The sequence below is a fragment of the Dermacentor variabilis genome, chromosome 4, assembly GCF_050947875.1.
Source record: "Dermacentor variabilis isolate Ectoservices chromosome 4, ASM5094787v1, whole genome shotgun sequence".
NCBI classification, from domain to species: domain Eukaryota; kingdom Metazoa; phylum Arthropoda; class Arachnida; order Ixodida; family Ixodidae; genus Dermacentor; species Dermacentor variabilis.
The window spans coordinates 227,255,750-228,315,463 of record NC_134571.1 but is presented as its reverse complement, the minus strand read 5'-3'; the positions used below and the strand labels follow the sequence as shown (position 1 = coordinate 228,315,463).

The window sequence follows — 1,059,714 nt, the reverse complement described above, 5'->3', positions numbered from 1 at the left end:
AGTCCGCAGCATGGGCAGCATCAAGCGCGCAGCAGAGGCTCGAGCTCGGGAACTGCTCAGTGCATCCTAGAACCGGCGGTCACTACGAACCCTAATAAATCTCCTTTATAAGTGGTGGAGGTGCTGGGTAACGTTCCATTCTACCATCCTGGAACTCCGTTCTCGGACGCTACCCTCCGCTATGCCGGACGCCGACCAGCAGACTCTTCCATCGCCACCCGTCTCTTGCGCTGGCACCGTTCGCCAACGGGAGCCTCCTATCTTCAGCGGAACCGACGACAACGACGTTGAAGAGTGGCTGTCGTCCTACGAACGGGTGAGCGTTCACAACAAATGGAATGACTCGGACATACTGGCTTAGGTATCATTCTGCCTCGCAGGCGTCGATTATAGAAGTATTTTACCGACCCGCCGTCAGGAAACTCCGAGCCGAGCAGCGTTTGCGTACACATGCACAGGACACGGGTGAGGCATTCACCAGCTATATAGAATACGTTCTAGATTTGTACAGGCCCGTGAACGCTGCCATGACGGAAGCGGAAAAAATGAAGCACGTCATGAAGGGAATCGATGATGACGTGTTCCCGATGCTTCTGGCCAAGGACCCGCGCACTGTTGGCGACGTCATCAGCTTGTGCCAGAGCTACGATGAATTACGCAAGCAGCGAGCTCTGACAAGGCGACATCCCACACCAAATGCGGCGTCACTCTGCAGCCTGACCACCGGCCCAGAGCAAGTCTCCCTGATAACACAAATCAAGGATTTAGTGCGCGAAGAAGTCGCACGACAGCTATCTCTGGTGCCCGTCACTCAGGAGTCTGCCAGCACTTTGCAATCTCATCTGCGTAACGTTATCCATGAAGAGGTCGCGGAAGCGCTGCCAGCTGTTCACCAGCAGGATGTCGTGACTACACCATTCACTTATGCTACGGTTGCTGCAATGGCCCCTCGCACTGTGCCTGTGCGTCGCTTCCAGCAGCCTGTGCACCGCTCTCCCCCTCCCGTCCCCTGGACCACCACTGCCGTCGCTAACCCGTGGCGTACGCCGGACAATCGCCCTATATGCTTCGTATGTAGGTATCCCGGTCATGTCGCAAGGTTCTGCCGCCGCCGATCGCGGGCGTGCGATGACGATAGCCCAACGCCCTATGTGCCGCCTGATTCAAATGCGCCTTACGGACCCTTCGACCCACCAGCAGCTCGCTCCCAGACTGATTGCCATCCTCGGTTGGAATGCCTCCGATCACCCTCCCCACGTCGCCGATCGCTGTCCCCTATGCGTCGACGACCCGTCTCTAACGAAGAGGGAAACTAGACGATGCATTTCCTGAGGCAAGAACTGCGAAAGTGTCGCCATGCCGAAGTCCTCCTCCTTTACCTGCCAATGTCATTTATATGTTTATCGAAGATGTCGCTACAGTCGCCCTCGTCGATACCGGTGCCGCTATTTCAGTTATGAATGCCAGTTTTTGCAGTTCACTTCGTAAATTGACGACGTCTCTGTCTGGATTGTCGCTTCGAACGGCGAGTGCTCAAGCCATTTGCCCTACCACTGCTTGTACTGCCCGTGTGACCAACAGGACATTTTGTACACGATTGAATTCATAGTTCTTTCATCGTGCTCCCACGCCGTTATTCTAGAATGGGATTTTCTCTCACGCCACGATATCATCATCAATTGGGCTCGGGCTGAGATTGAACTTTTCCACCTTGGTGACCTGGCCTCCATCGATGCTCATCCTGCCGCTAAAATTGCCGCGAAAGAAGACACCTGTATTCCCCCGTGCTCTTCAACATTCGTATCAGTCTTCTGTTGTACCATATCCGACGGGACGGTCTTCTTCATGCCCTCTCATCACTTTTTTACCCGGAAAGCGCTTCCTTTGCCCTTTGCAGCTCTTGACCTTGCCACCGGTGTCAGCACGATGCCCATTTACAATCATATTTCTTCGCCGCTATCACTGCTCCGCCGCGAATGCCTTGGTTACGTCGAGTCGGTCGATTCAACACGAATTGTCTCCGTCCTCGACGAAGTGCCTCCTATTGCTGTCCCTGAACTGAGTGCCCTCTCCGTACCCGACTCAACGCGGACTGGTGTGTTCAGCCAATTCATCGCCGAAGATCTGATGCATTCGCAGCGATCTCAACTTCTTGCAATCCTCCAGCACTTCCGCCGTTCTTTCGACGTTGAGCAAACATCTCTCGGCCGTGCATCGACGGTAGAGCATTACATCCACACTGGCTCTCACTCACCGCTGCGATAAAGACTATTGGCCTCGAGCTCCACCACTGGAAAAGCTGGCGCCACCGTCGGCGTGACGTGCTAGGAGGGATCACGTGGACATAGCGGCCGCATCGGCTGCTTCGGGCGCGCCGAAGCGAGCTGAAAACGAGAGTTTAAATTCCCTCGTACGCTGCGGTCCTCATTTAGTGGCGAGATTTGCCCGTTTCGAGTGTCTCCTTTACAACGCTTGAAAGCACTACAATAGGTAGTGGCTGCCTTTGAAGGCGCACAACATGGTAGGCTACTGCTCGGTGCCGCAATGCCGGACGCATGCAACGGAGCACGGTGTCAGCCTTATTCACACGTAGCCGCAGGACAAGAAGCTGTGTGAAGCTTGGCTCACGAAACATAAAACCGGCAAACAGTCATCGGCTACAACTCGGGTATGCAGCAAGCACAGACGCGAGGAAGATTTCTGCGACGGCGCCCCGTCTGCGATGTCCTGAAAACGCGCACTGAGACGCTCGCCCGAGTCCGCTGCCCGACTAATGTCATGACGGTTTGGTGTATGAACTTGTCGATGCTATAGATGCTCGCAAGTTCAGTGGAGTAGAAAGGCAGCGGTAAGAAGCACATTTAAAGAAAGCATGGCATATGGTCATGTTTGTGTTATGAATTAATGCACTGGATTACAAAAAAGGAGCAGCGGGAAATTGCACGCTGAGAACACCGATAAACATACAGTGCGACGCAACTCGAGAAATAATATTGAAAGGTCAAAGAATTTAGTAGAAAAAAAGATTGAATCGTCGCGACGGCACATCACAGTCCCCGTAGGCGTAGAAGTCTCTACAATGAAATTAGTTTTGAACAGCTCTGATAGCACCCACGCAACAATGGTTGCTTGTATACTGTCAAATGCTCATATTCTGCGGCCTAAAGCTCATAGCACGGTGCGAAAACGCGCGCGCGGAGAAAGCGAAACAGTGCGCGGACAAGCATGCAGACGCGCAGTCGGTCGCTGCGAATCTGCGCGATCGCTTCATCGAGGCTTCATTCTATTACGCTCCATTTAGTTATAGAAACACTATAAGAACATATTTAAGATAGTTTGCTCTCAGCGTTTACCTACCTTTCACGCAAGAAGCCGGTTCGGGAGACTCCATCGCGGCGACCGCGCGCAGTGGCGTTCACTGTACGTATTCGGTAAAGAGATAGCGTCTGTAAACGATTGTGTGCTTTCAGTTTGCCCAAGATTATTATTTAAACAGTAAGAAACTTCTCTCGTTTCGAAAGTACTTACAGAAATGTCCGGGAGAGCTCGCGCGTGGTGTTTTCAGTGAGCGCTGACAGCAAAACCTATGAGGAGCGCGCCACGTGATCCCTCATACTACGCCAGCGAGGCGCTTCCGATAGATGGCGACTCCGTAACTCCTCGACGCCAATATCGCGAGTCCGCTACGGAACGTCGCGTCATTGCAGACCATGCCGATGACATGCTCCGCCGAGGCGTCATTCAACCTTCCCAAAACCCATGGGCCTCTCCCGTGGTCCTCGTCGCAAAAAAAGACAGTTCCATCCGCTTCTATGTTGATTTTCGACGGTTGAACAAGATTACGCTGAAGGACGTCTACCCATTACCACGCGTCGATGATGCTCTGGACTGTTTGCGGGAAGCCGAGTTCTTTTCTTCGCTGGATTTGTGGTCAATCTACTGGCAGGTTCCGATGGCGGAGGCTGATCGCCTGAAAACTGCCTTTGTTACACCAGACGGCTTGTATGAATTCACCGTCATGCCTTTCGGTCTTTGCAACGCACCTGCTACGTACGAAATAATGATGGATAATGTTCTGCATGGCCTCAAATGGAAAATCTGCCTTTGCTATCTTGACGACATTGTGGTGTTGGCCCCTGATTTTGCAACGCACCCGCTCCGCCTCCAGCACGCACTCACTTGCTTGGCCAACGCCAGGTTGCAACTTAACCTGAAGAAGTGTCGATTTGCAGTTCGTCAGCTCACAATTTTAGGCCATGTCCTGTCAAAGGAGGGCATTCGCCCGGATCCCGAGAAGCTACGTGCTGTTACTGCGTTCCCAAAACCTACCACTATGAAACAGCTACGCAGTTTTATCGGCCTCTGCTCTCACTTCCGGCGATTCGTTCGAAACTTTGCGTCAATTATATCGCCTCTCACGCATCTCCTTGGTGGCGCTAGAGATCTCTGATCGTGGCCTGCAGCGTGTGACGACGTCTTCACAACCTTGCGCCGTCTTCTCACGACACCACCCATTCTTCGTCATTTTGACCCTCAAGCGCCAACCGAAATGCGTACCGATGCAAGTAGTATAGGCGTTGGCGCTGTGTTGGCACAGCGTCAACCTGGTCACACAGAATACGTCGTCGCATACGCGAGGCGCACGTTAACCAAGGGGGACACCAATTACAGCGTTATAGAAAAGGAGTGTTTGGCCATTGTGTGGGCACTTGGCAAGTTTCGCCAATATTTATACGGCCGATCGTTTGACGTAGTGACCGACCACCACGCACTATGGTGGCTGTCGGCGCTCAAAGATCCATCAGGCCGCCTTGCCCGCTGGGCATTGCGAACCCAAGAATATGACATCCGTGTGGTTTACTGTTCAGGGCGAAAGCACTCCGACGCTAACGCGCTATCCCGATCGCCGCTTCCCCCGAAAGCCAGTCACGACTCCTCCTGCGAGTGCACATTATCCTCTCTGGACGTTGACACTCTCGCTTCTGCACAGTGTAATGATCCCTGGAGTGCACCTCTGTTCGACCTTCTCTCGGATACGTCGAAACTTCCGGCTTCACGTACGCTTCGGCGCCGAGTTCCTCATGTTGCGATTCGAAACCAGCTACTATATCGACGCAACTATGCTCCAGAGGGACGCACTTGGTTACTCGGCATTCCGAGAATCTTGCGGTCAGAGCTCTGCTCCTCGTTCCACGTCGACTCTCAGTGTGGCCACGCGGGAGTCCTCAAGACCTACGAAAGACTTCGACACCGCTATTACTGGCGGGGAATGTACGATTTCGTTCGAAAGTTCGTCCGCTCTTGTCATGAGTGCCAACGCCGCAAAGCGCCACCGCACAACTCCGCCGGTGAACTCCAGCCTTTACAATGCCCATCCCAACCCTTTGATCGCGTGGGCATAGATCTCCACGGGCCACTTGCGTTGACTCCTACCGGCAACAGGTGTATAATCGTTGCGGTAGACAACTTAACCCATCATGCGGAGACTGTTGCTCTACCAAATGCTACAGCGCAGGAGGTCGCCAATTTCAAACTTCGCCGTTTTCTCCTTCGTCATGGAGGGCCACGTGAACTTTTAAGCGACAGAGGCCGCGCCTTCTTATCTGAAGTCATTGAACAACTGCTTGCTGAATGCACTATTGTTCATTGTAAATGCACTGCTTATCGCGCGCAGACTAACGGTATCACAGAACGCTTTATTTGAACTCTTGGTGACATGCTCGCCATGTATGTCTCACCTGATCACTAATTGGGACCTAGTTCTTCCGTTTGTCACCTACGCCTACAACACCGCGACTCAGGCCACTACCGGATTCTCACCCTTTTACTTTATTTACGACCGTCATCATTCGCACACAATCGATGCCATTCTGCCCTACCGTGCGGACCCATCCGAATGCCTGCCGATCTCGGAAGCTGCCAGACACGCCGAGGAATGTCGCCAGCTGGCCCGCCGATTCACCTCGGATGACCACAACCGTCAAAAAGCCGTTCACGAAGCCCAGAACTCGACTTCCACTTTTCTCCCGGGCGCTCTCTTCTGGTTGTTAGTGCCACACCACACGCCTGGGCTCGCTTCAAAACTCCTTCCGAAGTACGACGGGCCATACCGCATTGTCGAGAGACTATCACCCGTTAATTACCTGGTAAAGCCGCTAACGCCGCCGTCCGACATGCGAGGACGTAACCGCGAAGTCGTTCACGTTCAGCGTCTCAAGCCGTATCCCCATTCTACCGTCCTTCCAGAAAACTAAGTCGCCAGGATGGGTTCTTTATTTCCGCGGGGCCATTGTAAGGAAGAGAATGAACGTGCGCACAGAGTCAGCAGCAACGGCAGCATCAAGCGCGCAGCAGAGGCTCGAGCTCGGGAACTGCTCGGTGCATCCTAGAACCGGCGGTCGCTACGAACCCCAATAAATCTCCTTTATAATATAAAGTATGTCATTAACAATGCTAACCACGTGCTCAAGTACATATGGCGCAACTTTTCCAAAGCACCATCTACTTTAAAGCTACAGCTTTACAAGACTCTAATACGTTCGAAACTTGAATATACATCTGCTATAAGGGGTACCAGTATTGTTAATCTTATTACTTGCACTAGTGCAAAATAACTCTACTTGTTTTATTCTCTCTCATTAAAACTCTATCGCCAGTATAACCTCTATTAAAACTAACCGAGCACTTATTCCACTAACCACTAACCGAACACTTATTCCAAGTCGCATTTATTTCGCTATTTCATAAATGTTTCCATCACACCACTCTTCACGAAGACTTCATACTGCGGCCTCAGTAATTTTCAAACCGGATCGATCATCGCAATAAAGTAGGAATTCATTCATGTTACACGAAGTGTTTCTTTGAATCTTTCATCCCCGTACATCTCGGGAATGGAACCACCTTCCCTCAAGTGTGGTATTCATCACCAATACGAAACTTTTTTGCAAAACATTAGCAAACATTGTATACTTAGGAGGATCATTATGTTACCAGAACTCACTGCACTTGTTTGTGTGTTTGCCTTACTCTACTTCTTTGTAACCACACCCCCTTTAATGCCATATGGCCCTGAGGGTACTTTAAATAAAAAAAAATTGAATAATAAACTGAAAAGCGACTGCCAGGGTTTCAGTTTACATGGAGCATAATTTCCACAAAGTTGCATGAACTGTTTTTGAAGGTTTTAAAATTAGTTGCATTTTACCGGTGTGAGGGAGCATGTGATATTTGGTGGTTATGCCGGTCAAGCTGATTTCCAAAAAGCAAGTGACAGAGCTTGTGCATTAGCAAGTAGGAACTTGCTACATTGTTTCTGTTCTGATCGTCATGGCTCTAATGACTTGAAAAGAAACAAGTTGGCGCTCAACATGTTACTTGTCTGGTGTTTATAAAACGCCCTCAAACGCAAGTAAGCTTGCACGTAAAATTTGGCATTCCTGCTCGGTACGATACAACACTGTAGACTGGCGCTTTCCCGGTAGGGCTCCGACCTCTCTACTGGTGAACTTCAAAACATGTCATGGTGAGGCACATAGTTCAAGAAGACCTGTTGTCATTAAGTGACCGTTGAGATTCTTATGGCTTGGCGTGGACAGCTCGCAAACCAATAATCTCTCTTTTGTCCGCTTTTCTAAAAAGTGAAATGACCAAACAATGACAAACGTGCAAGCAAGAAATGGTGGAACAAAAGTTAGTCAAATCAATGAACACATCACGTTTCTAGGTGCAGTGTTAAGAAACATTCCTTGCGAGTATCCTGGCCCAGTGGTGACATATTTGCTGTTGACTTCTACGTCCTGAGGCAATAGAGTCCAAAAGGCTGAACAAATATGAGCAGCTTCTTGGAGGTTGTAGTCGAAAGGACGAGCTTCAATTACCATGGCGGCAGTGTAGGTGAGTTAGTGATTCATGTAGGACAAAGAACAGAGAACAAAACGCAGAAAAGCACACACACACACACACACACAACACTGTTTTAGTAGAACTTGTTGCTGGGCGAGTTGGTTGGGATCTAATGAATACATTCTTGTGCCAAAAAAGGAAAATAAAGACATGGGAGGGAGAGTACGAAAGGATTCGCCCAGCAACAAGTTCTACTCAACTACATTCAGCGCTCAATCTGTCGTTTCGTACTCTCCCTTCCAAGTCTTTATTTTCCTTTTTTGGCACAACAAAGTATTTATTAGACACTGTCTTGAGTGTGCATTTCTTTCAATCATGTCCTTGTGTGTGCTGTGCTTAGTGAAGCCTCGATTAGATTAAACTTTTGGCCAGATACTAGGTAATAAACACAGTAATTTTGTTATGTATCAACTGCAATTATTCTATCTGTATCACCGGAAGTACATTAACACTAATATGCAGTGAAATTACCGCAGCGTATCCTTTATGTAGAAACAGCCAAAACTATGTATTATTTATGCTGTACTTCGTGTCGGGAATTTCAGCAACGTGGCAAAATAAGAAGAGCCTTGTTTGAATTCCGTTTAAGAGCAACAACTTTATAATTATTATTTTCCACTTTTCACAGAGTACCACCGGAATCTATTTTATCCGCTTCCCACGGAAAGAAATTCAAAGTTGAAAATGCGAAGCAGCCCTTTTTTACTCACCGGTGCACACACCCTGAGGCTGCAAGGTTAATCCGTTTTCATGGGTAGTTTCCAAATGGATTGTGCTCAGTTCCAGCGGCGAATTTTCATGCTAGATACCACATTGTTTCAAAGCAACATGTCATTACGCGGCAAGCCGCAGCAGATCACTAACGACGGAAGCCGTGCATGCAGCCGTTATGGCAGTGAGACACCGCAGCTGATAAAATTCACCCTTTTAAAACACGTTCGCTTGGTCGCGGCTGCCAAATGTTGGACGCATAAACCGACTGAGATATTATTGTTATCTAAATAAAACAAACCTGCCTGATGCTGATCAGAGGAAACGACCAGCCCGTTCGTAAACATTACCGCCGTACAATTTGAAACGCTAAACGGCACGTACTGCAATCGATACCAGTGCCCTGCTGCATATCACACGTCACTGATGTCTCAAACCCTTTATTGAAGTAATAAAATACAGACTTTAATAACAGAGGTCAACTAAAGCGAACCCTCCGCTTATTTTGTAACAAAAGGACATGTTAACCATGTTTGTCTGTTATTATATGCACATTTATGGATCAAATATTTAGCCGCGTTGAGCGCCCTTAGCAGAAAAAATACAAAGTAAAGTATGCGATCAAATTCGCGTAGCTGCACTCACGCGCTTCATGCTGGAACGCGGATGGATGGATGGATGGATGGATGGATGGATGGATGGATGGATGGATGGATGGATAGATGGATGGATGGATGGATGGATGGATGGATTATCGACGTGGCTCTGGGACAAGAAAGAAGGTTGGAGCACGAGCTTTGTACTGGCGACGGGACCCATAGAGGTTCGGACAGGCTCGTGACGCTGGCGAACCAGGGTGCAGCCGTCGACCTCGGCGACGTTCGAGCGAGGCTCCCTGGACCTGCTGCTGCCTCCAACGGCGCTGCTCGGGACTCCAGGAATTGGATTCCCCTTCTTCAGCAGACCAGCACGGACGATAGTCCCCGTAGCTTCTCGTCGGCACTCGGAGAGGCAGCAGCGGAGCCCGGTGTTAGGCCTAGCCAGGCAGGCCTGGGTGCCACGTCACGAACACATAGTTCGGGACGCTGGCATCCGAGACGGAGGAGCTTGCCGGCCGATACCAAGGAAGCAAAACTTGCGTAGTCGGCGGGAGCCCCGACTGGGATCAAGAGGCGACGCACATCGGACTTGGAGATGCGCACCACGACTGAACTTTGTAAGAACGTTCCTTTTGTAAGCATGTGGCCATAGGCCAGGGTTGCCGGACTTTCGCGCGGAACGCGCAAAAGACGAAAGTAGGAAAGAATAAGGACATATTTAGGCTACAGAAGTGTGGAGTTTTGTGTTTCTCAGTTGAGCTTTGAGTTACATTTTGAGTGTGTTTTATTTTTAGTTTGCTCTTAGTAAAATCTGTTTCCTGTGCTCGCCTGCGTCTCCCGACCCCATCGCTCCCCGCAACAACCGCGTGACACAAATTGGCGAGCCTGCCAGAACAGAATCCTTACTAGGATGCGTCCCAGGATAGAATCGTTACTAGGATACGTCCCAGAATAGGATCCGTCCCAGGATATTCTAGGATGCTATTTCCGCCCTGTCACAAATCTTGCTGGTTTAGAGATTGAGCGGGAACGTTCGGCGGCGACAGCAAAAGATTTAAACCTGTTGAAGGAAGAGACCATGAAGTTCTTTAAGTTCTTCGACTGTGCTCAACAAGAAAAAGAAAAGGAACCCGAACGAACGTGTGAAGAGCAGAAACGAGAAAAAGAAATTTTAGAATTGAAGATAAGGTTAGCAGAGAGGGGCACGGGCTCTCGTGAAGGCGCGAGTACTCCCGGATCGGCGTCATGCGGCTCACCTTCTTCCAGGCCAAAACAGATTTGCCCTAGGAAATTGATGACAACTTTCGATGAGCGGAGGGATGACCTAGATGCGTATTTGCATCGGTTTGAAAGAATAGCAATTGGGCAAGGCTGGGAGAGGAGCGAGTGGGCTAGCGCCTTGAGTCTAGCTTTAGTGGGCGAGGCTGTGAGTGTCTTTGGGCGTACGCCGGCAGATGAGTCACTAGACTACGACAAGGTAAAGAAACCTTTACTGCAAAGATTTAGGTTGACCCCAGAAGGGATCCGAGAGGAGTTCAGGCCTTGTAAACCTGAAGATTCAGAAACAGGCAAGCAGTTCGTGTGTCGGCTCACAAATTATTTTGAGAGGTGGATAGAGCTGTCCGAGACGGACAAAACGAACGAGGGGGTTCGTGACAAGGTCGTGGGTGAACAGTTTCTTGCCAGGTGTAGCAGCAGTTTGGCAATATTCCTTAAGGCAAGAAAACTTCAAACTGTGGAACAGATGGCAGAACAAACAGATCAGTTCGTAGAGGCACATGGATGAAAAAATTTAGGAAAGGGCGATAATGATGCGCACACGCCAGCAAATGGAGAGATGAAGAACCAGGGGCAAATCAGTAGACGAAGGGAACCCCAGTGATGTTTCCTACGCAACTGATTAGGTCATGTAGCGAAGAACTGCCGAGTGAGAAGTAGTCGTCCCGAAATACTGGTGGTTTGCCAGTTGTGCCAAAAGAAAGGCCACAAGGCAGACGAATGCATGACTGGAGCCGTGGATAAGATGGCATGTATCATGACGACAAGAGAGGATGGGCAGATAGAGCAGGACATGCCTGTAGTAGAAGGTGAGGTACAAGGGCACAAGGCTAGGGTCTTGAGAGACACCGAGCCAATACCATTTTAGTGAGGAGCCTAGTACCACCAGAAAGCGTGACCGGTACTTGAAACCAGTAATCCTGGTAGATAAGTCCGTTAAATATCTGCCACAGGCTCGGGTTCAAATATCGACACCCTTTTTTACCGGACTAGTCAAAGCTAGATGTGTGGAGGGCCTTCTTTATGATTTCATTGTGGGAAATGTACCTGGGGTAAGGAGAGCAGACGACCCAGATCTAGGTTGGAAGAGAAAAGGGAAGGACGTGGAAGAGAAAGAACGCTCAGAAGCCCAAAAACAGTGGATGCAAGAGACAGGTGTAGCGGCTGTAGGAAACACACGAGCAAGCAACAGTAGTACCAAACCCCCGATAGCTTTGCAGGTTACAACCATTAAGGGATTAAATGTAACGGCTGCAGAATTTCAAGAACATCAGAGCAAGGATGAATCAATAGGAAAGTGTGAATTCAAGATAAGGAAGCTGGTGTGAAGGTAAAGGAGTAGGACAGTGGTGGAGTTTATGAAGAAGAATAACCTATTATACCGGAAGTGTACGTTTAGTTCAGGTCGTGAAGTACTACAGTTGATGATCCCGAAGGAGCTGAAGGACACAGTACTGAAGATAGGCCATGGTAGTGTAAACGTAGGTCACGAAGGAGTAAAGGATGTATTAGAAAGGATCACAGAAGAGTTCATTTGGATAGGGGTGCAGAGTGATGTGAAACGGTATGTGAAGGCATGCGACGTATGCCAAAATACAGTGGCTAAGGGACGTGTAAAAAAGTATGAACAGAGGAAGGAGATCGCAAGGGGGACGAACGAGCAGAAGACTTGAGTTTGCATGGTGACTGCAGAAGAGAAAGACCGCGGGGAAGTGCACAGTTATATTGGTGAGATGTCCTTAGAGGTAGATAGGGTTAGGGTGAACCGAGCCATAGCGGCAATACAAGTGAAGAAGCTAAGAGAGTTGATTCCTAAGTTCAAGGAAGTGTTGGCAGACCTCCCAGGGCGGACAGAAATAGTGCCGTGTGAGCTATAGTAGTAGTAGGGCGGTTTTCATGAGTAGGGTGCTAGAGTGATGAAGTGTCAAGAGTGTAACGTGGACATGTGTTCAGTGGTGAGGACAATGAACTCGCAAACGTGGTGAACTGTGCATGTGGTGACATGCGCGTGACAGTGTGGTGATGTGTTGTGAGCCACGACGACGCGAGGAAAAGCACCCAAGTCACAGCGGGGGAGAAATTCGCCACCACGAAGACCGACAAGGCAGTATTTTGGAAAAACTCTTGAAAAGGGGGCCTACGTCATATGTAAGAGGCATGGGGCACAAAAAGGAAAAGAAGAGGATGATGTGCGCTGACCGGTCCGAACGGCACGAGCCCACGAGGCGCGTGACCCGAGGTGTGGTCAGAGGAGAAGCAGCGCCAAGCTGGGATTATCGACGTAGCTCTGGGCAAAGAAGGTTCAAGCGTCAGCTTCGTACTGGTGACGGTACCCATGGAGGTCCGGTCAGGCCCGTGACGCTGGCGACCCAGGGTGTGACCGTCAACTTCGGCGACGTTCGAGCGAGACTCCCTGGACCTGCTGCCGCCTCCCACGGCAGTGCTGGACACTCCAGGAATTGGATCCCCCTTCTACAGCAGACCTGCACGGACGATAGTCCCCGGGGCCTCTCGTCGGCACTCGGAGTGGCAGCGGCGGAACCCAGTGTTAGGCCTAGCCAGGCAGGCCTGACTACATGTCACCGGCATCGTTCGGGACGCCGGCATCCGAGATGGAGGAGCTGGCCGGTCGATACCAAGGAAGCAAAACTTGCGGAGTCGGCGGGAGCACTGACGGTGACCAAGAGCCCACGCACATCGCCCCGCGACTGAACTTTGCAAGAGCGTTCCTTCTTGCTAGCGTGCAGCCATAGGCCAGGGTTGCCGGACTTTCACGCGAAACGCGCTAAGGACGCACGTAGGCGAAGATAAGGATGTTCGTTTGGTTAAGCAAGTGTGGAGTTCCATCTTTGTCAGTTGAGTTTTGAGTTACATTTCGAGTGTGTTTTATTTTGGGGTTGTTATTAGTAAAGTCTGTCTGCTGTTCTTGCCAGCGCCTCCCGACTCCATCGCTCTCCACAACATCCGCGTGACAGATGGATGGATGGATGCTATGAGCGGCCCCTTAGGAACGGGGCGGTGGGTTGCCCCACCAAGCTCTTGTTACTATACTCACTATTGTCCTACCTAGGTTATACAATAAAAAAACACTATGAACTTCCACACCCAAATTTTCTGATCCCCTATTCCGAACTTGCCAAAGACTTGAAAAACTATAGACCAATCGGCTTACTGTCCGTTGCCTACAAAGTATTTACTAAGGTAATTGCAAATAGAATCAGGAACACCTTAGGCTTCCGTCAACCAAAGGACCAGGCAGGATTCCGTAAAGGCTACTGAACTATAGACGGTATTCACACTATCAATCAGGTGATAGAGAAATGTGCGGAATATAACCAATCCTTATATATAGCTTTCATTGATTACAAGAACGCATTTGATTCTGTCAAAACCCCAAGTCATGGAGGCATTACGGAATCAGGGTGTAGACAAGCCGTATGTAAAAATAAAGAAAAACATCTATACCGGCTCCAGAGCCACCATAGTCCTCCATAAAGAAAGCAACAAAATCCCTATAAAGAAACGCCTCAGACAGGGAGATACGATCTCTCCAATGCTATTGACAGCGTGTTTACAGAAGGTATTCAGAGACCTGCATAGGCAAGAATTAGGGATAAGAGTTAATGGAGAATACCTTAGTAACTGGCGATTCGCTGATGATATTGCCTTGCTTAGTAACTCACGGGACCAACTGCAATGCATGCTCACTGACATGGAGGAGCAAAGCAGGAGGGTGGGTCTAAACATTAATCTGCAGAAAAGTAAAGTGATGTTTAACAGTCTCGGAAGAGAACAGCAGTTTACGATAGGTAGCGAGGCATTGGAAGTGGTACGGGAATACATCTAGTTAGGATAGGTAGTGACTGCGGATCCGGATCATGAGACTGAAATAATCAGAAGAATAAGAATGGGCTGGGGTGTGTTTGGCATTCATTCTCAGATCATGAACAGCAGGTTACCATTATCCCTCAAGAGAAAAGTGTATAACAGCTGTGCCTTACCATTACTCACGTACGAGGCAGAAACCTGGAGGCTTACGAAAAGGGTTCTACATAAATTGAGGACGACGCAACGAGCTATGGAAAGAATAATGATCGGTGTAACGTTAAGGGATAAGAAAAGAGCAGATTGGGTGAGGGAACAAACGCGAGCTAATGACATCTTAGTTGAAATCAAGAAGAAATTGGCATGGGCAGGACATATAATGAGGGGGGAAGATAACCGATGGTCATTAAGGGCTACGGACTGAATTCCAAGGGAAGGGAAGCGTACAGGGGGCGGCAGGAAGTTAGGGGGACGGATGAGATTAAGATGTTTGCGGGGACAATATGGCCACAGTTAGCACATGACCAGGTTAGTTGGAGAAGTATGGGAGAGGCCTTTGCCCTGTAGTGGGCGTAACCAGGCTGCTGCTGATGATGATTGCGAACTGTGCTTTTGTACGTCTCCGTTTTTCGTCGTTTCCCTACTTTTCTTCCACCAATCCTCCAATCGCCTCTTACTAATGCCTACTGCGGACATGTTTACTTTTCCACTGCTCCCGCTGAACCCAAGGGCTTCAAGGAGGCCAGTGGTGCCTAAATCGACCGCTGGGTAGACGTCTTCACATTCTAATAAAATATGCTCCGTCGTTTCCCTAGCTTTACCGCAGCGAGCACATGCTTCTTCTTCCTTTTTATATCTAGCTTTATAGGTGCGTGTTTTAAGGCATCCCGATCTTAATTCGAAAAATAATGAGCTTCCCTTTGAGTTATCATGAATTGTTTCTTTCCTGATTTAGTTTTTTTTATTAAGTAGTTACTCCTGTCAGGTTTCTTTTCCATTGCCGCCACCCATGAGATTATTTCAGCCTCTCTGACTTTCCACTTGCCCTTATTTGTTGCTGTGTTGCCCCCCGCATCCTACAGACCGCATACTTGGTGGTAAGCTTCCTAGTTCTTTTCCTCCACTGTGAATCAATGTTTTCCTATACAGATACCTGAACACTCTCCCAGCTCATTTACTTTCTTCCATATTGCTTAAGCCGTACTTCATACTCAACTTTACTGCGAGCTTCCCTCACTTCAAAACTAGGCTAGCCCATCTCATCCTGCACAGCTTCATTTGTAGTCTTCCCGTGAGCGCCCAATGCAAGGCGACCCATTGACCTTTGATTCCCATTGAGTCTTTATTGTACCCTGATTTCAAGCAAACAACCGCGTTTCCAAGGATAAGTCCTAAAACCATTGCACCTTTCCACATGCCCCTGAGCACCTCATACCTATCATATCCCCATAGCGCTTTGTGATTCATTATGGCTGCATTTCTATTCCCCTTTACTGTTATTTTTTTCCTATGTTTCCATATATCTATTGCCCTCGTTTATCCATATACCAGAGTATTTTATACCCTGTACCTCCACTGTCTGTTCACTGCATGTTTTCATTGAATACGATAACACCTAATTTTTAACACTAAATTTCAAACCTAAATTGTCGACTTCCTGTCCACAGATATTAGCCAGACGTTGCAAATCACTTTGCTTGTTAGCTAGCTACACAATGTTGTCCGTGTAAAATAAACCTGGGAGCGGCTGCTCTACTACTGTACCCGCCTGTTTGTATGAGAGATTAAACCCGATATTACTTCCTTCTAGCGCACTATCAATTCTCACCAGAGACCTTGTTATCCAGCCCCGCCCTACCGATTCAGCGCGCACTGACGGATAGGGGCCAGGAGCTGCTGGGAACATATGGGTTCCGTAACTAGGGAACCACCCCGTCTGGTGCCTGCGTGCACCACCGATTTATTTCGGGCCCAGTAAATGTTGCTTCCTCACCATCATCCATCCTCACCATGTACATCATAAACAGCAGCGGGGATAAAGGGCAACCCTGCCTCAGCCCCTTGTTCATATCAACTTTCTCCTCGCTCCTCATCCCTTCCCATTCAACGCGAACGGTATTTTCTAGGTAAATCTCTCTCAAAAGCTGTAGGCAATCGTCACCTAAGCCTTCCCTTTCCAGGATATCCCACAAGATGTTACTGTCTACGTTGTCATAGGCTCCTGTAATGTCTAAAAAGGCCACATATAACGGGCATGTGTTGGTGGGCTAGTTGGTTAAGCATGATTACAAAGACGGCGCCGAATAAAACAACACATCATTAGTATTGACAGAGTTTAAAACAGCCTTGCATCCTCTAACCCTGACCCATGAGCTTCCGGCTGGTAACTGTTTAAGATTTTTAGATTTAGAGTTCACTTTTTCATCGTGTCATGTGCGCTGGCAGTTAAAGCCAATGGCTAGCAAACCCATCCTCTCCTACCATTCAGCTCATTCAAAAGTAATAAAACGAGGCATCATTCAATCATGTTCAACCAACGCACTTAACAAGTCATGCGTGCATCAGCTGCAAAGCATTTCTCATTGTGAGGTCAGCCGCCTCAATGGGGCAAATTATCCTAACCATGTGATCGTATCTGTTGCGGAAAAATGCTCAAACAGTTCAAGCAACCTAGCGTTGTAAACCAGGGTCGAGCAGGCCCTTCTGAAACCAGGTGTGCCATTATACCATATGTTCACGGCATATTTCACAATCTCAAGAATGTAGGTAAACGAGCTGATGTTCGTGTTATATTTTCCGCTCCGAAACGTCTTGGTTTGATGTGTGCCAACGTGAACGCAGGAAATCGGGAAAACAAACAGGTGTGCGCAAAAAAACATGGGCAGAAACATGTCGGATGTGTACAGAAAGTAGTTTATTCTGTTCCCTTGTCATGCGGTTCATCATATATAGGCCAAACGGGCAGATGTCTGAATTACAGATTACATGAGCATAGATATAAGATGGAAAACCAGCTCTCCGGTCATATAAGTGCGCATTGTAAGGCTCACAAGTGCATCCCTGATTTTGATAGAACCAGTGTTCTGTACAGAGCTGATCATCAACTGACAAGGGAGATATTGGAAGCGCTTGAGATAAAAAAGCGTGGTGTTGATTGTATCAGCGAAGCCTCAGTTTCTCTTTCGACAAAGGAACTGGCGTATCTTGAGAGCGACACTTAGAAGTTATTCTGTACCTTGGCTTCCTTGTGCGATGCAGATGACTGCCCTGTTTTTTCTTGTTGTTTTGTTTCTTGACAGCAGCTATATATTACTATGTCAAGAAATAAAACACTCAATTGTTAGTGCGCCTACGTGCTGTCTCGTGTCCCCCTTCTTCGTGTGTTGTTTTATTCGGCGCCGTCTTTGTAATCACATATAACGGTCTCTTTTCTGCTTTTGATATTTCAATACACTGAATAAGAACAAACAAGTTATCATCTAAACGCCTGCCTATTCTGATGCCATTCGGAAGTTCTCCCAAAATGCAGTTATTCTCTGCCCATGCTTGAAGTTTTAATTTGATTACCTGCGTTTCTAGCCTGTATATTACCGATGTAATGGTCAACGGTCTATACGAGTGGATTCTATCTTTCTCCCCCTTACCTTTATGAATTAAATTCATTCTACTTTGTCGCCAACTGTCTGGTATTAGTCTCTTATAAAGTTTTTTCCACTGCTTTGACCAGAGCTTCCTTACTTTTTTGTCCTAGTTCATTAATCAGCCATACGGGTGCACCCACCCGTGTGGCAGCGACCTCTGCTGGCCACCGCGGGCATTCATTGGAAGTGGAGCCACGCTCGTTCATTGAAAAGAGCGGGTGCGCGGCACACTAGCCAGTATTTTTAGGCACTATACTCGAGGGTTTCAAGGCATGGGAGTTAATATAACCAACTCTAGAGGAAAAGCTGGCCCAGAAAAGTGGGAACCGCTAGGGCGCCGCCCTGTTGCTACTGGTCAACGTGGCCAGAGCAGTTACTGTTGAAAGAGCTGAAATCAAGTACAGGTCACCTTAGGCTTTGTCATTTAAAAACACATACCTGATTGCTTTATGAAGGCGATGCAATAATATTGTTGCGTGTGGAAAGACACACACAGAAGAGGCTATTTACAGGCTATTTACAGGCTATTTACAGTGGAGCCAGGTAGCCAGGCCGACACTCGCTCGCGCCAAGTGCTCCGACTAACTTCGTCGTTATCGCGGCGGCTCGTCTCTTGAGCATCGCTCGATGATATCGTAATACTACCCTCCCCCCTCCCTCCCCGGCGGCAAAAGCACCGTCACGGTGCTGCTAAATATCCAAGGTGCGTGGAGAGTTGTAGAGCTTGAGTCAAGCGACGTGGACAATGTCACTGGTTGTCACAGCAGAGGACGTAGTGGGCGTGGCTAGAACGATTTCAGAGGTGACATCGGTCACTTTGCGGAGCACGCGATATGGGCCTGCGGAACAAGAAAACAGTTTTTCACAAAGGCCAACTTTACGCGATGGGGACCAAAGCAACACGAGGCGGCCGGGCACAAGATGGACATCACGGTGACGGAGGTCGTAGCGTTGCTTCTGCTTGTCTTGAGACACTTGTAGACGAGCGCGCACAAGTTGGCGAGCATGGTTAGTATGGGCGATTGCATCACGGGCATAATCGCTAGTTCAAGCTGTGGCGGACAGAAGCACAGTGTCTAGTATTAGCGTTGGTTCGCCGCCATACAAGAGGTAAAACGGGGAAAAGCCAGTAGTTTTGAGACGGGAAGAGTTGTATGCAAAGGTAATATAAGGTAGAGCCAGGTTCCAGTCACGGTGGTCGTCGGAAACGTATTTGGATAGCATGTCTGTAGGGTGCGGATCAAGCGATCAGTGAGGCCGTTCGTTTGGGGGTGGTAGGAAGTGGTAAATTTATGCCGTATTGAGCAGGCACGCATGATGTCGTCGATGACTTTGGACAAAAACGTACGGCCATGGTCTGTTAGCAGTTGAAGTGGAGCACCATGCATCAAAGTTATATCGTGTAGGAGGAAGTCCGCCGTGACTGCAACCCCTTTGTTTCCTGATGTAGATTCCGGAAATGGGCCGAGAAGGTCTAAGCCGACGCGATGAAAGGGCTCGGCAGGGACGTCGAGCGGCTGCAGGTAACCAGCGGGGAGTTGGGAAGGCTTCTTGCGTCGTTGGCAAAGTTCACAAGCGGCGACCTAACGTCGTGCGGAATGGGCAAGGCCCGGCCAGAAAAAACGGCAACGTACACGGTCATAGGTTCGAGCTACGCCGAGGTGTCCTGCCGTTGGTGCGTCGTGAAGCTCTTCTAGAACGGTGGAGCGGAGGTGTTTAGGTATTACAAGCACGAACTCAGAGCCGTCCGGATGAATGTTACGACGGTACAGAGTACCGTCGCGGAGGACGCAGAGGCGTAGAGCAGCGTCGGCCGGAGAGTTTTCAAAACGGTCGATGAGTGCTCTGATGTAGGCGTCACGACGTTGCTCGTCGGCGAAATGAAGCAGCTGAGATACAGCCAATACGCAAGAAGCACTGGCAACATTGGAGGAGTCAGACTCGTCCACAGGGTAACGCGACAAGCTGTCAGCGTCTTGGTGCAGGCGGCCAGACTGGTACGCCACGGAATATGAAAATTCTTGTAGCCTCAAAGCCCATCCACCAAGCCGGCCTGTAGGATCTTTTAGCGATGAGAGCCAGCAGAGAGCATGATGGTCAGTGACTACGGAAAAAGGGCGACCGTAAAGGTAAGGACGGAACTTCGCAACCGCCCAGACAACAGCAAGGCATTCTCGTTCCGTAATGGAATAGTTGCGCTCCGATGGTGCTACGAGGCGGCTCGCATAAGCAATAATGCGATCCTGGCCACGTTGACGCTGGGCTAAGATGGCACCTACGCCGTGACCGCTGGCTTCTGTACGCAATTCTGAAGGGGCATCAGGGTCGAAGTGGGCGAGAATGGGTGGTGAGGAGAGAAGAGTGACGAGACCAGAGAAGGCGGCGGCTTCTCCAGTGCCCCACGAGAATTGCACGCCTTTCTTCAAACGATTTGTTAGGGGTCTAGCAATTGTCGCAAAATCTGGAGCAAAACGACGAAAGTACGAGCATAGCCCTACAAAACTTCGATCTTCTGCGGCTGTCTTCGGAACAAGAATCTCTCTGACAGCGCGAGTTTTGTCGGAATCAGGCGGAAGCGTCAGGAAGCGTCTACGAGATGGCCCATAAGAGTAATTTGTCGGTGGCCAAAACAACATTTGGACGAGTTAAGTTGCAGCTTCGCCTTTCGAAATACATCAAGTATAGTTGTGATACGTTCAAGGTGAGTGTCGAACGTTGGCGAGAAGACGACGACTTCGTCGAGGTAGCAGAGGCATGTGGACCATCTGAAACCTAGGAGCAAGAAGTCCATCATACGCTCAAAGGTGGCAGGGGCGTTGCATAATCGAAACGGCATCACATTAAATTGGTATAGGCCATCAGGTGTGATGAACGCGGTTTTTTCTCTGTCCATATCGTCCACAGCAATCTGCCAGTATCAGATCAGATCAATCAGGATCAGTATCAGATCAATAGACAAGAAATAGCTGGAACCGTGCAGGCAGTCAAGGGCGTCGTGTATACGTGGGAGCGGGTAGATGTCCTTCTTAGTAATGCTGTTCGGATGGCGGTAGTCTACGCAGAAGCACCACGTGCCGTCCTTCTTGTTAACCAACACCACAGGTGACGCCCAGGGGCTCGAAGAAGGCTCAATGATGTTTTTATCTCGCATTTTGTTGACTTCGTTTTGAATTACTCAGCGTTCCGACACGGAAACTCGATATGGTCGTCGGTGAATAGGCGTAGCATCGCCAGTAAGAATCCGATGCTTGACCGCGAGCGTCTGGCCTAAAGGGCGATCGTCGAAGTCGAAAATATTTCGGTAGGACGATAATACTTGGCAGAGGTCTTCAGCCTCACAGAGGACAGGTCCGTCGCAACCATTTTCTTTATGTTGAGATCGGCACCCGAGGCTGACGCGAGGGGCATGCTAAGCTCGCGAGAACCATCGGTCGATAACGCTGTCACGTATTGGTTGTCAAGACAATCAACGGTGGCAAGGCATATACCTTGCGGTAGAATTTGCTTTACCAATCCAAAGTTACATACAGGCATGCGAGTGCGGTTCCCAGTGATATTAAGTATACTGTGAGGCACTGTAACGTCCTACCTTATTAGAATTTCGGGCAGAGGAGTAACAAGCAGGGGCGTAGCCAGGGGGGGTGCTTATGGGGCTTCAGCCCCCCCCCCCCGAAATTTTTTTGTGCTGTCATGCGTCGCCGACCAAAACAACCCCTCGGCGCCGGAGATCATGCTCTATTTTGTGTAGAATGTCCTTTTCACGCTCGAAAACACATTTTAGCACGAACATTGCAAACTCGCGCTGGATTTCGCGGCAACGCCCATGCACCGGGAGTCGCTTATTGTAACGCAAGGAGCCCCATCCTAGCACAAAGTCTCAAAGGCGTTTTGATGGCGAGCGGGCTGGTCGCGGCATCTCGCGGAGGCCGTGGTAGTTAAGGAGCGCTTGGATTTCAATTCTGAAACTTTATGTGCATAATGCTCTCGCAAACGTTTGATGCGAAAAGTGCATCGACACTTCCAAAGTCGTGCTTTAGATTTTCAATTCCAGAATCTTGTGGGTTTAATGCTGTTATAAACATTTGAGGCCAAAGGTGCATTGACTTTTCTAAAGTCGTAGATCGGACCATACAACGAGAGAAGCCAAATCAACACACTGTCAGACAAGTTGACAAAACACACAGCGAGGTCCGATGAGACGAAGCATTGTGGGGATTCATTTGTGCCATCATTTTTTTCACCTGCGCCAAGGAAACCATGTCGAGGCACTGATTTCAGCAAAGGCAACTACGTTCTTCTTTATTTTTTGCTTTGGCTTTTAATGGCGAGCATGCATTGAGCTTCCTCAGTTTTCTTGTTCTCCCACCCACGGGCTGCCAGAGCCAGCCATAGCGCACGCGTTTTTCTCGTTTTGCCCCAACCAACGCTCGGTGCACTTCGGCGCGCATTCGTTTTTCTCTGGGCGAGTGGATTTTTGCCTGCCAGTGTTTTGGACTCCTTCTGGCTAGCAGACGAGGAAACGAAAGAATGGTCGCTCGCCGCCATCACTGTGGGGACTCGATGTGTTGCAACGCGTTCGCTTGAGCGCAACCTATTTTGTAGGAATGCCTTGACTCGCCGGTGTAGGATACCAAGCAGTATGAGTATGGTTCTCTTTGGACCAAGCTTCTCACGTTTTTTTTTCGATATTACTTCGGTAGCCCCACTAGGTGCCCAAAGTAGGCATTCGATTGTAGCCAACATGGTTTCCATTCCGTTAGTTCATTTCGGTGGCCCCCGTAGCCCGAAAGAAAAAAAAACACTGTTGCGGCGCAGCGAGTTGTCGCATGGTGAAAGTTTGATTTTGTCACTTCTTTTGCGCAAAGTAATGGGCCACGGTACGCTTCAGTGGCCGGATATTCTTATTACATTATTGCGATAGCAATTATACGGACACTCCAGGCGCATTCCTGCCGTCGTCTTCATGTTCCGTATAAAGTCCAAGGGCGGTAACATCGTGACTACGTGCCGTATGCTGTATGTGCGAGTGAAAGGGGGTGGGTGGGGGTGGCATGGGTGAGCCATTTAGTGAGCCGGTGGTGGTCGCTCATTTCTGTGTGCGCAAGGAAGAAAAGCGGGGAGCAAACGTGCCGCCTTCCGTCGCACGCGGTACTTCGGATGGAGACGAGGGAGGGGGGGAGAGGGGGCTGCTATGGTTGCGCAACATGTTTATTTGCGTTGTTTGACGCATTTTTCTTTACTTTTTCTTAGATACGTAGATTTATCAGCGATTTATACGTATATTTAAATATCTTGTTGCGAGGTTTTGTGTATATGTGCAGGGAAATTTGTTTTCGGTGGCACTTTTGTGCCCTTTATCAAGCTGTGTCTTCGAATTTGTGTGTTCCATTGTATCTTCGCATTTCTAATATATGATGGTAAGTCAAATGAAACTGAGCCAATCCCACCCCCCTCCCTGCGCAATAATGGTTCGGTTCATTATCTGCGAGGCACGCGCGTGGCACAGAGGCATCTCGCCTTTACAAAGGGACACGTGGGTGTGAGGATGAAAGTATTTTAATGCTTTCATACGCTGGGGTTGAACATGCTTGCGTGACATAATGGACACTCCAAAATTTGAACAGCGTGGTGCCGTGAGGTTTTTGACACATGAAGATGTTTCTGAAAAAGAAATTATTCGCCGTATGGCTGCCGTGTACATTGAACATTGCATTTCATTTATCACTGTGAAGCGTTGAAACAAACGGTTCAAAGAAGGACGTGAAAATTGCATACACGGTTCAAGACCGGGCCAAAGCCACCGTGCAATCACCCCCAACACAATTGCATAGACCGATTAGAAAAGAACGGATGATAAGCATCGATGAATTGCCAGGGCGTGTCAACATCAGTCACGGTTCGGCTCACACCATAATTCATGAACATTTCGGTTATCGGCTCTTGTGTGCGCAATGGATGCTAAGATTTTGAACCACCGCCAGAAGACGGAGAGGTTCGGCGCTGCCTTGACTCATCTAGTCCGGTATCATGAGGAGGGTGACTACTTTTTGTCTGCAATTGTGACCCGGGACGAATCATGGTGCCACTACTACGAGCCTGAAACACGATGGCAAAGCTTACAGCGGAAACATTTAAATTCAACAAGCCGAAGCAATGCAAAGGCCGTCATTTCTGCCAGAAAGGTGTTGTTGACTTTCTTTTTCGATCGTCAGGGGCCATTATTGACCGAATTTGCTAAGCCTGGAGAAACTCTCAATCGTTTCCGATATTGTGAAACGTCAGATCGGCTGCGTGTCGCAGTCAAGAACAAATGACGTGGAAAATTGCAGAATGGGATCATCTTGCTCCATGATAATTCCCGTTCCCACGTCGCTGATAGGGTTAATAAGAAACTGGCAACTGGCAGAAACTGGCAGAAACTGGCATGATCAAGTGGGAAACACTGCAACATCCGCCATACAGCCCAGACCTGTCGCCTTGCGACTTCCACATTTTGGAGCATTTGAAAAAACAGCCCAAGTGAACCAGATTCTTGTCGGACAGTGATGTGAAAGATTCAGTTACAGACTTTTTGAAGCAGCAACCCAAGGAGTTTTATGAGACGGGAATCACGCGACTCGTTAGTCAGTGGGACAAATGTCTGAATGTTCATGGAGACTACTTTTAAATAAAGTACCCCATTTGTAATATATTCGCATTGGCTTACTTTCATTTGACTCCCCCTCGTATATATTTTGCAGAACTCCTATTTTGCTCTCTGTTTCGACTTTTTGGAATTTCGGAGCAATTACTCATAATATACGGCCAGTGACGGCTGTTCCTACGCAATACATTCTAACGAAGGACAGCGTCATTGAGACTGGTGGGAAAGACAACAGTTCAATGTAGGCTATTGACTTTGCCGGCAGGCGAAGAAAGCCGGTGGGACGTAAGCGGCAGTAAGCGGCAGCATCGGTAACTCAAGATGAAGGGTACTGGAAGAGCAGTCAATAAGAGCAGAATGTGCGGAGAGAAAATCGAGGCCGAGAGTGAGGTCGTGGGGGCAATGAGCGATTATGGTGAAGACGACAGGAGTGTGGCGGCCGGCGATGCTGACACGTGCCGTACACATACCAATGATAGGCACAGTACCGCCATCCGCAACGTGGCCGACGCGTGCCGACGCGGGGTGAGGAGCTTGTTCAGTTGTCGTCGGAAGGCAGCACTCATAATAGAAAGATGTGCTCCTGAGGTATCGATGAGTGCTGTGAACAGGATGGCCGTCAACGTCAACGTCAAGAAGGTTTCGGTTCGTGGGTAACGTGAGCAGAGGATTTGAGGGCAGGGTCGACAACGCAGCTTCACCTCCAGAAGCTCCAGTGCCTAGTTTTCAGGCTGGATCCGGGAGGCGATAGGCGGCGAAGAGAAGCGAAGGGGTTGGGGCGAACGAGACTGATGGCGTCGAGGTGAGGGCGAGTGGCTGTAGCGAAAGTTCGGAGCAGGAGCACCAGCCACAGTGGGTTCATGGCGGATGGTATAGGGAACGGAAGGTCCAAAGGTGCGGGAATAAGCGGCGGCGTATGTCCGAGGAGGTGGTGGCCATCGGTTGTGGCAGTCACGAGCGACGTGGCCGATGCGACAGCAGTGGAAGCAGATCGGGCTGTCATCAGGGGTACGTCAATCGGACGGATTGCGGCGAGATGTGGCGGAAAAGGACTGCCGAGGACGAGGAGGCCCGTTAGAAAACTGGGGAACGCTGGGTTGACACGTGGAACACACGGAGTTCAGACCCATGTTCTCAAATTCCAGTCGCACGACGGCCTGAATCATCGCAATGGTGGTTGCTGGCGGATCGGGATGCGTCGTGGAGAAAGCTGGCGAACAGGCGGCCTCGAGCTCGCGGCGAACAATACGGGTGACGTCGTCACAGGTGGTGGTCTGACGTGTTCGACCCTCACATGTCGACGTAGGAGCAGTGTTGGGTAGCCGCGTGATGTGGTGTTTGATACGGCGGCTCTTAGCTTGTTCAGAGTGACGGCATTTTTGTATGATAGCATCGATAGTCGAGACGTTGCCGAAAACAAGCTAATTGAAAGCGTCGTTTGCGATGCCTTTTAGAACATGTGACACTTTATCTGCTTCGGACATAGCATCGTCAGCTTTGCGGCATAGAGCCAAGACGTCGAGGATGTAGGAAACGTACGGCTCCGTAGATGACTGAACACGAGACGCAAGGGCCTTTCTCGCGGCAGCCTTGCGCCCAATGGGGTCGCCGAACAGTTTCCGTAGCTTCTCTTTGAAACTGTCCCATCTGGTTTTCTCGTCGTCATGCGTTTGGTGCCACACGCGTGGGGTGCCGCCGATATAAAAGATGACGTTGGGGAGCATAATCGTTGGGCCCCACCTGTTATTAGCACTGGCGTGTTCATAGAGCTTGATCACATCTTCCTGTCCCTCCAGGCCAGAGAACACACCTGGGTCGCGATGTGGGGCAACTGTGACGATTGGAGCAGTGGGGCAAGCCGAAGCCGTTGCAGAGGCGGGCGTGTCATCGGGAGGCATAGTGACAAGCTCGGTGTGCCGACCACTTCGGAGTTCCATAGTGAGGACGGGGATCGTTGACCTCCACCAGAACGTTGCGTGTGGAAAGACACAGACAGAAGAGGCTGTTTACAGGCTATTTACACTGGAGCCAGGCAGCAAGGCCTACACTCGCTCGTGCCAAGCGCATCGACCAACTTCATCGTCGTTCTCGCAGCGGCTCGTCGTTTGAGCATCGCTCGATGATATCGTAATAATATGAAGTTTACTGAAAGGGCTTGCTGAGTGCTCATCTAAATCACGATGCACGCATTCATGCCATAAAGCATGGCGCAAATTTCGGTTTCGAATCTCTGTTTTTTGGATGCGAATTAGTTTCGTACAGTGCAGGTTTGACATGCGATTGCGCGTCGACATCGGACGCTATGGCACATTCGTGCCTTTTGTGCCACCCAAAGCCTCGAAGTGCTCAGGCATATACCTTCACATGTAAGTAAACGAATGTATCTTCTTCTTCAGAACATCACGCGAGCAGACTGCTCCTGTCATGCATCACAATCGTTTGAGAAGCATCACAGTAGAGCATTTTTTTACATGCGGAGCGGGGTTTTCATTTGCGGGTTTCCCTTCAGTAGGAAATTTCTAGACAGGCGGACCAGCGCACCGGAATTGTACTGGCGAATCAAGCAAGTCATAGAAACTGTTTAATTCTTCCACTTTGAACAATCATGCTTCTACAAAAGCCACAGCAGAAAAAGAGCCTGTTGCCGAGTATTCCTGTGCGTGAAAACATTTATTCGAATGAGGTCCGGAGGCTCGACTTCTTAAGTCAAGGCGGGCCGCTCCCACGTTGGCACTGTCAGGCCAAGCCTTTCAGCGACATCATGGGCCCTCTGGACGGCCCTTAGTTGGTCCTGAAACAATGGGCTTTGAATCGTTTTCTCCCACTGTGTCCATTCTTCAACGAAGTTGGGGAGAGTCGCGGGGCACCCCGGCAGCATATGTCTGATTCCAATGATGCCAGCCACGAAGCAATCAAGAGGCCAGGGCCTAATGCGGACGAACTCGATTGCATGAACCCACATAATAATAGCATAGGCGTTTTATTACCTATGCAATATTTTCAACACTTCCTTGCATGCTGTGTCATGTATATCTTTTATGGTCACAAATGTGTGCAGCGAATCTATATGCGTGATCGACTCCGGACCCGTGTGACCGTCCACTTGCACTTGATGCTGAGCCTTTTACATGTATCTATATACTGTAGTTATGCACATCAGATCCCTACGAGCATTTTCAAAATTCAGTTGTTTTAGAAAACAGGCACATTGCTCAATACTGACAATCTCAAATACGACTAAGCAGCTGGGACACAAATTTTTGTTGAGTATACTCACAGGTCATACTCACTAGATCATGTGAAAAGCTCCGACTCCTTTTCCTTAAATCAGTGTCTTCAAGGGGTATGCAAAAATAATTTTTTCTCTCCCATCGATTATCTTGCTGTATAAGCAAGTGAACCCACCACATTAGTGTAATATATGTTGTACATCACACTAATATGTGCTTTCATTTACCAAGTGAGGTGAATTACTGTTATGGCTGATTCAGACAAATCACACTGTAAGCTGCATTCACCAATCTTCTATTGGTATTTGCAGATATTCAATGAAACATGTTTCCCTGGTCATTAAGGGTTACGGACTGGATCCCAAGGGAAGGGAAGCGTAGCAGGGGGCGGCAGAAAGTTAGGTGGGCGGATGAGATTAAGAAGTTTGCAGGGACGGCATGGCCACAATTAGTACATGACCGGGGTTGTTGGAGAAGTATGGGAGAGGCCTTTGCCCTGCAGTGGGCGTAACCAGGCTGATGATGATGATGATGTTTCCCTGTTATGCAGATATGCAATGAGAAGCGCTTCTGTGTTCCAAAAGCAAAATTTAAACTCTAAATTGAATAAAGAATTTATAGTCAGGAATAACAATGAAAAATAGTGAGGGCATAGTATCAGAAGCCCACGGTACAGAAATCGAGACGTGTCAAATGATTTTAAGGAAGGAATGGTATTTGAAAATGCAAGACTCCTTAGTGAAGGTAAAGCAAGTCAATATAGGTAGACTACTCTGCGAAATTATGCGAGTAATGGGATAGCAAACAATGGGTCAGGAAACGTGTTGTTTTTCTACAAAACGATAGCTGGTGATTGTCATTACATGAGTTGTCATCATGAGACTGCTGTTTGATAAATTCAGAGACAAACCAAAAAACAAGACACGCAAAAAAAGTAATTTAATGATGCTCTCGCGACACTGGGGTCAACAAAAATGAAACGGATCACATCTAATCTTTACGTATCAGCCACCTTGTCAAATAATAAAGGAAAAAATTCAATTTATAGCTATGGCACTCACCGCATAGATGTGGGGCCTTGCACCACTAGTGACAGTGGTAAACAACCTCGTCATTGCCTTAAAAAGATTCGGCTCTTATATTTCGGATGTAGTTTAATGCCGCTCCCCCTTTCAATTTGTTTCCATGTTCGTCTAGGATATGCTGTTTTATTATTGTTGACTTCCTGCCTAATAATTTAATGTGGTTTCAAAATATTCTTTGTGCGGCCTTCTTTTTCTTACGTATTTCTGAAAACTCATGTTCACTTTCACCTTTTATCTTGGCTTGCACCAGTATTTGAAACGGAGATTTTTTCTCCCGGTACATTTCCCATTTACTGGCTACTTCATCCTGCGGTAACCGCGCCTTCTTTGCCTGCCTTTGCTCTCGGGATGCTCTCTCTCGTTCGGCGATCGCTTCTCTTATCTCCCTGTTCCAGCAGCCTTTCGGTTTCCTTTTTCCTTTTCAAGGAACATGTTTGTCTTTCCGCATTTCTGTCGTTATTACCCTCAGAAGCTCACTGTATTCCCACTCTTGGCCATTTGCCCAGTTCTTCCTCGACTCTAGTGACTATATTTGTTATTTGTTCAGCGTTCAAATCTGAACTGGCCATATTGCACTCCTTGCTCCCTTTCCCAACCACATATGCCATTTTCAAGATGACGCGTTTGTGGTCACTCCCTATGCTGCTATGCCCTTCCTCATCAATGACCATTTCTCTCAGCTTATTAATTACTTCTATCATGAAACAGTAATCAATGGTTGATTGCCGGTTTCCCACTTCCAACATAATCCGCCCTTCACAATTAGGCTCTATATTCACGATAACGAGATCATGTTGCTCACAAAGGTCTAGCATTTACTTACCGTTGTTGTCGGTATAGCCATCTAAATCCTGTATGTGGATTTAGATGTCACCTAATAGTACAATTTCAGCATCATTCTTGAAACCTTTAATATCACCACTTTTGCATTCCACTAACTCTTCATTCTTCTCTGCGCAATTATTTCCGCTCCGCAAATGCGGAATGCCCAGTGAAGTTTTTTCTCACTCCTTGTACCCGATAACCAAAGACGCTCTTGACATTTTCAATTTACTCTTTTCCATTTGGCTCCATGATGGATCAGCATTTCGACTCCCCCTCCCTTTCTTTCCGATTTAGTTCAGTTGCACCCTTCCCAAACATAATTCTCAATCACTGTCGGCTCTTCAGAGTCTCTAAGGAGCGTTTCTGTAACCGCATACACCCCTATTTGTTCTCTACTCTGCTCCTCAATCTCTGCCCACTTTACCTTTCTTCTGCCGCCCTGCATGTTTATGTAGCCTATTGCATGGCGAGCTGTCTTTCTAGCTTTCCTCTTTTTTCTGTTATTGACGGCGATGCTATTCTGAGGTTTCCTTAGGAGACCTTCTTCTTTACTACCTACTTTGGCCTCCCGTGGAACCCCTAAAAAACAACAGCGCGACCAGCAAGTTGCCAGCCCACTTTTCGTCTCAGCCTGTAATTGAAGTGGATCCCGTCTCGTTGAAAACCACCACATCTTTTCACTTCCCTGTGTACTTCGACAACCTCTAAGCCTTTCTCTCGGCTCATTTTCCATATTGCCTGATTAGCAGCCACTACGGCTCTTTGTACGTGACCTTCACGTACAGGCACCTCCGGCATCGTGCACACCCCGATCTGCACCTGACGTGATATCTCGCTCAAGTCGTCCACCCCCTTCGCCAAGCGCTGGACTGGTCTTGTCCCTTTCCTGTTTAGGACGTCATTTAGCCCACCTGCCACTGTGACAAGATGGCGCACATGGGCATTTTCCGTGAGCTTTAATTTTGATCGCTCCCTGACAGAATCCAGGGTCCGCCCTGGAAATGTCCCTACGGCCACTCTTTTATCACCTTTCACCCTGTCCGCAATTGCTTCTGAGCACCTAGCCAATTTTGAGTCGCCGGCGTTAATCACCATTTCATTCTCTCCCACCTCTCACTGCTTGCTTGAAGGAAAGAGCGCTACGTAGACGCGGACTAAAAGAGGAACATCTACTATGGACAAGGCGCTACTTCCAACTAAATGTTTTTTGAAGAAACATGTTTTTGTGTAGATACAACCTAGAATAGCACCACCATGTCCTCTTGACCTCCCTATCTCGTCAAAGAAGCTAGCTCTTTTTTGGTAAGCGTCACTAACGGGCAGCCAATGCACGTGCCCTCGGCCTTTGTGACGTAGAAAGCTTAGAATATCTCCTGTTCTAGTCTATCTCTAGAATGTGCCAGAAACCTGGTGTCACGAAGATACGGAAGGCAATTTCGACGTTTACAGTGTTCAGCCAGATGCCCCCCCCCCCATTATTTACGGCCCAATTGTACTCACGCGCGCCCTTTCATGGAAACTCCGCCCGCTTTGGCCGATATAAACCTGTTGGCAACTTAGGGGTACCTCATATACCCCTAGGTGGCCAACAGCTCATATGCCCCTAAGTTACCGCTGCTTCCCTTTGTCCTTTTCCGCGTGATTCGGACTCTACAAGGGGCATTGACCCCTGCGCTCCTGCTTTTTCCGTGTGGTGGTCTCAATGTAGGTGCCACTCTTTCCAGCTAACCATTCACCACGCTGCACACATTCCACGTACTTTGCTGGCACTCCCTCTCCTGTCCCTTCAGGGGTCTGCGTTCCATTGTCACGACCATTCTCGCTCACAATGGCGGCCCTGTTCAGCTCTTCCTCGGCTGCTTCGTCTTTTTTCCGCTACTTACCACGCATCACGCTCCCTATTTAGCTCATTTTTGAGCTCCTCACCATGTTTGACAAGCTCTTCCTGGAAAGCCTCCCTTTTCTTCAGCCTAGTATCGTCATCACAGTGTGTGCCGATTGACTCGATTCCTTTTCCATTCTCATCCATCCCCTCATCTGCCTTGAGGGACCCCCCGTACCCCGCCCGCTTTCGAGGCTTTTTTGACATGTACTGCACGGCTTTTTCTAATGCAAATACTATCATACTGTTACACACGAGGTGTTTAATGCAGAACCAGATGAATCTGGTTTATAGGCGCGGTTATTGAAGAGCGGTCTCGCGGCAGCTTGGCCAACGGCGTTCGCTTCTTTCTTTCATCTGGTTGTCTGCGCTGCAGGCGTGGTTCATGACAGCTTGTGACAATACTATAATAATGCAGAGCACGTGCCTTTTAGAAAAAACCGATACGCACAGGATCCAAATCCCTAAAATGTCACAAAGCAACTCTCACGATTGTTTCAAAAGCAATCAATGCCGCAGATACCCAAGGTATGACTCACTCTCGCACGCGCTCTACCACGCGGTCACGCCCTCACTTTCCTACAAAAACACACACAGTAAAACCACTAATAGCTATTAGTCTTGCCACCTCCATGCTACCATTTAGAGGCTACAAAGACCCACCCGGCTGCACGTCCCACCCGGCTGCACGTGTTGAAGCACGTGGCACGAAAGGACGCATAACCTGCCTGCACAATACGAAACACAGCCGCGCACAAGAAAAAAGAGAGAGACGAAAAAAATAAAACCACCCAATTGCTATTGAAAGGCTGAAAAATCAGCAAATCAAAAGGAGAAGCAAGTAAGTGCCGCGGTTGGTTTTTCTTCCCTCTGTGGCAATTGCTGGAATTTGAGAGTGTGCGAGGCCTACCTGCACATCAAAATTGGATTTAACCGCCCTTTCTGCGCATGCGTGAGGAGCCGAGGTTGCCAGAGAGAAAATGTGGGTGCTTGCGGTCCTTGAAATTTGTCTTCGCCTAGGTACTACGGAGAAGAACGTTATTTGCTCCAGTTATTCGTCCGTAGCCAAACTGGAGTCAGAGTATCTGCAGAAGCTTCGCTGGTACGGCGAAGAAGCCGTGTCCGAGGTGAGTTTATTGCGTTTTGTTGCAACGGTAGGTTATTAAGTTCTGATAGTCGCAGGGAGATACGTTTGGAAGTGAGATGTCTTCTCGGATGACTTTAATGCCGAAGTATTACATCGTACCGATGTATCGTCCGCGAGTGTCGTTGAGCGTATCGCACACTTCAGGAGATTCGCGCGTGAACGGAAACTGAGTCGAAAACTCGTTGTACTTTGTATATGAAAGTAAGGAAACGGAACGTCATAAGCACTTTAATAGCCCTAGATAATTCTGACAGCTGTACAGCAACACTGGCAAAGCATTAAGCCATGCTGACGCTTCGATGATTTGAAACACATTTCGTACGTATCCTGTACGTTAAAGTGTGAAATATGGACGTCACCATGCAATGTTTCATAGCTCCATGTGTACACTTCCCAAAGCTTTACAGCCACACTGATCAGCTGCGCGGTACAGATTCCTAGTTACTATGAGGTGCGTGCATGCTTGTAGGAGTACATAATTAAGGAGCGCGTACCACATTCCCGTTACAATCTTGTATACAAAGCGTGCTAGGTAGGCGAAACAAGCGCTCAAATCCCCACAGGTAAGTCCCAAATATCTCTCAAAGCCTGCCACTACATTTATCAGGCGTCTATGTGTTTGTACTGTGACAGGAGACGTGACGGCGAGCGCCGCGAGTATCGCACTATATCCAGCAACTGTGGCCCCTTTACACTATTAGTATGCTTCACCGCAATACACTGCGTATGCTTCACCGCGTAAGGTTGGTGCATTACGGCAAAGCTAACAATAGAAAACCGGCATGGTACAGTGCTCGAGCCTTCTCAGTGACTGCGGATCAAAACACAAACACGTTCAATAACTTTTCATCGATCTTTACACCTCTTTATTGAATGAGAAGGATAACGTATGTCTGTGTCCGTGAGTAAAAGACTTATAAAAGCTCTGGGCACTTGCAGTGTGTGAAAATGAGAAACTCTATCCTGAAGGGGCAGCGCAATTAGACGAAGACAGAAGGCAGGAACACACAGGACAGCGCTGTTCCTGCCTTCTGTCTTGGTCTTATTGCGCTGCCCCTTCAATATGTTCAACCAGTACGAACTCGCCCAAATGTCGATCCTTCTACAGATACTTTATTTATGCAGACGTCCATGCCCCTGTAAGAAACTGCTGTTCAGTGGTGACCTTGTGGAGCTGGATCCGGCTCTATGGAAACATACCCGGTTCATGAGTCTTAAAAGTAGGAGCTGAAAAGAACACTCTAATGCTGGTATATATACCGCTTTATTAGTTAGCTAATGGCAAAGGCATTGCACTAAACATTGAGACGATACCTAAACACGCAGCGCTTATGTGGCAAACAGGGTAACAAACGGTGAGAACGATATGAGGCAGCACTGCCATCACCGATTTATTGAAATTGTATTTACTTGTATAATTTTAGCGCACTCACTTATTTAAGTTAAAATTTTCCTCTGCTCCTTCACTCTTTTTGGAATCTGGAACATCTGCCTGAATGCATGTGTATCAGTTTGTCCCCCATCAGATTTCATGGTACATTTAACTTCGAGATAACCGAAACACTTCCCAAACCACAGGATACTACACGTTGTTTAGTGCAAATGAGCACTGCGAATTCAACTCTTTTATGAATCAGCTTGCTCTTGGTGCTAGCACCAAGCAAAGTGATTGAGTCGTTCATTTGTGGAGCATTCTTTTGGCACATGCTGTATAGTGTCGAGGCCTGTGCAAACAGTTGCAGAAATCACAACCTCTTGCCTGGCATGCATGATGCGCATGATCGTGTGTCCATCATGTTTTTCTCTTTTTTTTACCCTATGCCACCACACCCATCATTTCTTGATTTGTTTTTTTTTGTTTATGTAAATACCTGACAATACTGTTTCCTGTGCTTTCTCCTTTTCTCTGGTAGTCACTGGCATGAAGGCTTTCTTGCCTAGGTTTAAGTCACGATGACTTGATAGAGCTTCCATAGACAAATTAATCACAGGGTATTGACTCTCGAGCATATCAAAATTAAGGGAATTATCATTTAGTTTTTCTTTGCTTTTAGGAAGGCCTCTAACTCTGTGTGATGAAATTTCACTTTGGTACCAAATAACTGATCATACTTGACAAGTTGTTGCCAATGACTACATTTTTTGTACATCAAAAGTTCACACAGTTGCCACATGCTTCAAAGAACTTCACGGAAGGTTTTATTTCTTTATTTATTTATTTACAATACATCACACAGAGAGACAGGGGGGGACATAAGGAAGGCAGGGATGTTAACCAGTCAAGAGTATGGTGGGCTGCCCTACGCTGGGGGAAAGAGAAGGGAGAGAGAGAGGCTATAGAGTCGTGCACGGACAGTGATTGAGTCAAAGACGCCAGGGCTAACCAGACGTAATCAGAAAGCACAAACGTGCCTTAACTGCCTTCTGAGCCGATGATTGGTGAAGACGGTGCTCTAGTACTGTCTGTTCACTCAGAGGACAATCATCTAGATTTCTCACTGCGTTGGAAAAGATTGTATTTGTGCTTGAAATTGAGGACAATGGCACAATAAGTGGCCAATTGTCTCCTCGCATCTGCAAACATCACATGCACAACTGTCAGCCATTCCAATTAGTGCTGAGTAAGCTTTCATGAAGGCAATTTCCAGCCAAAACTGACACAAAAGAGACGCTTCGCGTCGGTGCTGTCGGACCGGAGGTCGGAGTTGCAGTGAATGGTTTAGTCTGTGCAGTCTGGTGCGCACGGTATGTCTGGTATTCCACACTGCTAAGGAGAGCGTGTGTGCTAGAATGCGAAGGTGTCTCGCAGCGTCGTTCCTTGCCAGAGGAATGGGGAAGCAGTGGTCTTCTTTGTTTTAGGGCTAAGCTGCCTTATCCGCATCATCATTTCCAATGATACCGCAATGACCTGGTATCCATTGAAATAACATATCATGGCCTTGAATCGCAGAAGAAGCATTGAGTGAAGAGGCACAGAGTAATAAACATAGTTATGTCAGCAGACAACAAATCAAAGCACTGGAGTGTCATCAGTGTACTATACAGATATATTCGGTATACAAGGGTATATTTGTAATCCTTAAACAATTTTAAGATGCCTGCCCAGTTGCTCACGAAAGTGGTTACGGTCAGTGGTTGTGACGATGACCTCGGGAAGATAATTCCAAAGTGTAAGGGTGCTTGGTAGTGCAGATGAATGAAAAGCTTGAGTCCTTCCAGAAATACGTTTGATGCTAGGTTATTATGCAGACGTCGTGCTGTGCGCGTGGGACCGCGAATTGGTAAGCGATGAGACTGTAGGTGATGAACGTATTTATACAGTAGACATAAAAGTGAAACAGAGCGATGGGTATCCAACGGCTCGAGGTCAAGTTCTTGTTTAAGGTTAGTAACGCTGAAATGGCGGTCATAGCTGGGTTATATAAATCGAGTGGGCCTATTTTGGATTGACTCTATCTTCTTAATAGGAACTTCTGATGAGGAGACCAGGCTACTGAAGCGAATTCAAGCTGCGGGCAAACGAAAGTTATATAGGCTAATTTACGTACATATAAGTTAGATAACCAAGTGTTTAAATGCCTTAGCGCAAATGGTAGTTATGTGTTCCTTCCTGGAGAAGACAGAAGACAGGAGTTGCCCTAGGTAGGTGTACGAAAAGCATGAGGTATCATTGCATTATTTCTGGAATAAGGGAGTCTAAATGTAGAGTACTTACGACTGAACGAAACTGCCTTGCTTTTAGTTAAGGACCATTAGCCATTTATCACACCAGGAGTTAATAGCATTAAGGTCTTTTTGAAGGGTAAGATGGTGATTCGCTTTTTTTAATGACCTGGTAGACAATGCGTCCATAAGCAAAAAGCCTTGTACTAGAAGTTATGTTAGTGCTGTAGTGAACAGGAATGCCAGGCGCCACAGACACATCGCCAGTCGCCCGGGAGGCGCGAGCTCGAGATTACCTGAGCAGCTCTGGTTGAGACACGCTGCCTGCTGCTCACTTGTGCAGTATTCATATTAGATTCTGGCGGAGGTGCTACGGTTTTCCTCAACCTGGAATTACGCACCGGACCTCTGCCATCTGTCATGCCTGACGACCCCTGCCCGACATCCCCACCGGTTACTCCAGTCATCGTATGTGCCGGTGCACAGCGTCAGCGGGATCCTGATATCTTCAGCGGCACCGATGAGAAAGGCGTTGCAGATTGGCTGGAATCGTATGAACGCGCCAGCAACACCAACAAATGGGACGATCCCATAAATCTTGGCAACGTGATCTATATATCCGGCGTCGCCAAGCTGTGGCTCAAAAACCACGAAGCCAATCTCCGCACGTGGGCTCGCTTCAAAACCGGCATCGTTGAAGTTTTCGGCCGGCCAGTCGTGCGCAAGCTTCGCGCTGAACAACGCCTATGAAGCCGATCCCAGCAAATTGGTGAAACGTTCACCAGCTACATAGAGGACATTGTCGACCTCTACCGACGTGTCAACCCGACGATGACGGAGGCGGACAAGGTACATCACATCATGAAGGGCATTTCCGACGATGTCTTTCATATGCTCCTCTCCAAAAACCTAGGCCCTGCCTGTCAGGTCATTGAGCTTTGCCAGAGTTTCGACGAGTTCTGCAGACAGCGCCTTCTCACGCGGCGCCCCCCTGCGTCCGACGAAACCCTCGCGAGCATGACCGCGGCTCCTGAGATGGACTCCACGCTTGGCCAGATAGAAGAGTTCGTCCGTGCTGAGGTCGCTCATCAGCTTTCGCTGCTGTCGTCAGCCACGCCACCACCTTCGCCTTTGCTGGCCAACCTTCGCCAGGTCATCCAGGAGCAAGTGTGCGCAGCTCTCCCTTTTGCCCGTGAGACTCCGCCTGTGCCGACTCCCGTTGCTTTTCCTAAGGTTACGCCGAGCTATGCCGAAGCTCTCGTGCGGCCACCACCTCCGACCTTTGCGCCATCCCTATCAGTCGTGCCACTGCGTCCACCTCCTCACTTCGTTCAGCCACGGCACAGCAGTGCACAATGGCGCACTCCTGACAACCGGTTAATATGTTTTGCGTGTGGTGTACCTGGCCACGTTGCGCGATTTTGTCGTCGCCGCGCAACGTCCTACCGCCGTAGCTTCGACGCCGCACCATACGTTGCCTCATGCCCGTCATGCTCCGCGTCTCAGAACGCCGGCCAGATGTCTTCCTACTCGGACCACCGCCCTCTTGTTGACCGCCATTCGCCGTCGCCTCGACGCCGCTCGCTTTCATCGATGCGCCGTCGTCCTTCTTCGCCGGAACGGGAAAACTAATCGTCACAGTTCCAGAGGCAAGAACTGCGTCACCCACGAACAGACCAAGGCCTCACCCTTCTCCGACTAATGTTATTGACGTATATGTGGACGGCGTCGCTGCACTCGCCCTTGTTGAAACTGGTGCCGCAGTTTCAGTTATTAGTGCTAAACTTTGCCGTTCGCTCAGAAAAGTCACGACGCGCCGACCGCATCACGCCTGCAGCTGCTGTACTGCTCGCGTTGTGATCAACGGTCTCCTCTACGTCGTCGAATTTTTAGTGCTGTGTTCTTGTTCCCACGATCTTATTTTGGGCTGGGACTTCTTTTCCGTTAATAAGGCCGTCATCGACTGTTCGTGCTGAAGTGGAATTTCAAACGCTGTGTAATGCCCCACTCCTTGACGCTCGTGAACCTGAAGATAAAGTATTTGTTGACGAAGACGTTACAATTCCACCGCACTCATCTGCCCTTGCCACAGTGTCATGCAACATTGTTGCTAATGCCAGCGCACTTTTTACACCATCTGCAATTTTCGCTTGTCGCAAATGTTCGCCACTGCCTTTCGCTCTTTTGGACGTTCATGCCGGCGTCAGCAGATTGCTCATCGCCAACCGATTATCCTGTCCTCTCATTTTGCTTCGTGGGGAGTGCGTTGGCCGTGCCCAGTCTGTCGACCCTGCTGCCGTGATTGACATGCCAACTAGTCCCATCGGCACTCATGAGGTCGCCGGAGTGACCTGTAACCCCACGCAGGAGCCGACTTTGCCCGATGTCTTACATAGCTCCATCGCCGACACGTTGACTGTTGCTCAACACTCCCAGCTTCTACGCCTTCTCGACAAGTTCCGTTCGTCTTTCGACTGCCAGCGTGTTCCATTGGGCCGCATGTCAACTGTTTGTCATCGCATCGACACGGGTACCAGTGCGCCACTGCGACAAAGACCATATCGCGTATCGGCGAGAGAGCGCCGTGTTATCGACAACCAAGTAGCTGACATGCTCAAGCGCGGCGTCATTCAGCCTTCGGACAGCCCCTGGGCATCTCCCGTTGTTCATGTTAAGAAGAAGGATGGATCGATACGATTCTGTGTCGATTACTGTCGTCCAGGCAGGTACCCAAGGGGGGGTCCGGGGGGGCCCGCCCTCCCCCCCGAAATTAACAGGCATACCCCCCCCCCCCCGCACCACGCCACTACTTCTCACAGATTCCTAAAGCGCCGCCAAATCAATGTTGAGACTTGACAGCTATTCGGCGGTCAACATATTGCTGCCTTTTTCACTCCGTTTGGATGACGGTAGTTATCGGCGTCTCCTGGGATATGAAAGCCAGTTTCCTCATCAATTCAGTGCCCGCGCGATTAACTCGAGATGCATTCAGTTGTCACCGTCTATTCAACGGTCACGCGCATCGTTGTTGCTTCTCTAGTTCAACCTTCTTCGTTCAGACTGATCCAGGGACCAGGAAAGGGATTCAATTCGTGGTCAGCTGGTCTGTATGCACGTGGAACGAATTGCGGCCAGAGAAAATGTCAATTGCGTTTAACTCTTCTTTTTGTTTAATTATTTCCTCGAGTGACTGCTCGACGAGACGTTGACAGATTCTCGGAACCATATACCTGTGATACGGGTTAGACAAGGTGAAAAATAAAATAATGCGAGACAGCGTTTATCATCAAACCATGCAATAACTCTTAAACTCATGGGCAGTATGACTGTCACCCGTTAACTCGTCTGGTTTTTCCCTAATTGTACAGCTCTTTTCGTGCGAAATTGCTAACTGGACACAAGAGAAGCAAGGATTTGAGGAATTAAGCGATCTGCTAAGGGAGAGAGCCAAGGCAAACAGCCAAACAGGAAGGAAACGCGAAAATTAACAAATTTACGCGTTGTTTAAGAAAATATTTCTGGATAAACATCGTTTTATTTAAAAAGAAAGTAGAGAAAATGCCACCCGAAGTGGAGGACAACTCCGTGCGTCTGAATGACTCTTCTACAGTTATCATTCGAGCCGCCTAACGTAGCCACTTCTCTGCTGTGCTTATGTAGGTGTTTTTCGAACCTTCCGTGGTGGATGCAGTACATGTAGAATCGCAGCTTCTTGCGCCATACGCGGTTGTACGCGACTGGCGCCCACGCATCGTTACGTAACTTCCCAAATAACAATACGAGTCGGTTGTGGCACTTAACTTGCTAGAGCAGTAAAGGAGGGATCGAAAAGAACCCCCCCCCCCCCCCGTGATTGCTCCAGAAATGTATATTTCTCGATATTGCTTCCAGAGTTAATTAAAAAAAACACTACTATAGTCGGATACAACTTAAGTCTGCAATGAAGCCCTGCCCACGCCCTTATAACCGCTAGCGACTGTTCCTCCGCGAGGCTGCAAATCATTCGTACTTCAAATTTTTCTGTTACCCAAATAGGGTGGTAACTACAAAAATAATATTATTAGCGCGTAATTTTATACCTTTCCCCTCGCCCATTATAGCGCAATGGCGAATGCCTAATTTCTTATTGAACTGAAATAACATGCTTGCTTCGCTACAACTCTTTGTTGTGCAATTTCCCTTCAGTTGGCAGTGAAGTTTCATGAGGAAAATGGGTTCGGCAGTGAAATGAACTGCACTGCAGACTTTTGAGGAGTGAAATGCTCAGACTCCATACATTTTGTCCATGTCTGCTGCACACCTCCTTGCTTCCGCTGATGAACAAACTCTTCAAGAACAGCAGACGCTCCGGAGGTATCAAGTACGACGCCATTTTGAAAAGGCTGCATGACGACGATTTTCTTTGCTTCTGTGATTGGCTGGCGCAGTAACACAACTCCGCGCAGTCCGTGTGCCTTTGTTGCCGACTGCTGTTTTTTAAAGTTCTATTCTACTAAAGTAATCTTTATTCTACACTTTCGCTTGTTTGCTTGTTCTTGGCAGTGCTCTTCCTGCGCTTCTTTCCTGTGCGAGTCCATTTGACGTGGTTCTTTGTTCGCCAACTAAAGGAGAGGTGTATCGCACAGGCGTACTTGTAAAATACACCATATTTCATTTCTCTTTTGCGGGTTTACGCGTTTTGATGGCGAATGGTGGGCGTTATTCACATTTGTACTAGTAGAGGCACACCCCCCCCCCAACATTTGCATAGAAAAGTTACCTTGGGTTGCCCCCCCCCCCCCGAAAAAAATTCTGGGTACGTGCCTGCTGTCGTCTTAACAAAATAACTCGTAAGAATGTTTACCCTCTTCCGAGAATTGACGACTCCCTTGACTGTCTCCAAGGCGCGGAGTTCTTCTCTTCTATCGACTTACGCAGCGGCTATTGGCAAGACCCCATGGCATCCGAAGACCAACCTAAAACGGCCTTTATAACGCCAGATGGCCTATATGAATTTCGTGTCATGCCTTGCGGGCTTTGCGACGCCTCCGCAACATTTGAGCGCATGATGGCCAATCTTTTGCGTGGCCTCAAGTGGAAAACGTGCCTGTACTACTTAGATGATGTGGTTATTTTTTCGCCCGATTTTCCCAACCATCTCTGTCGGCTGGAGGAAGTGTTGCAGTGCCTAACTGCCGCCGGCCTTCAGCTCAACCTGAAGAAATGCCACTTTCGCGCCAGTTAGCTCACGATCCTTGGCCATGTAGTATCTAAATACGGTATTCTTCCTGACGCCGCCAAGCTCCGTGCAGTTGCTGATTTTCCCAAACCTTCCTCCGTAAGAGAACTTCGCAGCTTTCTTGGCCTGTGTTCTTACTTTCCCCGCTACATTCGGAATTTTGCGTCCATTAACGCTCCCTTGAATCAGCCTCTACGGAGCGACTTGAATGACTACGTCTGGTCGTCCTCTTGTGACGATGCCTTACAGGAGTTGCGTCGTCTACTGACCTCGCCTCCTATACTGCGTCACTTCGACCCGACAGCTCCCACCGAAGTACACACCGACGCCAGCGGTGTTGAACTCGGCGCTGTGCTCGCACAGCCCAAATCTAGATTCGACGAGTACGTCGTCGCATACGCAAGCCGCACCCTTACCAAAGCCGAGAAGAATTATTCCGTTACGGAGAAGGAATGTTTGGCCATAATCTGGGCACTTGGTAAATTTCGAGCCTACCTCTATGGCCGCCCCTTCGAGGTGATTACAGACCGCCATGCTCTTTGTTGGCTGTCCACGTTGAAGGACTCCTCAGGTCGATTAGCTCGCTGGGCTTTGCGGTTGCAAGATTTCAACGTGCACGTTGTCTACAGGTCTGGCCGCCGCCACACCGATGCCAACGCGCTTCCTCGTTCGCCCGTGTCAACCGAAAGCGATGCCTGCCTCTCTGCCGTTGACCAAGTAACTTCGTTCCCAGTAGGCTGCGACATGGCTTCGGAGCAACGCAAGGAGGCCTGGATTAGTACTCTTATCAGCTTCCTTTCAGACCCGTCGACTGTTCCTTCACCTTTTCGCGCTTTGCGCCGTCAAGCATCTCACTTCGAAATTCGGGATGGACTTCTCTATCGCCGGGATTACGTCTCTGACGTCCGCAAGTGGTTGCTCGTCATGCCTCGACATCTTCGAGATGAAATATTGTTACGGGCGGAAAGACACAGCCTTCCACACTGTCCAGCAGTGTGCACATGCGGGTGTCTCCTAGACGTACACCCGGCTTCGCTCCGGGTTTTATTGGCGTGGCATGTACACCTTTGTGTGCAAGTACATTCGGTCGTGCCCTTAGTGCCAACGCCATAAGGCTCCTGCTCAGCATGTACCTGGTCCACTGCAACCAATCCCCTGTCCTGCCAGGCCTTTCAATCGCATTGACATGGACCTGTATGGACCCCTTCCGAGCACGGCTTCCGGGAACCACTGGATAGTCGTTGCACTCGACCATTTGACGCGATACGCAGAAACAGCCTGCTGCCACCGCTCGCGATATAGCATCCTTCCTCCTGAAAAACTTTTATTCTCCGTCACGGTGCACCTCGCGAACATTTAAGTGATAGAGGACGTGTCTTCCTCTCCGAAGTCGCGAACGCGCTCCTTGCTGCATGTCGCATCGTTAATCGCACCACCACCACCTACCATCCTCAATCTAATGGCCTGACGGAAACATTTAACTGCACCCTTGGCGACATGTTCTAGAAATACGTCGCCTCTGATCACACTGATTGGGACCTCATTTTGCCATTCATCATGCTCGCCTACAACACTGCACCACAGGCGACCACAAACTTCTCCCCATTCTTCCTCTTGTATGGCCGCGAACCTTCGACTACCCGCGAGACCATTCTTCCGTACAGACCCGACTCCTCCGAATGTACGCCCCTCTCTGAAGCTGCCCGCCGCGCAGAGGAATGCCGTCAGCTCGCACGTTCCTTTACAGCCGTCGACCAATGGAAACAAAAATCTAGACTTCACGATGATCACCCGCATTGTCACTTTCTTCCGGACTCCCTTGTATGGCTTTGGGTTCCCGCCGTTCCTGCTGGACGCTCATCCAAGCTTGTCTCCAAATATCAAGGACCCTACCGTGTTGTAGCGCAGACATAGCCTGTGAACTATATTGTCGAACCTGTCCCGCCACCGACGGACTAACGCTGTCGTGGTCGTGAAACCGTGCACGTACAACGCCTGAAGCCGTATTACGACCCCATGGTTCTATGTTCACCATGTGTCGCCAGGATGGCTCCTTTTCCTGTGGGAGGCAATTGTAGTGAAGAGGAATACCCGGCGCCGCAGCCACATCGCCAGTCGCCAGGGAGGCGCGAGCTCGAGATTACCTGAGCTGCTCTGGTTGAGACACGCTGCCTGCTGCTCTCTTGTGCTGTATTCATATTAGAGTGCTAATGTCATTGATGTAAATTAAATATAGCAAGGGGCCCCGGACACTACCCTGTAGTACACCAGATATTACGTCACAGAGGGAAGAAGATACATTATTTGCGACTGTAAATTGAAGGCTACAAGATAAAAAGTTTCTAATCTACGACAGAGTTAAACTGTCAATGCTAAGGAGTGATAATTTTGCAGTAATGTGGCAATGTGCTACACAGTCAAATGCTTTAGTCTAGAAAGATAGCTAGTTTGAAGGTTATCATCCATGTTATATTGTAGATCTGTGGTAATTCAAGTATTTGTGTTTTTCATGATAAAGTTTTCCAAAATCCATGCTGGTTAGTGAAAAAGAAATTGTTGGACTCAAGATGGTTATGAAGGTATGATAAAACAATATGTTTGAGAAGTTTGCAGCAGATACACGTCAGCAAAATGGGACAGTAGATTTTAGCTGCCTGTCGGCTTCCATATTTAAATATTGGTATGACCATAGCAATCTTACTCGGCCGGTAGCTGTCCAGATGTTAATGACTGCTTAAATAGCTGGAACAATATCTGACCTGAAATGTAAGAGGTGTTTTTCAGTATCTTAGATTTTATGTTATCAATGTCACTACGTGTACATAGCTTAAGGTTAGAAGTCGGAGACATTATGCCTTCCAGGAAGATTTCAATCAGCTCTATAAATTGAAAGTCCGCTTCGAGAACAGGCGGTACACTGGAATGATTTACTCGAGTGAAAACACATGAAAAGAAACCATTAAGTTCTCATGCACGCTCTTGATCAGAAAGTCTTGTTAGGTCATCGCGTTGTAAAGGAACACCGCTGCATACGCCATTGGGAGCAATCGTTCTCCAGAACTTTTCAGGGTCACACTTCAAGAGAGAAGGCACATCATGCGAGTAGTAGTATTTCTAGCTGTTTTATAGCCTTACCATATGATTTTACGTATTCTTCGCATTTTGCCCAAGAGGACAGAGTTTGAAGATGTTTTGCTCAGTCGTCAAGAGGTTTCTTTTTATTTCCCAAATGTCTCAGTTTTTGATTAAACCTTGGGTTTGCTTTATGATTACTTAAAATTATTATTGGAACATACTTGTCCACCAGAACCGAGATATTGTATTTCAAGAGAATCCAGTTTTCATTTACAGAGCGAGACGAAGAAAATTACAGAAAGGTCTCATTAAAAATACCTCAACTCAGCGTTTATTTCATTAAAGTTGACCTTGTTACAGTCAGGAATGTTTTTAACTAACTCCTGAAAAAGCAAGCGGCATGTTAAGTTGCACCTGTAACATATTATGATGACTAAAGCCATTAATATGTGAAATTGGCCTTACGGAATCAGGATAATTATTTAATAGGAGATCGAGGATGTTGGAACCATGAGTGGGTTGGTCAACGACTTCAAACAAACTGTAATCCCAAACTTAGATTCATAAAATCTTTCGCAGCATGGCAAGAGGATGACAAGAGGTGCCAGTCAAAATGCGGAAAGTCAAAATCACTGAAAAGATAAATATTATTGGCAAGACAGTGTTTAGCAGCCAGAGATATGCTTTCCCTGCGGTGATCTGGTGGACGATACCACTAGAAAGTGATACCAAAGTTACTACTTCGTACTCAGCATGAAACCATGCTTTAAAACCACAGTGGTGTCTGTCCACTTCCATTATCATGCCACTGTTTCATTTTGACCTGGAATCTCTATCGGAAGTACAATGTTCACCCAGTACAAACTTAGATATGATGAGGACATAACCACACACGCAAGCCATGCGAAGTTGAAAGCTCATTCACTTGTTCAAAAGAACTGCTTCTGCGTCCACCTTTTTTGTTTAAAAGCCTTACCTGTTACCACCTGTTTAAAAGCTTTACCGAATACCGTAGTTGCTAATATGTTGGAAAACTTTCGTTGTCAGGTGACGTGAATTGTTGATGTCAGACAGTGTAAGTGAAAGACAGCGTACTAGCTTGAAACTGCCACAATGGTCTTGTCCTGACCTCTTGAATTGCCGCGAAAGCCTATTTTCCAGGAAACCATAGTGTTAGTCAGAAGAATGACAGAGTCAGAATGTCATTTATGAAAGCTCCATCGAAATGCTGCAAGACATTTTTGATGCTCCGAGCTAGTTCAATGTCATCTTTTCATTGCATTTTTCTTCATTGCTGTTTCTTGATTATTTGGGTAGTGGCACAGGCTTTCTTAGAAGCCATTGCTTCAATCGGTGTTTCCTAGGAAGAGGAATGTTGGTTGTCTATATCTGCTTGACACTCAGAAAAACCCTTATGTGATGTTTTGCCAGCTGGCCTACATGAGACATTGTGATCCAGACGCTTATAATTGAAAGACATTGTTTTTGGTACTTTGTGCAGAAACCTCAGTCATTTTTATATTGAACTTCGCTGAAGATCTCTCTTCCTGGTGTCCTATCATTTGTGTGAGCCTGAGGCATTTGGCAGGCACTCTTGTTGTGTAGTTGTGCTTGTATCTGCTATAACATCAGACTAATTAGTTCATTTGCCTTGCACAATTCAGCCAAACATCATCAAACAAACCTTCACTTAGGTACTTAGCTCTCCCTGTGATTGCACTAGTGCAGAGGTATGTACCAATAACATAATGCTTGTTGATTGGGATGACAGTACATTAAGAGGTACAACTGTCAAAAAGGTTGAGCATACATATTGAGAATGTCAGCACTTATACTGATGAACACACAAGAATCTCATAAGTATTATAAGCTTTCCGGATCTTCCTGTGTTCTTCGCTTGAACAGTTGGATGTCATTAATTTATTTAGGAGGGGGAATGAGATCCATTAGTCAAGTTTATTTTCATTCTGTCAGATAAAGCAAGAACTGTGACAAAAAGTTGTTTGTCAGAACAGCTTGACTAGGTCACAGCCCCATAAAAATTGTGGAGTGGTATGAGCACTACCGTAAAATAAATCAAAAATTGAAATTTAACAGACAGCGTAGTACTATAGGGCACACACTAAGGTATGGAAATGTAAAGTTAATACAGAAAAGTTAAAGCAGTTTTTACAATCGTCATAAAATGAAATACAAAACAGTTGCTCAGAAAAAGTTAATATCTGAAATGCTATCACATTAGAAATATCCAGAATAAATACATTGAAAATGCAGGAGAAAACAGTATAGAAATCAACTTGTTACGAACAGTTAGATACAAACAGATGAAACAATTCAATGCGATTATAAATTTGATAAATGAGACAAGGTTTGTAATAAAAGAAGTATTAAGTAGCAGAAATCTCAGGGCTATACATCACTGTATATATCCTGATATGAACAATAAAACAATTCAAAATTGTTAAGGTCATAGCGATTCAGAAGGGAGTGAAGAGTGCAAGACAACCGCTCTTTTCCAGAGTTTAATCGTACTGGGTCTACGTCCCAATTTTCTCCATGGTGCGTGGGATAAGTTAAATGCCTAGTTCTTAATTTGCCCAAAACGCGCAAATTTTTTTATGTTCTCACGAGTTTGTAATTTGAATTTTCTGCTTAACGTATAATTGTATGTCAGGTGTACTTTAACTATTCCTGAACTGAAAAATAAAACATTAGTAGATGCCGCAAAACGCGCATTGAAAATATGCCTAATACATTTTTTGAACCAAGTATATTTTATTTAGATTAGTGACCGTCGTTATATTCCATACTAGTTGATAATAATTTAAGCGAGAGCTAAAAAGCGATTGATGGAACAGAAGCTTGATTCCTTTGTTGAGTATTTGCCGATTATTGTTGAGATGTTAAAAATTAAACTAGCAGCTTTTCTCTGGATATTTGCAGCTGCTTTCTCTGAAATGAGGTGATGAATCAAAGTAATATGGTATAAAGTAGCACTGATTTCTTGCATGTGAACTAATATGCTTTTATTAGCGTTAAGCGTCATTCTACAGCACCATGCAACAATAATAAGCGGCTACACAGGTTAGTTTCAAACGTGTTGAATGTGGTTTGAATGAATGAATGAATGAATGAATGAAATTATTTCCATAAATATACAAGTTTATGGGGGATATAAGGAAAAAAGTTACAAAAGAGCAACTTGACTAGTCCTTAAACCTGCTCGTGACAGCAGCAGCAGAAAACAAACACATGGCAAAAAGGGAGGGTAAGAGACAAATAACAAAACAAAAACAATAAACATTCTCATACAAGTGTTCATACAGGAGATAGTAATAAAAGAATACATAACTCAATAAAAAGAAGCCTACTTATACAGAGATTAAAGGCTAATAGGCACCAAAGTAATTTATTAACTTGTTTTTACTGCAAGAAAAAAACATCAATAACATCGTTCATTAACCTATTTAATACATGCGGTAAAGTGTATGAAAACTTTTCTTTCGACCAGTTGGTACGTGGGTATGGCACAAACCAATGTTCCGGAAATCTTGTAGCATAATAGCTACTATTTCGTGTCAAGTTGGCTATAGACCTGGCGTGGTTAATGTTTTTCTGGCACTCCTTACCGTATGTATACGCTAAGCTAAAGTTGAAGAGATCAGGAGCTTTAAGTATCTTTAGATCTTTAAATAATGAATTAGTTGGACAGTCAAATGGCACTTTGCACGCAACATGAATAGCTCTCTTTTGTAGAAAAATACGATTACTATTAGTGGCAGATGTTATGCCCCAAACCAGGCAGCCGTAATCTAGGTGGCAAAAAAATAAAGAGTTATAGAGCAGGAGTTTTACCTTCTGTGGAATCTGTCTAATAGTGAAAAGAAGACCTGAAACTTGAGAAAGCTTGTTTGTTAAAAAATTAGTATGACAGTTTCAAGACACGTCATGATCAAAGAAAACACCTAAGGTTTTAATGGAATTCACGAGCATGATTTTTGAATAGCCAAGTTTAATGTCATCCTTCAGGAGAGCATTCTTATTCTTGGCTTGAAACAAAATTGCTTTAGTTTTTGCTATGTTGATTTTGAACCCATTTTCGACAGACCAAGTATATAATTTTTTACGCACATAATTCGCAACTGTAAGCAGTGTTACAGCATTACTTGACTAAAACAACGCGGTTGCATCATCAGCATATAAAATCAACTTGGTGTGGAAATCTACATTAACAATATCATTAATAAAGATATTAAAGAGAAGAGGGCCTAAAATGCTACCCTGCTGAACGCCAATATAAACTGGTTTAACTTGGGATGAAATGTTATTAATCTGCACAAAATTGGCATCTATGACACAGATATAACCTAATCAGGTCTAAAGCGATGCTGCGAATACTATAGCGATTCATATTATGTAAGAGAAGCTCGTGGTTAATACAATCAAAGGCCTTGCTAAAGTCTATAAAAATGCCTAGAGTAGGAAGGCCTTTATCAAAATTATCCAAAATGGATTCTTTTTGCTGAAGCAGGGCAAGTTGAGTAAACCTATTTTTACGAAAGGCAAACTGACAATTGGTTAAAAAGTTTTTGCTTTCGAGGAAATCAGACATGCGTTGAAAAATAATTTTTTCTAAACATATTGAAAATACGGGGAGAATAGAAATTGGTCTATAATTCGTCAACAATTTCTTATCTCCTTTCTTGAATAAAGCCAAAACTTTTGCAGTTTGCATCTGACGTGGGAATACACCGGAAGAAAGGTAGACATTGTAGACGAGCATTAATACAGGCGCAAATAAATCTAAGACGTATTTCACAGGCTTAATCTGAATATCATTGACATCACAAACGCTGCTGTTATTGAGTTCAGTGAACTTGCATATTATTTCAGATACGTTCGTTGGGTGCAAAAAAAAACTGAATCGGAGCAATTAACGGATAAGTAACGACTAGCATTCATGTTGATAGGTGCACTTGCAACGCTGGTAAAGTAATTGTCAAACGTGTCAGGCAAAAACACGTCTGGAACTACATTGCCATTTTCCTAAATATCTGTTGGAGGCTGATAATCAGGCACACAATTCAACTAAACGTTGGCCCGCTTCCACAATTCCAGCAGGATTGAAGGCACTCGAGATGATGGCGGTCTTTAGCGCGGCGCAGCTCGTTTGTTAATGAGTTCCGAAATGATCTAAAAACCTGCAGGTCATGTGGATTCCGGATTTTAATGAACTTAGTATATAATTTTATTTTAACCTCAATTTTACGCAGCAATTCTGTCGTGATCCAGGGTTTGCGGATTTTCGAAGAATGCGAGGGTTTGGTACGAAGTGGGAAATCTTTTTTGTAGCAAGTCCGAAAAGTGTGCAGGAATGTTTCATAGACAGCATCTGCATTATCTGGAATTTAATGTTACCCCCCACTTTTTTTTACTTCTTTCCCAGAAAAGTATTAGAGGTATAGGCTTTGTATTTACGAGTGCTGCGTGGGGCCAAGACAGTAAGCGACAAGTCTATTTTGTGCCTGCCTAAGTCATTTTGTGCATGCCTTAATGTCATCTGGCATGTGCATGCCAGATGACATTAACCACCTGCCTGCTGACATCATGTGCATTCGTCACTTATACGTGGTTATGTACTTAAAGAAGCGATCAATAAAGAAATATACCTCAGTATCGCATGTGGCCCCGTTGTCTTTTTTTACTCGTAGCTTCTCGGCAGTGAAGCTTGGCTAGTCCGAGCATATCAGATTGCCGGCATCGTCCCCTGCTCGGATGTCCGGATGTCTCTGCTCGGATGACCAGATGTCCGGAATGTCAATCTAGAATTCCTGGACAACCTACAATCGCAACATGTCTGCCGAACCGTGTGACGCCACCTCACTACTCGCCTTGGTAAAGTCGGTACGCTGGTGCTGGCATGGTTGGGCTCGGTCGTACTGGTTACCATTTTGTAGGAGGACTGGGCTCAGTCATCCGTATCATCAATTTGTGGGAGGTGGAGCGATGAGGTAGCCGCCAAAGCCACGGTTTGTTTAAGCCAGCCAGCCATGGTGTCACGGGATCTCGGGGATGGCTGACACCGCGGCCGCTTTGGTCAAGCTCGTTAGCCTGTCCTATTCTAGCACTACCTGCACGTGAGCCCATGTTTTTCGCCTGCGTTAGAGGTGACTGTTGTGCCGCTACGAAGTATTAAACATGTTTAATGTTTGAAGATCTCTGAATTGCATGAGCTGTTAAATACGCCCATCACGAAAGTGCTGAGCCTTTCCGCTAAGTCTATCTGGCAGAAGTCCTTTGTCTTGTAAATGTTCATCTTTTCCCAGTCCATTGTACAGCTGTATGGGGGAGCCCCTGCTACGTCTACTTGTTTAGATGCCGACGCCAAACTTGGAGGAAGAAACAAAGAAGCTAGATCCACATTAAGTGACTGTAATGTGGTAGCATTGTTAGGATTATCAGCATTCAGGATTGGCTCTCCTTACAAACCCCATTTAAACTCTTGTGGGAAACACTCACTAAAAGACAAAGCCCATACTTTCTGATGAGCCTACCCTGTGCATTTCCATTCTTTAAAAAATTGTCTACTTTTTCTTCTTGATTTTATCTTCATCATTAGGTGAACGGAGTTTCTCAGCTCATGGTGAAACTACATTTACATAAGAACTAAAATTAATGCTAGTTTGTGCTGTCTAGGCCAAATTTCGGCTTTTCTGTGTTGTATGTCATCTTGTTTGTGTGTTCTACTTGGTGCTTAAGATACTCCGATAGACAATTTACACACAAACAAACCATTTGTATTACAGACTCTTATAATAATCATAATCATAATCTTTATTTCTTTCTTTCCACAGGATACAGAATGAGAGCGGACGTAAGGGTAAAAGCCGCATACAGCGGCTTGAAAAAGACCCCATTACGCCCCACATGATAGTATGACGAGAAACAGCTTAATCATGACGAACGCAGAGAGATACTAGAAAGATTGGAATACATTGCGAAATTTGTGAACGTACAAGGGCAAAAATACAGTAGGGGGTAAGAAAATATACGTACGAAATTGACAACAGCCTTAGTGCATTTGTTAACATTGTGTGATGTAAGAAACAATAGCGCGACATACAAAAACAGAATGAAACACCATACATTAGTGCAGGAGCGGCAAAACACTAATTAACTTATTTTTCGATATTTCTTCCAGTGAGATGTTATTACGTTCAAGTGTGTTAAGGTAACAGGGAAGTTTATAGGCGCTTCATTGAAATCGGTACACAGTCCGACAAAACTGTGTAGACCAAGCGGTGCAACGGCGTACATTGTACATGGGCACATTGCTTTGAAGGTTGAATAGTGTCAACATATCTGCGTTGTTTGTTCTAATAGCATTCTTGTACATAAGAATTAATCTGAAGGCATAAAGATTAGGCACTAGAATGATGTTAAACTCGGAATAATAGCTTCCTGTGTGGGCATACCATGGTATGTTAGCAATTAATCTTATCGCACGTTTCTGGGTAACAGTAATCTTGGATAAATTATGCTTCGTACTTGTGCCTCAGACAGTGTGGCAATAGTTAAGTATTGGAACTGAGAAAGCGTTGTAGATTAATAGTTTAATTCTTGTTGATAGCACATACCGTTGACGACATAGCACCCCATTCACTTTATTCATTTTTGATCTTATGTTATTAATTTGGGCATCCCAATTAAGCGATTCCGAGAAGGTTACTCCCAGACACTTGATAGTACGCACGATTTCAATATAGTTGTTCCCAAACCTAAGCATAATATCTTTTACAACTTTGTTTTTCGCTCGAAATACTATGGCTTTAGTTTTGCTTGTGTTCACCTTTAGGTAATTTTCCTGCGACCACTGACACCTGTATTGCAAAAACTCATTACCTCTAGAGGATAAGTCATTTTCTCTACTACCCGTAATGAGCACCGTAAGGTCATCAGCGTAGGCAGTAAGGTTCACCGGTAGCTTAGTGTAAAATATATCATTTAAGTAAACTAAAAACAACAAAGGGCCTAAGATGCTGCCTTGCGGCACGCCCGATTTTATGTATTGGCCATCAGACAGAGCATCATTGTGTGCTGCAATTTGTTTACGATGTTGAAGGTATGACCGTATCAAAGAATTCGGAATCCCTCTTATACCGTAGTGGTTTAGTTTATTTACTAACAAGTCATCATTGATTAAATCAAAGGCTTTCGAAAAGTCAATATAAATTCCGAGGACAAGGAGCTTGTCTTCAAATGCATTTATGATGAGTTCCTTTTGCTTGAACATTGCCTTTTGCTTCAACATTAAATCCAAAAAGTACTACCATCGCAGACATAAAATACTAAAATATGGTAAGAAATTCTGGGAATTGTTTTCTGCGCAAGAAATTCCGTTGACTTTGGGCAAGGGTCCAAAAATGTTGCGTAATTCGGTTTCCTAAATTCAGTTTTTCCGTAATACAGCTGTGTTGCGTGGTGAAGCATGTCAAAAGTGAAAAGAGGCCGTTGTCACAGGACATGCGTGTTCCTTAATTACACACGCACGTACCTGCTGTCTTTCGACATTGTACAAATACCGAGACCTGTAATAACTGTACAGGCAGCCATTCAAAGCTGTTTCTGTGGATATTTAAGGCCCACGTTCTGGAGTGAAAAGTGCGGCCTTAGCTGTAAGAAAGTAATATTTTGTTTATCAAGCCAAAGTTTATGGTGTTCATGTTTTTCTAAGTGTTCATTATTTCTGGAATATTAGCTACATCCTTGCAAGGTGGTTGAAGCAAGAGCTCACATTGCCACAGCCATGTCCAAAGTAGCTCTGATGGCCTGCTAGTACACTTAATAGGCGTATTGGTGCTTTTACTGACAGGAGACGGTGGGTGAAGGCATGTATAATTAAGGAACACATTATATGTTCCGTTACAGTGGCCCCTTTCCACTTTTATATGCTTCGCCGCCGTACATTGCATATGCTTCACTGCGTAACAAAACTGTACTGCGGCGAAACTAATTTTAGGAAACTGAATTATGCAACGCTTTTGGGACCCTTACCTGGATCCATTCTATAGAGGCGCTATGAAAAGGCATGCTGCCCTATATTCGCAGCAAACATAATCGCATCACAGAAAAGCAAATGTTTGTGATACTTATTCAGAAAGTATTCATGTAACGTCAGGCAAACCTTCACTTGCCATTTTAATTGTGGCACTGCTGCTAGTAAGTCTGAATAACCGAGTGGATCTGAGTAGTCGGGCTCGCCCATTGCCCATTGACAATATTTGCATTCAGCTAAGATCAGTTTTCGCCCTTAATAGGATGCGATGAAAAAATCTTATTGTGATGTAGCAGTTAGCATTACGCCCCGAAAACGTGGTGGACCAACCACACTGAAGGTGCAGATCAATATTAGGACGAGTGCCCGCATGATGATGATGATGATCATCATCATATGCACATGATGATCATGTGCATATGATGAAGGAGTGCCTAAGAAATTCCCAGATTATAGGTATTTGTGTTAATACAACAATTATATCAACCTCTAGAAATCTGACATTTTGTGATAATATTGTAAAAGTTGGCAGCTATGTATTATGACATCGAAGCAGGAAACATTAGTTTTGTCATTAAAAAGTGAAGTAGGCATTCACTTTTTCATTTTCCCTCTTGTGCTTCGGCCTTCATTAGTCTACATTGTGCAACATATAAAATTATAATGTAAAAGATAAGTGAAGACAAAGAAAATCCTAGCCTGCTAACATACGCCTACTCAGTATACTATTGACACGTCCTGATTTTATAAGCGTGCTCATCTGTCCTGTCGGGCACAGAAGCACGTAACTATAACTTCGTTATAAAAACATACACATGCTGAAACATACACAACCATGCTTACATTGGAAACAACTTTCAGGAAGCCAATTGTTGACACGCATTGCAGATATTACTATGCATCAAGCATGGAGCTGCCCACAATGCCCTTGAACTCTTCCCAACATGCGTCTATTGTCTAGCATCCTGGGCCAACCTCCTAACTATGCTTTGAAGCTGCTGTCAGGTTTCGAACCAGGCCCAATTGCTTTCTGGCTTTGTTCTCCTCCTCGTCTTCCCACTTCCGGCCTCATTTATGCTTGTCATATTGACACAAATATTTTATGCTTTTTCATTTCCGTGTAGTTTGGGTAAATAAATTTCGAATAAAACAAGTCACTGAGCTATTTCTATAGGCAAATTTTTTTCACTCATTCATTATGCAGACCTACCTGCACGGCTGCGACATCAACTGATAGGACCAATGTGTATGGCAACTGAGTTCTCGTCAGATGTTACGTAAATATTTAAAAACTTCAGATACATTTCTGCACGTCTACAGCACAGATCCATTGCGGCTGCGACTATATAGAGATGCGTGGCTGTTCACATCATCATTACGGAATAAAACCTGCCAGTGTTTACTTAATAAACAGTCGACATAATGAATAACCAATTATTTTTGGTATATTTTTCTAAATTTCAGTACTTTCTGGCTTGCACTGGCGTGTTCCTATAGTTTGGCAGGCCTAAAAATTGCAACGGACCATCTAACTACTTGGAGTGATTTTTTAGCCATTACATATTCACTGCACCGCATTTGCCTGTTTTCCACATGGCTACCTATATTCAGTGGATATGATGCAGGTTCTTTATATTTGCAATCGGTGACTTAGCCAAAACCTCTTAGCACCCAAAAGAAAGTAAAGCCATTGCATACATGCAATATAAGTTTAACGCACACATAGAAGGGGAAGTAAATCGTAAAGATTTAAGTTAGAAGCTAAGAGTAACATGACATTTTGACATGACGTGAACTGCAGACTACAACAAATAAAGTACTGGCACAAAAACAACGAACGAAACAATATTGTTCAGCCAAAGAAAACATTTCACCGCTGCAGAAAGGTGAGACTATGAGGTAAGCAGCAATGTACTCACCCCAGCAACTACAAGCTTAACCAAGGGGTCGAAGACATCATGAACATAATGTCTACACTTGGCCTAAGAAGCGGGGACAATATCAAGAACCTTGAACAAGAACACCTGGAGAACATGTCTTGGCCAGGCACCTGTCTTGCGAGTTCGGACCTAAAGGTTGTAAGCTCGTGTTCTGGCCACAGAAGCGGAAGCTCACAGGCCTTGTGCTTGAATTCTGTGGGCAGGTGAAGTTCCAAAGTGTACTCTAGTAGCGATGTGTTGGCCAGGCCTTTACTGGTTGCCCTGGTCCAGTGAAATCTTGACGGCATGTTCTCAACACAATCCACGGGGCGACCTTTCTACGTGGTTTTCCTCCATGTTCCAGCTATTCCCTTCATTTTTCTTGTCCGGGGAAAAAAGGACACAAATAGGTCCTTTTTTCCTGTTTTCTTGCCTTGAATGCCATTATACCTATTGCAAACAGAAGAGGAAGATAGCATGACTCTCCAATCATCATCGTTCTCAGAGTGGGAGTGGAAGCACTGCCGCCGCCAACATGCTTCAAACACATTTTCGTGTTCGGGTGCAGATCATTATCGGATTCGCTGCGTGGGACGACCTGACCGGCGCTGCCCATGCGCAAGTGCTGGCTAATCCGGCAGCGAATAGTGGAGGTACCAGCTCGCCCGACCGGTTGAGCGTGGACCCGTTCCACTGTGAGGCAGCCGAAACCTTCTTTCATGCAAGCAAACCATGCCTCACCGAAGCGCTGCCATTTCCGGCTGCCAAATTGATAGCTGCATCAACGCCGGCACGTCTTAAAAGTAGCTGGAATAAAAGACATGTTTTTTGCCGCAATTGAACACTCACAAAGGGAAGACACATAAAGACAACACAGGCGGCACTTCCAACTGATATATTTTGGGCTGTGACCCAAGAATATATATATACATACACGCATGCGCTGGCTGTTCACAAATCTACGTAACCCAGTGGTCAAAGAATCTAGTTTCCGATTTATAGAGCACGATAGATGTATCAGCAATGCAATTTGTGCCTTTCTTTTTTATATAGTAGGCTTCCATCAGCTCACGTGCTGTTTGAAAACTACTTCTGCCAAGAATCCTAATCTCAGAAAACCGTGGTTTGCACATGCAGGCCTTGTAGTGCGCAGGCAAATGTGCCACGCCATGTTTCATTAGATTTAGTTCGTGTTCCCTGGCTCGTTCACTTATGCAGCGCCCAGTCTGTCCTATATAGGACTTGCCGCAATCAAAGGGAATTTCATACACCACGCCTGTAGGACGTGCTATGCTTCTTGCCACAGCCTAGCGAACCGGTCTCCAAGTGTGTGGTTTTGGAACAGAGTCGACCCAGTTTGACGGGGGCAGAAAAGGCAATGGGTACACCATACCGGCCTGCCACCTTCTTGAGGTTATGGGAAACCTTATGAACATAAGGAATCACTGCATGTCTTACGGTGTCTCTATCTTCCTCCCTTGGGGCGCTGGTACCTTTAACCTTCCGTGAAAGGCTTTCGGTGACTGAGGTCACCAACGAGTCAGGTCACCAACGATCACCGACGGTCACCAATCAAGTCACCAACGAGTCAGTCAGAGGCAATGGAAGCACTGCAGCCGCCAACATGCTTCAAACAAATTTTTGTTTTTGGATGCAGGTGAGCGCAGCACCTTAACTTTTCTGTAAAAAGTCAAACAATGTTTGGCAGCTAGTGCTTCCAGGCCCACAAGTATTGTTCCAATTATCATGTGACTGTGTTCTTGTTTCCAAGTTGTTATTTATGCCCGGCAACGTAGAGCTAAACCCTGGACCCCCAAAGAATATCCTAACCTGGTTAACAAGAGTTGATACAGCTTGTTAAATCACTGCACGACAAATTTGATTCTAAACACGAAGTGATGACTGCCTTGAGTAAAGTCAAAGATGCTCAATATTCAATGGAGCAACAAATAGCCAATATCGACAACAGGCTCTCGGCCGTTGAACAATGCATTCCATCGTCCGAAGTGCAACAGGGTGAAAGCCTCGTGCCGCAAATAGCCGCATTGAACCAACGGCTCAATGGATTTGAAAACCGTTCTCGTGGTTAAAATTTAAGATTTCATGGCTCTCCGCTATCAAGAGCCCCGATGCCGGGGCGCAACTATGGGCTGTCCAGAGGGCCCACGATGCGGCGGTCGGGCAAGGCCTGACTGTCCCAACGTGGGAGCGGCCCGCAGCGCGCTGAGTCGCGTACCTCAGGACCTTATTAAAGTTTTGCTTCCATCCATCCATCCATGGGGTAGCAGATAGCGCTGCGCTAACTTGTGCGCAGTCAAAAGAGAAAATGTACTCGGTTTTAAATTCGACATTAAGCATTAACCTAAATAAGAGCGGTGACCGCATTTCCAGGGCACACAGACTAGGCCATTTTGTCTCTAACAAGTCCAGGCCCGTTATTGTCACATTTTTTATCGTCTAATCTAAGGGAAACGATTATTCTAAAAATACGTTATAAAGACAACTGGTGTTTCCGTAAGTGAAGTTTTTTGTAAGGGAACTAGAGCTGTCAGAACTAAACTGTACGAATTTGGCAATGAAATTGGCATATCTTTAACTGTGAAGAACAAGCTGTATATCAACAAAAAATTTATATTTACTCCCCTGATAACGACAGTGTCTGGGAATTGCCATTGGGCTATGTTTCCTGCACTGCTGAATTATCGTCCACTGCTACCAACCGCCATTCTGACGCGTCTTTTCTTAACGGAAATTAGGCACCGGCAACGCAGCCAACCTTGTCGCGATTTCTCTTTTCTAATGTCGAATGTGCCAAGTGCAGTTAATAAACGTGAAGTTCTAGAATCTATTTTTGATTCGTGTGCCGCTGACGTAGTTTTATTGACGCAGACTTGGTTGACCGATAAAATTCTTAGCGAAGAGCTGTTCCACTGTGACAAGAATTACGTTGTTCACCGTCACGACCGCGACCTAAAATTAGGCGGTGGTGTTTTAAATGCCGTCGCCGGCAATATAGTGTCTTATAGGATTTCATTAGCGTCGTCTTTAGAATTGTTTTGTGCTCGTATTGTTATAAACAAGCAAAACACATTGCTTTGTACGCGTTATCGGTCGCAAAGGGCAACATCTACCTTTTTGCGATGAACTGCATGACACTCTGAATTTTCTCGTCTCAGAATTTCCACACTCACCTTTATTCCTTTTAGGTAATTTTTATTCCCCTAAAATAAGGTGGACTCCGCTATTGCCCTTCGTTGTCGCTACGTCCAAAAAAGTCAATCTTTTTTTAACTTGTGCCTAAATTTGAATCTTACGCAACTTGTTTCTAGGCCTGTTACAGCTGGCACTACTTCATCTAACGCTCTCGACTTGATCGTTGTCACTGAACCAAACTTAGTGCATTCTTTTTCCTTCCCCGGACTAAGCAATCACTGTTTTTTGCATTCTTTTTAACAGGCCCCGTCAGATGTGAGAAGAACAATGAAAATTTATCAGAAATTATGCGAGCGGTGATTACACTGTAATTAATAATGAGTTCGCCGTATTCATTGATGACTATACAAGAATTTTTCAGCCGTGCTGTGGAAGAAAATTGGAACTTGTTTAAAAACAAAGCCACGTCACTTGTCGCTGAATATGTGCCATTACGCAGACTCTCCAGAAAGAAACACTCTCCTTGGTTTCCCACGACATTAAAAAGACTGTCAATAAATAAAACGCCTTTTCCGTCTTGCAAAATGCAGTCGAACATCTACTCGTTCGAATGATTATTCTAATACGCTACATGCTTATCGCACCGCGATAAAAGAAGCAAAGGACGCTTTTTTAATACCCATCTAGCCTCACTTCTTTTTACATAATGCATCAAAATTTTGGAGCACTGTTAAAAAAAAATAGAAAAATAACATATTTCTTACAGATACGGATGGTAACACCAAGAGCAATGCAGAATGTCGTGATGTCCTAAATGATATTTTCGCGAAATTATTTTCTCTTTGCTGTGTTGATACAGTGCCACACATGCGTAAAGAAGATTTCTTATACCATGGATCCGCTTGTCAATTTTGCGGGGATATTGAAGTTAATTCAAGATTTAAAACAATCGTGTTCTTGTGGTGCTGACGAAATTACTTCGAAATGTTTGAGGAATACTGCTGTCTACTCTAATTTTTTTATGTACCTTTTCACCCAAACTATTCAGTGCTTAACTTTTCCCGCAGACTGGAAGGTGGGGAAGGTGGTCCCTCTGTTGAAATCAGGTAACCCGCATTCTCCTCTCAATTACAGACCCATTATACTTACCAGCGTGTCTTGCAAAATCCTTGAACACGTCATATTTTCCAATCTTGTCTCATTTCTGGAATCCAAGTCTTTCTTCATTTCAATTCAGCATGGGTTTCGCAAAAACTACTCCTGGGAAACACAACTAATATCGTTTATACACAACATTTCTTCCTCTTTAGAAAAAGGCGGAGTCATTGACTGTATCTTTCTAGATTTTGCTAAAGCGTTTGAGAAGGTGTCTCATCACTTACTGCTTGTTAAGCTTAGTAGTCTTAATATTGACCCTAATATTCTGAAATGGATAGAATGCTTTCTAAACAGCCGTACCCAGTTTTTAACAGCTAACGATTCTGCATTCCCGCACTGCACCGTGAAGTCAGGTGCTCGTCAATGTTCCCAAGATTACTATTACTATTACTAGACCATTACTATCCCTTATTTATATAAACGACTAACCTGCCGTAATTATTAGTTCTATTAAAAATTTTGCCGACGATTGCCTTCTATACCATGAAATAACTAATCAGCATGATAACTTTATGCTTCAGTCAGATCTAGATAACATTTCAAGGTGGTGCTCACAATGGCTAATGTTCTTAAATCCGACTAAATGCTAAATTATGTCTGTCTCGCGTCACTCAAGCTCACCAACTCATTTCGGCTATATTATCAATGAGACCAACCTTGAGCACTTGACTTCCTATAAATGTGAGCACGCGACTTCCTATAAAGAGTGGACACGGCAACTCGGACATGACTCTGTTGACTGACATGCCGTTGTTCGTGCAGGTCTCTTCGGCCTGCGTGGTCTTCACTGCAGCTGATCATCTACATCGCACGGACCATGGCTCCTACCCGCAGGAGTTTGCGTCCGTTCATGCACCGTGTTTCCTGCTTTGCAAAGCGAAGACGGCACATTCCGTCTAGCACGTGATATCTGTATGGTACGGCCGCTGTCGAACTTGTACCTCAGCTACCGCACAACATTTGGGCGCACGATGACATCAATGGACTGTGATGTGGGCACATGCCCACCGCTTATAAAAGTGAACTTCGCCGGCCTCTTCCTTCAGTGGACCCGGCAACTCGGCCGTGACTATGTCGACTGACCTACCGTTGTTCGTGCAGGTTAGTAAAAAATATTTTCCGTAGCAATTACCTGTGCTTGGTCGTGTTGCCGTGTCCACATATCCTTTGGAATTACTTATGTGATTGTTTGTCAGTAGTGAGGATGTTGCTGTTGATATCGGCAGACGTTGAAGAAAAGCCGGGTCCTCTGACTGACGACATGCTTAAGGAACTACTTCAGACGCCGAAGGCAATCCTGCATGAGCTTAAGGAAATACAAAAAAGCAAGCTTCCTCTGATACTAGTTTGGAACTTGTTGAAAACAGGCTGTCAACGATAGAAAATAAATTGTTGTCTCTGAATGAAGCACGCGACATGCTCATTAAAATTGAGAATTTAGTTTTCAGGAATGATGCTAATTTGCCTGTGCTCGGCCATAAAGTTGATGATTTAGAGAACCGATCTCGACAAAACAACATAATTGTTCGCGGAGTTGTGGAAGACGAGCAGGAAAGTGAGGAAGTGCTAATGAAAAAAGCATACGAGGACATATTCGAAGGTACACACAAACTAAAGTTAAGCTTCAGTGAGAGGATTCACAAGCTGGAAGGAGGATTCCTGGTTTGAACCGGCCAAACTTAAGATAAACCTCTGTTGGGATGACAAGTAATGACCGAAGACGCGATAAGGTAAGAAGGTCGTGGTGAAGAACCTAGTGTAGCAAGGCTACTTTTTCACCAGGGAGACATCAAGACTAAGTACCCAGAGCTTACATGCATAGGTAGCTACCCTTCAGCAATGAAATCACACGTCGTTTCTTTCGAGCTCGCGGCAAAAACAGTGGTTCGCAGAACCCCCTGTAATATGTCCAGAGATAAAAACGTGAGGCCGAAAAATGAGTAGCAAGAAATGTTGGATGCAGGTATCAACCGGCCTTCTGTATCCCCATTTGCTTCTCCTATAACTATTGCACCAAAAGAAGACGGGACATTCCGCCTCTGCACAAACTACCGGGCTCTCAATCGTCAAACTGAATTGATACCTTATCCAATGCCGAGAATCGACAACATCATTGAGGGAACTGGTGGTTGTCATTGTTTTTCACAAATAGACCTCTGCAAGGGCTTTTGACAGATTCCACTAAGTGAAGAAAAGGAGAAGTACACCGCGTTCATAACCCCATTTGAATTGTTTCAGTACAACCGCCTACCATTTGGTTGGAGAAGCTCACCTGCGTGGTTTCAGAAGATTATGACGGACATTCTAAAATCTCACCTGGGCATATTTTGCAATGTGTACATCGACGACATCATCTACTCAAAGACGAAGGAACAACACCGTAGTCATCCTTCAAAAGTTCTTCACGCTCTCAGTCTTGCCCAACTCAAAGTCAACTTCAAGAAAAGTGCGTTCTTTCAAGACACCGTAGTATTTCTTGGCAGGGTGTTTGATGGACACACTAAAAGCACTAAGCAAGAATCGGTAGAGCGAATCTCCAATCTGGTAAAGCGTTATGACGTGCACTCCCTGCTCGTTTCTTTTTTTACCTAGCAGGACACTTCCGGGCGTTTATCAAAAACAATGCACCGCGAAAGACGTGCCTTTTCAATGGGACGAGAAGTGCGAAGCTGTCTATTGTGAGCTTGTAAAACTAATACCGTCGGACCCCATCTTGCGAATACCAGATTTCTCTCTGCCTTTCGTGCTGAACACGCACGCATCACATTATGCTACCGGTGCAGTTCTATACCAGAAACCCTCCAAACAAGCTGATCAAACCAAACACTACGTTGTGGTGTACTACAGCTATACCCTGAAACCCACCGAAATAAATTACACTACCACAGAAAAGGAAGCTCCGGCCGTCTTAAAAGCTGTGCAATACTTTTGTACTTACCTGGAAGTTGCCAAATTCACACTTTTCACTGACCATCAAGCACTGACTCAACTTCTGAGCATGATCCAGCCAAGAGGCCGCATTGCTAGATGGGTGAACTATTTGCAACATAACTGCGGGTCGGCCTAGTTGGAACAGATTCATCTTAACACTTTTTGTGCGCAAACAAACAGGGACGAAGAAAAGGGGCAACACAAAAAAAAAACAAAAAGAAAAATGCATCATACAAGATGGCAAGATGGAAAATGGCATCATACAAGATGTAGACGTGCTCGGCAAGGTACGCTGCAGTGACCATAGGATGGTAAGAACTCGAATTAGCCTAGACTTGAGGAGGGAACGGAAGAAACTGGTACACAAGAAGCCAATCAATGAGTTAGCGGTAAGAGGGAAACTAGAGGAATTCCGGATCAAGCTACAGAACAGGTACTCGGCTTTAACTCAGGAAGAGGACCTTAGTGTTGCAGCAATGAAAGACAATCTCATGGGCATCATTAAGGAGTGCGCAATAGAAGTCGGTGGTAACGCCGTTATACAGGAAACCAGTAAGCTATCGCAGGAGACGAAAGATCTGATCAAGAAACACCAATGTATGAAAGCCTCTAACCCTACAGCTAGAATAGAACTGGCAGAACTTTCTAAGTTAATCAACAAGCGTAAGACAGCGGACATCAGAAACTATAATATGGATAGAATTGAACAGGCTCTCAGGAACGGAGGAAGCCTAAAAACAGTGAAGAAGAAACTAGGAATAGGCAAGAATTAGATGTGTGCGTTAAGAGACAAAGCCGGCAAATATCGTTACTAATATGGATGAGATAGTTCAAGTGGCTGAGGAGTTCTATAGAGATTTATACAGTACCAGTGGCACCCACGACGATAGTGGAAGAGAGAATAGCCTAGAGGAATTCGAAATCCCACAGGTAACGCCAGAAGAAGTAAAGAAAGCCTTAGGAGCTATGCAAAGGGGGAAGGCAGCTGGGGAGGATCAGGTAACAGCAGATTTGTTGAAGGATGGTGGTCAGATTGTTCTAGAGAAACTGGCCACCCTGTATACGCAATGCCTCATAACCTCGAGCGTACCGGAATCTTAGAAGAACGCTAACATAATCCTAATCCATAAGAAAGGGGACGCCAAAGACTTGAAAAATTATAGACCGATCAGCTTACTGTCCGTTGCCTACCATCTATTTACTAAGGTAATCGCAAATAGAATCAGGAACACCTTAGACTTCTGTCAACCAAAGGACCAGGCAGGATTCCATAAAGGCTACTCAACAATAGACCATATTCACACTGTGAATCAAGTGATACAGAAATGTGCAGAATATAACCAACCCTTATATATAGCTTTCATTGATTACGAGAAAGCGTTTGATTCAGTCGAAACCTCAGCAGTCATGGAGGCATTACGGAATCAGGGTGTAGATGAGCCATATTTAAAAATACTGGAAGATATCAATAGCGGCTCCACAGCCACCGTAGTGCTCCACAAAGAAAGCAACAAAATCCCTATAAAGAAAGGCGTCAGACAGGGAGATACGATATCTCCAATGCTATTCACAACATGTTTACAGGAGGTATTCAGAGGCCTGGATTGGGAAGAATTGGGGATAAAAGTTAATGGAGAATACCTTAGTAACTTGCGATTCGCTGATGATATTGCCTCGCTTAGTAACTCAGGGGACCAATTGCAATGCATGCTCACTGACCTGGAGAGGCAAAGCACAAGGGTGGGTCTGAAAATTAATCTGCAGAAAACTAAAGTATTGTTTAACAGTCTCGGAAGAGAACAGCAGTTTACGATAGGTAGCGAAGCACTGGAAGTGGTAAGGGAATACATCTACTTAGGGCAGGTAGTGACCACGGATCCGGATCATGAGACTGAAATTACCAGAAGAATAAGGATGGGCTGGGGTGCGTTTGGCAGGCATTCTCAAATCATGAACAGCAGGTTGCCACTATCCCTCAAAAGGAAAGTGTATAACAGCTGTGTATTACCAGTACTCACATATGGGGCAGAAACCTGGAGGCTTACGAAAAGGGTTCTGCTGAAATTGAGGACGACGCAACGAGCTATGGAAAGAAGAATGATGGGTGTAACGTTAAGGGATAAGAAAAGAGCAGATTGGGTGAGGCAACAAACGCGGGTAAACGACATCTTAGTTGAAATCAAGAAAAAGAAATGGGCATGGGCAGGACATGTAATGAGGAGGGAAGATAACCGATGGTCATTAAGGGTTACGGACTGGATTCCAAGGGAAGGGAAGCGTAGCAGGGGGCGGCAGAAAGTTAGGTGGGCGGATGAAATTAAGACGTTTGCAGGGACAACATGGCCACAATTAGTACATGACCGGGGTAGTTTGAGAAGTATGGGAGAGGCCTTTGCCCTGCAGTGGGCGTAACTAGGCTGATGATGATGATGATGATGATGATGATGATGATGATGATGATGATGATTGTAAGTGGTTGTTTTTATGCACTTTGCTGTTTTTAGTATGACCGGGTGGCTTTTGTCCACGTCTTTTTATCGCAAGTGTTATATGTAATATTGACGTTGCTCTTTTGACTTGATCGCGCAGATCAGCGGGTATCATGTGCGCTACAGGCGTGCTCTGTTGACTAGATCGCGCAGATCTGTGGGTATTTAAGCAGGTAGTTCTTCAAAAATAAAACCTGTTGTTAGAAAGCGCTCGTCCTTGTGTTGCCCCTTTTCTTCGTCCTTGTTTGTTTGCGCACAAAAAGTGTTAAGATGAATCTATTTGCAACAGTTTGATTTCGCAATTTCGCACCGTCCTGGCCCTCTCCTCACTGACGCTGACGCACTATCAAGATTACTTGTACACGAATCAAGCAAGAATCCAGAGGCAATCAATCATATTAAGGTGTGAGAAGGTACAGAAGAGCTGCAGTTTATCAATGTAAGGTATCACGTACCACCAACTATGATTCCAAGGATTCTTCATCTATACCACGATACTCCTGGATCGGGCGGACATGATGGCTTCTGGCGCGCTTATAAGAAATTGATCATGAGATTCACATGGCCTGGCATGAAAAACGACATCAGCCATTAGATCCGCACGTGCCACCTCTGCCAGGTGAAGATAGTTACATTCAAGCAATCGACAGACGTTATGCTAAACCCTGAATATTCAAGCGTCCCATTCGAAGTAATTCATTTGGACTTCGCGGAGCTTAAAAAGAAGGGGGATGGAGTCAAGCGAATGCAAGCTTTCTTGATCTCCATAGATGAGTGCACAAGGACGATTGCGGCTAAAGCTGGCAAAGAAGAAGGGCTGAATGTTTTAAACACACGAAGACGCTCGTCTGCGACAACGGGCCGGCTTTCCGGAGTGCCAAATTATCAAAGTGGGCACAGGAGCACGGCATAACGATCAAGTATTCTTCTCCATACCACCCGGCAGCAAGCGGCCTAGCAAAACGTGCCATACGATACATCAAACAGTATCTGAAGATGTATCCAGACTTTGCCGGTGGCTGGAAGTGTTGTTTCGAGGCCACTGTGAAACATCTCAACAGATCGTACACCACTGGTTTAGGCTGCAGCGCTCATTTTGAAACTACGGGTACAGCGCCCATGCTTCCTGCAGATCGTGAGCTAGGCCTCCTACACAACCTAGAACCCGCGGAAGTAAGGAAAACTATCAAAGAACAGGAGGTCTACAAGCGCCGCATGAAGCGAAACTTTGATAATAGGCACAGTAGCGAGATACCGGACGTACAACCTGCAGACTATGTCCTTGTAAGGAAACGAGCTGTGCCTTCAAATTCAAAATTTTGGGGACCATTTCAAATGATTAAGGCTGCATGCCTGCATGGAATATTGGAGAATGTCTGGTACGCCGGTGCCTAGGGTCGAACGGATTGCGCCTCTATTGGAAACATATTCAAGTATTACCCCAGGAGGTGTAATTAAAAGAAGTCCGGAAGAGTGAAGCGGTCTGCGCTGGACGCATGAAAGAAGAAGAAATGGCCTAGGGGAGAAGTGAGAAAGAAGTTGGAATAAAATGGCGGATGACCCCCCGTTTCACTGCGATTATGTCATTTTTGCTGCTGTTCTAGTTAGTTCTCTACAATGACTCCTTTATCATCACGTTTATATTATTGCCCTTTTTGTACGTATATATTTATAGAAAGAAGCTGCAGATCGGCTTCGCACAAATCAGGTAGCAATGTCTTTTGACAAATAAGCTTAATAGCATCAGCATTAGGCCTATTTCCACAATCCTGTTCATTAAGTGGTTCTTACAACATATAACCAGGAAAGGTCGCTTATATTGATATCCATTACAGCTCCACAGTTCTCAGAAATTTCAAGCAATGCTGTAATGTCTCCCTAGTTGTATTAGTACGTATGGAAGACAGATTTAGCCATATATTGTCACAAGCTGTCATGAACCACGCCTGCCGTGCAGACAACCACATGAAAGAAAGAAGAGAACGACGTTAGCCAAGCTGCCGCGAGACCGCTATTCAACCGCGCCTATCAACCAGACTCATCTGGTTCTGCATTGAACACCTCGTGTGTAACATTTGGTGGAGGTGCGGGGTAACTCCCACGACCAACAACGGAGCCACCAGCACAAGAGCTACGCCGAAGGCGTCGCCTCGCCGGACTTTCGCCGTCGCGGTCAATCATGGCCACAGAGCAAAATACCCTCACCAGCAGTGCCTCGGCGAGCCCAGTCCCTATCCAGCATTACCGAGAGCCACGCACGTTCTCAGCGAAGGCAGAGGAAGATGTGGATGAGTGGCTAACCCAATACGAAAGGGTAAGCCAATAAAATAACTGGAACGCTACCAGTCAGCTTACGAACGTTGTTTTCTTTCGGCACAGCGTTGGTATGGTATGACAACCACGCGGACATGCTAACTACATGGACACGCTTCGTTGAGGAGATCAAGAAGTGTTTCGATGACTCGGACGCAAAGTGGAAACGTGCGGAACTCACATTAGCCCAGAGAGCTCAGGTACCCGGCGAGACTTGCACTACCTATATCGAAGAAATTTTGAAGCTGTGCCGAACCGTCAACCCTCAAATGACAGAGGAAGATAAAGTGGGGCACGTGGTAAAAGGAATAGCGGAAGACGTGTACAACTTTCTCATTAGTAAAGAGAACTTGCATACTGTATCAGAATTGATACGGCACTGCCGTACGTTCGAGGCGCTGAAGACTCGCCGAATTACACCAAAGTTTGGACGGCTGGCCAATGTAACGACTGTAGCAAGTGTTGACACGAGTCCTCCGCTCCCAGACCTTTCGTCCGCCATTCGCCAGACAGTCCGCGAGGAGCTCCAGCGACATGATGAACAGGCACGTTATGCGGCAGGCGTGGTTCATGACAGCTTGTCGACACGGGAGCAACTGTCTCGGTCATGAGTGTGGGGTTTAAAGGCCTTCTGGGACGCAAGGTTATGTTTCGTTGAGACCAGTGCACAAGTTTCCGTGGAGTCAGTGGTGAATCATTATACCCGGTTGGTGTGTGTAACGTGGATGTGTCTTTGGGTGGGAAAGTTTTTAATGCAGAGTTTACTGTTCTTCCTCACTCCTCGCATGACGTGATTCTGGGGATTGACTTTTTGCAATTGTGTGGTGCGAATGTTGACTGCCGGACGGGAGAACTCAGTGTCGACACCAGTGTTTCACCTGTGCTTTTTGAAGGTGAAGCTTGCCCGGAGAGTGTGCTGTGCGTGTCTGAGGATACAGTTGTGCCCGCCTTACCGCGATGCGTGTTGCCATCACCTGTTCATCTCCGACTCCTATCTCGTTTGATGCTGCAGTGGAGCCTGTACATCAGAACTGCCTCAAGAAAAACGTGTTAGTTCCGCACTGCGTGGTCTCAGTGACCAATGGATGCGCGGGGCTGTGGACGCTAAACTGTTCCACTGAAGCGGCAGTGCTACCTCAAGGCCTAAAGATTGCCACGTTTCAGGAAGACTCGCCCGTATCGGTGGCAGTACTTACAGAGCTCCCCGATGGAGGAGCAACCAGTGTCTCGAGCCCCGGGAGCTCGAAGATACTTTCCATGATTGATAAGTCACTCAGCGATCAGGAGCGTCGAGTTTTGATGGTCCTGCTTACGAAACATACCTCGGTATTCGACTTTGCGCAGCACGATGGCCGGCCATCAATTCCTGCGTCCAGAACTCGTCACCGCATCAACACAGGAGCCACTCAGCCAATCCGACAAAAACCCTATCGTGTATCCCCGTCAGAACGCAAGATAATCAGCGATCATGTCCAAGAAATGCTATTGAAAGGCGTCATTCGCGAATCATCTAGTCCTTGGGCAGCCCCCGTGATATTGGTGAAGAAGAAAGAGGGTACGTGGCGGTTCTGTGTTGATTACCGTCGCCTAAACGCCGTTACTAAGAAAGATGTATATCCGCTCCCACGAATTGACAACGCCATCGACTGTCTTTTTGCGGCATCTTACTTTTCCTCAATCGATTTACGGTCAGGTTACTGGCAAATACCTATACACAAGGACGACAGAGAAAAGACAGCGTTTGTAACACCCGACGAACTATTCGAGTTTAACGTGATGCCTTTCGGGTTGTGTAACGCGCCCGCAACGTTCGAAAGGTTCATGGACACGATATTACGCGGCTAAAAATGGGAAGTTTGCATGTGCTACTTAGACGACGTTGTGATCTTCAGGCGAACGTTTAGTGAGCACAACAAACGTTTGGACTTGGTCTTCAACTGCTTGGAGAAAGCGGTTCTTCTGCTCAATTCAGAAAATGCCGTTTTGGGGGAACGACAAACTCTTGTGCTAGGCCATCTGGTCGCTAAAGAAGGCATCCGACCAGATCCACAAAAGACTGCGGCCGTAGAAGCATTTAGAGTACCCAACTCTGTCAAGCAGTTAAGAAGTTTCTTGGGCTTGTGCTCCTATTTTCGCCGATTCATTCCCCAGTTTGCTGACATGGCTCATCCCCTTACACGCCTTCTCCAAAAAGGCGTTCCCTTTGAGTGGACTGCAGATTGCGACTCATCGTTTCGCCAGCTCAAGTTCCTGTTGACATCCCAACCAATTCTACGGCACTTTGATCCTTCATCACCAACTGAGATTCACACCGATGCCAGCGGCGTAGGCATCGGTGCTGTGCTAGATCAGCGTGTTAACGACAGTGAGCACGTGATCTCTTACGCTAGCCGGTCCTTGAGCCGCTCCGAGCGCAACTACACAGTCACCGAACAAGAGTGTCTGGCGGTCATCCTCGCCGTGCAACGGTTTCGTTCGTATCTCTATGGGTGCCCCTTCACTGTGATAACAGATCATCATTCGCTATGCTGGCTTGTGAATCTGCGGGATCCCTCAGGACGACTAGCGCGCTGGGCCCTCCGTCTACAGGAATACGATTTCGTTATTTGCTACAAAAGTGGCCGGCGGCATGCTGACGCTGACTGTCTCTCTCGGATGCCACTTCAAACAACTGAATGTGATGCGGACAATTTTGATGAATACATCGCTTTTGTGTCCCCGGAATTTCCGGATATGGGTACAGTCATATCCGAGCAGCACAAGGACGAGAGCTTACAACCGCTCTTCGCGGCAGCACAGGAGTCACCTGCAGGCAGTCGCTTTCACCTACAGGATGGTGGCGCGCTGTATAAGAAGAGCTACTCGACCACCGGTGCACGCTACCTTTTAGTTGTCCCCAAGAACCTTCGCCACCGAGTATTACACGCCTTGCGCGATGACCCAACTTCCGGTCATCTTGGTTCCACACGTACACTCTACCGGGCTCAAGAACGTTTTTACTGGCCTAAGATGCGGAAAGATATCGAACGGTACGTCGCCAGCTGCTCTCAATGCCAGCGCTGCTCAATGCTGCTCTCAATGCCAGCAGGCCATGCGGCGCCACAGGCGCCGCATGGCCTGCTTCAACCAGTTCCCCCTTCTAGCGTCCCCTTTGAGCAAGTTGGTATAGATCTTCTGGGCCCTTTCTCGCGATCCTCCAAGGGTAATCGTTGGGTTATCGTTTGCGTAGATCACCTTACCCGCTATTGTGAGACCGCCGCATTGCCATCGGCCACAGCTACAGAAGTTTCTATCTTCTTGCTGGCTAACGTTATACTCCGACATGGACCTCCTCGCATAGTAATCAGCGATCGTGGGCGACAGTTTACCGCGGACGTGGTTGAAGAAACCCTTCGTCTGTGTTCATGTAGCTTCCGCCATTCTACGCCCTACCATCCACAAACTAATGGACTGGTCGAGCGCACAAACAGAACGCTTGCCAACATGCTGTCCATGTACCTCGATTCAGCACACAAGAATTGGGACAGTATCTTGCCTTTCATTACCCATGCCTTCAATACCGCGAGACACGAGACCACTGGTTACTCACCATTTTTCCTTCTGTATGCTCGTCCGCCGCGCTACATCCTCGACACCATATTTCCCTACTTCGCTCATGACAACGAATCAACTGATAAGATCCTATGTCGTACAGAAGAAGCGCGACGCCTCGCTAGGCTACGCACCCTAGCATCGCAGGACCGGTCCAAGATACGCTATGACGGGCGTCACCACCACGTTTACTTCGATCCTGGTGACCTTGTGTGGCTCTGAACGCCGTTGCGGAAGCGTGGCTTCTGCCAGAAATTTCTCGCCCACTACGTCGGCCCTTACGTTATTCTGGAACGCCTCAGCGAAGTAAACTACCGCATTGCGCGCCTCACGAGCAATGGACGACGCTCGGCCAAGACTGAAGTGACACACGTCGCGCGTCTGAGGCGTTACAACCCACGATATGACTGACTCGCCCGGCGGGCTTCGTCTGCCAGCGGGGAAATGCCACAAGCTGTCATGAACCACGCCTGCTGCGCAGACAACCAGATTAAAGGAAGAAGAGAACGACGTTAGCCAAGGTGCCGCGAGACCGCTCTTCAACAACCGCGCCTATCAACCAGATTCATCTGGTTCTGCATTAAACACCTCGTGTGTAACAATATGTACACTAAATGCAAAACATTTTCATTGGTGTGCATGGTTCTTTCTTTTCTGTTTTTTCTTCAACTTGGAAGTAGCGAAATGAGGGCAAGAAGATTGTTGTTGGTACATTTAGATTGCCACAACGTACTGATTATTAAAAATAGAGTTGCCGTGGAGCCGTAAAACGCATATCAACTATGCAAAGTGAACCTTATCAAAGCTGCACAAACATAAGTACAAGCCAGTTCACGTAAATATAGTTAAAAAACAAGCTTAAAATATTGTTACATACTGCATATTAATTTAGCCGTCATATATACCACTCCTAGGTGCTAGCGTGGCTGAGTTAGTCATCAGAAATCATCCTACAAAAAACCTTTGTTGTCGAAAAAACAAAATCTGTGTTCCTGTTATGGTTTGAGTTCATAACTGTTTATTTATGAGCCAGGTGTTCCATACTCGATACTGCAGCAGTTTCATTCTTTTCTTTCTAATGCAGGCACAATCCAATATTAATTGTAACCCAGTTTATTTGACCAAATTTGAATGTTTCAACAATTCAAATGCTGAACTCTCAAGAGTACTAAAAGTGAGACATTTTCATGTGGCTAGTTCCATCACTCAATACAGTCATCCTAATGCATTATAACTGCTGTTGTCTTAAATATTAAACGCTGTGTGTAAGGAGGTTTATTGGACGAGTCCAACAAACAGGCGGTAGCTCAGAACAGTAGGTCGGGAGGGCCAGATGGTGGTGTTCGAGCGCCGATCTCGTGCCCTCCGCTCTTGATGATGATGGGGATGTCATTTCTGCCTTTCTTCATTACAATTGCCCCCGTCGAGAAAGGTGGAGCCATCCTGGCGATCTAACAGATGAGGACAAGAGGGTCGAAGTACGGTTTGAGGCGGTCTACGTGAACAACATCACGTCCACGTCGACGACGCTCGCCTTGCAGCGTAAGAGGTTCAATGACGTAGTTTACGGGCGAAGTACGCTCGACGACGCGGTAGGGACCATGATAATTCGGGAGAAGTTTGGAGGACAAGCCAGGGGCGCAGGGTGGTACAAGCAGCCACACAAGTGCTCCAGGAGCGAATGTTGCGGCAGGAGAGTGGTCATCATCGCGGGCGTTTTTCTGGCGTTGTTGGTCGACTGTAGTAAAGCGCTTGGCTAGCTGTCGGCAATCTTCAGCGTAACGGGCGGCTTCCGACACGGGCGTGCACTCTGAGGCATCTGGTGCATATATGGCAGCAACATGTCGATAGTGTGCGTCGGCTGGCGACCGTACAGAAGGAAGAAGGGGGAATACCCGGTTGTGACTTGCGTAGCGGTGTTGTACGCGTATGTCGCAAATGGAAGAACCAGGTCCCAGTTGGACTGATCAGATGCAACATGTGTCGCAAGCATGTCGCCGAGTGTCCGATTAAACCGCCCAGTGAGACCGTTCGTCTGAGGGTGGTAGGCAGTACACGTCCGATGCACAATGTTGCACTGGTGGAGAAGTGCTTGGATTACATCAGAGAGAAATACGCGGCCACGGTCACTGAGGAGTTCGCGAGGAGGACCGTGTCGAAGCACAAAACGCTTGAGAATGAAAGAGGCGACGTCCTGTGCTGTCGCGGTGGGGAGAGCAGTGGTTTCGGCGTATCGTGTAAGGTGGTCGACAGCAATGATAGCCCATCGGTTTCCCGCCGTGGTCAAAGGTAAAGGTCAATAAAGGTCGATTCCAACGCGGTCGAATGGGCGGTCGAGGCATGGAAGGGGCTGTAATGAAGCTGCGGCAGGACGCGGTGGTTTTTTTCGTCGCTGACACTCCTGGCAGCCGCGAATGAACTAGCGGACAAAGCGAAACATTCCGCGCCAGTAGTACTTTTGGCGTAAGCGTTCATAGGTCTTGAAGACACCGCCGTGAGCACACTGCGGGTCAGAGTGAAAGGACGCGCAGATTGTAGAGCGCAGCGTTCTGGGGATAACTAGGAGCCAATTGCTACCATCCGGCGAGTAGTTGCGCCGGTACAGGAGGCCATCACGGATGCTGAAGTGCAAAGCTTGGCGTCGCAGTGTTCGAGTGGTCGAAAGGGTGGGTGCCTCGGATAAAACGTCAAGAAGCGAAGCGATCCAGGGATCGTGGCGCTGTGCAGAGGAGACGGTGGCGACGTCAAGAGCTGACAATGGGTGGTCTATAATGGATATGGACGCAGTTTCGGTGGATAGTGGTGACCGCGACAGTGCATCAGCATCGGCATGCTTGCTTCCGGAACGATATATAACGCGGATGTCGAACTCTTGAAGCCGAAGAGCCCAGCGGGCAAGGCGACCTGACGGATCCTTCAACGAAGACAACCAACATAATGCATGACGATCCGTCACTACATCAAACGTCCGGCCATATAAGTAAGGGCGGAACTTGGCAAGCGCCCAGACTATTGCCAAGCATTCTTTCTCGGTGACGCTATAGTTTGACTCAGCCTTGGTGAGCGTTCTGCTGGCGTATGTGACGACATACTCTGCGAACCCAGGCCTTCGTTGTGCGAGAATAGCACCGAGGCCGACACCACTGGCGTCTGTGTGCACCTCAGTTGCGGCCGTAGGATCGTAGTGGCGCAGTATAGGTGGCGAGGTCAGGAGACGGCGAAGGATGGAGAAGGCTTGGTCACACTCAGAAGACTATGACGAAAGATTTGAGGCGCTGCTTAAAAGTTTGGTCAAAGGCGCAATTATAGAGGCGAAGTTGCGCACAAACCGACGAAAGTAGGAGCATAACCCTATGAAGCTTCGTAACTGCTTTAGAGTCGTCGGTTTGGGGAAGTCGGTCACGGCTCGGTAGTTTAGCCGGGTCCGGAAGCACACCGTCTTTTGATACGACGTGACCGAGAATCGTAAGTTTTCGCGCTGCGAAGCGGCACTTCTTGAGATTTAGTTGCAGCTGAGCGGTCTTCAGACACGTCAGGACATGGTTGAGGCGTTCCAGATGGGTTGCAAAATCTGGCGAAAAGACAACAATGTCGTCGAGGTAGCAGAGACATATGTGCCACTTCAAACCCCGCAGAACAGAGTCCATCATGCGCTCGAAGGTGGCAGGCGCATTGCAGAGGCCGAAGGGCATGACATTGAATTCATATAGACCGTCAGGCGTGACGAAGGCTGTCTTTGAACGGTCGGCCTCTGCTAAAGGCACCTGCCAATACCCGGAACGCAAATCTAACGATGAAAAAAACTAGGCACCTTGTAGGCAATCAAGGGCATCGTCAATTCTGGGTAACGGGTACACGTCTTTTCGAGTGACCTTGTTTAGGCGCCGGTAATCCACGCAGAAGCGAATTGATCCATCCTTTTTTTAACGAAAACCACAGGTGATGCCCATGGACTTTGTGAAGGGCGAATAACGTCGCGTTTAAGCATGTCGTCAACCTGGTCGGTAATAACTTGACGTTCCGCGGTGGAGACACGGTAAGGGCGTTGTCGCACTGGCGAGTTGGAGCCGGTGTCGATGTAGTGAACAATGGTAGAAGTTCGGCCAAGGGCACGTTGGGAAACATCGAAAGAGTCGCGGAACTGGTAGAGCAGCTGGAGAAGGACAGAGCGTTCAAATGATTACAGTCCGTCTGCGATCGACGAATCGAATAGGTCGGCAGCTGGTACATCAGAAGGATTAAGGGCACTGACGACTTCGAGATCGCGTCGAGCTGAATCTTGCTGCACGGAAAAAATTTGGCCGATATCGATGGGTTGCACGCATCCAAGGGATTCACCTTTAAGCAGTTTGATGGGATACGGAAGAGAATTTGTGAGGCAGAGAGCGCTTGTTCCATTCGAAATAGAGAGGGTCGAATACGGCAGAAGAAGTGGCTTCCGACTTAGAAGGAGGCGTGATGGTTCAAAGAATGCAGCTTCATCACATATGCTGTTGCAGAACACGGGGAGCAAAACAGCTGCTGTCGGCGGAATTTCTGTGTCTTCCGTTACGACTAGTTTGTGTGCGGCTTGATGAACGGGGTTGTAGGACTGGTCACACAACGGAAAGAGCTCAAGTTCATAGCTGGCACAATCAATAACGGCGTGAATATGCGATAGAAAGTCCCAGCCAAGTATGATGTCGTGCGAGCAGGATGAAAGGACGATAAATTCAACAGTGTAGTGCTCTTTAGCGATAATAAGTCGAGCAGTGCAGGCAGCTATAGGCCGAATAGGGTCTCCATTCGCTGTACGTAAGGGCATCATCTCAAGAGGCGTGGTCACCCTCCGAAGCTTGCGGCAAAGTGTGGCGTCTATAACAGAAACGGCAGCACCGGTATCGACAAGAGCATATGCACGGGTGCCTTCTACAGAAACTTCGACAATATTCGACGGCAAAGTTCGAGGACTTCAGCATTTCGACAGCGCAGTTCTTGCCTCACGAACTGCGGGGGCTAGTTTCCCTCATATTCAGGGGCTGGTCGACGACGCATGGGCGACAAGGATCGGCGACGGGGTGAAGGTGAGCGACGAGACGTGGGTTGCGGATAGTCACGTGAAGACGTGCTTGTTTGCGGACCCGGACTCTCATAACGAGAGCGGGGACGATCCATGTAGTTCTGCGAACTGGCGTCTGAGTATCCTGGCGCGCGATGGCGGCAGAATCGGGCGATATGACCAGGGCCACCACATGCAAAACAGATCGGCCGGTTGTCGCGCGTTCGCCAGGGATTCGCAGTGATGGGAGCAGCCCATGTCACGGACGGCTGAATCGGGGGTGCAGCATACGACACACCATGGGACGGTGAGGGCTGTTGAAGCTGCTGGCGCTTTACTACGTCAGCGTAACTAAGAGGCGCGGCGACAGGTTGCTGCTGAATGGGCACAAGCATGGCCTCGGAAATCTGTTCTTGGATGACGTGTCGAAGCACGGGAGCCAACGGGATTGGTCGCTGCAGTTGCTGCTGCTGTGGGAGCTCCTGACGCTGAGCAAACGGCAGGAGAGACGACTGACGGGCTACCTCCTCACGCACAAATTCTTTCATTTGTGCGAGAAGGTGGGACTGGCCAGGCACGATGTCCAGTGCAGCGAGTGGTTGAGTGTGTGTGTAAGATGAACGTCGAGTGAGAGCCCGCTGCCTTCTCAATTCGTCATCGCTGTGGCACAGAGTTACCACTTCAGACACTGTGCCAGGAGACTTCGCGAGAAGCATTTGAAAGATATCGTCGTCGACACCCTTCATTATATGTTGTATTTTGGCACTTTTGCTCATTGAAGCATCAGCGCGCCTGCAAAGATCGATTATGTCCTCAATATAGGCGGTAAAAGTTTCGTTTGGTTCCTGTGCCCGCGTGCGCAGCCGTTGCTCGGCGCGTAACTTCCGCACGGCAGGGCGACCGAAAACGGCAGATATTGCCTCTTTAAAAGCGGACCAGTTCTCAAATTCCGATTCATGGTTCGTATACCAAAGCTTCGCCACGCCAGCCAGATAAAAGTTCGCGGTACTCAGCTTAGCAGCGTCATCCCACTTGTTGGGTCCACTAACTTTTTCGTAGGCCGACAGCCAGTCCTCGACGTCCTGGACTTCCATACCCGAAAATACCGGGGGGTCTCGCTGGCGAACCGGGCCGGGGCGAACGGCGGCCGGGAGAGATGGCGGCGGTTGGGCAGCGTCAGCTTGCATGGTCGAGTGCAACGTACGGGATCGGAGTTCCAGGGTGTCGGCGATGTGCGTATCCAGCACGACCCACCAAATGCAAGGAGGTTTATTGGACGAGTCCAACAAACAGGCGGTAGCTCAGAACAGTAGGTCGGGGGAGCCAGATGGTGGTGTTCGAGCGCCGCTCTTGATGATGATCGAGATGTCATTTCTGCCTTTCTTCATTACATGTGTAATATTGGGAGATGTTGCACAAGTAAACACCATCGGAAGATAAATAAATTTTGTTCACCACAGATCTTAGGACAGTTACCCATTGACAAAAAGCTCTTAAAATTGACATACTTAAAAAGCCCGAGTATGTTAAAGTAAGCAAAGACCTTGCGAGTTTAAAAGCTGCCCATCAAGAAAGATGTGTTTTCAGGTAACACTACATCATAGTAAATACAAAGGGACAGTGGGAGCTCCAGATTTTATTTGGTCATTCCGAGGACATTACGTGAAATGATTATGAGATACTTTCAGCTGTCCACAGAGTTGACTGTGCAAGCCTTAACTTAATTAGAAGGTTTTGTCCTAAAGGGTTGCCACAGTAGATTGACGCCTACTTGTATGCAATGGTTCATTTGAAGTTCTGTGGGTGTTTTTCATCCCCCCACTTGGGAGAACCCTTAGAACATGCCTTTTACTATCGCTAACTAACCCTTGCCTTCAAAACTTTCCACTTCCCCTATCCATAGTCTACTCTTACGCACCATTTTATCCTCCTCGACCTTTGCAAGGAATGATTTATGTGGCAATCAGTCGTTACCCTAATGAAGGCAAGTCTCTTTGTCCAAATGTTGATTCCAGGCAGAGGATTCTCTTGTTCAGTGACTGTCGGTCACTTAATTAATTGTGTGGTGCTGTATTTTTTACAGTATTGCACTTATTTAAAGATCTGTTTACAAAACTATTAAATGCATGCGTTTTGAAGTCTTTCTATGTTTCGAATAACTTGCTCTACACAAAATCTTGTACAATAAGGTGTAATTTAAAACCACAGTTAATTTCTGGCCAAGTGCTAATACCTTAGTTGGCCAGGCCATTGCCTGACCAAGTATGCTAACCAACTAGCTATCCCTGATTAAGCGATAAGTACAAGGGCATCTCAGAGTCGTTCAAATGGGTATGGAAAAGACCATTTCGACAATAACTTTGGTTTATTCTAAAATAAGAATAAGTTTTTCTGACAGAGCGGCCTTTGTGAGCTCGATGGATTGAAAAAGCGCACATGCATGAATCACTGCATGCTTTCATAAGAAAAACTGACATTTTTACTGCGTCATTGTTTCACGTTACAAGTAAATAATCTATTTCATTAAGGTGGAAAGCTGGGCTAGTTGGTGATTAATCATCATACCTTGCTGTCGTGCATTCTTGTGTGCCTTGTCCTTGCGCTCCTTCGCCACCAAGGTATGATCATCTATTTCATATTCCACAACGGCGAACCACGAAGCTTTCGATGACAGTACATAAAGAACTATAAACTGACAACTCTGACTACCTAAAACATAAATGTTCAAAACACTGACATGATCGAGTAAAAAGAAAGCAGAGCAGTTCCTCACTGCCACCTTTATTTCCTATACTAGCAAACGTGTCATAAATGTTTGACACATAAAGTGGGCAGCCACAGCACTACGGCTCCTGAATTTCACAGGTGCAAACACCCCATCAAAAATTGTAACGTGTAGTGTGGAAAGATATTCAAACAGTGCATTTTGTATGTAATGATAGTGCGCTATCAAAGAACTGCGGCACGGAAAAATCGTGAAGCAATTAAAAAATCAGCTATATTTATACATCCTTCGCTGCAACCAAGAATGTTACCAGAAAGCAGTTTCTGCCTTTTACAGATGTAACCGAAGCTAGATTCAAAACCATGCATGTTTAGAGTGTTGAAAAAACAGCGCTATCTTTTACAAGTGCCGCATCGTTAACCTACATGATGCCTCATATTGCATTGGAAATAGGAAGGCAGCAAATAATAAAAATGTAAATAGAAAACATAAAATGAGTAAATAATTGCACATTGTCTAGGTTTCTAAATACTAGCACATACAGCTTTAACGGATGTACGACTGCAAACAGCAGACAGAATGAATTACTTATTGGTAGCGCACACCAAAGGATGGTCAGTATGAGCCGTATGAGTACTGATTTGCTGGGATGGTGAGATAACTGTGACCACTTTGACTATGGACAGCAGTTGAAGTTGAAATTTCTTTGCATCATCACAATGCGGGAACGCTCGGGCAAAAAGTGAAAATCAATTCACTTGAGAAGCGCCCGAGCCCCCATATACACGGCATACAAAAAGGCCTACAATATACATTAACAAGGCATTTTAACTGTTTATCACTGCAGGTCAACCTGTAGGGTTATACAATGTAATATAATACTAACAGCTTCACAGTAATTATACATACATAAGAATAATAACAGCAATGAAAAAAGAGTACTGACATCATGGAATGAGAAATTCTCGTATGTTACGTATGCTGCACATTTCCACATGAATGTCTTGCTCTGTTCAACAGAACTGCAAGTGCATGACGTAACATTTGTCGCTTATGCTCAGTATGGCTAAATGGCACGTGCCAATATTCTTTACTGCGTAATGTATATACAATGGTATTCGTTTTCAGCGATGATATATGCTAAGAAATGCATGCTCGTAGCTATATACAGATTTTTTTGTATCTTATGCATAGGAAATACTCGTAAAGTTCGGGCACGGGAACAATTTTAAACTAACGAAACAGTTCAGCAGTGTGTGCATTGCAATCAGCACTAGCGATATGACGTTATGCCTTCTTTTGTAGCACATGCAGTTAGCTAATGTTAGACGATGTGGTATTTCCCTAAACCAGGAAACAATATTTAAGATGTGATAAGAAGAGTGTGTTATAAATTTACAATTTTACGGATACGGGAACGTATGAGCGAAATTTCGCTTGAACACCAACACACCTATTTAGGCGAGACATAACTGAGCTAACGTGAGGATCCCAGCTCACGTTTTCTTGAAAAGTATTCCTAGCGTTTTTACAATATCAATTATTTCAATGTTGCAGTGATCGAAGTTTATCCCTAGATTTACAATAAGCAAACTTTGGCGCGCATGTAACAACACAGCTTTCGTTTTTTGTTTTATTTATTAACAGGTAATTTGCAGCGCTCCGTGTACTAAGCTTTTCTATAGTTTTGTTAATAACCAAGATCAGGTGTTGCATGTCGCTGCTTTTAAATAACAGGCTTGTGTCATCTGCATACAAAATATAACTTCGATCGTTGCTAACAGCTCTTATATGATTAATATATAGCAAAAACAATAATGAGCCCAGGATACTTCCCTGAGGGACTCCTGGGGTGATATTCTGGCAAGTAGACACATGGTTTCCAATCGCCACGCATTGGCATCTATATTGTAGGGAAGCTTTTAGGAAAGTCGCTGCGATTCCACGAATACCATATAATTACCGTTTTTCCAAAAGTATTTCATGGTTGATCCGATCGAACGCCTTCGAGTAGTCTACAAGTACACCGATGCACAATTCATTGTTTTCAATGGACTCAAGAATTAATTCTTTTTGATTTAGAAGAGCTGTTTCTGTATACCTGTTAGGTGGGAAGCCATACTGCGATAAAGTAATGAAGTAATCAAGTTAAATTTCATACAAAACTTAATTACTCATTTAAAAATTATCTTCTCCAAGGCCATGGAAAAAACGCGTAGAATCGAAATCGCCCTTCAATTAGTTATGTTATTTCTGTCACCACTTTTAAAAAGCATTCTCACTTTAGCTACTTGCATCAGTTTTCGAAAGCAACCTGAAGATATTGATAAGTTATATACATAAGCCAATATTAGGGCTATTATTTCAGCCACGTGTTTAACTGGAGCTATCTCTATACCATCAACATCACGTGCTTTGCTGTTTTTAAATGAGTTAAATATGGCGCATATTTCGGCCTCATGAGTTGGTTCGAGATACATGCTAGAAGGGTTGCTATTTATGACATGTTTAGGCCTACACGACCTTTGCGGACCTGACACAACATCTCTGAGAAACGGATTAAATTGTTCAGCAAGCTCAAAGCCCTCAATACGACGTCCTTGATGGTTTAGCTCTGTGTCTGTTGCCGAGACTAGTGTGCGATTTATGAGACTGTTGAGCTTATTCTACATCTGCGCACTGTAATTGCATTGATCTTTAATAAACTGATCATGCAGAAAAGAACGCTTTTCATATTTTAAATAAGGTGTAGAGCTTATTACGAATTTTTTTTATAAATATCTAGATCCGCTGGTGATCTGGCCTTAAAAAATTTTTGCAACAATCTTGCTTTCTTTTTTACTTTGCGCAGGTACTCACGGTTGACCCATGGTTTCCGGTTTTTGTTACATTTTCGCAATATTTTTTCTTTAGGATATTCGAAATAAATACGTTTGAAACAGTAATGAAAGACTCGTATGCGGAGTCGGCCGTTAAAGAATGGTAAACGACAGTCCAGGTTTAAAGCTGTAGGTACGATATTTTGAAGAGTCTTTACATCGGTCATTTGCGCACATGTAAGTTTGTCTTCAGCCCTGATAAACACATAAATCGGTAAGTGGTCGCTGATATCTCGATTCAGGATAACAGTTGTCAAACATTTGACATGTATATTTGTCATAAAGAGGTCGATGAGTGTCTCTGTGTGGGATGTAACGGGCATTGCCGTATCCGTTATGATAGCGTGACCAGATGACTCTACTGCTGAAAAGAGTGTTTCTTCGTTGCGGCAAGATTTTAAGATATCAATATTTAGGTCTTCGCCAAGAATTAGTTTCGCGTTTTTCGAATTAACACAATTTAGAAGCTTTTCAAGGTATTCAGTGAAATGTTGGATTTGTGCCTTCGGTAGCCGATACATGATCGTGAAAATATATTCGCGGGATAATAATGTGAAACATTCTATGTCCTCGGATTTAATGGGAAACTCGCTATCTATTTCCCATTCTAGCTCACGTTTCACGAGATCTTCTGAACCGCAACCTTGCTCATGTTGCCTATTAAGAAAGAAGCTTTGATAACCTCCGTAAATTTCAGTATTTCCAGAGCACCATGTCTCTGTAAACATTGTCACGTCGAAATTAAAAACAAATCCATCTAAGAAAACTGACAGTTCATGCTCCTTGTTACTCAGGGACCGCACATTCAAGTGAAAACACGTGAAAGGGTTTTTAGAAAGGTGAAACGCATTGTTAACGTATTCTGGGGACACGGCCATTGCAAAATCACTGAATAACAGAAAAAATATGTGCAGTCAACGCATTCTAGTTAATCCTTTCTAGATCACGCTCACTGCGAAAGTGCACACTCGGTGACGTTTCATCTTTCCTAGCCAAAATCTTGCCGCCGCTTGACCAAACAGTTCATGGCCAGAACCACTAATTTGTTAGTCACTGCACAACTAGTAAAAGATATGTACTTCTGACGTGCAGCTTCTCCGCAGTACAACGTAATAATGAACCTCACGGACAAAAAACTAGCAAGGTTGAAGCATCTCACTCGCACAAAGACACTAAAACCACGAAACTCAAGCTAAACAGTTATTGGTTTAATTTTGCGGATGATTTATCGTAGTACCAATACAGTCAGATAAGTACACAGTACACTTCGACACATCTTCGCTGCAGTACCAATTTTATGCGATGAAGCCGATAGCTTTTTGTGTAAACGTTTATCGGAGCCACCGAAGCTGACGACAACTTATCATAACCCTGATTTGCACATATATATATATATATATATATATATATATACATACTGGCTACCCGTGAGCTACCGAACATCGGGAAAACACGAGGAAGTGCACAATGTGTTTCTCCATGTTTCAAAGTTTTTCTGATAATGCTTCACTGCATAATACTTAATGCTACTGGGAAGCTCTTTTGCAGGCAATTATGCATTGCAACGAATAGCTGGTTTGCTAGTCGGTTTTATTGTTGTCCACGAGTGGGTGTGTGAAGATGGCACGAACAGAGAGGAATCATGAGGGCAAAACAACGGCTTGAAACACCACACCAGAAACACATCTGAACTGAACGCCTGTCTTATTAAATGGTTCAGTGCTCGTACTCTGACCGCAGACGACATGCACGCGCGTGTCTCTTACTGTACTCAACCACGTGAGTCAAGGGAGAGTAGAAGAGAGCCCCCGTTCAATCTCAGTATGCTTCACTGCACGTCAGTTACGCTTCACGGCAATGTATTTTGTATAATTCACCGCATAACGTGTCTGTATTGACACGTATACTTGTTTGTCTTTATCGGGCGACACGTTTCACCGCCTAACAAATGTTATAGCAAAGCGCAGGGCGCACCTGCATGTATCGGAAGTTTCTGGAACGTTATCGATGCTTCCATCCGCTGTCTGTGACCGAACCTTGTGTAATCTCATTGCATGTGTGCGCGACGCAAACAATGTAGAACTTTGTGGAAGGCACGCGGGTCGTAGCGATTGCTCTGGAACATTCGACGACTGATGTATAAAAGCCGACGCGCTTGATCCGCTGATCAGATTTTCGACGATCGCCGACTGTGTTCGCCGTTGTCGCCGTTCTTTGAGTGTAGCCTGTTTTTGAGGGCACAAGTTCGCCCAATAAATCACTAGTTTCGTCTTTCACAGTTTGGCTGCTTTCTTCACCGTCAGTACCACGTGACAGTATTGTGGGGAAGATAAAGCAAATCTGTCGACAACCATTAAGAAACATATAGAAGACCCTTGCCCACATGTTTATTTATTTATTTATTCATTTATTTATTTATTTGTTACCCTCAGTGCCAAAGGCCATAAAGAGGAGAGTAGGTTAATTTACAGCAAATTAGAAAAGAAACAAATATAAGAAGTCAGAACGTGGAAGTACAAAGGCTTCTGATTATACCGTTGTAGCTAGGGTTAACAACGTCATGATAAATTGGTAGTAAACTAAGATAGCAAAGCGGTTAATACAAAAGCACTTAGGTTACAACCATACAGTAACCAATAACAACAAAATGTTTCATTTACACAATGTTAGCCAGAGCTGCTCAAAATCTTTGGTTATCATAAATGGACACGACTTCACCAGGAAGATGGTACCGTTCCGTGGATGACCGCAGAAAAAATGACTGCAAGAAAGTTTTAATGTGACATGATTCAAGACCAACTTTATAATCGTGATCGATTCGAGACTATACGTATTGTGGCTGAAAATGAATTCATTGCAGAGTGTTGAATGATGGTATAATTTATGAAAAAGGATAAACGTGTCATTTTACGATGAGAATAAAGTATGGTAAGTGCAAGGTTGGTTTTCATGACAGACACACTTTCAGTTCTGTTGTTTATGTAAGATGGAACGAACTGAATTATTTTGCGCGAATTCTAATGAATTAATTAGTTTGTCAATGGCAGGATCCGAAACAGCGCATGCATATTCAAGTTTCGGACGTATAAGGGTAGTATAAAGAATTTTTAGGGAAGAAGTGGCAGTTGAAAAGTCACGGTGTAGGTATCCACGCATGAGGTTAGCATTGCTGATTGCATAGTGGGTATGTACATTGCAGGATAAATTAGCAGAGATATGCACATCTAGGTATTTATAAGAGTGAACTAATCCCAAGGGAGCAATATTTAGGTAATATGTATGCATGCAATTAGTTTTGCGGGATACACGCATCACTTTACATTTGCCAACGTTTAGTTTTATTAGTCAATGTGTCCACCAGTTAGCTACACTAATTAAATCAGACTGAAGGTTGTTAGCATCCCCTGCATTAGTTATTTCACGAAAGACAATAAAATCATCATCAAATAAGTGAATGTTAGATGATAGGGAAGAAGGGAGGTCGTTAATATAAATGAGAAACAAAAGAGGCTCGAGTACTCAACCTTGAGGTACACCGGAAGTTACGCCAGTTTGCATTGACAAATTGAGAGCGAGCGATTAGATGGGAAGCATTCAATTCACTTCAGGATGTTAGCGTCCAAGTGCTTAATTTATAAAGTAGAAGTTTATGACAGATCTTATCAAATGCTTTAGCGAAGTCTAAATAATGAAACCTCCAAATGACGAACGATCGAGAATAAGATGCAATTTATGCGTAAAGATTGCAAGCTGAGTTTCACATGAAAATGTTTTTCTAAATCCATGCAGAGCTGGTGTGAAAAATGCATTGGATTTCAGCAAGTTAACAAAATGTTTGAAAATTATATGTTTGTGCAGTTTACAGCAAGTGCTTGAGAGTGAGATGGCGAGATAATTCGCTGTTAAATTCTTGTTACTTGATTTATGCAGTAGAAGCACCTTCCAGATTTTCCATTGGCTAGGTTGTGTAAATGTATCCAGTGATCCCTGAAAAACTTTTGTTAGTATAACTGAACTAACGACGTTGGTATTTTTAAGAAATTTTGAGTTAATAGAGTCGTAACCAGGCGGTGAGTGTTGGTTCAGGGAATCAATTAGTTTCGCAACGCCAGCTATATCCACGATCACCGGAGGCACAAATACATAATCGTACTGGTGAGTAGGAGGTAGGCAATCATTGTAGGGGACACAAAAATTTTGCACAAATGCGTCATTAAGGGCGGTAGTGCAGTGTGCCTTTGGTATAAGGATGCCTAGTGAGTCTTCCATAGTTAGGTGCTCAACATGTAAGGGGTTGATCACACCCCAAAACTTTTTAATGTTAGGCTTTAACTTGATGGAAGTACGTTAGATATAAATTCAGATTTAGCATTTTTAATGCTGTTACATACGTGTCGAATGCGGACTTATAAGCAGACCAGCGCGTGGCAGTTGACGAGTATTGTGTGGAGCGATGTGGCATTTTTTTTTGCGCTTTCATTAGGCGCGTGAGATGGGATTTGTGCCGAGGTGCATCAGAATTGGAGGCAATGATGCAGCGTGAAATATGTGTTTCCGTTACTTCCTGAACTGTAGAAGTGAACACGACCCAATTGTGCTGCAGCGCACAATTTTCAAAATTTGGTAGGAAAGTGTCGAGAAATGCAGTTAACTTGTTATTTATGATTGTGGAAGTTACCATTTTTGTAGATACGTATAGTTTTTCTCATTTTATTTGGTTTGGGGGTTGAAGCGTTAACTGAAAATGCAAGTAGGCAGTGATCACTTATACCAGATAGGTATGAAATCTCCGAGATTGTATCAAGGTGGGATGTCAAAACCAGGTCAAGGGTGCTTGCGGCATTAGAATCTACACGTGTAACTGTGTTACTAGTTTTGACAATTAAAAAAAAACTGAGCACAAATCTAGAAATTCCTTAGCTTGTTCAAAAACGGGAGAGAGTGAAGAAGGTTGATCATTCCAGGTAATGTTTAGAAGATTAAAATCGCCCAGAAGTACAATGGGAGCTGAAGCAAATCGGATGCGAACAAGGTTTGTACTGTCGTGTAGGTCGTGACATTGGATAAACGTAGGTTGTGCAGAGGATGAGTACTATCACACACCTATGCTGATTTTTTTGTGACCGAGACAGCCTCCAGATCGTCGCTAGTACAGACAAGAGAAGATGGAATGTCATTTGAGATTGCCGAAAGGACGTCATCTCCTCTGTGTGCAGTATGATCGCAGCAGTAAGCACGAAATTGCACAGCACCGTGAAACACTTCTGTGTCAATGACATGCGCAGGCAACCATGTTTCAGTGTGTGCAATAATTTTGAAGAACATAAGTCAATTGCAGAAACTAAAGAATCGTATTTGTTAGAGGTGCTTCTGACGTTAGAATATAAAACTGAAACTTGAGTAAATGAAGAAAATGAACCACTGCCCCTCGTGCTTTCCAAGATAGGAGGACGTGGCCGAACAGAATGTGTACGCGCTACGTTATCACTATGTTGCTTGAGTGTTTCAATGGGATCTGAATTGGCGTTGTACATGTGTGATTTTCCGTTCGGGATTAACTTATCTTACCGCAATTTCAAAGGTTCAGACGAGGCTTGGCTCTTATCGAATACTATCAGTTTTCTTAGTACGGTTCGTGTAGCAACGAAAAAACCCTGACTTCGATCGATGTTTTTATGCTTGAATTGGCTGCGCAGAGACGGTAGATTTTTCTTTGGTTTTGAAGTATGCGAAGCTCACAACAACATCACGGGATTTATTAGCCGTATACGAACCTAGGCAGTGCGCACGTTGGGTTGCGTCTACAGGAAGTGGGTCGGTAATACTACTCATTAATGTGGTTATATTCGATTCTGTTTGTTGCCATGTCTTATTGTTATCAGGGAGACCGTGGAAAATTACAATGTCGTAGCGCGATCGATCTTCAGATTTCTTTAAACGAGACTCAAAAAGATTGCTGCAACTGCTAACTTCTTCAATTGTTTCATTAAGCTGGAAACTTTCAGGCTGACATTATCAAGGTTTTGAGACTTTTCCACTAGTGCGTCTAGCCGTTTCATAATACCAGAAACGTTTGATTCAAATGATTTTGTCCACTTCTTATGACCTTAACGACAACAGTAATCTCGTCCTGGAACTTCGACGTTTGTAAGGAACGCATATGCACTATATATATATATATTACAAAATAGCTTTCACCGCACTGCATTTTCTGCAATTCAGCCCATAAAATGCCTGTGTTGCGGTGACGCCAACTAAAGCAAATTTGTCGACTATTATGAGATGCGTACAAGGCCTTGCCCACGTGTGGATTTATGTGAGCTATGACTAAGGTGGACTGTCAGTGGCTGCGACATTTTCGACATCTAGCTCCTCTCTCTCTCTCTTCCGAGAGAAAATTTAAATGCATCTAGAGAAGTCCCAATCCCAGGTTTGTAAAACGTGATGTTTCATGTTAGATGGCAAGGGAGTAAAGAAAGGAAGTGAGAAAAAAAGAAAAAAGCACTCCGGCGTACACATACATGCGCATGAAATGCACGACCACAAAGGATATTTTCTCGCTGCCTTTGTGGAGCATAGCTCAGATCTGTATTTTTTAGTGATACGACAAATCGTGTATTGTGTGGCTACTGAATTTCTAAGGACAGCTCTCGCTGTTACAAAGCATCGGCAGATTCAAATGAATGGTCCCTGTCCAGGCCAACACATCAGGGGGATACATGTGTGGCAAGCTGGACAAATAATTCTCAATAAATACATCTTGAGTGCAAAGCCGTTAACCAGACATTTAGCATTTTGAAGTGTGTGTTTTGCAGCAAAATCGCTAGAATTGAAACACTATAATAATAATAATATTTGGGGTTTTACGTGCCAAAACCACTTTCTGATTATGAGGCACGCCGTAGTGGAGGACTCCGGAAATTTTGACCGCCTGGGGTTCTTTAACGTGCACCTAAATCTAAGCACACGGGTGTTTTCGCATTTCGCCCCCATCGAAATGCGGCCGCCGTGGCCGGGATTCGATCCCGCGACCTCGTGCTCAGCAGCCCAACACCATAGCCACTGAGCAACCACGGCGGGTTTGAAACACCATATATATATATATATATATATATATATATATATATATATATATATATATATATATATATAAAGGCGAAGCAGGGGAGTTTAACCGAGGGGCCTGATTTTTATTAGTCATATCATAAGACGCCAACCAACACTGACACGAAGGACAACATAGAGACAACATTGTGGGTTCGGTTCCCACCTACGGCAAGTTGGTCTTTTCATCCACTTTAATTTCCATTAATTTATCGTTTCTTTACTTAATTTATTAAGCACAAGTAATTTCCCCTATGTTCTCCTTGGTGTCAGTGTTTGTTGGCTTCTTAAGATATGACTAATAAAAATCGAGCCCCTCACTTAAACCCCCTTTCTTCTCGTTTATTACATAACGAGGGTCTCGAATCCGGCAGACATTGATGCCTTCAGGTAGCATGTGTGAGCTTATTGACCAGTTGCCTCAAGGTTCAACCACTGACTTTTGTTCACTGCACCATATAGACGCTCAAGGTTCAATTCTAGCAACAATTTCTTTGCTTGATCTTTGACTTTCTTAGGTTGAACGTGCACCTTCTTGAAGTTCTTTATTAAAGCGGCTGAGGCTTTCTCAGAAAGCTGCCCCTCCGTTAGGAGGACGAAGTACCCTTCTTAATCAGCGGTCAGTACTTTCACTTTGTTTTCCCTTAAAAATTGCACAAGGGGTTGAATTTTCCGCGCCCTGCCATTCTGGTTTCCTTGATGTCTGACTAACACGTCAACGCACTCAGAAATGCACCTGAATTTTTCATCTTCTTCTACATCTTTAGACACTGATATAACGGTGGCTATCTTATTGACAGAGTCTACGCACGGCTCTAGGCAGAACTTTGGGCCTAATTCAAGAATGCTCATGTGCTTATCTGGAACGGCGATATCGGTTAGGTTCAGCACTTTGGTCAGTCCTTTCTCGAACTCTTGATTTTCTATTTAAATTCCACGTTCGTTATCTGGGATGATCAAATAATGATTCAGAAGCGGGGTGTCTGCATCGGCTCTCAGGTCGCACCCATTCTTATCGAGATCTTTCTCGGCACTGTTGACCGGGCACTCGAGAGCGTCATGGCAGGAACTTTGATGAAGTGCTTCAGGTTCGTTGACGACTACCTGGTAGGTATCCGCTCCCAAAACAGTTCCAAAATTATTGTAGATATTCTCGCCGCCTTTGATAAAGAAGGAATGGATCTCAGATTTACTCATGAACTACCCAGTAATAATGAAATTCAATTTTTGGATTTGCAGTTAAGATTAACAGCGCAACATATTTGTTGGCATTATAACCCCAGGACTAGCAAACCAATTCTAAACTACGCCTCGGCACATTCAAAACTTGTGGAAAGAGGAATTGCTATGACGTGTTTGGGTTCCGCACTTAGAAAGTCATGCCACCACCTCGCCAATCTGAGCCTTTCGCAACAACTCAATCGTCTAGAGAAGGCCGGATTTCCTAAATCCATTATTGTGTCAATATGTGAAGGGCTAGTGAAGAAAATAAAGAAAGGGGATGCACCCCAAAGACAGATCGAAAAAGTTAAAAAGTACGCAGTCATCCCTTATGCACATCAGATGCGGCATGGGTTAAAAAAGACAGCCATGAAATATGGTGTTCAAGTAATCTTTTCAGCAAAGAACTCCTTAAACAAGATTTCCAATCTTGTCAATATACCTAAACAGGCGTCCAAAGCTACATGCCGCGTTAAACACTCGGGGCAGCTTGAGGCATGCTCGGTGGGAGTGGTCTACGTCATCCCACTTTCGTGCGGCAAAATGTACTTTGGGCAGACGGGACGCTGCCTTAACATCCGCCTTAGGGAGCACCAAGGTGCGATCAGGAATGAAACAGGTTCGAATCTGGCCGCGCATTGTAGAGTTTGCTCATGCAAACCCATGTTTGAACAAACGGAAAAACTGTATAAAAATATGCATCAAACTAACCGCGAGATTGTAGAGGCCTACTTCATGCATGTGAACTCAGGCGCATGCGTCAGCCAGCCTTCTATCACTCTGCAGGATAAAGAAGCTGATTTTTTAATCTCAAGATAGGCTAACACCCTTGTAAACGTCATTTTACACGTGTTTACATTTTCTGTATATTATAGTCCGTTGCTTGAAATAATAAACCAGTTGTTAGTCTGCGCCCGTGTTGTGTACTTCCTCTCGTCCTTCGTCCGGGTTGCGCTGCCCACCCATAGGAACATGTTCTACTAGGGCACATCAATGACCAAGAAAGTGGATGGAAAAACGGTGCCGCGGTAGCTCAATGGGTAGATCATCGCACGCGAAATGCGAAGGTTGTGGCTTCGGTTCCCACCTGCGGCAAATAGTTTTTTCATCCACTTTAATTTTCATTAATTTATGGTTTCCTTATTTCATCCATTAGGCACAAGTAATTTCCCCTATGTTGTCCTTGGTGTCAGTGCTTCTTGGCTTCTTATGATCTGACTATATATATATATATATATATATATATATATATATATATATATATATATATATATATATATATATATATATATATATATATATATATATAGTCACCATAGGATGGTAAGAACTCGAATTACCCTAGACTTGAGGAGGGAACGGAAGAAACTGGTACATAAGAAGCCGATCAATGAGTTAGCGGTAAGAGGGAAAATAGAGTAATTCCGGAGCAAGCTACAGAACAGGTATTCGCTTTAACTCAGGAAGAGGAACTTAGTGTTGAAGCAATGAACGACAATCTTGTCGGCATCATTAAGTAGTGTGCAATAGAAGTCGGTGGTAACTCCGTTAGACAGGCTACCAGTAAGCTATCACAGGCGATCAAAGATACGATCAAGAAACGCCAATGTATGAAAGCCTCTAACCCAACAGCCAGAATAGAACTGGCAGAACTTTCAAAGTTAATCAACAAGCGCAAGACAGCTAACATAAGGAAGTATAATATGGACAGAATTCAACATGCTCTTAGGAACGGAAGAAGCCTAAAAGAAGTGAAGAAGACACTAGGAATTGGCAAGAATCAGATGTATGCGTTAAGAGACAAAGCAGGCAATATCATTACTAATATGGATGAGATATTTAAGTGGCTGAGTAGTTCTATAGAGATTTATACAGCACCAGTGGCACCGACGACGATAATGGAAGAGAAGATAGTCTAGAGGAATTTGAAATCCCACAAGTAACGCAGGAAGAAGTAAAGAAAGCCCCTTGAGCTATGCAAAGGGGGAAGGCAGCTGGACGGTATCAGGTAAGAGGAGATTTGTTGAAGGATGGTGGGCAGATTGTTCTAGGAAAACTGGCCACCCTGTATACGCAATGCCTCATGACCTCGAGCGTACCGGAATGTTGGAAGAACGCCAACATCATCTTATTCCATAAGAAAGGGGACGCCAAAGATTTGAAAAATTATAGACCGATCAGCTTACTGTCCGTTGCCTGCAAAGTATTTACCACGGTAATCTGAAATAGAATCAGGAACAGCTTAGACTTCTTTCAACCAAAGGACCAGGCAGGAATTTGTAAAGTCTACTCAACAATAGAACATATTCCCACTATCAATCATGTGATAGAGAAATGCGCGGAATATAACCAACCTTTATATATATATATGTATGTATCTTTCATTGATTACGCAAACGCGTTTGATTCAGTCGAAACCTCAGCAGTCATGCAGGCATTACGAAATCAGAGTGTAGACGAGCCGTATGTAAAAATACTGAAAGATATCTATAGCGGCTCCACAGCAACCGTAGTCCTCCATAAAGAAGGCAACAAAATCCCAATAAAGAAAGGTGTCAGACAGGGAGACTATTTCCCCAATGCTTTTCGCAGCATGTTTACAGACGGTATTCAGAGACCTGGATTGGGAAGAATTGAGGATAAGAGTTAATGGAGAATACCTTAGTAACTGGTGATTAGGTGACGATATTGCCTTGCTTAGTAACTAAGGGGACCAATTGCAATGCATGCTCACTGACCTGGATAGGCAGAGCAGAAAGGTGGGTCTAAAAATTTATCTGCAGGAAACTAAAGTAATGTTTAAAAGTCTCCGAAGAGAACAGTAGTTTACGATAGGTAGCGAGGCACTGGAAGTCGTAACGGAATACATCTACTTAGGGCAGGTAGTGACCGCAGATCCGGATTATGAGACTGAAATAATCAGAAGAATAAGAATAGGCTGGGGTGCGTTTGGCAGGCATTCTCAGATCATGAACAGCCAGGTTACCATTATCCCTCAAAAGAAAAGTGTATAACAGCTGTGCCTTACCATTACACACGTACGGGGCAGAAACCTGGGGGCTTACAAAAAGGGTTCTGCTTAAATTGAGGACGACGCAACGAGCTATGGAAATAATAATGATGGGTGTAACGTTAAGGGATAAGAAAAGAGTAGATTGGGCGAGGGAACAAACGCGAGGTCGAAACATCTTAGTTGAAATCATGAAGACGAACATCTGGAACATCTTTTTTGAAATCAAAAAGAAGAAATGGGCATGGGCAGGACATGTAATAAGGAGGGAAGCTAACTGATGGTCATTAAGGGTTACGAACTGGATTCCAAGGGAAGGGAAGCGTAGCAGGGGGCGGCAGAAAGTTAGGTGGGCGGATGAGATTAAGAAGTTTCCAAGGACAACATGGCCACATTAGTACATGACCGGGGTAGTTGGAAAAGTATGGGAGAGGCCTTTTCCCTGCAGTGAGCGTAACCAGGCTGATGATATATATAAATATATATATATATATATGTGTGTGTGTGTGTGTGTCTGCGCGCTCGCGCACGCGCGTGTGTGTGCGTGCGTGCGTGCGTGCGTGTGTGTGCGTGTGTGCGTGTGCGTGTGTGCGTGTGTGCGTGTGCGCGTGTGTGTGCGTGTGTGTGTGTGTGTGTGTGTGTGTGTGTGTGTGTGTGTGTGTGTGTGTGTGTGTGTGTGTGTGTGTGTGTGTGTGTGTGTGTGTGTGTGTGTGTGTGTATGTATGTAAAACACACTCACGATTGTTGATAGTTGAATCGTTACTACTGCAATCAGCAGAGGGACCTAATCTCGGCCTATATAGCTATATATACTAAAGTGCTCAGAGTACATATTCAACATTCCACGAACTCACTAGAGTACCATCTCGTTTGCTTGAAAGTGGTGAGCTCTCGGGCTACATGTTCAAGAACCATTGGTACTCACCAGCCTTCGCTTTCATCATCATCATCATCATTTATTATTCCCTTAAGGGCCCCATGTGGGGTATTACATAAGGGGGAGGCAAAACAATAATACAAACATCGAATTAATGGTCATGTACAAAGCAAGAAAAAAGGCAACAACTGAAAAGACACTAAAAAGAACAGGTTTTTGCATAATTAGCTGCAAATATGGGTGGTTAGTAACTCTCAAAATTTCGAAGGGTTTCGCTCTACAACAATGGATTCCGGGAGCGAGTTCCATTGATCTATTGCCGAGGGAAGGAAGGATTTGTTAAAAGCGTTTGTAGAACCATGAAGGCGTTGGATACATAAAGAATTGAATAGACGATGTGATGAGTGAATGGGTGGAAATAAAAGTGAGGAACGAAGGTCAGGAAAGTTATAGTACAATTTATGGAATAGGCAGAGTTGCGAAATTATGCGTCTTGATGCTAAAAGAGGTAGACCAACGGATAACTTTAAGTTAGTAACGCTGATAGTGTTGTCATAATTCGATAAGATAAAGCAGGAGGCACGATTTTGAGTAGCTTCTAAAGTGTCAGTCAATGTGGATTCCAAATTGTAGACGCGTATTCTAATTTGGTACGGATGAAAATTTCATATGCTAGTTTACGAATCGACGGAGGAGACAAGGATAGGGATCTTTTAATATAGTTAAGGGATCTTGAAGCATCGGCTGTTATTTGTTGGATGTGGTTCGACCAATTTAGTTTGTTAGTGATGATAACGCCAAGGTAGCGGTAACTGCCGACCTCGGATAAATTCACAGAGCCCAGAGAGTATAGAAATTTGGATGTAGAGCGTTTACGTGATACATGCATTAACTTGCATTTGGAGACATTTAGTTCCATCATCCAGCGTGAGCACCACTTGTCAATATGTCAACATGTCAATATGTCAATATGTCAAATATGTCACTTGTCAATATGTCAACTTGTCAAAGATGTTTGCACCTGCTGCATCAGCACCATCTCCCTTTCGTGGTAAAAGAAAGCTCCATTATAACTGTTGATGACATCTGGACCATCTTTGTAACCCTTGGCATTTAGAAGCATACTTGATCAAGTATGCTTCTAAATGCAAGAGGTTACAAAGAAGGCCCAGATGTCATCAACAGTTCTAATGGAGCTTTTTTTATCACTTTTACAGGAACTGCATGCGAACCTCGTTCACATATAGATGGATGATTTGGTCACGTCCAGTGATTAACGGTCACTGTCGTTGTTGTCGCCCGATCAGAGCTAAATTCTAAAGTCTGCATATAACTATGTCTACAAGATCAGAACTTCCCGCCCTTCATGCTGCTGTTGAATACATTAAACAGAAATCCCCCATTTAAATGCACAGAGCTCATCAATTCCAAAACAACGTTTGAAAGCCTGCAAGTTGGCACTTCACCATGGAAATTATCGACAGTTTATTATACCCGAAATCTATGATCACAGTGTTGGAAAAGGATGTGATGTTATTATCCAGTGGATGTCATGGTCTTCGCAGCATTTTTGGCAAGCCTTTTATTGATGAAGCTGCCAGGCCATCCCACACGATAACACACAGACCATGCTGATTCCACTATCAAGAATGGAGACAGTCAGGGAACATTAATGAATTGCTAGTATCGTATATGTAGGCTCTTTGGAAGACTCAGGAGTATTCAACCATAGTTTGTGCGAGCTTAATCTGTTACTGCAGCTGTGATTACCATATCGAACCTCTCCTGGTGTGAAAATACACTGCTATGCCACGTATGACTAGGTGTATCCTTTACAAATTCACTGTCCTTCCTTATTAAATGTAACCACTGTAACTGCGAAAAGACCTTGAGCACTTCCCCTGTTAGTGGACCCACTTTGATGACCAATGTCACTTCTTTAAGAGTGCACCCAGCCCACTGGATAGTTGACCTTTCACAAAGGCTAGAATCCTGGATGCTTGGCCATATCAACAAAGAAGCTATACATCTTCTAATAACTTTCTAAAATAAACGAATCTGAAAAGACACTTATAGACACCCTCCGTCTTCTGTGAGAGTGAACGCTCTCCACTTGCCTCCTTTTTTTTTCCTTTTAACCCTCACAACTTCATCCCATGCAGGGTAGCCAACTGCATATGCCTGGTTAACCTACCCGGTTTTCCTTTTTCCTTTCTCTCTTTTTCAAATATAAACCCCCGTGCAGCAAAACTGAAAACCACACGAAATCTAGTCAGCCATACCTGTTAATGAAGTCAAAGTTTTGACGGAAGCCCGTCTGGTCGGGAGGCATCATGAAGAGAGGTAAAAAGAAGGTCACCGACCACTTCAAGAATACAAGAAAAGACGTTCCGGCTCCCCTAACGGCAGCCTTGTTCACAATGAAATCAAGGACGTGCGATACTATGTTTAAATGGCTTCAAAATATGACGTAAGCAGCGCGTGTAGATGCGGGGAGGGTTCCGTCATTGCGGTTGAGAGTGCTATCTGTCATTTGCATTAGGAGGGATTCCAAGTGGTGTCTTGGACTCAAGTTTACTTTTTCTAATATCTTGGCGTTATCCCAATCAATCCTGTGGCCCAAGTCACCTGCATGTTCTGCCAAGGGGTTTTGATGCGACTTTCTTTTTTTCTTTTTCACATCGTTGACATGCTGCTTCAACCGCTGTTCAAAATTGCCTGTCTCGCCGATATATACACATCGCAGTGTTCATGTGGAATCCCGTAGATGATGCGAGGAAACTGTCTTCGGAAGCTTGTCTTACACGCTTACCAGCCGATGGCGTAATTTTTGGGATGGCACTTGAGCTACCTGGATGCCATAGCCGCGTAGAACGCGGGCTAAGCCTTCGCTCACACCGGGCCCATACGGTATGGGGGCGCGTTTACTTGGGAGCACACAGTCAGGCCTTGGGGGCTGAGACAGATGGCGTTCCACCGAGTTCACAAACTTCCTCGGGTAGCCACATGCCGTGAGATTTTGGTGCACTTCTTGTAGGTCAGCACCCCGGCTTTTTGGCGTTGTGCAGATACGCTTGGCACTGCCGACAAGAGAGGCTACTACCGATCTCTTCAGGTTTGTCGCGTGCACGGAATTAAAATGCATGTGCCTGCCTGCGTGTGTGCTCTTTCTGTACACAGAAAATGCCAGACTGTGCCGGTCACATTTCACGAGGTCGTCCAGAATAGGAAGCTCACCGTCTTTTTCTACCTCGTATGTGAATCAGATAAACGCTTCAATACTATTCAAATGAGACAAAAATGAAGAAATTTCTTCTTGCTGACTTATGCAGAACACATCGTCAACGTAACATAGGAAAACTCTGGGCAGCGAGTTGACAGAGGCGAGTGCTCGACGCTCAAGCCATCCCATTGTTAAATTTGCAGCACTTACCGAAACGGATGCGCCCACCGGTGTCCCGTGCACTTGACCGTAGAAGGTGCCTTCAAAAGTGAAGTAGGTGTTCTCCAGGCAGAAGGAGCCTCTTCAAGTCAGGAACGTCGATGGGTGTCCTTTCTGGTAGGGTAGGGTCATCGTCCAGAGTGGCTGTGCAAGTTTCCACGGTGAGCCGAATAGAAACGCTTGTAAAACGCGACACGATGTTGAACGAAGCAAGCGCTTCCTGATCGTCGGAAGTAAAATGACGAATCTTGCTTATGAAGTCTTCAGAATGGTGAACGTGAGTAGCGCCTCAACTAACGAGATGGGAAAGCACTTTACGAAGGTATTTGGACAGTTTATGAAGCGGCGAGCGAGTAAAGTCAACAATTGCTCGCATCGAGTCGTAAGGTTTATGTATTTTTGGCAAACCGTAGAGCGCCGGCGCCGAACCGTTAGTGCGTATTAGCCATACCTGTTGAAACTAAGATGCGACATGCCTAAACCTTTTCAGACGTGTAAATGCACCTAAAATACAAGGACGAAGGAAAGCACAAGACACACGTAGCACATACACTACTAATCCTTGTCCTTTCTTTTCTCCTTGTATCTTTGTGATTTTACTAGACTGCAATGCTGAACCAACTCGCCCAACTAGCTACATTGCTTAAACCAATTCAATTAATCTTTTGGTTAATGTATACTAAGAAATTCGTGTGAAGATTAGGCAGATTCTTCTCTTGCAGAATTTCATACAAGCAAACGCCAGAGAAAGGAGTGATGCTGATATGGATCGGCACACAAGCTTTGTTAGCAGTGGAATACGTTAGCTGGACAAACTGCTCCAAGCGTTGCATACCAACATGCATCAAAGCTGGCGAGCAAGCTGAAGTGCATGACCTGCAAATTTTCTGCCAATAATTTGCATTGTCAAACATCTGTTGAAGAAAGGACTGCTGTCATCTGGACCAGGTTCTTGCTAAGTTCGTAGCAACTGCTATTACATTGGTGCACAAAATAAAGCAACCACTGTACCGCCTGAAGCAGTGTCCTCCCTTGTTGCCTTATCCTGGAATTAGGCACAGAAAAAGAGTGGAGAATTCTGCCTTCCAAGCTAACTACAAGCAATGCAAAAGCAACATTGGAAATCGAATCAACTGTATCATTTTGGACAGAAATGGGAGAAGTAAAAACATATCATGACAGGCAAGAGTGCAGAAAAGTCTCTACATCGGCCCAGCACATATTGACACGTGTACTTGTTAGTCTTCATCGGGCGACACGTTTCACCGCCTAAGAATGTCATCGCACAGGTCAGGACGCGCCTGCATGTATCGGAAATTTCTGGAATGTTATCGATGCTTCCATCCGCTGTCTGTGACGAACCTTGTGTAATCTGATTGCATGTGTGCTCGACGCGAATAATGTAGAACTAATGTAGTAATCGCGGGTCTCAGCGATTACTCTGGAACATTCGACGACTGATGTATAAAAGCCGACGCGCTTGACCTGCTGATCAGATTTTGACAATCGTCGACTGTGTTCGCCGTTGTCGCCGTTCTTTAAGTGTAGTCTGTTTTTGTGGGCACAGGTTCGCCCAATAAAAGCTAGTTTCGTTTTTCACAGTATTGCTACTGTGTTCTTCATACGTCACTCCACGTGACATCTGGTGGAGTGCTTTTCGTTCTTGTACCGGACGCCCCCCACGAGCCGTGATCCAAGCCCGGACCGCAAAGAGAACACCAACGTAGTCCCGGACCATCGAGTAAGCCGCCGTCTTCAACAGCTGCCCCCGGAGGACGGACTTTTACCTGAGACGACCAAGAAGATACTGGCCAAGGCAACCACAATGGCAGCCCCAGTGTCACCCATCGTATTTCAACAGCTCAGAGAGCCCCCTACCTTCCGTGGAACTACGTTGCAGGATCCGGAAACCTGTCTCGAAAGCTTCGAAAGGATCTCGACCTTCAACAACTGAACCTCTGAGGATAAGCTACGACATGTGTACTACTCCTTGGAAGATGCCGCGAGGACTTGGTTCGAGAACCGGGAGTCCTCCCTTACGACATGGAAACTGTTTCGCAGTAACTTCCTGAGGACGTTCACGAGCGTTGTTCGTAAAGAAAGGGCCGAAGTTCAGCTGGAAACCCGAGGCCAACTACCCAATGAGACCATCGCCATCTTCACGGAAGAGATGACCCGTCTTTTCCGGCACGCTGACCCGGAAATGTCCGAAGAGAAAAAAGTGTGTTTCTCGATGCGAGGCGTAAAGCAAGAACCTTTCGCCGCACTGATCCGAAACCCACCGCAGACCGTAGCCGAGTTCTTAACAGGCAACGACGATTGAGAAAACTATAGAAATGCGCACTAGGCAATATATCCGCCAAGTGCTCGCGCCTCACTGCGCCATCCAAGCACTGGGCTCCAGTGATCTCCAAGAGACCATCAGTGCCATTGTGCGCGAAGAACTGCGCAAGGTCTTGCCTTCGTCGCAGCCCCAAGTGGCCTCGATCGCTGACATCGTGAAAGATGAGGTTCAGCGATCGCTTCGAGTTCCTTAGGTGCAACCTCAATTGCCGCAGCTCCAGCCAGAAGCGATGACTTACGCCGCCGTCGCACGCCGTCAAGGTCCCCCTCCGGGACCGCGCCAGGGCCCTGTAACGCCGCCGCCGCCGCGCCAGCATGCCCACCCGTCGCCCGGCGCACCTACGCGAGGAAGGCAAACATTTGGCGCGCCCCCGACTACCGCCCGTTCTGCTACCATTGCGGTGAAGCCGGCCATGTGTACCGCCGATGCCCATACCGCGATCTGGTATTGCGAGGCTTCGCCCTCAACGCAGCGTGCCCGAGGGAAAGTGAACGCCCTCGTGACATCGCGGACTACCTCGCCGCTACTCAGTGGAGCCCTCGACGACCATCCCGTTTGCCGTCACCAGGCCGCTACCTGTCGCCGCAGCGCCGTTGATACACTGGCCCAGCCCGGGGCCGGTCCGTGAGCCCATATCCGGAAAACTAAAAGCGGCAACCAATGGAGGTGCGGTTGCTGTTCGTCGAACTGACGAAGATTCTCCGCCGCCTACGAAGAGACTACCTCAAATACATAACAATGACACGCTGCCGTCCCGACGAAGTCCGGAAGCAAAGAATACGCCGACCAAAGGCAACCTGACGTCGCCACGTACCAACCACAGGACAACGCGACGCAGCCGTGATCCGACGCCAAGACCTAACTGTACCGCAAGACAAAGGAACACCGACCTTGACGTGCTTCTCGACGGCCACGCAGTCAGCGCCTTAGTAGACACAGGAGCTGATTACTCCGTCATGAGTGAACCCATTGCCACCCAGTTGAAAAAAGTTTAGACTGTATGGAAAGGCCCTGAAATTCGGACTGCTAGAGGACGCCTAATCACGCCGACTGGAATCTGTACGGCAAGAATTACCGTTCATCACCGGACTTACCCTGCCACCTTCGTTATCCTTCTACAATGTTGACGCGACGTCATTCTCGGCATGGACTTCCTAAACCAACACGGCGCAGTCAAATACCTGAAGTCGAAGTCGATAACCCTGTCGGAAGATCAAGCGATACCTCCGGAGAGCTCTCGTAGCCACCATGCCTTGAGCGTGCTCGAAAGTCAAGTCAGCATCCCGCCCCGCTCCAGCATTGTCATTTCCGTCGGCACCAATACACCTGCCGACGTAGAAAGCGTCAACGAGGGTGACCAACGCCTACTGCTAGACCGTGAAATTTGCGTCGCAAGAGGGATCGCTCGACTGCAAGGAGGAAAAACGAAAGTGTTGCTAACAAACTTGAGCCAGGAATTCAAGCACATCAACAAGGGCACGACGATCGTGTACATCGAGGCGATGGCAATGGATGGCAAGAAAGCCGTCAGCGGCCACGTTGTTAACTTTGTTACGGTGTTCTCGTAGCCTGTCATTTATGTATCTGCCTGTTTGAGCGATGTAGGATTGTCCGAACTCGAGAGGAAACAACGTGGCCGAGAGGAAACAACGTGGCCGCTGACGGCTTTCTTGCCATCCATTGCCAGAGATGCAAATGCAAACCAAGATTTAAAGAAACAGTCATCATGAGTAGAAGCAGGTGGGAAATGACGCGCTTGATAATAGAAGCCAGACACATATTAACATTCGGCGACGCATGCGTCAGAAAACCTTCCATTTCATTATCTTCAATGAGCTGAATTATGTTTGTTCGCGTTGAACGTCTACATGTCTGTGAATATGTGGGTCAAGAAACTTCCTACGTGTGGTTCCCAGTTTTTATTTTTTTGTATATTTTTCCAAAAATGTTACACGTGCTGTATGACGGGTCGAGGGTGTATATATAGCGACGAGAACGAAAAATAAGTGTGTTCTTGAAAGTAGCGCTGGTGTGTGTCAGATGTGCCTTCTGTTGTCCGTGTCAAGCTTGCGCTATAACAAAATAAGATATGCCGTACCAAAAGCCCCTATTGCTATCCTCATCGAGTATTTGGAAGGGTGTTGACGTTGTCCCTAGGGCATTTAAGCGCGGATTGTCTTCGTTCACGCTACAAAACAATCTGCTCATGAGAAGAACTTCTCACCAGTCCGCGCCAACTACCTCCTTGTTGTTCCGTTAGCGCTGCGTCCAGAAGTACTGCACGCCCTATGCGACGATCCAACCGCTGGGCACCTCGGATTCTCCCGGACGCTGTCGAGGATACAGGAAAGGTATTACTGGCCGCGTCTGACCGCCGACGTCGCCCGTTACATCAAGGCGTACCAAGACTGTCCGCGACGCAAGACACCACCGACGAAGCCAGCAGGATTACTACAGCCGATCGAACCTCCTTGCCGACCATTTCAGCAGAGCGGGATGAATTTGTTGGGACCGTTTCAGACGTCAACATCCGAAAATAAGTGAATCATCGTGGCGACGAACTATCTCACCCGCTTCGCTGAAACTAAAGCTCTACCGAAAGGAAGCGCAGCCGAAGTGGCGAAATTTTTCGTCGAGAACATCCTGCTGCGACATGGTGCCCCAGAAGTCCTCATCACCGACAGAGGAGCGTCGTTTACAGCAGAGCTCACCCAAGCCATTCTGCAATACAGCCAGACATGCCACAGGAGGACAACTGCCTACCACCCGCAGACGAGTGGTCTCACGGAGCGCCTGAACAAAACCCTCTCAGACATGCTAGCAATGTACGTCGATGTCGAGCACAAGACGTGGCACACGGTCCTGCCGTACGTAACCTTTGCTTACAACACGGCGTGCAAGAAACAACACAGATCACGCCATTTAAGCTGGTTTACGGCAGGAACCCGACGACGACGCTCGACGCCATGCTGCCGCACGTCACTGATGAAGATAATCTTTACGTCGCTACCTATCTCCAGCGCGCCGAAGAAGCCCGACAGCTTGCTGGACAACGAATCGAGAACAAGCAGCGTACCAACAGCCGACACTACAACCTCCGACGACGCATCGTCGAGTACCAGCCCGGCGACCATGTTTGGGTTTGGACCCCGATACACCGACGAGGGCTGAGTAAGAAACTTTTGCGACACTATTTCGGACCCTACAAGGTCATTCGACGTATTGGCGCACTGGACTATGAGGTCGTGCCAGACGGAATTTCGCATTCACAGCGGCGCCGCGCATGATCTGAAGTGGTCCTCGCGATGCGTCTTAAACCATTTTACGGACACTGACGAACTTCGTTATTTTGTTGTTCTCTTTGCTACAGGTGTTTTTCTTTAATACTTTCGTTTGCAGCATCGGGTCGATGCCTTTTAAAAGGGGGGTATTGACACGTGTACTTGTTAGTCTTTATCGGGCGACAGGTTTCACCGCCTAACAAATTTATCGCACAGGGCAGGACGCGCCTACACGTATCGGAAGTTTCTGGAATGTTATTGTTGCTTCCATCCGCTGTCTTTGACGAACCTTGTGTAATCTGATTGCATGCGTGCGCGACGCGAATAATATAGAACTTTGTGGAAGGCAGGCGGGTCCCAGCGATTATTCCGGAACATTCACCGACAATGTATAAAAGCCGACACCGCTTGACCCACTGATCATATTTTGACGATCGCCGACCGTGTTCGCCGTTGTCGCCGTTCTTTGAGTGTCGCCTGTTTTTGTGGGCACATGTTCGCCCAATAAAAGTTAGTTTTGTCTTTCACAGTATTGATACTGCGTTCTTCATACGTCCCTCCACGTGACAATATCAACTTTATATTATTGCTGCAACTGAAGGAAGCTATGTTAAAGGAAATTTAAAAGCAGCAAGGCTTTGAGCTCAGAAACTGCCTGCCATAATCATAATGAAATCAGCTTTTGCTGTGACTGGCAGGAGCTATGTCAACATATACAAGCATCAATGACCAGCAAATTAAACTTCACAAAAAGGAAATGGAATAAACGAGGCATTTGCTTCAGCTTTGCCAAAGTGTTATCATGCATTTCTGCTTTCATCGCCTCAGCAATAAAATAAAATCGCATAAGTAATGAAATATTGCTTGTGGCGTAATGGGCTTTTTATTGTGTATTTGCTTGTGTTAGTATGTGCTTTTTGTAGTTTGATAGGTGCAACAAAGCACTAAGCTTTTTGTTATCATTTGTTTTGAAAGATTTCTCTAATGGGGTTGTCACTCTTATCCTATCTGTATTGTGCGTGCCACGTTACCAGGGAATCCTGCCAACCTTTAATTCACCTTTCCGATGCAACATGTCCTAATAAAGCCATATGTTTACATTGGGTTAATATATGTAGCTATGCGTTGTCACCTTCATATCAGCTTAGTTTTGTCAACAGCAAATGCACTAAAGCTGCACTCTCTTGCTGCCTACTTTCCATCTTCCAACTGATAAAAAAAAAGGAAACACAGGTCTTAACAGAAAACTTTTAAAGAGTGTATTTAAATACTAGTCTTGTGCATCCTTCTTTTTGGAAAGACCATGTGGTGCCTACTGGTGTAGAGATGTAGCTTGGCAAGTAGGAAACTGGTGTGCTTTTACCTAAAAGATAGAATTGATTCATGCTTTAGGGGAGAAGGTGCCTCATGTCTCAATGAGCACCCTTTATGGCTGAGAATATCGTTGCCAGTGCGTCAGCTTTGAAAACTTGTCAGAATCTTTCATCTTGGGGTGTTCGAAAACACCTTGACACAAAATGAATGTAACGCGTAATGTCATTGCAAGAAAGGTAATGAAAATAATTCGGTGAATACAGCAGAATGAAATACAAGCACTTAGATGGGAAATGAGGTAAGCAATTTACCAACCATCTTATGAACGCAAGCAGCTAACACTGAGTAGAATAAGAAAGCTCTGGAGCAAGTCTCTGGCTTGCAGTATAAGACCTGTGCACACCTATGATAATATTGTAGTATTCGTGACACAGACAGGGCCGTTCAACCTTGTGCACTGTCGCACTCTGTATATTTCTCAAATCTTGCACCAACATGCACAAACTGCATGTTGCAAACAGTAAAATCATTGTTATGGTCCTGCAGACAGTTTTCACGTTTATTGGATTCTCATTTTAACAGTAGACTTTAAACTTCCACACTGAGAGCTGGCCGAGTTAGTGCATTTTTGAGACTAGAAACAGTGCACAATGCATGAAGGACAATGAAAACGCAACAGGAGCACTGACTTGCAACTGAATTTTTTATTCAGGTTTATAAACAAGAACAATACCCACACACCAGACAATGTAAAAAAAGCAACCAAATGAAGTGCACGCTATTAATCATGACTGACATTGCAAGAAATACTAGAAAACATAAGCATGACTGACGTCGTCAGTGAATTCCATAAACTGCGACATGGTATTAAATCCATGCAGAAAGCCTTGTTAAAATGTAGATGGTCATTATGCGATTCAATGAATTCAACTATTTGCTTACAAACTATGTATTCTAACATTTTACTTGAATAAGGTGCTAAGAAGAGCAATCTATTTATAGCTGCAAATGCCTTTATCACCAGATTTAAGAAGAGGGAGGACTTTCGTTTGTTTCATAGATGAAGGAACAATACCTGTTGTGAGAGAATGCTGAGAAATAACAGCGATACTGAGGAGTCCATTGGCAATAATATAATGTACCAAAATGCATTAGAAATTACGTCAGAGACTCTACATTTCTTAAATTTGCAGACATACTTCTATATTTTAACAACATAATTAAGAAATACAACTTAAAAAGAACGCCGCTACGTTATTATTTGCCACAGGAAATGCACAATGGCCCCCAACGGAAAATTGTACCAGTAAAGCTCTACCACATGTGTTTGACCCTGTTGATTGCTTCAAGTCCAGCTAAGTCACACAAGCCTGTTCCCTTAGTGAGCGACACTCAGAAAAACTTCGCCTTCTTTGTAGAGCAAAGACAGTTGTCAAAAATGAAGCCCACAAAGGTAGAGAGGTTTCGGTACAGCCTATACAGTGGGAGATCCACTGAAGATCCAGGTGCTGTACCATATTGGCACGCGCTAGTTGCGCTACAAGCCGAGGATAAAGCGTGCGTGGTAGCTGCTGCAGAAACGAACAGTAAACGGCCGTTCCCTTGGAGCTGACTGCTTGCCTTTTCCTCTTGCGACAAACTGGTGGAGGCGCCGGGTACGCATCCACAGTATGCCTACTGGTCCTGAACCAAAAGCTACCGACGCCTGTACCTCGGGGACGGCAGAAATTCATCGAAGCGCAGCCGTCGCCTACAAGGTCTTCCACCGCAATATGCAATACAGCCCCTGGCAAGCTCCGTGAGGAAGATGTCAAAAACAACCGCTAGCCAAACCGAGGGGATCCCAAATGCTGTTGTGCCATACATTGTCAACGCGCCTCGCACGCCTAACCCGTTCCACGGTGACGCATTTGAGGACGTTGAAGACTGGTTGGACCAACGTTACTATACTTGGACCATTTCGACCGAGTCGCGGCCTTTAACGCCTGGGACGATCGCCGTACGTTGAAGAACGTCTACTTTTCTCTTTTAGGCGCGGCAAGAGTGTGGCACGAGAACCACGAAGCCTCATTTACCAGCTGGCAGGAGTTTCACCGACTGCTTCGCGACGCCTTCAGCACCCCCGAAAGGAAAGGAAGAGCAGAACAGGCAATGTATTCAAGGTTCCAAATGCCGAACGAAACCGTCGCCATGTTCGTCGAAGACATGACGCGATTGTTCCGTCGAGCTGACCCACTAATGCCAGAAGACAAGAAGGTGCGTCTGTTAATGCGAGGCGTAAAAGAACAGCTTTTCGCGGGCCTCGTGCGCAATCCTCACACAACAGTGTTTCAGTTCGTTCGTGAGGCAACAGTCATGGAACGTATGCTTCGGCAGCGGCTCTCGCAGTGTGAACGCCAGACTACCATGACTGCTGCATGCTCTCTCGTGCCTGCAAATGATGAGAGAGAGTCCCTTACCGAACTAATCCGGCAAATTGTTCGAGATGAACTGCAGAAGTCCTATGCATCGGCGCCGGCACCTCCGAGTGCCGCGGCTCTTACGGATGTCATTCGGGAGGAAATCGGCATAGTGGTTCATCCCTTGATCGCCACCAACACGTACAGAACCCCTCACGTTCTCGTACGCGGATGCTCTTCGGTTTGCGCCATCGACGGGCCGTTTCTCGCAGCCGCCTGCTGGGATTCCTCGATGCTTCCCAAGTCCAATACACCGCACGAATCTGCAAGCAGCCTTTCATCCTGGTCCACGTAAGTCTACAGTATGGCGCGCTCCCGACAACAGTCTGTTGTGCTACCACTGTGGCGAGGCTGGTCACATGTATCGCGACTGTCAGTACCGATGATTTGGTCTGAGGGGATACCATCCGAACGCCCGTTGCCCGCGCTATGGCGAACGCCCGCACGAAATCGAGGAATACTAAGAAAGTAACCGGCTTCCTCCTGCCCCGCAGCGAAGACAGTCACGGTCGCCATCACCTCGTCGGTACGCGTCACCAAACCGCGCTCGACCCGCCTTTGATTTCGCTGGAGTCAACGGTGGAAGCCCGCTCCGGGGAAACTGAAAACGGCGACCTCCAGGGAAGAGGCCGCTGTCATGAGAACCGTCAAACATCCTCCGCCGATGCCACCCCCTCGCAACGTACAGATGACGCCTTCATTCGAAACTGCCAAAAGTACTTCCGCTGTTATTACTGCTTCCATGGACGGTTATCTGGTAACTGCACTTGTCGATACGGAGCTCATTACTCGGTTATGAGTGTCTCAGTGGCCACTCAGCTACGCAAGGTGCTGACAGCGTGGGACGGCCTACATCTGATTACGGTTGGAGGACACCTCGTGTCACCCATTGAACGATACACCGCCAGACTTGCAGCTTCTACTTCGACTTTCGTAGCGTCTTTCCTTGTACTACCCAATTGTTCTCGGCTGGTTATACCGGGAATAGATTTTCTCTAGGAATATGAGGCGATCATTAACCTGCGTGACTTGTTCGTGACTTTTTCTGCCTATGTTTCTTCGGATTCGAGTGTGGAGGATGAACATCAACGCGCGGCTTTACGCGTGGTCGATGACTACGTGACGTTACCGCCTCGAAGCAGCATCTTCGTCCTCGTTGAATGCCCCCAAGACCAACTAGGAATAGGCATGGCCGAAGTTAACCACACCATTTTGCTGGATCGAGAAGTCGGCGTCGCACGAGGTCTCGCAGAGCTCCAAAATAGGCAAACCACGATCCTAGTTACCAAACCAACTTCAGTTGCGAATACAAGCACTTTGCGAGGCATACCACCTTGGCCTACTTTGAAACGGTGGCCGAGTATAACGCCTGTGCTTCGGTAACGACAATCTCGATTCCGGAACCCTGCGATGTGGACTTGACCAGTCACATCAACGTCAACCCACAGCTAGACCAAAACGAGAAGGAGATGCTCCTCACTCTGCTATCGTCATTTAGCGACTGTTTCGCCACCACGTCGAAGGTCAAACAGACTCCTTTAACCAAACACAGAATGATCACTGAACCGACCATCCAACCTGTTCGCCAGCACGCTTATCGCGTGTCGCGGGGAGAACAGGGTGCTATTCGTCATCAAGTTAAACAAATGCTCGACGATGATGTCATTCAACCATCGACAAGTTCTTGGGCTTTGCCTGTTGTATTAGTTAAGAATAAAGATGTTTCATTACGATTCTGTGTCGATTATCGCAAAGTGAACAAGATCGTGAAAAAAGACGCTTACCCACTTCCTCGGATTGACGACTCTTTGGTTCACCTGCGACGTGCCCGTTACTTTTCTTCAATGGATATGCGTAGTGGGTACTGGCCAATTGAAGTTGACGAACGGGACCAGGAAAAAACGGCGTTTATAACACTCGACGGTCTCTATCAATTTAAAGTCTTCCGCTTTGGATTGTGTTCCGCTCCGGCCACATTTCAACGTAAGATGGACACAGTTTTATCTGACCTCAAGTGGCACTCGTGTTTAGTCTACTTAGACGATGTAGCTGTTTTTTCCACCGCGTTTGATTAACACATCCAGCGGCTTGAGGCGTTTCTTCAAGCCATCCGCACCACCGGCCTGTCTCTGAAGCCCGAAAAATTTCACTCTGGCTACGACGAGCTTAAAGTTCATATATCATAATGATATGATATATGAACTTGGCAATATGGTCCTATTGTCAACAGCACCGGTGTGCGCCCTGACCCTGACAAAGCCATGGCAGTTGCTCTGTTCCCAATACCAAAAACAAATCACGATGTCCGCCGATTTTTAGGGCTTTGTGCGTGTTACCGCTGTTTTGTGCCCAATTTTTGTGAGATTGCCGCACCTTTGCAACGACTCATCAAGAACGACGTCACATTTGTTTGGGGCCCGGCACAATCCAACGCCTTCCATGACCTGCAGTGACGTCTACAGACACCACCGATCCTTGGTCACTTTCACACCGAGGCCGACATAGAAGTGCATACTGATGCTAGTAACGTTGCTCTCGGAGCGACGCTCGTACAGTTTCAAGTTGGCGTTGAACGCGTTATTGCGTATGCCAGCCGAACGTTGTCTGCTGCTGAAAAAAACTACTCAGCAACTGAAAAGGAATGTCTGGCAGTCATATGGGCTATCCAGAAGTTGCGGCCATACTTGTACGGACGCCCCTTGCGCGTCGTCAGCGACCAGCCCTCTCTCTGCTAGCTGGCGAATTTCAAGGATCATTCAGGCCGTCTGGCAAGATGGAGCCTTCAGTTGCAGGAATTTGATGTGACAATCGTCTACAAGTCTGTCCAGAAACACACGGACGCCGACTGTCGCTCCCGCGCCTCCGTCGAACCCGCACCACTAGATAGTGACGACGACTCAGGTTTTCTTTGTATTCTTCCGTCTTTAAACCTAGCTCAACAGCAACACCAAGATTCCGAGCTGCAGCCCTTGCTTCAATACCTTGAAAAAAGCCGCCCACAACCCCCGCGGCAGTTCACGCGTCACTTGTCCTCTTTCGGCCTACGCGGCGACATCATATACAAGCGGAACGTTCACCCTATGGCAACCGTTTTCCTGCTCGTTGTTCCCGCTCCTCTCCGCGACGACGTTCTACGTGCATGCCACGACGAACCAACGTACGGGCATCTTGGTTTCACGCGCACTCTGGCAAGGATCAAGCGGAAGTACTACTAGCGAAAACTCACAAAAACCGTGAAGCAGTACGTCTGAAGTTGTCGATATTGCCAGCGTCGCAAAGTTCCACCACTGAAGCCATGCAGCTGGTCTGCTTCAGCCTCTACGACCTCCTTTCTCACCTATTGAACAAGTAGGGATGGATCTACTTGGCTCGCTTCCCAACTCTTCGGTTGATAACCGCTGGTTCGTTGTCGCCACTGATTACCTCACTCGATGCTGCGAAACACAAGCCGTTCAGCGAGCTACTGCTTCAGATGTAGCCAACTTCTTTGTCAAAAATATCGTCCTTCGACATGGTGCTCCAGGTGTCGTCATCACAGACCGCGGCACAGCAGCTTTTGCCGCCCAGTTTGTTCGAGATATTCTGCAGCTGAGTGGAACAACGCATCGTACGGCAACTGCGTATCGCCCGCAGACTAACGGGTTAACTGAGCGTCTCAACAAAACGATTGCGGATATGCTTTCTATGTATGTCACCATGGATCATAAAAATTTGGACGAACTGCTCCCTATATGAGATTCGCGTATAACACTGTGCTTCAAGAAACCACCGGGTTTCCTCCTTTTCGTCTGATCTACGGACGCGGCGTCGCCACTATGCTCGACGTGACGCTCCTACCAACTTCGTCTCAACCTACCACACCAGACACAGACGTCTTTGTTCAGCGTGTGGAACAGCGCGGCACCTTACACGGCAACGAATTCTATCCCGACAAAGTCAAGATGGTCGTCGATACAACAAACGCCAGCCATCGAGACGTCACATACAACCCGGGAAATCTTGTATGGGTTGGGACCTCTGTGCGTCAACGAGGCCGCTCAGTAAAATTATTTCGCCGATAGTTTGGACCCTACATAGTTTTGCATCGTCTAAGTCCTATCAACTATGAAGTTATTCCAGGCGAAACTTCGCACCACTCCCGTAAGCCACGTTCCTCTGACATTGCTCACGTTACCAGGATGAAGTCCGACCACTCGCGCTGACTCTCATCCACAAGTTTCAAGTTTTGTGGTTCTGCCCCGGTGGTCACATCCGCTGTCTTTCTCATTTCATTTATTTTCTCCTTGTGGCCTTTAACATCTCCCCAACTTTTCTTTCTTTTTTTGAGGGGGGATGGCTAACTTTCGTCTAGTCGAATAGAGAAGTAGTCTCTCTCCTTTTTTTGAGGGAAGGGTAATGGCACGCGCTAATTACGCTAGAAGCCGAGGATGAAGAAGTGTACGTGGTAGCTGCTGCAGAAACGAACAGTAAACGGCCGTTTACTTACAACTGCCTGCTTGCCTCTTCCTCTCCTGACAATATTATCAGAAGATAAACTGTTTATCTAAACACGTGCACAGGGTGGAAATCATTGCATTCCCATGCATGTGCTACATGACAACAATGACCACAAAAAGCCATCGCGTTGCTATTACTTCCTCAGGTAATTTTCATGGCTGCTATGGAATGGCTGTCTCGCTGCACCACAATATATAGTAACTAATACGCTGGGCATTTCAACTGGTTCATGAAAGCGGGTTGGGCACTAGCCAGACTGAAGCAGCGGCACTCCACACATTGTTCAGCGCACAGCCTCGTGAGTCATTTAAAATTCGTCACGGACACTTGCTGGCATTGCCTTCCGGCGGAAAGAGGCCTTCCTGTTAGATACATGCTTCATGTCCAGGTTTTCGCTACTAGGCTTCTGCGTACGCAAGGCGACGCGAAACGCGTGAACGCGCTTTGTTCGTCGACAAAAGGTGCCTTTGCTTTGCAAAGTGATTTGGAAATGTCTATGCACCCTACATCGATTGTAAGCAAAGCATTTTGTAAGCAAAGGTTTCAAATCCCTTACGTCGTACGACTTCGTCGAAGAGAGCGCAACAGGACTCGGTCGTCAACAAGAGTGCAGTCGCAAGCGCAACAGCTGGCGCCCAACCATCGCCCCGAGGACAGGGAGCACTCACGCTCCAGGAGTCGCACCAGGTCCAGGCATCGTTCACTATCCAGGGAGAGAAGGCGCTCCAAGTCAAGGAAAGCGCAGGTGCGCTTCGCGCAAAGGGACTCAATACCTGGCGAGAAGAAGATGCCAGGAACCACTTGGGCTGACAAAGTAAAAGGTATGGCGAGAGTTGCTGGGGACGCCTCGGCTGCTGTGGGTGATGACAATGATGCCAGAATAGAGCAATTAATTAAAGAAGTAACTTCTTTAAGAAAAGCTAATGAAGAATTGACCAGGCAGGTAGCAGAGCTTTGTAAAAAAGAGCAGTCGAGCCCTGCTAGAGTAGAGTTAGATAGACCTGTAAGCAAAACCAGCGATCCAGAAGAATCCAGCTCTCCTGCCCCTAAAAAGACGGCGGTGAGTTCCGAGGATGAGTCAGTCTTCTCAGCCCTCAGTGAAATAAAAGATGCAATTAAAGCGATAAGAGAGACAGTCGAAACGACCAACTTTGAAGTGGACAAATTGTGAAAATGGAGGCTAATGACGGAGAAAAGACTTAGGAAAATTGAGACGCGAGGGGGTGACGACGATGAGTATCGGCCATGGGAGGCGGATAGTATAAAGTCCATTCCTGGATTGTCGGGGGCCATCACAAAGAGGAAAGTAGCGGGTAATAGAAAGGCAGCCTCACCTAATAACAATGGACAGTAATCATGGATTTAACGTGTGGCAATAGATAGATAGAATAAACTTTAATGTCCAACGGATAAGGTGATCTACCCACCCCTCGACACGCAGGTCAGGGGGCGAGTACCGCCGCCTCAGATGCAGGCTGGGAGGTCTTGGGTCCCAGCAGCCTCTTCAACCAGTTGGACGAGCCGGAGCTGGAGCTCAGAGTCCGAGCGGCGCAGCAGGGTCTCCCAGGTGTCTCTACGACCTATTTTGTGCGTTCCCCCGGAAGAGTACGGACATTCCCATATTATGTGGTCGAGGGTCCATCTCGCCCCACAAAGATTACATCTATCGCTCCTGGCCTCGGGGAACATGTGGTTCGCCATAACCGGGTGCGGATATGTACAAGTTTGTAGTCGTCTCCACGCGACTGCTTGTCTGTTGTTTAATTTTGGGTCTGGCGGGGATACCAGCCTACGAGCCAATCTATAATGCTGCGTGATCTCCCCATATTTTAGCAGCATGCGCTCTCCGCTCCCTCGGTCATCGAGGGGCCCCGTAGCGGCTCGGCGGTAGAGATCTCGAGCCAGCTCGTGGGCCGCCTCGTCGCCGGGGACGGCTGCGTGCGCCAGAGTCCAAATTATTTGAATTTTTCTATCTAGCTTTCTCTGGCCTAGGATTCTGACCGCTAAGGGCGAGATCCTTCCCTTGCTAAAATTTTGTATGGCAGTTTTGCTGTCACTGATCACAAATTTCGCGTCCGTTCCAGCGCAAGCTAATGCGATCGCAATTTCCTCGTCAACTTCTATGTTGGGTCCGCGCAGAGTGACAGCGGTCACGGGAATACCCCGGCCGCTGACGGCCATTGCCACCGCAAAACTGCCGCTACCTCCCGCCGCGTCTACATAGGCCACCTCAAGTTCCGAGATATTACCGAATCTAATTTTTAATGCTTCGGCTCGTTTATGCCTCCTGTCTTTGCTATGTTCCAGGTGCATGTTATTTGGCGGGGGGGGGGATAATCAGATTTTTTCTAACTTCCCTATCTACTTCCATCTTTTGGGTGGGGCCTCTGTCCGGATTTATTCCAACTTTGGCCAATATGGCTCTTCCTGTCCTCGTAGTGCTAAGTCTCTCAATTTGAGAGGTTCGCACCGCTTCCGCCAGTTCTGCCCATGTGTTGTGCACTCCTATAGCCATCAGTCTCTCTGTTGATGTACACATGGGCAGTCCCAGCGCAGTGCATAGCTCACCCGGCTGAATATGTACGCCTGTATTAGTTTAATTAAATTTTTCTCCTTTCGCCGTGTGACTGGAGAATCAGGCCCAAGATTCTAATTTGTTCGACTATTGGTACCTCTTTACCCGCCACTTTAATTTTGATCTCCGTGTGGCAATGGAATCGTCGCGGGTTCCAACACAAAAAAGCAGCACTGCGACAGGTGATCAGGTCATCTGAGGCCAGGCCAAAAGTAATTATGCTGCAGGAAACCTTAGCGGACGAAATTATGCTTACTGGGTACAAAGTTATATGTATAGACAAAAAAATTGGAGGGCGCTTAAGCTTCGCCTTCAAGAGTGGAACGCGACAGCGTTCCTGTCGACCCGCCAAGGGGTGTAAGACAATGGGCTACAGGGCAGCCATCACTTACGAGGCGCCCCGCATCGGACGCGGTGAGCGTCGAGCCATATGGTCGAGCAACGCAGCGTTCGGCCCAGCAACGAAACGTGCGCCTGAGCAAGCGGAACGAACCAAAGAACTCGGTATCTCGGAGGGAGAAATGATCCACGCCAGCCAAACGTCGTGATCGGCATGGGCCGAAAGATAGACAGATAGTGATCTAAAGAAAGGAAGGCCGCATGATTCTGCAGAGGGAGCAAGGCGAAGCGTTGTCAGGGGATTCCATGCCGCGACCCGCCTCGCACCGGTCCTTGTACAGCTCCAATGCGCGCGTGGCGCGCCATCTGTCGGGCAGCGCCGTACATGGAGAGGAGGGGGTCTTCTATGTTTGCCGCAAGATGGCTCTGCGTGTGCGGAAAGCCCAGAAGAAATGCAGCGGAAACGCACTTCGCTACTCGTGTAATTGCGACTTCTGTAAGTTATATGTTCATAATTACCGATATACACCGCAGTATAACTTTGCACGGCTCGTTTCGAAGGCAACACCGCATTCACTAGAGGCGCGTTTGTACCGCATGGAAGCATCCAACTCGTGGCTGAGTGGTAGCGTCTCCGTCTCACACTCCGGAGACCCTGGTTCGATTCCCACCCAGCCCATCTTGGAAGTTGCTTTTTATTTATGAAGTGCCTGCCGTGATTTATCGCTCACGGCCAACGCCGCGGACGCCGACACCGACGCCGACGACACCGGCTTTTCTGCGACACGAGCTCCTTAACGCTATCGCGTTAAAACGGGGACGGGGTTGGCGACCCTCATTGACAAAATGTTGCCATACATTCTTCCCTATTGCAGAAAATCAGGTAATCATCAACGTAATGAAATAACTTGATAACGCTATCACCTAAGGCTTCCTCTAAGAAGTTGTCAACCTTACTCAGGTAAATATGTTGCTTCTTAGAGAAAGCCTTAGGTGATAGCGTTATCAAGATATTTCGTTACGTTGATGATTGCCATACATTGAGCATGATATTCATCTTAGAAATTCCAGGTTTGAATTTATTCTATTTAAGATAATAGTTAAAAGGAACAGAGGTAAGACGTAAAGCATTTTCTGTTTGAATATTTACAGCAGTCCTAACGACATGACACAGAGGTTTAGAGCACTCTTCAACAAGGTGCTTTCGGTTGCCAAAAACTCCCCGCTCATTATTGGAGGGGACTTTAATGCTCCCTATCGCACATGGGGATACACTTGGAACACAAAGAAGGGAGAGGAGCTATGGAGTCTTGCGATGGATCTGGGGTTATGCTTGATTACTGATTCGGCGTATCCCACCCGTTGTGGCCCGTCCACAAGCAGGGACTCCACACCCAATCTTACTCTTGTAAACAACTCAAGAGGAGCCAATTGGGAAAATTCAAACATGGATCTCGGGAGCGATCATTTTATCATACACATAACTATACGCATACCGAGACAGGAAACTATAATCTTCAAATTCACTGATTGGGATCAGTTGAGAAAAATCAGGGCGAACAGAAGGAAAGTGGGTCAGACGCTCAGAGATCCCCTTCAGATCCCCTTCAGACGTGGATCATCCAGCTCAGAGAGGATGTCAAAGAGGCCACTAAAGAAATCAGGACAGAGAAAAATGTTGAGGCTATGGACAGCAGGCTGGCGCATCTGATTGAGGCCAAACAGTCTATATTACAGAGATGGAAAACGCAGAGACTTAACAGAAGGCTAAGGAAAAAAATAGCGCAATTAAACAGAGAAATTGATGATCACTCGAAGACCCTCGTGAAGTAACAGTGGGATGAGATCTGTAATTCGGCTGATGGTAGACTCAAACATGGAGGTAGCTGGAGCCTCCTCAAGCACTCGCTCAACGAGAATGAAACAAGGACAAGCAAGAGAACAGCTATATCTAAGTTGTTTCATCAGGAAAGCCAAGATAAAACACCGAAGGATATCATGGATAGTCTCGCAGCCAAATATCTCCCACTTAAACAACCAAACGAAGAAGACGAGAGCCCCGAATATACGGGAGCCATATGTGAAGAACTTGACCGCGACTTCACTGAGAGTGAAGTGAGGGCGGCTCTTCACAGTCTTAATAGTAGATCGGCGGCTGGACCTGACGGAATAACTAACAAGATAATAAGAAATCTGGATGATGAATCAATTTCTTATCTAACTGAACATTTCAATGGAAAACAGCTCACTCTGGACAACCTCCGTCCTATTTCCTTAACGCCATGTCTAGGCAAAGCTATGGAACATGTCATCCTAAATCGACTCACTAAATACGTTGAGCAGAACGACATCCTCCCATACAACTTGATCGGCTTTCGTCCCGGGCTGTAAACTCAGGATGCTATGCTGCTGATCAAACACCAACACAGGCCAGCCCAGCGCATACGAAAGCTCTTTTGGGATTGGATGTGGAAAAAGCTTTTGATCGTATAAAGCATAAGGCAATACTTGGCGTCCTCTCGGAGATGGGGTTAGGTAAGAGACTTAACATGATTAAGGACTTTCTTAGAAATCGAACTGCCCAACTCATGCTGGGTGAGCTTAAATCAGAAGCTAAGAATTTGGGAAATAGGGGCACTCCACAAGGGGCTGTGCTCTCACCCATGTTATTTAATTTAGCAATGTCCAACGTTGCAAGAAATCTGGAGAAAATTGAGGGTATACATTATGTGGTATATGCCGACGACATAACCATATGGAGTGCCAAGGGTAATGCAGGACAGACAGAGACCAGATTACAGGAAAGTTTATATGTTGTAGAGAACACATTGAAAGACATGGGGTTGAAATGTTCGGCAGCCAAATCAGAACTCTTGGTAATTAAACATCGCAGAAAAGGTCGCAAACGAAGAGGTTACATTCCGGAAGATGAGCCAAGAGTGTGCTTATACACTCATGAAGGATCCGCAGTCAGGCTAGTTGAAACAATCAAGGTTCTTGGGTATCATATAGACGGAAACAATGCTAAATATAGAACAATACAACATATCTCGAATAAAACAGATGAAGTCATTAGGTTACTAAGGAGAATTACCGATAGACACAGAGGCTTAGGAGAAGACAGCGCTTTGAGGCTAATACGCGTCTTTGCTCTTTGTCACGTCACTTATGTGGCTGGATTATTCAAATGGAAGCAGGCAGAACTTAACAAACTTCATGTGATGCTCAGGAAGCCCGTTAAAGTAGCCCTAGGGATACCCAGTAACGCTGCAACTGACAAACTCATGAGTCTATGGGTGCACAACACAATGCAAGAAATCGCGGAGGCCCAATAGCTAGCGCAACACGAAAGATTGACAAAATCACGAGCTGGCAGGAACATATTACAGGCAATAGGTGCAGAACTGAATACATCAAGGAGCCCAATAGAGGCTGAAGTAGAATTAAGGACTGACGTTAGGAACAAGATCAGAACCAACCCTCTCCCCAGAAACATGCATCCAGAATATAATGTGGAAAGGAGAAAGGCAAGAACTAAAGCACTCTTGCAGGAAATAGAACAGCAGAACCAATTGGCAGCTATAGTTGATGCAGCCTGGGTGAAAGGTAAAGAAGCATATACGGCCATTGTCTCAAATTGTCAAGGGAAGATGCAAGATGCTATCACTATTTTTACCAAGGACCCCATGGTGGCGGAACAAGTGGCAATTGCTCTAGCCATCAGGAGTAATAAGTGGGCCTGCATTTACAGTGATTCGAAATCCGCTATAAAGTGTTTTGATAAAGGCTACGTATTTATACTTTTTGTGCGCAAACAAACAGGGACGAAGAATAGGGGCAACACAAGGACGAGCGCTTATTCCCCTATTCTTCGTCCCTGTTTGTTTGCGCACAAAAAGTATAAATATGAATATGTTCCAACTAGGCCGACTCGCAGTTAAGGCTACGTAGCTGGTGTTGCAGCTAAACTTTTTGAAAACATTGGGATTATGAGAACTGAAATCCGATGGTTTCCTGCGCATATGGGGAAAGTGGACGAGACTCGGATAAACTTCAATGCTCATGACTTGACACGAGGACTTGCTAACCGTGACAGCCGCAACCGAGCCGTTCACCATCAAGCCATGGAATCTAGAGATCATTTAATAACATACAATGACATTACCAAACACTACTATTTAGGACGCAGGCAATTCCCATTGCCACATTCAAAACTGAACAGGGCTCAAGCAGTCTCACTGCGCTTATTGCAAACAGGTACATATCCCACACCGTACACCATTAATAAAATATATCCAGAGACGGAGATTAAGGTGGACTGCAACGATTGTAATGGCATCATTGGAATCAGACATATGCTGGCGGGGTGTCCCGCGACTCTCCCCAACCTCGTTGAAGAATGGACACAGTGGGAGAAAAGGATTCTAAGTCTATTGTTTCAGGACCAATTAAGGGCCGTCCAGAGGGCCCATGATGTCGCTGAAAGGCTTAGCCTGACAGTGTCAACGTGGGAGCGGCCCGCCTTGGCTTAAGAAGCCGAGCCTCCGGACCTCATTACAATAAATGTTTTCACACACACACACCCTACATCGATCGTCAATGCCGGTGAGCATCACTTCTGCGTTTTCGAGCTCGTGAGCAGTGTGTCGACGTGGTGTCCAAGGCCAAACGGGCATCCGGCTTTCCAAGAAGGCGTAAACACAACTAAATAAAGCGCTACATATTACACACCCTGTAATATACATTAGCCTTCTCGGCACTATATGCAGTCGGTGCAGTGTTACGACGACTCTTCGAAACAGACAGTCCAAGAGCGTAGGTTAGGGCGCGTTGGTTCATACGTGAGGTTTTTTAGCGCACGAAAAGGGACGTAGGACAGTGGCAAGACGCGGACACAGCGCTAACTTCCAACAATTGTTTTATTCCACGAAGCGGTACACACATATATAGGGAACAGACACCACCGTACGCATGCGCATATGATAGGTTGATGATAGGTAAATGATAGGTTGCGTGAACACGCAAATAATGTGCGAACTGTAGGAGTGGGGCATTTGGCTTTTCACTTCAGAAAACATGGATGCAGCCCCATTTATAAACAGTGCACGGTGATAGGAAGAAGCCCGACGCAAACAACACGTGAGATAATTGAAGCGGCGAAGATCGCTAGTTTGGGGAGCGCTTGTGTTAGCGCGCCTTCAATTGATCTTTCAAAAAAAGAATTCGATTTTTTCAACGTGACACAAAGGTTGGCCTGATGGAGATGACATTTTAATCTTGCAATTACAAAAAAAAAATTTGGCTATGCATGGTCGTTTTTCATCTTCGATATCTTCCTACACGTGTCTCGTTGCTGTCTCATCTTACTAAAAATCAGTACATATGCGCATGCGTACGGTGGTGTCTGTTCCCTATATATATATGTGTGTACCGCTTCGTGGAATAAATTGTTGGAAGTTAGCGCTGTGTCCGCGTCTTGCCACTGTCCTGCGTCCCTTTTCGTGCGCTAAAAAACCTCAGACAGTCCAAATCAGGCAACAAGTGGTGCTGTTTCGTGGATGCAATACAGTTCGTTCGAAGCTTCTGTAGTTCGCAACGGCAACGTTATTCGTACTCTCAGATTCGTAGAGTGCTCCAGTACTACAGTAAGCACCACACAGCCACAAGGAACCACAGCGATCCTCCCACTGCGTGCACGCGCGACGCGTGTAGGCGCCGGCAGTCACTTGCGATATTAAAATGCAGCATCAAACAAATGCTTTATCTATTTAGGCGTATTATATTCAACAACAAAAGGATAATGTTAGCATTTTATGTATTTCTATTAAACTTTTTTTGTGTGACGTCATGATGCGTGGCAGCAGAGGGCTCCTTTTGGAGTCGTCTGCTACCACGTGCGTGCAGGCAGCGCTGGCTTTGTATTGATCTTTTATGCACAACTAGCAATTCAACTTGTTTTCCTTGCGACTCTATTGCAGAATCTTGCGTTTTGTGCAGTTTTAGGCATTGAAATGCAACAATCATAGCGCTGCTGCATGAACATCTTGCTTTGAATATTTCGGTTCGAGTTAAACGATTGGGAGCCCTTGCTTTAATGCTTGTCCCTTAAATTTCCAAGATTTATTGCACCTGTTGTATGAAACAACTGATAAATTATATTCAGTCGTCAATCACGCAGACTTCACTAACTACAGTGAAAATTTTACTTTATACATTAGCATACATTAAATGGCCCACCATTTACACCTTTGAGATTGGAGTAGCAATTTTCCAGAACTTTAGTAATGAACACAGCCTTCGAGCTTCGAGACATCTCTGCTCATGGAAGCATGACATTGAGCATGTGTGTGCAATAGTTAGTGACAGAGTGAGCAAATAGAAAGAGACAATACATTTGACGGTCAGCGTCGCTCTATTCCAAAAGTAGGTGACAAGAGAGTGTTGGATTTGTAATTTCTGTTCCCCAGATGCTTTTGTTTACCATGACCAGCCCAGGGTGACGTCATTTTTCAGTGGCAATGCTGATGTCACTCTTATTGATTTTCAGTGTTGTAAACTATAATGGCCAGCCCAACACAATACAGAAAAGTTAAATGGACAAGATATGCATATTGGGAAGAGTGGTTGCTTACAATGGAGCAAGGGGGACGTCTCCTACACAAGTTGCACTCTTGGCCTATTAAAATTTTTCTTATGAATTCCAACAAATGTAAAGCCACATTTTTCAGAGCTAAAAATCCCGCTGTATCTTTCAGTACTATTCTTACCTTACGAGGAAATACCATATAAATTACAAACACAGTCACAATGAAGGGAGCACATTTCAATGAATTTATGTTATGGGATGCTCACATTGAACATCTGCAATGTAAGCTTGCCCGTGTAATTGAAATCATGAAAAAATTTCAGTATTTATTACCTTGAAAAGCAAAGCTTGCGTTATACCATGCATTATTTGAATTGCGATTCAAATACTGCTTTTCGGTGTGAGGCAGTACAACACAGACAAGCATCATGAAGCTCTCGGTTATACAGTAGAGTGCGCTTAGGGAAATTTGTGCTATGCCTTACAGAACACATTCTGAACCACTGTTTATCACCTATGACATTGTGCGCTTATCCGACATGTACTGTTACTATATGTTACAGTTACACAAATCACAGATTGAACACGGCATATTATTTTTATCCGAAGTTGCTAACCTCCACACCAGTATTCACTACTACCCTACACGAGACCATGAATACTGGTCTGTGTATCACCCACTTATGAACTATGATTTTCATACTCTGAAATATACTTTGCTTTCTTTACTAAAACAGGCTTGACTTATCATACCACCTCGATCTATCAAATTTCCTATAATTCCCTTTGAGACACCTTTTCTTAATTTCTTTCTCTTGTGTATTGCCCTGCCACTATTTCTCTCTTATTTGGATTAAATGTCTACAATGATATGATATTGTATCTGTTGTATGGTTCACATTATGCTGCACCACGTGTTCTTTGTTTTTGAGTCTTCCTTGTAAATTGATTCGCCCTGTGTTGTACGTTTTTGTGCATACTGCTGCCTCAATCTACACATGGGGGAAGAGGACACTGTCAAGCTGCCAATCAGTGGCTTTTTTCCCCTTCTCCTCAGCCAAGTACATATATGTATGCCTGTCTGGAATAAAGACTCAGACTCTGAGGAAATGACGCCTGAAACAATGCAATAAATATTTTCGTTTTCAAGCTTTGTGAGTGGTTGCAACAGCATTCTAGCTACATTATCACCAGGATCAGCAGGTCATCAGCGGTAAATGATAAACAAATCCTGACATTATACCAGCTAATAACTGCCTTGCTCAAGTGGAACAACTGAACTGTTTCGTGATTGGAGTGATTGGTAGTTTCAAAACTGACTGAACCAAATGCTATTTTGTTTCAGAGGCCTAGAAAGAGCTAGCATTAGTAGGCTTTGTCTTTTGGTAAAAATGCGTGTTTTCTGATAAATGACTGGAGATGCATTTGCCCATTTAGAATCAAAACAGCAGAAACTAACCGGACATTGAAAAGATACTTCACCATTAGTATGATTGTTCCACTTATGACAGGCACAGCAGCTTCCCTAGCATTCCTGTTCTGTTTATTGTTTCAAAGTTAGCTTGCTGCCTTGGTTTAAACATTTCACTCCTCATATTCGACCTCACATTATGTGTTCTTGTTGCCCCTATCTTGAACCCCATCGTTTCCGTGAGTATATTTTGCCACACATAAAATAAATATTAAGTCACAAGTCAGTGCCGTATCTGTCTCATTTCCTTTACCATTAAGTTTGCACTGCTTTCGTTCTAGGACACCTTCTAGACTGACAAACTGGGCAGAGCCCAGTTTGTCAGTCTAGAAGGTATTCTAGAACGAAAGCAGCCCGGTTTGTCACTCCACTTAAATGTATCATCTTTTGAACATTCTGCTTAAATTCTTCAATAATTACGGTATTGTGTACTCTTCTACAGGTCAGCACCCCTACATATTGGTACATGCATATTTCGTGTTTCTTGTGGGCGATGCATGCGGGTGCCCCAACGAAGATGATGAATACTCTCTGGCTCTCGAGCAGTCGGTCGAACTGGCCAGCCCTGCAGTTATCCTTTGTTAATATATTTCGTAAATAGTCTCCAGTTCTTGATCCTTCATTCGCGTAACATTTTGGCGGAGGGTGCCGTTCCCCGTCCTCGCCACGGAGCTCCGCAGCGGCCGCACCATCCTGCTTTCCACCATGGCTCCCGGTGACACCTGGTCTGCTTCTCCTCCTGCGACCCCGACAACCACGTACGTGACGGTTACCAATCCCCGCGATCCTGGCATATTCTCCGGCCATGATAATGTCGACGTTGAAGACTGGTTCAGCCTTTATGGGCGTGTTAGCTGAAACAACCGCTGGGACTGTACCATTATGCTAGCGAATGACTTCTACTTGGGCGGAACTCCTAGTGCCTAGTTCCGGAAACACGAGGACGAGTTCTCTAGCTGTGATTCTTTCAAGAAGCTCAGCGACCTCTTTGGAAATCCCACCGGTCGGCAGCCGGCTACAAGAAAAGAGCTTGCTATTCGAGTTCAGTCTTCTACTGAATCGTATGTCTCAAACATAGAAGACGTGTTCACTCTTTGCCGGAATGTCGACGAGAAAATGGCCGAGGTTGACAAAGTCGGCCACGTACACAAAGAGATCGCGGACGACGCGTTCAACTTGTTGGTCTTCAACAATGTGTCCACCATCAACATAACTGTCAAGGAATGCCGCCGTTTTGAGATCGCCAAAAGCCACCGCGTCATTCCACAGTTCTCCCGGATCCCTAACATGGCTGCGACCTCGTCTTGCGTTGACCTTAGCGCTTAACCACCTTTATATGAGCACGTTCGTCATATTGTTCGCCGCAAGCTCGAGGGTGCAAGTTCTGCGCCGTTCCATCCATGCCCACTTGACCCCACCATTGGCCAACCAGCCCAAGAGATATCTCATTCAGGCAGTTGTGCGGCAAGAACTCGCAAAGCTAGGTTTTCCTGCTGCCTGCTCCGTCTCCCAACCTGACGCCCGACCGGTGCCGACAGCTATGCCTCACAGCGATCTGTATTCCCCTCCAAGATACCGCAACCCTGCCGAGTGGAGAACTCCGGACGACAAGTCCATTTGCTTCCGTTGCCCCCGCATTGGCTAAGTAACTCGCCACCACCGCACCTCCTGGATGTCACCGTATGTCGAGCTACTTTTCTCCGTCTCCTCGCCCATACGCTGACCCGCACCGTTGCTCGCTTCGCCGTATGCCTCCTACGTCTGACGTATCAGTAGATGACAGTCGTCCTGCTCGCTCGCCATCTCCTCAGCGTCGTTGGTCCCCGTCACCCCAACCACGCCGCTATTCGTCGCCGACCAATTATGGACCCCCCCCCTCCCCCCCGTATGGGAAACTAGTCCATGCAGCTCCTGGGGGTAGTGTTGTATTATCTTCGTGTCGAAATCCTCCATCGACGCTCCCAACGAACCAGAACTTACTTGATGTTCCCGACGACGGGGGGTCTCTTTGACGGTGTTAATAGATACTGTAACACAGGGGTGCGATCTTGTACGCGTTCCAAAATAGAACGGAGGCGGTTCGTTCTTTACGTCACGAAATAGGTGGTATGTTCCGTTCCGTTCGTCGGATAGCAGACGACACGGAATGATTGACAGCAGATATCACGTCACAATTGACGTCATGGCGTTCGGCACGGTTCAAATTGACGAATCGTATTTGGCTCGGTGGAACGAACCGCCTCCGTTCTATTTTGGAAGGCGTACAAGATCGCACCCCAGGTGTCCATAATGAGTTGTAACCTCCGTCGTCGACACAGGAAGGTTCTCACGCCTGCTACTACACGAGCCGTATGCGTGGCTGATGGCAGCACTGTCGACGTCACTGGAATGTGTACTTCCCGTATAAGTATTGCCAACCGTCACGTTCCCGTTCTTTTTACAGTGCTGACCAATTGTCCCCATGACCTAATCCTCGGAATCGACTTTCTTACGGCGCATTCAGCTTTGATCGAATGTTCTGCCGGTACCCTTTGCCTCGAAGTTTCGTGCCGAACTGGCGAACAGGACTGCCTTCGTAGGGCTGCCTTCGTCCGCCTGCCTCCTAAAGCCTTGACTTTCGCCGATTTGCTATCTTCTCTTCCGGTGCCCGATGGTGATTATGTCGCCACACCTGTTCTTGATGTCATTTTTATACGCAATATGACTGTTCCCCACTTCATCATCACCGTCGCCGATAACCGGACATGCCTAAACGTGCCTAAAAAGTGACTAAACATTTTTCAAAAGTTATATGCACGCACAATATCCCACAGGTAATAACTACATCAATCTGCATGCCACTACTATAGGTCCCATGACCAATGTGACTTGCCTGTTCAAGCAGTACAGGCTATGTAGAGCTGTAAAATTAGCCATCCTTTAGTCTGTCCAGTTTGCGTTCCTGTTGATTTTATGCGTGCAAACCAGAAAGCTTTCCCCAGTTTTATGCTGAAGATTATGAAAGGTTTCCCGACACTGCCTTGCAATGTTCACAGACGTCTGGCTTACCAGAAGACACCATTTCTGTTAGCAAAAGTAGGCGAAAGGTAAATAAAAACCCAAATGCAGACATTGCTTTAGAGGCGTTCACCTTCGCAACATTGTGCAATATAAAGATGTCTTCCCAAAGGTACGAAGCCAGTGCCATGCCCATACACATTGCTTACCAACTGCAGTGGCTTCATATCGACACAGGCGATGTGCAAAGGCATCTGTGTGCTTGAAGACAGGTGCATGTAAAGCACGACAGTCCAATAAAACAGCTCTTCCTGTATACAAGAATATTATCATCGCTGCCACTACAAGGGTGGTATGATGAGCCCCGATGCCATCATCCATGCCATACATAAAATATCCATATTCGTATAGCACGAAACTCGACATAACTATGATGTGCTAGCCATTTTCTTGTTTGAATATGTTGTTCAGTTTGTGCATGTTATAGTAGAAGTATACCACCAATGGGTAGAGCATTTTAAAAATAAAGTGCACTGCATTGCCTCTTTAAGCATGCTAACATTTGTGCGATTTTTTTGGCTCAAGGGCTTTTGCTTTATATGGTGACCTACAGTGTCAAAGTAAAGGTCTAGGATTATTTTACTACGTGAAGAAATTCACTCTTCTACAGTAATGAAGATTACTAAAAAATTTCACATCACTCAGAAGGTTACACTTGGTATAGCAGACAAAGAGACTGTGCTCGCACATTTATTGGTGCGCAAGGGGAGGCCTGACTTTGATGCCAGGAGCGACTAAAACCAGGAACTCGCATACCAACTTCACTGCTTTGTCTAAGTGCATAGATTTATACAGGGGAAATATGTCATGCCTGCCTGGCACAGTGCTATATGGCATGAAAGGAAGCAATTGCCATCATGTCCTTTTGCTCAAACGAATCTGTGACGCACCAAGTGTTGTGCCAACTGTGAGCCTCAAATGAATTCTTCTGGCGCTTCCCAATGCACGGGGACACATGTGCTCAGAAACAAGTGCTGTAGCTGCTGGAGAATGCACTAGTAGCAAGGATGAGCAGAAGGAGAAGTTAAGTATCTCTTAAAAATAGTTGAATTTGCAGTCCTCACCTGCACTGAACCACGTGTATTATCCTGTGATTCTGGATGTCGGCTACCTCGAGGTGAAATGTACCATTAAATCTGATAGCAGACAAACGCTGACACACATGCATTCTGCCAGATATTCCAGATTCAGAAAAGACTAAAAGACCAGAGAAATACTTTTAAAACTACAAAATGCCAACTTTATTGAAAAATCAAACGTTGTTTCCAGTAAGGAAGCACCTACATCAACAAAAGGTGTAAACTGCAGTAAACCTTAGACTAAAGAAAATGAGTACAAGTGCACTGACGTTGCACAAATAATAAAGACGATTTCACTACACAGATGAAAGCAGTGCTGCCTCATCTCAAATAATCGCTCTCACCTTTTGCTTTGCTATTCGCCACATAAGCGCTACGTATTAAGGCGTCGTCTCAATGTTTAGTGCAATGCCTTTGTCACCGGCTAAGTAATAAAGAGGTATATATACCAACATTAGAGTGTTATTTTCAGCTCCTACTTTTAAGACTAATGAGCCGGCTCTGTTTGCATAGGGCCGGATCCAGCTCCACAGGGTCACCACGGAGCAGCAGTTTCTTACAGGAGCATGGACGTCTGCATAAATAAAGCTTCCCATTTTTCACACGCTGCAAGTGCCCATTTTTTATCAATCTTTTAATCACGGACACAGGCGTACGTTATCCGTTTCATTGAATAAGGAGGTGTAAAGATCGATGAAAAGTTATTGAACGTGTTTGTGTTTTCCATCCGCAGTCACTGAGAAAGCTCCAGCGCTGCACCATGCTGGTTTCCTACTATTAGCTTCGCCGTAGCGCACTGTTGTTAAACCGTCAAACATACTCAATGTATTGCGGTGAAGCATGCCAAGAGCGTAAAGGGGCCACAGTTGCTGGATATACTCGTGGCGTCTGCCGTCACGTCCCCTGTCACAGCACAAGCATAGAGACGCCTGATGAATGCACTGGCAGGCTTTGAGAGATATTTCGGACCTAGCTGTGGTGATTTGAACACTTGTTTCGCCAACCTGGCATGCTCTGTACACAAGATTGTAAAGGGAATGCGGTGCGCGCTCCTTAATTATACAAGCACGCACGCGCCTCAGAGTAACTACGAATCTGTACCGCGTAGCCGATCAGTGTTGCTGTACAGCTTTGGCAGTAGTCTATATAGAGCTATGAAACACTGCATGGTGACGTTCATTTTTACACTTTAACGTACAGGATACGTGCGAAATGTGTTTCGATTCATCGAAGCGTCAGCGCGGCTTAATGCTTTGCCACTGTTGCTGTACAGCTGTCAGAATTATCTAGAGCTATTAAAGTGCTTAGCGACGTTCAGTTTTCTTGCCTTCACACACAAACAGTTGAATTCATAAACCATTTCCGTTCCCGCGAATCCACTCAAGTGTGCTATATGCTCAGCTACATTAAGAAGTAGTGCATCGGCGGCGTTTGCTGCCTGATATTTCATGTAACTGGTGATAATTTTTATGCATGCCTTAAAAATGTTTTTTTCTGTTTTTGATGTGCTTGTGTGTTGCATTCATCCCCTGTATTGATCCCCCTACGCTTGTACCGAATGTCTATTGTATTTCGCATATCCTGACTACATTCTTAAGCAAAAGTACACCCTTTTGCCACACAACAATAATCGTCATCTGTCTTGTCCGGATTTCCTTTCTTCAACGCGGCGAGCCCGTTACTTTCCAGTAACGAATGGCATGCGCGTTATCAGCATGGCATAGCATTCCCGACAGGAAAGCAGCGGGCTCGGCGTTTTCAAGAAAGGAAACGCAAGCAAGGCAGATGACGATTATCGTTGTGTGGCAGTATACACCCGAAAGGGTGCACCTTTGTCTCAGAGTGTATGATGATAAGAAAGAAAGAAAGAAAGGAAGGAAGAAAGAAAGTGCACTAGAATGGAAAGGGAACGGTAAAAAGCACATATAGAAAAAGGCGTGGCATATGCTCATGCTTGTGTAGCACCAGAGAATGAATATGGGACTGGATTAAGAAAAAGAAGCAGCCGGCAATTGCTCGCTTAGAAGACCGATAAATATACAGTGCAATGCAACTTGAGAAATAATTATATTGAAGCTTCCAAACTTTAGAGGGAAAAGAAAATGAAAAGACTGAATCGTCGCGACGGCACATCACAAGTCGCCGTAGGCGTCGAAGCCTAAATGAATGAATGAATGAATGAATGAATGAATGAATGAATGAATGAATGAATGAATGAATGAATGAATGAATGAATGTTTGATGTTTAATGGCGCAAGGGCCAAATTTGACCAAAGAGCGCCATGTCTGCGATAATGAGTTTGCTGTGTAATTAAGTTGGTGTGACGTGGCTATAAAGGGGCCTTAAAAATACTCGCTCTAAAGTGCGTAAAATCTATGTGATAATATATGGCGATGGCGTATGACTTGTACTATGAACATTGAGATGCATTTCAAAAGAATGATACGATATATAAAATATCTCTGATTCTAAAAAATTTACTAGAGCACTACTGCCTCCTTAGAACCCATGAAACACAAGGGCCTGGAGACATGTGCTATACGAAACAGCTATCACAGCCGCATCCTCTGAAGAGAGGAGGCGCTACGAACGTGTGGGGCTAATAAAATGCAACACAACATCTTTCAAAAACCCTAGGACTGCGTTGGTGTCGAAGAGTGGTTCTGGACCGAGTAACATTACAGGATGAAGGGGGATGTGCTGCCGGTATGCTAGGGGAAAATCTTTCTTTCTCTCAGATTCGGCTGCCCGACACTCCAGGAGGACGTGGGGGATGGTCAGCCTCTCCCTACATCTACCACAGGTTGGAGGATCATTTTCAGTGAGTAAAAAGTTATGCGTACCAAATGTGTGTCCTATTCTGAGACGACAGAATAGGACGTCTGTTGGCCGTGATTTTGTTGCGGAGGGCCAAGAACCTAACTGTGGCTTTATCACGTGCAGTTTGTTATTTATTTCTTCGTCCCACATGCGTTGCCTGTGGTTTCGTAGTTTCCTTCTTAAGAAAGGCTTTAGATCTGAGACAGGAACCGAAGCAGTAGGATTAGCAGCAGAAGATGCAATTGACGTGGCCATCTGGTCTGCCAGTACGTTACCTTCGATTCCCCTATGGCCAGGTACCCAGCATATAATGATATGATGGTTAGATAGATTAGCTTTGCACAGGTCGGTATAGACCTCAGTGAGTACGGGATTTTTATATTTGCAGAGTGACATATATGTGCCTGTATACATATGTATATATAGTCTGTATATATGCAAAGGGGGAAGGAAGCTGGGGAGGATCTGGTAACAGCAGATTTGTTGAAGGATTGTGGGCAGATTGTTCTAGAAAAACTGGCCACCATATATACGCAGTGCCTCATGACCTCGAGCGTACCGGAATCTTGGAGGAACGCTAACATAATCCTATTCCATAAGAAAGGGGACGCCAAAGACTTGAAAAATTATAGACCGATCAGCTTACTGTCCGTTGCCTACAAAGTATTTTCTAATGTAATCGCAAATAGAATCAGGAACACCTTAGACTTCTGTCAACCAAAGGACCAGGCAGGATTCCGTAAAGGCTACTCAACAATAGACCATATTCATACTATCAATCAGGTGATAGAGAAATGCGCGGAATATAACCAACCCTTATATATAGCTTTCGTTGATTACGAGAAAGCGTTTGATTCAGTCGAAACCTCAGCAGTCATGGAGGCATTACGGAATCAGGGTGTAGATGAGCCATATTTAAAAATACTGGAAGATATCAATAGCGGCTCCACAGCCACCGTAGTGCTCCACAAAGAAAGCAACAAAATCCCTATAAAGAAAGGCGTCAGACAGGGAGATACGATATCTCCAATGCTATTCACAACATGTTTACAGGAGGTATTCAGAGGCCTGGATTGGGAAGAATTGGGGATAAAAGTTAATGGAGAATACCTTAGTAACTTGCGATTCGCTGATGATATTGCCTCGCTTAGTAACTCAGGGGACCAACTGCAATTATTGCTCACTGACCTGGAGAGGCAAAGCCGAAGGGTGGGTCTAAAAATTATTCTGCAGAAAACTAAAGTAATGTTTAACAGTCTCGGAAGAGAACAGCAGTTTACGATAGGTAGTGAGACACTGGAAGTGGTAAGGGAATACATCTACTAAGGGCAGGTAGTGACCGCAGATCCGGATCATGAGACGGAAATAATCAGAAGAATAAGAATGGGCTAAGAATGATCTGAGAATCGCAGGCATTCTCAGATCATGAACAGCAGCTTGCCATTATCCCTCAAGAGAAAAGTGCATAACAGCTGTGTCTTACCAGTAATCACGTACGGGGCAGAAACCTGGCGGCTTACAAAAAGGGTTCTACTTATACTGAGGATGACGCAACGAGCTATGGAAAGAAGAATGATGGTAACGTTAAGGGATAAGAAAAGAGCAGATTGGGTGAGGGAACAAACGCGAGTTAATGACATCTTAGTTGAAATGAAGAAAAATAAATGGGGGGCATGGGCAGGACATGTACTGAGGAGGGAAGGTAACCGATGGTCATTAAGGGTTACGGACTGGATTCCAAGGGAAGGGAAGCGTAGCAGAGGGCAGCAGAAAGTTAGGTGGGCGGATGAGATTAAGAAGTTTGGAGGGACGACATGGCCACAATTTGTACATGACCGGGGTAGTTGGAGAAGTATGGGAGAGGCCTTTGCCCTGCAGTGTGCTTAACCAGGCTGCTGCTGCTGGTGCTGCTGCTGATGATGATGATTATATGTAACGGCTTTTTGGAGTTTTGATTTGCTTATATGCTTTACAGCCGACCATAATGCGTAGGCCTCGGCCGTAGAGATACTTGTTTCTGGATGTAGTACATCGGATTCCGAGAAGGATGGACCGACGGCTGCATAGGACCCTCGAGCATGTGACTTGGAAGCGTCTGTGTACAACTCTGTGCACGAGTGCTTGTACTGAAGTTCTAGGAAATGCATTCTGATTTCGACCTCTGGAGCGTGCTTTGTAATATTTAGAAAGGATACGTCACATTCTATCACCTGCCACTCCCAAGGAGGTAAGAGCTTGGTTAGGTGCATTAAGCGAAGCGCGAGGAGTGGGACATGCATTTCATCGCTAAGCTCCTTCACACGCAGCGAGAAAGGCTGTCTTATGGAGGGACGATTGCGGAAAAGTGTAGCACGCGTCATATCGGTTACGCTATTAAAACACGGATGTTCACGATTCGAGTGCACTTTAAGGAAATAGGTAAAGCAGACGTATGATCTCTGCAGGTGGAGCGACCACTCATTCGATTCGGCATATAAGCTTTCAATCGGGCTTGTTCTGAAAGCACCAGTGGCTAGGCGGATACCTAGGACAGGATCCAGCATTCTTAGCGCGCTCGGGGCGGCAGAGTTATACACTACGGCTCCATAATCCAATCGTGACCGTATTAGGCTCTTGTAGAGATTCATTAGACACTTTCTGTCACTGCCCCACGTAGTCTTAGATAGAAGTTTCATTAAGTTCATTGTTTTTAGACATTTTTCTTTCAGATATTTGATGTGTGGAATGAAAGTGAGTCTATCGTCAAGTATAATACCTAGGAATTTGTGCTCTTTGTTGACAGGAATTTGTTGTCCGCATAGTTCTAAGTAAGGATCCGGGACCAGGCCTCTCTTTCTTTTAAAAAGAACACAAGAACTTTTGTTAGGATTGATCTTAAATCCATTTTTCTCTGCTCACATTGATACTTTGTTCAAGCCATGCTGTACCTGTCTCTCGCACACTGCGAAGTTGCAGGATTTCAAACTATTTGAATATCGTCCACGTAGACAGAATAAAAGATGGCCGGTGGTAATGAAGCACGAAGCGTGTTCATCTTCCCGATAAAGAGCGTGCAGCTTAGCACGCCTCCTTGGGGTACACCCGTTTTGTGCGTGAAAGGACGTGACAATACATTGCCGACTTTTACCCTTAAGGTACGATTGGACAGATAGCTTTCTATTAGGTTTAGCATATTACCATGGATGCCCATTTCTGACAAGTCTCTTAAGATTCCGTAACGCCACGTTGTGTCGTACGCCTTCTCCATATCGAGGAATATGGATAACAAAACTGTTTGTGTACAAATGCGTCCCGGATAGTTCCTTCAATACGTACAAGATGATCACTTGTGGAGCGCCCTTCTCTAAAGCCACACTGATAGGGATCAAGCATTTTGCTCAGTCCAAGGAAGTGAATGAGTCGCCGATTAATCATTTTTTCAAATACCTTACAAAGGCAACTTGTGAGGGCTATCGGGGGTAGCTTGCCACTGAGGGAGGATATTTGCCTTGTTTCAAAACAGGGACCACAATGGTTTCTTCCCATGCAGTTGGAAGGTATCCTGCAGCCCAAATGGTGTTGAAAAGTGCGAGGAGTGCAACTTGGGTGTCATTGTGTAAGTTTTTGATCATTTCATTCATGATTCTGTCAGATCCCGGTGCAGAGCTCTTGCATGCGCTCAAGGCAGCTCTCAACTCGGCAATACTGAAAGGCCGGTTATAGGGTTCATTCTGTCTGGGTTTTCGTTTTAATGGCTTACGTTCTTCTATTTGTTTATATTTGAGAAAAGATTGCGAATAATTGGTTGAACTTGACACTCTCTCAAACTGCTCCCCAAGTGAATCTGCATGATCTTGCAGGGTATCGCCTTGTGTGTTTACCAAAGGGAGGGAGTATGTTTGTCGCCCTCTTATCCTATTAACCCTGTTCCCGACTTTCGCCTCATCTGTGTACGAGTTGATGCCCGATAAAAACGTTTGCCAACTCTCTCTCCTGGCCTGTAGGCGCGTTCTCCTGCCTTGGGACTTTCCTTTCTTAAAGTTAACACGATTCTCCGCAGTGAGAGAGGCGCGTAGCAACCCTCACGCTTTGTTCTGTTTTTTACGAGTGATCCTACATTCGTCGTTCCACCACGGGACACGCCATTTGCACGCCAAGCCATTTACTTCTGATATGCATTTAGATGCGGCTTCTATTATGAAGGCTGTAAGAAACTCCACTGCAGCATCAATTCCTAACGAAGACATGTCAGCCCATGAGATACTAGTAAGAGTTCGAAATTTCTCCCAATCAGCGGTCTCAATCTTCCACCTAGGAGCTTGTGGTGGATATTCGTTTTCTTTAGGTGATCTTAGTAGTGTGGGGAAGTATTTGCTCCCGTAAGGTTTGTTGGTAACTTCCCATTCGAGTTCAGGCAGTACACACGGGGAAACTAGGCTGAGGTCAATTGAAGAAAATGTTCTGCTTGCGAGAGAATAATATGTGGGTGACTTCTTATTCAGCAGACAAGCACTGGAGGAAAAAAGGAACTGTTCAACGAGACGACCTCGCGCATCGATACGAGAGTCTCCCCACAGGCTGCTGTGTGCATTGAAATTGCCAAGGACAACATAAGGTTCTGGCATTTGGTCTATAAAGGACTGAAAGTCATGTTTATTTAGTTGGTAATGTGGGGGTATGCAAAGCGAGGAAATGGTGGTGAGTTTGTTTAGTAGAACAGCACGAACCCCCACAGCTTCAAGGGGCGTTTGTTGCCGCAAACATTGACACGCTATGCCTTTATGAATAACAATGGCGATGATGCTATCGCATCATCGCGATCTCTGCGAAAAGTAACATAGTCTAGGAGGAAATTTGTGTGTTTCGATTTTAAGTGTGTTTCCTGTAGACATAGAACTTTTGCATTGTGTTTGTGGATGAGTTCTTGCACATCATCAAGGTTTCTAAGAAGACCTCTGACGTTCCATTGAAATATTTGTGTATCCATATTGGAAGCAAATATGTGCTGTGTGTACAGAAACATAAGTATTAATTAGAGAGATTTTAGGAATTACATTACAGAGCTCTTTCGAGGCCATGTAACTGGGGTTTTGCCCTTTCTGAAGCGTTCGAGGGAGCCTCGCGGCTCCTTAGGCGCTTGGCGTGCCGTGAGGATAGGTGTAGTGTCCATTGCCTCTTGTGAGGCGCCGGACACGTGCTCTTGCGAGCGAGAAGTTACCTGAGAGAGTCCCGCCTCGGAGGGCAACACCCCTGCGCCCATAGCGGAGGTCGATGGCGCTCCCTGAGGGATTTGGCTGCGCCGGCTGTTGTCAGCGCTGGAAGGGGCCGGGGAGGTTGGGGCCGCCTCGGCTGCGCCCACCTTCGGGGTCGATGGCCCCGTCTGCTGGGTTGGCGTAGCAGCGCTAACTGCAGCCGCCGGGGACGCGGATGGCGTCACTGCCGCCTCACTGGGTGTGGGTCGGACAGCCACCGGAGACCGTTGTGGCGCTGCCCCCTGACGCGCCACATCGGCAAAGGTTTTCTTGGGCAGGTAGGATACCCGCCTGCGTGCCTCCTTGAAACTTATATTTTCCTTTACTTTTATTGTTAAAATTTCCTTTTCGTTTTTCCAGGATGGGCACGACCGCGAGTACGCGGCATGCTCCCCATCACACTTTACACAGTGGAGAGCGTTGTTACAAGCTTCAGTGGCGTTTTCATGGGCACTACATTTCACACATGTTTGGCGGCCCCGGCAGCTCTGCGAACTGTGGCCGAAACGCTGGCATTTAAAACATCTTAGGGGATTTGGCACATATGGTCTGACACGGAGCTTGATGTACCCAGCCTCTACAGACTCGGGCAGAATACTTGAACCGAATGTGAGTATTAGGTGCTTCGTTGGAATTTCTTTACCATCCCTTCTCATCTTAATTTTTCTGACATTGACAACATTCTGCTCACTGAAGCCCTCCAAGAGCTCAGCCTCTGTCAGCTGGAGCAAATCGTCATCCGAGACAATGCCGCGGGTGGTTTTCAGAGTGCGGTGTGGAGTTACTGTCAATGGAACATCTCCAAATGACGCTAGACTGGGCAATTTTTCATATCGTTTCTGATCATGCAGCTCTAAGAGGAGATCAACACTTGCCATCCTTGATACCTTGTAGCCTGGACCAAGGACATCAGTTAGGGACTTGGAAACTAGAAAAGGGGAGGTATTTCGTACTTGCTTATCGGATTTTTCTAAGTGCACAACAAAATATCGCGGAAAGTTCAGCTTTTGACGTCCAAAGAACTGGAACACATCTTCGGTGCGCCCTCTTTTTTGAGGACGATCAGGAAGTGGAGGAAAGGAACTTGCCATAGAAGAATGTAGTTTTCGACAATAACGCCAGCCACCCACCGTGGCGTCCTACGAGGAGACGCTACAGGAGCTGTAAAACAGGTCCTGCAAACGCCAGCTGTACGTAATCACTATAACCAATTATGAAATAACCCAGGTTGGCTATTCACACAGAGTTAACCCTTGCTGCCTGGAAACTTGGAAGTAAAGGGAAGCTAGGAGAAGACAGGAAATATGGAAAGTGAGAAAAAGACGAAGGTTGGAGGGAGAGAGAGACAGGAAAAGGCAACTACCGATTTCCCCCGGGTGGGTCAGTCCGGGGGTGCCGTCTACGTGAAGCCGAGGCCAAAGGGGTGTGTTGCCGCCACCGAGGGGCCGTAAAGGTCCAATCACCCGGCATTGGCTCAACCCCCAGGGTCCACTTTTCCCCGGACACGGATAAGCCGCGCACGGTAAGACGCGGGGGAGTCTAACCCTCGTGTGCTCGGGTACGTGGTGTCGCAACACACCAAACGCCTGCTGACGCAAACGCCCTTGCGGGGGTCGAAGCCTAGCTATAACGAAATTATTTTTGAACAGCTCTGATAGTGTCCATGTAACAATGGTTGCTTGCGTACTGTCTAATTCTCAATACTAAGGCATAAGACTCACGGCACGGTGCGAAAACGCGCTCGCAGCGAAAGTGAAACATTGTGCACAGACATACATGCAGACGCTCAGTCGGTCACCGCGAACCCGTGTGATCGCCGCAATGAAGTTCCATTCTGGTTTGCTCCAATTGGTTATACAGACAGCTCACTATAAGAACATATTTCACATAGTTTTCTCTCAGCGATTGCCTACCTCTCACGCAAGAAACCGGCTCGGGGGGATCGATTGCGGAGACCGCGCACAGTGTGCCAGCTTACTGCACGTAGTAGGTAAAGAGATAGTGTTTGTAAACCATTATGCGCTTTCTGTTTGTCCAAGTCTACTATTTTAAAGGTAAAATACTTCTGTTATTTCGAAAGTACTTGTGAAAATGTCCAGGAGGGCTCCCGCGCTTAGTATCATTATTTAGCGCCGATAGCCAAACCTATGCGGAGCGCGCCGCGTTTTCCCACGAGACGTTCATTTCAGGAATCGCCAGCCGTTTGTGCGCAGGCGCAAGTAAGAGCGGGCGCGAGAGAGAACATCTGAGCGCTTTTTCTCCTTGAATATATGACTCTGCCTAGGCAATACCGAGGAGGTTTCCTAGCGCGTGTTGCAGGCGTTTGTCCTTAGGCGTGCAGGCAAGCGTATAGTGGGCTCGCGTTTGTTTACTCTCGGAGACTGGCGCCGGCGCTACAAAATAGATGAAACAGCCGGCATTGACGCCCGATTTGGCGACCGCTGTGTCGGACAGACTGTCTCTCACCTGCGGCGTTCGTACTAAGTCAGTCGTGGCGGATCATAGCTTCCTCGCGCCTTACGTGGATGTACCTTTTAAGTAACATCACAGATGTTTCTGCGGGAGCAGTAGCGACCATAAAAGAGCCCGGGCCGCATATATTGAAAAAAGTCACGGTAGTGCTGAACTTAGCGTCACAGGTTGACGGCTGGACGTAATTATATTTAATCTATCGTGTTTTTTACTAATTGTAACAACGTGTCATTATTTCACATTATTGACGGTGACAGGGACACCAAAGCTAGAACCCGAACTGCTCCGTGGGCTGGAGCTCGCCAAGGCCTGCCCGTGCCAGGGTTGTATAAGATCGGCTGTCCGCTGACGCGGACAGCCAATTTTTTTTATGCGAACAACCCCTGTTGCTGCGAGGGTCTATGTCGTCCCTGTTGCTGCGTGGGTCATATCGTGAGGCACCATCGCTACAAGGCGTATCGACAATAACCTTTTACTGCCGTCACGAAACAAACAAAGAATCGGAGAACTTGATAACAACTGGAATATATACACTCTTGCGGCAGGAAAAGGACGCTCTTGAACACCAGGGTTGACTGGCGAAGATACGTCATCCGCTGAACTCAGCGGCCAGGATCGGTACACAACACTCCTTCCCCCTTAGTTCGGACTCAACAGTCAGCCAATGCCAGCAGAAAGTCCCGAAGATGTTGGGGTGTCTTCCGGGAACGCTGCGAACGGCGTGGGCCCGGCAATTCTACACTTTGTCCTGTTGGTACTGGCTGAGGTGCTGCTATGTCGTCCGAAAGTAGCATAACTGTTGGTCGCTCCTAAAGTGGTAGCATGACTGTTGGTTGCACCTCTAGTTCACAGCGATACGGTGTCTTGCTGCTGCTCACTCCGCCAGGTGAAGGGCTTGACGCAGGCAGGACCTCAGGCTGTGCTCCTTCAGGTACGGTTTCGGCTAACCTCATGGGAATGCTGCTCCGACGACGAAGCTGGTCCACGTGCCGGCAACACACACGGCCGTCCGGAAGAGCAACCTCATAAGAGATCGCTCCGGAAATCACAGCAGATACCCATGGGGGGCCCTGGCTGTAGTTATGTAGAAATACAGGGTCGTCGGGCTGGAATGTGCGTGGTGTAGGCAGAGCTTCTGCCAACTGGGAGGACTTGTCAGGGGCCCGGTGTGGGTGCAGCCGATCCACCATGGTAGACAGTCGGCGGCCCATCAACAACTCGCACGGAGAGCGTCCCGTGACTATGTGCGGAGTTACATGCAGCTGTAGAGTGAAGTCTGCCAGGTGCTGTGCCCAGCTTCCTCGGATTATCCAAGAAAATGCCTCTTTGGTTGTCCGTACCATCCTTTCAGCCTGCCCGTTCGTGGATGGATGGAACGGTGCAGATGTCACTTGGCGGATGAGGTTGGCATCCAGCAACCCTCGAAATTCTATGGACGTGAATGGCGGGCCATTGTCTGAGACAAGGGTATCTGGCAGGCCATGAATTGCGAACAATCTTCGTAATTAAGGTAGTGATAACAGCACTCGATGTCAATGACGACATTGGTATGACCTCCAGCCATTTGGAATACGAATCCACCACAATTAAGAAGGTCTGTCCTTGGAATGGACCAGCGAAATCAATGTGCAGGCGTCACCATGGAGACCGGGTGGTCTCCCATGGGTGCGCAGGTGCCGGAGGCATTTCGGGCCGTGTTTCCTGCAAGGAAAGCATCGCCGGGCCCATTCTTCAATGACCACATCCATGCTGGGCCACCATACGTAACTGCGGGCAAGCGCTATCATTCTGACAATGCCGGGATGTCCGATATGCAGAGCTTCGATGACGCGGAAACGCAAGTTCTGTGAAATCACCACACGGTCACCCCACAGAAAGCATCCCTTGTGGGCGGACAGTTCATGTTGCCTGGACACGAATGGCACGAATTCGGAACTGGGAGCGCACCTTGGCCACCCCTTCCACACCCAGTTGAGGACACGGGAGAGGATAGCATCCTTGGCGGAGTACTTAGCCACATCGTCTGCATGGACGGGAGATTCTGGAAGTACGTCTAGAATCATGACGACCTCTGCTGGGGAAGGGTCGTCCTGGCACTGGTCCGCTTGAGGCAGTCTGCTGAGGCCATCCGCGTGGCCCAGCTGTTTTCCTGGTCGGTGGTGGAGAGTATGCTGGTATCCATTCAGAAAAATGCACCAACGCAACATTCGCGGTGAAAGCATCTGTGGCTTTTGCCGATCTAATGTGAAGAGCCTCAGGAGCGCCTTGTGGTCTGTATGGATCTGAAATGGGTGGCCGAATACGTAGTCAAGGAACTTCTTTACTCCGGCAACCACGGGGAGTGCCTGATCAATCTGGGCGTAATTCCGCTCCGTAGAGGACAAGGTTCTTGAATAGAAAGCGATTGGTGCTTCCGTGTCATCCGGCACTCAACACCGCTCCTATTTCGTACGGGGACGCATCACAGGCAAGGATTACCGGCTTCTTCTCGTCGAAGTGTGTCAGCACCTGGTTGGACGCCAGTAGCTTCTTCACATTGTCGAACGCAATATGTTGTAGGTTTCCTCACAGCCAGGGGACCTTCTTGTCCTACAAACGGTGCAGAGGTTCAGCGACAGTGACCTTATATGGAAGGAATGCATAATAGGAATTGAGAAGACTCAGGAAGGCCTGCAGCTCGGCTCTGTTCAACGGCCGCGGTGCATTAAGGATGACTTGCGTCTTGGCCAGTGTGAGGTGGATTCCCTCAGCATCGACTCGGAAACCCAAAAATTCCGCTTGAGTTACTCCTAGCTGGCATTTCTCCTTCCTGACCTTAAGCCCTGCATCTTGGAACCGCTGAAGCACTTCTCAAAGGCGACTAAGTAATTCCTGGTGCGGTGCACCTGAAATGAGGACATCATCAAAATATGGAATGACGCCTAGTAATCCGCGCAGTAAGTTCTCCATTACACTCTGGAAGATTCCAGGTGCGACGCTGACACCGAATTGTAATCGTCGAACGCGGAAAGCACCCCGATGCGTCAGAATGGTCTGCGCCTCTACAGATTCATCAGTCACTGGGGGCTGTTGGTAGGTCTGTGCTAAGTCTAGCTTCGCAAAGACATTTCCACCAGAGAGGGACGCCAGTAGGTGGTTGACAGCTGGTACCGGATACGAATGCTGCTGCAAGGCTTTTTTGATGGTGCACTTTTAGTCTGCACAGATGCGGACGTCCCCATTTGCCTTCAGTGGCGTAACAATAGGGGTTTCTTAACGAGCGTGGTCAACCGGCTCTAGGATTCCTTGTTGTATCAGTTTGTCCAGTTTGGCGTCGATGTTTGGTCGCAGTGCAAAAGGAACCCTTCTTGCTTTCAGGCGGATGGTCACAACCTCAGGGTTAAGTGCAAACTGCACGGGCGGTCCCTTGTAGCAGCCCTGCGTCCCATCGGACACAGAGGCAAGGTCCCGGAATATGTTATCAAGTGAGGATGGTTGCTGGTCGATGCGTTGCACTCCCGTGATATTGATACCAAGTGACCGAAACCAATCCAGCCCGAGAAGACTTGGGCGCTCACCCTTGACAATGCCCAGCCGCAATGGGCCGTCAAAATCTTTGAATTGCACTCGGACGGTACCAACTCCACGTACAGCGATATGGTTGGCTTGATAGTCCCTCATGATAATGTCAAGTGGCTGTAGGTTTTGGACACACCACTTTGGAAAAAATGCGCCTGACTGTGGCGTCGGAGATAACGAAAAAAGTTGATCCCGAATCCACCTCCATCTGACATGTGTGCCTTCGATTTTTACACTCACACGTATCTTCCTCTTAGCGGGTTTACACTTCGTCGATAGCAGTAACTGCCAAGTCGCCGCCAGTATGAAATGTTTGTACGAGGAGTGGTCTTGAATTGTTGCGTCCGGGCTTGGTCTTTGGCATTTCGACGTGGGCTAAGCTGCCTGCGCGACCGGCAGACTTTAGCAATGTGCCCGGTTTTTCCACATTCCCTGCACTGGGCACCACGGAACCGACACAGGCGGCGTTCGTGCGGGCCTCCACAGCGGGCGCAGGGGCCGCCCACCAATCTCGGTCTGTCGTCGCTGAGTGGGGCTCGCACGTAATCAAAGAACATCTTCGGCGGTGTCTTGCTAGCGATCATCGCCAGTCGTCGCCCCTTGATGCACGGGCTCAAAACGCGGCGTGTTGGTGGTTTAAAACCAGGCTAGGCTGGCTTCCTGGGCGATGGCCTCAGCGGCGACTGCTTCCTCGACAGCACTGGTTAAAGACACCTCTTTTTTCGCCAGTAGTCGCCGCTTCACCGTGTCGTTCTGCAGTCCGAACACAAATCGATCCCGTTACACGGTGCCAAAGTCGTTGAAGTAGGAGTGCTGTGCCGTCGTTCGAAGAGCAGCGAGGTAGGCGGTGGCAGACTCACTTGGTGCCTGGTCACGGCGATGGAATTCATATCGTCTGGCAAGCTCCGGTGGTTTCGGCGCTAGGTGGTCGCGCAGAACGGCAAGGATTGTTTCGAACGGTGTATCCTTCAGCTGGGCCGGTGCCACGAGTGCCCTGGCTAACTGAAAAGTAGCGGGACCGCAGCGGCTGAGGAATGTCGATCTCTTCTTGCTGGCGTCCGTGACGTCCTGCGCCTCGAGGAAGAACTGGAAACGCACTGTGTAGTCCTCCCACTCTTCAGGGTGAGTGATGTTGAAAGGCTCGAGCCCCTCCGTTGTGGCGGCCGTCATTGTGAACGAGTACGTACTGGACGGAGCTAGCTTCGCGTTGCGGTCGTCTCATTCAATTTCGGTCTCATTCTCACTCGTCGCCAGTGTTATGTTGCTGCGTGGGTCATACCGCGAGGCACCATCGCTACGAGGGGTACCGGCAATAACCTTTTATTGCCGTCACGAAATAAACACAGAAGAGCGGAACTTGATAAGAACTGGAATATATACACTCTTGGGGCACGAAGAGGGCGCTCTTCAACACTAGGGTTGACTGACGAAGATACGTCATCCGCTGAACTCAGCGGCCAGAATCGGTGCACGACACTTCGGCCTCCGCGGCCCCTACCCACGGGCCGCCCTGCTTCCAGCTTTCATCTCCCCACTACCCGTTGGGTGCCCTGCAGATCCTGCACCACCTGCTTTATTATAACATCAGGTGCTCTCCTGAGGCCTCCGTTTGCCGGTTACATGTGCGCTTCTGGAGCAGTGCTTGTAAAAATCTAATCTATCGTGGCGACGAAAAAAGTGACCGGCGACTTACACAACACATTATTACACAATATTACACTATTATGTATTATATATTACACAATATTACACAACAATATTATTAAGAATATTGAAATGAAACAGTACACTCTTTGTGTTTTCTTAGATTTCCGAAACGCATTCGGTGGTGTTCATCACAACACCCTGCTACGCAAGCTTAACAGTTATGGCATACGTGGTATGCCAGCTGACTTGCAACGCATTCGGTGGTGTTCATCACAACACCCTGCTACGCAAGCTTAACAGTTATGGCATACGTGGTATGCCACCTGACTTGCTAAAGAACTATTTAAATAACAGAACGCAGTATATTCAAGTTAATGGCATACCCTTAGAGAAATTGGTACTTCAGCATGGTGTTCCTTAAGGATCAATGTTAGGACCGTTATTGTTTTTAGTATACAAAAATGATATCGCTAGCATATCCGAATCGCCTAATCTGGGGCGCTATAACCTAAAACTATTCCAATTCTGCAATCAGTCCTACGCGATTGGTTAAAAACATTTTTAGGCCACCCCCACTTCGCCTGGCTGTCACGGGACGTCACGAAAACCGCGATAGCTCCCCATCTGATATGACGTGTGCACACTGATTATGCATAATTTGTCCGAACAAAAGCAAAATTGTTATTTCTGATTCGACGTCTTTTCGCCACTAGCCCTCGGCTATTGGTCAAAGGCTTTCGGGCTGCACCCACTTCACCTGCCTGTCACGCGACGTCACAAAACCACAAAAACTCACCACGTCAAAGTGACGTGTAAGCGTTAAAGATGCATTAATATCCCGAACAAAATTTCTTCTGAATGGCCGCTGGCTGCCCCGTTCCGAAAGTAATAAAAGATGGCTGCCGCCGATCACTCAGGCACTGGCTACTCGCACCTGCCGGAGAGCATGGGTTGATTTGCGTATAATAAATCTTTGTGCGTGGCCGTGTAACGTTTTCAAGCACTTTCGGCGAGTTCAGGACCTCGTTCTGCCAACTCTTCTTTGCTGTGGATCTATTTTAGCGTCATTCTTAAGCTTCCTTTGCATGCCGCCGTGATTTTCGACCAGCCGCCGTGAGTTAAATATAGGAAAGCGGACCAATCGCAGACGCCGGCACCACCCTTTTCGTCCGGTTATCGATTTTCAGTGCAGTGGCTCGTCCCCATCAAATCCCTCTCCACTTTAGCGTGCTCCTCGCCTCTTGTCAGCCAATTAGATAAGACAAGCCGCTCAGTTTAGGCAATGTTATTTGTTTTTGAAGCAAACAAAAGTATCAGCCTATGAACGAGGAGAGCGTTTGATTGGTGTGTTCAGACAACCCTGCGGGTGACCTCCCTATGCTTGCGTCGGCGGTTACGCAAATTTGACGTCAGGAGATTGGAATAAAAACATTTTGGAATAGTTTTACGTTATGGGGCCCCTGGTCATGTACGCTCACGATACGAATATATTTTTTCATCCCACTCCTTGTCCCAAATGGAGGCTACGGCAAATTCATATTTAAGAAAGCTACATAACTGGTTATTGACAAATAGGCTAAGCCTTAGTTTATCAAAGACAAACTACATAATTTTTCATCCTATTAATACAATAAAGAGTATTACTCTGAAAATTTTCTACGAGCATGCTGAATTAAAGCGTGTTTCAAACCAGAAATTTCTTGGCGTTTAGATCAATGAGAAACTTTTTTGGAATTTTCACACCACCAAATTAATGTCTGATCTAAGTAAAACAGTCGGCTGTTTGTATAAGATATCTCATTCGTTGCCCCCCTGGTTAAAGATATCCATGCATTACGCGCTTCTGTACTCAAAGTTATAATACTGTACCCTTGTTTGGGGAACTACGATGTCCAGCAATTACCTTGAGCTAATTTTAATTCAGAAACGCGCTATGCGTGCTATTCAGGGGTTTCATGGCAGACCTTCAGAGTTACCGATGTCACCACTATTTCAGACAAATGGCATCCTAAAAGTGAAAGAAGTATATAATTTCTGTCTACTTAAGTACATCCATCATCATCAATTGTTCTTTTCTTGCCCAAATAATTCCAGCAGCCGTTATGCTTTTCGGACTAAACGTAAGCTTGTTCCAATCACACGCACCAATTATGGCAAGCAAACACTAAGCAACCGAATTCCCACGGTAATAAATCAATTTCCCTTTGAAACTGAATATTACCTTCCACAAAAACGTTTTAAATCTACAATTAAAAACACCTGTCGGAACAAACGGAATGAGATATTTATTTAGTCGACAGACTTTGTATTTATTTGTATTTATTTTACTACCTTTCAAATGTTTTTTCTATAACGCACATGTTGTAAGCTTTGTGATACTGTTTCTGTGTTTTAAGACTGATATATTTATGTTTGTAAAAAAATTATGTATCTTGATACCGCTCATACGATAAGTTGCGTATTCGATTTATTCTTTTCTAGTCCAAATTTGATGCATGTTAACTTACCGCTTCATGCTTTTTTACAACGCTTGAGAAATTCATTGTGAATTTGTTGTGAAGTGCTCGTGCACAATGCCAGCTGTTCTACGGGTAACCAGGACCTTGTCCGGCTCTTGCATTTTGTCTTCGCACCCTCGTTTCGTTGAAAAGAAAATAAACTTTCACTTTCACATTCAGAATATTGCCCATTCAGACACAGCTATCACCAAGTGGCGTTGGCGCCCACTTTATCACCGCACGGGCAGCCAGCGGCTGAGCGTAAACAAACTCGACCGCACTCCGCAATGCCAGCATGTCTGGAGACAAACGATTACAACGTGCGCTAAGGAACCTCCTCCGTAGTGCCTGTGCAGAGTATGGGGATGAGGAGTTACGGTGTCGCCATCTGTCGGAAGCGCCTCCCTTGCGTAGTATGAGAGATCACGCGGCGCGCTCCTCATAGGTTTCGCTTACGGTGCTCAATAAAAACACCACGCGGCAGCCCTCCTGGCCATTTATGTAGGTACTCTCAAAACGAAGGAAGTCTTTGGCTGTTGATATAATAATCTTGGGCAAACTGAAAGCACATAATCGTTTGTAGACGCTATCTCTTTGCCGAATACGTACAGTAAATGCCACTCCCGTACAGTCTCCCGAACCGGCTTCTTGCGTGAAAGGTAGGCAAACGCTGAGAGTAAACAATGTGAAATATGTTCTTATAGTGCGCTGTCTGTATAACCAATTGGGGCATAACATAATGAAGCCTCAATGCAGCGATCGCATGGGTTCGCAGCGACCGACTGCGCGTCTGCATGCATGTCCGCGCACAATGTTTTGCTTTCGCTGTGAGCGCGTTTTCGCACCATGCCGTGAGCTTTAGGCCGACAAAAGGAGCATTCGACTGTACACTAGCGACTATTGTTGCGTGGACGCTATCAGATCTGTTCAAAAATAATTTATGGTTATATATGTTATAGAGACTGCGACGCCTACGGCGACTGTGATGTGTGGTCGCGACGATTAAATCTTTCTTTTCTCTTCTAAATTCTTGGACATTTCAATATTATTTCGCAACTTGCGTCTCACTGTCTGTTTATCGGTCTTCACAGCGTGCGATTTCCCTCTGCTTCGTTTTCGTAATCCAGTGCATTAATTCGTAGCACAAACAGGACCATATGCCATGTTTTTTTTTAATTAGTCATATTTATTTATTTATTTATTTATTCAGTTTACCCTACAGGCTCGGATGAGCATTGAGTAGGGGGGGTTACAGAAAAATGACAAATAATTAACGCAAAGAAAGGAACTGCATATTAAGAGAAACAAATAAATTTGTACATTGGAAAAAAAGGAACACTGTTAAACATTGGAAAAAGTACATACAAATTCAAGGAAATACAATGGAAAACAAAGTCCAAAAACAATACAAAGGCGAATACAATACAAAGTCGTACTACAAAGTCAAGCGAACATGAGAAGTTCCAAATGTTCACAAAATTTCGCAGGATCTTTTACTGAGACAATATTATTTGGAAGGTTATTCCATAGTGCGATGGCGCGCGGTAATGCAGAGTTATTGAATGACTGTGTGCGGCCAAAAATGCGCCTGAAACTGAGATGATTATGAAGTCGAGTAGTTGTGCGAGAAGGAGTTTCAAGCGACAAGCGGCTAGACCATGAGTTATAGTAGTATTTATGAAAGAGGCATAGGAGAGCAACAGAGCGGCGGGAATCCAAGTCCGGCAGGAGAACATCGCGTTTAATTTGGGTAATGCTAGATTGACGACTGTAGTTAGAAGTTATAAAGCGGGCAGCACGATTTTGGATGGATTCCAATTTATCTATTAGGTATTGTTGATGAGGAGACCAGATCGAAGAAGCGTATTCAAGTTGAGGGCGTACAAAAGTTTGGTAGGCCTGTTGACGGATGGTAGATGGCGAGAGGTGCAGATGACGACGTAAAAACCCTAAAGTTCTGTTAGCTTTAGCGCATATTTTCTCGATATGAAAGCTCCAGGCTAGGTTAGTAGAAAAATGAACGCCAAGATATTTGTAAGTAGAGTCACGGGGAACTTCCGACGAGCAGATTTTGTAAGGAAACTTAGGATATGATTTCGTACGAGTGAAGGAAAGAACGCAGCACTTAGATGTGTTAAGTGTCATTTGCCAACGGTCGCACCACTGATTAACTAGGTGAAGGTCATTTTGCAAAGTTAGGTGATCATTATGACAGTTAATCGTTCTGTAAATGACGCAATCATCCGCAAAAAGTCGTATGCAGGAGGAAATGTTGCTAGGTAAATCATTTATAAAGATTAGGAAAAGAAGAGGGCCTAGCACACTACCCTGGGGTACACCTGATGTTACGACAGACGTGGAGGAGTTGAAGTTATTCACAAATACAAACTGGTGCCGATTAGATAAGAAATTGCGAAGCCAAGATAATGTTAATGAGTCAATCTTAAGAGCAGTTAATTTAGCTATTAGACGACAGTGAGCCACTCTGTCAAATGCTTTTGCATAGTCGAGAAAGATGCAATCAATCATTTTGCTGTTATTCATGCCATAATGTAAATCTGATGTAAATTCCAATAGTTGGGTGTCACAAGACAACGCTTTACGGAAACCATGTTGATTTTGAAAGAAAAAGTTATTAGATTCAAGATGGTGGGATAAATGGGAGGCAATGATGTGCTCGAGAAGCTTACAACAAATGCATGTTAGTGAAATGGGGCGGTAGTTACCAGGTGAGTGTCTGTTTCCATCTTTGAATATAGGAATAACTTTGGCTATCTTCCAGTCAGCAGGTAGAAGACCTGTTGATAAAGACTGCTGAAAGATGTAGTACAATATCTGACTGGATGTAGCTGACGTGTTCTTTAGAATTTTGGAATTAATATTGTCAATGCCACATGATGTAGACACCTTTAAATCGCGTATTAGTTTTGAAATGCCTTCAACACTAATATTTATAGGGGACATGAAGCGATAATGAAGGTCGGAGACACAGGGAATGGAAGAGCAGTCTTCATTGGTGAACACAGAGCTAAAGAACGAATCGAAAGTTGAAGCACACTCAGATGCAGGGACAGGAACATTGTCAGCGTCATGTAATGTTACTGTATTACTGCCACGATCAGTAGAGATAGCTTGCCAAAACTTTCTAGGGTTAGTGTGTAGAAGTGAGGACAGATCTTTGGAAAAATACTTCTTTTTGGCTTCACAAATTGCTAGGCAGTAAGATTTTAAACAATCCTTATATTTAGACCATGCCGAGGGACATGATAGCCGTTTAGCAGAAGCGTATAACCTTTTCTTTTTATTTCGGAGTGATCTAAGTGATTTATTAAACCATGGGTTACGTTTGTCATTAGATATAGTGAGTAGTGGCACACATTTGTCTACTAGGAGTGACATAATATTTCTAAATGAATTCCAATTCACTTCAACAGAATTATTTGTAAATGATGGAAGAAACGTTTTCTGAAGGAAAACCTCAAGTTCATTGTTCATTTGTTCATAATTTGCTTTGCTATAATCCCTTATAATCTTACGTTCAGCACCAGCGAATTTCAGTGGAATATAAATTGAGAACTGCAGTAGGTTATGGTCACTAAAGCCGTCAAGTTGCATGACAGGGCTTATGCTATGTGGCTCTGTTGCGAGAATAAGATCTAATATGTTAGTACCGCGGGTAGGCTCAGAAACAATTTGCGTAAGATTGAACTCTAAACACAGCTCAATAAAATCACCTGAATCAGTGCTTTATGAAGACAAGAGAGACCAATTAATATCAGGGAAATTAAAATCCCCAAATAGGTATATTTTATTAGTGGGAAACTGTTCAAGGCCCCTGGTAATACTTTTATGAAGATCAGACACGAGCAAGCGGTCAGTGGCAGGTGGGCGATAACAAACGCCCATCAGTAACTTCCCGTACAATGTAGGACAAGCCACCCAAACTACCTCAAGGGCAGTGTCAGTGTCAACGAGAAAAGAAGGAATAGTTTTATTGATGGCCACCAACACGCCGCCCCCCTTCTTATGTGAACGATCATGGCGATAAATGGCGTACTGATTAGAAGTATGAAATAACTCGGAGTCACGTACATCTGCATTAAGCCAGGTCTCGGTTAACAATACAACATCAGACATGCTATCTTCAAGATATGATTCAAGCATGACACGTTTTGGCAACAGACTGCGGATGTTGGTAAATGATACTGAAAGTGAAGGTGCGCGTGTAGTTGATAGCCGCTGGACTTTAGCACCGCGCACATCGGCAACTAGCTATCGAGCAGGTACTACGGAATCAGAACAACTATCGTAAATATACGTGGTATTATCGATACGAAGTTTGTCAACATTCAGTTTGTAGGGACAATTACGTTCTCTGGCAAATTGAAGCAATTTCTTACGTGCCTGTCGAGTAGCTAGCGAAAAATCTTCTCTAATAGAGATCCCAGTATTTTTTAGCTTATGTGCGCTAGTGAGAATTTCCTGCTTATCCTTAAATAACGTAAACTTCGCAATTATTGGTCTTGATTTATTTGAAGCAAATTTTCCCAGCCGGTGCACACGTTCAAACTGGGAACCGGCAGTTGTGATATCCAACTTATCTGAGCATAGGGCAATAATTTTTCTTTCTGTAGCCGACCAGCTCTCTTTATCCTCGTCGGGGATTCCAAAGAACAACAGATTGCACCGTCGCATTCTGTTCTCAGCTTCGTCACACCTTGACATTACTGCCTGAAGTTGACTGGCAAATGAGCCACTAGCATGATCAGAGCTGTTAGACAGTGAGGTGGCATGTGAAACAAGCTTTGCCTCCAAAGTGACCACTCTCTCGGTCAAGCTTTTAATTTCTTTATCGGTAGCATCTTGCTTTTCGTTCAGCCTCTTAATTTCACCGATTAATGTATTCTGACCAGCTTCTAGCCTACGCACAGTTTCAAGGACAATGTTAAGTGTTTGTTCGACGGTAGGGCCGGGATTTGATTCAATATCACCTGACAGCAACAACAACAGACATGCAGAATGTTTGCGCAAGAATGAAAAGAACAGCAGCAAACGCCGCATCTTATCATACAATTCGGTCGGGCACGACACCGCAACAAGGCAGTAATGGCTGCATTTTATACAGGATGCATCTTTGAAGTAACCAACCTGGAAAAACAGCAACGGTAAGCGTCCCATCCTTTCAGCGGCGTCGTGCCCAACCGAAGTGGTGCCTTGCTGGCCTTTATATCCCGCTTCATAGCTTGCGAGGGCGTCAGTGAAGGGACCATGTTGCCAGCCACCAGTAGAAGAAGGAACCAAACTTGGCCATCCTTGCACTTTTGGAAACCGGGACAGGAGTGCTTGATCAGCCCAGCGCGACCAAGGTTCGAGAACCCACGGAGATAAGGCACCGATGAACGTAATCTGGAAAAACAGCAACGGTAAGCGTCCCATCCTTTCAGCGGCGTCGTGCCCCCATAAGAATATCATAAGAAGCCAACAAACACTGACACCATGCAAGGACAACAGAGGGGAAATGACTTGTGCATAATATGTGACTTATATATACTAATAAAAAAATCGGGCCCCCCGGGTAATCCCCTTCCTTCTCACCTTTCTTTAATGTACGTCTTACCGCTCCCTTTCCGTTCCAGTGAACTTGCCAGTATCTATCATCAACAAGTTCATAGCCTAAACCGTCGTGACATTAGCCGGGTAGCGGACGCGGACGAGCGTCTCAGTGAACATTTTCTGCTACTCACCGAACATCGCGCAGTCCCGGAGTCGTAACAGGAATCTTCCTCGCGTCTGTGCTTGCTGCATACCCGAGTTGTAGCCGATGGCTGTCTGCCGATTCTAAGTTTCGACACCAAGCTTCACTCAGCTCCTTGCCCTGCCGCTACGTGTGAATAAGGCTGACACCGGGCTTCGTTGCGTACGTCTGGCACTGTGGCACCGAGTAGTAGCCTGCCACGCTGTACGCCTGCAAAGGCAGCCACTACTTATTATAGTGCTTTCATATATTGTCAAGCAGACAACCACGGCGGTAAACCCTCACCATTTAATCAGAACCGCGGCGCAGGTTTCAGCTCGTTTCGGCGCTTCCGAAGCAGCCGACGTGGCCGCTGTGTCCACGTGATCCCTCATGCCACGTCACACCGACGGAGGCGCCAGCTTTTCCGATGGTGGAGCTCGCCCTCAATATTCAAGGAACAAAAGCATCCAGATTTTCTCTCTCGCGACAACTCTTACTAGCGCCTGCGCACAAACGGCTGGCGATCCCTATAATGAACGTCTCGTGGGTTCGTTGCTCTGCTCACTCGCTAGGTTTGGGCGTTTTGCTACCGCTTTCGGAGCGGTGTTCATGTGTGCAATACTTTGAAATGACTACCGATACCTTTATTATATCACCAGGTGACCGAGAGGCCACAACTGGCAAAAAAAAACACGTCAGACAAGTGAGCTTACATTGTTTATCGTCAATGGTGAATGAAGCAGTACATGCCCTCAATTTTCGTACAGGTCAGGTGGAGCTAATGCCGTCAATCACTGAGTTTACAACATACAGAAACACAGATAGCAATCTATTTAACGGAATTAAAAACTGAAATCGAGCAAAGTTTTCTCATCGTGTATGACGTGCCGCTAAAGCAAGGACAACGAAATTGTGCTCGGCTGCACTGGTACTTGCGTTGCCGAGCACGATATTAGTGTTTCATATTATACGTATGTTGTCTGCCTTCGACAATTTCACCTAGATTAAAAGAAGAAACATAAGAAGTGCTTGGCAAAGATGTACTGTCAGTAAGGTAAGCTCGAGTTGCAATGTCGCATTGTTTTCGTAACACATTGGCGATAGGAACAAAGTGTAGAGGGGAAAAAACTTTATGCTATATTTTAGATCCAATATTGTGTTTTCTTGATATTTCTACTGCACATTTAGTGTTCAGGTGCAGCCGTAAAGGCTTTGACACAAGTGGAGTACTCGCAGGAAGGCGAAGAACGTTAAAGAGACGACAGTGCTTACAAAGACCTCTGCAAATATTGTGTATAAACAAGGACACTAAATAAACATGTAAGTATGCCCAGCTAATTCCACGGATCCTTGTAAAATGCCATTTACGGCTTCATGTCGCAAAAACATCTTGGTTTGCATGTTCAAACAATGGAAAAAGGTTTACAACGAGATGAACACTTCAGTTGAGTAACAGAGGTGAGCACTGGAAGCCTCAGACTGTAGCCAACGTTTCAACAATCAAGCATATTTGTGAGATCCGTGACGAAGATAAGTTCCCATGCTGAGGCTTTCTTTGCTCGTCCACTGCTGATTGGCTTAATGTTAAGCCACACTTCGAGTATATTCCAAAAACCTTTCGTGAACACATTGTCCTCAGGTATGTCATCTGGTGTTTGAAGAGAAAGAAAAATTGATTTTATTGGTTTGTCATGTTTGAGAAGTGTGGAGTAGGCCAGTTGTGTGAAGTCGCCTGTTCTAGCCATCTCTTACAGTGCAGGTCTAGCCAAGTTGTTGATTTCATGCAATCTGTACATGAGCCTTTTGTAGTTAACAAATGAAAAACGCAATATCAAGATCTAATTCTAATCCTGTCATTTACCATATTAACAATGCTCCTTTAGATTTCGTCATGTCCTATAAATATATTGGTGTACAGGTTACAAATAACTTAAATTGGACCAATATGGCGTATGTTATTAGCAATGCTATTCACCTGCTCGGGTACTTACAGTGCAACTTTTCCAAAGCACTGTCCACTTTAAAACTACACGTTTACAAGATGCTAATGCGCTAAAAACTTGAATATGCATCTGCAATATGGGATCCCAGTCGGGTTATTCTTATTACTTCCCTTGAACTAGTAAAACATAACTCTACTCCTTTTATTCTTTCTAATTATAACCGTATCGCAACTATAACCTTAGTGAAACTAACTAGCACTAACTAGCTAATCGCTGCAGTCACCATGTTTCGATATTTCATAAAATTTTCTTTCATACCACACTTCACGACAACTTCATACCGAAGCCTCAAGAACATTCCAAACTGCATCGATCAGCGCAGTAACACAGGGATTGATTCTTGCTACACGAAGTCTTTCTTTCAATCTTTCATACCCCGTACATCTCAGTAATGGAACCACTTTCCCTGAAGTATCGCAGCCTTCACTGACAACAATTTTTTTTGCAATACATTAGCTAATATTGTATAATCAGGAGAATCATTGTATTACCACAACAAACTCCGCTTGTTTGTTTGTTTTACTCAACTGCTTTGTACCCACTCCCATTTTAATGTCATATGGCCCTGAGGGTACTTTAAATAAAAAATAGAATAATAAAGTGAAGAGTGACTGCCAGAGTTTCAGTGAACATGAAGCACAATTTCCTCAAAATTGCACTGAGTGATTTTGAAGGCTTTAAAATTCTTTGCAGTTTCATGTAACAAATTAACGCTATGAGGGAGCATGGGATACTTGGTGGTAATGCCCGTCAATCTAATTTGCAAATAGCAGATGACAGAGTTTGTCCATTACCAAGTAGGAGGTTGCTAAATGACGAGAAAAGAAAAAGTTGGGACTCAACTTGTTACTTCTCCGATTGTCATAAAATGCCCTTAAAATCAAGTAAGTTGTAAGTCAAATTTTGGCATTCCCGATCGGTACGACGCCAAACTGTAGACTGCTGCTTTCCTGATAGCGCTCACAGCCCTCTACCTGGTAAACTTGCAAACATTTCATGGTGAGGCACATAGTTCAAGAGGTCCTGTTGTCATTATGGCGACCGTTGAGATTCTTATAGCTTGGCGTGGGCAGCGTGCAAACCAACAATCTCTGTTGTGCCCTTCTTCCTGAAAAGAGAAATCAGGAAGTCATGACAAACATGCAAGCAAAGAATGGTGAAACAAAAGTTTGTCCAATTAATGAACAAATCACAGCTCTAGTTGAAGTGTTCAGAATCATACCTTGCGAGGATTCTGGCTCTGTGGTAACACATTCACTGTTGACTTGTACGTCCAGAGACAATAGAGTCCAAAGCGTTGATCAAGTAGGAGCAGCATCTTGGAAGCTTGACGTAAAAGAAGAAAGCCTCAATTACTATGGTGGAAGCGTGGGTGAGTTTGTGATTCATGTATAACTAATAACAGTGCACAAAACGCTCCATGACAGAAAAGCACACACACACACAATTGTTTTGAGTGTGCATTTCTTTCATTCTTGTCCTTGTGTAGGCTGTACTTAGTGAAGCCTCGATTAATTTTTTTGCCAGCTACTAGGTAATTAACACGGTAATTTAATTATGTATCAAACGATATTAATCCAAATGTATAACCGGAAGTACACTTGCACTAATGTGCTGTGAATTTATCGTAGCGCATCATTCATGCTGTGAGCTTCAGCTCTAAACATAGCTGTATTCAGAAACCAGGTCAAGCAACCCTGAGCGCTGTTGAACGCCAAACCATTCCTAAGCCTACCCAGCCCGGCGTGTCAACAACGATATCGTTCATCAATTAGCGTGTTGCCACCGCAGAAGACTTTGTCATCTTAAATGCACAGTTGATTAAAACTGAGCTGCAGCGCTGAAGCCTCTCCACAACCGGCAACAAGGAGGAATTAATCGACCGACTTTCGGTTATTACCGCGAAAGACCCACCGCCAATCCACGAACCCGTGCCATGCGTGCCAGCAATTTCAACGTGGTTCCCGACCATGCCAGAGCCTACGATGTCTTTCCCAGCAATGCCAACCTACACGTCAGGCCCAGCAGAGAGCATCCAGCGCATGGCCGCTTTTCTTCACCAGAACGTGGCCATTATGATGACCACGATAGCAAGTCACGCGAACCCAGTGCACGTAACAAGGCTACCAGACCTCTCAGCTTCGCTGCCTACCTTCAACGGAAGTGGCACCCCTACTTTCAAGCACTGGATAGAAGAGCTCTAGCGCATTCAACGACTTGCACCATGGGAAGACCCAACTCTCCTCGCCATCACGCAAGGAAAGCTACGTGGAGTCGCAGCAGACTGGCATGCCTCAACAGGGCGACAGCTTACCACATGGACCATCAGGAAGGCCGGACTCCAAAAACAATTCGGCGAGCAACTTTTGATCATACAGTGGCGACAGAAAGTCACAGCCCTCACACAAAAAGCCGAAGAGAGCCTGCCGCAGTACACCTTTGCAAAGCTCAAGATCATGTCACGCTGTCCAGTTTCCATTACTGACAAGGAACGCATTGAATACCTCGTTCAATGCATTCATGACGACCAGGTAGCCACAACCATTGCTGTTCAGCGACCCCGTACCATGGACGATTTCCTCAGCATTGTATCCAAAGTGGATAAAGCATTGGACACCGCCCGCCTGATCCGATCTCCGCAGTCAGCTGAGCACTTCGCAAGACAGCCGGGACGCCCCCAGCTCCAAAGCGCTACTGCCATAACTGACAGTACGGGACGCCCCCAGCTCCAAAGTGCTACTGCCATAACTGACAGTACCCTGAACTCCTCACAGACTGCTCGACCATCTACGTTCCAGTACACCACACGCATGACGCAGCCTCCTCGTATTAACAGCCTACCACCTGCGGACCAAGATTCGAGGTACGAAGCCATTTCAGCTAAGTATGGTGCCCTGGCATACAGAAGAGGGCAAGACTTGAAAGATTCGGTCTGCTACAACTGCCAAGAGAAGGGTCACCTTGCAAGTAAATGTACTACACCAAAGCAACCTTCTGGTGACAACAAGCCGACAGTCCCCAAAGCAATGTTTGAGGATCACCATTGGACCTCTATCTGCAGTTGTCGAAGCAGCCATCCTTGAATGGAACTCCCTTCCCCTCATTCTAGGAGAGGATTGGTATTACGCAGCTCAAGCTGAACTCCACTTCAAACCTCCGAAGCTGCCTGTGATCTGCCAGTCATCTACCAACGTTGTCGTGCAGTGTAATGAGGAACTATTGCCAAGAATGTCAAATGCAGTAATTTTGACATCTGAATTGTCACGTTTTGATCCCTCGTAGCCCACGGCAGAGCCACTTCAATTCGAGTATGAGCCAGACGAGTATGAACCCTTGTGGAGCCAGCTCAATAAGGCGGCCCTAGTTCAACTGGGAACAAATTCCCCACAAGCCCACTCCAGATAAGCTCCTCCAGCCTGTTGCCTTCAGACCCACTTGATAACATCCCTGACAATCCCCTGACTGACATCTGCCTCGGAACTCAGTTCAATCCTGAAGAACAAGGAGCCGTGAAGTGCATTGTGCAACGTCATGCTGGTCTTTTCAGCACCAGCCCCGAAGACATGGGTCTCTATGAAGGTGCCTGACGCCAAGCCCTACGGTCGACATCCGTACCCTTACACAGCCAGCGATAGACAATTTCTTGAGCGTCAGACAGCGACTCTCCTTGAGAGTGATATCATCCGACCATCCTATGGCCCATGGGGCTTCCCAGCAGTGGTAGTGACGCAAACCGACAAAAAAGGCTGTGCGTGAATTACATACTCTGAACCATATGGCAGTGAATGTCCTGCAGCCACTTCCCCGGGCTGATGACATTTTTCACGACTTTGCTGGAAGCTCTCCGTTTGCGGTCTTGGATTTGTGCTGTGCATACTGGCAAATCAGAGGGAAAAAGTCAGCGTCACTGACTTCAGAACCAGATACATCGTCCCAGCAGCGGTGCCCACAAACTCAACCAAAGATGCGCTGAAGCACTTGCATTCGTTGTTCAACAGATTTGGAGCCCCTGATGACTTTCTCTCCGATCATGCCAAGTCATTTGAGTCTCACCACTTCAAGAATTTCATGCGCATGCATGGTGTGAACATGCATTTTTCAGTAGCATACCGTGCTGCCAGCAACGGACTTGGTGAGCGTGCCAATGGAACATTTGTGAAGGTAGTTCGGAAACTGTGCCATGGTGATCAGTCACTTTGGGTCATGAAACTAGTAGAAGCCACTTTCGCTGTCAATACAACCCACCATCGAAGCACTGGCTTTTCGCCCTTCGAACTTTTGTTTGGGTTCATACCAAAGCTGCCACAGCAAAAAGTCTGCCCACATCAAGCCTCTAACCTCAGCGAAAGGCTCCTGACACTGCCAGACAGGCAAAGTGAAGCAGTCAGTAACTCGGAACAAGCGCAAGAAACTCGGAAAACAATATATGACTGGACCCATTGCGATGCATCATTTGACATTGGCGAATTTGCATGGTTACGACGACAAAAGCCTATCGTACAGGGATCTGAAAAGCTTCCTCCCAAGTTGAAAGGCTTATACCAAGTCACACGCAAGCGAACTCCAGTCACCTACGACGTTCGACTGGTAACCAACTCCACAATGTCTAGACAACACACTCGAGTTGTTCATGTAAGCCAGGTAAAGAGGTAACATCCACCATACTTCGACCCAATCCTGGCCAAGCCGACTGAAGGAGCTGAACCCCCTACTCCAGACTCCACTGAGTCGCCGCCCGAGAACCACGTCCCTTCTCATGCCTCCGCTGAACTTGTAGACGCACATATCTCACCTTCACCCGTAGATGAAGCCTCGACCGACCCTCCAAGTCGACGACCCCTACGTCATCGCACACAACCCCGACATCTACAAGACTATGACCTGTCAATGCAAGAGTAGTTCTTTTTCTTTTCCATGTGGACTTGGACTGCTAGATGGGGTGGCAGGCACGTACCCAGGAGGGGAGGGCGCCTCCCCCCCCCCGATGTTAAGCGACATATCCCTCCCCACCCACGCCACCACTCCTCACCCACAGTCCTAAAGCGCCACCAAATCAGTGTTTAGATTGACAGCCATTCGGCGGTCAACATTTTGCTGCCTTTTTCACTCCTTTTGGATGGCGGTAGTTATCGGCATCTCCTTGGGTGTGAAGGCCAGTTTTCTCATCGATACACTAACCGCGCGAATAACTCGATGCATTCAGTTGTCACCTGTCATTCAACAGTTGATCCCTGTCATTCAACGGTCACGTGAATCATGTTGCTTCGTTAGTTCAACCTTCTTTGTTTAGACTGATCCAGGAACCAGGAAAGGGATTCGGTTCGTAGTCAGCTGGTCTGTATGCTTGAGGAACAAGTTGCGGCCGAAGAAAACACCAGTTGCGTTTTACTTTTACTTTTGTTTCATTATTTCCCCGAGTGACGGCTCGCCGGGACGCTGGAAGATCCTCGGAACCACATATCGGCGATATGGGTTAGATAAGGTGGAAAATAAGAAAAATGCGAAGCCGCATCCATCATCAAAACCTGCAATAAACCTTAAACCCATAAGCAATATGAATGTCACCCGTTACCTCGTCTGATCTTTTCCTAATTTTACAGCACTTTTCGTGCAAAATTGGCAACCGGAAACAAGAGTCGCAAGGAGTTGAGAAATTAAGTGATATACTAGCGAGAGAGCCAAGGCAACAACCAAACAGGAAAGAAAACCGAAAGTTAACAAGTTAAACCATTGTTTATGAAAATATTTATCGATCAACATCTTTTTTATTTAAAAAGGAAGTAGAGAAAATGCCGCCGGACGCGGAGGACAATTCCGTGTGTTTTGATTGACGCTTTTACAGTTATCAGTCGAGCCGCCTGACGTAGCAACTTCTCTGCTGTGCTTATGTAGGTGTTTTTCTAACCTTGGATGGTGGGCGCAGTACGCCTAGAACCGCAGCGTCCTGCGCTCTACGCGGTTGCCCGAGACTGGCGGCCAAGCATCGTTACGCAACTTCCCAAATAACAATACGAGCCGGTTTTGGCACTTGGTAGAGCAGTCAACGGGGGATCCAAAAGAACCTCTGATTGTACCACATATGTATATTTCTCTATAATTCTTCTAGAGCTAATTGAAAAAACGTTACTATAGTCGGATACAACTTAAGTCTGCAGTGAAGACCCGCCTACGCCCTCATAACCGCTAGCCACTCTGTTCCTCCGCGAGGCTGCAAATCATTCGTACTTCCAACTTTTCCTGTTACCCAAATAAGGCGGTAACCACAAACATATAACTATTAGCTAGTAATTTTATACGTTTTTCCTCGCCTATTATAGTGGAATGGCGAAAGCCTAATTCTTTATTGAACCGCAATAAAATGCTTGCTTCGCTGCAACTATTTATTGTCAAGTTTCGCATCAGTTGGCAGTGAAGTTTCATGAGTAAAACGGGCTCAGCAGTGAAATGAACTGTACCGCAGACTATTGAAGATTTCATTATTTATTATGGAGTTTTACGTGCCAAAACCGCGATCTGAGCACGAGGCACGCCGTAGTGAGGGACTCCGGAAATTTGGACCACCTGGGGTTCTTTAACGTGCACCTAAATGTAAGTACACCCACGGGTATTTTCGCATTTCGCCACCATAGAAAACGCGGCCGCCGTAGCCGGAATTCGATGCCGCGGCCTCATGCTTACCAGGCCAGCACCATAGCCACTAAGCAACCACGGTAGGTAGACTTTTGAAGAGGGAAATGCTCAGACTCCCTACACTTTATCCCTGTCTGTTTCACACCTCATTGCTTCCATCGTTGAAAAGACTCTTCAAGAACAGCAGACGCTCCGGAGGTATCAAGTACGACGCCATTTTGAAAAGACCGCATGACGACGATTTTGTTTGCTTCTGTGTTTGGCTGGCGGAGTAACACAACAACGCGTGGTCCGTGTGCCTTGGTTGCCAACTGCTGTCTTTTTTAACGTTGTATGCTACTATAGAAATGTTTATTTTGCACTATCGCTTTTTCTTTGCAGTGTTCTTCCTGCCTTTCTTTTCTGTGCGAGACCATTTGATGTGGTTCCTTGTTTGCCAAGTAAAGCAGAGGCGTATCTCACAGGCTTACCTGTGATATAGACCTTATTTCATTTCTCTTTTGCGGGTTTACGCGTATTGTTGGCGAATGGCGGGCGTTATTCACATTTGTACTAGTAAAGGTACCCCCTCCCCTCATTTGCATAGAAAAGTTACCTTGGGTTGCCCCCCTCCCCCCGAAAAAAAATCCTGGGTAGGTGCCTGTGGGGTGGGATGTGAGCTTCAGCTCTAAACATAGCTGTATTCAGAAACCAGGTCAAGCAACCCTGAGAGCAGTTGGACGTTTTCCGGACAAGAGCGGGGGGCCGGAGTTTTTCAGCCTCGTACCATGTAACCGTACTTTGTAATTCTGCTCAATTAAACGTTTTCCAACCTTTCCGCCCGCTTCTTTCGGAGGAAGCAAACATAATTCTTGAAAAATTGCATGAATGGACACGTAAAAATTGTCTCAAAATAAACACAAACAAAACAAAAGGAATAATTTTTCGAAGCAAAAATAAAAGCGTACTAATTAATACGCCTATATTGCTAAATTCAACTCCTATCGATATAGTTCCGTACTTTAAAACTTTAGGTGTTATCTTTCAAGAAAACTTATCTTGATATATGCATGTAAATTCCTTGGCGACAAAATTATCTCAAATAATCGGGCTTGTTTACCGTAACCGTCATATACTGCCAACAAAAATAATGATGCTGATTTTCAACACACTGTTTCTTTCTAGTCTAAACTACTGTCACTTAGTTTGGGCTACTACCACACAGGGAAATTTGGAAAAACTTTATGTACTGCAAAAAAAATTCCTACGAGTCGTAGAAAATGTTCCAAAATATGTTCATACACGTGAATTTTTTATAAAATACAATGTAATGCCAATTACCAGTATGTACGATTATCGACTCTGTAGAGCGTACAAACAAGAAATAAAAAATGGAGCCAGCTTTCTAAGAACACTAGCGGATTTAAAAATCAACATTACAGCATATGCGACAAGGTCCAGAGAGTTTTGGAAAGTAGAAACCGTCAGAACGACATACGGACAACAAACTATTCGTAACAACTTGCCAAGGCTACTGAATAAATTACACAACGAAACCACTGGATTGGAAAATACCTCTTTTAAAGCTCTGTATAGTTATTTCTGCCTGCACTAGATTGTTTCCCTGGCGTTCGCAAATTTTTCCTTATCGAAAACAACTAGTCCCATTGTATAGCTTATATTCTTGGTTTTTTTCATTTGTTTAGTTTGTATGAGAAATGTTATTGTTACACCTTGTGTTATGATTATATCTTTCTCACCCTTGTGTTTTTTTTTTTTTGAACAGTTGCGATACCGTTGTGCCTATCATTGTTTTTATCCTTATTGGTTAGAGATGATTTTTACTATGACCTGTTAGAGCACATCTTTCTTTTTTCTTCATTTGCTTCGCATGGTTCGCGATGCTCAATATTGTGTAAAGGACATTTCTAAACAATGATGTACTACCTTTGTGCTCGCTAACGCCGCGCAAACGCCAATGCGGGGGCCTGCGGCTTCGTCAAGCTGTCCATGTGGCAGCTTTTTCTGCATGCTCCTCGCGTCATGTACTGATGCAAATAAACATCATTGTCATTGTCATTGTCATTGTCACCATGCAAACACAGCCAAGGCCATTTATTTCTGATACTGTTCTCCGTGTTAGGAATTTTAGCAACGTGGCAAAATAACAAGAGCCTTGTTTGAATTCCCTATGAAGAACAATAACTTTATTGTGATTTTCCAATTTGAAAAAAAAATGACTACAGGAATCTGTTTCATCCGCGTCGCACCCGAAGAAATTGAAAGTTGAAAATGCGAAGCAGTCCTTTTTCACTCACCGGCGCACACATCCAGAGGCTAACCCGCTTTCTCGAGTGGCTTCCAGACAGACTGTGCTCGGTTCCAGCGACAAGTTTTCATGCTAGCTAGTACATTTTTTTTTCAAGCAACCCGTCATTACGCAGCCAGACGAGACAGATCACTGATGACGGAAGCAGTGTATGTAGCCATTACGCCAGTGAAACACCGCAGCTGATAAAAGAAAGGCGGTTTATATTCGGAAAATATAGAAGGACGGATTCACCATCGTCACTGATGAATCGTAATAAGATTACAACATTAGAGATACGTATAAAATTAAACCGACTTTTGTTACTTTACAGTGTTATGTCCGAAAAAATCCCCCTATCTCAACTAATTTATGCTCAACCTGCTGCTACTAGGAAAACAAGGCACACAGAGGAACATTCACTGAGGCCTATATATTGCGAAAACTAATTTCTACAAATAAAGTTTTTTTCTCTAGAACAGTTAAAGAGTGGAATGTGTTGCCGTCAAGTGTTATTAAGGCCGAAGACATTTCGGCAGACCTGGAACATTTCTTTTGTGAGCAATAGATACTTGCAATTGTATAAATGTACGTATTAGCTGCTGGTTTAGTTCTGTTCTGTCTGTTTTGGTTCCTTTTGTTTTGTTGAAAATTGCTTCTCCATTGTCTTAGCGTTGTTACTTTTGCCCCTTTTGCTGTTTCCGAGTTTATTGCTGTTATTTATTGTTCGTCATTCCGAAGATGCCCCTCCTGCTACGGCCAAGGAATTGTCCTGCAGTATGGTTAAAAAAATAAAAAAATAAATTCACCGTCTTTAAACACGTTCGCCTGGTAGCGGCTATCGAATGTCGGACGCACAAACTTGCTGAGATACTGTTGTCTAATTAAAAAGAACCTGCGTGATGCTGCACAAAAGAAACAACCACCCCGTTCGCAAATATAGCCGCCATACAGTTTGAATCGAAAACGCACAGAGTTACTATACTGACTGTAGAGGACAAGCCACCCATAGGGCCCATGCATTGAAAACGGGAACCGCAAGAGCGCCGCCATGTTGCTACGCGCAGAAGTTGCCAGCTCCTGAGACGCTTCTTAGACTTGATGACAGTAGTCAGTTTTAATCTGGCAACCGTAGCAGCGTAGCAGCATGGCATCTCGCTTTTAGTGTCACGGCCGCTCGATGAAAAGGCACAGGTGCGTTTGCATCGAGCGGCCGTGGTAGTGTGGTGTGCGTGCAGCCATGTGTTTGGGCTGTTTATTCTATGTAGCGGGATGGTGTGGGTGTGGTCGATGTTGGCCGTGCAGGTGGCAGTTATGCAACCGAAGGATGGTTCTGTTGAAGTTTCCGGCGGTATGCGGTAAATTTTCAGCGGTCACGCCTGTTGCAGGAGTGTCACTCTAGGAGGTTACGAGTTTGCAGCTCGAAGCAGTGGTCAGATTCCGCGTTGGCGTTCCGTAATTCTCTCCGCACTGGCGCGGTATGTTGCAGAAGCCGCTGTCGCGATCTTTCGTCGCGACGATAGATTGCGTTTTTTTTATTACAAGTACTGATCCAGCTGAAGGGCACATGTAACCGACAAACGGAAGTCTCAGGAGAGCACCTGAGATGATAATAAAGCAGGCGGCGCAGGAACTTCAGGGCACCCAAGGGACAGTGGGGGGATGAAAGCTCTAAGCAGAACGGTACGTAGGTTGGGGCCGCCAAGGCAGGTGTGTGCCAGGGAGTGTTCGCACGGACAGCTCCCCTGGCACGCGCAGCGGTGCCTCGCAACGTCGAGATACTTTAAAGGCACCTGCCCCCATGATCGTTATTTTGCCTCCGTGCAGTAAGCAAGACTAACCAGAATAATATGGAGGGCATCCTGTGCAATCGCGAATGTGAGTCATAGCAAATGTAGCTCTCGGCGCCTGGCGTGTGTAGTAATATCAGAGTTAGTTGTATGAACTTCATACAACTAACTCATACACTAAGTGCAGGAACAAATACTAGAAATTAGCCGAGCGATAGAAGGGTAAGGGAATGGAAAAGAGGAGGGATTGAAATTGGGTACTTGCATTATGCCTTGTTGAAGGCAAATACAGTGGTCCGCATAAAAGCATCGGTGCTTTCGCGGACTACTGGTTACTGTTTGTGGCACATACAAGAAATTTATTTTGCTGTTGCACTTTCAATTTTCTCTCTTCCTGTTGCTTCCCCTGTTCTTGGAGCGCAAGACTGTGCCATTTGGGCCAGAGCACTGCCCAGTCCCGCTCAAAAGCATCATTGCTCTGGCGGGCTGACAAAATATTTGACTGTATGTTTTATGTTCTAACAAAGAACTAAAGAGGCATAATACGCTTTGTTACGGTACCTTAAAGGGGCCCTGAACCACCCCTCGGGCTTGGTGAAATAACACAGTCCGCGGGTAGCACACGTTGTTGTGAACATCTCAGCCAAGTTCTGCTGTCGTACGCGGTCCGTGGAGCTCGCAAGCGGAGCGCGAAGTCACCTTTTTCTCAAACGCTCTCGTTTCAAAAGCCCCCATGATCCTCGCTCTTTTCTGTGTGCTTTATTTTGTCATAAAGCACACTCCAATACGCGTCTGCTATTGGCCGCTGTGCTCGGCTACACCGCGGCCGCCGCGAGGTGCCGTCACGAGTCGAGTGGCTAAGCGCATAGAGTTTCCAACAAAAATTACTAGAGGGAACTCTGGCGCTAGTGTCTACGGGAGCTGCAATGGGAGCGGTTGTCCCAGCATGATAATTATGGGAAGTACATGGATTTGCCTAAACTTCCTCCTTTTGGCTTCAAACGGCTTTGTGGCTTTCTAGACTCGTCGTTTTCAACAATGTATTGCGTAATAAATAATTAAACATCATTAAAGTTGTTCGACGACAGCATTCGAACACAGGAACTCTAGCACACAAGCCTGATATTGAAAACATAAAGCCACGGATGCATGTATCGACAGGCGAATGAAACGTCCTTATGAATTTATCGCGGGCATGCCAGTGCCGTGAAACGCTTGGCGGCGCGTTTCGATTTGGCCACCTGTACATGCTCAATCGTTGCAATTATTAGCAATTGTGCGTGTTCCCGGCGTCTTCTGCACTTCGAAGAGCATAGATTGTGCTGAAATTTACGACAATAAGATTGATATAGCGCAATATGCAAAGCCACGAGAACGTTTGAATCCACAAGCACGAAGATCAGGTAAATCCATATACTTTCCGTAATTCCCATGGTGGTGCAACGATTGCAGCGCCAGAGTTCCCTCTAATAATTTTTGTAGGAAACTCCATGGCTAAGCGCACTGCGGCTTTCTGAGGACAGCCACGTTTGGCTTACGTTTAGCGCGGCATAGGCACCAAATCGAAAATTTTAACTGCGCGCCGCGGTGACGTCTCCGCCGTAGCCTTCGCAGTGCAAGGCATTGGAGGAAGAAGGGGAGCACAGCTGAGGCCGTGTTTGATTGCCGATAACTCCGCGTCTGCTGAACGCGTTGAAGTACTTTTTGCGGCAAAGGGGTCCTCAAATAGTATATCTTCACTTCAGATGTATTTCTGCACTTCGGTAAAAAGTGGTTCATGGCCCCTTTAAACCAATGGGTCTTGAGGACGGTGTTGGTACGTTTTTTCGTACCGCACTAATCCTATACCCCCCTACAAATACACACATACCCCCTGTTTTTCTGTGTATGCATAATTTCCTTCCCATGACGGATTGACCAGAACAAGTTGTCAACTTGTCAATAACTGTCATAGGAATTACTGTGATAAACACAATTCCACGATCGGATTGTTTACATTTATTTTTATTGTAACACTGAGAACTACATAAAACCTTATTTTGTATATGTGAGAGAAGTATAGGCCTTTTGCACATGTGGATATCAAAAGCTTAATCCCAATGTGCAATGCACAGACAAAGCAGCTGCTACAACATGAACTGCATTGAGGGCCACACAACACACAGGTAACTACTTGTGCAAAATATAGAGGGAACATTAAAATACGGTTTGTAGCACTGCAAAGTATAGCATGCATGTGTACACTAAATGTTAAAAAAGGCAATGCGTCAATGTCCCATTTGCCTTCAAGTTTCTTAGCAAGTTCAAGTTTACTGAAGTTTATTATGAGCCTATGTACAACAGGAATCTACTGACACAGCCGCAGTCAAGGTGGCTGTTCGAGGTGTGCTGGCTACCTCAGTGTAAGAAAAAGAAATTGGGTGAATGTCAACACCAGTGCCACTGCTTCTTGCCTCTGACCTGCACGTGCCTCCGCGGCATCTTTGTGCACCAGTGTGCTGGCGTGGCGAGGCGTAGGAGTCATCCGAGAGAAAGAGTATCGTTTACATGGAGAAGTGGCTGTTCACATTGCCTGCCGCTTTCCCTCAAATGCTTCCTTGGCGACTAGGGAGACACATTCGCAGTCAAGGTTCGGGGTGTTCGTTGTGTGCTGGCTGCCTAAACGTAAGAAAAAGAAAGAAATTAGATGAATGTCAATATCAGCGCTGTTGCTTCTTGACTCTTACCTGCATTTGCCTCCACAGCCTTTTGGCTTGCGGAGTGTGCATGAGGGAGCTGCTGTGGCTAGGCGTAGGCATTATCTAAGCAAAAAGAAAACGCCATTCAAATGGGGAATTATGGAAATAAATGCAGTTCTTATGCCTGCTTCTTGCACACTTCTTGCCTAAAAGTTTTCAAACATGGTGTCCAGTACACACGAGCACTTTGACTGCTTCTGCTTTTTACGTGCAGGTGTTGCTACGAGATCCTTAGTATGGCTGCGTGCAGTATTGTAACACTTGGTGGAGGCATTTGAAGTGGTAGCCAAAAATATAAAGAATCATCCTTGTCTGCATGAATGTTTCAATCTCTAAATGCAGTGGTAACTATCACTATTGGTGCAAGGCCCCCACATCTATGCGGCAAGTGCCATAGCTCGAAACTGAATATTTTCCTTAGTGTTTCACAAGGCGTCTGATATGTCCACGTTAGATGTGATCCGTTTCTTTTTATTTATCCCAGTGTGGAGAGAGCATCATTAAATATATTTTTTTTATTTTTGCGTGTCTTGTTTTTTGGTTGTTTCTGAATTTATCAAGCAACAGTCTCATGATGCTTAAGTGACTTATGTAATGACAATCATCAGACTTTTTTGCAGAAAAACAACGCATTTACTGACCCATTGTTTGCCATCCCATCACTCGCATAATTTTGCACAGTATTGTACCTATATTGACTTGCTTGACCTCCAGTAAAGAGTCTTGCTTTTCAAACACCATTCTTTCCTTAAATCATTCGACACTTCTCATAATTTCTGTACCTTAGGCTTCTGATACTCTGCATTCACCATTTTTGCTTGTTGTTTCTAACTAGAAATGTCTTCTTTAATTTAGAGCTTAAATTTTATCTTTGGAACACACAGAAGGCCTTGCCATTGCATATCTGCATAACAGGGGAACATTCTTCATCAAACATTTGCAAAATCCAATAGAAGATTGATGAATGCAGCTTGCAGTGTGATTTGACTGAATGAACCAAAAAAGTAATTCACTTGGTAAATTAAAGCACATGTTAGTTCGATGTACAACATATGTTACACTAAAGTAGCTAGTTCTCTAGCTTATGCAGAAAAATAATCGGTGCGCGAAAAAAAATTATTTTTGCATTGCCCTCGTACACACTGATTTAAGGAAAACGAGCTGGAGCTGTCCACATGACCTACTTATTTACCTGCTAGTATACTCAACGAAAATGTGTCCCAGCTGCTTAGTGGTACTTGAGATTATGTCAGTATTGCATATGTGCCTGTTGTCTAAAACAACTGAATTTTGAAAATGCTCGTAGGGATCTGATGTGCATATCTGCAGTTTATGGACACATGTAAAAGACTCAGCATCAAGTGCAAGTGGACGGTCCCACAGGTCCGGAGTCGATCACGCATATAGATTCGCTGCACATATTTGTGACCAGAAAAGATATACATGATATAGCATGCAAGGAAGTGTTGAAAATATTGCATAGTTAATAGAACGCCTACGCTATTATTATGTGGGTTCATGCACTCGATTTCGTCCGCATTAGGCCCTCGCCTCTTCATTGCTTCGTGGCACAGGAATACTCGGCATCAGGCTGTTTTTCTCCTGTGGCTTTTGTAGAAGCATGATTGTTCAAAGTGCAACAATTAAACTGTTTCTATGACTTGCTTGTGGATTCGCCAATACAATTCCGGTGCGCTGGTCCGCCTGTCCAGCAATTTCCTTCTGAAGGGAAACCTGCAAATAAGAACACCACTCCGCATGCAAAAAAAATGCCCTACCGTGACGCTTCTCAAACTATTGTGATGCATGACAGGAGCTGTCTGCTCGCGTGATGTTCTGAACAAGAAGATACATTCGTTTACTTATATGTGAAGGTATATGCCTGAGCACTTCGGGGAAGCGGAAGTTTTGCAAAATGCAATTTTGCGTTTTCATCAAGATGACGAAACGTGACGTGCAGCCACAAATTTTATGGACTAATACCTTTTTTTTGTCTTTGGCAGCTATATTGCGACGTTAGCGCTTCAAAAAAATGTGAGCGGTAGCATACTGAAGCCAGGGCAATGCATCTGCAATTTCGCGAGTATGTGGTGGCGATCCAAGATATGCGCCATGCCAGCTTGCTGATTGGCTGAAGGAATATCCTGTGAGGAGCGTCACAGAAAGGGCTGTTTCGTAAACGTCATTTTGATGACGCGTGACTTTGCGCTGGGCCGCCATTGCTGAAATTTTCCGCCATAATTTGTGGTGAGACGAGCCGCGCGAATTATGCTAGGGCGCTATTCTGGACATTCCGCCTTTTCTTCGATGCGTGATGTAGACGCGACGCGAATAAAATGGCGCCGATGGCCCCATTTTCCTTTCGTAACGTGACGCCAACTTGATGTTTTGCCTAAGAAACTGAAATGAAGGCGCTGAACGTAAGGTTCTCGGTAAAGCAAAATAGTTTTCCTCCGCTGTAAAAGTAAAGCAGCTAGCTCAAAGCGCATGATTATTCCGTCCAAAACGCTACTCGCTTCCGTCGTCTGCTGCGTACAAGCCGTCGTCTGCTTCATTAGGTAAGATGCATGTCCCCGGGAAGTGAAATGAATCATCGTATGTTGGCACCAACGCGCTTGTTTTCTACCTTGAGACAACTAACGCGACCTACCAGTGGTGATGCGCTCGCGTTCTAGGCCATGTAATCGCTATTTCGTGAAACGCAAGTGACTCAGGCCGACTCGGGTGGCTCAGAAATGACCGAAGATCACCGATAGCGTTGCGCGCGCCAGAGATAACCACTAGCGCAACGGAAGCGCCGGCGCAGCCATCTCTTGTTCACTTCGCTGGTTACTCGCACCGCGGGAGGAAACTTCCAGGCGCCCCTTGCGTACATTTCTTTTTATAATTTAGAAAGACGCCGCTGTCATAACTTTTGATTGTGCGAAAAGGCATTAATCTTGACTGCAATACAAATGCAGCAGTGAAAAGTGGACAACATTGCCGAAAGTTTGCTATGTTCCATCAATATTATTTCGTGTAAACGCGTTCTCTTAAAAAATGATGGGCTCAAACGCAAATTCCAACACATAATCAAAACATAAGCAGTTTTGGCACGTAAAACCCAATATTTTTTTAATTATAGTTGTGTGGCAAATATACACCCCAAAGGGTGCAACTGTTTTTAGAGTGTATCTCTGGCGCGCGCCACGGTACCGGTGATATTCGGCCGTTTTTCAGCCAGTCGCATCGGGCTGAGTCACTTGCGTTTCGCGAAACAGCGATAACCTGGCTTAGAACGTGCGCTCATCACCACTGTTGTCTCAAGTTAGAAAACAAGGGTGTTGGCGCTAACGTACGATGACTCATTCCATTTCCCGGGGACACGCATCCTAGCTATTGAAGCAGACGACGGCTTGTAAGCAGCCGACGACGGAAGCAAGCAGCGTTTTCGACGGAATAATCATGCGCTTTAAGCTAGCTGCTTTATTTTTACTGCGAGGGAAAACTGTTTTGCTTTACAAAGAACCTTACGTTCAGCGCCTTCATATCAGTTTCTTCGACAAAACGTCAAGTTGGCGTCTCGTTATGAAAGCAAAATGGGGCCATCAGCGCCATTTCATTCGCGTCGCGCCCACGTCACGCACCGAAGAAAATGGTGGAATGTCCAGAATAGCGCCCCTAGCCACGGGCCGGATCTTATAACGGTTAGGTTGGGGAACCATTCGTTCGACATATATATGCATGCGGCACCCATTTCGTAACTTTAATGCTCCAATATATACATTATATATATATATATATATATATATATATATATATATATATATATATATATATATATATATATATCAATGCATTAATGATAGACTGTGCGAACTCACTAGACTTATAATAGAAGCCGAGCAGATTGATGCCCTAGGGGATTCATGTATCAGCAAACCATCATTGGCTCTCTCTGAAAAAGAACTGAAATTTTTGCGCATGGCTTAACATATCACAAAATGTATCGTTCTGATTGTTAATCTGTTCACGTGGCTGTGACTCATGTTGTCTGAGTGTATAAGTACGACCTGGTTTACGACAATAAAGAGTGTTGGAAGTTAGCGCTGTGTGTGTCCCTTTGTGTCTTCTCTTGTCCCGTCTTTGAATCGCGCTACCATACTGCCCTTGAAGATGCATTACCAACAAGCCCACATTGCAACCCTCGTGAAGTGTAGCCTGTTTTTGTGGGCACAGGTTCGCCCAATAAAAGCTAGTTTTGTATTCCACCATATTGTTGCTTTCTTCACCGTCACTACCACTTGACATCTGGTGGAGGTGCTTGTGCGTTCATGTACCGAACGCCCCCGCAAAGCCGCGATCCAAGCCCGAAGCCCGAGGACAGAACCAAAATCGCCCAAGACCAGCGTGCTAGCCGCAGACTGCAAGGACTGCCCCCAGAGCACGGACTTCTACCTCAGACGACAAATAAGATCGTAGTCAAGACAACCTAAATGGCTGCCCCAGCATCCCCCGTTATCCTACAACAACCTCGGGACCCACCAGCCTTCAATGGAGCAGCGACTGAAGACCCGGAATCATCGCTGGAGACCTACGAACGAAACGCGACATTCAACAACTGGGGACTCCGACGACAAGCTGCGGCATGTCCACTTCGCCTTAGAAGACGCCGCCACAACGGGGTTTGAGAACAGGGAGTCGACCTTGACAACGTGGGACCTGATCCGTAGCGGCTTCCTGCGCACCTTTGCAAGCGTCGTGCGCAAGGAAAGGGCCGAAGCTATGCTGGACTCCCGAGTGCAGCTACCAAACGAGAACGTTGCCATCTTCACGGAGGAAATGAGCCGTCTATTCCGCCACGACGACCCTGAAATGCCCGAGGAGAAGAAAGTCCGTCTACTCATGCGTGGTGTGAAGGAGGAACTTTTTGCCGGAATGGTACGAAGTGCACCGAAGACCGTCGACGAGTTTCTTCGTGAGGCCACCAGCATCGAGAAGACACTCGAGATGCGAAACAGGCAATTCGACCGCCGCATCAACTCTACAAACTATGCCGTAGTTCAATTACTGGCCTCCAACAACCTGCGCGAGGCTATCAGGCCAGTCGTACGAGAGGGGCTTCAGAAGATCTTCCCGTCGTCGCAGCCTCAAGTGGCCTCGATCGCTGACACCGTCAAAGATGAGGTTCAGCGGTCGCTTGGAATTCCGGAGGTGCAACCTCAATTACCGCTACCCCAGCCAGAAGCGATGACATACGCCGCTGTCGCCCGCCGCCAAGGCCCCCCTGCAAAACCGCGCCAGGGACCTTTAACGCCACAGTTCCGTCGTCGACCGCCGCTGCCGCCGCCAGCACGCCCGCCCCTCGCACAGCACCGCTACGCCAGGAAGACGGACATTTGGCGCGCTCCTGACCACCGCCCGCTCTGCTACCACTGCGGAGAAGCGGGTCACGTCTACCGACGATGTCCATACCGGGAGATGGGACAGCGAGGTTTCGCCGTGAACGCTCCGCGCCCGCAGCAAGGTGAACGCCCCCGGGATATCGCCGACTACCTCGCCGCTACTCAGTGGAGCTCTCGACGACCGTCGCGTTCGCCATCTCCAGGCCGCTACCTGTTGCCGCAGCGCCGACCATACACTGGCCAGCCCGGGGCCGGTCAGCGAGCCCATATCCGGAAAACTAAAAGCAGCAACCGATGGAGGTGTGGTTGCTGTTCGTCGATTTCACGAAGATCCTCCGCCGCCGACGAAGACGATGAAGAGACCATCTCGACGACATAATAACGACACGCCACCGTCCCGACGAAGTCAGGAAGCCAAGACTACACCGACGAAAGACGACTTGACGACGCGACGTTCCAGCTTCAGTTCAACTCTACGCAGCCGTGATCCGACGCCAAGACCTAATTGCAATGCCAGACAAAGAACCACCGACCTCGACCTGCTTCTCGACGGCCACGCAGTCACCGCTTTAATGGACACAGTAGCCGATTACTCCGTCATGAGTGGACCCATCGCCGCGCAGTTGAAGAAAGTTAAAAGTGCATGGGAAGGCCCTCAAATTCGGACCGCTGGAAGACACCTCATAACGCCGACTGGAATCTGCACGGCAAGAATAACCATTCATGACCGGACTTACCCTGCCACCTTCGTTATCCTCCAACAGTGTTCACAAGACGTCATTCTCGGTATGGACTTCCTGGACCAACACGGCGCAATCATCGACCTGAAGTCGAAGTCAATAACGCTGTCGGAAGATAAAGCGATGCCGCCGAAGAGCCCTCGTAGTCACCACGCCTTGAGTGTGCTCGAAGATCAAGTGAGCATCCCGCCTCGCTCCAGCATTGTTATTTCGGTCAGCACCGAAACAGCCGCTGACGTAGAAGGCGCCATCGAAGGCGACCAACGTCTGCTGCTAGACCGTGAAATTTGCGTCGCAAGAGGGATCGCTCGACTGCATGGAGGGAAAACCGAAGTGTTGCTGACAAACTTCAGCCGGGAGTTCAAGCACATCAACAAGGGAACGACGATCGCGTACATCGAGGAAATTCTGGAAACCAGTAACGCGTTTGTCCTCTCGGATTCCGCCGCATCTACCCCGACGACCATGGTTCCCGAACCAGACCACGATATTAATCCAAGTCTTCCCGTGATTAAACGGCAACAGCTCAGAAGTCTGCTTCGACGATACAAAGGCTGCTTTTCGACGTCATCGAGGATTCGACAAACACCGGTCGCCAAGCATCGCATAATCACCGAGGAGTGCGCTCGACCACTCCGCCAGAGCCCTTACCGAGTTTCGCCGCGAGAACGTAAAGCTATAAGAGAACAAGTCGACTTAATGCTGCGCGACGACATCATCCAGCCGTCGAAAAGCCCGTGGGCATCCCCTGTTGTCCTGGTGAAGAAAAATGACGGAACCCTACGTTCCTGCGTCGATTATCGTCGTCTGAACAAGATCACGAAGAAGGACGTATACCCCCTCCCACGGATAGACGACGCACTGGATCGGCTCCGCAACGCTAAATACTTCTCGTCGATGGACCTGAAGTCTGGCTATTGGCAAATAGAAGTCGACGAAAGAGATCGCGAAAAGACCGCCTTCATCACCCCAGACGGCCTCTACGAGTTCAAGGTTATGCCACTTGGACTGTGCTCGGCGCCTGTAACGTTCCAACGCGTGATGGACACGGTGTTAGCAGGATTGAAGTGGCAGACCTGTCTCGTTTACTTGGATGACGTCGTCGTCATCGCCGGAAATTTCGACGATCACCTTAGGCGGCTTGCAACAGTACTAGAGGCCATCAAGTCATCAGGGCTTACTCTGAAGCCAGAAAAGTGCCGCTTCGTTTACGATGAGCTGCTGTTCCTAGGCCACGTCATCAGCAAATCTGGAGTCCGCCCCTACCCGCAGAAGGCAGCTGCCATTGCAATGTTTCCGCAGCCCATCGACAAGAAGGCAGTGCGTAGATTTCTTGGCATGTGTGCCTACTACAGGCGATTTGTCATGGTCTTTTCACGCATCGCTGAGCCGCTGACTCAGCTAACTAAATGTGACGTCGAGTTCAAGTGGGAAACGCCGCAGGCCGACGCTTTTCAAGAACTCAAACGACGCATGCACTCGCCGCCCGTACTTGCGCACTTCGGCGAGCACGCCGATACCGAAATCCACACTGACGCCAGTAGCCTAGGCCTCGGTGCCGTCCTAGTCCAGAGAAAAGATGGACATGAACACGTGAAAGATTACGCTAGCCGGTCGTTGTCAAACGCGGAAGGCAATTATTCTACAACCGAAAAGGAATGCCTCGCCATCGTTTGGGCTACAGCGAAATCTCGTCCTTAACTATATGGCAGGCCATTCAAAGTCGTCAGCGACCAGCACGCCTTGTGTTAGCTAGCTAACTTAAAGGACCCTTCAGGACGGCTGGCACGGTGGAGCCTCAGACTACAAGAATACGACATCACTGTAACATACAAGTCCGGACGAAAACACTCCGATGCCGACTGCCTATCACGCGCCCCCATTGACCTGCCGCCGCAAGATGACGAGGATGACGACGCCTTCCTTGAAATTATAAGCGCGGAAAACTTCGCCGAACAACAACGAGCGGACCCGGAGCTTAAAGGCCTCGTCGATTATTTGGATGGGCACACCAACGCTGTCGCTAGGGTATTTAAGCGTGGACTGTCTTCGTTCACGCTTCAAAACAACCTACTCGTGAAGAAGAACTTCTCACAGGTCCGCGCCGACTACCTTCTTGTTGTTCCGTCAGCGCTGCGTCCAGAAGTACTGCACGCCCTATGCGACGATCCAACCGCTGGGCACCTCGGATTCTCCCGGACGCTGTCGAAGATACAGGAAAGGTATTACTGGCCGCGTCTGACCGCCGACGTCGCCCGTTACATCAAGGCGTGCCCAGACTGTCCGCGACGCAAGACACCACCGACGAAGCCAGCAGGATTACTACAGCCGATCGAACCTCCTTGCCGACCATTTCAGCAGATCGGGATGGATTTGTTGGGACCATTTCCGACATCAACATCCGGAAATAAGTGGGTCGTCGTGGAGACGGACTGTCTCACCCGCTTCGCTGAAACTAAAGCTCTACCGAAAAGCAGCGCAGCCGAAGTGGCGAAATTTTTCGTCGAGAACATCCTGCTGCGACATGGTGCTCCAGAAGTCCTCATCACCGACAGAGGAACGGCTTTTAGAGCAGAGCTCACGCAAGCCATTCTGCAATACAGCCAGACAAGTCACAGGAGGATAACTGCGTACCATCCGCAGACGAATGGTCTCACGGAGCGCCTGAACAAGACCCTCGCCGACATGCTAGCAATGTACGTCGACGTCGAGCACAAGACGTGGGATGTGGTCCTGCCGTGCGTAACATTCGCTTACAACACGGCGGTGCAAGAAAGAACACAGATCACGCCATTTAAGCTGGTTTACGGCAGGAATCCGACGACGACGCTCGATGCCATGCTGCCGCACGTCCCTGACGAGGAAAATCTTGACGTCGCTACCTATCTCGAGCGCGCCGAAGAAGACCGACAGCTCGCCCGCCTGCGAATCAAGAACCAGCAGAAGACCGACAGCCGACGCTACAACCTCCGACGACGCTTCGTCGAGTACCAGCCCGGTGACCGTGTTTGGGCTTGGGCCCCTATACGCCGACGAGGACTGAGCGAGAAGCTTTTGCGTCGCTATCTCGGACCGTACAAGATCATCCGACGTATTGGCGCACTGGACTATGAGGTCGTTCCAGACGGCATTTCGCTGTCACAGCGGCGCCGCTCACGACCTGAAAGAGTCCACGTTGTGCGATTCAAGCCGTACTACCAGCGTTAATGAACTTTCGGGTTTTGTGTAACTGACCTTTGGACTGTTTCTTTTCGTTGTTTTGTTACTTATGTTTAATAAGTGTCCTTTTGTGTTTCGCTCTCTTATAATTGTAGCACCGGGACGATGCTTTTCAAAAGGGGGGTAGTTACACGTGTACTTATCGTTATCGGGCAACCACGTTTCGCCGCCCAACAAATGTAATCGCACAGCGTGGGACGCGCCTGCATTTATCCGAAGTTTCTGGAAAGTTATCGATGCTTCTATCCGCTGTCTGTTGTCGCCGAACCTTATGTTATCTGATTTCATCCCCTGACGCGAATGGTCTAGAACTTTGTGGAAGGCACGCGGGTCCGAACGATTAGTCTGGAACGTTCGATGACTACTGTATAAAAAACGACGCGCTCGACCCGCTGATCAGATTTCGGACGATCGCCGACCGTGTTCGCCGCTATCGTTGTGCTATAAGTGTAGCCTGTTTTTGTGGGCACAGGTTCGCCCAATAAAAGCTAGTTTTGTATTCCACCGTATTGCTTTCTTCACCGTCACTACCACGTGACAATATATATATATATATATATATATATATATATATATATATATATATATATATATATATATATATATATATATATATATATATATGTATATATATATATATATATATATATATAACGGTCAAATGGTGGTAAGGTGGTGAAAGTAAAATGAAGAGATTTTCACATTATAACTAGCCCTTTGAACACATTTACCTACAAACTTAGACACTCTGTTCTCATTGAACACCTTGTACATAAGCATTCATATTAGTAATAGTCTTTCAGTGCAAATGCATATCAACTTTTTCACTAATGCTTGTAACTGGACACATGGCTCTTTGTGCTACAAGTTTTCTTGGACTCCTGCTTCCCTTAAGCTTATACTGGATAGTATGTTTGCAATATCAAAACTGCAGTATGCCTCATCAATTCGTGACATACCTGCAAAAACACAACTCTCATATTTAGTTGAAGCCAAGCAAAACCAACCTTTACATTCTATTTTAGCTGCTTATTCCCGTACCGCAAGCATATCAAAAATTAAGACTTGCCTTGATTGGCCAGGCTTGTCAACAAAAGAACTTACCCGTTTATTTCACAGATTCTCAATTGAAACATGTTTTTATTACCTCCTTGTAGCTCATTGGTGTGTGCGTGTGTGTGTGCGTGTGTGTGTGCGTGCGTGTGTGCGTGCGTGTGTGCGTGCGTGTGTGTGTGTGTGTGCGTGTGTCTGTGCGTGTGTCTGTGCGTGTGTGCGTGTGTGTGTGCGTGTGTCTGTGCGTGTGTCTGTGCGTGTGTCTGTGCGTGTGTCTGTGCGTGCGTGCGTGCGTGCATGTTCTGCCTTTGACAGGAATAGTAAAGATTGGTTGAGATACAAGCAGGTAATAAAGGCATATGTTTCAATTGAGAATTTGGGAAATATACGGGTAAGTTTTTTTGTTGACAAGCCTGGCCAATCAAGGCAAGTTTTAATTGTTTATATGCTTGCGGTATGGGAATAAGCAGCTAGAATAAAATTTACAGGTTGGTTTTGTATGGCTTCAACTAAATATCAGAGTTGTGTTTTTTGTAGGCATATCCCTGATTGATGAAGTATACCATAGTTTTGATCTTGCAAAAATATTATACAGTATAAGTTTGAGGGAAGCAGGAGTCTAAGAAAGCTTGCAGCACAAAAAGCCATGTGTTCAGTTATTAGCATTAGTCAAAAAGTTGATATGCATTTGCATTGAACGATCCCTAGCAAAATATCTGATAGGATAAACTAATAAAAATTCTATAAGTTTTTTCTATTGCATTGTGAAACGATACAACTGATACACTGATAAAATTCCTTTTAGTTCTATCCTGGATGTATCTGTGCTATTCTGCTTGTTCAAGTCCACTAGTGTATTCTTTTTATTAGTGTAATAGTGTATTCGTATTAGTTTGCCAGATCTGTTGTCTATCAGTATCTATGTGTGTTGTATAGGTGCAATGTGCTTCAAGGAGAAGCAAGTTTCCTCGTTTGCCCAAAAATGAGTCAGAAATAATGTATTTATATTATCACAAAAGACAATACATATAGATCAAATATGAAGCCAAGGATTTGCAAAGGAAAACATATTGGAACAAATATACCCCATACAACAGCTTAAAATGAATAAAAATGGGATCACATTTAAAAGAGAAAAGATGTTTACATTGTTTCACGAAAAAGTTTGTCCTATTTAAACAGAAGGTTATTGGCAATCAAGCCACAGAATTGGTTCACACGTACACTACAAAGATTATCAGACTTCACAATCTGAAAAGCTAGTGAATGGAAGTGGTGGGTTCTTCATTATTCATTACCATGCCTTCATGGCTTTTTGCCGGATAAGTATGTCAGACATTCCAGTTTGCTTGTGGAAGGTGCCTATATACTTCTACTGGACACCGTCACTTCAGATGACCATAATGTGATCATCCGATCTTCTCTAGGAGTTTGTTGTGAGAACACAGTCTTTGTGCAGATTGGGTCCGATGACATACAATATACACCAAATTCTGCATATTCCTAAAAATATGGTTAAACTAGGACCTTCTGGTCGCATTCTTCATTTGTATTTGAAGGCGGAAATGGACTTTTTGTGAAATTGGTCAGCGGAGCTAATGGTGTTCCTTTACAAATATTGGAATGTTATGTACTTGCTCAAAAGTTACAGGCAGCTAAAGCTAGTTTAAATCTTTCACCAGAAGCAGTCAGTTTTTTTGGTGTACAGGAGAGGAGAGCTGGTCAGCAGACAGTTTTGTTAGACACTGGAAAGCTGTGCCTGAACTTGGATGAAAGTGAAAAATAGGCTGTAGTCCACAACCATGGCTGTGACTCAACAAGTGTCACTGAATATTACCGAATGGTCATCAAACAACGAACATTCCACTCTCTCCAGTACACTTGGACTACAAAGACTAAATACAGTGCATTTGTGAGCTTCTGAGGTGCGTTTTTTCTCGTTTGTAGAATTCTTACTGGAGCGATTTCTTGTATAATTCTGCAATGCCAAAAACTATTTCCTGTTGAAATTCTCCATCAAAAGCACCTTTCAGTCTGCGTCAGAAGAGAAGAGCCACCAGTTTATGTTACACTCAGTGAAGTAATGGGCCTTTGTGTGTTTATGGAAATCGACCACAATATTTTTGTATGGACAATAGCAAACCTTTATGAAAGAGACTAATTCCCGTGCTCAAGACAAGGTAACGATGAACAGTAAGTATTCAGCCATGGTGCATGAATGTCTGGTAATAACAGGTTATAGCTTTAAAAATAGCAGTTGGTAACAGTGCAGCACGCTTTATGGCGTTCTGTATGAATCAGCTTTTGATGTTTGAAATATTAAGCAATCCAGAGCCATCAAAATTCTAGAGCGTTTATTTTTTCTTGCGATAGCTTCTTGTTTTCCTAATGAACCAGCTAGCCCCATTGGCCGCTCTTCATTATTGCACTCTTGTTGAGCAAGTGATTGGGGAATTGCATGGTCGGCATGTTGGCAGTAGAGATGCAGCTGCTTATGAACAGTTGCAGTATCCAAAACATGACAGTATTTTACAAGACTTATGCATGGTTTCAGCTCGGTGTCCTTACATGTGGCGAAGGACCCTACTTAACCAAGTGACTACCTTGAGTGGGTGGTCACAGTGAACAAACAGTGCTTCACCAGCAGATGGTGAAGAGGTAAAGCTTCTCAGTCTGTATGCAGATGCATGTAAAGCAGCTGAATGATGCCTGAAGTGAGCAGTTGTGCTACTTGATACAACAGCATCAGTTTCACACCATGGATCTGGCTTCCTCACTTTATTTTCTCCTTGGACTCAATGTAGCTGTTGCAAGTTTATCTGTTAACTGTGGCGGCATGACTAAGACACTGTCTTTTTTCTGAATGAAACAAGCAAACTCTGAAATTTTATTTTAACTGCGTATTACGGTTTCAATCAAAGACTCCAAACACTGTATATGAAGCCTGCTGCTGACAGTCTTCTATGCTGTCGCGTGATGAAGGCTACACAGGTTAAACTGCTTTCACACATTTCGATGTGCGGTGGTTGAACTAGTAGCCGGTGAAGAATTGTGTCTTCTGATTTTACAATATGTGCACTTGATGTTTTGATGTTTTTGTTCATGAATATTGGTGTTTATTGGTGGGAGAATATGGTGTTTTAAAAATGGTAAATCCTTGTTCTTACATGAATAAGTTCTCAGATCTGTACTCACTTTTGCTTAAATAATATTGCTGTATTGTCATGTTCTGATGTATTGCTGTAGATCTTGTACCAATAGCGATGCTTGTCCTGTTTCCTTGCTTCCTATCAGTGTGCCACGCCAGTTTGTTCTTTTTGCACAAGCTCACTTGTGTTCTGTCACATAGCACAACACTTTTGGGACAAACGCAAAAGTGCATAGTTTCGAGAAAATAGTGTCTTATGAAGTTGGAGTATGAATAAAACACGTGCCAATCAGACCTCGCTTCCTATCCAGCATCTGTGAGCACAAATGGGCATGGTGAAGTTGGTACTTCAGTCCGTGTACTTCCTCATATGTGTTTGTTTAAATGTGGCTAAGGTTGCTTGCTTATTCTTTTGATAATGGAGTGTAAAATGAACCCTAGTCATGTTGGTAGTCATGTCGCTTGTGTCTTGTCCTTGTTCCTTGGTGGATAGAGGCATTAGCGTTGTTATAATTTTCAAATCAAGTATGCACCAACTAGCCCTGAAAACAGCTTTAATGTAATCACGTTGGTAGTGTCTAATTTATGGCGATCACTAACTCATCCTGGCATGTTGGAGCTGCAGTTAGTATCCACAGTCTTGAAAGTGCTTTGTTTTGCTTTTGTAAATAAACTTTATTACAACAGTAGGAAGATACCTATTAAAAGCGGGGGCTAAGGGCACCTCAAGCTGCCTCATTGCGGCTTTTATCTTAGCCCCCGCAATTGTACTTTAGCAATGGAAACAAATAAATAAATAAATAAATAAATAAATAAAGAAAGAAAGAAAGAAAGAAAGAAAGAAAGAAAGAAAGAAAGAAAGAAAGAAAAGAAGAGAAAAGAAAAGAAAAGTAGGAAGATACCTATAAAGAAAGGGGTCACACAAGGAGACAGAATCTCTCCAATGCTAATATCTGCGAGCTTGGATGAAGCATTCAAGCTATTAAACTGGGAAGGGTTAGGAGTAAGGATCGACCGTGAATACCTCAGCAACGTTCGGTTTTCCGATTACTCTATTCAGCAACACTGCAGACGAGTTACAACAAATGATTGAGGACCTTAACAGGGAGAGTGTAAGAGTGGGGCTGAAGATTAATATGCAGAAGACAAGGATAAGGATAAATAACCGGGCAAAGGAACAAGAGTTCAAGATCGCTAGTCAGTGTCTAGAGTCTGTGAAGGAGTACGTTTACCTAGGTCAACTAATCACAAGGAACCCTGACAATGAGAAGGAAAGTCACAGAAGAATAAAAATGGGTTAAATCGCATATGGCAGACATCGTGAGCTCCTGACTGGGAGCTTACCATTATCATTGGAAAGGAAAGTATACAATCAGTGCATTTTACCGGTGCTGACATATGGCACGGAGACTTGGAGACTGACAAAGCAGTTTGAGAACAAGTTAAGGACCACGCAAAGAGTGATGGAACGAAGAATGATAAGTATAACTTTAAGAGACAGAAAGAGAGCGGTTTGGATAAGAGAGCAAACGGATATAGACGATATTCTAATAGACATTAAGAGAAAAAAGGCGCTGGGCAGGTCATGTAATGCGCAGATTAGACAACCGTTGGATCATTAGGGTGACAGAATGGCTACCAAGAGAAGGGAAGTGCAGTAGAGTATGGCAAGATTATGTGGTGCGCCGAAATGAGGAAATTTGCGGATGCTAGTTGCAATCGGTTGTCGCAGGGCAGGGGTAATTGGAGATCGCAGGGAAAGGCCTTCGTCCTGCAGTGGACATAAATAGGCTGATGATGATGATGATTACGACGACAGCGACAGTAATTCTGTTTTGGATATGCATTAAATGTTGCACATCCGTCTCGCAAAATTTGTAAATGTAATTTTGTATTAAAAGAACTGGAGCACACCTGCTACAAAAAAAGACTGATACTTTTCTCATGCAACTTCCCCAATGTAGTTCCACAGACTAAGTAACGCTGCTATGCTTTGAAAGCATGTGTGCTTTAATTTATTTTGAAACATGTTTAGGATAATATATCTGCATACAAGCTGTAAAAAGATTTGATAATTGCACAGTTTACACCAGTTCATTTTTATTTGATACTCTAATATTCCAACTGGGTTTGTTAATCTGTTCACGTGGCAGGCAATGCATTTGGGGTTGTATATTCAGTTCATTTTAAAAACATCTCTTCAGACGTGCGGGCACCGCTGTGTGTGCTATTTATTACATGCTTTATCAGTGCCTCAATTAGATTTCTGTATGTCGTATTATGATCTCTATCTGTGTTTAAAAGACTGATACATCATGCTATTTGGTCTTGTATCTTGTAGGCAGCACAGTAAGATCTATCTGCTGCCTACTAGTCTGGTAAAGAGTTCTATGGGTCAGGTAGGAATATGTATCACTCTTAGAAGGACCCGTACAACCTATATGTCTCTTGGTTATGTAACAATGTAAATTCATTCCTGCTTGGGCCAAGCAATGGCCTGCAGTATTCTGAAATAAATAAATGAATACATATTCCTAAGAGACTTGTAGAAATTTCTATCACTTTTTTTATCAGGGTGCTGATGTTAGGTGTTTAACTAGTGGTGGCACTCCAAAGAGACATTAGTGGAGACATTGCCCCACTGGGCACGTGTAGCAGCTAAGCTCATTGGGGGGTGGGTGGGAGAGATATGGACCGGGCGCCGGCTTGCAAGAGCAAGGATGACGTGGCGTTGCGGTGACGCCCTCTCCCCTCACGCAACACCTGGCGCGCTAGAGCGACGGCAGGTGTGCCCTTTCACCCGCTCTGCTCCATCGAGGCGCGCTCGCGACGTGGTCACAACCAATGGGATTTGAGGTGCCATTTCGCTGAGACGACAGACGCGCTGGCTTTCTTGCTCAGTGGGCCATTTGTTTAGTCTGTTCAAACAGAAATGGATCTGCCAGAGTTTGGTTGTTTCACGACAAAACACACAGTCATCAACAGAAAGTTTAATTTTATACGTTAGGTTCTTTGCGAGATCTAAAATAAGAAAAATCAAGGGCCTAAACGCTCAGCATTGTGGCATGCCAGAAGTGACAAAAGACAGATTTGTGAATTGGAGTTGTTAACATACAAATTGTACTTGGTCATGAAGAAAGCAATCATTGAATTTTAGTAATTGCATCTGCATCAATATTAGGTTCACTTATTCAGGAGGAGGCAGTAGCACAAAGTAGCAGAACATAAAACGCTAAAAGCTTCCATTCAACGCAAGAACCAAGTTTATTAGAGGAGATCAAGCAAGTGAACATGACAATAGTGGTGTTTTTTATGAGAGAGAAGGTCTCATGGCAACCATGTTGGCATTTGTTGTAGAAGTTTTGTGACACAATTTAGGATTGTTGTGGAGATTGAAATAAATGATGTGCCAGGGAGGCTTGGCGATTGAGGCCAGCAACTGTTCCGCTCAAGTGTCTCTCATAATATTACTGCGGTAGATCACCACGTGCATTCTGTTCAAAAGCTTAAAAGGGAATGCTAATCTGTATAATGCGTCTGTCAAATACCGACAATAGTATGATGCTAATGTGGTGTCAACGATGGCGTGATCGACGATGGGATGGCAATTCTAGAGTCATCACGATTGAGGCATAACGACTGTGGGATGATGAGTGCATGCATGGCAATGACTGCATATCTACTACACAGCGTGAAGGTGGCGGCATCTGACGGCGTGATATTACAACTAATTTGAAATGACAATGCAATGATGATGACAGATTGAAGACTGTGAACTGTGAACAATGATGCGTCCGCTTGGCCACTAAATAAAAACATTTGAGGACAGCTAAGCATGTTTCACCTGAGTTGTGATTGCGAAAGCTATAATGCACAATTGAGTGCCGCTGAGCAGTCCAAGTTTTGTGCTGCGAGTAATGTACCCTAGAGCTACGTTGTGCCCGAGCCAGCAAGCAGCAGCAGCCTAAGGTGCCAAAACACCGCATGCCACCGACGTGCTGTACGGCCAGAGACCAGGAAACAGCAGTAGCCACCAAGGCCGGTAGGCACGCGCAGCCGCTAAGCCCAGTGGGGGGGGAGGGAGATACGGACCGGGGGCCGGCTTGTGAGAGCAAGGATGACGTGGCGTCGCAGCGACGCCCTCTCCCCTCACGCAACACCTGGAGCGCTAGAGCGACAGCAGCTGTACCCTTTCACCCGCTCTGCTCTGTCGAGGCGCGCTTGTGACGTGGTCTCAGCCAATGGGATTTGAGCTGCCGGTTCGCTGAGACAACAGACGCCGGCTTTTTTGCTCAATGGGCCATTTGACGCTTTCGCATAAATAATCGCTACAGAATAACAACGACGACGTGGTTATGTTGAGCTCACGTTCACGTTTCGTCTGCACGGACCGCCCTACCTGTGTACTTTTGGTACTGGGTCCAATTCTGTACCATGCAAGACACTCAGCCATGAAGCACTCGCAAATATCAGGCGATAAGCAAAAAACGCTGTGCTTTAAACATGCACCTATAGAGTGCCCCAATATTGCAACCAGCCCATCCGTGCACAGCGAAGCGTCCGCATGGCCGCGTTTGCCACGTGGCTGTATCGTGTTTTATAAAGACATGCGCTTCATGTTCAACTCCGCATTACTACGCATGCCCACTAGCGATGGAATCAACGAACATGCCCTCGAAAGCTACCTTAAACGTGTTCCCTCTCCTACCCACAACGCATAAATAGTTGAGCAAATAAAGCAACGGGGTTCTGTGCTGACTGACACTTGGCTCGATCGTTTTCTTTGCGAGAACGGCACGAAACATGGTGTCAGAAGTGCGTGGCCGCCCGTGATGGAATGTTTATAGCCTCCTGAACCGTTACGCCTGAGTGGCGACATTGCCAAACAATGTAAGCTTTTTAAGCAAAAATTCGAGCTTTTCCCTGCAGCCTCGGTGCCAAGAGACAAGCCTCGGCATGATAGCACGAAGACTGCCCTACTGCTCAGGTTGGGAGGCGAAGATGTGTTGGAAATCTACAACTTCCCTTTCACTGAAGACGCCGAAAGGACGGACTTTGCGACTGTTATCAAGAAATTCGATGAGTACTGCGAAGCACAGGTGAATGAAATACATGAGCGGTACCTATTTCGACGACGAGTCAAAGCAGAAGGTGAGCCCTTTGAACCATTGAACCAAGGGACCTAAGCCACCTGGTGAAATCATGCAACTTCGGTGTAATGGAAAATTCAATGATCCGTGACCAAATTGTATTTGGAACGAGCGACGACAAATTGCGCCAGAAGCTGCTAAGAGACAAGGAATCGACACTGGCGAAAGCTGAGCAGGTGTGCAAATCCGCCGAGTTGTCAGATGCACAAAATCAAGTTTGGGCACGCGAACAGCGCCAAGTTGATCGTATCAAGGCAAGGCCAAAGGAAACTGTTGCATCCGCAGTATTTAAATGCAGTAGGTGTGGTTGGGAGCATGGCTCGAGGAATTGTCCGGTGTTTGGACGCACCTGTAGACGATGTGGAGGGAAGAACCGTTTTGCTGTGCAATGCAAGAGCAACAGGCAAGTGGCAGAAGTCAATGCTGACGAAGACTTCACGATTCTCGACCTATCGGTAGATACTGTCGAAAGCCATCGTGACTGGGTAGCAGAAGCACTAGTCGGCAGCAAGCACATCAACTTGAAAGTGGACACCGGTGCACAAGCCAACCTTCTGCCGTATGGTATGTACCGCGCACTACAGCCCGCGGCACAAATAAGAGAAAGTAATTCAGTGCTACGCTCCTATGGGGGAGGAATCATCAAGCAGTTCGGGGTAGCCAGATTGAAGGTCACAGTCGGCAAGACGGCGACTGAAGTCGACTTCTTCCTACGTTTACTAAAATACAATTTCACTCTGCACTTTGTTCCAAGAAAGCATTTCGTGTTGCCAGACCTGCTGTCACGTGCCTCTGTAGGAAAACCGCAAAAGGATGAAGCAGAAGACGACGTCGAGATTCACACCATAGGTGTTGTATCGTCACTTGTAAGCGATGCCACGTTAGAGCGCCTATCAAAAGAAACTCGAAATGACAGCTACTTGCATAGTGTCGTCACGTGCCTTTAGAAGACCCAACTTGTGCAGGGACGGCTTAAGCATTTCGAAAGTGAACTGTGAACAGTAAGCGGGGTGCTGCTAAAAGGGTGCAAGGTCGTGTTGCGAACCAGCATGCGCCAAGAAATGTTGAGAAGAATCCCTGAAGGCCACATGGGACTAAATAAGTGCAAAGAACGTGCGCGTCGTTTGGTTTTTTGGCCCGGTATAAACACTGGTGTTGAAAATCTGATTAAAAAATGCTCAGTGTGCCAGAAGCCCGCTTACAAGGGACACAGCGAACCCCTTCTTATCCGCCCAGTGCCTGCGCATGCCTGGTGTAGGATTGGTGTTGACATCTTCCAGTGCGCTGGGGAAATCGTATCTTTCTGCATATGATGCATTGTCTAATTTTCCCGAGGTTGAGCAGTTGCAGGATACGTCAGCATCCGGTGTGATTGATAAACTAAGTGCAATATTTGCTAGACACGGCATACCAAAAAAAGTGTGCACTGACAACAAACCACAATTCTCTGGCCGCGAGTTTCTACTCTTCTCAAAAAGATACGATTTCCAGCATGTCACTTCACTTCATTTGGTGCCGTGCAAACATTGTCACACTATTCTAGAAATCCATACAATAGTCTTTCTTTCATGCTGCTTCCAATATCACTGCCACAATGTTAGAAACATCTATTTCTTAGCCAAACTATTGTTTTTGTATTTCATTACTTGTTTCGCATTGTATTTCCAACATTCATTGCTTCATGTCCAATTTACGTTTGTAAAGTGTTTACATTTTCTTACGCTATGTGCAAACCAGCTGTACCCACCCTGTTACGGCCAAGACGGCCAACAGTATTTGAAAATAAAAAAATAAAAATAAATAAATCCCGCGTTTTCCACGCTACACGATGGCAGGAACAAGAAGCAACGAAGGGTTTATTGGCACGCACTTAAATAGTCAGACGCACGCGCGATATCAGTGCTGTCCTGATAAGGTAGCGCAGACAGCGCATGCCCGATACATCCTCTGATGGGTAACGAAGAAGCACAACAGTTCAGGTTACTTGATTAAAGGCCGCGTCGTACCGAAGCCACTGCGGTGGCCTACTGGTGCGACCCGACCTTCTTGGGACTGGCGTCGGCCTAAAAGGAGATAGCACGTGGTGCGCTGTAGTTGGTGCTGGGCCATCGGCGGACGACTCTTGAGGATGCGGGTGTGTAGGCTGGCACGGTGCAACATCAACGGAGCTACTTGCACTAGAGCCAGTGCACAAGCTGTAAGATGAACCGCAGTCATCATCATCACTCTCGTCTGCTGTCCACTGTTCGCGAGTCTGAAGGAGATGCCGTCTGTTACGTCTAAACACCCTACCACCTTCTGTTTCCACATTGTAGGACCTTGGAGACGTTCTACCCATCACAATACCTTTCGGGGACCATGTTGTGTCCCTGAGCCTTACGATCGACCCTTTGTCCAAGGGTGACAAATGCTTTCCGCCGTTGGTCTGACGATGTTTTTTGACTGGCGTAGGCTGCACGTCGCCAAAATCGGGCACATTCGACCTGAGACGCCTGCCTTGAAGAAGTTCTCCAGGTGATCGGCCGTCCACAAGCGGTGTAGAGCGGTAGGCCAACAAGCCTAGCCAAAAGTCTTCGCGTGAGTCTTCACTTTTCTTCAAGAGGCGTTTTACGATCTGTACCCCTTTCTCTGCCAGACCGTTGGACTGTGGGAAGCGGGGACTGGATGTGACATGAGCAAAGTCATATTTTCTTGCGAATTCTGCAAATTCATAACTTGAAAACTGCGGCCCGTTGTCGGTGCACACCTCCAGAGGTACGCCATACCTGGCAAACATTGCGCTAAGTTCGGAAATTGTTACTCTTGCAGTGGTGTCCTGGAGCTTCTGCACTTCCGGGAAGTTTTAATGCGCGTCAAACGCTACGACGTACGAACTTTCCCCAAAAGAAAAAATGTCTACACCAACTCGAACCCATGCGCATAATGGGATTGGGCTCATGAGTAACGGTTCTTTCGGTTGCTTGTATGAAAACTTCCGACAAGTCGAGCAACTCTGAATCAGCAGGGATAAGTCGCTGCTGAGCCCAGGCCAAAAAACCAAACGTCGTGCTCTTTCTTTGCATTTCTGTAATCCTAGGTGCCCAGTATGAATTCGTCCTAGGATTTCACGTCGCATGCTTTTAGGTATGACCACTTTTGTTCCTTTCAGCAGTATACCGTCCACGACGGAAAGCTCTGACGAAAACGGCTTGACTTCACCCTGCAGGCTCTCACCGCTTGACAAATTGGAGATGACAGTGCTCAAGTAACCGTCACGCGCTGTTTCTTGCACCAGCTTCTGTCGCGTAGCGCCCGTGACCAAATAGCCCAGGACTTGCACTGCGTGCACTTCCACGTCGTCAGCGGCGCCAGCGATGTCCTCGTGACTAGCCGGAGCCGATCTTGACAGCATGTCGGCCAAGACGAGGTGTTTTCCTGGCACCTACTGCAAAACGACATCACATTTCAGAAGTCTTAAAAAAACCTCTGAAGGCGGGGAGGCATGTCGCAGATCCCTTTCGCAGGAATAGATAGCAACGGTTTATGGTCAGTTTCAATAAAAACTTTGTGCCCGTACACGAAGTGGTGAAACTTCTCGCAGCCGAACGAAATGCTGAGAGTCTCCTTTTCAATCTGCGCGTAACGCTGCTCAGCTTGTGTTAGCGCAGGGGATGCATATGCCACTGGGTGCCACTTATCGCCATCGTGACACTGCAAGAGCGCTGCACCCATGCCATCTTTTGATGCATCCCATGTTATTTCAGACTGCTTTTGGGGATCAAAGATGGCGAGTACGGGTTTCATGGTTAGAATTTGAGTGATACCTTTCCACTCTTTTCTGTGGTTTTCAATCTACTCAAATACTGCGTGCGTTTTGATAAGCGCTCGGAGAAGCGCAGTCCGCTCAGAAAGCCGTGGCACGTACTTTGCAAAGTAGTTGATTACACCGAGCATGCGCTGAACATCACATTTGGTTTTGGGTTCCGGCGTTTCAAGCAAGCTTTTGATAAGTTTTGGGTCTGGCGAGATGCCGTCACGTCCAATGATATCGCCCAGGAATTGTATTTCCGTAACACCAAACCTGCATTTTTTTGCGTTGAACGTTAAGCCGGCTTTTTCGGCCGCTTTCAAGACCGCAACCAGTCTCTGGTCATGCTGCTGTTTGTTTGCTCCCCATACCAAAATATCGTCAATGTACACATGTACACCGGGAAGGCCCTCAAATACTTGAGTCATCGTCCTTTGAAAGATTTCAGGTGCTGAGGCGATGCCGAAGGGCAATCGGAGGTAGCGGTACCTGCCGAAAGGAGTAGCAAAAGTGCACATTTTCGACGTCTGCTCGTCAAGTGCGATCTGGTGGAAGCCGGAGTTTGCGTCCAAGCAACTAAATACAGTTGCGCCGGCCAATTCCCCTTCCATATCCTCGTGCCTTGGGAGCGGGAAGTGTTCTCTTTTTATGTTCTCATGAATTTTCCGGGGGTCCATGCAAATTCTAATTCTGCCGTCCTTTTTCTTGACGGTAACCAAAGGGCTTACCCAGTCCGTGGGGTCGTTCTCTTTTACGATGATAGCCTCGCGCTCCAGTCTTCGCAGCTCTTCCTGAAGAGGGCCCCGCAGGGACAGGGGAATACGCCGCGCTGGTTGAACAACAGGAACCGCTGTTGGTTGCAGGACCATGCTGTATGGTTGCTTCAAGCAGCCTAATCCCTGGAAGAGGTGCTGGAAATTCGTCACTGCTTCGTAGTCTGCTGAGACGCTTACAGTGGCCACTGTGCGTTGAAAAAGGCCCAAGGCTTCACTCGCTTCCAGTCCTAGTATGGCTTGACTGCCGTGCTTTACGACAAAGAACTGGACTGTGGCGGAAGTATTTCCTACCGTCACCTCCTGCGACGTTGCTCCGAAGTGTGTTATGATGCCTCCGTTGTAGGCCCGTAGTACCGACGTAGCAGCAGTCAATGGTCCCACCGCACGCATTTTCCGGTATGCCGAAAACGGCAGTAAGCTGGCCTGTGACCCGGTGTCTACCTTGAAGGAGACCTTCTTGCCCTTGACCTCAGCTTCCACTATCCAGTCTTTGGCATTTCTGTTCCCAACACCAACTTCTAGGATGTCGAAGTTATCGTCAAAGTAGTCTTTGCTGACTTCGGCAATTTTGGACGTTTCTCGACAGCACACCACAAAATGATTGGGCAAGTGATATACGTTGCATTTCTTTCCGTATGCAGGACACTGCCTTGGTCTGTGCCGGCGGTCGCACTTTGTGCAGCGGTACTGCTTGTTGCCATCTTGGGCGTTTCTGCTTTTCGGTGCAGTTGCAGGCCCCGCAATAGCGTCAATGTGGCTGTCCGTGGCCCTCCAGACCTCGTTTCGTTGCGCCACAGATTCGGCGACCTTGCAAAACTCTTCCGCCTTCACTAGAGTCAACTGTTGTTCGCGAAGCATTTTTTCGCGCAACCTTGAATTATTCTTACCGAACACTATTTGATCCCGGATCATTGAATCACGCTGTTCTCCGAAATTGCACTGCCCAGCTTGCTTTCTTAGGTCACGAAGAAATTTTTCGAACGGTTCCCCATCTGCCTGCTTCCTCGAGCGAAACAGATATCGCTCATGCACTTCGTTGCTTACCTCAGAGCAGTAAGACTCGAACTTTTCCACGATTGTTGCGTAGTCTTCCTTGGATTCTTGTGCTTCAAACTCGAACGTGTTGAACACGTCAAGTGCTTCGTCACCAGCCACACTCAGAAGGAGTGCCGCTTTTGCAGCTTCCGTGCGGGGTTGCTCCTTCGTCGTGGTTGCCACTATGAACAAGTCAAACTTCTGCTTGAACCGCTTCCATTGCTCAGAGAGATTGCCGGTAAGTTGCAAGGGTGGCGGTGCCTTCAGTAGTTCCATCGTTGGGGCTCTGCCGGATCCACGCTTCGACCCGAAGTGCCCACTTCTGACACCATGTAACATGCGCGACGTGTGTCTGGTAAAGATCGAGGCAACTAAACGATGGCAGGAACAAGAAGCAGCGAAGGGTTTATTGGCACGCACTTAAATAGTCAGACGCACGCGTGATATCAGCGCTGTCCTGATAAGGTAGCGCAGACAGCGCATGCCCGATACACTCTGTAATAATAAGAACTCACTAAACAATGCGGAAAGGATATTCCTGCGATCTCTGCACCCTTTCAAGAGAGTCTCCAGCTCTGTGGAGTAAACTTATTTGACTTCAACACATTTATTGACAGTGTACCCTAATTCATGTGCAAAGGGACTGTGTACTTTACTGAGTGAGATTGCAACATTTAAGTCATGTAATATTGCCAGTATATCACTGCAGCAATAAAGTCCTCATCGACAAGTTCGACAACTAATCATTCATATAAACAATTGCAGTATGTAGGTTTGTGGGAAGCATTCTCGTGCTCTATTTAACCACGAACAATTAAGTTACTGCACGATGCTCTTTCGCAAATATCAGTGCATTATATGTGTGCAAAAAAGAAAGACTTTGTTACTAATTATAAGCAGCAGACAGCTACATTACCATATTCTGGATATACATTTAGTTGTGCAGATTTACTTTCTATCTGCCAGTTGACAACTGCTATATTAAATTATTATATTACTATTAATTATTATTATTATTATATTATATTATATTATATTATAAATTATATTATATTTCCCTAAGTTTAAAGGGAAACACAATATGAAAAGGATGTAGTACTTTATGCCTATCACTCCGGATTATATATCTACCATTTTGCCTACACCATTGGCAGATTCAGGTTGAGGGCCCTGGAAGTTTGTCTCTTCCCCCGAGCCATGCTGGCTATAATTCTGACTCGTATGACTCTGTATCAGTTGCGCAGAAAACCTCTCTCGCCCCGTTTCCCTCCTGTTCTCCTTTTGGAGGAGGCTCCCTCTTGATGTTATCCTTGTTGTTCCACTGTTGGCCCACATCATTTCATGATCGAGGCATGTAAGGCCACAGTTCCTTGTGCGATGCAGCTCTGACATCATGCATACCATACAGAATTGTACATGAGCCTGAGCCCATGCTTAACCATTCTTCTGATCAACTGTTAATTTTTAGACTAACATTCTTTCCTCTTGCATGACAGTTATATCTGCTTTATTGTCTCTGCATACCATTTATCTTAACCAATTTCTTCTTGAACATTGAGTCCAATCTTTGCCAACTTAAGTATGTGCTGGATGTTAATTTTCACGACCTGTCTTCACAATCTACCTCTGCCTCATCCACCTTAGCATCCTCGATTCTAGGTGACTTTATTAAAATTGCTTAGGTTCCATACAGCATTGCTGGTCATGTATTGTCTTATAAGTTTACTAGACAGTAAAAATCTTTCAACTTGACTGGGACCTGTGTAACATAAATATCATAATGCATCTTTTCAGTTTTTCCAAACTGTCAATTCTGCTGATTCTGTGGACCGTCCAATTTTTCCATGTTGGCGTTTTCAGTTATCATTGAACCAAGGTATCCATCTTCTCTATGGTTTACCTTCGAGGCTTCCCTTTCATCTGCTCTGAGAAATTGGAATATGTGGCTACCAGATGTGAGCAGCCTGCCTCACAACACGTGCACATGCTCAGCTACTTTTGCCAACCTTTGTGCTAGATGTCAATCAGCATGATCAAAGCAGCGAGAACGGGGAATTATGAAATTAAGGCAGTCGTTCGAGCATTAAGGGAAGTCTACTTATGAGTTGAGTACATGTGAAGAAAAGTATTCAGAAATGTTGGTAATATGCAGTTCCTGTTTATTGGTCAATTAAACTCTCCCTAGCTATTTCATTTATTTTATCATGTGCTGCAATGTTTAGTTGCAATATGTTTTTCTTAAGTGCTGCCACACTTACTACTAGAAGTTTGAGAACCTATATTTCTTATTCACTTGGTTCATTCATACCTACAAGCAGCAGTCTTTTCACTTTACATCAGCTATTGAATGCAATGCCCAGATATGTTGTCAGTCTACTTCAGCGGGAGTCACTTAGTAACACAGTCAATGATCATGAATCATGCGTGTTCGTAGAAAGTGCCTTCATGTTATGCAGCTGTAAGTTAAGGTAGGGGATGGTTTGGAAAGCATGTTACGTGGCTTACATGAGAATTCTCTTATGCCAGAAAGCACACAAATATTTACGTTTATTTCTGGTGTTCATCTTCCTTAATTACTTTCTTGATTCAGCGCATATATATGAAGGAAGAGATGCTGGCTTGTTCTTTCTTTACATTAGCAAGTTACATTAATCATGTAATAGCACACTTTACATAATTGAGCACACTAAAAGTCACTTGGCCAGCAAAACATGTACTTGTCTCTTTGAATATCCCAGCTTAATGTTTTAGTGTGTGCACTTCGGAAGTGATTTTTGAGAAGCACGACATCTGTTACAAGTATATGAGGTATAATAGCACAGCAGGTAGATCCAAGGTGTTGCAGACTGGTATTACCACACAATGGAAATCTAATCATGTCTTAGGATATTTTGTTTTTTTTATTCGCTTTGTTTGCCACAGGGCATCACTTCAGTATGCTTCAGGATTGTATAGGTGGAAGCTGAGTACATATAAGGGGGGGGGGGGGGGGGGGGCTTTGGCATGAGCACTGGTAAAGGAAGTATTATTTGTAGGGGTGGATGAATATTTTAACTTTTGAATATGAATCGAATATTACAGGCTAACTATTCAGATTCTAAGATATTTACTATTTGGCTTTTTTGATCACACAAAACTAGCCAAATATATTGCAATAACCGAATGTTAAAGTTGTCACTATTGTCCGTCTGCTAACAAAGTATCACAAATTATCACAAGTGGAGCAACATAGGTTTTCCAAGCAATTCAGAAACAATGTGGGTTATGCAAGCTTTGTTCTTGGTTTCATGGTGGAAGGCTACATGACAACCCCTGATTTTTGCTTGTCTATCATTTAAAGTTATTGTCAGTCTAGTCATGTAAATATTTTTATAACCAGTGATTTTTTGCATGCAACGTGTCCTTTTACATGTCTTTACAGCAAACAAGTCCTTGAGCAGCTCTTATTTTCTATTTTCACCATTTCTGATTTTTTTTGGCGGCCATTTATTTAGGACTTTTTTGCAGCTAGTCATAGAGCAGTTGTTAATTCTTAGAAATCTTGTTTGCCACCAGGCTCTAAAGGTTTTGAGAGGCTGCTTGTGCAGTTTTTGAATGACAAATAGTAAACTTGTGTTTAAAAATATTCCTAATCTTCCTTGATAGCTGTTTTTTTACTAGACAATACAAGCATGGTGCTTACTTCCAAGAAAAATATGCCTGCTGTAACTGTATGCATCAGTGTTCGGCTATTCAATACCTACTATTCCTATTAGAAAAATGTGATATTTGCCAACCTCCAATTATTTACATTGAAGTAGTGAAGAGTTTGACGGCAGCCTGTCTGGTTTGGTCAAAAGAGGCACGGTAAGTAGATTAACATTACATACCAACCATAAAAATGAAAAATAAAAGCTGGTTAAACTGGAGTTTTGTTCACAATCATTGTGTACAAGGCTTTCATGTGGGAGCCGAAACATCTCATTTTTTGTCCAATCTTCATTTGCTTATTATTATTATTTGAATTCATCTACCCCTAAAGAGGAGGCAATATATTTGGAGTACTACGCTTTGGATTTTGTCTCCATTGCCGAGTTTTTTTTTTAAGTAACTTCATGCACCACACAAGTACAACTCAAACATTTTCATTATTTCAAGGACCTCACAAATAGTGGAAGTATTCTGCGCTAACATAATTGTTTTGATATTTCCAGTAAGTATTCAGTCTTCATAAGAAGTATCTAAATAATTTTGGCCTAAGCGGTTATATATTAACCATGTAGGCTTCATCAACTTCTGACATCACTTGGTCTTGGAAAACTTGTGAGCTGACAAGCTTGAGCATGCAATCACTTCCCTCCATATTTGTTTCGATGAAGGCTTGAACTTTGGTGCTGCTCTAGATCCACCCCCGTTTCCTGTGATTACCACTACGGGCTTCAAGGCAGGAAACGCTCAGGAAATGTTTTCATGCACAAACCTGGTTCCTTCACACATTTACTAAAACAGACATTGAAAGCAAGGATGGCATAGCAGGCATGTTGGTTACAGAAGTACTCTATTAAATATCTCTGTAAGTATTCACCTAGTGGACGTGTCCATATCCTCTTCTGTTGAAGTGCAAATTAGCTGGGGGAGCTTGTCTCCTTCTCATGCATACCGCAGCCCAGCCAATCAGAAGTTCAGCAGCAGATGAAATGGAAATTTCCACTAGGTGGACACGGAATACCCCCCATGTGCTCTGTCCTATCTTTCCACCCTTCTCCATTGTATTTTACTCAGTAAACTACTGGTTCAGCATGTTGATCCCCTTAATATTTCCAATAGCTCAGCACTTAAAAGGTATACAATACAAATAAGGCACTGTAAATCCAAGGAGTTAGGCTGGCGATTGCTGCTGTTATGTACTATACAGGCTCAAGCAGTGGCTTCACCGTAGCTTTCTAAGTTAACTTTACAGAACTTCGAATGCAGAGCAGGCAGAATATAAAAACAGACTAGCATTTTTTAATGTGCTTCACCCCCTCTGCTTTTTTGTGTTACTACAATCAGTATATTCAACCTAAATGAAGTAAAAAGAAAAGGAAATTGTGACGCTAATTTCATTTCACTGTCTTTTTAAAGGTATAGCAAGATTTTTTGTTGCATTACGAGTTGTTACTTATGTTTCGATCTTAATGTTCATTTCTCATGCTCCAAATAGGGCTACAACTGTTCCTTCATGCGCAGCTATCAAGGCCTTGTGGCAACTTTGGAAGCTCTCTGAACTGAGTGAATAATATGCACTGCATGATTTTCATGGCTACTTTAACGTCTATAGTTTCTTATTAAAGCCAGAATCTCTCTTGGGACCACCTTTAAAGAGCTTGTGGTAATGTATACCTAACAAGAAAGATGGGTGCTTTGTAGTGCTAGTATGCTCTAAGTATATTGCTTCATGCAAAAATTGCTGGCATACATGTCTGACAAATACCACGTCAAGCATTGGTGTTTGCTATTTTGCCTTCTGTTTCAATTTCGCTGCATCTATACATTTTACCAGTACACCAGTAGGGTTCAAGGCTGTTCTTTAAAATGCTCATGAGAACTTATTATGATCAGTTCCCCATATAAATGATTTTGCCGAAGAGAATACCGGAATACAATCATAATTAGACAACGAGGAATGTGGGTAGGAACACTTTATTTTCAGCACAGATGTTTTTAATGAACTGCTGTTATACTTCTAAAATCTGTGCATTTAATAAAAGTACACCGCTCTGCTTCATCACTCCATGCTAAGTGCAAGTATCCTGTACCAGGAAGTCAAACCAAGACGTGGGATGTTCAGTCTGTGAAAATAAAAACGAGTATGAAACATTAACGTGCAAAAACTAAAGCACACTCAAGAAAATAAACACAGCACAGGAACAAATCCAATGAATCAAAATTACCTTTGAGAGCTAACATATAGTTTCTACGACACAGTGAAGAAACCTTATTCCTCCGGCTTTTTTGGTGCGCGAGAAAATATGAAAGTGCATGTGTTCTCCCCATTTTGTGTATCTGTCACCTTTTCACACACAACAAAGATGTCTGAATGCGCCCAACTGTCTTTGCATATCCATTATTCTGCTTTCATACCATGATACCTACAGTTAAAGGCTGTAGTAATGCTTAGCTTAAATGAATCAACACCAGCTACATGCACTGTGCTGTTGAACATGGTATTGTAAGTAACTTGCCAAGGTTGAGTAAGTAAGATGCATGCACAGCACGTTCATGTGCTATAAACATTTGATCATGATTTAGGCGAGATAAATAAAAATAAGGTATGTAAATAAGAACGTTTCCTAATAAGCTATGCAGAAGCGCTCTTCCATTTGGACAGAAGCTGAGCGCAACTGCAGTGAACAAGAAGACAACTTATACAGCATTTAAAATCTAGGTTCTAAATGTGCTACAGATTTTTCTGAATTCATGGTCGAAAATCTAGGTGTTAAAGGTGACACACATTCAAACAGGTCTCTGTTTGGACTAGTAATGCTATGTGTCGCCTAGTTTGATAAAATATGCCATACCACTAGTATCCCAAGCTAAGGCTGCTGTTCAGTTGCAAGGGCAAATCACTCAATTATGTCTAGGGCACGCTTGAGCAAAACGCAGCCAAGATCACTGTGCCACTGAGGTCTATTTCCAGACATCTGATTTCTTCTTAGAAAGCTACCTCTCTAAAAAACCCTTCACAACAAAATAACCCTAGCCTTTCTTGAGAAAAGCCATGACACAGGTCCTTGAACACTAATTATGCAGTGGCTCCTTGCGATGTAATGTTATGTACATCAGCACCTTACAAAGTACAGAAAAATTTAATGGCAGCAAGACAGGTAGAAAAAAAGTAAAGCGATAAAACATCACACAGGCTGCCATCAGTGTTCATGTCTCCATTTCAATGTGGATGTTTTAGCAGTGAATATATGTTCTAATTAAACTGAGTGTCATAATATTGTCACGAGAGGAAAAGCCAGTCAGTCAGTTCTAAGCGAACAGCCGTTTACAGTTCATTTTTCCAGCAGCTACCACGCACACTTCTTCTTCCTCGACTTCTAGAGTAACTATAGATATATAGTGCGTGCCATTACCCCTCCCTCCAAAATAAATAAATAAATAAATAAATAAAGTTGGGGAGATGTTAAATACCACAAGGAGAAAATAAAAGAAATGAGAAAGACAACGGACGTGACGACAGGGGCCGCATCACAAAGTTTGTGGATGAGAGTCAGCGCAAATGGTAGGACTTCATCCTGGTAACGGGAACAATGTCAGAAGAACGTGGTCTACGGGAGTGGTGCGAAGTGTCGGCTGGAATAACTTCGTAGTTGACAGGACTTAGACGACGCAAAACTATGTAGGGTCCAAAGTATCGGCGCAATAATTTTTCTGACCAGCCTCGTTGACGTATAGGGGTCCAAACCCATACAAGATCTCCCGGGTTGTATGTGACGTCTCGGTGGTATATGTTGTATCGACGAGCATCTTGACTTTGTCGGGATAGAATTCGTTGCCGCGCAAGGTGCCGCGCTGCTTTGGCACGCTGAACAAAGGCGTCTGTATCTGGTGCCGTAGGTTGAGACGAAGTTGGTAGGAGCATCACGTCGAGCATAGTGGTGACGTCGCGTCCGTAGACCAGACGAAAGGGAGGAAACCCGGCGGTTTCTTGTAGGGCAGTGTTGTACGCGAATGTCACATACGGGAGTAGTTCGCCCCAATTTTTATGATCCGTGGCAACATACGAGGAAAGCATATCCGCAATCGTTTTGTTGAGACGGTCAGTTAAACCGTTAGTCTGCGGGTGATACGCAGTTGCCGTACGGTGCGTTGTTCCGCTCAGCTGCAGAATGTCTCGGACCAACTGGGCAGTGAAGGCTGTACCACGGTCTGTGATGACGACAGCGGGAGCACCATGTCGAAGGACGATATTTTTGATAAAGAAGTTAGCAACACCTGAAGCAGTAGCTCGCTGAACGGCTTGTGTTTCGCAGTATCGAGTGATGTAATCGGTGGCGACAACGATCCAGCGGTTATCAGCCGAAGACTTGGGAAATGGGCCGAGTAAATCCATTCCGACTTCTTGAAAAGGCGAACAAGGAGGTCGGACAAGCTGAAGCAGACCGGCTGGTTTTAGTGGTGGAACTTTTCGACGCTGGCAATCTCGACAACTTCTGACGTACTGCTTCACGGTTTTTGTGAGTTTTCGCCAATAGTATTTCTACTTGATCCTCGCGAGAGTACGCGTGAAACCAAGATGCCCGGACGTTGGTTCGTCGTGGCATGCACGTAGAACGTCGTCGCAGAGAGTAGCGGGAACAACGAGCAGGAAAATGGTTGCCGTAGGGTGAAAGTTCCGCTTGTATAGGATGTCGCCACGTAGGAAGAAAGAGGACAAGTGACGCGCGAACTGCCGTGGGGGTTGTGGGCGGCTTCCTTCAAGGTATTCAATCAAGGGCTGGAGCTCGGAATCTTGGCGTTGCTGTTGAGCAAGGTTTAAAGACGGAAGTGTACAAAGAAAAGCAGAATCGTCGTCAGTATCTAGTGGCGCGGGTTCGATGGGGGCGCGGGAGAGACAGTCGGCGTCAGCGGTACGTCGCGAGGGGATGGCGTCGGCGGAGGATATTTGACAGTTCGCATGACAGCGGCCTCACCCCCAGAGGTCGCCGTTTTCAGTTTCCCCGGCGTGGGCTTCCACCGTTGACTCCAGTGGAATCAAAGGCGGGTCGAGCACGGTTTGGTGACGCGTACCGACGAGGTGAAGGCGACCGTGACTGTCTGCGCTGTGGGGCAGGAGGAAGCCGGTTACTTTCTAAGTATTGCTCGATTTCGTGCGGGCGTTCGCCATAGCTCGGGCAACGGGCGTCCGGATGGTATCCCCTCAGACCAATCCGTCGGTACTGGCAGTCGCGATACATGTGTCCAGCCTCCCCGCAGTGATAGAACAACGGACTGTTGTCGGGGGCGCGCCATACTGTAGATTTGCGCGGACCAGGATGAAAGGGTGCTTGCGGATTCGTGCGGTGGATCGGACTTGGGGAGCGTCGAGAAATCCCAGCAGGCGGCTGCGAAAAACGGCCCGTCGACGGCGCGCAAGCCCGAAGAGCATCCGCGTACGAGAACGTGGGAGGTTCGGGTCGTGTTGGTGGCGAGGGATGAACCACTTTGCCGATTTCTTCCCGAATCACATCCGTAAGAACCGCGGCACTGGGAGGTGCGGGAGCCGATGCATAGGACTTCTGCAGTTCTTCTCGAACAATTTGTCGTATTAGCTCGGTAAGGGACTCCCTGTCATCATTTGCAGGTACAAGAGAGCATGCAGCAGTCATGGTGGTCTGGCGTTCATACTGCGAGAGCCGCTGCCGAAGCATACGTTCCAGGGCTGTTGCCTCAAGAACGAACTGAGAGACTGTTGTAGGAGGATTGCGCACGAGGCCCGCGAAAAGCTGTTCCTTTACGCCTCGCATTAACAGACGCACCTTCTTGTCTTCTGGCATTAGTGGATCGGCCCGACGGAACAATCGCGTCATGTCTTCGACGAACATGGCGACGGTTTCGTTTGGCATTTGGAACCTGGAAGACAGTGCCTGTTCGGCTCTTTCTTTCCTTTCGGGAGTGCTGAAGGCTTCGCAAAGCAGTCGGTAAAACTCCTGCCAGCTGGTAAATGAGGCTTCGTGGTTCTCGTACCATACTCTCGCCGCGTCTAAAACGGAAAAGTAGACGTTCTTCAACTTACGGCGATCGTCCCAGTCGTTAAAGGCGGCGACCCGGTCGAAATGGTCCAACCAGTCTTCAACGTCCTCAAAGGCGTCGCCATGGAACGGGTTAGGCGTGCGAGGCGCGTTGAGAATGCATGGTACGGCAGCATTTGGGATCCCCTCGGTTTGGCTAGCGGTTGTTGTTGACATCTTCCTCACAGAGCTTGCCAGAGGGCTGTATTGCTGTGGAAGACCTTGGAGGCGACGGCTGCTTCGATAGATTTCTGACGTCCCCGAGGTACTGGCGTCGGTAGCTACTGGTTCAGGACCCGTAGGCATACGACAGATGCGTACCCAGCACTTCCACCAGTTTGTCACGAGAGGAAAAGCCAGTCAGTCAGTTCTAAGGGAAAGGCCGTTTACAGTTCGTTTATGCAGCAGCTGATGGTGATGGGGGGGATTGGCCAAGATGGGGGACACTGGGGGATTGGCCAAGAATTGCGTGCTGAAACGTTCACCTATTCTTTTGAAGTGCTACTTATTCGATGAGAAAAAATATAATGATAGAGAGATAAGAAGACATAAAAAAATACAAGACAAAAGTTAAAAAGTTATTCGTTTTGTTGACTGTATACCACGCACACTTCTTCTTTCTCGACTTCTAGCGTAACTAGTGCGTGCCAATATCACAAAAGCGCAGTGCAAGGGTCTTTACATTCTAAACTGACAAATGTGCTTTATTACGATTCACCGCAATACAGCATGTGTTTTGCAGTGAACGGTCACCTAAGGTTTTGGCTAACTACAGGGGGCGTGTCCTGCAGTGAGGCCTCTTCTGTATTGCAGTAAACATATTGTGCCAAGAGCTAACCTGGCATGTATGGCTTTAGCCAACGAAAGTTCTCAAGAAATCATGCATCCTGCCGCGAAAATCTGCTTTGTTGAGAGTAAAACATTAGGTTCGTCGCTGACTGAAACCATACATTCCAGATTCGCGAAAATCCTTCCCAATATCGGCATGCTTCACCGCAACACACAAATATGTTGCGGTGATAACGGTGGTCGAACAGGCTGGTGCAACTGTTTCGACAGGGGAGCTTGCCTTCATCAGGGCAACTACTTTCCTTGGCAGTTTTCATATACCTGAGTCTCCCGCACTCCAAACAGGGGAGATTTAGCTGGACCTTTTCCAAGAGACGTATCGACAAGTGTTTGGTAGTGGCTGGTCGAGATGCAGGAGTCCAAAAAGCGTTGCGAAATTCGGTTCCGTAAGGTTAGCTTCACCGCAGTACAAATATGTTAAGTGGTTAGACATACAAAATGTTTTCCGGTGAAGCATAGCATGGGTACCTGGCCTATGATTCAAAGCAGCTTCCGAAGAGGCACGCTGATCTCATGGCTAGTTATGTAGTTCCTCGTGGTTTCCCAGTGACATACAAAATGACACCGATTGACTGTGTTGTAAATGGGCGACGGCACTATATCCCGGTGCAAAAGCGTCATTTCGCTTTCGAAAACTGCGCTCGGCTAAAGAGAACACCTTGACTCGCATATGACCAAAGCAGTTGGACAGGAAACTACGAAATTATGTAGCTATTATGAAAGAAATCAACAGTTCACAAATAAGATGGCCGTGTAAACATTAACTGGCTTACGAAGTCGACAAACCAACGGTTCAAAGCATCACAGCTACGTCCGAAAAAGCTCTGAAGGCCGGCCAGTATACTTACTAGGTGCCTCGGCGCCCGTAATGTAACAGGAGATGGCGGATGCACGCGTACATTATTAAGGAACGCATATTATATTGTCGCGTGAAAGCGGTCACTCTTCACTTTTCACATGCTTCACTGCAATACTGTTGGGTGCGCTCCACCGCGTAACACCAGTCTACTGGGGCGAAGCTGACTTCAGGACGCCAATTCAACTTATCTAGCGAGGCAGGTCCGTTTATCACGCTTGGCAACGTTTGACCACATTTCCTGCATTAATTTCGTTTGTTCTTCTTAATTTTCTTATCATAGTGACCCTGTATCACGCAGTAGCAGAGCTGGTGCGGCGTCTTAACTACGTTAGGAAAAGTAAGCGTGTATGCAGCAGGCAAGGCGGCATTGGCCAACACCACCTAGATTTTACAAGGGCTCCGCATCACCTCCTCGCCCAGCACTACGTCACTGCTAAGAGATGGTCTAGCTACGGCGACGGCTACCACCGCAGCGTATTGGCATGGCGCCACCTAGGAGCAGGCTGACTAACCAGCAGAACGTAGTAGCAGTTCCCATAGAGTTACTATACTGACTCTAGAGTACAAGCTACCCATAGGGCCCATGCATTGAAATCGGGAACCGCAAGAGCGCCGCCATGTTGCTACGCGCCGAGGTTGCCAGCTCCTGAGACGCTTGCTAGACTTGGTGACAGTAGTCAATTTTAATCCGGCAACGGTAGCAGCGTAGCAGCAGGCCCCGCACACTCTCAAGTTCAACAAATGGCTTAAAGAAGGGAATTGCGCTAAAAAAAGACACGGACGAGTAAGGACATGGACGGGCGCACTCGTCCGTGTCTTTTTTTAGCGCAATTCCCTTCTTTAAGTATGTACGACCGCCTCGCCCAACAACGTGCTCTCCTGAATCAACAAATGGCCACAGAGGGCGAAAAATCAATCGAGGCGCGTTTCAGCGTAAGCGCGCAAGTGGAGCTACTGTAATTTGGTCGAATACTTTAATTGGTGCTCTCTGCTAGGGGCGCTGAACATGCTGAATTTTTTAATTTACACAAACCATTGACATGAACAATCGAGGTGTCTAAGGATGTTTTTTTACCTCAGGCAAATAGGCAGTTGATTTTTTTTTTAATTTGATTGTTGAAGCTGCTTTTTAGTCATAGCGTCAAGGTTTCTGTACTTGATTAACCACCGACAGCCGACAGCCTATTGGTATCGATGGCCGTTGGCCGTTGGCGTTCGAATACTACGGCGGTAAAACATTTTCGAAAGCATGCTGGTTTCGTCTGCGAGTCATTACACAGACTTGCTGTAAAGAGGTCTACTCTTGGCAAAAGATAGTGCCTCATTTTGTTTAGGCGTTGATTATCATAATGAATGCGGCGGAGGTTGACGGAATACGCTTGAAGGTACGTTTTTATGCTGTTGATCTCCATAACACCGTAAGTACGCAAACCGATGTCACAGAACACCCGATGCATCATTGTGTGTTCTCCGTCATCGCTTGTTTGCTGTACGCCTACTAATTCTTCACTTCTTCTTCAAGTGTTGCATCCTCCTTTTGTCCTTGTTCTCTTGTGCTTCACTTACAGTATGTCGTTCCGTCAGCTGTAATGCGCATTTGCAAAACCAATACGTTTGATAAGACGCAGTGGTTATCATAATTTCACTACACCTGTATTAAGCTGGCACATATGGTTCAGATACAGATACCTGTATGCGGACTTGCACGACGTTGATGCGGAGATTAGGATAATTAAGACACCCGTGAGGAAGAGGCAGCTGACGGCCGTAAGCTGTTGCGTTCTTTTCGCCAAATTACCCGGCCTGGAAGTGCTCTAAAGATGCTGTATAAAAGTGACACGCGGTGACAGGGAAGTTATTATGTTTAGCAGCCGACTGTACGTTTTGTAGCTTAGGTCTTCTTTCTTGTGCGTTTGTGCTACCCTTATTAATGAGCCATTTCTTGACTATGTTCTTGACTATGTAACCGCGTTTGTGTGGATCCGTAGACGTGTGCTTTTTGTTGTACTTGTAAAATGCAAATAAAATATTTTCAAGCTTACTCAATCTTTGGTGTGTGCGTTTATTCCAGTCGAGGCCATCGTGCCACCTGGAAACCGCACTCTGTCAGTAGCCCTACACGAAATGCAACAGCTGGAGCGCGGCGGCACAACTCGGGGTAACGGCGGCGTAATAAAGGAAAAACCGCTCGGGATGCCCTTAAAAGTCTGTTCAGAGTGTGCCTTAACTCGATATGACTCAGCGCTACATATATTCTGCTGCGCCTTGATCGTGCTCCCGCCAGTTTGGTTGCTGTGTGGCAAACGTAGCGCCTACATACATATGTAGGCGCTACGTTTGCCACACAGCAACGTAACTGGCGGGAGCACGATCGATGCGCATCAGCCAGAACCCAGTAGGTAAAGCGACCATACTGTGCAAAAGCCCGTTTCCGGATGGATGGATGGATGGATGGATGGATGGATGATTGTGGCTCAACCCTTTGAATCGGGCGGCGGCGGCGCGCGCCACCTAGCCTTTAATGGTTCTATATGCATGCATACCTATGTATTTACTCCTTTACTTTTGCGTTGATATTGTCCACCAATCAGATAGCCTCCGTTTAGTTATTTCTACCTGTTCAAAGTCTATTGTACTTTCACTGTCTTTAAAACCCAAGTCTTTGAATAGTTCCTCGTTAGATTCAACTGCAGGGTGAAGTTGTTCACAAGTTAAGTATCAGGTGTTCCGCCGTTTCCTCCTCCTCTCTACACGCCTCGCACACCAAATCTATCTCCTGGTATCTGGCTCGGTACGTTTTAGTCCACAGTACACCTGTCCTGGCTTCGAACAACAATGAGCTTCCCTTAGAGTTATCGTAAATATTTTCTTTGGCTATTTCTTGCTTAAACGTCCTGTATGTCTCCAATGCCGATTTGGTTTGCATCTCTGTACTCCACATACCCCTCTCTGCCTCCTTAACCTTTTTCTTGACAGATGATTCCTTACTTGTTCCCCCGCTACTGCCCAAGTATTTGCTTGTCAATTTTCTAGTTCGCTTCCTCCACCTCGTGTCAACATTCCTCGTGTATAAGTAACTGAAAACCTTCCTAGCCCACCGAATTTCCCCCATTTTTCTCAATCGCTCCTCAAATGCTATCTTGCTACTAGCCTCTCTGCCCTCGAAAGAAGACCATCCCAGATCTCCCTGCACTCCAAGATTTGGTGTCTTGCTATGTGCTCCCAGAGCGAGCCTACCCACACCACGTTGCCTAATTTCCAACTGTTGCCGGGTCTCTGTTCTAATACATAGAACTGCATTGGCAAAAGTCAGGCCTGGTACCATTACCCCCTTCCATATCCCTCGTACCACCTCGTACGTATAGGCGGCGTGCACGCCGATGGCCGCGCCACTGGTGGCGGCCTTGCGCGGAACGCACGGGAGAGGAGCGAGCCGCGCGCCGTAGCACGCCGTAGTTTGCTGCGTCGCTGATAGTGCTTCTCCGTCTTATTTGTGTTTTGAGAGCAAAATAGGCAACACCCGTCGCATGTGTGGGATGGCCAAAGCTTCCGAAGAATGTCGAAGAAGAATTGTTGCAGGGTGGGGGGCTCAAATACCGGCGAAAACGTGCCGGCGATAGGGTTCTAATTATTCCCCGCAAAGCCTCATCAGCAGGAGCAACGGTGGCAATGGATCGTCGCTTCGGCGCGAAATTTCTTGTTCTCATCCTTTCCTTCGTCGCTTCGGTTTCTTTTATTAATATTTTTTTACTCGATTGTAGTTAGACGCATAAGCGACGAAGTCCTTCTGCAGTGCAGCATGTGGTTTAAAGGCATTTTGCTAAAGTTCGGAAGGCCGTTTGCCGCTTATATTGTTTTCCGCTTCTTTACCGCGTTGGGCTAGCTAGGCAGCACGACTGCATGAGCGCATTGTGTTGTATGTTAAAGCTACAGAAGTTTGCAAGAACTGAAATTGTTAGTTTTATGTGGCCCGGTAAATCCTCGCACCAGCTGTGGCGGACTTCATGTTTTTACATCTATTTTATGCGTGGCTTCGCACATGTTTAACTGTTGCTAGTTGCCTCATGCATATCTCTTGATTCTTTTGAGGTGCGAGGTTTTCACCCTGCCTCGTTTGTAAAGGGTATAAATCACGCTGTGTCTTATCGGAATGACAACAAGCAAGTGCTTCTTTAACAGCTTTATTCATTTCGCCCGAGGGCATCTTAGATATCGTGTTTTTTTGGGAAATGTGTTTAGAAAATAGGTAGCTCAGGGCGAGAATTGCTAATAGTTGCTGCATATGGTATTTTGGTCCATTTTTCGCTGATCCATTTTTCGCTGAACAGTTCGCGTCACGTTTGGTAAGTCATCACACCTTGATGCTGTCAGAGCAGACTTAACACGCCAAGTGATTTGTTTGTTTCACAACGTAGTCGCTTCTTGCAAGTGAATTTTGTACTCAACTGAATTATTTCTTGTTATGCTTACGCCGCATAGGACTAAACCCGGCCTTGCCGCCAGCGCTGGATCTAATTTGACTGGCTCTGCTCTGCCTTTAAATATATCATGTGGCACCTCTCTCTAGTAACATTTAAAAAAGTACTGCAACGTTAGACTATAACTTTGTACGTTTCCAAGCAGCTCCCTTAGGGAATTTATAATTGAAAAAACTGCAGCGCGAACGGCAGTTCATCGGCGGTACAGCGCTAACACGCGCTTTTATTAACCCGTGCGTTTGGTGGCTTCGTTGACTACAGTGTACGCGTTTCTATCAATAAATTCGCAATTATTCTTCTTCAGGCGACTTTCACTACACTTATTCGGCGGCTTCACATGTATTCATCGGCAGAAAAATCACAACGGCATATGCAGACACCGCACCGTGCGGATTTGTTATCTAAGTCTGCACTAACGACGGGTGCTTATTATTGAAGTACAGAAGCAGCATTACGGCAAGGGTAGAATTAAAGAAAAAACACGGTCGAGACATCGCATTAGTCAACAAAATTTGTCGGCTAGTTTACATGAGCTCCACTCCACGTGAGTGTTTAAAACGAATAAAAAAGAAGGGTAGATTATATAAAAAGTTTGTCAAAACGAAGTCACTTTTAGATTTGAAAATATTTAAGCAATATAGAAATAAGCTGAATTCCTTCATGAGAAATGAAAAGCGGCGCTTCCTGCAGCATCAGTTCCAACAGGAATCCTGTAAGGATAGTGCAGACGTGTGGAAAAAACTAAACAAGTTGCTAAACAGAACCCCATCGTCGCCAGTTATCAAAGATCTCGTTTTTCAGGGCCGCCGCATACATGGCACAGAGCTTGCCGAAGAATTTAACAAATTTTTTAAAGATGTTGTCAGCAGTTCTCAAAACCCTCAATCTCTGAGCAGCACTATTCCTAGGAATAATCGCAGCATTTATTTTGATCCGACAGATGAACGCGAGGTATGTAATAGCTTCAACTCGTTGAAAAATAGCACATCACGCGATATTTGATGGCATACAAATTATTCCAGTTAAATATGTACTGAACGTTATTGCCCCCCTACTGACTTATATATATAATCTGGCGTTATCAATAGGTTGCTTCCCCAAATTAATGCAAATCTCCAAAGTAATTGTACCTTTCAAGAGTGGCGATAAAAACGATATGTCCAACTATCGACCTATTTCTATTCTGCCGATTTTTTCTAAGGGCCTAGAAAGAATAATTCATAAAAGACTCATGAACTTTTGCAATAAGCTTAACCTCATTAATCCGTCACAACATGGTTTCCGCCCAAACAGGTCCACTGAAACAGCCTTACTAATGCAAAAAGAGATAATCCTCGAGGCACTTGAAAACAGGGAGATATGCATAGGTGTTTTTGTGGATTTCTCGAAGGCTTTTGATCGCCTAAACCATCAAATACTACTCACTAAGCTAGAAAGATATGGAATCCGTGGCACTGCAGCTTGTCTACTAAAGTCCTACCTACAGCATCGATATCAATGTGTAACAATAGATCAGCATGTTTCGACCCTTCAACCAATAACCACTGGAGTTTCACAAGGAAGTATCTTAGGACCGCTACTGTTTATTATATACATAAATGACATAACAGATATCAGCAACCTTCCAAAATATCTTCTGTATGCAGACGATACGAGCCTCTTGTTTAGGGGTAATAACATTCCATTGCTCATTTCTAGCATAAACAGCGTATTATAAAAGTTGAAATCATGGAGCGCAGCAAATTCCTTGATAATAAATAGTAAGAAAACAAAAGCGGTACTTTTTCATTACCGGCAGAGCATCGTTACATCAGACATTAGGCTAAAAATAGACAATTCTATTATAGAGGTAGTAGACACAGTAAGAACACTAGGAATTTTCTTTAACAAGAACATGAGCTGGGACCCTCATATTAGCTCCACTTTAACCAATTTATCAAAGTGCGTCGGAATGCTCGCGAAATTTCGCTCCTATCTACCTGTATCGAATAAATTAATAATATACAACACATTATTCATGTCATATGTTAACTACTGTTTCCTTGTTTGGGGCACTACTACTCAAACTAACCTGCACAAAATACACATGCTGCAAAAGAAAGCAGTACGTTACATAGCAAATGTTGACTACCTCGCACATACCGAAGAATTGTTTAAGCGATTCAAAATCATACCCGTTCATAAGCTATACGAATTTTTCTTAGCCGTAAGATATAAAAAATCCATTTTTCACAATGACAACTTCTTGATAGCATTGTCATCCCTCGAAGCAAACTCAACGCCATACTCGTTTCGAAAACACGAACGTTGGACCATTCCCTTTTGCCGTACAGAACATGGTCGACAGATGATGCGTCATGCAGTTCCAAGGTTACTAAATAAATTCATATTTGAACGTTTTTCCCTTGAAACATCTAGTACACAAACTCTAAGAAATCATTTTTTCTAAGCCGCTGTATTCCCTTTGCATTAAAGTCTGACACGAATGACATTTGCATCTCTGTTAACACCTATGCATTGTGTACAAATGAGCATGTACGACGAGTTTATATCCATTGTTCTGAATTTCACTAACAACAATTTTTCTGAATTGTTCCGCTGTATTCCCTTTGCGTTAAAGTGTGATGGAAAGGACATTTTCATCTCTGTGAACACCTGTGCATGGTGTATTAAAGGGACACTAAAGGTTACCAGAAACTCAAGTTAAAGTGGTAGAGCAATGTTCTAGAACGTCTAAGGCGTCAATATAATCGCGAACAGAGCTTTAGTAACCGAGAAATTGAGGTAATTGCATGACACGATTTGAGACCCCCCAGCGACATTCCAGTACTAGCCCGATGACGAAAGGACTCCTCATAATTTGTGTTACTAATACACAACTACTCGTATTAAAAATATCATTTCATTCGATTATAAGACGGAACAAAATGCTACTTGTCTACGTCTATTCGATTCTAAGAAAAAATAACATTTTGACGTTACCCTTCAGTAATATGGGTGTTCGAAAGGTTTCGTTTTCGCTCGACTCTGCGCCGCGCACGCTTTGGAGTTTCAGTAGTTTCGTTATCGCGTCGTGCTGTGAGGGTTCTGCCAGGCCCCGCACACTCTCAAGTTCAACAAATGGCCACAGAGGGCGAAAAATCAATCGAGGCGTGTTTCAGCGTAAGCGCGCAAGTGGAGCTACTGTAATTTGGTCGATACTTTAATTTGTGCTTTTTCTGCTAGGGGCGCTGAACATGCTGATTTTTTTACTTTACACAAACCATTGACATAAAGAATCGAGGTCTCTAAGGATGTTTCTTTACCTCAGGCAAATAGGCAGTTGATTTTGTTTTTAATTTGATTGTTGAAGCTGCTTTTTAGTCATAGCGTCATGGTTTTTGTACTTGATTAACCACCGACAGCCGACAGCCCATTGGCATCGATGTGTTTCCTGGCCGTTGGCGTTCGAATACTACGGCGGTAAAACATTTTCGAAAGCATGCTGGTTTCGTCTGCGAGTCATTACATAGACTTGCTGTAAAGAGGTCTACTCTTGGCAAAAAATAGTGCCTCATTTTGTTTAGGCGTTGATTATCATAATGAATGCGGTGGAGGTTGAGGAAGTACGCTTGAAGGTACGTTTTTATGCCGTTGATCTCCGTAACACCGTAACTACGCAAACCGATGTCACAGAACACCCGATGCATCATTGTGTGTTCTCCGTCATCGCTTGTTTGCTGTACGCCTACTAATTCTTCATTTCTTCTTCAAGTGTTGTATCCTCCTTTTGTCCTTGTTTTCTTGTGCTTCACTTACAGTATGTCGTTCCGTCAGCTGTAATGCGCATTTGCAAAACCAATACGTTTGATAAGACACAGTGGTTATCATAATTTCACTACACATGTATTAAGCTGGCACATATGGTTCAGATACAGATACCTGTATGCGGACTTGCACGACGTTGATGCGGAGATTAGGATAATTATGACACCCGTAAGGAAGAGGCAGCTGACGGCCGTAAGCTGTTGCGTTCTTTCCGCCAAACTACCCGGCCTGGTAGTGCTGTAAAGATGCTGTATAAAAGTGACACGCGGTGACAGGGAAATTATTATACTTAGCAGCCGACCGTACGTTTTGTAGCTTAGGTCTTCTTTCTTGTGCGTTTGTGGTACCCTTATTAATGAGCCATTTCTTGACTATGTTCTTGACTATGTAACCGCGTTTGTGTGGATGCGTAGACGTGTGCTTTTTGTTGTACTTGTAAAATGAAAATAAAATATTTTCAGGCTTACTCAATCTTTGGTGTCGTGTGCGTTTATTCCAGTCGAGGCCATCGTGCCACCTGGAAACCGCATTATGTCAGTAGCCCTACACGAAATGCAACAGCTGGAGCGCGGCGGCACAACTCGGGGTAACGGCGGCGTAATAAACGAAAAACCGCTCGGGATGCCCTTAAAGGTCAGTTCAGAGTGTGCCTTAACTCGATATGACTAAAGCCCCTCCATCTACGCGCCACTGCCGCTTTCTTAAGTAGCGACAACCTTTGTTGTGCGACGCCTTTTCACCTCACACCAAATCCGGTTCCGGTATTTCCGGTTCCGGCATTTCCGGTTTAAAAATTTCCGGTTCCGGCGTTTCCGCTTCCTGTAGTTGCGCTGCGGGAATTTCTGCTTTGACTGCTGTTAGACGATGGTGAGACGCCCGCGCGTGCTTAGCAGAGCTGTGGCAGTCACCATAAGAAGAATGCAAAGGGGACAAGCTGTTGTATTCCGCTGAAGTAGTAGTTCGCGGTCGCTGTTGTCCAAATGCACGAAAAACGGCAGTAGTCTCCAAGCGCCCAGGCACTACATTCCGCTGTACGTTGTCGCTTGTGCCACAACCCGTCGCAGGTGGACGCGAATCAGCGAACACGAGCAGATCGCTGGTTACAGTAGGCGGTGGTTCTTGGATGGAATCGCATTCGCAGTTTCAACCGCAGCTCGTGCAATTAAAGCCTCTCCAGCGGCGCGAAAGTAAACAACGCTAAAAAACAAAGTGTCACTTCCACTCAGAACAGGAAGCTGCAGCTACGTAAGTTCCGCTTGACGCCGGAAGCTAAGGGGGTGAGTGGGAGAGGGGCGTGGAGGAGGAGGGCAGGTTGGCGGTACTTAACCTGGTCAGCGGAAACATGTATGGAGGGGCTTTAGATATGACTGAGCGCTACATGTGTTCTGCTGCGCCTCGATCGTGCTCCCGCCAGTTTGGTTGCTGTGTGGCAAACGTAGCGCCTACATATATATTTAGGCGCTAGGTTTGCCATGCCACATAGCAACTAAACTGGCGGGAGCACGATCGAGGCGCAGCAGCCAGAAACCCAGTAAAGCCACAGAACAGCTGGTAAAGCGGCCATACCGTGCAAAACCCCGTTTCCGTTTCCGGTTGTACAGCGCCACCTGTGGTCACATACTTTAGTTCACGACGCCACCGCTACGCTTATTTCCGTAGCACTGTGGAAGGTACAGTTTCCCTTCTCTAAGTTTGTATAGGTGTTCTGTGGTTCTGCTGGCTCGCGAAACTTTCATTTGGAACAAGCAGCGAGAATGCCACGTCCATGTGATGTCGTGGGAAGCCCTCGTTGCTTTCCCGCTCCGGAGAGCAGGTGTCGAGGCCGCCGTCGTAGTACGCAACGACGCCGGCAGTGCGAGCCCTCAGCAGCAGGTCGCGCTCGTCGGTGCTCAAATCGCTGAAGTTGAGCCTACCATCGCGAGCCAATCTGTCGGTGTCAGGGTCCATTGCGACGAGCGTCGAAGTTAGCGTCATAGAATGAAGTACCAGCTTATGGGCGTCTTGCGCTGGAGTTTGAGTTATAGTAGCGGCGCCTGGTGGCGGTGCGGGAAACGACATCTGGGTCGTGCCAGCTTGGGTCGTATTGAGCCCTGGCTGTGGCGAAGCACGTTTCTAGGCCGAGTTTTGCGTCGATTCGCACATTTTTATGCCCTGTTGCGAGTGCGAAAAGGCTCGTCGCTTCTCATAGACCACGCCCACCACGCTGCGAGCTCGCCGCAGCCTATAGTTTAACGAAAACGGACTCTCCGTGCGCCGTGGGACGTAATGTGGGACGTAATTCGTTCCTCCTTCCGCTAGCCACCATACTCCCGCTTTCGCTCTGCTGTCGGCTCTGTCTTGGCTCTGTTTCTGGCCGCGCGTTCGCGTTTTGCGCAGAAAAGCCGTAGGGCCGTTTGCGGACGCCGTTCTACTCACCGATGGCGCAACGTCACTATGAGACCATGATGTCAGTACTCCTCGATCGGAGGGCGGGCGATTTGAACTGCGCTAGAGGTACGCGGACGCTTCAGAACGCATTTTCTCTTAAAATAAGTCTCTCCTTGGCACGAAACAAGCGTTTCGAGGTTTCTGTGATGGTATTTCAACAGTCCACGTTGACTTAATAGTAACCTTTAGTGTCCCTTTAATGAGCATGTACCAAGAGTTTATATCGACTGTTCTGAATTTCTTGTATTATATTCTGTTATGTAGTGTGTGTGGATTTTGTACTTTATTTTAAAACTTTTGATCTTGCTGTACGCCATGTAGGGGGGCTCGGGCTTCCTCAAGCGAAAATCGTTCGCTTTTTGCCTGAGCCTACCCACATCATAATGATGTATATAAAACTGACTTGACTTGATATAAATGGTCTTCATGGCGTTTGTCTGCGGGACGCACCTGGCGCGTAGGTGGACCATGTTGCCCCAAACACCGGTAACATCTTGTTCATACCCGCTCCCACAGAGGTCTGCGTCTTCCCTACAGCTGTCACCGCAGAAGAAGCAGTCTGGCGCCCGAACAAAGGACAAATCGCAGCCGCGAACTTCAGTCACCCTTGCTGCAAAGCGTTGTCGTCTGCTACTGCTCCCGCGCGTATTGTTGGAAGCGCCCGCTAGGTGGCTATCAGTGGCGCCTCTATAGGCGGTGCACGAGGCCTATTGTAGTTCCACAGTGCCCTACTCTTCATAATCGCTGCACTTCTGTTACCTTTAGTTGTTAGATATTTTTCGTACTCTGTCAGATACTCAATGCCATTATTTATCCACACCCCAAGGTACTTGTATTTATCGACTATCTCCAGCGTGGCCTCCTGTATCTTATGCTCGCTGCAACTGTTATCATTAAAAATCATGACTGCTGATTTTTCTTTGCTAAACTTCAAGCCTAACCTGTCTCCTTCTGTACCACATATGTCCATTAATTCCTGCAGATCTTCTGCATTGTCAGGCATTAATATAATATCATCCGGATGGATGGATGGATGGATGATTGTGGCTCAACCCTTTGAATCGGGCGGCGGCGGCGCGCGCCACCTAGCCTTTAATGGTTCTATATGCATGCATACCTATGTATTTACTCCTTTACTTTTGCGTTGATATTGTCCACCAATCAGATAGCCTCCGTTTAGTTATTTCTACCTGTTCAAAGTCTATTGTACTTTCACTGTCTTTAAAACCCAAGGCTTTGAATAGTTCCCCGTTAGATTCAACTGCAGGGTGAAGTTGTTCACAAGCAAGTATCAGGTGTTCCGCCGTTTCCTCCTCCTCTCTACACGCCTCGCACACCAAATCTATCTCCTGGTATCTGGCTCGGTACGTTTTAGTCCTCAGTACACCTGTCCTGGCTTCGAACAACAATGAGCTTCCCTTAGAGTTATCGTAAATATTTTCTTTGGCTATTTCTTGCTTAAACGTCCTGTATGTCTCCAATGCCGATTTGGTTTGCATCTCTGTACTCCACATACCCCTCTCTGCCTCCTTAACCTTTGTCTTGACAGATGATTCCTTACTTGTTCCCCCGCTACTGCCCAAGTATTTGCTTGTCAATTTTCTAGTTCGCTTCCTCCACCTCGTGTCAACATTCCTCGTGTACAAGTAACTGAAAACCTTCCTAGCCCACCGAATTTCCCCCATTTTTCTCAATCGCTCCTCAAATGCTATCTTGCTACTAGCCTCTCTGCCCTCGAAAGAAGACCATCCCAGATCCCCCTGCACTCCAAGATTTGGTGTCTTGCCATGTGCTCCCAGAGCGAGCCTACCCACACCACGTTGCCTAATTTCCAACTGTTGCCGGGTCTCTGTTCTAATACATAGAACTGCATTGGCAAAAGTCAGGCCTGGTACCATTACCCCCTTCCATATCCCTCGTACTACCTCGTACCTATTGTAGTTCCACAGTGCCCTACTCTTCATAATCGCTGCACTTCTGTTACCTTTAGTCGTTAGATATTTTTCGTACTCTGTCAGATACTCAATGCCATTATTTATCCACACCCCAAGGTACTTGTATTTATCGACTATCTCCAGCGTGGCCTCCTGTATCTTATGCTCGCCGCAACTGTTATCATTAAAAATCATGACTGCTGATTTTTCTTTGCTAAACTTCAAGCCTAACCTGTCTCCTTCTGTACCACATATGTCCATTAATTCCTGCAGATCTTCTGCATTGTCAGCCATTAATACAATATCATCCGCGTACATCAGTCCTGGTAATGACTGTTCAATCAATTTTCCTTGCTTGAGAAATGATAGGTTGAAGCCGAGTCCGCTTTGCTGTATTTTGGCCTCTAAACCTTGTAGGTACAGCATAAACATCAGAGGTTACAATGGGCACCCCTGCCTAAGCCCCCGCCGAATCATCACAGGCTCCGAAACCTGCTTTTCCCATTGTATAATCACCAGGTTACCTTTATAGATATCTTTTAAGAAGTTGGTTACTCCATCTTGCACTCCTAAAGTTTCCAGAATGCCCCACAAGCCCTCTTGAAGTACACTGTCATAGGCTCCCTTGATGTCCAAAAAAGCCAGCCATAGGGGTCTGTGTTCCTTTTCAGCTATTTCAATGCACTGTATTAGCGAGAACAGATTGTCTTCTAGCCTCCTATGCTTCCGGAACCCATTTTGTAGCTCTCCAAGTACCCCCTCGTTCTCTACCCATGCCTGCAGTCTGTCCTTTATAATCTGCATAACCACCCTGTAAACCACTGACGTCACTGTTATAGGCCGGTAGTTATTTATGTCAGCTTTGTCCCCCTTTCCCTTATATATCATTCTCATCCTACTTAGCCTCCATTCGTCAGGTACTTTACCATCCACTGGCATTTTGCTCACCACCTCCCTCAATGCTTTCTTAGATTTCGGGCCCAATTTCTTTATTAACATAATTGGAATACCATCGGGGCCTGCCGATGTGTTACTTGGTACCCTCTTCTCCGCCCTTTCCCACTCTTTTTGTCCAAGCGAAAGCAGTGGGTTGACCGGGCTATCCCTCTCCGACGTACTGCATGTACCGTTTGTCTGTTTCGTAAATTTTTCCCTCATCATGGTTCCTATATGCTCCATTGCCGCCTCTCATTCTAACCGAGTACCTTGAGCTGTTACTATATACCTCTGCTCTAGGCTTGTCCTATTACCCAAGGAGTTCAGATGTTGCCAGAATTTTCTAGCTGCCTGTTTATCTTTTTTATTGCTTATTTTTGACAGCCATTGGGACCCTTTTGTCTTGATTTTCTCGTTTATCAAATAAGATGCTTCCCTTTTGCATTTTATGTAGTTTACCCATTTCCTCTCTACTTCTGCTTCAGGTTCTCCCTTACTTTTGGAATACCTGTGTTCCCTGGAGGCTTCCTGACGTTTCTTTATGGCCTTCTTAACCTCTTCATCCCACCAGCTCTTGAGTTTTCGTATCCCTTGCCTTGTTTTCCTGACTCGCGCCTTACCTAGCTCACGCTCAAATAGTCTCATTAACTTTGGGTAAGTCCAATCAGTTTCAGTACTCTCTGATATTTCCTCTTCAATTTGTTTGGCCGCTATTTCCACTTCGTCTTCTGAGTAAAAAATCACATCTGGCGTTTCCTCGCGCAGCGTTCGTGCTTTAGTTTCCCTCTTAAAACTCAACTTGATACGTTTGTGGTCGCTACCTATACTTCTGGAGCCCTGTTCATCTATAATCATGGCTCCTAATCTATCGTACATCCTATGTGACATCAACGCATAATCTATTGTCGAGTGTCGACCCCCTACCTCCCATGTTATGATCCCGTCACACTTTTCAGTAGAGTTACAGACAACCAAGTTAAGCCTCTCACACATATCCTGCAGCATGTTACCTGTGGAGTCTGTGTACCCATCCATATCTTCAACATGCGCATTCATGTCTCCTAATACAATTACTTCACATCCTTTTCCTAGCTCATTGATGTCCGCTGCTATACAGTCCAACATTTTTTGTTTTCCTCTTTAGCATTTGATCCTGTCCAAAAGTATACAAAGCCCAGAAGTGTTTTCGCCCCTGCTACTTTTCCTTCTAGCCATAAATGCTCCTTGCATTCCTGTTTGACCCTTTGCCAATTTGTATTTTTATGAATGAATGCTCCAATTCCCCCACCCTTTCTGCTACCCTGCACTCTGTTGCAGTATTCCCATGCATAATCAGGGTTACAGGGCGGTTGTTCCATGTCCCTAAGATGTGTCTCTACAAACCCATAAACCATTAAGTTCTCCTGCCTTAGTTGTTCTTCGATTTCCTCCCATTTTAGCCTATTTCTGCCACCTTGCATGTTAATGAACCCTATGTCTGACTTAATTTGGCTCTTGCGCTTATTCCTGTCACCTCTCCTACAGTACCGATGTTCGCGTGTTTGTGGCTCCTGCCTCGAATCATCCACGCCTACACTGCTTCTTTCAGGGCTCTGGGTCCCCCTAAAAAAGCCGTTGCCTGGCGACCCATCCTGCCCCCTATCCTTTTGCCAGTGGCACCACTGTAGTGAATACCATTCTGCACAAAAGGTCGGAAGCCGGTTCCGTACACGTCCCTGTTGACCTCCATCACGCTGTACCCGAGTCGTCCGCTCAGACTCCTAATGACCCGATTGGCCTCAACCACCCTCCTTTCTACCTGGTAAGCCTGGCCCTGGACCTCTGGGATAGTGCATATGGTCACATGCACCCTCCCGGAGGCCTCTCTAAGCTTACTCAGCCCAGTGTCAATGTGCCTCTCAAGGTCCTGGCTTCTCCCCTTAAGCACGTCATTGAGCCCAGAATGCATAATGACCAAGCTGTCGCTCTCCGTGCCGACCCCAATTACTTCCTGCGCCTTGGTCATTGCTTCCGCCATACCCTTGCCCGCTTGCACCTCCACCTGTATTCGCCCGTCCGCCTTCACTCTCGCCATCACGCCCTGTTCGGCCCTCCCCACATTGGAGTCCCCTATCACCAGGACCCTTCTACGTGCAAACCGTTCGACTGCAGCCTGTGCCTGCTGCCCCTCCCTTTGCGCCCGCTGGCGCCCCTGTGGCTGCAGCGTCGCCTCACTCGGGGCGCGTTGTGCAGCTTCACTATAACTACGCTGTTTCACCGGCGGCGAGCTGACGACGGTTTGCTTTGGCTCCCTGCCTCCCACTTCGCCTGTAGGGTCTACCCTACTTTCCGAGTTTTTGCCAACACTTTGTTGTCCTGACCCGACCTTCTCCGCTGCCCGCGTCTCCAGCGCGTCGAGCCGCCTTTCCAGTTCGGCGCTCCTTTCTTTTTCTGCCTCAAGCTCGGCCACGGTCCTTACTAACTGCGCGGCCTGGGCCGCCTCCACCTTGACAAAATTGTCAACTTTCGCCTGCAGTGCTACCCGCTTCTCCTGTTCCTCCCTCAGTTCTGCCTTAAGCTCGTCGAACTTAGCCGCCCAATTCCCTTCCAGTTTTTGGACGGCTTCCCTGACGCCCTCGCACGACCTGCACGTGAAGCTAGACCCCTCCGCGTCTGCTAAATTCTGGAACTTAGTTTCGTCGAGGAAGCACCATCGCAGGCACTCGTCGCACTGCACTTGCTCCCCGTCCCCCGCAGCCTTCGCGTTCTTCGATTTCATCGCTAGGCCTACGTCCCGAGGCCCAACGAGGAACTTCGCCAAATCACTCAAGCAAAGCCGACCTCGACCGCTATCCCAAACTAAAATAAAGAATTGTCACTCCCTACCCCATGCAAGAATCTGAGGAGCTAGCTGAAATAATTAACGAAGCCTATCAATAGGTCCCTCCTACCAACTAGGCCTAACGGGGGAGCCGCCAGACCTAGACAAAGCCGGTGCGTTTGCTACTCTTACCAAGAATTCAAAATTTGCGCCCCTACTCCATGCAACAGAAAATACTTCAAAACACTAGCTAATAAAGATAAAAAGGTACTTAGCTACGAACGAAGTCGCTGAAGCGTCGACCACAGGAGCGTCCGTACCGCGGTCCGCACCGTCCGCGGTTCATCCGCGATGGTCCGCGATTCATCCGCGGTTCATCCTGTTGTACAGCGCCACCTGTGGTCACATACTTTAGTTCACGACGCCACCGCTACGCTTATTTCCGTAGCACTGTGGAAGGTACAGTTGCCCTTCTCTAAGTTTGTATAGGTGTTCTGTGGTAGCAGCATGGCGTCTCGCTTGTACTGTCGTGATGTGTGCGTGCAGCCGTGTGTTTGGGCTTTATAAGTTGGTTCTTTATTCTCTGTTGCGGGACGGTGCGGGTGTGGTCCATGTTGGCCGTACAGGTGTCAGTTATGCAACCGAGGGATGATCCTGTTGAAGTTTCCGGTGGTAAGCGGTTTTCAGCGGTCACGCCTGTTGCAGGAGTGTCACTCGACGAGGTTACGAGCTCGAAGCTGTGGTCAGATTCCTCGTTGGCGTTCCGCAATTCTCTTCGCACGGGCGCGGTATGTTGCAAAAGCCGCTTTCGCGATCTATCGTCGCGACGATAGATCGGGCTTTTTTATTATTATAAGCACTGATCCAGTTGGGGTAGGGCACATGTAACCTACAAACGGAAGTCTCAGGAGAGCACCTGAGATTATAATAAAGCAGGCGGCGCAGGAACTCCAGGGCACCCAAGGGACAGTGGGGGGATCAAAGCTCGAAGCAAAACGGTACGTAGGTTGGGGCCGCCGAGGCAGGTGTGTGCCAGGGAGTGTTCGCACGGACAGCTCCCCTGGCACGCGCAGCAGAGCCTCTTAAGGTCGAGATGCCTTAAAGGCACCTGCGCCCATGATCTTTCTTTTGCCTCGGTGCAGTGTGCGCGATTAAAGAGAATAATATGTAGGGCATCCGGTGCAGTCGCGAATGCGTCATGACAAATGTAGCTCGCGTCGCCTGGCGTGTGCAGCAATATCAGAGTTGGTTGTGTGAACTTTATGCATAATACGCTTTGTTACGGTACCTTAACGTAATGGGTCTAGAGGACGGTGTCGGTACATTTTTTCGTACCGCCCTAATCCTATACCCCCTACTACAAACACACACACACATACCCCCCTCTTTTTATGTATACATACAATTCCTTGCCATGACGGATCCATAGCCTCCTTTATTTTTGAAAAATAGAGGAGGCTATGGACCAATTGACCAGTTCAAGTTGTGAACTTGTCAGTAACTGTCATAGGAATCACTGCATTAAACACAATTCCACGATCGGATTGTTTACTTTCATTTTTTGTTGTAACACTGAGGACTACATAGAACTTCATTTTGTATATGTGAGAGAAGTATGTGGATATCACGAGCTTAAGCCAATGTGCGATACACAGACAAAGCAGCTGCTACAACATGAACTGCATTGAGGGCCACACAACACATACGTAATTAAAGGTGCAAAATATAGGGGGAAGCTTCAAAATATGCTCTGTAGCACTGCAAAGTGTAACATATAGTGTATGTGTACAATAAATGTTCAAAAATACAATGCATCAATGTCTCATTTGCCTTCAAGTTTATTATCAAGTTCAAGTTTACTGAAGTTTATTATGAGCATATGTACAACAGGAATCTACTGACACACCCGCAGTCAAGGTGGCTGTTCGAGGTGTGCTGGCTGCCTCAGTGTAAGAAAAAGAAATTGGGTGAATGTCGACACCAGTGCCACTGCTTCTTGCCTCCGACCTGCACGTGCCTCCACGGCATCTTTGTGCACAAGTGTGCTGGCTTGGCGAGGCGCAGGAGTCATCCGAGAGAAAGAGTATCGTTTACATGGAGAAGTGGCTGTTCACATTGCCTGCCGCTTTCCCTCAAATGTTTCCTTGGCGACTAGGGTGACACACCCGCAGTCAAGGTGGCTGTTCGAGGTGTGCTGGCTGCCTAAACGAAAGAAAAAGAAAGAAATTAGATGAATGTCGATACCAGTGCTATTGCTTCTTGCCTCTTACCTGCATTTGCTCCACGGCCTCTTGGCTTACGGAGTCTGTATGAGGGAGCTGCTGTGACTAGGCGTAGGCATTGTCTAAGCAAAAAGAAAAGGCCATTCAAATGGGAAATTATTGAAATCAATGCAGTTATGTCTGCTTCTTGCACTCTTCTTGCCCAAAAATTTTCAAACATAGTGTCCAGTACACACCAGGACTTTGACTGCTTCTGCTTTTTACCTGCAGCTGTTGCTGCGAGATCCTTAGTATGGTTGCGTGCAGCATTGTAACACTTGGTGGAGGCATTTGAAGTGGTAGCGAAAAATATAAAGAATCATCCTTGTCTGCACGAATGCTTTCAATTTCTAAATGCAGTGGTAACTATCACTATTAGTGCAAGGCCCCCCACATCTATGCGGCAAGTTCCATAGCTCGAAACTGAATTTTTCCTGTAGTGTTTCACAAGGCGTCTGATATGTCCACATTAGATGTGATGTGTTTGTTTTTATTTATCCCAGTGTGGAGAGAGCATCATTAAATTGCTTTTTTTTTTTTTTTCTTGTCTTGTTTTTTGATTTATTTCTGAATTTATCAAGCACCAGTCTCATGATGCTAAAATGACTTATGTAATGGCAATCAGCTTTTGTTTTGCAGAAAAACAACGCATTTCCTGACCCATTGTTTGACATCCCCTCACTCGCATAATTTTGCAGAGTATTCTACCTATATTGACATGCTTGACCTCCACTAAAGAGTCTTGCATTTTCAAATACGACTCTTTCCTTAAAATCATTCGACACTTCTCATAATTTCTGTACCTTGATCTTGGATACTCTGCATTCACCATTTTTGCTTGTTTCTGACTAAAAATGTCTTTTTTAATTTAGAGCTTAAATTTTACCTTTGGAACACACGGAAGGGCTTGCCATTGCATATCTGCATAAAAGGGAAACATGTTTCATTAAACATTTGCAAAATCCAATTGAAGATTGATGAATGCAGCTTGTAGTGTGATATGACTGAATGAGCCATAAAAGTAACTCATCTCACTTGGTAAATTAAAGCACATATTAGTGTGATGTGCAAGATACGTTACACTAACGTGGTAGGTTCTCTTGTTTATACAGCAAAATAATCGGTGCGCGAGAAAAAAGTTATTTTTGCATACCCCTTGTACACACTGATTTAAGGAGAATGAGCTGGAGCTGTCCACATGATCAACTTATTTTACCTGCGAGTATGGTCAACAAAAATGTGTCCCAGCTGCTTAGTGGTACTCGGGTTTATGTCAGTATTGCTTATGTGCCTGTTGTCTAAAATAATTGAATTTTGAAAATGCTCGCAGGCATCTGATGTGCATATCTGCAGTTTATGGATACATGTAAAAGACTCAGCATCAAGTGTAAGTGAACGTTCCCGCAGGCCCGGAGTCAATCCTGCAAATAGATTCGCTGCACAAATTTGTGAACAGAAAAGATATTTCACATGAAATGGCATGCAAGGAAGTGTTGAAAATATTGCACAGTTAATAAAACGCCTACGCTATTAATATGTGGGTTGATGCACTCGTTATGCAAAACGGAGGTGAGGCGTGCAGACAGGACACAAGAGTAGAGTATTTACAAGCAAACAACACGAGCGCCGCCCACTTCTCTACTCTTTTCTCCTGTCTGCACGCCTCACCTCTGTTTTGCATAATGAATCCTTACCAAGTAGCTGAGCTTTCTGCCGTTCTAAGTCTCGATGCACTCGATTTCGTCCGCATTAGGCACTCGCCTCTTGATTACTTCGTGGCACAGAAATACTCGGCATCAGGCTGTTTGTCTGCTGTGGCCTTTGTAGAAGCATGATTGTTCAAAGTGCAACAATTAAACAGATTCTTTGAGTTGCTCGCGGCTTCGCCAGTACAATTCCGGTACGCTGGTCCGCCTGTCCAGCAATTTCCTACTGAAGGGAAACCTGCAAAGAAAAACACCGCTCCGCATGCAGAAAACTGCTCTACTGTGACGCTTCTCAAACGATTGTGATGCACCACAAGAGCTGCCTACTCGCGTGATATTCTCATCAAGGAGATACATTTGTTTACTTACATGTGAAGGTATATGCCAGAGCACTTCGGGGCTTCGGTGGCACACAAGGCACGAGTGTGTGTGCCATAGCGTCCGATGTCGACGCGCGATCGCATGTCAAACCTAAACTGTACGAAACTACTACGCATCCAAAAAACAGATTCGAAACCAAAATTCGCGTCATCCTTTATTGCAAGAATGCGTACATCGTAATTTACATAAGTCGCGGACTTGGTGATTGCTTTCTGTAAACTTAATATTAACGTACCACCTTCATAAAGCCATCAGGTATGCGTTTTTAGATGAGAAAGCATAAGGTGACCTGTACTTGCTTTCAGCTCTTTCAATAATAATTGCGCTGGCCACATTGACCAGTAGCAACAGGGCGGCGCCCTAGAGCATAGGAAACTCTATGCCCTAGAGGCATAGAGTTTCTCCTAGAGGGTAATCTGGCGCCACCGTCTATGGGAGTTTCTTAAGGGGGCACCGTGCCGTCATGGGAATGACGGTATATGTGTCTGCGAGGCTCGTGTTGGCTGATGTTGTAAGAGGCTTCGTCTAAAACGTGGATATGGCTACGCAAATAACGCGTTCTTAAAGTAAATTGTTCATAAAATGTTTCCATTCACGCATATTACATCTTTACTCACTCACGATGCATGACCAAGCGAAGAAAAGCAAGAACAGACGACCAACTGTTTCAAAGCGAGCGCGAACCTTGTCGTCTGTCCTCCAACTTTAGCGGCCCGTTGATACTTTTTACGTAACATGAAGTCGTACACACAATAACAAGTTCTCATAGTTAAACAAAACATGTTTTCGCGTAATAATAAAGCTAAAACAGCTTTTCACATGCTGTTCTAGTAGAAAACGAATCATTGTGACAGACGGAACAGTGTTTGCCAAGCGCGTCTTCAAGGTGTCCTGTCTCTACGAGAACGATGCCAATCCGAATCCACAATATACCGGCATTCCCATGCATACCACAGCGCAGCAGCGCCAGATTTCCCTCTAGGTAATGTAGTGAGAAACTCTATGCCTAGAGGTTCCCACTTTTCCGGCCCAGCTTTTCCTCTAGAGTGGTTCTACTAACTCTACGGTGTGTACGCTTATATGTTACGTAAAAAGCACTACCTACTGTATACAGTAGGTCGTGGTAAAAAGTATCAGCGGGCCGCTAAAGTTGGAGGACAGACGACAAGGTTCCCGCTAGCTTTGAAACAGTTTGTCGTCTGTTCTTGCTTTTCTTCGCTTGGTCATGCATTGTGGGTGAGTAAAGATGTAATATGCGTGAATGGAAACATTTTATGAAGATTTTACTTTAAGAACGCGTTATTTGCACAGCCATATCCACGTTTTAGACGAAGCCTCTTACAACACCAGCCAACACGAGCCTCGCAGACACATATACCGTCATTCCCATGGCGGCACGGTGCCCCCTTAAGAAACTGCCATAGACGGTGGCGCCAGATTTCCCTCTAGGTATTATAGTGAGAAACTCTATGCCTACAGCCGAGGGAGGGAGTCCAACGTGGTTCTAGTGTGGGAAAGGAGGTGAAGGAGGCGGAAAGAAAAATGTGGGAAGAAAGAATGCTCGGAAAGCCAGCGCCATCTATGTATAGGTCACAAAAACAGGAGGTTAAGAGAGAACTCTTATTTGATAACTCGCGGGGCAGCTCACTATTATTCGAAGCTAGGACGGGGGTTTTGAGAACGAAAACATACAGGGCTAAATTTGAAGACGTGGACCTTTGGTGCACAGCTTGCAGAGCCGAAATGGAGACCACAGAGCATATACTGCTGAGATGCACAGACCTTCGCCCGACTCTGGCAGAGGGAACAGTGGTAGATATGGAAGGGGCATTGGGTTTTCCCGGGGAACGAGCGCAAATAGACGAGAAAAGAGTGGCAGTAACGAAGGGGAGGCTAGAGGATTGGTGGAGGAAGTCAAGGGAGAGATAATACCATAAATCGGGGAGATAATGTTTCCTATACTTTTTTAGATAGATATTTTGGGGGAGGAGGGGAGTAAAAACTAGTTTAAGGAGAAGAGGATATAAAGAAAGAAAAAAAAATAGGAGGGGGAGCAAAAGGCTAGGTGCCGCAAGCCGCCCGTTACAAAGGGTATAGCCGCCATCCATCCATCCATCCAGCGGCGCTCTTGCGGTTCCCGGTTTCAATGCATGGGCCCTCTGGGTAGCTCGTCCTCTAGAGTCAGTATAGTAACTCTATGAGTCTAGCCAACTAATGCCGCGCCACCTGACGGCCACTTTTGCAACGAGCTCGCCCCACGCGCGGAGCAGTGCGACATCTCTGGAGGACGCGGGATAGTTCTTGGTGCCGTCACTACAAGCCATGGATAGTACGGATAAAATGTACGTACGCTTTCAAACTGCTGGCAGTATCCGGCTACTGGTGTTAGGTAATATATTTCGTCGGTTCCTGTTAAATTTGCAGCATAAAGCACAACACGATTGTGCGCTAAGCTACGTGAGGAAAAAAAAAAAAAAGATGGCTGCACTTGCAAACTTTTTGCGCTTTACGACCGCAAGACATATCAGCGCCCTAGTGACCGCTGTCGTCAGTGATCATTGTACGTGGTATTTTTCGCCATCGCGCAATAGCGGTGCAGCGTGTATGGTGCTTGCGTTTTAAACGGCAAGACGGTGGGCCATGTCAGCCATGTTTTAGTTACTTGCGCCGCTTGACGAAGGCTGTCAATCACTTTTCCACGCTCGTCGGTGCGGGCTCACGGTGCGTTGATTGTGTTTCCTTTGATGCTGACACCAATACGGGCAGGCCAGATACCTGCAACACTTGCTGCGCACTCCGGCCGCAATCGCCTCGCCGTGCACGGCCAAAGCGTGGCAAAAAACTGCGAGTTCACGAGCGACACCTGTCGACCGGCCAAGCAATGTCGGTGTCTGAGCTCTTGCGCTATCTGCGACCTGGCGCTGGCTGGCTCAACTAATTCATTCTGAACGGAGTGATGGTGGATTGTGTGTTGTATATCCGCGGATTTGTACCGATGGACATTGTCCGACCGATGGCGTTCCTCTTGTATTCTTCCTCCGTGGCTCTTGTGCGTGCCCGTTGCCAGGCCTAAGCCTTCCATTGCATTTAGCCAAGGCGCGCATTGAAAGGCTACGCTACGTGCGCTCCTCCTGTGCAATAAACTCGCTTTGTGACAGCATTGTTAATATTGCGGTACACTCTCGCCCCAAACGGACGTCTTACCACACGTTTTACGTTTAATAAAGAGTTAGCAACGTGCATTGATGTCGCACTCTCATTGGGCTACCTTATGGCAACGAGGTGGTGACCGTCCTGCTTCGTCAATGCTACACCGCGAGCTGCCGGAAACGCGTGTCCTCGCTGCATGGGAATATCGCCGCAGAACATGTCCGCCCGTATTAGGACCTTTTAAAAAATGTTCTTATATTCCTTGAAATTCTTTTTCAGTCTCGTCATCATCAGCCTATTTTATGTCCACTGCAGGACGAAGGCTTCTCCCAGCGATCTCCGATTACCCCTGCCCTGCGCCAACTGATTCCAACTAGCACCCGCGAATTTCCCAATTTCGTCACACCACCTAGTCTTCTGCCGTCCTCTACTGCACTTCCCTTTTCTTGGCACCCATTCTGTAACCCTAATGGTCCAACAGTTATCAAACCTGCGCACTACATGATGTGCCCAGAGCCATTTTTTTCTCCTAATGTCGTCTAGAATATCGGCTATACCCATTTGCTCTCTGATCGAAACCGCTTGCTTTTTGTCTCTCAATGTTATGCCTAGCATTCTTCGTTCCATCGCTCTTTGTGCAGTCCTTAACTTGTCCTCAAGCTTCTTTGTCACTCTCCAAGTCTCTGCCCCATGTGTGAGCACTGGTAAAATGCACTGATTGTACACCTTCCCTTTCAATGATAATGGTATGCTTCCAGTCAGGAGCTGACAATGTCTGCTGTATGCGATCCAACCCATTTTTATTCTATGAATTTCCTTCTCATGATCAGGGCTTCCTGTGTTTAATTGACCTAGGTAAACATACTCCTTCACAGACTCTAAAGGCTGACTTGGGATCTTGATTCTCCCTTGCCCAGCTATTCATCATTATCTTTGTCTTCTGCATATTAATCTTCAACCCCACTCTTACACTCTCTCTGTTAAGGACCTCAATAATTTGTTGTAACTCGTCTGCAGTGTTGCTGAATAGAACAATGTCATCGACAAACAGAAGGTTGCTGAGGTATTCGCTGTTGAACCTTACTCCTAAGCCTTCTCAGTTTAATAGCTTGAATACTTCAAAAAAGGTGTTTTAAGGCTCCTTTAGTTTAAAACTCCATATGCTAATGTGCACATAATTTCTTCTTGGCCTTTGTGTGGTGTGGGGAATTGAGCAGACATACTTGCCAGTCAATTACCTCAATATTATGTAACCACTGAACAGCCATGTTTAAATGGAAACGTGCTGCTGCATAAATGAAGGGGATCTGCACTGGGCGTACGCGATAGAGGTATCAGGAGGCCAAGTGGTGGCAGCTGCACTCTTCTGGCTCTGCATGGTGTGCGCTTTGAAGTGTGTGAGGGAGAAGAGCATGCTCTGCCCCCATGGTGTGAACTGAGCTCGTACTGGTCTGTAGATTTAGTTGAGGGCTTTTTTGAGTACAGTCTGTCTGTGCCTGTTCATTCCTTACCATTGTGCCCAAATTCTTTTAGACAAGAACCAAAGTGGCGTGGTTGCATATGGACAGCCGTTGCAGAAACCCTTTGCTGTCTATTTCCACTGCAGCTGCGGTTGTGCAATGCTTGCATATAGCTAGCAAGTATTGGAATGCAGATCCAGAAGGTCCTGTAATAAAAGTATCGGAAGCTTTAAATGTGGCCAGCAACAAAACAAGGGGTGCGAAATCAACCGACAAAGGGAACAGGTGTGCATCATAATATTTTTGTAGAGCATAATCTGGGGCCTTATTATGTAAGGATTCTGTTCTACGCCGTTGGCTTGGTACAATGCTAGATCTTCAATGTTGCCAGCCAGTGCTGCACTGGTTTGGTTCGTTTGCTTGCTGCCTTAATTCACGAATTAACATCAACTGTATGTGAGATGTGATGCCTCTCAGCTTTCCACAATAAGCCACATTTCTTGCCCACCCACCTTGTTGATGGACAGTTCCCACAAATTGTTCGTTAGAAGCAGTTCCACGATCCGAGGGAATGCTTTATGAAAATCACTTGTGGTGGAACCCAGAAGTAATCATTCTCTTTAGCGCTTCAATTGCATGTCTTGACCAGGATGCAGTAGAACCCGGAATGATCAGATAGGTTTATTGCAAGTGGCTTAAAGTGTATTGCAAAAATAACTTCAGAAATTACACCAAGGTTGCTTAAGGAAAGGCACTCCTGGAACAGTCAAGCTGGTACTAGCCAAATGTAGTTCTGCTTTGCCATCCACATAGCTTAGTCAGAGCCACATATTTCTAAAAATGTTTGTGCATTACAAAATTTCTTGGAAGTCTCACCTCGAAAGTGGCAAGCTGAATCGTCTTTCTCACAACAATCAGAGCAGTGTGTAGACTACAAAGGCTGCCCTGTTGTAGACTCGTCTGTAGAGCGTGTATGTATTTTAATTGTTTCTCATTACTGTGTTCAGTCAGAGCTCACCTCAAGTTTAGCAAAAAAAAAAAAAAAAAAAGCTTGTTTCTGCACTTTAGGCAGTAATCTTTTTGCTGATTGTTTTTGCTAGTTAAATTTAGACCATATGAAACTTGATGCTCTGCTGTGGAGCAGTGGCCACACATTTGATGCTTGGCTGTCTGAAGAGATGCCTAAAAAAAAAGATGTAAGAGCAGTATGAAAGAGAGGCTGTCTTATTTAATTAAAAAAAATGCACTCCAACTGAATTTGCACTTGTCAAAATGGGGGCCTTTTGTTAGCTAGTGGTACAATGTCAAGATGACCTATTGTTTTGGTTTACAGTGTCATTGTGGAACTGGAAATTGTTTGACACTAGCTTGCTTTGTCATGCAGAGAAAAATGTAATTTATTGGCTTAGCCTGTTATATATAAGTAGTTACCTGGAGGAGACTTGTTATTGCAGTCCTTGGAAACAGTGTTTAGTGCCAAAGTTAGTGTTGACAATTCTGCAAGAATAGTCTCCTGCGAGTTGGAAGTTTGTTCAGTTCGTGATCTATAGCTAGTAAGTAGCCTTGTAAACGTCTATGGGCAGCTCGCTACACCAGTGGCAGGGCACAGGAGGCCTCAAGCGCAGTGACCAACTATGGCCTCGTGTGTTGTCCCTGTGAACACCTCATCATCATCATCATCCGTCCATTCTATGTCCACTGCAGGACGAGGCCTCTCCATGCAATCTCCAATTACCCCTGTCCTGCGCCAACCATTTCCAACTAACACCTGCAAATTTCCTAATTTCATTGCCCCACCTAGTCTCTTGCCGGCCTTGACCGCACTTCCCTTCTCTTGGTACCCATTCTGGAACCCTAATGGTGCAACAGTTATCTAACCTGCGCGTTACATAGCCTGCCCAGCTCCATATTTTTCTCTTAATGTCAATTCGAATATTGGCTATGCCCATTTGCTCTCTCATCTAGACCACTTTCTTTCTGTCTCTTATTGTGATGCTTAGCATTCTTCGTTCCATCGCTCTTTGTGCGGTCCTTAACTTGTCCTCACGCTTCTTTGTCAGTCTGCAAGTCTCTGCCCCATATGTGAGCACCGGTAAAATGCACTGATTGTACACCTTCCTTTTCAATGATAGTGGTATGCTTCCAGTCAGGAGCTGACAATGTCGGCTGTATGCGATCCAACCCATTTTTATTCTTCTATGAATTTCCTTCTCATGATCAGGGTTTCCTGTAATTAATTGACCTAGGTAAACAACATACCCCTTCACAGACTCTAGAGGCTGACTGGCGATCCTGAACTCTTTTTTTTCCATGTCCGGCTATTCATCATTATCTTTCTCTTCTGCATATTCATCTTCCACCCCACTCTTGCACTCTCTCTGTTAAAGTCCTCAATCATTTGTTGTAGCTAGTCTGCAGTATTGCTGAATAGAAGAATGTCATTCTTCCAAGCACTGAGTGAATCGCAGTGGAGAGATCCTGTCTCCTTGTCTGACCCCTTTCTTTATGGTATCTTCCTACTTTTCATGTGCAGAATTAAGGTAGCTGTGGAATCTCCGTAGATATTTTCCAAGATATTTGCGTAAGTTGTCTGTACTCCTCGATTATGTAATGCCTCTATGACTGCTGGTATCTCTACTGAATCAAAGATCTTTTCGTAATCTATGAAAGCCATATAAAGAGGCTGATTGTATGCTGCGGATTCCTTAATTACCTGATTAATGACGTGGATGTGATCCATTGTAGAGTATCCCTTCCCAAAGTAAGTCTGTTTCCTTGGTTGGCTGAAGTCCAGTGTTGCCCTTATTCCATTGCAAATTGTCTTGGTGAATATTTTATATAATGCTGGGAGTAAGCTAATGGGCCTATATTTTTTAAATTCTGTAATGTCTCCCTTTTTGTGGATTAGTATAATGTTTGCATTCTTCCAGTTCCCTGGGACTCTTGAAGTCGATAGACACTTCGTAAGAGAGCCACAGTTTTCAGTCATTATGTCTCCTCCATCTTTGTTTAAACTGACTGTTATTCCATCTTCTCCCGCTGCCTCTCCTCTTGCAGGTGGCGGCTGTGAGCATGGCGGATGCCTTGGAGGCCATGGCAGCATATGCCGAAGAAGCTGCTCCACTGGATGGCGGCGGTGCTATCATCCTCATCCCACAGGTACCCTTCCCATTTTGATGGGCAGCTGTGCTTGAGCATTTCTCTTTGTTTTGCATTAGACCGAATTCTCAAGGGGCAAGCACAAACATGTTCCTCTTATTGGTGCCCACCTCGGTTTGCTGGGCACGTGCAGAAGTTTGCTGATCGTACTGTTGGACGTATAGAATGTGTTGATCATCCATGTAGCTTTTGTCCTGTCGCCGATGCTGCCTTCTCCTGCTGTCCCTCAAACAAAAGATTGCATGCGTGGCAAGAGAATGTCGGGCCAGGCAGAACGTTGGGCAGGAACGGATTTTAATATTTCCAATCTTCTAGACATGGAGCAAGTGATGTTATGTCCATTGGTTACATCGACACTGGGGGTGCACTGTACCATACTCTAAAACCAAAACCTCTTGACCCAGAGATCCGCGACACCACCTCATCTTACTTTAGAAAAGGAGAGACACAGGTACTGTGGCCCATAGGAACTATGGTTATTTAGCATGAATTGGCAAAATAAGGGAATGAAGGGACAAGGTGAGCGCTAACTCTTCACTGTTTTTTGTGCACACAGGTACCTTGCATTTATACCAAAGATCCTTCAAACCGCACGTAAGGAACGCGCATTACAGCATCCGCAACATTCTTTCAATAAAATGACTCTCGGAGGGTAACTGACATGTCACTAATACAAGACGCCCCCAAGTTTCCTAATGTGATGGGCTTCTAATATCGGGGCCCATTTGTGAGGCACATTTGCTTACCCACTACCAAGCACATCAGTGTAAGCCATGGCTAGACCACATAAGAATTATGGGCAGAAGCAAGCATGCAGTTGCGCGTGAATCACTAGAAGCCTATCACATTAGGAAACTTGGGGACTCTTGTATCATTGACACGTCAGTTACCCTCTTTCCCGCTGAGAGTTGGAAGAATGTTGCGGATGCTGTAATGTGCGGTTTGAAGGATCTTTTAGTATAAATTTGATGCACCTGTGTGCGCAATAAACAGTCGAGAGTTAGCACTCACCTTGTCCCTTCCTCCCCTTATTTTGGTCGATTTGCGCTAAGTGGCCATAGTTTCTATGGTCGCTTACTAGCCCCTTTTCAAAGTCTTGTGTCCTCTTGCAACCAAAAATAAATTAAATGAATGGAGGGAAAAGCCCGCTCCTACTAATAGCAATAACGTGCATAAGCCAATTAAAATTTAAATGAACTGAGGTTTGAAAATGTTTTTTTTTTTTTAATTTATTCAATACTGCCGGCCACCTTTTTGTAGCCAAGGCAGGAGTGGATACATGACGTTTACATAATAATGGTCCATCAAGAAAACAACAACAGTAACAACTACAACAGAGAACCACATAGGCACACAGTAAAGTTACTGCGAAGCAAAACAGAAACAAACAAAACAACATGCAAACGCCTTACATTCAAATCCGAAAATAAAGCATAAAAAGCCTACCAGTGAAAAACCGAGCACACAAAACTTATTGGCTAGAACTGATTGCTGAAAAAAATGCATCGGGTGATGATAAGGTGGCCACGTTATAAGTTAACTTGTTCCAGTCGGCTATAGTTCTTGGAAAGAAGGACAGCTTCTATGTGTTGGTTCTGCACTCAGGCATTATAATTGTTTCGTCGTGTTTGTGCCGAGTCTGTCAGGTTTTGTTGTACTGCATGTCAGTATGGAATTCTATTTCGGTATGATTATTAATGATTGCGAATAACATATTCAGACGGTGCATTTTTAGATGAGATTCTAAGGTGGGAAGGCCGGAGCGGTTGAGAAGATCAGACATTGAATCGCAGCGCCTTTCTCTGAACCCGCTCAATACTTTTTACATTTGTTTTAGTGTGCAGATCCCAGAACACGTCAGCATATTCCAGTAAGGGACGCACAAGTGAAGTATAAGCTACAAGTTTTGTTTTAGTGGTTGCATGTTTTGGCCAGTGTCTTATTAGCCATAGTCTTTTGGATGCCACTGAAACTATGTTTTTAATGTGGGGGCTCCAACTGAGGTTCGAGCTGATCGTTACGCCAAGATACTTAAATTGCTCTACTGGTTCAAGAGAAGCGCTATGAATTTTGTAAGAATACTTACAAAATTCATACACCCAAATTCATGACACCCAAAGTGCATATATTTGTAATAAAAAGAAGCAATGGGAAAAAGAGAATGTGGGCACAGTAACAGCTGGCATCCTAAGGTTCATTCAGCGAGGGCACAAGATCCTTCTCTAGGGCGTTTATTGTGCAATAATGAACATAATGTTGATGATGAAAATCATTATTCTCAGGTGCCAATGCAGTGAAAGGTGGTGATGATGATGGTGATGGAGGTCTCCAGGAGCCTGTTGTTGCAATGCTTGCTTGTTGGTGGCTTTGAAGGCTGTGATCTGCAAATTTTTTTACAAAATATGGTTATGATGTGGTGATGACCGCCCGTTCCACTTCTGGTACTGGGACGGACGTTCACCACCGAATTGGCATGACAAGAAGCGCCTTGTCCTGTCTGTATTCCTTCTTGTGTGCCGTCACTATTGGCGCTTCACCTATTGAAATCATTGTTGATTGTTTTAACTGCGTTATTTAAAGATTTGCTACTGACCCCAAGAGCTGTGTCATCAGCATACATGAAGGCATGTGGTTCGTTTAGGCCGTTTGGAAGGTCATTTATGTATATTGTAAATACTATTGGCCCAAGTACTGATCCTTGTGGTACACCCATAGTAATGTCAGAGAGACTTGAGGTATGCTCATCGATGACCACTGCTTGTTTACAGTTATCGAGATAGCTTTTTAAAAAGTCTAAGGAAATGCCTCGGAATCCAAGTCTTTCCAGTTTCATGAATAATATGCGATAGTCGACAGTATCAAATGGCTATCTTATATCTAAAAATGCTCCTTTTGATATTTCGTTGTTGTTCAAAGCTTCATTGATTACATTAGTTAAAGACAGAATAGCCGTAGTTGTTGATCGGGACTTCTGAAAGCCGTGTTGATGCGGGGAAAGGATGTTATTTTTATATAGAAATTTTCTTATTCTGCTAGCCAGTAGTTTCTCAAAAATTATGTTTATGCAGTTCAATACCGATATAGGTCGATAATTACCGAAATCATTGGGGTCCCCACTTTTATAAACAGGCGTCACTCTTGCTATTTTCAATATCTCCGGGTATGCGCCCGTGTAAAATGCTTTGTTAAACAATTTAGCGAGAGTAGGTGCCAAGGTTTTTATGTTATTTTTCACTACGGACACTGCAATAGCAACAAAACCAGGTGCCTTTCCTCTAACAGATTTGTAGTTGCTATTACTTCCTGGATTGAAATATCTATGTAGCCAAAGGAACATGAATTCCAAGCAGGCAAAGATGGTCCGAACCTATTTTGCATGCCAAAAAGAAGTTGGGTTCCAACCGTACAAAAGTGATGGTTAAATTCTCCACTTGCTGATGAAGCATCACATCCCGTAGCTGTCGATGGAGGAATTAATTTTTAAACTGTAGGTTTAATAATAGAGTTTATAGTAGCCCATAATTTTTTCTGATTGTGAGACGACGCGTTGATCTGGTTACAGTAATAGAGCTTCTTCTGTATTCTCATTGCTGCCAAGGCTTTGTTTCTGTGCTCCTCGCATTGATTAAAGTAGTACGTGTTTTCTCGATATTGTTTCACTTTATTGTGCCAATAATCTCATGCTTTAATTAAATTCAGTACGCTCTGTGTCATCCATGGACATATTGGTTGTGCATATCGTATCTTTACTTTTATTTGAGCGCACTCTGCAATTGTACCCTTAAGTCTTTCTATTAGCATAGAACAGTGCATGTTAGCGTTTAAGTCGTCCAAGTCGGAGAATGACATGTTGGAAAGTGGCAGTGACAGTTTTTCATGACCAATACACTTTGTTGTACTGGAAAAATTTGTCCAGTTAAAATATGTATCGTCAAGACAATATAGGAACGCAATAGGTAAGTGGTCAGCAGGACCTGTATCGTAGGCTCCATAAAGGCTTTCAGTTGCATTAAAGTTGTATAAAATGTGATCAAGGCAAGTGGAGGTATGGCTTGTAATTTGCCTGGGACCAGTGACAAGATTACTGAACCCATACAAAGACAGTAAGTTTGAATATTCAGTGTGTCTGATACTAAGAGTGTCAATGTACATGTCGCCGTCTATAACAGCTTTCCTATTATTTTCGGTCAGGTGGATGAGAGCATATTCTAGGTCATTTAAAAACATGCTACAATCAGTATGCAAGGGACGGTATACGACACCAATGATGACATTGTGCAACTCTACGAAAAATATCTCCGAGTGTCCGCTAGTAGGTCTATTCAAAGAAGAATAAAGCCTGTACCCGAGGGAGTTTCTAATATAGAATCCCACCCCTCCTCCCCTGTTTGCAGCAATTCTAGGACACCAGAGAGAAACGTAATTTGGAACGTTATAACTTTCACCAGGCTTAAGCCAAGCTTCCGTGATGGCTATGATGTCATACATGTTATTGCGCTGTGCCAACAGCGTAAGGAGAGCATCAAAATTTTTTCCTCAGCTTCTCACATTGCATCGAAGCAGTGAGTGCGGTTTACTATGTGATCTATGAAAGTTATCAACAGAAGAACTCATTATGCCACACGGTCTAGGTCAGCCTCCGTGAAGATGCGGAGGACATCGGAGTTTTCTGCTTTACTCGTTGATATTTGTATATGTATATATTTACTATATTATATATATATATTTACTGTATACTTATATATTTCCAGTTGTGTTGCTTCTTTGCAGCAATCACTTTTGCCACTAAAGCTTTGTACTCGGTGCATAAGTGCTCATTTATGAACGCTGGTGTACGTTCTGTCAGGCCAAAATCGGCTGCAGTAAGACGGACTTTTTTCGCACATTGAAGCAAGTTGTCACGGGTGGCACAGGTCTTGAATTTGATAATGATGTTAGATTGATTTTTGTTTTTTGTTGGAACACGGTGTATGACATCAATATCAGCCATTGTCACCTGCGCAGGAGCCTTTGCTGCCAAGGTGGTAACTGCCGGCAGTGACTTATTGGGTGCCCTGGGGATACCTTTCACTTCAATATTTGTTCTACGACTGTATTGCTGTAGTTCCATCAGTGCACGTCTAGTAGCCTGCAACTCTTTAGAGAGGCGGCTGTTTTCACTTTTAAGTCGACTTTGTTCCGTCTTCACCTCGCCTAATTCCCTCTGCACATTACCAAGTGCTTTCTTGAATTCCTCGAAGCTTTTGCTCATAAAATCTGCAGATTTCTTAAGGGAACCAAGGTCACAGTTTTGGTTCTTATCCATGTTGTCAATCTTTGCACTCAACTTCAAAAACAACACAGCAAGTTCTTTCACCATTGTGGGCGTTTTTTCTAAGACCATTTCGCCCGTATTCTTGCTCCCCGCGTCAGATCCATCATAGCCCATAGCTGGGCGACGACCTAGGCACGAAGCTAATATTTAGTTAATGTTGTTTTACACACCTCTAATGCACAAAAGTGCGGGGAGTAGGCCATCGATGTGAGCGTGCCTGGATCGTCCACAGCAATATATACACAGCCGGGGAACATGTAAACTGTCAATCAGACAAAGATACTGTTCCGCCACATTTAAAAAAAAATAAAAGAGAATTCAGACGGAAAAAAAAAACGATGCGAGTATTGGAAGTCACGGCACACCCCGCTCACCATGTGGCATACGCTTTCCCAGGCGTACTCGATACGATCGCATTCCATGTTTTTGCTGCGTGAGCGTTGGTGATAAGCTAAGAGCAGCGCCAATCAAGTTAGAAATCAACTTCCGCTGACCCAACGAGAGCATGCCGACAAAGAGAAAAATTGCATTTCGCGCGCCTCCGTTGTGATCACGTGGCGGAACCCAAAGCGCGTTGCCGCTGAGAGCGAGAATACCTCGCGAGCGGCGGTGATAAATAAGCTAAGAGCAGCGCCAATCAAGATAGAAATCAACTTCCGCCTCCGTTGTGATCACGTGGCGGAACCGAAAGCGCGTTGCCGCTGAGAGCGAGAATACCTCGCGAGCGGCGGTGATAAATAAGCTAAGAGCAGCGCCAATCAAGATAGAAATCAACTTCCACCGCCCTGCAAGAGAGTGCCGACTAAGAGAAAAATGATGTTTTGCGCGCCTCCTTTGCGATCACGCGGTGAAACCGAAACCGCAAAAGGGGTGTTGCTGCAGTCTGCACGACCCGCTGAAGCTAGAAATCAGTTCTGTTTATCTCCCCAAGAAGGTAGCACAAATTTCAAACGCTTCTTGTAAATCCTAAGAGGTGGCAGCACCTCCCATTGAGCATGTATCGTCATTATGGTGCGAAATTTCAAACGGACGGTTGAAACCATACCCGTACGGCAAAGACCTTGCGGGACAGAAAACCGCCGCCGTACATGTATGGCAAAAATCTTCAAAGGGTTAAGTGAGGCCTCAGAAGTATACATGACACTTCTCGCAAACAAAGGGACATGCTAACACTTCATGCTCACCAGCAGAACACCTACATTCAGGAGGAGACAAGGTTCTTGAAGCAAAAGCTGTGACACATTGGTGTCCGCAGCAGGACGAAGCTATTCTCTGTTGGACTAGCACTGAATCCAGACGATGGACACTCGTACATTAAGAATTTTTAGAAGGCAGAGTTCAATGAAGACTTGCTGCCGAAGCGTGAACAGCAGTCGTCGAAGCTTGGCAGCCACAGGCTACACGCCAGGACGACGTTTCACCTCGTGCAGGTAGCCCTAGTTCCTGGGTGCTGACATTCAGAAGGGGAGTCAGATGGTTGTTGCACTTGAGTGAATGTTGGTGTGGAGATTTCAAATAGCATCCATGGCAAGGAATAATGGGCCTTCTTTCATCAAATAAGGTCTGACGGGAGCAACGGTAGTGCTGTACTTGACACTAGTCATGAAGCATCCTTCGTTAGGGATGCATTGCTTGGAGTAGTTCCGAAGGACGGTGTGATTGTAGAAGTCTCGTCAGTGGTAAGTACCGCTTGAAGTCAGGCAAGTTCAGCAAGGACACGGTTGTGCCAGTGCCTACGAGGAAAGTGATGTTGGCTTTGCCAGTTTGTAGGGAAATCTTCAATGCCAAAGGACGGCTGGAGCATTCGTGAACATTTACAATTGTAACTGCACTGTGCTGAACTTGTGTGACTTTCTTGAGTATTTCTGGCATTATTTGACAGCATCTGATATACTTTCATCAAATGCGCATTTGATGAGTGGCATATTGCTCGGAAGTGGCCTCATTTCCCACATGCGGCACACAAGTATGCTTGCAGGCTACGCATGTAGGAAAATTCGCGTAGTGTTGATCGTATCTGCATTGGTAACATACACCCGATTCCGATCTGTGTAGGCGATCACCTTGATGTCCACCATCTCGTCGTCTTCCCCATCCAGTGGGGAAGAGGGATGGGTGCCATTTTGCCCACCGCCATGTTGACTTTTTCCCGAGTCAGGTTGGGGAGGACGAACGCCACATTGTATTTGTTTTATTGAAAGTGACGGTTGGTGGCCATCTTGTGTATCGTCACCCTGATATTCGACCCTTTCCACTTGAATGTTGGAGAATTCATGCATGCCAGGTTCAGTGCGTTCCTTTCTCTTGGCAGTTTGCAATGCCTGGTGTAGGGTGAGCTCAGCACCAACGTTGCACGTGGGACGCAGCACTGTCTCTCCTGTACCATGGAGTTTGTGCTGGCCATGGTATGTGATCTAGAAACCAAGTGGTTGATAGATTCACCAAGCAACCAGTTACGCGTCTTGAAGCTTGAGGACTTCATTGATTAGTGCCTTGAAGTGGTTTTCTAAGGGATCCCGTACTGGCTTATGTTTGTCCTCCACATCCTTGTCCTGAGCTGCCTGTGTTTGGGCATCTTGTAATATCCAGTACAAGTCCAGACCTTCATTCAACTCCCAAGCCATTCAGCAGGAGGATCTTGAGAGTGGGCCAAGTGGTGTCTCCACGAGCAACGTTGACATACGCCTGAAAGATGCGGCACCACTTGGGCTCAGTGTTTGCAAGAATAGCGGCGGAGCAATTGCAGAAGTCATGGTAAAGGTGTGGGGTTTGGAGGAATTGCAGCTGGCAAGCGTTAATGCGACATGCAGTACTGCACTAGGCCACAGTAGGCCTAGTGCAGTATCGTGCCAAGAAAGCTGCGCCCCTACTCGCGTCCTGAAGAAGCGGCAAAGTGAGCATAAAAATGGCCAAGATGGCTCAGAAAGTCCGTAGGAGTATGAATTGGCTTAAGCAAATGCAGGAAAAATGAAGTGCTAAGAAACTTGCTGTCTGATCACTAAATAGATGCAGCAGTTTTTGCACATCCTTTGTAAAAAAGTGTATGCATGGCGGTATCATCTGTAAACAAAGTGCCATTGGCTGCAAAGACATGGCACTGCCTACCGACAGTGCCTGAGTGAAGTGTGAAGTTGGATCACATGCCAGGGAGTCTGCTTCAGCGCCGTTGCATACTTCGTTTTTCATCGTCCATTGCCGCTGTTGTTCTGTTGGAGAAGTATGGGAGAGGCCTTTGGGGGCCCTGTAGTGGGCGTAACCAGGCTGCTGATGATGATGATGCCGCGAAATTTATGTTGGTGGTAGTTTTTTTTTTATTGCAAGAACACTTGTTCTTTGTTATGGTTTTCAGGTTTTAAACACTGCATGAAAATATCCGGCATTTCTCCATGCCTGCCAGTTTTGGCCAGACCGTGTTCTATGTGCTATTGCATAAATGGAAAGCACGGTAGCTTATGCAGAAGTTCAGCTGTTAAACCCCAGTTGAAAATTTTAATGTGCCCATATACATGTATGAAATAACCATTTTCAAGAGCGAAGCAGTGGAATATGCGATGGTAAAGAACACAGTAGCATACTGTGAATGATGAAACTAACTTTTATTGGGCCCTGTGCCCTGAAAGACAGGCTACACTTCAAAGCACAACGATGGCGGCGAACACAGTCATCGATGGTCGAAATCTGATCTGCGGGGGCAAGCACGTCGGCTTTTATACCAGAGTCATCGAAGGGTCCAGAAAAATCGCTGGTGCCTGCGTGTCTTCCAGAAAGTTCTACAAAATTCACATCGTGCATACATGCAATTGGATTACACAAGGTTCGTTGACAACAGACAGTTGATAGAACCATTAATAACATTCAAGGAACTTTCGATACATGCAGGCACGTTCTGCGCTGGGTGATAACATTTGTTAGATGGTGAAACGGGGTCACCTGAGAAACATAAACAAGTACATGTGTCAATATACATGACAGATGCAGCCTGTTGGCACAGCGATATATCTCTTTAATTGATGACCTTTATTTGGTTTGAACATGTGAAGGGATCGTGTTGTAGATGTTCAGAATTATTGATATTCTTTTCTTTTTTTGTTTCTTGCAGACAATGTACATATCTGCGTGTATTGCACCGTTTGGATTAGTCAGATCGTTATCTTCATTGCCTGTGTAACTTGGTGCTTCAGATATCTTAGCACCAATGTCGCTGGTCAATAAATTTGTGTAGCGGCTTAATACAGTGCAGGGCCTTCGGGATCAGCCTTTATTAACCTGCACAAGAAGCATAGTCGTGTGTCATTCACATGCACCCCAGTGCATAATAGCACAGATGATAGCTTGGTGTAGTTTTGTGTTTTTAGCTTAGCAGATGTTCGAAAAGAAAAGAAAAAAAGCATAGTATTGCAAAGTGAGGTAAGTTTGAATGAAATTTTTGTTTTGTACTGTAAAACTTGCCTAATTTTATCTTGTGTTTGTGATATTTATGTAGACGACGGCATTTAGCACGAGGATCTACCGTACTGTTGTCTGCGTCTACCTGGTGCGAGCCCATCTTTATTTGCAGCGATGATGGAAAAAGTTAAGAAAAAAAAGACAAGTAAAATAATTTTTTTTTTTTTGTTTTCACTACAGCAAACCTTATCACTAACTGTAACCCCGGCACATCTTGAACACTGACAACCTTTGACAGCAGATTAACTTACTGGTAATGAGATTCTCAGTAGTGATTTTAATTAGTGAATAGATTCTCTAATCTATTCAGGTGGTCAGAAAAATCTGTGACCAGTTTACTTTTGCACAGACCAGGCCTTTTTGCTGCATTCTAGACAAACAATCCGAACGAAATAACAACAAATCCTAGCTTTGGTTGGATATATTTCGCGATGAGTGTACTATAAAAAGCATTTAGAAAGCCCTTAGCAACTTTCTTGTGTTCTAAGACAGAATTCAGTAATATTCAACTACAGAGGCAATGTTTATGAACACTCGGAATAAAATAAACCTCCTAAATCATGGGAAAATATTTCCGCATGCACTCTCTCTCTATGGCAAAGCAATGTCATGGGATCCCACTTTCAACATAAAAGCAATTGTAGCTCCAGCGCTTTCAGTGATATCCCTTGCACCCAATACCATTCTTCGAAAAAGCTCCAGGGCTGATGAAATGGGTGGTATTCTGTCACTTTGTATGAGCTCAATGTAGGCCTAGCATTTGACAATGTTGTTTATCTAATGCAATAATACTTTATTGTGAGTCAGTGCCACTTGTGTCCCATTCTCCTTTCTGTATCCTGTATCGACAGTACTGTTCTTAAACATTATAGAATACTTTCTTGCAGACTAGTTGGTTCATATAAAGGCTTTCTGTTGTCTCATGAAATAAAGTTCGTAGTCTGCACACTCTGTGTTGTCCTCTTTTTTCCTTTTCTTGTGCAGCGCATTTATAATTGTTTATCTAATGATCTAATGCATTAGTTTATACAATGCTTGGCTATTTAATGATTTACTATTTACTGTATCATAGCTATTTAATAAAATATCATTGTATGTAACAAACTCTCATGACTGATGAATGTCAACATTTTCGAGAATTGTCCCCTCCCCCCCAAAGGGCCTTGCTTGGCTTTGCACAGGCATTTTTGGAAAGAAAATCATGCAAGGCTGTGAAAAAAGCATGTGAAGTCGTTTGTGGAATGCGTAGTCGGTGTGGTTTATGAGACACCCCTGTTGTTTAAGAAGTGTTACGTGGGGTAGACCGGTAGGTGGGATGTGAATTGCTGGGCCCGAGAGCATGCCTCATCAGCAAAAAAGCAAAGGAAATGTGCCCATGCACTGGGAAAGCTTCAACTGCGTGCCATTGTTTGCCGTGCTAAATATATTTAGTCTAAGCAGCGACATTGTGCCACATGAGCTCTTGGAGGCTTTCCTTATCAAGCAGAGGGGTGGCAGTTGCGTCAGTGACACATTTGTCAGCTTGAGGAAGGGAGAAGCAGTGTTGCTGGAAACGTTACGAGGCCTCGTAAAGTAGTATGTTTCTTTTGAGCATTTCTGTGACGTTTGTTTGGTGCAGGTATGGACCTTCCTTTCTATTTTTCCTGAGTGGTGTGAGTAAGTGTTTGTGGTGTTCGGCCTTGTCCATGTCTTTTCTTGTGCCCTCTTAAATTTGCTTTATACCATGAACCAACTAGTCCAGCCACAAGTCTTGCTAAGTCGATAAGGGTTAAGCGTTTTGGATGAGCCTAGCTTGTCAATACAATACTAGCAAACGTTGCTTTGGATGAGCTCAGCTCGTCCATAGCAATGTTCTCACTTTGAAAGCAGTTTGGACGTGCAGAGTGTGTCCACTGTGTTTTTATTTTTCCACTATGTAGATGGCAGAGCTTTTCAAATACAGCATGCAGGGCCTGGTGTGAGCCGTGTGGCAAGGCTTCATAACATTTCGCACGCATTTGATGGCCTTCTTTAGCAGAGGAAGCGTGGTTCAAAGCATTTCTTTGGTGTGGAACTTTGTTTCGCGTAAAGTTGATTTTGACGTACTGTAATAGAAATCATTTTCCTAGTTTCTCAGTCTATCTTTTGTGGCAATGACAAATACATTTATATTGTTTTAGTTTGCAAGCACAAAATATAAAGTAAATTGGTTTGAAATGTGTTAGAAGTCTTTGAGGGGAAGGGAAGATTGAAAATATGGCTTAAAAAAAAAAAAGAAGCAAAATAGTAGTGTCACTTTTTGTTGGAATAATAAAATGTTTAAGGGGTTAATAAGTGAGAAGTTTCCATGTAAACTCACTAGGTTGCAGAGCTGTGTTTAATAACCTACTGTTAGGTTTGTTGGTGCGTTTAGTTAAACATGACATGAGTGAGGTTGTGTACACAAATCCCAGGCAGAGAGTGAACATTAAGTTATGCATTTGGGGAGATATGGAATGTGATTGAACAAGTATATGGTGATGAAGCATTGTCGAGAAGCCATGAATGGCACCAAGGTATTGTGGAAAACAGAGATTTCATTCAAGAAGATCCAAGAGTTGACCACCTGTCAATGTTACATGGAAATTTGGAACATGTGAGGCAGTTAGCGCAGGAAAATTGCCATGTTGCTGAGTGCACAATACCAGGAGATCTGAAAATGAAGATATCACAAAATTTTTCACAAGGATGTAGGGAAACTGAATGTGAAAATCATTTACCATGCATTGACAGACGAACAGAATGAAACCAGAGGAACAGTTGCTGCTGAGCTTGAGGAACATTTGTGTTAAGCATCATTGTCGCAGATCAACTTTCGTGCTACCAATATGAATTAGAGCGTCCTCATCTCAAGACTTGCATGAGGACTGCACAGCTACTTCGAGATTTGAGATAAGCGAATTCACAAAAATATAAGCTCCTCGCTGTGCATAGAAGAGTCTTTCAAAGTAGGCGCCAGTAGCCACTAAATTTCTGGTAAAATTTCAGTATACCAGGAGCGATATCTTAGCAGTATTTTAAGCAGATCACTTTTGCAAGATGTTGTGTTACTTGGCGCTCGAAACTTCGGGCGTCTACGGGCAACAGCAATCCTCGCACAGAGTCAAGCAAATGCTGTTGCACGTTCGCGTCGACTGTGTCCTCAGTCTAGTCACTCGAAATATATTGAAAGTCGCTCCAACGTTGGTGGTTTGCACTGCTTGACTGTGGGTAACAAGGTGACTTTAAACAAAGCCACATGTTCGCACAGTTGTCGCATATACCTGTACACCCAATGTAACAATTTCATTTGAGTGGGATTTAATATACAGTCCCCGATCGACAATTCGAACTCAAGAGGGACCACCAACGATCGAGAGTCCAAAATGCTGAATTATCCCTAACATAAATGACTTTATGAGAGTGGCTTGTTGGGCTAGTTGGTACATGGTTACACTAGGAGAATGCCAGCAAACTTGAAAGTAGAAAAAATTGAGAAACAGGCATAGGCAAAGCGACTGGAAGGTGGCTGGACTAATAACTGAACTTCATTCATGAAAACGATGTCCCCCAAGTCCGTACTGAACATGCGCAAGGCACAACAAAACAAAAACACGGTCAACACTTTATCTATACACGTCTACACTTATCAAGAAATAAAAGCTCTTTCTTGGTAAGGAACACAGATGGCGCGCTTACACTTTTCGGGGCCAAGTTTATAGATGCGATGGGCTTCAATCAGCTTTCTTTCCTGCTGAGTCTTAGCCTTCCCCAAGATTGAAATGTCACTGAAGAAGGGATTACAACCTCACTTCTTACAATGCAGCGGAAGATTACCTCCTGTGCCTTTGGGTACTACATTTGCATGCTCACGCATCCGATCATTCACACAGCGACCAGTTTGTCCTATGTAATCTCTAGCACATTTCAAAGGAATACTGTACACTACACATGTGTCGCACATGCGGTGCTTCACGACATGCTTGGTATTGCACGTACTATTTCGTGAACTGTGCTGCGAGACCCTCGTGCAAAGTTTTTGCAAGCTTACACGGTGCAGAACATACCAAACAGACGTTGTTTTTTGCTGCTACCTTTTTCAATGTGTGTGAAATGCCATGTACATACAAAGTTCTTTTTTTATTTTGTCTCACACTTCGTGATCCCCCATTTTTCATTTTCAAACGCTTGTACACAAATTCAGCCACTGCAGTGATCAAAGTTTTTGGATAGCCTGCCGCTAACAGTCTCCTCTCTTGCTGGGCTGCTCTGTCTTGCATTAGATGCATACAACTCTTTTCTAGTGCATTCGACAAGCACAAAAAGGCTATTTCACGCTTGACCAGTTTCGAGTGAGCAGATTGGTACGGTAGCAACGTCTTTTTAGTTCTTGAATTCTAAGCCTAGTAAATGTGACCTTGAGTATGAAAGGTTAGAGTCAAATCTAAAAACCTGATGTAAATTTCTTGTGGTGCTTCGTGGGTGAAACTAAGATGTCGAGAGCAATGCTGAAAAGCTGGTAAGATACTGCAAATGATATGAATGAGACAATCACTTTGTCTGATATTTAAGAGAACAAGGAAATCATCAACATACCTTAACACGCGGGCAACACGGTAATCGGTAATGGCATCCGAAAGAGACTTGTTGAATTTCGCTGAGAGAATACCGCACAGTACCGGCGCAACACTTGACCCTGTACATATACCATTCTTCTGTAAAAGCACCTTGCCATTGAATTTAACAAAAGTTGCCGACAAGTAAAAAAATAACAGTTCCATAAAACTCTCAGTCGAGAGGCTGCAACTACCTTGAAAAGAAGTCTCTCCTTGGCATTCAATAGCTTCCAGCAGTGCCACAAAAAGTTCTTAATGTGGAATAGAATAATACAGTTCTTCAATGTCCACAGAAAAGGCCGTATTCGCTGTTAGCGCTCCCGATCTCAAGGCGTCGATCACTACGTTTGAACTGTCAATGTTGAAAGGGTCCCCAGTAGCTAGTGCATTCAAGGAATGTTGCAAGAATCTTCCAACAGGCTTCTGCCGTGAGCCTTCTTCTGTTACTATGGTTCTCATAGGGCATTCAGGCTTGTGCGTTTTTTGCAGTTAAAAATGCGGAAAGCACATCATCATTGCTCTTAAGTCTTTTCTAACTTCAGGTTAAGCCTCTTTAGCAGCTCGAAAGCACTTATTTTTTTTTTCACTTTTTCTGGTTTTACTCACACTGCCTTGAAGTTTTTGTTCAAAGCTTCTTTGGCTTTCTTACTGAACGAAGTATTCGGGAGGACAACAAACCCACCTTCCTTATCGAACTGCAGAATTCCAAGGTCATTGTTAACGAGGAAACGTACAACAGGCCGCATGAGCTTTTCCGAGGGACTAAATATGCATGTGATGCAAGGAATTCACTGAATTAATTAAATTTCTCAAGCGAAAATACGTGGAAAAATCAAAAACTCCGACTTAAGCAGAACCTACAGACATGACCGCTCTCAGATTGTAATTTGAATATACGAGAAAACAATTCTGTTACGCAGAAACTCAAACAAACCTCTTTTCCAGCGTTTCTACGAAGCAGACCGGAGATAGACAACGTCTGCCATTTGCGCATGCCGGCGCATAAAAAGTCCACAGAGCAGTGTGCCTGCTTCTTTGAAAGACTTCCAGATGGCACTCACCTCCACCACATTGTGGCCTCCGCAAGAGGCCGTGTTTTGACCGGAAAGTCTGCCTTCGTGCATAGCATTCGCCGCTAGCGTTTCCCACTAAATATTATGGTTACATACACTGCAGTTGCCGGGAAGCATGAGAAGCAGTCAGGAATCTTTGAATGCTATTGCGTTCCACTCTTAAGGCTAAGCTAAAGTATCCTCCAAATTTTCATCTTTCTTCCGAGTACGATTTCTGGATGTGCGATTATTTTAGAATACTGCCAATAGTAACCTTGATTCTTTTCTTTGTTTTTCGCCCTTACTGTCATGCCATTAGGGCACTGTGGGTACTCCAACAAATAAATTGGTAAGTAGAATAAATGTAGTAAGCCTACCTACACTTTGTGCAAGTGAGTGTAGTGCTGGGCAGAGGCTGTGACGTCATGTGCTATACTTGGCTGACTGTAGCCAATCAGAGCAGACTGCGCATCTTCTGCATAAGAAGACAAAAAGTACCTGACTTTTCACATTGCCCGAAGCTAAATGTACAAGTTTCAGCAACAAAGCTGGACAAACTGCAGCGAGATACATCACAAATACGCACGAAGTCAACTTCTGAATGCGTATACTACAGCGCAGTCTGAAATAGCGCACAGTATCTGTGAGTGTGATAATTTTGTCTACATGGATTAGCTCACCTTCCTCTGTGGCTGTCTGTAACACACGGTCACACCAGCGCTTTGCTGCCCGACTCAGCAGCAAACCTTCGCTATCTGTGTATTTGATACATGCATATTGCATGTTCCTCGTGGCCAATGCACGCGGGCACCCCGACGAAGACGACGCATGCTCTCTGGTTCTTGAGCTGTCGGCTGAACTGGCTAGTGCTGCATTATCCTTTGTAAGTGCACTTTGTAAATAGTCCCCAGTTCTTATTCCTTCCTTCGCATAACATTTCGGTGGAAGGCACCGTTCCCCGTCCTTGCCACTGAGCTTCACAGCGGCCGCACTGTCCTGCTTTCCACAATGGCTCCCGGTGACGGCACCTCGTCTGCATCTCCTCCTGCGACCCTGACAACCACCTACGATGTCTTACCAACAAGCCCAAATCACTGCTTTACACCTACGTTATGGTTACCAATCCCTGCAATCCTGGCATATTCTCCGGCCAAGATAATGTTGACGTTGATGACTGGCTCAGCCTGTATAAGCGTGTTAGCCGAAACAACCGCTGGGACCCTACCATTATGCTAGCGAATGACCTCTTCTACTTGGGCGGAACTCCTCGTGTTTGGTTCCGGACACACGAGGATGAGATCTCTAGCTGGGATGCTGTCAAGGAGAAGCTCATCGACCTCTTTGGAAACCCCACCGGTCGGCAGCTGGCTGCTAGAAAAGAACTTGCTACCCGAGTTCACTTTTCTACTGAATCATATGTCTCGTACATACAAGAAGTGCTCGCTTGCCGAAAAGTCGACGACAAAATGGCCGAGGTTGACAAAGTCAGCCACGTACTTAAGGGGATCTCGGACGACGCATTCAACTTGTTGGTCTTCAACAATGTGTCCACCATTGACGTCATTGTCAAGGAATGCCTCCGCGACATTCCACAGTTCTCCCGGCTCCCTAACGCGGCTGCGACGTCGTCTTGCATCGACTTTACTGCTTCACCACCCTTAAATGAGCGTGTCACCCTATTGTTCATCGCGAGATCGAGGCTACAAGTCCTGCACCGTTCTATCCATGCCCACTTGACCTCACCACTGACCAACCGGCCCGAGCGATCTCTCTCATTCAGGCACTTGTGCAACAAGAATTTGCCAACCTTGGTTTTTCTGCTGCCTGCTCCGTCTGCCGACCTGACACCCAACCGGTGCCGATACCTACGCCTCGCAGCGATCAATATTCCCCTCCCAGATACTGCAACCCTACCCAGTGGAGAACTCCGGACGACAACCCCATTTGCTTCTGTTGCCTCCTCAGTGGCCTTGTTGCTCGCCACTGCAGCACCTGCTGGACGTCGTTGATTCGAGCTTCTTTTCCCCGTCTGCTCGCCCATATGCCGACCTGTGCTGTTACTTTCCTCGCCGTATGCCTCCTACCTCAGGTGTATCTGTCGATGACAGTCGTGCTCACTCGCCGTCACCTCAGACCTGTTGGTCCCCGTCGCCCCAGCCACGCCGCTATTCGTCACCGACCAATTATGGACCCTCCTGGACGGAAAACCATGCCATGCAGCTCCTGGGGGTAGTGCTGCATTAACTTTGTCGTGTAGAAATCCCTCACTGATGCTCCCAACGGACCAGAACTTACTTGATGTTCATGTCGACGGTGTCCCTTTGATGGCATTAATAGGTACTGGAGCCCAGGTGTCCATAATGAGTTGTAACCTCCATCATCGACTGAAGAAAGTTCTCACGCCTCCTACTACTTGAGCCGTATGTGTGGCCGATGGTGACACTGTTGACGTCACTGGAATGTGTACTTCCCGTATCAGTATCGCCGACCACCATGTTCCTGTTCTTTTTACAGTGCTGACCAATTGTGCCCATTGCCTGATCCTCGGACTCTACTTTCTTATGGCGCATTCAGCTTTGATCGACTGTTCTGCCGGTACCCTTTGCCTCGAACATCTTCTACTCGTGCATATTCGTGCCGAACTGCTGAACAACTTTAGTACAACTGCCTTCGTCTGGCTGCCGCCTAAAGCCTTGATTTTCGTCGATTTGCTATCTTTTCCTGTGCTCGATATGACTCCCAGTCGTCAATTTTGGCATGACAAAGGAAGTTCTACCCCTAGGCATATCTGTTGCAATGCTGCGTGAGATGACCACGGCATGGCCTCTTTAGTTGACGTCTGCTTGGGTTCTCGGTACACAGGCCCATATCGAGTGCTGCATGCCGTGACTCCACTTACGTATGAAATCGCCCCAGCCAGTACCAGTGCCTCGTCTGCCCCGAATTCCACCGACTTTGTGCATGTCGCACGCCTCAAGCCATATTCATCATCATCATCATCATCAGCCTGGTTACGCCCACTGCAGGGCAAAGGCCTCTCCAATACTCCTCCAACAACTCCGGTCATGTACTAATTGTGGCCATGCCGTCCCTGCAAACTTCTTAATCTCATCCGCCCACCTAACTTTCTGCCGCCTCCTGCTACGCTTCCCTTCCCTTGGGATCCAGTCCGTAACCCTTAATGACCATCGGTTATCTTCCCTCCTCATTACATGTCCTGCCCATGCCCATTTCTTTTTCTTGATTTCAACTAAGATGTCATTAACTCGCGTTTGTTCCCTCACCCAATCTGCTCTTTTCTTATCCCTTAACGTTACACCTATCATTCTTCTTTCCATAGCTCGTTGTGTCGTCCTCAATTTGAATAGAACCCTTTTAGTAAGCCTCCAGGTTTCTGCCCCGTAGGTGAGTACTGGTAAGACACAGCTATTATATACTTTTCTCTTGAGGGATAATGGCAACCTGCTGTTCATGATTTGGGAATGCCTGCCAAACGCACCCCAGCCCATTCTTATTCTTCGGATTATTTCCGTCTCATGATCCGGATCCGCCGTCACTACCTGCCCTAAGTAGATGTATTCCCTTACGACTTCCAGTGCCTCGCTGCCTATTGTAAATTGCTGTTCTCTCCCGAGACTGTTAAGCATTACTTTAGTTTTCTGCAGATTAATTTTTAGACCCACTCTTCTGCTTTGCCTCTCCAGGTCAGTGAGCATGCATTGCAATTGGTCCCCTGAGTTACTAAGCAAGGCAATATCATCAGCGAATCGCAAGTTACTAAGGTATTCTCCATTAACTTTTATCCCCAATTCTTCCCAATCCAGGTCTCTGAATACCTCCTGTAAACACGCTGTGAATAGCATTGGAGATATCGTATCTCCCTGCCTGACCCCTTTCTTTATTGGGATTTTGTTGCTTGCTTTATGGAGGACTACGGTGGCTGTGGAGCCGCTATAGATATCTTCCAGTATTTTTACATATGGCTCATCTACACCCTGATTCTGTAATGCCTCCATGACTGCTGAGGTTTCGACTGAATCAAATTATTACTCGCCTGTTATCACCGATATTGAGACGCACCGGGACGGTGCTTCTGCCGCCGGGGTTAATGAAATGAAAAGCATAGAATGAAATGAGCTACGCGATTTTGAGTGGATCCAGTAATTGCTGAAAGTGTAGCGTTCTTGGCGTCCCATAGAGATTCACATGCGTAATATAATTTAGGGTGAACGAGCATTTTGTATAGGTATAGTTCTGCTGATGAAGGTGATCGGGAAAAATTGTCGTAGGTAACCCAGCATGTGGTTTGCCTTGTTAGTAACATAGTCAACATGTATGCACCAAGGAAGATTGCAACTCTTGTGGATTGCAAGAAAGGTTGCTGAAAGATGATGTGAATTTAGCAAACTAGCATTAATACTAACATAGCCTTTATACTAATGTAAAGGTAGCCCCATCTCATCACTCTATCCCGGCACAGGTAAAGAATTCACTCCATATAAATTCATTCATTCCATAATAATTTGTAGCTAAGTTTCATACAACCCTTGACTGATTCCCAACCTATATATATATATATATATATATATATATATATATATATATATATATATATATAATGACCCGCCGTGGTTGCTCAGTGGCTATGGTGTTGGGCTGCTGAGCACGAGGTCGCGGGATCGAATCCCGGTCACGGCGGCCGCATTTCGATGGGGGCGAAATGCGAAAACACCCGTGTGCTTAGATTTAGGTGCACGTTAAAGAACCCCAGGTGGTCAAAATTTCCGGAGTCCTCCACTACGGCGTGCCTCATAATCAGAAAGTGGTTTTGGCACGTAAAACCCCAAATATTAAAAAAATATATATATAATGAGCTCCTTCTGTATTAATTTCATCAACTTGTCACATCACTTATGCTTATATTGTTAGATAACAATGACCATTTGACATTGTTACGGAAGGATGAAAGAAGAGAGAGGAAGAAGATCATGAGACGCTGGCTGCTGCATGTTGTTGGTGGTTAGCCACCCTTATTACTCTGACTCATCTTGTATATATATTGTAAATACTGTCTTTCTACACTCCCAACATCCCCGTAACAATATTATGCCATATTACGTGTTTGTGTTGGTTCGTACTTGCAATTTTATTCAGCTTGAAATATCCTTGTTACCTATTGTTGCCATTTAAAGTGTTTCTTCACGTATTAATATTGTTTGGGACCCTTTAAATATATTGTTCGGCACCAAAAAGTGTAAAAATGCAAAGTATTCTAAAAAGACCACAATAAACTTCAAACATGGACACCGTGTTAAGTTTGCTTAATTTAAGAAGTAAGTCATGCACCACCCTATCAAAAGCTTTAGCAAAGTCCAAGGATAAGCAATCAGGGTCAGAGCTGGTGTCGTTATGGATAAAGGGACCATTATTAAAAGCTAATAGCTGTGTTTCACAGGACATTTTCCTGAAACCATGCTGGGAGTTAGTGAAGAAATAGTTGTTCTAGAAATTCAAATAAATTAGAATAAATGTATGCGCCTGTAAAATTAAATCTCTGTCTGTGATTATCAAGACGATGTGCATTACCTGACTTATGGACAGTAACCACTTTCCTTACCTTCCAATCACCGGGAATTGTAGAGCACTCTAAAGATTGAGCAAAAGTATTGTACAGGATAACAGGAGCCTACTTCGATCATTTTCAATATATTTGATGTGCCATATATACTCGCGTAGTGAATGCACTTTTTTCTCCCAAAACACTGAAGTAAACTTAGAGGGTGTGTTTATTATGCAGGGTAAATATTACGGTAACTTTTTTAGAACAAAAATTGAAAAATAAAATGAGTCTGATTTGAAAAATGCATTGATAATCTTGCTGTAAAAACTCCTATACTATTTGCAAACTGTAGCAGAGTTTTTTTCCACTTGACTTTGGATTGGAACATCCAGACTTGTCGTCGAGGTCGCTGGCCGCTTCATCCACATCGTTGCTCCACAACAGTTTGCCTCGCAGCCGCTTCTAGCCGTCTGCTGCTTTTTCGCATCTGTTGTTCTGACAACCACGCTGTGTGCATCTCTTTCCTCGGCTGAGCTGTTCATCGGCATGTCAAAGTTTATTGGTGCCTTATCAGCATTTCTGTTTTGTGAGCACATAAACTCTCTGTCCCGCTTGACTTAGGGCCCAGGCACACAGTGAAACCAAAGATGGGGGCAGAAGAGCTAGCCATGCAAATTCGACACTATGCCCGGCTATGCTCACTACTACACTGACCAGGGCTGCCCATTCTTCACTCTGACTCTCCCATGCATGTCTCGCCTGGCTGTGCATTGTGTGCTCCTGTATTTCATCAAAGTCTGTAAACTGTGTAAACTAACTGTTACAGAGAGCCAATTGCAGTTTTGTTTTTTCTCTCGAGTCTGCACGGTTGCAGTAAGAACAGGCTGAGGATTATCTTGGCTGCTCTTTTTGTCTTGTCCAAAGCGAACAGCCTGTTCTTACCACATGCTTACTGTCAGTGTTTGCCATCGGCTTCTTAGTAATCAAGACCACAGCCGGTGTGCCAACCACAACATGCTTGCCACTAGTGTGGATGTGCAGCCTACATAAGTTAGCTGCAGAATTTCATTTACGTGATCTCGGCATTTCTCATGTGACATCATTATTTCCAACTCCGTGACGGGCATTGAGATTAAGTGTGCTTGCTTTAAACACATGTGCAAGAGTAAAAGGTTATAGTCTCTCTGGAAAACTAGGGTGCAGCCGTTCGATTGTGGGACTGCACAGGAGCAAAGTTGGTAGTGCCAATATTGTGCGAAGGAAAACAAAAATACAAATTTTCCAGAGCAAAGTTGGGGCTGCATTCATGATGCAATCGTGTTCATTCATCATCATCATCCTGGTCACGCCCACTGCAGGGCAAAGGCCTCTCCCATACTTCTCCAACAACCCCGGTCATGTACTAATTGTGGCCATGTCGTCCCTGCAAACTTCTTAATCTCATCCGCCCACCTAACTTTCTGCCGCCCCCTGCTACACTTCCCTTCCCTTGGGATCCAGTCCGTAACCCTTAATGGCCATCGGTTTCTTCCCTCCTCATTACATGTACTGCCCATGCCCCATTTCTTTTTCTTGATTTCAACTAAGATGTCATTAACTCGCGTTTGTTCCCTCACCCAATCTGCTCTTTTCTTATCCCTTAATGTTACACCCATCATTCTTCTTTCCATACCTCGTTGGGTCGTCCTCAATTTAAGTAGAACCCTTTTCGTAAGCCTCCAGGTGTATGCCCTGTAGGTATGTATGTATGCTTTATTTCCACAAAAACTAAATACAGCTTTGCGAGGGTAAAGTGAGGAAAAAAGCTGCTCGTAGCAGCTTGACCACCCCAAATACCCATAGTACAAAAAAATAAGGGAGCAGCAAAGCGGAAATACAGTTTTCCCAAGTACTTACATATTCAAGCACTACAACATATCACCCGCCGTGGTTGCTCAGTGGCTATGGTGTTGGGCTGCTGAGCACAAGATCGCGGGATCGAATTTCGGCCACAGTGGCCGTATTTCGATGGGGGCGAAATGCGAAAACACCCGTGTACTTAGATTTAGGTGCACGTTAAAGAACCCCAGGTGGTCGAAATTTCCGGAGTCCTCCACTACGGCGTGCCTCATAATCAGAAAGTGGTTTTGGCACGTAAAACCCCATAATTTAATTTTTTAACTACAACATATCATGCATACGCATCGCAAATCAGGCGAGGAAGAAAATGCAACAAAAGCAAGATGTGAGCAAGCAAGCAAGCAAAAACACAAAATCTCACTGCACTTCAAAAGCACATAGGCATTGTACAACTCACATATGAGAGAAAAAATCAAGAATATCAGGAGGAGAATAAGTTGCAATATCTATTTCATTAACAATAAGATCGTTTAATAACCGAGGTAGCCTAGAGCACAGCATTTGTGATCCATAGTTTGTGCACGATTTTGGTACGTGCCAGTACTCTGACTTTCTTGTGCTGTATGGAGTTTCGTGTAGTTTTAAGTTAGCCATAAAAGTAATGTAGTTTATGTTCTTTTTCTGTTCATTTTTATACGCAAGCACTAAACGATACTTTAAAAGGGCCTGTACTTTCGGTGTGTTAAGTTTATGAAATAAATAAGCTGAAGGGAAATCGTATGGTTTATTGCAAATACCGCGAAGAGCCTTCTTTTGCACCATGTACAGCCTGTTGATATTTGTGTCTGAAGTGGTAGCCCAGACAGAACAACAATAATTTAAATGGCTGAGAAAAAGTGAATTGTATAACAAGCACTTAATAGAGCGAGGAAGATAGTTCAAGGAATAAAATATTCCAGTGACTTGTGAAAGCTTACTAGCAAGAAAATCTATATGGCTCTGCCACGTCATAGTATGATAAAAAATACACCTAGTGATTTTACCGAGCGTACAAGTTCAATTTTAGAATTGTTCATTAGCAAATCTTCCTCTAGAGTAATTTGCGTGTTCTTAGCGCGAAATAACACCGCCTTAGTTTTATGCGAATTGATAGTCAAACCGTTGTCAAATGACCATGCGTATAGTTTATTCAAAACTGCATTAGCTCTTATAATCAATTCGGCAGGGCGGTTAGATGAAAAAAATAACGTAGTGTTATCAGCATAGATTACGTAACACGTATCAACATCAATGTTTACTAAATCGTTAATAAAGGTGTTGAAGAGGAGGGGCCCTAAAATACTGCCCTGGGGTACACCTACATTGACTGACCGAACTTCAGATTTAAAGCTATTGACTTGTACAAACTGCTTTCTATGACCGAGATATGACCTAATCAAGTCAAGTGCATTGCCGCGTATACCGTTGTGGTGTGAACCGCTCCTCTTGTCCTTTGTGTTTTTGACTGGTTTTTTTCGTTCAAGTATGTACCAACTGGCTCAGATTTCAACCCTTATACGTAATAGTTCTGCAGAAACCTGCAAGGTGGAGAGAAGTAATTAGTATCAATCATAGCAGTTGTACCAATTGCTACGAATGTGTGGATGTCTGATTTGCCCTTTATTAATTGCATGAGTTAGTTTGCAACATTTCCGGCAAAGTAGTGTTAAACAAATCCTTTGCATGCTCGATGTTATTTTACTGCATGTTTCCTTGAAAATAGGCAGTCCAGTGACTAGGGTTATTGCTTTGCTTAGTGAGACGAGAAAACTTTCTTTTTGTTTGAAAGCTCTTTTAGAGCAGCAATAAACCAGGACGACCGTGGGTTAGCAATTCTCTTTCGCTGTAGTATGAAGCGCTGAACTAAAGAACCCAATTTATTTTTTATAGACGCACTAGTTTTCCTCAACTCTACGCCTAGTAATATTGCACATGACATCAAGGAGAGAGAGTAAAACATCTTTATTAATAATATCTGAATGGCGAGAGCAGTGTGGGAGGAACCCTCAGTCCAGGGTCCCTAAGACGATTCCGGCGATGTTTCCAGCCCGTTGTGTCACAGCTCGGAGGACCTCGGGAGGTCCGTCGCGGAGGGCATCGTCCCACAGCTCTTTGTTGCGTAAGGGGTAAAGGAGAGTTGGCAAGGGAGGAAAGAGGTTTGCAGTGCACTCAATCGTGACGTGGAAGATTGTGGGCGAGCTGCCACAGCCAGGGCAACGATCTGCATAACAGTGTGGGTAGAATTTATTGAGAGAGACAAGATTAGGAAAAGTTGCGGTTTGTAACTGGCGTAATGCCACTGCTTCCTCTCGCGAGAAGGACGGCGGTGGTGTGGCGTGGGTGCGATGAATGCGTGTATAATGACGGAGTATGTCTTTATAACGGAGCAAGGGATCCCCCCACTCTGAACTAGTCGCCTCACCACGCCGAGTCGCCTGGAGGGAAATTTCTCGGGCAAGTTCGTTACCCGGCAGCGAGGTATGACCAGGGGTCCAGAGTAAGTGGATGCGGGGAGGTGCGGTTAGTATATTTTGCGGGATCTGTTTGAGAATTTGGTGCGCCGCTCTCGGGATGCCATGTCCTGATAGGAACGCCTGGCATGCCTGTTGCGAGTCCGTTAATATATGCACTTCCTCAGGAACACGGATGGTGTATCGAATTGCAAGAGCAACACTGAGAATTTCTCCGTAAGCGGCATTTGTTCCGCGCATTGCAGCAGAGTCTCTCAGGGATTCGGTGCCATCCAAAACTACCGAGGTATAGCCCTCTTGAGTGTGTGATGTGTCCGTGTATAAAGTGTGTGTTTCCGGGATGTTTGCAAGCATGCGGCTGATGTATCGTACACGGGCTTTGCGCCGCCCTTTGTCATGCTCGGGGTGCATATTACGTGGCAATGGATGAATACTTAGTGCTTGGCGTATCGCTGACGACAAGATCGTTGGACGGGTTTCAGACTCAAGGGGTGGGACAGAGTATCCTAGCCATGTGAGAAGATGGCAGCCAGTAGGAGTGAGTAGGAGGCGCTGGCGATGGCTGACCCAATGTGCCTCTAGCAGCTCGCCTAGTGTGTTATGTGTCCCTAAGTTAAGGAGACGGTGTGTGAAAGTATAGTCTGGGAGGCCATGGGCCAGCTTCGTCGCTTTGCGAATCATTGCGTCTATGTGAAGTAGTTGCGCTTGGGTCAACCGCTGAAATGGGAGATGGTATGTAAGGCGGCTGAACACGCATGCCTCCACCAAGCGGAGCAGGTCCTCTTCTCGAAGGCCCGAGCGGAGACCATGGCCAGAATTTTCTCAATCTGTCTGGATAGAAGGGAAACAGTGTAGTTTGACCTGCCATCCGCTTGGATGTGTAGGCCGAGGATACGAGCACGATTAACCTGTGGTATTGGTGTGCCACTCACATGCACAGTGATAGGGGGAGTAGAGGAACGGCTCCGGGGGCGAATGATTATGAGCTCCGACTTTTCCGGAGCACATCTTAAGCCGCATTTTCTCGCGTACTCGGAAACTGTATCGACTGTTTGCTGCAGTCGGTCCTGGATAGCTCCGTCGGAACCCCGTGTCGACCAGATAGTAATGTCGTCCGTATAAATAGCGAGGGCGACATCAGGGATCTGGTCGAGTAGTCGGGGGAGCCCTGCGAGCGCGATATTGAATAGAGTAGGTGAAAGAACTGAGCCCTGGGGTGTCCCACGTCCTACAAGGCGAATCGTACTGGATCGATGCGGTCCCATTCCTACGGTGGCTGTGCGATCTCGAAGAAATGCGCGGATATAGTTGTACATACGAATTCCACAGTGTGAATGTGCAACATTGCGAAGGATGAGGTCGATGTTCAACATTATCGAATGCCCCTTTTAGGTCTAAGGCTATGAGTGCTCTCGTTTGGGTGGACAACGGAGGTCCTATGACCTCCTCCCGCAATTGTAAAAGCACATCTTTAGCAGACAGATGAGCCCGATATCCGAATTGAGAGTTAGAAAAGAATGATTTTTCTTCGAGGAAGTGCTGCAGACGCCGCAAAAGTACATGCTCCATGAGCTTACCAATGCAGGATGTTAGGGAGATGGGTCGTAAGTTTTCAACCTTAACAGGCTTGCCCGGTTTGGGGATCAGTGTGATGTCGGCGTGTCGCCATGCTTGGGGAAGCATGCCCTTGCGCCAGCAATCATTGAAGATATGCGTGAGGTGGTTAATATCCGCGTCACTGAGGTTACAAAGGGTGGCGAATCGGATGTGGTCGGCTCCCAGTGCCGTGTTGCGGCGTAGGTCTTGTAGGACCACTCGCACCTCGTCAGATGTGATGTCTGCATCTAGCAATTCGTTTGCCTCGCCTACATAAGGATAGTCAGGGTACTGCGGCGGCGGGCCCGTGGGTATGAAATGCTTCTCTAGCTCCCTGAGGAGTGTCGAGACATCGTCCCTGTACTCGTGCATTAGGATGTGCAGCTGTTGAAATGTTTTTCCCTTTGTTGTGGTGGGATCTGTGAGTGAGCGAAGAATCGACCACGTTTTTGCTGTGCTCAATGTGCCTGAGAGGCGATCGCAAAATCCTCGCCAGTTATTCCTCGTAAGGATGTCTGCATACTCCTGACATTCCCGTGTAATTTGATCTACAGTCGAACCCGGCTATATCGAACTCGCAAAAAAACGCCTATCAGTTCGATATAGAGCATAATTCGATATAAGCCTGCTAAATAATTCGATGTCATAAAAGCACATACCATTTATAAAATCACTTTATTGATTAAACTAGCTTAGTTTCGCACGAAACAGTCCTGCATTTTCTTGTGCTTTGGCAATTTCGCTGCCTGCGACGCACGCACTTTTCCACATTGAGGAGTCGGAGCAGCTGAGGCCGCAACTTTCCGCATTCGCGCAGAAGCACCGGACTAGTGCGAGCGTACCAATCACTTCGGAGGATGTGGGCCAAGGACCGTCGTTGCTTTCCTCATTGTGCCCACTTTCACTTGTGCTCGGTACGATGTTGGCAATGTAGTCTTCGTTTTCGGGCTCTCCCGTGGTCGCGACACATCATTTGCGCTCACAAACTCATCCACCGTTGATTCGTCAACAGCTTCCGAAAATTCTGATAGTTCGCTCCAAACTTCGGCAACACTGGCGACGGCTTCGTCGCATTCATCAGAATTTACGGTCATCACCGAGCACGCGGAAGTCGGCACGGCTGAAGCAATTTCAGATTAACCACTCGTACACGGCCGTGCGTACGGGTCGCGAGTTAGGACGCTTTAGCCCTAATCTCCCCTTATTCTTCAAGATCGTGCCGAGAGTGCTCTTCGGAATCTTGTGCTCTGCGGGGACATCCGACTTCTCACCGCGTTCGACACGATTTATGATTGCGAGCTTCACGACGAAAGGCAAATTCTTCCGCTTCATCACGGCAACACTGCAAGGGAAGGCCTACAAGGCGCACACAACGACAGCGAGACAAGGCGCACTTTCGCCATCTTGCATGACGAGGGCACGAGAGCATCTGATTGGCTGTCTGAGCAAGCGCTGTGGGCGGGCCAGGATCATTTTTTGCAGGGGGGGTGCCGTTGGCTCGTCCGAAGCAGCGCGGTCGGGCGCGGTCACGGTAGGGAGAGCGGTTGGATGGAGCCGCGCAGCCGAGTTTTCTCCGCCACCGCGAGGGAAAGCCAACTTCCGGGGGCACTTTCCGCCGCTTGACGTTCGATATATCGGTTGTCGCTGCTATTTTTGTTCGATGTAAGCGTAATTTTTGCGATATATACTCATTGTAACTATATCGTGTCCATAAATTGTTCGATATATAGAATAATTCGATGTAAACGGGTTCGATATAGTCGGGTTCGACTGTATACGTTTCCTGAGTTTGCGGTTGAGGCGTTGCCGTTTCCATCGTCGTGTCAACCCTCTGCGGGCGTTCCAAAGATGAAGTAAATGCGGGTCTATGTCTGGTGTCTCGGTTGTGGTGCGCAGTGTGCTCGTGGTGGCCTCTAGATCTTGTGCGAGAGAGTCAAGCCAGCGTTCGTACCCTTGGCGCTCAGGTGGGTCCTGGCGACGTTCCCTGAATTTCGCCCAATCCGTTATACGCACATTTCGCTCGGGCCTGCGCGCACCCCGTAATGACAAGGTGGTCGCCACAATGTAGTGGTCACTACCAAGGTGCTCCTCTAAAGGCCCGTGCGCAACGACTGGGCCAGTATTGCGCACGAAGGTAAGGTCAGGGCAGGTGTCACGAGATACGCTGTTGCCCATCCGAGTGGGGTGCTCTGGGTCGGTAAGGAGTATGTATCTCATGTTACAGATGGCATTCCATAAGCAGGTCCCTTTAGCCTGCGATTTAACGTAACCCCATGCAGTATGCGGAGCGTTAAAGTCGCCGGCCATCACACAAACCCGTCCAAACCTACCAAATTCTGTTAATAGGTGCTGAAAACAGTGCGTTCGCGAACGGGGGGAACTGTATGCATTGAGTATAAACAGACTCTCGCTGCGTTTACCTTACGTAATTATTTCGAATATTTGGTGAGGAATGTCAATGTTCGTGGTATGCATGTGACATGTAACATGTTTCGAAACTAGGGCGCCCACAAGAGGAGAGACACCCGAGAGCGTGCTGTAGCCGGATAAAGAAGGGGTGCAATTGACTTCCTGTAAGAGGATGACATGGGGAGGGTTCGTGGATGTGGTGATATACTGCTGCAGGGAACCTCTTTTTCGGCGGAATCCCCTACAATTCCACTGCCACACCACTAGTTGCTCCGCATTACGCGGCGCCATCATCATCGTGAGAGGAAGCAGGCCGTCGTGCATAGGGATGCGGGCGCCGGGTGCCCACATTTGAAGGTTGCGGCCGAGAGCCTTGGTCGGAAAGCGCACTTTCGTTGTTACCGCTAAGCTCAGGAACTTGCATGCGTGCGAAAGTGCACTCTATACATGATTTTGCTTGCTCCATGATCCCTATTTGAAGGGCCTCCATTTGGCGTTCTATCCTGTCCAGAGCCGCCTGCATACTAGTGCTCATGTCTGCCACCAGCGCGTCCATTTGTTTTTGTAGGCGCTCACAGTGCGCCTCCATGTCACGACGTAGGCAGGCTATTTCTATTAGAGGATTGGGATTTGGTAACGAATTGGTAATAGGGGAAGGGGTAGGGAGAGATTTGCTGGGCGGAGCGAGCTGTGGGGTACCCTTCGCCCGACCTACCTCCCGAGGCGCCTCCATTGCTGTTTTCTTCTCCGGGGTCCACTGCACCCCTGAAGGGACCAGGGTCACCTTGGCTGGGGCGTTGGTCTGCAGGGCCTTCTTGTAGGGTTGCCGGGAAGATGGGGAAGGAGGGCGCTTCTCTGGGAGGCGCACCGATGCCTCGCGGGATCGGCACCGAGACTTGGAGCGGGTCCGGAACTTGCGACGGGAGCTCGAACGGGTCTCCCACCAGACTTTTCTGGTCTCCTTCGTTGGGGCGCGCGACGTTCGGGTCTCCGCCGTATCTGTGGTAGTGGTCGGGTCGCTGGAGGGTTGGAGTTCACACTGCTCTTTCTCGAGAGCTTTCCACACCCAAGCTTTGTTCAGTGTCTGCCTAGCACGCCACGGGCAGTTTGGATTCGCTGTAGGGTGGGTGCCGTCACAAGATCTGCAGTGTGGGTTGCACGGATGTGACGGGGTGGGGTTGTCAGTCCCGCACGTTGTGCAAATGACCACGTGCGGCGTAGGACAGTAATCAGCCCAATGGCCGAGCTTGTGACATATCTTGCAAACCAGTTGGCGGGGTCGATGGGGGTAGCAGCGGAGTTCGGCACCATAGAAACGCACGTAGCGAGGCACTTTAAGTCCTTCAAATGTTACCAACGCAACGTTGGTTTGACCCATCATTCGTGCTTGAAGTATTTGAGTTCCAGGAGCCACAAGCTCATCCACTAGCTTGGATGACGATGTACCGGGCAAAAGGCCAGGAACAATTCCCTTGCATGAGTTGTCTGGGGCCGCAAAATATGTCGTGATGGGATAGACCCGCTGACCAAGGTTCAGCTCCCTCACCTTGTACAATGCGTCGGCTACGTGTGACTGCGGTGTGCTGATGATTGCCAAGTTCTGCTGAGGTCGCAGTCGGAATATGATGTCCTGACGATCCTCGGTGGTCAAGCCGGCAGCACTCCATAGAGCACTGGCGAGTTCTGGGCGCGTCCACTTATCGAGACAAAGTCCTCCGTGAGGCCGCAGAATTATCTTTTCATCGTGCAAAGGAAGTTGCGGCAGGTTCTGATTCCGAATGCACTTGCGTACGGTAGGCGGGGAGGCGTCCGGAATGCCCAAGATGTTCTCGGAGGGTTGCGTCTTAGCGCGCGTTTGATGGTTGCGTCGCTTATATATGACTGTCTTCCAACAGCCACCTGTGTCGTCGTCAGTTTTGTCGTCGTAAATGTTCGGGGCAGCATCTTCCTCCATCCTTTCCCCTGTCGGAGTGTCTACCTCTCGTTGTTGGGAGGGAAAATCGGCGACGATGGGATCGGCGGCCACTCCCGCAGTATCCACCTCGGTCGTCTTCGTTGTCGAGGAACGCGCGTCGGCGTTCTCCGTCGCCCATTGCGTCTTCTGCTCGTTGGAAAATGACGTTGCGGTAGATAAATGCTCCAATCAAACAGAGCGGTGAATTGGTTGAAGGCCTGAAATCAAGGAGGAACCGTTCCTTCCACGTACGCCTCGGTTCAACTCTCTCAAAGAACTTCATTCAGGAGAATGGGGTACCACAAGGGTGTATCTTAAGTACAACCCTTTTTATTGTAAAAATGAATTCCCTAGGACAAATAATTGCGAAATCCATTATGTATTCAGTTTACGTTGATGATCTCCAACCTGCACATCCTCAAACGTATCAGCATGTGAGAGGCAAGCACAGTTAACAATAAATAAACTAGCAAATGGGCAGATAAAAATGGATTCCAGCTTTCTCCACAGAAAACAGTGGCTGTTATGTTCTCACTGAAACAAGGTTTACAGACTGATCCCACCCTACATATTAATGAATCCGAACTTCCAGTAAAGAACGAGCACAAATTCCTAGGCATTACTTTTGACAAATGACTTACTTTCCTACCTCACATAAACACTGAAAAACAAGGCCTCTAGAGCACTCAACATACTTAAAGACCTTTCACGGCATGCCTTCTACGAATTTATCGCTCCATCATATGCCTCTCCTTGGACGATGGGTGTATAGTGTATGGCTCTGCCAGATCATCATATTTGAAAACGATTGGACTCGGTACACAATTGAGGTTTACGCTTCTCAACTGGTGCTTACGGGACGTTGGCCGTAACTAGTTTGTATGTAGAAACTAACGAACCCCCACTTGCAGACAGAAGCATGCTCACATGCTCAACGCTCTAAAAATCCGTTCTCTGCCAAAACGTATTTGTTACCCAATAGTTACCAAGTGCCCATCTAGAATACTATTCATAAACACCCCAGGCTACCAGACCACTCCTCCGTTTTGAAGAGAAATTCCAAGAGTTAGATGTAACAGACACCCTGCCTAATATTTCCCAGAAACCCGGTCCACTGCCTCCCTGTTACTGCTTGCCTTCTGTTTGTGACTTCTCAATAACACGATTTCTGGAAAAAACTAACGCCGCAAGAACATATATTGCAAGAATATTTAGCTCTAAAGAAAAAATAGGGGAATATACTGCATTTTATACCAGTGGTTCCAAAGCTGCACACTATGTGGGAAGTGCTGTCATACAGAATATCTGGTGAAGTGTAGTACGGCTGCCCCAATGTGCATCCGTTCTCACTGCAGACAGTTATGCAATTTCTATGGCTGTGGAAAGAATAATAAATGAAAACATTGAAAACATCATTTACACAGACTCACTAAGCATACTTACAGCACTTCAGCCTAGGAATGCAGTTCTGTCAATAATCAGGGACATCCTACACAACATAAGAGCCACAAGTGGGGAACAAAACATCAGATTTTGCTGGATGCCGAGCCATGTAGGAATCTGTGGCAATAAGAAAGCAGATGAGTGTGCAGCGAAAGCTCGATATAAGAAAAATCAAAAACATAAGAATTCTTTACAGAGACTGCATGAAATTAATATGCCATAAACTGAAAGAAAAATGGCAGTCCACATGGAACAATCAAACGAACAATAAGCTACGCCTTGTAAAACCCATCGTAGAAGAGGGGAAGTCATGTTCACACCAAGAACGGTTTATCGAAGTTGTCTTATGTTGCCTCTGCATTGGACACGCACACCTTACCCACAATTTCTTGCTGTCAAAAAAAGACAAGCCTGTTTATGACAAATGTGGAGATGAACTTACAGTAACCCACATATTACTCTCATGCAAACAACTTCAGACATTGATAAAAAAATATTTGATGCCATTTTACAGTGAACACATTCCTTTTCATCCTTCATTGATTTTAAGGGAAGATGCACTGGTTGAGACAATTCATGTTTTTAGCTTTTTAGAAAAAGCCGGTTTTCTTGAAAAATTCTAAAGCCCGACCTTGTTCTCCTTTACATCCAGTGACACACCTCATCCACTTTGTCATGTCTGAGAAGAAGGCTGAGGCGGTTATTTAATTTGTTGGAATCCTCGGGGCCCTCTATCAGAAAAGGACTCTTCGAGGGTGCCCAGCTTTTTTTATACATTATACGTTGTGGTTGGCGCACGATAGCCTTAGTTGCTTATGCGCCATTAAACTCAACAACAACATCAAGGAGGAACGATTGCATTTTTGCTATTATTGATGTTACATCTGCTCGACCATAACCTCAAAGTATCTTACTCTTTTTGTTGTGTAAGGTTCGTGCTTTGATAGCAAAGTGGCTATCGTCACCATGCCAGCACCGACACTCATGGACAAAATGGTGCCATGCATTTGCAACACCAGCCTGGTTGCTTCTCATCTGGTATCTGTACACATCGAAACTGTGTTTCAGAATGTAGTTTTGATACCACACTACTGCTATAAAAATGGCTTCATGTAGGTTTCCCTTCACATGTTATAGACTTTCTCTACACAAGTTATAGATAATGGCAACATCTTGCACTACCTCCACTCATGAAGCCAGTGTAGGAGTCCCTAGTATCAAAATGTGCAAAGTGTAAATAGCCTTGTGTGAAATGAGTGGAACGGTTGGTATAAGTTGTGGTCGGTCCCTGTGTCCAGGAGGATGGCCAGCCTGTTCTGCTTGGGGAGGCTTTGGTGGGTGGTGGCTCCCAGCTGGTGCTGGGTCAGCTGCAACCACTGCAGCTCGAAGGAAGCAACCAAGTGGCTGCTGCACCATTGGTATTTGCTCCCGTCAGCACCGAAGGCACCCTGATGACCACAGCGGCGCCTGCCACTACCACCGCCCCTACTCAACAGGAGGAGGAGGCAAGCACTGTCAGGTGGGCTTGGCATCCACTGGCACACGACAGGTTCAGGTGCCTATAGCTTTGGCTCAACATGGACGGCATTGTACGATGCTATTGCACCAGCAGTGTTGATCTGGGTTTTGACTGCCTCAGTGGATCGAGTAATTGATACAGTTCTTCTATCAGAAAACTTGCACGAAATATGTGCTTGTTTTTTTGTTATTTGGGCTGCCAGTAACTATTTTAATGCAGTAAAACCTTGTTAATTCGAATTCTGTGGGGATGCTACGAAAATTTGTATTATGCTAAATTCATAATAATGAAAGTCAGAAAAAAAGATTGCTCAGTTAAGGCACATATATAATTCGAAGCACTGGCCCAGCCAACGTAACCAGATGTGGCCAATGCGGTCCGGCGTTCTTGACGTTAATTAAGATAGCTCTTGCTCCATCCACGCATTCGTCGGCCCGACCCGCAATGCATGGCGTGGAGAAAAACAGGTGCCCATGCTGCTTCATCAATGGTCGCAGACAGCCGTTCAAAGCGGTGCGCAGGTTGGGGATCGTTCTATGCGTGCTTCGAAGAAAGCAGCGCTCACAGGTACGGTGCGCGCATCTAGAGGGGATGGCATTTCAGCTGGTGCAGCATAAGTGGCATAGCCTGACTGGCTGCAAGCGACCCGTTCCCAAAATGTCGCCTTTGCGCCACCGACGCTCGCCGCAGGAACAAGGGCTGCGCTCTAAAATGCATTTGCGAAACACACCACAACCTGGTGCAGTGTTGGTCTCCGTTGTATTATCGTTGCTGCACTGGCGTCCAAACACGTATCGAAGCAATGCTTTCCTTCGAATAATAGCCATGATTATCAAAAGCCATGCTTTTTTGGTACTGTGAGCGCCGATAAACGTCATAGCTGCCATTTTTTAGACATTACCTGGTGTCGCTTCTCGGCAGAACACCTCGTAGAGAATGAGCATAGCCTCTAGGACATTATATGAAAGAAGAAAGAAAAATAAATAACACGCAGTGCCACGCCCATGTTCTTATCTTGAAGGTACATAGAGAGGGAGAAAACCAACCTGCAACAGAGGTGTTGGCCGAGCCTGGTCTCGCGCAAGTGCATCTCTCTCCATTCGGGCCTAAACAATGGTCCACAGATGGAAAGAGCAAAGCAATGAGGCCAGCACAGTGAAGCCAGCATCGCCAACATGCTCTTGTGCACTAGCACTCTCCCCATCCACAATGGCGTGAAGTTCAAATTATCGGTGGCGGTGCGGATTTCAGGGTTAATTAGCGGGATGCGTTACATATTGCTTTCAGTATACTGTTGGACGGACCGTGGTGGCCACTTCGAATTACCCGAAATGTTGAATTAATGAGTGGTGAATTTACGAGCTTTTACTGTATATTGAAAGTAGAAAGACGAGTTGCGTGGTTCTGTAAGCACCTTGGGACCAGGGTTGGAGTCGAGCATGAGGTACCCTATTTTCCTGAATCTAATGCGCACCTTTCTTCCGCGAAAATGGGTCTGAAAATTGCCAGCATGTTACAGTCGAATACTAAACCAAAAGCGCGTTTGCTTCATTGGCAACAGGCTACCATCATAGCCATCGAATGCAGTGTCATCGTCATCACGAAGTGGCAACAGAGCATGATTTTGTGAAGGTTGCTGTCGGTATCACTTAGTGCTCGACTATAATCTTGTGTGGTATTTTTGGCCAATAACTTTTGGACATAATCACTTGTGCAAAATTTTGTGCAGCTCAGCACTCGACGTGCTGGTGTAATTGGCTGCCAGTGTTTCTGGTGCTGTGCCAAGCTTGCTCTTTGCACATGGTGCCAGGAATGCTGTTGGTAGCACACTTTTGACAAGTCTGGTGCATAGTCTCGTAAAAGTAACAGTAGTATCTCTAAAACCGATCACTCGAGATTACCGTGTCTGTATGCTTGGTATTCGTGGCCAATGGTGAACATGACGTGGCACTTTCATTGTTGAAGCTCATTAAAAAAAATTTTATGTTCTTTGAAGGTAAATTCTGCATGTCTTCTTTTGTTCTAGCTGGGAACGTGGGGGCATGCTGTATTTTTATCTTATAAATCAGATGTGTGGTACATTCAGCTGTGCTTTTATTTTCTTATTTGAAGCCCAAGAAACTAGAGTGCACGTTAGATTTATGGGCGCGTTAGAATTGGGTAAATACGGGTAAATATGGTAGGTCAAGTATGATAGTCAAGAGACAGAGGTTGCCCTGGCAATAAGAATGTGATTAGAGCAGCTGGCGTTACCAGTGGCTTCGCCAGGGATTGTGCAGCAGCTCGATTGTTCGTGTCATCCACCATGGCGCGAAAAGTAGTTTGCAACATTTGAAATTTATCCTGTTGTAAGCTAATAAAATTGGGCCGAGACTCTTTAAAATTTGTATAATCTAAAAACTTGTATCAGGCATGACCGTATCACCACGACTCTACAGTGCTATATCCATGGTGCCTACTAATCATATAGCAATGTCAGTAGTTAAACGATATAACGAACTTCAATGTAGCGAAATTCTCGATATAGCAATATATTTAGCTTCTCCATGGAACACCATGTATGTGAACCTCAATACAGTAAAACCTTGTTGATTCGTATTTGGCGGAACCAAGAAAAAAGTCCAAATTAACTGAATGTGAAATTATTGAGGGTACCAGGAGAACTATAAAAAATTGGTTAATACATTAACATGATTTTATTTACGGAATAAATCTGCAAATCCTGTTTCTACTTAGCACAAAAGCAGTTCGGAAGCCACAATTCTTGTCATCCTGCCATTGACTAGCGGTCGCAGCAGCTTCTTTCGCATTGCAGCTGTAGTGCAAAACCTGTGTCTTCATCCAAGACATGCTTTTCGCTACTGCGTGCACATCCTGATTACTTTTTCACCAGTGAGCTGGTCAGCAACAGGTCGTCGTCTATTGCAATGTGGCCAGTGAATTTTATGCCAGTGTGGGGGCTGCGGCATGGCACTGAGTCAAAATGAAACTATTGCTCACTACAGTTGCTGTGAACGAAACCGTGGTCACTGTCGATGCAGTCATGGATGGGTGGCAATCATGCAGTTCTGAAGGCACACAGCCTATTGCTTGCTGTGTCCTCTGCGGACGAAACCTTGGTTGCGATCGACGGCGCAATCCCAAATGCTGACGGATGTTCTGAAGGCTCACGGCCAACCTGCCCTCACTCAAAACGAAACCTTGGACATGCAGAGTGTGTACCAACTGGGAAAACTGGGAATTCTCAGTGATTTTAGGGAAAACTCTGGGAATTTGTGCTTCTATCAGGGCAAATTAGCTGTAACTTCATTGAAAAAAAAAACGAAAGCCGCAGTAATGCTGGCTCGAGTAACAGAGAGGAATCGTAACGAATTGTTTTTGACGATGTGTCGTCGGTTGGAGGAGTTGCCAGTGTACAGGCAACGACCAATTTTCCGAACGCCCGATTTTTGGGACATGCCCGATAATTCGAACGGCTTCGCGGCATCACCACGTACCCCATAGTCAATGTAATAAGGATGTGTGAAATTTCGGACTCAAGAACCCTTTGGTGTCCGATTTTCCAGACTTTCTGCCATAACCGTAGGTCCAAAACAGCATTAATCAAAGCCACTATTGCCGCCATTTTGATTCCCTCGCCGTCTCGAGCCGGTGCTCTTGCATGCAGATCCGCAGGTAGCCGTGGCCACCACCACGGCAACGCTAGGCCTAGCTGCTTCGACGTTCGCTATTAAGCTTCTTGCATTTGGTGCCGTCTTCTTTCATCAAAAGAATTCGCCGCAGTCAGCAATGGCACCATCTCCACCTTTGCAATCTCCGCGATCGGCTTCGAAGCTAGGAAAGTACAATGCGTTGCATAATGCCGGTTCCCGAAAGTCAGCGTAGCCTCAACACAGCAATGTTACGCGGTGAATCATACACGAAGTACCGTAAAAACCCACATATAATACAAGTTTTTTTTCCTATTATTAGCATCCCAAATTTTCATTTCGCACTATATGCGGATCCAAACAAAAATTTCAGTCAGAAATTTGGGCTAGAAGTTTTGGTTTCTTTATTGCTACGTGGCTATGGCTTGACTTCGTTATTGCTGCATGGCTACGGCTTGGTTTCGTTATTGATGCGCAGCTACAGCATCGTTTCTTTATTGTTGAGTGCGCACCTTGGCAGCACACGTGCAAACCACGCTTCGCGAAGTGCATCTTTTTTATTCCGCATTGAAGGACCAAGATGTCCGGACCACGAAAACAGTACTTGGCTGCTTTCAAGAGAAAGGTTATTTGAGCCGCACAGGACATCGGCAACTGTGCGGCTGGGAGGCAGTTTGGCCTCAACGGGGCAAGCATTCGCCGATGTCGTCTACAGAAGGAAGCCCTTTTCGCATGCACCAGAATGCAAAGAAGCTTTCGTGGCCCAATGAGCAGGACCTTCCCGGAAATCGAACTGGCCGTGACGGAGTTCGTATGCCAACAGCGAGTTGCGCATCTAGCTGTGAGCATAGAGCTTATGCAGGAAAAAGCTAAGGAGCTTGCCAGAGAAAAGGGGCTACCGAGCTCCACCTTCAAAGCGAGCAAGCACTGGATTTATTGCTACATGTGCCGTGCTGGATTTTCCTTGCGCTACCAAACATCAATTTCGCAAAAGCTGCCCGAATCGTTTGAAGAGCTGCTTGTGGCTTTCCAGCGCCTCGTTATTTCACTGTGCAAGTCTAAGAACTTCCAGCTAGGGTGAATTGGCAATGCTCACCAAATGCTGGTTTATCTGGACATGCCATCGCTCGTCACCGTGCACGAAAAGGGCTCTAAACAAGTTTATGTCCGGTCCACTGGCCACGAGAAAACGCGAGTTACTGTCATGTTGTCGTGCACGGCAGATGGACGCAAGCTCCCACCCTATGTCGTCTTCAAATGCAAGACAGTGCCTAAACGTGAGTGATGAATCCGTGCCATACACAGTGGTGGCTGCGCCAAGACAACGTTTATTGCTTTGATGCGTGTTAATATAGGCGTTGTGCTAGACTGTTAGAGAGGGAGTGTGAGGAGGAGGAACCGCGGCGATAACTGTTACCGTAAGCTGGCGTGACGTCATCCCGATGTAGCATCTCGTTCACCCTACGGTACATAGCGGTCTGGGGGTTTTCGTTTCCGGCCTGACTGGCGCAGCGCTGGCGTCTGGGTGCTCGGGGCAGCCTCGCGTATTCTTGGCCCCTGCCCTGATGTCTCAACTACTTGGGGGCTGGCAGTTCCTTCTTGGCACTCAGGATCACAGGCTCCATCGTCCAGGTCATGCTCCCCACTCGTGGCTTGATCTGGTCGCTGTGTCGATGAATGTTCTCCCCCTCTGGACCATCGGCGTTCACCATGTGAGTGCCGTCTGATGACGTGATTTGGGCTGGGATCCATGGCTCGCCTCATCCGAAGTTCTTTACCCAGACAGGTTCCCCCGGCTGCAACGCACCAGGAACGTGGCGGTCAACTGGAGACAATGCCACTGCATTGTCCAGTCTGGAACAGAGCTCATAGCCCGTGAAGCCTGGGATACGTGGAGCGGAAAACTGGCGTCCAGGCGACGAAATATGCCCGGTGTCGCACGCTCGCCCCTCGGCGCCCAAAAATGTGACTCCCACCAGCTACCCGGCTATAATCGCCGGCGGAAGTGGCGGGAGTGCCTCGGACGCTCACCAGCCGTCGCGACGATTGATCTCTGACCGACTTCCGGCAGCCGCCGAACGTTTTTGTGTCTTTTTTCCTTTTTAGTTGGTGCCTCCATCGGAACGTTTGTCGCGAGGCCGCACTGGAGCGACAGAATGTGGCCATTTGCGCTTGTTTGGCTGTGCACTTTTGGTCTTTCTGCACTTGAAAGGGGCACCATTGATCGTTACAGCCGAATATTGAATGTTTGAGAGCATTAAATTAAGAGTACAAATTTGTGTATACTTATTTTTCTTCTACAAACTTCAGTGACGTGCTCACGAAAAAGATAATTATAAGTGCGGTACAGTTTTCTTACCAAACCTTTCAAAAATTGCAATTACTGTGAAATATCTTACTTGACACATTTATTCTGCGTAAGTGTTGATTATTACTCGAAATGCAGAAAAATAAGCGACAGCAAAGGTAACCTTTGCCCATTATTACAACGCCAAATTGCAGTAAACCTGGCAGTAAGTACTCCAATAAGTACATCTTGGAAGTCTAGAAAAATTGGTGCCGATGTTCTCAATAACATTTCCTTGCTTTAAAAAGTTAACTTTCATCGGGGGTGATGGGGTATTCAACTCTTTGAATTTACTGGTGATGCCAGCATCACTAGAACCGTCACGTGGGTGCTATAAGCTAGCATTGGCTAATCTGAACTAATATTTCGTCTTTTCGCAACTCTTGCTGGTGCTTGTTCACACAGGTTGCACTCTTTTCTTTTCCAAGTAACAGGCTTTCATTCATACTCTGGAACATTGGGGAAGATTGTTAATGGCACCCCATCGTTTGTCGACTGAGGCACATCGTGTGGCATTCCGGCTGGCTATAGCACACCTCGAAGTGCCACTCGCAGATTACAGTGGCATCATCCAAATATTTGTCACCACCTTTGATATTTCGGCCTCACTGTTGCAGTATCTCATATTTAGGGCTGTGAAAAAGACTGTCATTGTGCAAAATTCATGCTCAGGCACCACTCGCTCCTGTCGCTGCCCGCACACTGAAAATATATTGCACTGATCGTGTGTGAGAAGACAAAGCGCTCCACGCATACGGGGATGCATAGAAACAACCCACTATTATTAATACAATCGCTGCCAAGAGTTATTTCCGAAAATAGCAGGTAACAAGAACGAGAAAAGAAATTAAATGTATGAAAGCAAATAAAAAGAAAATGCATACACTAAATAAAGTAACTTTTATAAATTACTGACTTCCATGTTGTAGCTTGTACATACTGTTGTCGGCGTCCATATAGAAAAGGCGACGCTTGCAAAGATAGCATGCAAAGGGATAACTGAAGCTACTGCGCAAAAAGCCTAATGAAATCCAGAAGAGTACGTGGCACGCTGTATGCCCTGAGGTGAGCGGTAGACGAAACTAATGAGACACATATGGTGATGCACGGCACTAGTGAGCGTCCTATGAGCGCACATGTGACGATACCGAAGAATTCTGCTTCCTGTGAAATGCCGAAAGGCGTCGGAATAGTTTACAGAAAAAGCAGGTGTTCTAGACAACTACATGACACTGCCCAGCGTTGGTACGAAGAGGACGCGCCCGCTTGATATATATGGTTGTCGCGGATTGCATGACCGCTCACTCAACCTAGCCAAAATGGCGCAAAGCCAGCTGGCTAAAATGCTTGCAGCTCAATGAAATGTGTAAAAATCTTTTGTAAGTGCCTCTATGAAACTTTTTTCAAAGTTGTTTAGTCATTAACAACAAATAATACAATAAAAATCCCACTTCTTCTAAGTAGAACCCCGCTGTTACGTTCCTCGCTGCTGCGTTTTCCCGGCTGTTACGTCGTTTTCGTCCGGTCCCGGCATAGCTCCCATAGGATCCAATGTATTGGGTACCCCGCTGTTACGTTGTAGCTGTGAAAACGTTCCCGCATGTTACGTCGCGACCTGGCACCCCGAACCCGGCCGGGCAACGCGCGCCAACCGCCATTTTGACGAGTCTTGGCCAGGCTTGGCTACGGAATTGGCTACAAGACCATGGCCTCTGAGATTACACCCTTGCACGCGCGTAGGTAATCTCAGAGGCCATAAAAAGCCGCACGCGAGTTGGAGAGATTGCCACTAGATGGCCACTGCCTCGTCAGCCGAAGCGAGTAAAACCCGCGGGCCCGCAGCAATACAGTCTTTCTTGTTTGTGCGGTTCAACCCATCCGAGTTGTCCGTGTCCTCCCGTCAACAGCTACGCTGCCTACGCTTCGTCAGGCCTCGCTAATCCAGTCTTTCTTGTTTGTGCGGTTCAACCCATCCGAGTCGTCCGTGTCCTCCCGTCAACACCTACGCTGCCTACGCCTCGTCGGGCCTCGCTAACACCGCGACCGATTTGTCGTCCTTTGATGGCGTCGCGCAAGCGCAAGGCGCTTTCCCTCGAGGAAAAGCTGGATGTTCTCAACGCAGTCGACAGGCAGCCAGCGCGGAAAAGAGTCGACATCGCCAAGGATCTTGGTCTGCCACCCTCGACGCTTAACAGCATCGTTTCGAAGCGTGCCGAGATACAAGGGAATGCCGCGCTCTTCGGCCCGAAAGCTAAGCAGGCTCGTGGCGCCAAATATGGAACCCTCGACGAGTCGCTTCTTACTTGGTTTAAACAAGCCCGCGCTGCCGGTGTGAACTTCGACGGCAGCATTTTGCGCGAGAAGGCGATGGAAATAGCCGACCGACTGGGCATCAGTGACTTTGCGGCGTCAAATGGCTGGATCGACCGTTTCCGAAAGAGGCACGGCATCGCGTATAAGACGGTATCCGGGGAAGCAGCAAGTGTAAACTTAGAAACAGTCGACGATTGGAAGGCCACACTATCTGCCATAATTGAGGGGTATGAGCCTCGTGACATATACAATGCCGACGAAACGGGTCTTTTCTTTCGGGTGCAGCCATCCAAGTCTTTAAGCCTGAAGGGCCAAGCATGCCACGGAGGCAAATGCAGCAAAGAAAGATTGACGGTGCTCCTTTGCTGCAACATGGATGGCTCGGACAAGCTGAAGCCATGGGTAATCGGAAAATACCGAAACCCATGACGGGTTCTTTGTTCGAAGAATTTCTTCGTTACTTCGACAATAAGATGGGCTCCCAGTGCAGGAATGTTGTCCTTTTTCTGGACAATTGTGCTGCCCACCCGAAAGACCCGTCGTTTCTTCGGAACGTTAAGCTTGTTTTTTTTCCTCCAAACACTACAAGCCACTTGCAGCCGTTGGATGCCGGAGTCATAAAGAACTTAAAGCACTCGTACAGGAAGTCCATCGTAAAGCGCTGTCTGGCGCGTATTGATCGCGGACAGCAGCCTACGATCATTTCAATACTGGACGCTATGCACTACGTCGCTTCAGCGTGGACTGCAGTGAGCGCGTCAACTGCACAGCACTGCTTCGCGCGGTGTGGCTTTCGCATGGACGGCGGAGAGGAAACTGCCACGGAAGCTGAAGAGACGGTAGCAGCCTCTGATGATCAAGAGCTGAGTGAAGCTTTGAATGCGCTGGGTGCCACGGGAGTCACGTATGACGACTACGTCGCCGTGGATGCTGCTGTCGTGACATCCGAGTGTCGGAGTATCGCAGAGATCGTTGCAGACTCGGTCGCGAGTGAAGCCTCAGACTGTGGTGACGACGAGGAGCACGAGCCGCATGATTCCGGGGAGTTGGCGGACCCGAGCTTTGCAGAAGCCGTCGCGGCTCTGGACCTCCTTCGCAGGTACGTCGCACCTCAAAGCGACGCTGAGAGCAATGCGGCTTTCCAGGCCATCGAGAAACGCGTCGTGTTTTCCAGCGAGCGGAAAAAACGGCAATCGACCATTCTCGATTTTTTTAAGACCTAAGCTCACTTGATGTCGAAATAAATGGTTTCAAGGCAAAGCTGCACTGTTTTCATTAATTTTCGGACCTTTCCTCACTGTTGCGTTTTCCCGGCTGTTACGTTTTTTTTTCGCGGTCCGGTGAAAAACGTATGAACGGGGTTCCACTGTATTTGTTATCCAGAAAAACATTCGTAAAGTCTGGCAACACTGAGAGATATGCGGCGAGCACTTAGCGACGTTCGCCTGTTTGTTGCTGCATGTAAGCGAAGCCAGCGAACCACTGGCGTCGTCCCGCTGCATTTATTTGTGCCGTACAATGTTCGCCGTGAAAGAACACTCCATGTATCCCGGGCTTGAGTTTCGCTGGGGTACTGCCCCCAGCCTGCGGCGTTCTTCGGTACCTGTGCAGAATCCTTGCCAAGTGTGTTTTCAAAGACCCATGGACATTCTTAAAAAACTCTTTAACAGTTTGCACGGTGCGTTCCGCGAGCCCGTTGGACTGCGGATGATACGGTGCTGTCCGGAAATGTGTCATGTTATTCAGCTTCATAAACTCCCGAAATTCAGCACTTGTAAATTGTGGGCCATTATCAGAAACCAGCGTCCAGGGCAATCTGAACGTGCCGAACAAGATGTGCTGGGCTTCTATGGTGACGTGGGCTATGGTGCTACTCAGGGGTACTGCTTCAATCTATTTACCATGTGAATTCACAACGATCAGTAGCATGTGTCCATCGATCGGCCCCGCAAAGTCAGTATGCAGCCTTGACCAATGCTCGCCCGTTTCTGGCCATGCGACCAGGGATTTCTTGGGGGGCATCGGCGCTGCTTGTGCGCAACTGGGACATGACTTAACCATGTTCTCAATCTCGTTATCAATCCAAGGACACCACAGCAGGGAGCGGCCTAGCTGCTTCATTGAGCAAATACCTTGATGGGTATCATGCAGCAGGTGTAATATTCCCGCTCTTGCGCTGTTAGGCATGATTACGGGATGGCCCCAGTACAGAAGCACATGACTCCATGTTATCTCAACCTTCCGGTTGAAGTATGGGTGCAAATGCAGGCCTTTGGCCCCAAGTTCCTTGGCCATCCTTCCCATACCCATTTTTGCACCTTTGCTAAGTCGTCATCATGCGAGGTGAGAACGGCCAGCTGTTTCACGAACATAACACCGTCATTGAGGTTTTCTGGGAGCAACACATACTTGCCATCCCCGATTTCTTCCAGGGTTTCTAGCTGAGATGTTGCAGTCGTCGGGAGTCGGCTGAGGGTGTCTGCTGTAACGTTGTCCTTTCCCGGCTGGTGTTTGATGACGTAGTCGTATGCACTCAGCAGCAGGGCCCATCGCTGTGTTCGGGTGGCGGCCATCACTGGTACAGCCCTGTCTGGTCTCACAAGCAGCTTATGGTCAGTCAACAGTGTGAATGGCTTACCGAGTAGGTACTATCGGAATTTCGAGACCCCAAAAACTAGAGCCAGAGCTTCGCACTCCAGCTGTGAATAATTTCGCTTGGCTTCCGTCAATACCCAAGAACGAAAGCCTATGGGCCGACGCACCCCGTCCCTGACATCGTGAGAAAGCACTGCACCGATCCGATTTGGGGAGGCATCGCATTCCAGCACAAGAGGCTTGCGTGGTTCAAGATGTGCCAAGAAATCAGCGGACTTGAGGAGGTCCTTCACCTTGCTGAACGCCCGTTGTTGACTGGGACCCCACTCCCACTTGGCTTCTTTGTGGAGCAGTTGATACAGTGGCGTCATGGCCGTAAATGCATAGGGAAGAAACTTGTAGTAGTATGTTACCATGCCCAGATACGACCTTAATTCTGTGAGGTTCCGCGGCACCTGCATCTGAAGAATGGCCTCCATGTTTTCCGACTGTGGTTGCCGTCCCTGAGCACTAATTTGATGTCCCAGGAAATCCACCTGTGCTCAGCGGAACTTGCACTTGTCCGCATTTAAGGGGGGAAGTGGGTCTTAAAAATTTTTTTATTTTTGGGTGAATCTTTCATAAACTCCACTGTCTGGGGTAATTTTTCGTGCTGATTTCAGATCTGTATTAGATTTTTGATAGCTGTAGCAGTTCAAAAAATATTGAGGTCTGAAGTCAAATTAATTTCAAACTCGTTACGGGGTTTTTTGATGATTCCGTCTTGCTAAATCAAAAACTAAATGCATGACACCATTGCTAAAGACCTACTGTAGGGGGTGATGCTATTTTTATTCATTTGGAAGCATTTTGCGGACAAGAAAACAATCTTGCATTTATTATGAACATTTTTTTCTAATTAACAGCGAGTACTATACCTGAATGTAATTTTCATGATGGTGCAAGAGTAATAAAAATAGCATCACCCCCCAGATCATTTCAATACGAATAAAATGATGCCACCCTTGTCATTTTTGGCCAAAGACAACCCAGAAAAAACACCCGTAAGGCGGAGTACAGTGTGCAAAAACATCGAACTGAAATAAACGCATTTGAAGTATCAAACAAATGTAGCTTTTGCTGAAGTGAATCTACAGCAATACAAATGGCACCCTTTTGAAGCTCTATGTTTTGTAAGAATGGCCATACTAAATGTGTGACTGCACACTCTCAAAATAATAGTACACTGGCCACTGAACTAGCACAAGAAACTTTTATTAGGCACCATGCTCTACAAAGAGCATGGTGCCTGGGTTTCAAACCGAAGTGTAGAACTCTGTGTGGGCATGAATATAGTTCCAGTGTTGTACATGCAGGCTGTCTGATTGATAGCAGTCTCCATTACAATCAGTGAGGCATTTTTTCATTTGGTATAATTGACCATGTTACTGAATGAAGGCTCTGAGTGTAAGTAGCCTTCCAAGTCATCTTCACCTGACAGTGGCTGTGGAACTTAGGATCAGAGAGCCAGTGATAGATATGCAGCTGCTAGGTGCTTTCCAGAATTTTACTTTTGTGTGATGCCTCGATGACTTCTGCAGCCAGGTGTGTGCCTGCCCAAGGGGCCTAGTGAACAGAGCTCATGATGAGGTTCTCTTTATGAAGGGGTGGTATGATAGATATTGTTACGAGCTATCGTGACAATCTGATAATAGAGTGAACGCGCAATGTGCTTGGTTGCGAGTCCGAAGTGCCGATGTGCGAAATGCACAGCCGCAGATACAAGGAGCCGACGCGCGATGTGCTTAGTAGCGCAGTTCAAGGTGCCGACGCGCGAAATGCCTAGTCGCGGGCTCGAGGAGTCGACCCTCGACGCGCTTATTCGGGCAGTCCGAGGTGCCGACGCGCGAAATGCCTAGTCGCGGGCTCGAGGAGTCGACACTCGATGCGCTTATTCGCGCAGTCGGAGGCGCCGATGCACAAAATGATTAGGTGACGCTCCGAGAAGTCCGCGCGCGATGTGCATGATCGCCGAGTCGGAGACTCCCTATGCGCGAAATGTTTAGCCGCGTTTCCGAGGATTGCGTGCGCGATACGTATTTGTCACGAATTCGAAACACCGAGTGCTGAAAGGCTTAGCCGCATGTCCGCGGATTCCGCGCGTGAATGTTGGTTGCGAAGTCCGCGTCGCCGATGCTCGGAATGCTTAGCCGCGAGTCTGAAACGTCCACAAGTGCAGGGATCGGCCACGCTACTGCGATGTCCGCGTAGCGCCCGTTTTGACACGTCGAGATTACGGCGAGTGGAGACATCAAACTCGCGAGGTGCAAAGAGCCGAGCAGACGACGCGAGCGCCGGACCAATGGCGAACCGCGCTAGACCAATGGCGAACCGCGCTGGAGTCACGTGGCAGGCGCGGCCAATCGCAGACTCCGGCACGACCTTCAATCATTTGCTTTTTGTGCGCTTGTTTCTGTATGGAGGAGATCGCTGAAGCGGCAAATTTGAAGACGGAGAAATGCGCTTTCCAACGAGACCAAGATGGCGGCGCTCGGTCGCGCCGTTCCGGAGATATCGTGGCGTGAAAAACGCTGTTCCTTCTTGATTTCCGCGAGATTTTTCGCCACCTTGGCTGATAAAACGATTTTTTTAGAGCACTTCTAAGTGGTTTACAGTGATGATACTTGGGTATCAGATAGAAAAGGGGTCATAGAAACTGAAAATGTGATTTTCAAAAAATCGTTTTTTTTTTGCCATTTTTCGCGATTTAAAACCCGCGTCCCCCCTTAAGGGCACGACATTTTCCCGAAACCGCTGCAATACTTTGTGCAGTGTGGTGCAGTCATTGTGTTTCTCTGCAATGATGACATTGTATAAGTAGACCTGAACCCCAGGAAGTCCTTGCAAGATGGTCTCCATGCGGCGTTGGAACACTGCCGGGGCGGAAGCCACTCCAAATGGCAGGCGAGTGAAGCTAAACAGTCCCTTATGCGTGTTTATGGTCATAAGTAGCATGGCTTCCTCATCCAACGGTAGCTGATTGTAAGTCTCCCGCAGATCTATCGTGGTGAAAACCTGACCGCCGTTCAACGTTGTCAGGATATCTTCTATCCGAGGCAACGGATATTGCTCAGTGTGACAAGCTTTGTTTACCGTGAGTTTAAAATCACCGCAGAGGGGAATGTCGCCGTTACGCTTTACTACCGGCACCACCGGTGCAGCCCACTTAGAATGAGGCACAGGGACAGTAATGCCCACGGCCAAAAGGTGCTCAAGTTCAGCGTCTACCCTTGGATGAAAGGTGTACGGAACTTTGCATGCTTTCCATAATTTCGGTACCACATTGTCCCGCATCTCAAAGTCTACCGGCAGACCCCAGATGAGACCTAGGCCTGGCGTGAACACGTCAGCGAATTCTGTTACCAAATGGTGCACGTTAACACTGTCCGTCCCGACAAAAGCCATGCACTCACTTGTCGTGTTCATGTTCATTACTGGCGCCTCCAGCATGTCGAACGCCTGGATCAGGTCGCGTCCGCACAGGTTGGGACCGGAGCAACCGAGGACTGTCAGGGATCCGTCCGTCGACCAGTTTCCGCACGAAACCTTAAGCTTGAGTTGTCCACGAATGGGAAGCCTTGGCAGGAAGCAAGTCAGTTTCAATGGCGAACCACGTAGCTTGGGCCACACTGTTTTGTTTTGCTCATAGGTGGGCCACATGATGAGCGACACTGGTGAGCCTATATCGACCTGCATGTCCACTGGAATGCCCCCACAATTTAATGTGTGTACAATGGGTTGCGTGATGCCGACGGGGCTGACATGACTGTGCGCCGCTTTCCACGCAAATATACCGTCCGTGCCTACAGATGTGCTCTCCTCCCGAGACGATAGGGTATTTACCTGACTTGACAGCCCTGGTGGCCCTTCAATGAAATCTCTCTCCAGACGGAAACAGGCTTGGGTGATATGACCCTGCTGTTGGCACTTGAAGCATGTTGCCAAACGAAACCAGCAAACCTCTGGTTCGTGCCCTTTCACTCCGCAGCGGTTGCACGAAATAATCCATGGCCGGTTTCTTGGGCTATAAGACTGTCATCCCATCACATGTACGCTTCCTTCAGTGGCGTGGCTCCTTATCTGCTGCATGCTTGCTTCTGCCATTTTGGCTGATAGCACGATTTCTTCTGCTTCACTCTTTGTCAGTTGCGGCTTCGCAAGCAACTGTCGACACACTACTGCGCTTTGCAGCCCACAGACGATGCGATCTCGCAGCATTCGATACAACGTTGTGCCAAAATTGCATGTGTCCGCCTTTTGATGAACGGCAAGTATGAAATCTTTGACAAGTTCGCCTGGCAGCTGGTCGCGTGTAGAGAACTTGTAAGACTGTGCTATTTCGTTTAGTTGCGGCGAAACGTGCTGCTGCAACAAGGCTGCCACTTGAACGTAAGAAAGTTCGTTCACCTTGTCTGGCATGCATTGACCACTAATGTTGAATTCCAATGGCGGAGTCGGAGCAGCCGACGGACTCCGCGAGCGAGCACTCGACTCTGGCGCAGAGCAACGCCTCCGGATCCGCGAGTGGAACACAACCTGCGCCGCCGGAGCAAGGCGGAAGCGGAAGTTCTATCACAGAGTTACCCAGGATACCTTGCGTGTTGTCATTTCCTTCCACTGTTTGCTCCCAGCACCGCCGCACTGGTCACTTGTCTCTTCAGTGCCGTTCACCTGTTGTTTTTTTTTAAAGTGCGGAATGGATATCTCGCCAAGCGTGCAGCAGCTTTTGCTTCCTCGCGAGTCGTGACCGGTGGCGCCTCCCAGCAGACAAACGTGGTAAAGGAAATACGTCACGCAGAGTTCCGGTCCACTCCGCCGATATTGGCGGAGCATCTTTTTCTGCTCCATGGAGTGACTCCCGCTCTGAATCCCCTCCGACTCTCTCATTGGAACACCTTACTCCCACCCTCACTCTGCCATTGGAACAAACTTACTCCGAAACGAGCAGAAAAACTTGCTCCGACTCCGCCATTGGAATTCAACATAAGTAAATCCACGGTGTGGGTCGTCAGTGCTGTATCCAACAGGGCTCACTTCTTGTCGTCCGTGACGCCATTGCCTTCAAAGAAGCCTTCCAGTCGAACTTGGTAAGCTGGCCACTTGTCAAACTGCAGTGGGCTGGCATATCCTCCCATGGTGGCAAAGGCTGCGGCGTACTAAGAAGGCGGCCCGTTGTCATCGCATCCTTGTCGTCACTGATGAATCCGCACCATACACAGCGGTGGCTGGGCCAAGACAACGTTTATTGCTTTGATGCATGTTAATATAGGCGTTGTGCGAGATGGTTAGAGAGGAAGTGTGAGGAGAAGGAACCGTGGCGATAACTGTTACCGTAAGCTGGCATGACGTTATCCCGATGTAGCAGTGAGGAGCTGCCAAAAAATGTGGTCATGAGATGCCATGAGACAGGCTGGATGAACAAGAACCTTGTGCTCGACTGGATAAAGTCCGTCTGGTGTAGGCGGCCTGGCACACTGTTGTCGTTCCCGTCCATCCTCGTGCTGGACGCATTTCGTTGCCATTTGGCTGGCTCAGTGAAGAGGCTGTTGCACGAATCCGGCACTGAACTCGTCATTATCACGGGTGGGATGATGTCTCAGCTGCAGCCTTTAGATGTTTGCGTGAACAAGCCGTTCAAGGACACGATTAAGCGTTGTTACACAGATTAGATGCACTCAGGTGAGCCTGCAGTGACGCCGACCAGGCAGCTGAAGCGGGCTTTGCCAGTCACTATGCAAGTGGATTGTGGACGCATAGGCCAGCATACCAGAGGACCTTGTGTGTCACTCATTCAAGAAGTACGGCACCTCGAATGCGCTCGATGGCACAGAGGATGAGTACCTCTGAGAAGATATGTCCGACAAGGAACCATCCGAAGAGAACGCAGCTGAGGAAGACCGCGACCGCGGAGTGCAATTTAAATAAATGTTTTCCTCCAGTTTTCCTAACTTGTATTATACGCGGATAAAACTTTTTTTTTCCATTTCACGTCCCAAAAATTTCACCTCGTACTATATGCAGGTTCGTGTTACAGTAAAACCTGATTGAACTTTACCCGCTTAAACAGCAGTTTCGTTTTAAAAGTAGTAAAGTCAAACCCCTGACTCAGCAGCCATTGAACATAATGTGTTTTGTATCTACATAAACCGTACCAGCTTATTGCGTACGTATTGGTTAACATGTAGTGTTTCCAATTTTCATCGCGCAAACACGGCAGTGCGTCATCTCCATCGGACGACCCAGCGGAAGCCTCAGAGATCAGCACAACAGGCTCCAAGCACCCTGTGCGTTTGCGCGTGAAGCCACATCAACATCAACATAATTTCGGCACCGTGTCACCGTTGACGTCGTGCAAGTGAGAACTTGCGTCATGCCGAAACTCGGATAAAAAAAGCATTGGGTGCTTAGCATAGAAGAAAAATTAGACATCGTTCGTGCTATCGAACGTGACGCGAACGGTTGGCGCTGGCATGCGACATGGGTCTACTGTTGACTACGGTGTGTGGCATTGGAATGCGAAAAAGTTGCTCGGCAGCGCTGCTACGAATGCGAAGAGATGGCGGTTTGCGATTGTTGCCGAAGGGTTGCCAAGCGACAGTGATAAGGACAACACGAAAAGCGACAGCACGGGCGATTCAGGCCCGACAGTGGCAGCGGCTGCACATTACGTCAGCCTCATGAATGCAATCGTTGCGACGAGAACATCACCCTGCAATGAAAAGGTGCCCCACGACTTCTGCAACGCTACCGCGCCTGTGCACGGAGAATATGCAACGCCAACGAGGAATCTGCCATGCGAGGGTTTGCCGAGAAGAGGGGGCTGGCTGAAAAGCTGGCTCACAGCTTCAGCAAGTTTGAGGCCACTGTTTTCGCTGCTAGGCCGCCGCGGCATCAAACGAAAATAACACGTTTGTTGCGCGAAGTAAATAAATATTGCATGTTTTTTCCCCTTTCGTCACACTCTCTCTGAGTTCCGTTTTTGACAGGTAAGGGGGCGATCTCATGCTATTTCGGTTAAGCAGTACTACCGTTTAGTACATACTTTTTCCGAGCTCCGGATAACTACGGTTTAACGAGGTTTCACTGTATGTGCAGGTTATTACGGTACATACCCTTGGTTCAAGTGTGCTCCCTGAGAATATTGAAACGGGGTATGTGAAGATCGTGTGTCATGCCATATGTCCCAAACCCTCCGAGATGTTTTAAATGCCAGCAATTTGGCCTCAGTTCACAGAACTGCCGAGGCTGCCAAACTTATGCTAAATGCAGTGCTCATGAGCACTCCTCTGAATCATGTGAAAACTCTTTCCACTGTGTAAACTGTGATGGGAAGCATGCCGCATCTTCGCGGTCGTGCCCTGCAGGGAAAAAAGAAATTGTGACAATAAAAGCACAAGAAAAAATCTCATTCCAGGAAGCACACAAGCAGGTGTTCTACCTGCCTAAAGTCAGTTTTGCCGAAGTGACCTGCCAGGGGGCAGCACCATTACGACCTCTGGTGGCTGTCTGGCCTGCACGCATTGAGCTGGCAGTGACGCCATCCATCCCCTTGGCGGCTACAGCTAGCGCTGCTCTTCCGCCTCAGCAGAAGGGACCATTGACCTCCGGGCTGGTGGCCTCAAAGGCCCTGTCTACCGGGACGAGGCCGTCTTGTTAAACGCAGTGTTTGGAAGAGTGCATGTTGAGCGCCTCACCAGAGGCGATGGGCACAACAACCAGTCAGATGGCTCCGCCAGTGCCTAAGGAGCGGCGAGACTCGTGATTACATCAAGAAAGACAAACCTCGTGTCACGGCGCCTGGAAAGGGCCCGTGAGCTAATCCTCGTCTCTTAAACACCCAGCACAAAATACATCATCATGGAGACACAAATAATACAGTGGAATGTTAGAGGACTTCTTCATAACCTAGACGACATTACAGAACTTCTACACACACATAATCCAAAGTTGCTGTGTGTTTGAGACACATCTGAAACCCACACACACAAACTTTCTTTGTCAGTACACCATCTATCGTAAAGACCACAGCAAGGCAAGCGCCTCGTCTGGCAGTGTAGCAATAGTTGTCGACAAGTCTGTAGCTTGTCATCATGTCTCCCTTCAGACACCCCTTGGAGGCAATGTCAGTTCGGGCAATTCTTTTTATGGAATTGATCACTGTATGTTCCATATACATACCCCCTAATTATCATCTAGGAAAAAGCGATTTTTATAACCTAATTGATCGGCTTCCGGACCCCTACATACTCTTAGGCATTCTTAATGCCCGCAACGTCATGTGGGAAAACTCAGGATGCGACGCGAGGGGTCGTTTCATTGAACATTGTCTTGTAAACTCCGGTGCGTGCCTTTTCAATAAGAAGGAGCCAACGTATTATAATCCTCGTCATAATTCACATTCATCAGTAGACCTGCCTGTCGATTGGCCCTGCTTCAATTTTCCCTGACTTGCAATGGAATGTAACCAAAAATCCGTGTGGAAGTCACTACTTCCATGTATGTTAAATTTAATACATCGACGGAAATGCCCTCCACATGTCCCCAGGTGGAAACTAGCGTCCGTCGAATGGAATCATTTTAAGGAATCCATTTACTTATCATGACATCTTATCACCGATTTTAGCATAGCTGATGCAGTAGCGTATTTTACTTGTTTTATATTCAACGCAGCTGAAAAATTCATTTGCAAACACAAGGTCTCTCATGTAAAAGACCGGTACCCTGTTCAAATGAGCAGTGTAGACTGGCACGAAGGAAACAAACCAAAGCGTTGCGTTTACTGCGTCACTCCATGACTGCGGAAAATCTCATAGAATTTAAACTGGTCAAATCACAAGGGAGGCGCACGCGGAGACAGGCAAGGAGAACTAGCTGGGAGGGGTTTCTCTCAGGCATAACATCCTACACTCAAGAAGAGTTTAAAGTATGGAATGGCCTAAGAAAGCTAAAGGGGCAGCAAATACACCCATTACCCTTACTTAGTTCACGACCAAGGGATTACCTTGGAAGACCAGGCCAACACTCTGGGTGAACACTTCTAGCATGTATCAGCCCCACACATTACACAAAATCATCCCTTAAATATGAACAAATAGCTGAACTTAAGTCACTGGATCATAAATGCTGTCCGAACGAACCATACAACCATCCTTTTGATATTGCTGAGCAAAGAGCTGCCTTTATCACGTGTAAAAGCTCTGCACCAGGAGCTGATAAAATCACGTATGACATGACGAAAAACCTACACACCGACACACAGATGACACTTCTGGCACTTTTCAACTCTGGGCTGCGGGATACCTCCCATTCTCACGGAAGGAAGCTATTGTTATTCCCTTCTTGAAGCTGGGTAAAGACACTTCCTTTGTGGCAAGTTATCGCCCGATAGCTCTTACAAGTTGCCTGTCTAAGCTTTTTGAAAAAATGGTTAATCGACGACTCATACATTTTCCTGAACTGAACAATATGCTTCCTCCCTATCAGTGGGGCTTCAGAGAAGGGTGATCCTTAACTGACCATCTTGTGCATGTTGAAAGAAATATCCATGACGCATTTGTACGCAAATAGTTTTTCTTATCCATATTCCTCGATATGGAGAAGGCGTACGACACAACATGGTGCTACGGAATCTTGCGAGACTTGTCGGAAATGAGCATCGGTAGAAATATGGTAAACCTAATAGAAAGCTATTTGTCAAATCGTACCTTCCACGTAAACATCGGCAACGTATTGTCGCTACCATTTATACAAGAAACTGCTGTACCCCAAGGCGGCGTACTCAGCTGCACACTCTTTATTGTTAATTAAGATGACCACAGTTCGTGCTTCATTACCACCTGCCATTTTTTGTCCTGTCTATGTGGACAACATTTCAATAGGCTTCAAATCCTGTAACATTGCAGTATGCGAGAGACAAGTACAGCAGGGCTTGAAAAGGTGTCCAAGTGGGCAGACAAAAACTGATTTAAAATTGACCTCCACAAATGCACTTGTATTCTTTTTACAAGAAAGAGAGGCCTGGTTCCACATCCTTGTGTAGAACTGTGTGGACAACAAATACTTCTCAACAAAGAGCACAAATCCGAAGCTTACTTTCATTCCACACATTAAAGAAAAATATCTAAAAACAATGAACTTACTGAAAATTCTATCCCACACAACATGGGGTAGCGACAGGAAGTGCTTTATGAATCTTTATATGAGCCTAATTTGATCACGATTGGACTATGGTGCCGTCATATATAACTCTGGACACTATGAGTGCGCTAAAGATGCTAGATCCTGTACACCATCTAAGTATCTGCTTAGCCACTGGTACTTTCAGGACAAGCCTTATTGAAAGCTTCTACGCAGAATCAAATGAAGGGTCACTCCATCTGCAGAGAACTTACATCAGCCTCACATATTTTCTCAAAATACCCTCTAATCATGAACATTCGTGTTCTAATACCATTAACAACATGACATGTGCTACGCTCTTTCGTAATCGTCCCTCTGTAGATGGCCTTTTTCACTGCGTGTGAGGGAGCTTAGCATTGAAATCTATAGCAGTACACTTTCTTTTGCAGTAGAACACATTGTGGGGCTAGTTGGTTCATAGCATTCAAAAGATGAAGTGCCAACTGAGACAGCACACTAATGAAGAAAGAACAATGTCAGGACATGTATGACTGCGCAGCGGTCGTTGGGGTAGCGGACGACGGTGCAACAACTTGAATTTCTCTTGTTCTATTTTCTTTTCAAGGATTTCGCACTCTCTTACCTTTTGGCATGGACACCCAGCAGACTTCATTATAACCGATAATGCGGTGTGGGGGCATTGTAGTAAGCTACTAAGCAGGTTATTTCACCATAGAAAACACAAAAGTTGATGGCACAGCAGCTTTTATTATTGTTAAAACCGGTGTCGTTATAAGTGGGTTCGACTGGATTGCAAAACAGAGGAAATCGTAGATCACTAAAGGCCTTCATGCTGGCAGTGGACATTAAAATAGGCTGCTGCTGCTGATGATGATAATGATTATATTCGATTAAATATGGTGTTTTTATTACATACAACATTCGACTTAAAATCTACTATTTGGTATTTGCACATCCCTAGAATTTTTATTATATTGAAATCGCGTATAAATACACTTTGCTATATTGAAATTCAAATTTCAGATTGTCTACATGAAACTTCCCGGATTTCAAAATGAAAAAAAAAAAAAAGCTGATGCATTGACACCTGCAGTTCGTTGCATTATTTTAATCAACTATAAAACGGCTGGTGGTTGCCATAGAAATTCAAATAGACTATTTTGTTGGACAGCAATGAGTGACTTCATTTTTGCATACTACACCACGCATTGAGCGCTCTTTTGAGCTCTCTCTTGAGGTGCTGTCATTTTTGGTATTTGTTCAGCACCTGATACAAAACAAGAGGAATCGTTTCGAAAAAAAATTTTTTGAATTTCTTGTATATTGAATGCCTTGAACCGCATGTTTTTATACTATGTCATAGTACTTTTTTCATTTCATTTTGAAACCGGGAAGGTTGCATGTGGACACCCTGTATATGCTGTGTGGGCAAGAAGCTTTAAAAAGTTATATGAGAATTTTTTTATATTGATGCTTATTAGAGTGAGGTTTAATTGTACTTGGTGGCCAGAGTGCAATAAATTAACCGAGTTTCCCACTACGGCATGCCTCATTATCAGTTTTGATTTTGACAAATAAAATCCCAAAACTTAAAATTTTAATTGGTTTCAATGAATATCTTTCAGGGCACAGTTGATTTTTGCCTTCAGCACTTTCTAAAGACTGAGATATCAGCAGCCATCACTTGTAGTGTGGACAAACAAAAGATCCATTTATGAGTGATCCTGTTAATGAAAGAGCATCGTGATATGGCCTACCTCAAGGCAGTGTTCTTTGCCCTTTATTGTTTCTAATACTATAACGATGTGCCCGCTGATACATCTTCCTCCTTACGACTTTTCGCTGATGACTGCATCATTCACCCACGCAGTTAATTCTATGGATGGTCACCTCGCTCACCAACCAGTGACCTTAACTACATTTCAGAGTGGTGTACCAAATGACCAATGACGCTTAACACGACTAAATGCAAAGTAATCTCTTTTAGTCGCAAGCGTTCAAATTCTAACTTCTTCTACCTGATTGATAGCACAATAGTATCTCCGGCATCAACATAAAAGTATTCAGCTGTTCACCTCACGCATAATCTTTCATGGGCCGTGTACATTCAGAACATTTCTGCCAAGGCTTCTAGATCACTTGGGTATCTGTGCCGGAACTTGCAAAACTCCCGCAACAATGTAAGAAAATTGGCTTACTTAACAGTTGTGCGACCACATCTAGAATTTGCATCAGCTATCTGGTCCCCATATCAAACTGCATATCAAAACGGCCTAATCAGAAGGCTAGAATCTGCTAGATTTCATTACGCAGAACTACAGTCCCCATTTGAGCATAACCCAGATCAAACTTGATATCTTTCTCGAACCATTAGATTTTCGTCGTTCCATTGCTCTTTTATGCCTATTTCGTAAATATTATTACAGCACCAGGCTGTCTGCATTACCTCTGAAAGCACCTTCACGCATTTTGTGTCGACTACATAATTAATTTGGCATAAAGCACATGCGCAGAAGGACCGAAGCCTTCAATTCATCGGCACTTCCTTGTGCCATTGCTCTTTGGAATGATCTTCCCGACTCTATCGCATCCATCTGTGACCACAAATTTATTTATTTATTTATTTCAGTACTCTCAGGGCCAGAGGCATTACAGAGAAGAGGGGCATACAAAATCAGCAGCAGTTTATTAAATTTGTTGTTGTCGGTGATGGCAGCGATGAAGGCAGGGAGATGGTTCCAGTCATTTCCAGTTCGAGGAATAAATGAACTTATACAAAGGCTAGTTTGGCATTGCGGTATTCCTGCCTTGAAGTTGTGGTCAGTGCGTGAAGATATATAAGATGGAGAGAGGAGTAACTTATCTTTGAGAATAGGGTTGGTATAATAAATTCTGTGAAAAAGACATAAGCGAAAATATTTACGGCGCAGAGAAAGAACGGGAAGACGAAGTGCAGATTTCATCGCAGATGCGCTTGCTGTTTGGGAATAATTTGAAACAATAAAACGGGCGGCGCGGTTTTGAACAGACTCTAAAGTGGTAATTAATGTTATCTGATTAGGATCCCAAATGGAGCAAGCATACTCTAGTTTACGTCTTATTAACGTCCTATACAGATGAAGCTTAACGGTGCTGTTAGAAGCTATGAAATGGCGCTGTAAATGTCCGAGCGTGCGGTTAGCCTGGTTAGATATGTAGTTCATGTGCATTTTCCAGGACAGATCGTGTTTTAAGGGAATACCCAGATATTTGGACGACAAGACAGATGATAACGGAGTATTATTAAGAAGATAGCGAGGGGTGTATTCAGGCGGACGGCTAGAGACACGCAGGTGTTTGCACTTAGTGGTGTTAAGTGTCATGAGCCATTTGCTGCACCATGAAGAAATGGCGTTCAAGTCCGATTGCAAGCATGCTTCATCAGAGGGATTAGTAATTGAACGATAAAGCACACAGTCATCTGCGAAAAGATTTATATGGGAGATAACATTATCAGGAAGATCATTAATGTAAATTAAAAACAGGAGAGGACCTAACACAGAACCTTGAGGTACTCCAGAAGTTACGGAAACAAGAGATGAGTCATAATCATTAACTGAGACATTCACTACAGTTGGAAAGAAAACATTTAATTCAGCCCAATACCTGATCATTAATATTAAGAGCACCGAGTTTAATTAGTAATAGATCATGAGAAACAGTGTCAAACACCTTAGCAAAGTCTAAAAAATGCAATCCACGATAATGTTAGCATCCATAGCACGAAATAAATCATTAGTGAAAGATAGCTGTATCTCACACGAAAAAAATTTTCTGAAGCCATGTTGACATGAATTGAAAAAGTTGTTAGATTCAAGGAATGTAATAAGATGAGAATAAATAATGTGCTCAAGAACTTTACAGGGAACGCTGGTTAATGAAATGGGCCGATGGTTGAGTATTGAATCGTTACTACCTGATTTACGCAATGGAACCACCTTCCCCTCCTTCCAATCAGGAGGGATGGAACAACTCTGTAATGACTGTTCAAAGATTTCATGAAGAATCAATGATGAGCAGGTAGATGTACTTTTCAAGAACTCCGTTGTAATGCTGTCGATACCTGAACAAGATGAAATCTTCTTTCTTTCAATTAAACATGTCACACCAACGGAATCAATGGGTATTGGATCCATGGGTAAAAAGTCAGATGCACAAGGATGAGGGAAAACATTCTGCAAGGTAGAGGGAAAGCACGAGGCAAAAAAATCTCTTAACACTTTGCAGCAGTCACTCTGGTATATTTGGAGTGTTGTGATCATTGCAAAGATCTACTGTATTCGGCTTATTCCCGCTGACCAGATTCCAATATTTCCTCGGATTATGTCAAAGAAGGAGCGGAAGCGTGTGCTGGTAGAATTTTTTTTTGCTTCACATGAAATTTGTTCATAATCTGTCTTAGTGGTGGCATAAGCATGCCAGCGTTCGGCCGTTTCGGGTTGCCTTGGCCCGCCGGAATAGTCTTTTTTTTCTTGTTCAGCAGGCACCGCAGATGCGCGTTAAACCACGGAGCATGAGAGTTAGATATAATGTGTTTCTGAGGGATGAATTGATTAATTAAAAAATTGACTTTTTCTTTGAATAAGGTGCAATTTTCATCAACATTGCACATGTGGACACTTGGAATGAAGTGAGTGACAAAATCCATTAGTTCGCGGTTTATAGACTCAAAGTCAGCGTTTTTATAGTCTCGGATAAGTTTTGGCGTTTTGGTAGCGGGAACAGACATGCGCTGTTCAAAATAAATGGGGCAATGATCACTCAAACCAGGTAAATATCTTAAACAGGAAACAAGCTGGGCTATAGCAGTGAGGAGGAGGTCAAGAATGTTAGCAGCTTGCTGAGTAGATTGTGTAGGCTGAAAGACAAGTTGCGTAAAATTAAAATCCAGACAGAGGTTGGTGAAGAGAGAGCACTCAGATGTGGGAGGAGAGTCATGCCAGTTAATTGCTGGAAAATTAAAATCACCAAGAAGGAAGAGTGGACATGAGGGGAACCGAACAATTGACTCATTTAGTACACCATGTAAAACTGAATTAAATCTCAAGGGCTAACTGGGCGGCCGATAGCACACACAAAAAATAATATCACGATATCCGTGAGTGACACGCGTACACACGACTTCCAAATGAGTAGCAATATCTATAACACAACAACTCAAGCCGTCACATACGGCGATCAATACTCCGCCACCAGTATGCGACATACGGTCACAGCGAAAAAATTTGAACTCTTTCACATTGAAAAATTTCATGGTCTGCAATATCACTCAAGAGCCAAGTTTCAGTCAAGATAACAATGTCAGCTGAACATGAGTCAATGGCTGAGGACAGGTCATCACGTTTATTATGCACACTGCGCACAATGGAATAAATGAAGGAAATTGGTTTAGCGACCGAGTAAGCTGGTAGCTGTAGCGATGAACTACTATGTAGCGATAATATTCATGGAAGCTGAAACAGATGTGCCTCTGTTCTCGCCGGAACGACTTTCGGCAATGTCTACTTTACAAACACGATCGGTGGAGGAACAATAGACATAGCACTTTTTCTTGATGTGCAGTCGGTTCAACCGCAAGACATACTTCTCTCCCGAAGCCTTACCGAAATCGGCCAACATTTTACGGGACTGGCGCGTGGCGCGAGAGAAGTCTTCACTAAATGATACTTTGGAATTTTCGAACTTTGTACGTTGCGATATAATCTTTTCTCTTAATTTGGGAGGACCGAAATTAACTATAGTGGATTAACATTTCTCTGAGACGTACGAGCCCAGGCTGTGAGCACGATGAATACCTTCGTCGGGAAAAGATAGATACAGTTTGTCTGAAAGAATTTTGTGAACATGTTCTTCAAACTCTGCCCAAGTTTCAGAGCTAGTGTCCGGGATGCCCTAGTAAAAAATCAGGTTATCTCGACAGGAGCGATCCTCAAAATTATCTAGCCATGAATTTATTGCATGAACTCGGCATGCACAGCCTCGGATATGGCATTGTTGAGTGCAGGAACACGTTCACTGTCCAATGACTGTACCTGAGATTCCGCAAGCCTGTACCGCAAGCCTGTTAGTAAGGTCGCATACTTTCTGCTCTAGTTTGGGTCCGTTCGCCTTAAGCTGTGTTAAGGTATCCATCAAGTCACCGGGACGGGCATGCGATTTTTCAGACAAGGCAGCAATAGTAGCTAGCACATCGGCATTTGAATTAGTACCAGTTGGTCCCGGGTTTGACTCAATGTCGCCTCATTTCATGATCAGCTGCGGAAACACTTTTCTAAAGAGTGGCGTCGTGACTTTGGTCTCTTCAGTTGGTTTGCATTTTCATTCTCGTTGCTATTGCAGTATGCCTTATCTTGTGTATATTACATCAATTCTTGCATGACTCCTGTTTTTCTTACGATATGACACATTCATGTTCATCTTAATTATCATCATCAGCCTGGCTACACCCACTGCAGGGCAGAGGCCTCTCCCATACTTCTCCAACAACCCCGGTCATGTACTAATTGTGGCCATGTCGTCCCTGCAAACTTCTTAATCTCATCCGCCCACCTAACTTTCTGCCGCCCCCTGCTACGCTTCCCTTCCCTTGGAATCCAGTCCGTAACCCTTAATGACCATCGGTTATCTTCCCTCCTCATTACATGTCCGGCCCATGTCCATTTCTTTTTCTTGATTTCAACTAAGATGTCATTAATTCGCGTTTGTTCCCTCACCCAATCTGCTCTTTTCTTATCCCCATTCATGTTACTCATGGTATAATACAATGTTCCTTGTGCCTATGTTTATTTTTTTGTTATCATTTGCTGTGTACAATTTTTCCCTTTTACTTCATGTTTTGCATCTTGCATCGTTATTTGATACTTGTTATTATACTGTTTATGCTGTTTTTTGTCCTCCTTACTCAGTGCCCTTGTAGGCCCTGTAAGGTATATTGAATAAATAAATAAATATCACTGATCTCTTAAATGAATTTCATGATGGTGACTGTGAATCGATTATTTATGATAGTAGGTTTGAATACTACACGCGAGTGAAATAAGAAACATAGAACTGTTATACAAGAAGGCAACCATAAGCATCGACCGTGACCAACAAAGGGTGCAATGTCATGTTCGGGAACTAGTTGTTGCAAGTATCGCGAATATTTTTCTGGGCCAGAAGTGGGATGCGAAACACTCGGGACAACACTGGTGGTTCAACACGCTCACCCCTGTGTACAGCATGCAGCAATGAGCGGGAAGGCATTTCTCATCCCTGACTGTGCAGGTGGCGTGGTGGTCCCACATAAGGGTGGGTGGCAGTCCACACGAGTGCGCAAGTCTGAAAAATCGGTCGGCAACTGTACTTATAAAAGGGTCAAGCAGTTCGGCATTTTCACTACACCGGCAAGATAATGTGGCACTATAGCTCAAATCCTGTATACTGATGTTGCTGCTATGTGTGCCTCTCTTGAATGTGCAGGCAGGTTGAGCTTCAGGCGGCTGGTGCAGCACCGCTCCTGCGCACAGTGACACAGACGATGAAGGTGCGCTGGCTGGATGAGCTGCTGGCACACAAGGGGATCCACTGCCCAATCCGAGACTGCCCCTTCACCTGCCTCGCCATCACAGCCATGGAGAAGCACTATGCACAGTGTGCTGGGGTGAGGGTCATTTTGAATTTGGTACAGTTGACTTCCATTAGTTCAGCCTTGGTGGATGTGACAAAATTGATCGAATTATCTGGCAGATTAAATTAAACAAAATGCAGAAAAAATGCCGCAACATACTTCTGATTCATTTTGCAGTACAGTAGAATCTCGTTCGTACGTTTTGGGGATAAAAATGGAAGAAGAAACGTACTAACTAGGAAAATGTACGACCCAAAACCACTGAAAGCTATGGCACTCAACAGTGGTAGATATCATTGCTACTTACTCGCCATGGTGGCATGGTGGCTTTGGCGTTGCACTGCTAAGCCCAAGGATACCCAATCGAATCGCGGCCATGATGGCAGCATTTCGATGGGCAAAATGCTAAAAAGAAATCCGGGAAAGAAATGAAATTGTCACATCATGTGCATCGTTAATCAGTTAATCTTGCAGCTATGCAGGGAAACAGAGGGTACGCTGACAGAGGAGTTTCCGTGCGATTGGATAGAAAATGCTTTGCAAATCTCACGTGCTCTTTGCTCTGTTTATCTACCTTGTCAACTTTCTAGAAGAAAACAATTTTTTCTCTAATAGTCAACATGGCTTTTGCAAATTCCTTTCTTGCGAGGCTCAGCTGATAACTGCAAGCATAGCGACAGCTGCCGTAAAGCCACGCGGCGAAGCCGGATTACAGGAGACACTAACTATGCAGAAAAACAACATAACAGGAGATGCGTGAGAGTCGTACATCCTCACATCCCCTCAACCTTAAATCACTACATATTCTAGCACAACATGTCATATGGTCTAATATCAACACATGCTTTGCGAACAAAGTAGTACATGCAACAGTGGCCGTGCCGAGGAAATGTCCGCATGCTGTCGATAACATGCGAGCTGACATTGTCCTTGGGGTACACCGCTGGCGTCCGCTGGTCACAGCAGTAGTTCTGCAGACTCGATTCCAAGCCAGGACTCCAGAAATGGCGACGCAGTAGTCGGTACGAGCAAGCGTCACTTGTGCCGACGCACCCTGCTGGCAAAAGCCGCAGTAGCTGTTGGTGACCACCGGCTCTTTTCTCTGTTGCTGAGGGTGGAGAGCTGGATACAGTCGCAACCCGGCCAAAGTTGCTGTGCCAAAGTCGCTGTGCTGAACAGGCCACAGCATCGCCATTGCCCAGGGTGGCTCGATCATACTCCGGGGCAGCAGTGTAGACGATGTGCAGGTAACAGCAAACCAGGGGTGACTGCACTCACACTGCGTACACTCAGCGTACTCGGCAAATGTTAAAGTAGTGCAAGGGATAGGAATTCTCCATGCGCTTCGCCCACGGGGCACAATGTTCAACTTGGCTAGCAAAGGATCGGGCGGCTACTCAGATGCTAAGTTCACGTGAACGCAGCTCGCTTCCTTGAGTTGAACGAGTAATTTCAATTTGTGCGAGGCTAACTAGAATGAGGGAAGCAAAGTGCAACACCTCAACACCACGGTCCACCAGGTTCCACCGGTGCCAGGCTGCAATACCAGTCAGCCTGTAGTGGCACCCGTGGCCTGCGGCCACCCGGATCCCAGAGCCCCGACTTCATCAGAGTCAAAGACGTAGAAGCTATTAACATAAGAAATTCGGACCAACCACGAGGCTTCTGTGCTTGCTCGCTTCAGGCTTGCCAATGCTCCGAGGGCGCTAAGCCTTGCTCTACCAGGATGCAGACCACGTGGCTCTCGCACTGACGAATGTCATTAAAAAAAAAACACTTGCGAAAAGCCTCAGCATGTTTAAAAGTTCAAACACACTACAGCCACCGTCACCTCGCTCAAGAAAGCACGCCGTCGACGCTAGCGATCAAAATCCATGCTAGCTGTACGCTCAGTGCAAACAAAGGTCTTGAACGAAGCAAAACTATTAAAACTATCGTCCGATGCCCCAAGAGCCCCACATTGGGCTCTTGGGGTTCTCACTCGTGCTCTTGGGACAAAGGAATGACAACACAGTAGTGCAAACAATCACAAGGGCATTTGTTGCACCTTCAATAGACTAATGCCTGCTAGCCGAGTTGCTATCCACAGGACATGCCGATGGGCACACGAGAAATCGCGCGCCGACTCACCGACTCACCGCGACCTGATAACGAGTGAATATGTTCACCCCATGCTGGACACCAATGCCTGGTCGGCCCTAAAGGGGGGCTTAAAAAAATGCGAGAAGGTTGCCGTGACAGCCTGTCAGCTTGAGAAATCCAGAAGAAACGCTGAGGCGAGATCTCCACAAGCATCTTGCCACGTACTTTAAAATTTTGGGGGGTATTGACAATGATGTTTTTATTAAATTGACTTTTTGAAAATGAGTTTTTTTGGAAAGACTTGCGTAGCAGGTTTCTTTTTTCTTATTTTATATTTTTTGTAGGAACACAATCTCTTGCAGGAATGTTGCAAAGGTAACATTCTATACTTGACACTCTTTTCAAGTTTCCGTGTGAAATAGAAAATGCACAAAGGCACATCAAAATTGCAAGACATTTCTCCTTTGGGCCATGTTTGAAATTTGCAAATATTTTTTTCTTTTGTTGACAGCATAAAATATTCATGGAAGTTATTTACATCTAAGCATACTAAAACAAGCAGAAAATGTTTCGTCAACTTTTTTAGTTTGCATTGAATTAGGTCGCGAAGCCAGAAAATATTGTAGTAAACAGTCGTAGGATGCCCGCTGCACCACCTTCAAATATTTTATTTAGCACGCTGGGAATGCATATTGCAAATAATGTTTTCAGTGCTTTGCAGTTTGAATGTGCCTATGTAACATAAAAAATCAGACAGAATATATCAAGCAGACATGCATGTCCCACCTCTCGGGGAATTACCCTACACCGAGTTGTAGGGCACCATTCAGGGACTGTGTTCTTTTTTATTATTTGAAGCTGAGATGGAATACGAGGAGGCACCTTGCTGTGTGGCACATTTCTGGGAGTTGCTGCTGGGGCTTGGCAATGCGTGTGCTGTACTTGTGCAGGTGAATGGATCTGGCCTGGACCAGTGCCCGTACTGTGAGGCCCAGTTCCTCACCCACAGCAGCGCCCTGCACGTGCACATAGTGGAGGAGCACCCGACTCGGCGCTCTCTCATGCACTCGCACGTGGGCGAGGGACGCTACCGCAAGTCCCTGGGGACCCGACGCAGCAGGGCCCCCCTGCCACCACCACCACCACCCAAGCGACCCTTGTTGGCCCGGGCGCCTGCCACTGCCGGGGCCACGGTGAGCCTCCCTAGTGACTGTGCCTTACTTATATATGTATTTATTTCACGCACTTTCAAGGCCCGAAGGCGTTACAGAAAAGAGCGAAGTCAAAACAAGAAGTAATGCAGTAAAAATACAAACAAAAAGTATTAACAAAAGGCATTCTGAACAGCAGTCTTGAAGTTGGTGGAGCCGGTGATGAGTGTGATGGATGCAGGAAGGCGATTCTAGTCCGTGCTTGTCCTAGGGATGAATGAGTCACTCTACCAGTTTGTACGGCACAATGGCACCCCGATTATAAGGTTGGGGTCAGTGCGGGCCGAAATATAAGATGGAGGGGCAAGAAGGGTTTCCTTTAAAGAGGGGTTCAAGTGAAAAACTTTGCAAAAAAGGGAGAGACGGGAACATTTACAGCATGACGAAAGATCAGGTAAGTTAAGAGTTCGTTTCATTGAGGAGGTACTTGCGTAGCGAGAATAATTGGATAAGACAAAGCGTGCACCGCGGTTTTGAATACTTTCAAGAGTAGAAACTAATGAAGACTGAGTCGGATCCCAAATGGCTGAAGCATACTCCAATTTGGAGCAAACTAAAGTTTTGTAAAGAGTTAGCTTCAGGGAAGAAGGGGCGGAGCTAAAATTATGGTGCAAGTTACCAAGCATGCGGTTTTACCCGCTGCGGTTGCTGAGTTGCTATGGTGTTAGGCTGCTGAGCACGAGGTCGCGGGATCGAGTCCCGGCCACGGCGGCCGCATTTTGACGGGGGCGAAATGCGAAAACACCCGTGTATTTAGATTTAGGTGCACGTTAAAGAACCCCAGGTGGTCGAAATTTCCAGAGTCCTCCACTACGGCGTGCCTCATAATCAGAAAGTGGTTTTGGCACATAAAACCACATAATTTAATTATGCGGTTAGCTTTTTTAGTAACATAGTCACTATCTTTCAAGGGTGGGAAATAAAGGGAGAGATAAGCTGTGCCAGAAACCATCTACGGTGGTTGTCAAGTGAGCAGTAGCTTTCCTGTGTAGACTGTTGCCCATCCGCATGCCATCTGGGAGTCGCAAAACTTTATTGTCACATGAATGCTGGTACAGTGGAATCTGAATGATACGATCACGGCTAATACGAATTTTAGGATGATACGAATTTTTCTGTGGTCCCAGCCAAGCCTTATTACTTTGCAACGTCCTAGAGAACGGTTGTTACGAATCAATTTTTGACCCGCGTCGGTTGATACGAAAATTACCGAAGACACTGGAAATTCTAAAGTGTGCTTGGCGAAAGCCAGGCGCTGCTGCCGTCTGTGCTCCGCTTCCCTGGCTTTCCTGTTCGGTGACATAACCAGTCGTTGCTGCCGTCTGCGCTCCAGTTCATTCGCTTTGGTGTTAGGCAATATCGCCTGTCGCTGCTGCCGCTTTCGTTCTGCTTCCCTGCCTTTGGTACCCGGCGACCTAATCAGTTGCTGTTGGCGTTTCTGTTTTGCCTCCTTTGATCTCGCATCTGGTGACATGTTCTGTCGTCGCATGCGCATTCGCTCCTTGTTCTTCTGGCGTTTGGTGTTGGGGGAATCCGGCGTGCGCTGGCGCTTCCCCAAACCGGTTGGCGCGGAATCACTGGGCCGCTTTGGAGCCATGCTTCTCACTCACTCGACTATAATGAGACGTCTGGCAAAGGAGCAGCCGTGCGGCTGCCACTGCCGACGCATGGCTGACGCGAGTGCACTCATTCTACCGCTACTGTGTGACGTCATGGTTGCTATGCACAACGACGCCCCCCACCGGCGCGCCAGTTGCTAAGGAGGGGAGGAGGTTGCGCTGCTGTGCGGAGGAGAGGCCACAGTTGGCACGATTTCAGTGCACGGACGGACGCGACCGCGTGTATGAGCCAAAGCTTTCGCCTTAATAAATGCTGCCCTACCGACGGCCGCGAAAGAGAACACTGCGCAGTCACACGATTTCTCCCTTTCTCTTTTCGTGCGGAGGTGCAGACGTGGCGCCGGACAGCACGGAGGCCGCGACTGGGCGTGACGAGTTTGAAGCAGTGGTGCATTTGTTGCTTTTGTGCTTTTCCTCCTTTTCCATGTGCCATAGGACGGAATAGCTGCTGTGCTTCAGACCGCGTTCTTTGTGTTAGGCGTGGGCGACGGCGAAGGTCCACAACCGACGGCTGAAGCGCTGCACATGCTCGAAGTTCTGAGGCGTGCTATGGCCACAGATGAAATCAGCGACGACACGTGCACGCGCTTTTATGGATTTGAACAAAGTCTGCTAAATGACCTGACAAAGAAAAAGAGGCAGATGGACATTAGAGACTTTTTCTTCAAGAAATAAATGCTTTTTACGTACGTGTGCCTGAGTGAGTTTACCCCTGACTCTTTAATTTAGCCAGTTTTAATTGTTTCGATGATACGAATTTTGGCTAATACGAATTTTTCGTGACCCCGTGAGATTCCTATAATCGAGATTCCACTGTATAATGTAACACTATTCCAATCTGTATTAAGCCCAAATCCACCATTACAAATTCAAATTCCTATGCAGGGGCGTCTGCATCAGCAGGCGTTTGGTGTGTTGTGATACCACATACCTGAGCACATGAAGGTTGGACCCTCCCATGTTTGACCGTGCATGACTTAGCCGTGTCCGGGGAAAAGGTGATCCTGGGGTTGAGCCGATGCTGAGTGTTTGAACCTTTGAGGCCCCTTGGCAGAGGCAACACACCCCTTTGGCCTCCCAAGACATATGCATTGATAACACCTCGAAAAGTACATTGCCGCACGAAAACAGCCAACGCATGCACAACTTGTACTTCTCCCAAAACCCGTGCGTCAATGTCAGTTTTTAATCACATTTTACCTACCAAATAGGTAAGCACGTTCCTTGTAGGTTAAACACAAAGACTTATCACTTGTGATGTACCGTAAAAACCGGACTATAGGTCGGACCGGAATATAGGTTGGTCCCCAACTAACGAATTCTAAAAATGAAAAAAAATCTTTTTCAATGGCAAAAGTATCCGAAAGACACCCTTACCTTGAAACAAATGCGACTCATGCACAATAGTGACAGTATTTATTTAAATGCTGCTCGCATGTGCACCCGGCCAATTTTTAACAGTATCGCGTGACCATCAGCTTGCGTGCTTGTCAGCACCTTATTGACGGCGCTGAGCGGCGAAACAAACGAGATATGCGCATGTGTACACGTTCGCTTACTTTCGCTACTTCGCTGCTCTGTGCCATGATGATAAGGTGCTGACAAACATGCGGGTCGATGGTCACGCGATACTGTTAAAAATTGGCCGGGTGTACAGTACACAGAAGGGCACGAAGTGCGCAAGCGCCACTCCGAATCAGAACAACGCCTTTGATCAGAGTGGTCCGAACTAGAGTTGTATGACGAGTGCTTCTCGCTGCCCAGTCCAGAGGCGCGCGCGATCTTTACTGCTTTCAAACGGATGCATTTGGCTGTCACAGGCAGCGATCTTACATGCAGCTCCTGGACGAACTCCGCAACCTTGTCTTCCAATACTGCGGTCCGCTGCGATCCGCCCACGATATGACGTTTTCTGTTGGTTTGCTGCTTCTGTCTCCGCCAGTACCGAATGCTCTTTTCGGATACTCCAAATTTGCGCGGTGCCGCGAGGTTGCCATGGGCTTCTGCGCACTCAATCGCCTTTTTCTTGAAGGCGACGGTGACGTGTCGTCGGCTTCCGCTCATTTTGAAACAAAATGTGAAAAAGCAGCCTTTAACCAATATAACTTTGTGTCAATGTAAATGCAAATTGGCGGTTCCACAATGTCGCCACGACATGCTGCTGCTGATGGCAATGACGAAGGCGCTTCTTCACTTCATCCTCCCATTGTTGCAAGACTTCCGTGGTTTTTCCGCCAATGTCTGGTATATAAGATGAGGGTCGACTTTTCACAATGGTTTTTTGAAAAAAGTTTGACCTATATTCCGTTTTTTACGGTATCATTTTAGGGAGGGGTAAGACTAGATATGAACGGGAAGTCTTAGAAGCTTTTCACACTGGAAATGAGAACGAAAATTGTCAGTGATACATCTATGTTTAACCAACAAGAAACGTGCTTACCTATCGGGTAGGTAAAAGGTGATCAAAAACTGACATTGATGCGCGGTCTTGGGAGGAGTTGAAGATGCGCATACATTGGAGGTTATGTGCGGCAATGTGAATTCCAATAAAGTACAGTTGAAAGTCCAGCGACCATCCGTGTCTAACACCTTTTCCTTGTGTACATGTCCTTTGTGTTTCGCTGGTACCCCCTTCTTCAACTTCATCATGCACCAACCCAAGCGCTTGTGCTAATGCACTTTAATGTCATTTCTACATTAGCTTCTCACTTTGGACACACCGAAAGTGCACGTGCATCTGATTCAAGGGTATGTTAAAATTGGGCAAACACTGTGAAATGAATCAGCGGTATGTTTTGGCATTTTTTCTGCATCTTGTTCAATTCAACCCACCAGATAATTCAATCAATTTCGTTAGTCCCATCAGGGTTGAACTAATGGAAATCTCCTTTATATAGATTTCACTAGAATGAAAAGTAGAAATCAACAACACTGGGCATCTCCTTGCTTGAATGTTGTTTGCAACCACCTGTCTGGTTAATTTTACTGCTACTGCAGCTATATTGGTTAAAACCAAGTGCCTTGATTGTACTACCGAATGCATTGTTCGATAAAGAACAACTGAGCTCTATCTGGTGGCGTTGTAGCAGCAGCAGCAGCAGGCCAGTGGGACCCAGTGGGACTGGGAGCAGCGTCGGCGCACCTACTCTCGCTCGTGGGGCGAGCCCATGGGCCCGACGTCGGAGCTGTTCCGCCGAGCAGGCTCCGAGGAGGAAGACCCGCTGCAGCTGCCCCGGTCAGTGATCAACCGCAGCGAGATCACCATGTCCTCCGAGGAGCTGGCCCTGGATGATCACCAGCTACAGCAGGTGGGCTCTTTCGTAAAGTGCGAGGAAACACAAGACTCAGAAAACCAAAGACGGCTGGCAGGGCTATGTTTAAATTTTTTGCTATGATGTCATGGATTTTGATGCCATCTGCTCAGGCCTAGTTCAGTGTTTATCCATAGAAATGGGCTTCATTGTATTCTAAAAGAGCTATAGACTGCTCAACTTAGTTGCAAGAACATTTACTGAAGCACAATGGCCAAAATGCAAAAAAAAGAATACCGTATTTATTCGATTCTAACGCGCCCTCGATTGTAAGACGCACCCATTTACCGTGACCAAAAAATAAATGAAAACCTTGATTGTAACGCACATCCGTTTTCCATGACCAAAATAAAAAAAGAAAGAGTACAATACCGCGCACCTCGTGCTTTCATATAGAAATACTATTTTCTCTCATTTGGAAAAAACAGATTTATTCCCAATACAGTAAAGTTGAGATGAATAAGAACACAAGTGGAAGTGGCGTACCTTGCCGCCAAGATTTTCACTGCACCGGTACGAATCGTGTGGGGCAATAGATATCACTTGTCGTCGCTATCGGGCAACTCTGTATTGCTACCAGCAGACCAAAGCATTTCGTCCTCAGTGCCGTCCATGGCAGACGGGATTGTGCACCATGCATCTTTCACCCATCCAGCTAAGTCCTGCAGCGAGGCACGCTTCATTTTATTGGCGGGCGTAAATTCGTGGCAGCCACTGACAAGCCATTTGGTGTAGAGTGCCCGAATTCTATCTTTCACTGGCTTGTTCAAACAATCATCAAGCAGCTGGAGCTGTGATGTCATGCCGCCGGGTATCACAACAAGGTCGGTGTTGCATGTAGCCAGCTTGTCCTTGATGCGTTGGTCAAGGTGGCACCTGAACGCGCCGAGCACAAGCATCCCACGCAGACCCAAACTGCCGCCGGGTCTCTTCCGCCAACTGTTAACAGTCTAGTCAGCGACCAAGTCCGTGGTTATCCAACCTTTTTCATTTGTGCTCACAATCACGCCACTAAGAAACACGATTCCTTTTGGGAGCATATTCCGTCTTAGATAAGATACGGGGGCAGCTTGTACCCATCTGCAGTGCAACAAAGCATCGCGGTGACTTTAGTTTTTTCGTGGCCGGAAGACGAAACGCACACTTGCTTCACTCCCTTCTTTTCAGCGTTTGTGGTGGCAGGCATGTCAAAGTAGAGCAGCGTCTGATCGGCATTTTCAATCTCTCCGAAGTGGTAGCCATTTCTATGGCGCAACTTCTAAATGTACCGCTGAAAACTGCAATTTCTCTTCATATTCTTCGGGCAATTTTTGGCATAATCCTGTCCGTCTTCCAAAAGGAAAGCCTTTTCTTTTCATAAAATTTGATAGCCAGCATCTGCTTGCTTTAAAGTCACACCACATTAGCCCTTTCTGTAGGGCTAACTGCATCGCCTGTACTTTGAGTAGATCTGTCGTCACAGGCCACTGTGCCGCTCGCTGCTCTTGCACGTATTCCGCGAGCAGCTCTTCTATTTCGGCAAAGCGGCCCTGCTTCGGTCCATTGAAACCCTTCCTTGTTGCTTTGCTGGCAAAAATATTCTCCTTTTCTTTGCGCCAGTCCTGCACGCAAGTTTCGGGAACTCCGAACACCCGTGATGCGGCCCGATTTCCGTCCGTCTTCGCGCACATGATAACTTTCCTTTTAACTGCGGCATCACAGTGGACTCTGTGTGTCTTCGCAGTCGGCGCTTCCATGCTGATTAAATAAACGCAGAAAATGGGAAGACAGGTGGTACACTAGGTCACACGAATGTCTGGTTACACATACAACATGGAGGTATACACATGGATGAAGCTTCAGCAACTAGGCTAGAAGCGTGTACGAGGCGGCCATTTTTCGAATGCCGATGGTGATATGGTAACGCGGATTTAGGGTCGTACTAGATTCTAATGCGTATGCAACTTTTGGACCCGTTTTATGGGAAAAAAGGTGCACGTTAGATTTGAGTAAATACAGTACTTATCACTTCGTGATGTTACACTGATGTGTACCGGCCCTAAGGTTCGGACACACAATTTAGAAATGGAACTTCTACTGTAATTTATTTTTCTTATAATAAACCTATCACCAATATAGTTTCTTACAGTGTTCCCAAGAGATAAATCAGGTGTCACCATCTATGCGAGTTTTCTAACGGACGCTGTGTCATCGTGGGAACGACAGTACTATATGTGTGTGTGAGGCCTGTTTTGGCTTACGTTTAGCGAGGCTTGATCTAAAATGTGGATGTGACTGCACAGGTAAAGCTTTCCTTATAGAAAATCTTCTAAAAAAAATTTTCATTCATACGTATTATATCTCTCATTAATGTTTACTTTGAGGCTTTTCTTTCAAGGAACGCGTATGGGTTTCCTTTGTAGCAATTGCTACGAACGGGTGGATGTCTGATTTTCTCTTTAGTAATTACTTCTCTCCATCTTGCAGGTTTCTGTCGAACTCTTACGTCAAACACTTGCCTTTGCTTTGAGTTGTTGACAAATTCGACTTCACCCTGCCATCTGCTAGCTGCCTGGTTAGCTCAGATGGTAGAGTGGCTGCCCGGGAAAGGCGGTGGTCCCAGGTTCGAGTCCCAGACCAGGATAAATTTTTATTCAACTATGAGGCTTTTCTTTCGAAACCCGTTTGGGTTTCCTTTGTAGCAATTGCTACAAACGAGTGGCTGACAGTCTGGTTTTCCCTTTATTAAGTTCTTTTGTAGGTCAGACAGGCCATCAAATGGAAAATAATCGGTAATCAATCTTTGTTTACCGGTGGAAGACTGCCTAACCTTCTGATGCTGTTGCGAGTGTACTCGTAAATGTGCGAACAGTGAAGTTCACTTGAGATGGAAAAATGATGAAGTGCAATCAGGGTGTTGCATCCGCATTAAATCACATGGAAGAGGCACTGTGTCATGGTGGGGGGGCACATGCAGGAAGGTGCCGCCACAGCAGAGTCGGTGGAGGAGCCTCCGATGGAGACACCCACGCCTGAGACCATTCGCCTGGAGCCAATGCCACAGGCCCGGACCAGCCGGGGCCGGGGGGGCTCCTCTTCCAGGCGGCTTCCTCGCAGCCGCTACCGAGGGGACAATGTGCGCACCATGCAGGCAAGGCTCCTTACCCCTCACAAAAGCACAATGTGCTTGGCTTGCAAAACATGGGCGCCAATATTTTCAGACTCTAGGAATGTATCTCGCACTGCTACAGCAGTACGTTTGCTTACTAATAATTAGGACGTGAAAAGAAGGGGCGAAGCAAGTGCGCGGTTCGTCTTCCGGCTACGAAAAAAGCTAAAGTCGCCGCGATGCTTTGTTGCACTGCAGGTGGGCGCAAGCTGCCCCCGTATCTTATCTTAAGACGGAATATGCTCCCAAAAAGAAGCTTGTTTCTTAGTGGCGTGATTTTGTGCACAAATGAAAAAGGGGTGGATGACCACGGACTTGTTCACTGACTAGACTGTTAACAGTTGGCGGAAAAATCACCGAAAAATAAACCTGCAAACACAAGCGAAAAAAAGGCAAATGCAGCATTGGGATTTGGCACAGTAATCACGTCGCGCACAGGGCGCACTCCTATTGGCTCTTTCAGATTTGAATTCCAACAGCTTTGTGGCACTGCCATTGGCCCCATAGGCAGAAGGTATAAGGACAGTGAAAATTTTGAATGCCTTACAGGCGCCCCATTCCATAATTCAGACTCTGCCTGGTCAATCGCACACCAATTCAGCCACCGAGTTGGGCAGAAAGAGGGATATTTTTGTCTTAACGTGTCGCCGGAGTGGTTGTCAGCATAATGCCAACGATGCCACGAGTGCCTTTTCGAAACCAAATTAGCGAAGCCTAGTCTACCCAGTAGTCGCCGATCGTGTACAACCCACGGTACAAGCCGCAAAGTTGTATGGACTACATTTGCTGTTTGAGTTTTGTGCATCCAGCGTTTGTTATTTTAAAGGCGGACGCGGCAATTGAAGTGGTCAAATTGTCAAAATTTTTGATTTTCTGGTTTACTTTTTTCGCAGTCCAGGGACCTTTATTTACCTCGTAGTGAAATATTATAACCAAATACGCAGTAGAAATCGAGAAAACAGCACTTTCCCAGAGTGCTATCATAAGAAATTTCGGACAAATTGGGCTTTGGAAGGCCCCGTCGCACAAGGGATCGCCCGCCTAACCGTTCACGCAGCACCGCCATCTTGGTATCATTGTAAAGAGGAGAGATCAAAGCTAAAGATAGCCAGAGCGATGCATTTCTCCACCGAAAAATAAACCTGCAAACGCAAGCAAAAAAAAGGCAAATGCGGCATTGGGATGTGGCACAGTAATCATGTGGGACACAGGGTGCGCTCCTGTTGGCTGTTTTAGATTTGAATTGCTGACGAACCTCTCTCGCACGCATTAGTGCAGCAGCGAGCTGTGCGTTCCGATCAATGTGATTGACGATCGTGGCAGCTTACGCACCTTTTCTGTGATGAGCCCCAAAGGAATAAAGTTTTCAACGGCCCACATGTACGAAAGACCACGAAAGGTGTGGAAAGGATGGAGCAAACTACTTATAGAAGCGGATGCCGCCGAGCTTGTTGACAAGGCACGACCGGCGCACGTGGGTGACTGGGAAAGCGTGCTTGCGTGCGCCTACACAACCATGAGCTATGGTGACGGCGGTTCCGCACGCTGTGGTGAGGCGTGTCCGCAAGCGATGGTAAAGGCACGACCGCAGGCAGTGGTGAAGGCGCAACCACGAGCGATGGTGATGGTGTGTCCACATGTGGTCGTGACGGCAACGCGACATCGGTGGAGCAAAAGTTTTCGCGTCAAATATTCAACTACGAATTTCAGCTCCAACTCTCACTAATAAAGAGGTTGCTCAACAAGAGACAAGAGTGGACGTTTTGAATGCGCTGTCATCTGCCTCTGCACGACGGATGGATGCACAATGGTCAAAAAGGCAACTAAGGTGCTTGAAACGACTGCAAGAACTCAAAAGCTACATCAAAATATAAAAAAAAAATTTGTCCTCACAGGCAAAGGACTAACATCCCAGGTGGATTTTAGGTACTCAAAGTAAAGATTTAAATGTTTACAACAAATGAAACTTCAAGCTCCGTTTTCTCAGCTTTCATTTTTTGTGCAGTTGCTTTCAGTCATCCCAGTGCCATTTCAGAAAGAATGATGACGAAAGCATCCTGTCTTTTGTACTTAGATCCTAAAATATTGATAAACGCAATAAAGCTGACCATTCGTAACTGCACCGCATAAGAAAATTTATAATGGGTTTCTTGCAAAAGTCGTTAGTAAGACAATATGCATAGCAAAGATTAAAAAAATATATTTGTGCTCATTTCGGCATTTAAAAAATCAATAGCTTTATTGCACGGAATGGGCCTTTATGAACATCATCATCATCAGCCTGGTTATGCCCACTGCAGGGCAAAGGCCTCTCCGATACTTCTCCAACAACTCCGGTCATGTACTAATTGTGGCCATGTCGTCCCTGCAAACTTCTTATTGTCATGCGCCCACCTAATTTTCTGCCGCCCCCTGCTACGCTTCCCTTCCCTTGGGATCCAGTCCGTAACCCTTAATGACCATCGGTTATCTTCCCTGCTCATTACATGTCCTGCCCACGCCCATTTCTTTTTCTTGATTTTAACTAAGATGTCATTAACTCGCGTTTGTTCCCTCACCCAATCTGCTCTTTTCTTATCCCTTAACGTTACACCCATCATTCTTGGATGAAGTTGAGAGTATGACGGAAGCTCTTTTCTTATCCCTTAACGTTACACCTATCATTCTTCTTTCCATAGCTCGTTGCGTCGTCCTCAATTTGAGCAGAACCCTTTTCGTAAGCCTCCAGGTTTCTGCCCCGTAGGTGAGTACTGGTAAGACACAGCTATTATACACTTTTCTCTTGAGGGATAATGGCAACCTGCTGTTCATGATCTGAGAATGCCTGCCAAACGCACCCCAGCCCATTTTTATTCTTCTGATTATTTCCGTCTCATGATCCTGATCCGCCGTCACTACCTGCCCTAAGTAGATGTATTCCCTTACCACTTCTAGTGCCTCGCTACCATTGTAAATTGCTGTTCTCTTCCGAGACTGTTAAACATTATTTTTGCTTTCTGCAGATTAATCTTTAAGCCCACTCTTCTGCTTTGCCTCTCCAGGTCAGCGAGCATGCATTGCAATTGGTCCCCTGATTTAATAAACAAGGCAATATCATCAGCGAATCGCAAGTTACTAAGGTATTTTCAAATAAATTTTATCCCCAACTCTTCCCAATCCAGGTCTCTGAATACCTCCTGTAAACACGCTGTGAATAGCATTGGAGAGATCGTATCTCCCTGCCTGGCGCCTTTCTTTATTGGGATTTTGTTGCTTTCATTATGGAGGACTATGGTGGCGGTGGAGCCGCTATAGATATCTTTCAGTATGCTTACATATGGCTCGTCTACACCCTGGTTCCGTAATGCCTCCATGACTGCTGAGGTTTCAACAGAATCAAACGCTTTCTCGTAATCAATGAAAGCTATATATAGGGTTGCTTATATTCCGTACATTTCTCTATCACCTGATTGATAGTGGGAACATGGTCTATTGTTGAGTAGCCTTTACGGAATCCTGCCTGATCCTTTGCTTGACAGAAGTCTAAGGTGTTCCCGATTCTATTTGCGATTACCTTAGTAAATAGTTTGTAGGCAACTGACAGTAAGCTGATCGGTCCATAATTTTTCAAGTCTTTGGCGTCCCCTTTCTTATGGATTAGGATTATGTTAGCGTTCTTCTAAGATTCCGGTACGCTCGAGGTTATGAGGCATTGCGTATACAGGGTGGCCAGTTTCTCTAGAACAATCTGCTTACCATCCTTCAACAAATCTGCCGTTAACTGATCCTCCCCAGCTGCCTTCCCCCTTTGCATAACTCCCGAGGCTTTCTTTACTTCTTCCGGTGTTACCTGTGGGATGTCAAATTCCTCTAGACTACTTTCTCTTCCATTATCGTCGTGGGTTCCACTGGCACTGTATAAATCTCTATAGAACTCCTCAGCCACTTGAACTATCTCATCCGTATTAGTAATGATATTGCTGGCTTTGTCTCTTAACGCATACATCTGATTCTTGCCAATTCCTAGTTTCTTCTTTACTGCTTTTAGGCTTCCTCCGTTCCTGAGAGCATGTTCAATTCTATCCATATTATACTGCCTGATGTCAGCTGTCTTATGCTTGTTGATTAACTTAGAAAGTTCTGCCAGTTCTATTCTGGCTGTAGGGTTAGAGGCTTTCATACACTGGCGTTTCTTGATCAGATCTTTTGTCTCCTGCGATAATTTACTGGTATCCTGCCTAACGCTTCCTGCTATCCTGCCTTTCACATCCGCATTATGAACATGCGGATGTGAAAATCGTGGCAAAATTATGGGTAATTAATTCATTTGGGGATGACCATTAGAAGCTGTCAATTGTTGTAACTCGAAAACTATAATAGCTAGAGCACAAAACTAATTTTAGTTATGATAGCAGCATAACAAATCACACCTGCATGCCAAATTTCACCAATTTATTGCCATAAATAAAAAAAAAGTTTTCATTGCCACGTCCCTTCTTAAGTGAATAGCGGCACATTCCCGGGCAACCTCTGTGATTTCTGTTGCTCAGGATCTTGTCGGGCAGCTTCAAGTGGCACCCACGATCATTTGGCCATTGCAGCGTTGAGAGGGTACCTAGGGCCGTGTCACTTAATTTTAGACCAAAATCAATTAAAAGGCACAGCCTTGTTCAATTTTCTGAGCTGATTTCGAAAGAGCAATTACCTTTTTGATAAAGTTACCAAATATGGAGATCATTAAAAATCCATTGGTATTATGGGTACAGTAGGGAAAAAAAAAATTTAAAAACATGGGCAGAAATCTATACAGTGCAGTACACTTATAACGATACCACATATAACAATATATCGATTGTTACGATGAGTCGACTTCAGAGTATCAACTTATGCATTAGGGATTTGAGAAAGAAACCTGTATACAGTAGCCAACCGATTTTCCAGACCTCACGGGGACCATTAAATACAGTAAAAGCTCGTTAATTCAAACAGCAAGGGGAAGCCGCTTCAGTTCGAATTAAGGAAAGTTCGAACTAACAAAAGTGAAGGAGAGCAACAGTACACTGTGCTTTGGAAGCAGTAGGGCGTGTCAGAAAGTGATGGCTTGTGCCGCGGGCACACGCCATCTTCAAGTCAAAGCTCTGGGTCCGACTGTGCCACACCACCGATGTCCACCGAAACGAACGTTAGCCGAGGCTTAACACCATCAGAAAGAATCGCGCAGGCCGATACCTTCTAAGCTGAAAACAGAAGCTGAAACAGACTGCTTAGACAAAGACGCTGAACATGTGAAGGTGGCGAAGGCCCCGATTCGTTCATTCTTGGTTGCAAGCGCAGCTGCGACGCACTTGATTCGCTGTGTTTTGGTGCTTGCCGCGCCATCTGCCGCACAACATTAGGAGCTACATTGCAAAGCCTCCGAGATTCGCGACGGGCAAGAAGTTTCGGAGGTCACGTAGAACGGAGAGGAGGCAGCCGCCGCTTCCTTCTGGCCGATCCTGCGCCAGTCAGATTTTTCCCGATTTTGCCTTCTCTCGCCGTTCTCTCTGTTCCGGAGGCGACGCAGCCTTGTGTGTAGGCAGTAGGCGCGTTTTTCTGACCGTGTGCCAGGCGAGCTTAGTTCGAATTATCCATGGCGGAACCTTCTCACGTTTGAATTAACGGGCTTTTTTATACATAGACTTCTGTGGAGCTTGGCCGGACCAAATCGTACAGTTCGAATTATCCATAAATTCGAATTATTGCAGTTCGAATTAACGAGCTTTCACTGTAGTCCGAAAAATCAAACAGTCAGAAAAATCCAATTTATAAGGTTAGAGGGGCTTAAAAGAATCCTTAATAATGCCCTGCCTCCTAGGGCAGTGTATGGAGGCGATCAGGTTTGCTTAGATCTGTACAAGAGTGACGTCTCTGTACACAGTCGAAAAGAGTGTCACCGCTTTGGTGATCTCCGTTGGCGGAGATCGCCATGGAGGTCGAAGAAACAAGCCATGTTTTTTCACACTAAACTGATCCCGCATTAAGTGGTTATGATAATAGCACTGACCGAAAAAAACAACAAAGTGCGAAAAAAAAAAAAAACACGAAGCAAACTGCACCTCTGATCCCTTTCTACAATCTCTTCCAGCGAGTGCCGCGAAAGCAGTGGTCGGTGCGCCAACAAAGCGCAAAGCTGTGTCGTTTGGGGCGATGCTGCAAATTTCTCAAGACTCGAAGTGCGAGCTCGCGCAGTTGACGATATCAGTAATTCTGAAAACTGCGAGCGCCATCACGATCATGAAGGCTAGAAGCAGTGACCATGCCGATCAACGGAAATGGCAGACTTTGTGTGCCACCGTGAAACCCCCCATGTGTGAAACCGACACGGTAGCAGCTGCTGACATTAGCGAACTCACGGAGCACGTCTCTACGGGCAGTAAGATTGGCGGTGCTTCGATAGAGGAGTTTCTGAGTGCAGATAGTGCTGCCTCGTTCTGCGAAGAATCTCTGATGGGGCGATAGTTGTTGCGACACAGACAGCGGTGTGGTGCAACGGAGGCGACGACAGCAGCAGCAGTGACAACGAGATTGGCAGTGGCCCGCCTTTGACAGCGACCCCAGCGTTCATGCAAAGTGCGCTGTACTCGGTAGAGTCGCTCACTGATTTCATGTACGCTAAATTATAGCTGCCAGGGTTCGCGCAGCTGCTGGACGCAATACACACCGCGGTTGTGAACCTGAAACTTCCGCGAAAGCAAGTGCAGATTTCTATTTCATCGCGCCTAACGCTTGACACGCTGCTTAGAAGTATAAATTAACATTTCATTTTTCACAGCCTACTTTCTACACTGGCAATTATTTATCATAGGTGGAAAATTTGGTGTTGGAGTTATGAAGGTATGTTTGGCAGCCTTTTCTTTTCTTTCTTTCTTTTCTTTCTTCTTTTTTTTTTTACGGCAGTCCAGATATAGCTATGATCGGTTATAGCGATCGAATTTTTCATTCTTCTTGATATTGTTATAAGTGGACTGCACTGTAGTAACACATGAGTGGACAGCAGAATGTTTAAGCAGTGAAGTACTACAAGCAATATTTTGATCCAAAAACATTTCTTACTTTAGCAGCTCATCAAAGTTCAGTATTTACAATATGTATGGCTATTAGAGAACAAGAGCAAAATCAAATAAAGAAAACTTTTAGGGCAAAAAAGATAAATCGAGTTGGAGTACTTACAAGCTTTTGCATATACAGTCACACCCGTATACATAGAATTATTCTTTATATTGAAAACATCTTTATATTGAAACATTTCTGAACACGGTACAGTTACAATGAGTATGTATAGCAAGTTACGCTTACATCGAATAAAAATAGCAGCAACTCCCGATATATTGAATGTCAAGCAGCAGAAAAGTGCCCCCAGAAGGTGGCTTTTCCTGGCGGTGGCGGGGAAACCCAGCGGTGGGGCTCCATCAAACCGCTCTCCCTGCAGTGACCGCGTTGCGTTGGGCACGGTGTAAGGACAGGCGATCCGACGACGCGGGGCCACTATGGAGAAACCTGTCTCACTAATGGGGGTGTTTCACGTCTGCACTGCAGCACAGCAGCACACGTAAGGAGGTTGGAAAGGCGCGAAAATTGGAAGGGTAAATAGTTATAGCTGCACGTAAAATGCATTGAAAGAAATAAAAACTAATTTATTTAGTGCATCTTTCAATATAATCATTCAAGTTCTTCAGGCGCGGTAACAGACGATAATGTCTCCTACATTGCGGTTGCGTCGCTTGCTCTAGCAGACGGCATTTGACAAAGCCTGGAAGCAGTCTCAGAAAAGCCGTGTGGGCAGACTATAAGTTATCTTTTTTTGTTGCAATGTGTGCTTTACCGTTGAGCAATTAGTCATCCTTGTTATTGGTAGGTGCTTAATAATGGAAATAATGGAAAAGGACGAATAAGCAGAATCGCAAGAGAGGGAAGAAGAGAGTTGCCTGGCGGAGACGGATCGAGCCGGACTATGGGCAAAAAGTGTTTCGTTCCAAACTGCAAGAGCGGCAATGACTCGTGTAAAGACAAAGTATCGATGCTGAGTGTCCCTAAAGAGAAGAGTCGACTGCAAGCATGGCAGGATGCCATACAGCGTGAAGATTGAGTCCTGCAAACAGGCGACTATGTGTGCGAGAAGCACTTCGACCCAATGCATGTGACAAAAGCATGAATGGCATTGCACAGCGGAGTTGTTTTAGCCAGCAGAACCCGAAGAGCTTCTCTAGCTAGAGATGCTGTGCCGAGTAATTTTCATGTGTCTTCACACTTCACATTCGAAGAACGGTGTTTCGTGACAACTGACGCTTGCAGAGCACTTCCGAAAGAAGGAGCAATAGACAGAAAAGTCAAACGAAAAGGAAGAAACCGAAAGCAAAATGTGGTAAATCGGGAGTCGGCAACTGAAGTGCCAACAGAAGGCGGCCAGAACCAGATCAGCACTGCCAACACAGGACGCTCTCCAGTTGACAGCAAGTGCAAAGCGAAACCTGAAGGCAGTGAAGTACAAGAACCGCAGGCAAAAGTATGCGTCATGCAAGAGACAAGAGCTCAAGTAACTTCTCCGGTGGACAAGGAAACGTTAGCCATAGCAGCTCAGCAGTCTACAAGACCTCTAGAAATTCAAGACTTCAGTGCCGCGTCGCATGACGGTAACACCAACAGCATCAACTTCAACGCGCTCTTTCAAAATCCCTGTCTTGCCACGCTGCCTACAATATTCTGGTCGTGCAATAGGGTCGGCATGGCCGGTGTGAGAAGCTTAATTTTTCTTCATCTTTAAAAAGTTTCGACCGGAAGTTCCTGCGGGTCCAACAAGCCTGCTTTGATGTTTATGAAAAAGTACCTTGAAGTCGACGACCAGATGAATGCTCGTGTGATTATTATGGTTAAAGCTGTACCTCCAGAAAAACTTGGAATTATGAGTAAGCTGTGAATGCTAAGGGATTTGCACAGTGCTTTGCGCCGAATCGACAAGGTCAGTGTCTGCAAAGGTGGCCCTGGCAGACGTATTTTCCCTGACGTACACCCAAAGCATGTCGATGTATCCGGCCACTGGAGGCACAGGGAACGTTCCATGTGGCTAGAACCCAGTGACAAAACTTGCAGTCGCCGTGAGAGGTTGCCGGATACACTTCACATTCACCACAAAAGGCTGCTTCGGAAGAAACAAGAGCGCAGGCCGTAGCAGCAATTTCGCATACCATCTAGCCCTCAGCAAATGGCAGCCTTAAGGAGGGCAAGTTATGTGGTGATGAAGTCAAAGAGCCGACTGATAAAGCAAACAAAAAGAATGAAAGAGGAATTAATGAAAAAATGCAGTAAATTTGAGCGCAATGTCTGATGCAACAGTGAAGGAAAAGCTTAGCAAGCTCGACTTGCTACCAGCTCAGTGAGTGGTCATAGAAGAGTGCTTGTCAGCGGCCAGAGCCACCACTAAAAGGAACCGGCGTTACACTGAATCATGGCTTACAATGTGCCTGCAAGTTCAGAAGAACTTCACTTTGGCCTAGTTGGTGTTTACTGCACATCATATTGACCGCAAATAAAGATGGGGACAGAGGGAGAGAACACAAAAACGGCATGGGCGGTAACTTTCAACTGTTTTATTCACGGCAGCCACAATTCACAATGTGAGACCCTTTTTGACCATGTTTACTCTTTGCAAGAAGCAGCGGACTGTATAGTCTACTACATAACCGGCTACATGTGCCGCTAGCTCTTAAAGAACAAACACATCATGCGAACAATGCACCCATGGGCTGGCAGTCTCACTTGTAAGGTCCGACCGCCCTGAAGCTTGCTTTGTTAACTTGAAGACTAAAGGCAAGCCGATTCATCCCGCCATTCGCATCTTTCGCATGCTGCAATCAGCAGAGAGCGTCTTTCAGAAGAATGCTGAAAAAGGTTCTGCATACTGCCTTACGATAGATGAATTGCTCGAGGAGCACAACTTTTCATTTCCATGCCCTCTGCAGAAGGTCGATGTGGTTGCACATGTTTTGCACTACTATGTCCCTACGAGGATGAGGCAATACGCCAAGCAAAAACAATCCAACAACAGCAAGTCACGCAATTCAAGAGAGTGGCTAAGCTCGTTTAAAACCCAGCTATGAAGAATGCCAAAGGGATAGGTGTTTCCTACATCGATAAACTTCCTTTCTCTTGGTTTGCAAGTTGATTCCAAACTGGATTTCTGTTGCCTCGTGAATATTGAATAAAAGAAAAACAAGGAAACGATCAGCGTCTCCTATCATGAACATGGAGGACACACTAAGGAGCACACACTGATTCCATTGAACGCTATAAATGCATGAAAGGCACAGCATGGTTCATAAGAAACAACCAGCCTTTGTATTGGCGCTTTATGAACTCTACTATTCACGGAGCCCGTTTGTGAAACGCGCAATATTTAATTTTCGTTTGAGTCCATACAGCAATGATGGTACAGCTCACTGCATTACGCGAAAGTGCTTATATTCACGTAGGAGAACATTGTATGTGGTACTCCCCAACACACTGCCTTCGCAGGAGAAATGAAAACGCAGTGTATGGGTGACGACAGGTGGCAACTCTTCGTCTAAACGGAACTTGCAAATTGAATTGTCAGCTACTCCAACAAATATGCGGACTGCGAGCACCGCGTTGAGCAAAATATAACTCGTGTTTCAGTGTGCAATGTACACCTATCTCTGGGTATGATGTACCGTATTTACTCGCATAATGATCGCACCCCTAAATTTTGCCGTCAAAATTTGCTTTTTTTTTTAATTTCCTGTGTAATGATCACACTTGCCGCAGCGATATGTCGTGAGCCAAGTCTAACTAATATTGATCGTGCTTACCATCTGTCGAATGCTACATGAACGACTCTTCAAGACAAACTAAGCAGTCTGCACGCACCAAACATTCTTAAGTAGACTCCTCATTTCATTACTTTCATCACTTTCCGCACTTCCATGACTAAAAAAGCTGCACCCAAACTTGCCTAACTGTGTAGCGTCCTCCATAAGGTCATTTTCAGACGATTGTGTCATTTACAGAGTAATATCATCAAATTCTGACACTCTAAAACTACAATCTGATCTAGACAAGGTAACTAACTGGTGCGACACTTGGAAAATACGACTTAACAGCCAAAAGTGCAAACTAATGAGGATTTCCCGCAATACTGCTTCGTCTAACCTATCCAACTATCACTTGAAGAACTCTGTACTCGAAGAAGTCAGTTCCTATAAATACTTAGGCGTCCACATAACATCTAATTTTTCCTGGCAAACACACATAAACCACATCACTAACAATGCTAACTGTACGTTTGGTTACCTCCGTCGCAATTTCTCTATGGCACCTATGGCTAACTTAAAGCTACTTGTAATATGACCGAAGGTGGAAGCCAGACTCCAGCCGTCCCGAAGTAAAAAGCCGTTTATTTCGCATATACAACCAATATATATAATGAAGAACAGAAGCGCCCCCTGGGGAATAAAGAACTGAAATGAATAACGAAACTGAATATAACATACTCCCTCCCTTATTTTTAGTGGTTAGTTGTTAGTAAGTATTAGTAACGAAAACTCCAAAACATGCACACTGTACTTATTTACTCATATTTACAACCTATGTACACAATGACAGACCGCCAACTAATTGGTCTGATAGTCTTGGAGCCAGGCCGGTGGCCGGCGCTCTCGGGTCGGCCGTGTTGGACGTCGCACTGGCGACAGGCTCGTTGACTGCTGCTGCGGTATGCCAGGACACAGTGTCTGCGTCCTGGGAGAAGGAGGCTGTAGCACGGCAGGCTGCAGCACATCGGGAGACAGCGGCTGCGGCGTGGCAGGCTGTAGTGCCTCAGGAGACCGCGGCTGCGGCGTGGCAGGCTGCAGCGCTTCAGGAGACCGTGGCTGTGGCGTGGCAGGCTGCAGCGCCTCAGGAGACCGTGGCTGCGGCGTGGCAGGCTGCAGCGCATCAGGAAGCTGCGACGTGGTGGGCTGCAGCACATCAGGAGACCGTGGCTGCGGCGGGGCAGGTGGGCCTGGTTCCCAGGTGCCTCTCTCCGGAACCCTGGAAAGCTTGGAGGCATTCCACGTACGGCCGTCTCCAAGTCGGAAAGAGGCTGGTCCCCTCCTCTTGATCACCTCAGTTGGTGAAGAAAAGGCGCAGTCTCCCTTGAACCGAACGGACGGTTTTTTGATACGGACAAAATCGCCTACGGCTATCTTAGTCTTCTTGGCGGCTCTCCTTTTGTCCGTGTAGTGCTTGCTGCTTTGCTGCTGACGCCGAACCCTTTGACGAAGTCGCACCAACTCCTTGGCTGGATCCTCCGCAAATGCTGGTGCCAAGAAACCCACGATATCCAGCCTGGTTCGGGGCATTCTACCATGCAGCAGAACTGCTGGGGCGACCCTGGTGGTGGCGTGCGGAGTACAGCGGTAAATGACAGCTTGCCGGAGTGGTAGTCTTTCGAGGAGTGAGACTTGAATAAAGTTTTTCAATGTGCGATTGAAACGTTCTATTTGCCCATTGGCTTGGGGGTAGTATACTGAAGAATGTGAAAGACTGATGCCTCTGTTTTGCAGGAAAGTTATGAACTCACGCAAAGTGAACTAAAGTCCATTGTCACAAACGATCTCCTCCAGGTAGCCTTCATGGGCAAAAACACTTCTTAAAAAGTCTTTCACGGTGCTCGTGGACACTTCGCTGCAAAAATACACCTCTGGCCATTTAGAATGGTAGTCAACAAGCGTTACAGCAAACCTGCTGTTGTAAGCTGCATGCTCCAAAGGACCAACAATGTCTAGGCCAAGCTTTTGCCATGGTCGCTCAGGCCAATCAACAGGTTGCAACGGTGCTGGTGATGTTTTGGCGGACTTATCTGCCTCCAGGCAGATATGGCAGTTTTTTACTGCTGTTTCAACTTTCTTATCCATTCGTGGCCACCAGAACCGCTCACGCAGTCGCGCCTTCGTGCGCGTGATACCCGGATGTGTCTCGTGCGCGGTGCCGATGATCTGAGCCGTGAGGGAGGACGGAACAACGAGGCGCTCTCCATGCAGTAGCAGGTTATTGACAACAGAAAGTTCTTCCCGAATGGCGTAGAATGGTTTCGCCTCTTCTGGTATGAACTTCTTTGGTGGCCAGGAAGTCAGCACGAATGACTTGACGTTTTCCAGGCAAGTGTCGTCGAGGGCGGCCTGCCTGAATTGCTCCTTAGTCACGCAGGATGGCTCAATGAACGAGACAATTTCTTCCTGCTTAGCAATTGCTGCCTCTGAGGCAGGTGCTGGTAGCCGAGAAAGTGCATCTGCTATAGTGTTTGTGGACCCCTTGCGGTATTCAACAGTGAAATTGTAGCAAAGCAGTCTTGCACTCCAGCGTGCGATTCGGAGTGGGCGTCTTCCATGTCCTTGTGACGACAGCAAGGACACCAGTGCCTGGTGGTCTGTTCGAATTGCGAAATGGCGACCCCACAGGTATGTGTGCCATCGCTCACACGCCCAAATGCACGCAAGAGCGTCTCGTTCCCCGACTGAATATTTTCTCTCTGCAGGCGAGAGTGTACGAGATGCGAAAGCGACTGTGCGGAGCTCGTGGCCACTTTGTTGCTGCAGGACTGCTCCCAGCCCACAGTCGGACGCGTCGGTCGACACAATGACTGGCAATGACGGATCGAACATCTGGAGGACGGTACTCGACGAAAGCATTTCCTTGACCCTCCGGAAACTGCTGTCTGCTTCGGCAGACCAGATGAATGGCTTATTTTTACGAAGTAAGACTCTCATAGGCTCAACCACTTGTGCCAAGTGTGGAACAAACTTGGAGTAATATTCTACGAGACCCAGGAACGAATGCAGGGTGGCCACATCAGTTGGCACTGGTGTGTTAATTATGGAGTCTACTTTCTCTGGAAGTGGCGAGATACCACGTGCAGTGACCTTGTGCCCTAGAAAGGCAAGTTCTGGAACGTCGAAAAGGCATTTGTTGTTCAGTTTCAGACCTGCGTTCTTGATCTTTTGCAGCACGGTCTTCAAGTTTGAAAGGTGTTCTTCTGCGGTCTTGCCAAAAATGATGACATCATCAATGTAGAACAACACGCCAGGGCAGCGGTCAAGGATTTTCGCCATCATCTTCTGAAATGCCGCTGGTGCAGAAACCAACCCAAAGCAAACTCTTTTAAAACGGAAAAGGCCATCATGAGTGATCAAAGCTGTCAGATCCCTGCTGTCAGGGTGCAAGAGAACCTGATGGTAAGCGGAAGCCAAGTCAAGTTTGGAGAAGTGTGTAGCGCCTACCAAAGCATGAAGCAGCTCCTCTGTATGGGGCAACGGGAAACTGTCTGGAACAATAGCTTTGTTCGGCTCTCGAAGGTCTACACAGATCCTGATGCTACCATCTTTCTTGTTAACAACAACAATGGGGGACACCCATTCAGAAGCATCGATCTGCTCGATGATGTCAAGGCTCAGCAACCTCTGAAGCTCATTTGATACTGGTGACCGGAGAGAATACGGCAGACGGCGAAGCTTCGAAGTTACAGGCTGCACGCCTTGCCGTGTCTTAATGCGATGCGTGAACCCCTTAGCAAGACCCAACTCTGGACTGAAAAGTGAACTGAACTCCTGTGCTAAGGCTGGCGGAAGAGCTTTGTTACGGGGCTGCGTGCTTGACGGTGTGGAAATAGAACAGGATAGCGGGTCAACAGTCGACTGCGGAGCAATGGACGTGTATAAGCGCTTGAGAGCAGAACCCTCAATGCGAAGATCCAAGGCTTTAATGCCGTCAAGACCGATCAGAGAAGTGCCTCGGTGAACAACATAAAAACTTAGCAACGTTGTGCGGCCTTTAAATCGAATGTCTGCCGGGAAACAACCTAGCACTGGAATCGGCCGTTGAGAGTAGTCAAACAAGCTAACATGCGGAGCAGGCAGAAGCGGAACACTCTGAAAATATCGGCTGAATTCTTGCTCCGACAGGATTGAAACAGACGACCCTGAATCAACAAGGAATGTCAAGGTGACATTCGCGACTTGCACTTGAATATGAATTCCGCTAGGCACGGAACGTTGCACAGTCAAAACTTCCTCAGCACTGCTGGATGACGAAACATCATGAAATTCAACTTCGTGGACTCTGCCTTGCATTTGGGTTAGCTTGCGGTTGCATACCCTTTGAAAGTGGCCCTTGCGACCGCAAAACGAACAAGTCTTGCCATGTGCTGGGCACTGCGGCGCTGACGCGATGTGGTCCCGCGAACCGCATCGGAAACAATGTGGCGAGCCGGAGCGGCTACTCTGTTCTCGGTTCCGCTGAGGGGGGCGGTTCCGCTGCGGCGCACGTGAGCCGCCCGCGCTCCTCGTTAAATTCTGCTCTAAGGGGGCTGCCGGTTGTGAATTCCTTTTTTTCAAAGAATGCGACGATGGTTGTCGACCCTGCCGCAATGAAATTGCTTCGACCGAAGCAGAAAGCTCCTTTAGCTCTTTAGCCGCCTGCTCAAACTGAAGTGCAATTCGAACAGAATTCTCGAATGAAAGTGTGGAACCCTCGAGCAGTAACCGCTCACGTATGCGAGTGGAAGCTATGCCGGCAACGAATTGGTCCCGCAGAGCATCATCTTGCGAGGCAAACGAACAATGTGACGCTAGCTCCCGTAGAGCGGCAACAAAGTCATGAACGGACTCGCCTGTGTGTTGGCTGCGGCGATGAAAGCGATGACGCTCGATGATACGTTGCGCGACGTCGAAAACTGGTGCCGTAATGCGGCGAGTGCAGAGTCGTATTCGTCAGGAGGGGCCACGACAGACTTGTCATCGGCGAGTGCTGCGACACTTGGCGCGGCCGGTGCTGCGGCGCTGGTCCCTGCATGTAGCGTCTGATTAATACGCTGGCCCTCCGCCCCCAAACAATGCAAAAGAATAGCCTTGCGTTGCTCCGGCTTGAATGCGGCGGCTCCGGATGCCAGCAAGTACATGTTGAACATCTGCTCCCACTGCTCCCATGGCAATGAGGGACGGCCGGGCGTCGGAAGGAAAAACGGTGGTGGAGCAAGCCTGGTGAAGCTCATGGTGGGCGGATACGGATGGCGCCGCGGGGCTGGGGGTACGTTCACGAAATCTTCGTCGCCAATGTGGTATAGACCGAAGGTGGAAGCCATACTCCAGCCGTCCCGAAGTAAAAAGCCGTTTATTTCGCATATACAACCAATATATATAATGAAGAACAGAAGCGCCCCCTGGGGAATAAAGAACTGAAATGAATAACGAAACTGAATATAACACTACTTCTATACAAAACACTAATACAGTAGAACCCCGCTGCTACGTTCCTCACTGCTGCGTTTTCCCGGCTGCTACGTCGTTTTCATCCGGTCCCGGCATAGCTTCCATAGGATCCAATGTATAAGGAACCCCGCTGGTACGTAGTAGCTTTGAAAACGTTCCCGCATGATACGTCGCAACTTAGCACCCCGAACCCGCCTGGGCTAAAGTAGGCAACGCGCTCCAACTGCCATTTTGGCTTTTGACGAGTTTTGGCTAGGCTTGGCCAGGCTTGGCCGGGCTTGGCTATAGACTGAAGTACTATAGCGCCAAACAGACGACACAAGAAGAAGAGACACGGATGAGCGCTTACTAACAACTGATGCTTTATTGACAGAAACACACAATATATATACGCAAATTTGGCGGCGCAACTCGCGCATTGTCAAAACATCACATGGTAACTAGGCAAAAGGCGATACAGTCAAACCCGGCTATATCGAACTCGCAAAAAAACGCCCATCAGTTCGATATAGAGCATAATTCGATATAAGCCTGCTAAATAATTGGATGTCATAAAAGCACATACCATTTATAAAATCACTTTATTGAAGAAACTAGCTTAGTTCCGCATAAATTAGTCCTGCATTTTCTTCTGCTCGGGCAATTTCGCTGCCTGCGACGCACGTACTTCCCCACGTTGTCTAAGGAGTCGGAGCAGCTGAGGCCGCAACCTTCCGCATTCGCGCAGAAGCACCGGACTAATTACCAATCACTTCGGAGGATGTGGGCAAAGGACCGTAGTTGCTTTCCTCAACGTGCCTACTTTCATTTGTGCTCGGTACGATGTCGGCGATGTAGTCTTCGTTTCCGGGCTCTCCCGTGGTCGCGACACCATCATCTGCCCTGACAAAGTCGTCCGCCGTTGATTCGAATGTTCCGGAAATTTTGACAGCTCGCTCCAAACTTCGGCAACGCCGGCAACGGCTTTGTCGCATTCATCAGAATTTACAGTCATCACCGAGCACGCGGAAACCGGCACGTATGAAGAACCCCTCGTACACGGCCGTGCGTACGCGTCGGGCGCCACGGGCACCGGGTTGCGAGTCGGGTCACTTTAGCCCTAACCGTGCCGAGAGTGCTCCTCGGAATCTTGCACGTTGCGGGGCCATCCAACTTCTCATCGCGTTCGACGCGATTTATGATTTCGAGCTTCACGACGAAAGGCGAATTCTGCTGCTTCATCACGGCAACACTGCGGGAGAAGTCCCACAAGGCGCAAACACGATAAACCGGAAAACCAGCCTGACAACTCGCACTTTCGCCATCTTGCACGAAGAGAGCACAAGAGCCTCTGATTGTCTGTCTGAGCAAGCGCTGTAGGCACGCCAGGATCATTTTTTTGCTGGGGAGTGTCGATAGATAGTGATCTAAAGAAAGGAAGGACGCTTGATTCTGCAACCCGTGAGGGAACACGGCGAAGCGTCGTCAGCGGAGAGAGAGTGGGAAGTGAAAGATGAGAGAGAGAAAGAGGGAGGATGTGGCCTAATAGACTCCACTATGCGCGACAGGGGGAGTGTCGACGGCTCGCCCGAACAGCCCGAGGCAGCGCGGTCACGGTAGGGAGAGCGGTTGGATGGAGCCGCGCCGCCGGGTTTCCCTGCTACCGCGAGGGAAAGCCAACTTCTGGGGGCACTTTTCCGCCGCTTGACGTTTCGATATATCGGGAGTCACTGCAATATTTGTTCCATGTAAGCGTAATTTTTGCTATATATACTCATTGTAACTATACCGTGACCAGAAATTGTTCGATATACAGAATAATTCGATGTAAACGGGTTCGATATAGTCGGGTTCGACTGTAGAATGATTGTGAAGGTGACGTTCGTGAAGATGACACGTGGTGTACAGGGCCAAGTGACTATAAATGATAATGCTTACGCAATACACAAACACCACCGTAAGGGAGTACCCCATAAAAACTAAAAGATTAGGAATATTCACCAGGCGCAGGCGGCGCAGCAACATGCTCAGTTCTAACTAAGGGCTTCTAAAGATGACATCTCACTTTTATACAGAATTTTTGATGGTTCGCTTACACATTCAAGGCCCTTCCCTTTAATGTGGAAGGCTTCCTTCAGCTCACGGGCAACGCTGTCTCGACTTCTGTCCAGAACGATGGTCTCTCTTAGGCGAGGCCTGCACCCGCACTCTTTGCAGTGGATGGCCATATTGGAACCAGTTCCTTTTTCCTGTAACATTTCGTGTTCTTTTAGCCTTTCATTTAGACACCGCCCCATTTGTCCAATGTAAACCTTTTTGCATGAGAGCGGAATATGATAAACTACCCCTTCCTTGCAACTGACAAGTGGATTGGTATGCTGGGTTCCGCAGGTCGCGCATTCTGTTCTTTGGTTGTTAACGCGGGCGCACAATGTAGCAAGTTTTGAAGGGGCTGAGAAAACAACCGGGACTTTGAATTTACTCGCAACCTTTTTCAGGTTGTGGGCTACCGTACGCGGTGAGAGTACGGTACGACTACAGGTCTTAATCTCCTGGGTTGTTCTTGCGTGTTTTTTCTTGCTTTCCCTTTTATTTTCTGGAGCAGGCACTCTACTACAGAACTTAAAACTGTCTGTGGAAACCCCGCCTCCTTTAGCCTTTCAATCTGCTGATGGAAGCTGCTTCGTATGGCATGCTTACATGACTTCCTGGCAGCCAATTCCAATGCCCCTGTGGCCATCGCTCTTTTTACGATCTTAGAGTGGGCTGACTCATAAGACAAGAGCTCTTTTTGCGCTCGGGGTGGGTACTTCCAGTGCACTTCAGCTCCCAGGCTGAGCTCGAGGTCTAAAAACTAACTTATTGTTCTTTGGTAGTTCAAAGGTGTATTCTAAGCCATGGCTATATTTCATAAAGACATCTAGCATCTCTTTGACAGATTCTTGGTGGCCTGGTGGATCCTGTCTGTTTAACACAATTAGGAAATCATCTACATATCTAAATACTTTCAAAACCTTCTGTTTGTCAAGCATGCTGTCCAAAATGCTATCAACAGCCAAAAGAAAAATGTTGCTTAAGATAGGGGCTACACAGGACCCTATACAGATGCCCTTCTGAACATAAACCCTATCAATAAACTGAACAAGCGTGGAACTAAGATAAAACTTCAGAAGCCAAATGAAATTTTCAACTGACATGCCCACAGAATTCTGAAACGGAATGGTGCCTTTCTTTTCAATACACGCCTGGACAACTAAAAACAGTTCCTTGTGTGGGATAGAATAGAAAAGATCCTTAACATCGACCGAGAAAAAACCACCTACGGTACCGCAGGACTGTAAAAATCCTACCACATCATAGGAGTTCCTTGTTTCGAAAGGATCTTCTATGTTAAGTGAACTCAAATGCTTTAACAGAAACTGGCTAACATGACGTTGCCAAGATTCCCTTTCGCTCACGATACACCGGAACGGAACTTCTTCTTTGTGGGTCTTGGCGGTAAAAAACATGCCCAAAGTCTTATTTTTGCACTTACTTATGGCATTTGCTATTTTTCCTAGTTCCATTTCCTTGCAGAGTGACACAGCCTGAGATTTCACCCTAGCCAGCTTGAGGCTTGACGTGGCGAAATTCTTTTCCACAGCTCTGCAGGCCTTCTCCTTGTACATTCCTTGCGGGACCACAACGAAGCCTCCTTCCTTGTCAGCCTGGAAAAGCAGCAGGCCATTGTCCTTGAAGAATGTGACAACTTCGTTAACTAGGAAAAATAGCACTAAGTGGCACTAAATAGCACTAAGTGGCCATTTGTGAAAAATGCTCTCACTATCATCACTGTAATTACGGTGACCGCATGGTTTTTGGACGGGTCGACTCGCGGAGGAAGGAAACTCGGGAGAGGCCCTGACATCACTCTTTGTGAAGCTAAAGTGAAGCCGGAAGTTGGCGTTGCTCCGCCTATCGGGCCAGCTCTCCTCTCTTGTTTACGTTTCTCGCGAAACCATGCCGCGCCGCGCGCAACCGGACTGCTCGGACGCGCGCGCTCCGCAGCGATACTAAAGAATCGTTAGCACGTTAGCATGACTACGCCAGAGAGGGCAAAATTTCCCGCAGATATTCCTTCGTCCGTTGCCATTGCCGTGGCGCGGTGACGACGAGGAGCACGAGCCGCATGATGCCGGGGAGTTGCCAAATCCTAGCTTTGGAGAAGCCGTCGCGGCTCTGGACCTCCTCCGCAGGTACATCGCACCTCACAGCGACGCTGACAGCAATGCGGCCTGTGGTGATTTCTAGCGAGCGAAAGAAACGGCAAGCCACCATTCTAGACTTTTTTAAGTCCTAAGCGCACTCTGTGGAAATAAATTGTCTATAGTTGAAGCTGCACTTTTTTCGTTCGTTTTCGGAGCTTTCCTCACTGTTGCGTTTTCCCGGCTGTTACGTTTTTTTTCCCCGGTCCGGTGAAAAACGTATGAATGGGGTTCCACTGTACGTCCTAAGCTTGAATATGCCTCTTCTGTATGGTACCCTGGCTTGGATTACTTAACAAATGTAATAGAATCTATACAAAATCGTAGCGCGCATTTCATTCTTACTAACTATTCTCGGACATCAAGCGTAACATCTATGAAGGCTACTTTAAACCTCCCTCTCCTCTCATCCTGCAGGAAGTTAGCATGCTTATCACTGCTGCACAAAATTTATTATTACAATCCGGAATTAAAAAGTGAACTTTTGTCCGAACCTGCATATATATCATCTCGTACTGACCATCGGCATAAATTTAGCGTTCCACGCTGTCGCACGAACCTATTTTTTTATTCATTTATTCCTAAAACTACCAATGAATGGAATAATCTGCCGGCCTCAATTGTTAACATAACCGATACATCTGCTTTTAGAACTACTATTGAAGAATACTTTTGTTAATCCGCACTTTCTAATTTTTTTCTTGTTATTATTATACCCTGTTATCTGAACATGCTCTGTATTTAGTGCCACTCCCTTCTGTAACGCCTTCGGGCCTTGAAGGTACAATAAATAAATAATAAATAAATATTATGTGTAGGCTTTATAATGGTTGTGGTCAACAAGAACAAAAAAGGCGCCTTTTGATTCTTCTCATCTGCACTCGTGGGCACGCAACAAATCGCGAGCGGCAACGATAGTAGCCACGTTTACACTGATACGTTAAAACTGTACCCTATTCATTAGCCGACGCTTGTAACACAGCTGGGATATTCACTTACCCTTAGCGGAAACATGTCGTATTAGGATAGTAGTGAAGACAGATGCCGCAGTTTCCACAGCATGCCGGCCATGTGTTTCTATGTCACTGGCAGATAAGTGCGCCCATCTGTTTCTGTCCCCTCAAAGTGGACATGGCTGCGTTAGTGCCGCAAACTTGCCAATATTAACAATATTATTCATTACTGATATGGAAGAAACTGTTTCAATGCAAGTAATATACGCACGAGAAGAAAAAGAAAATCGCGTTCGGCGCGTTCGGCTTCCTCTGCTGGCAGCCATTTTTGTTTTGGTGTCCCGCAGCAAACGCGGGACAAAAATCTATTTTTTTTCTTTTCACGGGAAATTTAACTCGCATAATGATCGCACCCCTGGTTTTGCATCAATTTTTCTCACAGAAAAGTGCGATCGTTATGCGAGTAAATACGGTAGTAGTACTGACGGGTGGATGTCTCATTTCCCCTTTATCAATTATTTCTGTGTAGTGACGGCATGCTTTGTGCTAGTGAAAATGCCTAACATTTGTTGTGAGCCTGCTTGTCGATCAAGTTACAAGGTTACGTAACTAACTTTACTAAGTCTACTGATTAAAATGCTAGACATACTAATTAACCAAACAAATTTCTTAATTAATAACGAACTATGCCAACTGATCTAGCGATAAACTAAACTTACAAATACCGAACTTCACTGAAGCAGAAAATAAACCTAACAAACAATGCTAACTGAACTGATTACCCAATTATCCTACTAATAATAACCAAGCGAGTTAAATGGTTGACTAAATTGACAAAGCTAATTGACGAATAACTAATCTCACTAACCTAACTTACAACTAATATAATTAAAGTGCCCAATAAACTTGCTAGTGACACACAACCTGACTAAACTAATTAACTAACCAGCAAATAAGTAATACTAAACTAATCATTAAACTAATAACTAAACTAATCTAAAAACTACATTAACTAGACTCATTAACATAACAAACTGTAGTAAGAAAACTAACTGAACAAATAAACTAATTGTATAATAACTATAACATGATAACAGTAACTAAAATAACTAAATAAACGAGGTAGCTAACAAAACTAGGTGAACTAATTACTTAACTAGCGAACTAGAACTATATCTAAACAAAACTGATAGCCAAATTACCCAAATGATATAACAAAATTATTCACCGACCAAACTAATAACCTACATAACTATAATAACTAAAGAAGTATGATTAACTTACTAAGCTAATCAACTAATAACTAACTTAACTTGCCAACCGAATATAACTAACTTATCTAAATAACTAGACAAAGTGCAAATAGAGTCGGCTGACCGAAACAGTTTGTGTGAGGAAGGCTATTAGTGCGGAGGGTGGCATGTCAATCATATACCGGTGCTGTTTATAATTTAAGCACAAACGGATTGCACGGTAAATTATTCTGCCAAAAGTTCTCGTTGCATGATCACTCGGCAAACATGCTGAAATAAATGTGGGAGAGGTGTGACGATTGTTAGTGTTGTACTGCTAGTGCCACCGGCTACTAGCGCCACCTACTGCTGCCAACAAAAGAGGCAGCAACGAGAGCAGGGCTGGGGAGTTGGATGACGCAATAAACAGTTCGTTTTGAGTTCGCTGTAAGGTCGGGTCTCGGCTCCACTTCTTCCGGCAATATGTGACAAACTGGCGACGAGGATGCACCGAACCGCATGAGCAACCATGCCTACCTTCGGTAGGATTGAAGCGTTCGTGGAGGAAGGCGACGCTTGGCCTTCTTACGTGGAGCGCGTTCAAGAGTTCTTCGAAGCCAACGACGTCGTGCCAGCAAAGAAAAGGTCAATATATTTGAGCTGCTGCAGGCCTCGTACCTATGCACTACTTCGCAACCTTGTAAAGCTGGAAACGCCCCAAGGTAAAACACTCGACGAGATACTGGCCGTACTTGGCAGGCACTACGCCCCCACGCCATCCGTCGTCGTGCAACGGTTTCGCTTCAATTCAAGGGCGTGTTCCGAAGGAGAAGCTGTCAGCGACTTTGTTGTGGCCCTGAAGTGTTTGTCTGAACACTGCAATTGTGGAACCGAACTCAAGAACATGCCGAGAGACCGAATAGTATGTGGCATAAACAAAGCATCGGTTCAGATGCGACTACTCGAGAGTTCTGACCTCACATTCGAGGACGCAGTGAAAACTGCCCTGGGATGGAAGCCGCTAAAAAGGATGCCGGTGAACTGTGTCAGGCAACTGCAAGTAGTTTACCTGGTTTGCTGACTCACCGGGTAGCGTCCGCGACTAAGAGCATGGCGTGTTACCGCTGCGGCGACAGAAGTCATTTAGCGTCGCAATGTAGACACAGCAAATCGCAGTGTCACTACTGCAAGAAAATGGGGCACTTGGCAGTCGTCTGCAACTCGCGGAAGGCCGACACATTCGCGAAGGAAAACACGTCTGCTGTGAGGACTGTTCTGACACGATCAATACGTACCGCGCAGGTAAACACTGTTGACGACGCCGACGCGCTCCATATTCCTTGCGGTGCTGACGTTTTTGACATGTGGCACCTAAGCAGTGAGCCGAATGTGCCGCCCTTCCTTGTCACCATGGAAATGTTCGGGAAGCCGTTTCCGATGGAGTTGGACAGCGGTGCAAGCGTCTCCGTAATGCCAGTAGACAAGTTTCAATGTGCCTTTCCAGAAGTGAGTCTAGAACATTCAAACATATTTTTGCCCGGGTTTAGTGGGGAGCTCGAGCAAGTCAAGAGCAAAGCAAACATTTGCATCGGATACAAGGGGCATGATCAGGTCCTTCCGTTGTACCTCACGAGCGGCACTGCTCCAACGTTGCTCGGGAGCAACTGGTTCCAAGCTTTGGGCATTGGCGTCGAGGGATTCAAACAAATTAACCAAGTTAGTGGTGTCAGCGAACTGATTGCTTGTTTTCCTGAGGTGTTTGCAGAGGGCATTGGCCTGTTCAAGGGATTTTCTGCCAAAATTCTTGTGCCTGCAGATGCAGTGCCGAAATTCTGCCAACCATGGCCACTTCCGTTCGCGTTGGTGGACCTCGTAACGCAGTAGATCCTGAGGTTGCAGCGTGAGAACATTCTCGTTTCTATGAAGACAGCCAAATGGGCAGCGCTGATTGTGCCAGTTCAGAAAAAGAACGGCACAATAAGAATTTGTGGAGATTTCAAGCAAACAGCCAATGCTGTGTCGCTCATGGAAACCTACCCAGTTCCGCGGGCTGAAGAGCTGTCGGCAGCCATGTCAGGAGGTCAGAGGTTTACCAAACTTGACCTGCGAGACGCCTACCAGCAGATATCTCTGGATGCTGAAAGCCGTGAATATGTGACCATCAACACACACATAGGCCTCTTCCAGTATACACGCTTACCTTTTGGTGTCTCTGCTGCTCCTGCTATCTTTCAGCGAGAGATGGAAAATCTGCTGCGTGGTGTGCCGAAAGCAGCTGTGTACTTTGACGATGTTGTTATTACAGGCATCGATGACAAAGACCACTGGGCGAATCTGACGATTGTCTTGCAGAAACTTCGGGAAGTGGGCCTTAGGTTGAAGCTGGAGAAGTGCGTTTTCTTCGCTCCTGAAGTGGAATACCTGGGCCACATTATATGCAAGCAAGGTCTAAAGCCCGACCCAAAGAAGGTAGAGGCCATCATCAATGCACCAGAGCCACAGAATGTGAAGGAGCTTCAAAGCTATCCTGGCCTGCTTAATTCCTACAGACGGTTTTTGTCAAACATCTCAACAAGACTACGTCCCTTGCATCAGCTGCTTCGTGAAGGCGAAAAGTGGAGCTGGGGGAAAAAGCAACAGCAAGCATTCATCACTAGCAAAAGGCTCTTGCCAGATGCACCTGTTCTGGTTCACTACTGTTCTGAGAAACCACTTGTGCTCAGTTGCGATGCGTCACCGTATGGTGTTGGTGCAGTCTTGGCCCAGACTGAAGCAGATGGAACCGAAAGACCTGTAGCTTTTGCTTCATGTACTATGCTTGCTGCTGAGCGGAACTATAGTCAGACTGACAAGGAAGGTCTTGCTTTGGTATTTGGTGTCCGCAAATTTCATCAGTACCTGTAACGGCTTCATTGCTGTAACAGACCACCAGCCATTACTAGGACTCTTTGGCTCAAGTCGAGGTGTGCCAAGCCAGGCATCACGGAGAGTCCTCAGGTGGGCACTCATACTATCAAGCTATCAATTCAAGCTTGTCTACAAGCCACGCAGTATGCTAGGCCATGCTGATGCACTCAGCCGGCTACCTCTTCCCGCAACTGAGGTTCAGGACTCTATGCCTGCCAATGTCTTCATGTTAGAACAAGCATACCCAGATGTCCTGTCACCTGCAGTTGTAAGACGTACTACAGCAAGGGATCCCATGCTGTCACAAGTGGCTGAGGCTGTCCTGACTGGGAGTCCTTTTCCGGAAGGTGGAGACTGAGGCCCTTATGCTACAAGGACCCATGAACTTAGTCTGCATGAAGGCTGCCTCTTGTGGGGAGCCCATGTCATCGTTCCCAAGTCCCTGCAATCCCAAGTACTTAAGCTTTTGCATGCTGGCCACCCTGGAATTGAGAAATCAGAGATGATTGCCAGGTCCCATGTGTGGTGGCCTGGAATCTACAATGACATGACGAACCAGGTGCGGAACTGTCCTGTTTGCCAAGTGCACCAGAAGTCTGGCGGGAGGGTACCAGTTATGCCATGGCCATTTCCTGAAAAGCCATGGTCCAGGATCCATGTTGATTTTGGAGGTCAATTCATGGGACACTACTTCCTCGTGATGGTGGATGCTTTTTCAAGTGGGTAGAAGTTCAACCTGTTCAATCACCATCTGCAGAGGCCACAATCTCTGTGTTCAGGACTGTCTTTTCTCAACATGGTCTGCCAGACATAATTGTTTCCGACAATGGGCCAGCATTCACCAGCAGCCAGTACGCTGACTTCCTGAACAGGAATGGTATCCGTCGCATGCTGGTGCCTCCATATCACCCTGCTTCCAAGGGAGCGGCAGAGCGGGTAGTACAGACTATCAAAGGTAAAAAAGGTATCAAAGGTCAAAGGCAGGTGAATTCAGGACACAAGTGGCCAGGGTGCTCTTCCACTACCGCTCAATGCCTCATGAAGTAACAGGCCGTGCACCGTGCGAGTTGCTCATGGGAAGAATCAAGACACCCCTGGTTGTCATGTGCCCCAGTCTTCGATCGTCTGTTGAACTGAAGCAGATAAAGCAAAAACTGCATGCAGACAAGGGTTGCCGCAGTGCGCCAATAATGGACCCGGGTGCCCCAGTGTTTACCAGGAACTTCCGGTCGGGTCCACCATGGGTACCTGCTTCTGTTAGCGGTCCTACGAGCTGCGTTTCATCTGAGGTTGTATCACAAGATGGAACTGTGTGGCACAGACATGGGGACCACATTCGGCCTAACCTTGTACAGCCACCACCATCTGCAAACACTGTGCCTGTAGATCAGCCAACTGAGCAACAAGCAACAGAGCCTGTGGAGCCTGCAGGAGATGCTGCTGAGCTAGAACAGCCACAACAAAGTCAGCCTCACAACAGAACTGGGCTGCCAGCAGCAGTCATCCTATCAGGAGAAAGCCCTATCGCACTGTGAAAAAGTGCCCGGACAAGTCGCCCTGTATTCGCCATGACAAGAACTAAAGGGGGAGGAGTGTGATGATTGTTAGTGTTGTGCTGCTAGTGCCACCAGCTACTAGCGCCACCTACTGCTGCCAGCAAAAGAGGCAGCAACGAGAGCAGGGCTGGGGAGTTGGATGACGCAATAAACAGTTCGTTTTGAGTTCACTGTAAGGTCGGGTCTCGGCTCCACTTCTTCCGGCAATATGTGACAGATTGTGACAGATTTCCTCGCGAAAGATTTGAATAATACATCCAGGCCATCTGCCGCAGCAGATTGTTCCCCTTTAAGGCTTACGCCAGTGCCTCTGGTGCCACCTTCTGGACCACATGGAAAGAGGACCCTGGACATCATTTGCATCGGAAGCTTCTAATCCTACTGCGGCTGTCCCTGCCGAAGATCTCTTAAGCCTTTTTTACGCAAGAAGCTGAAAAACCACTGGCACTGCTTGTGGCATGCTGAAATTAATCATTAACTCTATGTAATAAAACCACAGTTAGGTGCCTCCACAACGAAAACATGCCACATTGACGTCTCAGGATAGTGTATGGCACCCACAATTTTCTGCTGACTGGTGATGTGTCTCCAACCTGTGGCAGACGTGGCGAGACACTCGCCATCCTTCATGTTTCGCTAGCATGCCAGAAAGCAGAGCGTCTACATAAAAAGTACTTCCATTTATCTTACAGGAAGCATATTCCTCACCATTCGGCGATGTTCCTTAGACCAGAGCCGTTTCTTTATAGTAAATCAGTTTTAAGCTTTTTAATTGATTTTGGTTTATTGAAAGTGTTAAGCACAAGGGATTTTTAGTGCATCCTTTTGCAAGAGGCTACTGTTGTGATAGTATCACTTTGTATTGCACATGCTACCAGGCCCTTGTGTTTCAAGGGCTCAGGTAATGCAGTAGAAATTTTCACCACTTACATATTGTAGTACGTATTATTATCCCTTCACAATGTATGTTTTGTGTTTCTAGTACACTTTATTGGTCATTTCCATAACTTTATTACATCTGCATTTTACGGACTTTACAGCCCCTGTTTTTTAGGCCCCTTTAAGCCATGCCACAACCAACTCTCAGTAATTCATTACTCTGTTGTCAACTCATTAACTGTGGCCTGGCACTCTTTGGCCTTAGTTGGGCCTTGAGCCACAAATCACCAAATTCATCATCATCACACCTTCTACTTTTTCTAACCTTTCTTTGATATTGGTCACAGCTTCAGTAACAGTTCTGTCTTCATTTGTGAAACAGCCAAGGACATCGTCTGTTGTGCGAATTCAGTACGAATGGAACGTTTATTGAGGTTCTTGACCTTTTTTAGCAGCTCTTAAAGCACATCATCAGTAGCTGGGCCAGGGTTTGTTTCAGCATCCCCACACAGCATTAACAAGGAAGAAAAAGGTTCGAACAGTGCTTTGGGGCGTGGAAGCACGGCAAAGCAAGGGTCACCGGACCTAAAGCATGCATAAGGTAATTTAGGGAAGTTGTTTACTTGTAGTACAAAGCAAAAGTTGCTTAAGCATCCCATCGTGTTGGTGCCCACTGGTAAAGCGCAGTGGATTGCTGGGTTTTTTCAGTTTTCTTGGTGATCCACTTAAAAAAGTTGTGCTTGTGCAGTTGTGGGGGGTTTGAGGAAGGGCTAGATGTTCTCGCCTTGGAAGAATTTCTTCAGTCTGGTTGAATCTGTAGCAGCCTGGCCCAAGTCCTCGGTCAGGCTGAAGGGCAACTGAGCCATCCGGGTTACCAGCCAGCCTGGAACTGTATTGCGATGAAAAAGTTGCACAAGCAGCCCATCGGGCCTCCAGCCCGCTCCAGTTGGCTGGAGTTGTCTGCTGGGGCTCACAGCACCAGAGTTCCCTCTGGTGATCGTTGTGTGAAATGCAATGGTGCAGGTGCTGGTGCTGACAGCTGTGCAGTGCAAGGTGTGCAATGCACAGCTGCGGCACCTTGCTCTGCATACGTGCAATCAAGGAAACAGAAAGTACAAGTAACTTGTATGAATCAAATAGACCTTAATATAGCACTACTGACACATCGTGACACTTACCTTGGCTTGGCTAAAAGACTTGTATATGACCAAACCAGTTGGTCAGGAAGCTACGAATGCATGTAGCTATTATTGTAGAAATAGTTTAATAACACTTGAGAAAACATGAACCGCAGGAACATACGCTTGATAAACAAAATATAACTTTCTTACAGCTAGGGCCACACTTGTCGTCTGTTTCCCACGAATGCTGCCATATAATTGGCATATAATTGCCATTGTGCTTACATATCACTGTTTCCAGCATGTTTCCAGTGAATTACTACATTCTTATTGCAGGTTGAAAAATTTTGATAAAGAATATCAGTTTCGCGAAGCAAGGATAGTAGTGTTATAGGCCTTATAAACTTGTAAACATATGCTTACTAAATTAACAAGAACAGTGTTACCCACACACAGGCAAACATGAACACTTGACACTCTATGATCGCTGACATGTGCTGTCAAAATACTGGCTTTAGGAAGAGCGGCAGCAGCAGCAGCGAGTGAATTGTCCTTCATGCTGCCTCTCGCCTCAATGCAGACTAAGTGGCGAAAACACAGCGCACATGAAGCCATCAGCCCTCAACGCTGCAAGACTCTGTACTTGCCACAGATCATTTTCAAGACGGGGCCCGCGTGGCCACGTCATACACAGCCGTCGCAGGAGTATAACACTTTGACGTAGTCTGTTCTGTTTTGTCTGAGTGTATTTGTGCCCTTTGAATGGTTTGGCACCAACTGAATTGTGAGTATTGCCTGTACAGGTGATAGTGAAGAATGCTTCGGGTGCGGAGAGTACGAATGCCCTGCTGCGCAACCCGCGGGTGCTGCAGACCTTAGGTGACCTGGCCGTGAATGCTGCGACCACAGGTGCTTCGGCAACCGTCACTGTGGCCACAGGGGGGCCACAGGTCGAAGAGGAGGACGAGGACCAGGCGGTGGTGGCTGTGCACAGTGCGACGGCCTCCGACGGCCGCTACCTCCAGGTGGAGCGAGCTCTCAAGGCACCCACTCTGCGGGTGAGGGTCCACCCACTGGCATTGTCACTTTTGTTTTATTACTTATGCCATTTTTACATGGTCACTTTAATTGTGATCAGGCCGGATCTGGATTGAATTTCTTTATCGAAAATGATCGCTGCTGCACGGTCCAACAATCCGGGTCCAGTTTGGGGGTGGTCAAGTGCACCAGTTGTTGTTAGCCTGTCCAAAGCACTTATCAAATTTGTCTAATAAGCTGATAAAATTGTATTATAAAACAAATCTGGATCAAATTGTTTGATCAAAAATGATCACTGCTGCACAGTTCATTGATTTGGATCAAGTTTGGATGTTGTCAAGTGCACCAGTTGGTGTTATCGTGTCCAAAGCACTTATTGAATTTGTCTACTAAGCTGGTAAAATTGTATTGTACCTGTTTTTTTTTCTTTTTTTGCTCTATCATTTGTAATTGCGAGTAATAACGTACTAACTTGGGTCAGTTGGTACATGCCAGACATGACTGAGACAGCTGAAGCGCTGACTTTCAACCGATGTTTTATTTGCGCACACTGCAATACGTACAGGAGCTTGAATAGGCAGAAGGGAGAGCAGAACGTGCAAAAGTAGGAATACATTGTCAGGAAGATAGCCATGATGAAGAATATAAAAACAGCACAACTAAATGGTTGCCATCATCCAAGTGCCAGATGCACGAGTTCATTGGTGAGGAGAGGCATCGAAGGCACACTCGCGCACATATAGTCTTTTTTTTGTCAATGCTAAAGGCCTTGTACCGTATTTCTTCGAATCTAGGCCGGTAGTTTTTTTGAAATAATCATATTCCAAACTCTAGGATCGGCTTAGATTCGAGGATTTAAAGAAACGTGCCAGTTTTTCATTGAAACTGCTAAATGGATGGATGGATGGATGTTATGAGCGTCCCCTTTGGAACGGGGCGGTGGGTTGCACCACCAGGCCGTTGCTATTATACTGCCTAATGTCCTACCTAGGTCAAACAATGAAAAAAGAAAAAAACACTATGAACTACCACGCCCAAATTTTCTGATCCCCTATTGCAAACTGTGCTTTTGTACGTCTTCGTCTTTTGTCGTTTCCATACTTCCACCAATCCTCCAATCGCCTCTTACTAAATAAATATGGTGCATAGCTAGCGCCGTCTAGAAAGGTCAGTATGCAGCCGGTACTAGCCGTGCCATGTGGCCAACCGTACACAAGCGAGGTCGCCATTTTGACTTGTGTTGTGTCGGCCATATTGGTGTGTGGCGTGCTGTTATCACAATGGCACCAAGCAGGAGATGCCACTACAGGGCCACTTCCAAGCGAAAAGTTGTGATAGCCGCAGTGGCATCGTCGAACCTTCAAGCTGGGCGGGACTTCGGCGTCGACGAGAAAAACGTCCGTCGTTGGAGGGAACAACGACAGGAGCTTTTTGCGTGTGCCGCAGCGAGGATGGCATTTAGCGGACAAAAGAAAGGCCGTCACCATGAAGTGGAGACAGTTTTGGCCGACTTTGTTCGGACGCAGAGAGCAGCTGCCCTTCCAGTGACAACAGAAGTGCTCCAAGCGAAAGCTAGGGAACTTTCGAGGGGGTGAGGCCTAACGCCAAAGGATTTCAAAGCCAGCCGGAGCTGGCTTCAGAAATTCATGAAGCGCATCGGCTTCAGCCTCCGACGTCGCACTTCAATCACCCAGAAGCTGCCAAGTGATCTCGAAGAAAAGCTGATAGCTTTTCAGCACTACGTGCTGTGAAAGAGAGAAGCGGCAGGCTACAACCTTGCACAAATCAGCAAGGTCGACCGATTTTGATATGCCAGTGGCGTACACCTGGAATGAAAAGGGTGCCAAGGAGGTGAAAGTGCGCTCTGCGGGCTACGAGAAGCAGTGCACAAGTGTGATGCTGTGCTGCACAGCTGCTGGATATAAACTCCCCCCCTTATATGATATTTAAAAGGAAGACACTGCCTGCTCGAGAAACTTTCCCAAGAAATGTCATTGTGCGGGCAAATGAGAACGAGTGGATGACGGGTGCGATGGTGGAAGAGTGGGTTAAGATTGTGTGGCGACGGTGTCCAGGAGCCCTTTTGACAAAGAACTCGCTCCTTGTCGTCGACTCTTACCGTGGGCACTTGATCGACAACGTGAAGGCTGTGCTCGCCCAAGCGAACACGGACCTCGCTGTCATGCCGGGCGGCATGACAGGCCAGTTGCAGCCACTTGCAGCAACTTGATGTCTGCATCAACAAACCTTTCAAGGATCGTCTGCAGAAATATTACACGGACTGGTTGACTGACGAAGACCACATGCTAACAGCAACGGGTCGCATCAAACGTGCATCGCTATCGCAGCTTGCGGGCTGGGTAGCTGCAGTGTGGGACGACATCCCAAGTACTTTGATCATGCACGCCTTTAAAAAGTGCAGCTTATCTAATGCGCTTGACGGTACCAAAGATAGTGCACTGTTTTAAGGTGACAGTGACAAGGAACACAGCGACGATGACGTTGAAGAGCTCTGCACGTTCAGTTTCAATAAATGCTGTTTGCATTTTGTGAACACTGTCCTTTTGCTTTTTTTGTTCGGCCTACATTCGAGGTAATATATATATATATTTTTTGTTGGCTTCGGACTTTAGGGGGTCGGCTTAGAATCGGCGTCGGCCTAGACTCGAGTAAATACGGTATATCTGACGTGCACACTGGTCACCATAGCACCTTAGTATTTTGTATTGGTTAAATAATGAACGCCAACCACAACAGGAGCTATGTGCAGCTAGGTGGCTGCCAATGCACTGCCTCATAAAATTGGTATGATCTCTGAGGTGGTCATTTACATAACGGCCAGTCTGGCTGATGTAGCATCAACCATGCCATCTCATGCACCACATTGTGGCACCAATCAACAAACCTTTTTTATGTGTTCCTTATCACATGTGTGAAGCCCCATGTCTTCCCTATTCACTTTCTGGTACATGCTAAAGAATTTGTCTTTTGCCAAAAAAAAAAAAAAGCTACTCCAATGCCTGCCTTATGGCACGTCCCTTTGTTTGTACCATTGCTCTGTACTGAAGGCACTGGGCAGTGGGCATGGTGCATAGTGAATGAGAAGAAGACGACGAGGAGTGCTTGCTTCCCCGTTTCGATATAGCATCGACCTGTTTAAGCCTACCGCTGCAACCTAGAACTAGTGCTGCTAGGCGAACTCCCCCATTGCATTTGGTGTAGCTGCTGGGTTTCTCTTCGACATCCTGGAACTCCACAGTCTAACGCTACCACCAGCTGTTGCAATGGATGAACCGGGACCGTCCCAGGCTGCTGCTCCCGTGCCCCCGGCCATCGTCTGCTCTGGCGTCATCCACCAGCGCGATCCGGCTATATTTAGCGGCACAGACGACCACGACGTGGAAGACTGGCTCACCAAATATGACCGTGTAAGCGCCTATAATAAGTGGGACGACCGCGCCAAGCTCACAAATGTCATATTTTACTTGACTGACATGGCCAACCTATGGTTGGCGGCGTGAAGCCGATTGGTGGCATGAAGCCGATTTTACCACCTGGTCGGCATTCACGACAACTTTGGCTGAGGTGTTCGGCCGTCCCGCAGTTCGCCGGCTTTGCACTGAGCAGCGCTTGCGTGGTCGAGCTCAACGCCAGGACGAGACCTTCACCAGTTCTTCACGTTCCTCGCTCACAAACCTTCACGTTCTCTCGCTCTGCAAGCGCGTCGACTCATCTATGGATGAAGCTGACAAGATCAAACACGTCATAAAAGGCATCGACGACCATGCCTTCCAGATGCCCGTCGCGAAGAGTCCCCGGACAATTGCCGAGGTCATACACCTTTGTCAGCAGTACGACGAGCTGCGCAAGCAGCGTGCATCAACACGCGCTGCTCAGCAGGACACTGCGGACCTATCTCCGTTGGATTTCGGCCGCGACGCTGCCGACATCTCTGCTTTAAGGGGGCACACCCCTCTTTGAAAATTTTTTTTTATTTGTGGATTGATTGCAATGAAACTTTCATGTTTCATTAAGTTTTATGCACTGATTCTAAATCTGCATTTATTTTTTCCATACAACAAACAGTTTTCAAAATATTTACAATATTATGTTTTTCATTTGGAGTTTGATAATTTCCCAAACAATTGATGCAGTGATAAAATTTAGCATACCAAATTAATGTTTAACATCTAAGGAATGTAGTAAAACAAGAATGAGTCTCCTAGGCCAATTAGGTCTAAAGCTAGGGGTTGCCAAACCCATTGCAGTAAAAGTTCCCTCACCTGCTTTATACAAAGTAACTTTAAAAAAAATGTTACTGACCAATATGCACAGTGAAATTAGCCTTACTACAGAGAGTAAGAGTTTCTGTTTTCAGGGAAAAAAATATTACCGTGCTAGCACAAATACAAACAGAAATATGTTCACTCCAAAACTGCTAGTGTGTCAAAATTGTAGTTTTGAGAAAATGAAGAAAAACGGTTTCAAGCACCTTTATGAGAACGAAAGCACCTCAAATTACGAAAATGCACCTGGGGAATAATCTGGGTGCATCCCAGATTGGTGCTTCTTTTTTGCCATCGTCTGGAGGCCTAGTGACAATGCCCGTTTTTTCCTGGAAGCAGTGGTGCGACGCAAGTCTTTTAGAGCGCAGCTCTTTGGCGTCCGTTCCTGGGTTTCGCGTCGTCGTCGGCGTCGTCGTCGGCCTCGTAACCAGCTCCGCCCCCCTTTCATCCCCCCAGCGCTAGCAGCGACCGACTGATACCGCTGGACGCCGCTGACGCCGCTAGAGAGTCAAGATAACGTGACTGCATAGAACACCGTCGCCGCCATGCAGAAAGAGGAGGAAAGGGTCCCCCCCCCCCCTGTTCTTGTGTGGCGGATAGCTGGGGTTGACTCACTATCGCCGTCAGCGGCATCAGTGAGTCGCTGCTATCTCTTCCCTCCTCCCTTTATCGTGTTGTCCGCTTGCTGCGCGCGCTTCTGCCCCCATCGTTTGCCGCTGGGTGTACACGCCGCCCCCCTCCTCTTCCGCTTACTGCTGGTTGCTCTCGACGGCGGCGATGAGCCTCCGCTTCGGCGGCGCGAACTGCAGGGTCTTCTCGGCGGCGGCGATGAGCTTCTGCTTCAGCCTCGCTTACTGCTGGTTGCTCTCGACGGCGGCGATGAGCCTCCGCTTCGGCGGCGCGAACGGCAGGGTCTTCTCGGCGGCGGCGCTTAGCCTCTGCTTCCCCCACGGCTGTGACAACCTCGCGAGGCACTTGTATAGATCTCGTCTTTGAGAATCAAGCATTGGTGTACCAAGTCGAACATATATCAGTCTATTTCTCCGACCACAAAGCTTCCTTCATGACTGTCAAGAACTGTTAGTGGAGTCTTTGTTAAAGGAATACGTGTGAAAAATAAAAAAAAAAATTATGTGATAGCGCATACATGTGTTGCTCGATTTCTTTGCCTCAATCTATCCAAAAGGTGAAACAGCTTATTTGCTGCGCTCAAATTTCGCATTAGGAAGTAACGTAATCGTCGGTAATTTTTTTTCTTTGGCTCTTTTTGAGCCGGAGTCTGTCACATTCATATTCATTTCTTGAAGAATGGCTGTTGCTGCATATTCATTTCCAGTATTGAAGCGTAGCACTGCTTCTGCAACGGCTGCCTCCACAGCAAAAAGGGAGAAATGCTGCTCTTTGGAAATCATACTCCAGATGACTGAGTGGAACGATTCATTGGAGTTTTGGGTTCTCCCTCGCTTGCACCTATTCAGCAGCTTTACATCTGCCAAGCGCTCATACACAGGCAAAAGGGCCTTTGCCACGTCCGCTGGCAAGTTATACTTGTGCCTTGGTTGTGGCTCACCTTTTGCTGTTGCCGCATTATGATGGCACCAAGAATCCTTGCCACTTGGGCACAGGCTGTGGTTAGAGCAGCTGTCAGTTGACGTGACATGGTGGTACGTTGCCATTACCGGTCTCTGCATGGCGTCAAAATCACCACAATGAGACTTGAGTGCTCGACCATAATAGGCACTCAGCCTGTTGATGAGGTCTGCTGTGAGCCTCCCCTTGCCACCAAGTCCCCGCATGCCTTCACTTTTGTGCTTCTGGAGCAGGTTTCGAAGCGCTGCACCCATACGTTTTTGTACATGATTGATGCAGTCTTCTTTCTGAACATCTACAAAGCCGTACACCTTTGCATCCTTGATAGCATTAAAAGTGCGGCTGTCTCCGTCGCACAGCATGGTTGTGTACTTTACTTTGTTGCGTTCTAAAGAACGCTGGAACAAGATTAATCCAGCCTCAACTTCCATTTGGCCAGATTTACAATCTGTGTTCTTCTGGCACTGATGGGATTTCCTCCACCCAGCATACTCTTCAGAGTCAGGTGTGGGTCCAATTTCACAGCCCAAACAAAAGTTTGAAAGCACGACGTAGTCCAGGATGTAGCGGGTAAATAGCTCCGCCACTGCGCCTACTCCTATATGCGAAGAATGGCCCCGCGTCATCCAGGTGCCATCAAAGCACACAGCAATGTTGCCTTTGTGTCCAAAACACAAGTTTTCGTAAAGTGCAACCGCTTTTTCTGCGCACTGCACCATAACAGCCTCAGCTGCACGCGTCGCACCGGGGTTCAGAGTTTTTTTCAAATGCTGCTGAAACGTCTTGTTGTGGAGACCTCGGCCAGACAGGCCCATCGCTGCGAAAATGTCATTCATGGCTGTCTGGCCGTTACCTGTTGCGAGCATCGCACACCCGGCAAGGATATTAATTTCAAACGGGTTGCATTTCTTTTCACCCTGTACCCGTCGCGAACTCCACTCAGTCGCTACCTCACCGCACCTCTCGCAGATCAGCATCAGTTTCACTGCGAGGCCGTACTCGCGATCTCCTGTCACCATCTCCGCGCGTCCTTGACAAGTCTGGCAGCGCAAAAAGCCAAGGAGGGAGTTTATCGAACGCATGTTGACGGCAGTAAACGCTGCCTTACGTTCGTCTGTTACCGACGCTGCCGCGCCGTCGAGGTCCGTGAATGGCTCCATCTTTCGCGTCGTTGCTGCCGTCGACGCAAGCCGCTCGAGCGTAGCCTTTTCACGAGCGCTTGCCTCCCTTACGTCGCTGTCGGTGACAGTTTTAGAGTCAATTCTCACTCGGGCGGACACTTCAGACGCGTCGGGTGCGCTGTCCACCGATGCAACTTCCAGCGAGGCATTGTTTGGTTCTCCGCGGCAGGGCGGTTGCCCGTCCGTGCGTCGGTCGGCGAGTCTGGCGTCCGCAGGCGTGTTGGCTGCACTGTCCAGCGAAGCATCGTCCAGCGAAGCATTTTCTGCTTCTCCACGACAATCGGGCGGCTGACGATCCGCAGAAGTGATGGGTGCACGGTTCAGCGATGCGTCGTCCAGCGATGCGTCGTCCAGCGATGCATTGTTTGCTTCTCCGCGGCTATCATGCGGCTGCTCGTCGGCACTTGCTCCTCGTCGGTCGCTGGCTTCAGACGGAAAAGAAGACGATTCCCCTACTTTCTTCTTCGTTTTCCTTCGTCTCCGGCCGAACATATACACCGAATGGTGCTTCTTCGGTCCCCCTGGCATAGTTCCGTGCAGTACCGAGGACTCGCTCAAAATGGCGGCATGTGCAGTGCTCATGCCAGGGCAACCGGCGTAAGCCTATCAGATGGTGCCATTCGGGTCACGTGCTTTTTCCGACCAATAAGAACGCGCGTTGAAGAAAACTTTGCGCTTGTTTTATTTTACTGCGGCTGGCACATGGTGGCTGGCCGAGAGAGGAAGGGAAGCCAGACGCGCGAGCTTTCAAACAAGACCAAGATGGCATAGGTGCGGCTTTTCGTTTTTGCGCGGCGCGCGGTCGTAACTAGCGCTGTTTGTCCACAATTTAAAGGGCGCTTTTAGAAACTACACTATTTTAATGCCGGAGGTAAAGCAGTTCATCCATCAGGAAGTCACGCACCAACTCTCTCTGGCGAATAGCGCACCCGAGCTGTCGACTGCCCTGGCTCCTTCACTTCGTCACGTCATTCAGAGGCAAGTTACCGCGGCGCTGCCATCTGCCCCTCCTCCGCAGCCTGCAGCTGCACCGCTAACGTACGCTGACATTGTCGCCCGGCCTTGCGCTCCTCCGGCTCCTGATGCCTACCGGGCCACTGGCACCTTCCATATGCCGCCGCCACCTTCGCGTTCGATTGCCGTCCCTTACTCGGCCGCTGGAGCCCCTGTCGTCAACCCGTGGCGAACACCTGATAACCGTCCAATATGTTATTCCTGCCATTTTCCGGGCCACGTGGCACGGTTCTGCCGCCGTCGCAGCCCCCGTTTACTTGACAGTGGGGGCGCCTCAAGTTACAGGCCTGCTTGACTTCCGCGTCAGGACCAACCTAACCTTCCTCCGGACTCGTCTTACAGTCACCTCCCCTTCGATTCACGCCGATCGCCTTCCCCATGTCGCCAGTCCATTTCCCCGATGGTTCGCCGACCCAGCCCAGCCCGAGAGGAAAACTAACAGTCGCAGTTCCGGAGGCAAGAACTGCGTTTACGTCGAACATTTCAAAGCCTCATTCTGCACCGGCGAACGAAATTGAACTGTCCGTAGACGGCGTCACCATACACGCACTTATCGACACCAGAGCCGGCGTTTCTATTACCGTATTTACACGATTGTAAGTCGACCCCTTTTTTAAAATTTGAAAGTCTGAAGTTGGGGGGTCGACTTACAATCGAAACCAAAACATGGACCCGCCAAAAAAAGCGATACCAACGAGAGCTACAACCTAGTTACAATTTTATGTTTGCTCTATGGCTCTACCCGTATCTTTTCGCTATCCCGTGTGTTTGTTCGCTTTTCGGAAGGATTTTTCAACATTTTTGAGAGTCTTACAGTGCATGCAACACTCATGGGGGGTGTCGATAGTTGATGGAAGCGCCGCTGTTCCAATTTGCGGCGGCACCCTCAGAACGGCGGTGCTTGCGGGGAGTATCGGTAGTTTATGGAAGAGCAGACACCGCTCGCGGGTTTTTCTTTCTCTGTTTAAAGGCATTAGTATTGGTTTGACCAACTTTTTGACGCGCTCCACTTGACTTCCGGCTACGTGGTACTTCTATGCTTCCCCAGTCGTCATGAGTGCTGCAGGCCCACTAATCGTTCGGCACTCGTTCACAGCAGCGTTCAAGAGGGCTGCCATCCTTTACGCCGAAGAAACAAATCACTGCGCAGCGGGCCGCAATTTCGATGTTTCTAACCGGGTGGTGCGAGAGTGGCGACTGCAGCGAAGCGAAATTTTCACCCTGTGGCGGCAAGTGAGAAATTTCCCACGTGCCGAAGTATGGACGCTTTCCGGAGCTGTAGGCTAAGCTTGCGGCGTACGTCGCTGAAATGCATGATCGGTCCCTGCCAGTGAAGTGCGACGTGGTCATAAAATAAGCCCGGACATCCGCCTTAATTTTAAGGTTCTGCTCCGCCGTGAGTACAACGAGTGGCTGGCGGCAGAAGACTGCGAAATTACGCCAACCGGACCTGTCAAAAGAGCCTCCCTGACGGCTGCGTGTGGTTTGGTGCATTTGGCGTGGGCTGCTGTTCTGCAAGATGTCCTGGTGCGGTCGTTTGCCAAATTTGAAATTTCGCTGGACCACGACGCGCTGTGGGACCGCAGCAACGATGACCATGGCAGCACTAGTGAAGACGAGCAGTCCAGTGACCATGTCAGCTACTAATAAATTTTCGTTATCGAATGCGCCCTCGTTTTTTTTTTTTTTTTCGGTCAAGCGATATGGGAGGGTCGACTTATATTTGAGTCGACTTACAATCGTGTAAATACGGTATTAGTGAGAAGCTCTGCCGCAATTTGAACAAAGTGACCATTCCCCTTATCTCTCTTTCTCTGTGTACGGCAACCTCGCATCGCATTCAGCCTTCAGCATCGTGCACAGCCCAGGTTGTCATTCAAAGCGTTATGCATGTTATTGAATTTGTCGTCCTACCACGTTCCTCGCACGATGTTATTCTTTGATGGAATTTCCTATCTGTCAATCAAGCTCTTATCGACTGCACTCGTTGGGAACTTACGTTATCAGTGCCGTGTTTTGGCCCTGACGACCATTATTCGCCTAAAGTTGTTGCCGCCTCTGACATTGATATCGCACTTTTCTTCGCCGCTCTGGTTCCTGTGTTGTGTAGCTCTGCTGCGAACTCATCTGTTCTGTTTACGCCGTCGGCCACTTGTGCGCGCCGCCGGAACTTTCTGCTTCCATTTGCTGTCGTCACTTTTTGCAACGGTTCTGCTGCCCTTTATGTGTGCAATTCGTCCGCCTGCCCATCATCCCTACTTCGTGGCGAATGCTTGGGTACCTCTGAAGCTTTCGATTGCATTCTCCCTGCCACCATGTTTGGTGATACGGCATCACTTCCGATTAGCGCCGTCACTCCTCCTGCCGCGACCAATGCCCCTGTAGACGTTTTCGCTCGTGCCGTCGACGCAGAACTCACACCTGCACAGCACACCGAAATCATAAAGCTCCTCCAGCGTTTTCGTGCTTCATTTGACACTGGCCAACCATCCTTGGGCCGGGCGTTCGCAGTTGTTCACCATATCGACAATGGCCAACAAACACCATTGTGCCGTCGCGCATGCCAGCCACACCCTTACCAAAGCCGAGGCGAACTACTTGGTTACTGAGAAGGAATGTCTGGCCATCATTTGGGCAATCGGAAAATTTCGTCGTTATGTGTACGGGTGTCCATTTGACATTGTGACCGACCATCATGCCCTATGCTGGTTATCTTCATTAAAAGATCCAACTGGTCGACTCGCACGTTGGGCATTGCGCCTACAAGAGTACAACATCCGCGTTGTTTATCGCTCTGGCCGAAAAGATTCAGACGCAGACGCTCTATCCCAGTCACCCCTGCCCTCCGGTCCTGTCCACTCGTCTATTTCCACCTATGGAGCCTTCACCCTCAACATTTCCGACATGCCATCAGAGCAGCGCAAAGACCCATAGATCTCTTCGCTTATTGACTTCCTGTCTAGCCAGTCGCCAGTGCCGATTTCTCGGACGCTCCATCGTCAAGTCACGCACTTCACCATTCGGGATAACCTGCTGTACCGCCGCAACTACAATTTGAGCGGTCGCAAGTGGTTGCTTGTTATACGCCGACACCTGTGCCCCGACATCTGCGCCACGTTCCACGACGACCCCCAATGCGGCCACGCTGGTGTATTAAAGACATACTCCCGCTTCCAGCTTCGGTACTACTGGCGTGGTATGTACCGCTTTGTTCGCCAGTACGTCCGGTCCTGCCTCATATGCCAACTACGCAAGACGCCACCTCAACATGCCACCGACCTCTTGCAACCTTTACCATGCCCCACGCGCACGTTCTACCGCGTCGGCATTGACCTATGCGGTCCGCTTCCCAACACTCCAAGCAGCAACCGCTGGGTTATTGTTGCTATCGCCCATCTCACGCGGTACGCCGAAACTTCAGCCCTAGCATCTGCCACAGCAAAAGACGTCGCGAGTTTTATCCTTCAAAACCTGATTTTACGCTATGGAGCACCTCGAGAACTACTGAGCGACCGCGGTCGCGTTTTTATCTCAGACGTCATTGCAGCATTTGTAAAGGAATGTCGCATCATTCACCGCACTACCACAGCATATTGTAACGGACAGTTAAGGGAATCCAGATACAGCTATTTATTGTGGGCGAACTTGTGCCCTGGGGGGTAAATAAATATCACTGCCGCGTTCTAAACGGGAGATCAGGAAGGCCTTCTTCGTCTCTCTCGAGCGTCGCTTCACCTTGTCTTCTTCTTGTAGACGCCAACAACGGCCACATGCGATGCGAGTGCGTGTGGCGAAAACACGTGCCATTATTTCGTCGTCTTTTCCTCCAATATGCCGTTGTCGTCTTGAGGGGGGCTCATGGACCAGCGCGCGTTGTTTAAATGTTTCTGCCTTGTATCATTATCCCCCCTCCAAAACGCATCGTCCCGATGCGTAAAGCGACGAAATTGTTCACAAATTGTCCATACTAAAGTGGTATATGGCACAGAAAAGATGTTTAGTCGAATATTCACTGCCTGTCATAATATGGCTTCAGTCTGACCACATGTACAGTTTCTGTGAGACGCAAGCATCGTGATGAGCTCACTTGTCCTTCTGGCGTAACTTTGTAGTTCAGGGGACTGATGCGGCGAAGTACTCGGTAAGGGCCGAAATAACGGCGCAAAAGCTTTTTGGACAGGCCGCGCGTCCGCACGGGGGTCCACACCCTTACTCTGTCGCCTGGTGCATACTCGACTTCCCTTCGCCGCAGGTTGTAACGGTCCGTGTCGATGCGCTGCCTTTGTTGAATGCGATGTCGCGCCAGCTGACGTGCTTCTTCGGCCCTCTGTGTAAAGTCACTGAGGTCAGGGTTCTGTTCTGTACTGTCGCCGACAGGCAGCATTGCATCCAAGGGTGGCGTAACTGTTCGACCAAAAACAAGTTGGAATGGCGTTACTTGAGTGGTCTCTTGCAATGCGGTATTGTAGACGAATGTCGCATAGGGTAGGATCTTGTCCCATGTACGGTGCTCTAAGTCTACGTAAATTGACAACATATCGGTCAGTGTCCTGTTCAATTGCTCGGTTAACCCATTTGTTTGAGGGTGATAAGCAGTTGTTTTCCTGTGGCTGGTATGAGTCAATTTCATGATGGATTGCGTCAAATCGGCTGTGAACTAAGTTCCTCGGTCCGTGATAATAATTGCAGGGGCACCGTGTCGTAATACTATCTTGGTGACAAAGAATTCAGCCACTTCAACGGCCGTTGCACTGATTAGAGAGGATGTCTCGGCATATCGGGTTAGGTAATCGGTCGCTACTACAATCCATCGTTTCACTGTTGACGATGTCAGAAAGGGACCAAGCAAGTCTATTCCTACTTGTTTGAACGGGGCTCCTGGGGGTTCTATTGGTTGAAGGAGGCCTGTGGGTTTTAATGGAGGGGTTTTGCGTCTTTGGCAATCCCAACATGTTCGTACATAATGCTGTACTGAATTCAATAGCTTTGGCCAGTAATACCGTATTTACACGATTGTAAGTCGGTTCGAATGTAAGTCGACCCCCCCATATCGCTTGACCGAAAAAAAAAAAAAAAAACCTGAGGGCGCATTTGATAACGAAAATTTATTAGTAGCTGACATGTTCATTTGACTACCCGAATTCACTAGTGCTGCCATCGTCATCGTTGCTGCGGTCCCACAGCGCGTCGTGGTCCAGCGAAATTTCAAATTTGGCAAACGACCGCACCAGGACATCTTGCAGAACAGCAGCCCACGCCAAATGCACCCAACCACACGCAGCCGTCAGGGAGGCTCTTTTGACAGGTCTGGTTGGCGTAATTTCGCAGTCTTCTGCCGCCAGCCACTCGTTAATTGTACTCACGGCGGAGCAGAACCTTAAAATTAAGGCGGAGGTCCGGGCTTATTTCATGACCACGTCGCACTTCACTGGCAGGGACCGATCACGCATTTCAGCGACGTACGCCGCAAGCTTAGCCTACAGCTCCGGAAAGCGTCCATACTTCGGCACGTGGGAAATTTCTCACTTGCCGCCACACAGGTGAAAATTTCGCTTCGCTGCAGTCGCCACTCTCGCACCACCCGTTTAGAAACATCGAAATTGCGGCCCGCTGCGCAGTGATTTCTTCGGCGTAAAGGATGGCAGCCCTCTTCAACGCTGCTGTGAACGAGTGCCGAACGATTAGTGGGCCTGGAGCACTCATGACGACTGGGGAAGCATAGAAGTAGCACGTAGCCGGCAGTCAAGTGGAACGCGTCAAACCAATACCAATGCCTTTAAACAGAAAAAGAGAAACTCGCGAGCGGTGTCTGCTCTTCCATGAACTACCGATACTCCCCGCAAGCACCGCCGTTCTGAGGGTGCCGCCGCAAATGAGAACAGCGGCGCTTCCATCAACTATCGACACTCCCCCATGAGTGTTGCATGCACTGTAAGACTCTCGAAAATGTTAAAAAACCCTTCCGAAAAGTGTTCAAACACGCGGAATATCGAAAAGATACGGGTAGGGCTGTAGAGTAAACATAAAATTGTAACTACGTTGTAGCTCTCGTTGGTATGGCTTTTTTTGGCTGGGCCATGTTTTGGTTTCGATTGTAAGTCGACCCCCCAACTTCAGACTTTCAAATTTTAAAAAAGGGGTCGACTTACAATCGTGTAAATATGGTACTTAGCATGAATTCGGGCAAACATTCGGTTCATTCCGAGGTGTCCGGCTGATTGGTCATCGTGACAGGCTTCTAAGGTTTCCGATCGCAAAGCTGAAGGAACGACGAATAGAAATTTCTCTGTACTGTGCTCAAAATTTCTTTTGTACAGGACGCCCTTTTTCATCACATACGATGACAATCCCCGGCAGATAACTCGCGGAACATGGACAGGGTGTCCCTCGAGGTGCCTGATGAGTAGAAGCAACTCGGCGTCAGACTGCTGGTGTTTGGCCATCTGAGATGTGGTCACGGCTCCAAGAAACAGAAATTCGTGTCCATCTTTCACAGGAGCAGATTCTATCGGAGCACGTGATAAACAATCAGCGTCACTCTGCTTGCGACCTGACTTGTACACGACCGTTATGTCTTTTTCCTGCAGCCTCAGACTCCATCTAGCAAGTCGTCCAGAAGGATCTTTCAGGTTTGCAAGCCAGCACAATGAGTGATGGTTGCTGATTGCTCGGAACGGTTTACCATATATGTATGGTTGGAATTTTCCTATGGCCCATATTACTGCGAGCCATTCTTTTTCGGTGGCTGAATAGTTGGTTTCAGCCCTCGAAAGAGTGCCGCTGGCGTATGCAATCACTCTTTCCTCTCCGTTTTGCCATTGAACGAGGACGGCACCGAGTCCTAAATTGCTGGCGTCTGTGTGGATGTCTGTTTCCACTTCCTCATCAAAGTGCGCAAGGACCGGGTGGTTTTGAAGTCACCGTCGCAGCTCATTGAATGCATCTTCTTGTTCACTGTGCCATAGGAAAGGCATATCTTCTTTCGTTAATCGCATTAACGGCTTGGCAATCTTCGAAAAATTTTTGACAAAACGCCTGTAATAGGCACCAAGTCCTAGGAATCGCCTAAAGGCCTTTTTGTCGGTTGGTCTAGGAAACTTTTCTACTGCTGCGGTCTTAGGGTCAGGACGGATGCCTTCGGAGCTAATCACATGGTCGAGGAAAAGGAGCTCATGGAAGCCAAGGCGACATTTTTGTGGCTTTATAGTCAGCCCTGCTGAACTAATAGCTTTGAGCACAGTCCTTAGTCGTTCCACATGCTGAGCAAAGGTGGTAGAAAAAATCACGACATCGTCAAGATAAACCAGACAGGACTGCCACTTTAACCCGGAGAGCACAGTGTCCATCATCCGCTGAAAGGGGGCAGGTGCGGAGCAGAGGCCGAATGGAAGTACCTTGAATTCGTATAGTCCTCTGGTGTCACGAATGCTTTCTTCTCACGATCCCGTTCGTCCGCTTCTATTTGCCAGTATGCGCTTTTGAGGTCGAGAGAGGAAAAGAATTTCGCATCCCGTAGTCTATCGAGGGTGTCATCGATCCTCGGAAGTGGATAGACATCTCGTTTTTGACGACGTTTAGCTTCCGATAATCAACGCAGAAGCGCAAGGTCTGATCCTTTTTCTTTACCAGCACCACAGGCGAAGCCCACGGGCTGTTCAATGGTTGAATTACGTCGTCTCTAAGCATTTCTTCGACTTGTTTGCTGATGATCTCTCTCTCCTTCGGTGACACTCGGTAGGGATGCTGGAAAATAGGCCTCACAGCTTCGTCGACAATGATACGGTGTTTGGCGATGGATGTTCTCTGGACTTTCGATGTCGTTGAGAAACACGAGGCGAATTCTCGTACAAGGCTCTCTATTTGCTGCTTCTGGCTCGGTGATAGTGCTGCTTCGATGTTGACAGATGCGAGTATGGAGTCTACGTTGTCAGACTCCAGTAGTGCAGCATCGAAAGAGCTCAAATCCATAATCTGTTCATAATCGTTAAGGCGAGCAATGACGGTTCCCTTCACAACATGCTGGACTTCATTTCTAAAATTAGTCAGGAAGACATTTGAACACCCGTCACGCAGCCGAACAAAGACTCCTTGCCATACAGATCCCTTTTTCGAGTAAGAGCCCAGTGTTACTGTCTCCTATTCCTTCACAGTCGCTGAATACGGTGCTTCTTATGGCGACAGCTATGTTGGATCTTGGAGGTATCGTGACGTCGTCGTCTATAATCTGAAGCGCATCGACTTGTTCTTCACACTCGAATGTCATGATGGCGTGCTTCGTTGAGAACGACACACAGGATTCCTGCAAGTTGATAACTGCACCGTTCGCCTGCAAAAAGTCCATTCCAATAATTAAATCCCTTGAGCATTCTGATAGGACAATGAAACTGGCGACGTATGTAAAGCCGCGTATTCCGATTCTAGAAGTGCACCTGCCCACCGGGTTGATAAGGTGTCCACCGGCGGTTCGAATTTGCGGTCCTCTCCAAGGAGTCAGCACTTTTTTCAGTCTTCTGGCAAGTACTTTGCTCATAACGGAATGGTCTGCGCCTGTGTCTACTAAAGCAGTAATTTCACAGCCGTCTATAAACACACATAAATTGTAAGCTACATCACTCTTTTCGCAACTGCTCTCGCGTCCATCATTATATTTCAGAATCAGCACTGGAGGCTCCGTTCTTGCGTCGACAGCGGCCTCGCCTCAACAGGTCGCCGGTATTAGTTTTCCCGATGTGGGCTTTGGGGGCGTCGCCTTGGGGAGCTTGAGGATGGACGCGGGCTCGGTGATCAATACCTCAGCGGCACTGTTGATTGAGGTTGGTGTTGGTGTGAAGTCTGCGGGCTTTGGCGCATTGACAAATACTCCTGGATCTCGAAAGGGCGTTCACCGTTTCTTGGGCAAGGAGCGCTTACGGAAAACCCCAGAAGTCCCGCTCTACGGTATTCGCACATCCTGTAGAGACCAGCTTCGCCGCAGTGGTAGCACAGCGGGATTCTATCAAGAGTGTGCTTTATATATGTCAGCCTTCCGGAATCTCGTCTCTGGCGGAGACGGCAAGAACCGAGGTTTGGGTACATGCCCAGTTGCTGCGACGAAAGTACGTCCTGGAGATCCTCTGAGTACCTCGGCGTACGATACCGTCGGCCGTACCGGTGACGACGCTTGCGGCTGTGCTGGCGGGTGCTGTTCGCGGACTGCTTGTCTCACTTCTTCGCGAACCACTTCTGCTAACGAAGAGACCGCTGTGGGGCCGTTGTTCAGCTGTTGCCTCATGAGCTCTTCTCGAACCACAGATCATACGAGCTCTCGTGAGACCTCGACGCTGTCCCCGAACATTGCCGACATCGCATCGCTAGAGACGACGTTCATATCGCGGTTGTAGAGTCTCGCACGCTGTTGAAGAGTCCTTTCCATAGTTGTCGCCTCGGAGCGGAATTCGGCGATGGTGCGTGGAGGGCTGCGAACCAAACCAGCAAAAACCTCCTGCTTCACACCGCGCATCAGGCGCTGAAGCTTCTTGTCCTCGCTCATGCTCGGGTCGGCCCCGCGGAATAAGCAGGACATATCTTAGAGATACATTGCCACGCTTTCGTTGTTTCGCTGGTTTCTTGCTTGCAAAGCGTTTCAGCTCGGATACGTGGCCAACAGCTCCCGTCGGAAGTCATCCCACGACTGGAGGACAGCTTTGTGGTTTTCAAACCACGTTCGCGCACAGTCTTGCAACGCGAAGTAAACGTTGCGGAGCTTCCGGTTTTCGTCCCATCCATTGTAGTCAGCAACGTGCTCGAAGCCTTCCAACCAGTCCTCGGCGTCTTCAAAGGTGTCGCCGTGAAAAGGCTCGGGCGTTCGCGGCTGATCAACAACGATGCGGGTTGAGGCTGTCTGGGATGTCATTTCAGTATTGTCTGCTGCTGCTATTATAGTCTGCTCCAGCAAAAGGGGAAACTCTGGCGGCTCACCACGTAGGCGACAGCTTGTGCGCTGGTGGACAGGCGTAAGCTTGTTGGGTCTGAGATGGTGTGGTTCTGGGCTGCTTTCTCCAACTCGAATTGGGCTGGAAATAATTACCCCACACCTCCACCAAAATTGTAGCAGACAGTTAAGGGAATCCAGATGCAACTATTTATTGTGGGTGAACTTGTGCCCTGGGGGTAAATAAAAACCACTGCCGCATTCTAAACGGGAGATCAGGAAGGCCTTCTTCGTCTCTCTCGAGCGTCGCTTCACCTCGTCTTCTTGTAGACGCTGACAACGGCCACCTGCGATGCGAGTGCGTGCGGCGAAAACACGTGCCATTATTTCGTTGTCTTTTCCTCCAATAAGCCGTTGTCGTCTTGAGGGGGCCGCACGAACTTGCGCACGTTTTTTAAATGTTTCTGCCTTGTATCAATATCATCCTCAAAGTAATGGGATGACAGAGCATTTCAACCGCACCATTGGCGACGTGTTGGCCATGTATGTTTCCCCTGACCACTTGAATTGGGATCGCATTCTACCTTTCATCACCTACGCTTACTATACCGCCATGGAAAGTACCACTGAGTTCTCCCCTTTCTTTCTCCTTTACGGACACGAACCTTCATGCACTATGGACATGATTCTGCCTTACCGACCAGATGCGTCGGAGTGCACAACTGTTTCTAGAGCGGCTGCTTACGCTGAAGAATGTCGCCAGCTCGCTCATTCGTTCACATCCCGGGACCAGTGGCGCCAAAAGCATCGCCACGATTCCTCCACTACGGCTACGTGCTTTGCTCCTGGCTCGCTGGTCTGGTTGTGGGTGCCCTCTACTCCTCCAGGCCTTTCCTCCAAGCTGCTCTCCAAGTACCACGGTCCTTATCGGGTACTGAAGCAAACATCCGCGGTCAACTACCTCATCGAGCCAATGGAAGCGCCTTCCGACCAACGTCGTCGCAGCCAGGAAATTGTCCACGTCTCCCGGCTCAAGCAGTGTCATGACCCCCCTGTGTTTTCCTGTCCTTAGGTCGCCAGGATGGCTACTCTTTCGGTGGGGAGTGATAATTGTACTGAAGGCACTGGGCAGTGGCATGGTGCATAGTGAATGAGAAGAAGACGGCGAGGAGTGCTTGCTTCCCCGTTTCAATATAGCGCCGACCTGTTTAATCCTACCGCTGCAACCTAGAACTAGTGCTGCTAGGTGAACACTCCCGTTGCAGCTCATTCTCTGCAATTGTGGCTAAGGCTACTATCATCACCTGATCGTCTGTAACTAAATGGTCGTCATCTTACGATTGCAGTCAAGATGCTCGATCGTGATGCATGGATTGTGATTGTCTGGATACGGATCGAGCAAGCTCGCAATTTAAAGTGACTGTGTAGCAGCACTTGATCCGAACAGGGCACAATCACCATAGAAAGTGGGCATGTGACTCTGGTATTTAACTAAGCTTTGTTGGTGGTCATAATAGCAATTGAAACACTTACGAGGGTGGCTGCTTACTTGTTAGGGCAAGTATCGCTATGGGGGCGGTTCTGTCATAGAGTTTCGTACAACAATTGGTCGAGGGTGGCAGCATCTACAGGAGCTGTAAGCGAGGCGGTGCAGCCAGCATGGGAATGATGGTCGTGCATAGATTTGCCCAAACCTCACCCTTCTGGCTTCAAGTGGCTTCGGGACTGTAAATTCCTCATTTTTGACAAAGTACTGTGTCAAAAATAATTAAATAAACATTATTAAAATTGTCCAATGGCAGGATTCGAAAGCAGGACCCCCTTGCACATAAGCCCGATATCGAAGCCATTTTGCCATGGGCTCATGCATCGACAAACAGCGTAGAACACCACTAAGAATTTTTTGCTGGCAAGCCAATGCCTTGAGGCACTTGCTGCGATTTGGCCTCTTCAACAGGCTGAACCGCTGCATTTAGTAGCGATTATGCATGTTCACCGAGTCTTCTGCATTTAGAAAATTATAAATTGCTTTGAAATTTAGACTATTGAAAGCAGATGAAGCATAATAAACAAAGCTGCCAGAATGTCTCAGTCCGTAAAGCTTGGCAACTCAAGCCAAAGCGGTGTGCATCAGGCAAATTCATCTCCATTTTGGCTGAACGATCGCAGTGCCAGAGTTCCCTGTAGGGTAGGAAACTCTATTGGTTCTCTGTTACATTGTCCCATCCCCCTGGAAAATTTCCTGTCGATGCCCATGCACAAGTGCCACATGTTGAAAAATCAAAACAAGAAACAGTTTTGTTTTCTTGTAGAGAATGAAACAATTTCATCCCAAAAATCGGTGTAGTTTCAAGATACTGTTATTCAGATATTTTCAAACAAAGAATGCAGGTTTAATGCATTTTGTTTATAAACCAAGGATGTAGAAAATTAGTCTGCAGGCTTTTGCTCGGTGTTGTCCTTCAGTATGCTTGATGTTTTACGATGGTTGAGGCCGTTGCAATGCAGGCTGTGGCACGAAGTGCAGGCTTGACTGTGCAACACCGGCAGTATAGGCTGTGTTGCACAAATTTAGGGGTTGTATTCTCAGGCTATCATTTTTGAGAGATACAGTAGACTTTGTTAATTAATTTGGCTTCGGTTAATTCGATCCTTCGGTTAATTTGATCCCTGTCGAAGGTCCCGGTCAGTACCTATCCATTTTTATGGGCCCTAACTGTTGTTATTTTGATCCTAAAATTGACTTTCGCCGGATAATTTGAACTTGGAACAGTCAGCACGCACACACCTGACCCCTACATGACTGCAATAGCAACCTCTTTAGTGGTAGTGTCTGTCTTGGTGGAGCTTGGGGGACAGTGAACACACATCATTTACCTTCGGAAATGCCTATTTCCAGCATGCCCTAGGAATATTTTCAAGCAATAACCGTAGCTCACGATGTCTGCTTACGGTATATACCTTTTTTTTTTAAAGAAAATTGACTTGATCAAAGATGGCCTATGCAGCACAGTTGGGGATACCAAAACCACCTTTTCTGGTAAAGACTCTTGCATGGGCTGCGATGCGGCACAGGCAAGCACCATCTCGAAGTGTTTCAAGGAAGTGGGTGCGCCACTCCCGGACTTCGAGATAATTACACGTTGGTGTGTGCAAATGACAGGCAACATCTTCAGTCTATGCATTGTGGAAACGCTCGAAGAGGGGTTTGTTTGAGTTTTCGTGTGACAGAATTATGTTTTCTCATGCATATATTCAAATTACAATCCGAGAGCTATCATGCCTGTAGGTTGTGTGCAAGTCATAGCTTGCAATTTTCCACGTATTTTAGCTTGAAAAATTCAATTAGTTCAGTCACTTCCTTGCGTCACATGGAAGGCCTGGGTACGCATGGTTCAAAATTTTTTTTGCCGAAACGATGTCCGACGTCGGACACGGGACGCCGATGCCAATGCGAGATTTTCTGCGACACAGGCTCCTTAACAGTATCGTGTTAGTGAGTCAAGTTGACCACCAAAGACCACAAGGTACTTCAGCACCGTAACTGTAACACAAGTGCAGCAAAAATGGTGTCGATTCCAACCAAAAACAAGTTTTGACTTCGGTCGACCTTTCAATGGATTAGATTGAAATGTAAAGGTTCCTAACGTAATTCCAAAAAGTGCAGAATTTACTCATGGTATCGTTCCCCACCTGCGGCAAGTTATTTTTTCATCCACTTTCATTACCATTAATTTATCATTTCTTTAATTCAATTAGTTAGTAAAAGTAATTTCCCCTATGTTGTCCTTGGTGTCAGTGTTTGTGGCTTCTGATGTCAAGACTAATAAAATCAGGCCCCTCAGTTAACCCCCTTTCTTCTCGTTTATAACATGAGGGTCTCGAATCCGGCAACATTGGTGCCTTCAGGTAGCATGTGTGGGTTTATTGACCGGTTGCCTTCACCCAAGAAGATCATATTCTCATGACGCCTGCAGCAGAAAGGATGTTCCACGTTCGCCGCCAAGGTCTGTGAGTGGTGGCGCTGGCTAACACTCCCAAGGTTAGTTCCAGTAGTAACACATAAATACACAAGAAAGTAGAGGAAACCACGCCGTGGTAGCTCAATTGGTTAAAGCATTGCACGTGTAATGCGAAGACATGAGATCGTTTCCCACCTGTGGTAAGTTGTCTTTTCATTCACTTTCATTGCCATTAATTTATCATTTCTTTAATTCAGTTAGTAAGTACAAGTAATTTCCCCTATGTTCTCCTTGGTGTCTGTCTGATGGCTTCTCATGATATGATTAATAAAAGTCGGGCCCTTCGGTTAACCCCCTTTCTTCTATTGCTTTGATCCTGTGCTTTGTGCTGTTTTTATTCCATTTGGCACCTCTCGCCTAAAAATCCTGTGTCCTTGCAGCAAGATAAATTCCTGCATGGTAGCGCACAGACACACTTTATGTTTCAGATAGACAAGTAGAGTCTTGCGCTCTTCCACAAATTCTGGGAATTCTAGCGAGTAATGTTTTATATCACCATAGCGGGGCAGAACGAACACGTTGGTGAATGTGACAGTCCTATTTTGTGTCACCACGCTGGTGTTCTTGCTGACTGGGTGAAAACGCGGTGTAATAAGCAGGCTTTCAATTGGCTAAGTCCCTTTGTCACACTGGATTGATATGGCGGGGGACCCCTAGGAGTGAAAGTGGTTCACGATTGTTGTCTCCTTGGATGTTTATATAACGGTGGTACTCTTACCGTCAGTCTGTATGCTAGTGCTTGGTGCTCAGGCTGCCTGCTTCTACATTTCCGGACACGCTGATGTGTGATAGAAGCCAGTGAAAGTCCAGGTAAACTACTAAGCTACATAGGTGTTTGATGCTGCATAAATGCTGCTTCAGGCATATGTCCTGTTGAAATCCTCGCTGGAGTACCTGGAGTGCTGCCCTGCAGTTCCATATCACTACCAGTTGAACTGAGCAAGGTTTAAGTTTACGTTAGGCAGCTTCAATTTGCTATACTTTTGTCTCCTGTTGTAGAAACAACCCACTCGATTCAGGCAGCCTAAGCGGCTCCCAGGGGGAGGAGGGTATTGCGATGTAGCGGCGCGGCTATTGCCTCCTGAGCCAGTGAAGAAGACAGCTCATGTGCATGCACCATGAGCACGGAGCAAAAAAGATTTAGGAGTGGAAATTCCGCTGTTTGCAGCGACCAGAAAAGGTCACAAGCCCACTATCATGCTGGCGGCCTGGAAAGAAATTACCGCCGTTTCGGTTGCCCCGGCAACTGGTCGAGCGTGTTGCTCCCGTTCGGCCGTGCGTTCCTGACTTCTATTGAGGGAACGGAGGAAGTGGCCGGAGAGCGCGGCGGAGCCACCTGCCTGGGTGCTGCTTTTTTTTTTTTATTTTTTCGCTGCGGCTTTTACACGCCGCATGGCGCCGCCACTGCATATGGCCCCGTCGGCGCATACAATTGTGACCTTATCTGGTCGCCTGCGCTCGCTCGCGCTGACGGGAGTTTCACCTCCTAAATGTCTCCTTCCGTGACCATGAGAAAAGAACACTGAAGCGTACTCAGCCTGAGTGGCTATGGGTATCTGCTGCTCCCGAGGTCCTGTGGCACCATAGCTGGCCAGCCTATATAAACAGTGGCCATTGTGGCTACCTCTCCATGCTTTCTCCTTCGACGAAAACTGAAGCACTAGCCTCTCGTTGCTCGTCTATAGAGCCATCGGTGAGTTCTTGTAGGTGCTTCGTTTTCCTAGTGCTTTCGTTGCTCTTTGTTCTCCGTGGGTGAAGGGCTCCGAAAGTAAAAAGCAACCAGCGCCACAATGGTCATTTTAGTTTGTAGAATGCCATCTAAAGATTTCTGGTAACGCCGCCAAGCGTACCACACTTGTGGCACAGTCCTTAGTGCTGGAGCAATTACAGTCGCCGAGTGATTTCTCAGACTCCAAAAATTTGGACATGCTCGATTGTTCGGTCTGCTTCGTGGCACTGCCATTCTCCCCATAGACCATAATGTAGAACAACTGCCGAAAGTTCAAACACCTTGCAACCTCTCGTCTGATTTTTCCGACACTCCTTGAGCCAACTCGATCGAGAGCACCATGCACAGACTCTGACTGGTGCATGGTTCGACTTGCTGAACACCATTTTTGTTTTGAACGGACGTTCCTTGATGCCCCACGAAGTGGCGCTACTGCAAATCCCCGCTCATCATCATTGTTTCCGCCTTGTTCGATAGAGTGGCTACAGCAGTTCTGGTGTCAGCTTAGTTAGCCACGTCAAGACAATCCAGCAGCTGATTTGTTTCTTTCTTCATGCATGACGCAGCACTGCGAGTAAGCCACATTTTTCATCTGTGCGGCTGGGGTCGGCGTGACGGCGTGGTGGTGTTTGCTTTGTGGGCTATGTCGAGGTTGTGTTGATCCAACACGGCATATGGAAACATCGCATCACGTGTCTAATGGCGCCGACAGTGCCCGCGCAGACTGCGCTGGGGAATGCCGGCAAGCGGGTGCCGGGAGGCCTAGGATTTGTCGCCTTCCAATGTGCTTCCTACTGACGCCGAAAATGTTCTGCCGAGACCGGTGCAATGGTTGCATTGCGATTTCGGACACTGTTTCATTTGACAGTTTCACAGGTGCTGACACTGCTGTACTGACATGTGCAGAATTCAACGACGGCGAGATCATTCGTCAGGTTTCTGCTGCACCACCGAAAGACGACTCCGAGTCGGCTCCAATGACTGCAAGTACAAGCAGTGACTGTGCTTTCAGCCGCCTATAGTGAGCGTATGACCCTCTCCGAGATTCAGGCTTATCTGATTGCACAGAAACGGAAAAGCGTGCAATGGCACATTCACGATTTCTTCAAGCCTACTGCCGAGCCCGAACAAGTGCGCGGAAATAAAGGTCTTTTTTTTTTTTCTTAATCTGCTTTTTTGGACACCCGTTTATTCGGACACCTGTTTATTCGGACATTTCCGCAGTCCCCTTGAGGTCTGAATTAACGGTCGGCGACTGTAGATGAGATGTATAATAGGCTGACTTTAGGAAACCAGCCTCTGTTGTGCAACACCTATTAGACCCTTGTACATTTCTTTCTTGCTAAAAAATCTGGAGCTCGTTAGAATTCTACTTTGTTTAGGAGCCTTATTGTCATTTTTATGTTCGTTTTCTACTTTGGACACATAAAAAGTGGGCGTGCATTTGATTTGGGGTGATTTGGACTTATGGTGTGCCTTCACGGCGGGGCAGAGCGCGCTGTCGTATCCCATGTTTACTCTTCAATTTAAAAAATTTTTGGTGTGGGTTATCATTATGTTGTCGGTGCAGTGCCTAAGACGTAGTATTCGCATGGTGTTTCAGTAGAAACTTCAGCTGTTCACAACGGTACTGTATTTGGTTAATGCGCAGTACGTCATAAGATAGGCCGACACGACACTGATGTTGATAAGAAGTCTACCTGATGCCGACAGGTGGACAGGCGGATAGTTGGCAGGCTGTGTCAGTGGGAGACCTATATTGTTATACTAGTTTGACTAAGACGCAACTGACAGCAGTGAGTTGTCCTAGTGTGACAGGCTTTTATGGCGCCACCGCCGACAAAACCAGTGTGCTAATTGCCAAATGAGAACATTGCACCAACAATGCCAATGTTGCATGAAACTGCGCTTGTGTATGTATTTATTGACGCTCAAGTTGAGTCGAAACATACTTCCTAAGTTGAAATGCACTATTTCCAGTCCTTGCCAGCTGTCCACATCGAGTTTGAAGCAGTGTCAAATTCTTGCATTCAGCGCAGCTTCATTAGGCCTAGCACAGCCTACGAGTTCGTCCTCTATCAGCGGACCTGAAACATAGGATAAGCAAGTACGATGAAGGAAATTGCTGTTATAGTTCACTGCTAGCCGTACCAACCTGATGTAAACCGCTCTTAGCATAGTACAACGCACACACAAAAAGTGGGAAGTGGCGATATGGTGCAGTGCCAACACCATGGTACATCACCGTTCTTGATCAAAGGCTGTCAGTCGTGCTCGCCGGCGTTTCCACGAACAATGTGTAAGTACGTGGAGTGGTAGATCTGTGTGTATTGTTAGGCTGACAAATTTATTAGAGACCGAGAAACACAGTTTGCCTCTTATGCCAAACAGCCAACAAGTGATGGCTCTTTCGATATTGCAGCATAAACGACATCACTTGATGCCACATGAGTACGGCAGGCATTGTCATTTTCTATTGGTAGCTATACACGCTCTCTAAATGAGTGCTTATGCGTGCAGATTTTGCTCTAGCAATGCACTATTGAACACACAAGATATATGGATGCTGAATAGCACGAAAGTGAAGGCTTCCTGTCAAAATCAGCAGTAACCACCTCTCCAAAAGCAGTGACTACGTGGTCATATTACGTTCTTGCCATTTTCAAAATGCCCTGAATGCTCATGCCTTTTCATCTCAGTGTGATACAATACTTTTGATATGCGCAAGGTAAGTGGCCCTATATGTTTTGAACATTTTATCATTGTTTTGTGTCAGCGGTGCACGGTTCATACTGTACTTTAAGCGAACAATGAGCGGTGACCATACATGTGCCTATATAAACGCATGTGCCAATTTTGTGTTGCATAAGTACTCTGCACACAGTATTGCCCTTTTAAAGAGCTATGGCCACTGTGATAAAAATAAAAGCAGTTTTTACCATCCCACTGGCGTATGTTCAGTGCAGGTCTAGCAGTGGCAAATGCCCGAACTCTGCTGCTACATGATACGGCTAACCACTGCCGAGCGAAATCGACCCCCTCTCGAACTTGATGTGGATGGTTGGCGAGTGTTCATGTTCTTGCATTTCAACTTCCAAAGAATGTTTGGATTCATATTGAGTGCGACTAAATAGGAATACCATATTTACTTGCATAATGATTTGCACTCGCGTGATGATCGCACTCCTGAATTTTGTCGACAAGTTTCTTTTTGCCGCAGCGATATGTCGTGTGCCAAGTTTAGCTAATGATGATCACGCTTACCATCTGTCGAATGCTGTCGAATGCTACACGAACGACTGACTCTTCAAGACATACCAAGCGGTCTGCACGCACCAAACATTCTTAAGCAGATGCCCCATTTTATTCCTTTTATCACTTTCCACACTATCACGAAAAAAAAAAAAGAGCTACAACCAAACTTGCCTTGGCTTTATTATTTGTAGGCTTCACAATGGTTTTGGTCAACAACAACATAAAGGGTGCCTTTTGATTCTTCTCGTCTGCACTCGTGGGCACGTAACTAATCGCGAGCGGCAACGATAGTGGCCATGTTTACACTGATACATTTGAAGTGTACCCTATTCATACACTGACACTTGTAACGCAGCTAAGATATTTGCCCACTCTTATCGGAAACATGCTGGGCTAGGATAGCAGTGAAGACAAATGCCGCAGTTTCCGCAGCATGCCTGCCATGTGTTTCTGTCACTGGCAGCTAAGCGCACCCATCTCTGTTTCTGTCCCCTCAAAGAGGACATGGCTACGTCAGTGTCGCAAACTTGCCGATATTAATGATATTATTCATTACTGATACGGAAGAAACTGTTTCAATACGCATGATGTACTCGCGAAAAGAAAAAAAATTGCGTTCAGTGCGTTCTGCTTGCTCTGCCGGCCACCTTTGGTGTCCCACACTGTTACTGCGGCAGCTGCCTGTTTGTTGACCTGTTGTGATCCCACAGCAAATACAGGATGAAAACATATTTTTTTTTTTTCACGGAAAATTTAACCTGTGTAATGAATCGCGCCCCTGGATTTGCAGCAATTTTTTTGACAAAAAAGTGTGATCATGGTGCGAGTAGATACGGTACAAGCGTAGGTGCTGTGGCAATTGTGTCATGGGGCGGTTTAATTGTTCAGAGGCACATTGCACGTCGACGGGTTTTGTCGGCACAGTTGCACGAAAACCCGTCGTCATATTTTGACGACTTGTGGTTGTAAGTGGCGCCAGAGTCGTTGCCGGCCTAGGTGTCCTGTCCAGGAAGCGTACAGTCACACAAAACAAAAATTACAATGCCTGACAAATGCACAAAATGATTCCAGCTCACTTAATGCATAACGCAGCATGCCTCTCTGTGCCCTGTGGTGCCCCGACGCTGTACATGTTGTTTCTCGTGGAGCCAGCTAAGGTGGCGCCACAGCGTAGTGCAAGGGGCGGATTAAGCCGCTGTTACCAGCAGACATGGAAGGGACTTTACATGTGGCCGTCAGTTTAGCCCACTCATCTGATCCCATGCAAAATTGTTGGTAAGGTTGACGAGTGCAAACATATTGCGGGGAAGCTTATGGAAGATGGCGATTCCAAGGATATCCTGCATGTTCCAGAGATCTTCCCTGTGCTTGCTTAAGGGGGTATATTGGTATTTAGGCCTAAAAGTTACAAAAATCTAGCTTTGTGTAATTGCATTTTCACATTATGCATCCAATATTCTATTGATCTGCAAAGCTTTTAACGTCTTATGTGCATATTTAAACCATAGTATATTAATTTTAAAACTATAGCACAGGCGATTTGATTGTTTTCTTCATTTTCTTAAAATACCAATTTTGCACACCCAACAAGCCTTTCGTGATAGATCAGTGCCTATCACAGATAGAAGAATAATTATTTTTGCAGCATGAAGCTAGATGTTTGGGGCACACTACAAGGGAGCTGATTAAAAGATTTTGTTTTACAGTATCTAAAATTTGTTTTTTGTCTGACCACAGCATGGCCATGTTCGAAACACTGGAGTTCAGTCTGCTATACATACCTGCCAACCCTCCCGATTCGCCTATGAGACTCCCAATTTTTTACAGAACTTTCCAATTGTACAATCACTGTCTTGTATCTCCTGAAAAGTGGTCTCTGTTCGCGCAATAATGGTTTTTGCGAAAACGGCACCGCGGAATGTACAGCCACATCGTAATCATCACCAACAACTGCTGCACTAGCACCATCGGTATCATCAACTAAGCAGCCGACTACGGTGCCTAGTAAGCCGACCAAAGCCAGAACCAATGTAGCTCTTGCATTTCAAGAATGCCTTCCTCCATGGTGTATCTTGTTGCTGCTGCTTTGTTGTATGATTAGTGTTGGCTAGGCCGTGCATGTGTGGTGCACCGTGTAAAGTTACAATCGTCGTGTGCTTGATGCCTAGCCGCTATCAAAGCCCAAGAAACGATATCTGCAGAAGTTTTTGCGATCTTATACTTCTGAATTTCTGTGCTTTTTGACATCAAGAAAAGGAGAACATTTTGCATTTTGTACAACTTGTGGATGCGACGTCAGCATGTCTTACGGTGTCAAAGACAACTTGAAACTGCACGTTTCTGCGGCGAAGCATCAAAGCTATGTTCGCACCGCTGAGCAGCAAGACAACGTAGTGAATTTTCTCAGGAACAACTGCAATGACAGTGTCATAAGTGTGGAGTGCCTGTTTACGGGATTCCTCGTCGAACACAACCTACCCCTTAGGTGTCAGCGACCACATTGGGCCTCTTCTACGAAAAATGTTTCCGAAATGCAATGAGGCGAAGCGTTATAAATGTGGACACAACTCTGAAACGAAACTCTGAAGAATGCGGAGGTGGCCAACCTGAAATCACAGGCATCGCTCTCGAATCTTCATTTCTTTATTCAGAGTTTCCCTCAGTTGCTGCCCCGAGATTCCAATGAATCTGCTGAAGACGCTTTAGATGCTCTCGAAGCTGAGTTTGCCACAGTACAGGCATACAGTCTTCAAGAGGACATTCTGAATTAAGAAAGATAGGACGTGCAGTGGTCTCTGGTAGGAAAAATGAAAAACACTGATGGAAAACATGTTTCACCAAGTTGCTGAGATGATGCTTGATTTACTCGTGATACCGCATAGCAAGGCATAGTGCGAGAGGTTTTTTAGCATGGCGCGAGAAACTAGGACTGAATTCCGCTCTCAATGTGCAACACAACCTGCCAACACCTGCTGCTAGTGAAGGGCCATCAGTCTGGACCATGTTTTGAGCAAAGCTACTCTGAAAAATTTTTGAAGTGAGCAAAGTCTGCTACTGCAAGGTCCCTGCAAAGGACGCATCGAACGCTGCCTGAAAGTTTGAACGAAACCTACCCTCCCCCCCCCCCCCCCTCCTGTTGGCGCAAATAAAAAGTCTCCCGATTTTTTATCTCGCCACATTGGCAGGTATGGCTATAAAACGAGAAATAATTACCCAATCATAAATGTGCTTCCAGCATTGTGTCTTATGCTTTCTAGTATTGATCTGAGTGCCATATGTATATCTTTGTGCAGTTGTTATTTGTTCATTGTTCTAGAAAACAATAGAACTGTTCCTTTAATTATCTGACAAAATAATGAACATACAGAAAAATACTTGCATTCTTAGAATGTGAAGAAAAAATTAAACAAGCATGCCACATCGAATTGGCATCAAATATAAAGGAAGATAGGGTTAAGACCTATTTTGCCCTCTCTTAATGTAGAGCTTCAGTCGCGAATCTGTGTTTTCCTTGCTCTTTGTTCCTGTTTAATTCCAAGATTGATTACTATTGGCCATGTTTTAATTTTTTACAAACATTAATGAAAATAGATCCTCTTTGTATCCACTAGCAAAGCCAATGAATGCAAAAGTGGGCCTAAACTATTCTTTTGGTGCTTGCAGCCGGCTGAGGTGGACCGTTTCTTTGGGAGGCGTGTGGACTGCTCGTGCCAGACGGATGACCTACCTCCGATGCTGCCTGTCCGCCCTGAGCTACCGCCAGCTGGTACGATTGCTCCTCCGGCAATCCTGAAGAGGACTCGCCTGCTGGCACCTGCACAGGCCAAAGTGGCTGGCAGGCCGCTGGCTGTCAGCATAGTCTGTTCAAGCCGTGCCTCGTCATCTGATGAAGACGACGATGGCGGCACACCAGTCGTGCCAGTGAAGCAGCAGAGCCAGCAGCAGCTGGTTTCCCCTGAGGTGCCAACCATGCAGGCTTCAGCCGTTGCAGAGCCACAGCCTTCACAAGTCGAGCATTCGGTGACACTGCACTCAACTGCAGAGAAGACTGCAGAACCTGAGCAGCTGCTGCAGCAGTTTGTCCTGGCAACAGTTCAAGAGGGACCACCACAGGCAGCAGCAGCAGCAGTCCCAGCCCAACCACGTTGTGTAGCAGAGCTGCCACCCATCCCACAGCTGATGGTCCAGCAGCCGGGCTTGCCCCAGCAGTTTCTGGTGCCAGTGAGCCAGGCTGTGCTACTGGGGCAGCCACTGCAGCAGCACCAGCTGGCCCAGCTACTGGCCCTGCAGAAGTCATTGGCTGCCTCCCAGCCAGCACTGGAAGAGTGCCTGGTTCCACAGCCTATTCACTTGACTGCACTGCAGCAGCAGCAGCAGCAGCAGCAGCAGCAGCAGCAGCAGCAGCCAGTGATTGTGCAGGCAGGAAGCTCAACACAGCCTGTGCAGCCGGTCATGCTGCTGCCAGCAGAACAGGCACTGGTGACTCCACAGCCTGTGACAGTAGGCCAGCTGCCAGCTGCGCAAAGCATTAGTCAGAAAGTGAATGAGCAGCTGCCACCTGAAGTTCAGACAGCCACAGTGCAAGCAGCAACTCTCGATGATGGTGCTCAGGCTGCTGGAAAGGTGTTAGTGCAAGAGGCTACTTCTGCTCACACTGAGGATCCAGAATGCAGCAAAGAGCAACAGGGTTGTCCAGTCGAGGTAGAGCCCAACACTGCTGAGCAATCAGGGGAGAAGGTGGCAAGCAATGCAGCAGAAGATGTTGCTGCAGTGATGTGCGAGGCACCACTTGTAGCTCCTCCAATACCAGCTCAAGACAGTTCAGCTTGCTTGGATCAACTGGATGTGGTCATAGTAGGATGTCACCCTGCAGATAAGGCATTGGCCTTGGCTGGCAGCTTGCCTGCGGTAATAAAGTCACAAGAAGGCTTACAGCAGCATACTTGTCACGGGAGCACATCAGTATGTAACTCTGTCGAAGGTTTGCCTGTTCCTGGAGAATCCACTGTTCCATTTGAGCATCTCCAAGAGCAGCATCAAGTTCCTGGAGAGATGCATCCAGTGGATCCTAGGGCTGAGCAAGAGCCCCAGAGGAGATATTGCAAAGAGCTTTGCAACCTGCATTCATGCAATATTCCACAACAAGAGTTTGGCCAGAGCCTGGAGCCCGAACGTCATCTCAGTGTTGAAGGCCACTCTGTGTCACAGTGTGAGGGAAGCTATGCTTTTCACTTGCAGGGGCCGGATAGTTCACCGGAACAGGTGGTTCCTCAACACGGTGTTGCTCAACATGAGGCAGGTGTGACCTCTGAGGTTGCACTGGAAGGCACAGGTGGAGAATCACTGGCAGCATGTGAAGATGAGGGTTCTGTGGGACAAGGATCTCAAACCATGCATGCACAGCAGCAGCAGCAGCAGCAGCAGCACCAGCAGGCCCTGGAACGAAGCACCAATCAAGTTGAGCTAGAATCTAAGAGGCTTGACCAGCAGGATGCCAGTTGTGTGGAACCACTGGCCTCTTCTGCACGATACCCAGGTGCAGCCAGGGCGCCACTAGGGCCAACCACTGTGGCAGAAGGAAGTGTGCAGCAGAGTGCTCAAGATGGCAACACCTTCATAGTTTCTAGTCAGCCGCATCCTATGCATGTTTTAGTGCCATCATTGGACACTGCCTCCACAAATGACCAACAAATTGAGGAGAAAAAAGCTTTACGTTCAGAGGAGATACTTGCTAAGGTTTCAAGAAAAGCATCTCCAGAAACGAGTGTCAAGCAGACATGTCTTCTGCTCTCAATGCCCGAAGGTGTGCCTAGTCATAGGACTCAGGGCAAAGGCATGTCGGAGCAGCATAGCTTGGCCAAATCTTCTGGGCAGAGTTACTCAGAGAAGCCACCTGCTGAGGAAAGCCCTCTCTCTCCAGCAGCTGAAAGATTCAAAGCATGTAAAGGGGATGCTGTTGAACCAGTTTATTTGACACTTCCTTGTAGCAGGGATGACAGTGATGTTTTCATGGACGATGCAGACTCTGCATCTAGTTGCGAGGCTTTACACATTGTGGAGTCGGTACCCGAAGAAGAGGTCAGAAGTATGGGCAGGGCTGGAACTGGCGAGTCGCAGGCTGATGCGGAAGATGCTGCCGGTCATTTTTTAGTGGTTAGCGGAGGCCGTCGCGTGGCGGCCTCCACTTGTGCCCAGATCCCTGTGCAGTTGGTTGTCTCGGACGGGATGCAGCAGCTGAAGAGGCTGGCTTGCAATGTCACCTGTCGCACATTCGAGCAATCGCATAAGAGTTTTCGACCTGGTGACAAGCCCACCTTGCAGTTCACAGTTGAGCTGAAACTGGGCTCCAGGTTGTCCACATTGCGCCCACTTGGGAAACCTTGGTCGAAGATTGCAGGCCGACCTGCAGTGAAGCGTCAGCGGCCAAAGCGATTTCAACTACGATTCAAGCCAACTTCATTGCCACAACAGCTCAGGCCTCCTGTCATCAGTCCACAGAGAGAGGACGTTTTGCCTGTCGCGTCAGAGCAGACAACTGTCGTGGACGAGGAGGCAGGCAGCTCCAGCTCCAGCTCTAGTGCTGGGCAGCACCTTGAAGCTACAGGCGAGGTTGCAGGCCGCAGACTCAAGGGGAAGCCAACCAAGCGCAGCCAGTCACCACCCCTGGAAAACAGTCCACCATCCCCTGAGCCCAAGAGGAGGAGGGGTCGTCCAAAAAAGAATAACAGCCAAGAGGTGAGTACATGCAGAGCATGCCATGTTTCGCAGCCAATGCCACAGCTTTGCGTATCAGCGCTCTGTCAAGGTCTTTACTGTTCCAGGGGCAAGTGCATTGTGGCCTGGTCTCCAGTACTGTCAGTAAAATCAACGAAGAATGTAAATGAGTCCTAAGTATTGAATGTTTGAAAAATAATAATTTTTTTTTCTTACACTAGACACGTTAATTCAATTCTGGCTCATATTTTTTTGGTTAATTTGATCCGGACTGAAGGTCTCAACTGGTGCCCATGCATATCTATGGGCCCAAACTTTGATTATTTTGATCCTAAAATTGGCCTTTGCTGAATAATCTGAACTTGACCAGTCAAGAAGCGTGCACCTGACCCCTTTAGTAGCAGCACGTCTCGGCCGAGCTTCGGGGCAGTGAACACACGCGATCTCCTGCCAAAAACTCCCGTCTTTTGCCTGCCCTAGGAAGAGTTTTAAACAGTAGCGGTAGCTCACAATGTCCAATAAAGGTATTTTCTTCATTATAACGCACGCTTTTCTTTTTTCATTCTTGGAAAACAATTGGGCTGGAAATTGCCTGCACAATGAAGTTGCACACAAAATCAAAACTGCGTTTGGGGCATTTCCATATGCTTTACCGCATAAACTAATTGGATTACAGCAAAGATTACTTTAAAAATTCTGCTGCGAAGCTAGGTTTTAGAAAACTTGCTGCCACGGTGCAGCAGATATTACACTCTTGCCCAATTTTCTTGTAAGAAATCGGGTGCGTATTAGGTTTCTACTTTGTTTATAAGTTTTAATGTAGCTTATACATTAGTTTTTTTATTTTTAACACATAGAAAGCAGGTGCATGCTGCATTTGGGGTCGTGTTAAAATTGGGAAAACACTACCAAATGAATCAGCAGTGTGTTCTGACATTTCTTCTTAATCTTGTATTATTCGACTCATTGGATAATTCAATCAATTTTGTCAGTCCCAGTAGGGTTGAATTAATAGAATTTGAGTGTCTTTACATTTTCAAAGATGCAGCGATGGCGTAGAGATAGAGCATCCGCTTCGCATGCAAGAGGACCATGGTTCAAATCCCGGTGTCGCGCTATTTTCCACCAAATTAAAAAAAAAGAATCCGCATGTCGATAAAATTGCATAAACAGGCCTGGAGTGCGGCCTGATCCCGGTGACCAAACGCACTCCCTCACCAGAGCAGGATTGGCCACCCTGGTGCAGTACTTGGCCACAACCTCCTATGTGAATACAAAAATCAAACCCCGGCCCTCAGTCTCCAGTAGCTGCGAAGCAACTGTCCACGGCGGCGGTCAGACCTGTGATGCAGCAGAAGGTGCTAAGAATACCTGTGTCCAGACAGGCCACCATTGGAATCTGAACCTTGCAACGTTTAACGCTAGAACGTTATCTCTTAAGGTGAGTCTAGCAGTGCTACTGGAGGAATTAGAGGGCAGTAAATGGGATATAATATGACTCGGTGAAGTTAGGGGGGACAAAAGAAGCATATACAGTGCTAAAAAGCGGTCACGTCCTGTGCTACCAGGGTTTAGCGGAGAGACGAGAACTAGGAGTCGGATTCCTGATTAATAAGGATATAGCTGGTAACATACAGGAATTCTATAGTATTAACGAGAGGGTGGCAGGTCCTGTTGTGAAACTTAATAAGAGGTACAAATTGAAGGTCGTCCAGGTCATCCAGGTCCAGGTCATCCAGTCATGATGACCACGAAGTCGAAAGCATATATGAAGACGTGGCATCGGTGATGGGTAAAGTCAAAACAAAATACACTAAACTCATGGGCGACTTCAATGCCAGGGTAGGCAAGAAGCAGGCTGGAGACAAGTCAGTGGAGGAATATGGTAGAGGCTCTAGGAATAGCAGGGGAGAGTTATTAGTAGAGTTCGCAGAATGGAATAATATGTGGATAATGAATACCTTCTTCCTCAAGCGGGATAGCCGAAAGGGTATGTGGAGGAGCCCGAATGGCGAGACTAGAAATGAAATAGACCTCATACTCTGCGCTAAACCTGGCATCATACAAGATGTGGACGTGCTCGGCAAAGTGCGCTGCAGTGACAATAGGATGGTGAGATCTCGAATTAGCCTAGACTTGAGGAGGGAACAAAAGAAACTGGTACATAAGAAGCCAGTCAATGAGCTAGCGATAACAGGGAAAATAGAGGAATTCCGGATCAAGCTACAGAACAGGTATTCGGCTTGAACTCAGGAAGAGGACTTTAGTGTTGAAGCAATGAACGATAATCTTATCGGCATCATTAAGGAGTATGCAATAGTATACATCAAGGAGTATGCATCAAGGAGTAAGCTATAGCAGGAGACGAATGGTCTGATTAAAAAAAGCCAATGTATGAAAGCCTCTAACCCTGCAGCTAGAATAGAACTGGCAGAACTTTCCAAGTTAATCAACAAGCGTAAGGTAGCTGACATAAGTAAGTGTAATATGGATAGAATTGAGCATGCTCTCACGAACGGATGAAGCCTAAAAGCAGTGAAGAAGAAACTAGGAATAGGCAAGAATCAGATGTGTACGTTTAGAGGCAAAGCCGGCAATATTATTACTAATATGAATAAGATAGTTCAAGTGGCTGAGGAGTTCTGTAGAAATTTATACAGTACCAGTGGCACCCATGATGATAATGGAAGAGGGAATAGTCTAGAGGAATTTGACATCCCACAAGTAACGCCGGAAGAAGTAAAGAAAGCTTTGGGAGCTGTGCAAAGGAGGAAGGCAAATCCGGAGGATCAGGTAACAGCAGATTTGTTGAAGGATGGTGGACAGATTGTTCTAGAAAAACTGGCCACCCTGTATAAGCAACGCATCATGACCTCGAACGTACCAGAATCTTGGAAGAACGCCAACATAATCATATTCCATAAGAAAGGGGATGCTAAAGACCAAAAATTATAGACCGATCAGCTTACTGTCCGTTACCTGCAATGTATTTACTTAGGTAATTGCAAATAGAATCAGGAACACCTTAGACTTTTGTCAACCAAAGGACGAGGCAGGATTTCGTAAAGGCTACTCAACAATAGACTATATTCACACCATCAGTCAGGTGAAAGAGAAATGCACAGAATACGTATAACCAACCCTTATATATAGCTTTCATTGATTACGAGGAAGCATTTCATTCAGTCGAAACCTCAGTAGTCATGCAGGCATTACGGGATGAGGGTGTAGACCTGCCGTATATGAAAATACTGAAAGATATTTATAGCGGCTCTATAGCCACCGTAGTCCTCCATAAAGAAAGCAACAAAATCCCAATAAAAAAGGGCCCCAGGCAGGGAGATACGATTTCTACAATGCTATTCACAGCGTGTTTACAGGAGGTATTCAGAGACCTGGATTGGGAAGAATTGGGGAAAAGAAATAATGGAGAATACCTTAGTAACTTGCGATTCGCTGATGATATTGCCTTGCTTGGTAACTCAGGGGACTAATTGCAATGCATGCTCACTGACCTGGACAGGCAAAGTGGAAGGGTGGGTCTAAAAGTTAATCTACAGGAAACTAAAGTAATGTTTAACAGTGTCGGAAGAGAACAGCACTTTACGATAGTAGTGAGGCACTGGAAGTGGTAAGGGAATACATCTACTTAGGGCAGATAGTGATCGCGGCTCTGGATCATGAGACTGAAATAACCAGAAGAATAAGAATGGGCTGGAGTGCATTTGGCAGGCATTCTCAGTTCATGAACAGCAGGTTGCCATTATCCCTCAAGAGAAAAATCTATAACAGCTGTGTCTTACCAGTACTCACCTATGGAGTCTAGAAGCGTACGGTGAGGGGCTAGTTGGTATGACATTATGAGAACAAAGAAAAACTGCGCAAAAAAGAGCAAGACAGAGAAAGAACCACATGACACAGGCGCAGACTAACAACTGGTTTAATGCTATGGGGCAGAAACCTGGCGGCTTACGAAAAGGGTTCTACTCAAATTGAGGACGACGCAACGAGCTATGGAAAGAAGAATGATTGGTGTAACGTTAAGGGATAAGAAAAGAGCAGATTGGGTGAGGGAACAAACGCGAGTTAATGACATCTTAGTTGAAATCAAGAAAAAGAAATGGGCATGGGCAGGACATGTAATGAGGAGGGAAGATAACCGATGGTCATTAAGGGTTACGGACTGGATTCCAAGGGAAGGGAAGCATAGCAAGAGGCGGCAGAAAGTTAGGTGGGCAGATGAGATCAAGAAGTTTGCAGGGACAACATGGCCACAATTAGTACATGACCGGGGTAGTTGGATAAGTATGGGAGAGGCATTTGCCCTGCAGTGGGCGTAGCCAGGCTGATGATGATGATGACATTTTAAAGGGATCCTGAAACACTTTTTGAACATAATAAGAAAATGTTTCCAATCTGCAGACTACACTGCTGCGAACACGTGTGCCAGATATTGCGCTGCATGCACCAGGGAACTTATAGTGTGTCAAAAATAGCAAAAACATTGCTTGCTTGCTTTTTTGCATTGTCATCAACAGCTACGTCAGAAGAGGGTGCAACCATCCCAATTAGCGGATTTTGCGATTCTAAGAACATTTTCAGTAATACCGTCCAAGCCTGTTACAACGAATCTGCATACAGTATACTTTTGAATATATCTGACCATTCTTCTTAATTAGTTTACCCTGCTTATATTATCAGTGCGATGAATTCCGGTTTTAGCGGACTCAGCTGTAACTGACTATCGGCTACAACAGACAAATTTTGGGGAAAATTTTTTGCACACACTTATTTCCAGCTGGTTGCGTAATTTGTCCTGAAACATCCCTTAGGCTTGGTGAAAGAACATTGTCTGCAGATAGCATACGCTGCTGTGAACATCTCAGCCAGATTTTGCAGTCGCTTTTGTGCCCTTACAACCAGCCCGGATTCTGAATCTACAAGATGAAGAATTTATCCTGCGAACGCCCTTTGGACAAACCCGGGGCTACGCCGATAGGCACAGCGCCCTAATTCTCCCTTGACAAGTCAAGATGCTGCGCCGCCAGGCAGCGGCGTCCTGTGGAGGAGCATCGGCGAGCGACATGTTCAAACATGCAACAAAGTGGTAGACAGCTCGGCGCCGTATTTCCTTTCCCCTGGAGGTCACCTTGCGCAGCAAACCTGAAGCGGGTGGCCAGCGCGGTCGCTGGTTGGATCTCTCGGACAACCGTTGAGTGCTGGCTTTGTATTGGGCCATTTGAGTGACAATCGTTTCTCTGGGGTTTATAAGTCCCAACGCTGCCGCCTGGAGAACCGGATCCACCTTAACACTTTCCTGTCCGTGGGAAAATAAGCACTTTTCGGGTGGTCTAGTAAACATTTTTTTGCTGCTACACCAAATGTTTGATATTAAAATGTTTAGTATCAATTTGTAAAGAGGGAATGCGCTTTATAATGGTGTTGTTTGAAAACAAGCACTTATTACCAATTAATTGAAAAAAATCACCTAATAAAAAGTTTGTAACAAAAACGAGAAAACTCCGCGATAACGTCGATGCTGCTTTGCACCAAGACAACATAAAAAAAATTCAAAATATACATTTTGAATGGACAGGCCTTATACAACATTCATGCAAATATAATATTCCTATCTGTACAAGACATTTTTTTACAAAGGAAAATGTCATCCCTAGTGGCTATCGTGCCACCGCACAAAGCAGTTGCGTGATGTGGTGAAGCACAAGTTTGCGGCGCACGTCTCGCAGAAAACGTTCGTTTTTTGTTCCACTTTCCGTTCTTGATAGCACAATTTGCAGTTCCTGTATCTTTGTAGCTTCTGGGGCTTGTGCTGTTGATCCTTAGGGGCACATGTAGCGGGAACAGCAGGAGGAGCCTTGGGGTCTGGATATTGTTGCTCATCAAGTCCTATGAGCTGCTCCACCAGCTCTAGCCTGAACGCGAACTGATCAAAACGCGAACCTCTTGACAATTCAGGCACTTCGGGATGCTGCCGACGGTGCTCATCAAATAGAATAAAGCTGTTGACAACAGCAATATCTATACTGTGGAAAAACAGCGTTTTCCACCAGCGCACGCACTTCATCAGAACATTGTATGTCCCAATCAGCTGGTCCGATTTATCGACGCCGAGCATGCCCACATTGTACTTGTCAATCAGCATTGGCTTTTTCACCGATATTTCTTCCCACTTATTGTTGACTTTCCTTCTGCGCTTGGCAAGTACGAATTTGTTGGCTGTGTGGGCTGTCGACATCATGTGAACAACACGCTTGTCCTTCCATTGTAAATATAGAACGTCCTGGTCCTGTAGCCAGCGAACATCTCCTCTCTTAGCTTTTTTTTCCCATTGGGTGTCCTTGAGCTCGGCTGGAAAGCCCCGACGATCCTTGCGCGTTGTGCCACAAGCAAGCGTCTTGCGCTCCAACAAGTGCACAAACAAGGATGTCGACGTGTAAAAGTTGTCTAAATAAATGATGTAGCCTTGATCTAGGTAGTCCTCTGCGAGTCGCGTCACAACATCGAATGCCAGCCCACGTGCGCTTGGTGCTTCACGCTTTCCTGTGTATACACTGAACTGAACAGTGTAACCAGATTTGGAGTCCGCCAAAACCCACAATTTATACCCCCATTTTATAACTTTGTCCCGCATGTACTGTCTAATTCCGGATCTGCCTTTTGACTTTACCATCCTCTCGTCAACGGAGAGGCTCCGATCAGGTTGGAACAATTGGGCAGATGAGGCGTTGATGTGCTTCAGCAGCGAAGCTACGCGATGCAGCTTGCCATGGGATGCGGCAGTTGTCTTCTCAGGGTCGGACACACTCAGGAATGCAAGCAACGCTTTGAGTCGATTTCTTGGCATTACCGAAGGTGGAAGAAGACCAGAAAATAATTTCCGTGTGTTCCAGTAGCAGTGCAAGCGCGACACTTGTACAATACCCATGTAAATGAGAAGTCCGAGAAACTTCTTCATCTCATCGGGAGTCACTTCTTTCCAAGAGCCGTCTCTCTCACTGTATGATTGCTTCTCCAAAATATGCATCCACGCATATTTATTTGTCATGTTGCATATTTCAGTGATTATTTCCGCCGTGAAGAACAGCGCGAAGAAGTCGACGGCTCTTGCGAAGCGCCGCGCGGAACTACGGAGCGCAGTGCCGAGGTCAACTCCCGGCCGTCTTCTCGCGCAAAACTCCACTCTTTGTGCCGCCGCCGACAAGTGGTCGTGTCCAAACGACGTTGACACCCTGCAGATAAGAGTCGTTGCCTTTAGAACACGCCGCATGTCTTTAGATCTGATTGCGGCCGCGATAAAATGGCTCGGAGTGGAAAACGGAACTTACCGGCGGATACCTGTCGACGTTCCGGGGCTACTTGACGCACTTTCACCGTCCGTGCTGAAGTCGGATGAGTCAAAATCATCTCCCGAGTCTCCGCTGCTACCATCATCGCAAAATTCTGATGCAGACTCATCGGAATCGGTCGAAACTCGCCGTTTCCGAGGAGCAGCTGCGCGAGACGTCGACGCCATATCCGAAACTACGCGTGCTCGTCAAGCGCGATTAAAAGGCGTTTTAAAAATCCCTCCCGCGGCCAAAAAAGGAAACACAGAAGCGAAACTTGAAAAATAGTTATCCTTTTATGCGCTGGATGGCGCTAGCTGTCCATAAGCGCTCCGAACGGGAGAAAATCGACGTTGAAACCATCGACAACATACTGTCGATGGGCATAGGCGCGGACAGGAAAGTGTTAACACCGTGAGCCGAGTGCCGGCTCTCGAGTGGAGTGTTACGCGTTGGAGTCTCGCCAGACGTTGCCGTGCGGGAACAGTTGCGTTTGCTGTTAGCTCTCGGCCCCCGTGACGATCCGATCTTGTCCTGTATAATGACCTGTATATAGTGTATAACGTCCCTTTTGTTATTCTCACCGACGCCCGACTCAGAGTCTTCCCTACCGACTAGAGAGCTGGCAATGCCCTGTCACGAAACGGGTGACGAGAGCTACGGGACCACCTCAAAGTCGCAACATTGTGCACGGTGCATGGAACTCGCAAGGGGAGTGTGAAGTCACGTCTTTCTCAAATACTTTCTTTAGAACAGAAGGCTTCTCCACACTCTTTTCAGGCTACCGTAATGTCACGTAGTGACGGTGAAGAGCACAGTAGCGAAAACTATGAATGACAAAACTAACTCTTTATTGGGCGTGCCTGTACACAGAAAAACAAATAAGTCAAGCCCGACGAGACATAGTGGTGAGCAGAGCCGGCTATCGGAGAAAACCTGATCTGCGGGTCAAGCGTGTCGGCTTTTATACATGACTTGTGCAAGGTAACCGCTGGTGCCCTCTTGCCTTTCAGAAAGTACTACACAATTAGTGTCGCACATACAATCTGGTTACACAAGGTTCAGTGAGAACACACACAACAGCTAGAATAAATAACATTCCAGTAAATTCCAAATCGTGTAGGCGTGTCTCGCACTGAGCAATAACTTTAAGTTAGCAGGTGAAAGGCAGTCCCCAAGAAAAGGATAAATAACTACATGTGTCACAATAGCAGATTGCCATACACGGCAGCTATTAGCCAATTGCTAACATCAATCAAGAAGCAGAGTGTCTACAAACCGGAAAAACTGGGAATATGTAGGGATTTTGAATAGTCTGGAAATACTCGGGGAAAATTTGGAGAATTTGTACTTCTATCAGGGAAAATTAGCTGTAATTTTATTGAAAGGGAATGAGAGTCGCTGTAATGCTGGCTCGAATAACGGAAAAGAATCGTAACGAATCGTCTTTGACGCCGTGAAGTTGGCTGGAGGAGTTGGCAATGTACAAGTGACCAATAGGATACTTCAAATGATCCGTGGAGCGAACATGCAGTGGAAGGAGAACGAGAGCAAAAAGGCCCAACTCATTGAGGAATGAACGGGAGAGGAAGCATGCCGCTGCTTTTTTGAAGGAGCTTCAGCTCAAAAAACAAAGTATCAGCTGATGCCAAGATGCAGGTGTCCGTCATCCAAGCGAAAATAGTCTTTAAAGCAGCAAAATGTAACAGAACAATGTATGTAATGTCAGAACAGTTGAGGTGGACTTTCCAGATGCTGGAAGAGTATCTCACTTGTGACAAAGTGCAGGCCTCATACCAATGAGCCTGCTATCACTTGATAGAAATTCAAAAATATTTGCTTCTGTACACACCTCCTTTTTATTTTGAATCGAACTATTGGCCAACGCAAAGAACACAAGATGAAAGACGAGGAACATGAAGAAATACAGACGAGCGCTGACTGTTTCTTTGTGTTCCTCGTCTTTCATCTCGTTTTCTTCATGCTGGTCAATAGTTTCTTTCAAGATCATGAACCAACTAACTTGTACCAAAGTCCTGCTGAGTCATACTATTTTTTATTCATATTTGAAAATGTTCTACTCGACTTGAAATGGGCTTTACCATATTTTTGAAAATACTTTATTTGCTGTGCATTTTACTAACCCCTCCCTTCTGTTTTCTTTCTTTAATGAAATAAACACTACTCCTTGCTAACCAAACTGGATTAAGTCATGTTTTAAAATATTTTTTAACATGCCTACTAGAGAGCGACAGCGTCAGGCGACATGGTGGCAGCACATCTGACATAAAAAGTTCTCTGCCATTCAGGAAATTTTACAGAGGCACCCAGGAAAAACATCAAAAACTCAGGGAAATTAGAAATGTCATCTTGGTAGACACCCTGAATAAGGGTGTTTGGATCAGTGGGCTTCATTTATTGACACAGTTTAACCCTTTGAGAGTCGATTTTTTTCTCCATATGCGACTGCCCAGGGTAGATTTTTTTTATTGCAGATTCCAAATCGTCTGAGGGACCTATTTCAAAAAAAAATTTTCCATCATTTTTCTAGGGTAACCATAAAGCCAGAAAAAAATGTTTCGCATTCGTATATATGTATGCTTATTCATGAATAACAACAATAAAAAAGGGAAATAAACTTATAAGAATTCAAAATTTGATGCATTGTTATGCACATAAGGCTTAGCAAATGCGCACATGAGAATATTTCGCAAGTGTCAAATGTTCCTGCTCTTACACTAATATTTATGTCCATAGCTTAATCGAACTGCGTAGGTGAGCACACTCAAGAAAACGGTGGTTGTGCGCCCGTCAGAAAAGCAAGATGTGTGACAAACTTCCGCTAATCTTCATCTTATTGCCTACCAGAGGCAATTAGTTTTCGCGAGTCTCCAAAAAAAGGGAAAAAAAAGGAAACACATGCACGGTGGCATCCTTCTTATGCGAATCCCTGTGAGCACTAAACGAGCGAGAAACATGCGGTTGCCCTTTGAGCGATTAGTAGCAAGATAGCCATTAGTTTTGCGAGTGCAAGAAGCCGAAACTGCCCGCGGAACAAAACCCAAACCAATGCCCGCCCGCGCGTGCACCAATGCACGAGCGGTAGTATATAGACGCTCCGGAGCAAACTAGCTCTAAAAGAAACCGTGCAACGAAAGCCGAGAAAGGGAGGCGCGAGAAAAAAATTTCCTTTATTCCCACATAGTGGCAGCACATGCCAGAAAAGAAGAAGTTCGAAAATTGGCACACATTTTAAACGTAGAGACGGCGCCGTAAATATATGGCATCGACCATTTTGGGATTTTTCGCGGTGCCTTATATTTACATCATTGACCCTCAGACGGTTAATAAACATGCTGAAGTAAGCAAAAATCTGCATTTCAAATTTTAATAAAAATTACGTACTTCCAGAAGTATGACTATCATTCTATCTTCTGCTAATGCTTGGCCACACTGCTTGTCATTGTCGTAGCCTTTGAGTGTCGCTAATTTCTATTAGTTTGTGTACTCGTCTACCCTCAAACCATGCGAAACTGATCAGGCGTACACTTGCCAACATGCTTTGTGATACTTCACTTGATATTGAGCCGTTGCGCAAAATGTGCCACTACAATGTGGCCACTATCCCTTGGTCAAGATGCTGCGGAACAAAGCTGGTCCACACCACATAGCACTGCCACACTGCAGCATATGAGCGTGAGCACGGACTCCATCACTTTCGTGCACATAGCTAGCCTCTATGTAGCTGCGTTTGCAGTGTAGAGTAGATACCGTGGCCGTCGATGGGTGCCGCGACGAGTGCATTTACTGAGCTTGCTGTGGCTTGCTGAGGACAATAGAGTGCTCTGATTGGTATCTGTGGGGGACGTGAGACTGAAGACAGGAGCACCAACATCTGATGAACACGTCATCTGCTTCCCGAGTTGCACCCCCTTAAGGTATGTTACCATCATGGTGCGGAGTGTGGTGTTGATCACTTAGTTGATGTGCCCGCTGCCGACGTACTCGCACAAGCTTACATGATGATTAAAAGCACTTCTTGTTGGGCTAGTTGGTAGCTGTTCATTATAAAATATAAAGACGCCAAATAAACAGACACACACAAGAGGAGAGAACGGGACAGGGCGCCTAAGACACACACAGAGAAGGGCCCACTGTACTAGAAATATATCTTAAAAGCACTTCTTGTTGGGCTAGTTGGTAGCTGTTCATTATACAATATAAAGACGCCATATAAACGGACACACACAAGAGAGGAGAACGGGACAGGGCGCGTTCTGTCCAGTTCTCTTCTATTGTGTGTGTCCTTTTATGTGTTGTCTCTATATTTTATTTTACATTAAGAAAATAGTGTGATTGTTGTAGAGATTAATATGAAAGAAACTGGTGCTGCCCATGTCACTCGGTGCAATAATAGCCATGCCTACTTGTCTTTAAGAGTTCTTTATTGTGCATAGTAATAAGGTTACAAATGGATGTTATACGTACACACATACAGAGGGAGGTCCCATAGTCAACATACTGTACAGGGGACCTCCCATTAGAAATGAGTAGGATATTGACACGTGTACTTGTCTTTATCGGGCGACACGTTTCACCGCCTAGCAAATGTTATCGCACAGCGCAGGACGCGCTTGCATGTGTGGGAAGTTTCTGGAATGTTATTGATGGTTCTATCCACTCTCTGTGACTGAAACTTGTGTAATCTGATTGCATGTGTGCGCGACGCGAATAATGTAGAACTTTGTGGAAGGCGCACGGGTCCCAGCGATTAGTCTGGAACATTCGACGATTGATGTATAAAAGCCGACGCGCTTGACCCGCTGATCAGATTTTTCGACGATCGTCGACTGTGTTCGCCGCTCTCGTTGTGCTTTAAGCGTAGCCTGTTTTGTGGGCACAGGTTCGCCCAATAAAAGCTAGTTTTGCCTTTCACAGTACTGCTACTGTGTTCTTTGACGTCACGACCATGTGACATCTGGTGGAGGTGCTTTGCGTTCATGTACCGGACGCCCCCACAAAGCCGTGACCCAAGCCCTGACGCGGAAGACAGCACCAACGTCGCCAAGAACGAGTGAGGTAGCCGCAGACTGCACGGACTTTTGCCTGAGACGACCAGGAAGATCGCCATCAAGTCCACCCCAATGGCAGCCCCAGCGTTCCCCGTCGTGCTGCAGCAGCCCAGGGAGCCTCCGACATTCCGCGGTTCAACGTTCGAGGACCCGGAAAGCTGGCCTGAGACGTATGAGAGAGTCGCTACATTCAACAACTGGAACAGCGACGACAAACTGGGACATGTCTTCTTCGCATTGGAAGACGCGGCCAGGACGTGGTTCGAGAACCAAGAAGCCACCTTAATGACCTGGGAACTGTTCTGAAGCGGCTTCCTGCAGAAATTCGCAAGCGTCGTGCACCGAGAACGAGCCCAAGTGCTATTAGAAACCCGGGTGCAGCTACCTAATGAAACCGTGATTTTTACAGAAGAAATGAGCTGCCTATTCCGCCACGTCGACCCGAAAATGTCCAAAGAGAAGAAAGTCCGCCTACTGATGCGTGGTGTAAAGGAGGAACTTTTCGCCGGAATGGTACGAAGACCGTCGACGAGTTTCTTCGCGAGGCCACTAGCATCTAAAGGACACTGCAAATGCGGAACCGGCAATTTAACCGCCGCACGAACTCGACAAACTACGCCGGAGTTGCATCACTGGCCACTGACGACCTGCGCGAGACAATGCGAGCGGTCGTGCGGGAGAAGCTACAGAAGCTGTTCACGTCATCACAGCCTCAAGTGGCTTCGATTGGCGACGCCGTACGTGAGCAGCTCCAACAACAACTCAGAGTAGCCCCTGAATCGCCGCAGCCTCAGCCTCAAGCGATGTCCTACGCCGCCGCCGCCCGCCGTCAAGGCCCCCTCCACGACCGCGCCAGGGCCCCGTAACGCCGCAATTCCGTCGACCACCACCGCCGCCGCCAGCACGCCCACCTGTCGCCCAGCGCAGCTACCCGAGGAAGACAGACGTTTCGCGCGCTCCTGACCACCGCCCGCTCTGCTACCACTGCGGAGAAGCGGGTCACGTCTACCAACAATGCCCATACTGGGATATGGGACTGTGAGGTTTCGCCGTCAACACTCCGCGCCCGCAGCAAGGTGAACGTCCTCGAGATATCGCCGGCTACCTCGCCGCTACTCAGTGGAGCTCTCGACGACCGTCGCGTTCGCCATCACCAGGCTGCTACCTGTCGCCGGAACGCCGACCATACACTGGCCCAGCCCGGGACCGGTCAGCGAGTCCATATCCAGAAAACTAAAAGCAGCAACTGATGGAGGTGCGGTTGCTGTTCGTCAAACTGACGAAGATTCTCCGCCGACGACGAAGACACCGAAGAAACTACCTCTACGACATAACAACACGCCGCCGTCCCGACGAAGTCCGGAAGCAAAGAATACGACGACGAAAGACGACCTGACGACGCGATGTACGAGCTTCAGTTCAACACGACGCAGCCGTGATCCGACGTCGAGACCTAACTGCAACGCCAGACAAAGAACCACCGACCTCGACGTGCTTCTTGATGGCCACGCAGTTACCGCCTTAGTGGAGACAGGGGCCGATTACTCCGTAATGAGTGGACACATTGCCGCCCAGTTGAAGAAAGTTAAAACTGCATGGGAGGGCCCTCAAATTCGAACCGCTGGAGGACACCTCATTACGCCGACTGGAATCTGCACGGCAAGAATTACCGTTCATGACCAGACTTACCCTGCCACCTTCGTTATCTTCCAACAGTGTTCACGAGACGTCATTCTCGGCATGGACTTCCTGAACCAACACGGCGCAATCATAGACCTGAAGTCAGAATCGATAACGCTGTCGGAAGATAAAGCGATACCGCCGGAGAGCACTCGTAGTCACCACGCCTTGAGTGTGCTCGAAGTGAGCATCCCACCTCGCTCGAGCATTGTTATTTCGCTCGGCACAGGAATACCCACTGACGTAGAAGGCGTCATCGAAGGCGACCAACGTCTACTGCTCGACCGTGAAATTTGCGTCGTTAGAGGAATCGCTCGACTGCACGCAGGAAACACGAAAGTGTTGCTGACAAACTTCAGCCAGGAGTTCAAGCACATCAACTAGGGCACGACGATCACATACATCGAGGAAATTCTGCAAACCAGCAATGCGTTTGTCCTCTCGGATTCTGCCGCATGTACCCCGACGACTGTAGTTCCCGAACCATACTTCGACATAAATCCAAGTCTCTCCATAATTAAACAACAGCTGAGGAGCTTGCTACGACGATACAAAGAGTGCTTTTCGACGTCATCAAGGATTCGACAAACACCAGTCGCAAAGCATCACATAATAACCTAAGAGTGTGCTCGACCACTCCGCCAGAGCCCTTAAGGAGTTTCTACACGAGAACGTGAGGCTATAAGGCACCAAGTCGACGAAATGCTGCACGACGACATCATCCAGCCGTCCAAAAAGCCCGTGGGCATCTCCTGTAGTCTTGGTGAAGAAAAAGGACAGAACTTTACGTTTCTGCGTCGATTATCGTCGTCTAAACAAGATCACGAACAAGGATGTATACCCCCTCCCACGAATAGACGACGCAATGGATCGGCTTTGCAACGCCAAATACTTCTCGTCGATGGACCTCAAGTCTGGCTATTGGCAAATAGAAGTTGACGAAAGAGATCGCGAAAAGACGGCCTTCATCACCCCAGACGGCCTCTACGAGTTCAAGGTTATGCCATTCGGACTGTGCTCGGCGCCTGCAACGTTCTAGCGCGTGATGGACACTGTTTTAGCAGGATTGAAGTGGCAGACCTGTCTCATTTACTTTGTGGGGTTCCACTCTGCGTGCGGCTAGGGCTGAAGGCAAGCTCCGGATCTAGCCCCACGCAGTCACTTCGTGGTACTCCCAATCCGTAGCGCGGGAATCGCGGCTACGCCGGGTTCGAACGAATAAGGCAACCAGCGGCGTCAACGGTAATAACGTTTATTGCAATTAGCAATAATGAACACTCGCAGAGGGACGTCCTCTCAGTAATAGTAGTAAATAGGCTTGCCTTGTTGTCTGGGTGGGTCAGACAAACGAGGTCACTCACGGGATGCGGCAGGTGCTTTCGTCCAGGCGGCAGGTGTCCGGCGTCCCAAGAGAGCGAGTCTCCCCCGGTGGCGCGCTTTTATGCTTTTTTACGTTTTTGCGAGGGGAAGTCCTCCTCGCCCGCCGGATACGTTTCCCTTTCCCGTGAGCCGCTTAGGGGAAGAGGGGTACGCGCGTCATCAGAGCGACGGAGAAAGGGAGGGCGCGTAGTGCCTCTCTCCCATGTCTACGCCGGCCCGACCCATCGCCACGTGCGAACGGGACGCCGCAGGTACGCGGGAGGAAATGTAGGCGGCTGCTCCCCACAACTTGGATGACGTCGTCGTCTTCGCCGGAAATTTCGACGATCACCTCAGGCGGCTTGCGACAGTACTATAGGCCATGAAGTCATCAGGGCTTACTCTGAAGCCGGAAAAATGCCGCTTCGCTTACGATGAGCTTCTGTTCCTAGGCCACGTAATCAGCAAATCTGGTGTCCGTCCAGACCCTCAAAAGACAGCTGCCATCGCACAGTTTCCGCAACCCATCGACAAGAAGGCAGTGCGTACATTCCTTGGCATGTGTGCCTACTACAGGCGCTTTGTCAAGGACTTTTCACGCATCGCTGAGCCGTTGACACGTCTAACTAAATGTGATGTTGAGTTGAAGTGGGAAAAGTCGCAGACCGACGCATTTGAAGAACTCAAACGACGCATGCAGTCGCCGTCGGTACTTGCGCACTTCGACGAGTACGCCGATACAGAAATCTATAGTGACACCAGTAGCCTAGGCCTCGGTGCTGTTCTAGTCCAGAGGAGAAATCGAGTTGAACAGGTGGTAGCTTACGCTAGCCGGTCGCTGTTAAAAAGCGGAAGGCAGCTATTCTATGACCGAAAAGGAATGCCTCGCCATCGTTTGGGCTACAGCTAAATTTCGCCCTTATCTTTATGGCAGGCCATTCAAAGTCGTCAGCGACCATCATGCATCGTGTTGGCTAGCGAATATAAAGGATCCTTCCAGACGACTGGCGCGGTGGAACCTCAGACTATGAGAATACGACATCACTGTAACCTATAAGTCCGGACGAAAACCCTCCGATTGCCTATCGTGCGCCCCCATTGACCTGCCACCGCAAGATAATGAGAATGATGACGCCTTCCTTAGAATGATAAGCGCGGAAGACTTCGCTGAACAGCGACGGGCAGACCCGGAGCTAAAAGGCCTCGTCGAATATTTGGATGGGCTTACGGACGTTGTCCCCAGGGCGTTTAAGCGCGGATTATCTTCCTTCACGCTTCAAAACAATCTACTCGTGAAGAAGAACTTCTCACCAGTCCGCGCCAACTACCTTGTTGTTCCGTCGGCACTGCGTCCAGAAGTACTGCGCGCCCTACATGACGATCCGACCGCCGGGCACCTCAGCTTCCCCTGGACGCTATCGAGGATACGAGAAACTGGCCGCGCCTAACCGCCGACGTTGCCCGTTACGTCAAGACATGCCGAGACTGTCAGCGACGCAAGACACCACCCACAAAGCCAGCCGGATTACTACAGCCGATCAAGCCTCCTTGCCGACGCGCTTGACGCGCTGATCAGATTTTTCGATGCTCGCCGACTGTGTTCGCCGCTCTCGTTGTGCTTTAAGTGTAGCCTGTGTTGTGGGCACAGGTTCGCCCAATAAAAGCTAGTTTTGCCTTTCACAGTATTGCTACTGTGTTCTTTGACGTCTGACCACGTGACAATATGTAAATACAAAGCAGCCATATGCAAACACAAAACAATTGCTAATATTGTTACGGGGTGTGTAGAAGGCGTTTATTTCAGGGTGCTGGTACTGCACGTTGTCCTTCTCTTCCTTGCTCTCCTCTTAATGTTGTTGCTGCTGATGCTGCTGCTCCACTACCTTGGATGCACTGTAACATGGCTCCTCTCACAGACGAAGCCCTCTGGGGGGGAAGTCAGTGGGGCTTTCATTGAGTTAAACGAATTCAGGCGGGCTACATGCGTGATGTCGGTCTTGGATGACCGTCTTGCACTGGAAGTGAGGCACATAATTCTATAATTCACCTTGCTGAGACGCTCAAGCACAATGAATGGTCCAACGTAGTGGGCGAGCAGTTTTTTACATAGACCGTGTTTATGCACGGGAGTCCATAGCCACACTAGGTCACCCAGATCATAAGAAGTGACTTGCCGGTGTTGACTATCGTATCGAGATTTGTACTGCTTTTGTGAAGCTAGAGTACGTAATCGAGCGAGGTGCTGAGCCTCTTTCACTTGGCAGAGGGTTTCCACGATACAAGCGTCCTCGTGGTTACCAAAAGGAAAGATAGTGTCCAATGTTTTCCTCAGCGAACAAGCGTGGGGAAGGAAAAGCGGACTGTATCCACTGGTTTTGTGTTGTGCGGTGTTGTATGCGTAAGTGACGAATGGCAATACTTCATCCCAGTTCTTGTGGTCAGAGCTTACATACATGGAAATCATGTTCACAAGTGTTCTGTTCGTGCATTCTATCAGGCCATTGGTCTGCGGGTGATAAGGCATTGAGTGTTGCAGGTTGGAGGCGCATAAACATAGAATATTTTTCGACAACATCAGCTGTGAACTGACGGCCACGGTCGCTAATGATCACTCGAGGGGGACCATGACGAAATATAATGCAATGCAGCATAAACTTTGAAACCTCGCCTGCAGTTGCAGAGGATAGTGCTGTCATCCCGTAGAACTGAGTCAGATAGTCGGCACATACTGTGATCCAGCAGTTGCCTTTGGAAGAATGTGGGAACGGTCCTATGAGGTCGATGCCTACTTGCTCAAAGGGGGAACTGGGTGGCACCACAGGCGGTAAGAAACCGGCTGGGGCTGCAGTAGGTCTCTTGTGCCCCGAAGGGGCGTCTGCATCAGCAGGCGTTTGGTGTGTTGCGACACCACGTACCAGAGCACACGAGGGTTGGACCCTCCCGCATTTAACTGTGCATGGCTTAGCTGTCTCCGGGGAAAAGGGGATCCTGAGGGTTGAGCCGATGTCAGGTGTTCGGACCTTTACGGCCCCTCGGCGGAGGCAACACACCTCTTTGGCCTCGGCTTCACATAGATGGCAGCCCCGGACTGACCCACCCGGGGGAAATCGGTAGTTGCCTTTTCCTCTCTCTCTCCCCCATCAGCCTATGTCTTTCTCTCTCTTTCCATTTTTCCTGTCTTCTTCTGTTTTCCTTTTACTTCCAATTTTTCTAGGCAGCAAGGGCTAACCTTGCGTGAGTAGCCAACCTAGGTTATTTCATATTTGGTTATAGTGGTAATGTACAGCTGGCGTTTGCAGGCAGCGTTCACAGGTCCTGCAGCGTCCCCTTGTAGGACTCCTCGGTGGGTGGCTGGCGTTACTGCCGAAATTACAATCTCTTATGGCTTCTTCCTTCCCCCCATTACCTGATCGCTCCCTCAAGAGGGGGCGCACCGATAGTGTCTTCGAATTTTTTGCCCGTCAAAAAGAAACTTTTCTTCGTTTTCATGTAGTCCACTCCGAAACATCAGACAATCCCGTATGAACAATCTCACCATTCCTCGTGTCCAAGTCTCTTACCCGAGTTTTTGGTACAGGTTATAAAGCATCCAGGATGGCAAGTGGTGATCTCCTCTTGGAGCTCCGTAACCAGAAACAATATCATCAAAATCAAATCAAACATGTTTATTTTGCAGGAAGAATACAAAATTTCCCTGCGGGAGGCAAAGACTAAAGGCGAGAAAGCCTGACGAGGTCTTGGCCCCCTGATGAACAAGACAGTCTACAGCAGTTGACACGACTCAATATACGATTCATTAAGTACAATGCATCTGCTTCTCTACATCGGATCACATACGTATTTGTTTATACATGTATATGCAACACGCTCTACAATACATTATACATTTAAAAAAGATATATTGATATGGAATCTAACAAATTTTTTTAAATTTTTGCAATTTCCAGCAACAAAAAAAAAATATATATATATATATATATACATACATATATATATATATATAAAGAAATGAAAAAAAATTCATCTCAATATATACAAAACATAATTTGACAACATTTATGGATCGACTATGAGGTTAGTAGTCGGAAGGAATGATCTATAATTGCGCTTGAGCTTCTTGGCTTGTAATGTAAGGTCAATATTCGATTCATGGAGGTTTAATAATTGCACTGCTTTATATTCAATGGCCTGTTTGCCATAGTTCGTGCGTATTTTTTTAGTTTGTCGGCTAGAGCTTCTGAACCCATATTTCATGGATACAGTTCTTGGGAAGGCATCCTGTAATTTGTGTTTATGTATGTGTTGCATCAACTTTAGATTATATACTTTCTTTGCGGATAGGATTTCTTGTTTGAGAAAAAGTGGTTCAGTGGCTAGGTCCTTGGCATGACCTTTATATTTTTCCAGAATACGAGGCGCGCGCTTCTGCAGGATTATTAACCTATCATAATTTGTTTTAGTTGTTGTATAGTAGTTTCGAGTAAAATAACGTATAGCGGAGTGATTTAGTTAACCACGAAGGGAGAAGGGAAGCGATTTTACTGAGACATCCTACAGAGCGAGCCAGATCAGTTAAGAGATGTTGCACGTGTGGTGTCCATGACAGGTGTTCATGGAACCAGACTCCTAGGAATTTCTGTGTGTTTACTTGTTTGATGCGTTGGTCATTATAATAAATTATTACATTACCGCGGATGTGCTTGTTAATAGGCCTGAACATAACAAATTTAGTTTTTTGTGTGTTTAGTTTTAGTTTATTTTTTGTTAGCCAACCTGAAAGTTTAGTGAGGTATAGATTTGCTGAAGCTTCCACTTCATGAATAGTAGATCCTGTGAAGAACAGGCTAGTGTCGTCAGCAAACATTGTAATTTCCAGTGTATATTGAACATCTGTAATATCATTGATATATAGAAGGAAAAGCACGGGACCTAATATAGATCCCTGTGGAACTCCTTTTATTACGCTTAAGTACTGGGACTCTACATTGTCTATGCCTACAAATTGATATCTTGATGATAAATAGCTTTTAAATAAGTCCAGGACAACACCACGAATTTCATAGCGGCTTAATTTCAGCAATAGGATATGATGGTCAACTGAATCGAAAGCTTTACGCAGATCAAGGAAGACACCCAAAGTGAACATCTTATTTTCAATATTCTCTATTATGTGGTTTTTTACACTTATTAGAGCCTCTTCCGTCGTTTTGTTTTTTCGAAAACCATGTTGATATGGCGATAATAGGCTGTGTTTGTCGAGATATTTCGTAAGACGGTTGTTTATGCATTTTTCATATATTTTCGAGAAGACTGGTAGCACGGATATCGGTCGATAATTTGTTAATTCAGAAGCAATGCCGCCTTTATGGATAGGAGTAACTTTCGCCACTTTAAGTTTTGTTGGGAAAGTTCCCTCCAGAAACGAAAAATTTATAAGATATGCTAATACCGGGCTAAGTATAGATGCAACAGCCTTAACTGGAGCCACTCTTACGTCATCGTAACCACTTGAAATGTTGGTCCTTAGTTCTGCTATGTATCTGCGGACTTCTTCTGGTGATACCTCGTTCAACACGAGAGAATTCACCTGGTTACCTAGTTCAATTTCATATTGCATTGTATCCTCATCGCTAACAGCCACATTAACGAAGTAATGATTAATTGCATTCGCAAGCTCCCTGCCTTCTAAAATAATATCATTAACTTTTATTTCTTTGGGTGTATTGCATGACACTGTTCTTCCAGTTAAAGAATAAACTTGCTTCCATACTTTTGCAGGATCTGACTTTATGCGCGAGAACATTACTTCATAATAGGCTATTTTTGCTTTTCTAGTGTCCCTGTTTAACCTGTTGCGAAATTGTTTGAACTCTCGCAATATTGTAATATCTCTGGTAGCTAGAAATCTGTGAAAAAGTGCATTCTTTTGCTTGATTCTTTTTAAAAGGTCACTATTTATCCATGGCTTTCTATTTTTACCCTTTCTTATTTTGGAACTGTTGTAGCGGAAAAGCAGTGTTGTAACATTGAACGAAGATTTCTAAGAAAGTGTCATATGCTTTATCTGGATTTTCTTGCACCTACACATGTGACCAGTCAGCTCGTTTAATTAATTCGCTAAACTTAAGAAGAGTTTTGTCATTAATACTTCTATATCGCGGGAGATTTGGACGTTTTTCTTTAATGAATAAGTTTTGTGTACAAATATATATAGGTAGGTGATCACTAAGGCCTGAGCACAATATGCCTGCGTTATAATCGTGTTTGTTTACGCTTGTTATACAGACATCGATAGATGTGGAGCTGTTGTGATGTGTTGTGTTGTGTTGTGATGAAAAGCTACCCAATCTAGTTTCATTTGGTGACGCCAAAGTAACAGTAACTCCGCATCGTACCATGAATACCACCCGTGGCATAGTCTCCGATGATGGTCTCTTGGAGCTGATTGAGGCTGAGCTCTTGGAGGGCTTCAGTGAGCAGAACGTCATAAACATTAAGCGAATTAAGATGAGGCGTGATAATAAAGAAATAGACCAAACATCTGATACTTACTTTTGGCACAAGTGTTCTGCCTGAGTCCATCGACGCCGGGTTTATCAAGCTCAGTGTTCGCCCATATGTTCCTAATCCCCTGCGTTGCTTCAAATGCCAGCATTTCGGTTATAGTTCACAGAGCTGCCGAGGCCACCAAACCTGCACGAAACGCAGTGCTCATGAGCACACCTCTGAATCTTGTGAAAACTCTCTCCATTGTGTAAACTGTGAAGGGGAGCACGCTGCATATTCGCGGTTGTGCCCATCCTGGAAAAAAAAAAAAGAAATTGGGACGATAAAAGTAAGAGAAAACATAACTTTCAAGGAGGCACGCAGGCGGGTATCCTACCTGCCCAAGAACACATTTGCCGAAGTGGCGCGTCAGGGGGCAGCGCCACAACGGTCTCCGGCGGCTGTCCGACCCACACCCAGTGAGGCGGCAGTGATGTCATCCGCCCCCCCGGCGACTGCAGCTGGCGCAGCTACGTTAACCCAGCAGGAGGGGCCATCTACCCCCTGGCAGGTGGTCTCAAAGGCCTCATCCAATGTGCCGAGGCCTTCACGCTAAGCAAAGTGCTCCGAAGAGCGCGTGTCCAGCTTCTTGCAAGAGGCGATGGACACAACCACCAGCAAGACTGCACCACCAGTGCCTAAGGAGCGATGAGGCACTCTTGATCACTCCAAAAGAGACAAAACTCCCGTCACGGTGCCTGAAAATGGCCCGTGAGCTAATCCTCGTGTCTTAAACACACAGCATAAACACAAATAGCATAATGGATACACAAATACTACAGTGGAATGTACGAAGACTTCTAAATAACCTCGACGACATTAGAGAACTACTACACAAACACAATCCCAAGTTGCTGTGTGTTCAGGAGACACATATGAAACCTACAAACACAAACTTTCTTCGCAAATACTTCATCTTCCGAAAAGACCGCGATGAGGCTAACGCCTCTGACGAAGTAGAAATAATAGCGGACAAGTCTGTAGCTTGACGACACGTCGCCCTTCAGACGACCCTTGAGGCAGTGGCAGTTCGGGCCATTCTTTTTAATAAATTAATCACTGTCTGTTCTATTTATATGCCCCCGAACCATCATCTCAAGAAAACAGACTTTTACAACCTTATTATCCAACTTGCCGAACCTTACATACTTGTGGGAGATTTTAATGCTCACCACACGATGTGGGGAGACTTGCGATGCGACGCGAGAAGTCGATTAGTAGAAAACTTTTTAAGTAACTGGAACATGTCTCTTCAATAAAAACGAACCGACTTATTATAATATGTATCACAATTCACATTCTTCCATAGACCTATCTATTGGCTCCACAGATCTTTTCCCTTACCTAGATTGGAGTCTTAGTCAAAATCCATACGGAAGTGACCATTTTCCAATACTTTTAAGCTTAATTGAAGAACATCAATGCCCTTCATATACGCCTCGGTGGAAGCTAGCTTCTGCCGACTAGGAGCATTTTAAGGAACCGACTTGCCTATCACGAGATTTATCATGGATTTTAGTATTGATGACGCGGTAGCGTATTTTACAACTTTTATCATCGAGGCAGCGAGTAACTTCATCCCACAATCAAGGGGTACCTCATCCAAAAGACGAGTTCCGTGGTGGAATGAGGAATGCAAGGAGGCGCGGAAAAAACAAAATAAAGCGTGGGGCATACTGCGCCAATACCCCACTGCAGAAAATCTGATAGAATTTAAAAACATTAAATCACAGGGAAGGCAGACGCGAAGGCAAGCAAAGAAGACAAGCTGGGAGAGATTCTTGTCCGGCATTAACTCCTACACACAGGAGGCAAAAGTATGGAACGGGCTGAGGAAACTAAAGGGACAACAATTTCAGCCATTGCCCCTTGTGGATAAAGTTAGAAGACCAGGCTGATGCTCTCGGTGAACACTTCGAGCGTGTGTCTAGCTCCACTCACTATTCGGAGAACTTTCTTAAACATAAAGCAATAGAAGAACTTAAGCCACTGAATCGGAAATGCATCCCAAACGATCCTTATAATCATCCTTTTACCATTGCTGAACTTAAAGCTTCCTTATCAGTACGTCGGAACTCTGCACCGGGCCCCGATAGAATCATGTATGATATGCTTAAGCACCTGCATTCCCACACACAAATCACGCTACTTACACTTCTCAATACTATCTGGGCTGCTGGTTATCTCCCATCAAAGTGGAAGGAGGCTATTGTGATCCCTGTTTTGAAGCATGGTAAAAACTCTCCATTGCTTACTAGCTACCATCCCATAGCGCTTACAAGCTGCCTTTGTAAGCTTTTTGAAAAAATGATCAATTGCTGTCTTGTAAATCTCCTAGAGTCCAGTAAAATGCTTGACCCATTTCAATGTGGTTTTAGGGAAGGACGATCTACAACCGACCATCTCGTGCGCATCGAAGCGAGCATTCGCAATGCCTTCGTGCACAAACAATCTTTCTTATCTGTATTTCTGGATATCGAAAAAGTGTACAGCACAACCTGGTGGTACGGAATCCTGCGCGACCTTTCGGCGCTGGGCATCCACGGCAATATGTTAACTATTATAGAGAGCTACCTAGAGAACCATACATTTCGGGTGAAAATAGGTCCTGCACTGTCGCGTACATTCATACAGGAAACTGGGGTACCCCAGGGTGGAGTACTCAGCTGCACGCTCTTTGTCGTAAAGTTGGACACCGCTTCGTGCATCATTACCACCAGCTATTTTTTATTCTGTCTACGTAAACGATATACAAATAGGTTTCAAATCCTGCATCCTCACAGTCTGCGAGAGGGAGGTACAGCAGGACCTAAATAAGGTGTCCATGTGGGCAGACCAAAATGGATTTAAAATCAACCCCCACAAATGTTCCTGTGTTCTCTGCACAAGAAAGAGAGGCCTGGTCCCAGATCCTTTTCTAGAACTGGGCGGACAACAAATTCCTTTTAACAAAGAGCACAAATTTCTAGCTGTTATACTTGACTCCAAGCTTACTTTCATTCCACACATAAAATGTCTAAAAACAAAATGTTTAAAAACAATGAACCTACTTAAAATCCTATCCCACACAACATGGGGTAGCGACAGGAAGTGCCTGTTGAATCTACAGGAGCCTAGTTCGATCACGAATAGACTATGGTGCCATAGTATATCACTCTGCCGCCCCGAGCACGCTAAAGATGTTAGACCCCGTTCACCATCTGGGAATCCACCTGGCCACTGGTGCATTTAGAACAAGCCCTGTTGAAAGTTTTATGTCGAGTCCGATGAGTGGTCACTCCATTTTCGGAGAACATACATCAGCTTTAACTATTTTCTGAAAGTGCGCTCTAATAAGGAACATCCGTGTTTCACAACCGTTAACGACTTGATGTGTGAAACACTTTTTCGCAATAGACCCTCTATTAAATTACCTTTCTCACTGCATGTAGAAGAACTTAGCGAAGAAATGGATGTCCCATTTCTCGAACATCGCCTAATGCCTGCAGTTAAGCTATTACCGCCCTGGCAGTGGCAGGTGGTAGAATGTGACGTATCCTTTCTAAAGGTCACAAAGCACGCTCCTGAGCTTGAAATTTCCGTGCATTTCTGTGAGCTTCAATTGAAGTACTCCTGCTCCGACTTTTACACAGACGCATCAAAATCGCATGCTGGCGTATCCTACGCTGCTGTTGGTCCCTCTTTTACTGAATCTGACGTGTTGAACCCCATAACAAGTATCTTCACTGCAGAAGTCTACGCAGCACTGTGTGCAGTAAAACATATAAAGAAACTGAAACTTGACAAAGCCATCATATTCACAGACTCGTTAAGTCTTGTAAAAGCACTCATTTCTTCTCAAAAGCATACCAATCCTGTCTTCAATGAACTCTACTCATTCTTATGTAACATCTACTTATCACATAGGCATGTAGTAATATGCTGGGTTCCTGGCCATAGAGAAATCGAGGGAAATGTGCTTGCCGACGAGATCGCCAAATCAATAGCATCACAAGGTATTCATTCTGCTGCTGTCCCTGCCACAGACATGAAGCCTTTCCTAAGAAACAAACTCCGAAGCCACTGGCAACGCTTGTGGGACACAGAAACGAGTAATAAGCTTCACCTAATAAGCCGAAGTTAGGTTTCTGGCACCCAGCTACGAAACTACAAAGAACAGATGTCCTATTCACTAAACTGAGAATAGGACACACATTTGGCACTCACAACTTTCTCTTGACCGGTAACGAGCCTCCAACCTGTAGTAGATGTGGCGATTGGCTGACCGTCCTCCATGTCTTCCTGGAGTGCCAGCAAGCCGAAAGAGACAGGAGAAAACATTTCTCTTTTGCATACCACCATATTATTCCCCTGCATCCGGCTATGTTTCTTCGTGACTAACCGCTTTTTAAGACCAAAGCAGTCCTCGCCTTTTTGAAAGGTGTTGTGCTCCATCTCACAAGCCCATTAATTTTGTAGCGCATCCTCTTTCCAGAGGATGCTGCTACGATAGTTTTCTTTGTAAAGCACATGCCTCTAGGCCCTTGGCTTTCAAGGGCTCTGGTGAGGCAGTAGTGCTCTAGACAATTTTAGCGCCTCACAGATTTTATCTATTGCATCATTCTTTCTTTCTGCATTCTAATGTTCATAGTACATGTCAATAGTCATTCCCATAATTTTACTACACGTAGATTTTATAGAATATATATAGACTTAGGCCTTTTACAGCCACGTCACATTAAGTTCACAGACACCATCAGTCCACTGCAAACTCATTAACACTAGCATGGCGCTCTTTGACCACACCTGGTCCTTGCGCCATTAAACATCATATATTTATTCATTCATTAGGTCTCTTGTGACTTTGACTCCGTGCAAGTGGCTACGTATGTCTCTGTGGTCTTGTGCATTTGAGACCAGTAAAATCTCTTTCGCATGATGGCGTGTCTGCATGGACCCTAAATTACCTAAAGTTGGATCATCGTGGACAACACGCAAAACAGAAGAGCGGAGGGCTTCTGGCAGCACAAGAAGAAACCATGCATCTGTCGCGGAGTTCTTATACAGCAGTCCATCCTGAACACAAAAACTACATGATGCAACTTTTTCGCAGCACAGGAAAGTGGCTCTCAACTCAGATCATCACGTTGCTCTCTTGCGAAGGTTGTGGCATCTGAGAAATCATGGTGTATGGATGCGGTGACGTGGTCAAAACTGTCAGCGTCGCATTCCGTTGTACTAAGAGGCGTCTGGGAAAGGCAATCGGCATCAGCATGTCGTTGGCCGCCCTTATATATAATACAGTGAAGCTGTACTCTTGCAGACGCCGGGCCCATCGAGCAAGGCGTCCAGATGGATTGCAAAGATTCACAAGCCAGCACAAAGAATGATGATTGGTGACTATCGTAAAGTGACGCCCATACAGGTACGACCGAAATTACTGCACCACAAAAATAACAGCAAGACATTCCTGCTCAGTAACCTTGTAGTCGCACTCAGGTTTGCTTAATGATCTACTTGCGTAGGCAATGACCTGTTCTTTGTCATCCAAGCATTGAACCAGAACAGCACCAAGACCTACTCCACTCGCATCTGTGTGGACTTCTGTTGGTGTGGGAGGATTGAATTGTTGGACGATCGGTCGCGACATCAGCAGAAACATCAGCTGTCGAAAGGATGCAGAACAATCAGGTGTCCACTCGAAAATGTCGTTCTTTTGCAGAAGGCTTGTCAAGGGATAAGCGATGTCAGCAAATTGAGGAATGAACTACCTAAAATAGGAGCAGAGCCCTAGAAAGCCGCGAAGTTGTTTTCCAGACTGAGGTGGTTCAAATGCTTTAACAGCCTCTGTCTTCATAGGGTCAGGCCTGACGCCGTCTTTGTCCACAATATCTCCCAACACCAAGGCTTGGCGCTCACCAAAATGGCACTGTTTAGAATTGAGCACAAGACAAGCCTTCTGTATGCAGCTGAGGACAATGCCGAGACGCATGTTGTGCTCGTGAAATGTGCACCCAAGGATAATAACATCGTCGAGCTAGCACATGCATATCTCCCACTTTAAACCTTGCAGAATAATATCCATGAATCGTTCAAAGCTGGCGGGTGCATTGCACAAGTCGAATGGCATGACATTAAATTTACAAAGTTTATCTGGTGTTACGAATACTGTTTTTTCCTTATCCTCTGCATGCATCGGGATTTGCCAGTAGCCAGATCTCAAGTCAACAGAAGAGAAGTAAGAAGCCAAATGAAGGCAGTCTGAGGCACGATCTATACGCGGAAGCAGGTAGACATCTTTCTTGGTAACGTTGTTTAGCCACCGATAATCAACACAGAATCGCCAACTGCCATCTTTCTTTTTCATGAGAATGACAGGTGCAGCCCAGGGACTCGCGGACTCCTGAATTATCCTCTTGTGCAGGATTTCCTGAGCTTGCTTGCCAATTATCTTGCGCTCAGTCGGGGATACTTTGTATGGCTTCTGTCGTATAGAGTGCGCTAATCCGGTATTTATACGATGGCGTGTTCGAGACGGAATTTGGGACGTCTTGTCAGTCTGTGAAATGTGAAAAGTCAAACACTTGCGAGTGCTTGGGTAGAACATCCAATAATGTGTAGCGCTCACCCGTGCTGAGCGACTTGCTCACTGTTGTGTCGGCAGCGGCAGGCAAGCGGGGGGCCCCGACCGGGCGAACGCGCGGCAAGCGCCGGCGCAGGAAGGAGACACGGAGCAAACTGCTCCCGATGAAAACTGGACGAAGACTCGGCCGACCCACGGCCGTTTATTACTTATAAAGGCTGCACACGCTAGATGACACCTCCAGATTGGCCCAAGCTCGTCACATGACAGAAGGGGGGTGCGCCATCTAGCTAAACAACTACAAAACACACATGTACGATGACACAGAGATCTGACAGGGGGCGACACTATACTACATCATCCCCCCCTGGAAACAAAGTAAGCATACAGTGAAACGCGCACACAACACGCGCACTTAAGTCCAAAGGCAATTTCAGTTCGTTCCCCCCCACGTTCACACACGCGCGCCAGCAGCACACAAAGCACGCACTTAAGTCCACAATAATTTCAGTCCGTCCCCGCCCAAGTTCACATACACGCGCACCAGTCTTGGGCACCAAAACACGGGCAGTCACTCAAACAAAGTGACAAGGAACACGGCACAAAACTCACTGCACCGCAACAAGGAGCACTTTTTTCCTGTGTTAATGAAACATGTGGACTGTCTCCTAAATGTCACATCGAGGCCCCTAGCCGTGGCATTTCGAAGACTGCAATACGCTCTACACTACAAAAACAAAATCATCGAGCCACGGAGGCCGTTTTCTGTCACGATGAGGACGCGTGCGTACCTCAGAACTTTGGGGGTTGCGACGCGTATCGGTCGACTTTAAAGACCCAGTCGTCCCACTATTTCCCTCCCCCTGGTTGGACAATTGAATGTGGTTGTCGCTCAAAGCTGGAGAGGGTTGCCCAGGAAGCTCCTCTCGACGTCCCAACAAGTCCTGGGAGGCTACCGATTCTCCTACGGAATCAGAGACGACTGCTGACTGTGTAAACTCTGAAGTGATACAGTCAGACGGGCTACTTAAGTTATGCCTATGAAAGGACGATGTCACGCCAGACGAGTCATCGGAATGACTATCCAGGTTTGAATAAGAGTACAAAAAATCTTTGTCACTTGTACACAATGTACTACCTGCTGAATCCTTTATCACTAGGGTTAACTTAGACACATGCCACGTCTTCCCATCACTGAGTAGAAAAGTAGATGGTCCTATCTGGGCCTTGACTTTACGAGGTTTACTGTACTTAAAAAATCCTTTCCTCTTAAATCTTATTCTGACGGTGTCTCCCACCTTGATACGAGTTGCCTGAGCACCTCTACGTTTGTCCACGTACTGTTTAGTCTGCCACTGTTTCTGCAAGACCCTTTCTTGAACGTGAGGCACAAGACTGTCCTGTTCCCGTAGATCTACACAGAGCTGCATGGTTCCATCCTTCTTGCGCACCACCACGAGTGGAGACGCCCACTCAGAAGCCTCGACGCGCTCGATGACGTCGCAGTCCTCGAGACGTCGCAATTCATTTGTGACCTGGTCACGGAGAGCCAGGGGTAGTCTGCGCAACTTTGAAGATACTGGTTTCGCATCTTGCTGCCGATGAATTCGGTGCACACAGTTGTTGACGAGACCCAACTCGTCACTGGAAAGGTGATCATAACCCGGAGGCACACCTGTGGGGTTCTGTACTGAAGGAAGCGATGGTAGACGACATGTCAGCGACGTACCGTCGATCTGTATGCCCAAGCGTTGGATAGCGTCTAAACCCAGCAGTGATGTTCCTGTAGTCGTTACGTGGAACGTGACGGAGCATGACCTTTGGAAAAACTGGACAGTGGCTTGAAACAGGCCTTGAATGTTGATGCGTTGCTTGGAGAAATTTCTCAAGTCCACTGTTGGATGTGACAGCCTGTGCTGTCGACCAAAGCTATTTCTAAAATCTTCGGCCGTCATGCATGACACAGACGCTCCCGTATCCACCGGCAGTCGCATGGAGACGCCGTTCACTACGACCGGAACTTCCAAATCTTTTTTAGTTTCAAAAGCGCTTACCGTCAAGACAGACGCGGACGGCTGCCTTGCGGAAGTTGAAGACAGCGTCTCTGCGGAAGAGACGTGTTGAACAGTACGGGTTTTCCGGCATACTGATGCAAAATGGCCCAACGTGTGGCAGGCGTTGCACCGCCGGTTCCTTGCTGGACAATTCTTGTACGTTGCAATATGCTTCGTGCTGCCACACCGGTCGCATGCACCACGGTTCCCGGAGGAGCCATGTGCGAAATGTCGGCCCTCTTGGCGGCTTCTCGGAAGAAGTCGGCCCTCTTGGCGGCCTCCCGGACTACGTCGGCCATCTTGGCGGCCTCCCGGACTACGTCGGCCATCTTGGCGGCCTCCCGGACTACGTCGGCCATCTTGGCGGCCTCCCGGACTACGTCGGCCATCTTGGCGGCCTCCCGGACTACGTCGGCCATCTTGGCGGCCTCCCGGACTACGTCGGCCATCTTGGCCAGCCGACGGAACGCCAAGTTGAGATGCCTCGATTCTTCGTACATTTTCGGAGCCGAACGCGCGGTTCGCTCGATGCAGGGCTTCTAACGAGCGTCCAATTTCTTCTGCCTTGTCCAGGGACAGGGTTTCGCCATGAGCCAGCAACTTTTCGCGAACGCTGACGTTCGCTACCCCAAGTATGATTTGGTCTCGGACGCGCTCGTCATAGCTTGTGCCGAAGTTGCACTGTACCGCCTTCTCCTTCAATGCGGTCACGAATTCCAGGAATCCTTCTCCCTCGAACTGCTTTCGGCTGGTGAATTCGTGCCGTTCCGCCAGGACATTTGTTGACGCGGCGAACAGCCGGTCAAGCCGCTGCAAGAGTCTCGGAAACTCTGACGCTGGCGGGACCGCATCACTTGACGTTGACGCTGCGCCGGTCGACTGCCTTGCTGCTTCGCTTGAAGCTGACGCTGCGCTGGTTAACTGCCTTGCTGCTTCCTGCTCCTCGTCTGCAAAGTACTTCCGTTGTCCCTCACGCCCGAGAGCGCTGACGAGCGCGGACGCTCGTCGCGCGTCCGTCCAGTCGCCACCGCCGGCCGCTTCGAGGTGGGCCTGAAAAATTTTTTTCCAGCGATACCACGGAATTAACGGTGGGCCGGGCACTTCAAGAAAAACGGGAAGGTTCGCCGTAAAAGACGCCATGCCCGGTAGCGCGCAGGAGACAGTGCAGAAAACAAGCCGGAGCTCGCAGCAGGAATGGAGCACGGAAGAACAAGGGGGCGAGTAGGCCTAGGCTCGGAAGCCTCGCGACGCCAAGTGCGTCGGCGGCGTTTGCAGGCCGTGCCGACACGTAAAGGACGCTTCACTTACGAAGCTCGCTGGTTTCCCGGGGCTTCGGTCGGAACCGCTGCGGGAATCCCATCCTCGTCGCCAAAAGATGTTGTGTCGGCAGCGGCAGGCAAGCGGGGGGCCCCGACCGGGTGAACGCGCGGCAAGCGCCGGCGCAGGAAGGAGACACGGAGCAAACTGCTCCCGATGAAAACTGGACGAAGACTCGGCCGACCCACGGCCGTTTATTACTTATAAAGGCTGCACACGCTAGATGACACCTCCAGATTGGCCCAAGCTCGTCACATGACAGAAGGGGGGTGCGCCATCTAGCTAAACAACTACAAAACACACATGTACGATGACACAGAGATCTGACAGGGGGCGACACTATACTACACTCACCATCTGAAGTAGTTTTGAGTCCAATGGGCAGGGATCGAGGGACTAGTCTGCAGCTTCATATACAGCCAGTAACTCCGGTGTCTCTTCTTTGAAGAGAGCGCACTACATTCCAGAAGGGAGAAGTATGGGCTGGGTCGCGTAGTTCATTGCCCATAATCCAGAGTGTCCTTCAACTACTGACACTAAACAATGCGGAACCAAACCGTTCCTCTTTACACAGGCCAAATGAAGAGTTGCAGGCCAACAGTTGCAGCTTCAAATCTGGCGGGGTTGGTATTAGAGCAAATGACCAAAATGCATACCGCGGATAGTGGGGGAGTGACGATGTCCTTGGAAACACAAAAGACACTGTCTTGACGTGGCGAGTTCTCCACGAGTCCTGTCATAACCTCGTGTTGTACCGAAAGCTCCCCACTTCGACAGTCAACGGTTGCATCACACTCCTGCAAAAAATCAATGCTTAAAATAACATTGTGCATGGATTGAGGAATAACGGCAAATTGAGTGGTAAATACTTTGCCACACAAACACACATGCACACTACAAACACCGACTGGGCACAACATGTCACCACTATCACTACGAAACATTGAAATATTGTTCCGAGAAAACACCACTTTTTGACCCAGTAGGGCTTTAAAATTTACTCGTCACGGAAATTGTTGCCCGAGTATCCACAAGAGCGATTGTAGGTATGTCGTCAGCAAGCACGTGAACTCTGTTTTTCAGTATAAAAACTGGCGGAGGAATGTCGGTTGGCAGCGAATGGTATCCAGCGACCTCACCCCCATCCGCCACACTACCTAGTTTTCTGGTGATGGGTATAGCAGGCGATGCCGCGGTGATGGAGACCGCAGAGCACGTGGAGCAGGCGGTGGCGTTAAGCTGTGATTGGAGGCTGGTGATGGGTTCTGGAAGCTACTTTGACGAAGTCCACGGTTGGTTGGTGGGGGCGAAGGCCATGACGTGGAATAGGATTGATAATTTTACTGGTACGTTGCACGTGGAGGTTCTTGGAAAGGTCGGCGGCGGTCGCAAAACCTGGTAATGTGGCCAGGGACACCGCAACTATAGCACACACGACGAGGCTGAATTTCACGGTGCTGCTCAAAGCCTTCATTTCTGCCAGCAAGCATGGGGTATCTGTCATGATCGTCATATTCTCTGCACCCTGAATAAGTGGTATGGTACCGCTGCGCTGGATAAGAAGTGCTATGCTGCTGCTCGTTGTTGAAGCGAGACTGGTTCATGGGTTCAGACGGAAGCACAGCTCTATAATCGTCCACATTTGCTGCATTAATAGAGGGTTGCCACGACGCGGATGGTAGTCTGGGCTCGTTGCCTCGAGAGTCGCCGCTACCACAACGGCCCATTTCGTAGCACTGGAGGAGCTATTCCCGGACTACCTGTCATATCACCGACGACGGATTGGATGGTGTGCTCGGCTTGGTGCAGGCCAATGTCAGCACATTAGCCAAACGGCCAAATTTTGGTGCCATGCAACACATCTTCAGTGCTTCAAACGTAGGGCAATGTTGGATTATGTTTGCCACAGATGTCACGTTTTCTTTGGCTATCAAGAACTGGTATACATCTTCAGCTATGCCCTTAAGATGACCCACCTTATTTTCATCGGACATACTAGAACCCACGAGTCTACATAGCTTGAGTATGTGCATAGTACAAGTCTCGCCAGAGAGTTGGGCCTTTTGGTACAGGGTCTGTTCAGCTCGCTTCTTCCTCTTTGCGGAGTCCCCAAACCACTTTTTCAGTTCGTGGACAAACGTATCGCAGGTCGTAAGCATGTTCTCATGGTTGTCATACCACATGAGAGCAATATTAGTCAGCGAGAACACAACATTCAACAGCTGAGCAGCGGAGTTCCAGCCATTATGTTTGCTCACCTGTCGGTACTGCTTCAACCGCTCGTCCATGTCCTCACCGCCAGTCCCATCAAAGCTTGGTGGCCCCTTGTACAGTTGCAAAGAGGCCGTTGGCCTTGGAGCTTCAGTTTCTCGGGACATGCCTGCTGTTAAGGATGGTGGCAGTCCCGCCAGTCGATGACTGCGATGAGATTCAGATGGTAGCGATTCCATCGCTGGATGCTTAAATACCCCGCACCTCCACCATTCCGTTACGGGGTGTGTAGAAGACATTTATTTCAGGGACTGAGCACGTGCTGGTGGGCGAGTTGGTTATATATGATTACAACGAAAGTGCCAAATAAAACAACGGACGAAGGAAGGCGACACTGGACAGCGTAGGTGTGGACAGCCACGTAGGCGCCTACGTGGCTGTCCCGTGTCACCTTCCTTCGTCCATTGTTTTATTTGGCGCCTTCATTGTAATTAGTTATTTCAGGGAGCCGAAGGGCAACTGGGTGCTGGTACTGCACATTGTCCTTCTCTTCTTTGCTCCCCTCTTAATGTTGTTGTTGCTGCTGATGCTGCTGCTCCACTGCCATTGACGCACTGTAACAATATAATGTTAACAATGAAATTGTTATATTGAGTGAAAACATTTACGGAGGTTTGATTTAAATGTGTAAAAATGCGAAAGTATCTTAATATGACATGATAATGAGTTCCAAAATAGTGTGGCTCAAAAATTTTTTAGTAAGATTACCATAATTAGGTAGTTTTATGTTTTGGTAATAAATAGCTGTTGGTAGAAGTGAATCGGGTAGATGTGGAGTGTGGATACTGGCTGTTAGTAATTATAGGGAATGGGAGCTTTCTGTTAACAGATTTTTGACCAAGTATTCCAAGTGAGTATTTATTCACTTTCTGTAATGATAAAATACTTTTATACCTGAGCAATGGGGATGCCTCTGATGTTAGCTGCTACATGTTATGATGCGAATTGCTTGCTTTGGGCATGCTGCAGTGGGGATAATTGTGTGGGATATGTGCTCCCCCATGATGATATGCGATAATTAACGTACGTGTGAGTAAAAGTGTAGTAGAACGAGATGAGTGTCTTCAGATTAAAAAAATTGCAAACTTTAATTAATATTGCAATCTCATATGCTGCCTTCTTTGTTAAGGATAAAACACGCTCGCCAAGTTTTCGGTATTTATCTGAAGTGACACCAAGAAACAGTACACTGTCAGTAGGATGAAGTGTGCTAGACGCAAAGGTTAGCAATAGAGACCCTGAGAGAAGCTTTTGTTTAGCTGAGAAAATGACGACGTTGGATTTTGTAGTATTAATGTATTGTCTGTCTAGCCGGCACCAGGTTACAATGTTTGCCGCATCGTGGTTAGCTTGCACATTAATAAATGTAGATTTTGTCTGAGGAGAAGATGGTAGTGTCATCAGAGAAAAGGATACAATCGGAGGACTTTAGGTACTGTGAGAGGTCATTAATGTATATGAAAAACAAGAGAGGTCCTCATATAAATCCTTGCGGTACACCAATTTTAGTTGTTTTAGGATGTGAGTAAGTGGTAGATATTGATACAGTGTATTCTCTATCTCTCAAATAGTTACATAATAATTGCAGTGCCATGCTAGTTATGCCAATAGTCTAATATAGCAGATGTTTTAGAAAGATCAATAAGTAACATACCAGCAAAATTTCCAGTGTCAATTGGCCGCCAAATATTATCTGTTAGAAATATTTATGCTAAATCAGTTGAGTATCCCTCCATAAACCCAAATTTATTTGGTGGTAGGATATGAAATTTTGACAAATAACTTGATAAATGTATAACTATTAGTTTTTTTGCCAATTTTACTAAAAAACGAAAGTATAGCAATAGGGTGGTAGGTAGATGTTAGATGGTTGTCTCCCTTCTTGAAAGCAGGGTTTATTTTGGCCTTTTCCAAAGAACTTGGATGGATAAATTTCTGTCTTAAAGATAAGGTTCACTGTGTGACAGAATATTCCAGATATTAAGTATGCTATTATCTTTATGAGAGATGGGCTGAAGTTATCAAGACCTGGCCCTGTATTTTCTAGACTGGAAATTGCTATGACTATGTCATCAGGTGTCGCAAGAGGAAGAAGTTATCAGGCACATGGGGTAAGTCTGGGTCAGTTGGTCATCAGCAACCTTGATTATCTGTACAGAAGAAATTAATGAAGGAGGTGGCAGTGTGCAAGGGCTTGTCAAGGAGAAGGTCCCCCGATTGTATCATAACTATTACGGCATTACGATTGAATCGACCTAAGAAACAGTTCAATGCTTTCCATTATTTTTTACAGCATTGCCAGCACATTTAATTTCGTCCAGGCACACAAACTCTCCTTTCCCATTGATTGGCATGGCCCCTGGTTGCAGCCGGCATGATCGCAGTGCTTCTGTGTGAGCTCACACATTGGGCCTTGCAAAATTTGCAGCTTCGTCTCAAGCAATACAACATTGCGCTTTGTCGGCACCGTCTTCTGTCAACTGGGCTGTCCACTGGTGCTTCCGCAGTGCATTTCCGCGCTCGCTGAGAAGTGGGTGGGAGCCGCTCCGCTTCCCTTTTTTTTTTTTTCTCTTCACACGCAGCTCGGTCGTGCGTGACACGGATGTGAGGCGGCTAGCATCATATTCGGGCGGTCAGGCGGAATTCACTGCCCGGTGGCTTACGAAAAGGGTGCCACTTAAGTTGAGGACGACGCAACGAGCTATGGAAAGAAGAATGATGGGTGTAACGTTAAGGGGAATAAGAAGAGAGCAGGCTGGGTGAGGGAACAAACGCGAGTTAATGACATCTTAGTTGAAATCAAGAAAAAGAAATGGGGGGGGGGGGCGGGGGGGCTTGGGCAGGAGATGTAATGAGGAGTGAAGATAACCGATGGTCATTAAGGGTTACGGACTGGATTCCAAGTGAAGGGAAGCGTAGCAGAGGGCGGCAGAAAGTTAGGTGGGTGGATGAGATTAAGAAGTTTGCAGGGACAACATGGCCACAATTAGTACATGACCGGGGTAGTTGGAGACGTATGGGAGAGGCCTTTGCCCTGCAGTGGGCGTAACCGGGCTGATGATGATGATGCACGGTGGCAGATACAAATGTGCGTAGGCACACGTGTCACCCTGCCTCGGCATCATTCGTTTAAGCAGAAATTAGGAATGCAAATTTCACGATTATGCTGCATAAATAATGCCATCCTGAAGACAAGGTTTTGATCACTATATCCAATATACGGTGAATAACATATCGTTATGTATTTTTTTTTCTCATAGCCCTAATGTATAAATCGACACTCTTAAGTTGGCTCATTATTATAACTGATATGTTGTTATATGCGGTATCGCTGCAAGTGGACTGCACTGTAGTAAGAAAATTAGATAATATGTGGTCGATAAGTGTGCCCTATTTATTTGTGGGACAGTGAGTTGAAAGAGTAATTAGGTTTTGATACCTAGTTGTGGTTAAGCTTAATATGGGATGTTTTCTTTGTTCTATCTTTATTGTGTCCATTATTCTTTGTCATTCGTGCTATTATTTGATGCATGTTATTTGACGATTCTCTTAAATAAGTGTAATCACACTTCTGACGAAGTACAGAAGCGCAGATTTTTGGGCTAGTTGGTTCGTTGCATCAATTGAAGTCATAGCACTGGATTGACAGCGACTGTAGCGCACGTCCTGTCGACTTTCATGTCCCTGTCAATCCAGCGCTATGGCTTCAATTATTGCCTGACGAAGTAATTTCAGGGTGTCTACCAACCTGGAAAACCGGGAAAACCGGGAATTCTCAGGGATTTTGAGTAGTCTGGAACAACTCAGGGAAATCTCAGGGAATTTGTGCCTCTATCAGGGAAAATTAGCTGTAATTTTATTGAAAAGGTTGAAAGTCGCGGTAATGCTGACTGGAATAACAGACAGGAATCTTAATGAATCGTCTTTGACGCCCTGTCGTCAGCTAGCAGAGTTTCCAATGTACAGTCAACGACCGACTTTCCGCATTCCCGATAATTTGGACGGCTTCGCGGCACCCCTAGAGTCAATGTATCAGAACGTCTGAAATTTCGGACGCAAGAACTCTTCGCCGTCCGATTTTCCGGATGTTTTGCCGTGACCGCAGGTCCGAAATGGCATTAATAAAAGCCACCACCGCTGCCATTTTGATTACCTCGCCGCCTCGAACCGGCGCTCTCGCATGCAGATCCACTGGCAGCCTTAGCCATCACTGCGGCAACGCTACGCCTAGCTGCTTCGACGTTCACTATGAAGCTTCTTGCCGTTGAGTGCCGCACTTTTTATTGAAAGAATTCGCTTCTGTCAGCAATGGCATGGACTCCGCCTTTGTGGTCCTCGCGATTGGCTTAGAAACTTGGAGAGCATGGTGCGTTGCATAATGCCTGTTCCCGAAAGTCAGCTTTGCCTTTGTACAGAAATGTTATTTGGTGAAGCATGCGCAAAAGTATTACAGTGAAGCATAACCAGCGTGGGAAGCGGTTAATATCACGGGACGCAGTATGTATTTCTTAATTATACGAGCGTGCACCCGGTAATTCCTGTCGCAGTACGAGCACCATTATGTCTAATACGTGTATCGACAGGCCTTCAGAGCGTTTGCGAATGTGCCTGTGCCGGTTTGAGCCCCTAAGGGCTGCAAATGACATGCATTTCTTTTCTAACCGGCCGATTTTTCGGATGTTTTCGCGGCCCCTAAGGGGGATAGACGTGCACTGTGCGACTGACCAAGAAGTTGCTTCAAATGGTCCGTGGCGCGAACGAGTGGCGGACGGAAGTCAAGAACAAAGAACCTACGCACTGAGGAATCAACGGGAAAGGAAACGTGCTGCCGCATTTTCAAAGGAGCTTGGGTTCAAAAAACAGTGTCGGCTGATGCTGAGATGCAGTTGTCCCTCATCCAAACCAAAATAAACTCTTTAAAGCATTGAAACACAACACTGAGGCGGCGTGCGCGGGCTGAGAGTATGTCAGGACAGTTGAGGTTGACTCACGAGCTGTTGAGAGAGAATATCAATTGTGACAAATCTCGGGCCTCATACCACTGAGCTATCAGTTGATAAAAATAGTTCATATTCGAAAATATGTGCTTCTGCGTGCGTTTCCTTTTTATTTGTATTTGAGAATGTCCGACACCATTTGCAATTTTTTTCGAATAAATTTTATTTGCTCTGCATTTTACTAGCCCCTCCCTTCTATTCTCTTTTTGAATAACACAAACACTACTCCTTAGTATTCAAATTGGATTAAGTTGTCTTTCTTTAATTTTTTTTTTCAAGGGTTCCAAGAGAAGGAAAGCATAGCACGGGAGGGCAGAAAGTTAGGTGGGCGGATGAGATTAAGAAGTTTGCAGAGACAACATGGCCATAATTAGTACATGACCGCGGTAGTTGGAGAAGTATGGGAGAGGCCTTTGCCCTGCAGTGGGCGTAGCCAGTCTGATGAAGATGATGACGACTAGAGAGTGACAGCATCGGGCGATGTGGTTTCAGCCTGTCTTGACATAAAACATAGTTCTACATCACTCAGGGAATTTTGCAAAGGCACTGAGGGAAAACCTGGAAAACTCAGGGAATTTGGAAATGCCAACTTGGTAGACATCCTGAATTTGGTTTGTGCACATGTAAGGGCAGATAAGTTGTTTGCTCTTCTTATGTTGTTGCTATATTGTTATGTGAAGCCACCATGTCTGCGATGAGATTGTCCGTCGCTGCTGCTTTGTATTTCGGGGCTGCGGCTGAGTCAAGCTGTTTAGGACAGCCTTTTCTGCAGCTCCCTTGTCTGTATTTTTTGAGGCAGAAATAAATTATTATTATTATTATTATTAAACCCACTTAGGCATCTAACATAGTGAATAAATAGTGAGTTGGATGTATCTAAAAGGTCAATATTAATATCGCCCATGATAATGACATTTTTCTGCTATAACATTAGTTTCTGCAGCAAATCACCTAGGCCTAAGTATAACGCACTTCCAGATGATGAAGGTAAACGATAGATGCGACCACCTATTAGGTTTTTCTTATCTTGTGAAAAAAATTTATCATTAAATTTGACCCAAAACAAATTTGCAATTACCCAAGTTGAGTGTCAAGTCAGATTGCCTGTGGAAACGCAACTCGGAGGAATTAAAAAAAAAAAAAAAAGCAGCACCACCATGATTACTGCTAACGAGATGGCAGTACTCAGATGAGTACAAAAAAAAGAAAGCTATACAAGTTATTGTGAGATGCGTAGGGCCAGGTTTCACTAACGCAAGAAAGAGAGAAACTATCATGGGTAGATAATCGAAAATTTGTGATATCATTCATGTTTGTTTTCTTTTTTTGCAGATTTTGTGCATTGAAATGGATAAATGAATGGCAGGGTGATGAAAAGTAAGCCTCGCATTCTTCAGGCAAAACGTACAAAGCCATTGGACAGAGCTTAAAGATTGAAAATTGGAAGGCTTATGCAAGCTTAGGTATTAATAGATAGATCAGAATGAGAAGCGATGCGAAATACCCGACTGTAAGGAGATTTTCGCACTTTGATTTGACAGTTTTCTGTCCAGATGAACTGCCAACTTTTTCCCTTCTTTAAGGCAAGCGTCCTGGAGAACAAACGCTTGTTGTCTGGCAATAGATGCTCATTGACAAATATTGCCTGCGTGTTCTCTCCTGAAAACCCTATGCTTCGGCTATTCAGTTAGGCCCTTTGCGCCTTCTTCATGAATTCAGTTTTTTGGTCGAGAGCAAAACCGCACGGTTATATTCTTATAACCAGACTTTGCTGGTACGCGATGCAATGTGTCGACATCAGTGGCCGAGACTTTAGAGTGAATTTAGTCGCCGATGGCAGCCTGGATTGCGGTACAATCCTCCCCATGGGCACAAGGCACCCCCCGTTATTTCCAAGTTATTTAATTTTGACTATTGCTCAAGGTCAATGACTTCCCCTTGAAGGACTTCGTGTTCTGCTTTCAAAGTGCAGTTTACTGTAGGCGACTCAAGCTGTTGAGATCGGGTTGACTCCACTACATCGTTCAGAGGCTTTAGACTGTCGTCCATGCGACCATCTTCAGTTCGCATCACACTCTAAGCTTTGTCCTGAAGCTTAGTTTGTATACTTACAACTAGCCGGTCGACTAATACATTCAAGCGATGCTTCAATATAGCTTCTAGCTTGTCCATTCGCTTACAGAGTTCAGCATTTGTTGGCATAGCGAAGAGGGCTAAATAGTGAATGCAATGTCAGTACGGAAGCAGAAAAAAACTATAGCAGCAACAACAGTAGGAGCAGCACTTGCAGGATTGACACATTCTAAAAAATATCAATAATGAAAGCAACCAACCTGTGAAACCAAAGAAGTTCGCTTAGTTGCGTGCTTGCAAATGCAACTGCTGCTGCTACAACAGTGATGCTCTTGCTGGGATGGCTTTTATGGCAAGAATACGGGCTGTGTAAAATGCAGCTTGGGGGTAGCTTCAGCGGAGTGTGTGCCGAGAGCAGCAGGGTAGTCAGCGCTGCGCAGGCATGTGTGGAATGCAAGGGTGATCACCCAGATAGTCACCGCAGCGACCTCGAGGGTAGCCAATGCAGCTAGCCTGTGAAACCAAGGAAGTTTGCTCAGTTGCATGCTGGTGAATGCAACTCCTGCTGCTAAAACAGTGTTGCTTTCGCTGGGGCAGCTTTTATAGCAGGAATCCGGGCTGCATAGAACGCGGCTTGGGGATGGCTTCAGCGGGGTGCGTGCTGAGACAAGCAGGGTAGTCAGTACCAGGCAGGCACGTGTAGGATGCAAGGGTGATCAGCCGGATAGTCACTGCAGCGCCCTCAAGGGCAGCCGATGCAGCTAGCCTGTGAAATCATAGAAGTTCGCTTAGTTGCGTGTTTGCAAATGCAACTGCTGCTGCTACAACAGTGATGCTCTTGCTGGGACTGCTTTTATGGCAGAATATGGCAGCTTTTATGGCAGGACTTGGAAGTCTGCCGAGTGTCTGCTGACTACTGCAGAGTCAGCAATTAGGTAATCACATGGTGCAGATTGGTGTTCAATGTACCAAAGATGTTTTATGTTTAGGCATTTGGGCCATGCAAAGTGAGAAACAACTCTCAGAAATGGAGCTGTACCATTTACAGAACTGGTTAAAAATATATTTACTTATTTGCATGACAATACGCGGAAACAGACTGGAACTAAAAGCTATGAACTTGGCTTGAACATGTTTCAAGGCCTGACAATAGGCATGACAAACAGTAGCATAGCATGATTCATTGCTTCCTTTGCTAGATGCCTGCCCATGAGTGAAAAACAAGCTGCAAGACCCTTTGCCTCTCCTCCTTCCCACTAGTGTCAGTCATGAACGCCACATGTGGCTAGGGGAACCACGGAGCACTACCTTGTGTAGCTTCTGAAATCGTCGTCATGTATGAACGCCGATCTCAAAGGCCATTAGCTGCAATCATAGCTTGTATTGGCAGGCATTACAGGCAAGAGCTATTCTAGAGATAGGCAACCAATCTTTAAAGAGGACACCCAAAAGATTGTGCCGGCCATGTCACTTGTGACGATAGTTTCAGTTGCTTACGCCACATCTCTACACTTCTTCACAACTGAGGCCAAGCCTGTTGCACTAGGAGCTCGAGCCATTCCGCAGGCATCTAGTAAAGAAGGCAGTGTGTGAGTATACCAGCACTTTTTAAAGAAAAGATAAACTTTGCACCCATTGCATAAATCAGATCCCGATTGTTAAGTTATACACAGAGATCACAAACTATATGAAATCAGTTTATACAGACAAAGAGGTACTGAACTATATAAATGCTAAATGTTAAAGGGACCCTGAAACGCTTTTGACGATTTTCTACAAACGTATTGAGTCGTTAGAGTAGGTCCTTCTGATCATTAATTGACACACTAAAGTGCTCCGCGTAAAGCGTGTAATTTATTATAAGGTTTTAAATATGCACATCGCTGCCGATCGCAGCGCACTGCTCGGCGGAATTTTAAGCCGCCCCTACCCATATGACCGAAATCACCCATACGACGTCAGTGGGGCGAGCTATCCGATTGGCTGACAAGGGCGCGTGATCAATAATTTTTCCAACTTTATGGTAAACAAATGATCTTCGTAATAGTTGGAATGTTAGTTAATTTGTTTTTATGAAAAGAAAGTAACATAAAGAGAATGCACAAGAATAATTTTTCAGCACACTTAAGCACTTCCGGCACACAGCATGTGTCGTCTGCTTGTGTTACAAAGTACTCAATTTTGAAGAGAGCTCCGCGGTCAGAGTCGGTCTCAGTCTTTTCGCGAGCACTATGATTCGACTTTGTTGCCTTGTGGACTGCAAACGTAGCGACTGGCAATATGTCAAGCTGCGACATCGTGTCCCTCTGCAAGGCAGCGTACGAGCGAACTGGCTGCTGCGCATCGGACTGCCGCTATCCGATCGGCGCCAGGATTTGCGCGTTTGTGGCCGTCACTTTACACCGGAAGATTACTAACGCAATAGCGTTTCCCGAGTCCGGTATTAGGGAAAATGCAAGCGCAAGGGGACAGAGTCTGGCCGCTTGACTTTGCCGTAACGGGATGAGCCATGAGATGAGCAGAAGGGCAAATGCGAATGGTCTGCACGGTGCAGCCACCTGGTGGCACAGAGCTCAACCATACACAGTAGCAGCAACAAAGTGTATTCTTCTTTCTGCTGATGTGTATATTTCGCAGGAGTGTAATCATGAACACGTTGTTTTTATAAATGTTTAAAATGTTTTACACTTGGTTAGAGCAATATTAGCGCTTTGTTTGGCTGGTTAAGCGCTGCACCAACAAGTGTATGGACCGTGCAGACCGATCAGGCCGCTCACGTACGTCTACGCTAAAGTTCCTTCATCAGCTTGAGTTTATGCCTACAGTCATTTGCCGAAATGACCAGCTTTCCTGTGATTACCGGAATACAAGACACGTTCGGCGCTACGACAGAATGCTCGCAACGCACGCTGCTTCGATAGCTCTCGCTTGGGGCCGACGGCCAAGCGGCTAGAGGAGCGGTCTCGCGCGGGCGGGGGCGGGCTCCAAAACAACCGGAAGTGGACGATGTGACGTTGCATCGTGACGCTGAACCAGTGAAGGCGGAGCTTAGCCCCACTCGCTCGGCGAACGAGTTGAGGAGGAAAAGAATGGCTAGGGAGGAGGGTAGCTTCTAATCGCTTGTAGCTCCATTAATACGTAACGCTTCACTTAAATTGTGGTGCGAATGTTCTACTTAAGCTGTACCCTACGCGTCTACAAAATTTGTCCGAACCGTTTCAGGGGCCCTTTAATTAATTGTTACGAGAAATAACTACACTACAAAATTGCACGGCTAGTACTCAAGAATTAATGATGACATACGTGATAATGTAATTGCAGTGCCACATGCAGAAATGGGACCAGGCCTTCATCACATCCTTTCTGCATTTATCTTTCAACTGCCCCTTATGGTGCCATGACAATATTTGAAAGGTATATTTCATGCCATTTAGCCTTTTGCTCCAGTTTTTATTCCTATAAATAAAAAAGAAAAGTGTGTCTCAAAACCTGCTGGCATGTGAGCCTTGCATTGGACTGCTGAGTTGTTATAGCAGCTTGAAGAACAGACCTACCATGGTTTGCACGTCTTTTCTGTGAGTATAAGACAAGCTTGTGCTGCTGCAGGAAGGAGCAGCAGGAGGTGGCAGCCCTGACGCCTGGAGGAGGAGCTCAGGCCGCCTTGCAGAGGCTGCTACAAAGGTTGGTCACCATCCTTGTGGACAGTACGCAAGGACCCATCAAAGTGAAAGCTACTGTTGTTGCGACACTTCACCAGAACCCAAGGGCAAATCTTATGGAGGGCACATTGCGTAAACCTTGCAACAATGCTAAGGAACATGTGTAACAAAAAAAGCTTCTTTTTTTTTCTGTTCTTTTTATCGTGTAGGGAGATTTTTTGTTTAGCAAGGCAGTGACATGGTCGCCCAATTATTCAGATTATCTTTGTAATTGAGACTAGGGGGCCAATATGGTTATCATCACACAAAGAAAACTGTGCGCTAAACTCACAATTTAACCCGAAATATCAATTTGAAATTGCTGCCTCTAAGCTCTTACTGCCAACAGCGACCACTTAAAGAGTACTGAGACAAAAATTTACTATCTTGTTTTTTCTGCTCTATTAAGTAGCTAATGACTCGGTAATCACAGCACAAATCTCATTTGCTTTGAAGCACGACAGGTGATTATTTGGAGTCTTGTTTGCGGCGACCAGTCCAAGTTACCGGTTCAGAGAGCAATGAGAGGATACACTAGGTTTGTAAACACAGCTGGACACATGATCACACAAAACTGTGATGTGAGCACTCACTGGTGCATGAGCTTCGTGTTGCTAAGTTCGTTTGCTACGCCTGCACATGCTTTGCAATGTCCTCATCATCATCATCATCATCATCATCCTCGAGCTTGCTTTGGCAATGTAGCATATTCCGGAGCAGGGGGGGTGGGGGGTTATTCTGTAAGAGTCCACCTAGCGGGCTGTTCATTTCGGCTGCTGCTGATTGGCTAGGGCCGCTCGTCTCCTCCTCGCTCATACAGCTGCATCCAATCAGCAGCGGCGGAAATGTCTAGGTGGGGGGGACTCTTACAAAATACCCTTCCCCCCTCACCCCAGCATGCAACGCAGGTGAAATAGCCGGAACAGCACCAGGCTTGGAGGTACATAGTCTCGGCGGAAGATCGGATTGCACTGAGCTTGCTAGGTTTAATTTATATCCGGCAGGCTTGAAATTAAGCCCTTCAATGGGGTTCATTCTACAGGGCTAAATATAGTCCGACGTAGCGTGAGTGCGTGCACACACTACGTCATGTTGCTGAGTACAACCGCGTCAATCAGGCAGGTCAAGGTGGAGAGTACTGGCGGAACAATCGATGAGAGCAGAATGTGCGGAGAGGAAGTATAAGCCGAGGATGATGTCTTGGGGACAGTGGGCGATCACTGTGAGTAGCGCAATTGTGGAGCGATCGGCGAAGGAGACATAGGCGGCACACATACCAATTACGGGGGCTGTTCCGCCATCGGCGACACGGACAACATGCGTCGTGGCGGGCGTGATTATTTTTTTCAGGCGGGTACGAAGGTCAGCGCTCATTACCGACAAATCCGCCCCAGTGTCTATAAGAGCAGATACAGGAACACCGTCGACTTGCACGTCATAAAGGTTCAGATGAGTGGACAACGTCAGTGGAGGATTTGGCGGCGTAGGGAGCAATGCAGCGTCACCTCGAGGCGCTGCATCATCTAGTTTTCCGGCTGGGAGCGGCGTCTGAAGGGAGTCGGCGAAAAGGAACGACGGGGCTGGGGAGAGCGAGATTGTTGTCGTTGGGGCGAAGGTGCACGAGAATAGGGGCGGTTCGACGCAGGAGAGTCAGTGACGGCATTATCGGAGCATGCGGCATAGGGACGAGAAGGGCCACCTGAGGGGCGAGAGTAGGCAGTATAAGCAGACCGGGTCGGGGAAGTCCAGCGACTTCGACAGTGCCAAGAAATGTGCCCGATGCGACGGGAGTGAAAACAAATGGCCTTGTTGTCAGCAGTGCCATTCAGATAGGTTGCGGAAACGTGGTGGGTAAGAAGAGGCCGGACGGGGCGGAATCGAAGAAGCCAGACGGGTATCAGGGCGATGGGCCGAGCAGATGGTGTGAAGGCCCATGTTTTCGAACTCCTGGCGGACAACTGCCTGGATCAGGAAAACGGTGACTGCAGGTGCGTTGGTGGGGCTGGATTCGAAGGCAGCCGGATAGGTGGCCTCAATCTCATGCCGGACGATCTTGGTAATATCGCCAGTGTTGTTGGGACGAGGAGCGTCGGCACAGGAAGATGTCGCTGGGGTGTTGGGCAAACGGGCAAATTGCTGGTCGATACGTCAGCTTTTAGCGAGTTCCAGGCGGCGGCACTCTTTTATAACAGCATCCACCGTCACGACGTTGTTGAATACAAGCAAGTTGAAGGCGTCATCGGCAATGCCTTTGAGGATGTGGGATACCTTGTCTGACTCAGTCATGTGTGCATCAACTTTGCGGCACAGAGCCAAGACGTCCTGAATGTATGTGACATAGGGCTCTGTTGACGTCTGCACACGGCCGGAAAGCCCCTTCTGCGTGGCAAGTTTGTGACCGTAGGGGTTGCCGAACAAGTCTCGGAGCTTTTGTTTGAGCGAATCCCAACTGGTGAGCTCATCTTCGTGCGTCCGAAACCAAACTCGAGGTGTGCCACCGAGGTAAAAGACTACATTGGCGAGCATGATAGTAGGGTCCCGATGCATAAACAATATGGCTGTCAAGACTGATTCCAGCTCTGCACATCAAATCGTCTTCTTCTGACTGCTGCCACTCCTTGTTGCACCGTAACATAACCCCCACCTGTAAGGATGTCGCCTCGGTGCTAGCTATAAGGGAGGTGAACTTGCGACAAAGTAAGGCTTCAGCCGTGACACATGCATAATGTCTGTGGGGACACACAAGTCCAGCCGAGCGATCTCGTAGTTCACATCGCCAAGCTGGCGCAATATCATGTAGGGCCCTGTGTAGTACGGCAGCAGCTTTTCAGACAAGCCAACGCAGCGGCATGGTGTCCATAAAAGGACAATGGAGCCAGGAGGAAATTGACCATCCCGATGTCGGCCGTGTGACTGGACTATCTGCGCGGCCTGAAACAGTGAGCTGGGAGCTGGCAATCTGGCGTGCCATATGAGCTTGGGCCATGATGTCTTGAGCATATTCAGCAGGAGTCTTTGTCGAAAAAGGAACGAGTGTGTCAAAGGGCAAAGAAGGGTGGCGGCTGAACGGAAGGTAAAAGAACTAAAAGAAAGCATTCTCATGACGGGACTAATTATAGGCGAAGGTCACAGAGGGTAACATGCTGTCCCAATCACTGTGGTCATCAGAAATGTACATAGACAGCATTTCTGTCAACATGCGATTGAGCCGCTCTGTCAGTCCATTTGTCTGCGTGTGGTAGGCAGTGGAAAGCTTGTGCTCGGCAGAACAGGAGTGAAGTAGGTCTTCAACTACTCGTCACAAGAAGGTGCGGCCGCAATCAGTGAAGAGCTGCCGGACAGTGTCGTGATGGAGGATGATGTCATGTAAAAAGAAATCTGCCACCTCAGTTGCACAGCTTGTGCGCAAAGCTCGCGTGATCGCGTACTTGGTCGCGTAATTCTTGCCAGGTTCATACATTGGAAAAGGGCCTAGAAGATCAAGACCGACGTGAAAGAATGGTTCTAAGGGCACGCCGATGGGGTGAAGGCGTCGAATGGGCAGCACAGCAGGTTTTTTTCGCCGCTGACAGAGTGCACAGGCTGCAACGTAGCAGTGAACAGCGCAGTACACGACTGGCCAGTAGAACTGGCGCCATGTGCAGTCGTAAGTACACAGAACGCTGAGGTGGCCTGCAGTAGGGGTGTCATGCGACTGCTCAAGAACTGGTGTCCAGAGATGGCATGGTACAATGAGCAGAAATTCTGGTCCTTCAGGACGAGTGTTGCGACAGTAGAGAATGTCGTCACGGAGCATGAACATGCGCAGCATGGGCTCCGAAGCCCAGAATTGAGGCGATCGATGAGAACATGTAAACAGTCATCATGCCGTTGTTCAATGCAGATATCATGCAGATCAGAAATGGCCAGGATCCAAGAATCTGTGTCATGCGCATCATATTTAGGGCAGTCGACAGGATTACAGGAGAGGCAGTCACCGTCCTTGTGCAAATGGCCTGACTTCTTTAAAACAGCAAATGAATACTTTTGGAACCGACCGTAGCGCCCATCTACCCAATCGTCCAGTGTAAGTGAGGAGAGCCAGCACAAGGTGTAGTGATCAGTAACCACAGAAAATGTGTGGCCGTACAAGTAGGGGCGGAATTTGGCAACTGCCCAAACTAGCGCCAGGCACTCCCATTTGGTAATACGAAAATTCCTCTCGGCGGATGACAGGAGGTGGCTGGCGTTTGCAATTACAGTCGCCGACCATTTATTTGGACCTCACGGGGACTCCGCAAATGTCCGTATAAACAGGTAAGTGTCCGAAAAAGCAGATAAAAAAAAAAGAAATTCTTTATTTCCACTCACCTATTCGGGCTCGGCAGTAGACTTGAAGAAACCATGAATGCACCTTTGCACACCGTTCAGTTTATGCACAGTCAGATAAGCCTGAATCTCGGAGAGGCTCGTACGGTCACTATAGGCGGCTGAAAGCACAGTCACTGCTTGTACACGCTCCTCATGCGACGGCAGCGGAGCACATGGTGCGTCATCTCACCGTCGTCGAGTTCTGCGCATGTCAGTATAGCAGTGTCAGCGCCTGTGAAACTGTCAAATGAGACGGTGTCCAGAATCGCAATGCAACCATTGTGCAGGTCTCAGCAGTACATTTTTGGCGTCAGTAGAGAGCACATCGGAAGGCGACAAATCCTAGGCCTCCCAGCACCCGCTTGCCGGCATTCCCCAGCGCAGTCTTCACGGGCACTGTCAGCGCCATTAGACACTTGACGGGATGTTTCCGTATGCCGCGTTGTATCACCACAACCTCGACTCAGCCCACAAAGCAAACACCACCACGCCGTCACGCTGACACCAGTCGCTCAAACGAAAAACGTGGCTTACTCGCAGCATCGTGCACGAAGAAAGAAACAAATCAGCTGCTGGATTGTCTTGACCTGGCTTACTAATCTGAGACTGTAACTGCTGTAGCCACTCTTTCGAACCAGGTAGAAACGATGATGATGAGCGGGGATTTGCAGTAGCGCCACTTCGTGGGGTATCAAGGAGGCTCCGTTCAAAACAAAAATGACGTTCAGCAAGCCGAACTATGCACCGGTCAGAGTTGGTGCATGGTGCTCTTGATCGAGTGGGCTCAAGGAGTGTCTGAAAAATCAGATGAGAAGTACAAGGGGTCCGAACTTTCGGCAGTTGTTACACATTATGGTCGATGGCAATGCCGCAAAGCAGAACGAATAATCGAGCATGTCCGAATTTTTGGAGTCTGAGAAATCAGTCGTCGACTGTACGCGCTCTGTGTTGCGCTGCCATTGAACAAGTGCAGCCCCAATTCCATGGCCATTGGCACCTTTGTGAAGTTCAGTGGCGGCAGATGAATCATAATGAGCCAGCAATGGGGGAGCCATGAGCAAGCATATGAGGGCGGAGAAGGCTTTGGTTTGAGCAAGGCCCCATGTGAAAGCAACTTCCTTTTTAAGCCAGTGAGTGGGCGATCAATATCAGTGAAATTCTTGATGAAATGATGGAAATACGAGCATAGTCCAACAAAGCTTCTTACGTCTGCGGTAGAAGACAACAGGAAAGTTATTAATAGTGCGAATCTTATCAGGGTCGGGTTGAATGCCAGCGGCATTGACGAGATGGCCAAGAACAGTAATTTGACTGCATCCAAAGTGGCACTTGAATGAGTTCAATTGCAAATTGGTGCATCCGAAAACGGCGAGAATGGCTGATAGATGTGTTAAATGACTCTTGAAAGTTGGTGAAAAGACTATGACGTCATCTAGATAACACAGACAGGTGGACCATTTATAGGTGTGAAGTAAGGAGTCCATCATTCTTTTGGAAGTTGCCAGGGCCTTACAAAGGCTGAACGGCATAACCTTGAATTGGCTGAGGCCATCAAATGTTACAAAGACTGGTTTGTTGCGATCCATCTCATCTACCGAGATTTGCCAATAGCCTGATCGGAGGTCTATCGGTGAAAAGTACTTGGCTCCGTGCAAGCAGTTCAAGGCGTCATGAATATGTGGCAAGGGTTAGACATCCTTGCGTGTGATTTTGTTGAGATGTCTGTATTCCACACAAAAGTGCCATCTGCTATCCTTCTTGACAAAGACAATAGGGGATGCCCACGGACTGGAAGATGGCTCAATAACACTTTTAGTCAACATTAGTCAACATCTTATCAACTTCTCGTTGTGTCACTTGTTGTTCAGCATGTAAAACACAGTATTCCCAGTGGCTTATGGGATTGCCGTCTCCGATGTAAATATGATGGGTGACCACTGAGTGTCGGGCTGAAGGGTGGCTGTCATGGTAACAGAATTTTTCAAGAAGTTTGCAAGAGACAGGTCGGCAGCTCATGCTGGGAGAAGAGCAGGTGCAATAATCTTGCCAAGTTCGTCTGTGCGAGTTGGTAAATCAGAGGTTCCTGTAGAGGGCGATGGAATTCCGGCATCAAAAGCTCATATCCCGCAATCGTTCACAAGCGAAATGTCACCCAAAGACGTGCCTCTGGGAAGAATTTGAGTTGAGGAGTTCAAATCAAGGAGAGGGAGCAAAGCTTGATTGCCTGTAACAGTGAGCACGGCATGGAGAACGGCCAAATTTCTTTCAAGCAGTATGTCAGTGATGGGGCATAGTGCAGAGACGCCGTCAGGAACAGATGGAAACAACAGTAGTGTGATGTACATAGTGCCTTAGTGGCATACTGATGTACGGAGTGACGTGCATTGTGACAGTAGAGTGAAGTAGTAGTATGACACTGGTGACGTCAGAATGACAATGAGGGACTGTTCCAAGGAGCACGAGCATCATTGTTTGGCTGTTGCAGTGCCAATGGAGGATGGTAATGACGCTCTCTTTCTTCGGGGCGATAATAACTGGTGAATGGTGGTCGCAGAGGGGAGGAGACAGTATGGTTGTTACAATCGCGAGTGAAGTGACCGATGGGCTGACAAGCAAAACAGATTGACCCATCGTCTGTGGTTCGCTGCTTGGCTAGATTTCGATAGCGTGCAGGATACCGCGGACCAGTCGATGGAATTGGGGCATGAGACAGCTGTGAAGTGGCAATGGCACATACAGAATTAACTCCAAGATTAGCAAGTTCTTCTGCCTGCATAGATGGGGCTGTAGGCAAGTTGTCTGGCTTACTGGGGCATGAAAAAAAGGCTGCAGGAGCCATTGCTTCAAGTTCTTGCCACACTTCCGCATCCGCGTCAGGTCATCTGATGATGGTGGTTGCTGCACTCCTAGCCTGTTGTCACAAGAGGATGTCACTCCTGTGTTCGGCAGAACACTGTTGGAGGATAATGAAGGTGGCAGGGTGGGTCCAGTCATGAAGGGCAATTCTTGCCATGCAGATTCCAGTCGGTGTTATCAGGTGTCCTCCAGCTGTCTGGATTTGAGAGCTGTTCTGTGCAGTCTTGACTTTCTTCAACTTGGCAACGAATGATCCACTTATGATGTAGTAGTCGGCTCCTGTGTCCACTAGAGCAGTGACGTCATCACTGTAGGGAAGCATCTCGAGGTCAGTGGTTCTTTGCCTTGTGTTGCGGTTAGGCCGTGGCTTCAGATCATGGCTGCATTGTGTTGTTCCACTGGGTTCACGTTGTATCATTGGGCTTTCTTGAGGCAGTGTCTGTTTGGCTTGAACTTGCCAAAACATAAAGATAACTGCTTTTTTCTTGCTCTATTTGGGCAACGTCATTTTTTGTATATGGGTCCAAAATAATATTTATTTGTACAATACTGCCAGCTGCCCGTTAACAGCCAATGAAGAAATAGCCAACATGAGGTACAGTTGTGCAATTCAGGGTAAAAGAAAATCAGTTACACTTAAGTGCATAGTCCAGACCAATTCAAGCCAAAATGAAATTACAGTTGAACCCAACTATAAAGAACCAGTTTACATCGAATTATTCAGTATATAGAACAATTTTTAAACACGGTATAGTTACAATGAGTATATATAGCAAAAATTATGCTTACATCGAACAAAAATAGCAGTGACTCCCAATATATCGAACGACAAGCGGTGCAAAAGTGCCCCCAGAAGTTGGCTTTCCCTCGCAGCGATGGGGGAACCCGCCAGCGCAACCCTATCCAACCATTCTCCCTACTGAGACTGCGCTGCGTCGGGCGAGCCGTCAACACTCCCCTGCAAAAAATTACTCGCAGCAGCGCTTGCTCAGGCAGCCAATTGGAGGCTCTTGTGCCCTCGTCGTGCGAGATGGTGCAAGTGCAAGTTGGCGCAAGTGCAAGTTTTCTCGCTGCTTTTCGGGTTCATTGTGTTTGCGCCTTGTGGGCCTCTTCTTACAGTGTTGCCATGACAAAGTGTCAGAATTAGCTTTTTGCAGGGAAGCTTGAAATCATAAATCGGGTCGAACGAGGTGAGAAATCGGATGACCCCGCACTGTGTAAGACTCCGAGGAGCACTCTCAGTACAATCTTTAAGGGGGAGATTAGGGCTGAAGTGGACAAACTCGCGACCCGGTGCCAGTGGCGCCCGACACGTATGCGCGGCTGTGTACTAGCGATTCATCCGAAATTGCTTCAGATGTGCCGGCTTCCGCATGCCTGGTGATGACTGTAAATTCTGATGAGTGCGACGAAGCCGTTGCCGGTGTTGCCAAAGTTTGGAGCTAACTGTCAGAACTTCCGGAGGCCGTTAATGAGTCAACAGTCGATGAGTTTGTGAGTGTAGATGATGGTGTCCCGACCACAGGGTAGCCTGTAAACGAAGACTACATTGTCAACATGGTAGCGAGCTCAAGTGAAAGTGTGCACAATGAGGAAAGCAACGATGGCCATACAGAAGGCAAAACTTCAATCTTTATATTGCCATGTGGCCATAACATATTGTTATATCGTTTTTAATGCAAATAACATTCTTTGCCTACTTTAGCCATTTGGAGCCTATCTATCTATCTATATCTACCCATCTATCGATCCGTCCGTCCGCCAATCAATCCACATACGCCGACCCAAGTTCTCTGCCTGCTAGGGCCAATAGGGATGTACTTGTGATCATGATGTTGTCGGGGTCGTTCCATCATCATCATTCCAGCTTCAGGATCTCACACCCTTCCTGCCATCGTCGGCACACTTTCTACCACAACCACTCATCCAAGTTATCTGTTTATTTATTTATTTATTTATTGTACCCTCAAGGCATTGTAAAGGAGAGGGGCACAGAAAGAAGACTTACAAATTTCGTAAGGAGCACATTACATAAAATCGGGAAAAACAGCAATAAAGAAATCAATGAAAGATAATGGAATGTTGACATAAGGTACATGAAGTTGCATGGTGACACATAGGTCATGGCGCTATGTCTACATCCACGCGCCAAAGAGAGAAAAAAAAAACTTGTAAAAACAAAAAGAAAAATACATCCAAAGTACTTGTTAAGTTCCTCGCGGAATCTTTCTGGGTTACTAAAACTGACGGCTGAGCCTGGCAGGTGGTTCCAGTTTCAGCTAGTTTTGGGTAGAAATGAACGGGAATATGTTATTGTGTTTCCTCGACGAATGTGCATTTTACAATTGTGATCAAGGCTTCAAGGTATGAAAGGATCATGCTGTATCCAGAACAATTTAAGTATGTGATTGTGATAACACAGCTTTTGAAAAAGGCAGAGGCAAGATAATTTTCTGCGCATTACAAGGTTAGGGAGATTAAGGCTGTTTTTTATGCTAGTCACACCGGATGTTCAATGATGGTTCGAAAGAATGAAACGTGCTGAGTGATTTTGAACTGCTTTAAGCTTGTTGGTAAGTCTTACCTTGCTGTGGTCCCATACGAATGAAGTGTATTCCGGCACAGGACGAACATAAGTGATATATGGCTGTTTCTTTAGTCATGATGGTGCAAGGGAAAAATTGCGTTTTATTTAACCGAACCATATGATTAGATTCGGATGTTACATAATCAATGTGATCAGCCCATGACAAAGAGTTGGTGATGTGTAGACCAAGATACAGTGCAACCTCGTTGAACAGTAGTTGGCTGGAGTTTGGAAAAAGTATGTACTAAACGGTAGTACTACTTAACCGAAATAGCACAAAATCACCCACTTACCTGTCGAAAACAGAACTCAGAGAGGGTGTGATGAAAGGGGAAAAAAACATGCAGTATTTAGTCACTTCGCGTGGCAAAAGTGTTATTTTTGTTTGATGCCGCAACAGCCTGGCAGTGACAACAGCAGCCTCAAACTTACTGAAGCTGCGAGCCATTTTCCAGAGCTCACACCAGTGCGTAACATTATTAAGGTCTGTTTTAAGGAATTCAGTGTCAGCAACATTAATAACTTTCCGGTATATAACACAATCATCAGCAACGACACAAAAGGACAAACTTATATTAGGTAAATTGTGCATATAAATTTAAATAGTAGTGGGCCTACGATGGAACCCTGGGAAATGCCTGAATGCACGGGTACCTCAGGAGAATCAATATGGAAACAAACTGTGTGTGGCTAGAAAGAAATTCTCTCCACTGGAGCAATAGTGGGTGAATACGTAAGCGGTGTAGTTTTGTTAGAAACAGCTGATGATTACCTTATCGAATGCTATCGCAAAGTCTAGGAAGATGCAGTCAGTTGCCACACCTGTGTCAAGGGCAATGTGGAAATCATGAGTGCCGTATTTACACGATTATAAGTCGACCTCCCCCCACCCCACCTGTATTGTGTGCGACAGAAAAAAAAAAAGAAGAAGAAGAAGAGCATACTCGAGGGCGCATTCGATAACGAAAATTTATTACTAGCTGACATGGTTACTGGACTACTCATCTTCACTACTGCTGCCATCGTCATCGCTGCTACGGTCCCACAGCGCGTCGTCGTCCAGCGAAATTCCACATTGGGCAAACGACCGCACTATGACATATTGTGGAACAGCAGCCCACACCCAACCCCACGCAGCCGTCAGGGAGGCTCTTTTGACAGGTTCGGTTGGCGTAAGTTCACAGTCTTCTGCCACCAGCCACTCGTTGTACTGATGGCAGAGCAGGTCCTTAAAAGGCGGAGATCCGGGCTTGTTTCATGACCACGTCGCACTCCACTGGCAGGGACCGATCACACATTTCAGCGATGTCGTACCCCGCAAGCTTGGCCTACAGCTCTGGAAAGCGTCCCGACTTCGGCTCGTGGGAAATTCTTCGCTTGCCGTCACAGGTGAAAATATCACTTCGCTGCAGTCGCCACTCTCGCACCACCCGTTCAGAAACATAGAACTTGCGGCCGGCTGCGCAGTGATTTGTTTCTTCGGCGTAAAGGGTGATAGCCCTCTTGAATGCTGCTGTGAACGAGGGCCGAATGATTAGTGGGCCTCGAGCACTCATGACGACTGAGGAAGCATGGAAGTAGCACGTAGCCGGCAGTCAAGTCGAACGCGTCAAACCAATGCCTTTGGTCAAACTAAGAGCATAGAGAAAGCTAAGAGCTACAGGGAAAGAGAAACATGTGAGCAGTGTCTGCTCTTCCATGAACTACCGATACTGCCTGCAAGCGACGCCGTTCTGAGCATTGAGTTAATATAACCAACGCTATGGTTCTGAGGGTGCCGCCGCGAATGGAACAGCGGCGCTTCCACCAACTATCGACTCCCCCCCCGTGAGTGTTGTGTGCACTGTAAAACTCAAAAATGTTGAAAAATCCTTCCGAAAAGCGAACAAACCCAGAGGATAGCGAAAAGCTACGGGTCGGGCCATAGAGCAAACAAAATTGTAACTACATTGTAGCTCCCGTTGGCCTTGCTATTTTGGCAGTGCCGCGTTTTGGTTTCGATTGTAAGTCGACCGTCCCCCCCCCCCCCCCCCCCCACTTCAGATTTTCAAATTTAAAAAAAGAGGTTGACTTACAATCGTGTAGATACGGTAACTGAGTTCATTTTTATTATGAACCGGGTCGTGCTGAGAGCAGAGCCTTGTGAAACGCCATTTTCCTGTGTAACTGTGTGAGAATGTACTGAGCCGAGACATACCTGAAATGTTCTATTAGACAAAATCAGCTAGGCAGTTGAGCATTTTACCATGGATCCCGGGGTCAGCCAGGTTTCTTAAAACTCGAGTACCTCCACATGGTGTCGTAAGCTTTTTCTAAATCAAAGAAAGCTGCAAGACAGTGTAGCTTATGTAAAAATGCATATCGAATTCCATTGGTGCCAAAAAGCGTGCACTCACCAAAAATAAAATAAATTTCTTTGAAATTTTATTTTTATTTTATTCTTGGCGAGTGCACGTTTTTTGGCACCAATATGTTGTAGTTGCGTTGTGCTTGAAGAGAACTGACGAAAGCCATGTTAGGAGCTGTGGAAAAAGTTATTTGAGTCCAAGAAAGTAACAAGATGCGTGTAAATAATATGCTTTGTTAGTTTAAAAAGTACTGACTGAAGAGAAATAGGGTGATAGTTATGGGGTTATGCCTGTCGCCTGACTTATGAAGAGGAATTACCTTTGCTGTTTACCAGTCTTCTGACAGATAGCTATCCTGAATTGATTTAGTAAAAATGCCACCTAATATGACAGAGCTATATTCTTTGCTATTGACACGTGTACTTGCATATCTCATGAAGTTTGCCTACGATGAGCTTCTGTTCCCGGGCCATGTCATCAGCAAATTTGAAGTCTGCCCCGACCCGCAGAAGACAGCTGCCATCATAAAGTTCCCGCAGCCCATCAACAAGAACGCAGTGCGTAAATTCCTTGGCATGTGCGCCTACTACAGTCACTTTGTCCAGGACTTTTCGTGCATCGCTGAGCCACTGACACATCTAACAAAATGTGACGTCGAGTTCAAATGGGAAACGCCACAGGCCAACGCATTTCAAGAACTCAAACGACGCATGCAGTCGCCGCCAGTACTTGCGCACTTTGACGAGCACGCCGATACCGAAATTCATACTGACGCCAGTAGCCTAGGCCTCGGTGCTGTCCTATTCCAGTGGAAAGACGAACTTGAACGGGTGATGGCTTATGCTAGCCGGTAGCTGTCAGAAAGCGGAAGGCAATTATTCTACGACCGAAAATGAATGCCTCGCCATCGTTTGGGCTACAGCAAAATTTCACCCTTACCTGTATGGCAGGCCATTCAAAGTCGTCGGCGACCATCATGCATTGTGTTGGGTAGCGAATTTAAAAGATCCTTCAGGACAGTTGGCGCGGTGGAGCCTCAGACTACAAGAATGTGACATCACTGTAACCTGCAAGTCCGGACAAAAACACTCTGGTGCCAATTACCTGTCACGCGCCCCCATTGACCTGCCGCCGCAAGATGATGAGGATGACGACGCCTTCTTCGGAATAACAAGTGCAGTAGACTTTGCTGAACAGCAACGAGCAGGCCCGGAGCTAAAAAGCCTCATCGAGTATTTGGAAGGGTACACCAACGTCGTCCCAAGGGCATTTAAGTGAGGATTGTCTTTGTTCTCACTTCAAAACAACCTACTAGTAAAGAACTCACCAGTCCGCTCTAACTACCTTCTTGTTGTTCCCTCAGCGCTGCGTCCAGAAGTACTGCACGCCCTGCATGACGATCCGACCGCTGGGCACCTCGGATTCTCCTGGACGCTATCGAGGATACAGGAAAGCTATTACTGGCCCCGTCTGACCACCAACGTCACCTGTTACGTCAAGACATGCCTTGACTCTCAGCGATGCAAGACACCACCTACAAAGCCTGCGGGATTACTACAGCCGGTCGAGCCTCCTTGCCGACCATTTCAGCAGATCGGGATGAACTTGTTGGGATCCTTTTCGACGTCAACAACCGGAAATAAGTGGATCGTCGTGGCGATGGACTACGTCACCCGCTTCGCTGAAACGAAAGCTCTGCCCAAAAGTAGCGCAGCCACAGTGGCAAAATTCTTCATCGAGAACATCCTGCTGCAACATGGCACCCAGGATCACCACATCACCGACAGAGGAACAGCCTTTACAGCCGAGCTCACCCAAGCCATTCTGCAGTACAGTCAGACAAGGCACAGGAGGACAATTGCCTACCACCCACAGATGAATGGTCTTACGGAGCGCCTGAATAAGACCCTCGCTGACATGCTAGCCGTGTACGTCGACATCGAACACAAGACCTGGGATGCCGTATTGTCGTACGTCATGTTCGCTCACAACACGGCGGTGCAAAAAACAACACAGTTCAAGTTAGTTTACGGCAGGAAGTCGACGACGACGCTCGACGCCATGCTGCCACACTTCACTGACGAAGAGAATCTTGACGTCGCTACCTATCTCCAGCGCGCCGAAGAAGCCCGACAGCTTGCCCACCCTACGGATCAAAAACCAGCAGCGTATTGACAACCGACACTACATCCTCTGACAATGCTTCGTCGAGTACCAGCCCGGTGATCGTGTTTGGGTTTGGACCCCGATACGCCGACGAGGACTGAGTGAGAAACTATTGTGATACTATTTCGGACCCTACAAGGCCATCCGACGTATTGGGGCACTGGACTATGAGGTCATGCCAAACGGCATTTCGCATTCACAGCGACGCCGCACATGATCTAAAGTGGTCCACGTGGTGCGTCTCAAGCCTTTTTATGCACGCTGACGAACTTCCTTTTTTTGTTGTTTCTCTGCTAGGGGTGTTTTCGTTTATTACTTTTGTTTGTTTGCAGCATCGGGTCGATGCTTTTTTTTAAGAGGGGGGTATCGACACGTGTACTTGTATGTGTCTATCGGGCGACCACGTTTCACCACCTAACAAATGTTACAGCACAGCGCAGGACTCGCCTGCATGTATAGAAAGTTTCGCAAAAGTTATCGATGGTTCTATCCACTGTCTGTTTTTACTGAACCTTGTGTTATCTGATTTCATAGCGTGACACGAATGGCGTAGAACTTTGTGAAAGACACGCGGGTCCCACCGATTAGTCTGGAACATTCGACGACTGATGTATAAATGCCGATGCGCTTGACCCGCTGATCAGATTTTGACGATCGCCGACTGTGTGCGCCGTTGTCGCCGTTCTTTAAGTGTAGCCTGTGTTTGTGGGCACAGGTTCACCCAATAAAAGTTAGTTTTGTCTTTCACAGTATTGCTACTGTGTTCTTCATACGTCACTACCATGTGAAAGTATACTGAAGGAATTTAGAGTTAGTTTTGTCAGTACCACACAAGGATGACCGTTTTAATTTATTAATGATAGCCACTATACCGGCAATTTCAAACGTAATGGGATCCATAGGAAAATAGTTAAAATTCTGTGTGCACGGATAATGAATAATGTTAGAGTCCGAGAAAGAGTGAGCGAAAGTTCCGTTAAGTAAAGAAGCCCAGAGAGTTGTTTTGGAACTGATCACCACATTCATCAACGAGGCATATGGCTGTTTCACTTTTTGGCTTTACTGCGCTTCAAGACTGCTTTGGATTAGTTGTTAACAAAGATGGAAGTGTAGTGTGAAAAAAATTGAATTTAGCAGCGTTGAGAGCATCAGCACATAATGTAGTAGCTATTTTATAGGCAGAGCAGCGCTTCGCAATTTCTTTGTCGTTGCAAACTGCAAATGCAAATGTTGCAAACTTGCTGATATCAACGATATTATTCATTACTGATACGGAAGAAACTGTTTCAGTGCGTGTAATGCACTCACGAGAAGAAAAATAATCGCGTTCGGCTTGCTTCACCGGCCGCCATTTTTGTTTTGGTGACTCGCACTGACAGCGGCAGCCGCCTGCTTGCTGACCTGTTGTCATCCCGCAGCAAACACGGGATGAAAAAAAGAAAATGTTTCTTTTCGCTGGAAATTTAACCCGCGTAATGATCACACCCCTAAATTTGCATAAATTTTTTACAAAAAAGTGCGATCATTACGCGAGTAAATATTGTACATCATGATCGCTCAATCCAGGTGTGTGTGTTACAGATGAGGTGGTATCTTGAGCTGATGTTGGTACCAAATTGAGTAGTGATGCTGTGGTGAGTGTCACACGTGTCGGCTGAGAAATGGGTTAAGACAGATGGAAATCTAAACAAATGTTAAAGAAACTGATAGCTTCTACAGACGATGGGTCGGGAAAGGGGCAAGGTTCTGACCATTGCATGTGTGCAAAATTAAAATCGGCAACAAGCAAAATAGGCACTTCTGGAAACTGTACAATTACTGCATTCAGAAAATCATGTAGCAGCTCAGAAAGAACTGCTAGCATAGCTTGGTGAACAATAGCAAATGCCAAGAATAATTTTTTAATATTAATGGTTAAGCAACACCAAATTATTTCCAAACTGCTAATTGTTGGAATCGAAAGGCATGTGAAATTCTCGTTCACTGCAATCGGAACGCCATCGCCCATTTTATCGCCACGGTCACATCGGTACACAACAACCTGTTTGTTACACTGAAACAATTCACTATTTTTTATTTTACTCGACAGTATTATTAGTATTACAGTATCCACTCATCAATCATTTATTAGAACGTTGAGGCTGTCTTTTTTCATGTAAAGGCTATGGATGTTAGTGTAGAGTGCAGTTGCAGTAAGCAAGTGGCCGCCACCCCTCGCATTGTCCAAATTATTTTTAGAGGTGTGTAAGCGACCAGAATGCGTCGACCTAGGTGAAAGAGGGACATTATCTGAAGCTCGAGAAGATGATGCTACTGTTGCAGAAACGAGACGAAGCAGCTGCGTTCAATGCGAACGAAATCAATCTTCTTTTATTCCTTTTTTATTGGTTTTTTCTTAGCGCGCGCCTTCGGAGCCCGCCGTCTTCTTCTTTCTCGTCTTGTCCGCTCCTATGAGTTTCAACAGCACCCAGCCGTGAAAAGTTTTCTTCTCATGATTTGAAGCAGCCTTCAATTGTGTAGAGATGTTGCACAGGTCTCCGAGCGAGTTCTTTCGTTTTTAACAGAAAGTAGCGCGGCTTCGCGTCGACTTCAGAATATACTTCAGTGACCTTAGCCAGGTTCCAGAAAGATCTAGGAGTGCGTGCGCCGATCAAAATGATATCTCCTTGGTTCACTGTCATTTCTTGCTTTCTTTCGTTACTCTGCTCTCTCAGTTCTTTTAAATATTCCTTGTTTCATCTTTTCCACCAATCTTTCGTGATCTTTCACTTTGCTTATTTTTCCACATTTGTTCTATGCTTCAACTTCAATTGTTATTGTTTGCATCTCTTCTCTTGATAAGTCTTTTTCCAATAACTTTCCTCATTGCTGATTTCGTGCTTCGTACCATCCTTTCATAAAAGCCTCCCCACAAAGGCGCTTGTTCAACACTGTACTTCCATTTGATTTGATCTCCTTGGCTTGCTCTTTTGGAGACTTCTTCCTGTAGTTCTTTAATCATACGATTGATGTCTCTGTTGGCCTTGTATAAAGGGAAAATGAGACATCCACCCGTTTGTAGCAATTGCTACAAAGGAATCCCATACGGGTTCCTCGAAAGAAAAGTCCCGGACCAGGACGAATTTTTCTTCAACTATGAGGCTTTTCTTTCGAGGAACCCGTATGGGATTCCTTTGTAGCAATTGCTACAAAACGGGTGGATGTCTCATTTTCCCTTTATACATTGCTTCTCTCCACCTTGCGGGTTTCCGCAGAACTACTACGTCAAACTCTTGCATTTGCTTCGTGTTGTCGACAAATTCGACTTCGCCCTACCATCTGCTAGCCGCCTGGTTAGCTCAGATGGTAGAGCGGCTGCCCCGGAAAGGCGGTGGTCCCGGGTTCGAGTCCCAGACCAGGACGAATTTTTCTTCAACTATGAGGCTTTTCTTTCGAGGAACCCGTATGGGATTCCTTTGTAGCAATTGCTACAAAACGGGTGGATGTCTCATTTTCCCTTTATACATTGCTTCTCTCCACCTTGCGGGTTTCCGCAGAACTACTACGTCAAACTCTTGCCTTTGCTTCGTGTTGTCGACGAATTCGACTTCGCCCTACCATCTGCTAGCCGCCTGGTTAGCTCAGATGGTAGAGCGGCTGCCCCGGAAAGGCGGTGGTCCCGGGTTCGAGTCCCGGACCAGGAGGAATTTTTCTTCAACTATGAGGCTTTTCTTTCGAGGAACCCGTATGGGATTCCTTTGTAGCAATTGCTACAAAACGGGTGGATGTCTCATTTTCCCTTTATACATTGCTTCTCTCCACCTTGCGGGTTTCCGCAGAACTACTACGTCAATCTCTGTTGGCCTTCTTGAATGTCCTTGCGTTGTCACTGTAAATGTGTAACATAGCCCTCGTCTCGCTGTAAATCTTCGGAATGCATGTAAGAATGCTTCTCTTGTCGTGTTGTCCACAATTTAGAGATGCTCAGCTCGTGTAGTAACACATACAAATATTCTGACATACTGTGTTGTAGTGCTTTCTATCGTGTCTTTTATAAGTAACGGACCCGCGAAATCCACACTAATCGCTTCAAATGGTTGTCGCTCGTTGACTCTGTCAGCAGGAAGTGGGGCTGTTTCTTGGTGCAGCGGTCTGGCGTCAAATCGTTGGCACTTCAGCCATCCATGAATTATCTTCTTCACCAGCTGTCTTTCTTGTATTATCCAGTACTTAGATAATGTGACGCTTATTCCTCCATGCAGCGTGAGTTGATGAATATGGTGTACCAGCAGCTCTCATTGCAGACTCTCTCTCAGCACCTCAACGTTTTCCCTGTGCTCTGACTTTAGTGACTTGATCTCGGCAGTGTGCTTGGCCTCCAGACTTCGCTCAATATTTTCCAGCTCCTGGCCATACTCCAGCCTTTGCGAATTAAGCGTGTCAGCGTACTGCTCCACTTCGTGCTTCAGTAGAAGTAGCTTTTCGTCTTTCAACTTCACTTCTTCCTGGTACTGCTCCTGGTTTGCAAGCAGTTCCTCCAGATGTCTCATGGGGTCGACCTCAGTCCCTTGGAGCTTCTCCTCAAGATTCTGCAGTGTAGACTCGTACTCTGCACGAACAGTCTCCACTTCATCTTTCAGCCTAGACTTCTCCTCAGAGAGCATAGACTCATATTCGGCGCGTGCTGCTTCCGCCTCTCGTCGCAACGTTGCATTCTCTTCTGCAAGTCGTCTGATTGCAGTGCTTGGGTCAACTGCCGAGTCCGAGCTGGCCCTTGTGATGCTCTCTGCAAGCTCTACGATTTTGTCCCTTTCTTTCTTGACTGAATCAAGTGCATTGCAGAGTGACTCTTGTCTTTTTCTGCTCTTCCTCGAGGGCAAAGGACAGTTTTTGGACCTCTTCACCGTGTTTGTTGATAAGCTCTGCCATTTCAGCAGAAGCCTTCACTTGCTGTTTGTTGGCAGACCGGCTAAAAGCCTGTTCCTTTTCCCTGAGGCTGCAAAGGAGGACGTCCAGCTCTTCCGTCAGGCGTCGCCACTCGTCTGCTAGCCTTGCCTCCACAGTTTTCTCCAGTTGCTCCACTTCTTCCCGATGCTTGCTCAGCAGCTCCTTGGTACGTGCCACCTGCTCAGAGAGGAGTGCTGTTTTCTCCTGAGAATACTGCTCCTCGAGGCTTGCCTTGACGTCCAGCAGAACACATCAGTAACATGACTGCTTTCTGCTAATGCAACTACAGTTTGCAGAAAGACACTTGAGAGGTTCATAAACTGGTAAGTAGATGTTTTCCTGATTTTCAGTTTCACCAGGAGTAGATGCTGTACACTGTGCTGTCAGTTCTTTGCTTCGGCACATAGACGTCGCGTGGCATTTTTCACACATCTTGCACCTAATGTTTGCCTTACATATTTTAGCAATATGGATGGACCTGATACAGTGGAAACATCTGTTTGCCTCTTTGAGCTTCATTTTCTTGTCTTCATAAGGCATCGTTTTCCTACAGTCATCAGTAAAATGAGTCATATTCTCACAAAATATGCAAAACTTTGCAGCTATACTTTGAAAATTAACAGTTCTTGTCTGCTGCTTACTCTCAGTGCTGTTGCCATAGCTTTCTGTCCTTTCTGTCGACAATTCCTCTCTGCACTCTGCCTGATCCTCTATTTATTTCATCAAGCGCCTGAGAATATCTTCTTGACGTAAAGCCACATTCTGATCTTGTGCTGAAGATCTATTGATCACTTCTCTTTGTTTTAACTGGAATCCAATGTACAGATCCACTGGCAAGGCTCTTTTCAAGATCAGAAGCAACATCAATGCATAGGACTCTCTTTTCAATCCTAAGGATTCCAATCCACGTATGTGCACTTGCACCTTTTGTGACAGCTTTCTTAAACCGTCATGTTCATTGCAGCTTGCTACTGTATTCAAGTTAGTTAATTCTTTCATATGCATTTCGACCAGTACGTCATCTTTTCTGTACTTCTGCTTCAGTAGGTCAATGGCATTCCCATAATTACTGTCGGAAAACTAGTCCCTCCACTACACCTGCCGCTTTTCCGGTTAGTGATGACAGAAGATACGTAAATTTCTGATTTACGTTCAAGTCGGTTCTTTCGTGTACAGCTGTTTCAAATTGCCGCCAAAATCTCTGCCATTTCATTTTATCGCCATCAAACTTCATTATTTCTAGCTTTGGTAGCTTCACTAGTGTTGCTTGCTGCGATTGTCTAGCTTCGCCATTAAAGTTGGGTTGCTCCCTCGCTGTTTCCCATATTTCTTGTGGAGAAAGGTATGCGTTGATGCTGTGCAGAGCACTTATTATCTTTAACTCGTACTCAGTGGTTTTCGCAAACTCCGAGTCAGCTGTTTCGGGTGTTATGAACTGCTCCATCTGCTCGTCTGCTTTCTTTAGCAAGTCTGCAATACCTTTGATCTGGCTGGCTATCAGCGACATCGCTGCAGGATCCCGATTTTCCTCCAGTTTCTTTTCAGCATCGCTCACTAAGTTGGTTATTTGAGTCCCCAGCGTTTTTCGCTTTTTCAAAATCACTTCTCTGTTCATCTTGACTAACTGAGGAAACTGCTGGCCACTTACAGATTCTAGCGGCGAAACGTCATCGGAGTCTTGGTCGCCCTCTGTGTCTGTGCTGCTCCTTGCTGTCGATGTGTCGCCTCGCTGCCGTTGTTTCGCCTGCGGGCCTCCTCTTCGTCCATCTTCTGTGGCCAGTCCATCGTTCTGGTAGTCCGTGGCCAGTCGGAAGAGGAGTAGCCGCTATCCTGGTCACGGCACCATGTCGCAAAAACGAGACGAGACAGCTGCGTTCGATGCGAACGAAATCAAGCTCCTTATTTTCCTTTTTTATTGATTTTTCTTTAGCGCGCGCCTTCGGAGCCTGCCGTCTTCTTCTTTCTCGTCTTGTCCGCTCCCATGAGTTTCAACACCTACCTCACATGCACTGTCTGTAAGTTTAGAGGGATTGCCACTGACATTCATGCACACTATCATTACTTGCATCATAAACGTAGCATTTCCCACCTGCAAAAAGTTTGTTATGGTTTAATCTAGTGGCCGTGTTCAGTGATTTACTGAACTGGCTCAACTTTTCGCATGCTATGCGCATGACAAATGAAAAATCTTCCTTTATTGTGAGCTCACTTTCTGCAATTAGGGAGCGCTTTGAGAAGACCAACTCTTTAGTTTTGTGTGTGCCGAATTTGACAATAATGGGCCTATTTTTGCCTCTGGCGTATTTGCCCAACCTAGGCGCACGTTCGATGCGTTCTGCTGATAGTTGCAAGTGCAGTCTTTCAGAGACAAGGCAAACAACTTTTGCTTCCAATTGTTCCCCCCGCAGGGGCATCTGCGTCAGCAGGCGTTTGGTGTGTTGCGACACCACGTACCCGAGCACACGAGGGTTGGACCCTCCCGCGTGTAGCCGTGCGCGGCTTAGCCATGTCCGGGGAAAGGGGGATCCTGGAGGTTGAGCCGATGCCGGGCGTTCGGACCTTTAAGGCCCCTCGGCGGAGGCAACACACCTCTTTGGCCTCTGCTTCACGTAGACGGCACCCCCGGACTGACTCACCCGGGGGAAATCGGCAGTCGCCTCTTCCTGTCTCTCTCTCCCCAAACCTTCGCCTTTATCCCTCACTTTTCGATCTTTCCTGTCTTCTTCTCTCTTCCATTTACTTCCTTTCTCCACGGTGGCAAGGGTTAACCTTGTGTGGATATCCTACCTTGGGTACACCATATTTGGTTATAGCGACGGCGTACGGCTGGCGTCGTGCAGGCTTGTACACAAGCTCTGCCGCGTCCCCTCGTTGGGCTCCGTGGTGGGCGGTCGGCGCTGTTGCCGAACATACTCATTTTCTATGGCAGCGCAAACCTCTCTCGTCTGTGATCGGCGTCTGAAAAGATGCCGCACCGAAGTACCATTCCATTTCTCCTTTCGGAGCAACGCTCCATCCTTCCCCAAGTACTATGTAGTACATAGCGAAAGCAACATGCCAGTAAGAAAACTCTCACCATTCCTTGTAGCCAAATGCTTGAAAGAAAAAATCGGACCGACGTACAAAGCCTCCAAAATGTCTAGCGGGGACCTCCTCCTAGAACTGAATGATAAAGACCAAGTAGAGAAGCTCACTGGCCTTACCAGTATTGGCGACGCCACAGTGACAATTTCACCACATAGAACACTGAACACAAGCCGGGGAGTGATATCTGAAGAAGACTTTATTGGACTGAGTGATGAGGAACTCCTTGAGAGTTTCCAAGAACAAAATGTAACAAAAGTACAAAGAATAGTAATCCGTAGAAACCATCAAGAAATCCCCACTAAACACGTTATACTCACCTTCGGAACAAGCGTAATGCCTACCTCTCTCGATGCCGGTTATGTCAAAGTCAATGTGAGACCATATATCCCAAACCCCAGACGATGCTTCAAATGCCAAAGATTCGGACATGCTTCACATGCATGCCGAGGACAAACAACTTGTGCTAAATGCAGCTCCAACGATCACCAATCTGAGCATTGCACCTCTCCACCATTTTGTGTTAACTGTAAAGGAGACCATCCAGCCTATTCGCGTTCGTGCCGATGCTGGAAAAAGGAAAAGGAGATCATTGTACTAACTGTAAAAGAAAAAATCTCGTTCTTCGAAGCCAGAAAACGACTGTCGTACCTTTCGCGACGCAGTTATGCCGATGTGACGCAGGCGGGGGCAGCGTCACAGAGGCCTCCAGAGTCCTCCGAGCCCACGCGCAGTGGTGCCGCAGTGACTCCTCCCGCCCCCGTGGTGGAAGCAGTCAGTACTGCTCCGCCCTCTTCAACGGCCCTGCAGACAGCAGTCCCGCAGGGCCCTAAGATCAAGCGCACTCCAAGGCCCGAGACACGTGTCTCGGCGCCAAACTCTCGGTCCTCCAGCGCCTCAGAGATAGCAATGGAGGTCGAAACAAAAACCCCGGTGTCCTCGACACCAAAGGACATGCGCTCTCTCGAGCGCGGTAAGAGGGACAAAATCCCAAAAACAACTCTAAATAAGAAGGCGATAACCTAAGGGTTATCGCTCTGTTGTATCCGCCTTATTCAGATCCATGTCACCTAACATCTTTCTTACCTCCCATTCACTCGTTAATATCATTTTTTACCTTTCAATTTTACAATGGCTTTTATGATCCAATGGAATTGTAGAGGTCTCTTACGTAACTTAGGTGACATAAAAGACCTGTTAATAAACTTCTCTCCTGTGGCCCTGTGCTTACAGGAAACCAACCTAGGCGATAAACACAAAAACATTTTAAAAGGCTTCACCGTTGTACGGCGCGACCGTACTCAGGCGAACCGGCTGTCAGGTGGTGTAGCCATTATTCTTCCAGGTGGTATAGCAGCCAGAGAAGTTCCCATTAACACTCACATAGAAGCCGTTGCTGTCACCGTTTTAGCTCACAAAACCATCACCATTTGTTCAGTATACATTCCGCCGCATTCACATTTTACCGTAAGAGACCTAGAGTTAATTTTAAACCAGCTACCTGAACTATTTTTAATAGGCGGTGATTTTAATTCGCATAACACGTTATGGGGTAGTAAAACTACTGACAACAGGGGTCAAACGCTTGAAGATTTTATCCTAACAAATGACATATGCCTTTTAAACACAGGTGCGGCTACTTATTACTCCCCAAGCACAGGAGCTATGAGTTGCTTAGATCTAGCACTGTGCTCTCCATCTCTTTTTTGCGATTTTCAGTGGAATGTTATTCAGAACCCCTATGGTAGTGACCATATGCCCGCTATCATTAAAAGAACATCTACTTTTCCTACCATCCCACTGAGGCCACCCCGTTGGAAACTCCATCTAGCAGACTGGCCCCTCTTTACCGAAAAGGCCACTCTGGATAACATATCAGATGATATAGATGAAATGAACGATCAGATCACCGCCTGTATACTTGCTGCAGCAGCAGAAACAATCCCACAATCGTCAGGCTTCCTAAGAAAAAACCTAAAACCCTGGTGGACGAAAGAATGTACGCAAACAAAAAAAACTACAAAACAAAGCGTGGGGTATCTTTCAGCGATACCCATCACAAGATAATCTACTCTCTTTCAAAAAAGCAAAAGCGAAAGCCAGGTACACACGCAGACAAGCAGAAAGACAGTCATGGAAAAATTATGTATCGTCTGTAAATAGTTCAATAACATCCAAGCAAATGTGGGATCAGCTTCGCAAGTTTGGAGGCGATTACGCTTCTTACACTATCCCCATACTATCACCTCCAGGCACACAAACAAATATAGAAGAACAAGCAGACATATTAGGGCAACATTTCCATGATATATCAAGCTCGAAAAACTACTCTGCTGCATTCCTGAAACATAAACAATTAGCAGAAAAACTAAATCTTCCGACCACAGGAAGTTCAGAAAGACTGTATAATGGCCCTCTACAGAAATCAAGAGTCCTTACTAGTGGCAAAAAAACAGCACCCGGTCCGGACAGGGTACACTATGCAATGCTAGCTCACCTATCCCCTAAAGCAGTTGAGACCCTGCTTCATTTCTTCAACATAATCTGGGAAACGGGGAAAATGCCCAAAGAGTGGAAGAAAGCTATCATAATCCCGTTCTTGAAAGCCGGAAAGTCTCCCACAACAGCAACCAGTTATAGACCCATAGCACTCACAAGTAGTCTTGCAAAGTCCTATGAGGCCATCATCAACATAAGATTGACATACGTCCTTGACACAGAAAACATGCTAGATAACCATCAGTGTGCATACAAGAAAGGTTGCTCCACAACAGATCACCTAGTCCGGCTAGAAGACGAGATATATGCGGCCTTCCTACACAAACAATATTGTCTCACTGTTTTCTTTGATTTAGAAAAGGCGTATGACACAACATGGAGGTTTGGTATATTAAGGGACTTAGCAGATTTAGGAATCCGAGGTAGAATGCTGAAATGTCTAGCCGATTTCATGTCGGACCGAACACTCCAGGTGCGTTTAGGAACGGTGCTGTCACGTGTATTCATTCAGGAAAATGGTGTGCCACAAGGATGCGTACTAAGCACAACACTCTTTATAGTAAAAATGAACTCTGTTAACAAAGTCATTCCCCCCTCTATCATGCACTCCATATACGTCGATGATCTGCAAATAGCGTGCCGCGCCTCAAACTTACATACATGTGAAAGGCAGCTCCAGATAACAATTAATAAACTAATGGAGTGGGCTGAAAAAAATGGCTTCCGTTTCTCTACTCAAAAAACCGTTACAGTGCTATTCTCGCAAAAACGAGGATTGTACTTTGACCCGCTTCTAAAATTGAATGATGTCGCACTGCCGGCAAAACAAGAATGTAAATTCTTGGGAGTAATGTTTGATAAAAAACTAAACTTCCTAGCCCACATTAAAACACTAAAAATTAAGGCAAATAAAGCATTGAATATCCTAAAAGTTTTGTCTCATAAGCACTGGGGTTCCGACCGAACCTGTCTTTTACGTATTTATCGGTCTCTTGTGTGTAGCCTTTTAGACTACGGCTCCATGGTTTATGGTTCAGCCAGGCAGTCCTACATCTAACTACTTGATCCAGTACATAACCTTGGATTGCGACTGGCAAGTGGTGCCTACAGAACGTCACCCATTCAAAGTTTATATGTTGAGTGTAATGAACCCTCCTTACAGCAGCGCAGAGCATTACTCACTTTTTCCTACGTACTCAGAATTCAGTCATCACCTCAACACATATGCTACAACATCCTTACGCAGTGCAACTCACGCTTACACTACACAAATAAACCGAATATGATTAGGCCACTTGTCCTGCGGTATGAGCAGTACTGTCGGGATTATGACATTCCCCACGAAGTCCTCCAGGTTGCCAAGAAACCACAACGGTTGGCCCCATGGTACCATTTCACACAGTTGTGTAACTGGACACTAACACATTTAAAGAAAAGAGACACTCCACATGAACACATCATACAAGAATTCCGTGCTCTTCAGGAGAAGTGTCAAAATCACATGGAATTCTACACGGATGGCTTCAAAACAAAAGAACACGTGGGTGTAGGGGCCGTAACAGACAATTGGGAAACAAGTATTCGTCTACCAAAACATGCTTCGGTTTTCACTGCTGAAGTTTATGCTGTATGGGTAGTAGTTAAAAAGATTATCACTGGCAAGCACAAAAACACAGTCATATACACTGATTCCTTAAGTACACTGAAAGCTCTAAATCTGAAATCTGAGTGTGAACCCCTGTTAGGGGATATACTAAACATGGTCGCGCTTAATAAATATGGGAGATCAATCCGCTTCTGCTGGGTACCAAGTCATGTTGGGATACCGGGGAACGAAGCAGCCGATAGGTGTGCATCAATGGCAGCGAACAAAGATATAACAAACACAACACTTCCATACAAAGATAGCATCCGTGCGATTAGAAAAGCCTTAACGGCGAAATGGCAACGCGAATGGGACCGTTGTGCTGACAACAAACTACATCTCACGAAACCCATAGTTGGTGAGTGGAAGTCATGCTATCATCAGGAGCGGTTCATCGAAGTAGTTTTATGCCGACTACGCATTGGGCACACACACCTCACACACAATTACTTACTTACGAAAGAAGACACACCAACATGCGAGAAATGTCAACAGCCACTAACAGTTATACACATATTACTCACATGTACCCAGACTGAAACACACAGACGAACACTTTTGCACAAACTATATCAACTACACATACCTCCACACCCTTCTCTAATTTTAGGTGATGAGCCACTAGTGACATTATGTGACATCCGTAAATTTCTAGACGACACTGGACTTTTACATAAAATATAGATTTTTAACAAAGCATTTTCCTTCATTCACTGGATTTTAAAACACCTCGTGTTTGGCGCAGCATAGCCTTAGCCGCTTTTGCGCCATTAAACCCCATTTAACTAACTAACTAACGATTTTTCCCAGTTTGCTGATGGAATGTCTGCAGTACCAAAGAACAGCAGGTTGTTGTGTCGTGAATGATCCTCAGCCTCATCAAGCCTTGTGCGCAAAGAGGTTATATCTTTTTGCATGGTGGTAACAGTTCCGCATGTGCGGTCAACACTGTGCAAAAATTCTTCGAAAGTCGCAGTTTGTTTTTCCACTTCCTGTAGGCAGTCATTAATCTTCGATATGGCGGTGGCTACTGAAGCGTTCACAAGTTTAAGTTCAATCACTTTTGATATGTTGCATTAGTTTGCCTCGATGTGAATGCAATGGCCATTTGTTTCTTTTACCATTTTAAGTATTTCCCCAGTGGGTCCTGGATTTTGCTTAACGGTGCTGCAGAATGCTAAAAACAGGGAAAAAAGGGGATCAAGCTTGGTCAGTAACTTAGTCACAAAAAGATAGCTTAGGTCACTAGGCATGGGCTTGTGGTCGTGATGCCATCGTGGTCTTTGCATTGTCATCATTCGACTTTTCATCATGCTATCGTCGTCGTTTATTCGTCGTGATCCTAGTTTCGTGACCTGACTCATCATGCTGTCATTGTCACGCCTTCAACTTCGACCCAGTGGTCAAAGTTATTCTGATAGTTTTGTCACTATAGTTGGGTACAACTTTAGAAAAAAGGGGAGGCCCTGCCCATGTGACTGAAGCGCGACAGCTGATTGCCTCCGCCACTAAAATAGTTTCGCTCAAAAAACCTTGCTTCTAAAATGCGTAATTCTCAGTATAAATAAATACTTGTATTTGTATTTCGTATTTTGATTACTGGTTTGGTAGAGCTCTCGCTATTGGAATGCTATAGCACATGCTGGCTCGCGCAAGAAAATGAATCCCGTGCCTCCTACAACACCTAGCGTCATCTGCTTTTTAGCTCCATTGCAAGGGACAAAACTAGAAAGAGCGGCTCTGCATGGCTTTTACGCTGGTTTACATGTCCACGGCACATTTACTACTCGTTTTCCGAGCTTAAAATGAATCAGTTGCTATTTAATAAGTACATATTTTAAAAGAATGCACTTATCGAAACTATTACAAACCTGGGGCAAGGTGATGATCGGGGCAGGAAAGGTACTAAAAGAGGACTTCATTCATTGTATTAAATAAATACTCTTGGTTTTAAATAGCATAAAATTTGTATTTTTTTTGGTTTTGTGCTTTCATAAGTTTATTTTCAAGAATGTGACAGGTCTTTTTCTTTCGTTCCTTTTCACGCTCCCCCCCCCCCCTTTTTTGTACAGTGGCAAAGTACACGAAGACACCCGCCGCTAACATTAGGCACCAGACTTTGGCAAACTTTCCTTGTAACGTCACTTTGGTGCAAAACAAAACACCATGAAAGTGGTGGGTCGCTGCGGCATTCTGTTTTCAGACAAAGTGTAGCGCCGCGTTGGCGATGCTCGCTGCTATCTTTCATCGCTGGATCACGACTGAGAATAAACGCACAAGGCACAAATGGTGCTCGCAATAATATTTCCTGCGTGGTAGACCATCACAAAGAGTTTGGGAATTCACTCCGATGAGGAGCAGACGCACACGACTGATGCGACTTGACCCAGTTCGAAGCACAAGCGGCCATCTTCTCCATCGGCGTAGTCGCTGGCCGTTCAGCTCCTGACGTCAGTCTGGAGTGCGCACTTATTGGTGGAAGCTTGTGTGCGTCTGCCTTGGAGGAGGAAACGCCCCTTTATTTCTCAAGTTGTACCTGACTATAGGTATGTCTTCGTTGCATCGTCGTTATTCCAGCTTTGCCATCTGACTCTCGTCATTCATCGTCAAGCCATCATTGTCCTACTGCCTTCGTCATCTCATGGTCCTCATGTTGTCGGTGTCAATCTGTCATCATTATACCATCGTCGTAATTTAAAGATGGACATCTCGTACCTCCCAACCCTCCCGATTCGCCCGGGAGACTCCCGATTTTTAACTGAACTTTCAGATTGTACGATCACTGTCTTATATCTCCCGAAAAGTGGTCTCCGTTCACGTAATAATGGTTTTTGTGAAACCGGCACAGCGGAATGTACAGCCACATCTTAATCGTCAGCATCACCAACAACGGCTGCACTAGCACCATTGGTATCATCGACTAAGCAGATGACTACGATGCCTAGTAAGCCGACTAAAGCCAGAGCCAATGTAGCTCTTGCATTTCTTGCATGACTTCCTCCATGGTGCATCTTGTTGCTGCTGCTTGTGTGTATGATTAGTGTTGGCTAGGCTGTCTGTGTGCGGTGCGTGTTTGCACTGCTGAGCAGCAAGGCAACAAGGTGAACTTTCTCCGGAACAAGTGCGATGACAGTGTTATACGTGTGGAGTGCCTGTTTACGGGATTCCTCGTCTGCACACAACCTACTCCTTAGTGTCAGCGACTACGTTGGGCCTCTTCTACGGAAAATATTTCCAAATGCGACGAAACGAAGCGCCATATGAATGTGGACGCAATTCTGAAACGCAACTCTAAAGAGTGTGGAGGTGGGCAACCTGAAATTTATTTATTTCGCAGGCATCGCTCTCGAGTCTTCGTTTCTTTATTCAGCGTTTTCCTCAGCTGCTGCCCCGAGATTCCACTGAATCTGCTGAAGACGCTTTAGATGCTCTCAAACCTCAGTTTGCCACACTGCAGGCGCACAGTCTTCCAGAGGAAATTCTGAATTAAGAAAGGTGGGAAGGGCAGTGGTCTCTGGTAGGAAAAATGAAAAACACTGATGGAAAACATGTTTCACCGAGTTGCTAAGGTGATGCTGGATTTACTTGTGATACCGCATAGCAATGCAGAGTGTGAGAGGATTTTTTGCACGGCGCGAAAAACTAGGACCGAGTTCTGCTCATCACCTGCTGCTAGTGAAGGGCCGTCAGTCTGGACCATGTTTTGAGCAAAGCTACTCCAACAAATTTTTTAAGTGAGCAAAGCCTGCTGCGGCTGCAAGGTCCTGCAACAGGACTTATCAAACAGTGCCCGAAAGTTTGAACGAAACCCTTCCCCCTAAGTTCCACCGGAAGTTGAAACAGTGAACGAACTCCCCCCCTCCTCCCCCGTTGGGGGAGAGGGGGGGGAGTTGTCTCCCGATTTTTTATCTCGCCAGGTTGGCAGGTGTGACATCTCATTCTGACATCTCATTGTCGTCGCGACGATGAAGTACAGTCAAACCCGGCTATATCGAACTCGCAAAAAAACGCCCATCAGTTCGATATAGAGCATAATTCTATATAAGCCTCCTAAATAATTGGATGTCATAAAAGCACATACCATTTATAAAATCACTTTATTGAAGAAACTAGTTTAGTTTCGCATAAATTAGTCCTGCATTTTCTTCTGCTCGGGCAATTTCGCTGCCTGCGACGCATGCACTTCCCCACGTTCTCTAAGGAGTCGGAGCAGCTGAGGCCGCAACCTTCCGCATTCGCGCAGAAGCACCGGACTAATGCGAGTGCACCAATCACTTCGGAGGATGTGGGCAAAGGACCGTAGTTGCTTTCCTCAACGTGCCTACTTTCATTTGTGCTCGGTACGATGTCGGCGATGTAGTCTTTGTTTCCGGGCTCTCCCGTGGTCGCGACACCATCATCTGCACTGACAAACTCGTCCGCCGTTGATTCGAATGTCCCGGAAATTTTGACTTCTCGCTCCAAACTTCGGCGACACCGGCAACGGCTTTGTCGCATTCATCAGGATTTACAGTCATCACCGAGCACGCGGAAACCGGCACGTATGAAGAACCCCTCGTACACGGCCGTGCGTACGCGTCGGGCGCCACGGGCACCGGGTTGCGAGTCGGGTCACTTTAGCCCTAACCGTGCCGAGAGTGCTCCTCGGAATCTTGCACGCTGCGGGGCCATCCAACTTCTCATCGCGTTCGACGCGATTTATGATTTCGAGCTTCACGACGAAAAGCGAATTCTGCTGCTTCATCACGGCAACACTGCGGGAGAAGTCCCACAAGGCGCTAACACGATAAACCAGAAAACCAGCCTGACAACTCGCACTTTCGCCATCTTGCACGAAGAGAGCACAAGAGCCTCTGATTGGCTGTCTGAGCAAGCGCTGTGGGCGGGCCAGGATCATTTTTTTGCTGGGGAGTGTCGATAGATAGTGATCTAAAAAAAGGAAGGACGCTTGATTCTGCAACCCGTGAGGGAACACGGCGAAGCGTCGTCAGGGGAGAGAGTGGGAAGTGAAAGATGAGAGAGAGAAAGAGGGAGGATGTTGCTTAATAGACTCCACTATGCGCGACAGGGGGAGTGTCGACGGCTCGCCCGAACAACCCGAGGCAGCGCGGTCACGGTAGGGAGAGCGGTTGGATGGAGCCGCGCCACCGGGTTTCCCCGCTACCACGAGGGAAAGCCAACTTTTGGGGGCACTTTTCCGCCGCTTGATGGTTCGATATATCAGGAGTCACTGCAATATTTGTTCGATGTAAGCGTAATTTTTGCTATATATACTCATTGTAACTATACCGTGACCAGAAATTGTTCGATATACAGAATAATTCGATGTAAACGGGTTCGATATAGTCGGGTTCGACTGTATATCAGTTTTATGAAGATGTTGAATTAGTGATGAGAAAAGTGCAAACTCGGTATTCAGTAGTAATGGGTGACTTTAATGCAAAAGTTGGGAAAAGGCAGGCAGGTCAACAGACAATTGGCAACTACGGCATCAATTCTAGAAACGCCACAGGAAAGATGCTGGTAGAATTCGCAGAAAGGAACAAGCTGAGAATAATGAACACCTTCTTCAGGAAACGTGGCAACAGAAAGTGGACCTGGAAAAGCCCTATGGTGAAACAAAAGATGAAACTGATTTCGTACTTTCTGCTGATCCCAGCAGAGGTGCAGGTTGTAGAAGTGTTAGGTAGGGTGAAGTGCAGTGATCATAGGTTAGTGAGGGCTAGGATGCACTTCAATTTGAACAGAGAAAGAGAAAAATTTGTCAAGAAGAAACAGGCCAACTTAGAGGCAGTAGGGGTAAAAGCAGACAAATTTAGGCTGGTACTTGCAAACAAATATGCAGCCTTAGAACAGAGAGATGATGGTGATGGCATAGAGGTAATGAATGAAGCCGTAACAAGGCTGGCTTCAGAGGCAGCAATTGAAGTGGGAGGCAAGGCACCAAGGCATCCAGCAGGCAAGCTCTCCCAAGTAACAAAGGACCTAATGAAGAAATGACTAAGAATGAGTGTCCAATTCAAGAGATAAGATAGAATTCGCGGAACTGTCAAAAGTGATCAACAAGGCGATAATAAGTGATATTCGGAACTATAACGTGAGAAAGACTGAACAAGCCATAAAAAATGGATGCAGCCAGAAATCGGTGCGAAGGAAACTTGACATAGGACAAACCAAGATGTATGCACTGAGAGATAAGCCGGGTGTATGCACTGAAAGATAAGCCAGGTAATATCATCACCAATCTCGAAAATATAGTAAAAGCAGTGGAAGAATTCTATACTGACCTGTACAGTACCTAGAGGAATCAGGATGCCTCAGTTAGAAACAGTAATGAACAGGCGACAGAAACTCCTCCTGTAACTAGAGATGAGGTCAGAAGGGCCGTGCAAGACATGAAACGAGGAAAAGCGGCAGGAGAAGATGGAATAACAGTCGATTTAATCAAAGATGGAGGAGGCATAATGCTGGAAAAACTGGTGGCTCTCTATACGAAGTGTCTGTCGACTTCATGGACCCCAGAAAACTGGAAGAATGCAAACATTATACTAATCCACAAAAAGGAAGACGTTAAAGAACTGAAAAATTACAGGCCTATTAGCTTACTCCCAGTATTATATAAAATATTCAACAAAATAATCTCCAATAAGGCCAACTCTGGACTTTCCTCAACCAAGGGCACAGGCTGGCTTCAGGAAGGGATACTCTACAATGCATCCATACATGTCTTTAATTGAGTTGTCGAGAAATCCGCAGAGTATAATAAGCCTTTCTATATGGCTTTCATAGATTACGAAAAGGCACTTGACTCAATAGAGATACCAGCAGTCATAGCGGCATTACGTAATCAAGGAGTACAGAATGCTTACGTAAATACCTTGGAAAATATCGACAGAGGTTCTACAGCTACCTTAATTCTGCACAAGAAAAGCAGGAAGATACCTATAAAGAAAGGGGTCAGACAGGGAGGCACAATCTCTTCAATGCTATTCACTGCATGCTTGGAAGAAGAATTTAACTTATTAAACTGGGAAGGCTTAGAAATAAAATCGACGTCGAATATCACGGTAACCTTCAGTTTGCCGATGACATTGTTCTGTTCAGCAACAATGCAGACAAGTTACAACAAATGATTGAGGATGTTAACAGAGAGAGTGTAAGAGTGGGTTTGATTAATATGCAGAAGAAAGATGATGATAAATAGCCAGGCAAAGGAACAAAAGTTCAGGATCACCAGTTGGCCTCTAGAGTCTGTGAAGGAGTACGTTTACCTAGGTCAATTAATCACAGGGAACCCTGATCATGAGAAAGAAATTCTCAGAAGAATAAAAATGGGTTGGATTGCATATGGCAGACATCGTGAGCTTCTGACTGGAAGCTTATCATTATCATTGAAAAGGAAGATATACAATCAGCGCATTTTACCGGTGCTGACATATGGGGAAGAGTCTTGGAGACTGACAAAGAAGCTTGAGAACAAATTAAGGACTGCGCAAAAAGCGGTGGAACAGAAGAATGCTAGGCATAGCTTTGAGACACAGAAAGAGAGCAGTTTGGATCAGAGAGCAGACTGGTATAGACAATATTCTGATTGGCATTAAGATGAAAAAATGGCGCTGGGCAGGTCATGTAATGCGCAGATTAGATGACCATTGGACCATTAAAGTGACAGAATATGTACCGTGAGAAGGGAAGCGCAGTAGAGGACGGCAGAAGACTAGGTGGTGCGACGAAATTAGCAAATTCGCCGGTGCTAGTTGGAATCTGTTGGTGCAGGGCAGGGGTAATTCGAGAATGCAGGGAGAGGCCTTCATCCTGCAGTGGACATAAAATAGGATAATGATGATGATGATCTCATTGTCGTCATGCCAGCGTTGTTATACTGTGTTTGTCATTTCATGGATATCACTTCATCATTCCATTCTCACTGTGTCGGTGTCACACATTCATTTAATGCCACCATGCTCGTGGGTGACCTTCGCAAGCGAGTGCCATAGCAAAGTGGGACAATATCGTAGCATACGGCATATAGCTGAAGCGATGGAAGTCTCAGAATTACCACTACATGTCTTAAATAAATGTGACTTCAGGAATGTGGTCTGAAGCTACATTGCTCCATTGCTATTTGCATTACTGTAAAGAGTCATGTTGAGATGAGTTCTGCTGTAATATTTTTCTCATAGTCCTAATGCATCGTTATAACCGATATAGTGTTATATGTGGTATCATTGTAAGCATAGTGCACTGTAAAGGCACTAAAGGGTAATATATAGTGCCCTGGATGCTCATTGTTGTGTCCGATATATTGTCAAAAACGGCATTTTTGTGAGTGGGTTTGACTCTATGTAACACTTTGCCTGACAAGCAGAGTGGCTTTTTATTTTCGTGAATGAGTGTGTTGGTGGCTTGTCTGTAACTCTCATCAAGCAAGGCTTCCTTGTGTAGCACCTGGACAGGCATGATGACAGTGAAACTATGTGTCTGGTTTCAGGACTCCTTTACTTGCTCTGCGTGTGGCAAGGTGTTCACCTGCAGAAAAGAAGCATCGCATCACATTCTTCACGCCCATTACAACCTGGTGAGTTTGCCTTGTGAGGCAGCACAGGCTTTCATTTCTCGTGGACAGTCAGATTTCAAAACAAGTCTCCATTGGAGGGAGGGAAAATCCTTTTCTCTTGACTGGGTACAAAGGCACGTACTGCAGCTTCTGTTTGTGGGGCATTATGGCAATGCCCAGGGAGCCCTCTTTGGAAAGGTCTATGAACATTGAAACCTCATTATAAAGAATGCCACAATGCAAATAAGTCCAAACCGACTGTTTCAGTGTAATAGTACCCAACTATTCAGAATAACAATTATTACGTGATATGTTAAAGGGACCCTCAAACGATTTTCACAATAGAATCTCTCTGAATCGGAAGATACAGATTTAAGAGCTCTCCATAAACCTTGTAATTTATGAAAATGTTTTAAATATGTTCATTGCTACCAATTGCAGCAGCGCCGCTCTCCTGAGTTTTTAGCTGCGCCGTCCCCTGCTACGTAGCGGGTGCGCATGACGTCAGTCAGGCAAGCTACCCAGTTGGCTACCCATGCAACATCATCGGAAATGGTAGAAACATATCTCTTCATGAAGCTTACTTTTTATTGCATGTGTATGCATAGAAATTTTCATGCCCTAAAAAAATATAGACACATGCAATGAATATATATGCATGTAATAGCCCACTTCCGCCTGAGAATGTAGGATCATCTGCTGCAGCTGAGGTGCAGCAGCCGATGGGGTGCGCAGGTATTCTCTGTGAAAATGGATGGCAAGAACATTAATGGTATCAGTGCTGTATTATGTTCATCTTGCACTGCAGCTGTATATAGGGAGCAAACTACAGTGATGGCACTCTGTAGACGACGCGAGCACTATGTCAACACCTCTTTCTTGGTCAACACAGCGATCAGCCGCAGTTTTGAAAATAAAGGCACTTTAGCGACAACTGCAGAATCTACATTTGTCAGAGAGCCAGGTCTTGTGTATAATTTTCTTAGAATGGTAGCAGAAAAATATTTTAACAAGCCAAGGTCCGAAAAAAAGAAAAATAGTTGCAAAGGGCAATTGAATGTGCTTACATGTCAATACGGCTGCCAGAAAGCTGCCATTTTGAGTTGGATTTCAACGCAGTAGTACCATCACTATCTCCAACTCTCAGAGTTTGGGTTTGACTTCTGATTTTAGTTAATTTTTCTTTCTCCCCGATTCCTTTTTTATTTTCTCTAAAATAGAGGAAATGTTATATAAATATATGAAACCCGCAACAATGAAATCGCCGGGGTACCCGAAAAATTTCGCTTTCGTGGGAATTTCGTTGGCGCAAGGATGAAAGTAAACACAGTGAAATGGCTTTCAAATAGCTTGTGATTTATTCCGGATGTTTAAAATTTCTCTTGATGTTTCTCTTGAGTTTAAAATTCTCTTGGTGTTTTGGTCCTTGGTGCTCCTCGGCGTCCCCTCCAGGTCCTCATCGTCTTCGTCTTCATCTGTGCAAATGAACTCGCCATCTGGAGGCTCATTTTTCATGACACAAAGTTGGCCCCATGTGTTGGTCAGCATTGGCAGCCCTGTGCTGGCAGCACTGTGACTGAGTGCACCTTTGGGCAAATCTTCCTCCAGTGCCACTGGATCAGTGATGCCTGCTGAGTGGCAATGCCTGCTGCCTGATGCCTGCTCAGTGGCAGCGAAACCGGCATGCTTAAAACAATTTGCAATCACGGCCGGACATGTTGCAACCCATGCGGCGCCCACCATCTCAAGCACCATGAACATGTCCACGTCAGTGGGACACTTGAGCTCGAGGCTCAGCAGCGGACACTGAATCAGCCTCTCTACACTTGACATTGTGAATGACCCCTTGGTCGAGTGGCTGCAGCATGGAAATGCAGTTTGGTGGGAAAAAAATCCAAGCGCACATTTTCGAGCTCCACCTCATCAACATGATGGGCACTGCAATTATTTTTTAAAAAAGCACACCGACCTACCTGCCTTCCGCATGTTGGCATCGAAAGCCTAAAGCCATCTGCCAGATATGGCCCAGGTCATACGTCACTTCAGGTTGGCAATTTAGTGAATGGGTAGCCTACAATTGCCATTGAAGCAGCAGGGCTTCTTGCTTCTGTTGATGACGAGGAGTGGCTGTTTCTTTGTGTTGTCCATGTTAGCACATAACAAAATTGTTATACGCTGCTTGCTGTGTTTTCCCCCATGGCATTTCTGGTCTATTAAGTCCAGGGTCCTCGATGGAACATCTCGCAGAATAAGCCTGTGAGATGAATAACCCTGTCTCATTTGCGTTGTAGATGTTGGAGGGCTTGTACTGATCCAGTACTTCTTTTTCGGTCAGCCGCCACAAGGACATTGTCACCTGATCGATGGCTGCCTGCCTCCCTGGAAATGACTTTGGCCTCTATGTTGTGGCAGGCTCTTAAACAGCTCAACCAGCCAGGGCTTGCATTAATGTTATCGTGCCTGAGCATGCTCACTAAGTCCAGCACCTTCTGTTGAAGTACTCTGTTGGACAGTGGCACTTTGTTGGCGCGCTCTTCGCAAAACCAAGCTAACAGCGCCTTGTCTGGGAACACTACAACCATCACCATTTTGTTCTTTGCCCTTGCACCATTTCCGAGAGCGCCAAAATTGAATGCCGTGTTTTTCAAAATTGTACACAGCAAGCTGCATGCAATTCCAAATTCGTTGGTGATTTCATCTTCTTCCTGTTCAACCTGGGCAATAATTGCAGCCTTATCTTGTAGATTGTGTGGTACAGCACGAAGCAGGGACAAAAGATGCAAGAAAAATGAGGAGAACCGCTTGGTGCAAGGTGTTATATATAAAAAACAGAGGGAAAATGACATAAAACATATATATGTAAAAAAAAACAATACAAATGAAACAACCAAGAAGAAAACATGACGATGCCATCATCGCTTACTGTTCGTGCTGCCCTTGTCTAACAATGCTAACTCCCTTCGTGATAAGGCCAAGGATGGCTTGCTTATGCACAGGCATTCTTCATGTGCCATGCTAGCCGATTCAATGATGATGCGCTTTCGATCATCCGTTTGTGTGAAGATTACCTTCTGTTTCTTCCAACAGAGGGGTGCAACCGCATGCGCTACAATGCAGAACTAAGAAACCTTCTTTTCATTCTTAACATTATTCGCATGTTCACGCAGACGATCGTTCAGACCTGCCTGTCTGACCTACGTAGCATGCGCCGCATTTCAAGGGGATTCTGTACACAGCCCTCTGCACACAATCCACGTAACGATTGTGGTACCTAACTTCACATTGGGCTTTTTGTTTCTTGATAGGGGTGCTTTTCCTTGATAATGAACAAAGCTTCTGTGGGGCAGAAAACATAACACTAACACCAACCCGCTCACCAATTTTTTTTAAGACTATAAGCGATTTGATGCTTGTAAGGAATCACCGCAACCTTATGGTACCTTTCTGTGGACTGCTCTTCGGCGACCATCGCTTCGCTGTTAAGTTTTCTTTTTCTGCGGATTGTCTCAGCTACTGAGACGAGTAATCCGTCAGGAGAGCCCGGCGCTTTCAGGTGTGCTTGAAAACTGCCATTTAGTCTGCGGTGGCAGAACCAGTTTAAAGCGTTATAGAAGCAGGCCTGAACAATAGCCCTCTTTACTAATTTACTGTGTGCTGATGAGAAGGGCTGGAATAGTTTGTGCGCACGGGGTTCATCTTTCCAGCAAACATTATCATTAGAGAACACGAGCTTGAGGTCAAGGAAGGGCACCCTACCATCTTATGGCATTTCATGTGTTAAGACCAGGGGGGATAGACATTCTTCAAATATATTGACTAGTTGTGATGAAGCTGAAAACAACTCCGAGACACCACACTGTAAAGCTATTAAAAAGTCGTCCCCGTATCTGGAGGCTTTCAGAACCTTGGTCCCTTTCTTGTGTCCTTTGTCTCTGCTTCGCGCTCTACCACACAACCTGAAATGGACAGCCCAAACCATCAGCCTTCTGAGTTACTTACCTTGTAGCATAAAAATATTTCTGCTTTTTGGCAGGAGGTGGCACCTTGGCAGGCTGGCAAAGCAGATGGTCCAATCTCCACACACAGCTCACTCTGGCTACAACTGCACACACCGACCACACTGTGCATACATAATCATGTGCGCAGTGCACATAACCCGACAAAGCATCATCGGTGTCTTTGTGTGTCGATGTGGATTTGACTAATCAGTGATTATAGATGAGCAAGCCACCGAGGCGATTCCGCTCTGCGTTAGTCCACGCTGTGGTTGCACACAGCATATAAATGTGCCCACTTCAAGGTCACCTCCACTTTATTTTCTTTCTATTTCTTTTTAAAATTTATATTACTTTTCTAGTCAGGACACTACGCAGTACTCACCCGTTCCAAAGAATAAACCACGATCATCATTGTCATTGCTGTCGCTTGTTGCCAGTAAAGGCCCTAGAGAAAACAAGTTTTCAAGGTAGCACCACTTTTCCTTTCCTGCTCGTTTCTCCCTCCAACCTCCTCACTGTCACTGTGCAGAAACACCCCAAGAAAGATGAAAACTAATCGGGGCACGCAGAAAAGAAAAATAGAAATACAGTTGAACCTGTTTATATAACAAATTTGACAGTTTCATGAGAAGTAGTCATTATGTCAATTGTTTGTTATATATGGACTCGCCCTTAAAAATGCTCAAAAATTAAGTGCACTGAAGCTGGCGTCAGCAGTTAAAATTCGGCCGCACCATGGTCTGAAAACCAGATTTTCAGTGTTTTTTTTTTCCCGGTGCGTTCCCATGCCTAGCTGCAAACTGCCATTAGAAACACCCAGTTAACGAACGAAGTACAGCGTCTAGTGGGACATGACTGTATTCTGCACAAGAGGGCGAAACATTCTAGTTGGCTGGAAGTGCAGACTGCGGCATGCCCCCGTTCTGCAAAGGTCTGGGACATCGTGGGCTTAGCATTGTGACTGCGCATTGGCCACACAAGAGCCATAAAGTTACATTGTGGGGATCGCTTTGGGCAAAAAAAAAAGTTTGATGTTCGAAAGGTAAACTGGCAACACGAACCGATATCAGCAATTGGCAAACATGTAAACAAGGCACCGCAAAATTGTGGTCTCCTGATAATGGTGTGGTTTTTGCAGCACTGTGTGGCGGCAGCGCATGGTGCTGCGTTCTGACCGACGTGGGCCTCGTAGGGTGGTGTCAACAGGAATGCTTGAGTGGCCGTTGTTCCTGTGGTGGAAAGACATAGATGGGCCCTTCGAAATCATTCAAACAGGCTTAATGCACATGGTGCCACACGGAAAGTTTCACAAAAACGAGTGCAACGCCATCATGGCCTCCGGTATCGTACCGGCGCAGACCCCGCACCATGCTAGATTGTGCTGTATGTGGCATGCTTCTGCCTAGGAGGCATGCCTTGAAAACGCAGGACCTCCGCAGCTTCTGATATCCATGCAAGGTAGTTGCTCGCTCATGTCGAAGGCCATATTATCGTTGTAGTTAGACAGGAGCGGGGCGTGCGCTGCAGTGCGCCCAGTTTGGTCACAGTTTTGCTTTGGCACTTTGCGTGTGCCCTCTTATTACCGTGACTGGGTTTAAAGCGTTCATTGTAGCAGTACAGTGATTTAGAAAACTTTTGTTATACCTGGAAGCACTTTCAATAGGGAGGGTCAGAAAATCGTAAATGCACTGTGTGGTCATTATAACTGATAGATCGCTATATCTGGGATCGTTATAAGTGGGTTCGACTGTATTTCATATTTATTTTCGCATCGATTATAACTACAGTAAACCTGTTTCAAACATTTTGGAAAAACTGTGGGAAAAAAACATATTAACCAGGCAAACGCACAATACAAAGTAATTAAAAAAATTTGGCAGACTCACCTTTGTTGACATCTACGTAATGGGAAGCGTCACGGGGATTGCTACGGCATGAGGCGTCGACGCATGTCGAGCTGGTGGTGCACTCCAGCGGCCCTAGACATGTTTTGTTGTTTTCCTGTTGTGTGGTGTTTTAATAGGGTGACAGGAAACCAAAACAAAATCAAGCTGGTGGGCGTTGTCGGACACCGCCAAAGCGAAACGTCATGCCCACATCACCCTGCCTGCAGCAAGGAACGAAGGCGCATTTAGATTATCGCTGACTAAAAGTGTGCAGTACGCTACCAATGGCACTATGCACCACGTGCCGTAACATAGATAGGTGAAGATGCTTATCACAATAGGTTTGGCAGTGATAGCTGTGAATGCAGCGTGTGACAACCGGGCAGAGATTTGCTGGTACTGGAATAGAAACTGTGCACGCCATCGTTTTCATGTGAGATGGGTGGCTGTATACTGTTATCGATAACGCACACCTCGCACCTTTTCTCGTTCACATGGGATCTAGCGGCCGGAAAATGTATACAACACAGTCTACAGCAGGAATGGTGGCGTGTTTGGGTTATCATCTGTTTGTGCTACGCTTCCGACGGCACCGTGTGCTGTGAAACAGATGAGCGAAGATGCTTATCACAATAGGATTGGCGGTGATAGCTGTGAATGCCATGTGCGACAACCCCGGAGAAGATTTCCTGGTACAGTACCTAGATGAAAAACTGAGTGTGCGCCGGTGTTTTCATGTGAGACGAGCGGACGAGTATTGCGGTGCGGCTGCCGCAGCAGGCAGTTATATACTGTTCTCGACTGTGCACACCTCGCACTTTTTTTGTTTACACGAGATCTTGTGGCCAGAAAATGTGTCATACGATCACAGTTTGGTGACGTACTGGACGTTGGTGCCAAAAAATCTTGGTTTCTGGCAACATATGAACCGGTTAAAAATTAGCATAACTCTATTGGGTCATTTTCTGTGTTCTTGATCACGAACAGTGGTGCCGTGAAAACATACGTAACAGGAACATATCAATGAGGTCCTACAGTACTTCTTTCATAGAGGCATTATTTCATGAACAGAGTAAGTATTGATTTAATTTCCAGTACAAGGTGTTATATATAAAGAAGCACACTCTGTGCATTCTAACAGCCAATACTGTGCAGGTTGTATTTTACCCTGCTAACCATGGCGTATTGCATGCTCCCTCTTATACGCAGTCTTCAATTCGAATTCATGCTTGTTACTTGCTCTCTACCCCGACCACAAGAAATAAATGGTGAAGTCAGCCATTGCTTAGTCTCGTCTCGTGCGGAAAGTAGCGCATTCAGTGTGTTTTGCTATCGTTATTGAAATCAGCTCTTTGTTTTGATGCTGTTAGGTATACGCATATGATACCAGGTGTAGTAGTTTGTTTTTAACTTAGCAGATAGTGCCACGGCCTTATACCCCTGTCAAGTGAACAAGTTAAGTGCTCTTACAAGGAGCGTACTTTGGGACCTTGAGTGATACTGTAGGCTACACGGTGCTAAACGGGAAAACAGCGCACTCGCAGCACGGTGTAAGAAGTACCTTAGGTGAAAAGACGCTGTCAAAGGGCGCGCCGCGGTAAAGCTATGCTTCTTAGGAACGCCGATAGATTGCGCGGGAAAGTGACGCCCTTTTGCCTCTGCTTTCCGCAAGCCCCGTCACTGCGCCCTGCTCATGGTGGTAGAAGCACCTTGCTCAAGGCATTGAAATTTTCCGTTTCAACACAGCACTTTCAACGACTTTCGAACGGTTTATACTTACTGTGAGGTCTGGGCATTTAAACAATGTTAATAATGACTTGCATGGTGCTGACAAAGTCTCACACCAAAATTGCAATCCACGTGCAGTATGAAACAAACCAGGCAGAAGAATGGGTACTGGCGTGTGGTTGTTTCGCTGGTGGCGGTGCAGAGGTGGCATAGAGGTAGAACACCCGCCTAGCATGCAAGAGGTCTGTGGTTCGAATCTCGGTGCCGCGCAATTTTCCACCGGATTAAAAAAAGAAGAAAATCCGCGTGTTGATAAAATTGCGAAACAGGCCTGGAGTGTGGCCTGATCCTGGTGACCAGAAACGGTAATGCACACCCTCACCAGCGCAGAATTGCCCACCCTGGTGCAGTACTTGGCCACAACCTCCTATATGAACACAACAATCAAACCCCGGCCCTCAGTCCCCAGCAGTTGCGAAACAATTGACCACGGCGGCGGTCATACCTGCGACGCAGCAGACGGTGCTAAGAATCCCTGGCTCCGGACAGGCCGCCATGAGAATATGAACCTGGCAACGTTTAACGCTAGAGCGTTACCTAGTGAGGCGAGTCTAGCAGTGCTATTGGAGGAACTAGAGGGCAGTAAATGGGATGTAATAGGGTGCAGTGAAGTTAGGAGGCCAAAAGAAGCATATACAGTGCTAAAAAGCGGCCACGTCCTGTGCTACCGGGGCTTAGCGGAGAGACAAGAACTAGGAGTTGGATTCCTGATTAATAAGGATATAGCTGGTAACATACAGGAATTCTATAGCATTAACGAGAGGTTGGCAGCTCTTGTTGTGAAACTTAATAAGAGGTACAAATTGAAGGTCGTCCAGGTCATCCAGTCATGATGACCACGAAGTCGAAAGTATCTATGAAGATGTGGTATCGGTGATGGGTAAAGTCAAAATAAAATGCACTAAACTCATGGGCGACTTCAATGCCAGGGTAGGCAAGAAGCAGGCTGGAGAAAAGTCAGTGGAGGAATATGGCATAGGCTCTAGGAATAGCAGGAAAGAGTTCTTAGTAGAGTTTGTAGAACGGAATAATATGTGGATAATGAGTACCTTCTTCCTCAAGCGGGATAGCCGAAAGGGGATGTGGAGAAGCCCGAATGGCGAGACTAGAAATGAATTAGACCTCGTACTCTGCGCTAAACCTGGCATCATACAAGATGTGGTCGTGCTCGGCAAAGTGCGCTGCAGTGACCATAGGATGGTAGGAACTCGAATTAGCCTAGACCTGAGGAGGGAACAGAAGAAACTGGTACATAAGAAGCCGATCAATGAGTTAGTGGTAAGAGGGAAAATAGAGGAATTCCAGATCAAGCTACAGAACAGGTATTCGGCTTTAACTCAGGAAGAGGACCTTAGTGTTGAAGCAATGAACGACAATCTTGCGAGCATCATTAAGGAGTGTGCAATAGAAGTCGGTGGTAACTCCGTTAGACTTTCGAAGTCCGGCAGAACTTTCGAAGTTAACTCCGGCAGAACTTTTGAAGTTAATCAACAAGCGTAAGACAGCTGACATAAGGAAGTATAATATGGATAGAATTGAGCATGCTCTCAGGAATGGAGGAAGCCTAAAGCAGTGAAGAAGAAACTAGGAATTGGGGAGAATCAGATGTATGCGTTAAGAGACAAAGCCGGCAATATCATTACTAATATGGATGAGGTAGTTCAAGTGGCTGAGGAGTTCTATAGAGATTTATACAGTACCAGTGGCACCCACAACGATAATGGAAGAGAGAATAGTCTAGAGGAATTCGAAATCCCACAGGTAACACCGGAAGAACTAAAGAAAGCCTCGGGAGTTTTGCAAAGGGGGAAGGCAGCTGGGGAGGATCAGGTAACGGCAGATTTGTTGAAGGATGGTAAGCAGATTGTTCTAGAGAAACTGGCCACCCTGTATACGCCATGCCTCATGACCTCGAGCGTACCGGTATCTTGGAAGAACGCTAAGATAATTCTAATACATAAGAAAGGGCACACCAAAGACTTGGAAAATTATAGACCGATCAGCTTACTGTCAGTTGCCTACAAACTATTTACTATAGTAAATTTACTACCGTAAAGGCTATTCAACAACAGACCCTATTCACACTATCAATCAGGTGATAGAGAAATGTGCGGAATATAACCAACCCTTATATATAGCTTTCATTGATTACGAGAAAGCGTTTGATTCTGTCGATACCTCAGCAGTCATAGAGGCATTACGGAAACAGGGTGTAGACGAGCTGTATGTAAAAATACTGAAAGATATCTATAGCGGCTCCACAGCCACCGTAGTCCTCCATAAAGAAAGCAACAAAATCCCAATAAAGAAAGGCGTCAGGCAGGGAGATACAATCTCTCCAATGCTATTCACAGCGTGTTTACAGGAGGTAGTCGGAGACCTGGATTGGGAAGAATTGGGGATAAAAGTTAATGGAGAATACCTGAGTAACATGCGATTTGCTGATGATATTTGCGATTCGCTGATGGTGATGTTTGCCAGTGTACCAAGAAGCCAGCCTGTATATGGTGAAAGACGTCCCCAGCCTCCTGGCCGAGTTCAAGTCCCTGTTCCAGCCAGGGGTGGGCACATTCGCCGGCACAACGACTGGCATCTATGTACCCGAGGGAGCCCGGCCTCGTTTTTTCAAGCCTCGCCCACTGCTATTCGCCCTGAAGGACGGGGTCACCCAGGAGCTGCAACGGTTACAGTGAGAGGGCATCCTGGTGCCCGTAAGGACATCTGAATGGGCCGCTCCCATCGTGCCAGTCCTCAAGCGAGATGGCAGTGTCAGGATCTGCGGGATTTCAAAGTTACCATCAACCCCGCTGCTACCGTCGAGAAGTACCCGCTGCCCTGGATTGAAGATCTCTGGTCAGTATTGTCCGTTGAACAGAAGTTTACCAAGCTCGACCTAAGAGATGCTTACCAGCAGCTGGTGCTCCAGGATGCCTCCCAGAAGTATGTCACTATATCAACAACTTTGGGGCTCTCAGTACACGTGCTTACCGTTTGGTGTGGCCTTGGCCTCATCCATATTCTAGAGGGAGATGGACAACCTCTTCAGGGGCATGAGGCACGTGGCGGTGTACTTGGACGACATCCTGGTTACTGGCAGCAACGACGGGGACCACCTGCAGAACCTCCACAACGTCCTGGCACGACTGCAGGATGCCGGTCTCAAGCTCCAGCTGGAAAAGTGTGTTTACCTAGCCCCCAGCATTGAGTACTTGGGACATGTCATTTCCCAGGCAGCCTTAGCCCCGGCTCCCCGCAAAGTTGATGCTGTGCTCAAGGCACCTAAGCCATAGAACAAGAAGGAGCTTCAGAGCTACCTAGGCCTCATCAGCTTCTTCAGGAGTTTTCTGCCGAACCTATCGCAGCATCTACAGCCACTCCATCTTCTGTGTCAAGATGGTCAACAATGGGCCTGGAAGAAATAGCAGGACCAGGCCTTCCAGCGCAGCAAGGAGCTAATCACCAAGGCTTTAGTGCTGGTGCACTACGATCCTGCTAAGCCTGTCGTCCTTACCGTAGATGCGTCGCCGTGCGGTGTGGGAGCCGGTCTGGAACACCGGAACAAAGATGGCCAGGAACGTCCTGTGTCGTTTGCTTCTCGACGGCTTCATGCTGCAGAGCAATGTTACAGCCAGCTGGACAAGGAAGGTTTGGCCCTCATGTTCGGTGTCGAATGCTTCCACCAGTATCTGTGGGGCCGGACGTTCGAGGCGGTCACGGACCACAAGGCGCTGTTGGGGCTTCTGGGGCCTGACAAGGCAGTTCCTGTGCAGGCATCGCCTCGAGTGGTACGATGGGCCTTGAGGCTGGCAGCTTACAGTTTCCAGCTGGTTTGCCGTCCGGGAAAGGACCTGGGACCTGCTGATGCCCTTAGCTGCCTGCCCCTGCCAGAGGTGCCTGATGCTGTTCCAGAACCTGCTGAAGTGTTCATGCTGGAAGACGCGTACCCGGAGGTGCTCTCCAGATCAGCGGTATCTCAAGCGACCAGCCAGGACCCAGTTCTCTCTCAGGTGGTCAAGGCGTTGTCCCTTGGAGAGGAATTGGTGCAACAGGTCTATAGCCACAGGCTGAGCTGAGCTTGCAACAGGGCTGCCTACTGTGGGGTTCTAGGGTGGTGATCCCACAAAGTCTCCGGTCCAGGGTTCTGCAGTTGCTGCACGCGGGTCACCCTGGCGTAGAAAAGACCAAGATGGTGGCCCGGTCCCATGTTTTTTGGCCTGGACCAGGACATTGCTCACTTGGTGGAGAGCTGCCAAATCTGCCAGGAGAATCAGCGAGCCTCGCGTCGTGCGGAAATCACCCCCTGGCCGTTCCCACAGAGACCCTGGTCCCGCCTACATGTGGATTTTGGGGGATCCTTTAAGGGCCATTACTTCCTGGTGGTGGTGGACGCATTTTCGAAGTGGGTGGAGGTTCTACCTGTCACCACTCCAACAGCAGGCGCGACCATTACAGCGCTAAGACAGGTCTTCGCCGCCCAGGGGTTGCCGGATGTCATCGTGTCCGACAATGGTCCTGCTTTCGCCAGCGCAGAGTACCTGGCCTGGCTGACGAAGAAAGTAATTCGCCAGATGATGGTTCCGCCGTACCACCCTGCTTCAAATGGTGCAGCCGAGCGGGTGGTGCAAACCATCAAAGACAAGCTCAAGAAGAGCCAGACTGGGGATTTCTGGACGCAGATTGCCGGATACTGTTTCAGTACCGGACCACGCCTCACGATGTCACTGGCCGTGCCCCCTGTGAGCTCCTGCTGGGTCGGATGGTCAAGACCCCCTTGGACGTCTTGCATCCGGGCCTCCGATCCACAGTGCTCTTGAAGCAGCTGAAGCAGAAGCTGGCTGCTGACCAAGGGTGCCGTCCCAGGCCTTTGCCAGAGTCGGGAGCTCCAGTTTTTGCCAAGAACTTCCGTCCTGGCCCACCCTTGTCTGCTGGACAGGTGGTGTCTCCTGCCAGCGCCTCATCGCTGCTCGTGCACATGCCAAACGGGGCCATGTGGCACAGATACACCGACCATGTGAGGCCTCGTCTCGGGACCTGGCCAGCGCCCTCGACTGCCACTGAGTTCCAGCCCGCAGGAGGACTAGCGGCAGCACCAGTTGCTTCCAGCGGAGCACCACCCACCTCAGATGCGGTAGCCATAGCCAGTGGTGCAGCACCCGTTGGACCGGTTTCGAGCCCGGCACCACTCACAAGGTCGACCACTACAGACCCTCCGGAGGCAGCAAGGCTGGCTCAGGCAGCACCCGGCGTTGCCACACTCAACCCATCAACACCGGTGCCCAGGCGGAGTACTCGACGGCGGAGGCCACCAGACTGTTACTCGCCTGGATAGCAGGCACCGTCGACCCAGCTAGGGTGGAGGCAGAGCCTCGTACTTAAAACATGGACGTTTGTTTTTTCTTTAACAAACAAACTGGGGGTAAGGGGGTGTAGCGAGCATGTGACGCCGCCCAGGCATAATATTCGTCCACCGCCAGGCTTGGTGGCCTGCTAAAGCTCGGCAGGCAACATTGGTCACCGCACCGCAATAAACACCGACGAGGACGGCTGCGGAGTGTCCGTCTTACGGAGGGTGCCTCGAGCCCTCCCTTGTTCACGAACCCGGGTGGATCGTGACAGATATTGCATTGCTTAGTAATTCAGGGAACCAATTTCAATGCATGCTCACTGACCTGGAGAGGCAAAGCGGAAGAGTGGCTCTAAAAATTAATCTGCAGAAAACTAAACTAATGTTTAACAGTCTCGGAAGAGAACAGCAATTTACAATAGGTAGTGAGGCACTGGAAGTGGTAAGGGAATACATCTACTTAGGTCAGGTAGTGACAGCAGATCCGGATCATGAGGCGGAAATAATCAGAAGAATAAGAATGGGCTGGGGTGCGATTGGCAGGCATTCTCAGATCATGAACAGCAGGTTGCCATTATCCCTCAAGAGAAAAGCGTATAATAGCTGTGTCTTACCAGTACTCACCTACGGGGGAGAAACCTGGAGGCTTATGTAAAGGGTTCTACTTAAATTGAGGACGACGCAACGAGCTGTGGAAAGAAGAATGATGGGTGTAACGTTAAGAGATAAGAAAAGAGCAGATTGGGTGAGGGAACAAACGCGAGTTAATGACATCTTAGTTGAAATCAAGAAAAAGAAATGGGGGGGGGGGGGGGGGCATGGGCAGGACGTGTAACGAGGAGGAAAGATAACCGATGGTCATTAAGGGTTATGGACTGGATTCCAAGGGAAGGGAAGCGTAGCAGGGGGCGGCAGAAAGTGAGGTGGGCGGATGAGATTAAGAAGTTTGCAGGGATGACATGGCCACATTTAGTACATGACTGGGGTTGTTGGAGAACTATGGAAGAGGCCTTTGCCCTGCAGTGGGCGTAACCAGGCTAATGATGATGATGATGTTTCGCTAGAGATTGCATATAATTTACTTTTCTTAATAATGTGAGCCAAGGCTTCAGTAATACGTTGGTATCAATATGATCCCCCAAATTGCAATTCACATGCAGTATGAAACAAATCAGGCAGAGGAATGATTGCCGGCTTGTGGTTCAGTTTTGTTGGAGGCTGCATGTAAATATATATTGCCTTAATGACGTAACGTATGAGCAATACGGTGGTATTAACATGATGTTATAGGACTTTGGAACAACTATTAGTGCGATCGTGCACGCTGTCGCAATCGCTTGATGACACAGACTAACAACGTTTTTTAATGACGCATGTAATATTTTAATCAACTTTGTTTTGCATCACTTGTTAAAAAGCCTCAGTCGTATCTGTTTGCTATTCCCCGTATATTTAGCATAAGATCACATGAACATGTGGTTTCTTCTCAGTTACTGATTGAATTTTAGAATCTTAAGTAAGAAAGAGATACCTGAAGAAGTCACAATATGTTCGATAAAAGCGCATGGAATGCATAACGGCAAGAAAATTCATGCTCAGTTCATTGAAAAGGTCGTGTTTACACAAACTTTGACATTTTGCGAAAGTCGTGGCTCTTTTTTTCATCATGCTTGTTCTTCGATTGCCTGCAGTACTGACGCATGCATAGGCATATATAGTAATGCAGCAACTTCGCCAGCATTTCTTCTTTGTGCGTACTGCAAGGAAACGAAATTGTCCAGCACGGCATCAGTAGTTTTGTCGTATGCATTGTGACCTGCATACCTTGTGAACTTTTCCTCAGTGTATTTGAAGAAGTCAAAGAGGTGCATATTGGGTTGCGTGAGCCAGCCCCTGGTTTTGTAGTTCACGAGATCGGCTTCGGACACATTTGCGAAACCTTTTTTTCCCTCAAGAGCATCCTTGCAAATGGAGCAGGTTGTTCCATTACAAATATTTCTTGACACGAATCCTGTAACATAGTAGACAATGCAGTCTACTAAAGCTGCGTCTGCGTCAGGCTCGTCTAAATCGAAAATGTCATCACACTCCCAGCTTCCTTCATCGATGAGCCCGTCAAGCCTTTGCTTCAATTGAGGCAACTTTCCTGCACGTTGCGTTGTTGACCCCTTATGTCTCTCTCTCAACGGCTGCTTGCCTTTTATCAGGCATCGTACAATTCCCAAACTTTGGTGGTGTTACCGAAGAATGCAAGCTCAGCATGCGGTACAGCTGTAGGAACGTGGGGAACGTTGGGTGCTCATTCTCACCACCAGCTTGCCTGGTTATGCCAAAGAAATGCTCCAACGGGTCTTGATTCATCTTCGCTGTCAATACATACTTGAAGCCGCAGTCCTTCAGCAGATAAACTGACAGTTCGCGCACAGATTTCAGTGTCACGCGTAGGCCTTCAGCAGTTGACTGCATCAAAAAAAGGTCCTTGTGGATTTCACTGCTCACGACCTGTTGCTCCCATGAGTGCAGCCATCCTCCTCAGCTCATTCGCCAAGCAATTAGGGTTAAGCTCTGCCTTAACTGCCTCTGCGTCATGATGTGATTTTGGGTCATGTACTTCTAGTGCCTTGGAGGCAGCACGCGAAGGCTCCAACCTCTCTGCTAGCTGTCTGGCCATTGATCTTCAGTGAGAGCTATCCGAGCAGCGTGTGTTGGCATTCTTTTGCCGTGCCAAGCATGTCTGGTATTCTGGTAAACACAGGTGAGCTGGGTGCTTTGACGGATGGACGGAGGCATGAATATGAGTGGCCTGCAGGGTTCACCTAATATTTCTGTTACCAAATGTAAATCATATTACTACGGCACAATATGTGCGATCACGAAAGGCGAGCAGTGTGAAGACGACGACGACGATTAGACGCTAGCGCGGGCTGTTGCCTCTTGGCCAAGCGCAGCGTATTGCCTTGTAAATATACTTGTAGATAGCTTTTCGTCGGTGTCTTTCTACGTAACATATGTGGTGGAGGTGGACGTTCCCTGTACCTCGTCATGGAGCTTCGCAGTGGACGGTACGTCGAGCCTTCCTTCATGGCTCCCGGCGACGACAACCCGACTCCGCCGGCTCCGGCACCTGCTGCCACTTCGACGACCTACATCACTCTCCCCGCTCCCCGTGATCCTGGCGTATTCTCAGGCAAAGATGGGGAAGACGTCGATGACTGGATCAGCCTGTATGAACACGTCAGCCGCAATAACCGGTGGGACCCTACTATTATGCTCGCCAACGTAGTCTTTTACCTCGGTGGCACACCTAGAATTTGGTATCGCACGAACGAAGATGAGCTCACCAGTTGGGATTCACTTAAGACACAGCTTTGAGACTTGTTCGGCAACCCCTACGGTCACCAACTTGCTGCGCAGAAGGCGCTTTCCGGCCGTGTGCAGTCGTCAACAGAGCCCTATGTCACGTACATTCAGGACATCTTGGCTCTGTGCCGCAAGGTTGACACCCACATGACTGAGTCAGACAAGGTTTCCCACATCCTCAAAGGCATTGCCGATGACGCCTTCAACTTGCTCGTTTGCAACAACGTAGCGACGGTGGATGCTGTTATAAAAGAGTGCCGCCGCCTGGAACTCGCCAAAAGCCGACGTATTGACCAGAAGTTTGCCCGTCTGCCCAACACCCCAGCGACATCTTCCTGTGCCGAAGCTCCTCGTCCCAACAACACTGCTGATGTTACCAGGATCGTCCGGCATGAGATCGAGGCCGCCTATCCGGCTGCCTTCGACTCCAGTCCCACCAACACATCGGCCGTCACGGTCTCACTGATCTAGGCAGTTGTCTGCCAGGAGTTCGAAAACATGGGTCTTCACACCATCTGCTCGGCCCATCGCCCTGATACCCGCCTGGCTTCTTCCATTCCGCCCCGTCCCGCATCTTCTTACGCACCCCATTTCCGCAACCCATCTGAATGGCGCACTGCTCACGACAAGCCCATTTGTTTCTACTGCCATCGAATCGGCCACATTTCTCGGCACTGTCGCAGTCGCTGGAGTTCCCCGCTCCGGTCTACTTATACTGCCTACTCTCGCTCCTCAGGTGGCCCTTCTCGTCCCTATGCCGCACGCTCCGATAATGCCGCCACTGATTCTCCTGCAACGAACCGCCCCTATTCTCGTTCGCCTTCGCCCCAACGACGACAATCTCGCTCTCCCCAGCCCCGTCGCTCCTATTCGCCGACTCCTTTCGGACACCGCTCCCAGCCGGAAAACTAGACGATGCAGCGCCTCGAGGTGACGCTGCATTGCTCCCTACGCCGCCAAATCCTCTACTGACGTTGCCCACTCACCTGAACCTTCTTGACGTGCAAGTCGACGGTGTTTCTGTGTCTGCACTCATAGACACTGGGGCGCATTTGTCCGTAATGAGCGCTGCCCTTCATAACCGGCTCAAGAAAATTATCACGCCCGCCACGACGCCTGTTGTCCGTGTCGCCGATGGCGGAACAGCCCCTGTAATTGGTATGTGTACCGCCCGCGTCTCCTTCGCCGATCGCTCAACAATCGTGCTATTCACAGTCATCGCCCACTGTCCCCACGACATCATCCTCGGCTTAGACTTCCTTTCCGCACATTCTGCTCTCATCGATTGTTTCGCCAGTACTCTCCGCCTTGACCTGCCTGTTCTGGATCCTGCTGAACCACACCCCAGTCGCCTCAGTTCCGCCGACTTCATTCGCTTGCCACATTCGGCACTGACCTACGTTGACCTAAGTTGACCGTTGATCCCCACCAGTCCCCGACGGTCACTACATCGCGGCTCCTATGCAAGACGTCCTCCTCACACACGGGATCACAGTACCTCATAGAGTTTTATCTATTACGGCGAATTGCGTCTGCCTGCCAGTAGTCAACTTTGGCTTGACGACACAAGTGCTGCCACATGGGATGTTTCTGGCCCACCTTTGCTCATTCGAGGATCACTCAGTAGCATCCATTGCAGTAGACGACACTTCATCCGATACTCCTCTACCATCGCAGTCGGCAAATTGTACCATCGCTGACTTACAGAAAATGATTGCCCCCGACTTGCCGTCCGAGCACGCTCGTGAACTCTACCGCGTTCTCTTTGCCTACCACGGTATTTTTTACTTTAACGGTCGTCCTTTGGCCCAAACTACAGCTGTCAAACATCGCATTAATACCGGCGATGCCCCTCCTATTCATTGCCGCCCGTATCGAGTGTCACCAGCTGAGCGTCAAGTTATTCACACAGAAGTTCGCAAAATGCTTGCCAAGAACATTATTGAACCATCATATAGTCCATGGGCGTCACCTGTAGTACTGGTCAAAAAGAAGGATGGCTCATGGCGCTTTTGCGTGGATTATCGGCACCTTAATAGGGTTACCAAAAAGGACGTGTATCCCCTACCTCGGATTGATGACGCCCTTGACTGCCTCCACGGTGCTCGCTATTTCTCCTCTATTGACCTTCGCTCCGGCTACTGGCAGATTGCCGTGGACGATCTCGACCGCGAGAAGACTGCTTTTGTCACACCCGACGGTCTTTATCAATTCAAAGTGATGCCGTTCGGTCTATGTAACGCCCCTGCCACTTTTGAATGCATGATGGACTCCCTTCTTCACGGTTTCAAATGGTCCACGTGCCTGTGCTACCTGGACGACGTTATCGTATTGTCCCCAGCGTTCGCTACGCACCTCGAGCGCCTCTCAGCAGTCTTGGACGTTTTTCGTCGAGCCGGTCTGCAACTCAACGCATCCAAGTGCCACTTCGGCCGTCGCCAGATTACCGTCCTTGGACATCTCGTTGACGCGAACGGAGTGCAACCGGACCCAGGCAAGATCCATGCTGTTGCGCACTTCCCTGTTCCAAAGTGTGTCAATGATGTGCGCAGCTTCATCGGCCTTTGTTCGTACTTCCGCCGTTTCGTGAGAAATTCTGCCGCCATAGCATGACCACTAACCGAGCTTTTGAAAAACGACGCCCCTTTCCAGTGGGGCGATAACGAGGCCTCTGCATTCTCACATCTAATTGACATTCTCACAACGCCTCCCGTTCTGGCCCATTTCGGTCCTTCTGCGCCTACCGAAGTCCGTACTGATGCCAGCGGTCACGGAATTGGCGCGGTACTGGCAGAACGCCAGCATGGCCACGACCGTGTTATCGCTTACGCCAGCAGGCTCCTCTCACCCGCGGAGCGCAACTATTCCATCACTGAGCGCGAGTGTCTGGCCCTAGTTTGGGCGGTTGCGAAATTCCGCCCATACTTATATGGCCGATCTTTTTCGGTTGTCACAGACCATCACGCGCTTTGCTGGTTATGCTCACTGAAAGATCCTACAGGAAGACTTTGTCGCTGGGCCTTACGCCTCCAAGAATATTCGTATACTGTCACCTATAAATCTGGCCGACTACACAAGGACGCTGACTGCCTGTCTCGCTACCCGGTCGACGAGCCTGACGACGCCGACAGTAGTAGCGCCAACGGCATTTTCTCTGTGTCTGCCTTCGCTAACATCGCCCATGAGCAGTACCGAGACCTATCGCTGCGAGCACTTATCGAGCGTCTGCGCTCTACACCTACCGTCGCATCCGTTCGCCGATATGTCCTCCAGGGTGGCATTCTGTATCGAAGGAACTTCCTCCCTGACGGCTCTGACCTTCTTCTTGTCGTGCCAAAACAGCTACGACAGACTGTGCTCTTTGAGATGCATGACGCACCCACTGCAGGACATCTTGGGGTAACCCGCACGTACGACCGCGTCCGCCGCCGCTTCTATTGGCCTGGTCTCGCTCGCTCCGTTCGACGCTATGTTGCTGCCTGTGATCCCTGCCAGCGTCGGAAAACACCTCAGGTGCTACCTGCCGGTCATCTCCAGCCGATCATCGTCCCTGTGGAACCGTTCTTTTCGTGTTGGATTAGACCTGCTCGGTCCGTTTCCCACGTCATCCTCTGGGAACAAATGGGTAGCCGTCGCGATTGATTACGCCACCCAATACGCTATCACTCGGGCTCTCCCTACCAGTTGCGCCACTGACGTCGCGGACTTTCTCTTGCGTGACATTATCTTGCTTCATGGCGCCCCGTGACAGCTGCTTACTGACCGTGGCCGAAACTTTCTCTCGAAAGTTATCGCTGACATTGTGCGTTCCTGCTCCATTCAACACAAACTGACTGCCTCATACCATCCTCAATCCAATGGCCTGACAGAGCGGTTAAACCGTACTCTTACCGATATGCTGGCCAAGTACGTTTCCAAGGACCACCACGACTGGGACATTGCCCTTCCTTACGTAGCATTCGCGTACAATTCTTCCCGGCACGACACCACTGGATTTTCTCCCTTTTATCTACTGTACGGTCGCGAACCTACCTTGCCCTTAGACACGGCACTTCCTCCTGCTGCGGTCTCAACAAGCGAGTACGCGCGCGACGCCATCGCCCTTGCCGACCATGCACGCCAGCTTGCCCGTGCTCGACTGACGGCCTCACAAACCACTGAGCAGTGCCAGTGCAACGCCTGCCATCGTGACGTACAGTTTTCGCCTGGTGCGCTCGTACTGCTGTGGTCGCCCACTCGTCACGTCGGACTTTCCAAGAAGCTCCTTTCGCGATACACAGAGCCCTACCGCGTGCTGCGCCAGGTGACGCCTGTGACTTACGAAATTGCTCCTGTGGGTTCAACCTCGTCCTCTCCTCTGGCATCTAGTGATATCGTACACGTCAGTACGCTCAAGGCCTACTACACTGCTTCCGAGTCCGATCTTTAGTTGCTCCGGGACGGCGCTTTTGCCGCCGGGGGTCGTGCTACGGCACAATATGTGCGATCACGAAAGGCGAGCAGTGTGAAGACGACGACGACGATTAGACGCTAGCGCGGGCTGTTGCCTCTTGGCCAAGCGCAGCGTATTGCCTTGTAAATATACTTGTAAATAGCTTTTCGTCGGTGTCTTCCTACGTAACAATATTAAACATTTAAAAAGGTGTGTCCATAATCGCGCTGCTGCCAAAAATTTACACTAGCAGCAAAGAAAAACACACTTGGTTATTTGGTTACATATTAGTTTTTGGTTTGTCTGGTTGAGCATTGCGTCACGAGGTGGCTAGGCATCCTTCAGGCCACTCATGTTTGTACCTCTACCAGTCTGGAAAAACACCCAGTCCACTTGTATTTTCTGGAACACCAGACATGCTAAAACTCTATATTGGGGTTGAAATCCCCTTGACGGGAAGTGACAGTTGCAAGCGTGTATATCCTGGAGCAGATCGAATGCCAACAGCCTGATGCGCTGCCCCCACCTGATGCGCTGCCTGTTGCCTTGCAGAGAGACACGAAGTTGCAGCTTGATATGATGCCATTCACTAGATTTGCAGCCCACAATGCAAAAGAGGTGATTCACAGTCCTTGCGAAAAGAAAGCTCAACACCAACACTGGCTTCGCAGCTCGCATCAACACGAAGTATGTTGTAACACAAGCACACAACACTTGCTGTGTGTTGGAAGTGCTTGAGTGTAGTGATTAATTGTCATTGTGTATTCTCTTTCTCTTACTTTCTTTTTTTTGGAAACTAATTAACCAACATTACAACTATTATGAACAACATTTGTTCTCCATAAAGTTGGAAAAATTATTTGATGACGCAACCTGGGCAGGCAGTCGGATAGCTCACCCGACTGACGTCCTGCGCGCGCACTATGTAGATGGTGACAGGGCAGCTGAGAACTCAAGGAAGCGGTGCCACTGCAATCAGTAACGATGCACATTGGTAAAAACGTTATAATAAACTACACACCTTACATGGAGTTGTGTCACTTAATGATCAGTAGGACCTACCCTAACGACTCAGTACATATGTACAATGCCATCAAAATCGCCTCGGAGGCCCTTTAACAATCAACATATTACATATTAAATGAAAGAAAGTTGACTTCTCTAATAATACTTCATCAATCTAAACTGATTCAGCATTTGTATTTCCTAACAATGGTACCATTTATAACGTAAGAAATTTAAAGGTTAATTGTCTACCAGCTGTGCTAGACACCTTGTTGTGCCAGACAGTTACTGTGGCAAGAAACCCATGATAATCCTTCATTGAATCATTGCAACTTAGTCAACTTCGTTATGTTGCCAGGGGATGAAGATTCAGTGCATGCATTACATAAAACAAGCATTTCATAAAACAAGGCCCATCAGCCGGTGCACCTGGTTGAGAAAGGCGCTCACTACCACACTTATGTACGGGCTTTTTCTGCGGAAGCTGCTGTATAACTGGTATTTGGCATCCCACGACTGTGCTATAAACTGTATGCACATACAGTGCAGTTCACTGATAATGATGCCACATTTAACTATGTATTGGTAATAACTATGAGTGAACTTAAGAGTATCAGCTTATGCATAAGGGCTATGAGAAAAAAAATGTATACAGTCAAACTCGCAAGAAAACGCCTATCAGTTCGATATAGAGCATAATTCTATATAAGCCTGCTAAAGAATTTGATGTCATAAAAGTACATACCATTTATAACATTGCTTTATTGATGAAACTAGATTAGTTTCCCATGAAATAGTCCTGTATTTTCTTCTGCTTGGGCAATTTCGGTGCCTGCGATGCACGCATTTCTCCACATTGTCTAAGGAGTCAGTGCAGCTGAGGCCGCAACCTTCCGCATTCACGCAGAAGCACTGGACTAGTGCGAATGCACCAATCACCTCGAAGGATGTTTGCAAAGGACCGTCGTTGCTTTCCTCATCGTGCCCACTTTCACTTGTGCTCGGTAGGATGACGACAATGCAGTCTTTGTTTTAGGGCTCTCCCGTGGTCGCAACACCATCATGTACACTGACAAACTCGTCGACCGTTGGCTCGTCAATAGCTTCCGGAAATTCTGACAGCTCGCTCCAAACTTCGGCAGCACCGGCAATGGCTTCGTCGCATTCATCAGCATTTACACTCATCACCGAGCATGCGGAAGCCAACACGTCTGAAGCAATTTTGGATGAACCACTTGTACACAGCCGTGCATACGTGTCGGGTGCCACGGGCACTGGGTCACTAGTTTGGCCGCTTTAGTCCTAATCTCCCCCTTCATCTTCAAGATCGTGCTGAGAGTGCTCCTCGGAATCATTCACGCTGTGGGGACATCCGACTTCTCACCGTGTTCGACCCAATTTAACGCGACAAAAGGCGGCTCCTGCCGCTTCCTCATGGCAACACTTCGAGAGAAGACCCACAAGGTGCAAACACAATGAACTAGAAAAGCAGCGAGACAACTCGCACTTGCCCCATCTTGCACGACGAGGGCACAAGAGCCTCTCACTGGCTGTCTGAGCAAGCGCTGCGGGCAGGCCAGGATCATTTTTTGCAAAGGGGTGTCGACGGCTCGCCCGAGCCAGTGCCGTCGCAGTTGGGAGAGCGGTTGGATGGAGCCACGCCGCCGGGTTTCCCCTTCACTGCGAGGGAAAGCCAACTTCTGGGAGCACTTTCCTAAAGCTTAAAGTTCAATATATTGCGATCCGCTGCTATTTTTGTTCGATGTAAGCGTAATTTTTGCTACATATACTCATTGTAACTATACTGTCTTCAGAAATTGTTCAATATTGATACATGTACATGTTTATCTTTATCGTGTGACCACGTTTCACTGCCTAACAAATGTTATCGCACAGCGCGGGACGCGCCTGCATGTATAGGAAGATTTTGTAATGTTATCGATGGTTCAATCCGCTGTCTGTGACCGAACCTTGTGTAATCTGGTTGCATGTGTGCGCAACGCGAATAATGTAGAACTTTGTGGAAGGCACGGGGGCCCCAGCATGCCTTCCATTCGATGATTGATGTATAAAAGCCGGCGCGCTTGACCCACTGGTCAGCTTTTTGACCATCGCCGAGTGTTTTGCCGCTATCGTTGTTCTTTGAGTGTAGCCTGCTTTTGAGGGCACAAGTTCGCCCAATAAAATGCTAGTTTTGTTAATCACAGCCCCGCAGGGGCGTCTGCGTCAGCAGGCGTTTGGTGTGTTGTGACACCACGCACCCGAGCACACGAGGGTTAGACCCTCCAGCGTGTAGCCGTGCGCGGCTTAGCCGTGTCCGGGGAAAAGGGGATCCTGGGGGTTGAGCCAATGCCGGGTGTTTGGACCTTTACGGCCCCTCGGCGGCGGCAACACACCCCTTTGGCCTCGGCTTCACGTGGACAGCACCCCCGGACTGACCCACCCGGGGGAAATCGGCAGTCGCCTCTTCCTGTCTCTTCCTCTCGAATCTTCGTCTTTATCTCTTACTTTTTGACCTTTCCTGTCTTCTCCTCTCTTCCATTTACTTAATTCACCTCGGCGGCAAGGGTTAACCTTGTGTGGGATAGCCAACCTTGGTTATAACAGATTTGGTTATAGTAGTGTCGTACAGCTGGCGCATGCAGGCCGTCTTTTCACAGTCCTGCAGCGTCCCCTTGTTGGGCTCCATGGTGGGTGGCTGGCGGCGCTGCCGAATTTTCACACATATCTATGGCAAGTTCTTTTCCAACACTTCCTGATCGCCCTCATAAATGAGGCCGCACCGAAGAAGTCTTCAAGTTTTTTGGCCGAAATAATGACAATTTTCCAAGATTTCATGTTGTGCATTCAGAGAAAAAAGAAAAGGCAGCGAGAATGATCTCACCTTTTCTTGTTGCAAAGACACTTAGTGAAGCTTTTGGCCCAGGTTATAAAGTCTCAAAGTTGGCAAGTGGCGACCTCCTCTTAGAACTGCGTGATAAGACACAGTACGAGAAACTCTCTAATCTAGTATCGTTTGGGAATTTTCCAGTGACGGTCACACCGCACCGCACAATGAACACCACCCGCGAAGTCGTTTCCGATGCTGATCTCATGGAACTGACTGAAGCCGAACTACTGGAGGGCTGGAGCGATCAAAATGTGACCAATGTCAAGAGAATAAAGATCAGGCGCGATGGCAAGGAGATTGAGACAAAGCGCTTAATTCTAACTTTTGCATCAAGTATGCTACCTGAGACCATTAAGGCTGGCTACATAAATATCCGAGTCAGGCCGTACATCCCCAATCCTCTCCGATGCTTTAAGTGTCAAAGATTTGGCCACAGTTCACAGAACTGCCGAGGCCGCCAGACTTGCGCAAAATGTAGTGCCCAAGAACACCCATCTGACAATTGCGAGAATGCTCCACACTGCGTGAACTGTGATGGGGAACACGCCGCGTACTCGCGGTCCTGTCCATCATGGAAAAAATAAAAAGAAATAGTCACAATCAAGGTTAAGGAAAATACATCGTTCAAAGAGGCACGCAGGCGGGTAGCATACCTGCCAAAGAAAAGCTTTGCCGAAGTGGCGCGTCAGGGGGCAGCGTCACAACGGCCTCCGGCGGCTGTCCGACCCACACGCAGTGAGTTGGCAGTTACACCATCTGCCCCCACGGTGGTTGCAGCTAGCGCTGCTCCGCCAACCGAGCAGAAGGGACCATCGACCCCGAAGGTGGGCGCAGCCGAGGCTGCCACAACCTCCCCGGCCCCTTCCAGCGCTGGCAACAGCCGGCGCAGCCAAATCCCTCAGGGAGCCCCATCGACCTCCGGGCTGGTGGGCGCAGGGGTCTTGCCCTCCAAGGCGGGACTCCCTCTGAAAACTTCTCGCTCGCAAGAGCATGTGTCCGGAGCCTCACTAGAGGCAATGGACACAACACCTATCCTCAAGGCGCACCAAGCGCCTAAGGAGCGGCGAGGCTCCCTCGAACGCTCCAGAAAGGGCAAAACTCCCGTTACAGGGCCTTGAAAGGGCCCTGTAATTTAATCTCTGTAATTTTCATAATCACTACTTCTGTTTCTCTACACACAGCACCTATTGACCTCCAATATGGATACACAAATAATTCAATGGAACATCAGAGGTCTTCTTAGGAACCTTGATGATCTGCAAGAGCTTATCCAAAAACACAATCCAACAGTGCTGTGTCTACAGGAAACACACCTAAAACCACAACATACAAACTTTCTCCGACCGTATGTCAAGTTTCGCAAAGATCGCGATGATGCTGTCGTATCATCAGGCGGTGTTGCCATTTTGATTCATAAAAGTATTTCCTGTCAGCGTTTACAGCTACAAACGCCCCTTGAAGCAGTGGCGGTTCGAGCTGTTCTTTTAAATAAACTCGTCACCATTTGCTCGCTTTATGTACCCCCACACTACAAATTAAACAAACATGGAATTTCAGTCATTTATAGACGAATTGCCAGAACCTTATCTTGTTCTTGGCGATTTCAATGCGCCAAGAACAAGATAAGGTTCTTGGCGCATTGGCTCCTTGTGGGGCGACTCTCGTACAGACGCGTGAGGTCGTCTTGTTGAACAGTTCCTTTTTTCTTCAGGTGCGTGCTTGCTGAATAAGAAGGAACCCACGTATTACTCCCTTGCAAACAGAACCTTTTCTTCAATAGATCTTAGTATAGCTTCCCCGTTCATACTGCCCAAACTCGAATGGGAAGTTACGAACAATCCTTACGGGAGCGACCACTTCCCTATACTGATAAGAACATCTAAAGAAAACGAATATCCTCCACAAGCTCCTAGGTGGAAGATATACACAGCCAACAGGGAGAAATTTCGAACTCTCACTAACATCTCATGGGCCGACATGTCTTCTTTAGAAATTGATGCTGCTGTGGAGTATCTTACATCATTCATAATAGATGCCGCATCAAAATGCATATCCGAAGTGAGTGGTCTGGCATGCAAACGACGTGTACCGTGGTGGAACAGCGAATGTAGGATCGCCCGTAAGAATCAGAACAAGGCGTGGGGGTTGCTACGCGCTTCTCCCACTCCAGAGAATCTTATGAACTTTAAAAAAGCAAAGTCCCAAGGCAGGCGAATCCGCCTGCCTTGGGACTTTGCACAAGTTTTTATCAAGTATTAACTCATTCAGAGATGAGGCCAAAGCCTGGAACAGGGTTAATAGGATAAGAGGGCGACAAACATTTTCCCTCCCTTTGGTAAACACACAAGGCGATACCCTGCAAGATCAGGCAGATTCACTTGGGGAGCATTTTGAGAGAGTGTCAAGTTCAACCAATTATTCGCAATCTTTTCTCAAATATAAACAAATAGAAGAACGTAAGCCATTAAAACGAAAACCCAGACAGAATGAACCCTATGACCGGCCTTTCAGTATTGCCGAGTTGAGAGCTGCCTTGAGCGCATGCAAGAGCTCTGCACTGGGATCTGACAGAATCATGAATGAAATGATCAAACACTTACACAATGACACCCAAGTTACACTCCTCACACTTTTCAACACCATTTGGGCTGCAGGATACCTTCCAACTGCATGGAAAGAAACCATTGTGGTTCCTGTTTTGAAACAAGGCAAAGACCCTTCCTCAGTGGCAAGTTACTGCCCGATAGCACTCACAAGTTGCCTTTGTAAGGTATTTGAAAAAATGATTAATCGCAGACTCATACATTACCTTGAACTGAACAACATGCTTGATCCCTATCAGTGTGGTTTCAGAGAAGGGCGCTCCACAACTGACCATCTTGTACGCATCGAAGGAAACATCCGTGACGCATTTGTACACAAACAGTTTTTCCTATCCATATTCCTTGATATGGAGAAAGCATACGACACAACGTGGCGCTACGGAATCTTAAGAGACTTGGCAGAAATGGGCATTCATGGTAATATGCTAAACCCCATAGAAAGCTATTTATCCGATCGCACATTCCGTGTAAAAGTCGGCAATGTAATGTCACGTCCTTTTACACAAGGAACTGGTGTACCCCAGTGAGGCGTGCTTAGCTGCACGCTCTTTATAGTGAAGATGAACACGCTTCGTGCTTCATTACCACCGGCCATTTTTTACTCTTGTCTATGTGGACGACATTCAAATAGCTTTTAAATAATGTAACCTCGCAGTGTGCAAGAGACAGGTACAGCATGGTTTGAACAAAGTATCCAAGTGGGCAGAGAAAAACGGATTTAAAATCAATCCTCACAAAAGTTCTTGTGTTCTTTTTAAACGAAAGAGAGGCCTGGTCCCGGATCCTTGCTTAGAACTGTGTGGACAACAAATTCCTATCAACAAAGAGCACAAATTCCTAGGTATTATACTTGACGATAGACTCACTTTCATTCTACACATCAAATATCTGAAAGAAAAATGTCTAAAAACAATGAATTTAATGAAACTTCTATCCAAGACTACGTGGGGTAGTGACCGAAAGTGTCTAATGAATCTCTACAAGAGCCTAATACAGTCACGATTGAATTATTGGGCCGTAGTGTATAACTCTGCCGCCCCGAGCGCGCGCTAAGGATGCTGGATCCTGTCCTAGGTATCCGCCTAGCCACTGGTGCTTTCAGAACAAGCCCGATCGAAAGCCTATATGCCGAATCGGATGAGTGGCCGCTCCACTTACAGAGATCATACGTCAGCTTTACTTATTTCCTTAAAGTGCATTCCATTCCTGAACACCCATGTTTTAATACCATTACCGATATGACGTATGCTACACTTATCCGCAACCGTCCGTCTATAAGACAGCCTTTCTCACTGCGTGTGAAGGAGCTTAGCGATGAAATGCATGTCCCACTCCTCGAGCTTCCCTTAATGCGCCTAACCAAGCCTTTACCTCCTTGGGAGTGGCAGGTGATAGAATGTGACCTATGTCACGGATCTCCTCCGGTGAACACTCTGGCCGAAAGAATGCACTAGGCGACAGGTGTACCCACACAGACGCGCATTTAATACAACCCACGTGAAACGAACAGCAGCCCACAAACCTAACAAAACTAACACACACGGTACAAAAACTATCAGTACACACGAACCGGTAACACTGCCACTAGCGTTCTATTGAGAGTGGTTGGCGTTCGTGCTCACGTCTGGTTCGGTGCGTATGTGGCGTGGTGTGGGTCCCGTAGCCGGCGTCGGAGTGGCGTTCGACGTTCGAGGACTGGCGTCGCTGGAGGCGTCGTTGGTTGCGTCGTACCCGCTCCCGGTCCGAGCGCCCGTGGAGGTGTGGCCGATGATGTTGGCGTTGGGGCACCACCCGGAAGAGTGGTGACAGCGGTAGAGACACCCCTGGCCGTAGCAGGTGGTGGCGTCCTCCGTGGACTCCCCGGAACGGGCTCAGGAACGGCAGAAAGTCTGCGGTGCAAAGCCGTAGAACACGAGCACGCCGAAGCAGTAGCCGGCGTCGCTCTCTTCCGGTCGAACCGTCCCTCACCCGCCGAGTCTCCGCTGCTTTCTTCTCCCCCCATGTCTCGCCCTTCCTCGCCCTTTTATAGCCTTCTTGTTAGTCCACGTAATCCTTCTCTTCGTCTTCTTCTCTTCTCCACCAATCGTCGCTTTCCATCTCACCGGATACTTCTCCACCAATCATCTCTTGTCACCTCACTGGAAACTTCTTCTTTATCTTCTTTCGTCTTCGGTTAATCCACGTCATTCTTAACGCCATCCTCGTCGTCTTCTGGAAACCTTTCTTCGTCTACCATTTTATTTCATCTTCCCTCTTATATGTGACAACCTATCCTTTCTAAAAGTCACAAAACACGCTCCAGCTCCAGAGGTCGAAATAAGAATGCATTTCCTACAAATTCAGTGCAAGTACTCGTGCACAGGCTTCTACACAGACGCTTCTAAGTCACATGCCGGAGTGTCCTATGCAGCCGTCGGTCCATCCTTCTCGGAATCTTATATACTACATCCAGAAACAAGTATCTTTACGGCAGAGGCCTACGCTGTATGGTCGGCTGTAAAGCGTATAAAGAAAGCAAAACTCCAAAAAGCGGTTATATATACAGACTCCCTAAGTGTGGTGAAGGCCTTAATGTCACCATACAAACATAAAAATCCTGTACTTACTGAGGTCTATTCCGACCTGTGCAAAGCTTATCTATCTAACCAGCAAATCATCATATGCAGGGTACCCGGCCACAGGGGAATCGAAGGTAACGTTTTGGCAGACCAGATGGCTACGTCAATTGCACTCCCTGCTGTTAATAATACTGCTTTGGTGCCTCTCACAGATCTGAAACCTTACATATGAAAGAAACTGCGAAACCACTGGCAACGCATGTGGGATGTAGAAATAAATAATAAACTGCACGTTATAAAGCCACAGTTAGGTTTTTGGCCCTCCCCAACAAAATCTCGGCGAACAGATGTCCTATTCTGTCGCCTCAGAATAGGACACACATTTGGCACCCATCATTTTCTACTTACTGGAAGTGAACCTCCAACCTGTGGTAGATGCGGTGAGAGGCTGACCGTCCTCCATGTCCTCTTGGAGTGTCGGAAAGCCGAACCTGAAAGAAAGAAACATTTTCCGCTTGCATACCGTTATTACATCCCTCTACACCCGGCTATGTTTCTTGGTAAGGAACCGCTTTTTAACACCAAGGCAGTCCTCAACTTCTTAAAGGATGTAGTTCTACACGTAATAAGCCCATTAAATTCGTAGAGCATCCTCGCTCCAGAGGATGCCGCTGCGATAATTGTTTTGAATAGCACATGCCTCCAGGCCCTTGTGTTCAAGGGCTCTAAGGAGGCAGTAGTGCTGTAGCATATCTTATATAACCTGATATATTTTTAGACATCATATCATTCTTTTTAAATGTGTCTTATTGTTCATAGTACACGCCATAAGTCATCGCCATTCTTTTATGATACAGATTTTGCGCACTTTAGCGCGACCATTTTTAAGGCCCCTCTACAGCCACGTCACACCAACTTCATAAAACTCATGATTTCACTGCAAACTCATTAACACGGACATGGCGCTCTTTGGCCATACTTGGCCCTTGCGCCATAAAACATTAAACATTCATTCATTCATTGTTAATCACAGTTTTGCTGCCTACTTCACTGTCACTGCTATGTGACATCTGGTGGAGGTGCTTTACGTTCATGTACCGGACGCCCCCGACAAGCCGTAATCTATGCTCGGACTGCAAGGACAACACCGTCTTTCTGGAACATGGAGGAAGCCGTCGGCTACAGCAGCTGTGCCCGGAAAACGGACTTCTACCAGAGACAACCAAGAAGATCGTCCAGAGATGACCAAGAAGACAGCCCCAATGGCAGCCGCAGCGGCCCCAATTGTTCTGCTGCAGCCCAGGGATCCAGCAACGTTCCACGGTTCCACATTTGACGACCCGGAAAGCTGGCTGGAGACGTATGAGAGAGTCGCTACGTTTAACAGCTGGAACAGCAACGACAAGCTGCGACATGTCTATTTCGCAATGAAAGATGTGGCGAGGATGTGGTTCGAGAATCGAGAAGCCAACTTAACGACGTGGGACCTGTTCCGAACCAGCTTCCTGCAAACATTCACAAGCGTCATGCCTAAAGAGTGCGCCCAAGCGCTACTGGAAACCCGAGTACAGCTTCCCAATAGCAATCATAGCAATCTTCACGGAGGCGATGGCCCGTCTTTTCCGGCACGCCGACCAGCCACAGGTTAATGCGACGCAGCCGTGATCAAATGCCAAGACCTACTGTATCGCAAGACAAACAACCACCAACCTCAGCATGCTTCTCGATGGCCACACAGTCACTGCCTTGGTGGAAACAGGGACCGATTCGTCATGGCTGGAGACATTGCCGCCCAGGTAAAGAAAGTTAAGACTGCATGGGAAGGCCCTGAAATTCGGACAGCTAGAAGACACCTCATAATGCCGACTGGAATCGGCACGACAAGAACTACCTTTCATGACCGGACTTACCCTGTTACCTTCGATATCCTCCAACAGTGTTTACAAGATGTCATTCTCAGCATGGACTTCCTGAACCAACACGGCGCAGTCATCGACCAGTCAAAATCGATAATGCTGTTGGAAGGTCAAGTGATACCGACCGCCGGATAGCTCTCGTAGTCACCACGCCTTGAGCGTGCTCAAAGATTAAGTGAGCATGCCGCCTCGATCCAGCACTGTTATTTCCATCGGCAACGAAACACCCACTGACGTAGAAGGCGTCAACGAGGGTGACCAACATCTACTACTCGACCATGAAATTTGTGTCGCAAGAGGGATCGCTCGACTGCACGGAGGAAAAACGAAAGTGTTGCTGACAAACTTCAGCCAGGAGTTAAAGCACATCAACTAGGGCATGACAATTGCATACATCAAGGGAATTCTGGAAACCAGAAATGCGTTTGTCCTCTTGGATTCTGCCGCATCTACCCCGATGACTGCAGTTCCTGAACCAGACTTTGATATAAATCCAAGTCTCCCCATGATTAAGCAGCAACAGCTTAGAAGTCTGCTTTGATGATACAAAGACTGCTTTTCGACATCATCAAGGATTCGGCAAACACCAGTCGCAAAGCATTGCATAATAACTGAATAGTGTGCCCGACCACTCCGCCAGAGCCCTTACCGAGTTTCGATGCGAGAATGTGACGCTATTAGGCAACAAGTCGACGAAATGACGACATCATCCAGCTGTTGAAAAACCCGTGGGCATCTCCTGTAGTATTGGTGAATAAAAAGGACGGAACCCTATATTTCTGCATCGATTATCGTTGACTTAACAAGATCACGAAGAAGGATTTATACCCCCTCCCACAGATAGATGATGCATTGGATCAGCTCTGCAACGCTAAATACTTCTCATCGATGAACCTCAAGTCTGGCTACTGGCAAATAGAAGTCAACGAGAGAGATCGTGGAAAGACCGCCTTCATCAAGCCAGACGGCCTCTCAGAGTTCAAGGTCATGCCATTCGGACTGTTCTCGGCGCCTGCAACGTTTCAGCGCGTCATGAACACGGTGTTAGCATAATTGAAGTGGCAGTCGTGTCTTGTTTACTTGGATGATGTCGTTGTCATCGCCGGAAATTTCGACGGATCACCTTAGGTGGCTTGCGACAGTATTAGAGGCCATCAAGTCATCAGGGCTCACTCTGAAGCCAAAAAATTGCTGCTTTGCTTACGATGAGCTTCTGTTCCTAGACCATGTGATCTGCAAATCTGGAGTCCGCCCTGACCTGCAGAAGACAGCTGCCATAGCAAACTTCCCACAGCCCGTTAAGAAGAACACAGTGCATAGATTCCTTGGCATGTGTGCCTACTATAGGCGCTTTGTCAAGGATTTTCACGCATCGTGAAGCCACTAACACATATAACCAAATGTAATGTTGAGCTCAAGTGGGAAACGCCGCAGGTCGACCCATTTCAAGAACTAAAGCGCCACAACAGTGGCCGCCGGTACTTGCTCACTTCGACGAGGATGCCGATTCCGAAATCCACATTGACGCCAGTAGCCTAGGCCTCGGTGCCGTTCTAGTCCAGAGGAAAGACGGACTTGAGCGGGGGATATCTTATGCTAGCTGGTCGCTGTCAAAAGCAGAAGGCAATTATTCTACGACTGAAAAGGAATGCCTCACCATCATTTGGGCTACAGCAAAATTCCGCCCTTACCTATATAGCAGGCCATTCAAAATAGTCAGCGACCATCGCGGCCCCTTCAGGACAGCTGGCGCGGTAGAGCCTGAGACTGCAAGAATATGACGTCACGGTAATCTACAGGTCCGGACGAAAACACTCTTGATGCTGACTGCCTATTACACGCCCCCATCGATCCCCTGCCGGAAGACGACGACGACGACGACAGCTTCCTTGGAATCATAAGCGCGGAAGACTTCACTAAACAGCAACAAGCAGACCCGGAGCTAAAAGGCCTCATCGAGTATTCGGAAGGGAACACCGACGTTGTCCCTAGTGCATTTAAGCGCGGATGGTCTTCGTTACCGCTACAAAACAACCTGTTCATGAAGAAGAACTTCTCACCAGTCCGCGCCAACTACTTCCTTATTGTTCCGTCAGCGCGGCATCCAGAAATACTGCACGCCCTACGGGACGATCCAGCCGCTGGGCACCTCGGATTCTCCCGGATGCTGTCTTGGGTACAGGAAAGGTATTTATTACTGGCCCTGTCTGACCGCCGATGTCGCCCATTACTTTGAGACATGCCGAGACTGTCAGCAACGCAATACACCACCTACAAACCCAGCAGGATTACTACAGCCAGTCGAACCTCCTTGCCGACCATTTCACCAGATCGGGATGGATTTGTTGGGCCGTTTCCGACGTCAACATCCGGAAATAAGTGGATCGTCGTGGCGACGAACTATGTCACCCGCTTTGCTAAAACTAAAGCTCTACCAAAAGGCAGCTTAGCCGAGGTGGCAAAATATTTTGTCGAAAACATCCTGCTGCGACCTGACGCTTCTGAACATCACCAACAGAGGAACTGCCTTTACTGCAGAGCTCACCCAAGCCATTCTGCAATACAGCCAGACAAGCCACAGGAGAACAACTGCCTACCACAAGCAGACGAATGGTCTCACGGAGAGCCTGAACAAGACCCTCGCCAATATGCTAGCAATGTACGTCGATGTCGAGCACAAGACCTGGGATGCCGTTCTGTCTTAGGTAACCTTCGCTTACAACATGGTGGTACAAGAAACAACACAGATCACGCCGTTTAAGCTGGTTTACGGAACAAACCCGGCGACGACGCTCGATGCCATCACTGATGAAGAGAATCTTGATGTCGCTGCCTATCTCCAGCGCACGGAAGATGTCCAACAGCTCGCCCACCTACGGATCAAGAACCAGCAGCGTACCAACAGCTGACTCTACAACCTCTGAAGACGCTACATCGAGTACCAGCCCGGCGACCATGTTTGGACCCCAATATGCCGACGAGGACTCAGTGAGAAACTATTGCGACGACGCTATTTTGGACCCTACAAGGTCATCCAACGTATTGTTGCACTGGACTATGAGGTTGTGCCAGATGGTATTTCGCGTTCACAACGGCGCCGTGCACGATCTGAAGTGGTCCACGTGGTGCGTCTTAAGCCCTTTTACACACGCTGACGAACTTCCTTACTTTGTTGCTTCTTTGCTAGGGTGTGTTTTTGTTTATTACTTTCGTTTGTTTGCAGCATTGGGTTAATGCTTTTAAAGAGGGGTTATTGACATGTGTACGATCGCCGGCCATTTATTCAGACCTCACGGGGACTGCGGAAATGTCCGAATAAACAGGTGTCCGAAAAACAGATTAAGAAAAAGAAATTGAATCCTTTATTTCCACACACTTATTCGGGCTCGGCAGTAGGCATGAAGAAATTGTGAATACGCCGTTGCACGCTGTTCCGTTTATGCACAATCAGATAAGCCTGAATCTCGGAGAGGGTCGTACGGTCACTATAGGCGGCAGAAAGCACAGTCACTGCTTGTACACACTCCGCATGGGACAGCAGCATAGCACATGGTGTGTCATCTTCCGACTCGGCGTCATCGTCCTGCGGTGCAGCAGAAACCTGACGAATGGTCTCGCCGTCGTCCAGTTCTGTGCATGTCAGTACAGCAGTGTCAGCACCTGTGAAACTGTCAAATGAGACGGTGTCAGGAATCGCAATGGAACCACTGCTCAGGTCTTGGCAGAACATTTTCGGCATCAGTAGGGAGCACATTGGAAGGCGACAAATCCTAGGCCTCCTGGCACAGGCTTGCCGGCATTCCCCAGCGCAGTCTGTGCGGGCACTGTCGGCGGCATTAGACACTTGACGCGATGTTTCCGTATGCCACGTTGGATCACCGCAACCTCGACACAACACAAAGCAAACACCATCACACCGACACCAGTCGCACTAACGAAAAACATGGCCTACTCGCAGCGTCATGCACGAAGAAACCACGACCTACTATACAGTAGGTCGTGAAAGAGACAAATCGGCTGCTGGATTGTCTTGACATGACTTACTAAGCTGACACTGGCACTGCTGTAACCACTCTGTCGAACCAGGCAGAAACGATGATGATGAGCGGGGATTTGCAGTAGCGGCACTTCGTGGGGCAGCAAGGAGGCTCCTTTCAAAACAAAAATGGTGTTCAGCAAGTCGAACCATGCACTGGTCAGAGTCGGTGCGTGGTGCTCTCAATCGAGTTGGCTCAAGGAGTGTCTGAAAAATCAGACCACAAGTTGCAAGGTGTTCGAACTTTCAGCAGTTGTTATACATTATGGTCTATAGGGAGAATGGCGGTGCCGCGAAGCAGGCTGAATAATCGAGCATGTCCAAATTTTTGGAGTCCGGAAAACCAGTGGGTGACTGTACTTGTCTATTTTCATCGGGCAACCGCGTTTTCACCGCCCAACAAATGTTATCGCAGAGCGCAGGACGTGCCCGCATGTATTGGAAGTTTCTGGAATGTTATCGATGGTTCCATTCGCAGTCTGTCACTGACCCTTGTGTAATCTGATTGCATGTGTGCGCGACGTGAATAATGTAGAAGTTTGTGGAAGGCAATCGGGGCCCAGTGATTACTCTGGAACATTCGACAACTGATGTATAAAAGCGGACGCGCTTAACATGTTGATCAGATTTTCGACGATCGCCGACTGTGTTCGCCGCTATCATTGTTTTTTGAGTGTAGCCCACTTTTGAGGGCGCAAGTTTGCCCAATAAAACGCTAGTTTCGTTAATGAAAGTTTTGATGCCTTCTTCACCGTCACTGCTACGTGACAATATATAGAATAATTCGATGTAAACGGGTTCGATATAGTCAGGTTCGACTGTATATATTTTATTCACCATGTATTGGTTATATAGATCAACGTTTTGCCTTCTGGATGACGTTTTCCATGCATAACAATCGTTACATTTACGTCGCTAAGTTCCCCTTAAACAAATGTCTGTCTGTCTGTCTGTCTCTCTGTCGGTCTGTCTGTCTCTATCTATCTATCTATCTAATCTTATTTTGTTGTTTATGGCACTCTGCATTTGATATCGTTCTAAGTAGAAGACTGCACTGTACATGGGAAAGTCATTCAAAGGCAGAAAAGGCTGTGTTATAGCCAGTTCTGCACTATAAGGAGTTACATTATAAGTGGTCTAAGCTATATGTGGTGAGACCAAGTTTTTTTGTCTGTTAATTTTCAAGTGCACCCCCAAACAATAAGTTATATTATGGGGTTTTACATGCCAAAACCACGACCATAATTTGAGGCACATTGTATGGGGGACTCCAGAAATTTTGACCACCTGGGGTTCTTTAACGTGCACCTATATCTACATGAGTACATGAGTCATTTCGCATTTTGCCCCCATCGAAATGCGGCCACCGTGGCCGGGATTCAATCCCACGACCTTGTGCTTAGCAGCCCAACACCAAAGTGCACCCTAAGTCATGACAATGCATTATGATATGCGAGGAAACTATTGTCACGTTTTCATTTTTAGGTAAGTATGGCATGGTTGCATGGCACACTGGTTTTGTTGAAGTCGTTTTGATATCTTTTCCATTTCTCTGGTATTTTTCTACGGTGGAGGATGTGCAGTAACAATGTGGTCACAAGCGCTGCAGTTAAGTGTTGCTTCTCCTCACCGACATTTGTATTGACCACCAGGACACCAGAGCAGCTGTGCATGTTCGTGATAGAATGGTGCCATGTGCAGGCACGACTGAATGATGAGCGGCCATTCAGCGAGCAGGAAGTGCGGGCAGCCCTGCGTCGTGCAGCAGAGTCCCTCGACCAGCTGGTGTGTCGGGGCTGTCGAGGAGCCTTCGAGACCTACATGTCTTTCTATTTGCACCGTAGCCGCTGCCAGTCGTCCCTCGGCAAGGAAGAAAAGCAGGTGTGTAGTGAGACTGTGCGCACAAATATGTGTACCCTCCCGCCATGCCAGTGCGTCTGGATAAATGAGGCACCCTACAAAACCCTTTGGTCTGTAGCCACGTAGTAATAAAGGGAGGCTAAGAACAAGCAGGAAGCACTACATGGCACTCACTCAACTTTATTGCAGGAAAATGAACTACTGTGAAACCTTGATATAACAAACTTCAGTATAACAAAATTCTCGATTTAACAAAGTATAACTTTTTGTAACTTGCCCATAAAACACCATGTCTTTTGAACCTCTATGTAATAAAGTGTGTTATATGCGATATCATTGTAATGAAATTTCAGTGCTGCTGCAAAACAAAACCAACTCAGCTGCAAAACAAAACCAAGTCATAAATGGGAACTGTCGCAGACACAGATGGAATCACATACGGTTGCTTGCAAATACACCTCTCAATTCAGGCCCCACGTGACAGAGAGTGGCTGCTGAAGGAGAGCAGCATATTAACAAGACCTTCTTGCCATCGTGTTCTGTATAAATTCCAAGTGTGTCGTATGCTGTGGGTGCAAGGGGAAGCGTGCAAGGGTGAACCAAGGAAAGCAGCCTGATGTGCGCCGTCTTCTCACGCAAGCAAGCAAGCGTCCAGCATGCCCTGTGGTGGCACACAGCCTGGTGCCCTGGCACTCTGTAGAGCTGCACAAAAGTAGTGGGCCCAGTAAATGAGAAACTTTCTAAACTCTGCCAAATAAATAAGCCAGGGCCTCAATAGATCCCTGCATACAAGGACACAAAGTATCATAGTCCTGGCATCATAGGTCAACTGCTTCCAAAACATTGAGGCCCAATTTCTTAAAAGTATCTTTCATGTCGGCAACTCACTTGTGGAAAGCATGGCACAATGATGGCTGGATCAATTTTGACATTGTTTGTTTTGTTATAATCCATAGATTATGCTGTACATCAATCATCACCGTCATTAGCCTATTTTATGTCCACTACAGGACGAAGGCCTCTCCCTGTGATCTCCAATTTCCTCTGCCTTGTGGCAACCGATTCCAATTAGTGCCTGCGAATTTCCTAAACTCATCGCCCACCTTGTCTTCTGCCGATCTTGGCACCCATTCTCTAACCCTAATGATCCACTCGTTATCTAACCTACGCATTACCTGACCTGCCCAACTCCATACTTTTCTCTTAATGTCAATTAGAATATCGGCTATCCCCGTTTGCTCTCTGATCTACACTGCGCTCTTTCTGTCTCTTAACATTACGCCTAACATTCTTTGTTCCATCGCCCTTTCTGCGGTCCTTAACTTGTTCTCGAGCTTCTTCGTCAGTCTCCAAGTTTCTGCCCCATATGTGAGCGTTGGTAAAATGCAGTGATTGTAGGCATGGTAAGCTTCCAGTCAGGAGCTAACATTGTCTGCCATATGCGCTCCAACTCATTTTTATTGTTCTATAAATTTCCTTCTCCTGATCAGGGTTCCCTGCGAGTAATTGGCCTAGGTAAACATACTCCTTCACAGGCTCTAGAGACTGACTGGCAATCCTGAACTCTTGTTCCGATGCCGGCTATGGATCATTATCTTTGTCTTCTGCATATTAATCTTCAACCCCACTTTTACATTCTCTCTGTTATGGTCCTCAATAATTTCTTGTCCCCATGACATCATCCTCGGCTTCGACTTTCCGCACATTCTGCTCTCATCGATTGTTCCGCCAGTACTCTCCGCCTTGACCTGCTTGTTCTGGATCCCGCTGAACCACACCCCAGTCGCCTCAGTTCCGTCGGCTTCGTTCGCTTGCCACCTTTGGCACTGACTTACGTTGACTTAGTGTCGTCCCCACCAGTACCCTACGGTCACTACGTCGCGGCTCCTATGCAAAACGTCCTATTTACACACGGGATCACAGTACCTCATAGAGTTTTATCTATTACGGCGAATTGCGTCTGTCTGCCAGTGGTCAATTTTGGCTTGACGACACAAGTGCTGCCACGTGGGATGTCTCTGGCCCAGCTTTGCTCATTCGAGGATCACTCAGGAGCATCTATTGCAGAAGACAACAATTCAGCTGATCCTCCTCTACCATCGCAGCCGGCAACTTGTACCATCGCCGACTTACAAAAAATGATTGCGCCCGACACGCCATCCGAACACGCTCGTGAGCTCTACCATGTTCTGTTTTCCTACCACGATATTTTTTACTTTATCGATCGTCCTTTGGCCCAAGCTACAGCTGTTAAACATCGCATTAATACCGGCGATGCCCCTCCTATTCATCGCCGCTCGTATCGAGTGTCACCGGCTGAGCGTCAAGTTATTCACACAGAAGTTCGCAAAATGCTTGCCAAAAACATTATTGAACCGTCATGTCCATCCATTTAACCGTCCATGGGCGTCGCCTGTTGTACTGGTAAAAAAGAAGGATGGCGCATGGCGCTTTTGCGTGGATTATCGGCACCTGAACAGGGTTACCAAAAAGGACGTGTATCCCCTACCTTGGATTGATGACGCCCTTGACTGCCTCCATGGTGCTCACTACAGTGGAACCCCGTTCATACGTTTTTCACCGGACCGGGGGAAAAAAACTTAACAGCCGGGAAAACGCAACAGTGAGGAAAGCTCCGAAAATGAATGAAAAAAAGGGCAGCTTCAACTATAGACAATTTATTTCCACAGAGTGCGCTTAGGACTTAAAAAAGCCTAGAATGATGGCTTGCCGTTTCTTTCGCTCGGTAGAAATCGCCACACGTTTCTCAATAGCCTGGAAGGCCGCATTGCTGTCAGCGTCGCTGTGAGGTGCGACGTACCTGCAGAGGAGGTCTAGAGCCGCGACGGCTTCTCCAAAGCTAGGATTTGGCCACTGCCCGGCATCATGCGGCTCGTGCTCCTCGTCGTCACCGCGCCACGGCAATGGCAACGGACGAAGGAATGTCCGCTGGAAATTTTGCCCTCTTTGGCGTAATCATGCTAACCTGCTAACGACTGTTTAGTATTGCTGCGGAGCGCGCGCGTCCGAGCAGCCCGGTTGCGCGCGGCGCGGCGTGGGAGAAATGTAAACGAGAGGAGAGCTGTCCCGGTAGGCGGAGCAACGCCACTAGCAACGCCAACTTCCGGTTTCACTTTTGCTTCACAAAGAGTGACGTGAGGGCCTCTCCCGAGTTTCCTTCCTCCGTGAGTCGACCCGTCCAACAACCATGCGGTGACCCTAATCACAGTGATGATAGTGAGAGCATTTTTCACGAATGGCCACTTAGTGCAGCCTCTCGAACTGGCGTGCGGCTTTTCGCAGCCAGTTCCATAGCCAAGCCCGGCCAAGCCCAGCCAAAACTCGTCAAAAGCCAAAATGGCGGTTGGAGCGCGTTGCCTACTTCAGCCCAGGCGGGTTCGGGGTGCTAAGTTGCGACGTATCATGCGGGAACGTTTTCACAGCTACGACGTAACAGCGGGGTTCCTTATACATTGAATCCTATGGAAGCTATGCCGGGACCGGATGAAAACGACGTAGCAGCCGGGAAAACGCAGCAGTGAGGAACGTAACAGCGGGGTTCTACTGTATTTCTCCTCTATTGAACCTTTGCTCCGGCTACTGGCAGATCGCTGTAGATGATTTCAACAGCGAGAAGACTGCTTTTGTAACACCAGACGGTCTTTATCAATTAAAAGTGATGCCGTTCGGTCTATGTAACGCTCCTGCCACTTTTGAACGCATCATGGACTCCCTTCTTCACGGTTTCAAATTGTCCACGTGCCTGTGCTACTTGGACAACGTTATAGTATTCTCCCCAATGTTTGCTACGCACCTCGAGCGTCTCTCAGCAGTCCTGGGCGTTTTTCGTCGAGCCGGTCTGCAACTCAATGCATTGAAGTGCCAATTTGGCCATCGCCAGATTACCATCCTTGGGCATCTCGTTGACGCGAACAGAGTGCAACCGGACCCAGGCAAGATCCAAGCTGTTACGCACTTCCCTGTTCCGAAGTGTGTCAAGGATGTGTGCAGCTACATCAACCTTTGTCCGTACTTCCGTCGTTTAGTGAAAAATTTCGCGGCCATAGCACGACCACTTTTGAAGCTTTTGAAAAAAGATGCTCCCTTCCAGTGGATAACAAGGCCTCTGCATTCTCGCATCTAATCGATGTTCTCACAACGCCTCCTGTTCTGGCCCATTTCGATCCTTCCGCACCTACCGAAGTCCGTACTGATGCCAGCGGTCACGGAATTGGCGCAGTACTGGCACAACGACAGCGCGGCAACGACCGTGTTATCGCTTACGCCAGCAGGCTCCTCTCATCCTCAGAGTGCAACTATTCCATCACTGAGCGTGAGTGTCTGGCCCTAGTTTGGGCGGTTGCGAAGTCCCGCCCATACTATATGGCCAACCCTTTTCTGTTGTCACAGAGCATCACGCGCTTTGCTGGTTATGCTCACTGAAAGATCCCGCAGGAAGACTTGGTCGCTGGGCCTTACGCCTCCAAGAATATTCGTATGCTGCCACCTACAAATCTGGCCGACTACACAAGTTTGACTGCCTGTCTCGCTACCCAGTAGACGAGCCTGACGCCGCCGACAGTAGTAGCGCCAACGGCATTTTCTCTGTGTCTGCCTTCGCTAACATCGCCAATGAGCAGTACCGAGACCTATCGCTGCGAGCACTCATCGAGCGTCTGCGCTCTACACCTACCCACGCATCCGTTCGCCGATATGTCCTTCAGGGCGGCATTCTGTACCGAAGGAACTTCCTCCCTGACGGATCTGATCTTCTTGTGGTGCCAAAACATCTACAACAGACTGTGCTCTTTGAGATGCATGACACAATCACTGCAGGACATCTTGAGATAACCCGCACATACGACCGCGTCCGCCGCCGCTTCTATTGGCCTGGTCTTGCTCGCTCCGTCCGAAGCTATGTTGCTGCCTGTGATCCCTGCCAGTGTCGGAAAACACCTCAGGTGCTACCTGCCAGTCATCTCCAGCCGATCACCGTCCCTGTGGAACCGTTCTTTCGTGTTGGATTAGACCTCCTCGGTCCCTTTCCCACGTCATCCTCTGGGAACATATGGGTAGCCGTCGCAACTGATTACGCCACCCGATATGCTATCACGTGGGCTTATGCTATCACGTTGGCTCTCCCTACCAGTTGCACCACTGATGTCGCAGACTTTCTCTTGCGTGACATTACTTTACTTCATGGTGCCCCGTGACAGCTGCTTACTGACCGTGGTCGTAACTTCCTCTCGAAAGTTATCGTTGACATTGTGCGTTCCTTCTCCACTCAATACAAGCTGACTACCTCATACCATCCTCAAACCAATGGCCTGACAGAGCGGTTAAACCGTACTCTTACAGATATGCTCTCCAAGTACATTTCCACGGACCACCACAACCGGGACATTACCCTTCCTTACGTCACCTTTGCGTGCAATTCTTCCCGGCACGACACCGCCGGATTTTCTCCATTTTATCTACTGTACGGTCGCGAACCTACCTTGCCCCTAGACACGGCACTTCCTCCTGCTGCAATCTCAACAAGCAAGTATGCGCGCGACGCCATCGCCCTCGCTGACCTTGCACGCCAGCTTGCCCGTGCTCGACTGACGGCCTCACAAACCACTCAGCAGTGTCAGTACAACACCCGCCATTGTGACGTACAGTTTTCGCCTGGTGTGCTCGTGGTCCTGTGGTCGCCCTCTCGTCACGTCAGACTTTCAGAGAAGCTCCTTTCGCGATACACAGGGCCCTACCGTGTGCTGAGCCAGGTGACGCCTGTGACGTACGAAATTGCTCCTGTAGGTTCAACTTCGTCCTCTCCTCTGGCATCTAGTGATGTCGTGCATGTCGGTAGGCTCAAGGCCTACTACACTGCTTCCGAGTCCGGACTTTAGTCGCTCCAGGACGGCACTTTTGCCGCCAGGGGTAGTGCTGTGGAACAGTATTTACGATGACAAAGAGGCGAGCAGTGTGAAGACGACGACAATTAGAGGCTAGCGCGGGCTGTTGCCTCTTGGCCAAGCACGGCGTGTTTTCTTGTAAATATACTTGTATATAGCTTTTCATCTGTGTCTTCCTACGTAACAATATTACCATGCTTATCTTTCAGTGCATACATTTGAATAGCAATGAATAGTGTGCAGAAGACGAGACAGTAAGTCCTTCTTTGGGCTTATAAAAGTGATGTGTGTGAAAAATAAAATTTGTTGGAAGTTATTGTGCTTGTACTGTTCATGTGTGTCTGAATATTACAGTCTCGTCCTCTGTGCGCTGCTCATTGCTATTCAAATCGTGCACCAACAAGCCCAAATAATCTACCCTGCAGTGCATACATCTTGGTTTGTCCTATGCCAAGTTTCCCATTCACTTATTTGGTGCTGCATCCGTTTCTTACTGCTTCCTTAGTTTTTCTCATGTTATAAATTTGAATATCCCTTCTTTTCTCCTTGTTGATCAGTTTTGACGGTTCCACCAATTCTATCTTATCTCTTCGGTCGGACACTGTCATTCTTTGTCGTTTCTTTATTAGGTCCTTTGTTACTTGGGAGAGTTTACCTACTGGTTGCCTTGGTGCCTTGCCTCCCACTTCAATTTATGCTTCTGAAGCCAGCCTAATAATGGTTTAATTCATTACCTCTATGTCATCTTCATCTCTCTGTTCTAAGGCTGCATATTTCTTTGCAAGTACCAATCTGAATTGGTCTGCTTTTACTCTTACTGCGTTTAGGTTGGCCTGTTTCTTCCTGACTAATTTTACTCTTTCTCTCTTCAATCCTAGACCTCACTAGAGCCTATGATCACATCAATATGTCCTCTGAATTTTTGTTTAGACCTGTCTTAATTTATTTTATAAGGGGGGACATGGGTCTCAAAAATCGAAAACCACAAAAAAAAAATCTATTTTTCGGAACTACTTGTTTCAGCATCTCTAATGTCTATTCTACACTGTATCAATGATTTGCCGAAAAAAAAGTGTCGGAAAGAAATTATTTGGTCAGCGTGGACAATGAGAAAGGAGCCAGAAATCACGCAGAAACACAGGAGTTCACGGAGCTATTTCTCATCTTTCCCGCTACATAGCGCCACCGTCTTGGTACCGTTTGAAATCTCAAAGTTTTGCCTTTCGGTTCCTTGCATCCTCTTCAACAATGGCCACATAGAAAATGTTCAAACATAAAACAATTGGTGGCCATTCTGAAGATGCTCGCTATGCACTCCACCCTCCTATTGGCTCAGTAGGCCAGCACACCGAGAGGCACCTCTTGAGTGGCTGTTGCTAGGGCAACTAGTACCATGACACTGCCAGAGCAGAACGTTTGATTATGGGGAAAGGACCATTGTAGCGGTGCTGCAAAGAACGAGGTGTGTCAACACGGACAAAAACATGTGAGGATGTTTGCAGGTTTGAGGGTAGGAAAATGTCATGCTTGTTCGTGTGAGCCGTCTGTTCGCAATGGACGCAAGTTGTGCATGAAATGTGAAGATGTTGGACGAAAGAAGATGGATCTGAAACAGTCGGCGCTGATATGCGGTTGACGAAGTCACCGGGCAGATGGAGGGTGCAGCCACAAACCATCTCTGTACATAGCCAGGCGACTTCTGGTTGGGGTGTTGACCAAAGGCCGAGCAGCATGATTGGAAGATACGATACCCAATCCTTTGTATGAGGCTGAGCGGCATGTACAACTTTTCAAGTGTTGATGTAGCCGCTCGATGATGCCGTTGGAGACAGGATCATAAGCAGTTGCGTGAATGCGCACACAACCCAGAGGGATGTTACAGGCGTGAAAAGTGCCGAGTCAAACTCTCTGCCTTGTAGAGTGGTTACCATTGATCGCAGGCCAAAACGGCTAATCCAGGTAGACTGAAAAGTATGGGCAACTGTCTCCGCCGTTATGTCAGGCATTGGAGCTGCTTCAGGCCACCGTGTGCACCTATCAATAGCTGTAAGCAAATACATATAACCACTGCATGGTGGCAAAGGGCCAACAATGTCCAAATTAATGGTGTCGAAACATGCATCGAAGAGGGGGAACTTGCCCAATTGAGGCTTGGTGTGTCGTTGCACCTTGACACGTTGGCACGCCGCACAAGTGCAGACCCAGTCGCGGATATCAGCACCTATGTGCGGCCAGAGGTGATGTTTGGTGATAAGGTGTTGGATGGCGCATACGCCGGGATGGCAGATTGAGTGCAGTGTACTAAAAACAGCACGACGAAGAAGAGTAGGAACACAAATGCGGGTACGGTTGAGTGAAACGTCTCACCAGAGTGCAACGTCGTGGTCGGGAAAGTTGACTTGCTCCAAGCAGAGGGATAGTGAACTTCATTGTCGGATGCTTGAGCCCCCGCAAGTGAAGACAAGGAAAGGTGGACAGAACTTGTGGTGTTGATGGCAATATGACTGATAGCATCCACTGCCCTGTTAAGGCTGCCTTTGACGTAACATATGTCTGTCATGAATTTGGCAATAAAAGCAAGATGCCGGAGCTCTCTAGGAGCATGAGTGGCACTGCAGGAACGTAAAGCTGAAACAAGTGGTTTGTGGTCGGTAAGAATTATAAATTGGCACCCTTCAAGAAAGTACCTCAAATGCTTCACTGCAAAGTAGGCCGCGAAAAGCTCCCGGGCGAAAGTACTGTATCGGTGTTCAGTGTCGCACAACTTGCAGAAAAAGAAGGCCGTGCAAGCCCATGATCATTAAACCACTGACGAAGCACGGCTCCCACTGCTTCTGAAGAAGCATCCACCGTAAGGCTAGTGGGAGCGGTCGTGAAGAATGGTGCTGGAAGGCGGCTTGTGCAAGTTCAGTCTTAACAGCGGCAAAAGCTTGCTCAACAACTGTGTCCCAAGAAAGTGCGGTAGACTCAGCTTTCGAAATGCAAAGGAGTTCTTCAAGAGGCTGTACCAACTTAGAGCATGCAGGCATGAAATTGCGATAAAGATTGATGAGTCCGAGAAAACGTCATAAGCTGCATGTGCACTTTGGTGGCGGGTAGTTGATGATGGCCTGAGCCTTGTCAGGCAGTGTAGTAATACTATAATTGGTGATGTGATGCCCAAGAAAATCGATCTCCAGAACCCCAAACTGACATTAGTCAACATAGATGATGAGATCATAACCACTAAGTCGAGTGAAAAAGTTGTTGTAGTTGTGCTTGGTTGGTTTCAGCGTCGCTGCTGGCGACGAAAAGATAATCTAAGTGGGCAAAACAAAATGCAAGCCTCTGGTGACTTTGTGTATAAAACTCTGAAAGGTTTGAGCTGCATTGTGCAAACCGAAAGGCATGCGTAAATGCTCAGGAAAGCCAAATGGGATAGTTATAGCAGTTATTGGATTGTCGGCTGGCTCAACAGGGGTCTGGTGATAAGCTTTCACACGATCAATTTTCGAGTATCTTGTTGTGCCGATTAAAAAGGCAGTGCAATCCTGAATATTGGGGAGTGGGCATCGGTCGGGAACAGTGACCGCATTCAATATGCGATAATCACAACAGGGCCGCCAGTCATTGTTCTTCTTAGGCACCGTGTGTAGTGCTAACGACCACATGCTTGATGACGAATGAATGATTTTTAGTTGCAACATATGCTCTAATTCATTGCGGGCAACTCTAAGTTTATCAGGCCCGAGTTGGCAGGGCCGACAGTGAACGACCGGGCCTATGGTAACAATACAATGGATTACCATGTGCTTAGGGGTTTTATCCATCAGAGATTGCGCAGTAATCTCCGAAACTCGTTGAATAGAGCTGCATATGGTGAGGTAGGCAGTTTGATGAAAGTAGAATTGAGAGCAGTAGCATGCAACAGAAAACCGTTGACTGACAGACCTGTGATGTTATCCACCAGGCAACAATGGCTCATATACAAGAACAGATGAAAACGGCTCAAGAAATCAGGCCCTAAGATGGCATAGCAGACGTCTGTTATCCAAAATAGCCATGGCAACCTTCTCCTAAGACAGAGACCGAGGGTAAGAGACTTGTGTCCATAAGTTGCGATGATGGAAGAGTTGATAGCATTTAGGGTGGGTGACTTCGCGAGGATGCACCAGTCAACTTTGAACGTAGGAACTATGCTGACCACCGCACCAATATCTACCAACAAACGCAGTCCTGTGGTTCGGTCAGTTAATATGGAAAAGGTGGCTTGACGTATGGCCATGATCGCCTACCGCTGTTATTGGCGACTGGCCTGAGCGTTTCCCATGGGCCTCAAACAGGGTGACATACATAGACGAGCCTTGGTGCGAGAACGTCAGTGGTAGTAAGATGGGTGGATGAAACTTTATTGGATCTGTTTAAATGTTGTTTGGCCCCTAGATGTTCGGGAGCCCCCTGGCCAACACCTCTAAACAAGCACGGTCCACCAGCCAGAGCTGGTAATCTGAGCAAGTAGCCCGAAGAGCGGCCTGCCACGAGGAAAAGGAAGAGTTGGGAATAGGCTCTACCGCCATGGGCTTGGGGCAGCTCCACAAGCAGTGGGAAAGATCTTCCTGGGGCGCTCGGCAGCTGGTGCGTTGTGGATTATGGTGATCAGGGTAAAATAAATGTGCCAGTGATAGCATAATAAATGGTGGTAGTAGCACGGGCCCTGTGATGAAAAGCTGTGCTCAGGTTGGTGAAACAGCCATTGCATAGAAGGTGGCGTGAGAGGCTGAGTTGGACAAGGTCGGTCATTGATGTTGCGAGTGTTTGTTAACTCGATGCATTTGAGTGCTCAAGATGACAAACCCAATTGTTACGGCGCGCCTTCGTTTAATGTTTACGTAGAGCGATTCCTGATGCAAGTTGGTGACTTGAGATGCGAGCTCTTTTACCACTTACCAAATGAAATCCACTTCAGGAAGTGGAGGGCTGTGGATAGTATTTATGACTGCCGGAGCGGGCACTTACCTCAAGTAAGCTGTGCCAGTGTAACGTGGCAGGAGCCAGCGCCACACTGGTTTCAGGAGTGTACAGGGTTCACGTCCGGTACTCCTTTAGAAACTCAACCATCTCCTTAGTGGCTGCAGCCAGTGCTGCTGCTTCATCATCGAAGACGGGCCAGCGGACCGCAGTGCCACAGGGCCCAAAGTTGAGCCGAACTCCACGGCCCAAGACGCACATCTTGGCGCCTGGCTCTAGGTCATCCCGCACCTCGGACAAGGCGATGGAGATCGACCCGAAAACCCCGGCGTCATTGACACCAAACGATCCGCGCTCCTTTGAGCATGCCCAGGAGGACGAACTTCCTTAACTGCGCTGGAAAAGAGACAGGTAACCTGAACGGTTACCGCCCCTAATAAAAGTAATCAGCTTTTTAAAAAAATACATGTCATCAACAACTTGTAATCTCACACACATAAGTAAATTTTCCCAATTCCATTCAAATGGCTTTCATCATCCATTGGAATTGCAGCGGCCTAATCTACAATCTAGGTGATATCAAACACATGATAAATAAGTTATCACCAGTAGCATTCTGCCTTCAAGAAAAGAACTTCGGCCCCAAAAATGCACATTTTTTTAAAGGTTTTACTGTCATGCTAAAAGGCCCACAAGCACTCCAGCCGTCTATCAGGAGGTGTTGCTATTGTTGTCCAAGGCTGTGGCTGTCACCCTTTTATCATTTAAGACTGTTACCATCTGTTCATTGTACATTCCTCCCTATACCCATTCCACTACTCGAGACCTGCAAAATTTAATTGACCAGTTGCCGGAGCCTTTTGTTTTAGTTGGAGATTTTAATGTTCATGGCACCCTTTGGCAGCGATAAAAATGACCTAAGAGGACAACTTATCGAAGATTTATTTTAACAAACAAAATCTCTCCTTTGAACTGAGGTGTGCCAACCAGTGGCGTAGCCAGAAATATCGTTCAGGGGATGCTCACGTTCCAGCTCGGCCTGCTCCTTATAGAATTTGTCGACGGATCAAATACAGGAATAATAACTTCGTTGCCATTGCCAAAGATGCTGCAAACGAATTCTTGAATGCTATGCACTGTCAAGGCATGTTATGTATTTTTTCATAGAAGAATATGTTCGTACATACCAAGAAACTGTGCCAGAAATAACTGATATCAATGCTTCCACCGTTTTTGTCTATTTAATAAGTAATAAAAATATCACACGAACTTTAGAACTATATAAGTTTCAAACCAGCAAAGCAGTGCATGAAGCTGATATGAAAAATTGTGAAGGCCATGAAATTAACAAATTGAGGACACATATTTAATGAAACTTGGTAATTCGAGAAACTTGTTTATATGAGGTCCAAAATCAAGAAAGGGGCTAGCAGATGGATTAGCACACTGTGGTATAAAGGTTATAAACAAGGATAAAGTGCCTCAGAAAGGCTGGCCAACGTTTTGATAGGTGGTCCTATCTTCATCAAAGGCGACCATGTCATTCTCGGCATGTTAGTTTTAAAGGGTTAGTGCAGTGATGTCACTTGCGGTTGTTTGTGGCGACTGGTTGTAAAGGGAGAGACTGCAAAGAGAATGAGCGTTGTCGCCTGACGTCTGTGGGCGTGGTTCCCAAGACAAGGGGACAAGAGTGGGAAGGCGGTGAGAAAAGAAGAAAAAAAAAAATCTAGGGATAGAAAAAAAGGGGGGGAGGACATCAAGAGGAAAAAAAAAGAATGAGAAAAGAAAAAGAGGGGCATGGGAGGGTGTTAGGGAAGCGAGAGGTTAGGGAGCATTCAGGGATGTTGTTGGCAGCATGTTTTTGTGGCTTTAGAAAGCCGGTCAGGCGGTCAGTGCGCGAGTAACAAAAAAGACCCGTTCTGCCGTTCATTTGGCAGAATGTGGCCGAGCATTATCTTGCCGCAGGATAACACCGTTTCGCAGTTTTCCACGACGTTTGGATCTGATTACACGTTTCAGTTTAGTTCACAACACATCACAACAGTTCTCACTGTTCACAGTAGGGTGAAATGAACGGCTACCACACCTTCCATGTCTCAGAATAGTGTTAGCATAATCCTACCAGCTTATGGTTGACGTTTAAATTTCTTAACTTGTGGTGATGATGAGTGTTTTCAAACCATGCTCACAGCCTTACTTTCCGGTCCGTGATGATGTACTCAAGTTTCATGTACATTAACAATTTGCTGTAAAATTGCATCTCCCTTGTGACGATAATGCGCCAAATATTTGTGAGAGTTGCCCAACCTTTGTGCCGTATGCTACGCTGACAATTCTTTTGGGACCCACCTTGCACACACTTTCCGAAAATTTAGCTTGTCTTGTAAGATGGAATATGCTGAACCATGACTGATATGTTAAGCATTGGCGATTTCATCCACTGTGATACGTCTGTTTTCCATCACCATACCCTCAACGACTTTTAAATTGTCCCCAGTCTTTGCCATCGATGGCCTGCCGAATCTTTCTTCTTCACATAAATAAGTTCTTCCCTGTTTGAAAAGCTCTATCCATTCGTAGATCTTGCTTCGCAGTAAAGAACTGTCACCATATTGCGCTTGCATTCAACGAATAATTTCCACAGGTTTAACGCCTTGTGCAAACAAAAAACGAATCACTGCCCTCATTTCCTCCATGGTGCAGATTGACAATTGAGCCGCCATGTTTAACGGTCTGCTACACTCTAACGACTAACACGCAAATAAGACTGACACGTTCGAAAAAAGCATTGCAGCGCGCGGAATACTAGCAGTGTTGCTAAACCCTAGTGCAAGAAATTGCAAAAATCTCTTTACTTTTTTACTTCCCCTCGTATTTTTGTACATATGCAATGGCCATTAAAAAATTCTCAATGACGCTTTCCTTTGTTTCAATGTATTGTGCAGGAGCAACTGTCACCAGTCATGTATTGCAAGTAATTGCACCAAAATTATAGTCACAGCGAAGATCACATATAGAAAGGAGTTCTGCATAATGTACATTAGAAATTCAAAGATACAGTGGAATAAACAAATGTGAAGATACAGCTTGATAAGGGCAAAAAAGTCTCACTGGAAACAAAGTTCAATATATGTATGCACAAAACCTCGCAACAAGATATTTAAATATATGTATAAGTCTCCAATAAACCTATGTATCTAAGCAAAAGCCAGTGTATATAAGGCGTCAAACAACACAAATAAATGTGTTCACAGATTCACAGATCAGAGAATCATGCCTCCCCTCTCTCCCTCCCTCCATTCTCCCCGATGCATCGCCCGTGATGCTTCGTTAAGAACCCGTGTCACAGAAAATCCGGCGTTGTTTCTGCAAAAAAGGTTTCAAACCCCCCCATACCCAGACCATCCATGTGAGGCAAGGAATTTACTGAACTAATTGAATTTCTCAAGCTCAAATACCTGGAAAAATTGTAAACTACAACATACACACAACCTACAGGCATGATAGCTCTCCGATTGTAATTTGACTACATGAGAAAACATAATTGTGTTACGCGAAAACTCAAGGAAACCCATTTTACAGTGTTTCTACAATTCACAGACCGGGCGCGGCGTCCGCCATTTGTGCACGCTGGCGCACGGGTGTCTTGGGGGCCACGAAGCGGCGCACCTGGTTCCTTGCAATACCTCCAGCAGGCACTCGCTCTGTCGCATCGCAGCTCGCACAAGAGGCTGCGATTCTACCACAAAGCCCACCTTCGTGCAAAGCGTTCGCGGCCAGCTTTTCCTGGTAAACATTATGGTTACATATGCTCCAGTTGCTGGGAAGCGTGCCAAGCAGTAGGAGATCTGTGAATACTACCATGTTCCACTTTAAAGGCGAAGCTTAAACGTCTTCCAAATTTTCTCCCTTGCGGACACAAGACTGAGCCACCATCGTCGGCTCACCCAACCCCCCTACCCCCCTACGCTTTCACTCGCGCATGCACGATGTTATCGCTCTTGGAGTTTATATGACAGCGATGGCAAGAACGCGCCTGGACTGTCCGTATACTTGCTATCGCAATAATAAAAGAGTATCCAGCAACCGAAGAGTCCCGTGGCCCATTACTTTCTCCAAATTAAGAAGTAAAAAAATTGAACTTTCACCTTGCCACAATTTGCTTTGCCGCAACAATGTCCTTTCTTTTGTAGGGCGGGGGCACCGAAATGAAATAAAAAAAGGCAAAGGAAAGCATGTTGGCCACAATCGAATGCCTACTTGGGCACCTAATGTGGCTACCGAAGGAATATCGACGAAAATGTGAGACGCTTGGTCTACAGAGACCCATACGCATACTGCTGAGTATCCTAAACCGATGAGACAAAAGGCCTTCCGGAGAGGTTGTAATAGCATCAAAGTGAAGGTGATGCCCGCAAGCGAACGCATTGCAATTCGTCTTGTCCCCGCAGTCATGGCAGCGAGCGGCCATTGTTTCTTTTTCTCATCTGTTTGCAAGAAATCGTCCAAAACTCTGCCAGGCCAAAATCCACTTGGCCAGAGTGCAGCCACGCTGTGGTCGGGGCAATACGAGAAAAACGCATGTGCTCTGGCTGTCTCTGGCAGCCCGCGGGTAGCGAGAACAAAAAAATAGAAGAGGATGAATGCGCCCTCGCGAATAAAAGTCAAAGTAGAAAAAGTAAATAAGAAGTGTAGTTACCTTTGCTGTCTTTAGTGTCTTGCCATGGACGCTTTGACTCAGGTGGAAAAAAATTATGATATTCATTTCTGTGACATGACGGCACAAATGAACCACCACAACACTTCGTCTCGTTGGACCTCTCTGCATGCTTTGCCAACTTGTCTGATAGTGTGTTGATTTGGCTTGTCTCGTTGTATGGTCTGATGTACGACTTTAAAAAAGTCAATTTACCTTTGATGTCAAATGTTTATAAGAACATTCAACCCACAAAGTTCCGGAATTGAAAATGTAAAGCACGACTTTGGAAATGTCAATGCACCTTTTGCATCAAAAGTTTGAGTACTTTATGCCCATAAAGTTTCGAAATCAAAATCCATGCGCTTTGTAAATTACGCGGCCTCTGCGAGATGCCGTGACAAGCCCGCTCGCCATCAAAACGCCCCTTAAACTGTGCTCGGATAGGGCTCCTTGTGTTATGTGACCCCAGGTGCATGGGCGTTGCCACGAAATCCAGCCCGAGTTCGCAATGTTCGCGCTGAAACTTCTTTTCGAGTATAAGAAAGACATTCTAGACAAAACCCAGAATGATTTCTGGCGCCGGAGTTGTTTTTGGCGGCGGTGCATGACAGCATGAAAAAAGCTCGGAGGGGGGGTGGATAAGCCCCCCCCCCCTTCCTCTGGCTATGCCCCTGGTGCCAACATATTTTTCGCTGAGTTCACGGGATTTTAGCTGCCTTGATTTAGCATTTTGCTCACCGGATGTTTTTATCAATTTTAAATGGGAAGTCCTGAACACCTCATATGGCAACGATTATCTACCTGCTATCATCAAGTTTGCATCGTGACATATGTTAAACTGCGTCACTGGAAAATACATCTTGCTGACTGGCTGCTTTTTGTGAAACGTGAAAAACTTGAGGATATCTTCTCGTGTGAACTAAGCGTAAACAAAGTTAATTAAAAGTTCACTGCAATCTTAATTTTAGTGGCAGAAAAGGCAATACCTCAAACATCTACCCTAGTACACAAAAAAATTTATCTCTCGTAAACTCCTGAATGCACAGAAGCAAAAAAGCATCAAAATAGGGCCTGAGGAATGTTACGAAGATAGGCGACCTATGCCAACCTCTTATGCTTTAGAGGCCAAAGCCAAAGCATGATTTATTCGAAGGCAGGTGGAAAAATCATCGTGGAAGAAATACATACCCTCAATAAACAGTTCAGTCACATCGAAACGAATGTGGGAACAGGTGGGAAAGTTTTGGGGAGATAATTTATCTTACACAATACCATTACTTACAACTCCAGGCACACAAACAACACAAGAACAGGCAGATATACTTGGCGAACACTTTTATGATGTTTCCAGTTCAGTGAATTATTCAGAGGAATTTTTGAAGTATAAACAGAATACTGAAAAACAGAAGCTGCCCACTGCTGGCGCATCAAATGAACAGTACAATACTCTCTTCGCACAACAGGAAATAAACAGAATTCTTTCTGCAGGAAAAAAAAACAGCGGAAGATCATGACTGTATTTTTTATCCCATGCTGGCACATCTATCTCAAGCATCTGTAGATGCTCTAAAATTTTTCAACATAATCTGGGAATCTCGTATAATGCCGGAAGACTGGAAAAAGGCAATAGTTGTTCCATTTCTAAAATCTGGTGAATCCCCAACATCCGCAAGCAGCTACAGACCCATTGCCCTCACAAGCTCTTTGTCAAAATCATATGAAAGCATGATTAATATAAGACTCTCATATATTTTAGAATCAAGAAACCTAGTAGACCTTCACCAGTGTAAATATAAAAAAGTTGTTCAACTACTGACCATCTTGTCCGTCTAGAACATGAAATTCTATATAGCCAAGTGTTTGCCGAAAACTCGTCTGGCAAGGAAACATATTAGTGCCAAAAAACATGCACTCGCCAAGAATAAAATAAAAATGAAAATTTTTTATTTTAATTTTATTTTTTATTTATTTATTCAAAAGAACCTTACAGGCCCTATGGCAGGGCATAAAGTAAGGGGACATATTAAACAGTAAAGGTATAAAAAGTACAACAAGAACAGTGCTATAAAAGGATTACCGTGTTACACTATATTGAAGGCAAAGCAATACAAAGCAATATCTGAAGGCACGCGAACACTTGTTACTGTTAACAGAGCAAAGGAATACCGTTTATGAAAATGATATACAACATGGCAAAAATGCACGATAACATAAACTAGATCAGCCACTCGTGAACGGTATTAAATGGGAAAATCATGAGTAACTAAGAGCAGAACGTGTCGGGATTAAATATGGAGGCTATGTTATCAGGGAGGTCATTCCAGAGACGAATGGCACGTGGTAGTGCAGGTGAATTAAATGCATTTGTTTTACCGTGTATGCGGATGAAACTGAACTGATTATGTAATCTGCGTGAAAAAGAGTGGGGTATTTGTAGTTGTAACCGGGTTCGAATAAGCACAGAAGAGCGATGTTGCGGCGGATATCTAATGGCGGCAACAGTAGGTCTAGTTTAATTTGTGTAATGCTTTAGTTTATACCGTAGTTACGGGATATGAAACGGGCTGCTCTATTTTGTATCATTTTCATCATATTTATCAGGTAATTTTGATGAGGGGACCAAATTGGGGAGGCGAATTCGAACTGTGGCAAAATGAATGTTTGGAAAGCAAGTTTTCGAATGTTTGGCGGGGCATTTCGCAAGTTGCGTCGTAGATGCCAAGAGAACGTGATGCTTTGGTGCATGTAGAAGTGATGTGTGGGGCCCATGAAAGATTCTCTGTAAGAACAACACCAAGGTACTTATATGATGAAGTGTGGGAAAGCATAGTGTTATTAAGATGATACGAATATTTAGAATTTACACATTTTCGGCTGAAGCACATCACCTCACACTTTGTAAAGTTCAGTGTCATGAGCCATTTGTTACACCAGTTAGCGATAAGGTTAAGATCTGCTTGAAGTTTCAAGTGATCGTCAGTCGTGTGAATAGGACGGTAGATTATGCACTCATCAGCAAAAAGGCGCATGCAGGAAGTAATCTGGGTGGGTAAGTCGTTAATGTAGATTAAGAAGAGTAAGGGGCCGAGGACGCTGCCTTGTGGCACACCAGAGCTAACAGAAGAAGGCGGGGAAGAGAAATTGTTAACAACAGTAAACTATTCTCGAAAAGAAAGAAAATTACGAATCCAGGATAATGTTAAAGAGTCAAGTCGTAGGGCAGATAATTTAGAAATTAGGCGACAGTGGGGCACGCAGTCAAAAGCTTTAGAAAAGTCAAGAAAGGTACAGTCAGTTTGAAGGTTGCAGTCCATGTTAAGTGCAAGTCATTCGTTAGTTCAAACAATTGTGTGTCACGAGAAAATCCCTTCCGAAAACCATGCTGATTAGAAAAAAAGAAATTGTGAGCTTCTAGGTGGCTGTACACGTGGGAAGTGATTATGTGCTCGAGCATTTTGCAGCATATGCAGGTTAAAGATATGGGCCGATAGTTGTCAGGTGTATGAACATCTCCAGATTTGTGAATTGGTATTATGTTTCCTATTAACCAATCGGTGGGCAACTTTCCAGATGCTAGGGATTGTTGAAAAATATGGCATAAGATTTTGCTTGAGGCAGCGATGGTGTTCTTTAAAATCTTAGAATTAATGTTGTCATTACCGGTGGAAGTAGATATTTTGAGGTTACTAATGAGTAATTCAACGCCTTCAACAGTGATATCGATTGGTTCCATGTATGTGGCATCAAGTTCCGGAAAAGTTGGAACATTGGAAAAGTCCTCCTGAGTGAAAACAGATGAAAAAAACGTGTTGAATACGGTGGGGCAATCGGCGCTAGAAATAGGTATGTTTTCTGTTCCGTGCAAACTTATGGTGTTAATATCTCTTGTCGGAGATATGGTTTGCCAAAATTTTTAAGGATTGGAAGGTAGCAGCGATGGTAGGTTGTGAGAGTAGTATTTATCTTTGGCGGAAGATATCGCTGAGCAGTAATTGTTTAAACTGTCTTTGTATATCTGCCAAGCCTCAGCAGTGCGCATGCGTTTAGCCCTGTTATAAGAACGCTTCTTGCTATTCCTTAGTTTGCGAAGAGACTTGTTGAACCAAGGGCTGGATTTGTCGTTAGTTATGGAGACTATTGGGGCGTAATGGTCTACTAATGCACTTAATTTGTCCCTGAACAGCACCCAGTTGTCGTTTACAGATCAACAATTAAATGAAGGTAGTAGCACTTGGCAAAAAAATTCTTCTAGTTAATCTCATCGTAATTTGCTCTGTTATAATCGCGAATTTGTTTTGTTGTTGTGCCAGACACGGGCTTCGGGATGCTAACGGCTAGTTGGATGAGGTTATGATCACTAAAGCCGCTCATATTTGAAGTGGAAGTAATTGTGTCAGGAGCGTTTGTGAAAACCAAGTCCAAGATATTGGAAGTGCGTGTAGGAGCCTTCACTATTTGGAACAGGCTAAAATCTAATATTAGATTGATTAGTTATAGAGACGCATGACATGAAGATGACATATGTACCCAGTCGATAAGCAGAAAATTAAAATCACCAAGAAGATAAACATGGTTGGATGGACACAGCTGGAGCGCTTTAGTGACACTGTCCCGCAAGTCATTGAAACAGGAATGGTTGCAATCTGTTGCCCGGTAACAGGCACCAATAAGTACAGCACTGGAGGACACATAAAAAGCAGCCCACACGATCTCGAGAGATGACCCTGAATCAATAAAATATGAATGAAGGGCTTTTTTAATGGCGATAAGTACACCCCCACCGTGCCTATCGATGCGGTCGTTTCTATAAATTTTGTAAAGATTTTTTATTGGCAGGATCTCATTGTCGTCGATATATGGATTCAACCATGTCTCAGTTAGTACTATTATGTCAGAGTCACTATCGTCTAAAAAAGCACAAAGTGTATCATGTTTAGGTAGCAAACTTCGGATGTTAGTGTAGGCCACTGAGAGCGAGAGAGCGGCTTGCGGCAAGAAAGGCAGCTGATTATTTTGTGAGCTAGGGCTTGTGTCTAGCTATCTGGTAGATTGTACATTGAGTCACTAGCGGTGTCGTAGACATATACTTGTTTGTCTATATAGAGCTTGTCGAGCACCAACTTAAAAGCCTTTTCATGTGGCCTGGCAAAAGCTACCAGCTTTCTTCTAGCCACACGTGTTGATGGCGCGAAGTCTTCACCAATTGAAAATGTTGTCCCCCTAAGTTTACGTACTGCGGACAGGATACTTTGCTTGTCCTTGAATGAACACAATTTTGCGATTATGGGCCTTTTATTTTTTTTTTGGTAGAAGATTTTCCTAGGCGATGAACCGGTTCGTACTGCATACTGGTTGTGGGAAGTTCGAGTTTTTCTTCGCAAAACTTCATCATCTTGTCTTCAGACGTGGCCCAATCTTCTTTTTCGTCATCCTCTATCCCGAAAAATAATAAGTTTGATCGTCTTAATCTGTTTTCTGCATCGTTGTTATTCGCTGTAGCTGGCTTGAAATATCTTGCAGGGTGTTCTGAAGGGGAACCGCTTCAGTGGTAGCAGTTACGGTTCCACTAGCTTCAATTGCAGTGACTCTCGCTAAAAGTTTTTTAATTTCATCGTTAGTAGCGGCTTGTTCGTCCTTGGTGCCCTTAAATTCAAGCAGAACTGACTTTAGCCCAGATTCCAATTTTTCAATTGCCTCCAGGGCAGATTCGAAAGCAGCGGACTCTGTCTTGCTCATTGGGCCAGGGTTCGACTCAACATCACGCGATAACATGAGAAGCAAGTTAACGAGGGTAGAAGACACACACTGCAAACAAGTCAATATCAGCTTTTTAACGCTAGACAGCTCCAATGGGCACGACACCACAATAAGACAGCAATTGCTAGTTTTGGCACATGCAGCACTGTTCAAGTAACTGACCTGGAACAATAGCAGTTGTGAGCAGCACATGGTTACAGCGGGGTCGTGCCCGACGATGCTGGTGGCTGGTTTCAGTTTATACTTTGATACGCTTGCGTCGCCGGTATACGTTCTCAATCTGCGTTGCAAGACATAGGGAGCAGTTTCGTCCAAACACGGCTGGGATTGCGGCAGGAACGGCATAAGCAGCGGTGGACCAACGAAGCTCATAGGGAAAGAGCCAGGAAGCCAGGAAAGGACGCCCCATGACAGTGCGGCCTGGAACAATAGCAGTTGTGAGCAGCGCATGGTTACAGCGGTGTCGTGGCCGACGATGCTGGTGGCTGGCTCCAATATATACTTTGATGTGCTTGCGTCGCCGGTATACGTTCCCAATCCGCATTGCCAGACATAGGGAGCAGTTACGTCCAAACACGGCTGGGATTGCGGCAGAAACGGCATAAGCAGCGGTGGACCAACGAAGCTCATAGGGAAAGAGCCAGGAAGCCAGGAAAGGACGCCCCATCACAGTGCGGCCTGGAACAATAGCAGTTGTGAGCAGCGCATGGTTACAGCGGTGTCGTGCCCCTTAGCGAGTGCACGTTTTTTGGCACCAATGAAATTCGATGTGCATTTTTACATAAGCTACACTGTTTTACAGCTTTCTTCGATTTAGAAAAAGCTTATAACACCACGAGTAGGTATGGAGTTTAAGAGACCTGGTTGACCTCGGGATCCATGGTAAAATGCTCAACGGCCTAGCTGATTTTACGTCTAATAGAACATTTCAGGTATGTCTCGGCTCAGTACATTCTCACACATTTACACAGGAAAATGGCATTCCACAAGGCTCTGTTCTCAGCATGACACTGTTCATAATAAAAATGAACTCAGTTACCGTACCTACACGATTGTAAGCCGACCTATTTTTAAAAATTTGAAAACCCGAAGGGGGGGGGGGGGGGTCGACTTGCAATCGTAACCAAAACATAGCACCGCCAAAAAAGCGAGACCAATGAGATATCAGGGGAGCTACAACGTAGTTACAATTTTATGTTTGCTCGATGGCCCTACCCGTAGTTTTCACTATCCCTTGCATTTGTTCGCTTTTCGGGAGGGTTTTTGAACATTTTTTAGAGTTTTACAGCGCAGACAACACTCGGGGGGGGGGGTTGACAGTCAATGGAAGTGCCGCTGTTCCATTCGTGGCGGCACCCCCAGAACAGCGGCGCTTGCAGAGAGTATCGATAGTTCATGGAAGAGCAGATGCCGCTCACGTGTTTCTATTGGAGCGAGGCATTACGGAGTCGCCATCTATCGGAAGCGCCTTTCTTGCATAGTATGAGGGATCACGCGACGTGTTCCTCACAGGTTTCGCCTATGGCGCTCAATAAGAACACCATGCGGCAGCCCTCCTGGACATCTATGTAGGTACTCTCAAAACGAGGAAAGTTTTTGACTGTCGATAAGATATTCTTGGGCAAACTTAGAGCACAGAATCGTTTACAGACACTATCTCTTTACAGAATGCGTAGAGTGAACGCTACTGCACGCGGTCGCTGCGATAGAGTTTCCCGAACCGGCTTTTTGCGTGAAAGGTAGGCAAACACTGAGAGTAAACTATGTGAAATATGTTCTTGTAGTGCACTGTCTGTATAACCAAATGGGGCATAGCAGAATGAAGCCTAAATGCAGTGATTGCATGGGTTCGCAGCGACCAACTGCACGTCTGCATGCATGTCTGCGCACAGTGTTTTGCTTTCGCTGTGAACGCGTTTTCGCACCGTGCCGTGAGCTTTAGGCCACAGCATATGAGCATTTGACAGTACACTAAGAACCATTGTTGCACGGACGCTATCAGAACTGTTCAAAAATAATTTCGTTATAGACTTTGACGCCTAGAGTGACTGTGATGTGCCGTCGCGACGATTTAATTTTTTTTTTTTCTTCTAAATTCTTGGACATTTCAATATTATTTCTCAAGTTGCGTCACACTGTATGTTTATCGGTCTTCTCAGCGTGCAATTTCCCTCTCATTCCTTTTCGTAATCCTGTGCATTAATTCATAACACAAACATGACCATATGCCATGCCTTTTTTTAATGTGTGTCTTACCGCTCCCTTTCCGCTCCAGTGAACTTCCCAGTATCTAGCATCAACAACTTCTTAGACCAAACAGTCATGCCATTAGCCGGGCAGTGGGTGCAGGCGAGCGTCTGTCTCAGTACGCATTTTCTTATACTCACCGAACATCGCGCAGTCCCGGCGCCATAGCAGAAATGTTCTTTGCGTCTGTGCTTGCTGCATACCTGAGTTGTAGCCGATGGTTGTCTGCCGGTTCTAATTTTTGCCAGCCAAGCTTCACGCAGCTCCTTGGCCTGCAGCTACGTGTGAATGAGGCTGACACCGGGCTCTGTTGCGTACGTTCGGTACTGCGGCACTGAGCAGTAGCCTACCATGCTGCACGCCTCCAACGGCAGCCACTACCTATTATAGTACTTGCAAAGGTTTTCAAGCAGACACCCAAGGCGGTAAAGTCTCAGCACTTAATCAGAACTGTGCCGCAGGTGGGACTTCAAACTCTCCTTTTCAGCTCGCTTCAGCGCTTCGAAAGCAGCCGACGTGGCCATTGTGTCCACATGATCCCCTTGTGCCCTGTCATGCCGACGGTGGCACCAACTTTTCGAGTAGTGGATCTTGCCCCCAATTTCCCTGTAGCTCTTAGCCATTGTCTTAGCATAGAGATGCGTTCGACTCGACTGCCGGCTACATGCTACTTACGTGCTTCCTCAGTCGTCATGAGTGCTCCAGGCCCACTAAACATTCGGCCCTCGTTCACAGCAGCGTTCAAGAGGGCTGCTATCCTTTACGCCGAAGAAACAAATCACTGTGCAGCGGGCCATAAGTTCGATGCTTCTGAACGGATGGTGCGAGAGTGGCGACTGCAGCGAAGCAATATTTTCACCTGTCACTCCAAGCGAAGAATTTCCCACGAGCCGAAGTCGGGACGCTTTCCAAAGCTGTAGGCCAAGCTTGCTGGGTACGACGTCGCTAAAATGTGTGATCGGTCTCTGCCAGTGAAGTGCGACATGGTCATGAAACAAGCCCGGATCTCCGCCTTTTAAGGACCTGCTCCGCCGCCAATACAATGAGTGGTTGGCGGCAGAAGACCATGAACTTACGCCAACTGGACCTGTCAAAAGAGCCTCCTTGACGGCTGCGTATGGTTGGGTGCATTCGGCGTAGGCTGCTGTTCCACAATATGTCATAGTGCGGTCGTTTGCCCAATGTGGAATTTCGCTGGATGACGACGCGCTGTGGGACCATAGCAGCGATGACAATGGCAGCAATAGTGAGGACGATGGCACAAAGGAAGACGAGTAGTCCAGTGACCATGCCAGCTATAATAAAATTTTCTTTATAAAATGCGCCCTCGGGTATGCTTTTCTTCTTTTCTTGTCGGCGATATGGGAGGGTCGACTTACATTCGAGTAGACTTACAATCGTGTAAATATGGTAATAAGATTATACCGTCGTCTCTTTTGCTCTATTTATACGTAGACGATCTCCAAGTGGCTTGCCACACCTCGAATTTGCCAACCTGTGAAAGGCAGCTTCAAGTCACAATAAATAAACTTACACAATAGGCTAACAAAAATGGTTTCCATTTCTCCGCGCAGTAAGCAGTTACTGTTTTGTTCCCTCAGGAACGACGGCTACTCTGCAATCTAGCCCTAAAATTGAATGATGCCATACTGTGCCAAACGAGATTATAAGTTTTTAGGAGTACCGTAAAAACACATGTAATATGAACCTGCCTATGGTACGAGGTGAAATTTTTGGGATGCGAAATGGAAAAAAAGTTTTATCTGCATATAATACCAGTTAGGAAAACTCGAGGAAAACATTTGTTTAAATTGCACTCCGCACTTCAATCGCTTTCTTCCTCAGCTGCGCTCTCTTCGGATAGCTCCTTGTCGGGCATATCTTCCCAGAGGTGCTCATCGTCTGTGCCATCGAGCATGTTCGAGATGCCGCACTACTTGAATGCACAACGCACAAGGTCCTCTGGTTTGCTGGGGCATGCGTCCACAATCCACTTGCATAGCGTGGCTGGCAAAGCCTGCTTCAGCTGCCAGGTCGGCGTCACTGCACGCTCACCTGAGCGCATCCAATCTGCATACAGTGAAATGCCATTACAGCAAACCTCACATCAACGATTTTTTTCAAATTAACGAACTTTTCGAAAATCCCCCACCAAGTGCCCATTGGTTGAATGTGAAAATCTTTCACTACAACGAATTTCAGAATACCACATTTTTCAGAATAACGCACCGAATTTCATCGTCATTGCATCTTAATAGCACTTCCCAATAACGAATTTCGAACGTACGAATCTGCTCGCAATGGCACAAACGACGAAAAATGCTCCGTATGTGCCACTACCACCATCATCAGTATGCCTGCCTATATTTCTCTATGCCCCTTCTTAAACGCGCGTTTGCCCTATCGGCGTTGCCTGCACTTGCAATCGCGCCTCGCCGGCCCTCGCTGTCTTTGTTGCGCCAACCAGGTACCGCGCAACGTTTGTCGGAGGACTATTTTGCTCGCTTTAAACGTTAGGCATTCGTTTGTACGTTCGCGATGAGCTCTGGAAGCAGCACGAAAGAGAAAAAAAAAAGCGGAGGCAATTCTCTTTGCAAGACAAGGTGGATATTCTTTCTTAAGTGAACGCTGGAAAAAAACAAATCGACATTGTAAATATGTGGGGGATTGAAATATTTTACGTGCATTCATTTCCGAATACTCAGTGCTTTTTTCCGTGCTTTTACACATTAAAGGGCCCCTGAAATGGTTCAGACAAATTTTGTAGACGCGTAGGGTACAGCTTAAGTAGAACATTCGCACCACAATTTAGGTGAAGCGTTACGTATTAATGGAGTTACAAGCAATTAGAAGTTACCCTCCTTCATAGCCATGCTTTTCCTCCTCAACTCGTTCGCCGAGCGAGCAGGGCTAAGCTCCGCCTTCACTGGTACTGCGTCAAGATGCGACGTCACATCGTCTACTTCCGGTTGTTTTGGAGCCCGCCCCCGCCCACGCAAGACCTCTCCGCTAGCCGCTTGGCCGTCGACCGAGAGCTATCAAAGCAGCGTGTGTTGCGAGCATTCTGTCGTAGCGCCGAACGTGTCTGGTATTCCAGTAACCACAGGCAAGCTGGTCATTTGGGCAAATGACTGGAGGCATAAACTTAAGCTGATGAAGGAACTTTAGCGTAGACGTACGTGAGCGGCCTGATCGGTCTGCACGGTCCAGACACTTGTTGGCGCAGCGCTCAACCAGCCAAACAAAGCGCTAACTTGCTCTAAGCAAGTGTAAAACATTTTAAACATTTATAAAAACAACGTGTTGATGATTACACTCCTGCGAAAAATACACACCAGCAGCAAGGAAGAATACACTTCGTTGCTGCTACTGTGTATGGTTGAGCTCTGTGCCACCAGGTGGCTGCACCGTGCAGACCATTCACACTTGCCCTTCTGCTCATCTCATGGCTCATCCCGTTACGGCACAGTAAAGCGGCCAGACCCTGTCCCCTTGTGCTTGCGTTTGCCCTAACACCGGACTCGCGAAACACTATTGCATTAGTGATCTTCCGGTATAAAGTGACGGCCACAAACACGCAAATCCTGGCGCCGATGGGATAGCGGCAGTCCGTTGCGCAGCAGCCAGTTCGTTCGTATTCTGCCTTGCAGACGGACACGATGTCGCAGCTTGACATATTGGCATTCGCTACGTTTGCAGTCCACAAGGCAACAAAGTCGTATCATAGTGCTCGCGAAAAGACTGAGACCGACTCTGACCGCGGAGTTCTCGTCAAAATGGAGCACGTTGTAACACAAGCAGACGACACTTGCCGTGTGCCGGAAGTGCTTAAGCGTACTGAAAAATCGTTCTTGTGCGTCACTCTTTATGTTACTTTCTTTTTATAAAAACAAATGAACTAACATTCCAAGTATTACGAAGATCATTTGTTTACCATAAAGTTGGAAAAATTATCGATCATGCACCCTGGTCAGCCAATCGGTCAGCTCGCCCTACTGACGTCATATGGGTGATTTCCGTAATATGGGTAGGGGCGGCTTAAAATTCCGCCGAGCAGTGTGCTGCGATCGGCAGCGATGTGCATTTTTAAAACCTTATAATAAATTACACGCTTTACGCGGAGCACTTAGATGTGTCAATTAATGATCAGAAGGACCTACTCTAACGACTCAGTACGTTTGTAGAAAATCGTCAAAATCATTTCAGGGTCCCTTTAAAGCGTTTGTAGACGTGTTCCCAGCAAAGGTTGGCGACTGCTTTCGTTGCATTTACAATTTTCCATGAGAATAAGATTTTTCAATATTACGATTTTTCAATATAACGAACGATTTTGAGCGGTCCCTTGAGATTCGTTGTGTTGACATTTCACTGTAACACCGCTTGACCATGTCCTTGAACGGCTTGTTCACGCAAACATCTAAAGGCAGCTGCTGAGACATTATCCCACCCGGGACAACGACGAGCTCAGTGCCGGATTCGCGCAACAGCCTTTCCACTGAGTCGGCCAAATGGCAGCGAAATGCGTCCAGCATGAGGATGGATGGGAACAACAACAGTGCACCGTGCCGCCTACTCCAGATGTTCTTTATCCAGTCAGCCACAAGATTCTCGTTCATCCAGCTTTTCTCATGGCATCTCCGACCACATTTTTTGGCAGCTCCTCGCCTTTAGGCACTGTCTTGCGCTTGAAGACGACATAGGGCAGGAGCTTGCGTCCATCTGCCGTGCACGACAACATGACGGCGACTCACATTTTCTCGTGGCCAGTGGACCGGGCATAAATATTTTAGAGCCCTTTCCGTGCACGGTAAGGGGTGACGGCATGTCCAGATAAACCAGCATTTGGTCAGCATTGCCGATTTGCCCTAGCTGGAAGTTCTTAGACTTGCGCAGCGAAATAACGGGGCGCTGGAAAGCCCCAAGCAGCTCTTCGAATGATTCGGGCAGCTTTTGCGAAATCGAAGTTTAGCGGTGTAAGGAAAATCCAGCACGGCACATGTAGCAATAAATACAGTGCTTGCTTGCTTTGAAGGCGGAGCTCGGTAACCCTTTTTCTCTTGCAAGCTCCTTAGTTTTTGCCTGCTCAAGCTCCACGCTCTTAGCTACATGTGTGGCTCACTGTTGGTGTACGAACTCTGTCAGGGCGAGTTCGATTGCCAGGAAGGTCCCAGTCTTCGGGCCGTAAAAGCTTCTTCGCATTCCGCTGCACGCGAAAAAAGCTTCCTTCTGTCGATGCCATACTGCCTCCCGGCCGCACTGTTGCCGATGTCCTGTACGGCTCAAATAACCTTTTTCTTGAAAGCTGCCGAGTACTGTTTTCATGGTCCAGACATCTTGGTCCTTCAATGCGAAACAAAAAAGACGCACTTCGCGAAGCATAGTTTGCACGCGTGCTACCAAGGTGCGCACTCAACAATAAAGTAACGAGGCTGTAGTCACGCATCAATAACGCAACCAAGCCGTAAGCCACGCATTGAAAAGGAAGCCAAGCCATAGCCACATAGCAATAACGAAATCAAGCCGTAGCTACACAGCAATAACGAAACCAAAACTTCTAGCCCAAATTTCTGACTGAAATTTTTGTTTGGATCCGTATATAGTACAAAGTGAAAATTAGGGGCGCTAATAATAGGAAAAAACCCTTGTATTATACACGGGTTTTTACGGTAACCTTTCACACCAAAGTAAACTTCCTAGCGCACGTAAAAACACTAAAGATTAAAGCAAAAACAGTTAAACCTCGATATATCAAACACGGATATATCGAATTATTGCATATATCGAATGCTTTCTATATCACCTGGAAAATCGCATACATTTTTATTGTTTTATTTCAAGCAGGGTCAGACGTAAAATGAATATATCGAACTCCGCCACGCCAGACCACATGTGTTCGGTTAACAGGCTTTCCCGCAACACCCTTGAAGATAGCGGTGGGGCGATGGGCGTTCCCAACTGCTGCGCACTATAGCTGCACACATAGATCGCTCCGAGAGCACAATTTGAATGTAGCAGCATACGCATACAGTAGCTTGGCTAGTTTGACAATGTCAACGACGTGTTTCACAACGTTAGCATTGCATTTGTTGCACTGACTCTTCCTCGGTGCCGTGCTCTGCGCCTTGCGAGCACTGGTGGCTTGCGTCCACAAAGACGCACAACAGCGTGTGCTTGCTGGGCTCAGTCGTAGACGCCATGCCACTTAATACTTAGTTATTGACAGTGTTTCAAAATGTTTTGATTGGTGGACGCGGATATCGCAGCAGAAGTAGCGGCCAAATGAAGATGCTGCTGAGGTTGATCCCGCAAGCGCTGATGTTGCCCCGCTCCCGACTTCAACTGAGGCTGTAGCTGCTTTGGCTCTTCTACGCCACTACAGCGGCATAATAGAGTGCACCTGCCTATCGCTTGTGGATCGTTTAGACTATGTTGAGGACTCCGCGTTTAAGCACGCGGCTGCCAATAAGAAGCAGGCTACACTGCTGCAGGGTACACTACACAAAGCGAAATAAATACTTTGTGTGTAACTTCAAGTGAGTATTTACTGTGCCACGATTGGGGCGTAATTTGGGATCGTTGTTCGGAGCACACATTTGGTTGCGCCGTGTGCGATTGGCCTAGGCTGCATCGACTTCGCGTGTCTGACGAAGGCAGCGTGGCCTAGGCTAATTGCGTTCGGCGTGATCGACCGCGCACCCGCGGCTGAGGTAGTTGGCGCGGCCTAGGCCATTTGCGGGCTGCCCAACCGAATGCGTGCTCTGAACAGCGATTCTCAATCTTGCCCTTGGTGCATTGATTGGTTTGCAGAAGTGTTTGACGCATTTTTTATGTAATTTTTTATATCAAATTCTGGCTATATCGAACTATTTCGCAATCACCGCGCTGTTCGATATATCGAGGTTCGACTGTAAAGCATTGAACCTCCTCAAAGTTTTATCTCGTAAGCATTGGTGTTCCGACCGAATGTGTCTTTTATGTATTTACCGGTCTCTTGTGCGTAGCCTTCTAGACTAAAGCTGCGTGGCTTATGGCTCGGCCATACAGTTTTGCATTCGACGATTTAATCCAGTCCATAACCTTAGACTGCGATTGGCAAGTGGTGCCTACAGAACATCACCTGTCCCAAGTTTATATACATTTAGTGTAATGAACCTCCCTTACAGCAGCGCATAGCATTACTCATTTTCTCTCACATACTCATAATTCAGTTTTTACCGCACCACATATGCTACAACATCATCACACAATGCAACTCACGCTTACGCTATACAAATAAACAGAACATGACTAGGTTGCTTGTTCTGCGATATGAGGAATATTGTCAGGATTATGACATTCCTCATGAAGTCCTCCAGGTTGCCAAAAAACCACACCGTTTGCCCCTGTTGTACGATTTCACACGGTTATGCGACTGGACATTAACACATTTAAAAAAATGAGATGCACCACATGAACAGATTATACAACAATTCTGTGCTCTTCAGGTCAAATATCAAAATAACATGAAATTTTACACTCATGGCTCTAAAACAAAAAAACCTGTTTAAGTTTTCTTATTTCCCGAGAACCATTAGTGAATGGAACTGCCTTATCAAAACAAGTAGTCAAACTGTGAAATAATCTTTCTGAGCCTGGTGTTATTGTTGCTTTTTCATTGCTGTTTCTTTTGTATTTCTTGTATTTGTATCGACCACCCTGCTTGGACCATGAATCCGCAGTATTGTATAAATAAAAAATAAAAATAAACATGAGGGTATAGAGGTCGTAACGGAAAATTGGGAAGCATGTCTCTGTTTTTATTACTTATGTTTATGCTGTATGAGTTGTAGCTAAAAAGATTATTACTGACAAACACAAAAATACAGTTATATACACCAATCCTCTACGTCTGCTAGCCTCTACATCTGAAATATTAATGTGAACCCCTGCTAGGGGATATATTAAACATGGTGGCACTTAACAAATACGGGAGATCAATTCATTTCTGCTGGGTACCAAGCCATGTTGGGATACTGGGTAATGAAGTAGCTGATAGATGTGCATTGACAGCAGCGTAAAAAGACATAACAAACACAACACTTTCATATAAAGACAGTATCCGTGTAATTAGTAAGGCCTTAACGTCAAAGTGGCAACACGAATGGGACCATTGCACAGAGAACAAGCTATATCTCACTAAACCCATACTAGCTAAGTGGAAGTCGTTGAACTCTTTGAAGTAGTTTTTTGCCGACTGTGCATTGGGCACACACACCTCACACACAATTATTTACTTACAAAAGAAGACTCACCAACATGTGAAAAATGCCAAGAACCACTAACAGTTCTGCATATATTACTGACATATACGCATACAGAAGTACATAGACAAAACCTTTTGCACAATTTATATCAACTACACGTGCCTTTACACCTTGCTTTAATTTTATGAGATAATCCGATAGTCCCATTACTCGACGTGCGTAAATTTCTAGATGATTTTTCTTCTTAAATTATATTTTAAGAAACACCTAGTGTTTGGCGCAGCATAGCCTTAGCTGCTTTTGCACCACCATACCACATTTCACTCACACCTAAAGCACACAGTACATGGAGCGCGATAGAATCTTGTCGTAGTGGAGCTTTATACAAAACCTGGTGTGGCTCTACTTCGGCGGTCGCTTTTTTCATCGCATAGCTCGCAATTGGAGAGGTGTGTTTGCAAGCAACTACTTGTAATTCAATGATTTGACCATCTGCATCCGCGGAAATTTCCATTTATTGTTTCGGCATTCCTTTGTGGCAATAGTAAAATTTTGTTCATTGAAATAGCATACAGACTTTGTTATATTGAGGTTCTAAATAGATGGTGTTCTATGGACAAGAGGCTATGAAAAGCTAAATACTTTGTTATATCAAGAATTTCATTGTATTGAAGTTCGTTATAGCGAGGTTTAACTGTATTGTTGTCGCCAACGGATCTTTCGGACTCCAAAAAATTCTGACCTCATGGATATTCCACACTTCATAAATGCATCGTCAGGGTTCCCATAGAGCTAATGCATTTTCGCGACCGATTTCTTTTTTTTTTTTTTTTTTTTCCACGAATTTAGGCCCCAAAGTTCGGTTTTTCTAGACTAAATTGCTCTTTCCGAGCCATGCTACCCAATCTTGAGGGCTGCCATGTTGAATTTTTTGCTAGCTTGGCCAGGTTTGGCTTCCAGTGGCCTGCTCTATTGCCTCCAAGATTGGAATGCACACGCTTTCAATAGAGAGCGCACGACATTCTCGTCTCGGAGGCTATGCCCGCTATTGCTTAGTCTCCTTCGATCCAGGGGGCAGCACTTCTTGTTTATTTCTTTTTTCAGTCAGCGCTATCGTCATAATCACTTGATGCGGGATTCATTTTTATTAATGTATTTATTTTTTTTATTTTCGGTTGATATTTGCACATGGTGTGTCCACAGAGCAGGTATGTCTCAGTGACGACATCACATCTATGTGTGTGCTTGTGTGGCTTCACACTTGTGTGATTGGCACCACATCATGTGCCTTCGCGAGTGCTGTCACATAGTTACTAGGACTAACGAGACTAATAGAAAAAAAAAATGTGGGACAGGACAGAGTGCTGGACTTCAACTGACAAGCTTTATTCAGAAAAAGCATGTAGGAAACCACCATATGCTCAAATAAATGTACAGACAGACGCATAAACGAATGTGCCAAGTAGGAGAAAACCAAATATGCCACGAATAGGCGCCCACAGCAAGCCATTACAAAGCATTGGTCGGGTTCTTCTCAAGGTACCTACCTTTCTTTTTAGTTTTGTTAGCATTTGTAAATATGTCACAGCGAATGTGTCAACACCAACTAGCCCAACTTTCTGTGTTAATTACTTCACGAGAGCCAAGTGGTGCGAAGAAACATGGCTCATTTCTTCAAACTTCGTGGCGATCTCCGGCACTAGAGATTGCAGATCACCAATGCAGTGGCGCTCTTGTCAGACTATGCAGAGCAGACGTCACTCTTGTGCAAATCCAAGCAAATCTGATCGTCTCCAACCATAGTATGAGGCAGGGCATTATTATTGATTTTTTAAGCCACTATAAGCCTAATAAATGTTATTTTTTTGGCTGAACGAGTTTTTCAGACTGTTTGATCTTTTGGACTACATTGTGGTCCCTGCAAGGTCCGGGAAATCAGTTGGCGACTGTATTGTTTGTTCTCCTTCGTCAGCGAGGTCGTTACTGGAGATACCGCAATGAGCAGGCAGCCACTGAAACATGACGTCGTGTCCTTTCGCGATCGTGTGATGGTGCATTTCTCGTATCTCCGACACGAGTTGCTCACATGACCCGCGACGAAGGGATGCCAGAAGACATTGTCAGGCCGCCTTCGAATCGCAGAATATAGCCCACTGATTAGCCGGTTGGCTATCAATATAATCAATGGCACCTCGGAGGGCAACAAGCTCCGAACCGGTCGATGATGTCAAGTGAGAAATCTTGTATTGGATGCTTAGTGATTGTGATGGTATAACTACTGCGCTGGTGGAGCTGGTCTGAGTGGAAGAGCCATCCGTATATATGTCGACTCGATCAAAGTAGAAAGTGTGCAAACAATCCAGAGCTGCTTGCTTCAAGGCCAAGGTAGGCAAGTCGGTCTTCTTTCTTATCCCTGGACCCGTAAGACGCACTTGAGGTTGTTTTAAACACCACAAAGCTGAGGTTGAACGTGCTGAGGGTGTGAAACCTGATGGTAAGGAGGCACGATGGATGCTGACCTTGTTGGAGAAGGACGCCTGTGGTCGTCATTCTGGCAGGCACGCAAGAGAGCTTGACTGCATCCGTGAAACATGACGAACATGGGCTCTAAGCATTTCAATGCTAATGTAAGTCGTGATCGGATGGTCTTGAACGATTTTAATGGTTCCAGCTGTTGAGGCGCTGCGCGGAAGGCCTAGGCAAACATGTAGTGCTTGCCCCTGCACGCTCTGAAGTTCTCGAAGATTTGACTTGCAAGTTTTAGCAAGCACGGGGGAGCTATAGCGTAGGAATCCGATGAACAGTGCTCGATATAACTGTAGCATGCAGCCCACTGACGATCCCCATGTTTTGCCGGCGATGAACATGAAGACGTGAACAATAGATGTGAGCTTCTTCTTTAACTGGGCAACATGAGGGCTCCAAGTGAGGTCCCGGTCTACAATGACGCCCAAAAACCAGTGATTTCTCTTGTAGGAGATAGGCTGACCATTGATGCATACTGGATAAGGAGTCATCGCTTTTCGCGTAAAAGTGACTAACGCACATTTTTCTGTTGAGATGGTAAGGCCTTGTGTATGAAGGTAGTCAGATGCCTGTGTTGCTGCTTTCTGTAGCCGTGCGCGGACCTGCAGGCGAGTGACCGCTGATGTCCAGATGCAGATGTCATCGGCGTAGATTGAAACACTCACTGTTTCCGGTAGGGATTCAGCCAGCCCAAGAAGCGCGAGGTTGAAAAGAATAGGGCCTAGAACACCGCCTTGGGGAACGCCTCGAAGAGAATCTTGACGTCGCTACCTATCTCCAGCGCACCGAAGAAGCCCGACAGCTCGCCCGCCTATGGATCAAGAACCAGCAGTGTACCGACAGCCGACACTGCAACCTCCGACGACGCTACATCGAGCACCAGCGAGGCGACAGTGTTTGGGTTTGGACCCCGATACGCCGACGAGGGCTCAGTGTGAAACTATTGCGACGACGCTATTTTGGACCCTATAAGGTCATCCGACGTATTGGTGCACTAGACTATGGGGTTGTGCCAGATGGTATTTCGCATTTACAACGGCGCAGCACACAATCTGAAGTGGTCCACGTGGTGCGTCTTAAGCCCTTTTATGCACGCTGACGAACTTCCTTATTTTGTTGTTTCTTTGCGACGGGTGTTTTTGTTTATTACTTTCGTTTGTTTGCAGCATCGGGTTGATGCTTTTTAATAGGGGAGTATTGACATGTGTACTTGTTTATCGGGCGACCACGTTTCACCACCAAACAAATGTTACGGCAGAGTTCAGGACGTGCCTGCATGTACCGGAAGTTTCTGGAATGTTGCCGATAGTTCCATTCGCAGTCTGTCACCGAACCTTATGTAATCTTATTGCATGTATGTGCGACGCGAATAGTGTAGAACTTTGTGGAAGACACGTGGGTCCCAGTGATTACTCTGGAACATTCGACGACTGATGTATAAAAGCCAACGCGCTTGAGCCGCTGATCAGATTTTCGACGATCGCCAAATGTGTTCGCCGCTATCATTGTTCTTTGAGTGTAGCCTGCTTTTGAGGGCTCAAGTTCGCCCAATAAAAGTTAGTTTCGTCTTCCACAGGGTTGCTACTGTGTTCTTTATATGTCACTACCACGTGACACTATTCTAGTTGTTAGTCGGCGCTTGTGATATGGTTTTGTGCTTCTTTGTGTCAATCTCAGTCGCGCTGCTGCGCATTTTGAATAGCTATGAAACAACTCGCCCAAATGAAAATTTTACTGCCCCTATTTGTAGTGGGCTTTGTTTTGCAGAGGGTGTGGTTAGGACACTAGGGTGAAGAAATGACCCTCCTGCTGGTAGATTGCTTTGCACCACTCAAGCCTGCAGCACTTGTATATGGTTGGCGCTCCCAAGTTTGTGCTCCCCAGGGGTGATGGACGCATTCCATCATGGTCAATGGGGTTGGATATTTCTCTGTATTCTGGCCCGAGTCTCCTTATGCCATTTTTGGACCGCAATGTTGCATGCGCGTAAATTTCATTTACGTACATGCAGCATTTTTCAAAAAATCTCTTGCAGATTGCATGTTCTTTGCAAATGTTTACACTTTTTTCCAACAGAAATGCTAACTGATCTTTATTGTGCATTTATTTATTCACACACAAACTACTGCAATAATATATGAGGTTGCACGTACAAATCTCACCTGAAATCCATTTTAACTCTCCAGTAAAGAACTGTTCGCGCGTAATAACGTCTAATAATATCGATATCAGCGGCAACAATTTGTTTACATACTTTAATGTATTAAGTGTACACAATCAAGTAACTTACAATATTGTGTCCACAGTAAAAGCTCGTTCATTCGAACCGCAAGGGGAAGCTGCTTCAATTTGATTTAACGAAAGTTCGAACTAACAAAAGTGAAGGAGAACAACAGTACACTGCGATTTGGAAGCAGTAGGGCATGTCACAAATTTGGCATGTCAGAAAGTGATGGTGTGTGCAGTGGGCACACGCCATCTTCAAGTCGCAACTCTGGGTCCGACTTTGCCACACCACCGATGTCCACCGAAACTAAAGCTAGCCGAGGCTTAAAGGGAAGCTGAAAGGTTTTCCAGAAAAAAATGAGTGAAGAGCAGTACGCCGTTGCTTTCAACCCTCTGAATTCGAATGTCGCATCCAAATTAGGTGAAAGAAAGCGCAAACATATTTTATTGCGACGAAAAGTGCAGCAGCAGACACCCCCAGCTCGCGCGCCTCGTTTCTGCCTGTGGTTGGTCGGGCGCCTCGAGACGTCAACAGTGGTGTTCGTCCGGACCGACTGCTGTTGCTACACACGAAGCACGGTGCAAAGTAGTTTGGTGGTGTTTTGCTGAGACGGTCATGGAAATTTTCGAGAGCTTGCGTTTCTCTGAGGAGTTCGGCGTTGAAGTTCAAACTCTACGAGAGCGATTTTGCGCGCGACGGTGACGGGCGAAGGCTTCGAGCGACAAAACGGGCCGTCGCTTGAACAAATCGCTCGGTGTTGTCGCTCGATCGCTCGTTTCTAGAAATCTAGAACTCGTCGCTCGTCACCCGGAAATGCTATGAGCGACTAGCCAATCGTGCGAAGCCGAAACTGGATGCACATAACTCAAATACTGCTGTTTGTCACACAGAACGAGCAAACTATTGAATTTTACACGTGCAAGAATAAGAACCTAGTGCAAGACCTTCAGAAATATTTTATGCTCCTTCTTCAATAAAATACATCAACTTAAATTGATAAAGCATGCGTCACGCTAGTTTCGGCTCGTATATTGCTGCCCTCATACCGGGAAGTCGTCGCTCGCGTGGAGTTCGGCTTGCAGACGACGAGTGAACGCGACAGCCATCGCCTCGCTTGTAGCGCTGTCGCTGTCGCGTGCAAGATCACTTGTAAGGGGTTTATACTTGTACATACTACACGTACGTACATACTTGTACATACTACATGTAAGAACCGATTGCGAAGAGCCGGCCTCTCCAAGAAGCAAAAAATGCTGGTGCAAGCACCACGCGAATGAAGGCGAAGTGTTAGCATCTCCTTGTGTTGGAAATGTTCTTTGGCGAGTAGGTTTTTTGCTAAGCTGCATTCAGCATTCCAGTGAGTACGTTTCCGGGCAAACAACTGTAGTGCTATGTTCCTGCATGCCTCCTCGTAGAACGTAAGCGGTGATGCGATCTTCAGCATTTGTGCGCTGTCCCAAAGTTGTCGGCAGTTTACACAGACGGTTTAAACGCGGGAAAAGTTTACCGGCTGTTATAGCACGTGTAGTATAGAGCCTTCATCAGTGCGCCATCCGCACGCTACTCGTAACTGGCGAATTCCGTCGGCTACGTGAGATGGTCTGTTTCTTATGTGTGCGAGAGAAGGGGGAGTGCAGCGTCTTGGCGTGAGCAGGCTTTCCAACACATGCCAACTTTACGCTTGCGCTGCGTTATGGTAGCTGCATGCAGGCTGTTTCACAACACACGTGCGAATAGAAAATTTGCGGCGCTTGGCGATGAAACCTGCGTCAAGGGTGGGCGATAAACATGCACCTTCCGTTCAGCGTGCTAACTATTTTTTTTTAGGAGAACCCAAAGCACGCATTATTGATAAACTCCGGTAGTAATCGTCACGGAAGTGGTTAGAGCACAACACTTGTTCTTGAGCGCTTGAAGTTGTTTCGCTTCACAGCAGCCTCCCACTTAGCTGAAAGCTTCTGGTCTTGCAGGAACTAATGGAACATCGGAACATCGTTGCGGCCGCTGGTGTTCGTGCAAGCGTAGGCTGCACAGAACGCCGGCATGATCGGCCTACAAGTTCAATTGATGCTGCGCACATCAACTACCACTCCCATATACACACAAACAAAGGAATGTAGGGTCGAGCGAAGCAGATTAGGACGCCACGCACGCAGAAATAAGCCCGGTCAGGCACGGTCGCGGAGACTGCGAAGGAGCGGAACACCAGTGTTGACGTCACTACTCCGCCGTTTCCGGTCTCCGCTCACATCGTCAGCGTCAGCAGCAGCACGCGGCGCTCGACGGGGGGCAGAGCTACAGCGCAATTTTAACCGACAATTGCGTCGCTCCTAAGTGAAAAATCCCCCCTAAAATTTTACCTTCATGGTTTATAAGGTTCCCGCATCTGTATATGAGCGGCTTATTGAATTCGACAGACTCTTCAGCTTCCCTTTAACACCATCATAAAGAATTGCGACGGCTGGTACATCCTAAGCTGAAAACAGACGTGCACAACTGATGAAGACTGCCGAGACAAAGATGCTGAACATGTGAAGGTGGCGAAGGCCCCAATTTGTCGGTTCTTGATTGCAAGCGCCGCTGCGACACACTTGATTTGCTGTGTTTTGGTGCTTGCCGCACCATCTGCTGCGCAACATTAGCAGCTACATTGCAAAGCCTCCGAGATTCGCGACGGGCAAGAAGTTTCAGAGGTCACGTAGAATTGAGAGGAGGCAGCCGCCGCTGCCTTCTGGCCAATCCCGCGCCAGTTAGATTTTTTCCGATTTTACCTTCTCTCGCCATTCTCTCCATTCCGGAGGCGATGCAGCCTTGTGTGTAGGCAGTAGGCGCGTTTCTCTAGCCGTGTGCCAGGCGTCAAGCCACTGGTACGGTGGCATGTAGGTCGAATTATCCGTGGCGGAACCTTCTCGCTTTCGAATTAACAGGCTTTTTTTATACATAGACTTCTGTGGAGCTTGGCTGGACCAAATCATACAGTTCGAATTATCCATAAATTCGAATTATTGAAGTTCGAATTAACGAGCTTTCACTATATAATATACAGAATATTTAATGGTAATCTCAACTTATTGTCAGTGTCTCTTCATCAGTCACCTCGAGCAGACGAGTGTACTTCACGCCATTTACTTTTGCTACCTCAAATTAATACTAATTATAGTCACCAAAGTTTGGAATTCAGAGGAACTATAATTTGGAATAGCCTTAATACTAATGCAAATGTAACCCATCTCCTCACTCTTTCTTGGCACATATAAAGAATTCACTCCATATAAATTCATTAATTAAATCATAATTTTTGTCTAATTTTCATACAGCGCTTGCTGATTCCTAACCTATACATATATAATGAACTCCTTCTGTATTAATTTCATCAACTTGTCACATATACTTATATTGTTAGATAACAGTGACAATATTATATTATGCCATATTACATGTTTATGCTGTTCTGTACTTGCAATTTTATTAATAATCTTGAAATATTCTTGCTACCCATTGTTGCCATTTAAAGTGTTTCGTCATGTATTAATATTGTTTGGGACCCTTTAACAATTTTGTTGGGTCCCGAAAAGTGTAAAAATGCAATGTACTCTAAAAAGACTACAATAAACTTCAACTTCAACATGTTGAGCGCAGGGTGGTCATAACAGAGCAAGCGGGGAATTTATGCAACAAATTGCACGCTGGTAGGTGTTATAACTTAGTCTAGCTTAGAAATTTGCAATGAGTGAGAATGGGAGAAGTACTCGCCTTGGTGGCAGCAGTGGCTTTGGTGTTGCGCTCCTAAGCCCGAAAGTGCAATTTTGTGGGGGCAAAGTGCAACCATGCCCTTGTCCCATGCATTGGATGCACGTTAAAAACCTCAGGTAGTCGAAATTACTTTGGAGTCCCTCGCTACAGCATACCTCATAATCGGATTATGGTTTTGACGCGTAATACCCCAGAACATATATACAAGAATGTGAGAATTGTGCCAGAAGCATCTTTTCAAGCATGGCAGGAAAGGGCATAATATGTGCACGAACCTATTAAATAAATTTGGTGAACAAAACAGGGGGTGTCACTCAGTGTTTGTCACAGGTGCAACTGCTTTTGATCATTATTAGCCTAGTACTGTGTGTTAGTGCATAGAAAGCGATGTGGCCTGAAGCACCTTGTCAAAATGTGGTTTAGAACATCGGCCAAGTCTTTGGAAGGAATGCATGCCTTGACCCTTAATTGGTGGTGGGACGCACTTTTGGTATGCCTTGGAAATGTCACCTTTCACGTGGTCTGTGCCCTACTTCGTTAAGTTGGGCTGGTTGGCCTTACTTCATCGATGTGCACATACAGAGAGCTGACTTTCTTCACGCCCTTGCCTTAGACGGGAGGCGCTTTCCAGGACAAGAGCTGCAGGGGGAGAAAGCGAGCGGCAGCAGCTCAAAAGTCATTCAACTGTTCGGCGTGCAAGCGTGCATTTGGCTCCAGGCAGGATGCCGACACTCACATCCTGAGCACCCACTACAACTTGGTGAGGTTTGCATAGATTTGAAACGACTGATTGAATGCATAGTGTTTTAAAAAGAAAATATCTGTTATTGCATTTACCTGTTGCTAACGCATACTAAGTGGTTCTAAAGTAAAGAATGTACACCCTGAGCTAAGACACTTCCATTTTTTTAAATAGTGAGAAAAAAGGGGGGGGGGGGGGGGGTACATGTTGCAGTTTTTCTGAACAAGAAAAGTATTTCTCAAATCAACCAATTTTTCAGTACATCTATCACCACAATCATAAACCGAAATAATTCTGCCATCTCTACCTTCAGCAACTAACATAACTTTTTCTTTTAAATGAGCTTTTGTAATCAAAGCTGCGAGTTACCATCCCCACCCTACATGATGATGATGCTGATTTAATATAGGGCAGTGACAAGTAGTCACGTAGCCTACTTGAGTTAATCAGGTATGCTATAGGGTGTGTTTCAGTGAAGAAGGTTTGTGCATGTCTGTTGAAAGAAATACATTTTGCTGTCTCCCCAGGACCACAAAGTCAATCTTAGTTTTGCTAAAAATATTTTTGCCTCTGCCAAAAAAATTCTGGAGTCTACACAAAGCCGGAACCGGCTTTTGCAATTTGCGCAAAGATAGGATACTGATGAGATCCCAGAAAAACTATCGTAGCTGTGCATATGAAAAATTTGGTGACATGCTATGAACAGCGTGCATTGACATAATCGTAATTGCCTTGTTTAGGAGGTCCTGAACCGCCCCTCGAGATTGGTGAAAAAACACAGTTCACAGATAAGCGTTTCGGCCAAGTTTTGCACTCATGCACGCAGCTCGCAATCGGAGTACAAAGTTGCCTTTCTCTCAAACGCTCTTTCTTCAACAGAAGCCTGCTCCTCACTTTCTCCTCGACGCTTTATTTCTTAATATTCCGTTGTTTTTTCTGGGATCTGATCAAAATTCTATTTTCGTGCAGTTCGCAAAAACAGGTCGCTGCTCAGTGGAGACTTCGGAATTTTTTTTGGCCAAGGCAAACTTTTTTCACAGAACTATGATTGGTATTCTTCAAAAAAATTAAAAGACGTCGGCGGACATGCACAGACATTCCTAACTGACCACTTTGTGTACATGCGTTTCATTCTAACATTTTTGTACACATCTCCTTAATTTTTTTTCTCTTCCTCAAAGCTTTTCTATGTACATTGTATCGCTACCTATGCCTGTAAGAGATCCGGTCATATTAAATCTCTACCCTGATTTTTTTCAGTCAATACTCTCAACATCTCTTGCTTATCTTGCCTGCTGACCGGTTGATGCTTCTGTTCACTTTAAATCCAAGCACTTCTGGAAGTTTTAGGTTATGTGTGGGTCTCGCTGCGTGAATTCCTTCACATTCCATTTGGATGTGCTGAGTGGTCTCCGGATTTTTGTTGGAGCATACACATGCTTCATCTTGTGAATATGCTCCGGTATGTCCTTAGCCAACCAGCTCGAGCCTCAAATAGCAAAGCACTGCCCTTTGTGTTAGAATACAGTTTTCCTTTCTAATTTCTTTGTCCCCATTCTTGTATATCTCCATGGTCTCTTTTGTTTTCATTCTTTGCATCCAATTCACTGTTTGTGTTTCTCTTACTTTCTTCTTGATGACTCCTGGTTGTCTATTTGCACTTTCAATTCCCTTGTACTTGGTTGCCAACTTTCTTGACCTCATCTTCCACTCTGTGTCCACGCTTTTCAGGTAAAGATACTTGTTCGCTTTAGCCACTCTTACATTTAGATCGATGTTCCCGAGTCTTTCTTCAAACCAATAATTGGTCTGCGCTTCAATGACTTCAAAAGAAACCCAACCTATGTCACCCCCTGCACTGCCTCATTTGTGGTTTTACCGTGGGCTCCCAAAGCCAACTGGCCTTCCGATCTTTGCTTTACTTCCAACCCCGACTAGATATCCTATTTCAAGCACAGAATAGCATTTGCGCATGTTAGTGCTGGCACCATTACTCCTTTCCAGATTTCACGAACTACCTCATATTTGTTGTGGCCCCAAAGTGCTTTGTGTTTAATTATTGCTGCATCCCACTTTTTCTTTATGTTCAGATTATCTTGGTGGCTACTGAGCTTTTATGTATACGCCAAGGTATTTCTTCTCTGGGTATAAATTGTTGTTGGATTGACACTACATAAGTACTCGTGTCTTCATAGACGGTCATAATTCCCTATTTCTCTCTGCTAAGCTTAAGGCCTAGATTTGTCACTGCATTGCCACATATATTCGCAAGTGTCCGTAAATCTCTTGTATTGTCCGCTAGTAGCACTATGTCGTCCACATACATCAGTGCGGGGACCTTCTGTTGCACCGTTTGTTCATTACTCATGTATGATAAATCAAACCCTAATTCACTGTTTTCCAGTCGTCTTTCTATGCCCTTAACATGGAGCAGGAACAACAACAGAGACAGAGGACATCGTTGCTTCAGTAGTTGCTGAAATTCCACCACTTCATTATAATTTTGGCCTTCTCATACTATTTTTACTTGGCGTCCTCTATATATCTCCCTCAGCAGCTCCACAAAATTGTCATGTACGACTTCCTGCTTGAGAATATCCCATAATATTTCCGTGTCTGCATTTCCGTAAGCTCCCTTAATATCTAGAAATGCTATCCATAAAGCTTTATCCATGCGCTAAGCCTTAATAACCTACTTCAGGTGTATTGAAGCTATCTATCCATCTATTTATGTAGTACCTTTCTTGTGCTGACCAAGTTGTCCAACAGCTTGGGTCACTAGGTATGTGCTCGTGATGCCGTCGTGGTCATCCCAACTTCGTAATCTGACTCTCGTCATGCTGTCGTTATCATGCCTTATACGCAGACCCACTGGTCCAAGTTGTCTGGTAGCTTCGGCCACTAGGTATGCGCTCGTGGTCGTGATGCCGTCATGGTCATCACATCATCGTCATTCCAGCTTTTCCGTCCGACTCGTCATGCTGTCATTGTCACACTACCATTGTGATTCCATTGTAGTTGTTCCATCGTCATCGCTCCAGCATCATCCAACTGTCTTAGTGCTATCATCGTGACGCCATAATTGCCATACTGTCTTTGTGATACAGTAGTCATCACCACTTGTCTTCATCTTATCGTCCTCGTGCCGTTGTCATGCGATTGTTGTCATACAGTCTCATGCATTCGGTGTCATACCGTTGTCGGGATGCCATCACAGTTGTTCCATTGTCTTCATTCTAACTTTGTCATCCAACACTCATGTTGTCATCGTGCCATCATTATAACACAGTCGTTGCCAACCATTGTCATAATGCTGTAATTGTTCCACTATCATTTTACCTGCGTCATCACTTCAGTAACGTTGTGCCATTGTCGTCATGCCCAAGTCATCATACCGGCTTTCTCACTCCACACTTGTCAATGCTTCACTCTCATTCAATCGTAATCATGCTATTGTCATTCAGTCATAATTATGCCACCCTTGTGCCATCGTCGTCATTGTGTTGTCGTCAGACAGCCGCTATCATGCATCCTTAGTCATATCGCTGTCGTCATGCCATCATTCGGCTCATCGTGCTGTCGTCGTCATGCCAATGTCGTTATACACTCGGCATCACAACGTTCTCATTCTATTGTCGTGCGATTGTCGTCATTGTGTCGTCGATATACACTTGTCATCATGTAGTTGTCGTCATATCGTTGTAATGCCATCACGGTTATTCTATTGTCGTCATTCTATTTTCGTCATCGGACTCTTGTCATGCCATTGTGGACAAGCCATCATTTTCACACAGTCGTCGTCACGCCATTGTAGTTATGCCATCGATGTCACGCTGTCATTTTACCGTCGTCATCACTTCAGTAACGTTATCCCATCGTCGTTGTGCCTTCGTCGTCATACCACCTTAATTAACCGATCGACATTAATCCTTCTTAGTCATTCTACACACTCGTCATACAGTCGCCATCATGCATTCATTGTTGTACTGCTATCGTCATACCTTTCCGGTTGTGCAATGTCATCCTTCTAGCTTGGTTATCCTGTTTTCGTCATACCATAGTCGTCATTCGCTCGTCGTCATCACATTGTCCTCATGTCGTCATTGTCACACTGTAGTTATATCACTGCATTGGCGTCATACAATCATAGTCATGCCGCCATGCTCATAAGAGGTCTTGGCAAGCAAGTTCCATAGCAAACTGGGACAATACCGAAGCAACGGAAATCTCAGAATGGCCACACAGATGTAAATAAGTTTGAATTCAGATAAACGGTGTATTGCTGCATTGCTTGTATGCTAATTGCATTACTATCGACATTCATCGACATATGAGTTCTGCCGTAATTATTTTTCTCGTTTTTTGCCATTCGACCATTTTTAATGGTGCATTCAAGTTTTGCATTTTGGAAAGGCTGTTTCAAGAAAAGTGAGCCTCTGATGCAGTGTATTGTATTGGCAAAACATTGTTGCAATGCTCAAGCTATCTGTGCCTCACCATTGCCTCATCTGTGCTCGAGGTAACATATAGCGGTGCCGCATGCTCAATTAGGTCACTTGACTTTCCTCCTATATTCGTTGGCTTCACAGTTGAATGCTAGATACATGGGCTCGCGCAGTCCAGCATTTTCAGCTACTTGCATTTTATCTCTTTGGTTTATGAAGGCCCGCGTAAACGATGACCGGCCGTTGACTGCGCCGGAAGTGGTGTCTGCCCTGAACCAGATCAAGAACCGGTTGCGTGGCTTTGACTGCCTCCAGCCAGGCTGCAGCCACTACGCTGCCAGTGCCTCCGAATACCTGCACCACCTCAACATCTGTGGCCCATATGCTGGACAGATTGCAGCAGCAGACCGGGTATGCACTGTGTATCTTTTTTAACTGCTGGAGGTGACAGCATTGAGCTGCAGGGTCACTGTGCATGCCCACAATTTTAAGAAAGTTGCAGCAGCGATGCTGACAGGAAAGGGCATATTGTAAAGCATGCTTCTTAGTGAACTTTGCTTATTTATTACAACCTGAGAATTTTTGAAATTGCTGATGTGTTTTACATTAGAAGGAATATTAAGTTGTGTGGAAGCTGTCCATCAATATTATTATTAGACAGTGAATTGCGAGTACCTAAATTATGCCACATCTTCTTACGAGTGCATGCTTTGTGTTTTGTTAGTGGCTGTCAGTCTTGGCTTTACCACAGTTATAACGAGCAAATCTTCAATGTATTGTTGGCACCCGCCAGCATCACCCAGCTTTGGCAGGCACCATCGAGAACAATGTGACACTAGTCCACACTTACTCAGCACCCAAGTCTGACCACACCAGATTTCAGCGCAAACGGCGGAGGTGGCAGTTGAAGCAAAAGGTCCGCCGAGTCAGTGCGACGCATCATGTAGGCGAACTTGGAGGCCATTTACAGGTCAAGCTAATCAAGCATTCAGTGTTGCCGTCCATGAGGTACATGGCCTCATGGACAGCAGCGATCGTGAGCGATGACTCGCCAAAGGAGTTGCATCGTTGGCTCCAGTAACTTCAGCCCTTGCACATACAGTTTGAGTCGGATCATGCTGAGCCAAGATTAGGCCTATTGTACCACTTCATTCAGAACAGTACTGTAGCTTATTGCAAATTTTGTGCACAGGTTTGGTGTGTATGCTTGATTCAGTGCAGGTTTAGCGCATGGGAAACGAGGGCATATCTGTTCTTTATGCCTTGTGAGTCTGTTGTGAAAGGTATAAAGGGGACTGGCAACCACCACCTCTACTATACTCGGTTGTGCCGTGTCTGCAGGTGGTGTCCACACTCCGCAACAAGAGCCAGGCTTTGTCCACCCGACCCAGCCAACCCAAGCGGGTGCCCTGCTTCAAAATCAACCTGGATTTCCCTGATGGGGTGAGTGCACCAGTGGCAACACTGTCACAGATCTAAGCCTTTTATTTCACAACCAGAGGTTGCTCTTAACAAATGGTAAAAGCAAATGCGGCTTCCCATAAAAACAACACTCTCTATGACAAAGCAACTACATAAAAGATGGAAAGCCAAGCACCCTTTTAGAGGAATTTGCTATCTAGTGCATGGACCTAGGCTGCAAAATTTTAATGGCCTTCCATGACATTTTGTTGGCAGCATAGGGGACGGGAAGAGTCTTCACAGCTTTGAGGCAGCAAGGCTTACTCGATCTCGACCACCTGGCATTGCTTTGTGCCTGTTGCATTCACGGGCTCCATCCTTGCTTTGCTCTTTTTCTTGCCAGCACAGTCATTGCCTCGAAAAGTATAATTATTCTGTCATGGAGCAGTTTTCAGTCGAGCACTGTCTCGCCCGCATTAACCCTGTGAGGGTTCTTACTGTACATGTGCGGCGCCACAGATTCGCCCCGAATAGTTTTTGGTGTACATGTGTAACGCTGATATTATATTTGATAATTGGCAGGTATATGAAACCACTGGTTGTTGAGAGGCACTGCATTCTCTGTGGAGTTGCCCAAAGTCATTTGGAATTGTGTGTCCACTCATCAAGGCATACAACTCACCCTGTATGCCTCCAAGTGCTTGCTCATAAAGTCACGCATGCATCGTCTGCTACACCCGCCGTGGTTGCTCAGTGGCTATGGTGTTGGGCTGCTGAGCACGAGGTCGCGGGATCGAATCCCGGCCACGGCGGCCGCATTTCGATGGGGGCGAAATGCGAAAACACCTGTGTGCTTAGATTTAGGTGCACGTTAAAGAACCCCAGGTGGTCGAAATTTCCGGAGTCCTCCACTACGGCGTGCCTCATAATCAGAAAGTGGTTTTGGCACGTAAAACTCCAAATATTATTATTATTATTATCGTCTGCTACGTCCTAGGCATGTGTGCAGGAGATGCTACCTTTTATTTACAGCCGTAGCTATCCTGCTTCTGGTAGCTTAGATAAGCCCCGCTGAAGTTCAGAGATCCTAATCAGTTTTCTTTAACATTAGTTGCAGTTCCCCTTTCGATATTCCTGTGCACTGAGGTGTGTGCAGTCATGATTGTTGAAGCATCTCTTTTTCTCACTCATTTATGATGCGTTTTTTCATCTGATGAAACATGTTTTTGGGACAACGAATTGATGGCCATAAACATTGCTAATGAAAAGGCATCATTTGGAGTGTGATCGAGCTGCCCTGAGCTCGCTGGCCAGAAGCGACTGCACCGAGTTGTTGCCGTGACTCCAAGAACCCCTACTTTATTTTCTCCGCACAATATATATTTCTGGAGGCCACCACTGTCTAGTTACTTGGAGCATGTCTTTTGTGCCCTCTACATCCCCTCTTTTCAGAACCATGAGTTTGTAACAATGCAAAGCCCACCGTGCAGGCTTGCACAACGGAACAAACTAAACAAGCACACCCTGACAGCCTAGTAATAGAAAACAGAAACCTCACATATAGAACGGAGAGAGAGAAATTTATTTACAGAAAGGCAGAGAGGTCAGTCTGAGCTATAAACATATGGAACAAATCACAAGTACAGTCTGTGGGGTGTTTTAACTAATGGTCCGAAACTAGTGTACCGTCCCTGCAGAAACCCTGAAGGCACAGGTTTAGCTGGTGGGCTGCCGCTGTCGTAACAGTCATGCAGCAACTACACAGTCTGTGGTGCTAGACTGTCATTAGCAGCGGCACTGGCAGGTACAGGTGACTTCTGTTGGCTGGTGCATGGGGCGAGGCATTGGTGACTTCTCCCAGGGATTCCCGCAGGTGTCTGCACGAAGTGTGAGCATGGCATACTTGCCAACCTTCCCAATTCGCCAGGGAGACTCCCAATTTTTTACTGAACTTTCCGATTGTACAATCACTGGCTTATATCTCCTGAAAAGTGGTCTCTATTCGTGCAATAATGGTTTTTGCGAAACCGGCACTGCGGAATCTACAGCCACATCGTAATCGTCAGCATCACCCACAACGGCAGCACTAGCACCATCGATATCATCTGCTAAGCAGCCAAAACACTGCGTTGTGCGCTGTTTTGCTGTTTGGGGAGACGGAGCCGAGACGGACGGATGCCGACAGCTAAGTTCTATTTCTATTTTTATTTCTAATTGCAGCGGCGGGAAATCTGAATGGAGATAGGGCCAGCATAGAAACGTAGGTTGCAGAGAATTGGAGCACTGCGAAGCCAGGAGAACACTTAGCCAAAGTAGGGCGATAAAGTAGGTCGTGGCCAACACATAACAGTTAGGACTAAAGGTTTAATAGTTAGGGCTAAAAGTGTGTTTTTTTTTTTCCTTTTTTTTCCCATGGGTATTGGTTTGGTTATTTTACTAGCTCTCTTTATTCTTCTAGAGATTCTCAGTGTTCTTTATTATAGTTAATTTTTTTCCTCGCTTGTACACTGTTAAATAACAGTAGGACAAGAGACTTCATGGGACGGCCGGCTAGAAAAGCCAAGGAGGAAGGTGGGGACCTCGTCCAGTGTGAGAGGCGTGAACGATGGTGTTATTTGGATGAAACGACATTCAAAACCGTGGCGGAGGCGGAAGGGAACGGCTTCGTGTGCAGGCTGTGTAAGGTGATTGAGAATTTGGAGAAGCAGCTAAAGAGTGAAATGGCGAGGACAAAGGAGGAACTCGAGAAAGAAAAAACGAAAAGCGCAGAGTTTTAGGAAAGGGTCGAGAGGGAGTGGGCCTCAAGAATGGAGGCTGTAGAACGGAAATGGAGTGAGGAGCGAGAGAAAGGGCAGCAATTGGAAAAACAATTGAAAGAGATGAGAGAGAGAGAAGCTGAGAGGGAGGCACAGCAGGAACTGAAGAAAAAGGAAGCAGGAGGATCACCCAGTGGAGCAGAATTGGGGGCGGACACGTTAACGTGGGGACCGCGGGAGACACAGGTACAGAGGGATAAGACGACAGGAGGCAGAGAAGGCAAGGGGGCAGGGAAGACCCAGCCGACAGAGACAGGAGGGAGGCAAGATTCGCTTGAAGACAGAAAGGTCTGGGTGGTTGGAAGCTCCAACGTATCACGAATGCAAACAGCACTCCTCAGAACAGTGCAGTATGACAGACGAGTGAAGGTCGAATGCATGCCGGGGGCTCGATTCGAAGCGGTGGCGGAGAGAGCCAAAAGCAAACTGAATGAAAACAGAAAGGGAAGAAACCTGGTAATTTTGCATGCTGGGGTGAATGACGTCCTGCAGAATAGGGGGCGAATGCTGGGCAGACAGATTTAAGAGGGAGTGGCGAAATTAAGGGCTACCTCTGAGGCGGTGCACATTGCCCTGTGTACTGTCCCAGAGGTCAGGGGACAGGGCCCTTTCATTGAAGAACAGGTAGTGACGGCAAATGTAGTGATTAGGGAGTTGGGGCGAGCCCTCAAGTGTGATGTGGTGGAGGTGAACAGAATGATTGGGGGGAAAAACTTCCCCTCTTTTGGCCCGGATGGCATTCACTACACTACACCGGCGGGATGGCAGGGAGAAACGAGGGTGGGTCGTAGGGCTCAGGCTTTTTTGCAGGCACGCAGGGCGACCCTGCAAGCCAAAACATAAAAGATGAAGGACAGGGGAGGGGGGGGCAGGACAGGAGCACGGAGGAGGAAGAGGAAGAAGGCAGTAAATGTGAGGTTCATCAACATGCAGGGGGGAAGAAATCGCATTAAGTGGGACGAAATAGAAGAACAGTTACAAACGGAAAATTTTCAGGTATATGGAGTTGCCGAAACCCATTTAAGAGATGAGGAAGAGCCACCATTCATTGTGAGATACACCTGGGTTGGGTGCAACAGAAAAAGGAAAGAATGCAGAGGAGGAGGCCTTGGGGCGCTAGTGAAGGGACAGGACTGGGAAAGGGTAAGGGAGAGCTGCAGTGAGCACATGTGGCTCAAGGGCACCGTAGGGAATGTTGAGACAATCCTGGGAGTTGTTTATCTGAAAACGGGGAATGAGTCGAAAGAGGAGAAGGCAAAACATTTCAAATGTATGGCCAAGGACATCAGGGAGTTAGCTATGAAACGGGAGATAATCATCCTAGGGGACATGAATGTACATTTGGAATACTTTGACGGGGCGACAGATGCAACAGGGCAGATGTTAGTAGATTTTTGTGAGGCTCATGATTTTGTGATAGTTAATACTGAAATTAAATGCGACGGGAAAATAACATGGAAAAGAAATAACACCCACTCAACAATCGACTACTGCCTAATGTCCCACAAGCTGTATGAACGGTTGGGATGTATGGAAATTGATGAGGAAGGTACAAAAAGCCTGGGGAGTGATCACAAACGAATCAAAGTCAGTTTTGGAAGGACAGTACCACTGGTAGAAACTAAAGAAAGGAAAGGTATGAGCAAATTGAATGACAGGCAGCTACAAGAAGTGGCCAAAAACATCGAAAGCATGGTATCCAAGCAACCACAAAGGGCATGGGCATACGACGAGTTAATAGGTATTTTTAAACGAGAGCTAGAGAAGGGACAGATTAGGAAACTAGGAAGTAAGCGGGGAAAATATAAACCGAAAAGCTGGTGGGACCGAGAAGTTAAGGAGGCCATAGAGCAACGCAAAGATGCGTGCAAAAAACACAGAGCAGCGAAGAAAAGGGGAGCCACACCAGAAGAGGTGGAGGCAAAATGGGAGGATTACCTTGCAATGAAAAGAGAAGCATTGGCATTAATTCAAGCCAAGATAGCAAAAGTTGGGGTACAGTGGATGTTAGAGATACGAAAAAAAGACAGAAATGCCTCTAAGAAATTTTGGGCACACATAAAGCAACAGAGTAAGAAGACAGAGGTGGTTCAGCACTCACTGACCACACCAGAAGGAACAAAGGTAGAGGGAGAGGAAGCTCAGGAATATATTAGGTTAACAATAGAGGCAGCATTTGCAGAGCCAGAGGGTAGTGAAATGGAGAACAATGACAACAGCAGGACAGAATTAGAGGAGGAGTACAGAAGGATGACAAGTAAGGAATGGGACAGAATTGAACACAAGGTTCTCGTGGGAACAGCGACAGGACCTGATGGCATACCTATGAAATTGATAAGCATATTAGGCCAGAAAAGTAAATTAAAATTACGACAACTTATTGAACAAATAGTAGTAGGGGGAGATGTTCCACAGGACTGGAAATCCAGCAGAATGATATTAGTTTACAAAGGTAAGGGAAGCAAGGACAACATTAAATCCTACAGGCCAATAACTATCACATCAGTCATATACAGAGTAGCAATGCAGATGGTGAAAAAGAGAATGGAGGAATGGGCAGAACGTGAAGAGATCTTGGGAGAACTGCAGAATGGATTTAGAAGGAACAGAAGGCTAGATGATAATTTATTTGTTATAACACAGTGCATAGAGATAGCGACAGCTAGGCAGAAACCGCTATAGATAGCTTTTTTAGACATTAGAGGAGCCTATGATAATGTAAACCAAGAAAAGTTATGGAGCCAGTTGAGGGAATATGGTCTAGATAGAAAGATGATTGAGTTCCTACAACAAGTTTATACAGATAATGAGGTAGAGATAACATGGGAGGGGGAAACTACAAAGCCAGCTAAAATAAGAAGGGGTCTCAGGCAGGGTTGTCCATTGTCGCCTCTGCTTTTTATGATCTACATGAGCCAAATGGAAAAGAGACTAGAACAGAGCACAATAGGAACTGACATAAGCTATATGCTGGAAGGGCAGAAGGTAGCTCAAGTACTAGCCGGACTGATGTATGCAGATGATATTGTACTGCTTGCTGACACCCGAGTAGGGCTACAGGAACTAATGAGCATATGTGGAGAGGAGGGGGAAAAATTGGGACTACAATTCAGTAGAGAGAAGTCTGGGATAATAGTATACAATGAAGAAAGGGGGGAACCATTGGAAATACAAAGCACTAAGATTGATCATGTTGAAAAATACAAGTATTTGGGCATATGGCTAAACGAGGGCAAAAAGTACTTGGAAGAACAGGAAAAAATTATGATTGAAAAAGTGAAAAGCAACTCAGCTGTAATGAAACACAAGGCACTATGCAACTATAATTGGTACGAGGTGGTTAGGGGCGTATGGAAAGGGGTTATGGTACCTGGCCTCACATTCGGAAATTCAGCACTGTGCATGAAATCGGAAGTTCAGGCATGCATGGAAACGAGACAGAGAAGTGTAGGCAGGTTGGCCTTAGGAGCACACGGGAACACCCCTAATGAGCGTGATATGTATTGAAATCTTCTACCTGATGGAGCATTTGCACAGTGTTCCTGTCCTTGAAGTTTGCAACCTGCTGCCAATATGGAGCTAACTTTGCTGTGGAAACTGCAAGACAGGTTAGAAGTGAGCGACCCGTGAGAAGTTGAGCAGTACTGTAGCCAGACATTCCAGGGGTGTTCCAGTGTGCCAGCAAAGCCAGGAACGGGTCTTAGGCATTCCGGAGCAAGTCCTTGATTGTGTGGGCCATTCACTGCACTTCATTATTACACTGGGGAAAGCAAGGGCTGATCATAACAAGCCTCATCCTGTAGCTCTTGGCAAATTCCTAGAATGCTTTGCAGGTGCACTGAAGCCCATTGTGACTATGCACAGTATCGGGAATTCCATGCCTGTCTAGAACACTTTGCAGGCAAACTGAGGCCTATTGTGACTACGCAGTGGTGGAAATGCCATGCCTGGCTTCGGCTTCGGCAGGATGAAGAGGTGCTGAACAGTACGGACATATCCACGTCAGCTCCCGCGTTCTTAAATGTTTTTGGGCATCTTTTCAAGAAGAACCCTGGAAATATATACCTTATCAGAACCGCCAAGTTTCAAGAAATCCGCTGATACCAGAGTTTTATCAGTGGCTGGACTTTTCGTCATATTCTGAGGCTTTTTCTCTACGATCATGCTGACGAGGGAGCTAGCCCTAACGCACGGAGCAAGAAATATTTAGGAGTGGAAACTCCACTGTTTGCGGCGACCAGAAAAGGTCACAAGCCCACGGAGCCGTTATCGTGCTGGCGTCCTGGAAAGAAATTACTGCCGTTGAGAGCGCGCCGGAGTGGCCGGAGCCGCCTGCCCGGGCGCTGCATATTTTTTTTTCCGCAGCGGCTTCTACGACGCACCGCATGGCGCCGCCACTGTATATGGCCCCGTCGGCGCATACAACAATTGTGACTATCTGGTCGCCCGCGCTCGCTCGCGCTGACGGGAGTTTCACCTCCTATATGTCTTACTCCATGCCCTAACGGATGCAGCCTGCTCTCGCCGCGGCAGTTCAGGCAGGCCTAGGTCTAGCCCCGCACTTGTGTTTTCCCATCTCTGTGCACGACTGAGGTGACGACACGTGCGTTCATCGAAAGCGAAGCCATTCCCGTAGTCGTAACTGTGGAAGGTATGGACGTAACCCTGGAAGATCTCAGCGGTGCTGGGTGGATCACTGCCCTCAGCAACCGTAAAAAGCAGGAGATGAAGAGGCCGCCATTACAAGATGGCCATCGTGGCACCATGAACAAGCTGGCTGGCTACCGCACAGCCAAGGAACCGCCTAAAAGTCTGTTGTCGCAAGTAACGGAAGCTTCGCGACTTCCGAAGCTCCCCAAGGAAAAAATCAAGATTATCGTGCGCCCTAAGGGAGGCTTCGATGTATCACAAGCCGACGTAGTACTGCTCACTCAAGCCCTGGCTATGGTGGCGGCCCTGCCTGAGCAGCAAGCGAAGGAAGACACCGTGTGCCCAAACAAGGTACAGAATATTTTAATCGTCTCCACCCCGCACACCTCTAATGCGAGGGCCTATGCGAGACTAAATAAAATCCATACCAGGTACGGCACCTACGAAGTTTTGCCATACATCGCCGCCCCCGAGGATATATGCAAAGGCGTAATGAGGCACATCGACCCCTCTCACGACGAAGGAATCCCTAGAAAAATGATTGTGAACGAAAGAAATCCCACGGCACTAGAAGCCAGACGAATCAAGAACTCACACATAGTTGTGATTTTATTCAGAGGCATGTGTGTGCCCAACCACGTGATCTGCGGCACGGCCTTGCTGCCATACTCTCTATACTCTCTATACCGACGCCAAATCATCGTTTCCCATGCTTGCGGCCACATAGGCCACCGTGCCGACGTTTGCATCAGCAGTAAGGAAGAGAGAAGTAAGTGCCGTGGTTGCGGAAAAGCAAAAGCGGACGATGAAGAAGAACATCAATGCGCCCCCAAGTGCAAGGCATGTGGCAGGCTCCACTTCACCAGGGACCGAACATGCAAAAAGTGCTATCATATATACATCGTACGACGCCAATAATGAAGGCGCCGGCAAAAAGCAAGGAAGGCACAACTGGACGTGGAGTCTGGCATCAGCGACAAAATTGGTGACAGCTCGTCGGCTACACCAGCTCCACGGAGCGACTCCATCCTCAGCACCTGATCTCGATCTGGAGGGCGCTCACGCTCGAGGAGAGGATCCAAACCGAGGCAAGGAGAACGCTCTTCCACATTGAAATCCTGGTCTCGCTCCCATTCCGTCAAGCGGGCTACATGGTCTGATAAGGTCAAGAGAGTGACGCAGCTGTCTGGGAAGAAGAACGCATCAAGCCAGAGCATAAGATCGATTCCTGTATCCAAGCGCTCAAAGTGGAAAATAGGCAACTTAGATGCGGGCTCGCAGTGCTTAAGGAATCCTTTAGCAGCATGAAAGGAAAATTCATAAACCGGCACATGGTTAGCAAAAGTAACCCTGGACCATTAGACGGGCACTCGAAACGCAAAGCGCTCAACCCAGAACGTTTTAGTGACACGGAGGAGGAAGAAGAGGGTGACATAACCGAGGTCAGCGAGACCTCGTCTGCCACTTTGGCTTCCCCTGTCAAAGACGAGGGTAAATTGAAAAAGACCCTGATTAGGATTATGGAAATGCTCTCCGCCATACAGTTGAGAGTAACGCTACTAAAAAGACCTAGGACTCAGCCCAAAAGAAGACAAACAACGCATACTGAACCACTCCCAACTTGATCAATCCCGACGGGGGTGCCAAGGGTTTCTGAAGATTTCAGTTAACTGATAGGTCAGGTCACTTTGTCAGATCGGTGGCAGATAAGCCACAAGGAGATCACTCTATTGGGTATCACACAGTTTTGTATGTTTCGCGTACAAAAGCGAAACGGGGAGAGGCATCGCCGCATTGTTAAAAAGAGCATCTCCTTTGTGGAGCACCCCGTTCCAAAATATCGGAGTGGACTAGAAGCACAATGGATCAAGCTCGTGCCCAGTCGATCGAGCATCACGAATGTCTTTATTCTTAACATCAACAGCTCGCCTGCGGATAGGAACAAAGACTTCAATGCACTATTCCATTCCGCAATCAGGGCAGCCAGAAACATGCCCCTCTTAAAATTGCATGGGACTTCAATGCTCTGAACACGGAATGGGCATACGGCTTTAACAGTAAGAAAGGCACAAACTTAGCCAGATGTGCAGCCAATTCTAACCTCACTTTTGTTATGGATCCTAGGTTTCCCACCATAAGGGGTAATTCGGTCAGTCGAGACACAACGCCAGACCTAGCATTTTTCCTAAATATTGAGGGCATGTGGGATAATCTTCAGGAAGACTTGGGTAGTTACCACTACGTTCTCGAAATCACGGTGCAGGTCAAACCCAAACCTCCGATCAAATACGAATACATCGATTGGGATCTTTTCAGGAAAATTCAAGCCAATACGACCCCTTCAAGCGAATCCTTCAAAGATCTAACTTCCAATCTTAAAGAGGCCATCAACAACGCGACCAAAGAAATCAGCACACAAATTGAAGTCCCCGAAATGGACTCGGGGTTAGCGCATTTCCTGGAGGCTAAACACGCTCTTGCGGAGAGGTGGAAAACGCACAAGTTAAATCGCCGACTACGAGCAAAACTGAGGTCAGTAAACAAGGAAATAGAGTGGTTTTCCAGACAACTGGCCCTGCTACAGTGGGACTAGACATGCAATGAAACGGACAGTCGCATCAGAAGAGGTAGTACCGTATAACGTGGGATATAGGTCGAGGCGGAATATAGGTCAACCCCCTTACAGTGAAGCAAAGAAGTCAACATAAAAATTATAAGGCACAGAACTTCATTTTATTTATCGGTGCCGCCAGACTCGTCGCCTGCTTATTCGTTTGAGTTGTCTGAACTCTCATCTGAAGACGACTGCTTCTCACTGGCTGCATCCCACAACATGTCATCCTCGGTACCATCCAAGGAGTTGCTAATGGAACACTTCTTGAAGGCCCATACCACCATATCATCGGGCAGCAAGCGCCAAGGCTGCGATACCCATGTGGCCACAGTGGCGAGATGCGACCTGTGCAGCCAGCCGGTTGGGGTCGGGTTGTCGCCGGCCATCCACTGATTATACTGTTCACGGACATGGTCTTTAAAGGGCTTGTTAAGCACGCCATCCAATGGCTGAAGTGTTGACATCATACCTCCCAGAATGATGGCGAGCTCCATCCTCCCGTCGCAGATTGCCTGCTTTACACCTGTGGTCAAGTGCCCGTGAAAGGCAACCAAGACAAGCATGCTCGGACACCGCAGGAGTGCACTGGGTCGCCGATTCCAGACGGTCTTGATCCAATTGAGCATGAGGGCCTTGTCCATACAGCCCTTTTCGTTCACGAAAATGACAACATCCCGTGGGAAGGCCTCTTTTGGCAGCGTCTTCCTCTTGAAGATTATGTATGGGGACAGCTTTCTGCCGTCTGCAGTACACGCGAGCATCACTGTAAAGTGCAAATGCTCGTTCCCGGTTGAAAGAAGCTTGACTTCCTTCGCACCGCGTTTGCACACCATGGTGGATGACGGCATGTCAAACCACACCAGCGTTTCATCAGTGTTGCCGATCTGTCCCAACACGTAGCCATGCTGCTGCCGGAGACGGATAACACAGTGCTGGAATTCGACCAGCTTGTCCTCGTATGCCTCTGGCATCTTCTGGCAGATTGATGTGCACCGTTGAAATGCGAATCCCTTGCGTCACGTGAAGCGATGAACCCAGTAAATGGAGCCCTTGAATTGTTCCTTGGACAGTCCGGATTCTCAGGCGATCTCGATAGCTTTGATGCGGATGAGTTTTACTGTCACCGGCAAGGATCTGGCACGATGCTCGCGGACGAAATCCGCCACCTTGACTTCGAGCTCTGGGTGCACCATGCGGAGCCCGTAAAAGGACGTCTTCAGTTGCAGGCAAACAGCTTTACTTTCTGCGTTCGTCAGTACCGGACGCTTTTTTCCGAGATGCCAAAGTGCCGCTGGGCGGACATGTTCCCATGCATTTTAGCATATTCGATCACTTTTTAAATGCCGTGGTGAACTGATGTCGAGTACTAGTACTCATTTTGTGGGTTGTCGAGAGATTAGCAATGCCAGGATTAATTGCTGCACAAAATTTAAAGATGGCGTCGGTCCAACTGCGTAGGCTGTGTCAACATTGCGCCGTGTCGGTCACCATGGAGGCGATAACGATGCGGATGCCGAAATGTCTGTGCTTCTACATGTTGCCAGACGACTATTCAATATAAGTCGAGTGGTGACCTTTTAGTAATATTTTTTGGTAAAAATCTCAACCTATATTCTGCACTATATGGTAAGTGGAATCTGCTTAAAAGCCTCCTCAACGACAAACAGTCCAGGAATGCGTTAAATCTCACCGTCGATAGGCTCATACATAAGCAGGTCATCTCGGGCCTCACAAATGAAGCAATTGTCAACAACCTAGCGCGAACTTACCTACTCGTCAAGGGAGGAGATTCGCAAGGCATAAACGCGCGAGCGGGTTACATGGGGATAGACACGTGTTCTTCTAAGCAAACGATGCACCCGAGTCCAAACAGCGGGACATTTTCCTGGCCAGCTGCGGGACCCACATCTTCAGTCTCCTGCTCGACCTCCTCAGGCCAGCCACACCGCATGTTTAGACGCTAGTGAGCTGCTCACCATACTGCTCTTGCATTTCAGCTCGGCACTGTCCACACTAATAGAGCGTTTCCGCTTCCATAACCAGAGCCGCCGGGAAGGAGGGACTCTTGGGCAGTTCATTGCTGCGCTACGAAGGTTAGCGAGTGCCTGCACCATTGGGTACCAGCTGGACTCGCTGCTATGGGACCATTTCATCTGCGGCATAAATAACCCTGCCATGGAGACACACCTCCTGGAGTTACCCTAACCCTCGCTGGACGACACCGTGAAGGCAGTGCTGGTGATATAAGATGCGGCCAAGGACGCCGGTGAGATTGCGCATGCGACCGGCTCACTATTGGTGAAAGCGGCGGTCAACAAGTTGGCGACAAAGGGCAGTACCTTCAGTCGCTGTGGTGGTACCCATTCCCCCTCACAGTGCCAGTTCTCCCAAGCACAATACTTCATGTGCAGAAAAACTGGGCACCTAGCGCAGGTATGCTGAAGTGGGGGTACGAACAGCGGACAGTAGCACCAGCAGCCCGGATCCAGTCCAATTTCTACACAAGCCCGTGGCCAGGGTAGCCGTCGCAAGGCTACGCACCGGAGACGTGTGGCAGCAGGCTCGAGTGCTTCCTCGGCCAGGCTCCACGTCATGGCCGAGGACCCGCCGATTTTCGACATGTGGCACACAGGCCTTGTTCCGTCTGTGCTGCCGTACATACTGACCGCCGAAGTCTGCAGGCACCCCATTTCCATGAAGCCGGACCCGGACCTGCGTGCCAGTCATGGCCAGGAAACTGCTCAAGCGTACCTTCCCCACCGTGTCCGTCAAGGCTTCGGGCATGATGCTGTGCAGCTATTTTGGGCAGCTCTCCCAGGTCCAGGGTCATGCCCAGGTTAGCATTCTCTGGCGACAGGGAGGCAATCTTTCCCCTTTACTTAACCAAGGGGTTGTCGCCGGTGCTGCTGGACCGAAACTGGATTCACACACTGGGCGTTAGTCTGATGGAGTACCAAGAAGTCGTACTAGATGCCGTGAAAGACATCCCAAGCCTCCTGACCAATTTCAAGTCCCCGTTCCAGCCAGGGGTGGGCACATTCGCCAGCACGTTGGCCGGCATCTATGTACCTGAGGGAACCCAGCCTCGTTTTTTCAGGTCTCGCCCACTTCCATTCACTCTAAAGGATGGGGTCACTCAGGAGCTGCAACAGTTGCAGAGAGAGCACATCCTGATGCCCGGCAAGACGTCTGAATGGGCCATTCCCATCGTACCAGTCCTCAGATGAGATGGCATTGTCAGGATCTGTGGGGATTTCAAGGTTCCCATCGCTACCGTTGAGAAGTACTCGCTGAGCTGGACTGAAGATCTCTGGTCAGGGTTGTCCTGGGGACAGAAGTTAACGTAGCATGACCTCCGAGACACTTACCACCAGCTGGTGCTTCATGATGCCTCCTGGAAGTATGTCACAATATCGACAACTTTGGGGCTCTTCCAGTACACGCGCTTACCATTTGGTGTAGCCTCAGCCCCAGCCTTATTTCAGAGGGAAATGGACAACCTCTTCAGGGGCAGGCACGTGGCGGTGTACAGTCAACGACTGAATTTTTGGACGCCCAAATTTTTGGACATGCCTGATATTTCGGGCGTCTTCGCGGCACTGCCACGAGCCCCATAGAATCAATGTATAAAGACATCTGAAGTTACGGACGCTCGAACCCCCCGCCGTCCAATTTTCCGGACTTTTTGACGCGACGGAAGGTCCTTTGGCTCCTCGCGCAGCGGCCTTGCGCAGGAAATCGACTTGCAGCCGAAGCATATCACCGCTTTGAACCACAACTAGCCAAATCTAGCCGTCACACACCGATTTGGTCTGGCCACGCTGGCTTTGTTCATCGCCGCACTTCCGCTTCCGCCTCTGGCGGAGTTTCCGGAGCGGCGCCACTTCATTTGTTTATGTAGGCCACGTTTTGTCTAGCGTGGTGTGTGGTTGTGCTGTTATGTCAAGTGTGCTCTGTGACGCTAGGCCTAGGTGCTTCGACGCTCGTCTGCGAACTCCACGTTCCCAACTTGAGGATTTCGCTTTGATGGCCGCCACTCCGTCTTCGCCGTCCTCGCCGATGGCATCGAAGCGTGGAAAGCAGTACCGTCTGTTATTGATGGAGAAGAAAGCCGCCATTATTAAGCAAGTCGTGAGCGGCCCATCACAGGCTGACGTGAGCAAAGAGTTCGGCATGGAGCAAGGAGTAGGTTGTGGGGGATTCAGAAGGCTCCGATGTTGAAGATGAGGAGCCAATGCCTGTGCCGCCTACAAGCGCCGAGTTGACGCGAGCACTGTTGACTCTTTCGTCGGTGTACAGTGCTGACATGACCCTTGCTCATATCAAGGTGAATATGATCGCATGCAACTGGAACGCCGTCCAAACAACAATCAACAAGTTCTTCAAGCCACTGCAGCAATAAAACCGGCTGCCCGACGATGCTCATGTACATAATAAACCGGCAGTTGGCTGCATACAGAGTTTTTGAATGCGTTTTTTTATAGCACTTTCACTGATGCTTTGGCAGGGTTTCGGAAACCCGGTACTTCGCCCTTTACCTCTAGATCCGAGAAAAAAAGAAAAACAAGTGCGTTTTTTGCATGCATTCATTTTTTCGGACTGCCTGAATTTTCGGACGTTTTTACGTTCCCTAGAGGGTCCGAAAAATCGGTCGTTGACTGTATTTCGATGATATCCTGGTTACTGGCAGCGACGATGGGGACCACCTGCAAAACCTGCACAACGTCCTCACACGACTCCAGGACGCCGGCCTCAAGCTCAAGCTGGAAAAGTACATTTTCCTGGCCCCCAGTGTTGAGTACTTGGGATATGTCATTTCCCAGGCTGGCCTAGCCCCGGCCCCCTGCAAAGTTGATGCTGTGCTCAAGGTGTCTAAGCCCCAGAACAAGAAGCTTCAGAGCTACCTCTGCCTGATCAACTTCTACAGGAGTTTCCTGCCAAACAAGTTGGCGCATCTACAGCCACTCCATCTTCTGCTTCGAGATGGTCAGGAATGGGCCTGGAAGAAGTAGCAGGACCGGGCCTTCCAGCACAGCAAGGAGCTAATCACCAAGGCTTCAGTGCTGGTACACTTCAATCCGGCCAAGCCTGTCGTCTTGACTGTAGAGGCGTCGCCGTACGGCATGGGAGCCGTCCCGGTGCACCGAGACAAGGATGGCCAGGAACGCCCTTTATCGTTTGTTTCTCATCTGCTTCAACAAAGGTCTGGCCCTCATGTTCAGGTTCGAGCACTCTCACCAGTACCTGTGGGGCTGGAAGTCTGACGCGGTCACGGACCACAAGGCACTGTTGGGGCTGCTTGGACCTGACAAGGCAGTTCCCGTGCAGGCATCACCTCGATTGGTACGCTGGGCCTTGAGGCTGGCAGCTTACAGCTACCAGCTGGTCTACTGTTCAGGAAAGGACCTGGAACCTGTTGATGCACTGAGCCACTTGCCCCTGCCAGAGGTGCCTGCTGCTGTTCCAGAACCTGCTGAAATGTTCATGCTGGAGCATGCGTACCCGAAGGTACTCTAGATCTGCGGTGTTGCAGGCGACCAGCCTGGGCCCAGTCCTGTCTTTGGTGGTCAAGGCGGTGCCCCGAGGGAGGAGTTGGTTCAGCTAGCCTATAGCCACAAGGCCGCTGAGCTGAGCTTGCAGCAGGGCTGCCTACTGTGGGCTTCCAGGGTGGTGATCCCACAAAGTCTCCGGTCTGGAGTCCTGCAGTTGCTGCACGCGGATCATCCTGCCATAGAAAAGACCAAGATGATAGCCCGGTCTCACGTTTGGTGGCCTGGCCTGAACCAGGCCATCATTCACATGGTGTAGAGCTGCCAAGTCTGCCAGGAGCATCAGCGGGCCTCGTATCATGTGGAAATCAACCCCTGGCCATGCCCACAGAGACCCCGGTCCCGTTTGCATGTGGATCTTGGGGGGGGGGGGGGGGGCCCTTCAAGGGCCATGACTTCCTGGTGGTGGTGGATGCCTTTTCGAAGTGGCTTGAGGTTCTGGCTGTCACCACTCTGTCAGGTGTGACCATTGCGGCACTGTGACAGGTCATCGCCGCCCAGGGGTTGCCGAACGTTGCCATGTCCGACAATGGTCCCATTTTCGCCAGCACAGAATAGCTGTCCTGGCTGACAAAGAACGGAATCTACTGGATGATGGTTCTGCCGTACCACCCTGCTCCAAACAGTCCAGCCGAGTGGTTGGTGCATACCATCAAGGACAAGCTTAAGAAGAGCCAACCTGGAAATTTCCGGTTACAGGTTGCCTGGGTACTGTTTCAGTACTGAACTACGCCCCACAATGTCACTGGCCATGGCCCCTGTGAGCTTTTTCTGGCCTGGTGGTCAAGACACCTTTGGATGTCTTGCATCCGGACCTCGAATCCACAGCGCTCCTGAAGCAGCTGAAGCAGATGCTGGCTGCTGACTGGGGGTGCTGTCTCGGGCCTTTACTAGAGTATGGAGCTCCAGTCTTTGCCAGGATTTTCCATCTTGGCCCACCCTGGTCCGCCGGACAGGTTGTATCTCCTGCCAGCGCCTCATCAATGCTCGTCTGCATGCCAGATCGGACCACGTGGCACCAGCACGCCGATCATATTAGGCCTCGCCTCGGGACCTGGCTTGCACCCTTGGCAGATGCTTTAGAAGTCCAGCCCACAGGGGGACCAACGGCAACACCAGTCGCTTCCAGCAAAGCACCACCCACTTGGGACGTGGCAAGCGTTGCCAGTAGTGCGGAGCCTATCGGGCCGGTGTCAAGTCCGGCACCACTCTTTAGGCCTGCCACTGTGTACCATCCAGACGGAGCTAGGCTTGCTCGGGCAGCACCCAGCGTTGCCATACCTGGCCCGTCAACACGAGTGCTCAGGTGAATTACTTGACCACAAAGGCCGCCGGACCGTTACTCACCTGGATAACAGGTGTTGTCAACTCGGCTGGGACTCATGTTATTTTTTACATTGAGCCTGGACATATTTCATTTGTATTGACCAAACAAACTGGGATTGAGGGATGTAACAATCATGTGACGCTCCCTCAGGCGTAATCTCCGTTGGCCCGCCAGGCTTGGTAGGCAACATTGGTCACCGCACCAAATAAACACCAAGCACAGCTACTCGGCGGTCAGTCATCGTTCACCACCACCATGCTGTAGAGCGTCACTCTGACGGAGGGTACCTCGAGTGCTCCCTCGTTCATGAACCCGGGCAGATTGTGACATACACGTGTCAATATACAGATATATTTCCAAGTGCATATGCATGTATCCCTGCCCAGAACAAACAGCTCGTGCCGGGTTGTAACGTCATCCTAATCGTCTTTTCAATGATGATAGACCTGCTCTTGGTCAATGAAATAAACATTCCATAGCAATGTTGTTTGTACAGGGTGGCCTACTTATTATATCATCTATGCTTGATGAATTGCCTGCTACCAACCAAGGTGCTGCCCATGTGGGCACAACATGAAGTGGCGAGTGGCGTTGCGGGTTGTGGCCTGCACAAGTGAGGAAGATGAAGAGAGTGTCTCAAGGGTGCCTGACGCAGTGACACAGATGTGGGTGACATTTTTCATAGACAAGGCATGCTCGGAAAGAATTGTCTTCTCTGGCTACCAGGTGCCAGGTGAGGTGCCTGTGGAACTTCCACACCAAGTGAGCACTGCAGAGCTTGTGCACACTGTTTTAGCTTCAAAAGATGTCGAGAAGCAACGAATAACCGGCCACGTAAAGGTAAATCTGCAGCAGAGCACCTTTGCAAAGCTAGTTCTCTGGCCAACACATTTTCTCCTCTCCAGAGAAGAGGCCCATGAGGTAAGCAAATATGTAGGCGAATACATGGCAGATTGAGGTTTTCCACCTCTGTGCACGACATGCTTAGTGGGATGGTACCCACTGTCAACTCAGCATCTCTGGAATAGCTTCAGCGCAATGTTCATTCAGAATGAAATTCATATTTGATTTAGATTGAAGGGCACTGACAGAACAGAGAAAGGGCGGCAAAAAACTAGGTGGGGTGATGAAATTAGGAAATTCGTAGGCGCAAGTTGGAATCGGTTGGTACAGGACAGGGGTAATTGGAGATCGCAGGGAGGGATCGTCCTTCGTCCTGCAGTGACATGGACACAGAAAGGAAGTAGACAGGACAGTGCTTGGCTCTCAACTGATTTTTTATTAAACAGAAAAGCATTCATAAAAAAGGTAGTCTTTTTGACACATGCGCAGCAAAGCAAGATGTGACGAAGGGATAGCTTTTTTTTTTTTTTTAATGCAAAACTTAATTTTCGTCACACATGGCTGGTTCTAGCTGGTAGCAGGTGCCAACCAGCATTATGTAGTTGTAAAAGCCTTGACTCTACATGGTTGAACCCTTACTTTAATAGCGCAGGACCAAACCTAGCCACCCAGCTGCTTAAGGTCTCCAAACTCAGTAATAGATTAGTTTGTTTTTGAAGACACAGTTTGAATCGAGTAGATGGGGCTACTGATTCTGTCATTTTTATCAAGTTTGGGCAATAAGTGGGCTTTGGTGGTATTGTTCAAAATAAGCCCTGAGCTCGCTGCTAAGCCTCTGCATTGCTTTCAGGTGCTAAAACTCTGTCGCCATTCACAGTTAGCTTGAAGAGCTGGTAATCTTAATTATTTTTATTTTATTTTATTTATTGGAGTGGCCCACAGTGGGGGCCTTCATGGCATTACAGTGGAGGCAAACAAAGAAAAGTAAGAAGACAAGCAGGTGAATCAATACACAAACAAGAATAGCATTAGTAATATAAAATAATTGAACAACCATAAATCATACTCGCAACAAGAAACCAGATAAACCACGCTGTGCACAAAATACATAAGGCACTAGGAAGGAAGAAAATGCATTACAAACAAAAACTATGTACACGTCTGCCCATAAATACAAGCTTGAAGAAAACACTTCTTCGGGGGGGATAACGACATCCTGCGTTGATCGATTGCAATTGTGGATTATCTTGGGGAAAAGTAACATCTCAATAATATCTTTTTTGCATCTTATCTCTTTCACTCAGAATGTGTGATCCATATGTGAGGTCACCAGAGAAACATAAGTATACATGTCAATGCCCCCCTCTTAAAAAGCATTGTCTCGATGCTACAAGCATAACAAGAGACCGAAAAAGCACACTTGGTAGAGAAAAAGTATACCAAGACAACAAGGAAACAAAGGCCCAAAGTTCATTAGCGCTGGTAGAACGGCTTAAGGTGAACAACAAGGACTATTTCATATTGTGTGCAGTGTCGCTCTGATTGCGAAATGCCGTCTGGCACAATCTCAGTCTAGTGCTCCAATACTTTGGATGATCTGGTGTGGTCTGAAATAGCATTGCAAAAGTCTCTCGCCGAGTCCTTGTCATCGTATTGGGATTCAAACCCAAACATGGTCTCTAGGCTGATACTCCAGGTAGTGTCGGCAAAGATTGCAGTGGCGACTGTTGGTTCTTTGCTGGTTCTTGCTGGAGATGGGCGGTGACGTCGACATTTTCTTCCTCGAGAGTCGAGAGTCATCCAGAGTCGTCGAGCATCGAGAGTTGTCGTTGGGTTCTTTCCATAAACCAGCTTGAACGGCGTGGTCTGAGTTGTTTCTTGCACTGTCGTGTTGTAAGTAAAGGTTACATATGGGAGGACAGCATCCCACGTTTTGTGTTCGATGTCAACGTACATCTCTAACATGTCGGCAAGCGTCTTGTTGAGGCATTCCATTAAGCCATTCGTCTGTGGGTGGTAGAAAGTGGTCTTCTGGTGACTTGTCTGGCTATACTGCAGGATGGCTTGGTAAGCTCAGCTGTAAAAGTCGTTTCTCTGTCAGTAACAAGGACTTCGGCACACCATGTCGTAGCAGGATGTTCTCGACGAGAAATTTGGCTAGTTCCACTGCACTACCTTTGGGCAGGGCTTTCATTTCGGCGTAGCGGGTCAAGTAGTCAGTGGCCACTACTATACACTTGTTTCCTGCTGTTGACATCGAAAAGGACCCCTACAAATCCATGTTACTCTCCTGAAATGGTCAGCAAACAGGCTCGATTGGCTGTAGTAAACCCGCTGGCCTTGACGTAGTGAGTGACATCGGAGGTAATGCATGGCCAGTAGTACTTCTCTTGCATTCTTGCGAGTGTGCGAGAAAACCCAAGGTGCCTGGCTGTCTGATCGGGGTGCAGGGTGTGCAGGACTTCTTGCTGGAGTGCTGCTGGCGCAACAAGAAGGTAGTTTGCACGAACATAGGAGAAGTTTTTTTCTTATGAGGACGGCATTGTGGAAGTGAAACGGAGACAGTCCACAGCGAAATACCCAAGGGACAATATCAGTCTTTCATTCTAAGTACTCCACAAGGCTTCGTAACTCCACGTCTGCTCATTGCTGTTCGGTGAAGTCATCTCCAGTTATTGTTCCTAGGTAGGGTACATCCGGTAAGGGCTCTGGCGGAGTGGTTGAGCGGATTCTTTGGTTATTGTGCAATGCCTTGCAACTGGTGTTTGCCGAATTCTCGATGACGTCGAAAAGCAGTCTTTGTATTGTTGGAAAAGTCTTTCGAGCTGTTGCTTACTGATGGGGAGGCTTGGATTTATGTCGAAGACTAGTTCGGGAACTATGGTCGTCGAGGTAGATCCGGCAGAATCTGAGAGGACAAATGTATTGCTGGTTTCCATAATTTCCTTAAGGTATGCAATCGTAATGCCTTCATTGATGTGCTTTAACTCCTGGCTGAAGTTTGTCAGCATCACTGTCGCTTTCACTCTGTGCAGTGGAGTGAACCCTCTTGTGAGGAAATTTCAGGATCGAGCAGCAGACGTTTATTACCCTCGATGACGCATTCTATGTCTGCGGGTGTTTCAGTGCCGACGGACATGATAATGCTGGAGTGAGGTGCTATACTCACTTGACCTTCAAGCACATCAAGGCATGGTGACTATGGGAGCCCTCCGGCAGTATCACGTGATCTTCGGATAGCATGATTAACTTCGACTTCAGGTCGATGATTGCACCGTGTTGGTTTAGGAAGTCCATGCTGAGAATTACGTCTCATGAACACTGTTGGAGGGTAACGAAGGTGGCAGGGTAGGTCCGGTCATGAACGATAATTCTTGCTATGCAGATTCCAGTCGGTGTTATTAGGTCAGTGTCCAGCTATCTTGATTTGAGGGCCTTCGCATGCAGTATTGACTTTCTTCACCTGGGCGCTGATGGGTCCATTCATGACGAAGTTGTTGGCTCCTGTGTCCACTAAAGCGGTGACTGTGCAGCCATCGAGACGCACTTTAAGATCGGTGGTTCTTTGTCTCTCGTTGCAGCTTCGTCTTAGCGTCGTATCACGGCTGTGTCATGTTGGCTTGTGGTTGAAGTGTCAGGTCTCCTTTTGTCGGCATATTCTTTTCTTCTAGGTTTTGTTAGGATGGCAGTGTCTCGTTGATGTCAATAGTGTTTACTCTAAGGATCCTAGATGGCAGACAGATGCATATTCAATTCTATGTTGGGTTAATGCGGTGTAAGCAAGTTTATAAATGTAAATAGGTGCTTATCTAATGTTACGTTTAAGACGGCCGAGAGAACGATTAGCTGAAGCAAAGGCTGTGTCAATATGGTAATACCATGATATGTCAGACTGTAAATAAATGCCAAGGTACTTGTACATTGATGTATTTTCAATAGAGCTATCGTTTAATTTGTAAGGTAAGAGTACACGGCAAACACAGTTAGTAAATGACATAGCCTTTGTTTTACTGTGGTTAAGTGGCAATAGCCAGGATGAGCACCATGAACGTATCATGTGAAGGCCCCTCACCTTCGCTCAGGGGGTCCATGAGCCACGACCAGCACGACAAAGGACCAGTGGCGCAAAAAACAGAGACCACTTTAATTTACAATGTAACGAAGCACTCAAACAGATTACCGCGTTCTCGCGGCCAATACCAGAAAAGAACAAGACGAAGAAGCAAGCAGCAGAAGAGTGAGGCAACCGAATGTACAGGCAAAAGGGAGCGACAAAAGAACGGCCATTACAAGCCATCAGCCACCACAATCTTACGGTCGATAACAGAATGCGCCAGGCAAGAAAGCAAGCAAGCACCGAACTGGGCGCGCAGACACAGTCACAACAGTGAATAACAAAAGCACTCTTTCACGTGTACACAATGCAAAAAAAAAAAAAACACTTTTCCCTCGCTCTGCAGCACACTCGGAAAAAAACCTAGATGGGCCACGCCCTACCAGCACCTCAGCAGGCCCGCACCCCCCAAAAAGCACCGAGTGCCGTCTCCGCTGCCTTCTTATTGGGCAGCCCTTTTCCCAGCAGCCCCTGCTCGAGTTCTTACGCTAACACTATCGTGCGCATGCTCCATGCGACGAGTGCTGTTATGGCGCGCGTTTCAAACGCTTCCCCCATGTGCGCTGCAGAGGAGGGCCCAAGGACCCGACACATATTAAGGTCGGATTTTAATGTCAGCTGGTTACATTACAATGTATGACATGGTTATCAGTGAAGAGTATGATTCCGGATGACTTCATTGTCATCGAGATGGAAGATCGTTAATATAGATTAAAATAGTAACGGTCCGGTCACACTGCCCTGGGGGACACCAGGAGGGGTATTCTGTAATAGTCCACCTAGTGGACTGCCCATTTCAGCTGCTGCTGATGTGCTGATTGAATGTAGCTGTGCGAGCGAGGAGGAAACAAGTGGCCCCAGCCAATCAGCGGCGGTTGAAATGTACAGTCCACTAGGTGGACACTTACAGAATAGCCCCCTCCCCCCCACCAGAAATGACGTGTCCAAAAAAATGAGGTGGTGTTACTAACATAGGTGAATTGCACGTCAGTTAAAAAATGTTTAATTCATGCTAGAACGTTAGGGCAAATGTTAAGCTGTTCCAATTTGCTCAGTAGCCGGTGATATAGTACACGGTCTAGAAAAGTTGCACTCACTTTCAAACCTGCATCTGTGGAAGAATAAATATTATGGATGAAGCCGACACTATGCGTGTCGCAAGAATGTCTTAGAATGTCCTCTCGGAAAACCATGGTGGTATTTGAATATAATGTTATGTTTCTCAAGGTAGTTAATGACTTAAGAATATATAATGTGTTTTAAATGTTTACAGACAGCACTGGTTAGTGAAATGGGATGATAGCAGGAGAACACCAATCAGGAGCACAGTGGACACTGAATCAGCAGGAGAACAATGGACTTAAAGGTTGCCTCACCTGGCCCCATAGCACATTTCGGTTATACACTGGAAGTTGTTATGTGTCCTTTAGGGAGCGTTCTGCCGCTGAAATTTTTCAAATCAGCTCATTAATAGTCGAGGTAGAAATATTTCAGTGCCGCAAATCCGTGATTTCAGCTGGGGGGCTTCACTGCCAAGCAAGACACTCTCCACTCGCCCCGTCTAGGCTACATCATTAGAAATTCCCTCCCTGCGTTCTCCCATACCGGACCTCGAGGATCGCATGACGCATACGTCACAGGCCCTGCCTTCTTTCTTTTTTTTTTTTTCTTTTTTGCTCCTCGCTTTTTTTTTTTTTTTGTCTTTTTTTTCGTACGCGCTTCCGTTGCCGACGTCATACGCGAGCTGTTGTCTTGTTCACACAGCGCACAATTTTGCACGCTGTGCACAAGGAAAGATGACTGGCTGTTTGATTCAGTGCTACACAAATACTGAGGCAGAACAAGTGGATCGCACAGCATGATCATGTGCTGGAACACGGTAGAAAATCCCATAGTTTCTGTACCTGCGCATGTGACCACACGGCCGTGGGAATAAGCAGACGAAGCGGAAGTACATCTCTCTTGCTTCGGTGCGAAATAAAACAAAAAACACGCAGACATTCTGTTTGTGTGTTTTATTATTTCTCTAAACTTCAATTCGTCAATTCAAGCAACAGATCGCACAGATAACAGATGTTGTCTTGAATAATCCTCGAAGTCGCGTGTCACCACGAGCGACATCACACTGTGGACAGGATTACGTAGGTGCAGGGGCATTTTACGTCACCGTCCGGCTTGTAGCATGGCGGCCACGAGTGAAGAGGGAAATGGCATTTGGATTGAAATTTCAGATGTTTCCGTGGCGTGTAGTGATATAATACTTTGCAGACACGGTTGTTATCGCGCAATGTATGCTCTGCGCTTGTCAGCTCAATATGGCCAGACCTGGTGAGGGGCCCTTTAAAGGCCAACTGCAACGAAATTTTCGCCCAAGTAGAAAGTTCAGTTTTAGATCATTTAGACATGCAGTAGCCTCTGTACAAAATCTTATGCTTGAAATACAACTCAATCCATCACAAAAAGCTCGCAAAAATCTGTTTTTTATACCGAAACTGAAATAAACGTAGCCATTATTGACCGGCATAAGTGACGTACAGTGAAGAAAGTAGAGAACCAGCACCCGTTCTCTCTGCTTTCCTTGGTTGTGCAGTAAAACCTTGTTAAACTGTAGTTGGCCGGAGCTTGGAAAAAGTTTGTAAAATGCAATAGTACTGTTTAACTGAAATAGTATGAGATCGCCCATCTACATGTCAAAAACGGAACTCGGAGAGAGTGCGATGAAAGGGGAAAAAAAAAAAAAAACATGCCGTATTTTTTCACTTCGCGCGACAAAAGTGTTATTTTCGTTTGATACCGCAGCACCCTAGCAGCGACAACAGCGGCCTCAAACTTGCTGAAGCTGTGTGCCAGCTTTTCAGCCAGCCCCCTCTTCTCGGCAAACACTCACATGGCAGATTCCTCATTAGCGTTACATATTCTCCGTGGACACGCATGGTAGCGCTGCAGAAGTCGTGGGGCGCCTTTTTCATTGCAGGGTGCTGTTCTCGTCACGACAATTGCATTCATGAGGCTGACGTAATGTGCAACTTCTGCCGCTGTCGGGCCTGAATCGCCCGTGCTTTCGCTTTCCATGTTGTCTTCATCACTGTCGCTAGTTGATACTTCGGCAGCGATAGCGAAAAGTCGAACCTCGTAGCCAACATCTCTTTATGGTTGCAGCAGCACTATTGAGCAACTTCTTCGCGTTCCAAACGCCACACACCATAGTCAACAGCATATCCCTGTCACGTGCCATCGTGGACTTCTTTGTGCCATGTTCGATAGCACGAACGATTAATTTTTCTTCTATGCTGAGCACCCAGCGTCTTTTTTATCTGAGCTTCGGCATGACGCGAGTCCCCGCTTGCATGATGCCACAATGCTCTCTGGCACGGCATTGAAATGATGTTGATGTTGATGTGGCTTCACGCACAAACGCACAGGGCACTTGGAGGCTGTTGTTTCGATCTCTGAGGCTTGTTGTTCTGCTGGGCCGCCCGATGAAGACGACGCACCACCATGTTTGCGTGATGAAAAGTGGAAACACTACACGTTAATCGACACATACACAAAAAGCTGGTAGGGTTTATGCGGATACAAAACAAATTATGTTCAATGTCCGCTGAGTCGGGGATTTGAGTTTACTACTTTTAAAACGAAACTACTGTTTAAGCGGGTAGTTTAATAAGGTTTTACTGTATTCCGTTCCGGTGTATCATCAAGCAGGTCCTGCACCTCTGCTAGCTTTTTTAGCTACTTCGTGCACTGTGATAACGCTGTTGCATGCCTGCAATGTTCATTTAATGCGAAGTAATCTCAGAGTCCAGCCGGGTTTCTCTATCTGGTTGTCTACATTCGACAGCAGGACGTCGATGCATTCTGCCCCCACTTGAAGACCGCATTGGGGTGGCCAAGCTAAAGGTGCGGTATTGTCAGGCTTAACATGGACGCGATCCACACGTGGCGCAGTTACGCTACATCGATGAAAATTGGACACTCTAGTCTAGTGTGGCTGGCGCGGTGATAGAACATGGTCTATTTCACGCTGGGGCAGCTGGAAGAGGGTGCATTGTGCGCTGCCTTGGTTGACCAACAGCATGCTGTTTGGGTTCGCTGAAGCGAGTGTGTTGCATTTGTGCCTTAGGAGAACAAAGAAGTGCTCGCTCGCCATGCACTTGTCCGCTAGCTCTTTGGCAACAACTGATCGCCGCGCAACTGCGTGTCACATTTAAAGTACAAGGTAAAATTTTAGTTATCTTAGTGTCTCCGGCATGACGTATCCGAATTCACTGGCCGCTACCTTGCATGCTAGAAGCATCGGACTCGTCGACTGTTTGGGCAACTACCACCATCTTTAGTAAAGAATTATAAGTAGCTGAGGCTTGACACGGCCGGGGCTCAGTGCTGTGTGCCTAAACTCACTGCCAGACAAGCCAGACTGCGACCGTGATAAGGCTTCACCCATTTCGCTCTGGCGGCATTACATTCCTGCATGGCTTGCCGCCACATCTGCACCATGGCTGCAGCGCCGCATCTCTTTATTGACAACTGCAGCATGCGGTTTCTGCTCGTACCTGGCGCTGTGTCAGAAAGGATTTCGTTTGTCTACTTCGACGCGTCCGACGTAGAGATGCATGAAATACCTTGAAGATGATGCACTACAGTCGACTCCCGTTAATACGAAGTTCACGGGGACTGCAAAAAACTTCGAATTAAACGAACTTCCAATTAAGCAAAAAACACAAAATACAGCACTTTATTTGTGGCAAAATCGAGTATTTTCTCTAAGAAAAATAGTCGGTCATCTCGCTTTGCTTCTTCTTGCCGAATCGCGCTGCTGAAAGCAAGTTCTGCAGGCTGTAGATGTGGCGGAACGCTTCTTCCGCATTACCTTCAGCGGCAAAGAAGCGCTCCGCAAGAGCAAGGCCCGCAGCTACATCGGCAGCCTTAGGTTGCGGCTCGCCTTCAACGTCATTGTCGCTTTCCTGGGTCGCTTCCTGGGGCCGAATAATCTCTACAATTTCGCTATCCGTCAGCGCACCGCACGTTTCGACCGCCTTGTCTACGGCGACGTAATCTTCAAAATTGACGTCCCCGAGAGCATCACCAAAATCAGTGCCGTCAAGCTCGCTTGTTGACGCTTCCTCCGCTGAAATTTCAGAGGCATCCTCCGAAGAAGCTGCCACAAAACCACAAGCCCTGAAGCAGTTTGCGATTGTTTCTTGCTTCACACGATCCCATGCTCGCGCCAACATGTGGATGGCACTAAGCAGGCTCACCTCGTAGTTTGTGGAGCTATCCATACACAAAATCATGCGCTCGAGGAGGTGCCGCCTGTACAGGACTTTTAACATTCTTGATGATGCCTTGGTTCATTGGCTGCAAAACAGCAGTTGTGTTTGCAGGCAAAAATGCGAGGTGTATTGCACTCCAGGCTGGCACATTCACGTGAGCACTGCAGTGATCGACAAGGAACAACACCTTGCGGTTCGAAGCAGCAAACTTGCGGTCCGATTTGCTTATCCAGCTCTTGAAGATTTCGGCCGTCATCCACGCTTTTTTGTTTGCCTCATAGTCCACAGGCAGCGTCTTTACGCCTTTAAAACATCTCGGCTTCACGGCTTTCCCGATCACAAGTAACCGACATCGTTCCGTGCCAGTCGTGTTTGCCGCGATCAGCACCGACACTCTCTCCTTGCTGCGTTTGCCCCCAGCACAGTCGTCGTCCTTGAATGTCAGGGTTTTCTCTGGTAGAAGCCGATAGAAGAGTGCAGTCTCATCTGCATTGAAGATGCCTTCCGGTCTGTATTCGGCGAGATATTCACGCAGCTTTCCGTCCTTCCACATGGCGCATGTTTCCTGGTTAACAGACACCTTTTCACCACGCACGCTCTTGAAAACCAGGTCATGGCGACCTTTAAAGCGCGTAAGCCATCCATCTGACGAAACGAAGTCCTCGATCCCCAACATTGCTGCAAGCGTTCGGGCTTTCATCGCAATGATGTCTCCGCTGAGAGGAAGTTTGTTGCTCCTGGCCTCCCTAATCCAAACCAGCAGAGCCTTCTCCAACTCTGGGTAAGCGTCGGTGCGCCTTCGCTTCCGAGAAGTCTTGAACTTGTCGTTCTCAAATGCATCCATTATTGTGCGCTTGTTCTTGATGTAGTTAGAGAGCGTGTTCGGCTTGATCCCGTACTTCCGCACTATGTCTTGTTTGGCGGCACCTCCCTTCTCAACTTCCTTCAAAACCTCGACTTTCGTTGCCAGGTCGAGCGTGCGATAAGAGCCACGGTTTGCCATGGCTATAAACTGCGCGACTAGGTACAGTCAATTCCGAATCACTCGTGGAACAACCTAGCCTAAGAGCTTCCCGCACAAAGGCGCTCAACCAACACACGCCTCGACGTAGCGCTGCGTGCACCTATGGCACCCGCGTGGCCTCCGCGATCAGCTCCGGCCACGCGCGGCAGCCACGCGTGGCCTCCAGCGGGAGCCACTTCGCCTCCCGCCGGAGTTGATCGTGGAGGCCACGGCAGCCGTAGCAATGAATAATCGCGCCGCTCCGAGAAGGATGGCGTTGTGGGCGGCTGCGGTGGCGATGACACCAACGCGGAGCACGGAACTGTTGCAACACTTGAAAAATTGCACATTCTACCAAAGAATGACGGTCACCTCGAGGATCCCGGCTGAAAATTAACTTCCAATTAAACAATATTACTGGATGAGGACTTCGAATTATAGAGCGATTTCTTCTATAGGATTACATGCAAAACTGACGGGACCAGCACTTCACTTCTAATTAACCGAAAATTCCAATTAAGCGGCTTCGAATTATCGGGAGTCGACTGTACCAGAAATGATCGCTCAGGAGTATGGTCCTTGAATACAATTTACCTTTGAACATTACCTTTAGTTTTTGTGTGCCATTGTGGCATATAGTACTTACAGCCACCCCGAGAAAGTGTTTCAAATCTTGATGGGTAAGTGACTGTGCTCTTTAAATGTAACTTTTGCAGCTTCGTCAACTGCAGTTTTCATGCTTTGGGCACGTTGGCATCTCTGCGTCGCACTTGCCAGCTGCGACGCAGTGCACGCTTTCACTCTGAAAGCTGAGACAGGAAAGATGTGTTCAGCCTTCCTCTACTCAGCATTGTGCACTGCACAGCCATTAGTCATGTTCGAGTGCGTATTCAAGCACCCGATGGCCATGCAACGCATTGGCATTCTTGCAACAGCTCAAATCACGAGCACAACAGCGAGAACGCATGCTGAGAGAGCCGCCTGTCAACTCGCAAATGATGAGCGAGCAATGCGCCTGGCTATCTAGGCGCAAATGACATAACTGAGAGATCAACGCTTGCGTACGGTTCTTTAATATTCATCACATCCACTTCGTTACTGCTTTGCCGTCAAGTGCACGCATTGTCTGGATAGGTGCTATTTAATAGCTTCTAATAGCAAAATTAGGCAATCACCAGCCCTGCGGCTTTGCCAAGATTACTTTGAGAGTACACACTAAACCAGTAATGTGGAAAGTTGGTCTCATCATCATCATCATCAGCCTGGTTATGCCCACTGCAGGGCAAAGGCCTCTCCCATACTTCTCCAACAACCCCGGTCATGTACTAATTGTGGCCATGTCGTCCCTGCAAACTTCTTAATCTCATCCGCCCACCTAACTTTCTGCCGCCCCCTGCTATGCTTCCCTTCCCTTGGAATCCAGTCCGTAACCCTTAATGACCATCGGTTATCTTCCCTCCTCATTACATGTCTTGCCCATGCCCATTTCTTTTTCTTGATTTCAACTAAGATGTCATTAACTCGCGTTTGTTCCCTCACCCAATCTGCTTCCTTCTTATTACTTAACATTACACCTATCATTCTTCTTTCCATAGCTCGTTGCGTCGTCCGCAATTTAAGTAGAACCTTTTTGTAAGCCTCCAGGTTTCTGCCCCATACGTGAGTACTGGGTACGTGAGTGCGTGAGTAAATTTGGGCTAGTTGGGGATTAATCATCATACCTTGGGGTGAAGCAGCACACTGACAAGGACAAGGTGTAGACACACAAGAATACACGACACTCGCTGCACCTGCAGCTATTTTATTTCAGAAGACATACTTTATATTTATATACTTGTGCACCCTCAGACATCAAAGATAAGCAAGGCAAGATTAAAAGCTTTTAATCCTGCCTTGCTTATCATTGACGTCTGAGGGTGCACAGGTATATAAATATGAAGTATTTAATAAAGAGGAAATGAGACATCCACCGAATCGTAGCAATTGCTACAAAGGAAACCCATATGGCTTCCTTGAAAGAAAAGCCTCGCAGTTGAAGAAAAATTCGTCCTGGTCCAAGACTCGAACCTGGAACCACCGCCTTTCCGGGGCAGCGGCTCTACCATCTGAGCTAACCAGGCGGCTAGCAGATGGCAGGGCAAAGTCGAATTTATCGACAACTTGAAGCAAAGGCAAGTGTTTGACACTTGCCTTTGCTTCGAGTTGTCAATGGCCAGCAAGGAAACGGTCAGGAAAATGAGAGAGTTCAGAATTGATTGCTTCAAGTTGTCAATGGCCAGCAAGGAAACGGTCAGGAAAATGAGAGAGTTCAGAATTGATTGCTGTAAAGGTTGCCCTGCTATAGCATCGTATTTGTTTAGAAATACTTTGGCGCTTGTTTAGTGGACTGTTAAGGTTACCAGTTATAATATCATGATCGAAGAGACCAGGAAGGTTGGTTATGGTTGAAATAATATGAGCATCATTTGTTAATATGAAAAGAGTACATATGACAATGTTGATGAGCTGGCTGGCTGATAAGTTGGCTAAGGGAAAAGTCAAGGCATGTTTGAAGAAATGAGTGCTCTTCCATGTGGCCTGATGAAACAGATTGCGTGGGCCAGCATATTTCCGGGAAGTTCAGGTCTTTGAAAATGAGTAATGTAGAGTTAGGAAATTGCATGGTCACATGACTTAGTAAGCAGTTAAATTCAGTCACAAAACCTGCCTGCACATCAGGAGAGCAGTAAAGTGTGCAAACAATTACGTGAGTAGTACTGCACTTAAATGATATCCACACACACTCAAGAAAGGAATCAATATGAATTAGTGAAGAAACAAAGTCCTTTTTTATGGCGCTAAGGACGCCGCCTCCTCTTTGCAGTATTCTGTTGTAGCGAAAAAAATTGAACTCTGACCAACTAGCTAAGATAGAGCTGTCAGATATTGTTTTGTTCAGCCACATTTCATTCAGCGACACAATAGATGCAGAGCATGAATCTACAAGGGATGACAGGTCAGAAAGTTTAGGCAGGATGGTTCTAATGGTATACAGAAGGAAGGGGCAAACTTATCTGAACTTTTGTCGGCACAGTGCAGAGGCTTTGACAGGCAAGAGGCAGTGCGCGAGGTGGAAAAAAGCAGGGGTCCATTTTATATTGAGGCACGACTTGGAATACAACCTTTGTCCATAAAGTTCCGAGACTGAGTCCATTAAAAAAATGTGTTTAAAATTAAAATAATTTCTGCAGCACCCCTTTGAAATAGTCTCCCTTCTAGTTTATACACAGCTTCCAACGCTTCTTGAGGTCTTGGAAACGGTTGGAAAACACTTCTTTTGGCAGGGCTGTCAGCTTCTTTGTCGTGGCATCTTGAATGGCCTCCACGCTCCCCATCCAGCAACCTTTTAGGGCACTCTTCACATGAGGAAACAGGAAAAAATCGCATCGGGAGAGGTCAGGTGAGTATGGCGGATGGGGAAGTACAGTAATGCTGTGCTTGGCGAGGAATTTTGTCACGCTGAGAGCAGTGTGCGGCAATGCTTTATCATGGAGAAGGCTCCATTGTCCCGATACCCATAAGTCATGGCGACGGCGTTGCAGTGCATCACGCATGTGTTGGAGCACGTAGATATAAAACTCATGATTCACAATCTGCCCTTGTGGGACGAACTCTGCTTCAAAAAAAAAAACAATCATCATTGTCTTTGTTTTGGTCTTCTGTCGCCGCACCTTCCTCGACGCCGGAGAGCTTGTGGACCAACATTCGGCGCTCTGCCTCTTTGTTTAAAGATTGTATTCAAAACATGTTTCGTCTTCAGCAATGATGCTATCGACGAATGCAGCATCCTTCTCTGCCTCGGAGAGCAAGTCAGCGCTCACTGATGCCTGCGTGTCCTTCTGGTCCTGTGTGAGGAAGTGCGGCACAAGTCTGGCATTCAGCTTTCATTTCCCCAAGTTCTCACACAAAATTTGGTGGCATGTAGGCTTACTAATGTCAAAAGCATCCGATAGCATGCAGACTGCAATGGTGCAGTCTTGCTGTACGATCTCCCTGATCTGAGCCACGTTGTTTTCATTCCATGAGGTTGCAGGGTCCCCTGCCTTGTGTCGTCTTCCACCAACGTTCTCCCCGAAACGAACCTCTTGTGCTTCTTGAAAACTCATGCCCCTGATAATATCTCATTGCCGTAAGCGTCACGAAGGAGCTTATACGTCTGTGTGGCTGTCTTGCCAAGCTTCACACAGAATTTTATGCTAACATGCTGTTCGAGGTGGATGTCCATCTCTCCGCATTCACTCACAGTAGAGTGCGCAGACGTCTAGTTACAAAATATTTTTCTATATGTAGTGCCATCTAGCAGCTACCACAGCAATTAACATAAATTGCTCAGGTTAGCCCGAAAAGATGGCGCTAAACATACGCACCAGCATTTGTTTTGGGGAATCATTTCTAGAGAAGAAAATAAATCAGTCTCGAAACTTTATGAACAAAGGTTGTAGGTAGAGGATTATTGGCATTCTGATCCCACACAAAACCACTATCGTTCACGAGCAGCTTATTAAATGCAAGACGCACTCGGTCCCCATCCTCCTTTATCGTCCTGGAGAAGTGCCAGAGCCCATGCCGCTGATTGCATACAGCCTCTGAATAGTCCATCCAAAGCTTAAGTTCGTATTTTTCAATTTGTAGTCATGCGACACGATAGGCTCGACTTCTTTTAAAATGTAAAGCTTTGCTATGATTGGCCGGCTTTTTCCAGCAGCTAAACAGCCAAATCAATATGCTCTGCCAATGGTGGTGACACCCAAGTCGAGTTGATTTCTGCAAAACTCAGTGATGACATGCTTGGGAGATTCGCAGTTTTCAAATTGTTCATTGTCTGCAACGCCATAAAACAAGGTGTTCGATCTTTGCAATCGATTTTCCAGATTATTGATCTTGTCCTGAATTACAGATTCCAGCTAAGTGGAACCCACCGGCACATCACTGCATCAACTTTTTACTGTTGTGGGGGTTCCACTCTGCGTGCGGCTAGGGCTTAAGGCGAGTTCCGGATCTAGCCGCACGCAGTCGCTTCGGGGTTCGCCCAACCCGTAGCGCGGGAATCGCGGCTACACCGGGTTCGAACGAATAAGGCAACCAGCGGCGTCAATGGTAATAATGTTTATTGCTATTAGCAATAACAAACACTCGCAGAGGGACATACTCTCAGTAATAGTAGTAAATAGGCTTGCCTCGTTGCCTGGATGGGTCAGACAAACGAGATCACTCACGGGTTGCGGCAGGTGCTTTCGTCCAGGCGGTTCAGGTGTCCGGCGTCCCAAGAGAGAGAGTCTCCCCCGGTGGTGCACTTTTATGCCTTCTGCGAGGGGAAGTCCTCCTTGCCTGCCAGATACATTTCCTTTTCCCGTGAGCTGCGTAGGTGGAGAGGGGTACGCACGCCACAAGAGCAACGGAGAAAGGGAAGGCGCATAGTGCTTCTCTCCCTTGTCTACGCCGGCTCAACCCGTCCGCCACGTGCGAACGGGACGACGCGAGTACGCGGGAAGAAATGGGGACGGGTGCCCCCCACATCCTCCTCCCCTTAAGAAGGCCGTCGGACGCAAAGAGTCGGACGCCGCTTTATTCGTCGAGAATGGCCCAGAAGCTGGTCTCCATCTCCTGGGGCTCCTCCGCCACGTCCAGATTTGTGGCTGCCGCCTCCCTGTCGTCGCTGTCGGCCACCGCCGCAGCATCTTCGGTTGCTCTGCCAGCCGTCGCCTTCGCAGTTGGCTGCTCCGCTGCTGGTGGTTCCGGCGCTGGCTGCTTCGCTGCTGGTGGCTCCGCTGCTGGCTGATTTGCCGTCCCAGCAGCGGTGCCTGGGTGGCCGGTCGCCACGTGGAGCAGCCATTCCGCAAACTCGGTCTCGCGGGCCGCTCGGACCAGCATGGCCTGGACCACTCTGCTTGGTAGTCGTGGCTGCGGCGGTGGCGTGCTTGTTCCTCTCGTCCGGAGCCTGTGCAGGGCCCCTCGGTCGTGGCTCTTGTGGATGCGGACCGCGCCACAGCCGCACAGTCTTGTACCTGCCGGCAGGGGCAGGCAGGCCCCCTCCGGTCGGCATCGCGTGGAGTCCGGCCCTGGAAGAGCCGGAACAGCCGTTCCGGAGGCGTTCCAATTCGGACCCTCTCCTGCCGGCACCAGGGTCGGTCGGATACGTACGCGGCTGGCGGGTCAACGCCATCCTGTGACGTCCAGGTAGCCACGTCCCGGGTGCCGCGGCTTGGTTGCCTGGGGTTCGTTGCGCCGGGTTCCCTTGGTGGCCCCGACTGGGCCTCGGACGGAGAGGTCAGGCGGCGAGGTGATGGGTTCCCAAGGAAACGGTGATGTCGTCCGTGATGGGCCGGCCCTGCGGGCGTCTGGGGTGAGGCCTGGCGACGCCCCTGATGGGTCGAGGCCCCTCGAGGGGACACCTCAAATAGTGGGCGTCCCGCTGCAGTTGTCTCGGCGGCGCTTAGAGTTGGCGTCGTGGTCCATCAGCGCGGTGGAAGTAGGCACAGATAAGGTTAACACTCGCATTGCACATAACGCCTTGTACTCCGCTAGAAACATCAAAGAGGCCCGGCAGTGCCGGAGGGCTTCCTCTTGCTACGCAAGTTGTAGCGCGGCGGCGGGCTCGTCGTTCAGTTCTGGCTGCTCTCACTCACCGACCGCGGTTGAGGGAGGGTCTGATCTTCATCCCACTGCTCATTACGCGGCACGTAGCGTTTCAAGTCTCATACGCGGCATACGTGGCTTCCCTTTCATGTTCTCGAGCCGGTAAACAAGCGAGGAAACCTCCTCTCGCACTTGATTCGGCCCGGTCCACTTCGGTGCCAGCGAGGCAGCAAACTGTTTGCTAGAATAGCAGAGAACGTGCTGGCGTCGAAACACCAGATCGCCCACTTCGTAGCGGACGTTTCGATGCGAACGGTCGTACTGCGCCTTCTGTTGCGCCCTAGCAGTGCGAAGACTACGGCGTGCTTTGTGTAAAGCTTCCGTGATCTTGGCACGTAGGTGCGTCGCGTATTCAGCTCGTGCTGCAGGCGCGATCGATATTCCGCTGCGATCCGCGAGTACTCTATCCATCGGATTCGGCAGCTCTCTCCCCAGGTTGACAGAAGAAGGCGCATACCCAGTCGAGCGGTTCACTGTCGATCGCAATGCAAATCCGATCTCTGGAAGGTAGGTATCCCAGTCCTTATGTCTTTCAGAGAACGCGACAAGCATGTGCTTAATGTTGCGATTGACCCGTTCCGTGGGGTTCGACTGAGCATGATAAGTTGTCGTTTTCTTGTGCTTAATGCCAAGTGCAGCGCACGAATCGACGAAAACCTTCGTAGTGAAGTAAGACGCTTTGTCCATTATCAACTGCTCCGGAAAGCCAAATCTGGTGAAAACCTCAATCAACTTATCAATGATCACTCGTGCCATCAGTTTTCTCAAGGGGAGAAGTTCAACCCATTTACTGAAAAGATCTGTGACTACAAGCAAGAATTTGTTTCTGCTCGGTGTCGTGGGATATGGTCCCATGACGTCACATGCGGCGATTTGCCAGGGAGTCTGGCTGTCGATAGGCTGCATGAGGCCGGGCGGTCGTCCACCTCGGGCCTTCACGCTTTGGCACACATGACATGAGCGGGCGTAGCCCCTCAGGTCCCGTTTCATGCCTGGCCAGGTAGCGAGGCAACACAACTTAACGTAAGTCTTGGGGCCGCTCGCGTGCCCAGCAATACACGAGTCGTGAAAGTAGCGTAGCAGTGCTCCTCGCAACGTGCGCAGTATCACCACCTTAAACGCCTCACTTGTGTCGTCCTCGGTGGGAATATACCTCAGCAGGAGGCTGCCCGAATTCAGATAAGAATCCAGCGCACTCACAGCATTAACAACTGATCGCGAGCGCTTAGCATCGACAGCAATACCAGCTGCCTCCATGTATGCGGCGGCCGCACCGCCCTGCTCCCGGAGTTCGTCGAGCACTTTTCGACAAAATGGGTCCTTCTGCTGAGCCCCAAACAGCTTCTCTCTGCTGAAGACAACTGCTGCGGAACCAACAACATCTACGAGGTTCACGCTCTTGCCCAGGATCAACGGCTGTGCCGCGTCCCTTACTTGGGCCTCTCCATCGCCTCGGACTGGCGCTCACGAAAGTGCGTCAGCTGCGGCATTGCTTTTTCCTTTGCGGTAGCGCACGGTGAAGTCTTAACGCTGCAGCAGCAGTGCCCAACGCGCCAGGCTCGCTCAAGCGCCTCAACCAAGTCAGAGCCATGTGGTCAGTCTCAATCTTGAATGCTGCTTCATCGACGTAATAGTCAAACTTTCGCAGAACGAAAACTATCACGAGGCACTCCTTCTCTGTCACTGAGTAGTTCCTTTCTGCAAGCGTCAACGAACGACTCGCGAATGCAACCGGTCGGAGATTGCCTCCATGCTCCTGAAGCAAAATTGCACCTAAGCCTAGGTCGCTTGCGTCTGTTTGAATCACGAACTCCCTATTCAAATTGGGCAGCTGGGATTAGGCCGTGTCAATTTGTGAGACCACGCAGTGCCGCCTCCTGCTCTTGACCCCAAGTCCACCGTTCGTCTTTCCTCAAGAGCTTCATCAAAGGCGCTTGCACTGCCGCGCAGTCTGGAATGAATTTGCGAAAAAAGTTCACCAATCCCAGAAAGCGCCTCAGTTCACCGATATCTTTCGGCGACGGGTACCTCAGTTATAGCCTCGAGCTTATCCTCACTCGGCAGGATGCGGCCGTTGTCCAGCGTGAATCCCAACAGCGCTATTCTGCTCGCAGCTATCTGAGCTTTGTTTGGGTTCAGCATGATACCCGCGGACCTCAGCCTGTCTAGGACGTCTCTCAAGTGGCGCAAGTGCTCCTCGAATGTTTTCGAATAAACCACTATGTCATCCAGATATGCGAGGGCATGTTGCCACTTCACGTCTCCTAGTAGTCGGTCCATCAACCTTTGATAAGTAGCGGGAGCTCCGACCAAACCAAAAGACATTCTCTTAAATTGAAAGAGCCCCCGGTGACAGGTGAAAGCCGTTTTCTCTTTGTCACGCTCGTCCATTTCGACCTGAAAGTATCCACGACTAACATTGAGCGTCGTAAAGTACTTCGCCCCGCCTAGGTTAGACACTAAAGAGGAAATGGAGGGTAGAGGGTACGCATCCATCTTCGTAACCTCATTCAGCCCGCAGTAGTCTACACAAAGGCGATAGGTATTGTCCTTCTTCGGTACTAGAACTATTCGGAAGCCCCATGGGCTGTTCGACCTTTCCACCACGCCTGTGTCGATGAGTTCGTCTAAGGCGCTATCAAGTGCTTTCCGCTTAGTCAAGCTAATCGGCCGAGGATTACATTTCCATGGTGCAGCGTCACCCGTGTATATCCTGTGCCTGACTAGCGTAGTGTGGCCCGGACAGTCAGTGAAAATCGCGTCGTATTCGTACTACAGCGACGACAGTCGCGCCCGTTCTCTCTCTGGCATATTGACCTCTGACAAGAGCGGGTGTGCTACTCCTCGCAGAACAGTGGCGCACTGTTGTGCCACCGTGTCTCTCTCCTCGCCTGCGCCGATTACGGTTCGCTCGCTTGGCTGTGGCCAGGTGTGGCCCACTCGCGCCACGCCCGGAGACTGCCGTATCTCCGCTGCCACGGGCGCTTTTGCGAAAAGCTTTAAAGCACCCGTTCCGTTCTCTCGGTAACCTCCGTTGCCAATGTCTATTACAATGCCCGACTTGACGAGAAAGTCTCGACCCAAAATAACAGACACTGATAAACCCGGGAGATGTAAGAGGCGTTGTCGCCTGACGCGTTTCTCCCAACGGATCACTAACCTAGCTGCATCGCTTGATTGTGCTGTGCCGGAAGCAAGTCGGAAGGTGGTGTCATTATCTCTCAAGCGGATATTGTTCTCGTGGAGATGACGCAACACCTCGTCACCAAATAATGAAGCGCTTGCTCCGGTATCCAATAATGCAGCGAACTTCTTTCGGGCTATCGTTAGCTCGATGAATGGCGCCTGCGAGTCCGCAACACCTTCTATGCGACAAGCCGAAGGCACAAGTAACTCGATACCACCGGCTATGTTCGGCATCGCCGCACGGGACCCAAGGTGGATCACCGGCGGCCTCGCCCATTTCCCGAGCTACTCGCTCGGCCTCGGCCCTGCATGCGGCCGCAGTCACGGGCGATGTGCCCTGGTCGGCCGCATTGGTAGCAGCGGCCGCTGAAACCTCGATGGCCTGGGCGGCCGTCGCTCCACTCCAGCCCGCCGTAGCTTCATTGAACTGCGTTCGGCATGTGCCGCTCCTCTAGTCTCGCATCGGCCTCTCGTTCCTGTCGCGGCACGCTTAGTGCGGCATTAGTCGGTGCTGTTCTCAGCGCGTAGGCGTACGGGCCCAAAGCGCAGTCTGATAACTCCCAACTACGCTGGACCTGCTGCTCCACGAACGATGTCGACGCATCGACTCTAGACGAGTGGGAAGTGATCACGCCGCCGTTCCACGCGCAGCGAGGCTTGAGTGGTAACGCCGCGGATGGAGGCAGACGGTATGCTCACGCCGCGAGAATGTCTCCCTGGATGCGCTTCGCCTCAGCGGCGAGTTCGTCTAGGTCTCTAAACCTATGCCCTCTGAAAAAGGCCGTTAAAGTGGGGTGCGCCTGCCGTGTGACGCGCTCAACTTCCTCTTCATCGATGGCGAGAGGGTTCGCGAGACGATAAAGTTCATCCATCGCTCGAACATATTCCAGCAGGGACTCGTGCGGATGCTGGGTACGAAGCTCCAGCTCTCTCCTCAAACGCCACTCGTAATTGGCCGGAATAAATTCTTCGCGGAAGTTCACGCGGAACTCTTTTACTGTGCGGCATCGGTGTCCGGTCAGTCAGAACCATCGAGCCCCCTGGTCGGTCAGTGAAACCGGGATTACGCGCGTGACTAGTTCGTCGTCTGAAAGCCCGGTTGCCTGCTGGTAATACAGCAGACGGTCGAGGTACTCACTTGCACTCGTGCAATCGTGGTACCCACTGTAGGTAGGCATGTCTACCTTAATCCGTGGTCGCTCGCTCTGCGACGAGGCCTGCATTGTGCCTTGCAGGGCACCGGCTAAGCTCTGCATGATTTGCAACGCATTTTGCAGCATTGCCTCGCTCGACGGCAAACTCTCGCCCAAAGGGCCGGATGCCTCCGGCGTCCGGGTCGAGTTATTTAGGGGCATGTGTGTCTCTGTGCCCGCTTCGCGATGCGGCGAGGGGCTCGACATGGTACGCGTCGTGTTAGGGTTAACCTCTGCCCACGTGGCACTTGCGCCGGCCTGACTGTTCCGTGTGAAACACTCAATACCAAAGCTGCTGGTTTGTTCAGCAGCTGCCAGCACATTAGCAATAGCTGTTGCCTTTGCATCGCTACATTTGACAACATTAACAAATCTTAGAGGTTAGACAAACTAGCCGCCATTGTTCACTGAACTGGGTAGTCCTAGCACCAACACACACCAGAAGACTCGCCGTGTTGCCGAATTCGATCCACATTGGTAGCGCCAAATGTGGGGGTACCACTCTGCATGCAGCTAGGGCTGAAGGCGAGCTCTGGATCTAGCCCCACGCAGTCGCTTCGTGGTACTCCCAACCCGTAGCGCGGGAATCGCGGCTATGCCGGGTTCGAACGAATAAGGCAACCAGCGGCGTCAACGGTAATAACGTTTATTGCTATTAGCAATAACGAACACTCGCAGAGGGACGTCCTCTCAGTAATAGTAGTAAATCAGCTTGCCTCGTTGCCTGGGTGGATCAGACAAACGAGATCACTCACGGGTTGCGGCAGGTGCTTTCATGCAGGCAGTCGAAGTGTCCGGCGTCCCAAGAGAGAGTCTCCCCTGGTGGTGTGCTTTTATGCCTTTTTACCTTTTTGCGAGGGGAAGTCCTCCTCGCCTGCCGGATACGTTTCCCTTTCCCGTGAGCCGCGTGAGGGGGAGAGGGGTACGCGCGTCACAAAAGCAACGGAAAATGGAGGGCGCATAGTGCCTCTCTCCCTTGTCTATGCCGGCTCAACCCGTCCGCCACATGTGAACGGGACGATGTGAGTATGCAGGAGGAAATGGGGGCGGGTGCTCCCCACACTGTAGGGTGTTAACTCGCTCAGCATTTCTGTAAAGTTTACATCTTTGGGAAGGAAAGAGAGTGCGTTGCTAGAGACAAGACATTTGCATCGATTTCAAGGATTCGTTCTGTTTCAACACAGTTTCGAAAAGGCGTTGCTGTAGTTAGAAGGGGATTGTCTCAAAGACAGCATCTCAACTTAGGTTCTAGATCTGCTACCCATTTAGTCAGTGCCTGCTGGCCATTTTGCACTTCAATATGAAGATGAAGTACCTTGTTCACTGCCTTCAAAAGGTTACAGTTGCTAGCTTCAATCGTTTGAATTCCGGCAGACACAAATGCTAGTTTTTCCCCCTGAGGTTTGGTCATAGGACCTGGATTGGCCTCTATGTCACCCGCTAGGAATAACAGATGCCACAAATTCAGAATTACTGCGTGAACACAATTAAATTAATTACAACCTGAGGGCCACAACACCGCAAAAAGAGTCATCAGTGTCACGATAAAAATAGGCAGGATAGTAACTGACCTGTAGCAACATGTTCGTGAGCACAGCGCAAAAAAATGCAGTGCCATCGCCTGAAGTGTTGATGTTGAAACTCATTACCAAACACTTCTTCCCCTCAAAAAAAGGTATTGAAATAGTGCAGTCTAACACAGTCAATATGGCTAAAAAGACTCTGGAGCTAGAAGCATGCCTAAATGACGCTGAAAACAGGTTGCGCCGGAATAACCTTACTTTCTCTGGCGTCCCTGATCTCACTAGCAATGAAACGTGGGCTGATTCTGAGAAGCAAATCATTGATATCTGCCGCAATAATCTTGAAATAACAGTGCAGACTGTCAACATAAAGAAAGCAAATCGTCGCTGAAATTGTTCAATTGATCAAACATGTCCCCCAATCCTGAAATTCTTATCACACAAAACCAAAGATGCACTTTCATCAAATGGCCGTAAATTGAAAAACGTATTTTTACAGTATTGCAGAGGACTTTTCGCACTTTGTTTGACATGGATGCAAGGAGCTACTTACATTTGCAAAAGCACATTCTGACAAGTACTCCTTGCGATTCAAAACACTGCACATCGTTTTTGAAACGCTACATATTTCATAGATCATCCGATACTGTTAAGGAAATAGCATAGTAGTTGCCCTGTAATTGGAAGCATCTACAAAATGCCAACCCACCCCACCCTATAATATTTCCTCATTTTCTGTAATATTCACTAACATCTGTAGCCTCCTCCCAAAGTGTAAACTCATATCGAACATCATTTCATCATCCAAAAGCAACGTCCTCATACAAACAGAAACATGCATACACAGTGATGTAACGGACGCTGAAATTTTAACGGATTTACCTAATCTCCACATGTATTGAAATAATCGGAAAGGCTCATGAGGGGGGTCAAAGTTCTTGTTGCGATTCATCGGGGGTATATCATGTTTTGTTGGTAACATCGCATCCGATATCGAATAGTTATGGCTCATCTGTCATGCTCCCCTCGTGACAGTGCTGCTTGGCGTTTCCTGTAGACCCCCGCAAACTAATCCAGACTTCCAACGTCATCTGAATAATACCATTCATAAACTTGTTTCCACTTACCCAAATGCCCAAGTTCTCCTTTTTGGTGATTTTAACTGGCCGGACATTGATTGGCAAAACATAACCAGTTCCACATGAAGCGGTCGTGCAGAAGCGAAAAACTTCATCGATGTCTGTTTAAGTTTTTACCTCACACAATTAGTTTCTCAACCAACCCGTGTCTTACGACAATCAGCAAACACCATCAAACCAATAGCCCCGAGGATCAGTGATCACAGTCATATATGCTCTATTTCCTTTTACCCTGACTCAAAAACAAATGTCTGATAAAACAATACGTCTCTATGATGAGGGCAACTATAATGCAATGGCTGAAGATTTTAACACGTTTTTTTCCGAATACAAACCCACATTTCACATTCACTCATTTCATGAAAACTGGTTGATCTTCAATAACCAATTAAATCATGCCACTAATATGTTTGTCCTGAAATTTACTTTCACAATATTGCAACAAACAGTAATTTACATGGCACTTAAAGCAACTTGAAAACAAAAAGAAGTGATTGTTTCGTGCTGCCAAAGGCGACAACACAACTGCTGCATGGGGAAAAATACTTCAAAGTTAAAAAATTCAACTTACTTTCTGTTCGTCATGCCAAATACTCATTTTATCACGACGACTTGCCAAGCTTGCTAATCAGGAATCCTAAGCAATTCTGGCAAGTTTTAAATCCTACGCATCCTCCCGATATTACACTGAGGAACGATTTGCACAAGGCACTTACCGACCATGATTGTGCAGAAATATTTAACAACGCATTTGCATCTGTCTTAGCTACTGAACTTTTGATGTGCCTTCGCAGTCACCATCTTTTAATTTAGAAATTTTCATGCCGGCTGTCACCTTCTTCGAAAAAGGCATTTCATCCATAATTCACAATATTGACACGTGTACTTGTCTTTATCGGGCGACACGCTTTGCCGCTTAAGAAATGTTATCGCACAGCGTGGGACGCGCGTGCATGTATCCCAAGTTTCTGGAAAGCTATCGATGCTTCTATCCGTTGTCTGTTGTCGCCGAACCTTGTGTTATCTGATTTCATCGCTTGACACGAATGGTGTAGAACTTTGTAGAAGGCATGCGGGTCCCAACGATTAGTCTGGAACATTCAATGACTACTGTATAAAAGCCGACGCGCTTGACCCGCTGATCAAATTTTCGACGATCACCGAGCGTGTTCGCCGCTATCGTTGTGCTATAAGAGTAGCCTATTTTGTGGGCACAGGTTCACCCAATAAAAGTTACTTTTGTCGTTCACAGTATTGCTACTGTGTTATTCAACGTCACCACCACGTGACATCTGGTGGAGGTGCTGGGTATCGATCCCAGTACCTCTCGCAATTCAAGCCCGGACCGCAAAGACAACACCAGCGCCGTCCCGGAGCATCGAGCAAGCCGCCGTCTTCAACAGCTGCCCCCGGAGCACGGACTTCTACCTGAGACCAAGAAGATTGTGTCCAAGGCAACTCCAATGGCAGCCCCAGCGTCCCCCATCGTGCTGCAGCAGCCCAGGGAACCACCGACGTTCCGCGGTTCCACATTTGAGGACCCGGAAAGCTGGCTGGAAACGTATGCGAGGGTCGCTACGTTTAACAGCTGGGCAAGCGACGACAAGCTGCGACATGTTTATTTCGCATTGGAGGACGCCGCCAGGACGTGGTTCGAGAATCGAGAAGCCACCTTGACGACGTGGGACCTGTTCCAAAGCGGCTTTCTGCAAACATTTAAAAGCGTCTTGCAAAAAGAGCGAGCCCAAGCTCTACTGGAGACCAGAGCGCAGCTGCCGAATGAGACGATCGCGATCCTCACTGAGGAAATGAACCGTCTGTTCCGCCACGTCGATCCGGAAATGTCCGAAAAGAAGAAAGTCCGCCTGCTGATGCGTGGTGTAAAGGAGGAACTTTTAGGCGCAATGATATGATGCCCACCGACGACCGTAGAAGAGTTCCTTCGCGAGGCCACCAGCATTGAGAACACTTTCGAAATGCGGAACCGGCAATTAACCGCCGCACGAGCTCGAGAAACTACGCCGGAGTTCAGTCACTGGCCACCGACGACCTGCGCGAGACCATCAGGGCAGTCGTACGAGAGGAGCTTCAAAGGATCTTCCCTTCATCGCAACCTCAAGTGGCCACAGTCGCCGAAATTGTCAAAGAAGAAGTTCAGCGATCGCTCAGAGTTCCCGAGTTACAACCACAGTCATCGCAGCCCAGGCCAGAAGCGATGACCTACGCCGCCGTCGCCCGCCGTCAAGGTCCCCCTCCACGACCGCGCCAGGGCCCTGCAACGCCGCAATTCCATCGACCACCGCCGCCGCCGCCAGCACGCCCACCCATCGCCCAGCGCAGCTACCCGAGGAAGACAGACATTTGGCGAGCCCCCGACCACCGCCCGCTCTGCTATCACTGCGGAGAAGCCGGTCATGTGTATCGCCGATGCCCATACCGCGACTTGGGACAGAGAGGGTTCGCCGTCAACGCGCCGCGTCCACAGCTTGGAGAGCGCCCACGTGACATCGTCGACTACCTCGCCGCTACTCAATGGAGCCCTCGACGACCGTACCGTTCGCCGTCACCAGGCCGCTACCTGTCGCCGCAGCACCGACCATACACCGGCCCAGCCTGGGAACGCTCTGCGAGCCCATATCCGGAAAACTAAAAGCAGCAACCAATGGAGGTGCGGTTGCTCGTCGAACTGACGAAGATCCTCCGCCGCCGACGAAGACGACGAAGAAACCATCTCGACGACCTAATGACGACACGCCGCCGTCCCGAAGAAGTTGGGAAGCGAAGACTACTCCGACGAAAGACGACTTGACGACGCGACGTTCCAGCTTCAGTTCAACACGACGCAGCCGTGATCCGACGCCAAGACCCAACTGCAACGCCAGACAAAGAACCACCGACCTCGACGTGCTTCTCGACGCCATGCAGTCACTGCCTTAGTCGACACAGTGGCCGATTACTCCGTAATGAATGGACACATCGCCGCCCAGTTGAAGAAGGTTAAGACTGCATGGGAGGGTCCCCAAATTCGGACCGCTGGAGGATACCTCATTACACCAACTGGAATCTGCACGGCAAGACTTACCGTTCATGACCGGACTTACCCTGCCACCTTCGTTATCCTCCAACAGTATTCGCGAGATGTCATTCTCGGCATGGACTTCCTGAACCAACACGGCGCAATCGTTGACCTGAAGTCGAAGTCCATAACGCTGTCGGAAGATCGAGCGATACCGCCGGAGAGCTCTAGTAGTCACCATGCCTTAAGTGTGCTCGAAAGTCAAGTCAGCATCCTGCCTCACTCCAGCATTGTCATATCCGTAGGCATCAAAACGCCTGCCGACGTAGAAGGCATCATCGAGGGTGACCAACGTCTACTGTTAGACCATGAAATTTGCGTCGCGAGAGGAATCGCTCGACTGCATGGAGGGAAAGCTGAAGTGTTGCTGACAAACTTCAGCCAGGAGTTCAAGCACGTCAACAAGGGCACGACGATCGCGTACATCGAGGAAATTCTGGAAACCAGTAATGCGTTTGTCCTCTCGGATTCCGCCGCATCTACCCTGACGACCATGGTTCTCGAACCAGACTACGACATTAATCCAAGTCTCCCCGTGATTAAGCAACAGCAGCTCAAAAGTCTGCTCCAACGATACAAAGGCTGCTTTTCGACGTCATTGAGGATTCGACAAGCACCAGTCGCCAAGCATCGCATAATAATCGAGGAGAGTGCTCGACCACTCCGCCTGAGCCCTTACCGAGTTTCATCGCGAGAACGTGAAGCTATAAGACAACAAGTCAACGAAATGCTGCGCGACGACATCATCCAGCCGTCGAAAAGCCCGTGGGCATCCCCTGTTGTCTTGGTGAAGAAAAAGGACGGCACCTTACGTTTCTGCGTCGATTATCGTCAACTGAACAAAATCACAAAGAAGGATGTATGCCCCGTACCACGGATAGACGACGCATTAGATCGGCTCTGCAACGCAAAATACTTCTCATCGATGGATCTCAAGTCTAGTTACTGGCAAATAGAAGTCGACGAGAGAGATCGCGAAAAGACCGCCTTCATCACGCCAGATGGCCTCTACGAGTTCAAGGTCATGCCATTCGGACTCTGCTTGGTGCCTGCAACATTCCAGCGTGTCATGGACACGGTGTTAGCAGGATTGAAGTGGCAGACCTGTCTTGTTTACTTCGATGACGTCGTCGTCTTCGCCGAAAATTTCGACGATCACCTTAGGCGGCTTGCGACAGTACTAGAAGCCATCAGGTCATCAGGGCTCACTCTGAAGCCAGAAAAGTGCCGCTTCGCTTACGATGAGCTTCTGTTCCTAGGCCACGTCATCAGCAAGTCTGGAGTTCGCCCCGACCCGCAGAAGAGAGCTGCCATTGCAAAGTTCCCGCAGCCCATCGACAAGAAGACAGTGCGTAGATTTCTTGGCATCTGTGCCTACTACAGGCGATTTGTCAAAGACTTTTCACGTATCGCTGAGCTGCTGACACAGCTAACTAAATGTGACGTCGAGTTCAAGTGGGAAACGCCGCAGGCCGACGCATTTCAAGAACTAAAACGACGCATGCAGTCGCCGCCCGTACTTGCGCACTTCGACGAGCACGCCGATACCGAAATCCACACTGACGCCAGTAGCCTAGGCCTCGGTGCCGTGCTAGTCCAGAGAAAAGATGGTCATGAACACGTGATAGCTTACGCTAGCCGGTCGTTGTCAAAAGCGGAAGGCAATTATTCTACAACCAAAAAAGAATGCCTCGCCATCGTTTGGGCTACAGCGAAATTTCGCCCGTACCTATATGGCAGGCCATTCAAAGTCATCAGTGACCATCACGCTTTGTATTGGCTAGCAAATTTAAAGGATCCTTCAGGATGGCTGGCGCGGTGGAGCCTAAGACTGCAAGAATATGATATCACTGTAACCTATAAGTCCGGACGAAAACGCTCTGATGCCAATTGCCTATCACGTGCCCCCATTGACTCGCCGCCGCAAGATGACGAAGATGACGACGCCTTCCTCGGCATTTTAAGCGCAGAAGACTTCGCTGAACAGCAGCGAGCAGACCCGGAGTGGAAAAATCTCATCGAGTATTTGGAAGGGCACACCGACGTTGTCCCTAGGGCAATTAAGCGAGGATTATCTTCGTTCTCACTTCAAAACAACCTACTCGTAAGGAACTTCTTACCAGTGCGCGCCAACTACCTTCTTGTTGTCCCGTCAGGACTGCGTCCAGAAGTATTGCACGCACTACACGACGATCCAACCACTGGGCACCTTGGATTCTCCCGGACGCTGTCGAGGATACAGGAAAGGTATTATTGGCCGCGCCTGACCGCCGACGTCGCCCGTTATGTTAGAACATGCCGAGACTGTCAGCGACGCAAGACACCGCCGGCAAGGCCAGCCGGATTACTACAGCCAATCGAGCCTCCTTGCCAACCATTCCAGCAGATCGGGATGGACTTGCTGGCACCCTTTCCGACGTCAATAACCGGAAATAAGTGGATCGTCGTGGCGACGGACTACCTCACCCGCTTCGCTGAAACTGAAGCACTGCCGAAAGGTAGCGCCGCTGTAGCGAAATTCTTTGTCGAAAACATCCTGCTGCGACATAGCGCCCCAGAAGTCCTCATCACCGACAGAGAAACGGCCTTTACAGCGGAGCTCACCCAGGCCATTCTGCAATACAGTCAGATAAGGCACATGAAGACAACTGCCTACCACCCACAGACGAATGGTCTTACGGAGCGACTAAATAAGACCCTCGTAGACATGCTAGCAATGTGCATCGACATCGAACGCAAGACCTGGGATGCCGTCCTGCCGTACATAACAGTCGCTTACAACACGGCGGTGCAAGAAACAACACAGATCACGCCGTTCAAGTTGGTTTACGGCAGGAACCCGGCGACGACGCTCGACGCCATGCTGCCGCACGTAACCGACGAAGAGAATCTTGACGTCGCTACCTATCCACAGCACGCCGAAAAAGCCCGACAGCTCGCCCGTCTGCGGATCAAAAACCAGCAGCATACCGACAGCCGACACTACAACCTCCGACGATGCTTCGTCGAGTACCAGCCCGGCGACCGTGTTTGAGTATGGACCCCGATACGCCGACGAGGACAGAGTGAGAAACTATTGCGACTCTATTTCGGACCCTACAAAGTCATCCGACGTATTGGCGCACTGGACTATGAGGTCGTGCTAGACGGCATTTCGCATTCACAGCGACGCCGCGCACGATCTGAAATGGTCCACGTGGTGCGTCTTAAACCCTTTTACGGACGCTGACGAACTTCCTTATTTTGTTGTTTTCTTTGCTAGGAGTGCTTTTCTTTTATTACTTTCGTTTGTTTGCAGCATCGGGTCGATGCTTTTTAAGAGGGGGTTATTGACACGTATACTTATATTTAACGGGCGACCACGTTTCGCCGCCTAACAAATGTTATCGCACAGGGCGGGAAGCGTCTGCATGTATCCGAAGTTTCTGGAAAGTTATCGATGCTTCTATCCGCTGTCTGTTGTCGCCGAACCTTGTGTTATCTGATTTCATCGCTTGACACGAATGGTGTAGAACTTTGTAGAAGGCATGCAGGTCCCAACGATTAGTCTGGAACATTCGATGACTGCTGTATAAAAGCCGACGCGCTTGACCCGCTGATCAGATTTTCGACGATCGCCGAGCGTGTTCGCCGCCATCGTTGTGCTATAAGTGTAGCCTGTTTTGTGTGCACAGGTTCGCCCAATAAAAGTTACTTTTGTCGTTCACCACCACGTGACAACCACCACGTCACCACCACGTGACAATATGTAGCTTTCATTGTCGGCTGGTGTCGACCCTATTACCATATTTACTCTAATCTGGGCTGGCCCCATTTCTAAGCCAACCCCCGAATGTCGAAAGCCAGAACAAATAAAAAAAAACTTGCCTCAACTGTAGGCCGAACAAGAAAGTGAGGGCAGCATTCACAAAATGAAAACGGCATTTATTTAATATGATCATGCTGAACTCACTCTACGGCATCATCGCTGCTAGCCTCGCACGCTTGCAGACAACACAAGCTCGCGTGCGCATGCCCACACATGCGCAGACAGTGTGGCAAGGCTCCTTCACGTCAAAACATGGTGCGATCTCGGTGAACAGCTCCTCTCTGTTATCGCACACTTATCTTTCTTATCGCTGTCATCTCTTCATTGCGGCATATGTAAAAAACAGTCTCCCATTGCCCGCTCCAATGACAGATGTTTTTCTCATCACTGCTGAAGTCCCGCACAGGTTGTACGTTTGACAATGTCTCTGCGGCTAATACAACTTTTCATTTGAAAGCAGCACTATAGTGGTTACGATAATGCCACACCACACTCCGATACGACACAGTCCAAAATGACGACATCGCTCATGTACTTATTTATTTATTATTTATTTATTTCAAAATACTGCAGGCCAATGTGGTGGCCCAAGCAGGTGTAGGTTACATCCAACATGAATGTACAAAGCAACAGACAACAAAAAGCAAGAAAGAAAGAAAAAGGAAAAAGAAAGTGTAAGAGAGAAGGTGACACTCCAACTCGGCGAGAAAATTATTGAAACCAAAAATATCAGACGGCAATGAATTCCAATCTTCCACAGTTGTAGAAAAATAACTAAATTTGAAAGATTTTGATCGGGCAAAGATTGGGGTTAGTGCAAATTCATGGCCATGGCGTGTGTGTCGTGTTGTTAGGGGTTTTATACTGACAGGCAGATCTATTTTTATGTTACCAAACATACAATTATAAAGAAATGAAAGGCAACTAAACTTTCTCCAGGCTTCTAGAGTATAAATACAGTTTAATTGCGTTAGGTTGGATGGGGAATCAACTCTACAATATTTGCCAAATATAAACCTAACAGCGTTTCTGTTAATACGACCTTTCTGTTAACTTCAGTTGGCTACTGGCATGGCTAGTAGCGGCTGCGACACTGACTGTTTTTAGATGGTGCCAGCTATGCCCCATATTTATTATTCTCAATTACAAACTGGCGCACTTTTTAATATCCTCGAATCTAAGCCGACCCTACAGTTTGGTATATGATTATCTGAAAAAAAAAACCATCGGCCTAGATTTGAATAAGTTCTGTAATTTGAAACTTCTGAATAACGTGCAATCAATTTGTACAGCATATATATGTCTCATTTTTTCACAGTTACTCTCCTCAGAAATTATGCCAGTTGATTGGAAAATGGGCAAGGTTGTTCCAGTCTACAAATCGGGTAACGGAGACTCATCCTTGAATTACCACCCCATTTCATTAACTAGTGCACCTTGTAAAATCATGGAACACATCATCTGCTCTGAAGTTATGAACTTCATGGAATCTTTCCATCCTTCACAGGATGAGTTCTGTAAGGGCTTCTCTTGCAAAACCCAACTAGCACTATTCCTTCACAACTTGCACACTAATATTGACTAACATGAAACTGACTACATCTTTGCAAACTGACTTCATCTTTCTCGATATTGGAAAAGCTTTTGACAAAGTTCTTCACTACCATCTGTGCCTAAACTTTTCAAAGCTGAACCTGCATCCTAACATTCTTAAATATATTAAAGAATTCCTAACTAATCGTTCTCAGTCAATCGTAGCTGCCAACTGTCCAAACCCCCTCCCAGTTACCTCAGGTGTCCCACAAGGGTCTGTCTTCCGATTCTCAATACATATTAACGACTTACCCCTGTATGTTTCCAGGTAGTATTCGAATGTTCGCTGATGATTGCGTCATTTACCACGCCATTACTGATTGTCATGATCAACATATCCTTCAGAAAGATCTTAACAGCGTACTAAATGGGTGCAATGATTGGCTAATGTCCCTCAATCCTACCAAATGTAAACTCATGTACAGTGAAACCTCGTTAAACCGTAGTTTGCCGGAGCTCGGAAAAACTACGTACTACTAAACAGTAGTACTGTTTAACTGAAATAGCATGAGATCGCCCACTTACCTGTCAAAAACGGAACTCGGAGAGAGTGCGATGAAAGGCGAAAAAAACATGCGGTATTTATTCACTTCGCGCGACAAAAGTGTTATTTTCGTTTGATGCCGTGGCGGCCTAGCACAACAGCAGCCTCAAACTTACTGAAGCTGTGTGCCAGCTTTTCAATCAGCCCCCTTTTCTCGGCAAACATTCGCATGGCAGATTCCTCGTTGCCGTTGCATGTTCTCTATGCATGCGGGCAGTAGTGCTGCAGGAGTTCCAGGGGCGCATTTTCATTGCTGGGTGCCGGAGTTTGGAATACTTTTTGTTTGGAATAGAGTTACGTTATCGCGCACCTGTTCTCGTCACGACGATTGCATTCATTAAGCTGACGTAACGCGTAGCTTCTGCCACTGTCAGGCCTGAATCGCCCGTGCTGTCGCTTTCCGTGTCGTCCTTATCGCTGTCGCTAGGCGACACTTCGGCAACAACAGAGGCAACAATAGCGAAAAGTGAAACCTCGTAGCCGACATGTCTTCGCAGTCACAGCAGCACTGCCGAGCAACTTCTTCGCATTCCAAATGCCATACACCATAGTCAACAGCAGATCCTTGTCGCGTGCCAGCGCCGACTTTTTCGTGTCACATTCGATAGCACGGACGATGTCTAATTTTTCTTCTATGCTGAGCACTCGGCGGCTTTTTTTATCCGAGCTTGGGAATGACGTGAGTCCTCGCTTGCACGGCGCCATAACGCTCTCTGGCACAGCGTCGAAATGATGCTGATGTTGATGTGGCTTCACGCGCAAACGCACAGGGCGCTTGGAGGCCGTTGTTCCGATCTCTGAGGCTTGTTGTTCTTCCGGGCCGCCCAATGGAGATGACGCACCGCCGTGTTTGCGCGACCAAAAGTTGAAACACTACGTTTTAACCAATGCATTGTCAAGATTGGGGGCTCAATCCCGTCGCTCGTGATCCGTTGTCAAGATTGGAGTCCGGCATGAATTCGAAGGTAGCTGGCCCACGCCGTCGTCCAACTTATCCACGCTGAGGACGTTGATGAAGGGAGGAACTGCTTCTCATCGAGAACGAGGAATATGGGTTTATTTACAGTATTTAAATTAGTCTAACATGACTGCTTAAGAAAAAGAGTGTCAGTCCAACATGACTGCTTAAGAAAAGTGTGTCGAGCACCCGCACAACAGCAGTTTTTAAACACTCGGTCCGCCGCCCCGCAGGACCGTTTACACACACAAAGGCACACACATTATGTCCGGAGCCGACGCCAGAGGGGAGCCATTCCAGGAAGCTTGGAGCCATTCTGGGTAGCTTGTTGTCTTGCGTCCCGGTCGGCGCGTGGGAAGCAACAAAAAACGGCTTTCCCGCGGCAGCTCGCGCAAGCGTAGCAGATCAGGTCCGCGCTGGGGAGTTCGAGCACAATAGTTCATCCGCCGAACTCATTCCGTCACAACGGCGATGGGACTAGAGGATGGCGGCGGTTTTCAGCACAAATCGCGCTTCATCGAACGCATCCTAGCTGAAGCGACGGAGAGTGGGGGATGCGCGTCTTGTTCCCCAGTCGTAATTGGGTGGCAATCCTGCATTGCAGCTCGCCATACTTAACAGCGCCTCCATGACCCGAAAAATCTCGACTGTCTAGCGCTGACAAACGCTTGGCAGGAAGAGAACGGCTGGTGGTCAGTGGGGGATTGATGTCTTGGCTTGCAGCGACCACTTGTGTATTGATGTCACCGCCCCAAAACATCCAACAAGGACAGGCAACTGCAAAATGAACCCCACAACACGGCTCTGCGCCGAGATGACGTGCATTGGCTCTCACTTTAGACCCGCTAGGCTTCAAAAAAAAACATACGTGCAGAAACAAAAAAAAATGCTGCATTTCGCTATGCCAATTTCTGAAGCAAATTCCTGCTGACAAATTCAGCAATCATGGAGGGAATCCTGCTAAATGAGAGGGGATCTTCTTCGCTTAATAAAATTAACACTAGTAACCCTAAAATTTAGGCGGGACCTTCAAACGCGGAATTCAAATTAGCCTGCTCAATCCTGCTCAGGAAAGTTGCATTGCTATGCAACTTTCCCTTCTTATATCTAACGGAGAAGTTGTACTCTTGGAGAGTGAGGCTCCATCGGAGCAAGCGGCCATTTTTGTGTGACATTTGATTGAGCCACGTCAGAGGACAGTGGTCGGTCTCGAAGATGAACTTCGCTCCGTACAAGTAACACGACAACTTCTGGGTGGCCCAAACTAAACAAGCGCATTCCTTCTCTGAAGCGCTGTAGGCTTCCCCCTTACATTTAGTTTACGGCTGGCATAGAGGATAGGGTGCTCCTCGTTATCGTCGCCGACCTAAGTACCACGCCCATACCTCTGTCGCTTGCGTCGCATTGAACTATGAATTCCTCTGTGTAAGTCTGGCGCGCGAAGCACAGGACGAGAAACCAATAGCGTTTTCAAACTTTGGAAAGCGTTCTCTTTGTCCTTATCCCAGTGTACGTTACTCGGTGCTCCCTTTCAGAGGGCGTCTGTTAATGGACTTGCCAATTGCGAGTAATTCGGAATGTACCGTTGATAGTACCCCACAAGTCCCAAAAATGAACGAAGGTCCGTTTTCGTGCGCGGCTGAGAAAATTCTCCAATCGTAGCTATTTTCAGCTCAGCCGGCCGTCTCATGCCCTGACCGACAACATGGCCCAGATAAGTAACCTGCGAACAACCAAACCTACACTTTTTCGCTTTCATCGTTAAGCCGGCTTCCCTCAACCGTGAGAACACCTGTTTGAGGTGCAATACGTGTTGTTCCCAGCTGTCCGAAAAAATTGCTACATCATCAAGATAGGGCAAGGCGAACTCCTGCAAGTCTTTTAGGACAATATCCATTAACTTAGAGAAGCTAAACGGCGCGTTCTTCAGCCCGAAGCTGAGTGCGAGAGGGCGGAAAGTGCCTACAGGTGAGATGAATGCGGCGTAGCGGCTGGCACTTTCTGAAAGGGGAACTTGCCAGTACCCCCGCACGAGATCTATAGTTGAAATGTATTTAGCAGCGCTAACTCTTTCAATTCGATCCTCAATGTTGGGTATCGGGTACAGCTGATCCCTAGTGATGGCATTTAACTTCCTGTAGTCAACACACGGACGAGGGTCCTTGTTAGGGGTTTCTACCAGTATTAGCGGTGACGTGTAGTCACTCTCAGCGGGCTCAATAACTCCCAACTCTAGCATGCGCTGTATCTCTGCCTCCATAATCTCTCTCTGTCTTGGAGACACCCTTTAAGGCTTTGATCTTGCTGGTTCGGTTGATGTCAACTCAATTTCATGCGTTATTAGTTCAGTTCTACCCGGCCGATCGCTGAATCGGTCGAGATATTCCCCTAACACCTCTTTTAGCTCATCTAGCTGCTCGGGTCTTAGAGCGTGTGAGCTTACCGAGTGTTCTACTACTTCTTCTAGGCCGATTTCAGAGTTGGAGGTCGCCCTATACTCTTTAAACTTGGTACTAGTGCCATCCTGCTCTTTGATCGTATAGTTAACGACTCCGCTCCGCTCTACATACGGCTTCATGAAATTACAGTGATATGTCCTCACTTCCTTCCTGCGACTGGGCATTCTCAAAGCATAGTTAGTATCTGTAAGTTTGTGCAACACTTTAACGGGCCCGTCCCAGTGAACTTCAAGCTTGTTCTTTCTTGAAGGTTTGAGGATCATTACCTGGTCTCCGGCGTTAAACGTACGAAGCCTCGCATTATTGTCGTAATAGAATTTGGCTTCTTTTGAGCTATTCCCATTTTCTTTCCGACTAGTTCTTGGGTTGCGCTTAGCCGTTCCAGTAAATTTAGCACGTATTCAACCACTGTTGGACTCTCCCCTCTTTCCTCCCACATCTCTCTTAACATTCTCAGTGGAGAACGGAGTGTCTTCCCATACACTAGTTCTGCTGGCGAGAACCCTGTCGCTTCATGTGGAACCGTTCGCAAAGCAAACAGTGTTGCCGGCAGACAGTTCTCCCAGTCCTCCTTGTGCTCGTAACAGAGCGCACGCAAAACTCGCTTAAGCACCGAATGCCACCTCTCTACACTGTTTGACTGAGGGTGATAGACCGAACTGTGTATTAACTTTACTGCGCACTTCTGCAAGAATGTGGAAGTCAGTGCGCTCGTGAATACTGACCCTTGATCTGCCTGAATTTCGGCTGGAAACCCAACTCGTGCAAACACTGTCAAAAGCGCGTCTACTACTTCGGTGGAGCTGAGCTCTTTCAAAGGGATTGCTTCTGGAAACTTGGTAGCCAGACACAGCATGGTAAACAAGTACCTGTAGCCCGATTTTGTTTTTGGAAGAGGCCCTACCGTGTCTATTACAAGTCGTCTGAAAGGCTCTGTTATTAAGGGCACTACCTTCAGTGGAGCTTTCCATGTCTCTCCTGGTTTACCAGAACGCTGGCAGGCGTCGCATGATCTTACAAAGTTTTCTACGTCTTTGAAACAGCCAGGCCAGTAGTATTCCATAAGCAATCTTTCCTTCGATTTGTTTATGCCTAGGGGGCCGGACCAACCATTTCCATGACATAGACTCAAAAGGTCCTCCCTGTACTTAGTAGGTACGACTAACTGATCTAAAATCCTGCCCTTTCGATCTCTGTAGTTCCAATACAACAATCCTCCTCTCTCATGTATCGTCACGTTGCGCCTAGCAATGCCTTCTTTAGCTGTGTCATGTAATTTAGCAAAGCTCTCATCATTCTTTTGCTCAGCTGCCAGTGACTCTCTATCCACACGTAAGAGCTGATCAAAGTTCTTTGAGGTCGGTAATAATAACGACCCTGTCTCGCTTGTGAGTGCGTCAGCTTGCTCTTCCTGCAGGCTAGAACTTTGACACTCTAGTGCTACGCTCTCATTGAGCTGGTCAGCTGGCAGGCTTTCCTCAACTGTTCTTTTGTCCCTCGGGCCTTGCTTGAATTCGGGTATTGAAGTTATCCCCTTTTCTGCTTCCGCTGGAGGAGCTTGCGCATTTTCAGCCGAAAGCGCCGCGATCTTACGAGCTTGGCCTCGGGTCAATGCTTGTACTATGCCCTCTCCCAGTTTGAGCCCTTTTTCTCGCAGTAACTGATTCGAACGATTCGAAAAAATGTAAGGATACTGCAGTGACAAAAATTTGGAAACTGCAGCCTCAGTCTCTAGCTCCCCGAATGGTCCATTGATTTTGACTTTGGCCATGGGCAGACACGCTGTGTTCTTCTACAACCTGTTTTATCCATGCTACTTCTCCGGTGAAGTCATCTACCGTCACGTAAGATGGATGGACAATGTCCATCATAGCGACACTGTCTCTTAGCACTCGGCATGGTTTTCCATTAACTTGCAGGTCGTGAAGATTTGGACTTAAAAGTTCCATATTCTCATCTTTTTCCTCCACGTAGGAGAAAACTACGCTAGACTTCCCACAGTTTACAGCTATATGTCCCAGTTTGTGGCATTTGTAACAGCGAATTGGTCTAAAAGATTCGAATTTTCTTTTCTGTTCTTTTTGTGCGGTTTCTCCGTTAAGTTTCTCCTCGCTCTTTTCTGCGGGCTTTTCCGCCATGTCTACAGGCTCCGATCGTCTAGTCTGCGCACCCCTTTTGAACGGAAATGGTTTCTGCGGTACATTTCGACCGTCCAAGTTTCCGTCCTCGGCGTTCAACTTTCTACGGGTTGCGTACTCTTCAGCTAATTCGGCCGCCCTTTCCACAGCGTTTACATTCCCTCTGTCTTGCATCCACAGTTTCACAGCTTGGGGGATGGTTTTGTAAAACTGCTCTAGACACATGCATTCAATGATCATGTCTCTGCTGTCGTACGCTTCCGCGCTTTTAAGCCACTCGACTAGGTTGGCCTTTAAGCTATATGCAAACTCCGGATATCCCTCGCTATCTTTCTTGCCTGTGCTCCTAAACCTTTGCTGAAAAGCTTCGGCTGAAAGGTGGTATTTCTTCAGGAGACTAGCCTTAACTTTTGCATAATCATATGCATCCTGAGCACTCAGTCTGGCGATTACTTCCACCGCCTCACACGGCAACATAGACAGCAACCGCTGTGGCCATGTACTCGGGCCGAAGTTCATCTTTTCGCAAGTCCTTTCAAAATTGCTTAGGAACAAGCCTATGTCAGTCCCGACCTCAAATGGCTTTAATAGCCTGTCCATGCGGTACGATTCTGCCTCACTTGATCGTCCCAGAGCGCCTTCACTTCCTTGAGACAACTCCAAACGTTTGCTTTCAAGTTCAAGTTGCATTTTTCTTAACTCGCGATCTTTATCGCGTTCCTCTCTCTCTCTGTTCCGTTCTTCTCTTTCCCGTTCTTCTCTTTCTCTGTCCCGTTTCTCTCTTTTTTTCAGAAGTTCAAACCCCATTTCAATTTCTTCCTCACTGGCCTTTTCGGAAATTAGCTCCAATAATTCCGATTTTAGCATTTCCTTGTGCACATGTAGGCCAAGTTCCTCACCAACAATCAACAACTCGTCTCTCAGCAGTGTCCTTAACTCCATGATTGCTGCTTTACTGCCTTGATTCTGCTCTCTAAATCTAGCTAAGAAAACACAACCTAGCTAACACTCAACAATCTAGCTTCCCTACAGTTCTAAACAGAACAACCACAAAATGAAGCCTAGAGAGTCAAAGCAAGAACCAAGCACTCACCGCAGATACAGCACCATGTCGCAAAGTCCATCCCATTGCTGCCACCAGTTGTCAGGATTGGGGGCTCAATCCCGTCGCTCGTGATCCGTTGTCAAGATTGGAGTCCGGCATGAATTCGAAGGTAGCTGGCCCATGCCGTCGTCCAACTTATCCACGCTGAGGACGTTGATGAAGGGAGGAACTGCTTCTCATCGAGAACGAGGAATATGGGTTTATTTACAGTATTTAAATCAGTCTAACATGACTGCTTAAGAAAAAGAGTGTCAGTCCAACATGACTGCTTAAGAAAAGTGTGTCGAGCACCCGCACAACAGCAGTTTTTAAACACTCGGTCCACCGGCGATACAAGGCGGCGAATGTTCGTGTTTCATCGCAAAACTAGCCGCCGCCCCGCAGGACCGTTTACACACACAAAGGCACACACATTCCGATGTCCGGAGCCGACGCCAGAGGGGAGCCGTTCCGGGAAGCTCGGAGCCATTCTGGGTAGCTAGTCTTGCGTCCCGGTCGGCGCGTGGGAAGCAACAAAAAACGGCTTTCCCGCGGCAGCTCGCGCAAGCGTAGCAGATCAGGTCCGCGCTGGGGAGTTCGGGCACAATAGTTCGTCCGCCGAACTCATTCTGTCACAACGGCGATGGGACTAGAGGATGGCGGCGGTTTTCAGCACAAATCGCGCTTCATCGAACGCATCCTAGCTGAAGCGATGGAGAGTGGGGGATGCGCGTCTTGTTCCCCAGTCGTAATTGGGTGGCAATCCTGCATTGCAGCTCGCCATTCTTAACAGCGTACGCAATAAGCTGGTACGGTTTATGCGGATACAAGACACATTATGTTCAATGGCTGCTGAGTTGGGGATTTGACTTTACTACTTTTAAAACGAAACTACTGTTTAAGCGGGTACGGTTTAATGAGGTTTTACTGTATTTCTATCGTCATCACAGTCCTTCTCACTTTTATTATTCAATTTCTAACAAATTGATTGAGCTAGTACCATCATATAAATATCTAGGAGTCGCCCTCTCTTCAAATTTATCGTGGCGCACCCATATTAGTAACATCATTTCAGCATCGAACAAAGCTCTCTGTTTTCTTAAGCACCACCTCTGCCTTTCCCCAGCACATGTTAAGTTGCTCGCATATAAATCACTTGTAAGATCTAAATTACAATATGGATTTGCCATCTTGAGCCCATAGCAAGCCTATCCAATCACAGTGTTGGAAGCCACTCAAAATCGTGCCGTCTGATTCATTTATTACTCATATTCATACAAAGTCCATATTTCATCTTTGAAAGCACAATCTAGATCTGGACTACCACCCCTCTTCTTGCAATCAAGCACCATATGTGTGTCCACAAGTGCTGCTTGATTGTGTCTGCAACTGTTTTTCAATGGCGTGCATACTGCTTAAGGTTTCAGGGGATGTAGAGGAAAACCTGGGGCCTGTTTCTGAAGCCACCCTAAATGAAATTCTACAACCCAAAAAGATATTTTGGCCAAAGTTACTCAAATTCAAGAAAAACAAGCTTCGTCTGAGGCAGGTATAGTGAAAATGCAAACAAGACTCAATTCCATCGAAGCAAAACTCGTGGTCCTAGAGAAATCCCAAATAAGGCTATCAAATATTGAGACTACTATGAGTGATTGTCAGGCGGAAATCGCTGCACTAGCTAAACAAGTCGATGGCTTGGAAAATCAATCCCGGCGTAGCAACCTGATTGTAAGAGGTACACTGGAAGAAGAGAATGAAAACGAAGAAACATTGCTGGAAAAAGTAAACGACGATGTTTTTGAGGCAAAACTCGGAGAGAAGCTATGTACCATTGAGAGAATACACAGTCTTGGTAAGGTGAATCCTGGTAAGCATCGTCCAGTTATCCCTAGGATTGGTGATTTTAGGGAAAAAACTAAGATTATGAATAATTGCTACAAGCTTAAAGGAGGGAAAATAAGCATTTCAGAGGACTATTCTAAAAGAGTGCATGATATTCGTAAAAAACTCTGGAATACCACTGCTGACGAAAGGAAAAACGGGGCCAAGGTAAAGATGGTATTCGATAAGATGAAGGTGAACAAAATCCTTTACGCCTGGGACGAAACTACGAAACAAAGGTACAAATGCCATACCCCTTCTGGGAGTGGCAATTGATGCAGGAACACAGGGTCAAAACCGTTCAAAGTGATAAATGTGAATGCCAGAAGCATATTAAATAAACTTGTCGAATTAGAAAGCCTAATCATAGAACATGAACCTCACCTAATAGTAGTCGCCGAAACTTGGCTGCACAAGGATGTACTCGACACTGAAGTCACCCCTCCTAACTATAAAATAGTAAGAAGGGATCGAGAAGACAGAGGGGGGGGTGGGGAGTTGCATTATCAAAGACAACATAGCATTTTCTGTACTTCCAGATATGAATGGCGTAGAAGCGCTATGGGTCAAGATAAAATTAGATACACAAACAGTCTTCGTTGTTTACAGGGCTCCAAATGCTCCGGTAGACGTCCTGGTATATGTCCTCTCGTGAACAGTATGTAACTAACTGTTAGAGGTTGTCAGTCCAACATACTTCACGTTGCTTCTGGTGTACCGCAAGGTAGCGTCTTAGGCGCACTCCTATTTTTGATCTTTATTAATGATTTACAAAGTAACATTGATGTTCCATTAAGACTTTTTGCAGACGACTGTGTGATGTACAGTACCGTAAATACAGTTGACGATCAGATGAAATTAAATTTAAACCTGCAAAGAATAGTAAAACGGTGTAACGACCGGCAGATGGAGTTAAACTTTAAAAAGTCGGTGTTCATGTCAGTAACTAGAAAGAAAAATGTTCTTGATTACAATTATCAAATCAACGGTTATATGCTTGAAAGAGTCGATCAGTATAAATACCTAGGCATAACAATTACATCAGATCTATGATGGAATGCCCACATTGGAATTGTCACTTCGAAAGCTTTTAAAACACTATGGTGCCTGCGACGCACTATGCACAGTGCTATTCCGGATGTAAGGTGCCTCGCTTACAAAACCCTAGTCAGACCGATAATCGAATATGCTAAAGTAATATGGGATCCTCACACAGCAACTAATCGTCACAAGCTTGATAGGATTCAGCGATTCCCTGTAAGGTTTATCTTTAATAAATACCGCCGGAACCATTCTTCAACAGAACTCTGCCAACAAGCCCAACTACCTATGCAAGAAACCAGGACCAGATATGAAAGACTAAAAACTCTTTACCTCATTATCAATAATTATCTGAAAATAAATAAGTCAGATTACTTTGAGATCAAAACTAATGAAACATCAAGGCATCGTCATAGTAAGTTTATCCCATTGCCGACTATAAAAAATAATTGTTTCAAGTTTAGTTATTTTCCCCGAACTTGTAGAGACTGGAACTCTCTTCCAGATTCTGCTGTTCGGTCGACATCATCAGCTGAATTTCTACGCCACTTAGATAATTTCATCTATGGCACTAGCATAGGGTGATGAGGTCAGATTGCTGCTGCATAAGATTGCTGTTCTGATTTCTGAGTGATGCATTTTTTGTTTTTTTTTATGTGTGCATTTCACGAGATGATCTTTTTTTTTCTTTAACTAATGTATAACTGTGGTTTTCAATATGTTCTGTACTACTTATTTCGCTGTTCAGTTTCGTTTTTTCCACTCCTGTTGCAGCCCCTGAATGAAGCTGACAGTATTAATAAATGAAATGAAATGAAATGTTACAGCCACAGCATGCATATCCCATCACAGCAGTCATCCGTTTCAAGTTGCCCGCCCATCACTGCACACTGCTACTATGTTTTCTCCTTCGTTATTTTTTAGAGTAGCTACAGACTGGAACAGCCTACCCTGACATCGTCTCCATCGCTGCATCATCTTCTTTCGAAGTATGCGTAACTGATCGTCTTCAATGTTAAATAATCTTTGCCATTTGTTTTTTCTTATTCAAAATGTAATCCCACCCCTTATGTAACACCCCCCTGAAATGGGGCCTTTAAGGAAATAAACTGAACTGAACTGAAAAGTGCACCTTCTTGAGCCCCCCTGGGAAGTTGTTGATAAAGTAGATCTAGTTCCACATGGCCAGAAAGATACCCATGCGTTCACCAGATGTGGTGGGTGGGCCATTGAGACGATCCACCGACTCGGCGCATTCCCTTGTGTCACTGTGCAATAAGGTGGCCGCAGTGGTCAGGCACATTTCGTCCAGTCCAGAGTTTAAGAGCACAATTCATGAATCCGATGGCAGTTGGCCCAGCGTGAACAGTGTCAGGACCTGTAGCAACATGATTGGTAAGCGTGGCCCAAGAAATGCAGTGCCGTGGCCTGAAATTTATGTTAGATCGCTGGAAGATGCCTTCGTCCTGCAGTGGACATAGAAATAGGCTGCTGCTGCTGCTGCTGCTGCTGCTGCTGCTGATGATGATACAGTCATACCCACTTAACAATATCAAGGGCCACGAAAATTCCATTGTTATAATTGTATTGCATGAAAGAAAGCAAAATAGGGGGATGGCAGAGCTGTTATAAGAAAGCTATAAGGGCGGGGAGACCAGTGCCCCTCCCCACCACCTTCCTCCATCCGGCTGCTGATTGTGTTGACTTGTTTAACTGTTTAACTCTGCTTCCTGTACACTCCGATCGCGTGTAAGAAGCGCGGCTTCTTACACGTGGCATTCAAGAATAGCACTGCTATAACTGCCAATAGAGTCAGTGGCAGCAAGTAACGTGCGAGCTCCGCTGAGGCATCGCATCGCTGGCCCATAAAAGGGCCTTTGAAAAAAATGTGAGAAGGTTGCCGCAGCAGTCCTTCAGCTTGAGAAATCCAGAAGAAATGCGGGGGGGGAGATGGCCGCAAGCACCTCACCTTACTGGCTTGCATGAGAAAACCCCATGTCTATCAGCCTTGCTTGCTTTACGCGAAGTTTGCCGACATTGTTCCCAAAGGCATCCTGGTGCTCATCATAAACAAAGCCCCGGAGTGGCAATCATCTGCAGGGCCTCCTGCGAGGACAACGTTGAGGCTGCCTGCCCTACCGGGTCATCGCTGCTGTTACTGTCACCGACGCTATCCGATGCAAGCACATTCATGACGATCGCCTCATCAGTTAAAAGTTCTCATGTTTGTAATGCGCTGTCTGCATGTAGTAACTCTTTGAATGCTGTAGCATTCTCGTCAGCTGCGGACCAAAGTTCAGGCATCACTTCATTAGTGGGAGCTTCACAGGCTGCATTTAAGTCACTTAGCACACTCTCCTAAAGCAGTTCCGTACCGGAGAAGCACTTACTTCGGACCATGCACCAAAGATAAACTTAACGGCCATCAAAAGTTTGGTTGCTTCCTGCCTGTCCTTGTGGGCATGTCCATCAACGAGACTACCTTGTTTAAGACCCTGCAACGATACCTCAGCTTAAAATTGGCAATCATGCCAGCGTTCATGAAGCTGCGAGCCTGCCGTCTTGTTCAGTGGCAGGAAAAAAAACCTCCACGCTTGAGAGCTTAGACATGGAGTGCTGAGCACTAAAATTATCTAGGATGAGTGCCACCTTCCTCTTTGTTTGCTCCATACATTGATCGAACTCCAAGAGCCACTCATCAAAAAATTGAGGCGGTAGTATACTAGTATCCTGGCAACACCGCGGAAGCAGCGGGAATCTTTTTATCTCCTGATGACAAATGCAGGGCACTTGTTGCTCCCATCCATGTTGACGCACAAAAACACAGTGAGGCTCAGCATGTTGTGTTTGCTGCCCTTACAGGTGTCTCCTTTGAATGCACGCGTCTTGGACGGCAACATCTATAAGAGCAGTCCTGTTTCGTCATTATTGCGTACGTTGGTGTTGTCAGCGTAGTTGTCGAGGATGTGCGGCAGCGTTTTCTCCGCCCACTTCTGCTTTGCCTCCACGTCAAGCAAAGCTCCCTTGCCGTTGCTGGCTTTGAATACCATGCCCCTCTTTGAAGTGCTGTACCCAGCCGCCAGCTGGCTGAAAGCCCACATTGTTGATGAGTAAGGCAAACTGCTTTGCCTTTGGGGCCAAAATTGGCCCGGTGATGGGCAAGTTCATGGCAGGAGCACTGAGAAACCACTCGTAGAGGGCCTCTTCCACCTCCTTATAGGCACCTTGACAAACATGTTTGCGCCCGTTGTCTATTGAGCAGTTTTTTTCGTCAAACTTCTCTGCTGAGCGGATGATTGTCGACACGGTTGGTTGCGATAGCCCATACTTCTCGACCAAGTCACACACTTCTTTACCGTCTGCGTAGTCTTTCACAATGCTGCACTTCATTTTCAAATCTATATATAGCAGTGTGCTTTCTTTTCACCGGCAATGTCGTGCATTGCCAATAACCAGGGGGCAGATCAGCCGTGTTCTGTTTCGGCAGCGAGTCAAATGAGGCGAAGTACCCACGTGGCCAGAAATGACTTCGATGCAGCCAACAAGGACGTGCATGAGGGACTTAATCCGTTGGCAGAACTATGCAGAATAAGGGGCCAGGGAGCAATCTGAGACCAGAGCAGTTGGTGCAGTCCATTGGTGTTTCGAAGGGTGGTGGGGCGTAGAGCCATGAGCGCAGCCCATTCGTGTTGTGAGAGGTGGCAGAGCGACAGGAGAGAGGAGCGTGAGACTGGCGATGCAAAGAAAGCTGGAAAGAGGTGCTATTGTATGAGCGCGTTGGGTCAGCGGGCGACTGTGCAGCAGCTCGTATTTATCATTCTTTTTTCTTTTCAAAAATTTTGCATTCCATTAACTTTCGGCCGGGACACCCAGCAGCCAGACTTCATCGTTATAACTGATAGTGCGGCATGGGGGCATTGTAGTAAGCGGGTTATTTCACCATAGAAAACGTGCAAATGTTGACGCTGCAGCAGCCATAACCGATATATTGTTAAAATCAGTATAATTTTAAGTGGGTTCAACTGTGTAACTGACAAAAATTATAACATCACTTGCATAAATGCTAGATTGCTGACAGTCAGATAATTTCAGCTCATGCACAGAAATTCTAATTCTTTATTTGACAATGAAATAGACAGTTTGCTAATGCATGCATTACCCTGGCCAGTTACGGGATGTCATGTGACACCACTTTCCTCGTCGTCTGACATGCGTGACGTGCAGACCATCACAGAGCTTGTTCAAAGTCCATCCGTTTTGTGTTGCCCACTGATGCTGCAGTGGGCAGCGCATGCTCGAGGTGTAAGCTCGGCACACGCAGTGTCGTTCTAGAAGCCGGCCATGCTGGTTGCTGCAGCCACCGCTCTACTTGCCACCTTCGCCCTTCTCCTGAATTAAATGTAGGGATGATGGCAAGGCTCATGGGCGACCGTCACATTCTCCTACAGTTTCAATGCCATGATAGGCAATCACACATGGGCAAGGGAAAAATATGTGAGGTCACCTGACAACCTTTCCCATGTGATTTGACATTCGTTATGTGGGTATCATCGCATAGCTTTTGAGTTTACCGCTCATTTGGTAATCATGTCTGCATGGTTGGGAATTACCAATAGGCTGGCTAAAGTTATCTAATGTCACGTGACTCTTTTTCACATGGTCTGAAGTATGCAATGTGCATTCCATCGCAGAGCTTGCTCGAAGCCCTTTCGTTTGATATCCATGTCAGTATGGTTGGGTATCACGCATGGGCTAGTGAAAGATATGCAAGGTCATGTGACAGCCTTTCCCAAATGGTTTGACGTTCACTACGTGTATGCCATCGCATAGGTTATGCAATTCCCATAGTGTTTCTAAATAAATACCCTAGAGGGAAGTGTGGTGCTAGTGTTCTCCTGAGCGTTGCCTCAACCTACATGGGAATGTCGGGAAGTACAGGCTTCGGATTGACTTCGATCTTTAGACTAGCGGCGTTTGCTTGCGGCGCAGTAAACGAAGCTATACTCAAATATTATCATGTAAAATCTAATTTTATTTCTGCAGCATCTTATATAATACACAACACATTACGTAAACTTTGTATCACTTTGAAATTGAAGCACGGTCTACCACCAGGGCACACCAGGGTACGCATTCTTCTGCAATTCTGTTCCCGATTTAGCACAAGAGAATAATTATTTATTCATTTTTAGAACAGCAATAACAACCATGCATGTACTTATATAAAAATACTCATGAAGTGTTTATGGAAATAAAAATTTTGTAGTGAGAGAGAGTTTTGCGTGTTTGAGAGGAATGCTACAAGTGTCGTCTGCTACGATGCCTGCTTGCTGCGAACGCGAGACTTTTCTCACAGACAACGGGCGCTTGCAAGCTCTCGCTCTTTCGAAATGCTGCATCGGCTGTCACGATTGCTGAACGTTTTCAAGTACTTTTTAAAAAAAAGCACATCTGCTGCAGTGCTGGCTAGGGCGCTTGTGGCCTCCTGCGAGCATGCTTAGTTATATTTTATATTGACGTACCCCTTCTGAAGCGTGCGCCAGCAACTGTTGTGGCACGGCTTTGCACTTGCCCATTTTGCAACAGCAGTCTACAGCCAGCAAGCAGCAGCCAGTAAGTTTGTGTTCTCAAATGTCCTGAAATACGCATTTCAATTGGCACATAAACGAGCAACGTGCATGAAGCCCTCAATAAAATTTGATTGTCAAGCCACTAGAAGTACAACTATGTCTTGAATCAGTAGTGCCTTCTTTTTCCTATTCCGAACTTTCATAAAGCACGTAACGCTACAGTGCCAACCTAACACATTTAACAAACCAAGGTCAAAACGGTCAAAACATGTTCTTTCAACGTTTACGATGCTGTCACTCTCTTGTCAGGGCTTCGACGCCACACCGCGACACAAACATCATCCCAGCTGCGGACACAGCGCGCTATCACCACTTTGAGCAACAGAACAAAGGCAGAGAGCTTTGCGTCGCACTGTCCCACTGCGAGTTACAGCAATTGCACTTGGAGGGAAACCAAAACTGCCAAAAAGTACCTGTAGACTAGTTTTTCAGTCAACAGAATTCCAATCCGTAGCCTGTACTTCCCATTATTCCTGTGATAGTTGAGTGATCGCAGTGCCAGACTTTCCTCTAGTTATGGTAACATGAAACTCTGTGGTGATTCCCATTTGTTTGACAGTCGTGTCAGTGTGTGGAAGTGTCGCTTCCACTCGGAACAGGAAGCTGCAGCTACGTAAGTTTCGCTTGAAGCCGGAAGCTAAGGGGGTGAGTGGGAGAGGAGCATGGAGGAGGAGGGCGGGTTGGCGGTACTTAACCTGGTCGGCGGGAACGTGTATGGAAGGGCTTTAAGTATGGTTGGGAATCGGGAATAGACTGGTGAATGTTACGTCAGATCTTGTGGCACCCTCTTCCACCTGATCTAAGATGTGCTACGTGGTTATAATGACAGAGTGTGTTTGCTCATTCATTTGATGATATGCATGTCAATGGGGCTTGTAGAAAACAAAATGACGAGATATCACACGACACTCTTTAAGCCTGTTTTTATCAGCTTTAGAAATCAGCTGTTTGTAGCTGGATGTCCCTTTGTTTTAATGCATGTGAGCAAAGCCATCAAATAGCTGCGTTTTACATGACCTGTTCATGGAATAATATAATGTCTATAACAGCACATTATTTCGATGATGTATTGCGCAGGAAAGGCATTTTTGTTGTCACATGACAATGCTCTTCAAGATATCTCTTCGGTTATGTTCAATCGGTGCAAAATTATCACATTTCGTCATTTTTTTAACTTCCTAGAGCACCTCCACAAATGCATCTTTACCTTGGAATAAATTAGTAGCATTAGGATAAAATAATAAATGTGTGGCACCTAGATTAATTTGACTTGTGCTTAGATTAATTTGAGTGGGAAAGCCTGCAGTTGGCTAAAAGCAGAATGCTGCTTTCCTTGTGTACACTTTTTCGTATGCTAATCTTTTGTGTTTTGAAATGGGCAACAGTATTTCTTGCTTCCTAATTTGAGGGGTGCAATGTCATAATTTACCTGTACGTAATGTTGTTTTCAATAATGTGATAATTCTGACCTCTATTTCAGATTGCCTTTGTCGGTGATGTATGCTTTATTTGGTAGAGTAGACTTTTCTTATACGAAACTTTGAAGGGACCGAAATATGGCAAGTTCCTATTATTAAACAGCAGCTTTCCGTTTAACCAAGGTTGGTTAACTTTGTGCCTATCGGTGATTGACCAAAGTTGGCGCCGCTCCTATGTCCACTATTTGTTGCCTTGTGTACTATGAAATGTGCATTGCAGTTAGTGCGCCAACGGTCTGCTTCTTGTGCACATTGTCAACTCATTAGACTTGTGATGGTATACCAGTCACATGGTGCTTGCTCTGTTGCAGACAGCGCTGGTATGCTCAAGCTGTCACAAGTCGTTCACCTGCAAGAAGGCTATCACAGAACATGTGCTCAAGGCACACTACAATCTGGTAAGTGGATGCTTCCACCCATTAGGCATAGTGACTGTGTTGCATCTGCATCTCGTTCCATCAAGAAAATGTCAAGTATCGCAAACCACTGATGCAAGGGTTCTGAGCCACACAATGATCATGTTGCCAAAACTAGATCCAGGGTGTCTACCAACCAGGAAAACCAGGGAAACCGGAAATTCTCAGGGAAAACCCAGGGAACTTGTGCTTCTATCAGGGAAAATTAGCTGTAATTTTATTGAAAGGGAACGAAAGTCATGGTAATGCTTGTGTCCGTAACAGAGAGGGATTGTAACAAATAGCTCTTTTGACGCTGTTTCGTCGGCTGGAGGAGTTGGCAGTGTACAATCAACGACCAACTTTCCGGACGCCCGATAATTCGGACAACTTTGTGGGACGACCACGTCCCCCTTAGAGTCAATGTATAAGAATGTGAAATTTCGTAGGCAAGAACCCTTCGCCGTCTGATTTTTCACACTTTGTGCTGTGACCACAGGTCCAGAACAGCATTAATCAAAGCTACCACTGCCTCCCTTTTAGTTACCTTGCTGCCACAGTGAAAGCTAGGCCTAGCTGCTTCAACGTTCGCTATTAAGCTTCTTGCCATTCGGTGCCGTGTTTTTAATTGAAAAAAATTCTGCGCCGTAATCAATGGCACCGACTTCGTCATTGTGACCCTTGCGATTAACTTCGAAGCTCGTGAAGCATGGTGCGTTGCATAATGCTGGCTCTCAAAAGTCAGTTTAGCCTCAATACAGAAATATTACGCAGTGAGACATGTGCGAAGTAGTGTGGCGAAGCATAATAAGCGTATGAAGGGGCAATAGTCACGGGACACAGTCATCATCACCGCCAACTTATTTTAAAGGGACACTAAAGCCAAATACTAATAGCGTCCTCGATCACCTTGCCCCGGGGTTGCCCCGAAACCAGAATGGTGCGCCTTGCACCGCCGTGGTGGCGCACTGTGGTGGGTCAACATCGAGGACAAAACTGCACCCATTGCAGGGTGCTTGCATGCAGCGCTACTTTGCCCCTGGCGCGCAAGACGTGCGCGAACACGCGCGCGCGCACATTTTGTTGTTTGCAGGTGCTGAGCATCTGCTGCAAGCGCTCGAACCTTGTCAAACTGCGTGCTCCGACATACCTGGTTGCAAGCAAACACCAATGGATCTTATAATTAATCCTGACAAGCCATTCCTGACGACCCTTTCAACGAACCTGTCCACTTTCGGCCGCTCTTCACCACATTGTTTTTGGAAGAGGTCGATAAGCATGCCGTCTTCGCTGTCAGACGAACTTGAAAAAAACTCATCGATTGCGGCAATTAGCAGCGCTTCCTTTCTCATTGCCGACATCTCCACTGGCCAACTCTGTCAACTCCGTTGCAACCGCAGCTATCGGGCCAGAGCATCCACGGTTGTGCAGTCGGCAGTGCGCGCGCGCGTCCCGCAGTGCTTGTTGGGATTGCACCCCGGCGCACCGCCGATTTTCTCGGTGCGAGACAGGGCAATGGAAAACCGCTCCAACAGGGTGCGCTTCCGGTGATCGAGGATGGTCGGTGCGCACTGGTGCGGTTGATCGAGGATGAAAGTGCGCACCAAGGCGCCCCGGTGCGGGTGATCGAGGACGCTATAAAGAATCGCGATGTCTCATTGCGTTGCCGTTGCCGAGCCCATGTTAAAAGAAGTTCATAATGAACTTCGCAAATTGGGCCGTGAGGTCGAATCGGCTGCTTTTACCGGCTTTTATGAAAATAAACATGCCTTAAATATAAGGCCAACCAACTGAACTGTTCTCATTAACCGCAGGTACCGGCCGCTACCCAGCTCTTGCGTGTTTTTTTAAAGAAAGGTCCCCTTTATCGCTGCCTTCTACTTGCTTTTCTCTGCTTGGGCTTCGTGGGGCTCTCATACGGTCTTGCGAGCTAGACGTCTGGCGATGCTAAAAAAGATGTACGCATTATTACTGCACTGCAAGAACGCACTGGAGACACGTACGACACACCAACCCATTTGCGATTCATTTGGAGTTTATGAGCACAAACACATTCTCGCTTGAGGAATCGTCGTGCTTTATTGAACAAACTTCGGGTGGCCGCACATCACTTCGACAGCGCGTCGGTGAGGAGCCAGAATGTCATTTCTGACTCCGCGTTTAGGTTCATTGACTGCGGCTTGAGGTGTCTTCTTCGCACGGTAAGTGAAGCGTCACGGAACCAAAGTTTTGCGATAGCCGGACAATGCAGAACAGTACGCGCGTAGAACCGGCCTACCTGCGACCATGGAACAGCCGTTTGCTGTGTTCGCACGTACGCTCTGTGGAGCCTTCCTCACTCTTGCGGCGCAGCCGCTGACCTTCCCTGCGCTTAGCGCGCGCACAGATAAGGTACGCCTGCGGTAGGGAGGATTATTTCCTTAATAAGTCAAAGCAGCCGCTTCTTTCCGATGTTCCCGGATGAAGAGTCGACTGGCTGGCGCACGGTGCCGAACAATACGCGCGTGGACCCGGCCTACGTGGCAGCATGGAAGAGCTAGCCGTTCTACGTGTTCGCAGGTGTACGTTCTGTGGAGCCTTGCATATTCTTGCAGCGCATCCGCTAACCTTCACTTCCCTGCGCTTCTCACACGCACAGATGAGATAAGCTTGTGGTAGGGAGGACCTCATGCGCAGTTCAAATCGCCTGCCCTCCGATCGAGGAGTACTGACATCATGGTCTCATAGTAACGTTGCACCATCGGTGAGTAGAACGGCGTCCTCAGACGGCGCTACGGCTTTTCTGTGCAAAATGCAAACGCGCGGCCAGAAACAGAGCCAAGACAGAGCCGACAGCAGAGCGAAAGCGGGAGTACAGTGAGCTAGAAGTATTGGGTAGTGGAAAGAGCGGAGGGCTGGGCGCACAGGCAGCGTGAAGCCAAGAGCGAAGACTCCCGCTGGGAGCGCTGGTGTGCTCTTCCCGAGGAGACCGTGCCGGTTGGAGCGCGCGTTGCCCACGTGCGCTTTACCGCGTAATTCTTGTTGCTACGAGCCACCGTGCTTTTCGCATTTTTGCAAGTGAAGCTAGTGAAAGTGCCGAGCGTGACCGTTTCTCTGTTCGATGCTGCCCTGTTGTCGCTTTTTGGATAATGGAAGAGAAGAAGAAAAAAAGCGATACGCATTGTTATGCGCCCGGATGCAATAGCTGGTATCCGGGTTTTCGGGAAGTAAATGGGCGCACATTCTCTCTTTTTGGAGCGCCTAAAGACAATGACCGGCGGAAACAATGGGAGAGGAATGGGAAAATGGGAGAGGCCCTACGGCCAAAATCTGCTTCTATGGAAAAGCTTCTTTCGTTTCTGACGTACCTGACCGAATGGGAGCCGCATGCGGAGGTCAAGGTAGAGGTGGTCGAGGTAGGTGCAGCTCTTGTGTACATTCAGTACACAAGAGCTGCATCATGAGAGTGTTATGGATGTTATTGGTATTGTTTAGAGAAACCGCCAAGACCGGATACCCATGCAGAATCATTGACGGTGAAGGTTGTAGCTTTTTATGTTACCACACGGCTGCACTTTTTTGTGAAGGCCTCAAACCATTCGAAAGATAACGGTCGGGAGACCTCAAGATATCTGAAGTTGAGCCGCTGTACATAAGTATGTGAAATGGTATTGTGTACTCCCTACCGTGGAATTCTTCTGTTGCAGTATGTTTCTTGAAAATGCCTCCCCCTACCCACTGATACTGTGACTGAAATAAACTGTCTTCAGGACGCTCATGCTTCTGAAATGCACATGCTCATGGCTTGCTTAAATCATCATGATAGAATAATGCAGCAGTTTCAGGAGGGTGTCGTGCGAAACGCAATTGCTTGAATTTATGACTGATTTACACTTTAACATAAACTCAAACCTTCAAACTGACAGCATCTTTCTGGATTTTTCTAAAGCTTTTGACCGTAGCCCATTGTCGCCTGTTTTTGAAGTTATCATCATTAAAACTTGATTCACTAACTCTATCCTGGCTTCGAAATTTTCTTTCTAACAGGCAGCAGTTTACTTTCGCTAACAGCTTCTCCTCGCCCCTTTCAGATGTTCCATCTGGTGTACCACAAGGAAGCGTTCTTGGTCCCTTACTCTTTCTGATATACATTAATGACATACCCAATAACTTATCATGCATGCGCATTTTCACTGACGACTGCATTGTCTATCGTTCTATTAACAGCTCTGATGACCACCTGATCCTCCAAAATGATCTTAACCAAATTATTAATTGGTGTGACACCTGGCTAATGACTCTAAATTCATCAAAATGTAAAGTGATGTTCTTCACCCGCAAACGCACTAACTTGGACTATTTCTACTGCAGTAAAAATGTCCCATTATCTTGGACCTCATCATTTAAATATCTAGGCGTAAATCTTTCAACAAACCTCTCCTGGACTTCTCACATTACTACCATCTGTGCCAGTGCTTCTCGATCACTGGGTTACCTGCGACGTAACGTTCGGAACTCACCTCCACTTATCCGCAATCTGGCATTTCAAACATTTGTTCGCCCTCGACTTGAGTTCGCCGCTCCACTCTGGTCTCCCCACCAAAATTACCTAATTACCATGCTGGAATCAATCCAAAATAGAGCCTCACGTTTCATTTCCCGAAATTAGGACTACCGTTCTAGCGTAACCCAAATAAAAATTCACCTTTCACTTCAGATGCTAAGTAATCGTCGCGACATAGCCTTTTTGCCATTATTTCATAAATACGCTCACCACACTAACAAATGCTCCCTACACCTAGAAACGTCATCGCACACGTCGCACAGATTACACAATCATGATAGCTTTACGCGCATCTATGGTAAAACAGAAGCATTCAACTCGTTTGCAATTCCCCGTGCCATTCAGCTCTGGAACAGCCTCCCCGACAACATAGTTGTGGAAACTGATCGTGAAAAATTCAGGCACTCATTCAACTCGCTTAACCTTTGTTAACCATTGATATCACACTCACTGTTCTGTGTTATTTTTCCTACCTTTTTCTTGCACTATAATACGTTTGTCACAAACCTAAGAGTTCTTTTTTATTGTGCTTATATACAGCATTATGTAGCTATTATGTTTCTCAACTTTTAGGCTGTGCACTTGGCTGGTGCTTTTTGTTATTATTTCATATTGTTGTTGTTACTAGATTGTGTGTACTTAATTGATTCTATGCCCCCCTTACTCAATCCCCATGTAGGGGCCTTGTAAGGTTCTCTACAAATAAATAAATAAATAAATAAATATGCATGCATTCAGCACAAATAGATTTTCTATGTTATGAACAGGACTTGTTACTGCTGCAGCTGGGTAAAAAAAGAAGTGAAATTTTAATGCTAGAAGTGCACTCTGTCGCTGCAGGGAGGAGGGGGGTGCACAAAGTGCGTGCATCGCTATAACAGACATTGCAGGTACGTGCCGTGCCCTGCCATCCGATGCTACAGATCTTATGGTAGCTTACATAAAACCATATTTACATGTTTGGCATGAGGAAAAATGAACGCAGCATTCTGAAACTCTGTGCCGCCGCACTCGCTTGCTGCGTTCTGCCGCATACTCCCTCAGCCGGTGCTCGGGAAGTGAGAGCTCGCGCCATCTGGTGAGCTTCTGCACAATATGCCTCGCGCCCGGACCGCCGCTTCTTCCACTACCCAATATTTTCTAGTGCACTGTAGCGGGAGTATGGTTAGGGTGGCTAGAAGGGGAGGTGTGAATACCGGCGGCGCAAACATGACCCCACAGCGCACCGATGCCGCGGGGCGGCGCTGTAGACCAAGGCGGGGTAAGCACGCAGCCGAAATTAAAGCCGAAATTAGCGCCTCGCCAGCCTCGCGTCGGCTGCATGTCTATCACCCAAGTGAAAGTGAGCCCGTTTTGGGTATCGCGCGCTTTCTGCGAGCGTCAAAGAATGAAGCTTTATCATGAAAACAATGTTATGTCAGCCCACATCATTACTCCTGTGAATTTTACGGGCCCAATGCACACTGTATCGAGATTCAAACGTGTTTTGTCTGTGCGCATTTCGTGAGACGGCTTTGGGTGTTAGGGGCTAGTGGAGGGCTTCGAAAAAATTTCGACCACTTCGGTTTCTTTGACGCGCACTGATATCATACGTACGGCACACGGGCGCCTTGCATATCGCCTCCCTGAAAATGCGACCGTCGTCCTCGAGATCAGCAGTCAATCGCCCTATGCGTGCCGTAGGACCTGTAAACTGCAGACATTACCTGATAACGTCTGGACGTATTTACAAACCACTTTTTGTCTGCGCTTGCAGACCTGTAGCATGTCATTTTGACGCTCATATAAGCAATTTACTATGATTGCAGAGAGTGAAGCAACAGATCTGGTCATGAAATCGTTTATTTACCAGTGAGGAAAAAATGTACAACACACAAGGTTTCAGTGTTTTCCGTTTCTTCTCACTGCTCTGCTCATCGACACCTTTAAGCAAAAAGTGAATCATTGTGAGGCAATAAAAACGTATAACTGAGGCTGTCAGGGTAGCAGAATGGTCTAGTCAGCCAACCTTTGGTATTTCACCAATTGACTGCAAAATCTCGGCCACAGCACGCAAGCGTGTTACACTGAATAAACAAGTAAGTTTGTTTTCAAGGGCGTAGTCCAGCTTATAGAACGATTCTGAGGGATATAAAAGGCCCCCAATGTCCCCTTCTTTGGATGCCTCTGATGGAAGCTCTCGGCAGGGGGATATTGCCTTTATCACTAAGACATATGCTGCTTCGCAGTCTTCACAATGAGTGGGCAAAACACGCCTTCTCTCCACATAACCTGCAAAGTAATAAGCTAGCCGTGCGTCGCTGCGGTGCTCAACATAACTTTGGTGGTCCACAGCATCTCGCCTTCGAATGATGGAATGTCGCGAGGAACACTCCAAAATAGGCGACGAGACCAACTGCACAGCGGAGGCGCAGGCCAGCGCGGGAGTACCACGCCGTAATACCACAGAACACCTATACAAACTTAGAGAAGGGAAACTGTACCTTCCACAGTGCTACGGAAATAAGCGTAGCGGTGGCGTCGTGAACTAAAGTATGCGACCACAGGTGGCGCTGTACAACAGGAAACGGAAACGGGGTTTTGCACAGTATGGCCGTTGGCTTTACCAGGTGTTCTGTGGCTTTACTGGGTTTCTGGCTGCTGCGCCTCGATCGTGCACCCGCCAGTTTAGTTGCTGTGTGGCAGACGTAGCGCCTACATATATATGTAGGCGCTACGTTTGCCACAGCAATCAAACTGGCGGTAGCACGATCGAGGCGCAGCAGAATACATGTAGCGCTGAGTCATATCGAGTTGAGGCACACTCTGAACTGACTTTTAAGGGCATCCCGAGCGGGTTTTCGTTCATTACACCGCCGTTACCCCGAGTTGTGCCGCCGCGCTCCAGCTGTTGCATTTCGTGTAGGGCTACTGACAGAATGCGGTTTCCAGGTGGCACGATGGCCTCGACTGGAATAAACGCACACGACACCGAAGATTGAGTAAGCCTGAAAATATTTTATTTGCATTTTACAAGTACAACAAAGAGCACACGTCTACGCATCCACACAAACGCGGTTACATGGTCAAGAACATAGTCAAGAAATGGCTCATTAATAAGGGTAGCACAAGCGCACAAGAAAGAAGACCTAAGCTACAAAACGTACGGTCGGCTGCTAAGTATAATAATTTCCCTGTCACCGCGTGTCACTTTTGTACAGCATCTTTACAGCACTACCAGGCCGGGTAGTTTGGCGGAAAGAACGCAACAGCTTACGACCGTCAGCAGCCTCTTCCTTACGGGTGTCATAATTATCCTAATCTCCGCATCAACGTCGTGCAAGTCCGCAAACAGGCATCTGTATCTGAACCATATGTGCCAGCTTAATACATGTGTAGTAAAATTATGATAACCACTGCGTCTTATCAAACGTATTGGTTTTGCAAATGCGCATTACAGCTGACGGAACGACATACTGTAAGTGAAGCACAAGAAAACAAGGACAAAAGGAGGATGCAACACTTGAAGAAGAAATGAAGAATTAGTAGGCGTACAGCAAACAAGCGATGACGGAGAACACACAACGATGCATTGGGTGTTCTGCGACATCGGTTTGCGTACTTACGGTGTTATGGAGATCAACGGCATAAAAACGTACCTTCAAGCGTACTCCCTCAACCTCCGCCGCATTCATTATGATAATCAACGCTCAAAACAAAATGAGGCACTATTTTTTGCCAAGAGTAGACCTCTTTACAGCAAGTCTATGTAATGACTCGCAGACGAAACCAGCATGCTTTCGAAAATGTTTTACCGCCGTAGTATTCGAACGCCAACGGCCAGGAAACACATCGATACCAATAGGCTGTCGGCTGTCGGTGGTTAATCAAGTACAAAAACCTTGACGCTATGACTAAAAAGCACCTTCAACAATCGACTTTAAAAAAAATCAACTGCCTATTTGTCTGAGGTAACAAAACATCCTTAGACACCTCGATTGTTTATGTCAATGGTTTGGGTAAAGTAAAAAATCCGGCATGTTCAGCGCCCCTAGCAGAGAAAGCACAAATTAAAGTATTCGACCAAATTACAGTAGCTACACTTGCGCGCTTACGCTGAAACGCGCCTCGATCATAGAGTTACTATACTGACTCTAGAGGACAAGCTACCCATAGGGCCCATGCATTGAAATCGGGAACCGCAAGAGCGGCGCCATGTTGCTACGCGCCGAGGTTGCCAGCTCCTGAGACGCTTGCTAGACTTGGTGACAGTAGTCAGTTTTAATCCGGCAACCGTAGCAGCGTAGCAGCATGGCGTCTCGCTTGTAGTGTCGTGATGTGTGGGTGCAGCCGTGTGTTTGGGCTTTATAAGTTGGTTCTTTGTTCTATGTTGCGGGACTGTGTGGGTGTGGTCCATGTTGACCGTACAGGTGGCAGTTATGCAACCGAGGGATGATCCTGTTGAAGTTTCCGCCGGTATGCTGTTTTCAGTGGTCACGCCTGTTGCAGGAGTGTCACTCGACGAGGTTACGAGCTCGAAGCTGTGGTCAGATTCCTCGTTGGCGTTCCGTAATTCTTTTCGCACGGGCGCGGTATGTTGCAAAAGCCGCTTTCGCGATCTATCGTCGCGACGATAGATCGGGTTTCTTTATTATTATAAGTACTGATCCAGCTGTAGGGTGCATGTAACCGACAAACCGAAGTCTCAGGAGAGCACCTGAGATTATAATAAAGCAGGCGGCGCAGGAACTCCAGGGCACCCAAGGGACAGTGGGGGGATCAAAGCTCGAAGCAGAACGGTACGTACGTTGGGGCTGCCGAGGCAGGTGTGTGCCAGGGAGTGTTCGCACGGACAGCTCCCCTGGCACGCGCAGCAGTGCCTCGCAAGGTCGAGATACATTAAAGGCGCCTGCGCCCATGATCTTTCTTTTGCCTCGGTGCAGTGAGCACGATTAACGAGAATAATATGGAGGGCATCTGGTGCAGTCGCGAATGCGTCATGGCAAATGTAGCTCGCGTCGCCTGGCGTGTGTAGTAATATCAGAGTTGGTTGTATGAACTTTATGCATAATACGCTTTGTTACGGTACCTTAACGGAATGGGACCAGAGGACGGTGTTGGTACATTTTTTCGTACCGCCCTAATCCTATACTCCCCCACTACAAACACACACACACCCGTTTTTTTTTTTTAATGTATACATACAATTCCTTGCCATGACGGATCACAGCCTCCTTTATTTTTGAAAAATAGAGGAGGTTGTGGACGGATTGACCAGTTCAAGTTGTCAACTTGTCAGTAACTGTTATGGGAATCACTGTAATAAATAAAATTCCACGATCGGATTGTTTACTTTCATTTTTTGTTGTAACACTGAGGACTACATGGAACTTTATTTTGTATATGTGAGAGAAGTATGGATATCACGAGCTTAAGCCAATGTGCGATACAAAGACAATGCAGCTGCTACAACATGTACTGCATTGAGGGCCACACAACACATACGTAATTAAAGGTGCAAAATATAGGTGGAAGCTTCAAAATACGCTCTGTACCACTGCAAAGTATAACATATATTGTATGTGTACAATAAATGTTCAAAAGAACAATGCATCAACGTCCCATTTGCCTTCAAGTTTATTATCAAGTTCAAGTTTACTGAAGTTTATTATGAGCATATGTACAACAGGAATCTACTGACACACCCGCAGTCAAGGTGGCTGTTCGAGGTGTGCTGGCTGCCTCAGTGTAAGAAAAAGAAATTGGGTGAATGTCGACACCAGTACCACTGCTTCTTGCCTCTGACCTGCATGTGCCTCCGCGGCATCTTTGTGCACAAGTGTGCTGGCATGGCGAGGCGTAGGAGTCATCCGAGAGAAAGAGTATCGTTTACATGGAGAAGTGGCTGATCACATTGCTTGTCGCTTTCCCTCAAATGTTTCCTTGGCGACTAGGGTGACACATCCGCAGTCAAAGGTGGCTGTTCGAGGTGTGCTGGCTGCCTAAATGAAAGAAAAAGAAATAAATTAGATGAATGTCGATACCAGTGCTATTGCTTCTTGCCTCTTACCTGCATTTGACTCCATAGCCTCTTGGCTTGCGGAGTCTGTCTGAGGGAGCTGCTGTGGCTAGGCGTAGGCATTATCTAAGCGAAAATAAAAGCCCATTCAAATGGGGAATTAGGGAAATAAATGCAGTTATTATGTCTGCTTCTTGCACTCTTCTTGCCTAAATGTTTTCAAACATAGTGTCCAGAACACACCAGCACTTTGACTGCTTCTGCTTTTTACCAGCAGGTGTTGCTGCGAGATCCTTAGTATGGCTGCGTGCAGCATTGTAACACTTGGTGGAGGCATTTGAAGTGGTAGCCAAAAGTATAAAGAATCGTCCTTGTCTGCATGAATGCTTTCAATTTCTAAATGCAGTGGTAACTATCGCTATTAGCGCAAGGCCCCCCATATCTATGCGGCAAGTGCCATAGCTTGAAACTGAATTTTTCCTTTAGTGTTTCACAAGCATATAATATGTCCACATTAGATTTGATGTGTTTGTTTTTATTTATCCCAGTGTGGATAGAGCATCATTAAATTGTTTTTTATTTTTGCGTGTCTTGTTTTTTGGTTTATTTCTGAATTTATCAAGCAGCAGTGTCATGATGCGAAAGTGACTCATGTAATGGCAATCAGCTTTTGTTTTGCAGAAAAACAATGCATTTCCTGACCAATTGTTTGACATCCCCTCACTCGCATAATTTTGCAGAGTATTCTACCTATAGTGACTTGCTTGACCTCCACTAAAGAGTTTTGCATTTTGAAATAGCATTCTTTCCTTAAAATCATTCAACACTTCTCATAATTTCTGTACCTTGGGCTTTTGATACTCTGCATTCACCATTTTTGCTTGTTTCTGACTAGAAATGTCTTCTTTAATTTAGAGCTTAAATTTTACCTTTGGAACACACAGAAGGGCTTGCTATTGCATATCTGCATAAAAGGGAAACATGTTTCATTAAACATTTGCAAAATCCAATTGAAGATTGATGAATGCAGCTTGCAGCGTGATTTGACTGAATGAGCCATAAAAGCAACTCATCTCACTTGGTAAATTAAAGCACATATTAGTGTGATGTACAAGATACATTACACTAACGTGGTGGGTTCTTTTGCTTATACAGCAAAATAATCGGTGCGCGAGAAAAAAATTATTTTTGCATACCCCTTGTACACACTGATTTAAGGAAAATGAGCTGGAGCTGTCCACATGATCTACTTATTTTACCTGCGAGTATGGTCAACAAAAATGTGTCCCAGCGGCTTAGTGGTATTTGAGATTATGTCAGTATTGCATATGTGCCTGTTGTCTAAAATAATTGAATTTTGAAAATGCTCGCAGGGATCCGATGTGAATATCTGCAGTTTATGGATACATGTAAAGGACTCAGCATCAAGTGCAAGTGAACGGTCCCACAGGCGCGGAGTCGATCATGCAAATAGATTCGCTGCACAAATTCGTGACCAGAAAAGATATTCCACATGAAATGGCATGCAAGGAAGTGTTGAAAATATTGCACAGTTAATAAAACGCCTACGCTATTAATATGTGGGTTGATGCACTCGTTATGCAAAACGGAGGTGAGGCGTGCAGACAGGACACAAGAGTAGAGAAGTGGACAACACGAGCGCCGTCCACTTCTCTACACTTGTGTCCTGTCTGCACGCCTCACCTCTGTTTTGCATAATGAATCCTTACCAACTAGCTCAGCTTTCTGTCGTTCTAAGTCTCGATGCACTCGATTTCGTCCGCATTAGGCACTCGCCTCTTGATTACTTCGCGGCACAGAAATACTCGGCATCACACTGTTTTTTTTGCTGTGGCCTTTGTAGAAGCATGATTGTTCAAAGTGCAACAATTAAACAGATTCTATGAGTTGCTTGTGGCTTTGCCAGCACAATTCCGGGGTGCTGGTCCACCTGTCCAGCAATTTCCTACTGAAGGGAAACCTGCAAATAAAAACACCGCCCTGCATGTAGAAAAATGCTCTACTGTGACGCTTCTCAAACGATTGTGATGCACCACAAGAGCTGCATACTCGCGTGATAGTCTCAACAAGGAGATACATTCGTTTACTTACATGTGAAGGTATATGCCAGAGCACTTCGGGGCTTCGGTGGCACATAAGGCACAAGTGTGCCATAGCGTCCGCTGTCGACGCGCGATCGCATGTCAAACCTAAACTGTGCGAAACTACTACGCATCCAAAAAACAGATTCGAAACCGAAATTCGCGTCACCTTTTATTGCATGAATGCGTACATCGTGATTTACATAAGTCACGGACTTAGCGATCGCTTTCTGTAAACTTAATATTGACGTACCATCTTCATAGAGCCATCAGGTATTCGTTTTTAGATGACAAACCATAAGGTGACCTGTACTTGTTTTCAGCTCTTTCAATAGTAATTCCGCTGGCCACATTGACCAGTAGCAACAGGGCGGCGCCCTAGAGGTTCCCACTTTTCCAGCCCAGCTTTTCCTCTAGAGTTGTTCTACTAACTCTGTTTTCCGGCCCAGCTTTTCCTCTAGAGTTGTTCTACTAACTCTATGGCCTCGATTGACTTTTCGCCCTCTGTGGCCATTTGTTGAACTTGAGAGTGTGCGGGGCCTGGTAATACCACGCCGCGAGCAGCAGCGCCACGTTCCCCCTGGTGGCATCGGTCACGCGCGCCCGAAGGAAAGCGCCGCCGGTATTCACACCTCCCCTTCTAGCCACCCTAGTATGGTGGCTAGCGGAAGGAGAAACGCGCGACCATAAGCCGTTACTTTATTCTATGACGCAAACTTCGGCACTCGTCGCAATGGACCCTGACAACGACAGATTGGCTCGCGATGCTGGGCTCAACTTCAGCGATTTGAGCACTGACGAGCGCGACCTGCTGCTGAGGGCTCGCGCTGCCGGTGTCGTCGCGTACTACGACGGCGGCCTCGACACCGGCTCTCCGGAGCGGGAAAGCAACGAGGGCTTCCCACGACATCACAAGGACGTGGCATTCTCACTGCTTGTTCCAAATGAAAGTTTCGCGAGCCAGCAGAACCCGCACAGCACGACGCGATAACGAAACTACTGAAACTCCAAAGCGTGCGCGGCGCAGAGTCGAGCGAAAACGAAACCTTTCGACCACCCAAAATACTGAAGGGTAATGTCAAAATGTTATTTTTTCTTAGAATCGAATAGACGTATTCAAGTAGCATTTTCTTCCGTCTTATAATCGAATGAAATTATATTTTTAATACGAGTAGTTGGGTATTAGTAACACAAATTATGAGGAGTGCTTTCGTCATCGGGCTAGTACCGGAATGTCGCTGGGGGGTCTCAAATAGTGTCATGGATTTACCTCAATTTCTCGGTTACTAAAGCTCTGTTCGCGATTATATCGACGCCTTAGACATTCTAGAACATTGCTCTACCACATTAACTTGACTTTCTGGTAACCTTTAGTGTCCCTTTAAGTAGATGCCTCATTTCATTACTGTCATCACTTTCCGCACTTCCATGACAAAATGAGGTACAACCAAACTTGCCTTTATTATGGGTTGGCTTTATAATGGTTGTGATCAACAACAACAAAAAAGGCGCATTTCGATCCTTTTCATGTGCACTCGCGAGCACGCAACAAATCGCGCGCGGCAATGATAGTAGCCACGTTTACTCTGATACGTTAAATGTGTACCCTGTTCATACGCCGACGCTTGTAACACAGCTAAGATATTCGCGCACCCTTAGCGGAAACGTGCCGTATTAGGATAGTAGTAGACAGCTTTAGTATAGCGTACGCTATACCATTGCGTACGCTAAAAAATAGCGGATTGTCACTGCGCATGCGCTGAACGCTAAGCGAAATAGCGGGTATAGTGGGCGTACGCAACGCAAACGACTTAAGCCTGCTTCACATGCAAGCGATTGAGCGAATGGAGCGAGCAGCGGCGCGGCGCTGCGAAGCTTTTCGCGAGGTTTCGTTTCACATGCATTGCCGCCGCGCGTCTTCCGCCGCAGCGAATATCAGTGTTGCTGGCAAAAAACACGGGACTTTAGGCTAGTTTCGGTAGTTTGCGACTACCAACTTAAGCATTGCTTTGTCCCTGCCTCTCAAATGTTTATTTTATAAATACATATCCTGCGCTTAGCAATTAGCAATTCGTTGAAAAGCTCCCTTGGCAAGTTGCCCGTACCACGTGTGGCAAGTAAATAAACATCGTCCTATGCGCAGGCTTTCCCGCACTAGAACTTTTTTTCTTTCTCTATGGCACTAGTTCTCCACTGGTCACGTGTCGAGGCGGGCCGTTCGGAAGCGGTGCTGCCGCTCTGCCGCTGCGATGAAATTCCAACTTGCCCGAACCTCGCCGCTCCCGCCGCTAGTGCCGCCGCCGCCGCTCGAAACAGATTTCTGCGGCGCGGCGGCAGGATTCGCGAGCATTTTCGCTTGCATGTGAAACAGGCTTTAGCTTTAGCGTTTTTGCGGGGTTTGCGGAGCTTGCGGGAAACATGGCGGCGGTCCCGGCTGCCCGCTTCTAATTGAATTTGGCGTTGCTTTTGTAAAATGCACTTCGTTCGTAGCAAATGACTGTGTAAACGGCTTTCGCTTAGTCTCAGGCCGCTTCGACGACAGAGTATTATGGATAACCTCGTGGTGTTTTCGAGATTGCTTCTCGTTTCGAACGAATCGAAGCCTACCGAAAGGATGGATGGATGGATGGATGGATGTTATGAGCGTCCCCTTTGGAACGGGGCGGTGGCTTGCGCCACCAAGCTCTTGCTACTATGCTGCCTAATATCCTACCTAGATTAACCAATGAAAAAAAAAAAAACACTATGGACTACCACATCCAAATTTTCTGATACCCTATTGCGAACTGTGCTTTTGTACGTCTCCGTCTTTTGTCGTTTCCCTACTTTTCTTCCACCAATCCTCCAATCGCCTCTTACTGATGTCTATTGCGGACCTGTTTGCTTTACCACTGCTCCCGCTGAACCCAAGGGCTTCAAGGAGGCCAGTGGTGCCTTAATCGACCGCTGGATAGACGTCTTCACATTCTAATAAAATATGCTCCGTCGTTTCCCTAGCTTTACCGCAGCAAGCACATGCTTCTTCTTCCTTCTTATATCTCGCTTTATAGGTGCGTGTTCTAAGGCATCCCGATCTCGCTTCGAAAAGTAATGAGCTTCCCTTTGAGTTATCATAAATGGTTTCTTTCCTAATTTCGTTTTTTCCCCTTAAGTAGTTACTCATGGCAGGTTTCTTTTCCATTGCTGCCACCCATGAGATTAATTCAGCCTCTCTGACTTTCCGCTTGACCTTCTTTGTTGCTGTGTTGCCCACCCCACAGGCCGCATACTTGCTGGTAAGCTTCCTAGTTCTTTTCCTCCACTGTGAATCAATGTTTTGCCTGTACAGATACCTGAACACTCTCCCAGCCCATTTACTTTCCTCCATATTCCTCAGCCGTTCTTCATACTCAATTTTACTGCGAGCTTCCCTCATTTCAAAACTAGTCCAGCCCATATCCCCTTGCACAGCGTCATTTGTAGTCTTCCCGTGAGCGCCCAATGCGAGGCGACCCACTGACCTTTGGTTCCCGTCGAGTCCTGATTGTACCCCTGATTTAAAGCAAACAACCGCATTTCCAAAAGTAAGTCCTGGAACCATTACCCCTTTCCACATACCTCGGAGGACCTCGTACCTATTGTATCCCCATAGCGCTCTGTGCTTCATTATGGCTGCATTTCTCTTCCCCTTGACTGTTATGGTTTTTTCCTGTGTTTCCATATATCTGTTGCCTTCGTTTATCCATATACCAAGGTATTTATATTCTGTTACCCGAGGTATTTCTTGGCCCTGTATCTCCACTGTCTGTTCACTGTTTTCATTGAATACAATAACACCTGATTTTCTAACACTAAATTTCAAACCTAAATTGTTGCCTTCCTGTCCACAGATATTAGCCAGACGTTGCAAATCACTTTGCTTGTTTGCGAGCAACACAATGTCGTCCGCATAAAATAAACCTGGGAGTTGCTGCTCTATTACTGTACCTGCCTGTTTGTATGAGAGATTAAACCCGATATTACTTCCTTCTAGCGCCCTCTCCATCCTGACCATGTACATCATAAACAGCAGCGGGGATAAAGGGCAGCCCTGCCTCTGTCCCTTGTTGATATGAACTTTCTCCGCGCTCCTCATCCCTTCCCATTCAACGCAAACAGTATTTTCTAGGTAAATCTCTCTCAAAAGCTGTATACAATCGTTACCTAAGCCTTCCCCTTCCAGAATATCCCACAAGATGCTGCGGTCTACGTTGTCGTATGTTCCTGTAATGTCCAAAAAGGCCACATACAACGGTCTGCTTTCTGCTTTTGATATTTCAATACACTGAGTAAGAACAAACAAGTTATCATCCAAACGCCTACCTATTCTAAAGCCATTCTGAAGCTCTCCCAAAATGCCATTATTTTCTGCCCATGCTTGAAGCTTTAATTTGATTGCCTGCATTGCTAGCCTGTATATTACCGATGTAATGGTCAACGGTCTATACGAGTGAATTCTGTCTTTCTCCCCCTTACCTTTATAAATTAAATTCATTCTACTTTGTCGCCAACTGTCTGGTATTCGTCTATCTTTTAAAGTTTTTTCAACTGCTTTCACGAGAGCTTCCTTACTTTTTGGTCCCAGTTCATTTATCAGCCTAACGGGAACCTCGTCTAGCCCAGTGGCTGTGCGCTTAGGAATTTTCTCTTCCGCTTTCTTCCAGTTTAAATTTGTAAGCACTAGCTCCTTTCCCCCTTGGGTCTCTTTCATGCTCTTTTTTTCTTGTCACATTTGAGATGTAAGCGCCACCTGTCGCTAAAGGCGCGAAATAGCCACAACGACGGTATATGGCCTCTGAGATCCGAAGATATCGCCGGTCAACTAAAATTGTAGAAAACGTGCGCTGCTTAGCGTACGCTATAGTTGCGGACGCTAAACTAAAACTGTCTAGTGAAGACAGATGCCGCAGTTTCCGCAGCACGTCGGCCATGCATTTCTATGTCACTGGCAGCTAAGCGCGCCCACCTGTTTCTGTCCCCTCAAAGTGGACATGGCTACGTTATTGCCGCAAACTTGCAGATATTAACGATATTATTCATCACTGATACGGAAGAAACTGTTTCAATGCACGTAATGTACTCACGAGAAGAAAAAAAAAATCTCGTTCGGCGCGTTCGGCTTGCTCTGCCAGCCGCCATTTTTGTTTTTGTGTCCCGCACCCGCAATCTCGCATCCCGCAGCAAACGCGGTACGAAAAAAAAAAAATTTTTTTTTTCGCGGGAAGTTTAACCCCCGTAATGATCGCACCTCTAAATTTGCGTCAATTTTTCTGACAAAAGAAGTGCGATCATTATGCGAGTAAATACGGTAGTTCTTTTTTCTAAAATATTTATTTAGTCCAAATACCCTCAAACGCAGATGCATTGTAGAGGGGAGTGGTTACAAAGGAACAGTAAGTTATGCAAAGGTATACAGAAGAAACGGTAATACAAAAAACTATTAAGGCAGAATGCAAGAAGTGTTAACAAAACAAATGACGAACAACGTGACAAACAAAAATGACTCTCAATATTGCACAGTTAGTTACAATGAAAAAATGCAAATAAGGATTGTCTGATCAAAGCATGGTCCGTGATGGAAACAAAATTGGCAGGAAGGTGGTTTCAGTCACCTGAGGTCTTTGGTATGAAAGACTGTAGGAATGTGCGAGAGGATGCATACCCTACTTTACTTATGGGGTCAACCCACGATGAAAGGTACGTGGGTGGAGGGATGAGCTCAGCATGTAGATCATAATGGTAGACTTTCTGAAATAAACATAAGCAGAAAAACTTTTCTGCAGAGTGATAACTGAGACAACACTAAACTGGCTTTCATTGCTGTTATGCTGGATGTACGAAAATAATTGGCTAGTATGAAACGTGTGGCGTTATTCTGAATCAATTCCAGTGCTTTAATAAGGTTATCATGGTCAATATCCCAAACAGCAGCAGCATATTCTAATTTGGGGCGCACAAGTGTTTTATAAAGATGCAATTTTAGTTCTGTTGGAGACTTACTGAAATTTTGACATTAGTATCCTAGCATTCGATTTGCGTTATTAATTCTTACAGTGATGTCAGTTTTCCATGTTAGATCAGACATTGTGTTGATTCTGAGATAATAATAGCATGAAACTTGTTCGAACATACTACTTTTAAGTTTATAAATTAGGCAGTGCTCGTTTGTGCGAGAAAAACGTGTTTAATTTGCATTTATTAATGTTTAATTCCATAAGCCAATCACACCAGCCCATTATGGAATCTAAGTTAGATTGTAATATGCGTTCATCGGGCTCACTACTAATTTTGCTATATATAACACAATCATCACTGTAAAGGTGAACATTAGAAGAAACACAACTTGGTAGATCATTAATATAAATTAAGAAAAGCAATAGACCTAAAACTGAGCCCTGATGCGCGCCATATGGAACATATGGTGATGAAGAATTGTGATCATTAACCGTGGCGTACTGAAGTCGATTGGTAAGAAAGTATTCTATCCATGTTAGTAATTTAGGATCTAAGTTCATTGCTGAAAGTTTGAGCATAAGTAGTGTGTAGCATACTTTATTGAACACTTTTGCCAAGTCTAAATATAAGCAGTCAGCTTGGGAACTTTCAGAAGCTATGTGTGAAAAGTAGTTGTGTGTCACATGAGTAGGATTGACGAAAACCGTGTTGAGCACCCGGGAAGAAATTATTTTAGTCTAAGAATTTAAAGGTGTTAGGATACAGTAGATGCTCCATAATTTTATGAAGAATGCTCGTAAATGAAATTGGGCTAAGAGGACAGTGCGTGCTACCAGATTTATGGATAGGAACCATCTTCCCAGTCCTCCAGTCTGACAGTAGGGAACCATGATCTAGTGATTGTTGAAAAATCTTAGTCAGGAAAAGAGCTGAGCAGATCTTTGTTTGCTTTAGAAATTTAGAGTTGATGTTACCTACGCCACAAGAGGAAGACAATTTCAGAGACCTTTACTATACCAGCATATTCTATCGTAACATGAGACATAAGAAGAAGAGTTCTGTGAGCAAAAGTGCGAAGCTCGTCTGGATCATGAAAGCAAAAATTACTAGTGAAAGCTCTATTAAATATGAGAGCGCAATCAGCTGCCGGGATGGGTTCGCCTGAATCATCATTCAGAGGTATCAGGTAACTTTCCTCGCCCTTAACAATGCTCCAAAATTTTTTAGGGTTATTACATAGTAAGTTAAGTAAAGTAGAGTCATAGAAAGATGTCTTAGTTGCGCGAACAGAATTTAGATAATCTTCCTCCACTTTAAAGTATGCTTCCTAGCATTCAGCAGTGTTCTGGAGCTTTGCCAAGCGGAACAGTCGCTGCTTATAATTACAAAGACATTTAAGCGTGAACCATGGTGCATTATTTTGCTATACCACATCTCAAGCAGGTAACTGAGCTTAACCAACTAGCCCACCAACACACGCCTATGTGCTGTCTCGTGTTTCTTCTTCGTGGGTTGTTTTATTCGGCGCCGTCTTTGTAATCAAGCAGGTACATAGTTGTCAGTGAGTTCGTTTACTTTTGTAGTAAATATATTCCAGTTTTTTTGAACATCTCGAAGGTCAAAGTTCTGGAGATAAATGTTTAGGAATTCACTTAATTTTTCAATAGTAAGGTCAAAATTAGCTTTTTTATTGTCACGAATTTTTTTATGTTTCCGCTGGACTCAAGGACAGGATATGTTGATGTTAAAGGGACACTAAAGCGAAACAATAAATCAGTTTGAACTAATGAAGCATTGTTTGAGAACCCTGCAGGCAGTAATTTCAAAAAAATAGTTTGATTATTAGATGAGAAAATGAAGGTCCAATATCAGTATTTGAATTTCGCGCCGAAACCCCAGCGCCGGTACTTCAGCTTGACGTTGTGGGGTCTCTCACACCCGTGCTCTTGGGACAAAGGAACGACAACACAGTAGTGCAAACAATCACAAGGGCATTTATTGCACCTTTCATAGATCAATGCCTGCTAGCCGAGTTGCTATCCACAAAACATGCCGATGGGCGCGCGACAAATCTAGAAGTCCGACTCACCGCGAACGCATCGCGAGCGAATATGTTCGCCCCATGCTGGATCCCAATGCCTGGTCATTCGCGTGTACGGTCACGCGGACGGTGGCGCGTTCCAAGGCAGCCACGCGAGGCAGTCTCGCAGAAGCATGGGTCGGCGCGCAGGACGTCCACGCTGTTCCCCGACCCGCCGGGAAAGAGACAGCCCGACCTCCCCTGCACCCCCAAGTAACCCTGCCTTGAGGCGGCGTTAGCAACGCAACACTCGCGCCATCTCTCGCACTGCGCCCCAACCACATCGACCGCCGCGGGCATCACGCAGGCCACGCGGCGAAGCCGGAATACAGGAGACGCGCTATGCGGGAAAAACATCAGGGGAGGCGCGAGGGTCGCGCATCCCCACAACATCAGGCATTCCAAAGTATGCTTTCGCATTTGGGCCGCATTGGCTGAATAAAGGTTCGCAAAACTTGCCATGTTTAATATTTGGTTCCTTTAGAACACAATGTAGTCAATCTGTACCGCTATATATAATTAGTAGGCCCTAGAAGACGCCATCAAAATCCAAGACATCACAGCCCCCAGGTGCGGGAACTTAAGTAGGCGTCGCCACTCATGTTTCGTTCTTGCTCTTTTCCTGGCTTACCAAACGTCTTATCGTTGTAAGAGTGGTGTTTTTGGTGTTGAAGAACGGTAATTTACTGATGCAGAAGAAATCATTTTTCAGTGTAGTGTCCCTTTAAAGTGCAAGAGTGAATGATCTCGGTGACCAAGGAAGTAAGTTATAGAAGATATGAATTCTGGCTGAGTAGAAAAAATTAAGTCCAATGTATTGAGGATTCAGGTGTAATCCTTGCCGGTTCTGTCACAAGCTGCGTGAAACCCTGTCCTCAAGGTCGTTAATCAAAGTGTGTCATCACTTTGCTGCGCAACACCACCAATCGCTCCTTGAGCAAGTTGTAGGTCGTATTGTGCATATTCAGTAGTACTAATACTGATCTCAACTTCAGATATTCTGTTGCCTATAGATGCAAGTTTTGTCTCAAACGACTGCTGTGCTTCCTTAATGTCATATATGATGCCCAGCAAGTCAGATTGCCCTTTAGTGAGCGTTGCTGATTGACGCTTTAGGTCTTGTAAATGCTGCAGGATTTCTTTCTGACAATCTGCTCCGGTTTCGGAGCTACCGGAATTGGAAGGTTTAGGAGGGCCAGGATTGGTTTCAACATCGCCACAGCATAACAAAAGGCTAGGCACATAAACACACTCTTCAACAATCTCGCAAAGAGTTTGTAGGCAAGGGAATGACAGTAAGCAACTGTTGATGGAGTGTTTAGTATGCAGCGAAGATGAATTACTAACCTGGAAAAAGGTGAGCCCCGGTGTGTTACACATCCGAACTCCCCTTGCCCACTGAAGGGTGGCGCTCCAGTTGGGCTGCGCTGAAGCTGTTGTCGCTGTCGGTTGGGCTGTCGCCATGCACTACAGTAACTTGCATTCGGAGCGAACTTCGTAGAAACTGTCCGTACACGAGCAATTGAAACCATCTGAAAGAGCCTGTTGCTCAGGAAGGGTTGAGATATGAGGTATAACTAGACAAGTAGCATTTTATTTCGTCTTATAATACAATAAAAGGATGTTTCTTGTAACGGATAGTTAAGTACTAGTGACAGAATTTAACCAAAGAGTGCTTTCGTCATCGGGCAAGTGCTTGGATGTCCCGGGGGAGTCTCTAACTATGTCCTGCATTTACCTCAATTTCTCGATTATTAAGGCTTTGTTCGCGATAATATTGACACCTTAGAAATTCTCACCAATTCCACGTCTTCATAGATGTCTTCACGTGGAATTCGCCAATTCACCGATTCCATGTCTTCACGTGGAATCGGAGATGGGTAACGTCAAAACAAAATACAGTGTACTGATGGACGACTTCAATGCCAAGGTAGGCAAGAAGCAGGCTGGAGACAAGGCAGTGGGGGAATATGGCATAGGCACTAGGACTAGCAGGGGAGAGTTATTAGCAGACTTTGCAGAACAGAATAAGATGCGGATAATGAATACCTTCTTCCGTAAGCAGGAAGCCGAAAGTGGACGTGGAGGAGCCCGAATGACGAGACTAGAAATGAAATAGACTTTATTCTCTGCGCTAACCCTGGCATCATACAGGATATGGACGTGCTCGGCAAGGTGCGCTGCAGTGATCATAGGATGGTAAGAACTCGAATTAGCCTAGACCTGAGGAGGGAACGGAAGAAACTGGTACATAAGAAGCCGATCAATCAGTTAGCGCTAAGAGGGAAAATGGAGGAATTCCAGATCAAGCTACAGAACAGGTATTCGGCTTTAACACAGGAAGAGGACCTTAGTGTTGAAGCAATGAACGACACTCTTATGGGCATCATTGAGGAGTCTGCAGTAGAAGTCGGTGGCAACTCCGTTAGACAGGATACCAGTAAGCTATCGCAGGAGACAAAAGATCTTATCAAGAAACACCAATGTATGAAAGCCTCTAACCCTACAGCTAGAATATAACTGGCTGAACTTTCCAAGTTAATTAACAAGCGTAAGACAGCTGACATAAGGAAGTATAATATGAATAGAATTGAACATGCTCTCAGGAACGGAGGAAGCCTAAAAGCAGTGAAGAAGAAACTAGGAATAGGCAAAAATCAGATGTATGCATTAAGAGACAAAGCCGGCAATATCATTACTAATATGGATGAGATCGTTCAAGTGGCTGAGGAGTTCTGTAGAGGTTTATACAGTACCAGTGGCACCCACAACGATAATGGAAGAGAGAATAGTCTTGAGGAATTTGAAATCCGACAAGTAACGCCGGCAGTAGTAAAGAAAGTCTTGGGAGCTATGCAAAGGGAGGAGGCAGCTGGGTAGGATCAGGTAACAGCAGATTTGTTGAAGGATGGTGGGCAGATTGTTCTAGAGAAACTGGCCACCCTGTATAGGCAATGCTTCATGACCTCGAGCGTACCGTGATCGTGGAAGAACGCTAACATAATCCTAATCCATAAGAAAGGGATGCCAAAGACTTGAAAAATTATAGACTGTTCAGCTTACTGTCCGTTGCCTACAAAGTATTTGCTAAGGTAATCGCAAATGGAATCAGGAACACCTTAGACTTCTGTCAACCAAAGGACCAGGCAGGATTCCGTAAAGGTTACTCAACAATAAACCATATTCACACTATCAATCAGGTGATAGAGAAATGTGCGGAATATAGCGAACCCTTATATATAGCTTTCATTGATCATGAGAAAGCGTTTGATTCTGTTGAAACCTCAGCAGTCATGGAGGTATTACAGAATCGGGGTGCACATGAGCCATATGCAAAAAAAACTGAAAGATATCTATAGCGGCTCCACTGCCACCGTAGTCCTCCATAAAGAAAGCAACAAAATCCCAATAAAGAAAGGCGTCAGGCAGGGAGATACCATCTCTCCAATGCTATTCACAGCATGTTTACAGGAGGTATTCAGAGACCTGGATTGGGAAGAATTGGGGATCAGAGTTAATGGAGAATACCTTATTAACTTGCAATTCGCTGATAATATTGCCTTGCTTAGTAACTCAGGGGACCAATTGCAATGTATGCTCACTGACCTGGAGAGGCAAAGCAGAAGAGTGGGTCTAAAAATTAATCTGCAGTAAACTAAAGTAATGTTTAACAGTCTCGGAAGAGAACAGCAGTTTACGGTAGGTACCGAGGCACTGGAAGTGGTAAGCGAATACATCTACTTAGGACAGGTAGTGACCGCAGTCCGGATCATGAGATGGAAAGAATAAGAATGGGCTGGGGCGCGTTTGGCAGGCATTCTCAGATCATGAACAGCAGGTTACCATTATCCCTCAAGAGAAAAGTGTATAACAGCTGTGTCTTACCAGTACTCACGTATGGGGCAGAAACCTGGAGGCTTACGAAAAGGGTTCTACTTAAATTGAGGACGACACAATGAGCTATGGAAAGAATTATGGGTGTAACGTTAAGGGATAAGAAAAGAGCAGATTGGGTTAGGGAACAAACGCAAGTTAATGACATCTTAGTTGAAATCAAGAAAAAGAAATGGGGGAGGGGGGGGCATGGGCCGGACATCTAATGAGGAGGGAAGATAACCGATGGTCATTAAGGGTTACGGACTGGATTCCAAGGGAAGGGAAGCGTAACAGGGGGTATAAAAAGGTTAGGTGGGCGGATGAGATTAAGAAGTTTGCAGGGACAACATGGCTACAATTAGTACGTGACCGTGGTAGTTGGAGAAGTATGAGAGAGGCCTTTGCCCTGCAGTGGGTGTAACCAGGCTGATGGTGGTGGTGATGGTGGTGGTGATGGTGGTGATGGTGGTGATGGTGGTAATGGTGGTGGTGGTGGTGGTGGTGGTGGTGGTGGTGGTGGTGATGATGATGATGATGATGAAAGTAGCAGCGATATATACAATTTGTCTTATTTTCAACAATCCAACATGTCATGTTTTGCAAGGTTTGCTTATGCACTGCATAGGTCACAACCTTAATGTCATGTAATGTTTATGCACTACACTGTTCACAAACAAATCCGAAATGCAAACGGCAGTTCATGTAGATGCACACTACGAGACATCAATACAGTGACATTGATTGAGCAAGGAATGGTGCGAGGTGTATGCAGATGAATGAATGACACATGCTTATGTACTTATTTATTTATATACCTCGCTGGCTGCAAGGTAGGAGTATTAGGTGAGGGGGAATAAAAAAGTAGTTACAAAAGGAAGAAGGGCACAACATTAAGAAAAAAGCAACAAAGAAAGCAGCACCAATACAATGCAGCAACACAATGCACCAACTAGCCCAACATGTTTTACTGGCAGAACATTATGCAATACTTAATAAACAATAACAGAAAAAATTACTGCTCATGCACCCTGTAGAGATCGTAAATCAGCGAAGCTGATATGTGTAGCCCCAGTGTTTATCACTGGGTTAATTCTGACAGTTTATTGAAGTCTTTCTATATTATTGGTTATGTCTGTGTTTCTTAATGAGGTTGCGCACGCGTTTGGCTTGGGTTTATCACATTGTTTATTTGGAATGCCACACATCGCGCTTCAAAACATCACCATCATAGAAAGTGTAATGAGTGGTTCATTGTGTTAATCCAGCGGGTCTATCAAAGTCTTTCTGAATTATGTTACGCATTTGTTTTTTTTAATGCGTTAATCATAGTATTTATGATTCGGTCACGCACTGCAGTTGCCGACTCACACACCGGGGCTGCACATTTCATTTAATTAAATACAGGGGCACATTTTTGAACCAATTGGGAAGTCGGAGAGAGACTGCAGCATGCGCGCTCTGCTGCGAGATAATTATGACATCATGATCTTGTCTTAACCCCGTCCCACTCTGTGTCCCTTCCTTGCAATAATGCATAGATAAATGCATAAGCATTTCTATGTCTACCCAACAAGAAATTTCTCTATCCATCATGTGAGACGAATAATGGCTCACACCCCCTTAAACAATGGCTCATACCCTTACACGAGGACTTTTGTGATGGGACCACGAGTGTTTCACCTAGGCATATACAACTTCACTGTAAAAAGAATGCACATCTTTCTGCTAGAGACCAAGACAATCATGAGGTGTACTAACAAATGAAAGTTTATTGAACATGCCAAGTGAATGCTGGTTGACAAGCAATAAATCAAAGTTACACAAAAAGCAGAAGCAAAAACTGATGTGTGTCCATACAGATTCCGGCAGGAAATGCATCCATCTCCGAAAGTGTAACAGAGGCCATGCTGACACAAGATTCTCCCAGTGTCTTTGCATCTCCAGCTTCCATAATTTCTCTAGGCAGCCAATCTCCACAGAATGCTAGCTTCTTCCTCTACAATGCACTCTTGACATCTGAGCGTGCATTGTAGAGGAAAAAGCTGGCATTCTGTGCAGATCGGCTGCCTAGAGAAATTATGAAAGCTGTAGATCTAAAAATGCTGGGAGAATCTTGTCAGCATGGCCCCCGTTAGAAATGGATCCATTTCTTGTCAGAAAACACACATTAATTTTTGCTTGTCCTTTTCGTGTATGTTCGGTTTATTGCTTGTCAGCCAGCATTTACTCGGTGTGTACATTCAACTTTTGGTTGTTAGATCATCTCGCCTTTCTTGTTCGTCCTATCTGCTCTCTGGTGCCGTTTGCAGCTAGGCTATTCTTTATTTGTTTTTTTACTGCAACAAGTCACTTTAATGGCCCTTATGATGCTTCTGTGTACCTTATAAAGTCTTTTATTTGGCCTGTGTAGCAAGAATATATAGTGTAAAGCAGTAAGAACAGCATATGCTAACTTCTAATTAAAAGGTTTATTGTGCAAATGCAGTGATTTATAAAGGTCACCAGAAAGTGGTACAGCAATAAAACTTGATAAAGACTAGTACTTGATGAAACCAAACATAAGAACGGGAATGGGAGAAAATACATAAAAATATATAAGTCCAGGGAAAAAAAATTGTGACCACCTAGTGCACATGTAGCCACCTTCCAAGAAACTTCTTTTTTTTTTCCAATGGCATAGAACTGGAAGAGTGTGCTTGCATAAGCAAGCCATCAGTCTGTCTATTGGAATAAGAACAGTGTTTCTTGAAATTGTAATTATTGTTTTCCTGCACTTGGAATTTTACTGTATTTTCTTTCTGTAGCATCTTTATTTATGTTTGGCTGTATCAAGCACCAATGTTTATCCAGCCTTCAATGATGTCTGTTTTTTTTTTTGGTAGTTTGTATAACTCTCCACAATTTTACAATGAACCTTAGTTGAAAGTTAGTCCTCATCCATCTCTAGTGTGTTTTTGTGTGTGTGTGTGTGTGTGTGTGTGTGTGTGTGTGTGTGTGTGTGTGTGTGTGTGTGTGTGTGTGTGTGTGTGTGTGTGTGTGTGTGTGCGCGCGCGCGCACACGCGTGGATTTGGATGTAAAATCAGGCCCTTGGGCGGAGGTATCATTCTTCTCCATTGCAGCCTCATGAATTCATTAACTATAGTGCAACAGAAATACGATGGACAAGAACAAAGTGAACACACAGAGCGTTTCGTTCTTGTCCTTTGTCTTTCTGTTGCACTTTAATTAATAATGAATACACAGTTTTCCAGTTTTCAGTTCTTATGTAGGGCTTACAAGCCCGCTTGTGTCCTGGAATATCTGAATGGCTATGTATCCTGTAATTTAATTTTGGCCTTGTGCTTGCAAGTTGTGTGTCAACTTCCTGATTTTCCCGACAGTCTAGTGTGATGTGCAGGCCCAGACAGTTTCTGGTGAATCCATGCAAGTGTGCCGGGTGTAATTTGCACTACAAGTGCTGCTTTAATTGCTTTCAGTTCAGCTTTTCTAGGTGTAGGATGACCTGTAATGGTACTCACTTATATGTGATAGAAGAGCAGCTAGGTGACTGTGATAGAAGGCCCAGCTAGGTGAGTGCTTGGTGTTCCTCGTGGCTAATATATTTAAGTATGTCTAAAACCAAGCTAATGTCATTTACCAACCATTCCACTCAATTTCCTACCACCTACTTTCTCATGTAATACCCTCGCATGAGGGCCCTTAGGGGTAACTTAAATAAATAAATAAAGAAAATATCAGGTTGTTAGGAGGTTTATTGGACGAGTCCAACAAACGGGCGGTAGCTCGGAAGAGTATGCAGGGAGAACAAGATGGTGGTGTTCGAGCGCCGATCTCGTGCCCTCCGCTCTTAATGATGATCGGGATGTCATTCCCTTCCTTTATTCCTTACAATTGCCCCCATCGAGAAAGGTGGAGCCATCCTGGCGATCTAACAGGTGGGGACAAGATGGTCGAAGTACAGCTTGAGGCGGTCTACATGAACAACATCACGTCCACGTCGACGACGGTCGCCTTGCAGCGTAAGAGGTTCAACGACGTAGTTTACGGGGGAAGTACGCTCAACGACGCGATAGGGACTACAATAATTTGGGAGTAGTTTGGACAACAAGCCAGGGGCGCAAGGTGGTACAAGCAGCCACACAAGTGCTCCAGGAGCGAATGTTGCGGCAGGAGAGTGGTCATCATCGCGGGCGTTTTTCTGGCGTTGTTGGTCGACTGTAGTAAAGCGCTTGGCTAGCTGTCGGCAATCTTCAGCGTAACGGGCGGCTTCCGACACGGGCGTGCACTCTGAGGCATCTGGTGCATATATGGCAGCAACATGTCGATAGTGTGCGTCGGCTGGCGACCGTACAGAAGGAAGAAGGGGGAAAACCCGGTTGTGGCTTGCGTAGCGGTGTTATACGCGTATGTCGCAAATGGAAGAACCAGGTCCCAGTTTGATTGATCAGATGCAACACGTGTCGCAAGCATGTCGCCGAGTGTCCGATTAAACTGCTCAGTGAGACCATTCGTCTGAGGGTGGTAGGCAGTACACGTCCGATGTACAATGTTGCACTGGTGGAGAAGTGCTTGAATTACATCGGAGAGAAATACGCAGCCATGGTCACTGAGTAGTTCGCGAGGAGGACCATGTCGAAGCACAAAGCGCTTGAGGATGAAAGAGGCGACGTCCTGTCCTGTCGCCATGGGAAGAGCAGCGGTTTCAGCATATCATGTAAAGGGATCGACAGCAGTGATAGTCCATCGGTTTCACGCCGTGGTCAAAGGTAAAGGTCCATAAAGGTCAATTCCAATGTGGTCGAATGGGCGGTCTGGGCATGGAAGGGGCTGTAATGAACCTGCGGCAGGATGCGGGGGTTTTTTTCATCGCTGGCACTCGTGGCAGCCGCAAATAATCTTGCGAACAAACTGAGACATTCCGCGCCAGTAGTACCTTTTCCGTAAGCGTTCATAGATCTTGAAGACACCGCCATGAGCACACTGCGGGTCGGAGTGAAAGGAAGCGCAGATAGTAGAGCGCAGCGTTCGGGGGATAACTAGGAGCCACTTCCTACCATCTGGCGCAGTTGCGCCGGTACAAGAGGCCATCACGGATGTTGAAGTGCGAAGCTTGGCGTCGCAGTGTTCGAGTGGTCGAAAGGGTGGGTGCCTCGGATAAAACGTCAAGAAGCGAAGCGATCCAGGGATCGTGGCACTGTGCAGAGGAGACGGTGGCTATGTCAAGAGCTGACAATGGGTAGTCTATAGTGGATACGGACGCAGTTTCGGTGGATAGTGGTGACCACAACAGTGCATCAGCATCGGCATGCTTGCGTCCGGAACGATATATAATGCGGTTGTCAAACTCTTCAAGTCGAAGAGCCCAGCGGGCAAGGCGACCTGACGATCCTTCAACAAAGACAACCAACATAATGCATGATGGTTCGTAACTACATCAAACGTGTGGCCATATAAGTAAGGGTGGAACTTGACAAGTGCCCATACTATTGCCAAGCATTCTTTCTCGGTGACTCTATAGTTTGACTCAGCCTTGGTGAGCATTCTGCTGGTGTATGCGACGACATACTCTGCGAACCCAAGCTTTCGTTGTACGAGAACAGCACCGAGACCGACACCGCTGGCATCTGTGTGCACCTCAGTTGCGGCCATAGGATCGTAGTGGTGCAGTATAGGTGGTGACGTCAGGAGACGGCGAAGAATGGAGAAGGCTTGGTCACACTCAGACGACCATGACGAGAGATTGGAGGTACTGCTTAAAAGTTGGGTCAAAGGTACAGTTATAGAGGCGAAGTTGTGCACAAACTGACGAAAGTAGGAGCGTAACCCCATGAAGCTTCGTAACTGCTTTAGAGTCGTCAGTTTGGGGAAGTCGGTCAGGGCACATAGTTTAGCTGGGTCTAGAAGCACACCGTCCTTTGATACAACGTGACCGAGAATTGTAAGTTTTCACTCAATAAAGCAGCACTTCTTGAGATTTAGTTGCAGCTGAGCAGTCTTCCGACATGTCAGGACATGATTGAGGCATTCGAGATGGGTCGCAAAATCTGGCTCAAGGGCAACAATGTCGTCGAGATAGCAGAGACACACGTGCCACTTCAAACCCTGCAGAACCGAGTCCGTCATGCGCTCGAAAGTGGCAGGCGCATTGCGGAGGCCGAAGGGCATGACATTGAATTCATATAGACCATCAGGCATGACGAAGGCTGTCTTTGAACGGTCGGCCTCTGCTAAAGGCACCTGCCAATACCCGGAACGCAAATCTAACGACGAAAAAAACTTTACACCTTGTAGGCAGTCAAGGGCATCGTCAATTCTGGGTAAAGGATACACGTCTTTTCGAGTGACCTTGTTTAGGCGCCGGTAATTCATGCAGAAGCAAATCGATCCATCCTTTTCTTTAACGAAAACCTCAAGGGATGCCCACGGACTTTGTGAAGGGGGAATAACATATCGTTTAAGCATACCATCAATCTGGTCGGTAATAACTTGACGTTCCGCGGTGGAGACAGGGTAAGGGCGTTGTCGTACTGGTGAGTTGGAGCCGGTGTCGATGTAGTGAACAATGGTAGAAATTCGGCCAAGGGCACGTTGGGCAACATCGAAAGAGTCGCGAAACTGGTAGAGCAGCTGGAGAAGAGCAGAGCTTTCAAATGATTACAGTCCGTCTGCGATCGACGAATTGAATAGGTCGGCAGCTGGTACATCAGAAGGATTAAGAGCACTGATCATGACATCGAGGCCGCGTTGAGCTGAATCTTGCTTCATGGAAAAAATTTGGCCGATATCAATGGGTTGCACGCATCCAAGGGATTCACCTTTAAGCAGTTTGATGGGATACGGAAGAGGATTTGTGAGGCAGAGAGCGCTTGTTCCATTCGAAATAGAGAGGGTCGAATACGGCAGAAGAAGTGGCTTCCGACTTAGAAGGAGGCGTGATGGTTCAAAGAATGCAGCTTCATCACATATGCTGTTGCAGAACACGGGGAGCAAAACAGCTGCTGTCGGCGGAATTTCTGTGTATTCTGTTACGACTAGTTTGTGTGCGGCTTGATGAACGGGGTTGTAGGACTGGTCAGACAACAGAAAGAGCTCAAGTTCATATCTGGCACAATCAATAACGGCGTGATTATGCGATAGAAAGTCCCAGCCAAGTATGATGTCGTGCGAGCAGGATGAAAGGACGATAAACTCAACAATGTAGTGCTCTTTAGCAATAATAAGTCGAGCAGTGCAGGCAGCTATAGGCCAAACAGGGTCTCCATTCGCTGTACGTAAGGGCATCATCTCAAGAGGCGTGGTCACCTTCCGAAGCTTGCGGCAAAGTGTGGCGTCTATAACATAAACGGCAGCCCCGGTATCGACAAGAGCATATGCACGGATGCCTTCTACAAAAACTTCGACAATATTCGACGGCAAAGTTTGAGCATTTCGACAGCGCAGTTCTTGCCTCACGAACTGCGGGGGCTAGTTTCCCTTATTTTCAGGGGCTGGTCAACAACGCATGTGGCGATGGAGTGAAGGTGAGCGACAAGACGTGGGTTGCAGATAGTCACGTGAAGATGTGCTTGTTTGGGGACCCGGACTTTCATAACGAGAGCGGGGACGATCCATGTAGTTCGGTGAACGGCCGTCTGAGTATCCTGGCGCACGATGGCAGCAGGATCGGTCGATATGACCAGGGCCACTGCATGCAATACAGATCGGCTGGTTGTCGCGCTTTCGCCAGGGATTCGCAGTGATGGGAGCAGCCCATATCACAGACGGCTGAATCGGGGCCGCAGCATACAACACACCATGGGGCGGTGAGGGCTGTTGAAGCTGCTGCCGTTTTACTACCTCAGCGTAACTAAGAGGTGTGGCAACAGGTTGCTGCTAAACAGGCACCGGCATGGCCTCGGAAATCTGCTCTTGAATGACGTGTCAAAGCATGGGAGCCAATGGGATTGGTCGCTGCAGTTGCTGCTGCTGTGGGAGCTCCTGACGTTGAGCAAGCGGCAGGAGAGACAACTGACGGGCCACCTCCTCACGCACAAATTCTTTCATTTGTGCGAGAAGGTATGACTGGTCAGTCATGATGTCCAGTGCAGCGAGTCGTTGATTGTACGTCTGAGATGAACATCGGGTGAGAGCCTACTGCCTTCTCAATTCATCATAGCTGTGGTACAGAGTTACAACTTCAGACACAGTGCAAGAAGCATTCGCAAGAAGCATTTGAAAGACATTGTCGTCGACACCCTTCATAATATGCTGTATTTTGCCACTTTCGCTCATTGAGGCATCGGCGCGCCTGCAGAGATCGATTATGTCCTCAATATAGGCGGTAAATGTTTCATTCGGTTCCTGTGCCCACGTGCGCAGCCGTTGCTCAGCGCGTAACTTCCGCATGGTAGGGCGACCGAAAACGGCAGATATTGCCTCCTTGAAAGCGGACCAGTTCTCAAATTCCGATTCGTGGTTCGTCTACCACAGCTTCGCCACACCAGCCAGGTAAAAGTTCGCGGTACTCAACTTAGCAGCGTCATCCCACTTGGGTCCACTAACTTTTTCGTAGGACGACAGCTAGTCCGCGACGTACCGGGGGGAATACCGGGGGGTCTCGCTGGCAAACCGGGCTGGGGCAAACGGCGGCCGGGAGAGGTGGCGGTGGTTGGGCTGCGTCAGCTTGCATGGTCGAGTGCAACGTGCGGGATCGGAGTTCCAGGGTGCCGGCGATGTGCATACCCAGCACGATCCACCAAATGTTAGGACGTTTATTGGACGAGTCCAACAAACGGGTGGTTGTTCGGAACAGTACGCAGGGAGAACAAGATGGTGGTGTTCAAGCACCGATCTCGTGCCCTCCACTCTTGATGATGATCGGGATTTCATTTTCTTTCTTTCTTAGTGCAGGGTTTAATTTTATGTAGTGTCATACTACTGTTACACTGCTACTGCCACAACAGTATGCTATATGTGCGTGATGTTTGCTTGCATTTTCGTGATTAGCAACCTCCTCTGTGCACTTGGCAGTTATATATAGTCTTGTGGCCTAATTGTTTGCCCCCATATTGCACGGTATGGGCTTGTTGTGTTTCAAGTTCAGGTGCTCACGAGGTTGTTTCTGAAGGGAGGGGTAGTCGTCTTTGCGTCTCATATGCTAGCTGGCATAGTATCTTGGGACCAGGTTCTGAGCTCTTGAGGCAAAGAATTTGTGCTGCAGGCGGCAACTCTACTCTGTCTAGATGCTTATTCGTTTGCTCCTTCTCATAGAGGTCTTCAAGCATGGTAAAGTTGGAAAGACCTGTTATTACTCTATGCCTGTATTCGATGGGTTGTCTTTTTTTGTGCGCTGCTGGTAATTTATACCATACAATACCTTGGACACAAGCACAGCATCTGCGATTTTCCATAGTATACACTCGTCCACCCCCCATGATTTCAAAATTATTCTTTTCACCAGGTGTAGAATTTGCGTCAAGGCATGGCCTAATTGTTTCACCCACGCGCTGGCTCTGCCGTCATGGTCTTACACTAGCTGAGCATTTCTGGGTGTTGACTTGCGGGTATGTTTGTCCAGTTATGTGGAGCACAATGCGCAATCTGGGGTAGTTCTTGATTTTAGCTTTTTTTCATATGTTGATGTAAGCCGACTTATCAGAAAGCGATAGGCCAGACTGGCCAAGAAAGTCTGCAGTGTTGTCGAGTGCTTGTTGCATCATTATTGATTTCTGTATAAGATAGTTTTTCCATAGAATGTAGTACACCATAGGCTGTAGTACTTCTTGTAGTATGCCTGTGTTGTTAGTGTGGGTGGGCCGAATGTACCTCCAACTCTCACCTGGAATTTTCTGTCTTTTCAAAAAGTTACTGTTGAAGTGCTCTACCAGAAATTTTTTTTGCTCATCGTTCCTCTTTTTAGAGTAGCATGAGGTACTGCTGTTAAAAGCCTCTTCACTCTCTTCATTCTTTCATAAGCGGTATTACGCAATGCCCTGCAATAAAGTTTCTGCTGCTTATGGCCCACTCATATCTGCCAGAAGGGACAACTCTTGGAAAAGGTTTTCTTTGTGCTGTGTGTGCAATGTAGTATGTGCATTCATGTCTTGACATTTATACATTTGTACAACCAGCTTCCTGACAGAGTACTTGCTATACCTCATTATGCTTATTTATGCAGTGCTGTTGAACAATACATATTGATGCAATGAATGTTTACACACTCGAATTATCACGAAAGATGGTTGTTTTACAAGTGGGCCCTTTGCTTTCGATTGGTTTTAGATTTTGCATAAGCATGCCCCCCTATGCAGTAGTAGTTAGAAGTTTAAGGGCTTTTTTTTACCTGTGACTCCAATCGAAATGCGACTTCCATGGCTGACAATTCAACCCCTCCCGTTGTGTTAGCAGCAGAATGCTATAGCCACAGTGGCAGGTGGATAAATTGAAGAACAATATTTTTGTCTATAGACTTTTTTTTTTGCCTGTATGTAAGTAAAATTTTGAATAAGTTTCTCGTTACAAAAAAGCAGTTTGTGGTCCTTTATTGAATAAACCACATATTGTGTATAGTTGAAATGCAGAAATTTGTTCTAAAATCCCTGGGTGATATGTTCTTGCAAGTAGCATAGTATTTCATTACTTATAAAGACAGTAATCACATCGGGTATCGTTATATGGGTTTACACACTAATATATGTGATCACAAACTTATTAGAAACTTATTAGAAACATGTAAGGCATGAATGTTTCTTGATCAGCTGTGAACGTGCAACTACTGCTTGTACTTAAAAGATTCAGTTTCACAGGAAGGGATGCAACTGGCTGACTTCACTGCACAGTTTTTTTTTTCTTTTCTTTAACGTGTCATTTTCTACTGTTTTATCCCCACAAGAACAAGCTGTTTGCCTGCTTTTCGCACTGTTGCACGAGTTTTACATGACGGTGCAGGAGAGTACGTTGTCACTGTGCCACTATAGCAAATGTTAATACACGTGCAGTAAGGATACAAAGTCCCCAACATATTCAATGTTTATTGATTTCTGTGCAAGAAAAAAAAGTTCTCCAGAGAAGAGGTGCAACTTAACGTGCATGTAATATTCGAAAAATTAACAGCGCTGTTTATTGAAGCCATGGATTTAATGCTATCGTAGAAAATTCATTACTATAGCCTACACTTTTGCTCTGTCAAATTTAATAGGTGAGGTAAGATAACCTTTCAAAATGCATCGGGAAATTCACGCTTGAAAACCGACAATAAAACGCAACGGTACCACGTTCAGTGCAACGTTGAAACTTCGGGTACTTTGCTCTCTTGTCTTTTGCCCTTGCCGAGGTTGAAATTATTTAAGCTGCTCCATACGGGCGATTTTCGTATGCTATTCAACAAAAGAAAATTGTGAAGACGCCAAAAGGCCATGTCGTCTCATGGCAACTCGCAAAGGCGTACGAAGCAAACGTGAAAATGCACTTCATTTGCTGCGTAGTGTGTCACCGAACACACATAAATGTGAGAATGGAATGTACGGTACAAGTTCTTTATTTTCCCTTCGCGTACGTACTGAATTCGGTAATCCGCGTCTCCACGCATTGCACTTGTTGAGCGAGACGCCATTTCCCAAGACAAACCAGCAAAATAGCTCTCCGCACAATTTCGACGGAAAATTGCACCGATTGCTGTGATGGGGTGACTGTGCGACCAATCGGTTGGTCGCAGTTGGGAGGTCGGCACTGTGACTGCGAATCGCAAACGATGGAAATCGCACTTCTAGTGCAACAAAAATCACTTCATGTGAAACAGGCTATATGCGGGCGGGCGGCTGAACTTCACGCGCCCCACGCGAGCCAATGAGAAGCCTCCATTTTGCCACATGATCACAAGCAGCCAATGACAAGCTCACATTCGTTTTTTACTTTTATGTGCTTTTGTCTGCATTGACACGATGCATGCGGCTCATCTACAGCGGGAAAATGAGCTGAAGGATCACTCTTTCAAACGAGGCCAAGATGGCCGCTTAGGCAGACGGCTACGAAGTGCGGCGCCGCGGAATATGGGCGTTTTTTTCTATGTTTTCGCGAGAAACCACGTCGAGTTCCCACGTTTATTTTAGTTTCTTTAAAACAATGCGTCTCAAAGGCCCAAATCTTCGGCTATAAGTGGAAGGGACCCCGATAATACGAATATGACAACATTGAAAAAAACTATTTTTTTCGCGATTTCTCGATCCCTTTTGAGGCAACGGATGCACAAATTAAAAAAATATATATGCTGCATTGGACAGAACTAAATTTTAGTAACCCAGGAAATAAAATTTTTGTTCACAGCCTGCAAATTCATATAAGAATGTACGAAAATTGGTAAGTATAAAAATTTAATTGCAAAGTTTACAAATTTGTAGCTCTGCGCCAAAATCAAATACAGTGAAACCTCGTTAAACCGTAGTTGGCCGGACCTTGAAAAAAGTATGTACTGAACGGTAGTACTGCTTAACCGAAATAGCATGAGATCGTCCACTCACGTGTCAAAAACAGAACTCAGAGAGAGTGCGATGAAAGGGGAAAAAAAAATGCAATATTTATTCACTTCATGCGACAAAAGTGTTATTTTCGTTTGATGCCGCGGCGGCCTAGCAGTAACGACGGCGGCCTGAAACTTACTGAAGCTGTGAGGGAGTTTTTCAGCCAGCCCCCTCTTCTCGGCAAACACTTGCATGGCACATTCTTTATTGGCGTTACGTATTCTCCGTGCATGCGCGTCGTAGCGCTGCAGAAGTCACGGGGCACCTTTCATTGCAGAATGCTGTTCTCATCGTGATGATTGCATTCATGAGGCTGACGTAACGCCCAGCTCCTACCACTGTCGGGCATGAATCGCCCATGCTGTCGTTTTCCGTGTCGTCCTCGTCACTGTCGCTAGTCGACACTTTGGCAACAACAGAGGCCACAATGGCAGAAAGTCGAACCTCATAGTCGACATCTCTTCCCGGTGGCCGCAGCACCTCCGAGCACCTTCTTCGCATTCCAAATGCCACATACCGTAGTGAACAGCAGATTCCTGTTGCGTGCCAGTGCCCACTTCTTTGTGTCACATTCGATAGCACAAACAATGTCTAATTTTTCGTCTATGCTGAGCACCCGGCGCCTGTTTTATCCGAGCTTCTGCATGACGCAAGTCCTTGTTTGCACAACGCCACAACGCTCGCTGGCACGGCGCCGAAATCATGTTGATGTTGATGTGGCTTCATGCACAAACGCACAGGGCTCTTGGAGGTGGTTCCAATCTCTGAGGCTTGTTGTTCTGCCGGGCCGCCCTATGGAGATGACGTACCGCCATGTTTGCGCAACGAAAAGTGGAAACACTATGTGTTAACCGATACGTACACAATAAGCTGGTACGGTTTATGCGGATACAAAACACATTATGTTCAATGGCCACTGGTTTGGGTATTTGACTTTACTGCTTTTAAAACAAAACTACTGTTTAAGCTGGTACGGTTTAACGAGGTTTTACTTTAACCCACTTCTGTAAACAGCATCCGTTAGTCTACAAAAATTGACGACCAAAATGAAAAATGGGCATCTACGGTATGTAAAGTTCGTTTTTCTTTTATATGCAACAAAGCTTAGCAAGGTTGGTGCAGTGGTTGTTAAGAAAATAACTTCTCTGTTCCCGTGTGCCAAGATGGGATCTCTCAGGCTAGCTAGCGTAGAAAACGCTTCATAGGCCGCATTGGGCCCACGACCTGGGGTTTGCGGACCCCGGCTTTAGCTTATGCTTATCAGTCTCTCTTGTCCTGTCGTATAACGTCTCTTATTATACAGGCTGGTTTTTGTTTTCTTCTTTCTTCGGTAAAGTATTCCAAGATGATTGTAGCTTTCACTAGTCTTTCAATGAATCCAGTGATCTGTTCTGTACCAGCCTTGGTCGGCCCTTTGGACGCAAAACCCCTACCGGCTGCATGTAGCAGTCTGCAAATGGCACAAACATGAAGATCAAAGCATGGTCTGCCAGCGGAGGTTGTCATGTTGCACTTGACCAATGTAGGAGAATGTCCTGGCGTTTACCTCTCTGCCTTGTCGCACCTGGAAGAAGTATGATACATTGTGTGGGTTGTTGTTGTGTGGAACATAAATACATAGATATGGTCGCGTGAAGCGTAAATTATAGGCTTTCTGCCCAATTATATACAGAACCAAGATGCTTTATAATTTATTGAGGGAGCACATTTGCTGCTTAGTAGCTACAGATCACCTAAACACCCCCACTCCCTGTGTACCTTTTAACTGTCACGGTAGCTTAGTGGCTGCGGCATTGCGTTGATGATCTCGAGGTGGCAAATTCGATTCCTGCCCCTCGGCGGGAGCATTTCGATGAAGGCAACACAAAAGTTCTGATGTACTTGGATTTAGGAGCACGTTAAGAAACCAGCTCGCTAAAAAATTTGCCTCATGTTAGTGTGCTTCATAATCAAACTATTGTAGCGACATGTAAAACCACAGAATTTAACTTTGTTAAGCTACAGGTTCCATTCACTATGTTGATGAGAATTAGCTGTAGGATGAAAATACAGGCCAGATGACCTACGTTGGAACTCAGATTCGTTCCAGCTTATGTCATGGGACCTTGCCGAAACTGAGGAATTGTTCAGTAATAAACCAGCTTCACTTTTTGTTTCACTAGTGGTACCAGTCAACGATTTTCTCCTGAGCTATTGGTGTGCTGTTTTGTCCACTTGCTTCTTTTACAAGTCAAAGAAAACACGCTCAGATTAAGCATTGCAGTCCACAGTCCACCGAACCCATTAGTGCTCTGTTGTTCATAATTGGACAAACTATAATTATCTGCTAAATTCTTATGGTTTTTGACGTAAACTTGGCCCCTCGGTTCCCCTTCTTATTCTCAACTCCTGCAAGTTTGATGCTTTCAGGTAGCAGGAGAGCTTATTCGTCACTAGCCTGCTCCTGAAGTACCCACACAGTCGGTCAAAAGGATGTTGTATGTACATCCACTGTCATAGCCATGAGTGGCGCTGGCTATTACTTCCCAGTTATATCTTGTACACATGCATAAATAACTAAAAATGTGGACGATCAAACAGCCACCTTGCACAATTTGGCTCCCACCTGCGACAGTGTGTTATTTTGTCCACCTTCAATTATCTTCAGCTTATCATTTCTACACTTCAAGTGAAAACTGCAGATAACTTCCCCTGTGCTTTCATTGTGTTCTTTATGTGTTGGATTCGTACAGCTGTGACCAGGCTCTGACTAACAAAAATCGGGCACCTTGCCTGGTACCCCTCTTGGTCGTCCCGGGCAAGGAATGGCAGGGTTGAGCTCATCTGGATTTCATCAAATACAAGCATTCCGTGCCTTTGAATGTCCTTCTTGTTCAGGAGTTTTTTCTTGAAGGCTTCAAAAAACTTGCTGTCGAAGCCACAGTCCGGCCTCACAAGTGATGTGTATTTCCTTACAGTAGACATCGCATAAAAGGGCATCAGGTCGTTGTGTCTCAGAAAGTCGTATGCAGTGGGATTTCGAATGTGTAGCAAAAGACACATGGTCAAAAACTTGTCTGTATAGTGGCGGCTCTTTGACGAAATGTTTGTGTCCAGTTTATGCACTCCTCCACGACAAGGGGGCCTTCAGGTGGCCACTGGAGAAGTGACTCCAGTTCTCCCTTGTTTAGCTTGCTCATTCTTTCTTGCTACATCTTAGGTTGCTTTTGAAGCTCTCTCAGCCGTCGGCGAGATCACCAAGCTTTCTTGTAGAGGTACCTTTGCAGTCTTCGCAAAACATCAAACCTGGGATTCTTAATCGTAGGTTGAGCTATTGTAGTCCTGGATGCCTGCATTTCTTTCCGTTGGCGCATCGCGTGGCACCGCAATGCACCCGCAAGATTTTGACAGTGACAGTGACACTGGTCAGTGTCATATATAGTGCACCTTCTGTGTCTCCACACACCCAAGAAGTCAATGTACGCACACTAAGAATTCATACCTGGGTACTTTAATTTTGCAGGACCACCCCTGCACATCTTTAGCTTGTCAATAGTCTCTACCATTTGCTCGAAGTGTTCGATGGTAGTCGGTTGTCCTTCAAGGTCGATTGTTATTCACATTGCAGTTTAGTACAAATGCAGTGAATGTTTTCCCATCAGAGCGTTCCATGACATAGATCCACTTTGTTACAGAAGGAACTGTGCCTTCACTGACCACTGTCGTGGTGCTGCAGACAATACAGGTTCCATGAAACGTGTCTACCTGCAATGAAGGAGACAAAAAAGATCAAGTGATTGTTTTTACTGCCTAGTAACAACACATATAAATAAACCACAATATTTCTCCTAGTATCTGCATCGGATGTAAGATAAAAAAATGTTCGGCAAGTGCTCCCAACCAACTTATTCCCAGGAAGTATTACCGACCTTAATAAATAAAATAATCCTCATGTCCTACTTGCCTCCCGTTAGTGCCTGCCCTTGTAACAGGTAATTTTGTTTCCTTCGTAGCAAGTCCGCAAATTGCAGGCCAATTTAGCTTTTATTTTTTAAAAAAGGCATTCTGCCTGGTGACATTAATTGATAACAGTATTTTCTATCTGTGTGCATTGAGTGCCAAAGTAATCTCATTTCCTGAGTGACCATCAAACTGCAAATTAATACCATATTATAACCAAATCATAAAATTTCCCGGACATGTAGCAGTGGCTACGCGGCTATCACGTCGGGTACTACGCAGACAGTTTCAGTTTTGTTTCCGAACCCTTGTTTCGAATTGAGTTAGAGGGGGGGGGGGGGGGGGGCTGAATGCAAAAGCCAGCATGCTGCTTTCCAACTATTTCATATTGAAATTTTTCGTACCTTGTGGTGACCCCATGAAGGCGGAAGCTTGACCCTTTCTGAATGGAGAAGGATCTTCCGCAAAAGTGGATTTCTATCTGTGCTCACTGAGTGTGTGCTGTCCTTGTGAGAAGTGGAGCTGCTTGCGCCACTTTTTTTGCTGGATTCTTCCTTGGAAGGCACACTCAAACCTACTCTCTTTGCATAACAGATCCCTGCTGGGCTGCCAACTGAGGGAATCTTCTTGAAGGCAAGACTCACAATGTTCATTATCGCCCGTGACTGGATATGAAAAGGCGTCTACACTGTGCATAGTTGACAAATTGTGGGGATGCGTCTCTCACACATCCCCTGATATCTTTTTTTCCCGCATAGCTCCCGTCTCCTGCAATGCGGCTTCACCACGTGGCCTGGGGCCCGCGGCGATCGGTGTGCTTGAAGCGCAGTACGAGAGATCGCACGAGTGTTGCACTGCTAACGCCACCTACCGGCGGGGTTACTTGGGCACGAAAAGGAGTAAGCTCTTCCTCTTTGGCCCGAGGTCGTCAAGTGGCATGGTCGTTCTGCGTGTGGGCCGATCCAGGCTTCTGCGAGATTGTCTCATGAGGCCTCGTGCGAACGTGCCACCGTTCGTGTGACCGTATGCGCGAACGACCAGGCGTTGCTGTCCAGCATGGGGCGAACGTATTCGCTCGTTATCTGGTCGCGGTGAGTCAGACTTCTAGATTTGGCGCGCGCCCATCAGCATGTTTTGTGGATAGCAACTCCGCTAGCAGGCATTGATCTATGAAAGGCGCAATAAATGCACTTGTGATTGTTTGCACTACTGTGTTGTCATTCTTTTGTCCCAAGAGCACGGGTGTGAGAACCCCACATCTGTCTGCCCAACGGGGACCTCTTGGGGCATCGGTCGATAATTTTAACAGTTTTGCTTCGTTCAAGACCTTTGTTTGAACCGAAGCATAGGCCTAGTGTACATTTTGATCGCTACTGTCTGCGGCGTGCTTTCTCAAGCGAGTTGACGGTGGCTGTAGTGGGTTTTAACTTGTCAACATGCTAAGCCTTTTCGCAAGTATTTTTTTTTTAAATGACATTCTTCGGTACAAAAGCCACGTGGTCTGCATCCTGGGAAAGCGAGGCTTAGTGCCCGTCGAGCATTTGCAAGCCTGAAGCGAGTGAGTACGGAAGCCTCGTGGGTGGTCCGAATTTCTTATGTAAATAGCTTCTTCTATATCTTTGACTCTGATGAAGTCGCGGCTCTGGGAGCCAGGTGGCCGCGGGCCACGGGTGCCGCTACCGGCTGACTGGTATTGCGGCCTGGCACCAGGCGATCCGGCACCGTCTGGGACGGTGGGCACCGTCAACTCGGAAGCTGTGTGCACCGAGTGGGGTAAGACCACCAAACAGAGCTGACATCTCCTCGCAGCTGCCTGTTTTGCGCCCATTTTCGGTGTTGTTTTTTGGATGCCGGTTGTTCTCAGGGTAGTAACGCTTTTGGCCTAAGGCTTTACAAAGCTGCCTGTCGCACGTGGAGGGACACAACCTGGTGGACTGTGGCGTTGAGGTGTTGCTTCCCTCATTCTAGTTAGCCTCGCACGAATTTAAATCATTCGTTCAACTCAAGGAAGCAAGCTTCGTTCACGTGAGCCTAGCATCTGAGTAGCTGCCCCATCTTTTGCTAGCTGAGTTGAACATCGTACCACGTGGGCGATGCGCATGCAGAATTTCTCTCCCTTGCACTGCTTTAGTGTTTGCCAAGTGTGTTGAGTGAATGCAGCGTGATTGGAGTGAACCCTGGTTTGCTGTCACCTGCACATCGTCTGCGCTGCTGCCCCGGACTACGATCGAGCCACCCCGGGCGATGGTGGCGCTGTGGCCAGTTCGGCGCAGCGACTTCGGCGGCCACCTTTATCCAGCTTGCAACCCTTGGTAGCGGAGAAAAGAGCCTGCGGTCACGACAGCTACTGTGGCCCTCGCCAGCAGGGCACGAGCGACGCTTGCTCGTGCCAACTACTGCGTCGCCGTTTCTGGAGTCCTGGCCTGGAATCGTGCCATCGAGTCTGCAGAGCTGCTGCGGTGACCAGCGGACGCTAGCAGTGTGCCCAAGGCCAATGTCGGTTCGCATGTTATGGGCAGCGTGTGGACATTTCCTCGGCGCGGCCACTGTTGCATGTACTACTTTGTTCACGAAGCACACGTTGATGTTAGACCGTGTGACATGTTTCGCCGGAATATGTAGTAATTTAAGGTTAAGGGGATGTGGGGATGCGAGACTCTCACGCATCCCCTGATATCTTGTTTTCCCGCATAGCTCCTGTCTCCTGCAATGCGGCTTCGCCGCGTGGCCTGGGTCCCGCGGAAATCGGTGTGGTTGAAGCCCAGTACGAGAGATGGCGCGAGTGTTGCACTGCTAACGCCGCCTACCGGTGGGGTTACTTGGGCGCAAAAAGGAGAAAGCTCTTCCTCTTTGGTTCGAGGTCGTCAAGCGGCACAGACGTCCGGCGCGTGGGCCGATCTATGCTTCTGCGAGACCTTCTCGTGAGGCCTCGTGCGAACGCGCCACCGTTCGTGTGACCGTACGCGCGAACGATCAGGCATTGGTGTCCAGCACGGGGTGAACATATTCGCTCGTTATCCGATCGCAGTGAGTCGGACTTCCGCGATTTGTCGCGCGCCCATCGGCATGTTTTGTGGATAGCAACTCGGCTAGCAGGCATTGATCTATGAAAGGTGCAATAAATGCCCTTGTGATTGTTTGCACTACTGTGTTGTCGTTCCTTTGTCCCAAGAGCACAAGTGTGAGAACCCCACAATATTAATGTCCTCGCATCCTTTCCCATCGGTGTCTTCTGGTTCCTCCTGGCATTTACATCATTGAGTTGCGCCAGGCTTGAAGGAAGTTGAAGGAAAAAAAATTGAAGGGACAGCTCCCTTTCAAAGTCGAACCAATTTCTTTACGTCTAGTAGAACGTTGCCTTTGTATTCGCTAAAGTGCCTGTCTAAAATAGAAGTGTCGCGCACATATTTTGTCCTTGGCCTTAAGTGGTCGCTTGCTTTCAGGAACTTTTTGTTGCCACTGGTGCATTAGCTGTGGATCAGATGAGGCTGCAAAGAGAGAAAGCTTCTCCTGTCCTTTGCCATAGCCACATTTACAGCCAAGAACAGAACACTTCATCTTTTCCGGTCCTGTCACTTCGTCTTCTCACGCACAAGTATGAAGGTACCGTGTTGCATCAGGCATGAATAAACATACTGCAGACATGGTGAACAAAGCGAGGAACTCGAAAATTTCCAACTTTCGCTTCTGTGAAGACGTTCAGGCGAGAGAAAGTACTTCTCTTGTGCCTTCTTGTGCAGCATTATTTTTCGTCTGTCTCCTCTAGAAATGTGTAAAAATGTTTTGCATAAGTGCAGAAAAAGCAGTAACATGTGTTTATTTGCGCTTTTATTATTTGGGCGCACATGTTTTTTTCTCTGTGTGCGTTTGATCGTTGTGAAATTGAGACGGCCGGGGGCCAGAGCTTCTAGCAGACAACACGCTCTACACATGCCGCACCGCCTGTTCCACGCCGCTGTCGCCTCCGGCCTCCCCCACTCAGCGCATGCGTGCCAGGAAGCAAGCTCTTGAATGATGTCCACATGCCTCGGTAGATGGGGCTGCGCGACGACAGTAGTTGGTGGAAGTGGAAGGTAAAGAGAAAGCATGCGTGAAAGCATGAAGAGGAGCAGAGGGAGAGAGAGCAAAGGAACGAGCTAGACCCCTGGCGCCGGCGTTTCACGATTTGTCCCGAGCGAATGCATTGTGCAGCGGTGGAGTCAGCGCTCCTGTTTATTTTACTCCGTTGCGCGCACTCACACAACGCGCGCAACCAGTCAGAGCCGTTTTGCTTCCGCCGGAAAGGGAAAGGGCAGGAAAGGGTATCACGCATGCTGCGCCGGCTTCGTTGCTGTTCAGTTCGTGCATTGTGCATTTTCCTGAGAAACCTGCAGCCTTCAATGAGGGGTGGTGAGAACTCGCCTGTGAAAGGGCTTGCCATCGGCGTCCCGGTCCAGCCGTTAAAGCTTAAATATAGTCCGATGTAGCGTGAGCGCACGCACACTTTACATCATGTTGGCGAGAACATGAGCATCTATATTTCGACCGATGGGTCAACACACTGGCACCACCAATGAACCATACGCAGCCAACACGCTTCAATGCGCCAAGCATCTAATGACGCTCGCCATTGCACTGATAACGTTAGACTACAAACGCTCCTCTAGAGCCTTCCGAGCCCAGGCAATCTGGCTGCAATGAGAAGATCCTGAGCTGGAGGGAGCAGAAGGCCGAAACAATTTGTCACCGTTTCCTGTGGGTTACTTAACTGTGGTGAAGGTCAGGTGCACGTAGGACAAGCTTCGCTTATCCCATTTTCCGGTATGGGAAGGGTTGGTCATTTTTTAACAGTGAAGCTGTTCTAAGTTGAGCCTTTGCCATCCGGTGTCATGCAGGAGGGCAGGTTCCGGAGCTCACCACTAGAGGGCGTGCCGAGGGTAGAAGCGAGGGCAGGCGGCAACAATTTAGGTGTGAGATTCAGTGTTAGAAAATCAGGTGTTATGGTATTCAAGGGAAACAGTGGACAGACAGTGGTGATACAGGACCAGGAAATATCTAAGGTAACAGAATAAAAATACCTTGGTATATGAATAAACGAAGTCAATAGATATATGGAAACACAGCAAAAACAATAATGAAGGGTAAGAGAAATGCAGCCATAATGAAGCACAGAGCGCTATGGGAATACAATAGGTACGAAGTGCTCCTAGGCATGTGGAAAGGCGTAATGGTTCCCGGACTTACTTTTGGAAATGCACTTGTTTGCTTTAAATCAGGGGTACAATCAGGACTCGATGTGAACCAAAGGTCAATGGGTCACCTCGCATTGGGTGCTCACAGGAAGACTACAAATGAAGCTGTGCAGGGTGATATGGGCTGGACTAGTTTTGAAATGAGGAAAGCTCGCAGTAAAATTGAGTATGAAGAACGACTGAGGAATATGGAAGAAAGTAAATGGGCTGGGAGAGTGTTGAGGGATCTGTACAGGAAAAACATTGATTCACAGTGGAGGAAAAGGACTAGGAAGGTTACCACCAAGTATGCGGCCTGTAGGGTGGGCAACGCAGCAACAAGGAATGCCAAACGGAAAGTCAGAGAGGCCGAAATAATCTCATGGGTGGCGGCAATGGAAAAAAAACCTGCCATGAGTAAATACTTAAGATGAAAATACGAAATCGGGAAAGAAACACTTTATGATAACTCAAAGGGAAGCTCATTACTTTTTGAAGTGAGGTCAGGATGCCTTAGAACACGCACCTATAAAGTGAGATATAAGAAAAAAGAAGAAGCATGTGCTTGCTGCAGTAAAGCTACGGAAACTATGGAGCATGTTTTATTAGAATGGGAAAACGTCTACCCATTGGTCGATTTAGGCACCACTGGCCTCCTTGAAGCCCTTGGGTTCAGCGAGAGAAGAACAAAAGCACAGTTCGCAATAGGGGATCAGAAAATTTGGTTGTGGAAGTTCTTTGTTTTTTTTTTTCTTTTTTTACTGTTTAACCTAGGTAGGACATAAGGCAATGTAATAGCAAGAGCTTGGTGGCGCAATCCACTACCCCGTTCCAAAGGGGACGCTCATAACATCCATCCATTCATCCAGGACGGTAGCGAACCAATCAGAGTGCTCGCCAGGGAGAGGGGAGGAGAGGGGTATATGAGCACGGGCTTTGCCGATGCGCGCCCTTTCGCCCCATGGAATCCGCTCGGTGCGAGCAACAGCCGGAGCTCGCACAAGAGTGGCAGCGATGACATTGCGCAAATCCGAAGCTTCGAGAGTGAGAAGCGCAAGCCAAGCGCCGGTGGAGGCAAACCAACCCCCAGTTATCAGTTCGGCTACAGACCCATTGACAATGGCTTCGAGAACGTCAGTGTTTGCAGTGATGGGATGTGTCTTTGAAAATGAAGCTCGAATATAGCAAAACAATGACAAAATAAAAGACTTTTATGAAAATCGCCCCAAACACAAGTTCAAACTTGAGAGAATGACCTGCAGCTTCGCTGTTTTGACAGCTTTCACTGCATAGAACTGGCTTTACTTTTTCTTCTTTACTCCACATGGAGTTTGCATTCACTCACCTTTTCTCCACCTATTATTATATCTTTTAGCTTTTGTGCTGTGTGGAGGCTCTCTGGTCAGCAGCCGTGCTTTGTTTGGCACATGTTCAGAAATCGTTGCATTGAAATATATTATTTGTGGTTTGTTGCATATCTGAGCAACTGATGCCCCATACCACCTCTGTCTATCTAATATAGTGAAAAAAAAAAAAACACCAAAGGACAAGTAGAGATATTTTCTGTCCCTTAAAATGCAGGTGTGAGGGACAGAGGGTCTCCATCGCATTGCAGAGTCGAGCCTCCTCATGTGTGATGATGGGTGGGTGCGTGCACTGCAGTGCTTGCGAATATTTTTTTTAGGGAGAGGTGTTCATAGATGATCAGTATCTATACTCTCAGATCACATCATCATCATCAGCCTGGTTACGCCCACTGCATGGCAAAGGCCTCTCCCGTACTTCTCCAACTACCCCGGTCATGTACTAATTGTGGCCATGCTGTCCCTGCAAACTTCTTAATCTCAGCCGCCCACCTAACTTTCTTCCGTCCCCTGCTACGCTTTCCTTCCCTTGGAATCCAGTCCGTAACCCTTAGGACCATCAGTTATCTTCCCTCCTCAATACATGTCCTGCCCATGCCCATTTCTTTTTCTTGATTTCAACTAAGATATCATTAACTCGCATTTGTTCCCTCACCCAATCTGCTCTTTTCTTATCCCTTAACGTTACCCCTATCATTCTTCTTTCCATAGCTCGTTGCGTCATCCTCAATTTAAGTAGAACCCTTTTCGTAAGCCTCCAGGTTTCTGCCCCATACGCGAGTACTGATAAGACACAGCTGTCATACACTTTTCTCTTGAGGAATAATGGCAACCTGATGTTCATGATCCGAGAATGCCTGCCAAACGCAGGCATCACATGCATGTGTAAATGTGCCTGGGCATAGACAGTGGCAATTTCTTCTTCTGTCAGCTACCGTACTTTTGCATGTATAAGCCGCATCAAAATTTTCAAAAATTTAACAGTAAACTCAACATGCAGATTCTATGTGAATTACACCTTGGGGTGTGGCTTCACAGCATGCCATTTTCCATGTAGTAGTTAGTGAGTAGTACACGCGGCGCCGGCAGACTCGTACCTCACTCATTACCGGGGTGCTCCTTCGGACCGTTTGAAGCGCATCGAGATATGGTGGAGAGTGAAATCACCGCTGATATTTTTGGCTTAGTTAAGTTTGCTCCATCACTGTTGCCCATGCAAGGGCTTCTCCGTCCGCACTGGCATCCTCTGACGTGTGAATGCTAGCTTTGGAGTGATCCAATTCATGTCACATGTCACGTGACGGATTTCTCCCCAATCACGTCTATCAAGTAATCCAGCTTTATACCAAACTGCTGACTGAAGATACAATGTGGATGAATCATTCATTCGTGAATGAAGTCTGTTTTTGCAAACGTTTGAGCATTTTGTTATACAGTTATTTCTGCGGGTTATAATTGCACATGCAAGTGCCTCGAGCGGCCAGTCGAGCGGCAATTTTGCGTGTATTCGTGGACTTCTTTCACGCTTGCAAAAACACTTTTATGTAGCACGCGTTGAGCAACAGCAAGCTGTATTGGGCGTTTTTGATGTTGATCTACAATTTTCTCATAGACACTTTTAATCTATAATATTTGAGAAGTTAATTAATTAATTAATTAATTAATAATTATCTAATTATGTGAATGAAAACATAATTTGAGTATCTCCAAGTGACACCAAACAAATTACCTTGGTTCTGTCCAGCTATGTGGCATTCACGTATTTTTTAACTCTGGATAAAGTGAGCTGGGACGCCCTGTATATATACTTATATATGTATACTATATATGTATACTATATATGTATACTATATATAGCCTATATATATTTAACAATTTCACTCGAAGAAACTTCGTCCGACCCCGCAGAATAGTTCACTGAAGTGATGGCCTTATACAAGTATTTACAAGACCTTACACTGGGTGACAGCTCCGTTGTATCGACACTCCAGGCAAATTTTCTGAGCCTGTTGACCTCCATAGCTGAAAATGCGAGTAGGTAGTGTAGCGGCAAACTTCGGTGAGTAGACCAACAGTACTAAAAGCAAACAAGGTGGCCGTAGTTCCAGACATGCACACCATTTCACATAATTTGCGAAGAATAGCAACACAGTCTGGCGTGGTTGTAGTTTTTCTCCACCCCCGAACGGTTGCAAGGGCTCTGCAAATAGGTTAATGTAGACAAGAGAGAGAAGCCCAATTGTGCCATAAGTCACTGTGAAAAACACATTGACTGCATTCAAGGCGTTGTGTATTCTATACCTTTGACATGTAAGCATGTGTACATAGTGTAGAGAAGAATTGGAACTGCATAATGGGTCGTCCTCTTCAGTGCTTTTGCCTGTGAATGCCGCTCGCGCTTGGAGTGCATGCCCTGCCTAGACTGTCGCTGCTGCACTAATCCTAGTCCGATCCAATAAGCACCTTAACACTAGGTGGAGAGTTCTGTACCCTCAAACCTGCCACCCTGGAACTTCGATCCCGTACCCTGCCCTCTACAATGCCTCAGGACGCCTCCCAGCAAACAGCTTCTCCTGCACCGACCGCATGTCCTGGTGTGACCCCACCATCTTCACTGATGCAGCTGACACTGAGGTGGAGAACTGGCTCACCACGTACGAGAGGGTCACCACACATAACAAGTGGGACGAACCAGCTAAACTGAACAATGCTCTGTTCTACCTCGCGGGTATCGCCAGCCTACGGTAAAACAACCACGAACCAGATTTCCTGACCTGGTCCGCCTTCAAGACTGCCCTTGACAATGTATTTGTCGCCCCCAGCGTGCCGAGCAGCGTTTTTGGGGGTGCTCTCAGCAGTCAAGTGAACCATTCACTAGTTATATTGAAGACATTCTAAACCTATGCAAGACAGCGAACTCAACCATGGTAGTGTCTGATCGGATCAGTCATATGCTGAAAGGTATCGAAGACAATGCCTTGAACATGTTGCTTGCCAAGAATCCTCGCTCCGTGGCCGAAATAATCACACTGTGCCAAAGCTATGAGGAGTTATGGTGGCAACAGTCATTGACCTGTCGCTCTTTATTGTGTGACGAACCCCTGTCTGGTTTGGCTACAATTTCGGACCAGTCTGCTCCACTCGAGGAAATGAAGGCATTCATTAGTGAGGAGGTCACCCGGCAACTATCATTGCTGACATTTACGCAGCCGCAGCATATGCAGGAGCCCTCCTCGTGTTTTGTGCCTCCACTCCACTGCGCCATTGAGCACGAGATCAACATGGCTACGCCGATGTCGTGTCTAGACCCCGACCGCAAGTCGCCACGCAGCCATTCCACCAGCCGGCCCGTACAAGACCTTCTGTTCCATGGATGGGGCCTGCCACAGCGAATAGGTGGCGGCCACATGGCACCCTTTTGCCATCGCGTGCAACCTTCTAGGTCGGCATCGTACTCGACAAGTCGACTTGTTGGTTCTTCCTGCCCATGTGGTAACCCGACTTCTGACTTGTCACCATCAGTACACACAAGGCCCATCACTCGCCATTTGCCTTCTCCACGTCATCGCTCACTATTGCAGATGTGGCCTTGTCCCTTTGCTCACGAGGAGGAAAACCAGTTGTCACAGTCCACAAGGCATGGGTTGCAACATTATCGAAATCTGAAAGCCTTCAACGAAACCCATTGAATGTGATAGACATCTTTGTGGAGGGTGCCCACATATCTGTGCTTGTGGACACTGGAGACACCGTATCCGACACCGTATCCGAGCTTAGAGTGGTGACGCCCTCCGTACAGCCAGTGCCCAGCGTATTTACCCCATAATGGCGTGCATGCACTGCTCATGTTGTCATTGTGGACATTCTATATGCCGCCAAATTCATCCTCATTTCCTCATGCTCGCGTGCCTTCATCTTAGGCTGGAATTTTCTCTCCCACCACAGTGCCGTGATTTATTGCGCATGAGCCGAAATAGAACTATCGCTGTTGTCAAACTTGACGCTGGCCAAGAGTCCTTCAGCTTTGAACAAGCTAATCATCAAAGACGACACCACAGTCTCCCTGAACTCGTCAACAGTAGTGTCTGTCTATTGCAGCAGCCTCTCCCACGCCGCTGCACAACTTTCTCCATCCGACCTCTTTTGCACCCGAAAAGTCTGCTACTACCTTTTGCGACCGTGCAAATCACTGAGGGTTCTAGCGCTATCTTTGTTAGCAGCCCATCCCCATGACCTGTGATGTTGCTGCGAGGGGAATGTCTTGGCAGCGTGGAAGCCATCGAAGCTGTGCAAGTTATGGATGTGCCTGATGACACGCACTGCGCTACACACAGTACGCTCAGTGTTATTTCTATGTCTGCTCCATCACCCTATGATGTATTTGGTTCCTCCATTGCTGATAATGTTACGCCGGCCCAACATTCACAGCTTCTGTGCCTGTTAGAAGAATTTCGTTCTTCTTTCAACATTGGGCAACCTTCCCTGGGCCAGTTGTCCACTGTTAGGCATCGCATTGACACTGGCTCCCAACCACGACTGGCGCAATGCTCGTATCACGTGTCTCCCGCAAAACGTTACATAAGTAACAAGCAAGTCGACAATATGCTGTGACGTGAAGGGATTCAACCTTCAAACTCTCCCTGGGCATCACATGTGTGGGATTCTCCTCCCGTGCTCTTGGGACAAAGGAACGACAACACAGTAGAGCAAACAATCACAAGGGCATTTATTGCACCTTTCATAGATAAATGCCTGCTAGCCGAGTTGCTACCGATAAAACATGCCGATGGGCGCGCGACAAATCTAGAAGTCCGACTCACCGCGACCGGATAACGAGCGAATATGTTCGCCCCATGCTGGATCCCAACGCCTGGTCGTTCGCGCGTACGGTCACGCGAACGGTGGCACGCTCGAAGCCGGCCACGCGAGACGGTCTCGCAGAAGCATGGATCGGCGCACGCGTGGGATGTCCGCCGCGTTCACCGGCCCACCGCCCAAGAGCAAGCGTGTTCTCCCTTGCGCCCAAGTAACCCCGCCGCAGCGCAACACTTGCGCCATCTCTCGTACTGCGCTTCAACCACTCCGACCGCCGCAGGCGCCAGGCTACGCGGCGAAGTCGCACTGCAGGAGATGGAGCCATGCGGGAAAACAAGATCTCAGAGGATGCGTGAGAGTCGCGCATCCCCACATCCCCCCCCCCTTAAATCACTACATATTCCGGCGAAACATGTTGCACGGTCTAACATCAACCGGTGCTTCTCGAACGAGATGGTACATGCAACAGTGGCCGCGCTGAGGAAATGTCCACACGCTCTCCATAGCATGCAAGCCGACATTGTCCCTGGGTACACCGCTGGCGTCCGCTAGTCACAGCAGCAGCTCTGCAGACTCGACGGCACGATTCCAGGCCAGGAGGCCGGAAACTGCAACGCAGTAGCCGGCACGAGCAAGCGTTGCTCGCACCGACGTGCCCTGCTGGCGAGAGCCGCGGTAGCTGTCAATAACCTCCGGCTCTTTTCTCCGCCGCTGAGGGTTTCGAGCTGGATACAGGCGGCCGCCAAAGCCGCTGCGCCGAACTGGCCACAGCATCACCATCGCTCGGGGTGGCTCGATCGTAGTCCGGGGCAGTAGCGCAGACAATGTGCAGGTGACAACAAACCAGGCGTCACTCCACTCACGCTGCGTACACTCAACACACTCGGCAAACACTAACGTAGTGCAAGGGAGACGAAGTCTGCATGTGCATCGCCCACGTGGTACGATGTTCAACTCGGCTAGCAAAAGATTGGGCAGCGACTCAGATGCTAAGTTCACGTGAACGAAGCTCGCTTCCTTGAGTCGAACGAGTAATTTCAATTCGTGCGAGGCTAACTTGAATGAGGGAAGCAAAGTGCAACACCTCAACGCCACGGTTCCCCAGGTTGTGTCCCTCCACGTGCGACAGGCAGCTCCATAAAGCCTTTGGCCTAAAGCGTCGCTATCCTAACAACAACCGGCATCCAAAAAACAACACCCAAAATGGGCACAAAACAGGCAGCCGCGAGGGGACGTCAGGTGGTCCTTCATGTCGTCGTTGTCGTGAAGAAAGGCGGTTCTGTATAGTTATCTGTGGACTTTCGGCGCCTCAACAAGATTACCCGCAAGGATGTTTACCCGCTACCGGGAATTGATGAGTCCCACCACGCAATTTTCATAATGCTCAGTTGCTACGGTTTCATTGAGAAGTCATATACAGTCAAGTTTTGTTACACTGATACAGGATATAAGAAAGTAAGCTAAATTCTCATTGAAATCCTCCTTGTGATTGGTGCAGTTAAAACCTAATTTTCACAAATTGCCTGCCAATGAATATAACAAAATAGATTTGTCTCTGAAACCAAGAAATACCTGAACCTTGAACGCCGAATTTATTGCTTGCAGCGTGGTTTGCCACACATTTGGTGCAGAAGTTCAGAAGCCCTGCATCCCAAAGTTGAATACGCTTTCGAACAGTACTGGTCTTTCTCAGCACTCCATGTAGCTTTGCGCAAGCAGCAGCTCATTATGACCATCCAACTTTTCTCTCTCACTGTGTGGTTCGAGATTGTATTGGTGTCGGCACAGTCTCAGAGGCCATTAGTCGGCCAAGCCAAGCCAGGCTTGTTGGCATCATCGCACAGCAGAGCCACTTGAAAGGGGCGGATTAGCCTGGACCAGCTGCATAGTTGGCGTGTAGTGTTCTGTGCCATGTCCGCCTCAGCCCGGATGGACTTGTTCGCGTCACAGAATGCAAGCTGTGTTCCTGGATTGCGTAACAGTTTTGTAGGCTTTGTGTAGCTATAGATGAGCCAAATAGAAGGCAGAAATGAAAGACCATCACATTGGAGCAGAAGGCAGGTATGGTAATGGCAGTCACATGAGGTTGTCGAGAAGTTGTGTGTTGCGCATGCCAAATATTCTTGTGTTGTTTAATTACTGTTTCATCTCATACATGGTTGTTTAGTAGTTCTGTCAAGTTGTGTTCCTTCTATGCATCCATCAAAGTTGTGCGCCACACAGGGCATATATTGCAGCAAAGGGCAATGATGAATATACATGTAGTGCACCACCTATAGAGGCGCCACTGATAGCCACCTAGCGGGCGCTTCCAACAGTATGTACGGGAGCAGTAGCAGACAACGCTTAGCAGCAAAGATGGCTGAAGTTCACGGCTGTGATTTCTCCTTTGTTTGGGTGCCAGACTGCTTCTTCTGCGGTGACAGCTGTAGCGCAGACACTGGCCTCTGTGGAAGTGGGTATGAACACAATGTTACCGGTGTTTGGGACAACCCGATCCATATGCATGCTAGATGCGTCCCACAGAAAAACACCACAAATCCTATTTACATGAAGTGGAGCTCATGTTAACTAGCCGCTAAATTTTGTTGAGTGATGCGATATCTCGAACGTTTCTTTTTTTAATTCTACTCTTGCCGTAATGCTGCTTCTGTACCTCAATAATAAGCACTCGTCGTTAATGCAGACCTTTATCTCAAACAAATCCACACGTGGCGATGTCTGCACACGCCGTGGGGATCTTTCTGCCAATGAATACATGTGACATCTCCGAATAAGTTCTGTCAAAGTCTCCCCAAGAAGAGTAATTGGGAATTCATTGATGGAAACGCACACACTACTCAACGAATTCACCAAATGCATGGCTTAATAAGAGCGCGTGTCAGCGCTGTACTGCCGATTCAATTCTGCTACATATGCCGATGAACTGCCATTCCCGCTGCAGTTTCTGCAATTTTAAATTCTTCAAGGTTGGAAATGTATAAAGCTAAAATCTGACCAACTTTTCAGTACTTTCTTTTAATGTTACTAGAGGGAGATGCGACATGATATATTTAAAGGCGAAGCAGCGTCAGTCAAAGTAAATGAGCGCCCACGGCAAGGCCGAGTTGCATCCTCCACGGCATAAGCGTAATAAGAAAGAATTCAGTTGGGTACAAAATTCACATGCAAAAAGGGACTATGTTGTGAAACAAACAAATCATGCGGCGCGGTAAGCCTGCTCAGACAGCATCGAAGTGTGATGACTTCCCAGACGTGACGCGAACTTTTCCACAAAAATGGAACAAAAATACCATATTAATAAAGGGAAAATCAGACATCCACCCATTGGTAGCAATTGCTACAAAGGAAACCGATACGGGTTCCTCAAAACAAAAGCCTTGCAGTTGAAAACCGACCAGGATTTTTTCTTCAACTGCAAAGCTTTTCTTTCAAGGAACCCATATTAGTTTCCTTTGTAGCAATTGCAACGAACGGGTGAATGTCTGATTTTCCCTTTAATAATTACTTCTCTCCACCTTGCGGGTTTCTGCAGAACCATTACGTCAAACTCTTGCCTTTGCTTCAAGTTGTTGACAAATTCGACTTCGCCCTACCATCTGCTAGCCACCTGGTTAGCTCAAATGGTAAAGCGGCTGCCCTGGAAAGGTGGTGGTCCCAGGTTCAAGTGCCGTACCAGGACGAATTTTTCTTCGACTGCGAGGCTTTTCTTTCGAAGAACCCGTATGGGTTTCCTTTGTAGCAATTTCTACGAACGGGTGGATATCTGATTTTCCCTTTATTGATTACTCCTCTCCACCTTGCGGGTTTCCGCCGAACCATTATGTCAAAAATACCATATGCAGCAACTACTAGCAATTCTCGCCCTGAACTACCTATTTTCTAAACACATTTCCAAAAAAACCACAATATCTAAGATGCCCTTGGGCAAAAAAAAATAAAGCTGTTAAAGAATGTAGTCAAGAGTTCGACGAAAGTTCGTCTGGTCAGGTAACATGATGATGAAAAAATTACGGCCACTGACCAAGTCAAGGTGAAAGAACACACAGAGACGTTTCAGGACCCGTACGGGTTCCTTGAAGAAATTACGGCCACTGACCAAGTCAAGGTGAAAGAACACACAGAGACGTTTCGGGACCCGTACGGGTTCCGAAAGGAACCCGTACGGGTCCCGAAACGTCTCTGTGTGTTCTTTCACCTTGACTTGGTCAGTGGCCGTAATTTCTTCATCAGCTGTTAAAGAAACACTTGCTTGGTGTCATTCCAATAAGACACAGCACGATTTATACCCTTTACAAATAAGGCAGGGTGAAAACCTCGCACCTAAAAAAAATCAACAACAGTTATGCATGAAACAACTAGCAACAGTTCAACATGCACGAAGCCACGCATAAAATATGTGCAAAAACATGAAGTGTGCAACAGCTGGTGCAAGGATTTACCGGGCCGCATAAAACGCACAGTTTCAGTTCTTGCAAGCTTCAGTAGCTTTAACATGCCACACAATGCGCACGTGCAGTCATGCTGCCTAGCTAGTGCAACGTGGTAAATAACGGCAAATCGTAGAAGCTGCAAACAGCATTCAGAACTTTAGCAAAGTGCCTTTAAACCGCATGCTGCACTGCAGATGAACTTCGTCACTTACACCTCTAAATATGATCGAGTGGAAAAAATACCAACACAACAAAGGAAAGGATGAGAACTAGAAATTTCTCACTGAACAGCTGTGATCCATTGCTAGCGTTGCTCCCACTGATGAGGCTTTGCGGGAAATGATTAGAACCATATCGCCGGCACATTTTCGCCAGTATTTGAGCCCCCTACCGTGCAACAATTCTTCTTCCTGACATTCCTTGGAGCTTTGACCACTTACACATGCGAAGGGTGTTGCTTATTTTGCTCTGAAAACGTGAACAAGACAGAGAAGCACGATAAATGACGCAGCAAACTACGGTGCACGGCTGGCTCCTTTCCCGAGTGTTCTGCGCAAGGCCGCCACCAGTGGCGCGTCCATCAGCGTTCACTACGCGCATAACCAAGTAATGGATATAATTTTGGCTCCCCCTTCCTTATAACGAGGTCTTACTGTCGCCATACATACAACGGCATACAACGAGGTCTTACTGGTCCTTGTTCCTTGTTATTCACTTTATTGGAAGTGTGCCTTTCACGTGGTTTTGCATTACAAGCTTTGTAATGCATCTGCTTGTACTTTTGTCCGGAGACGTTGAGCTGAATCCTGGACCTCTGGCAGAGGCTCAGGTTGCAAAGCTCATGAAAGCTGTTGATGTCATTCCTGTAATTCAAGAAAACGAGCAAAAACTTTTGAAGGAGGTCTCAGTTATCCAGTAAAACCAATGCGAATTCACGGAGAAACTAGATTGTTTGGCAACAAAGCTATCCAAAGTAGAAGAAGAGATTGAGTCCTTCAGAAGTACACAGACAGCTGTCACGAACCTTCAGTCGACTGTAGAATCTCTGACAAAACAAGTTCAAACTTTGTCAGGAACAAACGACGACTTAGAAAACCGATCTAGGTGATGCAACCTTGTTTTCTATGGCATTACAGATACTGAAAGGGAAACCTGGGATGAGGCAGAAAAAAATGTTATCTGTTTGTGTAAGGATCTGCTTGGTGTGAGCATCAGTCACAGTGATATTGAACGCGCTCACAGGATAGGGTGATACAGCACGCAAAAGCCACGACCAACTTTAGTTGCTTTTTCGTCCTAAAAAACTAAACAAAAGGTCTTGCTTCAAGGTCGGAAGCTTAAAGAAACAACCTACGCTATGAGTGAGGACTACTCCGCGCAGGTTCGCTTAGAAAGAAGGCATCTAATTTCATTCGCCAAAAAGCAAACTCACCCCTTTAAGCTTTGGTTTAACCGTTTGAATATTGGCAACAGCTCCTACATCTTTGATAACGAGGCAAAAGAGGTAGTACAGTGCAATACATAGCAAACCCATGAAGTTGACCGTTCTGCGCATGACAAACAAAGTTTGCAGCTTTTAATTATTGACTGTCGCAGCATAAAAAATAAAGCTGACGAGTTCGCGCTCGTAATTTCACTGCATTGTCAGGACATTATCATTGGCACTGAATCTTGGCTGGATGACACAGTTTTAAATGCTGAAGTGTTCCCAACAGGCTACACGGTTTATCGCTCGGACAGGGATAGACGCGGAGGGGGCATATTTATACTTGTTTCAGATAACTTGCAAAGCTGGCCGATCGATCTTTGCAACACAGACTGTGAGCTTGTCCTGTGTAAAGTTGCTTCGCAAACTGGTAGGACAATTATAATAGCTTTGTTCTACAGGCCACCTGGAAATGACAGTACAGCTATATCTAGCCTGTCTGAAGCACTGGCATCAGTTTCTTTTGACGTTGTTCTACTGGGGGGTGACTTCAACCTACCAGACGTGCCCTGGGGTGGCGGTCTGCCGACCAATTTATCAAACTCATCGTTGCATTCTGCATTGTTGGACCTCACAAGTAGCTTCAACCTGACTCAGTGCGTCGAGTCCCCAACCAGGATTACTGCGCTGTCATCCAACACCCTCGATCTCCTCTTCACAAATGAAGCTGATCTGGTGTCTCCACCTATCTGTGTTCCCGGTATCAGCGACCACGCTGTCGTTTTAACCAGCGTTTCTTATCCACACCAAAATAGAGCTCGGCTTACTCCAAAACTTATATACTTTTACGATCAGGGAAACTACCAGGCAATGAACAGTGAATTAACTTATTTTCTTCCGGCTTTTTCACAGGTTTGCTCAGAAAAAAATGTTAACATTGCTTGGAGCATACTGAAAGATAAAATAGTTGCACTAATTTCGGAGCAAATACCATCAAAATTTCTAACTGCCAAACGTCGGAAAGATAAACCATGGATCACCCCCGAAATCCGTCAACTCCTTAGAAGAACACGCTGTCTTTTTCAGAACCTAAGAAAAAGCAAAATGCCAGTTACTTCTGAAAAATTCTTTTCTGTCCAGCAAATTTGTAAATCGAAAATTGGTGAAGCGAAGCGTCATTTCTTCAGTACTTTAGAAGCAAAGATTCGAAACAATGACCTCATTATATGGAAGCTTGCCAAAAAAACCAGGAAAGAGAAAATTGGTATACAATGTATCACGTATGACAATGACACGATAACAAATGATGAATTAAAAGCCACTGCTTTCAACGATTATTTCAAGTCCACCTTTTCCGCTAATTCAGCGATGAGCAATATCCCTTTACCGTCATGCGCCTCAGTTCTTCAGGAAATGCCCGACATCACTTTATCAATTCATGGTATTTTTCAAATCCTTGCCAGCCTAGACACAAACAAAGCGACAGGTCCTGACGGCATACCCAATCGCGTGCTGAAAGAATGTGCTAGTTCTCTTAGCAATCTTCTTCATACAATGTATATGACGGCATTATCTGAAGGAATCGTGCCGTACGAATGGAAGTTTGCTCGTGTGGTTCCTGTACATAAGAAAGGACCAAAAAATAATTTAGAACAATATCGCCCAATTTCTCTTCTATGCGGCGCTTCGAGAATTATGGAACACATCGTATACAGCAACCTAATAAGGCACTTGAATTCGCAAAACTTTTTTTACACAGAACAACATGGCTTTCGCGCCGAATTTTCTTGTGACACACAGTTAACGGAATTTTCTTTTGACATAACAACTGCATTAGATCAAGGTACTAGCGTTGACTGTTTGTTTTTAGATTTCAAAAAAGCATTCGATCGGATATGGCATGATTGTATAATACACAAGCTTCAGCATTTAAAAATTCCCGCTGACCTAATGAACTGGTTAGTTAACTACTTCGTAAATTGGAGACAGATAACAGTGGTAAATGGATGTCGCTCATCAGCTGTTCCAGTCATGTCCGGAGTACCGCAGGGGTCTGTTCTGGGCCCATTGTTATTTCTTATTTTTATTAACGATATAGCTCAGAACACCCAGTCGAACCTATGATTGTACGCAGATGACTGCGTTGTTTACCGCTCGATAAACAATCCAAATGACAGCAAAATCCTTCAAGAGGACCTTAATAAAATTTCGAACTGGTGTACCACTTGGTGCATGACACTAAATGAATCAAAATGCAACTACGTGTGTTTTTCAAAGAAAAGAACTGGCGTTTTCAATTCTTACAGGCTAAATAATTCAACCATTTCGAGCGTAACAGGGGCCAAGTACCTCGGCATTCACTTCTCAAGCGATCTTACTTGGAAGGATCACATTGCAGAGATTACCGCGAAAAGGAATAACACACTAATGTTCTTGGCTCGAAATTTTCATCCCTGTCCTCTGGCAACCAAAAAGTTATTATACACGACATACGTAAGGCCTATTCTTGAATACGCGTGCACGATATGGGACCCTTATCAGGACAACCTTAAGTACATCTTAGAGCGCAGACAAAACCGAGCGGCACGCTTTATCACTGGGAGCTATCGCAGATCTAGTAGCGTCACACAAATGAGAATACGCCTAGCGCTTACGACGTTAGCCAAACGCCGGCGCTGCTTGCGTCTCAAATTTTTTCATAAGATCTCTTACAACAATACTGGCATTAATGAATCAAAATACATGCTTAACCCACATTATGTATCTCATCGCCATGAACACACTATAAAAGTAAGGCCAATGAAGTCAAGAACGAACTTGTTAAAGTATTCTTTTTTTCCCAAAACCATCAATGAATGGAATGCTCTGCCTCAGGATACCGTTTCTAAAACATCAAATTCCGCCTTTTTCAATGAAGTGCTTGACATGTGATCAGTTCGCATGTTTCGATGTTTTCTCTTTTTTTTTCTTTTTTTTTTTTCGCGTTTGCTTGCCTACTATATGTATTTCTGAGTGTATATGTGTTCATATGTTCATGTATGCTCATGTATATGTATATATAGTCCTTTTCTTTTGTTTTCCTTTTTGTTTTGAGATAGTTATGCTGCCTGCACTGCATTATTCGTCACCGTGTTTTTTGTTATGTAACCTTAATTACAACTGTTTAACACATGTATTATTCCCCCCCCCCCCCACTGTAATGCTCTCTGAGCGAATGTGGGACTGTATAATAAATAAATAAATACATTATAAAAATACTAGGTGTCTTGCAGCAGCTTCCTGTTTTTGACATTGTTGCTGTCTGCTCCATCAAATACACTTGTTCTTTACTGCATTGTTCTTGCTGGACTTGCTCTGCTTTATGTTTTTAACACTTTTACAAGTATATATATCTTTTTGCTCATTGTATCCACATTTGTGCATTCATATTGGTCTGTTTTTAAAGCGAAGCTTTCTTTGCCTCTTCCTTTGACTTTCCCACTGCTGCTGCCCCTGTGGACTGCTGTGGGCTGCTGGCATGCACGCTGCCTCGGGGGGCAGTTCAGAAAGCATATATAGATGAAAAGCACAACTAAGAGAGGAAAGGCGACGGGAGAAATTCATTTTCACCCTACCACGTCGAATGCGCAAAATGCCATCTGGAGCTCCCTGGCCATCGCCACATTAGCCTCTTGACAGCTGTAATTCTTCTGTGACTCCCCTCAGAAGCATTGCAAAAACTGGAGTGCTTCCCTTTCTGCTAAGGTGCCAGTCCAGAGGGTACGTAGATAGAAGAGGAGGGAGGAGAAGGGGCAGTTCCCATACAAGGGAAGGGGGGAGGTGACGGGAGAAGGCGGTTGCGGGGACACTGGATAAGCTTACATTCAAGGTACGGTACAGTACGTTGCTGCTATTTCTGAAAAAATAAATACCATGCAAGTATGTTAGGCGGACAAACTACGCAGGGCGTGCAGAAGCAGAGTTCCATTAATTAAAGCGCACCGCAGGGTCCAGGCGACGCTACGGAAGCAGTCAACCATCAGATCAATACTTCTGTGCCCGCCGCTTTAGCTCTGCAACTATGGCATTGCTAGAGGCCATGGATTCAATCCCAACAGCGGCAGCCGCATTTCAAGGGGGGCAAAATAGAGAACGCACATGTACTTAGATTTTGGGACATGTTAAAAAACATCACGGTGTCAAAATAAATCCGGAGTGTGCCAATACGAATGCCTCATGATCATGATTATGCCAATGCCTCATGATCTGATTGTGATTTTGGCACGTGTAGCACTATTATCCAATTCAAGTTTAATACTTCTGACACAATGGGATGTGCCATGTGAGGGAATGGCTATGCTCAACCCTCTTGGATTCTATGAAATATGGCGCACAATGCCTCAAGCAAACATCTCTCCGTGTGTGTTCTGCATACTATGCAGACAAACAGCAGTGGTGCCCACAAGATAACATTTAACATCAACTCACCACTGTCTTGTTAGACTAAGTGTTGAAGAAATCAAGTTTCAGCTGTCAACATCTCTGCTAATTATCATCAATCAAATCATCCAGCATGGAATGCTTCGCTTACGTCAGTTCCCTCAGTGCGTGGGATCTGCATAATTTCTCCAACAAAGATTCTCTAAAAACTCACGTTTTACCTATTTGTTTTGCCTAGTGCTCACGATTGTTGTGTGATGCAGGCACGGGTGAATGATGGGCGTCCTCTGAGCCTGGAGGAGATGAGATCAGCCCTGCGGCAGGCCAGCTTCACCACATCGCGCTTTGCCTGCTCAGAGCCTGGATGCACAGCCAGCTTTGCCTCGTACATGTCCTACTATTCTCACCTCAGCCACTGCGGGCCATTCGTCAAGACCTTCTTCAGCGAGCCAGTTCAGGTGTCTTGTCCTCCTGTAAGTTGGTTTTCACATGTAAACAAAACTATTTATTGGCAAGTGAGAGAAAAAAACAGGCAGTGAAATCTCACTTATTTTAAATCTCATAATTCTAACAGATTTCAGCTGCTCAGTTCATTCTGGCAAGGTCACATGTGTTTAAATATGGAAAAGTTTGCAAATGGAAACTCTAAAAACCATGTGGTTATTGACAACACTTGCTCCTGCCTTTTGGACCAGGCCATATGTGCGGCTAGTCATCGAATGATGTGTACCACAGAAATTGATTGGTTTAGCTTTGCATGATATATTAGGCCCACAGTGCATGCACCTGTGCAAGGATGCTTTCTTCATTACTTGTGCCACACTCAGTGCGCGAGTAGTTGTCCTAGTCTGTTTGACTATGGTGAAACGCCATTCCAAAGGAAAGCGAGAAAAGCATGCTACTAACGACTGTGAATGCTTATTGAAATATAATGGTGGAAGCAAGACAATGAATGCACTCCGAAACAAGCAAGAAGAACAGCAGACACAAAAACTAGGGAAGGCGTCAAACATTGCATGCAGTGCGTGCACAATCTCATCATGAAATGTGATAATTGGGAAGCATGTGTATGCCGTCAGTTGCGCACAACTGGCACAAGAGCCATTCAAAACAAAACAGATGGGAATGAACCAGCTTATTTCTAGTTGCAGGAGAACAAATTACCCATGTTTTATGGATCTGTATAGATACATAAAATATAGGTAATTTCATCTCATGATTCACTTCGTTGCATAAGTTTTTTCTATTCACCTAGTTTTTTAGTTATTTTGCTTTACAGTTAAACCTTGATATAACAAAGTCCGTGAACTTGGCAATTTGCTTCATTGTACCAAAATTTCATTGTATTGAAATTTGGCATTTTATGCAAATAGCTACAGTCACCGATAATATTTTTTTACCTGGAATGGGCCACAAGATTTCCTGAATCATTGGGCAATAAAAAAAAGATAATAATTTGAGAAAAATTTTATTTTGTTGAATTTAAGAGAAGGTGACGAAAAATATGGCTTCATGTTGTGTTGGCGATATATTCACAGCAGCAGTATGAATTAAGTGAAGCCAGCCACGCTTTTGCATCCATTCCACCCCCGCAGATAATAGTGTTGGCTACATTGGGACATCGCTATCATGAAAAGCAGAGCGAATGCTTCGTCTGTGTCTTCCTTCAACGCCTCTCTGAGACACGAGATTATGTAGCCCAGAGTGCTAAACATGCAAGAAAACGGCACACATGATGCCACATCATGTCTGAACAGGGGGCGCGTGGGCTGTATATGCATAGCTCGGCCCGAGAACCATGTGCCACCAACGCCGGCCTTCATGCGCACTTGATCGTGTTACTACAAGTTCTCTCTCTCTTCCCCTTTCTCATGCAAGAAAACACTGCTCATCAAACCGCCATCCTTCTCGGGTGCCGCAATAGAATCTTATTGCATTCTGACTTTAATGGAACATGACACGGCTCCACTTCAGCAGTTGATCTTGGTCGTGCAGTGCATGATCTAAGAGGTTCATTTGGAAGCAGCCGCTTGTAATTCAATCATTAGATTGCATTACAATCTATAATTGTAATACAATTATAACTTGCGTCTGCAGAAATTTTCATTTATTGTCTCGGCATTCCTTTACTGTGGAAGCGATATTTCTTTATTTGAAATCATGTATAAACATACTTCGTTATGTTGAGGTTCTAATACATGGTGTTCTATGAATAAGAAGTTAATAAAATGTAGATACAGTAGCACATCGTCATAAGTTTTGGGAAAAAATGTGAGAAAAAACATACTAACGGGGAAAACGTACAATCCAAAGTAACTAAAAAAAAATTTGACATACTCAACTATTGTTGACACCTATGTAATGCGAACCCTTGTGCAGATCACCGTGTCATGAGGCGCTGATGCGTGTCAAGCTGGTGGCACTCCGGTGGCCCGAAATGCGTTTTGTTGCTTTCCTATTACATGGTGTATTAGGAGGGCAACGAGAAGCCGAACCGAAATCAAGCTGGTGGACACCTATTAAAGCATGCACTACACTTCCAATGGCACCATGTGCTGCAAAACAGATAGGCGAAGATGCTTATCGCAGTAGTATTGGCGGGGATAAATGTGAATGCCACGTGCAGCGACTCTGGAGAAGATTTGCTACCACCAAAATGAGAAACTGAGTGCACGCTGGCGTTTCCCGTGAGGCAGGTGGGCGAGTATTGCAGTTAAGCTGCCGCGGCAGGCAGCTATATACTGTTCTCGACCATGCGCACCTCACTTTTTTGTTTTGTTGTTTACACAGGATCTATCAGCCGGAAACTTATCATGTGATCGCAGTTTGGCGATGTACGGAACGTTGATGCCGAAAAATCGTGTTTTCCGGGAACGTATGAACCGGTAAAAATTACTGTAACTCTATTGGATCATTTCTTGTGTTCTACATTGCGAACATTGGCACTGGGTGAAACATACATAATGGGAACGTATCAGTGAGGTTCTACTGTACTTCATTATCATGTCATCAATCAGGTAATCAAGAAATCTGGGAAGTACAATCAACCTCTCTATATGGCTTTCATAATTATGAAAAGACATTTGATTCGGTAGAGATACCAGCAGTAATACAGTCATTGCATAATCAAGGAGTACAGGAGGCATATGGGAAAATCCTAGAAAGTATCTACAAAGATTCCATAGCTACTTTGATTCTCCACAAGAAAAGTAGAAAGATACCTCTAAAAAGTGGCCAGGCAAAGAGACACAATCTCTCGAATGCTATTCACTGCATGCTTGGAATAATTCAAGCTATTAAACGGGGAAGGCTTAGGAGTAAGGAATAATGGCGAATATCTCAGCAACCTCCGGTTTGCAGATGACAATTGTCCTGCTCAGAAACACCGGGGACAAATAACAACAAATGATTGAGTACCTTAACCAAGAAAGTGTAAGAGTGGGTTTGAATATTAATATGCAGAAGACAAAGATAATGTTCAATAGCCTGTTAAGGGAACAGAAACTCAGGTTTGCTAGTGTCTAGCGTCTGTGCTGGAGTATGTTTATCTAGGTCAATTACTCACAGGGGACCCTGATCATGAGAATGAAATTTACAGAAGAATAAAAATGGGTTGGAGTGCATATGGCAGGCACTGCCAAATCCTGACAGGGAGCTTCCCACTGTCATTGAAAAGAAAAGTGTACGGTCTTTGCACTCTACCAGTGCGCATATGGGGCAGAAACTTAACGAAGAATTTTGAGCACAAGTTAAGGACTGCGCAAAGAGTGATAGAACGAAAAATTTTAGGCATAATGTTAATAGACAGGAAGAGATCGGGGTTTATCAGAGAGTAAACGGGGATAGTGGAAATTCTAGTTGATAGTAAGAGAAAAAAATGGGAGCTGAGTAGACCGTGTAATGCGTAGGTCAGATAACCGGTGGACCGTTTGAGCTACAGAATAGGAGCCAAGGGAAGGGAAGTGCAGTTGAGTTCAGCAGAAAACTTGATAGGGTTAGGAAATTTGCTGGTGCAAGTCGGAATCAGCTATGCAAGACAGGGGGCAGTTGTAGATCGCAAGGAGAGGCCTTCATCCTGCAGTGGACATAAATGTAATGTGATGATGATGATGAATATGAAATACTTCGTTATACAGCCAAACCTCGATATAACGAAGTTGTATTTGCAGCGGAAAAGCTTGTTAAATCACAAATTTTGATAATTCAAGGTCTTAAAGTTTCAGCAATAAAAACAAATATATATCATTGCTATCAATCATGCGAAACAATCATTGCTATATCTAGACTGCTGTAAGGAAAGGCTGCTCAACAAACCTTTGTAGTTACCAAAACAAATTTGCCACTTGCGCTAAAAGATAGACGTTGTTGAAATTAGGTTATGAACAATAAAACTTTTACTTATGCCTTCAAACAGCATATCAAGCGTTATGCATACTTAAATTGTCTGAAATCTGAAGTAGCTTTTGCATGAGTTTCGTGTTCACAACCGCAGTGCCACTGTTTGTTGTGACAACGATCTCTCTGTCGGAGATTTTTTCACAGAACAAGGCAGCACTATCTGCACTCGGAAACTTCATCATAGGACCACCTGTTTCATTGTCAGTAGTGACGTGCATCCAGAGCTCAGTAAAGTCAGCAGTGTTGACCATGTTGGTTTCACCCATCGGGTTTTGCACTGGCGCACCCAGCCCGCCTTTTCCATTGATCGGCATGGCCACTGGTTCCAGCCTTCATGATCACTGAGCTTTCAGTTTTCAGAGTCATTGATATTTAGAGCAACAGAAAGCTGAGCTAGTTGGTAAGGATTCATTATGCAAAATAGAAGTGAGGCATGCAGACAGGACACAAGAGTAGAGAAGTGGACAACACGAACGCCGACTATCAACTGAAGGGAGCACTGAGGCGAAAAAAGAAAGAAGACGCAAAACTCATCAGGAATGGTAACACCACGTGTCAGTCGGGTACACATGCCGGTCTATGTGAGAGATAACTGTTAAGGTACTTAATCTCTTCCTTATGTAAAGTAATCGAAGGCTGACTCACGCACGCACTTCCACCCTTATAGATATGCCATGCCTCTACCATAAGACGCGTATCTTCATTCTTATGCCTGTACAATATCGCGCATTCATCTAACTCTGGCGTGCAGTTACAATCTCGGCAATGTAGTGAAAGATTAGAAGGCGATCCACCGGTTAACGACCTTCTGTTTCTGGCACACATTCAGCACGGACTTCATTGTGAGCGGAGGTATTTAGTTAAGTGTGGCATGACGAACGTAAACGTGCTGCAAAATAGAATAAGCGCTAGGTGACGCACATAACCAGGAGAACGAAGCAGATATAGACGGTGTGCTGATAGCGCCTGTGCCGCGTGTCATGTGTCTGCGTTATCGGGCGCTCTCGCCCTGATGTCTGAAATGTTGTCTGTCCGTGACGTCACTTGTCACATGAGTGCTTGCTATATAGATATGCTGCTTGCGTGAAATAAAGGTTGTTGTTGTTGTTATCGTGCCGGGATCAGGGCCAGGCTCAGTTCTTCCCTGCCCGCAACCCGGCTGCGCTAGGCGTCCGGCTAGGGCCGAAACACCACAGACGGCTTGCTCATGCGAACGCTTTGCGCCTTTCATTTACTTTCATTTATTTCATGCGTTGGATTTGCTTTACAAGACCACCTCCTGCGCTCAGCTGTGAAAGTAAATTTAGCAATTTCTTCCATATGCTCGCCGGTTCATACATAACAACTATACTTGCTGATCAATGAATAGGTGGTTCTAATTACATAATGAAAAGAGATAGGTTATTATAAGGACATAAACTCTTCACGTTCTGCTGCCATTGAAGGCAATAACAGTAATATTTGCAGTGCACCGAGGGTGGTAATTTAATGCAAACACACATAACATAGTTATGCACAATAAGTGCTTGCTAGTATACGTAACAGTCCTACGTTAGGCAATAAATTACGCTTGTCTCACTGGCGGGCCATTTGCATATGATAGCATGAGACAAGTTACATGTTGATGATTTTTGAGACGACTCACAAATTATGTAACAAGGCTGTTTTAACAGTTAAACTTTCATATAATAAATGCGTAAACAGCTGGCATCATCATCATCATCAGCCTGGTTATGCCCACTGCAGGGCAAAGGCCTCTCCCATACTTCTCCAACTACCTCGGTCATGTTCTAATTGTGGCCATGTTGTCCCTGCAAACTTCTTAATCTCATCCGCCCACCTAACTTTCTGCCGCCCTCTGCTACGCTTACCCTTCCCTTGGGATCCAGTCCGTAACCCTTAATGACCATCGGTTATCTTCCCTCCTCATTAGATGTCCGGCCTATGCCCATTTCGTTTTCTTGATTTCAACTAAGATGTCATTAACTCGCGTTTGTTCCCTAACTCAATCTGCTCTTTTCTTATCCCTTAACATTACACCCATCATTCTTCTTTCCATAGCTCGTTGCGTCGTCCTCAATTTAAGTAGAACCCTTTTCGTAAGCCTCCAGGTTTCTGTCCCATACGTGAGTACTGGTAAAACACTGCTGTTCATGATCTGAGAATGCCTTCCAAATGCACCCCAGCCATGATTTCAGCCTCATGATCCGGATCTGCGGTCACTACCTATCCTAAGTAGATGTATTCCTTTATCACTTCCAGTGCCTGGCTACCTATTCTAAACTGCTGTTCTCTTCCAAGACTGTTAAACATTACTTTTGTTTTCTGCAGATTAATTTTTAGACCCACCCTTCTGCTTTGCCTCTCCAGGTCAATGACCGTGCATTGTAATTGGTCCCCTGAGTTACTAAGCAAGGCAATATCATCAGCGAATCGCAAGTTACTAAGGTATTCTCCATTAACTTTCATCCCCAATTTTTCCCAATCTAGGTCTCTGAATACCTCCTATAAACACGCTGTGAATAGCATTGGAGAGATTGTATCTCCCTGCCTGACGCCTTTCTTTATTGGGATTTTGTAGCTTTCTTTATGGAGGACTACGTTAGCTGTGGAGCCGCTATAGATATCTTTCAGTATTTTTACATACGGCTCACCTGCACCCCGATTCCGTAATGCCTCCATGACTGCTGAGGTTTCGACTGAATCAAACGCTTTCTCGTAATCAATGAAACCTATATAAGAGTTGGTTATATATTCCGCACATTTCTCTATCACCTGATTGATAGTGTGAATATGGTCTATTGTTGAGTAGCCTTTACGGAATCCTGCCTGGTCCTTTGGTTGGCAGAAGTCTAAGGTGCTCCTGATTCTGCTGACCAGCTGGCCAGTAATAGTTATATATTCAATTCAATCTAGAAAAAATATTTCTGTATGAATCGAAAATTTCCTAAAAAAAGGAGGGGCCGGACAAATGCAGATGACGCAGATGTAAGATTCAGTGCTTCTGGTGGGTTGACCAGATGTCTTCGCGTCATATCACCTCCAGACCTTGTTCCTTTCTCGCTTCTCATTGACCTATTATACGTAAAGTAAAGCCCCTGCACCTTTTTAGTCATAACGGCGTTAATCTTAGTAATGTCTCCACATTACGTCATCAGTTACAGTCTCCTAACCTTTTTCACTTCTCATATTGAGCTGTCATATGGCGTAATGTCGTCCCCACATTGGGTCACCGCTCCCGATGTTTCTTTACTTTCTCTCTTCTCTTCCGTAGTTACGACCTCCGCCGCATTGCTAGGCATTGCATCATTGCATCAATTCAGAGCCAATTATTTCAAGATGATGCAGATGGTGCAAAGCCAGAAAATGGGGCTTGATCGAAAGGCTTATAGAAGAAGGCAACCTGCCCAGTGCAGACCTGGATCACGCCGAACCCATGTCTCAAAGAAGTGATGAAAGGCTAATTTTTTACATTTGTGACTATTTGACGAGGAAGTTCATTCTGTAAACAAAGTGTGAACACTGTCACCGCAATCTACTAATCAAGAAAGAATATGTTCGTCAGCTGACCACAGCTGATTACACATGTCTAGAAGTGGGACAAGGGAGGCTTGCTGTACCCATCTGGCCATCTCTTTAGATTTATCAGAGTTTTTGAGAACATTTTCACAAGGCGTTTCAGTACTTGGGAGCTTCATCGCGAAAGCGTGATGCATGGAGGTTATTGAACTCATCAGGAAAAAGCGGATAGTTCCGGTCGGTGCCCCATTTGCGCCAGTCACTTGCCGCAGAAATTTTTGCTTTCTATGTAACTACTCGTCTCCATTTTTTTGCATAGTCTTCGAAACGCACGAATGCTAACCACCGTAAATCTTCAAAATATCTGAAGTTAAGCTGCTGTACGTGAGGCTGGATTATTTGAATATGTTTTAAATGTTCTCATCTATTGCACTCTTTATGGTGAAACAATCCCAGCACCTCGGATGAGTATTTTTTATTGATGTACAGTGATCCCTGTAGAAAGACACAAAGCCGATGCATGACTGACCCCAGCATACTTTGAAACGTCCACTCTGTGCCTGTTTATAATGAATATTTCTTGTCCCATGTTATATTTTTGTCAGGCATGGAACATAGGTCGTCTCTATATTTGTTGATTATAGTTATTATTCATATAGAACAGGTTTGTATTCCTGAACAATTTTCTAAGGTATTTGAAATAACTCATTTATGTTTGTACATTGCTTGCCGTATTTTTTATTTCGCAGTTATTTAATTTATACAGCAAGATGTGCTTGCTATACCTATGCCTTTAATTTAATTTTATCTGGTGTGGGGACCCCTTTTGGACCCCTGTCTCCTGTTCACGCGCGACTTGGGCCATTCGCCTGTGCGATTGCTGGGGACACGCAGTTCCAAGCCTCATTTTGGATAGCGTACATTCCCCGCGGCCGCTGCTGCTTGCGCGGAGCCTGCTGCTTACGCGCGCGGCTCACGTTACTCCGTGCACTGCGCGTAAGAACAGTGCCTGAGGAGCGGGCCCCTCTCGCCCTCTCTTCGGCTTCTCTCTCCTTCAGCATCGGAGGTGCGCGGGTGCTTTCGCCCGAACAGTTTGACTTTCGGTGCTCTTTGCTGTCGGATGTGCGGACCCACTTGGTCCCGCGCCCCTCTGAGCAAGGCGGCCCCCTTCTCTGTGGCGAACCTGCTCGGAACAGCCAACGTGGCGGAACAGACTTCCTGTGAGCTTTCACCTGTAGTCTGCGACTGCCACCCCAGTGCCGTATTCCTGTATTGTACGTGCATTTTGTACATAACAGGGAATAAACCCCCATTCGTTGGTGCCACGGCTGGAGTCGTCTCTATGCCTTGCCGATAAGTCAGCGAACCCGCCACGGCGCCCCTTTGCGTGCGCTGCGGAGGGGGGACGAGCTACGTGTCTCCTTAGACCTTAGCTAGACGGGTCTGGGGTCCGGGCACGTTAGCCCGAAGCCCCACACTGGATATCTGTAAAGTCTCTTTCTGCGGGACACCTTTTGTGTAAAACCTTGTGGAATAAAGTTCACCCTGCATTGCTTTTATTTCTAATGTCTGCATTTAATGCAAACTTCGTCTAAGCTGTCGGTGAAGGTCGTTGCAGCACGCTGTCTCTGAAGCAAAATAAGCTAACATGATCACGGCACTACAGCCGTCTCTACTCTTTATCTTGTTTCCCTTAGGCTCTCTTTCCGTGCTTTTTGGATAATGAAGTACTAGTTGAGGCTAACAAATTGTCGAACAAAGGCATTTAGATATGGCTGTAAACCACTGGCAACCGTGTCTGGAAAGCTCGTAGTGGTGAGCGAAGCTGTAACTGCACCTGTGTACTGCAGTTGACTATGCTAGCAATTTAGTTTTTTTTTGTTACTCTTAATTATTGCATGCATCACTCTTTTGCGCAATTACCCATGTGAATAACTGTGTTTTCGTTCTCTCCTTGTGCGTGTGACTTCATTTTGCACATTTCTACATATGCACAGCTTCCACATTACTGTTTCTGAACTATAGCACCGGAACTAGGCTGCGCTGATGCCATTCGACACATTATTTTTGCATTATCTTGCTGCTCTAACACAGACAATGCTTAAAGATGGCTAAATTCCATGCCGTACCGCACCTTTGCAGCTAAATAGCGTTCCAGTGTTTTGAGTAGAAACTGAATGCAAGAAAACGACAGTGCATAGCAGACGTCCCTGGCTTTCCGCTTGCTTCTTGAGCGCAGAAAGCCCACGAGTTTGGGCTTTAACAGGTCCGGCACAGCAGCGGTGCGGCACGGCAGTTGCCCGCAAAAGCCTCACGGGTGAGCCGGCGCTTTGGACACTCTCCTAGTATTCTAGCCAACTATGCTCGTGTTCCAGACTGGCGTGTGAATCTCCGCACGGCTCCCATTGGTCGAATTAATGCAGCCGTTCTCTTCGATGCTAGCGCCAACGCACCGTTCAGTTATGGCCCTTTTGTACGGGTGGTACTTTAGGAAAGTGGCAGCACACATTGTTGTTTATGTCGTCATGGCAACAGGAACGACAGCCGCACGGCACCTCCTCTCCAAAGCAGCTTTTTTTAAATTATTAAAGCGACTTGTCCGGCTCGCTACCCACTTCTCCTCCCCCCCCCCCCCTTGCCCCGCATGTCGCATGCACAGTTTTTTGTTGTTGTTGTTGTTGTTGTTATTGTTGTAGCTTTTGCCTGGTTGGCATGGACGGCATGCCACGCACGAATACACAAATAACGCCAATGCGTCCTTCAAAGCATAACAAGGCATTGGAATTGTTTGTTCCAGACTCCAGTGCTGTGAAGACAGAACCCCATAAGGGATATAAAGAGCGCATGGCTCTGTAGATAAGAATGCACCTAACTTTTGTAGTTGCTGGCCTACACTACGGTGCTCTGTTGCTCGATGTTCGCTCACCCGTAGCGATGTATTAAACCAGTTTGTTTTACATCGTCTCGTCTACGTGCCGTTCCCTCCTCGATGATCAACGCGGGGCAAGCTCCAAGTGAACGCTATAGAAGTTGGCAAGAATGTTTAAGGCAATTTGAGTTAAAGGTGTATTCATTAGGTGTTATAGAGTGCTTGTGGTGTGTTGATCTAGAGCGATTCAAAGAACTTCGTACGGATGTGTCAATGATTTTGTCACCATGAATAAATTGAAACAAAAACTTTAGTTGTCCTAGTTTTGCCCTACTTTGCAGTGTTAATAAACCAGCTCCTTTTAATAATTCAGTCTATGAATCCGTGAACTTGTTTTTATTATAACTGAACCTTATTGCCTTCCTCTGCACCCCCTATTATGAGTTCTTTTGTGTACATAAATCAAACAATACTGGCATACTCTAGCACTGGTCGAACAAGCATATTGTAGGCCAGCAGATACAAATCTGCTGGCGCAAGACGAAGGCGTCTTCTCAGAAAGATTAGACGCTTTGGTACTCAGCATATACTTTGATTTCCACTTGAGGCTATGTTGTTAACATGGGTTTCCCATCGCAGAACACGTGTTACAGTGACACCCAAATATTTAATCTGAAATACACAAGTGAGAGGTGTCATTAATAATGTAAGTGAAATCAGATATCTGTTTCTTTCTACTTACTGTTAGCATTACTTATCTTTGGGCATTCAGAGTCATCTCCCACTCCTGACACGAAGAAAAGGTAGAATTTTGTATATGGCGATCATCATTGCAATTAATTTCACAGTACGAAAAGCAATTTTCACCGAATAGATGGATGTTACCATGTAATCTGGAAGGCAAATCGTTTATGTATATTCAAAACAAAACTGGGCCCAAAACACTGCCTTCTTGCACTCCAGATATAATAGGTGCTAAACTGGAAGCTTCATTCTAAATATACAGGAATTATGAGCGGCAGAGGGAAGCACACTCACTCATGAGTGCACTCACTCACATTCACTCGCACTCATATAAAAGGTGTGAGTGCAAGTGAGTGCCAGTGAGTGTGAGCGAAGGTGAGCATGAGGGAGGGCCAGTTAGTGTGAGTGGAGGCGAGTGCGAGCATGAGTGAGTGCCAGTAAGTGTGAGTGGAGGCGAGTGCGAGTGAGTGTCAGCAGAGGGGAGTGCCAGTGAGTGTGAGTGGAGGTGAGTGCGAGTTTGACTTAGTGCCAGTGAGTGTGAGCGGAGGTGAGTGCGAGTGAGTGCCAGTGAGTGTGAGTGTGAACGGAGGTGAGTGTGAGTGAGGGCCAGTGAGTGTGAATGAGTCAGTGAGTGTGAGTGGAGGTGAGTGGGTGCCAGTGAGTGTGAGTGAAGATGAGTGCGAGTGCAAGTGAGAGTGAGTGAAAGTGAGTGCGAGCGTGAGTGGGTGCTTGTAAGTGTGAGTGGAGGTGAGCGTGAATGGGACTGCGGGGCCTGGAAAAATTATGGCGAGTGAGTGAGTATTCTCCCACAGTGCCGACCTATGGTGCTTGTTTATGTTTATTGGGTGACCGCATTTCACTGTCTAACAATTGTCATCGCTCAGCACAGGACATGCCTATATGGTAGTTTCTCGAACGTTATCAATGGTTCTATCTGCTGTTTGTTGTCACCGAACTTTCTGTAATCTGATTGTACGTATGCGCGACGCAAATTGTGTAGTACTTTCTGGAAGACATGCAGGCACCAGCGATTTCTCTGGAGCTTTCAATGCATCATGACCCGCTTGACTTCTGATCAGATTTTTCACCGATCGCCGACTATATTTGCCATTGTTGTTGTTCTTTGAGTGTAGCCTGTTCTTGAGGGCACAGATTCGCCCAATAAAACGCCAATTTCGTTACTCACAGTTTTGTTGCTTTCTTCACGGTCACTACTACCTTGACAATATCATACTATATCGCAATCCTCTTCGAGTTTGATATAGTCAGGATTGACTGTATATACATATATGCATTATACATACGGTAATGTCTAAATCCTTAACCAGCGGCTAGTTTTGAATCCACGCAGAAATAACTAGTCAGGTCACTCGCATCTCAGGTTAGCTTTGAACCGTAACCAGCACTGCCTCACTGAGTGTTGGCAACCAAAGTTATGATTTCGTTCCAAATTGATACAAATCTATTTGCAATGGCCATAGGGCTCTCAGTAAGCCCAGAAACCATCTCGCAGTTAAAGTAAAATTATGGGTGACAAACTGAATGGTGAAAACTCTCTTCATGGCTCTCATGTTTAATGACATCATGCACTGCAGTCACATTAAAAAAATTGAGCCACACAACTTTCGGTATCTGGAACTTCAGTCACCATCATACGTGGGATGTTCTGAAAGTAAGTTTCGTTATTTTTTTTAAAGAGAAGGTCCATAAGAAGAGAAGAGAAAGAGAAGGCCGTAAGCCGTTTTACCACTGTTAACCCTTTCAGGGTCGATTTTCTCACCATATGCAACCGCCCAGAGCCGATTATTTTTTTATTGCAGATTCCACTTCTTCTGAGAGACCTATTTAAAAAAGAAAAAAAAATTACCGTAATTTTTTTAGAGTGACCGTAAAGTGAGAAAAATATATTTTGCGTTGGTATATATGTACTGTTTATTCATGAATAACAACAATAAAAAAGGAAATAAACTTATCAGAATTAAAAATTTGATGCATTGTTTACGCATAGCTCAAGGCTTAGAAAATGCACACATGAGAATATTTTGCAAGTCTCAAATGTTCCTGCTACTGCTTTAATATTTACGCCTATAGTGTAATTGAACTGCGTAGGTGAGCGAACTCAAGAAAACTGTGTGGTTGCGTGCTCGTCAAAAAAGTAAAACGTGACAAACTTCCACTAAGCTTCATCTTATCGCCAACCAGAGGCAATTAGTTTTTGCAAGTCTCAAAAAACAAGAAAAGGAAAGAAAATGCACGCACGGCGGCATCCTTCCTTGTACATCCCTGTGAGCACTAAACGAACGAGAAACAGGCAGTCACCCTTTGAGTGATTAGTAACGAGATAGCCATCAGTTTTGCGAGCGCAAGAAGCAGAAATTGCCCACAGAACAAAACCCAAACCGCCGCCCGCCCGTGTGCCAATGTGTGAGCGGCAGTATATAGACGCGCCGGAACAAACTAGCTCTAAAATGAACCATGCAACAAAAACCGAGAGAAGGAGGCGTGAGAAAGAAATTCTCTATATTCCCACATAGTGGCAGCACATGCCAGGAAAGAAAAATTTTGGAAATCAGCGTGCTTTTTAAACAAACACACGGCACCATAAATATACGGCATTAACAAACCATGTTGGACTTGTTCGCAGCGCTATATATTTACGTCATTGACCCTGAAAGGGTTAGCGAACTTTGGGACTTTTGGTGCTTTTGTTTTTCGCTCTCCTGTTATGTTTGCAGCATTGGCACAATGCTTTTTGAGAACGGGGTATTAACACATGTGCTTGTTTATCTTTATTGGTTTACCTCATTTTACTGTCTGACGAATATTGATTGTAGTTGGTTGCTTTATGCGGAGGTTGGTAATCAACCGCTGCACAAGGTGCTTATGAAATTCTGCTTTCACACTCTCTATAATGCTCTGGTGTAGGGTTTTCTGCAAGGACGTGTTGTTTGGCGGCAGAAACTCCAAGCGAACGTGCGTCATGCGAACATTTGCAATGTGAGCAGAATACTTGTCGAGGACCAGTAAAATTCTTCAGTCATCCCTCCTCATTTGGTCGTCGAGTTTGATGAGCCTCGTGGAAAAGAGTTCTCTAGTTATCGAGGCTCGTTTACTGGCGCAGTAGTTGTACAGTAACGAGATGACATTTTTCATGCAGCGAGGCTTTGATTCTTGCCAATGACGAGCTGTTTAATCTTCTTTGTGCCTGTTGTATTGCAGCAGAGCAGGACTGTCACACAAAGATGCGACTTCTTCCCTCCTTTGCACTGCTACCCTTTGAAGTGCATCGTCCGGTCTGGCAGGAGCTGATAAAAACACGCGGTTTCATCCTTGTTGAAAATACCGTCTTAAGAGGGCGATTCAACCACCTCTACAAAACGATCGTTGTGCCAGGAATTTGCGCCTTCTCTGTCAGTAGCCTTTTCCTCACCCGAGACTACCTGCTAAGTTATTCCGTTCCTTTGGCAGAAACAAAAAAGCCAACCAGCACTGGCATCGAACCCAGTTGTTTCAAGTACATCGGCAAATTCGCGGGCTTTTTCTTGGAGCATTGGGCCAGATGTTGGAACGTTTTCATTTCAATCCAATTTCATTTTATTGCCACTCTTGCCATACAAATCATCAAAGCACTGACTGAACCCATAGCCAGAGGCTAGTGTGGGGTTCAGAAACAAAAGTACACCATGGCAATGACACAGTTTTTGCGTAAAGTGAAAAGCCCAAAATCACAGCGAAAGACAAAAGTACAGCATACAATGAGGAGAAAATAAGATAATATGCATCTTACAGTAGAATGAATAAAGATCTGTCATAAACAACATGCTACAACAAACCGAAAACGACTGTCACATAGATCAAATAAGGCTCATAAAGTATGTTCTTAATACCCGCCGTGGTTGCTCAGTGGCTATGGTGTTGGGCTGCTGAGCACGAGGTCGCGGCATCGAATCCCGGCCACGGCGGCCGCATTTCGATGGGGGCGAAATGCGAAAACACCCGTGTGCTTAGATTTAGGTGCACGTTAAAGAACCCCAGGTGGTCAAAATTTCCGGAGTCCTCCACTACGGCGTGCCTCATAATCAGAAAGTGGTTTTGGCACGTAAAACCCCAAATATTATTATTATTATTATTATGTTCTTAATGTTTTATTTGTTTCGTGGGGCTGTTTTATTTCTGGGGGTAAAGCATTCCAAACCTTGGCTCCTGAAAACTGCACCAATCTTTCACTGTAGATTTTATTATTCAGTGGCAAATTAAAGCTATGTGTGAGGTTTCTTGTGAGTCGAGAAGGATAGCAAAACAGGGAGGCATTGAAAGGTTGATTATATTTTACTATGCTGTTTACACACACCGCTATCTTTAAAGACCGCAAAAGGTCTAAAGGAAGGATATTTAATAACTGGGAAATTGGTTTACCTGGTTCAGTATATTTGCTTTGTGTTATAATTCGGATAGCCGTTTTGTAAACGCCTGATAGGATCAAAATAAGTGTTGTACGTCAAACCCCATGATTCTACACAGTATGTTAAATGATTGTTACCGTAAGAAGGGCAAAATAAAGGGTACGTAGTGTGTGTGTGTTAAAACAGTCACGGGCCTATAATAAGGCATAACAGCCAGAAGCCAACTTCGAACAGACGGTGCTAATCTGATTTTTCCTGTGAAGGTGTTCATCTAGAACGACACCAAGGTACTTAAATGAGTGTGTTCGTTTGAGTGAGTGGTCGTTAATGAAAACGTTAATTTGGTAGCTGTCAATCACTTTTGCTCGTGAGCTAAATACTACATATTTGGTTTTGCTTGAATTAATTGTTAGCTTGTTGGTGAAAAACCAGTTGAAATTTTTTTTTCAATTCAGCTTTTGTCTTTGCAGTCTGGCACCTTTGAACCTCATGAAAGCAGCTTGGTCCACATTTTGAAAGTTTTCCAGTCGCATTCATTTCCTCTTAGGAGCGAGTTGCAAATCCTGGTGAAGCTTGACACTCTGGTCTTGGTCTTTCAAAATGGTCCTGACAGTCGATGGGGCAATGCCACGCTGTCTGCACAAATTGATTTGCTTTTTCCCTGCATCGATTTCCTGCAATGTGTCCAATTTGTCCTGCAGCGAACACTGCTTTCACTTCTCCTTGGGGCTGTCGCTAGCTGCATTGATCATTTATCTTATGCGAACATTGCCAAACCTTTGCCGTGAAGTTCTTGGCGAAGTTTGTGGTAAAGCAGTTGGCACTTGACATGGTGATGATGTTAACTACCACACTCACGGTTTCTGTTTCACGCGAGAGATGTGGCACGGTTACTTTTAGCCGAATTTGTAATACTGATGTTTCTTGGTTATAAAGGGGAAAATAAACTATGTGCGTTATTCTGAAATATGTGCTCTATTGAAATTCGTAGTTTTGAAATATTTTTACCTTGAAAATATAGGCAATCTGGCGGGGATATGTAAAATATTCGTAAATTTGAAAAATTTGTTAATTTGGGGTTCGTAGTTAAGAGCGTTGACTGTATAAGGTAACCTTAAAAGAGCACAAAACAGTGCGCGGACAAGACATGGAGGTAGCACTTGTAGTGTTCCGTCTTGTCCATGACCTTTCTTTTGGGCTCTTTTAATTCTAACAAAGCTTGTTGCTGAGCTAGTTGATTCATGACTTATTTTAAGGACAAAATGTATGGCACTGAGCAGATGAGAATGCAGTGGGACACAAACAACAAATACGGTAGCCAACCTCCTACTGTTTGTTCACCAGAAATCGCGCAACTTTATACATCTCTTAGGGGCAGCATAATCACAGTAAAAATAAACCAACAAGTGTGATAGGACCTAGCAACAGCAACATGAGCCAGTGATCATCAGAGTGGATGGACCTTCAGTTCACTTCAAGTCACTTAGGTACGTTCCTAAGTGACTGCTGAGCACGAGGTCACGAGATCAAATCCCGGCCACGGTGGCCACATTTCGATGGGGGCGAAATGCGAAAACACCCGTGTACTTAGATTTAGGTGCACGTTAAAGAACCCCAGGTGGTCGAAATTTCCAGAGCCCTTCACTACGGCATGCCTCATAATCAGAAAGTGGTTTTGGCATGTAAAACCCCATAATTTAAGTGACCTGAACTGAACTATCAAGGCAGGCACATAGGAACATGTGTGCATTGCAGACGTAAACCGAATAACCAACCAAATGGGACAGCTACACATTCTAATCTTGGCGGCGATTTCAGGGTATCTGTTATGAATTAATTTTCTTTGTCACCTAATGTTAGTGACAGCATGCTAACGCACCAGTTGCCTGCTCTTTTTATTAAGATCTTCCTTTCAGAGCAGTTTCATGCTTTCCTTAGAAAGGTCGTTTGGTCCAGGAGTGGCGCACAGTGGTCTGCCAAGTGTCCACCAGTGTTGCTGTCGGCCGCCTACCGGTGCTGTCTCGCACGATTGTTGAAGCATTGTCGTGTTTGTCCAATACACATCCTGCCCCAGCTTAGGGGAATATCGTAAGCCACATCACTTAAACAATTGGTGTATCGTGTTGCAGGCATTTGATGGCTTATTCGCCATCAAAGGGCAAATCTGGTCCAGGTTGCATATTGAAGTTAGTTATATCAAGGTTTAACTGCACCTGCATGCATGCACCACTGTAATAGGGCTAACAGTATCAATGCATGGTTGTGCAGGCCTCCCCCATCGTACAGGGCCCAAGCGAGAAGGGCAAGCGTTCATCTGCACTCAGGTGAGTTGGGTTGTTTGTCATTTACACTGACACAGTGCACTGTCAGGCTGTCTTTTTGAGCATCATTTGGGGGGACGCTTCATTGTCAGCATAATTGATTTAAAACATGCTAAATATCATTAGCAAGGCTTTCAGAAACATTTGAAAAAAGGTAAAGTAGCAGAAAGAAATTGCACTTTAGCCCGATTTGTACAGGGCCCAAGCGAGAAGGGCAAGCGTTCATCTGCACTCAGGTGAGTTGGGGTGTTTATCATTTCCACTGACACAGTGCACTGTCAGGCTGTCTTTTTGAGCATCATTTGGGGGGACGCTTCATTGTCATCATAATGGATTTAAAACATGCTAAATATCATTAGCAAGGCTCTCAGAAACATTTGAAGAAAGGTAAAGTAGCAGAAAGAAATTGCACTTTAGCCCGATTTGAAGGAACACCAAGGTTTAGCGTTCTGCTCAAGCTCCTCCTGCTCCACCACTTGATTGCGCGCCTTGCATTATCCCTGCTGCTCACATATCTCATCGCACTGCGAGTTACTCAACCACGTTGCTGTTCTAAAACATTTTGTCTCATTTTTTTCCCAGAGCAGCCAAAGACTGGAACAGCCTTTGCCATAGCACTGTTATTATTGCCTGCCCATCTAGCTTCGTGCAAAGCATAACAAGTGTGCTTTCACATTGAATCACTGCGGCAAATATGCCTTCTGCTGTATAAACCCACCCCTTATGCAATACCCTCTGGGTGTCTAAGGAAATATTTAAAAAGGTTAATGAATGTTGAGTGCTTTAATGGTAGGCAGAGGCGACCAGGCACATAGCAAGCGTGTCACAGCATTGGCGCTGTGAGGCAGTGTTATATGCGGTGCACCTCAAGTGTGCACGAGATGAGAAACCCAAGGAGAGGATGAGATGCTTTGCCATTGTTGACACACACAACATTCAGCAAGTCAATTGTTCAAGCCGCATGCCTTTATTGCATGGCTGGGCTGCAGCCTGGCTGTCTCCTCACAACTGTAAGATCAGATTACAAGTGCGCACATCGAGGCAGCTGCTTATAAGCAAATATGTGAGCAAGGGCTGATAAGCCCAGCACAACAAAGCCATCTGCAGTGATATCGCAGTTTGTTACTGATATACCACATCCCTCTGCACCTAGGGTGTAGCCAGGGAGACTGGAGGCTTAACACTTTTGGGACCGACCCATAGGCCATCGATCATATGTGATCAATGGTTTTGCGTGTGCTGCCACGTTCAAATTTCCGCACACTTGGACAAGTAGCCCCATCTAGGAGGTCGTCGGGAACTAGACTCTTGGTTTTGGCGTAGTTTCTTTTGTTTTCCAGCAGGTGGCGATACATGAGAAAGCATTTTCTAGAGTGCGGCGGCGGCGGACGCAGTGGAAAATGGCGTTGTGCTCGTGTCCGGTCGCTCAAAGAGACTGCCGTCAATCGCGCGATTCCGCTGCTTCGGCAACAGATTTTTTTTGTGAACCGAGCAGCGAAGAGTCTGAAGACGACTTCGGCAGCTCTGATTTCATTATAGACTCTGATTCGGGTGACAACGAACCGCGCAGTTCATCTAGTGGCCGAAGGTGAGCCTAGTTCCACATTCAGTTCTCTCTGGAGTAGGTGAACGGGCTCGCTATATGTTCCCGTTATTTTGTCTTTACTTGATAGGGTCTCAAAAAGCTACGATGATGATCTGCTTCTGCCAGTACAAAAGCGGATCGAGTTTTCACCGAGACGGGAACCTGGCGTGTACTTGGATGCAGATGTGGGTGTGGCGCTCAGAAGCGTATCAAAAAAATTCCTGACTGCTCTGGACTTCTTTCTTCTGTTTTTCTTGATGAACGTGATCGAAACCATTTGCGAAAACACGAACAAGTATGCTTGGACTCACATTTTGGAAAAACCAACGCATGCTTGTTCTGACAGATCTTGGAAAGAAGTCACCCCAAATGAAATGCTGAAGTTCATCGGACTCATAATTTACATGGGCATTGTGAAGGTTCCCCAGCTAAAGTTGTATTGGAATGTAGGAAATCTGTACAGTGGTCTGCTCCCACCACAGATCACGCAGCGAAACCGATTTATAGCTCTCCTTGCAATGTTGCATGTTGCGGACTTGGACGATGTAACTCAAAATTCAAGAGGGAAGCTCCGATACATGTGGTGGCTCCTGGAGCACATGAACGAAGTGTCAGCAAATCTTTTCCAGCCACATTGCGATCTTTCCGTCGATGAGCGCATGGTCAAATCAAAAGGGTGGTCAGGCATCCGACAGTACATCAAAGATAAAGTAACAACATGGGGCTACAAGCTGTGGGTCCTAGCTGACCCTGGCACCAGATATACTGTGCAGTTTAGCGTGTATACCGGTAAGTGTGAGCAGCCAGGGCCCCGTGAGTTGGCTTTCGACGTGGTGTGCCTGCTGTGTCACAAATATCTTGATCAGGGCTACAGGATTTATATGGACAATTTTTGCACTTCTATGCGCCTGTTTAGTCTCAGCCGAAAAACATTGGCTTGCGGAACCACACGCAAGGATCGCCGAGGATTTCCTGCTGAACTGAAGGATACACGGTGGGGAAAAAAAGCTCGATGCGGCGACATTTGATGGTTGCGCGATCAGAACATCCTGTACCTTCAGTGGAAAGACTGGCATGTTATCAACATGATGAGCACGGTTCATACTGCAAATGGTACGGTCATCGCAAAAAAAAGGGAAAGAAGGCAAAACTCCTGGGCTCAGATATCTGTAACAAAGCCTCTGCTGATCCATGATTATAATGGTGGCATGCTAGGCGTAGATAAATCAGATCACATTATTGGCTATTATAATGTTCTAATGAGAAGCGTATGGTGACAGAAGACTCTGTTCTTCCACTGCGTCGATATTGCATGTGTGAACAGTTTCATACTCTTTCAAGCTCACCGCACATTGCACCCAGAGATTCCTGAGCTGGCAGGCACTGCCGAGTTTGACCACCTAGCTTTTAGGGAAGAGTTCATTCAGCAGCTTCTGAATCTTGACGGTGCCAAGCAAGCACACTCGCTTCCACCACCTGTCGCAAAACATAGTCCCCAGCAGCTGCGAAGCAACTCACTACGGCGGCGGTCAGACCTGTGATGCAGTAGAGGGTGCTAAGAATACCTGCGTCCAGACAGGCCGCCATTGGAATCTGAACATGGCAACGTTTAATGCTAGAAAGTTATCTAGTGAGGCGAGTCTAGTTGTGCTATTGCAGGAATTAGAGGGCAGTAAATGGGATATAATATGGCTGAGTGAAATTAGGAGGACAATAGCATATACAGTGCTCAAAAGCTGGCACGTCCTGTGCTACTGGGGCTTAGCGGAGAGACGAGAACTAGGAGTCGGATTCCTGATTAATAAGGATATAGCTGGTAACATACAGGAATTCTATAGCATTAACGAGAGGGTGGCAGGTCTTGTTGTGACACTTAATAAGAGGTACAAATTGAAGGTCGTACAGGTCTATGCCCCTACATCTAGTCATGATGACCAAAAAGTCGAAAGCTTGTATGAAGATGTGGAATCGGCGATGGGTCAAGTCAAAACAAAATGCACTATACTGTGTGGGGATGGGCGACTCTCGCGCGCCCCCTGATGTGTTGTTTTCCCGCATGGCGCGTCTCCTGTAATCCGACTTCGCCGCGTGGCCTGGCGCCCGCGGCGGTTGGAGTGGTTGAGGCGCAGTATGAGAGAGGGCGCGAGTGTTGCGCTGCTAACGCCGCCAACAGGCGGGGTTACTTGGGCGCCGAAAGACAAGGCGGTTCCTCTTTGGTTCAGGACAGGAAGCAGTGCGGACACGCCGTGCTGCGCCTGTGCCGATCCATGCTTCTGCGAGACCGTCTCGCGTGGCCGCCTTCGAATGCGCCACCGTTTGCGTGACCCTACACGTGAACGACCAGGCGTTGGGACCCAGCATGGGGCGAACATATTTGCTCGCTATCTGGTCGCGGTGAGTCGGACTTCCTAGATTTGTCGCGTGCCCATCGGCATGTTTTGGGGATAGCAACTCGGCTAGCAGGCATTGATCTATGAAAGGTGCAATAAATGCCCTTCTGATTGTTGTCACTACTGTGTTGTCGTTCCTTTGTCCCAAGAGCACGTGTGTAAGAAACCCACAACTGATGGGCGACTTCAATGCCAGGGTAGGCAAGAAGCAGGCTGCAGACAAGTCAGTGGGGGAATATGGCATAGGCTCTAGGAATAGCAGGGGAGAGTTATTAGTAGAGTTTCCAGAACAGAATAATATACGGATAATGAATACCTTCTTCCGCAAGTGGGATAGCCAAAAGGGGAGGTGGAGGAGCCCGAATGGCGAGACTAGAAATGAAATAGACCTTATACTCTGCGCTAACCCTGGCATCATACAAGATGTGGACATGCTCGGCAAAGTGCGCTGCAGTGACCATAGGATAATAAGAACTCGAATTAGCCTACACTTGAGGAGGGAACGGAAGAAGCTGGTACATAAGAAGCCGATCAATGAGTTAGCGCTAAGAGGGAAAATGGAGGAATTCCGGATCAAGCTACAGAACAGGTATTCGGCTTTAACACAGGAAGAGGACCTTAGTGTTGAAGCAATGAACAACACTCTTATGGGCATCATTAAGGAGTGTGCAATAGAAGTCGGTGGTAACTCCGTTAGACAGGATACCAGCAAGCTATCGCAGGAGATGAAAGATCTGATCATGAAATGCCAATGTATGAAAGCCTCTAACTGTACAGCTAGAATTTAACTGGCAGAACTTTCCAAGTTAATCAACAAGGGTAAGACAGCTGACATAAGGAAGTATAATAGGGATAGAATTGAACATGCTCTCAGGAACGGAAGAAACCTAAAAGCAGTGAGAAAGAAACTAGGAATAGGCAAGAATCAGATGTACGCATTAAGAGACAAAGCCGGCAAAATATCATTACTAATATGGATGAGATAGTTCAAGTGGCTGAAGAGTTCTATAAAGATTTATACAGTACTAGTGGCACCCACGATGATAATGGAAGAGACAACAGTCTAGAGTAAATTGAAGTCCCACAAGTAACGCCGTAAGTAAAGAAAGCCTTGGGAGCTGTGCAAAGGGGGAAGGCAACTGAGGAGGATCAGGTAACAGCAGATTTGTTGAAGGATGGTGGGCAGATTGTTCTAGAAAAACTGACCAACCTGTATACGCAATGCCCCATGACCTCGAGCGTACCGGAATCTTGAAAGAATGCTAACATAATCCTAATCCATAAGAAAGGGGACGCCAAAGACTTGAAAAATTATATACCGCTCAACTTACTGTTTGTTGCCTACAAAGTATTTACTAAGGTAATCGCAAATAGAATCAGAAACACCTTAGACTTCTGTCAACCAAAGGACCAGGCAGGATTCCGTAACAGTTACTCAACAATAGACCATATTCACACTATCAATCAGGTGATAGAGAAATGTGCGGAATATAACCAACTCTTATATAGGTTTCATTGATTACGAAAAAGTATTTGATTCAGTCGAAACCTCAGCAGTCAGGGAGGCGTTGCGGAATCAGGGTGTAGACAAGCCATATGTAGAAATACTGAAAGATATCTATAGCGGCTCCACAGCTACCGTAGTCCTCCATAAAGAAAGCTACAAAATCCCAATAAAGAAAGGCGTCAGGCAGGGAGATACGATCTCTCCAATAATATTCACAGCGTGTTTGCAGGAGGTATTCAGAGACCTGGATTGGGAAAAAGTGGGGATAAGAGTTAATGGAGAATACCTTAGCAACTTGCAATTCGCTGATTATATTGCCTTGCTTAGTAACTCAGGGGACCAATTGCAATGCATGCTCACTGACCTGGAGAGGCAAAGCAGAAGGGTGGGTATAAAAATTTATCTGCAGAAAACTAAAGTAATGTTTAACAGTCTCAGAAGAGAACAGCAGTTTACGATAAGTGGCAAGGCACCGGAAGGGGTAAGGGAATGCATCTACTTAGGGCAGGTAGTGACCGTGGATCCGGATCAGGAGACTGAAATAATCAGAATAAGAATTAGCTGGGGTGCGTTTGGCAGGCAATATCAGATCATGAACAGCAGGTTTCCATTATTCCTCAAGAGAAAAGTGTATGACAGCTGTGTCTTATCAGTACTCGCGTATGGGGCAGAAACCTGGAGGCTTACAAAAGGGGTTCTGCTTAAATTGAGGACGACGCAACGAGCTATGGAAAGAATGATGGGTGTAACATCAAGGGATAAGAAGAGAGCAGACTGGGTAAGGGAAGAAACGCGAGTTAATGACATCTTAGTTGAAATCAAGAAAAAAAACTGGGGGGGGGGGGGGGCATGGGCCGGACATCTAATGACGAGGGAAGATATCCGATGGTCATTAAGGGTTACGGACTGGATTCCAAGGGAAGGGAAGCGTAGCAGGGGGCGGCAGGAAGTTAGGTGGGCGGCTGAGATTAAGAAGTTTGCAGGGACCACATGGCCACAATTAGTACATGACCGGGGTAGTTGGAGAAGTATGGGAGAGGCCTTTGCCCTGCAGTGGGCATAACCAGAATGATGATGATGATGATGACGACGACGAAAAGGATCCTTCAAATGGTCTGTGGGGCGAACGCGTAGCGCAAGTACGACAGGAACAGAAAAGACCGACGCATTGAGGAATGAATGGGAAAGGAAGTCTGCCGCCGCTTCTTTGAAGGAGCTTAAGCTCAAAAAACGAAGTGATGGTTGACGCCGTGGCGTAGATGTCCCTCATCTAAACGAAACTAAACGCTTGAAAGCAGTGAAACGCAACACTTAGGCGTTGTGCATGTGCTGAGAGTATGTGAGGACTGTTGAGGTTGACTTTCCAGCTACTGAAAGAGAAGCTCACTTGTGGCGTTGTTCAGGCCTCATAGCAGTGAGCACGCTATCAGTTGATAGAAATAGCTCATATTCGAAAATCTTTGCTTCTGTGTGCATCTTTTTATTCGTATTTGAAAATGTACGACTTGATTTGCAGTTGGCCTTACCTTTTTCTTTTTTTTGAAGATATATTATTTGCTCTGCATCCTAACCCCTACCTTCTGTTTTCTTTTGGAATAAAATGAACACTACTCCTTACTATACAAACTGGATTAAGTCTTTTTTTTTTTTTTACAATCTTACTAGAGAGTGACAGCACTGGGCAACCTCTTGTCAGCCTGTCTTAACATGAAACGAAGTGCTTTGTCACTCGGGGAATATTGTCAAGGCACTATGGAAAACCTGGAAAACTTGGGGAATTTGAAAATCTCAACTTGGTAGACACCCTGGCTTATACCAATGCAGGACTTTCCCTCAGAATTTAGCCTGTGTGCATCCTCCTCAGGAACCTGCTTGGAAACTTGACGCACAACAGAAAGAAGCTCAGTATTTGCCCTTTTGGAGCCTACCCCATACTTTGGTTCGAGTTCAAGGCCACTGCACACGTAGTCTGGAAGGCAATGACTAAAGAGGAAAATAAATATTTCTTTCTTTCTTTGGCAACGTGAACATTGTTGCTGAGCTTTTGGTGAGATTTGGCAATAACAGTCCGGAGATTTCGAAGTTGGACGTTCCAGAGATGCTCAGTAACTTTGTCAGCAAGGCGCTGAAACTGCTTAACAGTCACGGTGGTGATGGCAGGTTGAAATGGCAACGCCAAGTACTCCTCTTCGCTCAAGATGTACCAACAAGCCCATTTTGCCACACTTGTCATCTACCTTCTTCGACGTTGGCTACCAAGCTTCTTGCTGTTCGGTGCCGCGTTTTTCATTAAAATAATTCGCCGCCGTTATCATTGGTACTGACTCCATCTTTGTAATCCTTGCCAATGTCTTCGCAGCTCGTAAAGCACAACGCATTGCATGATACCGGTTTCTGAAAGTCAGCTTCGTCTCAATACAGCTGTACTACCTGGTGAAGCATACACAAAGTATTGCGGTGAAGCATACCAAGAGTGGGAAGGGGCAATTGTCGTGGACACTATGTATTCCTTAATTATACACGTGTGCACCCGCCGTCTAGTGCCACAGTACGAGCACTGATATGCCTAATAAGTGTACTGGCAGGCCTTCAGAGCTATTTCTGTGGCGATTTGAGTCTTTCGGGATAGTAAAAGGCATTCATTTTTTCAGACTCTCTTGCGGCGCCAAAGGAGTACGAAAAATCGGATGTTGACTGTATTTGGTACATTTAGTAGGGACACCTGTGCAGTTCTGCATTTCGCATGTGCCGCGAAGCCACTCATGCTTGGTACCAATCAGGAGGGCATCTCACTTCATTGTTTTTGGCACTAAAAGAGTGCCAAGCGTGTCAGCAGAATGGGCCACCTCGGTCCTGTTGATGCGGCCATCAATTTAGGCTCTGCAAGCGCTTACTTACCCGACATCGGCCTGATGCAGGGATCACACACACAGGACCCAAATGCCACAATCCAGAGAATGGGGCTGGCTCTTTTGGTAGAATGTTTGTCCAGGTCAACAGGACAGATTGGAACTGTAATGCGACGCTGACAGAGGGAATGTCAACAAAAGCAGCATGTATTTCAGAAAGTGCAAAAGCATGTGCGATGATCAAGTTGAATGGACACTGGAAGGCATGCAGATCATGTTCGATACATGGCGACGAAATAAAAACATCGCTTCACGATAGTTCTCAATCTAACATACATGCGTTATCTTGGGTCCAATCGCTGATAAGCCAACAGTTCGAACATACTAGCAGCAAGCATTATGGAAGGGCTTGTGGACCATTACCACGTCGGCCAGCAGCGAATTGTCGTCACAGCCACACTGCCTAGGCCCACTGCATAGCCACACTTGCTGGATTGCGAACTTGCTGTAAATCTCCTGATTTAGGAATATTTGACAGGTGGCAATTCAAGCCAAGTCTCACAATGAAAGGGCCACCACCGTCGGCGTCGACTGTGGTCAACATACAGAGCACCAACACGCAGAGCGATTATCGAGTCATGTGGTGCACAGTCCGCACTTTATTCTGTTGCGCAAATTGGCCTTACGATAACCCACTGGCTATAAAGCTGAGTAAGCTCTTCTGTATTTTGGAGGATAGCTGGAAAGCAAAATTTTCTATGCAATAAATGATTTCCATAGAACAACAGTCCACTTCTAAGCTCAGAACATCATTGATATTATGTGAAACATAATGTCACTAATTCTTTGGATTCAGAGGGGAAGAAGCACTTGATTCTATTCAACAGGCATTCTATTGCTACAATTTGGCAGAAGCCATCTCAAGATGGCTGTCAGTGGTAATGCGTTCAGCGTAGAATCAACATAGCAACACTGCATATTGCTACCATCGAAACGAGTTATGTATAAAACATGTACTGTGGCGGCACTCCTCTTTCACGTTGCCTAAGAACGTTCAGTGCCATCTAGCCATTTATTGTAAAGTGGCACATACCCTGTGCATTTGTTAGACACACAGCCTGCTAAAGTGCCCGGTCCCTGTGGCGATTCCACCCAGCCTGTCAGAGAAATTTAAATGATCTTCTTTTCTTTTTTTGTCATTCTAGAGTAGTGGCAGATATCTAGTTACCCAGGTTTGCACCAAAGATGTTCGTTGAAGAGTGGCACACGCGCCTGCTGGCACATACGACCTAGGTTGGCCTCGAAGAGGTTCACTGTGTGAAGACAGATCGAGTGGCACACACTCCAAGTGCACGTACACAGACTGCACTGACTTTTGCTGTCTTTTTTTTTCAACAAGACCAGCAAAAATGCAACAGCCATTCGTGGTTTTGTATTTAGTTTGAACAAATTGGCACAAAATATGCCTGTCTAAAGAGAATTTGCAGTCGAGGACAGAGAAGACTAGGTGGAACAATAAAATTAGGAAATTCTCGGGCCCTAGTTGGAATTGGTTGGCACAGGACAGGGGTAATTGTAGATTGCAGAAAGAGTCCTTCGTCCTGCAGTGGACATAAAATGGGATGATGATGATGACAATGATGATTATGATGATGAAAGAGAATTACACACTTTAAAAATATTTTTGAAATTGGTCACGGCAGTTAGAGGTTAATAAGAGTAGACCATACTGTATATCTTGATTTCTATGACCTAAGTTACTGATAGCTTGCTGCATTTTTGTTATTCTATGCTAGGAGACCCCCAACTATAAGCAGCACCCTGTTTTCGTTGCCAAATTTTGTAAGCTTAAGCTTCTTGATAACTGTTCTAATGTTCGATATTTCATTCAAAATCTACTATTTGGTATATGCACACCCCTACTTTCTGCTCTGCACAGCATAGCATTCATTAACACTACCTCTAATTCTGCAAAGTGTTTCCATGCTGGCCACTTTCCTTTCCTGCGTTCTGTGCTGGTGTTGTCAACAAGTTTTCTGCTGGTGCAGGAGGTTTTTAACTGCGGTAAATTTTCAGTGGGGCAGCAATTCGAGCCACCTGTTTGCTGCTCGTTCATTTAATTTTGCGTTTTTTTTTTTCTGCACATTTTTAATTAAGACAGTGTATTTGGGTTTAGGTGTTAATGTTATTCTTTGGCTCCACAATGCTCTTGGTGCTTACTGTGCACCTTCATTCATATTCTTTCTCCCCATTTTGTGTGCACAGAAGTTGCTTTCTGCCACAGTATGCCAATTGAAAGATAGACCTCTTCTTTGCACTTATTGAACAAAGACAGGCAGAGCAGTGTGTGCCCCTCCTCCTTTGATGTCAGCAACATGAGGGTGAAGGGTGTCTGTATTGTGTTCTATTTAGGCTTGTGCAAATATTTCGTTTAGTGTTATGCTATTCTGTCTTCACTTTGCATCAAATTTCTGAATTTAGAAGTTTTTAGTTATTTGCAACTAACGAATATAAGTTTGAAAATATGCCATCAACAGTTTCAGTTTAGGTGAGCAAGTCGCATTACCATGACACTACGCATAGTCAAGTGTTCGGCGAAAGCTCGTCTGGCAAGGAAACATACTGGTGCCAAAAAAAAAAAAAACATGCACTTGGCGAGTGCATATTTTCTTTTTTTTTTTTCACCTGACATCACTCATAGACTGGATGAGCAAAAGACAAAGCTGTCATACTGCCAACAGATATTCCAGATTCCTTACGGCATCTCGCTCTGTCTCGTTAAATTTTTTTAGACTAAATTGCATGCACAAAGTAGAAAAATGGTGTCATTCTGGTTGTCTCCTATATCCTCACTTTCATTGGCAATGTGGTTTCTTGGCGACAAAACCCGATTGCTGACACCTGGTGAAGCAGTGCTGATAAGGCCATGACATAAATTTGCCTCTTACCTGTGTGCTGGCACTAAAAGTCGTTGCAAGAAGTTTGCTACTCATCAAGTTGCTCATCAGTGATGCGCTTGAGATTATACACGTGGAAGATCTAAGTAACAGCACTGAAAGTAAACTGCTTTCTAAAATAACATTGTTGCCAACATTGCAAATAAAGGTGCCTTCCCCCTTCCCTTTTTATTTTTAATTTCTCAACTTGTGGCTGTTTTGTCAAGGTTTTATGTAGAGACCACAACTATTTGTTCTGAATAAAGAAAACTTTTCGTTTGCACAAACCTCAATTATACCAAATGCTGCAGCATTTTTCACCGAAATAGGTTGTACACTAAAATTGCAAAGAGCAATGCTATTTGATTTGAAAATTCTTCAACTCGAATTACTATTCACTTTGAATTTGATTCAGAGTTGAAATTTACTATTTGTCCATGCCTAGTCCTATTGTGTCTTAGTGAAGCCTTGTGTATTTCTTTTTTACTCATTGGACCATTGAAATTTTGCATTCCTTTCCTAAATACAAAACTTGACACACCACATGACCAGCTGACATGACTGGCTTCACCGTGTGTGTCTGTAAATAATTGCCTGTAAAAACTAGAATTTCAGCTGGAACTGAGTGTGTGCTGTGATGAAAAAGTATGAGCCATGACCAAAACATTCCTACTTAAAGCATGAAAAATGAGGACACAAGAAGGAAAACCAGACAGGACAGGGTCTACTTTAAACTAATGCTTATTCTCTGAAATAACTTGCCTATTTATCAGTCAACAGCGATGAAAAGCAAAGTACATCATCATGCAAGCGTGGTCCAAATGCACCAAAAAGTTTACAAGAGTTGTCGTAAAAGTTGATTGTGACACAGCTATGAACTCTTTCAAGTATGAATTCTTGCAATGTTGCCCTTTCAGTTCTAGTATCCTAAGACTGCTGCAGGAACTTTTGTGTGCCAAATATGGTCCACTTTGGTCGGGAATGTGAATGCAGAGCGCTGGCTTCCTTCCGGGCGTTGGAGAGTGCAGCAGATAATGCAGCCACTGTCCAGCAGGCCTCGAGGGACTCGGACTTTGCACCGTCTGAAGAGGAAGGTGAGCAGGGGTGCGACAGCTGGTCAGAAGACGACGATGATGACGATGACGATGATGACGAAGAACTGGTGAGTTTTGATGAACGATTTTGTTACGTGAGAATTTGTATCTTGCACAAAGTGCGAGCCATGCGAGGCCTTCACTGCTTTGAGCATTTGGAAATGTTTGCGCAATCCCCAGGCGTGCACCTTGCTGCACGTGCCAGCTGGTCATATGTTCAGTGATGTCTCATCCATGGGCATAGACTGTTTAGATATGTCGGCAAGTGCACTAGTGCACGGAGTGCTGGCTGCGAAATTAAGCTGTGTAATGTAATCATTGCCAAGCGTTCAAGCAAGCTGTAATCTCGCATGTCAGATTTGTATGCTTTGCCTGCCCTAACAGACGCTCAACACAGTCAATGCTGAGCTTCAGTGACACAGCTTGTCGACTGCTGTTTGCAGACTCTGTGAACCAATAGTCATTCTATTTTTCTGTATTGTGATTAACAAGGCGTAATGCACCACCGCCATCTTGCCTGCAGGAGCATCAGATGGCATGCGAGGAAGAGGAGGAAGACAAGCCAACAGTGGGGGTGATTCTGCAGCGTGCTTGGCAGGGCAGGTACGAGGCACCCCAGCAGCAGCCGGTGGACCACATCGACCCCAAGATGGTGGTCAGCTGGGCCGACACCCTCGCCCACACTCCCCACATCCAGTGCCCTAACGAGGTGCATGGCTGGCTGGACCATTAACATTGGATTTATTTCTTTTGGAACTCTAACTTTATTTTTATATCAGAACAATAGCGTAAACTTGAGACAGGGACAGAGGAGGCAAGTCAACTCAAGCGTTCCTTTATTTCTTCTACTCTGTGTCAAATTTGCCCTATTGTTCCAACGGGATGTACCAACAAGCCCAAGTTCTACCCTTGTGTCTGTTGGTTTTCGACATTGAACTCGGTGGGCATTAGGATTGGCTAAATGCTGCTAAATAAAGCAATGATGTATTCAAGCAATTCTTCTGCTACTTTTCTCATTTGACCCGCCAGATAATTTGATCACTTGTGCCAGTCCCATCAAGGTTGAATGAATGCATGCAAATTTAACGCTTACATAAAATTTGCATTATATCTTCCTAAAGTTTTGTTACTGGTATATTTCAGTGCAGTGCCTAATGGGTACATCAATTCCATACACATTAGATGTCTCAATGAGTGCAGGATAGAGAAGTGGTATTGTTTTTTGTTCATCATCAGCCTATTTTATGTCCACTGCAGGACAAAGGCCTCTCCCTGTGATCTCCAATTACCCCTGTCCTCCGACAACCAATTACAACGAGCGCCTGCGAATTTATTAATTTCGTCACCCCACCTAGTCTTCTGCTGCCCTCGACTGCACTTCCCTACTCTTGGCACCCATTCTGTAACCCTAATGGTCCACCGGTTATCTAACCTATGCATTACATGGCCTGCACAGCTCCATTTCTTTTTTAATGTCAATTCGAATATTGGCTATCTCCATTTGCTTTCTGATCCACACCACTCTTTTCCTGTCTCTTAACGTTACGCCTAACGTTCTTCGTTCCATTGCTCTTTGTGCAGTCCTTAACTTGTTTTCGACCTTCTCTGTCAGTCTCCAAGTTTCTGCCCCATATTTTAGTGCCAGTAAAATGCACTGATGGTACATATTTCTTTTTAATTATATCAGTAAGCTTCCAGTCAGGAGCTGACAATGTTTGCCGTATGTGCTCCAGACCATTTTTATTCTGTAAATTTCCTTCTCATGATCAGGGTCCCCTGTGAGTAATTGACCTAGGTAAACATACTCCTTCACAGACTCTAGAGGCTGACTGGCGATCCTGAACTCTTGTCCCCTTGCCCGGCTATTGATCATTATCTTTGTCTTCTGCATATTAATATTAAACCCCACTCTTATACTCTCTCTGTTAAGGTCCTCAATCATTTATTCTAACTGGTCCCCAGTGTTGCTGAACAGGACAGTGCAACCTGCAAACCAAAGGTTGCTGAGATACTTGCCATTGACCCTCACCCTTAAGCCTTCCCAGTTTAATGCTTGAATACTTCTTCCAATCATGCAGTGAATTGGACAGATCGTGTCTCCTTGTCTGACCCCTTTCTTTAAAGGGAATACACGGGGAATGTGGGAGATGGAAATTCAAGATGATGGAGCAAAACAAGAACAAGGTGAAAGCAGGAGCCAACGTTTCGACAAGTGGACTTGTCTTCTTCAAGGCAACTTATGCTTTCCTCGCCACAGTATATACAGGTGGGTTCTTCGAAAGGGGGGAGGGTGTAAGGCGGGAGGGTGCGGCAACAAGGGAAGGTGTGTTAGTGTTTCGAATTAAGAGTAAAGGCCAAGGCCACCCCCCTCCCCCGTCTGTCAACCATGTGTCAACGGCCTCGGACACGCTGGCTGAAAAAAAAAAATAACAGAGGAAAGGAAAGGGAAGACAAAAAGAAGGATTGGTTGCAGTGTCTTGAACACTACAATCACACCTTATCCATAAGTTCAAGACACTGCAACCAATAAGCATAAACGTTTCACAGGGAGCTTTAGAATCTATTTGCTATGCTAGATTTCAAGCTATAGGCAACAACACTTAGTTTGGTTTCTTGTCGGATCCTTTTTCTTTTCTTCTTTTTTCTTTTTTTTTTTCTTTCCTTTATCTGGATTTCTTTTCTTTTTTTTTTTCCAGCCAGCATGTCCAAGGCCGTTGACACCTGGTTGACAGACTGGGGACGGGGGGGGGGGGGGGTGACCTTGGCCTTTACTCTTAATTCGAAACGCTAACACACCTTCCCTTGTTGCTGCACCCTCCCACCTTACACCCTCTCCCCTTTCAAAGAACCCCACCTGTATATACTGTGGGGTGGAAAGCATAAGTCGCCTTGAAAAAGAAAGGTCCACTTGTCGAAATGTTGGCTCCTGCTTTCACCTTGTTCTTGTTTTGCTCATCCCCTTTCTTTAAAGGTATCTTTCTTCCTGCTTTTCTTGTGGAGAATTAAGGTAGCTATGGAATCTCTAGATATTTTACAAGATATATATATACATAAGCGTCCGGTACTCCTTGATTACTTAATGCCTTTATGACTGTTGCTATCTCTACTGAATCAAATGCCTTTTCATAATCCATGAGAGCCATATAGAGAGACTGATTGTACTCTGCAGATTTCTCGATTAGCCGATTGATGACAAGGATGTAATCCATTGTAGAGTATCCCTTCCTGAAGCCAGCCTGTTCTCTTGGTTGACTGAATTCCATGGTTGCCCTCATTCTTTTGGAAATTATCTTGGGTGAATATTTTATACAAAACTGCATGTAAACTAATGAGCCTATTATTGTTCAGTTCTTTAATGTCTCCCTTTTTGTAGATTAGTATAATGTTGGTATTCTTCCAGTTCTCTGAGACCCTTCAAGTGTTGAGACAAGTCGTACAGAGAGCTGCCAGGCTTTCAAGCCTGACGTCTCCTCCATCTTTGGTTAAATCGACTGTTATTCCATATTCTCCTGCTGCTTTTCTCTGTTTCATGCCTTACAAGGCCCTTCTAACTTCATCGCTAGTTATAGGAGGAGCCTCTCTAACCTGTTCATTACTACTTTGAATGGAGGTATCGTGGCTGCTCTGGGTACTGTACCAATCGGTCAGTGTCGAATTCTTTTGCTGCTTTTGCTATATCTTTGGGATTGCTGATGATATTACTGTGCTTATCTTTCAGTGCATACATCTTGCTTTGTCCTATGCCAAGTTTTCTTCTGGCTGATTTCATGCTGCGTCCATCTTTTACTGCTTCCTCAGTCTTTCTCACATTATAATTAGGAATATCCATTTTTTTCTCCTTGTTCATCAGTTTTGACAGTTCCACAAGCTCTATCTAATCTATTGAGAAACATGGCAGATTGGGCGAATTGGTGGTTTTCCATAATGTTTAAAAACAGTGCAAAGACGTACACTGGACAACAGAATAGAGCATGGGAGTGCCGTGTGTGTACCATCCTCTATTCTGTTCTACGGTGAACGTCTTTGCACTGTTTTTAAACATTATGATTTCTTAAGTTGGACTCTTCGTCATTGGAAATACTATCCCGTAGCACTACCCTCGGCGGCAAAAGCGCCGTCCCGGAGCGACTAAAGGCCTGAATCTGAAGCAGTATAGTAGGTCTTGAGCCTACTGATGTGCACGACATCACTAGATGCCAGAGTAGATGAAGAGGTTGAGCTCACAGGAGCAATTTCATACGTCACAGGCGTCACCTGGCGCAGCATACGGTAGGGCCCTGTGTATCGCGAAAGGAGCTTTTCTGAAAGTCCGACATGACAAGAGGGCGACCACAGGAGCACGAGTGCACCAGGCAAAAACTGTACATCAAGGTGGCGGGCGTTGTACTGACGCTGCTGCGTGGTTTGCGAGTCTGTCAGTCGAGCACGGGCAAGCTGGTGTCCATGGTCGGCGAGGGCGATGGCGTTGCGCGCATACTCGGTTGTTGAGATCGCAGCAGGAGGAAGTACCGTGTCAAGGGGCAAGGTCGGTTCGCGACCGTAGAGCAGATAAAATGGAGAAAAATCTGGCAGTATCGTGCCGGGAAGAATTATAAGCAAATGTGACGTAAGGAAGGGCAACATCCCAGTCGTGGTGGTCCTTCGAAACGTACTTGAACAGCATGTCGGTAAGAGTACAGTTTAACCGCTCTGTGAGGCCATTGGTTTGAGGATGGTATGAGGTAGTCAGCTTGTGTTGAATAGAGCAGGAACGCACAATGTCGGCGATAACTTTCGAGAGGAAGTTACGACCACGGTCAGTAAGCAGCTGTCGCGGGGCGCCATGCACTAAGATAATGTCACGCAAGAGAAAGTCCGTGACGTCAGTGGCGCAACTGGTAGGGAGAGCCCGCGTAATAGCGTATCGGGCGGCGTAATCAGTTGCGATGGCTACCCATTTGTTCCCGGAGGATCACGTGGGAAAGGGACCGAGGAGGTCTAATCCAACACGAAAGAACGGTTCCACAGGGACGGTGATCGGCTGGAGATGACCGGAAGGTAGCACCTGAGGTGTTTTCCGACGCTGGCAGGGATCACAGGCAGCAACATAGCGTCAGACGGAGCGAGCGAAACCAGGCCAATAGAAGCGGCGGCGGACGCGGTTGTACGTGCGGGTTACCCCATGATGTCCTGCAGTTGGTGCATCATGCATCTCAAAGAGCACAGTCTGTCGTAGATATTTTGGCACGACAAGAAGAAGATCAGGGCCATCAGGGAGGAAGTTCCGTCGGTACAGAATGCCGCCCTGGAGGACATATCGGCGAACGGATGCGTCGGTATGTGTAGAGCGCAGACGCTCGATGAGTACTCGCAGCGATAGGTCTCGGTACTGCTCATCGGCGATGTTAGCGAAGGCAGACACAGAGAAAATGCCATCGGCGGTACTACTGTCGGCGTCGTCAGGCTCATCTACCGGGTAGCGAGACAGGCAGTCAGCGTCCTTGTGTAGTCGGCCAGATTTGTAGGTGACAGAGAATTAATATTCTTGGAGGCGTAAGGCCCAGTGACCAAGTCTTCCTGTAGGGTCTTTCAATGAGTATAACCAGCAAAGCGCGTGATGGTCTGTGGTAACAGAAAAGGGTCGGCCATATAAGTATGGGCGGAACTTCACAACCGCCCAAACTAGGGCCAGACACTCATGCTCAGTGATGGAATAGTTGCGCTCCATGGGCAAAAGGAGCCTGTTGGCGTAAGCGATAACACATTCGTGGCCACGCTGGCGTTGGGCCAGTACTGCGCCAATTCCGTGACCACTGGCATCAGTGCCGACTTCGATAGGCGCGGAAGGATCGAAACGGGCCAGAACGGGAGGCGTTGTGAGAAGGTCGATTAGAAGCGAGAATGCAGAGACCTTGTTATCGCCCCACTGGAAAGGGGCGTCTTTTTTCAAAAGTTCGGTTAGTGGTCGTGCTATGGCCGCGAAATTTTTCACGAAACGGCGGAAGTACGAGCAAAGGCCGATGAAGCTGCGCACATCCTTGACACACTTTGGAACAGGGAAGTGCGTAATAGCATGAATCTTGCCTGGGTCCGGTTGCACTCCGTTCACGTCAACGAGGTGTCCAAGGACGGTAATCTGGCGACGGCCGAATTGGCACTTCGATGCGTTGAGTTGCAGACCGGCTCGCCGAAAAATGTCCAGGACTGCTGAGAGGCGCTCGAGGTGCATAGCGAACGTTGGGGAGAATACGATAACGTCGTCCAGGTAGCACAGGCACGTGGACCATTTGAATCCGTGAAGAAGGGAGTCCATCATGCGTTCAAATGTGGCAGGGGCGTTACATAGACCGAACGGCATCACTTTGAATTGATAAAGACCGTCGGGTGTGACAAAAGCAGTCTTCTCGCGGTCGAGATCGTCCACGGCAATCTGCCAGTAGCCGGAGCGAAGGTCAATAGAGGAGAAATAGCGAGCACCATGGAGGCAGTCAAGGGCGTCATCAATCCGAGGTAGGGGATACACGTCCTTTTTGGTAACGTTAAGGTGCCGATAATCCACGCAAAAGCGCCATGAGCCATCCTTTTTTACCAGCACAACAGGTGACGCCCATGGACTACATGACGGTTCAATAATGTTCTTGGCAAGCATTTTGCGAACTTCGGTGTGAATAACTTGACGCTCAGCCGGTGATACTTGATACGGGCGGCGATGAATAGGAGGGGCATTGCCGGTATTAATGCGATGTTTGACAGCTGTTTTTTGGGCTAAAGGACGATCGTTAAAGTCAAAAATACCTTGGTAGGAAATCACAACGCGGTAGAGCGCACGAGCGTGCTCGGAAGGCATGTCGGGTTCAATAATTTTTTGTAAGTTGGCGATGGTACAAGTTGCCGACTGCGACGGTATAGGAGGAACCGGCTGAATTGTCCTCTACTGAAATCGATGCTACAGAGTGATCCTCGAATGAGCAAAGTTGGGCCAGAGACATCCTGCGTGGCAGCACTTGTGTCGTCAAGCCAAAATTGACCACTGGCAGGCAGACGCAATTTGCCGTGATAGATAAAACTGTGTGAGGTACTGTGATCCCGTGTGTAAGGAGGATGTCTTGCATAGGAGCCGCGATGTAGTGACCGTCGGGGACTGGTGGGGATGACACGAAGTCAACGTAAGTCAGTGCCGAAGGTGGCAAGCGAACGAAGTCGACGGAACTGAACAGAACACGCAGGTCGAGGCGGAGAGTACTGGCGGAGCAATCGATGAGAGCAGAATGTGCGGAGAGGAAGTCTAAGCCGCGGATGATGTCGTGGGGACAGTGAGCGATGACTGTAAATAGCACGATTGTTGAGCGATCGGCAAAGGAGACGCAGGCGGTACACATACCAATTACGGGGGCTGTTCCGCCATCAGCAACACGGACAACAGGCGTCGTGGTGGGCGTGATAATTTTCTTAAGCCGGTTACGAAGGTCAGCGCTCATTACCGACAAATGAGCCCCAGTGTCTATGAGTGCAGACACAGAAACACCGTCGACTTGCACGTCAAGAAGGTTCAGATGAGTGGGCAACATCAGTAGAGGATTTGGCGGCGTAGGTAGCAATGCAGCGGCGTCCGAAGGGACTCGACGAATAGGAGCGACGGGGCTGGGGAGAGCGAGATTGTCGTCGTTGGGGCAAAGGCGAACGAGAATAGGAACGGTTCGGTGCAGGAGAATCAGCGGCGGCGTTATCGGAGCGTGCGGCATAGGGACGAGAAGGGCCACCTGGGGGGCGAGAGTGGGCAGTATAAGTAGGCCGGGTCGGGGAACTCCAGCGACTGCGACGGTGCAGAAAAATGGCAGCGATGGTGCCCGATTCGATGGCAGTGGAAACAAATGGGCTTGTCGTCAGCAGTGCGCCATTCTCATGGGTTGCGGAAACGTGGTGGGTAAGAAGATGCGGGACGGGGCGGAATCGAAGAAGCCAGGCGGGTATCAGGACGATGGGCCGAGCAGATGGTGTGAAGATCCGTGTTTTCGAACTCTTGGCGGACAACTGCCTGGATCAGTGAGACCGTGACTGCAGATGTGTTGGTGGGACTGGAGTCAAAGGCAGCCGGATAGGCGGCCTCGATCTCACGCCGGACGATCCTGGTAACATCGGCAGTGTTGTTGGGACGAGGAGTGTTGGCACAGGAAGATGTCGCTGTGGTGTTGGGCAGACAGGCAAAATGCTGGTCAATACGTCGGCTTTTAGCGAGTTCCAGGCGGTGGCACTCTTTTATAACAGCATCCACCGTCGCTACGTTGTTGCAAACGAGCAAGTTGAAGGCGTCGTCGGCAATGCCTTTGAGGATGTGGGCAACCTTGTCGGACTCAGTCATGTGAGTGTCAACTTTGCGGCACAGAGCCAAGATGTCCTGAATGTACGTGACATAGGGCTCTGTTGACGTCTGCACACGGCCGGAAAGCGCCTTCTGCGCGGCAAGTTGGTGACTGTAGGGGTTGCCGAACAAGTCTCGAGGGTATGTCTTAAGTGAATCCCAACTGGTGAGCTCATCTTCGTGCGTGCGATGCCAAACTTTAGGTGTGCCACCGAGGTAAAAGACTACGTTGGCGAGCATATTAGTAGGGTCCCACCGGTTATTGCGGCTGACGTGTTCATACAGGCTGATCCAGTCATGGACGTCTTCCCCATCTTTGCCCGAGAATACGCCAGGATTACGGGGAGCGGGGAGAGTGATGTAGGTCGTCGAGGTGGCAGCAGGTGTCGGAGCCGGCGGAGTCGGGTTGTCGTCGCCGGGAGCCATGAAGGAAGGCTCGACGTACCGTCCACTGCGAAGCTCCGTGACGAGGTACAGGGAACGTCCACCTCCACCGGATATGTTACGTAGGAAGACGCAGACGAAAAGCTATGTACAAGTATATTTACAAAAAAATACGCTGCGCTTGGCCAAGAGGCAACAGCCCGCACTAGCTTCTAATCGTCGTCGTCTTCTACTGCTCGGCTCTTCGTCATTGGAAATACTATCCCGTAGCAATATTTACCCATTTGTGACCCTTAATTCTGACATTTTATATAGTTTTATGGACACCAGTCATGCTCACAACTGAGAGCAGGAGTATCGAAAATAAATAACCTACACATGCAAAACGAAGTCTGAAACATTAAAAGTTTCAAATATGACAATTGTTTTGCTGAAAAATAACATGTTTATACCACTGTAATCAAATGTTGAAGAAAGATTATTCGAAATGAAGCCTGTACACAAGAGATGATGTGACGCGTCATCAGACCATTAACCGTGATCGGGATAGCCTGTCTAACTCTGGCAGACTACGTTTCGCGTTAACCACAGTTGAGCGAGTTAACCACAGTTAAACTGCCCATGTAACTAGGGTATAAGACTTATAAAAGCTAATAAACTGACAAGTGTGAGCGTCATTGGGGCAATAAAAATTGCAACTTTGACAAGTTGGCAATGCTGCGTTTTGTTTTGGATATGTGCATTATTCTTTCTGTCTGTCTGTCATTCTATGTGTAGTGTTTTATATCTGAAATGGTGCATTGTTTATTTATTTAATCATATTACCCTACAAGGCCTCTGATTAAAATTGAGTAGGGGTGGCTACAATAAAATAACAATGAAGACATGAAAGAGAATAAACAGGAAACAAGAATAAATATACAAAATTGATTGCAAATGATTTAAAGAAAATACGACTAGGTTTCAGGACTGATATGCGGAAGGCTGAAATAATGTTCGATAGCCTAGAAAGAGTGTTTGTGATCGCCCTTTCAAAGCTGTGCTAAATTATCTGGGCCAAGTAGCCACAGGGACCATGAGCAGTGAATTTCCAGAGAAACTTAAATGGGTTGGAGTGCAGGCATTACCAAGTCATGACTGATGGTTATCCCCATCATTACTGACAGCTATCCCTGAAAAGTGTCAAATCATTGTGTGGTACTACAAACACAAAGAAACTAAGGACTGCACAACATGCAGTGGAAACAAAGAGAAGTAGACATCAGCAGCGGCAACATGTTTGATGTGCAGGGTTGCACCAAGCAGTTCAGCACAGTGCCAGGCCTGCGGTACCACTTTCGACGATGCCGCCTGATGCAACTGTACCGGTGCCTCAACTGCTCTGACGGCACGTTCGCTCGCCCAAAGTCCCTGCTGCAGCACCTGCGCTCTTGCTACCCGGTTCGTGTTTTGTTGCACTTTGTTACAAAACAGGGTTGTCAACTCATAGTGATGGTGAACAACCACTGCGCAGTTCACGAAACTGTTTATTGGGTGTACCTGTGCCCAGCAAATCAGGTATCACCATGATTGCGGTGAGCACACTCATCGAACATTGAAATCTGATCTGTGGTTCAAGCATGTCGGCTTTTATGTGTGATTCGTCGTAGGTTCCCGCCTAATCGCGGCTGCTCGCACACCTTCCAGAAAGTACAACACTAATTAGCATCGTGCATACAATCTGATTAGACAAGGTTTAGCGAGAACACAGGCAACAGATAGAATCGACAATACATTCAAGTAAGTTCCAAATCGTGCAGGCACATCTTGCACTGAGCAATAACTCTCTAAGTTTTTAGCGTGGGAAATGCGGTCCCCAGAAAAGGATGAACAAGCACACGTTGCCCCCCGGGTAAGAAACACTGTCCTGATGCTGCAAGTAGTATAAAAGCGAAAAAGAAAAAGCACAGGTAGTAAAGAAAATTACAGTGCAACAACAAAATATAGTCCCAAAGTTTGTTAGTGGGCGTGGAATGGCTTGAGACAAACCATATGGGCGACTTCAGGATGTGCACAGCAATGTTGTGACTGCGTAATGCCTTCCAATACAACAATATAGTCCAGTGCAGCAACACATCGAAGGATCCAGTACGGTCTAAAATAACTTTGAAGTAGCTTTCCACTAAATCCACATCGGTGTATTGCCCTTTTAACTGAAACGCAGTCGCCGGGCTGATATTCTGCGTAGCGTCGTGGACGGTTGTAATGTCAGCTGTCTGTCCTTTGCTCATTCTCGATGAGCATGCCGGTAAGCTGGCTGGCTTCTTTGGCACCCTGCAGATAGGTGGTGACGTCGAGATTATCTTTATCGGTGATGTGTGGTAGCATGGCATTAAGCATCATTACCTGGTTCCTTCCGTAAACCAGCTTGTCATGTGCGCTGGTTCTTGCATTGTCATGTTGTAAGCGAAGGTTACGTATGAAAGGACGGCATTCCATGTCTTACGTTTGACGTCAATGTATGAGGGCTATTTTTTTTTTTTTTTCAACATCCCATCAGTCAAGAAATGGAAACCACTGTGAAGATCAAAACTGTTTTATTTGGAATATTTAGATACACTTCCCAGCTACTTCTCTACATTGTCGCTGCTCTGATTGAGACATTTGTCATAGCCTGGTACCATCGAACCCACTTATAACAATATTCAAGTGCCGCGAAAATTCCAATGTTATAACCAATAATTGTCATAACTGGGTTGCATGAAAAGATCAAAATGGGGGGGATGGCAGAGGTGATATGAGAAAACTATAGGCAGGGAGGTCAGTGCCCCTCCCCTCCACCTTCCTCCGCCTGGCTGCTGATTTTGTTCACTGATTTAACTGCTTCCTGGGCACACCGATCGTGTGTACCAAGCCACAGCTGTCGGCGTTAAAGAACGGCACTGCTATAACAACTGCAAAGAAGTGTCACGGGTGGCAAACGATGTGTGAGCACTGCTGAGGCATCACTTTGGTGGCCCCAAAAGGGGCCTTTATAATATTACAAAAAGGCTGCCACGGCAGCCCGTCAGCTTGAGAAATCCAGAAGAAACGCTGAGGAGAGATCGCCAGAAGCATCTCAGCACGTACTTCTCACTGGCTTGCACGAGAAAAGCCTATGTTCGTCAGCCATGCATGCTTTACGCGAAGCTTGCCAACATCCCTCTCCAAGGCATCCTAGCGCTCCACATAGTGCAGCGGAAGGTTCCTCGCGAAAACGAAGCCCCGGAGGGACTGAATCATCTGCCGGGCCTCCTGTGGGCACAATGTTGAGGCAGCCTGCCCTACCGTGTCGTCACTGCTGTCGTCGCCATCGCTATCCGCTGCTAGCGCGTTTTCGACAATCATCTCATCGGTTAAAAGCACTTAGTTTCCAAATCTATAGCCGTGCGCTTTCTTTTCACCGGCAACGGCGTGCATTGCCAATGATCAGCGCGCAGATCAGCCATCTTCCATTTCGGTGGCAAGTCAAGCGAAGTTGAGAAACCGCGTGGCTGGGAACAACTTCGACACAACCAACAAAAACGAACGCAAGTGATTAAACTGTTCGCAGAACTGCACCGAATTAAGAGCCAGTGAGCAACATGATGATGATGATGATGATAGTGATCTAAAGAAAGGAAAGACGCTTGATTCTGCAACCCGTGAGGGAGAACAACTTGCAAGACAAGTGATTCTTGTGGGGCGAAAAGAGGAAAGGCTGGCACTATCTTCTGCAACCTTTGCGGGAGTACACGAGACGTTCATCTCGGAGATCGCCAGCTGTTTCTGCACAGGCGCGAGTAAAGGCGGGTGCGAGAGAGAAAATCTGAGGGCGTTTGCTCCTTGAATATATGATTCTGCCTAGGCACTATGGAGGAGGTTTCTCTAGCGCGTGTTGTAGGCGTTTGTCCCTAGGCATTCCGGAATTGCGGAGTGGGGTCAAGTTTGTTTACTCTCGTATGCTGGCTGCCGGCACGTTAAAATAGGTGAAGCAGCGGGCACTGACGGCCGATTTGGCGACCGCTGTGTCAGACAGACTGTCTCGTACCTGCGGCGCGCATTCTAAGTCTCTCGTGGTAGATCATAGCTTGTGACCGTAGTAGAGCTCGGACTGCATATATAGAATATCTAGAAGACAGAGAGCGCCTTAGCAAGTCTGCCCAACGTACCTTCAGAGGTAAAGTTCTGACTGGTATTGCAGAAGTCATGGGGCGCAGTAGTGCTGTCTTTAGCGTCACAAGTTGATGGCTGGATGTAAAGTCAATCTGGTTTTTTACTAACTGTAACAACGTGTCATTATTTCGCATTATTGGCGGCGCCGCCGGGACACCAAAGCTAGAACCCGGACTGGTCTGCAGGTTGGGGCTCGGTGAGGCCAAACCGTGCCAGGTGTGTATGAGATCAGCTGTCAGTGATAACGAACAGCCAATTTTTTTTTTTTTTTTTTTTAGATATGAGCACCACGAAATTGACTCGTCCTGAGATTATTATTATCAACCTATTTTTGTGTCCACTGCAGGATAAAGGCCTCTCCTTAAAATCCCCAATTACGCAAGTTACGCCCTCTATATTTAAAGTGCGAGTCTCAAATGCTATGCCTTTGCTGGTTAAAGCCGCCGGATGCGAAGGCCGAAGCGTTCCAGGGGGGTATAAGATTGGCTGTCCGCTATCATAGACAGCCAATTTTTTATTCGAACACCCCCTGGCACGCTTCGGCCTCTGTGGCCCCAACCCATGGGCCGCCCTGCTTCTAGCTTCGATCCCCCCGCTACCCCTTGGGTGCCCTGGAGATCCTGCGCTGCCTGCTTTATTATAACCTTGGGTGCTCTCCTGAGGCCTTTGTTTGCCAGTTACATGTGCCCTCCTAGAACAGTGCTTGTAAAAAATCCAATCTCTTGTCGTGACAAAAAAAGCGACTCGCGACTTACACAACACCAGTCAGAACCTTGCCCCTTCAGACACAGCGATCAGCGTCCGTGCCCACTGGCTCACCGCGCGGACAGCCATCGGCAGAGCGTAAACCAACTCGACCGCACTACGCAATGCCGGCATGTCTAGGGGACCAACGCATACAACACATGCTAAAAGAACTCCTCTGTAGTGCCTAGAAGCAAGGAGCAAAAACACAGAGATTTTCTCTCTCACGCCTGCTCTTACTCATGCCTGCACACAAACAGCTGGCGATCTCTCAAATGAACATCTCATGCGGGAGCATGGCTCAGACCATCTGCTTGCGGTGCAGTTGGTGCGGTCCACTTGTGTTTCGCAGGGTAGGCCGGCATAGAATTATAGGCGCAGCCCATTCGTGTTCGGAGGGGTGGAAGGGCGACGGGAGAGAGCCGCGTGCAGATGGCTGGAAAATGAGCGCGCGGCGGCTGTTGGAGCAGTGGTCCATCGTACAGCTGCTCGAATTTCTCGTTTTCTTTTTTTTTTTCTTTTCTTTTCAAGGATTTCGCATTTCACTACCTTTCGGCTCGGACACCCAGCAGCCAGACTTCATCATTATAAATGACAATGCGGCGTCGGGGCATTGTAGTAAGCGGGTTATTTTACCATGTAAAACATACAAAAGTCGACGGTGCAGTAGCTTCTCATTGTTATAACCTATATATTGTTAAAACCAGTATCGTTATAAGTGGTTTTGACTGTACCAACTTTCCTATACCCTCTTCATAGAAGGCAGCCAGCTGTGCCTTCAGCCAATTCTGTGCGCTGGTCTGCAGCTCGTTGTCTGACTTAAAGTCTTGGCCTCCTACCAAGCGTTCCATGTGAGCAAAAAGATGGTACTCAGAGGGAGCCAACTCCCGCCTTTACGGTGGCTGATCAAACACTTCCCATCAAAAACATTGCAGGAGCTTCTTGCTTGCAGGTGCACTGTGCAGCCACACATTGTCATGACGAAGGACAATACCTGATGACAACATTCCTCTTCGCTGGTTCTTGATTGCTTTTCGTAGACATTCAAGAGTCATGCTATACGAGGCTACAGTGATGGTCGTGCCATGTTCTGTGAATTCCACCAAGAGAACACCGTTGCTGTCCTAGAACACAGTAGCCATACACTTTCTGCTGAAGCAGGTTAAGTTACAAGTCAGAATACAACTTTATTTCTCTTTGTTGTACAGTTTGAATATCACAAAGAGCGAATGTCAAGCAAAAATACTACAGCTGAAGGCACGCCCTCTGCCTGTAGGTCACACATCATTCAGGCAGATACACTGTTGTACATACAAAAATGGAGAACAGCAACTCCTATAATTGTTTTAGACAACAATTTAGAAACCAACTTACTTTCATCTGAAAAAAAATAATAAGCAAGCAAAGTAAATACAATGTAAAGCACTTATGTCACATAGACACTTCTACTAAAACAACAGTAAAACCTCGTTAAACCATACCCGCTTAAACACTAGTTTCGTTTTAAAAGTAGTGTCACGATCCGCCCGGGTTCGTGAATGAGGGAGGGCTCGAGGCACTCTCTGTTTGACAGATGCTCCGCAGCTTGGTGGTGACGAAGGATAACTGACCGCAAAGCAGCTGTGCTCGCCGGTGTTTATTTATGCGGTGAAAAATGTCGCCTACCAAGCCTGGCAGGCCATCGAGCCTGGCGGGCCAACGAATATTATGCCCGAGGGGGCGTCACATGCTTGTTACACCCCCTTACCCCCAGTTTGTTTGTTAACTAAAAGAAACAAACGTCCGTGTTCAGAGCATAAGCCTCTGCCTCCGTCCTAGCCGGGTCGATAGTGCCTGCTATCCAGGCAAGTAATGGTCCGGCAGCCTCTGCCGTCGAGTACTCCACCTAGGCACCAGTGTTGACGGGCCGGGAGTGGCAACACCGGGTGCTGCCTGAGCCAGCCTCGCTCCATCCGGAGGGTCTGCAGTGGTCGGCCTTGAGAGTGGTGCTGCACTTGATGCCGGCCCAACGGGCGCTGTACCACTGGAAACGCTCGCCGGCTTCGACATGGGCGGTGCTCTGCTGGAAGCAAGTGGTGTTGCCGCTAGTCCTCCTGCAGGCTGGAACTCTGAAGTGGCAGTCGAGGGTGCTGGCCAGGTCCCAAGGCGATGCCTGACATGTTCGGCGTGTCTGTGCCACGTGGCCCCGTTTGGCATGCAGACGGGCAGTGATGAGGCGCTGGCAGGAGCCACCACCTGTCCGTCGGACCAGGGTTGGCCAGGACAGAAGTTCCTGGCGAAAACCACCTGCTCAACTGCACCGTTTGAAGCAGGGTGGTACGGCGGAACCATCATCCGGCGAATTACTTTCTTCGTCAGCCAGGCCAGGTACTCTGCGCTGGCGAAAGCAGGGCCGTTGTTGGACACAATGACGTCCGGCAAACCCTGGGCGGCAAAGACCTGTCGTAGCGCTGCAATGGTCGCACCTGCTGATGGAGTGGTGACAGTTAGAACCTCCACCCACTTCGAAAAGGTGTCCACCACCACCAGGAAGTAATGGCCCTTGAAAGGTCCCCCAAAATCCACGTGGGCAGGACCAGGGTCTCTGTGAGAACGGCCACGGAGTGATTTCCACATGATGTGAGGCTCGCTGATGTTCCTGGCAGATTTGGCAGCTCTGCACCATGTGAGCGATGTCCTGGTCCAGGCCAGGCCACCAAGTATGGGACCGGGCCACAGTCTCGGTCTGCTCCATGCCAGGATGATCTGCGTGCAGCAACTGCTGGACCCTGGACCGGAGACTTTGTGGGATCACCACCCTGGAACCCCACAGTAGGCAGCCCTGCTGCAAGCTCAGCTCGGCGGCCTTGTGGCTATAGGCCTGCTGAACCAATTCCTCCCCACGGGACACCGCCTTGACCACCTGAGACAGGACTGGGTCCCGTCTGGTCGCTTGAGATACCGCAGATCTGGAGAGCACGTCCGGGTACGCGTCCTCCAACATGAACACTTCAGCAGGTTCCCGAACAGTGTCAGGCACCTCTGGCAGGAGCAGGCAGCTCAGGGCATCATCAGGCCCCAGGCCCTTTCCCAGATGCTAAACCAGCTGGTAACTGTAAGCTGCCAGCCTCAAGGCCCAGCGTACCGCTTGAGGTGATGCCTGCACAGGAACTGCCTTGTTAGGCCCCAGCAGCCCCAACAGCGGCTTGTGGTTCGTGACCACCTCGAACTTCCAGCCCCACAGATACTGGTGGAAGCGTTCGACACCGAACATGAGGGCCAAACCTTCCTTGTCCAGCTGGCTGTAACGTTGCTCTGCAGCATGAAGCCGACGAGAAGCAAACGACATAGGGCGTTCCTGGCCATCCTTGTCCCGGTGTGCCAAGACAGCTCCCACGACGTACGGCAACGCATCTACGGTCAGTACGACAGGCTTGGTAGGATCAAAGTGTACCAGCACTGGGAGCCTTGGTGATTAGCTCCTTGCTGCGATGGAAGGCCCAGTCCTGCTCCTTCTTCCAGACCCATTGCTGACCATCTCGAACCAGAAGACGGAGCGGCTGTAGATGCTCCGACAGGTTTGGCAGGAAACTCCTGTAGAATTTGATGAGGCCGAGGTAGCTCTAAAGCTGCTTCTTGTTCTGGAGCTTAGGCGCCTTGAGCACAGCATCAACTTTGCGGGGAGCCGGGGCTAGGCCAGCCTGGAAAATGACATGTCCCAAGTGCTCAACACTGGGGGCCAGGAAAATGCACTTTTCCAGCTTGAGCTTGAGGCCAGCGTCCTGCAGTCATGCCAGGATGTTGTGCAGGTTTTGCAGGCGGTCCCCATTGTCGCTGCCAGTAACCCGGATGTCATTTAAGTACACCGCTACGTGCCTCATGCCCCTGAAGAGGTTGTCCATCTCCCTCTGAAATATGGCTGGGGCTGAGGCCACACCAAACGGTAAGGGCGTGTGCTGGAGGACTCCCAAAGTTGTCGATATTGTGACATACTTCCGGGAGGCATCCTGGAGCGCCAGCTGCTGGTAAGCATCTCTGAGGTTGAGCTTGGTAAACTTCTGTCCACCGAACAATGCTGGCCAGCGATCTTCAATCCAGGGCAGTGGGTACTTCTCGACAGTAGCGACGGGGTTGATGGTAACCTTGAAGTCCCCGCAGATTCTGACACTGCCGTCTCGTTTGAGGACTGGCACAATGGGAGCTGCCCATTCAGACGTCTTGAAGGCACCAGGATGCCCTCTCGCTGGAACTGTTGCAGCTCCTGGGTGACCCCGTCCTTCAGGGCGAACGGCAGGGGGTGAGGCTTGAAAAAACGTTCCCGGGCTCCCTCGGGTACATAGATGCCAGTCGTTGTGCCGGCGAATGTGCCCACCCCTGGCTGGAACAGGGACTTGAACTCGGCCAGGAGGCTAGGGACGTCTTTCACTGCATGCAGGCTGGCATCCTGGTACTGTGGCAGACGAACGCCCAGTGCATGAATCCAGTTTCGGCCCAGCAGCCTCAGCAACGGCCCATTGGTTAAGTAAAGGGGAAGGGTTGCCTCCCTGTCGCCAAAGTGAACGCTGACTTGTGCCTGACCCTGGATCTCGGAGAGCTGCCCGAAGTAGCCTTGCAGCATAACGCCCGAAGCCTCGACGGACACGGCGGGGAATGTACCCTTGAACCGCTTCCTGGCCATGAAATACACGCTGGCCCCTGTGTCCAGCTCCATGGAAATGGGGTGCCCGCACATTTTGATGGTCAGCATGTACGGTGGCACAGACGACGGTACAAGGCCTGTGTGCCAAATGTCGAAAATTGGCGGGTCCTCGGCCACAACGTGGAGCCTGGCCATGGAAGAACTTGAGCTTGCTGCCACAAGCCCCGCCACCAAACCCTTGTGACAGCTACCCTGGCCATGTGCTTGTGTGGTACCTGGGCTTGAACCAGGCTGCTGCTGCTGTCCGTTGTTAGTCCTCCCCCTTCGCATGCCCGTGCCAGATGCCCCGTTTTCGCGCACATGAAGCATTGTGCTTGAGAGAACTGGCACTGCGAGGGGGGATGGGAACCACCACAGCGACTGCAGGTACTGCCCTTTGTCGCTAACTTGTTGACCGCCGCTTCCGCCGACGGTGACCCAGTCGCATGGGCACTCTCGCCGGTGTCCTTGGCAGTAGCTTCCATTGCCAGCGCTGCCTTCACGGCATCGTCCAGTGAGGGGTCAGGAAGCTCCAGGAGTCGCGTCTGCATGACAGTGTTGTTGATGCCGCAGATGAAACAGTCCCAGAGCAGCGAGTCCAGCTGGTTCCCTAAAGCGCAGGCCCTCGCTAACCCTCATAGCGCAGCAACGAACTGCCCGAGGATCTCTCCTTCCCAGCGGCTCCGGTTGTTGAAGCGGAAACGTTTCATTACTGTGGATGGTGCTGGGTTGAAATGCGAGTGCAGTATGGTGAGCAGCTCACCCAGTGTTTTAACATGCAGCATGGCTGGCTTGAGAAGGTTGAGCAGGAGACTGAAGATGCGGGTCCCACAGCTGGCCAGGAAAATGTCGCGCTGTTTGGCCTCAGGTGTGTTGTTTGCCCGGAAGAACATGCGGACTTGTTCCTTGTAAATTGGCCAGGCAGATCCATCTCCCTCGAACGGCTCGAGCCTTTCGTACAGCGGCATGGCGGCAGCAACAAGGAGCGTGGGGGACGATCCGTGGGTCCTCGTCACCAGTGTCACGATCCGCCCGGGTTCTTGAACGAGGCAGGGCTCGAGGCACCCTCCGTTATACAGACGCTCCGCAGCGTGGTGGTGACGAACGATAACTGACCGCCGAGCAGCTGTGCTCGCCAGTGTTTATTCGGGCGGTGACAAAGTTGCCTCACAAGCCTGGCAGGCCACCGAGCCTGGCGGGCCAATGAAGATTATGCCCTAGGGGACGTCACATGCTTGTTACAAGTAGTAAAGTCAAATCCACGACTCAGCGGCCATTGAACATAATGTGTTTTGTAGCCGCATAAACCATACCACCTTATTGCGTATGTATCAGTTAACATGTAGTGTTTCCCCTTTTTGTTGCACAAACACGGCAGTGCGTTGTCTCCGTCGAGCGCCCCAGCAGAACAACAAGCCTCAGAGATCAGAACAACGGCCTCCAAGTGCCCTGTGCATTTGCACAGCGTGCAAACAAGGACTCGCGTCATGCCGAAGCTCGGATAAAAAGAACACTGGGTGCTCAGCAAAAAGAAAAATTAGACATCATTCGTGCTATCGAACATGACACGAAGTCGGCGCTGGCACGCGATGGGGATCTATTGTTGACTACAGTGTGTGGCATTTGGAATGCGAAGAAGTTGCTGGGCAGTGCTGCTGCGACGGCAAAGAGATGTTGGGTACGAGGTTCAACTTTTTGCCATCATCGCCTTTGTTGTAGCCGAAGTGTCGACTAGCGACAGTGATAAGGACGACACGGAAGGCGACAGAACGGGCGATTCAGGCCCGACAGTGGCAGTAGCTGCGCGTTATGTCAGCCTCATGAATGCAATCGTCGCGACAAGAACAGCACCCCGCAATGAAAAAGGCGCCCGCGACTTCTGCAGCGCTACTGCCCATGCGGGTAACAGCGCTGCAGAAGTCGCAGAGGCTGCAGAGGCTGACGTAACCCGCAGCTTCTGCCACTGTCGGGCCTGAATCGCCCACAGAGAATCGCATGCACAGAGAACATGTAACTTCAACAAAGAATGGGCCATGCGAGTGTTTGCCGAAAAGAAAAAGCTGGCTGAAAAGCTGGCTCGCAGCTTCAGTAAGTTTGAGGCTGCCGTCATCGCTGCTAGGCCGCTGAGGCATCAAACGAAAATAACACTTTTGACGCGCGGAGTGAATAAATACTGCATGCTTTTCCCCCTTTTATCGCACTCTCTCTTGAGTTCCGTTTTTGACAGGTTGGGCGATCTCATGCAATTTCATTTAAGCAGTACTACCGTTTAGTGCGTACTTTATCCGCGCTCTGGCCACCTATGGTTTAATGAAGTTTTACTGTAGTATCAGTAGGCCATAAATACAAGCCTTTGTGTAGATAAGTAAAGAAGTGACATTTGTAACACTGATCCGCTAAGAACAGGTCAGAGAAATAATCGCTAAACATTTTCAAACATATAAAGGTGGTTAATCAACCTGCCTTTTGGGATTCTTTCAACAGAAATGTTATTTGTGTTAAAACTGTTAAGGTACCTAGGTAAAATATAGGATGGAGGCTGTTGGCTATATGTAGTGCGACAAAAAAGTTGGCACCATTGGACAGAATCTCAGGTATCGTAAGCTGATATGGAACAGTTTAGTTTGAACAAGGACAAGAGGCCGTCATTATTTCCCAGAACTGCGGTTTTTTGCATGTACGGATTAGTGTGTGTACCATGGTACAGTTGCGATTAGACGTATTGCTCATTTTCTAGCAAGAATAACTTGTGTTGATTTTGCTTTTTTATTTTGCCCCATATAGTAAAACAGTATGAAATAAATGGAAGTATATATGCATTATATATTAAAATCTTTGCCTCTTGAGGAAGTACGTGTCTATGGCGATTTACTATACTGCTTATTCTATTTATTTTTAACCTTACGCCATCTACATGCGCATCCCAACTAAGCAATTCAGTAAAAACCATGCCTAAGTATTTTACAGCTGGTATGATCTCAATTTTATTATTCCCTAAAATAAGATCAAAGTTGCAGTAATATATTCTAATCTTTTTTTTTTTTTTTGGTCTAACTAGAATGTCTTTAGTTTTATTCGTATTTAGCCTTAAGCAGTTTTTGAGTGCGCTTTGCTGCAAATATTCCAGCAAATAATAGCCTTTATTAAATAATTCTGACTCTGTTTTAACTGGAATTAGCCTAGTTAGGTCATCGGCGTATGTCATGATATATACTGCAATGGAGGCAAAACATATATACAATGTAAAATGTATACATAATTATGTGTTCGACGAAAACTCATCTGGCGAGGAAACATATTGGTGCCAAAAAACGTGCACTCGCCAAGAATAAAAGAAAAATAAAGGCAGTGCATACGAATGTATACAGTGCAGTCCACTTATAACGATATCAAGAACGAAAAATGTGATCGTTATAACCGATCAGCACTATATCTGGACTCCCATAAGAAAAGCTGCCGAAGATACCTTTGTAGCTCTGAAACCAAATTTGCGGCTTGCACTAAAAAATAGACATTGTATAAAGTACCTTGTAAAAGATGAAACGTTTATTTATACCTCTAAACAACCTACCAAGCATTTGGCACTCTAAAACAGTCAGAAATTCGCACTTGTTTTTGCGGGAGTTTCATGCATTCACCACTGCATTGTCCAGCTGCTGCACAATCACTAGCGACAATAACTAAATGTGCATGAAATCAATGTGCAACTTGATCGACGACAGTGCACTTCGTCTGAATATCGAGGTCGGTGTCAAAGACGGGTCATTGTCAATCTAGTTGCCCCCGTCGCACAACATCGCTGTCTGTCATGACAACGATCGCCCTGTCAGAGATCTCTTTGCATAACGAAGCAGCAATATCTGCCCTCAGAAACTCCTCTATTAAACCACCACCTATTTCATCGTCAGTACCAACATGCTTCCACAACTCGGTAATGTTCCACCGGTAAGCTTCCACTCGGTAATGTTCCACTCGGTAATGTTCCACTCGGTAAGCTTCCACCGTGTTGGTTCCAGGGGTTTTGCCCAGGCACACAAAGCCCACTTTTTCCATTGATCGGCATGGCCTCTGGTTGCAGTCGTCATTATGGTGGCACTCCTGTGTGAGCTCACACTTTGAGCCTGGCAGAATTTGCAGCTTCGTCTCAATGTTGCACTTTGTCTGCGCAGTCTTCTGTGAACCAGGCTGTCCGCTGCTGCTTCCGCAGCGCATTTCCATGCTCGCTGAGAAGGGGGCGGGTGCCGCTTCGCTTGTCGCCTTTTTTTTTTTCTCTCTCTCTCCTCACGCGTAGCTCGTTAGTGGGCGCACGTGGGAGAGGTGGCTGGCAACATCTTCTGGCGTGCTGCGCCAACTACCGATGCTCTTCGGGGCTTTTGCTATCAGCGCGCGGGCAGGTTGAGGTTATTGACGGCAGATACGAACTAGTGTAGCCTTTCCCGTTGATGTATCGCCCCGTTTCTGCATTGTTCTTTTTGCAAATTTCACGATTATTCTGCATGCAAAGCGCCGTACAGAAGGCAAAATTTTGATCATTATATCCGAAATGCGGTGAATAACGTATCATTACATATGATTTTTTTTCTCATAACCCTAATATATAAGTTAGCACTCTCAAGTTAGCTCATCGTCATAACCAATATATCATTATAAGTGGACTGCATTGCAGAAGGAACAGCAGAGGCCCTAAAATGCTTCTCTGTGGTACACCGTACCAGATGGGTGCTAGTCCAGAAAATGTATGGTTATGAACAACCATCTGTTTTTGGTTTTTCAGGTAGGATCCCATTTTATACTATTTCCTCTTATTCCATAGTGTTGGTATGTTTATATTAGCAGGTCGTGATTCAGGAAATCAAATGCTTTTGAAAAGTCTACATATATCCCGAGTACTAGTTCTTTGGGTTCAAATCCATCAATTATAATGTCCTTTTGCTTCATCACTGCTGCTCTTGAAGTTCTTTGCTTTCAGGGAATCAGAATGCATTTATGTGTGGATTGCTTTTTTGTTTCTTCAGTTTCGAAAGGGACCCATGTCTTGTCCCCTGTGATGATTTTCTTCAAAAAAACTTCATCAGCTCTGTTTTGTGGTGGTCAGTCAGCACCTTGGAAACCCACCTCGCACAGAGTTTGTGGTACTGGAGTCTCTCACTCATGATGGTAAAGAGAGCTGACTGAAATTTCGGGAAACGAATCACTCAACACAGGAAATATGAACTGATGGTTTCCTCAAATTGCCTGATCCACTCGCTGAACAAGATTATTGGTTGACACTCGCTTCTTTCCCTGCCTACCTGCACCATGAACGTGTGTGTGTCCTGCTTCAAAGTTCCTGCACCTTTGCCACACTTTGCTGTCATTTGTAAAAGTTGTACTGTACACATCACTCATTCGTCGATGAATTGTGGCTCCGTTGCACTGCTCAACATTAGAAATTGAATGATGGCATGCACTTCACAATTAGCGGGAGACCCTATTGTTCGAGACATGCTTTCGTGGTCACTGCGAGCTCAGAATTGACAACTGCAGCCTCATGTGATTGACAGGCATACTAGAGACACTTTGTTTCTGTGTGGTAGGCGGTTCTCCTTCAGTGACTGGTCTGGGTGTATTCCAGGATGGCGTCAGTCAGTGCCATTGTAAAAGCCATTCCTCCATTCATGATCAGTACTTCTGGAGCACCATGTAGTCTGCGGTAGCTCCTGCTCCCGGGATGCTGCGGCACCATGGTTAGCCGGCCTGAATAAACTGTGGCGACGACGGCTACCTCTTTGCACTGCCTCCCAAATACCCTTGGGACAAAGTAAATCTTGCCTTCCAAGTACTCAGCAAGGCTCGCTCGCTGCTGCTTGGTGAAGTCATCTGCACTTATTATTCCTAGAAAGGCATCCTCACCTTAGTCGTCTTACGATGGCAAGTCAGTGTGGGCATGAGGCAGACAGTAGGCATCATTGGGCCTCTTACATTTTCCACTTCTGGCTACCCGTGCGCTGTCAGAGCCAGCCAGAGTGCCTTCGTTTTTCTCGGGTTGTTCCACCGACCATGCAATACACTTCCGCCATGCATTTGTTTTGCTTGGGCTGGACGGTTCTGCCTACCTGCTGGCTGCCATAACCAGCCAGGACGATTTTGGTCGACTGCTCTGTGGAAGTCTCTAGCTAGCAGACGACTAAAAGAGGCAGTGAGTACTCACCGCCATTTTTGTGGGGACTTGACGGATTACGACACATGTGCTGGAGGACTTTTACCTCAACTGGCTATGCTCATTTTCGGATTTCATTACTTAAAATGTTATCTTCTAAGGTTCTAATGTACCGTACCACCTCAAGAGGCGGTGCAACAAGAGTGGTGTCAAACTATTTGAAGCTTTTTGTGTGTGTGTCTTGTGAACGCTAGCTTCCCAATCATGAACAGTGCGCTGCGGTAGCTGTCACGCGTGCATGCTATATCTGCATCGTGTTCCGCGTAAAAGACGCTCGTTCCCACAGATAGCAGTGCCTTTTCAGTTAATTTTCTCTGGTGCGGTATTCCTTTTCACATCTCTCGCGTATATGTGCGGTGATATCTCCCTTTTGTGTAGTTAGTGAAGCAGCTACCCATTGTTCACTTCATCTCTCCATCGTATATTTGGTTGGCAGCTTAAAGCTGATCTGTTCAAAATAGGCCGTTGATGTAAAAAAAATGCACTGGTTGACTAATGGCCACATGTACATTAGCTTATTTCACTCATGATTGACCAATACAGTTTTTCGTGTGAAAAATTTCACTGGTCACAGGCGGCATGCATCTTCATGTGCCAGCCACAGCCCTAACTCATTCAGCACATGGGCAGAAGTGAAGCACCATCAGCTGCAACATACTTTCTAAAATTGAAGTCGAAGCAGATTGGTACGAAATCTTATGCATCTAATATGTACCTGATATCCTGCTTTTTCGTGTCTCATCTAATAACAAAACACCGACTCATAATAATCGACGCATAAATAATCGCTGCAACCAGGCATTCTCTAGCGATTGCTTTCTGGGATACAATCACTTACGTGCGATTTGATGTTCTCAGAGGCTGTTTGTTACGCTGTGAAAAGTGAGGAGCACCAGTGCGTGTCCTGTGCCGAGTTGCATGAAATCTCGTGAAAGCTGGCAATGCATGAATGGCCCGACTGTGGCAAGCGTGCGTCGGCCTCACCACCCACGGCCAGCTGCCAGGAGTTTGACTTTGCAAACTTTGGGCAGCTTTGGGTTGTCTTGGAATCCCAGCCCATGTGACTTCTTCTCAGGACCGGAACTAGCTGGCAGTAGTCTGGCTGCCAGCGGTCTGCCAGAACTCCAAAAATCCAAGAGGCCCAATGTTTTCGACTGGACTTGTATACCATGGTGATATCGAACTCTTGGAGTCCGAGGCTTAACCATGCCGGGCATCCTGAAGGGCCCTTTAAATTTGCTAGCCAACACAATGTGTGATGGTCGCATACGACTTTGAGGGGCCTGCTATAAAGGTAATGGCCAAATTCCATGGTAACCCCAAATGATGCCAAGACTTTCCTTTTGCATTGTAGAATAATTGGCTTTCATTTTCTGCAGGAACTAGCTAGCATAAGCTATGACCGTTTAAAGCCCATCTTTCCTCTGAACTAATACAATGCCAAGGCCTACACTACTTGCATCGGTGTGGAGTTTGGTATCGGTGTCTTCGTCAAAAATTGCAAGTTCCACAGGCATCATTTAAGGTCTTGGAATGCTTTGAGTTACGGCATTTCCCACTTCAAGTCGACGTCTGACATGAAATGAGCCAATGGCTCAGCAAAGCGACAAAAACCCTTGACAAAGCGCCTGTAGTAGTCACAGAGGCCAAGGAATTTGCGCACTCTTTCCTTGACGAGCTGCTAAAATTCCTCTATGGTAGGGGTCTTGTGTGGATCAGGAAGGACTTCCGACTTGCTGATGATGGGGGCCCAGGAATAGGAGCTCTTTGCACACAAAGTGGCGCTGTTCTGCCTTCAGGGTGAGTCCGAGCGACTTGATTGCTTTTTGTACAGTTAAAATTTGGCTCAGGGGATCATCAAAGTTTCTGGGAAAGATGACATTTTCGAAGTAGGCAAGACAGGCCTGCCACTTAAGTCTTATCAGCGCCGTGTCCATCACATGCTGGAATATTGCAAGGGCCAAGCAAAGGCCGAATGGCATGACTTTGAATTTTAAAATACCATCCAGCATAATAAAGGCACCCTTTTCTCTATCGCTCTCATCAGCTTCAATTTGCCAATAGCCAGTTTTGAGATTCCTCGACGAAAAATACTTTGCGTTGAAGAGTCGGTCAAGTGCATTATCCGCCTGTGGGAGTGGGTATACATCCTTCGTCATGGCATTGGTGCGGCAGTGATGATCGGTAGAGGTTCTGACGGAGCGCAATTTAAGCATGAAAGGCTTTAGGCTATTGTTGTTGGGGGCCTTCAAGACACCTTGAGCCCAAAGCCATAGCCGTTATCCGAGTACTCAGACGAGAACATCAGGGCATCGTTGCGAGAAAAAAATGAGATCATCCAGGCAACCACTCAAAACTTAAGAAAATGCACTCTCTGGCTCGCAGCCCTTTGCAAGGACCACATTACATATGCTGCTTACTGCCAAAACAAGTTACAAAAAATATTGCTTCTGAGTTCTTCCTAATGTTTGTTCACAATATCACTCAAGCTGTAACTTCTAGTACGGTAAAGTTTAATTTGTCATTTCCAATAGCAATGTTCAAAAGGCAGGTACAGGGCACCATACATTTGATTGCCATCTTTTGGTGCTGAGACAGGGTTGTCTGTGCTTTTTCAACACCAGCAGTCCGTGAGTTGCGCAGTGCGGATTTTGCGCCACCTCGAGAGGATGGCGCCAAGCTATTCGACCAAGCCGGCAGTGTCCGGCGCGCTGCGAACTGTTGTTTGGCCGGGACGACACTTGCAATGAGGTTCAGTTCAAAACAGATTCATTTCAGTTCAGTGAGCTTTCAGGCCTGCTCCGTGCCATGGCCGCATAAGCTTCTGCATTGTTAATTTCAATGAGGTCGCCATCACAAATGCTTAAGCTGGGCAATGCAGCGCAATGAAAGGAGAGATAGGAAGCGTTTCCGGAAACCGATCGCTTAGCGAGTTGTATGCCAGAGCAGGAGACTGCTTGACTGTGCCGATAATGCCAGGAGTATGCGACTGTTCATGAAAGGTGACAGCACCACCACAGACCATGGCCACCTACCAAAGGTCGCACATTTTCAGCCGACCACTTCGAAGCGGCCAGAAAAAAAAGTAGCAACAGACGCTGAGTGCGCCGTACTGTTGGAAGAAGAAAAGTGGTTGAAGGAGGCGGCACCACAGACAGAAAAAGAAGGCATATGGATGCAATCACCTTTTTCATGGTGCGACGGTGCATGCACCCTGCCCTAGCAGATTATAGTCACAAAACGTTATGGAAGGGTCTCGTGCATCGCCGCGTGCCAGAAAGTCCCTCGAAAAAAAAATAATAATAAGCGCTCGGACTCGTGCTGCTGCAAACACTCGTGCCATGTACTGCTTTGAAACTCCACTGGTAGCTGGATGTCGTTGCGGTGCCGAAAACGTGCATGGCCTAAGACTGCAACTCCACTTTAAAACAAAAAGCAGCCAGGCCTTCATCCGAGTGATTCGGACTGCACCGTGAGCCAGGTAGTTGCCGCTTTTCATTGATGGCTAGCAAATTTAATGAAAAACCCATGCGTTACACTAGGACGGCACTTAAAAACATCACGTTGCTAATGAAGTCTTCTTGCAGCGCCGGTCCTCACTTGCTGGTGGTGGCAGTGCATGCCTGACTTCACGTACTCGTTAAGGTGCGGTAACACTGGGTCGATACGAGACTAACAAGATGCTCACGTCAACGATTGGCCGACTATTCAGTACAGTGCATCACTGAAACCATTCTATCATACCAGGCCAACAATGACACAATCAGCGAGCATGAGTTGTCACACTGCGACGACGGCACTTGTCGACGGCACTGGCAAAATAAGTGTTCGACCATTGTTCGACTGAGCCCTGCACAATCGGCCATCGAACTGACATCGCGATAGCGACATCACCTTTGCTTGCATATATAATTAATCGGGCTAACAGTGAGTCAAAACATGTTTACGAAGTTGAAATGCACAAGCTTCGACTCTGTCAAGCCGTGCACATGAAGTTTGAGCCAATGTTGATCCTGTTCAGCGAAGGTTAAGCCTGGTGCAGTCGTGTTTGTGCACCCGCTACTGGCAGACTTGAACTGAAATGTAAGCAGTTAGGACGAAGGAAACTGCTTTGATAGTTCAATTCTGTCCTTAGCAATTTGAAAGCAACTACACTTCGCCAGCAAGCGGCGACACAGCGCTGTGCTAACATCTGTACGTCACCGTACCCAACTGCCGGTCGCATTCGCTACGTAGATGGGTCGATCTGTGCGTGTTGTTATGCAGACACATTTCCCAATTCCAAAGATGTACTGCTTACCTCTGCGTCAAACAGGAAACAAGAGACTATGCATTTGGTATACAGCAGCATAAACAACCATCTCGCTCAGTTATACCAATGGTGTGAGTGATGGTATCTGCATTTTCACAAAAGAACAACACGGCACAAATAAAATGAGCATTTAATTTATGCGAGCACAGTTTTCTCTAATAATGTTTTATGGCATGCACAAGCAGTAAGTATGATGGAGTTAAGGAAAAGCAAGAATCAGAAATAAATTAACAGCCCGTAATATGTTATCTGGATAACAGTTTCCGTTGTCTGAGTGGTTTGGCCACTCGTATTGACTTGTCCCAGGGTGGAACAACGTGGCACATATGTGCAGATATGTATGTTGTGCTGCATTTTGACATCATTTCATATCAGCGATGCACCTTGTGGGTGTTCCACTGTGCGTGTGGCTAGGGCTGAAGGCGAGCTCCGGATCTAGCCCCACACAGTTGCTCCGTAGTACTCCGCAACCTGTAGCATGGGAATCGCGGCTACATTGGGTTCACTCGAATAGGGTTCAATCAGGTTCAATCGAATCCAGCAGTGTGAACTGTAACAACATTTATTGCTACCAGCAATAAAGAGCACTGGCAGAGGGAAGTCCTCTCTGTAATAAGTAATAATAGGCTGGCCTTGTTGCCTGGGATAGTCAGGCAAACAAGCTCACTCACGGGTTGCGGCAGGTACTCCAGTCCAGCAGGTTAGGGGTCCGGCGTCAGAGCAAGAGCGTCTCTCCCCCGGTGGTGCTGTTTTGTAGCTTTTTACTTTTGCGAGGGGAATGTCCTCCTCGCCTGTCAGCTACCTTCCAGTAAGTCAGGGAGGAAGGGTGTGCACGCGTCGTGAGAGCGAGGGAGAAACGGGAGAGGGCGTAGTGCACCTCTCCCGTGTCTATGCCGGCTCTCGACGCGACTGCGACGACGTAGGGGCAGATGGGTGCGTGTGCTCCCCACAACCTTTTCCACAATATTTGACGCTAACACCGATCTGTGTCTCTGGATGTCGATGTAAGCAAGTTTACAACGAAGGCACCAAATAAAACAATAGACGAAGGGAGGCGACACAGGAGCACGTGCTCAGTGATGTAAACAAGGGAACCACTTTGATAAATCTGGTGCGGAAAGCTACGCTTGAAGACTTCTTGAATATGCGAAATGTCTAAATAATATATAAAAAGAATGCAAAAATTGAGCTCCAAATGCAGAAATCGTAAACAAACTCCAAGGCTTCCATGTCGGCAAAGGGAACTCAGCATGCCTTTACTGGCCGCACTGTTTGCACAACAGCACACTCAGGCCTGTTCACCCGGTTGTCATTGAGTGCTTCATGGCTTCCAGGAACGACATTCTGCCCCGGAGAAGCCATTAATACAATAATGATTCACGATCCACGAAACGCAAAACTGATGTGCACTCAACATGGGTGCAGGTGCACCACAAATCAACTGGTGAAAGCCCCGGCACCCTTTCAAAATGTTTCCAGCGGCTTACAGCATAGGACAGCACAGGTAAATGAAAAAGGCAGATTGTTTCCTGTCACTGTCTAATAAGAGACAATTTTGTCCATATTGTCACAGCCTAGTAGGAGACAGGAAAGCCGATGTGTAGGACGTATGAAAGCACTTTATCAGAGCAGTCAATGCGACGTCGTTGTCGTCTCTGTTTTTCTACTCGCGCGCTATTTCAGTGTCATTTTCATCGCCTGGCACATACCTGCGGCGACCATATAGGATGTGGCATTTGCCCCCTGCTTTGGAAAAACGGCATCGTCCCAATGCACCAACCTCCGAAGGCTGTGCACAGACGGTGCAAAGTTGAGGTCATGAGGAAAAGTATGGCTTCATATAAAGCACGTGCACAACCTCGGGCAGATGCCGCCTGCGTTTGGAGCAGTTATGGCTGTCGTGGACAACTTCATAATTCACATCGCTGGTGCAGTGCAGAACTGTGTACGGGCTGAAGTATCTTCGCAGGAGCTTCTCAGACAGCCCCCGCCGACTAATCGGAGTCCAGACCCACACCTGGTAACCGACATTGTATGTGAGGGTCTGTGCTGAAGATTGTAGTGTCGGGCATCGTATTTCTGTTGTTCTTGGATTCCCAAACGTGCAAGCTGCCTGGCTTCCTCTTCGCATTGCGTAAACTCCTCGGCACCAGTCTCGTTGTCACCACACTCGTGTGGCAGCATTGCATCCAACATTGTTGTCACTTCCCGGCCGTAAACAAGGTTGAAAGGCGTCATGCGTGTTGTCTCTTGGCGAGCCGTGTTATATGCAAATGTAATATATGGTAGAATCTCGTCCCAGTTCTTGTGGTCGACGTCGATGTACCTACTCATCATGTCTGCCAGAGTCTTATTCAAACACTCTGACAGTCCATTGATTTGGGGATGATAAGCCATGGTCTTTTGGTGAGTGGTACCACTTAGTCGCAAAACGGTATCCAGAAGTGCAGCCGTGAACGCAGGTCCTCCGTCTGTTATCCCCACTGCGGGAGCGCCATGCCTTAGGACGGCGGCTTCGATGAAAAATCACGCTGCTTTGGCTGCTGTTCCACATTGGATAGCACCTGTTTCGGTGTATAAAGTAAGGTAATCTGTGACGACGATTAACCATCTATTTCTGGCAGTAGAAAGTGGAAACGGACCTAAAAAGGTCGATGCCAATTTGCTCGAACGGCGCTTGGGGTATCTTAACAGGATGAAGCAGTCCAGCTGGCTTGCCGGGTAAGGCTTTGCGGTGCTGGCAATCCAGGCATGTCTGTATGTAATTTTTCACGGTCGACGCAAGTCTCGACCAATAATATTTCAGCCTAATTATTGCCAATGTGCGGGTGTAGCCCAAGTGACCAGCGGTCGGCTCGTTGTGACAGGCACGTAGGACTTCGTTGCGAAGAGGTGCGGGAATGACAAGTAGGTAGCTGCTGCCACTATTCGCCAGCCTTCTGGCGAATAACCTCAGCACGCTGCTTGTTCTTCCCTCTAAGTAATCGAAAAGAGGAACCAGTTCTGCGTCCTCGCATTGCTGGCGTGAAACAGCGACAGTATCTAGCACACCTAGAAAAGCCGCGTCATCATCATTGTGCACTGCAGTCTCAACAGGAGACTGAGAAAGGCAGTCGGTGTCAGTGTGTCGTTTCCCCGATTTGCATACAACCATGAAGTCGAACTCTTGGAGCCGAAGACTCCAGCGTGCAAGCCGACTAGCTGGATGTTTTAAATTAGTCAGCCAGCAAAGTGCATGATGATCACTGACAACGATGAAACACTGACCATACAAATATGGCCGAAATTTCAGGACGGCCCACACCAGTGCGAGACATTCTTTTTCTGTAGTGGAGTAGTTAGCCTCCGTCCTTGATAGCATCCTACTGGGGTAAGCAATCACTCTTTCGGTGCCGTCCTGTTGCTGTGCAAGCACTGCGCCAAGGCCGACATTACTAGCGTCGGTATGAAGAATCGTAGGAGCGTCTTCGTCAAAGTGTGCTAGCACGAGAGGCGTCCGCAGCCGTTGCCGTAGGTCGTAAAATGCCCATTGCTGGTCTTCACCCCACACAAAGGGGACATCTTCTCTGGTGAGGTGTGTTAATGGCCATGCGAAGCGCGAAAATTCCGCAATAAACCGTCGGTAGTAGACGCAAAGGCCCAGAAAAAGTCGCACGGCCTTTTTATCTGATGGAGTTGGGAATTAGTAACGGCAGAGATTTCATCAGGGTCAGGTCGGACACCTTCTGGACTAACAACGTGACCCAGAAAGCCAAAGCCAAAATGTCACTTTTCAGGTTTTAAAGTTAGACCAGCTGAGCGTATTGCTTCAAAGACCGCCTTTCGTCTCCGTAAGTGTTCCTCGAACGTGACGGAGAAAACAATCACGTCGTCGAGGTACACCAGACAAGTTTGCCATTTGAGGCCTGGGAGTACCGTGTTCATTAGTCGTCGAAACGTTGCTAGCGCAGAATACAAACCGAAGGGGAGCACCTGAAATTCATAAAGTCCGTCGGGCGTCACAAAAGCGGTGTTCTCACGGTCTCTCTCATCAACTTCTATTTGCCAGTAGCCGCTTTTCAAGTTCATCGACGAAAAGTAACGTGCGTTTCTTAGCCTGTCCAGTGAATCATCGATATGCGGTAGCGGATAAACGTCTTTCTTTGTGATCTGGTTGAGTTTTTGATAGTTGATGCAAAAGCGCAGGCTACCGTCCTTCTTTTTCACCAATACGACAGGCAATTTTCAAGGACTCTTAGCTGGCTGAATACCCCTTCCTCAGACATCGTCTTCACTTGTATTTGTATCGCCTCATGCTCTTTCGGTGTTACACAATAAGGTTTCTGCCGAATTGGTCTGGTGTCGGCTTCGGTGACAATACGGTGCTTAGTAAGCAGCGTCTGGCTAACTCGTGACGTGGATGAGAAGCAGCTCTTACACTCATCGATGAGCTCAAGAAAACTGTTGCGTTTGACGGGTGATAAGGTGGGACTGATATCAACCACAGGGGCAGGCATAACCACGGTGGACGTCACGTGCTCCACTGAGAGGCAGTCCTGTATTGAGATAGATTCGTCAAAGTAAGCAGCAGCTGTGCCTTTAACAATATGTCAACGTTCCCTGGTAAACTTCGTCAGCAGGAGTTCAGCACGTCTGCACGTCATTTGCACGTCAGCACGTCATTTCTTCACGTCTGTAGTGTACGTTAAGTACGGCCCTAACGATGGAAACGCCTTGACTCAGTACCAGTGCGTCGATGTGTTGAGCAACGCCAGTCCAGTCCCGGTGTTCAAGTTGTCGGAGATAACAGGTACGAGGAAACAGCTTCGTGGCGATACGTAAGCAGGGTCGCTGGTGTTCCGCGGGGTCGACGTCGTCTGAGCTTGTAGAAAATGCGACGACAAGGTCACGGACATTAATCACTGCACCGTACCCTCTCAAGAAATCCGTCCCCAATATAAGTTCCTTACAACACTAAAAGAGAATGACGAGGGTGGCGACGTAGGTTGCACCGACGGTTACTATTCTGGCTGTGCATTTTCCAATCGGCGTCATCAACTGGTCGCCGGCAGTTCTGATGTTGGGCCGGTCCACGGTATCTTCACTTTTCTCAGCCTGTCGGCCAGCTTTTGACTTATTATCGAAAAATTGGAACCAGTATCGACGAGAGCGGCCACTTGGTGGCGGTCAATGCAAACGACAAGATCGGCGCTGATGGTGTTTGTTACAGGGGGTTTGGTTGGAGTCAGAGTTTTAGAGTCATCGGTCGTCGGTGATGGGGGCTCTTGGAAAGCTAGACGGTTTGCAGCATACCCCCGGAGGTCGCTGCCTCTAGTTTCCCCGGCGTGGGCTAGGGGACCTGCCCCTAGAGGCGTCAGAAAAGTTGCGACGGGTCGGTGGGGTGAGCCAGAGAAGGGGAACGCGATCAAGGCGTCACTGAATCTTCCGGGCGGAAGTTTGTAGAATTTTCGTCTCAGGTACGTGCAGCATCAAACAAAGGGTAATTGCGGTTGGGAAACCTTGGATACCCAGCTGCGCGGCAGTGGCACGCGCGGTAAACATGTCCTGCTTCGCCGCAGTGAAAGCATAGCGACCAGTGATCAGCGGTGCGCCACAAATCGGTCTTTGAAGCAAGTAGCCGGCAAGGGATTCGCCGTAATACTGAGGTGCAGCGATCGGCTGGCGGCGATATGGCATACCTGGCAGCGGCTGTGACTGTCGAAAATAGGGCTTCGGGGGTGGCGGTGATGGCTGCGTCGTAGTGGTTGACGGTGTCAGCAGCATCGAAGTGGCAGGAGGTGGACTACAGACAGCTTCCACGTAGGTTAATCGTCGCGGCACCGACTGCCATTCGGGTGACAAAAAGGCCTGTCGAACTTCCCACCCGAACGATATCAGCAACAGAAGCCACCACTGGTGCTATAGGAGAAATCCCGAGCTACCGTATCTCCTCTCGCACAATCTCTTGGGTGACTTCGCGCAGAGACGTGCCGCAGCTCTCAGGTAGAATTGAAGCATTCACCAATGAGTTCTTGCGGTCATATTGGCGATACCGTTGCTGTAGTGCCCATTCCATAGCGGTAGCATCCTTGGTGAATTGTCGTCGGTGGGTTCCTCACGGGTCCGGCAAACAGTTCCCCCTTCGCTTCGCGCAAGAGATAGCGTAACATCTTTTCTTCAGCCATCTCAGGGTCTGCTCTGCAGAAAAGGCGGGCCATATCTTCTGTAAACATGGCAATGCTCTCATTTGGTTTTTGAATATGGGATTCGAGCAGGTGCTGCATGTTATCTCTTCTGTCGCTACTAGTGAATGTGTCTAGCAGCTGGGTGTGGAAGGCATCCCATGTGGTCAAACTTCTCTCCCGGTTCACAAACCACATCCGCACACTGTCTTTAAGCGCAAAATAGACATGAGCCAGCTTTTGCTGGGAGCCCCAGTCGTTATAACTGCCGACACGCTCAAATTAGTCCAGCCAATCTTGGACATCTTCAAAAGCATCACCTGCGATGGAGTTGCAGAAGCCATGGCGGAAGTAGGTAGACACATTTCTGCAGGGTCCTGCAGAGGGTTGAACTCGGGTGTCAGGCCTAGCAGGCGGTGCAGGTAGCAGGTAGCAGGCCTGTACCGGTGGACAGGAGTTCCGACGAATGAAGGTGATTCCGCATTCGACGTGTGGCTCCGCGAAGCGGTGCTGAGCATGAGGCAATCCTACCCAACACCTCCACCAGTGTCACAGCCTAGTAAGAAATGGGAAAGCTGGCGTAGAGGACGTATGAAAGCACTTTATCAGAGCAGTCAACGCGACGTCATTGTTGTCTGTTTTTCTACGTGCGCGCTACTTCAGCGTCGTTTTCATTGCCTGGCACATACCCGGGGCAACCATATAAGATGTGGCAATATTGCTCCATGCATGTGGAATTGGATTGTTTGAACGAGGCGTGTGGGCGCCATCACTAGAGAAAAGAGGAGGAAGAACGCTGTCTGGCTCTCGAGCTGTCGGCTGAACTGGCGAGTGCTGCATTATCCCTTGTAAATATATATTCTAAATAGTCTCCAGCTTTAATCCTTTGTTCGCGTAACAATATGAACAAGTGCGCAATATGGCGTGGTGTGGTGCGATATGCTGGAGTGAAGTGGGGTGAGGTGTGCCGTTGCAAACATGCACTACACCCATTTTAAGATTGTGGCTAGTACAATCTCCAACCAATCAGCTTTGCCAGTAGCCATTTCATGCTTGCATCTACTCTTGATTACGGGAGAACTAGAATTCCAATAGATGAAGCGCCAGTAGTGACGGCACACAGGAAGGAATACAAACAGGACAATTCCTTCCTGTGTGCTGTCACTATTGGCGCTTCATTTATTGAAAGCTATGCACCAACTAGCCCCACAACGTGTTTTACGGAGAACTAGAAATTTCTTTCAGGTATTATGTGATGCTTTGCTATCGGGCGTTTGTCGGATCTTCGATGACGCCGAAAAACAATCTTTCTACCATTGTAGAAGACATTGAAGCTGTTCCTGTTTATGTGTGGAAAGACTTGGATTGATGTCAAAGGTTGGTTCAGAAACTAGGGCTGTCCATGTTGTGGGGTTCTCACCCGTGCTCTTGGGACAAAGGAACGTCAACACAGTAGTTCAAACAATCACAAGGGCATTTATTGCACCTTTCATAGATCAATGCCTGCTAGCCGAGTTGCTGTCCATAAAATATGCCAATGGGCGCGCGACAAATTGCGGAAGTCTGACTCACCATGACCGGATAGCGAGCAAATATGTTCGCCCCATGCTGGGCACCAATGCCTGGTCATTAGCACGTATGGCCACGCGAATGGTGGTGCGTTCGAACGATTGTGTTCATCTATTCCAGGGCAGGCTTCACAAGACGGTCTTGTAGAAGCATGGATCGGCGCACGCACGGAACGTCCGTGCCGCTTGCCGACCTCAAGCCAAAGACGAAGAGCCTTCTCCTTTCCGCGCCCAAGTAACACCGCCATTAGGTGGCATTAGCAGCGCAACACTCGCGCCATTTCTCATACTGCGTTTCAATCATACCGACTGCCATGGGCACCAGGCCACGTAGCGAAGCCGGATTACTGGAGACGGGAGCTATGAGAGAAAACCACATATCAGGGGATGCATGAGAGTCACGCATCCCCACAATTTATATGTGGTGGAGTCTGAGAGAAGAAACATGCTGTGGGCTCTCACAATTTCTTCTATGTAGGCAATCATCTTGCTCTTGCTAAAGGTGGCTGCAGTTCGTCAGCAGTGCGTTCATTTTCCCTTTGTGCAGTCAAGTGGTTCCTCTTTCGACACAAATTCCACGGTTGATCATTAGATGTTGTTTGCCCTCGACAATGCCTTCTACGTCTGTCGGTGTTTTGGTGCCTATGGGGATGATGATGCTAAAGCGAGGTAGGTTGCTGACTTGGTCTTTGAGCACACTAAAGGCATAGTGACTTGGAGAGCCCATCATCAGTATCACTTGGTCTTCAAATAGCGTTGTAGACTTGGACTTCAGGTCAATTACTGCACCGTGCCAGTTCAGGAAGTCCATGCGGAGAATTACATCTTGCAAGCGCTGTGTGAGGATAGTGGTGGTCACAGGATAGGTTTGGTCATGAATGGTAATTCTTGTAAGGCAGACTCCAGTCGGCGTTAACAAGTGTCCTCCAGCAGGTGTCCTCCAGCAGGTGTCCAGATTTGAGGGCCGTCCCATTCAGTCTTGACTTTGTTCAGTTTGCTCGTAAAGGATCCACTGATGACGGAATAGTGAGCTGCTGTGTCTATAGGAGGGGCGACTTTGCAGCTGTCGAAAAGCATGTCCAGGTCATAGGTTCTTTGTCTTGCATTTTAGTTAAGGAAAGGCATCGGGTCATGACTGCGTCGCATTGTTTGAGTGATGTTAGGTCTAGTCGTTCTGTCTTCTATAGGCAGCATTTTCTTGGCGTCGTGTCTTCATTCAGGTGGCATCATGTTATTGGTGTGTCGTCGATTGGTCTTGTTGGCAGCAGCAGTGGAGGATCTTCGGCATTTCGAGAAACAGCAACCACACCACCATTGGTTGCTGCTTTTAGTTTTCCATATATGGGCTGACTGATTCACCATGAGTTGGGCCAGTGTATGGTGACAGGTAGCGTTCCAGTGATGGCGAATGGGAAGGTCGTCAGGGTTTTCACTGCGTTTCGGCAATGTCACAAGATCATTGTTGACGCGTAGCGTCTGGGAATCGTGGCGGCTTCCCGCACCTCGTTCCCCAGCTCGCCTGTTGTACTTGGCTCGATCTCCAGTAACCGCCACGTCAGTGGCAACTAGGCGGACGACATGGCTAGCATGACTGAGGTCGTTTCCTGCACACACTGTATTCCTTCCTCCCGGCATCAAGTCAACACGCAAGCATATGTTACTGAGATGTGCCCTGATAGACTTCCCAAGTGGCAGCGCCACGTTGGGCAGCAGTTATGTAGAGATCGCATTAGGCGAGGCTCACTCTGTGAGCAACCATCAGGAAAGGGCATGATGCTCCTCCGCTCCGCAACACGCAAAGACGCTACAGCATTGTTTGTTGACACTCCAACGTGGTGCAGAGAACACTTCAGAATCAGATGCCCAACAATCACGTGTTTATTAACCCAAGACACAGCACAGTGTGACAATCCCAGTGGCAGTGTGACGGGCAAAGGCTCACCGCAAGACCAATCGGGTATGCGCACCTAGAGCTAACCTGGTAGGGGTGCACCAAGAGCAAGGATGAGAAGTTGCGAGAGCAAAGATCCCACGTAACCAACTTTCTGTGGGCCTGTGAGCAGCTGTCGCGGTGACAAAGCACTCAGCGGAAGAGAATTGGGTGGAGAAGGCGCCAGGGAGCCGCCATTCAGGAGGCCAATTAGGGCGCATCCCTGTGACTTATGATTGCGCATTGACTTGACTCCAGGAGGAAGAAACATGATTTGCCACCAAATTTGAATCATAGGCCACATACGGCCTCCAAGATCATAGCAGCGTCTGTTGCAATCCCGGAGGCGTTACCCGCGGTCCGTTTGTGCTTCAACACTGCGCATGTTTGCAGCATCACTTTGCATGTCCAGCACTTGCGCTTTCCCTGTGACACAACAGCCCTCACACCATCGAACGATGCATGTCTACTTAAGCATAATCACAGTCATGTCTAGCCACCGACCTAGGCACAGCAGTCACACCTGGCTTAATGATGATTGTATACCTAAGTATAATAATTACAGCTAAATCAAAGGGTAACCATGTGAAACGAAGACTTAACCAGGCTGAACCGAGCTTTTGCTTTGCATATCCAGGGTTAGCTGACCTAAGCCGCAGCCAATTTTTTTTCTTTGGATGTATATTTGTACGTTTTTGCACTTTTGTTTTTGATTTGAGGGTACCACCTGATGGCAGCTGTGGGCCCCAAGCGCGATCAGCCATGTCGTCCAAGATTTATGGCACTGCGCTAGTCTTGAACCTACGTGAGCCACGTGGATGCTGCTTTTGGTGTGATCTGCACCACATGCTCATAATAACCACACTACTTTGGCTCGACCTCCTTGGGATTTGTTTATCAGTGATTACTCACAAGATACTGTCGACCAGGAATTCTCTGGAAATTTGTGAAATTACTTTTGCTGCTGAAACTTTAAAAGTTCGAATTAATAAAATTCGAGATTTAACGAAGCTTTTCACTGCAAGTACATATTGAGGTTTGACTGTGTTAAAATGAACTTTTTACCCCACCACAGGAGCGCCCCGAAGGGGACCAGCCTCGGACCTCCGTGGCGGGAGTGCCACACGGCCATCGGCGCTCAGTCGTGTCTGCTTCCTTGCCCTCTCAGCGGCTGCCAGCACAGTTGCCAAGCACCTTGGGACCCCTGTTCCGCCACTTGCACCAGCGTATGCAACAAATGTGAGCCACACTTTGGGCTGCATCATTTATGTCCTGATGACCGCCACCACAGTGGCAATCAGATAATTTCTTTAATTTCTTTAACAATACCTTTCTTGCTCATAAGTTGCAAATAGTTAAAATATGGAGAATGGTATTTGTCTGAGCTTGTTAGTTGCACATGGCACGAAGGGTTTCTAGCAGGCAGTACTGACCAGGACGAAAGGGGAAATGACCGACTGGACTGGAGTGCTGGACTAGCAACTGAACATTGCATGTTCATTTTGATACATGTTACAGCGCAAGTGTCACGAATTTCAGTAGAAACAAGCAGACAGTATGCAAACATATTAAAAAACGTTTGTCTCAAGAAACAGTTCTAACCAAGAAAAACAAACAGCAAAGTGATCTCACCCTAAATCCTATATACACACAAAGAACGTCCAAAACTAGCTATATATGTACAAAACAACCTAGACCTTAACTCTATGCTGTTCTTCAGTTCGACTAAGCAAGTTCCTTCTATGAATGCTCCCAAATTCATTTCGCCGGCCGCGTCTTCATGGCAGGCCTTTTTTGCCACACGTGTTTCACCCTGTCACTTGTGATATGGGCCACCTTTTGAGGATATTTTTCTAGGGGTGTGCAAATACCGAATAGGAGATTTTGCACCAAATATTGAATCAAATATTGGAAAATATAACACAACCTTGTTTGCTTTCAAATTTTGTGCAAAAAACATAGTGCTGCCCATGCTCAGGAGGCTGATCACATTACTTAACCCTTTCGCTATGGGACCTTTCTGGCCGTGACGCACCCCCAGTGTCGGCTTGGTTTCAGGGAACAAGCATAACAGGGAATGAACATAGCAATTTATTTTTGATTATGATTGGTATACAAATAACATAGTCAATGCAATATGCACATTTCAGTGCTCTGCAGCTGTTAGTAAACATCATCATCAGCAGCAGCCTGACTATAACATCCGTTCAACATCCGAATCTAACGATGCGGAACTCATTTCTTCCACGCATGAGACGCTGTCCGAGTCCAAATCCGAGCTGGGCTCGTATTCTGAATCGGAAGAGCCACCGCTCCAAAGAGCAGACGAAGGTCCCGCGCGCTCAGCCATCTGAAAGTAACCGTGCGCAGGGAGGATGCGCTTTCAGTCGCCCGCACAACGGAGAGAAATGGGAGGTTGTGTGATCAAGAAGACAAAGGGAGATGAAAAGAGGCTAAAACAAAGTTTGAAGGGCTTTACGTTTACTGCTGCAAGTCGGAAGCGAGGGTGCGGCGAGAGAGCGGAAGCAGCAATTGAGTCACTCTTTTCGGAGAGGCAACGGCATGTGCGCCTGAACTTGACGCACCGTAGCACATACACCAACAGAAGAAAAATAAAAGCCTTCAAACCAGTGGAGATGGCGGAACAACCTTTGAACCCATAACCACACACGCGCGACACATGATCCAGCGAACGCGGAGCCACCGCGCCACTCAGCAAAGAGAAAGTGGGGAGTGGCAGTCGCACCGTACTCTTCAATACATGGACTAACACAGCTCGGGGCGAAAATACGAATTTGTAGAAAGAATCAACAGATGGGGCGTGGCCAGTCCAGGAGCGCCAGCTTTGCGCTCAGGCGCGAAATTTTAAACGCACGATAGAGAACGTACCGGTACGTCAGTGACACTGTAGGGGGGAAGCGCGATGACATACCGGTACGTCCGTGACAGCGAAAGGGTTAAAGGGCCCCTCACCAGGTCTCGTAGCAAATTTTGATTATGTGCTGGAAGTTATGTGTCTGTGTGTTCTCTAGATAGCGTACTACAGAAAAATGTTTTCAAATCGGCTCATTAACAGCTGAGATAGAAATATTTTAGTGTCGCGAACCCATGATTTCAGGAGGCGAGCTTCACCGCAGACATTGACGCTCTCTCCACTTTCCCCATCTAGACTCCACAAGCGAAATTCCTTCCTTGTGTTCTCCCACACCGTACCTCGAGGATTGCATGACGTATATGTCACTGGCCCCACCTTCATTTTTTTTTTCTCCTCACTTCTTTGCGGCGCGGTGCACTTCTGCTGATGCCATCGCATGCGAGCTGTTGTGATTGTCTTGTTTCGCACAGCGCACGATCTTGTGTGCTGTGCACTAGAACAACCAACAAGCAGTGCAAGTGAGTGCTGCACTAAAGCTGAGGCAGACATGCGGATCACAGACCATGATTATTATATGTTAGATTATAGATTATTAGATCAGTTGGGATCAAAAAAGATGCTCTGCTTCACATTGCCGCATATGGCAACCAAGCCCACATGTTTATTACATGGAGTAACTGTGTTTATAAAGGGGTTGTTCCAAATTATTGGCGGAAGATTCGCCGGTTAAATCGTGACCGCCGAGTGTTAAGGATTGAACCCTTGAACGCTTGAAAATGAAGTAACCTCAAAAATTATCAAGGATAAGCTATGCATATCAATTTCAGAGCTTGAAAGAATACATAGACTTGGTGCTAGAGGAAAGAATAAAGTGCGACCTGTTATCTTCAAACTGGTGGATTACAGAGACAAAATAACTACTAAGAACTCCAGTAAATTGAAGGATTCGAGCCTTTCAGTGAGTGAAGACTTTTCATTAAGATTATGTACCATACGTAAAGTAAAGTAAATGATAAATTTTTTTGCTGGGGACGACAAAAAGGCTGATAAGGTAGAAATAAAAAAAAATGTGCCTGCTCAGCGCAACGATGCACGCAGCACACAGCGCCAACATGATTAACCATTGTTAACATAAATGCGAGGAGCATTGCAAATAAAACTGTCAAACTTGAAGCATTTCTGCTTGAACATGGTCCTGCTGTTGTCACTATAACTGAAACGTGGTTATCACCGTGCATACAATCCTCCCGTGTTCTTCCTCCTGGTTATGGTGTTTTGTGCAAAGACAGATCGTCGCGTGGTGGTGGCATTGCGATTTTAGTTAAAGACAGTCTTCATTTTGTTGCATTGCCCGAAGTTGATGATATCGAAGCACTCTGGTGGGGGTAAAATTGTAATAGACCAGGTCACCATTTATCTTGGAACAGTGTTCCGACCACCAAATTCTAGCGCTGACATCCTGCACGTGCTGAATGACTATATCAAACGTTATTTTCGTGATTCTAAGACAGTCCTTCTTACTGGCGATTTCAGTCTCCCGAGAATGTCGTGGGATGCACTTGATAGTGGCGATGTTGATCAAACAGATGCTGATGCACTGCTTGACATAGCATTCAATTTTGGGTTGGAACAGATTGTTCGTGAACCTACAAGTGTAACCCCCACAAGCAGTAACACCCTTGATTTGATCTTCATATGTGATTCTATTCCTGACAATAACATTTTATGTGAAGTAATGGCTGGCATGTCTGACTACATGGCAACCAAATGCGTTATTTCACATCTTGCACCTCGTGCCCGTGAAAAATCTGTATCTCGGTTTCTAGACTGGACAAATGCTGACGACGTCAGTATACTTGACTTCTTGGGGCTATCATACCTTGAATTTTGATGTTGTTTTAATGATCCGACTGTGTCTACTAATGACCTGTGGCCCACATACTACAGTGCATATTGTGGTTTGTTCCAATAAAAACGAAGACAGTACGAAAGAATAACCCATGAATATCCCGCGAGATTATTCATATGAAGCACCGAATCACGAGGCTAAGAAAAGCTAAAAACAAGCACAGGTCCCCTCACACGGCCAGTCGTGTTCAGGACCTCTCGCGAACACTGAAGGAAGTAATAAAGAAGGAAAGATGCAAATATTTAAACGTTACCCTAAGCAACTTTATTGCAACCGCACTGAACAAATTCTGGAACTACTTGCGCAAAAAAGAAAGTGTCAGCATGGCAACCTACCGCCAGACGATGCTTTGAAACTGGCGAACAATTTCAATGAGCACTTCAAATCTGTGTTCACTCTGGACAATGGCATTATACCTACCTCAGAATCATTAATGCCCAACGAGAAAAAAATAGATGACGTCACACCTTCAGAGTCCGGGATATTTTCATTACTGCTAAATATCGACACAAAAAAATCCTGTGGCCCTGACAACATTCCAAATACTTTTCTGAAGCGGTACGCTATATGGGTATGCAAGTACTTACTCCTTATTTACTCAAAGTCCCTAGAAGCAGGCCAGGTACCCAATGATTGGAAAATTGCAAAAGTTGTGCCTGTGTTTAAATCAGGTGACCGCTCCAATCCTTCAGACTTTTGTCCCATATCTCTCACTTGTTCTGCATGCAAAATACTTGAGCACATTATTCTCAAGCACATTTTAAGCTTTATTGAGGACTGTAATATACTTATTCCTAACCAACACGGTTTTAGAAAGGGTTTGTCTACTACCACACAGCTGCTAGAAACTATTCATGACCTGGCATCAATTATTGATGAGCGCAGACAAATTGACATGATCTTCCTTGACCTATCTAAAGCTTTTGACCATGTATCTCACCCTAAATTACTATATAAACTTAACAACCTTCTGGGGTTAAATTCTATTACAAATTAGATAAAATCATACCTATCTGGTCGATACCAATTTGTTCAATATCAAGATCAATGCATAAATTATGTCAAAGTTTCCTCTGGGGTACCCCAGGGTACTGTTCTTGCACCGCTTTTCTTCCTCTTGTACATCAACGATATACTGCTCAATGTAGATGTCACAGTTGGCATGTTTGCAGATGGCTGCATTATTTATAATGAAATTAAGGATCATAATGATCACATTGTTCTAAACAACTGAATGTCTTGTATTGAGGACTGGTGTCAAGACTGGCAGATGACCATTAATTCAGCAAAAAAAAAACAGTATTTATGTCAGTGGCAAGGAAGAAAAAACCCCTTAATTTCAAATGTATCATTAACCAAACATAAATAAAATCTGTGGATGAATTTAAATACCTTGGTGTTATTCTTTCATCTTACCTAAAGTGGAGCAAGCAAGTCTTTCACATAACAAGTAAAGCTCTCACCGCGCTCTTTTCGCTCAAACTATCTCTCTTCCACATCCCCTACTACTAAGCTACTGGCTTACGCATCCATAGTTTGTCCGATACTTGAATATAACGTTATCTACTGGTTTCCTCATGCAAAACAACTTGTAGCGAAATTGGAAGGGGTCCAGAGGAGGGCAGTTCGATTCATTTATTATAAATATTGTTACGGGGTTAAAAACAGTCAGACATATATTTACAAGATATTTACAATAATTGTGGCAGCTGACAAGATGGTAGACAGCGTGCGAATTCCAGAGCGTTGTCATCTTCGGACCAAGCTGAAAACATCTTCTTCGTCAGTGTGTCACATGACCCCCGGTAGCTGAAGCACTGGCTCGGTGCTGGTTAGGAGGCGGGCGAGCGATACAACTCAAGGCTCGCGACGTGGACCACGTCGGAGCGATGCTGAGCCACGGTTGGCCCAAGAGTGGCGATTTCGTACATGTTGTCAGTTACTTGACGTAGGACACGGTAAGGGCCAGAGTAGCGTGACAGTAACATAACTTCTACGAGAGGCCAACGCGTCGGGTCACTTTGGCAGCATCACCTCCAGGTGCTCGTAAGCTTGCGCCGGAAGGAGCCAGGGGACGGTGATCGACGAGATGGGGGCGATCGGGAGAAGCGGTGACGTGGCGAAGGAGAGCGGCTAGAGCGGGTAGGCAGATAAGGGTTGCCAGAATTTGCTGGCTGCGTTTGCGGGGGGAACCGAAGATCAGCATGAGGGCCGTGGGATGGGAGGTAGGGCCAGGGGGTCGAATTCCACGAAGACCGGCGGTGACGTGAAATATAGCCGATACCGCCACAAGTGAAGCATATAGGCTTGTCCTCTGGAGTGCACCATTCAGCCGGGTTGTGATACCGCTTTGGGGCACTCAGGCTGCGGGTGCGTATGACAGTGCTGGACGGAGTGTAGTCAGGCCGATTAACTGAGCAGATGTTGGTCAAGCCAACGTTGGCCAATTCTTGGCGCACGATGGACTGTATCAGTGAGACGGTCGCCTGGCAATTTTCGGGGCCATGGGTTGGGGTTGTGACAGGAGATGCGGCTTCTATTTCACGTCGAATGATATGTAGGATGTCATCAGAGTGATTGGGCGTTGGCGGACTGTGGAAGTCTTCGCAGGAGGATGTACCATATTTACACGATTGTAAGTGGACTCGAATGTAAGTTGACCCCCCCCATATCTCCTGACAGGGAAAAAAAGAGAGCATACCGGAGGGCGCATTTGATAACAAAAATTTATTAGTAGCCGACATGGTCACTGGACTACTCGCCTTCACTAGTGCTGCCATCGTCATCATTGCTATGGTCCCACAGCACGTCGTTGTCCAGTGAAATTTCACATTTTGCAAACGACCGCACCACGGCATCTTGTGGAACAGCAGCCCACGCCGAATGCACCCAACCACACGCAGCCGTCAGGGAGGCTCTTTTGACAGGTCCGGTTGGCGCAATTTCACGGTCTTCTGCCGCCAGCCACTCGTTGCACTCACGGCGGAGCAGGTCCTTAAAAGGCGAAGATCCAGACTTGTTTAATGACCATTTTTTTAGGGTTTAGGGACCGATGACATATTTCAGCGACGTAAACCACAAGCTTAGCCTACAGCTCGGGAAAGCGTCCACAGACTTCGGCACATGGGAAATTCCTCACTTGCCGCCACAGGTGAAAATTTCGCTTTGCTGCAGTCGCCACTCTCACACCACCTGTTCAGAAACATCGAACTTGCGGCCTGCTGCGCAGTGATTTGTTTCTTTGGCATAAAGGATGGCAGCCCTCGTGAACGCTGCTGTGAACGAGTGCCGAATAATTAGTGGGCCTGGAGCACTCATGACGACTGAGGAAGCATAGAAGTAGCACGTAGCCGGCAGTCAAGTGGAACGTGTCAAACCAATGCCTTTCATCAAGCTATACAGAAAGCTAAGCGCAATAGGGAAAGAGAAACCCGCGAGCAGTGTCTGCTCTTCCATCAACTACCGATATTCCCGGCAAGTGCCACCGTTCTGAGGGTGCCACCGCGAATGGAACAGCGGCACTTCCATCAACTATCGACACCCCCCCCCCATGAGTGTTGCGTGCACTGTAAAACTCTCAAAAATGTTGAAAAACCCTCCCGAAAAGTGAACAAACATGCGGGATAGGGAAAAGCTACGGGTAGGGCCATAGAGCAAACATAAAATTGTAACTGTGTTGTAGCTCCCGTTGGCCTCGCTTTTTGGTGAGACCATTGGTCTCACCAAAATGCGAGACCGAGACTTACAAAAGGGAGACTTACAATCATGTAAATACGGTAGCAGCCGTGTTGGGAAGACGGGGAAATGGCTGGGCAATGCGGCGACTCTTGACTTCTTCAAACCGCCGGCATTCGGTAATAATGGCTTGCACAGTGTAAGAATTCTTGAAAACAAGGAGGTGGAAGGCATCACTGCGGCTATGCCCTTAATGACATGTGCGACTTTATCAGGTTCGGACATCTTCGAATCCACTTTGCTGCACAGAGCGAGCGCATCCTGGATGTACGTAAGGTAGAATTCAGTGCACGTCTGGACATGCGAAGCGAGATCTTTTTGGGTAGCGCGCTGACGTCCAAAAGGCTTGCCAAACAAATCCTTGAGCTTCTGTTTACAAATGTCCCAACTGGTAAGTTCCTCCTCCTGGGTCTTAAATCAGACGCGTGCCGTGCCCGCGAGGTAAAATATCAAATTAGCGAGCATGATGGTCTGATCCCTATGGTTGCTGGCGCTCACCCGCTCATATAGTTGAAGCCAGTCTTCAACATCAGTGTCGTCGGTGCCAGAAAAGGTTCCTGGGTCGCGGGGTTTTGCTAGAATGACGAAGCATCCTCGCCTTGTGCTGGCATTGTAGATGCAGCCAAGGAGTGCCTGCTGTGTAAATCCGTCTTGATAATGATCCCGCAACCTCCACCAAAAATGTTACGGGATTAAAAACAGTCAGACATATATTTACAAGATAGTTACAATAATTGTAGCAGCTGACAAGATGGTAGGCAGCGCGCGAAGTCCAGAGCGTCGTTTTCTTCGGACCAAGCTGAAAACATCTCCGTCAATGTGTCACAATATCGAAGACACGGCTCTCCCAGCAATCTCGTTAACCCTTTGAGGGTAGAATTATCTTGAAAAAAGCTTTCCCAGGTGGTCAAATTACTTTATTGCGGATCTTGAATGTACGAAATGTATAAAGTCGGAAATAAATAGTAAAACAAAATTAGGAACAGTATTTTGGTGTCGGCATCACTCAGAACTGCAAAATGGTCAATATTATTTCAGAGTGAGGTACTCCTTGAAACACGGATCTACACACAGCACCTTATCACAGTCTGCACACCTAAAATGCGTGTCTGTTCTCCTCTTGGAGCGACGAGTTGTGTTGACACTGTGGGGATGCGCGACACTCACGCGTCCCCTGAGATGTAGTTTTCCCGCATGGCTCCTGTCTTCTGCAGTGCAGCGTCGCCGCGTGGCCTGACGCCCGCGGCGGTCGGAGTGGTTGAGGTGCAGTGCGAGAGACGGCATGAGTGTTGCACTGCTGACGCCGCCTACAGGCGGGGCTACTTGGGCGCGGGAAAGGAAGGCTCGCTCTCTTGGGTTCGAGATCGTCAAGCGGCGCGGACGTCCCCCGCGGGCGCCGATCCATGCTTCTGCGAGACCGTTTCGCGTGGCCACCTTCGAACGCGCCACCGTTCGCGTGACCGTACGCACGAACGACCAGGCGTTGGGATCCAGCATGGGGCGAACATATTCGCTCGTTATCCGGTCGCAGTGAGTCGGACTTCTAGATTTGTCGCGCGCCCATCGGCATGTTTTGTGGATTAGCAACTCGGCTAGCAGGCATTGATCTATGAAAGGTGCAATAAATGCCCTTGTGATTGTTTGCACTACTATGTTGTCTTTCCTTTGTCCCAAGAGAACGGGTTTGAGAACCCCACATCTGGCTGCCCAACGTGGACCTCTTGGGACATCGGACGATAGATTTAACAGTTTTGCTTCGTTCGAGACCTTTGTTTGAACCGGAGCGTAGGGCTAGCGTGGATTTTGATCACTAGCGTTGGCGGCGTGCTTTCTTGAGCAAGGCGACGGTGGCTGAACTGTGTTTGAACATGTCAACATGCTAAGCCTTTTCGCAAGTGTTTTTTTTTTTTTTTATGACATTCGTCTGTACGAGACCCACGTGGTCTGCATCCTGGGAGAGCGAGGCTTAGCGCCCGTGGAGCATTCACAAGCCTGAAGCGAGTGAGTACGGAAGCCTTGTGGGTGGTCCGAATTTCTCATGTAAATAGCTTCTCCTATCTCTTTGACTCGGATGAAGTCGCGGCTCTGGGAGCCGGGTGGCTGCGGGCCACGGGTGCCACTATGCGCTGACTGGTATTGCGGCCTGGCACCGGGCGCTTCGACACCGTCTGGGACAGTGGGCGCCGTCAACTCTGATGCTGTGTGCACCGAGCTGAGTAGGACCACCTCACAGAGCTGACGTCTCCTCGCAGCTGCCTGTTTTGCGCTCAGTTTGGGTGTTGTTTTTGGATGCCGGTTGTTGTCAGGGTAGTGACGCTTTAGGCCTAAGGCTTTACGAAGCTGCCTGTCGCACGTGGAGGGACACAACCTGGTGGACCGTGGCGTTGAGGTGTTGCAATTTGCTTCTCTCATTCTATTTAGCCTCGCACGACTTGAAATTACTCGTTCGACTCAAGGAAGCGAGCTTCGTTCACATGAACTTAGCATCTGAGTAGCTGCCCGATCTTTTGCTAGCCGAGTTGAACATCGTACCACGTGGGCGATGCGCATGCAGACTTCCTCTCCCTGGCACTACTTTAGTGTTTGCCGAGTGCGTTGAGTGTACGCAGCATGATTGGAGTCACCCCTGGCTTACTGTCACCTGCACATTATCTGCGCTGCTGCACCGGACTACGATCGAGCCACCCCGAGCGATGGTGATGCTGTGGCCAGTTCGGCGCAGCGACTTCGGCGGCCGCCTGTATCCAGCTCACTATCCTCGGCAGTGGAGAAAAGAGCTGGCGGTCACCGACAGCTGCTGCAGCTCTCGCCAGCAGGGCGCGTCGCCGCGAGCGACGCGCAGCGACGCTTGCTCGTGCCGAATACTGCGTCGCCATTTCCGGAGTCCTGGCCTGGAAACGTGCCGTCGAGTCTGCAAAGCTGCCGCTGTGACCAGCGGACGCCGGCGGTGTACGCAGGGACAATGTCGGCTCGCATGCTATTGTCACATGGTGGTGACGTTGAAGAACACAGTAGCAAATACTGTGAAAGACAAAACTAACTTTTATTGGGCGAACCTGTGCCCACAAAAACAGGCTACACTTATAGCACAACGATAGCGGCGAACACGGTCGGCGATCGTCGAAAATCTGATCAGCGGGCCAAGTGCGTCGGCTTTTATAGATCGGTCGTCGAATGTTCCAGATTGACCGCTGGGACCCGCGTGTCTTCCACAAAGTTCTACACTATTCGCGTCGCACATAGATGCAATCAGATTACACAAGTTGCGGTGAAAGACAGTGGACGGAATCATCGATAACATTCCAGAAACTTCTTTTACATGCAGGCGCGTTTTGCGCTGTGCGATAACATTTGTTAGGTGGCGAAACGTGGTCGCCCGATAAAGTTAAGTACATGTGTCACTATGGACAGCGTGCGGACATTTCCTCGGCGCGGCCACTGTTGAATGTTCTACCTTGTTCGCGAAGCACGCGTTGATGTTAGACCGTGGGACATGTTTTGACGCAATATGTAGTCATTTAAGGTTGGGGGGATGTGGGGACGCGTGACTCTCACGCGCTCCCTGAGATCTAGTTTTTCCGCATGGCTCCTGTCTTCTGCAGTGCGGCGTTGCCGCGTGGCCTGGCACCCGCAGCAGTCGGAGTGGTTGAAGCGCAGTGCGAGAGATGGCGCGAGTGTTGCGCTGCTAGCGCCGCCTCACGGCAGGGTTACTTGGGGGTGCGGGAAAGATAAGGGTCGCTCTTGGGCGGCGGGCTGACAAGTGCCGCGGACGTCCCGCGCGCGCACCGATCCATGCTTCTGCGAGACCGCCTCGCGTGGCCTGCCTTCGAACGCACCACCGTTCACGTGACCGTAGGCCCGAACGACCTGGCGCCGGGATCCAGCATGGGGCGAACATATTCGCTTGCTATCCAGTCACGGTGAGTCGGACTTCTAGATTTGTCGCACCACGTACCCGAGCACACGAGGGTTGGACCCTCCCGCGTGTAGCCGTGCGCGGCTTAGCCGTGTCCGGGGAAAGGGGGATCCTGGGGGTTGAGCCGATGCCGGGTGTTTGGACCTTTAAGGCCCCCCGGCGGAGGCAACACACCTCTTTGGCCTCTGCTTCACGTAGACGGCACCCCCGGACTGACCCACCCGGGGGAAATCGGTAGTTGCCTTTTCCTGTCTCTCTCTCCCTATTACCTTCGTCTTTCCCTTACTTTCCGCCTTTCCTGTCTCCTTCTCATTTCTTTATTACTTCCGACCTTCCTGGCAGCAAGGGTTAACCTTGTGTGAGTAGCCAACCTTGGTTATGTCATATTGGGTTATAGTGGCAACGTACAGCTGGCGTTTGCAGGCCCTGTTTTTCAGGCCCTGCAGCGTCCCCTTGTTGGACTCCATGGTGGGTGGCTGGCGTTGCTGCCGAAAACTACACGTCCGCACATGGCTACTTCCTTCCCTTCACTACCTGATCGCCCTCAGAAAAGAGGGCGCACCGATGAAGTCTTTCAATTTTTTGGCCGCCAAAAAGAATCGTTCCCGCGTTTCCATGTTATCCATTCTGCAAAACCAGATAAACCAGTAAGAACTATCTCACCCTTCCTTGTTTCGAAGTCATTGACTGAAGCCTTTGGTCCTGGATATAAGGCGTCGAGGATGGCAAGCGGGGATCTCCTCTTGGAGCTCCGCGATCAAAAACAATATGAAAAATTGTCAACACTAGTGTCATTTGGGGAAACCCAGATAATTATAACCCCGCACCGCACGATGAACACCACCCGTGGTGTTGTCTCTGACGATGACTTGATGGAGCTCACTGAGGCTGAACTCTTGGAGGGCTTCAGTGACCAGAATGTTATAAATGTTAAACGAATTAAGATGAGGCGAGATGGAAAAGAGATCAAGACGAAACACCTGATACTCACTTTCGGCTCTAGTGTCCTTCCCGAGTCCATCGAGGCTGGTTATATCAAACTTCGTGTTCGACCATACGTTCCCAATCCTCTCAGATGCTTTAAGTGCCAACGTTTCGGCCACAGTTCACAGAACTGTCGAGGCCGGCTGACTTGTGCCAAGTGCAGTGACAATGAACACTCCTCCGAAACGTGCCAGAACACCCCACACTGTGTCAACTGTGATGGCGAGCATGCCGCATACTCGCGCGCCTGCCCGTCCTGGAAAAAAGAAAAAGAAATTGTGACCATAAAAGTAAAAGAAAATATCACTTTCAAAGAGGCACGGAGGCGGGTGTCATACCTGTCTAAGAGCAGCTTTGCCGATGTGGCGCGTAAGGGGGCAGCGTCACAAAGGCCTCCGGCGGCTGTCCGACCCACAGGCAGTGAGTCGGCAGCTACGCCATCTGCCCCCGCGGCGGTTGCAGCTAGCGCTGCTCCGTCAACACAGCAGAGGGGACCATCGACCCCGAAGGTGGGCACAGCCGAGGCTGCGCCAACATCCCCGGCCCCTCCCAGCGCTGGCAACAGCCGGCGCAGCCAAATCCCGCAGGGTGCCCCATCGACCTCCGGGCTGGTGGGCGCAGGGGTCTTGCCCTCCAAGGCGGGACCCTCTCAGGAAACTTCTCGCTCGCAAGAGCAGGTGTCCGGCGCCTCACAAGAGGCAATGGACACTACACCTATTCTCAAGGCGCACCAAGCGCCTAAGGAGCGGCGAGGCTCCCTCGAACGCTCCAGAAAGGGCAGAACCCCCGTTACAGGGCCTCGAAAGAGCTCTGTAACCTAAGCGGCATCACCTCAATTTCCGTAAACACAGCACAAATTTTTCTTTAAATATGGATACACAAATCATTCAATGGAATGTCAGAGGTCTTCTTAGGAATCTCGATGACGTGCAAGAACTTATCCATAAACACAATCCGAAAGTGCTGTGTTTACAGGAAACACACTTAAAACCAAAACACACAAATTTTCTTCGACAACACGTTACTATTCGCAAAGATCGCGATGATGCTCTCGCATCATCGGGCGGTGTTGCAATTATAATTCAAAAAAGCATAGCCTGTCAACGTTTGCAGCTACGAACGGCCCTTGAGGCAGTGGCGGTTCGAGTCATTCTGCTAAACAAGCTTATCACTATTTGCTCACTTTATATACCCCCACATTATAAACTAAGCAAACATGAATTTCAGTCCTTTATTGATGAATTGCCAGAACCCTACGTTGTTCTTGGCGATTTCAATGCACATAACTACCTGTGGGGCGACCCTCGTATAGATGCGCGAGGACGTCTTCTCGAACAGTTCCTCTTTTCTTCTGGTGCTTGTCTGTTGAATAAAAAGGAACACACATATTACTCTCTTGCAAATAGAACCTATTCTTCCATAGACCTAAGCATAGTCTCCCCGTCTGTACTGCCTGAACTTGAATGGGAAGTTACCGACAACCCTTACGGCAGCGACCACTTCCCTATACTGCTAAGATCACCGAAAGAAAATGAATATCCACCACACGCTCCTAGATGGAAGGTTGAGACAGCTGATTGGGAGAAATTTCGATCTCTGTCTAGTATCTCATGGGCTGACTTGTCTCCGTTAGGAATTGATGCTGCAGTCGAGTTCTTTACAGCATTCATCATAGATGTCACATCTAAATGCATATCCGAAGTGAGTGGTCTGGCATGCAAAAGACGTGTGCCGTGGTGGAACAGCGAATGTAGGATCGCCCGTAAGAATCAGAACAAGGCGTGGGGGTTGCTACGCGCTTCTCCCACTGCACAGAATCTTATGAACTTTAAAAAAATAAAGTCCCAAGGCAGGCGAACCCGCCGACAGGCCAGAAGAGAAAGCTGGCACAAGTTTTTATCAAGTATTAACTCGTTTAGGGATGAGGCCAAAGCCTGGAACAGAGTAAATAGGATTAGAGGGCGGCAAACACATTCACTCCCCCTGGTAAACACACAGGGAGATACACTGCAAGACCAGGCCGACTCACTTGGGGAATATTTTGAGAGCGTGTCAAGTCCAACAAATTACACACAATCCTTTCTCAAACACAAAGAAACAGAAGAACGTAAGCCATTACCAAGAAAAGGTCGAGAGAATGAGCCTTACAACCGTCCCTTTAGCATTGCCGAGCTAAGAGCTGCCTTGATCACATGCAAGAGCTCTGCACCAGGACCTGACAGAATCATGTACGACATAATTAAGAACGTACACACTGATACACAATTGACTTTACTTGCACTTTTTAACACTATTTGGGCTGCTGGATATCTTCCACTTGCATGGAGAGAAGCGATTGTGATTCCCATTCTGAAGCAAGGTAAAGATCCTTCGTTGGCGTCCAGTTACCGCCCGATAGCCCTCACAAGTTGCATTTGTAAGCTGTTTGAGAAAATGGTTAATCGGCGACTCATACATTTCCTGGAATTAAACCAAATGCTTGATCCCTTTCAGTGTGGCTTCAGGGAAGGGCGGGCTACAATTGATCACCTTGTGCGCATGGAGGGAAACATTCGCGACGCCTTTCTACATAAGCAATATTTCTTATCCGTGTTCCTCGATATGGAGAAGGCGTACGACACAGCGTGGCGCTACGGAATCTTGAGAGACTTGTCGGGAATGGGCATCCGTGGCAATATGCTCGCCCTAATAGATAGCTATTTGTCCAACCGTACCTTCCGAGTAAAAGTCGGTAATGCACTGTCACGTCCTTTTACGCAGGAAACTGGTGTACCCCAGGGAGGTGTGCTCAGCTGCACTCTTTTCATTGTTAAGATGAACACACTACGTGCTTCACTGCCACCGGCCATTTCTTATTCCGTATACGTCGACGATATACAAATAGGCTTTAAATCCTGCAACCTCGCAGTATGCGAGAGACAGGTACAGCAGGGCCTGAACAAGGTTTGCAAGTGGGCTGACGAAAACGGATTTAAGATCAACCCCCACAAAAGCTCTTGTGTTCTTTTTACTAGAAAGAGAGGCCTGGTTCCAGATCCTTGTGTTCAACTGAGTGGACATCAAATACCTGTCAACAAAGAACACAAATTTTTAGGTATTATACTTGACTCGAAGCTCACTTTTATACAGCACATTAAATATCTTAAAGAAAAATGCCTAAGGACAATGAACTTGCTTAAAGTTCTATCCCACTCAACATGGGGTAGCGACAGGAAGTGTCTGATGAATGTTTATAAGAGCCTAATTCGATCACGATTGGACTATGGTGCCTTCGTATATAACTCTGCCGCTCCGAGCGCACTAAAGATCCTAGATCCTATCCACCATCTAGGTATCCGCTTAGCCACTGGTGCTTTCAGAACAAGCCCGATTGAAAGCTTATACGCGGAATCAAATGAATGGTCGCTCCATCTACAGAGAACTTACATCAGCCTTACATATTTCCTAAAAATACACTGCAATCATCAACATCCATGTTTTAACACTGTTAACGATATGACCTGCACTACACTATTCCATAATCGTCCTTCTGTAAGAAAGCCTTTCTCGCTTCGAGTGAGGGAGCTTAGTGATGAGATACATGTCCCACTCCCCGAGCTTCGCCTAATGCATCCAGCCAAGCTGCTACCTCCTTGGGAGTGGCAGCTGATACAATGCGACACATCTTTCATTCAAGTTACAAAGCACGCTCCTGAGGCCGAAATCAGAATGCATTTCCTAGAACTCCAGCACAAGCATTCCTGTGCAGAGTTCTACACAGACGCTTCGAAGTCAAACGCCGGGGTATCCTATGCAGCCGTCGGCCCATCCTTCTCGGAATCCGACGTACTGCATCCGGAAACAAGCATATTTACGGCTGAGGCCTACGCATTACTTTCTGCTGTGAAGCATATAAGAAAATCAAAACTTCCAAAAGCAGCGATCTATACAGACTCCCTAAGCGTCGTGAAGGCCTTGATGTCAGTCTATACACACAAAAATCCTGTACTTTGTGAACTCTACACCGTCTTGTGTAAAGCGTACATATCTAACCAGCGTATCATTATATGCTGGGTGCCTGGCCACAGGAGCATTGAGGGTAACGTTCTGGCGGACGAGATGGCCACGTCAATCGCATCGCAAAATGTAAACCCTACCGCTGCGGTGCCTGTCACAGACCTGAGGCCTTTCTTGCGAAGGAGATTGCGGGACCACTGGCAACGCATGTGGGACGCGGAAACGAATAATAAGCTCCACCTGATAAAACCACAGTTAGGATTCTGGCCCTCTGCTACAAAATCGCGCCGAACAGATGTCCTATTCTGTCGTCTCAGAATAGGACACACGTTCGGCACCCATAATTATCTGCTTACTGGAAGTGAACCTCCAACCTGTGGTAGATGCGGGGAGAGGCTGACCGTGCTCCACGTCCTTCTGGAGTGTCGGGAAGCCGAATCTGAAAGAATGAAACATTTTTCCTTAGCTTACAGACAGCACATCCCTCTTCATCCAGTAATGTTCCTCGGCCCAGAACCGCTTTTTAACACAGACACAGTCCTAGGTTTCCTCAGAGATGTCGTCTTACATGTTATTAGTCCCATGAATTCGTAGCGCCTCCTCTCTCGAGAGGATGCCACTGCGATAATTGTTTTTGCGTAGCACATGCCTCCAGGCCCTTGTGCTTGAAGGGCTCTAAGGAGGCAGTAGTGCTCTGGTATTTCTTATAATCCTGACATATTTTACCTATCGTATCATTATTTTTATATGCATCTAAATTTTCATAGTACAAGTCATACGTCATCGCCATAATTTTATCATACAGATTTTACGCACTTTTGAGCGTATATTTTAAGGCCTCTTTACAGCCACCTGACACCAACTTCATAGCAATCATAATTACACCGCAAACTCATTACCACAGACATGGCGCTCTTTGGCCACACCTGGCCCTTGCGCCATAGAACTCCACACATCATCATCATCATCATCAGATTTGTCGCGCGCCCATCGGCATGTTTTGTGGATAGCAACTCGGCTAGCAGGCATTGATCTATGAAAGGTACAATAAATGCCCTTGTGATTGTTTGCACTACTGTGTTGTCGTTCCTATGTCCCAAGAGCACGAGGAGGACCCCACAATGCACACATGACATCTCTGCGTGTGGCTGCCTTGGGCAGAGGTCTGAGGCACCCTCTCGCGTAAGCGGCGTAAGCGCTTTGCCGCAGAGAGCGAGAATACCTCGTGAATGGTGGTGATAAACAAGCTAAGAGCAGCGCCAATCAAGATATAGATCAACTTCCGCTGCCCCTACGAGAGCGTGCTGACAAAGAAAAATCACGTTTCGCGCGCCTCCGTTGCGATCACGTGGCGCAACCGAAACCGCGAAAACGTGTTGCCACTGAGACCGAGAATCCCTCGCGAGCGGCAGTGATAAAGAAGCTAAGAGCAGCACCAATCAAAATAGAAATCAACTTCCACCGCCCTGCAAGAGAGTGCTGACAAAGAGAAAAATGATGTTTCGCGCGCCTCCATTGCGATCACGCGGCGAAACCGAAACCGCAAAAGGGGTGTTGCCGCAGTCTGCGCAATGCACTGAAGCTAGAAATCAGTTCTGTTTATCTCCCCAAGAAGGTAGCACAAATTTCAAACACTTCTTGTAAGTCCTAAGGGGTGGCAGCAACTCCCAGTGAGCACGCATCGTCATTATGGCACGAAATTTCAAATGGAGGGACGAAACCGTACCTGTACAACAAAGACCTTGCGGGACAGAAAACCACCGCCGTACATGTACGGCAAAAACCTTCAAAGTGTTAATAAAGCTGGTCTTACCACTATCAGCAATTGAGCCCATTCCTTGTGCCATAAGTTCCTCTACCTACTTTTCAGTGGTGCCCTTAAAGTTGACATAAACCAATACCTGTCACCTTCATCTACAAAAAAGATGCACACAAAGCACTCTAAACAATTAACGTAGTTAAGATTTCATTGCAATACATTTAAGTATTCCTTCTTTCTGCTAGCAGCCAAGGAATGGAATGTACTAACAGATGATACAGTCAACAGCCCATCACTTGAAGATTTTCTATCCACTCTAAGCCCTGCTCATCCCTCTTGACTCTTGCCATGTATTAATCTTCGCTTTTTCATTTGTGTAATTTTTTTGCTCGTGTGAATATACGCCATAAATGCCTTGTTTTTGTATTTACTTTGTATAACTTGTATACTGTGCCTTTTCTACCCTGTACAATTATTGTCACTTAGTATTCAAGCTGTGACTTGTTTTATTGGAGCTATTTCTTCTCTTAATTCTTTATTTAGGTTCCTGAGCCTTCATTTGCTTGTTTCTGCTTTTGCGTTTCATTTTGGCCCTTTCCTGTAACAGCCTCTGAATGAGGCTAACAGTATTGTCCAAATAAATAAAAATAAATATTTTAAGTTCTTGCTGCATTTCCTCCTTAAGGTCAAGGTGTCATGGCCGCCACCTTGCGTGTATTTCAGGTTCTCCCACCAGGCGACACCACGCAGTCATGTTTGGAAAAAGGAAAAAGAATCTCCTCTTCGCCGTCGCAGCATGTTCCGGTCTGTCCCTGTTGCGACGCTATGACAGATGGTCTGCTGTAGTTGACGAAAATGCCCTCTCCCCCCTTCTTTTTCAGGATGAGTTGGGCCTGACACTATTGTTGTTTTGTTGCACGTGGTAGCCTTCTTCCCACTGATACTTTCAACAATGGCTCGGTGTAACCTTTCTCCATGTATAATGGTCAATGCTGCTGATGGCGGCCATAGGCGTCGTAAGTGGTTCATCACTGCCGCTTCTGTCGTGGCTGACATGCGAGTGCAGGCCGCTGCTTTGAGAGCCGCCTCGCTGGATGACCTGAAGTCTGTGGTGCTCACTACCTCGGCCGAACACACCTGTAATAACAAAGACAGATTGAGACTGAAATGGATGGAACCTTGAGCGATACTGATCATCAACTAGTGCTTTTTCTCTTTTTCTTTTTTTTCTAGTGTCTACTTTCCTTTCACTTTCTTTTTATCATTCTGCATAGTACGGGCCAGCTAAACGAAGGTTGTAGGCTAGAAATTGTAAATATAGCTTTGTGCCTATAAACATATTGTAACGCCGCAGAACTGATAGTTGGGCAAGTTGGTACGAATCCATAGTGAAATATTTAGCACACACAATCGACAAGGATACAGTGAAGGGGTAATTAAGTGAAGGGAATTAAGCGCTCGTGTGTCCCCCTTCACTGTGTCCTTGTCGATTGTGCGCGCTAAATATTTCGCTATGAATAGTGTAACGCCGCACCGGAGGAGCGTGTAAGAGAAAAAAGAAGCAGTGCGAGGTTCTCGGAGTGATCAGCTGTTTTAGACCATCCCATGTCTTCTCTATCATTTTCTCTGTAAATAAACCCATTCTTCATTCGTAACAAGTGGTGGAGGTGCTGGGTACTGGTCGCCCTGGACAACCCAGTCCTACAGGACCTTCGAAGAAGCAGACGCCTGGCTGAACTACCACCAAAGCCAACAAGCATGGCTGATGCCCAAGCACGCCATTCAGTGAACACCATCAAAGAAGGCACCATTCAAGCCAGCCATAGAGCAAGCTATCGTAGCTACTGGAAGCCGAAACCACATACATTATTAGGTAAAACAAATGAAGACGTGGATGACTGGCTGAGATGCTACAAAGAGTAAGCCGGCATGACGGGTGGAGTACCGCTCCATTCGCCGGTACCGCTCTACTTTGGTTTGACAATCATGAATGCGTGCTGGCCACTTGGGAAACTTTTGTCCAGAAATTGAAAGCCTGTTTTAGCGACTCCGATTACAAGAAGAATAAAGCGGAACACACACTTTCGCGCAGAGCCCAATTGCCTTCTGAAACATGTACGACATATATTGAAGAAATATTGAAGCTATGCAAAATTGTAAATGCGAATATGTAGGATGAATACAAAGTAAGGCACCTGTTAAAAGCCATCGCTGAGGATATCCACAATTTTTTAATAATGAAAGAAAACCTGAACACTCTTTCCGAATTCAGGCAGCAATATCGCACGTTCGAAGCTCTGAAGATCCGAAGGATCTTACCGAAGTTCAGGCGCTTGGACAACATCACGGCAGTTGCAAGTATGGACATCACTGCCTGCGATGGCATCAACTTAATCGTGCATCGAGTAGCTCAAAAAGAGCTAGCATGACTTCAGGGAGTAGGGGCTGGTTACCACTACGGATCCCCGGATGCGACAGGCCGTGCAGCAATTAATAAATGTTGCGGCGAAGATCGGGGCACGAACGGCCTGGCCCTACCTGTGGACGTGTCAAAGCATACAGATCCTGTCAATCCATCAACCCATTGCAGCTTCAAGACACTGGTTGTGGACTTCAGTAGGTGTTTCAACTCCCTGTCTCTGCGTTGAGCCGTCATTAGTGTGGTGAAGTTGATGACGCTCGGTAGGCTGATGGCGTTCACTAGGCTGCGCGAAAGAGCATCTGCCGCTGCATTGTCCTTCCCGCTGACATGGCGTATATCTGTCGTGACTTCTGCGATGTATGACATTTGGCAGAGCTCTCGTGCCACGTGTGCACCCGTATCTAAGTTGATTGCGCGCAATGTGTAGGTCAGCGTCTTGGGATCCGTGAGTACAAAGAATGCTCGCCCTTCTAAATAGTGGCGGAAATGTCGTATAGCAGCGTATATGGCCAGGAGCTCCCTACCAAAGGTACTGTACTGTCGTTCAGATGGACCAAAATTTCTTGAGAAGAAGGAAATCGGTCGCCACCTTCCACTCGACTTCTGCTGCAATACGACTCCAATAGCTGCGTCGGAGGCGTCTACCATTATTCATTGCGGAACGCCGGGCTGCGGGTATGCGAGCAGAGCAGCACTTGCGAGAGCCTCCTTAATATGCAGGAATGCTTCTACAGCTTGGTCATTCCACTGAATGGCGCTTGCATTAGCTCCTGATGCTGCTAGTAGGCTGTGCAGCGGGTGAAGGATGTGGGCGCACTTCGGAACGAACCTATGGTAAAAGTTTACAACGAGTCCCAGGAACTCTCGGAGCTGGCGGATTGTTTTTGGCCTTGGAAACCGTCGTACTGCTTCGACCTAGTCCTGATGTGGTTGCACTTCCGAGCTTGAAATGCTGTGGCCCAAGAATGGTAGCCACAGTACCCCAAACGCGCACTTGGCCGTGTTGATAATGATGCCATGCTCTGCTAGTCGCTGTAGCACGCAGCGTAGATGACTCGTGCTCTTCAGGCGTGCGGCTAGCAATCAGCAGATCACCCAGGTAAACCTTGAGGCCCCGGAAAGTTGAGGCCCCGGACAACGCCATTCATAAACCGTTGAAAAGTTTGGCCTGCATCCCTTAAGCCTAAAGGCATCCGTAGAAATTCGAACGTTCTAAATGGCGTTGTTATTGCAGTCTTGGGAACATCCTCTGGTGCTACAGGTATCTGATGGTATGCTCTCACCAGATCTATTTTTGAGAAGGTGTTAGCGCCATGCAGGCAAGAGGTGAGGTCTGGACATGTGGCACTGGCTAACGGTCCGGTACAGTCACACAGTTTAGTGCCCTATAATCCCCACAAGGACGCCAATCGCTGCCTCTTGATTTCGGGACCATGTGCAGAGGCGACGCACATGGGCTGGACGAAGGGCGTACTATGTCAAGTTCCATCATATGCGAAAACACCTGTCGGGCTAGCCATAGCTTTTCGGGTGAAAGACGCCAAGGCCACGCGTAGACCGGTGGTCCTGTTGTTTCTATGTGATGCTGAACATCGTGTTTCACTTCAGCGAATGCTTGTTGCTGTCGCGTCAGCTCTGGGAACTCTTGTACTATGGTGGTGAAGCGCGATTCTGTGGACGGACGGAGTAATGCCGGGCTGAGAGGAGGACGCAAACACGGCTTGCCTTGTACCACTGCACGACATACAGGATCCTAAAGCCGTTTGTTCCGAACATCAGCCAACAGACCAAAGTATTGAAGAAAGTCAGCGCCCAATATGGCGAACTTGACGTCAGTGGCTATGAACACCCATTTGAACGTTCTGTTGAAACCGAAGTTCACCGGGAGCGAACGATGTCCGTATGTTCGTATCACCGTGTTATTGACGGCTTTGAGTAGCGATGTACTAGGGTTCTTCCTTTCGGCTTGTGACGTGGGTATCATGCTCACCTCAGCGCCTGTGTCGACTAAGAAACAGGCCCCGTTGTTACAGTCGGTAACAAAAATACCGAGGGACAACTTGAAGGCAACGTAGAAGCACTGGTCACGCTCAGTGCTTCTACGCACTGAGCGTGACCAGAGCTTCCAGAGCCTGGTCACGTTTCCAGAGTCGTTCCCAGAGCGCGCGCAGGGTGGAGCACAGTTATGCGCAGCATTCCCGAACCGCCAATGATACCAGCATATATACTCCCGCTGGGGTTGTGATAGCGACATGTTTAGCTCGCTTAAATTTTGTGCTTTCCTGCTTGTGTGCAAAGCTGATAACGTCTCGGTAAGTCGAGAAATATCATCACGCATTTGCTGAAGTTCGTCCTGAGCCTGTGGTACTCGCACGGCAGCCAGTGATGTGGGCGTAGTGATCGCCATGAGCCGATCGGCAAGCTCGGCAACCACGGGTAGGTCTTTCTGCTCTGACACAGCGACAACCAAGTGGACACTTGATGGCAGCTTTTGCAAAAAGAGTTCTCGGAATAATGCTCCATCTTCAGTGTTCATTCTTTTCCCGCACAATAGTTGCATGTGCCGCAGCAGCTGACTTAGAGTAGGGTCGCCGAGGCCTGTGTCGCGAAGCAATTGCTGTAGTAGCTGCAACTCGGGGGGCATGACATGGCAGATGAGGGTTTCTTTTAACTTTGCATATGCTTTTTCAGCAGGCGGGTCAAATAAAAGATCCCATATTTCACTGGCTATGGGCAGCGGGAGACTGCTTACGATGTAGTTGTATTTGTTAAGGTCCGCTGTGATGCGTCGTGCTGCGAACTTCGCTTCTACTTGAATAAACCAGAGTCCGCGGTCCAATGGGGGGCATCTTACCGTCGACTGAAGAGACTATTGGCGTAGCGTCCGTCGTCGACGTCGAAGTCATAGTCGTGGAGTCCGTCGATGACGTCGAAGTCATGGCGACGTTGATGCTCAACCCTGGTGGCTGCTTATCACGTCCGCACGGGACGAAGAAAAAGCGGTGCCTGCACAGTCAACCAAGCGAAGTTAGATGACATGCTTCCGCAAATGCAAATGTGCCCTTCATCTGTGGGCAAAGGCACAGTGGGCAAAGGCACAATAAGCATAGGACGCGGATGTTTAGCAACTTCTCTGCAATACATCCTTGTTATGTGGTAAAGCATAAGAACGTCGCGAAGGCAGTTTTGTTTTCGTGTCTTACTGCATGAGCAGGCAATTATCTGCTCAATTTTTCTTAAAGAAGAAAAGGGAACATTGCAATCTCATAAATACATAATTAGACACTGTGAGGTGTTGCTTGAAAATTCTCATAGGGCAGGCCAAAAATAGTCATTTTTGACAGTAGATGACGTGTGTTCAGCACATTAACTGTGCCCTAAGCTCAGCCGAGACAGATGCTGCCACTCATAGAGTTTCATATTAGTATAACTAGAGGGAAATCTGGTGCTACGATCGTTGAACCATCATGGGAATGATGGGAAGTACAGGCTATTGATTGGCATTCTGTTGACTGGCAGACTAGTCTACAAGTATTTTTTGGCAGTTTTGGTTTCGCTCCAAGTGCAATTGTTATAACCTGCAGTGGGACAGTGCAATGCAAAGCTCTCTCCCTTTGTTCTGTTGCTCGAAGTGGCGATAGCACACTGCGCCAGCGGCTGGGATGGTGTTTGTGTCGCGGTGTGGTGTCGAAGCCCTGACGAGAAAGTGATGGCATTGTGAACATTGAAAGAACAGGTTTTGACCGTTTGGACCTTGGTTTGTTAAGTGTGTTAGGTTGGCACTGTAGCGTTACATGCTTTATAAAAGTTCAGAATAGGAAAAAGAAGGCACTACTGATTCAAGACATAGTTGTACTTCTAGTGGCTTGACAATCAAATTTTATTGAGGGCTTCATTAAGCATTGCTTGTTTATGTGCTCATTGAAATGCGTGTTTTAGGACTTTGAGAAACAAACACTAACTTACTTGTGGTAGGAAAGGTTGCTGCTTCCTGGCTGTAGTCTAGTATCACAAAATGGGTAAGTGCAAAGCCACACCATAACGCTTCGGAAGCGGTACGTCAACATAAAATCAAATGAAGCATACTCGTAGGAGGCCTCAAGCATCCGTGCTAGCAGTGCAGCAGATGTGCTTAAATGTACTTGAAGACGTTCAGCAATCGTGACAGCCAACACAGTCTTTCGAAAGAGCGAGAGAGTTTGCAAGTGCCTGTCGTCTGCGAGAAAAGTGTCGCGTTTGCAGCGAGCAGGCGCCATAGCAGACAACACTTGTAGCATTCCTCTCTAGGGCGCAACACTTTCTCACAATACTAAATTTTTATTTCCATAAATACTTGATGAGTATTTTTATATAAGTACATGCACGGTTGTTATTGCTGTTGTAAAAATAAATAAATAAATAAATTGGGAACAGAATTGCACAAGAATGCATGCCCTGGTGTGTCCTGGTGTAAACCATAGTAAACCGGGCTTCAGTCACAAAGTCATACAAAGTTTATGTAACGTGTTGTCCATTATATAAGACACTGCAGAAATAAAATGAGATTTTACGCGATGATATTTGAGTAGCTTCGTTTACTACGCCACTAGTCTAAAGACCGAAGTCAATCCGAAGCCTGTACTTCCCATCGTTCCCATGTAGGTTGAGGCAACGCTCGGGAGAACCCCTGTAAGCACTAGCGCCACATTTCCCTCTAGGGCACTTACTTAGAAACTCAATGGCTGCCACCTTAGGAGTCGGGCACATGACTGGTCATGTTGGAATTATCTGGCGAGGGCAAATTTTGGGATCGCAATAACGAAAGCTTTGGCTGATAGAAATGCATGGGCACTGGCTGGGACCTTTGGCTGGGATCGAATTAACTGAAAAATCAAACTAAGTGGAATGAAATTAGTGGAATTATTTAATTCGTGTTGGTATGTTGGAATAATTGCACGCCCCTGGTGTATATTTTTAATTAAAGGAGGGCTTACTTTTCTTTTGCTCCCCTCGGTCGTCTGACAGGAGAGGCAGTATAGTCTCTCCCTCACTGTTTGCAGGCACAAGCAGAGCCAGTGCTGGGAAGAGACACTCTACCCCGGATGGACTCCCAGTGGCTGGCGACTTTTGGACCAGCCGTGAGCATATTATTTCATCAGCTGTTTGTTGTTGGGTTGACAATGGCAGCTAGGACTAGGTGCCACCACTTCACCTTCTAATCAGATCAATCTGCTTTTAACGGTACAGTGGCAGCCGAGTTGAACTTGCCTCTCATCTCATTTGTGCTAGAGGTTTGATCGTCACTGCTCATGAAAGGTAACATTAAGACAATCATTTGTTTTTATCAACCACTATTTTGCGTGAATTGTAGCTGATGTCATGGGCGATGCACTCGGGCAATAGGTGCAGCTAGCACCGTACATCCTCTTTCGACAGCGTAAAGATTGTGCCATTGTGCAAGGTATGTCTGCAGCCAGTGGCCAGAAATTGGCGGACAGGAACCGTGCTGCCCGTGTGTTTGTACGATGGCCCCTTAAATACTGTTTATTTATTTATTATTTATTTATATTTAGATTTTTTCATCCTGCACCTCACTGCAGCTGTGTCCCCATACAGCCTACCAGATTTTCTTTGAATTTTTGCAAACACCTCTGAGCTCCAGTAATCATAAACCACCATTTCACAAGATAAAGCGGCATTAATATTCAATACAATGGACTTGAAATATAACGTCTCTTTTTCGCTGCATTACTACAGTCCTTTGTAACAATCGTCACTTCATCTGCTCCACTTCAATCTGTATTTTGGACATGTACTTTAAGGTGATTATTTGTCATGTTGATTAGCGAAATTTTTGCATTCTCTAATGTCACTATAATTTGTCTTTCAAGTACTGTCCATATCTTCAGGTAATCAACTGATGTGAGAGAATTGCCGTATGTACTAGAGCGAACCTTTGACAAGTCTGTTTCCACTAAAATGGATAACCCAATACATGTGTAGCAAAGACATTTGTAAGAGTGAAAGAACCAAACAAACAAACAAAACATTGCAGAGTGGCCTATGTACCCAAAGACTATATGGAAATTTTGTATATTAGAATATGCTCGGTGAAGGCAGGATTTCAAGATTTATAGCACTGCCAAAAAGGAAATGATATATAATGTCTTTAATATTCTTTTACTGCATAGGAATACTTACTCGGGAACCTCTTAAAGTGACTGGGTGTTCAATTTTTAAAAAGTGGCAGTATTTGAAATTTGACAGAAATATTGAATATTTTAAACATTCTTTTCTTTTTTGTTAGTAGGCCAATGAAAGTGGGCCTATTACTTACTTGGCTTAAAAGCTTTCTATGTGGCAGATTGTTTTGAAAGCTCAGTTTTTAACATTGAAGATAAAAATAAATTACTAAGGAAAATTCCACAGTGGGCTAGTTGGTTAGACATAATTAAAACTGTTGCGCAAAGCGACAGGACTGGAGTGTGGTGTTTTGTTTTCTCATTCCAGTCCTGTCCCTTTGTCGCTTTGCGCAACAGCTTTAATTTAACAATTGCTGAGGTTGGGACGGTGGCTCTGGCGTTGCGCTGCCGAGCTCGGGGGTTCGACCCTGGCCTCATTTTGATGGGTAAGAAATGCAAAAACACTTGTGTGCTTGGATTTAGGTGCATGTTAAAGCTTCTCCAAATTAAACCAGTGTTTCCCTGCTAAGGCATGCCACATAAACAGATTGGGCTTTTGGCACCCCATAGCTTATTTTATTTAATTTGGGACATTTAAAAATACAATGTAATTGAGAACCCCAAGAAAGTATCAAATGTCTGCTTCTCTTGGGGCCCTAGATAAATGCTCTTTGTCACTGCTATTAATATTGTCAGGAATGCTTTCATTTATTCAGCTTGTTACATGACTTTCAAGTTGAGAAAACACATATTCTGTGGAAACAGTGTGTCTTTTGGAGATATTTTCCTGTTTCTAGGTTTTGGGCTTCTGAATAATATTTGAAATTGATGTGAATCTTTTGACAACAGGGAGACACGGCTGCCCCGTTTCCGGGAGAGTCCCTCCCTGCGTGCAGGAAAGCCTGCCACGCAGGAGTGGCAGCGGCTGCCTCTGTTTGGCTGCCTGTCCGCACCAGAAAGCTGCCATGTGACCTTCTATCCAGGTGGCGCCATTTGGGCTGCAGCATGGTGTCCCCTGCCACCAGGAGAGGAGGTACCATCTGTACACACGTTTAACGGAAGCTTGCAAAAGGTGTAAGAGAATGCACGCTTGGACTCTGGGATAATCTGTGCACTTCTGACCATAATTTTCGAGGAAAGCATCTTCTGAAAATAGGACTTTCTGATTCTTGCAAGAGCACTTTCATTGCTCTAACCACAAATAAAAAGAAAGACAAAGGGGGCAGAAACTCAAAGGCTTTGGTCACTGACCAAGTAAAAGGTTAACTGACATTTCAATGCATACGCATTGTTTTGTGCTTTTCCTTATATGCTACCTGACCAGACGAGTTTTTGTCATACCTCTGAGTATGTATAAAGACATGTGTCACTGAACCAAATTGACAGGGTTATCATGGAGCCATAATGTGATTCTAAAACCTTGATTTCTTTCGCATAGTGAAGGCAATTCTGGTATGCCATTCTGCCGAACTAGTTGCAACACTTGTGGAATTTGTTGCTACAGATACCATATACACTCGCACAATGAATGCACTTTTTTTTTAAACCAGAGCCATGTCGGAGGGTGCACTTATTATGCTGGATAAATTTTATGGGAACTTTTCCACAAGAGATAAAATTGAAAGGTAAGGCAGTAATGATTATAAAAAAATGCATTAAATAACTTATCTTTGCATTACAGTTAAACCTCAATGTATCGAAGTCTATAAAATTGGCAATTTGCTTCACGATATGAAAGTATTGTTATATTGAAGTTAGATAAATTGTACAAATAGATATAGTTGCCGATAGATTTTTCTTACGTGGAAGGGGCCACGAAATTTTCAGAATTATCGTGCAATCAGGAAAAAGCAAGCTTGCATGAGAAAAGCAAGTCATCTTGTTGAATTTGATACTCGGTGACAAAAGACACTGTGTCATGCCAGGTCAGCGATATTGTCAAATCAGCAATGCAAAGTAAAGCCAGCCATGCTTTTGCGTCCATTTCGGCCCCGCAGAGTGGGACAGCGCAATCATGAAAGGCGCCGGCAGAAGAGAGTGAATGCTTGGTCTGCTTCTCACTTCAATGGATCTCCAAATACACCAAGAGCACTCGCCAAGCCTCCTTCAAGGCTCACCCTCACACCTATACCATACAGGGCGCAGGGCATGGCATGGTCTAGTTGCATTTGGGCTTCATATGGCTGCTCAAAGCGGTCAGTCTTAGTTATGCAGCACGCGACTCAAGAGGTGGGTCTGTGAGCAGCCTCATGTAATTTAAACCATTTGGCCATCTGCATCCAGGGAAGTTTCCATTGTCTCGGTATTCTTTCACAGTGGCAGTGAAATTTCACTATATTGAAATCGTGTTTAAACCCACTTCGTTATATTGAAGTTCCAAATAAGTAGTGTCCTACTGACAAGAAATTATAAAAAGGATAAACACTTTGCTATATCGTATTTTCTCACATAATTGTCGCACTTGTGTAATGAACGCACCCCTGAATTTTCTCGACAAATTTCAATTTTTTTTCTTTCCCGCGTAATGATCGCACCCCAAACTTGTTGCAGCGATATGTTGGGTGCCAGGTCTAGCTAATGATGATCGGGCTTACCATCTGTGGAGTGCTGTCAAATGCCACGCGAGCGACTCTTGAAGGCATACCAAGTGGTCTGCACGCACCAAACATTATTCTTAAGCAGATGCCCCATTTCATTCCTTTCATCACTTTCTGCACTTCCATGAAAAAAAAAAGCTACAGCCAAACTTGCCTTGGCTTTATTACTTGTAGGCTTCATAATGGTTTTGGGCAACAACAAGAAAAAAGGCGCCTTTCGTTTCTTCTCGTCTGCACTCGTGGGCACGCAACAAATCGCAAGCGGCAACTATAGTGGCCACGTTTACACTGATATGTTAGAAGTGTAGCCTATCCATACGCCGATGCTTGTAACACAGCTAAGATATTCGCCCATCCTTAGCGAAAGCGTGCCATATTAGGATACTTGTAAAACAAATGCTGCAGTTTCCGCAGCATGCCCGCCATGTGTTTCTATGTCACTGGCAGCTACGTGCGCCCATCTTTTTCTGTCCCCTCAAAGTGTACATGGCTGCGTTATTGTCGCAAACTTGCCGATATGAACAATATTATTCATTACTGATACGGAAAAAACTGTTTCAATGAGCCTAATGTACTCACGAGAAGAACAAAAATTGCATTCGGCGCGTTCGGTATAGTGTACTAGAATAGGGTAGTGTGTCATCCTGCGGCGAAAACGTGCCTCTTTTTGCGATGATGGCTGGCAGTGCTGGAGCATGCCAGTCTACTGCAGCGCCATCTATCGCAGCAGCATAGAGTCATTGCTGGTTAGAGGAAAAATAATGGTGTAACACAGGGCCTCCGGGATTGGCAGTTATTGTTGTCATGGAGGTCATGCATGTATATGTGGAGCTCATCGATTGCTTGCTGTGGTTTTTCCTTCCGCATTCACACATCCTTTATGTGCACGGCAGGCGCTGGGTTTGCAAATGTACTTTGTGTGTGTGTGTGTGTGTGTGTGTGCGTGTGTGTGCGTGCGCGTGTGCGTGTGTGTGCGCGTGTGCGTGTGTGTGCGCGTGTGCGTGTGTGTGCGCGCGCGCGCGCTTGCATTGAGCTTCCTGTATAACGATCACAACAACCCCAGGCTGCTTCAGATTGGGCACATTGAGAACATTGGCTGTATTCTTGCCCTTCGACGCCCTTTTACGGAGCGAAATATCTAAGCGTTAGCGGCTGCATTCGTCACAGAGCAGTATTTTTTTTTTCTTCAGTGAAACCTGGCGACCACTTTTCTGGCTGATACAAAATAAATGGAATCCCGTGCAACCAACCAGGCACAGTGCAGGTGCTCTTTCTGGGCTTTTCATCCTCGTGTCTTTCGAAATACTAAAAACATATACATGCTTACCTAACAGAAGGAGCTGACGAGTGTTTGTTTGTCTTCTGCAACCAAAACGCTGAGCCATTGGCTGAGCAGACGATCAGGAACACTCCATGACTTGTTGTCAGAAATGTGCAAGCATTGATAGCGTTATTGATGTATCTTAACAGTTTGTATTACAGTCGCCCACCATTTATTCGGACCTCACAGGGACTGTGGAAATGTCAGAATAAACATGTGTCTGGAAAATCAGATTAAGAAAAAAAAAAAGAAATCCTTTATTTCCACACACTTATCCAGGCTCGGCAGTAGGCTTGAAGAAATCTTGAATGCGCCTTGCACGCTGTTCCATTCATGCGCAATCTGATAAGCCTGAATCTCGGAGAGGGTCGTAGGGTCACTATAGGTGGCTGAAAGCACAGTCACTGCTTGTAAACGCTCTGTATGCGACGGCAGCGTAGCGTATGGTGCGTCGTCTTCTAACTCGGAGTCATCGTCCGGCGGTACAGCAGAAACCTGACGAATGATCTCGCCGTCGTCGAGTTCTGCGCATGTCAGTAAAGCAGTGTCAGCACCTGTGAAACTGTCAAATGAGACGGTGTCTGGAATCGCAGTGCGACCACTGCGCAGGTCTCAGCAGAACATTTTCAGCGTCAGCAGGGAGCACATTGGAAGGAGACAAATCCTAGGCCTCCCGGCACCCGCTTGCCGGCATTCCCCAGCACAGTCTGCGTGGCAACTGTCGGCACCATAAGACACTTGACGTGATGTTTCCGTATGCCGCGTTGGATTACCACAACCTCGGCTCAGCACACAAAGCAAACGCTGTCACGCCGACACCAGTCGCACAAACGAAAAACATGGCCTACTCGCAGCGTCGTGCACGAAGAAAGCAACAAATCAGCTGCTAGATTGTCTTGACATAGCTTACTAAGCTGAGAACGGAACTGCTGTAGCCACTCTATCGAACCAGGTAGAAACAATGATGATGAGTGGCGGCGATTTGTAGTGTAGCCACTTCGTGGGCCAGCAAGGAGGTTCCATTCAAAACAAAAATGGTGTTCAGCAAGTCGAACCATGCACCGGTCAGATTCGGTGCATGGGGCTCTCGATCGAGTTGGCTCAAGGAGTGTCTGAAAAATGGTGTCTCAAGGAGTGTCCGACAATGGTGCCCGAACTTTCGTCAGTTGTTGTGGCAGTTGTGTCTATGGAAAGAATGGCGGTGCCGCAAAGCAGACCAAATAATCGAGCACGTCCGAATTTACGGAGTCCGAAAAATCAGTCGGCGACTGTATGTATATTTTGCAAATTATAAGAACTTCAGTTGTGTTTTGAGAGCATTTTAGTTTATAAATGCAGAAAGTTTTGCACAGCATGTTTAAATTTCGTGCTCTAGGCACGCCGGTCGATCGCAGCGCCCTACTAATGGCGTCACCACAGAAGCATCCCCAGTTCTCCCATTGTTTCCCCGTACAGACGACACACTGCCCTATTCCATGCACCATACGTTCAGCTTGCTTTGCCGGCCACCATATTTGCTTTGGTGTCCCGCACTGTTACAGTGGCAGCCGCCTGCTTATTGCCCTGTTGTCCCCCGCAGGGGCGTCTGCGTCAGCAGGCGTTTGGTGTGTTGCGACACCACGTACCCGAGCACACGAGGGTTGGACCCTCCCGCGTGTAGCCGTGCGTGGCTTAGCCGTGTCTGGGGAAAAGGGGATCCTGGGGGTTGAGCCGAAGCTGGGTGTTTGGACCGTTACGGCCCCCCGGCGGAGGCAACACACCTCTTCGGCCTCGGCTTCACATAGACGGCACCCTCGGACTGACCCACCCGGGGGAAATCGGCAGTCGCCTTTTCCTGTCCTCCTCTCCAATCTTCGTCTTTCTCTCTCGCCTTTTTCATCTTTCCTGTCTTCTCATCACTTCTCCTCACTTCCTAGTTTCCCGGCGGCAAGGGTTAACCTTGTGTAGCTGGCCAGCCTTGGTCATGCTGTATTTGGTTATAGCAGCGATGTACAGCTGGCGTTGGCAGGGTTTCTATAGCAGGAGCTCCTGTGACGTCCCCCTGTTGGGCTCCATGGTGGGTGGTCGGCATCGCGGCCGAAAACCCAACTGTACTTACGGAAAACGCTTTTCCTAAAATCCCTGATCGCCCTCAGAAACGAGGGCGCACCGAAGAGGTCTTTCAATTTTTCGGACGCCAAGTCCACAATTTCCCTCGTTTTCATGTCATCCACGCAGAAAAACCAGCTAAACAAGTTCGAACAATCTCCCCGTTCCTTGTGTCTAAGTCTCTTACCGAAGTTTTTGGCCCAGGATATAAGGTGTCGAGGATGGCTAGCGGTGACCTCCTCTTGGAGCTCCGCGACCTGAAACAATTTGAGAAACTGCCTAAACTAGTATCATTTGGTGAGACCCAAGTAGTAGTAACCCCGCACCGCACGATGAATACCTCCCGCGGCGTTGTCTCCGACGATGATTTGCTGGAGCTCACTGAGGCTGAACTGTTGGAGGGCTTCAGTGAACAAAATGTCATAAATGTCAAAAGAATCAAGATGAGGCGAGACGGTAAAGAAATTGCGACCAAACACATAATACTCACCTTCAATTCAAGTGTCCTGCCCGAGTCAATCGAGGCCGGGTACATCAAGCTTCGTGTAAGACCGTACGTGCCAAATCCCTTGAGATGTTTCAAATGCCAGCGTTTCGGCCACAGCTCGCAGAGCTGCCGAGGCCGCCAAACATGTGCGAAATGTAGTGCCCTTGAACACGCCACTGAAGCATGTAATAACTCTCTCCACTGTGTAAACTGTGACGGGGATCACGCCGCGTACTCGCGGTCGTGCCCCTCCTGGAAGAAGGAAAAAGAAATTGTAACTATAAAAGTAAAAGAGAATATATCGTTCAAAGAGGCACGAAGGCGGGTATCATACCTGCCCAAGAAAACCTTTGCCGATGTGGCGCGTCAGGGGGCAGCGTCACAACGGCCTCCGGCGGCTGTCCGACCCACAAGCAGTGAGTCGGCAGTTACGCCATCTGCCCCCGCGGCGGTTGCAGCTAGCGCTGCTCCGTCAACCGAGGAGAAGGGACCGTCGACCCCGAAGGTGGGCGCAGCCGAGGCTGCCTCAACCTCCCAGGTCCCTTCCAGCGCTGGCAACGGCCGGCGCATCCAAATCCCCCAGGGAGCCCCATCGACCTCCGGGCTGGTGGGTGCAGGGGTCTTGCCCTCCAAGGCGGGACCCTCTCGGGAAACTTCTCGCTCGCAAGAGCACGTGTCCGGCGCCTCACACGAGGCAATGGACACTACACCTATCCTCAAGGCGCACCAGGCGCCTAAGGAGCGGCGAGGTTCCCTCGAACGCTTCAAAAAGAGCAAAACCCCGGTTACAGGGCCTCGAAAGGGCTCTGTAATCTGAGACATCCCTTCCGTTTCCGTAAACACAGCACCAACTTAATTTAAAATATGGATACACAAATCATTCAATGGAATGTTAGAGGTCTACTTAGGAATCTTGATGATGTTCAAGAACTCATCCGTAAACACAATCCAAAAGTGCTGTGTTTACAGGAAACACACTTGAAATCAAAATACACAAACTTTCTTCGACAGTATGTTACTTTTCGCAAAGATCGCGATGATGCTGTCGCATCGGGCGGTGTTGCAATTATAATTCAAAAAAGCATAGCCTGTCAACGTGTACAGCTACGAACGGCCCTTGAGGCAGTGGCGGTTCGAGTTATTCTGCTAAACAAACTTATCACTATTTCCTCGCTTTATATTCCTCCACATTATAAACTAAGCAAACATGAATTTCAGACCTTTATAGATGAATTGCCAGAACCCTATGTTGTTCTTGGCGACTTCAATGCACATAACTCCCTGTGGGGCGACCCTCGTATAGATTCGCGAGGACGTCTTCTCGAACAGTTCCTTTTTTCTTCGGGTGCGTGTCTGTTGAATAAGAAGCGACACACATATTACTCTCTTGCAAACAGAACCTATTCTTCCATAGATCTTACCATAGTCTCCCCGTCTGTACTGCCTGAACTTGAATGGGAAGTTACCGACAACCCTTACGGCAGCGACCACTTTCCTATACTGCTAAGATCACCTAAAGACAACGAATATCCACCACACGCTCCTAGGTGGAAGATTGAGACAGCTGATTGGGATAAATTTCGATCTCTTACAAGTATCTCATGGGCTGACCTGTCTTCGTTAGGAATTGATACTGCAGTCGAGTTCTTTACAGCCTTCATAATAGATGTCGCATATAAATGCATATCAGAAGTAAAAGGCTTGGCCTGCAAACGGCGTGTCCCGTGGTGGAACGACGATTGTAGGATCGCTCGTAAAAAACAGAACAGGGCGTGGGGGTTGCTACGCGCTTCTCCCACTGCGGAGAATCTTAGCAACTTTAAAAAAGCAAAATCCGAAGGCAGGCAAACCTGCCGACAGGCCAGACGAGAAAGTTGGCAGAAGTTTCTATCGAGTATTAACTCGTTCAGAGATGAGGCCAAAGCCTGGAACAGGGTGAATAGGATAAGAGGGCGACAAGCATATGCACTCCCTTTGGTAAACACAGAAGGCGATACCCTACAAGCTCAGGCGGACTCACTTGGGGAGCACTTTGAGAGCGTGTGAAGTGCCAACCATTACTCGAAATCCTTTATGAAATATAAACAAATAGAAGAATGTAAGCCACTTATGAGAAAATGTCAACAGAATGAACCATACAACTGTCCTTTTAGCATTGCCGAGTTGAGAGCTGCCTTGAGCGCATGCAAGAGCTCTGCACCGGGATCTGACAGAATCATGTATGAAATGATCAAAAACTTACATAAAGACACCCAAGTTACACTAGTCACAATTTTCAACACGATTTGGGCTGCGGGATACTTCCCGACTACATGGAAAGAAGCCATTGTGATCCCGGTTTTGAAACAAGGCAAAGATCCTTCCTCAGTGGCTAGTTACCGCCCGATAGCCCTGACAAGTTGCCTTTGTAAGGTATTTGAAAAAATGATCAATCGCCGTCTCGTGCATCTCCTAGAGTCAAGTAAAATGCTTGACCCATTTCAATGTGGTTTTCGGGAAGGGCGATCTACAACTGACCATCTTGTGCGCATCGAAGCGAGCATTCGCGATGCCTTCGTGCACAAGCAATCTTTCTTATCTGTATTTCTGGATATGGAAAAAGCGTACGACACAACCTGGCGGTACGGAATCCTGCGCGATCTTTCCGCGCTAGGTATCCGCGGCAACATGTTAAATACTATAGAGAGCTACCTAGAGAACCGTACATTTCGAGTGAAAATAGGTCCTGCACTGTCGCGTACATTTATACAGGAAACTGGGGTACCCCAGGGTGGCGTACTCAGCTGCATGCTCTTTGTCGTAAAGATGAACATGCTTCGTGCATCTTTACCACCAGCTATTTTCTATTCCGTCTACGTAGACGATATGCAAATAGGTTTTAAATCCTGCAACCTCACAGTCTGTGAGAGACAGGTACAGCATGGTTTGAACAAGGTGTCACAGTGGGCAGAGAAAAATGGCTTTAAAATCAATCCTCACAAGAGTTCTTGTGTTCTGTTTACAAGAAAGAGAGGCCTGGTTCCGGATCCTTGCCTAGAACTGTGTGGACAACAGATACCTTTAAACAAAGAACACAAATTTCTAGGTGTTATACTTGACAATAGACTCACTTTCATCCCACACATTAAACATCTTAAAGAAAAATGTCTGAAAACAATGAACCTAATTAAACTTCTATTGCAGACTACGTGGGGTAGTGACAGGACGTGCTTAATGAATCTCTATAAGAGCCTGATTCGGTCACGACTAGATTATGGTGCCGTGATCTATCATTCTGCCACCCCGAGTGCGCTAAAGATGCTAGATCCGGTCCACCATCTAGGAATCCGCTTAGCCACGGGCGCTTTCAGAACAAGTCCCATTGAAAGTTTATACGTAGAATCAAATGAGTGGTCACTTCATCTGCAGAGAACATACATCAGCCAAACATATTTTCTGAAAGTGCACTCTAATCCCCAACATCCGTGTTTTAATACCGCTAATGATATGACAAATTCTACACTCTTCCGGAATCGTCCCACCGTAAGACAACCTTTCTCGATGCGTGTGAGGGAGCTTAGTGTTGAAATGGATGTCCCAATCCTCAAACATCGCCTAATGCCTCCAGCTAAGCTGCTACCTCCTTGGGAGTGGCAGATGATAGAATGCGATACATCCTTCATGCAAGTTACAAAACACGCTCCAGAGATTGAAATACAAATGCATTTCCGGGCACTCCAATACAAACACTCCTGCACGGAGTTCTACACCGACGCATCAAAGTCACGCGTGGGGGTGTCCTATGCAGCCGTCGGCCCATCCTTCTCGGAATCCGATGTACTGCATCCGGAAACAAGCATCTTTACGGCTGAGGCCTACGCACTGTTGTCGGCTGTAAAGTATATAAAGAAATCAAAACTCGAGAAATCAATTATATATACGGACTCCCTAAGTGTTGTGAAGGCCTTGCTGTCATTCTGTAACCACAAAAATCCGGTAATTAATAAACTTTATTCCGTCCTATGTAAAACGTATATATGTAACCAGCATGTCATCATATGCTGGGTGCCGGGTCATAGGGGCATCGAAGGCAATGTCCTGGCGGACCAGATGGCCACATCAATTGCATCGTATTCTGTAAATCCTACCGCAGCAGTCGCTGTCACAGATCTGAGGCCCTACTTGCGCAGAAAACTGCGAAACTACTGGCAACGCTCGTGGGACATGGAAACAAATAATAAATTGCACATAATAAAGCCACAATTAGGGTTCTGGCCTTGTGCAACAAAATCACGCCGAACAGATGTCCTATTGTGCCGTCTAAGAATAGGACACACATTTGGCACCCACAATTTTTTACTCACTGGAAATGAGCCCCCAACCTGTGGGAGATGCGGGTAGAGGCTGACCGTCCTCCATGTCCTCCTGGAGTGTCGGAAAGCCGAATCTGACAGAAAGAAACATTTTCCGTTAGCATACCGGCAGCACATTCCCCTTCATCCTGTAATGTTACTCGGCCCAGAACCGCTCTTTGACACTAACTCAGTTCTAGACTTCCTGAAAGATGTTGTGTTACATGTAATTAGCCCTATACGTTCATAGCGTCCCCTCTCTCTAGAGGATGCCGCTGTGAAAGCTATTTCGCATAGCACATGCCTCTCGGCCCTTGCGTTTCAAGGGCTCTGGCGAGGCTGTAGTGCTCTTAGACAAATTTTATCATCTCGCATATTTTATATAATGCAGCATTCTTTTTAATGCATTTCAGTGATCATAGTACATGTCATTAATCATTGCCATAATTTTATTACCTGTAATTTTTATGCAATTTACACTCTTTTAGGCCCCTTTACAGCCAGGTCACATTAAATTCACAGAGCCCATCACACCACGACATATTCATTACCACTAGCATGGCGCTCTTTGGCCATACCTGGCCCTTGCGCCATTAAACCTCAAACATCATCATCATCATCATCATCATCATCAGCCCTGTTGTCATCCCGCAGCAAACACGGGATGAAAAAAAATTATTTTCGCGGGAAATTTCACCCACGTAATGATCGCACCCCTGAATTTGCGGCAGTTATTTTGACAAAAAAGTGCGATCATTATGCGAGTAAACACGGTATTGTAGTTAATTGTGTCAAGTTTTAATTGTCTGCATGTCCACTATGTGCAGACTGAGACAGCTTCTTCATGGCACCTAACTCTCCCATCCAGCGCAGTGGCCAGTTTCTTGTGGTCAGGTCAGCTGGCAGTGAGCGCGTTGCGCATGCAAAATCCAGGAACGCACCATGCTCTGTGGACAGTCTCTTGACCGTGCTGGTTGGTGTCTGGTGTGTGTGTGACAAGTGTTGCGCATTGTCCTCGTTCACACAATGCCAGGTGTTGCAGTACTGAAGTGAGCACCGTTCAGAATGATCGCGACCTGTAGTTTATTGTGGTGCCAGTAAATTGTAGTACAGTAATAATCAGAGACTGAAGGTGGCCTGGTCATTGTCATCCTACGCAAGAACTTGTTCTTTCACCATCTTGTGATGACAGTAGCAATGACACTGGCTTTGATGGTAGACTATTGTAAACGCAGAGAGCAAGCTTGTGTATCCAGTTGCACCATGCAGACAATTCTTGTAATAATTTTCCTGGAAGAATATCTGCACATTAGAAATTGCTAATTTCACTACTCATTAATTGTGCACTGCTGTTATTGCTTAAAAATCTTTCTAGGGCAGGCCAGACATGCGCGTTTTCGGGACTGGATAAATGTGTCTTTGACACATTATTGTCCGCTACTTCCACCCATAATGATGCTGCAGCCACTAGGGTTGCCATTTGAGTCGCACACATTGCAGGGACCCTTGACTCTCACACATGCCCTGATATTGTTATCCCCGTATAGCTCTTGTGTCTCCAGTAATCCACCTTGATGATGATGATGATTTATTGGCACCCCTTTGGAATGGGGTGGTGACAAATAGTCGCCTAGCCTTCTTGAGTTACTCAGGTATGCTATCAGTGCTTTTCTTTCTAGCATTTTTGCATTCATCTCTTTAACCTTCTCTATCTACCTTGTATCGCTGCCTATGCCTGTAATGGGTCTGGTCATATCGGTCTTTTTCCTGCTTTTTTTTTCTACCAGTACTCTAAACAACTCTTGCTTATCTCCACTGTTGACCAGTTGATACTTCTGTCTACTTTAAATCCAAGCACTTCTCGAAGTTACATACATGCTACATACTGGTCTCGCTAGTTGAATCCCTTCACATTCCATTGGGATGTGCTGAGTAGTCTCTAGATTTTTGCTACAGCATACATACACATGCCTCACCTAATTGCAAATATTTGCTCTGGTACGTCTTTGCCCTTAGGCAACCGGCTCGAGCCTCAAATAGCAAGGCACTTCCTTTCGTGTTGTACAAATTTTCCCTTCTAACTTTTTTTTTTTTCATTCTTGTAAATCTCCAAGGTCTTCTTTTCCATTCATTGCATCCAATTCACTGAATCTTTTTCTCTCACTTTCTTTCTGATGACTCCTGCTTGTCTATTTGCACTTTCAGTTACCCTGTACAATGAAACCTCGTTAAACCGTAGTTGGCCGGAGCTCGGAAAAAGTATGTACTAAACGGTAGTACTGCTGGACTGAAATAGCATGAGATTGCCCACTTACCTGTCAAAAACGGAACTCAGAGAGAGTGCAATGAAAGGGGAAAATAACATGCAGTATTTATTCGCTTCGCACGACAAAAATGTTATTTTTGTTCGATGCCGCAGCAGCCTAGCAGTGACGACAATGGCCTCAAATGTACTGAAGCTGTGAGCCGGCTTTTTAGCCTGCTCCTGCTTCTCGGCAAGCACTCGCATCGCAGATTCCTCGCTGGCGTTACGTATTCTTCTTGCACACGCGCAGTAGCATTGCAGAAGTCATGGGGCACCTTTTCATTGCGGGATGCTGTTCTCGTCGCGACGATTGCATTCATGAGTCTGGCTTAACGCGCAGCTTCTGCTACTGTCGGGCCTGAATTGATGGCGAAAAGTCGAACCTCGTAACTGACATCTCTTTGCGGTCGCAGCAGCGCTGCTGAGCAACTTCTTTGCATTCCACATACCACACACTGTAGTCAACAGTAGACCCATGTCGCGTGCCAGTGCCGACTTCTTCGTGTCACGTTCGACAGCACGAACATTGTCTAATTTTTCTTCTATGCTCAGCAGCCGCCGTCTTTTGTTTATCCGAATATTGGCAATAACAGGAGTCCTGGCTTGCACGACGCCACAACGCTTCGTATTTGCATGACGAAAAGTGGGAACACTATGTGTTAACCGATACATACGCAATAAGCTGGTATGGTTTATTCAGATACAAAACAAATTATGTTCAATGGCCGCTGAGTCGGGGATTTGACTTTACTACTTTTAAAATGAAACTACTGGTTAAGCAGGTACGATTTAACGAGGTTTTACTGTACTTGGTTGTCAACTGTCTTGTGCTCTTATTCTATTCTGTGTCCACACTTTTCCAGTACAGATACCTGTGCATGTTAGTTGCCCATTTATTTTGATCCATGCTCCCGAGTCTTTCTTAAAAACTAATTTGCTCCGCACTTCTCTGGCTTCAAACAAGGACCAACCCATGTCAGCCTGCACTGCCTCATTTGAGGTTTTACCGTAGGCTCCCAAAGCCTGCCGGTCATTGGTCAACTTCCAGCTGCAACAAGATATCCGATTTTAAGCTTAGAATGACAGTTGCAAACGTTAGTCCTAGAGCTATTACTCTTTTCCAGATTCCACGCACCACCTCATATTTATTGTGACCCCAAAGTGCACTATGATTCATTATTGCTGCATTCTGCTTCCCTTTTATTTTAAGATTATCTTGGTGGGTGCTTGAGTAAATCTTTCCCTCATTTATGTACACGCCGAGGTATCTATATTGCTCGACTATGGGTATGACTTGCTGTTGAATTGACACCACATGAGTACTCGTACCTTCATTAAAGATCATAATTCCTGATTTCTCTGTGCTAAATTTGAGGCCTAGATTTGTGGCTGCATTGCCACAGATGTTCGCAAGGGTCGGTAAATCTCTTTTATTGTCCGCTAGTAGCACTGTGTCGTCCGCATACATTGGTGCACGGAGCTTCTGTTGCATCATTTGTCCATTATGCATGTAAGATAAATCAAGCCCTAATTCGCTGTTTTCCAGTCGTCTTCCGATGCCCTTAACATAAAGCGTGAACAACAATGGAGACAGAGGACATCCTTGGCGAATTCCCACCACTTCATTACAATTTCTGCCTTCCCGTACAATATTGCTCAGTAGTCTCTATATATCTCCCTCAGCAGCTCCATGAAATCCTTATTTATGCCTTCGTGCTTGAGAATATCCCATAACAATTCCCTGTCAGATTGTGGTAGGCTCCCTTAATATCTAAAAATACTGTCCATAAAGGTTCATTCTGAGCTACTGAAATCTCTATGCAAAACAAAACCATTTATCTTCTAAGTGTCTGCTTGGTGTGAACGCATTCTGTTGTTCCCCCTTGTACATCATTTGTTTCTGCCCATTTTGACAGTTGTAATTTTATGGCTCGCATAGCCGTTCTACATAGCACCGCTGGTGGTGGGCATGCCGATTAGTGCGAGAGGTGGCCATGCGAGTGTTGCACTGCTAGCGCCATCTCGGGCGCAAAAGGGCTTTTGGGCTGGCAAGCGGGGCGGATGTTCCGCATGTGCACCGATCCATGCTTCATGTCCCAAGAAAAGGTTTGGACCGGCACACTGGGATCGACAAACACGATCGTTCGAACATGCCACCACTCGCGCGTGACTGTACATGCGCAGGATTAGGCATTGGTGTCCAGCGTGAGGTTAAACACATTCACTCACTATCCGGTTGTGGTGAGTTGGACTTCGATTTGTCGCGTGCCCATCGGCATGTTATATAGGTTGTAATTCGGCTAGCAGGCATTAGTTTATGAAAGGCGCAATAAATGTCCTTTTGATTGTTTTCACTACTGGGTTGTCGTTCTTTTGTCCCAAGAGCACGTGGGAGACCCCACAATATTCATGCCAGCCAGTCAGTTTCAAACTACCTGGTGAGGGCCAATTTTAGGATTTAAATTACTAAAGTTTTGGCCCATAGAAATATATGGGCACCAACTGGGACCTTTGGTCAGGATCAAATTAACTGAAAGATCAGATCAGCTGAGTCAAATTAACGAGTCGACTCTATTTTTTTGTTCGGAGGAAGCACCAACTTGGCATTCAGATTATGTAGTGTGGTTGAGCGAAAATACAGGTAGGAAGAAACGGAGTGGACAGAACAGATGCTCACTTACAGCTTACTGCAGTTCACAGCATGTGTATTCTGCTGCCCGTGAAGGAGTAGTGGCAGGTGTTTAGAACGTAGAGGAAACATTTACTCCCGTAATGAATGCACAAACCCTTCGCATTGCTTTCAAAATTAAGATTTTTTGCCCCTCTCATTATAATCAACCCCCTAACTTTGGTCCCATGCAGCTGTTCGAACGAACGTCTTGCCACTATCACTTGCCACCAGTAGCCATTGCATGGCAAAAAAATGGTTGTGCTCAACTGTGGTGCCAGTGCAACGGCTAATCAAAATGATGCATAGACAGCTAAAAATGAATGAACCGATGAACCATACATTATTCCCATTCCTTGCCTACCTCTCCATGATTTGTCATCATTGGGCCTCTTCAATTTTTGGAGTTCTGGCAGCCAGGCGGCAGCCATCTAGTTCCGGTCCGGATAGGAAGTCATGTGAACTGGGATCCCAAGACAACCTGAAGCTGCCCGAAGTTTGCAAAATCGAACGCCTGGGCAGCAGGCTGTGAAATAAATGTAAACAAGCTACCAGCATGGCAGCGCCAGGCTAGGCCAGCGCACGCTCGGCATAGTCAGCCCATTTATGCGTTGGCAGCTTGAAAAGATGTACAGCTGCATTCAGGGATACAATCGCTTTCGCAAGATTTTGCGCGACTCAGCACAGGATGCACATTGGGCCAACCACACCTTGTACTGCGGAAGTGAAAGCCTCCAACGCGTCTGATGCCAAGACACGTAATCGCATGTAAGTGATTGTATCCCCGAAAATAATCTCTCGAGGATGCCTGCTCACAGCAATCACATCGCCCTCCTGAAACACATTGATGAGTTGGTGCTGGGTCATCACTTGACGAGACATGAAAAAGCAGGATATTGGGTACATCTAATACGGGTGTCACAGGGCGCACTTTTGATCACGATCAAGCCCGATCCGACCCAAATTTCACGGCCGGGATTGGCTCCTTTGCGCAAGCTGTACGAGGAAGCCAATCGCAGTCGTGAATTCAAATCCGGATCGTGCTTGATCGCTGTCAAAAGTGGTCGTGTGACACCGGTATTATATGCATAGAACTTCGTGTCGATCTGCTTGGGCTTCGATTTCAGAAAGTTTGTTTCAGTTGATGGTGCTTCTCTTATGACAAGCTGAGGATTTCAGAATAGTGTTTGCCTGAGCTCGTTGGTTGCACAAAGCACAATTGATTTTCAGCGGAACGTTCCGACACGGATAGGAAGAGACGACAACACACGCTGGACTAACAACTGAATGTTTATTTGGAAAGCATATTTAGCGCCAGCAAACAAGGACAGAAGGGAGATGACACCACAATGTGCTAACTTAACAACTTGATTTTCAGGAAACACACTTATTTAACAAATGCACAGTGGCGCCACCTCATCCAAATCTTAACCATCCAAAAAAGCCGTCTCCTTATCTAACAAGTCGACCAAAGGTACGCTGCCATGGCTGACAACCATGATGTGCAACACATTCATCATTCTCAGCGTTTTTAACCGTGATGCATGCGCTGTTTCATCTGGCCAGCTCAATAAAGCTTTGCTTACACTGATTCCCACAGTGCGTGGGATCTGCATGATTTCAAAGGCGACTGTTCTGTGACAACATTGTTTGTTGCTCACTTTTCTGCCTGCCTCGGGTATTGTCGTGTACAGTGGGCTGTAATTTCGGTTGTGTGGCCAAAGGTGGTAAACCACAGGAAGTAAAGGGGGATCAGGGGATTGAGACTAACTTTGTTACATTTTGCTACAGAAAGCTTAAATTGGTATATACATCGAAAATAGTATTTCAAATTAATAAATACATTTTCAAATGAGTGCCTTTAGCAGATATTGCTTTATATGGATTTTAATATTGCCTGCTTGTAAAAAGCATAGCATTATCATTGAGACAGGCTAGAGGAGTCAAAAGTGGTGGTCTGGCTGTGCAGCAACCAACCCATCACGAGTGGGTGGCACTGTCGTGCTGCCCGGACCCTGATCAAGAGCACCCGCTGACCGAGGCCACGTCTGAACCGGGCCTCTTGCAGATCTGGGACCTAGGACCCCTGCAGCTCAACAGGTTTGTTGAAATGAATCAGTTTCTACCTTTTCAGCCTCTTTTTTTTTTTTTTTTTATCTTTGTCAACTTCTCGCTGTCATGGCAAAGTTTTACGCCTATCCAAAAACTATTCAAGCTATCCCGTTCAAGATTAATGTACACTAATTTGTAATTACTATTTGCTTAGAAAGGTTATACATAACGTCACAATATATTGACATGTATACTTGTTTATCTTTCTCTGGTGACTGCTTTTTCACAGGCTAACAAAAGTTAAACGTTATCGCTTGGCGCAGGATGCGCCTGCATGTATTACAAATTTCTCAAATATTATTGATAGTTCTGTCTATTCTATCCGACATAGCATTGTCGAAGGTTGTAGTGTCGGCTGTCTATGGTCTATGTCCCGCGTGTTTGTTTGCTTTTCGGAAGGGTTTTTCAACATTTTTGAGAGTCTTACAGTGCATGCAACACTCATGGGGGGGGGGGGGGTGTCAATAGTAGAACGGCGGCGCTTGCGGGGAGTATCGGTAGTTCATGGAAGAGCAGACACCGTTCGCGGGTTTCTCTTTCTCTGTTTAAAGGCATTGGCATTGGTTTGACCAACTTTTTGACGCGCTCCACTTGACTGCCGGCTACGTGCTACTTCTATGCTTCCCCAGTCGTCACTAAGCAGGCCCACTAATCTTTTGGCACTCGTTCACAGCAGCGTTCAAGAGGGCTGCCATCCTTTACGCCGAAGAAACAAATCACTGCGCAGCGGGCCGCAATTTCGATGTTTCCAAGCGGGTGGTGCGAGAGTGGCGACTGCAGCGAAGCGAAATTTTCACCCTGTGGCGGCAGGTGAGAAATTTCCCACGTGCCGAAGTCTGGACGCTTTGCGGAGCTGTAGGCTAAGCTTGCGGCAGCGTCGCTGAAATGCGTGATCGGTCCCTGCCAGTGAAGTGTGACGTGGTCATGAAACAAGCCTGGACCTTCGCCTTAATTTTAAGGTTCTGCTCCACCGTGAGTACGAGTGGCTGGCGGCAGAAGACTGCGAAATTACGCCAACCGGACCTGTCAAAAGAGCCTCCCTGACAGCTGCGTGTGGTTGGGTGCATTTGGTGTAGGCTGCTGTTCTGCAAGATGTCCTGGTGCGGTCGTTTGCCAAATTTGAAATTTCGCTGGACCACGACGCGCTGTGGGACCGCAGCAACGATGATGACAGCACTAGTGAAGACGAGTAGTCCAGTGACCATGTCAGCTACTAATAAATTTTCGTTATCGAATGCGCCCTCGGGTTTTTTTTTTTTTTTTCGGTCACGCGATATGGGGGGGTCGACTTATTCGAGTCGACTTACAATCGTGTAAATACGGTAAGCTATCCCCCATCCCCCATTCAATTCCATCTTTCCTCTGGACTAGGACAGCACCGAGGCCTAGGCTACTGCCGCCTGAATGGATTTCTGTATCGTCATCCTCATCGAAGTGCGCAAGTACCAGCGGCGACTACATGGGTCATTTGAGTTGTTGAAATGCATCCGCCTGCGGCGTTTCCCGCTTGAGCTCAACATCGTATTTAGTTAGACGTTTCAGCGGCTCAGAGATGCGTGAAAAGTCCTTTACAAAGTGCTTGTAGTAGGCACACATGCCAAGGAACCTACGCACTGCCTTCTTGTCGATTGGCGGCGGGAACTTTGCGATGGCAGCTGTCTTCTGCGGGTCGGGGCATACTCCAGATTTGCTGAGGACGTGGCCTAGGAATAGAAGCTCATCGTAAGCCAAGCGACACTTTTCCGGCTTCAGAGTGAGCCCTGATGACTTGATGGCCTCTAGTACTGTCGAAAGCCGCCTAAGGTGATCGTCGAAATTTACGGTGAGGACGACGTCATCCAAGTAAACAAGACAGGTCTGCCACTTCAATCCTGCTAACACCATGTCCATGATGCGCTGGAACGTTGCAGGCGGCAAGCATAGTCCGAATGGCGTGACCTTGAACTCGTAGAGGCCGTCTGGCATGATGAAGGTGGTCTTTTCGCGATCTCTCTCGTCGACTTCTATTTGCCAGTAGCCAGACTTGAGGTCCATCGATGAGAAGTATTTAGCATTGCAGAGCCGATCCAATGCGTCATCTATCCGTGGGAGGGGGTATATATCCTTTTTTGTGATCTTGTTCAGTCGATCGACGATAATTGATGCAGAAACATAGGGTACCGTCCCTTTTCTTCACCAAGACTACAGGACATGCCCACGGGCTTTTCGACGGCTGGATGATGTCTCACAGCATTTCGTCGACTTGTTGCCTAATAGCGTCACATTCTCGCATCGAAACTTGGTAAGAGCTCTAGCGGAGTGGTCGGGCATTCAGTTATTATGCAATGCTTTGCGACTGGTGTTTGCCGAATCCTTGATGACGTCGAAAAGCAGTCTTTGTATCATCAAAGCAGACTTCTAAGCTGTTGCTGCTTAATCATGGGGAGACTTGGATTTATATCAAAGTCTGGTTCAGGAACTGCAGTCGTCTGGGTAGATGCGGCAGAATCCAATTTCTGGTTTCCAGAATTCCCTTGATGTATGCAATTGTCATGCCCTAGTTGATGTGCTTTAACTCCTGGCTGAAGTTTGTCAGCAACACTTTCGTTTTTCCTCCATGCAGTCGAGCGATCCCTCTTGCGACACAAATTTCATGGTCGAGTAGTAGATGTTGGTCACCCTCGTTGACGCCTTCTACGTCAGTGGGTGTTTCGTTGCCGATGGAAATAACAGTGCTGGATCGAGGCGGCATACTCACTTAATCTTTGAGCATGCTCAAGGCTACGAGAGCTCTCCGGTAATGTGGTTTCCTCTTCGGATAGCGTTATCAACCTCGACTTCAGGTCGATGATTACGCAGTTAGGTCGTGGTGCCGGATCGCAGCTGCATCGCATTGACCTGTGGCTGGTACGTGGTGTTGTGAGGTCGTCTTTCGTCGGCGTATTCTTTGCTTCCAGACTTCGTCAGGATGGCAGCGTCTCGTTGATATGTCGTCGAGACAGGATTTTCGGCGTTTTCAGCGGCGGCGGCGGTTGTTCAGCGGCGCCAGTTGTTCGACGAACCGCAACCGCACCTCCCTCATTTGCTGCTTCTAGTTTTTCGGATATAGGCTCACAGACGGGCCCCAGGCTGGGCCAATGTATGGTTGGCGTTGCGGTGACAGGTGCCCTGGTGAGGGCAAACGGTATGGTTGTCGAGAATTCCACTGTGTGGCGGCAAGATAGTCGGCAATGTCACATAGGCGCTCCCAAAGCTGTGGACGCGGCATGTTGATGGCGAACCTTCTCAGTCTCAAGTTGCGATATGGGCATCGGCAGTACACATGGCCGGCTTCTCCACTGTGGTAGTAGAGCGGGTGGTAGTCAGGTACGCGCCAAATGTCCGTCTTCCTCGTGTAGCTGCACTAGGCGATGGGTGGGCATGCTGGCGGCGGCGGCAGTGGACAACACAATTGCGGCGTTACAGGGCCCTGGCGCAGTCGTGGAGGGGAACCTTGACGGCGAGCGACGGCGGCATAGGTCAGCTCTTCCGGCTGGGGCTGCGGTGATTGTGGTTGCACCTCAGGAACTCCAAGAAACCACTCAACCTCTTCTTTGATGATGTCAGAAATTGAGGCCACTTGAGGCTGTGACCTTGGAAAGAGCTTCTGCAGTTCCATGCGAAAGATCGCCCTGATGGTCTCTCGCAGATCCTCGCTGCCGAGTGCTTGAACGTTGGTGTAGTTTGCAGTCAGAGGTTGGCAGTAATATTGCCTTGTTCGCATATCAAGCATCTTCTCAGTAGTTGTGGCCTCAGAAATAAATTTGCCAACGGTCTTAGGCGAGTTCCGTATCAATCTGGCGAAAAGCTGTAGCTTCAAACCGCACATCAGGAAGCAAACTTTTTTCTCTTCTGATATGTCTGGGTCGGTATGTCGGAAGAGGCGAGTCATCTCCTCTGTAAAGATAGTGATGTTCTCGTTTGGCAGCTGCATGCAGGTTTCCAGTAGAGCTTAGGCTCTCTCCTTGCGCAGGATGCTCGTGAACATTGGCAGGAAGCTGTTGCTGAACAGGTCCCATGTAGTCAGGGTTGATTCTCGGTTCTCAAACCACGTCCTGGCGGTGTCTTCTAAGGCGAAGTAAACATGCTGGAGTTTGTTTTTGGAGTTCCAGCTGTTGATTGCAGCGATGCTTTCGTATGTTTCCAGTAGTTATTTTAGTCTATTTAGTCTTATTTTAGACTGGATATGTTCGCCCCGTGCTGGACACCATCGCCTGGTCATTCGCATGTATGGTCATGCGAACGGTGACATGTTTGAACGATCGAGTTTGTCCATTCCGATCCTAGGCCTAGCAAGGCGGTCTCGCAGGAGCACGGATTGGCGCATACGTGGAACATCTGCACGGCTTGCCCACCCAGAGCCAAAGAGGAACAGCCCTGTCGCGCCTGACTAACCATGCCGTTAGGTGGCGTTAGCATCACAGCACATACGCCACCTCTCGTACTGCTCTGCAATCACCACGCCACCGTAAAGTCACGCGGCAAAGCCGAATTACAGGAGCCATGCAGGGAAAACAACATCAGGGAATGTGTGAGAGAAGTGTATCCCCACAAGCGTCCACCTGACATGATGTCATTCAAGCCCGGTATGATGCAGACATTGTGGCATAGGGGAAGGGTACCACGTCATCGATGCACACATTGGCACGTGTCGCGCTTTTGGGTTCTAGGGCGCACTCCTTGCTTGTCTCATTTGTTGAAAAGCAGCCAGTCGGTGAAAGCTGCCCTCTAAGAAAGACGGCTGCGAAGCAGAAAGGGTTGCTCAGCATTCTGCCTGGCTTGCTGCTGCCAAGCCCAATATGGCACACTTATATGAACTCTATTGCAAGCATATTTCCACTCTTGCCCAGAATTCAAATGCCAAATAATATTAATTGGCTCACAGGAACAGGACCAACTATGCACCGGTAAATTCAAGAAAGCATTATTCTTAACAGATCGCTCTTGTTCCCATGCTCGATCATTGATACAACGACCTGTCCACCTGTGAGCGGAATTTTGCACATGACGTCAGCAGCGCACATGTTGTGCGGCCTCACCTGTTTCTTCCCACCAGTGGGTTTTCCTTTGATGGCCCAGAAATACGTGGGCACAGCCCAGCCAGGCACAGAGAAAGGCAAACTCTGTACCTTTTTTGCCATGGTTTTCAGACTGTGAAGCACTGTTCGCATCACTTCCACAGGTCTTAAGAACCGAAAAGTCGCAGAAAAATCACTTTTTTAAAAAGATTGTTTTTGGATTTTACAGTGTCTGATGCATTAGCTCAGAAATTTTCACCTATCATGGACCAACATTTTGGTCATAATGGCATTTTATATCACGTCAGCGAGCTGTATTTTTACTGATAAACGCGCAAAAAAAGGGCCTTTTTCCGTGATGTGCAGTTGCCGTTTTAAGTTTCTGATCGCAGCCATCTTTGAAAGAGCCATTCTTCTTGTTCAGTTTTCGCACCACTGCTACTCTGTGCACTGAATGGCTATCAAGAAAAAGTGGGCGATAGAGTTGTCCGGATGCACAATTCTATTCGTCGACTGAGACAAGTGGCCGTAAGCAGGCCATGCCATTGGTGGGTTTTCGCCATTGATCCGTTCGGGCGTGCGGAACTCGGCGTGAAATGTCAAACTCAGCTTGCTGCAACCCATAAATTTGGCAAACAGAAAAAGAAAAGAGGGGTTTTAAACTTTAGAAAGTATGCAGTAGCTTTGGAAAATGCCGGCAATATTTTGCTACCCGTGCCGAGTGCTGCTGAAGCCTCCCCCCATGACAGCGGAATAGGCTTAGCAGATGAAAGCGATTCTGGCAGCGGCTGGTGTTCATGCAACATTCCAGCACAACTACTGCATCCCAATGATTTGGAGAAAGTGAAGAAGGCTAAGAAAAACTGCAAAGCTTTGCTTCCACACCAGCTACCATGTGAGAATCAGATTTTCTCGCTCACGCTGATACAGCCACAGCTGGCTCGGATGCGATGGAGACGCACTTCGTTATCGTAAGCCTGGATTATATAAATGCTCTGCTATCTTGTGTAAAGCGCAAGTTGCGGTGCGGCAGTGGGCAAAGGTGAATGTGACTGCGGTCTCATCATAGACATAGTTATCTCGTGTGTAATCTGCAGCGATGCCGAGTCGGCACGGAATTTGCCGTGCATAAGCGGCGGCCAAACGTGCACACCGTTTCTTGTGAACAGTGTTGCTTTGCACAAAATGTGGAGCACCGGTAATTGGTAAATGACAATAAACAACATATTTTGTGGTTGAAGTTATTGATCTCGTGTGCAGTCTGTGGTGATATCGCATCGACAAGGAACAATAGAAAGTAATTATTGGTAATCTCGGCAGCTACTTTGTATATGCAAAATATGATTGGATATTTAATACAAACGCGAAGCATTGAATGAGCATATGCAGTTTTATCAGATTTGATCCAAAAATAACGGAAGTTATCTCAGTAAGCCATGTCCTCCCCTTAAACAATCGAAGTGAAATGTTAGTTATTTTAGCAACTTATTGACCTACAGCAAAACTAATTACATATTTGAAATCAGCACAAAAATGCCAAGAAGACGGGATAATTTCATTAAAGGGACACTAAAGTGAAACAATAAATCAGTTTAGACTAATGAAGCATTGTTTAAGAACCCTGCCGGCAGTCATTTAAAAAAAATAGTTTGATTATTAGATGAGAAAATGAAGGTCCAAGTATCAGTATTTGAATTTCGCGCCGAAACCCCAGCGCCGGTACATAAGCGTGATGTCAGGGATTCCAAAGTATGTTTTCGCATTTGGGCCGCGTTGGCTGAATAAAAGTTCCCGAAACTTGGCCTGTTTAATATTTGGTTCCTTTAGAACACAATGTAATCAATCTGTACCACTATATATAATTAGTAGGCCCTAGAAGATGCCATCAAAATCTAAGACTTCACAGCCCCCAGATGCGGGAACTTAAGTAGGCGTCGCCACCCGTATTTCGTTCTTGCGCTTTTTGTGGCTTACCAAACGTCTTATCGCTGTAAGAGTGGTGTTTTTGGTGTTTTAGAACGGTAATTTACTTATGCAGAAGAAATCATTTTTCACTTTAGTGTCCCTTTAATACTGATGAAAAAAAAATATGTGAACATTTATTTCAATAGCAGTGGCATTTGTTTTTCTTTATCTTCTCTAAATAATAATTTTGCATACCCAGCAAGACATTTACTGTGATATATCAATAGCTATCATATATAGAATAATAATTCATTTTGCATCATGAAGCTACATGTTTAGAGCACACAACATAGGAAGCAGTTTTCAGTTTTCGTGTTTAAATTTTTTTTAATTTGTTTTTTTGTGTGACCAATGCATGGACATGGTGAAAACATTGGAGTCTAGTGTACCATAAAGTAAGAAACATTAACCCAATCATAAAAGTGATCCACATCTCATTTGTATATTTTTGTGTGGCAGTTATTTGTCTGTTGCAGTAAGAAGAAAATACATTGTCTTCTTAATTATGTAATGAAATAATGAACCTACAGGAAAAAAATAATTGCATATTTAGAATCAGGAGAAGAAACTAAACAAGCATGCCAACTTTGGCAAATTTGGTTCAAAAATAGGTAAGGATAGCTCTTATCAACTTGTCCCCCTTAATTCAGGCCACTTATTGGGAAATACTTGCATAAGCATTTCATCAGCAAGAAAGACCTTATGGTTCATGAAATGTCACCTTTATCGTTTTCAACAACATGTCGAATTAGCAACCATAGCAACTGTAATTGCTTAAATAGTGGGGCACACTCATATAGATAGAGAAGCTATGACCTGCACCACCACCTCATGGCAGTGTCACTCCGTCATGGTGACGTCGAGAGAAGATGCCAGCAGCTGCTTAGAAAATCTTTTCTTGCATACTGCATGGCTCCAGCATAGGGAGGGTCAATGAGCGCTCGCATCAATTATCGTGAAGCCAGGGTTTAGTGAGGCAGTTGTACAGAAGCCATGCGCTCCACTGCTTGCAATTTGTGCTGAGCCCAAGTGAACGAGAGGTATTGTTACATTGGGCAAGCTTATGAGACGGAATTCACTCCTCAGAGCTTGCTGCTTATCCAGGGTGTCTACCAACCGGGAATTCTCAGGGATTTTTAATAGTCTGGAAATACTCAGGGAAAACTCAGGGAATTTGTGCTTCTGTCAGGGAAAATTAGCTGTAATTTTATTCAAAGGGAATGAAGGAGGGATCGTAACGAATTGTCTTTTGACGCCGTGTCGCCGTCAGAGTTGCCAGTGCACAGTCATTGGCCGACTTTCCGGATGCCCGATAATTCAGATGGCATAGCGGCACCACCACGTACCTCGTGGAGAGTCAGTGTATAAGAACGTCTGAAATTTCGGACGCAAGAGCCCTTTGCCGTCCGATTTTCCAGACTTTTTGCCAGGACCGCAGGTACAAAATGGCATTAATCAAAGCCACCACTGCCACCGTTCTTAATTACTTCGCCGCCTCGAGCCAGCGCTCGCACACGAATCCGCTGGCAGCCGTAGCCACCACCGTAGTAAACGCTAGGCCTAGCTGTTTCCACGTTCGCTATTAAGCTTCTTGTCGTTGGATGCCGTGTTTTTCATTGAAAGAATTCGCCGCTGTCAGCAATGGCACTGATTCCGCCTTTGTGGCCCTCGCGATTGGCTTCGAAGCTCGGAAAACACGGCGCGTTGCATAATGCGGGTCCCGAAAGTTAGCCTCGCCTCAATGCAGCAATGTTTTGCGGTGAAGCATAAGCGTGGAAAGGGCAATTGTCACAGGACATAGTATGTATTCCTTAATTATACATGCGTCTACCCGCCATCTCATGTCACAGTACGAGCACCGATATGCCTAATAAGTGTACTGGCAGGTCTTTTCAGATGTGCCTGTGGCGAATGGAGCCCTTAGTAGCAGTAAAAGAAATGCATCCATTTTTTTTAACTGCCCGATTTTACGGACGATTTCGCGGCCTCTAGGGAGTTCGAAAAATCGGACGTTGACTGACGAAGAGCATGCTTCAAATGGTCCGTGGGGCGAACGTGCGGTGGAAGCAGGATGAGAACAGAAAGGACCTATGCATTGAGGAATGAACAGGAAAGGAAGCCTGCTGCCTTCATCCAAACCAAAATAAACTCTGTAAGGCAGTGAAATGCAACGCTGAAACGTCGTGCATGGGCTGAGAGTGTGTCATGACAGTTGAGGCTGACACACCAGCTGTTGAGAGAGAATCTCACTTGTGACAAAGTTCGGGCCTCATACCAATGAGCTTGCTATCAGTGGATAAAAATAACTGATATTCGAAAACATTTGATTCTGTATGCATCTCCTTTTTATTCATATTTGAGAATCTTTGGCTCGATTGGCAATGAGTTTTACCGTTTTTTCAAAGATATTTTATTCGCTGTGCATTTTGCTTACCCCTCCCTTGTGTACATCGAAACAATTAAAACTAGCTAAATTTAAAGGTGTCAGAGGTGAACTCACTCAGGCACACGTACATAAAAAGCATTTATTTCTTGAAGAAAAAGTCTCTAATGCCCTTCTGCTTCTTTTTCTTTGTAAGGTCAATTAGCAGACTTGGTTCAAATTCATAAAAATGCGTGCACGTGTCGTCGCCGATTTCATCTGCGGCCATAGCACGCCTCAGAACTTCGAGCGCATGCAGTGTTTCTGCCGCCGGTGGTGGTCCTTCGCCATCACCCACATCTAACACAAAGAATGCGGCCCAAAGCACAGCAGCCATTCTGTCTGATGGCACGCGGAAAAGGAGGAAAAGCAACAAAAGTGCCACCGCTTCAAACTCTTCGCGCCCAGTCGCGGCCTCCACGCTGTTCTGCGCCGCGTCCGCGCCTCCACACCAAAAGAGAGAGGGAGAAATTGCGTAACTGCGCGCTGTTCTCTTTCACGGCCGTCGGTGGGGTTCATGCTCGCGGTCGCGTCCGTCTGTGCACTAGAATCGTGCCAACTGTGGCCTCTCCTCCGCGCAGCGGCGCAACCTCCTCCCCTCCTTAGCAACCGGCGCGCCGGTGGGGGGCGCAGCTGCGCATAGCAACCGTGACGTCACGCCGTAGCGGTAGAACGAGCTCGCGGGCGTCGGCGGTGGCAGCTGCACCGCCGCTCCTTCATCAGACGTCTCGTTGCAGTCGAGCGAGACCCATAGCTCCAAAGCGGCCCAGTGATTGCGCACCAAGCGGTTCGGGAAAGCGGCAGCAGACGCCGGATTCCGCAACACCAAACACCAGAGGAACAATGAGCGAATGCGCATGCAACGAATTAACATGTCAACAGATGCAAAAGCAAGGGAGGCAGAACGGAAACGCCAACAGCGACTGACTAGATCGCCGGGTACCAAAGGCAAGGAAGCAGAACGAAAGTGGCAGCAGCGACAGGCGATATCGCCGAACACCAAAGCGAATGAATTGGAGCGCAGACAGCAGCAGCGACCGGCCATTTCACCGAACAGCAAAGCCAGAGAAGCGGAGCACAAACGGCAGCAGCGTCTGGCTTTCGCCAAGCATACTTTCAAATTTCCAAAGTGTCTTTGGCAATTTTCGTATCAACCGACGCGGGTCGAAAATTGATTCGTAACAACCATTCCTTAGCACGTTGCAAAGTAATGGGGCTCGGCCGGGACCACAGAAAAATTCGTATCATCCAGAAATTCATATTAGCTGTAATCGTATCATCGAGATTCCACTGTAAGTTGTTTTTCAGCATTGGGCAACATGGTGTCAGCCTGTCTTGATGTAAAACAAGGTTCTGTGTCACTCAAGTAATTTTGCAAAGGCACTCGGGGCTAACCTGGAAAACTCAGGGAATTTGTAATTTCAACTTGGTAGACACCCTGTTATCATTCACACTAGAGCATTCAACAGAGTACATGTGAATGTTTCTCGCATGTGGCTTACCTGTGTTCCTTATTACAGCCTTTAGTTGGTCGGAATTGTTCGAGGCACGTCCTCACTGGAAAAAAATGCCTTCAGGGATTAAAAAAAACTTTCAGCAATTGAAGCGAAAAGTGCATACATTCTTTGGTATCATGCATACAACATACAGCCAGTGGCGTAGCTAGGTTGTCTGGCACCCGGGGCCCTTAGCTCTTCTGTCACCCCCCTCCCCGCGGGTGTAGTCGAGGAAGGCGCGGATATCGACAATTTTCGGGTGTCTTCAGACGTATATGACAACCCCCCCCCCCCCCCCTATTGGCCCCGTGCACCCGGGGCCCACGGCCCCCCGGCCCCCCCGGTTGCTACGCCACTGCATACAGCACAGTATTTGTTTCAATAAAGAACAAGCACCTGAACCACATCATTGATGATAAGGCACTCCTGATAACAATGCGAAGAATGTAGCCTCCCCACATACATTTCCCAGTAGAGACTACTGCTACGCAAGCTGCTGCGACAATGGCAGCTTACGACATGGGGAGTGACATCACTAGCTTTTCGTGTATAAAAGAACCAGCCTGGCAACTGATTTGATTGTTTAATAAAGCAATGAACAGGGCTAGTTGGTGGATATTCATGATTGTCTTGTGCTTAGTGTTATGCTGACAGAAGTAATGGACGAACATGAGGAACACAACGTGGATATACGTGGTGCAGACTACGAAATTTTTTAATACATTTGAACCCGACTATGTCGAACCTGTTTACATCGAATTATTGTTTTTGTTGTTTTCTTATTTACAAATACTTCTGTCTCAAAATTGAGACATAGCAGGAGTGGGTAAGTACAGCAAGGTAACATGCAATCAACATGTCACATGTAAACCAACTTCGTTTACAAAACGCTCAAGTGGCAATTCTCGGAGATTAGTATGCAGCGTGTTCCACAATTCAATGGTAAATGGCAAGAAAGAAAATTTGAAGCTATCTAAGTGAGCTCGAAAGGGAACAATATCGAACAATTTCTGGACACAGTATATTTACAGTGAGTATATATAGCAAAAATTACGCTTACATTGAACGAAAATAGCAGTGACTTTTGATACATCGAACGTCAAGCAGCGGAAAAATGCCCCCAGAAGTTGACTTCAGCGGCAGCGAAACCCGACGGCACGGCTCCATCCAACCATTCTCCCTACCGTGACCGCGCTACCTCGGACGAGCCGTCGACACCCCACTGCGAAAAATTATCCTGGCCCGCCTGCAGCACTTGCTCAGATAGCCAATCAGGGGCTCTTGTGCTCTAGTCGTGCAAGATGGCCCAAGTGCGAGTTGTGTCGCTGCTTTTCTTGTTCATGGTGTGTGTGCCTTATGGTTCCTCTCCCGCTGTGTTGCCGTGATGAAGCGGCAGAATTTGCCTTTCATAGTGAAGCTCCAAATCATAGATCAGGTTGAATGTGGTAAGAAGTTGGATGTCCCCGCAGCGTGCAAGATTCTGAGGAGCACTCTCAGCACGATCTTGAAGAATAAGAGGGAGATTATGGCTAAAGCAGCCAAACTTGCGACCCAGTGCCCGTGGCGCCCAACGCGTACGCACGGCCATGTACGAGGGGTTCATCCAAAATTGCTTCAGCCGTGCCGGCTTCTACGTGTTCAGTGATGACTGTAAATTCTCATCAATGCGAAGAAGCCGCTGCCGGTGTTGCCGAAGTTTGAAGCGAGCTGTCAAAATTTCCAGAAGCTGTTGACGAATCAACGATGGACGAGTTTGTGAGTTCAAATAATAGTGTCACGACCACAGGAGAGCCTGAAAACCAAGACTACGTTGCCGACATCGTACCAAACACAAGTGAACGTGGGCACAAGGAAGAAAGCAACGACGGTCCTTTGCCCACATCCTTCGAAGTGATTGGTGCGCTCGCACTAGTCCGGTGCTTCTGCGGGAATGCAGAAGGACATATAAAAAGATATGACAAGGTGACAACATGGAATGGTGCGGTGGGCTGGAAAAACATTGTTCACTTGCACCCGTTCGCCCTGCAAACTCGACCTCAGCTTCGATGAGCATGATAGACGAAGTGCTTATGCACTTCTCTTTTTCTTTTGCTGTCACAAGTGCTTCCCAATGTTCCTCGCTTCGTTCTTTGTTTTTGGTGTGCCAGTGACTATGGTGTTTTCTAGCAGCGGAGCGCATTTGCACTGTTTGCTGTGCGCAACCAATTTGCTAGGCTTTGTCAGAAGCTGGCATGTGTATTTGTGCTCCCGTAATATGTTGTTTAGACAGCATTTGGTTGGCCCAATGTACACTTTCTCACAGTCCAGTGGGATTTTGTAATCCACTGAACTAGCGCAGCATTCCACACACTTTTTCACATGCTTAGTCTGACAGATAGTAGCACATAGTTTTTTCTTCTTTGGATCTTGTGTTCACCCTCTTGCACATGCCTTTTAGTTTTTGCTGAGCGCAGAACAGTACTTGAACATCAAGGTGTTGGGTATCTTTTTTATTCTGTGTAACAGTCCATGCATGTAAGGCAACACCATGCATTTTTTCGATTTGTCTTTTTCAGTGTCACTAAGCGCAATACAATTATGAAGAAATTCATTGTTGTTGCTGCACCGCTGTGGATAGACAACGCATAGTTAGGCCTCACGAGGAGCAGCTAAGGGAAAAGAAATGGCAATACGACCAGTGGCCAAATGCCAAAATGACTATTACTCTAAAGCAATAAAGTATTGTAAGACCCCCTCAGCAGTTGTAGTGGCGATTTTCAACAGCTTTGCTGGACATCCACTTTCACAGGGCCAGAATGGCGAGTCAATTTTTGTTCAAATTTTCAACAGCCAGTAAGTTCTGGCTGTTGAGAATTGTATAGAATGTATAGAATTGTACTTGTACCATATAGAAACTTAAAATGTGGTTTAAAAAAAAATTATTTTTTGGCCATTTTTTTCACTGCGGAAGCTGCATACTCTCTTTAAGTAGAAATACTAAAGAGTAGAGGAAGTATGAGTACCTGTGGAAATATGTACAGAGATTCCAGAGCTGCCATTATAGTGGTTAAGGAGGGCAAATATCTCCATTCTTATTCCCTCCATGCTTGCAATAAGTATTGAAGATGATAGAAGAGCCACGGGTAGGGTTCCTTGTAAACACGGTTCAGATAATATCCACAACTTTGAACATGATTAGCAGCAAGGGCAAGCTTTAGGATTCAAGTTTGATTGATCTTCTTGAAGCTGTACACGGATGTGCCATGTAAGAGATGCTAACCAAGGTGAAAAAATTTAGAAACTTGATGTTTTGGCACCCTTGTGGGAGCCTTGTTCACAACTGGCCTAGGGGTAAAGCACCCTTCTTGGCTGTGGATTTGATTCCCTCCATCACAGGGCACTCACTGTTTCATTGTAAAGGGGGTCAGGGCCACTGTCATGGCAGCAATTTTCCCACATGGCATCCCAAATCACCTATTATCGTGTTTAGTCGAACAGAATGCATGCATGATTGTAACAAGGGGATTGGCTTTCCGGTCACATGAAATAAAATAAAGCCACGAATGTAATGTAAGATAAACTGGGAAAAGAAACGGTATCTATACAATCACAATTCGAAAATTTGTTCTCTTCACTCGTGTGAGGTGGAGGAGCTTTTCTTGGGGGGTGTTCTCATGCAATCACTTTCGGTGATAAGTACGCTTTTGCGAAATTTCACATCGCTCGGCACCAGATGCATCTGCAGCCAAGTTTCTGGCACTGTGCCAAGCTCGCTGTCATCGCACCAAGGGTGTGGTACTGTGCAGTATACAGTAGAATCTCGTTCATACGTCTTGGAAAAATATGTACTCACCGGTACAATGTACAGTCCGTAGACACTAAAAGGTTTGGTAGGGTCAATTGTAGCTTACATCTGCCTAATGCAAAGCATTGCATACCAAGTTGGTGGGACCCGAGTGGCCCGAGACGTGTGTCGTAGTTTTCTTGCAGCTTTGGCAAGCTTACATTCATGCTCCTCAAATGCAGCCTCTGTCAGGAGCTTCTTCAGGTGGGGCATTTCGGCACCAAGTTTAGACATGCCCACTCTGTGAGAATCATTGCTGTATGAGACGCGGGCGTGCTTTGGGCTGTTGGGACCCATGATGCGCTTTGTTGTTTTCATATTGTGTAGTGTTTTAAGATGGCAAAGGGAAACTGAAATGAAATCGAGCTGGTGAGTGACGCCAGAATATGATGCTGGCTGAGCGAAACGCAACGCTCACTTTGCACCGCCTGCAGCAGGGACCGGTGGCACTATGCCACACAAATAAGTGCAGAAGCTTATCGCAATAGAGCTCACGGCAACAGTCACAAATGTGATGTGTGAGACCCGCAGGAAAGATTGCTGGTACCGGAAGAGAAAACTGAGTGCGTGCCGGCATTTTCATGTGAGCCGGGCAGGCACGTAATGTGGAGAAGCTGCCATGGCGGGCACATAATTCTCTAGATTGCAGGTGCTTAGAGCATTTTGACTGCCGCAAAACGTACCATACAAGTGCTGTTTGGCGATGTGCTGAATGTTGGTGCAGAAAGACTGTGTTTTCCAGGAATGTCTTGACTGGTAAAAAATAATATGACTGTATTGAGTCATTGTTTTTGCTCAATCGCAAGCATTGGTGCCGGGAGATTGTAAGGACCAGGATTATATCAACTAGGTTCTACTGTACTTTGAGGGTTTCGTGCCAAGACAGACATAATCTTGCAAATTTGACAGCCTCGGAATAGCGCCCCTTGTTGCTATCCACCTTCCTGATCAAGTCATCATCCGTGCCATTGAGCTCATTTAAGATTGAACACTTCTTAAAAGACCACACAGCCATTTAATTCAGGATACCACACCAGGCAACGATGAGGTCCACAGCAGCCTTTCTGATTGGCTTTGCATTTTAAGAGGGCCTCCTGCTGACTTTGCCATCTGCAAATCATTGAATTGTTAACATCAAGCCGGTGAGCCACAGCAGAGTTTCCTATTTCCTCAGCCATCAGAATTGCTCGTCTCTTCAAGCAGGCTTTGTACCAATAGGCTGTGTTGCCATAACATTGCGAATGACCAATTTCACTATTACTTGAATGTAACACGAGAGTCAACTTCAAGGAATGAAAATCAAGAAAAAGACTGGTGTTACAATCGAGTAAATTCAGTAGGGGGGGGTGCCCTCAGGTTGAGGAGAAACAGTCATTTCTAAGTGTTGAGGTCTCGTAATGGCAGAGCACCAGGCTGGGAGCGCACTTGTACCCATATAACGGATAGGTAAGCAGCAGCACTTGTCTGCCTCTCAGAGCAGCGACAGATGCTCGACTATTTCACCATCACTGTGGTGGGACAAGAGATGCCCAGAGATGTTTGAAATCTCTACAATAGAGTCCCCTTTCAAAATAAGAACCCTGCCAAACAACCAAGCGCCCATTAGAAAAGTTGGTGGGTTCCTGTTGGCACTGGGACTTGATCTGACTCGAGCCCAAGGCGGACTAGTTCACCACCACTGTGGCGAAACCTTTTGCGGTGTCTGTTCTGTTTTTCGCCATGATTCTTCTCGACCATATGAGATTTCGTGAGACTCACAACTTCAGTGTGCTGTGTAGATACAGGGTGTCATGAGGAGGCCACGAGAAGTGAAGCGTTGAAGCGCACTGGTAGGTTATCAACAGCAGCCCATCAACGTTCTGATAAGTTCTCGATGCATTGCTCCAACCTATTGGGCTAAGGAGCCGATGTAGTATAAGGTAGATTTGAGCTCCTCACATTCTCGATAACGTTGTGTGGAGTGATGCTCCCCCAATGTGCTTTTTTTTGTGTGTGTGTGTACTTACCCACAGGGGTCCACGTGAGGGAGGCATGTCACCACGGCTAGGTCTGTGCCTTGCGCATGACTTTGGCTTCGTGGCCGGCTTGGATTGGTGCCCTTCTGGCTGCCATCAGGAAGGGGACCGTCTGGGCCTACTGGCACTCGCTTGTGGAGACGGCTGCGCTCGCATTCTCAGGTACACTTTCTTAAAAGCATCGCTTGTCAGCCACAAAAGGCTGTTCATAAAGCTATGTCCTGTTGGTGTTGTTTTATGGGTGACTGCTTCAGAGCATTGTTTGTGACAGGCTAAGTCACACACTGCATTCCTTACAGGGCTTCACTGGTGGTAATCATTTTCACAAGTGCCTGTGCTTTCTCGCAAGTTGTTTCTTGGCAATCTTGTGCATGTTTGTTTTGACTGCGCTGCATACTCGCCATATTGTGCTGTTAAGGCTAACAGCCTTAACATTCAACAGATCATTCACTCCACTTAATTAGTATTACATGTAAAGAGTGGGTAGCATCTACATAGGGAAGAGCAAGTGGTTACGAGAAAATACTACTCAAAATAGTTCCCCAAAATTCCGAATGGCGTGATGATAGCAACATTGCAGGGAAGGTCATTCCAGTCTTTCGCTGCTCGAAGAAAAAATGGAGCTTCAAATGTCGTGGTTTGTGTGTGACGACGAGCAACTTGCAGTTGATGGCTGGTGCGCTTTGATATGATGAGGAAGGTGGCACCATGTAAGAAGGGTAATTCAGTGAGCTGTAAAAGAATTTGTGGTAAAGAGATAGCTTGGCAAGGCAGCAATGAAAAAGCTGAATTCTGCTTTCAACAATGAAACACTGATGTCATATGAATACGAAAAATGAATAAATCCAGTCGCACGATTCTGTACGTATTTGAGTGAATTAAATGTATGACAAGGGTTCCTGGTAGTGGTGACATATTTTAGTTGAGGTTTGACAAATTATTAATTTGACTAGGTACTCCCATGTCTGCACCATAGTTGGCACTTCATGTGGCTCTTCGTCCTCGTCGGAACCACCAACAGTATCAATCACCTCTGCATCCTTCACTCGGGCAACCATGGGAGCAGCAGCGTCAGACAACACGAATGTCTCGAAGTCTCCTTCTATCTCTTGGACAGCAATATTATGAACACCCTCGTACAGATCGCTGCAAGTCCAGTCATCGTCAAGCTGGTCATCATCATGGTCGCTGACGATGGCACGGGAAAAGCCGGCGCGCGCAAAGCAGTTGGCAACCTTTGAAGGTGCAAGTTCTTGCCATGAAAAGTTCAGCGAATGGATCACACCAAGTAAATCAGTGTTGTACCTCTTGCTGGCGTCATACGCTGTGAGCATGCACTGCAAAAGAGCCTTGCGGTACAGCTTACGGATGGTCTCAACGATGCCCTGATCCATCGCTTGCAGTACCACAGTTGTGTTTGCAGGTAAAAATTCCACAGTGATCGCCTTGAGCTTGTTGATCTTCCCCTGGCTCGGACAATTGTAATTGGCGACAATGGCACGGACCGTCGCATCTGCGTTATTGACAAATCTCTAGGAACAAAATTAAATGACCCTGCCGTGCATTTAGACTGTTTTCCTAAAGTCGGATGGCGTGAATCAAGCATGACCAGCACGAGAAAATCGCCGGGGAAACACGAGCTTGCGTTGACCCACCGTGTTCACAGCCTGACTCGCCGCAGGTGACACTCGGATTTTTCCTGTTTTCGGCAAGTTACAGTGGAACCCCGTTCATACGTTTTTCACCGGACCGGGGAAAAAAAACATAACAGCCGGGAAAACACAACAGTGAGGAAAGCTCCGAAAATAAATGAAAAAAAGTGCAGCTTCAACTATAGACAATTTATTTCCACAGAGTGCGCTTAGGACCTAAAAAAAAAGTCCAGAATTGTGGCTTGCCGTTTCTTTCCCTTGCTAGAAATCACGACACGTTTCTCAATAGCCTGGAAGGCCGCATTGCTGTCAGCGTCGCTGTGAGGTGCGACATACCTGCGGAGGAGGTCCAGAGCCGCGACGGCTTTTCCAAAGCTACGATTTGGCAACTCCCCGGCATCATGCGGCTCGTGCATCGCAGTCTGCGACTTCACTCGTGACCAAGATCCCAATGATCTCGGCGATGCTCTGACACTCTGACGTCACGACGACAACGTCCACGGCCACGTAGTCGTCGTATGTGACCGCCATTTTGGCTTTTGGCGAGTTTTGGCCAGGCTTGGCTATGGAGCTGGCTGCAAGAAGCCGCACGCCAATTCGGTGGCGGCCTCTCGAACTGGCGTGCGGCTTCTTGCAGCCAGTTCCATAGCCAAGTTCGGCCAAAACTCGTCAAAAGCCAAAATGGCGGTTGGAGCGCGTTGCCTAATTTAGCCCAGGCGGGTTCGGGGGGCTAAGTTGCGACGTATCATGCGGGAACATTTTCACAGCTACGACGTAACAGCGGGGTTCCTTATACATTGGATCCTATGGAAGCTATGCCGGGACCGGATGAAAACGACGTAGCAGCCGGGAAAACGCAACAGTGAGGAACGTAACAGCGGGGTTCTACTGTATTGGTCAATTTGCCCCGTCAAAAGTGCAGCGATGCTAGGGGCGGTGTTTTATTGCAATGCAGGCCGATTATGGCGAGCGGCAAACAAATTTCTAGACCGGCTTTCCCAAAGTCGTCTTCCCGATTTGTTAACGTAGCTCTTCATGTCAAACATGGCACTTATAATCGGAGGGACACTTCCTTTGTGCTGTCCAGCACGTTTCAATGCCAGAAGTACTCCTTATAGCAGTAAAACTTTGCTCATCAAGCGCACCCCGTGGAATCAACATCAGCAGCAGCAGCCTGGTTGCCCCCACTGCAGGCCAAAGGCCTCTCCCATACTTCTCCAACTACCCCAGTCATGTGCTAATTGTGGCCATGTTGTCCCTGCAAACTTCTTAATCTCATCCACTTACCTAACTTTCTGCTGCCCCCTGCTACTCTTCCCTTCCCTTGGAATCCAGTCCGTAACCCTTAATGACCATTGGTTATCTTCCCTGCTCATTGCATGTCCTGCCCATGCCCATTTCTTTCTCTTGATTTCAACTAAGATGTCATTAACTCGCGTTTGTTCCCCCACCCAATCTGCTCTTTTCTTATCCCTTAACGTTACACCCATCATTCTTCTTTCCATAGCTCGTTGCGTCATTCTCAATTTAAGTAGAACCCTTTTCGTAAGCCTCCAGGTCTCTGCCCCATACGTGAGTACTGGTAAGACACAGCTGTTATACACTTTTCTCTTGAGGGATAATGGCAACCTGCTGTTCATGATCTGAGAATGCCTGCGATTCTCAGATCATTCTTAGCCCATTCTTATTCTTCTGATTATTTCCGTCTCATGATCCGGATCTGCGGTCACTACCTGCCCTTAGTAGATGTATTCCCTTACCACTTCCAGTGTCTCACTACCTATCGTAAACTGCTGTTCTCTTCCGAGACTGTTAAACATTACTTTAGTTTTCTGCAGAATAATTTTTAGACCCACCCTTCGGCTTTGCCTCTCCAGGTCAGTGAGCAATAATTGCAGTTGGTCCCCTGAGTTACTAAGCAAGGCAATATCATCAGTGAATCGCAAGTTACTAAGGTATTCTCCATTAACTCTTATCCCCAATTCTTCCCATTCCAGGTCATTCTTCCCATTCCAAATCTGCTCACAGTCATTTGGCCACTTTTCAGCATCCAAGAGACCACGGTTTTCCGGCATCGCAACACATCCGGAAAACTTTATTTTGATGTGGGTTTTATCACGGGGGACACTAGCAATGCCATTGCGACCGAGATTAACAGCGTGGGTGCGCTGCACCATGGCATTTGGCAGCTTTCGTTCACTCTGCAGTAAACAGCTGGGGGCCCTCAGCACTCGCTTGGCGCCCATTACTAGGCAGTCATCAGTCGTGGGTTTGGTACTTTTGTGGCCTGTTCTGTGCTTGCATGAGACTAATTCGTCGGCAGTATGAATTTGACACTGCATGTGCGAAAGGTTGCCGCCACTCAGCGGCAGCGATGCCTCCGCTCACCACTTCGCTCTAAGCGGGTCAAGCTCTTCGTGTGCTTCAAGTAGTATGGCTCGACGAAAATTAGATCGCACCGGCCAAAAAAAAGGAAAGATGGAATGACGTTTCGGCTTCCCTACGAGAGCCTCGTTCACAATGAGGCAGAACAATTTTGCATCGCCTTTTAAGTACGGTACATGAGTCATTCCATACGCTCATGCAGCATACTTAAAGAGCAATGCAAAATCATTCTGCCTCATTGTGAACAAGGCTCCTGTAGGGGAGCCGAAACGTCATTCCATATGCTCATGCACTGTACTTAAAGAGCGACGCAAAATCGTTCTGCCGCATTGTGAACAAGGCTTCCGTGGCGGAGCTGAAACATCATTTCATCTTTTTCCCCCCCCCCCTTTTTTTTTTCGTCGGTGCCATCTCATTTTCGTCATGTACCATCACGACCAGAGGGGATTCCGTCAGACCCTGGACTTCATGTAATGCATGCATTTGGGTCGGGACCGGAAGAAATTTCGAGTAAAGCAATTTCATTATAACGAGGGACTACTGTATTTGGTGTTTTTTAATCTTCAATCAAATATATTGCTATTCGATATTCACCTTGGGCCAGGGCCGGATTAAGAAAAAGGGGGGCCCTGGGCTAATGCGCATGCAGGCCCCCTTTCCCTATACTGACCCCCCCCCCCTTTCGCCTGCTACACTACTGGAAATATGCCATGTTTCATTTTAATTCCACCAAATTAAAAAGAATGAAGTGCGATCAACGGGATTATTGTTATTGGTATTATTATAAGGAAAACAAAAGAGCTTGCTTGAAACGCGTGCTGTTGTAAACACCAACACATATGTTCACTTTGTGATTAATCTGCATTCTGTTTTCAGCAAAAGCTAGGATTTAAGGAAAAGTTTAGTGCACTCAAGACGAACAAGAACGTAGAGAAGACAATACAGCTCAGATGTCGATCCTTCTGAAGCTAGGCTTTGTTTGCATCACTAAGTTTAATTCTATGAGGAGACGCATGGCTGTGTCCAAAACATTCTTTATTAAAATTCAAGCATCAGACTGCAGCAATCGTTATACACGTTGCTCTATAAATATGCAATAGATATATACAATACTTAAGGCAAATCAAACACCATAAAAATGCACTAGAATACAGATGAAAATTACCAACTGTAGTTACAAAACATTATTTGAAAATATTTTCGTTAAAGGTAAGACAAGCAAGGACGACACCAAATAAACGTGGCACTATCAAAAACAACAAAAATACAGTTCTTTATAAGCACGCTAAATATCACAAGAAGAACAAACAAGAGACGAACAACGATGATTTGCATATCTTGAATTACACTGCTCAGCGTTTCTTTGGCAACTAGAAGGCTGGGAGGCGACACAACAAACTTATTGGAACTATTCATGTATTGCGCAAGCAGTCCTCTTTTAAAATGGCATCTTTTGCGCCTTCGGTTTGGCAAAATCAGATATAGTCTGTTCGAAGAATAGATTGCAGAGGAGGTCACTTTCAATGACATGATAGCAAGCAAGTTCACCTTGTCGTCAAGGGGGCTCGAACGAAAGTGATTTTTTATCAGCGACAACTTGGAAAGCGATGGTTCGGTCTCGCAGTTTGCCACAGGTGTGCTTAAGTACATTCGCAAAGCAATAGAAAGGTTTGGAAACACGTCAATAAGCTTTCTTTTGTGCAGCAACTTCATTATTCCCAGGCGACTCGTGTCCTGGCACACAGAGTTGTGCAGAATTTTCGCAAACTGAACGATTTCAGCGGAAAATGCTGGCTCCAAATCATTTTTGTATGTTTTCACCAACTTCTTAGCCTGCTGTGCCAGAGAGGCCTCGCTCCCAACTTCTGTCAGCAATTTTAAGAATCTGAACCTTTCGCAGAGTTCAGTGTAGGCAGCCTTTCGCACTCGCAAAGCAGAGCCTAGACTGCCAAGTACAACATTGTAGGTCTCTACGATAAACTTTTTTCTACCTTGTAGCGTGCTATCGCTTTTTCTGTCTGGGTGCTTACCCAAGAAGATGAGTTTGCCCTCATCCTGATAACATTGATTGGTACTTAGCATGCATGCTCTCTCTTCGAAGGGATCAAAGAGAGGTCGCTAAGAATTAACAAGGCCTTCTAGAGAGCTCAGCAGGTCTACAGCAGTTGAAATGTCTAGGCCTGGTTTCTGAAGTGCTACAGTCGTTTTGTCTAAGCGCTCCAAGATTTCACTCCAGAAAATCGCCATGAATGCAGTCTCTAGTTTTGTCATTTTCTTGAAGAGAGAGTGCACTTTGTTCCTAGTGTCACCGTTTTCTTTCTCGTTCCTTGATATAGCTTCAAGGCAACACAAGACTGCATTGAAATTTTTCAGAATGGCCTTACATGATTCAGTGTGTCTTGACCACCTGGTCTCAGAGAGACTTTTCAAAACAAGCTGCTGGCTAGTTCCGCCCATGCTGTCCAAAAGATACCTCCATCGCTTAGTTGAGGCAGCAGAGAACTACAGAAAGAATTACAGTGAAAAATTTGACTGCCTCAACGCAACTGTCAACGCTACACGCGCCAACTAAGTTCAGTGAATGACCGGCATGCGGGTACGTAGACTGCCAATTCGTTCAGTTGTTTGATTTGAGCTTGCAATCCTTTGTATTTTCCTGACATATTACTCGCATTATCATAAGCTTGGCCCCTACAGCCATGAATTGAGATGCCATTGGTCATCAAGAGGGACATCACAGTATCGAAAAGATACAAGCCTGTATCCAATTCAATTGGAACAAATCCAAGAAAGTGTTCGTACACTTTCCCATTTAAATAGTATCGTAAAACAACTGACAGCTGATCAACGTGAGTAAGGTCTGGAGTCGAATCAACAATCAAAGAGAAGTATTTTGCACATTTCACTTCGTCAACAAGACGTTCCTTGACAGCCTTGGCCATATGCTCGATAAATTCATCACAAATAGTTTTTGACAGATACGATGGGTGACCTTTTCCTTTGTTCCCATAGCGTTTGATGTGCTCCCCTAGAAAGGGATCAAACTTGGCAATGGCCTCAAGCACTCCCACATAATTGCCACATCTCGGTGAACCAAAAATCTCCTCACTGCCCCTAAACGCTAGGTTGCACTCAGCTAGAAGCTTAACTACAATGACTATGCACTTCAACACCTCTGTCCAGTAAGTGGTCTCAGTGACAAGATGCTTAACCAGCTCCTTGTCAATTATGCTGCTCGAATTAGAGCGGGCAAGCCATGCTGCCACGTAGTTCTGGTGCTCAACGCTATTTTCATGTGCACAAATCTTTTCTTCTGCTCATTTCCAATCAGAAAAGCCATGCGTGGTGAAAGCACTGGGGTTGCTTGAAATCGAAAATAGTTTGCACGTGAAACAGTAAATGGAACCTTTGGACTCAGAGTACATTAACCAGTGTCGCTCATACGCCTCCCCATTTACAGCCTTTCGCACGAAGAGATAAGGTGACATATAACATTTCTGAGTTTTGTATTGCCTTTTGGAAGACAGAAAATTTTTTGCCAGATTTTGAAAATACAATGGCCCTTTCTCAAGGCATACACTCCGAAAGCTGTCAGTAATAACGTCCGGCCACTTAGCAGGGTCACTTTGGAGAATATCGCAATGTACCTCTTGCTGCGGGAGTGTCTGTACTTCTCTGTTGCCGCAACGAGAAGCCGTCTCATTCGTCCTCTTGAGGCACACTTTGTGGGTGGGAACATGATTATTTGAAGCCAAACTAACAGGAAACAAGTGAGTCAGTTCTTGGAGTGTTGTTTCCTGGTGCTCGTCAGTAGAAGGAGGCTCAACGGGGAGGTTTAGCACCTGTTGATCAGCAGTAGTAGAAATCGGGCGTGACGGACCTAGAGCTTTGCAAAGCTTTGCATAGGCCTGATGGAAAACTGAAGCGGCCGCCAACTGTTCAGGCTGTGCTCGACTTCTCTGGATCAAGCAGCATCATGTCCCATGCCGATGCAGTAACTGCCAGTGAAGCATGTTTTGTTTTGGCTATAACATTGAACTGACTTCCGTAGAGCTGAGCAGACACAGCGGGACCATTGTATCATGCAATGTTTCCAGACTCCAAAATAGCACAAGAATTTTCGGGCAGCAGGAAGAAGGCATCTTACATTGTCTCGGACGGCCTCAGTCCTTACTTTGAAGGCCTTGTCTTGAAAGAACTTGATCAGTCTGCTGTCTTCTACAGCATAGTTGTGGATGAAACACCCCTGCCAGAGTTGTTTTGTCAGCAGCTCGATGTTCTTGTTCGTTACTATTCGGATGTCCCGAAGGAAGTTGTTGTGCAGCATTTGCGATCATTTCGCTTAGGAAGTGCAACTGCAGATATCCTTTTTTAACTGTATAAATGAGGCACTTGAGAACGTTCCTCGCAGAGGGTTTTTTTTTTTTTTTTTCAGTGATGGTCCAAATGTTATGAAGTCATTGAAAAAGAAACTTGTTGATGATAATCCCTCGCTTCTAGATGTTGGGGAATGCTGGTTGCTCAAAGTGCACAATGCGTTTTTGTATCGACTAGATTTCTTTGGTGTTGAAGTTGAAGCTGGTGGTTGATACCTCCCATTTCTTTAAACACTCGGTGGTGCAGAGCGGTCACCTGAAAGAACAGCACGGCCTTCTTGGATTGCCGGAGACTGTGTTTCTACGCCACATCAACAGTCGCTGGTTGTCACTTGTGCCAGCTCTGGAATGTCTGCTTGAACAATTGCCTGCTTCGAAGAGTGTGCTTAGTGCCCAAACACCGGCACGCAGTGGTGGAAGGGTGAAAGATCGCTTAATAAAGAACATAAATGACAAAGCTTTTTATGCAAAGGCTCTGTTTGTAAAAAACGTGGCTGAGGTCTTTGCAAAGTTCCTTACAGTATTTCAAAAAAGTGAGCCCCTTATTCACATTCTTTACTCGGATTCTGTGACACTCGTAAAAGAAATTCTTGGCAGATTTCTCAGATTAAGTGCCTTTCATGTCACGTCCGGGTCAGAGCTGGCCGACCTCAACATGGAATGTTCTCAGAACTGGAAAGCAAGTGCTAAAATTGTTGCTGACACTGAGGTGGCCATGGCATCATGGAGCACAGAAGACAAAGCTGCTTTCCGACTTGGAGCAAGGACGTTTTACATCAAGTGTGCCAAGTACCTTCTCAAGACACTCCCTCTTTGAAGCCATGTTCTTATGCACCTGTCGTGCTTGGAGCCTTGTGCCTCAGTTTCATAATCTTCGAGAGAGGCCTTCAGACAGCTTGCTAGGTATGCACCTCAAGTCATCCCTTCAAGTGACGTGGCATCACTCTTAGATGAAGTGACAGAATTCAGCTTGGATCCATTACCTGATCATTTGAATGGACGGCTAGATAAGTACTGGCAAAATGTGTTTGAGCGCAAGAATGCCAATAATCAAACAAAATACCCCTTGCTAACGAAGCTTGTGAAGGCTCTACTCTGCTTGCCACAGGGGAATGCAGATGTTGAATGTGGCTTCAGCCAGAACAGCGAGGTCTTTCACGAGATGTCTAGTCGTTTCTTCAGAGTATAAATGGTATCTGCCATATGCTAGCATTTGCACAAAGATATGGCGGTGACCCTTGCAAATTTGCCATTGGCACAGATGATCTCAGAGCTGTTGGAAATGCTTCAAAATGTGCTTCCAAATGGCATTCAGAACGCACTACAAATGAACAGCAGGCTCTTGAATGGCTGTGCACTGATCACGAACAATTTTGAACTCAAAGATAATCTGAAGCACAGGCACAAAACGAAGCTGTGGATGCAGGGCGTATGCCTAAAGGTGCTGATATGTTAATTGAGCGGGGGATGAAGATGAAAAATTTCAGTGACATTCAGAGTGGGCAAGCTGTGTTGATGCAAGCGAGGGAGAAAATGGCAGTTATTGTGCAACAGCTAGAGTTGGTGAATAAAACAAACAAAAGGCAAGGCAGTGCACATTGAAGTGTATGTATACGAATATGCTTGTGTTCAAATTCAAGCACATTACGAGTTCATTTTGCTAGATGTTGTGCTTTGTTAGTGCTTATTGATGCTACAGACTGTTATTAAGGTTTGACTGTATGACCAGAGGGGTGATTGCTTTCGAGCAAACTTATTCAGACAGATTCCCAAAGTAGGTGAAATTGGCAACAGCAAAAAGCACTCTTCAGACTCTGCTTTTTCAAATTTGCTGCTGCTACATCTGCAGGTAAATCATCATAAACGGAACCCGCAAAAGGCATTCACTTAAGGCAAAAGAAACTGTGTGTGGTCCGCCCCTTTTGTTATTTCCGCAGGATGTTCAGTAATATTGAAGTTGATAAATTGGCAGGTACGCCATGGTCAGCTTGTGGTAACAAACAACAAGGGGCAGAATGTTCCATACTGAAAATGTTGGGAGGGGGAGGACACAATGTGGCTTGGCCTCAGTTCTAGCTGGGCTGCTTGCAAGGGTTCCTTCTGGCTGAGAGAGGTTATGGCCAGTCTCTGCGGTGGTTTGTAGGCCCTCAGATACAGGCAGCAGACATTAATATGGGGACGAAGATTTACAGACAGGCATGAATGAAATGATATGTTAATGGTACGTTATGACCAACAGTGTGTCGAGGCGATCTGTAAATCATCACGAATGTCCTTTTAACCATACTGGCAGTCTCTGATGTCATGGTCCTCTCAGATGGCGCAATCTCAGAGATGCTGTCACTGTGCAGCGCTTACAGCAAGGAAGTCGAGCGCATGCAGGCCAGGCCGTCTGGCATTCTGGCTTCCTCTTGTTGACACACCCTTCTCAATAAAGTGGGATTAATGGATGCACATTCTCTGCGTGCGAGGTTGTGCAGATAAAAGCATCGCAACAAATGTTTCTCCCTTAGCTTTCCTTGTCTTGGTTTTATGATGGTGTCTTACTACAGTTGCAAGCTCTTGAGCCTTTTGGGAAACAGCCTCGGACATTTCTCCCTGTGCTGTGGAGAAGGAATGCCAAAATGGGAAAAAAGGCAAAAAATAGAAAATAAAAATATGTCAAGTGTGTTTACAAGCATACTACACCAAACTTGCGCAGATGCCATGGTGGTTTTGATTCAGTGTGAGATTTGTTGCGAACATTGCAAGAGAAAAGCAGAGGAATAAAGCCACTTTGCACAAGGACAGCCAAAGAAAGTTTCATCCGGCCTGATGTTGCAAGTCACTTCTGTACTTCATAACTGATTCAAGGCTATTAGCGCAGCTCAGGACGAGCAAAAAAGGAAAGAGGTAGGGGTAATCAAAGGGAGCGGAAAACAGGGTGAGCGCTAACTTCCAACTGAGGTTTATTTCGTGACACAAGACTACTTATACATACGCAAACCATGTGACATCAACAAAGAAAACCAAGCAAGAAAACCGATAGCAACCAAGTGGCAACACATTCATACAGCCTGTGGCTGCAGTTGGAGATACGCCAATTCATTTCTTGATAATGATAATGAGGGTGAGCTTACACATGCATGGCCCAGACCAATGATAGCCTTTGCTTCGATGATTTCTCTTGTGAGCTGATTACGACTGCGACCAAGAATGACGCATTCCTCTAAGATAGGTTCGCAACCGCACGTTTTGCAGTGCTGCGCGAGAAACCCCCCAGCTGTAATACAATTCTTGGCATTGTAACCATGCTCGCGCAGCCTTTACTTTTCTTTTCTTTCCTTTTTTGCTCGTCCTGAGCTGCGCTAATAGCCTTAAACAGTTATGACATACCAACTCGCCCAACTGCCACGCTTTTGACCTTCATAACTGAGGTTTTTTAGCACACGAAAAGAAACGAAAGGCAGTGGCAAGACACGGGCACAGCGCCACTGTCTTTCGTCGCTTTTCGTGCTCTAAAAAACCCCACTTATGGAATACCAACACGCCCTAACCTACGCTCTGTACTTCAGTCAGGACACAAGTACTGTGTTTTGAATACTGTTTTAACAAGGATTTGGAAATGTTCTTTCAGCATCCCATTCCCAGACAGCTTGCCTACAGCCGAAGACCAGGCTGCTCCAGTGTACACAGTGGGCGGCAGCGAGTCCCAGTTGCTGCAGCTGTGTGTCCCACCAGGGCCTCTGGGCTTAGTGCCCTGCACCCGCGTGTCTTGGGATGTGGCCAGAAGGCACCAGCACATCGCTCTGGGCTTTGCTGACGGTTCGTCGTTGCTGCTATTTGCTTATTAACGCGGTAGCATTAAGGTCCCGGTGTCACAAAAAATCTGGTGTCAGCGTTGGCAGTGTTGTCCATCAGAAATCATCCCGTGCCACACAGGCCCTCCGTGTGGCATATAGGCGTTACTGAACTAATTTCTAAAAGTCAAATGCATGAGAAAATTTGTAAAGTTCGAATTACACAACCTACGGACATGAGAGCATTAGACTGTAATTTCATTATATGAGAAAATCATTTGAATATACGGGAAAACATCATTCTGTTATACGGAAACTCAAACGCAAACCCCTTTTTCTTGCTTACGGGGGTATGAACCATTGATGAGTCGCCAGTTGTAGCTTCTGCCTTGCCCTGCACTGATGTCGGGATCTGCATGTCATTGTTTTCTATCGGGCACCGTGTTGCAGAATATCTGGAGTTGGCGTAAATGGGGCCCAATAAGGCTATTGTGTTCCACTCTTGAAGACAACACTTAAGTGTCCCCCAAGATTTCATATTTTATTTATTTATTTATTTATTGGGTAGTGCTAGCCTGTATTTCAGGCCTTAAGCAGAAATGGGTTTTACAGAATGATCTACAGAATGCAATACTCTGAAATACAGTACAACCTCGTTGATACGTTCCCATTATGTACGTTTTCCTAGCACCAACATTCGCAGTCGAAAACACAAAAAATGACCCAATAGAATTACTCTCAATTTTTAGCGGTTCTTATGTTCCAGGAAAACACAATTTTTCAGTGCCAACGTTGAGTGCGTCACCAAACTGCAATCGTATGACACGCGTTCCGGCCGCTAGACCCCATGTAAGCAAGAAAATGAGTGAGGCGGGCGCGTTTGAGAACAGTATGTAGTCGCCCGCTGTGACAGCTTCACTGTGATACTTGCCCGTCCCGTCTCACATGAAAACGCTTGCGCGCACTCAATTTCTCATTTTGGTAGCAGCATATCTTCTCCGGGGTGGTCGTACGCGGCATTCGCAGCTATCGCTGCCAATCCTATTGTGATAATCATCTTTGTCTATCTGTATCACAGTGCATGGTGCCATCGCGCACACTTTTAATAGGCGATAACCAAAATGCGCTGCTATTTCCTGCTGCAGACTGCAATCGCATACGTTTTCCAGCTGCTAGGTCCCATATGAACAATAAAAGGCGTGAGGTACATGCAAACGAGAATAGTATATAGTCGCCCGTCTCCCACGAAAATGTCAGCACGCACTCAATTTTTCATTTTGGTCCCAGCATATCTTCTCCGGGGTGGTCGTACGCGGCATTCACAGCTATCGCCATCAATCCTATTGCAATAAGCATCTTTGCCTATCTGTTTCACAGCATGTGTTGCCATCAGAAGCATTGCGCACACTTTTAATAGGCAATAACCAAAATGCGCTGCTATTTCCTACTGCAGACTCAATCGCATACGTTTTCCAGCTGCTAGATCCATGTGAACAAGAAATGGCGCGAGGCACATAAAACGAGAATAGTATGTAGTCGCCCGTCTCACACGAAAATGTCAGCACGCACTCAATTTTTCATTTTGGTCCCAGCATATCTTCTCCGGGGTGGTCGTACGCGGCATTCACAGCTATCGCCATCAATCCTATTGCAATAAGCATCTTTGTCTATCTGTTTTACAGCATGTGGTGCCATCGGAAGCATTGCGCACATTTTTAATAGGCGATAACCAAAATGCGCTGCTATTTCCGGCTGCAGACTGCAATCGCATACGTTTTCCAGCTGCTAGGTCCCATGTGAACAAGAAAAGGCGTGAGGCACATAAAACGAGAATAGTATATAGTCGTCCGTCTCACACGAAAATGTCAGCACGCACTCAATTTTTCATTTTGGTCCCAACATATCGTCTCCGGGGTGGTCGTACGCGGCATTCACAGCTATCGCCATCAATCCTATTGCATTAAGCATCTTTGCCTATCTGTTTCACAGCATGTGGTGCCATCGGAAGCATTGCGCACATTTTTAATAGGCGATAACCAAAATGCGCTGCTATTTCCGGCTGCAGACTGCAATCGCATACGTTTTCCAGCTGCTAGGTCCCATGTGAACAAGAAAAGGCGTGAGGCACATAAAACGAGAATAGTATATAGTCGTCCGTCTCGCACGAAAATGTCAGCACGCACTCAATTTTTCATTTTGGTCCCAACATATCGTCTCCGGGGTGGTCGTACGCGGCATTCACAGCTATCGCCATCAATCCTATTGCATTAAGCATCTTTGCCTATCTGTTTCACAGCATGTGGTGCCATCGGAAGCATTGCGCACACTTTTAATAGGCGATAACCAAAATGCGCTGCTATTTCCTGCTGCAGACTGCAGTCGCATACGTTTTCTGGCTGCTAGGTCCCATGTGAACAAGAAAAGGCATGAGGCACATGCAAACGAGAATAGTATATAGTCGCCTGTCTCACACGAAAATGTCAGCACGCACTCAATTTTTCATTTTGGTCCCAGCATATCTTCTCCGGGGTGGTCGTACGCGGCATTCACAGCTATCGCCACCAATCCTATTGCATTAAGCATCTTTGCCTATCTGTTTCACAGCATGTGGTGCCATTGGAAGCATTGCGCACACTTTTAATAGGCGATAACTGAAATGCGCTGCTGTTTCCTGCTGCTGACTGCAATCGTACACGTCTTCCGGCAGCTAGATCCCATGTGAACAAGAAAACGCGTGACGCACACACAGTCGAGAACAGTATATAGCCTCACATCTCACATGAAAATGCCAGCGTGCACTCAATTTCTCATTCTGGTACCAGCATATCTTTTTTGGTGTGGTCGCACACAGCATTCACAGCTATCGCCGGCAATCCTATTGCTATAAGCATCTTTGCCTATCTGTCGTGGTGCAATCGAAAGCATTGCACACACTTTTAATAGGTGATAACCGAAATGTGCTGCTGTTTCCTGCTGCAGACAGCAATCGGATACGTTTTCCACCCGTTAGATCCCTTGTGAACAAGAAAAGGTGCAAGGCGCACGCAGTCAAGAACAGTATATAACCGCCCGTTTCACGTGAAACCAACGGTGTGCACAGTTTCTTATTCCGGTACCAGCAAATCTTCATCCAAGTCGTCGCACGCTGCATTCACAGTTATCACCACCAAACGTATTGCAATAAGCTTCTTCACCTATTTATTTTACAGTGCGTGGTGTGTAGTGCCATTGGTAGCATACTGCACACTTTTAGTAGGCGTCATTCCAAATGTACTGCCGTTCCCTGCTGCAGGCAGCGCGATGTGGGCATCATGTTTCACTTCCGCGGCATCCTGTGTCGCCCACCAGCTCAATTTCCTTTTGGTTTCTCATCGCCCTCTTAAAAGACCATGCAAAGGAGAACAACCAACCACATCTCGGACCCAGGGAGCACCACGAGCTCGACGCGCGTTGGCGTCTCATCTCGTGCTGCAACGATCTGCGTGACGCTTCGCTTTACGTAGATGTCAACAATAGTTGCAGAAATCTTTTAGCTACTTTGGATCGTACGTTTTCCCAGTTAATACATGTTTCCTTCCGTTTTATTTTTTCTTTTTTTTTTCAATACGTATGAATGAGCTTCTACTGTACTATTGTATACATCTCAGTCAGTAGGTTCGCTCCACTGGGTTGGCGCTCACCTTCCATGTTGAGTACCGACACTCCGAAAAAACTAAGCGTCCCCATGACATCGTATCTACACAGGTTTGCACTGGGACATTCTGATACTGTCAGGCTACTTCAAGTGCTGCAGTTCTTTGTGGAAACCTTGAGCTCAAGTACTACCAGCAGTATTCCAACATGTAGCTTGAACAGTGAATCACGCAGGTTACAGGTAGGAATGAGCGATACTGGTATCTATAGCCGGGTACAGCTTTAGAGAAAAGGGGCATTTACTCCTCCAAGGCAGCTGCATACAAGCCTCCACCAATCGGCACACACTCTAGACTGACTTCATAAGCCAGACGGCCGGTGATTCCGCTTATGGAGAAGATGGCCGCCCTTGCTTCCAACTGAGCCAAGTCACGCCAGTCGTGTGCATCTGCCCCTCATCAGAGTGAATTCCCGTACTGTTGCGATGGTCGATCATGCTGGAAATAATATTGCGAGCTTACGATGCACCATTCGTGCCGCATGCGTTTATTCTGAGCCGTGATCCGGCAACAAAAGATTGCAGATAGCATCGCTGACACTGCACTACACTTAGTCTGAAAACAGGATCCCACGGCGACACAGCGATGCAAACAAACATCCTGCGCCTTTGTTCCATGGTGTTTCGTTTTGCTTCAAAGTGAAGTTACGACGAGGAAAATTTGCCAAAGTGTAGTGCCTACTGTTAGTGGTGAGTGTGTTCGTGTACTGTGTTGCTGTGTTTTTCTTCGGACGGGGTGAAGTGATGGAGCATAACTATTCTCAGGAGAAATGAGAAAAGTGTACGCAGGTGATATAATCCTACGAGTGTCTCCACAGAAAAGATTTGCGAAAGCAACCTCCCGCGCAAACATTCGTTGCTGCCACTCAACGCAAATGATTGTCGTCAGCAGTGTTAAAAGATAGGCAATCTTCCAGCAGTGTTGTTAGAGCGTTGTGTAGCACCGCCAAGTGATTGCTGCCCACCAGTGCTAGCAATCAGTCATACACACTGCTTGAGCGAATGTCATTGAATTAGTAACAGTCAGATGTTTGGTCGCAGTGTCTGTTTCCTTAATGTCAGCCCCAGTACCAAGTCGTATAAGATCATGATCGTTAAACTGGTGCCTTTACAAGGGCATAAATTTGAGTCGCTGTGTGGCTTAGTACTCTTTGCTCACTGCACATGCCAGCTGTAGAGTGCCTGCTGTCACACAGTCACATATAAGGTGTGCTGCCAGCACTCAATATGCTTTCCCACAACACAGCTCTGCACTGCTTTTAAATTTTCCTCATATATTGCTACTAAAGATTCCTGTGACAGTGTTAAGGCAATCTAAAAATTTGAATTTCCGAGGTTACCAAGGAGGCACAACAGTACTCTGAACAACTTGAAAGAAAGAACTAGTATGAAACATGTAACAAGCTTCAAGGGACCCTAAGCAGTAAGCGCACATGGGCGGTACTCAAGACTTGTAGCGAAGAAGGAGAACAAGAGCGCCACAAAACAGAAAGTGCAGAGACTCATACACAACCACCCAGTAAAGAGGAAGGCATTATCAAACAAGTGAAGGAGAAATTCCTCGGAATGGAGCGGAACATAACTGTACATTCGCACTTTGACGAGTATTGAAGCAACCCAAACATAGAACATAAAACATAGCCTGTCCGTGTCTTTCATTCTGTTTTCTGTGTCTTATTTTTTGCACCTAAAACCATTTCTAAAAGCCATGTACCAACTAGCCCAGCAGCAGACTTTACTAAACTGTATTGACCCTTCACGGAGGCAGGGATTGAAAGGTCCCAGTTTTAAATTAATGCTATGCTGTAGGAAAACGACAACATTTGTCTCTGGTCGCTATTGCCCTACCAGCTCAATGCACATCCTCGTCTCGTGCCGCAACAATTTGCGCGGAATTGACATGTCAAAACTTCCTGCCAAAATGCCTGGCTTGAAAAAGGCTTGCCGTGCGGAGTGCATGGCACAAAGACCAGCGTGGCGAAGGGACACATTTTTTTTTCTTTTCTTGAATTTTGCACTTCTTTTCTTTTCAGCACAGGCACCCAGTAGCCAGATTTGTTTGTTATAGCCAATAACACAACATGGGAGCATTGTAGTAAGCAGTTTATTTTACCCATAGAACACACAGAACTTCACTGTTGGGCAGCTGCTTGTCGTGACATCAAAGTATTGTTAAAACTAGTAATGCTATTAGCGGGTTCAACTGTACTCCTTTCTGTCTAATTAGACTGTTTAAATGCCTGTCCCCTTTGCTTTCTTTTGCATAACATGGTTATAAGAATTATTATAGTTAAAAGAATTATTTAGGGATGTCAAATATTGCATTTTATTTTTCTCATATTTTTTGTATACAAAACCGTGTTTCAAAAGTGCCATATTTTTTTACCCACCAGCTGTGAAGTGAAAGGCAAGTTTATTGTACTGCAAATAACATCCAGGATAATTGTGCTTTGTGGTCCACAAAATTCTCTAGTACAAGACTTCTTCTTGACAGTATCATAACAGCAGTAATTTAACGTTATCATGAAGGAAGAAAAGCGTCTTGACATGTTGGTGGAGCAGCAACAGCCTCCTGCATCTCACAGTTCCTTCAGACACCAAGAACAGCTGCTCACTGGGCACACTGGTGTCTGGTGTTGTCAGGTATCCCTTCGCAAGCCTAGCCACCTGTTGGCACCATGCTTAAACCGCCACATAAGTGGATCTTCTTTTTGGCCCGAAATTTCATCATGCACAACATCATTCAACCTATGCTTGTGGCACTGACAGCTGCTGCCACAAGCAAGTGCTGCCGGTTGATGGGCTTATCAAAGTCTTTCCACAGTGCCGACTTGGAAGAAGCTTCTTCAGGAGCTTTTATTGTTGACGACAATATTGATATTGATTTTATTGATGACGACAATTCCTTGGTGTTTAACGTTTCCTTGCTTCTAAAGCCAGACTTTATCTCAAGTTCGCCAGCGAAGCATCCTGGTGGGGTTCAACCTTGGAATGAGGGTATAAATACATTGCCAAGCCTTGATCAAATGTGTAGTTTGGAAACAAGCTGAGGCCTCGTGAGAGTGCACCTTCTTACTTTGAAAATGCTTAATTGCATAGCAAATAGGCTTCATTGCAATACAGTTTGTAAGCTTTGCTTCATAACATGACTGTACTGCGGCGAAGCTGACTTTAAAAACCGACAACAGCAATTTTTGGGAGTTTGAATATCCTGAATAGTAAGCCTTTTTCGAATCAGATCAAATACTAACTGATTCGAATAGAATATTCCAAGTTTTGATTATTCGCACAACACTACAATTATTGGTCATAATGGGATTTTCTTGGCACTTGCATATTGTTAAAGTAGTTTCGGCTGTAGTATCAGAAATATAACAAATACTGAGCCGGCAAAGAAAGGCAGTGGATTTGCTTGGTGACTCCTTGTTAATGTGGCTGGTGCCCTTGGTGTGTCTCCACCACTGCCTGGCTACAAGATGTTTGTGGATGGAGTGGGTGCTTCATGGCACTTCTTTTATGCATTTGAAAAAGAATGTCATTGGGAAAGATGGCACTGAGAGGGCCTCAAGTTTTGGATGTGTTTCTGCAACCCTGCACTGCATTGCACACAGGACGAGTGGCCGTGTTCCGTGTGGCACCAAGCAGGGAGGAGGAGGAGCCCCTGTGGATGTGGCAGGCCCACCAGGGTGCCATCACGGGCCTTGGCTGGACACCCCAGGGTCATGTCTGCACGGCAGCCATAGACCAAGCGGCAAAGGTGTGGGACCTGCACAGGCCCGGTGAGTTTGTTGGGCCAGAACCTGCCATTATAATTTCCATAGAGACATTCAAAAGATTGTCCTGCCATTTTACTAAGCTTGTGCAAACACCTCAATATTACGAAGGCAGTAAAATTGGCACTTTAGTTTGTTATATCAAATTTCTTTTATATCAAAATTTTGTCAAATAGCAATAGAACAAATTTTAAACCTTTTATGCAAATAAGCACAGTTGCTGACAGATTTTTTTCTGTGAATGGGGCCGTAAGAATTTCCAAATTATCAGGCAATCAGAAAACAAATTTCGGTGACAAAGAGGTTGCGGTTCCGCCAGAACGGTGAAGTATTGATAGCACAGCAAAGTGCAGTGTATATCCCAGATATGTTGAACTCAAACAGAATCACGAAATAATTTGATATGTCGATAATTCGAAATAGAAAACATACCCATCTCAAGCTTATCGGAGATCTCCGCACATCTCGGACAGTTTCCAGAGAACGTGAGAAGTGGGAACTTGCCATTTTGCATTTCCAGGACCATGTTGAACACACTAAAGTTGACTTTTTTGCTCACAGATGTTGTAAGTCGCTCACCAGAGGAACAAGTTGTGGTCCGACCCCGATCCCATAGGATCCACGGCCAGGATCCTCATGTCCATGTCGCAGATCTGAGGAAAATGTCAAAACTGTCATAACTGTCAAACTGTCAAACATAACTGTCAAAAAGAATCGACACTAGAAGACGTAAGGTCTACTTATTAACATGCAGCTTAGGGCGTAGTACCCTTTGCGGCCCGTCAATGCAGCCTCGCACTCACCCTTGGGTGTGATAATGGCAGTCCACGCATCTGATAATGCTGGGAATGGCACTACGTCAAAGGAAACCCTCCTTCACGTACCTTTTCCTCGGACGTGTTCAGAAAATGGACCCACTTGTTGCGGGCCCCTGCGTTTATGACAGACTCTGCCACACGTCACACACACTCGCTCATGGTCGACTGCGACACACGGATCGTCTCCTCACTCCTTAAGGACGCTTGGAAGCTCCTGGTGGCAAAGAAGCGCAGCACACACAACACCTTCCGCTCCGCCAACAGTTCCGTCGCTTGCTCTGCTTCTAGTTCACCCACCAGTTCCTCACACAACAACCGCACCATTTCCTTCAAGAGTAAAAAATGCCATCCAGAATGGTCATCCGGCATGTCAAAAGCATCGTCTGGCTCTCCATTGCCGCGTCGGTGACAACTCTGAGGGTACCGGGCCGACGCCAGGTGGCGTAGAGTCACAAGCACTAGACGGTAGGCAACTGCGTAGAGTAGCAGGCACGGGATGGTAGGCAACGGTGTGTGGCAGGGAGGGAGAACATGGAAGGCATGTGTGCGCAGTTGGCATTCCGGGAGCACGCGACAGCAAACTGAGTGAGTGAAGTAATCGGCGGAGCAAGCTGCGTGCCGTGCGGCCGGACAAAACACAGACCGTGTGAGTGTGCGTGCCCCGACAGCTGGTGCGCCACTCGCCTGCTTCTACAGGACGATCCCATCGAGGCGTCAGCCCCATGATCGCGTCCGTCTTCATGGCGTGTCGCAGCCCGGCTGTCTGTGCCGATCACGATGTTTGGCTTGTGTAGATCGTTTCTCCCTCCAACAACCGAGTTCTTTGGTTCGTTCCGCTTGCTCAGGCGCACGTTTCGTCTTTGTGTGACTCAAGAGCATGCCGAGCGAATGAGTGGGCAGTGCGAACGGGGTGCGATAACGCTATCGCGTTCCACACATGAAGGTGAAGCTTAAGCGTGCTCCAATTTTTTGTTTGTAATACTCTGCCTGGCTGGCTTTTGCCAAAATTTGGTGGTCCTGTGCAAAGGCCTCGGCATCTCGAAGCTACACATCCAGTTCAGCAGCTACGGCATGAGGCGCAGAAGGGGGCACCTCGGTGCCAGCTGCCGGATTGTGATGGCTCCAAGGCTTCCGTAGTTCCCGCGCATTGCAAACGCAACTTCGGGCAGCCTTCTGTCCTAGTCCCTGTGGGAAGTGCAGTAGCCCACTAGGCATTGTTTAACCGTTGCGTTATGGCATTCCACAGTCTGTCCTGCTGGTCTGTATGGGACTGTGTGGCTCTCCTTGATTTCCCACTGCTGGAGAATGCCTTCCCACAGTTTGCTTATGAATGGTTGGCCATTGTCGCTAGAGATGGATCTAGGCACACCATGCCGGCAAAAAAACATAGATCATTTTATCGGTGATCAATTTCGAGGTAGGAGCATGTAATGGGAAAAGCTCCACAAACTTTGTGAACTTGTCCAGTACCACCAGGATGTACTTGTAGCCCCGAGCGGTTGTGGGCAGTGGCCCATTAAGGTCTACACTTAGCTGCTGCATTGGGTGGGTGGCCCATAAACTGTCCATCAGTCCCTTTGGTTTTTGCCGGTGGGATTTGAAAGCCTGGCACTGCTGACAGCTGCAGGTGTAACGGGAGATATCGGAGCAGATAACGAGCCTTGTGAACCGGCTCTTCACACCTTTCGAAGTTTTAAAAAAGCCTAAATGCCCACTTGGGGGGTGGTCATTCTCTATATTTAGTGCCATGCCCCGTAAGTGTTAGGGAAGCCAGGCGACCTTGCGTTCACCGACCGTGTACACAAGGATATCATTGTTCGAGATTTTGCAGTCATCAGCTAGGTCCTGTACCCTCTTGGACTCTTCAGCATCACCAGGTAGTAGGCCAGACTTTAAGTATGGCAGCAGCTGCAGCAGCAGTGGATCCTTGCGTTTTTCCAACTGCAACCTTGCAGTGTCACTGAGTGGGGACACATCAATCACGTCAACAGGGGCTGCCAGTTCAAAATGAATGGTTTGTTGTGGCTCTTGCACTTAGATTGGAAAACAGTCCTCCGCCAAATAAGGCTGACCAGATTCGGAAGCAGGAAAAGGGATCTGTGGGAATCCCAGCAGATGCACTAAGCATCTGCTGGGATGTTGGCCCATCCTTTACAATGCCTTATGGTACACCTAAAGGCTTGTAATCTCAACACCCAACGTCACACTCTGCACGATGTCTGCTTAGTTTTAAACATCCAAGCCAATTATGCATGTTCACAATGCACCTCAAATGATGTGAATTCTACATACGGTTGGAATCTATCGACAGCTCACACCACAGCGAGGCATTCCCATTATTGGACAGTATAGTTCTTTTCAGCAGCACTGAGGGTCCTGCTTATAAATGACAGGCCTGAGTTCAGCTTAGACTTCCTGCAACAACACTGCCGATATGCCAGTGCCACTGGCATCTGTTTTAATCACAAGCTGTTTCAATCACAAGCCGTTCAGGTCAGGCACCACAGCCACCCCTCCTGCCAGCGTTAGCCTCAGAGTCTCGAATGCTGTCTGTTGCTCGCCACCCCAAACCCAATGGACTCCTTTCTTGAGGAGAGCTGTCAGCGGTCTGGCGTTGTCAGAAAACCAGGGGATAAAATTTCTGTAGATTCCAACATGGCCCCAAAAAACATTTAGAGCTCCTTGACTGTTTTAAGGAATGGGAACTGTGCAACCGCTCGCGCTTTGTCTGGGTTAGGTTGACATCTGCCTGGAGAGGTTACATGTGCAAGGAACTTTATTGCCTTTTCACAGCATGTAACATTGCTGGGATTGATTGCAAGACCTGCAGAGTCAATTCTTAGCAGTCTCATCGATATGTTGTAGGTGGTCCTCAGAAGTTTTATTTATTTATTTTTCTGAAGTTTCTGAAGAAGTTTCTGAATAAATGAGCACATTGTCAAGAAATGCCATGCAGTAGTTGTGTTTTATGCCTTCTAAGACTTTGTCCATGAGAGACTGAAATGTTGCCGGCCCACCTGCTACCCCAAACGGAATTCGCTTAAATTGAAACACTCTCTAGGCACAGGAATGCAGTCTTTGGTACATCTTCGGGAGCAACCGACACTTGAAAGAAGCCCTGAGCAAGGTCGAGGCTCGTGATCCACCTAGCGCGGCCAAGCTGTGCCAGTACCCAGTCTGTGCGGGGTATGGGATATACTGGCACAGACAGATGTGAATGCACAGATGTGAATGATATCGCCTTGCGGTCGGCTACAGACCCTTAGTCTGTAGCCGACCGCAAGGCGATATCCTCCAGTTTTCGTCTTTACTAATACAGGGGCGCTGGCCGAGGAACTGGAGCAGGGCTCAATGAGGTCTTGGTCCAGCAAATCTTGGATACACCCATCAAGAATTTCTCTGTTCTGGCTGTTAACTGGGCGCAGCTTGCATCTAACTGGTGGGTGGCTGCCGTTTTCTATTTTGTGAACCACCAGGGACTCGTAACCTGGCAGAGTGGTAAAAATATGGCTATGGTCTGCAAGGATGTTATTAAGTTTCTGCTTCTGCTCCTCCAAAAGGTTCTCTAGACTACACTCGCCACTCTCAGTGGTATTGTGGCACACATCCTGCACATCTGCAAAAAGTGCCTGTAGAGAGCTGGCCGTGTTTTCATCAGGCTCTTGACCTTGCTTATCGCATTGCAACGCTGTCTTACAGACTGACAGGGGTCGGTGTACAGCATCCGACGCACAAGGCCGCTTCGGTGCCTTTTTAAATTTGACGAGCCCATATGGGTCAGAGTGGAGTGACCATCCGCAAGGCCCATGTGGGGAGAAATACCTGCCACCTCAAGAAAATCCCGCCCAAGGACCACATCGTGACATAGCTCTGGCAAAAAGAAGAAAACCAAGAAAGTGTAGTTGCCCCCTGTGTTCGGTGCGCGAGCGAACGGCACAGGTGAGGCACTCCGGGGCACCAGCGTAAAGTGTCGTTGACTGCGGACACTCAGAAGCCGAAACTGCCACAGGCTGCAGCTGCCATTCTCGTTGCTGGGCTGGGAGGGTTTGGTTGGACATTGCAGTGGTGTGCGGAGATGAATAGACAAAGGCCAACTCAGCTGCTGCTTATGCAATACGCGGTGGTGGTGGTGGTGCGTAGCGCAGGCGATGCCAAGCGCGTTCCACGATAGGGCCCGCTGCCTTCGTCATTTCTTGCATGTTTGCGAAGCTCATGCTGTCTGTTAGGCCTTGAAACGTTGGATGCATTTGTCTCCGCACGTGTTCCGCCTTTTCGGCATCAAAAACAGGCTCCACTGTGCAGTCATAGTATTTGGCAATGACGTGAATGAACTGCTTGAGGTTTTCTGCTGGATGCTGAGTGCGCTGATCTAGCTCTGGTTTCAGTTTAAACTTGTAGTTGGTGGTGTTAAACTCCGCCGTAAATTTGGACGCAAAGGACTGCCACTCGGGGTGCACATCTGAGAAGCGCCACCATTGTTTGGCTGACCCCTCCAATGCTGCTGGAAGCAATTGCAAATGGCGGTCAGGGGGGATCCCTGCAATATTGCAGTACTCCGAGTACTTCTCTAGAAAGTCTGGCCCCACGCCGGTTGTCTCGTCGTGCCTAGCCATACCGGTTGTCACGTTGGGCCTTGCCATGCCGATTGTCTCTTCAGGCCTAACTTTGTCATTGAGCGGCGTAGTGCGCAGAATTTTAGCTATATCAGCCACGAGCCTCTCCCTTTTCTATTGTGGTCCTGGAGGTCAAAGCGAACAGTCCTTGGACTATCGAAGAAGGCAGGAGAGGCTGCGCAACTGGCTGGGTGGCACTAGACGATTCTTGTTAGGTTATTGTTAAGCGATTCGTGTTAGGATTCATGTTAGGTCCGGTCGGACGAGCCCCCACTTGTCAAGCACGTTCTTTATTTCAGGAAATCCTCGGTGCACGCACACACACGCAGTATGCGCTCCGTCCCACCGCACTGCAAGCAGCTTGCTCCGCCAGTTACTTCACCCACTCAGTTCGCTGTGGCGCGCTCCTCGCATGCCGACCGTGCACACGCGCCTTCCATCTTCTCCCTCCCCACCACACACCGTTGCCTACCGTCCCGTGCCTGCTACTCTACACAGTTGCCTACCGTCTCTTGCCTGCGACTCTATGCCACCTGGCGTCATCCCTGTACCCTCTCAACATATTGTTTTTTTTTTTTTTTTCTTGTAGCAACACCCCCCAAGCACTTTCTCTGATGCATCTGTGTGCAAAACAAACTCGCTTCCTAAGTTGAGTGCCAGCAGAATGGGAGCTTGAGTGTTTCAAATGAGTCCTCCTGCATTCTTGTCCATTTCACTGTATTGCTTGCACCTTTCTTTGTTAATTCCACCAGGGGATCAGCTATCTCCGCATAATGTGGAATGAAGTCCCTGTAGAACACCCAGAAAAAACTGTAATTCTTTCTTGTTCTTGGATTTGTTTGCTTCTTGGATCTCCTCTAGCATTTCCTCCTTCGTCAATATGCGTCCCATGCCTAACTTGTGTCCCAGAAATGACACCGCATGAAAACCAAATTCACACTTCGTTGGCTTGGTGGTCATCTTGGCTTCCTGTAACCTATAAAATAATTTTTCTAATGCTTCCAGGTGCTCTTCCCAAGTGTCTGTCACGACTAAAATATCGTCAATTTAATGTTTCACATTTCCCAGATCATGAAGTACTCTTCTCATGAGTTTTGTAAATACTGCAGCGGCTGTCTTTAGTCGAAATGGCATGTACTTGAATTGAAATAGCCCATTTATACTTGAAAATGCCATGTTTTCTTTGGATGTCTCCCTCATGGTTATTTGCCAGTACCCCTTTGCCAAGTCAATCTTTGAAAAGAACTTTCTTTTTGCCACCTTTGCAAAAGCAACGTCCTCTTGGTATTGACTCAGAATCAGACACTATCATCATCATCATCAGCCTGGTTACGCCCACTGTAGGGCAAAGGCCTCTCCCATACTTCTCCAACTACCCCGGTCATGTATTAATTGTGGCCATGTTGTCCCTGCAAACTTCTTAATCTCAATTGCCCACCTAACTTTCTGCAGCCCCCTGCTATGCTTCCCTTCCCTTGGAATCCAGTCCGCAACCCTTAATGGCCATCGGTTATCTTCCCTCCTCATTACATATCCTGCCCATGCCCCCATTTCTTTTTCTTGATTTCAACTAAGCTATCATTACCTCGCGTTTGTTCCCTCACCCAATCTGCTCTTTTCTTATCCTTTAATGTTACGCCTATCATTCTTCTTTCCATGGCTCGTTGCATCGTCCTCAACTTAAGTAGAACCCCTAACACTAATACACTGTTTAGCCCCCTGAAGTCTACATAAGGCCTATTACAGCCATCTGGTTTCATTACAACGACCAGAGGTGCATTGTAAGCTGATGTAAAAGACCTCTCATTGATGCCTTGACTTAACATCTCATCAACTTCCTTCTCAATGGACTCTTGAACTGCGAGTGGCAATGGGTATTATTTGACGTACACTGGTGCGTCCGTGGTGCATTCTAACTTGCACTAAATAACATTTGTTCTTCTTAGTAGGTCGGAGAATAATTCATCATACTTTTGTAATAATGTTTTAACTCTGCTGCTTCTTCTGCATCCAGACATGGATTAATGACTGCTTTTTCTAGCCCCATGGTTTTCTTGTAGTTGTGGGTGCGTACTTCCAAGTCGTCTTTCTCTTCTGTGACTACCATGTTGACAAATTCAAATTCTTTCGAATTATGTCTCTTCATATTTCTTTAACATGTAGATGTGAAATACTTTTTTAGAATTGTTCACCAGGAGCTCGTAATCCATCTCGTTCTTTTCCTGGGTTGCCACAAATGGTCCCTTCCACTACATCAACAGTTTGTTTCCATCACTGGGTAGAAATGTAAGTGTTTTGTCTCCTGGATTGAGGAGTTGTGTCACTGCCTTCTTGTTATAATAGGTTTTATATCGCTTTTTGGCTTCCTCCAAACTCCAATATGCTAACTTGCACATTTCTTACAGCTTCTCTCGGAGTTCCAACATGTAGGTGTATGTTGTTTCGACTACAGTATCGAGTCCTTCATTTGCCCATACCTCCTTGAGTATATTTAATGGACCTCTAACCATGCGTCATACAGCATCTCTAACGCTGGAAAATTGAAGCTTGTGTGTGGCGCTTCTCTGTGTGCAAACAATAATGCTGGTAGGTAACGGTCCCAATCCGTAGGTCTTTCTTGACACAACTTCTTTATCATGTTCTTCAATGTGCCATTAAATCTTTCCACAAGGCCATTCGCCATAGGATGATATGGCATTGTGAGCAACTGCTTTATCGAGAGAAACCTGTTCAACTCCTTCATTAGGTCAGATGTGAAGTTGGATCCCTGGTCACTAAAAATTTCTCATGAAAGACCACATTGAGAGAACATTTCCATTAGGGCCTCAGCAACCTGAATTGAATCTATGCCTTTTAAAGGGCTCCTCACAAAGTCGGTTCATATTGAGCTGACAAGCGCAGACATACGATGCACGTCAATGATCCTGTTTGCAAGAATTACGACGCTGTGTGCTGTGGAAAAGTGCGAAATTTCAATCCAAACGCCGTTTTCCCTTTTCCTCGCGGCCGCTGTACTCCAAGCTGTACGGTAATATACTCGCGGCCCTATGCTTACATACTCAGGTCTGCAGTGTGACGTCGCTCGTGGTGACACATTGTGGGGTTTCTGGCTCTCGCGGCGTTTTTCGGGCTCTCGCGGTGTTGTGTGGAGGCCATTGCGTTGTGTTGCCGGGGGCTCCGTGTCCCTCTCCTCCTTGCCTGGACGGGGTGGCAGCGGGTCATAAAACACTGTCGCTCTGCTGTCATCCCGCCCACGGGAAGGTCAACAGGCTTTCACCATTGGCTGACATTTTGGCGGGATTCGGGGCCCTGCTTGCGTGCACTCCGGGTAAGCGCGCGCAAGACGGGACCCGGGGAGACCACATAGGGGCGTCGGAAGGTTCGTACGTGTTCCTCTCTGCCGCCGGCAGCCCCCTTTGTCTGCCGCCGGCCGATGGTTACTTTGGCTCGTCGGGGTCCCGGCCTCAGCAGGCGCGCGCGCACTCTTCCGTCGTCTCGATGTCCTGAGGCAGCGTCAGCCGATCGTGCCTCCGTCTGTTCGTCTGTCGTTTCTTTCTATTTCCCTTTTTCTCTGCTGTGGGGCGCGCGATGGCAGGCGCTGACCGAAGGATAGGCAACTTCTTACTGCTGGGGTTCTTTGTTCTTTATTCCTCGTTTCTTTGTTCTCTCTCTGTCGCGGTGCGCCATTAGCGGCCACCGGCGACCATTCGGCCATGTTTTTTGTAATTAGCTTCAGATTCGGACGTAATGTTAAAACGTGTGTCTGTATTGAGTCCAACCTCAATAAATGTTCTTTGTGACTTCTCGAGAGATTTGCCTAGGGTCTCCCTTGCCGCGCGCGCGGTCTCGCCTTCCCCTAAGCTGGGGGCCGGCGGGGCGCGTACGCGCGCAGCTGCGCGTCGCCACACGGAGGGGACCGGAGCAGGCGCGGACGCGGTGCCCTGCGCGCGTGGCGGCTGCTAAACACGCTAAACAATGGCATGCATTCGAGCATTCAGTATTATTACTTATCACTCGTGATAACTTCGCTTAACACCACACAACGCAGTAAATGAAAAACTACAAAAAATTGCAAGACAAAGTCTGACACAATAGATGGCGGTTAGTACAAAATCTAGTACGATATATAGACAAAAAAAGGTATGCTATGATTAAGCATCACGAGATAATTGCGAAGTAGAACTGCTTGGTCCGTACAAAATGTCAGAGCTTAAACGGGACAATAATTTTGGCCCGGTTTAAAATACTTGCAGCAGCCTCCGTTCCTGCCCAGGCCAAATTTCACGTGGAGGAGCGCTACCAATGTCTCATTCGACATTCTATTTCGACGGTCAGTTTTAATGAGCGAGACCTGGCTGAACACTCGTTCAACGGCGGCATTTGATGCAGGTAGTGATAGCAAAGACAGGAGGAGGGTTCGGAGTTGTGTAGGGAACAGATGGCTGTGGTGACTGTGGGGAAACGGAAGAGGGTATGTTCTACGTTGGCGTTGAAGCAGGGGCAATTTGGGCAGGAAGGGTCCGAGCGAATTGCCTTGTAGGTGCCATGCGGCAGGCAGAAAATTCGGCAAATTTCGGTTAGGTTCAGCTCGATGTTCTCCCTCCGTTCTGGCGTCGAGGTCACCCACGGCGCACCATTAACGGGAGCTAAAAGCTCATCATCATCATAATCATCATCGTAATCCTATTTTATGTCCACTGCAGGACAAAGGCCTCTCCCTGCTATCGCCAATTACCCCTGTCCTGCACCAACCGATTCCAACTAGTGCCCGCGAATTTCCTAATTTCATCGCTCCAGCTAGTCTTGTGTCGTCCTCGATTGCGTTTCCCTTCTCTTGGTACCCATTCTGTAACCTTAATGGCCCAACGGTTATCTAACCTGCACATTACATGACCCGCCCAGCTCCATTTTTTTTCTCTTGATGTCAATTTGAATGCCGTCTGTACCCATTTGCTCTCTGATCCAAACTTGAAACATAGGATGCCGAAAGCTCACATGTGGAGACAGGAAGTCTATGTTTGCTGGCACACTAGCGTGCGGGTAGCGTTAGTTTGCGGATGGAGACGTGTTTCCTGAGGCCAGCTTTCTTAACTAAAATTATCAAAAGGCCGTGATCCTTGACCTTTTGACATGCATATGTGTTCTATAACATAAAACATGCAAATTTTGATTTTGTAGCAGACGTGCTCAATTTGTTTAACCTGCTGTCTTCTGCATTTTGATTCCAGCATTTCTCATTTGATCTTAACTATTTGTACTTGTTTTTTTTACACAGAGAAAAGATGTAGCCCAAAAATAGCCACATAGCCAAAAGGAAAATTCTGACTCCAACTCAGACAAAAAGTACCCAATTTGGCTATGAATAGCCTAATCTGGCAACCCTGGTGAGGGGCCCTTTAAGGCATTGGCTTCTGGATATCTTGTCGCCATATCGGCCATCGTGAGAACATAGCGGTTTCCTTTTGCTAACATCGGCTTTATAGGTCCTACGATGTCTATTGCTACTCTCTGAAATGGAATATCAATGGTTGGCATATTCCCCAGTGGAACTCGATTCACTCGCCCTTTTGGTGTCGCTTGCTGGCAAATGTAACAGGATTTCACATATCTCTTTACTTCACTTTGTAGTCCTGGCCAAAAAAGTTCTTCTGTGACCCTAGCCACCATTCTTTTTGAGCCTTGGTGTCCAGCCATGATGCTGTCGTGCCCCAAATTCAAGACCGTCTGTCGTAGGGATTTAAGAACCACCAATTGCATCACTCCTCTGTCCGAGGTAAACTTGCATCTTCTGTACAACAATCCATTTTTCCTCTGGAAGTTAAAAATGGTCCTTCCTCTTTTATTTGTCGTCGACTCTCCTTCCTTCTCAAAGCAGGTTTGTATGGAATCATTCTTTCTTTGCATTCCTGCAAATTCTGCTGGCATCACCAAAAGTACTTCGGTTGTAGGTACCTTCAGTGCCCTCAATGTTTGCTGCGTACTGAATCTTGTAGCTACCGCCAACGATACTGCTGGACTATCCTCCGTAGCCTTCATTTTTTTTCGTTGCCATGTTAGGATCGTGCTCCTGCTGTTTTTCTTTTGCTTTTCCCGTGTCGGTGTGGCTGCTCTTCCATTTCGTATCAGGGTCATCCACACTTCTTACCCCAGGTAGATTGCCCAATATTAAATCATATATTGGCTTATCTACGCACTTGACTATCAGCCATCTGGAGTAGTAGGGAGTAGACACTTTAATTCTGGCCTCGGATAGATGCCTAACCACACTGTCGACCATGATAACCACTGTTGTTTCTCCTGCTAGGTCTTGCTCCCAAATCGAGCTCCGTCTCACCAAGGCCGTGTTGGTGCCACTATCTCATAGAAGCGAGACTCGTATTCTGTTGTTCTTTTCCGTAAACTACAGGAAGACACAATGATAGTCTCGTCTGCTCGAACATGTCCTTGTTGTCCAAGACTATGGTTTGCGCCGTGTCATGTGTATCCTGGGTATCCTTGGCCAATTCTTGCGATGATGCTGCCCTTCCACCATTTAGGAAAACCACACCTGCCGCCTCTTCTTGGTTCTGTAGCCTGCAGTCTTCTGTGCGGTGTCCTCGTCTCTTGCAGTGCTTACAAATTATATGCGCCTTTGGTCGGTTCTCTCCTGCACAACAATCTACTGCACAGTGACCGATGCGGTTGCACAGGTAACATTTAAGTACCTTAGGTACTGCACCTTGCCTAACTTGGTTTACATCATGTTCTCTTTTATGAGTTTCTTCTTTGTTTTTTACCTAAATTCTTTAAGCCTTGCGCTTCCAGAAATTGGTCAGCAGATTCAGCAAAGTCATCTAGATGTTTCAGTGAGCGTTCTTTAAGAAAAACATTGAGTTTTGGGCTACAACAAATCGAGAACTGCTCAATCACAATGCCCTCGCTGACTCCTTCATACGTCATCTCTGTGTTTGGCATTTCCATCCATCTGTCAGAATAATTTGTCAAAATTCAAGCAAACTGTTTGCCAGTCTCCGATTGTTCTGGTTTACAATCCCAGAATTTCTCACAGAATCCTTCTGCAGTTAGCCTGAATCTCTGCAGTAGTGTTTTCTTGACTTTGTCATAGTCTATTGACTCAGATGCTGGCATTCTTGCGAACACATTCAAGGCTTCTCCAACTAAACACAAACTAAGCACTGTCACCCACGCAGACCACTCCCAGCCTTGTCCTACAGCAATTCTTTCAAAACGATGCAGATAAGCATCAAGGTCATCTCTCTTATCGTCAAATGGAGCCATTAACTTTCGTGGACAAATTGTCTTTGTTCTTTGTGGCTCCATTTCCAAAGAAACAGATGATCTGTCCGCATCCTCTCTTCTGATAGACACATTGGCCAAATGCAACTTTAAGAACAAAATGTATTTTTCGGCTTCGCTTGCTTCTTGAGCTTATTTTTGCGCTCGATCAAAAAGGCTAAGTGATTCTACGTGGCTTAGTCCCAGAGAACTGGTTACCCCTAACAGCTTCTCATAATCCATGTTCCTGTGAAGTGTGAAACCAAGTATTCAGAAAATAAATCCTGGCAAGCTTGCCAATATTTTGTCAAAGTCTCATGGTGGTAAACATGACGCAAGGAACATTTGAGTTAGAAAAAGCCTTTATGGTGCGTGAGCATAAGAAAAATATATATATCAAGAAAGCATGCGTTACAAACCCAATAGCAAAAACCAAACACACAACAAACTATCCACAAAGCGAGTTAATTGAGAACGTGGTCTAATGTCCTTACACACTATGTGTTATGAAGTTCAAAATATTTCCATCAAGTCCATCGACGTAGCCGCGTCGCCTAGTTGTCGCTGCTTCCAACGACACGCCGTTGGGCCTGCCAATGCGTCGTGGACTCGACGTCGCTGCGTCCGACATTCAACCCACAGTGGACCGGGTCAAGGCGTCAGGGCAGTGGGGTGACCGAGGTGCCTGGATCAGCCGGTCGGCACCTCTTAGCCACAGGTAGTTCAGGAAACGGCTCCGTCAGCCTGTAACTGTGCGGTCTCCGGTGGAGCGCCCTGTCAGCTCGCGAGTCGCAGCCGGAGGCAGCTGAAGAGCAGCTTCCACTGGGTTGCCGCTGTCTCCACGCTCCACCTGCCCTGTCTGGCCTCCAGCTGCTTCTGCCCCTCATCCTTCCAGAGCATGGCTGGGCCGCTCTCTTTGGCTATGCGTTTCTTTTCTCCGTTGGCCACCTAGCTCTGGATGCACTTTTGCACTTTTTCATCGTTCATATACTGCATTCTTTTTATTCGGACGCTCTTATTTTCGAACTTCTTTTTTTCTTTCTTTTTTTTTTCTAGTGATTCCTCGTGCTTTCTTGTCCTCTTCTTTTCTTCTGCTCTTTCTTCTTCTTTCTTTCTTTATTGACTCATGGCAGTCGCTTACAAAAAACGCGATCTGCCCATGACTACAAATACTTCCTAAACACTACTGAGCTAATTCCCGCGTGTGAGTGCAGATACCTTGGCGTCATCTTTATCCCCGACTTATCATGGCACCGCCACATTGAAAAAATTACAGCCAAAGCCTGCCGGACATTAGGCTTCCTGCGTCGAAATACCAAGCGGTTTCCTTCAGAAATTAAGCAGCTATTGTACACAACATATATTACGTCCACACTTGAATATGCCTGTAACGTGTGGGATTCCTGACTCAAAAATGACATTCAGTGAATAGAAAGAGAGCAAAATGTAGGAGTTTGATATGTTTTTGGAAATTACGCAAACTGTTCTGAGTAACGCATGCTAAGGAGAACCTTGGCTAGATTTCATTAGCTAAACATAGAAAATGCAAAGACTGAAATTTCTGCATAACATTTTTTATTCTCAAGCAGGTATATGGCATGAAACGTATTTACTTCCTCCTGATTATGTTTCTTTACAACGAGACCATGTGAACAAAATTAGAGATAAGGTGCAAAACTGTAAGATTTAATATGTCGTTTTTTTCCCCAGACAATTTTGGACTGGAACCAACTACCACGAGAACTTGTCACCGCCACAGAAAAAGATAACTTTTCTTGTTGCTCCATAATGCATTTACGTGGACAATGTAATTAATGCAAAAGTGAATTCTATGGAATACAAAAAATGTATTATAGGCCCTGTAATTGCTATGTAATTACTAGGCCCTGTGACATATTTTTATGCTTATGCTAAAATTATTACTTCCTATTCCTATCATTTATTCTTGCAGTGTTTATTTTCATTTGTGTGTGTTATCGCAATGTTTTATGCGCATGACAATTCACCTGCATTTTTTCCCCTTCATTGTAATCTCCCCCACTGTAATGCCATTCGTGGCGCTATGGGTAAAATGATAAATAAATCGATAAATAAATAAAAGACAAGCGGCAGTAGGCCACAAGTCAACCGACTCCGAAGTCATCGCATCTGCTGGTCGCCGTCAAGGTACAGCGTGTGCCGCTGTGCAGACCGTGCAGTTGCTGCCGAAGTATAAGCTGCCCCCCCCCCCCCTCACCTCCCTTCCATGCCGCCTTCTCGCTTTTCACCTTTGTGCGCAATTTGTCTCATCGTCGCAAGCTTTCACTCGCACATACAGCATATATGGTGCGCGGGGACGATGTTATCGTCCTGGACTTTATATGGTACATTGCGATGACCACGACGGCAGAAATGCGCCTGGAGTGCCCATATCATTGCTTGCGTATGACCTGCATTGAGGATGTGAAATGTCACTCAATTTTTTTTTATTCGCTTCCTGAATGAACAGGCATGTCTGATACAATGGTGCGACTTGTATACGCTTTCTTTTGAAAAAACTGCCGTTTCAAGGAGGGTGCGACTTATACACCGGAAAATACAGTATCTCATATACAACACACTGAGCACATTGTGTTGAGCGCTGCCTGGGATTAGTTTTACACTGGGCCTTCTCTTGGAAAACAGCATGAGTTTGCTTGATCAGTGACACCAGTTTTCTAGGCTCGAAAAAAAAAAGACGTAGATATTTGCACTCCGGCCAATGGTAGTGCAAGATTCCACGAATCTGTGGAATAACTGCTTTCTTTTTGATGTCGCGACTTTGTCCTTCTGTGAGCTGTGTCCGGACGCAACCAGCTCCTTTAACTTTCTTAAGTATGCCTACCGCAACACCAACCTGCAAATGTAATGCATATCCAGCTGTGCTGAGGCAGGATACCTGTGACTGAAAGCTTTCTTCTGCCTTGCGGACACAGGATTTCTTCAAGGCATTTGTAAGGCAAGAGAGAACAATGCTTCTCTTCACGAGTGTGCAGGTCCAAAGGGAAGTAGTGGCTTGTTCGCCCTTGGCTTAAACTTCCAGCACACAAGTCGTGTAAAAAACAGAAGGTGCAGTTCTAGATGTTTTAACTCCTTTAACTGTAATGCATGAGCTTTCTGAAGAAAATAACATTCAATTTGTAGACCTGCGCTTCAAGTGTGCTGGATGTTTTAGCCAAGGGCGAAAAAGCCGTTACTTCCATTTAGATCTGCTCACTCTAAACTCGTAAAGAGAAGTATTGTTGCCTCTTGCCTGTGTCAAAACTAGTGTCACTGAATAAGCTGTCTTCCAAGAGAAGGCCTGATGTAAAACTAATCACATACAGCGCTTATTTAAGGTGATTAGCATTATTCAAGGTCATCTAGGTGTGCACTGTCACGACTGTAGGTTCAAACCTATCTTCTACAAATGCAAGATTGTATTGAGGAGCAAATCAAGCCTTACTAGAGGAGTTATCGAGGCTGCCGCAATTTCACGTGCGGGAAATTACTGTGTCAGTTGTCCCTCAATAGTCTTGTGTGAAAAAGAGCTAACCTACCTTGATTCAAATGCCAGGGTACGATAGCAGTATGAGCAGGTTCTGTGTGCATGTGTGATCTTCTTCTTGATTTTTTTTTTTTTTTTTGCAAAGTGTTTGCTTTAAAACTAGCAGTGCACCTGCAAAGTAAACATTTTCTGCATAAGCCAGCGCTGTGTGTGTATAGTTTGTGTGCCTCCTTTGTCTCCGTCGTTTCCCGCACTGTAGCCTTCCACTGTGCGCAGACTCATGCACCAGGCACACCTCGTTTTACACATTCATGATTTAGCATTGGGAGCGCATCGCATTAAACACAGCACTGCTAAAATCCGAAGAGCGAGTGACACGTAGAAGGCAGTGACGTGACATGCGCAATGACACACGACTAGGCACAACTCTATTCAACCATAACCATGGAGCCACCGTCGTGTTGGGGAAGCGTGCTCATCTCACACCCCGGAGGCCCGGATTCGTTTCCCAGCCAGACCAAAATGTGCCAAATTTTCTATTCAATTCCATTAATTGACTTTGTTTACAGAAACCTGCCTAACATATATGACGTCAATCCAAGCATCTTTGACATGTTTTTACTTGTCGTGGTGTCGGCCATTTTTGGTACCAACTTTAGGTCATGCCACCGCCGCCATCAGATTTTCGCGTAATGGGGCATATAATGCTTTTGCATTAATATATACTCTGGTAGCAAGAATGACAGATACACTTACCGACAGATTTTTCAGACCTGCATGATTTTTTTCTTTCTCTGTGGCACTGCCACCTACCTTTAGCGCCACTGATGTTCTGGGCACGAAGCATGTGTGCAAGGCTGCAAATATGGTAGCCATGGGCAGAGTTGCCACCATGCTCCCTGGGCACGAAACTGCAACTTTGGTTGCTGACTCCCAATGAAGCAGCACTGGTGACCTAAACTGCACTGGTGGCCTAAGGCGCACAACGAAGCAACCTAATAGGCTAAGCAATCACAGCTGGTGATAAGCTGTCCTGGTAGGCTTGCCATCAGTTACTCCTTAGATGTTATAGGCATTATTGGCAATCGTGCGTGAGATCAGACACACGATCTAGTCTGATGGCCATAGTCGTGTAGTATGTGTCTGAAAAGTGTGGCAGCTGCTTAGCTTGCTTAGACTGCAGCCAGCAAGCCAATGAGCCAATGCCACGTGATAGCATCAATCGCATGGCTACATATTCACAGTGGTACAGAGCCCTTGTGTGTAATTTGTTGTTCCTGTGCCTCATATCAGTACAGCAAGCAGCCAATAGATCGTCGAGATCCACAGGAGACAGCTTGCTGGCCTGTCAAAGGCACCGCTGTTGCGTTTCTTTTGCATAAACCTGACTGAGATGTTGTTTCTTTCTGTTTCTCTCTCTCGAATATCTGCATACGTGCCTATAATGGATATTGGGCATAATGAAGGTATTTTTGTAAAACGAGGTTTGACTGTGTTGTGTATCCCAATGAACTTACAAGAGGTAATAAATAAGACATGGTCTGGAGCATCATTAAACATTGAGAAAGGGGTATGTAAGGAGCACAACTGAGGTCCCTGAGTCCAAATTTATTGTGCAAGTGCGTCCATCGCACTCACATGTTCATCCCTGTGATGTCAATTGAGATATTTGCCTTGAAGGAATGCCTGGAATGCTGGGTAAAAGGCAGCTTCACAAGCACATAAGCAACTTCCTGAACTAGAGCTAGCGTTGACAAACATCTGAAAGATATTCCCAGGAAACAAGTTGCATCCCTCAGCTTGTTATGCTAACTTGGGCTAGTTCATCATCATCATCAGTTTATTTTTTATGTTCACGGCAGGATCCCCCAGCAATCTCCAATTACCTCTGTCTTGCGCTAGCTGATTTCCACTTGCACCTGCAAATTTCCCAGTTTCATCACCCCACCTAATTTTCTGCCATCCTTGACTGTGTTTCCCTTCCCTTGGCGCCCATTCTGTCACTTTAATGGTTAACTACTTTGTACCTTACATGGGCTCCTAGTTCCAATTTTTTGCTTAATGTCAACAAGAATATAGTCAAATCTCAATATAACAAATCACATGGGACTGCTGAAAATCGTTCGTTATCCTGAAAGGTCTTTATAATGAAAGATACAAAATTAACCATTCCGCCCATCAACCCATCATTTATAAGTTGTCTCCATTTGAGCTATCCACGAAAACGTGACTGTTGGCTCTCGACCCACACTGTTGCTATTTTCCATAGATTCCACAGCCATGTACCACTGAAGCACTGTAAGGAGACGCTGAGAAAACTACTGACAAAAAGGAAGCTCCATTTCACCGTCAAAGTGCAATGTTTCTTGTTTGTTTTTCACATTCTTTGCTGTGGACACCACAACTATCTCACTCGAGGCGGACACCTGAACTATTCCAAAGTGCAAGCGTGCATAAATGACACCATCTGGAACGTGCGAAGTGCGACCGTGTGGCATCCCCATGAGTACACAGGTTGCATTTCTGCGTGCACATGGCTAGTACACTTATTGTGAGCTAGTATGACTGTAGAAGGAAGCGTGCGCAGAAAGAAGGAAGAGACATGCCTCCAGTGCTGGGCGTCACTTGCCTGGGTGGAGCATGTGCTCGCAAAGCTTGATGCATCGTTGTCTCCAGAACAGAAAAAAAAAAAAGATTCTCCTGCATTTTTTTATTGAGCGCCTTCTCAGGTCTCTCGAACTCATTTGCCATGGTGTCCACTTTCTACGCCTTGTCGTCTGCTAGCCTACTGTTTCAGCTGCCGTGAAGGATACAATGGAATCTAAGAATCCCCACTTTTCGGAATATTCGTTCATAGTACTGAGGTGTTAGCATGACACGTAAACTGAATAACAATCATTGTTCTGAAAAGTTCAGTATGTTGAAGTTTGTAGTACTGAAATATTTTTACATAGGGGGGGGGGGGGGAGAACCATAAAAAGTCAGCTGGGGATTTCTGAAAAGCTTTTATTGTGAAAAGTTCGTTAATGTGGTGTTCGTAGCAACGAGATTTCACTGTATTGTCTATCCCTGTTTGCTCTCTGATTCATACCGCTCCCTTTTAACGTTACACTTAACATCTTTCGTTCCATCACTCTTCGCACGGTCCTTAGCTTTTTAACCAACTTCTTTATTAGGCTCCAAGTTTCTGCCCCGTCAAAAGATGCCGAGAGCGAGTGTGGCTATACTAACCCAGGTACAACCAAATTAGAAAGGCCCACTAAGCTTCAACAAGGACACTCCCTCACCAGAACAGGAATTGGTCTCCCTGGTGCAGTATTTGGCCACTACCTCCTTCGTGATTCCTACGATTAACCCATGGCCCTCAGTCCCCAGCAGTTGTGGAGCACCTGACCAAGGCAGCGGTCAGACCTGTAACACAGCAGAGAGTGCTAAGAATCTTTGGATCCAGACAGGCCACCAATGAAAACTGACCCTGTCAACCTTTCACATCCAAATTCTGTTGAGTGAGGCTAGCTTGGAAGGACTCATTGAGGAACTGTCAGACATTGTTTGGGAAATCAATGGCCTTAGTGAGATTAGAACTGGAGAGGCTTATACAGTGCTGACTAACGGCCATGTCGTCTGCTATAGAGGTCTCCCAGATTACAAGCAATACGGGGTAGGATTCCTAATCCATAAGGACATAGTGGGCAACATTGACGAATTCTACAGCATTAATGAGAGGGTAGCAGCAGTAGTAATCAAACTTAATAAGAGGTATAAATTAAAAGTAGTACAAGCCTACGCTCCAACATCCACTCACGATAATGATGAAGTAGATTAGCTTTATAAAGATGTTGAATTAGCGATGAGAAAAGTGCAAACTCAGTACACTGTAGTGATGGGCACCTTCTTTAGGAAACATAGCAGCAGAAAGTGGGAAAGCCCTAATGGTGACACAAGAAATGAAACTAATTTCATACTTTCTGCCAATCCCAGCATAGTGTAGGATGTTAAAGTGTAAGATAGGGCAAAGTGCAGTGATCATAGGTTAGTGAGAGCTAGGATTCACCTCAATTTGAAGAGGGAAAGTGTAAAATTTGTCAAGAAGAAACAGGCCAACCTAGATGCAGTAAGGGCACAAGCAGACAAGTTCAGGCTGGTACTTGCAAACAAATATGCAGCCTTAGAACAGAGAGATAAAGATGACATAGAGGTAATGAATGAAACCATAACTGGGCTAGCTTCAGAGGCAGCAGTTTAACTGGGAGGCAAGAGACCAAGGCAACCAGTAGGGAAGTTCTCCCAAGTAACAAAAGACCTAATAAAGAAACGACAAAAAATTAAAGTGTCCAACTCAAGCGACAGGATAGAGTTTGCGGAACTGTCAAAACTGATCAACAAAGCGAAAATAAGTGGTATTCAAAACTATGACACAGCCTGAGATCAGTGAGAAAGAAACTTGGCATAGGACAAACCAAGATGTGTGCACTGAAAGATAAGCAGGGTAAGATCATCAGCAATCTCGAAGATATAGTAAAAGCAGCGGGAGAATTCTATACTGACCTGTACAGTACCCAGAGGAGTCGGGATACCTCAATAAGAAACAGTAATGGACAGGGTACAGAAACTCCTCCTATAACTAGCCATGAAGGCAGAAGGGCCTTGCAAGACATGAAACGAGGAATATCGGCAGGAGAAGGTGGAATAAAAGTCGATTTAATCAAAAATGGAGCAGACATAATGCTTAGGAAACTGGCGGTGCTTTATACGAAGTGTCTATCGACGGCAAAGGTCCCGGAAAACTGGAAGAATGCAAACATTATACTAATCCACAGAAATGGAGACGTTAAAGAATTAAAAAATTATAGGCCCATTACCTTACTCCCAGTATTATATAAATTATTTACCAAAATAATCTCCAATAGAATAAGGGCAACACTGGACTTCAGTCAACCAAGCGAACAGGCTGGCTTCAGGATGGGATACTCTACAATGGATCACATCCATGTCATTAATCAGGTTATCGAGGAATGTGCAGAGTATATTGAGCCTCTCTATATGGCTTTCATAGATTAAAAAAAGGTATTTGATTAAGTAGACATACCAGAAGTCATAGAGGCACTACATAATCAATGAGTACAGGCTGCTTACATAAATATCTTCGAAAGTATCTACAGAGATTCCACAGCCACCTTAATTCTACACAAGAAAAGCAGGAAGATACCTATAAAGAAAGGGGTCAGACAAGGAGACGCAATCTCTCCAGTGCTATTCACTGTGTGGTTGGTAGAAGTATTCAAGCTGTTAAACTGGATGAGTTTACGAGTACGGATCAATGGCAAATACCTCAGCAACCTTTGGTTTGCAGGTGACGTTGTCCTGTTCAGCAACACTGGAGATGAGTTACCACAAATGATTCAGGACCCTAACAGAGAGAGTGTGAGAGTGGGGTTGATGCAGAAGACAGAGATAAGACAGAAGACAAGATAAGAAGAGAGAAGAATTAATATGCAGAAGACAGAGATAATGATGAATAATATGTGGATAATGAATACTTTCTTCCGCAAGCGGGATAGCAGAAAGTGGACGTGGAGGAGCCCGAATGGCAAGACTAGAAATGAAATAGACTTCATACTCTGCGCTAACCCTGGCATCATACAAGATGTGGACGTGCTCAGCAAGGTGCGCTGCAGTGACCATAACAATTCGAACTCGATGGTAAGAACTCGAATCAGCCTAGACTTGAGGGAGGAACGGAAGAAACTGATACATAAGAAGCCGATCAATGAGTTAGCGGTAAGACAAAAAATAGAGGAATTCCAGATCAAGCTACAGAACAGGTATTCGGCTTTAACTCAGGAAGGGCACCTTATACCCCTGTCACACGGCAAATCTAATGTCATTTACAACGAATGACATTAGCTGATAATGCCATTTGTCTGGTGTCACGCGGTAAAATGTAAGGACATTTTCGAAAATGACATTTACAAACGAATGAGTTCGCCAAACTCATTCGCATTCGTTTGGAACTGAATGTGCATCCTCGACACCACGAATTTACCAGTGTTTCGCAAACAGTACATGCTTCTTTTTTGTTTTAACAAAAAATCACTATTATTCTATTCATTTCATTACCTAATTATTGCTTTAACGACATTGAAGTCCATCACGTGCGTAAATACAGAAAACTACTCTCAGTCCAGTGACCAGACAGCCGTCTTTAGGTTTCGCTGCAGCAGTCGTGTTGGATCGCACCGCAGCATCGGCCGCGGCCGCTTCAATTGACTTGGCGTAAAAGCGTGCGCGTGTTTTTCTGTGGCACGCGCCAAGAATGAGGATATTAGAAGCCTGCATGCACATCAGAACGGCGATGACATGCAACTGTCCTTCTCGTACCACTTTAGCAGATGTGGCGGACGCGCCTATCGTTCTCTTCGCCCTGTTGCTTGCCTTAGCTTTGGCTTGGCTTGGCTCGACTTCGTTGGCAATGTCGACAAGTTAGTGATCAAACGCTACGGTTTGAAAGCAATGATCACATATTCTAGGGGAATTTAGCATATTGGAAAATAATTATTGGACAAAAGTGGGTTCGAGACGTGTCTTTTTTTTTACTATCGTCATTGTCATCATTTTCAATGGACATTAGTTTTCGCCGTGTGACAGCGCGCTGTAATGATGACATTAATCGCAACAAATGTCATTTGTTGGAAATGACATTAGATTTGCCGTGTGACAGGGGTATTAGTGTTGAAGCAATGAATGACAATCTTATGGGCATCATTAAGGAGTGTGCAATAGAAGTCAGTGGTAACTTCGTTAGACAGGATACCAGTAAGCTATGGCAGGCGACGAAAGATCTGATCAAGAAACGCCAGTGTATGAAAACCTCTAACGCTACAGCTAGAATAGAACTAGCAGAACTTCCCAAGTTAATCAACAAGCGTAAAACAGCTGACATAAGAAAGTATAATATGGATAGAATTGAACATGCTCTCAGGAACAGAGGAAGCCTAAAAGCAGTGAAGAAGAAACTAGGAATAGGCGAGAATCATATGTATGCGCTAAGAGACAAAGCCAGCAATATCATTACTAATATGGATAAGATAGTTCAAGTGGCTGAGGTTTAGGTATAGAGATTTATACAGTACCAGTGGCACCCAGGACGATAATAAAAGAGGGAATAGTCTAGAGGAATTTGACATCCTACAAGTAACGCCGGAGGAAGTAAAGATAGCCTTGGGAGCTATGCAAAGGGGGAAGGCAGCTGGCGAGGATCAGGTAACAGCATATTTGTTGAAGGATGTAGGGCAGATTGTTCTAGAGAAACTGGCCACCCTGTACACGCAATGCCTCATGACCTCGAGCGTACCGGAATCTTGGAAGAACGCCAACATAATCTTAATCCATAAGAAGGGGGACGTCAGACTTGAAAAATTACAGACCGATCAGCTTACTGTCCATTGCCTACAAAGTATTTACTACGGTAATTGCAAGTAGAATCAGGAACACCTTAGACTTCTGTCAACCAAAGGACAAGGCAGGATTTCGTAAAGGCTACTCAACAATAGACCATATTCACACTATCAATCAGGTGATAGAGAAATGTGTGGAATATAGGCAACCCTTATATATAGCTTTCATTAATTGCGAGAAAGCATTTGATTCAGTCGAAACCTCATAAGTCATGGAGGCATTACGGAATCAGGGTGTAGACGAGCCTTATGTAAAAATACTGAACGATATCTATAGCGGCTCCACAGCCACCGTAGTCCTCCATAAGCAAAGAAACAACATCCCAATAAAGAAAGGTGTCAGGCAGGGAGATACGATCTCTCCAATGCTATTCACAGCGTGTTTACAGGAGGTATTCAGAGACCTAGAGTGGGAGGAATTGGGGATAAGAGTGAATGGAGAATACCTTAGTAACTTGCGATTCGCTGATGATAATACCTTACTTAGTAACTCGGGTGACCAATTGCAATGCATGCTCACTGACCTGGAGAGGCAAAGCAGAAGGGTGGGTCTAAAAATTAATCTGCAGAAAACTAAACTAATGTTTAATAACAGTCTCGGAATAGAGCAGCAGTTTACGATAGGTAACGAGGCACTGGAAGTGGTAAGGGAATACATCTACTTAGGGCAGGTAGTGACCGCAGATCCGGTTCATGGGACTGAAATAATCAGAATTCGAATGGGCTGGGGTGCGTTTGGCAGGCATTCTCAGATCATTAACAGCAGGCTGCCATTATCCCTCAAGAGAAAAGTATATAAGAGCTGTGTCTTACCAGTACTCACATATGGGGCAGAAACCTGGAGGCTTACGAAAAGGGTTCTACTTAAATTGAGGACGACGCAACGAGCTATGGAAAGAAGAATGTTAGGCGTAACGTTAAGGGATAAGAAAAGAGCAGATTGGGTGAGGGAAAAAAACGCAAGTTAATGATATCTTACTTGAAATCAAGAAATAGAAATGGGCATGGGCAGGAAATGTAATGAGGAGAGAAGATAACCAACGGTCATATCATCATCATCAAGGGAAGCGTAGCAGGGGGCGGGAGAAAGTTAGGTGGGAAAATGAGATGAAGAAGTTTGCAGGGACAATATGGCCACAGTTAGCACATGACCGGGGTAGTTGGAAAAGCATAGGAGAGGCCTTTGCCCTGCAGTGGGCATAGCCAGGCTGCTGCTGCTGATGATGATGAGCCTGGCAAGGTAACAGGAGTTCACGATCGCCTGTCAGCCTCTACAGTCTGTGAAGGAGTATGTTTACCTACATCAATTAATCACAGGGAACCCTGACCATGAGAAGAAAATTCACAGAAGAGTAAAAAAGGGTTGGAGCGCATACGGCAGACATTGTCAGCTCCTGACTGGAAGCTTGCCATATCATTGAAAAGGAAGGTGCACAGTCAATGCATTTTACTGTTGCTGACATGTGGGGCAGAAACTTGGAGACTGACAAGGAAGCTGGAGAACAAGTCAAGGACTGCGCAAAGAATGATGGAACGAAGAATGCTAGGCATGAACTTAAGAGACAGAAAGAGAGTGGTTTGGATCAGAGAGCAAACGGGTATAGCCAATATTCTAGTTGACATCAAGAGAAAACAATGAAGCTAGGCAGGTGATGTAATGCGCAGATTAGATAACCGGTGGCCGATTAGGGTTAAAGAATGGGTGCCAAGAGAAGAGAAGCCCAGTCGAGGACGGCAGAAGACTAGGTGGGGCGATGAAATTAGGAAATTTGCGGGCACAAGTTTGAATCGGTTGGTGCAGTACAGGGGTAATTAGAGATCGCAGGGAGAGGCCTTCATCCTGCGGTGGACATAAAATAAGCTGATTATGATGATGATGATGATGTTAGCACCGGCAGAGTGCAATGACTGTACACTTTTCCTTTCAGCGACAGTGGTAAGCTTCCAGTCAGGATTTGGTAACGCTTGCCATATGCACTCCAAGCTATTTTTATTGTTCCGTAAATTTTTTTCTCACAATCAGGGTCCCCTGTGAGTAATTCACCAAGATAAACATACTCCTGCAATGACTCTGGAGTCTCACTGGTGATCACGAATTCTTGTTTCCTTGCCAGGTTATTGAACATTACCTTTGTGACATGCATAATAATATTTGACCCTACCCATACACTTTCTCAGTTAAGGTCTTCGATCGTTTGTTACGATTAATCCCTAGTGTTGCTGAACAGGATAGTGTTATCTGTAAACCAAAGGTTGTTGAGATGTTCATTATTGATCCTCACTCCTAAGCCTACCCAGTCTAACCGCTTGAATACTCCTAAGCATGCGGTGAACAGAATTGGAGGGATTGTATTTCCTTGCTTGATCCCTTTCTTGGTAGATATTTTTCACAATTTCTTGCGGAGAATGAAGGTAGCTGTGGAGTCTTCATAGATATTTCCCAAGATATTCACATACGCCTTTGTTATTCCTTGATTATGATTGATTATGAGAATCGGTCTTGCTTGGTGCAGTTCTTACTGTCAGCTGCACCAGTGGCATCGTGATGTGTTCTTGAAATTCAGAGTACTTCATTCTGATCTTCACTGAAGCTTGAACATCAATCTCCTGCAGCATCTTCCCAGCCTTTTGGGTGACGAACTCACGAAGCTTGGGAGTCGTGAAGTTTTTGGGCAAATCATGCTTGATGTCTTCATGCACTTCACACGTAAAAAATATGACTGATGTTGCGCGTCTCTGGCTATACTCAGGGCTGTCCACATAACAGAGGCTTCTATCTTGTCATAGACTGTGCCAATGTATCATTCCATGACAAGCGTGCACAGAACCAAAGCACGATTTCTTTCTTCTTCTTCCCCTCCTTCCCACCAGATCTGTCCTTTCATCGCAGCCCACTACAATAGTATCAGCAGCAAACAATGAGCGACCCTTTATTCCCCCACTGCAGCAAAATGTGCGGATGGCTGCGTGACTTGTAGCATTAGAATCCACATGCAATAAACCCAATGTCACGTGTTCCGACACCCCGTGATGTTTGAAACACGTGATTGTCTTCTTGTACAAAGATATATCGTATTTACCCGTGTAATCATCGCAGTCGCATAGTACTCGCACACAGGCATTGCCCACTTTCTTTTTCGTGTAATCATTGTACCCTCGAAGATTACTTCAGTGATTGCTGCCTGCTTGTTGTGGTAATAACGCCTACATTGCAGTCCATCGAGCAGAGTTTCCTGCCATTTCTGTTTGCAAAGCTTTTCCGCCATTGCATGTGCAACAGCCCACATGCATTCGAAAGTCTCCGAAATCAGCAAGAAAAAAGGGGGGGGGAAAATAAAACAAGAAAAAGCCCGGGCGGCACGAAAAAGGACAAAAAGAGGTGCACAATTTAGACAATGTAGAGCGATGACCTTTAGAAAAATGCACTTTTAGCAAATAATTTGTTTATGCAGTTCCTACTTGTGTAGATCTTATTCCAAAGGCCAGTGTGAGGACTTGACATTGATGCCACGGGGAGGTACAAAAACTGTCCTTCGGGAAAGCACCGTCCTTTTCCTCTCGCGACAAACTGGTGGAGGTGTGGGGTACGCATCTGCCCTATGCCTACTGGTCCTCAACCAGAAGCTACCGACGCCAGTACCTTGGGAAGGGCAGAAATCCATCGAAGCAGCCGTCGCCTCCAAGGTTTTCGACCGCAATACAGTCCCCTGGCAAGCTCCGTGAGGAAGATGTCAACAACAACCGCAAGCCAAATGGAAGGGATACCAAATACTGCTGTACCATGCATTGTCAACGCGCCTCGCGCGCCTAACCCGTTCCACGGCGACGCCTTTAAGGACGTTGAAGACTGGTTGGGCCATTTTGACCGGGTTGCCTCTTTTAACCCTTTCAGGGTCAATGACCTAAATATATGGCGCCGCAAACAATTCCAAAATGGTTGGTGCCATATATTTACGGCGCCATCTGGACGTTTAAAAAGCGCGCCAATTTCAAGTTTTTTAATTTCCTGGCATGTACTGCCACTATGTGGGCGCACAGGGAATTCTTTTCTTGTGCCTCCCTGTCTCGGTTTTCATTTCATGTTTGTTTTAGAGCAAGTTTGCTCTGGCGCGTCTATATACTTCGGCTCGCGCATTGGCATGCACACATGCAGGAGTCGGTTTGGGTTTTGTTCCACGGGCGGTTTCGGCTTCTTGCGCTCGCAAAGCTGATGCTATCTCGTTACTAATCGCTCAAATGGCGACCGCCTGTTTCTTGCTCGTTTAGTGCTCACAGGGGTGAGCACAGGAAGGATGCTGCCATGCATGCGTTTCCTTTTCTTTTCGTTTTGGAAGGGGGGGGGAGAGACTCACGATATCTAATTGTCTCTGGTTGGCGATAAGATGAAGATTAGCAGAATTTTGTCGCACGTATTACTTTTTTGATGGGCACACAACCACACAGTTTTCTTGAGTGTTGTCACCTACGCAGTTTGATTATGCTAATACGTAGATATTAATGTAAGAGCAGGAACATAAGAGACTTTCAAAATATTCTCGTGTGCGCATATTCTAAGCCTTGAACTATACCAATGCATCAAATTTTGAATTCTTATAAGTTTATTTCCTTTTTTTATTGTTGTTATTCATGAATAAAGTGTGCATATATACCAACGCAAAATATTTTTCTCACTTTACGGCCACCCTAGAAAAATAACGGTAAATTTCTTTCGAAATAGGTCCCTCAAAAGAAGGATCATCATAATCATCATCATCATCATCATATTTATGTCCACCGCAGGATGAAGGCCTCCTTCTGCGATCTCCAACTACCCCTGTCCTGCGCCAACCGATTCTAACTAGCACCTGCAAATTTACTAATTTCGTTGCATCATCTAGTCCTCTGCCATGCTCTACCGTCCTCTACTGCGCTCCCCTTCTCTTGGTACCCACTCTGTCACCCTAAAGGTCCAATGGTTATCTAATCTGTGCATTACATGACCTGCCCAGCGCCATTTTTTCTCTTGATGTCTATTAGAATATCGCCTATACCTGTTTGTTCTCTGATCCAGACTGCTCTCTTTCTGTCTTTTAAAGTTATGCCTAGCATTCTTCGTTCCATCGCTCTTTGTGCAGTCCTTAACTTGTTCTCAAGTTTCTTTGTCAGTCTCCAAGTCTCTGCCCCATATGTAAGCACCAGTAAAATGCACTGATTGTACACTTTCCTTTTCAATGATAGTGGTAAGCTCCCAGTCAGCAGCTTAAGATGTCTACCGTGTGCGGTCCAACCCATTTTTATTCTTCTGTGAATTTCGTTCTCGTGGTCAGGGTTCCTTGTGATTAGTTGACCTGGGTAAATGTACTCCTTCAGAGATTCTAGAGGCTGACTTGCGATCTTGAACTCATGTTCCCTTGCCCGGTTATTTATCATTACCTTTGTCTTCTGCATATCAATCTTCAGCCCCACTCTTACAGTGAAGGCTTCCATGGTCTCTTCGGGGAAGCTCGCCACGCTCGCAGCTGCACTCTCCCTGTTAAGGTCCTCAACCATTTGTTGTAACTAATCCACAGTGTTGCTGAATAGAACAATGTCATTGGCAAACCGAAGGTTGGTGAGGTATTACTCCTCCAATTCTTACTCCACAACTTTCCCAGTTTAACAGCTTGACTACTTCTTCCAAGCACGCAGTGAATAGCATTGGAGAGATTGTGTCTCCTTGTCTGACCCCTTTCTTTATAGGTATTTTCCTGCTTTTCTTGTGTAAAATATTTACGTAAGCGCTCTGTACTCCTTGATTATGCAATGCCTCTATGACTGCTGGTATCTCTACTGAATCAAATGCCTTTTTGTAATCTGTCAATGCCACGTAGAGAGGTAGATTGTACTTTGCATAATTATCAATTACCTGATTGATGACATGGATGTGATCCATTGTAGAATATCTCGTCCTGATGCCACATATGCTTTCCTTGGGCTAGTTAGTACCTGCTAAATCGAGCATCAGACAGTTCGGATTTGAGGAGAAACAATGCTTCATCTGTTTCTTTTAGTTTGTGTCGCTTTATTTAGCTACAACATTGTTAGTATTCAGGGCTCAAAGTCATCTTGTATAAATTATTATGGTGTGTCTTTGATACTGTGCTATGACATTGAAATCAACGTGTAGGACTGGGGAACCCAAGGGCCTCATCTTGTTGTTACTAACAGCCATAAGAAGCGAGCAGGCAATGATGTCAAGAAATGCACAGGGGAAATTAGGGATGTTGTGGTGAACTTGTTGTACGCGAGATGGCTCATTTGTGCAGTGCAGTAACTGTCAGATTCTTTCCTGTGAAAACATGTCCTTTTCATTGTGCAGGCCTGGTGCCAGTGTCAGCCATTGTGAGAGGCCCTGCCCGGCAGATGGTGCTGTCCCCACACTGGAATGGCCTCTTCGTGGTCGGGGAGGAGTCTGCTGTGTGAGTAGTTCCATAGAGACTTCGCTGCTCTGCCAGCTTTCCTTGCAATAAATGTGTCTTGCCTAGTGGCTGTTGCGACGCAGTTATGTAGCTAGAACTGAGGTTGAACAGCACGAATAAAACAGGGACACAAGGAAACAAATATCATAGACAAGTGCTGACCGCCAACTGAAAGTTTATTTGAAATTATCCAGCCATTTTATACCTTTTCCACCATAGGCATGTGTGCACCAGTCGCAGAGACATCTGCAAAATCAGCTACATCATAATCTTTCATGCAAAAAAGCTATTTCTTTTTTCAACAAGGCAAAAGAAGGAGCGCTTACACATTATCACCTTCCTTTCTAATGTATTGAGCCTCTATTATTTCCCTTTCCTTCTTAAATTTTTCTTTCCCTGTGAATTTTGTCTTTTCAAATATGAGAGTGCAGGGACACTTGTTACAATGTCCTGCTAAATGACTTCCATTGTCATTCCTTAGGTTACTGCTGTACTGATGAGCTCTGTCATCGAAACACTGTCCCGTTTGCCCTTTATAAGTTTTTCCACAGCTCAGGGGTATCTGCTAGATAATGTTGTGCCTCCAGTCAATGAAACAAGATTTATGATTTGTGGTACACAGGGGCCTTTCAAGCGTTTTCATATTGTTACAGTGGAAAAGAGGACAAGGTCATAGATGGTAAAGCCGACGAAGTGGCAACAGTTTCTCGGGGTTCTGTGCTGCTGTATATATACGCATTGTGTAAATACATCGTGTAAGTAGCTTATACCCGTGACATATTGCATATTGCAATATGCAATATATCACAGGTATATGTCAATACCCGTGATTGCATATTGAGGAAAGCTTCAGTGCCCCGTGCAAGCTTTCCTCAATGTGAGCTAACAATGGGAAAGTGAAGAACGGGAACATAAAGAACAAAAAGAATGTGAAGAACGGGAACATAGAGTGCAGAAAGAACGGTGAATAATGAGAACCTAGAGAATGGAAAGAATGTAAATAATGGGAACCTAGAGAAAAGATTGTGAACAATGGGAACCTAGAGAACAGAAACAACATGAAGAACAGGAGCGTAAAGAACAGAAAAAATGTGAATGACGGCAACATAGAGAACAGAAAGAACATGAAGAACGAGAAAATAGAGAACAAGAAGAATGCGAATGTAAAGAACGGGAACACAGAGAACTGAAAGGATGCCACAGCGGCTGCATTTCGATGGGGGCGAAATGTGAAAACACCCGTGTACTTAGATTTAGGTGCACGTTAAAGAACCCCAGGTGGTCGAAATTTCGGGAGCCCCCCACTACGGCGTGCCTCATAATCAGAAAGTGGTTTTGGCACGTAAAACCCCATAATTTTAACAGAAAGGACGTGAGGAAAGGGAACACATACTTGAATTGAAGCGAGTCGAGCTTTAAATGGAATGCAGGAGAGCACATATTGTTAAAGATGACAGAGCTAAACCTTTAAGCTCGGAGAGGTTTTTTTTCTTGGTGACCTTCAAGCGGACGTGCAAGAAGCAACGATTCTCCCGTGAATCGTGGCCACAGCGTCTGCTCATGCTGTTATCGAGTTAGGAAACGGACGTAATCACTTGCTTAACCAGAGAGGAAGCTGAGGATTATGACAAGATAAAGTCTAGTTTGCTAAGTAAGTATAGGCTGTCAGTGGAAGTGCTCTGGTGGAAGCTCTGCAAAATGGAAAAGGCTAGAAATGAGTCCTATGCAGAATTCGCATATAAGCTGATGTCAAACATGGAGGAATGGCTCAAGGAACAAGAAGCCTATGGCGATCATGCAAAGGTCATTCAGTGCTTTGCACTTGAGCAATTTTATAACGGGTGACCTGAGAATGTGAGGTGCTGGGTTCAAGATAGGTCGGAAGTTAGCACGATAGCCAGAGCCCCTGAACTAGCAGAGGAATTTGTGACTCATTGGGTTCGCAAAGTCAGCTATGGTTGGAAAGGCAATCCCAATTTCATGCTCAGCAGGCTCAGGACCAAGAAAGGACGAGCCTATGATAGAGGCTACCTCAAAATGTAATACAGGGCAGTCCACTTATAACAATATCGAGAAAGACGAAAAACATGATCGTTATAACCGATGATCGCTATATCTGGACTGCAGTTATAAAAAAAAAAAAACGCGGAACATACCTTTGCAGCTTTGAACTCGAATTCGCTACTTGCTCTAAAGAATAGATGATGTAGAAAGTAGACTGTGAAAAACAAACTTTATTTCTAGCACCAATGACCGTGTCAAGGGTTAGGCGTGCCGAAATAGTTCGAAATCTGCACTTGCTCTTGCGGCAGCTTCACAACCGCGGTGTGCATGGATTCCAGCTGCTGCGCGAACACTGGCGGCAATCCTTTGGCATGCATAAAATCAATTAAGGAGTCGATCGATGACAGTGCACTTTGCGTGGACATCGTGGTCGGGGTCAAGGAGCCACTGTCAATCTCGTTGTCACTGTCGCTGCTGCCGTCGCCACCGTCGCACAAGTTTGCCATCTGTCCAGACAGCACATCTTTGGCGATCGCCTCGTCGGTGACCTTATCGCAGAATGAGGCAGCACTGTCTGCAGTCAAAAACTCCTCTACCTGTGTCACCAGTAGGAACGAGCTCCCAGAGCTCGGTTATGTCAACGGCTTCCACCGTGTTGGTCTCAGTGGGCTGGGGAAGTTCGTCCTGACGCACAAAGCCCGCTTTTTTGTATGGTTGGCTGCTTTACTTCATACCATGCACCGTAAACGAAGCGCACGGCTTTCAAAGGGCTGATCTTCAGGTCAGGGGGCCTGTCTGCATGACCCGACGTGCGAAGAGCTGCGCGGTCAATGGCTAAAATTAGCCACTCCAGCATGTGCCGCCGATACAGGACTTTAAAGTTGGCGATCACGCCAGCGTCCAATGGCTGAAGGCCTGCCGTAGTATTCGGAGGCAGAAACATCAATTCGACAGATGTTAGCTTTGGGTTAACGCTGTGTGTGCTGCAGTTGTCAAGTAGCAACACTACTTTTCTTCCTTGGCCTTCAATTATACTGTCGAACTCGAGCAGCCATTCGTCGAACAGGTCGCGGGTCATCCACGCCTTCTTGTTGCTGCGATAGCGGACCGGGATGCGCCGATTCTTAAAGCACGTTGGCTTCTTTGATCACCCGATCATGAAAGGCTTGAGACGATGGCTCCCGTCCATGCAAACGCACAGCAACACGGTCACCCTAAGTTTCGAGTGCTTCCCGCCGGGGCATCGATCTCCTTTAAGAGCGTGAGTCTTCGATGCAACATTTGAAAAAACAGAGCAGTTTCGTTGCAATCATATATGTCCTTCTCCGCGTACCGCTTCAGCACGCTGGGCAGCTTTGTCTGCAGCCACTGCTGCTTTGCCTCTGTGTCCAAAGACGCCGCTTCCCCTACCACGTTTTTGTAAATGCGAAGTTTTTCGCTTTGGTGGCAAGTATTGGCCATTATGCGTGCGGGTTGTGATGAACCACTGGTAAAGCGCCTCTTCAACATCGGCGTAAAAAGGGTCTCTAACCCTTTTCCGCTGATCGGCATGGCTGCTGATCGGCATGGCCGCTGATAGCTCCTGCCTTCACAATCGTGGTGCTCCCGGTTTTCAAGATGGTTGATATCGTCGACTGGGCAAGCCCATACTTCTTCACGAGGGCGCTCACCTTGAAGCCGTGTCGAGAATCCTGCAAAATATCCATCTTCGTGTCAAGCGACACAGCTTTACGCTTTGTCGGTGCCATCTTCGAACTGGGTTGTACCGTTGGTTGCACGCTGCTTCGGTGGCGTCGGCCTGCTATCGCGAGAGAGAGACTGAGTGCAGGACGGGTGCCATCGCGCCGCTTTGCTTGTTGCTTTTTTTTTTTTTCTTTCTCTCTCTTTCGGAGAGACTGTGTCCGACACGCATGTAAAGCCCCTTAAACTTCGTAAAGTAGCGACACTCTCCTCCTCCACCTGCACTCCTCCTCGTTTCTCCTCTCTTTCACGCTTCATCCTTGACCGTGGCGCCACCTACACTGCTTGAGTGTAGCAACGGCGCCAACATGTGCTCCTCGCCACTCTGTAGACGCTTCTCGAGCAAAAATGGCACTGATGCATGGCGCTAGGGCCCGCAGGATGCTATTAGGCCAATAGCGACGCGGCGGCGGCCTCGGCCAGAGCGCGCGAGGAGGAGGCAGCATTCTTCAAAGCATGGCACTACTTTACGAAGTCTAAGGGGCTTTACGTGCATGAAGCAGCTAGCGCCATCTTGTGGCGCGCTGTGCCTACTCAAGTACTCTCCGGTGCGCGGGCGGCGCGGGACACGCAGCGTGGTAATGGCGGCAGGTACGAACTTACGGAGGTAAACATCGCCTCGTCTCGACATCGTTTGTTTCAGGGAACTAAGCAATGCAAATGTTACGATTATTTTGCATGGAAAAAGCCATATGTACGGCAAAATTTTGATTGTTATATCTGATATGCGCTGAATAACCTATCGTTATAAATGTTTTTTTCCCCATAGACTTAATGTATAAAATGACACTCTCATGTCCACCCATCGTTATAACCGATATATCGTTATATGTGGTATCATTATAAGTGGACTGCACTGTACTTCCTGGTTGGAAGGGACCTTTGAAGTTAAGGCATTGCAGCAAAAGAAATTGGAAGCGAGGAAACCCTTTCTTTGCTACAACTGTCACAAACTAGAGCACATTGCTGTGCAATGTAACAAGGCAAAGGTAGTGTTTTTATCGGTCGGTTGCAATGAAAAGAGCATGAAGCTGCTCGAACAGTACATGCGTGACCTTGAGGTAAACGGGAAACCATGTCATGCGCTGTGCGACTCCGCGGCTACTATGGACGTGGCTCATGGCTCTTATGTGGAACCTGAGATGTTCACGGGTGAATGTGCCTAGATTAAACAAGCTGTAGAAGCTCACAGTGCTTGTCTTCCAGTTGCAAAGGTATCTACTAAAGGTCCTTTTGGCACACTTCAGACAGAAGCTGCCGTATGGCCTACGCTTGCTCCACAGTACCTTTACCTGTTTTCACATAGGTTGGATCAGATTCTGCGCGAGAACGGGCTAATGTTCGGGGAGGCTAGCGTGATGACACTAATGAGATGGAAAGCTCGTAAGTTAGCTGCAAAAGCAGTCGCAGAAACAGCACTGAGGTGGATCTCTATTGCGAACCTTAGAAAGTAAAGATTGAGAATGCGTCCGCGTTGGAACCGCAGGCAGAGGTCCTGGTAGTGGAAGCAGTCGAGTTATTGGAAGAGCCATAGCCAGATTTGTTTGTAGTGCCTTTGGCCTTTCGTGATTATGGAACAAGAGTTCGGCAACGCCACTCAGATAAAATATGATGTTAGGGAACTTCACGGCATTGTCCCACTTCTTATGTGCACTCACCCTTTCATAAGATGTTAACTAGTCCTCCACGTCAGTGTCACAGTGGCTGTTAGAGATAGAGAGTACAGCCTTGAAGTCCGAGCAAAGTAAGGACCTCAGCCTGCGGAACATACAAGACAACCTAAACGAAGGTGTGGCACGGAAAGTGTAATTTTTATGAGAGAGGTGGCCTACTGCACTGGAAGTATGTAGATCGCATGGGTGTCATATTTGACCAGCTGGTCATGTCCCAGGCTTATCGACAGGGTCTTTTGCACTTGTCGCACGGGAACTCTTGGGCTGGTCAATTAGATGTCAAGAAAACTAAGGATCGACTATTACAGGAATATTATTGGCCAGGTTGTTTCCACAACACAGAGCAATTCGTAAGAACTTGCGGCACATGTCAGTGCATGGGGAGGCCAGGGCTGCTATCTTGTACAAGTTGGAAAAGCCGACGTTCAATTTCGCCTCACGCGATTGTCCAGGCTGCGCCGATATCGCGGCCTAGGCCAATCTAGTCCAATCGTGTGAGGCGAAATCGAACGTCGGCTTTTCGAACGTGTACAAGATAGCGGCCTAGGTGAAAAGGCAAGAGCACCGATGAAGTTAGCGCGCACCATCACTGAGCCCTTTCACCAGCTCGTAGTGGCACAGTACACCCGCTTCCAATAACAACCTCGGGATATCGTCATATTTTGACAGCGATGTGCCCCACCACTACGTTCCCTGGAGCAGTTCCTCTTAAAGAACTTAGTTTGGTGGAAATAGTTAATGCACTCCTCTCGATATTCTCACGAGTTGGTTTTCCCACTGAAGTGCAGTCCGACCAAGACACTGCGTTTACTAGGGACCTGACCACAACCTTTCTAGAATGATGTAGGGTAAGGCTAATTCATATATATATACAGTCAAACCCGGCTATATCGAACTCGCAAAAAAACGCCTATCAGTTCGATATAGAGCATAATTCGATATAAGCCTGCTAAATAATTGGATGTCATAAAAGCACATACCATTTATAAGATCACTTTATTGACGAAACTAGCTTAGTTTCGCATAAATTAGTCCTGCATTTTCTTCTGCTCGGGCAATTTCGCTGCCTGCGACGCACGCACTTCCCCACGTTGTCTAAGGAGTCCGAGCAGCTGAGGCCGCAACCTTCCGCATTCGTGCAGAAGCACCGGACTAATGCGAGTGCACCAATCACTTCGGAGGATGTAGGCAAAGGACCGTAGTTGCTTTCCTCAATGTGCCTACTTTCATTTGTGCTCGGTACGATGTCGGCCATGTAGTCTTCGTTTCGGGATCTACCGTCGTCGCGACACCATCATATGCACTCACAAACTCGTCCACCGTTGATTTGAATGTCCCAGAAATTTTGACAGCTCGCTCCAAACTTCAGCAACACCGGCAACGGCTTCGTCGCATTCATCAGAATTTACAGTCATCACCGAGCATGCGGAAACCGGCACGTATGAAGAACGCCTCGTACACGGCCGTGCGTACGCGTCGCGCGCCATGGGCACAGGGTTGCGAGTCTGGCCACTTTAGCCCTAATCGTGCTGAGAGTGCTCCTCGGAATCTTGCACGCTGCGGGGATATCGCGTTCGATGCGATTTATGATTTCGATCTTCACGACGAAAGGCGAATTCTGCCGCTTCATCACGGCAACACTGCGGGAGAAGGCCCACAAGGCGCAAACACGATAAACCAGAGAAGCAGCCAGACAACTCGCACTTTCGCCATCTTGCACGAAGAGCGCACAAGAATCTCTGATTGGCTGTCTGAGCAAGCGCTGCAGGTGGGCCAGGATCATTTTTTGCTGGGGAGTGTCGATAGATAGTGATCTAAAGAAAGGAAGGACGCTTGATTCTGCAACCCGTGAGGGAGCACGGCGAAGCGTCGTCAGGAGAGAGGGAGTGGGAAGTGAAAGATGATAGAGAAAGAGGGAGGATAATAGCCTTCACTATGTGCGACAGGGGGAGTGTCGACGGCTCGCCCGAACAGCCCGAGGCAGCGCGGTCACGGTGGGAGAGCGTTTGGATGGAACCGCGCCGCCGGGTTTCCCCACTACCGCGAGGGAAAGCCAACTTCTGGGGGCACTTTTCCGCCGTTTGACGTTCGATATATCGGGAGTCACTGCAATATTTGTTCGATGTAAGCGTAATTTTTGCTATATATACTCATTGTAACTATACCGTGACCAGAAATTGTTCGATATATAGAATAATTCGATGTAAACAGGTTCGATATAGTCGGGTTCGACTGCATATAACACACTGTACCATCCACAGTCCCATTCCGTAGAGACGCTACACTCTATTATGAAGCATGTGTTAAGAGCGTTATGCTTCGAAAGGAAGACGGACTGGGAGCGGTGCTTGCCTCCTACCATGTTTGCATTCAGGACTGATTTTTTGGACTCCAAAAATTTGGACATGCTCGATTATTCGATCTGCTTCGCGGCACCACCATTCTCCATAATGCATAACAACTGCCGAAAGTTCGGACACCTTGCAACCTCTCGTCTGATTTTTCGGGCACTCCTTGAGCCAACCCGATAGAGAGCACCATGCACCAACTCTGACCGGTGCATGGTTCGACTTGCTGAATGCCATTTTTGTTTTGAATGGAGCCTCCTTGCTGCCCCACAAAGTGGCACTACTGCAAATCCCCACTCATCATTGTTTCTGCCTGGTTCGATAGAGTGACTACAGCAGTTCCGGCCTCAGCTTAGTAAGCCATGTCAAGACAATCCAGCAGCTGATTTGTTTCTTTCTTTGTGCACAATGCTGTGAGTAGGCCACGTTTTTCGTTTGTGCAACTGGTGTCGGCATGACGGCGTGGTAGTGTTTGCTTTGGGTGCTGTGTCAAGGTTGCAGTGATCCAACGCGGCATACGGAAACATCACGTCAAGTGTCTAATGGCGCCGACAGTGCCCGTGCAGACTGCGCTGGGGCATGCCAGCAAGTGGGTGCAGGGAGGCCTAGGCCCAGCCTTCCGATGTGCTCCCTACTGATGCCGAAAATGTTTTGCAGAGACCTGGGCAGCGGTTGCATTGCAATTCCGGACACCGTCTCATTTGACAGTTTCACAGGAGCTGATATGCACAGAACTCGACGAAGAAATCATTCGTTATGTTTCTGCTGCACCGCCGGACAATGACTCCGAGTTGGAAGATGACGCACCAAGTGCTACACTGCCGTCACATGGAGAGCGTGTACAAGCAGTGTGTTGTGTCGGCAGCGGCAGGCAAGTGGGGGCCCGCGCCCAGCGAACGCGCGGCGAGCGCTCGGCGCAGAGAGGGACACGCGGAGCCAACTGCTCCTGATGAAAACCGGACAAAGCACTGAGCCGGCTAGCGGCCGTTTATTACCAAAAAAGACTCTACACGCCAGATGGCACCTCCTGAGTGGTCCAAGCTTGTCACATTACAGAAGGGGGGTGCGCCATCTAGCTAGACTAGCATGAAACAAATGTATGATAACACGGAGATCTGGCAGGGGGAGACACTATACCACATCATCCCCCCCTGAAAACAAAGTAAGCATACAGTGAAACTCGCACACAAGACGCGCACTTAAGTCCAAGGACAAATTCAGTTCGTTTCCCCCCACGTTCACACACACGTGCACCAGTTGCACACAAGGCACGCACTTAAGTCCACAACAAATTCAGTCCGTCCCCGCCCAAGTTCACACACACGCGCACCAGTCTTGGGCACCAAAACACAGGTAGTCACTCAAAACAATATCCGACAAGGAACACGGCACAAGACTCACTGCACCGCAACAAGGAACACATTTTATACCTGTGTTAACGAAACATGTGAACTGTCTCCTAAATGTCACAGCGAGGCCCCTAGCGGTGGCATTTCGAAGACGGCAATATGCTCTACATTCAAGAAGCATAATCATCGAGCCACGGAGGCCGTTTTCTGTCACGATGAGGACGTGTGCGTACCTCAGAAGAACTTTGGGGGTTGCGACGCGTATCGGTCGACTTCGAAGACCCCGTCGTCCCACTATTATTTCCCTCCCCCTGGTTGGACTATTGAATGTGGTTGTCGCTCAAAGCTGGAGAGGGTTGCCCACGAAGCTCCTCTCGAAGTCCCAACAAGTCCTGGGAGGCTACCGATTCCCCCACGGAATCAGAGATGACTGCTGACTGTGCAGACTCGGAAGTGATACTGTCAGACGAACTACTTAGCTGATGCTTATAACTATGAGAAGACGCTGTCACTACAGATGAGTCATCGGAATGACTATCCAGATTTGAATATGAGTACAAAAAGTCTCTATCACTTGTACACAATGTACTATCTGCTGAATCCTTTATCACTAGGGTTAACTTAGACACATGCCACGTCTTCCCATCACTGAGTACAAAAATAGATGGTCCTATCTGGGCCTTAACTCTACGAGGTTTACTGTACTTAAAAAATCCTTTCCTGTTAAATCTTATTCTGACGGTGTCTCCCACCTTGATACGAGTTGCCTGAGCACCTCTACGTTTGTCTACGGACTGTTTAGTCTGCCACTGTTTCTGCAAGACCCTTTCTTGAACTTGAGACACAAGACTGTCCTGTTCCCGTAGATCTACACAAAGCCGCATGGTTCCATCCTTCTTGCGCACCACCACGAGTGGAGACACTCCCTCAGAAGCCTAGACGCGCTCGATGACGTCTCAGTCCTCGAGACGTCGCAATTCATTTGTTACCTCGTCACGGAGAGCCAGGGGTAGTCGGGCGCAACTTTGAAGATACTGGTTTCGCATCTTGCTGCCGATGAATTCGGTGCACAAAATTGTTGACGAGACCCAACTCGTCACTGAAGAGGTGATCAAAACCCGGAGGCACACCTGTGGGGCTCTGTACTGAAGGAAGCGATGGTAGACGACATGTCAGCGACGTACCGTCGATCTGTATGCCCAAGCGTTGGATCATCTTTCACTTCCCACTCCCTCTCTCCTCCCCGCAGGGGCATCTGCGTCAGCAGGCGTTTGGTGTGTTGCGACACCACGGACCCGAGCACACGAGGGTTGGACCTTCCCGCGTGTAGCCGTGCGCGGCTTAGCCGTGTCCGGGGAAAAGGGGATCCTGGGGGTTGAGCCAATGCCGGGTGTTTGGACCTTTACGGCCCCTCGGCGGCGGCAACACACCCCTTTGGCCTCTGCTTCACGTAGACGGCACCCCCGGACTGACCCACCCGGGGGAAATCGGTAGTTGCCTTTTCCTGTCTCTCTCTCCATCCAGCCTTCGTCTTTCTCTTACTTTTTCATCTTTCCTGTCTTCTCCTAGCTTCCATTTACTTCCAATATTTCCAGGCAGCAAGGGTTAACCTTGTGTGAATAACCAACCTAGGTTATCTCATATTTGGTTATAGTGATAACGTACAGCTGGCGTTTGCAGGACCTGTTTTTACAGTCCCTGTAACGTCCCCTTGTTGGGCTCCAGGGTGGGTGGCTGGCGTTATTGCCGAAAATTAAGTTCTCCTATGGCAAATTCCTTCCCACCCCTCCTTGATCGCCCTCAGAAAAGAGGGCGCACCGAAGATGTATTCAAGTTCTTTGGTCGTGAAAGACCCAACTTCCCACGATTTCATGTGATTCACTCGGAAAAGTCAGACACACAAGTACGCACAATCTCCCCATTTCTAGTTTCAAAGTCTTTAACTGAGGCACTTGGTCAAGGTTACAAGGCAACAAGGATGGCAAGTGGAGATCTCCTCTTGGAGCTCCAGAATCTGAAACAATTTGAAAAGCTACCCAGTCTCGTGTCATTTGGGGACGTTCAAGTAACAGTGACTCCACACCGCACTATGAACACTACACGCGGCGTTGTCTCAGATGGTGACCTGCTTCAGCTGACAGAGGCAGAGCTCCTAGAGGGCTTCAATGAGCAAAATGTTGTTAATGTGAAAAGAATAAAGATAAGGCGCGATGGTAAAGAAATTGCGACCAAACACCTAATTCTCACTTTCAATTCAAGTGTCCTGCCCGAATCAATCGAGGCCGGGTACATAAAGCTCCGTGTCAGGCCTTACGTGCCTAATCCACTCCGATGTTTCAAATGCCAGCGCTTCGGCCACAGCTCGCAGAGCTGCCGAGGCCGCCAAACTTGTGCTAAATGCAGTGCCAAAGAACACACCACTGAAACCTGTGAGAACCCTCTCCGCTGTGTAAACTGCGATGGGGAGCACGCCGCGTACTCGCGGTCGTGCCCATCCTGGAAGAAAGAAAAGGAAATTGTTACAATTAAAGTCAAGGAAAATATCACTTTCAAAGAGGCACGCAGGCGGGTTTCATACCTGCCCAAGAAAAGCTTTGCCGAAGTGGCGCGTCAGGGGGCAGCGTCACAACGGCCTCCGGCGGCTGTCCGACCCACAAGCAGTGAGTCGGCAGTTACGCCGTCTGCCCCTGCGGCGGTTGCAGCTAGCGCTGCTCCGTCAACCGTGGAGAAGGGACCATCGATCCCGAAGGTGGGCGCAGCCGAGGCTGCCTCAACCACCCAGGTCCCTTCCAGCGCTGGCAACGGCCGGCGCAGCCAAATCCCCCAGGGAGCCCCAACGACCTCCGGGCTGGTGGGCGCAGCGGTCTTGCCCTCCAAGGCGGGACTCTCCCTGATAACTTCTCGCTCGCAAGAGCACGTGTCCGGCGCCTCACAAGAGGCAATGGACACAACACCTATCCCCACGGCGCGCCAAGCGCCTAAGGAGCGGCGAGGCTCCCTCGAACGCTCCAGAAAGAGCAAAACTCCCGTTACAGGGCCTCGAAAGGGCTCTGTAATTTAATCACTGTAATTTCCATAATCACTACTTCTGTTTCTGTACACACAGCACATATTAACTCCCAATATGGATACACAAATAATTCAATGGAACGTCAGAGGTCTTCTCAGAAACCTTGATGATGTGCAGGAACTTATACAAAAACACAATCCAAAAGTGCTGTGTTTACAGGAAACACATTTAAAAAACAAACACACAAACTTTCTTCGACAGTATCTAACTTTTCGCAAAGATCGCGATGATGCCGTCGCATCATCGGGCGGTGTTGCCATAGTCACTCATAGAAATATAGCGTGCCAACCTTTACAGCTACAAACGCCCCTTGAAGCAGTGGCGGTTCGAGCTGTCCTACTAAACAAACTCATCACCATTTGCTCGCTTTACATACCCCCGCATTACCAACTAAACAAACATGAATTTCAGTCCTTGATCGATCAATTGCCAGAACCCTATGTTGTTCTTGGCGATCTCAATGCACACAGCAGCCTGTGGGGAGACTCTCGTATCGATGCGCGAGGTCGCCTCGTTGAACAATTTCTTTTTTCGTCCGGTGCGTGTCTGCTGAATAAGAAGACACCCACATATTATTCTCTCGCAAACAGAACATTTTCTTCAATTGACCTCAGCCTAGTTTCCCCTTGTATGCTGTCTGAACTCGAATGGGAAGTCACCAAGAATCCTTACGGAAGCGACCACTTCCCCATACTGCTAAAAACACATAAAGAAAAAGAATGTCTACCACAGGCTCCTAGGTGGAAGATCGATACAGCCGACTGGGAGAAGTTCCGAAACTTAACTAATATCTCATGGAATGACATGTCTTGTTTAGGAATTGATGCTGCGGTGCAGTATCTTACAGCCTTCATTATAGATATTGCATCTAAATGCGTATCAGAAGTAAATGGCTTGGCATGTAAACGGCGGGTCCCGTGGTGGAACGAAGACTGCAGGATCGCTCGTAAGAAACAAAACAAAGCGTGGGGGTTGCTACGCGCTTCTCCCACTGCAGAGAATCTAGTCAACTTTAAGCAAGTAAAATCCCAAGGCAGGCGAACCCGGCGACAGGCCAGAAGAGAAAGCTGGCACAAGTTTTTATCGAGTATTAACTCGTTTAGGGATGAGGCCAAAGCCTGGAACAGAGTTAATAGGATTAGAGGGCGGTAAACACATTCGCTCCCCCTGGTAAACACACAGGGCGATACACTGCAAGACCAGGCAGACTCACTTGGAGAATATTTTGAGAGCGTGTCAAGTCAAACAAATTATACACAATCCTTTCTCAAATACAAACAAACAGAAGAACGTAAGCCATTAACAAGAAAAGGTCGAGAGAATGAGCCGTACAACTGTCCTTTTTGTATTGCGGAATTGAGAGCTGCCTTGAGCGCATGCAACAGCTCCGCACCAGGATCTGATAGAATCATGTATGAAATGCTCAAACACTTACACAATGACACGCAGGATACACTACTCACACTTTTCAACACCATTTGGGATGCAGGGTACCTTCCAACTGCATGGAAGGAAGCCATTGTGGTCCCTGTTTTGAAACAAGGCAAGGACCCTTCCTCAGTGGCAAGTTACCGCCCGATAGCCCTCACAAGTTGCATCTGTAAGGTGTTTGAAAAAATGATTAATCGGCGACTCATTCATTTCCTTGAACTGAGCAAAATCCTTGATCCCTATCAGTGCGGCTTCCGAGAAGGGCGCTCCACAACTGACCATCTTGTACGTGTCGAAGCAAATATCCGGGACGCATTTGTACACAAACAATTCTTCTTATCCATATTCCTCGATATGGAGAAGGCGTACGATACGACGTGGCGTTACGGAATCTTAAGAGACTTGTCAGAAATGGGCATCCACGGTAATATGCATAATATAATAGAAAGCTATCTGTCAAATCGTACCTTCCGGGTAAAAGTCGGCAATGCATTCTCACGCCCTTTCACGCAAGAAACGGGTGTACCCCAAGGAGGCGTGTTGAGCTGCACGCTCTTTATCGTGAAGATGAACACGCTTCGTGTTTCATTACCACCCGCCATCTTTTACTCTGTCTACGTGGACGACATTCAAATAGCTTTCAAATCGTGTAACCTCGCAGTCTGCGAGAGACAGGTACAGCATTGCCTGAACAAAGTCTCAGTGTGGGCAGACAAGAATGGATTTAAGATCAATCCTAACAAAAGCTCTTGCGTTCTTTTTACAAGAAAGAGAGGCCTGGTTCCGGATCCTTCCTTAGAACTGTGTGGACAACGAATACCTATCAGCAAAGAGCACAAATTCCTAGGTGTCATACTTGACTACAGACTCACTTTCGTCCCCCACATTAAATATCTTAAAGAAAAATGTCTGAAAACAATGAACATAATCAAACTTCTATCCCAGACTACATGGGGTAGTGACAGAAAGTGTTTAATGAATATCTATAACAGCCTCATTCGATCACGGTTGGACTATGGTGCCGTGATCTATCATTCTGCAGCCCCGAGCGCGCTAAAGATGCTAGATCCGGTCCACCATCTAGGAATCCGACTGGCCACTGGAGCTTTCAGAACAAGTCCCATCGAAAGTTTATATGCAGAATCAAATGAGTGGTCACTACATCTGCAGAGAACATACATCAGCCAAACATATTTCCTGAAAGTCCACTCTAACCCTCAACATCCATGTTTCAATACCGTTAACGATATGACATATGCTGCACTCTTTCATAATCGTCCCTCCGTAAGACAGCCTTTCTCGCTGCGTGTGAGGGAGCTTAGTGATCAAATGCATGTCCCACTCCTCGAGCTCCGCCTAATGCATCCAGCGAAGCTGCTACCTCCTTGGGAGTGGCAGCTCATACAATGCGATATATCTTTTGTGCAAGTGACAAAGCATGCTCCTGAGATAGAAATCCAAATGCTTTTCCGGGAACTCCAGTACAAATATTCCTGCGCCGAGTTCTACACAGACGCTTCGAAGTCTAATGCCGGGGTGTCGTATGCTGCCGTCGGCCCATCCTTCTCAGAATCCGATGTACTACATCCGGAAACAAGTATATTTACGGCCGAGGCCTACGCATTACTGACTGCTGTGAAGCATATAAGAAAATCAAAACTCCAAAAGTCAGCGATATATACAGACTCCCTAAGCGTCGTGAAGGCCTTGATGTCACCCTATAGACACAAAAATCCAGTACTTAATGAACTATATTCCGTCTTGTGCAAAGCGTACATATCTAACCAGCATATCATTATATGCTGGGTGCCTGGCCATAGGAACATCGAGGGCAACGTTCTGGCGGACGAGATGGCCACGTCTATAGCATCGCAAGCCGTTAACCCTACCGCCGAGGTGCCTGTCACAGATCTGAGGCCTTTCTTGCGAAGGCGGCTGCGGACCCACTGGCAACGCATGTGGGACGCCGAAAAAGATAATAAGCTCCACCTAATAAAGCCACAGTTAGGACTCTGGCCCTCTACAACAAAATCGCGCCGAACAGATGTCCTATTCTGTCGTTTAAGAATAGGACACACCTATGGCACCCATAACTTTCTACTGACCGGAAGTGAGCCTCCAAACTGTGGTAGATGCGGGGAGAGGCTGACTGTACTCCACGTCCTCCTGGAGTGTCGCGAAGCCGAATCTGAGAGAAGGAGACATTTTTCCTTAGCATACCGCCAACACATTCCTCTTCATCCTCTAATGTTTCTCGGTCCAGAACCGCTTTTTAATTCAAACAGTGTCCTAGGTTTCCTCAGAGATGTCGTCTTACATGTTATTAGTCCCATGAATTCGTAGCGCCTCCTCTCTCGAGAGGATGCCACTACGATAATTGTTTTGCGTAGCACATGCCTCCAGGCCCTTGTGCTTCAAGGGCTCTAAGGAGGCAGTAGTGCTCTGGCATCTCTTATAATCGTGATATATTTTACCTATCGTATCATTCTTTTTATATGCATCTAAATTTTCATAGTACAAGTCATACGTCATCGCCATAATTTTATCATACAGATTTTACGCACTTTAGAGCGTATATTTTAAGGCCTCTTTACAGCCACCTCACACTAACTTCATAGCAATCATAATTACACCGCAAACTCATTACCACAGACATGGCGCTCTTTGGCCACACCTGGCCCTTGCGCCATAAAACTCCACACATCATCATCATCATCATCCCTCTCTCCTGACGCCGCTTCGCCGCGCTCCCTCACGGGTTGCAGAATCAAGCGTCCTTCCTTTCTTTAGATCACTATCTATCGACACTCCCCAGCAAAAAATGATCCTGGCCCGCCTGCAGCGCTTGCTCAGACAGCCAATCAGAGATTCTTGTGCGCTCTTCGTGCAAGATGGCGAAAGTGCGAGTTGTCTGGCTGCTTCTCTGGTTTATCGTGTTTGCGCCTTGTGGGCCTTCTCCCGCAGTGTTGCCGTGATGAAGCGGCAGAATTCGCCTTTCGTCGTGAAGATCGAAATCATAAATCGCATCGAACGCGATATCCCCGCAGCGTGCAAGATTCTGAGGAGCACTCTCAGCACGATTAGGGCTAAAGTGGCCAGACTCGCAACCCTGTGCCCATGGCGCCCGACGCGTACGCACGGCCGTGTACGAGGCGTTCTTCATACGTGCCGGTTTCCGCATGCTCGGTGATGACTGTAAATTCTGATGAATGCGACGAAGCCGTTGCCGGTGTTGCCGAAGTTTGGAGCGAGCTGTCAAAATTTCCGGGACATTCGAATCAACGGTGGACGAGTTTGTGAGTGCATATGATGGTGTCGCGACGACGGTAGATCCCGAAACGAAGACTACATCGCTGACATCGTACCGAGCACAAATGAAAGTAGGCACGTTGAGGAAAGCAACTACGGTCCTTTGCCCACATCCTCCGAAGTGATTGGTGCACTCGCATTAGTCCGGTGCTTCTGCACGAATGCAGAAGGTTGCGGCCTCAGCTGCTCGGACTCCTTAGACAACGTGGGGAAGTGCGTGCGTCGCAGGCAGCGAAATTGCCCCAGCAGAAGAAAATGCAGGACTAATTTATGCGAAACTAAGCTAGTTTCGTCAATAAAGTGATTTTATAAATGGTATGTGCTTTTATGACATCCAATTATTTAGCAGGCTTATGTCGAATTATGCTCTATATCGAACTGATAGGCGTTTTTTTGCGAGTTTGATATAGCCGGGTTTGACTGTAGTCGCTGCGTAAGTCAATAGAAGAAAAGAACTCCGTGCCTTGGAGACAGTCAAGGGCGTTGTCAATTCTCGGAAGAGGGTAAACATCTTTACGAGTTATTTTGTTTAGACAGTGATGATCAACACAGAATCGAATCAATCCATCCTTCTTAACAAGAACAACGGGAGATGCCCAAGGGCTATCCGAAGGCTCAATGACGCCGCGCTTCAGCATGTCAGCTACTTGGTCGTCGATATCACGGCGCTCTGTCGGGGATACACGATATGGTCTTTGTTGCAGTGGCGCACTGGTACCCGTGGCAATGCGATGTCAAACAGTTGACGTGTGGCCCAAGGGAACATGCTGGCAGTCGAAAGATGAGCGGAACTTGTCGAGAAGGCTTAGAAGCTGGGCGTGTTGAGAAACAGTCAAAGTGTCGGCGATAGAGCTATGTAAAACATTGGGTGAAGTCGGCTCCTGCGCGTGGTTACAGGTCACTTCGGCGACCTCACTAGTGGCGATGGAACCAGTTGGCATGTCAATGATGGCAGAAGGGTCGATGCAGTCTCCACAAAGCAAAGTGAGAGGACAGGACAATTGGTTGGCGACGAGCAGTCTGCTGATGCTGGCATGAACGTCCAAAAGAGCGAAAGGCAGCGGGGAACATTTGCAACGAGCACAAATTACAGATTGCATAAAAAGTGCACTGGCATCAGCAACAATGTTGCATGACACTGTGGCAAGGGCAGATGAGTGCGGTGGAATTGTCTAGGCGACTACTTTCAATATATCTCCAGTGCATCGCACTATACAGAAGCATTTTTAAGACACAAAGAACGTGAGGAGCGGCATCCCATAAACCGCAAAGGCTCATCGAGTGATGCTTACAATTGTCCGTTTACTTTGGCGGAACTTAAGGCCTCTCTGGCTTCTTGCAACCACTCGGCGCCAGGTGGCGATCGTATCATGTACGAAATGATTAGACACCTACACCCTGAAGCTCTGGAAACACTTCTATTTTTTTTAATACCATGTGGGTTGCGGGGTATATCCCACCGTCCTGGAAAGAAGCTATAGTAATTCCCATACTTAAACAAGGGAAAGATCCTGCCTTAGCCAGCAGCTACAGGCCAATAGCGCTAACAAGCTGTCTGTGCAAAGCTTTTGAAAAAATGGTAAACCGGCGATTAATCAGCTTCCTAGAGAGCAACAGTAAACTAGACCCCCTTCAATGCGGTTTCCGAGAGGGAAGGTCGACAATAGACCACCTTGTCCGCATTGAGGCAAACATTAGAGATGCCTTCATTCATAAACAGTTTTTACTTTCAGTGTTTCTGGAGTTAGAGAAAGCGTACGACACGACGTGGCGATATGGGATCCTCCGCGATCTTTCCGCGTTGGGCGTCTGTGGGAACATGTTGAACACAATCGAAAGCTATCTGTCTAACCGCACTTTTCGCGTAAAGGTTGGTAATGTCTTATCCAAAACATTCATCCAAGAAACTGGTGTTCCGCAAGGGGGCGTACTTAGTTGCGCACTGTTTATTGTTAAAATGAACAGCCTACATACAGTCGTTCTATGGGCAATGTTTTATTCCGTTTATGTTGACGATGTGCAAGTAAGTTTCAAATCTTGCAATATTGCTGTCTGCAAACGACAAGTGCAGCTTGGCATAAACAAATTGTCTAAATGGGCGGATGAGAACGGCTTCAAAATAAACACCCAAAAAAGTACCTGCGTACTCTTCTCAGACAAGAGGGGGGTAGCACCACTGCCTAGTATTATGATCAAGGGAGACCACCTCTCTGTGAGCAGGCAACATAAATTCCTGGGAATCACTTTAGATTCAAAGCTCACGTTTATTCCCCATATTCAAAATCTGAAAATAAAATGTTTGAAAACAATGAACCTTCTCAAGCTTCTGTCACGCACTACATGGGGTAGTGATCGAAAGTGTCTTTTGAACTTATATAACAGTCTTGTCCGCTCCCGCCTTGATTACGGATCAATAATTTATAATTCTGCAACACCAAGTGCATTAAAAATCCTAGACCCCGTCCACCATTTGGGTATCCATCTCGCGACGGGCGCTTTCAGAACAAGTCCAATCCAGAGCCAAATCCAGAGTCAAATCAGTGGTCACTTGATCTACAACGGTCATATAGCAGTTTCACATATTTCCTGAGAGTACAGTGAAACCTCGTTAAACCGTAGTTGGCCGGAGCTCGGGAAGGGTACGTACTAAACGGTAGTACTGTTTAACCGAATAGCATGAGATCGCCCACTTACCTGTCGAAAACGGAACTCAGTGAGAGTGCAATGAAAGGGGAAAAAACATGCACTATTTATTCACTTCGCGCGACAAAAGCGTTATTTTCATTTGATGCCGCGGCGGCTTAGCACGCCGACGACAGCGGCTTCACTTACTGAAGCTGCGTGCCAGCCCCCTCATCTCGGCAAACAATCGCATGGCAGATTCCTCGTTGGCGTTCGTGCACGTGCGCAGTAGTGCTGCAGAAGTCCCGAGGGCGCCTTTTTCATTACGGGTGTCGGAGTTTGGAATAATTTTCATTTGGAATATAATTACGTTATCGCGCCCCTATTGTCGTCGCGACGATTGCATTCATGAGGCTGACGCAACGCGCAGCTTATGCCACTGTCGGGCCTGAATCGCCTGTGCTATCGCTTTCCGTGTCGTCCTCGTCACTGTCGCTAGTCGACACTTCGGCAACAACAGAGGCAACGATGGCGAAAAGTCGAACCTCGTAGCCGAGCAACTTCTTTGCATTCCAAATGCCACACACCGTAGGCAACAGCAGATCCCTGTTGCGTGTCAGCGCCAACTTCTTCGTGTCACATTCGATAGCACGGACGATGTCTAATTTTTCTTGTATGCTGAGCACCCGGCGTCTTTTTTATCCAAGCTTCGGAACGACTCGAGTCCTCGCTTGCACGACGCCATAACGCTCTCTGGCACCGCGTCGAAATGATGTTGATGTTGATGTGGCTTCACGCGCAAACGCACAGGGCGCTTGGAGGCCGTTGTTCCGATCTCTGAGGCGTGTTGTTCTGCCGGGCCGCCCGATGGAGACGGCGCAGCGCCGTGTTTGCGCGACGAAAAGTTCAAACGCTACGTTTTAACCGATGCGTACGCAGTAAGCTGGTACGGTTTATGCGGATACGAAACACATTATGTTCAATGGCCGCTGAGTCGGGGATTTGACTTTACTACTTTTAAAACGAAACTACTGTTTAAGCGGGTACGGTTTAACGAGGTTTTACTGTACAAGCGAACATTGAACATCCTTGTTATCCAACCACAAACGATATCGCCGCTGCTACGCTCTTCCATAACCGGCCTGCAATGAGGAAGCCGTTTGCTTTGCGTGTGAGGAACCTAATCGAGGAAATGGGTGTTCCTCTCCTTGAACATTGTCCTATGACTCAAGCGAAACTGTTACCGCCTTGGCAGTGGCAGATCATAGACTGTGATTTGTCATTTGTAGATGTCGGGAAACATGTGCCAGAGGCACATGTTAAAATGCATTTTTTAGAACTCCAGTATAAGTACCGTATTTATTCGCGTATAACCCGCACCAAAATGTGAAAAAACGCGTTTAAAAAGTGGGGGTGCGGGTTATCTGCGAATTTTTTCCTTGGGAGGGGGGGGGGGGGTCGGCTTCACCGCAATGTGCGGCGGCCTCCCCGTGTAGTCCGCCATCCCCATCGTCATCGACGCTTGTCATGCCGATGAAGGGCCAACGAAAGGCCAGCATTGTTGAGCCTCGCGTTAGGCGCTGTTTAGTGTACTTACCCCAGTTTGCACTGTTTGCCTGCTTTGTTTTGGCATCATGAGTGCGACTCGACGGCAGTGTTTCACAGCGAAAGAGAAGCTAAAGATTATAGCCGCTGCCGAAGAAATCGGCAACAGAGCTGCTGCAAGACAGCATGACGTCGACGAGTCGTGCATTCATGACTGGAGGAAGAAAAAAGAGAGTCTCGAAGCAACGAACCGGAACAGGCGAGCGTTTCGGGGTCCGAAGACTGGCGCGTACCCCCACCTCGAGACGCAGCTTGCGAAGTTCATTGAGGAGCAGAGAAGTCGTGGCCACGCTGTGTCGACTGAGATGGCGCAAATGGAAGCCCTGAAGTTGGCCCGGGAATTGAACATTCCACGTGATTTTCGTGCAAGCCGTGGATGGCTTCAGCGCTTCATGCGAAGACATGGATTTTCTATGCGGCGGCGAACAACCATGTGCCAGCGGCTTCCTGAAGCCTACGAGGAAAAGTTGTTGAACTTTCAACGATATGTGATCGCACTTCGGAAGGAGCACAGCTATTTGCTGTCTCAGGTGGGAAATGCTGATCAAACACCTGTGTACTTTGAGATGCCGATGGACACGACCATGGAAAAAAAGGGCTCCAAATCAGTCAGCGTGCTGACCGGCGGAAATGCCAAGCTGCGCTGCACAGTCATGCTATGCGCTTTGGCTGACGGCACGAAACTGCGCCCGTGTGTGATTTTCAAACGCAAGACGCTACCTGGCATTCCACTGCCCCCGGGAATCGTTGTGCGTGCGGAAGAAAATTCGTGGATGAACAGTGGCCTAGTCGGTGACTGGCTTCGAGTAATCTGGGAGCGAAGACCAGGTGCCTTGCTGGCACGCCGGTCGATGCTCGTACTAGATTCCTTCAGAGGCCACTGCACTGATGCGGTGAAGGCTCGCCTTGCCGAGACCAGCACCGACCTCGTCATAATACCTGGCGGCATGACGTCCATGCTACAGCCACTCGACGTGTGCCTGAACAAGCCGTTCAAGGCACACGTGAAGCGGCTGTATGCCCAGTGGATGGCCGACGGCATTTACGCCCTCACACCGACGGGACGCGTGCGAAGGCCTGATATTCCATTGCTGTGCCAGTGGATCGTGGATGCGTGGAAAGCGATACCGGCCGATTTGGTGCGCAGAAGCTTAAAAAAATGTGCGATCAGTAATAGTCTGGATGGTTCTGAGGACGACTACGTCTTTGAGAGTGGCGATGAAGCCTCGGATGGCAGTAGTGAGAGCGGCGACGATTAAGAATCGGATAACCAGTGACGTGGTGGCGGTCGTTTGAATAAATGTTCTGAAAACGAAATGATCACCGAGTGTGAGTTGCATCTTTCTAGCGCTCATTTTTTTTTTTTTCAGGTAAACGTGCGGTTTATACGCGAGTTTTTTTTTTTTTTTCCGCCGAGTTCAAAGTTAGGGGTGCGGGTTATACGCAGGGGCGGGTTATACGCGGGTAAATACGGTACTCTTGCACTGAGTTTTACACGGACGCTTCCAAGTCGGATGCAGGGGTTTTTTACGCAGCCACCGGCCCATCTTTTTCAGAATCCGGCGCGCTGCACCCGGAAACTAGTACATTTACGGCAGAAGCCCATGCACTATTGTCGACAGTGAAGCATATAATGAAATCAAAACTTCGAAAAATAGTCATATATACAGACTCTCTAAGCGTCGTAAAAGCCCTGAATTCACTCTCTAAACACAAGAATCCTATACTTGTTGAGCTCTACTCCGTTCTCTGCAGAGCATACATATCTAACGAGCATATCATTATATGCTGGGTACCTGGCCATAGAGGTATTGAGGGAAATGTTCTAGCAGACCAAATGGCCAGATCAATTACATCACAAGCTACTCTTACCGCTGCGGTCCCTGCTACTGATCTGAAGCCTCTCTTACGAAGAAAACTACGGAACCACTGGCAACGCCTGTGGGACGGGGAAACAAATAATAAGCTCCACGTGATAAAACCACAGTTAGGATTCTGGCCCTCTGTAGCAAAATCACGCCGAACAGATGTCCTATTCTGTCGTCTCAGAATAGGACACACGTTTGGCACCGACACTTTTCTACTCACAGGAAGTGACCCTCCAACCTGTGGTAGATGTGGGGAGAGGCTTACCGTCCTCCACGTCCTCCTGGAGTGCCGGAAAGCCAAAGCGGAGAGAAAGAAACATTTTTCTCTTGCATACCGATACTACATTCCTCTTCACCCGGCTATGTTTCTTGGCAGAGAACCCCTTTTTAATATCAAGGCAGTCCTCAATTTCTTAAATGATGTTGTCCTACATGTTATAAGCCCATTACATTCGTAGAGCATCCTCGTTCCAGAGGATGCCGCTGCGATAATTGTGTTGCATAGCACATGCCTCCAGACCCTTGCGTTTCAAGGGCTCTATGGAGGCAGTAGTGCTTTAGCCAATCCTATAACCCTATACATTTTACATATCGTATCATTCTTTTAAATGCATCTTAACGTTCGTAGCACACGTGATACGCCATCGCCATAATCTTATTATACAGATTTTACGTACTTTAGAGCGCCTACTTTTTAAGGCCCCTTTACAGCCACATTGCCCCAACTTAATAGAACTCATCAAGTATATTGCACACCCATTACCGTGGACATGGCGCTCCTTGGCCATACTTGGCCCTTGCGCCATTAAAAATCAAACATTCATTCGCAGAGGGAAGGTCCACTCTGTAAAAAGGTAATACATAGGCTTGCCTCGTGGCATGTGATAGTCCAGCAACGAGGCAAGCCTCTTCGAGCGGAATGTCCTCTTCGCGCACCCTTTCCTTTTCCCGCCAGTCTGGGAAAAGGACGCATGCGTCACAAACGCCATACTAGGGGTAGTGCATGTTTCTTGTGCCTGCCCGCCGGCTCTCAACGTGTCTGCACATGTGCACCCCACAATTTTCACAGCATGTGGCACACCAAAGGCCACTCTTGTCACCTTAGAGTGGCCACTGTAATTGGTGAACTTGAAAAAGGGGTTACCAGTGAGCACACAGGGACGTGTATACCAAAAAAGGCATTAGACGCGAACTGGTGTCTGATGCCTCTTTCTTGTGTGTGCGTCCTGTGTATTCGCTGGTACCCCCTTTTACAAGTGCACCAACTGGCCCAAGAGCTCACGCCATGTGCTGTAATTTTAGCTGTTTTCTTGGTGCACGCTTGATTATATGGTCCTCTCCAATTACTGCCTTGACTTTGAGTGTGGGCCACAACTAGACAGCCCTTGCTTATGGTGAATGGAAGGCACAGCACTCGTGCCAAGAAAACGGAGACCACAAGGCAGGCCAAATGGAAGCTGAGGCAGCAAAGGTATTGCTTCTACATACGGCCTCGATGCGTGGCCTCAGGTGTACCACCATGCTTTATAATGTTGACAGTGACTCATTCAATGCCATCGATGAAATCAGTGTTTATGGCTTTATTATAGTGCAAAAGGAATACTGTACAAATCATGTAGCTGTCAATGAAGAGCGGCAGTCCCAGTGCATTCATGGCACAGCTCTCTGAAGCGTTGACATGAAAGGCGTTCATTGAAAAGCGGCACATACCCAGTGCATTTGTGGCGCAGCTTGCTCATGTGTCGAGTTGCTGTCCTTAAATGGGCTCTTATAGCGTGGGCTCGATTCCCCTCAGCGTCGGATAAACTTAAGGAATCTTTGCTTTGTTGAGCAGCACATTCGTAGTCATGCATACTTAGTTACCCAAGTTGGCATCGAACATGTTACTTGAAGAGCATCACACATCTACTGGCACACACCAAGTGATCGAAGTCGGCATCAAAGAATTTCTCTGAACAGTGCTACCTACGTAGTCCCGCATCTACAGTGACTCTTGTCGATATGAATGAAGTTCGTTGAAGAGCGGCACATTTGTACTCATTGCCACACTCAGTGACCCAAGTCGTTCTGATGGTTGGCTTCGAACCCTGGTCCCTCAGCAATGCAATCTGATGCAATACCCATTTGCCCGGACACACTCAGTGACCCAAGTCGTTCTGATGGTTGGCTTCGAACCCTGGTCCCTCAGCAGTGCAGTCTGATTCAGTACCCATTTGCCTGGGGACTACCCAGTGACCTAGGTAGGTGGGAGAATAGTTGCATAGATACAAACATAGCCTCTGGAAAGTGCATGAAATACCCTAAAATGCTAATGCATTAATAATACTCACAAGCATCTAAAACTTATTGCATAATGCAACTGAAGCAGAAGATACTGTTTGTCAAAATGGGACCCCTTTCGGACAATATTGCAGGGAAACAATGTGTCGTATACGGAGCCCACAAGAATTTTATTTCAGTAAGTAACTTGAATGAGAAATAGCCACTCTTATCTGTACGATGCTAGGCTACATATAGCACACTCAACTAAAAGTGTCTAGTCAATGCCAAAGTGTTGCACAATGAGGCCTGCTTATGTGACATGTGAAAATGAATTTTTTTTTTTTTTTTTTGCAAAAGCAAACTTTGTAAACAGAGGAACAAGCTCTTAGGCACTCGTTCCTGTGTTGAGCGTTGGCCTCAGCGTTGGTGTGATCGGCAGAACAAACAAGCCCCCCGAAGGATGGAAAAAATTAGAGCGAACGCGGAGTGCAGCGGAAGGTGGCGATAGCGAAGAAAGTGCGACACGGATAGTGGTGGAGGAGGGTGCAGCGGAAGCACAGGGTGGAAAGCGGAGGAGGATAATGCGGCAAAAGGTACCCAGTCGCCGATTTTGCCATTACTAAGGCGAGCACGTGCACCATTACCACAGTGGAAACAAAGCACTGGCATGTGCTACTTTGCCTGTGCCGCTGGTGCTAGAATGCACTCGTCACATGTTCCCATGTTCACACTTTCTTTCTGAACCATGAGCGATACAACCGCTGGAAGTGCTTTTTCTGCCACAGCTGCTAAACTAGCTGCCTGAGCAGAGGCTCAGTGCCACTTCCAAGAAGCCCTTGCTGTTCAGATTCAAATTGTTTTCCTCAATGTATCACAAGTTCAATACACCTAAACAGCTACGTTCAAATTGCACATTAGAGGGTATCATAAGCATCGTAGATTTTTTTTTCTCCAGAGTTTGTTGTATGAAAGTTTCAGTGCCTCTGTATTAAATAAAATTCACAAAAGCATTCAAAGCAGTTTTGTATAAATTTTTGTAGAATAGGTAGTTATGAAGTTGAGAGTATGACGGAAGCCCGTCTGGTCGGGATGATGCATAGTTAAAAGGAAGAGGTCTGGACACCGACCAAAAATGGTTTAAAATGGTTATTTACGTTTCGGCTCCCCCACGGGAGCCTTGTTCACAATGAAAGAAGCGGCAGAGCTGGCGCCCCTTTTTATGTGCGTCTCAAAACATGATTAAGGCACCTGGCATACATGGGCGGCAGATTGCCTTCGTTGCGATTAAGAGTGTGCGCCGTGGTTTGGATGATTAGGGACTCAAGATAAAGACGCGAAGAATGATTTCGTTCCTTGGCAATCACACGAGATTTCTCCCAGTTAATCTTATGTGATGTGGCTGCGCAGTGTTCGGCCAAGGCATTCGATGCAACGTGTCGTTTCTGGACGTCATTCATGTGTTGCTTAAGTCTTGTTTTGAAGTTGCCGGTTTCACCGACGTAGACATACCGACAGTCCGCACACGGAATGACGTACACCATGCCTGGGAACTTGTCCTTTTCCAAAGGGTCTTTCACATGCACGAGCTCGTGTCTAAGTTTCCGGGAGGGCACGTGCGCAGCCTGCACGTCGTATGACCGCAGGACGCGTGCAAGAGTCTCGCTTATGCCGGGGACGTACGGAATCGAAGCCCGTCTTTTGGGGGGTCCAGGCTGGGTGGGTACTGTGCGAGCCAGCTGACGCCCTACTGAGTCAATGACGTACTCAGGGTATCCGCAAGCCATTAATTCCCTCAGCACAAGTGCATTGTCCGCCATGTGGTCTTCCGCTGTTGTGCACACGTTTTTTGCCCGACGAAGAAGAGAGCCGACAACAGACCTCTTTTGCGAAGCAGGGTGCACCGATTTGTAGTTTAGGTAGCGGCCCGTGTGAGTGTGCTTCCTAAACACCTTGAATAACAGGTTTGGCCCTTCTCGCTGCACAAGGGTGTCCAGGAATGGCAGTTGCCCTTCAGATTCCACTTCAACGGTGAACTTGATTGCTGCTTGTATATTGTTTAGGTGAGCCGTGAGAGGGTCAAGGTTTTTCCTGCTTCAGCCTTCGAAAGGCTGAAGCAGTGCCGCACAGCACGTCCGCCAAATGCCCTCAAAAACTCTGTGTACAACTTGTCCTCATACCAGCCTGACGGCTACGAAATGGCAGTTCTAAGTCTCGGTCTCAACTTCAACACGGGACCTGCAACTGATACGAAGAAAGTAATATGCGCCGCTGAGCGCGCTGTGAACTTGGTCGACCAATCCCGCCGTGACGAGGCTCGCACACGCGTTGTAAACGTATTGTCGAAGTTGCACGCCCAACCCACCGTGGACTCCATGTGCAAGCAAGAACGTGATGCCGTCAAGAGGCTGCAGGAGAATCGGGATATTGTCGTACTTCCCGCCGACAAGGGGAACGCTGCCGTCCTTCTAGACAGGAGCAAATACATCGAAAAAATGTGCTTGCTATTGAGTGACGTTCACATACGCCAGCGTCACAAGAGACCCGACACCCAAGCTTCAGAGGGACCTGCAGAAACTGCTCGGCGACGTCTTTTGTATGGTGCCGCCTCAGCACAAGCAGTTGTACTACAGACTGATTTGCCACAATGGATCTGCTCCAGCAATATACGGCCTACCGAAAGTGCACAAGCCCGATGTTCCCCTGCGCCCTATTGTGGACTTCACACGTTCGCCGCTCCACAAGCTGTCAAATTTTCTTCACAGAATCATTTCGCCACTCGTTGGAAAACGTGCCACGCACATACGGAACACGTACGACTTCATTGAAAAGGTTAAAGGGACAAGCGTCCACCCCGAGGAAGTCTTAGTTTCTTTTGACGTGGTCTCACTGTTTACAAGCCTACTAATAGACATGGCCGTGGAAGTTTGCGTCGCCGCCCTTGACAAAGACCCGACGTTGCCTGACAGATCCCCCATCGATGTGCATGACCTAGGTAGGCTACTAAAATTTTGCCTATCAAATACGTATTTCACGTTCCAGAAGAAATTTTATCGGCAAGTACATGGAGCAGCAATGGGTGCGTCAATTTCCGTCACAGTAGCTAACCTAACAATGGAGGCTATCGAAGCTCAAGCGTTGTCCTCGTTTACACCGGCACCTAAAGTCTTCCTCAGATATGTCGACGACTGTTTCAGTATTTTGCAAAGGAAAAACCTTGACCCTTTCACGGCTCACCTAAACAATATACAAGCAGCAACCAAGTTCACCGTTGAAGTGGAATCTGAAGGGCAACTGCCGTTCCTGGACACCCTTGTGCAGCGAGAAGGGCCAAACCTGTTATTCAAGGTGTTTAGGAAGCACACTCACACGGGCCGCTACCTAAACTACAAATCGGTGCACCCTGCTTAGCAAAAGAGGTCTGTTGTCGGCTCTCTTCTTCGTTGGGCAAAAAACTTGTGCACAACAGCGGAAGACCACATGGCGGACAATGCACTTGTGCGGAGGGAATTAATGGCTTGCGGATACCCTGAGTACGTCATTGACTCAGTAGGGCGCCAGCTGGCTCGCACAGTACCCACCCAGCCTGGACCCCCCAAAAGACGGGCTTCGATTCCGTACGTCCCCGGCATAAGCGAGACTCTTGCACGCGTCCTGCGGTCATACGACGTGCAGGCTGCGCACGTGCCCTCCCGGAAACTTAGACACGAGCTCGTGCATGTGAAAGACCCTTTAGAAAAGGACAAGTTCCCAGGCATGGTGTATGTCATTCCGTGTGCGGACTGTCGGTATGTCTACGTCGGTGAAACCGGCAACTTCAAAACAAGACTTAAGCAACACATGAATGACGTCCAGAAACGACACGTTGCATCGAATGCCTTGGCCGAACACTGCGCAGCCACATCACATAAGATTAACTGGGAGAAATCTCGTGTGATTGCCAAGGAACGAAATCATTCTTCGCGTCTTTATCTTGAGTCCCTAATCATCCAAACCACGGCGCACACTCTTAATCGCAACGAAGGCAATCTGCCGCCCATGTATGCCAGGTGCCTTAATCATGTTTTGAGACGCACATAAAAAGGGGCGCCAGCTCTGCCGCTTCTTTCATTGTGAACAAGGCTCCCGTGGGGGAGCCGAAACGTAAATAACTATTTTAAACCATTTTTGGTCGGTGTCCAGACCTTTTCCTTTTAAATAGGTAGTTATGACCTTTAAGCAAAAACTATGTTGAAAAAAATTTTTGTGAAAAGTTGTTTTAGGGAGATCTTACATTAAGGAATGCAAATTTTTCTGGCTGTGGTAAAACCTTTCTCCTGGAATGAATTTAGCATATGGTCTCCCAAAATTGATCGTACTTACAGATGCTTTTCTGGTGCCTCAAAATGCATAACTGTTCTGAGCTGAATCAATCCTTGCAGGTGTGGGCCCGCGCATTCTCTGTTCCTGGAGAGCGGCTACTATGGTTTCACACCCAAAACGCTGGTGTCCCACTATGCCACTGTCTGGGTGAGTTTGCATTTGTAGATGCCTCTCACAGGCATGGAATTGTGCAATGTTACAATGATGCATTCTTCAGGAATTTAGGTAATTCGATGCAATACCAACCTTAATATTACTGCTCTAAGAAATAAAATGATTAATGTGTTGCATGTATCATCACAACACTGTACTTGAAAAAAAGGATGTGATGTATTATCACACTCAATATGAGTTGCAACATGGCATACACGCACCAACAGCGCGGCATTTTTTTTCTATTGATCCATTAATTGGAGTGAGCATCTGCATTGCAACTTCTACAGGTACGGTGGACTTCTACTTTTTAGTTTATGAATGTTATTATATAGCATTGGCTTTTGATCTGCTTAAGTATACTATATACCGTATTTTCCAGTGTTTAACACGCACCCCCCTCAAAGGGGCAGTTTTTCAGAAAAAAAGCATATTGTAGCACTCTTCAGTGAAGCACACTAAACAAACTGGTTTATTGTGGGCGAACTTGTGCCCGGAAACTCAATATTAAGCATTCACACAATTTAAAAAGAAGAGTTAACAGGAGCCTATTCCACAGTCAACCACGTCTCCACTCCGAACGCACTTTTCACGCGCCCCGAAGGCCAAGAGCCGCGCCGTGTCTTCTCATTGGACGGGAGACTCGGGCACTGCCGTGTGCATGTGCACGGGAGACACGCGCTGTATCGCCATGTGCAAGGCGTTGCTCGGGCTCTTCTAATGCCAATGCGATGAGTAATGCCAAGGGGCTTTAGCGATGATGCGCTTGGAAGGGTATCCCACCGCAGTGCTCCTAACTGGCATGTGGAGAACTCTCCGCGGCAATATATAAGTCGCCCCGGTGTACAAAATGCACCTGTTCATTCGGTAAGCGATTTTGAAAAAATACAGTGACATTTCACTTCGTGAACGTGGGTCACGCGCAAGCAATGTGTCAATTACGTTCTTTATTTTGGGAAATCCTCGGCGCACGCACACACACGCAGTGTGCGTTTCGTCCCGCCGTACTACACGCGGCTTGCTCCGTCAATTACTTCACTCACTCAATTCATTGTTGCGCGTTCCCCGCATGCCGACTGCACACATACACCTTCCATGTTCTCCCTCCCCGCCACACACCGTTGCCTACCATCTCCTGACTGCTACTCTACGCCACCTGGCGTTGGCCCAGTACGCTCACAGATCCCCCCCTCTTTTATCCTGTGAATAGGGCTTCCAGAGCATATGATAAGGGCTCAGCTGGTCTGCATTAGTGAGGCCTTTCTGTTTCCCTGTAGCCGGGTCTCCGAGTCTGTAGGTATTGTGTCCAATGTGGGCAGTCACTCTAAATGGCCCTGTGCGTCGAGGGGCAAACTTGGCTGTGAATCCAATGGCTGCCTTACTTAGCGGGTGCGTGTCCCGGAGAACCAAGTCTCCAACCTGGAAGGTAGCTGGAGTGTGCTTTTTGTTGTAATACTTTGTCTGGCTGGCTTTTGCCAAAGTTTGGGGGTCCTGTGCAATGGCCCAGGCATCTCGAAGGTGCACATCCCCTTCAGCAGCTAGGGCGTCAGGTGCAGAAGGGGACAACTCGGGGCCAGCTGCTCGATTGTGATGGCTCCAAGGGTTCCGTAGTTCCCGCCCATAGCACAAGAAGGCAGGCTTAAAACCAATAACTACACTTTCAGACGTGCACATTGCAAATGCCACTTCGGGCAGCCTTTTGTCCCAGTCCCTATGGGAAGTGCAGTAGCCCGCCAGGCATTGTTTAACCATTGCATTATGGTGTTCCATAGTCTGTCCTGCTTGTCTGTGTGGGACTGTGTGGCTATCGTTGATTCCCCAATGCTGGAGAATGTCTTTCCACAGTTTGCTTATGAATGGTTTGCCATTGTTGCTAGAGATAAAGCTAGGCACACCATGCCGGCAAAAAAACATCGATCATTTTATCGGTGATCAATTTTGAGGTAGGAGCATGTAATGGGAAAAGCTCCACAAACTTTGTGAACTTGTCCAGCACCACCAGGATGTACTTGTGGCCCTGAGGGGTTGTGGGCAGTGGCCCAATAAGGTCCACACTTAGCTGCTGCATTGGGTGGGTGGCCCATAAACTGTCCATCAGTCCTGTTGGTTTTTGCCGGTGAGGTTTGAAAGCCTGGCACTGCTGGCAGCTGCGGATGTAACGGGAGATATCGGAGCGGATGCCGAGCCATGTGAACTGGCTCTTCACACGTTTACAAGTTTTAAAAAAAGCCTAAATGCCCACTTAGGAGGTGGTCATGCTCCATTTTCTATGCCATGTCTCGTAAGTGTTGGGGAAGCCAAGCAACCTTACGTTCACCAACCGGGTACCATTGTTCGAGATTTCGCTGTCATCAGCTAGGTCCTGTACCCTCTTGGACTCTTTAGTGTCACCAGGTAGCAGGCCAGACTTTCAGTATTGCAGCAACTGCGGCAGCAGTGGATCCTTGCGTTTTTCCAACTGGAACCTTGCAGTGTCGGTGAATGGGGACACATCAATCACGTCAACAGAGGCTGCCAGTTCAAAATGAATGGTTTGTTGTAGCTCTTGCACTTAGATTGGAAACCAGTCCTCCGCCAAACAAGGCTGAGCAGATTCGGCAACAGGAATGGGGCACCTGCTTAGTGCAGCCGCTGGGATGTTGGCCCGTCCTTTACGATGCCTTATGGTACACTTAAATCCTTGTAATCTCAACACCCAACGTCGCACTCTGCACAATATCTGAACACTTGTAAACATCCAAGCCAATTATGCATGTTCACAATGCACCTCATATGATGTGAATTCTGTATATGGTGGGAATCTATCGACAGCCCACACTACAGCGAGGCATTCCCATTCTTGGACAGTACAATTCTTTTCAGCAGCGCTGAGAGTCCTGCTTATAAATGACTCAGGCCTGAGTTCACCTTCGGTTTCCTGCAACAACACTGCCAATATGCCAGTGCCACTGGCATCTGTTTCAATCACAAAGAGCCCGTTCAGGTCAGGCACCACAGCCACCCCTCCTGCCAGCGTTAGCCTCAGTCTCGAATGCTGTCTGTTGCTCGGCACCCCAAACCCAATGGACTCCTTTCTTGAGGAGAGCTGCCAGGCATCTGGCGTTGTCAGAAAACCAGGGGATAAAATTTCTGTAGTAACCCGCAAGGCTCAAAAACATTTGGAGCGCCTTGACTGTTTTAGGGAATGGGAACTCTGCGACCGTTCGCACTTTGTCTGGGTCAGGTTGACATCTGCCTGGAGAGATTACATGTGCAAGGAACTTTATTGCCTGTTCACAGCATGTAACTTTGCTGGGATGGATTGCCAGACCTACAGAGCTAATTCTTCGCAGTACCTCATCAGTACGTTGTAGATGGTCCTCAGAAGTTTCTGAATAAATGAGCACATTGTCAAGAAATGCCATGCAGTAGGTGTGTTTTATGCCTTCTAACAATATATTCGCAAGAGACTGAAATGTTGCCGGCTCACCTGCTACCCCAAATGGCACTCGCTTAAATTGAAACACTCTTCTATGGCACAGGAATGCAGCCTTTGGTACATCTTCGGGATCAACCAACACTTGAAAGAGACGCTGACCAAGGTCATGGCTTGTGAACCACCTGGCATGGCCGTGGCTGACCCCAATACCCAGTCTGTGCGGGGCATGAGATATGCTGGCACAGTTGTGATTGCATTTAAGGGCCTGTAGCCGGCTGCAAAGCGATATCCTCCAGTTTGTTTCTTTACTAATACAGGGGCACTGGCCCAGGAACTGGAGCAGGGCTCAATGAGGTCTTGGTCCAGCAAATCTTGGATATACCCATCAAGAATTTCTCTCTTTTGGCTGTTAACTGGGCACAGCTTGCATCTAACCAGTGGGTGGCTGCCTGTGTCTATTTGTGAACCATTAGGGACTCGCAACCTGGCAGAGTGGTAAAAATGTGGCTGTGGTCTGCAAGGATGTTATTAAGTTTCTGCTTCTGCTCCTCCCAATAGTTCTCTAGACTACACTTGCCACTCTCAGTGGTATTGTGGCACACATCCTGCACATCTGCAAAAAGTGCCTGCAGAGAGCTGGCTGAGTTTTCATCAGTCTCTTGACCTTGCTTATCGGATTGCAACACTGTCTTACAGGCTGACAGGGGCTGGTGTCCAGCATCCAACGCACATGGCCGCTTTGGTGCCTTTTTAAATTTGATGAGCCCATATGGGTCAGAGTGCAGTGACCATTCGCCACGGCCCATGTGGAGAGAAATACCTGCCACCACAAGAAAATCCCGCCCAAGGAGAACATAGTGACGAAGCAGTGTTTGGGTATGGCCTAGTTAGTATTCCATTGTTTCAAACATCACTTGCAGCGCATACATAGACAGGGACCAAAAGAAAGACGAGGACAAGCGCTGACTTCCAACTGGTTTTTATTTTTCAGTAACATGCATATATACCGAGACGCCAAGACAAAAGCGCCCCCTTCCCCAAAGCATAAACCCAACACGAGTATGCATTCAAATAAACCATGACCGCCACCTTAAGATGAATGCGAGCACATGTGCGACCTCAAAAAACTAAATTCTTTATCTGTTAATGCAATCGACGGCTTACTCACCGACCGATGGACTCACCGACGGCTGTGTCCCATTTTTTGAAAATTATTTTCCATAAATTTAGCTTACTTTTCTCATTGTGTATTTCTCCCCAATTTTTTTTTATTATTTAATTACTTTTCCAGGTGAACCACCTTTTTTCGATAGATAGATTTCATGTAGAGCTCCTTTTTCTTCTTTCTCGATGGAAATCTGGCCCGCTAACTTTGTTGGTGCTGAAATGTGCCGCATCACTGCAGATCCTGCTCTGCAACACTGTGGTTGCATCTAATACAAATAACGAAGTTTTCTAAAAGCAGGCTACCAAGGGCCAAGTGCCAATGTCAATATGCAGGAATATGAAGTGAGTGTATTTGATATTCGATAACAAATAGAAGGACACTTTAGTTGTAAAATTATGTGGTCACAGAGCTCCAACAAATTCTACAGAAAAGAAAAAGACAAGGTTAATACCAGTGAGCCTGCCCAGTTCACTCACCTACAGTTACTGCCCAATGTAGAGTTACAAGCTTTTCTTTGATCTTCATTGTCCCGAAATAGCGGTAGGAAAGAAATGGAGCTTCTCCAACCCCTCTCATTTCAAAGGCAGGCATAGTGGATGAAAGTAAGACAAAGATTGTACTTTAGTGGCAGCCTGACCTTGCCAGGCTCCCAACGTTGGAGCGAGTATTTGCAATCAGAAGGGCTGGTTGGTGCAGTCTTGTGCAGAAGGAAATAGAGGAACACTGGCCAGAACGAGACAGCGCTCGTCTTTGTGTCGCATTACACGTTCATTTAATTGAAGCATAGAAGAAAGGTCTTGCCGACCAGTGCACTCTGTAAATGCGGCATAAAAAGCCTCAAGTTGATGTTGACTGCAGACCATAGTTCTAAGGGCTGGGCTCATTAGCAGTACGAGTGAATGCGGGAAAGGACTTATTACAAAGTCAAGGAAGACAGACACAGTGCTGATGATCAACTGAGGTATTTACTGAAATCACACACATGACCTGAGCAATCCAGTGGAAAAAAAATTAATAAAGTAATGGCAAAAGTAAGACACGACACAAATACTTTTTAATGGTGTGCATCCAGGTACTCTACAGCAGCGAATAGCTTAGCCAACTTGTTGTTTGCTGAAGAAACAACATTCAGGGTGTCTATCAACCGGGAAAACCGGGAATTCTCAGGGATTTTGACTAGTCTGAAAAAGTTCAGAGAAAACTCAGGAAATTTGTGCCTATATCAGGGGAAATTAGCTGTAAGTTTATTGAAAGGGTTGAAAGTCGCGGTAACGCGCTGGCTCGAGTAACAGACAGGAATCGTAATGAATAGTCTTTGACGCCCTGTCGTCGGCTGCAGGAGTTGCCAGTGTACAGTCAACGACCGACTTTCCGGATTCCCGATAATTTGGACGGCTTCGCGTCACCACTACATACCCCATAGAGTCTATGTATCAGAACGTCTGAAATTTCGGATGCAAGAACTCTTCGCCGTCCGATTTCCCAAACGTTTTGCCGTGACCGCAGGTCCAAAACGGCATTATTCAAAGCCACCACCGCTGCCATTTTGATTACCTCACCGCCTTGAACCGCCGCTCTCACAAGATGATCCGCTGGCAGCCGTAGCCACCACTGCGGCAGCGCTAGGCCTAGCTTCTTCGACGTTTGCTATGAAGCTTCTTGCCGTTGAGTGCAGCGTTTTTTATTGAAAGAATTTGCTGCTGTCAGCAATGGTACGGACTCCGCCTTTGTGGTCCTCGCAATTGGCTTAGAAGCTTGGAAAGCACGTATGGTGCGTTGCATAATGCTGGTTACCGAAAGTCAGCTTCGCCTCTGTACAGAAATGTTACTTGGTGAAGCATATGCAAAAGTATTGCAGTGAAGCATAACAAGCGTGGGAAGGGGCTGTTGCCACGGGACACAGTATGTATTCCTTAGTTACACAGGCATGCACCCGGTATTTCCTGTCACAGTACAAGCACCAATATGCCTAATACGTGTACTGACAGGCCTGCAGAGCGTTTTCGAATGCGCCTGTGGCGGATTGAGCCCTTGAGGGCAGTAAATATACATGCATTTATTTTTCCAACCAGCCGATTTTCGGAAGTTTTCGCGGCTCCTCGGGAGTTCGAAAAATCGGACGTGGACATTGAAACTGACCGTGAAGATGCTGCAAATGGTCTGTGTGGCGAATGAGTGGCGGAAGGCGGACAACGCGAAGGACCTACGCATTGGGGAATGAACGGGAAAGGAAGCGTGCTGCCGCCATTTTGAGCTCAAAAAACAGTGTTGGCTGATGCTGAGATGCAAGTATCTCTCATCCAAACCAAAATAAACTCTTTAAAGCAGCGAAACACAACACTGAGGCGTCGTTCGCGGGCTGAGTATGTCAGGACAGTTGAGGTTGACTTACGAGCTGTTGAGAGAGAATCTCAATTGTGACAAAGTTCGGGCCTCATACCACTGAGCTTGCTGTCAGTTGATAGAAATAGCTCATATTTGACAATATTCGCTTCTGTATGCATCTCCTTTTTATTTGTATTTGAGAATGTCCAACTCGATTATGTCCGACTCGATTTGCTATTTTTTTCGAAGGCTTTTTATTTGCTGTGCATTTTACTAACCCCTCCCTTCTATTCTTTTTTGAATAGCATAAACACTACTCCTTAGTATTCAAATTTCATTAAGTTGTCTTTTTAAAATTTTTTTCATATGCTTACTACAGAGTGACAGCATCGAGCGATATGGTTTCAGCCCATCTTGACATAAACCATAGTTCTGCATCACTCAGGGAATTTTGCAAAGGAACTCGGGGAAAACCTGAAAAACTCAGGGAATTTGAAAATGTCAACTTGGTAGACACCCTGAACATTGCAGCCTTCCCTTGCACCCACTTTTTTAACACAGTCCTGTCCACAGGAGCACAAGCAGTTTTGGGTAGTCTAGTAAATGATTTTTTTTTTTACTGCTACAGCAAATGCTTGACATAGAATGTATGGTATCCATTTGTAGAAGAAGGAATGTGCTTTATAATGGTATTATTTTCAACAAAGATTTATTAACAATCCTTCAAAAAATTTATTTAATAAGCATATTTGTAACAAGAAAGTTCCATAAAAACATAGGTGTTGCTTTGCACCAAGACAACATAAAAAATTGTTGGAATATACATTGTGAACAAGAATGCTGTATACAACATTCCTATAAGTATAAGTATAGTATAAAGTATAGTATATATATAAATCTGTAGAAGTTCTTTATATACAAATGAAAATGTTAGCCTTAGTGGCTATTGTGCTCATGCCGCAGCTCTTATGAATCGCTGCGTGGTGCTGCAGAGCGCAATAATAGTGCAATGTCAAGGCCCACTCCCAGTCGCATTCTCATGCAAAACCACACTCTTTGTGCTGCCACCGGCAAGTGGTCCTGCCTTAACTATGTTGACACCCTGCAGATAAGAACTGTGACCTTTATAACACACTGGATATCTTTAGATATGAGTGCAGCAGCGACAAATCGGTTTGGAGTAGAAAATTAAACCTACGAGCAGATACCTGTTGACGTTCCGGGGCTATTTGATGCATTTTCACCATTCGTGCTGAATTCCAATGGATCGAAATCATCTTCTGAGTCTATGCTGCTCCTACCATTAAAAAATGCTGACACAGACTCATCAACATTCATTGAAATTTGCCATTTCCGAAGGGCAGCTGCACGTGACGTCAACGTCATGTTGAAAGCTACAGGCGCCCATCACACCCGACTAAAAGGCAATTTAAAAATTCCCCTGCTGTGAAAAAAAAAGAAACACAAAAGCGAAACTAGAAAAATAGTCCCTCGTTTACTGGATGACGCGAGCTGTTGAAAGCGCTACTAGTGCGGCAAAAATTTGAATTTTAATTTCGTTCAGGCACAAAGCTCATTGTTTCTGCTTTTACCCTTTGTAGGATCCTTTCGCTCTAAAAGCCAAGATGTCCTTTGGTTACCACTATTGTTTTAATCACTCCAGTTACCTTTTCCTCCATACAGTGTGGGCACAATGTTTTCAAGGCAGCATTCAGACTGAAAAGTGTAATGGCCTTCATTACTAGCTCTGAATGCCCCGCCCAGAAGTCAAGTATGGTCTTCACAGACCACAAGGCATACATCCAGCAAATGTGAAACCCACCAAATTACATTACAACTTTATTTAGACAATGAAAACATAGTTGTCAAGGTAACTGTAAACTTAGGTCCAAAACAATTCAGCAGGATCCATCTCATGATGACTGTGAGAGGTAACGATGAATGAATATAGCAACACAACATATTGCCACCGTCAAAAACGAGTTGAGTATGAAGCGACTACTCTCATCCCTGGAACACTTGGCACCACATGGCTGCACCGCCGCCAAGGTGCGAACACTGAGAAATGCATCATGCGGCAACCGGGCTCCTCTCCTATGCTTCTTTCTGAACACACTGCACCATCTGGTGGCACTGTCGAGAAAATATAGCGTTTGATAGGAGAACCATGGTGCCTGGGAACGATGAGAATTGCTTCCTCGCTTGCCGCACACCCAGTGGCACATTCCCAGTGCATTCAAGGCACAGCTCGCTAAAACGTTGGCGTGAAAAACATTCATTGAAAAGCCACACATAGCCAAGGTACTTGAGGCACAACCTGCTATAGCATCGGGTTGCTGTCTTTGAGAAACCCTTGTGACATGGGTTCGATTCCATTCAGCATGGCAGAAATTTAAGGGGTCTTTTTCATCATTGTAGAGCAGCACATTCCCAGTGCATTCATGGCACAGCTCACTAAAACATTGGCGTGAAAAACATTCATTGAAAAGCCACACATAGCCAAGGTACTTGTGGCACAACCTGCTATAGCATCGGGTTGCTGTCTTTGAGAAACCCTTGTGACATGGGTTTGATTCCATTCAGCATGGCAGAAATTTAAGGGATCTTTTTCATCATTGTAGACCAGCACATTCCCAGTGCATTCATGGCACAGCTCGCTAAAACGTTGGCGTGAAAAACATTCATTGAAAAGCCACACATAGACAATGTACTTGTGGCACAACCTGCTATAGCATCGGGTTGCTGTCTTTGAGAAACCCTTGTGACATGGGTTCGATTCCATTCAGCATGGCAGAAATTTAAGGGGTCTTTTTCATCATTGTAGAGCAGCACATTCCCAGTGCATTCATGGCACAGCTCGCTAAAACGTTGGCGTGAAAAACATTCATTGAAAAGCCACACATAGCCAAGGTACTTGAGGCACAACCTGCTATAGCATCAGGTTGCTGTCTTTGAGAAACCCTTGTGACATGGGTTCGATTCCATTCAGCATGGCAGAAATTTAAGGGGTCTTTTTCATCATTGTAGAGCAGCACATTCCCAGTGCATTCATGGCACAGCTCACTAAAACATTGGCGTGAAAAACATTCATTGAAAAGCCACACATAGCCAAGGTACTTGTGGCACAACCTGCTATAGCATCGGGTTGCTGTCTTTGAGAAACCCTTGTGACATGGGTTTGATTCCATTCAGCATGGCAGAAATTTAAGGGATCTTTTTCATCATTGTAGACCAGCACATTCCCAGTGCATTCATGGCACAGCTCACTAAAACGTTGGCGTGAAAAACATTCATTGAAAAGCCACACATAGACAATGTACTTGTGGCACAACCTGCTATAGCATCGGGTTGCTGTCTTTGAGAAACCCTTGTGACATGGGTTCGATTCCATTCAGCATGGCAGAAATTTAAGGGGTCTTTTTCATCATTGTAGAGCAGCACATTCCCAGTGCATTCATGGCACAGCTCACTAAAACATTGGCGTGAAAAACATTCATTGAAAAGCCACACATAGCCAAGGTACTTGTGGCACAACCTGCTATAGCATCGGGTTGCTGTCGTTGAGAAACCCTTGTGACATGGGTTTGATTCCATTCAGCATGGCAGAAATTTAAGGGATCTTTTTCATCATTGTAGACCAGCACATTCCCAGTGCATTCATGGCACAGCTCGCTAAAACGTTGGCGTGAAAAACATTCATTGAAAAGCCACACATAGACAATGTACTTGTGGCACAACCTGCTATAGCATCGGGTTGCTGTCTTTGAGAAACCCTTGTGACATGGGTTCGATTCCATTCAGCATGGCAGAAATTTAAGGGGTCTTTTTCATCATTGTAGAGCAGCACATTCCCAGTGCATTCATGGCACAGCTCACTAAAACGTTGGCGTGAAAAACATTCATTGAAAAGCCACACATAGCCAAGGTACTTGTGGCACAACCTGCTATAGCATCGGGTTGCTGTCTTTGAGAAACCCTTGTGACATGGGTTCGATTCCATTCAGCATGGCAGAAATTTAAGGGGTCTTTTTCATCATTGTAGAGCAGCACATTCCCAGTGCATTCATGGCACAGCTCACTAAAACATTGGCGTGAAAAACATTCATTGAAAAGCCACACATAGCCAAGGTACTTGTGGCACAACCTGCTATAGCATCGGGTTGCTGTCTTTGAGAAACCCTTGTGACATGGGTTCGATTCCATTCAGCATGGCAGAAATTTAAGGGGTCTTTTTCATCATTGTAGAGCAGCACATTCCCAGTGCATTCATGGCACAGCTCACTAAAACATTGGCGTGAAAAACATTCATTGAAAAGCCACACATAGCCAAGGTACTTGTGGCACAACCTGCTATAGCATCGGGTTGCTGTCTTTGAGAAACCCTTGTGACATGGGTTCGATTCCATTCAGCATGGCAGAAATTTAAGGGGTCTTTTTCATCATTGTAGAGCAGCACATTCCCAGTGCATTCATGGCACAGCTCACTAAAACATTGGCGTGAAAAACATTCATTGAAAAGCCACACATAGCCAAGGTACTTGAGGCACAACCTGCTATAGCATCGGGTTGCTGTCTTTGAGAAACCCTTGTGACATGGGTTCGATTCCATTCAGCATGGCAGAAATGTAAGGGGTCTTTTTCATCATTGTAGAGCAGCACATTCCCAGTGCATTCATGGCACAGCTCACTAAAACATTGGCGTGAAAAACATTCATTGAAAAGCCACACATAGCCAAGGTACTTGTGGCACAACCTGCTATAGCATCGGGTTGCTGTCTTTGAGAAACCCTTGTGACAAGGGTTCGATTCCATCCAGCATGGCAGAAATTTAAGGGGTCTTTTTCATCATTGTAGAGCAGCACATTCCCAGTGCATTCATGGCACACCTCACTAAAACATTGGCGTGAAAAACATTCATTGAAAAGCCACACATAGACAATGTACTTGTGGCACAACCTGCTATAGCATCGGGTTGCTGTCTTTGAGAAACCCTTGTGACATGGGTTCGATTCCATTCAGCATGGCAGAAATTTAAGGGGTCTTTTTCATCATTGTAGAGCAGCACATTCCCAGTGCATTCATGGCACAGCTCGCTAAAACGTTGGCGTGAAAAACATTCATTGAAAAGCCACACATAGCCAAGGTACTTGTGGCACAACCTGCTATAGGACGGTTTGCTGTCTTCACCGCAGCTGCAATAAGTGGAAAAAAAGTTCGCCATTGTTCGGTCGTGTGACCATTTTAGGGAAGGGCAAGAGTAGATATGAACGCAATATCTTAGAAGCTTTTCACATTGGAAATGAGAAAGAAATTTGTGTCAGTGATACGTCTTTATGTTTAACAAACAAGCAACGTGCTTACGTATTGAGTAGGTGAAATGCGATTAATAAGAGATTGACATTCATGCACAAGTCTTGGGAGGAGTTGAAGATACGCATGCGTCGGAGGTTATGTGTGGCAATGTAAATTTCAATAAAGTACAGTTGAAAGTCCAGCGTCCGTCTGTGTCCAATGCCTTTTCCTTGTGTACACGTCCTTTGTGTTTCGCTGGTACCCCCTTTTTTCAAGTTCGTCGTGCACCAACTGGCCCAAGAACTTGCGCTAATGCAGTGTGTAAAGAGAGGCAGAACTCAACATGCACGTTAAATGTCGCAACTGCCTTTCGCATGTTTTTATAATATAGGCTGTGGGCTTTTACAACTGCTTTTATCAGGGAAAAAGATAAAATATAGGAGATAGCCATTCTTTAAATGAAATCTTCAGTTCAATTTTTGCAGACTTGTGTATATATAAACAAGACTTTGTATAAGTGTAAGCACTTGCTGTAAATATAAAATTTGTGATGCACACAGAGGCAGCTGTGTCGCAGGCGACTTTCATTATCCAATGGATCAGAAAGAAAGCTGCAAAGTAATGGAAAACTGGCTCCGTTAGCAATATTTGTGATTTTTTTTGTTTTAAACTAATACATTCGACTTACAGTAGTTTGACCATTACGGGAACAAATAAATCGATTGAAGTATTCCGCAAATCAAATTAAACACAATGCAGAAAAAACTCCAGAAGACACCACTGATTCATTTGGTAGTATTTTCCCAATTATAACACAACCCAGAATCAAATGCACACTGGCTTTCTCTGTGTCCAAAGCAGTACACTGATGTATAAATGATATTAAAGCTCCTAAACAAACTAGAAATTTAATGTGCATTTGATATTGTAGCAAAAAAAATCGCCAAGGCTCTAATATGTGTTGCACAATGGTGGCCGGTTCCCTAAAGTCAAGTGTAACTTGACGCGACATGAGGATGAGGACAGGAACCAAAAATAAACAGAACGCTGAATTGCCGAATGAAAAAGGAACAACCAGCTTTATAACATGCCAAAAATTCCAACAAGAACCAAAACGTTGCATGGCGTGCTTATTGCCTACAAGTACAGGTGTTCATCAAGAAATTCTATCTCAAGTATTCTTAGACTGAGTGACGCTGCACTGACACATTTATGTTCTTTCTGCTTTAGCAATGTTTCAACAATATCTCTTTCGTTTTTGTTTTTTGCATGCTTCAGGAACCTAGCATCGCTTGGACATTGGAGTACATGTGTGTTTGTTGCAATGTGCAGCTAAATGGGCACCGTACACGTGTTTTATATTGTTTTTATGCTGCCTAGCTCTATCCTTCAAACATTGCCCAGTTTGTCCGATGCACAGTTTTCAGCAACTCAACGGTATCTCACAAACGACGTCGGAGGTGCACTTGGTGAATTTTGTTTCGCGATTCGTGGTGCATTGCTGGCATTTCCGATTTTTCATGGCAACGCACAGCTTTGAAAGTTTGCAGTGAGTGGAAAAGACTAGGTTGACTTAGTGCCTGTTGGCCACTTTCTTTACATTATGGGATAACCTCTGAACATATGGTGTTACGTGAATGTAGTATATCAGTCTCAGTTTCTGTTTGCCCTTACACGCCACCAGTGGTGCCAGTGTTGTCACCTGTATACATACATGCCTCTGAATAAAGACTGCCTAGTTCCGTTGCAGCCATGACTGTCTTCGTGGTTCCTCTGCGACTTAAACTGAAATACAACAATGGCGATAAGGATGGGATCTTTTCGAGGGGCGTAACCGCGCCTGCAACTTTTCTACGCCATGAGCTGTATCGGGCTCACTCCTCCGCCCCCATTCTTGCCTGTACCCGGCCGCCCTCCTGTACCCTGGCTGCAATCGCACCGGATGTTCGAGAACTTCCTGCTAGCATCAGGAGCATCCAACTTTAAGCCCGAACATCGCAAGGCCCTGCTGATACACAGCCTCAGCGTAGAGGGTCAACGTGCCTTCTACAGCCTACTGCTTGCATGGATGGATGGATGGAAACAACTTTATTTTAAATCCGGCAAAATTTAATGACCCGGGCTCGGGTCTCCCATGAGGGGACTTCGAGGCCTTGCCTCGTTGCCGCCTCTTGAGCCTGCTGGACAGCCCACTCTTGCGTCTTGAGGTTGTAGTTGCACAGAGCGGCTGCCCACTTCGACGCAAGAGCCTGTGGAGCTACTGCCATTGTAGCTGATACAACATGACACTCCCACAACATGTGTGAGAGCGTCACTCTAGTTTCCAGCCATAATTTGCAAAGAGCACTCGGGTATTGCGCAGGGAAAATGTGCCTCAATTGCAGAGGACTGGGAAAGGTTTGTGTCTGCAGTTGTCACCAGACGACTGCCTGGCGACGTTTCAGTTTGGGGTGGGGGGGGGGGGCGGAAATAACCGCCTGCCTAGCTGGTAGTGCTTGGTGATGTCATTGTATCTGACCGAACGTTCTTGCATGTTTTGAACCAGGAGTTCCAAACTCGAAGAGGCGGTCTCCGATTCTGCGCGGCGGGTTAGTTCTCGCGCAGAGCGGTGTGCTACCTCGTTCAAGTTAGGGGGGCCCTCGTCGGTGGGGAAGGCGACGTGCGCTGGGAACCACATGATCGCGGTACTATTGAAGTGCTGTCGACCAGCTTTCCTTAGGATCTGGAGAGCCTCGGAGGAAATGCGCCCCCACATGTAGTTGCGAACTGCGGATTGCGAGTCGCTAAGTACTACCTCGCAGAGGGGGTCAGTAAGCACTTGCGCAATCGCTACCTCTTCTGCTGTTTCTGGGTATTCCGTTGCGACACTACATATGTGCGTAAGCCGGGAGTTAATGTCTGTGACTACCGTCGTGAACCAGTGTTCTTGTGTGTATTCTGCCGCGTCTACGAAGCGCTTAGTCCTCTTCCTGCCTTAGGAGCGCAGCAGTGCCTTGACATGAGCTTGGCGTCTGATTGGATGCCACCCAGAGTGGTGAGTCAGCTGCCAACGGTAAACGTTGTGAGGGTAGCAAGACGAAGCTATCAAAGCCTTAAAGCAACATTTCACAAGCACAAGCAATGTCATCGCAGAAAGGCACCGGTTTTGCTGTCGTATTCAACAACCGGGGGAGTCTGTACAGGAGTATTTTGCTGTACTATGTGCTCTCGCCGTAGCATGTTCTTATGTGTCTCTTGAAGACTCGCTTCGCGACCAGTCCATGGAAGGGGTCGCATCAGCACCTTCGAAAACACCTTCTTCTTGAGGGCTCGACCCTTTCGTTCCCCCGAGCAGTGGCATTAGCTTCACAAGTCGAACAGGCCAATGAGGATATTCGAGAATTTGCTTCCGTCAACGTGCAGCGCATATCGGGGCACTCTCGCTTGGTTCTATACAACCATAGAGGCACTGAAACCCACCACCCTTCTTTGCGTAACGCCGCGCCCCTGCGCGCACCTCGTACCGAGGCAAGCCTGCAGCACGACAGCCACCAACCTGCCTCGTATCTGCGCCCATACAACTCATCCTCTCACTGCCATCATTGTGGTTCGTGCCAGCGCCGTGCCACATCATCCCGCTGCCCAACCCAAGGTCAACGTTGCTATCATTGTGGTCTCATTGGTCACTTCAGCGCGGTATGCAACAAGAAGCGACAAGTTGTTGCGGTTCATGAGCTTAGCGACAAGACATTGCCCGACAATGAAACTGACAGTGAAGCTGCTGTGAGCATTCTATGTGTGACCACATCCAGCTGCGCCAGAATTCTAGTCAAGGTAGCAGTTGGTCATGCGACTTTAACATTCCTTATCGACTCGGGATCTTCAGTCTCCATTCTAGTGGGTGATCTTCTTGATAAACATTTTGCCGGACAGGTGCTGCTGTCCACACCCCATATGAAGCTCTTAGGTTATTAAAAAAAACCTATCCCAGTGCGAGGATGCTTTCTTTCAAAAGTCGCATACAAGGAACGCGAGTCGTCCATTCTGTTCTACGTTGTCTCGCAAGGCACATCGCTTCTGGGTGTTGACTCCATTATGGCTCTTGACTTCCAGATTGATGGCTCGTCCTGGCGCTGCCTTGAGACTACTACGTCAACTAACAGTGCTACCAACATACAAGTTCCAGTTCAGGAACCAGTTTCATCTGCACGTCTTCCCGCACAGTTGCACAATGAATTTGCATGTCTTTTTGACTCCACCCTCAGCCTAGCCAATGTGTTTGTGCATCGTGTCAAAGTGCAGCTCTCAATTCTGCCTGTTGTAGCAAAACTTTGTCGCCTTTCTCTTTCACTCCGAGCTCAGGTATCTGAGGAACTTCGTCGGCTAGAGCAGTTGGGCATGATAGAGCGCATTAACGCTTCAGAATGGGTGTCTCCGATTGTTGTTGTTCAAAAGAAAGATGGAGGCATTTGTGTTTGTGTCGACTTACGAGAGCCTAACAAAGTGGTCGTGATGGATAGCTTCCCTCTTCCACACACCAAAGAACCCCTCCACAGTCTTGCTGGGCAACGAATTTTTCGAAGCTAGATCTCGCATCGGTCTACTACAGTGAAACCTCGTTAAACCGTAGTTGGCCGGAGCTCGGAAAAAGTATGTACTAAACGGTAGTACTGCTTAACCAAAATGGCATGTGATCGACCACTTACCTGTCATAAACGGAACTCAAAGAGAGTGCGATGAAAGGGGAAAAAAAACATGCAGTATTTATTCACTTCACGAGACAAAAGTGTTATTTTCGTTTCATGCTGCGGCGGCCTAGCAGCGATGACACCGGCATCAAACTTGCTGAAGCTGTGAGGCAGCTTTTCAGCCAGCCCCCCTCTTCTCAGCAAACACTCACATGGCAGATTCCTCATTGGCGTTACGTAGTCTCCGTGCACACACATGGTAGTGCTGCAGAAGTCGCGGGGCACCTTTTCCATTGCGGGCTGCTGTTCTCGTCGCGACCATTGCATTCATGAGGCTGACGCAGTGCGCAGCTTCTGCCACTGTCGGGCCTGAATCACCAGTGCTGTCGCATTCCCTGTCGTCCTCGTCACTGTTGCTAGCCGACACTTCGGCAACAACAGAGGTAACGATGGCGAAAAGTCGAACCTCGTAGCCGACATCTCTTCGCAGTCGCAGCAGCACTGCCGAGGAACTTCGCATTCCAAATGCCACACACCGTAGTCATCAGCAGATCCCTGTCGCATGCCAGGGCCGACTTCTTCGTGTCACGTTGAATAGCATGAACGATGTCTAATTTTTCTTCTATGCTGAGCATCCGGCGTGTTTTTTATCTGAGCTTCGGCATGACGTGAGCCCTCGCTTGTGTGACGCCACAACGCTCTCTGGCACGCCGCCGAAATGATGTTGATGTTGATGTGGCTTCACGCGTGAATGCACAGGGTGTTTGGAGGCCGTTGTTCCGATCTCTGAGGCTTGTTGTTCTGCCGGGCTGCCCATTGGAGATGACACACCACTGTGTTTGCGCAACGAAAAGTTAAAACACTACGTGTTAACGAATATGTACGGAATAAGGTGGTGCGGTTTATGCAGATACAAAACACATTATTTCCAATGGCCACTGAGTCGGGGATTTGACTTTACTACTTTTAAAACGAAACTGCTGTTTAAGCGGGTATGGTTTAACAAGGTTTTACTGTACCAGGTTTTGCTCGATCCTGAAAGCCATGACTTGACTGCTTTCATAACTCACGATGGCCTGTTCCGCTTTAAATACGTGTGCTTTGCGTTGGCATCTGCCCCCGCTGCATTTCAACAAATAATGCCGAAAATCCTTCAGGGATGCTCTGGTGTTTTGTTCTATATTGACATCATTGTTTTTTGGGAAGAGCGAACAAGAACACTTATTCAACCTGATTGCTGTACCGTGGGGCAATAAGGAAGCAGGGCTCAAGTTGAATGACAAGTGCGCATTTGGCGTGCAGGAACTTTCCTTCTTGGGACACAGGATCACACCGCAAGGCATCTCTCCTTTGCCAGAGAAAACTGCTTCCATTATGAATACTTCAGCGCCCACTGATAGTACTAGTCTGCGCTCTTTCCTTCGACTGATAGAGTATTGTGCCAAGTTCGTTCCCCGGCTTGCTGACGTGGTAGAGCCAATGCGAGCTCTTCCTAGGAAAACCCAGCCATTCAGTTGGAATGATGCTGTAGACACTGGTTTCACCTAGGTGAAGTTTCTGCTCTCTTCGAACAAAGTTCTGCACATATTTGATGCATCCCATCCAGTTGTAGCGTACACTGACGCATCTGACTGCGCACTGGGTGCTGTTCTCCAGCAGGTGGATGACCACAGGCTGCGAACTGTTGCCTTTGCTTCGCGCACACTTTCACCTGCAGAGAAGAAATACAGAGTTGGAGACCGTGAAGCGCTGACATGTGTTTAGGCCTGTCAGCATTGGCATATGTACTTGGGGGGACGGCATTTCGCATTGCGCATGGACCGCCAAGCTTTGGTTTCGCTACTCTCTTCTCAAGGCATTGGGTGCTGCCTCCTTGCATTGAACGCTGGTCAGAACAGCTGCTTTGCTACAATTATACAGTATAGTATCGGAAGGGGTCTGAAAACCAGGTGGCGGATGCCCTTTCCCGCCTTCCAGTTCCGTCTCTGCAGGAAAATGTCCCATTTGATGAGGTTGTGTCCTTTGAGTTACCGTGCCTCACCAAAGAGCAGTTTCAACAGGCCCTTGATGAAGACTGCATGTTAGAACAAGTCAAAATTTATGTCACCACATCTTGGCCTGCACATAAGATGCTCTCGGGCAAACTTCAGCCTTTCTTCTTGGTACGTGAAGAATCGTTTGTCATTGACAACCTGCTCCTGTGCGGTCAACGAATTGTCGTTCCCTTGTCTCTGTCACGGCAGGTAATCGCTGCTGCCCATGTAGCTCCACCCTGGTATAGTTCGAACAAAAACTCGGCTATGAGAATGCTTCTGGTGGCCAGGCATGGACAGGCAAGTGGAGCTTTCCACCCAGAACTGTAGCATATGCCAGATAGCTGACAAAAGTACCAAGACTGCTGCTACTCCCTTGCAGCCAGTGCCCCTGCCAGAGCGTCCATGGCGGAAGCTTGCTGTTGACATCGTCGGCCCTATAGAGAGAGCACCACATGACTACAGATATGCCATTACACTCATAGACTGTTTTTCCAAATGGCCGGATGTTCAATTCTGCAGTGAAGTATCATCCCGCACTGTCATCAACTTTTTGCTTTGTGTTCTCCTGTGAAGGCTATCCGGATGTGGTGGTCTGCGACAATGGGCCCCAGTTCTCATCTATGGAGTTCATTGAGTTCCTCAAAAATCGCGCCATCCACATTGTGCACTCTTCCGTTTACTACCCCCAAGTGAACGGACTTGTCGAGCGGTTTAACCGGGTCTTCAAGAATTTTGTGCAGGTCACCATGCTGGAACAGCGTCCGCTTCGCCAAGCAGTAACCGAGTATTCGGGCATATATCGCTGCACGCCACATGCCACTACAGGAGTTGCACAGTCTGTTCTCCTACACGAATGGCGACTGAGAACACGCCTTGACGTTGTGAGTCAACTGTCACCAGCTTTCTTCAGCGATCCTGTTTCCGAACTTCATCTGTGCCAACAAGTTAAGAGCAAGCAAGACTACAGCAAAGAGTACACAGACCATCGCAGTGCCGCGAAAAAGACAACAGTGTCTGTTGGTGATTACGTTAGAATTAAGAAACCTGGAATATCGGTTAAGAGAGACCTCATGTTTAGCCACCCGACGAAGGTAATCCATCAGCAAGGTCCATCATCGTTTCGGCTTGATGATGGACGAACCTGGAACGCATTGAAGCTATGCAGGGTACCTGCAGCTTCAGCCATATGGAATCTGCAGCATAATGCTGTTTCCGAACCCATGACTCCATCGTTGGCATCTCAGAAACCCAACGATTACGCCACAACTGCACTACCCGAAGCCTCACCAGCTACGCCCACGCTACAAGTTCCAGCACCAGGTGTGTTGGAGAGCCCTATGCTTCAACGTCGGGTCCAAGCACCGAGGAACAGAAGGCCTCCAGATCGATACCGGGACCACATGTAGCTTGTGTGCAATGTGCAGACGGGTGCAGTACCAGAGAACTTGAGTGCTGCATGAACTGTGTCCAAACGATTGTGTCTCTGTGAGCGTTTATTTGTTGTTGTTTTTTTGTTGTTGTATCGCTTGTTCTAGGCCATGCTGTATAGTTGTTCCATACAGCATTATAGTGATAAGCACCTGCCATGTATGGTTGAAGATATTTGTAATTTTTTTGTAAATACTCTATATCTGTATAACAATACTAACTTACTAATTATTACTTACCTTGTTCTTGTAAGGAGGGGAATATGTAGTATATCACTTTCAGTTTCTGTTTGCCCTTACACACCACCAGTGGCGCCAGTGTTGTCACCTGTATATATACATGCCTCTGAATAAAGAGGGGCTAGTTCCATTGCGGCCGCGACTGCCTTCATGGTTCCTCTGTGGCTTCCGCCGAAATACTACAGTGAAGTGGTCTCTCTTCTTTTTCCTGCTTTTCGATTTTCAGGAGTGTTTCAGACACAGCTGTGATGACGGAAGATGGATACCCGGCTGTTTTAAGGTGCTTTTTCTGCTGTAAGAGACCATTTATCATTTGTTGCTCAGAGGACTTTTTGATTGCAGCTTGAATACAGGTGATGGCTATTCCCCTTTTCACAAGCTTAGAATGGGCACTGTCATAGGGAAGGATGCCTTTCTTTCAACTGGGTTGATAAGCCCAGCAAACGTTGATTTGATGCAAATTAAAGATTAATATGTAAAAATTGAATGTTGTTATTATTCGACATATAAACGGGGAACTTTAGTAACCCACCGTGCATAGTAAAAATTCTCAGAATATTTTTCACTTCTTCGTCAAAACTATAATCTGGTCACTGCTTTAAAAGAACCAGGTAGTCCTCTGGTTCTTCTAGAACCTCAAGCTACTTGGAAAACTTAATCTTGGACCTTTAAAGAAGCTTACAAGCAAAGCAGAATCCGTGTTTCTGGAAGCTTTCTTTACGTGAAAAACACACAAGCCAAACTACCCATTAAGGGGAATAGTATCCGAAAAGACTTGGTGGCAGTTGCATGTCAGACATTTTTTGCAAGGCCATCTAAAAAAAGCTCCCGGTGAACGACCGCTACTGAGTGGGAAGTTCCGAAGAATTTGTGAATGAACTATGCGGACCCTGTGTTAAACATGTTAATGGCATCAACAGGTTTTCTTTGATGTGGAAGATCTGTATTATACACTTGCACGTGATGGTTTCCTTGCTGCTGTTCATGAAAAACTCAATGAAACAGGCGAACAAGAATTTCAAAACTCGGGACGCATAAACACTGACGCCTTCATCACTCTTTTAGAATCTTATTTTCATTCAGCAGCAAATAACTACAACGAAAATTTCTGTATCCAACACATTGATATTAATATCAGTTCCATCTATTGCACCCATTCTTAACAATATATCTTTATCTAGTGTTGACAACTGCATTTGCGCCGCTTTAGTTGACTCTCCAGTTACTCGCGTTGATCGCTACATGGACGACTACCTGGTTCTTTAAAGCAGTGACTAGATTATCGTTTTGATGAAGAAGTGAAAAATATGCTGAGAAATTTTAGTATGCACCATGCGGGCTGAAGTTCACCATCTAAATGTCGAATAATAATAACTTTCAGTTTTTATATATTAATCTTTCATTTGCGTCAAATCAACATGTTTGCTGGGCTTATCAACCCAGTTAAAGAAAGGCATTCTTCCCTATGACAGTGCCCATTCTAAGCTTGTGAAAAAGGGAATAGCTACCACCTGTATTCAAGCTGCAATCAAAAAGTACTCTGCGCACCAAATGAAAAATTGCCTCCTACAGCAGACAGAGAGTGCCTTAACACAGCCGGGTGTCCATCTTCCGTCATCACACTCCTGAAACACTCCTGAAAATAGGCAAGCAGAAAAAAGAAAAGAGACCACTTCATGTAACACCATATATTCACAGGTTATCCCATAATGTAAGGAAAGTGGCCAACAGGCACTAAGTCAACCTAGTCTTTTCTGCTCACTGCAAAATTTCAAAGCTGTGCAGTGCAATGAAAAATCGGAAATGCCAGCAATGCACCACAAATCGCGAAACAAAATTCACCAAGTGCACCTCTGACGTCATTTGCGACATACCGTTAAGTTGTGGAAGAGTATGCGTCTGACAAACCAAGCAGTGTTTGAATGATGAAGGTAGGCAGCATAAAAACACTGTAAAACACGTGTACGGTACCCATTTAGCTGCACATTGCAACAAACACACATGTACTCCAATGTTCAAGTGATGCTGGCTTTCTGAAGCTCGCAAAAAACAAAAACGAAAGAGATATTGTTGAAACATTGCTAAAGCAGAAAGAACATAAATGTGTCAGTGCAGCGTCACTCAGTCTAAGAATACTTGAGATAGAATTTCTTGATGAACATCTGTACTTGTAGGCAATACGCACGCCTTTCAACGTTTTGGTTCTTGTTGGAATTTTTGACATGTTATAAAGCTAGTTGTTCCTTCAATAAATTTTTTAGTTGGCAGTTCAGCGTTCATCTTGTTGTGTTCATTTTTGCTTCCATCCTCATCTGCTTCACGATGCTTCAAGTTATACTCAAGATGGACCAACTTACCCAAATCAAGTTGTTGCCCTGAAGTCAACTTTGCCGCATGGTTTTTAAAGTTTATGCAGTAAAGCATGCAAATGCCACAAAGGCAGTTTTGGTATAGTGTCCAATTGCGCCGTGCCACCAATTTACAGCCCAATTTTGTGGGGAAAAAAAAAAGGTGCGTGTTAGAATTGGGCAAATGCCGTAATCAGACATTGTAAGCTGTGGTTATTGCTCAAAAATGTTCTTAAGACAAGCCGGAAATAGGCATTTTTTACGGGAGGCGACGCATTGAATGTATTCATTGTCCCGTAAGCTCCGCAAAAACAGACGCTGCCACTTAAGAGGTCACTAGCGGGGTCACCCTATGGATTAGGCATGTGTGTGCTGACTGGTAAAGCTCAAATTATCCAGCAAAGGCCAACCTTAGGATCTAAAAAACGATACCTTTAACTCACAGGAATGCATCAGCACCGGCTGGGACCTTCAGCTGTGATCGAATTAGTTGAAAAATGTAATTCGCTGAAATGCAAATAACAAAAGTGTAGAAGTCTTGCAGAAAATAATTGCTGGTCAATGCTTTTCTGCAAATGTATTTTAATATTAAAAATATTATACCTGTACAAGGAATCATTTTTGAGCAGGAATCACCTGGAACTACAAGATAAATGATTGAGCAGGAGCAACATTTTTGTCTTGTTGCAGGGAGTTACTGTGTCTCCATGGAGCAATGTGGTGGCCTCGTGTGATGCATCAGGCAAGGTGGCAGCCATCTTGCTGCCATACATGTCTTCAAACTTGGATTTTGTCAAGCACCACCCCAAAGTGCGCTTGGTACGTTGGGTTTTATTATTGGGTTCTGCCTATTACGCAGCAATAAGCAGGGGTTTCTGATAGTGCATGCTTCGAGGTCCTGACAATGTTTTCAAATGGAAAAGGGCCAAACAAGCGCAAATGTGGCCAGATGCTATCTTCCACTAAAGTGGTTGTTAGTGCAATGCTGCTTCATCTGTAGTGCCACTGAGTACTAGCACCACCTACGGCTGCGAGCAGAAGGAGAGTCACGAGAGCAGGGTAGTTTTGGATCATAAAATAAACCAGTTGTTATGTGTTTGCTGTTGAGCTTGGGTCTCAGCTCCTTGTTCTTTCGGGCTACATACGTGACAAAACTGGCAATGAGGGTGCATGGAACTACATGAACAATCATACCTACCTTCGGTAGGATCGAAGTGTACGAGGGAGAAGGCGACACCTGGCCTGCTTACAAGGAGCGCGTTCAAGAGTTCTTCGAAGCCAACGATGTCGTTCCAGCAAAGAAAAACTCAATTTTCTTTTAGCTGCTGTGGACCTCGTACCTGCGCACTAGTTCACAACTCTGTGAAGCTGGCAATGCCCCACGATAAAACACTCAGAGAGATACTGGACATCCTTGGCAGGCACTACGCCCCCACTCCACCCATCGAAGTGCAACGATTTTACTTCAATTCAAGGGGGCGTTTCGAAGGAGAAGTAGTCAGTGACTTTGCTGCAGCCCTGAAGTGTTTGGCTGAACACTGCCGTTATGAAACTGAACTCGACAACATGCTGAGAGACTGAATAGTATGTGGCATAAATAATGCAGCAATTTGGACACGGCTACTCAAGAGTCCCGACCTCACATTCCAGGATGCAATGAAAACCGCCATGGCTATGGAAGCCGCTGAAAAGGCTACTGCAAGTAGTTTGCTGGGTTTCCCTACTCACCGGTTATTGTCCGTGGCCAAGAGCATGACGTGTTACTGCTGCAGTGACAGGAATCTTTTAGCGCCACAATGCAGACACAGCAAGCCGCAGTGTCGCAGCCGCAGCAAGCCGCAGCAAGCCGCAGAAAATGGGGCATTTGGCGGTCGTCTGCAACTCGTGGAAGACCGACACATTCCCGAAGGAGAAAACGCCTGTTGTGAGAACTGCCCCGCCATGATCAACACGCACCGTGCAGGCAAACGCTGTTGATGCCGACGTGATATATGGCACCTGAGCAGCGAGCTGACGGTGCAGCCCTTCCTTGTCACTGCATGTGGAAATGTTCGGGCATCGTTTCAAATGGAGTTGGACGCAGGGGCAGGCGTCTCTGTAATGCCAGTAGACAAGTTTCAGCTTGCCTTTCCAGAAGCGAGTCTAGAACCTTCAAAAATATTTTTGCGCAGAGTTAGTGGGGAGCTCGAGCATGTCAAAGCCAAGGCAAACGTTTGCATCAGATACAAGTGGCGTGAACGGGTCCTTCCGTTGTACCACTTGAGTGGCACTGCTCCAACGTTACTCGGGCACAACTGGCTCCAAGCCTTGTGCGATTGAAGGATTAAAACAAATGAACCAAGTTAGTGACGGCAGTGTGTTGATTCCTCGTTTTCCTGAGGGGTTTGCAGAAGGCATTGACACATTCAAGGGGTTTTCTGCCAAAATTCTTGTGCCTCCAGATGCAGTGCCGAAATTTTGCAAACCACGCCCACTTCTGTTCACACTGGTTGACCTTATAACTCACGAGATCCTGAGGTTGCAGCATGAAAATATTCTCGTTCCCATGAAAACAGCCAAATGGGAAGCACCAATTGTTTCTGTTCAGAAAAGAAACAGCATTATAATTTGCGGAGATTTCAAGCAAACAGTCAATGCTGTGTCGCTCATGGAAACCTACCCAGTTCCGTATGCTGTAGAGCTGTGGGAAGCTATGTCGGGAGGTCAGAAGTTTACAAACCTTGACCTGCGAGATGCCTACCAGTAGATATGTTTCAATGCAGAAAGCCATATCATAAGAAGCCAACAAACACTGACACGAAGGACAACATAGGGGAAATTACTTGTGCTTAGTAAATTAAATAATGAAACGATAAATTAATGGAAATTAAAGTGGATGAAAAAACAACTTGCCGCAGGTGGGAACCGAACCCACAACCTTCGCATTTCGCGAAGGTTGTGAAGGCACAAGTAATTTCCCCTATGTTGTCCTTGGTGTCATTGTTTGTTGGCTTCTTATGATATCACTAATAAAAATCGGGCCCCTCGGTTAACCCCTTTTCTTCTCGTTTAATGCAGAAAGCCAGGAATATCTGACTATCAGCACACACATGGGCCACATCCAGTACACAAGTCTACATCTTGGTGTTTCTGCTGCACCTGCTACCTTTCTGCAAGAGATGGAAAATTTGCTTCGTGGTGTGCCGGAAACAGCTGTGTACTTTGATTACATCGTTATTACAGGCATAGATGACAAAGACCACTTGGTGAATCTGGCGATTGTCTTGCAGAAACTTCAGGTAGTTGGCCTTAGGTTGAAGCTGGGAAAGTGCGTTTTCTTTGCTCCCGAAGTGGAATACCTTGGCCACATCATATGCAAGCCTAAAGCCCGAACCCTAGAAGGTGGAGGTCATCATCAATGCACCAGAACAACAGAATGTGAAGCAACTGGAAAACTATCTGGGCCTGCTCAATTTCTACAGACGGTATTTGTCAAACATCTCAACCAGACTTCCTCCCTTGCATCAGCTGCCTCTTGAAGAGGAAAGGTACAGCTAGGGGAAAGAGCAACGGCAAGCATTCATCACAAGTGAAGGGCTCATGTCAAATGCATGTGTTCTAGCCCACTACTGTTCTGAGAAACTTCTCATTCTCAGAACAACAAAAGGCTGAGCTAGTTGGTAAGAATTCATTTTGCAAAAAAGAGGTGAGGCATGCAGACAGGACACAAGAGTAGAGAAGTGGACAACACAAACGCCAACTATCAACTGAAGGGAGCACTGAGGCGAAAAAAAAGAAAGAAGACACAAAGCTCATCTGCGCAAGCTCAGGAATGGTAACACCACGTGTCAGTCGGGTACACGTGCCAGTCTACGTGAGAGATAGCTTTTAAGGCACTTAATCTCTTTCTTATGTAATGTAATCGAAGGCTGACTCACACACGCACTTCCACCATTATAGATATGCCATGCCTCTACCATAAGACGCGTATCTTCATTCTTATGCCTGTACAATATCGCGCATTCATCTAACTCTGGCATGCAGTTTCAATCTTGGCAATGTAGCGAAAGATTAGAAGGCGATCCACTGGTTAACAAACTTTTATGTTCATAAAAACATAAAATGTCGTTAACATAAAGGTCGTAGGACCTATTGTCAGATTGACAAGGAAAGTCTTGCTTTGGTTTTTGGTGTCCACAAATTTCATCATTACCTGTGGGGAAGGTTCTTCACTGCTGTAACAGACCACCAGACATTACCTCGGACGTTTTGGTTCAGATCGAGCTGTGCCAAGCCAGGCATCACCGAGAGCCCTCAAGCGGGTGCTCACACTATCAAGCTATCAGTTCAAACTTGTTTACAAGCCATGCAGCATGCTGGGCCATGCTGATGGACTCAGCCAGCTACCTCTCCGTGGAACTGAGGTTCATGACTCTACACCTGCCAATGTATTCATGTTAGAACAAGCATACCTTCACGTCCTGTCATCCGCAGTTGTTAGATGGGCTACGGCAATGGATACCATGCTGGGGGGGGGGGGGGGGGGCACAAGTGGCTGAGGCCGTCCTGACCGAGAGTGCTTTTCCAGGAGGTGGAGACGGGGTCCTTACACTACGAGGACCAATGAACTTAGTCTGCATGAAGGATGCCTCTTGTGGGGAGCCCGTGTCCTCATTCCCAAGTCCCTGCAATCTCAAGTACTTAAACTTTTGCACACTGGCCACCTTGGAATTGAGAAATCAGATGATTGCTAGGTCCCATTTGTGGTGGTCTGGAATCGACAATGACATGATGAACCAGGTGCAAAGCTGCCCTGTTTGCCAAGTGCACCAGAAGTCTGCCTGGAGGATGCCAGTTACACCTTGGCCATTTCCTGACAAGCCCTGGTCCAGGATCTATGTTGATTTTGGAGGTCCATTCATGGGACACTACTTCCTCACGATGGTGGATGCTTTTTTTAAGTGGTTAGACATTCACTCGGTTTCGTCACCATCTGCAGTAGCCACGATCTCTGTGTTCAGGACTGTCTTTTCTCAACATGGTCTGCCAGACATTGTTTCCGGCTACAAGCTATCATTCACCAGCAGCCATTCCTGTTCAGGAAGTCAGCAGTACACTGACTTCCTGAACAGGAATGGCATCCGTCACATGCTGGTGTCTCCATATCATCTTGCTTCCAACGAGGCTTCAGAATGGGTAGTACAGACTTTCAAAAGATAAATTGAAGAAAAGCACAGCGGGTGAATTCAGGACACAAGTGGGAAGGGTGCTGTTCCACTACCACTCAAAGCTTCATGAAGTAACAGGCCGTGCGCCATGCGAGTTGCTCATGGGAAGAAGATTCAAGACACCCTTGAATGTTATGTGCCCAAGTCTTCAATCATCTGTTCAGTTGAAGCAGATTAAGCAAAAGCTGCATGCGGATAAGGGTTGCCGCCTTGCCCAAACAATGGACCCAGGTACCCCAGTGTTCACCAGGAACTTCTGACCAGTTCCGCCATGGATACCTGCTTCTGTTAGGGCTCCTACAAGCTGCGCCTCATCTGAGGTTGTATTACAAGACGGAACTGTGTGCACATTCGCCCAAACTTTCTACAACCACCACCACCTGCAAACACTGCCTCTATGCCAGCCAGATGAGCACGAAACAGAGCCTGTGGCTGCAGAGCCTGCAGGAGCTGCTGCTGCTGAGCAAGAACAGCCACAAAGTCAGCTCGATAATAGAACTGGGCCACCAGCAGCAGTCTTCCCATCGGCAGAAAGCCCTGTCACGCTGCGGAAGAGTGCCCGGGCAAGACACCTTGTGATCCAGTATTCTTCATGACAAGAACTAAGGGGGGAGGAGCGATACAATAGTTAGTGTAGTGCTGCACCCGTTGTAGCACCACCGGCTTCATGTGCTACCTACGGCTGTGAGCAGGACTAGGGCAGTCTTGTGTCATGGAATAAACCAGTTATGTGTTCGCTGTTGAGCTTGGGTCTCAGCTCCATTTTCGGGCTACATACATGATAGTTGTAAAATGCAAACTGTTGTTGTTTCACTGAGCTTCTTCGATTTGTTGTCCTGGACTGTCCAAAACTATCCATACTGTCCAAGCTCATTGGCTGAAAGCACCTCCTCAGGCCGTCTGGGACTGTCAGAGACAGATAGTTGAAGAAGCAGGAACACATTATTTCTGAAGATGCCCACTCACTTATAGACAGAAATTAAAACAAAGCAGTTATCAGTAGAGGGAGTGCAAACTAAACATAGACGCTGCAAAATATGCAACAAGTCTGGATTAGCATGGAACTGCTTTTATTACCCATCTTATTACCGATAGCTACAGGGCCCAGGCATACACCATGTCATGATGCCCTGACATCACTATGCCATATAATGAGTCCATCTAAGAACTTTACTGCTTCGAATGTTTATGCATGCAGTCCCCAAAAGTGTTCCGCTTTTGCCCTCCGGAACAGTGCACAAACCGAGAGAGTTGCATTAATCCTCCAGCAGTGAATGGTACTCCTGCTTGCTTTTAAAGTTACATACATCAACATGGGTCATGTTTCTTGTGTTTGAACACATCAAGAGCATATACAGTCAACTCTCGTTACAACGGGCCCTGATAATCCAACAAAAATCACCTGTTTTATCCAAAGTTCGTACTATCTGAAGTGTCCCACTTCCAAAACTTTCGTGTCTAACAACTATTTTGCAAAGAGTGAGTGACGAACATCCAAAGTGAAAAACAAACAAACAAAAGTCGCAGTTTCGCCCGAAAGGTGAAGCATCGATTGGGATAGCGAATTAAGCAAGATAAGTGCGACAGCAGCAGCAAGCGAATTAACCTTCATGCCATCTCTCACTTCATTGCGAACTAAGCATCGAAAGCGCAGCACATACGAAGCTACCGGCACTGGGTACACTTTGTCCACATCGCAGATCGCTTTGAAGATGAGGCCCGCACGGCCGCGCACTTTGTTCACATTGCATGGGGGGGGGGGGGGGGTGTTGGAGGCGAGAAAGAGTGGGGTTCTGCTCCAGGGCTGCTGCTTATGGCGCGACCACTGTATCTTAAACGCAATCTGCGATGTGAACAAAGTGGTAGCCTGCGTGGGCGCCGTATCTTGAAAGCGATATGATAAGTGATATAACTTAAAACTATTCCAAACTTTTCTATTCCAATTCTGCTATCAGCCCTCCACGATTGGTCAAAAACTTTTTTCAACCACCCCCACTTCACCTGTCTGTCACGCGACGTCACGAAAACCGCGATACCTCCCCACCTGATATGATGTGTACACATTGATTATGCATGATTTGACAGAAAAAAGAAAAACAGTTATTTCTGATTCGACCCCTTTTCGCCATTAGCCCTCGGCTATTGGTAAAAAGTTTTCGGGCTGCACCCACTTCACCTGCCTGTCACGCGACGTCACAAAACCGCAAGAACTCACTGCGTCAAAGTGACGTGTACGCGATAAAGATGCATTAATATGCCGAACAAAACTGAATTTTCTTTGGAATAGCCGCAGGCTGCCCCGTTCCGAAAGGAATAAGAGATGGCTGCCACCGATCGCTCAGACGCTGGCTTCTCGCATCTGCCGGAGAGCATGGGTGTATTTGCGTATAATAAAACTTCTTGCGTGGCTGTGTAACGTTTTCGAGCACTTTTAGCACGTTTACCCCCTCATTCTGCCAACTCTTCTTTGCTGAAGGTCCATTTTAGCATCATTCCTAAGCTTCCGTTGCATGCCGCCGCGATTTTCGACCAGCCACCGCAAGCTAAGTAAAGGAAAGAAGACCAATCGTAGACGCCGGCACCACCCTCTTCATTCGGTTATCGACTTTCAGTGCAGTGGCTCGGCCCCATCGAATCCCTCTCCACTTGAGCGTTCTCCTAGCCTCTTGTCAGCCAATTAGATACGACAAGCCGCTCAGTGTAGGCAATGTTATTCGTTTTTCAAGCAAACAAAAGTGACCTCCTATGAACGAGGAGAGCATTTGATTGGTCTGTTCAGACAACCCTGCGGGTGACCGCCCGGTGCTTGCGTCAGTGGTTACGCAAATTTGACATCAGGAGATTGGAATAGAAACATATTGGAATAGTTTTACGTTATAGGGCCCGTGAACAAAGTCGCAGTCCAGGGCTGCTGCTTACGACACAGCCACCGTAAGCAGCAGCCCTGGAGCAGAACCCTGCTCTTTCTCGCCTCCAACCCCCCTCCCTCCCCCCTGTGCCACACATTCAAAAGAAGACAGTGTGTTTCCGCCCCACCTTCCTCCCTCGCGCGCGATATTGAGCCATGATTGTCGGCTAACCCTGCTAGTCGGTTGTCAGCCCTTGTCGACACGGCAAAAGTACATTTTATACGCCTGATTTTGAAAAAAAAATTGCTGCTAATTTCATCTGCTATAGATGTAGTCCACTGTAGCATGGTCCATTAAAAGCTAACTTTGTTGCATTAATAAAATAGGTAGAACAAACTAAGGCTGATGAAATATGGTACGTTGTAACAAGTCTAGACTGTACCCATAGTAGCTACAAGACAAAATATTTTGTCATGGAGATGAAAATGATTTGATTGTTATGAACAGTAACACCTGAATTTCTTTAGTTCATGCTGGTAGTTAGTGAAGAAAGAATGATCTTGTAGAAATTCAGTGACATACAAGTATACAGTTTAATACTGCAATAATGAAATCGGTGGGGAAAGCAAATTCACTTTTGCAAGAATTTTGTTGTTGCCAAATGAGACGACATAGGCAGGGAATGCACCGAAAAGTGAAAGTTTACTGTCAACATTTTGTTGGCCTGTTTTGGCAAGTCTTGTTCGAGGCTATTTGCACCATTTTGCCAATAGCACAAAGTGTGCCTCATGCTTCGGTCAGTGACGATGGCATTGGCACAGAGCGACATTCTCTATCACTTTTGCAAGGGTTGGCAACTCAGCACTGGTCTTGTTGGCATCTTCGAGCAACAGCGTTTCTGCAGTGGTAAGTTTGCAGTCTTGGCATGGCGCCAGAAACGCTGCTGGCTGTGTGTGTGGAACACTGTTGCCTGTAGACGCATCCAGTTCCAATGTCGACTGTGGTTGCTTCCATTCCCCCTTCACGTCCACTCACATACACATGTGCCTTCCCTTAGAGCAATGAGTTTATCTGCTCTTGTTCATACTTACCTTCACCCACACTCATGCCTGAGTGCGGAGAGAGTGTTAGTGCCTACCAATGTGGCATCCACTTCTGTGCATTTTCCAGGCAATTGTGAAAGTATATTGTATATATTGTTCTTGTACTGTGTGAGGTTGACTGTGTTGGATGGAGGCTCCATTTTTTGCATCATTGTCGATATGGCGATCACCATACTGTTTGCCAATATTTTTTTAATATCACCATGCCAGTCTATGTCTTCCTGATAATAAAGCCATAACTGAAGGAGGACCTTGGCACTAATGACAGTATAATTTCAGTGAGCTACAATAGGAGGCATAAGAAGATTTCTCCCCGTCCTCGGTCAAGTCCTTGCCTGCTCCTCCCCCCCTGGCTGTTATGCTTGACATGGTTTTGTTGCAGCCGCTGTTCCGGGCCCTGTTGGTGCCACAGGGGGAGCACGGGGGCTGCCCCACCCAGCACGGTGGCCACGCTCTGGCCCAACAGCAGTATGGCATTTCTTTTGAGGACGTACCCCTGGTGAGTAGTCACTGTTCTAAGTGCACCTCTCGTGGTATGTGCAATTTACCATTGAGAGGTACTTCCATCTGGCCGAATTGTGGTGCTGTGTCAGCTGCATGAAATATTTCATTTATTTGTACCAGTTCCCAGTGAGGAAAATATAGCGCCACAAAAAGACGATGCACACAGGAAGGGTAGACAGTCAAGCTGAGCTACTCATAGCTCACAGCTACTCGTAGCTGTTTAATAGCAGGACTGTTTCACATATATATCACCTTGTCATGCATGCAAATAATAGAAATATCAACACATAACAAGAAGAACAAGTGCAAGTCAAAGACATTTGCACAAGATGTCCAACTCAGTTAAGAAGTGCGATTGACAGCTCACTTACTTATACCATGACCTCTGTTCTTTTTGATAAAAGAAAGCTTCCAATGCAAGTCTAGAAGAAGCATTGCCACTCCTGCCCAGGATGGTAGTCTCCAAAAAACGAGCCACACACTGTAACTCGGGCCTTTTCCTCTTGCTTAATTTTTTAGAATACTCCTATGGCGAGCCATCGGTGTTTCATCAACAATAACGAAGTGACGCCTAAGCATGCAGCCCGCACACCACACGCTCGAGTCAGCACTTGAACAAGAACCAAGCGACTGCATTGAATGATTTCATCTATGTTCAACCCACAAGTAATAAAGAATGTGGGAGATCATAAATTACACGTCTTCCCACAAGTGGTGACCATAGACGCCGGACAGCAACAGGTCACCTGCTCATCCACCCGAGTTCGCAAGGCCATTCTCATTTCCTTGGCTATGCTGGCAGAAACCTCTCATCACAGCAGACTATGGACAACGCACCCCCTGACAACACCTTGATGAATGCCATGGCAACTGACCCTGTCGTCGCCAACATCAAGCTACCCAAACTCTTGCAAACCAGCCCAGAACTCTGGTTTCTGAGCATCGAGCCACTTTTTCGATGGCACCCCATGACGTCACAAACTGCGAAGTCGACCACATCATCGGTGCATTACCACCTCCCGTCATCGGCACCATCAGAAATATTCTCCGCTCCCCGCCTCCTCAAAGCCCATATGATGTTCTGAAGAATGAACTCGTACACCGGACATCCGAGTCGGAACAGCGTAGTTTGCAGCAGCTGGTCACAGAAGAGGAGCTTGGTGACAGAAAACCCACGGAGCTTCTGCATCGTATGCAGCACCTCATCAGAGACCGCTCTGCTGCACTGGATGCCTCCATCTTGTTCGAGCTGTTCCTGCAGCGACTACCTCAGCAGGTACGGATGATCTTGAGCACATCGTCATCCGAATCCCTTGACTCACTCACACAGATGGCTGATAAGATCACAGATGTCATCATCATCAGCCTGGTTACGCTCGCTGCAGGGCAAAGGCCTCTCCCATACTTCTCCAACTACTCCGGTCATGTGCTAGTTGTGGCCATGTCATCCCTGCCAACTTCTTAATCTCATCCGCCCACCTAACTTTCTGCTGCCCCCTGCTACGCTTCCCTTCCCTTGGAATGCAGTCCATAACCCTTAATGACCATCGGTTATGTTCCCTCCTCTTTACATGTCCCGCCCATGCCCCCCATTTCTTTTTCGTGATTTCAACTAAGATGTCATTAACTCGTGTTTGTTCCCCCACCCAATCTGCTCTTTTCTTATCCCTTAATGTTACACCTATCATTCTTCCTTCCATAGCTCGTTGCATCGTCCTCAACTTAAATAGAACCCTTTTCGTAAGGCTCCAGGTTTCTGCCCTGTACGTGAGTACAGGTAAGACACTGCTGTTATATGCTTTTCTCTTGAGGGATAATGGCAACCTGCTGTTCATGATCTCAGAATGCGTGCCAAACGCACCCCAGCCCATTCTTATTCTTCTGATTATTTCAGTCTCATGATCCAGATCCGCGGTCACTACCTGCCCTAAGTAGATGTATTTCCTTACCACTTCCAGTGCCTCGCTACCTAGTGTAAACTGCTGTTCTCTTCCAAGACTGTTAAACATTACTTTAGTTTTCTGCAGATTAATTTTTAGACCCACCCTTCTGCTTTGCCTCTCCAGGTCAGTGAGCATGCATTGCATTTGGTCCCCTGAGTTTCTAAGCAAGGCAATGTCATCAGTGAATCTCAAGTTATTGAGATATTCTCCATTAACTCTTACCCCAAATTCTTCCCAATCTAGGTCTCTGAATACCTCCTGTAAACACGCTGTGAATAGCATTGGAGAGATCGTATCTCCCTGTCTGACGCCTTTCTTTATTGGGATTTTGTTGCTTTCTTTATGGAGGACTACGGTGGCTGTGGAGCCGCTATAGATGTCTTTCAGTATTTTTGCATACGGCTGGTCTACACCCTGATTCCGTAATGCCTCCATCACTGCTGAGGTTTCGACTGAATGAAATGCTTTCTTGTAATCAATGGAAGCTATATATAAGGGTTGGTTATATTCCGCACATTTCTCTATCACCTGATTAATAGTGGGAATATTGTGCCCATATGAACTTGCTCAAACCCAACCATCAATGTAGCATGTCATGCGACTGTCGCCACCCCCACGGTCACATCAGTTCATTAAGTACCCACCGCGGCACGTGTTGGTGCCACCAACGGTACCGAGCCCATGTTCATCAGTGCCGCCAACCTTGTACATTTGTGGAAAACGCACCGTCCTTGCACTAAAGGCAGTGAGTGCTTTCGGCCCAACAACCAGCTGCCTATTTCACATCACTGACCGTGTCAATAAGCTGCGTTATCTCATCGACACTGGTGCAGAAGTGTGGTTTATGATCTCCCACATTCTTTATTACTCGTTGGTTGAACACAGACAAAATCACTGGGCGCAGCTGGCCCACTCGTTTCTTGTTCGAGCGCTAGCTCGAGTGCGTGGCGCGCTGAGCTGCATGCTTAGACGCCACTTCATTATCATCGATTAAATGCCGATGGCTCGCCATATTCCTCGCGAAATGGGGATGGCATAAACCACACCTCTAAAACACCTAATGAATGGTTTCTCGTGCATAGTACGGCAACCTTGTCTGCATTCACAATTCAAGGAGAAAGCTTAGAAATCTTATTGGAGGCAGAAAAATCTTTTTCAACCTATTTAGGGTTGTGTGACACTTTGAGCACCTACTGTATAACCTCCAGCCTTTTCAATGTGTTAGCATTGTTTAGGTACTTCACGTACTTTCCGGAAGCTATCTGTCTATGTTTGTATGTTTGTATCTAACTGTTTTCCGACGTACCTGAGTCACTTGGTAGTCTGTAGTTGAATGGGTGGTGCCTTGGGCTGCTGTGCTGAGAAAATGGTTCAAAACAACCATCAGAACAACTTGGGTCATTGAGTATGTGGCAATGTGTACGTACGTGCCGCTCTTCAACGAACCTCTTTCGCGTCGACACAGGTATCGGGTAGGTAACTATGTCGGTACCTTGGCACGTAGGCACGCTGTTCAAGGAAACTCTTAGATGCTTACTTGGAAGATTGGATATGTGCAACTCACTCTGTGCCGGTCTCCAATAAACCTTCTTGAGGCTAGGTGTGTGCCACTCTTGAATAAACGTCTGACGCCAACTTGGGTAACTAAATATGTGTCACTAGGAATGTGTCGTCTGTACAATGACAAAAAAGATCTCTTAAATTTCTCCGATGCTGAACAGAATTGAACCCGTCACTCCCAAGGGCTCCTCAAGGACAGCAAGCTGACGCATTAGCAGGCTGCATCACAAATGCACTTACGTGCCACTTTTCAATGAACGCCTTTCACGCCAACACTTCTGAGAGCTGTGCCATGAATGCATTGGGGCTTGGGTCTCTGAGTATGAGCCGCTGAGTGTGCTGCAGGCGAGAAAAGAATTCTCAACACTTGCAGGCACCGGCGCGCCACAGTTCTCGTCTCGGAGGCCACGCATGGACTTCCCGGCAGTGCCACTAGAGGGAGCAGAGAGAGTCCCAAAGAGAATTGCAAAAGAGGAGCCCAGTTGCTACCTGACTAGTTCCTCAGCATTCCCATGCACCAGCGTACCATGCATTTCAGAGGCCATGCACAGGCTTCGCAGTGACCGCACTAGATGGCACGATGCTCTTAGGGAAGCATGAAAGACGAGTTCAACTGCAGTACACACCTCATACATAGCTCGTTACATTGGTGGCAATACGTTTTGTCGCAATGTTGATTCAGTGCTGGCGCATTTCCGTTGACAGTTGTCGTTATATGGCTTCTGCCGTGTTCTTTATAAAAAAGAACAGAGATTGTTGTATAAGCAAGCCGTCATTCGCACTTCTTAACTCAGAGTTTAACTTCTTGTGCAACCGTCCTTGCCTTGCATGTGTTCTTGTGATGTGTGTACATACTTATTGTGCACGTGTGTGACAAGGTGATATAAATGTGATAGCCTCCAGCTGTTAAACAGTTATCAGCCGCACTTCTCTTCCCTTCCTGTGTGCTTTTTGGTGCTCTAATTTTTCCTCATCAGTGATGCAAGACCAACTAACCCAACAGATAATTATTCTCTTCATGCCTGGATGTGGGGAAGGACCATGCTTTCTCATTACTCAATATAAAATTGGCAATATTTCTCCTCAAGAAAGAAATTCTGTTTAAAACATTGTTGTAAACAGTGAATGACAATACAGTAATTCCTCATTATAACGAAGTCCTCGGGACAGCGAAAAATTCATTATAAGTGGTTATTCGATATAAGCAACCACTTGAGGAAAGCTAAAGCAGACGAGCTTTAATTGCAGCACAACTGCGAGGAAGTCAAAATACAATGTACAGTAGAACCCCGCTGTTACGTTCCTCACTGCTGCGTTTTCCCGGCTACTACATCGTTTTCATCCGGTCCCGGCATAGCTTCCATAGGATCCAATGTATAAGGAACGCCGCTGTTACGTAGTAGCTGTGAAAACGTTCCCGCATGATACGTCGCAACTTAGCACCCCGAACCCGCCTGGGCTAAAGTAGGCAACGCGCTCCAACCGCCTTTTTGGCTTTTGACGAGTTTTGGCCGGGCTTGGCCGGGCTTGACCGGGCTTGGCTATAGAACTGGCTGCAAGAAGCCGCACACTAGTTCGAGAGGCCGCCACTAAGTGGCCATTCGTTAAAAATGCTCTCACTATCATCATTGTGATTACGGTCACCGCATGGTTTTTGGGCGGGTCGACTCACGGAGGAAGGAAACTCGGGAGAGGCCCTGACGTCACTGTTTGTGAAGCTAAAGTGAAGCTGGAAGTTGGCGTTGCTCATGGCGTTGCTCCGCCTATCGGGCTAGCTCTCCTCTCTTGTTTACATTTCTCGCGAAACCATGCCGCGCCGCGCGGCTGCTCGGACGCGCGCACTCTGCAGCAATACTAAACACTCGTTAGCACGCTAGCATGATTACGCCAAAGAGGGCAAAATTTCCCGTGGATATTCTTTCGTACGTTGCCATTGCCGTGGCGTGGTGACGACGAGGAGCACAAGCCGCATGATGCCGGGGAGTTGACAAATCCTAGCTTTGGAGAAGCCGTCGCGGCTCTGGACCTCCTCCACAGGTACGTCGCACCTCACGGCGATGCTGACAGCAATGCGGCCTTCCAGGCTATTGTGAAACGTGTGGTGATTTCTAGCAAGCGAAAGAAACGGCAACCCACAATTCTAGACTTTTTTAAGTCCTAAGCGCACTTTGTGGAAATAGATTGTCTATAGTTGAAGCTGCACTTTTTTCATTCATTTTTGGAGCTTTCCTCATTGTTGCGTTTTCCCGGCTGTTACGTTTTTTTTCCCCGGTCTGGCGAAAAACATATGAACGGGGTTCCATTGTATTCAATGAAGCAAAACTTTATACAGGTGCCAAAAAGGCAGTGAGCTTTGAGATATTTGAGGTTGGATTGCACAACATTCTGACGAGACACAGAAGAGAAACACGCACCACAGAGCGCTTTTTCTCTTCTGTGTGTCTCGTCAAAATGTTGCGCAATCCAACCTCTAATATGCTATACCAACTTGCCCAGTCATTAACCTTAGAAAGTGAGCTTTGGCTGTTTCAAGTTCCTACCAAGTGCGAGCAACCCTTGCTCTAATTAGACCAAGCATTGCACGAGGCCGTGGTCTCCGCCCATGCATTCAACCTTAATTCGCAGCAGGCGTAGGTACTCCCGCGTCTGCACCATAGTTGGCACTTCGTAGATGGCTCTTTGTCTGCCAGAGGGTCAATTAGTATCTCCGCATTTGTCGCTAGGGCGACCACAGGAGCAGCAGCATCAGCCAATGCGAATGCCTTGAAGTCGCCTTTTAGCTCTTGGCCAGCAATTCTATGGAAAGCTTCGTACAGATCGCTGCAAGTCCGGTCATCATCAGGCTGGTCATCGTCAGGGTTGCTGACGGCAGCGCAGGAAAAGCCAGCGTGCGCAAAGCAGTTGGCAACCTTGGAATGTGCAAGTTCTTTCCATGAAAAGTTCAGCAAATGGATCACACCAAGCAAATCAGTGTTGTACCTCTTGCTGGCGTCGTACGCTGTGAGCATGCGCTGCAAAATAGCCTTGCGGTACAGCTTCCGGGAGGTCTAAATGATGCCCTGATACATCAGTTGCCGTACCATGGTTGTGTTTGCAGGCAAAAATTCCACAGCGCTCACCTTGAGGTCGTCGATCTTCCCGTGGCTTGGACAATTGTCAATTATGAAAAGCACTTGCTAATTCTTTGCTTCGAACCGTCTATCTAGAAGGTCCATGTAATCTTTAAAAATAGAAGCAGTCATCCATGCTCGCTTGTTACTACTGTAGATGCATTCCTTAGGAATATTTGCATTTCGGAAGCACCGTGGCTTCTCCACCTTCCCCAGAATCAACAAAGGAAGCTTGTCCTCGCCTGTTGCATTGGCACCAAACAGCATTGTGGCACGTTCCTTGCTCTGTTTTCCTCCGGATGAGCAGCCGCCAGTGGTAGTGAACGTGCGATTTGGTAGCATCTTGTAGAAAAATGCAGCCTCATCTAGGTAGTAAATGTCTTTATCTTCATACTTTTCAAGTAGAGCTTGGAGTCAGTGTTGGCGCCATACGTCTACAGTGTGACGGTTCATGGCTATGCTTTCGCCAACAATCGACTTCGAGGCCATGGCGTGTCTTCTTGAACCACTCAAGCCAGCTATTGCCGCACTTGAAATCTTTATGGCCCATTTTGGAGGACAAGAGGTTCGGCTTTTGCAGTAAGTGTAGGTCCACGTATGGGGACACTTGCACTCCTGGTGTTCTTCAACCACTGTAGAAGTGCACCTTCCACTTTGGGGTATTTTGAATTGCAATTTCTCTTTCTCTTCGAGAAGCCCACTCGTGGTGCGTTTCCCAGACTTTGCTTGCACCGGCACACCATGCATTTCGCAGGCCGTGCACAGGCTTTGTGGTGGCGGCGCTAGATGGCACTGAATGCCCTCAGAAAAGTGCAAAAGAGGAATTCTGCTGCAGTACATGCTTCATACATAACTTGTTTTGTCATCATCAGCAGCAGCAGCCTATTTTATGTCTGCTGCAGGACGAAGGCCTCTCCCTGCGATCTCCAATTACCCCTCACCTGTGCCAACCGATTCCAACTAGCAACAGCGAATTTCCTAATTTCATAGCACCACCTAGTCTTCTGCCATCCTATACTGCACTTCCCTTCTCTTGGTACCCATTCTGTCACCCTAAAGGTCCAACAGTTATCTAATCTGCGCATTACATGACTTGCCCAGTGCCATTTTTTTCTCTTAATGTGTGATTGGTTAGGATCGTCACGTTGCAAAGCGTATGACGCGAGGAAGATGGAGGAGACGGTGCATGATTAGAAACACACGACAATTATATTAGACTGCACATAAACCTGAATATCTTCAACTAGACCCACACATACAAGGTTGTTCATAAAAAAGAAAAAATGTAGTCTCACGAGGTTGCGGTTGGAGTCCAGAGTGTGGTGAGACGTAGAGTCCTTGAGGTGGAACACTCGCTCGTAGAGTGATGACCGGCGTGGAAGAGCAGAAGCAGCAGCACGGGGCCGGAAAAGGTGGACGCGTCCCACAGCTCCGTAGATGGGAACAGTCCACTCAGAAGTCTCAAGCAAGAAGACTGCCCAAGGCTCCGGTTTTGATGACGGACGCCCGGTAACCCAAACCTCGCGGTTCCGAGATGTCAGCAGGCCGACCTGAGGCCTCGTGCAAGGCGACGACCTGAGGCGCTCCTCGTCCAAAGGGAGTTGTAGCAGAACCTTGTCTCCAACAGCTAAATGACGTGGTCTGGCCTTCCGGTCGTAGTGTTTCTTCTGTACAAGTTTTGCTTTTTGAAGCTCCTCCTTGGCTAAACGACAAGTGTCTTCAAGATGCTTCCGTAGCTCAACTACATACCCATATTAGGTTTTTGTGTCATTATCAAGATGATCACCTGTCCATAATTCTTTCAATATAGCCATGGGCCCTCTGACATAACGGCCATACAACAAGTCAAAGGGTGCAAAACCCAGGCTTGACTGAGGAACTTTGCGATAAGCAAAGAGCAATGATGCCAAGTACCGGTCCCATTTCTTCGGGCTCTCTTGACACATTCGTCTTATCATTTGTTTAAGGGTGCCATTGAACCTCACCACAAGGCCATTTGCCATCGGATGATATGGAGTTGTTGGCAACTGCGTAAAAGAGAGAAGCCGGCTTAGCTCCTTCCTCAGGCGTGACGAGAATGATGTGCCTCTGTCACTGATTATCTCCTGTGGGACTCCTACACGAGAGAACATCTCTAGAAGTGCCTCAGCTATTTTGCCCGTTTCAATGCTAGGCAGTGCCACAGCATCAGGATACCGCGTTGCCTTATCGACCATTGTAAGAACGTACATATTCCCTTTCTCTGACATCGGAGATAATGGTCCCACAATGTCAATGGCAACTCTCTTAAATGGGGGTATCAATGACTGGAGTGTTTCCCAATGGTACTCGACCTATTAAATGTTTGGGAAAAGTCCTCTGGCACGTATCGCATGATTTAACAAACTGCGTGATGTCTGATTGGACTCCAGGCCAGTAGAACTCTTCGCACACACGGTCTGTGGTTTGCTTTATACCCTGATGTTCTGCAAGGATCCCTTCGTGAGCCATTGTCATCACAAAATGACGAAGGCTTCTGGGCACGACAAGCTGTTCCCTTTGTTTCTTTGGCCGCAGTGTGTATTTTCGGTAAAGAATTCCCTCCTTTACAAAGAATTGGACGTCGACGAACATAGTCTTCATCTCTTTGTCCACTGCTTCAAAGCATTTATGTAGACTTCTGTCCTCCCTTTGTCTGGTTCTCAAGTCAATTGGGCTGATGTCTAGGGGGTTAATAGCTGGTACTGGTAACAAATGCGAATCTGATCTTGTCTGTCTGGTTGTCGCTGCCACTTCCGACTTGTCCCTAGTTTCTCTAGCAGCCGATGATAAAGTGTCAGCAGAGATGGATTCATTGGTAGAACAGTTTCCAACTTCTGCCCTAAATGATTCATCCGCAGCGATCAATGTATACAATGTATACAGATGTCTTTTCCATTCATTGTCAAGATTGGAGGCATTCCGTACACCTTTCACATTTCCCAGGACAGTATCATATTAAGGATTGTCCACGCATAAGACCCGAGTCTTGCCTGTGAAGAACGGTGACGCGATCTCCACGTTTGCTTCAGGTAGCTTCAACAATCTTCTATCCAGAAGACAGACCGAGGAAATTTTTCCTGTCAGCTTACTGTCTGGTACGAGGGACCTTTTGACAATAATAGAGTCGCATCCTGCATCTCGCAAGACAGTAGCAGGATGTCCTTCAAGCACACTTTCGGCAGTAGGCATGACCATCATGAGTGGACCCTTCGCTGCCCAGTTAAAGAAAGTTAACACTGCATGAGAAGGCCCTCGAATTCGGACCGCTGGAGGGCACCTAATAATGACAACTGGAATAGGACTAATTATGTAGTTATGTAGAATGAAAACAAGTAATCTGCATTTCTCCAAGCGATCGACGCAAACAACATCGCCTTGGTTCTATCCAGCTGCGTGGCATTTGCATATATTTAAGGTTTTGCTAAAGTTATGTGGGACACCCTGTACACACACACGCACATACATACATACATACCAGGCACGTACCCAGGATTTTTTTTGGGGGGGGGCCCACCACCTCCATCATCATCATCATCATGTTTTATGTCCACTGCAGGACGAAGGCCTCTCCCTACGATCTCCAATTACCCCTGTTCTGCGCCAACCCATTCCAACTAGCGCCCATGAATTTCCTAATTTCATCGCTCCACCTAGTGTTTTGTCATCGTCGATTGCGTTTCCCTTCTCTTGGTGCCCATTCTGTAACCCTAATGGTCCAACGGTTATCTAACCAGCGCATTACATGACCTGCCCAGGTACATGTTTTCCTCTTGATGTCAATTAGAATATCGTCTATACCCGTTCGCTCTCTGATCCAAACTTCTCTCTCTTAACGTTATGCCTAGCAATCTTCGTTCGATCGCTCTTTGCGCGGTGCTTAACTTGCTCTCAAGACTCTGCCCCATATGTCAGCACTGGCAAAATGCACTGATTGCACACCTTACTTTTCAATAATAATGGTAAGCTTCCAGTCAGGAGCTGGCAATGTCTGCCGTATGCGATCCAACCTATTTTTATTCTTCTGTGAATTTCCTTCTCATGATCAGGGTTCCCTCTGATTAATTGACCTAGGTAAACGTACTCCTTCACAATCTCTAGTGGCCGACTGGCGATCCTGATCTCTTGTTTCTTTGCCCGGCTATTTATCATTATCTTCATCTTCTGCATATTAATATTCAACCCCACTCGTACACTCTCTCTGTTAAGGTCTCCAATCATTTATTGTAACTAGTCTGCATTGTTGTTGAATAGAACAATGTGATCGGCAAACCGAAGGTTGCTGAGATATCTGCCATCGATCTTTACTCCTAAGCCTTTCCAGTTTAATAGCTTGAATTCTTCTAAGCACGCAGTGAATAGCTTTGGAGAAATTGTGTCTCCCTGTCTGACCCCTTTCTCTATAGGTATCTCCCTGCTTTTCTTGTGTAGAATTAAGGTAGCTGTAGAACCTCTGTAGATATTCTTACGCGAAGGGCGAGTAAGTAAGACGAGAAACTATTTACAGAATATATTTACAACAACGGTTGCAGCGCTGACCGGTTAGATTCACAGTGCGAGCCCAGTTCGTTCTTCCTCCTCTTTTCTGGAGTGATGGCGCCTACACGCCTCGTTCAAACAAACAAATACCACACGCATGTAGCAATATTTTCCAAGCTTTTTACGTAAGCGTTCTGTACTCCTTGATTACGTAGTGCCTCTATGATTGCTGGTATCTCTACTGAATCAAATGCCTTTTCGTAATCTATGTAAGCCACATAGAGAGGATTATTGTACTCTGCAGATTTCTCGATAACCTGATTGATGACATGGATGTGATCCATTGTAAAGTATCTCTTCCTGAAGCCAGCCTGTTCCCTTGGTTGACAAAATCCAGTGTTGCCCTAATTCTATTGGAGATTATTTTGGTAAATATTTTATATAATACTGGGAGCAAGCTAACGGTCCCATTATTTTTCAATTCTTTAACGTCTCCTCTTTTGTGGATTAGTATAATGTGTGCATTCTTCCAGTTTTCTGGGACCCTTGCAGTCGATAGACACTTCGTATAAAGATCCGCCAGTTTTCCAAGCATTATGTCTTCTCCATCTTTGATTAAATCAACTGTTATTCCACCTTCTCCTCCCGCTCTTCATCGTTTCATGTCTTGCAGGGCCCTTCTGACCTCATCGCTAGTTATAGGAGAGTTTCTGTATCCTGTTCACTACTGTTTCTAAGTGAGGTATCGTGACTCCTCTGGGTACTGTATACAGGTCAGCTTAGAATTTTTCCGCTGCTTTTACTATATCTTCGAGATTGCTGATGATATTATCCTTCTTATCTTTTAGTGCATACATCATGGTTTGTCCTATGCCAGGTTTCTTTTTTACTGATTTCAGGCTGCGTTCATTTCTTACGGCTTCTTCAGTCTTTCTCATGTTATAGTTTCGAATATCAGTTATTTTCGCCTTGTTGATCAGTTTTGACAGTTCCGCGAATTGCGTAACGCTGTGCGGCCGCCAGTCCCATACAACCGCGTAGAGCGCAGGACTCTGCGATTCTAGACGTACTGCGCTCACCGCGAAAGGTTAGAAAAACACCCACATAAGCACAGCAGAGAAGTGGCTACGTGAGGCGGTTCGCCCGATAACTGTAGAAGCGTCATTCAAAACAAGTAATTGTTCTCCACTTCCGGCGGCGTTTTCCCTACTTCCTTTTTAAATAAAAAGATGTTGATCCATAAATATTCTCATAAACAATGGTTAACTTTTTTATTATTTGTTTTTGCTTGCAGTTTGGTTGTTGCCTTGGCTCTCTCCCTTAGTAGATCGCTTAATTTCTCAACTCCTTGCGATTTTTGTTTCCAGTTGCCAATTTTGCACGAAAAGTGATATACAATTAGGGAAAAACAGACGAGGTAACGGGCGACAGTCATCTTGCTTATGGGTTTAGGGTTATTGCAGGGTTTCATGATGGACGCTCTTTCACATTATTTTATTTCGCACCTTATCTAACCCATATCACGTGTATATGGTTCCGGGCATCTGCCAGCGTCGCGGCGAGCCGTAACTCAAGGAAATAATGAAGCAAAGGGAAAAGTTAAACGCAATTGGCGTTTTCTCCGGCCGCAACTCGTTCCATGAGAGTACAGACCAGCTGAGTAACAGCCGCATCCCTCTCCTCGTCCCAGTATCAGCCTAAACAAAGAAGGTGGAACTAACAAAAGCAACAGCTATGCGCGTGACGGTTGAATAGATGGTGACAACTGAACGCATCTCGAGTTAATCGCGCGGGTGCGGAATCTATGAGAAACCTGTCCTTCACATTACAAGAGATGCCGATAACTACCACCATCTAAAAGGAGTGAAAAAGGCAGCATAACGCTGACCGATGAACAGCTGCCAAGTCTCAACATTGTTCTGGCGGCGCTTTAGGAATCTGTGAGGAGTGGTGGCGTGGGTGGGAAGGGGGGGGGGGTATGCCACTTGATTTCGGGGGGGCCCAGGCCCCCCCGGGCCCCCCCCCTGGGTACGTGCCTGATACATACATACATACATACATACATACATACATACATACATACATACATACATACATACATACATACATACATACATACATACATAATATATGCATACATACACAGTGGAATCTCATTGATACAATGTTCGCAGTAACCAGAAAATAAAATGTATAATTCAAAAATCTTATTATCTGAAACAAGCTCTGTGAAGTATGAAAATAGGCATACTCAGCGAAATAATACTGCTCTGCATAACATGTTATGCAGATCAGCACCGCACGAACCGCAGCCAACACAGTTTTATTTAGCAACATTGAAACAGTTCGTCAGTTTTCACTGAACTTGTTCTGTTCAGTGTCCATAAAGGCATTAATCTGAAAGTTAACACAAGGCGACCTTTCCTCACTCAGCTGAGCAGCAGCGCATCGCCAGTCGGTGTGGTTGCACTGCCACAGCAGTTTTTTTCCTCCAGCGTGACTGGGGCTTAACACACTGTTCGTGAGTTGTTGGAATGTTATTTGGCGCGTTATGAGTTTTGTAAATACCAGTAAAAGTACATTTCTGCAGTCGTATTACTCAATTTTAGGTGAAAACACGATCTCAATTGCTGTATAAAGATACATTGCTTCTATGAGACGTTAGCTCGGAAAAATAAAAGAAGCGTATTATCCCCCCAAAAAAACATATCATGCAGAATCGTACCAACGAAATTCGACTGTATATTTATTCGGAACATGATGACGACATCGATGGTGAAAATTCGTCTCGAGAGTCCGTGTAATTGCAATCGCAATAATAAAACCATCATCGTGCACAGGTTCTATGAAGATGCTTGTTTCTGAGCACATCCTTGTTGCATTGTGTGCGTGATTTATTTTTGGGCGTCCACCTGTCTGAATAGCTTACCAAGGGCACTACTACAAGGATGCAGCTTATCAAATGAAATGCACAACATTGGCTTCAGCAGTTTCCCTTTTTGAATGGGATGTGCCACTTTTTGCAGGACCAAGAAAGCTTGTTTCTTCAGAAGGCACAGGAGCGTGTGGAGAAGAAGGATTCTTGTGGCCAGTACCAACTCAACTCGTTCACCACGGTTAGTGGGCACTGTTTTGTTCCTTTAAAATGGGCTTTGTTAAGCTGAGTTCTTACAAAAATGCAGTGCACTTGTTAATTAGATGGAGATCGGGTGTAAGATCACACCCATGAGCTTAACCAAGAGCAGTGCGCTTGAAATGGAGTTTGGGTTTGTGGGTGATCAGCTGCGGCAACTACTGCGAATGCTTATGAAGTTTGTATGGTAGAAACGTCGAAGCTTGCATTTGGACATAAAGTCTAAAAGCTCCGAACTAAATTCACAGAACACATGTTAAACTGGCAGCGGAGCCAAGGTTGCGCACAATATCTGCACTTCATGACGACTTGTATCTGGACAGGCAAATGCAAAGCGCACCCACAGCCTCAATTGTTGCAAAATTCTGAATAAGTATAATGGCAAGAAAGCACACCATACAGCAAAATTCTGAAAATGATTTTTCCACTACAGTCGAACCCGACTATATCGAACCCGTTTACATCGAATTATTCTATATATCGAACAATTTCTGGACAAGATATAGTTACAATGAGTATATATAGCAAAAATTACGCTTACATCGAACAAAAATAGCAGCGACACCTGATATATCGAACGTCAAGCGGCGGAAAGTGCCCCCGGAAGTTGGCTTTCCCTCGCGGTGGTGGAGAAAAGCCGGCTGCGCGGCTCCATCCAACCGCTCTCCCTACCGTGACCGCGCCCGACCGCGCTGCCTCAGACGAGCCGTCGGCACCCCCCCTGCAAAAAATGATCCTGGCCCGCCCACAGCGCTTGCTCAGACAGCCAATCAGATGCTCTTGTGCCCTCGTCGTGCAAGATGGCGAAAGTGCGAGTTGTCTCGCTGTTTTTGTGCGCGCCTTGTAGGCCTTCTCCCGCAGTGTTGCCGTGATGAAGCTGCAGAATTTGCCTTTCGTCGTGAAGCTCGCAATCATAAATCGTGTCGAACGCGGTGAGAAGTCGGATGTTCCTGCAGAGCACAAGATTTCGAGGAGCACTCTCGGCACGATCTTGAAGAATAAGGGGGAGATTAGGGCTAAAGCGTCCAAACTCGCGACCCGGTGCCCGTGGCACTCGACCCGTACGCACGGCCGCGTACGAGTGATTAATCTGAAATTGCTTCAGCCGTGCCGACTTCCGCATGCTCGGTGATGACCGTAAATTCTGATGAATGCGACGAAGTCATTGCCAGTGTTGCCGAAGTTTGGAGTGAACTGTCAGAATTTCCGGAAGCTGTTGACGAATCAACGGTGGATGAGTTTGTGAGCGCAAATGATGTGTCGCGACCATGGGAGAGCCCGAAAACGAAGACTACATTGCCAACATCGTATCGAGCACAAGTGAAAGTGGGCACAATGAGGAAAGCAACGACGGTCCCACATCCTCCGAAATGATTGGTGCGCTCGCAATAGTCCGGTACTTCTGCGCGAATGCGGAAAGTTGCGGCCTCAGCTGCTCCGACTCCTTAATGTGGAAAAGTGCGTGCGTCGCAGGCAGCGAAATTGCCAAAGCAGAAGAAAATGCAGGACTATTTCGTGCGAAACTAAGCTAGTTTAATCAATAAAGTGATCTTATAAATGGTATGTGCTTTTATGACATCCAATTATTTAGCAGGCTTATATCGAATTATGCTCTATGTCGAACTGATAGGCGTTTTTTTTTGCGATTCGATATAGCCAGGTTCGACTGTATGTCGTACAGTAAAATCTCGGTGATACAAATTTCACGAGGTTGCGTGAAATATTTGTATCACCCAAAATTCGTATCATCAAAAAATACGCAATATCAAGAAAAAATCAGCACAATGCGTTGGCGGGCTAGTTGGTGCAAATCCATGAATACTTTGTTAAGCGCAAAAAGACAGACACAAGAAAGACGATCGCGCCCTTAAGAGTGCCTTAAACAATGACTCTGTTCAAATTTTTAGATATGTTGACGATTTTCTTGTTGTGATAAAACAGACTAACAACGAATGCTCCGTGACGGTAGCTGATATTTTAACTCTGTTCAATGACAATGGCAAAGGTCTAACTTTCACACATGAGCTATCTAGGGACGGTAAACTCCAGTTTTTAGATTTGCAGCTATCCTTACAAACAGGCCACGCCTGTTGGATGTACTCGCCACATGCACGTAAAGAACTTTTACCTTACGCGTCTGCGCATTCAAAGACTGTGAAATGCGCCATTGCTTTGATGTGTTTAGAATCTTCCTTAAAGAAGTCTTGTCATCACTCTGCGAACATAAGTTTCCTTGCACAGTTAAATAGGCTGCAGGCTGCTGGTTACCCAAGTGTGGTGGTGACGTCAGTCTCGGAAGTATTGCTTCAAAAACTGAAAGGCAAGCGGCATAAAAGTAACTGCAGCACACAAAAGAAAAGGCCTGAAGTTGTGCCGTATTGCCACAGAGTGGCTCACAATCTGTAGAATGTCGCCACCAGATACAAAATTCCGGTAGTGTTTTCCGCTCCTCAGAAACTGTCGATGTTGTGCAGCCGTATTTCTCAAACAAGTAAAAAACCTGATTGTGAAAAGAACCACGTGAAGTTTGTAGATTGCAGCGTCGGTGTGGTTTATAAAATTCCCTTGTCATGTGGCAAGGTGTATGTAGGGCAGTCAGGCCGCTGTGTTAACGAGCGCCTGAGAGAACATGAGCGATCCATACCAACAGGCACAGGTTCGCATTTGGCTCAGCATTGTAAAACATGCAAATGCAAACCCATGTTTCATGATACCACAATTTTGAAGAAGAGTCGTGACACCACCGCCCGAGAGTTATCAGAAGCATTTTTCATTCAGTCATTGCGGTCACTGTGCATTAGTGTGCCTTCCTTAACCTTGTACAGCGCTGAATTTGGTTTTTTGGATTCGGTCGCATGAGTGCGCTCTTGGGATCGGATGTTGGTGGCTCCACCGCATGGTGCTCACTGCGCATGTTCCTCTGGTTTGAGCGGTCTATAAAGGAGTGACGCAATAAAATGATGTCAGTTGAGAGTAGCGCCTTGTCCTGTCGTCTTTCTTGTGTCTGTCTTTTTGCGCTTAACAAAGTATTCAAGAAAAAATCAATTTATTTGCAGCAGAAAAAATTCCTAATATCCGTGCGCGTTTTCTTTTTGCCTAAATCGTCAACGTTCACCTCCTGGAAGACATAAAAGTGAGCTTACATGACCTCATGAATGTTTTCGCACGCCACTGAATGCCTCAGCACGTCGAGTGCAAGGAGCGTCTCCACCATCATGGGCTGGCCGCCGTGGCTGCTGCCGCACCCGTCGTTGCTGCAGTGCTCCTCATCTTCTTCCTCACTGGTCAAAGCATCAGGCTGTGACGTGGAAAGCTCTTTGGCAATGTCCTCCATGGTACACAAACTGCAAGTCCACGAGGTCATCACTGACAGTGACAAAACCGTCCTCAGTGCAGATAACTCCGAGCCTGCTTCAATCTTCAATTCCAACTGCTGGCTTTTGTGTGTGGTCTTCAGATGGCTTGCCAAAGCTTCATTTCAGAAAACAGTTACTAATCGGTCTCACGATTCCAACTCATTGTGATGAAGTGTATCGCATGTAGGATGCTGATGTTCAGCTCCATATCTTTCTGCTCCAACCTTTGCAAGCAGATGACACACCAAGAGGCTCTTGACATGATACATGGCTTGCCATATTTCGCGGCAAAGAAACAAGTTTGACATTTGGGAGGGTGGCATCTTTCGGGTGGGCAGTGCACTGACCCAAGATCAAACAGATCTTTTTGTTTTGGCTGCCCATTTTACGGTCGAGGTAAGTAAAAAGCTCTGAACAAGGCAGATGTCATGTAAGCCTTGCGGTTGGCCTTGTAAATGCAGGGCAAATGGCCAGCCATTTTGAAACAACGAGCCTTTTGGCAGCGGCCAATAAGTGTCAGCTGTACCTATTCAGAACCATCAGACTTGCAGCAAAACAAAACCACAATCCGCTGCTTACTCTTTTGGCTGCCTTGGCATGCTTTACCTTTAAAGGGGCTGACAACCAATTTTTTTTTAAGGATCTAGTTTTTTATGGCACAACACAAAGCTCACCCTCGGTAGTGTTTACACCTGCAGTGGCTGCTTCCAAAAGCGCATGGATATTTTGTAAGCAGAATTTTTCGATCTGAGCAGCCTCTAAAAAAGAAAAAGTCCCTCCTCCAACAACCCTGAGAAGTGAGAGCGATGCTGATAGCTCACTTTGCAAATTGTGAAAGCTTCCCATCGATCTGCTTTTACAGGAGTGAGTGCAACTGTGGTTAGCCACCCGCATTTTGACCCTTTCAACCACTTCTGAAAATAAGAAGCTGGTACAATAAGTTTGTGTAGTTGTAGACATTTCTTATACTTGTACTGTGTCTTCCCCCAAGTACATGCCTACATCATGGCTGGCTGGCCTTTGTCGTCATTGTTCTGGTGATAGACGAGCCAAGCCAACTCAGCGAGAATGAGGGCGAAGGCAGTGCCACTTTTCTATCACTATGAACGAAGGTCTATTTCCACATTGTAAGTTAGAAAAAATATATATAACAGTAAAAAAATAATAATAAATAAATAAAAAATAATAAAAATAAGAAATACTAATAAGAAGACCAGGAACCATGTACACGCAATAGGCCTCTTGTGCATCTTCATGTTCTTGCCACGTGGGGCACCAAAGATCATTTTTCGCAACTTTTAGCGAAGAATTCAAACGGCGCGCTGGAGGTAGGTGGTAACGTCAAGACTCTTCATCGGTGACATGCGGCAGCATGGCGTCAAGAGTCGTCGTCGGGTTCCTGCCATAAACCAAATTTAACGACGTAATCTGTGTTGTTTCTTGCACCGCCGTGTTGTAAGCAAAGGTTACTTACAGCAGGATGGCATCCTATGTCTTGTGTTCGGCATCAACATACATTGCTAGCATGTCGGCAAGGGTCTTATTCAGGCAAAAATGCTTCGTAAGAGCATTTGTCTGTGGGTGGTAGGAAGTTGTCCTCTTGTGCCTTGTCTGACTGTACTGAGAATGGCTTGGGTGAGCTCCGCTGTAAAGGCCGTTCCTCTGTCGGTGATGAAGACTTCTGGGGCACCATGCCGCAGCAGCATATTCTCGACGAAGAATTTCGCCACTTCGGCTGCGTTACCTTTCGGCAGAGCTTTCGTTTCAGCGAAGTGGGGGAGGTAGTCCGTCACCACGATGATCCACTTATTTCTAGTTGTTGACATCGAAAAGGGTCCCAACAAGTCCATCCCGATCTGCTGAAATGGTTGGCAAGGAGGCTCGATCGGCTGTAGTAATCCCGCTGGCCTTTTCGGTGGTGTCTTGCATCGCTGACAGTCTCGGCATATCTTGACGTAATGGGGAACATCAGCGATAAGGTGCCGCAGTAATATTTCACCTGTATCCTCGATAGTGTCCGGGAGAATCCGAGGTGCCCAGCGGTTGGATCGTCATGCAAGGCATGCAGTACTTCTGGGCGCAGACTGGTGAGAAGTTCTTCTTTACTAGTAGGTTGCTGTGAAGCGAGAACAAGGACAATCTTCGCTTAAATGCCCTAGGGACAATGTCAGTGTGCCCTTCCAAATACTCGACGAGGCTTTTTAGCTCCGGGTCTGCTCGTTGCTGTTCAGCGAAGTCTTCCGCACTTATTATTTCAAGGAAGGCGTCGTCATCCTCGTCATCTTGCAGTGGTGGGTTAATGGAGACGTGTGATAGGCATTCGGCATCAGAGTGTTTTTTTCCAGACTTGTACATTACAGTGACGTCATATTCTTGTAGTCTGAGACTCCACTGCGTCGGCTGTCCTGAAGGATCCTTTAATTTCGCTAGCCAACACAACGCGTGATGATCGCTGACGACTTTGAATGGCCTGCCATATAGGCAAGTGCGAAATTTTGCTGTAGCCCAAACGACGGCAAGGCATTCCTTTTTGGGCGTAAAATAATTGCCTTCCGCTTTTGACAGCGACCGGCTAGCGTAAGCTAACACCCGTTCAAGTCCGTTCTTCCTCTGGACTAGAACGGCACAAAGGCTTAGGCTAGTGGTGTCAGTATGAATTTCTGTATCGGCATACTCGTTGAAGTACACAAGTACCGGTGGCGACTGCATGCGTTGTTTGAGTTCTTCAAATGTGTCAGCCTGAGGCGTTTCGCACTTGAACTCGATATCACATTTAGTTAGATTTGTCAACGGCTCAGCGATGCTGAAAAGTCCTTGACACAGTGCCTGTAGTAGGCACACATGCCAAGTAATCTGCACACTGCCTTCTTGTCAGTGGACTGCTGGAACTTTGTGATGGCAGCTGTCTTCTGTGGGTCGGAGAGGACTCCAGATTTGCTGATGACGTGGCCCAGGAACAGAAGCTCATCGTGAGCGAAGCGGCACTTTTCCGGTTTCAGAGTGAGCTTTGATGACATGATGGCTTCTAGTACTGTCGCAAGTCGCCTAAGGTGATTGTCGAAATTTCTAGCGAAGACGAAGACGTCATCCAAGTAAACAAGACAGGTCTGCCACTTCAATCCTACTAACACCGTGTCCATGACATGCTGGAACGTTGCAGGCGCCAAGCACAGTCCGAATGGCATGACCTTGAACTCATAGAAGCCGTCTGGCGTGATGAAGGCGGTCTTTTCGCTATCTCTCTCATCGACTTCTATTTGCCAGTAGCCAGACTTGAGATCCATCGACGAGAAATATTTAGCATTGCAGAGCCAATCCAATGCGTCGTCTATCCATGGGAGATGGTATACGTCCTTCTTAGCGATCTTGTTAGCCGACGATAATTGATGCAAGAACGTAGGCTTCCATCGTTTTTCTTCACTAAGACAACTGGAGATTTCCACGGGCTTTTAGATGGCTGGATGATGTCGTTGCGCAGCATTTCGTCGACTTGTTGTCTTATAGCTTCATATTCTCGCGTCAAAACTTGTAAGGGCTTTGGTGGAGTGGTCGAGCGCACTCTTCAGTTGTTATGCGATGCTTTGCGACTGGCGTTTCTTGAATCCTCGATGACGTCGAAAAGCAGTCTTTGTATCGTCGAAGCAGACTTCCAAGCTGTTGCTGTTTACTCATGGGGAGGCTTGGATTTATGTCGAAGTCTGGTTCGAGAACTATGGTCGTCGAGGTAGATGCAGCAGAATTCGAGAGGACAAATGCATTGCTGGTTTCCAGAATTCCCTCGATGTATGCGATCGTCGTGCCCTAGTTAATGTGCTTGAACTCCTGGCTGAAGTTTGTCAGCAACATTTTCGTTTTTGCTCCGTGCAGTTGAGTGATCTCTCTTGCGACACAAATTTCATGGTCGAGTAGTAGATATTGCTCACACTCGAGGACGCCTTCTACGTCTGCAGGTGTTTTAGTGCCGATGGAAATGACAATGCTGCAGCGGAGTGGAATGCTAAATTGACCTTTAAGCACACTCAAGGTGTGGTGACTACGACAGCTCTATGGCGGTATCGCTTGATCTTCCGACAGCATTATCGACTTTCACTTCAGGTCGATGATTGCGCCGTGTTGGTTCAGGAAGTCCATGCCGAGAATGACGTCTCGTGAACAGTGTTGGAGGACAACAAAGGTGGCAGGGTAGGTCCGGTCTTGAACTGTAATTTTAGTGGTGCAGATTCCAGTCAGCATTATTAGGCGTCCTCCAGCAGTCCGAATTTGAGGGCCTTCCCATGCAGTCTTAACCTTCTTGAACTGGGAGGCGACGTGTCCACTCATGACGGAGTAATCGGCTCCTGTGTCCACTAAGGCGATGACTGCGTGGCCGTCGAGAAGCACGTCGAGGTCGGTGGTTCTTTGTCTTGCGTTGCAGTTAGGTGTTGGCGTCAGATCACGGCTGCATCGCGTTGACCTGTGGCTGGTACGTGGCATCGTCAGGTCGCCTTTCGTCAGCGTATTCTTTGCTTCCAGACTTTGCTGGGACGGCGGTGTGTCATTGTTATGTCGTTGAGATAGTCTCTTCGACATCTTTGGTGGTGGAGGATCTTCGTCACTTTGACGAACAGCAACCGAACCTCCATCGGTTGCTGCTTTTAGTTTTCAAGATATGGGCTCGCAGAGCGGCCCCAGGCTGGGCCAGTGTATGGACAGCACTACGGCGACAGGTAGCGGCCTGGTGATGGCAAACGGTATGATCGTCGTGAACTCCATTGAGTGGGGGTGAGGTAGTCGGCAATGTCACGTGGGCGCTGTCCAAGCTGTGGATGTGGCGCGTTGACGGCGAACCCTCGGAGACCCAAGTCGTGATATGGGCATCGGCGGTACACATGGCTGGCTTGTCTGCAGTCGGGGGCTTGCCAAATGACCGTTTTCCTGGCGTAACAGCACTGGGCGACAGGTGGGCGTGCTGGCGGCGGCAGCGGTGGACAATGGAATTGCGGCGTTACAGGGCCCTGGCGTGATCACGCAGGGGGACCTTGACGGCAGCCGACGACGGTGTAGGTAATCATTTCTGGCTGGGGCTGTGGCAATGACGGTTGCACTTCAGTAACCCCAAGTGATCGCTGAACCTCCTCTTTGATGATGTCAGCGATTGAGGCCACTTGAGCCTGCGACCTAGGGAAGAGCTTCTGCAGTTCCTTGTGAACGACCGCTCTGATGGTCTCTCACATGTCTTCACTGCCGAGTTATTGAATATCGGTGGAATTTCGGCGATTATACTGCCTTGTCCGTATATCGAGCGTCTTCTCAATGGTTGTTTCTTCGGAAAGAAACTGAGCAACAGTCCTGGGCGGATTGCATATCAATCCGGCGAAGAGCTCCTGTTTTACCCCACACATGAGGAACCGAATTTTCTTCTCCTCGGGCATATCCTGGTTGGCGTGGCAGCGCAGGCACATCATCTCCTCAGTGAAGATCGCTATGTTCTCGTTGGGTAATTGTACTCAGGCTTCTAGCATAGCTTCGGCCTTTTCCTTGCTCACCATGCTCGTAAATGTTCATAGGAAGCCGCTATGGAATAGGTCCCACGTTGTCAGGGTTGGCTCTCTGTTCTCAAACCACGTTCTGGCGGCGTCTTCTAAGGCGAAGTATACATGCCGCAGCTTGTCTTCGGAGTCCTAGTTGTTGAAAGACACGATTTGTTCGTAGGATTCTGGGTTCTCAGTCGATGATCCATGGAAAGATGGTGGGTCCCAAGGTTTCTGCAGCACTATGGGGGACGCTGGGGCAGCCATTGCTGTTGTCTTGGCCATGCTCTTCTTGGTCTTCTTGAGGGGCAGCTCAGGGGGCAGCTGTTGCAGTCAGCGGGTTGCTCAATATTCCGGGATGATGATGTTGTTGTTTTTGCGGTCCAGGCTTGGATCACAGCTTGTCGGGGGCGTCTGGTACATGAACGAACTAGCACCTCCACCAGATGTCACGTGGTAGTGACGGTCGAGGACACAGCAACAAAACTGTGAATAGCGAAACTAACTTTATTGGGCGAACTTGTGCCCATAAAAACAGGCTACACTCAAAGCTCAATGAAAGCGGCGAACAGAGTCTGCGATCATCGAAGATCTGATCAGCGGGTCAAGCACGTCGGCTTTGATACATCAGTCGTCAAATGTTCCAGAGTAATCGCTGGGACCCGCCTGCCTTCCAGAAAGTTCTACACTATTCACGTTGTGCAAACATGGAACAGCGGATGGAATCATCGATAACATTCCAGAAACTTCCGACACATGCAGGCGCGTTTTTCACTGTGCGATAACATTTGTTAGGCGGTGACAAGTGGTCACCTGAAAAAGATAAACAAGTACACGTGTTAATATGAATTCACCCTCAATGAGAAAAACATGGTTCATTCTAACCAATACAATAGGCAAGCTTTCCATCAGCAGGGTTATCTCAATTCATGTTCTAAGCGCTTGTCTATCCTTTTAAAGCAGAGGCTCTTGACCGGCTTCAAGTCATAAAATAGAATGGCTTCATACACGAAGCTCCTATCCAGCGAAGAGGGAAGGCAGGGTGGGTAAATTCCTCATTGGTGTTACCTATTTCTCTTCCCCTATAGTTCTCCTCACACCTCCGGCCCTCTCCTCTTTCTCTTTTTTCTCCTCTACCCTTCACTGTGGAGCGGGTCACGCGATACTTGAGCTTCAGTATGGGAGAATGCAGGGAAGAAATTTCGCTTCCAGAGGCTAGACGGGGCAACTGGAGAGAGTGTCTATGTTGGTGGTGAAGCTTGCCTCCTGAAACCATGGGTTCACGGCACTGAACTATTTTAGTCTTGGCTATTAATGAACCAATTTGAAAATTTCTCACAGTAGAATGCTCCCTAGAGGGCACGTAACGACTTCGAGCGTATAACCAAAATTTTCCATGTGGCCTAGTGAGGGACCCTTAATGAAGAAAGAGTATTAGACCCAGTAGCTGTCTCTGCGGGACACCTGTTCTCACTGTCTTTAGTGAAGGTTCTTTGCATCTAATTACCACATAGTGTTTATGATTTGTTAAATAACTGTAGAAAAGTTCAAGTGCTTGTCCTTTAAAACCATAATGTTCTAATTTTCGTAATACACTATGATCTACCAACGTAAACGCTTTTCAAATATCTAAGAATACGCCAAGTGCAAAGTAGTTCTTGTTAAGTGCTTGGTTTATGATTTCTGTTAGGGAGCTTGTTATATTCAGTTTCGTTATTCATTTCAGTTCTTTATTCCCCAGGGGGCGCTTCTGTTCTTCATTATATATATTGGTTGTATATGTTAAATAAACGGCTTTTTACTTCGGGACGGCTGGAGTCTCACTTCCACCTTTGGTCAATACCACAATGGCGATGAGGATGTCGTGAACGTACCCCCAGCCCCGCTGCGCCGTCCTTATCCGCCCACCATGAGCTTCACTGGGCTTGCTCCGCCACCGTTTTTCCTTCCGACGCCCGGCTGTCCCTCATTGCCATGGGAGCAGTGGGAGCAGATGTTCAACGTGTACTTTCTGGCATCCGGAGCCGCCGCATTCAAGCCGGAGCAACGCAAGGCTATTCTTTTGCATTGTTTGGGGGCGGAGGGCCAGCGTATTTATCAGACGCTACATGCAGGGACCAGCGCCGCAGCACCGGCCGCGCCAAGTGCCGCAACACTCGCCGATGACAAGTCTGTCGTGGCCCCTCCTGACGAATACGACTCTGCACTCGCCGCATTACGGCACCAGTTTTCGACGTCACGCAACGTTATCATTGAGCGTCATCGCTTTCACCGCCGCAGCCAACACACAGGCGAGTCCGTTCATGACTTTGTTGCCGCTCTGCGGGAGCTAGGGTCACATTGTTTGTTTACCTCGCAAGATGATGCTCTACGGGACCAATTCGTTGCTGGCGCAGCTTCCACTCGCGTACGTGAGCGGTTACTGCTCGAGGGTTCCACGCTTTCATTCGAGAATTCTGTTCGAATTGCACTTCAGTTTGAGCAGGCGGCTGAAGAGCTAAAAAAGCTTTCTGCTTCGGTCGAATCAATTTCATTGCGGCAGCGTCGAAAACCATCGTCGCATTCTTCGAAAAAAAGGAATTCACAACCGGCAGCCACCTTAGAGCAGAATTTAACGAGGAGCGCGGGCGGCTCACGTGCGCCGCAGCGGAACCACCCCCCTCAGCGGAACCGAGAACAAAGTAGCCGCTCCGGCTCGCCACATTGTTTCCGATGCGGCTCGCGGGACCACATCGCGTCAGCGCCGCAGTGCCCAGCGCATGGCAAGGCCTGTTCGTTTTGCGGTCGCAAGGGCCACTTTCAAAGGGTATGCAACCGCAAGCTAACCCAAATGCAAGGCCGAGTCCGTGAAGTTGAATTTTATGAAGATGTTTTGTCATCCAGCAGTGCTGAGGAAGTTTTGACTGTGCAACGTTCCGTGCGTAGCGGAATTCATATTCAAGTGCAAGTCGCAAATGTCACTTTGACATTCCTTGTTGATTCAGGGTCGTCTGTTTCAATCCTGTCGGAGCAAGAATTCAGTCTACATTTTCAGAGCGTTCCGCTCCTGCCTGCTCCGCATGTTAGTCTGTTTGACTACTCTCAACGGCCGATTCCAGTGCTAGGTTGTTTCCAGGCAGACGTTCGATTTAAAGGCCGCACAGCGTCGCTACGTTTTTATGTTGTTCACCGAGGAACTTCTCTGATCGGTCTTGACGGCATTAAAGCCTTGGATCTTCGCATTGAGGGTTCTGCTCTCAAGTGCTTATACACGTCCATTGCTCCGCAGCCGACTGTTGTTGACCCGCTATCCTGTTCTATTTCCACACTGTCAAGCACGCAGCCTCATAACAAAGCTCTTCCGCCAGCCTTAGCACATGAGTTCAGTTCACTTTTCAGTGCAGAGTTGGGTCTTGCTAAGGGGTTCACGCATCGCATCAAGACACGGCAAGGCGTGCAGCCAGTAACTTCGAAGCTTCGCCATCTGCCGTATTCTCTCCGGTCACCAGTATCAAATGAGCTTCAGAGGTTGCTGAGCCTTGACATCATCGAGCGCATCGATGCTTCTGAATGGGTGTCCCTTATCATTGTTGTTAACAAGAAAGGTGGTAGCATCAGGATCTGTGTAGACCTTCGAGAGCCGAACAAAGCTATTGTTCCAGACAGTTTCCCATTGCCCCATACAGAGGAGCTGCTTCACGCTTTGGTAGGGGCTACACACTTCTCCAAACTTGACTTGGCTTCCGCTTACCATCAGGTTCTCTTGCACCCTGACAGCAGGGATCTGACAGCTTTCATCACTCATGATGGCCTTTTCCGTTTTAAAAGAGTTTGCTTTGGGTTGGTTTCTGCCCCAGCGGCATTTCAGAAGATGATGGCGAAAATCCTTGACTGCTGCCCTGGCGTGTTGTTCTACATTGATGATGTCATCATTTTTGGCAAGACCGCAGAAGAACACTTTTCAAACTTGAAGACCGTGCTGCAAAAGATCAAGAACGCAGGTCTGAAACTGAACAACAAATGCCTTTTCAACGTTCCAGAACTTGCTGCCTTTCTAGGGCACAAGGTCACTGCACGTGGTATCTCGCCACTTCCAGAGAAAGTAGACTCCATAGTTAACACACCAGTGCCAACTGATGTGGCCGCCCTTCGTTCGTTCCTGGGCCTCGTGGAATACTACCCCAAGTTTGTTCCATACTTGGCACAAGTGGTTGAGCCTATGAGAGTCTTACTTCGCAAAAATGAGCCATTCATCTGGTCTGCCGAAGCAGACAGCAGTTTCCGGAGGGTCAAGGAAATGTTTTCGTCGAGTACAGTCCTCCAGATGTTCGATCCGTCATTGCCAGTAATTGTGTTGACCGACGCGTACGACTGTGGGCTGGGAGCAGTCCTGCAGCAACAAAGTGGCCACGAGCTCCGCACAGTCGCTTTCGCATCTCGTACACTGTCGCCTGCAGAGAGAAAATATTCAGTCGGGGAACGAGAAGCTCTTGCGTGCATTTGGGTGTGTGAGCGATGGCAAACATACCTGTGGGGTTGCCATTTCACAATTCGAACAGACCACCAGGCACTGGTGTCCTTGCTGTCGTCACAAGGACATGGAAGACGCCCACTCCGAATTGCACACCTGCCACGCCGCAGCCGCGGTCTCCTGAGGCGCTACAGCCTGCCACGCCGCAGCCGCTGTCTCCCAATGTGCTGCAGCCTGCCGTGCTACAGCCTCCTTCTCCCAGGACGCAGGCACTGTCTCCTGTCATATCGCAGCAGCAGTCAACGAGCCCGTCGCCAGTGCGACGTCCAACGCGGCCGACCCGAGAGCGCCGGCCACCGGCCTGGCTCCAAGACTATCAGACCTATTAGTTGGCGGTCTGACATTGTGTACATAGGTTGTAAATATGTGTAAATAAGTACAGTGTGCATGCTTTGGGGTTTTCCTTACTAATACTTACTAACAACTAACCACTAAAAATAAGGGAGCAAGTATGTTATATTCAGTTTCGTTATTCATTTCAGTTCTTTATTCCCCAGGGGGCGCTTCTGTTCTTCATTATATATATTAATTGTATATGTTAAATAAACGGCTTTTTACTTCGGGACGGCTGGAGTCTGACTTCCACCTTCGGTCAATACCACAGAGCTTACGACAGTTCTAACAGAGTAACCAGTTCAAGAACCATGTTCTGCATTTTAAAGTATGTGATAGTTTTCAAGATAGTTCGTGACGTGCTTTGCAATAAGTTTTGGAAGAGCAGTTTCGAAGATCACATAGTTATTGGACGATAGTTTGCCAAGTCAGTTTGGTTATCTGCTTTGTGTATTGCTACTACTACTATTCCGATTTTGAGCTGGTCAGGATATGTACCTAACAGAAAAGATGTCGATGTTATTTTTTAGTAAGACATCATCATGACCCATGACCTTATTTGAAGGCATAAGCTTTACAGTATCTGTGATTTCCGCTTTTGTTATTTACGGGAAAACAAATGTGTTAATTTGAGAAGGAGGTAAAACTGAAACAAACTCTATCATGGGCACGCCTGTTAGATGGGGTAGTGGTGCCTGTATTAACAATGTAGCCATTAAATGATTTGGCAACACGTGTCAGTTCTGGGCATAGTTCTGAGCCTAACTGTCTGATTATCGGCAAAATTAGAGTTGATTCTTGCTTGGTACATGATATGTTACAGCGATACGGGACATCTTAACATGTTCCTGTCCACGGGAAAAGAGGTAGTTTTTGAGCAGCCTTATAAATATTTTTTTTTTACTGCTACCGCAAATGCTTGATATTAAAATGTGCAGGATAGATTTGTAGAAATATTTACAAAGGATTCTTTGGAAAATATTATTTAATAACAAAATGTGTAATAAAAAAGAGAAAAACTGTAAAAACATCGATGCTGCTTTGCACGAAGAGAACATTAAAAAATTTCGAAATATGCATTTTGTACAAAAAGGCTATATGCAATCTTCCTGTAAATATAAGCTTTCTATGTGTAGAAGTTCTTTATATACAAAGGAAAATGTTAGCCCTAGTCGCTACAGTGGAATCTCGATGATACGACACGGCTAATACGAATTTTCGGATGATACGAATTCTTCTGCCGAGCTTTGCTTTGCAATGTGCTAGAGAACGGTTGTTACGAATCAATTTTCAACCCGCGTCGGTTGATACGAAAATTACCGAAGACACTTTGGCAATTCTAAAGTGTGCTTGGCGAAACCCAGACGCTGCTGCCGTCTGCGCTCCAGTTCATTCGTTTTTGTGTTTGGCGATATCGCCTGTGCTGCTGCCGCTTTTGTTCTGTTTCCCTGCCTTTATTACCCGGCGATCTAATCAGTCGCTGCTCGCGTTTCCGTTCCGCCTCCCTTGCTTTCGCATCTGGTGACATGTTCAGTTGACGCATGCGCATTCGCTCCTTGTTCTTCTGGCGTTGGGGGAATCCGGCGTCCGCTGCCGCTTCCCCGAACCGCTTGGCGTGGAATCACTGGGCCGCTTCGGAGCCATGCGTCTCACTCACTCGACTGCAACGAGACGTCTGGCGAAGGAGCGGCGGTGCAGCTGGCACCGCCGACGCGCGCGCGCTCGTTTTACCGCTACTGTGTGACGTCATGGTTGCTGTGCACAGCTGCGCCCCCCACCGGCGTGCCGGTTGCTAAGGAGGGGAGGAGGTTGCGCCGCAGCGCGGAGGAGAGGCCACAGTTGGCATGATTGCAGCGCACGGACGGACGCGACCGCGAGTATGGGAAAGGCTTTCGCGCCGCCCCACCGACGGCCGCGAAAGAGAACAGCGCGCACTCGCGCGATTTCTCCCTTTCTCTTTTGGTGCGGACGCGGCGCCGGACAGCGCGGAGGCCGCGACTGGGCGCGAAGAGTTTGAAGCGGTGGCGCTTTTGTTGCTTTTGTGCCTTTCCTCCTTTTCCGCGTGCCATCGGACGGAATAGCTGCTGTGCTTCGGACCGCGTTCTTTGTGTTAGACGTGGCGACGGCGAAAGTCCACCACCGGCGGCTGAAACGCTGCACGCGTTTTTATGGATTTAAACAGTCTGCTAAGTGACCTGACAAAGAAAAAGAAGCAGGACATTAGAGACTTCTTCTTCAAGAAATAAATGCTTTTTAGGTACGGTTTTTTGAGTTCACTTCTGACTCTTTAATTTAGCTAGTTTTAATTGTTTTGATGATAGGAATTTCGGCTAATACGAATATCTTTCGTGACCCCGTGAGATTCGTATAATCGAGATTCCACTGTATTGTGTGTGAAGCGGCTCTTATGAACTGCATGGCACTGCGGAGCACAATAATAGCGCAATGCCGAGATCCACTCCCGGCCACTTTCTCATGCAAAACTCTACTCTTTACACCTCCACCAGCAAGTGTGCTTGCTCAAACAACATTGACACCCTGCAGATAAGAACCGTGACCTTTAGAATGCACTGGATATCTTTAGATCTGAGCACAGCAATGACGAAATAGTTCGGAGTAGAAAATGAAACCTATCGGCGGATACCTGTTGACATTCTGGGGCTATTTGATGCACTTTCGCCTGCCATGCTGAATTCCAATGAATCAAAATCATCTTCTGAATCTGTGCTGGTACCACCACCAAAAATTCTGACGCGGACTCCGGAATTCGTGGAAATTCGCCTTTTCCGTAGGGCAGCTGCATGCGACGTCGATGCCTTGTCGGAATCTACCAGCGCTCGTCGCGCCCAATTAAAAAGCGCTTTAAAAATGCTGACACGGTTAAAAAAATAAACACGAAAGCGAACCTAGAAAAATAGTTCCTCTTTGTGCGCTGGATGACGCTAGCTGTTCGAAAGCGCTCCTAGCTTGACAGAATTTGAAGTTGAAACCATGTATAGCGGGCTATCGATGCATATAGGTGCAGTCACGAAAGTGTTAAGACCTTTATGCATGCATGTCCTATAGGCGAGGCAACCTCAAGTTTTCGCCTACAACGCCTGCACCAATTGCTCACCTTGCGGACATATTCCAACGTCGCCAGTTGCCTCCTTTCCCATCAGAGCAGCCATGCGCCCATTTGCATTGTAGTGCATGCTTCTGGCATTTGTTTTTGCACTTCGGCAAGCATGACCTCGTCGTCTTGTAAGCTTGATGCACAGTATTTTTGTGTCGCTGAGCAGTGCCACAACAGCCTCGGAAACGCGAAACACTGCAGAAATAGCCTGTGAAACTGCTTATTTCTGAGAAATTTGCAGTTGAGACAAGCGTTGCGCTGTACACAGTCAGAGTTTGCAATTTTCTTTTGGCATGCCTTCTTTTGATACGTGTCTTGTGTTAAACCAAGTGGCCCTTATGTATAGTGCAATGAAGTTGAATAAGCTTTGTGCATGTGGGCGTGTTCACTCAGTGCTGACCCCTTTCCAGAAGAAGCATGCTGCAGGATCTGCTAATGGGGAAAAGCATTGCTTTGGTAAAGTCAGTAGTGTAAAAATGCAGTAAAATAAATTGCATGTTTTGGCAGCAATTTAAAAGAAAAATATTGTCAGCTTCTTCTGGAAATTCTACCCGTGGTCTGCGAACCTGTGAGGCGGTCGCGTGACAGAAAAAACTGTAGTAGTTGTCATTCAGAACTGCAACTGCAGTAAAACTTCGTTAATTTGACCCTCGTTAATTTTAAAATCGGATAATGCGAACTCATCCTTTGGTTGTGGCAAGGCGTATCCATTATTTAATGCAATAAAACTCATTAATTCGGACGTATTTGGCCGCACTTCAGTTAATTTGGACAATCCTCCCAGTGCAGCGAGTGCCAGGGCACCGCAAATGTGCGACGCAAAAGAGCAAAAATGGCATTAGCGTCCACTGAAACTAAGCGGCGGAGCCAGCATCGAGCACCATGAGCAAACAGCACGCGCAGCACGGCTGGGAGCCGCATATGAGAGAAAAGCAAAGCAGAAACCACGCACAATGCAAGCACTACAATCAAAGAGAGCATGCCTAGTGCGAGCACCTCATCTAAAGAGCATGTGCAGCATGACTGAATGTCGTGTACGAGAGACAGAGTGCACACACAGTGCGAGCACCATGAGCAAAAAGCACACGCAGTGTGAGCGCCATGAGCAAAGAGTATGCTCAGCATGACTGCGAGCACCACAAGCAAAGAGAGCATGCGCAGTGCGAGCATTGTGAGTAAGAGCTCACGCAGCATGACTGAGTGTTGTGTACAACGAGAGAGAGCACACACATTGCAAGCGCCATGAGCAAAGAGAGCATGCGCAGTGCGAGCATTGTGAGTAAGAGCTCGCGCAGCATGACTGAGTGTTGCGTACAATGAGAGAGAGAGCACACACAGTGCAAGCACCATGAGCAAAGAGCGTGCGCAGCACGACTGGGAGCCACATATGAGAGAAAAGCAAAGCAGAAACCACGCACAATGCGAGCACCACAATCAAAGAGAGCATGCCTAGTGTGAGCACCTCAGCTAAAGAGAGCACGTGCAGCATGACTGAATGTCGTGTACGAGAGACAGAGTGCACACACAGTGCAGGCACCATGAGCAAAGAGCACGCTCAGCATGACTGCGAGCACCACAAGCAAAGAGAGCATGTGCAGTGCGAGCATTGTGAGTAAGAGCTCGCGCAGCATGACTGAGTGTTGCGAACAATAAGAGAGAGAGCACACGCAGCATGACTGGGAGCCCCATACGAGAGAGGAGCAAAGGCAGCACCATGCACAACCCAATGCGAGCACCACAAGCGAAGAGAGCATGTGCAGTGCGAGCACCGTGACTAAAGAGAGCACGCACAGCATGACTGGGTCTCGTGTACAACGAGAGAAAGAGAGAGAGAGCACACACAGTGCAAGCACCATGAGCAAAGAGCACGCGCAGCACGACTGCGAGCCATGTACGAGAAAGGAGCAATGGCAGCACCTCGCACCATGCGAGCAGCACAAGCAAAGTGATCATGCGCAGCGCAAGCACCGTGACTACAGAGAGCACGCACAGCATGTCTGAGTGTCATGTACAAGTGAGAGAGAGCACACACAGTGCAATCACCATGAGCAAACAGCACACACAGTGCGAGCACCATGACCAAGGAGCACACCCAGCGCAACTGTGAGCCACGTACGAGAGAGGAGCAAAGGCAGCACCAGGCACAATGCTAGCACCACAAGCGAAAAGAGCATGCGCAGTGCGAGCACTGCGGCTAAGAACACACGCAGCGTGACTGAGTGTCATGTGCAATGAGAGAGAGAAAGCACACACAGTGCGAGTGCCATGAGCAAAGAATATGCACAGCACGACTGCGAGCCCCATACAAGAGAGGAGCAAAGGCAGCACCATGCACAATATGAGCACCACAAGCAAAGAGAGCAGGTGGAGTGTGACTGAGTCTCGTGTACAACGAGAGAGAGAGAGAGTGCACACACAATGTGAGCACCATGAGCAACGAGCACGTGCAGCACAAGTGCGAGTGGCATACGAGAGAGGAGCAAAGGCAGCATAAGTGCCAAGAGTAACGAGAGACCATGCGCAATGCGAGCACCATAAGCAAAGATAACATGGGTAGTGCGAGCTCGATGAGTAAAGAAAGCAGGCGTAGTGCAACTGGGCATTGCTTACAGCATGAGAGGAGCAAACGCTGCAGGTGCACTGGGAGGAACAAGAGAGAAAGCGTATGTAGTGCGAGTGTCGCAAGCAACGAGAGAGAGATAGACAATGCATAGCACAACTGAGCTCCTAGAATAATGAGAGTGGGCGTAATAAACTTCATTCAAGAACCCTGGTCTGGGTTCACCTGCTCTGTTCTAGTTGTCTGCCAAGCCGTGCATTGTGATCAGCTCAATCCTGTCTTGTATATAATCAGGGGAGGAGTCCACCTGCCACTTCTCAAGTGTCGCAGACATACGGGTGGGTGAGAGTTTGGCAAGGCTCGCCTGAATAGTGGGACAACTCCTGGGACAATCCCACAGAATGTGAGAATTATCCAGGAAGCTACCGCATGCTATGCAAGCAGGTTTGCCAGGCAAACCCTGTACATACTGTTGCAAGTGTGGGGACTGTTATAGCGGGACAATCTTAGGGCTAAGCAACCCTGTGTTACCATGTATCACGCGACGGCGGTTTCCCGCCAGTCTGTACCCTGCCTCCAGCAATAAAGGATGTAACATAATTGGCGACGAGGATCTAAATTTAGGCCTGATTAGGTGCGGGGCTAGCCGAAGCGGTTGGCGGTAGGGAAAATGGCAGCTGCACTGGGCACGATTGGGGAATTCGTTCCGACGGAGGCGCCGTCTTGGCCCTTGTATTTGGAGCGCCTCGAATTTTTCTTTCAAGCAAACGACATTGACGGTAACGAGAAGAAGCGAGCAACGCTCTGCAGCGTTTGCGGCCCAGCAACGTATGCCATTGTTCGCTCCCTTTGTTCTCCGGATCCGCAGTCGGCGGTCACCTACGATGAGATCGTCAGGCATCTCTCAAACCACTTCTCGCCGTGACCGTCGGTGACAGTACAGCGTTTCAAGTTTGGCACGCGTCAGCAGCAGCCCGGTGAGTCAATTGCCGACTACATCGCAGAACTGCGACGTCTCTCGGGACATTGTGAATTCGGTGCGTCGCTCGACGACATGTTGCGTGACCGACTGGTGTGCGAGGTGCGAAGTGAGACTCTTCAGCGTCGGTTGCTGGCGGAGCCGGAGCTTACGTTTGCAACAGCTCGGGAGAAAGCCATTGCCATGGAATCTGCACAGCGACAGACTGAGCAAATTCGCGGCGGTGCCACATCGTCTGAAGTTTGCAGCGTGAGCGGGAAGCGTTTCGACCCATGTGTTACGAAGGTCTCTGCGCCAGTGACAGCCAAGGAGGGTACCCAGAAGCAGGCTGGTTCACCTGGGAGCACAAGTGGATGTTTCCGCTGCAAGGGTGCGTATTCGCCGAGCAGTTGCCCATTCATTAATGTGCAGTGCCACTTCTGCAAGCAACGAGGGCACATAGTAAGAGCATGCAGGAGGAAGGCTACAGCTCGCGCTTCGGCTGAACCGAACTCTCCGAACGGAAAACGGGCCAATGGAGGCCGTCACAAGAATGCTGCGTCGGACGTGTACGACGTGTTCGTACTGTCTGGTGAGGAGCCAGCCGTGAGAGTGGAAGTGCGCGTCAACGGAAGTCCCCTAGAGATGGAGGTGGACTCGGGTGCAGTGTGTTCAGTCATCAACGACCGGACTATGCAGAAGCTGCGAATATCGAAAAGGGCGTTGCGCCCAAGTGGCCTTCGCCTCCGAGCTTACGATAACAAGGAACTACGAGTGTTGGGTGAACTGACCGTGACGGTGGAATTTAAGGGGCAGGAACATCGCCTGCGATTGGTGGTGGTTAAGGGTGCTAGTATCGGACTTATCGGTCGGGACTGGTTCAAGTCCTTGGGAATAAGTCTGAGTGGCGTTCACAGTGTGTGCGAGCTGAGTAGAACTGGCAGTAAGGGAATAACGGCCTTGCTCAAGAAGTATTCTTCAGTCTTTGAGCCTGGACTTGGGAAAAGTAAAGGGCCTCCTGTACGCATAGAGGTGAACCCGGCAGCTCCGCCACGATTTCTGAAGCCACGGCAAGTACCGTTTGCATTGAGACCGAAAGTCGACGAAGCACTGGACAGGTTGGTGAGCCAAGGCATTTTCCAGCCTGTACGGCACTCGAAGTGGGCAACACCTGTCGTTCCAGTTGTCAAAAAAGATGGATCGATAAGGATCTGCGGGGACTACAAGAGCACAGTCAATTATGTGGTGCAGTGGGAAACGTATCCTCTGCCAACACCAGAGCAGCTGTTTGCCAGGCTGGCTGGTTGCTCGAAGTTTTCAAGGCTAGACCTCGGACAAGCGTATCAGCAGAAGACTGTTGATGAAGAAATAGCTGACTTGTTGATGGTTACAACACATCGGGGACTGTTCCGCGTAACCCATCTTCAATTTGGCGTGGCAGTGGCAGTGGCTATTTTTCAGAGGTACATGGAAGAGCTGTTGCACGGAATTGATGGTGTGCTGGTGTTCTTGGATGACATCTTGATCGGTGGAAGGGATGAGGCACAGCACCATGCTCGTTTGCAAGAGGTGCTCAAAAGAATCCACGAAGACGGTCTGCGACTGAAATTTGACCAATGTCAATTTTGTGTTGAGGAAGTGCGTTACTTGGGGTTCAGCGTGAACTCTGCAGGTGTTGCAGCCTCCTCTCGTATTTCTCTTTGGTCCCGTCTTCCAGGTGTGCAGCCGACAGTAGAGAAGGTGCGTGCTATTCACGAGGCCCCGGAGCCAACATGCAAAAAGGAGCTTCAAGCCTTTTTGGGAGCTCTGAACTTTTACAACAAGTTTCTTAAGGGAGCAGCACATGCCTTACAGCCACTGTACCGGCTGTTGGACAAGGGTCGCGAGTGGCGTTGGACAGGAGCCGAGGTAGATGCATTTCGCCAGGCGAAAGATCTGCTGCAATCATCGCATGTTCTTGTGCACTATGATGTCAACAGGCCCCTAGTGCTGGCCTGTGACGCTTCCCCGTATGGACTGGGTGCTGTGTTGAGTCATGTGGGGGAAGATGGCAGCGAGAGACCGGTTGCATATGCATCAAGGACTATGAGTGTGGCAGAACGGAATTATGCCCAAACAGACCGAGAAGCGCTCGCCATTGGCTTTGGCATTAAGAAGTACCACCAGTTTCCGTATGGAAGGCATTTCAAAATTGTGACGGACCACAAACCTCTCTTAGGACTTAGCTTAGCACCATGCCAAGCCCATTCCCCAGGTGCTATCACCACGGATGCTACGTTGGACTCTCATGTTATCAGCATATGACTATGAAATTGAGTATCGACCAGCAGAGAAGCTTTCCAATGCTGACGCATTCAGTTGTTTACCACTGAGGGCCAGTAAGGCGGAGGAAGAGGTGCAGCGTCTTTGGGAAGTAGGAATGCTAGAAATGGCGCCAGAAGTAACATGGAACTCTAGGAAGGTGGCATGTTTTACGTCAAGGGACAAGCTGTTGGCTAGAGTCTGCAATTGGGTGCAGCATGGGTGGCCAGAGGGCAAGCTACCGGAAGAGTTTGCAGCATTTGTGAGCCGCAAGCATGAACTGTCGGTGTACCAAGGTTGTTTGCTATGGGGCAGTCGTGTGGTCATTCCGGAGCCAGCTCGACCATATGTCATGGACATTCTTCACACAGCTCATCCAGGAATTGTCAAGATGAAGGGGCTCACCAGAGGAGCCGTGTGGTGGCCAGGAATTGACAGAGATGTTGAGCAGAAAGTGAGGGACTGTGCACGTTGTCAAGAATCCAGGTCTGCGCCAGCAGCTGCAAAAATTCACCCTTGGGAATTCACCAAGCGTCCTTGGACAAGACTACATATCGATTTTGCTGGGCCGTTCCAAGGCAACGTCTTCCTCATTGTGGTGGACTCTCACTCAAAGTGGTTGGAAGTGTGCCGAATGACTTCCATGTCGGCAGCTGCAGTTTGTGCGAAGCTTCGTTTTCTTTTTGCTACCCATGGCATTCCAGAAACTGTTGTTTCAGATAATGGAACTGCATTTTGTTTGGAGGAGTTCAGAGGCTTCATGTGCCGAAATCAAATCCGACATGTGACTGTTGCCCCATATCACCCTTCTTCAAATGGTCAAGCAGAGCGAATGGTGCACGAAACCAAGGAAGTACTCAAGCGCATGGTTGGAGGCAATATCGACACACATCTGGCTAGGTTTTTAATGACCCAGCATATCCTGCCTCATGCTACAACAGGCAAAAGCCCAGCCGAATTGCTAATGGGAAGGAAACTTTCAACTGTGTTAGAGCATCTGCATCCTGACCTGCAGTCCAGTGTGCAGCAAAAACAAGAGCAGGTGATGCAGCGCCGTAACCAGGCAGTGCGACTGTTTGAAGTGGGGGATCGAGTGTTTGTGTGCAACGATCTCTATGGGCCCAAGTGGTCGCCAGGCATTGTGGATTCTGTCACTGGACCAGTGTCGTACTTGGTCGTCACCAAGGATGGATGTCGGTGGAGACGCCATGTTGACCAACTCAGAAGTCGTTCTGCCAACTACGCATTGGATAGTTCCACTTCTGGAATGTGTGAAGAGGAGGAACCGTTAGTTGCTTCCCCGGCAGAGTGTTCCGAAATTGGCATTCCTTCAAGCCCAGAGGACCCTGGAAGACGGGACCAAAGAGAAATACGAGAGGAGGCTGCAACACCCAGTACCGAACCTGGTTCCTGTGGTGAGGACAGTAAAGTGAGCGCATCCCTTCAAGTCCAGCGACCACAGCGCCAACGCAGCCGTCCTGCGTATCTGAAGGACTTCGTGACGTAGGGGGGAGGAGTGTTATAGCGGGACAATCTTAGGGCTAAGCAACCCTGTGTTACCATGTATCACGTGACGGCGGTTTCCCGCCAGTCTGTACCCTGCCTCCGGCAATAAAGGATGTAACAGGGACAAGAGAGAGTGTGTCTGCGCACGCCTCCATAGTACCACCTTTCTTCGACCTTGGCCTGCAGCATACATTCCAGTGGGTCTTCATCGTAGCCCATGTCAATCAGCCCATCCTCGGCTCCGACTTGCTCCGACCTCGATGACAGCATGCACTACCATCGCCTGATTGACAGCATGACATGCCTCTCCATTCCTGGTGTTATCTCAGCTGTCGCTCCCGCTGGCATCCACATGCTGATCCCACTACACCCGTACACTAGAATCCTTGTAGACTTTTCTGAGGTCAAGAGGCGCTGCAATTTAACTCGGCCACCCAAGCATAGCGTAACCCATCACATTGTCATGCATGGTCCACTCATCGCAGCTTGTCTGTGCCACCTCTTCAGTGAGCATCTGGTGCTCGCTAAATGGAAAGTCGATGCCATGCTCCAGCTGGGCAATATTTGTCTTTCATCCAGCACTTGCACCTCCCTATTCCATCTGGTGCCCAAAAAGAACTGGGTGACTGACATCTGTGCAGCGACAACCAGTACTCTCACATTGTCCACAATAACTATCCTCTTACTCACATCCAAGATTTCACTGGCCACTCAGAAGGATGCAAGATCTTTAGCAAAGTGGACCCTGTCAAGGCATATCACCAAATCCCCGTTGAGCCTGCCAATATCCAGAAGACGATTATTGCCACACCCTTCAGCTTCTTTGAGTATGTGTGCATGCCCTTTGGCCTACACAACAAAGCTCATACGTTCTAAAGATTCATTCTCGAGGTAATACGCAGCCTTCATGCTATATTTTCCTACATCAGTGACATCCTCATCACGAGTTGAGCTCCACAAGATCATGAGCGTCACCTCCGGGACTCTTTCAACGCCTTCAACAATTTGGCCTGGTTGTCAAGCCCCAGAAATGTGTCTTTGGGTCTTCTGAGCTCAAGTTTCTGGGCGACCACATCTTGGTGCTGGGAATTTGTCCATTGCCTTCTCATGTCCAGGCCACGAAAGACTTCCCACCCCCTGCTACCCTACGCCAGCTGCGCAAGTTCCTGGGCCAAGTGAATTTCTCACGTTGTCTTATTCCGTACTGCGTCGAGCTTCTACGCCCACTGAATGACCTTCTTCGTACAACTAAGAGCTCCTCATCTGCGATTTCCTGGTCTCCCAAAGCTGAAATTGCTTTCAGGGCTGCTAAACAAGCCGTCACCGATTCAGTACTTCTCAACCACCCGAGGACTAACGTGCCTGCTCGCATCATGGTGGATGCTTCCAGCGTGGCGATCGGTGCTGTTGTCCAACACAAAATTGACTCCGACAGGCACCAACTGGGTTTCTTCTCTCGGAAGTTCCAACCTGTCGAGACTTGTTACAGTGTTTTTTGGCTGTGAACTGCTCCCCTCCTATTCCACCAACCAGCTCGTCCAGAACTTCTTGGAGGGCCAGCCATTTTACGTTCTAACCGATCACAAGCCTCTGGTGTACGTCTTCTGTGTGAACTCTTCCAAGTATATTGCATGTAAACTTTGTCAAATGGCCTTTATAGTAATACCTCGTTAACTCAAAATAATAAGAATCTAAAAAAAATTTGAGATGAGCGGATTTTCGAGATCAGCAATGTTGCAGAAATTGCAGTGAAAAGTTGAGATTTTTCCTAAAGGTTCATCACTACTGACCAGCTTTTCAACAAGAGCTTCTAAACTGGCTCTTCATAAAGGTTTCAAAGAAAAAATAAATACATACCAGAGATATAAACCAGCTCCGTTTTACAGCACTGTCATTTTATTCAGTGCAGAAAAACTGCATAAGGCTGGTCTGCTTCGCGGTAGCACTTCGACCTAGAAATGCGTCCTCTAGCTGCTTCACACATTGCATGAGCCGATTGTTCCCGCCCCTGCACTAAACTTTATTTCGCGAAATAAAGTTTTCGGCACCTCTCGAGGTCTTTGGCCGTCACTGCACTCACCGTCCCCTCTGTTTGTAGCCATTCCAGCAACAGCAAGTTCACCCAGTACACCCTTCCCACATAGCGTGTACTCATAAAGGCTCATGTCACTTTCTGTGGCACCATTTGCGGTAAATAAGTGCTGCGTGCGTTGCATGCGCATTATGCGGGCAGGATGTATCAGTGTCCTCGAGCTGCTTCACACATACCATGAGCCAATTGTTCCCGCCGCTGCAGTCAACTTTATTTCGCAGCAAGCAAAGTATCCCCGCCGGGGTGTCTGCGTCAGCAGGCGTTTGGTGTGTTGCGACACCACGTACCCGAGCACACAAAGGTTGGACCCTCCCGCGTGTAGCCGTGCGCGGCTTAGCCGTGTCCGGGGAAAGGGGGATCTTGGGGGTTGAGCCGATGCCGGGTGTTCAGACCGTTAAGGCCCCCCGGCAGAGGCAACACACCTCTTTGGCCTCTGCTTCATGTAGACGGCACCCCCGGACTGACCCACCCGGAGGAAATCGGTGGTTGTCTTTTCCTGTCCGTCTCGTCAACCTTTTTCTTTCCTAACTTCTTTCTTTTACTGTCCTTTCACCTCTTCTCTTCCTTCACTTCCTAATTTTTCTAGGTGGCTAGGGTTAACTTTGTTGTATGTGCCCTCCCTTGGGTATAATATATTAGGTTATAGTGGCAATGTACAGTTACCAAGTTACAGCGTCCCCAAGTTGGGCTCCGTGGTGGGTGGTCGCCATTGCTGCCGAAAAGAAAAGAAAGTACTATGGGAACACCCGCATTTTCCCGCATACTTGATCGTCACCCTCAATAGAGGGGACGCACCGATGACCTAATCACATTCTTACAGAACAAGAGAGACCTATCCGAAATACCATGTTGTGCACAGCGAGAACTCTGAAAAACAGGCCAGATTCGTTTCCCCTTTCATAGTTGCAAAATCTTTAACCGAAGCCATAGGGTCAGGTTATAAAGTAACGAAAATGGCTAGCGGGGACCTTCTCCTTGAGATTTCTCAGAAACATCAGTACGAGAAGCTTGGCAGTCTTGTGACATTTCGTAACATACCAATTTCTGTTACACAATACCGAACAATGAATAGCTCACGGGGAGTCGTGTCAGAGGCAGACCTCCAAGATTTGACAGAAGCTGAACTCCTGGAAGGGTGGAAAGAACAAAATGTCACTAATGTAAAACGTATTATACTTAGACGAGACAACAAGGCATCTTGTCCTAACATTTACATCCAGCGTACTGCCAGAAACCGTCGAAACAGGATACATCAGGTTAAATCTGCGAACATATTGTCACCCAGCTATTACAACTAAAACAGTTTACCACCGACAGATTGGCAAAAAAATGTCTACCTTTAGCGATGGCTGGTCCTCAGAGAGCGTGCACGCAACCACGAACTTCATCATTCTCGCCTTAAGGGTCCCGTGTCATCACGTGCAAACTTATTTCGTATCATTGCTCCCCTCTCAAAAGCGACCGGCCCAATCGCTTCAAGGGCAGTGGGCATGCACTATGGGCAAGAGTGCCAACATGAAAAGACAAAAAAAAAACATACAGGAATGTACACAATTCCTCAGGTGCGTAGTATGGCTTCATCCGTACTACGTGGACGACTTCAGCACGGGGACGGCGTCGGTTCGAATCAGGATCAGAGCTTTGAGGCACCACCTCGTAGTTCACATCACTGAGGCAGCATACAACTTCATAGGGGCCGAAATAGTGGCGCAACAATTTCTCTGAGAGCCCATGGTGTCGGATAGGTGTCCACACCCACACACAGTTGCCTGGTAAGTACTGGACATTCCGTCGGGTCCGGTTGTAACGGTAGGCACCGGTATTCTGCTGGGTGCGGATGCAATTCTGAGCAAGCTGGCGAGCTTCCTCGGCTTTCTCGACGAAATCTTCAGTGGTGTCATTCCTTGTGGTTCCGTGGTCTACCGGGAGCATGGCGTCTAAGGGGGTTGTAATGCGACGTCCATAAACAAGCTCGAATGGTGTAAACTCGGTGGTCTCCTGCACAGCGATATTGTAAGCAAACGTGACGTATGGCAAAATTTCATCCCATGTTTTGTGTTCCACATCAATGTACATGGAGAGCGTGTCGGCTAATGTTCTGTTTAGGCGCTCTGTTAAGCTGTTAGTTTGGGGATGATAGGCTGTGGTCTGTCGGTGGTCGGTGTGCGTCAGTGTGACGACTTGTTGCAATAACTCCGCTGTAAACTGCACCACGGTCAGTAATGAGTACAGCGAGTGCACCGTGGTGAAGCACGATGTTGTGGACGAAGAAGCTGGTGACTTCAGCAACAGTTCCCCGTGGCACAGCTTTCGTCTCCGCATAGCGAGTTAAATAGTCAGTTGCCATGATTATCCACTTATTTTGCAAGGATGACATGGGGAATGGCCCAAGAAGGTCCATTCCCACTTGCTGGAACGGCGCCGGAGGCGGATCCAAAGGCTGAAGGAGGCCGGCAGGCTTGACGGGTGGAACTTTACACCTCTGACAGTCACAGCACGTGACTGTCACACACGTGACTTCGCACATAGCGCTGAACCGACGAAAATAGGTGTGGACAGTAGTATTTTTGCCGTATGCGCGCTAATGTCCTCGCGAAGCCTAATGTATCGACAGGGATCGTCGTGACTCGCCTGTAAAACTTCCTCACGCAGTGCCGTCGGAACGACGAGAAGGAACGTTTCCTGGCTGTTCTCGAAATTTTTCTTGTACAGGACATCGTTTCGCAGGCAGTACGACATCAATCCTCGTGAAAGTGGGCGTGGGACAACAACGTCAGCTCCCTTGAGATATCGGATGACTGGAAGCAGCTCAGAGTCTGCACGTTGATAGTCAGCCATGCGCACCACGTCGACGACACCAAGAAATGGCATATCTAGCTCCAAGTCGGAGGATGTCAAGGGAATAGGAGAATGTGACAAGCAATCAGCGTCGCTATGGTTATGGCCGGATCTGTAGACAACAGTTATGTCCGCCTCCAGTTACGTATTCCTGGAGGCGGAGGCTCCAACGAGCGAGGCGACCTGATGGGTCTCGTAGATTGGCAAGCCAGCAGAGCGAGTGGTGATCGCTGATCGCTCGAAATGGCTGGCCGTATAAGTAGGGTCAGAACTTGCTGATGGCCCACACGACTGCCAAGCATTCTTTTTCGGTCGTTGAATAATTAGCTTCTGCTTTTGTCAGACTACGACTCGCATACGCAATTACACCTTCTGCACCATCTTGCTATTGAACCAGAATGGCCCCGAGTCCTACGTTGCTGGCGTCGGTGTGTATTTCAGTTGCCGCGGTGTCATCAAAATGTGCCAGCACTGGAGCGGATTGAAGGCGTTTACGCAATTCGGTGAAGGCCTGCTCTTGGTCTTCCGTCCACGCAAAGGGCACATCAGTCACGTCAGTCTCGTAAGCGGTTTGGCAATCCTTGAGAAGCCTTCAACGAAACGACGGTAGTAAGCACAGAGGCCCAGGAACCGCTGAACAGCCTTTTTATCTTTAGGACGAGGAAACTCGGCAACAGCAGCGAGTTTTTCTGGGTCTGGTCGTACTCCTTGGGAGCTGACCAAGTAGCCTAGAAACTTGAGTTCCTGGAAGCCAAAGCAACATTTTTCAGGCTTGATGGTGAGGTTGGCCTTGCGTATTGCGGTAAGGATGCTTTGTAGCCGGGCGAGATGTTCATCGAACGTGCTGGAAAACACAACAATGTTGTCTAGGTACAGTAGACACGTCTGCCACTTTAGTCCAATGAGTACAGTGTCCATCATTCGTTGGAACGTAGCAGGAGCGAAACAGAGACCGAAAGGCAGCACTTTAAATTCGTACAGCCCATCAGGAGTCACGAAGGCGGTTTTTTCACGGTCACGCTCGTCCACTTCGATTTGCCAGTAGCCAGACTTTAGGTCTAACGAAGTAAAGAACTGAGCATGACGCAGACAGTCGAAAGCGTCATCGATCCGTGGCAGGGGATAAATATTGCGTTTGGTGACTCGGTTAAGCCGTCTGTAGTCAACACAGAAGTGGAGTGTGTTGTCTTTCTTTTTTACTAGTACGACAGGCGATGCCCACAGACTTGTCGACAGCTGGATGACGTCATCATTTAGCATTTCTTGAACTTGACACTTAATCGCCTCCCGCTCCATAGGTAACATGCGATACGGATGCTGACGAACAGGCCGCACCAACTTTTCTGTAACAATCCGGTGTTGCGTAACGGAAGTGCACTGGACTTTGTATTCTGTGGAAAAACAGCCAGAGAGTTCTGTCAGTAGGCCAAGCAGCTAATCCTTCTGTACATCTGCTAAGTCAGCATTAATGTGGACACCGGTATTCAGGCTGGCGTGAGTTGTTGCATCCGGTGAAGTCACTTGTAACGTGCCGATGTCGGAAAAGTCAGCAATGTCGTTCAGGAATGCCACAGCTGTACCTTGAGGGACGTGCTGATACTCATGGCTGAAATTTGTCAACAAAACTTGCGAGCACTTATGCTGTTTTCGAACAAGCCCCTGGGTGATGCAGATGTATCTTTCTAGCAGCAGCGGGGTATTTGCCTCGGCAATACCCTCATTGCCGTCGAACGCGTCGCAGGTGACGAGGGTCACTATGCTGCTCCTTGGCGGCACCGTGATATTCTTGTCAACAATCCTCAAGGCGTTGACATACGTGTCATCAGTGCTGCTCCCTGCTAAGGCCTGCGCCGTCGAAAACGTTACCCGTGACTTTTGTAAGTTAATCACAGCTCCATTAGCCTGCAGAAAGTCCATTCCCAGAATTAGGTCCCTCGAACAGCTTGGGAGGATAACGAAATCTCCGAGGTACGTAAACCCACGAATGCTCACTTGCGCTGTGCATCTTCCTACCGGGGTTAGCAGATGGCCTCCTGCATTGCGAATCTGTGACCCAGTCCACTCGGTAGAAACTTTCTTCAGCTTGCAGGCAAGGTCCATGCTCATAACTGAGGTGTCCGCTCCAGTGTCGATTAACGCCGTTATTTCTTCGTTGTCTATGGTGACAGGAATGTTCGACGTTACTACCTCTCGTAACGTGTTTGACTCTGTCTGTACGTCTGCATCGTTCTGTTTTCGTCGTTGTCGTCGTAGTGGAGGATCTTGCATACGGTCGTCGTCAGCGGCCTCACCTCTGGAGGTCGCTGAACTCAGTTTTCCCGACCCGCCGGGCTAGGCGAGCGGCGTCTCAGAGCGCCGCTAGTAAGGGCTTGGCTTGGTGATGGTGACCTGTAACGAGCAGGAGACAACGAATGGGGCTCCTGCCATCACTGATAAACATTGCGACGATTCGCGACGAAACTCTCTATTTCCGGCGGCCACTCACCAGGTCGTGGACGAGGTGCATTCGGCAAGAATCCACGGAGCCCCACTTGACAAAAAGGACACATTCTGTAGATGTGTCCGGCTTTGCCACAACGAAACCAAAGGGGCTTGTAGTCTGTGGTGCGCCAGACGTCGCTCTTCCTAGTCCTTGCTTCGGCGATGTGCGGTGGGCTGCGAGGCGGCCTGAAGCTTACATCCATTTGTTGAGTGGGGTGTACCATGCTACACGCACTTGAGGGTAGCGGACAGCGTACTGCTTCAGTGTAACTCATTTCGGCGTGCGATCCCTGCTGTGGTGCCTTGTACTGTCCAGGAATATGGACGGCCTGTCGGACCTCGGCGCACACCATTTTCACAATGGAAAGTTGTCCCACAGGGGCAGTGCTCATCTGCATCCTCTGCAGTTCCTCCTTGACTACAGCCCTGATGAGTTCTCGCAAGGCGCCAACGTCGTTACCAAGGGTAACGGCAGAGAGCTCCCTTGAAATCATGCCATCACAGTTGTTTTGCCTGGCCCTCTGTTGAAGGGCCTTTTCCATAGCAGTGGCTTCGTCATGGAACTCTGCAAGTGTCATCGGCGGATTTCGAATGCTAGCAAAGATTTCCTCTTTGACACCGCGCACGAGATGGCGCACCTTCTTTGTTTCAGTCATAGAAGGGTCAGCACGTCTGAAAAGCCGATTCATGTCTTCTACGTACGCCATCACTCGCTCATTCGGGCCTTGAATTCTTGCCTCCAACGCTAACTCCGCCCTCTCCTTCCTGTCCGCACTGGCGAAGACATTGAGGAACTGCCTACGAAATTCTTCCCATGACGTCAGTGTCACCTCGTGGTTCTCAAACCATGTTTTCGCGGAATCCTCAAGAGCGAAGTACACGTAGCGTAGCTTACGCTTGTGGTTCCAGTCGTTGAGGTTGGCAACCTGGTCAAAATGGTCAAGCCAGTCGTCGGCGTCCTCTGAAGCACTTCCGTGGAACAGATTCGGCGTGCGGATGTGATTGACGACAACGTGCGATGCTGCAGGAGTGGCAGGAGGTGGTTGGTTCGTCATTCTAGTTCGTTCGGGTAGCAGACCGTGCTGTGGCTGGAGTCCCTGGAGAAGTCGGCTGGCACGTACGTGCACAGGGGTAAGCTCGGCTGAAAAAAACGTCTGCCTTTAGCGATGGCTGGTCCTCGGAGAGCGGGCACGCAACCATGAACTTCGTCGTTCTCGCCTTAAGGGTCCCGTGTCATCACGTGCAAACTTATTTTGCGTCTATATATCCCCAACCCTAGACGGTGTTTCCAATGTCAGAGGTTCGGCCATGGATCGCAGAGCTGCCATGGTCAAATAACTTGTGCAAAGTGTGGAGTCCAGGGCCACCTCTCCAACAATTGCAGTGGCACACCTCACTGTGTGAACTGCAGTGGTGACCATCCAGCCTACTCACGCTCCTGTCCGAACTGGAAGAAAGAAAAAGAGATAATCACCCTCAAAGTCAAGGAAAATATTTCGTTTAAGGAAGCCCTCGTAAGAGGTGCTCACCTTTCCACAGCACACCTTATGCTGATGCGGCGCGTCGGGGGGCAGCGTCACAGCAACCATTGGCAAGTGCCCAGCCCCCGTGCAGTGAGCAGGTACCTTTGGCTCCTGCCCCCAGGGTGGAAGTAGGTAAGCCTACTCCATCCAACCAGCAAACAGGCCAGGCTACCCTTGGGTTGCTGGCCCCACTAGAGTTATCTGCGGCAACCTGCACTACACGCAGTGATCCCGCAGGACTGATAGCAGCCCCGAAGGTAGGCGCAGCGATGGCTGCCTCAACCTCCTCGGGCCCTTCCAGCGCTGGCAAAAGCCGGCGCAGCCAAATTCCACAGGGAGCCCCATCGACCTCCGGGCTGATGGGCGCAGGGGTCTTGCCTTCCGAGGCGGGACTCTCTCGGAAAACTTCCCGCTCGCAAGAGCACGTGTCCGGCGCCTCACAAGAGGCAATGGACACTACACCTATCCTCACGGCGCACCAAGCGCCTGAGGAGCAGCGAGACTCCCTCGAACACTTCAGAAAGGGCAAAAGCCCCGTTAAGGGCCTCGAAAGAGCTCTGTAAACTAAGGCATCACTACTGTTTCTGTATACACAGCACCAATTTACTTTAAATATGGATGCACAAATCATTTAATGGAACGGCAGAGGTCTTCTTAGAAACCTTGATGATGTACAAGAACTCATCCACAAACACAATTCAAAAGTGCTGTGTTCACAGGAAACACACTTAAAACCAAAACACACAAACTTTCTTCAACAGTATGTTACTTTTCACAAAGATCGCGATGATGCGATAGCATCATCGGGCGGTGTTGCCATTGTAATTCAAAAAAGCACAGCATGTCAATGTTTACAGCAACGAACGGCCCTTGAAGCAGTGGCGGTTCGAGTTGTTCTGCTAAACAAACTTATTACTATTTGCTCGCTTTACATACCTCCACATTACAAATTAAACAAACATGAATTTCAGTCCTTTATAGATGAATTGCCAGAACCTTATGTTGTTCTTGGCGATTTCAATGCACACAGCTACCTGTGGGGCGACCCTCGTGTAGATGCACGAGGACGTCTTGTTGAACAATTCCTTTTTTCTTCTGGTGCGTGCCTGTAGAATAAGAAGGAACCCACATATTACTGTCTTGCAAGCAAAACTTTTTCTTCAATTGATCTCAGCATAGTTTCCCCGTCTATAATTCCTGAACTCGAATGGGAAGTTATGAACAATCCTTAAGGAAGCGACCACTTCCCCATACTGCTACGAACACTTAAAGAAAATGAATATCCATTACAGGCTCCTAGGCGGAAGATTGGTACAGCTGATTGGGAGAAATTGGTGGGCTTGGCAGCAGCACCTCGGGCACAATGCTCAAGAACCCATTTTGCTTCATTACGCAGGTTTTGACCCTCTTGCTGCCCGCACAACCGCTTTATCTCGGTGAAGGATTCGCCCGATCTCCCTCTTACCAAGCAAATGACGTTGGCTTCGAGCATCCAGCACGAGCTGATTTTTGCTTAATCAGCGACCTCATCATGACTTCCATCAACGTGTCTGCGCCTGCGCTGTCAACGGTGACATCACATCACGGGGACACCATGCCCTATATAAGAAGCTTCCCATCGCCGGTTGCAACCAGTGGGCTTGGCAGCAGCACCTCAGGCACAATGCTCAAGAACCAATTTTGCTTCATTACGCAGGTTTTGACCCTCTTGCTGCCCGCACAACCGCTTTATCTCGGTGAAGGATTCGCCCGATCTCCCTCTTACCAAGCAAATGACGTTGGCTTCGAGCATCCAGCACGAGCTGATTTTTGCTTGATCAACGACCTCATCATGACTTCCATCAACGTGTCTGCACCTGCGCTGTCAACGGTGACGTCACATCACGGGGACACCATGCCCTATATAAGAAGCTTCCCATCGCCGGTTGCAACCAGTGGGCTTGGCAGCAGCACCTCAGGCACAATGCTCAAGAACCAATTTTGCTTCATTACGCAGGTTTTGACCCTCTTGCTGCCCGCACAACCGCTTTATCTCGGTGAAGGATTCGCCCGATCTCCCTCTTACCAAGCAAATGATGTTGGCTTCGAGCATCCAGCACGAGCTGATTTTTGCTTAATCATCGACTTCATCATGACTTCCATCAACGTGTCTGCACCTGCGCTGTCAACGGTGACGTCACATCACGGGGACACCATGCCCTATATAAGAAGCTTCCCATCGCCGGTTGCAACCAGTGGGCTTGGCAGCAGCACCTCAGGCACAATGCTCAAGAACCAATTTTGCTTCATTACGCAGGTTTTGACCCTCTTGCTGCCCGCACAACCGCTTTATCTTGGTGAAGGATTCGCCCGATCTCCCTCTTACCAAGCAAATGACGTTGGCTTCGAGCATCCAGCACGAGCTGATTTTTGCTTGATCAACGACCTCATCATGACTTCCATCAACGTGTCTGCGCCTGCGCTGTCAACGGTGACGTCACATCACGGGGACACCATGCCCTATATAAGAAGCTTCCCATCGCCGGTTGCAACCAGTGGGCTTGGCAGCAGCACCTCAGGCACAATGCTCAAGAACCCATTTTGCTTCACTGCGCAGGTTAGTAACTACTTATCGGCCTACTGCTATCGTAGCGACAACCGCTTTTTGTTGCTGCTGCCCAGCCCACTACGTATAAAGAGTGTTTGTGCATACCTTTTTTCTTCCCAAGACGATCTTTTAAAATGGGGTGATATTGAATCAAACCCAGGCCCAGACACGACTGAAAGGGAAATGCTCCAGCAGATTCTATTAGGTCAAAGTTCCCTGAAATCATCTGTCAGTGACATTCTTGCAAAACAGGGCTCTTTTGAGAAAAAAATAGATGGTTTGACCGAGAGAATCAAAAATTTGGAAGACGAGGTGGCAACTATCAAGACCGTAAAAGCAGAAGTAGACCATGTGAGGTCAACTATTAATAAACTGGAAGCCACTGTATCACACCTGTTAACTAAAACTGACGACTTGGAAAATAGAAGCCGTAGGAATAACTTACTTATTTACGGCATAAAAGAAGAGGAAAGGGAAACAGAAACGGAACTTATGGACAAAATAACAAAGGACATTCTTAGCGAAAAACTTGGAGTTACGATAAAGAGCATGCAAAGATGCCATCGAATAGGTAGGAAATCAAACAGGAATCGTCCTGTCATCATAAATCTACGTGACTACCGAGAGAAGACTTTAATAATGAAGGCATGCCCGAAATTGAAAGGTTCAGAATATTCAATCAGCGAGGACTACTCGAAAAGAATTCATGATGTAAGAAGGAAATTATGGGAAAGCGCATCACAGGAAAAGGTTAATGGTGCTAACATTAAGCTGGTTTTTGATAAGTTAAGCATTAACGGTGATATGTTTGGATGGGATAATGCAAAAAACAAACGGTATAAAATCCCAAAGAACCATAAATGACACCACAAAGAGACCAGCCCTGCATTCAAAATCTTAAACATAAACTGTCGTAGCGTCGTCAATAAAGCTGCAGAACTTGAGGGCATGCTGTTCTCGCATGATGCAGACGTTGCCATGCTTACAGAGACGTGGTTGAGCAGTGAAATATTTGACAGTGAGTTTGTTCCTAAGGGCTATAAGGTATTTCGGGGTGACCGCGACAGAAGAGGTGGAGGAGTGGCCATTTTGTACAAATCATCAATGCAACTTTTTAGTATGCCCGATGCGCAAGATATTGAAGCTGTCTTTTGCAAAGCATACATCAACAAGGTCCGCTTCATCCTTGGTGTTTTTTATATGCCTCCAAACTCTTCTGCTGCGGTACTTGAAAACTTAAGGGAATATATGCACTGCCATGTAAAATCAGATGACAGAATACTACTGGCAGGGGACTTTAATTTACCAAACATTGATTGGCACACCTTTTCATTGCATTCTGCTCACAGTATTGATAACACAATCTTTGATATTGTATTCACGTTTGACTTACTGCAAATGGTAAATAATTTCACGAGAGTACAGGGAGCCGTAGGCTCAATTCTGGACTTATTTTTTGTAAGTGGCGCCATCCGAAATGCGACAACTTGTGAAGTCACAAACGAGATTTCTGATCACGAAGCTGTCTTGTTGAGCTTGTCAAATGTCTACCCTGATCGCAAAAACGATGTTCATTTGTTTCCCAATTTTTCTCGTGCTGATGATGAATCTATTCTGGATATGCTTGCATTTTACTTTGATGACTTTAGAAACAGCACTTGCAATGTAAATGACTTGTGGCTTTCTTTTAGGGGAATTGTCTCTGAATGCATCCAACGATTCGTTCCCACAATTGCAAAATCTTCTGTGCACCGTAACCCATGGCTTTCTCGCGAGACGTTACGCTTACAGCGAAGGCTTAAAAGGTTAAAAGTTAAAGCAAGAACAAATGTAACCTTAAAATCTATTGTAGAAGGCACTTCAGAACAACTAAAACAGAAATAATTTGCGACAAAGAAAAATATTACGTAACGATCCTGCCTTCGTTTATTAAAACGTCTCCCGAGAGATTATGGCGCCAAATCACACCTAAATCTTCTTCTACCAGTGGGTTCATGATAGACTGCAAATGTGTAAGTGATGAGACTGTCGTTTGTTCTGCTTTTAACAAAATCTTCCAGTCGGTATTTACCAAAGATAATGGTTGCCTTCCCAACTTTTCTATATCGCTTCCTGTTATATCTGACGTCATTTCTGAGAGTGGCGTTTTTAATTTGCTATTGAACGTTGATACTAAAAAGTCACCAGGACCAGATAAAATACCAAACGCGTTTTTAAAGCGTTATGCGGAATGGTGTGCTAAGTACCTGTATGTCGTATTCATCAGATCTTTATGCGATGGTTCCCTACCGGATGACTGGAGGATGGCCGAAATCAAACCTTTACATCAATCCGGGAAAAAAACACACACAGACAATTACCGACCTGTATCTCTTACATCTACATCATGCAAAATTTTAGAGCATATAATTCATAAACATATATTAAGTTTCTTAGAAGAGCACAAGGTACTTACAGATGTCCAACATGGTTTCAGGCATAGGTTTTCTACATGTACTCAATTAGTTGAGACTGTTCATGATCTCGCACAGGCAATTAATGAAGGGAAGCAAACAGATATTGTGTTCATGGATTTTCGTAAAGCATTTGACAAGGTATCACAGAACAAATTAATCCATAAATTAGGGTATTATATAAAAAATGAACAGATACTTACATGGAACAGAGCCTATCTTACTAACAGACACCAATTTGTCACCTTAAACAATACTTCTAACAATACAGAGGTTGCGTCTGGAGTCCCCCAGGGGTCAGTTTTGGGACCACTTTTATTTCTATTATTTATAAATGACATAGTCGCAGAACTTTCAGTTTCCGTGAAACTTTACGCAGATGACTGTATTTTGTATGAAAAGATATCTTCTGTTGATGATCAGGTGCGTCTAAATAATGACCTGGCAAAAGTCGCTGCTTGGTGCGAACAATGGCAAATGTCTATTAATTTTGAAAAAACTGTTTTTATGAGAATCACACATAAGAAAGAACCTGTTCAATTTGCATATAATGTTGATAATGTATCTCTATCAGAGATAAGAGAGTACAAATATTTGGGCCTATGGATAACCAATGAGCTTTCCTGGACGAAGCACATAGATACTGTTGTTGCGAATTCTTTGCGTAAACTGTTTTTCTTGAGGCGCTCACTGAAATCATCTACGTCTGATGTTCGTTTACTGGCGTACAATTCCTACATTCGTCCGTTGTTGGAATATGCCGTAATTATTTGGGACCCATTCACTTTAACCAATATTAAAAGACTGGAATGTGTACAGTATAAGGTAGTTAGGTTTGTTTTTAGTTCATACGGCCGCGCGTCTGTTGGTGAGCTCATAAGGCGCAGTGGATTACCCCCGGTGACTGTGCGCAACCGTATCTGTCGATTAAAGTTCCTCTTTCAACTTGTAAACAGCCATTATAAGGTTAACACTTCCAAGTTCTTTACTTACCCATCAGGTTATAACACGAGACGAAGGCATGCTTTATCGATAACCCCCATCAACGCACGGAATAACTGTTTCAAATATTCTTTTTTTTCCTAGGACAATAACAGACTGGAATAATCTTAATTCTCATATTGTTACCCAGAATTCCTTATCAATGTTTGAAAAATGCTTGCAAATGTTATGAATTCGTGTGCTTTATCTGCTTGTATGTTTTTTTCTTGTATGTTATGTATTCTTCACCAATGTCTGAAAATGCCTGCATATGTGATGGATTTGTATGTGTTTACATGCTTGTATATTTCTATGTATACCCACCCTGCTATGATCTGATTTCAGATCGCAGTATCTATAAATAAATAAATAAATAAATAAATAAATAAAATTTTGAACTCTCACTATTATCTCATGGGATGACATGTTCTCATTAGAAATTGATGCTGCTGTGGAGTATTTTACAGCCTTCATAATAGATGCCGCATCTAAATGCACATCGGAAGTAAATTGCTTGGCATGCAAATGGCGTGTCCTGTGGTGGAATGAGGAATGTAGAATTGCTCGTAGGAAACAGAACAAAGCGTGGGGGTTGCTACGCCAACAGGCCAGAAGAGAGAGTTGGCAGAAGTTTTTATCTGGCATCAACTCGTATGCAGATGAGGCCAAAGTCTGGAACAAGGTTAATAGGATAAGAGGTCGACAAACATATTGTTACGGAAAGGAAGAAGCGTGCGCCTATTTACAGATGGCTTTTAATGGCTGGGCGAACAAGCGTAGAGCAGCGATAAAAAACTACCCTCTTCCTCGTCGTCTCTCAGGCCACCATCATAGTCCTCTTCTTCACACATTACCGACTGTGACATCACCCCCGTCGGAAAAAGCACCTTATTGGTGCGGCTCATCTGTCCGAGAAAGGTAATGTTTGAGACGGCTGACGTGGATGATTTCAGAGAGAGGTGAAGGCACCGTGGCATCCAGCGGAGACACTTCATATGTGACAGGGGTCACCTGGCGAAGGATGCAGTAAGGGCCATAGTATCGCGAGAGGAATTTCTCCGAAAGACCAACACACCGAGTTGGATACCAGACTAGCACAAGAGCACCTGGTTCATAATGCACGTCGTGATGGCGCTGGTCGTAATGGCACTTCTCGCGTGTCTGTGAAGCAGAAAGACGAATGCGGGCAATCTGGTGTGCTTCGGTCGCTGTGGTTATGACATCCCGAGTGTACTCTGTCGGCGAGTCGAGCGTGGTCGAGAGGAGTGTCTCGAAAGGCAAAGTTGGCTCACGGCCGAAGAGGAGATAGAAGGGGGAATAGCCAGCTGTGCCGTGGCGCGAGGAATTGTAGGCGAACATGACAAATGGTAGAGCAATGTCCCAGTCGCGATGATCGGAGGAAACATACATTGCGAGCATGTCAGGCGTTCGGTAAGACCGTTAGTTTGAGGATGGTAAGCGGTAGTAAGTTTGTGTTTAGTAGCACATGATCGAAGTAGGTCGTCTATGACTTTGGAAAGAAAGTATCTGCCGCGATCGGTGAGAAGTTGACGAGGTGCACCGTGGTGCAAGATAACGTCCTGAAGCAAGAAATCAGCTACGTCTAGCGCAGCTGGTCGGTAGGGCTCTAGTAATGGTATAGCGAGTTGTATAGTCCGTAGCGACGGCAATCCACCTATTTCCGTCATTCGACATAGGGAATGGTCCGAGAAGATCAACGCCAACGCGAGAAAAAGGGCCGGCCGGTATATCCAAAGGCTGCAGCAGTCCGGCAGGAGGCACAGCTGGTCTTTTCCGGCGTTGACACGACTCACACGCGGCAACATAGCGCCGAACGGGCCAGAAAAACCGTCGTTAAATTCGGTCATGGGTCCGCGTAACGCCAAGGTGTCCAGCGGTGCAGCCGTGCAGTTGCTGCAGTACAGTCTGTCGCAGATGAGACGGAATGACGGTCAGGAGCTCAAGCCCGTCGGGGTGCATGTTGCGGCGATACAGGATGCCATTTTGTAGCACAAACATGTGAAGGGATGGGTCAGACGGATCAGAGAGCAGGCGTTCGATAATGGGGCGTAACGACTCATCGCGTCATCGTTCAGCGCCAATGTCTTGCAAGGCAGAGAGCGAAAGAACGCAGATCGGTGCGACATCCACTAAGCCATCCGGTACATCGACGGGATGACGAGACAGGCAGTCGGCGTCCTGATGTAGACGACCCGACTTGTAGACCACAGTGTATGTGTATTCTTGCAGCCGTAGGGCCCAGCGACCGAGGCGTCCGGTGGGATCTTTAAGCGAGGAAAGCCAACAAAAGGGCGTGGTGGTCGGTTGTAACTGTAAATGGCCGACCATATATATAAGGTCTGAACTTGCCCACCGCCCAAATGAGGGCGAGACACTCATGCTCAGTAATCGATTAATTGCGCTCTGCGGGAGAGAGGAGGCGGCTGGCGTAGGCGATGACGCGGTCGTGCCCACATTGGCATTGAGCTAAAACTGCGCCGATGCCGTAGCCACTAGCGTCAGTGCGGATTTCTGTCGGAGCGGAGGCGTCAAAATGGGCGAGAACAGGAGGTGTGGTGAGCAGCGTGATGAGCTGCGAGAAAGCAGACGCTTGTTCAGAGCCCCAACAGAAAGGAATGTCTTTCTTCAGGAGGTCAGTCAGGGGACGGGCAACATGGGCGAAATTTTCCACTAACCTGCGGAAGTACGAGCAAAGGCCAATAAAGCTGCGAACATCTTTGGAACAAGTTGGTACGGGGAAATTCTGCACAGCATTAACTTTAGCGGGGTCGGGGCGAATGCCTGATGAATCGACGAGGTGTCCGAGCATAGTTATTTGGCGATGACCGAAGTGGCACTTGGACGAGTTGAGCTGCAAGCCAGCGGTGCGAAAAACAGAAAGAACAGGTGAAAGTCTATCAAGATGAGTCACAAATGTTGAAGAGAATACGATGACATCAACCAAGAAGCACAAACAGATGGACCATTTCAAACCACGCAAGAGCATGTCCATCATCCGTTCAAAGGTCGCCGGGGCATTGCACAAGCCAAAAGGCATTACTTGGAACTGATATAGGCCGTCTGGTGTGACAAATGCAGTCTTTTCACAGTCCATTTCATCCACGGCAATTTGCCAATATCCAGAGCAAAGGTCTATAGATGAAAAATAAGTGGCACCGTGGAGACAATCCAGAGCATCGTCAATGCGGGGAAGTGGATATACATCTTTCTTGGTGATCGTGTTTAGATGACGATAGTCAGCGCAGAATCGCCAGCTGTTATCCTTCTTTTTGACAAGAACAACAGGGGACGCCCATGGGCTGGAAGAGTGTTCAATAATCCCTTTGGCAAGCATCTTGTCAACCTCGCTCTGGATAACGTGTTGCTCAGAAGGGGACACCCGGTATGGGCGTCGGCGAACAGGTGCTGCATCGCCGGTATTTATATGATGCTTCACGACCGTAGTTTGACACAAAGGGCGATCGTTCAGGTCGAAAATGTCGGAGTAGGACTCGAGGAGGCAACGGAGCTCTGCGGCTTGTTGGGTCGAGAGGTCCGGTGCAATCATCTTTGTAAAGTCGTCAGTCAGGGCTGACATAGACGGCGGAGAATGAGCATTGGTCGAAGACGGCGCAACAGATAGAGCGGAAATGTGGCACTCGTGTGTTGGTGGCAACGTGGCAAGAGACATGCCTCGAGGAACTACTTGTGGGCACTGTCCGAAATTCAGGATTGGAAGTCATGTCTGATTGTCCGCAACAGAAACGATGGTGTGTGGGAAGGAGACATTGTGAGAAAGCAGGACTGAAGTCGCGGGAGGAAGGACGTAGTCTCCGTCAGGTACAGGTGGGCAGGCTAAGACAGGGATGCAGGTTGCTGCAAGAGATGGCAGGCGTATAAAATCCGCGGAACAAAGCTGAGTTGGAGCTTGAGCAGGAAGGTCAATGGAAACAGGTAGGGGTAGATCAAGTTGTACAACGCCGGCGGAACAATCAATCAGAGCAGAATGGGCGGCCAGAAAGTCGAGTCCGAGGATCACATTGTGAGGGCAATGTTCGAGCACACTAAACAAAACGGACATGTGGCGACCGGCGACACTGACACGAGCAGTACACATTCCAAGCACAACTGGAGTTCCACCATCGGCGACCTGGAGCAGTCGAGTCGGAGCAGGAGTCAGTACTTTCTTCAAGCGCGTTCGAAGCTCCGCACTCATAATGGAAATTTGGGCTCCAGTGTCGATGAGTGCTGTAACGGGCAAACCATCCACGTCCACGTCCAGAAGGTTCCGATTAGTAGGCAGGGTCAGCAGAGGAATTTCAGGCCGGTGTTCTAGAGCAGCGTCACCTCCAGGAGCTGCCCCAGTTAGTTTCCCATCGGAGAGCGGCGACGGTAAGCTGGGGATGGAGAGCGACGCAGCTGGGGCGAACGGGAGCGGCGACTATGGGGTGGTGGTGATCGGCTGGTCGCGGTGGCTCGAGCGTTGTCAGGTGCGTCTTCAACCTCGGTGGAGAAGGATGGCGGGCGGGGATTCAGTGGGGAGCGGCGGTAGGCGGGAAAGCTTGGTCGAGAGTGAGCTGGCCAGAAGCTTCGACAGTGGCGAGAGATGTGGCCCACACGTCCACAGTAAAAGCAGATGGGTCTGTCATCATGGGTGCGCCATTCGGCCGAGTTGCAATAGCCCGGATATGGACCGCATTGGCTCCGGTGAACAGGGGCAGAGGCAGCAGACGAAGCAAAGTCAGTACGGCTGGCGGAGCAGATGGACAGAAGACCTACATTGGCAAGTTCTTGGCAAATGACCGACTGAATGAGTCACACAAGCGGCCTGGAATCGTCAAAGCACTGCGTCACAGGCGTGGCAGGAGACGCTGCTTCGATTTCTCGCCGAACGATACGTACGACGTTCTCGGAGGAGGTGGGCTCACGCGGTGGACAAATGTCTTCGCACGTCGATGAAGCTGCGTTATTGGGTAGCCCCGTAAACTGTTGAACTATGCAGCGACTCTTTGCGTCTTCAAAGCGGCGACATTCGTTAATGATCTCATTGACCGTTGTTATGTTCTTATAAACAAGCAGGTTAAACGCGTCGTCCGCGATGCCTTTTAAGACGTGGCTGACCTTGTCTGCCTCTGCCATATTGTTATCTACTTTGCGGCAAAGAGCGAGGACGTCCTGGATATACGCCACGTAAGATTCAGTGGACGTCTGTACACGGGTCCCAAGGTCCTTCTTCGCAGCACGTTGGCGGCCGATGGGCTTGCCGAACAAATCTCTAAGCTTCTGCTTGCACTGGTCCCAACTCGTAATCTCTTCATTGTGTGGTTCGAACCAGACCCGTGCCATTTTCTTAAGGTAGAATATTATATTGGCGAGCATAAGCATGTTGTACCACCTGTTGTGTGCGCTTACCCGTTCGTAATTCTGCAACCAGTCATCGACGTCAATGTTGTCGATCCCGGAAAACATGCCAGGGTCGCAAGGCTAGGCCAGGATGACTGTCGGTGGTGACGATGGGGCCGTGGTTGAACTCTCTCCTTCGGATGACATAGTGGCCAGGTTGCGTTCGCTGCGGAGCTCTGTCTTGCGCAAGTGATTACCCCGCACGTCCACCAATGACGTTACGGAAAGGAAGAAGCGTGCGCCTATTTACAGATGGCTTTTAATGGCTGGGCCAACAAGCGTAGAGCAGCGATAAAAAACTACCCTATTCGTTGTCGTTTCTCAGGCCACCATCATAGTCCTCTTCTTCACACATTACCGACTGTGACAATATTCACTCCCTCTGGTAAATACACAGGGCGATACACTACAAGATCAGGCAGACTCACTTGGGGAGCACTTTGAGCATGTGTCGAGCTCAATCCATTATTCCCAATCCTTTCTTAAACGTAAAGAAATAGAAGAACGTAAGCCAATCATACGAAAATCCAGACAGAATGAACCGTATAACCGGCCTTTCAGTATTGCCGAGTTGAGAGCTGCTTTGAACACATGCAAAAGCACCACACCGGGACCTGACAGAGTCATGTATGACATGATCAGAAACTTACATACTGACACACAAGTTACACTACTCACACTTTTCAACACTATTTGGGCTGCGGGATACGTCCCATCCTCGTGGAAAGAAGCGATTGTGGTTCCTGTTCTGAAGCAGGGAAAAGACCCTTCCTTGGCAGCAAGTTATCGTCTGATAGCTCTTACCAATTGTCTGTGTAAACTTTTTGAAAAAATGATTAATCGCAGACTCCATACATTTCCTAGAACTCAACAATATGCCAATATGCTCGATCTCTATCAGTGTGGCTTCAGGCAAAGGTGGTCGACAACCGATCATCTTGTGTGCATTGAAGGATATATCCGTGGTGCATTTGTACACAAGCAGTATTTCCTCTTAATATTCCTCGATATGGAGAAGGCATGTGACACAACATGGCGTTACGAGATCTTGCAAGACTTGTCGAGAACGGGCATCTGTGGAAATATGTTGAAAATAATTTAAAGCTATTTGTCGAATCATATCTTCCGCGTGAAAATCGGCAACATATTATCGCGGCCTTTTATACAAGAAACTGGTGTACCCCAGGGAGGCGTACTTAGTTGCACACTCTTTATCGTTAAGATGAACACACTTCCTGCTTCTCTACCACCGGCCATTTTTTATTCCGTCTGCGTGGACTATATACAAATAGGTTACAAATTGTGCAACCTTACAGTGTGCGAAAGACAGGTACAGCAGGGCTTAAACAAGGTGTCCAAGTGGGCAGACCAAAATGGATTTAAAATCGACCCCCAAAAAAGCTCTTGTGTTTTCTTCACAAGAAAGAGAGGCCTGGTCCCTGATCCTTGTGTAGAACTGGGTAGAATTTCCTTCAACAAAGAGCTCAAATTTCTAGGTGTTATACTTGACTCCAGGCTTACTTTCATTCCTCACATAAATTATCTTAAAGAAAGGATCGACATTTGGGCGAATTGGTACTGGTTGAACATCTTGAAGGGGCAGCGCATATAAGACGAAGACAGAAGGCAGGAGCAGTATCATCAGCGCTGTCCTGTATGTTCCTGCCTTCTGTCTTCGTCTTATTGCGCTGCCCCTTCAAGATGTTCAATCATATTAAAGAAAAATGTCTTATAACAATGAACTTACTTAAAATCCTATCCCACACAATGTGAGGTAGTGACAGACAGTGTTCATTGAATATTTACAGGAGCCTAGTTTGATCACGACTGTACTATGGTGCCGTGGTTTAGCACTCTGCCGCTCTGAGCGCGCTAAAGATGTTAGACCCCGTCAACCACCTGGGTATCCGCCTGGCCACTGGCACCTTTAGAACAAGCCCTGTCGGAAGTCTATACGTAGATTCAGATGAGTGGTCACTCCATTTTCAGAGAACATACATCAGCTTCACCTATTTTCTCAAACTGCACTCTAATAAAGAACATCCGTGTTTCACAACTGTAAACGACTTGACCTGCAAAACACTTTTTCGTAATAGACCCTTTATGAGACTTTCTTTGGCACTCCGTGCAAGAGAACTTAGCGAAGAAATGGATGTCCCAGTTCTCAAACATTGCCTAATGCCTCCAGCTAAGCCATTACCGCCCTGGGAGTGGCAGGTGATAGACTGTGACATGTCCTTAGTAGAGGTCACAAAGCATGCACCTGACCTCGAAATCGCTATGCATTTCCGTGAACTTCAGTCGAAGTACTCGTGCTCAGAATTCTACACAGACGTGTCAAAATCACATTCTGATGTATTTTTGCTGCTGTTGGTTCCTCATTTTCTGAATCTGACGTATTGAATCCCTTAACAAGTATCTTCACTGCAGAAGCCTATGCAGTACTGTCTGCAGTAAAACATATAAATAAATTAAAACTCGACAGAGCAATAGTATTTCCAGATGCGTTAAGTCTTGTAAAAGCGTTAATTTCTTTACAAAAGCATACAAATCTTGTTTTCATAGAACTTTACTCGCTCTTATGTAACATATACTTATCACATAGACATGTAGTAATATGCCGGGTACCCGGCCATAAAGGCATTGAGGGTAATGTACTAGCTGACAAAATGGCCAGATCACTCACATCACTAACCACTTTTCCTACGGCTGCTGTCCCTGTCACAGATCTGAAGCCTTTCTTAAGAAAGAAACTGCGACAATACTGGCAACGCATGTGGAACACAGAAACAAATAATAAACTGCATGTTATAAAGCCACAGTTAGGTTTTTGGCCCTCCCCAACAAAATCTCGGCAAACAGATGTCCTATTCTGTCACCTCAGGATAGGGCACACATTTGGTACCCACAATTTTCTGCTTACTGGAACTCAACCGTCAACCTGTGGTCGATGTGGTGAGAGGCTGACCGTCCTCCATGTCCTCTTGGACTGTCGGAAAGCCGAATCTGAAAGAAAGAAACATTTTCCTCTTGCATATCATTATTGCGTCCCTCTTCACCCAGCTATGTTTCTTGGTAAAGAACTTTTTTTAACACCAATGTAGTACTCAGTTTTTTAAATGATGTTGTCCTACCTGTTATAAGCCCATTAAACTCGTAGCGCATCCTCTTTCCAGAAGGTGCCACTGTGATAGTTGTTTTGTATAGCACATGCCTCTAGGCCCTTGTGCTTTAAGGGCTCTAACGAGGCCATAGTGCTCTAGTGAATTTTAGAATCTTATACATTTTTTATATGGTATCATTATTTCACAATGCACCTTAATGCTCATAGTACATGTCTTTTGTCATCGCCATAATCTTATTGCATGTAGACTCTACGCACTTTACAGTGACTATTTTAGGCCCCTTTACAGCCACGTCACCTCAACTTCATAGAAGTCATAACTCCACTGCAAACTCATCAACACTGGATAGGCGCTCTTTGGCCATACCTGGCCGTTGTGCCAATAAACACCACACATTCGAAGCAAAGTATGTTTTCTGTTTCAGCTGATGTTGGCACCTCTTGGGGTCTTTTGTTGTCATCACCATCATCTTCACCATTGCCTTCGTTTGTAACCATCCCAGCGATTTCAGCATCAGTAAATTTACCTGCCACCAGTACATCCTGCTTGCATAGCACGTACTTGCTAAAGCTCACATTGCTTTCTTAGGCACTGTTCCTGGTAAGCTGTGCCATGTGCGCTTCTATTCAATGTTGCATAGAACAAAAAAATCAGTGCTGCATGCATTGCATAGAATAAAATTAAAATTGAAATCACACCTCTGATGGTAAATAGTGTGCACTGCATAAAGTGAACAAAAGGAACTGCATCACGCATACTATTTTGCACGACCTGCCTCTGTGCATGTCTCTCCCATCACATGCTGTGCCACATGGTTGCTCGACAAAGTTATACTGCTGGGCCACAACTTCACATTCGGGGAAAGTGTCCGCTTTGTGGTAAGCGTGGCAGCCTCATGCCAAGCTTGTTAAACTCTCCGGCAGCAGAATTTCTGTTCCAGTTTTGGTGAAGTTTTGAGATATCCTCTATTTTGCCCCAAAACACTTCGAGACAAAGGACAGTAAATACTTGGCATGTATGGGAAATAGTTCAGTGCCACGGAAAATTTAGACTTGGCCAATTTTTCCAGATATGCGAGTTCGAGGTATCACTGTTTTTTATTTTATTTAAAAATGTCCTTACAGGCCTCGTATGAGGCATTGGGTAAGGGGGTATATATTCTTCTAATACAGTAGTATTAGATACAGTAGTATTAGAAGAGTATGTAAGACGTATAACAAAACATGATAGACATACATTAATAATAGACAGTGGAAAGTGGACAGTATATTGGAGTTCACAACAGATATCCGGCACATCAACAGCATTGACAATGAGGCAGCTGACACACTTTCATGCATCACCTCCCTTGGCATTTACCTTGGCACCTGTAAATCTGCTGTAAACTGGGAATGTCTAGCTTGGGCACAGATGGAAGACCCTGAGTTGCATGCGCTGCATCACCACCCCCGTTCCTTCCGTCTGCAACTCGTTCCTCATCCGTTTGTGCCTGGCTCACTCTGGCGTGACATTTCAGCAGCTCTACCTCGCACCTTCATTCTGGCTGTCTTTTGTTGTGGGGTTTCCAATAACTTCACATCATCTGGCATTCCAGCATCTGAGGCATACAGTGCCTCATTACACAGCAGTACGTCTGACCGAGCATTCACATTGATGTTTGCCAGTGGGCCCACTTGCATCTCGCTTGCCAGATCACCAAGGTGAGCCGCCACACAGAGACTCCCACGCAATTTTTCTTGCCACCTGGCTGTCGCTTTGACCATGTTGATGTTGATTTGGTTGGACCGCTTCTTCCTCCTCACGACTGCCAGTACGGCTGCCAGTACCACCTCACTCGTTGGAACGAAGCGGTGCCCATTCCGGATATCACTGCAGAAATGGTCACCAAAGCCTTCATTTCAGCATGGATTTCCCGCTTCGGATGCCTGAACATTGTTACAACTGATCGCCAACCAGCAGTTTGAATGTACTCTCATTTCCTTCAACTGCCTGCTTGGCACTAAGCACTGTTGTACCACGGCATACCATCCCCGCACATGGTTTGAGCAGCTCTATCGCCAGCTCAAGGCTGCCCTCACTATGCACCTGGATCGAGAGCACTGGGTTGACCTCTTTCCTATGGTGCTTCTTGGCCTACGCATCATCCTTCTTCGCAACCTTGGCTGTTCAGCGGCCGAGCTTGTCTGCAGTGCACCCCTGTGGCTTCCTGGAGACTTGTTCATTCCTACGGCCCCCTCTCCCCAGTCGCTGCAGTGCCTCCAATGCCTGCAGGACTGCATTCAGCAATTGCACCCTGTCCTGCCTCGATCTTCTGACCACAGCATCTTTGTGCATTCAGACCTTGCGTCTTCGACGCACGTTTTTCTCAGCTGAGATGCTGTAAAGGCACCTCTTGCACCCTCTAGATGGGCCGTACCATGTCTTCCACAACACGCTGAAGTGCGCCACCATCCTCTTGAACGGTCGTGTGAAGAGATTGTCTCGTTAGACCGCCTCAAACTGGCCTAACTCAAGACACCTCCCACGGAGCACCCCGTGGATGTCACCGGCATGTCCACTGATCTGTATATCACCAAGATAGCGCTATCTCTGCCTTGTTGACGCGTACATTTCACCATTCCGTCTGGTTGGGGGGGCCTTGTAGCACCCAACTGACGCCACACCATGGGTCGGCACTCTTAGCCGGTGCCTTGGTGCGAAAGACGAAGGAAACAAAGGTGGGCAGTGCGTACTTGATGTGCAAGCACAGCACGGGCAGTTCTGTTCTAGAAGCCTGCTGCACTGGTCCTCATGTTCTGGTGGTCCACTGCGACCCCTTGGTTCCCGGCAGCTTCATCTGCCTCTTGCTTCAGCACATCCCCAAAACTCGAGATTACACAATGTCCTCACGACCTCAGCTCGCCCAGTCCTCTCACGTATGGCAGATTACCTCTAAAACAGAGCGTGCAGGCTATGCATATGCTCAGCCGTGTGCAGCCATGGCTGTGCTAGATGCACACCAGCCCACCCCCTACTCTGTGAATTTGACTGGCTATGTGCTGCTCTTCAATGAACCTCTCAGCAACTTGGGTCACAAATGGGGGAATAATTTTCAGTGTTCACAGGCACTGGTGCATCACGCTTCTCATCTCGAAAGGCACATGCAGACTCTTTGGCAGTGCCACTAGATCCAGAGAGGAGCATGGCAGAGGAGCCCGGTTGCCGCACGACATGCTTCGCATGCACCGGCGCACCATGCATTTCAGACAGGCTTTGCGGCGGCAGTGCCAGAAGGCAGCACTGAGTGTTCTTAGGAAAGTGCAAAAGAGGAGTCCCGCTGCAGTTCACGCCTCATGCATAACTCGTTGTGATGGTGGCAGGACGTCATGTCACTATATTCATTCAATGCATTACCGTCTATAGTCATCATGCGATGGGTTCTGCTGCAATTTTATTGCCTCGGTATTCCTTCGTGGCAGGAGTGAAATTTCGTTACGTTGAAACTGTGTATAAACAGACCTCATTATGTTGGGTAACTTCATATTGAAGTTCAAAATGCATGGTGTTCTATGGACAGAAGTTGTGCAAATTCTACCAAATACATTGTTTTTTATGCCTCTCCTTTTAATTAGGCTGCCGGATAATTGAATCAATTGTGTTGATCCTATTAAAATTTATTTAATGGAAGCCAACTCTATGCCAAAAATGAAAAGTAACAAAAAAAGATATTTGCTTATACAAAAAAGAAACATTTAAACCTTGTGAATGAACATTAGCTAGCTATGTGAAAGGATTTGGGCTTGAACAATAGCTAAAAAGAAGAAAAGCATGCAGTTGGTAAGGCAAGAAAATTATGAAACAGCTACATCAAAGGTGCACAGACAGACAGAACAAAAATTTTGTGAAACATGCGAAAAAAAAATCACTGCCCAAGCACTCCATACAGATGGTTAACCAGCGAAGCTGAAATGTGCAGCCCCGGTGTTTATCATTGGGTTAATTCCAATGGTTCATTAAACAACGGCGTTGTAGGCTGCCAGATCCTCGGTACAGAGCTACTGCTTGCGCTTGGCTGCATGAGCCTGTTCTTGTGCCCGACCAACAGCATCGGCACGCCGTAGACGAGCTCATTCCCGGTTCTGCTCGCAGCGTTGCTGAACAAAAGCTGCCTGCTCCTCAAAAGCGCGTATGATGCATGGCCTACCCATTTCGGAGCCGGAGATAAACTGCTGCACGTGCGCTTGGCTGCAACGGAGAGCCAGCGATGTCACTACTGGCGCAGCAATCGCACGCCTCTCTTTCTTTCTTTCTTTTTTTTTTTTTTCGCCAAAGGAGTTTTTGGCATATAGGCGACAGATGGATGGATGGATCAATCAGCTAGCATGCAGCTTCGCTGTAAAAGGTGAAAAGCTGGGCTAGTTGGTATGGTTCCTTTGGTATGTGACATGCCGACAGACGAAACACAGAAAAAAAAACATAAGACAAGTGCTGACTGTGGTTTTCTTGCAGTTTTCTTTTCTCTCCTTTGGCTGTCATGTAGCAAAAGAAAAGAGTCCTTCAATTTGTTTGTTTATGAATTGTTTGAGTGCTTGGTAATGTATGTTTGAGAATTTATAAACTATAATTTCTCCATTTGCAATGATTTCCCAGCACTCTTCAGTATGTGTCTTGTATGTAATTTATGTTCGCATTATATGGGTCATTATTTCTAATGCTGGCATTTATAACATGGTTGTGCCACTGAAATGGACACCTTGCATGCAGGTGTGCTGGAGCCCCAACTGTGGCAGTGCCAACTGGCTGTTCTCGGCAGGGCAGGCTGGCGTGGCTCGACTCACATGGCTTGGGCTCTATGCTCAGCGCTTGAAGGATGCCGCCTTGTGACGATAATCCTTTCAAGAGCCTTCATTGTGTATGCAGAGCAGTGCAAGAAATGACTTTGGCAGAGCACCTCATCGTAACTAATTCCTTGAGTTAAACCTAATGTAATGTAAGTTCAGGAAATTGTGCACATCAAGCCATGGCTGTCTTCTTGATAGATGACTTAGATAAGGAGTGTCTCGGATAAAATAATCTGCACTGGTTAGGCTGCATGTATTTGCTGCCTACTGTAGGTATAGGCTGTGTGAAGATGCAGTACACCTATTTGTCATTTCTTTGATATCGAGAACAAAGTTGCTTGGCCATCTTGTAATTATTTGAGTTGGGTCATTTTTGTGTGGCTAAAACAGCCCTTACGGGAAGGCATCTAGTAAAAGCTAAAGGTGGATTCAAGCTCGCATTGGTGTGAGTTTTAAACTCGACATAGCTGAGAAACTAACCAGCGGCAAGCGTTGCAATATCTCCAGTTTATGGGAAATGTTCGGCTGCAAGGAAATAAGGTGAGACAAGGACACACATAATGACAACTTTTGTTTTATTTATGTGATGTTCGGGTTGCCAGTGCGTTGCTCAATGTATTCATATCATGCTCTCAGAAATTTTATGCCATTTGTGCCAGCCTGCTCCAAAATAAGATTTAGCAGAGAACTGCACAAAGCATACGTGAAAGAACGAAAACCTTCTATTCTGGGTAGTCAACGGAGTGACTAGAATCGCCACGAATATAGCCGACGCCATCGTCTGTCATTCACTGTTTTTGCACTTTTGTTTTGTTTCTCTCCAGTGGACGTTTTTATGTACTGCTGCTATGCAGTTTTGTTGTTTGTGTCATTTGTGCTGCAGCTCCCACAAAAAGGATGTGTCGGATCAAAAAGAACCCTTGGATTAGGTTCATTTGGACATTATCTTTAGTGGAGTTGTTGGCTGGCTCACTTAACACATACGTAGCGTGACAAGTACCCAACCACCGCCGCATAATTCGCTTATTAGAAGCGACCTTCCCTGCAACACTGCACAGTCTAAGAATAGATTCCATGGTTGTCACTTAAAGGGCCCCTCACCAGATCTGGCGATTTTGAGCTGACAAGCGCCTTGCGTACAATTCATGCTAACGATCGTGTCTGCTAAGTATTACATCACTATGTGCCATAGAAAGCGCTAGAATTTCAAACCAAATGCCATTTCCCCTTTTACGCGGACAACGCGCTCCCAGCCAGAGAGTCGATGCATATCACACAAGTGTACCTATGTACGTGGCAGGGCTGCGACTCGCTCATAGTGGCACGTGATTTTGAGAATCATTCAAGGCAACATCTGTTACTTGTGTAATCTGTTGTTTCAGTTGACGAATTAAAATTTAGAGAAGTAATAAAACACAGACCGAATGTCTGCGTGTTTTTGTTTTAGTTCGCACCACAGCAAGAGAGATGTACTTCCATTACATCTGCTGCTTCCCACGTCATGCAATCGCGCACACAGACAATGAAACCACGTCATTTTCTACCATATTCCAGCACGGGCTCATGCTCAGCACTGACTTGTACCGTTAGTCAAGTGCTCTTGTGTGCACAAAATTGTGCACTGCACGAAATGAGACATATTGACCAGCTCACACACGGTGCCGTCAGCGGAAGTGCGTCGCACATCAAAAAAGCGAGGGAAAAAAATGAAGGCGGAGCCCGTGACGTATGCATCATGCAATCATCGAACTCCAGTATAGGAGAACACAGGGAAGGAATTTTGCTTGCGGGGGCTAGATGGGGAAAGTGCAGTGAGTGTTTCTCTTGGCAGTAGTTTAGGCAGTAGCATTCGCCTCCTGAGGTCATGGGTTCGCGGCACTGAAATATTTCTGTCTCTGCTATTAATGAACCAATTTGAAAATTTCCTTCAGCTGAACAATTTGTGTCACCTAGTATGTGACTTAGTAGCGTAACTGATTGTGCTAGTTGGTTTTAAGACATCATGTGTGAAAGCGCAAACATTTAACATTGAGGCAGGAGCTTGGTGTATGCTATGGGTGTGTGCCACTTTTTCCCTAGAGGGCACGTAACAGTTTTCAGTATATAACCGAAATTTGCAATGTGGCCTGGTGAGCGGCCCCTTAAGGAACGTTCATATGTGTTGCATAGTGCAGTTGTCTGGGTAGAGGTCATGCACCTTAGAAGTAAAGAAACCTGTGGACATACTTACTGTAGGTGCAGTTTAGTCATGCCTGTGCATAGTCTCGTTGACATGCCCTCATTCTGCAGTCTTTTTTGTTTTTTCGTGCTTACCTGAAGCAACCAAGTGAACAATTCGTCTTGCAGGTTGAAAGGTTAGAAGCAGTGTTGTACAACTATATATGCACAGTAAGAGCCATTGTATCAGAAGGGACATAGCTCATGACGGTGCACTTTTGCGAGCCACTGGCTCAATTTTAATAATATTTTGATGACATGATTATAGCAACAGTAAAGGGCTGGGTGCCAAATTTATCGTTATAGAATAATTTCTCAGAGAGCTAGGGCTCCTCAAAAATTCAAGTGACTATGGTTATTTGCAGAAACATTCAAAAATGTAAGAAAGCTTACCATTCTTGTGCCTTATAATAATATTAAGAAGGCACAAGCTACGCTACTGTGTATCCTTTCTTTAATGTTTCAATAGTGTTCATAGAAAAAAAATTACAGATATTAGGGGTTATTCACGATGGCAAGCACCCTCTGTTGACTTGCAACAAAGCACCTTCTGCCATCTTGTCTAAGGCACAGTAAAACGAAACACAGCAGCTGCTTGTTCTGTGGTGCACTCCCACTTCTGTTCACTGCTGCTACATGTGCACAAAACAAAGAGTTCATGACAAGCTTGACTTTTAATGCTATTCTTCAGATACTTCACACACTTTCCAGGATGCTTGTCTCTAACCATTTTCCTGCCAACTTAGGCTGCTGGGTAGCTCTAATGGGTAGAGCATCGTGCTGCTATGCTGAGGAAACTGTTCAATACTAACCAATGGAACAACTTGGGTCACCTAGTATGCGACTTAGTAGCGTAACCGATTGTGCTAGTTCGTGTTAAAGGGACACTAAAGGCAAGTACTAAGTCGACATGGACTGTCTAAATACCACTCCAGAAATCTTTCAATGTTTGTTTCGTGCCAAGAAAAGACTTGCTTTACGAGAAAATTGCATCTGAAGGGTCCGAATACCTTTTTTGAAATTCAAATCTCCCGCCACCCGACTGAGGGAGTGGTGACGTTGCATATGCCATCACCACCCTTTGCTGTTGTCGGTGAGCAGACAGCAGCACAGAATCAAGACTGAGCGGTTGATTCGCCACTGCAGCTGCTTTTTGGTCAAGTGGTTCGGGCATTCCGCGACATCACATGGAAGTTGAATTCTCTGCTACTTGCATTTTGTGCAAGTTTCACGAGCCAGCAAAACCAGCGCAGCACTATGCAATCGGGAAAGTACTTAAACGCGAAAGCGTGGGCAGGGCACAGTCGAGCAAAAATGGAACCTTTCGACCGCCTGCGTTGTTGTCAATGGTAATTTCAATGTGTTCTTTTTTTCTAAAATTAAAATAAAAGTGGGCAAGTAGCATTTTATTTCATCTTATAATACAATACAGAGATCTTTTTACGACGAGTAGTTGAGTACTAGGGACAGAATTTAACTGAGGAGTGCTTTCGTCATCCGCCATGTGCTTGAATGTCCCAGGGGAGTCTCTAACCGTGCCATGCATTTACCTCAATTTCTCAATTATTAAGGCTCTATTCGCGATAATATTGACGCTTTAGAGATTCTCAAGCACTAATCTATCGCTTTAGCTTGACTTAGTATTTGCCTTTAGTGTCCCTTTAAATTGTCTTGTGTGAAAGCGTGAACATTTAACATTGAGGCAGGAACTTGGCATATGGCACTGGTTTTGTGACACTTTTCAGTGGGGAAAAAATATCCCTTAAAATTTATCAGGTGCTGGGCGGAATCAACACCACATCGTATATATTCAGACACAACAAGGCATCTCTGCTAGGTGATGCAGCGTGTCCAGGGTGCACAGTGCTAGAGAAGCCCGGCTGTATACCTTATGCGTTGAGGCAGGGGCAGTGCGGTGCATCACTACATTTCTGCAATGCTAATTGCAATAACATCGATAATCATTGGATATGGGTTCTGCAGGAAATTTTTGTTTTCAGCAACAGGCACTCTAATTCAGCGGATAAAATAAATTCCGCATGCTAAAATTGGGCAATTCATGGTCACAGTATTTGCATGCAAATATGGTAGCCTGACATGAATCCAAAACCAAGGAAGCATATTGAAGTTTTGCCCTGTTAAGTGATGTATGTAATAATAGTCTTGCAGACACAGGTGACCTGGAAAAGCTCCAACGAATGTATCCTAGCACACAGTTAGCATTGTTAATGACGTATTGAATATGAATAGTCCAAGATAGGCTTGATTTTATAAGAACACATTGTCTAAAAGAGCATAATTTAAGCTGTAGACGGTAACAGGAAGCATGCTATTTGATCAAAATCTTGCACAAGCTTGAATGTTTGTACATTTAATTTTGTTTTCCAAACTGTAAGAAGAAACAGTGTTAACTTGTGGCTGAAGAGTGTTAATATTATTGTGGCATGTTATTATTTAAGCTAGTGCTGAGGAGTTCTAAGGTAGTTCTAAGGTCCGGACTGAGCCCTGTGGTACAGCAGAAGGCCCAGCAGAGTAGTCAGCATTTGTGTTGTTAGCAGACAGAAACTGAGAGCGATCAATAAGCATTCAATCTGCATTAGAGGTTTTGAGATTAGATTGAGCAGACTAAGTTTGTACAGCTCAACTTGCGGTACACCTTGTTCATGAAAATTGCATTTGATTCACACTTGGCAAAAAAAAAAAAAAAAAAAAAGGCGTTTTAACACGTTGTATAAGTGCAAATTGAGCATTTATTAAAGGGACACTAAAGGCAAATATTAAATCAAGCTAATGTAATAGATAAGTGCTTGAGAATCTCCAAAGCATCAATATTGTTGCAAACAGAGCCTTAGTAATCGAGAAATTGAGGTAAATGCATGGCATGATTAGAGACTCCCCAGGGACATTTAAGTACTTGCCCAATAACGAAGGCACTCATTAAAAATTTTTCACTAATACTCGACCACTCATTATAAAGAGATCATTGCATAGCATTATAAGACGAAAGAAATTGCTATATGTCCAGTTCTCTTTCAATTTTAGAAAAAATAATTCGTTGGCATTACCCTGACATATTACCCTGGCGAACGGTCGAAAGGTTTCGTTTTTGCTTGTCTCTGCACTGCCCGCGCTTTCGCATTTCAGTAGTTTCGTTATCACGTAGTGCAGCGCTAGTTTTGCTGGCTCGCTAAACTCGCACAAACTGCAAGTAGCAGAGGATTCCACTTTCATGTGATGTCACGGGATGCCGAAACCACATGACGAAAAGCAGCTGCAGTGGCAAATCCACAATTTTGTCTTGGCTCGGTTTCTCCACGGCCGCGTGTGTGCGTATTGTGCAAAAAACTGTACCGTCGTCTGTCGGGCGACATTTAATTACCGACTGCAGCAAACGGCGACAATGGCATATGCAATGTCATCACTCACTGGTTGGGTAATGAGCGATTTGAATTGTGATGAAGGTAGTTGGACCCTTCAGATGTCATTTTTTCGTAACCGAAGTCATTTCCTGGCACTAAAGAGCTGCGAGGTTTCTGTAATGGTATTTAAACAGTCCGCATCGAGTTAGTATTTGCCTTTCGTGTACCTTTAATGCCATTTATTCACTGAAAAGTCTTAGACAGCTCAGCAAAGTCCATCAAAACGTTTCTTTGTCCTATGAGGGAAAAAAATAGAAGAGCTAGTATGACATCTATGCACATCACTCTACACATCTTCACAGTAATTCACCAACAGCTTATAGATGGACATCACCTGCATGCTCTTATCTCAAGCTGTAATTGCCTCATCACACCGCATGCTGTTAAATCACATGTGCATCCATTTTCCGTACTTCCATTGGGCACTTAGCATGTGTTTTATTGTTTTTGGCTATGGTATTGCGACACTACACTAATAGTGCACCTAATCACACATTTGAATGTTGACCCTGTTATCTCACTGTGCTTGAAGCCGTAGCTTCTGTCAACAATGAAGCCCTCAACTTGCGAAAAGCTTAAGCGCAAAAGCACTGCAAGAATTAAGTAGTGTATAGAATGCAAGTGAGAGAGAATATGTGACAATGGCCTGTCACATGGAAACTTGTTGCTTGCTATAGCGAGCAGTAGAAAACAACACTCTAAACAAGTGATTTCCTGACCCTCAACTTGCCAATCAGATTTGTACTCCATTTTCGTGGCGGATGCATGTGCAACCTGACTCACACAATTTTCATTCGCATGCTCAAAGTGAGATTAATCCAACACGAATGGATCAACCATAGTGCTCATCAGTTGCATGCATGGAGCTTTATCAATTTCAATGAGCCATCATACAAGAGCTTTGATTTTTCACAGGAGACATGTTTTCTTGCAGACACAACGAATCTGGGAAGTTGTAATACAATGCAAGGTTGTTTTAAAGGCTTCAGTCCATAATTTGAGAGCCTGTTTCAGTTATATGCTGGAAGTTATGTGCACTATATGGAGCATTCTGCCACAAACATTTTTCAAATCAGTTCATTAATAGCCGAAATAGAAATATTTCAGTGCTGTGAATCCATGATTTCAGGAGGTGAGCGCCACTGCCAAGCATGATGTACGAACCCCGTGCTGCCAAGCAAGACAATCTCTCCACTTGCACCGTCTAGCCTCCGCAAGCGAAATTCCTTCGCTGTGTTCTCCCATACCGGAGCTCGAGAAACGCGTGTCACGTACGTGATGGGCCCAACCTTCACTTTCTTTTTTTCTCTCGGCGCACTTGCGCTGACGGCGTCGTGCGTGAGCTGTTCCGTTTGTCTCGTTTTGTGCAGCGCATGATTTTTCAAGCTGCGCACAAGGACAGCTGACTAGCGGTTTAAGTCAGTGCTACACAAATACTAAGGCTGACACAAGCGGATCATAGAGCATGGGCCCGCACTGGAACACGATAGAAAATTACTTAGTTTCGATGTCTGTGCGCGCTAATGCACAATGTGGGAACAAGCAGACGAAACAGTAGTTCATCTCTCTTGCTGCGGTGCGAAGTAAAACAAAAACATGCAGTCATTCGGTTTGTGGTGGTGGTAACAACTTCAGTGAAAATCCGACAAATTCGTGGCCTGGGCCTAGGCTGCCCCCGAGGAGGTCCGGAGATCCTGTCTCCTTGCCACCTCACGGGCTTGCTGGATGGCACGTAATGGATTTTGGAGGTTTGAGCTGCGCAAGACGGCTGTCCATCGCACCACAGCTTCATCTGGGGAAGCTGCATTTTCTCTGCATACCTCACATTCCCAGAGAATGTGTCTAAGAGATGCGTGAGCCCTGCCATATAGTTTGCAGTTATCGTCTCAGTATATGTCCGGATATACCCTCCCGAGATGGACGGGGTTGGGGAAGGTCTTTGTAACTGCCTCCAGTCTACCGCTTGGGCCCTGTCGAGCTTGAGGTTAGGGGGCGGATAATCATGCCTGGGAGTTTTGATAAAATTTTGTAATATCACAGTACATGGTCATTCTGTCCCTCTCTGTCCATGCCTCCGTTGGATTTCCAACCCCAAGAGGGGATCCTTCTACACGGGTGTGGAATGTGAGACCTCGCGCTACACGGTTGACCTCCTCGTTGAGGTTAGGTACAGGGGTGTCGGTGGACGTATGAGCCGGGAACCATATACGTAATGTGTCGTTCCTCCGACTCCTCGAAGGTGACATAGTTCGCATTGGCTTTGAGTATAGCCTCAGCCTTCGGCGAAATTCTGCCTTGTGCATCGTTTCTGACCGCCGTATGCAAGTCACTGAGTACGTATCTGCAACTGGGGTTAACGATGGCTAGGGCTATCGCCACCTCTTCCGCTATCTCGGGGTTTCTGCCACGTATACTGCAAGAACTGACCAATTGTTCGTTGGTATTGAGGACGGCCACTGCGAAAGCATGTCGATCCTTGTATTCTGCAGCATCTACGAACAGCGCTTCCTTGTCCCTACCGAAGGCTCGAAGTAAAGCCTTGGCTCTACGCTCTCTTCGACCCTGATTGAATTTGGAGCTCATGTTTTTGGGTATATTAGCCACTTGCAGCTTTTCCCTGCTCGCACTTGGAAGGGATGTCTTGTAGCTGTGCTGCCTGTGATAACTTATGCCGAGTTTGTCCAGGATGCTCCTGCCCGTTAGTGTCTTCGCTAGTCTCGAGTTGCGAGATTTGTGCCTCAATTAACTCTTCGAGCATGTTGTGGACGCCCAGCTGTAGCAGTGTGCTGTCTGGAAGGCCCAGTGCCATCTTGTGTGTTCTTATAATGAGGGTATTCAGTTTGGCATATTCGGCCACGTACCAGTTGTGGTAGGCGGCCACATAGGTAATGTGGCTAATAACGAAAGAGTGTATAAGTCTGACGATGTTGGCCTCCCTCATACCCTGATGTCTGTTGGTGAATCCGATGAGCCTCATCGTGTTCGTGATCTTAGTCTCCAAATGCCTGACCGTTTCTCCGTTGCCGTTCGATTCTATGGATGAGTCCGAGCACCTTAATCTGCTTCAGCCTGGGTATTTCTTGTTCGTCTTTGGTGTGATGAAAATTTCTTCGTATGCAGCATGCTGGATGTAAGCCTTGGGGGTCTTCCCCTAAGCGTCGGGCGGTAGAAGAGGAGTTCAGATTTTTCTGGCGGGCAGACGAGACCGGTTCCGACGAGGTACTCTTCCACCACCTCGACCGCGGTCTGTAACCGCTGTTCGATTTTTCCATTGCTTCCCTCGGACACCCAGATCGTAATGTCGTCCGCGTATATTGTGTGATGCACTCCTTCGATGGCGTTGAGGTGCTCGGGGAGGCCGATCATAATGAGATTAAAGAGCATCGGCGAGATGACCGAGCCTTGCAGGGTGCCGACGCTGCCTATGTTCCTGTCTTTGGATGAGAGTTTGCCCAGCATTAAGGAGACTTTCCTGTTTGTGAGAAAATCCTGAACATAGCTGTACGCACAGTTTCCTAGACTGAGTGCAGCAATGTAGCGTAGTATGGCCGCGTGAGCTGCGTTGTCGAAGGCTTTCTTGGGGTCTAATCTTAGAATGGTCCTGGTACCTCTTGTCTTGTTGTCGAGTATCTGGTGTTTGATTTGCAACATTGAATCCTGTGTGGAGAGATGAGCTCAAAACCCGAGCATGGTCTCCGGATATGCTTCCACGTCGTCCAAGTGTGCATTGATCCGGGTGAAGAAGGCGTGCTCCATCAACTTGTCAACACACGACGTAAGGGATATTGGTCGAAGGTTGGCCAGATCTGGGGGTTTCCCTGGTTTGGGGATGAGCACCATTTTTGCTCTTTTCTACTGGTCGGGGATGCATCCTCGGGTCCAGCAATCGTTAATGTACTTGGTCAGTTCGGAGATGGTCTCGTTGTCCAAGTTATGAAGGGTATTATTAGTTACGCCGTCCAGTCCCGGGGCCGACTTGCTGTTGAGCTTTTGCAAAGCGGCCCGGATTTCCGCTTCGCCAAAGTCTCTGTCCAGAGAGAAGTTGGGTTTTCCCGTGTACTCCCCATATTGAATAGTCGGGTTCTGTGGGGCGTATCTATCGCAGAGTTCGGAAAGGATTTCTTCCTCGTCCTTGATATGTGTGGATATTAGCTTGCGCATGGTGTCCCTATGTGTTGCCTTGGTCTTGGTCGGCTCTAGCAGGTGTCGGAGCAGGCATTGTGTGTGACCGGTGCCAATCCGACGTCTGTCCATCGCGTTGCAGATCTCACCCCATTGTTGTTTACTAAGAGTTCTGCAGTGTTCTTCTATTTGTTTGTTGAGTAATGCTATACGTTTCCTCAACTTCCTATTGTGTCTTTGTTTCTGCCACCTGGCTTGAAGCGATCATTTGGCCTCCCACATGTTCACCAGGTGGCTGTCGATCTTCTCGGCGGGAAGTTCTGGCATCACAGTCTTTGTTACTTTATTGACGTCAGCCATCACTTTTTCGGCCCATTGTTGAATGTCTGTGATGGGCGCATGCATCATTCCGGCTCGATTTTTGCGGAACTGGTCCCAGTCCGTCCATTTGAAGGTTTTGTTGGGTTCGATCTTTAAATTCTCCAATAATTTCGTTTCGAGAATTCTGTGGTCACTACCAAGGTCTTCGAATGTGTTATTCCAACTCGCTCCTCTCGCGTTCTTCACTAATGTTATATCGGGCGTGGTGTCTCTTGTCAGCCCGGTTCCCATTCTGGTGGGGAAGCTGGGGTCGGTGATGAGGGCCAGGCCTGTCTCCTGTATATCCTGCCATAAAGCCTTGCCTTTGGCTCTTGTATAGGCGAAGCCCCACGCTCCGTGCGGGGCGTTAAAATCTCCCCCGATTACTAAAGGATGGGAGCCCGCAATGTCGGTGGCACTCCTAAAAAGGGTTAGGAAGCACTGTCGTATGTGCGCAGGGTTGCTGTATAGATTGAGGATAAACGTGCTGCATTGGCTCTTGCTTTTGGGTATAATTTCTATAAACACTTGTTCAATCTGCGTTACGTTATGTCATGACGAACGACCACTAAGCCTTTCCTGACCAAAGTAGTTACCGCGTGGTTCTCCCCGGATGGGAGACCGATGGCTTGGTAACCGGCTAGTTTTGCTAATTCTTGTGTCTCTTGTAGCATTATTATGTCGGGTTTTGATTTGCTTTTAAGGTGTTGCAGGACCACTTTTTTTGCGGCGCAACTCCTGCAATTCCACTGCCATATCGTCAGCGCGCCTCTTTTACCGTGTTTGCCTATTTTGGTCTGGTCGTGGGGTGGCGGTCTGAACGACCCCAGATGTTGCTGCGGTGTTTGCAGGGGTGTCGTGGAATTGATTAGATGCGACCCCAGTTATGGGGGCCCCTGCGGTGGTATCTGGCTGCAGTTTGGCTACACTAATACTTAGGTTGGCCACGTGGTTTTCGAATTTGTCAAGTCTCGACATTGTGGTCGAGACCGCCAGCGTGAGGTTGCCAATGGCTTCCGCTTGTTGTTTGAGTACATTTTGCATTTCCATTAATTTCTACCCTAGGTCTGCCAGTTGTGATCCGGTTTGGCTGCTAATGGCTGGAGCCTTTCTTTTAAGTGGCGGAGGGTTGTCGTGCTCCTCCATGCTATAATTAGGGGTTACCGCAGCTGCACCTGCACTACAAGTACTCAGACAGGGAGATATCTCCACCCTTCGACTGTTCTTAAGATCCTGGATTTCTCTCGTGAAGTGTGGTATTAATTCTCTCAGTTGCGCATTTTCCCGTCTCATTTCTGCTGTTTCCTTAGAAGTTGCAGTCTCCTCGGATCCACCGCGGCACGACGAGCCCTTGACCGCGTCTGCCCAGCTCACCGTGTTGGTGGCCTCTTCTACCGCTGGGCCGCCGCGACGGGATCGCCAACGCGTACAGCTCCTGGATCTGGGTTCGGGCCGGTCCGGGTGTGCGGCTCCGTGATCTGGACTTTCTGGTTCTCGAGCGGGCCCTCAAGCGTGAATGGGGCCTGGTCACCCGAGAAGGGCATCCAACTGATTCCGTTGTAGCCTCCGATGCTAGGAATTCTTCTTCCTGTTGTCGTTGTCTTTCCCAAAGTCATCTCTTGACTAAATATGGTGTCAAGCACAGGTCCAGTTGTTTTCTGTACAACGCGCACCTGATGAGTGCGCCTCCGTAGCTTTCAGTCCGGAAAACAGCACGATAACTATGGTGGTATTGCTGAGTCGTTTCGCAGCGATTGCCATAGGATTCTTGGGAGTAACAACCTGGGCAGTGATGCCCCAGGGTGAATCTTCGAGAGATATACCCCTGATCACCCCTTTGGAAGTTAAGTCGGATGCCAAGTCATGTGTTGGTCTCATATATATAGGCCTGGCCGTTGACCACGAGGCGCTCGACTCTTTGGTATCGGTCTGCGTTGGCTTCACTGGGGGTACTCACTACGATAATGTTCTGTTGTACGTTGAGGCACACGGTGTCGTCTTCCCTGTGCTTCCCGGGTATGCCAGCAGCTTGGTAGATGCACGAGGCTACTCGAGCCACTCCTAATTCGCCAAGGCCTCCCTTTGGGCGGATAATAATCTTGAAATCACCCTTCTGTAGATATGGCATGCGGCTGGTCTTGATTAACTGCTGTTTCAGCTTCTGCTTCCTTCCGCCGGTGGCGAGGTGGGCGCCAAAACTGCTGGTATCGGATCTCTCCACGGCTTGCTTTTTCGAGCCGACGGTACTCCAGCCCGTGCCGGCCTCGAATTCGTCATAGGAAATGTTCGCCGAACTGGCAGAAGCACAGCTTGGAACACAGTTTCACTGACTCAGAGACACGGCTACGGGAAGAGCGCTCCTGACAAGGCTATAGGTCGCGACCCAAGGAGACATCACGATCGATCCGCCGATATACCCGACGAGATCCATAAGACCCTGCAGATCAATCCCATTCCGAAAAACATGGATCCAAATCTCCACGCGGCCAGAAGGCAGGCGCGGGCAGATTATGTGGAAAGGCATTTAGCCAAGCTAGAAAACACGGTTTTCACGGATGCAACACTGTATCCATGGAGTAGACATACAAATTACATTAAGACAGCTTCGGTAGTGGTTGACAACGCAGGCAAGCTAATCACCTGCGCAACTACACGTAGCGCCAGGATAGTGGAAGCGGAGGAAGTCGCTGTTGCACTGGCAGCGGCTAAGGGCTATCGAAAAGTCAAATCAATGGTCATTTAACGGATTCAAAAGAGACATGCAGGAACTACACAAAGGGTAGAATCTGCAGGGCTGCCTTAGCTATCCTCAGAACACCTCAGACACACCGCAACCCACAAACTAACCTGGATTCCGGCACACACGGGGATAGAAGGAAATGAAAGGGCAGACAGCTTGGCTCGCCAGATCACGTACGGAGTCGAGCGGCCACACACCCTGGGACAGCACTTCACCGTGGAGATAGGTTATTCAGAGTTGCTGAACTACCACAGAGGCAAGAGAATTAGATACTCCCCGCCACACAAAGCCTTAACACAGCAAGAAGCAGCTAGTTGGCGGAGGCTGCAAACGGGAACCTTCTCTAACTTACATATACTAAGCAAGATGTATCCTACACAATTTAGGAACACTTGCCCGTGGTGCGGGACGACCCCCACGCTTTACCATATAACCTGGGAGTGTAAACGTAACTACACATTGCACCAACACAAAACCCCGAGTGCGGAGCAGTGGGAGAGCCGGCTCACCAGCTGCGAGCTCGCCGCCCAAAGGGCAATGGTGCAGCACGCAAGCGAAGCAGCGCGGCTCAGTGCAGCCCTGGACTAGGGGCCCAACCCTGCTAAGAAGGTCAAGCGTCTGCAGCGACGAAGACCGAACGCTAAACCCATAATGGACCAAATAGCTCTCTCTCTCTCTCTCCAATTGCACGAGAACCTCCATTTCTTCCGTCTGCGAGCGAGCGTGGGCGCGCGCCACGTGTACTCTTTTTACGCAGGTGCGCCTATAGGCCTAGGCTTGCGGCCGCCGCGGCTGCCGGTGTGGCACAGACGAAAATTTGGCGTAGAAGTTCGAAAAATGGGATTCCCACCTTGAAGTTGGTATCGGCAGAATCTTGGTAACTTGCTGCGTGAGATGGTAGCAAAAACTCGGTGATTTTCGGTGACTTCCCTGCGAAATCATTGATCGAAGACGGAGCCGGCGTGAAGTGCATCTGCTTTCTTCGGCCACCTCTTCTTCTCATTCGGTTTGTGTGTTTTATTATTTCTCTAAGCTTTAATTAGTCTATTCAAGGAACATATTGCAGAAATAACAGATGTTGCCTTGAATAATTCTCCAAGTCAGGTGTCGCTATGAGCGATCTGTCGTGTACGTAGGTGCACTAGCATGTGCACGTCACACTCCGGCTCGGAGCACGGCGGCTGCGAGGAGAAGAGCGAACGGCGTTCGGTTTGAAATTTCAGATTTTTCCACAGCAAGTAGTAATGTTCAGCAGACACGGTCGTTAGCGCGCATTGTATGCCTTGTGCTTGTCAGCTCAAAATGGCCAGACCTGAAGGAGCCCTTTAAGGTAGTGACGTAGCAGCCCCAATGAGGCAATGCACCAAAAGATGGGACGCTGCTACTGCTGACGCCGTCCGCGTTTTCCCGCGTTCACGCCGGATGCGTGCAGTGCCCGTAACTACAGCCAGCGTCTCTGACGGTGGCTCGGCAAGTTTCGACAGTGGAAGAGTTGCGCTCACTCGTCGTGCAGCGTCGGAAGTCGCTGCCTCTTCTCCATCGCACGTTTCTGATAAAAGTTCCTGTTTTATATCTGTGTTTACTTGTGTTTGCACAATTGCATCTTGTAAACACGTGCAGGCGACATCTACAATAATATTGGTGACTACAGACTTCCGTAAATTTGCAACTATTTGCTGACTGCGGTGAGAACGGAATCCACCGGCGACTCCAGACAAGCTCCTCCGACCCCAAAGCGTCCCAAGCAATCAGGGGCGTAGACGGGGGGGGTGCTTATAGTGTTTCAGCCCCCCATTTTTACGTGCTGTCATGCGCCGTCGACCAAAACAACCCCCGGCGCCGGAAATCATGCTCCATTTTGCCTAGAATGTCCTTTTCACGCTCCAAAGGACATTTTAGCGTGAACATTGCGAAATCGGGCTGGATTTCGTGGCAACGCCCATGCACCGGTAGTCACATATCGTAATGCAAGGAGCTGCATCTGAGAACAAAGTCTCAAAGGCGTTTTGACGGCGAGCGGGCTGGTCGCGGCATCTCGCGGAGGTCGCGGAATTTATAGGGAGCGTTTGGATTTCATCCATGAAACTTTATTGGTATAAAGTTCTCACAATCTTTTGATGCGAAAGGTGCATTGATATTTCCAAAGTCGTGCTTTAGATTTTTAATTCCGGAACTTTGTGGGCTTATTGTTGTTATAAACATTTGACGCCAAAGATGCACTGACTTTTGTAAAGTCGTACGTCGGACCATACAACGGGACAAGCCAAATCAACACGCTATCAGACAAATTGAAGCACGCAGCGAGGTCCGATGAGACGAAGCGTTGTGGTGGTTCAATTGTGCCATCATTTCTTTTTCACCTAGCGCCAAAGCAACCATGTCAAGACACTAATGCCAGCAAAGGCAACTATATATACGCGCTTTATTTTTCTGCTTTAACTTTTAATCGCGAGCACACATTGAGCTTCTTCAATTTTCTTCTTCTCCTACGTACCCGAGGGCTGCCAGAGCGCATGCGTTTTTCTCGTGTTGCTCCGGCAAACATACGGTGCACTTTATGTTGCTTTAGTGCGTGTTCATTTTTTTCTGGACGAGTGGATTTTCGCCTGGCAGAGTTTTGGATGCTTTCTGGCTAGCAGACCAGAAAAAGAAACAATGGTCGCTCGTCGCCATCGCTGTGGAGACTCGACGGATTGCAACGCGTTCGTTTGAGCGCAAACTCTCCGGAAAGCTTTTCTCGCCGGTGTAGAATACCGAGCAGTATATATGAGTATGGTTCTCTGTAGACCAAGCGTCTCACGTTTTCTTCAATATTCCTTAGGTAGCCACGTACACTAGGTGCCCAAACTAGGCATTCGATTGTAGCCAACATGGTTTCCTTTATTTCATTTCGGTGCCCCCTGCAGCGCGAGAGAAAAAAAAAGACATTGTTGCGGCGCAGCGAATTGTCGCATAGTGACAGTTTGATTTTGTTACCTCTTTTGCGGAAAGTAATGGGCCACGGGACGCTTCAGTTGCCGGATATTCTTATTATATTGTTGCAATAGCAATTATATGGACACTCCAGGCTCATTCCTGCCGTCGCCGTCGCCCTTATGCTCCGTATAAAGTCCAAGCGCGGTAACATCGTGACCGCGCGCCGCATGTGCGAGTAAAAGGGCGGGGGGGGGGGGGCATGGGTGAGCCGGCGATGGTCGTGGCTCGAGTCTTGTGTGCGCAAGGGAGAAAAGCAGGGAGGAAGCGCGCCGCCTTCTGTCGCACGCGATACATCGGGGGGAGTGGAGGGAGGGGGCGCTGTGATCTGTTCATTGAGGTATCTGTACAGGAAAAACATTGATTCACAGTGGAGGAAAAGAACTAGGAAGCTTACCAGCAATATATGCGGCCTGTAGGGTGGGCACAGCAACAAAGAATGTCAAGCGGAAAGTCAAGAGAGGCTGAAATAATCTCATGGGTGGCGGCAATGGAAAAGAAACTGGCCATGAGTAACTACTTAAGAGGAAAAAACGAAATCAAGAAAGAAACAATTTGATAACTCAAAGGGAAGCTCATTAGTTTTCGAAGCAAGATCGGGATGCCTAAGAACACGCACCTATAAAGCGAGATATAAGAAGGAAGAAGCATATGTCCTTGCTGCGGCAAAGCTAGGGAAACGATGGAGCATGTTTTATTACTCATATGATATTGCGCAACAAAAATCGACACGGACGTAAGACGACACACGAAGCGTATTCTCTTACGTCAGTGTATATTTTTTTTCCGCAATATCATTTGAGTAATGGATTACCAACTTGCTCAGAATGCTGCTCTCATGTTTTATTAGAAGGTGAAGACATCTGCACAGCGGTAGATTTAGGCACCACTAGCCTCCTTGAAACCCTTGGGTTCAGCGAGAGCAGGGAAAAAGTAAACATGTCCGGAATAGAGGTTAGGAGGCGATCGGAAGATTGGTGGAAGAAAAGTAGGGAAACGACAGAAAACTGAGACGTATAAAAGCAAAGCTTGCAATAGGTGGTCAGAAAATTTGGTTGTGGGAGTTGATATGGTTTTTTTTTTTCTTTATTGCTTTTTTAACCTAGAGAGGACACTAGGCAGTATAATAGCCCAAGCAACCCTAGCCGACTGCCAATGATTGGCCGATTGTTGGGAAATAGTCGGCAGCCGGCTTCACTGGCCACCCGACTTCCGAAAACAGTCGGCCCGACGTCTCCTTCCAGCTCACGCCATGTTCCGGCTACATCGGCACGCGGCCAGCCGCACGGGCTGGGTCTCCTTCAGAGCACGACTGAACGCCGAGCGGGCCAAACGCTCGTCGGTGCGGCAAGCCGGCAATGCATTGGCCCGGCTTTAGTTGCCGACTGAACTTTGGCTCCACGTATTTTTTTTTTTTGTTAGACAGCATAAAATGTATTGCACAAAGTACATAACTGCAATAATAGCATTTTGCATGCTGCCACAGCTTATGCGCACTGCAGAAGCTCCAGATTGCAACTCGATCTGGACTTTTTAAAATTCTTTTTTAATGAGTTTGCTCGTGTTGCTGCTTGGTTTCAACTCACGCTTCGCTAAAAGGTGGCATTTTTTGTTTCTCCGCATTCGTAAAACGCTTTGAATTGCTTTTAAACTGGTTCGTTCGCAGCTGGTTCGGTCCGACTGGGTAGGAGGTGTCTTCTTCGCATGAACCGTGGCAAGCAGAAATACTAATTAAACACTCTGTGAAAAATGCAAGAAAGAGAGAATGCGACCTCATTGCGAAATTTGAGCGTGAACAAGCAATGTGAACGTGCATGCCTACTTCCAACGACAAGCTGATATAGCGTCTGGCGACTCGGACTAAGGGGGAAAAAAAAAGTAAAGTAAAATAGTTCAGAGGCGGGGAAGAATTCGGGCAAGAAGGGAGGACCGAGCCCAAGGCCGAGTAGCGTGGCCAGGTAAGCGCAGTATGGAGCTAGGAGGAGAAAGAAAAAGACAAAACGTGCGCAACCAGGGATGGCAGGCGGAGAAGCGCGGGAATCTTTTCGGCCGCTGTACCTTATCAAAAGCCGAGACAAATGACTCAGCTACAGAAAAGGAATGTCTGGCGGTTATATGGGCCATCAGTAAGTTCCGGTCATACTTATATGGCAGACCGTTTCGAGCCATTAGCGACCATCATTCATTGTGCTGGCTGGCGAACCTCAAGGACCCTTCTGGAAGACTCGCTAGATGGAGTTTGCGTCTACAGGAGTATGACATCACGGTCGTTTACAAGTCCGGTCTCAAACACAATGATGCTGATTGCTTATCACGTGCACCAATCGAATCTACGTCACCTGAATACGACCAAGATTTCCCATTTCTTGGGGCTGTAAATACGACGGAAATGGCTCATCACCAGCGTACAGATCCGGAATTACTCCTGCTCATCGAGTACCTGGAGGGTCGACAAGTGAAAGTGCCTCGAGTTTTCGTCCGCGGATTGTGTTCGTATGTCATCCGGAACAACGTCCTCTACAAACGAAACTTCGAGCACACTGGTGAGACGTTTCTACTTCTCGTACCATCATCGCTGCGAGCTGAGATCTTAGAAGCTTGCCATGATGATCCTGCAGCTGGCCACTTAGGCGTTAGTAGGACTCTGGCGAGGATCCGCCAGAAATATTACTGGCCGAAGTTGATGAATTCAGTGCAGCACTATGTAAAATCATGCCGAGATTGTCAAAGACGCAAAACACCGCCACTCAAACCAGCAGGTTTTCTGCAACCGATACAGCCACCAGCAGCACCCTTTGAACAAATAGGAGTGGATTTACTTGGACCATTTCCCGTATCAACCTCAGGAAAGCGGTGGATTGTGGTAGCAACCGATTATCTGACTCGGTATGCTGAGACATCTTCTCTTACAAAAGGAACCGCCATTGAAGTGGCTCAGTTTTTTGTCACACACATAGTGTTACGACATGGCGCACCTAACGTACTCATAACAGACAAAGGAACAGCTTTTGTTGCCCGTTTGATGCAGTCTGTTATGAAACTAACACATACTGCTCATAGAAAAACCACAGCGTACCATCCGCAAACCAACGGCCTGACTGAACGGCTCAGTAGAACGCTCGCTGACATGATCTCAATGTACGTGGACATCGAGCATCGGACATGGGACAGTATTCTACCATATGCTACCTTTGCGTATAATACTGCAGTACAAGAGACGACACATTTCACGCCATTTGAACTTGTTTACGGTCGGACAGTAACAACGACACTAGACGCGATGTTACCTGTAGACAACAGCACCGAAGACGACCCTGACGTTAGTGAGTACATAAAAAGGGCAGAAGAAGCACGGCAGTTGGCAAGACACCGTATCGTACAACAGCAAAACGTCGACGCCAACCGGTACAACCTAGGGCGAAGAGAGGTACAGTACAAACCCGGAGACAAAGTGTGGGTATGGACGCCTATACGTACGCCCGGTCTTTCAGAGAAGCTACTGCGCCGTTACTTTGGCCCCTACAGAGTACTTCGCCTGCTAAGTCCCTTAAATTACGAGGTAACTCGATCCTGAAGGCCAAGTCTGCTCCACACGACGCAGGACTCGCCCAGAGGTCGTACACGTAGTACGAATGAAGCCTTACCATGAAAGGCATTGACAACCAGAATTTGCGCGTGCGATCAAGCCTAGTACCAGCCATCCTCTGACCACTGTCGTTTTAAAGCAGTTGGCTTCTCTATAGGCCTTTTCTACGCATCGGGACGATGCTTCTTCGGAGGGGGCCAATGCCGCCAGCATTGCGAGAACACAAGACGACCGCCACATCCCAACTGCGTTTCAAAGAGCCGCCACACCGCAAGCGTCAAGGAAAGCACCGCAAGGCAACGCTGGGCCGGTGCTGACAGACCGGCGGCTCGTGCGCGAGAATCGGACTGGCACGCGACAGGAGGCGACAAAGAAGAGAACGACGTTGGAAGAAGCGAAGCTCAAGGGACGCTTTTGTTGACGGGCACACGTTCGCCCAGAATAAATATAAATTAGTTTTCATAGAAACGGCCGTCGTAACTGTTATATATATATATATATATATATATATATATATATATATATATATATATATATATATATTACTCGTTGTTACTGCTGACTACTTTGTCACCGTCAGCGATGGCTGTTTCTGCCCCCCATGCGACCAAAGTTATTCGGCAGGCAGCACTTCAGAAATACCCGTAATATAATGGAATACGGCGAAGGCACTGTGCGACGATTCACCGGGCGACTTCGAAGGCCGCTCGCTTGGCGCGCCTGCACATCGCCGATCGTCTTGCACAAGGTTTCGATTAATACGCCGTAACCATATTGATGCGGCACTAACAGCGTTTTAAACAAGGAGCATAAAGGCGGCGCGAAATGAACAGTGAGAACTCCCAGCTCGCGCGCTCTTGCGCACGGGGAAATGTCAGCGTTAGATAAAGTAAAAGAAAAATGTCACGAACCCGAATGTAATGCGAGGCGCGTTCCGAGGCTCGAAATTTCGGGGGGAAAACTCGCGCTATATTCGTGCAAACATTAAGTGCGTATCTCTCGTGTGTCGCCTCTTCTCTGGCACGCGCTGGTAGCAGCAAGTAAAGAACACCTCCTTTTATAGTAATGTTATTCCATTATTTCAATGGTCAACTTACACCAGCATTCAGGCACTCCAGCTACGTGTGTCGCTGTGTGTGGTTGTACCCATTCGCTATATTATGTCATTAATTACAAATACTCATTTAGGCGTAAACCTCGTTTATGCATTATGGTATATGTCTATCATTTCGTCATTTCGGACGTTCGGTGGTCTCAATTTGTCACGTAATTGCATCATAGCCCCATATAAAAACAAGAAAACATGTATATTCGAACGCAGAAACCGAAAGTTCCATCACGTCAAACGACTTTTTTTTTTTTTTTTCATATATGTGCCAGCTAGAAGTGCGGGATATCTACCGGACATTCACATATATAATATCCACAATGAGACTTCCGACGAATGCGATTTCGTATACAGAGGCAGTACATGCACGAGTCATATATTGTAATGACGAAGGTTTATTTTAGATAAGAGCTATAAGTTACGTGGCCGCCTGCATGCAGCGCGCAGTCAGCCATTTGGGAAGTGGTGCCATTGCTTAAATGATATTGCGCGACCAAAAAAAAAAAAAAAGAACGACACGGACATGAGAGAAGACGACACACCAAGCGCAAACTTTCAACTAAGTTTATTGTGCGACTGCGTCGATTATATATTACATGACGGGCAGCGTAGACCGCTGGTGCCACTGTCGAGAACGCCCTTCCTCTTGCGCAAGAGCGATATATGAAAACGTATAAAGTTGACAGCAGCAATTGATGGACAAGAAAAAAGAAACCTATATTATATTGCCTAATGTAAGCCGTTACATGTTTTCAGCCAGACACTTATAACTATATTAGGGAAAGCTCGAGATCTATAGGTAAAACAATATTGATTAAAAAAATATTGCAATTAAACTATACATTTGTTGCGACGCACTATAGCGTATGCATCCATGTTATTTCTTCCGCATGCAAGTGCTTTTGTGGTGCTGCCTTGGGTGCGTTTCTGAATTTCTCATCTTGGGCTCAGATCGATCGCACCGCTTATTCAAAATTTACTGACGACAGACACCGCTGGCTTCTCGGCCGCAAGCGCAGCGTTTATATGCGCAGTCCATGATAACAGAAATGATCCAACTAGCCTACCAAGAGACGGTCTATACATAGCACCCTAAGTACTGTTCGACGCATTGAAGAGGTCAAAATTATGGTATACATAAGCTATATACGTATTCGTATAGAGATACCAATCCCTGCAAAATATAGAACGCAGACTTTCATTACACAGACGCACGCACGCACGTGCCCAACACACACACCAAAAGTAAACGGCGACGCGCTCACAAGAGGCGCATGGAGGCGCCTGAAAAAAAAAAAAAAAAAAAGGAAAAGACTGGGGGAACCGCGGTCGTCTTGCGCGGTCTCATCTCCCTCTCAGAAGGAATGAAGAGGTTCTTGGAAAGCAGCGAGGACTGGGTGAGAAAGCGAAGCGGGGCTTTCTTTGCTATCTATTTTTTTTATTCGTCAAGCGTAACGCCGCCTGCTCGCAGGGGCGCAGACGAGTTCCCACCAAATGGCGCGGAGGGGCAATCAGGGGCGCGAGTTGCCGACAAATGCTAGCTCTGGATGCCAGCTCGTTCCGCGTCTCTTGGTAGGCTAGTTGGATCATTTCTGTTATCATGGACTGCGCATATAAACGCAAACTACACAAAAGTGACATGGACAAGAACAGCGCAAGCCCTTTCCATGCAGTGGAGCCGTTTAAGATGTGCGTACTCGTAAGTGGCATTTTAATTTCACGTTGTGTAATGCATGAGCGTCTTTTTCAAATGAACAAAATTCGCTTTGTATTGCATACATGGTTTTGCAACGTATAATAAACTCCTTGTTTTTTCTGTCTTTTTCTCGCAGGAAAAAAAAAAAAGGTTTTATATGAGAACGGATCAAGCGCTCGATCCTCCCTTCTTGCCCGAATTCTTCCCCGCCTCGGAACTATCTTACTTTACTTTTTTTTTCCCTTAGTCCGAGTCGCCAGACGCTATATCAGCTTGTCGTTGGAAGTAGGCATGCACGTTCACATTGCTTGTTCACGCTCAAATTTCGCAATGAGGTCGCATTCTTTCTTTCTTGCATTTTTCACAGTGTTTAATTAGTATTTCTGCTTGCCACGGTTCATGCGAAAAAGACACCTCCTACCCAGTCGGACCGAATCAGCTGCGAACGAACCAGTTTAAAAGCAATTCAAAGCGTTTTACGAATGCGGAGAAACAAAAAATGCCACCTTTTAGCGAAGCGTGAGTTGAAACCAAGCAGCAACACGAGCAAACTCATTAAGAAAGAATTTTAAAAAGTCCAGATCGAGTTGCAATCTGGAGCTTCTGCAGTGCGCATAAGCTGTGGCAGCATGCAAAATGCTGTTATTATTGCAGTTATGTACTTTGTGCGATACATTTTATGCTGTCTAACAAAAAAAAAAAAAATACGTGGAGCCAAAGTTCAGTCGGCAACTAACGCCAGGCCAATGCATTGCCGGCTTGTTGCACCGACGAGCGTTTGGCGCGCTCGGCGTTGTCTTGCTCTGACGGAGACCCAGCCCGTGCGGCCGGCCGTGTGCCGATGTAGCTGGAAGGAAGCGTCGGGTCGACTGTTTTCGGAAGTCGGGTGGCCAGTGAAGCCGGCTGCCGACTATTTCCCAACAATCGGCCAATCATCGGCAGTCGGCTAGGGTTGCTTGGGCCGTTTGCACGTACTTTCGTCGCGCAGGGCCAGCAATGGCGGTCGGAGCGCGCTGGAAAGGAAAAAATATGCAAAAGCGCGCTGCCTGCTTCCACGTGACACATATTGCCCAATGGGGGAGCGGAGGAAGCTGGGGGGAGTAGGAAACGTCGCGGGGAGAGCGGGGTGGCGGAAGGACCTACGAATGACGCTATACTTTTGGAAAATTGAGGCTTTATCAATCTGTGGTTGCGCAACATGCTTCCCATTGGACCCCACATCTCCAGTGAATGTCCAAAGGACGTCCTACAAAGGATATCTTGATGTCCGTCGGACATCCCTAGAAGTCCCGATGATGTACTACGGATGTCCATAGGATCGTCCGACGCAAGAGAATTGCACATCCAACGAACGTCCCTCGTACATCAAAATCAAATATTCGGACGTCCGCAGGACCTTTGAAAATAACCCATTGGAGCACCAGCGTCCTACAGATGCCCAGCAGAGATCGAAAACGGGACATCACGTCCCTGGGATTGACGTTCATAGAAACGTCCCCCGAACGTCATAATGGGATATTTGGACGTCCAAGAGATGTTTGAATACGGATCACTCCTATTGCATAACCCAGAGTACATCCTAAGGACATTTTTATCAGGATGTAGGATGCTTCTGGGATATTTTACCAATCGTCCAATGGACGTTTGTGGGACATTTGGTTGGGGATTTAGGATATCCACAGGGCGTCCATATTGATTAAAAATTACCATAATTGAGACGTTCCTCCGAATGGACCCTACAGTGCAGCAAGCCTGCTGCAATTTACATATACCATTAACAAAACTAGGCCTGGTTTTGTGATGACTTGTGGGCAATGATGAAAAGAAACTGCATGGCTCTTGAAGATCCATCACAGCGGTCCAATAAGGCGACCAAATATTTTTGTCCTGCAAAAGCTGAAGAACCAGGAGACAAGCCAGGAATGCAGCCCACCGCATCTCAAAGCACGTTAAATGAAGGCTGCAGAAGCATTGTGCACATGATTCCCTGCTACGCTAAGCAAATACATTACATACAACTTGACAAAAATGCATTAATTCAAAACATATAGACATGCAACCTATACTTTTTTGTGCTAACAGGGACGAAGCTACAGAACTAAGTTCTGCAGGCTGCTGAATCATTTGACAATCTCATTAAAATATACAGCATTTATTTCAATAAAACAGTTGCAGGAAGATCACTCGAACCCTAAAATGCACTCAGCAGTTTTCAGTGAAACCAATCAATGCAAACAAATAAAACTCAATAATTTCATCATACAAGCTCAGCTATTAGGAGTTATTTATACCGCACCATGGTTAGTAAAAGTGGATATTAATCAGACTCTTTACAAATGCACTTTGGATAGCAAGAAAATTTAAGAATTCGCAGTGGGGCCACTACGGAACTTATCATGAAACTCGCAGTGGGCTCACTTCCATGGTCGCAGGCACATCAATGCAAAATTTGGGGAAAAGTTTAGATATGTTAGCCACTTTAAGTTTCCAGAGCCTTTCCCTAGGCCATATTCAGTAGTTACATACACGAACACGAGTTATGCTAAATTAAGATGTCACAACTACATTAGGCATTAACAGAATTACTCGAGACTAGTTCAGTGGCCATATATATACAAACAGCTGCTGTATGATGATCCACTTACTCTCTAAAAACAGTTGCACCCTTTGGGGTGTATATTTGCCACGGAACAATAATCATCTGTTTTGCCCGCATTTCCTTTCTTTAACACTGCAAGCCCGGTACTTCCATGTCACGAACGCCATGCGCATTATCAGCATGACAGAGCATTCTTGACAGGAAAGTAACGAGCGCAGGGATTTCAAGAAAGGAAACGCAAGCAAGACAGATGACGATTATTGTTCTGTGGCAAATTTACAACACAAAGGGTGCAACTGTTCTGTGTAGAGCAAATGCGCTGTGCATCCATAACAAGTTCTGGCAAAGGTCACCAGAGCAAACATCGCTACTTTCGTGTGTAGTGACAAGACCATTTCAGTTGAGCTAATTCGCAGATGCGCCTCGGCCAGTAAAAGAACTTTAAAAGCCCTATGCAAGTGTGGGGGGTACAAAGGAAGTTAGTAAGAGGGCTACATTGGGTGGCACACTTCAACGGTCGCGGGCACATAAATGCAATATTTGCTGGAAAGATCAGAGGTGTCTTCCAAGACGGAAGCTACTTCACTTTCTGCAGGCCTCCTTCAGTGGTTGGACACAGTAAAAGTACTAAATATATTATAGACACACTGGGCATTAAAAAATTACTAAAGGATCACTTAAGCAGTTGCAAACACGAACATTACAAGAGAGTTCACAGATACAAAAGCAGTTACAAGACACTTGCTTCAACACAATACCAAACTGATTTCACAGGTACTAGAGTCACAAGACACTTGCTGCACTTGAGTGGTCACAAACACAAATTCACCATAAGTGTTCATAGGCTTGAAGGCCTCTAAGCAAGTAAACAGAAGCTGAATGCGACCTTTCCGTGGTCAACCAAATATTGCTGAACCGTCACAGGTACCTTGGCAACTACACAATTAACTAAGAGCTTGCAGCCTGCTCGCTTCAGCAATCATAGAAAAATCCATTATACGAGTTCACCCATATGAAAAGCTAATAGAAGATTTGTGTGGGCTTGCTTCAGTGCTTGCAGCCTGCTCGCTTCAGCAGTCATAGACAGAAAAATCCATTATATGAGTTCACCCATATGAAAAGCTAATAGAGGATTTGTGTGGGCTTGCTTCAGTGGCGACACATAAACACAATTTCATCCTAAAAATTCACAGGTATCAGACAGCCTCGATGGAAGTTACCTGAGGCAGAGCATGACTGTTCTTCAATGGCAGCAGTTACAAATACTTCTGAAAAGATCACAGGTATCTTGGTGACTAAACATTTCACTAAGGCTCACTGCAGGCTGGCTCAGCGGTCGAAGACGACTACATTGCAGTTCACGTGTACTAAGAAATTTAGTGGGGCATTTCTGTGGACTTGCTTGAACAGTCACAGACAAAAATTAACCCAGAGTTCACAGGCACATCGGTCCATAAGGAAGTCGCCACACGCTGGGTGAAGCCTTTCGTCCATAGTTTCAGATGCCGAACAGAAAAGATCACGGGTACGCTACACAATTTACTAGTCATCCTGAAGGATCGGTTCCAGTGGTCGCAGGCACGAAAATACACTGTTGAGATCAGAGGTACTAAGAAAGCAGATTTCCGTGAGCTTGTTTCTGTGATGATCCTCAACAAAGAATGATGTCGACCCAAAGTGACACCAGGCTGACGGCAGGAACACAGCATGACTGTAAAGTATGCAATAAAAACGTGTTAGAACTGTTTACAAAAATTACTACCTTAACAACCTGCACATTTAACAGCAATCTGCTGGTTCTGACAGCAACTTTGCTTCTTTGTGACTTAATACAAACTCGTTGAGCGAACAGTTATCAGAAAAGAAGTAATGATTTCACCCTTGTATAAAGATAAAAGGAATTCCAGTCACTGCGTCTGCATAGCAGTTTCGTCCGAAAAGCGAAGCAGCGATTGGGACAGCAAATTACGAAATGCCTATATTTAAACAGCTGTACGTGTTATCGCCACTTTAAATTACAGTAAACCTTCGCTTCCTTGTTAAATTAACAGTGTCGTGCGCAAAGCCATACATGAACACATCTCCCTGACGGTAAACACGCTGTATGAACACTGGCGTGAAGTGGGGCAGCAGCGAGAAGCGATCGCTTCTTGCTGCTTTCAGCCACAATGCCTTTCCAGAGCCAAATTTACGCGAACTTCGACACTAAGCTGCGCGGGAACAGCGCCCACGAAGCCACAACCAACCGCAGCGCACTTTCGCATCAGCGGAATTTCGACAGGAGTGTTTCTACAATTTCTATCGCAACAATAGAACAAAATTAGGCGATTGTCGACTATATAACTCCAGTAAATATACAATGACAATATGGAGATACAACAGTCTCGTAATCTTGTCCAGCGCGTCTCGCACACATGTCAGCACACACGCTGGCCCAAATGATAGCAAATGCGAGAAAACTGAAGCAGCACGGTTGGTCAACCGCCCTGTGTGCGAGGTGCTGCCATTGAAATACAAATGTCTACAATATAGTTCCGTTATTTGAAACTTCCGCGATTGTATTGGTCTTGCAAATGCGATTATGCAAAGAAAACTCAAACGGTAGACGAAACTTCGGCTACACGGTAAATCACCTGACAGAGGGAGTGAGTGAGTGAAAAAAATTTTATTGGGTCCAGCAAAACGCGATAAAACGCGCAACCGACAGAAATTTATTTAACAGTCAAATTAAATTATGGGGTTTTCACGTGCCAAAACCACTTTCTGATTATGAGGCACGCCGTAGTGGAGGACTCCGGAAATTTCGACCACCTGGGGTTCTTTAACGTGCACCTAAATCTAACTACACGGGTGTTTTAGCATTTCGTCCCCATCGAAATGCGACCGCCGTGGCCGGGATTCGATCCCGCGACCTCGTTCTCAGCAGCCCAACACCATAGCCACTGAGCTACCACGACGGGTAATTAACAGTCAAAAGAGACAAACGTTCACCATTACTAAAAAACTAATTGTTGTGTTTTACGTGCCAAAACCATGATCTGATTATGAAGCACGCCATAGTAGGGGACTCCGGAATAATTTGGACACCTGGGGTTCTTAACGTGCACCCAAATCTAAGTACACGGGTGCTTTCGCATTTCGCCCTCATCAAAATGCGGGCGCCTATGCCGAGACTCCATTACTAAAAATACGACAACGCGCGAATTCGGCGCAATAGTCTAATAGGCGTAAACGTTTCGATCGTTACCCACATCTGAGACGTAAGCTTGACCTCACCAACATACTAGTATGCACCTGAGAACGTGTAAATATGCAGCAGTTCACAAGATGTCACCCAAAATTTCGTTATTTTTAGAAACAAACGTGTACGGCATTGTATGACAGAAACACGTGGGAAAATTCAGCAGCGCGGCCGGCCAACCATCACGTGCAACAAGTGCTGCGATCGTGATTCAAATGCCCACAAATTTTTGTTATTTCAACCGCACGCCGTTTTTACGATCACTCTAGCAGTCGCGATTACGCAAAAAAAAAAAAGAAATCTCGTACGGCCGACGAAGCTCAAGCGACATGGCTCATCAGTGAGTGCGGCCGGCGCGTGACGCAAATTTAGCAGTCAACGAAGATTGACAAACGTTCCCCATTAATACGAAACAATACGACCACGTGCGAACGAGCTATAGATAAGTAGCGTAAATGTGTCGATCGTTACAGGATGCTGAGGCCTAAGCTTGATCTTACTGCCCTCATAATAGCATGCATCCGACCACATGCAAATAGGCAGCAGCCTAACAAGTCCAAAAGTTTCGTTTTTTTCGAAAAATCTGCAGGTCACTGTTTGTCACATATATGTATGCTGTATGTAATGGTTAAGTAGCCGGCCGCGCTGCTGAACTTTACCACGCTTTACCAAGCGTGGTAAAGTTAAGCAGTACAGCCGCCCAATTAGCCATCACGCGCAGCAAGTGCTCCGATCGTGATACAGATGCCTACATCTGTATTCCACGCCTCAAGTTCACGTACAAACGTGCACAGTTATTCCTTCTTTTTACTAAGGTCAGCGACAAGCTGTCCCATCATACTCATCATCATCATCAAAACCACGATTTCCACTTGTTGCATAGAATCCCACCCCTCTTTGTAACGCCCTGCGTGACATTAAGAGTATTGAAATAAGTAAATTCAGTTAATCCATCCTTACGCACTTTTTTACGATTGCTATCGCGATCGTTAAGCAAACAAAACAGCAATGGCAGACGAAGCTTAAGCGACACGGTTACTGACAAAGAGCGTGTGGTGGAGTCAACCCTCACAAACTCTTATATATATAAAAAAAATTGCGACCACGTGCGAACGAGCTCATCAGCGCGCAGTTTCGTCGTCACAGAGCTGAGACGTGAATTTGACCTTGACACCATACTAGCATGCATCCGTTCACGTGTAAATAAGCAGAAACCTAACAAGTCGCCCAGATGTCTCGTTATTACGAGAACGTGCACGACACTGTTAGCCAAAAACAATACCAGCCGTAATTACACGAGCTGTTAAATTCAGCAGCGTGACCGGCCGTCCCGGGCAGCAAATTCTGAAATCGCGATACAAACGCCAACGAAGTTCTATGATTCCGAACGTACGCAGTTTTACGATTACTTTGGCAATCGCTGTTACGCAAACAAAACGCCAACAGCACACGTATAGAAGTTTAAGCGACACGATTATCACTACAAGCATGCGAAAGAATCAGTCTATAGTTAGAAAAAGTTTCACTGTTACGTACTAAAAAATACGACCACATGCGAACGAGCAATTAAGTAGGCGCAAACGTTTCGTTCGTCACAGGCAGCCGAGGAGTAAACTTGTCTTGAAGACTAACAAGTCGCCCTAAAGTTTACTTATTACAAGAAAAGTGCATGCACTGTTAGTAAGAATATAGCAGCCCTAAAGACAGGCGTATTAAAATTCAGCAGCGTTGCCGGCCATAATGTGCAGCAAGTGCCCCGACCGCGATACAAATGCCTACAAAATTTCAGCTATTTCAACTTACCCAGTTGTACAACTTATTACTCTCGCAATGACGGTTACGCAAAGAAAACGCACACGAAGCTGAAGCAAGGCTATTGGACAGTGTGTGTCGGCAAGCTATTATAATTAATATTCATTTTCTTAATATTCGCCGCTGTTCAGTAAAGACAACGATAACTCTTGCGGACTCATCCTGTGGGCCACATGGGGGTTAACGGTTCTAAAGTTTCGAATTCATTTTTTTTTTTTTTTTTGCGGATCTCAGCGCTGCGCAGAAATATAGGACAGAGTATAAGCTCGGAAATTTGCAGAAAAGTAGTACGATGCGACCAAACGTAACACAACGCATGGTCATTCGCCGATTGACGTTACCGTCGCTGCAAAAGATGGGGATGTACTACAATGCCCGTCATTCGATTATGCGCAGACACGACACTTGCAGGGCTGCTAATAGAAAAACATTGACTTCATGAACTGTCACTTACCGCTTGACAGGCGCCGCAGAAATGGAGCTCCAAAGCGCATGACAAAAACGTTCATCTGGAGCGGACCAACGCTCACCCTGAAACTCGTAAGCGCATGGCACAACGATACAACCACGACGTTCACAGAAAGCGCGCGAACTGAACGTGTGAGAGCGCGGAGCACACCAACCCAGCAACCTTCAGGCCTTCAAGCATTCCGAGCTTACGCAGAAGGGAGAAGAGATCCAATAAGACGCATTCGTTAAGTCATGTGACCGACTACGCGCAAATCAGCGCAAAGCGTTCGTGTGCATGCTACAGACAGTGGTGATTCGACTGGGTAAAGGCAGTCACTGCTCTGTACAACGGCAGGGGTTGCAGGCGTTGCAGAGGTTGCCGTACTCTTCTTTCTCGACATGTTCGGAGAGTGTAAGAGCACAGGACACGATTGATTCGGTTACGCCTTGCGGTAGGTGTTAATGCGCAGCTGTTCCGGCGTTCTGCCTGTCTCTTTGTGACGTTTCCTCCCAATATGCTTGCGCAGTTTCGGGCGTTCATTTCAGCTTCTCCGCTTATCGTCGGCATTGGAAGTTTGATTATGAGTGCAGCAACTTCACATTGCTGGCTGACATGTCTTTTTGGAAGAGCGTGCGCTGAAGGCAGCCGTGGTAGAGATTTAATATTCTGCGATATGATCACGTAGTATGTGTTGGACTGTGTGTGTTGGTCCCACATATGACCGGTATGGGACATCCCGTTGAAAACATCCTTCGGGCATCCATAGGATTAAAGTTTTGGGATTTTGTTTAGATCCCAGAAGTTCAATCGTGTGGATGTCTGAAGGATGTCTTAAATAGGACATTGCGAAATTAATGTCCACATGTTATCCACTAGACGTCCTGATCGGGACTTGGACGTTCGGATCTAATCGGGATGTCCAGAGGATATTCGTGGTCCAATGGGTTATTTGCCCTGTTTGACGCATCATACATAGTGACATTTTCTTAGATACTCACACGTGTACTTATATTTATCGGGCGACCACGTTTCGCCGCCTAACAAATGTAATCGCACAGCGCGGGACGCGCCTGCATGTATCCGAAGTTTCTGGAACATTATCGATGCTTCTATCCGGCTGTCTGTTGTCGCCGAACGTTGTGTTATCTGATTTCATCGCGTGACGCGAATGGTGTAGAACATTGTGGAAGGCACGCGGGTCCGAACGATTAGTCTGGAACATTCGACGACTGCTGTATAAAAGCGGACGCGCTTGACCCGCTGATCAGATTTTCGACGATCGCCGACTGTGTTCGCCGCTCTCGTTGTGCTTTAAGTGTAGCCTGTTTTGTGGGCACAGGTTCGCCCAATAAAAATTAGTTTTGCTTTTCACAGTATTGCTACTCTGTTCTTTGACGTCACGACCACGGGACATCTGGTGGAGGTGCTTTTCGTCCATGTACCGGACGCCCCCGACAAGCCGTGATCCAAGCCCGGACCGTAAAGAGAGCACCAACGTAGTCACGGACCATCGAGCAAGCCGTCGTCCACAACACCTGCCCCCGGAGCACGGACTTCTACCTGAGAAGACCAAGAAGATTGCGGCCAAGACAACCACAATGGCTGCCCCAGTCGCACCCATCGTACTTCAACAACCCAGAGAGCCCCCTACCTTCCGTGGAGCTACGTCGGAGGATCCTGAAACCTGGTTCGAAACCTTCGAAAGGATCTCGACCTTCAATAACTGGACCCCTGAGGATAAGCTACGACACGTGTACTTCTCCTTGGAAGATGCCGCGAGGACTTGGTTCGAGAACCGGGAGTCCACCCTTGCAACATGGGACCTGTTCCGCAGTAACTTCCTGAGGACGTTCACGAGCGTTGTCCGAAAAGAAAGGGCCGAAGTTCTGCTGGAAACCCGAGCCCCACTACCCAATGAGACCATCGCCATCTTCACAGAAGAGATGACCCGTCTTTTCCGGCACGCCGACCCGGAAATGTCTGAAGAGAAAAAAGTGCGTTTCTTGATGCGAGGCGTCAAGCAAGAACTTTTCGCCGGACTAATCCGAAACCCACCGAAGACCGTAGCTGAGTTCCTGATAGAGGCTACGGCGATTGAGAAAACGTTAGAAATGCGCACTAGGCAATATAACCGCCAAGTGTTCACGTCTCAGTGCGTCATCCAAGCGCTGGGCTCCGTTGATCTCCAAGGGCCATTGTGCGCGAAGAACTCCGCAAGGTCTTGCCTTTGTCGCAACCTCAAGTAGCCTCGATCGCTGACATAGTGAAAGATGAGGTTCAGCGATCGCTGGGAGCTCCTGAGGTGCAACCTCAATTACCGCAGCCCCAGCCAGAAGCGATGACCTACGCCGCCGTCGCACGCCGTCAAGGTCCCCCTCCGCGACCGCGCCAGGGCCCTGTCACGCCGCAGTTCCGTCGTCCGCCGCCGCCGCCGCCAGCACGACCACCCGTCGCCCAGCGCACCTACGCGAGGAAGACGGACATTTGGCGCGCCCCCGACCACCGCCCGCTCTGCTACCACTGCGGCGAAGCCGCCCACATCTACCGACGATGCCCATACCGGGAGATGGGACTGCGAGGTTTCGCCGTCAACGCTCCGCGCCCGCAGCAAGGTGAACGCCCTCGCGATATAGCCGACTACCTCGCCGCTACTCAGTGGAGCCCTCGACGACCGTCCCGTTCGCCGTCACCAGGCCGCTACCTGTCGCCGCAGCACCGACCATACACCGGCCCAGCCTGGGCCGCTCTGCGAGCACATATCCGGAAAACTAAAAGCGGCAACCGATGGAGGTGCGGTTGCTGTTCGTCGAACTGACGAAGATCCTCCGCCGACGACAAAGAGACCATCTCGACGACATAATGACACGCCGCCGTCGCGACGAAGTCAGGAAGCCAAGACTGCACCGACGAAGGACGACTTGACCACTCGACGTTTCAGCTTCAGTTCAGCACGACGCAGCCGTGATCCGACGCCAAGACTTAACTGCAACGCCAGACGAAGAACCACCGACCTCGAGGTGCTTCTCGACGGCCACGCAGTCACCGCCTTAGTAGACACAGGAGCCGATTACTCCGTCATGAGTGGACCCATCGCCGCCCAGTTGAGGAAAGTTAAGACTGCATGGGAAGGCCCTCAAATTCGGACTGCTGGAGGACACCTGATTACGCCGACTGGGATCTGCACGGCAAGAATTACCATTCATGACCGGACTTACCCTGCCACCTTCATTATCCTGCAACAGTGTTCACGAGACGTCATTCTCGGCATGGACTTCCTGAACCAACACGGCGCAATCATCAACCTGAAGTCGAAGTCAATAACGCTGTCGGAAGATCAAGCGATACCGCCGGAGAGTCCTCGTAGTCACCACGCCTTGAGTGTGCTCGAAGATCAAGTGAGCATCCCGCCTCGCTCCAGCATTGTTATCTCGGTTGGCACCGAAACGCCCGCTGACGTAGAAGGCGTCATCGAAGGCGACCAACGTCTACTGCTCGACCGTGAAATATGCGTTGCAAGAGGGATCGCTCGACTGCATGGAGGGAAAACTGAAGTGTTGCTGACAAACTTCAGCCAGGAGTTCAAGCACATCAACGAGGGCACGACGATCGCATACGTCGAGGACATTCTGGAAATGAGCAATGCGTTTGTCCTCTCGGATTCTGTCGCATCTACCCCGACTACCGTAGTTCCCGAGCCAGACTTCGACATAAATCAAAGTCTCCCCGTGATTAAGCGGCAACAGCTCAGAAGTCTGCTTTGACGATACAAAGACTGCTTTTCGACGTCATCGAAGATTCGACAGACACCAGTCGCAAAGCATCGCATAGTAGTCGAAGAGTGCACTCGACCACTCCGCCAGAGCCCTTACCGAGTTTCGACGCGAGAACGCGAAGCTATAAGACAACAAGTCGACGAAATGCTGCGCGACGACATCATACAGCCGTCGAAAAGCCCGTGGGCGTCTCCAGTTGTTTTAGTAAAGAAAAAGGACGGAACCCTACGTTTCTGCGTCGATTATCGTCGACTGAACAAAATCACGAAGAAAGATATATACCCCCTCCCACGGATAGACGACGCATTGGATCGGCTCTGCAATGCTAAGTATTTCTCATCGATGGACCTCAAGTCTGGCTACTGCAAATATAAGTCGACGAAAGGGATCGCGAAAAGACCGCCTTCATCACACCAGACGGCCTCTATGAGTTCAAGGTTATGCCATTTGGACTGTGCTCGGCGCCTGCAACATTCCAGCGCGTGATGGACACGGTTTTAGCAGGATTGAAGTGGCAGACTTGTCTTGTTTACTTGGATGACGTCGTTGTCTTCGCCGGAAATTTCGACGATCACCTTAAGGGGCTTGCGACAGTATTAGAGGCCATCAAGTCATCTGGGCTCACTCTGAAGCCGGAAAAGTGTCGCTTCGCTTACGGTGAGGTTCTATTCCTAGGCCACGTCATCAGCAAATCTGGGGTATGCCCAGACCCGCAGAAGACAGCTGCCATCGCAAAGTTCCCGCAGCCAATCGACAAGAGGGCAGTGCGCAGGCTCCTTGGCATGTGTGCCTACTATAGGCGCTTTGTCAAGGACTTTTCACGCATCGCGGAGCCGCTAACACATCTAACGAAATGTGATGTCGAGTTCAAGTGGGAAACGCCGCAGGCCGACGCATTTCAAGAACTCAAACGACGCATGCAGTCGCCGCCGGTACTTGCACACTTCGACGAGGACGCCGATACTGAAATCCACACTGTCGCCAGTAGCCTAGGCCTCGGTGCCGTCCTAGTCCAGAGGAAAGACGGACTTGAACGGGTTATATCTTATGCTAGCCAGTCGCTGTCAAAAACAGAAGGCAATTACTCTACGACTGAAAAGGAATGCCTCGCCATCATTTGGGCTACAGCAAAATTCCGCCCTTACCTCTATGGCAGGCCATTGAAAGTCGTCTGCGACCATCACACGTTGTGTTGGCTAGCTAACTTAAAGGACCCTTCAGGACGGCTGGCGCGGTGGAGCCTCAGACTGCAAGAATATGACGTCACCGTAATATACAAGTCCGGAAGAAAGCACTCTGACGCCGACTGCTTATCACGCGCCCCCATCGATCCCCCGCCGCAAGAAGACGAGGACGACGACGCCTTCCTTGGAATAATAAGCACGGAAGACTACACTAAACAGCAGCGAGCAGAGCCGGAGCTAAAAGGCCTCATCGAGTATTTGGAAGGGAACACCGACGTTGTCCCTAGGGCATTTAAGCGCGGGTTGTCTTCGTTCACGCTACAAAACAACCTACTTGTGAAGAAGAACTTCTCACCAGTCCGCGCCAGCTACCTTCTTGTTGTACCGTCAGCGCTGCGTCCAGAAGTACTGCACGCCTTACACGACGATCCCACCGATGGGCACCTAGGATTCTCCCGGACGCTGTCGAGGATACAGGAAAGGTATTATTGGCCGCGTCTGACCGCCGACGTCGCCCGTTACGTCAAGACATGCCGAGACTGTCAACGACGCAAGACACCACCGACAAGACCAGCGGGATTACTACAGCCGATCGAACCTCCTCGTCGACCATTCCAGCAGATTGGGATGGATTTGTTGGGGCCGTTTCCGACGTCAACATCCGGGAATAAGTGGATCGTCGTGGCGACGGACTATCTCACCCGCTTCGCTGAAACTAAAGCTCTACCAAAAGGCAGCGCAGCCGAAGTGGCGAAATTTTTCGTCGAGAACATCCTGCTGCGACATGGTGCCCCAGAAGTCCTCATCACCGACAGAGGAACGGCTTTTACAGCGGAGCTCACCCAAGCCATTCTGCAATATAGCCAGACAAGCCACAGGAGGACAACTGCCTACCATCCGCAAACGAATGGTCTCACGGAGCGCCTGAACAAGACCCTCGCCGACATGCTAGCGATGTACGTCGACGTTGAACACAAGACGTGGGACGCGGTCCTGCAGTATGTAACATTCGCCTACAACACGGCGGTGCAAGAAACAACACAGATCACGCCGTTCAAGTTGGTTTACGGCAGGAACCCGACGACGACGCTCGACGCCATGCTGCCGCACGTCACTGACGAGGAGAATCTTGACGTCGCTACCTATCTCCAGCGCGCCGAAGAAGCCCGACAGCTCGCCCGCCTCCGTATCAAGAACCAGCAGCGTACCGACAGCCGACACTACAACCTCCGACGACGCTTCGTCGAGTACCAGCCCGGCGACCGTGTTTGGGTATGGACCCCGATACGCCGACGAGGACTGAGTGAGAAACTATTGCGACGCTATTTCGGGCCCTACAAAGTCATCCGACGTATTGGCGCACTGGACTATGAGGTCGTGCCAGACGGCATTTCGCATTCACAGCGGCGCCGCGCACGATCTGAAGTGGTCCACGTGGTGCGTCTTAAACCCTTTTATGGACGCTGACGAACTTTCCTTATTTTGTTGTTTTCTTTGCTACGAGTGCATCTTTATTTCTTTCGTTTCTTTGCAGCATCGGATCGATGCTTCTTAAAGGGACCCTGAAACGCTTTTGACGATTTTCTACAAACGTATTGAGTCGTTAGAGTAGGTCCTTCTGATCATTAATTGACACATCTAAGTGCTCCGCGTAAAGCGTGTAATTTATTATAAGGTTTTAAATATGCACATCGCTGCCGATCGCAGCGCACTGCTTGGCGGAATTTTAAGCCACTCCTACCCATATTAGGGTGGCTAGAATGGGGAGGTGTGAAGACCGACCTCCGGAAGCGCGTGCGTCTAATTGTCGTACAAAAATCCCTCACGTGACCTGATCCTAGATGCCTAGGGACAGCATTGTTTAGGGATTTTTGAGAAGGCGCCGAGCGACGCCGTGGCGTGTTCGTCCTCGGCCTGATCGTTCTCTGGACCGCGCGTTGTTCAACGTTGCTCATGTGATTGTAGTGCGTTGCTTGTGTGTTGGTTGTAGGTTCTGTGTTACTTGGCGGAAAGACGTGAGTAGTGGTGGTGCGGCAGTGCGGCTTTGGCCTCGGTGAACTCTGGCAGTACAGAATCTGCGTTGTGTGAACCGTGCTTTCTAGAGAACCCGGCGGTGGTGACGATTGAAATATCGAAGTGGCCTAGCGCCTCGGCAGTGAAGTTCAGCGAACCACGATGTGGCGTCGCCGTGTCCGACTTTGCTTAACGGACATCGAGGAATGTGCTGCTCGCTGCAGGTCATGTAAATGCAACTGCGTCGACAGCCCACTGTTCAGCGCTGAATGTGTGTTTGGTGTGCTGTGCTTGAAACGAGTGGTGCAGCCGTGCAGTGGGGGTGGCTGAGGAGCAGAGTGGCTTAAGGGCTCCGTTTGCGCGTTCACAGACATGTGCTTCCGTCTTGGTCTCATTAGCGGCTGTCGCGGGACTGTGGTGTGCTAGCTCCTTGCCTAGTATAAGGTTTACGACGCTAACACACAGCATGTTCACGTTTTTCCGCACTATATGTCATTTGCATGACGGCCGAGCTGAAAACGAGACATATGTCTGTGTTATTTGCATTTGTGTGTTGTAAATTACTTTCTATTGTGGAAGTTCTGGGAGTCTTATTACACAAGGAGTGCGAACGTAAACATAAACACATGTGTGTCTGAAATTTTGAATTACCCATAATACCCTTTACGACTGATAAGTGGGCTACACGGCCTGTGTGAATCAGCTACCGTATGTTGCGACGCTCTTTCGTGTGGTAGAATGATGCATGGTGCGCGCTTATTTCTGTACTGTTGTAAAAACCATTTATTTATTCACTCAATACAAATGTACAGCTTCTTCGCCGCAGTACATTTTAGTTACGCGGTGAAGCATACTAAAAGTGGGAGGGGGCCGCTATCAGCCAGCATAGTATGTCCACTTAGGCGACCTGAGAGGCGGAGGGTTCGCGAGTGTATGATTAAAGAACTCTTGCCCCTTTTCACTTTTAGTATGCTTCACCGCAGTACATTGCTTAGGCTTCACCGCGAAATATTAGTGTATTGCGAGAAAGAATCCTAAAAAGCCTAATTATGCAAAGTTTCTTTTGTAGCTTGCTACACCGCAATACAGGGGTGTAAATAAGCATCGTGCAGTAAAGCATACTAAGAGTGGAAAGGGCACATAGGTTTGCTCATTATCTTCAATTGTGATATAATTTGCAAGTGCATCTGTGCTCGTGGTAAGCTTCATTGACAATTCTTTGTACATTACAAATTCATATTGCAGGGAAGCTTACTAAAGCACATTCGCCATTATGGTACGTGTTATTCACCTTCAATGCAGGCGCACAATGCGGATTCTTGCCCCTGCTTTTGGCTGGACTGCACATGCTCTTTGAGAATTGATTCATTGTTCATAAGTGCACTGGTACTTTACTCTAAACTGGAGTGCTCAAGTTAATATGGAAGCACAATTTTTATTAAAGGGACAAGATGTTGCCGAGATGGTTGCAGCACAGCTTTCTTTTTTTCTTCCTGGCACCTTTTCTACTTGAAGCTTCCATTGCAGTGTTTCAAACCTCTTTGAACCAGCACATAGTGTATATAAAAATTGGACACTGATTGGGAACATCATCTAAGTTCATGCCTATCTATAGTAAAAAGATGTAGCACGACCAGACAAAATAAAAGAAGTGGTTGGGCTGTAGCAATACTAAGTGTTAAATGGTGCTTTATCCCTTCCCTCGAGTTTTCTGTTTTTGTGCTTTTTATGGATCCTCCGCAGTAACCATGCGAGTGGAGAACTTGAGCTTGTTGGTTTCAAGTCTCGTGGTTGTTACTAACAGAACAGTGTGATAAACGAACAAGGGCTTGGAGGCATCAGTTCACCTTGCTTGCCTCATGGTGCTGCTTCATAAGCACGGTGAGCATCCAGGCCAACTAGGACGGGAGGTTTGTTGCAATTGCTTCTGAACTTTATTGCCACCAAACCAACAGTGCTCTCAATGACAGCTTTTGGACAGTAGAATGCTTGCACCCAGCAAAGTCTTAAGAAGGAAGCATTCAAGATGTGCAAAATGGGCTTTTGAAGCTGGCAGCATTACTGAAGGGGCTTTGCCCGTCTGCCCTCTTTATGGGTACACAAAGATGATTTCCTCATTAAGAGGGATTGTTTCAGAGGTCGTTACATGGCAACAGTGTTGGGTGTTTAGTAGCTTGTCTTTGCCCACTGTTAATAACCTGTTCCTTCTCCAGTGCCCCTGTGAAGTGCCTGCTTTTTGGACACAGTGAGCTTTCCATGCATGCATGCATTTTTGGCTTGTAAAGACGTCCATTACCCCTTGCCTCAAGCTGGTCCTTGCTGATGTCACCCAAGAAGGCATGGGGAGTATGGCAATGTACACTTACAAAACACTGTTGATACCAGTGAAACCAAATTAATGGAGCTGCTGTTCTTTTTTTGTCCACTCCATCCTTGTTAGTTACAATGAGCAATGTCCGAACAGAAGGCATATGTAGTTGGTTGTGCATAGCCTGCGCACTAAGACTTGTTGGCATGTTATGACCTTAGCACAGTGTTTATATGTCAAAACCTTCTGATGTGTTGATGACTTCCTTCTCTTTATCATACTTTGCCTGATGGAGCCAGCAAGTGGGTCAACCAGATGTTCAACAGGCTTCCCACTAGTTTTCCCAGAGTCTCCTTTACCAGGGTGCTGCTCATAGATATGTTTTCTTGACCTTGCACTGCACTTCAACCATGGCCACACCTGCTAAACCTATAGCATGCAATCAAAAAAGTGCTATACATCATGTTGCTCCAAACTCGTGACATGTGCTACAAGGTCTTGAGGAACACCCTCATTTATTTACGCCCTCATCATACTGTACGAAGCTTCGCATGATAAGTGCGAGAATTAACATCTGCTGGTTTTTCAGTGTTATTCCTGTCCAGCTTGCTGAAAGCTATCCTGAGTGTTTCAAAAGCAAACGACCGCTGCTGGACAAGAAGTGCTTAAAACAAGGGTCGCTATAACGACGTGTCACACAAAATGAAGGCCACTGAGTGTACAGGTGGTTTACTTTATATCCAACAAGCTTGGTTCTTCCTTTGCTAGTGAGTAAACTCAACTTGCCCCGAATACATGGCCTGTGACAAACTATGTGCCAGATGCTGTGTCCCCTGCAAAGCTGAAGATGTGTACGAGATCCTGACACCCTGCAGCGGCTTCTACACTGGGCAAACAGGCTACTATAAAAACGACTGCCTTTACTAATATGCTAATAACATGAAAATGGGCAGAAATTTGGCTATTCATTGGACCCAACTGCAGGTGCAAGCCACTCTTCCACCAGATGAGTGTTGTTCACAGAAACTGGAGCTATGCAAATGCAGGTAAAAACAATGATGTTTGAAAGTAGTAGAGTTGAACTATATTCTGCACAAGCACTGCTACCTACAGCGCTGGTACCTTATAGCCACAATTCATGGCTGCACCACCATGCAACGGCACTATTCTTGAATTATTAACTTCTATTATATTTATGGTGGCCATATATTGCTATTACACATCATCCGCATTGTGTGCAATAAGGCTAGATGTCAATTATGATAGCCATTCCTAATCTGAAATGCAACAAAAGAGCAAATATAGGCAACAAATTGCAATTCAAAGAGACAAAAGACAACCAGTGCACAGGATAAGTGAGATTTTCTTTTATTGAAAAAGAAATGTCACATGTATCATGCCACTAGCAGTGGGTAGCAATCTTTCAAGCTTGGGTGACAGAGGCAAAACTTAGCAAAATGCTACAATCGCGCTGTAAAATGGCCTTGGACACAAAAAACCAACATCATATTGTACAGAATGAAAGGGCAAGACTCCATCCAAGCACCACATACTTGACATGGTGTAAAAAATGTTGACATGCCCTACCCATAAAGAAAAAGCAACAAACACAGAAAACACGCCTTAAAATGCAATGTGCAGAGTCTGAAACCAAGAAGGGTTTTGCTGTCTCAATTATTAAAATTGTCAAACTGTTTCGTCACTTAATGAACCTGCACAGCTGAAAAGGAAGGAAGGAAAGCCCAATAGCAGGGCTGCAGAAAATGTCACCGAGCAAGTATACTTTGCTTACCAACGATACCTGTGGTTTAGTTGTGGTCTGTGTATAAACTTTTCTTGTTTAGAATGGTTTAGCGGATAGGAAAAAAATGACCATAAGAGCACCAGGTGTATGCATAGTCTACGCACAAAAAGCCACTGCTTTCTTACTTTTTTTTCTCTCTACTACAATTCATGAGTTTTAAGTGCCTTAATAGCACTGCTAACATTTTACTGCAAAACACAAAATTGGGCAACTTGTATCCTAAAGAACATTGCAGTTTCACTCATAATGGGAAACAATGATGCAGTAGCTGGTGAAATATGCGCAGGAGGCTTACTTCATGCAGTGTTTGTTGAAGTGAACACTTGCCAATGCAAGTCGGTAATCTCCTTAAAAAAGTAAAATAAGTAAGAGTCGTGTTTATTTGTAGGAGTTGTGCCTCACAGTGTTAACGTGGAAAGACTGCTTTTCTTCCTCCTCTTTCATATCCGGACTTAGCCACTGATCTACACCAAAACAACCCTTTAGCTTCTTGCTGCTGAATTCGTTTTGGTTTTCTCAAATCTATATTTGGGCTAGCCATTGCTAGGTCTTGTGCTTTGCTAGAGGAAAACAAGACACCCACAGCTCCATCCAGTAAATCTGAGAAGCCAAGTACTAGAAGACGATTAATGAAGCAGGTGCACCGAATCATTGTCATCACATGTAAGAAGAAAATTTAACATAGGACTGCCTTCACAAGTGGGAAGGTGATGTGTAAGAACTTTAAGGTGTGGATGCCAGCTCTATATACAGTACGCAGACATTGAGCAGGTGTTAGCCAATCATGGCACCTGTTGGCTAGATCACGCTCTCCGGGATCAGTATTCACCGCGACTGAACCTTCAGCAGAGTGGCTGAAATGTAGAATTGTGGACTGCTACTCTTTTGATCGTATGTTTGAATCCTCGCAGCACAATGAGAACTTTATTTGCAATATTCTAGCAAGAAATTCGGGAATTCCAGTGACAACACCAGTAACATCAGAACAACCAGGGGAGTTCGCCAATAGCAGCTATTGCTGTAAAAAAGAAGACTGGCATAAGCACAAGAATTGAGATGGGCATACTACATGCCTTTGTTCTGGTAGTGGTCCACTACTTTGGTGCTACAGTTAATGATCTCCACTGCCACTGGACATAAGAAGAGTTCTTTAATTATACACTCGCGCACCCGCCGCCTCTCAGATCGCCTAAGTGGACATACTATGCTGGCTGATAGCGGCCCCCTGCCACTTTTAGTATGCTTCACCGCGTAACTAAAATGTACTGCGGCGAATAAGCTGTACATTTGTATTGAGTGAATAAACAAATGGTTTTTACAACAGTACAGAAATAAACGCGCACCATGCATCATTCTACCACACGAAAGAGCGTCGCAACATACGGTAGCTGATTCACACAGGCCGTGTAGGCCAGTTATCAGTTGTAAAAAGTATTACGGGTGACTCAAAATTTCAGACACACGTGTTTATGTTTACGTTCGCACTCCTTGCGTAATAAGACTCCCAGAACTTCCACAATAGAAAGTAATTTGCAACACACAAACGCAAAGAACACTACATGTCTCGTTTTCAACTCGGCCGTCATGCAAATGACATATAGCGCGGAAAAACGTGAACATGCTGTGTGTTAGCGTCGTAAACTTGATACTAGGCAAGGAGCTAGCACACCGCAGTCCCGCGACAGCCGCTAATGAGACCAAGACGGAAGCACGTGTCTGTGAACGCGCAAACGGAGCCCTTAAGCCACTCTGCTCCTCAGCCACCCCCACTGCACGGCTGCACCACTCGTTTCAAGCACAGCACACCAAACACACATTCAGTGCCACTAGCTAATCTCCGCGTAGCCCGGTGTCATTACCAATGTTATTTATCTTGATTAGGCAATTACTAACGACAGCTCAGTGGCGACACGAACTGGTGCCGACGGTGGCGCTAGGAGCATTGACGACGCAAGCAAAGTGCTGCAGGTGGAGGCCCGAGGTGCGCTGATGACGGTTCCGATCATTATATAAGCCGTTATCGCTCTTCAGCGCCTTATTCATCCGCGTGAAACCATTGGAGACATTTAGCGTGTCCGCTATTCCGGCAAACGGGGGTGGTTTGGGCGGATTGCCGGATGAGCGGGGGCAACGTGAGCGGCCGGAGCGGTGCAGCCGCCGTGGGGGCGTAGAGCTCAACCAGACAAACACAGAGCTAAAATTACATTGAGGGACTATCTTCTGCTTCACTGCTGGTGCAAATTTTCGGCAGTGGCGTAATTGTCCACACGATTGCGCCGCTGTCCAAAAGTTGCACCAGCAGCTAAGCAGAATATAACAATTGGCTCCGTGTTTGTGTGGTTGAGGTTTGCGCCAACAGCTGGCGCCACCAATCTGGCCGCTCACGTTTACGTACGCCCCCCGTTCACTTGGCAAACCGCCCGCGCTTGCCCGAATACTGGACGCACTAAAATTCTCCGTTACTCAGTCGGCGACTCCTTATGGCAATGCCACGTGGGCCGCAGCTTGAAAGCGATCTGCGATGCCCACAAAACAGTGCCAACAGCTCATAGCTTCGCGCGCTGCGTTTTTGCCGCTTACATAGTCTTAAAGAGACGCGCGACCGCTTGACGTCAAAGCGATTTGCGAAAGTTGCAGAATGAGGCGTTAACTGAGAGCACCGCCAGCTAGCACTGTGTTTTCACCGCTTCGTTGCTGTTGAAGCTGAAGGCAGCGCAATGACAAATTCGTTCGCTACTGCGGGCGCTATCTAGAAAGCGGTCGTCTTATTAAGGGACGGACGAAGGGACGCTTTTCTCTTTGGGTAAGCATACAAATTAAGATTAAGGTAAGCTTAGGGTAAGCTTAAGCATTCAGAATTAAAATTTGCCTACACCGCGTAAACTCAGCGAATGCAGGCTGGCCCGAACACACCGCGCGCCCTGGCACAGCCAGGGGAGCAATACCAAATACATAGAAGGATCTAGGGCGCGTGTCATGGCGCTTCGGCGAAAAAGTACCTAGAAATGTGGTACGGGCTGGCGGCGCATGGCGGCGTAGCGATCGAGCGCTGGGCTTGGGAGCAAAGGCCGGCGCTGGGTGCACGCACGTGGCAGCAGACGACCCCAAGTGGGGTTCGCTGCTGCCACGCATGATGACGTCACAAAAAAAAAAGTTTAATATAAGAGACATGAAACGCTAATATTTTGGTTTTATTGTTAATTATACTGCGTTTAAATAGATAAGTCGTTTTACTTGACGCCGTGTTTTAAAATCGAAAATGACTGTCGGCGTTTACACGCGCGTGCACGCAGTGGGGAATCGCTGTGGTTCCTAGTGGCCGTGTTGTGCGTGCTTAGTACTGTGTAGGATCTGCTAGTACGAATAACGTTGCTGTTACGAAGATAGGCAAGCTTTCAAGGAACTGTACTGTATCCATGAAGTGGCACTACATATCGCCTGCTATCGATTGGGGGTTTCGAAGAGTCGTGGTGGCACTGCGCCGCCGACTGCATGGTGCCGGCACAGATAATTCGTGTATTGCGGCGTGTGTTGCTCGTTTTAGTTGTGAGTGCGTCTTCTGATAAAACTGGATGCCATTTTGCGCTTAAACACTACGTAGAGACATTGCTCACGATCCACTGCTCGAAAATGCATAAGTCGCACACCAGTATGCATTGACGGTCGATATAGCATGAATATATACGTTTCCTCGCTATCTTTCTGTAACCAAGGGACCTTGCAAAATAGGAAAGCATTTTGTCGATGAACAAATTTCACTCATGCATTTCGTGCCTCTTTGGGCACGCAGAATCCTAGTAATTCGGGCAAGCCCACGGTCAGATACCGTGAGAATTGTGCACAAAATACAAGTACCATACGGGTAAGGAGTGGATGACACCACCATCATCCGTCTGTTTTCTGCGGAACTAATATGAATTGTGACCATTTGGCCCATATTTCAGTTCTGGTGTCAGCAAGTGTTCGTGACGAATTTTGAAGTGCGTGACATGTATACATCACAGTTGACTGCAGTGTAGGTTGCTATTAGGTTTTCGTGCACTGAGACAGAAAATTACTTGTAGAAGAGATACTGATGCGATGGCTTTTTCTTTTTTTTTTTTTTGGAATAGTGATTGTCATTATATAACATGAATGAGAATGCAATACCACTTCACTCTCTGCGCGTGTAAACGTAGTTTTAATACTTTCCGAGCGTGATATATATATGTCATCGTACCTTCTGTCGTAAATTATTTTCTGTGAATGATACCCATTCATCAGCCATGTCTTCATTAAATTTGCAGTATTTGGGGTTAATAAACATTTAACCCTTGAAAACAAGTCTTATTTGTTGTCCTTTCAACTTTACAACGTCGAATATTAGAACACAAATGCAAGAAAAGAGATATACACTGAGGTAGTGTTTGTCATCTTTCTTGTTTTTTTTATTGTTCTGCACAATGTTTTCTTAATTATCACGCAAGACCAACTAGCCGGTTCTCATAGAGCATGCTTAGCTGCAACGAAATATTAAAAAAAAAGTTATTGAGCCCTTTGATGAACAACTTCTGCTATAAGAAAAAGAAAGGGGAAAGAAAGAAGGAAAATTTCATCTATAAAGTGACCTCTCTCAATGTAATTAGAAAGTAGGATTCAGGTACTGAATTAATTGCATCAAAATCATATTTTTCTGGTACACAAGCAAGTGTTCATTGCCAGACCTGTCTGTAATTCACATATTTCCTGCATGACATATACCACAATGACGTGGTCACTCAGACAGTGTATGTGCATTAAATACAATGTTAAGGCTATTACACAGCAGTAAATATTAAGAATGACCTCTGTTATCATTATGTGGCTCATTGTACTCATACTTCTAAAATGTGTAATCACTAATAAAGTTAAAAAATGGCCAGGCTTAGCTTGGTTAAGCCAAGAAAGCGTTGCATATTGTGTTGGGGCCCAGCTTTTCCTCCGGCTGTCGTGACGTCACGTCACGTGGTTGCGCTAAAGGTCAATGGTGGCTGCCCGGCCGCGCCCAAGGGCTGAACTGAGTGATTGCAATATGCAATGCATAAAACTCTAGTGTAGGGGTATGAGCCACCATAGTGGTTCATACCCCCAATGGTGGCTGCCCGGCCGCGCCCAAGGGCTCAACTGAGTGATTGCAACATGCAACGCATAAAAGAAAGAAAAGTATAATCCACATCTGGCAGTGCTCCTAGTGATCTTAAAGGGGCCCTCAAACCATTTTCCAACGAATCATAGGATGGCCTCATTATTAAAGGACATATCAGGAATCTCTTGCCACAAAATTTGTTCAAATCCTTCACATATTAGTGGAGTTAACGCATCGATACATGGCTTTCTCTCTCTTTTCATCTCGGCTAGCAAGCTGGAAGCTACACAGAGAAGAAGCCTAGAGGAAAAAGCCGTGCCCTAAAGTTGAGTGTCTCAGTAGTGAAAGGGCTTGCTGTGGCACCCCATAGCGGCTGCCCTAGTCTATGCCATGCAAAATGCCACTATCCTCTTGTACACCACATGTAGACCGGCAGTGCAAAGAATAAATTATTTTCCTCTGTTTTTGAGGTGTCATACATGTATAGGTTTTAACTAAAAATAATCAGTAATGTATTTCTGAGAATGCTCTCGCAATCCCAAAATCAGCCAATATGAAGTGCTGGTGGGATCAGCCGCTTGCACTGACGTTGCTTGATGACAGTGCAAATGCAAGAGCAACCTATTTTTTGCTGTCTTTGACATGAGATTTTAAATTTCCTGCTGTGTGCAATGTTATAATACTTGGCTCACATTTTAACAACAGCCTTTACAACAGATTGGCAATATTTTTTTGCTATTGATACGGAACAGTTGTGTGGTTGCACTGAACAAGATGAAGACGACATCTTCCCGATTGATAAAGGGTCACCATCATAGGCTTATGTGTAAATATATTGTAAATAGCCTAATGCATCAGCTACACATAACACTATGTTTAAAAAGTCTCAAGACCCCATTAAATGATCACTTCATCTGGAAGTTTAAAGTCATCAATTGGAATGCGGCCAGCCCTAACAATTTCAGGAGGATCCGATAAACATGAAAATTGTCTGCAAGATAATTAGATGCATTAATGTTAACAGAAAAAATAAAGAATTCGGGAAAAGCTGCAATGAGCAAGCCTGCTTGTTACTGGAAAGATCGCATATAGAAAAGACTGGGGAGCACTGTGCTAGTGGGCTTTTCATTTCTATGTATGAAAAAGAAATCGGAGTCCTCAAGGCATACATCAAGTAATCAAATCCTTTTTTTTTCTCTTTCTAATAACGTGTCTGCCCATGTGCATATCATATACATAATTCATGACGACATTGTGGAATGAACAGCTTACATTGGTGCTTGTCCCATGTCTACCCTTTTATTTCATGCCATGCCTGCTTTTTGCATTCATAAATCACGTCATATATGCACAGATGTGTGCATACTTGGTCAACATACAAGGCTTATATCACCTCGTTTTCTGTTTCTTTCATTCGGCACAGAGAGTGTTCGTGTATATATTGGCAAATATACCCGCTGAGATAGCGACTAATTCAACAGTAGCCTGCAATCAGCCACGTGAAAGCCAGGAAAGCAGGCAAAGAAAGATTCTTTTTAAAAGTCCAAAAAAATAAAGTTCTAGCAGCATCAGTGCTTGAACTTAATAAAGCGGTCAAGCACATGCACTGTAGGAAGAGCAGATTATGAGTGAAAACATTTGCTTTATTTGATAAATCGAATGAACTAACATTTTTTTTTTGCATAGTTATTAGGTATACACTTTAATCTGTACAAAGCATCAAGCTTGAGATTGGTGAAAAATAAAAGTATTGTAAATGTAATCACTCTCTATTATGAATAGAACATTTAAACAATAAATTTGTACACCATCACAAGGTATTGAAATAACATAACTAATTCACATACACCAATGCCTGTCCTATAAAATTTTAATTCCTTGATGTTCGTAATTTGATTGTATTTAGAACCTTACAGTGGGCTTTTTATGTAGTAACCAGGCTCAACAGATCATTTTCATATTGATCATCAGCCTATTTTTATGTACACTGCACGACGAAGGCCTCTCGCACCAACCTCCAATTACCCCTATCTTGCGTTCGCTGATTCCAATTTGCGCTTGCCAATTTCCTTATTTCATCACCCCGCCTAGTTTTCTACTGTCCTCAACTGTGCTTCACTGCCCTTGGCATCCAATCAGTAACTCTAATGCTCCACTGGTTACCTACTCTATGTATTACATGGCCGGCCCAGCTCCATTGCTTTCTCTGAATGCGAACTAAAATATTGGCTATCCCCCTTTGCTGTCTGATCCCAACCTCTCTCTTCCAATCTCTTAACGTTATGCCTAACATTTTTCATTCCACCTCTCTTTTCATGGTGCGTAAGTTGTTCTAGAGCTTCTCTTTAACCTCAAAGTTTGTCCCATATGTTAGCACCAATACAATGCAATGATTGTACACTTTTCAATGGAAGTAGTAAGCTCCCAGTCAGGGTTTGGTAATGCCTGCTGTATGCACTCCAACCCATTTTTATTCTGTAAATTTCCTTCTCATGATCAGGGTCGCCTGTGAGTAATTGACCTGGATAAACGTACTCCTGTACAAACTCCAGAGGCTTACTGGCGATCATGAATTCTTGTTCCCTTGCGAGGCTGTTGAACCCAACCTGTCTTCTACCGATTAATCTTCAACCCCACTCTTACACTTTCTTGGTTATGTCTTCAATCATTGGTTGTAATTCATCTGCGGTGTTGCTGAACAGGACAATGTCTTCTGCAAGGGAAAGGTTGCCGAGATATTTGCTGTTGATCCTCACTCCTAAGCCTTCCTAGCTTGAATACTTCTTCTAACCATGCAGTGAATAGCACTGGAGATATTGCATCTCCTTGCCTGACCCCTTTCTTGATAGGTAACTTTCTACTTTTCTTCTGGAGAACGAAGGTAGCTGTTGAATATTTGTAGATATTTCCCAAGATATTCACATATGCCTCCTGTACTTCTTGATTACATAATGTCTCTATGACTGCTGGTGTCTCTACCGAATCAAATGCCTTTTCATAATCTATGAAAGCCATCTACAGGGGTTGATTATACTCTGCAGATTTCTTGATTACCTGATGGATGGCATGGATGTGATCCATTGTAGAATATCCCTTCCTGAAGCCAGCCTGTTCTCTTGGATCTCCATCCTAAGGATCTCCACAAATGATCCTGAAAAGTGCTCCATGTGAAACACCAAAAGATGTTCTATGGATGCACCAACTAGGCCTTTCTTTAGATGTCATTGGGACATTAGTCAGATGTTGAATCCTGGCATAGTCTTGATGTTAATAATCACTTGTTTGTTGATGCTACAGTCCCTGTAGCTCTCCAGGCATGCAATGTGTCATAGAGTCACTGTGAAACTTTCAATGCTTTATTGCAACTGCTTATAATACAATGTGTCAATTAGTACCTCCAGCGAAAAATAATGAATCTATCCCTACTTTACAAACCCTAGACAATCTTCCAATAAAGATCTCTATTGGTCTCATATGAAATCCAATAGGAAAACCTACAAGTCCCATATGGCCAAGTGTACAGGTCCTATAAATATTCTTGCCGGTGCTGTGCCAGGGCAGTACAATGTTCTATAACACAAATAAAATGTGTGATAGTGATACAAGCAGTGATATGAACTTGTATTGGACAAATAAACTGCTTTATAGATCCCAATAGATGCAATAGAATTAGTGATCATAACATAAACTTGTATAGGTAGCAGTGCTCGGCAAGAAGCAAACCAAGCGGACGCGCCCAACATAGAGAATGGAGGCACAGAAGGTGTCGCTTTAATAAAGCAATTATATGCATTCCAAGCTGCATATTCGTTGTACTGTAGATGTTGGTACAATTTGTTGTTTCACTGTGTAATTTCCTAGAGATCAGAGCTGGCTGCTAGCACATCTGTAAGAATGTACAGATGGGGCTATATATAGGCCAAGATTCGTTATGTAAGTGTGGTCCTATGTGTCAGCTGTTTGGCTAGGCAGCAGCAGCAACCACGATGAGCAGAGGCCAGGAGGGTTTGCCTAGGAAGCTTCGTAAAACAATTTGGTATACATCATTCCTGTCTACACCAATCTAGAAGTTGAGCTAATACACAAATACAGGCTATTAGTTTTATCAGTGTACTAAGTCTGTTTCATAAACCACTACAGGCTATCATTGTATCAGGTCTAGTTTATACTCCAATAGATCAATACAGGTTATCAGCATCATTAGTGTATCAGACTTATCATTTCATTATCCAGTAATATGAAACCTATAGAAACCAACCAAATATTTATATTCCAATTTTTCCTAAGGAAATATAACACAACACAAGCAGAATTTAGCATAAACACAGCTGTCCAATGTCTTTTGCGAGTGTTTACAGAAGACATTCGCAGTCCATGTGGTAGACACTGAACACTGTGCATTGCGTCTATATCTTTTTATTTATATTGTTTATTTAGACATACATTAACACAGATGAAGTGACTAAAGGCAGATGCAGCTGCCTAAGCAAGGCCCTCCTACCTGTACATTGCACAGAGGTGGAAAGCAACAAGAACACAGCGAAACAATACAGAAACAGAGAAAAACCAAAATCTGTGCAAAAGGCAACTAAAAAAAATTACACAAGAAGCTACAAATTGTTGGAAATCTATACTTGCATCATTCTCAGTAAAGCCTAAACAATTAGGAATAATTCTGACAAACAACAATGCTGAGCAATTGTGCAAGAGTTTAAACAATAAATAAGGAATATAGAAAGGACTGACATGACCACAGCAGCACTACGTATCGCACGACAAGCATTATTCAACAGCTTAACAAAAGATAAACTTTTTTTTTGTTAAGGCTATAAACAAACCTGCATTGGCGAATCATATTAGCACTTTCACGATTTTTGATTGCTAGGTAATCAGGTATTAGGATGAGCAAGTGCCTGTGTCCCATATTTACTTCTGAACATTGGTGTCCTAAGTCAGCTATGCCTAAGATGGTACTGTGTATTATTGTCAGGCAGAGAAGATGAGGAGGGAGTAATATACTGGTCACATAGAATGTTCTTCTGTCTATGCATAGGAAGCATTATTTGGAACAGCTAGTTAACTTTGAGTATGTTAAGCTTAGGAAAGAATAGTGCTGTGTTGGCCTTTTGTTCTATATTTTTTATAATGCAGTGCCAATCTCTTTTTTGTAGAGCTGTGCACTGCACAGCTCTACAAACCTGTCTAAATTTGTCTCAGGAGCAATATCCCAGATGAGTAGCCAGTAGGAAACATGAGAATGAACAAGGACATAATATAACTGAAGTTTTAACCATTATGGCACCAAATTTCGAATATTGTTCATTATTGATATTGCCCTACAGATATTTGCATGGAGCTTGTTTATGTGAGGTGTCTAGCTCATGTTCTCTTCGAAAATAACACCTAACAATTTTTAGGTTTGTACTCATTCAATAGCACAGTTAATAAATTTAGTAGAAGCATTGTAATTTGAAAATAATAAAAATAATTTTCCTAATATTCAATTGAAGTAATTTAAATATAACCAGTTTCACAATTCAATCAACAGTCGAGTAGCTACCTTTCCAAGATAGAGTAAGTGCATGTTTATCTGCAAAAAAATGTACTAGTGTCTTTTGCATACAGTAGCATATATATAGCATATAGTAGTGTAGTTTGCATGTAGTAGTTTGCATATATATTGAGGAAGTTGCAGTATATTCACAATATCTTTTGTTTATTTATTTATCAAATACTTCAGGCCCTCACAGCAAGCCCTAGCAGGTGTGGCATAACTATACAACAATGCATAATATGAATTCAGCGTAGTGACAGCACAAAACATAGGAGCTCATTTACAATGGGACAGGTTGTACAGTAACAGGAGAAAATTTATACAGTGTGAAACATGACTATGAATAAAAAGCAATCAATTTGTCAATAGATTCAATGGTCATAATCACATCAGAAGGCAGCTTGCACCATTCCTCAATTGTACGGGGAAAAAAAGAATACTTAAAGGTGTTTATTTTGACATGGTGTGGAGTTAGACACTGATCATGATGATGCCTTATACGACGAGTAGTAATGGGCATAAGATAAGGTTGAGGACTCATAGAAAGTTTATTGTTCTTAAGTAAAAATATAAATTTTAGTCTTTGAATTTTCATTCGTGCTTGCAGCGATGAGATGGCATGCTCTTTCATTAAATCAGAGGGCGAGTCTGTACTGTGGTATTTTGAAAAAATGAAGTGTATGACTTTCCTCTGGGTCAACTCCAGTGCCTCAACATTCTGTTTAGTGTAGGGGTCCCAAACTGTACAAGCATACTCTAGTTTTGGTCTGCTGAGACTATATATAGTATACTAAATGCTTTATCCTGGGAGGAACATTCTTTAGTTTGTGGTGAAGAAGACCAAGTTTTCAGTAGGAAGACAAGAAAACATTGGTAACATGATTGTTCCAGCTTAAACGGTTTGTTATGGTAACACCGAGGTATTTATATTCATTAACTCCTATATAGGGGATGCGATGGAAGGGTGTATGGAAAGGAATGCACAAGTTTTTTGTTGGTAATCTAAAGTCCTAAAATAACCTAAAGTCTTAGGTAAATTTAAAGAGAGCATCTATTTGAGAAGAGGACTTGCAGATATCTGACACGCCATCTCCTGATGCACATTCACCGAAAATATTTTGCATGCTGATTCCTTATCCAAATTATGCCCATGATGCTGCATTTTGAAGACCTCACCGAGTACAATGTCTCTTCAAAATCCACCAGACGTCTTGATTTGGATGTGGGACGTGTGGATCTTTTTGGGACGTCCATGGGGACTTTTTGTGTCATCTCGCTGGAATCAGTCAACCTTACAAACGAATTAAATGACAAGTCATATTTAGTACATCCATATTTGTACATGTCTGCACCACACAGAGTGTAATGCCAGTAGTGCAAATATTAATTTTCACTTGGAAAATTATTTCCACCGAAACACATGGTGCATTTATGCCAGCATTAACTCTCACACTTCTGCACTGAAAAAAAAATCTATGCTGTTACTCACAACAAATGTTTACCTAGGTATGAACAACAGAACTTAACAAACAAACCTTTTCAATTTCTGAGCCTAAGCTACACTCACCCAACTTGTCCAAGCCATATATCTCCTTTCAATTTTGTTGCAGAATTAGCAAATGATGTTCATTCAACACTAAATTGTGGAGCTAAATTAAGGTGCTCAAGCAGTTTTGGGGCAGTTAATTGCTATATTCATGCTGAAAACTTGGTGGAGAAGCAATGAGTAAGAGAGAGACAATACAAATACATACTTTTGATTGAAGGTCTGTTTTTGAAACATTGGTTAACATACCATAAAAACTCGCACATGTTAAGAAAATCAAGACAAATTTGGGCCTCTGTTAATATATAGGTCTAAAGTACCTCAATGTCTTCCCACACCAAAATCATTAGAAGGATCGCTCGTCACCATAAAAAACACTAGAGGGCTGGCTGACATACTTTCCGCACATTTTCTTTATGTGGAATTGCTCACCGATTTCCTCATCAACATATGTCTCTATGTTGGAAATGCAACAATGTATGTGCAACATGAAACACTCTGCCTTAAGGGTGTGCACATTTTCTTTATGTGGAATTGCTCACTGATTCCCTCATCAACATCTGTCTCTATGTTGGAAATGCAACAATGTATGTGCAACATGAAACATTCTGCCGTAAGAGTCTATGAGCCATTGCATCTTTGCTTGCTTACAGCATATGAGCCATTGCTGATGATAATATTTTTTTGTACCACTCGACTAGACGCCGCATTCTTTAGATGTGAGCCATTGCCCTGAGCCACGTAAGGCTTTGCATCATGGAATGTGCAAGTGTGACTGAACGAGGACATAGAAAGAAACAGATAGACAGAGACAGCACTACTTTCAACTATAGATTTTATTTTCACAAGCATCGATAAATATATACTGAACGAGCAGAAACAAATGAGACAGCAAAAAAGAACATTTAGTGGTGCATGTCGATGAACCATACACATGTCCAAGGTATGGTCAAAACATGAACTGCAATGGTTACTACGATAAACCGAGGAATCATATCTCTTTTTCAGATATCGACACTAATGGCTTGCTCATGCACCTTTCCTCTAATTTTCCGATTTCATAGGCCTCCACAATCTCCCTTGTCATCCTACTATGAGCACTATACAAAATAGAAGTTCTCCCTAGGGAAAATTCTGACAGAAATATTTTATTGGTTTCTATATAGGTTTCATCTTACTGGATTATAAAACGACAGACCTGATACCCTAATAAAGCTGACAGCCTATATTGGTATATTGGACTACAAAATAGTATGCCTGAACACTGGCAACACTGATAGCCTGTATTGGTATAGATGTAGATATCGTATCAAGGTGGTTTGTTCTACAAAGATGCATTAATTGTTCATTCTAAAGCGAATCTTTCTACGTGAACAACGTGAACCCTCCCATATTTTGCTGTTCTTGGTTGCTGCTGCTGCCTTGCCAAATAACTCACACACAGGACACAACTTATACAATGAATCGTGGGCTATATATATATATATGTATATGTATGTTGAAACAGGCATGTTCGTCTTGTCAACATGGGCACAGCATCTGGAAAAGGGCCACTAACATAAGGCAGTCACAGCCCGAAAAATCGACAGAGCAAGACACACACGACCGTCAACTTCTTCCTCCATGCTGGCACAGAACTGGTGCCAAAGTGCTCCGGTACAACATATACATGTATATATAGCCGCCGCATCTTTTCTACCCCGACATGTCTGCTCGAGGCCAGCTCTGATCTCTACGAAATTACGCAGTGAAGCAAAAAATAGTACCTAAATATCCTCAGCACAACAAATAAACAGCTTGGAATGCATAAACACTTTATTAAAGCAATGCCTTTCCCACCCTCATTCTCTATGTTTGGCGCATCTGATTAGTTGGCTTCTTGCCAAGCAATACTACCAATACAAGTTTATATCATGATATCGGTTTGTGTTTTTATCCTGCCATATCTGTCCTGCCTCATTGACGACTTGCTGAAAGTAATAAGTTGTCCCATGTCCTGGAATTTTGGACATTCCCCGTGCGACCATCTTTCCAACTTCACCGCTGTGTACCAGTGTAACTAAATGGGCAGCATATGAAAAGAAATTCAGAAGGCGGCCCAAATTCCAACTTTCCATTAGCAACATTGAGAGGGCACGCGCCGTTTTATTAACATGCGCATTTATGGCACTTGGTCCTAACATCTTTGCTGCATTATAGCAGTGTTTTGATTAGGATTAAAGTACTTGTTGAAATTCTGGCGTTCTTTCGAGATACCATTTTTAATATTGCAGCCAACTGAGTTACGCTAGTCCATTGCGGTGGAGTTCAAGAGATGGTCGCAGGGGCGATGTTCAAAATTCTTGGCTATGTTCAGCCCAATTTCTTTCCTGACTTTTCGAACTCTAGCTGTGTCTAGCCCTGCGATCCGTTTTCTGGATTCTGTATCATGCTAGTGAACTGTGCATATGCCCCCTGCCTCGCGTCTCGGCGAGGGTCCTATATGCGTTCCATAATGAGCAAATAGGCTTTAGTAGGCTTTACTGTAAAACAGTCCTGTAATACAGAGAAGCATACAGAGTGCATTGCGGTGAAGGTAGGCGAGAATTTGCGCAAGTACTAAGCGTTAACAGCGTGTATATTTAGTACGTTCGGGCTGCGCCTCCAGGACACCAAAAGGGCAACGGTGACGCCACAGCTGGAACCTGGGTTGGTCTGTGGGTTCAGGGCTCGCCGAAATGCCAACCTACGGTTCCACCTTTGATCTTTCCGCTGGCCCTTCCGTGCTTGGTATAAAGATCCTTCGCCGCCCACTTTATTTTAATAGATGCTCTCCTGAGGTCTCCGTTTGCCGGTATTTATATTTCTCTCACGCCAACTTCACTGTAATACATTTATGTACTGAGGTGAAACTTACTAAAGCGCATTGGTCATTACGGGACTCGTATATAAGGCCCTTGCGGACTATGTATCACCGCTTTGTTTCCAAGGGGATGCCATTAGAGATCATAATCATGGGTGACACATCGCTTCCTTGGCTTTGTTGACGGGCACGACGAATCGTTTTTTTTTTTTTTGCGTCTAGAACGTTATGCGCAGCAAACGCCCACTCCGTTGGCGACGCGGAAGCACTCGTGCAAGGAAAACGGTGTAGTAGAGATGTTCCGAGATACGCGGAGGGCAACAAATTTTCATGAACCCTAGCTTAGCGTTACATTGCTGCGCTGGCCACTGTCGTTGGTGCAAGTAAGCACCTAGCACACTATGCAAAGCAGCCGGTCACCTTCTGATTGCAAAGTCAGTGAAAGAGGTAAAGAATGTTTGTATTATAAATTTGAGCCACAAATGGGCTCTGCCTATGTCCCACGACTGTTTTTAATGAAAAAATAACTTCCTTCTTGATATGTACACCTGTTCATCCCATTACAACAACAGGTTTTCGACTATAGGCATCTCTATATGCCTCAATCCCTACTGTCATTTTAGTGCTCCCACTAGAAATATAATTTCAACAGAAAATTATCTGACACCTTTTGACTTGGAGTTTAGTACTGTGCCTGGGGTATAGCTTCGACAAAATGCACAAAAAAATAATTTTAAAATTTTATCAGCCCTAATGGTGTCCCATACATTTGTGTACTGTGCTCTCAAAAGTTTGTTATTGTTCTTCTCCACTCGAAAGCACTTGTGCTGATAGTACTGTTTGTCAGTTGGAGGATGTCTCATCACCTGCTTTGAAGCCTCTCTTACAATATTCTGATACACTAGTTAAGTTCTACTCTGTTAATGAGATAAAAATGAAAGTGTAGGCTTTGGATGGTAACATTTTCCATTTAGCAATGAAGTATAAATGATGTCCAGAACATGCCTCTTGGGTAATGCATCAGTGAATTATTGAGGCAGCACTTCTTACAATTCACAGATTAAGTCATGGAATGCTTTGCATGCAATGCAAGGTCAAAAATTGTGGCTAGAAATCAGTGCACACTTTAGCAGTATGCTGAGCTGGGCTAGTTAGTGCATGCTGAAGGGAATTGAACAGTGCAATAGACGAGACATATTTGCATATGACAGCACTGTGCCTATTGTTTACACTATATGTCCAGTCTTTTGTGCTGTTTCATTTACTTCAATGTGTAGACCTTCACTACAATAATAATGCTATCTCATTAAATTTGGGCCGTTAGTAACATTGTGAACAAATGCACTATGCATTTCTTGTTATTAATGTGTGTGTATGCATGTACTTGCATGCATGCGTGTGTACTTTGTGGTTGTTACAAGTCTCTTTGATTACTGTTAAAATTGGGAGATTACAGACAAACTAATTTTTGCTAACCAACCTTTATAGGAGTGGCAGACATCAGAAGTTGTGCTACCTAACTAAATTAAGTCATTAATAACTAAATTTAAGCAGTTATGTTAGGAGGCATGTTAACATGAAAGTGTAGATTTGAATATGTTCGGTAGTTGAGGAATAACCATTGCTGGAACTTCTGTGCCTTATTAAACACACTACTTTCTTGAAATAAGCTCAAAATTTGAAACAAAATACATTGCTCTTCCAATGAGCAGTTTTCATTACACCATTTTCTGTCAGCACATAAACATATTAACTGGAAGACTTTGCAAAACTTTGATAATTATTTAACCTATTGGCAATTATTCCACAAATTCTGACGTCCACTGCTGCTATGTAGCTTGGCCTGCAAAAATTATAATTTGACTCAAATCTCCTATTTCTCATAACGTGAAACAGACATAGCAGAAGCACACAAGATGAGTGTGTGTGTCAACGTGTGCATATTATAGAAAACTTAACACTACGTATACAGGGTGTTCTTTTTTAGCTGCACCAATTTTTTTTTAATTTCATGTGGTAGATAGCACAATTCTAACCCTTGATCTAAACTACTTGATAAAGTGGGCATCACCCGCCGTGGTTGCTCAGTGGCTATGGTGTTGGGCTGCTGAGCACGAGGTCGCGGGATCGAATCCCGGCCACGGCGGCCGCATTTCGATGGGGGCGAAATGCGAAAACACCCGTGTGCTTAGATTTAGGTGCACGTTAAAGAACCCCAGGTGGTCAAAATTTCCGGAGTCCTCCACTACGGCGTGCCTCATAATCAGAAAGTGGTTTTGGCACGTAAAACCCCAAATATTATTATTAAAGTGGGCATTACTTCTACAAGAAATAAGAATGCCTGACTGAATAATTAACTTTATTCTAATTAACTTCTTGTTTGTTACTTTATGGCGCCCATTTCAATTGACAAATTGTAGCTGGTGAGATTGCAATGCGTATCCACTTGGAACACATTATCAGGACTAGCCCAGTTTCGAGATATGAATTTTCAAATGTCCAATGAAATGCATTGATGTTCCAGTTACCTTCGTGCGTCAATGCATAGAACAGTTTTTATAAGTAAGTGGAACAAAAGTGAATTTTTACGGCAAGTTTGATGCCACATATCTCGAAACTGGTGCCATCCTCAGAATTTGTTCCCAAGCAGATATGCCTTTCAAACTCACTGGTTACATTTTGTAGATTTGGAATGCCCACAAAGAGAGGGTGGTGCAAACGTAGACATGGCCAGCAAGGGTCAAAGTGCAGTGTCTGTTCTTATCAGCTTAATATCTGATATGGGTTCTATTTGGACCCAAGCTATTAAACTTATTTTTGCAAGTTGCCGGAGTGCTTGAAGCCTGCTTCACCAATACTTTTGTGCAATATTTTTGTGTGTACCTTAATGTGGCAAATATGCTGCAGTGAGGGTTGTCAACACATGTGTGAATGTACCACTGTTTGAGCATAGGAAAAATAGAAGTAAGAATATTGGGCCTCTCAAATTAGCAAATTAGTTAAAAGACCAGGAGAATAATTTAAAGATACATTTAGAGACGTGTATCTGCCTTAAATACTGCATCTTTAAAATCAACATCGTCATCATCAACCTGTTTTATGTCCACTGCAGGACGAAGGCCTCTCCCTGTGATCTCCAATTACCCCTGTCCTGCGCCAACCGATTTCAACTAGCGCCCGCAAATTTCCTAATTTCATCGCTTCACCTAGTCTTTTGTTGTCCTCGATTGCGTTTTTCTTCTCTTGGTACCCATTTTGTAACCCTAATGGTCCACCGGTTATCTAACCTATGCATTGCATGGCCTGCCCAGCTCCACTTCTTTCTCTTAATGTCGATTAGAATATCAGCCGTTTGCTCTCTGATCCAAACTGCTCTCTTTCTTTCTCCCCTTTAACGTTACGCCTAACATTCTTCGTTCTATCACTCTTTGCATGGTCCTTAACTTTTTTCCCAATCAAGCTTCTTTGTCAGTGTCCAAGTTTCTGCCCCACATGTCAGCACCGGTAAAATGCGCTGATTGTACACCTTTCTTTTCAATGACAATGGTAAGCTCCCAGTCAGGAGCTCACGATGTCTGCCGTATGTGATCCAACCCATTTTTATTCTTCTGTGAATTTCCTTTTCATGGTCAGGGTTCCCTGTGATTAATTGACCTAGGTAAACGTACTCCTTCACAGACTGTAGAGGACAAATGGCGATCCTGAACTCTTGTTCCTTTGCCCGGCTATTTATCATTATCTTTGTCTTCTGCACATTAATCTTCAACCCCACTCTTACACTCTCTGTTAAGGTCCTCAATCATTTGTTGTAACTCGTCTGCATTGTTGCTGAATAGAGCAATGTCATCGGCAAACCGAAGGTAGCTGAGATATTCGTCATCGTTCTTTACTCCTAAGCCTTCCCAGTTTAATAGCTTGAATACTTCTTCTAAGCATGCAGTGAATAGCATTGGAGAGATTGTGTCTCCCTGTCTGACCCCGTTCTTTATAGGTATCTTCCTACATGTGTAGAATTAAGGTAGCTCTGGAATCTCTGAATTTTCCCAGGTACATAAGCGGTCTGTACTCCTTGATTGCGTAGTGTATCTATGACTGCTGGTATCTCTAGTGAATCAAATGCCTTTTCGTAATCTATGAAAGCCATATAGAGAGGCTTACTGTACTCTGTGGATTTCTCGATTACCTGATTAATGACACGGATGTGATCCATTGTAGAGTATTCCTTCCTGAAGCCAGCCTGTTACCTTAGTTGAATGAAGTCCAGTGTTTCCCTTATTCTATTGGAGATAATTTTGGTGAATATTTTATATAATACTGGGAGTAAGCTAATGGGCCTATAATTTTTCAGGGTTTTAATGTCTCCCTTTCAGTGGATTAGTATAATGCTTGCATTCTTCCAGTTTTCTGGGACCCTTGCGATCGATAGACACTTCGTATAAAGAGCCGCCAGTTTTTCAAGCATTACGTCTCCTCCATGTTTGATTAAATAGACTGTTATTCCATCTTCTCCTGCCACTCTTCCTCGTTTCATGTCTTGCAAGGCCCTTCTGACCTCATCACTAGTTATAGGAGGAGTTCCTGTATCCTGTTCATTACTGTTTCTAATTGAGGTATCCTGACTCCTCTGGGTATTGTACAGGTCAGTATAAAATTCTTCCGCTGCTTTTACTATATCTTCGAGATTTTTGATGATATTTGATGATACCCTGCTTATCTTTTAATAGTTATATAACTAATATTAATATTATACTATATATAATATTAATGGTTATATTTTAAAACAAAATATAGCATAACCTTGGAAATTGCGATGCATAAAACCACACTTAACAGATTATTCAAATGTATGGTGATATTCATTTCTTGCATTCTTTGCCACTTGCTTAGCAACTGCACAATTCCTTTTTTGATAAATCTTGGAGAAGTTTACTGAAAGAAACATATAAATCCACTTAAATGTCCTCAGATGTTGAGAAATTTTTCATGTTGACGAAGTGGTCTAAGGGTACCGTATGTGAGGAGGGAGGGACTGTCAAGCAACACATCCCACTCAAGCACAAGCTATCTTCCCTCAGATATTGTGGGATCTGGCATTGTCATGATGAAAAGCAATGCTTCTTTTAATTTAAGAACTCTGCCCTTCTCTCCTAGATTGTTGTGCATAACTAATTGAATAAGCAACAGTAGTTTGCATAAATTGACTATTACATTGTTTTCAGTAAAGGATTTCTTGGGGAAAGGTTTGTGGTCATTGTTTTTACACAGCTGGCCACTTATGGGAGGCAGTGATAAAGGTTGCAGTCACTGAACTTTTGTAGAACTGAAATGTGTTGTTGGTTAATATATGCAGCTTTTTAGAAATGGTCATGAGTTCAGACATTTATAGATTGAATAGACTATCCACATACTAAGCACTTGGATGGTAGTTCTCATTACTTTTCTTAATTTTGTTAGAACTACCAGAGGTTATCTTGCCACTTCTGTGTTTGTGGTCTTCAAAAGTAAAGCGAAATGAGTGAAAAAAATTTAATGGAGCAGGCAAGCAAAACCTTTCAGTTGGAATGTTATCCCAAATGTCAGAAAAATATTTTGAATGAATCTCTGTGAGTGAACATCTGAATTGCTTCATGCTTATGCAATCCGTAAGGAGTCATTTTCTTAGAGTGTAAAAGAATTAAGATGAGTTGGAGCACACTTTTGCAGAAGCAGTGTCCCCTTGTTTTTAGTGGTGTGTGGATGTTTCAGATCACAAATATTGAATTGAATAGTATTTGCTGTTTGATTTGTATTTGATTTATGAATTGATTATTAAAAATTATGGAATAATAATTTATTTTGATTATGTAAAGAATAACATTTATTGTGGCCTCAAAGAAGAGAAGGGGTAGGAACTGAGGACTATTCTGAATAAGTCTGCTGAAGGGAAGCTGTGGTTGCTATACATGAGCGCTAGTTCTTGAGCAAACACAGGGGTCAGAGGTGTTTGATTTTGGCAAAACAATTTATTATTTGGCCACTTGCATGATGTATCAATCATTTTAAAACAATGTGCAGTGCTTTAGTATTACACTTTTCTCCTTGAACAAACTCAACATTTTCCATGGCTCCAGATGTGCTATTCCAAATTTCTTTTTTTCATTACTGTCATTGCCATGGCATACCACGATAACTAAAAGTAGTTGTTTCTCATTTATGCGCTCCTCAGTTGACTGGACATCTATTTTGCAAACAGCATAATATGCATTTATATGTGCCTGTAAACAAGCCAAGTAAATAATGCCAACACACTTCATTTTTTACAACTAGCACTCTACACTTACTTTATATTTCAGCAACTTTAGAAATTCTAAATTTGATTCAGTATTTGGAGGTTGCTTTCCTCAAACATATGTAGATGCAGTAAGAAAATTTCATTATTTGAGCACCCCTACTTCTTTTCTGAAATGACACTATTAAATTATTTTAATCTCCATTGAGGGAGGGAGATAAAAAAAATAGGAGGGGCTGTTACATCACTTTTTGTGAAGTCAGACAATGCCATTTGGTCATGCAGCCCAAGCAACTTCTCCATCTTTGTAGGTGCTGTCAGAACACCCATGTATGTTTTCTGTTTCTATGCTACTGTGCACCAGCTTTGCGAGTCTGAGTGCATCACCTCTGTGGCCACAAAGCTCAGTATGAGCAACTGTGATGTATTTTAAGGTTACCTTATGAAGAAATGGAAACTACCCAGTTTTTCTGCACTTTGCATGCATAGTACTACGATACTGTGTAACTTGACAACAGATAGCTTCTTTTGTGTGCACAAAGAACTTGGAAGTGTGATAATTCCCACAATAATTTCATTATTTTTAGTATGCAATATTTTACCCAACTTTGTCATTGGCCATTGGTGTTTGCAGGTGTGCTACACATTTTAAATGTGGTACTATTAAAAAATAGGCTGAAACCTATTTATGGATGGTGCTGCATGTTAATTAAAAATTTTACCTGGTAAGAGCGAGTGCAGAACTTAAATCTGTTTATTGAAAAAATGTTTGAGTTCAACACAAGGTTTAGTAGATTTACATGGTAACAACTTGTGAATGGGGTGGGGACGTGGCCATAGCAATTGTTCTGTCTCTAAAGTGCTACCTAGACAAGAATAGATACATGGTAATTGAACAAGGATTCTCGCTGAAGCCATCGTTTTGACAAAGGGACTTGTCTTCATAAGGCCAGCAACTGCTACAGATGAACAGGTCACTTTTGTGAGTATATATATAATGAAAGTTTACAAGAAGTTCCAGGCATGAAATAAGATGGAAATTATTTGCGTTATGTTGGCTTATTTTGAGGAGATAACCTTATTTGGTATTTACAAAATGTCATTGTTAACACAAACTTAGCATTTGTAGCCATTTTCATGGCTACTATACTGAACTGTACCCCCTTCAGTCATGAATGATGGTATTCTGCCAGGACATTTTTCGAGCTTGCAGGTATGAATGTTTCAGGTGTCCAGAGTTCGAAAAAAAAAATTCCCCTCTCTAGGAATATTATTTTGCAAAGTCAATCGCGTCCTCATATGGAGACATCGTGACTCAATACTTTCTATCGCAAGTTCACTATGCCACTTTAAAGGAAGAAGGGGCATTATCTATTCAGGGTTGTGCGAGTGGTGCATCGACTGGTTGACAGGTTGTGATATTTGAAGAAGTGATCCTGAGCTGCGATGCACAGAAAAACATCGCATTTCCGGCAGTGGCCCCGGTTTCTACCACACACTTCTCATACTTGCTTTGCTAAGGAAACGGCAACTGGACTTGCTGGGGCCAGTGGTCCTTTGCATCCTACCTCACACAATCGCATCATGTTTAGAGCAAGGATGGTGACTCAAAATGAGCTATTCAGGTTGGACATTAAAAGAAAATGCTAAATTGCAGCACAGACAAAATTCTCAAATACAAAAACAGAAAACAGTCTGTACTGCTTCTGCAGGTCAACTTCGCCCAAACAAAATTCTGTTGTTCTGGGACCAAACTAGGAATCTCTCGTATCTGGACAACCATTCGAGGAAGCGACATAATTGCCAGACTGACGTTGTTCGTTTCATGGTCCGGAAATGTGAGCATTTACCACCTTCATGACGAAACAGTGCGTACGACGATTTGTGCATTTAAAAAATGCCACCACTTAAAACTAAAAGGAACACTGAAAAACACAGTTTAATTCTTCGACGGTGAACTAGATTGCCCAAGAAGTCCAAAAAGTGTCGGTGGTTTTAAGTTTTCGCACAGTGGCTATGGTTCGCCGGCGTGGTAAAAAAGATTGAGTGAGTCACAGTGTCTCCGAATGGAGACTCGGATGAAAACAGGATCAAAACTATTCAGTAATAGAACTATGAGTATTGTGCAACTGTTTTTCTTTAAAAGTAGCTCTTTCTTCACATAAAACAGGGTTTTTAACCGTTCTGAATGTTTGAGGCTGCTGCAAAAGAGAAATTTGAGCAGCGACAAACCAGAGCTTCCGTAAAACATGGAGTCGTCCGTCTTCAAACATCTTTTTCTCTAGTAGTGTTTCGTCGCTTCATCAGATGGCGTTCATTGCATTTATGTATGCTTCCCATATTATCCCCACCAGTGTGCAGTGTCACTCCTTCGCTTTTTGATGAAAAACTCAACATAGAAAGTCGTATCTTCATATGGAGACACCGTGACTGAAAGGGGTACCGTACCCATAACAGCCATGTAACCATGATTGGATGTAGTAGCGAACAGGAAATGGACGTTCAATGTGTAACTATTGATCAGGTTTGAAGGGCTTCGCAAGATAAGTCCAAGGAAAATGTGGCAGGAGAAGATGAAATAACAATTGATTTGATAAAACATGGAGGAGATATTGCACTGGAATCTTGCAGTCCTTTATTCACAATGCCTAACAACGCTAAGCATACCAGACTTTAAAGAATGCGAGCATAATTACAAGAATGGAGGTGTTTAAGAATTGGAAGAACTACAGACCCATTTCTTTAGTCTCAGTATTGTACAAGATATTCACTATCAAATAGAATAAGGGATACACTTGACCACAATATTCCATGATGGATCTCATCCAATAAGACATTTGAGACCGTAGCCAACCTCTCTGTATGACCTTTGAAAAGTACATATTTGGTTCAAGAGACAATAGTGGTCATGGAGGCATTGCAAAGAAGTAGAAGCATACATGTATGCCTTATTGCAGTAGCGTAAAGTCACGCTTTCTCAGTGCATAGTTTTAGGCAAGCACCCTGAACAAAGTTTATGGAAAACTTTTGAAGACATTATTGCCATCCATAAATATTCTGAAAATTGTGTCGGCATGCCTCCACTATCACTACACAGCTGTAAAATCATGCATCTATTCAGCCTGTGATTTCGTTCTCTTAACAATCATATTGTACGTCATCATCTGTTTTTTTCTGCACCCAATTGTACATCCAGTATATATTGATATCAACATGCAATAAATATTGGTTCTAGTCAGCACAGTGTTGGATCTCCTCTCATTGTCCTGTTTTTAGCACCGTTCCCTTCAAGAGCTTTATTAATATTTTACCTTCAGGTACCACATACAAATAATAGGAAACATGGAACAGCAATGCAAAACTTTTTACATCAGTGATTTCTTTGAGCAGTGTTAAGGTTGACAATTTTGCCTCCTTCAGGAACTCCGTTGAATAAACTTCCTCTAAGCATCTGCCATCCTGGTGTCCTTTCACTACAAGATTTCGAAGGTTATGGTCAGATACAGACAAAGGAAACTCTGTTTGGGTCTTGGGTGCAGTAGTAAATTTCTTAGCATGACTGTGAAAAATTTACGAGGTGCCCAGCATAACCAATATAATCCTGACAAAAGTGTATGGGAGGCTATGCTTGTAGTATATGATGTCTAACAATGCTGCAAGGCAGTGCAAATGCCATAGACATGCATGCATCTTTGTGACATGCACTGCTGTGTCTTAACACCTTCAAAACAGTTTCACAAACTTTTTTTTAGCAATACCCGACTCAACGTTGCTAAATTTTCTAAAAGCCATACTTCTACGTACATATACCACTGCTCACAATGCTTTTGTCACCAGTTGCAAAATGATGCATTCAGCTGCAAGTCGTCGTTGCATACCATAACGCCATATGAGACCTTTCATTTGCATTTAAAGCAGATGGTATAGAAATAAAAAACAAGTGCAGAGATCATGTATCTCTTTGCATAGTATGTAAATGTAATGATTCAGGAAAGCTTTGCTTATAGTGTATTGCAACAAAGGCAATGGATTTGCTGCAATTTAGCACCTAATAGACCAATCTCACCATGCCTAGCACGCAGATGCATGCTTTTTTCCTGCCTTGTTACTTGTAGTTCTTAGGAGAATTTGGAACACGGTGGGAAGGCACTGCGTAATAGTTATAGAGTTTGCATATTCACCAACATGAGTTTTGTGGAAGCAGTGGTGGTGGTCAGAGTGCATATTCAGCGACTACACTTCTGGCCAAGTTGAGGGGCTGGAGACGTGAAAGTTCATTATCTCAATGTGAATGGCATGTGTTTCAAAGCTTGCATCTGTTAACATGCACCAGCTATGTGAAGCAGATTCTTTTCTGTTTGCGGCAGAAAATACTCAAGGAAGTATATAAAGGAAGAAAAAAAAAGTTGCTCTCCAATGACGTTTTGCATTAATATCCAAGCTTGACGATCCCAAATTACGACACCTTGCATATAAATGGTGGTGGTCATGTGTTTACATTTCAGCAGTGACTCGACCAAGGATATAATCTGCATGCATGTTTAAATATAAGGACATGCATTGAAATTTACTTAATGATGTTTATTTGCTTGAAGAAAATGCTTTTGCAATGGTTAATATCACATACACTATGAGGAACTTGGAAGCAGTAAGCTTTGAATGGAATAAGGAAAGCAGAAACTTCAAACGAGATGGATAGAGAGACAGACACAGGACTCTCTTTCTGTCCCGTTTGAAGTTTGCACTTTCCGCTATTAGACTGATAATGAACCAACTAGCCCAGCAAAGGATTTTCTTAAATGGTAAGCTTTATGGCTTATTTGACTTGCTGTTTTCAAGCACTCTAATAGTTGTACGAAGCAACAAAGTTGGGTTGCACGATTTTTGTTACAAGGTGCTTGTTGGCACGTTTTCTTGATTCATTAAAGGACCTTAAAGATGAGCAATAATGCTTAAAAGTGACCAGTTGAATGCAAGGTTGTGAAGCGTTGGTTATGCTTTCTATTGCATTTTTCTTTTCCTGCAGAAAGTATAGAAATGCTTGGGTGAACTGTTTTTTTTCTTGAATATATGAGCGTGAGGTTAATTCTTTGTTGAGCCCGAGTGGTTACAATTTGCTTATGTCACAAGACGCATTCACTAATACGCAACTGTAGCCCTGCAGTTAAAGTGCTGTCTATCAACAATGCCAGGAGTTCAAGAAAGCAATGTTATCTAACCATCTAAATGAATGGGTAGATTTTTGATGGTCAGGGATGTGGCTAGGACTATTGTATAGCAGATGAGCGCAGGTATACAGACCGAGCAATGCATGTTTGTTCTTGTTTACAATGGCCAAGCCTGGCCGTGTGAGCAGCACTTCATACTGAATGCTCATTTGTCCGTTATATTTATCTGGTATTGCTGCATGTCTTCAAAGCCTCTCTTACTTCTAAGACTTCACTGCACATGACTGATCCTTTCATTTGTTCACATCTTTGTGCCTTTCACAGCATCGTCGTGTCCATTGTGGTGAAAATGCACGATTGCCACGTTCCATTTGCCTAAGTTTTACAAGCTGCACTAGCAGCCACAGCAGTTTTTCACGAAATCAAACCAACAAAAAAATTTTACTTGCTTTTCTGTCAGGCTAACTTGCTATAGTCCTTAAACATGTGTTCCTGTGGCAAGCTGTTGTCTTTTTGAAAGAAATAAAGACTTAGAGAATTTTGTTCCTTTGCATTTCATTGCAGCATACAGGGACGCAACAGTTTATTCCTTTACTATAATGTCACAATGCTTCAACGAAAAAAACTGTTGCCTATGATCAAAAAGACTCGGTGGATTACACATTTTATATGCTCTCTGTTCGCAACTCAGCTGTAGTGCAATTACCAGCATGCACCACAGCTGTGGTGGTGTAGAAAAAAATGAGACCAGTCTACTTTGCCTTTCATAATTTCAGGAAGGGCATTCCATCTGTCTCACCCCATTTTTTTTTATTAATAAATTATGTCGAGTAGGTTTTGCAAATGAACCATCTTTTTCCAGGGGTACATTATGTGACTGCTTGTATTATAGGATTATTTTTCTTCAAGCTTTAACAGGGACCAAGTTGCAAAGGTAGCATATATTATATATAATATTGCCAGCCCCAGTGATAGCAGTTCAGTAGCATCCGCACTTAGATGAAAGGTAAAACTAGTAAATTAAATAACTGGTTGGAAAATACAGCACCTGATAAAATATCTGGCTAAATGCGAGGTGTGCACCTGTGCTTTTGTCCACACATCCAAATCACATAAGGTACACTATTGGACATGCTTCACTGTGGAGCTGCTAACCAACAAGACACGAGTGTGATTGACCATGTATGAACAAAGTAGGGTAGTTCTGATCCAATTCTCATATGTAAAGGCAAATCAAGTAACAAGGAAGTTCCTTATATAGTTAAATATCGTGAACATGGTTCAGAACAGTAGATGTGTGGTAGGACTAATGAGGGCTAACCAACAGCAAACCAAACAAAACATAAAGTACAAAACTGGAATGTAGAGTGCAAGTTGCACAGATGTACACTATGAACTGCAACAACTGCTGCAAGGTATAGGTTGTGCAAAAGAAAAGGAGATACCTGAGGCTTGTGCTCAAGTTGAAGGGGTCAGGAATGCCGATCCACCAGCTACACGATCATCCAGCTTGGCAACAACCAGCAGAGCCAGCAAGTGAAAGGGCAAAAGTATGCAGAAGCATGCTTTTCTCTAAATCAGATTACTGTTTAATTGATGTCAAAAGCATGACTTTAATTGTGCACAGCAGTAGTGATCAGGCTAGGCTAGCGTGCAGTTGGCACGCATGTTTCAAACATGCCAGAGTGCATCGCAAACCAAATTTCGCCATGCAGTCTGGCATGTTGCCATGCATGAGCAACACACCTGAGAACTTTCTTCGACATTTCACTTGTTTAGCTTCTTCCTCAATTTCTTAAAACATTGATGACTACTGTGGCACATATTTCAACACAGTGGCATAGCCAAAATTTTTTTTATAGGGAGAGCAGGTGGACGGGCTGCACCAACATGACTGCGGACGGAAAGGGGGCTGGGCAGATCCCATATAGATAGAAATTTTGTATGTGTGTGTGTGTGTGTGCACGGGGGGGGGGGGGGGGAGTGAGGGCTTGTGCCCAGTTTGTTACCCACTGGCTTCGCCACTGCTTCCAGATAGTCCATGAAGACTTTGTCCCAAAATGTGGACATATCAGATAAATTGCACAAACCTGGATTCTGTATTTCTTTAGCCAAGGGGAACAAATGCCTTTTCTTATGGGATTGTACAAAAATACTGAAGCGGCCTGTATGAACTTGAGGCAGCCTTCTTTTTACTATATGAAAAAACAGACTACAAAGCCAGAGAAAGCACAGGGGAAATTGTGTTTCATTGAAATGTAGAAATAAAGGAAATGAAAGTGGATGAAAAGGTGGGAGCTGAACCACATTATACGTACTGTGCTATACCAGTTAAGCTGTCATGAGGGCCCTCCCTTGTTCACTTTCTTAGTTAGTTAGTTAAATGGGGGTTTAATGGCGCAAAAGCGGCTGAGGCTATGCTGCGCCAAACACGAGGTGTTTAAAAATTACGTTTATGAAGGAAAAGGCTTTGTTAATCTATATTTTATGTAAAAACCCAGTGTCGTCTAGAAATTTACGGACGTCACATAATGGGACTAGCGGATCATCACCTAAAATTAGAGCGGGGTGTAAAGGTATGTGTAATTGATATAATTTGTGCAAAAGTGTTCGTCTGTGTGTTTCAGTCTGCATACATGTGAGTAATATGTGCATAACTGTTAGTGGCTGTTGACATTTCTCGCATGTTGGTGTGTCTTCTTTCGTAAGTAAGTAATTGTGTGTGAGGTGTGTGTGCCCAATGCGTAGCCGGCATAAAACTACTTCGATGAACCGCTCTTGATGATAACACGACTTCCACTCGCCAACTATGGGTTTCGTGAGATGTAGTTTGTTGTCGGCACAACGGTCCCATTCGCGTTGCCATTTTACCGTGAAGGCTTTTCTAATTGCACGGATGCTATCATTATATGGTAGTTTCGTGTTTGTAATATTTTTGTATGCTGCCATCAATGCACAGCTATCAGCTGCTTCGTTACCTGGTATCCCGACATGGCTTGGGACCCAACAGAAACGAATTGACCTCCCGTATTCGTTAAGCACCAACATGTTTAAAATGTCTCCTATCAGGGGTTCACACTCAGATTTCAACTGTAGAGCTTTCAGTGAGCTTAAAGAGTCAGTGTATATGACTGCATGTTCGTGTTTATCAGTTATAATCTTTTTAACAACAACCCAGATAGCGTAAACTTCAGCCGTGAAAACAGAAGCGTGTTGTGGTAATCGAATACTTGTTTCCCACTTTTCCGCTACGGCCCCCACACCCACGTGGTCTTTTGTTTTAGAGCCATCAGTGTAATATTGCATGTTATTTTGATATTTGTCCTGAAGTGCACGGAATTCTTGTATAATGTGTTCGTGTGGGATGTCTCTTTTCTTTAGATGTGTTAACGTCCAATCACATAAGTGTGTGAAATCGTACCACGGAGCCAGCCGTTGTGGTTTCTTGGCAACCTGGAGGACTTCGTGGGGAATGTCATAATCCCGACAGTATTGCTCATACCGCAGGACAAGTGGCCTAATCGAGTTCGGTTTATTTGTGTAGTGTAAGCGTGTGTTGCATTGTGTGAGGATGTTGTAGCATATGTGTTGGGGTGATGACTGAATTTTGAGTACGTAGGAAAATGTGAGGAATGCTCTGCGCTGCTGTAAGGAGGGTTCATTACACTCGACGTATAAACTTGGAATAGGTGAAGTTCAGTAGGCACCACTTGCCAGTCGCAGTCCGATGTTATGTACCGGATCAAGTCGTTGGATGTAGGACTGTCTGGCTGAACCGTAAACCACGCAGCCGTAGTCTAAAAGGCTACGCACAAGAGACCGGTAAACACGTAAAAGGCAGGTTCGGTCGGAACCCCAGTGCTTATGGGACAAAATTTTAAGAATATTTAGAGCTTTATTTGCTTTGATCTTTAGTGCTTTTATGTGAGTTAGGAAGTTCAGTTTAGTGTCAAAGGTTACTCCTAAAAACTTATGATCTTGTTTCACCGGCAGTATGGTGTCGTTCAATTTTAGAACTGGATCGCTGTGTAGCCCTCGTTTCTGAGAGAACAAAACAGTAACTGTTTTCTGTGTGGAGAAACGGAAACCATTTTTGTTAGCCCATTGTGTAAGCTTATTTATTGTCATTTGAAGTTGCCTTTCACAGGTTGGCAAATTTGAGGCGCGGCAAGCCACTTGGAGATCGTCTACGTAAACAGAGTGCATAAGAGACGGCGGTATAATCTTATTAACTGAGTTCATTTTTACTATAAACAGTGTCGTGCTGAGAACACAGCCTTGTGGAACGCCATTTTCCTGCGTAAACGTATGAGAATGTACTGTACCCAGACGTACCTGAAATGTTCTATTAGATATAAAATCAGCTAGGCAATTTAGCATTTTACCACGGATGCCGAGGTCAGCCAGGTCTCTTAAAATTCCGTATCTCCATGTGGTATCATAGGCTTTTTCCAAATCGAAGAAAACTGCAAGACAGTGTTGTTTGTGTAAAAACGCATATCGAATTTCATGTTCTAGACGGACAAGATGGTCAGTAGTTGAACAGCCCTTTTGATATCCACACTGGTGGGGGTCTATGAGGTTTCTTGATTCTAAGATAAATGAGAGTCTAATATTGATAATGGTTTCATATGATTTTGCCAGACAGCTTGTGAGGGAAATGGGTCTGTAGTTGCTTGCGGATGTTGGGGATTTACCGGCTTTTAGAAATGGTACTACTATTGCTTTTTTCCATTCTTCGGGCATTATACCAGATTCCCAGATTATGTTGAAAAACTTAAGGAGAGCTTCTACAGATGCCTGGGATAGATGAGCCAGCATGGCGTAGTGGATACGGTCGTGTCCTGGCGCTGTGTTTTTACCTGCAGAAAGGACTCTGTTTATTTCTTGTTGTGTGAGGGGGGAATTGTACGGTTCATTTAACGCGCCAGTAGTGGGTAGCTTCTGTTTTTCAGCAGACTGTTTGTACTGTAAGAATTCCTTCGTATAATTTCCTGAACTGGATACATCACGGAAATGTTCGCCAAGTATATCTGCCTGTTCTTGTATTGTTGTTTGTGTGTCTGGACTTGTAAGTAACGGTATTGTGTAAGATGAGTAATCTCCCCGAAACTTTCCTACCTGTTCCCACATGCGTTTAGACGTAACTGTACTGTTTATGGAAGATACGTATTTCTTCCACGATGATTTTTCTGCCTGCCTTCTGATAAATCGTGCCTTGGCTTTGGCCTGTTTAAAGCATAAAAGGTTGGTATAGGTGGGGTGTCTTCGTAACATACCCCAGGCCCTATTTTGAAGCTTTTTGGTTTCTGTGCACTCGGGGGTCCACCAGGGGAAACTTTTTTTGCGCACAAGACTGGATGTTTGAGGTATTGCCTTTTCTGCCGCTGAAACTAAAACTGTAGTGAACTTCTCATTAATTTCATTTACATTGAGTTCATTTAAACAGACATCTTCAAGTTTTGCATGTTTCATAAAAAGCGGCCAGTCGGCAAGATGTATTTTCCAGCGACGTGGCTTAGAGTTTATTGTAGGTAATGTGGATGAGAGCTTGATAAATGCCGGCAAATGATCACTTCCATATGAAGTGTCGGGGACTTCCCATTTAAAATCGCTAAATACAGACGGTGAGCAGAAGGCTAAATCTAGACAGCTGAATTTGCGTGAGCTTGGTGAGAAATATGTTGGTGAACCCGAGTTTAACAGACATATGCTGTTAGACAAAATAAAATCTTCGATTACTTGCCCTCTTTGGTCTGTTCTATCGCTACCCCAGAGGCTACAATGGGCATTAAAATCTCCTACCAGAATAAAAGGCTCCGGCAACTGGTGTATTAGATTTTCCAGTTGTCTAATAGTAAAATGAGTATGGGGTGGGATGTAAAGTGAACAGATGGTGATGGTTTTATGCGATAGAACGGTGACGGCAACAGCCTCGAGAGAAGTATTCAGTTGAACATTTCGTGTAGGGGTGCCGCCCTGAACGACTATGGCAACTCCTCCTGACAAACGGCTAGAGTGTTCGCGGTCTTTTCGGACAACGGTGAAACCTTTGAGAATGTTAGTATGTTTCGGACCAAGATTCGTTTCTTGGAGACACACTGCAACTGGCCAAAAAGTGTTGATAATGTCTTTGATGTCACCTATATTGTGTATAAGACCTCTGCAATTCCAGTGAACAATGAAAGCCATGTTTCTAAAATGAAAAATGTAGTGGTGTTTGCGAACTTAAAAAACTAAAGGTGACATGCGATACGGGACAGTACACGTTTAATGGGCGGTAACCGTTCAGGTTGCCTGTCCCTTTTTCTGTAGAGTTATAAGGACCTTGTCCTTCTTAGGGCGCTCAGAAGAGCGCTGTTCTTTTGGCGTCAATGACGCCGGGGTTTTAGTGTCGACCTCCATTGCCTTCTCTGAGGCGCTGGATGATCGAGAGCCAGGCGCCGAGACACGCGCCTCGGGCCTTGGCGTTCTGTTTAGCCTGGGAACCTGCGGGACGACTGTCTGCAGGGCCGTCTTGGATGATGGTGGAGTAGCACTAGCTGCTGCCACCGAGGGGGCGGATGGAGTTGCTACAGGACCACTGACTGCGACCTCTGTAGACTCCTGAGACCGATGTGGCGCTGCCCCCTGTCGCGCCACATTGGCATAGCTTATTTGAGGTAAGAGTGAAAGCCTCTTCCTTGCTTCAAAAAATGAAATCTTTTCTTTTATTGTGAGAGCAATCACTTCCTTCTCCTTCTTCCAACAGGGACATGATCGTGAATACGCTGGATGATCCCCTTTGCAGTTCACACAGCGTGGGGGAGCGTTACAGTTTTCAGATGGGTGATCGTTGGCACTGCATTTCGCGCATGTTTCTTTGCCTCTGCATGATTGTGATGCGTGGCCGAACCTCTGGCACTTAAAACATCGCCTCGGGTTCGGTATATATGGCCTGACATTTATCTTTAGGTATCCTGCGTCGAGAGAAGTGGGAAGAATACTAGTACCAAATGTGAGGATCACATGTTTGGTCGGGAGTTGTTCATTGTTTCTTCGGATTGTAATTCTCTGTACTTTAATGACATTCTGTTCTTGGAACCCTTCGAGAAGTTCCTCGTCACTCAAGCTGAGAAAATCTTCCTCTGAGATAACGCCCCTGCTGGTGTTTAGGGAGCGATGGGGAGAAATTGTGACTTTGATTTCACCAATACTGGCGAGTTCGGACAGCTTTGGCACTTGTTCTTTGTTTCTCAGTTCTATAAGTAGGTCTCCACTGGTCATTTTCGAGGCTTTATAGTCTTTGCCAATTTTTTCTACGAGGCATTTCGCCACCAAGAAAGGAGATAGCTTACGCATGCTTTGTGATCCTTCACTATGCAAGACGTGGTAACGTTGGAAGTTGTCTATGTCGGTTCGGAGGGTGAATTGAAAAGGTGCATCGGTGCGGCCTCTTTTCAGAGGCCGATCTGGAAGTCGCGGAAAAGCTTCTGCCATAATATGGTTTGAAATTCGGCGGCGGTGGTAGCCACCCACCACCGAGCCCAACAAGGGGACGCTACAGGTTGTGAGCAACCTGCACACGCCAGCTATGCACCGCCACTATAACCTAATGCATATAACCAAGACTGGATATACTACACACGGTTAACCCTTGCCGCCAGGAAATTCGGAAGTAAGAAGAAGTGAAAAGAAGACAGGAAAGATGAAAAGGCTAGAGAGAAAGTCGAAGATTGAAGAGGAGGACAGGAAAAGGCGACTGCCGATTTCCCCCGGGTGGGTCAGTCCGGGGGTGCCGTCTACGTGAAGCAGAGGCCAAAGAGGTGTGTTGCCTCCACCGGGGGGCCTTAAAGGTCCGAACACCCGGCATCGGCTCAACCCCCAGGATCCCCCTTTCCCCGGACACGGCTAAGCCGCGCACGGCTACACGCGGGAGGGTCCAACTCTCGTGTGCTCGGGTCCGTGGTGTCGCAACACACCAAACGCCTGCTTGCGCAGACGCCCCTGCGGGGCACTTTCTTAGGTATTTGTGTACACATACAAAAAGAGCACTAGTAGTGCTAGCCAGGACCACTCGTAGCCAACAACAGCACATGTGGAACATCCCTTTTTAAGAACAGGAGTCACATAGTAAATCAGCTTTGCAGCAAGCAACTGGTCAAAGGTATTTTCTTTGGCTGCCTTGATGCCATGAGGGAGCATTTAAGGGCTTGTTGTCCAGTTGTCTAATCCTGAAGTCATACAATTTGACATCATCAGTTAGAGATGTTCCACATCCCCTGACATGGCCGAGAGAAGCAGTGCTGGCCAACCCTCCCAGGACTACCCCTTACACATACACAGATAGCCAAGTAAATGGGAGGACGACCACATCAGTAGCTTAATTGGCAATGCACGGCATGCTTAATGCACAGTATGGGGGTTCGGTTCCCACCTTCAGCAAGTTGTCTTTCTATCAACTTTCACTTCCTCTTTACTTATTATTTCTACATTATGATTTCCCCTACATATTGTCCAGCTTCACTGTCTGCTTCCTTCACAACATAGTAAATAACAGAAAATTGGGTCCATCAATTTCCTTTATTCTTTGTGCCTCGTTCTCTACTGCTGCTGATAGTTTACAAAATCTCCTTCACAATCTGTCCTTGTGTGAAGAGAAATTCAATCACCGGACAACACCCTGTTTGAGAAAAGTCCAAAGTGATCGACAACTTCTTCGGTTTGGTGCTGAAAAAGATTTGAGAAAAAATACTCAGTAGTCATCCAAAACATATTTTTACACAATGCCTTAAAAAGTTTTTATTAGACAAGAGGATCATGCTAAGGGATAAAACTTATCAGAATTTTGTTATACAGATCAAGAGATTACTTTAACTGTGAGGTTTTGACATGTAACTTCACTGTGGTTTACATCGAAGGTTCTAGTTTATTTTGACCACCGGAGATTCCTTAAAGTGCGCCCAAAGCTCAAATGCAAGTGTTTTTACGTTTCACCCCCATCAAACTGTGGCTGTTAGAGCCGGGAATCAAACCACTGAGCTTGTGCTCAGCAGGGCACTATAGACACTGAGCTGCTGCAACGGATACCAAGGGATGACTGAAACAAGGCTTGCGAAATTCCACAAGGTGAAGAAAGACTCACGGGATGAAAAATTGGCATTTTCTTGATTGGCATGAGCCTAGAAACTTACACATTTGCGTACACCCACCTACCAGTATAGTGTCTTTACATTTCACATCTACTTAGTGCAGGTTCTACAATGACAAATTCCTGATTCGAGCTCAAGAATAGCGCGAAAATAAAATCCAAGAGAAGGACAGGACACAAAGCTTGATTCCTACAATGAATCTACGTCGTATTTCCATACAAGTTGCGAAGAATGTTCGTGCAAGCATGGTGCCTCAGATAACAGCGTAAGAAACAACAATGCTAGTATACATATCAGTTTAGGAAACAAGCTGCACCGCATTCTGGCTTCAAGACAAACTTAATTTGAGAGCAAGATTGAGCCTGAGTAGAACACGTTCCTATATACTGGTTTTCATAGTTTAGATTAGGGTTTCTCAACATGTGCATTTTGAAGTGTTGTGAGCAGGCGCAGAATGTAGATGCTGTAGCCTTCTTTGGGCTTTCTAGCAGGTTCTCAAGCAAGTCGTGATTCACAATCGAGCCGAGAAATCCGTGATTAGGGAAACCGTACAGTAGACGAAGAGTAGAGGTAAACGCTGCATTGAGTGCCATAAAAATTTGCGACAGCTCACTTACTCGCACATTATGCAAAGCCCCACGAAAGATGGAAAAAAAAAAGGAAAAGTCTTCACGATCAACGTACTCAAGTAAGCGACAGCAACAAACGTTTAGAAATATTTTAAACCTTTCTGTCATAAGAGAAGAAAGTGCCGCCAAGCTGAAGACACTCACGAGCTCCATTTACAACAAATTCAGCAAACAAGAGCAACAGCACTGAAAAACTGAACAGTAAGCTGCACAAAACCACGTTATGAACCATAACAGGCACTGCAAGGTATAAGGAAATGAGTTGCTTTAGGCGTGGGCCCAAGTGTCGCTCATGATCGCAAGCTCAGGCACATTTCGGTTGTCCCAGCACAACTAACTAGCATATTTTGCTACACAATACAGTAAGGAACCATAAATTTATGTTTTAACTAAGATCAAAAGTGGAAGCAGCGCGCGCAAACTGTAGCAAAATTGTTAACTGGAACACGCCATACTTGTTTAAACGTCACAATCACGTGGTCAAAAATGTGACATCACTTCCGTGCATGGCAGTAGCGTTTTGGTATGGCATTTCGCCTCTACTACGCGTGTCACCAGTCACCGCCTTTTTTTAAAAACCCATATGGGTCTCAAGAATTTTCCTTTTCGTGTACCCTCCTTGATCTTGCGGGTTTCTACAGAACTGATTTGCCAATAACTGGGGTTAGGAGCAGGCAAATGTTCGGAATTGTCATTCTTCTGCCTGTCCGTGTAGAGGTTAAGATGTCCTCTTTGCCACATTAGGGCGAGAAAATTGTTTAATAAATCAAGATTAACATAAAATACATGTTTTCTTTAGATCGTTGCTCTGGGTGATCTAGTGCCTCACTTGAAACAATTTTTGTGTTTCCATCGCTATGAATGTTCGCACTCATGCAAAAAAAAAAAGACCCATTCTGTCACGCCAAAAATGTGTGCAACAGTGTACAACATTTATCGACGTGAAAGCAAATAATTTTGCTAGTGGCTCTCATACCACGAGACAAGGGTGTATGAAAAATCATGCCAACCATTTTGCATTGTGCTGTGGGTTGGTCTATGAGATACCTCTCGGCTGTGGCAAGTTCTATGTAGACCAAACGGCCCAATGCCTAAATGACTATTTGAGGGAGTATTCAAACAATTTAAATAAACCGGATGGTGCAGCGCACATTGCAAGGCCTGCTCATGTGAGCCGTGCTTTCCAACATTGTGATCCTGGGCAGAAGTAGCAACAAAACAGCACATGAACTCGCGAAGGAATATTTTATCAGAGAGATGGTGCACATGTCAGTAGCACTTCAACTGCCTTAATTCCCCAGAAGTGCACTTGTTTAATGCCGATTTGTAGCATTACTAGACAAACTAGCACTGTCACAACATTCGCCTCTTGCATGTGCACAAAATTTGTACCCTATCTTCCATCCTTTGAATCATTAAGTCAGTTGGTAGTTCGCACTTTCATGCGTCCTTCTTCTATAAATATCTTTTTGCGCACAAAAAAAAAAGATGCGTCGCAGATTTCACCAACTTGCCCAAGACGAAGTCCTAGTCAGTTTCAAAAATTTCCTTCAGAGATTTTCTTGTTGTGATGAGAATTTCTGTCAATGCATGGCACTCTGTTCGAACAAAGGGACAGGTGGTTGACAACTTCACTGAAGATGGGAGAAAAGAAAGGTTATAGAGGCAAAGATTGTCACATTATCACCCAGATATGTTCCCTAACGCAATGCCTAAAGAGTTTTTTTTTTTGTTGGACAAAAGGATCAGGGTAAAGCTCAAGACCTATGAGCATTCTATTGCACAGACAAAAGGATTAACCAAACAAGCCCTGTGAAGTGCAGCAAGGTCAAGGAAGATTCATACAATGGAAACGGCATTTGCTTGAGAGCGGCATGCATGGACCTGCAAGCCCACACTGGTCATATTAGCATGCATTTCACATGTATAACAAAATGCAGGTTCCTGCAATGAAGCTACGTCATGTCTACAAACAAGTTGCGAGGAACATTTGCGCAAACCTGGTACCTCGCACAGCGCCATCATAAGAAGCAATACTAAATAGCAGCTTAGCAAACTAGCTGGAAGAAATTTAAGAAAATTTCTCGGTCTTCAAGACAGCCAAACTTTACAACAAAATTGAACCAAAGTAGAGCTATGAGTGGCTGGGCCACCTTTTGCAATATTTGTCTTCATAGTTTACATTCAGGTTGCTCAACATGTGCCTTTTGAACTGTAACGAGCAGGTGCACAAGCAAGTCGCGATTCGCTAGCCACCAAAATCCGAGGTAAACAGGGAAACAGCATGAAGATGCAAGACAAGAAACAGTAGAGGTAAATGCGACATTGCCGTAAAAAAATTGCAACAGCACTTACTCGGGCAATATATGCAACAGCAATCCTACGAAGGATGAAGAAGAAACTTTAATAGAGAATGGTCCGGCAGTTTTTGTCAGGTGGCGGCTCGAAGTCGTTGAACTCGAGCGGCAATTTCGGCTTGCCGGATGGCCCAGAGCTGCGGTCTGCCAACTCTGAACTTTTGAGAGTCGTCTCCCAGCGGCGGCAACGCCGATGGAGAAGGTCCCCGGCGGCCCTCGAAGCCGGGGCGGCGCCGGGAAGAAGCGAGCTCGAGGCTTCCCGCACTCTGGCTGCAGCGACAAGAGTTTAGAACGCGTTTAAACGTTTTTACCATAAGAGAAAAAAGTTCTGCCATACTGAAAGCCAACATGTGCCCCATTCACAACAGCAAATTCAACAAACAAGAGCACTGAAAAACGTAACAGGAGCTACATAAGACCACACTACCAACCATAAACGCGCTGCAAGGCATAAGGAAACGAGCTGCTCCAGCGTTGCGTCCAAGTGTCGCTCGTGATCGCAAGTTCGAACACCATCCGATTCTTCCAGCGCAACTAGAACAACATTCTAGCACACAATACAGTAAGAAACCGTAAAATTGTGTCTTAGCTAAGCTGAAAAGCTGAAGCAGCTCCAGCAGCGCGCGCAAAACTATAAACCGGAACACGTCATACTTGTTTAAACAACGTCATCATAACTCTGACGTCACTTCCGTGCGTGGCAGCAGCGTTTTAGTATGGCATTTCGCTACTACCACGTGCGTGTCAGCAGCTTACGCCGGGAGCAAATTGGCCTCGAGCTCCACCACTGGAAAAGCTGGCGCCACCGTCGGCGTGACGTGCTAGGAGGGATCACGTGGGCATAGCGGCCGCGTCGGCTGCTTCGGGAGCGCCGAAGCGAGCTGAAAACGAGTTTAAATTCCCTCGTACGCTGCGGTCCTCATTTAGTGGCGAGATTTTCCCGCTTCGAGTGTCCTTTACAACGCTTGAAAGCACTACAATAGGTAGTGGCTGCCTTTGAAGGCGCACAACATGGTAGGCTACTGCTCGGTGCCGCAATGCCGGACGCACGCGACGGAGCACGGTGTCAGCCTTATTCACACGTAGCCGCAGGACAAGAAGCTGTATGAAGCTTGGCTCGCGAAACATAAAACCGGCAAACAGTCATCGGCTACAACTCGGGTATGCAGCAAGCATAGACGCGAGGAAGATTGCGGCTACGGCGCCCGGTCTGCGATGTTCTGAAAACGCGCACTGAGGCGCTCGCCCGAGTCCGCTGCCCGACTAATGTCATGACGGTTTGGTCTATGAATTTGTCGATGCTATAGATACTGGCAAGTTCAGTGGAGTGGAAAGGCAGCGGTAAGAAGCACACTTAAAGAAAGCATGGCATATGGTCATGTTTGTGTTATGAATTAATGCACTGGATTACAAAAAAGGAGCAGCGGGGAATTGCACGCTGAGAACACCGACAAACATACAGTGCGACGCAACTCGAGAAATAGTATTGAAAGGTCAAAGAATTTAGTAGAAAAAAAAGATTGAATCGTCGCGACGGCACATCACATTCCCCGTAGGCGTCGAAGTCTCTACAATGAAATTATTTTTGAACAGCTCTGATATCGCCCACGCAACAATGGTTGCTTGTATACTGTCAAATGCTCATATTCTGCGGCCTAAAGCTCATGGCACGGTGCGAAAACGCGCGCGCAGAGAAAGCGAAACAGTGCGCGGACAAGCATGCAGACGCGCAGTCGGTCGCTGCGAATCTGCGCGATCGCTGCATTGAGGCTTCATTCTATTACGCTCCATTTAGTTATACAAACACTATAAGAACATATTTCAGATAGTTTGCTCTCAACATTTCCCTACCTTTCACGTAAGAAGCCGGTTCGGGAGACTCCATCGCGGCGACTGCGCGCAGTGGCGTTCACTGTACGTATTCGGTAAAGAGAGCGTCTGTAAACGATTGTGTGCTTTCAGTTTGCCCAACATTATTATTTAGACAGTAAGAAACTTCTCTCGTTTCGAAAGTACTTACAGAAATGTCCGGGAGAGCTCGCGCGTGATGTTTTCAGTGAGCGCTGACAGCAAAACCCATGAGGAGCGCGCCACGTGATCCCTCATACTACGCCAGCGAGGCGCTTCCGATAGATGGCGACTCCGTAACTCCTCGCCGCCAATAGAAACACGCCGCCGGGGTTCTCTAGAAAGCACGGGTCACACAACGCAGATTCTGTACTGCCAGAGCTCACCGAGGCCAAAGCCGCACTGCCGCACCGCCACTACTCACGGCTTTCCGCCAAGTAACACAGAACCTACAACCACCACACAAGCAACGCACGCACGATCACATGAGCAATGTTGAACAATGCGCGGTCCAGAGAACGATCACGCCGAGGACGAACACGACACGGCGTCGCTCGGCGCCAGCATCGCGCCTTCTCAAAAATCCCTAAACGATGCTGTCCCTAGGCACCTAGGATCAGATCACGTGAGGGATTTTTGTACGACACGGAGGAAGGAAACTAAGGAGAGGCCCTACCCCCTCCGCGCGCTAGGAGAAAAATGTGGCGAAAATGACGTAGTAGGTTCTCAATTTTTTCCTGCTTTTTTTATTTCTTTTGCTGTATGGCCACGCCTTTTGGGCCACAATGGCGGCGTTGGTATGGTTTTGAGCCACGGAAGAAGGAAACTAAGGAGAGGCCCTACCCCCTCCGCGCGCTAGGAAAAAAGTGTGGCGGAAATGACGTAGTAGGTACGCAATTTTTTTTGCTGTATGGCCACGCCTTTTGGGCCACAATGGCGGCGTTGTTATGGTTTTGAGCGCTCACACGTGTTGCTCTGGTAGGTTTTGTGCCGTGGCAAAGGCGCTGTGTGGGCGGGTTTGCGTTAGACACCGTGTCTTGTTGCGCTGTGTTACCTGCACCGTGCTCTGCCGGATGTCGCGCGAGCGCGCGCGCTCCGCGCGCGAAACCACGCGCAGCGCGGCGTGGTTTCGCGAAAGATGTAAACAAGAGAGGAGGGTGGCCCAAAAGGCGGAGCATCGCCATGAGCAACGCCAACTTCCGGCTTCAGTTTCGCTTCACAAAGAGTGACGTCAGGGCCTCTCCTTAGTTTCCTTCCTCCGTGTTGTACGACAAATAGACGCACGCCCGGAAGCTGGTCCCAAAACGCGTTCCTGCCACGTGACGGCGCTGCCGGCCGGGGCGCCGTTTAGGGCGCCGTGGTTTCTCAGGGCGTCTGCATACCTCCGAGCGGGAAAATGATTTGGTAGCGTTTAGTGTTTGCGTTTGAATGCGTTAAAATCTGACCAGACTTTTTTCTCTACATTGTAGATGCTGAGAGAACTTAATGATGTTTCGCTGCTCTCATTCCACATGGGAACAGCGAGCACCGACTACGCAGCCGACACAGCAACGGTTTTTGCGACCACCTCTTGCCGAGATTAGCGCGCTTATGCCTTACCGAAAATATAGTTCATAGGAATTGCCGCGCAAGGCGAGCGCATTGGAATAACCTTGAATGTGTCGATCGCACATAAGTCAGATATTTGGGATTGCAACATTACTTTAAATGGAGGAAGTTCATGCAATATATAAGCATTGTGGTGAAGAAATTCTAGAAAGTAAAAAGCGCTTGCGACTTAATACATGTTTATTGGAAATAACACAGTTATTGCATAACATCACATTCTTACAAAACGCAGGGCTTAACCTTCTTGGCTTTGTTGTGGATGACACACTGATTTAAGCTTTTGAGGAAAAAGTGAATACGTGTTATACAATAAAACCTAGACACCGATCCTGTTAGATCAGCGGAATGCCTCCTGCAGCCAATCTGTGGCACATTGGCTGCTAAAACAAGAAATTCTTCACAACTTTTGCGTGCAGTCGCGTAGTGCTAAATGCACGAGTGAACCTGTCCTCGAGTGTCTGAATGAGGTTGTATAGACATGCTGAGGGATACAGAAGCCCCCGAGACGCGGTCCCGTATGACAACAGCAGAAGTCGGTCGAGAATACAAAGCTTGGACCCCATCTGCCGAAAACCCACACTAAAACCAGCCCCTTCCAGAACACAGAAAAGGTACCTATAGCTAATGATGCCGAAAGCCTTCTCCTGATCGAAGGAGCAAAGAATACCGGAAGTTTCCTGGTATTTCCCTCCAGGAGAAGGTCCCTCACTGCTAAACCGTGAAGCTGAGTAGAGCGCCCCTGGACACTACATGCCCGGTATGGACCCAAAACAGTGCTGAGCACTGCTGTGAGTCGCGTACACAGGCACTTTGCTATGAGCTTATAATCGCAGTTCAGAAGCGTGATTGGACGCCATGCTCTCAGATCGGAGCTCCTCGACTCGTCCTTACAAAGGAGAGTGATTAGCCCCTCTCGTTGAGACGCTAAGTCCCTTCACCGAGTAGCCTGTTCACCAGTGATATGAACGGCTTCGCTAACAGTGTCTAAAATTTAACATAAAATTCGACTGTCAGACCATCGGATCCTGGACTGCGATTACGCTTCATAGACTTCAAGGTCGAAAATAGCTCGTGCTCATCTATGGCTGAGTCGCACGTTTGTGGCGGCTCAGCTGGTGAAGCAAACGGAAAGACAGCTGGAGAGGCAACTGGAGAGGCACACAAGGTCATGTAAAACTGCCTCGCCAGTGCGAGAACTCCATCTGGTGAGTCGACTATGCTACCATCACTTGGATCTATTAGGGAAAAGAGAGTTGTGTTCTTCCTTGAAAGATGCTTACGTAGGACGTTTCTGCTGCACCACGCTTCCATTTCCCACAGCTCTGCTCAGGCTGTGGCCCTCAAGCCGTCCCAGCGTCGCTGCAGGAGAATCCGAAGTTCCTTTCGGAGTGAGGCCAGAGCCGAAGCAACACCAGGCCCGCCGGACAGTGGCCTCGAGAGCAGGAGGATCGCGTCGGAGACGATTTTAATCTCCCCACGCTCCTCGTGCGCTCGAAGCTTGCCCCAAGACCTGAAGCACTCACGCACTCTGACCTTCACGTCATCCCATTCTGTGCCACTTAGATTCGCTGTGTTGTGAAGCGATCGAAATTTAGGAAACGCGAGAAAAATACAGCTGCACTATACCGACCACGAGAGTTACTTTGCACTGCACCGTGGCCTACGAGACTGACAAGCTCCCGCGCTAGCCACCCTACCCGCGCCCCCGACGGAAGCGCCAAATTTTACCCCAGTGGGAGGAACGCGTAGCGGGGCCTCCCTAGGCAATGGCGGCGGCGCCGCGGTCTTCACACCTTCCAATTCTAGCCACCCTACCCATATTAGGGTGGCTAGAAGGGGAGGTGTGAATACCGGCGGCGCAAACGTGGCCCCACAGCGCACCGATGCCGCGGGGCGGCGCTGTTGACCAAGGCGGGGTAAGCACGCAGCCGAAATGAGCGCCTCGCCTGCCTCGCGTCGGCTGCATCTCTACCACCGAAGGGAAAGTGAGCCTGTTTCGGGTATCGCGTGCTTTCTGCGCGCGTCAAAGAATTAATCTTTATCATGACAACAATGTTATGTCAGCCCACATCGTTACACCTGCGAAATTTTACGGGCCCAGTTCGCACTGTATCGAGATTCAAACGCGTTTCGTCTGTGCGCATTTCGTGAGCTGGCTTTGGGTGTTAGGGGT

At 46.7% G+C, this 1,059,714-nt stretch overlaps 2 protein-coding genes, 2 long non-coding RNA genes and 1 pseudogene across 17 annotated transcripts; 3 read left to right on the top strand and 2 right to left on the bottom strand.

Moving 5' to 3' along the window:
* Window positions 1-219,985: 219,985 nt before the first annotated feature.
* On the bottom strand, window positions 219,986-222,643 carry LOC142580153 (uncharacterized). Of its 2 annotated transcripts, XR_012827591.1 has the most exons (4): window positions 222,502-222,643; window positions 222,121-222,370; window positions 220,436-221,347; window positions 219,986-220,367 (listed from the first exon to the last, which is right to left on the bottom strand). It is a non-coding gene; the product is annotated as an uncharacterized LOC142580153 (long non-coding RNA). The 2 variants fall into 2 exon arrangements; XR_012827592.1 differs by lacking the exon at window positions 222,121-222,370.
* Window positions 222,644-224,698: 2,055 nt separating this feature from the next.
* LOC142580151 (uncharacterized) lies at window positions 224,699-974,933 on the top strand. Of its 12 annotated transcripts, none has more exons than XM_075690998.1 (35): window positions 224,699-224,855; window positions 230,181-230,282; window positions 264,317-264,537; window positions 293,122-293,302; window positions 296,302-296,544; window positions 301,271-301,489; window positions 304,449-304,622; window positions 334,589-334,843; window positions 365,474-368,545; window positions 413,408-413,482; window positions 448,452-448,538; window positions 486,035-486,214; window positions 527,106-527,252; window positions 531,899-532,090; window positions 533,021-533,122; window positions 600,987-601,073; window positions 664,007-664,216; window positions 681,945-682,000; window positions 694,258-694,426; window positions 694,882-695,067; window positions 704,371-704,520; window positions 733,900-734,063; window positions 759,460-759,537; window positions 761,431-761,614; window positions 778,348-778,478; window positions 795,245-795,409; window positions 807,277-807,464; window positions 814,742-814,909; window positions 819,041-819,160; window positions 844,909-845,008; window positions 874,708-874,795; window positions 898,413-898,541; window positions 907,264-907,380; window positions 921,522-921,611; window positions 974,004-974,933. In XM_075690998.1, exons 2-35 carry the CDS (start codon window positions 230,196-230,198, stop codon window positions 974,121-974,123), a joined length of 7,935 nt encoding a protein of 2,644 aa, XP_075547113.1. In that variant the 5' UTR covers window positions 224,699-224,855; window positions 230,181-230,195; the 3' UTR covers window positions 974,124-974,933. The 12 variants fall into 12 exon arrangements, 11 of the variants coding, with proteins under 11 accessions (XP_075547113.1, XP_075547112.1, XP_075547119.1 ...); XM_075690997.1 differs by having other exon boundaries at window positions 301,268-301,489; XM_075691004.1 differs by lacking the exon at window positions 304,449-304,622 and having other exon boundaries at window positions 301,268-301,489.
* On the top strand, window positions 921,631-935,385 carry LOC142580152 (uncharacterized). Its single transcript, XM_075691009.1, has one exon. The coding sequence runs from the start codon at window positions 932,404-932,406 to the stop codon at window positions 935,374-935,376; it is 2,973 nt and encodes a 990-aa protein (XP_075547124.1). The 5' UTR covers window positions 921,631-932,403; the 3' UTR covers window positions 935,377-935,385.
* A 58,325-nt stretch (window positions 974,934-1,033,258) lies between the features above and the next one.
* LOC142580610 (U2 spliceosomal RNA) lies at window positions 1,033,259-1,033,440 on the top strand (annotated as a pseudogene).
* Window positions 1,033,441-1,050,516: 17,076 nt separating this feature from the next.
* Window positions 1,050,517-1,054,820, bottom strand: LOC142580150 (uncharacterized). 2 transcript variants are annotated; one of them, XR_012827588.1, is made up of 3 exons: window positions 1,054,517-1,054,820; window positions 1,053,239-1,054,355; window positions 1,050,517-1,050,677 (listed from the first exon to the last, which is right to left on the bottom strand). It is a non-coding gene; the product is annotated as an uncharacterized LOC142580150 (long non-coding RNA). The 2 variants fall into 2 exon arrangements; XR_012827589.1 differs by having other exon boundaries at window positions 1,053,243-1,054,355.
* Between the last annotated feature and the right edge of the window lie 4,894 nt (window positions 1,054,821-1,059,714).

Coding starts and splice junctions, on each gene's coding strand:
- LOC142580151 (XM_075690997.1), top strand. CDS start 230,196: ATGGCGGATGCCTTGGAGGCCATGGCAGCATATGCCGAAGAAGCTGCT. Junction 304,623..334,588: donor ACAATGTGCGCACCATGCAG/GCAAGGCTCCTT, acceptor TTGCCTGTACAG/GTGATAGTGAAGAATGCTTC. Junction 532,091..533,020: donor AGATTGCAGCAGCAGACCGG/GTATGCACTGTG, acceptor CCGTGTCTGCAG/GTGGTGTCCACACTCCGCAA.
- LOC142580152 (XM_075691009.1), top strand. CDS start 932,404: ATGAGCTTCACTGGGCTTGCTCCGCCACCGTTTTTCCTTCCGACGCCC.